At 44.2% G+C, this 1153433-nt stretch overlaps 5 protein-coding genes across 13 annotated transcripts in view; 2 read left to right on the forward strand and 3 right to left on the reverse strand.

Annotated features, from left to right (window-relative positions):
• Nucleotides 1-83490: 83490 nt before the first annotated feature.
• Nucleotides 83491-676064, reverse strand: RPH3AL (rabphilin 3A like (without C2 domains)). 8 transcript variants are annotated; one of them, XM_073574429.1, is made up of 11 exons: nucleotides 531557-531786; nucleotides 486690-486942; nucleotides 433083-433165; nucleotides 401938-402081; nucleotides 400494-400623; nucleotides 373801-373887; nucleotides 308309-308480; nucleotides 105801-105911; nucleotides 104103-104291; nucleotides 89228-89281; nucleotides 83491-84257 (listed from the first exon to the last, which is right to left on the reverse strand). In XM_073574429.1, exons 2-11 carry the CDS (start codon nucleotides 486702-486704, stop codon nucleotides 84223-84225), a joined length of 1020 nt encoding a protein of 339 aa, XP_073430530.1. In that variant the 5' UTR covers nucleotides 486705-486942; nucleotides 531557-531786; the 3' UTR covers nucleotides 83491-84222. The 8 variants fall into 8 exon arrangements, with proteins under 8 accessions (XP_073430530.1, XP_073430548.1, XP_073430565.1 ...); XM_073574447.1 differs by lacking the exons at nucleotides 486690-486942; nucleotides 531557-531786 and adding an exon at nucleotides 675983-676064; XM_073574464.1 differs by lacking the exons at nucleotides 486690-486942; nucleotides 531557-531786 and adding an exon at nucleotides 647972-648086.
• A 78188-nt stretch (nucleotides 676065-754252) lies between these two features.
• LIAT1 (ligand of ATE1) lies at nucleotides 754253-809309 on the forward strand. The gene is made up of 2 exons (XM_073574497.1): nucleotides 754253-754677; nucleotides 807050-809309. Exons 1-2 carry the CDS (start codon nucleotides 754512-754514, stop codon nucleotides 807499-807501), a joined length of 618 nt encoding a protein of 205 aa, XP_073430598.1. The 5' UTR covers nucleotides 754253-754511; the 3' UTR covers nucleotides 807502-809309.
• A 7590-nt stretch (nucleotides 809310-816899) lies between these two features.
• LOC141085935 (uncharacterized) lies at nucleotides 816900-818847 on the forward strand. Its single transcript, XM_073571597.1, has 2 exons — nucleotides 816900-817197; nucleotides 817305-818847. The coding sequence occupies exon 2, from the start codon at nucleotides 817612-817614 to the stop codon at nucleotides 818707-818709; it is 1098 nt and encodes a 365-aa protein (XP_073427698.1). The 5' UTR covers nucleotides 816900-817197; nucleotides 817305-817611; the 3' UTR covers nucleotides 818710-818847.
• A 31556-nt stretch (nucleotides 818848-850403) lies between these two features.
• RFLNB (refilin B) lies at nucleotides 850404-879943 on the reverse strand. The gene is made up of 3 exons (XM_073574511.1): nucleotides 879530-879943; nucleotides 865714-865820; nucleotides 850404-851437 (listed from the first exon to the last, which is right to left on the reverse strand). Exons 1-3 carry the CDS (start codon nucleotides 879713-879715, stop codon nucleotides 851107-851109), a joined length of 624 nt encoding a protein of 207 aa, XP_073430612.1. The 5' UTR covers nucleotides 879716-879943; the 3' UTR covers nucleotides 850404-851106.
• A 245758-nt stretch (nucleotides 879944-1125701) lies between these two features.
• Nucleotides 1125702-1153433, reverse strand: part of VPS53 (VPS53 subunit of GARP complex) — a 342581-nt gene continuing 314849 nt past the window's right edge. For both annotated transcript variants that reach the window (XM_073574532.1, XM_073574523.1), the window contains one exon: nucleotides 1125702-1129085. In XM_073574532.1, the coding sequence (XP_073430633.1) occupies nucleotides 1128918-1129085 (168 nt within the window). In that variant the 3' untranslated portion in view covers nucleotides 1125702-1128917. The remainder of the gene's footprint in view (nucleotides 1129086-1153433) is intronic.

A 1153433-nucleotide genomic window follows, 5' to 3' on the forward strand; every position in this document is an offset into this window, starting at 1 on the left:
CCAGGATTAGGCGAGGAGCAGGCTGGGGCCTACTGGATTTTGGCAGGTGAAGGCAGCAGGAGACTTGCCATCTCCACAGCAGGGGAACAGCTGGCAGTGCTGAACCCCACTAACACTTGAACGAATGTGTTTGGCTCTGTGGAGACGACACTTCTGAACACCAACTGACGCTGTTGGAGCCCAGGATTAGGCGAGGAGCAGGCTGGGGCCTACTGGATTTTGGCAGGTGAAGGCAGCAGGAGACTTGCCATCTCCACAGCAGGGGAACAGCTGGCAGTGCTGAACCCCACTAACACTTGAACGAATGTGTTTGGCTCTGTGGAGACGACACTTCTGAACACCAACTGACGCTGTTGGAGCCCAGGATTAGGCGAGGAGCAGGCTGGGGCCTACTGGATTTTGGCAGGTGAATGCAGCAGGAGACTTGCCATCTCCACAGCAGGGGAACAGCTGGCAGTGCTGAACCCCACTAACACTTGAACGAATGTGTTTGGCTCTGTGGAGACGACACTTCTGAACACCAACTGACGCTGTTGGTGCCCAGGATTACGCATGCCGCATGCAGAGGCCAATGGGCAGCGGTTTTTATGGAGGTTGTGGACTACTACTGATTCTAACCATGCTCCACTTAGGCCTCTGGCTCCACTGTCTCTACTATTTACCCTGGCCTCCAACCCCGCCAGCTACATCTCTGAAGTGGCGTCAGCACAATCTACACTTGTTCCTGTGTTACTGGTGCTCAGTCCCATCAGTTGATCCCCTGATGTTTGTCCGGCAAGTTCGCCAGCTCTGTCCTCATTCCCACTACTGGTTATGGGAATGTGGACAGAGCAGGAGACCTTGCCGGACACACATCAGGGGATAAACTGATGGGACTGAGCCACAGGAACACAGGAACAAGTGTAGATTGTGCTGACGCCACTTCAGAGATGTAGATGGCGGGGTTGGAGGTCAGGGGAAATAGTAGAGACAGTGGAGCCAGAGACCTAAGTTGGGCACGGTTAAAAATCAGTAGTGGTTTGAATGTTGATGGAGCTGGTGACTCTGCCGTCCACACAGCAGGGGATCAGCTGGCATTACTGAACCCCAGTAACACAGGAGCTAGTGTGTTTCTCTGTGCAGACGACACATCTGAGCGACAACTGGCTGTGTTGAAGCACAGGGATTATAGTTCAGGTGGTAGAAAAATTAACACACCAGCAGACCTGGATACAGTTGCCAACCACTAATTTAGTCTGTAAGAGGAATGGCAAAGTCTTTGGAGATCCAGGCCTTGTTCATTTTCAGAAAAGTCAGCCGGTCAACATTATCGGAAGATAGTCGCGTGCGACGGTCTGTTAGTACACCACCTGCGGCACTAAAGACACGTTCCGATAATACACTGGCAGCAGGGCAAGCCAGCACCTCCAATGCATACTGGCTAAGCTCTGGCCATGTATCCAGCTTAGAGACCCAAAACTTGAAGGGGGAAGAGCCATCTGGGAGTACAGCGACAGGGCAAGACATGTAGTCTGACACCATCTGACGGAAGCGTTGCCTCCTGCTGACTCGAGGCGTCGCTGATGGTGTAGACAATTGTGGTGGACACACAAAACTTTGCCACATTTGGGCCATAGTGGTCTTGCCTTGTGCTGCGGCACTGCCTCTGCTCCCTCTTTGTGCAGAGTTTCCTCCACTGCCTCGACGCACAGAGCTGCTTTGTAAAGCACTTGCAACAATGCTGTCGGGTGGAATGGAAAACATTATGGACTGCACCAGTGACTCTTCGTACTCCCGCATTTTACGCTCCCGGTTCAACGTTGGTATGAGCCTTTGTACGCTGTCCCGGTAGCGAGGATCTAGGAGGGTGTACACCCAATAATCAGCCGAGACGAGAATGTGGGCGATGCGGCGGTCGTTTCTCAGGCACTGCAGCATGAAATCAACCATGTGCTGCAGACTCCCAACTGCCAAAGAACCGCTGTCCCCTGTTTGAGGCGTGACCTCGACCTGCTCTGCATCACCCCACCCTCGCTGTACATACTGAGTAGAGGTTTGTGTACCTCCCTCCTCTGGAGAGATGTCTTCCTCCTCCATCGACTCCTCCTCATCCTCCTCACAAAGTGTCCCCTGCCTAGGCCTTTGTGAGGAAACACGTAGCGCAGACTGTCCAGAAGCAGATGGCATTTGGGACTCCTCATCCTCCACCTCTTCTGAAACCTCATCCCTTAGTGCTTGCAGTGTTTGTTGAAGCAGGCAGATAAGGGGGACAGTCATGCTGACTAGTGCATCATCTGCACTCGCCATCCGCGTGGATTCATCGAAGGCACGCAAAACGAGGCAGATGTCCTTCATAGAGGCCCACTCAATGGTGCTGAAGTGTGAACGGCGCACAGTGCGACTTGTTTGCGCCTGATGCAGCTGGTACTCCATGACTGCTGCCTGCTGCTCACACAACCGCTCCAACATATGTAACGTTGAATTCCACCGGGTGGGTAGGTCACATATGATGCGATGTTCTGGAAGGCCAAATCGTCGCTGCAGAGCAGCGAGGCGCGATCTTGCCGTGCTGGAACGTCGCAAGTGAGCGCACTCTATGCGGACCTTGTGCAACAGTGCATCAAGATCCGGATAGTCCCTCAGAAAGCTCTGCACGACCAAGTTAAGAACATGTGCCAGACATGGGATGTGTGTGAGGTTGCCTAGGCCAAGAGCTGCCACCAGATTTCGGCCATTGTCACACACTACCAAGCCCGGCTGGAGATTCGCTGGCCCAAACCACACATCGCTCTCCAGCTTGATAGCATTCCAGAGCTCCTGCGCTGTGTGGCTTCGATTCCCCAAAGAAATTAATTTGAGTACAGCCTGTTGACGTTTGGCCACGGCTGTGCTCATATCGGTCGTAACAGGCTCCTGCTCTGCTGTTTCTGAGGAACTTGAGTAGGAGGAGGAGTCTATGTGTACAGACTGGAGTCCTGCAATCCGTGGCGTTGGAAGAACACGTACAGCGCCACTCTCCAGATCCGTACCCGGCTCCACAACATTGACCCAGTGGGCAGTGAGGGAAAGGTATCGTCCCTGTCCATGGTTACTGGTCCACGCATCGGTGGTCAGGTGGACCTTGCTACTAACGGCGTTTAGTAGCGCATGTTTTATTTTGCCCTCAACATGTTTCTGCAGGGCAGGGACGGCTCGCCTGCTGAAATAAAAGCGGCTGGGCACGTTGTATTGGGGGACTGCCAATGCCATTAAGTCCCGGAAGGTGTCAGTGTCCACCAGCCTGAATGACAGCATTTCAACTGCCAGAAGTTTGGCAATGCCAGCATTCAGAGACTGTGCTCGGGGATGGTTTGCCGAGTAAGGGCGCCTTTTATCCCATGCCTGTGCTACCGATGGCTGTGATGGATGGGCACGTGCTGTTATGGGTGGAATCTGACAGGGTCTCCGGACAACAGTGGCAGAGGTTCTTCCTTGGCGATCCTGTGAGGAAGCCGAACCAGCAGTGTGTGAGCTGGAGGAAGAGGGCCCAACACGAACTGAAGAGGTGGTAGGTGGTGCTGTACGTTGGCCTACGTCTTGAGGGTGTCTCTGCAACTCCAACTCGTGCTTGGTGCGCACATGTTTCCACATATTTGTGGTATTGAGGTTGCTGACATTTCTCCCTCTTTTGACTCTCTGATGACACAGCTTGCATTTGACAAAGCAAATGTCATCTGCAACTGTGTCAAAAAAGGACCACGCACTGCAACTCTTGTGAGCGCCCGGTTTGCCTTTGGAAGGAGGAATGCTCCTAACGGGTGCCGAAGTGGAGGGTACAGGCAACCAAGTCTTCCCCCTCCCTCTGCCTCCTGTTTTGGCCGGTAGGGGAATCTCTTCCTCCGAGCTGCTCCCACCACCTTCCTGTTGCTCACGCCATGATGGGTCAAGGACCTCATCATCTTCCCTCCCCTCTTCAAACAGCTGCTTCTCCGGGGTTGTCTCGCCAGCACCGTACGCACCAGAAAGTGGCAACTGAGTCTCGTCATCATCTGATGCGTACTGAGGTGTGCTGACCATAGGCACTGGCCCACTCGCCTCTTCAGATTCAGAGGGACAAAGAAGTTGCGCATCACTGCATACTCCCTCTTCTTCACATTCAGGAATGCTGCTTGGCTGGCCCCCTCTTTCCAAGCCAACAGATTCCGAGAACAGAAGTAGAGATTGTGATGGCTCCTGTCCATGTCTCTCTGACTGCCTGGGCACTTTGGCAGGTGGTGAAGAGACAGATGGTTGCTCTTCGGTGCTCTGACCCTGAGAGGATGCGGAAGTAATTGAAGTCGATGCGTTAGCTGCCATCCATCCGACAACGGCTTCAATTTGTTCCTCCCGCAGCAGTGGGGTACGTTGAGGTCCTACAAAGCTGCGCATAAAGGACTGTTGCCTGCTAAAACTGGGGGATGCTGATCCACTGGTGCCCGCAGCAGGCCCAGAATCCCCACGTCCTCTACCTGTAGAATCCCCACGTCCTCTCCCTGCAGAATCCCCACGTCCTCTCCCTGCTGAAACTCCACGCCCACGCCCACGCCCCCGCGCCTTACTCCCTGCCTTCTTCATCTTGCAAGACTGCTTAAGATAGGCAAAAAAGGACAAAGGGGGGCCTTAGTGTGCTTATTCCTGAACAGCTGGTTACAGGTACAAGAAACACTAATTTTATGAAGTGTGTGTGTGTGGACTAGACTTTAATAGGAGCTGATGTGGCCTACACAAGTTCAAAATGTAGTGTTTGGTGAACTTTTTATGTGGTTTCTTTGTTTGAAACAAACTCAAAGTATGAGAACAAAGAATTGAAACTGATAGTATCACCAACTTTTTGGAGCTATTACAATGCAGGCAGGTAACCTACAATGCAAAAGATGAGGCTCCAAAAAAATTGGGTAATACTAATCTGGCTGCGCCGGCAGGGCACAAGCCAGAAAAAAAGGCTCCTCTATCTACTCCTATATAGTGTTTGCAACCAACCAATGTTGATGGATACGGATGGATGCACACTAATAGGAGAAGAAAAAATGAGCTGCACTCAGAGACAAATATGTGTGAGGCAGTGACGCACGTTGAGCGTCCTACAACCAGACGTAGCTGCAGGACACTCTACTCAGCGTGAGCTGCACTCACACACAGTCAGAGACCTCTCAGACAGCCGTCAACAGTGCAGCTAAGTGGGCACTGGCACTGACAGGCTGCAGAAAGGCTCCGCTGTGTACTCCTATATAGTGTTTGCAACCACCGTAGATGGAGACGGATGGATGCACACTAATAGAAGAAAAAATGAGCTGCACTCAAATAAAAATATGTGTGAGGCAGTGACGCACGCTGAGCGTCCTACAGCCAGACGTAGCTGCAGGACACACTACTCAGCGTGAGCTGCACTCACACACAGTCAGAGACCTCTCAGACAGCCGTGAACAGTGCAGCAAAGTGGACACTAGCACTGAAAGGCTGCAGAAAGGCTCCGCTGTCTACTACTAGTGTTTGCAACCAACGTATATGGATACGGATGGAAGCACACTAGATTGAAATTATTTAAAAAATGCAGCTCAAAAAATAAAAGATGTATGAGGCAGCAGTGATCACACTGGGTGGCCTACAGCCTGACGTGGCTGCAGGACCCACTCCACAGCGTGAGCTGCACTCACACAGCCCTTGCAGACAGCTGTGAAAACAGCGCTGCTAGGGAAAAGCAAGCTACAGTGGTGGTTTATGTAGCCTGGATAAAGCACAATATTGTTTTTAGAATCGCTATTTCTAACTGTCCCTCACAGTCTTCTACAGCAGCCTGTCCCTAACTGAATTCACAGCAGAGTGACCAGAAATGGCGGCTGCGGTGGCTTTTATAGTGCATCATGACATCATTTCGGCAGCCAATCACAGCCATGCCAATAGTTAACATGCCTACATGCCTAACAGGATGTGCCCACACTTCGGAGGATTCCCATTGGCTTAATCAAAGCAAGCAGGCTCATAGCATGATGGGAACTTCCTATTCCGATTCCGATCCCGGAATCCGATATGAAAAAAGTATCGGAATTAAGTATCGGAATTCCGATACCGCTAATATCGGCCGATACCCGATACTTGCGGTATCGGAATGCTCAACACTAATGATAACAAAACAGGGTATTTAGTTGATTCGTTTTTTGCAAAAAATGTATGCTAAGTCGTTCCACCAACTCCAAGGTATATCCCTCAGAGCAGTCCTATCCAATGTATTTAAAACCTGACCATGTGAACAGTACCTCCCAAAGAGGTTTCAAAAGCAAGAAACCAATGGAATAAAAATGAATGCATGGGACATGCACATACAGTGAACAAGTCGGTAAGACAGTGTTCACACCACCAAGAGACTGGAACACAGAGAAACACAGTACAACAAGCGTGAAAAAATACTCTGCTGTAAAAAAAATTCCAACAATGAACAGCAAGTGAAAGTAAAAAGATGATAACAAAACAGGGTATTTAGTTGATTCGTTTTTTTCAAAAAATGTACCCTATGCCGCTCCACCAACGCCAAGGTATACCCCTCAAAGCAGTCCTATCCAATGTATTTAAAACCTGACCATGTGAACAGTACCTCCCAAAGAGGTTGCAAAAGCAAGAAACCAGTGGAATAAAAACGAACGCATGGGCCATGCACATACAGTGAACAAGTCAGTAAGACAGTTTTCACACCACCAGCACAGTATTTTTTCACGTTTGTTGTACTGTTTTTCTGTGTTCCAGTCTCTTGGTGGTGTGAACACTGTCTTACCGACTTGTACACTGTATGTGCATGGCCCATGCGTTCGTTTTTATTCCATTGGAGTCTCAAAGGAACCTGAAAATTTTGCCCATATGGGACCCCGAAATTCCTAGTGAAAGCCCTGGTCTGTCTCATAAGCTGCAGACCGCAGCTTCCTGAGACTTCAGTGTGCTCACTCAGGCATCACGTTGACATTATTGTCTCATGCCACTCTGCGGACCTGAAGAGAAAATGGACACTGCAGTGCTGGGAATCAGGATGAGGTGAGTATAAACTTCATTATTTTTAATATGGAGAACTGGGGCCATCATAATATATGTGTACTAGATAGAGGCCTGATGCTATCGAGGGTGGTAAAGTCACGATGGGGGCAGGCTTTTCAGCATTGAGAATCTCTCCCCCATGTGCTCATCCACCGATCCTCTCTCTCTTTCCCCATGTGCTGACGTCTTCTGTCTGTGCTCTCTTCTTTGACCTGTTTACCCCATGTGCTATCCCCCTTGTCTGCTATCTCTCTCCTTCCTGTGCTGTGTTCTCCCCTCATGTGCTGCCCCATTTGAGCTGTCTCACCCCTGTGCTGTCTCTCTCACCCCTGTGTCTGACCGTGTACAGAACATACCACAGCTCCTGGGCAGTGGAGGAAGCAAAAGACAATACTGACATTACAGCAGGAGATCACAGAGGATACATTGTGTGAGGTAAAATATTGTTTAAAAACAGTCAGTGAAATATTTTACCTCACAAAATTAATTCTCTGTGATCCCCTGCTGTAATGTCAGTATTGTCTTTTGCTTCCTTCCCTGCCCAGAAGATGTGGTATGCTCCGTACACGGCCAGACACAGACAATTTTTAAAATGAACTTTTGTTCGCAGGAAAACACCTTACAATAGCTTGGTACCAGCAGGAGTTTCCATATTGAGACACCCATCACTTGGGTGTCCCAATATGGCGGTCGGTGAACTTCCTCCACTTGGAATTCTGGGATGCGGTGACATCTGGACAGAACAGGAAATGAAAACATTACATGGCAATTATATAAATAGATATATGGATATAACTGGGGCCATCATACTATATATCTATATATATGTATATATATATACATATATACACTCACTGGCCACTTTATTAGGTACACCTGTCCAACTGTGTGTTAAGACTTAATTTCTAATCAGCCAATCACATGGCGGCAACTCAGTGCATTTAGGCATGTAGACATGGTCAAGACAATCTCCTGCAGTTCAAACCGAGCATCAGTATGGGGAAGAAAGGTGATTTGAGTGCCTTTGAACGTGGCATGATTGTTGGTGCCAGAAGGGCTGGTCTGAGAATTTCAGAAACTGCTGATCTACTGGGATTTTCACGCACAACCATCTCTAGGGTTTACAGAGAATGGTCCGAAAAAGAAAAAAAATCCAGTGAGCGGCAGTTCTGTGGCCGGAAATGCCATGTTGATGCCAGAGGTCAGAGGAGAATGGGCAGACTGGTTCGAGCTGATAGAAAGGCAACAGTGACTCAAATTGCCACCCGTTACAACCAAGGTAGGCAGAAGAGCATCTCTGAACGCACAGTGCGTCGAACTTTGAGGCAGATGGGCTACAGCAGCAGAAGACCACACTGGGTACCACTCCTCTCAGCTAAGAACAGGAAACTGAGGCTACAATTTGCACAAGCTCATCGAAATTGGACAGTAGAAGATTGGAAAAACGTTGCCTGGTCTGATGAGTCTCGATTTCTGCTGCGACATTCGGATGGTAGGGTCAGAATTTGGCATAAACAACATGAAAGCATGGATCCATCCTGCCTTGTATCAACGGTTCAGGCTGGTGGTGGTGGTGTCATGGTGTGGGGAATTTTTTCTGGGCACTCTTTGGGCCCCTTGGTACCAATTGAGCATCGTTGCAACGCCACAGCCTACCTGAGTATTGTTGCTGACCATGTCCATCCCTTTATGACCACAATGTACCCAACATCTGATGGCTACTTTCAGCAGGATAATGCGCCATGTCATAAAGCTCGAACCATCTCAGATTGGTTTCTTGAACATGACAATGAGTTTACTGTACTCAAATGGCCTCCTCAGTCACCAGATCTCAATCCAATAGAGCATCTTTGGGATGTGGTGGAACGGGAGATTCGCATCAGGGATGTGCAGCCGACAAATCTGCGCCAACTGTGTGATGCCATCATGTCAATATGGTCCAAAATCTCTGAGGAATGCTTCCAGCACCTTGTTGAATCTCTGCCACGAAGAATTGAGGCAGTTCTGAAGGCAAAAGGGGGTCCAACCCGTTACTAGCATGGTGTACCTAATAAAGTGGCCAGTGAGTGTATATACACTCACTGGCCACTTTATTAGGTACACCATGCTAGTAACGGGTTGGACCCCCTTTTGCCTTCAGAACTGCCTCAATTCTTCGTGGCAGAGATTCAACAAGGTGCTGGAAGCATTCCTCAGAGATTTTGGACCATATTGACATGATGGCATCACACAGTTGGCGCAGATTTGTCGGCTGCACATCCCTGATGCGAATCTCCCGTTCCACCACATCCCAAAGATGCTCTATTGGATTGAGATCTGGTGACTGAGGAGGCCATTTGAGTACAGTGAACTCATTGTCATGTTCAAGAAACCAATCTGAGATGATTCGAGCTTTATGACATGGCGCATTATCCTGCTGAAAGTAGCCATCAGATGTTGGGTACATTGTGGTCATAAAGGGATGGACATGGTCAGCAACAATACTCAGGTAGGCTGTGGCGTTGCAACGATGCTCAATTGGTACCAAGGGGCCCAAAGAGTGCCAAGAAAAAATTCCCCACACCATGACACCACCACCACCAGCCTGAACCGTTGATACAAGGCAGGATGGATCCATGCTTTCATGTTGTTTACGCCAAATTCTGACCCTACCATCCGAATGTCGCAGCAGAAATCGAGACTCATCAGACCAGGCAACGTTTTTCCAATCTTCTACTGTCCAATTTCGATGAGCTTGTGCAAATTGTAGCCTCAGTTTCCTGTTCTTAGCTGAGAGGAGTGGTACCCAGTGTGGTCTTCTGCTGCTGTAGCCCATCTGCCTCAAAGTTCGACGCACTGTGCGTTCAGAGATGCTCTTCTGCCTACCTTGGTTGTAACGGGTGGCAATTTGAGTCACTGTTGCCTTTCTATCAGCTCGAACCAGTCTGCCCATTCTCCTCTGACCTCTGGCATCAACAAGGCATTTCCGGCCACAGAACTGCCGCTCACTGGATTTTTTTTCTTTTTCGGACCATTCTCTGTAAACCCTAGAGATGGTTGTGCGTGAAAATCCCAGTAGATCAGCAGTTTCTGAAATACTCAGACCAGCCCTTCTGGCACCAACAATCATGCCACGTTCAAAGGCACTCAAATCACCTTTCTTCCCCATACTGATGCTCGGTTTGAACTGCAGGAGATTGTCTTGACCATGTCTACATGCCTAAATGCACTGAGTTGCCGCCATGTGATAGGCTGATTAGAAATTAAGTCTTAACACACAGTTGGACAGGTGTACCTAATAAAGTGGCCAGTGAGTGTATATATATATGGGGAAAACTGGGGCCATCATACTATATATATGGGATGAAACACTAGTGTCCTCAAAATAGTTTTGGCACTTCAACCTTAATTATGCACACTCTGGGGTAACAGGAAAACAGGAAATCACCAATTAACCCCCAAATGAAGCGAACCAACCAAATATATAAAATACAGTTTTATTGGGTATCAAAAAAATTTTTTTTTTTCTTTAAAAATTACAGACTACATGACCATATACTCATAACATACCCCAAAGAGGAAAATTGCACAGAATCACAATCAGGGAAAAATAATCCTTCTAATAATAATGCATATATAAACACATGCCACAGTGTATGATAAAAATGCAATTCATATCACAAATAAACCTTATGTAACTTCCAGAATAAAGCACAAAACCCGGTATTCTATCTAACCGCTATAGCAGCATAACAAAGGAGGAAAGAATCAGCTCCAGCCATCTAAAAGAGCCAGTGAGACATGAGCCTAAATAGATCTGTAACACCCAAATGAAAATCAAAATAGCGGTGCAGCTAATATTTACCTTAAACCGGAATGTGGTAATGATTGCGGTCCAGTGCAACGACCCCCGCGCCCCGATGCGCCTTTCGCCCTCTTGCTTCTTCCGGCGGCGAAATACCGGGTTTTGTGCTTTATTCTGGAAGTTACATAAGGTTTATTTGTGATATAAATTGCATTTTTACCATACAGTGTGGCATGTGTTTATATATGCATTATTATTAGAAGCATTATTTTTCCCTGATTGTGATTCTGTGCAATTTTCCCCGTTGGGGTATGTTATGAGTATATGGTCATGTAGTCTGTAATTTTTAAAGAAAAACATTTTTTTGATACCCAATAAAACTGTATTTTATATATTTGGTTGGTTCGCTTCATTTGGGGGTTAATTGGTGATTTCCTGTTACCCCAGAGTGTGCATATATATATGGGACGAACTGTGGCCATCATACTAAATTTGTGGGAGAACTGGGGCTATCATACTATATATGGGCAACTGGTGCCATCGTACTATATTTATGGTAGGAACAGGGGCCATCGCACTTTATATACTCTATATATGGGGCTGTGGGGACCATCATACTATATATGTGGGGCAGTGGGATACCTTCATACTATATATAATATATATATGCTAGCTGAAAAGCCCGGCGCTGCCCAGGCATAGTAACTAACTGTGGTTAATTATAGCAAATTATACTTATCCTCCATCCCATAGTCCTGTGCCCATGTACCCATCACACATCCTCCATCCCATAGGCCCGTGCCCATATACCCATCATACATATCCTCCATCCCATAGTCGAGTGCCCATATACCCATCACACATCCTCCATCCCATAGTCCCATGCCCATATACCCATCATACATATTCTCCATCCCATAGTCCCATGCCCATATACCTGTCATACAAAACCTCCATCCCATAGTCCAGTGCCCATATACCCATCACACATCCTCCATCCCATAGTCCCATGCCCATATACCCATCATACATATCCGCCATCCCATAGTCCCGTGCCCATATACCCGTCATACATATCCTCCATCCCATAGTCCAGTGCCCATATACCCATCACACATCCTCCATCCCATAGTCCCATGCCCATATACCCGTTATACATATTCTCCATCCCATAGTCCCGTGCCCATATACCCGTCATACATATCCTCCATCCCATAGTCCAGTGCCCATATACCCATCACACATCCTCCATCCCATAGTCCTGTGCCCATATACCCATCATACATATCCACCATCCCATAGGCCCATGCCCATATACCCATCATACATATCCTCCATCCCACAGTCCAGTGCCCAAATACCCATCACACATCCTCCATCCCATAGTCAACCATTATGACATCATAATGAGCGGCGGGGCTTGATTACATCAGCGTCGCCATGGCAACCATTGTGACATCATAATGAGGGGCGGGGCTTGATACGCACACACTGTTTCTCCATTATGTAGATAGGGGCATTATGACATCATAATGAGGGGCGGGGCTTGACGCGCACACACTTTTTCCCCAGTATGTAGATAGGGGCAAAATTGTTTGGTGAATTGGAATGCACGGGGTTAAAATTTCACCTCACAATATAGCTTAGGACGCTCTCGGGGTCCAGACGTGTGACTGTGCCAAATTTTGTGGCTGTAGCTGCGACGGTGCGTATGCCTATCCCGGACATATACACACACATACATACATACATACATACATACATACATACACACTTTGAGCTTTATATATTTGATATAAATAAAAGAAACTGTGGGGGCCATCATATGGGGGCTGTGGGACCACCATATTCCATATAGGGGGCTGTAGGGACACAATACTATATATACTGTAGAGGAGATGCGGGATCATCATACTAAATATAGGAAGCTGTGAGGTACATAATATTGCAACTAGTCATTATAGTAAAAAGTGTACGGTGGTATCATTGGTCTTTGTATAGAGTGTAGTTTCATGAAGAGGTAATGGTGATATTATAATATTATGTATTCGCTGTGTAGTGGTGTCAGTAGTAGGCACTGTGTAGCCGTATTATTGTATGTATATTTGTAAGTAAGCTCCGTTATGGCACCATATTTATGCAGTAAGCTTGGTTCTGTTTCAAAGTAGTAATCTAGATTATGGTACCGTATGTATGCCGTAATCTCAGTTCTGCTCCAGTTTCTATGTAGCAGGCTTGGTTCCTGTGTGACAGGCACATAAATGAGCTGTCTTGCACCACAAGCCCATATGCTAGGAGGCGCCTGTCTGTATTTTGTTCATTTAGACACTGTTCACATGTTCAGGTTTTAAATACATTAGATAGGGACTGCTTCGTGAAGGGTTACCGTGACGTGGTGAAGCAGCTTGGTATATATTTTTTGCAAAAAACGTATCGACTAAATACCCTGTATGTTTTATACAGCACTTGCTGATTACTGTCATGTTTTTTACTGCAGAGTATTTTTTGCAAATTTGTCATTTTGTGCTTTCTTGTTGTGTTTCAGCCATTGGGTGGTGTGAACATTGTCTTACCGACTTGTTCACACTTGTGCATGTCACATATGTTTTTAATCTGTTTTTTCCGTGCTCAGCATGGTTTGGGAGACCCCACCCTTCTCCTGTGTGACATGCACATAAATGAGCTGTCTTGCACCACAAGCCCATATGCTAGGAGGTGCCTGTCTGTATCCTGTTCATTTAGACACTGTTCACATGTTCAGGTTTTAAATACATTAGATAGGGACTGCTTCGTGAAGGGTTACCGTGACGTGGTGAAGCAGCTCGGTATATATTTTTTGCAAAAAACGTATTGACTAAATACCCTGTATTTTTTATACAGCACTTGCTGATTACTGTCATGTTTTTTGCTGCAGAGTATTTTTTGCAAATTTGTCATTTTGTGCTTTCTTGTTGTGTTTCAGCCATTGGGTGGTGTGAACAATGTCTTACCGACTTGTTCACACTTGTGCATGTCACATATGTTTTTAATCTGTTTTTTCCGTGCTCAGCATGGTTTGGGAGACCCCACCCTTCTCCTGTGTGACATGCACATAAATGAGCTGTCTTGCACCACAAGCCCATATGCTAGGAGGCGCCTGTCTGTATCCTGTTCATTTAGACACTGTTCACATGTTCAGGTTTTAAATACATTAGATAGGGACTGCTTCGTGAAGGGTTACCATGACGTGGTGAAGCAGCTTGGTATATATCTTTTGCAAAAAACGTATCGACTAGAGTTGAGCGACTTTTGGTTTTTTAGGGTCACGTTTCGTTTCGTGAAACCCGACTTTTCCAAAAGTCGGGTCGAGCAAGATCGTCCGATTATAGGGAAAAGTCGGGGTCGTCCCGAAACACGAAACCCAATGTAAGTCAATGGGGAATAAAAGTCGGCAGTGAGAGGAGGACAGGAAACACACCTACAGTGCCCATTTGAATGCCAAAAGCATCAATTCTTCTTACTTAAGCTTGTCAACCTTAATTAACTTCAAAATACAAGTTACGCACTGAAAAATGGGGGTTATTTGGCTAAAGTTGTGGGGGGGGAGGGCTGGCTGCAGGTTTTCATGTGCCCTGGGCGAAAGAGCGCCCCTTTAACACATACCACAACTCATCATGCTCCGATACGGCAGATAAATAGCGGTATAGTACAATGAAAAATACCTCACTTTTTACATCTCATGACGAGGCCCATCTATTTCTCCATACAGAATCATTGGTCCCATATAATGTTTGAAACAGTATATGATGAGCTCCACATAATGCTACAGTATATGTTGGTCCCCATGGATGAAGCTCCACTGTCTTATGGGCCCAAATAATGCTCCAAACATAATGGGCCCCATTTCTAATGCTCTAGTGTATAATGGGCCCTGTAAATGCTGCTCCAGTGTCTGATGTCCACCTTTGGAATGTTCCAGTGTATGGTGGGCCCCATCTATCATTCTCCAGAGTATAGTGCTCCCCAAAAATTGCTGTCCCAACATTGAAAACAATCAAATAAGTCTCATCGCTAGGGAATCCCTGTACTTGTCTGGACAGGTGCTGTAGCTTGCTTAACAGCTCGCCAGCCGTTCTCACGCCCAGTATGGATTGCACGTGATTGCACAAAGGTTAGAAAGGGTACCGTATCCCTGGATAACATGTATGGATAGCGTACACATTCAAAATATATGTCTCAGGAGGCAGGCTCAGACGGTGTTAGGCCCAGTATGGATTGCACGTGATTGCACAAAGGTTAGAAATGGTACCGTATCCCTGGATAACATGTATGGATAGCGTACACATTCAATATATATGTCTATACAGCATGAGGCAGGCTCAGACGGTGTTAGGCCCAGTATGGATTGCACGTGATTGCACAAAGGTTAGAAAGGGTACCGTATCCCTGGATAACATGTATGGATAGCGTACACATTCAAAATATATGTCTCAGGAGGCAGACTCAGACGGTATTAGGCCCAGTATGGATTGCACGTGATTGCACAAAGGTTAGAAAGGGTACCGTATCCCTGGATAACATGTATGGATAGCGTACACATTCAAAATATATGTCTATACAGCATGAGGCAGGCTCAGACGGTGTTAGGCCCAGTATGGATTGCACGTGATTGCACAAAGGTTAGAAAGGGTACCGTATCCCTGGATAACATGTATGGATAGCGTACACATTCAAAATATATGTCTCAGGAGGCAGGCTCAGACGGTGTTAGGCCCAGTATGGATTGCACGTGATTGCACAAAGGTTAGAAAGGGTACCGTATCCCTGGATAACATGTATGGATAGCGTACACATTCAAAATATATGTCTATACAGCATAAGGCAGGCTCAGACGGTGTTAGGCCCAGTATGGATTGCACGTGATTGCACAAAGGTTAGAAAGGGTACCGTATCCCTGGATAACATGTATGGATAGCGTACACATTCAAAATATATGTCTCAGTAGGCAGGCTCAGATGGTGTTAGGCCCAGTATGGATTGCACGTGATTGCACAAAGGTTAGAAAGGGTACCGTATCCCTGGATAACATGTATGGATAGCGTACACATTCAAAATATATGTCTATACAGCATGAGGCAGGCTCAGACGGTGTTAGGCCCAGTATGGATTGCACGTGATTGCACAAAGGTTAGAAAGGGGACCGTATCCCTGGATAACATGTATGGATAGCGTACACATTCAAAATATATGTCTATACAGCATGAGGCAGGCTCAGACGGTGTTAGGCCCAGTATGGATTGCACGTGATTGCACAAAGGTTAGAAAGGGTACCGTATCCCTGGATAACATGTATGGATAGCGTACACATTCAAAATATATGTCTCAGGAGGCAGGCTCAGACGGTGTTAGGCCCAGTATGGATTGCACGTGATTGCACAAAGGTTAGAAAGGGTACCGTATCCCTGGATAACATGTATGGATAGCGTACACATTCAAAATATATGTCTCAGGAGGCAGGCTCAGACGGTGTCAGGCACAGTATGGATTTGACGGCCCAGATTACACAGCGGAGGAGCAGGGAGAGGTAAAGATTGCAAATGCTGGGGCCCTGCCCAAGCAAGGGGGGCCCACTCGTGGGCGTCGGTACTGGCACTGGGCCCCTCATAGTACAGCGGTATGTCTGACGGCGGGTGTGCACCACCACCGTCAGAGACACTTGATTGCACTATGAGGGACCCTGTGCCAGTGCCCGCGCCCAAGAGTCGGCCTACCCACCTGTCCAGGGCAACGGCACTCGCACGGTGTCGTGCGCTAGGTGGTGACCCCGGCCATGGGGGGGGAGGCAGCACAGTTAGGGAGTTTTAGAAAGTGGCATATGTTGATGTTGGACATTCAGCTGATGCAAAAGGCGAAATAGGTGAAGTACCAGGAAGAGGTGGACCAAAGCAAGCCATTTTTCTGTCACCCTATGTGTCATCAGGGGAAGGTGGGACAAAATCCTTGGAAACCCATGCGTGGTTCATTTTAATGAAGGTCAGATCATCCACATTTTGGGTTGACAGACGGGTCCTTTTTTCTGTCAGGATTGATCCAGCTGCACTGAAGACTCTTTCCGATAGCACACTTGCAGCTGGGCAAGCGAGCTCCTGTAAGGCATATTGGGCCAATTCAGGCCAGGTGTCCAGTTTAGCGGCCCAATAGTCAAAGGGGAATGACCTGTGTGGGAGAACATCGATATGGGAGGAAAAGTAGTTTGTTACCATAGTTGACAACTGCTGTCTCCTGTCACTTTCCATCGATGCAGTATTACCAGTTGTGTGAGCGGTATTTGAAAAATCAGTCCACAACATTGTCATGAAACCCCTGTCTCCAACAACACTTCTGCTGTGTGCACCACGAACACCTCTGCCAAGCTGCCCCCGGCCCGTATGGCTCGTGTGAGAACCATCACCGCTGCTGTGTGCTGGGAATGCCTCAAGCAACCGATTTACCAGAGTTGCTTGTTTATTAGCCAATATTAGGTCAAGGTTCTCCTGTGGCATGATGTTTTGTAATTTGCCTTTATAGCGTGGATCCAGGATGCTGGCCAACCAGTAGTCGTCATCGTTCATCATTTTGGCAATGCGGGGGTCCCTTTTTAGGATCCGCAAGGCATAATCTGACATGTGGGCCAATGTTCCCGGTGTCAATGATGCACTGCGAGTGCTGGGTGGAGGAGCACTTTCTGGCAAATCCACATCCCTCCAGTCACGTACAAACCCTGTACCAGACCTTGCCACGCCAACATTTTCACTTGCCCCACGAGATGCATCCTCCTCCCCTAAGTAATCATCCCCATCATCCTCCTCCTCCTCCTCTTCTTCCTCCACCTCGTCCAGGAGAGGTCCCTGAGCAGACAATGGCTGAATGTCATCAAGGATTCCCTCCTCCTCTTCCTCCTCATCAACATTGGCTGCAGACGCCTGCTCCTTAAGGTGCGTCAAAGTTTGCATGAGCAGACGCATAAGTGGGATGCTCATGCTTAGGATGGCGTCGTCTGCGCTTACCAGCCGTGTGCATTCCTCAAAACACTGAAGGACTTTACAAAGGTCTTTCAGCTTCGACCACTGCACACCTGTCAACTCCATGTCTGCTCTCAAAGTGCCTGGCCGTGTATCCTCCCACAAATGCATTATGGCCTGCCTCTGCTCGCACAGCCGCTCCACCATGTGCAGGGTGGAGTTCCACCTTGTTGCAATGTCGATAATGAGGCGGTGGTTGGGAAGGTGGAGCAATCGCTGCAGCTTCTGCATACGAACGGAGTGTACAGGCGACCGGCGGATGTGCGCGCACAGTCTTCGCACCTTCTGGAGCAGGGCTGTTAACTCCGGATAATTTTTGAGGAAGCACTGCACCACCAGGTTCAAGGTGTGAGCCAAGCAAGGTATGTGGCTGAGTTTTGAAAGGGCTATGGCTGCCACAAAATTACGGCCGTTATCACTAACTACCTTGCCTGCCTCAAGATGTACACTGCCCAGCCATGACTCAGTTTGTCGCTTCAAGTACTCGGCCAGCACCTCGGCGGTGTGTCTGTCGCCCAAACACATCATCTGCAACACAGCCTGCTGACGCTTTCCAGTAGCTGCTCGATAGGGGGACACATCGTGTGCAACAGTGGCAGCTGCAGATGGAGTGCTCGTACGACTGCGCTCTGTGGACGAGCTTTCGCTTCTGGAGGAGGAGGAGGAGGAGGGTCGAACGCCTACAGCCAACTGTTTCCTATACCGTGGGCTAGGCAGCACTGTCCCACCACCGCTGTCCCCTGTGGACCCTGCATCCACCACATTAACCCAGTGCGCAGTGATGGACACGTAACGGCCCTGGCCATGCCGACTGGACCATGCATCAGTTGTGAGGTGCACCTTTCCGCTCACTGACTGCTTGAGTGCATGGACAATGCGGTCTTTCACATGATGGTGGAGGGCTGGGATGGCTTTGCGAGAGAAGAAGTGGCGACTGGGTAGGTCATAGCGTGGTACTGCATAGGCCATGAGTTCGCGGAAAGCTGTGCTTTCCACCAACCGAAAGGGCATCATCTCAAACGAGATTAGTTTGGCAATGTGGGCGTTCAAACCCAGTGTACGCGGATGAGAGACTGAGTACTTTCTTGACCTACTCATAGTGTCTGGGAGGGTGAGCTGGACTTGAGAGCTGCATATGGTGGAAGTAGCGGTGGACAGGGCGGACTGAGAGAGGGTTGATGATGGTGATGGAGTTGGTGTTCTTTCTGATGGCCTAGAATCAGTCTTTCGTTGATATAACAGTGGGATTCCCTGACTGCTGTGGCCTTGCAACGACACCTCAACATTTGCTGCTGTGCTAACCGGTGGGCTTACAGTGGGGGAAACAATGTAGCGTTGCTGACTACCTTCGTTGTGATCAGTTGCACATGTGGCACTTGAGGTTTGGTGTTGTGTCCACGCTTGCAAGTGCATGCTGGTTAAATGTCTAAGCATGCAACTGGTATTCAAATTTTTCAGATTTTTCCCTCGGCTAAAGGTCTTTGCGCACTTCTTACAGATAACCTTGGCCTGATCATGAGGATTTTGTTCAAAAAAGTGCCACACTGCACTCTTCCTACTTTGGCAGACATTTTGCGGCCTAGCACGCTGTGATCTTTTGACCCTCTGGACAAGCTGTCCAGCAACTCTTTTGATGTTTGGAACCTGTCTTTGGAGTGTTTCGGGCCTGCCAGATAACAGCTGTTGCGATGTCGATGTCTGCTGTGGATGCTCCTCATCTGAGCTATTGGAAGCAGCACCCTCTTCCCCCAATGGATGCCAATCTGGGTCAACAACTGGGTCATCCATCACCTCCTCTTCTATGTCATGTGCACCTTCCTCTGTGTCACCGTGTATGGTGGTATAGTGTGCGGGAAGGGGCACCTGAGTCTCATCAGGGTCAGAATCTGGCTCTGTACACTGCGAGGACAATGTAGTGCTCTGAGTGAATGTACCAGCAGAATCATCCATCAGCGGCTGTGCATCAGTGCACTCCATGTCAGATTCATCTTGGCCTGGGTAATTCACCATTTCACTTGATAATCCAGGCATGGTATGTGAAAACAGCTCCATGGAGTAATCAGTAGTATGGCCTGCGTCATCCTTCAATCTTGGTTGGGGTGAAGGACACAAGGAAAGGTGTGGTTCATGAACATGAGCCTCCAATGACGACTCAGTGCTTTTACTTTTTACAACTGAAGAAGAGGAGGCGATAGAGCTGGAGGCTGAGTCAGCAATGTAAGACAAAACTTTTTCCTGATGCTCTGGCTTTAAAAGCGGTTTGCCAACTCCTAGAAAACTAAGCGTTCGAGGCCTTATGTAGCCAGACGATGATGCAGGGTCAGCACCTCCTGCATTCGGTCCTAATTTGCTCTTGCCACTACCATCAGATCCACCACCAACACCATCATTACCAGCTGCCAACCCCCGCCCAATTCCACGGCCTCTTCCACCAGCCTTCCTCATTTTTGGTAGAAATGTAGACAAAATCCAACAAACTATATAGTAATGTAAAACAAGGTACAAGGTGTCTATCGGACAGGGGATATTTAGAATTTCTGCACACACTTGTGGACAGTGGACACTTTTGGATTGTGTGAGGCCCACTGATATCTGAGCGCTATGTGACAGGCTCGATGGCACAGCTGTGACCAAAGTGACGAGAGGATAATGGAGATTTTGAATCTCTGCGCACACTTTTGGACACTGGACACTTGTGGATTGTGTGAGGCCCACTGATATCTGAGCGCTATGTGACAGGCTCGATGGCACAGCTGCCTGTGACAAAAGTGACGAGAGGATAATGGAGATTTTGAATCTCTGCGCACACTTTTGGACACTGGACACTTGTGGATTGTGTGAGGCCCACTGATATCTGAGCGCTATGTGACAGGCTCGATGGCACAGCTGCCTGTGACCAAAGTGACGAGAGGATAATGGAGATTTTGAATCTCTGCGCACACTTTTGGACACTGGACACTTGTGGGATTGTGTGAGGCCCACTGATATCTGAGCGCTATGTGACAGGCTCGATGGCACAGCTGTGACAAAAGTGACTAGAGGATAAGGGAGATTGGATTGCTTTTAAAAAAGCAGTTTGCAGAGCAGTGGGTAAACAGCAATGCCAGCGTGTCAGGAAGCCTTAAAAGGCAGCCCAACAACCAACACCACTGATACACCACTATATAGCCTCCCCTTGCACTGCACACACAGTGACTTGTGTGTTGTGCAGGCCAAATCGCTAGCAGCAGAAGCAGTTTTTTTTGTCTTCTTCCCTGCCTAACGCTCTCCCTACAGAATCAGCAGCAACCTCTCCCTATACTAAGATCGGCAGAAGTAAGATGGCGGTCGGCGTGCACGCCCTTTTATACCCCCTGTGACGTCCACCAAAGCAAGCCAATCACTTGCATGCCCTTCTGAAAGATGGTGGTGACCCGTGCCTAGGTCATCACGTTGCCCACAGTGTCCGTGGATCCTGATTGGCTGAAAAAGAGCGCAAAACAAACTTTTGAAACGCGACTTTGGCGCGTAAGTCGCCGACCTCGTGGCCGACCTCATCCTAGGGTCGGGTTTCGTTTCATGAAACCCGACTTTGCCAAAAGTCGGCGACTTTTGAATTTTTTCGACCCGTTTCGCTCAACTCTAGTATCGACTAAATACCCTGTATTTTTTATACAGCACTTGCTGATTACTGTCATGTTTTTTACTCCAGAGTATTTTTTGCAAATTTGTCATTTTGTGCTTTCTTGTTGTGTTTGGTTCCATGTAGTAGACTTATTAAAGGGAATATGTCACCCATTTTTAGTGATATCATGTAAAGATATCACCCAATTGTGCATCCCATAAGGATTCTATTAGGACTTTTGATTCCCCCCCGACCCCGCACCTTTGATGCATAAATACCTTTTTTATCTTGGTGGAGATGTATGGAAATCGCCGTGGTCCTGTCCGATGGACGGGGCTTATTCGCCTTCTTCCCCCCCTCGGCTTGCTGAACGTAATCTTCATCTGTGAATATCACAGATGCGCAATGAAAAGGCCTAGGGCGCTTGCGCAGTATGCTTTGCCCAACTGTGAGCAAAGCATATAATCGGTACTGCGCATGCACCAGTATTTTTCAGCACGGTCTATGCCCCGGAATTCTTCACATGCAGGACACACTTCCGGGGCATAGACTGCAATGAAAAATACCGGCGCATGTGCAGTACCGATTATATGCTTTGCCAACAGTTGGGCAAAGCATACCGCGCAAGCGCAGGAGGCCTTTTCAATGCGCAAGCGTGGAAAACTATGGCATCTGTGATATTCACAGATGAAGATTACGCTCAGCAAGCCGAGGGGGGGAGAAGGCGAATAAGCCCCGCCCATCGGACCGGACCACGGCGATATCCATACATCTCCACCAAGATAAAGGTATTTATGCATCAAAGGTGCGGGGTCGGGGGGAATCAAAAGTCCTAATAGAATCCTTATGGGATGCACAATTGGGTGATATCTTTACATGATATCACTAAAAATGGGTGATAGATTCCCTTTAAGTTCAGTTCTGCTCCCTTATCTCTGTAGTAAGCTAGGTTCTACTTCCTTATCTCTGCAGTAAGCTTGGTTCTACTCCCAAATCTCTGTAGTAAGCTTGGTCCTGCTCCTCTATTTCTGTAGTAAGCTTGGTCCTGCTCCCTTATCTCTGTAGTAAGCTCGGTTCTGCTCCCATATCTCTGTAGTAAGCTCGGTTCTGCTCCCATATCTCTGTAGTAAGCTAAGTTCAGCTCCCATATCTCTGTAGTAAGCTTTGTTCTGCTCCCTTATCTCTGTAGTAAGCTCGGCTCTGTTCCAGATCTCTGTAGTAAGCTTGGTTCTGCTCCCATATCTCTGTAGTAAGCTCGGTTCTGCTCCCATATCTCTGTAGTAAGCTCAATTCAGCTCCCATATCTCTGTAGTAAGCTTGGTTCTGCTCCCTTATCTCTGTAGTAAACTCGGCTCTGTTCCAGATCTCTGTAGTAAGCTTGGTTCTGCTCCCATATCTCTGTAGTAAACTTGGTTCTGCTCCAGATCTCTGTAGTAAGCTTGGTTCTGCACCCATATCTCTGTAGTAAGCTCGGTTCTGCTCCCATAGCTCTTTACTAAGCTCGGCTCTACTCCCATATCTCTGTAGTAAGCTCGGTTCTGCTCCCATATCTCTGTATTAAGCTCTGTTCTGCTCCCATATCTGTGTAGTAAGCTCGGTTCTGATCCATATCTCTGGAGTAAGCTCTATTCTGCTCCCATACCTCTGTAGTAAGCTCGGTTTTGCTCCCATATCTCTGGAGTAAGCTCTGTTCTGCTCCCATATTTCTGTAGTAAGCTCTGTTCTGCTTCCATATTTATGGAGTAATCTCCGTTCTGCTCCCATATCTCTGGAATAAGTTCTGTTCTGCTCCCATATTTCTGTAGTAAGCCCTGTTCTGCTCCCATATTTCTGTAGTAAGCTCTGTAGTAATCTCAGTAACACAAACAATTGACTATTTTGGCCTTTACACAGTGCTTGTTATTCATCTATTAAACAGTAAATAATTATTGAATCACTACACTTTTAGGGTTCTCTCACATTAGCGTATACATCAGAAAAATCTAATGCAAGACAAAAATCTCATTGCACTTTGACCAATGTTATTCAATGAATCAGTGCTGATGTGCAAGTTTTTCCTAAGCTGAAATCGGGGGGGAAAAAAAATCTCAGCATGCTGTGTATGGCAGGGAATATTTGACAGGACTTGCCATTGCAAGTCAATAGGTGTGAGAAAAAAAATGGATGACTAACGGACCATGTATATTATGCCATGCAATTATTATGCACACATCTCAAAGAAACAACAAAATTTCATCAGTCAAGCCCAGGAAACTACAGCTGGAACCCTCAGGATAAATGGATGGATAGATAGAACAGATAGGGCTTGACGCCAAGTGTGATTTTGAACAAAGTATTTTTTTTGTTGTGTGTGTGTTTTTTTTTCTTATTCACTTTGTTAGTAATGGGTGTGTCTGATAAACACCTCTCCATTCCTGACACCAGGGCTTGATGCCAGCTGTGTTTTAGAACAATTCACAGCTGACATCAATCCCAAGTCCTATTACCCCAATTGCCACCCACCAGGGCAATTGGCAAGAGCGAATGCGAAGTGCCAGAATTGGTGGATCATATATGATGCGCCACTTCTGGGGCGGCAGCAGGCTGGTATTTTTAGCCTGGGAAGGGTCCAATAACAACGGACCTTCCCAGCCTGATAATATCAGCTCAAAGCTGTCTGACTTACATTTGCAGGTTCATAAAATAGGGGTGACCCCATGTCATTTTAATCATTAGGTTAACCCCTTCCTGACATTAGACATAATAATTCATCCATGTGACCTGAGCCTATTTGACCAGGGACGGATTACTGTTTGGGCGCATGGCAGCGCTCAGAAGGGAAGGAGCACAAGATTCTACTGTTATGGTTTTCAGGTGCCTTGACCCACTGAGAGCCCATGAGGTGCCAAAACAGCAGAACCCCCCCATAAGTGACTCCATTTTATAAACTACACGTATCGATGAATTCATCTAGTGGTACAGTGATTGACACCATGGGTGTGTCACAAAATTTTATACCATTGGGCAGTGAGGACACATTAGCTACATTTTTACCACCAAAATTTTGTTTCAGCCAAAGATTTAACATTTTCACAAAAAGAAATGGTTAAAAATGGCAACAAAAATGGTCCCTCAATTTCTATTGAAAGTGACAATACCCCATATGTGGCTGTACAGTGCTACTTAGCCATTCGGAGAAACTCGGGAGGAGCAGAGCGCTATTTGCCTATTCAAGTGAATGGGTCTGTGCACATGTCAGTGTGTTTCCATGGACCGTGGCCCTCTTATACTATAAAAGCTATTTTATATAAAAAAATAATTATTTTTCCGTTGCTTTATTCTGAGTGCTATAACTTTTTAATTTTTCTGGTGATGGAGCTCTATGGGGGCTTGTTTTTTGCGGGATTAAATGCCGTTTTCAACACATTGTGGTGTCCCTGATGAAGAAGTTGTGTACTTCGAATCACATTGAATAAATATACAATTTAATGGCTACATGTTTTGGACCTTGAATCATTCAGTAGCGCAGATTAAATCCACAATCTACCCATTTTTTAATTCTCTACTGTGTGATTGGTGCCGATGCCACTGCCACTGCACAGCCATGCCAGCAACATATTTTCTTCCTGCCTGACCACTTTATTTTAAAGAGGTAGAGTAGAGCATACTGGTATTGCCAGGAATGCCATTACAGTCCCTAAACTGCCTCACATCTCTTTGCCCTGTCCTAATTCTTTATTGTAAGGGTTTTGCCGCTGCTGCATAGCAAGGCTCGGTACACATTTTCTAGCTGCCTGCCCACTGTATTTCATACTTACAAGACTGTACTGCTGCCGCTAGGGCTGGTCTTGTTGGCTTTACACTGCCACATGTCTCTTGCCTGTCAGATCCTAATTCTCTACTGTGAAGTTTTTGCTGCTGCCACTGCCCAGCTATACCTGCCACACATGTCCTGACTGCCTGCCAACTGTGTTTTGCGCTAGACTAATTTGCTGCTAGGGCTGTGATTACTGGCCCTACACTGCCAGACATTAGCTTGCCTGCCTTATCCCAATTCTCTACTGTGCAGATTCTGTTTCTGCTATTGCAAAGCCATGCCAGGCTCACACCTCCTGGCTGCCTGCCCACTGTGATTTATAGTGAGAGACTGTACATGTGATGCAAAACATACTCTCCTGAGGGTGCGAAAACATAAACCACTCATGAGATAGGGAAAATTATTGCAAAGGCTTTTTAAAAACCCTTTGTAATTGTAGGATCATATTGTGAACAGCAAACTTGATCAGACAAAAAGATGTTGTTTTTACTCTTAGCTGAGAATCCAATACTTTTTGAGTACTAATTCACTTTCAATACTGTACTCCTGTTTTGGCTTCCTAAATAATGGGATGATTTTGGACAGCTAATGAAAGCACTATTCTGGCTTCATGTAGGAAAAAATAAAGTTCTGGATACTACCCAGTGATTATTTTTGCACTTCCCATGTAAAAAAGTAATAGCTTTTTCTATTTGCACTGCCTGTGTGCAAACACCAGCAAGACAGGCTTCTGCCCTCAAACGGGGATAATTTTTGGACCAATTAAACAAATTAATTAGCTTAAAAATTCTGAAACTGTAATGTGCAGTGAAATCAACTGCTGGTTACCACATGACTTGTCCTAGCCAGATAGGTTAAGGTAATTTATAAAGCTGTATTTGCAATACAGAGCTCAAAACATATTGAATGCACACCTAGGAGACTTCAGAGTGCTATACCAGTATTTTCCGAATAATTAGAGACAGTTCGTGTCAGGCTGAGTAACTACTCATGGATAAGCCGTGAGACAGGGTAGTTGGGAGGTCAGAGTTCAGATACCAGGAGAGCTCGTAGTACAGAGGCGCAATATAAAGGTGTGGTCAGATAACAGTCTGGGGTCCAATGCCCGGAGGGTACAGCAATATAAGGGGAAAAGACAGTCAGAGGCCAAGTCCAAGGGTCAGGTACTTGATCTCAGAGACCGTTAAGAGAAAAAGGCATAACACACAGGGTCTACCAACAAGATCATGGAGTCAGAGACAGAGCACACACCTAACAAAGCAAAGCTATGGCTGACAATGTCTTCTCATAGCTAGCCAGATAAATAGCTAGCAAATAATCAAGACTGGGAGGCACCTGGAAATGCCCATATTCTAGGCCAGATTGAACAGCAGAGCTGTCACTAAAATGCTGACATCCCAGAATGTCCCAACATGAGATTAGACGACTGGGCTGTCACTCACAATGCTGTCAGCCCAGCACATTCCAGATCCTATAGGGCGGCTGAGCTGTCACTCATACCATCCCTATGCCACAGTAAATGATTAAACTGTAACTATTCAGTACTGTTATTCATGGCAAACAAATTTATAGCAAATTAAATTTTGGTGTAAATTTAGCATGGTCGGAGAATTTGAATTTCAAACTCCTGTTTTGCCAACACTGTAAATATTGAGTCAGTCTTTGCATAAACTTGATGCATAAAAGTTTAAAAACTTATTAAATGTTTATAGTTGTGCTTCAGTAACCATAGAAAAATCTGACTAAAAGATTTAAAAACATTGAAGCAGCTAACTTTGTGAAAAGCAAAATTCGAGACAGTTTCAATACTTTTGTCATGACTGTACTTATTTTTTCAAATGTCCTTTTAATTTGTTAGGATGATAGAAGGGTTAGAATCCAGCTGCAATTTTTATTTTTTTTTCAAGGAAATGTATAAATCCTATTTTTTATGGACCTGTTCAGTTTTGTACTGTGAGTAGAGATGAGCAAATATTTCAATGTTCGGTACGGATTATGATCGCCGAATTTGTAACATTTGCCGATTAATTTGTCAAATATTCGCCGAACATAACCAAACGCCATTCAGGTCAATGGGAGGCAAAAACAAATGCATGAACAACACCTTATAATGGCCCCGAATCCCACCAAAACACATCAAATGAGGGACAGACACCAGGAAAGTGGTCTCAATTCACCTACAGTACAAAATTTTGCATGGAACTGCAGCAATCAGCGAGGCTTGAGGTATCCGGGTCGGGGACAGCATTTACAGCTTTCAATTGAACTTCACAGTAAGACTAGGTGGGTGAGGGATCAGTGTAGGTCCCCTTTGCTGGGAGCCCTGATAACTCATGCAACACCTGCTTTCATGCTGAGGCACAAATATCAGTTTTGTAGACTACCATTGTCAGAAAAATTTAAGGATAGTAACAAGGATTAGTTGAGGCCAAGGAAGTGTAGGCCTTATGGTCTCAGAGGACTACTGCTACAGGCAACACGCATGAAGGAGACTCAGCCAGGAGTGTTCACATTTCCAAAAATTGTTGGCAGACATCACCAAAGTGGCATCAATTTCACCACAGTAGAAATAGTATAACAAGGTCCGATAGGTCTTCCACTAATACCAATCCAGCAGATGGACACCCAGTCTGGAGTGTTCACATTTAAACAAATGAGTGCCTTACACCACAGAAGTGGCATCAATTTCACAAGAGTAGAAATAGTATAATAGGGACCAGTAGGTCTTCCACAACACCCAATACAGCAGATGGACACCCAACCAAGAGTGTTCACATTTCCAAAAATTACTGTCAGACACCACCAAAGTGACATTAATTTCACCACAGTACAAATAATATAATAGGGACCGATAGGTCTTCCACTAAACCCAATCCAGCAGAAGGACACCCAACCAGGAATGTTCACATTTAAACAAATGAGGTCCTTACACCAGAGAAATTGCATCAATTTCACAAGAGAAGAAATAGTATAATAGGGACCGACAGGTCTTCCACTACACCAAATCTAACAGATGGACACCCAACCAGGAGTGTTCACATTTTAAAAAATGAGAGCTTGAAGCCACTGAAGTGGAATAAATGTCATGAGAATAGAATTAGTATGATTGGGACCAAAATGTCTTCCACTACAGCTAACACAGTAGATGTAGACCAACCATGACTGTTCACATTTCCACAAATTTGTGTTAACATCAGCAGCCATAGCAGGCACAGAAGCCACACTAAAGATATCACAGAGAGCAGTTAAGTGACATTAATGCATCACAATAAAAAATTCATTATCACCTAGTGTGTACAGTCTGCGATTGGGGTGAAAAAGTCCTTAGAGATCCACGACTTGTTCATCTTGATGAAAGTTAGGTGGTGTACCCTTTCAGGGGAAAGCCGGCTGCGCTTATCCATCAGGACAACACCAGCTGCGCTGAAGACACGTTCTGAGAGAACACTGGCTGCCAGGCATGATAAAACTTCCAAAGCCTGTGAGGATAGCTCAGGTCACTCATCCATTTTGGAAGAGCAAAGTGTGATATGGTCCAAACCCTCCCTGATGGTATTTATATTGAGTTCTAGATATTCCTGCACGATCCTCTCCATTCGTTCACCACGTGTAAGACTTGGACTCTGTTGTGCTGGTGCCCAAGTTGGTCTAAAAAAAGTGTCAAAGGACTCACAGAAATTGCTTCTTCCACTTCCACCAATGCAGCTGCTAATTTTTTGTCATTGACGAATTGACATGTCGGAGGTTGGATGTCTAGAGCTGCGAACTGTGTGCTTCACTGTTGTCTTGGGGAAAAGCTCTCTTGTTGTGTAAAAGCGTGTTTCGATACTCCAAAATTCACGGGTTTCTTTCTAGAGCAGGAAATATCTGGCAAAATTTGATTTTATAATGTGGATCTAACAGAGTGGCAATTATTCCTAATCATAACTATATGGGAATCATGTTGCAGATAGTGCAGAAAGAAGGCATTCATATATCGGGCTCTACCATGAGGTACAAGCCCATACTGTGTTTGTGGTTGGCAGGAGGGGACAGAGGAATTGAGCCTCGTTGTTACCCAGCCACCAACAACAGAGAGGGAAAGATTATCCTCTTCATCTGACAGTTGATCGCCCATCACCTCTTCCTCCTCCATTTGTTCCTCGGATCTTGCACCTTCGATAACAGTTTGTCTGCTATCACCAACCCCTGTCTATTACAGTAATCCGCCTGTGGGATGACAGTCTTGAACTTAGAGACAATGTTATCCCTTCTGCATCCTCATCTGCTTCTTCCTCCTCTTCTTCTGGGACCACCATCTCCTCCCGCAGGCTATTCAAAGTCTGCTCCAGGATATAGATGACCAGATTAGTGATGCTGATGATGGCGTCATCAGCACTAACCATCTTAGTAGCCATTTTGAAACGGTGATGAAGGGTGCAGAGGTCCTTAATCTGTGCCCACTCTGTAAATGTGATATGTGCCACGTATGTACTGCGTTGGCCCATGCTATACATGACATACTGCATCAGGGCTCATTGTTGCTGCCACAGTTGCTGCTGCCACAGTTGCTGCAACATATGTAGAGTGGAAGTACACCGTGTCTGCACATCACATATCAACCTGTTAACTGGCATGGACAAAGACCTCTGTATCAATGCAAGTTAATGACCAGAGGGGTGCGAACAGCAGAAATTAGCACACAGCTTAAGTGCTTTCTGGAGCAGCTCACCCATGCCAGGATAGTGGCGGAGAAAACCCTGTACCACCAGGTTGAAGATGTGAGCTATGCAAGGCACATTTGTGAGCTTGCCACACTGTAGGCCATCACCACGTTCGCACTGTTATCGGACATGGCCTTCCCTGGATGCATGTTCAGCGGAGACAGCCATTGGTCAAACTCAGTCTGGAGAGCTGTCTACAACTCTTCAGCAGTATGACTGCGATCTCCAAGGCATATTAATTTTTATACTGCCTGACTGCTGTGATCTCTGTCTGCACAGTACGGAGGTGGTGGGGATTCGTTCTGCACTGTTGGAACGCGTGTCTCATTAAGGCAGAGGTTGAGGGCGCAGGCGGAGGCCCTGGAGGAGGTAGAGTCAAAAGCAGTGCAGGAAGTGTTAAATGTAGAGGTTTGTCCTGCAAGCCTTGGGGATTCCCAGACTTGTGGAGTAGCACCTGTCCCCTTTGCCACCAGAGTCACCCAGTGCCCAGACAGCGAGATGTAATGCCCTTGGCCATGCTTACTCATCAAAGTGTATGTGGTGAAATGCACCCTTGCAGACATAGATTTTGTCAAGGAACAGAACAGGTAATGTTGTCTTTCAACATGCTTGTGTAGTGCAGGCACAGCTTTCTTAGAAAAGTATTGGGTAATTAGTACTGGGGGACTGTGACGGCCATCAAGTTTAGGAAACTTCTTCTGAAACATTCGTCTGTATCTACCAGGTTGAAAGGCAGCATTTCCGTTACCAACAGATTGGAGATGGTGTTCAACCTCTTAGCTTTGTCATGCATAGGAGGAAACAATCTTTTACATGACCACAACTGCAGAACCATGGTCTGGCTGCAGTGCTGAGAGAGGGTGGAGTACAGTGGACTGTGAGAGAGGTGCAGGCGGAGATGTTACGTTGGATTGAGAAACTTGTGACATGCTCGTTCTCTGAGATTGGTCAAAAACAGCAGGTATGTCTACTTCGGTTACAGCTGATGGTTGGCTCTCAGCCAATGTGAACCCGAGGTTCTGCAGGTTCTGCAGTCGAAGACCTGTGTCTCCATAGTTGGCATGGTAACCGAGGAGGAAGAAGCAGCAGATGAGATTGATGGGGTGGCTGATGGTTGTTGAGGTATGCTGGTCCACATTTTTGCACAGTGTAATTCCCACAGTAAAGCATGTTGATTACTACATGTATGAACCTTCACATGCACAATCAAATTACTGCACTTTTTACCTCGACTCAGTTTTTTATTTGCAAAGTTGGCAGATTACATGAGTTGGCTTATCCTTTGCAGTGTCAAAAAAGGCCCAAGCTAGGCAGCACTTGCCACCTCTGTGAGCTGCAGACCCACGGACGCTGCTGGTCAGAGACACAGTTGTGGCTGAAGCATTGCTTGCTGTGGCTGCATCACTGTGTCTGCGATGTACGGTGCAACGTAATCTCATCTTCCTCCTCAGATGACCTACTCATCTGTGTGCCTCTATGTTCATGCCAACAGGGATCTAACACCTGATCATCATCATCCTCTGTGTTATCACATTCCTCACCCTTGGATTCACCCTCCTCCTCTTCTTGCCCTGACAGTACAGTACAGTCTGCAGGATCCTCAGATATCTGAGTCTCATCAGGATCACCTCCCCCCAGGGGTTAATGTCTGAAGACATGGGTCAGGATGCTGTTCAGACCGTACTTCATCCTGCCCCAGATCCAAGCTAAAAAAAATGTGGGCATTGGTGCAGATTTCCTCTTCTTGACTCTGCGAAGCTTTTGAGTACATTTCTGATGAACATGGCATAGAATGTGTGAACAGCCCTTCAGACTCACCCAACGGTTGGATAAGTTGGGAGCGGGGGAAAGCAAGTGGAATTTGGGTGCCACCTCTGTGGATTGTACTGGGTGTGATGTTGAGGTGGAGTAAGAGGAGAGGCCACTTGAAGCTGCGCTTGCCATCCACTAGAGTACATGCTCTTTCTGGGCATCTTCGACAAGGCATACCACTGTGCGTGTGCCAAAAAAAAAGGTAGTGGTGTAACCTGTCCAGTAGCATAAGTTGTCAGTTGTCTTTGCATAGGACTTGACGTTGCTTCACCAGTGCTTTCACAAACATTATCATCTATGTTTACCTTGAACACCAAGCCTCATTCCCCTTCCGCCCCGGCCTTGCTTTTTCCCGGTCATGTTGCTCAGATAGTGTGGTAGGAGCACAGTATTAGCAACAAAAAATTAGATTTTAAACTCTGCACCACCTCTGCAAACAGCTGAATTTCAGCGACAGTAAATTCCAAGTTGAAATATGGCGTGCTGTATCATGTTAGTCACAGAAAAAAGAACTGTTTGAGTGTGGATGAGGCCTGTATGACAAAGAAGTTTTGCTGCAAACAATTTGAAAGTTAGGTCCCCTACTGTATGACTCTAGAAACAGAAGAATTTTTTGTGGCCTATGGATCAGGCCTCTATAATACACTAGATGCTACAAACTATTTTAAAGTCAGGTCCCCTACTGTATGACACTAGGAACAGACAAATGTTTTTGTGGCCTCTGGATAAGGCATCTACAATTTAATTTCAATCCCACTAAATGACAAAATGTGATATGACGGGTTGTCTAACTTTTTGCAATGGGAAAATTATCATTTTTTTAATGTGCCTTAGGTCTGCAGAGAGATTTATATCATCACAGCACAAAATAACAACATGGGATACAACAGGCTGTTTCACATTTAGCTATACAGGTGCGTGGAGCACAATATAAGCAGTGCACAACACACTTGTTGGACATGTGCCCTGCTGGCTTTGTTTGTGGACTTCAGTAATGGCCAAAAAAAGTGCTGGAAGGTAAATTTAACAGCCACACTGGACACTATCTAGCTACACTATCTGACTGATATACAACTGCCTAACTAACTAGCTAAAATCTTGCCGTTAACAGTGCCAGCGTCAGGAGCAACCTCTCTGTGCTGTTATAGTGTCAAAATGGCACTAAAACAAGATGTCCATTACTTATATCGAGAGGGACATGTGATCTCAGCAGCCAATGACACAAACCGTTGTGTTAGGATATTGTGGGTGTTTCCTGCTCCTTGATTGGCTTGTCACAATGTGCACACATGATGATAGGAAACAAAAATATGGCTGTTTACAAGAATGCTGTGCCCTTGAACTCTGCAAACCCCCTCCCCTCATGAAACACGTGCCAAACGCTCATGATACACCACCATAATCATTACTAAAGTGCTGAAAATACTTTTGTGGCAACGCAAATATTTTCCCACACTTTTACCAAATGTTAACAATTTTTTCCTGTTTTATAAAATTTTATAATGAACTCCTTAATTTATTATGTAATGTTTCCTAAACGCAATCATTATGTGGTTAAAAAGTAATGTTTGGCCACGCAGCAAGGTTCAGAAAGGATAGAGTATGTGGGGAGTGTAGTATGACCCAGCACCAGGCAGAGACACCGGTCCCAATGCACTTGATTGAGACAGCAACTGGAAAAACCGGTATGGGACACGGTACAAGGGGTGCCAGCCAGAAAATAGTGCAGCATGAATGTCCAAAGAGAAAGAAGGCAGCACTCTGAGCATCTGTACTTTATTCAAAAGCAGGTAAAAACATTGCGGCAAGGGAGAAGAGGCAGAGACGAGGAAGGTCTACAGCTGTTTCATGCTGCTAGTGCTTCCACAGGTCCAAGGTCCTTCTGTCACGTAGTGACTTGTCCTGGAAAAAAAAGGTTATTTGTGAGTCCAGATCTGCCACAGATCCAAACATGGATTGTGACAGTACTCCCCTCTCAATGAGGGGCCTCTGGACCCTCAAGACTGCACCTCACCGGAAAACCACCTACAGTGAGGACGCCCAGATCCACCAGAGTTCACTTCAGCAACTACCCGTCTCTCAGGTTTATGGCAAACGTGGGTAGATGGAAGTGGCAATGTATGCTCCGGAGGCACCACAAATCTCCAGAGCGCCGACCTGGGGAACGAGTTGTGTATGGGCATATTTGGGGGTAACTCCAGCTGGTAAGTCCCTTGGCCGAGGATGGCAGACACCCTATATGGCCTGATCCCCTGAGAACTCCAGACACCAGCAGCACACTTCCACTGGATGTTTTTGGTGGCCACCCATACATACTTGAACGTTTATTGCCACACATACGTTTGCTACAAGACGGTGAACTCTTTACAGAACTGACAATAGAGGCATCCCCCTGTGTCACCACACTCACACAATTCACAGAGGGAACTACCACCCTTCTCCGACAAGGCCTCGGCTTCTCGGGGTTGGCTAGCAGCGAGGGTTGAGACTTGCCCCTACTCCCCGGCAGCACCTCTGCTGCCCCCACTGGAGAAGAAGGGGACCATTGTAGAGAGATGGCAGAGACAGTAGTCCCCAAGCAGCAGCCTCACACGACTGATCCCAGCTGACTACTTCCCTAGACCGCCAATCTATGACCGGGTTGTGTTTCTCCAACCAAGGGAGGCCTAAAACGATAGGTGATGGCGTTCCCCCCAAGACGTAGCACCACAGGGACTCTACATGAGTTCCTATACGCAGATATATATTTTCTACGACTTGGGTCAACCTCCCCTGGCTCAGTGGGACAGAGTCAATGGCCTGGATGCTTAGAGGTTTGGCCAGCGTCCTACACTTCAGGCCATGAGTCTGGACAAAGTGAGCATCCACCAGACTGACTCCTGCTCCACTGTCCACAAACACCGGTATGCCCTCAGGTACCCCACCAACCACCACTTCTGCTGACATAGTACACTGAGAGGGCAAAATGGAGGAAATATACTACTCCGAACGGCATGGGTTCCTCGGTCCGCACTGGTGTGTCCTCCTCCCTAGCAAGGACTATATGGGGCACATATGGTGTATGTCTCCCTGAGGTGTCTATCCACCTGGATGGCAAGGGACATGGCGGCCTCCAGTGACCTGGGGGCGGCGTACTGCACCAGAGTATCCTGCAACTTTGGAGACAGGCCCTGCACAAAATGACTCCTAAGTGCAGGGTCATTCCACTGCATGTCTGTGGCCCACCTCCTAAACTCTGAGCAGTACTCCTCTGCAGGCCGGCCTCCCTGCTTGATCTTACGGAGTTGGGCTTCCGCCAGGGAGACACCAGGATCTCCATACACCAGCGCCAATGCCGCAAAAAACTCGTCCACTGATCGTAAGGATGGTGAATTGACTGGCAGGGAGAAGGCCCAGGATTGGGGATCACCCTTAAGAAGGGACATGATTCCCACCCGTTGTTCCTCACTCCCTGATGAACGAGGACGGAGCCTGAAGTATAACTTGCAGGCCTCCTGAAAAACCAAGAATTTATCTCTCCCTCCAGAAAACCTGTCAGGGAGGGATATCTTGGGTTCTGGCTGAGCCTGCACCTGAACCAAGGCCCTAAACCCCACCAACTGCTGCAGCAAAGGAACCACCTCACCACGCAGCAACCTAAGCTCATCAGTGAGGGGCTGAAGCAGTTGGACAGAGACCTGTATATGTGTCATGGCTCACCAGAAATAATAGGTAGGGTTGGTGATAATGTCACGTAGTGACTTGTCCTGTGTGACGCCACCAGCAGGTCGGTAACTAGAACGACAAGACAAACAAGGGAACATCGGGGACACCGTTACAACGGTGGGCCCTACAATAGAGAATGGGGACGTGGACACCTCCTACACTCTCCTGAGGCTGTGTCCCTGAACACTCCTAACGTTCCCTATACAGGCTCTTCACCTGTCGCCGACCAGGATACCTAGTCCCTCACTAGCCCTGCACCTATCCCTTACTAGGGAACTGGCTAGTGCGGACACTGGTCCCACCGCTGTACTAATATAACATTAGGGAAAATAACGAACAGGGAAAAACAAACAACTTAGCTTTCTCTGTTGCCAATGCTCCTGAGGCAACAGAGTACAGCACCCGGATACAGCTTCCAACTGAACAGCTGAAACATCAAAGCTCTGGATGAGCTGCAAAGCACTGCTCCCAACAGCTCCTCTCTCCTCCAAGGTTGGTTAGGAAATGACCAGTATCACCAACAGTGATCCAGAGCACCTGACACCCTTTATAGGAAGGAGGGGAGGGTTAACACCTGCTGGCTAATTTAATGTGTAGTAACCCCAGTGGCCACCGGAGGCAAAACCCATTATGCCAGAGGCCTGAAGGAAAAAAAAAGATTATATGTGAGCCCAGATCTGCCACAGATCCAAACATGGATTGTGACACCTTCTTTCTGTTAGGAATCTGGTTTCTCTCATGCCTATGCGGCAATCCAGATCCTCACATTTGTCTCCAGAGGCTAAGTCCTTCTTCCCAGCTTCTGAGCATGCTCATGTGACGAGCTCCCATTGGAGTTCAGGAGTCAGGAGCTCAGGTCCTGCTCCTGATTCCATTGGTTCTGCTCAAGGCTCTGGAGATTTCTGGCAGGTCCCGTACGCTATAAAAAGTGCGCATGGCCGTTCCGCCATGCGCTAGTATTTCATATTTGCTGCTATGTGTTTGCTGATGGATGCTTGGACTGGTAAATGACTCATTAAATACCCCCTTCCTTGGTTATTACGTATGTGTGAGTGATTGTGTTCAGCCAGTATTAGCGCCAGTGCGCCCAAGCTTCAGCCTTGCCAGCAGCTAAGCGTCCTTTATTGCGCTGCCAGCGTAGCAGTGCCTTTTCTGCGGCTCAGTTCTCGCCACGCTGCGGTAGCAGCTGTTCGGGCGTTCGCAGTTGCGACGTCCCGCATCCTATTTTTACGGTAGGTCTAGAGGGGATAGTCCTGGTGTTTAAGGCTATTTCTGTGACCTCTAATACCGTGTCCACATCGCTTTAGTCTGTGACCCTATACAGACTCAGCGTTATTTATGTTTTTGTTGGCAGCTCTGTGCATATAACAGAGTCTGCTTTAGTGCACTGGGTGCAGCTAAAACCCTGTGCACATTACCGCCTGAGTGCCCTGCATCTTTTAGCAGCGGTTACTCCATCTATCGCACGGTGGACCCCGAGTGGTGAGCGCACTTTAGTTTAATTTTATTTAGTGCGTTCCACCGCTCATAACACTTTCTCTTTAGGCATTCAGAAAGGAAAGAGCACAACTTGATTTTTGGAGCACAAATTTGGCTAAATACAGGGTGGGCCAATTATATGGATACACCTAAATAAAATGGGAATGGTTGATGACCCAGATCAGCATGCTGAATTTGCAAAATGGGCAAAACAAAAATTTGAACAGGACCCTCAGTTTACACAGAACATTATGTTCAGTGATGAGGCAAACTTTTTTGGTTGGGCCATTTATATGGATACACCTAAATAAAATGGGAATGGTGAGCTTTCTTACGTAGGGTGTCATGCATTGAAATCTGCTCATATGACCCGGGTACTGCGTTCAGCAGACATCAACACAATTTCTATCAGCTCCTCACGTGTTAACCTCTGTGGCGTGTCAAAGGCTTTAAACAAAGAGAAACTCGTAAATAACTCATGAAAGAATAAAGTTACGTTAAAATCAAGCACACCATTGTTTTTCTTGTGAAAGTCTCAATAAGTTTGATGTGTCACATGACCCTCTTCCCATTGAAAAAAATAAAGTTGGATCCAAAATGGCCAACTTCAAAATGGCCACTATGGTCACCACCCACCTTGAAAAGTTTTTGCCCTCCCATATACTAATGTGCCACAAACAGGAACTTGATATCACCAACCATTTTATTTAGGTGTATCCATATAAATGGCCCACCCTGTAGATTGCAAGTGCCATTTTACATTTGCAGTGTACCCCCATTTTGGAAACTAAATCCCTCAAGGAATTTAACTAGCTATGTAGTGAGCTTTTTAACCCACAGGTGCTTCATATAATTTTATAACATTGAACAGTGAAAATAAAAATTACATTTTTTATCACTAAAATGTTCCTTTGGCCTCAGTTTTTTCACCTTACAAAGAATAATAGTGGAAAATTTGCTATGCAATTTCAATCAAACGCAAAAATAACCCATATGTGGTTTTACACTACTAATTGAGCACATGGCAGGACTCGGAAGGGCATGTTTTGGAATGCAGATTTTGCTTGAATACTTTGTGGATGCCATTTGCAGAGCTCCTGAGGTGATCCGAAAACTAACCTCACTTGGCCCTATGTTGAAAACTACACTGCTCAAGGAACTCATATAGAAATGTAAAAAGTATTAAGAGCCCACACGTGTCCCACAGATATTATAACATTGGGCCATAAAAATAAAAAAAATATTTGAAAACTAAAATCGTATATTAGCTGCAAATTATTAATGTTCACATAGGAGAAAATGGACCTTAGGCTGGTTTCACATTCGCGCTTTTTAAGCGCACGCACGGCCGGGGGTAGCTCCGCCCCCGAGCCGGCTCTCTGCCCGGCGTGCCCGCCCCTTCCTTGTAGCGCCGCCTCCTAGCGCACAGCGGCGCCTGCGATCGGCGCACCCTATCTTTAGCATAGGGTGCGCAGATCATGTGCAGGCCGTGCGCTAGTTGCGCTTTGACCTGCGCTGCGCACTTTTGACGGTGCGCCGTGCGCGCCAAAATCCGAAAAGTTTGATTTTGGCGCGCACGGCGCACCGTCAAAAGTGCGCAGCGCAGGTCAAAGCGCAACTAGCGCACGGCCTGCGCACGATCTGCGCACCCTATGCTAAAGATAGGGTGCACCGATCGCAGGCGCCGCTGTGCGCTAGGAGGCGGCGCTACAAGGAAGGGGCGGGCACGCCGGGCAGAGAGCCGGCTCGGGGGCGGAGCTACCCCCGGCCGTGCGTGCGCTTAAAAAGCGCTAATGTGAAACCAGCCTTAGCAACTTATTTTGCAATTTTTCCTGAACTACCCAATAAGTCATCAGAAACTACTGACTGGAAGCAATGCTGAGAAATTAGATTGTTATGGAATAATTTGCAGGTCTCATTTGTAAAGGCCTAAAGCTTCCAGAACAGAAGAAAAAAAAACCATGACTTAATTTTGGAAAAAATACCCTTTGAAGAATTCATCAACAAGTGCAGTGGCCATTTTGGCCCCAAAGGTGTTTCCTATGTTACAACCATTTAAGCAACATCCGTGGGTGGGGTGTCCAGTAGTTTTCACCTTAATATGGAACAGTGCCTTCACCCGAATCTTGCTGGGAGCTGTAGTGGGATGCAGAAGTGTCTTCTGCCAGGGGTCAACATAGGAAACCCCTAACCATGCTCTGTACACACTCACAAGTAATGAGGTTGAAACACTTAACAGGTTTACAGAGCAATAAATGGTGTAAAATTCAAGAGCATAACAAGGTACATCAGATCAGACAATCTACCATACAGGTGCAAAATGTGTTTTTCAGTAGATCTGAAAGTTAATCATGATGTGGCCCAATTGACGCTCATGTTGACGAGCACACAGCAACAGCTTGTGCACTTTAATATTATTACAGAAACAAAATCCTTCAGCAACAGTTTTCATTAACTCTTCAACAGTGGAACCACAAGTCACAGCAATAGCTGCTGTGAGGTGCCTGCTGGACACATAGTGGATGGGAAATATGTATCACAGAGGTACATGTCCCTTGTCTACAAAGAGGGGTTAATCAGCCATGTAAAGTCCAGTTCAAATGGAGAGCAGCTGAAAAGTTATGGTAGGCTGCTCACTATATCTTCACCTCTGGGTGTGGTTCACAGAATAAAATTGAGTCTGTTTGACATGTTATGTGAATCAGGAGGTAAGAAGATGTTCTGTGTGACATCTACAGACAGAGCCCGTATGCTGAATGCTATCCAGCCTGTGTGTCCTGGACTGTCTCTAAAGTGACTTTGTTGGAAATGTTTAATTTGTTTTGCCTGCACTGAAAGGTAGTTTATTTTCCTTTGCTTGTGGTTTAGTTTATGAAACCTCAATAAACCAGCCTGGAAATTTAAATGGAAATGGTTCCTGTGTTACCTTACCACACCCCCAAGTGAGTAGCATTCCCACTCTATTCATTCCTTGTTAAAGCAGGTTCAGAGACACATAAGAATCAAGCTTGGGGGCTGCAGGGTCCAGATGCCAGAGACATAGGACTACAGGCTCGTTCCCTTAGATAAACCAGGTGGTGATGGACATCTGGTAACCTGTCTGGTCTGCAGATGTGGTTCAGTTGCAAGATTGTGGTTCTCCCCTTACACACTGAGGGGCCAAATCATTAGCATCTAATTTGTGGCTCTGTCCACTGCTCTCCACGATCAGACTCTCACATGTCTGACATGGAGGATTGCACACAAATTTCTCTGTCTGTTGCTAGCTCTATCCCTCTTCTCCAACTTGCTAAGTCAATCCCTTCCTCTGCTGCTACTCCTCCGCTATGATGCAGAAGGAATAATTGTCTGTTGGGAGTTGTAGTCCAGGGCAGTGCAGTAAGAGATTCATTATTGTGTGCTGCCCTGGATGTGTAATATGAGGAGCAGCAGCAGTAGTTTCTATACACACAGGTCTCACTGCAGTTGTTACACCTAGAAATAACCATGCAATGGATATTGCAGGATAAAATTTGCAAATATACCAGCTTAACCCCTTCATGACCAGAGCTTTTTTTGGTTTTGCATTTTCGTTTTTCACTCCCCTTGTTCCCAGAGCCATAGCTTACCATGTTGTGTACTAGAAAACAGGAAAAAAATTCCAGGTGCGGTAAAATTGCAAAAAAAAGTGCAATCCCACACTTGTTTTTTTTGTTTGACTTTTTTGCTAGGTTCACTAAATGATAAAACTCACGGCCGGAGCCCACATCAAAGAGAGGGATACTGCCATCGGACGTACTATACCGTCCGATGGCAGTAAGGGGTTAATACCCAATATATTGTGGGTTGACTTGAAGCTTTTACTGGTACTAGTTTAGGGTACATAACTTTTTTATTGCTTTTAAGGCTAGGTTCACATTCATCCTGTGCTCAAAACTGAGCAACCACATTAGGGTATCCATTTAAATTCCCAAAAAAAGAGATACAGACTGAATTGCTGATGGAACCATTTGCTATAGTGAGGAAGATGGAGTCAACTTGAACTCCATATGGCTTCTGTTCTGACAGCGTCTTTTTTTTAAATGTGATCATCCTAACTTTTGAGTGCTAAAAGATGCTTAAAGGGAATCTGTTACCCCATTTTTGGCCTATAAGCTGCGGTCACAGCCATCAGGAGCTTACCTACAGCATTCTGTAATTTTGTAGATAAGCCCCCGATGTAACCTGAAAGATAAGAAAAAAGAGTTAGATTATACTCACTCGGGGATCCGGTCCAGTTCGATGGGTGTCGTGGTCATCTTCTAGCGATGACTTCCTCCTCCTTACTTCTGCTGTGGCTCCTGCGCAGGTGTACTTTCTCTGCCCTGTTGAGGGCAGAGTAAAGTGCTGCAGTGCACAGGCGCCAGACCTCTCTGACCTTTCCCGGCACCAGCGCACTGCAGTACTTTACTCTGCCCTCAATAGGGCAAATAAAGTACGCCTGTGCAGGAGCCGCAGCAGAAGTAAGAAGGAGGACATTATCTCTAGAATATGGGAGGTGCCAGACCGGAACGCGACATCCACCGCACCTGACCCCGTCCCCCCAGTGAGTATAATCTAACTTGTTTTTCTTATCTTTCAGGTTACATCGGGGGTTTATGTACAGCATTACACATTGCTGTAGATAAGCCTCTGATGGCGGTGGCCGCAGCTTATAGGCCGAAAATGACAGATTCCCTTTAAAAAGACAGAAGATGTCAGAACAGAGACAAAACAGAGTTCCACTTGACTCCAACTGCCTCATTATAGTGAATGAGTCAGTTGGGGGGCTCATATGAATCACGTTCTTTTGGGGATTTTGACAAGAACCTCTAGTTAAGTGCTTATCAGAGAGCACAGCAGAAATGAGAACAAAATGTTACACTAAGTTTTGAGAGACAAACTGCACAAATAAACAGCAGTTCAAAAGAGCCATAAATTTGTATGTTTCTTTTACAATTTTATAAAATTTATTGAACTTTAATTTTGCGTTTTTACTTTGTCCAGCTACTGGATTTGATTTTTCACTTTGTTTGCTGATCTCAAACACTGCAATACTTCTGTACGGAGGGTAGAAACTGTAAAACAAGGTATATCAAAATAAGAAAAAAAAGCAAAGTTGTAAAAGAGAGATAGCTACCCTAAAAAGAAAGTAATAATTCTATAAGTGCCATAGTAGCTAAGTGAGGAAGTGGTGGTGAAATACCCTCATTTCTACACTTTTATATTTACATACTTGTGTGGGCAATCCTCTGCTCTGTAAGCATATTTCATGTCTTATCTTGCTAACTCACCTTATACAATTTTTACATTGTATCAATGTGTTTTGCTATGTTATGTCTTTTTAACATTTAACATGTGTTCAAAAAATTTTTTATATTTTATATGTGATTATTTGAATCCACACATTTGCTTTTAATGTTTTTTTGTCTATGTATTGCTTTTGGATTTATTATTTTTTGTCTTGGATCACTGACACAGCCTGTTAAACCTTGCTTTATGCCAAGTCCTAAGAAGCCACCATATTCAGAGGCCATGACTAGTCCTTGTGTTGCCATAAAATCTATGGTGACCAGCAATCATCTAGATACCACTTTTGCGATTAAAAGCAGAATCTAAAGGGTTAAATGACCGTTGAGAAATGCTAAAACCAATCTTGGCCACTGTAGCAGGGTGTCAGCTACTTTATATTGCACAACTGATACCCACTTCATTTTTTCCCCTTACGCGGTGCTGAATCATAGAATCGTAGAATCGTAGAGTTGGAAGGGACCTCCTGGGCCATCTGGTCCAACCCCCTGCTCAAAGCAGGATTCGCTAAATCATCCCAATCAGATGTCTGTCCAGCCTCTGTTTGAAGACTTCCATTGAAGGAGAACTCACCACTTCTCGTGGCAGCCTGTTCCACTCATTGATCACTCTAACTGTCAAAAAGTTTTTTCTAATATCTAATCTGTGTCTCTTCCCATTCAGTTTCATCCCATTGCTTCTAGTCTTTCCTTGTGCAAATGAGAATAAAGTTGATCCTTCTACAATGTGACAGCCCTTTAGATATTTGTAGACAGCTATTAAGTCTCCTCTCAGTCTTCTCTTTTGCAAACTAAACATTCCCAAATCCTGCAACCTTTCCTCATAAGACAGGGTTTGCAGACCGGTCACCATTCTGGTCGCTCTTTTCTGAATTTGCTCCAGTTTGTTGATGTCTTTTTTAAAATGTGGTGCCCAAAACTGGACACAATATTCCAGATGAGGTCTGACCAAAGAGGAGTAGAGGGAAATAATGACTTCACGTGATCTAGACTGTATGCTTCTGTTAATACATCCTAGAATTGCATTTGCCTTTTTTGCTGCTGCATCACACTGTTGACTCATATTCAGTCTGTGATCTATTAGTATACCCAAGTCTTTTTCACATGTGCTGTCACTTAGCCCTATTCCTCCCATTCTATATATGCTTTTTTCATTTTTATTGCCCAGATGTAGTACTTTGCATTTCTCCCTGTTAAAAACCATTCTGTTAGTTGCTGCCCACTTCTCCAGTTTATTTAAATCTTTTTGAATCCTCTCTCTCTCTTCTCTAGTATTAGCTATCCCTCCTAGCTTTGTGTCATCAGCAAATTTAATCAGTTTACCCTCAATTCCTTCATCTAAATCGTTGATAAAGATGTTGAACAATACAGGGCTCAGGACAGAGCCCTGTGGTACCCCACTTGAGACATTCTTCCAACTGGATGTGCAGCCATTTACGACCACTCTTTGGGTCCGATCACTAAGCCAGTTATGAATCCACCTAACAGTTGCCTTGTCCATTCCATACTTAGTCATTTTTTCAATAAGGATTGTATGAGAGACTTTGTCAAATGCTTTGCTGAAGTCAAGATATACTATATCTACAGCATTTCCTTGATCCACCCAATCAGTGATACCGTCATAGAAGGAAATTAAGTTAGTCTGACATGACTTATTAGTTAGAAACCCATGCTGACTCTGTTTAATCACTTCATTCTTATCCAGGTATTGACATACATGTTGTTTAATAATTTGTTCAAAGATCTTTCCTGGTATAGAAGTCAGACTCACCGGCCTATAGTTGCCTGGGTCCACCTTCTTCCCCTTTTTGAAGATAGGAACAACATTTGCTCTTCTCCAGTTTTCTGGCACTTCTCCTGTTCTCCAAGAATTTTCAAAGATTATGGAGAGGGGTTCAAAAATTTCTTCTGCTATCTCCTTCAGTACTCTGGGGTGTAATTCATCTGGACCTGGAGACTTGAATTCATTTAGGTTAGCTAAGTGTTTCCTCACTATCTTTCTGTTTATAGATATCCTGGATTCTTCTATTCCCTTAATAGGACAGTGAATAACAGTTGATGTTGCATTTCCTTTCTGAGAGAAAACAGATGCAAAATAGGAATTTAAAAGTTCAGCCTTCTCAACATCCTGTCTTACCATTTCATCATTTTCATCCTGTAAAAATCCTATAGCATCTTTGACTTTTCTTTTACTTTTGACATATCCCCAAAATCCTTTATTATTGCTTTTGACATCTCTTGCAAGCCTCAGTTCATTTTCAGCTTTAGTAATCTGATTTGTGCCCTGCAGGTTCTGCAGACAGCATTATATTCTTCTTTAGATATGCCTCCCTCTTTCCATTTTATAAACATTTTTTTCTTCCTTTTTAGCATGTGCTTAAGTTCTGTGTTCATCCATCCTGGTTTCCTTAAATGCTTCCTATTCTTCCTTCTTTTCGGAATTGTTAACAACTGTGCTTTGAGAATTTCATTTTTCAAGATTTCCCATCCTTCCTGGACATTTTTGTCTTTAAGGATATCCAGCCATTGGATCCCTCCAATTCTCTTTCTGAATCCCTTAAAATCTGCCTTTCTGAAATCTAACCTTGACGTCTGAGTCTTCACAGGTCTTCCACCTCTAGTTATCCAAAATTCTAAAATAGCATGGTCGCTACCTCCTAGGGTCCCAGCCACTTTTACCTCCTCAACCATTTCCTCCCTGTTTATAAGGATTAGATCCAAGGTAGCAGTTCCCCTTGTTTTCTCCCTTACCTTTTGGAAGATAAAGTTGTCAGCAAGAGAGGATAAGAATTTCCTTGACCTGTTAGTTTTGCCTGAGAGAGATTCCCAACAAATGTCTGGATAGTTGAAATCTCCCATGACAACTATGTCATATTTTTTGGAGAACTTGGCCATCTGATGCATAAAGAGTTCATCTATATCTTCGGCTTGCACAGGCGGCCTGTAGTAAATGCCTACAATGGTGTCATTTCCATTGTTCTGTCCTTGTATTCTTACCCAAACAGTTTCCACAGAACTCCCAGTCTCTGAAGCTTCAATCTCTGTGCAGATATACGCGTTTCGAACATACAATGCGACACCCCCTCCTCGTTTATCAAGTCTGTTTCTTGCAAATAAGTTGTATCCTTCTAGTCTTGTATTCCAATCATGTGTATTGTCCCACCAAGTTTCAGTGATTCCAATTACATCATATTTCTTTTCCTGTGTTAGTAGTTCCAATTCTCCTTGTTTGTTGCCCATGCTTTGTGCATTAGTATAGAAACATTTTAGTTTGTGATTGGTTTCTCTTTCTCCAATATTTTTATTAATTAGATTCTTTCGTCTTTGTTCTTCCTTTCCACTTCTAATAGCAGAGTTCTCAATAGCATTTGTCAGGTGTATGGCTTTTTCTGGTCTTTTGCTTCCCTTCCCTTTGAAGATTAAGACCCCATATGAACCGCCATATAAAAACGTATCACCAGATGTTATGGGGTTAAAGGCAATCTGTTGTCTGTTTTATGCTGCAAGTCTGGTTGCATTATTGCAGCCATGTATGGTTTACTCTGAAACGTTGCATTTAAGAAAAAACTCAGTTTAATAAATCTGGCCAGGGACTATGCATTTCAATTAACTAATTTGAGGACTGTTTCCAGTGTCTCCTCACCCCTTTCTGTCCCAGATCCACTAGACTGAATAGGCTGTCCCTGTGTGTGTATAGGGAGAAAGCTGCCAAAGGGATTGAGGCAGGGTGAAGCCCCCAGGGACCTACAGTGGGGCAAAAAAGTATTTAGTCAGTCAGCAATAGTGCAAGTTCCACCACTTAAAAAGATGAGAGGCATCTGTAATTTACATCATAGGTAGACCTCAACTATTGGAGACAAACTGAGAAAAAAAAATCCAGAAAATCACATTGTCTGTTTTTTTTTCATTTTATTTGCATATTATGGTGGAAAATAAGTATTTGGTCAGAAACAAGCAATCAAGATTTCTGGCTCTCACAGACCTGTAACTTCTTCTTTAAGAGTCTCCTCTTTCCTCCACTCATTACCTGTAGTAATGGCACCTGTTTAAACTTGTTATCAGTATAAAAAGACACCTGTGCACACCCTCAAACAGTCTGACTCCAAACTCCACTATGGTGAAGACCAAAGAGCTGTCAAAGGACACCAGAAACAAAATTGTAGCCCTGCACCAGGCTGGGAAGACTGAATCTGCAATAGCCAACCAGCTTGGAGTGAAGAAATCAACTGTGGGAGCAATAATTAGAAAATGGAAGACATACAAGACCACTGATAATCTCCCTCGATCTGATGCTCCACGCAAAATCCCACCCCGTGGGGTCAGAATGATCACAAGAACGGTGAGCAAAAATCCCAGAACCACGCGGGGGGACCTAGTGAATGAACTGCAGAGAGCTGGGACCAATGTAACAAGGCCTACCATAAGTAACACACTACGCCACCATGGACTCAGATCCTGCAGTGCCAGACGTGTCCCACTGCTTAAGCCTGTACATGTCCGGGCCCGTCTGAAGTTTGCTAGAGAGCATTTGGATGATCCAGAGGAGTTTTGGGAGAATGTCCTATGGTCTGATGAAACCAAACTGGAAATGTTTGGTAGAAACACAACTTGTCGTGTTTGGAGGAAAAAGAATACTGAGTTGCATCCATCAAACACCATACCTACTGTAAAGCATGGTGGTGGAAACATCATGCTTTGGGGCTGTTTCTCTGCAAAGGGGCCAGGACGACTGATCCGGGTACATGAAAGAATGAATGGGGCCATGTATCGTGAGATTTTGAGTGCAAACCTCCTTCCATCAGCAAGGGCATTGAATATGAAACGTGGCTGGGTCTTTCAACATGACAATGATCCAAAACACACTGCCAGGGCAACGAAGGAGTGGCTTCGTAAGAAGCATTTCAAGGTCCTGGAGTGGCCTAGCCTGTCTCCAGATCTCAACCCTATAGAAAACCTTTGGAGGGAGTTGAAAGTCTGTTTTGCCAAGCGAAAAGCCAAAAACATCACTGCTCTAGAGGAGATCTGCATGGAGGAATGGGCCAACATACCAACAACAGTGTGTGGCAACCTTGTGAAGACTTACAGAAAACGTTTGACCTCTGTCATTGCCAACAAAGGATATATCACAAAGTATTGAGATTAAATTTTGTTTCTGACCAAATACTTATTTTCCACTATAATATGCAAATAAAATGAAAAAAAAACAGACAATGTGATTTTCTGGATTTTTTTTTCTCAGTTTGTCTCCCATAGTTGAGGTCTACCTATGATGTAAATTACAGACGCCTCTCATCTTTTTAAGTGGTGGAACTTGCACTATTGCTGACTGACTAAATACTTTTTTGCCCCACTGTATCTAGCTCTTGGCAAGTGTGATACATAAAATCCAGCTGTATTTTCAAGACATGTTTTCCCAAAAATAACAGCATTTCCGAATAAAATATACATGGCTGAAATAAATCAGCAAGTGTCTGATTCATACTGCCTGTAATTTGGAAGCAAGAATAAGATGACAGGTTCCCTTTAACTAGGGAACTCCATATATTGAAACCACTGACAAACTATGTCCGAAAAGATACAGTACAATAGTTATTTGAGGATTTTTGGTTTATTTCCTAAAATTTTTTTTTTAAATAAAAGAATATAAGTCTAATACTAAAAAGAAAAATAATTTGGTTAAAGCTGCTAAAATATTTTCTATTAAAAAAAATGCTAAAGTCACTTTAAAACCTAAAACAAAAAAACAACTTGAAAAGCATTTTGACCAATTCATACAAAATAAAAAAAAACGTATTTATCATTTCCACCCAGAATAGCTCCAGTCGGAAGGGACTTAATCTACATAAATCAGCATTCCATTCACAAATGTCCTAGTATTTTCAATGGAGGTGTGACAGTAAAATTGTACTTATACACTTATGGTAATTAATGTGAATTCAGAAATCTTTATAACAGGAAAACTTGAATTTTTTCATACTCTTCAACAAATACCACTGATTTATTAAAATAATCCACCAGGAATCCAGTTTCTTTGATAAACCGCACCCCTGCAATAATAGCATTCAAAATCCCAACTGTAACTTTTGAATAACCTGTCAGGATCCTGACAGCACCGGCGTGCAGCCTCCACTGAGCAGGGCCTCACCCGCACTGCAGGGGGCCCGGGGTCAGGTACAGCCGGAAAGTAAAGATGCACAGGACCTGTGGACGCTGAAGTTAGCAAGCAGTCACAGGACCTACGGTCATGTGACTGCAAGGGGGCGGGGCTTAGCGTCCTGCTTTCAGAGATGGCTGGACACTATACAAAAACTCAGAGTCAGGCAAAACGGAGGTCATACACAGTACGGGCAAGCGAGGTACAGGAGGGATATACAGATGGGAGGTCAGACAAAGCCAAAGGTCATACACAGTACGGGCAAGCGCGGTACAGGAGGGATATTCAGGAGGGAGGTCAGACAAAGCCAAGGGTCATACACAGCACAGGCAAAGCAGGTACATTGTCAGAAAACCAGAGGCGTAAACCGTAACAGAGCAGGGTCAGAATACCAGGCAGACGGACAATGATTGGTGTGACGCACGGACAGAGCATAGTCGGGCACACTCAGATAGGCGTATAAGCGACAGGGGACGGCTATCCCCTGAAGCTATTAAAACTCTCCCCAGATCCACAGGGAGGCTCTCAGAGTTAACTCCTTCACCATCTACCCAAAACACACCATGACATAACCCTACCAAAACAGAGGTCTGGCAAAGTAACATTAACATTTATGGCACTTTACTTACTGAAAGCCCAACTTCTAAACCTTCCATTACTGCAAAATTTCCAGCTTATGTGATTATTGTTTTTCCATGGAGATATAAAACAAGTAATACGTTTATTCAAAAATAGAATGAAGCAGGAAGTGTGATCAAATAAAAAAAGAAGCCAATAAATCACTTGCCATTTTAGCTTTGATGCTTTGTTGGTCCTCATTGATCTTTGTTTACTTCCTTGCAGCAAATAACATCATGTACATCCGTATGACTAGTTTGGACAGTAATTGATTTCAGCAGTCTCATGTCATACATCCTAGCATCATCTCTAAAGGTACTGTCACACTTAGCGATGCACCAGCGATCCCGACCAGCAATATGACGCGGTCAGGATCGCTGGTGCATCGCTAAGTGGTCGCTAGTGAGCTGCCACACAGGCAGATCTCACCAGCGACATCGCAGCGGTCCGGGTCGCTACTTACCTGTCACACTAGGCGATTCTGACGTCTTCCCGCCTGGCTCCACGCTCATCGCTCTTCTCTCCACAGGAAGCCCAGCAGGAAGCTGACGACGAGAAACGGTCCTGGACGTTCTCGCACGATCAGCAATAACCAGCGGGGGGAGCGGGTCGTAGGTAAGTATCACACACAGCGATATAATATCGCTATAACGTCACAAATCATAGCGATATTGCTAGCGATATCGCTTAGTGTGACAGGCCCTTAAGGCAAGTGGTAACTTGAGGAGGAAGAATGCATGACACGTCATCATCACTATAGCAGAGTAAATGAAGACCAGCGTGAAACACCCATATGATCATTTTGAAGCATCAGACTATGTAACAATTTTGGAATTGCACTGATTAGAAGCTCTTCATATTAAACTGTGTAAATTTCTTTTAGCAGTGCAGGGGGTTAATCTGCTCAGTTGAGAGCTCCTGGAAGCTGTCCTGCGTTAAGGCACAGCTGTGCACTGTTAATCCCTCCCATTTCATATTTAATCTGGGCCCTACTTAGCACTCATTGTCAGAGCCAGCTTTTCACTGCGTGGCTGGAGGCTGTTGGTCTTGGTTATTATTGGAGAAGGTGTTTGGTGGATTTATCTGTGACTGTTGCTAGGTTGAGTGTTATGAATGAGTCACCGGAGGAGTAAAAAACAAAAATGCAAGCTAAGTCCAGAAAACCGTAGAGGTTGGTAGCTAGCGGATTGCAGACCCCTGATACTATTCACAACAACTAAAAGTAGCCGTGGAGCATTCCTACTGTGGTCCTAGATGCCTCTTCACAGCTGGAGAACTAAATTAGCCTAAAGAAAGAAAGGGGAAATCTAAACTGCCCCAGAGCAAACCCCAAAGCAATAGACAGCCCCCAACATGTATTGTCGGTGAAAACAGATGAAAACACAAACACAGACAGAAAGACAGGCAGAGCAAACAATGGGGCCCAACTAACTAGATAGGAAAGGACAGAAAAGAAGCTGGCTGCAATCCGCAAAAACCCTACCAAAAATGTCCCAACACGTCTGATAGGAAAAACGGCCCTGAAGTCACTAGACTTCAAAATCCCTATATCAGCACTCCGATATATTCTGAAGACAGAGCAAAAGAGATTTAACCGATCAGGGACAAAAATGGAAATTCAGCAGAGCCCCAGCCGGGGCAGGCAGAACACAAAACTAAGCAAATCAGACAAAATCTCATGGAACAATAACAGAGCAAAACTTAGCTTTAGAAGACAGGAACTGAACTGGAGGCCAGAGCTCAGAGCAGAGAAATCACCAGCAACCCTACAGGGCGTCGGCTGCCTTATATCCACTCAGAGATTCTGGATGTCCAATCGCAATCCACCTGTTCAGGTGACTGGTTTCTCCCATCCAAATCAGTTTCACCACCTCCTTTCACCAGCAGAGGGAGTTCATCGGACATCAAAAGTGAATGAGAAAATGAGCTCACAACAGTTGAGTGTGTGATAATTCCCTTTCTTCTCCTTTGATTTTTCCCCATCAGTTACACCCTGGTGCATTCCTATGTTGTATATTTGGTATTTTTCATTATCCCTGTTGGTATTACCTTGTTAGTCTGGTTAGAATATTACAGTATGCTATTACTCCCCTCTACCCTGGGTGGGGGAAGAGTACACACTGAGGGCAGATTCAGGAGCTAAGACAAGGTACACGGCCTTGGCGTCTTCACCATTGGAAGTGATCCGGGGAGCAGGGTGTTCTAGGGTGCCCCTAGCACTAAGGACAGGGAAGGAGCCCCTAGTCCCGGGACACCCGCATCAGAGTCTTGACATTAGCTTTGAACAACACTATTTTTTGATCCATGATGGATCATATAACTGCTCAGACAGGGCAACTGCAGCAGCTCAGCCTGGAGGTGGAAGATCTATGCACTGCCGTTTTGCAGCACCCTAACACATCAGATTTCACGATTATGACTCGCAAGTAATACTTATTGGAGCTCAAGATTGCTTTGCCTGACAGGTTGTTTGGGGGGGCATGACAAGTTTGTCATTTTCAGGGAGGCCTGTAAACTATATTTGTTACGTCCTTGTTCCTCAGGAACCGATGAGCAATGGGTGGGGATAATAATCTCTCTTCTTCAGGATATTCTCCAAGCATGGGCATTTTCTCTCCCACCTGACTTTCACTTGCTCCAGATGGTGGAAGAATTTTCTCTGGAGCTGTGTCATAAATATGACGACCCCAACCGCAGCACTCCCTGGCTGAGTCCACACTACATCAGCTTCAGCAGGAAGACTGGCTGACAGAAGTATTGCTTTGAGTTTTGGAAGTGGTCCACTGACACTAAGTGGAATGAGCCCGGTCTCCAAAGCCAGTTCTGTCAAGGGCTATCAAAAAAGCTGAAAGATGCCTTAGTCATGTATGAAACTCCAGTAACCCTTGAGACACCATGTCTCTGGTTAACCAGGTGGATCTCCATCTTCGCCAGAGACATAAAGAGACACCCCAATGTGCGAAAGGTCTGGGGCCAAGGGAAACCTGGTCTTAATTATCTGAGGAACCCATGCAGTTGAATTGCGCAACTCATTCTGGAAAACAGTCTGTTGTTGAGCGTAAAGGGGAGTATGTTTTTTCTGTAAAAGAAATGGCTATCTTATCAGTACCATATATACTCGTGTATAAGCCGACCCATGTATAAGCCGACCCCTTAATTTTGCCACAAAAAACTGGGAAAACTTATTGATTCGCATATAAGTTTGGTAAATTTCAAAAATAAAAATAGATACCAATAAAAGTAAAATTAATTGGTACATCAGTAGGTTAAATGTTTTTGAATAGTCATATTGAATCAGGAGCCCCATGTAATGCTCCATACAGTTCATGATGGCCCCATAGGATGCTCCATACAAAATACGCCACATATAATGCTGCACAAAAGTTAATAATGACCCCATAAGAAGCTACATAGAATAATATGCCCCATATGCTGCTCCATAAAGGTTATGGCCCCATAAGATGTTCCATAGAATAGGCCCCATAAGATGCTCCATAGATTATGCCCCATATGCTACCCCATAAGATGCTCCATACAAAATACGCCACATATAATGCTGCACAAAGGTTAATAATGACCACATAAGATGCTACATAGAATAATATGCCCCATATTCTGCCCCATAAAGGTTATGGCCCCATAAGATGCCCCATAGAATAGGCCCCATAAGATGCTCCATAGATTATGACCCATATGCTACCCCATAAGATGCTACATAGAATATCCCCCCATATGCTGCCCCCATAAGATGCTCCATAGAATATGCCCCATATGCTGCCCCATAAGATGATCCACAGAATGTGCCCCCATATGATGCTCCATAGAATATGCCCCCATAAGATGCTCCATTGACTATGCCCCCATATGATGCCCCCATATGATGCTCCATTGATTATGCCCCCATATGCTGCCCCATAAGATGCTCCATTGAATATGCCCCCATATGATGACCCATAAGATGTTCCATTGACTATGCCCCCATATGCTGCCCACATAAGATGCTCCATTGAATATGCCCCCATATGCTGCCCCCATAAGATGCTCCATTGAATATGCCCCCATATGCTGCCCCATAAGATGCTCCATTGAATATGCCCCCATATGCTGCCCCCATAAGATGCTCCATTGAATATGCCCCCATAAGATGCTCCATTGAATATGCCCCCATAAGATGCTCCATTGAATATGCCCCAATAAGATGCTCCATTGAATATGCCCCCATATGCTGCCCCCATAAGATGCTCCATTGAATATGCCCCCATATGCTGCCCCCATAAGATGTTCCATTGAATATGCCCCCATATGCTGCCCCCATAAGATGCTCCATTGAATATGCCCCCATATGCTGCCCCCATAAGATGCCCCAATATATTGCTGCTGCCGCTACTGCAGGTATTAAATAAAAAAAGACATACTCACTTCTTGTCCCTGGGGGCCAGGTGCCGGTATGCTGAGCAGGCAGACACAATGGCGTGCCATGGGGGACAGGTGTAGCCACTGGCTCAGGACCCAGCACCTGATATATTCACCTGTCCCTGTTCCAACACTGCTCGCCGCTGTCTGCCTGCCTGGTCCCTCTGTCAGTGATGTCAGGCAGCAGAGGGCACACACTGACTACGTCATCACGCCCTCTGCTGCCTGAACATCACTGACAGAGGGACCCGGCGGGCAGAGAGTGGCGAGCAGCGTTGCAACCGGGACAGGTGAATATAGCATATACATACCTCCCCCTGGCGCAGTCTCTGCAGCCCCATTCTCCCATGGTCTCCCTTCCTTCCTTCAGTGGTCACGTGGTACCGCCCATTAAAGTCATAAATATGGGCATATTCATGACTTTAATGAGCGGTACCATGTGACTGCTATAGGAAGGAAGGGAGACTGTGGGAGAAGCGGGGGGCTGCAGAGATGTGTCGGGGGGTCAGTATGATCTGACACCCCTGCTCCCCCTCCCCACCTACTCCCTGGCTATATGATTTGCGTATAAGCCGAGAGGGGGACTTTCAGCCCCAAAAAATGGGCTGAAAATCTCATCTTATACGCGAGTATATACCTTACATGAACTTCCCTATCTCACTATGAACAATCGCCATAAAACTAAGGAGTCTGGGTTGCGGGGAGGTTTGCAAGCCTGGTGTACATATCCCCTCAGCGGGTAGGACACAATTTTTTCTGCCTGCTGAAATACATTGGGGCAAAAATAAGGTGATTATTTCTGCCTTTCGGGACAGTGGGGCGAGATTTAACTTGTTCGTCTCTAGGTTTGTCGAGATCAAAGGGCCTCAAACCACAGGCACTATCCAGATCTATACCCATAATCGCCATTGGCTCCGCATCCTTGAAACAAGGGTATTTTACTCAAGCCATCTGAGGGTTACATCTATGGGTAGGGACTCAGAAGGTATTGACTGTTATGTGCTCAAGTGTCTGCTCTCTACTGTTGTTCGCGGACTTCCTTGGCTCACTCTAAACAACCCTGTGGTAGATTGGTAAAGTCAGGAGATGGTAAAATGGAGTGAGAATTGTCAAAGACACTGATTAGGTATCCACTCTTGAAAATTGGTTACCCAATCTGTGCCTAAATACCTGTCTGACTTCGGGGAGGTGTATTCTGAGAAGGAGTGCCAAGAACTTCCTCCCCATCATCCTTATGACTGTGCCGTTAATCTTGTCCCTGGGGCCAGGCTGCCAAAAAGCAGACTATATAATATCTATGCTCCAGAAAGGCAGGCCATGAAGGGCTAGATCGTGGAAAGTTTGGCAAAGAGTCATATCAGACCATCCTCCTCCCCAATTGTTGCGTGTTTTTTCTTTGTATAGAAGAAAGACAGGGGGTTACGCCCCTGCCTATATTTCCGCAAGCTCAATCAGATCACGGTTAAGGATCTGTAATCGCTCCCTCTCATCCCGGGCCTCTTTAATCAGATTGTAGGAGCAAAATGGTTTTCTAAACTGGATCTCAATGGGGGCGTATAATCTAATTTGTATTAATGAGAGGGGGAAGAGGGGAAAACAGCTTTCAATATGCTGAGGACACTATGAGAACCTTGTGAGGCCGTTTGGGTTGACTAATGTTCCCGCAGTCTTTCAGCACTTTATAAATGACATCTTTAGTCACCTGGTAGGTAATTTTGTTGTAATCTATCATGATGACATATTAATTTATTCACCTCACACTGAGTCACATCAGGTACATGTCAGGCAGGTCTTACAGGTCAAAGACCATAAATTATTTGTGAAACAAGAGAAATGTATGTTCTCGGTTGAGGAGATCCTTTTTTAGGATATATGTTATCGTCCACCGGTTTTTACATGGATCTGGCAAAAGTATGGGCAGTACTGGATTGGGATCATCCTGAGGATTTGAAGGAGTTACAAAGGTTTTTGGGTTTCACCAACTACTACCGTAAGTTCATCAAAAAACATTTCAGTAGTAGCCAAACCTCTGACAGATATGACTTGGAAAAGGACAGACTTTTCAAAGTGGTCCAGTCTGGCCAGGGAGGCCTTCAATACCTTCGAGGAGTGTTTTGCATCTGCCCGACATCACTCAGCCTTTTATTGGAGAAGTTGACGTGCTGAAGTGGGGGTTGGTGCTGTAATGTCGCAGGGTACATCTCCTGTTAGATGGCGTCCATGTGCATACTTTTCTAAAAAACTGTAATCTGCACAGATAAATTATGACATTGATAACAGGGATATCTTGGCAATCAAGTGGGCGTTTGAAGAGTGGTGTCATTTTCTGGAGTGGACAGTTCACCTGGTTATGGCAATCACTTATCATAAGAATCTCATATCTAGAGTCTGCAAAACGTTTAATGCCTCAACAGGAAAGATGGGCATCGTTCTTCACCAGGTTTAACATTTTTTGTTACATACAGGCCGGGGAACAAGAACATTAAGGCTGATTCTTTATCTCGTTGTTTTCCTGGGGGTGGAGATAATTGTGAACCGGTTCCTATATTACAAAAAGGTGTGGTAATAGAGTCTATATGTTCCAATCTTTAGAAAGAGGTTGCTGACGCTAAGGAGGGCGCCCTTGCTGCCTGTCCATTAGGTAAAATGTTTGTGCCTGTTTATCTCATTTGAAAGTCCTTAGGGAACATCATGATTCGGTCTTGGCCGGACATTCCGGTAATACTATAGATCTTCTTACTCTGCATTTTTGGTGGTAATGTGTACTTTAGGATGTCTGGGATTACGTAGATGCCTGCAGTGTCTGTGCGTGTTCTAAAACCTCTCACACTCATCTGTATTGGTCTCTCCAAACATTGGCGATTCCCAGTAAGTCTTGGACTCATTTGCTGATCGATTTTATTACAGACCTACCTGTGTTGGCAGATAATACTGTAATTTTGGTGTTCATGGACAGATTTAGTAAAATGTCACATTTTATTGCGCTACCTGCTTTACCTAATGCCAAGATGATGGCTCAAATTTTCATCAGAGAGATTGTAAAATTACATTGGTATACATCGATAATTTCTGATTGGAAGGTGCAGCTAATTTCCAAATCTTGGAGGGCGTTTTGCACTCATCTGAGGATCCATCTGTCGTTCTCTTCAGCATTTCACCTGCAGTCTAATGGGCAAACTTAATGGGTTAGCTAGAATCTAGAGACTTATCTTAAGTGTTTTCTGTCTGAGAATCAGGATGATTGGGTTATCTACTTGACTCTAACTGAATTCGCAGTAAATAATCATTGTCATGAGTCTACTGGTGAGTCTCCATTTTTCGGGGCATACGGGTTTCATCCTCAGTTCTGCTTATTTAATAGGAAACGTTCGTTCTTCTTGAATACCTGAAGAGGAATGGTTTTCATCATCAATTACATCTGTGTGGCAAAGGGTTCTTGATAATTTGAGGAAGATGGGGTTCAAATATAAGAGTGTGACTGATTGGAGACGTTTGGTGAGTCCGGACTTCTGTGTTGGTCACCGAGTGTGGTTGTCCTCAAGGAACACCAAGTTGAAGCTTCTATCTTGGAAACTGGGTCCTAGGTTCATCACTCCTTATTAGATTGTGGCCGTCGTCAATCCCGTAGCATTCCGCCTTAATTTGTTGCCCACTTTTAAGATCCATAATGTTTCATCGAGCTCTACTCAAGAAATATATACCATCACTGCTACCACCATCTGTAGTAAGAGTTATTTTTTAAGGTTTCAACACTTTAATTAATTATAATACTAATTATTGATCAATCAGATATATATATATATATATATATATATATATAAATAATTACTTCCATGGAGTTTGCAGAAGGTCAGTGAAGTTTAACCCCTTTCTGACATGAGACGTACTATCCTGTCCACGGTACCCGAGCTCTTATGACCGGGGATGGGATAGTACGTCTAAGCGGTCAGTGGTGCTCCCGGGGGGGTGCCGCTGATCGCGGCCGGGTGTCAGCTGACTTTAACCCCTGGTACACTGCAATCAAACAAGATTGCAGTGTACCTGGGGTTTAGGGAAGCATCGGCAGGGAGGAGGCTCTCTCCATGCTTCCATGAGACCCTCAGAGCAGCGCAATGTGCTGCGCTGCTCTGAGGGCCTCCTTCCTTGCAGGGAGGCGGCTTCCTCAGTGCCTCCAGAAAGCAGGCACGAGGAAGCCTACAGATCGCTGATCTGACACAGCGCTGTGTTTGTTAAGTGTCACATCAGCGATCTGACACATTACAATGATGTCCCCCCCCGGGACTATAAAATAAAGTAAAAAAAAGTGTAAAAATAATTAATAAAAAATCCCTAAATACATTTTTTTTTTAAATTCTCTAATAAATTCATTTTTTGGAAATAAAAAAACAAAAAACAATAAAAGTACACATATTTAGTATCGCCACGTCCGTAACGACCTGCCCTATAAAACTGTCCCACTAGTTAATCCCTTTAGTGAATCCCTTAAAAACTAAAAATAATAAACAAAAGCAAAAAACAATGCTTTATCATCATACCGCCGAAAAAAAAGTGCAATAACGCGCAATCAAAAAGACAGATATAAATAACCATGGTACCGCTGAAAGCGTCATCTTGTCCTGCAAAAAATGAGCTGTGACACAGCATCATTAGAGAAAAAATAAAAAAGTTATAGCTCGCAGAATAAAGAGATGCAAAAATAATTTTTTTTTATATTAAATTGTTTTCATTGCATAAAAGTGCCAAAACATAAAAAATGATAAAAATGAGGTATCGCTGTAATTGTACTGACCCGAAGTATAAAACCCCTTTATCAATTTTACCACACGTGGAACAGTGTAAACTCACCCCCAAAAGAAATTCCTGAAATTCTGGTTTTTGTTCATTCTGCGTCTCAAAAATCAGAATAAAAAGCGATAAAAAAAGTCATGTGCCCGAAAATGGTACCAATAAAAACATCAACTCGTCTTGCAAAAAATAAGACCTCACATGACTCAGTGGGTCAAAATATGGAAAAATTATAGCTCTCAAAATGTGGTGATGCAAAAACTATTTTTACAATAAAAAGCGTCTTTTAGCGTGTGACAGCTGCCAAACATAAAAACCTGCCATAGATAGTAATTCAAACCCCCTTTATCACCCCATTAGTTAGTGAAAAATAATAAAATTAAAAAAATGTTTTTATTTCCATTTTCCCATTAGGGTTAGGGCTAGGGCTAGGGTTAGGGCTGAGATCAAGGTTAGGGGTTTGTTGGGGTTAGGGTTGGAGTTAGAATTGGGGGGTTTCAACTGTTTAGGCACATCAGGTGCTCTCCAAATGCAATGGCGTTTGATCTGAATTCCAGCCAATTCTGCGTTGAAAAAGTCAAACGTTGCTCCTTCCCTTCCAAGCTCTGCCATGCGCCCAAACAGTGGTTTACCCCCACATATCGGGTATCAGCCTACTCAGGACAAATTGCACAACAACATTTGAGGTCCAATTTCTCCTGTTACCCTTGGGAAAATAAAAAATTGGGGGCAAAAATATCATTTTTGTGGAAAAAAATATGATCACCACAACAGTTTAGGCACATCAGAGGCTCTCCAAATGAGACATGACACCCGCAGACCATTCCATCAAAGTCTGCATTCCAAAACGTCACTACTTCCCTTCTGAGCCCTGATGTGTGCCCATACAGTAGTTTTCTCCCACATATGGGGTATCATCGTACTCAGGACAAATTGTACAATAACTTTTGAGGTCCTGTTACCCTTGGGGAAATAAAAATTGGGGGTGAAAAGATCATTTTTGTGGAAAAAATATGATTTTTTAATTTTACGGCTGTACGTTATAAACTTCTGTGAAGCCCTTGGGGGTTCAAAGTTCTCACCACACATCTAGATAAGTTCCTTGGGGGGTCTAGTTTCCAAATTGGGGTCACTTGTGGGGGGTTTCCACAGTTTAAGGCACATCAGGGGCTTTCCAAAGGCAATGACACCCGCAGACCATTCCATCAAAGTCTGCATTCCAAAACATCACTACTTCCCTTCCGAGCCCTGACATGTGCCCATACAGTAGTTTTCTCCCACATATGGGGTATCAGCGTACTCAGGACAAATTGTACAATAACTTTTGGGGTCCTGTTACCCTTAGGAAAATAAAAATTGGGGGTGAAAAGATAATTTTTGTGGAAAAAATATGATTTTAAGTATGTCTGTACGTTATAAACTTCTGTGAAGCCCTTGGGGGTTCAAAGTTCTCATCACATATCTAGATAAGTTCCTTGGGGGGGGTCTAGTTTCCAAAATGGGGTCACTTGTGGGGAGTTTCCACTGTTTAGGCACATCAGGGACTCTCCAAATGTGACGTGGCGTCCGATCTGAATTCCAGCCAATTTTGCTTTGAAAAAGTCAAACGACGCTCCTTCCCTTCTGAGCTCTGCCATGCGCCGAAACAGTGGTTCCCCCCACATATCAGGTATCAGCGTACTCAAGACAATTTGCACAATAACTTTTGCAGTCCAATTTCTCCTGATACTCTTGGTAAAATAAAAAAATTGGACCTGAATAATTTTTTTGTGAAAAAAAGTTAAATGTTCATTTTTTTAAACATTCAAAAAATTCCTGTGAAGCACATGAAGGGTTAATAAACTTCTTGAATGTGGTTTTGAGCACCTTGAGGGGTGCAGTTTTTAGAATCGTGTCACTTTTGGGTATTTTCTATCATATAGACCCCTCAAAGTGACTTCAAATGTGATGTGGTCCCTAAAAATAAAATTGTGTTGTAAAAATGAGAAATCACTGGTCAACTTTTAACCCTTATAATTTTCAAATAAAAAAAAATTTTGGTTCCCAAATTGTGCTGATGTAAAGTAAACATGTGGGAGATTGTTATGATTGAGTCACCGAGGAGGAAAAAACAAAACACAAGCTCAGCCCAGAAAATCAGAGAGGTTGGAAACTAGCGGATTGCAGACCCCTAATCCTATCACACAACTAGTAGTAGCTGTGGAGTGTTCCTACGGTGATCCTAGACACCTCGTCACAGCCGGAGATCTAAATAAGCCTAAAGATAGAAAAGGGAAAAACTGACTGCCCCAGAGCAGACCCCAAAGCAATAGGCAGCCCCCAACATATAATGACGGTGAAATAAGATGAAAACACTAACACAGATAGAAAGATAGGTTGAGCAAACAATGGGACCCAAGCTAACTAAAAAGGACAGGACAGAAAAGCTGCTGTCTGCAATCCGAGAAAACCCTGCTAAAAATATTACCATCACAACTGATAAGCAAAAAGGACCCTGAAGTCACTAGACTTCAAACCCTATATCAGCACTCAGAATATTCTGAAAGCAGAGCAAAAGAGAACACTGATCAAGGAATAAGAATCCAGCACACCCCCGGCCGGGGATGGCTGAACTCAAAAAACAAGGTAAACAAAACCAAAACTAATAAGTTCAATAGCAGAGCAGAAACTTATCTTTGGGAAGCAGGAATCAGACTGGTCTCCAAGAATCCAGCAGAGAAATCACCAGCCACTCAGAAGGGCGTCGGCTGCCTTATATCCAGTCTGAAGTTCCCGTTACCCAGTCACAATCCACCTGATCAGGTGTTTTGTTTCTTTCATCCAAATCAGCCTCACTACCTTCCTTCACCAGAAGAGGGAGATCCTCGGACACAAAAGGTGAATGAACAGATGAGCTCACAACAGGAGATGTTACTAATTAAGTTTTTTGTGTGTCATATCTCAGAGATTTAAGGGCATAAAAATTCAATGTTGGAAAATTGCGAAATTTTCAAAATTTTTGCCAAATTTGTTTTTTTACTTATATCAATGAAATTTTACCACTAATATGAAGTACAATGTGTCTCGAAAAAACAATGTCAGAATCACCTGGATCCATGGAAGCGTTCCAGAGTTATTACCTCATAAAGGGACAGTGGTCAGAATTGTAAAAATTGGCCCGGTCATGAATGTGCAAACCACCCTTGGGAGTAAAGGGGTTAAATGTCCAAACAGATGACCCACCTAACAAAGGAATATAACTGACCAGTGATTTGTTGTTAGTAAATGCTTTTGATGTTTAATAACTGAACAGTTACATGTTATTAGTAAATGCATTTGTTGTGGGTAACTAAGTGACTGACTGATTTAAGGAGGTTTCTCCCTGGCATCCCAATGAAGATGAAACTTTTTACTGAGACACATTGGATGCTTTAGGATATAAAAAGAGCACATAGGGACATACAGGGATACATACAGAGATGGAGATGTGACCCACAGAGACACAGAGTTTGATGGATTTCTACCTTAATAATGTAATGTATGTAATGTTTGTTTTTCTTTTTAAATTATTGTTTATCCTGTTTGTTATTTAATCTTATAATTTATTAAGTAAATCCAACTTAGTTTATTCAATTCTTGTGTGAGCATTTTCTTATTCATTACAATCCTTGGAACCCCTTACAATTAGTGTTGAGCATTCCGATACCGCAAATATTGGGTATCGGCCGCTATTCGCGGTATCGGAATTCCGATACCGAGAACCGATATTTTTACAATATCGAATACCGGAATCGGAAGTTCCCATAATGCTATGAGCCAGTTGTGTTAGCCATGTTAACTAATGGCATGGCTGTGATTGGCTGCTGAATTGATGTCATCATGATGCGCAGTCTGTGCGGGCCTGCCGGGGGTCTGTATGGGCCTGCCGGGGGTCTGTGCGGGCTGCCGGGGGTCTGTGCGGACCTGCCGGGGGTCTGTGCGGGCATGTTTTATGTATGTTGTATGTCTGTAGTATGTACTATGTATGTATGTTGTATGAATGTAGTATGTATGTAGTATGTATGTATGTTGTATCAATGTAATATATATGCAGTATGTATGTAGTATGTATGTATGTTGTATGAATGTAGTATGTAGTATGCATGTATGTTGTATGAATGTAGTATGTATGTAGTATGTATGCATGTTGTATGAATGTAGTATATATGTAGTATGCATGCATGTTGTATGAATGTAGTATATATGTAGTATGCATGTATGTATGTATGTTGTATGAATGTAGTATATATGTAGTATGTATGTAGTTTGTATGCATGTCTGTATGTTGTATGACTTTAGTATATATGTAGTATGTATGTATGTTGTATGAATGTAGTATATATGTAGTATGTATGTATGTTGTATGAATGTGGTATATATGAAGCATGCATGTAGTATGCAGTATGTATGTATGCTGTATGAATGTAGTATGTATGTAGTATGTATGTTGTATGAATGTAGTATATATGAAGTATGTATGTAGTATGTATGTTGTATGTATGTATGTTGTATGAATGTAGTATATATGTAGTATATATGTAGTATGTATGTTGTATGAATGTAGTATATATGTAGAATGTATGTAGTATGTATGTTTTTTTTTTTTTTTTTTTTACATTCAACACATTAGCCGGATGATGGAACTACTACTTAGCAGACAGCAGACAGCATTTATAGTGGAAGGATCCATGTTTTGAGCTTTAGCACTATGGCACTTTGCAACAAGTTAGTCCCCTGAAGATTTACTTGGATGAAACGCGTTGGGACGCTCTTCTAAGGGAAAGTGCAGGGCATGTGCAATATAGGGTGAGCTGTGGACTGCCCTTGTAAGGGCAGGAGTCTGGGGATCAGATGATGGTTAGTTTTTGAGGGATTTGACAGGGTATTGTCTTCCTATCACTACCTCCCTGTGTGTATACAGAGTGTCCCTGGAGACTCCTGGCCGTCTGCAAAAACCGGTGAGATTGTTCCTATTTTATATATCTCACCTTCTTGTATCTCGTGGCTATAAACCTTTTTTGGTTTAGCCAAACACAATATACATATATGCAATTGGTTATGGCATTGTGTGCTAACTGTTAAATGCTGTATCCTTTATACAAACTGTTGCCTGACATGATGCATTAGCAACATTTTATATCTTGATTGATGCGGTTGGGTGGTTCCCATCTTTTTCTAGGGATTACCCATCAAATGGCATCCTTTTAATCACTATTGGTGACATTATTTTGGAGCTTTTAAGTTATATATTAAAAGTTATTTTTTAACCTCACTTACTGCTGTATAGATAGAGAGACTACTACTGTCCCATCATTGGCTAATGTGTCAATCACTGTCATTGTAGCAGGCATAGCACGATGGGACTTGTAGTCACATTGGACGATGCCTGCACAGACACACAACCCCCGGCAGCCCGCACAGTCCCCCGGCAGCCCGCACAGACCCCCGGCAGGCCCGTGCAGACCCCCGGCAGGCCCGTGCAGACCCCCGGCAGGCCCGTGCAGACCCCCGGCAGGCCCGCACAGACCCCCGGCAGGCCCGCACAGACCCCCGGAAGCCCGTACAGACCCCCGGCAGGCCCGCACAGACCCCCGGAAGCCCGTACAGACCCCCGGCAGGCCCGCACAGACCCCCGGAAGCCCGTACAGACCCCCGGCAGGCCCGCACAAACCCCCGGCAGGCCCGCACAGACCCCCGGCAGGCCCACACAGACCCCCAAGAGGCCAGTACAGACCCCGCCCGCACACACAGACATGCACAATGTCCGCCCACGCAGCGCCCACACTCTCCCCCCCCTCCCGAACTGGATGTGCAAGTAAAGAAAGGGTTTTTTTTAATTCCGATATTTGTGCCCCATTGACTTGCATGGGTTTCCGGTATCGGAATCGGCGATACCCGATACTTTTTGGGTATCGGTCCGATCCAATCCGATCCGATACTTCACGATATCGGATGGTATCGCTCAACACTACTTACAATACACCATCTCCAGACATTGTGAAAGGAAATTTGGAATTTCAAATAGCTAAGATTGTTGATTCTTGCTTAGTTTGTCGGTCGCTTCAGTATCTGGTACACTGGAAGGGATACAGTCTTGAAGAGAGGATGTGGGTACCAGCATCTGACATCAATGCAGCCAGGCTGATCTGATCTTTTCACGTGGCACACCCTGATAAACTCAGTTCTGAGGTTCTGGAGGTCCTCCGTAGAAGGGGGGTACTGTCACGGGTTTACTGCCACACAGAGTAGCCAGGAGGCCACACCATCCGATTTCTCCTACTCCCGCACTGATTAGAAGCAATTCCCCTTTTCATTAAATGGTGTTTCTTTTAGCAGTACAGGGATTATCTGCTCAGAGAGCTCCTGGAAGTCTCAGCTGTGTACGGTTAGCCACTCCCATATAATCTGTGGCTAATTCATTGAGAGCAGTAGTGTCAGACCCTTGCTGGAATGGGTGTTATCAGGAAAATGGTCCTCAATAGCACAGGAATGTAATAAGTATATGGAGGGACAGTGCTTATCAAATCCCCAGGATGTGGCTGCCAAATTTGATCTCTCAAGGTATGATGCAAAAAAGCAGAAATCAGCAGCAGCCGTTGGATTAATCTTTGTCCAGGCACTTCAAAGTTTGCAGGAGATTGATAACTTGCGTTTAGAGCTGCAGACAGCTATAGATCAAAGGATTAGTTTGCAATCAGCCTTGAGAGACCAAATGAAACAGCATGATGATATGCAAAGGAATTTTGAAGCTTATGTGGTTAAAAATGTTAATTAGAATAGGCGCAGGAGGAGACAGCGGCCAGTGTCAGATATTTGATATTTGTACTGCACAGATTAGAACCATGATTGTACATGAGAAATGGTAAGATTTGCTAGAATGGGATGGTTCTGACAGCGAGACAGATGAGGTAGAAAGACCAAGAGAGAAGTCACACAACGTAGTGGAGATAGGATGGATGCAGGAAATGCAGCTATTGGAGCACAAGCCTCCATGACAGAGGAAATTCGGAATTTGACAGCAGCAGAGCTAGCAGAATTAGCTACCAGGTACAAGTAGCAAGCAGGAGAACATTTGTTAACATGGATTCTCAGATTATGGGATCTTGGGTCAGATGCTATATTTTTGAATAATCAAGAGGCATTAGGCATTGAGAATATTTGTATTGATCACATGGTACATCTAAAAATGAGACGTGCCAGGGACACTGCAGAGAATTTCTTTGTTGCATTTGGTGAGGGATTCTGTGGCACAAGTGTATGACTCTCCTATGGAATTAATACCACAAACATGACGGGAGTCTCTTGCAGATGGAGTTCAGAGATTGAGAGAAATTGCATGCATAGGTGGTATAACTCGTAATCCTTTGCCAGATCTGAATGATCACTTTGCTGTTGTTGAGGATTGGAAGGGACCAGATTCTGCAATATTGACAGTATTGATGAAGAATAAGTTCAAAGAAGGTGCCCTGGCTGCTTACAAAGTCGCATTATTCACTATGTTCCGTTCACTTATGGAAAATTCTACTACTGTCTACACAGCATGCAATATAATCTCCCAGCTATCTGCTCTAGAAAGTGTCAAAAAATAGTACAGTACAGAGAATAGATCAAGAAAGGAGAAAAGATGATACCCAAATTAGAAAGAACAGGAAGGAGTTGTTTTTTGACTTCATAGCTAGTGGAGTTCCATTCCAGGAGATAGATGGGATCTCTACTAGTGACCTGTTGGGGAGATGGCAAGATCTGAGGAGGAGAAGTAAATTGCAAATCACCAGGCCCAGGAGGTTGGCGACAAATGAGATAGGGGGTTGGAAAGATAGAGGTGGGACACCTGATGGAGGCATACACAGCCCCTACTGTAACTGCCCCATACACTCCTCCAATACCATGGCATACTACACCCCCTGCCATGATTCCCTCATGGACTAATAGCAATTGCAGATTTTAGATAAAAGTTGTGGAACATCCCCTGAAAATTGTATTTGAACTGTTTTGCCATTTTTGGATGCTTAATGATGTTTGTTTTCATTCTAGAGTTTTTAAGAAGATAAATATTCCTGTGAGCATACTATAACGTATGCGCTGGCTGAGATATATGATGAATTGGGTTTGGTCTTGGTGATGCATAAATGTGCATTTCTCACTTGAGGGTTTGTAATAGACCTTAGAATCATAGAATCATAGAGTTGGAAGGGACCTCCTGGGCCATCTGGTCCAACCCCCTGCTCAAAGCAGGATTCGCTAAATCATCCCAGTCAGATGTCTGTCCAGCCTCTGTTTGAAGACTTCCATTGAAGGAGAACTCACCACTTCTCATGGCAGCCTGTTCCACTCATTGATCACTCTAACTGTTACAAATGTTTTTTCTAATATCTAATCTGTGTCTCCACCCATTCAGTTTCATCCCATTGCTTCTAGTCTTTCCTTGTGCAAATGAGAATAAAGATGATCCTTCTACAATGTGACAGCCCTTTAGATATTTATAGACAGCTATTAAGTCTCCACTCAGTCTTCTCTTTTTGCACACTAAACATTCCCAAATCCTGTAACCTTTCCTCATAAGACAGGGTTTGAAGACCGGTCACCATTCTGGTCGCTCTTTTCTGAACTTGCTCCAGTTTGTTGATGTCTTTTTTAAAATGTGGTGCCCAAAACTGGACACAATATTCCAGATGAGGTCTGACCAAAGAGTAGAGGGCAATAATGACTTCACGTGATCTAAACGGTATGCTTCTGTTAATACATCCTAGATTTGCATTTGCCTTTTTTGCTGCTGCATCACACTGTTGACTCATATTCAGTCTGTGATCTATTAGTATACCCAAGTCTTTTTCACATGTGCTGTTGCTTAGCCCTATTCCTCCCATTCTGTATATGCTTTTTTCATTTTTATTGCCCAGATGCAGTACTTTGCATTTTTCCCTGTTAAAAACCATTCTGTTAGTTGCTGCCCACTGCTCCAGTTTATTTATATCTTTTTGAATCCTCTCTCTCTTCTCTAGTATTAGCTATCCCTCCTAGCTTTGTGTCATCAGCAAACTTAATCAGTTTACCCTCAATTCCTTCATCTAAATCATTGATAAAGATGTTGAACAATACAGGGCCCAGGACAGAGCCCTGTGGTACCCCACTTGAGACATTCTTCCATCTGGATGTGCAGCCATTTACGACCACTCTTTGGGTCCAATCACTAAGCCAGTTATGAATCCACCTAACAGTTGCCTTGTCCATACCATACTTAGTCATTTTTTCAATAAGAATTTTATGAGATACTTTGTCAAATGCTTTGCTGAAGTCAAGATATACAATATCTACAGCATTTCCTTGATCCACCCAATCAGTGATTCCGTCATAGAAGGAAATTAAGTTAGTCTGACATGACTTATTAGTTACAAACCCATGCTGACTCTGTTTAATCACTTCATTCTTATCCAGATACTGACATACATGTTGTTTTATAATTTGTTCAAAGATCTTTCCTGGTATAGAAGTCAGACTCACCGGCCTATAGTTGCCTGGGTCCACCTTCTTGCCCTTTTTGAAGATAGGAACAACATTATGGAGAGGGGTTCAAAAATTTCTTCTGCTATCTCCTTCAGTACTCTGGGGTGTAATTCATCTGGACCTGGAGACTTGAATTCATTTAGGTTAGCTAAGTGTTTCCTTACTATCTTTCTGTTTATAGATATCCTGGATTCTTCTATTCCCTTAATAGGACAGTGAATAACAGTTGATGTTACATTTCCTCTCTAAGAGAAAACAGATGCAAAATAGGAATTTAAAAGTTCGGCCTTCTCAACATCCTGTCTTACCATTTCATCATTTTCATCCTGTAAAAATCCTATAGCATCTTTGACTTTTCTTTTACTTTTGACATATCCCCAAAATCCTTTATTATTGCTTTTGACATCTCTTGCAAGCCTCAATTCATTGTCAGCTTTAGTAATCTTATTTTTGCCCTGCAGGTTCTGCAGACATCATTATATTCTTCTTTAGATATGCCTCCCTCTTTCCATTTTATAAACATTTCTTTCTTTCTTTTTAGCATGTGCTTAAGTTCTGTGTTCATCCATCCTGGTTTCCTTAAATGCTTCCTATTCTTCCCTCTTTTCAGAATTGTTAGCAATTGTGCTTTGAGAATTTCATTTTTCAAGATTTCCCATCCTTCCTGGACATTTTTGTCTTCAAGGATATCCAGCCATTGGATCCCTCCAATTCTCTTTCTGAATCCCTTAATATCTGCCTTTCTGAAATCTAACCTTGAATTCTGAGTCTTCACAGGTCTTCCTCCTCTAGTTATCCAAAATTCTAAAATAGCATGGTCGCTACCTCCTAGGGTCCCAGCCACTTTTACCTCCTCAACCATTTCCTCCCTGTTTATAAGGATTAGATCCAAGGTAGCAGTTCCCCTTGTTTTCTCCCCTACCTTTTGGAAGATAAAGTTGTCAGCAAGAGAGGATAAGAATTTCCTTGACCTGTTAGTTTTGCCTGAGAGAGATTCCCAACAAATGTCTGGATAGTTGAAATCTCCCATGACAACTATGTCATATTTTTTGGAGAACTTGGCCATTTGGTGCATAAAGAGTTCATCCATATCTTCAGCTTGCACAGGCGGCCTGTAGTAAATGCCTACAATGGTGTCCATTCCATTGTTCTGTCCTTGTATTCTTACCCAAACAGTTTCCACAGAACTCCCAGTCTCTGAAGCTTCAATCTCTGTGCAGATATACGCGTTTCTAACATACAATGCTTATCAAGTCTGTTTCTTGCAAATAAGTTGTATCCTTCTAGTCTTGTATTCCAATCATGTGTATCATCCCACCAAGTTTCAGTGATTCCAATGACATCATATTTTTTTTCCTGCGTTAGTAGTTCCAATTCTCCTTGTTTGTTGCCTATGCTTTGTGCATTAGTATAGAAACATTTTAGTTTGTGATTGTTTTCTCTTTCTCCAATATTTTTATTATTTAGATTCTTTTGTCTTTGTTCTTCCTTTCGACTTCTAATAGCAGAGTTCTCAATAGCATTTGTCAGGTGTATGGCTTTTTCTGGTCTTTTGCTTCCCTTCCCACGTTGTTCTAGTTTAAAGCTCTCCTTACAAGTGTAGCAAGGCAACTTCCAAATACTTGTTTTCCAGTCCTCGTAAGGTGCACCCCATCTCTAGCAAGTAGTCCATCGTATAGGTAATTCACTCCGTGATCCAGAAATCCAAATCGTTGCTGATGGCACCATCGACGTAGCCAGTTGTTCACCTGCAGAATATTATTCCACCTTCTTGTTCCATGGCCCTCCACTGGGAGGATGGAAGAGAAGACCACCTGCGCTCCCTGTTCTTTCACTTTCTTGCCTAAGTTTTCAAAGTCTCTGCAGATGGTTTCCAGGTCGTTTCTTGCGGTGTCATTTGTCCCCAGATGTAGTAGCAGGAATGGGTAGTCATCTGTAGGTCTGAAGAGTCCTGATATCCTGTCAGACACATCTTTAATTTTTGCACCTGGAAGACAGCACATTTCTCTTGACGTTATATCCGGTCTGCAGATAGCGGCCTCTGTTCCTCTCAACAGGGAATCCCCCATGACCACAACTCTCCGTTTCTTCTTCACAACATTTTTCTTTCTCCATCCAGGAGGACTCTGAAGGCATACAAGGTTGCTGTTTGTGGGCAAAGTCTTATCCTGATGTATTTCTTCATCGTTTTCCTGCGTGAGAGCCTGGTACTGGTTCCTGAGAAGTATGGGTGCTGACTGCCTCCTGATCCTCCTGCTTCTCTGGGTCACATGTCTCCATTCCTCTGTTTCTTCAGGTGCACTTCGAATTTCTTCTCTTTCTGTAACATGAAGAGATAATTCTGCTCTGTCTAAGAACTCTTCACCTTCCTTAATGATCTTCAACGTAGCTAACCTCTCTTCGAGATTTTGCAACTTTTCCTCCAACAGGGACACAAGCTTGCATTTGTGGCATGTGAAGTTTGGCTTTTCCACTGGTAAGTCTGTGAACATGTAGCAAGAAATGCAGCTCACCAAATGGCTCCTGGCCTCTTCCATCTTGAGATTTCTTAAAAACAATGAAAGATGAGCCAAAATTTGTGTGCCGACACTTCACTTATCCCAGAAGGCACTGGGAATATGCAAATGATCTCCTCAGGACTCTTCCCCTGGTTTTCCGATTTCCTCTTTTCAGCTGCAACGGCCAAAACCCAGTCATCGTTGAGCTCGCGGAAACTCTTCACTTATCCCAGAAGGCACTGGGAATATGCAAATGATCTCCTCAGGACTCTTCCCCTGGTTGGGTTCTGTTTTCCATAAAAAATGTTGAAACATGTAATTGTACTGTTTCTAATTAGTAGTAACATTATTTTGTGATCTCAATTAGCATGATTGTACTGGAAATTATGATCATTATTATGCAAATGTGATTGACATGAATTTGATGTGTCTGATATTTTGATATTATGACTTATTTCACTATATAAGTCCATACATATATGATATATTTTATTTAGTAGTTATAATCTAGAATAGAAATATTTATTTGCTACAATAGAAAATTTCAAAGGTCGTTCTGAGCACTGTTAATTTGGACCAACAAACCTACAGTAATTTTGTTTTATTCATTTTATTAAGGTGTGGAAAAGCAAGCCACCAGGACTGAGTTATCTTGAATTGTTGCTTTGGACTGAGTTAGTTAGCTCTGCCAAGACTTTGGAACATTTTCAAGTATGATTTTGAATTTTACTTTCCCACAGTGCTGGCTGAGTCTTGTGCATAGACTGAAGATGTCCAATTGAGCGCTGAGACTGAGCCCAGATGCTGCTGAACCGTCACCAGGATGAATCCTCATAACTGCCAGCTGATGACAAACGAGGGGACAACTAACCCTAGAAGCTTCTGCCTGAAACCAAATGACATATAAAGCGAGGCCCTGAACAGCTGCAGCAATAGAAGATAAAAGGACTCTTATGCTCAGCCATGGACACCTGCACTTGCCTCACCCATTGCTTTGGAGAGACGAGGGGTTAATGTCATAAAGGGCAGGGACAGGCTATGTTGTGAGGTGAAATTTTAACCCCGCGCGTTCCAATTCACCAAACAATTTTGCCCCAACTACATAATGGGGAAAAATTGTATTTATGTATTGGCATCTGCACTGTTGTACAGCCACAAAATTTTGCTCAGTCACACGTCTGGACCCTGAGAGAGTCATAGGCTATGTTGTGAGGCAAAATTTTATCCCCGCGCATTCCAATTCACTAAACAATTTTGCCCCTATCTACTTAATGGGGAAAAGGTGAAAGGAAAAGTGTTGGAGGCAAATTGACAGCTGCCAGATGTGAACAAGGGGACTTAAAGAAGGAGAGCGATGGCGCCAAAGAGCATATACCGCACAGTTGCTAAGGTGGGGCCCTGACATGGGATACTCACCACACATAGGGATATGAACACACACACAAATTGCACCACACACTACCACATGCTTCAACACATATACCACCCTCAGCACACATTTCACCACACATACACCAACCTCGCCACATAAAAGTCGAAACACAAAAGTCGCCACTCAAAACTCGCAACGCTGTCCCAGAGCTGTTTAAAAGATGAAAAATGAGCTGTGATTGGTTGCTATCAGCAACAGTTTTCTTTGAATACAGTTGTGGTAACTGAGGCCTATTATTCTTATCATTTCTATGGTGTTATCGTCCTTCTGTAAAGCTGGAAATAACACAATTTATTACCTTGCCAACACAGACCACCCTCTGACACAGACTGCAGGGTGATCCCAGTATCACACAGGATAGGATTAGATACACAGCTCAGCAGACAGTATCACACAGGAGAGGATTAGACACATGGCTCAGCAGTCAGTATCACACAGGATAGGGTTAGATACACAGCTGAGCAGACTGTATCACACAGGATAGGATTAGATACACAGCTCAGCAGTCAGTATCACACAGGATAGGAATAGATACACGGCTCAGCAGACAGTATCACACAGGATAGGATTAGATGCATGGATTTTATGTGCAATATAATCATTATAATTTGTTATAACTAACCACAGTTGGTTACTATGCCCAGGCAACGGCGGGCTCTTCAGCTAGTATATATATGATATATATATCATTACTTCCATGGAGATCACAGAAGGTCATTGAAGTTTAAATGTCCAAACAGATGACCCATCTAACAAAGGAATGTAACTGACCAGTGATTTGATGTTAGTAAATGCTTTTGTTGTTTAGTAACTGAACAGTTACACGTTATTAGTAAATGCATTTGTTGTTGGTAGCTAAGTAACTGACTGGTTTAAGGAGCTTTCTCCCTGGCATCCCAATGAAGCTCAATCTTTTTACTGAGATACATTGGATGCTTTAGGATATAAAAAGAGGACACAGGGACATACCGAGATACACACAGAGATTGGAGATGTGACCTACACAGACAGAGTTTGATGGATTTCTACCTTAATAATGTAATGTATGTAATGCTTCTTTTTTTAATTATTGTTTCTACTGTTTGTTATTTAATCTTAGAATTTATTAAGTAAATCCAATTTAATTTATTCAATTTTGGTGAGAGCATTTTCTTATTCATTACAATCCTTGGAACCCCTTACAATACACCATCTCCAGTCATTGTGAAAGGAAATTTGGAATTTCAAATAGCTAAGATTGTTGATTCTTGCCTAGTTTGTCGGTCGCTTCAGTATCTGGTACACTGGAAGGGATACAGTCTTGAAGAGAGGATGTGGGTACCAGCATCTGACATCAACGCAGCCAGACTGATCCGGTCTTTTCACGTGGCACACCCTGATAAACCCAGTTCTGAGGTTCTGGAGGTCCTCCGTAGAAGGGGGGTACTGTTACGGGTTTATCGTCACACAGAGTAGCCAGGAGGTGGCACCATCCGATTTCTCCTACTCCTGAACTTATTAGAAGCACTTCCCCTTCTTATTAAATGCTGTTTCTTTTAGCAGTACAGGGATTAATCTGCTCAGATGAGAGCTCCTGTAAGCTTTCCTGTGTTAAGTCTCAGCTGTATACAGTTAGCCACTCCCAAATAATCGGTGGCTAATTCATTGTCAGAGATAGCTTTTGCTGCATGGCTGGAGGTTGTTGGCGGTTGTTATTGGAGAAGGTGTTTGGTGGATCTATCTGTCACGGTTGCTAGGTTTTGAATGTGTGATAATTCTCTTTCTTCTGCTTTGGTTTTACCCCATCTTCCACTCTCTGGTACATGCATGTGTTGTATGTGTGAGTATATTTGTATGTTTCGTATTTTTCATTATTCATGTTGTTATTACCTTGTTAGTCTTGTTGGTGTATGACGGTACACTAATACTCCCCTCTTTCCTGGGTGGGTGAAGGGTACAGACTGAGGGTGGATTCAGGAGCTAAGGCAAGGTATGTGACCCCAGCATTTTCACCATCAGAAGTAATCCAGGAAACAGGGCGAGCTAGGGTGCCCCTAGCATTAGGGACAGGGAAAGAGCCCCTGGTCCCGGGATACCCGACATCAGCGTCGTGACAATTGCTTAATGTTTTGTTTACTGACACATATCAGTACAATCTGTTACTAGGTGTTACATCTTATTTAGGAATGAATTTAATTGCATTAAAAGGCCACTTGACCAGTGGTTTCGGGTAATTTAAATTGGATACTGCTCAGATGGCCTACCCAAGAATAGCATATTTTCTTGAAATGCAGAATAACCTTCTAAAACTATTTTCTGTGTGAGGTAAGCTGTAAGGTTCTCAGTCTTTTTGGACATGCTCTTGAAACTTAGGTTTTTCCATCGGCCATTTTGCTTTCTGTCCTGCTGCAGCTATCTTGCCCTCAGTTAGTATGGAGTTTCCAGCTTTTATGTTCCCGCCCTGATTCTCTCCCTCTTGCCTTTTAAGCAGTCTCAGCTGATCAATCTGTACTTCAGAATCAAGTCTGCTGTTAGCCTGTGACCTGGCTCCTGGAAGCCTTGGACTTGGTATTCCAGCCACCGCCTGCTGATGAACTTGGGAACACTTGTGGACACTGGAAATTTGCTGCCTGCTAAATCCACAGTTACAAGGGAAATAACAGAGAGAGACCCTGAACCTGTTGTGGAAGTTCTGCTGTGCTAAAAGTTTACTCTGGCCTGCTGTGTCTCCTGCCTTGTATCTGCAAACTGTGTGAACCCTTTTGATTACTTGTATGAAGTAATACAAGTCCTTTCTAATCGCACCTGTGCCTCCTGTCTTTTCCTCGCACTCAAGCACAAGACGCTATATGAACTGTACGCTATACATCACATTAGCAGTCTTTAAATTTTATCAGAATGTAGTTTGGAATACTATTTTAGCTTGTTGACCAATGGTCTTTAGAAGAGTGGGTGCTGATTGAGTCGCAGGATCCAGTCACGTGTTTCACACTGCAATGATTATGTCGTGCCAGGCCAGAAAATAAGAAAATCAAAAGAGGAATTAGGGGACTTTTAGGTAGCAGGCCAGTCTCCGGGCTCCAATCTAGGGACCCCAAATTGCTGTCATGACCAATGGGCCAGGTCTAACAAATTGATTCACACTAACTCTAGTCATCAGCTCGCTTGTGACATGTTCCCATGCACTGCTGCCTTTGTAAGTTCTCAGAGATAAGGAAGACAGGGTCCTAAGACAAGAACGGATAGGATGAACATCACCATCACTTAGGAATGAGCTGGAGCTGATGGTCACTAGGTGAAGTATGTCTTTGAAAAAAAAACCTGTGCAGTGTTAATGCACTAAGTAATTACCAGTCCCATATTAACCTATCCTATCAGCCATAGTCATTAAAACCATTTCCGAAGACCGATGAACTGCCTCTCTGGACCTCAGATAAAGATCCTTTCTGTTCTTATTTTAATTTTCTAAACATTACATTGTAATACATCATAAGTAGTGTTGAGCATTCCGATACTGCAAATATCGGGTATCGGCCGATATTCGCGATATCGGAATTCCGATACTGAGTTCCGATACTTTTTGCATATTGAAAGCCGGAATTGGAAGTTCCCATAATGCTATGAGCCAGTTTGATTTGATTCAGCCAATGAGTAATCTTAAGAAGTGTGGGCACATCCTGTTAGGCATGTAGGCATGTTAACTAATGGCATGGCTGTGATTGACTGCTGAAATGATGTCATGATGCACTATAAAAGCCGCCGTCACCGCCATTTTGGGTTCACTCTGCTGTGAATTCAGTAAGGGACAGGATTCTGCTGTTCAGACTCTGAGGGATGGTTAGAGATAACAATTTTCTATATAGTGCTTTACCCAGGCTACTTTATCAACCGCTGTAGCTTTCTTTTGCCTTGCAGCGCTGTTCACAGCTGTCTGCAAGGTCTTTGTGTGTGAGTGCAGCTCACGCTGTAGTGTGTTCTGCAGCTACCTCTGGTTGTAGTCTGCTCAGCGTGCGTCACTGCCTCATACATAGTCCTTTTTTGTTTTATTGCTGCTCATTTTTCCTGATTTCTCCTATTAGTGTGCTTCCATCCGTATCCATCTACATTGGTTGCAAACACTATATAGGAGTAGATAGCGGAGCCTTTCTGCAGCCTTTCAGTGCTAGTGCACAGTTCTCTGCACTGTTCACGGCTGTCTGTGAGGTCTCTGTGTGTGAGTGCAGCTCATGCTGTAGTGTGTTCTGCAGCCACCTCTGGTTGTAGTCCGCTCAGCGTGCGTCACTGCCTCATACATTGTCCTTTTTTGCTGTAGTGCTGCTTATTTTTCCTGAATTTCTCCTATTAGTGTGCTTCCATCCGTATCCAGCTAGATTGGTTGCAAACACTATGTAGGAGTAGATAGAGGAGCCTTTCTGCTGGCTTGTGCCCTGCAGCCCCAGCCAGATTAGTATTAGCCTATTTTTTGTAGCCTCATGTATTGCATTGTAGGTTACCTTCCTGCATTGTAATAGTATCACAAACTTTTTGTAGCTATCGCTTTTATATCTTTGGTCACATCCTTTTTTTTGTGAAAAAAAACCTGTAAAAAAAAAGTTCACCAAACACTCCACTTTACAGTTGTGTAGGCCACATTAGCTCATATTAAAGTGTAGTCCACACTTTATAAAATTAGTGTTTCTTATACCCGTTAGCAGCTGTTCAGGAATAAGCACACTAAGCCCTTAGTACTTTTCTGCCTGTCTTTATCAGTCTACCAAGATGAAGAAGGCAGGGAGTAAGGCACATGGTCGTGGGTGTGGAGTTTCAGCAGGGAGAAGACGTGGGGATTCTGTGCCTGCTGCGGGCACCAGTGACTCAGCATCTCCCAGTTTTCCCAGGGAACAGCCCTTTATGCGCAGCTTTGTAGGAGCTCGCCGTACCCCACTGCTGCGGGAGGAACAAATTGAAGCCGTAGTCGAATGGATGGCAGCTAACGCATCGACTTCAGTTACTTCCACATCCTCTCAGGTCCAGAGCACTGAAGAGCAACCATTTGTCTCTTCACCACCTGCCAAATTGCCCAGGCAGTCAGAGAGCCCTGGACAGGAGCTATCTCTACTTCTGTTCTCTGAATCTCTTGGCTTGGAAAGAGGGGGCCAGCCAAGCAGCATTCTAGAATGTGAAGAAGAGCGAGTATGCAGTGATGCGCAACAGCCTTGTCTCTCTGAATCTGAAGACGGGTGGGCCAGTGCCGATAGTCAGCACACCTCAGTACGCATCTGATGAGACTCAGGTGCCACTTTTTGGTGTGTACTGTGCTGGCGAGATTACCCAGGAGCAGCAGGTGTTTGAAGAGGGTAGTGTAGATGATGAGGTCCTTGACCCATCATGGCGTGAGGAACAGGAAGGTGGTGGGAGCAGCTCTGTGGAAGAGATTCCCCGAACGGCCAAAACAGGAGGGAGAGGGAGGGGGCAGACTTGGTTGCCTGTGGCCTCCAATTCGGCACCCATTAGGAGCATTTCTCTTTCTAAACGGGAGCTCCCAGGACTTGCAGTGCGTGGTCCTTTTTTGACACAGTTGCAGATGACATTTGCTTTGTCAAATTCAAGCTGTGTAATCAGAAAGTCAAAAGAGGGAAAAGTGTCAGCAACCTCAATATCACAAATATGTGGAAACATGTGCGGACCAAGCAAGTGGTGGAGTTACAAAGACACACTGAAGACGTAGGCCAACCTACAGCACTACCTACCACTGCTTCAGCTCGTGTTGTAGCCTCTTCTTCCAGCTCACACACAGCTGGTTCGGCTTCCTCACAGGATCGCCATGGAAGAACCTCTGCCACTGTTGTACAGAGACCCAGTGTAATTCCACCCACAGCACCACGTTCCCTGTCATCCTCACACTCCCAGGCCACTCTACAGCCATCGGTAGCACAGGCATGGAAGAAAAGGCGGCCATACTTGGCAAACCATCCCCGAGCACAGGCTCAGAATGCTGGCATTGCAAAACTACTGTCCCTTGAAATGCTCTCATTCAGGCTGGTGGAGACTGACACCTTCCGTAACTTCATGGCATTGGCAGTCCCACAATACAACGTGCCCAGCCACTTTTATTTCATCAGGCAAGCCGTCCCTGCTCTGCAAAAGCATGTGGAGGGAAAAATTAAACATGCGCTACTAAACGCTGTCAGTAGCAAGGTCCACCTGACCACCGATGTGTGGACCAGTAACCATGGACAGGGACGATACCTTTCCCTCACTGCCCATTGGGTAAATGTTGTGGAGCCGGGTACAGATCTTGAGAGTGGCGCTGTACGTGTTCTGCCAACTCCAAGGATTGCAGGAATAGACATAGACTCTTCCTCATACTTCAGTTCCTCTGAATCAGCACTACAGGAGCCGTCACGGTCTACCTCCACATGGACCCGTGAATGCTTACCTGTTACGACCGATATGAGCACAGCCGTGGCCAAACGTCAACAGGCCGTACTGAAATTAATTTCTTTGGGGAATCGAATCCACACAGTGCAGGAGCTCTGGAATGCCATCAAGCAGGAGAGTGATGTGTGGTTTGTGCCAGCGAATCTCCAGCCAGGCTTGGTAGTGTGTGACAATGGCGAAATCTGGTGGCAGCTCTGGGCCTAGGCAACCTCACTAACATCCCATGTCTGGCACATGTGCTCAACTTGGTCGTGCAGAGTTTTTTGAGGGACTATCCGGATCTTGATACACTGCTGCACAAGGTCCGCATAGAGTGCGCTCACTTGTGGCGTTCCAGCATGGCAAGATCGCGCATTGCAGCTCTGCAACGCCGATTCCGCCTTCCGGAACATCGCATCATATGTGACCTACCCACCAGGTAGAACTCAACGTTACAGATGTTGGAGTGGTTGTGTGAGCAGCAGGCAGCAGTAATGGAGTACCAGCTGCATCAGGCGCAAACAAGTCGCACTGCGTGCCGTTTACACTTCAGCACCACTGAGTGGGCCTCTATGAAGCACATATGCCACGTTTTGCGTGCCTTCGATGATTCCAAGCGGATGGCGAGTGCAGTTGATGCACTAGTCAGCATGACTGTCCCCCTTATCTGCCTGCTTGAAAAAACACTGCAAGCACTAAGGGAGGAGGTTGTGGAAGAGGTGGAGGATGAGGAGTCACAAATGCCATCTGCTTCTAGACAGTCTGCGCAAGGTGGTTCCTCACAAAGGCCTAGGCAGGGGACACTTTGAGAGGAGGAGTCAATGGAGGAGGAAGACATCTCTCCAGAGGAGGGAGGTACACAATGCTCTAGTAGTCAGTATGTAGAGCGAGGGTTGGGTGATGCAGAGCAGGAAGAGATAACGCCTCAAGTAGGGGACAGCGTTTCTTGGCCAGTTGGGAGTCTTCAGCACATGGCTGATTTCATGCTGCAGTGCCTGAGAAACGACCGCCGCATCGCCCACATTCTCAACACGGCTGATTATTGGGTGTCCACCCTCCTAGATCCTCGCTACCGGGACAACTTACAAAGCCTCATAACACCATTGAATCTGAAGCGTAAAATGCTGGAGTACCAAGACACACTGATGCATTCCATCATGTTCTCCATTCCACCCAAGAGCAGTGCTGCTAGTGCTTTACAAAGCAGCTCTGTGCATCGAGGCAGTGGAGGAAGCTCTGCACAAAGAGGGAGCAGAAGCAGTGCCTCAGCACAAGGCAAGACCAGTATGGCCCAAATGTGGCAAAGTTTTGTGTCCCCACCACAAATGTCTACACCATCACAGACGGCTCCAGTCAGCAGGAGGCAACGTTTCCGTCAGATGGTGACAGACTACATGTCTTGTCCTCTCAGTGTACTCCCAGACGGCTCTTCCCCCTTCAAGTTTTAGGTCTCTAAGCTGGATACATGGCCAGAGCTTAGCCAGTATGCATTGGAGGTGCTGGCTTGCCCTAGTGTATTATCGGAACGCGTCTTTAGTAGCGCAGGTGGTGTATTAACAGACCGTCGCATGCGACTATCCTCCGATAACGTTGACCGGCTTACTTTTCTGGAAAAGAACAAGGCCTGGATCTCGCCGGAATTTGCCAGTCCTCTTCCAGATTAAATAATTGGTTGGCAACAGTATCCAGGTCTCCTGTTGTGTTCATGTTTCTACCACCTGAACTGTAATCCCCGGGTTCCAACACTGTAAGTTGCTGCTCAGAAGTGCCGTCTGCCCAGAGAAACACACTAGCTCCTGTGTTAGTAGTGGGGTTCAGTAATGTCAGCTGCTCCCCTGCTGTGTGTCCGGCGATATCTCCTGCTCCGTCCACATTCACACATCAGATATTAAACTTGCTCCAATTAGGCCTCAGCCTACACCTTGATTGACCCTGGGCTCCAACACCGCCAGTTGCTGCTCTGAAGTGCCATCTGCACAGAGAAAAACACTAGTTCCTGTGTTAGTGGGGTTCAGTAACGCCAGCTGCTCCCCTGCTGTGTGTGCGGCAATATCTCCTGCTCCGTCCACATTCACACAACATCAGATATTAAACTTGCTCCAATTAGGCCTCTGTCTCCACTCTGTTTGTAGTATTTACCCTGGGATCCAGCACCGCCAGCTGGTTACCGGCAGTGTCTTTGGCACGGGTACTCCCTCCTGCCCAGCCTGGTTCCAGCACACCAGCTGTTTCCGGGTAGTGTCAACGTCACTTTGCCACCAAAACTTTGCCCTGTCGTGTTGCGGTCGGGTTAGCCGACTCTATGGTACCTGCAGTTTAGGTGTTTCCTATGTGGGCTGCGGGATCTGGCAATAAAGGCTGGTTCCATAGTGCCAATAGGACAAGCACCCCCTGTAGGACTGTGGGTTTCGATAACTGCGGCCGGCTCGCGGCCTTGCAACTTTGTTTTTCATGGGTATCTTCTGCTACCCATCCGGGTTCCAGTACCATCAGCTGGTTCTCGGCAGTGCCTTTGGCTTAGGTGCCTCCTTCTCGGTATCCTAGTTCCAGCAAAGTCTGCTGGTCCTTGGTAGTGCTTTCTAGCACAGGTACCTCCTGCTTAGTAACCGGGTTCCAGTACCATCAGCTGGTCCTCGGTAGTGCCATTGGCTCTTGTTCTTTCTGCTGCCCCTCTGGATTCCAGCACCGTCAGCTGGTCCTCGGTAGTTCCATTGGCTCTTGCAGCTTCTGCTACCCATCCAGGTTCCAGTACTGTCAGCTGGTTTTCGGCAGTGCCTTTGGCTTAGGTGCCTCCTTCTCGGTATCTGAATTCCAGCAATGTCTGCTGGTCCTTGGTAGTGCTTTCTAGCACAGGTACCTCCTGCTTAGTAACCGGGTTCCAGTACCATCAGCTGGTCCTCGGTAGTGCCATTGGCTCTTGTAGCTTCTGCTACCCATCCGGGTTCCAGCACAGTCAGCTGGTTCCCGGCAGTGTCTTTGGCATGGGTACTCCCTCCTGCCCAGCCTGGTTCCAGCATGCCGGCTGTTTCCGGGTAGTGTCAATGTCACTTTGCCACCAATATGTTGTCCTGTCGTGTTGCGGTCGGGTTAGCTGACTCTATGGTGCCTGCAGTTTAGGTGCTTCCTATGTGGGCTGTGGGATATGGCAATAAAGGCTGGTTCCATAGTGCCAATAGGACAAGCACCCCCTGTAGGACTGTGGGTTTCGGTAACTGCGGCCTGCTCGCGGCCTTGCAACTTTGTTTTTCATGGGTACCTTCTGCTACCCATCCAGGTTCCAGTACAATCAGCTGGTTCTTGGCAGTGCCTTTGGCTTAGGTGCCTCCTTTTCAGTATCCGAGTTCCAGCAACGTCTGCTGGTCCTTGGTAGTGCTTTCTAGCACAGGTACCTCCTGCTTAGTAACCAGGTTCCAGTACCATCAGCTGGTCCTCGGTAGTGCCATTGGCTCTTGTTCCTTCTGCTAGCCATCCGGGTTCCAGTACCGTCACCTGGGTCTCGGCAGTTCCTCAGCCTTCTTGTACCTTCATTTCCAAGTTCAAGCTTTTTGAAATGGTTTTTGGTAATCACTCTGGATCTCCCTGACGACGACCCTGAAGACGACGACCCAGAAGACCACCCCGAAGATGACCCTGAAGATGATGACCCTGAAGACCACTCCGAAGAAGACGACCCCAAAGACGACGACCCTGAAGACCACCTCAAAGAAGACCAAAATGATGACCCTGAAGAAGATGACCAAGAGGACAAGGAACATGAAGACAACCACCAAGATACAGAACAACAAGAGACCGAAGACCAAGAAGCAGAAGACCAAGAAGCAGAAGCGTAAAAAGCAGAACAAAAAGCAGAAGAACAAAAAGCAGAAGAACATTAAGCATAAGACTAAAAATCAGAGCAAAAGATATTATCTAAATTATAAGCAGAAGACGATTAAGCAGTGTATGGGGGTGAGTCCGTTCCTCCTCGTGGTGCCCCTGGAAAAGGCCTGCTGCTGCAGGCCAAACTGAACGCCGACAAATACTGTTGTAAATCTTTTGTGACAGGCAGAACGGAAGGTGTAATCTTCAAACTTTTATAGATAACAACTACAGGAATGCCTGTCACAAATAAGAATATGATGAAGAAGAAGAATAGGAAGAAGATGAAGAAGTAGAATATGAAGAAGAATAATAGTTGAATAAGAAGAATATGAAGAATGTAAAAAAAAGAATAATAGGAAGAAGGTGAAGAAGAAGAAGATGAATAAGGTGAAGAAGTTGATGAAAAAGATGCTGCTCCTGCTGAGGATCATGAAGGAGAAAGTGTGGGAGAAGTAAAAAAGAAGGTGAAGAGCATGGAAGTAGTGAAACATACATATCTGACAAAATATAAAAAAGGTTAATATAGTCAATATCTTTGTAACTCCGAACGTCTTAAAAAAAAATTAATTCCTGCTATTACATTTGATTGGGCTAAACCTCTATGCCTTTAATGTCTCCTCTACCTCCCCCAATACATTCTACATTATTCTTAGTTGTTTTCCTTCATGTAGAATTAACCTACAAGGAAAGAAAGGGTTTATTTTAATTCCGATATTTCTGTCCCATTGACTTGCATTGGCTTCCGGTATCGGAATCGGCGATACTAATATAGAAAAAAATACCAAAGTAGCTTGAAACTGTAAGGAAAAGCATTTTTCAAGTAGACCGCAAATATACTAGTATAGAGAAGATTTCTAGCAAAACTATCACAAGAAATAACTTAAAAAAAGACAGTATTTCTTGGACTCCCTGATAGTTAAAAGGATACTGTATATCAACATTTCAGACACTAAATAATACTAAGAAAGACTTATTAGCAGCATTTCATGAAGTCAGTTTGGTATTCTTTCCATACAACTGGAAAAAATAGCAAGTGAATATTTGTAATATAGATGTCTCACCAAGCAAAAATTATTTTTACAACATATGTATTAATTAAAATATACTTAGTATGTGGTAATTTCATACAATGTGTGTAAAATGCTGTATTTTGCATTGTGTCCATTTAATAAATCAACGACACTCACTGAAAGCCCTTTTTTCTCCATATTTAGTTCCATGAAGCTATAGTCATTTGGATTTGGGGTGTAAAGGAGAAACAGTTTTGATTGTACTGCCTGTATACTTTCTTTTATCATTTCTACAGTTTCATGGCAGGAAGAAAAGTTGTCCCAATGAACCTTATTCTGAGAAATCTGACCTAGTGGGATTTACAGATATGATTAGCTCTACAAAAATTAATGCAATGTGCTGTAATTGTAAAACTGAAAAACAATTGTGTGCTTCCATTTTTTTTCGTTCTGGTGATCTCTTATACTACAAACATCTAAGAAAATATTAAAGAGGCTAAATATCTGTGTGTCACAGCTTTTACAAGAAAGTTTTGGATATTCCATTTTTGCAGCCAAGCTAATTATTGTACATACAGTATATAAGTGGTTTTATTAATAATAGAATACACAGAAACATACAATTATCCACACAATTTACTTTTAGAAACAAAAGTGTAGCCTTCACAAAAGTCAATACATACAACATTCTAGAACATACAAATTCATCTACAATATTACCTGTATACAGTTAGATAAAAGCATCATATTGAAATACTTTAAACATATTGTCAAGGCTTGTCATGAAATTCTGCAGTTATCCTATGTGTTTGCAGACTTGTGAATCCTCACATCTCCACTATTGGCGCCAGATGGTTATATGACCACAATTATATGATATGCATACGCCCGGCCATATTCTGATTAGACATGAGCAGCCTCGCTCAACACAAGTGAATTTAACAAAGCTGTGCACGTCTAGTCAGAATGTGGCAGGAACTATGCATATAGCATACCTGCGGTAACATGACCGCCCAGACATACTGCCGACACCGGAGAAACTTAGTAGCGTTTTCTATGCGTGATGTGAGGATTTCCAAGTCTGCAGTCATACAGAATGAATGCAGACTTTCGTGAGAAACCTGGACAACCCCTGTAATGCAATTACTCATCCAATGTTCAATACAATTTACACAACACACACTATCTATAGACTAGAACCTGAAGATCAATTATCTGATGACTTATTGAAAATTGCAACTGGTGTTAAGGTACTAAAATCCTATTTGAGCATATCAATAATATCCTTCTTTTACTTCTTTGTTTTCAGCGGCGTAGATTCAGATTTCCCCGATGCTTTCCTTGATCAGGAAAAAGAATAAAAAGGAAGACATATCATTTATTATGGCAATATATGTTATATCTGAACTTTCTATTTGAACAGAAGAGCAGGATAATGAATAATACAGTTCTAATGGATATTTAGTTAACATAAGACATATAATGGACATACTATGTAAAACACTCTGGATACAACTTTTTAAGACTCTGTCCTGATACACGATCAGTTACACAGACGTGATCCGACAAACACCAAAGGCATATGTGCAATAAAGGCAACCCATGCAAGGGGCAAGGTTTCACTGCATTCTCATTTTATTAAGTGGTAAGAAGCCTCTTTTTCAAAAGCTGTAAACATTAAGAATAAGGTTTTAGGAAGTTAATGAAGTCAACTCTAAGGTCGTGAAAAAAACACTCATTGTTGGGCATACTAGCAGTGACGAGACATGACTAGTCCTCTACTCACTGCAGCATAACTCAGATTACAGGAAGAATCATCACATTGCCATCTTTAAAGGGAATCTGTGACCTCAATTTTACGTCCTGAGCTGCGGCCACCTCCTTTCGGGCTTATCTACAGCATTACAGAATGCTATAGATAAGCCCCTGATCCGACCTGAAAGAGAAGAAAAACAGGTTTCATTATACTCACGCGGGGGGCGGTCTGGTCCGATGGGTGTCGCGGGTCCGGGTCTGGCACCTCCCATCTTCATGTGACGCCGTCCTCCTGTTTGCTTCATCTCTCCGGGCCATAGCGCTTCTGCGCAGGCATACTTCTCTGCCCTGAAGGCAAAGCAAAGTACTGCAGTGCACAGGCGCCAGGCCTCTATGACCTTTCCCGGCGCCTGCGCACTGCAGTACTTTTAGGTTAGATCGGGGGCTTATCTACAGCATTCTGTAATGCTGTAGATAAGCCCCGAAAGGAGGTGGTCGCAGCTCAGAACATAAAATCAAGGTGACAGATTCCCTTTAAGAGTATATTTTCTCACTCCTAATGCTTCCAACTTAACTGGTGGCATGTTTGTCACTGTATATCATAGATAATAGTGATATGCCGCTTCCTTAGGCACCTAAATTGAGCTAACAGGTTCCATCCACTTAATGCATACTTCCCAAATGTCCTTAAGCAAGTTGAATTTTCATTTGCCCCAATCTGCCTGATTCTAGACAACTGTTTTTTTTAACATAGTGTAGTGTATAGCAAAAATATATTTACTACAGTGCCCTAGAAAGTGATGGCCTGGCTCTTAATTGCACAGTAGACCTTAACTTGAATTAAATGCCTCATTGTATTACACACTTCATTACTGTGATTTCCTTAACTCCATGACTTTTCTTTCTTGGTGTTGCCATTTCAATGCTTAGGAGTCTATATTTGACGCTTTGATGCTATTTATAGTCCTTACCAGAATTTTGAGAACCAGTCTATGTTTGCTTTATATTATACAAACATTTTACATTTAAAAACATTTTGTGTTTAATTTCTTCCATGTTTAATTACTGTAGATACCATCAGCATGAAAGCACAGAAACAGCCACACGTTTTTAATGATTACAACCATTAATCAGTCTGAAAAGTTCAGCTAATCATTGGGCGGTAAACACGGATAATTTGCACAGTTGCTCACAGCAGATTTATTTCTATGATCAATCGAGCTGAAGAAAAAAAAAAAAAACAATGACAGAAAAACAAATCCCATGGACTTGTAGGAAAAGAACAGACATGATGAGTGTAATTGTGGGGGTTGGCAGAAGACACGGCATGGAACTCATTTACAGCAGCCAATTTATTTTTCAGGCGTATGTTTTTACTTATATCTATTCATATAACTGTCTGGTTCTTCAAATTATAGCACTCAAAGATCCTTGAACAGCTTTAAGCCACTTGCAAAATATGACAGACACCCTGAGAACAAAGGTTTACAACTATGTCTATGCATATATCCAATTTTCAATCTCTCACTTGATGAAATTACTAGGGGAAAATTTAATATGCATTCTGAAATTAATCAATTTATTTTTGTTAGATCTCTTTCCTTCATCCTCACTTCTAGAGAAGTTAAAATCTCTGTAGAGACAGTTTCAATGACAACTTTTAAATACTGTACTGCTGCATAGTCATGAAATCCAAAAAAGCTTTCTTCCTTTCACTGATTTTTCCCTTTAAGTTCTTTTAAATCCTGTTATTATGTAATAGAAAACACTTTACATTTTTCTGAAGCAAGCGACAGCTAAACTTATTTTAATATTATAGATAAGAATGGAATGAATTTTATCTGCTTCTTCTCATTCATTCAGGATGAGACTATTTTCTTTTATATTAATATTTTTGATATCTACTTATCCACAAGATCCACTATTATCCATTTTTTCAGTAATAAAGATATTAATGGGGGATTGCAAAACAGTCATTGCATAGATACCGTAAGTTGATAATCATGTGTTCAGCTGCTGGTATTTTAGACAATTTGCTGGGTGATGCCTGTCCATAAATTTCCCCCAAATATGCGATCACATGGTGACCACGTAATTCAGATGTGACTTCTGTTCACCAATGCAGGTCTCCCTTCTGGCTCATAGAAATGGTTACTGACTGATGAAACCCCCCTCTAGGATATTCATGTGCCATAATAATGAATATAGAAAGCATAAAAAAAACTAAAAAGTGAAAAAAAAAAAGGAAAGATGCTACACAAACCACCACTATAGTTCACTATGAGTGGTATGTATTTTCTTAATTATTTAGGGGAGTAATATTGTGGTGCTGACTGTTGTCCATTGTTTCTTAAAAATTTTTTTTTATTTTTCTACGTTCTCGCGTTTAACGGGTTCGGGATTGCTCTGGCGTGGGTTGAAGCAAATACGTAAAAAAGTTAAATAAGCATATTGGAATATTTGTGATAGGTTGTAATCTGCCAATCACAAGGAGTAAGTACTTAGTTTTTAGGTGTTTTTTTTTCTTATTTTCTTCTACTGTCTGTCAGTGTTAGATTCATGGGAGTGAGCACTCCAGATAACATATAAGACAGGTGTTGTTGAGACCACCCCTTTTTTGACAAATATATATGGGATAATACCTCTAGAGCTGAGCAAATCTGCTGAGATTTGAATTCAGCAATTCACCCATATTCAGTTGGTAGTAAAGTTATTCTCTGCACGTTGAATGTTCCTTATTATGCTCTTGGGTCTCTCTTAGGATGTAAAAGAAAAATTCTTAAAAATTAATACTCAAGTCACCGCTCACATATCCTGCCATCCCAGAAGCCCACCATCAGGTGCTTCACACCTTTTCCTCTTCATCCGTCACGCAGTTTATCTGTGTCAGCTTCACTCCAAAGCCCGGCTTTCAGCATGTCTAGGCCTCAGACATCACTGCACTCCATGCAGGAAAGATATATATCTTTGTACCGTGTTAGCCAGTAGATAGAAAAATATTCAGAACTGAGAGTCCTCAGTGGTTGATACCTTTTAATGGCTAACTGAAAAGATGGTAACACATTGCAAGCTTTCGAGACTACTCAGGTCTCTTCATCAGGCTAGACTAATACAAAATCTGAAGAATCACATATATATACAGTTCTGCTTCGTGTCACTTGTCTTATCTATTGCATTTTTTCTGTGCTGTGTTGTGTATAAATATGTGATTCTTCAGATTTTGTATTAGTCAAAGTCTGATGAAGAGACCTGAGTAGTCTCGAAAGCTTGCAATGTCTTACCATCTTTTCAGTTAGCCATTAAAAGGTATCAAACACTGAGGACTCTCAATTTTGCACTCCATGCAGTCACTTGGACTAAGCATTTTGTAATGTCGTAACATCACAATGTGCACCTCTACACCACAGCTCACAGGGCCAACAGAGGCCTTATCATGCTGGAAGTTCTGGCCTGGAATATACGTAACAGGGAAAAGGGAAAAAAAAGAACTGTAGGAGGAAAAAGGGGAAGGGGCAGAACAGGTCAGAGGTAAGTATTATTATTGTTTTGTTTTTTTTCTCTCTTAAAACCATTTCCCTGGCATTCTATGGTTCAGCAAACTGGCAGCCACAGCTGATAGCTATTTTGTTGAATTCACACCTAGCAAAGAATACAAATGTTTGCAAAAATGTAATAATTCAATTTCACTGGAATAAATGCATTCATCGCTAGCCTGCACTCTAGCTCATGAGAATGTTATTCATTATAAGTGACCAAATGAAAAGCCTAGGGTACAGGTCGAGAGCATTTGTGCAGTCTACAGGTCACTAGAAGAACCTCAAGATATCATTCAACCAAAAGAGATCATATCATACTTAGGATATAATCAAAGTTATATCAACCAAGAACTTTCCTATTATAAACAAGTAGACCAATACATGAGAAAAGGGGCCATGTGAGCAACAGAACATTAGTGGTAAAGCACAGATGTGTCCTTCCAAACTTGTCTCTAAACCTAATATGAAAAAATACATATGCAATTTAATGAATGTCCCAATGAATGATATCCATCACCCTTAGTTTCTTATGTTAATAAAAAAATGTACAAACAATGTATTTAATGTATACTTTTTGATTAGATGGATAGAACAAATAACATTCCTCAGTCATATATTCCAATGTTAAGACATGGTATATGTGTTTTACTGTAGACTTTTTATCCTGAATGAGATAATGACAAATTGTATAACAACTTAATTCAAGAAAAGTTAAGGATGGACATATCTGTTGTAGATCAATAAACCTACAGAAATCACTTCGATATACAGTATCCAACACCAACAAACAAGACATAGGTTAAGTATTCAGAATAAAAGGCTTCAAGTTCTCAACTCCTCGAGATAAGGCAGTTAGTGTGTAGAAAGTGTAAAAGGCACAAACATATTAAATAGAGGAAGAGATGTTACATACATTGTTTATTAGATATTTTAATGTTAACATTAAAGAAAATTTTAGCAATTACTGGCTTGTAAAAGTATGTTAGTGCACCATCATAAGGCACAAATAAATGTACTACCTATTACATGACGAGCAGCATTTCTTCTTTTCAGATAAGTTGTCATCTTCTCTTCTGACAGAAATACATACGTATTAAATACTCTGGCATTTTTAAAATGTTACTAATGTTGGAAAAAACAAAATAAACTGCACAAATTACATACAAAATATCTTAATCTTGTTAAGCAAGGAAGAGCACTATACTGTTCTTTCCCTAGTAACATGATCTACATAGTAACATAGTAATTAAGGTTGAAGGAAGACTTTAAGTCCATCTAGTTCAACCCATATCCTGTCCTAACTTGCCCTAACATGTTGATCCAGAGGATGGCAAAAAAACCCATGTGGCAAACAGTAAGCTTCACAATGGGGGAAAAAATTCCTTCCCGACTCCACATACGGCAATCAGACTAGCTCCCTGGATCAACGCAATAATTTTGCTCACTGTAAGCTTTTGTGCCATATATTTAGTTTGTGTTGATACCAGTTGCATATTTCTACAAAAGACAGAAGGCAGAACTTCATAAGGCAAAATATTTGTAATGAAAGCGGTTTAAAGGGAACCTGTCACTGCGCAGGGGCCGGCAGCGCCATCTTGGAGGAAGATTTTTTTCTTTTCTTTAGCAAGATGGCGCCATCGGTGGCTACATAGTAGCAGCTATCTGATCACCAATAGCTGCCACTGTGCAGGCGCGGCCAGCGCCATTTTCACACACTTTTTTTTCTGATGAATTTATTTATAGGATAATATAAAAAGAATGAAAAGCACATTACATATGCAATCATGCTGCAGTGCTGATGCCTGCCTGCTACTGGTGATTTTTTTCAATATATAGAATACTAGCTGAAGAGCCCGGCGCTGCCCGGGCATAGTAACTAACTGTGGTTAGTTATAACAAATTATAATTATCCTCCATCCCATAGTCCCGTGCCCATATACCCATCACAAATCCTCCATCCCATAGGCCCGTGCCCATATACCCATCATACATATCCTCCATCCCATAGTCGAGTGCCCATATACTCATCACTAGAGTTGAGCGATACCGTCCGATAATTCAAAGTATCGGATCGGAATGGATCGGCCGATCTTAAAAAAAAGTATCGGTATCGCCGATTCCGATACCGGAAGTCCCATTCAAGTCTATGGGACTTCCGGTATCGGAATAAGAAAAATCCTGTTTTTCCCTTGTACAGCCTCTCTGGGGTCTGTACGGGCCTTTCGGGGGGCTGTGCCGGCCTGCCAGGGGGTCTGTGCAGGTTCCGGTGGTCTGTGCCGGCCTGCCGGGGGGCTGTGCCGGCCTGCCAGGGGGGCTGTGCAGGCTCCGGTGGGCTGTGCCAGCCTGCCGGGGGGCTGTGCCGGCCTGCTGGGGGGCTGTGCAGGCTCCGGGGGGCTGTGCCGGCCTGCCGGGGGGCTGTGCAGGCTTCGGGGGTCTGTGCAGGCATCGTCCGATGGGACTACAAGTCCCATCGGGCGATGCCTGCTACCATGACAGTGATTGACACATTAGCCAATGATGGGACAGTAGTAGTCCCATCATCCGTCTAATGTGTTGAATGTAAAAAAAAAAAAAAATTACATGCTACATACATACAACATGCATACTACATACATGCTACATTCATACTGCATATATACTACATGCAACATACATACTACATACATACTACATGCAACATACATACTACATATATACTACATGCATGCAACATGCATACTTCATATATACTACATGCTACATACATACTACATATATGCTACATACATACTACATATATACTACATGCATGCTACATACATACTACATATATGCTACATACATACTACATGCTACATACATACTACATATATACTACATGCATGCTACATACATACTACATGCTACATACATACTACATATATACTACATACATACCACATACATACTACATACATACTACATACATACTACATGCTACATACATACTACATATATACTACATGCATGCTACATACATACTACATGCTACATACATACTACATACATACTACATATATACTACATACATACTACATGCATGCTACATACATACCACATGCTACATACATACTACATATATACTACATGCATGCTACATACATACTACATGCTACATACATACTACATATATACTACATACATACTACATACATACTACATGCATGCTACATACATACTACATGCTACATACATACTACATGCTACATACATACTACATATATACTACATGCATGCTACATACATACTACATGCTACATACATACTACATATATACTACATACATACTACATACATACTACATGCATGCTACATACATACTACATGCTACATACATACTACATGCTACATACATACTACATATATACTACATGCATGCTACATACATACTACATGCTACATACATACTACATGCTACATACATACTACATATATACTACATACTACATATATACTACATACATACTACATACATACTACATGCATGCTACATACATACTACATGCTACATACATACTACATATATACTACATGCATGCTACATACATACTACATGCTACATACATACTACATATATACTACATGCATGCTACATACATACTACATGCTACATACATACTACATATATACTACATACATACTACATACATACTACATGCATGCTACATACATACTACATGCATGCTACATACATACTACATGCTACATACATACTACATATATACTACATGCATGCTACATACATACTACATGCTACATACATACTACATGCTACATACATACTACATATATGCTACATACATACTACATACATACTACATGCATGCTACATACATACTACATGCTACATACATACTACATATATACTACATGCATGCTACATACATACTACATGCTACATACATACTACATATATACTACATGCATGCTACATACATACTACATGCTACATACATACTACATATATACTACATACATACTACATACATACTACATGCATGCTACATACATACTACATGCTACATACATACTACATATATACTACATGCATGCTACATACATACTACATATATACTACATGCATGCTACATACATACTGCATGCTACATGCATGCTACATACATACTACATACATACTACATGCTACATACATACCACATATATACTACATACATACTACATACAATACATTCATACAATACATACATAGACATACAGTACATATAACATAGAGTAACATACTTACCAATACTTGTCACATTGTTCCCCGAAGCCATTGTCTTTTACGGAATAAATATTAACATAACAAACCACAAAAATACTCACCCACGATCCGAAGCAGTCCACGAGTGTGTCCCACGACGATCTTGGGTAGAGAACTGCAGCATCAGCTGTTGCTGCCGTTCTCTATGGGCTGCAGGAATCCAATGACGGAAGGTAGGTATCCTTCCGCACTGTATTCCTCCGCCACTTAAAAAAAAAAAGTCCCTAGTCTCACTTTATGCCATTGCTGTGTGGGAAATTCCCACGCAGCAATGGCATAAAGTGAGACTAGGGACTTTTTTTTTTTTTTTTAAGTGGCGGAGGAATACAGTGCGGAAGGATACCTACCTTCCGTCATTGGATTCCTGCAGCCCGTAGAGAACGGCAGCAACAGCTGATGCTGCAGTTCTCTACCCAAGATCGTCGTGGGACACACTCGTGGACTGCTTCGGATCGTGGGTGAGTATTTTTGTGGTTTGTTATGTTAATATTTATTCCGTAAAAGACAATGGCTTCGGGGAACAATGTGACAAGTATTGGTAAGTATGTTACTCTATGTTATATGTACTGTATGTCTATGTATGTATTGTATGAATGTATTGTATGTAGTATGTATGTAGTATATATGTGGTATGTATGTAGCATGTAGTATGTATGTAGTATGTATGTAGCATGCATGTAGCATGCAGTATGTATGTAGCATGCATGTAGTATATATGTAGTATGTATGTAGCATGTAGTATGTATGTAGCATGCATGTAGTATATATGTAGTATGTATGTAGCATGTAGTATGTATGTAGCATGCATGTAGTATGTATGTAGTATGTAGTATATATGTAGTATGTATGTAGCATGTAGTATGTATGTAGCATGCATGTAGTATATATGTAGTATGTATGTAGCATGTAGTATGTATGTAGCATGCATGTAGTATGTATGTAGTATGTATGTAGTATATATGTAGCATGTAGTATGTATGTAGCATGCATGTAGTATATATGTAGTATGTATGTAGCATGTAGTATGTATGTAGCATGCATGTAGTATGTATGTAGTATATATGTAGTATGTATGTAGCATGTAGTATGTATGTAGCATGCATGTAGTATATATGTAGTATGTATGTAGCATGTAGTATGTATGTAGCATGCATGTAGTATGTATGTAGTATGTATGTAGCATGTAGTATGTATGTAGCATGCATGTAGTATATATGTAGTATGTATGTAGTATGTATGTAGTATGTATGTAGTATATATGTGTTATGTATGTAGTATGTATGTAGTATATATGTGGTATGTATGTAGTATGTATGTAGTATGTATGTAGCATGTAGTATGTATGTAGCATGCATGTAGTATGTATGTAGTATTTTTTTTTTTTTTAACATTTAACACATTAGCCGGATGATGGGACTACTACTGTCCCATCATTGGCTAATGTGTCAATCACTGTCATGGTAGCAGGCATCACCAGATGGGACTTGTAGTCCCATCGGACGATGCTTGCACAGACCCCCGGACATCAGCACAGCCCCCCGGCAGGCCGGCACAGCCCCCCGGCAGGCCGGTACAGACCCCCACAGGGTGCACAGACCACCGGCAGGCCGGCACAGCCCCCCGGCAGGCCGGTACAGACCCCGGGCAGTCCACACAGCCCCCGGCAGGCCGGCACAGCACCCCGGCAGGCCGGCAGAGACCCCCGGAAGGCCCGAAATGACGGCGCATCATGATGCGCACACACCGCGCATCATGATGACGTCAGGCTGTCAATCAACTTTGAACTTCCGATTCCGATGCCGACTTCCGATATTGAAAAAATATCGGAAGTCGGTATCGGAATTCCGATACAGCAAGTATCGGCCGATACCCGATATTTGCGGTATCGGAATGCTCAACACTACTCATCACACATCCTCCATCCCATAGTCCCATGCCCATATACCCATCACACATCCTCCATCCCATAGTCCCATGCCCATATATCCATCATACATATTCGCCATCCCATAGTCAAGTGCCCATATACCCATCATACATATCCACCATCCCATAGTCCCGTGCCCATATACCCGTCATACATATCCTCCATACCATAGTCCAGTGCCCATATACCCATCACACATCCTCCATCCCATAGTCCCGTGCCCATATACCGGTCATACATATCGTCCATCCCATAGTCCCGTGCCCATATACCCATCATGCATATCCTCCATCCCATAGTCCAGTGCCCATATACCCATCACACATCCTCCATCCTATAGTCCCGTGCCCATAAACTCATCATACATATCCACCATCCCATATGCCTGTGCCTATATACCCGTCATATATATCCTCCATCCCATAGTCCAGTGCCCATATACCCATCACACATCCTCCATTCCATAGTCAACCATTATGACATCATAATGAGCGGCAGGGCTTGCAACCTATGATGACATCAGCGTCGCCATGGCAACCATTATGACATCATAAAGAGGGGCGGGGCTTGATACGCAAACACTGTATCCCCATTATGCAAATAGGGGCATTATGACAGCATAATGAGGGGCGGGGCTTGACACGCACACACTTTTTCCCCAGTATGTAGATAGGGGCAAAATTGTTTGGTAAATTGGAACACGCGGGGTTAAAATTTCACCTCACAACATAGCTTAGGACGCTCTCGGGGTCCAGACGTGTGACTGTGCCAAATTTTGTGGCTGTAGCTGTGATGGCACGGATGCCTATCCCGGACATACACACATACATACACACATACATACATACACACTTTGAGCATTATATATTAGATTCATTATGTAAAATAGGGGGCAGGTCACTGAGGGATCAGTGACCTGTCATCAATCTGCATTATGAATTCCTAAGCAGAGCACCACATGAAGACCCCCCCTTCACAGGCCACTCTGGAGAACGAGCATATCATTAACTGAAAACTGAAAATAAAGATTAAACAACAACCACAAGACGAATTTCATCAACCAAGGTATCATTTTAATCAGTATAACTGCAACAACCTGAAACTGTCTGTAGGTTACTGTGTACAATCCTGCTGACAGGTTCTCTTTAAGTAATATCCACTTGCCCCCCAAGTCAGCTCTCACCTAGCGTAGTTGTGTTTAGAACATAACATCTCATGAAGCTTTCAGAAATAATTTAGAAGTTGTTGCCTGGTGTCCACTCTCCCATTTGATGGTGTCTACAGTGTGTACAAGCTGACCTCTTCGTTGAGACAATCCTATACCTGTTTGTATGTATAAATAATGTTTATCTCCACTGGTTGCACAGATTTTTCCTTTAAAATCCATTTTATCTTCGGTTTTGTATGTTTTATTGTTGGTTGCTAAAAGGGGCGGAATACTCTGACAACATTGTTCCCAGCAGCCAGCTGGGAGTGAGAGGTGCATCCAGGGGTCTTCCCCAATGCTCTTCCCATTCCATTCCATTTCATCTGTGCTTCCATCCATTTCACAGATTTTCCAGCCCTCCCAATCCTCCTTTTAGGGTCTGCTGAAAAAATGCTTGAGAGTTTCCCCATTGACATCCATTATGCTCATTACTCGAAACAAGAGCCCAAGCATTACAATTTACTCAATTCATGTAACAAACACTTAAAAATTTTAGTGCTCGCACATCACTAGTGTCTTGCTCCGGATCATAAATCAGCCAATTGTCCCTTGACCTTGGAGCCAATAGCCTGCAGCATGGCCAGCACTATTCCTACTTTGCCTACCCTGCCTGCAGTGCTGTTTCTCATCTTGGCGAGGGGTCTCTGGAATGCTTGGTGACCGTGAACGATGTCCAAGCGAGAGGACTTCTGGTGTCAGGGACTTTGGTGACCTGGGCAAGGGACACACTTCTGCATGTGCTAGTGCCTCTAGTTCCTAGAAAGGGGGTCTTGGTTAAGGTGTGTACATGTAAATGCCAAGAACTCTCCTATGTCCTAGGCCGACATATGCACAGATTGTGTGTTCCATGTCCCACCAAGTGGGAGTGGTCAAGGACTTGTTGCATGTTATTGGTCGAGATTTTCCTTTGCTCTGGGACTTGGGGCAAGCTGCCAGAAGTCAACTATGATAACAAAGTCATATGATGTAAATGGTGAATTTCTAGAAAGGAGAATGAGGAAGCATCCCCTGAAGCCAATATACCGGACCTGGAAGAGTACTCTGGAAAATGTAAATGGAGATCCCAAGAAGGCAGGAACTGATAATTGGTCATCACAAAATAATGACTTATGTCATGGAAGCAAAGTGAAGCGACAGGTAAAAAAGTGCCTCCTCAAGGCCAAAGAGGAAAAATCCAGAGGGTATAATCGGGGGGGCTCAAGAGAAATAATTTAAGCCTGGGATTGTGAACTTGTGTTACAGCCGACAGGAGAAATCAAGTTACTTAGCCAGTTGCAGGGACCTTATAGTGTGGTGGAAAAGGTGGAAGAGGTCAACTATAAAGTACCCTGAACAGGAAAAAGAAAGTGTTTCCCATATATTATCGCAACCTACTAAGACTAACACCCTGGAAGAATAGGGATCCGCTGGAAATTCCTTGCTTTTTGGCCTGGTCAGAAGCCAACATTGTGGGGGTCAATGTGGTAGAAACTTTGCCAACTTACAAAATCAGCAATACTTAAAATTGGTACCGAAAATTAAGGTCAGGTTCTTGGACGTACTAGGTCACACTTTTGTCATCAAGCACAATCATCATTTTTGGGTCAATTTAAATCCCTGTAGGCTCTGTCTTTTGGCAGATAGTGCCAAGCCTCCATCTTTAGGCTATGTGCACACGTTGCGGATTTTGATGCAGATCCGCAGCATTTTTGGACAATCCACACAAAATTGCAGCGTTTTTTCTTTTCGCATGTCAATTCTTTTTGCAGATCTGAAGCAGCGGTTTTTAGTCTGGCACATTCTCTCTCTCATTCTTTCATTCTCTCTCTCTCTTCTCCAGAGGCACAAGGAAGAAAATTCACAGACCAAATCCATTCCCAGTACCACCTAACAAATCCGCACAGCAAAAACGCATTACAATCCGCATCAATTCCGCATGAAATCCGCAAGCGTTTTGCCCTGCGTTTTCTGCCAAGACATGCAGATTCTGTGAAGAAAATTCCACAGGCTAGTAAGCAACGTGTGCACATACACTAAAGGGCCCATCACACTAAGCAATATTGCTAGCAATATCGCTATAGCATCAATGGTTTTGTGACGTAGCAGCGATATTGGTAGCGATATCGCTATGTGTGATACTTACCTCCGACCACTCCACCCGCTGGTTATCGCTGATCGCGCGAGAACGGCCTGGGCCGTTTCTCGTCACCAGCTTCCTGCTGGGCTTCCTGCTGTGGAGACGTGTGACGTGTGGATGTGGGTGTGAGGACGCCTTCATCGCCTCGCCTGACAGGTAAGTAGCGACCGCCGACCGCTGCTATGTCGCTGGTGAGATCTGCCTGTTTGGCAGCTCACTAGCGACCACTTAGCGATGCACCAGCGATCCTGACTGGGTCATATTGTTGTCGGGATCACTGGTGCATCGCTAAGTGTGACAGTACCTTTAGAGTGGGAGGTTGTAACAAAGCTAGGTAGGCTAGGGTTAAATCCTAGCTCTACAGGTTTTGATTATTTGCATATGGCTAGCTCTGCATATAACCAGCTAGGTATTCACCTTAAGGCCCCGTCACACACAGCGATCTCGCTAGTGAGATCGCTGATTTTGTGACGCCACATCGATCTCGCCAGCAAGAACACGGTGTTTGACGGGGATCAGTGACCGGCCCCCCTGCCGGGTATTGCTGATCGTCCTCGATCGGCCTGGGCCATTTTTTGATCACTGGTCTCCCGCTGGCCAGTGCGCATCGCTGTGTGTGGCAGCGGAAGCCAACGATCAGCGAGGCTCCCAGCGCTCTAAGCAGGTGCTGGGAGCTGGTCTCTAAGGTAAATATTGGGTTACTAAGCGGTGCGCGTCACTTAGTTACCCAATGTGTACCTTAGAAACCTGTGTGCTGGCAGCTCCCGGCGCAAGCACGCAGGTTTCTAAGGTACACATCAGGTAACTAAGTGACGCGCACCACTTAGTAACCCGATATTTACCTTAGAGACCAGCGTCCTCGCTGGTGCTGATCGCTGGTGAAGCTGCCTGTTCCTGATCCTGACAAGGTCGTATCGTTGTTGGGATCGCTGGTGCATCTTTATGTGTGACGGGGCCTTTAGTCAGTCAGCTAGAGAAAAGCTGACCATGGTGGATTTGTGTTGAAGCTAAAGAGAGAGACAGAATCTCTCAGAGGAGTCTGCACAGGCATTTTGCATCAAACGGCAAGTATCACTGATTGCAATGAACGATAGATGTGTTGTTTGACCAGATTGGGAGTATCTCAGCAGTGCATGAGTAGTTTGTCTTTATGTTTTTGTTTGGTATTGTGCAACCAGTGAAAAATAAAAGTCACATTGTTCTGATACAAGAATCCAGTGCCTGTGTGAACACTACCTACTGCATACCTGAGAGCACACATATCTATCTATATCTATATCTATATATACAGCTATGTCAAAAATTAAGAGACCATTGCAAAGTTTTCAGTTTGTCTGATTTTTCTCTTCATAGGTATATTTTTGAGTAAAATGTCAATTGCTCTTTCATTCTATTATCTACTGACAACATGACTTCGAATTTCCAAGCACTAAATTTTGTATTTATTTTCAGAAAATGAGAAATGGTCAAAATAACAAGAAATGCAGTGCTTGCAGACCTCAAATAATACTAAGAAAACAAGTTCATAATAATTTAGAAACAACAATACTAATGTTTTAACTCCGTAAGCGTTCAGAAATCAATATTTTGTGGAATAACCATGATTTTTAATCACAGCTTTCATGCTTCTTGGCATGCTTTCCACTAGTCTTTCACACTGCTTTTGGGTGACCTTATGCCACTCCTGGTACAAAAATTAAAGCAGTTCTTTGTTTGATGGCTTGTGACTATCCATCTTCCTCTTGATTACATTCCAGAGGTTTTTCAATGGGGTTCAGGTCTGGAGATTGGGTTGGCCATGACAGGGATTTGATGTGGTGGTCCTTCATCCACACATTGATTGACCTAGCTGTGTGGCATGGCGCATTGTCCTGCTGGACAAAACAGTCCTCAGTGTTGGGGAACATTGCCTGAGCAAATTGAATCAACTCTTTTTCCAGGATAACCTTGTATGCGGCTTGATTCATACGTCCTTCCCAAAGATTAACCTGCAAAATTCTAGCCTTGCTGAAGCAACCCCAGATCATCACTGATCCTCCACCAAATTTCACAGTGGGTGCAAGACAGTCATCTATGGTCCAATCCTTATGGTCTTTGGCAAACTTCAGCCTGGCTCTCCTTTGTTTCTCAATGATGAAAGGCTTTTTGCTACCTTTACATGACTTGAGCCCTGTCTCTAGGAGCCTGTTATGAACTGTTCTTGCCGTGCACTTCACCCCAGCTGCCTTTTGCCATTCCTTTTGTAGGACACTTGATGTCATCCTGCAGTTGCTCAGTGACATTCGAATAAGATGACAGTCATCCTGGTCAGTGTAGAGTCATTCTCACCCCCTGCCGGTCTGTAGCTTTGTTGTCTCCAATGTCTGATGCTTGACCTTGTTGTACTGAACTGCAGCCTTAGAAATTTTAAACATGGAGGCAACATGACACTCACTGTATCCCTCTGCTGTTAAAGCCAGAATTGAACCCTTATTTCCTCACTCAAGACTTATCTTTTCAACTCCTTGGCATGGTTAAAACTTCCTTTTTAGCATGTGTTTAAAGTTCTGTGTTTATCCATGCTGATTTCCTTAAATGCTTCCTATTCTTTCCTCTTTTCGTAATTGTTATCAATTGTTCTTTGAGAATCTCATTTTTCAAAATTTCCCATCCTTCCTGGACATTTTTGTCCTTAACAATATCCAGCCATTGGATCCCTCTGATTCTCTTTCTGAGTCCCTTAAAATCTGCCTTTCTGAAATCTAACCTTGAAGTTTGAATCTTCACAGGTCTTCCGCTAGTTATCCAAAATTCTAAAATAGCATGGCCGCTACCTCCTAAGGTCCCAGCCACTCTTACCTCTTCAACATGTTTGTAAGGATTAGATCCAAGGTAGCAGATCCCCTTGTTTTCCCCCCTACCTTTTGGAAGATAAAGTTGTCAGCAAGAGAGGATAAGAATTTGCTTGACCTGTTAGTTTTGCCTGAGAGAGATTCCCAACAAATATCTGGATAGTTGAAATCTCCCATGCCCACTATGTCATATTTTTTTGAAGAACTTTGCCATTTGATGCATAACGAGTTCATCCATATATTCAGCTTGCACAGGCGGCCTGTAGTAAATGCCTACAATGGTGTCCTTTCCGCTGTTCTCTCCTTGTATTCTTACCCAAACAGTTTCCACAGAACTCCCAGTCTCTGAAGCTTCAATCTCTGTGCAGACATACGTGTCTCTAACATACAATGCGACACCTCCTCCTCGTTTTTCAAGTCTGTTTCTTGCAAATAATTTGTATTCTTCTAACTTTGTATTCCAATCATGTGTATCGTTCCACCAAGTTTCAGTGATTCCAATGACATCGTATTTCTTTTCCTGCGTTAGTTTTTCCAGTTCTCCTTGTTTGTTGCCAATGATTTGTGCATTTGTATAAAAACATTTTAGTTTGTGATTGATTTCTCTTTCTCCAATATTATTTAGATTTTTTTTGTCTTTGTTTTTCCTTTCCACTTCTAATAGCATAATAATAATAACTTCTAATAATCAATGGCATTCCTGAATTGTTGTGCACATGTTGCGGATATTTCCATCCTTATTTCCACAGCATGTCAATGCTTTTTGCAGTTCTGCAGCATTTCTACACCCATTGACTTCCATTGAGTCTGTCAAATCTGCAGCAAAACCGCAGGAGTAAAAAGGTTTGCAGATTTGCTGCGGATATGGTGCCAAAAACACTGCAGAAAAATAAATTATGTCACAAGGAGGAAGAGTGTGTGGGCGGAGAATATGTGTGTGTGTGCGCGGAGAATATGTGTTAGCAGAGAATATGTGCGTGTCTGTCTGTGGGTGCCTGTGTGTGCGGGTGTCTGCGTGTGTGTGTGGCTGTGTGCGGGTGTCTGCGTGTGTATGCAGTTGTCTGCGGCTATGTGCAATAACACTACTGCCTGTACTGTTGGTCATAGCGCTGCGGGATTATGCTGTCACATGTCAGCATGACCCCGCAGCTGTGACTGTCACCTGTGGTAACGCTACCACCGCTACTGTTGGTAACAGCGCTGTGGGATCATGCTGGCAGATGTCAGTGTGATTCCGCATCTGACTGTGACCCGCAGCAGTGACCTGCAGTAAAAAAAAGCAGGCATGGGCTGATGACACTACTGCTCCTATTGGGCTATGTCTGCTGTCACTGATAACAGTAACAGCAGGTGCCGCTGATGGGAGAGTAGTATCATCTGCCACCTGTGCTCACAGTAAAAAAAAAAAAAAAAAAGTAAAATTACATACATATTCACGTAAAAATAAAAACCATTTAATACTCACCTCACACCAAATCCCTGATGCCCTCATCTACTAGAAATAATGTAAAATAATAAACCAACATATACTCCCTGTCCACTGTAGTCCAGGTAATCCAGATTGTCCCACGGCGATCTCACATGTATATCAGTCATATCGGGAGATGTGACCACTCTAACCAGCCTCCGGTGATTATGGGAGGGATAACCTCCTGTCAGGGTATCACTGCACTGCCGTGAGAGTTCACCGGAGTAAATCAGCTGATCAGTTCTGGTGCTCTCATTCAAGGCATCGCTGCATGAGAAAGTTCTCACACAGCAAAAGTGCAATGAAAGCACCGGAGCTGATGAACTCCAGTGAACTCTCACAGCAGTGCAATGATACAATGAGGGATTACCTCCTGTCAGTGTATCGCCGGAGGCTGAGTACAGCGGTCACATCTCTCCATGTGACTATTCTACACGTGAGATCGTCGTGGAACACTCGGTAAATGGACTATGGTAGACAAGGCGTATTATATGTTGGTTTATTATTTTATTTTTGTTGCAGAAGTGGGCGTCGGGGATTAGGCATTCAGTAAGTATGGTAAATTTAGATTCAATAAAGGAGTCTGTGTGATTCTTTCAAATAAATGACTTTATTCAGGCTGTGTGTTTATTTACAATATAACTATAGGATTAGTAATGGATAGGTGTCTTATAGACGCCTCTCTATAACTAAGCCGTGGGTTTGATGTCACCTGACAATACAAAGGTGACATAAAACCCACAAATATGAACCCCCACTTGTAACTGCTACAGGGTAAGTGGGAAGAGCGTGACTATGTGCCAGAATTGGTGCATCGATAAGATGAGCCATTTCTGGGGTTGCTGAGAGCTGATGTTTTTAGCCTGATGGGGTGCCAATATCTATGGCCCCTTCCCAGGCTCTTAATATCAGCCTGCAGCTGTCTGCCTAGCCTTTGCTAGTTTGAATTTACAGGCGGGACCCCATGTAAATTTTTTTTCTGGGGCTCCCCAGCAAACTAGCCATTAAAGGCTAAGCAAATATCTGTGAGCTGATATTAATAGCCTGGGAACCTTTATGGCTATTGGCTCATTCCCAGAATATTAACCTCAGTCCTCAGCCCTGGGCTTTCCCTCTGCTGGTTATGAAAATTACAAAAGAAGCCCACGCAATTTTTAAAAAAAAATATTTTGAAAAATAAACAGATACTGCATTCCATGCAAATTTCGTGTGTGTGTCTACTTAGTAACTCTTTTTGTACCATTTTATTGATGAGGGTATTTGGTGGTTGACACCTGTTCATTACTAAACCTAGGGCTTGGTATTACACACATTATATTATTTATATATATATATATATATATATATATACACACATACACATACACACACACACTGTATATATACTATATTTATTTTTTCACTTATATTTGTTTTTTGTGTGTAAACATTATATTTGAACATGGTGTGTAATGATATTATGGTTATCAATGGGAAATGAAAAAGAAGAGGTTGAACCAGTGACATCACAATTTTTTTTTAAATATATCTTTATTTAGCTTACAAAAACGCATACAAATCCGCATGAAAATCCACATCAAAACCACATCAAAACCATGCAGAATTTCAATTGTGTTTTCTGCCAAAATGCCAAGAGAGGCATAAACCACACAGAAATTTCCGCAAGCAAATCCACAATGTGCGCACATAGTCTAATTTTCCTGAAAAAGGAGTCATTACAAACCCAAACTGTGTAAACACTTCAGTTAAGATACTTTATTCATTAAGATGACTGTATTTAGAGTAGCAATTGTCACCCCGATTTCCTCATCTTGATTAGGAATATGTATAATTTTTAGCACTTTTATACCTTGTCATTTTGTTGTAATCTATAGTCATTTAGGTCTAGATATTTGCCAGCCACATACCAAGTATGGTTCAGCTGCTCGGGATTAGCACGGTTACCAAATGTCATCATTCTCACATTATTAATTAGAACATTTAGAAGAGAAGAAAGCTATTATTAAAAGTAACAAGGGTATTGCTTATTGCTTTATAACAAATATGAATTTAGAGAACCTCACCTGGTCCACGCCTGCTGATATCGCTATCATAGCCTTCAATGAATTCTCCAGGACAACTCTCTGTAGCACTTACAGCACCTCGATCACTGGCAAGACTAGTCAGACTACCTGATAAACCACTGGAGAGCATTCCACCAAAATGTTTCTTTTGATTATCAATTGTAGGTAGAGTGGGCTCTGTACTTGAAACTAACAAGAGAAAAGACAGATAAATGTTTGTACATACAGTTCTCATTATAAATGAGTACACCCCTTTGAAAAATAAGATTGTAATCAATACCTGTCTGAACCTAAAACAATTTCCAAAATTTTGAAAAGGTTGAGTTTCTTACATTTTTTCAACTCAAAACAAGACTATAAAATAACTTTCATTACAAAATCTTCAGTTTTACTCAAATTAGTTTAAGCGAAAATCAATGCACCCACCCCACATGAAAAACTACTATATCTAGTGTTTTGTATGGCCCCCATGATTTTTATGAACAGCACCAAGTCCTCTAGGCATGGAATAAACAAGATGGCAACATATTACAACATTTTTCTCCATTCTTCAAGAATGACATCTTTAGATACTGGATGGAGATTGATGCTCAACTTGTCTCTTCAGAAATCCTCATACATGTTCGAATGGGCTCAGACCAGGAGACATACTTGGCCACTGAAATAATTTCACCCTGTTCTTAAAAAAATGCAACAGTGGCCTTAGATGTTTATTTTTTATCATTGTCATGTTGTAAAATCAAGTCCTATCAGTTTAAATAAACACAGCTGGACTACAATGACGGAGTAGAACCATCACAAAGAGGATTACACGGAAATGAAAAGCATTTGACTTAATATGAGAGTCTGAGCAAAGGGTCTGAATACTAATGACTATGTGATATATCAGTTTATCTTTTTTAATAAATTTGCAAAACTGTCTACATTTCTGTTTTTTTTCAGTCAAGATGTGGTGCAGAGTGTAAATTAATGAAAAAAATGAACTTTTTTGAATTTACCAAATGGCTGCAATGAAACAGAGTGAAAAATTTAAAGGGGTCTGAATACTTTCCGTACTCACTGAATGTTGTTTCTGGCTGAAGTAGGATACACATGCTATGGTCATGATATCCATTGTCTGGAGGAACATAGGCTGTGATTGCAGTCTATTATGGTGGGTGATACCAAAAGCTGTGAGCCATCAAAAAGTTGGTAGACATGGGGTATCACCTGGTCCGGAGGCAGTGGAACTACTGATCCCGAGTTGGGATCTTGTGGACTAAGGGCATTGTATTTTGGCCATCTGCCTGGATTTCTGCATGACCGTAGACAGAAGAAATAAAACCAACTGCATAATTTACCCGCCTACTTGATTATTACATCGCACAACTTCAGATCTTCACAATATGTACTCATTTATGCTGACCACTCTATATACACACAAAAAGTAGATTTTAATCCTTATTATAGACACAGTATATATGGATGTCCCTAATCAAAAGTTTTCAAGGGATTATCCAGAAATAGAAAAACAGGATTCCTTTTTCCCCCAAAATTACATCACACCTGTCCCATTCAGGTTTTGTGTGGTATTACTGACACCAATGGTCAGGTGTGGCACTACACACCACTATAATAACAATATCACTATAAGTCCCCATACAGCAAGAGCTACTGGAACATCTAGATATAGGTTTGTAACTTGCAATTATAACTTACCAGAATCAATTCTATTTTTTCTGTACTTCTCATTTTTGGAATCAAGTGAAGTTTTCTCATCCAAACTTGAAGAACTTAAATCAGAGTCACTTTCACTGTCACTTGTAGCCACTGAAAAACAAAACAGCATTTCATGGTTCCAGTTATACTACTCACAAGTCTAACTGTTCTGCAATAAACAATTATCAGAAAAATCATTCAGTAAATGTTCTTATGTTTTCCCCTGAGCAGCCAAATTCTCACTATAGTGATTGAGGAGATTGACAGTAAAAAAACTCTGTGTTCACAATATTGGTTACTATTTTTAAATGACCTTTCTTTAGCAACTGATACCTAGGCTCTTTCATGGAGATTCCTCAATATTCTAGTGATTCATCATTTATTGTGCAGGAAAAATACCCTTTAAAGGGGCTGCACACTACACGGACCACCCCTTCTTAAGTGCTATATTCCCTCTGTATTACTGCTAATGGTTGCATAGTCAATGAGATGTATATATCACAGAGATGGCTTGCCTCTGTGATGTAACCCGGAGAATTTTTTCTAGTGCATGAAAGCACTAAGAGGTTTGTTTGTTGCACCTGGAACCGGGTTGCGGGTAGCTATGAGAGATGGGCTACCCACATGCCTCACCTCTGGGTGTGGTTTCAGCCTATTTAATGGAGGCTGTTGTTTGTCAGATAGTCTATGTGTTGGGAGGGAGAAGACCTCCTGTGTTTGGCTCCAGACCGAGCCAGAGTACTGGACACTACCCAAGCCTGTGCGCCGACAGGCCTGGAGGAGCAGAGCCCTGCTATGGACATTTATATTTTCTTTGCCTAATCTAAAGGCTGTTTGTTTTCTGTTTTTGCTTCTGGGGGGTTATGAAGGAATAAACACACATGAACTTTTAAAGGAATGAGACTCCTGTTTTCCTCCCGTCGCACCCAAGTGAGTGAAACCCCTACACCCAGGAGGATAACTACGGAGGTCACAGGGGTCGCAGTTGTGACGTGGCTCGGAGTGCTTAGGGGACCGTCCAGGCAGAAGTGTATCTCGGGGGTACAGCCAAGGCCCGTGCCCTGGGCCCAGCCGGCTGGGGGCCACAGTCAGGCCACCTAATGCGGCGGTCCACAGTGTCTCCCCTGGTGGCTACATTCTACTGCTCTCTGAACTGGGAATCTGCAGATTTCTGTGCCAGTTGTCAAACTGACAGCCGGCACAAAGAAGATGCAGTGCGCCGCTCCCAATGATCAATTGTACTTTCATCTTACAGACACGAGTAAAATTGGAACTATTACCGCCGGCCAGGTCAGAGCGACACCAGCCGTGTGATCATGTCATGTGATCACATTGTGATGTTACTTACCGGCGCTGCAGAGATGCAGATGGGTGGTAAGTGCTCCAGTGGAGCTGAAGACACAGAAGATTAGGTGCATGGGGGTGGAGATTTAAAGTGTGTGTGGAGATTTTTGGGGGGGAGATTTGGAGTGGGGATGGAGGGATTTATTGTGTATGTGGAGATTTGGAGGGGGATGTGTTATGGACTGTCGGAACGCACCTAATTAAATAAACATAGAGACTAGGTGCGTTCACAGTCCGGGGTCCACCATGCAGAGGTGTTAACTGCTGCTAGGCAATAATGGACAGTGTATGGCAAAGGATAGCAGAACTCACGCAGGTTAAAGTCACCCAGTGTGTACTGAGGCAAACTCTGTTACTTCACAGAGAGTGCCCTGAATGGTGTAAGAACCATAACCTGTACAGCCTCACAGACTACTGCTAGGAGAGTGTTAGTGTGACGTCACAGGATGCTGCCCCAAGACATGAGGTCAGCGCCCCTCTAGACCCACTCATGCATGGAACCGCTACTGCGGTGCCAGGGGTATATCCTTAAGGTACGCTGTACCCTGTTAACTGTCACAGGGTGCAGCAGACAGTTGCTTACCGCACAGAGTATGTACAGTGCCGCACTGGCAGATGCCACTAACCAGCCTCAGCCTAGAGCTGGAAAGCACACTAATTGCGCACGGGGCCACTCTGATGGACGCTGTGGTAATGCGGTACTGACGTGCCGTGTGTTGAATGGCGCCCTCAGGCGCAAATATGTCTATGGAGCTTAGAGCACTGTGGCGCCAGTACTGTGCTGACTCAAAGAACCTAAACCCTACCAACATGCGTATCAAAGGGAGGGGAAATATAGTAAGTCATTCACCAGTCTCAGACATCCATCATCAAACACACCATTTCAGCAATCAGTCTCTATATAAGCACATGGCCGGGCGGCCATGTGAACCTTTTATAGCTGTAACCTTCCGGAACCTTCCTGGTGGCCCAATTGGAGCAGCAACAGGACCTGAGCACGTGACCTCCGACCTCCAATGAGAAGTTGTCCCACGGGCACGATCAGTAGGGGAAAAGCAGGACTTAGTCCCAGGAGCGTCTGTTTTCTGCTGTCTCACCCATGATACAAAAGTAGAGCCAGAAGGTGTAACTAGATGCCTAGCATTAGCCTGGGCAAGGCGCTGGGGCCGACATCTCTGCTGAGCAGCCTGCTCTCCAGCTGGAGAGGAATGGGAGACCGCAGAAGGCAAGGCTCGCATTCCCTCCTGTGCAGAGGCAGGAACCCGACACCTAACATTACCCCCCCAGGGCCCCCTTCCCCCTGAGCCTTGCTACGCTCAAAGGCCGCAGTGAATAGTGGAGCGCGAATGTTCTCCACCGGCTCCCAAATCCGATCCTCTGGGCCATGACCCCTCCAATCCACCAGATAATACTTTTTTCCACGTACCACCCTGCTGACCACAATGGCATTCACGTCAAACTCGTCCAAGGACATGCTTGATGTCCCGGCAGATGACTCGGAAAACCAGGACATGTGAACGGTCTTCAGTAGGGAAACGTGGAAGGTATCAGTGATACCCAGGCGTGAGGGAAGGGCCAGCCGGTAGACCACAGAGTTAACCTGTTCGAGGACCTTGAAAGGACCAATGTAGCGAGATGTGAACTTAGTGGACTCGACCCGCAGCCTGATGTTATGGGCGGAGAGCGATACTAAGTCACCAGGGGAGAATGTCGGAGCGGGGCGCCAGTGTGCATCGGCGGAGACACTCATTTTCTCCTTGGAGGCCCAGATGGCATCCTGAGTGCTGTCCTAAATGTCACGTGCCTCCACCGCCCAGTCTGACACCATAGAATCGGTGGAAGACATGGGCATGGGAACAGGGACATGTGGATGCTGGACGTAATTAACCCCTTTCTGCCATATGACGTACTATCACATCCATGTGCCCTGGGACTTAAGTCCCAGGGATGGGATAGTACATCATAGCGATTGGCGGCGCCCACGTAGTGAGCGCCACTGATCGCGGCCGGGCGTCAGCTGATTATCACAGCTGACACCCGGCACTATGTGTCAGGGGCAGTCACAGACCGCCCCCAACACGTTAACCCCTGGCACACTGCGTACCGGGGGTTTAGGGAAGCATCAGGAGTGAGGGGGCTCCCTCCGTGCTTCCCTGAGACCCACACAGTAGCGCAATGTGCAGCGCTGCTGCAGGGGTCTCCTTCCCTGCAGGTCCCCAAATCCAAAATGGCGGCGGGGACCTTCGGGGACCTGCAGGGAGCCGGCTTCCTCAGTGCCTGCAAAGCGCACGCACGAGGAAGCAGCACTGCCTGTGACAGTTCGCTGATCTGTCACAGCGATCTGTGATGTGACAGATCAGCGATCTGTCACATGACAGTTATGTCCCCCCTGGGACATTGTAATAGAGTTAAAAAAAAAGTGTAAAAATAATTTATAAAAAAAATAATTTATAAAAAAAAAAAAAATCGCTAAATAAAATTTAAAAAAAAAAGACAAATATTCCCTAATAAATTCATTTTTTGGAAATAAAAATTAAAACACTATAAAAGTACACATATTTGGTATCGTCGCGTCCATGACGACCCGCCCTATAAAACTGTCCCATTAGTTAACCCCCTTAGTGAACCCCTTAAAAAATAAAATTAAAAAACAAACCAAAAAATAAAGCTTTATCATCATACCGCCGAACAAACAGTGCAATAACGTGTGATCAAAAAGACAGATAAAGGGGGCGTGGCCTGCTTGCTAATGGCACCGGTCACTTAGCTGCTGAGCTCCAGCCACTTCGACTCCTAACCGGCTCACTGCGGCTCGCCAGCGGCACCAGTCTCTCTGCACACGGGGGGGGAGGTGCTGCGGAGGTATCCAGGATCGTGGCATGCCAAGGGGAAAATCCCAGAAGAAGCCGTCCCCGGCGAAAGTTACAGACTTCTTCTCCAGCACGGGGCGAGGGAAAATGGCGGCGGCATCCTCCTCCGCAGCTTCCTCACGCTCATCCAGGAGGGGATCCACAGCGGGCCCAGACTTGGACACAGACGCTGCAGATATACCGCTTACCAAAGGTACAATGCAGAAACTGCTCAGTGCCCTCCACTCATCACTGCAGCAGGATTGGAAAGATATGGTGGCTGAGCTGAGGGGAGATATCACTGCCATAGGCAGCCGCACAGCACATATTGAATCTAAAATGGGGGAGCTGACAAAGTCACACAATAGCCTCATTGATGCCTATGCAGCACTGGAGGACCAAGTGCAAAAGCTCCATACCAAGGTCTTGGATTTGGAGGACAGGTCCCGCCGAAATAATATAAGAATCAGAGGAATTCCAGAGGCCATACCAGACAAGGGGCTGCAGAGTTTTCTAGGCTCCTTGCTGCAGGAGCTGCTCCCAGACCTGACTGCAACTGATTTCCTGGTGGACAGAATACACAGAGTCCCTAAGCCTAAATCCCTCAGTGCTGATGTCCCTCGAGACACTTTAGCTCGCCTGCACTTTTACAAGACCAAAGAAGCCCTGCTGCAAGCCCTGAGAAAGAGACCCCCTCTGTCTGAGCAATTCCGGCACCTGTCCATTTTTCCAGATCTGTCTGCAGGAACCCTGGCAAAAAGGAGGGCATTTGCTCCTTATACCAAAATTCTCAGGGATGAAGCTATATCCTATAGATGGGGTTTCCCTGTAAAGATCCTGCTTTTCCGAGCAGGAAATACCCATGCCTGCCATTCCCCACAGCAGTTGGCAAAGCTCCTATCCTCATGGAACTTGGCAAACCTCCCGGCCAGATCCCCAAGAGCTACAGGATCATCCCAACAGGATAAAGTGAATGAAGATTGGTCCGTCGCGTGAGTTATGTGATATGTTTGAGTCGCGGCTGAGACTTAGTTGCTACTTTTAAGGTCCGCTGGTTCTGTGCAACCGGGACCCTGAACCCCCATGGCGGTAAATTTCCACCATACCGCAGGCCCCTTTTTTGGGCTTTTTTCTTTGTGGACTGATGCTCCCTACATCAGTAATGTTAGTGATGTCAATATTGTTAGTGTTATCTCTTTCCTGCCTAACCTTCCTTTTCCCCCTGCAGCTCTAGGCAAGAGACTTTTTTTTTTTCATGTACAATGGTACTGAACTGTATGTCTATAAATGTTAGGGGTCTGAACTCACCAGCCAAGAGATCCATGTTTTGGCAGGAAGTGGTTAAATCCAAATGTGATGTAATATGTGGTCAGGAGTCTCATCTCCTCCAAGGGGACTCGCACAGGTTAAATAATGCTAAATTTCCTTTCCTACTGCTGGCTTGTGGGAAAAAAAAAAGGCTGGAGTATTCATTTGTGTAAAAAATACTGTTGCGTTCACACTACATTCACAACATTTAGACCCTGACGGTAGATACGCCATTATTAATTGCTCCATAAATGGATCTAAGTATACTATCGCAACCGTTTACGCCCCCAACTCTGGTCAGATCAGCTTTTTGCGGAGGTTTCTTTCCAAGCTTTCATCCGTTAAAGAGGGTAAGCAAATAATCTGCGGGGATTTTAATATGGTAATGTCCAGCACTCTGGATTGCTCCAATACTGCTGTGGGGAGGAAGGAGATGAGCACAATAATTTCAGAAAGGCATCTCCATGATATATGGAGATGCCAACATGCAAATGAGAGGGACTACACATTCTTCTCGCCTCGGTTCACCTCTTACAGCAGATTGGACTACTTTCTGGTTGATAGCTCACTTATTATGGATTGCTCAGATTCAAAAATTGGACTTATAGCTTGGTCGGACCACGCCCCCATATACCTGACAGTTCAGGAGCAAAACCGCCCGCCTCTTTTTACCCGGTGGCGTATGAATGACTCCCTCCTAGCCTGTAGACAAATCTCTGAGGAGTTGCAGGCCGACCTCGCAGAGTTTTTTAACTTTAATGACAACAAGGAGGTGACAGAGGAAACGCTATGGTCTGCACACAAGGCCTATATTAGGGGGTCATTCATCAAAATTGCCACTAGGGAGAAGAGGAGGCGTCAGGCAACTTTCAAAGCTCTACTGTCCCACATAGTACTTTTGGAAGCCCACAATAAATCTGCCCCAAACTTGTCGACATCTGACAAACTCAGGAAACTAAGAACACAGCTCCGCCAAGTGTTGATGGCAGACTATGAGAAAAACTTAAGGTCCCTCAAACAGCGGTACTATATGATGGGTGACAGGGCGGGTGCCTTACTAGCCAGGAGGGTTAAAAAACGAGAAATGCAAAATAAAATTGAATACCTCGTGACGGGTTCTAATGCCACAATACGCAACCCAACGGAAATAGCCAACGCATTCGCTGACTTTTACCAGTCTCTCTACAACCTTAAAAATGACCCCACTGCCCCAAAGCCTACCCAAACGGCAATTAATTCCTTCTTAAACAATATTAATCTTCCTCGGTTATCTGCAGTACAGCTGGAGCAACTAAATTCCCCTTTTTCTCTGGAGGAGGTTCGCCAGGCGGTGACCACAGCCAAAAGAAATTCAGCTCCAGGCCCAGACGGCCTCACTAACTCCTATTATAGGCAATTCACTGAAACCCTGTCTCCTTTCCTCCTGAGACTTTTCTCCTCTTGGCGAGCCACAGCAGATATTTCACCAAATAATCTAGAGGCCATTATGGCTACCCTGCCAAAACCTGGAAAAACCCCTATTTCACCAGGAAACTTCAGGCCAATATCCCTCCTAAACTGCGACTTAAAATTGTATGCCAAAATAATCTCAGCTAGAATACATAAAGTTCTTCCATCACTGATTTCCCCGGATCAAGTGGGGTTTGTGGCGGGGAGGCAGGCGAAAGATGGGACGAGACGTATGCTGGATCTGATTGCGGTGGCTGAGGGGAGGAAAATCCCCAGTGTATTCCTGTCCCTGGACGCAGAGAAGGCGTTCGACAGGGTGCACTGGGGATATCTGAAATCTGTTCTGGCCAAGTTTGGTTTCAAAGGCCCCATACTTAATGCCATAATGGCGCTGTACTCTAACCCTAACGCCAAAGTTCTGGCATCCGGATTTATATCTCGGAGTTTTGAATTAACCAATGGGACACGCCAGGGGTGTCCGCTCTCCCCTATCATCTATGCCCTTGCTATAGAGCCTCTGGCGCAGACTATCCGTGAATGCCCTCGGATCTCGGGGATTCGAGTGGGGAGTATAAATCATGTGATCAGTCTATATGCAGATGATGTGATTTTATCTTGCACTAATGTAGAGGTGTCCCTACAACACGTAATGGAAATCCTGTCCTCCTTCGCTCAAGTCTCGTATTACAAGCTTAATATTACCAAGTCCTTAATTTTTCCGCTCTTCTTGCCAGCCTCTACCAGAGCCACTCTTTCTCATCTTTACCCTTTCAAATGGGAAGATGAGGGAATCCCCTACCTGGGTATTATACTGGCCCCGCTACACTCCGTGATCCGGAAAAATCTGCTGACCCTGCACACCTCACTGGATAAAGAACTTACTCGCCTTTCTCTTCTCCCGCTCTCTTGGGTGGCGAGAATGCAGACTTTTAAAATGATCTGTCTCCCAAAAATTATCTACTTACTTCGGTGCCTGCCCCTAACAATTCCGCAACGGTATCTCACCAAAATTCATTCGCTAATGAGTAAATTTATATGGGCTGGGAAAAAACCTAGAATAGCCCTGAGATGTATGCATGCCCCGTTCAGTGGTGGAGGAAAGGGTATTCCTAATATTCTAACATATCACAGAGCTGCTATCCTGGAACCGGCTCGAGATTGGTGGAAGAATGATTCAGACTTGAGATGGTTACAGATTGAGTACACCTGGGCACAGGCCCACTCCCCTAAACAATTCATAGACTCCCTGCTCCTAACCCCTTCGCCCCCCGGCGATCTTCTACCCACCACAGCAGCTCTAAAGAAAGCTTGGTCCTTATGGAGCAAGCCAGTGTCACAGGCTCTAGGTCCCAGCCTTCCCCTTAGATCGCTGGAAGCCTTCATTCCGAATTTGAATCTTGCCGCCTGGACACGTGGAGGTCCAATTACCCTAGCAGATCTCTATAGAGAAGGCGCCCTACTCCCGTACTCAGAAATGTGTGTTAAATTTAACCTCCCCCGACACAGTTTATTCCAGTTTTTTCAAATACGTCACTTCCTTCAGTCCGCTCCTCACCTACCGGTTCCCACAACAGCCGACCACGCCGCAATTAAAAAATTCTTTCAAAATAGCAAAATTAAAGGCCTTTCATACATCCATAACCTGCTAAACTCCCCGGAACCGGACAAACAATTGCCGTATATGCTCAAATGGGAAAAAGATCTAGCCTCTCAGCTTCCGTCGCAAGAATGGTTCGCGGCCTCAAAATGGATCCATAAATTCTCTTCATGTCTCAATCACATAGAGCAATTAAAAAAGGTTCATCTGCGGTGGTACAACTCCCCTACTAAACTGGCTTCTTTTTCCCCACATATGTCACCTTTGTGCTGGAGGGGCTGCAACCACAGGGGCACCTTGTGTCATATGTGGTGGTTTTGCCCTAAGTTATCTAACTTCTGGCAGGAGGTGTTCAATCTAATCCATGAGGTTACTAGTCTCCGTCTTTCCCCAAACCCAACCTTAGCGGTGCTACACATTGGCCTAGATGGGATCCCGGATCTTTTAAAAAACATCATTTCTCACATTCTCATAGCCGGCAGGTACTGTGTGACATACAAGTGGAGGTCGGTGTGCCCCCCTACAAAAACAGAACTAATTGAGAGGATCAACCTACACTGGCTATACGAAACCAACTTGACCCCCAATCTAGAGAAGAGAACGGTGAGACTTAAACAATGGCATCCATGGGCCACTTCCCTTTATGCAACGGCCCTCCCCCAGATACAGACACCTACACCATAAATAAATTGATTGTGCCTAAGAATGCCATGCATGTAGAGCTGCTTCCCTTCCCCCTCCCCCCCCCCTCTCCCCGCTCCTATGTTCAAGTTGTTGTTGGAAGGGGTATTTAATGTCCCAGATTGATATCCTAATAATTGCTCGAGGTTATTCCACCTCTTGCTACTCATTGCTCCTGTTCTTGATGTTTTTGTATGAGAAGTTTGTATTTTTTCTGAAAACTCAATAAAACCTTTATGATTAAAAAAAAAGACAGATAAAAATAACCATGGTACCACTGAAAATGTCATCTTGTCCCGCAAAAAACAAGCCACCATACAGCGTCATCAGCGAAAAAATTAAAAAGTTATAGCTCACAGAATAAAGAGATGTAAAAATTATTATTTTTTATATAAAATTGTTTTCATTGCATAAAAGCGCCAAAACATAAAAAAAGACATAAGTGAAGTATTGCTGTAACCGTACTGACCCGAAGAATAAAACCGCCTTATCAATTTTTAACGGTGTAAACGCACCCCCCAAAAGAAATTCTTGAAATGCTGGTTTTTCTTCATTCTGTGTCGGAAAAATTGGAATAAAAAGCGATCAAAAAAATGGCACGTGCCCAAAAATGGTACCAATAAAAACGGCAACTCGTCCCACAAAAAACAAGAAAAATTATAGCTCTCAAAATGTGGTGATGGCAAAAACTATTTTTACAATAAAAAGCGTCTTTTAGTATGTGACAGCTGCCCAATATAAAAACCAGCTATAAATAGTAAATCAAACCTCCCTTTATCACCCCATTAGTTAGGGAAAAATAATAAAATTAAAAAAATGTATTTATTTCCATTTTCCTATTAGGGTTAGGGCTAGGGTTAGGGTTAGGGCTGAGATTAGGGTTAGCGGTGTGTTGGGGTTAAGGTTGGAGTTAGAATTGGGGGGTTTCCACTGTTTGGGCACATCAGGTGCTCTCCAAATGCAACATGGCGTCTGATCTCAATTCCAGCCAATTCTGCGTTGAAAAAGTCAAATGGTGCTCCTTCCCTTCCAAGCTCTGCTATGCGCCCAAACAGTGTTTTACCCCCACATATGGGGTATCAGCCTACTCAGGACAAATTGCAAAACAACTTTTGGGGTCCAATTTCTCCTCTTACCCTTAGGAAAATAAAAAATTGGGGGCCAAAATATCATTTTTGTGGAAAAAAATATTTTTTTATTTTCACGCCCGGGCATTATAAACTTCTGTGAAGCACTTGGGGGTTCAAAGTGCTCACCACACATCTAGATAAGTTCCGTGAGGGGTCTAGTTTCCAAAATGGGGTCACTTGTGGGGAGTTTCAACAGTTTAGGCACATCAGAGGCTCTCCAAATGCGACATGACACCCGCAGACTATTCCATCAAAGTCTGCATTCCAAAACGTCACTACTTCCCTCCCGAGCCCCGACGTGTCCCCATACAGTAGTTTTCTCCCACATATGGGGTGTCAGCGTACTCAGGACAAATTGGGCATCAAATTTTTTTGTGTCCAATTTCTCCTGTTACGCTTGGGAAAATAAAAAAAATTGGGGACTAAAAGATCATGTTTGTGGAAAAAATATGATTTTTTTATTTTCACGCCCGGGCATTATAAACTTCTGTGAAGCACTGGGGGGTTCAAAATGCTCACCACACATCTAGATAAATTCCTTAGGGGGTCTAGTTTCCAAAATGGGGTCACTTGTGGGGGGATTCCACTTTTTAGGTACATCAGGGGCTCTCCAAAGACAACATGACACCCGCAGACCATTCCATCAAAGTCTGCATTCCAAAACATCACTACTTCCCTTCCGAGCCCTGACGTGTGCCCATACAGTAGTTTTCTCCCACATATGGTAAATCAGCGTACTCAGGACAAATTGGACAACAACTTTTGGGGTCCAATTTCTCCTGTTACCATTTGGAAAATAAAAAAAATGGAGACTAAAAGATCATGTTTGTGGAAAAAATATGATTTTTTTATTTTCACTCACAGGCGTTATAAACTTCTGTGAAGACCTTGGGGGTTCAAAGTGCTCACCAAACATCTAGATAAGTTCCTTGGGGGGTCTAGTTTCCAAAATGGTGTCATTTGTGGGGGCTTTCCACTGTTTAGGTACATCATGGGCTTTCCAAACGCGGCATGGCGTCAAATCCCAATTCCAGCAAAAAAGTCAAATGGAGCTGCTTCCGTTCCGAGCTCTGCCATGCGCCCAAATAGTCATTTACACCCACATATGGGGTATCAGTATACTCAGGACAAATTTCACAATAACTTTTAGTGCCCTGTTACCCTTAGGAAAACAAAAATTGGGGGTGAAAAGATTGTTTTTGTGGAAAAAATATGATTTTTTAATTGTACGGCTGTACGTTATAAACTTTTGTGAAGCCCTTGTGGGTTCAAAGTTCTCACCACATATCTAGATAAGTTCCTTGGGGGGTCTAATTTCCAAAATGGGGTTACTTGTGGGGGGTTTCCACTGTTTCGGTGCATCAGGGGCTCGCCAAACGTGACATGGCGTCCAATCTGAATTCCAGCCCATTTTACATTGAAAAGTCAAACGGCGCTCCTTCCCTTCTGAGCTCTGCCATGCACCGAAACAGTGGTTTCCCCCTACATATCAGGTATCAGTGTACTCAGGACAAATTGCACAATAACATTTGCAGTCTAATTTCTCCTGTTACCCTTGGTAAAATAAAACATTGTTCATTTTTTTTTAAACATTCAAAAAATTCCTGTGAAGCACCTAAAGGTTAATAAACTTCTTGAATATGGTTTTGAGCACCTTGAGGGGTGCAGTTTTTAGAATGGTGTCACTTTTGGGTATTTTCTATCATATAGACCCCTCAAAGTGACTTCAAATGTGATGTGGTCCCTAAAAATAAAATGGTGTTGCAAAAATGAGAAATCGCTGGTCAACTTTTATCCCTTATAACTTACTAACAAAAAAAAATTGGGGTTCCAAAATTGTGCTGATGTAAAGTAAACATATGTGAAATGTTATTTATTAAGTTTTTTGTGTGCCATATCTCTGTGATTTAAGGGCATAAAATTTAAAATTTGGAAAATTGCGAAATTTTTAAAATTTTCGCCAAATTTCCATTTTTTTCACAAATAAACGCAAGTTATTTGAATGAAATTTTACCACTAACACGAAGTACAATATGTCACGAGAAAACAATGTCAGAATCACTGGGATCCATGGAAGCGTTTCAGAGTTATTACATCATAAAAGGACAGTGGTCAAAATTGTAAAAATGGGCCCGGTCATGAACATGCAAACCACCCTTGGGGGTTAAGGGGGAATGGGGTCTGACTGGTGGAATTGGCCACAGCGTTGTTCAGCACAAACTCATCCTGCCTTGCTGAGACAAAGTGACGTAGGTATGTGATCAGGGTGTGGTTGGCCCTCTCTACCAACCCGTTCGTCTCGGGATGATAGGCCGAGGAGAGATTCAGCTCAATGCTGAGCAGACTACAGAGTTCTCACCAGTCTCAGACATCCATCATCAAACATACCATTTCAGCAATAAGGGTACCTCCCCTTGAGAAAGCTGTGGCGAAACGCGCGTCGGGGTCGGGCGAAGTGTCTCCCCTCCTTTGTAATCCCGTTATGGGTAAGTGACACTGGCTTTATGTGCACCGGGTTTTTGATCCCGGTATCTATTGATAAGCTTTTTGGAACCGCATTTTTGCTGCTATGGATTGGCACTTAATTTTATGGAGCACCTTTTGTGTCCTGTAGATGGATATATTCCTGTGATAATTAGATAGTGCACTTGGGTGATCTGTTTGCAATAACTTTATACTACCTAGTGGTTTCATTGCCTATTGTCAGCTTTATTGTGTATGGGGGTGACATTTCGCTCTCTGGAATGCTTTTTTTCCTATTTTCACCTCATATATGTACTTACAAATGTCTGATACTTTTTTTTTTAATGTAAGATAATAAAGGTTGTTTTTATCTTTTCCTTACCTTTGTTTGTGGTTGATGGTTACTCCACTTTTTCTTTAAAATTGCATGCTATTGGGAGTACTCCACTATAATTATATTAGTCCTTATGGCTGGTGGGGGAACTACTATTGTTTTTCTTAAACTGATTCCTGGCCACGTATGATAACTATGAAGGTTTTGAATTTTTTCTCAATATCATTTCAGCAATAAGTCTACATATTAGCGCATGGCTGGGCGGCCATGCAAACCTTTTAGTGTATAGCTGCAGCCTTCCGGGACCTTTCTGGAGGCCCAATTGGAGCAGCAACAGGACCTGAGCACATGACCTCCGACCTCCAATGAAAAATGGTCCCACAGGCACGCTCAGTAGGGGAAAAGCAGGACTTAGTCCCAGGAGCGTCTGTTTGCTGCTCATGCATGATACAATAGTAGAGCCAGAACGAGTTACCAGACGCCTAGCATTAGCCTGGGCAAGAAGCTGGGACCGACGTCTCTGCTGAGAAGCCTCCTCTCTGGCTGGAGAGGAATGCGAGACTGCAGAGGGCAAGGCTTGAGTTCTCACCTGTGCAGAGGTAGGAACCCGACACCTAACAGGATGGGGGTGTTTAATGTGTGGGGGAGATTTGGAGTCGGGATGGCGGATTTAATGTGTGTGGGGAGATTTGGAGTTGGGATGGGGAATTTTATGTGTGTGGAGAGATTTGGAATGGGGATGAGGAATTAATGTGTGGGGGGGATTTGGGGGATGGGGGTGTTTAATATGGGGGGGAGATTTGGAGTGGGGATGGGGGATTTAATGTGTATGGGGAGATTTGGAGTGGGTTGGGGGATTTAATGCGTGGGGTGAGATTTGAGGACAAAATGAGGAGCAAAGGGGGAAATGCAGAGCATGTATGAGGAAAAAGTACAGGGGAATGTGGGGCATGTATGAAGAAACAGTACAGGAAACAGTATGGGGGAATGGGTGCAGACAGTATGGGGAGCGAACGGGGGAATGTATGCGGACACAGAATGAGTAGCGATGTGAAAAATTATGTGGAAAGAGTATGGGGAGTAAGGGTGATAGGATGTGTGCAGACACAGTGAGGGATGTATGTGGACACAGTATGAGTAGCGATGCAGTATAGAAAGTGAGGGGGTAAATATATGAGGAGGCAGTATGGTTAACAGGGGGGATGTGAGAGGACAGTATAAGGAAAGAGGCGAATAGTGTGAGGAGACAGTATGGGGGGAGAAAAGTGAGTGGGCACAGAATAGAAACTGAGCAGTGGGGGCATAGCATGGGGAGACAGTGTAAGGGTACAGCCAGGAGGGAACAGTATACCAAGGAGGGGGAGTGTGATGACAGAGTACAGTATAGAGACTGGGCCCTATAGGAAGGACACAGTGTGAGAGGACAGTGTGTAGAGGAGGGCCAGTATGGAAAGGAGAGGTCAGAGTAAAGAGCATGTACCATAAGAGGGACAGTGTGGGGTCATTTTATGCAGACAATATAGTGAGGGGTATTTTTTTATTCAGGAGCATTATAATGACACTTCTATGTTTAAGGGCATCATGTGGAGATTTTCTGCAAAAGAGTGGTGAAGATGCAGGTCTGTAGACGAGCTGTGGATGAGAAAACTCATCACGGGGTCATTACAAGATAAAAAAAGAAGAATGACTCCAGAGACAGTGACATCTATAAGGTACCTGGATGTAAATGTTATATGTGATACTGACTAATTGGGGTTGTCCAGGTTTGTGCTGAGTCTGCAGTCATTCTATGTGACTGCAGACTTCTGAATTCTCACAGTGCTCACTGCACGCTGTCAGGAATCTCTGGTGTTGCTGATTTACATACAGTACATGCAGTCACGTGCTGAGTAGACATGTGTGACCTCAATCAATAAAAATGAACTGATCGAGGCCAGGCACATTTAGTCGGAATGTAGCCAGAAGTATACAAATCACATACTTGTGCTGACATGACTGTCCATAGGCAAGGGAGAATTCTATAAGTGTGCAGTGCAGTCGTGAGAATTCAGAAGCTGCAATGTCAGGATTCAGCTCTGCAGGTTCCAGTAGTCATCACATGGACACTTCACTCATATGCGATTTTCAAAGTTATGGTCCTGTGACGAGCTTCTCTTCCTGCTTCTTTCAGTTTTTCACTTATAATTGAGAGCATTAGGGAGAGCAGCTCGTCAGTACATGACTAAGTGTGCAAATTGCATGTGTGGTAGGGGGGCGCCAAACTGAATTCTTGCCTAAGGTGCTAGAAAACTTAGATACCTCTGCGCCCAGCTCTGGGCATTCATGTCCTCCCTCGCTCCAATTCCAAGCGCACTCCCGGTATTTGAAATGTGTGTATTGTTTCTTCCTGGTATGATGCGTGTCCGTGTCATTTCTGGTCCTGTGCATCGTGGGGTAGTATTGGGTGTACTCGACAACCTCAGAATGTGCAGTGTACATGCTCCGGAGCCGACCAGTACATCCAATACATCCCTACACTGCACAGGACTGGAAATGATGTGCTGCAGCGTCATACCAGGAAGAAATAGCACACAGATTTCATATGCCGAGAATGTGCTTGCAATTGGAGCAAGGGAGAACATGAACGCCCAGAGTGTCTTCTCTTCCGAAGAAATCACTCTAGTCAGCATTGGGACATTAAAGTTATAAAATCATTTTTTCTCAGCGTTTACAGGGCAGTATTAGATCAGACTATACAACATTGCAACAAAGCTATAGTGTGCAAAATGAATAGGAAAAATGTGAATTTGCGAGAAAATATTTTGGCATGGGGGGCCCCATTTGAAAGTTTGCACCGGGGCCCATAACTTTGTAGTTACGCCACTGCCTACACCCCTTCTAAAATAACAACTGAACTCACCTCTGGTATCAGTGCCATTTCAGCAGAGATGGTGTAAGGAGATAGACAAGTGAAAAGAAGCACAAAGTTAATACCTGAGGCTGGTTTCACACTAGCGTCTTATCACGCAGCGCATTGTGCGCTATCAGGTGCACGTGCAATGGTCCCCTATCTTTAAAATGGGGTGCGCAGGGTATGCGAATTTTAGAGTAAACAATGTCTAGACACTGGGTTAAACCACCCCCTACACAAGCAACATTGTTTGAGAGGAGTGAAGATAAAAGAAGGTGTCTGCACGGTCAGGGTACCGTTACACCTAGCGACTCACCAGCGATCCCGACCAGTGATATGACGCGGTCAGAATCGCTGGTGAATAGCTAGGTGGTCGCTAGTGAGCTGCCACTCAGGCAGATCTCACCAGCGACATCGCTGGGGACGAGGATCGCTACTTACCTGTCAGACGAAGCGATCCTGCGTCCTCCCGCCCGGCTCCATGTGTCGCTCGTCGTCACAGCAGGAAGCGCCGCAGGAAGTGACCGACGAGGAATGATCCAGCAGCTTCTCTTGCGAGCAGCGATAACCAGCGGGGGAGCCGGTCGGAGGTAAGTATCACATGCAGCGATATCGCTAGCAATATCGCTGCAACGTCACAAAATCGGTGACTTTACAGCGATATTGCTGGCGATATCGCAGTGTGTAACGGGGGCTTCAGACCGCTCAATCTACAGACTGGAAGAGATAACAGCCTTGAACAAATAAGAGGCACAACTTTGGATACAAGCTGTATCAGCCAAAATGTGAGTATTCTTCAACATAATGTCTGCCTGTCCTTTTAAATTTATTATGTAGTAATGTTTTTTTTTGTTTAAATTCCAGCATGTCTTCTGGATTGGAATATTCTCCATCCCAGCAAGAACTGGCCCAAGCAGATCGTGAGGTGAGGATTTTGCTGCCTTTGGGTAAGTATAGCTACATCTACAAATGTGTAATATTTTTTTTTTCTTTACAGACTTCGTCATCGGACCCGGCAAGTGAGGCGGAACAGCGGGAGCAGCCTACCCAAGTCCTGGCGAGGAGACGTAATGTAAGTATACAGTCTTTCAATGTCCCTTTTTTAAAAAAAAATATTTTTTCTCTTCCTCTCTTTCTATCCTTTTTTCATCTTCTCTCTTGCTTCTTTTATTTCTATTTTTCTATCTTTTTCATTCTCCAAAATTTCCAAGATTCTAATTTTTTTTTCTATGTTCCACAACGGGATGAAGACATTTACTATCCACCTGGTCCAGGCGCGTGTCCTGTTGTGGGACAGCCGTGACCAGTAGTACAAGAACACTGTGGTTACCCGGCAGCTCTGGAATGAGGTGGCCGCAGTGATGATGGATGGCTGGGACAGCGCCTCTCCAGCTTCCACAAAGGCATTTTGTAAGTATTTCCATGCTCTGATATGCCGCATTGACTCTAGTTCCTGATGATACTGGTGTGTTTCTTGCAAGATATGTTCTTGCAGAAAACACACCAGTGTCCTCAGGATCAACAGTGACTGCATTGTGTATTGTAATGCTGTATTGATCATGCTTTTACTCTTGCTGCTGATGATACTGGTGTGTTTCTTGCAAGATATATTTTTGCAGGAAACACACCAATGTCCTCAGGATCAACAGTGACTGCATTGTGTATTGTAATGCTGTATTGGTCATGCTTTTACTCTTGCTGCTGATGATGCTGGTGTGTTTCTTGCAAGATATATTCTTGTAGGAAACACACCAGTGTCCTCAGGGTCAACAGTGACTGCATTGTGTATTGTGATGCTGTATTGATCATGCTTTTACTCTTGCTGCTGATGATACTGGTGTGTTTTTTGCAAGATATATTCTTGCAGGAAACACACCAGTGTCCTCAGGATCAACAGTGACTGCACTGTGTTTTGTAATGCTGCATTGATCATGCTTTTACTCTTGCTGCTGATGATACTGGTGTGCTTTTTGCAAGATATATTCTTGCAGTAAAAACACGAGTGTCCTCAGGATCAACAATGACTGCATTGTGTATTGTAGTGCTGTATTGATCATGCTTTTACTCTTGCTGCTGATGATACTGGTATGTTTCTTGCAAGATATATTCTTGTAGGAAACACACCAGTGTCCTCAGGATCAACAGTGACTGCATTGTGTATTGAATTCTTTTGTGATGCCGCATTGAATGTTTGCCAAGTTCACTCAGGTGTGTGTGATGATACAGATGTTGGCATCAGTGCATTGTATAACGTTTTTTCTTTGTTTTTTCAACAGTGATCAAAGTCCGCCCACGTTGGCGCTCGATGAAGGACCGCTTCAACACTGATGTTTGTGCTGAGGGACAGGTTCACAGTGGTTCAGCGGCAAGGACCAGAACAAAGTACCGCTATCATCGCGAGTTGGTATTCCTAAGACCGGTCCTTGCCACCAGAGCGGAAGTATTACATTTTTTTTAAAACATTTTTAATAACCTGTGGTTTTCTATTCCACAGCTGATGCTTCTTGTAAATGCATAATAGTAATGTTTTTCTTTCCACAGCACCTGGAGCAGCACCCTGCAACCTGTCCCTGGAGCGGTCCTTCATCGATCGACCTCGGACCCATCCCAGCCATCCGACAACCAGGAAGCATCTTGCGGGTCAGCAACACGGACAGCTGGTGACCAGGAAGCTGGTCAATCAGGTGTTCTCCTGTCCCAGGTCTCTGCCACTGGTTATGCGGGCACTTCCCGCCAGTGGCAGAGGGCCTTGGACAGGCCTGTCTTGCCCGAGTTCATGCACTTGAGGAAGGCCTTTCATGCCAGCCTCAAGGCGCTGTCAGACATAGTGGAAAGTGGTTTTTCACTCATGGAACGTGGTTTTACCCACATGGAACACAGCTTCCACTCTGTCGACCAGTGCCTTGACTGGAGGCCGACCTCAACAGACCAGCACACCATTTTTTCAGTAAAATTGGGGCATGGCGGAACACCATAGTCCTGAGCAACAGCTGAGTGTGTTGCAGGCCTGCAACACTGCTTACTTGCAGGCTATGAAGCAGAATCAGTACATGCAGCATTCAGTGGTGTCATTTCCAACAGTGCCACCACTGACTCGCTGCACCTCACTACCGACTTCTGCTGCATACCACTGCACGGCCACCTGCATTCCTAGTCAAGCCAGACACCACTACACCACACCAATGCTGAGTGCTGCTGGACACTCCACGCCCGCCACCACCATGGGAAGCGTTGCTCCTGTCTGGAGCACCACCACCGGCACTTGAGCACCATCGTGGAGGACCGCCACCGCCAAACCTGCTTGGGCCACCGCCACCTATTCTCCTGTTCGGAGCACAGCCACCACTTTGCCGTCTAGGAGCACCACCACCATTCCTCATCATTCAAGGAGCACCGCCACCACTCCTCATCATAGGAGCACTGCCACCACTTCTTCTCCTAGGAGCACCGCCACCACTCCTCATCATAGGAGCACCGCCACCACTCCTCATCATAGGAGCACTGACACCACTTCTCCTCCCAGGAGCACCGACACCACTTCTCCTCCAAGGAGCACCGACATGACTTCTCCTTCTAGGAGCACTGCCACCACCGAGCATCAGAGGGGTGACCCACATTCCCTCTTTTACCCCTTAAGGCCACGGTCCAGCAGCTCAAGGCGGTCGAGCAAAGTAAGGCGGTCACACGGAGGAAGGTGGTCTAGGCCGGAGACTCCAGCCACAGAGAAGCAAAAAAAAAAGACTTTTTGTCCCTCCCCCTCTCCTCCTAATGTGTCTCAACCTGCCTCCAGTTCCATCCCTGAGCTCCCTTCCCCCAGTACTTTCGTTGCCCCTTCTCCTAGAACCCCTTCCTCAACTTCCAGCTGTTCCCCTTCTCTACACACCCCCAAAGTATCCCAATCTTCCCCCAAATGTCATTCACAATAAAAAAATTTGATATTTTTTTTGTTTAAAAATAAATGTGCAATTGTGCTTTCACAAAATACAGTTTCATTAATGTGTCTTTCACCGCCTACACACACTGCGCCATACACTTTGCGTTTTTGACACCACATGGCTCAATTACTGACACATGTTTCTTGTGTCAGTCTTGGAGATATGTGTAGTCAAAAACACAAATGTATGATTTGTATTTTCACCACCAGTCTCTTCAGTCTGCTAATCTAGCACAGACTGATTAGAGCAGGGTTCCCCTACTCCAGTCATCAAGGCCCACCAACAGATCATGTTTTCAGGATTTCCTTTGTATTGCTCATGTGAAGCAATTATCACCTGTGCAATACAAAGGAAATCCTGAAAACATGATCTGTTGGTGGGCCTTGAGGACTGGAGTTGGGGAACCCTGTAATAGAGGATGGTGTTGAATGCAAGGCATATCTATTGTTACCTTGCCAGGTATCCTAAAAAGTTAAGTGACTATGGTGTTTTTTTACCATCATCATTTAACTATTTGTGAGACAAGGCAAGGGGATTCTAGATATACCTTGTAATTAACCACATACTCTATTCAGTGTGATGACATGATGGGGAAAATACATGTCATATGTACAATACCCTAGCCTTGTATCATAACTATCACACTTGGGCAGGTGAATACCTGAGTTTAACCTGCAGCGTCGCTTCAGTCTGCATATATTTCAAGCAGACTGTAGCGATGCTGCAGTTTAACTCATATGTATTCTCCTGCCCATGTGTGATAACTTTCTGAAGTCAGGATGCGTTAGTTTGGGCGTCATCACTTCAGCATGACACCAGGCCTGGGTATTGTAGAAGTTGTATAAACTTTATTATGTCTCCAGTCTGCGTTCAAACTCAAGCCACAGTGATGATACTACAAATAATATTTATAGTCACAGGGTCATGTGTCATAAAGAGTGAAGGAAACTAGTGCATCCCCAAATCACTATTTGTAACATCAGGTCATGTGGCACAAATATTAGTTGTATTATCTCCACTGTCGCTGAAAAATGAACACAAACTGTAGAGATGATAAAGGTCATACAACTTGTGTGTGTGTAAGCATAGTCAACTGGACAGGAGTACTAGTAAATTCATGATGCACAAAACACAGCATCATGAATTCACTGGTACACCTGGCCAGTTGATTATTGTATTGGAGTGTAAAAAGACAGACAGAGTGCACTCGGTACAGGTATGAAAACAGGTTTTTATTATTAACATATACATAAGAAACATTTTCACACCATTTGATATTGCCATTCCACCCGTCCTACATCTGAGTTGAAGTAGGCCGCAAACTGGTCCCTCATTTGAACAACTTCAACAGATGACCTGAGAGGGTGCTGATTAAATTCATGCAATGGGTTAGGAGTTGCATCATCGAGTTCAAAGTTCGGGTGCTTTCTAGCCATCACAAAATTATGTAGAACCACACAGGCCTTTCACCACCTCATCCACTGTTTCCAGTTTAAGATTAATGGCTGTGCCGAGAATGCGCCATGTGGAGACCAGTATACCAAAGGCACCCTCTATAGTTCTTCTGGCCCTGGTCAGCCTGTAATTAAAATTTTTTTTAGTGTGGTCCAAGTCCCGACTGGAGTAGGGTTTGAGCAGGTTTCGGCACAACTGGATTGCCTCATCCCCAACCATTACAAATGGCTGTGGCGGACCTTCGGTGTTGGGGAGAGGCCGTCATATGGGGAAATTGAACTGGTTGCCATACAACCTCCGGCCCATGTCCGAGTTCTTAAAAGCCTGGGAGTCATTCCCACGGCCAAATGCCCAAATGTCCACTGCAACAAACATACAGTCTGCATCTGAAATGGCCATGAGTACTGTAGAAAAGTACTTTTTGTAGTTATAGTACTCATATCCAGTTCTTTTTGGTTTGATAATCCGGATGTGTTTCCCATCCACCGCTCCCAAACAGTTTGGGAATTTGCAGACTGTCCAGAATTTTTCTGCTATTTCCATCCACTTTTCGGCGGTGGGCAGGGGCATATATTCAGGACAGAAAAACGTTTCACAAAGCCCTGCAGGTGTCCGCAACTATTCCAGACAAGGTGGAGATTCCAATCCGGTACTGGAAGTGGAGGGAAGAGAGGGTCTCTCCAGTAGCCAGGAATCGGGGAAACCAAGAAAATACAAAAAATAATATTTATGTATATGGATTTAAAAAAAAAAAAGCATAAAAATAAATCTGCAGCCTTTTGTTTACTACATGGCAGAACAATAATTCTGCCAGCTTTGGAATAGTACATGTCACAACAAAGAAAATTATGCAGGCATTGGTTTTGCAATACTACGTACCGTAATGTGACCAGGATCTATTCCTCCAGAGGAATTGCACAACGTTGCTGTGTGTCCTGTCTTCGGATGCCTTCTTGGACACGAGCAAGTAAATCCCTGAATCTTTGTTGGGACATCTGGGTATAATCAGTAAATTTCTCCGGGTTTGCCTGGAGCTTGCTGTAGAGGGTGTGGTACGCTGCACAGCTCTCCCGGAGTTCAATAATCGGATGCATCCACAAACGCCGCCGCTGCCATCTTCACTGGTTCTCTCTCTCCCTTTGTTGCTGGCAAGCAACTGCATAAGTCTGAGCCATCCTGATGTCCAGATCCAAGTTGAAGTGAAAACTCTTCCAGCGCAGATCCATGTTTCACAAAGGCAAATGCAAGCAAATGTGAAGAATTCAGCTGTAAACAGGATCTATATAAAGAATTCCCATTACACACGCCCACTGCTGCCCCATTGATGGAATCTGTTGCAAGAATTTTTCAAGGATTTTCCTTCTGTGAAATGTGACACCTAGGACAGCCCATGCGCATAAAAAACGCAAACGCATGGAAAACGCATACAAATGCTACTTTTTTGTCGTAATGCGCACTATGATGTGATGAAAAATCGCAGTGTTTACAAGCGTTTGCATGCGGTTTTTTGCATGCGTTTCATGTGCGCTCGTAACGCTGCGCAAAACAGCGCAAGTGTAAAACTAGCCTAACAGAGTGTCTGCAAGTGAACACCGCCATCCGCTGGTCAAAGATGATAGTGAAAGGAAAAGCATAAAAAATTGCATTGTCAGGAACTCAAGAGTGAAGTGAATGTTCCCTCGGGGAAGAGACTGGAGGAGACAGTGTCAGGTGACAGCTGCGGTGCAGCTAATAATTACAAAAGGTCCTGGAGACCAAGAAGGGAAGGACTCAACACCTGAGTCTGCATCAGCGCAGTTAGCTTATAGCTGCCATTACAAGAAACCAGACCTTAGTGAAGACCCGAGAGAGACCAGACCCGAGTGGAAACCTGAGAGAGACCACAGCCGGAACAGCTGAGCCAAGTGAGCAGAGGCAGGGCTGACAGAAAGACAACAAGGCCACAGCAGAGAGACGTTCGTGTGAACCCTTGCTTCCAGTGTAAACATACGGTACAAAATGGAGACTGGGGCTGCTCTTCAGGAAATGAAGGTATCAAGTGTGCCAAGTGTGCAGAGTAACCCAACAATCTGACTTGCGGCCTAGCGGGTAGTACTGTCGAATATCATTTAGGGCCTTGTGAAGTTCAGCACTGCCTAGAGATGGTGATGGGCCCGTTATGTTAGTGATGCTCTTTTGACAAGGGTATTAACAGACCTCACCAATGATAACAGTTGTTTAATACCTTAGTGACTGAGCTAATATTCAGCTTAAAGGACACCTGTCAGCAGGATTGTGCTAAGTAACCTACAGACCGAGTCAGGTTGACGCCTTTATACTGATTAAAATGATACCTTGATTGATGAAATCCATCTTGTGTGGTTGTTTAATCTTTATTTGTAGTTTTCAGTTAATGATATGCTCGTGCTCTGGCACTGGGTTTTATGTGGTGCTCTACTTATATATGATGAAGTCACTCAAAAGTGATGCACTCGTAAATGAAAAGGTGGTGCTCTGAAGGAATTATGAAGTAGTAGTAAGAAGAGGAAGGAGAAAGAAGATGCTTATATATGCATCTGTATGGATTATGGCTTATGGATCTGGGGTGGCCAGTGGGCAGGATCTTTATGTGGTGCTCTGATTACATATTCATCTGTATGTCTTATGACAGGTCAATGATCCCGCACAGGAGCGGCCGGCGCTGTTTTGAGAAAGATTTTTTTTTTTCAGAATAAATGTGTATGACTAAATAAAACAATTTAATGCAAATTATAGATGCGATCATGCTGCAGTGCATGTGCCGGCGACTGCCTGCCGAATGTGATTTTTTTTATTTTTTTTCAATACATACTATATTTAGAATATAAAATAGGAGGCAGGTCACTGAGGGATCAGTGACCTGTTGTAAGTCACAGAGATGCATATGCAAGCAGAGCACCACATAAAGACCCCAGGTGGCCCCAAAGCACGAGAATCTCCTTAACTGAAAACTGAAAATAAAGATTAAACAACAACCACAAGCCGGATTTCATCATCCAAGCGATCATATTAATCAGTATAATGGCACTGACTTGACACTGTCTGTAGGTTACTGTGCAGAATCCTGTTGACAGATTCCCTTTATTGAATAAATTTACTGATAAACTTTCACTGGAACCTGTCTGTCTGTTACGTTGGAAATGGTGTTTGATCTGCAGGCAGAAAGTAAAAGACAAGGAAGAGCTGATCAGATTTACGTACTTTAAGGCTTAGTGCCGATGTTGCAGAAATGCTGCAGAAATATCCGCAGAATTTCCACAACTCCCTGCCGCGGGTAAAACGCATGTGGAATTCGCATGCATTTTCCCTCAAAACACAAGCGTTTTGCAAGTGTTTTTGGCTTGCAGAATACTTGCGCTTTTCCAAGCGATTTGAAGCATCGCTTGGAAAAGTGATTGACAGGTTGGTCACACATGTCAAGCATAGTGCTTGACAAGTGTGACCAACTTTTTACTAAGCAGCATCAATAGTAAAGCTAGAATGTTAAAAATAATAATAAAAGTAAACATAGGGATATATTCATCTTCTGTCGTTCCCAAGGCGTCGTCACGGCCCTCATTGTCGCTGACGGAAAGTTCCTTTCCCAGGGATGCCTTGCGACAATGACCTCTGATGACGTAGCGGCCTCGCGAGACCGCTGCGTCATCAGAGGTAATTCGCGCAACACATCCCTGGGACCGGAAGATTCTGGCAGCGTGGCTGAGAGGCGGGAGTGCTCCGGGGGCCAACAGAAGGTGAGTATATCCCTATTTTTTATTTTAATGCTATTTTTTACAGGGATAAGGTACCCAGGGCCTGGAGGAGAGTCTCCTCTCCTCCAGGCCCTGGGTACCATCCGCATATGAAGAGCTCACTTTACGCATGGTGGGCATAGCCACATGCGTAAATTGAGTGTTTCAATGCAATTCTATGGCGGCAGAATTGCTGCGATTCCGCAGAAATAATGAACATGCTGCGGATTTTACCGCTATGCAATTCCGCAGCGGTAAAATCCGCAGCAAAGACACAGCAACTGCGGAATCCCATAGGATTGCATGGGGATGCATTTTTTAAGCGTTTCCGAGGCCGCAAAAACGCAGCGGAAATTCTAAAAAAAGCAACGTGGGCACACAGCCTAAGTTTCAGCAAAACTTTGCACAGGAGTGTATTGGGCATTCCTATTCAGTGAGTGTCAGTCCTCTTCCTATGTCTGCGCATGCTGAAATAGCTGTCAGTCACTGAATAGGAGCACCCACCGGACTAATATACCGTATATAAAAACACCAAGGATTTACTTAAATAACATACAAGTTATACTGAATCTTTTAAAACAAGCCTATATATGCTTCTGCTCAGTTTCTCTTTCTCAATGGCACGCAACCCACAAATCGGGCTGATTGTACAACGTGACAGTATTCTTTAAGATAATTTATTTGAAAAAAAAAACTTAAAACATAAATCACTTGACATTATACTAGTGTATGCTCATTTTTACAACGCAACAGCACCTACTTAGATATTGCTATATAGAAACTTTTACATTTTAATGGCCCACGGCTATATTTTTAACAAAAATTTGTGCAATCAATCATCCATAGAATAGTTTGCACAGTCTGCATTTAGGGCTGAATGATTTAGGAATGGCTCCTGATTTAGTCACTGATTAGCAGAATGACCTTTTCTAAAAGTTTCAATTTTCTAAGCAATGTTAGAGTGGAGATTTATATACAGAGTGCAACTATTAAAATCATTTGCCACCTTGTGTACATAATTGTAGGCGTCGGCATGAAGATTTCTAAGTAGTAAAACTCAACCAATCGACCTGTGCTTGGCAGAGAGCTTTTGTAAATGAGTAAGATGTACAATACTCAACCTCACTTAATGCAGTGCGTGCACTGCAGTAACCATTATCACAGATGAGCCTATATCTTGAAATAATAATCCTTTATTCTGACACCCACTTGTTTTGGGTGCAGTTGACTACATCTCTTCCTTTTGATCATTCACTTATTCATTTATATATTGGAGAGACTGCTTTAACCTTTCAACTCTACACACAGGTTGACAGATGTGTTAAATCTATACACTATCTTGCCGTCTTCACTTCATTGATATAATTTGGACGTTTCTTGCACAGGTCAAGTTAAAGCAGCAGAATAAAATTAGAACATCCCTTTAGGGTCAAATAAAAATGGAAAATCTCTTAGTAATATCTTACCACTATTCTGAGATAGGGTTGACTAGAGTGACAAAATTAATAAAAGATTTTGAAGACAACTTGTCCTCTACTGTCAGGTGCAGTTTCAGGTTTCCAAATTAATAAAACAGTTACAGTGTGTATAGATAAAGGAATATCAGTCTGAAGAAAAATCTTGTTTATAAATAATTGGACATAAATATGTATCCAAACAATTTACAGATATTATTTTTCCAACAAGTATATCATATACCTGGAATGACCATAGCCCCCTGATCTATACAGCTATGTGCATACAGAGTACAGTAAGTGGTCAAAACTCAAAAAAGTTTCCGGAAAAATGTTGAAGTATTTTTTAAAAGTCTTTTTTTATTTTAAAGGGAACCTGTCATATAAAATAACGTTATTAACCTGCAGATATTGCAGATATAGGGCTAATCTGCAGGTTAACAGTATTAAGAGTCCCACTGCCAGGAGGAAATTAACTTTACTCCCCCCAACAGCGTTCGACTTCCAGTTACCACTCTCTATACGCTGAGCAGTGACTGAAGCCACCTCTGTGCCACACCTATGACTAAGCCGAACACTGCTGGGGGGAATAAAGTTAATTTCCTCCTGGCAGCGGGGGTCTCAGTGAGGGCGCTGCACGGTGTCAGAATGCTATACACATGCAAATTAACCCAGTATGTGCATGTTAATAGCATTATTGTAAAAGTCAGGTTCCCTTTAAGTATATTTTGCAGTCGTTTGATTTGTGGTTTCAAAAACTCTTCAATTTGTCTAAAAAGTTGTAGCTGCAACAACAGCATTTAGAAAATCTCTATAAGAAGATAAATTTGGCTTACGTTTGGCGAGATGTAACATAGTAACATAGTTTTGAAGGCTGAAGGAAGACCTTATGTCCATCTAGTTCAGCCTATTTTTAGTGCAGCTGTTCTGCATTGTTGATCCTGAGGAAGGCAAAAACCCACAGAGTAGAAGCCAATTTTCTCCATAGGGAAAAAAAATTCCTTCCCCTAAGCTGGGTCAACCATCTACCTATAATATTATGTTATTCGTAACCTTCTATACTGTTACTCACAAGAAAAGCATCCATTCCTTTCTTAAATTCATTCAGTGAGTTGGCCATCACCACTTCCTCAGGAAGAGAATTCCAGAGCCTCACTGCTCTTAGGCTAGTTTCACACTTGCTTTTTTTTGCAGCGCGTTTTTCCCGCAAAAAAACGCATTGAAAAAACGCATACAAAAGCATACAACTGCTGCGTTTTTTTCAAGCATTTTTATGAGCATGCATGAAAAAAACGCAGCGTTTTTAAGCGTTTGTATGCATTTTTAGTGCGTTTTTACCGCGTTTGCGTTTTTTTCCAACATTTTTAGGTGGCCCCTCACACTACCCAAACCATGACTTTACTAACCCTAACCCTGACCCTAACCCTAACCCTAACCCTGACCCTAACCCTAACCCTAACCCTGACCCTAACCCTTAACCAAATCATACTTAACCCTAACCCAAACCCTAAACCCTAACTAACCCTAACCCTAACCCTAACCCTGACCCTAACCCTAACCCTAACCCTGACCCTAACCCTAACCCTAACCCTGACCCTAACCCTTAACAAAACCATACTTAACCCTAACCCTGACCCTAACCCTAACCCTAACCCTGACCCTAACCCTTAACCAAACCATACTTAACCCTAATCCTGACCCTAACCCTAACCCTAACCCTAACCCTAACCCTGACCCTAACCCTTAACAAAACCATACTTAACCCTAATCCTGACCCTAACCCTGACCCTAACCCTTAACAAAACCATACTTAACCCTAACCCTGACCCTAACCCTAACCCTGACCCTAACCCTAACCCTGACCCTAACCCTAACCCTAACCCTGACCCTAACCCTTAACCAAACCATACTTAACCCTAATCCTGACCCTAACCCTGACCCTAATCCTTAACAAAACCATACTTAACCCTAACCCTAACCCTAACCCTGACCCTAACCCTAACCCTAACCCTGACCCTAACCCTAACCCTAACCCTGACCCTAACCCTTAACAAAACCATACTTAACCCTAATCCTGACCCTAACCCTTAACCAAACCATACTTAACCCTAACCCTGACCCAAAACCCAACCCTAACCCTGACCCTGACCCTAACCCTAACCCTAAACCCCCTTAACTAACCCTAACTCTAACCCAAACCCCTAAATTCCATGGTTAAAAAAAAAAAACGCATATGCAAAAAAAAGCATACATGAGCATGCCAGTGCGCACATATGCGCATCCATAGGCTATAATGGCCATTTTTAGCGCAAAACGTGCGCATATGTGCGCATGCGCTTTTTTGCAGGGCCAAAAAATGCAACATGCTGCGTCTGGAAAATCCAATCGCACACCCCAAAAAAACGCAGCGCATGAAAATCGCATACATGCGCTTACAAGCGCGCAGGTATGCGCACCCATGTTAAATATAGGGGAAAAAACGCATGCGCACATGTGCGTTTTTTTCCAGCGCTAAAAAACGCAAATGTGAAACCAGCCTTACCGTGAAGAACCCTCTTCTATGCTGGTGCAGAAATTGTCTTTCCTCCAAACGAAGAGAATGCCTCCTTGTTCTTGTCACAGTCCTTGGTACAAACAGTTCATTGGAGAGATCTCTGTATTGCCCTCTGATATACTTGTACATATATATTAAGTCTCCCCTAAGTCTTCTCTTTTCTAGAGTAAATAGACCTAATTTTGATAACCTTTCTGGGTATTGTAGTGAACCAACTCTATTTATCATTTTAGTAGCCCGCCTTTAAACCCTTTCAAGTTCAGTAATGTCTTTCTTGAGCACCGGCGTCCAAAATTGCACACAATACTCCAAGTGTGGTCTGCCGAGTGATTTGTATAGAGGGAGAATTATGTTTTCAGCTCGTGTCCCCAGACCTCTTCTAATGCATCCCATGACCCTATTTGCTTTGGTGGCAGCTGCCTGACACTGGGCACTCCAATTTAGCTTCTTATTGACTAAGATGCCTAAGTATTTTTCCATGTCTGATTTCCCCAGCAGTTTCCCATTTAGTAAGTAATTGTAGCATCTGTTTCTCCTTCCCATGTGCATAACCTTACACTTATCTGTGTTAAACCTCATTTGCCATTTTTCAGCCCAATTCTCCAATTTACTCAAATCTGTCTGTAGTTGCAAACTGTCCTCCTGTGTGTTAACTACCTTACATAGTTTTGTATCATCTGCAAATACTGATATTTTACTGTGTAAGCCATCCACTAGATCATTAATAAATATATTAAATAGTAGGGGGCCCAATACAGAACCCTGTGGTACCCCACTAGTAACCCTGGCCCAATCTGAGTATGCACCATTAATAACCACTCTTTGTTTTCTATCACTAAGCCAGCTACCTACCCATCTACACACATTTTCCCCTAGCCCAAGCTTTCTCATCTTACTTACCAATCTTTTATGTGGGACAGTGTCAAATGCTTTAGAGAAGTCGAGATAAATGACATCCAATGATTCTCCTTGGTCCATTTGAGAGCTTACATCCTCATAGAAGCTGATCAGGTTAGTTTGACATGAGCGATCCTTCATAAATCCATGTTGATATGGAGTTAAACATTTATTAACATTGAGATATTCCATAATGGTATCCCTTAGAAACCCTTCAAAAATTTTACCCACAACAGATGTTAAGCTTACCAGCCTATAGTTTCCAGGTTCCCTTAACACCCCTTTTTGAAAATTGGTACCACATTTGCTTGCCGCCAATCAAAAAGAACAGACCCTGTTTCTATAGAGTCTTTAAATATAAGGAATAGAGGCCTGTCTATCACATTACTTAACTCCCTTAATACCCGAGGATGAATGCCATCAGGGCCTGGTGATTTGTCAATTTTAATCTTACTAAGGCGGTTCTGCACTTCTTCCTGGGTTAAGCAGGTAATACTTAATGGGGAGTTTACATTATCACTCTGCATTTCCCCTGGTAAATCCTTTTCCTGTGTGAACACTGTTGAGAAAAAAGTATTTAAAACATTTGCTTTTCCCACATCGCTCTCTATGATTTCACCCTCATTGTTCTTTAAGGGGCCAATACCATCAATTTTAATCATTTTACTGTTTATATAATTAAAGAATAGTTTGGGGTTTGTTTTACTTTCCTTAGCAATGAGTCTCTCAGTTTCCACTTTTGCTAAATGTATTTGTTTTTTTACCCATTTTATTTTTTTCTCTATAACTTTTTAATGCTTCTTCATTGCCTTCTTGTTTTAGCTTCTTAAATGCCTTGTTCTTGTTATTTTTTGCCCTTTTTACATCCTTATTTAGCCACATTGCTGTTCTCCTGTTCCTAGCCCTTTTATTTCTGTACGGTATGGCTAGCTCGCAGTGGGTGTGTAAAACTGATTTAAATATTTCCCATTTATTTTCTGTGCTCCTATTTTTGAGGACATTGTCCCAATCAATTCGGCGAAGGTCCTCTCTAAGCTGATCAAACTTTGCTTTCCTGAAATTCAGCATTTTTGTAACCCCCTTCCAGGGCACCTTACTGAAGGACAAGTGGAATTGTATTATATTGTGGTCCCTGTTCCCTAGGTGCCCATCGACTCGTACTTCTGTTATTCTATCTGGCCTGTTGCTTAAAATTAAGTCCAGAAGGGCTGTCCCTCTAGTTGGGCCCTGCACAAGTTGTGACAGATAATTATCCTTGGTCACTGTACAGATGTTTTGTACTAGTTACTGCTGTGCATATACAGTCCTGCTTGTTGTTATTGGCACTCATGAAGTTTAACGTACATAATGGGGATTATCTCCTGAAAAAAATGAATCCAGTGAAACAGTTTTTTGTATAGAGAACTCATGTTAAATACAAAACAGCAAATGATAATTTAAAACAAAAAACAATAGGAGGGATAAAAAAAAAAACCTAAAGCTTGCTGTGACAGTGATATTGGCACCCTTTATATTAGGCCTCTTTCACACTTCAGTTTTTTGCATCAGTCATAATCCGCCAAAAGGACGGATGGCGGATCCGTTGTAGTACTGATGACAAAGGATGCCACCCGTCCGTTTTTTTGACGGATCCGACAAATGAAGAATTTTAAAGGAAAAGGAGAGAGAGAGAGAGAGAGAGAGAGAGATTTTTTTTGTCCGGCACCCAGAAAGAATTTCGGGTTAAAACAGTGTCTGGAGGATCCGCCAAAGAAAAAAACGTTGCAAGCTCCGTTTTGAAATCTTTGAGGATGGTGACGGACAGCAACTTTTAGCGGATCCGCAAAAAAAATGGATGCAACGGATGGCAATCCGTCACAATCCGCCAATAATGGAAGTCAATGGGGAAAAAAACGGATCCTCAAAAGAAAATTGCGGATCCGTTTTTTTCAAAACCTGGTGGATTGTGACTGATTGTAAAAAACTGAAGTGTGAAAGAGGCCTTAAATTAGTATGGAAACACATTTTGACTTGCCTGTGGTAAATCACAAATGAGAATCACCTGTGGTTAATTGTCGGTGCCCATGTTACATTAATTAGCCAATGAATGATGACTTCAGTGTTTTAAAAAGCCACATGGTAGGCCCTGTTCTTTTGTCACAATGGTAAAGACAAATGATCTGTCTGAGGACATGAGAACAGGTATTATTAGCACACAACAAAAAGACTTCCAAAGGGTATAAGGGTACCGTTACACCTAGCGATGCACCAGCGATCCCGACTAGCGATATGACGCAGTCAGGATCGCTGGTGCATCGCTAGGTGGTCGCTAGTGAGCTGCCACTCAGGCAGATCTCACTAGCGACATCGCTGGGGACGGGGATCGCTACTTACCTGTCAAACGAGGCGATCCTGCATCCTCCCGCCCGGCTCCACGCGTCGCTCGTCGTCACAGCAAGAAGCGCCGCAGGAAGTGACCGACGAGGAATGATCCAGCAGCTTCTCGCGCGATAATCAGCGGGGGAGCCGGTCGGAGGTAAGTATCACATGCAGCGATATCGCTAGCAATATCGCTGCAACGTCACAAAATCGGTAACTTTACAGCGATATTGCTAGCGATATCACAGTGTGTAACGGGGGCTTAAGGCTTGCTCCAAAGACCTTGGTTTTCCAGTTTCAACAGAGCGCAATGTTATTAAGAAGTTTACCAAGCATTGAACCATTAAGAACCTCCCTGGATGTGGGGGAAAGAAGAAAATTGAAAAGAGATGTCTTTGAAGGTTGGTGCGAATGGTGGAAAAAACACCACATCAAAAATCCAAAGACCTAAAGGCCAACCTGAAACAGTCTGGGGTCATGGTTTCAACAAATATTATACGCCGCACACTAAACCAAGCAGAGCTTTATGGACTATGGCCAAGGAAGAAACCATTAGAGTACCTTGACAAACCACAATCCTTCTGGGAAAATGTTCTGTGGACATGTAAAAGGAAAGAGATTTGTTGGATGCAGTGGAGAGCCGGAGGCCAAGAAGGGGTTAACCAAGGTTTACTGTACAGGAAGTTAAAAAGGGAATACTCCATGCAGGGAAACAAGATTAGCAAACTCAACTACGCATATTAAGCACAACCACCATGCACAATAGAAAGATATGCAAAATGGGGCAGCTTAGCGCTTGCAGTCCTTGCAGGGGAAAGGCTGTAAAATCTCCTGACGGTGTCGCAAATCGTGAACAAAGTCTCTGGCTCTATTATGGAGGAAGGAGAAGTACTGTCTTCCAACGATGCTGATGGATCCTGCCCTGGCTTGAGTATGCTTTTTGGCAAAGCAACAGTTTGTTTACAGATGGCACAAGATGGCACAATGAAGCCACTCTGGGGAGATCTTAAGAGCTCAGTTCATGCTAGACAGCCCAGAAATTTGCAGGAACTGGAGGCTTTTTGGCAAGAAAAGTGGGCAGCCTTACCATCTGAGAAAATAAAGAATCTCATCCACAACTACCACAAAAGACTTCAAGCGGTCATTGATGTTAGAGGAGACAATACATGGTATTAAGAAATTGGGTACGTGAACTTTTGATCAGGGTCATTTGAATGGTTTGGGTTGTCATTATGATTTAAAAAGAGAAATACAGTAGTTTGACAATAAATGGCTTCACCCAACCACTAACCATGACTGTAGAAAAAGTTTTGATGTTAAAAAAGGCCAAGATAGCTATGATATGAATAGATATCAAAAGTGGATGTTATATAGTAAAACAAAAATAAATCACGCTATATTTTTAGTGTATGTAATATATACTTTTAATATTATCAGATCCAAAGTTTAAATATAAAAAATTCTAAATGTAAGGTCTAAAAGTACTATCTAGAAAACAATCAGACAGAATTGCATAAAGGTAAGACATAGAATGAACCCGTCATGCTGAGTGAGGGAGAAGCTAGGTGCCCAAACACTAGGAAAGGGGGAGTGGAGATCCCTAGGCAGGTCCCTAAATAGGATCTGCACCTGTGGCCGAGCAGGAACCTAATCCCTGAGTGCCCCTAGTGACAGGCCCTGGATAGTGAGGGGACAGGGAGCGCACTAGTCAGCCTCCACCAAAACTAAAGACAAAGCAGGAAGACAAATGAGGGAATACACTTAGCTTGAGATGACACAAGAAAGCTCACGCCAGCAATCCTCCAAGAAGCTCCAAGAAGAAACTAGTCAACTACTAGAACTTCCAACAGACAAAGGTAAATAGAGCGATCACTGGCGCCTTGCTGAACCAACTAAAGGTATTTAAACCTGCAGCAAGGGTGTGTTAATCAGCAGGAGACGTTGGAGATCACTGCTAGGTCATACAGGGAGAAGGATATCACTCCACTGCAGAGTTGCAAGATCCACAATGTGTCTGCAGGGCCAGGTGCGGTGACCTTCTACAGCCGGATCCAGAATGACTATCACATCTGACACAGCCGTGACAGTAATAATAATAATAATCTTTATTTATATAGTGCCAACATATTCCGCAGCGCTTTACAGTTTAGCAGTTCATACACAAGTAACAAGTCATAACATTAAAAATAATACAATAATTAAAGCAAAATGAAACAACCCTGCTCGTGAGAGCTTACAATCTACAATGAGGTGGGGGAAGACCAAGTACAGGGGCTTATTTACAATGATGGTCCAGCCATCTTGAGGAACTGTGGGATAGATAAAGGCTGCATAAGCTAGTCACCAGCCTGTATTTGTGGTGCTACTGGGTGCGGTAGAGTTTGATGGAGTTTTATTCTCAGATAGTGAATGGGCTATACACAAACACACACACACAAAAGGACTTCGATTAGGGAACGTGATCTGCCATCCTAAGCAGATGTCTTTTTAGGAAGCGCCTAAAACTGTGCAAGTTGTGTATAATTTTATCTTATCCTCCTATATATTCAGACATAGCTTTGGGATAGCATTTATGCAGGGGGCATTTATGCACACTTTATCCAAGTACAGTTTATCAAAGTACTGGCAGTTATAACATGGCAGTTAGACAGGGCAGGAGACAGGTAAGACATTTATATACATCTACTCCCTGTACATTTGGAGTACAACAAATATATACCATATGCATTTGTGTAATTTTAATCCTGGCCGCTGCATTCACACACATCCACCGCCCTGGCATTAACTCTCTACACTCCATCCACATTGGCCCCTCGCTTCTTTCCTCTCCTATGTATAGCACTCATGCTCTTTTCACGTTGTTAAACTGCACAGATCCAGTCAGTCCCACCATTCAACATCAGAGACGCTCTCACAAATCACTTAACCATCTGCTCACTCTTTCTATCCTCCTTCTCCTAGTCGCAGGAGACATTGCTCCCAACCCTGGTCCCCCATGTTATAGAAAGTCAAACCTCCCGACTGCTACACTCAGAAACCCCTAGTCTTGGCAGAAGACTATTGTTCGGAATTTCGCCGCTGGGCTGTAGACACACAGTGGAATGACCCAGCACTGCGGAGCCAGTTTATTCATGGGGTATCAGGGAGGGTGAAACAAGCCCTCCTGATGTATGAGACTCCGGCATCATTGGAGTCTGCCATGAGTTTGGTGATACGTATTGATCGCCGTTTTCGTCAGGGGGCACAGGAGACGCTACCTCTGGGGGAAAACAGAGGTGCAGGTGTGGTTGAAGTAGATGAGTCCCCTGAACCTATGCAGATTGCTGGCGTGGCACAGGTTCAGCCTCGCGCTCCGGGAGTCCGGAAGTCCGGAGCATGTTTCTACTGTGGTAAAGGTGGTCATTATGTTAACGTTTGCCCGGTACTACCTAAGAGGGTCACACCGGCGGAAAACTGTTAAGCTCAGAGGGTATGGAGGAGACCCAACTGAGCGTATGCATATCCTCCATGATGGTATCTCAATGTATGCTCCCTGCCAAGGTTATTGTCGCCGGCAGAGAGCTACCTATATCAGTGTTCGTGGATAGCGGTTCCGCCACTAATCTCATAGATGAGGAGTTTGCACACACCGCCGGGTTTAAGATTGAAAAACTTCCTCACCCCATACAGGTGGTGACCATTAATGCTGTTCCCCTCCCTCAAGGGGAGATTACTGAGTTTGTGGCAGAGGTGAAACTCCACATTGGGGTCCTATATTCTGAGTCGGTTACATGTAGGGTCCTCCGTAATCTCCCAGCTCAAATGGTCCTGGGTTTTCCATGGCTGTCCAGGCACAACCCGGTAATTGATTGGAAAACTCAGGACATAGTCCAATGGAGTGGTTTCTGCCAAGACAATTGCTTGGCCACATGTGTGTCCGCCGTGACTCCCAGCCTGCCGGAGGCTTTGCAGGATTTCGCGGATGTTTTCTCTGAGAAGGGTTGCTCAGAACTGCCTCCACATAGAGCCTATGACTGTGCTATTAGGTTAAAACCCGGGGCCAAATTACCTAAGGCCAGGATGTTTAATATTTCTGGTCCTGAGAGACAAGCTCTGAAAGACTACATCGCGGAGAGTCTGAGTAAAGGTCACATCCGGCCTTCGTCCTCGCCTGTAGCCGCGGGGTTTTTCTTCATTAAGAAGAAAGATGGGGGGTTACGCCCGTGTCTGGATTTCCGAGAGTTAAACCAGATTACTATCCGTGATCCCTACCCAATGCCGTTGATCCCGGATTTGTTCAACCAGGTAGCGGGGGCAAAATGGTTTTCCAAGCTGGACCTCAGGGGGGCGTATAACCTCATAAGGGTCCGTCAGGGGGATGAGTGGAAGACGGCGTTTAACACTCCTGAGGGTCATTTTGAGAGTCTGGTTATGCCGTTTGGGTTGACCACCGCGCCTGCCGTTTTCCAACATTTTATTAATGATGTCTTTGCTCATGTCCTGGGGAGATTTGTGATTGTATACCTGGATGATATCCTCATTTATTCTAGCGATCGGGACACTCATTTGCAGCATGTTAGGCAGGTGTTACAGTTGCTCCGGGAGAACCAGCTCTATGCTAAGCTGTAAAAATGTTTATTTTTTGTCCAGGAGTTGCCCTTTTTGGGATATATTGTGTCCGCAGCTGGTTTTAAAATGGATACCGCTAAGGTGCAAGCGGTGTTGCAATGGGAGAGGCCGGAGAGTCTGAAAGCACTCCAGCGGTTCCTTGGGTTTGCGAATTATTATAGGAAATTTATAAAACACTTTTCGACTGTCGCCAAACCGCTCACGGACATGACAAAAAAGGGTGCCGATCTGGCGAACTGGCCTGAGGTGGCTATACGTGCATTTGAGCATCTGAAGAATAGTTTTGCTTCAGCCCCCATTCTGGTGCAACCAGACGTGTCTAAACCTTTTGTGGTAGAGGTTGATGCGTCGGAGGTGGGAGTGGGGGCAGTACTGTCTCAAGGCTCGTCCTTGAGCGAGATGCATCCATGCGCCTACTTCTCCAAGAAGTTGTCGCCGGCCGAACGGAATTATGATATCGGCAACAGGGAGTTGTTGGCCATCAAACTGGCTTTTGAGGAATGGCGACACTTCTTGGAGGGGGCGGCTCACCAGGTCACAGCTACCACCGACCATAAGAATCTGCTCTACCTGGAGTCGGCCAAGCGTCTGTCTCCTAGGCAGGCTCGCTGGGCATTGTTTTTTACTCGTTTCAATTTTCTTGTGACGTACTGTCCCGGGGCTAAAAACACCAAGGCGGATGCTTTGTCTAGGTGTTTTCCGGGGGGAGAACCTCGGGAAGAGCCGGTACCCATCCTCCAGAAAGGGGTAGTGGTCTCGGCTCTCACGACTGAGGTAGAGGCGGAGATTGCCGAGGCCCAAGAGGAGGTACCACCAGGACTTCCCACCAACAAATCATTTGTACCCCTGCATCTTCGGCCTAAGGTGTTGAAGGAACACCACGATTCGGTACTGGCTGGTCACCCAGGGGTGAAGGGCACCTTAGAGCTGGTATCGCGTCGTTTCTGGTGGCCCAAAATCCGGCAGGACGTGGTCTCGTACGTGGCAGCTTGCATCACGTGCGCTAGGGCTAAGTCACCCCGAACCCGTCCTGCTGGCACGCTACAGCCTCTGGGGGTACCCAATAGGCCATGGACAGAAATCTCCATGGATTTTATCACTGACTTGCCAGCCTCGGCAGGGAACACGGTCATCCTGGTGGTGGTTGACCGTTTTTCAAAGATGGCGCATTTTGTGGCGTTGTCCTCTTTGCCCAATGCTAAGACGTTGGCTCAGGTATTTGTGAAGGAGGTGGTCAGACTCCACGGAGTACCATCTGACATAGTATCTGATAGGGGTACGCAATTTGTGGCGAGGTTTTGGAAAGCTTTTTGCTCAAGGTTGGGGATCAAGTTGTCACATTCATCGACGTTTCATCCACAGTCTAATGGACAAACTGAGCGCATGAACCAAAATCTAGAACAGTATTTACGATGCTTTGTGTCCGACAACCAGGAGGAGTGGTCTACTTTCCTTCCTCTGGCCGAATTCGCATTAAATAATCACCGCCAAGAGTCATCAGGAGAGTCTCCATTCTTTTGTGTGTACGGTCAACATCCTCAGTTTTGTACCTTACGTCAGGGTGACTCCGGGGGTGTCCCGGAGGAGGATCAGCTAGGAGCCCAATTGTCATCAGTCTGGAGGCGGGTGAAACAGCGTTTGTTGAGCATGAGTGCCAGGTACAAACGGGTGGCTGACAGTAGACGCGTGCCAGGTCCAGACCTGTGTGTGGGTGAATGGGTGTGGTTAGCTATGAAGAACATAAAACTCAAAATCCCTTCTTTAAAACTGGGTCCAAGGTTTATTGGGCCTTTTAGGATTTCTGCCATTATTAACCCAGTGGCTTATCGGTTGGAACTTCCCGCAGTGTACAAGATACACAACGTGTTTCACAGGGCTTTATTGAAAAAGGTGGTAGGCTCTGTGGACACAACGCCGATGCCACCTCCAGTCATGGTGGATGGCGAGTTAGAGTTCGAGGTCGCCAAGGTAGTGGACTCTCGAGTAGTACGCCGTACTCTTCAGTATTTGGTGCACTGGCGGGGGTATGGTCCAGAGGAGAGGTCTTGGGTTCCAGCCTCAGACATACATGCGTTTCGGCTGGTCAGTTCTTTTCACCGTCGTCATCCGGACAAGCCGGGTCCTATGAGTCTTGAGGGCCCTGGGGTCCCTCGTAGAAGACGGGGTACTGTCATGTCGGACGCTGTTCACACCACAGCATCCGGCAGGCAGAGGTAGTTCCACCTCCAGCCACTATAGCCTCAGTGGCGCCGGCCTGATCTTCAGGCTCTCGGGGGTTAATCCTGCTGGAGACCAGGTTGGATGGTTAGTCACGCCCACGGTCTTTAAATAGTCATGCTGGCCTATGGGCGTCGCCGATTATAGCTTGTGTTTCATACCAAGTGGTTCCGGTCTGGAGTGGAGGTGTTCAAGAGAGAGAGATTCATATCTGGTGTCGTATGATCCGTCGTTATCCTTTCTCCTTCCCATATTTGTGTTTAGTTGTGCCCTGTTCACATTACTGTTTATTCCTGTGTGTGTGCGGCGCAGTGCAGTTTAAGTTCTCCCTGTCTGTCATTATTTGTGTGGGAGCTTTGGTGGTGACTTCTCACTGGGTGGAGGGTGGAGGGTTAAGTGCAGGGCTGAGCAGGAGATAAGGAAAGGTCGGAGGCTCAGGCATTTGCACCTTCAGCAAAAACCCTGGGTTGAGGGTCAGACAGGGTTTCCCCTAGTAAAGGGACACCACAGGGGCCCCGGGTATTTCAGCCTTAGTTGAACTAAGCCCCCGTGACATTGTCAGAGCCACAAGTAAATCTCATTTAAAACCTTACAGAACTTTTAAACCCTTAAAACCCTTTAAGCGCTAAAGTTTTTTTGATTAGCCATTTCTAATATTATGGTAATTTTTGATGAAGCTAAGAGACAATCTTTATGGCACCAATACACCTGAGCACCAGGGTCTGAGGGGGGCCAAAAACTGCTCCTCCATGTAAATTATAATTTTAAATGAACAAGGCTATTATTTACAGGGATACCCCAAAAGTATACTCCTGTAAATAAGTACTCAAAATATCAAATTACATAATATTATTAGTATATAAATCAAAATTTAAAACAAAAACAGACTTGATTTTTTTATCACATTTTAACAATGTTCAACTTTTTCATATACCCTACCCTTCATTCATCAATTCATTCATTTTTTTTGTTTCATGACTATCTGTCTGTCATTAATCAGCTTAATCACAAAATTATTTATCATTCATTCACTTTTCATAAACAATTGCTATTTTATTAATTCACATTTAGTGATTGCTTTATTTAATATATCCGTTTGTTTGTTTTGTCATCAGATGTTGCACCCCACATGTCTGGGCCTCAATTCATCCCATTAATGAATAGGTCAACCACTTGCCCGTGTAACATCACTAGGTGTGTGCCTGCTGAGCCGCACAACGAATCAGCTTTCCTTATGATACCCAATACCAAGATATCTGCCACCTTTATATATTTTTAATGGTTCATGTATAACCCCTGTTTTATAGAAGAACCCTCCTATTTCTCTGTTATGTCATTTTCTGAAGAAATGACAAGTGAAACACATATCAAAGTGTATGGTGGGGGATCAAGAATGCATCTATAAATATCTTAACCAAAAAAAAAAAATTAACTGGAGTATAAGTTGGCATGCATGCAAAATAGAAGCATATTCACACTGGCCATTAAACTGACAAAGCTCAAGGCAGAAACAAAATGAACATACACCCTGCTGTATGTAAATAAGTAAAAGCAATAGTACATATAAATAATGTAGGGTACTTAGTAAACACAGTTTTTGATAAAGTGTAAAATCCCACCAGCGTCAACTTATACTAATTACAATGATACCTGGGTTGATGAAATTCTTCTTGTGGTTGTTGTTTAATTTTTATTTGTAGTTTTGAGTTAATAATATTCTTGTGCTTCTCGGCGGCCTGTTGTGCTCTGCTTAGGTATTCATGTGTATGGCTTCTGACAGATCCCTAAGTGACCTGCCCTGTAGTTTATATATTTATTATACACTGCTCAAAAAAATAAAGGGAACACTTAAACAACAGAATATAACTCCAAGTAAATCAAACTTCTGTGAAATCAAACTGTCCACTTAGGAAGCAACACTGATTGACAATCAATTCCACATGCTGTTGTGCAAATGGAATAGACAAGAGATGAAAATTATTGGAAATTATCAAGACACCCTCAATAAAGGAGTGGTTTTGCAGGTGGGGACCACAGACCACATCTCAGTACCAATGCTTTCTGGCTGATGCTTTGATCACTTTTGAATGTTATGTTGGTTGTGATTTCACACTCGTGGTAGCATGAGACGGACTCTACAATCCACACAAGTGGCTCAGGTTGTGCAGTTCATCCAGGATGGCACATCAATGCGAGGTGTGGCAAGAAGGTTTGCTGTGTCTGTCAGCGTAGTGTCCAGAGGCTGGACGTGCTACCAGGAGACAGGCCAGTACACCAGGAAATGTGGAGGGGCCATAGGAAGACAACAACCCAACAGCAGGACCGCTATCTCAGCCTTTGTGCAAGGAGGAACAGGAGGAGCACTGCTGGAGCCCTGCAAAATGATCTCTAGCAGGCCACAAATGTGTATGTGTCTGCATAAACGGTTAGAAACCGTCTCCATGAGGATGATCTGAGTGCCCGACGTCCACAGATGGGGGTTGTGCTCACAGCCCAACATCGTGCGGCCCTCCAAAGAAATGCCACTCCTCACCATTACTGACCCACCACCAAACCGGTCATGCTGAAGGGTGTTGCAGGCAGCAGATCACTCTCCACGGCATTTCCAGACTCTGTCACATCTGTCACATGTGCTCAGTGTGAACCTGCTTTCATCTGTGAAGAGCACAGGGCACCAGTGGCAAATTTGCCAATCCTGGTGTTCTGTGGCAAATGCCAAGCATCCTGCACGGTGTTGGGCTGTGAGCACAACCCCCATCTGTGGACGTCGGGCACTCAAACCATCCTCATGGAGTTGGTTTCTAACCAATTGTGCAGACACATGTACATTTGTGGCCTGCTGGAGTTCATTTTGCAGGGCTCTGGCAGTGCTCCTCCTGTTCCTCCTTGCACAAAGGCTGAGGTAGCGGTCCTGCTGCTGGGTTGTTTCCCTCCTATGGCCCCCTTCACGTCTCCTGGTGTACTGGCCTGTCTCCTAGTAACGCCTCCAGCCTCTGGACACTACGCTGACAGATAAAGCAAACCTTCTTGCCACAGCTTGCATTGATGTGCCATCCTGGATGAGCTGCACTACCTGAGCCACTTGTGTGGGTTGTAGAGTCCGTCTCATGTTACCACAAGTGTAAAAGCACAATAAACATTAAAGGCTGAAGTCACACACAACGCATAAAAAATAAAAAAATAGGTCCGTTTTTCACGGGCCAGAATCGCACAAATGTTTCATGAACAGTGAACCGTATGTTATACGATTATCATGCGAGGATGCGATTTTCTCGCATCTAAGCATTCATGTGACATCTGTATGGCATCCGTATGACGAGATTTTATCGCCGGCTTGCAAAATGGACATATAATGGAGCCCAATGACAGGTTAAACACAAACGAAAGAATAGATATATACACATAGAATATATATATATATATATATATATATAAATAAATATATATATATATATATATATATATATATATATACACACATACACACATATACACACACACCTCATTAAGACACAAATATATATATTTATAGTTCATAGAGTTCTGCATACCATAATAGCCACTAAATCAATTGCCGGCTTCTGTAAAATCAATACAAACGCCGACATGAAATGACACATGGTTTAAATACAGTAAACCATTTCATTTCATTTAGTTATATGTCTTTGACTAATAATTAGATTAGTGTACTGTATGTGTGTAAAATTTTGGACATGTAGGTGTTAAATTAACAGGTAAATTTGTTGAAAAAAATTGAGTGGGCTCCCGCGGTAATTTCTCCGCCAGAGAGGGAAAGCTAGTGAGTGAGGGCAGATATTAAGAGAGAGAGAGACCATAGTTTTTGGCCACTACTGGTTAAAGAAATCTGCCCCCATCCACACCAGAAAAGGCACATCTAATAACGGGTTAATGTCACCTTGCTATTGAAATGTGACATTAAGCCAGGTTAATAATGGAGAGGTGTCAATAAGACACCTATCCATTATTAATCCTATAGTAGTAAAGGGTTAAAAAAGACAAACACACATTAATTAAAAATTCTTTTAGTAAAATAATCTAAAGTCACTGAGGCTGCGCGGAGTCCCCGGCTGACCAGAGGTGAACTCAGGAGCGTGGGAAAAAGTTCAGAAACTTTCCCACGCTTACTAGTTCATCTCCGGTCAACCGGGGCGCCTACGCAGAGATGAATTAATTCATTTCTGCAGTGGTTTACAGCGGGGCCGGTAGCATTAGCACTGATCCCTGTTGTAAACTAGTTAACCCCTTGTGATGGATTTCAGCGGGGACCTGACTGAATGGCAGAGAGATATGGATATTGTTGGTTTTTGATTTTTTTACAGGACAACAAGGGATTCTGTTGGATTAGCAGAATAATAAATTTGGTCAAAAACATTTTTGTGATTATTTCATTAAAATAATTTTTAATTAATGTGTGTGTCTTTTTAACCCTTTACTACTCTAGGATTAATAATGTAGAGGTGTCTTATTGACACCTCTCCATTATTAATCTGGCTTAATGTCACCTTTCAATAACAAGGTGACATTAACCCATTATTACTAACCCATGAGCCACTGCTAAAGGCAATGGGAAGAGAGAGGCTAAGTGCCAGAAAAGGCGCATCTGCCAGAATTTTTGGAATGTTTAAAAAATAAAGTCGGCATTGAGCGGATGACATTCATCCATTCAATGCCGACTTTTATTTCCCTTTGACTTGCATTGGGGTCGGGTTTCGGACTAAACTTTTTTGCCCTAGTCAGAGCAGTTTCATCAGACTCAAACTTAGTTTCATTCGGGTTTCACCAAACCCGATCCGACCAAAGTCGCTCAACTCTATTCCTGATCATGCAATGTGAATGACCAGGAAGTTTCTTAGCTCTGGTAACCCGGATGTCGTCATGACGACATTGGGTTACCATGGCAGTGATCGGGATCCCGCATCACACGGTGAGGTCTCCGATCCAAAGGCAGAGGGGCCGTCAGCCCTCTGCCTGCTCCCGGAATGCTGTGCTCAAAGCATTTCGCAGGTTAAAGTGCCAGGAGTGGTTACAGACCGCTCCTGACTCTTAGTGCCAGGTGTCAGCTGTGAGAATCAGCTGACATCCGGTCGCACACCCCCGTGTGCACGGCTGATCACAATGACGTACTATTCCGTCCATGGTCAAATTGGCCCAGGGAATATGGACAGAATAGTACGTCTAATGTCAGAAAAGGGGTTAAACTACATTGCAGTGCAAGTAAATTGGGATTTTATAACTACATATACATCTAAAACTGCATGATTTTTAATGCTTTTTTAATTACTTCAACCAGAAGAGTATAAAAGAGTATCAAAAAAGTATAGTGAAACTGTAGCGTACACAGGGGTTATACAGGTTTATGATGAAAGTCTGCAGTCACTTTATGTAACTTCAGACTTTTGAATCCTCACAACACACACATGGGTGCAATACCAGATAGTCATGTGTCTGCAAGTATATGATTTGCATACTTCCAGCCACATTCCAATTAGAAATGTGTGGCCTTGCTCAATTCAATTGTTTTGAGCACACATCACACTTCAGGTGAGAAGAGCAGGGACTGCTGTGCTGAAGGAAGCCGTGTGCCCAGCAGTAATCCAGAAAGAGAGAGCCATGCAGAGCAATGCCCACAGAGCAGAGCCAAGCATGGTGTTGAAGCCGCCACAGAGAGCAGAGAATAGTGCTCCAGCCAGGAGCACCAGCGCCAAGCAGATCAGCGTCGCCCGCCACCAACAGCGGGTACTAGGGAGTTTCAGAGGGAACGAGCAGCAGCAAGAGGTCAGTGTCAGCGCTCCCACTGTGGGGTATCTTGAGAGAGCATGCCTATGTCTTAGAGGCCATAGTGCCACTCAGGGCTAGTCCCAAATATTAACTCTCACTATCTCTATTTTCAAAATACAGACATTATTAACATTACTAACATCTTTAACACCCATCACAATTCACATCATTACATCACATAACATTACACTTGTTTCTTCAAGGAGCAATGTGGGGAGAATGTCTATCTCCTTACACATATATGATTTGCTCCTGATTAAAAAGTACCTCTTGTAAAACAAGAAAGTGCGATTGTTTATAAAAGGAAATTTCCACAGCAATATTAAATAATACAGAACGTCTCCAGTAGTGAAAGGGATCACATCAAACTAATTCTATTAAGACTTCAATTTGAGAGACATTCTCAAAACAAAATTCTTCATGAAATATTAACTTTGTGCTTGCAGTACATTGAGATTTAATTTACTTGTTTGAAATAAAGCAGCCATCAATTGACTGACTAAATAAAGGAGGATTACAGGTACCAATATGAAATAGAAATGAATTTTATACATTTTCAAGGTAAGGAAGAACACAAACTAGTGTAAACATGTATGCATATCCTTACTTTCCATTCTACCAGACAACTTTAGCTTAATTCAGTAAGGACCTGAATTAAAACAGCGAGTATTCCTCAAGCAGCGGCACCATTCCAGCAATGTCAGCACCATTGTTCCCAGCAGTGATGTGACATTGTTGTGTCAAGTGCCAGCTAGTCAATGAGTAGCCGCTTGTCAGCTACATCCTCTATTATTTCTATTTGAGTGGACATGCACTCTGATTGAATGATGAACTGTCGCGAACATGCGACTGCAGCCGACAAGTGACACAACAATATCATGTCGCTACTGGGAACAACAGCGGGCACTAGTATTGCTGAAATGGTGCCAATTCAGAAAGTGAGTGTACACTATAAACTGGCATTTTTCAGTAGTGTAAACACATCAATATTCCGGACTTACATATAACCCTTGCCGAAATGAAATAAAGAGATCCAGAAAAAATATTAAAATATCATATTTATTAAATACAATTAAAAATACAAACCACTAAAAACTGCCCAGTAGAAGGCACAGTGTACCCAAATAACAAATACAGGTAGTTTGAATTCAAAGCCACAAAAATCACAAATGACAAATTACATAAAGTCACATATAGCGGTAACAGGATCTGCCAGTCTAGGTCCCTATATCCATTTTATACCAAAAAATATTAGAAAATACAAGAAATTCAATAAATATTAGGCCACAAAGCAGATCATGAATCTCATATAGCTGAAAACATCATATGCCTATAGAGATGTAGCGGCAACATGACTGGCCAGTATAAGTCCCCTAATCCATCTTAATGAGTAAACCGCTCCAATGTGATTGAAAAGTTAGATATGAATAAACAAGGTGACAATACCTGAATAAGGTAGATACAATAAGCGATGGGCACCGCAGCCTCATCCACCTCAACGCGCGTTTCGCATTAAGCTTCTTCCGGGGGGGTGTCCCAATGATGGGCTGGCTGTGTTTAAATAACGCTGATAACAAATCATTTATGATTTGTTATCAGTGTTATTTAAACATAGCCAGCCTGTCATTGGGACACGCCCCCGGAAGAAGCTTAATGCGAAACGCGCATTGGGGTGGAGGAGGCTGCGGTGCCCATCGCTTATTGTATCTACCTTAGAATCATAGAATCGTAGAGTTGGAAGGGACTTCCTGGGCCATCTTGTCCAACCCCCTGCTCAAAGCAGGATTCACTAAATCATCCCAGTCAGATGTCTGTCCAGCCTCTGTTTGAAGACTTCCATTGAAGGAGAACTCACCACTTCTCATGGCAGCTTGTTCCACTCATTGATCACTCAAACTGTCAAAAAGTTTTTTCTAATATCTGATCTGTGTCTCCTCCCATTCAGTTTCATCCCATTGCTTCTAGTCTTTGCTTGTGCAAATGAGAATAAAGTTGATCCTTCTACAATGTGACAGCCCTTTAGATATTTGTAGACAGCTATTAAGTCTCCGCTGCGTCTTCTCTTTTGCAAACTAAACATTCCCAAATCCTGCAACCTTTCCTCATAAGACAGGGTTTGCAGACCGGTCACCATTCTGGTCGCTCTTTTCTGAACTTGCTCCAGTTTGTTGATGTCTTTTTTAAAATGTGGTGCCCAAAACTGGACACAATATTCCAGATGAGGTCTGACCAAAGAGGAGTAGAGGGAAATAATGACTTCACGTGATCTAGACTGTATGCTTCTGTTAATACATCCTAGAATTGCATTTGCCTTTTATGCTGCTGCATCACACTGTTGACTCATATTCAGTCTGTGATCTATTAGTATACCCAAGTCTTTTTCACATGTGCTGTTGCTTAGCCCTATTCCTCCTATTCTGTATATGCTTTTTTCATTTTTATTGCCCAGATGTAGTACTTTGCATTTCTCCCTGTTAAAAACCATTCTGTTAGTTGCTGCCCACTTCTCCAGTTTATTTATATCTTTTTGAATCCTCTCTCTCTCTTCTCTAGTATTAGCTATCCCTCCTAGCTTTGTGTCATCAGCAAATTTAAGCAGTTTACCCTTTAATCAGTTTACCTTATTCAGGTATTGTCACCTTGTTTATTCATATCTAACTTTTCAATCACATTGGAGCAGTTTACTCATTAGGATGGATTAGAGGACTTAGACTGGCCAGTCATGTTGCCCCTACATCTCTATAGGCATATCATGGTTTCAGCTATATGAGATTCATGATCTGCTTTGTGGCCTAGTATTTAAGATAGGATAAGATAATCATTTAATCGTCCCACCATGGGGAAATTCAGAGCATTACAGCAGCAAGGCAGGAACAAGTACAGATACAGATGCATAAAAGGCATTACACTGACAGTAGGTAGGTACATATACGAAAGAAAAAAAAAATTATTGAATTTCTTGTATTTTCTAATATCTTTTGGTATAAAATGGATATAGGGACCTAGACTGGCAGATCATGTTACCGCTATATGTGACTTTATGTAATTTGTCATTTGTGATTTTTGTGGCTTTGAATTCAAACTACCTGTATTTGTTATTTGGGTACACTGTGCCTTCTACTGGGCAGTTTTTAGTGGTTTGTATTTTTAATTGTATTTAATAAATATGATATTTTAATATTTTTTCTGGATCTCTTTATTTCCTTTCAGCAAGGGTTATATGTAAGTCCGGAATATTGTTATGTTTATATGTATCTTGAAAGTGCCAGAGCCTAATAATTATTAAAGGACAACATTGGTATATTTTTCAGTAGTGGCCAACTCTTAAAAAAGTTCATATAAACATATTATATAGAGTTCAGATGTTGCTCCAGGGATCTGTTGTAGCCATTCTTCCAACTTAAGGGTCACTGCTCCAAGTGCTCCTATCACCACTGGAATCACTGTTGCCTTCACCTTCCACATCTTCTCCAGTTCTCCCTTTGAGGCCCTGGTATTTTTCCAGCTTCTCATATTCCTTCTTTCTGATGTTGCTGTCACTTGGCACTGCCACATCTATTATCATTGCTGTCTTCTGCTCCTTGTCTACTATCACAATGTCTGGTTGGTTAGCCAACACCTGCTTACACTGTTACAAAGGTTTTGTCCCTCAGACAATTGTTAGTGTTCCTGATAGATTATTTCATGATGATTTCAGAAATGACTTCAGATTTTTCCTATCACGTAAGGTTTTTGAGAAATGATACAAAACATTATAATATTCTGTTGTAATTCTAAAAACTCATATATGAACTTTTTCTGAAACAGTATATTCTGAATTTTCCACTGAAATAACATAAATCGCTGACCTACACATACGCAAGCACTTATTGTGCGAATTCCACGCAGGTGCAATGAATAATTCGGCGGACCATGTACAGAGCATACCACATCTCCTGGGCAGGGAAGGAATCAAAAGACAATACTGACATACTTAGAGCATGACTGAATGGATCACAACCTTCAATGCCATTCACTGTTCCAATGATATGGACAGAGCAGAGAGATCATGTAACGGATTGCTACTTCTGCCTTATAAATGTAGCAGTATATTCAACAAAGAACAAGAAAACAAAAAATCTTCCTTCAGCCATAAGACCAGTGCCACATGATGAAAGTCTTCATGTTCCAAAGCCGCCCAAAGTATGGACAATGGAGGACGACGAAGATGAACTAACAATGTCAGTGGAAAATGAAACTGCTGCAGACCCAGACTTTGAGCCTTCTACATGTAATCCACATCTGTTCAGTCAAGCTGATCTGAGTGACTTGGCCATAGATTTGAAATTGTCAAGAAGGCAGGCAAAATTATTGGGATCAAGGCTACAAGAATGGAATCTCTTATTACCAGGAACAAGAGTTTGTTTTTTGCTGTCGTCAGGAAGACCTCAATCAATTTTTCAACCATGTCGACAGTTTAACCTTTTGCAACGAAATCTTGGAGGTGTTTGATGCTCTTGAATGCGAACATGACCCGAAGAAATGGCGACTGTTCATTGACTCGTCAGTTTTAAGTCTGGAGGCTGTTTTACTACACAACGGAAATATCTATCCTTCTATACCTATTGGACATGGCATACACATTACGCTTCTTCTTGGACAGCACTTGGATATACCAAGTATTGTTGTTTTATTTGTGAGTGGGACAGTCATGCACGAAAAATGCACTACTTCAGAAAGGACTGGCCACTCTATGAAAACCTGGTTGCTGGACAGAAGAATGTTTAACATAATCCTCTCATTGATCCAGCAAAGATATTTCTTCCTCCTTTGCATATTAAATTTGGGCTTATGAAGAATTTTGTCAAAGCAATGAACAAAGAATCGGAAGCCTTTTCTTACTTGTGACAAAAATTTCCAAGAATAAGTGATGCAAATATTAAAAAGGTATTTTTATTGGCCCACAGATCAGAGATATAATGAATGACAGTAGCTTTGATGGGCTTTTGCAAGGTGCTGAACAAGTGGCATGGAAAGCCTTTAACCCCTTCACGACCCATGACGCCTACGCAGGCGTCATGAAAAGTCGTGCCCAAATGACCTATGACGCCTAAGTAGGCGTCATGCTATAAATAGCCCCCCTGCGGGTCGGGTGACCGGGGTCACTGAAAGGTCACCCGACCCGCACACAAAGGACACTCTACAGTTAATCCCTGGGGGCGTGGCTTAGCCCCCACGTGCCTACGATCGCTCTGATTGGCTGTTAAAAGTGAAACAGCCAATCAGAGCGATTTGTAATATTTCACCAATGAAATTTGGTGAAATATTACAATCCAGCCATGGCCGATGCTGCAATAGCATCGGATATGGCTGGACACTGACCCCCGACCCCCCCACACACCGACTGGCGGGGCCGATCGGCCTCCGCCACCGATGGACGGCGGCGATTGTTCGCCGCCGTCATCATCTGCTCCCCCTCCCCTGTCTATCGCTCCCTCCCACCTTCCGATGCCCCCAGGACCTCCGATCGTGCTCCCGGTGTCCCGCCGTGGCTCCTGGCATCCGGAATATGGGCGCCGCCATCTTGCAAAATGGCGGGCGCATGCGCAGTGCGCCTGCCATTGTCCAAGATGGCGGCGCCCATGAATTTGCCAGTTGCCCATTCATTTTTCATTTTGATCATTGTGATACACTCTCACAGTGATCAAAATGAAAAAAAAAGTAAATACACCCCCCTTTTATCACCACCATAGCCAGGTGCAAATAATAAAATAAAAAAAATATTTTTTTTTCCATTTAGGGTTCGAACTAGGGTTAGGGTTGGAATTAGGGTTAGGGTTGGAATTAGGGTTAGGGTTGGAATAAGGGTTACAGATAGGGTTAGGGTTAGAAATAGGGTTAGGGCTAGAATTAGGGTTAGGGTTGGAATTAGGGTTAAAATTAGGGTTAGGGTTAAAATTAGGGTTAAAATTAGGGTTAGGGTTGGAATTAGGGTTAGGGCTAGAATTAGGGTTAGGGTTGGAATTAGGGTTAGGGCTGGAATTAGGGTTAGGGCTGGAATTAGGGTTAGGGCTGGAATTAGGGTTAGGGCTGGAATTAGGGTTAGGGATGGAATTAGGGTTAGGGATGGAATTAGGGTTAGGCTTGTAGTTAGGGTTAGAGTTGGGATTAGGGTTAGGGGTGTGTTGGCGTTAGGGCTGTGGTTAGGGTTATTATTAGGGTGGGATTAGGGTTAGGGGTGTGTTGGGGTTAGGGTTGGAGTTAGAATTGAGGGGTTTCCACTGTTTAGGCACATCACGGGGTCTCCGAGCGTGACATGGCGCCACGATTTATTCCAGCCAATTTTGCGTTCAAAATGTCAAACAGCACTCTCTCCATTCCGAGCCCCGACGTGTGCCCAAACAGTGGTTTACCCCCACATATGGGGTATCAGCGTACTCAGGAAAAATTGCACAACAGCTTTGGGAGTCTAATTTCTCCTGTTACCCTTGGGAAAATAAAAAATTGGGGGCTAAAAAAATGATTTTTGTGAAAAAAAATGATTTTTTTTTTTTCACGGCTATGAGTTATAAACTTCGGTGAAGCACTTGCGGGTTCAAAGTGCTCATCAAACATCTAGATAAGTTCCTTGGGGGGGTCTAGTTTCCAAAATGGGGTCACTTGTGGGGGGTTTCCACTGTTTAGGCACATCAGGGGCTCTGCAAACATAACATGACGCCCGCAGATCATTCAATCAAGTCGGTATTTCAAAACGTCACTACTTCCCTTCCGAGCCCCGATGTGTGCCCAAACAGTGGTCCCCCCTACATATGGGGTACCAGCGTACTCAGGACAAACTGTACAACAACTTTTGGGGTCGAATTTATCCTGTTAACCTTGTGAAAATAAAAAATTGCGGGCTAAAAAATCATTTTTTGAGGAAAAAAAGATTTTTTTATTTTCACGGTTCTGCGTTATAAACTTCTGTGAAGCACTTAGGGGTTCAAAATGCTCACCACATATCTAGATAAGTTTCTTGGGTGGTCTAGTTTCCAAAATGGGGTCAATTGTGGGGGGTTTCCACTGTTTAGGCACATCAGGGGCTCTGTAAACGTAACATGACGCCCGCAGACCATTCCATCAAGTCGGTATTTCAAAACGTCACTACTTCCCTTCCGAGCCCCGATGTGTGCCCAAACAGTGGTCCCCCCCCCACATATGGGGTACCAGCGTACTCAGGACAAACTGGACAACAACTTTTGGGGTCCAATTTCTCCTGTTACTATTGTGAAAATAAAAAATAGCGGGCTAAAAAAATCATTTTTTGAGGAAAAAAAATATTTTTATTTTCACAGCTCTGCGTTATACACTTCTGTAAAGCACCTGGGGGTTCAAAGTGCTCACTATGCATCTAGATAACTTCCTTAGGGGGTCTAGTTTCCAAAATGGGGTGATATGTGGGGGAGCTCCAAAGTGTAGGCAGACAGGGCCTCTCCAAACACGACATGGTGTCCGCTAACGATTGGAGCTAATTTTCCATTCAACAAGTCAAATGGCGCTCCTTCCCTTCTGAGCCCTGCCGTGCGCCCAAACAGTGGTTCCCTCCCACATATGGGGTGCCTCTGTACTCAGGACAAACTGAACAGCAAATTTAGGGGTCCAATTTATCCTGTTACCCTTGTGAAAATAAAAAATAGCGGGCTAAAAAATCATTTCTGAGGAAAAAAAATGATTTTTTATTTTCATGGCTCTGCGTTTATAAACTTCTGTGAAGCACTTGGGGGTTCAAAGTGCTCTCTACACATCTAGATAAGCTCCTTGGGGGGTCTAGTTTCCAAAATGGGGTCACTTGTGGGGGGTTTCTACTGTTTAGGCACATCAGGGGCTCTGCAAACGCAACATGATGCCCGCAGAACATCCCATCAGTCTGCATTCCAAAATTGCGCTCCTTCCCTTCTGAGCTCTCCCATGCGCCCAAACAGTGGTTTCCCCTGACATATGGGGTATCGGCGTACTCAGGACAAATTACACAACAACTTTTGTGGTCCAATTTCTCCTGTTAGCCTTGTGAAAATAAAAAATAGCGGGCTAAAAAATCATTTTTGAGGAAAAAAAATTATTTTTTTATTTTCACTTTTCTGCGTCATAAACTTCTGTGAAGCACTTGTGGGTTCAAAGTCCTCACCACACATCTAGAAAAGTTCCTTGGGTGGTCTAGTTTCCAAAATGGGGTCACTTGTGGGGGAGCTCTAATGTTTAGCCACACAGGGGCTCTCCAAACACGACATGGTGTCCACTAACGATTGGAGCTAATTTTCCATTCAAAAAGTCAAATGGTGCTCCTTCCCTTCGGGACCCTGCCGTGTGCCCAAACAGTGGTTTATGACCACATATGAGGTATCTGTGCACTCAGGAGAAATTGCCCAACAAATTTTAGGATCCATTTTATCCCACTGCCCATGTGAAAATGAAAAAACTGAGGCTAAAAGAAAATTTTTGTGAAAAAAAGTCCTTTTTTTTTTATGGATCAATTTGTGAAGCACCTGGCGGTTCAAAGTGCTCACTATGCATCTAAATAAGTTCCTTGGAGAGTCTAGTTTCCAAAATGAGGTCACTTGTGGGGGAGCTCCAATGTTTAGGCGCACAGGGACTCTCCAAACGCGACATGGCAACCGCTAAATATTCCAGCATATTTTCCATTCAAAAAGTCAAATGACGCTCCTTCCCTTCTGAGCCCTGCCGTGCGCCCAAACAGTGGTTTATGACCACATATGAGGTATCGGTGTACTCAGGAGAAATTGCCCAACAAATTTTAGGATCCATTTTATCCTGTTGCCCATGTGAAAATGAAAAAATTGATGCTAAAAGAAATTTTTTATTGGAAAAATTAAAATGTTCATTTTTTCCTTCCACATTGCTTTAGTAGCTGTGAAGCACCTGAAGGGTTAATAATCTTCTTGAATATAGTTTTGAGTAGCTTGAGGGGTGCAGTTTTTAGAATGGTGTCACTTTGGGGTATTTTCTGCCATATAGACCCCTCAAAGTGACTTCAAATGTGAGGTGGTCCCTAAAAAAAATGGTTTTGTAAATTTTGTTGTAAAAATGAGAAATTGCTGGTCAACTTTTAACCCTTATAACTTCCCAACAAAAAAAAATTTTGTTTCCAAAATTGTGCTGATGTAAAGTAGACATGTGGGAAATGTTATTTATTAACTATTTTGTGTCACATAACTCTCTGGTTTAACGGAATAAAAATTAAAAATGTGAAAATTGCGAAATTTTCAAAATTTTTGCCAAATTTCCGTTTTTTTCACAAATAAATGAAAACATTATTGACCTAAGTTTAACACTAACATGAAGCCAAATATATCACGAAAAAACAATCTCAGAATCGCTAGGATCCGTTGAAGCGTTCCTGAGTTATTACCTCATAAAGGGACACTGGTCAATATTGCCAAAAATGGCCAGGTCATTAAGGTCAAAATAGGCTGGGTCATGAAGGGGTTAAAGATGTGACCTTCAACTACCTTGGCAACAGCAGGGCACAGAACTTTGAACAACTCATGTACAACATGCTCACAGCATATCATTTGATGAAAGCAATGTCACTAAAAATGCATTTTCTACATTCTCACTTGGACTTTTTTCCAGCCAATCTTGGTGCCGTTAGTGATGAATACGGTGAAAGATTTCACCAAGACATTGCGCTGATGGGGAAAAGGTACCAGGGAAAGTGGAGTACATCAATGCTGGCTGACTATTGCTGGAATCTTATTCGACGCATCTGACACGGCTTATAAACGAAAGTCTTCTGCAAAACCCTTTCGAACAATTGCTTTTGCTACTGACATCGATGCACATGTATGTAGTGTCTCAGACATCATAATGTAGACTATAAACTGTTGTTTCTTAAAAAACTTACGTGATACAGACTTTTGGAGCACATATTTGTGTTCAGCATATCAAAATCTATAACATGCAATAAAATTTTCTCAGGGAACGAGAACGTCCCTGAAATTTGTTGCGCAGTGTTACCCATCTTGATCTTGAAGTCCCACAGGATTTTAGCCCTTTCATTTTCCACCACTTTTTCTGGAGTCTCCCACCTGGACTAGGGGGACTTAGCCCATATGATCATATATTAATGTCAAAGTGCACCAAAAAAGAAAAAAAAGGACTCATCCACTCTCAAACAATTCTTTCTTCTATGACTAACGTGATTCAGCACACCATATTTCACCTTGTCATTTAGTGCTCCTCCCACATCTGAGCAACATAACTGAGAAAAAGCGAGGTCTTTGTGGAAGGGGGATTAGACTTCATGTTCAAGGTGTACGTGGGGTAGGTGGTAATGTTTGTGAAAGCACTAGTGAATCAACGTCACGTCCTATAGAAAGACAACTGACAACTTCAGCATGTGCTGAAGTGGATGGCAAGCACAGTTTCAAGTGGCCTCTCCTCCTCCACTTCCACATCACACCCAGTACAGTCCACAGAGGTGGCACACCAATTACCCTTGCTACTCCCAACTTTACAACTCTCCAACTGTCCAATTGACTGTAGGGAACCACAGATGGGGAGAGTCTGAAGAGCTGTTCACACATTCTATGCCATGAGAATCAGAAGAGTACTCAAAAGCTTCTCAGTCAAGAGGAGGAAATCATGTACACCGATGCTCACATATTTTTTAGCTTAGATCTGAGGCAGGATGAAGTAGAGTCCAAGCAGCATCCTGACCCTCATCACCAGACGATAACCCCGAGGGGGGTGTGAGCCTGATGAGACTCAGATATGAGTCTTTACTGTGCTGTCAGTGCAGGAAGAGGAGGAAGGAGGAGGGTGACTCTAAGGGCGAGGAATGTCATAAAACAAAGGATGATGAGGTGGTAGATCCTAGTTGACAAACACAGAGGCACGCTGCTCAGTAGGTCATCTGAGGAGGTGGAAGAGGAGGAAGGAAGTTACATTGCACTATATGGCACAGACATGTAGTGATGTAGCCAGGACAAGCAATGTATCCTCAGCCACAACTGTAGCCAGCCGCGATCGCTGGGCTGAAGCTCACAGGGGCAGCAAGGATTGCAAAGCCTGGGCATTTTTTGACACTACAAACAATGAGCCAACTCATGAAATCTGCCAACTTCTCAAAGAAAAGTTCAGTAGAGGGAAAAAGTGCAATAATTTGACTACTACACTCATGAACCTTCACATGCACAATCAACATGCATTACTCTGGGAATCCCACTGCAGTAAAATGGTGACCAGCAGCCCTCAACAACCATCAGCGGCCCCATCAACTCCATCTGCTTTTTCTTCCTTCTCCTCTTTTACCGTGCAAAGTATTGTGACGTAGGTCTCTGACTGCAGAACCATGGGTTCTTTACCTGCTCCAGTCAGGCTGATTGAGAGCCCATCAGCTGTAACGGAAGTGGAGATGCCTGCTATTTTTGACTGATCTCAGAGAGCGGGCACACCACAACTTTATCAATCCACCATAACATTTCCGCCTGCACCTCCCTTACAGTCCAGCAGTTTGTCCGGTTCACCGTACTCTGCCCTCTCTCAGGACTGCAGCCAGCCCACGTTCCTACAGTTGTGGTCACGTAAAAGATTGTTTTCCTCTACACATTACAAAGCTAAGAGGTTGAACTCCACCATCTCCAATCTGTTGGCCACAGAAATGTTGCCTTTCTGCCTGGTAGACACAGTTCCCAAAAGCCTTCACAGTCCCCCAGTACCAGTTGCCCAGTTGCCATTACTTCTCTAAAAAATCTGTGCCTGCACTACACCATCATATCACAGACATCACCGGTTCCTTGCCTAAATCTACAGTTGTGCTCAAAAGTTGCAATCATCAACCCGGAAGCTGAGCATGGGACGTACTTGGACTTTATAACATGACAACGATCCAAAACACAAGGCCAAGTTGACCGGTTATTGGCTACAGCAGGACAAAGTGAAGGTTCTGGAGTGGTCATCTCAGTCTCCTGACCTCAATATCATTGAGCTACTCTGGGGAGATCTCAGGTGCACAGATCATGCTAGATAGCCCAGGAATTTACAGAAACTGGAGGCTTTTTGCCAAGAAGAGTGGGCAGCTTCACCATCTTAGAAAATAAAGAACCTCATCCACAACTACCACAAAAGACTTCAAGCTGTCATTGATGTTAGAGGGGGTAATACACTGTATTAAGAAATGGTGTATGTAAACTTTTGATCAGAGTAATTTGGATATTTTGAGTTGTCATTATGATTTAAAAAGAGAAAACACAGTAGTTTGACAATAAATGGCTTCACCCAACCACTAACCTTGAGTGGAGAAAAAGATTTGGAGTTATCATTGATATTCTTTGAAAAAATGGACAAGAAATCAAAAATTCTGCCGGGGTATGTAAACTTTTGAGTACAACTGTATGTCTACCAAGGTGCATTTTACCACAGACACTTGGACGAGTAAGCATGGCCAAGGGCATTACATCTTGCTGACTGGGCATTGGTTGACTCTGGTGGCAGGCGAGGAAGGTGATGCTCCACAAGTCTTGGAATCCCCAAGGCTTGCAGGACAAACCTCTATGTTTCACACTTCCTCCACTGTTTCTGCCTCCTCCTCTACCTCCTCTAGGGCCTCCACTTGTACCCTCAACCTCTGCCTTAATGAGACACGCGTTCCAACAGTGCAGAGCGACTCCACACCACCTCCGTACTTCACGGCCAGGGCTCACCGCAATTAAGCAGTGTTAAAATTGATGTGCCTTGGACATCGAAGTCATACAGCTGAAGAGTTGTGAACCGCTCTCCAGGCAGAGTTTGAGCAATGGCTGTCTCTGCTGAACCTGCATCCAGGAAAGGCCGTGTCTGATAGAGGTGCAAACCTGGTGACAGCCCTATGCCAAGGAAAGCTCACACAAATGCCTTGCATGATTCATGTCTTCAACATGGTGGTACAGCATTTTCTCTGCCACCATCCTGGCCTGAGTGAGCTGCTGCAGAAAGCACAGAAGCTGTATGCTTACTTCCACCAGTCGCACCCCTCAGGTCATCAACTTTTATCGATACAGAGGTCTTTGTCCATGCCAGTTTACAGGTTTATATGCGATGTGCCAACAAGGTTGAATTCCACTCTGCACATGATGCAACGACTGAGGCAGCAGCAACGAGCACTGATGCAGTATGTCATGTTGTATGGCCTGGGTCTACACAGTACGGACGTTGTGCATAGCACGTTTATAGAGTAGGTACAGATTAAGGGCCCCTGCAACCTTCAACACAGTTTCTAAATGGCTACTAAGTTGGATCATGCTGACCATGCCATCATCAGTATCACTATTCCTGTCATCAATATGTTGAAGCAGACTTTTAATAGCCTGCGGGAGGTGATGGAGGTCCAAGAGGAAAAGGAGGAGGCAGAGGAGGATGAGGAAGGGATACAATTGTCTCAAAGTTCCAGAATGTCGTCATACAGGCGGCTGCCAAGAAAGGGTGGATTACAGTGATCGAGGGGGTCTGGTGATAACAGCCAAACTGTTAGCAAAGATGCAAGATCCGAGGAACAAATGGAGGAGGAAGAGGTGATGGGTGAGCAACTGTCAGGAGATGAAGAGAATAATCATCCCCACTCTATTGATTGTGGTTGGCGAGGAGGACAGGGGAAACAAACATCAGTGTTAAACAGCCACCAACACAGCATGGCCTTGGACCTCATGGTAGAGCCTGACATATGAGTGCCTTCTTGCGTGAACAAGAAAAAGAGACATACTATACACTAGGGATCACAAAAATTTACAAATAGTATCAAAAGGTTCTTTATTCAGATTGTCATAGAAAAACCACAGACACCAACAAATAGTTAAAAACAATTAAAAGCCGGACAAAAAGCCCCCATAAGATGTTATAGTCCCCCTGAACCCAAACTGGTCAATCACATATAGATCCTGTACAGAGTAAATGGAAACCCCACATGTATTGGCATGGTAAAGGAACACAATGGAGAGAGCACTTATGAATAAACACATAAATAATGAAAAATAATGACAACAGTATTTCAGTCTTACGGTGGTCCCCCAAAGACCTAGGAAGGAGGAAACCTCCAAAAATAGACTTTACACAGGCAAATTAACAAATACCTAACAAGGCAAAGTACCAATTCTGACACCCTAATATGGCAATCAGCCACTAAGTGACTACCGTAGATCCTGAATGAAAAGCTACGCCTGGAGTGCCTTCTTGCTGCACTGTCTTCAAAATAATCCCCATATAGTTATGATTCAAAATAGTGCGAGCTACTGGGTTGCCACTCTGTTAGATCCACGTTTTAAGACAAAATTATGCCAGACGCTTCCCGACCTGAAAATGGACCAGCGAATGCTGGAGTATCGAAACACAACTTTTACAGAACCTTAAGAGAAGTTTTCCCAAGACAGAAGTGAAGCACAAAGTATGCATCGCAGCTCTAGACTTCCAGCCTCCGGCACGTCAATATGTCAACGCAAGAACATTAACAGGAGTAGCAGCAGCAGTAGTGTAAGTGGCAGAAGCAATTACTGTGAGTCCTTTGACGTATTTTTTAGACCAGCTCATGCACCAGCACAACAGAGTCCAAGTCTGACACGTGGTGAATGAATGGAGAGGATAGTGCAGGAGTATCTAGAACTGAATATCAATACCATCAGGAAGGGTTGAGAACCTTTCAAATTTTAGTCTTCAAAAATGGATGAGTGGCCTGAGTTCGCCTCTCACACATTGGAGGTTTTATCATACCCAGCAGCCAGTGTTCTCTCAGACCGTGTGTTGTGCCTGCCGGCGCTCACCTGGGGTCCTCCTCCAGCCGGCGCCCCTCCTCTCCGCTCTCGCGCCGTCCCCTCTCTGGCTTTGCAGGGGTTCGGCGCGTCGGAGGCCCGCGCATGCACGCTCGCTCTTCCTCGGCCTCTGTGCATCATGGGGGCACGTGACCCGGTGGCTCCGCCCCCATCATGGCGGCGCCCACCGGGTATTTCAGCCGGGCGTCGGGACAGGTAAGACGCCTGTTTGTCTTAGTCCGTGGCGCCGCTATCCTTGCGCAGCGTCACCCCTGGCCATCAGGTCCCCACGCACCCTCTGTGCTGCGCTCTCCTGTATCTCAGCCTTTGTCCCCGTCTGTAGCCTGCTCCCGTGTCTCCCTGTCTCTGCCTACCGTCCTCCTTGGTTCCTCTGCTTCCTTCTCCTGTGTTCCTGTGCCGGTCCCTGTACCTCTGCCCTATTGTTACCTCCCTCCTGTATTTTACGCTCCTTCCCCGGTCTCATTCCTTGTCTCATTTCCCAGGCCCAGCCTTTCCTAATCCCCTTTCCCTCATCTTCCTTTCAGCTTCTGGTCCCGGTTCCGTCCTGACCCTTCGGGCTTCCTCAGCCTGCCTCCTGCTTCGTTGGATCTACGCTACCCCTCGTATACCTTTCTCCACTCTGATCTGATCTGCTCTCCTGTATTTACCCCGGGTCGTCCCTTTGGTTCCGGCTGTCGTGGTTCCATCTCCCTTGGGCCTGCCCCTAACACTCCCTGTATAGAGGGTGGTCATCACCTGGTCCGCTCGCCCTCGGGGGCTCTGGAGCCACGACCCAGAGGGTCCACTCTCGGGTTTTCTACCTAGAAACCCTAACAGAACAAACAGGCCATGGACCCCGCCAGTGCCTCTGCGGTTCAAAAGGAGCTGCTCTTTTTACGGGAGAACCAAACCCGTATCATGGCGTTCATGAAGTCCATGGATTCCCGTCTCTCTGCGCTCCAGGCCTCCGACCCGGGGAACGCTTCCCAATTGGCTGGACTGCAACAAGAGCTGGCACAGCAGAGAGATTCCCAGGCCCATATTCTTAGTTACATGGCCTCTATAGACGACCGCTTATACTCCCTGCAGGCGGCCGCCGCGTCTCCCGTCTCAGCTTTGGCTCCTCACCCACCGCCCCGCCTAGCTCGGCCACCTCGTTACAACGGGGACCCCAAGCTGTGTCGGGGTTTCCTGAACCAGTGCCGTCTCCACTTCGAACTCCTGCCCCAGCAGTACCCCACTGAACGGGCCAAGGTGGCTTTTATTGTCTCTCACCTCGAGGGAGACGCTTTGGCATGGGTTAACCCTCTCTGGGAGCAGGATGACCCTGTGGTCTCCCAGTTAAGTACCTTTTTTGAGACGTTTCGTCGAGTATTCGACGAACCGGGCCGTCTGGCCTCTACCACAGAATCCTTATTCAACCTCCACCAAGGGTCCCAAACCGTGGGTCAATATGCCATCCGGTTTCGGACTCTATCCTCGGATTTGGGGTGGAACAACGAGGCATTGGTAGGGGCCTTCTGGCGAGGTCTCGCGGGTCGTATTAAGGACGAGCTGGCTGGTCGTGATACACCCACCGCCTTAGAGGAACTGATTTCTCTGGCCACACGTATCGATCTACGATTTCAGGAACGTGCTCGTGAGAGGAGGCTCCCGCGTTCTTCCCCAGCCGTCCGTGGACCCCCCTGCTCTCGGTCCGGGATATCCGCTTCAGCCTCTATGCCAGAACCCATGCAGGTAGACCGGCTTAAACTATCGGGACCACGCCGAGAGGAGAGGCGTACCAATGGTCTCTGTTTCTATTGTGGCAGCGACTCCCATCTGGTCCGTGCCTGCCCGGAGCGTCCGGAAAACTCCTCCGCCTAGGTCAGGTAAGAGAGGCCTCCCTAGGTGTATGTGATACCTCTCCACCCCTCACTCTGTCCGTTTTGTTGCACGTTGGTGGTAAACGTTTTTCTTTGGCGGCCTATGTAGATTCCGGCGCAGCAGGAAATTTTATTAGGCTCGAGGAGGTTCTTAAATTCTCGGTTCCGGTTAAGACCCTAGAAACTCCACGGATCCTTGCGTCCGTGGACGGTAAACCTCTTCAAGAGGCAGTTACCCTAATCACTCAGGAGGTAGAACTCCAGGTAGGGGCTTTGCACAAAGAGAAGATCGCCTTTTATGTCCTGGCGGGCATCTCGCACCCTATTCTTCTTGGTCTTCCCTGGTTACGGGCCCACGAGCCTACCTTAGACTGGCATAAGGGCCATATCCTGCGCTGGGGAGGGTCCTGTGGGGCGGGGTGTCTGCTGCCGGTGCGTCCCGTGGGTGGTCCTCATTCCCTTCCTCTGGTCTCCGGGTTGCCCATCGCTTACAGCTCTTTTTCGGACGTCTTTAGCAAGAAGGAGGCCGAGAACCTCCCGCTGCACCGACCCTACGATTGCCCCATCGACCTCGTCCCTGGAGCTATCCCTCCGAGGGGCAGGATTTATCCGCTCTCGCCGGCAGAGACGCAAGCCATGTCTGAGTACGTTCAGGAGAACTTGGCCAGGGGTTTCATACGAAAGTCTTCCTCTCCTGCGGGCGCAGGCTTCTTCTTTGTCAAGAAGAAGGACGGGTCGCTCCGCCCGTGCATCGACTACAGTGGTTTAAACAGCATCACGATAAAGAACAAGTACCCGTTGCCCCTCATCCCCGAACTCTTTGATCGCCTTAGAGGAGCCCAGATATTTACCAAACTTGATCTCCGAGGAGCCTATAACTTGGTCCGAATTCGCGCTGGGGATGAGTGGAAGACCGCGTTCAATACGCATGACGGTCACTACGAGTACCTTGTTATGCCTTTTGGCCTCTGCAATGCACCCGCAGTATTCCAGGAACTCGTTAACGATATTTTTCGAGACCTCCTCTATTCCTGTGTCGTGGTTTACCTTGACGACATCCTTGTCTTCTCCCCGGATCTCTCTACCCATCGGCGGGACGTTCGGCAAGTGCTGCTGCGTCTTAGGGAGAACCACCTCTTTGCCAAGTTGGAGAAATGCGTCTTTGAGCAACCGTCCCTGCCGTTTCTAGGATACATCATTTCGAGGTCTGGTCTGAGGATGGATCCTGAGAAAGTGTCCGCTGTCCTGAACTGGCCTCGTCCCCTTGGACTCAAAGCCATCCAACGCTTCCTCGGCTTTGCCAATTATTATAGGCAATTTATTCCGCACTTCTCCACCTTAACCAAGCCTATCTCTGCCCTCGTACGCAAAGGGGCAAAACCCCACCTCTGGCCTCCTGAGGCAGAGGATGCCTTTCAAGCTTTGAAGAAGAAATTCTCTACAGCGCCTGTTCTCCACCGTCCGGATGCCGATAGACCCTTTATTCTTGAGGTCGACGCATCATCTGTTGGAGCTGGAGCCGTTCTCCTGCAAAAAACCTCCACTGGTCGGACTGTTACATGTGGATTTTTCTCTAAAGCCTTTTCCCCGCCCGAGCGCAATTATTCCATTGGGGACAAGGAACTACTTGCGATAAAACTGGCTTTAGAGGAATGGCGTTACCTTCTCGAAGGAGCTGTCCACCCCTTCACAATATTTACCGACCACAAGAATCTGGCCTACGTCCAGTCTGCTCAAAGGCTCAACCCTCGGCAAGCCAGATGGTCCTTATTCTTTGGACGCTTCGATTTCGAGCTCCACTTTCGGCCGGGTAATAAAAATACCAAAGCAGATGCGCTATCGAGGTCATTCCGCCCTACGGATGAAGAGGGGGGTCCTGCTCACATCATCGATCCAGTGAAGATCGTCACTTTAGCTCCTCTAAGTTTGGTTAATCCACCACCAGGCAAGACCTTGGTAAGTAAGGATTCTGCGTTGGGGGCACTCCTCTAAAGTCGCCGGGCATGCTGGAGCCAAAAGGACTCTGTCCCTCATCTCCCGCCACTATTGGTGGCCATCGCTCCGCGAGGACGTCTTGGAGTTCACCGCTTCGTGTCCCTCCTGCACCCAAAATAAAGTTCCAAGACAGTTACCCTCTAGTCTCTTACATCCGTTGCCTATACCTTCGGTCCCTTGGAGCCATATCGCCATGGATTTTATCACAGATCTACCTCCATCCTCCGGCTGCACTGTCATTTTGGTGGTGGTGGACTGTTTTTCCAAGATGGCCCATTTTATCCCTCTGCCTGGTCTGCCTTCGGCACCCAAGTTGGCGAAGATCTTCTTGCAACATATTTTCCGACTTCATGGTTTTCCCCAGCACATCGTGTCTGACCGTGGTGTTCAATTCACCTCCCGTTTCTGGAGAGCCCTCTGCGGCTCAATGAAGGTAGCCCTGGATTTCTCTTCTGCCTACCACCCGCAATCCAACGGCCAAGTGGAGCGAATCAACCAAGTGTTAACCTCTTATCTTCGGCATTTTCCTAATGCACACCAGAGCAACTGGGTCTCGCTGCTTCCTTGGGCTGAATTCGCCCACAACAATCACCCCAACGAATCCTCTTCTAAGCCCCCCTTTTTTGTGGTTTTCGGACAGCACCCGGGCATTCCCCTTCCCGTTACCCCCGCCTCGGGAGTGCCGGCGGCAGACTCCTTGTCCTCAGAATTCTCTAAAATTTGGGAGGAGACAAAAGGGGCCCTTGAGAGAGCTAGCGATCGGATGAAGAGGTACGCCGACAAGAAATGCCTTGACGCTCCTCCTTATCAGGCGGGCGATAAGGTCTGGCTATCCTCGCGTTTCGTTCGCCTTAAGATCCCCTCTTATAAATTGGGTCCACGTTATATTGGGCCTTTTGAGATTTTGAGTCGCATCAACGACGTGGCCTATAAACTAAAGCTACCTGCCTCTCTGCAAATTCCCAATACCTTCCACGTCTCGCTCCTCAAACCCACAGTATTTAATCGCTTTCACCCAGCCTCCTCCCGCGCCCCTCAACCTAGCACCGCAGAAGACATCTTTGATGTCAAGGACATCTTGGCAAAAAAGACCGTCAGGGGTAGGACCTTTTTTCTTATTGATTGGAAAGGGTTCGGTTCTGAGGAGAGGTCATGGGAACCCCAAGAGAACATCAATGCCCCTCATATCATGAGAAAATTCTTGTCCCGCCTTAAGAGGAAGGGGAGTAAGAGAGGGGGTACTGTTGTGCCTGCCGGCGCTCACCTGGAGTCCTCCTCCAGCCGGCGCCCCTCCTCTCCGCTCTCGCGCCGTCCCCTCTCTGGCTTTGCAGGGGTTCGGCACGTCGGAGGCCCGCGCATGCGCGCTCGCTCTTCCTCGGCCTCTGTGCATCATGGGGGCACGTGACCCGGTGGCTCTGCCCCCATCATGGCGGCGCCCACCGGGTATTTCAGCCGGGCGTCGGGACAGGTAAGATGCCTGTTTGTCTTAGTCCGTGGCGCCGCTATCCTTGCGCAGCGTCACCCCTGGCCATCAGGTCCCCACGCACCCTCTGTGCTGCGCTCTCCTGTATCTCAGCCTTTGTCCCCGTCTGTAGCCTGCTCCCGTGTCTCCCTGTCTCTGCCTACAGTCCTCCTTGGTTCTTCTGCTTCCTTCTCCTGTGTTCCCGTGCCGGTCCCTGTACCTGTGCCCTATTGTTACCTCCCTCCTGTATTTTACGCTCCTTCCCCCGTCTCATTCCTTGTCTCATTTCCCAGGCCCAGCCTTTTCTAATCCCCTTTCCCTCATCTTCCTTTCAGCTTCTGGTCCCGGTTCCGTCCTGACCCTTCGGGCTTCCACAGCCTGCCTCCTGCTTCGTTGGATCTACGCTACCCCTCGTATACCTTTCTCCACTCTGATCTGATCTGCTCTCCTGTATTTACCCCGGGTCGTCCCTTTGGTTCCGGCTGTCGTGGTTCCATCTCCCTTGGGCCTGCCCCTAACACTCCCTGTATAGAGGGTGGTCATCACCTGGTCCGCTCGCCCTCGGGGGCTCTGGAGCCACGACCCAGAGGGTCCACTCTCGGGTTTTCTACCTAGAAACCCTAACACCGTGACTTCAGCGCTGTTGGTACTATCATGAAGGATAAGTGCAGCCGCTTCTCCCCTGAAAGTGTATACCGTCTAACTTTCATCAAGATGAATGCCACGATCAACACGGGTAAGTCCAGCGGATGGCACAACATATATCAACAATGAGATAGAATAGGGAGAGGAAGGCCCTAACAGTAGGGAATGAGGGATGGGGCACCTCCTGACTCAAACCTGTGCCTGTCCCTAAACTCCCCTAACTCCCTATGCGGGTCCTTCCCCCAACCATTGTCACATGCCTGCTTCCTGATGGTCACCTCAATATACCCTGGCTAGTGGACTGACCGGCAAGGTCGCTAGCTTCACCACTGTAGATGGTAACAACACCGGGGAAGTGACAAAGATGAAACAGACAAAGTAAAGGGAAATAATACTCAACAACTTGCTCTGCTGCCAAGCTCCATACCACAGAGGATAAGGCTCTAGAAATCCAAAAACCCTCCAGCAGCAGCAGCAGCTATACCACGGACACCAAGAATCTCCAAACTCCTAGGCAGATCTGCAAAGAAAACTCTATTACCGACAGTCAGCTGATAGGTCATTTGATTTTTTTAAAGGATGGTGGTAGTGGTCACCACCTACATCAGCTGACCAGCAACAAAGCAGCTGACAGCAAGGAAAATGACATTAACCCTTGCTGGCCCAAAAGTAAAAAGCTACATTTAAATGATAGAAGAAGCAGAGCTGTCACAAATCCAAAATGAATAGTGACAATGAACAAGTCATGAATATGCAAGGACTTTCGCCCCCAAATTGCAGACTGTACAGACTAGGCAATGTTGAAGTTTTTAGTGTTCTGCATTGATCTTGTGTAATTGCAGTCTCTGATATCTTCAGAGTGTCCTCTGTGTCTGCTGTTGCTGCAGATGTTAACACAAATTTGTGGAAATGTGAACAGTCATGGTTCATCACTATCTACTGGGTTGGCTGTAGTGGAAGACGTGTCAGTCCCTATTATACTATTTCTACTCTCGTGACATTTATGCCCTTTTGGTGGTGTCAGGCCTTCATTTTGTGAAATTTGAAGACTCCTCATTGAGTCTGCAATTGCTGGGTTGGCTGTAGTGGAAGACGTGTTGGTCCCTATTATATTATTTCTACTCTCGTGAAATTTATGCCACTTCGGTGGGGTCAGGCCCTTATTTTTTCAATTTGTAGACTTCTGGTTGGGTGTCCATCTGCTGTGGTGGAAGATGTGTCAGTCCCTATTATATTATTTCTACTGTGGTGAAATTGGTGCCACTTTGGTGGTGTCTGCCAATTTTTGGAAATGTGAGCACTCCTGGTTGAGTGTCCATCTGCTGAGTTGGCTGTTGTGGAAAAGATGTCGCTCCTCATTATACTACTTCTACTATAGTGAAATTGATGGTACTTTGCTGTTGTCTGCCACTAATTTTTACAAATGTGTACACCCCTGGTTAGGTGTACATCTGCTGGATTGGCTGTAGTGGAAGACATGTCGGTCCCTGTTATTAATATTTCTACTCTCGTGGAATTGATGCCACTTTGGTGGTGTCCACCACTAATTGAAATGTGAACACTCCTGGTTGGGTGTCCATCAGCTGGGTTGGCTGTAGTGGAAGATGTGTTGGTCTATATGATACTAGTTCTACTCTAGTGAAATTAATGCCAGCTTGGTAGTGTCTGCCACTTTTTGGAAATGTGTAGACTCATGGTTGGGTCTTCTTCGTGTGTTGTCGATAGCAGTAGGCCTCTGAGAATTCTGGTACAAACACTTTCATCAATCTGCTCCAAAGTATCTATTGATTTTGCTATGTCCCCACCCTTTCCCAACTTACTGGTGACTTATAGCATTTGCTTTGTTTTATATGCAATTTTCTTGGATGTAGATGTTGAATATACTAGTTGCGTACATTATATAATTTTTGCATATTTTAAATATATTGCCTTATTTTAGTGTGAACTTTCTGTGATAAAAAAGCTACATATACATACTGTATAATAATAATAATAATAATAATAATACTACATTTTATTTTTATAGCGCCGACATATTCCGCAGCACTTTACATTTCAGAGGGGATTTGTACAGACAATAGACATTACAGCATAACAATAATCACATACAGTAGATTATAACAAATACCAAGAGGAATGAGGGCCCTGCTCGCAAGCTTACAGTAGATCCCAAAGCCCCATGTTGCAACACATATTGCTGTCCCTATTAGTGGAAAACTATTGGTCTTCTTGACCTCATCAGTAAGAATATACTCCCTATATATAATCCCTACTCCTAGTAAGGAACTGTTCATCTCTTCTTCAATCCTCCCCATCCACCTCACCTCCGCCTCAAAACTGTTCCTTAACATACAATCCTCTGTCTCCAAACACAGACAGCCCCCTCATGCCCTCTCCTGCTCCCACCTGCTAACACTTTCTCTGCTCCTTCTCACTGCTGGTGATATCTCTCCAAATCCTGGTCCTCCTCACCACATTCCCACAGTCATTTCTACCTCCCATCCACGCTCTATCACAACCTTCCGTAACCTCTCCAACCTTATACCCATTCACCCAGCCCCCGCTTCCCCAGTCCCACTAACAGGAGCTCTGTGGAACGCTCGCTCTGTCTGCAACAAGCTTTCCTACATCCATGATCTTTTTGTCACTACCAAACTTTCCTTCCTCGCCATCACCGAAACCTGGCTCACCCCTTCTGACACAGCCTCTCCTGCTGCACTTTCGTATGACGGCTTCCACCTTTCTCACACCCCCCGCCCCAGCAGCAAACATGGCGGAGGAGTTGGTTTTCTCCTGTCAGATACCTGCTCCTTCACCCCAATCCCACTGCCACCCTCTGTTACCCTCCCTTCCTTTGAGGTGCACTCTGTGCGCATCTACTCCCCCTCCAACCTCCAACAGGCTGTCATCTACCGCCCCCCAGGGCCAGCCACCACCTTCTTTGACCACTTCACCACCTGGTTACTTCATTTCCTTTCCGCGGACTTCCCTACTATCATCATGGGCGACTTCAACATCCCCATTGACACTTCCCTCTCAGCTGCCACTAAACTTCTATCTCTCACTTCCTCCTTCGGCCTCACTCAATGGTCTTCTACATCCACCCATAAAGATGGCCACACACTGGACCTCATCTTCACCCACCTCTGCTCCCTATCTAACCTCTCTAACTCACCTCTTCCTCTCTCTGACCACAACCTGCTCACATTCTCTTCCCTCTTCACTCCATGTCTACAATCCCCACCCCACAATCTTTCACACCCTCGCAGGAATCTTAAACACCTTGACCTACACTCATTCTCTGAATCTCTCCTCCCTCTCACAGATATAAGTTCCTTACACAATGCAGATGACGCTGCTGCTCTATATAACACCACAATAGCTGTAGCTTTGGAATCCGCTGCCCCACTTACACATACCAAAACTCGCAAAATCAACAAACAGCCCTGGCACACCAGCCTGACCAAAGAGCTGAGGCGAGCTTCCAGGGCTGCTGAGCGCAGATGGAAAAGATCCCACTCCAACGAGCACTTCATCGCATTCAAACAGTCCCTCGCTACTTTCAAGACCACACTCGCCACAGCTAAACAAACCTACTTCTCATCTCTCATATCCTCCCTGTCTCACAACCCTAAACAGTTATTCAACACCTTCAATTCTCTCCTCCGCCCCCCAGCACCTCCTCCCTCCCCACTCATCTCAGCTGAAGACTTTGCCTCATTTTTCAAGCAGAAAATTGATAACATCAGGGACAGTTTTGGTCAACAACCCCCAGAGCCCTTCCTCCTGACTTCCCAGCCCTTCACCTTCAAAACCAACTTCTCCACCATTACAGAAGATCGACTCTCCACTCTACTCTCAAGATCACATCTCACCACCTGTGCACTCGACCCAATCCCATCCCACTTCATACCAAACCTCACCACAGTCTTCATCCCAACCCTAACCCATCTCTTCAACCTATCACTAACAACTGGTGTTTTCCCCTCAAGCTTTAAACATGCCTCCATCACACCTATCCTCAAAAAGCCCTCTCTTGACCCATCCTCTGTATCTAGCTATCGCCCTATATCACTTCTCCCCTACACCTCCAAGCTACTGGAACAACACGTCTACCTTGAACTGTCCTCCCATCTCTCTTCTTGCTCCCTCTTTGACCGCTTACAATCTAGCTTCCGGTCACACCACTCCACTGAAACTGCCCTTACTAAGGTCACCAATGACCTCTTAACCGCCAAGAGCAAGCGACACTACTCTGTCCTCCTCCTCCTGGACCTGTCGGCTGCCTTTGACACAGTGGACCATTCCCTATTATTACAGACCCTCTCATCCCTCGGCATCACAGACTTGGCCCTATCCTGGATCTCATCATACCTAACAGACCGGACATTCAGCGTCTCCCACTCACACACCACCTCCTCACCTCGCCCCCTATCTGTCGGAGTCCCACAAGGTTCAGTCCTTGGGCCCCTGCTGTTCTCTATTTACACCTTTGGCCTGGGACAGCTCATAGAATCTCATGGCTTTCAGTATCATCTTTACGCTGATGACACACAGATCTACATCTCTGGACCAGATATCACCTCCCTACTAAACAGAATCCCTCAATGTCTGTCCACTATTTCATCCTTCTTCTCCGCTAGATTTCTGAAACTCAACATGGACAAAACAGAATTCATCATCTTTCCCCCATCTCACGTGACCCCCCTACGAACCTATCAATTACAGTAAATGACTGCCCACTCTCCCCAGTCCCACAAGCTCGCTGCCTCGGAGTAATCCTTGACGCTGATCTCTCCTTCAAACCACATATCCAAGCCCTTTCCACTTCCTGCCGACTTCAGCTCAAAAATATTTCACGAATCCGTTCATTCCTCACCCCCAAGAATCTGCAAAAACCCTAGTCCATGCCCTCATCATCTCTCGCCTTGACTACTGCAACCTCATGCTCTGTGGCCTCCCCTCAAACACTCTCGCACCCCTCCAATCTATTCTAAACTCTGCTGCCCGACTAATCCACCTGTCCCCCCGCTATTCCCCAGCTTCTCCCCTCTGTCAATCCCTTCACTGGCTCCCAATTGCCCAGAGACTCCATTACAAAACCCTAACCATGACATACAAAGCCATCCACAACCTGTCTCCTCCATACATCTGTGACCTCATCTCCCGGTACTTTCCCGCACGCAACCTCCGATCCTCACAAGATCTCCTTCTCTACTCCCCTCTTATCTCCTCTTCCCACAATCGCATACAAGATTTCTCTCGCGCATCACCCCTACTCTGGAACTCTCTACCACAACATATCAGACTCTCACCTACCATCGAAACCTTCAAAAAGAGCCTGAAGACCCACCTCTTCCGACAAGCCTACAACCTGCAGTAACCACCGATCGACCAAACCGCTGCACGACCAGCTCTACCCTCGCCTACTGTATTATCACCCATCCCTTGAAGATTGTGAGCCCTCGCGGGCAGGGTCCTCTCTCCTCCTGTACCAGTTATGACTTGTATTGTTTAAGATTATTGTACTTGTTTTTATGTATACTCCTCCTTACATGTAAAGCGAAATGGAATAAATGGCGCTATAACAATAAATAATAATAATAATAACAAGCTTTATCATAATAGCTCAAAGAGCTGCATTTCAGGCTGTCACACACTTTTCCTCTCTTACTAGCTTATTTCTAGTGGCATCATCTTTTATTGCATTTTTGATTAATTTAAGTTGTCAAGCCTGAACATTGCCATTTTAACATCTACCTGGGAGCATCAGAAATCAAATTTCTAATCTGGTTTAACAAATCTGGCTGTGAAAAGAGCGTTATCTATTTGCTACTGTGAATGAAATTATGTTACAAATGGGAATAATATATCATTGCCAGAAACTTTAACATAGACACCTCAGAGAGATCGCTTGCTCAGTAAAGAGCTGTTCATTAGTTCCTGCACCTGTCTACTCTCAGCATCCATTCACTGACTGAAGATAATTGTACCTGTCATTCTTTTTATAGCATGCTGACTCATATATTTTTTTCTTTGCAACGTCATATCGTGCTAAGATCCACCGTACAAATTAGCATTATGTAAGCTATGGGTGGTTTATAAGCTATGCTTTAGTAGTATTTCAGTTATGCATTACAGAACATACTTTCACTTATGTGAAATAGAGTATGCTGTTCTGTATATGCTTGGATTAGAGGTTTGATACATACATTTTTGTTAAAAACTACTTTTATATGTAATAACCTTTCATTGAAATTTAGATTAGTTTAGTTAAATAAATGATAAGGTTGTAGAAAAGACATAGGTACATCAAGTTCACCTCCTTATGCCTGGCGGGGCTCAACTGATTTGTTTATTAGGATCAATCCTTCAGAAACACTTTCCGATATTTTGTAATTAAGTCCTAATGGCGCTCACGCTGACATCAGTGAGTTGAATTGAGTTCATTGTATGTAAGCTTGGAGGACCTTTCTGGTGGCACCACAAGCGTGTGAATTTCTCACGATTGCGGTGACATCAGTGAGGTGAAAGGAGTTCACAACGAAGCACTGAGCTGAGCAAGCATGCACAGCTCAGTGTCTTTGCTGAATGGCAGGATGTATAGTTGCATCATGCAACAATGCAGCCTGCCAAATAGATTTAGCAGAGCTAGACGCGTCATGGGACAAATGGATTATTATCTTCTATGCAGACAGGTGAGGAATATGGTTGTTTATTATTTTAATTCTGTTACTGGAGACATTGGCTTTAGTGGATTAAGCGTTGATGTGAGTATAGCTGGTTTGGTTTAATTTAGATTCATTAAAGGAGTCTGTCATGATTTCAAATACAGGACTTTACTTTGGGTGTGTGTTTTTTTATAAACTATAACTATGGGGCTAGTAATTGGGGAGTCTTATAGACGCCTCTCCATTACTAACCTCTGGGCTTGATGTCACCTGACAAAACAAAGGTGAGGTCAACTCCCCACAGATATCAACCTACTTGCCACTGCCCCAGGTCAAGTGGGAAGAGCGAGGCTAAGTGCCAGAATTGGCGCATCTTATGGATGCAACATTTCTGGGGCGGCTGAGATCTGATGTTTTTAGTCTAGTAGGGGACAATATCCATGGTCCCTTCCTAGGCTATTAATATCAGCCTACAGCTGTCTGCCTAGCCTTTTCTGGTAATTAATTATAGGGGGACCATACATCATTTTTTGAGGGTCCCCCATTTTAATAACCAGGAAAGGCTAAGTATACAGCTGTGAGCTGATATTAATAGCCCGGGAAGTTTCATGGGTATTACCCCCTTCCAAGTCTTCAAACATCTGCCCCCAGCTGACCAATCTCCCTCTGCTGGTTAACAAAATTTAGGGGGATACCACACCAATTTTTTTCAGAAAGGAAAGAAAAAAACATGTACAGTAAACTACACACACAAAGCACTGATTATATATCTCACTCACATATTTATATCTATCTTTTTGAACTTATCTATCTATCTGCATATGTAGCTAAACTCTCTCTCTGTGTGTGTATATATATATATATATATATATATATATATATATATAGTGACAGAGTCCCTGGTGAAATGATAGAGGGGAGATATGCATCACTGCGCATGATAGCATCTATGATGTAAAACCAGAGTAGTTTCCTCCAGCACACTATTTGTTGGGAGTATCAAATTAAAGTTATTTTATGGGCTGTTTTAGTAGACATCCATACAGTGGATGGGAGGATGCCCACATATCTCCACCTGCAGAGACATTACAGACCTTGGTGATTTCACAGTCATGTGATCGGTCATGTGGTTTAGGAGTCACATGGTCTGGACTTAACCCCTTTACCCCCAAGGGTGGTTTGCATGTTAATGACCAGGCCAATTTTTACAATTCTGACCACTGTCCCTTTATGAGGTAATAACTCTGGAACGCTTCAATGGATCTCGGTGATTCTGACAATGTTTTCTTGTGACATATTGTACTTCATGATAGTGGTAAAAAAAATTTCATATGTCTTGCATTTATTTGTGACAAAAAATGGAAATCTGGTGAAAATTTGCAATTTTCCAAATTTGAATTTTCATGCCCTTAAATCACAGAGATATATCACTCAAAATACTTAAAAAGTAACATTTCCCACATGTCTAGTTTGCATCATAACAATTTTGGAACAATTTTTTTTTTTAAAGAAGTTAAAAGGGTTAAAAGTTGACCAGCAATTTCTCATTTTTACAACAAAATTTACAAAACCATTTTTTTTAGGGACCACATCAAATTTGAAGTCACTTTGAGGGGTCGATATAGAAATACACAAAAGTGACACCATTCTAAGGACCTCAAGGTGCTCAAAACCACATTCAGGCTATGGGCCCACGTAGCATTTTAAAACGCACAGTGAAAACCGGACTCCTTCCCAGAAATCTCGCGTTTTTTTCCGCGCGATTTTACCGCGATTCTGTTCGCGATTTTGCCGCAATTTTCTCAATCACTTTCCAAGCGATTGAAGCATTGCTTGGAAAGTGATTGACAGGTTGGTCACACTCGTCAAACATAGTGTTTGACGAGTGTGAGCAGCTGTTTACTATTGAGGCTGCCTATGCGGCATCAATAGTAAAAGATAGAATGTTAAAAATGATAAAAAAATAAAAAATCGGGGTATATTTACCTTCCGACGTCCCGCGCTGCCATCCCGGGCCTCAGCGTTCCCAGCGATGCCTTGCGAGACCTGTGATGACGTTGGTCTCGCGTTACTATATCGATCTCGCGAGACCGCTAGAGTAACGCGAGACTACGTCGTCACAGGACCTTGCCGCAAGGCATTACTGGGAACGCTGTGGCCCGGAATGGCAGCGCGGGACGTCGGAAGGTAAATATACCCCGATTTTTTATTTTTTCTTCTTTTTTTTACAGGGGTATGGTACCCAGGGCCTGGAGGACAGTCTCCTCTCCTCCACACCGTGGGTACCAACTGCACATGAGACGCTTAACTACCCGCATGGTGGGCATAGCCACATGCGGGAAGTAAGCGATTCTCATGCATTCCTATGGGTGCGGAATCGTGGCAATTCTTTGCGATTCCGCACAAAAAAAGATCATGCTGTGATTTTTTCCGCGATGCGATTCCGCCGCGGAAAAAAGCACAGCATTAGCACAGCATGTGCGGAATGCCATAGGAATGCATGGGGGGTGTTCTGTACACAATTTTTAAACGTTTTCGCGCAGAAAATCATGGCAAAAACGCTTAAAAATCGCATCGTGGGCACACAGCCTCAAGAAGTTTATTAACCCTCAGGGGCTTAATAGGAATTTTTGGAATGTTTAAAAAAAATGAAAATTTAACTTTTTTCACAAAAAATTTACTTCAGATCCAATTTGTTTTATTTTAACAAGGCGATAGATATTAGACCCCAAAAATTGTTGTACAATTTTTCCTGAGTATGCTGACACCCCATGTATGCAGGTAAACCACTGTTTGGGCGCATGGCAGAGCTCGGATGGGAAGGAGCGCCATTTGACTTTTCAATGCAAAATTGGCTGGAATTGAGATTGGATGCCATGTCGCGTTTTGAGAGCTCCTGATGTGCCTAAACAGTGGAAACCCCCCCACAAGTGACACCATTTTGGAAATTAGACCCCCTAAGGAACCTATTTAGATGTGTGGTGAGAACTTTGAACCCCCAAGTGTTTCACAGAAGTTTATAATGTAGAGCCATAAAAATAAACAGTGGTAACCCCCCGATTCTATCTCCAACCCTAACCCCAACACACCCCTAACCCTAATCCCAACCCTAACCCTAACATACCCCTAACCATAATCCCAACCGTAACCTTAACTTTATCCCCAACCCTAACACTAACTTTAGCCTTAACCCAAAACCCTAGCCCTAACCGTAATGGGAAAATGGAAATACATTTTTTATTTTTATTATTTTTCCCTAACTAAGGGGGTGATAAAGGGGGGTTTGATTTACTGTTTATAGCGGCTGTTTATGTTTGACAGCTGTCACACACGAAAAAACGCTTTTTATTGCAAAAAATAGTTTTTGCATCACCACATTATGAGAGCTATAATTTTCCATATTTTGGCCCACAGAGTCATGTGAGGTCTTGTTTTTTTTGCCGGACAAGTTGACGTTTCCATTGGTACCATTTTCGGGCACGCTACATACAGTGGGGAAAAAAAGTATTTAGTCAGTCAGCAATAGTGCAAGTTCCACCACTTAAAAAGATGAGAGGCGTCTGTAATTTACATCATAGGTAGACCTCAACTATGGGAGACAAACTGAGAAAAAAAAATCCAGAAAATCACATTGTCTGTTTTGTTTTCATTTTATTTGCATATTATGGTGGAAAATAAGTATTTGGTCAGAAACAAGCAATCAAGATTTCTGGCTCTCACAGACCTGTAACTTCTTCTTTAAGAGTCTCCTCTTTCCTCCACTCATTACCTGTAGTAATGGCACCTGTTTAAACTTGTTATCAGTATAAAAAGACACCTGTGCACACCCTCAAACAGTCTGACTCCAAACTCCACTATGGTGAAGACCAAAGAGCTGTCAAAGGACACCAGAAACAAAATTGTAGCCCTGCACCAGGCTGGGAAGACTGAATCTGCAATAGCCAACCAGCTTGGAGTGAAGAAATCAACTGTGGGAGCAATAATTAGAAAATGGAAGACATACAAGACCACTGATAATCTCCCTCGATCTGGTGCTCCACGCAAAATCCCACCCCGTGGGGTCAGAATGATCACAAGAACGGTGAGCAAAAATCCCAGAACCACGCGGGGGGACCTAGTGAATGAACTGCAGAGAGCTGGGACCAATGTAACAAGGCCTACCATAAGTAACACACTACGCCACCATGGACTCAGATCCTGCAGTGCCAGACGTGTCCCACTGCTTAAGCCTGTACATGTCCGGGCCCGTCTGAAGTTTGCTAGAGAGCATTTGGATGATCCAGAGGAGTTTTGGGAGAATGTCCTATGGTCTGATGAAACCAAACTGGAACTGTTTGGTAGAAACACAACTTGTCGTGTTTGGAGGAAAAAGAATACTGAGTTGCATCCATCAAACACCATACCTACTATAAAGCATGGTGGTGGAAACATCATGCTTTGGGGCTGTTTCTCTGCAAAGGGGCCAGGACGACTGATCCGGGTACATGAAAGAATGAATGGGGCCATGTATCGTGAGATTTTGAGTGCAAACCTCCTTCCATCAGCAAGGGCATTGAAGATGAAACGTGGCTGGGTCTTTCAACATGACAATGATCCAAAGCACACCGCCAGGGCAACGAAGGAGTGGCTTCGTAAGAAGCATTTCAAGGTCCTGGAGTGGCCTAGCCAGTCTCCAGATCTCAACCCTATAGAAAACCTTTGGAGGGAGTTGAAAGTCCGTGTTGCCAAGCGAAAAGCCAAAAACATCACTGCTCTAGAGGAGATCTGCATGGAGGCATGGGCCAGCATACCAACAACAGTGTGTGGCAACCTTGTGAAGACTTACAGAAAACGTTTGACCTCTGTCATTGCCAACAAAGGATATATCACAAAGTATTGAGATGAAATTTTGTTTCTGACCAAATACTTATTTTCCACCATAATATGCAAATAAAATGAAAACAAAACAGACAATGTGATTTTCTGGATTTTTTTTTCTCAGTTTGTCTCCCATAGTTGAGGTCTACCTATGATGTAAATTACAGACGCCTCTCGTCTTTTTAAGTGGTGGAACTTGCACTATTGCTGACTGACTAAATACTTTTTTTCCCCACTGTATTTGATTGCTCTTTATTCCGATTTTTGGGAGGCAGAATGAACAAAAACCAGCAATTCATGAATTTGTTTTGGGGGGGGGGGCATTTATACCGTTCCGCGTGTGGTAAAATTGATAAAGCAGCTTTATTCTTCGGGTCAGTACGATGACCTCATTTATATAATTTTTTTATGCTTTGGAGCTTTTATACAATAAAAACTATTTTATATAAAAAATTATTTTTGCATCGCTTTATTCTGAGAGCTATAACTTTTTTATTTTTCCGGTGATGGAGCTATATGGTGGCTTGTTTTTTTGCGGGACAAGATAACGTTCTCAGCAGTACCACGATTATTTATATCAGTCTTTTTGATCGTGCGTTATTCCACTTTTTATTCAGCGGTATGATGCTAAAGCATTTTTTTTGCCTTATTTTTTTATTTTTTTTAATGGTGTTCACTAGAGTTGAGCGACTTTTGGTTTTTTAGGGTCGCGTTTCGTTTCGTGAAACCCGACGTTTCCAAAAGTCGGGTCGAGCAAGATCGTCCGATTATAGGGAAAAGTCGGGGTCGTCCCGAAACACGAAACCCAATGTAAGTCAATGTGGAATAAAAGTCGGCAGTGAGAGGAGGACAGGAAACACACCAACAGTGCCCATTTGAATGCCAAAAGCATCAATTCTTCTTACATAAGCTTGTCAACCTTAATTAACTTCATAATACAAAATACGCACTGAAAAATGGGGGTTATTTGGCTACAGACTGTGGGGGGGGAGGGCTGGCTCCAGGTTTTCATGTGCCCTGGGCGAAAGAGCGCCCCTTTAACACATACCACAACTCATCATGCTCCGATACGGCAGAGAAATAGCGGTATAGTACAATGAAAAATACCTCACTTTTTACATCTCATGACGAGGCCCATCTATTTCTCCATGCAGAATCATTGGTCCCATATAATGTTTGAAACAGTATATGATGAGCTCCACATAATGCTACAGTATATGTTGGTCCCCATGGATGAAGCTCTACTGTCTTATGGGCCCAAATAATGCTCCAAACATAATGGGCCCCATTTCTAATGCTCTAGTGTATAATGGGCCCTGTAAATGCTGCTCCAGTGTCTGATGTCCACCTTTGGAATGTTCCAGTGTATGGTGGGCCCCATCTATCATTCTCAGACGGTGTTAGGCCCAGTATGGATTGCACGTGATTGCACAAAGGTTAGAAAGGGTACCGTATCCCCAGATAACATGTATGGATAGCGTACACATTCAAAATATATGTCTCAGGAGGCAGGCTCAGACGGTGTTAGGCCCAGTATGGATTGCACGTGATTGCACAAAGGTTAGAAAGGGTACCGTATCCCCAGATAACATGTATGGATAGCGTACACATTCAAAATATATGTCTCAGGAGGCAGGCTCAGACGGTGTTAGGCCCAGTATGGATTGCACGTGATTGCACAAAGGTTAGAAAGGGTACCGTATCCCCAGATAACATGTATGGATAGCGTACACATTCAAAATATATGTCTCAGGAGGCAGGCTCAGACGGTGTTAGGCCCAGTATGGATTGCACGTGATTGCACAAAGGTTAGAAAGGGTACCGTATCCCCAGATAACATGTATGGATAGCATACACATTCAAAATATATGTCTCAGGAGGCAGGCTCAGACGGTGTTAGGCCCAGTATGGATTGCACGTGATTGCACAAAGTTTAGAAAGGGTACCGTAGCCCCGGATAACATGTATGGATAGCGTACACATTCAAAATATATGTCTATACATCAGGAGGCAGGCTCAGACGGTGTCAGGCACAGTATGGATTTGACTGCCCAGATTACACAGTGGTGGAGCAGGGAGAGGTAAAGATTGCAAATGCTGGGGCCCTGCCCAAGCAAGGGGGGCCCACTCGTGGGCGTCGGTACTGGCACTGGGCCCCTCATAGTACAGCGGTGTGTCTGACGGCGGGTGTGCACCACCACCGTCAGAGACACTTGATTGCACTATGAGGGACCCTGTGCCAGTGCCTGCGCCCAAGAGTCGGCCTACCCACCTGTCCAGGGCAACGGCACTCGCACGGTGTCGTGCGCTAGATGGTGACCCCGGCCATGGGGGGGGGAGGCAGCACAGTTAGGGAGTTTTAGAAAGTGGCATATGTTGATGTTGGACATTCAGCTGATGCAAAAGGCGAAATAGGTGAAGTACCAGGAAGAGGTGGACCAAAGCAAGCCATTTTTCTGTCACCCTATGTGTCATCGGGAAGGTGGGACAAAATCCTTGGAAACCCATGCGTGGTTCATTTTAATGAAGGTTAGATCATCCACATTTTGGGTTGACAGACGGGTCCTTTTTTCTGTCAGGATTGATCCAGCTGCACTGAAGACTCTTTCCGATAGCACACTTGCAGCTGGGCAAGCGAGCTCCTGTAAGGCATATTGGGCCAATTCAGGCCAGGTGTCCAGTTTAGCGGCCCAATAGTCAAAGGGGAATGACCTGTGTGGGAGAACATCGATATGGGAGGAAAAGTAGTTTGTAACCATAGTTGACAACTGCTGTCTCCTGTCACTTTCCATCGATGCAGTATTACCAGTTGTGTGAGCGGTATTTGAAAAATCAGTCCACAACATTGTCATGAAACCCCTGTCTCCAACGCCACTTCTGCTGTGTGCACCACGAACACCTCTGCCAAGCTGCCCCCGGCCCGTACGGCTCGTGTGAGAACCATCACCGCTGCTGTGTGCTGGGAATGCCTCAAGCAACCGATTTACCAGAGTTGCTTGTTTATTAGCCAATATTAGGTCAAGGTTCTCCTGTGGCATGATGTTTTGTAATTTGCCTTTATAGCGTGGATCCAGGATGCTGGCCAACCAGTAGTCGTCATCGTTCATCATTTTGGCAATGCGGGGGTCCCTTTTTAGGATCCGCAAGGCATAATCTGACATGTGGGCCAATGTTCCCGGTGTCAATGATGCACTGCGAGTGCTGGGTGGAGGAGCACTTTCTGGCAAATCCACATCCCTCCAGTCACGCACAAACCATGTACCAGACCTTGCCACGCCAACATTTTCACTTGCCCCACGAGATGCATCCTCCTCCCCTAAGTAATCATCCCCATCATCATCCTACTCCTCCTCTTCTTCCTCCACCTCGTCCAGGAGAGGTCCCTGAGCAGACAATGGCTGAATGTCATCAAGGATTCCCTCCTCCTCTTCCTCCTCATCAACATTGGCTGCAGACGCCTGCTCCTTAAGGTGCGTCAAAGTTTGCATGAGCAGACTCATAAGTGGGATGCTCATGCTTAGGATGGCGTCGTCTGCGCTTACCAGCCGTGTGCATTCCTCAAAACACTGAAGGACTTTACAAAGGTCTATCAGCTTCGACCACTGCACACCTGTCAACTCCATGTCTGCTCTCAAAGTGCCTGGCCGTGTATCCTCCCACAAATGCATTATGGCCTGCCTCTGCTCGCACAGCCGCTCCACCATGTGCAGGGTGGAGTTCCACCTTGTTGCAATGTCGATAATGAGGCGGTGGTTGGGAAGGTGGAGGAATCGCTGCAGCTTCTGCATACGAACGGAGTGTACAGGCGACCGGCGGATGTGCGCGCACAGTCTTCGCACCTTCTGGAGCAGGGCTGTTAACTCCGGATAATTTTTGAGGAAGCACTGCACCACCAGGTTCAAGGTGTGAGCCAAGCAAGGTATGTGGCTGAGTTTTGAAAGGGCTATGGCTGCCACAAAATTACGGCCGTTATCACTAACTACCTTGCCTGCCTCAAGATGTACACTGCCCAGCCATGACTCAGTTTGTCGCTTCAAGTACTCGTCCAGCACCTCGGCGGTGAGTCTGTCGCCCAAACACATCATCTGCAACACAGCCTGCTGACGCTTTCCACTAGCTGCTCGATAGGGGGACACATCGTGTGCAACAGTGGCAGCTGCAGATGGAGTGCTCGTACGACTGCGCTCTGTGGACGAGCTTTCGCTTCTGGAGGAGGAGGAGGAGGAGGGTCGAACGCCTACAGCCAACTGTTTCCTATACCGTGGGCTAGGCAGCACTGTCCCACCACCGCTGTCCCCTGTGGACCCTGCATCCACCACATTAACCCAGTGCGCAGTGATGGACACGTAACGGCCCTGGCCATGCCGACTGGACCATGCATCAGTTGTGAGGTGCACCTTTCCGCTCACTGACTGCTTGAGTGCATGGACAATGCGGTCTTTCACATGATGGTGGAGGGCTGGGATGGCTTTGCGAGAGAAGAAGTGGCGACTGGGTAGGTCATAGCGTGGTACTGCATAGGCCATGAGTTCGCGGAAAGCTGTGCTTTCCACCAACTGAAAGGGCATCATCTCAAACGAGATTAGTTTGGCAATGTGGGCGTTCAAACCCAGTGTACGCGGATGAGAGACTGAGTACTTTCTTGACCTACTCATAGTGTCTGGGAGGGTGAGCTGGACTTGAGAGCTGCATATGGTGGAAGTAGCGGTGGACAGGGCGGACTGAGAGAGGGTTGATGATGGTGATGGATTTGGGGTTCTTTCTGATGGCCTAGAATCAGTCTTTCGTTGATATAACAGTGTGATTCCCAGACTGCTGTGGTCTTGCAACGACACCTCAACATTTGCTGCTGTGCTAACCGGTGGGCTTACAGTGGGGGAAACAATGTAGCGTTGCTGACTACCTTCGTTGTGATCAGTTGCACATGTGGCACTTGAGGTTTGGTGTTGTGTCCACGCTTGCAAGTGCATGCTGGTTAAATGTCTAAGCATGCAACTGGTATTCAAATTTTTCAGATTTTTCCCTCGGCTAAAGGTCTTTGCGCACTTCTTACAGATAACCTTGGCCTGATCATGAGGATTTTGTTCAAAAAAGTGCCACACTGCACTCTTCCTACTTTGGCAGACATTTTGCGGCCTAGCACGCTGTGATCTTTTGACCCTCTGGACAAGCTGTCCAGCAACTCTTTTGATGTTTGGAACCTGTCTTTGGAGTGCTCCGGGCCTGCCAGATAACAGCTGTTGCGATGTCGATGTCTGCTGTGGATGCTCCTCATCTGAGCTATTGGAAGCAGCACCCTCTTCCCCCAATGGATGCCAATCTGGGTCAGCAACTGGGTCATCCATCACCTCCTCTTCTATGTCATGTGCACCTTCCTCTGTGTCACCGTGTATGGTGGTATAGTGTGCGGGAAGGGGCACCTGAGTCTCATCAGGGTCATAATCTGGCTCTGTACACTGCGAGGACAATGTAGTGCTCTGAGTGAATGTACCAGCAGAATCATCCATCAGCGGCTGTGCATCAGTGCACTCCATGTCAGATTCATCTTGGCCTGGGTAATTCACCATTTCACTTGATAATCCAGGCATGGTATGTGAAAACAGCTCCATGGAGTAATCAGTAGTATGGCCTGCGTCATCCTTCAATCTTGGTTGGGGTGAAGGACACAAGGAAAGGTGTGGTTCATGAACATGAGCCTCCAATGACGACTCAGTGCTTTTACTTTTTACAACTAAAGAAGAGGAGGCGATAGAGCTGGAGGCTGAGTCAGCAATGTAAGACAAAACGTTTTCCTGATGCTCTGGCTTTAAAAGCGGTTTGCCAACTCCTAGAAAACTATGCGTTCGAGGCCTTATGTAGCCAGACGATGACGCAGGGTCAGCACCTCCTGCATTCGGTCCTATTTTGCTCTTGCCACTACCATCAGATCCACCACCAACACCATCATTACCAGCTGCCAACCCCCGCCCAATTCCACGGCCTCTTCCACCAGCCTTCCTCATTTTTGGTAGAAATGTAGACAAAATCCAACAAACTATATAGTATGTAAAACAAGGTGTCTATAGGACAGGGGAGATTTTGATTTTCTGCAGACACTTGTGGACACTGGACACTTTTGGATTGTGTGAGGCCCACTGATATCTGAGCGCTATGTGACAGGCTCGATGGCACAGCTGTGACCAAAGTGACTAGAGGATAAGGGAGATTTTGAATCTCTGCACACACTTTTGGACACTGGATGGACACTTTTGGATTGTGTGAGGCCCACTGATATCTGAGCGCTATGTGACAGGCTCGATGGCACAGCTGTGACCAAAGTGACTAGAGGATAAGGGAGATTTTGAATCTCTGCACACACTTTTGGACACTGGACACTTTTGGATTGTGTGAGGCCCACTGATATCTGAGCGCTATGTGACAGGCTCGATGGCACAGCTGTGACCAAAGTGACTAGAGGATAAGGGAGATTTTGAATCTCTGCACACACTTTTGGACACTGGACACTTTTGGATTGTGTGAGGCCCACTGATATCTGAGCGCTATGTGACAGGCTCGATGGCACAGCTGTGACAAAAGTGACTAGAGGATAAGGGAGATTTTGAATCTCTGCACACACTTTTGGACACTGGATGGACACTTTTGGATTGTGTGAGGCCCACTGATATCTGAGCGCTATGTGACAGGCTCGATGGCACAGCCTGTGACCAAAGTGACTAGAGGATAAGGGAGATTTTGAATCTCTGCACACACTTTTGGACACTGGACACTTTTGGATTGTGTGAGGCCCACTGATATCTGAGCGCTATGTGACAGGCTCGATGGCACAGCTGTGACCAAAGTGACTAGAGGATAAGGGAGATTTTGAATCTCTGCACACACTTTTGGACACTGGACACTTTTGGATTGTGTGAGGCCCACTGATATCTGAGCGCTATGTGACAGGCTCGATGGCACAGCTGTGACAAAAGTGACTAGAGGATAAGGGAGATTTTGAATCTCTGCACACACTTTTGGACACTGGATGGACACTTTTGGATTGTGTGAGGCCCAATGAATATCTGAGCGTTATGTGACAGGCTCGATGGCACAGCTGTGACCAAAGTGACTAGAGGATAAGGGAGATTTTGAATCTCTGCACACACTTTTGGACACTCGACACTTTTGGATTGTGTGAGGCCCAATGAATATCTGAGTGCTATGTGACAGGCTCGATGGCACAGCTGTGACAAAAGTGACTAGAGGATAAGGGAGATTTTGAATCTCTGCACACACTTTTGGACACTGGATGGACACTTTTGGATTGAGTGAGGCCCACTGATATCTGAGCGCTATGTGACAGGCTCGATGGCACAGCTGTGACCAAAGTGACTAGAGGATAAGGGAGATTTTGAATCTCTGCACACACTTTTGGACACTGGACACTTTTGGATTGTGTGAGGCCCACTGATATCTGAGCGCTATGTGACAGGCTCGATGGCACAGCTGTGACCAAAGTGACTAGAGGATAAGGGAGATTTTGAATCTTTGCACACACTTTTGGACACTGGACACTTTTGGATTGTGTGAGGCCCACTGATATCTGAGCGCTATGTGACAGGCTCGATGGCACAGCTGTGACAAAAGTGACTAGCGGATAAGGGAGATTTTGAATCTCTGCACACACTTTTGGACACTGGATGGACACTTTTGGATTGTGTGAGGCCCACTGATATCTGAGCGCTATGTGACAGGCTCGATGTCACAGCCTGTGACCAAAGTGACTAGAGGATAAGGGAGATTTTGAATCTCTGCAAACACTTTTGGACACTGGACACTTTTGGATTGTGTGAGGCCCACTGATATCTGAGCGCTATGTGACAGGCTCGATGGCACAGCTGTGACAAAAGTGACTAGAGGATAAGGGAGATTTTGAATCTCTGCACACACTTTTGGACACTGGACACTTTTGGATTGTGTGAGGCCCACTGATATCTGAGCGCTATGTGACAGGCTCGATGGCACAGCTGTGACAAAAGTGACTAGAGGATAAGGGAGATTTTGAATCTCTGCACACACTTTTGGACACTGGATGGACACTTTTGGATTGTGTGAGGCCCACTGATATCTGAGCGCTATGTGACAGGCTCGATGGCACAGCTGTGACCAAAGTGACTAGAAGATAAGGGAGATTTTGAATCTCTGCACACACTTTTGGACACTGGACACTTTTGGATTGTGTGAGGCCCAATGAATATCTGAGCACTATGTGACAGGCTCGATGGCACAGCTGTGACAAAAGTGACTAGAGGATAAGGGAGATTTTGAATCTCTGCACACACTTTTGGACACTGGACACTTTTGGATTGTGTGAGGCCCACTGATATCTGAGTGCTATGTGACAGGCTCGATGGCACAGCTGTGACCAAAGTGACTAGAGGATAAGGGAGATTTTGAATCTCTGCACACACTTTTGGACACTGGACACTTTTGGATTGTGTGAGGCCCACTGATATCTGAGCGCTATGTGACAGGCTCGATGGCACAGCTGTGACAAAAGTGACTAGAGGATAAGGGAGATTTTGAATCTCTGCACACACTTTTGGACACTGGATGGACACTTTTGGATTGTGTGAGGCCCACTGATATCTGAGCGCTATGTGACAGGCTCGATGGCACAGCTGTGACCAAAGTGACTAGAGGATAAGGGAGATTTTGAATCTCTGCACACACTTTTGGACACTGGACACTTTTGGATTGTGTGAGGCCCACTGATATCTGAGCTCTATGTGACAGGCTCGATGGCACAGCTGTGACAAAAGTGACTAGAGGATAAGGGAGATTTTGAATCTCTGCACACACTTTTGGACACTGGATGGACACTTTTGGATTGTGTGAGGCCCACTGATATCTGAGCGCTATGTGACAGGCTCGATGGCACAGCCTGTGACCAAAGTGACTAGAGGATAAGGGAGATTTTGAATCTCTGCACACACTTTTGGACACTGGACACTTTTGGATTGTGTGAGGCCCACTGATATCTGAGCGCTATGTGACAGGCTCGATGGCACAGCTGTGACCAAAGTGACTAGAGGATAAGGGAGATTTTGAATCTCTGCACACACTTTTGGACACTGGACACTTTTGGATTGTGTGAGGCCCACTGATATCTGAGCGCTATGTGACAGGCTCGATGGCACAGCTGTGACCAAAGTGACTAGAGGATAAGGGAGATTTTGAATCTCTGCACACACTTTTGGACACTGGACACTTTTGGATTGTGTGAGGCCCACTGATATCTGAGCGCTATGTGACAGGCTCGATGGCACAGCTGTGACCAAAGTGACTAGAGGATAAGGGAGATTTTGAATCTTTGCACACACTTTTGGACACTGGACACTTTTGGATTGTGTGAGGCCCACTGATATCTGAGCGCTATGTGACAGGCTCGATGGCACAGCTGTGACAAAAGTGACTAGCGGATAAGGGAGATTTTGAATCTCTGCACACACTTTTGGACACTGGACACTTTTGGATTGTGTGAGGCCCACTGATATCTGAGCGCTATGTGACAGGCTCGATGTCACAGCCTGTGACCAAAGTGACTAGAGGATAAGGGAGACTTTGAATCTCTGCAAACACTTTTGGACACTGGACACTTTTGGATTGTGTGAGGCCCACTGATATCTGAGCGCTATGTGACAGGCTCGATGGCACAGCTGTGACAAAAGTGACTAGAGGATAAGGGAGATTTTGAATCTCTGCACACACTTTTGGACACTGGACACTTTTGGATTGTGTGAGGCCCACTGATATCTGAGCGCTATGTGACAGGCTCGATGGCACAGCTGTGACAAAAGTGACTAGAGGATAAGGGAGATTTTGAATCTCTGCACACACTTTTGGACACTGGATGGACACTTTTGGATTGTGTGAGGCCCACTGATATCTGAGCGCTATGTGACAGGCTCGATGGCACAGCTGTGACCAAAGTGACTAGAGGATAAGGGAGATTTTGAATCTCTGCCCACACTTTTGGACACTGGACACTTTTGGATTGTGTGAGGCCCACTGATATCTGAGCGCTATGTGACAGGCTCGATGGCACAGCTGTGACAAAAGTGACTAGAGGATAAGGGAGATTTTGAATCTCTGCACACACTTTTGGACACTGGATGGACACTTTTGGATTGTGTGAGGCCCACTGATATCTGAGCGCTATGTGACAGGCTCGATGGCACAGCTGTGACCAAAGTGACTAGAGGATAAGGGAGATTTTGAATCTCTGCACACACTTTTGGACACTGGACACTTTTGGATTGTGTGAGGCCCACTGATATCTGAGCGCTATGTGACAGGCTCGATGGCACAGCTGTGACAAAAGTGACTAGAGGATAAGGGAGATTTTGAATCTCTGCACACACTTTTGGACACTGGATGGACACTTTTGGATTGTGTGAGGCCCACTGATATCTGAGCGCTATGTGACAGGCTCGATGGCACAGCCTGTGACCAAAGTGACTAGAGGATAAGGGAGATTTTGAATCTCTGCACACACTTTTGGACACTGGATGGACACTTTTGGATTGTGTGAGGCCCACTGATATCTGAGCGCTATGTGACAGGCTCGATGGCACAGCCTGTGACCAAAGTGACTAGAGGATAAGGGAGATTTTGAATCTCTGCACACACTTTTGGACACTGGACACTTTTGGATTGTGTGAGGCCCACTGATATCTGAGCGCTATGTGACAGGCTCGATGGCACAGCTGTGACAAAAGTGACTAGAGGATAAGGGAGATTTTGAATCTCTGCACACACTTTTGGACACTGGACACTTTTGGATTGTGTGAGGCCCAATGAATATCTGAGCGCTATGTGACAGGCTCGATGGCACAGCTGTGACAAAAGTGACTAGAGGATAAGGGAGATTGGATTGCTTTTAAAAAAGCAGTTTGCGGAGCAGTGGGTAAACAGCAATGCAGGAATGTCAGGAAGCCTTAGAAGGCAGCCCAACAACCAACACCACTGATACACCACTATATAGCCTCCCCTTGCACTGCACACACAGTGACTGGTGTGTTGTGCAGGCCAAATTGCTAGCAGCAGAAGCAGTTTTTTTGTCTTCTCAGCAGGACAAAAAAAAAAATTAGGATTGCTTTTAAAAAAGCAGTTTGCGGAGCAGTGGGTAAACAGCAATGCAGGAATGTCAGGAAGCCTTAGAAGGCAGCCCAACAACCAACACCACTGATACACCACTATATAGCCTCCCCTTGCACTGCACACACAGTGAATGGTGTGTTGTGCAGGCCAAATCGCTAGCAGCAGAAGCAGTTTTTTTGTCTTCTTCCCTGCCTAACGCTCTCCCTACAGAATCAGCAGCAACCTCTCCCTATACTAAGATCGGCAGAAGATGGCGGTCGGCGTGCATGCCCTTTTATACCCCCTGTGACGCCCACCAAAGCAAGCCAATCACTTGCATGCCCTTCTGAAAGATGGTGGTGACCCGTGCCTATGTCATCACATTGCCCACAGTGTCCGTGGATCCTGATTGGCTGAAAAAGAGCGCAAAACAAACTTTTGAAACGCGACTTTGGCGCGTAAGTCGCCGACCTCGTGGCCGACCTCATCCTAGGGTTGGGTTTCGTTTCATGAAACCCGACTTAGCCAAAAGTCGGCGACTTTTGAATTTTTTCGACTCGTTTCGCTCAACTCTAGTGTTCACTAAAGGGATTAACTAGTGGGACAGTTTTATAGGTTGGGTCATTAAGGACGAGGCGATACTAAATGTGTGTACTTTCATTGTTTAGATTTTTTTAATTTAAATATTTATGTATTGATGGAATAAATATTGATTTTTGTATTATTTTTTAAAATATTTTTACAATTTTTTTTTTTTAATTCTTACTTTTACACCTTGTTCCACTATGGGACACTCATTTTGTGCAGGCTGATCACTTCTATAGCATGCAGATCTGCATGCTATAGAAGCTGCCAGCGCTGCAGCTTCTATGCACTAACCTGAAATATTCCCTGACATGCACTGCACATGACAGGAAGACTCTCTGCTCTGGAGACCGGGATGTCATCATGACAACATCGGGTCTCCATGGTGTTAATTTCTATGGATTCTGCCACACTAGGGTGTGGCCCGTCTTAATTGTCTGTGGCCGAATTGGATCTCTGGCAGAGATTATACGTGCACGGAGAAAAGAATACACAAGACAAGGTGTATCATGTCAAAATGATTCTTCTCTATCTTTAATCCAAGGTGTACAGTTTTTATAACAGAAATCGCGATGTCTCATTGTGTTACATCATGGGTGCATTTCCAAATTACAGTTTACCCCAAAGAGCAAATTAGTATTGATCTCGTGGGATCTCATATGTTCCCATATCGCTACATAATCATTATGTACATAATTATCGTCTTCTAGCCCGATCCATCCTAGTCCACCCAGTATTGCATGAAGCCTAGGTGGGTTATACAATGTAGAAACAATTCTCAGAAAATAAGAATTATCTTAAAGTTACATGATCCCAATATTCAGCAAAGCATCTATATAGTGGTACAGTTTTGATTCTTGTATATATTCATATGCCATATATTTTCCCCTTAACAATGGCAGCGATCGGGATCCCGCGTCATGACGTCTCTGCCGGCTCTGGCACACTGCAATCATGTTTGATTGCAGTGTTCCGGGGGTTAAAGTGCTGGGAGCGGTCTGTGAGAATCAGCTGACACCCGGCCGCGATCAGCTGCACTCCCCCCTGAGCGTGGCTGATCTCACATGATGTACTATCCCGTCCATGGGCAATAAGTCCCAGGGCACATGAACGGGATAGTACATCAAATGTCAAAGGGGTTAAATAGCTGAACTCCAGTAGTCTGAGCTGTTGAGTGCCTGGAGAGGAAGACTACAGGAAAGTATTTTGTGCACATAGTGCTTGTGCAAGGACATTGCTAACCCTGCATGGGCTGATCCCCACTAGTGTAAGGACTACACGAAGTGCAACCATTTTGCTTTGCTGTTTTGTCCAGAGGGCTGTGGTTATTTTTGTGCATAAATCTTGGCCTGCAGCCGAGTGATCCTATCTACCACAGGTGGTGATAAAAGTGCGGGCAGCATTTCCATTGAACACGTGGATGACCACAAGCCAGGAAGTGACGTCAGGCAAGATGGAGGACCTGCTAAAACATCTGCTACAAGCACAGCAGCAACAGCAATTACAGCACCAACAATTATAGCAGCAACAGCTGGCGCAACAAGCAACAAACAAGCTGCTTATACAGCAGATGCAGCGGCAGCACCAGGAGAAGAGTGACTTTCTTGCAGAAGCTGTTCATGGAAGGCCGGCAGCCCCTCCCGCAAGTCCAGGTGATGACCTGCACCATGATATGGAGGCATTATTGACTGTGTTTGAGCGGGTGGCAGAGCGTGAGAAGCTACCATCAGAGCAGTGGGCAGAGGTGTTGGCCCCCTATTTGAATGGTGAGTCCCAAAAGGCGTATTATGATTTGTCATTATAGGATCCACAGGAGTATGCCAAGTTAAAAACTGAAAATTTTGGCACATGAAAGAGTGAATGTGTTCATTGAGAGCTCAAAGGGTTCACCACTGGGCATAGTGTGGGACAAACCGCCTCGATCCCAAATGTTTTATCTGCTGCATCTTGTTCAAAAGTGGTTACAGTCAGAATCCACCACTCCAGCCCAGATAGTCGAGTGGGTTGTTATGGACAGATTCATTAACTCTAGAGTTGAGCGACTTTTGTTTTTTTATGGTCGAGTTTCGTTTCGTGAAACCCGACTTTTCCAAAAGTCGGGTCGAGCAAGATCGGCCGATTATAGGGAAAAGTCGGGAAACACGAAACCCAATGTAAGTCAATGGGGAATAAAAGTCAGCAGTGAGAGGAGGACAGGAAACACACCTACAGTGCTCATTTGAATGCCAAAAGCATCAATTCTTCTTACTTAAGCTGGTCAACCTTAATTAACTTCATAATACAAGTCACTGAAAAATGGGGGTTATTTGGCTAAAGTTGTGGGGGGGTAGGGCTGGCTCCAGGTTTTCATGTGCCCTGGGCGAAAGAGCGCCCCTTTAACACATAATACCACAACTCATCATGCTCCGATACGGCAGAGAAATAGCGGTATAGTACAATGAAAAATACTTCACTTTTTACATCTCATGACGAGGCCCTTCTATTTCTCCATACAGAATCATTGGTCCCATATAATGTTTGAAACAGTATATGATGAGCTCCACATAATGCTACAGTATATGTTGGTCCCCATGGATGAAGCTCCACTGTCTTATGGGCCCAAATAATGCTCCAAACATAATGGGCCCCATTTCTAATGCTCTAGTGTATAATGGGCCCTGTAAATGCTGCTCCAGTGTCTGATGTCCACCTTTGGAATGTTCCAGTGTATGGTGGGCCCCATCTATCATTCTCCAGAGTATAGTGCTCCCCAAAACTTGCTGTCCCAACATTGAAAACAATGAAATAAGTCTCCTCGCTAGGGAATCCCTGTACTAGTCTGGACTCCTCGTCGTCCCCATCTTCCATCTCACTGCACAGTATTTCAACCTTGCAAGTGCTGTGATCCTGAGCAAGCAGGGGGGGCCCACTCGTTGGCGACGGCACTGGCACAGGGCCCCTGATAGTACGGTGGTGTGTCTGATGGCGGGTGGGCCGAACCTGCACTTTCATCTGCAGCTTCCTCTTTGTCACCGTGTAAGATGGAACTGTATATGGGAAGGGTAACCTGAGTTTCATCAGGGTCAGATTCAGGCCGGGTAGCGTGCGAGGGGAATGTAGTGGTCTGGGTCAATGTACCAGCAGATTCATCGAGCAGTGGCTGGGCATCAGTGCACTTGTGTCGCCCCCAGGAGTACGGTCGCCACAGTGGCATTACCTTCCTCCTAGGGAGTGTGATGTCATGCTTGGGAGCAACGAAGGATCTCTCTAGCAGGTTAACTGATTGGGCGGCGTTATTCCCACGAGTCATGACCCTCCAAACAGCGTTCATGAAGGCAAAGTGTTTGTTTTACGTGGGCAGTATGGTTGCAAAGCTGAACCTTAAAGGAATGTCCAGAAGGGCACCACCAGGAGTGGAGCCTACGGCGTAATTTGACTCAACACGGGCAACCTCAACCATGCCAGCTACAGAACAGATGCACACATTGCAAGCTTAATTCCGTTAACGAACGAGACTCCGTCATGCCCCGCGGTCCGAGTCTGGCTTACTAGAGGGACACGTGAGGCACTGGCACATGAGATTGGCCAATAACTGGTGTGTCATGCCCTTACATGTCCGTGACTGCATGTGCGCTACACTGAAAAGGCCAGCGTTTGTCGCTTACAGGTGCAGATAACCCGCTGAACAACGTTAGTGATGGGGATCACTGATTACAATTATTACTCGCGAACGATGATTTCCCAGTAAGTGCAGGTCAACCGCAGTTCCGGAATTAGGCCTAACCGTCATTCCTGAAAAACTTACGTGTGCAAACCACAGGTGCTGTAGCTTGCTTAACAGCTCGCCAGCCGTTCTCATGCCCAGTATGGGTTACACGTGATTGCACAAAGGTGAGAAAGGGTACCGTATCCCCGGATAACATGTATGGATAGCGTACACATTCAAAATATATGTCTATACATAAGGAGGCAGGCTCAGACGGTGTTAGGCCCAGTATGGCTTGCAAGTGATTGCACAAAGGTGAGAAAGGGTACCGTATCCCCGGATAACATGTATGGATAGCGTACACATTCAAAAGATATGTCTATACATCAGGAGGCAGGCTCAGACGGTGTTAGGCCCAGTATGGCTTGCAAGTGATTGCACAAAGGTGAGAAAGGGTACCATATCCCCGGATAACATGTATGGATAGCGTACACATTCAAAAGATATGTCTATACATCAGGAAGCAGGCTCAGACGGTGTTAGGCCCAGTATGGCTTGCACGTGATTGCACAAAGGTGAGAAAGGGTACCGTATCCCCGGATAACATGTATGGATAGCGTACACATTCAAAATATATGTCTATACATCAGGAGGCAGGCTCAGACGGTGTTAGGCCCAGTATGGATTGCACGTGATTGCACAAAGGTGAGAAAGGGTACCGTATCCCCGGATAACATGTATGGATAGCGTACACATTCAAAATATATGTCTATACATCAGGAGGCAGGCTCAGACGGTGTTAGGCAAAGTATGGCTTGCAAGTGATTGCACAAAGGTGAGAAAGGGTACCGTATCCCCGGATAACATGTATGGATAGCGTACACATTCAAAATATATGTCTATACATCAGGAGGCAGGCTCAGACGGTGTTAGGCCCAGTATGGCTTGCACGTGATTGCACAAAGGTGAGAAAGGGTACCGTATCCCCGGATAACATGTATGGATAGCGTACACATTCAAAAGATATGTCTATACATCAGGAGGCAGGCTCAGACGGTGTAAGGCCCAGTATGGCTTGCAAGTGATTGCACAAAGGTGAGAAAGGGTACCGTATCCCCGGATAACATGTATGGATAGCGCACACATTCAAAAGATATGTCTATACATCAGGAGGCAGGCTCAGACGGTGTTAGGCCCAGTATGGCTTGCACGTGATTGCACAAAGGTGAGAAAGGGTACCGTATCCCCGGATAACATGTATGGATAGCGTACACATTCAAAAGATATGTCTATACATCAGGAGGCAGGCTCAGACGTTGTAAGGCCCAGTATGGCTTGCAAGTGATTGCACAAAGGTGAGAAAGGGTACCATATCCCCGGATAACATGTATGGATAGCGTACACATTCAAAAGATATGTCTATACATCAGGAGGCAGTCTCAGACGGTGTAAGGCCCAGTATGGCTTGCAAGTGATTGCACAAAGGTGAGATGGGTACCGTATCCCCGGATAACATGTATGGATAGCATAGTGTACACATTCAAAATATATGTCTATACATCAGGAGGCAGGCTCAGACGGTGTCAGGCACAGTATGGATTTGACGGCCCAGACTACACAGCGGAGGAGCAGGGAGAGGTAAAGATTGCACTGGGCCCCTCATAGTACGGCGGTGTGTCTGACGGCGGGTGTGCACCACCACCGTCAGAGACACTTGATTGCACTATGAGGGACCCTGTGCCAGTGCCCGCGCCCAAGAGTCGGCCTACCCCCCTGTCCAGGGCAACGGCACTCGCACGGTGTCGTGCGCTAGGTGGTGACCCCGGCCATGGGGGGGGAGGCAGCACAGTTAGGGAGTTTTAGAAAGTGGCATATGCTGATGTTGGACATTCAGCTGATGCAAAAGGCGAAATAGGTCAAGTCCCAGGAAGAGGTGGACCAAAGCAAGCCATTTTTCTGTCACCCTATGTGTCATCAGGGGAAGGTGGGACAAAATCCTTGGAAACCCATGCATGGTTCATTTTAATGAAGGTTAGATCATCCACATTTTGGGTTGACAGACGGGTCCTTTTTTCTGTCAGGATTGATCCAGCTGCACTGAAGACTCTTTCCGATAGCACACTTGCAGCTGGGCAAGCGAGCTCCTGTAAGGCATATTGTGCCAATTCAGGCCAGGTGTCCAGTTTAGCAGCCCAATAGTCAAAGGGGAATGACCTGTGTGGGAGAACATCGATATGGGAGGAAAAGTAGTTTGTAACCATAGTTGACAACTGCTGTCTCCTGTCACTTTCCATCGATGCTGTATTACCAGTAGAGTTGAGCGATACCGTCCGATACTTCAAAGTATCGTATCGGATGGTATCGGCCGATCTTTAAAAAAAGTATCGGTATCGCCGATTCCGATACCGGAAGTCCCATTCAAGTCTATGGGACTTCCGGTATCGGAATAAGAAAAACCCTTTCCTGCCCTTGTACAGCCTCTCTGGGGTCTGTACGGGCCTTTCGGGGGGCTGTGCCGGCCTGCCAGGGGGTCTGTGCAGGCTCCGGTGGTCTGTGCCGGCCTGCCGGGGGGCTGTGCAGGCTCCGGTGGGCTGTGCCGGCCTGCCGGGGGGCTGTGCCGGCCTGCCGGGGGGCTGTGCAGGCTCCGGGGGGCTGTGCCGGCCTGCCGGGGGGCTGTGCCGGCCTGCCGGGGGGCTGTGCAGGCTTCGGGGGTCTGTGCAGACATCGTCCGATGGGACTACAAGTCCCATCGGGCGATGCCTGCTACCATGACAGTGATTGACACATTAGCCAATGATGGGACAGTAGTAGTCCCATCATCCGGCTAATGTGTTGAATGTAAAAAAAAAAAAAAAAAAAAATTACATGCTACATACATACAACATGCATACTACATACATGCTACATTCATACTACATACTACATACATGCTACATTCATACTACATAAATACTACATGCAACATACATACTACATATATACTACATACATACTACATATATACTACATGCATGCTACATACATACTACATGCTACATACTACATACATACTACATGCATGCTACATACATACTACATGCTACATACATACTACATATATACTACATGCATGCTACATACATACTACATGCTACATACATACTACATATATACTACATGCATGCTACATACATACTACATGCTACATACATACCACATATATACTACATGCATGCTACATACATACTACATGCTACATACATACCACATACATACTACATGCATGCTACATGCTACATACATACTACATATATACTACATGCATGCTACATACATACTACATATATACTACATGCATGCTACATACATACTGCATGCTACATGCATGCTACATACATACTACATACATACTACATACATACCACATATATACTACATACATACAATACATTCATACAATACATACATAGACATACAGTACATATAACATAGAGTAACATACTTACCAATACTTGTCACATTGTTCCCCGAAGCCATTGTCGTCTACGGAATAAATATTAACATAACAAACCACAAAAATACTCACCCACGATCCGAAGCAGTCCACGAGTGTGTCCCACGACGATCTTGGGTAGAGAACGGCAGCATCAGATGATGCTGCCGTTCTCTACGGGCTGCAGGAATCCAATGACGGAAGGTAGGTATCCTTCCGCACTGTATTCCTCCGCCACTTAAAAAAAAAAAGTCCCTAGTCTCACTTTATGCCATTGCTGTGTGGGAATGCGGGGGTCCCTTTTTAGGATCCGCAAGGCATAATCTGACATGTGGGCCAATGTTCCCGGTGTCAATGATGCACTGCGAGTGCTGGTTGGAGGAGCACTTTCTGGCAAATCCACATCCCTCCAGTCACGCACAAACCCTGTACCAGACCTTGCCACGCCAACATTTTCACTTGCCCCACGAGATGCATCCTCCTCCCCTAAGTAATCATCCCCATCATCATCCTCCTCCTCCTCTTCTTCCTCCAACTCGTCCAGGAGAGGTCCCTGAGCAGACAATGGCTGAATGTCATCAAGGATTCCCTCCACCTCTTCCTCCTCATCAGCATTAGCTGCAGACGCCTGCTCCTTAAGGTGCGTCAAAGTTTGCATGAGCAGACGCATAAGTGGGATGCTCATGCTTAGGATGGCGTCGTCTGCGCTTACCAGCCGTGTGCATTCCTAAAAACACTGAAGGACTTTACAGAGGTCTTTCAGCTTCGACCACTGCACGCCTGTCAACTCCATGTCTGCTCTCAAAGTGCCTGGCTGTGTATCCTCCCACAAATGCATTATGGCCTGCCTCTGCTCGCACAGCCGCTCCACCATGTGCAGGGTGGATTTCCACCTTGTTGCAATGTCGATAATGAGGCGGTGGTTGGGAAGGTGGAGCAATCGCTGCAGCTTCTGCATACGAACGGAGTGTACAGGCGACCGGCGGATGTGCGCGCACAGTCTTCGCACCTTCTGGAGCAGGGCTGTTAACTCCGGATAATTTTTGAGGAAGCACTGCACCACCAGGTTCAAGGTGTGAGCCAAGCGAGTGGCTGAGTTTTGAAAGGGCTATGGCTGCCACAAAATTACGGCCGTTATCACTAACTACCTTGCCTGCCTCAAGATGTACACTGCCCAGCCATGACTCAGTTTGTCACTTCAAGTACTTGGCCAGCACCTCGGCGGTGTGTCTGTCGCCCAAACACATCATCTGCAACACAGCCTGCTGACGCTTTCCACTAGCTGCTCGATAGGGGGACACCTCGTGTGCAACAGTGGCAGCTGCAGATGGAGTGCTCGTACGACTGCGCTCTGTGGACGAGCTTTCGCTTCTGGAGGAGGAGGAGGAGGAGGGTGGAACGCCTACAGCCAACTGTTTCCTATACCGTGGGCTAGGCAGCACTGTCCCACCACCGCTGTCCCCTGTGGACCCTGCATCCACCACATTAACCCAGTGCGCAGTGATGGACACTTAACGGCCCTGGCCATGCCGACTGGACCATGCATCAGTTGTGAGGTGCACCTTTCCACTCACTGACTGCTTGAGTGCATGGACAATGCGGTCTTTCACATGATGGTGGAGGGCTGGGATGGCTTTGCGAGAGAAGAAGTGGCGACTGGGTAGGTCATAGCGTGGTACTGCATAGGCCATGAGTTCGCGGAAAGCTGCACTTTCCACCAACCGATAGGGCATCATCTCAAACGAGATTAGTTTGGCAATGTGGGCGTTCAAACCCAGTGTACGCGGATGAGAGACTGAGTACTTTCTTGACCTACTCATAGTGTCTGGGAGGGTGAGCTGGACTTGAGAGCTGCATATGGTAGAAGTAGCGGTGGACAGGGCGGACTGAGAGAGGGTTGATGATGGTGATGGCGTTGGTGTTCTTTCTGATGGCCTAGATTCAGTATTTCGTTGATATAACAGTGGGATTCCCTGACTGCTGTGGCCTTGCAACGACACCTCAACATTTGCTGCTGTGCTAACCGGTGGGCTTACAGTGGGGGAAACAATGTAGCGTTGCTGACTACCTTCTTTGTGATCAGTTGCACATGTGGCACTTGAGGTTTGGTGTTGTGTCCACGCTTGCAAGTGCATGCTGGTTAAATGTCTAAGCATGCAACTGGTATTCAAATTTTTCAGATTTTTCCCTCGGCTAAAGGTCTTTGCGCACTTCTTACAGATAACCTTGGCCTGATCATGAGGATTTTGTTCAAAAAAGTGCCACACTGCACTCTTCCTACTTTGGCAGACATTTTGCGGCCTAGCACGCTGTGATGTTTTGACCCTCTGGACAAGCTGTCCAGCAACTCTTTTGATTTTTGGAACCTGTCTTTGGAGTGCTCCGGGCCTGCTAGATAACAGATGTTGCGATGTTGATGTCTGCTGTGGATGCTCCTCATCTGAGCTATTGGAAGCAGTACCCTCTTCCCCCAATGGATGCCAATCTGGGTCAACAACTGGGTCATCCATCACCTCCTCTTCAATGTCATGTGCACCTTCCTCTGTGTCACCGTGTATGGTGATATAGCGTGCGGGAAGGGGCACCTGAGTCTCATCAGGGTCAGAATCTGGCTCTGTACACTGCGAGGACAATGTAGTGGCTCTGAGTGAATGTACCAGCAGAATCATCTATCAGCGGCTGTGCATCAGTGCACTCCATGTCAGATTCATCTTGGCCTGGGTAATTCACCATTTCACTTGATAATCCAGGCATGGTATGTGAAAACAGCTCCATGGAGTAATCAGTAGTATGGCCTGCGTCATCCTTCAATCTTGGTTGTGGTGAAGGACACAAGGAAAGGTGTGGTTCATGAACATGAGCCTCCAATGACGACTCAGTGCTTTTACTTTTTACAACTTCAGAAGAGGAGGCGATAGAGCTGGAGGCTGAGTCAGCAATGTAAGACAAAACTTTTTCCTGATGCTCTGGCGTTAAAAGCGGTTTGCCAACTCCTAGAAAACTAAGCCTTCGAAGCCTTATGGAGCCAGACGATGACGCAGGTTCAACACCTCCTGCATTCGGTCCTATTTTGCTTTTGCCACTACCATCAGATCCACCACCAACACCATCATTACCAGCTGCCAACCCCCGCCCAATTCCACGGCCTCTTCCACCAGCCTTCCTCATTTTTGGTAGAAATGTAGACAAAATTCAACAAACTATATAGTAATGTAAAACAAGGTACAAGGTGTCTATAGGACAGGGGAGATTTAGATTTTCTGCACACACTAGTGGACACTGGACACTTTTGGATTGTGTGAGGCCCACTGAATATCAGAGCGCTATGTCACAGGCTCGATGGCACAGGTGTGAAAAAAGTGACTACAGGATAAGGGAGATTTTGAATTTCTGTGAGATTTTGAATTTCTGCAGACACTTGTGGACACTGGACACTTGGATTGTGTGAGGCCCACTGAATATCACAGTGCTATGTCACAGGCTCGATGGCACAGGTGTGAAAAAAGTGACTACAGGATAAGGGAGATTTTGAATTTCTGCAGACACTTGTGGACACTGGACACTTTTGGATTGTGTGAGGCCCAGTGAATATCAGAGCGCTATGTCACAGGCTCGATGCAGCAGGTGTGAAAAAAGTGACTACAGGATAAGGGAGATTTTGAATTTCTGCAGACACTGGACACTTTTGGATTGTGTGAAGCCCAATGAATATCAGAGCGCTATGTCACAGGCTCGATGCAGCAGGTGTGAAAAAAGTGACTACAGGATAAGGGAGATTTTGAATTTCTGCAGACACTTGTGGACACTGGACACTTTTGGATTGTGTGAGGCCCACTGAATATCAGAGCGCTATGTCACAGGCTCGATGGCACAGGTGTGAAAAAAGTGAATTGTAGAATTGGGCAGAATAGGAATCTCCCTAGAGTGTAGGTCTGTAAGAACGGAACAAGTCCCCCACAGTGACACACAGATAGCTTCACTGTGGCAGTGATAACAGCCGTTACACGGTACTGTGTGAGGAGCGTACACCGCTGTATGGTGTGAATAAATGCACGCTCAGTACATTAGCAGGACAAAAAAAAAATTGGGATTGCTTTTAAAAAAGCAGTTTGCAGAGCAGTGGGGAAACAGCAATGCAGCTGTCAGGAAGCCTTAGAAGGCAGCCTAACAACCAACACCGCTGATCCACCACAATATAGCCTCCCCTTGCACTGCACACACAGTGACTGGTGTGTTGCACAGGCAAAATCGCTAGCAGCAGAAGCAGTTTTTTTTTCTTCTTCCCTGCCTAACGCTCTCCCTACAGAATCAGCAACCTCTCCCTATGCTAAGATCGGCAGAAGTAAGATGGCGGTCGGCGTGCACGCCCTTTTATAACCCCTGTGACGCCCACCAAAGCAAGCCAATCACTTGCATGCCCTTCTGAAAGATGGTGGCGACCCCTGCCTATGTCCTCACGTTGCCCACAGTGTCCGTGGATCCTGATTGGCTGAAAAAGAGCGCAAAACAAACTTTTGAAACGCGACTTTGGCACGTAAGTCGCCGACCTCGTGGCCGACCTCATCCTAGGGTCGGGTTTCGTTTCATGAAACCCGACTTTGCCAAAAGTCGGTGACTTTTGAAATTGTTCGACCCGTTTCGCTTAACTCTAACTCCCTTCCTAGGCTGATGCAGACCTGGGTTGCTCAGGAAGATCCCCGAAATGTGGATGAACTAGTGGGCCTAGTGGAACGGTTCCAGGTCATAGAGAAGTTCCTAAGGAAACCAGGGAGAGGTGCATCCCCATACTGGAGTACCCAGTGGGAGTCTGAGCCCCAAAAGACAGGTAGTAGAGCGAACACTGTGGGGAGTCCTAGATCTCAAGGGGTCACTGAGGGGTTGTCAAAGGCCACGGGGAGAGACTTACTTTGCTTGAGATGTCGCGGTCCAGGACATATAGCGGCCCATTGTCCCTTGTCCCCTGAAAAGATAGACTGCAGCCTAGGGAGGTGCTGCTTCTACTATACATATGACTCCTGCAGTGTGGGCTATCAGCTTGGAAAGGGGCCGCAGTCATATCCTGTGACCATAAATGGTGTACTCATGTCAGGACTGTTAGACTCAGGGAGCTTGGTGACCCTAATAAGAGCCACACTCCCAAACCAGTTGCTCCCAGGGAAACACGTATGTGTTCACTGTATTCACGGAGATGCCAAGGACTAGCCCATTGCCAAAGTGACTATAAAAACTAACTGTGGGGTTGAGTCACATTAGGTCAGGGTGATTAAGGACTTGCTACACCTTTCAAGAATAGGGTGGGACTTTAGCCTATTCTGGGACTTGTGGGGGAGGGCAGGGATTCCAAGTGTCCCAGTCAGAAGCCAGTCCAACCCTGAGGGAACTCCATCGCAGTTGGAAGTCGATGAATTCCCCTAGTGTGATCTGGTGACAAGTACGAGACGGTGACCAGTGAGGCTGAAATTCCTGAACTGGGTGTGTATAATGGAAATTTTGGGACTGCTCAAATGCGGAATCTTGCCCTAAAAAGAGGATTGGAAAATGTAACCGTGATAAATGGGGTTGCCTAAGAGCCGGGAGCTGACACCAGGTTTCCACATTTTGCATTAAATGGACAGCTGCTGTATTGGGTCATTAAGCTGAGAGAGGACATGGTAGAGCAGTTATTAATACTGGGTCCCTATAGGCATGGGGTGTTAGACCTGGACCATTCCCATATCTTGGGTGGACATCTGGGAATAGACAAAACACAAGAGCGGGTCCCTTAGGAGGATCTACTGGCCTGGGTGTCACAGGGAGATTGCTAACTACGGCCGGTTCTGCCCTACCAGTCAGCTTACAGCCCCTGTGTCTCCATTTCCAAAGTCCTCTAGTGCCATTGCTCATTATAGAGGTCCCATTTGACTGGATTGCCATGGACCTTGTAGGGCGATTGGTTAATTCCGCCAGAGGGCAAAAATACATTCTAGTGGCGATGGACTATGCAACACGATACCCAGAGGTGGGGAGTTCTGCGGGGACTTCTCGATGTTGCAAAGGAGACCTGGGAAGCAGAAGTTACACCCCAACAGAGCAATATCGAGCATGTGATCCAAATGCATGACCAGATTGTAAGGGTGATGCCAAATGTGAAGGAGAGCCTCCTTGAGGCAAAAGAAGCCCAGGCGATGCAACCAAGCACCGAGACTGAGACAGTTTAGCCCTGGAGACCGGGTGTTGGTATTGATTCCCAAGATGGAAAGTAAATTCCAGTCTGAGTGGCAAGGGCCTTATAAGGTGGTCGAGAAGTTGAGTGACATCAACTACAAGGTCCACCAACCAGGGAAAAGAAAGCTGTACCAAGTGTACCACATCAACCTGCTCAAACCGTGGCGAGACTGGGAATGGCTGCATGCCTTAGAGCCAGTCCTGAAGTCAGGGTCAAGGATGTTACAATGGCAAGAGACACTGTCACTGGCCCAGAAACAGCAGTGCAGTGAGCTGCTTCAGCGTAACTGGGACCTGTTTAAGGAGCTACCAGGTTGTGGAGCACAAAATCCTGACAACCACATGCGAATCAGAAGCCATATTGGATTCCTGAATCCCGCCGCAAGGTGATCTCCAAGAAAGGGAGAAGAATGTTGAGCCTGAGCGTCATTTAAATTTTCATGTCAAGCACAGGCCAGGGAAGCTGCATGGGAACGCAGATGCCCTGTTCAAACTCCTATTTAGCGAGTGAAGGTGCCAACCTCCCCCCGGCTTTTTGCAGAGGGGGGAATATGTGACAGAGTCATTGGTGAAGTGATGGAAGGGAGATTGGTGTCACTGTGCATGATGGGGTCATTGATGTAAAACCAGAGTAGTTTCCTCCAGCACACTACGTGTTGGAAGTATCAAATTAAAGATATGTTATGGGCTGGTTTTAGTGGACATCCATAGACCAGGTGGGAGGTCCACATTTATCCACCTGAAGAGTCCTTACAGGACCTTGGTGATGTCTCAGTCATGTGATCATTCACGTGGTTGATGAATTATATATAAGGTCTGGACTTAAATAGCTGAACTCCAAGAGTAGTCTGGGCTGTTGAGTGCCTGGAGAGGAAGACTCTAGGAGAGTGTTTGTGCACATAGTGCTTATGCAAGGACATTGCTAACCATTCACAGGCTGACCCCCATTACTGCAAGGTCTGCACAAAGTGGAACCATTTTGTTTTACTATTTTGCCCAGAGGGCCGTGGTTATTTTTGTACTTAAACCTTGGTTTATGCTGTACTAATAAACTAAGTGCATCCTTAATAGCACACTGTACCTGTGACTACCTCTGTGTGCAACTGAGTGAGCAGATCTACCATATTGTATGTGTGTGCATATATATTATATACTAGCTGAAGAGCCCAGCGCTGCCCGGGCATAGTAACTAACTGTGGTTAGTTATAGAAAATTATAATTATCCTCCATCCCATAATCCCGTGCCCATATACCCATCATACATATCCACGATCCCATAGGCCCGTGCCCATATACCCATCATACATATCCTCCATGCCATAGTCGAGTTCCCATATACCCATCGCACATCCTCCATCCCATAGTCCCATGCCCATATACCCATCACACATCCTCCATCCCATAGTCCCATGCCCATATACCCATCACACATCCTGCATCCCATATACATATCCACCATCCCATAGTCCCGTGCCCATATACCCGTCAAACATATGCTTCATCCCATAGTCCAGTGCCCATATACCCATCACACATCCTCCATCCCATAGTCCCGTGCCCACATACATATCCGCCATCCCATAGTCCCGTGCCCATATACCCGTCATACATATCCTCTATCCCATAGTCCAGTGCCCATATACCCATCACACATCCTCCATCCCATAGTCCCGTGCCCATATACATATCCGCCATCCCATAGTCCCGTGCCCATATACCCATCATACATATCCTCCATCCCATAGTCCCGTGACCATATACATATCCTCCATCCCATAGTCCCGTGCCCATATACCCATCATACATCCTCTATCCCATAGTCCCATGCCCATATACCCATCACACATCCTCCATCCCATAGTCCCATGCCCATATACCCATCATACATATACTCCATCCCATAGTCGAGTGCCCATATACCCATCACACATCCTCCATCCCATAGGCCAGTGCCCATATACCCATCACACATCCTCCATCCCATAGGCCAGTGCCCATATACCTATCATACATATCCTCCATCCCATAGTCAAGTGCCCATATACCCATCACACATCCTCTATCCCAGGGTTCCCCAACTCCAGTCCTCAAGGCCCACCAACAGGTCATGTTTTCAGGATTTCCCTTGTATTGTACAGGTGATGCAATTATCACCTGGGCAATACTAAGGAAATCCTGAAAACATGACCTGTTGGTGGGCCTTGAGGACTGACATTGGGGAACCCTGCTCTATCCCATAGTCCCATGCCCATATACCCATCACACATCCTCCATCCCATAGTCCCATGCCCATATACCCATCATACATATTCACCATTCCATAGTCGAGTGCCCATATACCCATCATACATATCCGTCATCCCATAGTCCTGTGCCCATATACCCGTCATACATATCCTCCATCCCATAGTCCAGTGCCCATATACCCATCACACATCCTCCATCCCATAGTCCCGTGCCCATATACCCGTCAAACATATCCACCATCCCATAGGCCTGTGCCCATATACCCGTCATACATATCCTCCATCCCATAGTCCAGTGCCCATATACCCATCACACATCCTCCATCCCATAGTCAACCATTATGACATCATAATGAGCGGCGGCAGGTCTTGCAACCTCTGATGACATCAGCATCGCCATGGCAACCATTGTGACATCATAGTGAGGGGTGGGGCTTGATACGCACACACTGCTTCCCCAGTATGCAAATAGGGGCATTGTGACATCATAATGAGGGGCGGGGCTTGACGCGCACACACTTTTTCCCCAGTATGTAGATAGGGGCAAAATTGTTTGGTGAATTGGAACGTGCGCAGTTAAAATTTCGCCTCACAACATAGCTTAGGACGCTCTCGGGGTCCAGACGTGTGACTGTGCCAAATTTTGTGGCTGTAGCTGCGACGGTGTGGATGCCTATCCCAGACATACACACATACACACACACACATACATACATACACACTTTGAGCTTTATATATTAGATATACATACACAGTGCTGTGCCAATTAGTTGGGATAAAGCATTTAAGTAAAATCGTAAGTTGGTTACCAGTGATTCAAACCAGTTTTAGCTGCTTTGAACAGGTGTGAGTGTACAACCTTGAGTAACAAATTGTGGTTTGACTGGTTTAGTCAGAAAATAACAGCTAGCTGCCCCCTCAGCTTCAGTTGAGAGCTTGTTTCTGTGAGGAGTGGTTTAGTGTACTTTTTCTCTCAGTGTGATTCGTGCCTGTAAAAATGGATGTTACTCCACGGAAGAGGTCTAGAATTATTACTCTTAATGAACATACAAGTCTGACTAAGAGAAATCGCTTACACCGTGGCTATTGGAAAATCTACCGTTTCAATAATAATTTGCAGACACAATGACATTGGGTCGTTTTCTCCAAAACGAAAAGGGAAATGTGGAAGAAAAAGGATAATAACACCAAGAACTGATAAAACACTTATCAGAAATAGTAAAATTAATGCAAGAAAAACAAGTAAAGACCTCCAAAGAGACTTGTTCGCTGCAGGTATTGATATTAGCAGTTCGACTGTATGGCACAGGCTTCTGGAAGTTGGTCGGAGGGCAACAAAGCCAGTAAAGAAACAACTTCTGAAATCTCCAATGAAGGCAAAACGACTCGCATGGGCAAAAAAATATAAATCTTGGACAACTAGTCAGTGGAAAAAGGTAATTTTCAGTGATGAAACCCATCTTTTTGTTCAAGGGTACAGAGCAAGTGTTGTTAGAAGAAGCAAAAATGAACTATTGCAAGCTGATCATATTCAACAAACTGTAAAACACCCTCAAAAACAGATGTTTTGGGGCTTTTTTACAGCTAATGGTACAGGGAGCTTATTTCCTGTCGATGGTATGATGAATTCATCCAAATACATAGTCGTTTTAAAATGTTTTATTGTGCCATTCATGCGTAAATTTGAAGGGACATTCCAACAAGATTTGGCTCCATGCCACAATTCCAAGTGTGTGAAGAAATCCCACAAAAACATCAGACTTAACTCCTATAGAAAATTTGTGGAGAATTGTGAAGAGACGTCTTGGCAAAACGGACTGTACAACCAAAGAACGCATGATAAACAGTGCCATACAAGTGTGGTTCCATGATGAAGAATTGAAGAATTTATGCAAAAACTTGGTAGAATCAATGACAAAATGAATTAAAAATCTCATAACTGCTAAAGGAGGACATATTTCTTACTAAAATTAGTATGTAACAGTGCATTATAACATTTTATAATTAAATAGTCCAAAAAATATATATATATATTTATATACTGTATATATTTATTTCTGTTAATGTTGATGATTATGGCTTACAGCCAGTGAAAACCCAAAAGTCATTATCTCAGTAAATTAGAATAATAAACAAAAAATACCTGCAAAGGCTTCCTAAGCGTTTAAAAATATACCTTAGTCTGTTTCAGTAGGCTCCACAATCATGGGGAAGAGTGCTAACTTGACAGAAAGCTGTATCCAAGCATATTAACCACAGCTTTGAAAGGATTGTTAACAAATGGACATTCAAAAATTTGGGGAGATTCACAAGGAGTGGACTGCTGTTGTAGTCATTACTTCAAGAGGCCTCACACAGAGACACATCCAGGACATGGGCTACAAGTGTCACATTCCTTGTGTCAAGCCAGTCATGACCAATATACAACGCCAGAATCATCTTACCTGGGCCAAGGAGAAAAATAACTGGACTGTTGTTCAGTGGTCAAAAATGTTGCTTTCAGATGAAATTTTGCATTTCATTTGGAAATCAAGGTCCTAGATTTTGGAGGAAGAGTGGAGAGGCACACAATCCAAGCTGCTTGAAGTCTAGTGTGAAGTTTCCAGAGTCAGTGATGGTTTGGGGAGCCATGTCATCTGCTGGTGTAGGTCCACTGTGTTTTATCAAGACCAAAGTCAGCGCAGCAGTCTACCAGGAAATTTTAGAGCCCTTCCTGCTTTCCTCTGCTGACAAGCTTTTTGGAGATGGAAGTTTCATTCTCCAGTAAGAATTGGCACCTGTCACATTAACAAAAGTACCAATACCTGGTTTAAAAACAACAGTATCACTGTGCTTGATTGGCCAGCAAACTCGCCTGAACTTAACCCCATAGAGAATCTATGGGGTATTATCAAGAGGAAGATGAGACACCAGACCCAACAATGCAGACGAGCTGAAGGCTGCTCTCAAAGCAACCTGGGCTTCTATAACACTTCAGCAGTGCCACAGGTTTATCGCCTCCATGCCACGCCGCAATGATGCAGTAATTAATGCAAAATGAGCCTTCGTCAGGGTGCCGAAACGCACGTCGGGTCGGGCGTATCCTGGGGATCCTGCACATACAGGCATAAGGTATTGACTGGATGCACTTTGGGCAAAGTCTGAAAATGTATTTTGTTTGCAGTGACATATACCAGTATTCATGATTACTTGCGATTGAGCATATATAATTGAACTAGTCTTCACTATTTGTTGTGATATATGTCTGATTACTTTGTGCTGCTGCATACCTCAGCCCTTTCATTAACTATTAATTGCATTTGCCCTTGTACTGCTGTGTGCCTTAGGGTACCGTTACACCTAGCGATGCACCAGCGATCCCGACTAGCGATATGATGCGGTCAGGATCGCTGGTGCATCGCTAGGTGGTCGCTAGTGAGCTGCCACACAGGCAGATCTCACCAGTGACATCGCTGGGGACGGGGATCGCTACTTACCTGTCAGACGCAGCAATCCTGCGTCCTCCCGCCCGGCTCCACGCGTCGCTCGTCGACGCCACAGGAAGCGCCGCAGGAAGTGGCCGACGAGAAATGGTCCAGGAGCTTCTCGCGCGATCAGCGATAACCAGCGGGGGAGCCAGTGTGAGGTAAGTATCACATGCAGAGATATCGCTAGCAATATCGCTGCAACGTCACAAAATCGATGACTTTACAGCGATATTGCTAGCGATATCGCAGTGTGTAACGGGGGCTTTAGCCCTTTCATGAATAGTTTTTCTGCATTTGCACCTTATATTTACATATGCATTGAACTTTGTATTGCTGTGTGCCTTAGTCTATTTACGAATTGTCTTTTGCATTTGCACTTTATAATTACATATGCACATATTTGAATATTAAGATTTCATCTATTTATTTATTTTGTGGCCTACTAATTTTTTCGGATGACACTATATTTTATGAATTTATCAAGCCACACTATATTTATGTGCAATATATTGGTGCAATTGATCCCCAGTGTTGCCTCTTCTTTTGGTATTTTGTTCCCACCCTTCCTTTAGTTATTTGTATTTTGAAATAAATATTTGTCTTAATGTGAATACTGGACGTTTTTCATTTTTTTTTCGTCGGGGATTATTTTAATTTCCGATTTGTCCTTTTTCCTTGCATTGTTGACTACATTTAACTATACCGTGTACATTTTTTTCTCGATATGCACTGTTGCCTTGGAATTTTGTTGGTGTGTGGTGTGGTGTACGTCAGGTTGGTGTGTGTGGTGTCGTATATACCACTCACGCACAACATCCTGACGTACACTACAACACACACACCAACCTGACACACTACGTCATGATGGTGTGTGTGGTGTAGTGTATGTCAGGTTGGTGTGTGGTGTAGTAAACGTCAGGTTGGTGTGTGGTGTATTATACACCACACACACACACACACACACACACACAACAACCAGACATACAATACAACACACACAACAACCTGACGTACACTATACCACACCACACATCAACCTGATGTAGTGTATGTCAGGTTGGTGTGGTGTAGTGTACGTCAGGTTGGTGTGTGTGGTTTAGTGTATGTCAGGTTGGTGTGTGTGTGTGTGGTGTTGTGTATGTCAGGCTGGTGTGGGCGAGTCCTGTAGGGGAATGTCAGGATGTGTTTAGTCCACGGACGTGAGATGAATTCTCAAGCATTCATTCAAACACAGTCCAAGTTTGTCAGGACATGTTTCACATTGGAAACAAGCTTCCCTTCGTATCCCCCTTTTATAGCATACCCGGCACCTTTTTCTTGCTCTCCCCTCACGGGGAAAATGTTGCCCTGGTACCATACAGGAAACTTGAGTTCCAGGGGTGCTGGGGTCCTCTCCTTCCTTGTCTCCAAACATCAGGACCTTTATCACCGCCTCCTGGAACTGAAGGAAGGTGTTGTTGGTCTGGCCTGCACATCGTGATAGCACGTATGCGTTATACAGTGCCATTTGTACAATGTGCACAGCTAGTTTTTTATACCACACCTTTGCCTTCCGCATGGCACTATAATGTTGGAGGACTTCATCAGAAAGATCAACTCCCCCATGTGTTTGTTGAACACCAGGGCACAGTCCAGTTTGTGGGCCTGTTCTGGGGTACCTCAAACGGTGGTGGCCGTGGTGCTGGGACAATGGATTGTGGTCTAGAAAAAGACGTCCCTCTTGTATTTGAACTTGACCACAACCATATTGCCGCTACATTGGGCTCAGCTCTCACCCTTTGGGAAAGTCTGCTCAATTAGCGACAAAGGGAGACCCCTCTGGTTTCTGCGCACAGTACAGCAATCTGTGGTAGCTCTGGCAGAGAGGGATTGAAAGAGTGGGATGCTTGTATAAAAGTTATCAACGTACAGATGGTAACCTTTATCAAGCAGTGGGTGGACCAAATCCCACACTATTTTCCCACTCACCCCCAGAGCAGGTGGACATTTTGGGGGCTGGATCCTGCTATCCTTCCCTTGGTAATTTTCGGTTTCTTCACAATCCCCATGTGAAGGACTAGTCCCCAATATTTCATCATTTCCACAGAGTCAATGGGAATTCAAGTAGAAAATGACTAATTTGGGTTTTGGGCAAAAAATTGCAGGGCGTAAAAGTTGGTTTGCTCCACCATAAGACCGACAATTGACTCCGAGAAATAGACTTTGAAAAAGTCCATTTCCCTGAAGTTGGCAGTCTTGAACTGGATTCTTGATTGGGGAACAAAATCAGGAATCCATGGAGCAAAATTTTCAGGGACGGGCATCACTAACACTAGGTTGGGGGTTACTCACACTTGGCAGTGGATCTTCTCACTTGGCCTCCGGCTCTTCATCCCTGGGCTCCGGACGATTTCTCGTCCTGTGACAGCTTGGTGGTGGCAAGTCTGTGTCGCTGGAGGAGGAAGAGTGGGAGGAATAGAGAAAAGTGGGGTCCTGTCCCTCAATATCAGTTTTGGAGGTAATAATGTCATATGCCTCCTCAGCTGAGTACACCCTTGATGACTCAGATGAGCGGAACATTGTGTGTGTGGTGTGCGTGTGTAAAAAAGCTTTATTATAGTGTGCGTATGCATGTGCGAGTGTTTGATGAAACTTTCTACTGCAGGAGGAGGCTTTCAGGCATGGGGGAGGCAGGAGCGGGGGGGTAGGAAGGGGGTGTCAGGGGCAGGGGGCAGCAGGAGGAGGCTTTCAGGCACAGGCAGGGCAGGAGAGAGCTGTCAGGCACAGGGGGGCAGGAGGAAGCTGAGGAGATGCAGCAGCAGCGAAGGTGATCTCTGGGGCAGGGGGGTGATCACCGAGACAGGGGGGTGATCACTGGGGCAGGGGGTGATCACCAGGGCAGGGGGTGCTCACCAGGGGCAGGAGGGGGCTGTCAGGAGTCGGCAGCAGCAGCAGAAGCAGAGAAGGTGATCACTGGGGCAGGGGGGTGATCACTGGGTCGGGGGTGATCACTGGGTCAGAAAGGGTGCTAACCAGGGCAGGGGGTGCTCACTGGGGGCAGGAGGGGGCTGTCAGTAGCCAGCATTAGCAGGGAAGGTGATCACTGGGGCAAGGAGGGTGATCACTGGGGCAGGGGGGGTGCTCACCGGGGGCAGGAGGGGGATGTCAGAGGATACAGCAGCAGCAACAGAAAAGGTGATCACTGGGGCAGTGGGTGATCACTGGGGCAAGGAGGGTGATCACTGGGGCGGGGGTACTCACTGGGGGCAGGAGGGGGCTGTCAGAAGCTGGCAGCAGCAGAAAAGGTGATCACTGCCAGGGGGTAATCATCGGGACGGGGGGGATCAGCGGGGCAGGGAGGAGGGAGCAGAGGTCGGGGGGTGGAATTGAACTGCGGGGGGGAGTGGAGGGCAGCAGAGGGGAGTACCAGATGGCAGTGGCGGCAGCAAGGGCGGTGATCGCGGTCAGTCAGTGGCAGCAGGGCAGCAGGCAGGGACCTCGCTCTTCAGCCTCCACGGACGGGATGAGGTGGATGAGCGAAGGCAGTCATACTTTACTCCGCCCCTCCACATCTGATTGGAGGGATAGTGTCACATGGACACTAACTCCAATCAGATCTGGGGGTGTGACAAAAAGGTCACCAGAAGCGATCAAAGCCCTGGGGGGCAAAGCCACACCCCCCTGGGGTCAACTACAGGTCCTCCAGTACCTGCAAGTCGGGTGACATTTCATTGACCCCGGTCACCCGACTCGCAGGAATGCGATCCCGCCATGAAGCATACGTTGCGCATCACAGGTCGAGAAGTCACAAGTTTTCATGATGCATACACTGCATCACAGGTAGGGAAGGGGTTAAATTACAAAGAGAATCGCTCTATGTAAAAGCTCATGTTAAAATCACATTGCAATCGAATTGCATTCGTATGTAGGTGTTTAAAATTGGATTGTACTCGCATGAAAATCACATGACATTTGCATGACACTCGTCCCATTGGATTAAAATAGGCCCGTTTTTTTCCACGGAGAGGAGTATAAACCCTAGAGGTCAACACTTGTTCTGTTTAAGTTATTAATAATTATGCAGTTGAAAAATTATTTTTAGATTCTTTTTTACCTTCCCAGGCAATCAGTCGTTGCCTCTGTTTTTTCTAAATATTTTTTCTAATTCACTATCAGGGGTTTTTGAGTAGGTTATACATGTTTACCAGTATCAGTTAATTTTCCTTTTTTATTTAACCACATACATTTTATCCTGTTTTGAATTTTATTTTTTTCGCAAAATGGCATGTTCAGACAAATTTATTATCTTGTTCCCATACAAAACAGTCAGTACATGGACAAAATGTTAGCCTATGTGCTAATTCACATGTGCTGGTTTTCTCACTGATTTTAGGTCTGTGTGAAAAAAATTGTAGCGTGATCTAGTTTGGTAAGATTTACGGACTAGACTACAGCATTAATTAACAGCCAGCTCCCATACCTTTCCACTGTGTTGACAGGCACATGGAGCTGCACACTGAGCCAGTCATTGTAATTTGCAAACGTAACTTGTTCAATAAGTAAAGCAGACCATATGAATAGAGCCCAAAATATGTCTTCACAAAACCAATTTAAAATGGACCTGTCACCAAATTTAACCCTTTAACCCTGATGTTTGACATGGCAATTCATGGTCAAATAACGACCTTAGAGTCGGCCAGCTATAGTGACCTGTACAAAAGTTAGCGACATTTAGGTGATAAAAATAACATTTTTCCCTCTGTCATGCTACTTTGCATTAATTCCTGAAAAGCAGTTGAATGGTTAATAAACTACCTGACAATAATTTTGAATAAGTTGAGGGGTGCTGGTTTTAAAATGGTCTCACTTTTTGGAGATTTTACGACATATAGGTTCCCCAAAGTAACATCAAAACTTAATAGGTCCCTAAAAAAAATAGGTTTTGTAAATTTTCTTGAAAAATTAAAAAATAGCTGCTACACTTTTAAACCTTCGAGCATTCTAACAACATAAAAGTATATTTTAAAAATGGTGCTGATGTAAAGCAGACATGAGGTAAATGTTACTTAATGACTATTTTATGTGGTATGCCTGTCTGGATTAAAGAGATAATCATTCAAAGTTTGAAAATTGCTAATTTGACAAATTTTTTGACAAATTTCTGATATTTTCAACGTTTATTTATAAAAAATATTGATATAAATTTACTGTTAACATAAACTACAATGTGTCATGAAAAAACAATCTCAAAATCAAATGAGATAATATAAGCATTCCAGAGTTATTACCACATAAAGTGACGCTGGTCAGATTTGAAAAATTTGGCCCGGTCAATAATGGGTTAAGCAGAAGCAAGTATGCTGACATCCACTTATATACCATATGAGTCCGCACACAGCCCACTACATACAGTATGAGCCCTCACATAGCCTCCTATATACAGTTTGAGCCCCCACATAGCCTCCAATATATAGCATAAGCCCCACATAGCCTCCCTATATTCAGCATGAGCCCCACATAGGTTCCCATATACAGCGTGAGCCCCCATAGCCTTATTATAAACAGTATGAGCCCCACATAGCCTCATAAATACAGTATGAGCCCCACATAGCCTCCCATATACAGCACGAGCCCCACATAGTTTCACTATAAACAGTAGGAGCCCCACATAGCCTCCCATATACATGAGCTCCACATAGCCTCCCATACACAAAATGAGCACCACATAGCATCCCTATATACAGCATGAGCCCCACATAGCCTCACTAAAATAGTATGAGCCCTGCATAACCTGCCATATAGCACATGAGCCCCACATAGCCTCTCATATACAGCATGAGCCCCACATAGCCTCCCAATATACAGTATAAGCCTCACATATAGAATATGAGTCCCACATAGCCTATTTATAAAAAATATAAGACAAACAGCCTCCCATATACAGCATGAGCCCCAAATAGCCTCACTATAAACAGTATGAGTCCCACATAGCCTCCCATGCATAGCATGAGCCCAATCTAAGCTTCGTTAAACAGAGTAAGCCCCACCTAGCCTCCTATGTACATACAAACATCCCATACACATGAAAAAAGAAAACCCACCACATTCTCACTTCGCTCTCATTCCTCAGGCACTCTGCTCCTGTCTCTGGGGCACTGACTTTCTGCAATCCACAGCTGACGTGATGATATAACATAATCGAGTCAGCTGTCTCACATGCTAATCAGTGGAAGAAGGGGCCAGCATGCCCCTCCTCCACCAATGTATTCACCACTGATGCCCATGATCATTCTGGATGAACTGCAGAGATCTACAGCTGAGGTGGGACAGTCTGTCCTTAGGACAACAATCAGTTGTACACTGCACAAATCTGGTCATTTCTCAAAGATATCCATAAAAAGTGTCATTTAAAGTTCGCAACAAGCCACCTGGGAGACACACCAAACATGTGAAAGAAGGTGCTCTGGTCAGATCGAACTTTTTGTCAACAATGCCAAACAATACGCTTGGAGTAAAGTCAACACAGCTCATCACCCTGAACACACCATCCCCACTGTCAAACTTGGTGATGGCAGCATCATGGTTTGGGCCTGCTTTTCTTCAGCAGGGTGAAGATGGTTAAAATTGATGGGAAGATGGTTGGAGCCAAATACAGGACCATTCTTTAAGAAAACCTGTTGGAGTCTGCAAAAAACCTGAGACTGGGACGGAGATTTGTCTTCCAACAAGATAATGATCCCAAACATAAAGCAAAATCTACAATGGAATGGTTCACAAATAAACATATCCAGGTGTTAGAATGGCCAAGTCAAAGTCCAGACCTGAATCCAATCGAGAATCTGTGGAAAGAGCTGAAAACTGCTGTTCACAAACGATCTCCATCAAACCTCACTGAGCTTGAGCTGTTTGCCAAGGAAGAATGGGCAAGAATTTCAGTCTCTCGATGTACAAAACTGATAGAGACATACCCCAAGCGACTTGCAGCTGTAATCGCAGCAAAAGGTGGCGCAACAAAGTATTAAGTTAAAGGGGATGAATAATATTGCACACCCCACTATTCAGTTTTTGAATTTCCACAAAAATTTAAAATAACCAATAAATTTTGTTCAACTTCACAATTGTGTTCCACTTGTTGTTGATTCGTCACCAAAAATTTACATTTGGTATCTTTATGTTTGAAGCATGATATGTGGGAAAAGGTTGAAAAGTTCCAGGGGGCCGAATACTTTTGTAAGGCACTGTACCACATCAAAATTGAATGCACATGGAAACAAAGAGACTGTAAAAGCCAAAATATGCAGCATTTTTAATGAAAACCAACTGCAAAAAGTTTTAGTTTTTTTTATATTTTCATAAATAAATGAATTTAACCCCTTAGTGACAAAGCCAATTTGAAGCTTAATGACCAGTCCAATTTTTACATTTCTGACCACTGTTACTTTATGTGGTTATAACTCTGGAACGCTTTAACGGATCCTGCTAATGTTGAGACTGTTTTTTCATGACATATTATACTTCATGTTAGTGGTAAATTTTCTTCGATATGACTTGCGTTTATTTATGAAAAAATGGAAATATGTCAAAAATGTTTAAAATTGTGCAATTTTCAAACTTAATTTTTATGCCCTTAAATCAGAGAGATAAGTCACACAAAATTAGTAATAAATAATATTTCACACATGTCTACCTTACATCAGCACAATTTTGGAAACAAAATTTTTTTTGTTAGGAACTTATAAGGGTTAAAAGTTGTCCAGCGATTTCTCATTTTTACAACAAAATTTTACAAAACCATTTTTTTTTCGGGACCACAACACATTTGAAGTCATTTTGAGAGGTCAATATGACAGAAAATACCCAAAAGTGACACCATTCTAAAAACTGCACCCCTCAAGGTGATCAAAACCACATTCGAGAAGTTTATTAACCCTTTATGTGCTTCACAGGACCTGAAGAAACGTGGAAGGAAAAAATGAACATTTAACTTTTCCTTTACAAACATTTTACTTCAGAACCAATTTTTTTATTTTCACAAGTGTAAAAAGAGAAAATGAACCACAAAATTTGTTGTGAAATTTCTCCTGAATACACCAATACCCCATATGTGGGGGCAAACCACTGTTTGGGTGCACAGCAGGGCTTGGAACGAAAGGAGCACCGTTTGACTTTTTCAATGAAGAATTGGCGGGAATTGAGATCAGATGCCATGTCACATTTGGAGAGCCTCTGATGTGCCTAAACATTGGAAACCCCCCAAAAAGTGACACCATTTTGGAAACTAAACCCTTTACGGAACTTATCTAGATGTGTGGTGAGCACTTTGAACCTCCAAGTGCTTCACAGATGTTTATAGCGTAGAGCCGTGAAAATAAAAAATAATTTTTTCCACAAAAATGATCTTTTCACCCCCAAAATTTTATTTTTACAAGGGTAACAGGAGAAATTAGACCCCAAAGTTGTAAAATTTGTCCTGAGTACAGCGATATCCCATATGTGGGGGTAAACCACTGTTTGGGTGCAGGCAGGGCTTGGAACGAAAGGAGCACCGTTTGACTTTTTCAATGCAGAATTGGCTGGAATTGAGATCGGATGCCATGTCGCGTTCGGAGAGCCTCTGATGTGCCTAAACAGTGGAAACCCCCCAAAAAGTGACACCATTTTGGAAACTAGACCCATTACGGAACTTGTATAGATGTTTGGTGAACATGTTGAACCCCCCAAGTGCTTCACAGAAGTTTATATCGCAGAGCCATGAAAATAAAAAAATATTTTTTTTGCCTCAAATATGACTTTTCTAGCCTGCTATTTTTTATTTTCATAAGGGTAACAGGAGAAATTGGATCCCAAAAGTTGTTGTGCAATTTGTCCTGAGTACTCTGGTACCCCATATGTGGGGGGAACCACTGTTTTGGCACACGTCGGCGCTCGAAAGGGAAGTAGTGACATTTTGGAATGCAGACATTGATGAAATGGTCTGCGGGCGTCATGTTGCATTTGCAGAGCCCTTGATGTGCCTAAACAGTAGAAACCCCCCACATATGACCCCATTTTGGAAACTAGACCCCTCATGGAGCTTATCTAGATGTGTGGTGAGCACTTTGAACCCCTAAGTGCTTCACAGAAGTTTATAACGCAGAGCCGTGAAAATAAAAAAATCCTTTTTTCCGCAAAAATTATTTTTTAGCCCCCAATTTTTTATTTTCCCAAGGCTAACAAGTAAAACTAGACCCCCAAAGTTGGTGTGAAATTTGTCTTGAGTACGCTGATGCCTCACATGTTGGGGTAAACCACTGTTTGGGCACACATCGTGGCTCGGAAGGGAGGGAGCACTGTTTGACTTTTTGAACGCAAAATTGGCTGGAATCAATGTGGCGCCATGTCACGTTTGGAGACCCCATGATGTGCCTAAATAGTGGAAACCCCTCAATTCTAACTCCATCCCTAACCCCAACACACCCCTAACCCTAGTCCCAACCCTAACCCTAATCCCAACACACCACTAACCCTAATCCTAACCACAACCTTAATCCCAACCGTAATCACAATCCTAACCCCAATACACCCCATCCCTAATTCCAACCCTAACTCCAACCCTAATGGAGAAATTAAAATAAATATATTTTCTTTATTATTTTTTTCCCTAACTATGGGGGTGATAAATGGGGGGTTTATTTACTATTTTTTTTATTTTGATCACTGTGATAGGGTCTATCACAATGACCAAAATGAACCAATAGGAAAAACCTTCCTATTGTTGCCGGGTGCCGGCTGGCAGATCTAGGCGGGCGAACTGCGCAAGTGCCCGCCATTTTCTTCCCGGATCTTGTTACATTTCCTATGCACTTTATTTCAGACTTTAGGTCTGTTCACTATATGCACTTTATATTGTCTATGGATTTTATGTGATCACTGAATTTACTTATGGCCCATGTGTTCATTATGTAATTATCTCCTCACACTAGGATATATTATGGTATTGTATTATGTCCATTTGTCTGGTTCTCCTTTTATCTATTTTGTGTAATTAAATAAAATTTATTTTAAGTCTTTATAAACTTGGACTTCTTTTTGGTTTATTCATATTTGTTTGAGAAGGTTGTTTTCAATGTAGTTAATATGGTACTTTGTTACATAAAACCCTTCTTCTTTTAAGCTTATCTATTTATTAACCCCTTCCCGACCTGTGAGGTTACGTAGGCATCATGAAAGTCGGTGCCAATCCGACCTGTGACGCTTATGTGGCGTCATGGGAAGATCGCGTTCCTGCGGGTCGGGTGACCGGGGTCACTGAAAGGTGACCTGACCCGCAGGTACAGGAGGACTTGTACTTCACCCCAGGGGTGGTGGCTTTGCACTCCCATGGCCACAATCGCTTTGATTGGCTGTTGAAAGTGAAACAGCCAATCAGAGCAATTGTAATATTTCACCAATGAAACTTGGTGAAATATTACAATCCAGCCATAGCCGATGCTGCAATACCATCGGCCATGGCTGGAGACCATGATCTGCCCCCGCCACCGACTGATGGGGCAATGTGCCCCCACCACCGACTGATGACTGCGATCTACCGCTGCCATCAGTATTTGCTCCTCTTCCCTCTTCTGCCCTACTCCATCCAATTCCACCCCCTCCCCCCAGGTACCTCCTAAGTCCCGTTTTCCCTCCTAGTGTCCCTCTGGCTTCCCTCATTGATGCCATCTTCCGAGCAGTGCACCCACCAAGATCTGCTGGCCGGCATCCGGCAGATTCATTCATTTTGATCACTGTGATAGACCCTATCACTGTGATTAAAATAAAAAAAATAGTAACTAAACCCCCCCTTTATCACCCTCATAGGTAGGGAGAAATAATGAAATAAAGAAAATATATTTATTTTTATTTTTCCGTTAGGGTTAGAATTAGGGTTAGGGTTGGAATTAGGGTTAGGGTTGGAAGTAGGGTTAGAATTAGGGTTAGGGTTGGAATTAGGGTTAGGTTTAAGGTTAGCTTTAAGGTTAGGTGTGTTTTGGGGTTAGGGTTGGGATTTGGGTTAGGCTTGTGGTTAGACTTATGGTTAGGGTTGGGATTAGGGTTAGGGGTGTGTTGAGGTTAGGGTTGTGGTAAGGGTTAGGGGTGTGTTGGGATTAGGGTTGGAGTTAGAATTAAGGGGTTTCCACTGGTTAGGTACATCAGGGGGTCTCCACACGCAACATGGCGTCACCATGGATTCCAGCCCATTTTGTGTTCAAAAAGTCAAACGGTGCTCCCTCCCCTCTGAGCCCCGACGTGTGCCCAAACAGTGGTTTACCCCCACATATGGGGTATCAACCTACTCAGGCAAAAATGCACAACTTTGGGAGTCTAATTTCTCCTGTTACACTTGGGAAAATAAAAAATTGGGGGCTAAAAAATTATTTTTGAGGGAAAAAAGATTTTTATTTTGACAGCTCTGCGTTATAAACTTCTGTGAAGCACTTAGAGGTTCAAAGTGCTCACCACACATCTATATAAGTTACTTGGGAGGTATATCGGTGTACTCAGGAGAAATTGCCTAACAAATTTTACGATCCATTTTATCCTGTTGCCCATGTGAAAATGAAAAAATTGACGCTAAAAGAAAATTTTTGTGAAAAAAAGTACTTTTTCATTTTTACGCATCAATTTGTGAAGCACCTGGGACTTCAAAATGCTCACTATGCATCTATATAAGTTCCTTGAGGGGGTCTAATTTCCAAAATGGGGTCACTTGTGGGGGAGCTCCAAAGTTTAGGCACACAGGGGCTCTCCAAATGCGACATGGTGTCCACTAACGATTGGAGCTAATTTTCCATTCAAAAAGTCAAATGGCGCTCCTTCCCTTCCGAGCCCTACCGTGCGCCCAAACAGTGGTTCCCCCCACATATGGGGTTTCAGCATACTCAGGACAAAATGGACAACTTTTGGGGTCCACTTTCTCCTTTTACCCTTGGGAAAATAAAAAAAAGTTGCTAAAAAATCATTTTTGTGACTAAAAAGTTAAATGTTCATTTTTTCCTTCCATGTTGCTTCTGCTGCTGTGAAACACCTGAAGGATTAATAAACTTCTTGAATGTGGTAATGATCAGCGTGTGGGGTGCAGTTTTTAGAATGGTGTCACTTTTGGGTATTTTCTTTCATATAGACCCCTCAAACTGACTTCAAATGTGAGGTGGTCCCTAAAAAAATGGTTTTGTAAATTTTTTTGTAAAAAATGAGAAATCGCTGATCAACTTTTAACTCTTATAACTTCCTAACAAAAAAAAATTGTTTACAAAATTGTGCTGATGTAAAGTATACATGTGAGAAATGTTATTAATTATTTTGTGTCACATAACTCTCTGGTTTTACAACATAAAAATTGAAATTTTGAAAAGTGCGAAATTTTCTAAATTTTCGCCAAATTTCCGATTTTTTTCACAAATAAACGAAAAAATTATTGACCTAAATTTACCACTAACATGAAGCCCAATATGTCACGAAAAAACAGTCTCAGAATCGCTAGGATCCATTGCAGTGTTCTTGAGTTATTTCCTCATAAAGGGACACTGGTCAGAATTGCAAAAAAATGGCCAGGTCATTAAGGTCAAAGAGGCTGGGTCATGAAGGGGTTAATCATTGCTATGTTAGCAGGAACAACATAATGGAGTCCACTGACTAAAAATTCACACAATGGCTATGCAACAATTATGGACTAAGGTTTCCATGGCACTCTAATTCACATCTACTAAGCACGTAGTAATCATTTGACCTTGATGAGAATGCTTCTCTCAAGCTTTTCAATTGCCATGAATAAGTCACTAACTGCATACATTGTATTTAGAAAAATTATTTTCTGCACAGATGAGAAAAGGCATTAGCAGCACAAAGGGATGAAAAATCATTTTCACCTGTTAAATTTTAGATTCTTCATTTTTTATTTCTCTTTAAACCCTGCTTTCCATTGTTATTTTTCAGATTGATTTCAAAATTTAAAAAATCAAAAATAAAAGGTAAATGTCTTGCTGTTTGTTTTTTTTAAACTTGTTAATATGTGAAAATTAGGAAAATTGAAATGAACAATCTCTAGGTTGCAGATTAAGACTGCACATGTGCAATATGAAATAGATCCATCTGCAGAGGATCAACTGAGTCGAATTTCCTGACTTTCATCAATTCATACGCTGCAACAACTGCCCCTGGAAAAATGCCTGCCGCTATTTCACACACTGCTGAAGACATAGAAAACGTGTCAATAGCAACAGGAGTGGCTCACTGGGCTTCCCCATAATGCTCTGCAGCTATCACATCACAAGATCTAGCTCAGCCAATCAAAGTGGACCATTAAAGCCACTATAACAGATGGGAAAGACTGCTGTTTTTGGCTTTACAAGCATAGGAATAGGAAGGCAGTGCGGACAGCTCATTTCCAAATAGAATAAAAAAGACCCAATCTGATTTTGGTGTACAACTGCGGTGCTGAATCAAATTGAAAATGGGAGTGATTGTCTCATTCTGTGAATAATAATCCAAAGATTCAAATAAAATATATTGAGGTGCTGGACCTATATAGTCACTCAGTCTGAAGGAAAGGTCATAAGGCCATTTTCCTCACATTCAAGAAAAATTGTCAAATTACTCTGATCAGGCTTTGATCAGAGGGGCATCAACCTTTTTTGAATGTTGAGAGAAAAAAAGTTTTCCACCTTTTCCATTCTGTAAATCACACAACACTCAGATGTCATCCAAGTGGGATCCAATTTTTGTCAAGGACCCATAGACTTGCATTACCAATTTTCATCCCACACTCGAATCAAAATTGGATATGTCTCTGATTTTTTCCATGGATCATTTCATCCAAGGAAAAAAATGGGACACGTGCACAGCCCCATCAAATATTATAGACATAAGTGCTACTCATGAAAACCACGGAAAACATTTGTTCAAGACAATTAATCATGTGTATAAGGCTAGACTGTGAATTGATGAGATATAGCCTGCAGTAATAGAACCTAAATTACAGCATTTGCTTATTATTCAAACACTGAAAGCAATGAGGCCTGTATTAAACCCCTCTACAAAACCAAAATCCTGAGACCTAGCCTCATGTACAGAGAGGATGCTTCCTGCATTGTGAGATGGGCAAGCCATCATTTTTAGTATTTTTTTTTAAACAACAAAAGAAAATATTCCATACGATCTCATTCACAATTCTGTGTTTTAACACAAACATGAAAAAATGATACCAGTATCAATCAGTGTTCATCAGTGTGTCCATTTTTACCATCAGTGTGTGTCCATTTTTACCATTAGTGTGTTATCAGTGTTTTTCATGGATGGATAAAGAAATAAATACACTACAAAGCTTCTTCTATATATTGGAATGTTAAACACGGATAGCACACTGATGCCATTCATGTCATGTACATGTTATTAATGGACCCATAGAATTGTATTCGCCCTTGCCAGCCTTGCTGCCAGAAAAAAACCAGACATGTTTCTGTGTGTTTTGCAGGGAAACAGGGTTCATAAAATAACACAGACATGTAAATAGTACCATGGATTATAATGGGTATGTGGTGTACCTGTGAAAAAAATGGATACAACACGTATGTGCAACACGGATGTCTAAATGAAGACTTACTCAGAAATGTAAACACAACTGTCTACCTCACCAAGTGTGCATGTTGTAAAAAAAATGTTTTTTTTGCAAACTAGTAGTCCAATATTAGACCCATACCTGCCAGCCAAATACCCATGATGGTTACTGCTGGCTACCATTCATTTTCCCCTGGCCAGATAGGTTGAGGCCTCTTAGACATTAATAAGGCTGTTTTTGTATTAAAGAGTTAAAAAATTGTTACATACACAAAAAAGATACCAGTATCATCAGTATTTTGAATCCAATTTTTATCAGTGTTGTCAAGGCACTGCTGCAGGATATCCGGGGGCTAGGGGTTCCTTCTCGATTCCTAAAGCTAGAGGCACCCTAGCAATCCATGCTGCCCAGATTACATCTGATGGTGAAGTTGCCTTGCTGAGCTCTTAAATCAATCCATATCCCCATCCAGGAATGTCAGAAGTTGTAGTGTACAAGAATACACAAACCAGACTAACAAGGGAAGACGTACAGGGATAAATAAAAGTACCGATCATACAAATATGCACTCGCAAATATCAGAGTGGAACACTGGAAAGTAAAGGAAAGAAAAAACAAATAGGAGAGGATGAGAATATGCACACAGAAAAGTCACCAAACAAATTCTGAACAATCCAAACGCCTCCTCAAACAACTAACCTCCAACTCCAAAACTAGGCAGTATGAAACTAACACTGGCAAATCCCTGATTGCCAGAGGCAAGTATATATAGCAGAGAGGAATGACTAACACTGAACAGCTGAGACCATGAAAGCGGGAAAGGTCCAGGAGCAGAAACCTAGCAGAAGCCTGCGCTGTTTAATATGATGGTGAAGTACTCCTAATCAGTGCATGAGAACATGAAATCAGACACCATGGTCTTCTGGTCCCTCTCTGTTGTGGTAAACCCATAACAAATCTTTAGTCAGTGTGTCAGATTTTACCATCAATTTTTCATCCATGATTTTTATGAATGAAAAAGACTCACCTATGCATTGCAATGTAAATCACAGACAGCACATGGACTGCACAATGACATTCATGGGCTGTCTGTGACTTTTACTGACCCATAGACTTCTATGGATCCTGCCTCTGTGACCCGCCACTCCCCCTCCTCCACCGACTCCTGCCTCTGTCATCCGCCGCTTCCCCTCCCCCGCCGGCTCCTGCCATTCCCCCTCCCCCACCAGCTTTCTGGGACAATGTCTCATGTATAAGCCGAGGGGGGCATTTTCAGCACAAAAAAGTGCTGAAAAACTCGGCTTATGCACGAGTATATACAGTACTTTATTTCGGTACTTTATTTTAAGGGTAATAAAAACAAAAGCAAAGAAACAACATTATATACTTGCAAGTTCTAAGTTAATTAGAACCCATCACCTTTAGTATCCTGTTTCTTTAACCCCTTCACCCCCAAGGGTGGTTTGCACGTTCATGACCGGGCCAATTTTTACAATTCTGACCACTGTACCTTTATGAGGTCATAACTCTGGAACGCTTCCATGGATCCCGGTGATTCTGACATTGTTTTCTCGTGACATATTGTACTTCATGTTAGTGGTAAAATTTCATTCAAATAACTTGCGTTTATTTGTGAGAAAAACTGAAATTTGGCGAAAATTTCGCAATTTTCTAACTTTGAATTTTTATGCCCTTAAATCACAGAGATACGGCACACAAAAAACTTGATAACTAACATTTCCCACATGTTTACTTTACATCAGCACAATTTTGTAACTAAAATTTTTTTTTGTTAGGAAGTTATAAGGGTTAAAAGTTGACCAGCGATTTCTCATTTTTACAACACCATTTTATTTTTAGGACCACATCACATTTGAAGCCACTTTGAGGGGTCTATATGATAGAAAATACCCAAAAGTGACACCATTCTAAAAACTGCACCCCTTAAGGTGCTCAAAACCACATTCAAGAAGTTTATTAACCCTTTAGGTGCGTCACAGGAATTTTTTTGAATATTTAAAAAAAAATGAACATCTAACTTTTTTTCACAAAAAAAATACTTCAGGTTCAATTTTTTTTATTTTACCAAGGGTAACAGGAGAAATTGGACTGCAAAAGTTATTGTGCAATTTGTCCTGAGTACGCTGATACCTGATATGTGCGGGGGAACGACTGTTTCGGCGCATGGCAGAGCTCAGAATGGAAGGAGCGCTGTTTGACTTTTTCAATGCAAAATTGGCTGGAATTCAGATCGGATGCCATGTCACGTTTGGAGAGTCCCTGATGTACCTAAACAGTGGAAACCCCCTACAAGTGACCTAATTTTGGAAACTAGACCCCCCAAGGAACTTATCTAGATATGTGGTGAGAACTTTGAACCCACAAGGGCTTTACAGAAGTTTATAACGTACAGCGGTACAATTAAAAAATCATATTTTTTCCACAAAAATGATCTTTTCACCCCAATTTTTATTTTCCCAAGGGTAACAGGACCCTAAAAGTTATTGTGCAATTTGTCCTGAGTACGCTGATACCCCACATGTGGGGGTAAACCACTATTTGGGCGCATGGCAGAGCTCGGAAGGGAAGCAGCGCCATTTGACGTTTTTGGCTGAAATTGAGATCGGACATCATGTCGCGATTGGAAAACCTCTGATGTACCAAAACAGTGGAAACCCCCCACAAATGACCCCATTTTGGAAACTAGACCCCCTAAGGAACTTATCTAGATGTGTGGTGAGAACTTTGAACCCCCAAGGGCTTCACAGAAGTTTATAACATACAGCCGTACAATTAAAAAATTATATTTTTTCCACAAAAATGATCTTTTCACCCTCAATTCTTATTTTTCCAAGGGTAACAGGACCCTAAAAGTTATTGTGCAATTTGTCCTGAGTATGCCGATACCCCACATGTGGGGGTAAACCACTATTTGGGCGCATGGCAGAGCTCGGAAGGGAAGCAGCGCCATTTGACGTTTTTGGCTGGAATTGAGATCGGACACCATGTCGCGATTGGAAAACCCCTGATGTACCAAAACAGTGGAAACCCCCCACAAATGACACCATTTTGTAAACTAGACCCCCAAGGGAACTTATCTAGATGTGTGGTGAGCACTTTGAACCCCCCAGTGCTTCACAGAAGTTTATAACGCCCCGGGCGTGAAAATAAAAAATTCATATTTTTTCCACAAACATGATCTTTTAGTCACCATTTTTTTATTTTCCCAAGGGTACCAGGAGAAATTGGACCCCAAAAGTTGTTGTCCAATTTGTTCTGAGTACGCTGACACCCCATATGTGGGAGAAATCTACTGTATGGGCACACGTCGGGGCTCGGAAGGGAAGTAGTGATGTTTTGGAATGCAGACTTTGATAGAATGGTCTGCAGGTGTCATGTTGCCTTTGGAGAGCCCCTAATGTACCTAAACAGTGGAAACCCCCCCACAAATAACCCCATTTTGAAAACTAGACCCCCTAAGGAACTTATCTAGATGTGAGGTGAGCACTTTGAACCCCCAAAGGCTTCACAGAAGTTTATAATGCCAGGGCATGAAAATAAAAAAATCGTATTTTTTCCACAAACATGATCAATTAGTCCCCAATTTTTTTATTTTCCCAAGGGTAACAGGAGAAATTGAACCCCAAAAGTTGTTGTCCAATTTGTCCTGAGTACGCTGACACCCCATATGTGGGAGAAATCTACTGTATGGGCACACGTCGGGGCTCGGAAGGGAAGCAGTGACGTTTTGGAATGCAAACTTTGATGGAATGGTCTGCGGGTGTCATGTGCGTTTGGAGAGCCCCTGATGTACCTAAACTATTGAAACTCCCCACAAGTGACCCATTTTGGACACTAGACCCCCCACGGAACTTATCTAGATGTGTGGTGAGCACTTTGATCCCCCAAGTGCTTCACAGAAGTTTATAACGCTCGGACGTGAAAATAAAAAAATCATTTTTTCCACAAAAATGATATTTTTGCCCCCAATTTTTTATTTTCCTAAGGGTAACAGGAGAAATTGGACCCCAAAAATTGTTTTTCAATTTGACTTGAGTAGGCTGAGTAGGCTGACCCTACATATGGGGGGTAAAACACTGTTTGGGCGCATGGCAGAGCTTGGAAGGGAAGGAGCACCATTTGACTTTTTCAACTCAGAATTGTCTGGAATTGAGATCAGACGCCATGTTGCATTTGTAGAGCCCCTGATGTGCCCAAACAGTGGAAATCCCCAATTCTAACTCCAACCCTAACCCCAACACACCCCTAACCCTAATCTCAGCCCTAACCCTAGCCCTAACCCTAGCCCTAACCCTAACCCTAACCCTAATGGAAAAATGGAAATAAATACATTTTTTTTATTTTATTAATTTTCCCTAACTAAGGGTGTGATAACGGGGGGTTTGATTTACTATTTATGGCGGTTTTTATATTTGGCAGCTGTCGCACGCTAAAAGACGCTTTTTATTGTAAAAATAGTTTTTGCATCACCACATATTGAGAACTATAATTTTTCCGTATTTTGACCCACCGAGTCATGTGAGGTCTTATTTTTTGTGGGACGAGTTGACGTTTTTATTGGTACCATTTTCGGGCACGTGACATTTTTTGATCGCTTTTTATTCCGATTTTTGGGACTCAGAATGAACAAAAGCCAGCGTTTCATGAATTTCTTTTGGGGGGGTGCATTTACACCGTTCCGCGTGCGGTAAAATTGATAAAGCACTTTTATTCTTCGGGTCAGTACGGTTACAGCGATACCTCATTTAGGTCTTTTTTTATGTTTTGTCGGTTTTATGCAATGAAAACTATTTTATATAAAAAATAATTATTTTTGCATTGCTTTATTCTGCGAGCTATAACTATTTTATTTTTTCGCTGATGATGCTGTGTGGCTGCTCGTTTTTTGCGGGACAAGATGACGTTTTCAACGGTACCATGGATATTTATATGCGTCTTTTTGATCGCGCGTTATTACACTTTTTGTTTGGCGGTATGATAATAAATCATTTTTTGCTTCGTTTTTTATTTTTATTTTTTAAGGGGTTCGCTAAAGGGGTTAACTAATGGGATAGTTTTATAGGGCAGGTCGTTACGGACGCGGCGATACCTAATATGTGTACTTTTAATGTTTTTTTTTTTTTATTTCCAAAAAAAGGATTTATTTGGGGAATATTTTTTTTTTCTAATTTATTTGCCGATTTTTTTAAATTTATTTTAACACTTTTTTTATTTTTTTTTTAACTTTATTAAATAGTCCCAGGTGGGACATCACTGTCCTGTGACAGATCGCTGATCTGTCACATCACAGATCACTGTGACAGATCAGCGATCTGTCACAGGCATTGAAGCAGACTTCCTCATGTCGCGCTTTGCAGGCACTGAGGAAGCCAGCTTCCTGCAGGCCCCGAAGGCCCCCGTCGCCATCTTGGATTCGGGGGCCTGCAGGAAAGGAGCCCCCCGCAGCAGCGCTGCACATTGCGCTGCCGTGGGGGGGCTCAGGGAAGCACGGAGGGAGCCCCCTCCCTGCCGATGCTTCCCTTTAACCCCCGGTACACCGCGATCGTGTTTGATCGCGGTGTGCAAGGGGTTAACATGTCGGGGGCGGTCCGTGACTGCCCCTGACACATTGTGCTGGGTGTCAGCTGTAATAATCAGCTGACACCCGGCCGCGATTAGCGGCGCTCACCAAGTGGGCGCCGCTGATCGCAGTAGACGTACTATCCCGTCCATGGGCATAGGGGCCCAGGTCCCATGGATGGGATAGTACGTCGGATGTCAGAAAGGGGTTAATTATTCTAGATGAAGACTTGTAGAACTTAAATTCACTTACATTAATGAAAGCACCTAATCAATTGTAATTAACACTGGCAATTAAATGTAAAATGTCAAACATTGGCTTGTCACAGTTGCACATTTAAGAAAAGAAAGATTGCTTATTAATGTTGATTAATGCCCATTAATGAAAATAAATTAAAAAAAAATGCTTTAACCTAGCAAAATCACATTTAAATTAACCCTACAAAAATGTGTTAGAGATATTCACTCACATTTGAAAAAATAGGTCATTAAGCAAGAGTAGCTTATATGTTGCATATGTTTAGTTACAAGCTCGGATTCATAATAAGTTAACTCCATGGACAATATATGTATGGGTCTTACAAATATTTGAGTCTTGCATTCTTTACATATTGTAATTTTACAGGATCCTAGGTATGTATACAACCAAAGGATAGGGGAGTAGCTCAAAAAAAACAAATAAGTATTAATAAAAAATTTTTACTTTATTAAATTAATGACATGGTAAAAAAAGAGGGATGTAAGACTCCAAGTAATAATAATTGCTGCCTGGTAAAAATCTATGTCAAAAATAGTGAATAATAGCAAGAAGTTCAATGTAAGGCTGGAGTCAGACACAACTTATAAAATATCGGTCAGATTTTGTCTGCAGATAATCGCACAAATGTTCTCCGTATGGTGATCCGTATGTAATCCGTTTTCAATGCGATGATGCCATTTCCTCGCATCTAAGTATCCGTGTGACATCCGTATGGCGTGATTTTGTCGCACACTTGCAAATGAGCAAATTATGGATCCATGGCCTAAAAATCATTAGAAATTAATCATGAACCCTATTTATTGGCTCAGTAACAAGTCTCCTCCTCCTAGCTTTACATTAGAGTGTTTGCTGGTGTTTTTCTATTGCTGCTTTGTGTTAAACGTCATCCAGGCTTACCTTCAACACTACTGAGCGAGTGCTTTTACACTGGGTTTTGCCCCAGTGTTTTGGGTAGCCATACCCAGAGATTGTGGATCCGAAGAGGCGGAGAAGAATGTGGGTCCATCCACTTTTGAGGCGACGGCTGACTAAATGGCATTTCCACCGTCTGTATGCTTCACTACGCAGCCATCCTGACAAGTTGTCACAATCCATATTTGGATCTGTGGCAAATCTTTGCTCACATATAACCTTTTTTTCCTTCAAGCCTCTGGCTTAATGTTAGTTTTTGCCCCCCGGTGGCCGCCGAGATTATTACAGCCTTAGTGGCTGCTAATGGGTTTTTGCCCCTGGTGGCCGCTGGGGTTATTACAACCTTGGTTGCTGCTAATGGGTTGCCCCCGGTGGCCGCTGGGGTTACTACCCTTCCTATAAAAGGGTGTCAGGTGCTCCGAATCACTGTTGGCGACTCAGAAATGAGTCTAAGAGCATATACCGCTCGAAACGCGTGCAGAACCTCCTGGGCACTTTCTGTGCGGCTATCCCATGTCAGGGTAAAAACCGCAATGATGACTATAGCAGCCATGCTTGTATTTTAATGAAATAAATAAATAAAATTCTGGATTTTACTCCTTGAGCAGACTTTCTTTTTTCAATGAAGTATTCCAAGACGTCCAAAAGGAGACGTGTCCTTGCTGCAGCATCAATGAGGGGTGAGCTGAACTAAATCCTTTTTTCTCCAATAAATAGTCTATAAATTATGGCATCTGTGTGGTCATTTGCAAAGGCTGGGATGCATTCATATGATATGTATAACCTTTTGCCAAAATGGCATCAACAAGTAGTCACATGTGCATCTCATGTCCCAGGAGACTAGTAATCCAACACTTGGACACTTCGAGGAGCTCTTTATAACAAGATTTCTCAATTGTGGCCTCTCAACCTGCATGTTACAAGAGGGACAGGAGAACATGCTGTTTAGTGACACACAAAACATAGAGCAGCCACGGCCACAAGAAGATGATGGTGGGGAACGGCAAATTTTGGCCAAGGCAGAAGATGATGATGAGACACAGTTGCCACTAAGTCTTGTTGTTGTTGAGTCACAAAGTCAGGAGGACCAGGGTGTGGAGGTGGAAGAAAAGGTGGTGGATGAAGAAGTCACCAACTCGACCTGGGAAGCTGGCATGCAGAGTGAGGCCAGTAGCGCTGAGGGGGAGAGATTAGCAGCACTGAAACAGACAGGAAGAGGCAGTGGTGTGACCAGAGGGAGAAGGCAGGCAAAGGTTCCCCAGAGCACTGACACTCCTGAATTTCTGCATCAAAGAGTTGGGTGTTCCACAGTCTAGGACTTTTGTAAAGAGAGTTCAGAGACAAACAACATTGCCATTTGCAACCTGTACAATGCCAAGATTATCAAGGGCCCGAACATTAAGAAACCTAATCATCAGCATGAGGCTGGTGCAGAGTCATCCCCCTGGCATGGCACATGGGCTCCTGACGCCAAGTATTACTGGCCCCACTTTGATGAGGGTTTCCTCCACCTTCTATAGCTGTTTCTGCACCCCTTCCTGCTCCTTCTCATTCTTCATCTCCAACGTGCTTTCTAAGGGTATGTTATTCACATCAGTTGGAAGCTGGATGCTCTGCAGAACTGCCTTAGCGAAGCACAACATCCTCTGCTGAAGCTTATTTGTCTAGGAGACAAACTGCACACCGCACCAGAGTTTCTTAAAAGAATAACAGACCAAACAGATCTGTGGTTTTTGCTGCTGAATCTCCTACAACACATGTGTGTATGTAATTGGCATAACCTGGTGGTGGCTGTGAAGCTTGGCCAGCTCACACATGTACCATGGTTGATACGTGTGATTATCTTTGTAGTCCAGTGGTTTCTGAAAACCCACCCAGATTTGCCAGGGCATCTGGTGAAGGTACGCTATGTCAGGACCCATTTCCGTAAGTCTGCTACAGCTGCTGCCACTCTGGCAGTACAGCAGCAGCACATGCAAGTGTTAGTTCTCCGTCTGGTATGTGACATCCCCATGCACTGGAGCTCCATACTGCACATGCTGGCAAGGCTTTGTGAGCAGCTGAGGCCAGTGGTTGAGTACCAGTTCCAACACACCCGTCGGTATTCTGGTCAGCCTCGGCATATAACAACTGAAGAGTGGGCATGAATGTCTGACATTTGTGCAGTTCTCCAAGCCTTTGAGGACTCCACAAAGATGGTGATTGGTGATGACACCAATGTCAGTGCAACAATCCAGCTTCTGTGCCTACTTAAACAGTTGCTGCTCACACTTAAATATGAAGCTTTGCATGCGGAACAAGTGGGGATGGAGGAAGACAAAACAGATATTCTTGCCAGCCCAGATCATCTCATCTGCTCAGCGCAGATTGGGAAACAATAAGTAGGTGGACGCTGAGGAGGAGGAACAGGAGCTGGTGGCTAACAGAGGCTAGTATCCACACAACCTTCATCTTCCGACATAGATGGGCTGAGGATGGGAATGAGGAGGAACAGAAGGAGGAGGAGAGGGAGCCATCATCATGGTGTAGACAGGGAAGTGATAATGTATGGAGCTTGGCACATATTGCTGACTTTATATTACGCGGAATTTCTCATGACCCTTGCACTACATTCATCTTGGCCAAAAAAAAAAAAGAGTACTGATTGTTAGCCCTGCTAGACTTATGCTACAAGGAGAACTTTGCATCTCTTTTTCTAAAGGTGGAGAGGTCTTCTAAAATGATGTTATATCAGAAGGCCATTGTGGGAAAACATGTTGAAAAAATTCCCATTAGACACCACTAGCAGCAGGGGGCAAGCTTCCTTCACAAGCAAGGAGAAGAGACCAGAGAGACACACAGCAGAGGGACATGGTCAGAGGTGTGGGCCAATTTCTTGACACCTGCCCAGCATCCAGTGCCTGATGACTGGGTATTTTTGACCATGGACGTTTTTAAGATGATGGTCAAGCAATACCTGGCCGACCAAACCAGCTTACTCCCCAATTACTCTGCGACTTTGAACTACTGGGTCTCAAAGCTGGACATCTTTTATGAAGTGTCCCTCTATGCATTGGAGGTGTTGTGCTGCCCTGCAACTAGCATCTCTCCTAAAAAGGTTTTAGTGCCATCGGGGGTAAGGGGGAATAACAGACAGACGCTTTCACCTGTCAGCCTAGAATGCTGCAGCAGCCGGCAAAGGCGCTCAATCACAGTGAAATCCTAGGTGCATTGCTCCCTGGGAAATACAAATATGCAAATAAAGTCCGTGGAGCCTCATTTAAGAGTCTCAAAAATGGGACTAGCCAGATCTTCCTCCAGGGAAGGACCCAGCCAAGGGGTGGCTCCTTTCGGAAACCACCATTACCACCATATTAAGTGGCCCTTTAAGTCAATATCCAGCTCTTTACGAGTTTACAGATATGACAAAGGAAATACCAAGGCCAGGTATCCATCCACAGACAGCTGTTTCGGGGTGTTGCCCCTCATCAGTGTGGAGTAGGATTCTGGCTAGGTAGGAGCAATGCCTAGTAGACCAACATCACAAAACAATCACTGACCTCAGGGAGGCCAGTCAAAGAAAACACTGCGGCAGCCGGCAAAGGCGCTCAATCACAGTGAAATCCTAGGTGCATTGCTCCCTTGGAAATACAAATATGCAAGCTCAGCTTTCCTACTGACTCCCATTAAACTTGTTACTCAAAATGAACAAGATAGTTGTTCTGTCATCACTAAATGAAGCAGAATTCATGCAGCTATACGGGCAGCTAAACCGCTATACCGGGGACCAATAAGGAGACTGTAGGTTGAGTCTGTGGTTTTATTGAACCTGATATATGGGAGCGGTGAAACTAAAAGCAAACACATATACACTCACTGGCCACTTTATTAGGTACACCATGCTAGTAACGGGTTGGACCCCCTTTTGCCTTCAGAACTGCCTCAATTCTTCGTGGCAGAGATTCAACAAGGTGCTGGAAGCATTCCTCAGAGATTTTGGACCATATTGACATGATGGCATCACACAGTTGGCGCAGATTTGTCGGCTGCACATCCCTGATGCGAATCTCCCGTTCCACCACATCCCAAAGATGCTCTATTGGATTGAGATCTGGTGACTGAGGAGGCCATTTGAGTACAGTGAACTCATTGTCATGTTCAAGAAACCAATCTGAGATGATTCGAGCTTTATGACATGGCGCATTATCCTGCTGAAAGTAGCCATCAGATGTTGGGTACATTGTGGTCATAAAGGGATGGACATGGTCAGCAACAATACTCAGGTAGGCTGTGGCGTTGCAACGATGCTCAATTGGTACCAAGGGGCCCAAAGAGTGCCAAGAAAAAATTCCCCACACCATGACACCACCACCACCAGCCTGAACCGTTGATACAAGGCAGGATGGATCCATGCTTTCATGTTGTTTACGCCAAATTCTGACCCTACCATCCGAATGTCGCAGCAGAAATCGAGACTCATCAGACCAGGCAACGTTTTTCCAATCTTCTACTGTCCAATTTCGATGAGCTTGTGCAAATTGTAGCCTCAGTTTCCTGTTCTTAGCTGAGAGGAGTGGTACCCGGTGTGGTCTTCTGCTGCTGTAGCCCATCTGCCTCAAAGTTCGACGCACTGTGCGTTCAGAGATGCTCTTCTGCCTACCTTGGTTGTAACGGGTGGCAATTTGAGTCACTGTTGCCTTTCTATCAGCTCGAACCAGTCTGCCCATTCTCCTCTGACCTCTGGCATCAACAAGGCATTTCCGGCCACAGAACTGCCGCTCACTGGATTTTTTTTCTTTTTCGGACCATTCTCTGTAAACCCTAGAGATGGTTGTGCGTGAAAATCCCAGTAGATCAGCAGTTTCTGAAATACTCAGACCAGCCCTTCTGGCACCAACAATCATGCCACATTCAAAGGCACTCAAATCACCTTTCTTCCCCATACTGATGCTCGGTTTGAACTGCAGGAGATTGTCTTGACCATGTCTACATGCCTAAATGCACTGAGTTGCCGCCATGTGATTGGCTGATTAGAAATTAAGTCTTAACACACAGTTGGACAGGTGTACCTAATAAAGTGGCCAGTGAGTGTATATATATATATATATATATAGTGGGGATGTGACTCACTCAGGTGCAGCGGGAGACAATCAGGAGACAGGTTCTTCCAAAGTTCATAAAGTTTATTTCTGTCATAAACCATAAAACAGCGTGTCACCAAAAATAGCCTCTAGTTTAGGCAAACAAAACATAACCGTTCGTGGTTGCAGACTCAGACCGCGAGTCTCAGCACATGCTGGGAGGTGTAGTCCTCCCCACATACAGCTCCCTGGTTCAGGAGCAGGCCACATTATAAGGCTGTAGCCACACCCACGAACTCAGCAGCTGACTGGTCACCTGACTGTGACCTCACCACAGGTCCTTCAAACAACAACAATAATAATATCTGGTACGTTTTACCTATGCCTTACATTATGGAGATAAGCCATTTATGAGACACATATCTCCCATCAATTACACGACCCTTAGCCCTGCCACATACCTCCCCCTCTGCCTAAAGCCGTAGGGCTTGGCACTTTCACCTACCAGGCAAGGGATTCTGGAGAGGGCATCGGCATTCCCATGTAGCTTCCCGGCCCTATGCTCTACATGGAAGCTGAAGTCTTGTAGGGCTAAGAACCAGCGGGTGACCCTAGCATTCTTGCCCTTTGTTTCCCTCATCCACCTGAGTGGGGCATGGTCGGATATTAACCTAAACTTCCGTCCCACCAGGTAGTACCGTAATGTGTCCACTGCCCATTTTATGGCCAAACACTCCTTCTCTACAACTGAGTAATTTCTCTCACAAAAAGTCAACTTCCTACTCAAGTAGAGAACAGGATGCTCCTCCCCACGTATCTCTTGGGAGAGGACTGCTCCTACCCCGACATCTGAGGCATCTGTCTGGAGGACAAATTCACGTTTAAAGTCTGGGGCCACCAAAACGGGTTGCTTACAAAGAGCTCCCTTCATTTCTTGGAAGGCTGACTCTGCTTATTCGGACCAGCTGACCATCACTGACTTCGTCCCCTTAAGCAGATGAGTTAGAGGTGCAGCCATTGTGGCGAAGTTTGGGATGAACCTCCTGTAATATCCCACAATCCCCAGGAAAGCTTTAACTTGCTTCTTTGACAGAGGTCTCGGCCATGTCTGAATTGCTTCCACTTTATTGATTTGGGATTTGATCTCGCCACGCCCCACTACATATCCAAGGTACTTGGCTTCTTCTCTCCCCAAGGCACACTTCTTCGGGTTTATTGTAAATCCCTCCTCTCTTAGAGCATCAAACACTGCTTGGACTTTCTCCAGGTGAGTCTCCCAGTCCGGGGTTAAAGATGATGATATCATCTAGATATGTGGCAGCATATAGCTTATGAGGCGCAAGGATTCTATCCATCGCCCTCTGGAAGGTTGCTGGAGCTCCCTGTAGGCCAAACGGCATCCGGACATACTGGAAGCACCCGTCTGGTGTGGAGAATGCCGTCTTCTCCTTGGCTTCCTGTGCCATGGGAATCTGCCAATATCCCTTTGTCAGATCCAAAGTGGTTATGTATCTGGCTGGTCCAAGTCTCTCGATGAGCTCATCAACGCGTGGCATGGGATAAGCGTCGAACTTGGAGACCTCATTCAGCTTTCGGTAATCGTTGCAGAACCTCCATTCACCATCAGGTTTTGGGACCAGGACAATCGGGCTCGACCAGCCGCTCTTGGATTCCTCAATGACCCCGAGCTTCAACATACGCTGCACCTCCTTGGAGATTACCTCTCGTCCGGCCTCAGGAATACGATAGGGTTTCACGTTCACCCGCACCTGTGGCTTGGTTAGAATTTCGTGCTCCACCACCTTCGTGCACCCCGGCAACTCTGAGAACAGGTCGCGGTTTTTCTGGAGTAACTCCCGGCACTGCTGTTTCTGGGCCTTCGACAGAGTCTCCGCTATGGTAACGGCTCCAACCTCCCCTTCTAAGTTGCCCAGCAAGCACGGAGTTACCGCTGGCTCTCTATCTTGCCATGGCTTGTTAAGGTTAACATGGTAAACCTGGTATGGCTTCCGTCTTCTGGGTTGGTGGATCTTGTAGTTTACGTCTCCCAGCTTCTCCACCACCTCATATGGCCCTTGCCACTTGGCCAAGAACTTACTTTCCACCGTCGGGATTAGCACGAGAACTCGGTCTCCCGGATTGAACTGCCTCACTCTGGCTGACCGGTTGTAGACCCTGGCCTGAGCCTCTTGTGCCTGGCGGAGATGTTCTTTAACAATGGGCATCACCTTCGCAACCCTCTGCTGCATCAGTGCCACATGCTCAATGACGCTTCTGTGGGGCGTGACTTCGGCTTCCCAGGTTTCCTTGGCTATATCTAGGAGACCTCGCGGATGCCGGCCGTACAGAAGCTCGAAGGGGGAGAACCCCGTGGAGGCCCTGGGGAACTTCACGGATAGAAAACAGTAAATACGGTAAGAGACAATCCCAGTCTCTACCATCTTCCTCTATGACTTTTCTCAGCATGCTCTTCAGTGTCTTGTTAAACCTCTCAACAAGGCCATCTGACTGCGGATGGTACACTGAAGTCCTTAACTGGGAAATTTGCAAGACTCTGCACAATTCTCTCATCACCTTGCTCATAAAAGGTGTCCCCTGGTCGGTCAAGATCTCCTTCGGCAAACCTGTCCGGGAAAACACATGGACCAGCTCGCGGGCTATACTCTTCGCGGAGGAGTTTCTCAGGGGAATGGCCTCAGGATAGCGTGTGGCATAGTCCAGGATGACTATTATATACTGATGGCCCCGAGCTGATTTAACTAAGGGACCGACCAAGTCCATGGCAATTCTCTCAAATGGCACCTCAATAATGGGCAGTGGCACAAGAGGGTTCCGAAAATGAGATGTGGGGGCAGTTAACTGACATGTCGGGCAGGACCTGCAATAGTTTACTATTTCCCGGTGACACCCAGGCCAATAGAACCTCTGTACAATCCGTTCCTGGGTTTTTTCCACCCCCAGGTGTCCCCCCAAGATGTGTGAATGGGCCATGTCCAACACTTTTGTCTATAGGGGGCTGGTACTATTAACTGCTCTGCCACCTCCTCCCTTATTTTCGTGACCCGGTACAACAATTCCCCACTCAACATAAAATGGGGAAACCTTGTGTCTGCTCCCGGCTCTTGTGCAACCCCATTAATGACGGTGACATTGTTAAAGGCTTCCCTTAGTGTGGGGTCCCTATGTTGGGCAGTCCCAAAATTCTCCCCGGCCACCCCTATCTCCGGGATGTCAGGTACAGGGGACCCTTCCTCTTCATCCCCAAGAAGGACACATAAAGGAAACTCGTCTGCGTCTGGTGGTGGCGATACCTCAGTGGGGTGGATTGGTTCCTTGCTCTGGCTAGCATACTCAGAACCCACCCCCCACAGATCCCAAAACAGACAGAAATCCCGGCCAATAATTATAGGATGCAACAGGTCTCGAACAATGCCAACTTCATGCGACTCGGTGCCATGCGCCGTTTCAATATTCACCCTAGCCATAGGGTAGTCCTTGGCATCGCCATGTATGCACCGAACACCAATCTTTTTACCCGGGAGTATGTTTAGAGGAAAACTGGCCCTCACAAGGGTCACCAAGCTCCCGGAGTCCAGAAGCGCCATTACTGCTCGACCGTTCACCTTCACGGGACACGCTTGTGGCCCCTTGTTAGGTAGCGAGTTCACACTGCAGGCTGGATATGCGTAGTATGAACTATGGCGTCCCATGCTGCAGTCCATCTGCTCAGTGGTCTGGGAGCACCGGGCCGCTATATGTCCTGGCTCATGACACTTCCAGCAAATAACACCCGAGGGGACCTTGGGCACCGCCTCCCCCGCCCCTTTTGACCTTGGACGCACCACCCCTTTTTGTGACTCCGCCCCCTGCTGGGACCCCCAATACGGAATGGGCTGCTTCCCCAAGGAACCTTCCATCCCCTGGTATCTCTCGACCAGCCCAACCAGTTCATCAGCATTTTGGGGATCACCCTGGGCAACCCAAGTCTGTAGAAGTCTCGGCAGAGAATGCACAAACCGATCCATCACAACTCGCTCTACCATCTGTGCCGGGGAAGCCGACTCTGGCTGCAGCCATTTCTGGACCAGGTGCAACAGGTCAAACATTTGGGAGCGCGGGGGTTTGTCCCGGTGATAGGCCCAACGATGCACTCTCTGTGCCCTGGTAGTCATTGTTACCCCCAAGCGGGCGAGAATTTCCGCTTTTAATTTGGGATACTCTCTGGCATCTTGTACCGTCAGGTCAAAGTACGCCTTCTGGGGCTCCCCCGTTAGGTATGGGGCCAGTACCTCCGCCCACCGCTCTGGCTGAAGTTTTTCCCTCTCAGCCACCCTTTCAAACACCGTCAGGAAGGCCTCAACATCATCCTCAGGGGTCATTTTCTGCAATGTGCGTCTTACCGCCTTCTCGACGTCGGTGGCATCAGCCCGACCTGGGGTTGGGGCGCTCGTCCTGCCCTCCTGGATGGCAGTTGCCAGAAGCTGCATCTGCTGCCGTTGTTCCTGCTGGCTCTGCTGGAACTGCTGCCGCTGCTCCTGCTGGCCTTGCTGGATCTGCTGTAACAACAGCTTGTTGGTTTCCTGCTGCAGTGCCTGGGACTGGACCAGGTGTTTCAGCAGGTCCTCCATGATTCCTGGCAGTGCTTGTTGCCCCGCTGCAAACTTCACCCAGGACATGCATCAACTGTCTCAAGTCTATGCTGGGACCGCTGCCCGCATTCTCCACCAATTGTGGGGATGTGACTCACTCAGGTGCAGCGGGAGACAATCAGGAGACAGGTTCTTCCAAAGTTCATAAGGTTTATTTCTGTCATAAACCATAAAACAGCGTGTCACCAAAAATAGCCTCTAGTTTAGGCAAACAAAACATAACCGTTCGTGGTTGCAGACTCAGACCGTGAGTCTCAGCACATGCTGGGAGGTGTAGTCCTCCCCACATACAGCTCCCTAGTTCAGGAGCAGGCCACATTATAAGGCTGTAGCCACACCCACGAACTCAGCAGCTGACTGGTCACCTGACTGTGACCTCACCACAGGTCCTTCAAACAACAACAATAATAATATCTGGTACGCTTTACCTATGCCTTACATTATGGAGATAAGCCATTTATGAGACACATATCTCCCATCAATTACACGACCCTTAGCCCTGCCACAATATATATATATATATATATATATATATATATATATACACAAATACACACACACACACACACACACTCAGTCAATACAGGTTACATCAGGAATTCATATATACATAATGCATTATAAATCAATATCTGCACCAATAGCTAACCAGGGGAAGGACCGATTAACCAGGCTAATATGGGACAGGAATTAGCTACAGGAAGCATAAATATGTACCAGCGATGCGATCACAAGGGGAAAAGAGAAATGAGATGCTTCCTGAATGCAGGCTGAAGGAAAATGGAGAACTGGAGGGAAAGTACCATAATCTTTTGCAAAATGCTACCAGAACGCACTGCAAAACTTACCGGAATGCACTGCAACGGAGGGAAAAATATCAAAGTGAAAGTAAAACACAATAAGACTGCAGGTTTGATGCTGGTCACTAGAAGGAGCCAAAAACACTGAAAACATTAACAAGCAGATAATCAAGGATTATAAATTAGATGTTGAAGACAGAACAGTCCCTATCTGGCATCAAACGGATGTCACTATCCTTTTTCTCTGAAGACAACAATAGGACCAGTTCAGTTACTGGTCTGAAGAATGTCTTAACTTCATTCCCTTTAGCTATCCTCAGTTTAATTTAGTGGACGTTGCCATCCTTACTCGGGAATGTTGCAGTCACTCGACCAAGTGGCCACTGGTTTCGGTGGACTTGACAGTCTTTCACAAGGATGAGGTCACCAATGCCCAGATTAGGCCTAGTAGATTGCCACTTTGTCCGTGGCTGCAGTTTAGACAAATATTGTTTGCACCACCTGTCCCAGAAAGTAGTTGCAAGACTTTGTACCTGTCTCCATTGGCGCTTGTATAGGTCATTAGCGTCAAATCCTCCTGGAGGGGCACTGGATAGTCCTGTTTTCTGGGTAAGGAGAGTAGCTAGAGTAATTGTATGAAGTGTAGACATCTGAGGGCAGATTTCAGCATCTGAGTCCTCTCTCACTAGTTCAAAGGTGTCTGGAAAACGTTCCTCAGTGTACAATAGTTTTGGTCCTGAGAGCCATGTTGTGCTTCCTGGTTGACTTGCGTCAACTGCTCTAGTTGCGTGATCTGCAGGATTTTGGTCCGTGGAATGTAATGCCACTATTTTGGATGAACTGATCTCCTAATTCATAGCACTCTGTTGACAAACATAGAATCGTCTAGTTTCATTGTGGATATATCCCAGGACTACTTTGCTGTCTGAGTAGAATTTGGCTTGCATCCAGTCGATATCCATCTCGGATGCGATGAACTTTGCTAATTCAACTGCTAAGACTGCAGCACAAAGCTCTAACCTCGGTATAGTGTGCTCTGGCTGTGGAACAAGTTTGTCCTTCCCCACAACAAATCTATTGTGGCTCTGACATTTGGAGTCCACAGTTTTGAGATAGGCAACAGCAGCAATTGCATTGACAGAAGCATCTGCAAATACATACAGTCTTTGGCTTTGCATTTCTGTAGACGGCGTAGGGATGTATGCTCTTGGCACATTCAGGTTGGAGAAGGCTGCTAAAGAGTTCTTCCATACTTCCCACTGGATTCTCTTATCAGGTGGCAGAGGTGCATCCCAGTCAGATGTTTCCTTAATTATGTCTCTTAGTAAGGCTTTGCCTTGTATAGTAACAGGAGCTGCAAAACCCAAGGGATGGTAAAGGCTGTTGATGGTAGACATGACACCTCTGCGTGTGAAAGGCTTTTCTTCTTGGCTAACCTGAAAGGTGAAAGTGTCTGACTGTAGATTCCAGAGAAGCCCGAGGCTGCATTGCATTGGTGTGGGGTCTGACCCCAGGTCCAAGTCTAAGAGACTGTTACACAAGTCTTGTGAAGGGAATGCTTTCATGATTTCTTGGCTGTTTGAGGCTATTTTGTGAAGCCTGAGGTTAGAGCAAGCATCTCTTGGGATCTCCTGAGAAGACTGATGGCAGTCTCATTTGAAGGCATGGCTTTCAGACAGTCATCAACATAAAAGTCTTTTTCTATGAATTGTCTGACGTCTGATCCGTATTCTGTTTCTCCTTCTTGAGCCGACCTTTTGAGTCCATAAATGGCAACTGCAGGTGAAGGACTATTGCCAAAGATGTGCACTCTCATGCAATACTCTGTGACCTCTTTAGTAGGATCATTGTCTCTGTACCAGAAGAATCTTAGGAAGTTCCGGTCTCTCTCTCTCACAAGGAAACAATGGAACATTTGTTGGATGTCAGCGATGAAGGCAATGGAATCCTTACAGAAGCACATAAGTACTCCCAGCAGTTTGCTATTGAGGTCTGGTCCTGTCAGTAGAACATCATTCAGGGAGATATCATCAAACTTAGCACTGGAGTCAAACACCACTTTAATCTGGCCCAGTTTCTTAGGGTGGTATACTCCAAACATGGGTAGGAACCAGCATTCTTTAGAGTCTTTGAGAGTGGGACCTAGTTCTGCATGACAATTCTCAAAAATCTTTTGACATGAAGGAGAAAAAGTGATCTTTCATCTCTGGTTTCCTTTGCAGATTATGTTTAAGAGAAGAGAAACGTTTTAATGCCTGATTTCTGTTGTTCGGTAGACATGGTCTGTGGGTTCTGAAGGGAAGAGGTGCAACCCAGCTGTTGGTCTCATCTTTTACAAGTCCCTTGTCCATTACCTCTAAGAACAACTTGTCCTCTACCGACATTGCCAATTGGTTGTCTTGCTTAGTTCTCTGGAAGACTGTGCACCACAACTGATCCTCATAGCTTTCTGACACCATACTGCTGTCATGAGTAAAGTGTATTAAATGATTGAGCAGTTGGATGCTGTGTCACCACATGGAACTCGTTGTTGCAAGGTTGAAACGGTGATGGGCGTCCTTTCTCCAATGTATTTGTTAGCATACTTGTCACAGAAGATGGGGCGTGCATATGTCCCAAGCATACGTTTCCTATTATGACCCATCCTTGGTCTAGCTTTTGGGCATAGGGAGCATTGTGGAGTCCATTGATATGACTTCACACTTTAGACACCTGTAGGATATCTCTTCCCAACAGTAGTGTAATCTGGGCCTGATGGTTGAGTTCCGGTATAAGGTGTGCTATGCGTTTTAAGTGAGCGTGATGGATTGCCACATATGGCGTAGGTTTTTCAGATCTATTGTCTGCAATCTGATTACATTCGATGATTGTAGGTAGTGGTAGGCAGAATTGTCCGTCTAAGGACTCAATTTGGTAGTCAGTAGCTTTCCTGCCTGCTGTTGTCACAGTACCTGCACATCCTTAATGAGTAGGGAGTGCTTGGCCCTTTGATGTTGAATAGGTCAAAGAATGTTGATCTAGCCAAGGATCGATTACTTTGAACATCTAAGATAGCATACAGTTTTTCAGATTTGTCTCTATGACCCTTTGGGTACACTCTGACGAGGCATATTTTTGAACAGGACCTACTGTCTATTGTCCCTTTACAATCTTCAGTACATTGTGAAGTGATCTCTGGCGTAGCTGCATCAGTGTTCCTTTCCTCCCCGCCATGCTCACTGTCAGCTGGTGTGCTGTGTGCACTCCATGGACTGGGCTGGGGTGTAGAGCAGTGTTATGATCTGTGGTACTACATTCTGTGCATGTTACACTGACCTTACAATCCTTGGTGAGAGGAGTTGTGGATGAGCAGCACTACTAGCAGATACCGTTCTCTTTCAGGAAGCTTCTGTGGTCTGACATAGATTTTTCCCCTGAAGGCTCTGCATTTCAGGAGAGGATGAGGCTTCTGATGAAGCGGGCAATGCTTGTCAGGGTCCTGCACCTTAGCCTCTGATTGGGAGCAGCCAGCAGACCTGTAATTGGAACTTGGAGAAGAAACATAAGTCTTATGCACCACCACAGACGTGCTGCGTGGATTTGCAGCTGGTGACGGTGTGGCATATGACATTACAAAGTCAAAGCTGGGATTGTTCCTAATTGTCGCTTGTTTGCGTACAAAGTCTACAAAGATGGAGAAGGGAGGGAATGAAACACTGTTTGTATTTGTATGTAGAACCATGTGTTAGCGACCTCTCTTGTAGATTGTAGGGCAACTTTTGGACTATATGGTTAACACCTTTGGCTGTGTCAAGGAATGCAAATCTTTGTAGGTCACCTTCACATTTGGCAACTAGAACTTTCTTTAGCAGGTTACTTAATTCTCTAAGGGTCCAGTTACATTTAGCGATGCACCAGCGATCCAGACAACGATATGACCCGGTCAGGATCGCTGGTGCATCGCTAAATGGTCGCAAGTGAGCTGCCAAACAGGCAGAGCTCACAGCGACTTAGCAGCGGTCGGCGGTCATCACTTACCTGTCAGACGCAGCGATGAAGACATCCTCCCGCCTGCGTCCACGTGTCGCTCGTCGGCACCAACAGGAAGCCACCGATGAGAAATGGCCCAGGACATTCTTGCGCGATCAGCGATAGCCAGCGGGGGAGCCGGTCGGAGGTGTCACATATAGAGATATCGCTAGCAATATCGCTGCTGTGTCACAAAATCGGTGACGCTTTAGCATTATTGCTAGCGATATCGCTATGTGTGAAGCCCCCTTAAGTTTCTGGAGACCTTTGTTAGATATTTTAGGAAAGTCATTGATTCTTTTGAACAAGGCTCTTTCTATTACCTCTGCTGAGCCGTAACACTCATCTAGCCTCTTCCAGATCTCTTTGCGGCCAATTTCAGGGTGGTTTATATTAATGTCTCTGATCCTTACTGCGTGTTTGACTGACTCTTCTCCCAGGTATTTGACTAAGAGGTCTATTTTTTCCCTGTGTTGCAGCCCCAAGTCTCTAGTGACATTTTGGAAGGAAGCTTTCCTGTTGTAAATTCGCTTTCTGGAATCCCTCTGGTTACTACAGAAGGTAGTGGAGCTGGTCAAATTGACAGAGGGGTTGCGAGTTCTCTTTCTGGGCTCCCTCTGGTGGTTACTGGAGGTAATGGAGCTGATCTGCTTAACAGAGTCTTGCCACCAGATAATGAGGACGACGACTGGAGATCTGGGGTTTCAGACTGGGATTTAAGAAAGCCGACTCCCTCTATCCCTGCTGGTGATTTTCTTCCTGCCTCCTGAGGTCTTAGTTTCCAGCTCAGCCCCTGCATGTTCAGCTAAGTGTTCACTTGCTATTCTGTTTACATTTGATCTGGTTTTGTCTATCTCAGCTTTGTGTGGGTCAGCCAGCTCCGGCTGGGGCTGTGCTGAATCACCATCCATATGTTACTGCTTGTGCCAGTTTGTTTTTGTCCCTTATTAGATTGGCATCTTTTTGCTCTGCTTTCAGAATATACCAGAGTGCTGATATAGTGGGCGAAGTCGTGCGACTTCAGTAATTTTTGCATCAGACGTGTTGGACTTTTTTGCAGGGTGTTTTGCATGATTGCAGACAGTGTCTTTCCTTTCCTGTCCTGTCTAGTCAGTGTGGACTCCATCATTTGCTCAGTCTATTTTCCTGCCTGCGTTTGTGTTTTCATCTTGTCTCACCGACAATATATGTTTGGGGGCTATCTGTTCCTTTGGGGTCTGCTCAGGGGCAGTTTAGATTTCCCCTTTCTTGCTTTAGGCTTAGTTAGCTCTCCGGCTGTGCCGAGGCGTCTTGGATCATCGCAGGCACGCTCCACGGCTACTGCTAGTTGTGTGGATAGGATAAGGGGTCTGCAATCTGCTTAGATACCAACCTCTCTGATTTTCTGTCGCTTAACTTGGGCTTGCTCTCCTCCTGGGTGACCCAATCATAACACTTTCCAAGCTCTGTAACCTTCAGCTTGGTCAGTGAATTTCATGAGTCCCTCGGCAACCAGTTCACGTCGTGTGAAGAACTTAGCAAATTCTGTTGTGAACCGGTTGTCAGCAGAGTATACTGGTGATGGGCCGCCCTGATAGTGATGTGAGGTGCGTTCATACCTGTTAGTATCCTCAGGGTGGTGCCAGCCGGTGTCATATTGCTTCGGTCTGACGTGCGGGGTGTCAGCAAGATGATTTATGCTGGTTACCTGGCGAGGGGCAAGCTGGTCATTAGCAGAATTGTTTTGCTCCACGATTTCCTGGAGCTGAGCCTCATTATGACTCTCACTCGCTTCACTGGATGTGCCGTGTTGGCTGCTAGGATGGTTAATGGTGATGATATCATCAGCATCCCTATTACTGTCATCTACATGCTGGAGCACACTTTAAATAGTGTGGATGAGCAGGTGGTGGTGGTGGTCCTGAGCGAAGAAAGGAGGATACCTTTAGTGTTAACAATATCTATAAGTTCAGGTCTGCCGTCTCACAGACATTTGCCATGGGAGGAACAAATGGAGAAGGATCATGAAAAGGACAAGGAAGAGGTGATGGACGCCCAACAGTTAGGAGATGAAGATGATAATGATTCCCTCTATGTTTTCCGTGGTTGTCAGGAGGGAATAGAGGAAGAAAGCTTGAGTGTAATATCACCACCAACATACTGTGAAGTTTCTACCTCATGAAAGAGACTGACCCATAAGCGCCTTCTTGCAGCACTATCTGCAACATGATTATTACTCATATAGTTATTATTCCAAATAATGCTGACTACTGGGTTGCAGTTGCCAGTGTGTTCTATCCACAATACAAAAGTAAAGTTTGCCAGTTGCTTCCCCCCTGCAAGGGGACGCGCCCATGCTGCAGTTTCAAAACATGCTGGAAGACAATCTTGACAGTGGTTTTCCTCAACACAGCAGTGAGGCACACAGTTTGCATCACAATGATAGCCTTCCAACCACAGAAATGTTCAGTTGTCAATGCAAAAACATTAGCAGTCTTGCAGCACTGTAGTCCTGTGTTACAACCCCACCAAGGACAGCATCTGCAAAGAGTTTGTATGTTCTACCCTTGTTTGCAAGGGTTTACTCCCAGTAATTATTTTTCTACCCACATTACAAAGACATACAGATAGTAAATTTAGATTGTGATTCCCAGTGATGACAGTGCCAGTATTGTCTGTAAATGTCTGTGAATGTTGAGTTATTGGCACTATATAAGTGATAAAACCCCCAATAAACTGAAAGTGATGCTCAGCCAGACTCAAGTGGCACACATATTAGTTTCATAGATTACTATTGGCAGAAAAAAATAAGGCTAGCAACATAGGTAGTTGACTCAAAGACAGTGAAGGACTGCCGGTATAGGAGGCCTACTGCTACAGGCAACACACATGAAGGAGACTTAACGAGGAATCTACACATTTGCAAAAATTTATTTGCACACACCAACAAAGTGACATCAATTTCACCACAGTAAAAATAGTATAAAAGGGACCGAAAGGTCTTCCACTACACCCAACCCAGCAGATGGACACCTAAGCAGGACTGTACACATTTCCACAAATTAGTATTAACATCTCCAGCAGCAGCAACAGCAGGCACAAAAGATATCAGAAACTGCAATTATGCAAAAACAATGCAGCGAACTAAAAACAACATCCAGTAACAGAAGTTGTCAGTTGTCTTTGGATAGGACATCACATTAGTGGTTCACTAGCGCTTTCAGAAATATTAACACCTACCTCACATACACCTCGAACACCAAGCCTAATTCCCCTTTCCCTCCACGACCTCACTTTCTCCCAGTCATGTTGCTCAGATATACAGTATTGTCCTAGGAGCACACTATTAGCAACTTTTTCACTCTGCACACAGCTGAGTTTCAGCGGCACAAAATTAGAAGGTGAAATATGGTGTGATTAATCTCTGTACTCACAGCAGAAAGAATTGTTTCAGTGTCTTTGAGCCTATATGACAAAGAAGATCTGCTCCAAAAAATTTCAAAGTGAGATGTCCCCTACTGTATGACATTAGTAACAGATTTTTTTTTTGTTTTGGATGAGGCTTGTATAATATTGACTGGAATGCTCCAAACAATTTCAAAGTGAGATATCCCCTACTGTATGACGTTAGCAAACATAAAAAATTTTTTGGGGGGGCTGTCGATGAGACCTGTATAACATTGACTAGATGCTCCAAACAATTTCTAAGTGACATGTCTCCTACTGTATTACATTAGTAACAGAAGATTTTTTGGGGAGCCTGTCGATGAGGCCCATATAACATTGGCTAGATGCTTAAAACAATTTCAAACTGAGATCTCCTCTTCTGTATTCGGTTAGTAACATAAAAATTTTTTTTTTTTAGTGTGGATGAAGCCAGTATAATCTAGAAGATTATCCGTAGAGTTGGAACGCCCTCTTTCGTACAGTTGCTGCTGGTAAGGTGCAGGCTTGCTGGAGAAATATGGCCGACATGTCGTTACATGAACTGATCAGGAAAAGGGCCATGACGATGGCGGGAAAGGGAACGTACAATAGGATCAATAACAGGGGCTATGGGAAGTACGAGATCCAAGATCCAACCTACAACAATTACTCATTTACCCAACACCAATTACTAGAGAGCGTTTGATGCACGTCAGAAGATAGGTGTAACAGATGTGCGTCTAAAGCTAGGTATAAAATATGCCCATGAGAAATTGGATGCCAAAGATGCACATAATCTAGAAGATAAGTTCAAAACAATTTCAAAATCAGATCTCGGCTGCTGTATCACATTTGTAAAAAAAAAAATAATTTTAATGTGCAACAGCTCTGCACACAGAACAATTTCAACGCCACTAAATGAAAAGGTTGGATATAGCAGGCTGTATCACATTTATAAACAGAAAAAAATAAATATTTTAATGTGCTTGAGGTCTGCAGACAGCTTCATATCACCACCACAAAATGACAACGTGGGATACGGCAAGCTGTATCACATTCAGCAACAGAAAAAAATATAATTTTTTTTTAATGCTAGCTATGTCTACAGACAGGTTCATATCCCCACCAACATATGACAATGTGGGATATGGCAGACTGTAACACATTCAGCAACAGAAAATATAATTTTTTTTTAATGCAAGTTAGGTCTGCAGACAGGTTCATATCACCGCTACAACATGACAACATGGGATTTGGCTGGCGGTATCATATTCAGCAACAGAAAAAAAATTATATTTTGCCTTAGGTCTGCAGACAGGTTCATATCACCACAGCACTAAATGACAAGGTGGGATACAGCAGGCTGTTTCACATTTAGCTAGTGAAAAAATATTTAGAATGCTATACTTGTGCATGGAGCACAACAGAAGCAGAGCGCAACACACTTGCACGACATGTGCCCTGCTGGCTTTGTCTGTGGACCTCAGTAATGGCCAAAAAAAAGGTGCTGGAAGGTAAGTTTAACAGACACACTGGACAATAGGTACAGGGGCGCAGCTATAATGAGGCGAGTTGAGCCAGCTGCTCAAGCGGCAGGCAGCAGGGGGCGGCATTGTGAGCTCCTCTACCCGCAGCACCTACAATTTAGCCTCTGCACGCTGGTGCTGCGGTCGTGCCAGAGGCTTGTAATTGATTAGGTCACAGGAGTGAAGGAGTCGGGGCCCACTGATCATGTGACCCCTGACTTCTCCCCTCCTGTGACCTCATCACAGGTCCTGTGCGCACAGGCCCTTGGTTTATACAGGACTCTGCTGTCTGTGCTGGTTCTCATTGTGCTGGATGAGGGAAGTTTGTGTGTGGGGTCAGGGGGGGTTTACAGGGTGTACGGAGCAGAGCCATGTGTGTACGAGGTGTACGGAGCAGAGCCGTGAGTGTGTGAGGTGTACGGAGCGGAGCCGCGTGTGTACGAGGTGTACAGAGCGGAGCCGCGTGTGTACGAGGTGTACGGAGCGGAGCCGCGTGTGTACGAGGTGTACGGAGCGGAGCCGCGTGTGTACGAGGTGTACGGAGCGGAGCCGCGTGTGTACGAGGTGTAAGGAGCGGAGCCGCGTGTGTACGAGGTGTAAGGAGCGGAGCCGCGTGTGTACGAGGTGTAAGGAGCAGAGCCGCGTGTGTACGAGGTGTAAGGAGCAGAGCCGCGTGTGTACGAGGTGTAAGGAGCAGAGCCGCGTGTGTACGAGGTGTAAGGAGCAGAGCCGCGTGTGTACGAGGTGTAAGGAGCAGAGCCGCGTGTGTACGAGGTGTAAGGAGCAGAGCCGCGTGTGTACGAGGTGTAAGGAGCAGAGCCGCGTGTGTACGAGGTGTAAGGAGCAGAGCCGCGCGTGTACGAGGTGTAAGGAGCTGAGACGCGTGTGTACGGGGTGTACGGAGCGGAGCCGTGTGTGTACGGTGTACAGAGTGGAGCCACGCGTGTACGGAGCAGAGCCGCACGTGTACGAGGTGTACGGAGCGAAGCCACACGTGTCCGAGGTGTACGGAGCGGAGCCGCATGTGTGCGAGGTGTAAGGAGCGGAGCCACACATGTGCGAGGTGTACGGAGCGGAGCAGAGCCGCACGTGTGCGAAATGTACAGAGTGGCGCTGCGCATGTGCGAGGTGTACAGAGCAGAGCCGCGCGTGTGTGAGGTGTACGGAACGGAGCCGCACGTGTATGAGGTGTACTGAGCAGAGCCGCATGTGTACAAGGTGTATGGCCGTGTGTGTACGGAGCGGGACAAATGTGTATGGAGCAGAGTCGCATGTGTGCGAGGTGTACGGAGTGGAACAGAGTGTGTGCAAGGTGTATGGAGCAAAGCTGCACGTGTACAAGGTTTACGGGGTGGAGCCATTTGTGTACAAGGTTTACAGAGCGTGGCCATGAGTGTACAAGGTGTATGGAGCAGAGCCACATGTGTACGAGGTTTATGGAGTGGAGCCATGTGTGTACGGAGTGGAGCTGTGTCTGTGCAAGGTGTACAGAGCGGAGCCGTGTGTACGAGGCATAAAAAGCGGAACCATGTGTGTATGATGTGTGCGGAGCCATACGTGTACAAGGTGTACGGTGGGGAGCATTCATACCTCCCAGCGGGACAGTCCCGATTTTGAGAGTGATTCTGCCCCACTGCCCCGGCTGGGAGCTTACTTTTTTCCGCGGACACAGGAGTACATGGCGGAGCCCCAAGCAGCACTTTAAAATTAGCACTTCCACCGGAAGTGACGTGCTAGAAGCTGACCGGAAATGAGGTAATTTCGGGAGGAGATTGTGACGGAAACATGCAGGCACTTCAGGGAATGCTTCAGATCCATCACCTTGTCCTCATCCAACAGTGCAGACAGCAGGATTGCCTTGGACTCGGGGATGCTGGCCATGTGAGCAGATCATGATATGTCCTGCATCGGGAGGCTCAGGTGGGCACTACAGTGGGAGACGGGCTGCTATAGTATCTTTATAGAATCTTTCCTTCTCTCTCTGTTTCTTTATCTCTCTAATCTTTCTTTTTTCTTTCTCTCTCTGTTCTCTCTCTGTGTTTCTTTCCTTCTTTCTTTCTCTGTTCTTTCTTTCTCTGCTTTTTTCTCTCTCTGTTCTTTCTTTTCCTCAGTACCAGTCAGTGTGCCCACAGTACCAGTAGAATAAGAGGGGTAGGAAACTAGGTGGCACTGGTCACATTGAGCCTCTCATACTTTTTACTGGTGTATAATCATATGCCCTGAGCACCCCCATAAAGTGGGCCAGCCCCAGACCACAGGGTACAAACAAATCACTATTAGTATCAGTCCAAGTAGACAATTATATACGTAAAGTTAATGATGTCCCTGTGCCAAGCAGTGCGGAAGATCAGAATACACTGAGGAGACCAGAGCAGCAGGATTTGGGGAGAAGAATTATATGGGGCCCATTATACAGTATGAAGTAATATATGGTGCCCATTATGCTGTATGAAGTAATATATGGGGCCCATTATACTGTATGAAGTAATATATGGTGCCCATTATACTGTATGAAGTAATATGGTGCCCATTATACTGTATGCAGTAATATATGGTGCCCATTATGCTGTATGAAGTAATATATGGTGCCCATTATACTGTATGAAGTAATATATGGGGCCCATTATTCTGTATGAAGTAATATATGGGGCCCATTATGCTGTATGAAATAATATTTGGGGCCCATTATACTGTATGAAGTAATATATAGTGCCAATTATACTGTATGAAGTAATATATGATGCTCATTATACTGTATGTAGTAATATATCGGGCACATAATACTGTATGGAGCATTATGTGGGGATAGGGGATGACTTTCTGTTTGTTGTGGATCTGACCACTGGGACCCCCATGATCCTAGGAAACGTAGCTTTGAAGAGCACCATGTAAATGGAGCTGTGGTCAATCATACGCACTGTGGTGCCATCCACATATGGCTCTTCAAATAACTCCTTAACCCCTTCACCCCCAAGGGTGGTTTGCACGTTCATGACCGGGCCAATTTTTACAATTCTGACCACTGTACCTTTATGAGGTCATAACTCTGGAACGCTTCCATGGATCCCGGTGATTCTGACATTGTTTTCTCGTGACATATTGTACTTCATGTTAGTGGTAAAATTTCATTCAAATAACTTGCGTTTATTTGTGAGAAAAACGGAAATTTGGCGAAAATTTTGAAAATTTCGCACTTTTCCAACTTTGAATTTTTATGCCCTTAAATCACAGAGATACGGCACACAAAAAACTTGATAACATTATATTTCCCACATGTTTACTTTACATCAGCACAATTTTGGAACCAAAATTTTTTTTTGTTAGGAAGTTATAAGGGTTAAAAGTTGACCAGCGATTTCTCATTTTTACAACACCATTTTATTTTTAGGACCACATCACATTTGAAGCCACTTTGAGGGGTCTATATGATAGAAAATACCCAAAAGTGACACCATTCTAAAAACTGCACCCCTTAAAGTGCTCAAAACCACATTCAAGAAGTTTATTAACCCTTTAGGTGCGTCACAGGAATTTTTTTGAATATTTAAAAAAAAAATGAACATCTAACTTTTTTTCATAAAAAAAATACTTCAGGTTCAATTTTTTTTATTTTACCAAGGGTAACAGGAGAAATTGGACTGCAAAAGTTATTGTGCAATTTGTCCTGAGTACGCAGATACCTGATATGTGGGGGGGAACCACTGTTTCGGTGCATGGCAGAGCTCAGAATGGAAGGAGCGCCGTTTGACTTTTTCAATGCAAAATTGGCTGGAATTCAGATTGGACGCCATGTCACGTTTGGAGAGTCCCTGATGTACCTAAACAGTGGAAACCCCCTACAAGTGACCCCATTTTGGAAACTAGACCCCCCAAGGAACTTATCTAGATATGTGGTGAGAATTTTGAACCCACAAGGGCTTTACAGAAGTTTATAACGTACAGCGGTACAATTAAAAAATCATATTTTTTCCACAAAAATGATCTTTTCACCCCAATTTTTATTTTCCCAAGGGTAACAGGACCCTAAAAGTTATTGTGCAATTTGTCCTGAGTACGCTGATACCCCACATGTGGGGGTAAACCACTATTTGGGCGCATGGCAGAGCTCGGAAGGGAAGCAGCGCCATTTGACGTTTTTGGCTGGAATTGAGATCGGACACCATATCGTGTTTGGAAAACCCCTGATGTACCAAAACAGTGGAAACCCCCCACAAATGACACCATTTTGGAAACTAGACCCCCTAAGGAACTTATCTAGATGTGTGGTGAGAACTTTGAACCCCCATGGGCTTCACAGAAGTTTATAACATAAAGCCATACAATTAAAAAATCATATTTTTTCCACAAAAATGATCTTTTCACCCTCAATTCTTATTTTTTCAAGGGTAACAGGACCCTGAAAGTTATTGTGCAATTTGTCCTGAGTACGCTGATACCCCACATGTAGGGGTAAACCACTGTTTGGGCGCATGGCAGAGCTCGGAAGGGAAGCAGCGCCATTTGACGTTTTTGGCTGGAATTGAGATCGGACACCATGTCGCGTTTGGAAAACTCCTGATGAACCAAAACAGTGGAAACCACCCACAAATGACACCATTTTGGAAACTAGACCCCCTAAGGAACTTATCTAGATGTGTGGTGAGCACTTTCACCCCCCCAGTGCTTCACAGAAGTTTATAATGCCCGGGCGTGAAAATAAAAAATTTGTATTTTTTCCACAAACATGATCTTTTAGTCACCATTTTTTTATTTTCCCAAGGGTACCAGGAGAAATTGGACCCCAAAAGTTGTTGTCCAATTTGTCCTGAGTATGCTGATACCCCATATGTGGGAGAAAACTACTGTATGGGCACACGTCGGGGCTCGGAAGGGAAGTAGTGACGTTTTGGAATGCAGACTTTGATGGAATGGTCTGCGGGTGTCATGTTGCCTTTGGAGAGCCCCTAATGTACCTAAACAGTGGAAATCCCCAACAAATGACACCATTTTGTAAACTAGACCCCCCAAGGAACTTATCTAGATGTGTGGTGAGCACTTTGAACCCCCCAGTGCTTCACAGAAGTTTATAACGCCCAGGCGTGAAAATAAAAAATTCGTATTTTTTCCACAAACATGATCTTTTAGTCACCATTTTTTTATTTTCCCAAGGGTACCAGGAGAAATTGGACCCCAAAAGTTGTTGTCCAATTTGTCCTGAGTATGCCGATACCCCATATGTGGGAGAAAACTACTGTATGGGCACACGTCGGGGCTCGGAAGGGAAGTAGTGACGTTTGGAATGCAGACTTTGATGGAATGGTCTGCGGGTGTCATGTTGCCTTTGGAGAGCCCCTAATGTACCTAAACAGTGGAAACCCCCAACAAATGACCCCATTTTTAAAACTAGACCCACTAAGGAACTTATCTAGATGTGAGGTGAGCACTTTGAACCCCCAAGGGCTTCACAGAAGTTTATAATGCCAGGGCATGAAAATAAAAAAAAATCGCATTTTTTCCAGAAACATGATCAATTAGTCCCCAATTTTTTCATTTTCCCAAGGGTAACAGGAGAAATTGGACCCCCAAAAGTTGTTGTCCAATTTGGCCTGAGTACGCTGACACCCAATATGTGGGAGAAAACTACTGTATGGACACACGTCGGGGCTCGGAAGGGAAGCAGTGACGTTTTGGAATGCAGACTTTGATGGAATGGTCTGCGGGTGTCATGTGCGTTTGGAGAGCCCCTGATGTACCTAAACTATTGAAACTCCCCACAAGTGACCCCATTTTGGACACTAGACCCCCCAAGGAACTTATCTAGATGTGTGGTGAGTAGAGTTGAGCGACTTTTGGTTTTTTAGGGTCGCGTTTCGTTTCGTGAAACCCGACTTTTCCAAAAGTCGGGTCGAGCAAGATCGTCCGATTATAGGGAAAAGTCTGGGTCGTCCCGAAACACGAAACCCAATGTAAGTCAATGGGGAATAAAAGTCGGCAGTGAGAGGAGGACAGGAAACACACCTACAGTGCCCATTTGAATGCCAAAAGCATCAATTCTTCTTACTTAAGCTTGTCAACCTTAATTGACTTCATAATACAAGTTATGCACTGAAAAATGGGGGTTATTTGGCTAAAGTTGTGGGGGGGGAGGGCTGGCTGCAGGTTTTCATGTGCCCTGGGCGAAAGAGCGCCCCTTTAACACATACCACAACTCATCATGCTCCGATACGGCAGATAAATAGCGGTATAGTACAATGAAAAATACCTCACTTTTTACATCTCATGATGAGGCCCATCTATTTCTCCATACAGAATCATTGGTCCCATATAATGTTTGAAACAGTATATGATGAGCTCCACATAATGCTACAGTATATGTTGGTCCCCATGGATGAAGCTCCACTGTCTTATGGGCCCAAATAATGCTCCAAACATAATGGGCCCCATTTCTAATGCTCTAGTGTATAATGGGCCCTGTAAATGCTGCTCCAGTGTCTGATGTCCACCTTTGGAATGTTCCAGTGTATGGTGGGCCCCATCTATCATTCTCCAGAGTATAGTGCTCCCCAAAAATTGCTGTCCCAACATTGAAAACAATCAAATAAGTCTCCTCGCTAGGGAATCCCTGTACTTGTCTGGACAGGTGCTGTAGCTTGCTTAACAGCTCGCCAGCCGTTCTCACGCCCAGTATGGATTGCACGTGATTGCACAAAGGTTAGAAAGGGTACCGTATCCCTGGATAACATGTATGGATAGCGTACACATTCAAAATATATGTCTCAGGAGGCAGGCTCAGACAGTGTTAGGCCCAGTATGGATTGCACGTGATTGCACAAAGGTTAGAAAGGGTACCGTATCCCTGGATAACATGTATGGATAGCGTACACATTCAAAATATATGTCTCAGGAGGCAGGCTCAGACGGTGTCAGGCCCAGTATGGATTGCACGTGATTGCACAAAGGTTAGAAAGGGTACCGTATCCCTGGATAACATGTATGGATAGCGTACACATTCAAAATATATGTCTCAGGAGGCAGGCTCAGACGGTGTCAGGCCCAGTATGGATTGCACGTGATTGCACAAAGGTTAGAAAGGGTACCGTATCCCTGGATAACATGTATGGATAGCGTACACATTCAAAATATATGTCTCAGGAGGTAGGCTCAGACGGTGTCAGGCACAGTATGGATTGCACGTGATTGCACAAAGGTTAGAAAGGGTACCGTATCCCCGGATAACATGTATGGATAGCGTACACATTCAAAATATATGTCTCAGGAGGCAGGCTCAGACGGTGTTAGGCCCAGTATGGATTGCACGTGATTGCACAAAGGTTAGAAAGGGTACCGTATCCCCGGATAACATGTATGGATAGCGTACACATTCAAAATATATGTCTCAGGAGGCAGGCTCAGACGGTGTTAGGCCCAGTATGGATTGCACGTGATTGCACAAAGGGTAGAAAGGGTACCGTATCCCCGGATAACATGTATGGATAGCGTACACATTCAAAATATATGTCTCAGGAGGCAGGCTCAGACGGTGTCAGGCACAGTATGGATTTGACGGCCCAGATTACACAGCGGAGGAGCAGGGAGAGGTAAAGATTGCAAATGCTGGGGCCCTGCCCAAGCAAGGGGGGCCCACTCGTGGGCGTCGGTACTGGCACTGGGCCCCTCATAGTACAGCGGTGTGTCTGACGGCGGGTGTGCACCACCGCCGTCAGAGACACTTGATTGCACAATGAGGGACCCTGTGCCAGTGCCCGCGCCCAAGAGTCAGCCTACCCACCTGTCCAGGGCAACGGCACTCGCACGGTGTCGTGCGGTAGGTGGTGACCCCGGCCATGGGGGGGGAGGCAGCACAGTTAGGGAGTTTTAGAAAGTGGCATATGTTGATGTTGGACATTCAGCTGATGCAAAAGGCGAAATAGGTGAAGTACCAGGAAGAGGTGGACCAAAGCAAGCCATTTTTCTGTCACCCTATGTGTCATCAGGGGAAGGTGGGACAAAATCCTTGGAAACCCATGCGTGGTTCATTTTAATGAAGGTTAGATCATCCACATTTTGGGTTGACAGACGGGTCCTTTTTTCTGTCAGGATTGATCCAGCTGCACTGAAGACTCTTTCCGATAGCACACTTGCAGCTGGACAAGCGAGCTCCTGTAAGGCATATTGGGCCAATTCAGGCCAGGTGTCCAGTTTAGCGGCCCAATAGTCAAAGGGGAATGACCTGTGTGGGAGAACATCGATATGGGAGGAAAAGTAGTTTGTAACCATAGTTGACAACTGCTGTCTCCTGTCACTTTCCATCGATGCAGTATTACCAGTTGTGTGAGCGGTATTTGAAAAATCAGTCCACAACATTGTCATGAAACCCCTGTCTCCAACGCCACTTCTGCTGTGTGCACCACGAACACCTCTGCCAAGCTGCCCCCGGCCCGTACGGCTCGTGTGAGAACCATCACCGCTGCTGTGTGCTGGGAATGCCTCAAGCAACCGATTTACCAGAGTTGCTTGTTTATTAGCCAATATTAGGTCAAGGTTCTCCTGTGGCATGATGTTTTGTAATTTGCCTTTATAGCGTGGATCCAGGATGCTGGCCAACCAGTAGTCGTCATCGTTCATCATTTTGGCAATGCGGGGGTCCCTTTTTAGGATCCGCAAGGCATAATCTGACATGTGGGCCAATGTTCCCGGTGTCAATGATGCACTGCGAGTGCTGGGTGGAGGAGCACTTTCTGGCAAATCCACATCCCTCCAGTCACACACAAACCCTGTACCAGACCTTGCCATGCCAACATTTTCACTTGCCCCACGAGATGCATCCTCCTCCCCTAAGTAATCATCCCCATCATCCTCCTCCTCCTCCTCTTCTTCCTCCACCTCGTCCAGGAGAGGTCCCTGAACAGACAATGGCTGAATGTCATCAAGGATTCCCTCCTCCTCTTCCTCCTCATCAACATTGGCTGCAGACGCCTGCTCCTTAAGGTGCGTCAAAGTTTGCATGAGCAGACGCATAAGTGGGATGCTCATGCTTAGGATGGCGTCGTCTGCGCTTACCAGCCGTGTGCATTCCTCAAAACACTGAAGGACTTTACAAAGGTCTTTCAGCTTCGACCACTGCACGCCTGTCAACTCCATGTCTGCTCTCAAAGTGCCTGGCCGTGTATCCTCCCACAAATGCATTATGGCCTGCCTCTGCTCGCACAGCCGCTCCACCATGTGCAGGGTGGAGTTCCACCTTGTTGCAATGTCGATAATGAGGCGGTGGTTGGGAAGGTGGAGCAATCGCTGCAGCTTCTGCATACGAACGGAGTGCACAGGCGACCGGCGGATGTGCACGCACAGTCTTCGCACCTTCTGGAGCAGGGCTGTTAACTCCGGATAATTTTTGAGGAAGCACTGCACCACCAGGTTCAAGGTGTGAGCCAAGCAAGGTATGTGGCTGAGTTTTGAAAGGGCTATGGCTGCCACAAAATTACGGCCGTTATCACTAACTACCTTGCCTGCCTCAAGATGTATACTGCCCAGCCATGACTCAGTTTGTCGCTTCAAGTACTCGGCCAGCACCTCGGCGGTATGTCTGTCGCCCAAACACATCATCTGCAACACAGCCTGCTGACGCTTTCCACTAGCTGCTCGATAGGGGGACACATCGTGTGCAACAGTGGCAGCTGCAGATGGAGTGCTCGTACGACTGCGCTCTGTGGACGAGCTTTCGCTTCTGGAGGAGGAGGTGGAGGGTCGAACGCCTACAGCCAACTGTTTCCTATACCGTGGGCTAGGCAGCACTGTCCCACCACCGCTGTCCCCTGTGGACCCTGCATCCACCACATTAACCCAGTGCGCAGTGATGGACACGTAACGGCCCTGGCCATGCCGACTGGACCATGCATCAGTTGTGAGGTGCACCTTTCCGCTCACTGACTGCTTGAGTGCATGGACAATGCGGTCTTTCACATGATGGTGGAGGGCTGGGATGGCTTTGCGAGAGAAGAAGTGGTGACTGGGTAGGTCATAGCGTGGTACTGCATAGGCCATGAGTTCGCGGAAAGCTGTGCTTTCCACCAACCGAAAGGGCATCATCTCAAACGAGATTAGTTTGGCAATGTGGGCGTTCAAACCCAGTGTATGCGGATGAGAGACTGAGTACTTTCTTGACCTACTCATAGTGTCTGGGAGGGTGAGCTGGACTTGAGAGCTGCATATGGTGGAAGTAGCGGTGGACAGGGCGGACTGAGAGAGGGTTGATGATGGTGATGGAGTTGGTGTTCTTTCTGATGGCCTAGAATCAGTCTTTCGTTGATATAACAGTGGGATTCCCTGACTGCTGCAACGACACCTCAACATTTGCTGCTGTGCTAACCGGTGGGCTTACAGTGGGGGAAACAATGTAGCGTTGCTGACTACCTTCGTTGTGATCAGTTGCACATGTGGCACTTGAGGTTTGGTGTTGTGTCCACGCTTGCAAGTGCATGCTGGTTAAATGTCTAAGCATGCAACTGGTATTCAAATTTTTCAGATTTTTCCCTCGGCTAAAGGTCTTTGCGCACTTCTTACAGATAACCTTGGCCTGATCATGAGGATTTTGTTCAAAAAAGTGCCACACTGCACTCTTCCTACTTTGGCAGACATTTTGCGGTCTAGCACGCTGTGATCTTTTGACCCTCTGGACAAGCTGTCCAGCAACTCTTTTGATGTTTGGAACCTGTCTTTGGAGTGCTCTGGGCCTGCCAGATAACAGCTGTTGCGATGTTGATGTCTGCTGTGGATGCTCCTCATCTGAGCTATTGGAAGCAGCACCCTCTTCCCCCAATGGATGCCAATCTGGGTCAACAACTGGGTCATCCATCACCTCCTCTTCTATGTCATGTGCACCTTTCTCTGTGTCACCGTGTATGGTGGTATAGTGTGCGGGAAGGGGCACCTGAGTCTCATCAGGGTCAAAATCTGGCTCTGTACACTGCGAGGACAATGTAGTGCTCTGAGTGAATGTACCAGCAGAATCATCCATCAGCGGCTGTGCATCAGTGCACTCCATGTCAGATTCATCTTGGCCTGGGTAATTCACCATTTGACTTGATAATCCAGGCGTGGTATGTGAAAACAGCTCCATGGAGTAATCAGTAGTATGGCCTGCGTCATCCTTCAATCTTGGTTGGGGTGAAGGACACAAGGAAAGGTGTGGTTCATGAACATGAGCCTCCAATGACGACTCAGTGCTTTTACTTTTTACAACTGAAGAAGAGGAGGCGATAGAGCTGGAGGCTGAGTCAGCAATGTAAGACAAAACTTTTTCCTGATGCTCTGCCTTTAAAAGCGGTTTGCCAACTCCTAGAAAACTAAGCGTTCGAGGCCTTATGTAGCCAGACGATGACGCAGGGTCAGCACCTCCTGCATTCGGTCCTATTTTGCTCTTGCCACTACCGTCAGATCCACCACCAACACCATCATTACCAGCTGCCAACCCCCCGCCCAATTCCACGGCCTCTTCCACCAGCCTTCCTCATTTTTGGTAGAAATGTAGACAAAATCCAACAAACTATATAGTAATGTAAAACAAGGTACAAGGTGTCTATAGGACAGGGGAGATTTAGAATTTCTGCACACACTTGTGGACAGTGGACACTTTTGGATTGTGTGAGGCCCACTGATATCTGATCGCTATGTGACACGCTCGATGGCACAGCTGCCTGTGACCAAAGTGACGAGAGGATAATGGAGATTTTGAATCTCTGCGCACACTTTTGGACACTGGACACTTGTGGATTGTGTGAGGCCCACTGATATCTGAGCGCTATGTGACACGCTCGATGGCACAGCTGCCTGTGACCAAAGTGACGAGAGGATAATGGAGATTTTGAATCTCTGCGCACACTTTTGGACACTGGACACTTGTGGATTGTGTGAGGCCCACTGATATCTGAGCGCTATGTGACACGCTCGATGGCACAGCTGCCTGTGACCAAAGTGACGAGAGGATAATGGAGATTTTGAATCTCTGCGCACACTTTTGGACACTGGACACTTGTGGATTGTGTGAGGCCCACTGATATCTGAGCGCTATGTGACACGCTCGATGGCACAGCTGCCTGTGACCAAAGTGACGAGAGGATAATGGAGATTTTGAATCTCTGCGCACACTTTTGGACACTGGACACTTGTGGATTGTGTGAGGCCCACTGATATCTGAGCGCTATGTGACACGCTCGGTGGCACAGCTGCCTGTGACCAAAGTGACGAGAGGATAATGGAGATTTTGAATCTCTGCGCACACTTTTGGACACTGGACACTTGTGTATTGTGTGAGGCCCACTGATATCTGAGCGCTATGTGACACGCTCGATGGCACAGCTGCCTGTGACCAAAGTGACGAGAGGATAATGGAGATTTTGAATCTCTGCGCACACTTTTGGACACTGGACACTTGTGGATTGTGTGAGGCCCACTGATATCTGAGCGCTATGTGACACGCTCGATGGCACAGCTGCCTGTGACCAAAGTGACGAGAGGATAATGGAGATTTTGAATCTCTGCGCACACTTTTGGACACTGGACACTTGTGGATTGTGTGAGGCCCACTGATATCTGAGCGCTATGTGACACGCTCGATGGCACAGCTGCCTGTGACCAAAGTGACGAGAGGATAATGGAGATTTTGAATCTCTGCGCACACTTTTGGACACTGGACACTTGTGGATTGTGTGAGGCCCACTGATATCTGAGCGCTATGTGACACGCTCGATGGCACAGCTGCCTGTGACCAAAGTGACGAGAGGATAATGGAGATTTTGAATCTCTGCGCACACTTTTGGACACTGGACACTTGTGGATTGTGTGAGGCCCACTGATATCTGAGCGCTATGTGACACGCTCGATGGCACAGCTGCCTGTGACCAAAGTGACGAGAGGATAATGGAGATTTTGAATCTCTGTGCACACTTTTGGACACTGGACACTTGTGGATTGTGTGAGGCCCACTGATATCTGAGCGCTATGTGACACGCTCGATGGCACAGCTGCCTGTGACCAAAGTGACGAGAGGATATTGGAGATTTTGAATCTCTGCGCACACTTTTGGACACTGGACACTTGTGGATTGTGTGAGGCCCACTGATACCTGAGCGCTATGTGACAGGCTCGATGGCACAGTTGTGACAAAAGTGACTAGAGGATAAGGGAGATTGGATTGCTTTTAAAAAAGCAGTTTGCGGAGCAGTGGGTAAACAGCAATGCCAGCGTGTCAGGAAGCCTTAAAAGGCAGGCCAACAACCAACACCACTGATACACCACAATATAGCCTCCCCTTGCACTGCACACACAGTGACTTGTGTGTTGTGCAGGCCAAATCGCTAGCAGCAGAAGCAGTTTTTTTGTCTTCTTCCCTGCCTAACGCTCTCCCTACAGAATCAGCAGCAACCTCTCCCTATACTAAGATCGGCAGAAGTAAGATGGCGGTCGGCGTGCACGCCCTTTTATACCCCCTGTGACGCCCACCAAAGCAAGCCAATCACTTGCATGCCCTTCTGAAAGATGGTGGTGACCCGTGCCTAGGTCATCACATTGCCCACAGTGTCCGTGGATCCTGATTGGCTGAAAAAGAGCGCAAAACAAACTTTTGAAACGCGACTTTGGCGCGTAAGTCGCCGACCTCGTGGCCGACCTCATCCTAGGGTCGGGTTTCGTTTCATGAAACCCGACTTTGCCAAAAGTCGGCGACTTTTGAATTTTTTCGACCCGTTTCGCTCAACTCTAGTGGTGAGCACTTTGAACCCCCAAGTGCTTCACAGAAGTTTATAACACTCGGACGTGAAAATAAAAAAATCATTTTTTTCCACAAAAATGATATTTTTGCCCCCAATTTTTTATTTTCCTAAGGTTAACAGGAGAAATTGGACCCCAAAAATTGTTTTGCAATTTGTCCTGAGTAGGCTGATACCCTACATGTGGGGGTAAAACACTGTTTGGGCGCATGGCAGTGCTTGGAAGGGAAGGAGCACCATTTGACTTTTTCAACTCAGAATTGGCTGGAATTGAGATCAGACGCCATGTTGCATTTGGAGAGCCCCTGATGTGCCCAAACAGTGGAAACCCCCCAATTATAACTCCAACCCTAACCCCAACACACCCCTAACCCTAATCTGAGCCCTAACCCTAGCCCTAACCCTAGCCCTAACCCTAACCCTAGCCCTAACCCTAACCCTAATGGGAAAATGGAGATAAATACTTTTTTTTTAATTTTATTATTTTTCCCTAACTAAGGGGGTGATATCGGGGGGTTTGATTTACTATTTATGGCGGTTTTTATGTTTGGCGGCTGTCGCACGCTAAAAGACGCTTTTTATTGTAAAAATAGTTTTTGCATCACCACATATTGAGAGCTATAATTTTTCCGTATTTTGACCCACCGAGTCATGTGAGGTCTTATTTTTTGCGGGACGAGTTGACGTTTTTATTGGTACCATTTTCGGGCACGTGACATTTTTTGATCGCTTTTTATTCCTATTTTTGGGACACAGAATGAACAAAAACCAGCGTTTCATTCATTTCTTTTGGGGGGGTGCGTTTACACCGTTCCGCGTGCGGTAAAATTGATAAAGCGGTTTTATTCTTCGGGTCAGTACGGTTACAGCGATACCTCATTTAGGTCGTTTTTTATGTTTTTGTCGGTTTTATGCAATGAAAACTATTTTATATAAAAAATAATTATTTTTGCATCGCTTTATTCTGCGAGCTATAACTTTTTTATTTTTTCGCTGATGATGCTGTGTGGTGGCTCGTTTTTTGCGGGACAAGATGACGTTTTCAGCAGTACCATGGATATTTATATGCGTCTTTTTGATCGCGCGTTATTACACTTTTTGTTTGGCGGTATGATAATAAATCATTATTTTTTGCTTCGTTTTTTATTTTTATTTTTTAAGGGGTTCGCTAAAGGGGTTAACTAATGGGACAGTTTTATAGGGCGGGTCTTTACGGACGTGGCGATACCTAATATGTGTACTTTTATTGTTTTTTTTTTTATTATTTCCAAAAAATGGATTTATTGGGGGAATATTTTTTTTTTTTTTCTAATTTATTTGGCGAATTTTTTTTAAATTATTTTAACACTTTTTTTTTTTACTTTATTAAATAGTCCCAGGTGGGACATCACTGTCCTGTGACAGATCGCTGATCTGTCACATCACAGATCACTGTGATAGATCAGCGATCTGACACAGGCACTGCAGAAGGCTTCCTCATGCCTGCGCTTTGCAGGCACTGAGGAAGCCAGCTTCCTCAGGCCCCCGTCGCCATCTTGGATTCGGGGGCCTGGAGGAAAGGAGCCCCCCGCAGCAGCGCTGCACATTGCGCTGCCGTGGGGGGCTCAGGGAAGCAAGGAGGGAGCCCCCTCCCTGCTGATGCTTCCCTTTAACCCCCGGTACACCGCAATCATGTTTGATCGCGGTGTGCAAGGGGTTAACGTGTCGGGGGCGGTCCGTGACCGCCCCTGTCACATTGTGCCGGGTGTCAGCTGTGATAATCACCTGACACCTGGCCGCGATCAGCGGCGCTCACCACGTGGGCGCCGCTGATCGCGCCGACGTACTATCCCATCCATGGGCATAGGGGCCCGGGTCCCATGGACGGGATAGTACGTCGGATGGCAGAAAGGGGTTAAAGAGAGTGATGAGGGGACGACAAAGTATAGCAAAAATTAACTGATCGGGGCTGATGAGTGCTATAGTTTGTGGGCTGGTGGGATTTGCGTGACAGGGCTACTTTTTTGTCCCAGTCTGGCCCTGCCTACCATTGCCATTAATGACCCTTGTTCTGGATACTTCTGTGTTGTTCTTGTAGGTGCGTGTGGTGGCGCTGACATCCTTGTGTTTGGACACCTTCTTTTTCTATTTATCTAAATCAAAATGTCCACTATTGTACTCAGTTTTACAGGATAGATATGAAAATTTACTTTGTGTGTGGGGGGGGCATCATTTTGCTGTTCGCCTCAGGCAGCAGAGAGGCTAGGTTCACCCCTGACTAGGTAGCTACACTATCTGACTGATATACAACCACCTAGCTAACTAGCTAAAATCTGGGATACAGCAGGCTTTTTCACATTAAGATAGTGAAAAAATATTATTTAGAATGCTGTACGCATGCATGGAGAATAACAGAAGCAATGCACAACACACTTGTAGGACATGTGCCTTGCTGGCTTTGTCTGTGGACCTCAGTAATGGCCAAAAAAAATGCTGGAAGGTAAATTTAACAGCCACACCGAACAGTAGCTAGCATATACAACCGCCTAGCTAACTAGCTAAAATCTTGCTGCTAACAGTGGCAGCATCAGGAGCAGCCTCTCTGCACTGTTACAGTGTCAAAATGGCACTAAAACAAGATGTCCGCTATTTATCTAAAGAGGGACATGTGATTTCAGCAGCCAATGATACAAGCCATTGTGTCAAGACATTGTGGATGTTTCCTGCACCTTGATTGGCTAGCCGCAATATGCACACAAAGTTAGGAGAAAAAGAAAATGACTGTTTACAAGAACGCCGCACCTTTGAGCTCTACAAACCCCCTCCCCTCATCAAACATGTGCCAAACGCTCATGATACACCACCATTATAATTGCTAAGTGTTGAAAATACTTTTGTGGCAACGCAAATACTTTCCCGCACTTTTACCAAATGTTACCGATTTTTCCGATTTTATAAAATTTTGCTTGTGTTTCCGATCACAAATTCGAATGTGCCATATTCGTGCCGAATTTATGTTTGGTGATCATTTTCCGAACAAATTCGTTCATCATTAGTGATGAATAATCAGAACCATCATCATCACTACAGGAGTACACCACTAGAGCCATCAGCAGTACATGAGTACAGATCCAGAGCCATCACTAAATCAATACGTCACCAGAACCACCATCAGAAGAGGAATATAGTGCTAGAACCACGAGCTTTTGGAATAAAAGAAAACATTTTTAGGAATAAGAAAAAACTAATTGTAAAAATGAAAATTGATTGCACATCTATTACATAACTTGTTTTTTTTCCTCTAAGTTTTCTTTTGAAGGCTAAGCTTCCATGATGAATATTCAGTGCATTTCTGACACTGCATATTGTTGTCTTGCAAAAATAAAAGTATTACACTTCCAGCAAAGTGTATGGGATTATAGAAATCTTACTCCCACTGTGCCGATGCATTTTTATAGTCCACAACGTATCAATATCCCTTGCGGTAAATATGCATTTTAATTTTGGATTTTCCCATAGCCTTGAATGAGATGAGGAAAATCTGAAGGTTAAAAAAACTCCTATGGGTTTTTAATGCAGTTACCACAGTGGAAACACACAAACACATGTGATCAACAAGACTTTATAAATAAAGCTTTTTAACAAAGCTACATAACAGAAATTATCCAAAGCAAAGAAGTTTATGTAAAACATGATATACCAAGAGGAGACTAAAAAACAGAATAAAAAAACGTAATAAAAACATGCCATATGTAAAAAAAAAAAAAAGCATTCAAAACAGCTATGAAAAAAACAACACGTGACGTAACCTAGTTTAATCGATGCAGAAGTGCTGTTGGAAATCTGTGACAAAAAAGTGAACCAAATACTCATCATAGGAATTATTATTATTATTTATTTATATAGCACCATTAATTCCATGGTGCTGTACATGAGAAGGGGGGGGTTACATACAAAGTTATAGATATCGTTAACAGTGAACACATTTACAATGACAGACTGGTACAGAGGGGAGAGGACCCTGTACTTGCGGACTTACATTCTATAGGATAGCGGGGAAGAGACAGAAGGTCGGGGGTGCAGCAGCTCTGGTGGTTTTGAGGCGGCTTCTCGGGCAGTGGTGAGGCGGCAGAATGGTCATTGCAGGCTGTAAGCTTTCCTGAAAAGATGGGTTTTCAGGTTCCGTTTGAAGGATCCGAGGGTGGTGGATAATAGGACGTGTTGGGGCATGGAATTCCAGAGGATAGTGGATATTAGGGAGAAATCTTGGAGGCGGTTGTATGAGGAACGAATAAGTGTGGAGGAGAGTAGGAGGTCTTGGGAGGATCGAAGATTACGTGAGAGAAGATATTGGGAGATTAGTTGTAGTTTAGGAATGTAAACTAAAGGAATGCAACATAAATAACAGCAGGTCTAATGGCCATTGTGACAGTTTTAGGCATTTTATAGATATTTTAATTCTTGTTTTCAATACCATCAAGACTACTCTAGCTACTGTTAATCTTTTAAAATGAATCAAGAAAAAAGTAAGCAGCAATGTTCTTTATTCCATATTTAATGTTAGCTATAGCCTCAGAATTGGCATATTCTCTTTAAGTGCAATCTTTCTTAGATAATTGACCATTATGCAAGACTGCATCCGTAACACTGCATTTCTAATTTAAAACTTAATAAATATATGGTTCTAAGAAAAGTTTTTGAATAGAGTCAAAAAAGTCATTCATGTTTTCTTCTGATTTGGTATGCTAATGTATTCAAAATTAAATCTAAAATCATAGGCATAAAGCTGTTACAACTGGGTGTAGCATAGAAACACCGAATATGCACATTTTAAAATAATTTCTTCCACCTCTATAACATTTACATGAAAAAAGAGCTAATTTAAATAACTATTGCATTAAAATATTCCACAAACAAGAATTGAAGAAATAACAATAAATAAGTTACTTGTTAAGTAATGACAGAAATGGGAAAGCCACAAGTTTGTTTGGTCTTTTTTTTTTTTTAAAGTTATTTAGTTTAAACCCTTAGTGACTGAATCAATTTTGACCTTAACAACCGGATTTTTGAAATATGACCAATGTCACTTTATGTGGTAATAACTCTGGAATGCTTCAACGGATTCTACGTATTCTGAGAATGTTTTCTCGTGATATATTGTACTTCATGATAGTGGTAACAGTTCTTCGATATGACTTGCATTTATTTGTAAATAAAAAAAAAACAAGTGAAATTTGGCAAAAAATTAAAAAAATTAGCAGTTTTCAAACATTTAATTTGTTTGCCCTTAAACCAGAGTTTTGTCACGCAAAATAGTTAATAAATAACATTTCCCATATCTCTGCTTTACATCAGCACAATTTTTGAAACATATTTTTTTTTGGGTGAGCAAGTTAGAAAGTTTAAAGTTGACCAGTGATTTCTAATTTTTCCAACAAAATTTACAAAATCATTTTTATTTAGGGACCACATCACATTTTCAGTGACTTTGGAGGGCCTACATGACAGAAAATACCCAAAAGTGACACCATTCTAAAAACTGCACCCCTCAAAGTCCCCAAAACCACATTCAATAAGTTTATCAACCCTTCAGGTGTTATACAGGAATTAATGCAAAGTGGATTGAAAAAAAATAAATGTAACATTTTCCTCTAAAATCTTCTTTTAGCCCCAAATTTCTCACTTTTGCAAAAGAACAAATCAAAAAGTGAACCCCACAATTTGTTACCCACTTTCTTATGAGCACAGCGATATTCAACATGTAGTCAAAAAGTCAAGTTTGGAGAAACGGCAAGGCTCGGATCGGAAGGAGCAATATTTGAATTTTGGAACAGAAATTTGGCTGAAAGATGGTGGGCACCATGTCCAACTTCAGGGCCCCTAAGATCTCTAAACAGCAGAATCCCCCCACAACTGACCCCAATTTGGAAACTATATCTCTAAAGGGTTTATCCAGGGGTATAGTGAGCACTTTTAACCTACAGGTACAACACAGGATTTGATAACATTAGGTTGTCATATTGAAAAAGTCACAAATTTCTCACTTTTGCAAGAGGTAAGACCAAAAAGTGGACCTTACAGTTTCTTGATCACTTTCTTACGAGTGTATTAATACCACACATGAATTCAAGAAGTTCTGTTTGGACAAACTGCAGTTGTCGGAAACGAAGGAACATTATTTGATTTTTGGAACACAAATTTGGTTCTTTTTGAAATAGATTGTAATGTTTGCAGAGCCTGTGTGGTTCAAGAGCAACAGAAATCCCCCATAAATGTATTTTTTTGTAAATTATACCCTCTAATGTATTTATCTAGGGAGATAGTGAATAGTTTGATACCATTTTTTATGCAGTTGATACAACACAAGTTTGAAAATTTGCAATTTGCAAATTTTTCACTGTCACTTTTACGAATCTTTTTTGCACGTTCTGACAAATCTCAAATTTTATTGCAGTAGTTTTTCAGTGTTCAGAAACACATCCAATATGGCATCAATGTGAATACTGGACACACTGCTGTACAGTCATGGCCAAAAGTTTTGAGAATGACACAAATATTATATTTTCACATGATCTGCTGCTCTCTGGTTTTTATGTGTGTTTGTCAGATGTTTTTGTCACATACAGAAATATAATTGCAATCATATTATGAGTAACAAAAGGTTATATTGACAGTTAGAATGAGTTAATGCAGCAAGTCAATATTTGCAGTGTTGACCCTTCTTCTTCAGGACCTCAGCTATTCTCCCTGGCATGCTCTCAATCAACTTCTGGATCAAATCCTGACTGATAGCAGTCCATTCTTGCAAAATCAATGCTTTTATTTTGTCTGAATTTGAAGGTTTTTGTTTGTCCACCCGTCTCTTGATGATTGACCACAAGTTCTCAATGGGATTAAGATCTGGGGAGTTTCCAGGCCATGGTCCCAAAATCTCTGTTTTGTTCCCTGAGCCATTTAGTTATCACCTTTGCTTTATGGCAAGGTGCTCCATCATGTTGAAAAAGGCATTGTTGATCGCCAAACTGCTCTTGGACGGTTGGGAGAAGTTGCTCTTGGAGGACATTCTGGTACCATTCTTTATTCATGGCTGTGTTTTTAGGCAAGACTGAGAGAGAGCCCATTCCCTTGGCTGAGAGGCAACCCCACACATGAATGGTTTCAGGATGCTTGACAGTTGGCATGAGACAAGACTGGTGGTAGCGCTCACCTGGTCTTCTACGAATAAGCCGTTTTCCAGATGTCCCAAACAATCGAAAAGGGGATTCATCAGAGAAAATGACTTTACCCCAGTCCTCAGCAGTCTACTCCCTGTACCTCTTGCAGAATATCAGTCTGTTCATGATGTTTTTCCTGGAGAGAAGTGGCTTCTTTGCTGCCCTCCTTGAGACCAGGCCTTGCTCCAAGAGTCTCCGCCTCACAGTGCGTGCAGATGCACTCACACCTGCCTGCTGCCATTCCTAAGCAAGCTCTGCACTGCTGGTAGCCCGATCCTGCAGCTGAAACACTTTTAAGAGACGGTCCTGGCACTTGCTGGTCTTACTTGGGCGCCCTGGAGCCTTTTTGGCAACAAGGGAACCTCTCTCCTTGAAGTTCTTGATGATGCAATAGATTGTTGACTGAGGTGCAATCTTTCTAGCTGCGATACTCTTCCCTGTTAGGCCATTTTTGTGCAGTGCAATGATGACTGCACGTGTTTCTTTAGAGATAACCATGGTTAGCAGAAGAGAAACAATGATGCCAAGCACCAGCCTCCTTTTAAAGTGACCAGTGGTGTCATTCTTACTTAATCATGACAGATTGATCTCCAGCCCTGTCCTCATCAACACCCACACCTGTGTTAATGGAGCAATCACTGAAACGATGTTAGCTGGTCCTTGTAAGGCAGGGCTGCAATGATGTTGAAATGTGTTTTGGGGGATAAAGTTAATTTTCTAGGCAAATATTGACTTTGCAAGTAATTGCTGTTAAGCTGATCACTCTTTAGAACATTCTGGAGTTTATGCAAATTGCCATTAGAAAAAATGAAGCAGTAGATTTGTAAAAATTAATATTTGTGTCATTCTCAAAACTTTTGGCCATGACTGTACCTATAAGAATGGATGGTACATCATTTGGTCTTTTGGATAAAATTGAGCTATCAAACAAGAAAATCCTTTCAGGAATTATTACTTACAGAAGGAGGCACACCCCTAAAACATATCTGCCGATTATAAAACTTGGTCTTGCTAACAAACGGTTGTCTTGCAATTGCGTATACTGTAGCTGTAAGAATAAACTGTGGTGGTAAATTATGTCAACTATGTGGCAAACCTGAGTTTGATCCAAAGTTGAAAGAATACCAGCAGGGCTAGAATGAATGACAGGTTTATCTTTCAGAGACTGGTCGGACAACGTTCGTTTAGCTCCATCAATCCTTAAAAGAGAGATGAATGTGCCAATAGACGTGGTACACCATAGCAGGCTCCCGCCCACCAAGGTAGCGTTCTAATATGCGCCAGATCTAGACTGCAACAAAAGAAAAAAAAACACCTTATATTATGCTCATCTAGAGGTGATACACTCTGATGGGCATTGCTGTCTTGGACCAATGTCTCCCTTCTTTCGATGCCATCCTCCTCCTGTGCTTCGGGTGGGTAACACGTCCTATGTCATCCACACAGTGTTCCCCGACATTGTGCTCCAACGAGGGTCTACTTCTGGACCCTGATCAGGGCAGAGCAAAGTACTGCAGTGCACATGTGCCAGAAAAGGTCAAAGAGCCCCGATGCATGCGCAATGCAGTACTTTACTCTGCCCTAAAAAATGTTAAATCAACAGAAAATTCCAAAAGTGCTTTGTTTTACAAGCACTATACAACAACACTTATTTATAAAGCTGGGAATAGCCCTTTAAGCAATAATACATCACTCAAATTCCCAAAAAGTTGACAAGCTGTGTTAGATGTAAATAAAAAGACCATGTCTACCATCATTTACCCATTGTCATAGATGTAATTGTAAAATAGGACCAATCTATAAAGCCATATCTTGAGAGTGGATATGTCACCCTCATATTGAGGATTGAAACATGGCTTTATCAATACTTGCAAAGGGAACAAGAGCTATCACTCTAAACACTCCCAATGACCCTCTGTTCAGTTATGACCCTCTGCTGTGAACAGGTAATTGAAGTGGGTTAATCAATTGACAGCAGAGACAAAGTCTATACCAATGGCTGGGAGCCTACACTTGGCGTCTGTGGAGATAGGGATTCTTATGTTCAAAAAAAAACTACGAGCAGAAGTTCAGCTATGAAAATTAATTTTCTTGTGACGGACGTTGGCACTATACACTCACTGGCCACTTTATTAGGTACACCTGTCCAACTGTGTGTTAAGACTTAATTTCTAATCAGCCAATCACATGGCGGCAACTCAGTGCATTTAGGCATGTAGACATGGTCAAGACAATCTCCTGCAGTTCAAACCGAGCATCAGTATGGGGAAGAAAGGTGATTTGAGTGCCTTTGAACGTGGCATGATTGTTGGTGCCAGAAGGGCTGGTCTGAGTATTTCAGAAACTGCTGATCTACTGGGATTTTCACGCACAACCATCTCTAGGGTTTACAGAGAATGGTCCGAAAAAGAAAAAAAATCCAGTGAGCGGCAGTTCTGTGGCCGGAAATGCCTTGTTGATGCCAGAGGTCAGAGGAGAATGGGCATACTGGTTCGAGCTGATAGAAAGGCAACAGTGACTCAAATTGCCACCCGTTACAACCAAGGTAGGCAGAAGAGCATCTCTGAACGCACAGTGCGTCGAACTTTGAGGCAGATGGGCTACAGCAGCAGAAGACCACACTGGGTACCACTCCTCTCAGCTAAGAACAGGAAACTGAGGCTACAATTTGCACAAGCTCATCGAAATTGGACAGTAGAAGATTGGAAAAACGTTGCCTGGTCTGATGAGTCTCGATTTCTGCTGCGACATTCGGATGGTAGGGTCAGAATTTGGCGTAAACAACATGAAAGCATGGATCCATCCAGCCTTGTATCAACGGTTCAGGCTGGTGGTGGTGGTGTCATGGTGTGGGGAATTTTTTCTTGGCACTCTTTGGGCCCCTTGGTACCAATTGAGCATCGTTGCAACGCCACAGCCTACCTGAGTATTGTTGCTGACCATGTCCATCCCTTTATGACCACAATGTACCCAACATCTGATGGCTACTTTCAGCAGGATAATGCGCCATGTCATAAAGCTCGAATCATCTCAGATTGGTTTCTTGAACATGACAATGAGTTCACTGTACTCAAATGGCCTCCTCAGTCACCAGATCTCAATCCAATAGAGCATCTTTGGGATGTGGTGGAACGGGAGATTCGCATCAGGGATGTGCAGCCGACAAATCTGCGCCAACTGTGTGATGCCATCATGTCAATATGGTCCAAAATCTCTGAGGAATGCTTCCAGCACCTTGTTGAATCTCTGCCACGAAGAATTGAGGCAGTTCTGAAGGCAAAAGGGGGTCCAACCCGTTACTAGCATGGTGTACCTAATAAAGTGGCCAGTGAGTGTAGTTAAGGGAAACATAATTTTGGCGTTGTCACGAAATGGGAAACATAACACATTTATTTATATCACTGTGTGGTCAACGCATTAGCTTCAAATTATTATCGACCAGATGGACAAAATTGAATATGCCATGTTTCCTATCTATAAAAAACTAAAATCATGATGGGAAATATGGCATTAATATTTTCCACCTGGGACCTCTAGGAAGTCAGATATCCTTAAGATTGAGGATCCCATAATTTTTGGGGACCTAGCAGCATCCCATTAACAAGCCCCAATCGGAGGTCACCAAAAGGAGGTATGTGGATGTGACTTATCTAATAAAAGCACATTTTAAAATATTGTCATTGTTCAATATTGGGAGATGCAAACTTCTGTAGGACTGCAACATTTCCCAATCGGAGCGCTCCCTTAGATCTGCACCATTTGTGACATCAGGACTTGTAATTTTCTTTTGTTATCCCCTTTATTCTATGTAATTGTATATCTTGTTTTGTCCCCTGTTGCAAAATCTTTTGAATCTATTTTATATACTTATAACTGGATTCAGTAGAGTAGTACAATGAAATGTAAACATATGGTCAAATATTCAGAAAAAATATAAATAAAAAAACGCTTTAGTTTAAAAACAACTTCACAATCCTAAAATAAAACAAATGTTAGACAAAATTAAAGCTATATCAAAAGTGTTAGTTATAAAATGTTTATAAAATAGCAAAAACAGGTATAAGATACAGTGAAGGAAATAATTATTTGATGCCTTGCGGATTTACTAAGGTTGCCCACTGACAAAGACATGAAGAGTCTATAATTTTAAGGGTAGGTTCATTTTAACATTGAGAGATAGAATATCAAAAATAAAATCCAGAAAATCACAATGTATAAATTATATAAATTTATTTGCATTCTGCAGTGAGAAATAAGTATTTGATCCCTCTGACAACCGAGACTTAATACTTGGTGGCAAAACCCTTGTTGGCAAGCAAAGCATTCAGACTTTTATGTAGTTGATGATGATGTTTGCACACGTCAGGATGAATTTTGGTCCAGTACTCTTTGCAGATCATCTCTGAATCATTAAGATTTTGAGAATGTTGCTTGGCAAGTCGGAGCATCAACCCCCACCATAAGTTTTTCATGGGATTAAGGTCTGGAGTCTAGAAAGGCCACTCCATGACCTTAATGTGCTTCTTTTTAAGCCACTCCTTTGTTGCCTTGGCTGTATGTTTTGGATCATTGTCTTGTAGGAAGTTCCAGCCACGACCCATTTTTAATGTCCTGGCAGAGGGAAGGAGGTTGTCGCTCAGCATTTTACGGTACATTACTCCATCCATTCTCCTACTGCTGCAGTGAAGTAGTACTGTGCCCTTAGCAGGCTACACCCCCAAAACATAATGTTTCTACATCCAAGTTTGACATTGTTCATTGGGTCATAGGCAGCATTTCTCTTCCCCCAAACACTGCGAGTTGAGTTAATGCCAAAGAGTTCATTTTTTGTCTCATCTGACCACCGCACCTTCTCCCAATCACTCACAGAATCATCCAGGTGTTCAATGGCAAACTTCAGACAGGCCTGCACATGTGCCTTCTTGAGCAGGGGGACCTTGCGGGCACTGCAGGATTTTAAACATTTATGGCGTAATGTGTTACCAATGAGTTTCTTGGTGACTGTGATTCCAGCTGCCTTGAGATTATTAACAAGTTCTCCCCATGTAGATTTAGGCTGATCTCTCACCTTCTTCATGATCAAGGATAGCCCATGAGGTGAAATTTTGCATGGTGCCCCAGATTGATGTCGATTGACCGTCATTTTGTATTTCTTCCATTTTCTTACAATTGTATTACACGAACAATTGTCTCCTTCTCACCCAGCGCCTTACGTATGGCTTTGTAGCCCATTCCAGCTTTGTGCAGGACTATGATCTTGTCCCTGACATCCTTAGAAAGCTCTTTGGTCTTGCCCATGTTGTAGAGGTTAGAGTCTGACTGATTAATTGAGTCTGTGGACTGGAGTCTTTTATAAAGGTGACCATGTAAGACAGCTGCCTTTAGTGCAGGTAACGAGTTGATTAGGAGTGTCTAACCGGTCTGTAGGGCTAAAAGACAGACAATCAGTGAGGGTGTTTGGTGTTGAACCCTGACTGATCGGATATTGACCAGGTTAGTTTTATGTTCGATATTTCAGAAATATCAAACCTTTGGTGATCTGACACTCAGCAGCCACACTGATCAGCTACGTGCTGCCCTAGTTGCATCCGGATGTACAGAGCTGGAGCAACACAACTCCGTTCACTATGTTGTTGTTCTGTGGTACTGCAGATGAGCTCGGCATCAGAGAATGGCCACTACACTGCATACAGATTTCTGTCATTTCTTCTCTATAAACTGTTTACATCTTGCTGCACCCGAAGCCGAAAACACCTCATCATTGGTGATCCAGGGAGTCAGCCCTCTAACGATATGATCTTGATGTCTGATACCGAAAGATTAGAAAATACCTTTAACACACATTACAAAATATTTATATGAGTTTTGTGTGTGTGAAGCAGCATACATACAGTATGCCATTGGTAACACTGTCATTTATTATAAGCCTAAACAAATACGACACCTAGTTAATAGCCAATACTTTGCAAATTTGACCTGTGTTATGAATTCCAGTGTCTAGATGAAAATGACATGTAATGTACACAAGCACTAAGCTAAATTACAGCTAAAAAATGCAAACCGGAATTGTGCCCGCAACAACCGTCTAGAAGCGAATGGATGAATCAATGAGTGGTGTTTGTCTTTCAGTAATTATTCTAGGCCTAGTTCCCTGCTGGCAGATGATCCAGGTTAAAATGAAAGACCTGTCACACCATGCACGACCACGGCTAACTTTCATTTAATTTCTGCCATAAAACAACAGCTGCAGTGTAGTTGTCAGTAGGAGAATAATTAAATCTCAGTTTACCAAACTCGATATATCAGACTGGAGGAGTATTTTAATTCTATTCTCCTTGGCTGCTTTTATATTCACATATATTTGCTGTAAAATAGTAGCTAAAATGTGTTTACGTTTCTTACTGCAATTTGAAATGGAATGGAATAGCTGTAATGGTTACCTGTGGACTTCTATCCACTTAGGCTATGTGCACACGCTGCGGAATTGCCGCAGAAATGTATGCGGGAATTCCGCAACTCTCTGCCTCGGGAAATACGCTAGAATAACGCATGTGTAATTCCCGTGTATTTCCAGCATTTTAACTAGCGTTTTGCAAGCGTAATTAGCTTGCAGAATGCTAGCGTTTTCCAAGCGATCTGTTGCATCGCTTGGAAAACTGATTGACAGGGTGGTCACACTCGTCATAGTGTTTGACTAGTGTGACCAACTTTTTACTATTGAGGCTGCCTATGCAGCATAAGTAGTTAAAATATATAAAGTTAAAAATAAAAAAAATAAAAAATGGTGTTATTCTCGTCTTCCGGCATCCTGGCGCAGCGTCCCCGATCCTCGTGATGCTCCCGGCAAGTCCCGTTCCCAGCGATGCCTTGTGACAATGACCTTTGATGATGTAGCGGTCTCGTGAGACCGCGCCTTCATCAAAGGTCATTGTCGCAAGGCATCACTGGGAACGGGAGTTGGCGGGAGCATCGCTGAGGCCTGTGAACGCTGCGGGGGATGCAGGAAGGTGAGAATAACACTATTTTTTATTTTAATTCTATTTTTTACAGGGATATGGTACCCAGAGCCTGGAGGAGAATCTCCTCTCCTCCAGACCCTGCGCTCCATCGGCACATTTTCCGCTTATTTTGCGCATGGTGGGCATAGCCACATGCCGAAAGTAAGCCGGACAATGCATTCATATGAGTGCAGAATTCCCGCGATTTCGCAGAAAGAATGAGCATGCTGTGTATTTTTCCGCGATCCGATTTTGCCGCGGAAATATACGCAACATTAGCACAGGATGTGCGGAATGCCATTGATTACAATGGCTTGCTTATTTTATGCGTTTTTGCAGCGTTTTCGCGGTGAAAAAACGCGACACAAGCACATAAAATCCATGGGAATTCGGGACATGTGCACACAGCCTTACAGATGCTGTATAGGTAGGGGATAGATGACCATTATTTCCTATTGTGAGCCAAGGAACCCTGGTCTCTTTCCACTCTATTCAGTTGTCATAAGACTTTTTTGTTACATTTCTACTCTTTTGCACCAAGTCTTAGGGCAACTGAGCAAAGACATAACTGACAAGGGTTCATTGGCTCACACAATAGAACATTTCAAATATGCTGGTATATGGAATCTGGGTTTTAGGAAGTTTCGCCCCCAGCAGTTCGCCCCCAGCATTTCGCCCCCAGCAGTTCGCCCCCAGCAGTTCGCCCCCAGCAGTTCGCCCCCAGGTACACTTCGCCCCTGAATATTTCGCCCCCAGCATTTTGCCCCCAGCTTGTTTCGCCCCCGCACATTTCGCCCCCGCACATTTCGCCCCCAGCAGTTCGCCCCCGGATGTTTTGCCCCCGGATGTTTTGCCCCCAGCAGTTCGCCCCCGGATGTTTCGCCCCCAGCAGTTCGCCCCCGGATGTTTCGCCCCCAGCAGTTCGCCCCCGGATGTTTCGCCCCCAGCAGTTCGCCCCCGGATGTTTCGCCCCCGGATGTTTCGCCCCCGGATGTTTCGCCCCCAGCTTGTTTCGCCCCCGCACATTTCGCCCCCGCACATTTCGCCCCCAGCAGTTCGCCCCCGGATGTTTTGCCCCCGGATGTTTTGCCCCCAGCAGTTCGCCCCCGGATGTTTCGCCCCCAGCAGTTCGCCCACGGATGTTTCGCCCCCAGCAGTTCGCCCCCAGCAGTTCACCCCCGGATGTTTCGCCCCCAGCAGTTCGCCCCCGGATGTTTCGCCCCCAGCAGTTCGCCTCCAGCAGTTCACCCCCGGATGTTTCGCCCCCAGCAGTTCGCCCCCGGATGTTTCGCCCCCAGCAGTTCGCCCCCGGATGTTTCGCCCCCAGCAGTTCGCCCCCGGATGTTTCGCCCCCAGCAGTTCGCCCCCGGATGTTTCGCCCCCAGCAGTTCGCCCCCAGCAGTTCGCCCTCGGATGTTTCACCCCCAGCAGTTCGCCCCCAGCAGTTCGCCCCCGGATGTTTCACCCCCAGCAGTTCACCGACGGATGTTTCGCCCCCAGCAGTTCACCCCCGGATGTTTCGCCCCCGGATGTTTCATCCCCAGCAGTTCGCCCCCAGATGTTTTGCCCCCAGCAGTTTGCCCCCGGATGTTTTGTCCCCAGCAGTTCGCCCACAGCAGTTCGCCCCCGGATGTTTCGCCCCCTGCTTTTTGCCCCCAGATGTTTCGGCCCCAAATTAGGCAGGGAATTTTGGCCTTGTGTTTTAGCCCTAAGACCGCTTTCACAGTAGCCACTTTCCCAAGTGCTAAGCACTGGAAAATCGCTAAGAAGATTGCCAATTTTGAATATACTACATGGTGGCCCGATTCTAATGTATCGGGTATTCTAGAAGGCACAGCCACGTGGTATGTTGCACAGGTTATGTAGTATATTGGACAGTCCACGTAGTACATTGTACAGGCCACGTAGTATATAGGACAGCCGACGTATTTTGGACAGCGCACGTAGTAAATTGCACAGTCCACGTAGTAAATTGCACAGCGCACATAGTAAATTACACAGCGCACATAGTATATTGGCCAGCCAACGTAGTATATTGCACTGGTCACGTAGTATATTGCACTGTCCACGTAGTCTAGGAATGTGGGCACTATATTCGTGTTTAAAAAAAATAATAAAGATATACTCACCTCAGCCACGGGCCCTGAAGTCCTTGCGCCTCTCTGCAGTGCTGGCGGTGGCTTCCAGTCTGAGCGTAGGACCTGCGATGATGTCGCGGTCACATGACCGTGACATCATCGCAGGTCCTGGACGGTGTGCATTGGATAGAGGCGCGGAGGACAGCGCGACGTTGGAGGGGGTGAGAATAACTTTTTTTTTTTATCATTATTATTTTTAACATTACATCTTTTCACTATTGATGCTGCATAGGCACCATCAATAGCGAAAAGTTGGTCACACAGGGTTAATAGCAGCGTTAACGGAGTGCGGTACACCGCGATCCGTTAACGCTGGCATTAACCCTGTGTGAGCGGTCAGCGGTGAGTACAGGGCAGTGAAGCAGCGGCCATTTTTATGGCAGACTGTGACCGTCACTGATTGGTCGTGGGCGTTTTGCCACGACCAATCAGCGACTTGGATTTACATGACAGACGCCGCGACCAATGAATATACGAATAAAACGTTACAGACAGAAAGACGAAAGTGACCCTTAGACAATTATATAGTAGATAAGTCAATGGCTAGAAAAGCGAGGTGTTGTTTCGGCCAGCTCTTTTTATTTTATTACAGGAGCTATTTTTGAGCACTTAGCGTTCATCAATAGCCTGTATCTTATGGGTCATTACCGAGAGCGCTCACAAAAGCGCTCTGAAAAATGCCAGTAAAGCACGTGCTTTGGAGTTCTAAAACAGTGGCAGCATAAGGGTGCTTTCACACTTCCGCTACATATGCACTACAGGCCGCCCGTTCGCTTCTGTAATGCCGCATTCCGCTAACCTGCAGCGGAACGAAAAGAAGAAAATGCTCTTCCTTTTGTTCTGACACTGATAGCGGAATGCGGCATTACGAAAGCGAACGAGCGTCTGCAGATCGCGGAATCCAGCCGTTCACTTCTATGGGCAATGCAAGCGGAATGCCAGCATTCAGCCAGCATTGCCCTGGGGTCAGCTGGATGTCAGATCCAGAGCGGATCGACCTCTGGCGGCCACAAACACAAGTGTGAAACCACTCTAAAATTACAGTGTGCAAGAGGCCTAAAATCTAAACAATTTTGAACTTTTACCTGACCAAGCACTGACCTGCTTTGTTGCAAGTTTTGTTGCAGATGTAACAAGTAGCAGGTCACATGTCCTGCAAATTACATTAGACTAGCTTTTATTCCATCTGTATATCAGAATATAGCAGTGTCTGAAATCTCCACAAAGAGAGAAGTGTACTGCCACAAAAAATCAGTCAGCTTCCACAGCAATTCACTTTCTACAACTATGAATTCAGTTCTGTCCAAACGTGGAAGGAGGAAGTTGGTCCATGAGAATCACATTTACTTATTTTCCAAACGAACCGCTGACAATGTTCATTCCATCTGGGTATGTGAAAAACGGTCGACTTGCAAGGGACGTGTTTGGACCAATGAAGAATTGGCGAAGTTGTGAAAGTAGTCAATCTTCACAATCACACAGCACAAGCTGCAAGACCTGAAGCAATCCGACTTGTTAATGAGGCTGTGACCAGGGCAAGGACAACACAGGAGACACCACAACAGATTCTCACAGACGTCGTTTCAGGAGCCCATTCTAATGTTGCAGCACTTCTCCCAAGGAAAGCATCACTGAAGAGGACAATACGATTAGCAAGGCAACTTGGCAATATCCCAAGGTTACCTCAAACCCTTGATCAACTTGTTATCCCCCTCGAGTTCCAGGAGATCAGTATTGATGGTGTCCAGCAGCAGTTCCTTCTGCATGACTCTGGTAAGCTACTTAACCATTTAACATTGTATTAAAACAATTCCATTATGCATAATTATTGCAAAGTTTATTTTGCACAAATGTGAAAAATGCTACACTATAAGGTGCTGATATAAAATACTATGTGATTTTTGCCTTCAAGGGAAACTTTGAGGGTAATATAATGTAGTGAGGCCTACTGATTCCAACTAGTGTTGGCCGATCACTGGAAAGATAGGATCAGATCGGGCTGATCATACCGAAAGATTGGAATTAATTCAGATCCAATCTCCAGAGCTAGATGTAGATATATATATATATATATATGCACACTGTACGCCCGAACAGTGTGTGTGTGTATATATATGTGGGTGGGTGATGGTGGTCTGGCACTTTTGGAACTTTGAAATGCAATAAAGGATTTGAATAGGACTTCAGAAGCGCGGAGGTCTTTCTTCATGGATGCATGTTAAGTACGGGCGGAAGCCAACCCCTGCTCTAGCAGCACACTGAGTCCTCAGCAACAATCTCAGTTGAGCCACTCTTCTTCCAGCTTTCTTGCATATATATAATGGCCCCAAGCTGCGCTGTTAAAAAATAAACAAACCCAGTTATTCAACTCTCTCTCCGGTGTCCAGCGCTGTCTCCGGCGGTGCAGGGAATTCCGAAATCCCAATGCTATGCATTCTGGGTTGTGCATCACCACCTCTGTACATGTGCCGGGCTGTGGTGCTTTCCCAGGACCGTCTAGTGAGCGGTCCTGGGATCACTCTCCACTGTAGTTATAGTACGGCAGGCACAGAGGCGGCGATGCGCTGCCTGGATTTCGGGATTCCCTGCACTGCTGGGCTAGGAGCCGGAGCCAGTACTGGACACTGGAGAAAGAGGTGAGTAATTGGGTTTGTTTATTTTTTAACAGCGCAGCCTGGAGCCATTTACTAAAGCTAAATATGCACACACGCTGTACACCTGTATAGTGTGTGTGTGTGTATATATATATATATATATATATATATATATATATATATATATATATATATATATATATATGCGCACACTGTTCGGGATTGTATGCCCGGACAGTGTTTTCAGATTACGGAGGATTCCGATTTCTAATTCAGATCATCATCATGATCTGGCTACAAATCGGATCGTAATTTAAAATAACGATCAGCCTGAAAATCGTAATAAATTACGATCTTCAGTGATCGGACCGGCCAACACTAATTCCAAATATGCAGCATTGCACTGGCCATACCTGTCCTGGATGCTGCCCCGGAGTTCAGCTTCGCCTGTCTGCGGCATGCACGGACTGAACTGCCATCGCCGGCTGATTCCTCGGCTCTCATAGTTCAGTCCTGCAGATCCGTGGACAGGTCGGGCTGAACTCCGGAGCTCAGGTGAGATACGCCATGATTTGCAGATGCGTTTTGCCTGCTGCTTCCAAACACTTTTTAAGCACTTTGCAAGCGCTTTGGCAAAACGCTTCTGCAAATAGGGGACGTGGCCAAGCTCTGCTATGGGCGTGGCCATGCCCTGCTATGGCCTAAACCGAGCGTATTTGGCGTGGTTTGCAGGCATTTTTCGGGAGGTTTCCCTCTTGCCCATTCCCATTCCTTCCGGGATCCGCCCCGGCCGGAATCTGCCCATAACCCGCACCATAGACATGAAAGGGCGGGTTTCAGGCAGGAAACACAGCACGGAATACGCCTGTAAATCCAGCTTGTCTGGATAAAGCCTGAGGCCTCGTGCCCACTGACGGAAGGGGATTGTGGAGCGGCATCTCCGCAGCGGCTGTAATTGCGGTAGCAATTGGAGATCCCACAGGAATCTATTTGTGCCTGCAATTGTGGCCACTATTGTGGTACCCTAATTCTGTATCAAAATCTTCACTTAACTCTATGGATTTAGGTGCAGGTTTTAGTGCAGGATTTCAGCCCCTTGTCTGAATGGCTGGAATTTTGTTTGTATAATGGCAGCATACATTGACATGCTGCACTGCATGTTTTTTTTTTTGTAAACGAAATTTTTAAATCAGCATGTGGATGGGATTTACACATTAATGCTGCATATGACCCCAGCCTAATGGACCATTCAGTTATGCCTTAGGCCAAAAGCACACTGGTGATTTTACTGGCATTTTTTGCGTCCTGCACAATCCTCTCAATGAGACAGCATAGGCAGCGCGGACGTCACGAACGTCCGCGCTGCCCACCCGACGGCTAGCGTGCCCATCCGCCTGAATGGAATGCCCCATTCAGGCGGGCGGACCGCCCAGTCGTTCATTCAGACGTCCAGCCGCATGCCGCGTCTGGATGCGGCTGTCAACTAGACGGCCCATTCAGCATAGTGGCGATCTAGTTGAAGGGTTTAAAGGTACCCTAAAAATGTGACCTATTTCAAGTTTGGAAGTAATTTTAATTTTAAACAAAAATATATAATTTTCCACTGGGACAATATATGTTGTAAAAAACTATTGGTTGGCCCCTTCACACTAGATTTTGCTTCAGTTTTTTTATTATGAAATCAGAAAATCTGGAGCAAAATGTGAGTATTTAATGTGAGATATGAACAGAGTCTTCTGATTAGGATTTTTTTTTGTGAATTTATCCCAAAACTCTGTCTGCTGCTTGTTACACTTTTCCTGTTATTTCCTCTACTAATACTTTCATTTTAAATTAGGAAATGGACACAGCCGTATGTTGATATTTGGAACAAGAGACAATCTCCATCTACTGGCACAAAGTAAAGAGTGGTTTGCTGATGGCATGTTTTTCACTACACCAGCCTTGTTTAAGCAACTTTACACAATCCATGTAGTCCACAGCGGCCTTGTTGTTCCTGTAGTGTACACCTTGCTGACAGACAAGAGCCGTTCTACATACCAGAGGTTGCTGCAAGAGCTGAAGAACTTGCAGCCTGGACTGCAGCCAGACAACCTGATGTTGGATTTTGAACTAGCTGCAATACAGGCATTTGAAAGTGAATTCCCCAACCTTGTGAAGACTGGTTGCTTTTTCCACCTTTCACAGTCGGTTTGGCGTAAAGTTCAAAATGAAGGACTCAAGATGCAATACCAAGGTGACCATGAATTTGCCCGTTGGATACGCATGATACCTGCCCTGGCCTTTCTACCACCACAGAATGTTGTGCAATCATTTGAAGAATTGGTGGAAGATCCTGACTTTCCACAAGAAGCAATACCTATTGCCAACTATTTTGAAGACAGCTATATTGGTCGAATGACTCGCAGAGGACGTCAAGCACCTTTGTTTCCAGTTCAATTCTGGAATGTGTATGAGCGAACATTGAATGATCAACAGCGAACAAATAATGATGTCGAAGGATGGCACCGTAGCTTTCGAGAAACATGTGGTACTCTTTTCCAAAATATATACCGGTTCATTAACTGTCTGAAACATCAGCAAGAGCTCCATAGTTTTGAAATTATTCAGATAATAGCAGGAAATCCCATCGCTGCAAGAAACAAAAAGTATGCTGCAATTTCAGCAAGGGTTAAACGTATCGTGCAAGATTTCGATAATAGAAGCTTGATGGATTATCTGAGAGGCATTGCCTACAGCTTTGATTTTTAGTTCATGGTCACATATTGTATGTTTTGAGAGCAGTGTTTTTAGCTGTAAAATAATTCAAGCATTATAACCTGCAATTTGTACTTTCTCTTTTTCTCTAATCCTTCCCCTCTATACCTTTTTATGTTTCTTGTTAAAACAGTTTTGATATATACAGTTAAAGCATAACTCTGCAAAAAACATGTTATGTTATAGTACCTGTGCCCATGATATTCATTTCCAAAGGAGACCTTCCAGCAGCTTCACTTCTGTGTGAAAAGTCTCATCCAAGTTAAAGCTCCATGTGCTGCAGGATTTCAGTGGTTGCTAAGGAGGTTGTTTCTCCTTAGTAGCAGTACTTGTGGATGGATTATAGAGGGCGTGGCTGCACAGGAGCATGCAGCTAACAATATATTCCCTATGATGTATAAAGGGCTGCTGGATTACAGCCATCTGCAAAGCCCCCCCTATGTGTTCCGTCCTGTAACGGCTTTACACAGGCAGGGGGGAGCCCTCCTCTTGTCCAGGACAGAGCACATGAGCGGAGGGTGAAGGGGAGCTTTGCAGAGGGCTGTGAACAAGCAGCCCTGAATGTATCATAAGGGCACGACCTCCTTAGTAACCAATGAAATCCTACTATTTTCCTGTCTGTTTGTAAAATTACTCATCTAGAAAACAAAGTTTGAGAATAAAAAAAACTAATTTGATCAGAATTGTATATCTTAGACTCATATGGTGTATTATTAGTGATAAGCAAACCTGCCAATGTTCAGTTCAGGCAGGTTTTTCCCGGATGCGAAAGATCCAGGAGCAAATTGCTAGAGGCAAAACATCCAGGGATGAACTGCTGGGGGCGAACTGACAGGGGGCGAAACATCCGGGGGTGAAACATCCGGGGGCGAACTGCTGGGGGCGAAACATCCGGGGGCGAACTGCTGGGGGCGAAACATCCGGGGGTGAACATCCGGGGGTGAACTGCTGGGGTCGAAACATCCAGGGGCGAAACATCCGGGGGCGAACTGCTGGGGGCGAAACATCCGGGGACGAACTGCTGGGGGCGAACTGCTGGGGGCAAAACATCCGGGGGCAAAACATCCGGGGGCGAAACATCCGGGGGCGAACTGCTGGGGGCGAAACATCCGGGGGCGAACTGCTGGGGGCGAACTGCTGGGGGCGAAACATCCGGGGGCGAAACATCTGGGGGCGAACTGCTGGGGGAGAAACATGCGGGGGCGAACTGCTGGGGGCGAAACAACCGAGGGCAAACTGCTGGGGGTGAAACATCCGGGGGCGAACTGCTGGGGGCAAACTGCTGGGGGCGAAACATCCGGGGGCGAACTGCTGGGGGCGAACTGCTGGGGGCGAAACATCTGGGGGCGAACTGCTGGGGGCGAAACATCCGGGGGCGAACTGCTGGGGGCGAAACATCCGGGGGCGAAACATCCGGGGGCGAAACATGCAGGGGCGAAACATCCAGGGGCGAAACATCCGGGGCGAACTGCTGGGGGCGAAATGTGCGGGGGCGAACTGCTGGGGGCGAAACATCCGGGGGCGAAACAGCCGGGGGCGAAACAGCCGGGGGCGAACTGCTGGGGGCGAAATGTGCGGGGGCGAAATGTGCGGGGGCGAAATGTGCGGGGGCGAACTGCTGGGGGCGAAATGAGCGGGGGCGAAATGTGCGGGGGCGAAACAACCTGGGGGCGAAATGCTGGGGGCGAAATGTTCGGGGGCGAAGTGTACCTGGGGGCGAACTGCTGGGGGCGAACTGCTGGGGGCAAACTGCTGGGGGCGAAACTTCCAACTCCCTGTTTACACAGACCATACAGCACTTATGGTTAGCAGTCTACAGCAGCCAATAAGCGAACATCATTATATATTTAACTTTACAAATCCTGTTGAATAACCTTTTATAAATAGGTACATAAGAATTGTAACATTGCTTGTACTAAAGCACATAAGAAATAAAGTTTAGTAAATGGTGACTAGCAAGCCATTATGCAGGAAATCCTGCTGAAATCATTACCTTTCTAACAGCTTTTACAGGTAAGCCTTGTAGTATTCTGGTTTGTAGCTGGACTGATCGGGTACAGTATAAAGAGGCAATCAGTAGTGTAAGGACATGTTTTAGATAATTGCATCTTTATATTAGAATATATGTGGCATAGTTAAAAAGGACCAGTCACCAGGTGAAAAGTGGACAGTTTTTTCCCTTATTTTATTCCTGCAGCTCTCACTAGTATTCTGTTTTGTTTATTTTTATAAATCCTCCACACAGCTCCAGAGAAATGAGTCCTTTTATTTAGCGCCAAATTTCATGGTCTGTCCAAGGGGTCAAGGCTCATTGGATTCTCTGAGAGCATATCTTTAAGCTGCTCTGCATTATTTCTCTGTGAGTTATACTCCTTAGTAATGACCATAAAAATTTGCACTAATTAAAACACTATGGAACTGTATGGTGGCTTTAAAGAAAAAGTAGCAGAATACACAGGGAATTTGAATAAATAAAATAAAAGGAACAAAATAAGCGAAAAAACTGGCCACTTTTCACCTGGTGACATGTCCTCTTGAAAAGGAACCTGTCACCTAGAAAAATGCTCACTTGCATGCCCCCTGAGGAAGCTATAATTTAGTGAAACATGCGTTGGGGTTTTGCACAAGAGTGCTAGCCTGTCTACAACTATGGGTAATGACTGCTACATTTGATGTATACATACATATATTTACTAACTCTCACTAGAGTGTTCACTGCTGCGGTTATATATTATGGCAGATATTGTTCCATTTCTTGCAATGCGGGCATCAATGTGGGTATGCAGCAGCAGTTGAACCTACACTAATTACTACATACTGATGCAGCCCATTTTCTTTAAATGCCGTACTTGAATGATATATTTACTCTGGATATAGTCACTTGAGGTACTTAAGAGATAGTTACAATATTTTGATTACTGTGCAGACATTGTTCTATGGGCTATTTATATAGATAGCACTCCCTGCACTATTTACTTTGGTTCTTGTGTCACTGGTTTCACCTTGTGTTATTTTTTTGCTCAAATTATTATATTATCTGTATGTGTATATTTTGTTTCCTGATTTTAACATTTTTTTCTAATAAAATGTAAACAGTTTTATTGGTATAGCATGACTCATTGGCCTTTTATATCTAAAAATTTGTCTGCAGATACCATGGTAATCTGTAAGTAAATTTTATTGAAATCATGTTAGACTAGTTTACGGGGAGCACGGGTTCAGGGAGAAAATGCTATTTTATTCTCCTTGCAGCTGCTTGCTCACATTCATCGGGGCAGTGCAGGGGACTATAACAACAAGCTACATGAGTGGTAAAGGCTCATATTTACACATCAGTGATTTTTCATCAGTATTTGTATGACACAGCAAGGAGTGGAACATACAGAAAATAGCTATAATTGAAAGGCTGACACCTGTTCTGTGTTTTGGAGACGCTGCAGGTTTTGGCATAGTAATACTGATGAAAAATCAGTGATGTTGAATGAGTCCTAATTGTTACAGCCTTCTGCACAGCCAGGATGACTGGAAGCGAGCGGCTGCAAGGAGAATAAAACTATTTTTTATCTGAAGTTGCTCCTTCTAGTTGTTTAGCCAATCATGATTAAAATTATACATGCCTGCTGATTACCATTATATCTGCAGGAGTATAGCGTTTTTGTAGGCAACAGGTTCCCTTTTAACACTTGCTATCTTTACTCCTTGAAACATTGTAGCCGTACAATGCTTTTTGTACATTAAAAAAATAAATTCAATTCAACTCACCAATACAATCTGCAGGCTTACTACTACTTAACCCCTTCGTGACCGGGCAAATTTTTTAAATTCTGACCAATGTCACTTTATGTGGTCATAACTCTGGAATGCTTCAATAAATCCCAGTGGTTTTTGTCGTGGCACATTATAATTTATGATGGTGGTAAATTTAGATTGATATATTTTGTATTTATAAAAAATATCAGAAATTTGACAAAAATGTAAAAAAAATTGCAATTTTCAAACCTTGAATGATTATCCCTTTAATCCAGATAGTCGTACCACAGAAAAACATTAATAAATAACATTTCCCTCATTCCTGCTTCTAGAGATGAGCGACTTTGCCTTTTTTAGGGTTGAGTCGAGTTTCATGAAACCTGACTTTCGCGAAAGTCGGGTTGAACGAAATCGGCCGACTATAGGGAAAAGTCGGAGGCCGACGGAAACACGAAACCCAATGCAAGTCAATGGGGAAGCAAAGTTGGCAGGGAGTGGAGGACAGGAAACACACCTACAGTGCCCATTTCAATGCCAAAAACATCAATTCTTTTTACTGAAGCTTGTCAACCTTAATTTACTTCATAATAATAGTTACGCATTGAAAACCGGGGGTTATTTGGCTAAAGTTGTGGGGGGGTAGGGCTGGCTACAGGTTTTCTTGTGCCCTGGGCCAAAGAGTGTCAGTGCGCCCCTTTAACACATACCACAACTCATGATGCTCCGATACACCACAGAAATATAGGTATAGTACAATGACACATACTTCACTGCTTACATGACATGACTGATCTATTTTAAATTGTACAACAGCTCAAAAACAGGACAGTATATTACTCCATACAGTGTTATGGCCACCTCATTGTGCGCCATACAGAATAATGAGCCCCATATATTTCTCCATACAAAATAACTGGTAACATAAAATGTTCCATACAGTATATGATGAGGTCCACATAATGCTACAGTATATGATGGTCCCCATGGACGATGCTCCAGTGTATGATGGGCCCTAATAATGCTCCATATGTAATGGGCCCCATTTCTAATGCTCCAGTGTATAATGAGCCCCGTAAATGCTGCTCCAGTGTCTGATGTCCCCTATTTGGAATGCTCCAGTATATGATGGGCCCCATTTTTAATTAACCCAGGCATGGTATGTGAAAAGAGCTCCATGGAGTAATCTGAAGCGTGTGCTGCCGCATCCTTCACTTTTGGTGTGGGTGAAGGACACAAGGAAAGTGGTTGCTCCTGAACAGAAGCCTGCACTGACAACTCAGCTCTTGCACTTTTATAAACTTCAGAAGAAGAGGTGATAGAGCTGGAGGCTGTTTCAGCAATGTAAGCCAAAAACAGTTCCTGATGCTCCGGCTTTAAAAGCAGTCTACCTACTCCCAGAAAAGGGAGCCTTACAGGCCTTCCAGAGCTACACCATGACACAGGCTCAACACCTCCTGCCTTAGCTGCTATTGTGTTTTTGGCACTACCAGCAGATGCACCTCCACCACCATCAGTACCAGGTGGCCCCCCACGCCCACATCCGCATCCTCTTCCACCATACTTCCTCATGTTTTGGAAAATGGACCCAAAATACCAGCAGATATATGGTACTGTATCAGAAGCGTACAGCTCTATACAGTCTAGGGATAACCGTAAATCTCCGTATATATTTCATGAGTCATACACAGACGCTCACAGGCTCAGTATAGATTACCCAATAAAATAAAAAGTTGAAAAAGGGTACAGTATCACCAGATACAAGGTATACTGTATATAGTATAGTGTAAACATTATGAATCTCCGTATATATTTCAGGAGGCAGACACAAATGCTCTCAGGCCCAGTATGGATTACACAAGAATATGAAAAGCTGTAAATGGGTAATGTAATACAAGGATGTAGCTTTATACAGTGTTGGGGTAATCTTAATGCTCCAAATATATTTCCAGAGTAACAGACAGACATTCACAGGCTCATTATGGATTACACCAGAATCTAAATAGCAAAAAAGGAAACTGTATCAGAAGCGTACAGCTGTATACAGTGTTGGCCAAATTTGAAATCTCAGTATATATTTGCGGAGTCACCCTCAGACGCTCACTCAGTCTGGGCTTGACCATAATAAAAAATGTTGTAAAAAAGGTACTGGATAACAAGATAGCAAGTATATATATTATAGGGTACAATTGAAATCTCCATATACATAGTCCCGTAGTCACTCTCAGACGCTTACTCAGTATGGATTTGACCGTAATACTAAATGTCAAACAAAGGTACTGTATAACAAGATACAAGCTGTATCGAGTATAGGGTAAAAATTGGCATCTCCGATTCACCGTATATATAGAAGGCGTAAACCACACACGCTCACTCACTATGGATGATACCGTAATGAAAAATTTTGAACAAAGGTACTGTATCAGTACATACCAGGTGTATCCAGTCTAGGGGTAATTGTAAATTTCTGTCTATACTTCCGGAGTCAGACACAGACACAAACAGGCTCACTATGTATTACTCCCGAATTTAAAAAGTAGAAAAAGGGAAAGGTATTCTAAGCGTACAACAGTATACAGTGTTGTGGTACTTTTAAATATTCGCATATATTTCAATCCCAGTAAGCCAGTATAGACTCTCCGCTACTGGAAACTACATGGATAAAAGTACAGACGGAAAGTCGAGTGTTAGCAGAAATTTGGGAATTACTCATCGCGGGAAAACCTACCAGTAGATGTTGCAGAGGTGATGCAAACCCTCAATTACAGTGTCTGTGGAGACAGCAAAAACGATTCTTTGTGAAGAAAAGATTGCTTTATCGCAGAAGCGTGGATCACATCACCGCTAATCGTCTCCATCAAATTGTGAACACAGGGAGAGATGTAGACATGGTCCTCACTGCCTATCATGATGTGTCTGGTCATTTTGGAGGGCAAAAGAAAGAAGCCAAAGGCAGTAGGCGATTCTATTGGATTGGTATGAGAGGAGACAGTGAAAAATGGTGGCAGGAATGTCACACGTCTGTGACTATCACAACTGTGAAAGGTGATCATAAAGCACCACTGCATCCACTTGTAAGTTGCCGTCCATTACAAATGGTAGCCATTGATCATCAGAAGGTAGAGTGTTGTGAGTTCATTCTCTGGTTCAGGAGGTGGTGCGGCTGGTTTGATCGGTGGAGATCTGCCACCTGAGAATGAGGATGACGATTGGATCTCAGGATTCTCAGATTGGATTTAAGACAGCCGACGCCCTATTCAGTTGCTGGTGATTCCTTCTGGCTTGTCAGCTCTTGGTTTTCAGCTCTGTTCCAGTCATCTAAAGCTAAGTTTTTCTGCTAATGTTCACACTTGATTTTGTTGGTCTATTCAGTTTTTTGTGTGGTCTGCTAGCCCCGGCTGGGGGCTGAGCTGAATTTCCACTCTTATTTATCAGTATTTTGCCAATTGGCATGTTTTGTCCCTTACTAGTTCTGTCTCTTTTTGCTCTGTCTCAGAATATTTCAGAGTGCTGATATAGTGGGAGAAGTCTAGTGACTTCAGGGTTAATTTTGGCTATCAGAAGTGTTGGGACATTATTTTTGTAGGGTTTTTTGCAGGTTGCAGATAGTGTCTTCCCTTTCCTTTCCTGTCTAGTTAGTTTGGGCCCCATCATTTGCTCAGCCTATTTTCCTGCCTGTTTGTGCCTTCATCTTGTTTCCCTGTCAATACATGTGTGGGGGGTCTAATCTGGGGCAGTTTGTTTTCCCTTTTCTTGCTTTAGGCTTATTTAGTCCTCCGGCCGTGATGAGGCATCTAGGTTCATCGTAGGCATGCTCCACTGCTACTGCAAGTTGTGTGGTAAGATCAGGGATCTGCAATCTGCATAGTTACCAATCACTCTGGTTTTCTGTGGCTTAGCTTGTTTTGCTTTTTTCTCCTCGGTGACCCATTCATAACAGAATCACCAGCCATACCGCAGATTCTAGGGTACTCAAAAGCAGTCAGAATTTTTTTTTTCTATATGTATATTTTTTCCTCTTTTTTTCTGGGGCCATAGGAGGATTTTTTTTTTTTATGGAGATTAAGCAATTGTCTGATCGTGTGGAGCAGCTCACTGCTGAAGTGCGGGGTATTTCTGCCTATCTCGCTCATTCACATGCTGCTGAACCAGGGATCCCTACTCCTGATGTGTTTTTTGGGGATCGGTCTAAATTTTTGAATTTTAAGAATAATTGTAAATTATTTCTTGCCCTGAAGCCTAATTCATCGGGAAGCTCTGCGCAGCAGGTTAAAATTGTCATCTCTTTGCTGCGCGGCGATCCCCAGGATTGGGCGTTTTCTTTGACACCTGAAGATCCTATTCTGACTAATGTGGATGTATTTTTTCAATCCTTGGGGTTGTTGTATGATGAACCTAATACTATTGATCAGGCTGAGAAAGCCCTATTGGCATTGAACCAGGTTCAGGATTCTGCAGAGTTGTACTGTCAAAAATTCCGAAAGTGGGCGGTCCTTACTACCTGGAATGATGGTGCCTTGGCAGCTCTCCTTCAGAAGAGTTTGTCAGAAACCGTAAAAGATACTATGGTGGGATTTCCTGTTACCTCTGGTCTTGACGATTCTATTAGCCATTCAAATTGATCGGCGTTTACGTGAACGCAAAACTACACGAGAGGAGTTGCCACCTTTTGGACAAATGTCTGAACCTATGCAATGTGATAGAGTTTTGTCTAGGGCGCAACGTCAGGAGTTTAGAAGGCGTAATAAGCTGTTTTTTCTGTGAAGACGTCTCTCATATTATTTCTGTCTGCCCAAAACGAGAGAAACGTTTTGCACACACATTTGCTGTGGGCAGTATACAACCTAAGTTTCTTTTGGCAATTACTCTGATCTGCTCCTTATCCACATTTTCCATGAAGGCTTTTGTGGATTCAGGAGAAGCGTTGAATCTGATGGATTTGGACTTTGCTAAACGTTGTGGTTTTTCCATGACGCCTCTGCGGACGCCTATTCCTTTGAGGGGTATTGATGCTACTCCTTTGGCGGAGAATAATCCTCAGTTTTGGACCAAGGTGATGATGCGGGTGGCCCCAGACCACCAAGAAAATTGTAAATTTTTGGTGCTGCATAATTTGCATGATACTATTGTTCTGGGCTTTCCTTGGTTGCAAACTCATAATCCAGTTTTGGATTGGAAATCTGGGTCTGTGGTGAGTTAGGGTTGTCAGTGTGTTCTTAGGAACGCCCCTGTTTTCTCCACCTCTCCTCAGTCTCATGATATTCCTGATTATCTAGCCTATTTTTCTGATGTATTTAGTGAGAGCAAGTCTGCGTCTTTGCCTCCTCATAGGAGTTATGACTGTGCAATTGAGTTGATGCCTGGGTGTAAATTTCCCAAGGGTCGGCTTTTCAACTTATCAGTACCCGAACATGATGCTATTCGATCCTATATTAAGGAGTCATTGGAGAAGGGTCATATTAGACCATCCTCGTCACCTTTAGGTGCTGTTTTTTTTGTGGCCAAGAAAGATGGTTCATTAAGACCGTGTATTGATTATTGTTCCCTTAACAAGAGGACAGTTAAATATCAGTACCCGTTACATCTAATGTCTGATTTATTCTCCAGAGTTAAGAGTGCCTGCTGGTTTACTAAGCTTGACCTCAGGGGGGGCGTATAATCTTATTCGCATCAATCACGGGGATGAATGGAAGACGGCGTTTAATACTCCGAAGGGACATTTTGAGTACCTGGTGATGCCTTTTGGGCTCACTAATGCCCCTTCTGTCTTCCAGTCTTTTATGAATGATATTTTCCGTGACTTTGTGGATAAGTTTTTGATCATCTATCTGGATGATATTTTGATCTTTTCTAGTGATTGGGATTCACATGTGGAACACGTCCGGACTGTGTTCCAGATTTTGAGGGAGAATTCCCTGTTTGTTAAGGGATCGAAATGCCTCTTTGGTGTACAGAGGATTTCATTTTTGGGATTTATCTTATCTCCATCGACTATTGAAATGACCCAGCCAAGGTACAGGCCATTTATGATTGGGTTCAGCCTACTTCTTTGAAGGCCCGCCAGAAGTTTTCGGGTTTTTCCTAATTTCTATCGTAAATTTATAGGTAATTTTTCTGGTATTGTCAAACCACTGACTGATCTGACCAAGAAGGGCGCTGATGTGCTGAATTGGTCTCCTGAGGCTATCTCAGCATTTCAGGAGCTTAAGAAGAGATTTACTTCCGCTCCAGTTTTACGGCAACCTGATGTCTCACTTCCATTTCAGGTGGAGGTAGATGCTTCTGAGATTGGTGCAGGAGCTGTTTTGTCCCAAAAAGACCGTGACTTCTAAGATCAATCCCTGTGCCTTCTTTTCTCGAAAGTTCTCCCCATCTGAATGCAATTATAACATGGGGAATCGGGAATTGTTGACCATGAAGTGTGCATTTGAGGAGTGGAGACATTGGTTGGAGGGAGCTAGACATCAAGTTGTGGTCCTCACCGATCACAAGAATTTGATTTATCTGGAGTCGGCCAAACGCTTGAATCCTAGACAGGCTAGATGGGCCTTGTTTTTCACGCGTTTTAATTTTGTGGTCTCTTTTCTTCCAGGCACTAAGAATGTTAAGGCAGACGCCCTTTCTAGGAGTTTCTTTGCCGATTCTCTTAGTGTGACCGAGCCTACTACCATCCTAGGTGAGGGGGTAGTTCTTTCTGCCATTTCGCCCGATTTGAGACGCGCCCTGGAGGAATTTCAGGAGGATAAACCTGAGCGTTGCCCTATGGGAAAATTGTATGTTCCTGACCAGTGGAGAAAGAGTGATGTCTGAAATTCATTGCTCCGCATTGGCTGGTCATCCAGGTATTTTTGGTACCAGAGATTTGGTGAGTCGGTCCTTTTGGTGGTCTGCCTTATTTCGTGACTTCAGGAATTTTGTACAGTCCTGTGGGACTTGTTCTCGGTCTAAACCCTGTTCTCGTTCTAGTGGGTTGCTGATGCCCTTGCCAGTACCCAAGAGGCCATGGACCCATATCTCAATGGATTTTATTTCTGATCTTCCTGTCTCTCAGAGAATGACTGTTATCTGGGTGATTTGTGATAGATTTTCGAAGATTGTCCATCTTGTACCACTCCCAAAGTTGCCATCTTCCGCTGAGTTGGTGCCCTTGTTTTTACAACAGGTGGTTCGGTTACATGGGATTCCTGAGAACTTTGTGTCCGACAGAGGAGTCCAGTTTGTTTCCAGATTCTGGAAAGCCTTTTGTTCCAATCTGGGAATTCAGTTATCCTTCTCCTCCGCGTTTCATCCCCAGACCAATGGGCAGACTGAGGGTACAAACCAGACCTTGGAGTCTTATTTGAGATGTTTTATATCTGCTGATCAGGATGATTGGGTCTCATTTTTGCCCTTGGCCGAATTCGCACTGAACAATAGAGCTAGTTCTGCCACTTTGATGTCACCCTTTTTCTGTAATTTTGGGTTTCATCCTCGATTCTCTTCAGGGCAAGTGGAATCTTCGTCCTGCCCAGGTGTGGACACTGTGGTTAAGAGAATGCAGCAGATATGGGACCAAGTGGTGGATAAGTTGTCACTTTCTCAGGAAAAGGCCCAGCGATTTTCCAACCGGCATAGGACCATTGGTCCCCGATTTAAAGTGGGTGATATGGTTTGGTTGTCGTCTAAGAATATTCCTATGAAGGTTGCATCTCCTAAATTTAAGCCAAGATTTATTGGTCCTTATAAGATTTTGGAAATTCTTAATCCTGTTTCGTTTCGATTGGCTCTTCCAGTTACGTTCAAGACCCATAACGTATTTCACAAATCTCTGTTGAAGAGGTTTGTTGAGCCAGTGGTTCCTATGGCAGCACCTCCTGACCCTGTGTTGGTCGAAGGCAATGTGGAATATGAGGTAGAGAAAATATTGGATTCTCGTTTGGTTAGACGGGGACTCCAGTATTTGGTCAAATGGAAGGGTTATGGTCAGGAGGATAATTCTGGGGTCTCTGCCTCTGATATTCATGCCAATAGATTGGTTTGTGCTTTTCACCGGGCCCATCCTGATAGGCCTGGTGGCGTGGATGAGGGTTCGGTGACCCCTCCTTAAGGGGGGGCACTGTTGTGAGTTCATTCTCTGGTTCACCAGTTGTGAGTTCCCCTTCCAGACTCCCTCTGGTGGTAACAGGAGGTGGTAAGGCTGATTTGATCGGTGGAGATCTGCCACCTGAGAATGAGGATGACGATTGGACCTCGGGATCCTCAGATTGGATTTAAGACAGTCGACGCCCTATTCAGTTGCTGGTGATTCCTTCTGGCTTGTCAGCTCTTGGTTTTCAGCTCTGTTCCAGTCATCTAAAGCTAAGTTTATCTGCTAATGTTCACACTTGATTTTGTTGGTCTATTCAGTTTTTTGTGTGGTCAGCCAGCCCCCGGCTGGGGACTGTGCAGAATTTCCACTCTTGTTTATCAGTATTTTGCCAATTGGCCTTTTGTCCCTTACTAGTTCTGTCTCTTTTTGCTCTGTCTCAGAATATTTCAGAGTGCTGATATAGTGGGAGAAGTCTAGTGACTTCAGGGTTAATTTTGCTATCAGAAGTGTTGGGACATTATTTTTGTAGGGTTTCTTGCAGGTTGCAGATAGTGTCTTTTCTTTCCTTTCCTGTGTAGTTAGTTTGGGCCCCATCATTTGCTCAGCCTATTTTCCTGCCTGTGTCTGTGCCTTCATCTTGCTTCACCGTCAATACATGTGTGGAGGCTATCTATTCCTTTGGGGTCTGCACTGGGGCAGTTAGTTTTCCCTGTTCTTGCTTTAGGCTTATTTAGTCCTCCGCCCGTGACGAGGCGTCTAGGAACATCGTAGGCACGCTCCACGGCTACTGCTAGTTGTGTGGTAAGATCAAGGATCTGCAATCTGCATAGTTACCAACCTCTCTGGTTTTCTGTGACTTAGCTTGTTTTGCTTTTTTCTCCTCGGTGACCCATTCATAACACTAGATCCTTAATGTGCGTCAAACTTTGCATGAGCAGATGAATAAGTGGGATGCTCATGCATATGATGGCATTGTCTGCGCTTACCAGCCGTATGCATTCCTCAAAACACTGAAGGACTTTACAGAGGTCTTTCAGCTTTGACCACTGCACACCCGACAACTCCATGTCTGCCCTCAAGCTGCCTGCCCGTGTATCCTCCCACAAATGCATTACAGCCTGCCTCTGTTCACACAGCCTCTCAACCATGTGCAGGGTGGAGTTCCACCTTGTTGCAACGTCTATGATTAGGCGGTGCTTGGGGAGGAGCAATCGCTGCAGCTTCTGCATACGAGTGGAGTGGACGTTTGAGTGACGGATGTGCGAGCACAGTCTTCGCACCTTATGGAGCAGTGATGTTAACTCTGGATAATTATTAAGGAAGCACTGCACCACCAGATTCAAAGTGTGAGCCAGGCAAGGTATGTGTGTGAGTTTTGCACGGGCTATGGCTGCCACAAAATTATGTCCGTTATCATTGACTACCTTGCCTGGCTTAAAATGTAGAGTACCCAGCCATGACTCAGTTTGTCGCTGCAAGTAGTCGGCCAGTACCTCCGCGGTGTGTCTGTTGTCGCCCAAAGATATCATCTTTATCACAGCCTGCTGACGCTTACCACTAGCTGTTCGATAGTGGGACACCTCGTGTGCAACACTGCCAGCTGCGGCTGGAGTGCTCGTGCGACTGTGCTCTGTGCACAAGCTTTTGCTTATGGAGGAGGAAGGTCGAAAGCCTACAGCCAACTGTTTCCTATACCGTGGGCTAGGCAGCACTGTTCCACTGTCCCCTGTGGAGCCTGCATCCACCACATTAACCCAGTGCACAGTGATGGACACATAACGGCCCTGGCCATGCCTACTGGACCATGCATCTGTTGTGAGGTGCACCTTTCCACTCACTGATTGCTTGAGTGCATGGACAATGCGGTATTTCACATGCAGGTGGAGGGCTGGGATGACTTTTTGAGAAAAGAAGTGCCGACTGGTTAGGTCATAGCGTGGGACAGCATAGGCCATGAGCTCGCGGAAAGCTTCACTTTCAACCAAATGGTAGGGCATCATCTCTAATGAGATTAGTTTGGCAATGTAGGCGTTCAGACACAGTGTACATGGATGAGAGGATGAGTACTTTCTTGTCCTACTCAGAGTATCTGGTAGGGTGAGCTGGACTGGAGAGCTGCATATGGGGGAAGTAGCGGTGGACCGGACGGAGTGAGAGGGGGTTGGTGATGGTATTGTTGGTGATGGCCTAGATTCAGTGTTGTGTTGCAAAACCATTGTGATTCCCTGAGTGCTTTGGCCTTGCGACGACACCTCAACATTTAGTGCTGGTGGTGTGCTTAATGGTGGCGGTGGTCTTACAGTGAGGGAAGCGATGGAGCGTTGCTGGCTACCTTCAGTCGGAGCAGGTGCACATGTGCTACCTGAGGTTTTGTAGTCCGTCCACGCTTGCAAGTGCATGTTGATTAAATGTCTAAGCATGCAACTGGTATTCAAATTTCTGAGTTGTTTACCTCAGCTAAAGGTCCTTCCGCACTTCTTACATGTAACCTTTGCCTCATCAGCAGGATTTTGGACAAAGAAGTGCCACACTGCACTCTTCCTACTATGGTATACATTTTCTGGCCTTGCACGCTGTGCTAAGTTGACCATCTGGCCAAGTTGTCCTGCAACTCTTAGTTTTTGGACAGCTACGTGCCTGCCAGATAACCGCTGCTGCGATGTCAATGCCTACTGCAGATCCTTCTCCTTATCTGAACTATTGCCAGCGTCACCCTCCTCCCCCAATGGATGCCAATCAGGGTAAAGAACTGGATCATCCATCACCTCCTCTTCAAAGTCATCTGCACCTTCCTCTTTACCTTCCTCTTTACCTTCCTCTGTATCACCGTGTAAGGTGGTATAGTATGCGGGAAGGGACACCTGAGTTTCGTCAGGGTCAGATTCTGGCTCAGTAGACTGCGAGATCAATGTAGTGCTCTGGGTCAATGTACCAGCAGAATCATCTAGCAGTGGCTGTGCTTCAGTGCACTCCTTGTCAGATTCATCTTGGACTGGGGAATTCAGGATTTGACTGGATAACCCAGGCATGGTATGTGAAAAGAGCTCCATAGAGTAATCTGAAGTGTGGGCTGCCGCATCCTTAACCTTTGGTGGGGGTGAAGGACACAAGGAAAGGTGTTTCTCCTGACCAGAATCCTGCACTGACCACTGACGACTCCGTGCTTGCAGGTTTCGAACTTTCAGAAGAGGAGGCAATAGAGCCGGTGGCTGTTTCGGCAATGTACGCCAAAACCTGTTCCTGATGCTCCGGCTTTAAAAGCGGTTTTCCTACTCCAAGAAAAGGGAACCTTACAGGCCTTCTTGGGCCAGACGATGATGCAGGCTCAACATCTCCTGCCTTAGCTGCTATTGTGCTTTTGCCAGAACCAGCCAATGCACCACCACCATCATTACCAGTTGCGCCCCCCTGAGCAGGTCCGCGGCCTCCTCCACTTCCTCTTGTTTGGGAAAATGTACCAAAAATACCAGCAGAGATATGGTACTGTATGAGGAGCGTCCAGCTGTGTAAGGTGTATTAAAATTTTGTATATATTTTGTTAGTCAATGACGCTCTCCCAGTATGTATTTGACCATATCCAACAAGCATATATACGGAACTGTATCAGAAGTGTGCAGTTGTATACACTTTTTGTGTAACTAACAATCTCCGTATATGTATTTACGGAGTGTCACACACACACTGACTCTGTATAGATGTGAATGTAATGCGAACGGCAGATCTACAATACTGTTGGAGAATCGGACAGCTCTATACGGGGTCTGTATGGAAAATTGTCAATCTCTGTCTATTTTTATACGGAGTGACACTCGCTGTCTCTGTATAGTTTTGACTGTAATCAAACAGCAGATATACGAAACTGTTTGAAAAGCGGACAGCTCTATAAGGTGTAGGTCTGGAAAAATGGAAAATCTCCTAGGCTTGTTATTCCAGAGTCACACACAGATAGCTTGTATTTGTCCGTGATACCAGCCAGTACACGATAGTCTGTGAGGAGCGTGCACATCTATACGGTGTGTGAAAAAATGAACGCTCCGTAACTCACCAGAACAAAATAATAAAAGTCGGAGTGCTTTAAAAAAAGCAGTTTGAATAGCAGTGTGCACACAGCAAAGCAGCTATCAGGTAGCCTTAAAAGGCAGCCTAATCACCACCAGCGCTGCTGCACACAACAAAAATCCTCCCCTTTCACTGCACACGAACTGTACAGTGAAAAGCGTTATAAGCAGAAGCAATTTTTTTTTCTTCTTCCCTGCCTAGTGCTCTCCCTTATTCAGAATCAGCAGCAGCACCTCTCCCTATTCTAAGATTGGCAGAAGTAAGATGGCGGTCGGCAGTCACGGCCTTTTATAGCCACTGTGACACCACACAAAGCCAGCCAATCACTTCAATGCCCTTCTCTAAGATAGTGATGGCCGCTGCCATGTCATCGCATTGCCCACAGTGTGCATCCTCCATCATTGGCTGAGAAAGGGCTCTGGAAGCATTATTTGAAACGCGACTTTGGCGCTCGTCGACCTCATGGCCGACCTCACGCTATGGTCGGGTTTCGATCGGCGAAACCCGACTTTAGCTAAAGTCGGCGATTTTTGAATTTGACAGAACCGTTTCGCTCAACTCTACCTGCTTCACATCAGCACCATTTTTAAAATGTTAATTTATTTTGTTAGCCTTTTAAGAGTGTGATAAAACACTCCGGGATCACCTTTGCTGGGGTCAAAGGCCACGTGAGTTTAGCATGAAACTCAGGGGCACAGCTGGGATTCGGACATAACTGACGCTGGGTCAGGTTTATTTCTGGTGAAAGCAAAACATACAGGAAATAAAACATAAAACAAATCCTTGCCTGTCCGGCACTAACTAAACATAGTAACATAGTTATTAAGGTTGAAGGGAGACTTTAAGTCCATCAGGGTCCATAGTAACTACCAACTGGAGGGCTTCTCTCAGCCAGCCAAACCAGCATTACCGTAAGCACAGCGTTCACTCACAAGTGTCGCTCACACAGACATGCTCTCTGTGTTCCCCAGGCTGAGCAACTAACACACCACATGGCATCCTTTTACATCCGCCTCCCATTACTCATTAGTCACCATGTGAGATACTGACCAGACTAGGCCACATAGGAAAGGTATCTGGGCGAGATATACCTGCCCTCATCCACTATTCCCCCATGATTCTCACAGGAGGTTTAAAAATGTAGCAATAATTTTTCATTTTTTCAAGGAAATTTACAAAATTTATTTTTTTGAGGGACCTATTCAAGTTTGATTTTAGGGGTGCTATACATTGGAAAACCCCAAACATGATACCATTTTAAAAACTGCACCCCCTGACATATTGAAAACTGCGGTCAGGTAGTTTATTAACCCTTCAGGTGATTTTCAGGAATTAATGCAAAGTGGTATAGCCGGAATGAAAAAGTGTTTGTTTACCACCTAAATGTCACTACCTTCTCAACTGGCCGCTGTAGCCGGGAGACTCTAAGGCCGCTATTTGGCCATGAACTGCTATGGCAAACATCAGGACCACACAATCATGATCTCGGTATGTCAATTAGATTAAAGTGCAAGCCCCCACAATCTATTAACCATTTATTTGATGTAGTCACTATTCACAGCAGCAACTAAGGGGTTAAACAGATATGGATGGTGCCAACACCTATCATTTGTGATACAGCAAGTAGTCAGATATAGTGGACAGCCGACAGCTGCTGGATTGTCACCTGTATGGGGATGATATTCCCTTATATCTCAGGTCAGTAAATATACGTATTGGCTGTCATGAAGGGGTTAAAGGGAATCAGTACGTTTGAACCCCCTAAAAAAATGAATATATGTGCAATGCATATAATCCAATGACTGATTAACTCATTGGTACCTTTGGATTGTCAATTGTTTGGGGGAACAGATCAAAGCTGACGATGCCATGAGAGCTGGAGCGGTGTTTGTAAAGACACTGAAGTCTGCTCTCTCTTCCACACACCAAGATTATAATCAAATGAAGAGCGGTACCAAGAAGGTTAAGTAGGTAGAGTTTCCTTAAGTGCTTTCTTCTGCCCCTGCACTTAACACCTCATTTGCACACTGTTAAAAACATGAATTTATCGAGTCAGGCATTGACAAAATAAAAAGGTACCAATGAGTTCATCTTTCACTGGGCTATAAGTGTATATAAATGGTTTAGGCATAGGGGATCAAACTTAGAGACAGAGTAATATTTAATATATAATGGTACACTTGTAGGAAAGTAAATTTTATAGTTAAAAATATTAATTACAACACATTATGAGTGCACAAATTTTTATAGAATTGTAGAGTATTACTGTAAGAATGAAACATTTTCCAGTAATATTATGACACCAGTGTGCTAAAGACATTTTTTTTTTATAACTGCACTCAGGGTTATAATAACAAACCACTGACCTCTTCCTTTTGCCCAAGTATATGTTCGATTTGCTACAATGGTCTTCAGATCTTGAATCTGAGGTTCAGCTTGCGCATGCCTCAGGTGAAGTTCATTCGTCCTTGAGACTTTTAACGGTAAAATATATTTTGGGATGGTTTTGAAAAACCAAGCTCCTGATCTCTTCCAAACCTGTAATATAGAAAACAAATTCTATTATGGTTAAAGGAAAACCTGTTAGTGGATAAAATAGCTATTTTTTTTTTTTTTTAATCAAAACCATTTTTATTGTGCCAATCACAATGTCCCAGCAATATATATTACATTCTTATATTACATAACACTGTAAATCCATCCATTTTTAAGACATTGTTATAATAATGCCTGTATTGTATCATGGTATAACCTTAAAATTTTATTGTAAACCAATTAACAACTCTTTCACTCCCCCCAATTATTATTATAGCCCCACTTATTCCATGGCGCTTTACATGTGAGGAGGGATTTACATAATACATACAAGTACAGTAATCTTAAACAATACAAGTCACAACTGGTACAGGAGGAGAGAGGACCCTGCCCGCGAGGGCTCACAATCTACAAGGGATGGGTGAGAATACAGTAGGCGAGGGTAGAGCTGGTCGTGCAGCGGTTTGGTGGATCGGTGGTTACTGCAGGTTGTAGGCTTGTCGGAAGAGGTAGGTCTTCAGGTTCTTTTTGAAAGTTTCCATGGTAGACAAGAGTCTGATATCTTGTGTTAGAGAGTTCCAGAGTAAAGGCCCTGTCACACTAAGCGAGATCGCTAGCGAGATTGCTGCTGAGTCACTAGTACTGTGACGTTATAGCCACCAGCCCCCCTGCCGGGTATCGGTGATCGTGCCCGAAATGTCTGGACATTTCTTTGGTCGCTCATGTCCCGCTGAGTCGCTTGTATCGTCACGTTTGACACCTAGCCTAACGTCCTCGTTAGCGACTCAGAAGCAAGACAAGGTGGGGATTAGCGTTCCCGACATCATTACAAAGGTTGCTATGACACGCTAGATCATTGCTCCGTTGTTGGGTAGATTGGACTGTCTGACATCTCAATAGCGACCACATAGCGATGCGGCAACGATCCCTGTCGTGTCGTTATAGCATCGCTAGGTGTGACGGGACCTTAAGGGTAATGCGCGGGAGAAATCTTGTATGCAATTGTGGGAAGAGAAGATAAGAGGGGAGTACAGAAGGAGATCTTGTGAGGATCGGAGGTTTCGTGCAGGTAAGTACCGGGAGACGAGGTCACAGATGTATGGAAGATACAGGTTGTGGATGACTTTGTATGTCATGGTTAGGGTTTTGAACTGGAGTCTTTGGGTAATGGGAAGCCAGTGCAGGGATTGACAGAGGGGTGAGGCCGGGGAATAGCGGGGGACAGATGGATTAGTCAGGCAGCAGAGTTTAGAATAGATTGGAGGGGTGCGAGAGTGTTAGAGGGGAGGCCACAGAGCAGGAGGTTGCAGTAGTCAAGGCAGGAGATGATGAGGGCATGGACTAGGGTTTTTTCAGAATCTTGGTTGAGGAATGAACGGATCCGTGAAATATTTTTGAGTTGAAGTTGGCAGGAAGTGGAAAGGGCTTGGATATGTGGTTTGAAAGAGTGATCTGTGTCAAGGATAACCCTGAGGCAGCGAGTTGGTGGGACTGGAGAGAGTGGGCAGCCGTTTACTTTAATGGATAGGTCCGTTGGGGCGTCACGTGAGATGGGGAAAGATGATTAATTTTGTTCATATTAAGTTTTAGGAATCTAGCGGAAAAGAAGGATGAAATAGCAGACAGACATTGAAAAACTCTTCCCCCAAAACACCCCCCCCTTGTCTGGTATGTCTTCTTTTCCTATGTGTTTGTTTCTGCAATGTTCACTAACACATTCATTCTTCAGATTACAGTGCCTTGCAAAAGTATTCGGCACCCTGAAACTTTTCAACCTTTTCCCATATATCATGCTTCAAACATAAAGATACCAAATGTAAATTTTTGGTGAAGAATCAACAAGTGGGACACAATTGTGAAGTTGAACGAAATTTATTGGTTACTAGCTGAAGAGCCCGGTGTTGCCTGGGCATACTAACCAACTGTGGTTAGTTATAACAAATTATAATGATTATATTGCACATAAAAACCGTGCATCCTATCCTGTGTAATACTGACTGCTGAGCTGCGTATCTAATCCTATTCTGTGAGATACTGTCTGCTGAGCCGTGTATCTAATACTATTCTGTGTGATACTGTGTGCTAAGCCGCGTATCTAATCCTATCCTGTGTGATACTATCTATTACTATCCTGTGTGATACTGACTGCTGAGCTGTGTATCTAATCCTATCCTGTGTGATACTGACTGCTGAGCTGTGTATCTAATCCTATCCTGTGTGATACTGCCTGCTGAGTCGTGTATCTAATCATATCCTGTGTGATACTGACTGCTGAGCCATGTGTATCTAATCCTCTCCTGTGTGATCCTGACTGCTAAGCTGTGTATCTAATCCTATCCTGTGTGATACTGACTGCTGAGCTGCATATTTAATCCTATCCTGTGTGATACTGACTGCTGAGCTGTGTATCTAATCCTCTCCTGTGTGATACTGACTGCTGAGCTGTGTATCTAATCCTCTCCTGTGTGATACTGACTGCTGAGCTGTGTATCTAATCCTATCCTGTGTGATACTGACTGCTGAGCCCTGTATCTAATCCTATCCTGTGTGATACTGGGCTCCCCCTGCAGTCTGTGTCAGAGGGTGGTCTGTGTTGGCACGGTAATAAATTGTGTTATTTCCAGCTTTACAGAAGGACGATAACACCATAGAAATGATAAGAATAATAGGCCTCAGTTACCACAACTGTCTACAAAGAAAACTGTTGCTGATAGCAACCAATCACAGCTCATTTTTCATCTTTTAAACAGCTCTGGGACAGCATGGTGAGTTTTGAGTTGCGACTTTTGTGTTTCGACTTTTATGTGGCGAGGTTGGTGTATGTGTGGTGAAATGTGTGCTGAGGGTGGTATATGTGTTGAAGCATGTGGTAGTGTGTGGCACATTTTGTGTTTGTGTTCATATCCCCGTGTATGTGAGTATCCCATGTCAGGGCCCCACATTAGCAACTGTACGGTATATACTCTTTAGCGCCATCGCTCTCATTCTTTAAGTCCCCCTTGTTCACATCTGGCAGCTGTCAATTTGCCTCCAACACTTTTCCTTTCACTTTTTCCCCATTATGTAGATAGGGGCAAAATTGTTTGGTGAATTGGAACGCGCGGGGTTAAAATTTCACCTCACAACATAGCCTATGACGCTCCCGGGGTCCAGATGTGTGACTGTGCAAAATTTTGTGGCTGTAGCTGCGACGGTGTGGATGCCAATCCCGGACATACATACATACATACACACCCACATTGAGCTTTATATATTAGATTTTAAATTTTTGTGGAAATTCAAAAACTGAAAAGTTTATCTTTTAACATTTTAATTTCTCTAATTAGGATTCCCCTCAGAAAGGCTTTCATTGTATCCCAGACTGTACTACTATAGGCCATGCCAGAGTTAATTTTTAAAAATTCCTTAATCGCCTCCTGTATTTGGCCCAGCAGTTTATTAATACTGAGACTGCTTGTATTCACAGCGCTTGCAGAGAAGGGGAGCCTATTGAAGAAGCCTCCACAGCATTATCTCCTGCCTCCTCAAAACTCCCCTCCCCCATCTCTGCACTTTGGGCCAGCAGCATCTCCATATCTGAGGAATGTCTTGTCTTGGTTTAAGAGCTTACTACCAAATGATTCTGGGCATCCACTTTCCTGCTTGTTCCGGTTGCAGACATGAATCTTGGTGTGCTTCAAAGTAAGCCATATGCTCAATATACATTGCACAATCTTTGTCTAGGGCAGAATATAGTACCATTTCCTTATTTCTAATATACAGGTGCTTCTCACAAAATTAGATTATCATCAAGAAGTTAATTAATTTCATTACAAAAAGTGAAACTCATACTATATAGTCATTACAAACAGAGTGATCTATTTCAAGTTTTTATTTTTGTTAATGTTGATGATTATGACAGTGGACCTACACCAGGAGATTACATGGCTCCCCAAACCATCACTGAAAGTGGAAACTTCCCATTTGACTTCAAGCAGCTTGGATTGTGTGCCTTCACTCTTCCTCTAGACCCAAAAGTCTTTATTTCAGTAAATTAGAATACTTTATAACACCAGCTTGAAAAATGATATTAAAATCTGAAATGTTGGCCTACTGAAATGCATGTTCAGTAAATGCACTCAATACTTGATGGGGGCTCCTTTAGCAATAATTACTGAATCAATGCGGCGTGGCATGGAGGCGATCAGCTTGTGGCACTGCTGAAGTGTTATGGAAGCCCAGGTTGCTTTGAGAGCAGCCTTCAGCTCGTCTGCATTGTTGGGTCTGGTGTCTCATCTTCCTCTTTACAATACAAGGTCAGGCGAGTTTGCTGGCCAATCAAGCACAGTGATACTGTTGTTTTTAAACCAGGTATTGGTACTTTTGGCAGTGTGGACAGGTGCAAAGTCCTGCTAGAGAATAAAATTTCCATCTCCCAAAAGCTTGTCGGCAGAGGGAAGCATGAAGTTCTCTAAAATGTACTGGTAGATGGCTGTGCTGACTTTGGCTTGATAAATGACAGTGGACCTACACCAGGAGATTACATGGCTCCCAAACCATCACTGAAAGTGGAAACTTCCCATTTGACCTCAAGCAGCTTGGATTGTGTGCCTTAACTCTTCCTCTAGACTCTGGGACCTTGATTTCCAAATGATATGCAAAATTTACTTTCATCTGAAAACAACACCTTGGACCACTGAGCAACAGTCCAGTTCATTTTCTCCTTGGCCCAGGTAAGACGCTTTTGGTGTTGTCTATTGGTCACGAGTTTGCTTGACACAAACAATGTGACACTTGTAGCCCATGTCCTGGATACGTCTGTGTGGTGGCTCTTGAAGCAATGACTCCAACAGCAGTCCAATCCTTGTGAATCTCCTCCAATTTTTGAATGGCCTTTCCTTAACAATCCTTACAAGGCTGCGGTTATCCCAGTTGCTTGTGTACTTTTTCTACCACATTTTTTCCTTCCACTTAACTTTCCATTAATGGGAATCTGTCACCTATTTTTTCACATATAAGATGCAGCCAACGCCATCAGGGGCTTATCTACAGCATTCTGTAATGCTGTAGATAAGCCCCCGATAAGAGAAGAAAAATGAGTTAGATTATACTCACTCAGGGGCGGTCTGGTCTGCGTCCAATGGGTGTCGCGGTCCGGCGCCTCCCATCTTCTAGTGATGTCCTCTTCTTTGCTTCCCGTTGCGGCTCCGGTGCACTGCTTTGCCCTGTTGAGAGCAGAGCAAAGTCCTGCAGTGCGCAGGTGCTGGACCTCTCTGACCTTTCTGGCACCTGCGCACTGCAGTACTCTGCTCTGTCCTCAACAGGCAGAGCAGTGCGCCTGTGCCGGAGCCACAATGGGCAGCAAGGAAGAGGACGTCATCGCTAGAAGATGGGAGGTGATGGAACGGACCGCAAGACCCACTGGACCCGGACCGGACCGTCCCTGGGTGAGTATAATCTAGATCGTTTTTCTTCTCTTTCAGGTTACAGAATGCTGTAGATAAGCCCCTGCAGGTATCTTATATGCCAAAAATGAGGTGACAGATTCCCTTTAACCCCTTTTCGACATTGGGCATAATAATACGCCGATGTTGGGCACCCTCCATATGATGTGGGCTCTGGCGGTGAGCACACATCTTTCCCGGCACATATCTGCCGTTTCCAGCCAGCGCATCGGGAATCTGCCTATCGTTGACCCCGTCACGTGATCGTGGGTCACTGATGGGTTGGCACGACAACCAGACCTCTATGGTTGTCACTGTCGGATTGCTTGAGCGCCATTAGTGATCAGCACTCATAGCAAGTCAGCAATTCTGCTACATACAGGAGATCTGATAATCACCTGTATATAGCAGAGCCGATTGGGCTATGGCAGCTTCTTGTCTCCCATTGAAACATGCCAAAAGAAAAAAAAAATGTTTTTAAAAATAAAAAAATTTTGAAAAAATATAAAAGTTCAATTCACCCCCCATTTGCTCCATTCAAAATAAAGCAATAAAAACAAAATCAAAACATACACATACAGTATTTGGTATCGCCGCATTCAAAATTACCTGATCTATCAATATAAAAAAAATTAACCCGATCGCTAAACGATGTAACAAGAAAAAAAGTCAAAACGCCAGAATTACATTTTTTTGGTTGCCGCAACATTGCATTAAAATGCAATAACTGGCAATAGTAAAATGGTATCAGCCTCAAAATGCTATAATTAAAAACGTCAGCTTAGCAGGCAAAAATTAAGTCCTCTCCCAACCTGAGTTCACAAAAAATGGAGACACTACGGGTATCAGAAAATGGCGCAATTGTATTTATTTTTTTAACAAACTTGGGAATTTTTTTCACCACTTAAATAAAAAAGAATGTGGAGAATCATAATGGCAGGTCACTTTTAGCATTTAGTGAACACAGTAAAAAAGCAAAACAAAAAACTATTGTGGAATTGCAATTTTTTGTTGCGATTTCACTGCACTTGGATTTTTTCCCATTTTCCAGTACACCATATGGTAAAACCAATGGTGTTTCTCAAAAGTATAACTTGTCCTGCAAAAAACAAGCCCTCATATGAACAAATTGACAGAAAATTTAAAAAGTTATGGCTCTAGGAAGAAGGAAAGCAAAAAAAAAGAAAACGCAAAAATGAAAATACCTCCTGTCATGAAGGGTTTAATATGCTTGGATACAGCACTCTGAACAGCCAGATTCTGTAGCAATGACCTTTTGTGGCTTACCCTCCTTGTGGCGTGTGTCAATAACTGTCTTCTGGACATCGTTCAAGTCAGCAGTCTTCCCCATGATTGTGGAGCCTACTGAAACAGACTAAGGGACTTTTTTAAATGCTTAGGAAGCCTCTGCAGGTGTTTTTTTGCTATTTATTCTAATTTACTGAGATAATGACTTTTGGGTTTTCATTGGCTGTAAGCCATAATCATCAACATTAACAGATATAAACACGTGAAATAGATCACTCAGTTTGTAATGACTCTGTATAATATATGAGTTTCACTTTTTTGTATTGAAGAATTGAAATAACTTATTGATGATGTTCTAATTTTGTGAGAAACCCCTGTATATATAACACCAAGAACAAGAATAATAGCGTCTCAAAATATCTGATAATTGCTAGTATACAGAATCCCATCACAGTACATGGAATAGAAAGAACATGAATGCAACAGTTATTTTAATTGTCAGATCATAAAGAATATTATGGATTGAAATGCATATTATAATACCAATGCAAATACTTTATGTCCACTGCAATCTTCAAAACATATGGAAGTATGACATTACATGAGTAATTACAAGCACTGGCAGACTTTGTCTAAAGTGTATAATTACGCTTTATATTCTTTGACACACAACAGTCTGTCGACTTTGAGAAACATAATAAGCACAGTTTATGCCAGCGTTTCCACACAGCTGGGAAAGATTAAATTAAATCTCCAATATTCCAAATTTCAGCCAGCAGAACGAGAGAGATGACATTTCCCATACAGCATGATATCAAACCTTCAACATGAAGCTGAGCTGTCTGAAAACAGCACAGTTATCATGGACTTGGATTCACAGGAATAGCAAACTATATTAAAAAGTCAATTTTCATTTTACAGTCTACAATTGAAATATGATGTATGCTTATAAACTTCTTCAATCATAAAATATTTTTAGAAGAATATTCTAAATATAAATGGAAATCTGGTCCAAGACTGCAGGATTTGGCTTTGTTAAATTTCACCTGCATTGAATAGGGAACCAATGATAAGCAAGTAACAAAGTTAAGAGGATAGCAACATGACAGTCGAGGCTAAAACACAGTACTAAAGTGTTAACCAGGAGCAAGGTCGGGATCCAAACTTCTAGGAAGCAAGTATGCCTATTCTGTAAACGGTTTTAGAAACAGTTTACAACAATATCATGTATGAGTTTTTACACAGTTCCAAAGAATACAAAACATTTTGGTAATCTATATCTAATCGCCAGTTGGGTCTTCTGGCTGCTGTCCCTGAATCCCATAAGTCACCGTGGCAGTGTCACTTGCGCAGGCACAGTTCATGGCCGCAGTAACAGCCGCATCATTACTACACATGCGAGGGAATAGCAGTGACGTGTAAGTAACTTGCGCAGGAAGAAGCCACGACGCCGAAACGCGCATAGGGGTGGGTGGCATCACCCAGTATCAGGTAACATCTCAGGTTTTTATTGCACTACTATTTATATTACTCCTCGCTCTGTACTTTATGTCCCTGGTTTGGTACACAGCCTCCTTGGACTTTTGCTGTATCTATTAATCTGTATAGACCACATTGTTAATTATTTATATACATTGCACTAACCATTTGCACTTTAGAGCGTTATATCTATTCTGTTATAAACCTCTGTTTGCCTGACTCTTACTGTGGCTCCACCCTTTTGGTTCTCTACGGTCACATGCCTATTTATATTCAATGACATTATTTTAATATTTTCTTTGTTCTCAATAAAATGTTATGTACTTTTACTATTTTGGTTTTTATTTGGTGCTTTATCTTTGTTTGATTTTTCAAATAGAAGTTTAGTCTAATATAAGCACTAGGAGTGACAAGATGACAAGTGCAGTGCAAGCCTGCCAAAGCATCTTCAGAGGAAATGTGCCATAACATCCATGGTTTTGGAAGATTGTCAAGTCAAAGCCCGCCCTAAAGCTCATGAATGTCACGCTGTAACAGTCTTGGCTAAGGAAAGGGGGGGCCTCAAACTGTCCCTGGATGTGAGAACCTAAGTATCCCCCCTAGGGGTACTCTTGAAGGTAGGGAGGCTCAAGTCTCTGCCCTTATTAGGCTCCTGTTAAACCCTTATCTGTTCCCTCCCCAAGCCCATGAAGCATGGGACAGAAAACGTAAGGTAAACAAGACACAAAGACAAAGCAGAGATAACAGAAAACCTCTATCATACAAAAGCATTAACTAACAATAGGGAAGAGAAAGGGAAAAGGAGGAATAAACTAAATGGGACCAGGAACCAGGCGAGAAACATACACATACTGCAGCAAACCACAGATCACTACTACAAAACGCCACTCCAACCACTTAGCTTTAGCACACAGCACAGGAAGACAAATCTTTTACTGGCAGGGACACGAAGGTCTGGCCAGTTTTAATAGGAAGAGGTAATGACCAGATCAGCAGCAGCTGAAATGGAGCTGCTTGCTTCTGACCAGCATAGAAAGCTAATCAGATACCTCTTCAGCACCAGAGGGAACTAAATCCATTTAATACGAGACACAAATCACACCATCTCTAAGGAAGAACTGTGATTCATTAATCGACGTGACCAACAAACTCCAAGTCTTCTAGGGGGGTCGTGACACCTTCATGACATTGAATTAGGCATTTCAGTTTGCAGTCTCCAATATTTATGATGGTTTGATGATGTTAAAGGTCAGTTCCTGGTGGATGACACGAATGATGACATCTGAGCAAAAAAACATGTTGCCACCAATTTAGCCAAGAGAATTTTGACATACTTACAGAAAATACATGAGGCTTACAATCTACAGGGTGGGCCATTTATATGGATACACCTAAATAAAATGGGAATGGTTGGTGACATCAACTTCCTATTTGTGGCACATTAGTATATAGGAGGGGGGAAATTTTTCAAGATGGGTGGTGACCATGGCGGCCATTTTGAAGTCGACCATTTTGGATCCAACTTTATTTTTTTTAATGGGAAGAGGGTCATATGACACATCAAACTTATTGAGAATTTCACAAGAAAAACAACGGTGTGCTTGGTTTTAACGTAACTTTATTCTTTCATGAGTTATTTACAAGTTTATGACCACTGATAAAATGTGTTCAAAGTGCTGCCCATTGTATTGGATTGTCAATGCAACCCTCTTCTCCCACTCTTGACACACTGATAGCAACACAGCAGAAGTACTGCTAGCACAGGCTTCCAGTATCCATTGTTTCAGATGCTGCACATCTCGTATCTTCACAGCATAGAAAATTGCCTTCAGATGACCCCAAAGATAAAAGTCTAAGGGGGTCAGATCGGGAGACTTCGGTGGCCATTCAACTGGCCCACGATGACCAATCCCCTTTCCAGGAAACTGTTCATGTAGGAATGCTCGGACCTGACACCTATAATTGATGGTATGGTGTGGTATATGGGGTACAAAGATAGTGGGGCCATTCTTCATCAATGTAGACCTCAATGCCACTGGATATCTGAAATTGCTACATGATGATGTGTTGCCCTCTTTATGCACTGAAGATGGCACATTCCCTTAGTATTTCCAGCAAGATGGTGCACCACCACACTATGGGTGTCATTTCCAAGCATTCCTACAAGGAATCTTACCCCCTAAGGGTACCGTTACACTTAGCGATGCACCAGCGATCCCGACAACGATATGGATCGCTGGTGCATCGCTAAGTGGTCGCTAGTGAGCTGCCACACAGGCAGATCTCACCAGCGACATAGCAGGGGTCGGGGGTCGCTACTTACCTGTCAGACGCGGCGATCATGGCGTCCTCCTGCCCGCGTCCACGCGTCGCTCATCGGCACCACAGGAAGCCCAGCAGGAAGCAGCCGACAAGAAATGGCCCAGGACGTTCTCGCGCGACCAGCGATAATCTTCGGGGGAGCCGGTCGGAGGTAAGTATCACATACAGCGATATCGCTAGCAATATCGCTGCTACGTCACAAAATCGGTGACTTTACAGCGATATTGCTAGCGATATCGCAGTGTGTAACGGGGTCTTTAGACTAGTATTTCTTCTGCAGTGTTGCTATCAGTGTGTCAAGAGTGAGTGAGGAGGCTTGAATTGTCAATCCAACACAATGGACAGCACTTTGAACACATTTTATAAGTGGTCATAAACTTGTGTATAACTCATAGGAAAAAAAGTGGTCAGACAATCCGCGCTGCGAATCACTATAAATGATTATTATTACAGTGGTCTTTATTACACACATTTCGAAGTTTCACAGAACTCCTTCCTCAGGAAAAAACATCAATGAACCTCAATCATGGTGAGAAAATAGCTTTGAAATCCCTGTCTACTAACAGAGAAATACTAATCAGGGTAGCAGACAAGGGTGGGGGCATTGTGTTACAAAATTGAGTTGATTATTGCAATGAGGCTTTTAATATTTTATCCGATACAAATTATTTTAAGAAAACGTCTTTTAATGTGCTCACTGATACTGAACATAAATATAATGAACTCACTACAGAGGTTATTAATCTGGGGATTTTTAATAAAAAAGAAAATAAATTTCTTCTGGTAAAAAATTCTTCAGTCCCATTTTTTTTTTATCATTTACCAAAACTGCATAAAAATCCCACTAATCCACCCGGTAGACCCATTATCTCAGGGATTAACTCCCTGACTAGCAATCTATCAGCTTACATTGATAGGATCATGTGCACACACGTTTGCAATCTTGACAGCTACCTGAGGGACTCTACGCATTTAATTCAACTATTGAAAACTGTAAACTGGGACAACAAATTCATTTTTTGTACATTGGATGTGTCAGCTTTATATTCAAATATCTCACACGATATAGGATTAATATGTTTTGAAAGTTATCTTACTAATGATACTCGATTATCTTCTAACCAGAAATTGTTTCTGTTGAAAGGACTGGAAATTGTTTTAGAAAATTATTTTTTCACTTTTGAAGGGGTAATCTACCACCAAACTATGGGCACAGCGATGGGCAGCAAAGTAGCACTTACTTATGCAAGTTTATTTATGGGGATTTTTGAAAGAATTTTTATTTGCATTAATAAAAGGTCCACTCAGATTATTTTTTATAAAAGATTCATTGACGACCTCTTTTTTATTTGGAACAACATTAATAATGATATTGACTCCTTTATTGCAGAGATAAATACTGCAGCAATAATTGGGGTCTGTCCTTCTCCCCCGTTTATAGCTCAAATAGTATTAATTTTTTTAGACATTATGATATTTTTAAAAGAAAATGTTATTTTAACCAAAACTTTTTTAAAGAGGTTGATAAAAATTGCTATATCCATTAAAAAAGTGGACATTATGCAAAATGGCTTGTTGTTCCAAATAATATTATTTGGAACAACATTAATAATGATATTGACTCCTTTATTGCAGAGATAAATACTGTAGCAATAATTGGGGTCTGTCCTTCTCCCCAGTTGATAGCTCAAATAGTATTAATTTTTTAGACATTACGATATTTTTAAAAGAAAATGTTATTTTAACCAAAACTTTTTTAAAGAGGTTGATAAAAATTGCTATATCCATTATAAAAGTGGACATTATGCAAAATGGCTTAAAAATATACCTGAGAATCAATTTCAGAGGAGAAGGAAAAATTGTAGCCTTGATAATGACTTCAAGGAACAGGCTAATATTTTGAAGGATAGGTTTTTGAATCAGGAATATCCTAAGGAACTTGTAAAAAGGGCATTTAATAATTCATTAGCCAAAAAACAGGATTCATTGCTTAACAATATAAAATCTAAAGAACCTTCAAATAATCATTTTTCAATGAATTTCATAGCACAGTACAGCTATCAACACAAGGAAATCAGAAAAGTTCTTGAAAAAACTGGCCCATTTTACTAAATGATCCGATTATTGGACAACATCTACCCAGAAATCCAGGTGTAACTTTCAGGAGAGTCCACACAATAAAAAATATTGTAGCTCCTAGCCGGTTAAAATCCTCTGACAGAGTAATGCATGTGAATAATGGTACTAATGGTGTCTTCAAATGTGGTTCTATGAATTGTCTGTGTTGTCATGCTATCAAACATTGAGCGGTTAATTTTGTATCCTCTGTAACAAATGAAACCTTTAATGTGGCTCCTTTTGAGCATATGCAATACCCCGCCACTAATTCATTGATAATTCTATTTTAATATGTTGTTTAATATCGTGAAAACCACTAAAAAAAGTGTTTTTTTCCTGAGGATGGAGTTCTGTGAAACTTTGAAACATGTCAAATAAAGACCACTATAATAATAATCATTTATAGGGATTCGCAACGCGGATTGTCTGACTAATTTTTTCCTATCCTGCATCTTCTATGTCGGTCCCTTATGGATGTGTGGTTTCTGCAGCAGCGAATCCTCCATGCTTATTACAAGCTCCATCTGGTGAGTGTATTATTTTTAAATTGATATACTTACACTGGATAATGCACTACTGCGCTATTTCTCTTCAATAGTATCCCTTGTATATAACTCATGAAAGAATAAAGTTACATTAAAACCAAGCACACCACTGTTTTTCTTGTGAAATTCTCAATAAGTTTGATGTGTTACATGACCCTCTTCCCATTGGAAAAGATAAAAGTTTGATCCAAAATGGTTGACTACAAAATGGCCACCACCCATCTTGAAAAGTTTCCCCCTTCCCATATACTAATGTGCCACAAACCGGAAGTTGATATCACCAACCATTCCAATTTTATTTATAAATATAAATGGCCCACCCTGTATAATTATTAAGGGTTATGTAACCAGGCCTGCCAACCAAAAATTTTGGGGCCCCGTGCTGGCAAAATTTTTGGGTCCCCTTGAGACTCCACCTAGGCTCCAATCCAGCTCCACCCCCAACCCTTGAGCCTTCCACAATCCCACTGCCCACTCATAGAAAAACTCCACATCTGCACCACCTCCAAACTAATCACTCATTGATAGTTCCAGTCTAAAGGCCCCTTTACAATTAGCGATGCACCAGCGATCCCGACAACGATACGACCCGGTCAGGATCGCTGGTGCATCGCTAAATGGTCGCTAGTGAGCTGCCACACAGGCAGATCTCACAGTGATGTAGCAGCGCAGCAGCGGTCGTTACTTACCTTTCAGATGCGGCGATCCTGACGTCCTCCCGCCCGCGTCCACGCGTCTCGGCACCAGCAGGAAGCCCAGCAGGAAGCGCCTGACGAGAAATGGAGCTGCACGATCTCGTGCGATCAGCGACAGACAGCGGGGGAGGCGGTCAGAGGTAAGTATCACACATAGCGATATCGCTGCTGTGTGACAAATTCGGTGACGCTTTAGCGATATCGCTAGCGATATCGCTGTGTGTAAAGGCCCCTTAACACCAGATCACATAGATAGCCAGCAGCTTTTGCTTTTGATAAAAGATTTTTGTAAGCCGCCACCACGACAAGGTAGACTCTTTTGCAAGGGTTGTACTCTAGTCTAAACATATTAAACATTTGTTAAAATTTCCTGTACTCTTTTTAGGTATATTTTAAGAGAATAGGTCACACACATTTTTTTTTAAATGAACGATACCACCATATACAAGTAACAAATTCTGCTATACCATGACCAAACCACACATTTCCACCACATAATGACTGAATAACACCACATACAAGGGACAAATACCACCACACCATGACTAGACCACATAATACTGTGACATAGTAACTGAATACTACAATACTGATCATTAATAAAAAAAAAACACAATACTAATTTTACCATAAGTGACATTATACACAGGAGCTTTGTATATAGTACACAGTGTATAGTGTCAGTGTACACTATACAGTCATCACCGGTGACTTTATACAGAGGAGCTGTGTATATAGTGTCAGTGCACATGGAATACAGTGATCACCAGTGACATTAAATACAAGAGCTCTGTACATAGCGTCACTGCTCAAATAATACAGTGATCAACGGTGACATTATCCACCGGAGCACTGTATATAGTATACAGTCTATAGTGTCAGTGTACAGGTAACACACTGACTCACCAGTGACGTCTCTAGTTGAGGTCCTTCAATTTCTTCATCCAGCAGAGTCCGCCATCACTTCTTCCAGCCAGGACTTGTCCCTGCTGAAAATAACAGTTATCTAGAGCACATTCCCCAATTTTTCACGCAAGATAAAGAAAAATGCGATTGTGTCAACCTGCACAGTAACAGGACCTCTCCTCCCCCACACTGAAAATAGTATCCTCAAAAATAATATCCTTTAACTAGCCCCTACAGTAATAATGTTCCACATTCTGGACCCCACATGTCCTCCCATTCTGCCTCATGTCGCTCCATACTGCCCCCATAGTCATCCATAGTAGTATAATGCACCCCATAGGCATCCATAATAGTATAATGCACCCCCATAGTAGTATAATGCACCCCCATAGTCACATATAATAGCATAATGCACTCCATAGTCATACATAAAGTATAATGCACCCCCATAGTTATATATACTAGTCTAATGCACTCCATAGCCTTATATAGCATTATAATGCACTCACATGGCAGTATTATGCACCCCCATAGCAATATAATTCACCCCCATAGTAGTATAATGCACCCCATAGTTGTTTATTGCACCCCCATAGTGTAGCTTTACACAAAGAAAGTTTCTCCTTACCTGGCCAAGGTCCAGTGGCCTCCTCTACTAGACTCATTTGGCATGGCGTCACACACCAGTGACGTGTGCCCTGATGCCAGCTCCCGGTCTGTGGTTGGCTGCCAGCTGTTAACTGTTGTCATTTGGGACAACATTCTCCTGCATAGCAATAGATTTTAACTGAATGTGTGTCTGAGGACGCACGTTCCGTTACTGATGCAGCCACATGAGGTTGTCATTCGTTTGTGCTCAGATTCTGCAAGGCATAGGAGCAAATCTATTTTTTTCTGTTACTACCATGCTACATTAAGCAGGCCACATTTTATCTTTTAATTATTTTGGGCTGGTATTAATTTATTATGCTTTGTTTATATAAGCGCTGTCTTATTCTGCAGCGCTTTACATGCATTATCATCACTGTCCCCAATGGGGTGCACAATCTATATTCCTTATCAGTAGGTCTTTGGAGTGTGGGAGGAAACCGGAAACCAGAGTAAGCCCATGCAAACACAGGGAGAACATACAAACTTCTTGCAGATGTTGTCCTTGGTGGGATTTGAACCCAGGACCCCGGCATTGCAAGGCTGCAGTGCTAACCACTGAACCACCATTCTGCCTTATTGTGGTATAGTGCTGGTATTGTGCTCCAGCCAGAATTCCACATTTCACAATATAAATGCTTTGTGCTAATAGCATGGTCCTTAAACCATGCTGCATTTATTGGACATGGCTTGTAGCTATATTTCTTGCTTAAAGTTTGATCAGTAACTGGTGGATGAATGACAGGTGTAGGGCTGGTGCTTTGAGAACTGTGCCAAATTCAGGCAATACAAATGAAGGAGACCCTACTTAGAGACTAAATATTTCCAAAAATTATGGGCAGATACCACAAAAAAGTAGCATCAATTTCTTTTTTTTTTAAATCACTTCTATAGCGCCAATAATTTCACATCACTTTACAGACATTTTCAGACATTAGTGGAACTGTCCCCAATGGGATTCACAAACTAAATTTCCCATCAGTATGTCTTTGGACTGTGGTTAAGAAAATGAGCACTGGGAGGAAACAATCACAAACACAGAGAAAACATACAAACTCTTTGCAGATGCCATCTTTGGTGGGGTGGGGAACTCAGAAATCCAGCGCTGCAAGGCTGCTAATGTTTTTGCGCTGATGACTCAACATTCATGGGGTTGGAAGCTGATCTCTGCAATGCATACTGTGTGGCTCACTGCTGTCTTGGAGAAAACCGCTGTCAAGATTGTCTTCAAGTATGTTTTGATACTGCAGCATGTATGCGTTCCTTTCCAGGGGGGGAAGCAACTGGCAAAATCTACTTTCGTATCGTGGATCAGACAGACTGGAAACCCTGTAGTCAGCACTATTTGGATACTAACAGTACAAGCAACAATCATGTTGCAGATAGTGCGCAAGAAGGCGCCCATGGGTTAGTCTCTTTAATGAGGTACAAGTCCACAGTGTGTTGGTGGAGGGATAACACTCAAGCTTGCTTCCTCCATCCCCTCCTGGCAACCACAGACAACAGAGGGGGAATCATTATCCTCTTCATCTCCAAACTGTTGCACGTCCATCGCTTCTTCCTTCCTGTCCTTCTTTATTTGTTCCTCCCATGGCAACCGCCTGTGAGACGACAGACCTGAACTTAGAGATAGTTACCCATTCCGCATCCTCCTCTATTTCCTCCTTTTTCTCCGGGACCACCACAACCTCCTCCCACAGACTATTCAGAGTGTGCTACAGTATGGAGATGACAGTAATAGTGATGCATATGATGGCATTGTCAGTGCTTATCATTTTAGTAGCCATTTCGAAAATGTACAGAAGGGTGCAGAGTTCCTTCATCTGTGTCCACTCCGCAAGTGTGAATTGCACCACATCGGTACTGAGTTGTGCCAGGCTATGCAAAATATCATGCTGCACCAGGTCTCGGCGCTGCTGCAACAGTCGATGCAACATATGCACAGTTGAATTCCACGGTGTAGTCACATCGCATATCAATCGGTTAACTGGTAGACTGAAAGATCTCTCTAACAACTTAAGTGGAATTGTGGAAATGAGCACACAATGACAGTGGTTTCTGCATCAGCGTATCCAGGCCAGAACAGTGGAGGAGAATTGCTGAACCATCAGGATGAGGATGCGAGCCATGCAAGGCACATGTGTGAGGTTGCCCTGGCATAGGGCAGCCACCAGATTTGCACCGTTATCACACATGGCCTTCTCAGGCTCCTGGTTGAGTGGAGACAGCCATTGCTCACACTCGGCATGCATAGCTGTCCACAACTCTTGATCTGTATGACTGCGATCTCCAAGGTATGTTAATTTAAACACTGAATGATTGCCGTGAGCCCTGGCTGCGCAGTTTGGAGAAAGGGGGATTATTTCTGCAGTGTTTTAACGTGTGTCTCATTAAGGCAGGGGTTGAGGGGGCAAGTGGAGTCCCTAGAGGAGGTGGTGGAGGAGAAACACTGGAGGAAGTGTTAGATACAAAGGTTTGTCCTGCAAGCCCTTGGGATTCCAAGACTTGGTGTCTAGTGACACCTTGTTGTCTAATGCTTTAGTTCTCCATCCCCTGGTGTGTACTAGTTTAGTTCTCCAATCCAAACTGTTCAGTAGTTTAGTTTAGTCAAAAGTTGTAACGTCCCTGTCCATGCTTCCTCGTCCTGGTGTCAGTGTTGAAATGCACCCTGGCAGACATAAAACTTTTTTAGGGAATGGATGATGTTGTCTGTGACATGCTGGTGTAGCACAGACACATTTTTCTTAGGGAAGTAATGGTAACTGGGCAACTGGTACTGGGGGACTCCGATGGCCATCAGCTTTTGGAAACTGTCTGTATCCACAAGGTGGAAAGGCTGCATTTCCGTGGCCAACAGATTGAGATGGTGATGTTCAAGCTATTAGCTGTGGCATGTGTAGGAGGAAAAAATATTTTATGTGATCACAACTGTGGGACTGAGTGCTGGCTGCTGTCTGAGAGTGGGTGGAGTAGCGCATATACGACAAACTGCTGGATTGTGAGTGAGGTGCAGGCGGAGATTTTATGGTGGATAGAGAAAGATGTGGTGTTCTCAGTGTCTGAGATCGGACAAAAAACAGCAGGCATGTCCACGTCCGTAACAGCTGATGTGCTCTCACTCACCCCGAATGTAGTGGCTAAACAGGTGGAGGTTCTCTGGCCGGAGACCTGTGTGAGAAAGAACACTTGCCATGTGACACAGAAGGAAGAAACAGAAGATGCGGTTGTTGGGGCAGACAGTGGTTGGCGAGACCCGCTAGGCTGTATTTTAGCACAGTAAGATTCCCAGACTCAGGCCGGTTTCACATTAGCTCTTTTTAAGCGCACGCACGGCCGGGGGTAGCTCCACCCCCGAGCCGGCTCTCTGCCCGGCATGCCCGCCCCTTGCTTGTAGCGCCGCCTACTAGCGGACAGCGGCGCCTGCGATCGGCGCACCCTATCTTTAGCATAGGGTGCGCAGATCGTGCGCAGGCCGTGCGCTAGTTGCGCTTTGACCTGCGCTGCGCACTTTTGACGGTGCGCCGTGCGCGCCAAAATCAAACTTTTCGGATTTTGGCGCGCACGGCGCACCGTCAAAAGTGCGCAGCGCAGGTCAAAGCGCAACTAGCGCACGGCCTGCGCACGATCTGCGCACCCTATGCTAAAGATAGGGTGCGCCGATCGCAGGCGCCGCTGTCCGCTAGTAGGCGGCGCTACAAGCAAGGGGCGGGCACACCGGGCAGAGAGCCGGCTCGGGGGCGGAGCTACCCCCGGCCGTGCGTGCGCTTAAAAAGCGCTAATGTGAAACCGGCCTAACATGTGCCGGTTCATACATATAGTTGTCAAATTATTTGAACTTTTGCCTCTGAGTATTTTTTTTTTATACAAACTTGTCCAAAACATAAGTTGGGACATCCTTTGCGGTCTCAAAAAAGGGACAGGCTAGACAACCCTTGCCACTGCTGTGAACTGCAGACCCAAGACCGATGCTGGCCAGTTAGAGTTGTGGCTGAGGATGCAGTGCTTGTTGTGGTTGCTTCACTCCCTGTCTGTGCGGGAAGCTGCAATGTAGCTTCCTCGTCTTTCTTCTCCTCCACCTCCTCTGCTGAGCTACTTAGCTGCTTGGCTCTGTGTTCACACAAAGTGGGATCTACAACCTCATCGTCATCCTCTCTGTTCTCCCACTCCTCGCCCTGAGAGTCAACCTCCTCCTCTTCCTGCCCTGACAGCACAATTGAGTATGCATGCGCTACAGGTATTTGAATGTCATCAGGATCACCTTCACCCCCTCGGGGTTAATGTCGGGTGATGAGGGTCTGGATTCTGCTCAGACCTTACTTCATACAGCCTCGGATACAACTGAAAAAAATTTGGGGCATCGATGCAGATGCTTTCCTCCTCTCAAGTCTGTAAATTTTTGGAGCAGACCTCTGTTGCCAATGGAATAGAATGTGTGAACAGCTCTGCAGACTCACCCGTCTGTGGTTCCCCACAGTCAGTTGGGCAAAAGAAGTATTGTGACGTGGGGGGAAAAAAGAGGGTAATTGGGGTGCCACCTCTGAGGACAGCATTGTGTGTGAAGTTAAGATGGAGGAAAATGAGGAGAGAGTGTGGCTGTACCACATAATTAGCACAGAAGATTTACATGCTGAAATATGGACTGGTGGCTGGATCACACAATTAGCACAAAGGATTTATATGTTGAAGTGGTGACTTTTGGCTGCACCACAAAATTAGCACTCCAGATTTATTTGCTGAAAGGTCGATTTGACACAGGATCTTATCTATCTGAACTAGCTGAGAATAAACTGACAAACTATCTGATTGCTTGCAGCAGCAGCAGCCTCACTATGCTGTTGCGCTCGCAAAATGACGCCGAAGGTACATTTCTGCTTTTACATGGAAAGGGACATGTGACTTCAGTAGCCAATGACACAAACCCTTGTGTCTGGACATTGTGGATGATTTTGGCGCCCTGATTGGCTGCCCAAATCTCCACACATACAGTTAATAAAAAAAAGGAATAAAAGTACACCACTCCTCCGACTTCTCCCCACCCCTCCCCAAACATGCCCCCCCCACTAATCATACATCACCACTATCCTAGCCAAAGTCCTAATAAAAGCATTAGTGGAAACTCGATCATTTGCTGAACTCTGTTAAAACGTTGCAGAATTTGAGGAAAATGCTGGGGAATTTGAACACGATTCCAAATGTGCAAGGTTTGTGCTGAATTTGAGATTGGCAATCATTTTTCAAAAAAGTTCTCTCATCTCTATTAATAAATAACATTTTCCATATGTATTTTATATGAGCACAATATTTAAACTTTTTTTTGTTAGAAAGTTAGAAGGGTTAAAATATTATCAGCAGTTTCTCATTTTTCCAACAAAATGTACAAAACCAAATTCAAAATTTTTCTGGTGGCCTCACCACATTTGTAGTGACTTTGGGGGCTCTATATGACAGAAAATACCCAAAAGTGACAACATTCTAAAAACTGCACCCCTCAAGGTGCTCAAAATCACATCTAAGGCTAATATCACACTTGCTTTTTTTTGCAGCGCGTTTTTAGCGCCAAAAAACGCATAGAAAAAACGCATACAAATGCATACAAACGCTGCGTTTTTTTCAAGCATTTTTATGCGCATGCAGGAAAAAAACGCAGCGTTTTTATGCGTTTGTATGCGTTTTTAGTGCGTTTGTGTTTTTTTACACATTTTTGGACAACACCCAAAAAAAAAAAACATTCAACAACACACAAGACCAATGGGACGTCAATGTCGGTGTGGTATGTTAATATATAGACCCTGTCTACAGTATTCTTCAGGTTTGCTTGATTCTTCTCGTGTCAACATGGATCTGCGCTGGAAGAGTTTTCACTTCAACTTGGATTTGGACATCGCGATGGCTCAGGCGTATGCAGTAGCTTGCCATGAACAAAGGAAGAGAGAGAGGCAGCGAAGACGGCAGCGGCGGCGTATGTGGATACATCAGATTGTTGAACTCCGGGAGAGCCGTGGGGCATACCACACCCTCTACAGTGAGCTACAGGCAAACCCGGAGAAATTTACAGATTATATCCGGATGTCCCAAGAAAGCTTCAGGGATTTGCTTGCTCGTGTCCAACAATCCATCCGGAGACAGGACACACAGCTCCGTCTTGCGATTCCTCCTGAGGAACGGCTACTGGTGACATTACGGTACGTAATATTTAAAAACCGAGGGGTTGCGGTCTGATGGGTTTTTTTAAATTTATTATTCAAAACCTTGGGTGATTAGTTTTCGTGAATGTACTAATATTTTATTTTATAGTTTTACAAAATAATATACAGAAATATTAATTTTACTTCTTTCTCTGTTCACAGATTCCTGGCGACTGGAGAAACCCTATCTTCACTACACTTCCAGTACTGTATTGGAATCTCTACCTTGTCTGGAATTGTTGCGGACACCTGCCGGGCTCTCTGGAATGTTCTTTGTCCAGAATTTATGCCCCTGCCCACTGCTGAAAAGTGGATGGAAATTGCTGACAAATTCTGGACAGTATGCAATTTCCCCAACTGTTTGGGAGCTGTTGATGGTAAACACATACGGCTCATCAAACCCAAAAGAGCAGGATCTGAGTACTATAATTGCAAAAAGTACTTTTCAATAGTACTCATGGCCATTGCGGATGCCGGATGTATGTTTGTAGCAGTGGACATTGGAGCATTTGGCCGTGGTAATGACTCACAGGCTTTTAAAAACTCAGACATGGGCCGGAGGTTGTATGGCAACCAATTTAATTTCCCTATGCCACGGCCTCTTCCTCACACCAGAGCTCCGCCACTGCCCTTTGTAATGGTTGGGGATGAGGCTTTTCAAATGTGCGCAAACTTACTGAAACCCTACTCCAGCCGGGACTTGGACCACACCAAAAAAATATTTAATTACAGGCTGACCAAGGCCAGAAGAACTGTCGAGTGTGCTTTTGGGATTCTTGTCTCAAGATGGCGAATTCTCGGCACAGCCATAAATCTTAAACTTCAAACGGTCGATGAAGTGGTGAAGGCATGTGTGGTTCTACATAATTTTGTGATGGCTAAAGAGCACCCGACCTTTGAACTGGACGATGATGCTCCTAACCCATTGCCTGAATTCACTCAGCATCCTCTCAGGTCATCCGTTGAAGTTGGCCAAATGAGGGACCAATTTGCGGCCTACTTTATTTCTGATGTAGGACAGGTGCACTGGCAAGATGAAATGTTGTAAGAATGTTTTCGTTTGTTTATGGTAATAAAAAACCTTATTTGATACCATTACTGAGTGCACTATATTTTTTACACTCCAATTAAATAAAAAACTTCCCATGTATACCTGTGAATTTTTTGATGTTCTCACACCTGGGCAGGTAAATACACATATAAGTTAAAATGCAGCATTGCTAGTCTGCGTGAAATATATTGGAACGTAAGCAATGCTGCATGTTAAATCTGATGTGTATTAACCAGGGCATGATTGATAACTATAACCATGCCATGATTGATAAATAGTTATGATTATGACTTTTGAGCGACGTTGGTAGGATCGGGTTTCATGAAACCAAATTTTTTATAAAGAAAATTGTACAACTAGTGTAAAACAAAGTATGAGATTCGTTCAAAACCCAACCCCAATGCAAGTCAATGGGGAATAAAAGTCAGCATTGAGTGGATGAATGTAATCAGCTCAATTCCAACTTTTATTTAACATTAACTAAGGGTACTGCCACACTTAGCGATGTACCAGCGATCCCGACCAGCGATAAGACGCTGTCAGGATCGCTGGTACATCGCTAAGTGGTCGCTAGTGAGCTGCCACACAGGCAGATCTCACCAGTGACATCGCTGGGGACGGGGGTCGCTACTTACCTGTCACACCAGGCGATCCTGCGTCCTCCCGCCCAGCTCCACGCATCGCTCGTCGTCACAGCAGGAAGCGCCGCAGGAAGCTGACGACGAGAAACGGTCCAGCCTGTTCTCGCGTGATCAGCGATAACCAGCGGGGGAGCGGGTTGTAGGTAAGTATCACACACAGCGATATCGCTAGCAATATCGCTATAACGTCACAAGTTATAGCGATATTGCTAGTGATATCGCTTAGTGTGACATGCCCTTAACATTGTGGTAGTGTTCAGAAAGAAACTTTTTTTTTTTTATACAAGTTTCACCAGTTTGTTTTTCAGGAAACCAGATCCTAGTCGGTAAAACTCGAGTTAGTATACTAGGCCTTGGTATTTCACATATGACTATACTAGGCCTTTGTATTAGTATAGTCATATGACTATACTAGGCCTTGGTATTTAACATATGACTATACTAGGCCTTTGTATAAATACAAAGGCCTAGTATAGTCATATGTGAAATAACAAGGCCTAGTATAATCATGTGTTAAATACAAAGGACTAGTATAGTCATATGACTATACTAGGCCTTGGTATTTCACATATGACTATACTAGGCCTTTGTATTTAACATATGTGTGTACGGCGCAGTGTGTGTGAGCGGCGCCAAAAACATTAATCAAACTTTGTTATGGTGAACCACAAATGTAAATTTATTTTTAACCACAAAGAAAAAAAAAAAAAAAACTTTATTTTTTTCTGCGTTTGGGGGCAGATGGTTGCAATTTGGGGGTGTGCAGGGAAGATGCAACACTTGCAGTTGAAGAAGGTCTTTGAGGGGAAGGGGCAACAAAACTTGTGGGGGAAGGTAGTCCAGTTAAGGGAATTAAACTAGGAACACTTGGAGGAGAGGAAATAGGTTCAGGTACATTTGTTCTAAGTGCATGTCGCCGTAAGCTTGTCTGCTTGGACCTACTTGGGCCCAATGCCCGCCTTGATTGATTTCGCCTTGAACTTGGGGCAAATATTGAGTGTAGGTCCCCCGTCTGCTGCTGTGGCGGCTGCTGCTGCGGTGGCTGCTGCTGCGGTGGCTGCTGCTCTGTGTTGGCAGTGCTCGTCCTTGCAGGAGGACTGGTGGCGGCAGTGATGGTCCAGGTTTGCGGAGTAGTGGTGGCAGGGCTACTACATGTTGTTGTAGTGGCAGGGCTGTTCCACGTTTGCCTAGTGGTGGCTGTGCTCCACGCATGCATGGGGGTGGTGGTGGTGCTCCAGACAGGAGCAGCGCTTGCCATGGTGGTGTTGGTGAAGTGACCAGCTGCACTCAGACTTGTGGTGGTGTAACGGTGGGTGTCCTGGCTTTGAATAGAGGTGTCCGTGCAGTGGTATGCAGCACAAGTCGGTAGTGAGGTGAAACGAGTCAATGGTGGCACAGGTGGAAATGACACCACTGACTGCTGCCCGTACCGATTATGCTGCATAGCCTGCAAGAAAGCATTGTTGCAGGCCTTCAGCACATTCAGCTGTTGCTCAGGACTAAGGTGTTCCGCCATGCCCTTTTCAATCTTACTAAAAAAATGGTGCGCTGGTCTGTTGAGGTCGGCCTCCAGACGGTCAAGGCGCTGTTCGACAGAATTGAAGCGGTGTTCAAAGTGGTTAAACCACGTTCCATGAGTGCAAAACCGCTTTCAACTCTGTCGGACAGTGACTTGAGGCTGGCATTAAAGGCCTCGCTCAAGTGCATAAACTCGGGCAAAACATTCTTGTCCAAGGCCCTCTGCCGCTGGCGGAAAGTGCCCGCATAACCAGTGGCAGAGACCTGGGACAGGGGAACACCTGATGGCCCAGCTTCCTGGTCACCAGCTGTCTCTGTGGCTGACCTGCAAGGTGCTTCCTGGCTGTCGGATGGCTGGGACGGGTCAGAGGACGTCCGAGGAAGGACCGCTCCAGGGCCAGGTTGCAGGGTGCTGCTCCAGGTGCTGTGGATGAAAGGAAAATCATTACTGCCATGCCTTTACAAGAAGCATCAGCTGTGGATTAGAAAAACACAGATTAATAAAAATAAAAACCCAAAATGTATAATACTTACGATCTGGTGGCAAGGACTGGTCTTAGGAACTGCAACGCGTGATAGTGACGGTATCTAGATCTTGTCCTTGATGCAGATCCACTGCGAACCTGGCCCTCAGCACGAACATCACTGTTGAAGCGGTCCTTGATCGAGCGCCAACGTGTTCAGACTTTGTCCACTGTTGGTAAAAAAACAACAACATGTCACTTGTGTTTTTGATGCACGACATATGCTATCACTAAACCCAACAGTGCCATCAAGGACAATAGTCACTGCGGCACAATACAGCAATACAATACTCAAAGCAGTCACTGTAGAGCCCGATGACACTGTTGGGTTTCCTGCTAGAATATATCTAGCAGGAAACCCAACAGTGACATCAAGGACCAAAGTCACTGCGGCACAATACAGAGCAGGGAAATACTTACTAAACGCCTTTTTGGAGGATGCAGTGGCACTGTCCCAGCCATCCATCAACGCTGCGGCCACCTCATTCCATAGCCGCCGGGTCACCACATTGTCCTTGTACAGCCGGTCACGGCTGTCCCACAACAGGGCACGCTCCTGGACCAGGCTGATGAGCTGCTCATTATCCAGGTAGACGTCTTCATCCCGTTGTGGAACCTAGACAAAACACATTCATTAGAATAATCAAATTTAAATTGAATAAAAAGTTACAAAAAAAAAAATACAGAAAAGATGAAAAATAGAAGATAAAAAATAAAGAACATTACAAATCATTTGATACATACATTCCGTATCACCACCGGGACTTGGCTTCGCTGCTCCTGCTCTTCGCCATCAGTAGTCCCGTCCGCAGAAGATGACGATGTCTTAAAAAAAACAAAAAAAAAACGTAAGAGATTTGGAGTAGCAGTAGATATACTTACCAGATGCCCGAAAATAATCACCTCACGGTCTGCTTGCGCCAATTCCTGCCGCGATGGGGAATATTCTGATTCCGAAGACATACTGCATGTAAAAATAATAAAAATCATTAGTACATACACAATTTAAAAGGACAGGCATACAATGTAATAATACTCACTTTCTTGACGCAGATAGAAGATGGGTTCGTTCGTGAATGTCTGCTCTCCAATCTGTCACTGTAGTTGTGGTACAGCATTGGCAGACACCTCCTTTATATAGACTTTTTTTTTAACTTTTGAATTTTATAACTTGTCTAAATAGTGGACACCAAAAAAAAAACCACAGCGCTAAAAAAACGCATACATGCGCATGCCAGTGCGCACGTATGCGCATCCATAGGCCATAATGGCCTTTTTTAGCGGAAAACGTGCGCATACGCTTTTTTGAAGTGGTTGGGCGGACCAAAAAATGCAACATGTAGCGTTCTGGAAAATAAAATCGCACACCACAAAAAAACGCAGCGCACGAAAAACGCATATTGCCCAACTTTTGGAATTTACCTAGATGTGTGGTGAGCACCTTCTACTCCCCAGGTGCTTCACAGAATTTTATAATGTTGAGTCGTGAAAATTTAAAAAAAAAAAAAAAAATCGAATTTTTCTCACAAAAATGTTTATTAGCCCCAAAATTCTCATTTCCACAAGGAGAGCAGGAGAAATGGACCATACAATTTGTTGTGAAATTTCTTCTGAGTGGACAGATACCCCATATGTGGTGTAAAAGGTACAGCCTATTATCAAACCTAAGTAGGGACTGCTGATAAGGAGCACAGGATTAACAAATCAGTTATCCAAATCACATATGATAGAAATAGCCAGGATAATAAAGTGCTATTGCATAAAAGGTGCTGATGTATAGGAAAGTGACATAGTGCTGACCAGTCAATTACAAACCCCTGATTGGACCTGCACATGCTCGAGTCACGTTTCACCTTGGCTTTGAATATATAGAACTACATAACAGCAAGTTTTCTAGCCCTCCAGTGATAATCAACTGCTGATAAATCAGTGATTTTATAAAAAACTACAGCAATCAGCTCAATAAGTAACATATTGCTAGAATCATGGTCCCAGTCTCTTCATCGTGCTTCTCTCAGATTAGGTGGCAAAAACCTGGTGACAGACTCCATTTAAAAATGTCTTATGCATTAATGCAAATGTTAATTTGAAATGTCACAAGCAATACACATTTGCACTGCATTATTTTCTTGTAAACAACCATAAAAAGTGCATTATGATTTTTCTTTGAAGCAAAACTAATTATAATCTATAAAGATTTTAAATAAATACATAAAATTGTAAATTTATGTATCTATAACAGTGAAATCCAATGACACATGTTATTCAACTATAAATGAGCTGATTTGACTTTTATTGAATTTCTAAATGGTAAGTTAGGATTTGCCAAATTCTCCCTCAAGGAAACAATACAGTACTTATGCATACAATTATATATACAGAAAAAAATGAGACATAATGTCTACATGTGATGAGACACAAGAAGACAATCCCAGTTATCCATAAAAATGGATTTAATTCTTGTATGTTATTCTTGAATTTGCCTTTTTTGATAATGAACAAAAAACATTTTTTTAGAATGCATCACACATTTTGTTTGTTTTTCTATGCCTATTTAGCCCTCATGTAAAACCTTGATTCTTTTTGATCTTTGCAAAGTTTATGGAAAGACTGTAAATTTTCTAAGGTAAAACATCTGAATAAAAAAAATCAACCAACAGAAATGCTCCAGAAAGGATCAGAGTGTCGGATTATGCTTTGAAGTTGAAAAATCAAAGCTTTGCATGGTTAACTCAATTGATTTAAGTACAGTAGAAAACATAGTATGCAACATAGGATAATGTGTATTTGTATAGTGGTATACTATCAGAGTAATTTGAACATGAATGATGCAATTCATTCAGCCTCAGTATTTAATCCATTTATTCTCAAAACATGCTAGTAATTAAAAATAATCAAATATCTTATGTTAAAAATGATAACAGATTAATAGGAACAGATTTCTCTTTCAAAGTTTTGACAATATGGACTGTTTATACTAAGCATAAAGTAAAGAATTTATCACCCACTGTATTGGACGGACCCAGTGGCGTAACTACAAAGTTATGGGCCCCGGTGCGAACTTTCAAATGGGGCCCCCATGTCAAAATACACGCGCAGCTCCACTCTGCACACCTCGTAAATGCGCGGCTCCACTCCGTACACATACGGCTCCTCTCCGTCCACCTCATACACATGCGGCTCTTCTCCGTCCACCTCATACACAGTGAGCGGCTGCAGCTCCACGATCGGGCCCCTAAGCACTCTGGGCCCCGTCACAGCTGCGACCGCGGTAGTCACACCCCTGGACGGACCATAAGACAAGCCTTGCCATAATACTTAGCCCAGGTTTAGACAATAAAAGTAGGAAATTAATATTTCACACAGCACAAAATAAAATTTTCCTGCCAGTCTAGTTTGTTTTGGAAGTGTTCTAGAGACAATTCACTTTAGAGTTTTGTAAAATTTAAGACCCTCAAAAAACTACTTGAAAAGTGAACTAGTCCTTAAAAAATAGGTTTTGTACATCTCCTTAAAAAATTGCCGCTAAACTTTTTAAGACAGCTTAAAATTAATTTAGAAAAATGTTGTAAATATATGGAAAATTTTATTACCGTATATACGCCGACCCGAGTATAAGCCGACCCCCTTAATTTTGCCACAAAAAACTGGGAAAACTTATTGACTCGAGTATAAGCCTAGGGTGGAAAATTCAGCAGCTACTGGTAAATTTCAAAAATAAAATAGATACCAATAAAAGTAAAATTAATTGAGTCATCAGTAGGTTAAATATTTTTGAATATCCATATTGAATCAGGAGCCCCATATAATGCTTCATACAGTTCATGATGGCCCCATAAGATGCTCCATACAAAATACACCCCATATAATGCTGCACAAAGGTTAATAATGGCCCCATAAGATGCTCCATAGAATAATATGCTCCATATGCAGCTCCATAAAGGTTATGACCCCATAAGATGTTCCATAGATTATGCCCATTTATGCTGCCCCATAAGATGCTCCATAGATTATGTCCCAATATGCTGCCCCATAAAATGCTCCATAGATTATGCCCCATAAGATGCTCCATAGATTATGCCCCACATTCTGCTCCATATATTATGCCCCATAAGATGCTCCATAGATTAAGGTATGACCCATATGCTGCTCTGAATGGTTATGGCCCCATATGCTGCTGCAAATAAAAAAAAATGACATACTCACCTCTCGTCGCTGGGGGCCAGGTGCCGGTGTCCTGAGCAGGCTGGGACACCTGCGTGCTATGGGGGACAGGTGCTGGTGTCACCGCTGGCTCAGGGCCCCAGCACCTGTGATATTCACCTGTCCCCGTTCCACCACCGTGCACCGCTGTCTTCCGGGTCCCTCTGTCAGTGACTGTTCAGGCAGAGGGCACAGCACACACTGACGTCATCACGCCCTCTGACCTGAACATCACAGACAGAGGACGCAGAGGTCAGAGCATCGCTCAGTGGTGGAACGGGGACAGGTTAATATCACATATACTTACCCCCTTCCTGGCGTGGTCTCTATGTGCATATTCATGACTTTAATGAGCAGTACCACATGACCACTGAAGGAAGGCGCCGGAGACTGTGGGAGAAGCAGGGGGCTGCAGGGATGTGCCAGAAGGGGATATGATCTGACACCCCCCACTCCCCCTCCCCCACCGACCCCCTGTCGTATATGACTCGAGTATAAGCCAAGATGGGGACTTTCAGCCTTAAAAAATGGGCTGAAAATCTTGGCTTATACTTGCGTATATACGGTAACTATTTCCTGTGGTTTAACTGTTTCACATTTTGAAAATTGCTAACTTTTCCAATGTTGGGGAAAATTTCATACATATACAGTATGTAACCTAAAAATCTACTACTACTAATATGAAGTACAATGTGTCATCGGACAATAATCAATCTCAGAATCATTGGGATCAGAAAATGTATTCAAATCTTATTATCACATACTACCCGCCAGATTTTGAGTTTTGTCTGGAAGGTCAAAAATGGTTGTGGCAGGAAGGGGTTATGTTTTCACTGAATACTTTCCATATGCCTTATTATGTTCCTATATCAGAGGCTTCGCTGCTATGAATGGGTCACCGAGGAGGATGGCAGGAACAGGCTAAGCCACCAGGAAACCAGAGAGGTTGGTAACTCAGCGGATTGCAGAGCCCTGATCCTAACAACACAACTAGCAGTAGCTGTGGAGCGAACTTCCGACGATGCCCTAGACACCTCGGCACAGCCAGAGAACTAACTAAGCCTAAAGCCAGAAAGGTGAAATCTAAACTGCCCCGGAGCAGATCCCCAAAGGAATAGACAGCCCCCAAACATATATTGTCGGTGAGACAAGATGAGACACAAACATAGGCAGAAAATAGATTGAGCAAATGATGGGGCCCAAACTGTCTAGATAGGACAGGACAGAAAAGATACTGCCTGCAATCATGCAAAAACCCTAAAAAATCCAACACATCTGATATACAAAAAACCTGAGGCCACACGACCTCACCCCCGCTAGATCAGCACTCTGGTGTGAACTGGAAGCAAAGCAAAAGATACTAATATAACAGGGGACAGAACAAACTGGCACAAGCTGTAACATATGGAGCGGGGCCCAGCACTGCCCCCAGCAGGGAGTACGCTGAACCCTCGCAACAAAGCAGAAAGCAAAAAAAGGCACAACCAGATTAGATGCAAAGGATTGGCAAAAGAATCACTTAACTGAACCATGTAGATCAGGCAGGAGACTGAAGCGCTCAAAATGCACAAGGAGGAAATCACCAGCAACCACCAAAGGAAGCCTGCTCACTTATATGCTCCCAGGCAGCAATCCCAGATACCCAATCATCATCGTCAGGTGGCAAACTTCCATCAGACTGGCCAGCTCCACTACTCCCAGTAACCACCAGAGGGAGCTCCAGCTCAGAAGTCTGAGCAAGGGAATTCACAACACATTGCATAGCACATAGTAAAACAAATTTCTATAAAGGGAAAAGGAAAAGGACAGCAACATATAAAGAAGAGAACTGAAGGAGACAACTGTAATAGGGACACAGCTCTGCTAGAAGTACACACTGCAGACGGAGTGACACTACCGTACAACATGGCCGAATTTTATGTGATAAAACATCATATAGCACTCGGCCCAGTGTTACTCTATGGGGCTGCTCAGATCTGCGATTATTTTCTCATGCCGAATCGGCATGCGAGAACAATGGCAACATGCTGCAACTGTCAGCGAGACTCGGCTCCCTCGCATCCATACAAGTCTATGGGTATGAGTGACAATGCACAGCACTCGGATATCACCCGAGTGCGGTGCAATATACACCGACACCAGCAGCAGAGGAGATGGAGAAATTAATTTCTCCGCCTCCTCGGCAGCTGTGCTCCGATTCTCTCTGTGTGAGAGGATCGGAGCACAGTTGCATGACACTCGGCTCCCACTCGCAGCAAAGCAGGAGCCGAGGGTCATTAGCATATCGATCCGATGCTCTCGCATTGGATGCTATATGCTGGTGTGACTCCAGCCTAAGCAGTAGTGTAATCAGGGGACAAGTTACCTGCCTTTATGAATGTCTGATTCACCAGACGTCTACTAGCAGTAAATTTCGGTACTGCCACCTCTGTTTACCTATTCTATCTGCCATTCCTGGGCAAAAACTTGTCTTAGGGCATTTATTTATTTATTGCACCTTTTTTATAAAGCCATCCTTCCCATCACCCACACCTTTTCCCGTGCTTCCACAAACTCATGGAAGCACTCTATGACCAAGCAGCTTGTTTCCTCTGTGTTTTCACCTGTCATTAGGCTTCATTGGGCAGGCGATTGCAGTATAATTGTTAATGTCAGCTTTGCCCTTGTGAGGTTGTCACCCTCTGACCTAGAACCACTTTGCTTGTTCCTACCTTTCTTCAGGAGAAGCTAGACTGAGGAATATTGTTTAAATGCGACTTGGGCAACTTGTTTGCCCGAGAAACCAATAGAAGAGGAAATAGGCTGAGAGTGGGACCTGTAGTCATGCACCCTGCACTTGTTGGCAGGTGCAGGTTGCTTGTCTGTGGGTATGTGCAGGAAAACAGCAGTTGGAGCCAAGAGGAGTTTAGTGCAGAAAGTAGGTGCATGGTTATTTGAATTACTAGCCAGACTTCAGCCCTTGTTCTGCCAGAGCGCTTTCAAGCCCTCTATACATCTTAAAAGAGTTGTCTGCCAGTAAAATAGCCTATTTTCAAGAATGAACTGATTAAAAATAATAAATTAAGGCATACTCGACTTCAAGCGCTCCACCATCCCCCCATGGATCCAGAGCTCTCTGCAAAAATTGGACACAGTTTTGCTCCTTTTTAAAGTCCATTAATCAGGGCCTCAGTCGTTTTCAGTCCTTATTCACATACACATCATTAGACACATGGTAAGGTAATAGAGACACCATGATGTGGTGGGACAGCTTTTACTTTTTTGCTCAAAATTATGTTAACCAAGTACCCTATATTATTTTCAAGCACCTGCAGGGTATTTGCCCTTTTTTTTTTTCTTAGGTTTTGTCTGTTTAGCATCCAGTGTAAACATGCGCCTACACACCAACTTATACTCTAGTCCATTGATTTTCAATTTTGTTTCAGTTTTTGCACTCTGTGCAAATAAAGGCGTGCACTCCCTTTTCTTTGAGCTGGACATTACGTTTATATAGCACCCCTCTGCTGGGTTTCCATTAGTCGAGGCCCTGGTCATTCGCGGCCCTTATTCGTGGGACGGCTTTTACTTTTTTTAATCAAAATTATGTTAACTAAGTACACTATATTACTTTCATGCACAATTGCTATTTATTTACTACAGGGTATTTGCCCATTTTGCTTTTATTTTAGGTTCTGTCCTTTTAAGAGACACCCAAGCAGGTCAGGTGATTAAAAGAGTGTGACAATCAGAGAAAAAGAAGATGCCTGGATGATTTCGTGAGAATGTTTCTTACTAAAAAATGCATGTAAATTTATGAAAAACACAAAGTACAGAATATATCATAATTTAAAAAAATATATTGATAGTTAGTTGTTCTATTAAAAGGAAAAACTGCTTAAATGTCAGGAATCTGGATTACCAGCAAGATATCTGGTAGAATTAATACATATTTAAAATGACTGTATATGGAACTGATTGCCTGAGGGTCATCACATTCACAGCAAATAGCAATAAAGCGGGGTATGCATATTATATACGCTACCTGCCTTGACATTATGATTTGACAATAACAGATGTGAAAAAAGGCCATCCATCACTGTGGTAAACACAGGGCGAAATTATTTAAAATACTGAAAAATTGTGTTTTTTTAATAATGTATTCATATTGTGTTATATGAGCAGGAGGCCATTGCATAGCAAATGTCAAACTAGCATCAAGGACAGTGGCTCTATTCATACGGAAGCCATGCCATGAAATCATTTTGGAAATAGCACAGTCTAAATGTTAGAAAATAAAAACAAAGATTGAAAATATTTAATGTAAGAATATGAGAGAAATTTTAAAAACATTTGAGATTTTAGTACACACAAATTTGTCAATTTTTAGAGCTGAAATCCACAAATAATTCTTCAAAGCTTAAAATCTGAGCAGTTTTTTTTATTATTTGTATTCTGGGAAGCGTAGTATTTAAAATTGTCTCTGTATCTAGTGTAGGCCCAGGGAAGCACATGGAAATCATGGGGCCCCATAGCAGAAGTTGAATTTGCCCCTTTCTCATAGCCGAAGTTCTATTTGACCCCCCAACTCCGCAACCAAAAAAACCTTAATATTTTATGGGGTCACAGAAGAGAATATCTCACAACTTTATAGACCTTACAAATATAATTTTCCTCCTATATAGTCCTACATACAGTATTATGGGGCACTACACAATCCTTCATACAGTATTATGGGCAACACATAATCCTCCACAAAGTGTTATGGGAACCACATGGTCCCCATACAGTATTATGGGCATCAAATAGTCCTCCATACAGTACTATGGGGACCACATAGTCCTCCACACATTATGTATAAAGGGCCCCATATAGTCCTCCATATAGTATAATGTCCCCCATAAAGTCCTCCATACAGTATAATGGGTCCCTTATAGTCCTACGTACAGAATAATGGGCCCCATATAGTACTCCATTCAGTACTAAGGCACCACATAGTCCTCCATTTAGGACTATGGGCATCACATAGCCTTCAATACAATATTATTATTATTATGGGCACCACATAATCTTCCATACTATACTTTGGCACCATATAGCCTTCCATACAATACTATTGGCACCACATAGTCCTCCATAGTATAATGGACCCCATATAGTGCTCCATACAGTATAATGGGCCCCACATAGTCCTCCATACATTATTATTAGTGATGAGCGAGCGTGCTCAGATATTATGCTATCCAAGCATGCTTGGGTGTTATCCGGATATCTCGGGCGTGCCCGAGTAGTATGTTTGACTCATCGCATCTGCATTATTCGTGGCTGCTAGACAGCAACACATGAGGGGATTGCCTGCTTCTCAGGGAACTTTAGGAGGGTGATAAAAGTGCAAAAGCATGAAAGGTTCTAGCAGCTTCAGAGATTTTACCTGACTGACACTAATAGGGATGCCACAGAGGCCAGGCTCAATTAAACACTCTTAAGCCATGTTCACATGATTCAGAATATTTGTACTTGGTCACAAATCCACAGTGAATCGACAACAGAATTTGCACATGTTTCTTGCAGACTTTGGGAATTAGCAGTGGATGTCACCATACTATATTACAATCAGTGTATAAGCTAAACTCCTCAGTGAAAATTTGAACAAGAATGGGCATGCTACAGATTTGAAAATGCTCTTTTTATGTGGATTTTTTCAGCTTTTGGAAACCTCATACCCCTGTATTATTTTGCTGTGCAGAATCAACATTGCGATTTTGAAGCACATCTAAAACATATAAACATAGCTTTAAAAGGGTTGTTCCTGACTAAATAATTGATGACTTATCTGTAAAGGTACTGTCACACTTAGCGATGCACCAGCGATCCCGACCAGCGATATGACGCGGTCAGGATCACTGGAACATCGCTAAGTGGTCGCTAGTGAGCTGCCACACAGGCAGATCTCACCAGCGACATCGCTGGGGAAGGGGTTCGCTACTTACCTGTCACACCAGGCGATCCTGACGATCTCCCGCCCGGCTCCACGCTCGTCGCTTGTCTCTCCACAGGAAGCGCCGCAGGAAGCTGACGACGAGAAACAGTCCAGGACGTTCTCGCGCGATCAGCGATAACCAGCGGGGAGCGGGTCATAGATAAGTATCAGGCACAGCGATGTCGCTAGCAATATCACTATAACGTCACAAGTTATAGCGATATTGCTAGCGATATCGCTTAGTGTGACAGGCCCTTAACACAGGTCACCATTATAAGATCTGTGTGGGTGGTGGGTGTCGAAAACCATCAATTAGCTGAAATCTGCTCAAGCAGCACTTTATCTCCCATCCACTTGTATGGAAGATAAACAGCAGTACTGAGCAACAGCCACAAACCTATGTACTTATTATAAGTGATGTACTGTGTCCTGCTCTGAACATCCCTTGTACTTGGCTGCTGGTGGAGCAGATTTCAGCTGATTAGTGTGGTTACTTTGTGTCAGATCCTCACTGAAGATAACTGATCATATATCCAATGATTGGTCATAAATATAAGTTCCCGACAACCACTTTAAGACTCTAAAAAGTGCTCAGTGTGCCATTCGGCCCCCTCAATCATCATGGTGCATATCTCCACTTATGATGATTCATAGAGCTTGCTTGCACAGAGGAGATTTGTGCCATAGTGATTGAGGGGTCAAAATGGTGAGCTACCTCATTTTCATAAAAAAAAAAAAAAAAAAAAAAAACACTTTCTGAAAAACTAAGCAACTGAGAACACGAAAGGTGACAAGGCTTCTTTACCATGATACTTGTAAAGCTGTGGAGTAGCCGCCATCCAGGCATGGTCACAAAAGTAAATTCAATAACATCAAAAAGTCACAATGTCTTAGAGCAGAACAAAAATTAATATTTACGTAAATATAGAGAACGCTTGTTCTGATTGTTGATCCAGTCTGACCAACACTCATGATCACAGAAAATTTTTCACCTTTCTCTAGATCAGTACTTCTATTATGAGGCGGTCGTCACTAAAGCTACGTTCCTCTTCTACTTGTAATCACAGTAGATGTTGGCTGTGAGATTAGTGAAGAGAACAGGTCTGTGTGTCATTACATATCTCACACAGAGAGAGTCAAGTCTGAACAATTCAGGGGGAGTATTATTTTTTTTTCCCGCATGATGCTTACTATACTACAGGGTGGGCCATTTATATGGATACACCTAAATAAAATGGGAATGGTTGGTGATATCAACTTCCTGTTTGTGGCACATTAGTATAGGGGAGGGGGGAAACTTTTCAAGATGGGTGGTGACCATTTTGAAGTCAGTCATTTTGGATACAACTTTACTTTTTTCAATGGGAAGAGGGTCATGTGACATCAAATTTATGTGTGCTTGGTTTTAACATAACTTTATTCTTTCATGAGTTATTTACAAGTTTATGACCACTTCTAAAGGTGCTGCCCTTTGTGTTGGAATGTCAATGCAACCCTCTTCTTCCACTCTTGACACACTGATAGCAACTCTGCAGAAGAGAAATGCTAGCACAGGCTTCAAGTATCCGTTGTTTCAGATGCTGCACATCTCGCATCTTCACAGCATAGACAATTGCCTTCAGATGACCCCAAAGATAATAGTCTAAGGGGGTCAGATCGGGAGACCTTGGTGACCAGTCAACTGACCCACGATGACCAATCCACTTTCCAGGAAACTGTTCATGTAGGAATGCTCGGACCTGACACCCATAAGTGATGTTATGGTGTGGTATATGGGGTACAAAGATAGTGGGGTCATTCTTCACCAATGGAAACCTCAATTCCACTGGATATCTGAAATTGCTACATGATGATGTGTTGCCCTCTTTATGGACTGAATATGGCACGTTCCCTGAGTATTTCCAGCAAGATGATGCACCCCCACATTATGGGTGTCAGGTCCGAGCATTCCTACAAGGAATCTGACCCCCGTTAGACTAGCAATTCTTCTACAGTGTTGCTATCAGTGTGTCAAGAGTGGGAGAAGAGGGTTGCACTGACAATCCAACACAATGGGCAGCACTTTGAACACATTTTATAAGTGGTCATAAACTTGTAAATAACTCATGAAAGACTAAAGTTACGTTAAAACCAAGAATACCATTGTTTTTCTTGTGAAATACTCAATAAGTTTGATGTGTCACATGACCCTCTTCCCACTGGAAAAAATAAAGTTGGATCCAAAATGGCCAGCTTCAAAATGGCCAACATGGTCACCACCCATCTTGAAAAGTTTCCCCCCTCCCATATACTAATGTGCCGCAAACAGGAAGTTTATATCACCAACCATTCCCATTTTATTTAGGTGTATCCATATAAATGGCCCACCCTGTATAATTGGTCAACTTCATGTGTGAATAAAGTGCATGCACCAAGAGAAGACTTTCTGTTATAACCCCTTTGGTCTCGGAGGAAAGTAGATTCTAAACTTTAAAAGCCAATATATCTGCAAAGTAAATTAAAAAGAAAAATATATATATTTTATTCAACTCTGCAGCCACTATTCCATGATGTGGATAGTTTCACATGTTAAACCGGGTGAAAAAAACCTTTTAAAGGCCACGTTCACGTGTTCAGTATTTGGTCAGTATTTTATATCAGCATTTGTAAGCCAAAATCAAGAGTGGAACAATCAGAAAAATATAATAGAAACACGTCACCACATCTGCATTTTTAACCCACACCTGGTTTTGGCTTACAAATACTGATACAAAATACTGACCAAATACTCATCGTGGCCTAAGGAATATAAGTGAGAAGCAGAATAGTAGCATGGTGCAAAAGAAGAACTTGGGAGACTTTTCGCTATACTTCTGAATCTGTCCATTTCTATTTAGTTAGCGCATGTATACTTATTGAATGTGTTTATGTATAGTATTTATACATGGGTATGTTTACTGTATACTTACATTTGTTGGCTGCTGTAATTTGCCAGTCATGACTGACTCTTATTTCCACTGTGGCCATGACAATTACTGGAAAACATTCCTTGAAACCCCAGAGACCCGGTCGCAAAATTAGGGGCTTCCAAAATACCCACTTTGGGAATCAATACTCTGGACATAGTGGTTGCACTTTTGTTTTGTACATAGTCTGAACTGACCTTTACTTTATTTATTCATAATGGTTTGGTCATTCCAATCTCGGTGTTGCAATCCAATCACTCACTTCAGAGCACTGTTTAGCTTTGCTTTCTCCTCATACTCTTTATGGTCATGAGAAGAACACACATCTATATAAATATCTGAGCAGTTCAGAAAAATTGAATACTTCCTAAAGAAAAAGATGCAGTAGAGAGCAAATGTGAAAAGTAAAAATGTATTTATTAGTTATGTTAAATTTAATTTATGAATTCATAAAAACAACCATGTAGCTATATATTTACGGAATTATATTTACTCTCATTGCTGGCGGAAAGTTTACAGGGGCAAAGAGAAAACTATTTAGCTAACAGCGTGATTTCCTGTTACTTCACGGTTGCTTTGTTAGGAAATTGCTCCAGGTAAATAAAACTCTTGTATAACAAAAATTCAGCTTTAGCCCGGAAAGTATACAGCCACATATAATAATTGGAAACTCGGTGAGGTTATTTGTTACACAGCAGGGAAGAGATTTTTAAAAGATCACCTTTAAAACTAAAGGCCCTTTTACATTTAGCGATGCACCAGCGATCCAACCAGCGATCCGACCCGGTCAGGATCGCTGGTGCATCGCTAAATGATCGCTAGTGAGCTTTCATACAGAAAGACCTCACAGCGATGCAGCAGCGACGCAGAGAGCGATACTTACCATTCACACACAGCGATCCTGCGTCCTCCCGCCCGCGTCCAGCGTCGCTCGTCGTCACAGCAGGAAGTCTCAGCAGGAAGCGCCCGACGAGAAATGGAGCCGGACATTCTCGCGCGATCAGCGATGGACAGCGGGGGAGCCGGTCGCTGGTAAGTATCACACATAGCGATATCGCTAGCAATATCGCTATAACGTCACAAAACCAGTGACGTTTTAGCGATATTGCTAGCGATATCTCTTAGTGTAAAACCCCCTTAAGAATGTAACCTATATGTTCTCTCTACATAGAGTAATTAACATGAACAAGTGCAGTAACTTGAAAGCACATTTATAGCCTTAAATATATTTTTGAATTACATATTGAAATTATTACTTTTACTAGATGCACTAACATGTAGTTAGTACAGTTGAAACAAGGCACATGTCCATCAAGTTCAACCTAGGAAAGGGAAATGATAATGGGAGTGGGAGTATAGATGCATCTATAATACGTGATCCAGTTTGTCCTCAAACACAGATTTTTCACGACTGTCAATTGACTGGTTAGACATTCAGAGGGAAAGTTTTTGTTCATGAGTATTTGTTAATTTCTTTAAAAAAAACACAGTAACTAAGCTCTTTTTGAAACTATCCACACTTCCGTTAATAACCAGCTATTGAGGTAGGCCAGGGATGCATAACATTTTTTGGTCCAAGGGCCCCGAAATGCCATTCTGAACCAATCCCTAGGGCTGGCAGCAAAAAAAATTAAAAGAGTACTTATATGAATACATCACCAGAACCACCATCAGTACATTAATACATAACTAGAACCAAGTTTTAACCCCTTTCTGACATCAGACGTACTATCCCGTCCATGGGACCCGGGCCCCTATGCCCATTGATGGGATAGTACGTCTAGCACGATCAGCGGCGCCCACTTGGTGAGCGCAGCTGATCGCGGCCGGGTGTCAGCTGATTATCACAGCTGACACCCGGCACAATGTGTCAGGGGCGGTCACGGACTGCCCCCAACACATTAACCACTTGTACACCGCGATCAAACACGATCGCGGTGTACCAGGGGTTAAAGGGAAGCATCGGCAGGGAGGGGGCTCCCTCCGTGCTTCCCTGAACCCCCCACAGCGGCGCAATGTGCAGCGCTGCTGCGGGGGGCTCTTTCCCTGCAGGTCCCCGGATCCAAGATGGTGATGGGGACCTGCAGGGAGCTGGCTTCCTCAGTGCCTGCAAAGCGCAGGCAAGGAGGAAACCTGCACACTGCCTGTGACAGATTGCTGATCTGTCACAGTGATCTGTGATGTGACAGATCAGCATCTGTCACGGACAGTGATGTCCCCCCTGGGACAACCTAATAAAGTTTAAAAAAAAAAAAAAGTGTAAAAATAATTTTTAAAAAATTGCTAAATAAATTAAAACAAAAAAACTTCCCTAATAAATTCATTTTTTTGAAAAAAAAAAAAAAAACAACAATAAAAGTACACATATTTGGTATCGCCGTGTCCGTAACGACCTGCCCCATAAAACTGTCCCATTAGTTACCCCTTTAGCGAACCCTCTTAAAAAATAAAAATAAAAAAACGAAGCAAAAAATAATGATTTATTATCATACTGCCAAACAAAAAGTGCAATAACGCGCAATCAAAAAGACGCATATAAATATCCATGGTACCGCTGAAAACGTCATCTTGTCCCACAAAAACCGAGCCACCACACAGCATCATCAGAGAAAAAGTAAAAAAGTTATAGCTCGCAGAATAAAGCGATGCAAAAATAATTATTTTATATAAAATAGTTTTTATTGCATAAAAGCGCCAAAACATTAAAAAATTACATAAATGAGGTATTGCTGTAACCGTACTGACCCGAAGAATAAAACCGCTTTATCAATTTTACCGCACGCGGAACGATGTAAACGCACCCCCCAAAAGAAATTCATGAAACGCTGGTTTTTGTTCATTCTGCGTCACAAAAATCGGAATAAAAAGCGATCAAAAAATGTCACGTGCCCGAACATGATACCAATAAAAACGTCAACTCGTCCTGCAAAAAATGAGACCTCACATGACTCGGTGGATCAAAATACGGAAAAATTATAGCTCTCAAAATGTGGTGATGCAAAAACTATTTTTACAATAAAAAGCGTCTTTTAGCGTGCGACAGCTGCCAAACATAAAAACCGCCATAAATAGTAAATCAAACCCCCCGTTACCATCCCCTTAGTTAGGGAAAAATAATAAAATTAAAAAAATGTATTTATTTCCTTTTTCCCATTAGGGTTAGGGCTAGGGCTAGGGTTAGAGCTGAGATTAGGGTTACAGGTGTGTTGGGGTTAGGGTTAGAATTGGGGGGTTTCCACTGTTTGGGCACATCAGGAGCTGTCCAAACGCAACATGGCATCTGATCTCAATTCCAGCCAATTCTGCGTTGAAAAAGTCAAATGGTGCTCCTTCCCTTCCAAGCTCTGCCATGTGCCCAAACAGTGTTTTACCCCCACATATGGGGTATCAGCCTACTCAGGACAAATTGCAAAACAACTTTTGGGGTCCTATTTCTCCTGTTGCCCTTAGGAAAATAAAAAATTGGGGACAAAAATATCATTTTTGTGGGAAAAAAAATATGATTTTTTTTTATTTTCACGCCCGGGCTTTATAAACTTCTGTGAAGCCCTTGGGGGTTCAAAGTGATCACCACACATCAAGATAGGTTCCTTAGGGGGTCTAGTTTCCAAAATGGTGTCATTTGTGGGGGGTTTCCACTGTTTAGGTATATCAGGCGCTCTCCAAAGGCAACATGACACCCGCAGACCATTCCATCAAAGTCTGCATTCCAAAACGTCACTACTTCCCTTCCGAGTCCCGACGTGTGCCCATACAGTAGTTTTCTCCCACATATGGGGTATCAGTGTACTCAGGACAAATTGGACAACAACTTGGGGCTTGCTGTGTTTCTCAAATGGACTTTGAGAGTAGGCAGTAGTGAGGAGTCGTGGCAATGCACTTAAGCAAGTGAGGTCCACACAAATCAACTGGAAGTTGAGACTAGCTATGAGGGCCTGTAGATACAGTATACACCTCAACCTGTGCTGTCCCCACAGGAGGAGAAAGATTCCCATAATGGTTTGCTGGAATAATGTAACATGTAACAGTAGTAATATACCAACATGTCTAACCACAAATTTCCTGCTTCTAGATTGTGTAGAAAAAGTATTCTTTGTGTTGGGCCTGATATCTCTTATGTACATACACTTCTCATCAGATTGTTCATTAAAGATCCAGGATCCCCATTATCCTGTAGCGTGGCTGGATGCGAAAGCGACCCTCCGCCGTGGATGCCTGCTTGTTACATATGCATGAGCAAAAGGTTCATCAGTTGAAATGATCTTTAGGCTTCATTAAATGTCATTCTCAACAGCAGATTGTAGCAAACAATGCAATTTTATACTCAATGAATGATCACGTTAACTAAATGAAAGTGTGGTCAACCTGTCTAAACAGACTATGAAACTCCATTCGGCTTCATGTAGCAAGGGCTGTCATCACTGGGACCATGGGACGAGATTCAGGACTCGCCCCAGCAGGACCAAGTGACAAGGTTCAGGACTCTGGCCACAAAGACCAGGGAAGGAGGTTCAAGATATCACAAAAGTGCTGGTAGAACACCACCTACCTAATACTGAACTATTTGTTCGGCAACTCCCTAAGGGAGATGGAGTCTTTTATACAGGATGACTCCCATCAATAGGCTGGGAGCCACCTTACAGGTGTACACATTACACAAAATGCCTCTCAGCAACAAGCTGAGGGCAATTACTATATGCACGCACTGCCCCTTTAAGAGCAGTGAAGCGTACACACTAGACGCGCTGCTGGGAGCTGTGGTGCGCACACCAGAAAGAAGCAGAAGCATGCCAGGAAACCACACCGTGGGGTCAGGGAGGTTAGTAAGACGGCGTCCCTGCTTAAAGGAAGAAGGGGACACCATGCAGAGGTGTCAGCCATTGCACTACAGTACTCCCCTTACTCCCTCTCTTCTTCAAGCTTCAAGACCATGAGGACTCTCTGCAGAGAAGTTGGGGGCAGACACCTCTTCACGGACTCTTACGACTTCTCTTCAAGACCACGACTTCTGTCCACTAGAAGAAAAGTGACACGTCTCACCATCTTCACGACTAGGATCACTCTCTCCATCAAATCATCCTCAGCATAGGACAAAGCAGGCATAGTACCAGGAACTAGACATTGGGAAGTCTCTCTCCATTTGTTGAGATCAGCTATCACTCTGGAGGATTCAAGGACCAACTGTAGTTCCTCTGTCTGGTTGGTGGATTGCAGAGACTTGGAAGATGCCACCGCCTTGATGTTCTCTTCACACCTACTAAAGAGTGAAGATACCAACACGGGGCCTGCCTCCAGCCTGGTCTCCAAAATGACATGTCCACAAGGCAGGGAAGTTCCTGGGGGCAGATCATTGGTACAATCGTCAAGACTGTGTGGGCATATTTTCAGCTCTGGATGACCTATGGGAATATCAGATAGCAAATGCATGGCAATTTTTCTCCATGTATAATGCTCCGATCTGGAGCTCATGTTGTTCAGACATGACTTGACTATTTCTGAGTACCTTCACTTGACATCAACCTCACTGTATTCTGGAGCTGTCGGAAGAGAATCTGACACCGACTCTTCACGGTTTACAACATAAACTCTCCCACCGAACTGAAGCCTCCACTTCACATGGGAACAGTCAAAGTCATCTATAGAGAGGGAATACTCCAGTGAAGGGCAACCTCTCCCACTGGCCCAAGGCTTTAGAGGTTTTTTAAACTTCACTGGACAAAGATCGTCAGGATGTTCCACACAACCACAGCAATACTGCAATCCCATCTCACGACTGAGTTCCGGAATCTGCTCAGCCTGCCAAACACGATCGACCTTCATGAATTTTGCAGGGGTAGTTGCCTCAACAGGCTAAGGAACAGGTGGTCTTTGAAAGAACAGGGCCACACGCAATTGTCTCTTCACATGCGTCACCAATCTGGTCTACTCATGGAAGTTGAGAAGGGAAGTTTTTATAGAAAATTCTGTGTTTAGCTCATCAAAGACTGTAAGGAAGGCCACCAGGAAGGCTTGCAGGTCCAAAGCAATAGGAGCCCCTTTCTCCCATAGGAGGTTGAGCCATGCCAGGGCATCTCCTGATAGGTAGGACATCAAAAATCCCACTTTAGCCTGATAAGAGCAAAACTGCTGATTGAAAACTTCATAGTGATGCATGCACTGCTCCATAAACCCACAGCACAGCTTCAGATCCCCATACTACCAAGGTGGATCAGATAGGATGAGTTCCACTCCAGAGGCATACGTTTCAGATTGCATAAGAAGTAGGTACAGCAACTTGGGCTGGCGCAACTGATGTCAGGGCTTCCAATTGGGCATCTAGTGTCTGCAGATGAAACAAAAAATTTTCCTGGCTCTCTTGTTGCCGACACAGGTCTGAACACAGAGAGGATTGGGGATCAGCGGGACCCATGGAAAAGCAAACTGTTAAGCCCAACGATGGTGCAAATAGATTTGTGGACTTATTGTGCCATACGAATGGGCCCAGGAAGGAGCACAGCTAAGTGACTACTTGGTGTTTACTGGAGCGCCTGATGGTGGAGACAGACTGGGCTACAGGTACCTGCCAGGTATTACTCCTGGGCAGACCCCATTATTGCAGCTACTGACCCTGGGGATCAGGTTCGCTGACAATGATTAGGGCTATGCTCAGAACACCGGTCTAGCATACTGGATTAGGGTCTGACTGCACATGGACCGGAGGACAATGTTCAGGCTCTGGCCACACTGGGTCCAAGGAACAACGTTCAGGCACTGGCCGCACTGTGACTAGGGGACAAGGTTCAGAACTTGCCGCACTGGGACGAGGAGACCTTACAAATGCACTGGTAGAAAACCAACTACCTAATAACTCAACTCATTGCTTGGCATCTCCCTATGAGAGTGGGAGCCATCTTGCAGGTGTACACATTATACTAAATGCCTCTCAGCAACAAGGTGAGGGCATTTAATGTATGCGCGAACTGCTTCTTTAAGAGGCCATTGCGCTATAGAGCATCTGAAACCAGGTCAAAATGAGCCAGTATATTCCTGCTTACTCCTAGAGTTATTTGTTTATTTATTTTGAATCCACCATACGGTTCCTGAGATATGAGCATTGTTATTTGGTGCTGCTGTTTATGGTGTTTATCAAGGGGACGCTGGTCAGAAAGTAATAATGCAGAGCAACCAAAAGACATGCCTCCAGAGTACCCTATGAGCAACTTACCCTAGGCAAAGATCATTAAAAAAAAAATCAGCAAATTAAAATGTGCATAATAAAATTAGACATGCTCAGGGGAGCATTGGGTTTAAAATAAGTGAAAACTGGCCATTTTTTATCTGGAGACAGGTCCTTTTTCATTGTTTGAACAATTGTTTTTCCTTCTGTGCTAATCAGGAGCAGTTAGTTTTAAGGTACCGTCACATTTAGCGATGCACCAGCGATCCCGACAACGATACGACCCGGTCAGGATCGCTGGTGCATCGCTAAATGGTCGCTAGTGAGCTGCCAAACAGGCAGATCTCACCAGCGACATAGCAGCGGTCGGCGGTCGTTACTTACCTGTTAGACGCGGCGATGAAGACATCCTCCCACCCGCGTCCACACGTCGCTCGTCGGCGCCAGCAGGAAGCGGCCGACGAGAAACGGCCCAGGACGTTCTCGCGCGATCAGCGATAGCCAGCGGGGGAGCCGGTCGGAGGTAAGTATCACACACAGCGATATCGCTGCTGCGTTACAAAATCGGTGACGCTTTAGCGATATCGCTATCGATCTCGCTTAGTGTGACGGGCCCTTAAACCATACAGTGCTGCCTTCAGCCTTTGAGAAAATAAATTCTCAGGAAATGCAAATACTTCCTCAAACAGAAATGTTCATAGAGCAGATAGGTCCTATCTGTTATGCAAAATAACAACACAGACTGAAAGTCACAGTGAGATCAGGAGCACAGTAAGATAAAAAGTCATTGCCAAAAATAAATCTTACCATTTGATGTCATTGTCAGAATTTTGATTCCCAGTAAGATAGGCAAATAGGAACATGATAGCATATTTAACCACTAGATTATGCAGGTACTTTGGGCATTGGAATGAGAGCGATTTGAAAAAAAAAACAAAAAAAAACAACATTTCTGCTTTACTGTGTTCAGAGTTATAGCTGAAGATGGCAACTGCAAAATAGTAACAGTAGCAGGTCTGGAGAGGCCCATCTGCCTCCAGCCCTTTTAATCTTGGTCATACTGTCAATGTATGTGCAGAATCAAGCTGTTTTCTCTCAGTCTGACACTGGCCAATGTCAGCATCAACGCATTTTAATTTATTTCCAGCATGGAAACAAAATCTCGTCTGCATGCTCTGGACGTACTGAAGCCTTTTGTCTGCCACTATCACCCGGATCTGGGCGACTCCCGATGTCAACAGGGATCATTTTTATGTATGCTCCAATCCTAGTGTCTCCAATATAATATATCCAGCAATCCTAAGTCTCATATATGATATTTAACCCCTTTACCCCTAAGGGTGGTTTGCACGTTAATGACCCGGCCAATTTTTACAATTCTGACCACTGTCCCTTTATGAGGTAATAACTCCGGAACGCTTCCAGGGATCCCAGCGATTCTGACATTGTTTTCTCGTAACATGTTGTACTTCATGTTAGTGGTAAAATTTCATTCATATAGCTTGCGTTTATTTGTGAGAAAAAACAGAAATTTGGCGAAAATTTTGAAAATTTTGCAATATTCTAACTTTGAATTTTTATGCCCTTAAATCGCAGCGATCACAGGAAAAACTTAATAAGTAACATTTTCCACATATTTACTTTACATCAACACAATTTTAGAACCAACATTTTTTTTCGTTAGGATGTTATAAGGGTTAAAAGTAGACCAGCGATTTCTTATTTTTACAACACCATTTTTTTTAGGGACCACATCACATTTGAAGTCACTTTGAGGGGTCTATATGATAGAAAATACCCAAAAGTGATAACATTCTAAAAACTGCACCCCTAATGGTACTCAAAACCACATTCAAGAAGTTCATTAACAATTCAAGTGCTTCACATTTAACTTTATTTCACAAAAAAATACTTCTGGTCCAATTTTTTTTTATTTTACCAAGGGTAACAGGAGAAATAGGACTGCAAAAGTTATTGTGCAATTTGTCATGAGTGCGCTGATACCTAATATGTGGGTGAAACCACTGTTTCGGCGCATGGCAGAGCACAAAAAGGAAGGAGCACAGTTTGACTTTTTCAATGCAAAGTTGTCTGGAATTGAGATTGGATGCCATGTCACGCTTGGAGAGCCCCTGATGTGCCTAAACAGTGGAAACCCCCCACAAATGACACCATTTTGGAAACTAGACCCCCCAAGGAACTTATCTAGATATGTGGTGAGAACTTTGAACCCCAATGGGCTTCACATAAGTTTATAATGTACAGCTGTAAAATTAAAAAAAAAATCATATTTTTTCCACAAAAATCATCTTTTCACCCCCAATTGTTATTTTCCCAAGGGAAACAGGACCCCAAAAGTTATTGTGCAATTTGTTCTGAGTACGCTGATACCCCATATGTGGTGGTAAACCACTGTTTGGGCGCATGGCAGAGCATGGAAGGGAAGGAGCACCGTTTGACGCAAAATTGGCTGGAATTGAGATCAGGCGCCACGTCGCATTTCGAGAGCCCCTGATGTGCCTGAACAGTGGAAACCCCCAACAAGTGACCCTATTTTGAAAACTAGAACCCCCAAGGAGCTTATCTAGATGTGTGGGGAGCTCTTTGAATCCCAAAGTGCTTCACAGAAGTTTATAACGCCTGGGCGCGAAAATAAAAAAAATCATATTTTTTCCACAAACATGATCTTTAGTCCCCAATAAAGGTAACAGGAGAAATTTGATCCCAAAAGTTGTTGTCCAATTTGTCCTGAGTATGCTGATACCACATATGTGGGAGAAAACTACTGTATGGGCACACGTCGGGGCTCCGAAGGGAAGTAGTGATGTTTTGGAATGCAGACTTTGTTGGAATGGTCTGCGGGTGTCATGTCACGTTTGGAGAGCCCCTGATGTGCCTTAACTGTGGAAACCCCCCACAAATGACACCATTTTGGAAACTAGACCCCCCAAGGAACTTATGTAGTTGTGTGGTGAGCACTTTGAACCCCCAAGTGCTTCACAGAAGTTTATAACGTAGAGCCATAAAAAAATCATTTTTTTTTCCACAAAAATGAGATTTTTGCCCCCAATTTTTTATTTTCCCAAGGGTAACAGGAGAAATTGGACCCCAAAAGTTGTTGTGCAATTTGTCCTGAGTATGCTGATACACCATATGTGGGGGTAAACAACTGTTTGGGTGCATGGCAGAGCTTGGAAGGGAAGGAGCACCATTTGACTTTTTCAACGCAGAATTGGCTGGAATTGAGATCAGGCACCATGTTGCATTTGGAGAGCTCCTGATGTGCCTAAACAGTGGAAACCCCCCACAAATGACACCATTTTGGAGATTAGACTGTTGTGAGCTCATCTGTTCATTCACTTTTTGTGTCCGAGGATCTCCCTCTTCTGGTAAAGGAAGGTAGTGAGGCTGATTTGGATGAAAGAAACCAAACACCTGACCAGGTGGATTGTGACTGGGTAACAGGAACTTCAGACTGGATATAAGGCAGCCGACGCCCTTCTGAGTGGCTGGTGATTTCTCTGCTGGATTCTTGGAGACCAGTCTGATTCCTGCTTCCTAAAGATAAGTTCAATAGCAGAGCAAAAACTTATTAGTTTTGGTTTTGTTTACCTTGTTTTTTGAGTTCAGCCATCCTCGGCCGGGGGTGTGCTGGATTCTTATTCCTTGATCAGTGTTCTCTTTTGCTCTGCTTTCAGAATATTCTGAGTGCTGATATAGGGTTTGAAGTCTAGTGACTTCAGGGTCCTTTTTGCTTATCAGTTGTGTTGGTAATATTTTTAGCAGGGTTTTCTTGGATTGCAGACAGCAGCTTTTCTGTCCTGTCCTTTTTAGTTAGCTTGGGCCCCATTGTTTGCTCAACCTATCTTTCTATCTGTGTTAGTGTTTTCATCTCGTTTCACCGTCATTATATGTTGGGGGCTGCCTATTGCTTTGGGGTCTCCTCTGGGGCAGTCAGTTTTTCCCTTTTCTCTCTTTAGGCTTATTTAGATCTCCGGCTGTGACTAGGTGTCTAGGATCACCGTAGGAACACTCCACAGCTACTGCTAGTTGTGTGATAGGATTAGGGGTCTGCAATCCGCTAGTTTCCAACCTCTCTGATTTTCTGGGCTGAACTTGTGTTTTGTTTTTTCCTCCTCGGTGACTCAATCATAACACTAGACCCCCCAAGGAACTTATCTAGATGTGTGGTGCGAACTTTGAACCCCCAATTCTAACTCCAACCCTAACCCCATTACACCCCTAACCCACCCTAATCTCAGCCCTAACCCTAATGGGAAAATGGAAATAAATACATTTTTTTAATTTTATTATTTTTCCCTAACTAAGGGGGTGATAAAGGATGGTATGATTTACTATTTATGGCAGGTTTTTCTGATTGGCAGCTGTCACATGCTAAAAAAAGACGCTTTTTATTGTAAAAATAGTTCTTGCATCACCACATTTTGAGAGCTATAATTATTCCGTATTTTGACCCACAGAGTTATGTGAGGTCTTATTTTTTGCGGGACAAGTTCACGTTTTTACAGGTATGTGACATTTTTTGATTGCTTTTTATTCTGATTTTTGGGATGCAGGATGAACAAAAACCAGTATTTCATGAATTTCTTTTGGGGGAGGCGTTTACACCGTTCCATGTGTGGTAAAATTGATAAAGCGGTTATATTCTTCGGGTCAATGCGATTACAGTGATAGCTCATTTATAATTTTTTCATGTTTTGGCACTTTTATGCAATAAAAAAATTTATATAAAGAATAATTATTTATGCATCACTTTATTCTGGGAGCAATAACTTTATTTTTTCGCTGATGACGCTGTATGGTGGCTTTTTTTTGCCGGACAAGATGACATTTTCAGCGGTACCATGGTTATTTATATTCGTCTTTTTGATCGCGCGTTATTGCACTTTATGTTCGGCGGTATGATGATAAAGCATTGTTTTTTGCTTTGTTTGTTTTTTTAAGGGGTTCACTAAAGGGGTTAACTAATGGGACAGTTTTATAAGGCGGGTCGTTACGGACGCGGCAATACTAAACATGTGTATTTTTATTGTTTTTTTATTTACAAAAAAAGAATTTATTGGGGAATTTTTTTTAACGCCTTCATGACCCAGCCTATGTTGACCTTAATGACCAGGCCATTTTTTGCAATTCTGACCAGTGTCCCTTTATGAGGTAATAACTCAGGAACGCTTCAATGCATTCTAGCGATTCTGAGATTGCTTTTTCGTGACATATTGGGCTTCATGTTAGTGGTAAATTTAGGTCGATAATTTTTGTGTTTGTGAAAAAAACGGAAATTTGGCGAAAATTTCGCAATTTTCAAATTATGAATTTTTATTCTGTTAAACCAGAGTTATGTGACACAAAATAGTTAATAAACAACATTTCCCACAAAAGTTATAAGGGTTAAAAGTTGACCAGCGATTTCTCATTTTTACAACACCATTTTTTTAGGGACCACCTGACATTTGAAGTCACTTTGAGGGGTATATATGTCAGATACCCAAATACCCAAAAGTGACACCATTCTTAAAACTGCACCCCTCAAGATACTCAAAACTACATTCAAGAAGATTATTAACCCTTCAGATACTTCACAGGAACTAAAGCAACGAGGAAGGAAAAATGGACATTTTAATTTTTCCAACAAAAATTTTATTTAGCCTCAGTTTTTTCATTTTCACATGGGCAACAGGATAAAATGGATCCTAAAATTTGTTGGGCAATTTCTTCTGAGTACACCGATACCTCATATGTGGTCATAAACCACTGTTTGGGCACATGGCAGGGCTCAGAAGGGAAGGCGCGCCATTTGACTTTTTGATTGGAAAATTAGCTCCAATCGTTAGCGGACACTATGTCGCGTTTGGAGAGCACCTGTGTGCCTAAACATTGGAGCTCCCCCATAAGTGACCCCATTTTGGAAACTAGACCCCCGACGGAATGTATCTAGATGTGTGGTGAGCACTTTGAACTCCCAAGTGCTTCACAGATGTTTATAACGCAGAGCAGTGAAAATAAAAAATTTTTTTTTTCCTCAAAAATGATTTTTAGCCTGCTATTTTTTATTTTCACAATGGTAACAGGAGAAATTGGACCCCTAAAGTTGTTGTTCAGTTTGTTTTGAGTACACTGGTACCCCATATGTGGAGGGGAACCACTGTTTGGGCACACGTCGGGGCTCGAAAAGGAAGTAGTGATGTTTTGAAATGCCGACTTGATGGAATGGTCTGCGGGCTTCATGTTACGCTTGCAGAACCCCTGATGTGCCTAAACAGTAGAAACTCCCCACAAGTGACCACATTTTGGAAACTAGACCACCCAAGGAACTAATCTAGATGTGTGGTGAGCACTTTGAACCCCCAAGTGCTTCACAAAAGTTTATAACGCAGAGCCGTGAAAATAAAAAATAATTTTTTTTTCCACAAAAATAATTTTTTTATCCCCCTATTTTTTTATTTTCCCAAGGGTAACAGGAGAAATTAGACCCCCAAAGTTGTTGTGCAATTTTTCCTGAGTATGCGAATACCCCATATGTGGGGGTAAACCACTGTATGGGCACACGTTGGGGCTCGGAATGGAGGGAGCACTGTTTGACTTTTTGAATGCAAAATTGGCTGGAATAAATGGTGGCGCCATGTCACGTTTGGAGACCCCGTGATGTGCCTAAACAGTGGAAACCCCTCAATTCTATCTCCAACCCTAACTCCAACACACCTCCAACCCTAATCCCAACTCTAACCCTAATCCGAACCCACCCCTAACCCTAATCTTAACCCTAGTTCCAACCCTAACCCTAATCCCAACCCTAACGCCAATTCCAACCCTAACCCTAATTCTAACCCTAACCCTATTTCTAACCCTAATTCTAACCCTAACCCTATTTCTAACCCTAACCCTATTTCTAACCCTAACCCTATTTCTAACCCTAATGGAAAAATAAAAATATTTTCTTAATTTTATTATTTGTCCCTACCTATGGGGGTGGTAGGGGGGGTGGTGATTTACTTTTTTTTATTTTGATCACTGTGAGAGTTTATCACAGTGATCAAAATTAATGAATGAATCTGCAGCTTTGCAGATTCCGGCGGGCGCGCTGCACCATTTTCCAAGATGACAGTGACCATGATCCGCGACGGCGGGACACCGGGATGGCCAGAGGGACTTCGGAGGCACCGTGCAGGGTGAAGGGGGGTGATCAGAAGGCAGGGGGGAGCAGAGGGAAGGCGGGGGGAGCAGATCATGAAAGCGGCAGCCCATCGGCGCCGTCAGTTGGTAGGGGGGGTCTGATCAGTGTCTCCAGCCATGGCAGATGCTATTGCAGCATCGGCCATGGCAGGATTATAATATTTCACGAAATTTCATTGGTGAAATATTACAATCGCTCTGATTGGCTCTTTCACTTTTAACAGCCAATCAGAGCGATCGAAGCCACGTGGGGGCTAAGCCACCCCCTCTGTGTTGAAGTACAAAGCCACCTTGTTCCTGCGGGTTGGATGACCTTTCAGTGACCCCGGTCAAACGACCCGCAGTGCGGCAATCAATTCATGACACCACATAGGCGTCATAGGTCGTATTGGCACAGCTTTTCATGACGCCTATGTGGTGTCAAAAGTCAGAAAGGGGTTAAGTAGAATGAGGTGTACTCTGCTTGGAATTCAACTGACACTGGAATGGAATGGCTGTCAGACATGTGGAGAGGCTGATTTTTATGAAACTGTGCAGTGGTCTATTAATTTTTGCCAGAGCTGTACGGCCTAACTAGGGATTTTCCTAATTCTTCAATAAAAATTTTTATTTTATGCAGCTTATTTCCATTCCAATTGCGGTCAATTTCTCTCCATAAAACAAATACGTCTTTTTTGTAACATCTTGCCCAGTTGGTAGGATTTGAAAAAGTTGTCACATGTGATATACTCACATACCCTGATTTTTTTTCAGTTTTCTCCAGGGTTTCTTCCTATATACACGTAAGCGTTTACAACGTATGAACTTTTGCTGTCACAAAGTGTCCATGTCTCACTGATAAAAACAGTGAAACCTCCACCCTTTTGAATAATGAGATTAAGGACACAGGAAAACAAATTTTGCAGGCAGAAATAATTAGTGACCTGTTGAACAGTACAAAATGTTATCGGGTCATATTGACCCAAACAGTGCAAGTGTAATAATCAGCGTGTAGCAAAAAGTAAACAAAAAAAACAACACTCATAGTAAGAACCCCTCAAATGATTTTTTTAATTAATCACAAGTTTCAGATCCGCAGGGTCTCAAATTTCATTTCGGGTCATATTGACCTGAACATAACAGCAGGGTTAAATAAATGTAAGCAGAGGCTAAATATGACAACATATGAATATGTCAAGGTCAAATGTACTATGAAATGAGTCTTACTCACAATCAGCAGCTACATTTTGTGCACCAAGTATCCCTTGGAAATAGTGATTTTTTTCTATGATATAAACAAATGAATGAGTTCAGGACTAGGTCATTTACTGCAATTCTTGATCACTTTTGTTTTTTCCACACATGCAATTTAATTGCTTTGAGCTGTGCCACCGGCACTGGAGTAGAGGAGCTGTATTAAGCTCCCAGCAGAACAAAGGTCAATTGTGTTCTGTGCCCTGTTGGATACAGTGCATGCAGGCGACGTCGGATGGTGCGATACAGTTATGTCATCACACCATAGAGCACCCACTTCTGTACAAGATAGAAGAGACAGAGCTACTCTGGATGGGAAGAATGGATTAGGGGAGTATAAGCTTTTTTTAATTTTACATTAGGTTGCCAATGAATGGAGGCATGTGGGGACATATGCAAGTTGGGCTGGCTGTAGGGACATATATATGCGGGGCTGGCTGTGGGAACATACGTAGGGCTGGCTGTACGGATGATAGTTCTAGTGACCTAATTATTTACTAATTATTGTTTTGGTACTGTATTTACTTACCATCGTATTCATGTACTGATGATGGTACTGGTGCTGTATTTGTTTACTGATTATAGCTTTGGTGCAGTATTCATGTACTTATGATGGTTTTGGTAATATATTCACATACAGATGGGGATTCTGGTGACCTATTTATTTACTGAAGATGGTTCTGGTGTCTTATTCCTGTAATATTGATGGCTCTAATGTTCTATTTATGTACTGATGATTATTTTGGTTTCGTGCTCATGTATTAATGATGGTTCTGGTGATGAATACAGTACCAGAGTCATCATCACTACATGAGTACATCATCATAACCACCATCAGAAAAGGAATATGATACAAGAAACACCATCAGTTTTATTGCAAACTTTATTTGTCTCTTGACATATGTAAAAGCCATCATAAGAATCCCTTTATCTATAATGGGGTATGTTTAGTTTACACTAATGTATTTACCAAATGCTGGACACCTTAATTGAAACCACTTGGCCACCATTATAGTCAAGTCATCTTAGTTTCCATGACCGTCCTTGAGTCTGACATTTAAATATCGGATTTCAGGGATGAATATCATTATTTGTCCCTAGTATTGTGTAAATGGTTCTGAAATAATGATTCTACACTGAACTTTGAGACTGTTGAGCCTCACCCCTAAACTACATAACTTTTTTTTTTACTTTTCATGGTATTTGGTGAAAAAAGTAACGTACATACTTGTGTATAAGCAGAGTTTTTCAGCACCTTTTCTTTGCTGAAAAAGACCCCCTCGGCTTATACACGAGTCACTGTCCCACTTACTTGTTCTCCGATGCAGTGCGGAGGTCCCCGGTGTCTCCGGATCATCTGCACGCTCCCCTGCATCCTCTATATGTTCCGGTGACTGCTGACAGGGCCGGCGGTCGGTGTTGGCATCGGAACAAGTGTCAGGGTCCTGAGCAAGCGGGGATACCAATGTGCTATGGGGGCCAGGTGCCTGTGCCGCCGCTTGCTCAGGCTCCTGGTACTTGCGATATTCACCTTTCCCCGTTCCACCACTGCGGCGTCTTCCGTGTCCTCTGGCTGTAATGTTCAGGTCAGAGGGCGCGATGACGTGATTAGTGTGCGCCCTCTGCCTGAACAGTCACTGCAGAGAGACGGCGACGCTGAGGATCACGAGATGGCGAAGCTGAGGAGCAGCAGTCAGCGATGATAGGTGAGTATGTCATATTTTTTTTATTGCAGCAGCAATATAGGGGATAGGATCAGCATAAACTGCATTTGAGAATTATATGGGCATCTTATGGGGGTCATCATCAACTTTATGCAGCATTATAGCAGGCATATTTTTGTATGGAGCATCTTATGGGGGCCATCATCAACTTTATGCAGCATTAGATGGGTATCTGTTTATTTTTGAAATTTACCAGTAGCTACTGCATTTCCCACCCTAGGCTTATACTCGAGTCAATAAGTTATCTTAGTTTTCTTGTGGTAAAATTAGGTGCCTCAGCTTATACTCGGGTCAGCTTATACTCAAGTATATACGGTAACAATTCTAGTGGAAGTGGTCATCAGAGCTTGTTACCTGGCACATTGGAGGGGAAGGGGGTGCATTAGGGTTCCTTTTACTTTAGTCTTTGACCTATTCCTTTATTTGGGAGATGAGGGTTCATCGAGTGTGGATTGGGCAGGCACCAATGGTTTCATCTGCCTAAGGCACCAAGATACCTTGTCCCGGGCCTGGTTGAATGGGCATGCTGCAAGCAGAGCCTGCTCACGATGTGCATGCCTAACCTCGTTAATCACGCATGTTGAGATTGCGGGGTGGCCCGAAGTCTAAACAACAAGCTGTACACTATCAAATAAAAAAATCCTCTGCCCTTGAGAACAGAAGGATTTTTATTAAGAGGTAAATTGCAAAACTGCTTGTTTTTACAAGCACTGTGCAATTTTACCCATTCATGAGCATCAGATAACTGCTCTAATAGAGGATCTACAAATACATATAAAAAAAACTTATATTATGGATTGTTAAGGAGGTATATTTAATCATTTTACAGATTGTCATTTTCATAGGGTCTAAAATCTGAAATAGGTGTAACAACTTAGAGCACAACCAAAATTAATTTAATTCCAAACATGCTAAGTTTATTACACATGAAATTAAGAAACTTTGTAATATATCTTAACATAGAAATCTGCTTTTTCCTCGATCAGGACTGATCACTCATTTTCACAATTCTCAATTCACAGGCAAAATCTGTGAAATGGAGATGACATTACCTAGTAACAAGATTCTATGTGGCTCTAGCTCCTCCCTTTCCCTCCATATCGGCTGCATAGAATACTATCAGTAAGAACTGCCATCTGTTACTGTATCTCAGTAACGTAACATTCTGTCTTCACTGAAGACATATTTTACCTAAGAATTTTGATAATGTTTGATAATGACTGATCATTTCTGGCAGAGAAAGAAGCAGATTTCTCCGTTAAGATATATTAGAAAGTTAATTTTAAAGTCATTTATTGATTCTCTGTAAGAGTAATAGAGCATATGCTGCACTAATATGTTACTTAATTTAATCAAGGATGTACTCATTTTGCAACCCTAGTTTAGAGAAAAGTTGTTTAATAACCTATGACTTTCATTTTTCATCACAGGTTGCTGCAGGATGTATTACCAAATCCTGACTGTGGGCACATGGTTAGGATCACTCTCCCTTGCCAGCTAGAGTGGACATCACGTGACACAATTTGCATAGTCACAGTCACAAGGAGAGACCTAATATATATGTACAAGTATATCAGAGGGCAATACAGAGATCTCTCCAATGAACTGTTTGTAGCAAGGACTGTGACATGAACAAGGGGGCATTCTCTTCGTTTGGAGGAAAGACAATTTCTGCACCAGCATAGAAGAGGGTTCTTCACGTTAAGAGCAGTGAGGCTCTGGAATTCTCTTCCTGAGGAAGTGGTGATGGCCAACTCACTGAATGAATTTAAGAAAGGAATGGATGCTTTTCTTGTGAGTAACAGTATAGAAGGTTATGAATAACATAATATTATAGGCAGATGGTTGACCCAGCTTAGGGGAAGGAATTTTTTTCCCTATGGAGAAAATTGGCTACTACTCTGTGGGTTTTTTGCCTTCCCTAGGATCAACAATGCAGAACAGCTGCACTAAAAATAGGCTGAACCAGATGGACATAAGGTCTTCCTTCAGCCTTCAAAACTATGTTACAAGCTGATTAGATTCTTTGCCTGCTTCTCTAAAGGTACTGTCACACTTAGCAATGTACCAGCGATCCCGACCAGCGATATGACGCGGTCAGGATCGCTGGTACATCGCTAAGTGGTCGCTAGTGAGCTGCCACACAGGCAGATCTCACCAGCGACATCGCAGGGGTCGGGGGTCGCTACTTACCTGTCAGACGAGGTGATGAAGACGTCCTCCCGCCCGCGTCCACGTGTCGCTCATCGTCACAGCAGGAAGCCCAGCAGGAAGCTGACGACAAGAAACGGCCCAGGACGTTCTCGCGCGATCAGCGATAACCAGCGGGGGAGCAGTCGGAGGTAAGTATCAGACATAGCGATATCGCTATAACGTTACAAAAACCAGTGACGTTATAGCGATATTGCTAGCGATATCGCTTAGTGTGACAGGCCCTTAAATGTTCTATTAAGACTAGCAAAATAAGAAGCTTGTTAGCATGTGAGAGAAACTATGCAAATCGCATTAGTGCAGTTACAGTATGTGAGGGGACCTGAACCTACAAAGAGAAAGCAATCTCCATTCATGGAATGACTGCAGAAATTTATGTTCAGCAGCAAAACCCCTTTCATTTGTTCACTTGACAGTATTGCAGACTTATCTACGACTAGATTATGGCCCGATGCTATCGCATCGGGAGGATGCGATAGCATCACACCTCTTGCCATGTTAACCCTCAACACACACACTCCTCAACACACACTGCTCTCACCTTTCACCATCTCCACGCACTCTTTCACTCCACATACGACCCCTTCTCTCACTCCGTCTCTCACACTCACGCTGTCATCGCCGCTGCTCCACGATCCCCGACATCTTCCGCCGGCGCCATCCTGGATCCAGACGTTGTCCACGCCGGCGACATGTTCTTGCGGCGACGCCATCTTGAGTATCGTGAAATCCCGCGATAGTCAAGATGGCGTCGCCGGAAGAACATGTCGCCGGCGTGGACGACGTCGAGATCCAAAATGGCGTCAACGAAATCTCGCGAGTTTTCGCCGACGCCATTTTGGATCCCGACGTCGTCCTCGCCGGCGACATGTTCTTGCGGCGACGCCATCTTGACTATCGCGGGATTTCGCCGATCCAAAATGGCGTCGCCGCAAGAACATGTCGGCGGGGACGACGTCGGGATCCAAAATGGCGTCGGCGAAATCTCGCGAGTTTTTGCCGACGCCATTTTGGATCCAGACGTCGTCCTCACCGGCGACATGTTCTTGCGGCGACGCCATCTTGACTATCGCGGGATTTCGCCGATCCAAAATGGCGTCGCCGCAAGAACATGTCGCAGGCATGGAGGACGTCTGGATCCAGGATGGCGCCGGCGGAAGATGATGTCGGGGATCGTGGATCAGCGGCGATGACGGCGTGAGTATGAGAGACGGAGTGAGAGAAAGGGTCGTATGTGGAGTGAAAGAGTGAGTGGACGTGAGTGGAGATGGTGAAAGGTGAGTGGAGTGTGTGTTGAGGGTTAACATAGAAAGAGGTGTGCGGTGACGTCACCGGTTACAACTGGACGGAAGTTGTTACAACCGGAAGTTGCTTAGGGCATTTATTATTATAGATACATTTAAAAATAAGTTTAAAATCTCATCTTTTATGTACAGAGGTAGTGTACCTATTTACAGTTGTGGCCAAATGTATTGACACCCCTGCAATTCTGTCAGATAATACTCAGTTTCTTCCTGAAAATGATTGGAAACACAAATTCTTTGGTATCATTATCTTCATTTAATTTGTCTTAAATGAAAAAAACACAAAAAGAATTGTCCTAAAGCCAAATTGGATATAATTCCACACAAAACATAAAAAAGAGGGTGGACAAAAGTATTGGCACTGTTCGAAAAATCATGTGATGCTTCTCTAATTTGTGCAATTAACAGCACCTGTAACTTACCTGTGGCACCTAACAGGTGTTGGCAATAACTAAATCACACTTGCAGCCAGTTGACATGGATTAAAGTTGACTCAACCTCTGTCCTGTGTCCTTGTGTGTACCACATTGAGCATGGAGAAAAGAAAGAAGACCAAAGAACTGTCTGAGGACTTGAGAAACCAAATTGTGAGGAAGCATGAGCAATCTCAAGGCTACAAGTCCATCTCCATAGACCTGAATATTACAGTGTCTACCGTGCGCAGTGTCATCAAGAAGCTTAAAGCCCATGGCACTGTGGCTAATCTCCCTAGATGTGGACGGAAAAGAAAAATTGACAAGAGATTTCAACGCAAGATTGTGCGAACGTTGGATAAAGAACCTCGACTAACATCCAAACAAGTTCAAGCTGCCCTGCACTCCGAGGGTACAACAGTGTCAACCCGTACTATCCATCAGCATCTGAATGAAAAGGGACTGTATGGTAGGAGACCCAGGAAGACCCCACTTCTTACCCCAAGACATAAAAAAGCCAGGCTGGAGTTTGCCAAAACTTACCTGAAAAAGCCTAAAACGTTTTGGAAGAATGTTCTCTGGTCAGATGAGACAAAAGTAGAGCTTTTTGGGCAAAGGCATCAACATAGAGTTTACAGGAGAAAAAAAGAGAAAGAAAAGAACACGGTCCCTACAGTCAAACATGACGGAGGTTCCCTGATGTTTTGGGGTTGCTTTGCTGCCTCTGGCACTGGACTGCTTGACCGTGTGCATGGCATTATGAAGTCTGAAGACTACCAACAAATTTTGCAGCATAATGTAGGGCCCAGTGTGAGAAAGCTGGGTCTCCCTCAGATGTCATGGATCTTCCAGCAGGACAATGACCCAAAACACACTTCAAAAAGCACTAGAAAATGGTTAGAGAGAAAGCACTGGAGACTTCTAAGGTGGCCAGCAATGAGTCCAGACCTGAATCCCATAGAACACCTGTGGAGAGATCTAAAAATGGCAGTTTGGAGAAGGCACCCTTCAAATATCAGGGACCTGGAGCAGTTTGCCAAAGAAGAATGGTCTAAAATTCCAGCAGAGCATTGTAAGAAACTCATTGATGGTTACCGGAAGTGGTTGGTTGCAGTTATTTTGGCTAAAGGTTGTGCAACCAAGTATTAGGCTGAGGGTGCCAATACTTTTGTCTGGCCCATTTTTGGAGTTTTGTGTGAAATGATCAATGTTTTGCTTTTTGCTTCTTGCTTCATTCTCGTTTGTGTTTTTTCATTTAAGACAAATTAAATGAAGATAATAAAACCAAAGAATTTGTGTTTGCAATCATTTTCAGGAAGAAACTGAGTATTATCTGACAGAATTGAAGGGGTGTCAATACTTTTGGCCACAACTGTATGCTGCTTACAGTATTCAGTCCTATTACTTGTTACTTTATAGCGTGGCCTTGTGTTACACACAGACAGATATAGTCCAGAAATCGGTCAGAAGGTAAGAATAACTACTGCTTTCTAATTTTAATTGCCTTTCATTTCTTACCCTGCTCTTTATCCATGCTTACATTTGCCCTCACCATTTTTGCACCACTAATCTTCACTCTCCTTCGCTATCCCCAAACCCCTGCACCCTTGAACCAAATAACTATCTCCCCCTCTCTATTACCCCCCACCTCGCTTCATCTGCAGACATACTCCTTAATCTCAGTCCTCTCCAACTAAAATACAATACAAAACGATCACTCTCCTTCACCCACCTGCTTTCCCTTTCTCTGCTTCTTTTCACTGCTGGTGACATATCCCCCAATCCTGGCCCCCCCTGCCTCATACATCCCACTAATCTTCAACTCTATCTTTCTCACACTAAGAGAAACTACCGCAATCCCTCACACTTAAAACCTGTGCCACTGACCCCCACCCTCCCGCACCCTTTCTCTGGAGCACTTTGGAATGCTCGCTGTCTGCAACAAGCTCCACGTGATCCACGACCTCTTTACCTCCCGCAATCTTTCCTTCCTGGCCCTCACTGAGACCAGGCTGACACCCCCTGATACGGCCTCCCCGGCCGCACTGAGTTATGGCGGCCTCCACTTTACCCACACTCCTTGCTCTGGCAACAGACATGGTGGAGGAGTGGGTTTCCTCCTTTGTAAAAATTGCTCCTTCAACCCTATCCAGCCCCCACCCTCCCTTATCCTCCCCTTCTTTCGAGGTTCACTCTGTCCGTATCTACTCTCCCTCTGATCTCCAAATGGCTGTTATATACCGACCACCGGGCTCAGCCACTGCCTTCATCGACCAATTCTCCACCTGGCTCCTCCACTTTCTCTCTGCTGACATCCCCACCATCATCATGGAGGACTTCAACATCTCCATTGACACCCACCAGCCAGAAGCCTCCAAACTCCTGTCACTTACCTCATCCTTTGGACTTACTCAGTGGTCCTCCACAGCAAACCCACACAGATGGACATACATTAGACCTCATCTTCACCCGCCTCTGTTCCCTACCCAATCTCACAACCTCTCCTTTCCCGCTATCTGACCACCATCTAGACACCTTCTCATCCTGGTCCTTCTCACCTGCCCCCCCCATGTCCGGCCACAAGCACATCCTCGCAGAAACCTCGCACACCTAGACATTCACAGACTCAGACTTTCTTCTACCTCTGTCCTCCATATCTTCTCTCCACAACACGGACAGTGCCACCGCTTTCTACAACGCCACCCTCACATCAGCCATAGACTCAGTCGCCCCTCTCATGCATGGCAAAGTGTGACAAATCAACAGGCAACCCTGGCACAACAACCTCACCAAAAAACTTCGACAAGCATCCAGGGTCGCGGAGCAGCGTTGGAAAAAACCCGCCTGCCAGACGTCTTCACTGCTTTCAAACAAGCTACACTCAGCCCTCACCTCTGCTAAACAGACCTATTTCACAAACCTTGTATCTTCATTATCCCACAACCCAAAACAACTGTTCCACACATTTAACTGTCTCCTCCGCCCACCACTGCCACCTCCAACTCCCCTCATCTCTGCTGAGAACTTTGCCACCTACTTCAAAATCAAGATTGACCAAACAAGGCAAACCTTTACTGTTCCACCACCCCAACCACTACACATACCAGACCTCTGCCCTTCCCTAATAACCTCCCTCTCCAACATCACTGAAGGAGAGCTTACTCATCTCCTTTCCAAATCACACCTCACCACCTGTGCACTTGACCCCATCCCTTCCCACCTGCTCCCCAACCTCACTAACATGATCATTCCAGCCCTAACCCATCTCTTCAACCTATCCCTATCTTCTGGTACCTTCCCCTCTGCCTTCAAGCATGCCATCATAACATCCATCCTCAAAAAATCAAACCTTGACCCAACTGCTATGCCCAGCTATCGCCCCATATCACTGCTCCCGTTTGCTTCCAAACTCCTTGAACAGCATTGTCCATGCTCAACTTTCCTCCCACCTCTCATCTAACTCCCTCCTTGACATCCTCCAATCTGGCTTCCACCCCACAACTCCACTGAAACTCCCCTGACCAAAATTACTAATGACTTACTCATGGCCAAAGCTAACAGACAGTTCTCCATCCTCCTCCTTCTCGACCTGTCCTCTGCCTTCGACACAGTCAACCACTGCCTACTGCTACAGATTTTTTCTTCCCTTGGCATCAAAGACCTTGCCCTGTCCTGGATTGCCTCATACCTTTCTGACCGCACAGTGTTTCCCACTCACACACTACTTCCTCATCCCGCCCTCTCTCTATTGAAGTCCCTCAAGGCTCTGTCCTGGGGCCCCTACTTTTTTCCATCTATACCCTTGGCCTAGGACAACTCATAGTCCCATGGCTTCCAGTACCACCTGTATGCGGACGTCAATCTAATCAACCTCTCTGGCCCAGAAGTCACCTCTATGCTGTCCAGAATCCTGGAGTGTCTATCAGCCATATCCTCCTTTTTCACCTCTCGCTTCCTAAAACTCAATGTAGACAAAACTGAACTCTTTATCTTTCCTCCATCTCGAGTATCTTCCCTACCCGATCTATTAGGGTAAACGGCATCACACTCTCCCGCACCTGAAATCCGCTGCCTCGGAGTAACTCTTGACTCTGCCCTGTCCTTCAAACCATACATTTAAACTCTTGCAACCTCCTGTCGCCTCCAACTCAAAAATATTTCCAGAATCCATCCCTTCCTCAGCCCTCAATCTACTAAAACTCTTGTACATGCCGTCACCATCTCCTGCCTTGATTAATGCAACACCCTCCTCTGTGGCCTCCCTGCTAACTCTCTTGCCCCACTCCAGTCTGTCCTCAATACTGCTGCCCAACTAATCCACCTCTCTCCTCGCTACTCCCCTGTCTCTCCCCTCTGCAAATCCCTCCACTGGCTCCCAATTCACCAACGAATCCAGTTCAAACTACTAACACTGACCTACAAAGCCATCCACAACCTATCCCCTCCCTATATCTCTGAACTAGTCTCCCAACATCTTCCCTCACATAATCTTTGATCCTCCCAAGACCTCCTACTCTCCTCCACACTTTTTGTTCCTCACACAACCGCCTCCAAGATTTCTCCCGAATATCCCCTATCCTCTGGAATTCCATGCCTCAACATGTCCGATTATCCACCACCCTTGGATCCTTCAAATGGAACCTGAAAACCCATCTTTTCAGGAAAGCTTACAGCCTGCAATAACCATTCTGCCGCCTCACCACCGCCCTAGCTGCCGCCTCAAAACCACCAGAGCTGCTGCACCCCCGACCTTCTGTCTCTTCCCCATTATCCCGTAGAATGTAAGTCCACAAGGACAGTGTCTTCTCCCTTCTGTACCAGTCTGTCATTGTAAATTTGTTTACTGTTAACAATATCTATAACTTTGTGTGTAACCCCCCTTCTCATGTACAGCACCATGGTTTTAATGGCACTATATAAATAAATAAATAATAATAATAAGGCTTCTTTTACACATGCCGGGTTTTTTGACCTGTTTTTACATATTGCTGTGATTTTTGCGGTCTACGCAAAAAAGCCTTCTCGGATCACCGTTATTCCCTGTTGTAACAAATTGTAGGGAAAAAAATGGCGATCCGCAAATACAATGTACTGCAAAAACAAGCTACCATTGCTTTTGGCGGTGCCATTGATTTAAATGGAGGCCGTGTCCATGAGCCGTGAAAAACATCGAGCAAGCTCAATATTTTTTCATGGCCGTACATACGGCCCTCACGGCCATACTGGACACGGCGCTCTTATGTATTTTTGCGGGTCGTTTTTGCGGCCCCAAATCACGGCAAGTGTAAAAGAAGCCTTTTTTAAAGATCTGAATAGCTTTTTTCTGTATTGCTATCGCCCCAGCTTGTGGCCAAGGGAAAAAGATAATCATATTTCTCCATTATTTAGAGACTAAACTCTATTTTCTAAGGTACCAAAATTCTATCCATGATGAATAAGAAATGTAAACAACATCTGGTATAACACTGAACAGTTTTGCTAAGCAGAAATCCAGTGATCCCACCACCACACTACACTTGTTTGTGCAGGAGCTGAAATCTGAAATACGGTACAGGTAAATGTGATTAGTGTGAAGCATCTGGACAGAATATTTTAGAGTTGGAAATTATGGCATTTTAACTACCAAATGATTTACAAGAAATACCATTCCCCTAAATGTACAAAATACAAATATAATCGTGTACCTCTCTCTGCTCACTGCATATTTTACAGAGCCAGGTGGGCCGCTTCAGGTTGCTGACTGTTTCAATTCCACATTTTGTGCAGACTTTCTAAAACAAAAACAGGGAAATTACAGATTAATAAACTAAACTAGGCTTTTAAATAATTTCTTGAGGCCGATATCAAAATAGAATGCAAAAAACTAACAGCTTTTTGATAGAGTCTCACAATTTCTAGATAGTCAACTGAAGTTCTTAGCCATTTACGGTGCAAAATAATGAATCTGATTGGTGTTATTAACCCCTTCAAGACGTGGCCAAATTCAGTTTTTACGTTTTTGTGTTTTCCTCCCCTTCTTCCCAGAGAAATAACGTTATTATTTTTCTGTCCATATAGACATATGAGGACTTGTTTTTTGCGGGGTGAGCAGAATTTTTGAGTGACTCCTTTGAAAAATTGCAAAAAAAATTCCAGTTGGGGAGAAATTGTGAAAAGAAATGCAATCCTGCATTTTTTGGGCATAGTTATTATATGTATGTTGTGTGGTAAAATGACTTTGCAATGTGATTCTCCTCATCAGTATGAGAAGAGTGAAACTAAACATGCCAATTATTTTAATGGTGAAAAAAATATGAGGTTAAAAAAACAAAAACAAAACAGTTTTGGGGCTGTTTTTGTCATTTGCCAAGACAGCTATCCATTTTATTTTTCAGTCAATGGACAATTTGTGTGTCCAACTTTAGTTTTTTGTGGGTCGAGACATTTTTATTCATATCAATTTGGCATAGATCTGATGTTTTGATCGCTTCTAACAGCATTTATTGTGGCATAAAAGCAACCATATAAATTTAATTTTGGTGTTGTTGAATTTTTCGATAGGGTTAATTATTTTTATATTTTGATAAATCGGACTTTTATGAAAACTGCAATACCACATATGTGTATTTATATTATTTTCTTATTATCTTTATTTTTAATGCAGGAAACGGGAGTGATTTGAACTTATGACTTCATATTTTTTAAAACTTTTTTTTATTTTTTATTTTTCACTGTACTTGTTGATCTCCTTTGGGGACTTGAACCTGCGAGCACCTGATCACTTGTACTATACCAATGTATTGCTGCATATAGTAAAAATCACGGTCACCTTTGAAGCACAGCCACAAGCACAAGGGAGGTCTGTAGAGACAAGCACAGATGTCTTCAATAGACCCCTACCTGTCATAACAACCCATCGGTAACTTGCGATCACACCAATATTGGCTCCCCGTGATCATACTCACAGGTGCTGATAGTTGTCATCGCAACCCAAGGTTATCTGATGACTCCAGGATACAGTGACTGAAATGAAATTTGTAAAAAAGTAAAAAGAAAAAAAACGCACACACAAATCACTAAAAACTAAGGCATTTGTGGTAAAACAAAAATAAACAAACTAAAGTACAATGATTGATATTGCCACATTCAGAACTACCCTTACCATAAAACTGTTGGTATTTATTCTGTACAGCGAACACCATAACTTTTTTTTTTTTTTTTTACAAAAAACATTAAAAATGTAGCTGGCACACAAAAAATTTACAGTATATACTCGAGTATAAGTCGAGATTTTCACCACACTTTTTGTGTTGAAAAAGCCCCCCTCAGCTTATACTCAAGTGAGGGTCCCAGAAGACGGAGGGGGTAGCAGAGGGTCACAGGAGGCAGGAGCCAGCTACTGCGGCTAACTCCTATGCCCGCTGCTAAAGAGAAATTAATATTTACTGCACTCGCAGTGAATATTCATTTTTCTTTAATAGCAGGCACAGTAGACGCAGCCGCTGGTTTCCAGCAGCTGCTGGACAATAACATGTGCCCGCTACTTAAGAGAATGAATATTCACTGCGAGCGCAGTAAATATTAATTTCTCTTTAGAAGCGCACACATAGCTGCCCAGCTGCTGCAGCTTCTGGCATCAGGACAAGACGCTGCGAGGGAGCGCAGGGATGGTAAGTAGGATGTTATATTTTTTTAAATGTTTTTCAGATGGGGTCTATGCATACCAGGATATGGATGAGGAGTAATGCACACCAGGATAGGGATGAGGAGGGCCATGCAGACCAGGATAGGCATGAGGAACCATGCAGACCATGATAGGGATGAGGGACCACGTAGACTAGGATAGGAATGAGGGGCCCATGCAAACCAGGATAGGGATGAGGAGCCATGTAGACCAGGATAGGGATGAGGAACCATGCAGACCAGGATAGGGATGAGGAGCCATGCATACCAGAATAAGTTTGAGGGGGGCATGTATATCAGGACAGGGAATAGGGGGCCATGCATATCATAAGGATAAGTGATGTGATAAGGGATAAGTGAATAGTCTCCACGAGCTCAAAGAACACTGGATTTTGGCCGTTGCAGATAAAAGGAGAACATCGGTAAACCAAGGGAGGAGTCCTGAGGAGATAATTTGCATATTCCCAGTGCATTCTAGGATAAGTGAAGAGTCTCCACGAGCTCAAAGAACACTGGATTTTGTCCGTTGCAGGTGTAAGGAGGACATTGGTAAACCACGCGCTGGTAGGCACGCAAATTTTGGCACGTTTTTCACTGCTTTCACATCTCTTTAAAAATAAGAACATGGAAGAGGCCAGGAGCCATTTGATGAGCTGCATTTCTTGCCACATGTTCACAGACTTACCAGTGGAAAAGCCAAACTTCCCATGCCAAAAATGCAAGCTTGTGTCCCTGTTGGAGGAAAAGTTGCAAAATCTTTAAGAGAGGTTAGCTACATTGCAGAACAAAGCAGAATTATCTCTTCATGTTTCAGAAAGAGAAGAAATTCAAAGTGCACCTGAATCAAGAGGAATGGAAGCATGTGACGCAGAGAAGCAGGAAGATCGGGAGGCCGTCAGCACCCATACTGTTCAGGAACCAGTACCAGGCTCTCACGCAGGAGAATGATGAAGAAATACACCAAGACTATGCTCCCAAAGAACAACCTTCTACGCCCTCAGAGGCCCCCTGGATGGAGAAAGAAAAATGTGGAGAAGAAGAAACGAACAGTTGTGGTCATGGGGGATTCCCTGTTGAGAGGAACAGAGGCAGCTATCTGCAGACCGGATATAACCTCAAGAGAAATGTGCTGTCCTCCAGGTGCAAAAATTAAAGATGTGTCTGACAGGATATCAGGACTCTTCAGACATACAGATGACTACCCATCCTTGCTAATGCATGTGGGGACAAATGACACCGCAACAAAGGACCTGGAAACCATCTGCAGTGACTTTGAAAGCTTAGATAAGAAAGTCAAAGAACTGGGAGCGCAGGTGGTCTTCTCTTCCATGCTCCCAGTGGATGGCCATGGAACAAGGAGGTGGAATAAGACTCTGCAGGTGAACAACTGGCTACATCGATGATGCAGTCAGTCAGGTTTTGGATTTCTGGATCACGTATTGAATTACCTATACGATGGACTATTTGCTAGAGATGGGATACACCTTACGAAGACTGGAAAACATGTATTTGGAAGTCGCCTTGCTACACTCATCAGGAGGGCTTTAAACTAGAATAGGAGAGGGAGGACTTGGAGCTTGCATTGTATCCAAATGAAAACCACTTTGGGCTGAGTTCTTTGATCCACAGGTGGGTGCACGAATTCGCTGGTGAGCACAGCAGATATCCACAAGAATAAAATTCTTTCGGCACACCGGTATAAATGAAACAACTTTATTAGGCTAATATGCCATATTAAAATGTAAAAAACACCTAAGTTTTTTACATTTTAATATAGCATATTAATACACTAATAAAGTTTTTTCATTTATGCCAGTGTGCCGAAAGAATTTTCTTCTTCTCGTTTAAACTAGAATAGTGTGGGAAGGGAAGTAAAAGGTCAGAAAAAGCCATATACTTAAATACTATTGAGGACTCTGCTATTAGAAGTGATAAAGAAGAACAAAGACAAAAAAAATCTAATAATGAAAATATTGGAGAAAGAGAAACCAATCACAAACTAAAATGTTTCTATACAAATGAACAAAGCATGGACAACAAACAAGAACTGGAACTACTAACGCAGGAAAAGAAATATGATGTCATTGGAATCACTGAAACTTGGTGGGACGATACACATGATTGGAATACAAGACTAGAAGGATACAACTTATTTCCAAGAAACAGACTTGATAAACGAGGAGGAGGTGTCGCATTCTATGTTCGAAAAGTGTATATCTACACAGATTTTAGCTTCAGAGACTGGGAGTTCAGTGAAAACTGTCTGGGTAAGAATACAAGGAGAGAACAATGGAAAGGACACCATTGTAGGCATTTACTACAGGCTGGCTGTGCAAACTGAAGATACAGATGAACTCTTTATGCATCAAATGGCCAAGTGCTCCAAAAATATGACATAGTGGTCATGGGAGATTTCAGCTATCCAGACATTTGTTGCAAATCTCTCTCAGACAAAATTAACAGGTCAAGCAAATTCTTATCCTCTCTTGCTAACAACTTTATCTTCCAAAAAGTAGAGCAGAAAACAAGGGGATCTGCTACTTTGGATCTAATCCTTATAAACAGGGAGGAAATGGTTGAGGAGGTAAAAGTGGCTGGGACCCTAGGAGGTAGAAACCATGCAATTTTAGAATTTTGGATAAGAAGAGGAAGACCTGTGAAGTCTCAGACTTCAAGGTTAGATTTCAGAAAGGCAGATTTTAAGGGACTCAGAAAGAGAATCGGAAGCATCTAATGGCTGGATATCCTTAAGGACAAAAATGTCCAGGAAGGATGGGAAATCTTGAAAATTGAGATTCTCAGAGGACAATCATTAACAATTCCAAAAAGAGGTTAGAATAGGAAGCATTTAAGGAAACCAGAATCATAGAATCATAGAATGGTAGAGTTGGAAGGGACCTCCTGGGTCATCTAGTCCAACCCCCCGGCTCAAAGCAAGATTCACTAAATCTTCCCAGAAAGATGTCTGTCCAACCGGTGTTTGAAGACTTCCATTGAAGGATAAATCACCTCCTCTCATGGCAGCCTGTTCCACTTGAGGTACTGTCACACTTAGCGATGTACCAGCGATCCCGACCAGCGATATGACGCGGTCAGGATCGCTGGTACATCGCCAAGTGGTCGCTAATGAGCTGCCACACAGGCAGATCTCACCAGCAACATAGCTGGGGACGGGGATCGCTACTTACCTGTCACACCAGGCGATCCTGCGTCCTCCCGCCTGGCTCCACGCGTCGCTCGTCCTCACAGCAGAGAGCGCCACAGGAAGCTGACGACGAGAAACAGTCCTGAACGTTCTCGCGCGATCAGCGATAACCAGCGGGGGAGCCGGTCGTAGGTAAGTATCACACACAGAGATATCACTAGCAATATCGCTATAACGTCACTAGTTATAGCGATATTGCTAGCGATATCTCTTTGTGTGACATACCCTTTACTGTCAAAAAGTTTTTTCTAATATCTAATCTGTGCCTCCTCCCATTCAGTTTCATCCCATTGCTTCTAGTCTTTCCTTGTGCAAATGAGAATAAAGATGATCCAAATGAGAATAAAGATGATCCTTCTACAATTTGACAGCCCTTGAGATATTTGTAGGAAGCTATTAAGTCTCCTCTCGGTCTTCTTTTTTGCAAGCTAAACATTCCCAAATCCTGTTACGTGTTGTGAATTCACTTTCTGGCCTACCTCTGGTTGCTGGTGAAGGTAGTGGAGATGGTTGTATTGACAGAGGGGTCACGAGTTATCTTTCCGGGCTCCCTCTGGTGGTTACAGGAGGTAATGGAGCTGATCTAATTAACAGAGGCCTGCCACCTGATAATGAGGAGGATGATTGGACATTGGGAGTTTCTGACTGGATTTAAGACACCCGACTCCCTCTATCCCTGCTGGTGATTTTTTCCTGCCTCCTGAGGTCTTAGTATCCAGCTCAGTCCCTGCATGCTCAAGCTAAGTGTTCTTTTGCTATTGTTCACATTTGGTTTTGTCTATTTCAGTTTTGTGTGGTCAGCCAGCCCCGGCTGGGGATGTGCCGCATAGGCAGCCTCAATAGTAAAAAGCTGCTCACACTTGTCAAACACTATGTTTGACGAGTGTGACCAACCTGTCAATAACTTTCCAAGCGATGCTTCAAATCGCTTGGAAAGTGCTTGAATATCGCACGCGAAAATCATGGCAAAATCGCGAACATAATCACGGTAAAATCGCGGTGAAATCGCACGGAAAAAACATGCAATTTCTGGGAAGGAGTCCGGTTTTTAGTGTCCGGAATAAAACGCTACGTGGGCACATAGCCTTATTCTGTCTGGGATGATTTAGTGAATCCGGCTTTGGACAGAGGGTTGGACCAGATGACCCAGGAGATCCCTTCCAACTCTACCATTCTATGATTCTATGATCAGGACAGGGATGAGGGGGCCATGCATACCAGACAGGGGATGAGAAGGCCATGCATACTAGACTGGGGATGAGGAGGCTGTGCATACCAGGATAGGGATGAGGGGGACAAGCATGCAAGGATGGGGATGAGGAACCATGCTTACCAGGAAAGGGATGAAATGGCCATGCATACAAGGATAGGGATAAGAAGGCCGTGCAACCAGGATGGGGATGAAGGGACAATGCATACCAAGCTTATACTCAAGTGAATACATTATCCCATTTTTTTGTCGGCTTATACTTGAATATATACGGTAATAAAAAGTGATCAAAAAGTCATATGTAAAAAAAGGTATAAGTGAAAACACCAAATTATCCCTCAAAAAATAAGCCGTAATAAGGCTCATTTGCAAAAAATAAAAAAAATATAAAAACTATAAACATCTGGTATTGCTGTAATCAGATTGACCACGAGAAAGAAACCTTCATGTCACTTAAACTGCATGAAAAACAGCATGAAATTTTAAAATTAAAACTATTCTTGTACTGCTGTCTATTTGTTCATTCTACCTCCCAAAAATCGGAATAAAGCTCGGTTCACATTAATCCTACTCTCCTGTTGACCATTTATGTCTGGATGTCCGTCTAAATACCAAAAAACACATTTTATACAAAACCCCAAATGGAACAATTTACTACAATAAAGCAGATATAGTCACTTTGGACTGTCTGATATTTGTTTCAATAATGTCCCATCATTTTAGGTGTCTTTTTAGCACACAAGTGTCGTACCACGCCAAACTGAGTCCAACGTGTCTACATATGCCTAATTATAGTGTGTGGTTTCGTCTGAGATTTTGTTTTAATTTTTCTTCGTGGGATTTACAGTGGGTACAGAAAGTATTCAGACCCCTTTAAATTTTTCACTCTGTGTTTCATTGCAGCCATTTGGTAAACTCAAAAAAGGTCATTTTTTTCTCATTAATGTACACTCCACCCGATCTTGACTGAAGAAAACCAGAAATGAAGAAATTTTTGCAAATTTATTAAAAAGAAAAACTGAAATATCACATGGTCATAAGTATTCAGACCCTTTGCTCAGTATTGAGTAGAAGCACCCTTTTGAGCTAGTACAGTCACGTGTCTTCTTGTGAATGATACAAGTTTTTCACACCTGGATTTGGAGATCCTCTGCCATTCTTCCTTGCAGATCCTCTTCAGTACCATCAGGTTGGATGGTGAACATTGGTGGACAGCTATTTTCAGGTCTCTCCAGACATGCTCAATTGGGTTTAGGTCATGGTTCGGGCTCGGCCAGTCAAAAATCATCACAGAGTTGATCTGATGCCACTCCTTTGTTATTTTAGCTGTGTGCTTAGGGTCATTGTCTACTTGGAAGGTAAACCTTCGGCCAAGTCTGAGGTCCAGAGCACTCTGGAAGAGGTTTTCCTCCAGGATATAATAATAAATAATAATTTTATTTCTATAGTGCCAACATATTCAGCAGCACTTTACATTTTAGAGGGGACTTGTACAGACAATAGACATTACAGCATAACAATAAACACATAGATCAAAACAGATACCAAGAGGAATGAAGGCCCTGCTTGCAAGCTTACAATCTATGAGGAAAAAAGGGAGACACAATAGGTGGATGGTAACAATTGCTTTAGTTGTTCAGACCAGCCATAATGTAAGCATCATGTAATGCTGCATGATATCTCTGCAGGATATCTCTGTACTTGGCCACATTCATGTTTCCTTCAATTACTACCAGTCATCCTGTCCCTGCAGCTGAAAAACCACCATGATTACTTACCGGTAGCCGGTTTTTCCGGAACCCATGACAGCACACCTGACAGCTCACCTGAGAGAGGGATCCGCCCCACCAGGACAGGAACCTACTGAAATATAAGGGGCGGCATCTCTCCCCCCGCTACAGTTGGTTACAGAGCATGAGAGGACTTCCCGGTTAGTTACATGTCAATCCAACATGTAAAAAAAGGGGGGGGGGGGAATATGCGGGTGCTGTCAAGGGTTCTGGAAAAAACGGCTACCGGTAAGAAACCAGGGTGGTTTTCCCTTCACCCATGACAGCACACCTGAGACATTTTTGGAGACTTCGAAACACCTTAGGGAGGGACCACCGCTTGCAGCACCCTTCTATCAAAGAGGAGGATAGGTTTAATCTATAGTGTCTAAAGAAGGTTGATGGTGAGGCCCAGGTAGCGGCCTTACAAATTTGATCAATTGATACCTCTGCCTTTTCGGCCCAGGAGGTCACCACGGCTCTGATGGAATGAGCCTTGATGCCGTCAGGAATCGGAGCACCACTAGTTGAGTAGACTACACTAATGGCTTCCCTAATCCATCTGGCAATAGTCCCCTTTGACACTCCGTAACCCTTTCTGGCACCCTGAATAGGGACTGGGACCTCCTCCACTGGCTAGTCACTGATATATATTCTAGCAGGGCCCTCCTAACATCCAATTTGTGGAATTTTTCCTCCCCTGGATTTTTTGGATTTTCGCAAAAGAAGGGAAGGACAATTTCCTGACTCCGATGGAAATCTGATACTACCTTAGATAGATACGCGGGGTCTGTTTTTAACACCACCCTATTCTGATATACTTGGGTATACGGTGGATTTACTGAGAGGGCCTGCAGGTCACTTACCCTAAGGGTCGATGTAAGGGCAACTAATATAATCGTCTTTAGGGTAAGATATTTTATAGGCAGTTGTTGAATAGGTTCAAATGGTTCTTTTGTAAGGGCCTCTAACATCAGGTTTAGATCCCACGGGGCTATTCTTGGTAATGGGATAGGTCTGGACCTATGGCAGGATTTAATGAACCTAGCTACCCATCTGTTTGCTGCCAAGTTGCAGTTATATAGCGCGCCCAGTGTGGACACCTGAACTTTAAGGCTGTGCACACGCTGCGGAATCCGCTGCGGATTAATCCGCACGGATTTTGCAAAAACCGCAGATAATCCGCAGGTCCAAAGACCTGCGGATTATCTGCGGTTTTGCCTGCGGTTTGGTCCTGCGGATTCACTATCTCCACAATGGTGGAGATAGGAACCCGCAGCGGTTTCCGCAGAAAGAATCGACATGCAATTCTTTCTGCGGATTCAAAACCGCAGCAAATCCGCGCGGTTTTTTCCGCAGCGTCGGCACAGCGTTTTTTTTTCCCATTCAAATGAATGGTACTGTACACCGCAGCTAAAACTGCTGCGTGTCCGCAGCGGCCAAAACCGCTGCGGAAACGCAGCGGAATCCGCAGCGTGTGCACACAGCCTAAGGGTATTTACTGCTAACCCCAGCTGCAATCCTGATTATAAAAATTTCAAGATGGCCCTAATTAGGGACTTTTGGTCTAACGGCTTCCCCAAAAACTGTAGGAACTTATTCCATGTTCTGCTGTAGATATTAGTCGTTACTGGCTTTCTACTTTTTAACAGGGTGGCCACTAACCCCGGAGAGAACCCTTTATCCATTAAAAGTGACCTTTCAAATTCCACGCCATCAGATGGAATCCTTTGACCTGTGCGTGGAATATTGGACCCTGAGTTAGCAGGTCTGGGATCTCCGGTAGGATCCACGGATCTGAGAGGGACATCATCCGCAACAGCGAGAACCAGGGTCTTTTTGGCCAGAACAGGGCTATTAGGATTACCCTGGCTTGATGTTTCCTGATTTTCCTCACCACTGTTGGGATCAGAGTCACTGGGGGGGAACGCACAGGTTAGCCGGGAATCCCACGGAATTTGCAATGAGTCCACCGCCCACGGCTTTTCTTTTGGGTTCAATGGACAGAATCTCTCCACTTGCCTGTTGTTTTTGTTGGTGAAGAGGTCTATCACCGGTTCCCCCCAAAGTTGAATTATCTTCTGAAAAACTGACCGATTTAGAGCCCATTCCCCTTGCTTTAGTATATTGCGGCTCAGGAAATCGGCTTCTATATTCTCTACCCCTTTTATATGCAATGCAGTTAGAGAGTGTAGATGTTGTTCTGCTCTGTGAAAAATGTTGCTGGCTGCCCTCATTTGGGAGTTTGATCTTGTACCCCCCTGGTGATTGATGTATGCCACTGTTACTCTGTTGTCCAACATGATATGGACATTGCGGCCGCTGAGGAGGGGAATAAAGTCTCTTAGGGCTTTGCCCACTGCTCACAGTTCTCTCAAGTTGGAAGATGCGCCCTGTTCTTGAGGCCCCAAGGACCCCTGGGTCGCATGACCCCTTAGGTGTGCTCCCCACCCTGAGGAGCTCGCATCTGTCAGAATTATGTTGGTCACTGGTTTGTCTCATAGTATCCCTGACGTCAAGTTTGTCCTGTCTAACCACCACCTTAGACAGTTCCTGACCTCTAAGGAAAGCTCCAGTCTTCCTTCTAAACGCCCTCTCAGCAATTTTTGTGCTGACAGAATTTCCCCCTGAAGCTGTCGGGTGTGGAATTGTGCCCACCGGACCGCTGGGATACAGGACATAAGGGTACCTAGCAAGGACATCGCGTTCCTCAAGGTCATGTGGGGCTGGTGTAGGGCAGCCAAGGTCAAATTCCTCACCTTTTCTATCTTGGCCTCTGGTAGCAGACAGGCCTGTTTTTCGGAATCCAGGATAAACCCTAGAAAAACCTGTTTCTTTAGGGGTTGTAATCTTGCTTTTTTGACGTTTACCATCCACCCCAGTTCTTGTAGGGTGTCGGTTACTCGTCCCATCTGTACCGCACAGTGGTCTTCTGAGCTGCCCACTTTTAGGAAATTGTCCAAATAGGGTATTATGACCATGTTGTGGATTCGGAGGAAGGCTGTCATCTCCGCTATGACTTTGGTAAACACTCTCGAGGCTATGGATATGCCGAATGGAAGGGCTCTGAATTGAAAATGCCTGAGATCGCCCTGGATGTAGAGAGCCACTCTTAAGTATTTTTGATAACCTGGGTGAATAGGGATGTGATAGTATGCATCCTTTAAATTGAATATGGCCATAAAACAATTGGGATGCAGCAGCTTTATGGCCATAGTTACGGATTCCATCTTGAAGGATTGATTTTTTATCCACTGATTGAGGCCTCTGAGGTTTATGATTGTCCTGAATGACTGGTCTGTTTTTTTTTTATCAGGAAGAGGGGTGAGTAGAACCCTGTTTTCTCCTGTCCGCTCGGGACCTCAGAAAGAACGTGCTTGTCTAGCAGACTCAAGATTTCCGATTCCAAGGCCAACTGTTCTTCTATCCCCTTCCTGATGGGGGTAATGACAAATGATGCTCTCGGCTGAAGTAAAAAAGGAATCTTGAGGCCTTCCCTTATGATGTTTAGGATCCAGTTATTGGAAGAGATGTTTTCCCAGGCCTGGGAAAAGAGCACCAATCTCCCCCCTACAGGATTACTGGCGTCATTGTGGGGATTTCTTGGAAGTTGAGGTGGCTCCACCGAACATAAATCCGGACTCCTTTTTCCTTTTATCTTCTCCTATCCCCCGGAGGATGGCCCCTGTTGAATTTTCCTCTCCGAAAGGGCTTCCTCCTCTGATCCGCTGGAAACCTGGGGAAGCCTCTTTTTCTATCACTCGCCTTCTCTAGGATGTCATCTAGGTTTTTCCCAAATAAAAACCGACCATCACATGGCAGAGAGCACAACTTAGCATTAGACTGCAGATCCCCTGGGCAGCCCTTAAGCCACAACGCCCGCCTCACGGCATTTGATAATACTGCCGCTCTAGCTGTCAACCACATGGAGTCAGCAGAAGTGTTGGCCAAAAAAGCTGCCGCCCCATGCAGAAGGTACATGTCTGCCAGTATCTTATCTCTTGAGACCTTTGAAGCAAGTCTCTCTTACAGCTGCTGTAGCCAAATCATTAAGGAACGCGCCTGCTGCTGCTTCCCATGTATGTCTTAAATAGGAATTCGCTTTTTTAATCTAGCGGGTCCCTAAGTACCCCTGAATCTTCCAAGGGCAAGGCCGATTTTTTGGATATCCTGGATACCGCTGCATCAATCTTTGGTACTTCTGTGTCCTTGTGTTCAAAGGGGTACCTCCTTTTGGAAGAGAGAAGGGCTCCTGATCTCTCAGGCTTCCTCCATTCTCTCTCAATGAGTGCCTGGACCTTCTCATTGACTGGAAAGGTCCGTTTCTTCCTTTCCTGTAGTCCCCCGAACATGACGTCCTCCAGGGACTTAGCTGCTTTCTCCTCCTGTAGGCCGATTGTTATTCTGATGGCCTTGAGGAGAGCATCCGTATCTTCTATTGGAATGCACGGTTTGCCACCCATGTCACTATCTGAGGAGGAGGAGGATAGGTTTTCGGCCTGAGATAAGGCTGAGGAAGAGATAAGGCCGAGGAAGAGTCTGAGAAAGAGCTAGGGGGAATCTTTCCTACTCTTTTTCCCTTTTTCTAACAATGCTTTAAGCGAGCCTTCCACCTCTGACTGGATGACCGATCTAAGGTTGGTTGCAAAGCTAGGCGCTTCCTCTGCCATGGTTCGCTGGATTAAGCTGGCGCAAAGGTCCTTCTGCCAATCTCGTGCCAGGGGCTTCTACAAATGGCACAATTTCTATTGTTCGGAGGCTGTGGAGGAGCACGTGACCTGTGCTCTCTGGTCATTGAGGAGTCCCCCGACCTGTGGCTGGAGCGACTGCTGCTTTTGTCACTTGATCGGCTGCCATGCTTGTGAGCCGAGGGTTGAGATGGAGGCAGAGACTGTGGAGACGGCGACCATTCCTGCTCTGACCCCATGGTTACCTGGCCGTGCTGACCGCCCTCCTTGTTTAAATAGCCCTGTTCCTGGCATCTTCCCCCTCCCCCTGCGACCGCCGGCCAAGCGCTGTCAGTTCCATGCGGCTGGCGTCACACCAGGTGTCATTTTACTGTCGCTCTGCTGACGTCAGCCTGCGCACTCCCAGGATGCTCTGCGCCTCTGACGTCAGCGGCCGGAAGACGCCCCCGGCCCTCCCACGTTAGGCGTTCTGAGGGAGATCATCCAGGGGCATGCGAGAGGGGAGGGAGGCGCGGTGGAGTGTCTCGGGAGTCTGGAGCTGCCTGCCGCGCCCGCACAAACCCAGAGCCCCAAGGAGACCCCGGGGACTGCGCTGCCAGACACCCAATGGCCGGCGCTACAGGTGAGGTAACCTGTTCTTCCCACGCCGGGACGGGCCTGGGTCCTTTTCATCCATGACAGGCATCGCCGCTTTCAGTCTGGGATTCCCTTCCAGGACAGAAACCAAACTGAAGCGGGGGAGAGGTGCCGCCCCTTATATTTCAGTAGGTTCCTGTCCTGGCAGGGCGGATCCCTCTCTATGGTGTGCTGTCATGGGTGAAGGGAAAACACACCCATAGCATGATGTTGCCACCACTATGTTTCACTGTTGGGATTGTATTGGGCGGGTGATGAGCAGTGCCTGGTTTTCTCCACACATACCACTTAGAATTATCACCAAAAAGTTCTATCTTCATCTCATCAGAGCAGAGAATCATATTCCTCATAGTCTGGGAGTCATTCATCTGTTTTTAAGCAAACTCTATGCGGACTTTCATATGTCTGGCACTGAAGAGAGGCTTCTGTCAGGCCACTCTGCCAAAAAGGTCCAACTGGTAGAGAGCTGCAGTGATAGATGACTTTCTGGAACTTTCTCCCATCTCCCTACTGTACCTGTGTAGCTCAGCCACAGTGATCTTGGGGTTCTTCTTTACCTCTCTCACCAAGGCTCTTCTCCTATGATTGCTCAGTTTGACTTTTGGTGGTCCCAACCTACTTCCATTTAAGGATTATGGAGGCCATGGTGCTCTTTGGAACCTTAAGTGCTGCAGAAATTCTTTCGTAACCTTGCCAGATGTGTGCCTTGCCACAATTCTGTCTGTGAGCTCCTTGGCCAGTTCCTCTGACCTCATGATTCTCATTTGGTCTGACATGCACTGTGAGCTCTTATATAGACAGACTTTACAAGTCAAGTCCTATCAGTTTAATTAAACACAAGTGGACTCTAATGAAGGAGTAGAACCATCTCAGCGAGGATCACAAGGAAATAGACAGCATGTGACAAATATGAGTGACTGAGCAAAGGGACTGAATACTTATGACCATGTGATATTTCAGTTTTTCTTTTTTAATAAATTTGCAAAAAATTCTCCATTACATTTCTAATGTGATCCAATCCTTATACTTAATGTGCTAAAAAATGTTATGTACCCCAAAATGTTACCAATAAAACCAAAACCTATCCTGCACAAAACCAGCCCCCACTCAGGTTCATCATCGGTCACTGGAAATATGGAATAAAGACTCTGAAAAACCGACATGGCTCCCCCACCCCTTTAAATAAAATCCAGTGAAATCTGAACTCCAATTCCAAATGTCCATCTTTTTCAGAACTCCACTATTCCTAAGCTGCAGTAAGTGGTCACATGTTTCACATTATAGTAGTGGGGAGAACACAAGTAACAATTTACAAGGTGCATGTCTTCAGAAGCACAAGTTGGGTACTAAACTGGCAGATTTGCAATTTTCCCCAAAAAAAAACATGGCAAATGGTGCAATTTCTGAAATTGGGTCACTTTGGTGGTTTTTCTGCTATTCTGGCACCTTAGAAGCTCTGTAAATGTTGGCAACAAACTATACTAGGAAAACCTGATATCCAAAAGCCAGGTAGCACGCCTTCATTCTCAGACCTGATGTGTAGCCAAACAGTAGTTTCTGATGACAAATAGGGCATCACCACATTCGGGAAAAAATGCGCAATAAATTATGGTGTCCAGTTAAACCTATTAAAACTTGTGAATCTGACAAATTCGCAGCAAATAAAAAAATTTAGAATGTTAGAGTTTTATAACATTGGGACATGGAAACATATGGCACCTCTAGATTCAAAATATTCACTGTAACCCTAAATGAATTCCATTAGCAGTGAAGTTTCCAATATGGGGTCACTTGTGGGAGTTTCTGCTGATCTGGTATCTCAGGGGCTCTGCAAACGCAACACAGTCTCTAAATTTGCATTACAAAAATCAAATAGCGCACTTTGCTTTCAGAATTTTGCCATGTGCCCAAACAGCAGTTTTTGACTACATGTAGGGTATCTTCATGTTCGGGAAAAATTGCATAACCAAACTATGGGGTCCCATTTTCTACTATTATCCATTGTGAAAATTACAAATTTGAGGCTAAAACAAATAAGCAGAAAAAACAATTTTCGTTTTTACATCCACATTTTCTAAAGTTTCGTGAAGCACCTATGGGTTCAACATATTCAACACACCCCTAGATTAATTCCTTGATGGGTATAGTTTCTAAAATGGGGTTACTTGTAGGGGTTTCTTCTGTTTTGGTACCTCTCGGGAAGGGCTCCACAAAAGAGACATGGTGTCAACAATCTATTCCAGCCAAATTTACACTCCAAATACCAAATGGCCCTTCTTCCCTTCAGAGCTCGACTGTGTGCCCAAACAGCCATTTTTTTTTTTTACCACATTTGTATATTGCTACATTCAGGAGAAATTGTGTAATGAGTTATGGGGTCCATTGTCTCCTTTCAATTGTTGTGAAGATTACAAACATGGGGCTAAAATAACATTTTATTGGAAAATTTAATTTTTCATTATCACACCCAAATATAATAATGCCCAAAGCACCCCTAGATAAATTCAATGATGGGTTGTTTCCAAAACGGAGTCACTTGTGGGGGTTTCTGCTGTTTTGTTACCGTTGGGGCTCTGCAAATAAGACAGTGTCCGTAATCTATTCCAGCCAAACTTGCGCTCCAATTAGCGCTTCTTCCGTTCCAAGCCCTGTAATGCGCCCAAACAGCAGACTTTGATCATATTTAAGATTTTACCATGTTCAGGTGAAATTGCGTAATACATTTTAAGGTCCATTTTCTCCTATTATTCCTTATAAAAATAAAAAAAAATTGCTGCTAAAAGCAATATTTTAGTGTAAAAAAAAAATGTAATTTTATTTTTTTTTTCAATCCACTTTGCCTTAATTCCTGGAAGCCCTTGAAGGGTTATCAAATTTCCTAACAGCAGTTCAGAATAATTTAAGGAGTGCAGTCTTTAAAATGGTATCATTTATGGGAGTTAATCGATATAGAGGCGCCTCAAAGTTCCAAAACTGAATAGGTCGGTAAAAAATTAGATTTTTAAATATTCTTGAAAAAAAATGAGACCCTGGAGAAATTCATATACACTTATTTCTCAGCGCTGCTAAAAAGTGGCACTGAGGAATAAGTACCCTTAACGGTCGTAGATGGTCGTTTTTGAGGAGGGAAAATAAATATGCTTTAAAAGGGAAAGTGCCATGATTTTTATTTTTGTTATCAATAATTATGGATTATATAACCAATTATTTTTTAATAGAAAAATGTTCCACTTTAATAGTTTTTTTATTTATTTTTTACTTCAGCCACTGGGGGCTGCCATATGCATTTGGGAGTGAGTAAGTGTCTGAGCACAACACTTACATACCTTAAATACAAAAGCCCCTGCGCATAAAGATCTGCGGTCCCATCTGACCACATCTCTTGTATTGAGGCTGCCTTAGCTGTGACCTGGGCATGCCCCTTGGGCTGTCCAGGTGACGGCTGGGGCAGGAGATCGTGGACAAGCTTGTGGAGCCCGCAGTATATGCTGCGGGCTCCACTTTTCCCGAGTCATCGCACACACAGCTCAGTGCATGCGATGATAGGAGCCTGTGGGGAGAGAAGGTGCTGGGGAGTGAAGGTCCAGGGTGAGTATCTGCGGCGGCGGGAAGAGGTGATCACAGCCTGTCATCAGTATTACAGTACAGATACGATCACCGCTCACTGCCAACGAGTTCAGAGTACAGCATGAAAATCATCACGCTGCTGTGCTCTGAACACACAGAATATAATGCCGCTCTGCGTTGGAGCGCAGGGAATGTGAGTACAAGCGTTTATTGTTTTTTCTATGTATTGAATTAATGGGGGCCATATACCAGGATAAGGGACATATACTAGAATGAGGAACATATATCAGGATGAGTGACATATACCAGGATGGGGGTCCATATACCAGAATGAGGGAACATATACCAGGATGAGGGAACATATACCAGGATGGGGGAACATATACCAGGATGGGGGAACATATACCAGGATGGGGGAACATATACCAGGATGGAGCCATTATACTGTGGGGCACTATATAGGGCCAGTATACTGTGGGGCACTATGTGGGACACATTATACTGTGGGGCACTGTATGGGGTACTATATGTGTCCATTATACTGTGGGACACATACTGTAGGGCACTATATTGGACCATTATACTGTAGAACACTATATGGGGCCATTTTACTATGGCATGCTATATGGAGTCATACTGTGGTGCACTCTATGGAGGCAATTATACTGTCGGGCACTAAATGGGGTCTATATTATACTGTGGAGCTCTATATGGGGCTAATATATTGTGGGGCACTACATGAGGCCATTATATTGTGGGGTTCATTATACTGTGGAGCACTATATAGGGCAATTATACTGTAGGGCACTCTATGGGGCCATTATACTATGGCGTGCAGTATGGGGCCATTATATTTTGTTGTTCACTATATAAGGCTATTATACTGTGGGGGACTATATGAGGCTAATATACTGTGGGGCACTATTTGGGGCCATTATATAGAAGGCAGCATGACTTGACGATTGATGATCAGTGTAGTTACTGAAATCACCTCTGTTCAGTGCTGCTGAGTATCACAGAGCGCAGTGGGACCAGGAATGGCTGCTGCTACAGCCCATGAAGCTTTGCTCTCTGAACGAGGCTCCTTAGCCTTTGGATTCGGGGATCATCGTGGGAATACCATGGACGACGTCAAACCTGTGTAGGAACTTTCTGTTTTCTAATAAATTGGTGAACGAGGGACAGTGTCTTGTCTTTATCTCTTTTTATGTCTTTCAGGTTTCCATTTGTGGACCATCGGACCTGCATGGGTTTTAAAGAAAATAAATTAATGCGCCAGGGAAAGTGTTGGGGCGTGTTTTTTCAAATGAAATTTATTTTTCTGTGTTTTTTTCCATTACTGGGTTAGTAATGGAGGTGTCTCATAAACCCTTCTCCATTATTAACCCCATGGCATGATGCCAGCTATGATTTTGACAAATCTCAGGCACTACCATTACACCCAGGAATGAATTGGCCCAAATCTACTGTCATACAGGGTCGGCAGCTGCCTAGGGCCCCCGCTGCCCCAGGGGCCCCCAGCCAGTGTCATGTAGCTAATAACGGCACACTATGCAGCTGCTATGGGGCCCGTGAGTAAGTGTTGGTGCAACAGGTGACAGGAGGCAGGAGCCGGCTGCTAAAGAGAAATGAGCATGAAGATGAGTGAATATTAATTTTATTTACTAAAGAGAATGAATATTTACTCCTCTCCACACCCATAAAATGAAATTAGAATGGTATATTACACAAAATAGGTACAGCTGTGGCCAAAAGTATTGACACCCCTGCAATTCTGTCAGATAATACTCAGTTTCTTCCTGAAAATGATTGCAAACACAAATTCTTTGGTATTATTATCTTCATTTAATTTGTCTTAAATGAAAAAACACAAAAGAGAATGAAGCAAAAAGCAAAACATTGATCATTTCACACAAAACTCTAAAAATGGGCCAGACAAAAGTATTGGCACCCTCAGCCTAATACTTGGTTGCACAACCTTTAGCCAAAATAACTGCGACCAACCGCTTCCGGTAACCATCAATGAGTTTCTTACAATGCTCTGCTGGAATTTTAGACCATTCTTCTTTGGCAAACTGCTCTAGGTCCCTGATATTTGAAGGGTGCCTTCTCCAAACTGCCATTTTTAGATCTCTCCACAAGTGTTCTATGGGACTCAGGTCTGGACTCATTGCTGGCCACCTTAGAAGTCTCCAGTGCTTTCTCTCAAACCATTTTCTAGTGCTTTTTGAAGTGTGTTTTGGGTCATTGTCCTGCTGGAAGACCCATGACCTCTGAGGGAGACCCAGCTTTCTCACCCTGTGCCCTACATTATGCTGCAAAATTTGTTGGTAGTCTTCAGACTTCATAATGCCATGCACACGGTCAAGCAGTCCAGTGCCAGAGGCAGCAAAGCAACCCCAAAACATCAGGGAACCTCCGCCATAATTGACTGTAGGGACCGTGTTCTTTTCTTTGAATGCCTCTTTTTTTCTCCTGTAAACTCAATGTTGATGCCTTTGCCCAAAAAGCTCTACTTTTGTCTCATCTGACCAGAGAACATTCTCCCAAAACATTTTAAGCTTTTTCAGGTAAGTTTTGGCAAACTCCAGCCTGGCTTTTTTATGTCTCGGGGTAAGAAGTGGGGTCTTCCTGGGTCTCCTACCATACAGTCCCTTTTCATTCAGACGCCGACGGATAGAACGGGTTGACACTGTTGTACCCTCGGACTGCAGGGCAGCGTGAACTTGTTTGGATGTTAGTCGAGGTTCTTTATCCAACATCCGCACAATCTTGCGTTGAAATCTCTTGTCAATTTTTCTTTTCCGTCCACATCTAGGGAGGTCAGCCACAGTGCCATGGGCTTTAAACTTCTTGATGACACTGCGCACGGTAGACACAGGAACATTCTGGTCTTTGGAGATGGACTTGTAGCCTTGAGATTGCTCATACATCCTCACAATTTGGTTTCTCAAGTCGTCAGACAGTTCTTTGGTCTTCTTTCTTTTCTCCATGCTCAATGTGGTACACACAAGGACACAAGACAGAGGTTGAGTCAACTTTAATCCATGTCAACTGGCTGCAAGTGTGATTTAGTTATTGCCAACACCTGTTAGGTGCCACAGGTAAGTTACAGGTGCTGTTAATTACACAAATTAGAGAAGCATCACATGATTTTTTGAAAAGTGCCAATACTTTTGTCCACCCTCTTTTTTATGTTTGGTGTCGAATTATATCCAATTTGGCTTTAGGACAATTCTTTTTGTGTTTTTTCATTTAAGACAAATTACCAATTTAATTTAATACCAAAGAATTTGTGTTTGCAATCATTTTCAGGAAGAAACTGAGTATTATCTGACAGAATTGCAGGGGTGTCAATACTTTTGGCCACAACTGTAATAAATAACATTTCCCACATGTCTACTTTACATCTGCATCATTTTAAAACATTTTTGTAAGGAAGTTAGAAGGGATAAAAGTTGATCTGCGATTTCTCATTGTTCAACCAAAATTTACAAACATTTTTTTAGGGACCACATCACATTGGAATTGACTTTGAGGGACCTGTATGACAAAAAATACCTAAAAGTGACACCATTCTAAAAAGTGCACTGCTCAAAATACTCAAAACCACATTCAAGAAGTTTATTAACCCTACATGATCTTCACAGGAACTAAAGCAATGTAGAAGGAAAAAATAAACATTTAACTTTTTTTTTTAACAAAAATTTTATTTTAGCCCCAAATTTATTATTTTCACAAGGGTAACATGAGAAAATGGACCCCAAAATTTGTTGTGCAATTTCTCCTGAGTACGCCAATACCCCATATGTGGGAAAATACTACTATTTGGGTGCACAGCAGGTCTCGGAAAGGAAATAGCACCGTATGACTTTTTGAACGCAAAAATGGATGAAATAAAGAGGACGCCATGTTGCATTTCAAGAGTCCTTGATGTGCCTAAACAGTGGAAACCCCCCCACAAGTAACCCCATATGGGAAACTAGACTCCTGAACAAATGTATCCAGATCTGCGGTAAGCACCTTGAACCCCCAAAGTGCTTCACAGAAGTTTATAATGTAGACCTGTTAAAATGAAAAAAATCTAATTTTACTCACAAAAATTTTGTTTCAGTCACAACTTATTTTATTCTCACAGGGGTAACAAAAGAAAATGAACCCCAAAATTTGTTGTGCAATTTCTCCTGAGTATGTCGATACCCAATATGTGTTAGAATACTTCTATTTGGGTGCACAGCAGGTCTTGGAAGGGAAGGAGCACTGTATGACTTTTTGAACACAAAAATTGCCAGAATCGAGAGCGGACGCCATGTCGCATTTGGAGAGCCCTTGATGTGCCTAAACAGTGGAAACCCCTCACAAGTGACTCCATTTTGGAAACTAGATCCCTCAAAGAATATATCTAGATTTGTGGTAAGCACCTTCAACCCCCAGGTGCTTCACAGAAGTTTATAACGTAGAGCTGTGAAAATAAAAAATAACATCTCCTTTTACCCACAAAAATGTACTTTTGTCCTATTTTTCTTATTTTAAAAGAGTAACAGGAGAAAATGAATGATAAAATTTGTTGATCAATTTGTCCTGAGTATGCAGATACTCCATAAGTGAATGAAAACTACTGTTTGGGCACACGGCAGTGCTCGGAAAGGAAGGAGTGATATTTTGAAACGCAGACTTTGATGGAATGGTCTGTGTGTGTCATGTCGCTTTTGGAGAGCCCCTTATGTGCCTAAACAGTGAAAAAAAAAATCATAAATTACCCCATTTTGAAAAGTACAATGCTCAAGGATTTTATCCAGAGGTATAGTGAACATTTTAAACCCACAGGTATTACACAGAATTTGTTAACATTAGGTCATCATATTGAAAATTTTCATTATTTTCACAAACATGTTGTTTTAGCCCCAAATTTATAATTTTCACAATAGATAATAAGTTGCGTAATTTGTGCCTAACATCATGATAACCCATATGTAGTCAAAAACTTCCGCTTGAGCACATGGCAGGGATAGAAAAGGAACGAGTGCTAACTGCCTGGGATAGATTGTGAATGCCATGTCGCATATGAAGCGCCCCTGACATGTGAAAACAGCAGAAATACCCCACAAGTGACCTCATTTTGGAAACTAGACCCCTCAAGGAATTCATCTAGGAGTGTAGTGAGTATTTGGAACCCTTAGGTCCCTTCAGAATTGTCTAACATTGAGATGTGGAAATATGACATTTTAGTGGTAAAAATATAATTTTTGTATTTGCTGAAAATTTGTCTGGTACACAAGGGTTAATAGGTGACACTAGACCTCACAATTTATTGCAAAATTTCTCCCGAACACGTTGTTGCCCCTTATATTGTCATAAATTACTGTTAGGCCACATGTCTGAAAAGAGAAGGAAGAAGCACTATTTGCCTTTTGTAGCACAGATTTTGCTATAATAGTTTGAGGGTGTCATTTGTGGATCCCCAAAGGTGCCAGAACAGTAGAAAAACCCCCAAAAGTGACCCTATTGCAGAAACTGCACCTTTCAATGAAACCTCTTATTGTTTGCATTGACTGTGCTGTAACATTCATTCCAGGCTTTTTTTCTGATGAATTGCAAATCTTCCAGTCTAGTACCCATACATTGTGCCCACATACAATGTACAGCCCTCATATACTGTAGTACTCCCATACATTTTGTCCAGCTTGTGCTTCTGCTGATACACATCCGTAAATTAAGTGCATTCTCTCCATTACAATAATGCGCCCGCTTACTGTGGTTTAGACATAGTGGGGATGAGAAGGAGTGGGCATTTGGAGCTGAGAGCACAAAATTCACTGGATTCAATTAGAGGGGGCGGATGCCATGTCGATTTTCCAGTCTTTGTTGTACCAGTAACGTGAGACCCCCCTGTAGTTTCAGTGACAGATGATAGACCTGAGTGGGGATTGGTTTTGTGCGGGATAAATTAGGGTTTTTATTGGTAACATTTTGGGGTACATAACATTTTTTGATCGCTTCCAATATAAGGCTGGAACACTTTCTTGTGTTCTAAGCTAAACACTTATGTCGGTGTTTCCATGTAAATGCGATCCAGACGAAACCACCTAAGGAACCACCCACCATAATGAGGCAGATGGAGACACTTTGTACTCTGTTTGGCCTCTGCTCCAGTGGTATACATCATTTTAGGAATAAAGAGATCTGTGGTCGCCCACACTTGTTCTCTAAAAAGATGCCTAAAATGATGAGACAATGCCAGTATACAGATCATTCCAAAGTGACTCCATTTGCCTCATAAGTGTATGGTTCAGTCGAGAGTTTTGTATGAATCGTGGTTTTAGGAAATTTATATGGAAACCCTGATGTAAGCGCTCAGCGGAGAGCGCAGGATAAATGTGAGCAGAATCTTATTCCAATTTTTGGGAGGTAGAATGAACAAATAGACAGCAGTACAAGAATAGTTCTTATTTTTATTTTTGAGCTGTTCACAGTGTTGTGTAAGTGATAAGACGGATTTATTCTTCGGTGCGTTTCCAGCGATTCCAATGATACAAGATTTATGTCAGCTTTTTTAGGTTTTGCAGCTATCACACAGTAAAAATCCTTTTTTTATAAAAAGTAGGTTTTTTGTTGCCATATTCTGAGAGCTGTAACTTTTTTTTACTTTTTGGCGAACAGAGCTGTATGAGGGCTTATTTTCTAGTACCATCTTGGGGTGCATAGTATTTTTTTTATCGCTTTTTATTCTGATTTTTCAAACACTGAGTGAACTAAAACCAGAAATTCAGTTATTGTTTTTACTTTTAATTTTTTTTTGCGCCATTCACCGTGCAGTAAAAGCGATAAGACCAATTTTTTCATTGGTTTGGTACGATTATAACGATACCAGATTTATATTTTTTTTTATGTTTTGCTATTTTTTACAGACTAAAAACAATATTTTAGCAAAATAAATGAGTTTTTGCATCGGCCTATTTTGAGAGCTGTAATTTTTTTTAAATTTTTTGCCAAATGGACCATATTAGGACTTGTTCTTTGTGGGACAGTTTGGCGTTTTCATTTGTACCATTTTTTTTTTTTTTACATATGACTTTTTGATCGCTTTTTATTCACTTTTTCACCAAGATGAAAAATTGTCATTTTTGGCATGTTTTTATTATTTTTTGACAGCATTCGCAATACACAATAAATAATGTGCCAGTTTTATAGGGTGTGGTTGTTCCAGACACAGCGATACCAATTAAGTGTACTTATTTTGTTTCATTTTGTTTTATCACAAACGCTGCATTTTGAGTTGTGAAATGGATTTTCTTGATTTGTTTGTGTTTTTTTGTCTGTTTTCGTTACTTTTTTTACAAATTTTATTTTACTTTTTTACTGTGGGACATGTATAATTTTTACTTTGATTACAGGTCTCATACACTGCTATACTCATGTACAGCAGTGTGTGAGATTGTCAGTGTCTCATTGACTGTGCTTCTGAGTCTCAGCTTATTGCTAGATCTCACAGGCCACCATACCCAGGGGGCATCAGATGACCTCAGGGTACCATGGTAACCATCGGGACCTGCAATTCTCATCGCGGGGGTCCGATGGTTACTAAGGGGGTCTTGTGACGCCCTTGTAACAACTTAAATACCGCTGTTGCGATTGACAGCGGTATTTAAGGGGTTAATAGGCCCCGGTTGGTTGCAAAATCTATCGGGGCCGATACAGCTGATACCAGCGGGAATCGCAGTATGGCGGACCTATACTCTTATTCCTCAGCGCCGTTAAAAAGTGGCACTGAGGAATAAGTACCTTTAACGACAGCCGTTAAAAGGCGTACCAGCGGTCATTAAGTGATTAACTTTGCAGGTCTGCTTTGGCACATCTGTTAAAATTGTCAAGTTGGCGACACAAACAAGCTGATAATGGTTGATAACCTGCCCTGGAAAAATATACAAAGTGTGATAATATTTTTAAATTATTATTATGACCAAAATGTTAAACCAAATTTTGCACTAATGGAAAAGGTACTGTGAGAGAAACAAAAACACATGCAATGGAAAAATGTCAAAATATGTGGGAGCCACTAGCAGCAGCATCACCAGTTCTGTTTGTCTTCCATAAAGTTTTGTTGCCGCCAGTGTCATTGGCCCAAGCTCAGACTGACATCTACTCCCTGTCCATCATGTCATCTATACCATAGTACTAGTGCTGTGGTGGCTATTGTTGCTGGCCCTAAACTGCCTGACACCTCCTTGCTTGTCCGGTCATATTTTTCCACTGTGCAGCTTCTGACATTGCAACTGCCAATGCACAACCACGCCAGTCACAAATCTCCTAGCTACCTACTGTGTTTTACAGTGCTATACTGTACTGCTGCTGCTACTACTGCTGCCACTGCCAATCTGCAGTCACAAAAGCCACATCTCCTGTCTACCCACCCATCATATTTTTATACTGTGTGGCATCTGAAAATGTAATTGCTGCCAAATGTCCACACATATTCCATGCTTTTCTAGTGAATTATATAATTAAACTGTGTATAGAATGAGTTATTTTTAATGGATTCAACATTCCAATTAATTATTTTACTAATTATTGATATGGTTTATGGTTTCATTCAGTCCAATATATATATATATATATATATATATATATATATATATATATATATATATATATATATATATATATATCCTTCTGCTAACCTCCCTGAAGGTAAGGTCAATGAAACTTGTTCAAATTGTTCAAGGAGGGCAAATAAATGTTTTTTATTACCTTAACACTTATATTCTAAACAAAGGACCTTTTACAGTCAAATATACTAATTAAACCTTTCCCAGGAGATGTTTATCCTAATTGGAGGCAGTTTTAGTCTCCAGTACACATACCTTGGGACATCAAAGCCTTTAGAGAAGTTTATACATAAAAAAGTGGACACAGAGATAGAAAGGGGAGATTGGGAGATGCGACTATAGAGATGAGGAGAGAGATGGCAATGAACACAGATTGATTGGACTTCTACCTGAATAATGTAATGTATGTTTTGATTCATATGTATATATTGTTTATACTGTTTATTATTTAATCTTATTTATTAAGTAAATCAATTTAAGTAAATGCAATTCTGATGATTTTCTTATTTCAATCCTTTGAATCCATTACAAAACATACTGTTCGGCTTCTGGGAAGCATACTTTTTGAGGGTACAAAAATATGAAACTTTGGACAGGCTTACTGACAAGACAATGCGGGGTTTGCATAAAAGAGCTCCAACGTGGTTCACTACAGTCCTTTAAGACTTCACAGTCTTATTCACATCTTTTCCAAGCAATTCTAGCCTCTTCAGCATTAAGATTAGTTGGAAACTTATTTGTTAAAAATAACATTTGAGGGGGAAAAATTAGGCAAAGGTGGTAAAGTTGAATTTCAAAAGATCGGCTCATCTCTGCCTTTTAAATTTCTAGTCCTTGGTCCAAGAGAGGTTATTCTGATAGAATACATTCTCTTTAACAAAGGGAGGTTTAAACGGGATTAGTGGGCACATATGAATTGGGAAGTTTGTGCAATAAGTTCTTCAATTTCATAAATATAGTCTATATTGCATATTGCCCATACACAGTGTGTTGTATTGAAGAATTCAGCTATGAAGATAGGTATCCTAAATTACCTTTTTACAGTCTTGGCAAAAGACAGAAGTGGTGCCCAGTAATCCAAGATGCTCCCCACACAGCAGGCATTGTGACATCCCATTGCCCATCACATTTTTCCTCATGTTTTCTAGTCTTTCCACAAGGCGTCTAGAAGTAAAATGACATATTTGACTTAATAACCTGAACTAATTTCCTGAAAGGTCTAATGGTTTGCAAACAAACAAATTTGCAATATGAACGCAACATCTTGAAAAAAAAACTTTATTAATCTTATTATAAATCTCATAAACAATGTAACTAATAAGTACCATTTATCAGTAACACATTTCTGATGATGAATAAAGAGGAAAAAAAAGGGAAAGACAGAACAAAGAACAAGTAGAAAAAGAAATTGTTAAAATAAATTGAGCATAACATTTGACCAGTATACTAAATTTCCAGTAAACTACCAATTTTTCTGTAAACAAGATTTAATGGGTTTTCCAGGCTCAGTCACCATGTGACTGCAGATTAACGAGCCTTTACAGTGTGCAAGGTACCAAACTGTCAGGATTCCTTTCTATCGCCAGCCCAAGAGGGTCGTTATATGAAAGCAAGTATGCCATTTACATAGTTGCAGTCACGTACAGACTAGATTTTCATCCAATTTTCTCAATGGTTTTACTGAAAAAAGTGGATAAAAATCTAATGGCATCTGACTAACTACAGTATGTTAATCACTTACTTTTAGTCACTTGACAACCTACCGGCATTGGAGATAGAGTGGATCCTGACAGTGACTGCTGAGGCAAGTGACTGACTGCAGTGATCACTTGAATAAAGTAGGAAATTTATCACTGCAGACCACCAAAACAGGCAATAAAGCATTGCATGGGATTTAGCAGGCTAGTATAACTTGTTTTAATAGAAATTTTAAATTATATATGAAATAGAGGAGGGCAAGGGTTATAAAAAATGTTCTTTCTCATGAGATCTCTGCAGTTCATATGAGGGAAATGAATGAAAACAATGAATGCTGTTAATCATTGAACTACTGATTATTATAGGATGATTTGTCTATAATAAATCATCATAGAATAATAAAACAAGTACTTTATAGGAGAGAAGGCAAGAATACAAAAATTTAGCATATAGCTCAATCTGTTAAAGAATAAGCTTGGAGGAAATGTCTGTATTAGGGAATGAAGTTCAGCTTTGTACCAGAAGATGGTAGTAAAGAAGCATTGCTGGAATAGTGAAATAGTATGTGTTAGGTGCAATATACTTTTTCTATTTTTTAACTTGGTTAGTGTTGAAAAGGAATAAAATAGAAGACAACACGTCAGACATTCCATCGACACTCATATTATTATATACATATTTAAAAAAGGTTTAGTACAATCAAACAATTTACTGTCAATGCCATAACCTGCTAATGTGTAATAGACAGCAATAATATGTCCTTAAAAAGTCAAGACATACCCAATTCTCTGTTGTTCCAGTGTATCGACTTTCTCAGCTCTCCTAATGACTTGAATGATTGACTCTATCTCATTTTGGTCGAGAGACTGATTCTTCCTCTTCTTGTCCGTTTGGTAGGTGTGCACTGACCAACCTGTGTGCAGCCTGAAAATTTACGTTAGAGCTTATTATGAGCATTATAATAATGATTTTGCCAAAATTTATACTAAGAAAAAAAAACTTTAATTTGACAGATGATATACAAATATATGGTGAACATAAGTCATGGTATCTAAAGAAAGTGACTAGGCCAAAAAAATAATATCTGTCATGACATTTATGCAGTCCTCTTTTGATCACTGATTGCACAAAAAATGCAGGGAAGGAATCGGCAATTGTATTCAAGCAAAACAAGAATTGCATTGTGGTGCTAGCACTGTACACAGTAAAAGGGAGTAAGCTGTCAGTTTTCTAACGGTGTGGAGAATTTGCATCTTGTAAGTACATCAGACACCTCATTCACATTGCTGACAGTTTGTTGCAGCTATTAAAGAAGTTATCCAATTTACAACATTTTTATGAAAAAAAATCTGCAAATGGTATAAAATGTCAAAATACACAGTACTCTTTCGTCATGTTTCAGTGCTGATGCCATGCACGTGCAGTTTTCCTGGTGTATGCTTACAAGTGGACAGTTTGTCATCCCTGCAGCCAATCAGTGAGCGCTCCAACTGTATTCTGGCTCTCACTGCTGAGTCAGTAACATAGAATTGTTGTGGCTGTGAGCTGGAAGAGGTACAGGTGCTTCTCACAAAATTAGAATATCAAAAAGTTAATTTATTTCAGTTCTTCAATACAAAATGTGCAACTCATATTATATAGTCATTACAAACAGAGTGATCTATTTCAAGTGTTTATTTCTGTTAATGTTGATGATTATGGCTTACAGCCAATGAAAACACAAAACTCATTGTCTTAGTAAATTAGAATACTTTACAACTAGGGTTGAGCGAAACGAGTCGGTCAAATTGATAAGTCGCAGTCTTTCGCTAAAATTGGGTTTCGCCGATCGAAACTCGACCATAGTGTGAAGTCGGCCATGAGGTCGCCGACCCACGCGCCAAAGTCGCGTTTTCCATGATGCTTCCAGCGCCTTTTCTCATCCAATCATCAAGGACGTACACTGTGGGCAACGCAATGACATCGGCAGCAGCCACCACCATCTTAGAGAAGGGCATTCGTGTGATTGGCTGGCTTTGTGTTGCGTCACAGTGGCTATAAAAGCCCTGACCACCATTTTACTTCTGCCGATCTTAGCATAGGGAGAGGTTGCTGCTGCTGATTCTCAATAGGGAGAGCATTAGGCAACAAAGAAAAAAAAACTGTGCTTCTTAGCTTCTGATAGCGATTTCAACTGTACAGTTAGTGTGCAGTGACAGGGGAGGATTTTTGAGTGTGCAGCAGCGCTGGTGGTTATTAGGCTGCCTTATAAGGCTACCTGATAGCTGCATTGCTGTGTGCACACTGCTGTGCACACTGCTTTTTTAAAAGCAAAAAAGCTATTATTCTGATTTTCTGCACAGCTACAGAGCGTTCATTTTTTCACACACCGTATAGAGGTGTACGCTCCTCACACACTACCGTGTACCGGCTGGTATCACGGACATATACATGCTATTTGGGTGTGACTCCGTAAAACAATTGACTGAGATTTTCATTTTTCCATACATATACCGTATAGAGCTGTCCGCTTCTGATACAGTACTGTATATCTGCAGGTTGGATTATGGTCAAATACATACTGGGAGAGCGTCTGTGACTAAGGAAATACATACGGAAATTTAAATTTTTACTTACACCTTATACAGCTGTACGCTCATCATACAGTACCATATATCTGCTAGTATTTTTGTCACATTTTCACATGAGGAAGTATGGTGGAAGAGGCCGCGAATGTGGGTAGGGGGGCATCTGGTACTGATGGTGGTGGTGATGCATCTGCTGGTTATGCCAAAAGCACAATAGCAGCTAAGGCTGGAGGTGTTGAGCCTGCGTCATCGTCTGGCACAAGAAGGCCTGTAAGATTCCCTTTTCTGGGAGTAGAAAGCCGCTTTTAAAGCCTTAGCATCAGGAACAGGTTTTGGCTTACATTGCCGAAACAGCCAGCACCTTTATTGCCTCTTCTGAACTTTCAAAACCTGCAAGCACTGAGTCGTCAGTGCAGGGTTCTGGTCAGGAAAAACACCTTTCCTTGTGTCCTTCACCCCCAACCAAAAGTGAAGGATGCAGCAGCCCACACTTCAGATTACTCCATGGAGCTCTTTTCACATACCATGCCTGGGTTATCCAGTCAAATCCTGAATTTCCCAGTCCAAGATGAATCTGACATGGAGTGCACTGATGCACAGCCACTGCTAGATGATTCTGCTGGTACATTGACCCACAGCACTACATTGCCCTCGCAGTCTACTGAGCCAGAATCTGACCCTGATGAAATTCAGCTGCCCCTTCCCGCATACTATACCACCTTACATGGTGACACAGAGGAAGATGCAGATGAAATTGAAGAGGAGGTGATGGATGACCCAGTTGTTGACCCGATTGGCATCCATTGGGGGAAGAGGGTGCCGCTGGCAAACGCTCAGATGAGGAGAAGGATCCGCAGCAGGCATCGACATCTCAGCAGCGGTTATCTGGCAGGCCCGTAGCTGTCCAAAAAAATTGAACAAAAACCAAAAGAGGTGCAGGACAGCTTGGCCACACTGTCAAATTAGCACAGTGTGCAAGCCCTGAAAATTTATATCATAGTAGGAAGAGTGCAGTGTGGCACTTCTTTGTCCAAAATCCTACTGATGAAGCAAAGGTTATCTGTAAGAAGTGAGGAAGGACCTTTAGCTGAGGTAAAAATCTCAGAAATTTGAATACCATTTGCATGCTTAGACATTTAACCACCATGCACTTGCAAGCGTGGACGGACTACAAAACCTCAGGTACCAAGTGTGCACCTGCTCCGACTGAAGGTAGCCAGCAATGCTCCATCGCTTCCCCCACTGTAAGACCACCGCCACTGGTAAGCGCACCACCAGCAATAAATGTTGAGGTGTTGTTGCAAGGCCAAAGCACTCAGGGAATCGCAATGGTTTTGCAGTGAAACACTGAATCTAGGCCATCACCACCAACACCATCACCATCACCAACCCCCTCTCAGTCCGTCCTGTCCACCGCTAGTTACCCCATATGTAGCTCTCAAGTCCAGCTCACCCTAGCAGACACTGAGTAGGACAAGAAAGTACTCATCCTCTCATCCGCGTACATTGGCTTTGAACGCCTACATTGCCAAACTGATCTCATTAGAGATGATGCCCTTCCATTTGGTTGAAAGCGAAGCTTCCCGAGAGCTCACGGCCTACGCTGTCCCATGCTATGACCTACCCAGTCGGCACTTCTTTTCTCGAAAAGCCATCCCTGCCCTTCACCTGCATGAGAAAGACCGCATTGTCCATGCACTCAAGCAATCAGTGAGTTGAAAGGTGCACCTCACAACAGATGCATGGTCCAGTAGGCATGGTCAGGGCCGTTACGTGTCCATCACTGCGCACTGGGTAAATGTGGTGGATGCAGGCTCCACAGGGGACAGCAGCAGTGGAACAGTGCTGCCTAGACCACGGTATAGGAAACAGTTGGGTGTAGGCGCTCGACCCTTCTCCTCCTCCTCCAGAAGCGAAAGCTCATCGACAGAGCGCAGTCGCACGAGCACTCCATCCGCAGCTGCCAGTGTTGCACACGAGGTGTCCCACTATCGAACAGCTAGTGGTAAGCAGCAGCAGGCTGTTTTAAAGATGATGTCTTTGGGCGACAACAGACACACCGCGGAGGTACTGGCCGACTACTTGCAGTCATGGCTGGGAAGTCTACATCTTGAGCCAGGCAAGGTAGTCAGTGATAACGGCTGGAGTTTTGTGGCAGCCATAGCCCTTGCAAAACACACACACATACCTTGCCTGGCTCACACTTTAAACCTGGCGGTGCAGTGCTTCCTCAATAATTATCCGGAGTTAACAGCCCTGCTCCAAAAGGTGCAAAGACTGTGCTCACACATCCATCGCTCGTCGGTACACTCCAGTCGTATGCAGAACCTGCAGCGATTGCTCCACCTCCCCAAGCACCGCCTAATCATAGACGTTGCAACAAGGTGGAACTCCACCCTGCACATGGTTGAGAGGCTGTGCGAACAGAGGCAGGCTGTAATGCATTTGTGGGAGGATACACGGGCAGACAGTTTGAGGGCAGACATGGAGTTGTCGGGTGTGCAGTGGTCAAAGCTGAAAGACCTCTGTAAAGTCCTTCAGTGTTTTGAGGAATGCACATGGCTGGTAAGCGCAGACGACGCCATCATGAGCATGAGCATCCTACTTATGCGTCTCCTCATGCAAAGTTTGATGCACATTAAGGATGAGGCGTCTGCAGCGGAGGAGGAACAGGAGGAGGAGGGAAGCCTTGATGACAGTCAGCCATTGTCTGGTCAGGGAAATGTCCTGGATGAGGTGGAGGAAGAAAAGAGGAGGAGGATGAGGGGGATGATTATTTTGGGGAGGAGGATGCTTCTCTGGGGGCAAGAGAAAATGTTGGCGTGGCAAAGTCAGCTACAGGGTTTGTGCGTGACAAGAGGGATGTGGATTTGCCAGAAATGTCTGGTTATGCCTTGCAGATCCTAAAAAGGGACCCCAGCATTGCCAAAATGATGAAGGATGACGACTACTGGTTGGCCAGCATCCTCGATCCACGCTATAAAGGCAAATTACTCAAATCATGCCACAGGAGAACCTAGAGATATTGGCTAACAAACAAGCAACTCTGGTGAACTGTTTGTTTGAGGCATTCCCAACACACAGCAGCGGTGCTATTTCTCCCACGAGGCAAAGTGGGCAAAATGGAAGAGGTGTTCGTGGTGCACACAGCCGAAGTGGCGTTGGAGACAGGGGTTTCATGGCCATGTTGTGGACTGATTTCTCAAGTACCGCTCACACAACTGGTATTACTGCATCGATTGCAAGTGACAGGAAACAGCAGTTGTCAACTATGGTTACAAACGAATTTCTCCATGGTGGGACGATTAAAGGATTATCTTATCTTATCCTCCCATATTGATGTTCTCCCTCACAGGTCATTCCCCTTTGACTATTGGGCCTGTAAACTGGACACCTGGCCTGAATTGGCACAATATGCCTTACAGGAGCTCGCTTGCCCTGCTGCTAGTGTGCTATCTGAAACAGTCTTCAGTGCTGCTAGATCAATCCTGACAGAAAAAAGGACCTGTCTGTCAACCCAAAATGTTGATAATCTAACCTTCATTAAAATGAACCATGCATGGGTTTCCAAGGATTTTGTCCCACCTTACCCTGATGACACATAGGTTGCCAGAAATTTGGCTCGCTTTTGTCCTTTTCCTCGGACTTGTCAAATTCCTCCATTTGCAGCTGCTGAATGTACAGCCTACACATCAACATATGCCATTTTTTAAAACCTCCCAAACTGGGCTGCCCCACCCCAAGGGCTGGGGTCACCACCTGGCGCACCCGAGCAAGTGCCGTTGCTCTGAACAGGTGGGTGGGCCCACTCTTGGCCGACAGCACTGGCACAGGGCCCCTCATAGTACAATACAGTGTCTCTGATGGTGAGGGGGTCAACTCACTGTCAGACACACCGGCGTACTATGAGGGGCCCTGTGCCAGTACCGTCACCCACGAGTGAGCCCCCCGCTTGCTCATGGCCACAGCACTTGCACATTGCAATACTTACCTCTCCCTGCTCACCGCTGTGTAGTCTAGGCAGTTAAATCCTTCACAGGGACGGCCACTACAAATTTGGTGAACTGATCGTTGATGGTTAAGATGTAGCTATGGCATGTTCTGCTGGCCTCTACCTTCAGATGATCAATGGCTACCATTTGTAATGGACGTCAACTCACAATCGGATGCAGTGGTGCTTTATGATCAGCTTTCACAGTTTTCCCAGTCACAGACGTGTGACATTCCTGCCACCATTTTTCAATGTCTCCTCTCATACCAATCCAATAGAATCGCCTATGGCCTGTGGCTTCTGTCTTTTGCACTCCAAAGTGACCAGACACATCATGATAGGCAGTGAGGACTATGTCTACATCTCTCCTGTGATCACAATTTGATGGAGACGAGTGTCGGTGATGGGATCCACGCTACTGCGATACATCAATCCTTTTTTCACAAATAACCGTTTTCGCTGTCTCCACAAACAAAGTAATTGAGGGTCAGCATCGCCTCTGCGAAATCCAGAGGGAGGTTCTCCCGTGATCAGTAATTCCCAACTTTATGCAAACACTCGACTTTCCGTCTGTACTTTTATTCATCTAGTTTCCAGTAGTGGAGATTCTGGACTGGCTTACTGAGACTGAAATATATACGAAGATTTAAAAGTACCCCAACAATGTATACTGGTGTATGCTTCGAATACATTTCCCTTTTTCTACAATTTATATTCTGGTGTAATCCATACTGAGCCTGTGAGTGTCTGTGTCTGACTCCGGAAATATAGACGGAAATTTACAATTACCCCTAGACTGTATACACCAGGTATCTGCTGATACAGTACCTTTGTTCTAAATGTTTTATTACGGTATAATCCATACTGAGGGAGCGTGTGTGGTTTCCTCCTATATATATGGAGATAAAAATTTTACCCTATACTATATACAGCTTCTGTCTTGTTATACAGTACCTTTGCTCGACATTTAGTATTACGGTCAAATACATACTAAGTGAGCGTCTGAGGGTGACTACGGGAATATCTATACGGAGATTTAAAATGCACCCTATAATATATATACTTGCTATCTTGTTATCCAGTACCTTTTTTTCAACATTTTGTATTATGGTCAAATCTAGACTGAGTGAGCATCTGAGGGTGACTCCGGAAATATATACCGAGATTTCAAATTTGCCCAACACTGTATACAGCTCTACGCTTCTGATACAGTACCCTTTTTTGCCATTTTGATTCTGGCGTAATCCATAATGAGACTGTGAACGTCTGTCTGTTACTCCGGAAATAGAGTTTGAGATTTAAGATTACACCGACACTGTATACCGCTGTATGCTTGTGATACATTACCCATTTACTGCTTTTTATATTCTTGTCTAATCCATACTGGGCCTGAGAGCGTTTGTGTCTGCCTCCTGAAATATATACGGAGATTCAGAATATTTAAACTATACTATGTATACCTTGTATCAGGTGATACTGTACCCTTTTTCAACTTTTTATATTATTGTGTAATCCAAACGGAGCCTGTGAGCGTCTGTGTATGACTCATGAAATAGATATGGAGATTTACAATTATCCCTAGACTGTATAGAGCTGTACGCTTCTGATACAGCACCATATATCTGCTGGTATTTTGGGTAATTTTCACAAAAATTAATAAGTATGGTGGAAGAGGCCGGAGACGTGGGCGTGGGGGGCCAGCTGGTACTGATGGTGGTGCATCTCCTGGTAGCGCCAAAAGCACAATAGCAGCTAAGGCAGGAGGTGTTGAGCATGCATCATGGTCTGGCTCCGGAAGGCCTGAAAGTCTCCCTTTTCTGGGAGTAGGTAAACTGCTTTTAAAGTCGGAGCATCAGGAACTAGTTTCGCCTTACAATACTAAAACAGCCTCCAGCTCTATCGCCTCCTCTTCTGAAGTTTCAAAAAATGCAAGCACTGAGTCGTCAGTGCAGGCTTCTTGTCAGGAGCAACCCCTTTCCTTGGGTCCTTCACCCACACCAAAAGTGAAGGATGCGGCAGCCCACACTTCAGATTACTCCATGGAGCTCTTTTCACATACTATGCCTGGGTCCATTCTAAATGGGGCACATTATATATGGAGCATTATTTGGGCCCATTATTCACTGGAGCATCATCCATGAGGCCCCTCATATACTGGAGCATTCCAAATGGGGGACATCAGACACTGGAGCAGCATTTACGGGGCCCATTATACAATGGAGCATTAGAAATGGGGCTCATTATATATGGAGCATTATTTGGGCCCATAAGACACTGGAGCATCATCCATGGGGTCCATCATATACTGGAGCAGGGCCGACTCCAGGTTTTTGAGGGCCCCGGGCGAAAGAGTCTCAGTGGGCCCCCCCTTTAACACATACCACGATTCATGCCGTGTGGCATCCGTGGTGCTGGCCAAAAAACGGATTTGTCTCTGTGTGGATCACATGGACACGCATGTGATCCACACAGACACACGCTCTGTGGCAAAACACGTTCATGTGAAGGAGGCTATTGATTAATAGCGTACGAATGAAGGAAAGATGAGAAAGAAAGGAAGAACAGAGAGAGAAAGAAAGAACAGAGAGTGAGAAAGAGGGGAAAGAAAGAACAGAGAAAGAGAGTAAGAACACTGAGAAAGAAAGGGAGAGAAAAAAAGAACAGAGAGAAATAAAGATTAGAGAGAAAGAAAGAGTGGACAGAAAAAAACAGAGAAAAAAAGAAAGAGGGGGAAGAAAGATAGAAAGAAAGAAAGAAAGAAAGAACAGAGAGGTAGAGAGAAAGAAAGAAAGAAAAAAACAGAGAAAGAAAGAAATAAAGAAAGAGGGGAAAGAAAGAAAGAACAGAGAGAAAGAAAAGAGAGGAAAGAAAGAACAGAGAGAGAGAAAGAAAAGAGAGGAAAGAAAGAACAGAGAGAGAGAAAGAACAGAGAGAAAGAAAGAAGGGAAAGAAAGAGAAAGAAAGAAAGATCAGAGGGAAAGAAAGAACAGAGAGAAAGAGAAAGAAAGAGGTGAAAGAAAGAAAGAACAAAGACAGATAAAGAGGGGAAACAAAGAACAGAGAGAGAGAGAGAAAGAAAGAGGGGAAAGAAAGAAAGACCAGAGAGAAAGAAAGAAAAATAACAGAGAGAAAGAAAGCATGGACAGAAAAAAAGAACAGAAAGAAAAAGAAAGAGGGGGAAAAAAAGAACAGAGAGGGAGAGAGAAAGAAAGAGTGGAAAGAAAGAACAAAGAGGGGAAAGAAAGAAAGATGGGAAAGAAAGATGGCAAAGAAAGATGTCAAAGAAAGAAAGAACAGAGAGAGAGAAAAAGAAAGAACATAGAGAGAGAAAGAGAGGAAAGAAAGAACAGAGAAAGAAAGAAAGAAAGAGAAAGAAAGAAAGAAAGAAAGAAAGAGGGGAAAGAAAGAGAACAGAGAGAGAAAGAAAGAACAGAGAGAGAAAGAACAGAGAGAAATAGAGGGGAAAGAAAGAGAACAGAGAGAGAAAGAAAAAAAAGAGAGAAAGAAACTTAGAGAAAGATTCTATAGAGATACCATAGCAGCCCGACTCCCATTGTAGTTCCCACCTGAGCCTCCCGATGCAGGACATATCATGATCCGCTCACATGGCCGACATCCCCAAGTCCAAGGCGATCCCGCTGTTCACGCTGTCGGAGGACACGATGATGGATCTGAAGCATTCCCTGAAGTACCTCCATGGTTCCGTCACAATCTCCTCCCAAAATTACCTCATTTCAGGTCAGTTTCCAGCACAACACTTCCAGTAGAAAGTCACGTGAGAGTTTTTAAGTGCTCCTCGGGGCTCCGCCGTGTACTCCTGTGTTCGTGGGAAAAGTAAACTCCCGGCTGGGACAGTCTCTCTCTCAAAATCGGGACTGTCCGGCTGGACCTGGGACGGTTGAGAAGTATGAATGCTCCCCACCATACACCTCGTACAGGCACGGCTCCGCTCAGTACACTTCCGGCTCTGCTCCCCACACCTTTTACACACGTGGCTCCGCTCCCCACACCTCGTACACATGCGGCTCCGCTCCGTACACACATGGCTCCACTCCGTATACACGCTGCTCCGCTCCCCACACCTCGTACACACGCGGCTCTGCTCCGTATACACAGCTCCACTCCATACACCTCGTACACACGCTGCTCCGCTCCCCACATCTCGTACACACGTGGCTCCGCTCCCCACACCTCATACACACGCGGCTCCGCTCTGTATACACGGCTCCACTCCGTACACTTAGTACACACGCTGCTCCGCTCCCCACACCTCATGCACATGTGACTCTGCTCCGTACACCTCGTAAACATGCTGCTCTGCTCCCCTCACCTCATCGTATACACACACAGCTCTGCTCCATACACACACAGCTCTGCTACATCCCCCCTGTAAACCCCTCCTGACCCCACACATAATAAACTTCACCTCATCCAGCAGCATGACAACCAGCACAGCCGAGTCCTGGCATACTCTGAGGGCCCTGATCATGTGACCCAACTCCTCCCCTCCTGTGACCTCATTGCAGGTTCTGTGCATGCAGAGAAGCCCAGCAGGAGCGTTGTCATTGCTGGGATTTATCAGGGCTGCGGTGGCCGGTGGGGTCTCTGGCAGGGTGAGGATGGGGTCGGTACATGGGGGGCGTGGCGGCAGCCGCGGGTATCGATTCCCAGACAGCGTGAGTGGGCCCCCTCGTCTCGCCAGGGCCCCAGCATTTGCCCAGGTGCGCCGGGTGCTGACCCCGGCCCTGTACTGGAGCATTCTAAATGGGGCAGATCAGACACTGGAGCAGCATCTATGGGGCCCATTATACACTGGAGCATTAGAAATGGGGCCCATTATATATGGAGCATTATTTGGGCCCATAACACAATGGAGCATCATCCATGGGGCCCATCATATACTGGGGCATTCTAAATGGGGCAGATTATATATGGAGCATTATTTGGGCCCATCATACACTGGAGCATCATCCATGAGGCCCATCATACACTGGTGCATTTCAAATGGGGGACATCAGACACTGGAGTAGCATCTATGGGGCCCATTATACACTGGAGCATTAGAAATGGTGCCCATTATATATGGAGCATTATTTGGGCCCATAACACACTCGAACATCATCCATGGAGACCATCATATACTGTAGCATTATGTGGAGCTCATCATATACTGTATGGAACATTATATGGGACCAATTATTCTGTATGGAGAAATATAAGGGGCTCATTATTCTGTATTGCACACCATGTGGTGGCCACAATACTGTATGGAGTAATATACTGTCCGGTTTTTGAGCTATTGTAGAATTTAAAATAGATATATCAGTCATGTCATGTAAGAAGTGAAGTATTTTTCATTGTACTATACACCTATATTTCTGTGCCATATCAGAGCATCATGAATTGTGGTATGTGTTAAAGGGGCGCACTGACACTCTTTGGCCCGGGGCACACAAAAACCTGGAGCCAGCCCTACACCCCCCCACAACTTTAGCCAAATAACCCCCAGTTTTCAATATGTAACTATGATTATAAAGTAAATTAAGGTTGACAAGCTTAAATAATAAGAATTGATGTTGTTGGCATTGAAATGGGCACTGTATGTGTGTTTACTGTCCTCCACTCCCTGCCGACTTTGCTTCCCCATTGACTTGCATTGGGTTTCGTGTTTCAGTCGGACCCCCAACTTTTCACTATAGTCGGCCGATTTCGTTCGACTCGACTTTTGAGAAAGTCAGGTTTCATGAAACCCGACTCGACCATAAAAAAAGGTAAAGTCGCTCATCTCTAGTTACAACACCAGCTTGAAAAATGACTTTAAAATCTGAAATGTTGGTCTACTGAAATGTATGTTTAGTATCTGCACTCAATACTTGGTCGGGGCTCTTTTTCCATCAATCACTGCATCAATACAGCGTGGCATGGAGGCGATCAGCCTGTGGCACTGCTGAGGTGTTATGGAAGCCCAGGTTGCTTTGATAGCAGGTTTCAGGTTGTTGGCATTGTTGGGTCTAGTGTCTCTTTTCTTCCTTTTGACAATACCCCATAGATTCTTTATGGGGTTAAGGTCAGGAGAGTTGGCTAGCCAATTGAGCACAGTGATACTGTTGTTTTTAAACCAGGTATTGTTACGTTTGGCAGCGTGGACAGCCGCTAAGTCCTGCTGGAGAATGAAATTTCCTTCTCCAAAAAGCTTGTCAGCAGAGGGAAGCATGAAGTGCTTACAAATTTCCTGGTAGACAGCTGTGTTGCCTTTGATCTTGTTAAAACACAGTGGACTTACACCAGCAGATGACATGGCTCCCCAAACCATCACTGGTTGTGGCTTTCCAACAGTTCTGACAGTCTGCTCTGGACAGTTGATGTTAAGATGTGTCTGCTTCTTGACATTGGTACATTGCTCCAGAGGGCTATTATGTGAAATGCTGCAAATTTGCAGTTTCTGATGAACGTCTCCTCTGCAGCAGAGGCCATCTTTGGTCTTCTTTTCCAAGGGCAGCAACAGTTGTATGTTTTTTTCTGATGAAGAAGTATATTGTACTTCGAAACACATCAAATAAAACCATATATTTAAATAATCTTATGAATTTGAAGTCTTCAATGATCAGCAGCGCAAACAAATCCACAAAATCCATTTTGATGTCTTAAAGAAATGATGAACTAACTTATCTCTTTATTTGGTAGAATAGTTCTTCACGTATTCTGGCTTAGAATAGCTGGGGAATAGAACTAATCACCTTATGGAACTGTGTACTAACTAACGTACATTATGGTAATCACTTTCTGAAAGCCAGTGATTCCACAAAAGAACTCTTGACTAGCCATGCATTTTCAATAAAGAACGCAATGATTAATAATGCTTCCCATGTCACTGTTTTAATCTCTGCATATGGTACCTGATATTCATTTGTGCTTATCCCATTATGGACCATTTTCGGTTGACACATTTGAAAAGTATAGACAGCACATGCACTTGATTTAAAGGACAGTATTAAATGTTCTCTATTAGAATTCCATTTTAAGACAAATGGCATTTACAATGAGTAAAAGACTGATGTGTTTCTGGTGTACAACGTGCCATTTCTGTTCAATTTAAGAGATTCCAGGAAACTACTTGATGAAGCTGCTTGAGAGAATGCAAAGAGGATATACAGGCATCCTCATAGTTAAAGGGGGGTGAGGGTACTTTAAGTAATCTAAAGTACAACACACATTCTTGTTTGTTTCATAGGTGTTTCTTTTATCCTTGTTTTCAAGAGTTCCTATATGGTTTTGCAGCCTTCATTTGGAATCTATAATGCATACATTCCAATTTTTTTGCAATTATTTTCTAAAATATGACTTTTATTCAACTATCTATTTTTATCAGTTTTCAATTCCAGTCACTGGTTTAATTCTTTGATATATGCCATTTGCTGATTTTAATACAGAAAGAAAATAAGGATCCAACAGAGAAAGAACAAATATCAGAAATGAAAACATGGTAAACGCTGATGGCAATACTGACAGAGAGACAACCTTTCACAGATGTGACTCGCATAATAAACTTGCTCCCTTCTCCTCAGTTTGGATATTTACCAACTTAATGAAATGACAAACATACATAAACAGTATGAAGGGAAGGCATTAGATGGGATCATATGAATGGATGCAAGTTTACTATATAATTTGCTTGGGTTAAGCTGATCCTACCTTACATTATTTTTCATATAGCAGAGTTGATTGAAAATTAACAATTATATAACTGGTGAAAGCAGGGGTAGGCATAGGCAGCCATGGGAAGGCAAAAAGTCTGTAATACTACAAGATGAACAGACGATCCATCATCACAAAATGTATCTTAATCACACAATAGAAAACAATCATGCTTATATAAAATGCTTACCAGCATGAGTATGAACGCCAAAGAAATACACACATCTAGATGTGCTCGATGGGAGAAAAGTCTGGAGATGGAGCAGGTCATGGTAGGAAGCTTAGGCAGCGCAGACAGCTCACAGTATCGCCAGCAATTTGGAGCCTGGCATTCTCATGTTGAAAAAAACAGCTCCTGGCACACTTTGACGAAATGGCCATGCCACTAGTTCCATGACCAAATCAATGTAACTTCAATCTGTTTGTGTACCTGGAATGAAGACTAAAAGGGTGCAGCTACAATCACTAAGTCATCTGAGAATTTTTGGAGGTGACAAGTCGGATTTATACTGAAAGTCAGCTGTATACAATGTGAAGAGGAAGGGCGACAGCACTGTACCCTGAGGGGCTCCAACACTGCACCCCCCATCCTTACAAACTGGGGCCTGTCCATCAGGTAGTCGCTTACCCAGTTCACCATCCCCTTATCTACCGCCATATCAGTCAACTTATTTCGTAATAAGAGCGGCTGTAAGGTATTGAAAGCACTAGAGAAGTCAAAGAACATGGCACGCACTGCAGTTCCATCATTGTCCAACAATGAATGTATTGTGTGTAGCAGAGGCACTACAGCATCATCCACCCCCAATCTCTGCTGGTACACAAACTGCATGGGGTCAGTGTAGGCCCTCACCCTCGGGCGCAAGTAGGTAAGTACTATTCTCTCCAATGACTTCGTAGCATGCGATGTTAAGGCCACTGGACAATAGTTATGTAGGGAAGTTGAAAAGGTGATCTTGGGAACCGGCACCAGGCAGGTAGTCTTCCACAGCAATGGCATATTCTGAGATTGGAGGCTCCTGTTAAACAGGAGCTGAAAGACATTACACGGTTGGTTTGCACACACTTTTAGGACATGTGGACTGAGGCCATCAGGTCCCGCTGCTTTGACAATGACTAGTTTATGAAACTGTTTCCTCACATCACTTGGGGAGACAGTGAAAGTAGACAATTCATCACCCAAAGTCAATGATGCCGATCGTTTCTCAGCTTTATCCCTCATTCCTGATGATGCAGCACATGTGTTGGTAAATCTGTTGAAAAACTCATTCATTTCATTAGCCATGGGCAAATCCACTTCCCCATGCTCTGGCCTAGCCTTAAACCCAGTTAACTACTTCATGCCCGAACACACCTCCCTGTAATTGTTGTGTGACAGTTTATTTTCTAATTTAATTCGGAACGCCTCATGGGCATTCTTAATTTTCACCTTTAAGTCAATTTGTATCAATTTCAGTTTCTTAGTATCCTTCATTTTAAATGACAGTTTTTTCTCATTTAGTAGGTATTTCAATTCTTTTGTAATCCAAGGCTTGTTATTTGCATAACATCAAATCTTTTTAACTGGTACTACAGTATCAGTACAAAAATTTATGTAATCAGTTACTCTCCCGACAATATCATTTACATAATCATGCTCTCCTCTGTTGCATATCACCTCCCAGTCTGTGAGGTCAAAGCAGTCTTGCAGAGCTTCCTCAGCTGCAGGAGACCACTTCCTGATTAGTTTTTTTGTCGCTGGTTGTTTGCTGACAACAGGTGGATAAGATGGAGACAATAGTATGAGGTTGTGGTCAGATTTCCCCAGGGGGGTAATGCAGACGATGAATAGGCGTCTTTAACATTTGCATAGAGGAGATCCAATATACTGCTGTCCCTTGTTGCACATTTAACATATTGATAGAACTTTGGAAGAGCCTTTGAGATCATGACTCTGTTAAAATCCCCAGAGATTAATGTTAACAAGTTTGGGTGCTTTGTCTGAAGGCAAGCCAACACCCCCAACAGCACTTCCCTAGCTGCCTCTTGGTTAGCAGATGGAAGTATATACATGATTATTGCAATGCAAATGGAGAATTCTCTAGGTCAGTGTTTCTCAACTCCAGTCCTCAAGACCCACCAACAGGTCATGTTTTCAGGATTTCCTTAGTATTGCACAGGTGATGGAATTAATGCTTGAGCAGGTGTTGAAATCACCTGTGCAATGCTTAGGATATCCTGAAAACTTGACCTGTTGATGGGTCTTGAGGACTGGAGTTGGGAAACACTGTTCTAGGTAGATAGTAAGGCCTAAGGCCAACTACTACGAGTTCAATGTTTTGACAGCAGTGACTTTCCTTAACAGTTATGTGCCGCTGATTACACCATCTGTTATTAATGCATAGTATAACCCCCCCCACCCTTCTTCTTACCGCATTTGGCTTTGTGTCTATCAGCCCGAACCATTTGAAACCCTGGATTTGAGACACTTGAATCAGGAATGTCCCCATGTAACCAGGTTTCTGTAAAGCACATAAGACTGCATTCCTTGAACTCCGTCTGGGTTTTACACAGAGCTAGAAGTTCATCCAAGCGAGCGCACATTGCCCATGATGATTGATGGTACTGATGGTTTAAACCTTCCTCTCCTGGACTTCAACTTCTTTCCTGCTCTGCAGCCTCTGAAAGGTCTTCACACTTTATGAGGAACCTGTGGTATGGCCACAGCTGGAGAAGGCTTCAACCTGCTCAGCTCAAGAAGTCAATTTCTTGAATACACAACACGTTTAGTGACGGGCTTAGGGACTGCCAGCTGATCAGTGACCCTGTCCTTTGCTCCAGTCCTCACCGTGACTGATTGTGTCCAGTGTCCACCTCTGTACACAGACGGCTGCTTCAGTAACCACCAAGGTAGAAGCTGTGTGTATTGCTGAACTATAGCTGACAGAGGCTATATTAGGTTCATGTCCAAGGGTGCTAATAACTGTGCATCACATGTATCCATTTAGGAGTTGCATGTACCTGTGGGTGATGCATGTAGTAGTGGCAGATTCGGGTGCCGATCCAGAGCTCCATGTCCAAGAGCACCTTCCCACAATGGTCCGTCATGCAGGAACAGTGCAATCCGCAGAGTGTAAAATATCCGCTGTGCGATCAACTGGGTGTAAAACATCCATCAATCCAAGGTTAAAGTTAGGGGTCCATCAAAGTCTCTAGGGTCCAAAATATCCACAGTGCGATCAACAGGGTGTAAAACATCCATCAATCCAAGGTTAAAGTTAGGGGTCCAACAAAGTTCCCAAGGTCCAAAAGTCCAACAGAAACAAACAAACCGAGTAGCTGCTGCTGCAATGGGCTGCCAGTAGCATGGCGCCAGTATTATCTCCTCTATCCCTCCATCTTGCAGAGAGCAGAAATATCAGGTGCAGAGGAATGCGGCAATGGAGGCAGAAATGTAGATCTATCCTCTTCAGCGATTAGTCCCGCTTTTGTCTTGCACGCAGTGATAGCTGGAGATATAAAGTACCAAATGGAAACAACACAAAGATACCTTTACAAGGTGTAAGATAGCGCTTACTGTTTGTGTTGGGGGACTCTCAGCTGCGATATTGAGGCACACAGGAACACATTCTTATTTAAATAGTCCAATGCAGTTTATTATGCCATCATAAACTGCTGAGGTACATGTTACACACCACATAGTCCATAGTAAATTACAGGATATGGCTTTAATTTGCAGTCCCTAGACATGCTAGACCTCGCTGTCCAGTGACCGTGGGCGACCGCACACCAAACAGTTCATTAACGTTCATAGAACATACCAAGCACCAACAGTCTGTGGAGATACCTTACAGGAGCTCCTGCTCCAGACGCTGACTCCTTGTCAGTTGTCTCTCTCCCAGGGAAGCTGCCTTGCTGGGATCCCCATCCTTGTGACCAGGGCACTCCTGACAGTCCAGACCCGCAGAAAGTCAGTAGCTCCCCCAACACAGGCCGTCATAGACTCTGTTCACACATGGCTACTCCGAGTGCTATTCAGGACGTCCGTCCCCTCCTGGGACTGTCCAACACACAGGCCTCACCGAGTGCCACTCAGGAATCTCATTCTACTCCCAGGATCTCCCAACACACCGACCTCACCAGGTCCAAAGCCCACCACATGCTCTTCAGGATGGCAGCACACCTTTTAACAACTAGGCCTTCCAGGACCTTCCACACAATCCAATCAGGTCCATCTGACCAGATCTCAGGCACATTATATGGTACATAACCACACCCACAGGTGAGGTATGGATCACATGATCATGACCTCACTGCAGGTCCTTTTTACACACAGCCACACACATACAGGCTTTATCTTGTGTTCAAGGAACAAAACCATTGGCACAACCCTGGAGGTCAGAGGTGGTGCCCAAGTAGGATCCCAATCCGTGAACTTAATATATATAAACTTGGCACACACCGCAAGATTCTGATGCAGAAAGGTGATTTAATAGATAACAGTACATACACAGACGTTTCGGTCTAGGACCTTCATCAATGTACTGTGAAATATAAATAACAAAAGAAAATAATAAAATTGGAAATAAAGTATATACAGTATATACAACAATATATGGGTATTTCACGTAAACAGTTGAAAGGAATGCTGAGACATCGGTCACATTATAGCACATGATGAATACTGGCATAAGAAATAGTCAATCATGAAGAGAAAAAAAGGGGCTGGAAAAACACATACCGATATATTGTACTGTGAGGTTCTCAGTGACTGGGCTTTGTGAGATAAACCTAAAGGAGAATATAGGTACTATAATAGCCAGGAAAACTTTGTGAGTGATAAGATAACTATGTCATCTTAGTTACATACCAATCCTATGAGGAGGTACAAGTGGCCGTCCCACTACTGAAAACAGAAAACAGCGCTGAGATGAAGAAAAGTGACGTGCAGTCACTAATCTGTCTGTGTAAAGCATCTAGGTCTTACCGTGGTTATATGTGGATTCGCGGCGGATACCGCGTCCATACTCCACATATAACCACGGTAAGACCTAGATGCTTTACACAGACAGATTAGTGACTGCACGTCACTTTTCTTCATCTCAGCGCTGTTTTCTGTTTTCAGTAGTGGGACGGCCACTTGTACCTCCTCATAGGATTGGTATGTAACTAAGATGACATAGTTATCTTATCACTCACAAAGTTTTCCTGGCTATTATAGTACCTATATTCTCCTTTAGGTTTATCTCACAAAGCCCAGTCACTGAGAACCTCACAGTACAATATATCGGTATGTGTTTTTCCAGCCCCTTTTTTTCTCTTCATGATTGACTATTTCTTATGCCAGTATTCATCATGTGCTATAATGTGACCGATGTCTCAGCATTCCTTTCAACTGTTTACGTGAAATACCCATATATTGTTGTATATACTGTATATACTTTATTTCCAATTTTATTATTTTCTTTTGTTATTTATATTTCACAGTACATTAATAAAGGTCCTACACCGAAACGTCTGTGTATGTATGTACTGTTATCTATTAAATCACCTTTCTGCATCAGAATCTTGCGGTGTGTGCCAAGTTTATATATATATATATATATATATATATATATATATATATATATATATATATATATATATATATATATTATCTTGTGTTCAGACACATGCCCTTGGGTGGGTTTGTAGGTGACTGGACCCACCCATCTCTCCAAGTCACCTGGAAGCCTCCCCAATGGAAAACAAAACCATCAGAAGTAGATCTGCTGATTAAAACAGGTTCCGGCTTCCATCACAGGGCATACATATTGGCCATTTACAACCCTGCCGCTCACCATTTCTCCATCACAATAAAGGAAACGCCTGCATGCATGTCCTGGGAAGCCCATACAGCGCCCTGTAATCCTAGAGATTGATTTTTATATGGTTTCAATCAGTTTAATATAATATATACTGTATCCTTATTTCCAGGGAGGTAAGCAAAAGGTCACTGAAACTTACTTAAGATAAAGGAATGTAAATTACTGGTCATTTGTTGATCCATCAACAAAGGACCATTGATATTCAACTACCCTAATTAGATTGGGTGTGTTAACTTTCCCCATGGATTGTCACCTGGTGAAATCTCATCTATTTGGCCTCAGGGGGTCATCTCACTGGCATCCAAGGATAGATCAAAGCTTTTTAACTAAGATACATTGGATGCTTTTTGGTATATAAAAAGGACTGATTATTGGAGAAGGGAGATGATACAGAGACAGACAAGAAGGCATTTTCAGACTTTGGAGACGTCCAAAAGAACATTATTCTAATTCTGGGTTAGTTGCGCATACCATCCAGAATTAATATACGAAGCTAAGTATTTTTAATTACTTTCATTTATTGATTTAATTACTGTTTAATTTTCACTTTTTTACTATTTGTAATCTTTTATTGTAACTGATCTTTTAGATTCTTGAGTAAATAATAATTGATCACACAGTTTGTGCAAATCATTTCTTTTATCCATAACAAATCTTATAAATCATAAACCCATTACACGCCCCCTAGCTGTCACAGGGGTCACTGCATCACATACCATCCCTCTGTTCAAACTTGTGGGGTTGAACACTTGTCACAAAACATGGGCCTCGAGACCGGGCACCCATGTCACCTTGCCCTACCAGTCAAGAGGGCCCTCTCAGTCATCTTTGAGCGTCAGCTCCTGAGACGTATCACTGTTACTGTATCCCTCTCTGTGATCAATGCATTAACGGACTTAGTCTTTCCATGTTTCAGAGTCAATCTGTTAGGCCTCCCCTGCCCCCAGCGGTCCGTACATAGGCCTTGAGCTTTGGCCCTTAAGTCACAGTACATTTTTAGTCTCCACATTTCTGCAGTATACTCCGCCACCCGAACGTTCTCTCAATGGCCAGCTCTCCCGGTTGGTACGGTCAGAAGTCTCCCTTACAGTCAAGTCAACTGTCTTGTCTTGAGTCTGACCCATTTAGTACATCACAGGAGCTACTGTCCAGGTCTCTCAGTCTCATACTGAGAGTAGAACTGCCACTTGCAGATTCTCAACGTTTTTGTCTTGCTGAAAGTCTTCGGCAACCTGCCATTTCATTCTTTGGAGGATCCCTTCGGATCCTTATGCCTTGGGTTGGAGCCGGCCGCCACCTGATGTTCTGCATCTGTTTATTAATCTGCAGTCGATCCATTCTTAACTGCTCTATTTCCTTCAGGTATGCTACCCGATATTCCAGGAGCATTCGGATGTTCCTAATGCTTTCCACGGAGCCAACAACAACGAAAGGAACCATGCCATCTTCACCAGCTACCTGGACTTCACCATCAGGTGGGATCCTCACTCCCGTCACACTGGATCTATTCACCATCTCTTGCATCACTCTCCCAAGTCTTCCAATTACTTTCCCCACCAGATGTCTGGGTACTGGAATTACATCCTCCAGAAAGCCCAGCCGATTTTTAGCTTCCCTTGCAAGCTCCAGATGTCGAGCAGCTTTCATATTACCCAACATGATCATCTGTTTCGTGCGGAGATGTTGTAGATGCATATCCTTCAGGACAGCCACCCGCTTCTCTGTGACTTCCCTATCCACCAGTATCACCAATTGGCTCGTCCCTGGTGCCCAGTTCAAACTTTTTGACACTTTTCACTCCCTCCTCAGGCCAAAAGCACAAGCCCCTATCATAGACATTTGTGCTGATGACCTCTCCTCCCACTTTACAGAAAAAAATAAATAATATCCATCAGGAAATCTGCTCCCAACCACCAAGTGCTGTGACTCCCATCCCTTCCTGCATCTCCCCTGGCTCACTTTCCACATTGGATCCCATCACAGAAGAAGAAGTCTCCAGACTCCTCTCTTCTCGTTCGACTACATGCACTACCGACCCCATTCCCTCACATCTCCAGTCTCTCTCTCCAGTCATCACAACCCACCTAACTACAATCTTTAATCTATCCCTCTCCTCGGGCATTTTCCCATCCTCCTTCAAACACGCCATCATTACTCCATTACTAAAGAAACCCGCTCTCGACCCATCCTGCACAAACAACTACAGACCAGTCTCCAATCTCCCCTTCATCTCTAAACTTTTGGAGCGCCTAGTTTACTCCCGCCTTACCCGTTACCTCTCCACTCACTCCCTTCTAGACCCTTCACAGTCCGGCTTCTGCCCCCTACATTCGACTGAAACTGCATTCAAAGTGACCAATGACAATCTGACAGCAAAACGTAACGGTGACCATTCTCTGCTCATTCTTCTTGACCTATCTGCAGCTTTCAATACTGTTGACCACCATCTCCTACTCTCTAGGCTCCAGTCACTAGGCATTAAGGACACTGCTCTCTACTAGTTCTCTTCCTATCTCTCTGACAGCTCCTTCAGTGTTTTGTTCTCTGGCTCCACGTCATCTCCTCTTCCAGTCAGGGTACCTCAGGGCTCAGTCCTTGGCCCCCTTCTTTTCTCTCTCTACACGGCCCCAATTGGACAGACCATCAGCAGATTTGGCTTTCAGTACCATCTTTATGCTGATGACACACAATTATATACATCTTCCCCCGACCTTACCCCTGCTGTACTATAGAACGCCAGTGATTGTCTGTCCGCAGTCTCCAACATCATGTCCGCTCTCTATCTGAAACTCAACCTCTCCAAGACTGAACTTCTTCTGCTCCCGCTGTCTACTAACCTCCCTAAATCTGACATTTCCCTCTCCGTGGGTGGTACCACAATAACACCCCGGCAGCAGGCACACTGTCTTGGTGTTATGTTTGACACCATTCTCTCCTTCACATCCCATATACAATCTCTTGTCCGCTCTTGCCGCTTACACCTAAAGAACATCTCTAGAATCCGCCCTTTTCTCACCATGGAAACAACAAAAACCCTGACTGTAGCATTGATCCACTCCCGCCTGGATTACTGCAACGCTCTATTAATTGGCCTCCCCGTCACTTGACTATCCCCTCTCCAGTCCATACTTAATGCAGCAGCCAGGGTCATCTATCTGGCTAATCGTTACTCGGACGCGTCCGCTCTTCGCCAGTCCTTACATTGGCTGCCCATTCATTATAGGATACAATTCAAAGTACTTGTTCTCACCCACAAAGCTCTCCACAGTGCAGCACTCCCCTAGATCTCCTCCCTCATTTCTGTCCATCGGCCTAACCGACTGCTGCGCTCTGCAAACGATTTTCGACTAACCTCTGCACTAATCCGTACCTCCCACTCCCGACTCCAAGACTTCTCCCGTGCTGCTCCTATCTTCTGGAATGCTCTACCCCAAGAAATCAGGACTATCCACAATTTGCATAGTTTCAGGTGCTCCCTCAAAACACATTTGTTCAGAGCGGCCTATCACGTTGACTAATCAAAGTCATTCTATGTGTATGTGTGCGTGTGTAGCCCATTCACTATCTCCATCCATCCCTCACTCCCTCAAGATGGCTGGGCCTTCATTGTAAATACATCACTGTAAATACACACCTGTACTTTGCATCTCCCCCACCTCATTGTAGATTGTAAGCTCTCATGAGCAGGGTTGTCTTATTTTGCTTTAATTATTGTATTGTTAATGTTGCTACTTATGAATTGTGTTTTGAAACTGTTAAATTGTAAAGCGCTGCGGAATATGTTGGCGCTATATAAATGAAGATTATTATTATTATTATATGCTTTTACTGCCTTTTTAAAGGCCTCATGCACACCCTCGCTGGCACAGACTTCTCGCATGACTTCGGGTACTTACATCACGCACATTAAAAGCGAAGCCTCACTCTCTTCATGGACAGATGACTCTCTGTTTACCTCGGACACTTCCCTCAAGACATCTGCCATGACTGGGTGACTGTCTTGTTCAGCTCTTAGCTCAAAATCTTCCTGAGTTTTACTCTCTTCAAGACCCCTTTGCCAAGATGGGCATTGGCAGCTCCGCCTTGTTATCACTCGGGCATGGCTGCTGTAAGTCTTTGACCACCAACTTCTCCTCCTGCAGAAGACCTCTTACTGCTTCTGTGAGCACTTCCACGTCCTCCCTTAGGGTCTTATTCACACTTTGCCATGTTGACAAGTGACCTCTGAGCTCAGAGACTTCCTTTACCAGCTCATCCACTCAGTGCTCAGCCGTTTGTCTCAAGGCCTTTTCTTGTACGATGTGCTGTTTAATTGTCTTTAGTTCGGCCTGTAACTCTGCCACCTTTTGTTTCTCACAAGACCACTTTTTAACAAGGTCCTGGAACTCCTGTGCTAACTTCTCTCCAAACTGGGCCTTGACTGCCGCAAACTCGGACTCCAGGTGGTGCACCCTCTCCAACTGCACGGAGTTGACGATTTCCATACTCGCCACCTTCAAACACTCCTTCGCCAGCCGTTGACAGATCTCTATGCGCTCTCTCTTCAAATTTCGCAAGTGCGCTTCTATCTGGTAAAAACTCTCAGCTTGCTCTTTCCACATGCACATTTCCTTGGTCAGTTTGTCAACTTGACCCTCTAGTTGTCGGGTGATAGCGGTCAAATTGGAAAGCTTCTCCTCTTTCTCTAGCTTCTCAGAGGGTGCAGTTTGTTCAGCCTCTTTCCGGTCTTTACCCCTCCGGCGACGGGAGGAAGACTTGCCACTTAGACCTGAGTCAGTCTTGCTGCACTCCTTTCCACTGTTGTCACCGTCTGAATGAGAATCACCACCACCAAATCGGTCCTCCTGTAAGCAGCTGTCCCCATTTCTAACGGTATTGGACCCCCCTCCCGGAGCTTATCCGTCTTCAATGGTCACACATTCTGGCATGACTACCAGCTTCATCCTGCCTTCACCTTGTGGAGCACTGTCATTACACTGTACCCGAGCTTCTGTCTGCACAACATTGTCCTCTGCCCTAGTGGTTGCTAATGGCAATAACACGTCACAGTCACCCCACCGGTGCTGTGTCACACCCCACAGTATGGTAAACGTTCAAGTTGCTCTCTGTTTGGGTGTCAGCTCCACTCTTTTTAATTACCACATCACTATCAGTCACCCTGTGGTGACATCATGTCCGTAAGTTGGGCAGACGTATCCTTTCCTCCGGTCACCCAGACGTCTGACCCGTCAGTGTTGGGATGTGTTACTGCCTTAATGTACGCAGCTCCATCAGGAGTGAGTCCTCCATCCTCCTGTTGTAGAGGAATTCCCTTCTCCCACATGTCTGAGAACAGCTTAGAGTCCTGGCCTATGATTACTGTACAAGATAAATTTGGGACTATAGCGACATACTGTCCTGTACTGTCCCAGACCGTCTCAAGGATCACCCTAGCCACTGGATAGTCCTTAGTGCTCCCATGAACGCAAGTGACCCCGACCTTCCTATTGGGTATTACAAATCCTTGGGGCACCACCCTCACTAGAGTCACCGAGCTCCCAGAATCGACCAGTCCGCACGTTTCCTTCTCGTTCATCTGCAGGGCACACCCACGTAGCCTCTTGCCGGGTGGGTAGTTTATATAGCAGACTGGACACACATAGTACACTTGCTCCTGGCAAACATCTGTCTATGCCACCCCTTTAACTTCAGGATGTTCTGTCCCAATTCCCCGGGACTCCACCCCTTTTTGGGCTGCTACTCCCTTTTGGGATACCGCCCTCTTTTGGGACTCCACCCCTTTTTGGACAACTACTCCCTTTTGGGATACTGCCCCCTTTTGGGACACCACCCCATTTAGGGACACCACCCCTCTCTGGGGTACACTCCGTGGACTCCCCCACAGCACTCAGGTCCGAGTTCATACATGTCTTTCTGGGGCTGGTACTGTCCCTTTAAGAGGTTGCACACTCTGAACCTCTGACGTCCTTTAGGGCACCTCACCAGCTCCTACTGGCACTGCCAAACCACCGGCACCTCCGGCTGCCGCTCACAAGCAGCTGCTGGTGTCACTGCAGCTCCGCTCCTGCTGCTGCAGAACCTCTTGCTGCAACTTGCAACTGCAGCTCCTGCTGCCACAAGTCCGTGCCCCCTTCCACTGTGTTGTCTTCACGGACCCGCTGATCCACAGCAACCTTCGTAACCCCACCGAGTTACAGCCAGACGCTTGTCACCTTCGTGACCCCACCGAGCCACCGCAAGCTGACTTGAGAAAAAAAATCTTTGTGACCCCGCTGAGCCACAGCAAACACCTCATACGTGCTTCCTGCACCATTGCCCGCATTCTCCACCATATTTAAGATAGCGCTTACTGTTTGTGTTGGGGGACACTCACTTGGCTGCGATATTGAGGCACACAGGAACACTTTCTTACTTAAACAGTCCAGTGCAGATTATTATGCCATCGTAAACTGCTGAGGAACATGTTACACACCACATAGTCCATAGTAACTTACAGGATATGGCTTTAATTTGCAGTCCCTAAACACGCTGGACCTCTGTTCAGTGACCGTGATCAACCGCACGCCAAACAGTTCATTAACGTTCATAGAACATACCGAGCACCTACAGTCTGTGGAGGTACCTTACAGGAGCTCCTGCTCCAGACACCGACTCCTTGTCAGTTCTCTCTCTCTCTGCCAGGGAAGCTGCCTTGCTGGGATCACCATCCTTGTGACCAGGGCACTCCTGACAGTCCAGACCCGCAGAAAGTCGGTAGCTCCCCATCACAGGCCATCATAGACTCTGCTCACACATGGCCACTCTGGGTGCTATTCAAGAAGTCCGTCCCCTCCTGGGACCATCCAACACACAGGCCTCACCAGGTGCCACTCAGGGATCTGATCCTACTCCCAGGATCTCCCAACACACCGACCTCACCAGGTCCAAATCCCCCCATGTGCGCTTCAGGAAGGCAGCACACCTTCCAACACCTAGGCATTCCAGGACCTTCCACATGAACCAATCAGGTCCATGCACAATCCCCCATGTGACCAGACCTCAGGCACATTATATGGTGCATAACCACTCCCACAGGTTAGGTATGAATCACATGGTCATGACCTCACTGCAGGTCTTTTTTACACACAGCCACACACATACAGGCTTTATCTTGTGTTCCGACACATGCCCTTGGGTGGGTTTGTAGGTGACTGGACCCACCCATCTCTCCAAGTCACCTGGAAGCCTCCCCAATGTAAAACAAAACCATCAGCAGTGGATATGCTGATTAAAACACGTTCCAGCTTCCATCACAGGGCACCCACCCCTGTGATACATATCGGCCATTTCCAACCCTGCCGCTCACCATTTCCCCATAACAATAAAGGAAATGCCTGCATGCATGTCCTGGGAAGCCCATACAGCACCCCCTAGCTGTCACAAGGGTCTCTGCATCACATAGGGAACTAAAAAGTTTTCCAATATGACCATGCTAGGCCACATGTTTCTCATGTTAATGTGAGCAATCGCCAACGCCTAAACGTACCATCATGGTCTGCAAGATTTCAGGACTTGTTTTCTATCGAGAACATCTGTCACGAATCATTAAGGGATTCGTGGAAGATCTGGGTCTGCTGAAATTTAAATTTTCTTTTTCTTTTCGGTCCAGCATGAGATAATGTTAGTCTCTTGCTGGCTGTTCTTTTTGGCTGGTCAGCTGATATTGGTTAGTAACTCCACGCCACATCCCTTTAATAGTCACATGACCCATCAGCTGATCATTGGTTATAGAGTTTTTGTTCTATGCAAACCAGCTTGGTGTGTGAAGCTTGCATGTGATGATGGTGTTGCTGCTGTTGTTCTGGTATCCTGGTTCCATTTTTTTCTGCTGCCTTGGAGCTTAGGGAGCTGAGTATTTCCCTTTTTGTCTATTCCGTGTTTGTCTCTTCCTCTGTGTATGATGCTAGCGTCCTTGCCTGCCAGTGCACTAGGCAGGGTACATTGAGGTGACAGTCAGTGACTAGGCATGTGAGGACAGTGGGGGGGGGGGAGGACCAGTTTAGTGTGTTAAGGAAGCTTAGGGACAGGCACAGGTTGGTGTCAGGAGACGTTCGATCCTTCGTTCCCCATCTTTAGGGCTTTTCTCTCTCTTTTCCGTCCCATCTTATTTATATGCTGTGTCGTCCGCTGGACTTATTCTTGTCCAAGCGTGACAACATCTGGGATGTCATTGGTCAGCAATTGTAAAAGGCAGCTACCAGCAGCAGAGCTTGATGATGTACATGCTCAAGTGCATTTAGCATAGCAAAACATTTCTCAGATAACTATTAAAAACTAGTGATGAGCGGGCGTGCTCGGATAAGGTGTTATCCGAGCACACTCATGTGCTAATAGAGTATCTTTGGAGTGCCGCAATACTTAAGATTGATTCGTTGTGGCTGCACGTCTCATGGCTGTTTGACAGCCACAACACATGCACGGATTTCCTGTTTGTTAGGCAATAGCCCCGCTCTGTGTAGCACAAGCGATCAGAAGATCGCAACTTCAAGTCTCCTAAATAAACTATTGGAACAAGTAATTTTAAAAATATGAAAAAATACAAAACTTAAAATAAACTCCCTTCAAAATAAAGCAAAAAAAAAAATCTAAAAATACACACATATGTTTATCTCTAAAACAGAAATGCCCAATCTATTGAAATATAAAAATAATTAATCTGATTGGTAAACAGCATAAAGAGAAAAAAAATTAAAAACACAAGAATTTGTTTTTTTTTGGTGGCCACAACATTGCAATGAAATGCAATAACAGGTAATCAAAACGTAATATCTACTCCAAAAAACTTCCAAAAGACTGAGACACTACAAGTCTCGGAAAAAGGAGCTTTTTTTTCTAAAAAACTTTGGGATTTTTTTTCACCACTTAAATATAAAAGAACTTATACATGTTTTGTATCTGCCAACTTATAATGGCCCAAAGAATCATATAGGCAGGTCAGTATTACTATTTATTAAACATGACAAAAAAAACATTTGTGGAATTGCAGTTTTTTTTTCCAATTTCACCACAGTCTGAATTTTTTCCCTATTTTCCAGTATACTATATGGTAAAAATCAATGGTTTCGTTCAAAAGTACAACTCTTCCCACAAAAACAAGCCCTCACAAGGAAATAATGACAGAAAAATAAAAAAAAGTTATGGCACTTTGAAGAAGGGGAGAAAAAAATGAAAATGAAACAACGGAAAATGGCCCAGGGTGAAGGGGTTAATGGTAAGCCCATAACACCAAAAAAAAAGATATGAGCCTGCATTCTGATGGTTCAGCAGTGTGGGAGATGGTGCTGGGAAAGATTTGAATCTCAGATTATTCTAATTCGCATGAAGCAAATTCAGGAAATTCAACTAAAACTCGATCCTGCGGATCGGTCCTATCATCTAGCCATGCAAAATTCCAATATTAAAGGGGGTTCTCCAAGAAATGTAATAAAAAAATATTAAAATGTGTATTATTTATTTTATTTATTTAAACATTTTTGTAGATACCTGTTATTTGGCAAAGAGGTATAATTTATCTAGTGCACTCTGTTAGGATTTTACACGTGCCAGGACACACAATAGGATGGACTGAGGTAAGAACGATATAGACGTATTAAAACTGACTGAGATTTATGTTCATTCTCAGTTACATAAAGAAAAGTGATTATCTTATCATTTACTCCTGCTCTCCTCAGTGTCCTGTAAGGTTGACTGACCAGAGGAATGTATGTTCACGCCTTGATGTCTTTCAAACTTCACCCAGCCCATCCTACTCCCACTGCCTGCCCTCTAAGATCTAGCATGCTGTTATGATTGTGTAGCTACTCGGGAAAATAGCTAAAAACTACAACTGACCCTGCCGATTCCTGTACAGACTGGAGATCCTGATCCACAGTCCAAAAGGCTATGTGCACACGTTGCGGATTTTGATGCGTATCTGCAGTGTTTTTGACGCGCAAAATTGCACCAAATCCGGAATGTAGAGCACATCCAATGTCAATTAATGGGAATCCAGAATTGCTGTGTACATGCTGCGAACAAAATCCGCGCGGCTACAGGTATATACTATATATAGGGGAGATGACATACAGGTATATACTATATACAGAGGAGATGAAATACAGGTATATACTATATACCGGGGGAGATGACATACAGGTATATACTATATACAGGGGAGATGACATACATGTATATACTATCTGCAGGAGAAGATGACACGTATATACTATATACAGGAGTAGATGACACACAGCTATATACTATATACAGGAGGAGAGGACATACAGCTATATACTATATACAGGAGGAGATGACATACAGGTATATACTATATACAGGGGAGATGACATACAGGTATATACTATATACAGGAGATGACGTACAAGTATATACTATATACAGGAGGAGATGACACGTATATACTATATACAGGAGTAGATGACACACGTATATACTATATACAGGAGGAGATGACATACAGGTATATACTATATACTGGGGAGATGACATACAGGTATATACTATATACAGGAGGAGATGACATACAGGTATATACATTTACAGGAGGAGATGACATACAGGTATATACTATATACAGGGGAGATGACATACAGGTATATACTATATACAGGAGGAGATGACATACAGGTATATACTATATACAGAAGGAGATGACACAGGTATATACTAGATACAGGAGGAGATGACTCACAGATATACACTATATACAGGAGGAGATGACATACATCTACAATTTATGTGCAATATAATCATTATAATTTGTTATAACTAACCACAGTTGGTTACCATGCCCGGGCAATGCCGGGCTCTTCAGCTAGTATAATATATATATATATATATATATATATATATATATATATATATATACACACACACACATACATACATACATACATACATGCACTCCCTGACAGAAGTTATGTCGCTTATCCATGTTATTTAAATAAAAGCTTATAAACGGACATTAAATTCATCCATTGGTTGTGTAAATTATTCTTTCGAAAGCTGAAACCCTCCGAAATGTGGTTTAGGTTAAGAAAATACATTGCCATCAATGCAGAAATCGGCGACCTGCAACCACATCACAGTCATGTCAATCGGCGCTTAAAATGACGCACCCCCTACCAGCGTGTGTTAAATGCTTCGATCAGAGATTGACAACAGCATTTAACAGGTTAACCACCATGGGCAGAGCGCAGCTCTGTTTTTGGCTGTTAGAGGCAGATGATGGCTTGTGAGCTCACATCAAAGTCAGGGACATGACATATGACGTTAACTGTACATAAAATGTCAGGAATGGGCTAAAATAAGCTCTGGCCAGATTCTTAGTGACATCTGCTTCTCGCCAACAGATCTTAATAGCTCATTTGCATGTAGGAAAAACGCCGATTTCTCTGGAATAAGACATTGTATCGCAGATATCATTCTGTGATCCTGTGACCTGCATGCCCATATTAATGGCTTAGGAGGGTTGATCCTATTGACAGATCCCCTTTAATAGTTTGTATACGTGCTTTTTAAGAACCATTTTAATAAAAAAGAAAACTTACAATAAATGAATATTTAGAATGATAGCATAAAAAATAGGAATATTTTGAATGATGTCATAGTAATGTTAACAATGGGATTAAATTGTAACTGGTAATGATCAAGAAAAAGAATTATGTAAGGTATCTTTATTCCTCTGCTTTTGATGAATACAACAGACAAATAAAATGACAATTCAAAGAGCTACTATTAAAAATACTTATATTTATGGCAATAGAATTTGAGAAAATAAGGACTTACTTGGCTCTGAGAGCTAATTGTCTATCATTGGGGCACACCCATTGATCGGTTCCATTTCCAAAAATGGTGTCTGTCATGATGATCTGTTACAAGACATAACACAATTTACCTTGAAACCTTCAGTAGACTGTACATACAACATTGTAAATTAAATTTGCATATCTTAACAACCGTCATTAATTAGGTTAGCATACCATGGGGACTTTTAATGTATACATGAATGTATGGCAGACAGCAGCATTCTCTCAGCAGGGAAGACGCAATGTCAATTAGCCAAGGAATTAAATTTCAAATCAATAGCCACAAAATCACAGAAATTGGGTTGTATAGAAAAAAAAAAAAAAAAACTTAAAAAAGTAGTTTATTCCATCCAATACATCCTTGCTACATTTCAATTTAGTGCAGGTTTTTATTTATTTGGATATACTGGTGATTTATTGGACAGAGTAAACTTTTTTTCTACTTTCTATACAACCTGATTGGACAGTGACTTTCTATATGTACGGTATATATTTGCCACAAGTGGTGGGGAGCTGTGTGACAACCACAAGAATTCCAAACCTTCTACCCCCAGTTCAAAAAGAATAAACCTTGACTATAAACAAAGCCATTGGTCACACATCATTCTGTTTCCAAGTATTCATATGAATAAACAAACATAACCAGGTCCCAAATTCTGCAACGTTTACATACAAAGACATTTTGATAACTCATCTCCTTGGCATCATTTATTTAAAATGAACTGTCCAATTGGGATCTCCAGGTAATGTTTACAAGGAATGAAAATGTAAATGCCAAAAAACAAACCTCTTTTGTAAAAGCAAAAAAATAGCTTAGACAAACAATACAAAATGTTCCATGTTACATATTTCACAGAAATATATAAATAAACTTTGTAAAATTTAATTATTGCAAGACCCTGGTGAATATTAACAGAGCTTTTTAACATGGGTAAGCTGACATGAGAATTTAAATGTCAAGTCTATTTGGAGACACAAGTGACTTCCATTTTATCTCCACTTCCTGGAAACATGTTTATGGAAGAGCTCTTTGTACTATTTAGCCATCTAAAATACTGTGAATAGGATTGTATGATTGGTTAATTAGCAGGTGCTGCTGTTGTCAGGGTGCTTAGGCTAAAGTATTACATTCTGCATGGTGTTTTCTGCAGCTTCTAGATATATTATACTGATAATAATGGATGTTATTATTACAAAACCCAATAACATTGAATCTGATTTACACTTACCGTAATTAGAAATTGGGCCCTAAAATGCTGAAATATTGGATCAACACCAGTGAGTGTCAATTCAGAAGATTTTGTACAGAAAGTGGCATCGCTGCTCTTTATTGCTTCTACTGCCTATTGTTGATCCATGTCTCCTCATCACTGCACCTAATGCGTGTAAGCCAGGGGTTGTGCATTGCTCCCAAACATTGCACTTTACAAATTATTGTGTCATACCAATATTTCATCCGAGAATTTGTGAGGGTTGACAAAAAGAGTTGAGGGTCTGTGTGCCACACTTTCTAAATTAGGAAACATATCAGCAGCAAATAAATATTGCCGTAATAATTAGCGATGAGAGAATGTGCTCGGATAAGGTGTTATATAAGCAAAGCATAATCTATACATATATAAGCGCCTTATCGTGTCTGTCTGTAACCGAAATCGCGGAGAGAGGGCCGCGACGCTGATTGGTCGTGGCTACACAGAAAGGGGGGGTGAGGGGACCATGCATACCAGGAAAGGGGGGTGAGGGGACCATGCATACCAGGATTGGGGGGTGAGAGGTCCATGCATACCAGGATAGGGCGTTGAAGGGACCATGCATACCAGGATTGGGGGGTATGGGGACCATGCATACCAGGAAAGGGGAGTGAGGGGACAATGCATACCAGGATTGGGGTGAGAGGACCATGCATACCAGCAAAGGGGGGTGAGGGGACCAAGCATACCAAGAAAGGGGGGTGAGGGGACCATGCATACCAGGATAGGGGGGTGAGGGGACCATGCATACCATGAAAGGGGGTGAGGGGACCATGCATACCAGGATTGGGGGGTGAGGGGACCATGCATATCAGGAAAGGGGGGTGAGGGTACCATACATACCAAGAAAGGGGGTGACGGTGAGCATACATACCAGGATTGGGGTGTGAGAGGACCATGCATACCAAGAAAGGGGGGTGAGGGGACTATGCATACCAGGATAGGGGGGTGAGGGGACCATGCATACCATGAAAGGGGGTGAGGGGACCATGCATACCAGGATTGGGGGGTGAGGGGACCATGCATATCAGGAAAGGGGGGTGAGGGTACCATACATACCAGGAAAGGGGGTGACGGTGAGCATACATACCAGGATTGGTATACAAGTGTGTTGTGCACTGCTTCTATTGTGCTCCAGGCAAGTGTATAGCATTGTAAATAATATTTCAGTAGGTGAATGTGAAAAAGCCTGCTGTATCCCACATTTTGGCTAGTTAGCTAGGTGGTTGTATATTAGTCAGACACTGTAGGTAGCTAGTGTCCAGTGTGACTGTTAAATTTACCTTCCAGCACTTTTTTTCTATTTTTGGCCATACTGAGGTGCACAAACAAAGCCAGCAGGGCACATGTTGTGTATGGATCACAATATAAGCAGTGCCTATGTATAGCATTCCAATTCACATGTAACTAGTGAAAAAATATTAAACAGCCTGCTGTATCCCACCTTGTAATTTAGTGCTGTGGTGATATAAAACTGTCTGCAGATCTAAGGCACATTAAAAAAAAGTTATAATTTTTTTCTGTTGCTAAATGTGAAACAGACTGTTGTATCCCACGTTGTAATTGTGTGGCAGTGATATGAACCTGCTTGCAGATCTAAGGCACATTAAAAAAATTATAATTTTTCAGTTGCAAAATGTTAGCCAACCTGCTGTATCACACTTCGTCATTTAGCTGGGTTGAAATTAAGCTGTAGAGGCCTGATCCAGAGGACTCAAAAAATTTTCTGTTATTAACGTCATACAGTAAGGGACCAGACTTTAAAATTTTTTTGTAGCATCTAGTGTGTTATAGAGGCCTGATCCACACTCAATTTTTTTTTCTGTGACTAACACAATCTAATTTTTGGTAGTTAATACTGTGTTCCTACCACAAAATCTGAGCAACATGACTGGGAAAAAGCAAGACCATGGTGGAAGGGGAATTAGTCTTGGTGTTCAAGGTGTATGTGGGGTAGGTGGTAATGTTGGTGAATGCACTAGCGAAGCAATGTCACGTCCTATGCAAAGGCAACTGACAACTTATGTTACTGGACAGACTACACCAATACCTTTCTTTGGCAAGCTCAGGTTGTTTACTAGCTCCAGTCACCCTGACTGAGAGCACTCCTTCAGCAGTAACGGAAGCAGACATGCCTGCTGTTTTTTACCAATCTCAGAGAATGATCACACCACAAGTTTCTCAATCCATGGTAACATCTCCACCTGCACCTCTCTCACGGTCCAGCAGTTTGTCCGGTTCACCGTATTCCGCCCTCTCACAGCACTGCAGCCAGCCCACAGTTCCGTAGCTGTGGTCAAGAAAAAGATAGTATCCTCCTACGCATGACAAAGGTAAGAGGTTTGACTCCAACATCTCCAATTTGTTGGCCATGGAAATGCTGCCTTTCCACCCTGGTGGATACAGACAATTCCCAAAAGATGATGGCCGTCGCAGGCCCCCAGTACCAATTACCCAGTCACCATTACTTATCTAAGTAAGCTGTGCCTGCGCTACACCAGCTTGTAGAAGACATCACCCATTCCTTTACAAAATCTCTGTCTGCCAGGGTGCATTTCACCACAAACACTTGGACGAGTAAGCATGGCCAAGGGCGTTACATCTTGCTGACTGGGCACTGGGTGACTCTGGTGGCTGTGAGGACAGGCACTGTTCCACAAGTCTTGGAATCCCCAAGGCTTGTAGGACAAACCTCTATATTTAACACTTCCTCCACTGCTTCTGCCTCCTCTATCTCCTCTAGGGCCTCCACCTGCGCCCTCAACCCTTGCCTTCATAAAACACGCGTTCCAACATTGCATTGAGAACCCCACCACCTCCGTACTGCACAGCAACGGCTCACCGCAATCAGGCAGTCTTAAAATTGATATGCCTTGGATATCACAGTCATACAGCTGAAGAGTTGTGCACAGCTCTCCAGGCTGAATTTGATCAATGGCTGTCTCCGCTGAACCTGCATCCAGGGAAGGCCGTGTCTGATGATGGTGCAAGCAAGATGGCGGCCCTACGGCGAGGCAAGATTAAACACGTGCCTTGCATGGTTCACGTCCTCAACCTGGTGGTACATAGTTATCTCAGCCACTATACTGTTCTGGGTGAGCTGCACCAGAAAGAACATAAGCTGTGTGCTCATTTCCACCATTCATACCCCTCTGCTCATCGACTTGCATTGATACAGATGTCTTTATCCATGCCAGTTAACAGGTTGATATGCAATGTGCCGACATGGTGGAATTCCACTCTGCACATGTTGCAGCGACTGTAGTAGCAGCAATGAGCTCCGACACAGTATGTAATGTCCTATAGCCTGGGCCAATGCAGTACGGATGTGGCACATATCACATTTACAGAGTGGGCACAGATTAAGGACCTCTGCACCCTTCTGCACAGTTTCAAAATGGCTACTAAGATGGTTAGTGTGGACGACGCCATCATCAGCATCACTATTCTGGTCATCTATATGCTGGGGCAGACTTTGAATAGCCTGCGGGAGGAAAAGGTGGTCCCAGAAAAAGAGGAGGAAGCAGAGGAGGCTGCGGAAGGGATAAGATTGTCTCTAAGTTCAAGACTGTCATCACACAGGCGGGTGCCAAGGGAGGGTGGATTACTGCGATCGAGGGTGACTGGTGATAAACTGTTGTTGAAGGTGCAAGATCCGAGGAACAAATGGATAATCCTCTCCTCTCTCTTGTTCATGGTTGGCGGGAGGAGACGGAGAAAACGAGCCTCATTGTTACCCAGCCACCAACACAGAATAGGCTCAGACCTCATGGTAGAGCTTGACATATGAGTTCTTTCTTGCTGCACTATCTGCAACATGATCCCCGTATAATTAGGATTAAAAATAATGCAGACTACTGGCTTGCCACTTTATTAGATCCACATTACAAAAACAAATTTTGCCAGATGATTCCTGCCCTAAAAAGGGACCCGCGAATGCTGGAATATCGAAACACGCTTTTATACAATCTTAAGAAAGCCTTTCCCCAAGACAGCAGTGAAGCACACAATTCACATTTAAGCGCTACATTTCCAACCTCTGGCCCATCAATTTGTCAATGCCACAACATTAGCAGCAGTAGCAGCAGTGGTGGAAGAAGCAATTTCTGTGAGTACTTTGACACTTTTTTTAGACTAACTCATGAACTAGCACAACAGAGTCCAGTCTTACACGTGGTGAACGAATGGAGAGGATGGTGCAGGAGTATCTAGAACTAAATATCAATACCATCAGGGAGGGTTTGGACCCTTTCACATTTTGGTTTTCCAAAATAGAGTAGTGGCCTGAGCTTGCCTCACATACCTTGGAGGTTTTATCGTGCCCGGCAGCCAGCGATCTCTCAGAACATGTCTTTAGCACTGCTGGTGGTGTCCTTATGGATAAGCGCATCCATCTGTCCCCTGAAAGTGTAGACCGCCTAACTTTCATTAAGGTGAATAAGTCATGGATCTCCAAGGGTTTTTGCACCCCAATCGCAGACTGTACAGACTAGGTGATAATGCATTTTTTAGTGTGATGCATTAATGTCATGAAACTGCATTCTGTGATATCTTTAGTATCACTTCTGTTGCTGCTGCTGTTGCTGATGTTAACACAAATTTGTAGAAATGTGAACACGCATGGTTGGTCTACATTTACTGGGTTTGCTGTAGTGGAAGATGTGTCGGTCCCAATTATACCATTTCTATTCTCATGACAGTTATTCAACTTCGGTGGTGTCAGGCCCTCATTTTTTAAAATATGAACACTCCTTGTAGGGTGTCCATCTCCTGGATTTGGTGTAGTGAAAGACCTGTCAGTCCCTATTATACTATTTCTACTGTGAGACTGATGCCACTTTGGTGGTGTCTGCCAATTTTGGAAATGTGAACAGTCCTGATTGGGTGTCCATCTGCTGGTTTGGGTCTATTGGAAGAACTGTCGGTCCCTATTATACTATTTCTACTGTGGTGAAATTGATTCCACTTCGGTGGTGTAAGGTCCTCATTCCTTTAAATGTGAACACTCCTTGTAGGGTGTCCATCTGCTGGATTGGATGTAATGAAAAACCTGTTGGTCCCTATTATACTATTTCTACTGTGATGAAATTGATGCCCCTTTTGTGGTGTCTGCCAATAATTTTTGGAAATGTGAACACTGCTCCTTCATGCATGTTGCCTGTAGCAGTAGGCTTCTGAGACTGTCAGGCCTCCACTACCTTGGACTCATCTACCCATGTTACTATCCTTAAATTTTTATGACAATTGTAGTCTACAAAACTGATGTTTGTGCCACCTGAGTGTGGCTCAGCATGAAAGCAGGTAGAGGTGTTGCATGTGGCATCAGGGCTCCCAGCAAAGGGGGCCTACACCGATTTCTCACCCACCTTGTCTTACTGTGACGTTCAATTGAAAGCTGTAAATGATGTCCCAGACCCCGATACCTCATGCCTGGCTGATTGCTGCATTTCCATGCTGCAATTTCTACTGTGGGTGAATTGAGGCCACCTTCCTGGTGTCTGTCCCTCATTTGATGTGTTTTGGCAGCATTTGGGGCTGTTCTAAGGTGTTATGCATGCGTTTGCTTTTGCCTCCCATTGAGCTGAATGGTGTTTGGTGAATAGTTGATGAATTATTTGGCGAATATTGCAAATTGGGCGAACATAATCAGAACCGAACATTGAAATATTTGCTCATCTCTATTCAAGATGCTTGCCACCTCTCCCCCACACACACACTCTTTTATCACACAAACTGTTCTCTATGCCCCCTCTCTACCACTACCTTTTGTACTGACACACCGTGTGTGTCACTGGGGATAAACCTAGGGGGTGCTATGAGGGTCGCAGACCTGCACGCAGAGAGTGGAGAGACCGAGGTGCGCAGTGTGCACAGGACCTGCGCACTGAGACACTCAGTACGCACAGGACCTGAACCTAGCTGATTACGTGATCACAGGGGGCGGAGCTGCCACACATGAGGACAGAGAACCAGCGAGGATACAGGATACTGGGCACAAAACAGTAACATAGTCAAAAAGTGAGCAGAGTGTCAGAAGCCAGATGGGAGCAAGGTAACCAGGTGCAAGACGAAAGAATAATCAGAGACAAGCCAAGGGGTCAGAATATCAGGAAGGACAGAGCGGTACTGAGCAGAAAACAGAGGCACTAGTCAGGACAAACCAGGCCATACACAGCAAAGCTCACACGCACAACGATTGCAGATGAGTAACATGGGTCAGGTACCTCTAACCGAGTAAACGGAAGTATGACAAACACTGGACCTAGGAACTACCAGCATTAAATAGCAACCCCAGAACCAAAGAGGCAAACTATCTTAACCCTGAGCTGACCAACAGGGGGCCACTGGACCCCCAGGCTTCCTAGGAAATTGGGCATGAAAAGACTGCACCAGACGATCGGCATGAACTGATCTGGCAGGAACCCAAGATTGGTCCTCCGGACCATACCATTTCCAGTGCACAAGATACTGGAGGGTACGATGGACCATCTGGGAATCCATGATGCACTCCACCTCATACTTCTCCTGGCCATCCACTAAAACGGGTGGTGAGTGACCCAACGGACCCTCCTCGACAGCACCCAAGGGTTTCAGCAGGGACCTATGGAACACACTGGAGATCTTAAAAGACGATGGGAGGCGGAAACGAAATGCCACTGGGTTAACCACTTCCGTGATCTCGTAAGGGCCAATAAACTTACGCCCTAGTTTCGCTGAAGGAACCTTAAGCTTAATGTTCCTAGTAGACAGCCAAACTTTATCCCCAACCTGGAGAGTAGGTCCCACGGCCCGTCACCTGTCCGCAAAAACCTTAAACATTTTTTGAGCCTCCCCAATATTCCTTTGGACCTCCCACCATAATAATTCTCCAACTGCTGTACAGCTACATCAGACCTAGGGCAACCGAAGTCCAAACGAGAAAACTCCCCAAAGTTTGGATTGAACCCGTAATTGCAGAAGAAAGGGAGGTGCCTGTGGAGTGGTTAACACTGTTATTGAATGCAAACTCTGCTAAGGGCAAGGCATCACACCAATCGTCCTGTCTGGCAGTGGAAAGACAGCGCAAAATTTCCTCTAATGACTGGTTGGTCCGTTCAGTCTGACCATTGGTCTCTGGATGATATGCAGATGAAAAGTACAACTCAACACTCAACCTCTTGCAAAACACCCTCTGTAGCGACAATGTAAAATATCATGTATGATTTCTCCAGAACATTCCATAATCTTCCATTCTCTACACTTTCTTAGAAGGATGCATAGCTGCCCAGATATAAGTGACCCCCCCTGTTCTTGTCCCTGTGTGACTGTCACACATTGCAGCTTTCTGTCTCCTCTGCCTGCATCTCTCAGGATACACTCCTTGTAATGTGAGACTCCAGTGTGTGATCCACTCACTCTTTCCTGTCCCCCCTCCTTCCTCAGGAATGTCTTAATTAGCAGAAAGAATTCATTTGTCTCTTTTCCACCATGTGAAGCTACTTTCATAGACAATAATGAGAATCTAATCACTTGGTCATAGAATGCCACCAGATTATAATAGAAATATGAAAATTACACATTGGGACACGCACTGATTGGGCTTCACTACAGTGGTTCTTGTTAATTCTAGCTCCAACAGAACCAGAGAAATGGATTTCTCCTGAACAGAGCAGAATAGACAGCTAGTGTTTGATATCATTACAAAGCTAACTTCACTACAAGATGAATGATGGTTCTGCCAATATTCTGCTAGGTTCTCAAGCCCAGATATGATGGTTATAAGTTTTCAGAACCCAAATCTGTACTTTGAGAAAGGGGAGGACTGTCACAAGCCAGCCCCTTTAGTGATGTCACAAAGCCAAAGGTATAAGGTATTTTCCCCTATCCCTCCCTCATTCTAGCCTGGGATGCCGTGGCAATAAGATCTCAAATGAATGGTGATGTTTGGCTCCTCCTCCCGTGCATGGTTCTGCCTGAAATGATTTAAGCAATATGTAAGTGTATCTCTGTTTTTTAAATCCCTTTTATTTGTAGTTGCGTTGTACATACTGTTATTGTCTCATATCGTAAAGCCTTTTTATCATCTGTAAACACTGCCCAACTTTTGGGAATAAACTATAACATTTATTAGTTCTGCCTCCTTGCTCTGTGAAAAATTCACGTGCCTATAAGCTAATTACAAAACTGATTTGGGTTGGTTTCGAACCCCTCTATTAATTTTAAATATTGATAAGAGAAATCGTAAGCTGGTGGCAGCGAAGTGTGTTCTGGCTAGGTGGATAGCACTGGCAGTGACTGAGCGGGTGTTATAAGCAGATTGTGTGGCTACAGCCAAAGCAATTATAATTTCCTCACTGCAGCGGCCTAATAGCCAGTGCACAACAAGTAGCCTGTCCGGTGACTAATAATCCTAGGTGTAGTTCCCTGACTGACCTGTGGATAAGGGGGCGCAGGAGAGCTGTAAGTTCCAAAGTGGAACTGGAAAGTGGGATATCCATAAATCCCGACAGCTTTTAACATATTGTGGCAGTGGTGGGATAACTAAAATAAACTCCCCCTGCGGTAAACTGTTAGGGCAATACGAGCCTGCTGTGTTTTTAATCACATGGCGCCAGCGGTGGGATAACTAAGATAAGCCCCCTGTGACTGTGATAGCCGTGTGCGGCCAAAGGTCACACCCCCTGATAGTGACATCCTCCAAAACATGGACACAAACTGTACTCCATGGTCAGACACAAAATTTAAGGGCACACCATGCAATCGAACCACATGCTGTACAAACAACCCAGACAAGGTCTCTGCAGAGGGCAACCCCACCAAGAGTACAAAGTGTGCTTGTTTCATAAACCTGTCCACCATGACCCATATGACAGTATTAACCTTGGAAAGCGGAAGATTGGTGATAAAATCCATAGGCAGACGTAAACTTTTTCACATCCGATGTAAGCGAGGACCATCAAAAAACCCTTGCAATGGCCCCACAAGTAGCCGAGATCCCAGGATGTCCACTAAGAGCTGAGTCGTGAAACTCCTGGAGAACCCAGAGTCAAAATTGGAACAAACAGTTTATCAACCGGTTTAAACAGGGGAGCTTGAGACTGAGCATCTCGAAACTCCCGTTCCAGCCCTAACAACACATCAGCCACCACCTCCCCAAGTTGAAAAACGGAGGATGGAGACTCAGGTGGAGAAACCGGAACCAGACTCCAGGACAGGGCATCGGCCTTAACATTCTTGGATCCCAGAAGAAAAGTGATCGAGAACTGGAACAGGGGAAAAAAATGCGACCACCTGGCCTGCCTCGGAGTCAAGCTTTTGGCAGACTCAATGCAAGCCAGGTTCTTGTGATCGGTCACCATGGTAATAGGATGAGCCACCCCCTCCAAAAAAATGCCTCCATTCCTCAAAAGCCAGAAGTTCCCGACTGCCCACATTATAATTCCTTTCTACCGGGGAGAACTTCTTAGAAAAGAAGACGCATGGTCTCAGATTGGTCAATGTGGCAGGTCCATGGGATAACATCACCCCCACCTCTGAGAGGTCAACCTTTACTACAAAGGGTTCAGACAGATCCAGTTGAACCAAAACTGGGGCAGTCATAACGCATTTTTTCAAGGACAAAAAAGCCGTTACCGCTGAGGCTGACCAGTTCTTAACATCAGCCCCCTTCTGCGTCAAATCAGTGAGGGGCTTTACCACCTGTGAGAACCCCTAATAAACCCCTGGTAATAATTAACAAATCCCAAGAATCATTGCAGACCTTTCAGATCCCGAGGCTGAACCCAGTCCACAATGGCCTGAACCTTCTTGGGATCCATGCGAAACCCCTCACTGGACACAATGAACCCCAAAAAAGACAGTTCCTGAACAAAGAACAAACATTTCTCTAATTTAAATCCAAGTATAGGAAAGGTCGCACTCGACAGGATAAAATATAGCTCCTTTATTGACACATATTTACATGTCAGGTCAGAGTGGTGTGGCAAGAGTGTTCACAAGCTGACAACGGCCGTTTCGCGCTGTTCAAGCGCTTCCACGGGTCAAAGAGCAGGAGGAAATGACGGACTCATATGCTACTCGCTTCATCTCGTCTACTCTCCTGCTGCAGCTGATGCATAAGTGATAAGTGAATTAAAACCATGTGCACAATACAATTCACAAAATACACCATGAAATACACATTTCATTAACCGCTGAACTGCGGGATAACAATTCCTCATATAGATGAACAAAATTACAATACCATTTCTTTGTATTCTTTTTTCTATATATGCTGGACTATAATTTATTATAATTTCATATCCTTCTTTTCTGTGGAACAATAAAGCAGATATTTATGCCCATAATTATTAATAACCATAACGTGTATACACTCACTGGCCACTTTATTAGTTACACCTGTCCAACTGTGTGTTAAGACTTAATTTCTAATCAGCCAATCACATGGCGGCAACTCAGTGCATTTAGGCATGTAGACATGGTCAAGACAATCTCCTGCAGTTCAAACCGAGCATCAGTATGGGGAAGAAAGGTGATTTGAGTGCCTTTGAACGTGGCATGATTGTTGGTGCCAGAAGGGCTGGTCTGAGAATTTCAGAAACTGCTGATCTACTGGGATTTTCACGCACAACCATCTCTAGGGTTTACAGAGAATGGTCCGAAAAAGAAAAAAAATCCAGTGAGCGGCAGTTCTGTGGCCGGAAATGCCATGTTGATGCCAGAGGTCAGAGGAGAATGGGCAGACTGGTTCGAGCTGATAGAAAGGCAACAGTGACTCAAATTGCCACCCGTTACAACCAAGGTAAGCAGAAGAGCATCTCTGAACGCACAGTGCGTCGAACTTTGAGGCAGATGGGCTACAGCAGCAGAAGACCACACTGGGTACCACTCCTCTCAGCTAAGAACAGGAAACTGAGGCTACAATTTGCACAAGCTCATCGAAATTGGACAGTAGAAGATTGGAAAAACGTTGCCTGGTCTGATGAGTCTCGATTTCTGCTGCGACATTCGGATGGTAGGGTCAGAATTTGGCGTAAACAACATGAAAGCATGGATCCATCCTGCCTTGTATCAACGGTTCAGGCTGGTGGTGGTGGTGTCATGGTGTGGGGAATTTTTTCTGGGCACTCTTTGGGCCCCTTGGTACCAATTGAGCATCGTTGCAACGCCACAGCCTACCTGAGTATTGTTGCTGACCATGTCCATCCCTTTATGACCACAATGTACCCAACATCTGATGGCTACTTTCAGCAGGATAATGCGCCATGTCATAAAGCTCGAATCATCTCAGATTGGTTTCTTGAACATGACAATGAGTTTACTGTACTCAAATGGCCTCCTCAGTCACCAGATCTCAATCCAATAGAGCATCTTTGGGATGTGGTGGAACGGGAGATTCGCATCAGGGATGTGCAGCCGACAAATCTGCGCCAACTGTGTGATGCCATCATGTCAATATGGTCCAAAATCTCTGAGGAATGCTTCCAGCACCTTGTTGAATCTCTGCCACGAAGAATTGAGGCAGTTCTGAAGGCAAAAGGGGGTCCAACCCCTTACTAGCATGGTGTACCTAATAAAGTGGCCAGTGAGTGTATATGGACAATATTCCGCCCAGTAATATTCTCATTAATGCAACTAATCTGCAAAATAAATGTCCCTCATATAGATAGGCAACAAAATTGTTATAATGCCATTTCTTTATGCCATTTTTTCTATATGTACTAGACTTTAATTTATAATAATTTCTTATCCTTCTTTGCTAAGGGACAATTAAGCAGAAACTTGTGCCCATTAATATCAACAATCATCACGCATATACCTGAGAAAGTTCTGTCCTATAATATTCTCATTGACGCAGCTAATCATACTAAAAAAGTCACCAAACTAGATGGCTACAAAATATCTAATATTTATAACAAACATATATAAAACTTTTGATTATCTAAATGAATATTTCAGCATGCTAATTAATTTATAAAGTCTACTGTCCGTCACGTACTAATCATTCAAGTGACATATATATGTGAGTCAATAAGAGTACATATGGTCCCCTCACTTATATGGAAATGTAATCAGATCTATATATTACTTCTGATACAAATTATTTACTCAGGGCCATCTATTTATGGATATTTATTATCAAAGAAAAATAGCCATATCGACTCTATCATTGAAGCCCACTGGACCCATTGCTCGTGTATCAAGGATCCATTTAGATTCCCTTTTTAATAATAATTTATTAAGATTGCCCCCTTGTGGGGGTAATACTACTTTTTCAATCCCCGCAAACAAAAGAACACGAGGATCCATTCCATGTACATTCCTGACGTGGTCAATCAAACGCAGAACACCCTTTCCTGTTGTAATCGATTTAAAGTGTTCACGAAATCGGACATATAGGGGCCTTATAGTTTTACCTATATAATAAAAACGGCATGTACAAAAGATTACATACACAACATGATCCGTCTTACATGTGATAAAATCCATCACAGTATGTTTAACTGCGCCCATCTGTAATGTGCGATCAATACAATGATATTTACAATATGAGCAATGCCCACACTTAAAGTTTCCCTTAGGGATACCTTGCTCCAACCAAATGTCAATAAAGGAGCTATATTTTATCCTGTCGAGTGCGACCTTTCCTATACTTGGATTCAATGATTTGATCGCTGCGAGGTCAAGCACCCAGGAGCATTGGATGACAGCCTGATGCCAGACGCATACCATCAGCTGATATATGGTAATAGTGGTGCCATCCGCAGTTTCTATTCATTTACTGTACTTTCTGTGTTGGATTTCTCTAATTTAGCCAATAGCTAATTCTCCTGGAGCCTCTGGAGAATCGCACGTAGATGACCAATATGAGCCTGCTTATCAGATGAATAAATCAGAATATCATCTAAATATATGACCACAAACCACCCAATAAAATCAGAGAACACATAATTGATGAAATTCTGAAGGACCGCAGGAGCGTTTGTCAACCCAAAGGGCATAACAAGGTTCTCAAACAACCCTTCGGATGTGCGAAATGAAGACTTCCACTCATCCCCCTCTCGTATCCGAATCAAATGATATGCCCCCACAAGTCCAGTTTCGAAAACAAACCAGCCCCAGATAATTGGTTACACAAATCAGGAATGAGTGGAAGCAGATACGTGTTGCTTATCGTGATCTTATTGAGTTCTCGAAAGTCGAGGCATTGATAGAGACCATCATCTTTTTTCTTAACGAAAAAGAAACCTGCCGCCACAGGAGAAACAGAAAGGTGAAAGTGCCCCTTAAGCAGGCTCTCAGATATATAATTTTTCATGGCGGCCCACTCGGGACCCAAAAGATTGTATAGTCGGGATTTAGGCAATTTGGCACCCGGGATCAGGTCAATGGCACAATCAAAAGGACGATGCGATGGTAAAATCTCAGCCTCACTTTCAGAGAACACGTCTTTGAAATCCTTCATTTACTCTGGATTACCCTCCAAACCGACAGATGAGACAGATGCAAATATAAGACATTTATTAACACAATTTGGACCGCAATTAACAATCTCACGATATTCCCAGTTGATGACAGGATTATGACATTGCAACCAAGGGAACCCCAACACCAAACCCGCAGGCAAATTGTCCAGAACAAAACAGGTGATGCGCTCCATGTGTACAGGGCCTTCCTTGAAGACGAACGCCTCTGACACAGAACTGATCACCTTCTTGGTGAGGGGTGTAGAGTCGATAGTCACAACTTTTATGGGAGTAGCCACCCTAGCTGTCCCTATCTTACACTGGGCCACCAACCTGGAGTCAATCAAATTCACAGCCACCAACCTGGAGTCAATCAAATTCACAGTGGACCCACAATCCACAAAACCGCAGCGGGGAAAAAACTGTTGTTCACACCAAGTTCAACTTTAAGCAATAATTTGGAAACCGGGGAAAAATGTAGCTGGGAATCTGGGCAACCTCCTTGACAGTTACCGAGACTTAGACATTTCCCGACACCTTGGAACACGTAGGGCAGGAATGACAGTCTCTTCTCCAATGTCCCGTGGACCCACAGTAGAAATAGAGCTTATTCTCTCTGCGATGTCTCCTCTTGCTCTCCTTCACAGACAGATCCTACTTCCATGGGCTCAACAGATGAAGTAGGTTCAGGTTTGGTAGCAAATAAGGAAGTCTCTTGTTGCACCACTCCTCTCTCACGAAGCCTGCGATCCATCTGAAAAGTCTGCATAATGGCCTCCTCCAGAGAATTGGGGGGTGGATGCAGAGCTAACGCATCCTTGAGGTGATCGGACAACCCTCTTTGGAACAACCCTCTGAGTCCCGAGTTGCTCCAAGTTACTTTTCGGAGCCCAACGTCTATACTCAGAACAGTACCACTCGGCTGAGAGCTTTCCCTGAGAGAGACTCATAATCGTGTCCTCAGCCAACCTCACGATTCAGTTCATTGTAAATCAGCCCCAAGGCATCGAAGAATCGATCAACAGACATTCTCTCAGGGACGGTGGGAAACAGGGAGAAAGCCCAGTACTGCGGACCCTCCCTCAGAAGAGAAATGACAATGCCCTCCCTTTGGCTCTCATCACTGAAGACCGGGAATGTAAAGAAAACAGTAGTTTGCATCCCACCTTAAATAACCAGAATTTACTTTTGTCCCCAGAAAAGGTGTCTGGAAGTTTGACAGAGGGTTCAGGAGAGGGTAAGGAAACATCAGACACGCCACCATCCTTACTGCCAGAAACAAGACGCACTCCGAACAGATTTAACGGTCTCGGCCAGTTCTCTCCACACCTGTTGGTAAGATGCCACCAAGGACCTTTGTTCCACAGACAAATTTTGCATCATCTGAGTCAGATTAATCACCTGCTCAAACAAACCATGCATCGGATCCATATACACACAAAGAAAAAAAAATGCTCCTCAAACAAATTAGAAAGTGGGTCAGTGATAATGTAATGACACACTGCGTGTGTCACTGGGGATAAACCTAGGGGGCGCTATAAGGGTTGCAAACCTGCAAGCAGAGAGTGGAGAGACCAAGGCGCGCAGTGTGCACAGGACCTGAGCACTGAGACACTCAGTACGCACAGGACCTGAACCTAGCTGGTCATGTGATCAGAGGAGATGGAGCTACCATGCGTGAGGACAGAAAGCCAACCAAGCTATGCAGGATACAGGGCACAAAACAGTAACATAGTCAAGAGATGAGCCAAGGGTAAGAAGCCTGATGGGAGCGAGGTAACCAGGGGCAAGACAAAATAATCAGAGACAAGCAAAGGGGTCAGAATATCAAGAATGACAGAATGGTACCGAGCAGAAAACAGAGGCAGTAGTCAGGGGACAAACCGGGTCATACACAGCAAAGCTCACATGCACAGAGGCACAACGATTGCAGATCAGTAACATGGGTCAGCTACCTCTAACAGAGAAAACGGAATATCATCGACACTGGACCCAGGAACTACAGCATTAAATAACCACCCCAGAACCAAAGGGAGGGAAACTATCTTAACCCTGACCTGACACCAGGACGAAGCCAGAACCACCCCGCCTTAAGTCATGAGTCATGACATCTTTTTGTGCCTTAAAACCAGAAACTTTACAAAAGCATCTATCATTTTATTCAAGAAAGCTTCTGGTGCTTGGTGGCAAACTTTCAGCTCATGAAACATGTTTGATAGTTTTATAAAGCACTGAATCATTATCCAGGAGGTAGCTTACCTTGTAGTTAAACTATAACAGAATATTCATTGAATATTCTGAACCAGGTAAAATTATCACAAATTGATAGAAAACAAGTGGCTCGGTGGTCAGCGCTATTGCTTTACAGCATAGGGGTCTTGGGTTCAAATCCCTACAAATACAACATCTTAATGGAGTTTTTAAGTTCTCCTTGTTTCTGCGTGAGTTTCCTCCTGGATACTTTAGTTTCCTCCCACTCTCCAAAGGAACACTGATCGAGAATTTAGGTGGTCAGCGCTATTGCTTTGCAGCACACGGGTCTTGGGTTCAAGGTGATCCTGGCTCATTGTGCAGCACTTTTTCTGTAACTACAGTAAGATGGCTGCCATAAAGGCTCTTGAGGGGAGATATGCATCATCAAGGTTGGTAGCTTTCATAATGTAAGCCTGGAAAATCAGGGTGGAGCACGTGCTGAGAGTTAATAGGGCGCGTCAGTGCGGGTTTACAAGCAATCAAAGAGATGGGTGGGACTGCCTCCTAACATATCTCCTCACCTATTGTGGCACAGCAGATATTAAGGAGTCCAGTTATCTCATTCAGTGTCTGTATGTGGAGGTGTGCAGACCTCCAGAGTGTTTGTCTTTGCTAAGAACTAAAGACCTGAATACTAACCCAAAATGTGAACCTGCAGTATTGTATAGACTATTTGCTTTATGTCCTCACTTTGTGCTAACCAGAGAAGTTTATGAAGTTTGAAAAAAACAGCCTGGACGTTTTACTGAAACAGTTTCCCATGCCGACCTCAAAATGTAACAGTGAGCCGAAATGCTACACTACCATAATTTGAGGTACAGAAATAGCTTTGGACACCCTGATTGTGCCAACGGGACCACTGACTAGAATGATGCAGGTGCAGTCACAGTATGATTTTGTCATGCATCATTTTCAGCTGTATACACCTAATGGAGGAGGGCAGAAAGACAGTCTATGGCCTCTTTCACACTTCCATTTATATAAACCTCAGAAACCAACCCAGGTAGCATATAATAACCAACGGAGCGTGTGGACTCTTGTATTGAGATAAAAGTGCAGCCCTAGATTAATTTTATATTTAATTGCCGAAAGATGCACTAGAAATATACAGGCATATACAGCTCTGGCAAAAATTAAGAGACCAATGCACAGTTTTATAAAAATCAGCTTTTCTACATGTCTGATAGCCATTCCATTCCAGTGTCAGCTGAATTCCAACCAGAGTACACTTCATTCTACTTAATGTGCTTCTGATTAGGTGATCACCTGACTCAAATCTTATTTAACAAAGGAAAGTATAAAAAAACCCTGCGTGGGGTTCACAATCCTCTTGCGAGGACAAACTGGATGGCAAAACAAGTGCTAGTAATATCCCAAAAGTAATAGGAATGAAAAAATAACTTTTAACCGTGCCAAAGGAGTTGAAAAGAAAAGTCTTGAGTGAGGAAAAGAAGGGGTCAATTCTGGCTTTACTAGCAGAGATACAAAAGATATACATCAGTCCTGTAGCAGAGATACAGTGAGCGTCATGTTGCCTCCATCCTTAAAATTTCTAAGATGGCAGTCCATTACAACAAGGTCAAGCAGCAGACATTGGGGACAACAAAGCTATAGACCAGCAGAGGGCAAAAATGACTCTCCACTGACCGTCATATTATTCAAATGTCACTCAGCAAAAGCAGGATGATATCAAGTGACCTACAAAAGGAATGGCAAATGGCACCTGGAGTGAAGTGCACGGCAAGAACAGATCGTAACAGGTTCCTAGAGGCAGGGCTCAAGTCATGTAAAGCTAGAAAAAAGCCTTTCATCAATGAGAAGCAAAGGAGAGCCAGGCTGAAGTTTGCTAAAGACCATAAGGATTGGGCCATAGAGGACTGGAGTAATGTAATCTTCTCTGATGAGTCTAATTTTCAGCTTTGCCCAACACCTGGTTGTCCAATGGTTGGTTGAAGACCTGGAGAGGTGTACAAGGCACAGTGTCTTGCACCCACTGTGAAATTTGGTGGAGGATCGGTGATGATCTGGGGACGCTTCAGCAAGGCTGGAATTAGGCAGGTTAATCTTTGCGAAGGATGTATGAATCAAGCTGCATACAAGGTTATCCTGGAAAAAATTGATTCCTTCTGCTCAGGCAATGTTCCCCAACTCTGAGGACTGTTTTTTCCAGCAGGACAATGCGCCATGCCACACAGCTAGGTCTATCAATGTGTGGATGAAGGACCACTACATCAAATCCCTGTCATGGCCAGCCCAATTTCCAGACCTGAACCCCTTTGAAAACCTCTGAAATGTAATCAAGAGGAAGATAGATATTCACAACCCATCAAACAAAGAACTGCTTAAATTTTTGTACCAGGAGTGGCATGAGGTCACCCAAAAGCAGTTTGAAAGACTGGTGGAAAGCATGCCAAGATGCATGAAAGCTGTGATTAAAAATCATGGTTATTCCACAAAATATTGATTTCTGAACGCTTACGGAGTTAAAACATTAGTATTGTTGTTTCTAAATGATTATGAACTTGTTATCTTAGCATTATTTGAGGTCTGCCAGCACTGCATTTTTTGTTCTTTTGACCATTTCTCATTTTCTGAACATGAATACAAAATTTAGTGCTTGGAAATTCGGAGACATGTTGTCAGTAGCTTATAGAATAAAAGAGCAATTTACATTTTACTCAAAAATATACCTATAAAGAGAAAAATCAAACTGAAAATTTTTCAGTGGTCTCTTAATTTTTGCCAAAGCTGTATTTACAGATCAGTATACAGGAGTCAAGAGTATAGTACAGAAGCCACGGAGACACCATCACGTGTTTCTCAACGCAAGCAATGACCAGCCAGGTCTTTGCCCGGGAAGGAACAACCATGGGAAGGGCAGTCTCCAATGAAGGAAACCACCTATGCCAAAACATTGTATCCATCCACAGACAGCTGTTTCGGGGTATTGCCCCTCATCAGTGTGGAGTAGGAAATGCCCCCATAAGGGATGGGGGCAGTGCTCTAGAATCACTGCGTTGAGAAACACGTGATGGTGTCTCCGCAGTGTCGGATGTTGATCTCCATGAGTTCATTCATCCTCCTTTTCATAGTCTTTTTACTAGGCATTGCTCCTACCAGCCAGTTTCCTACTCCACACTGATGAGGGGCAATACCCCGAAACAGCTGTCTGTGGATGGAAACCATGTTTTGGCATAGGTGGTTTCCTTCATTATAGACTGCCCTTCCCGTGGTTGTTCCTTCCTGGGCAAAGACCTGGCTGGTCATTGCTTGCGTTGAGAAACACGTGATGGTGTCTCCGCGGCTTCTGTTTTGCATGTTTTACATATTTCCCATAAGGGATGGGGGCAGTGCTCTAGAATCACTGCGTTGAGAAACACGTGATGGTGTCTCCGCAGTGTCGGATGTTGATCTCCATGAGTTCATTCATCCTCCTTTTCATAGTCTTTTTACTAGGCATTGCTCCTACCAGCCAGTTTCCTACTCCACACTGATGAGGGGCAATACCCTGAAACAGCTGTCTGTGGATGGATACCATGTTTTGGCATAGGTGGTTTCCTTCATTGGAGACTGCCCTTCCCGTGGTTGTTCCTTCCCGGGCAAAGACCTGGCTGGTCATTGCTTGCGTTGAGAAACACGTGATGGTGTCTCCGCGGCTTCTGTTTTGCATGTTTTACATATTTCCCATAAGGGATGGGGGCAGTGCTCTAGAATCACTGCGTTGAAAAACACGTGATTGTGTCTCCGCAGTGTCGGATGTTGATCTCCATGAGTTCATTCATCCTCCTTTTCATAGTCTTTTTACTAGGCATTGCTCCTACCAGCCAGTTTCCTACTCCACACTGATGAGGGGCAATACCCCGAAACAGCTGTCTGTGGATGGATACCATGTTTTGGCATAGGTGGTTTCCTTCATTGGAGACTGCCCTTCCCGTGGTTGTTCCTTCCCGGGCAAAGACCTGGCTGGTCATTGCTTGCGTTGAGAAACACGTGATGGTGTCTCCGCGGCTTCTGTTTTGCATGTTTTACATATTTCCCATAAGGGATGGGGGCAGTGCTCTAGAATCACTGCGTTGAGAAACACGTGATGGTGTCTCCGCAGTGTCAGATGTTGATCTCCATGAGTTCATTCATCCTCCTTTTCAAAGAGTATAGTACAAGGATACGGTATAGATAGGTTGCAATTACTGTGTTATGTAGCATGTGACCACTTGGAGGCGCTGATCTCTCCCACACTCTGTGCCCACTCCTGGGCTTGTACAGCCCCTTTCCTCCCATATCTGAGAGTACGGTTTTCTGTTCAGAACTGTGGAGGCTCATAACTTTCCGCCCGAAGCGCTCAATGGAACAGCAACGGTGCCACTGGATTCTGCTGGATTTTATCTGTGCAGGGAGACCAAATATGCCTACCATATGTAATTCCTGGTAGCTATGCTTCATAACCCCATAATACAGGGGTCTATTGGTGGCTGCCGGGCACGGGCATGTGGAGGAAGGAATGCCAGTTCAGATAATGTGCTCGGCTAGGCTCAGAGGTATTGCATTCTGTTATTATAGGTCATTTTCCAGATTCCGTACGTCATAGCCTTGCTGCGACCTGCACTAGACCTCACACCCTTGTACCAATTGCTAGTCACAGAGCTTCAAAGGGCTTGTTCCTGGAGTTTAATTAAAGGGAATCTGTCACCCCTTTTTTGAGATATCATTATATGATATCATTCAATTGTGTGTCACGTAAGGATTCTCTTAGTACTTTTGCTTCTCCCTGACCCCGCACCTTTCATGCATAAATACCTTTTTTATATCAGTTCAGATGTATGTAAACTGCCGCTGTCCAGTCCGATGGGCGGGGCTTATTCAACTGCTCCCCCCTCCCTGTCTTGCTCTACGCATTTCTTCTTATGTAGAGCAAGACAGGGAGGGGGGAGCAGTTGAATAAGCCCCGCCCATCAGACCGGACCACGGCAGTTTACATACATCTGAACCGATAGCAAAAAGGTATTTATGCATGAAAGGTGCAGGGTCAGGGGGAAGGAAAAGTACTAAGAGAATCCTTATGTGACACACAATTGAATGATATCATTATATGATATCTCAAAAAAGGGGTGACAGATTCCCTTTAAAGGAAAATAATGATCCTGTGGAATCCCAAGGGTGTGGGCACATTTCAGGAGTGGAGAAATATCTCCGTCGTCCCTCACACTGGCCCTAACACTAGGGGGTGCCCTAGCTTGCCCTGTTCCCCGGCATACTTCAGATGGTGAAGACGCCTGGGCCTCCACCCTTGCCTTATCTCCTAGATTAGCCCTTTGTCTGTCCCCTTCTTCACCAAAGGAAGAGGGGGCGCTACTGTGCACCACAGTACACCAACCCGACAGACTGGGTAACAAGACAAAGGTTAACTGAAAACTCCACACAAAAAATATAAACTCACATATAAAAGAGGTATTCACCTGGGTGTGTAGGGAAGGGGAAGAAAGCAAAACAAGGTAGTCAAAGGAATTTCCAAGCGTACAAACCAAGCAACAGTCGCTAATAAACTGTTCCAGCACTCCTTCACAAAACCAACTTCTCCCACTCCTTGTCTTGCAGCACAGCTGAATGCAGGAATTTCCAACATGACCGATTAACCCCTGTTCTGCTGAAAGAAATAAACCCATTTAATACACTGGAGAAGTGCTTCTTCTCAGCGGTGCAGTAGGAACCACCAGAAGCTGCGGTCTTCTGGCTCAGCTCTGTTGTGGCAACCCCTTGACATTAATTTTATTCCTCCCAGCAGCAACGGTGTTCAGTCACAGGAGTGGAGCAGTGGTTGTAACCATGCCCATGGCATTGACTGACCGCTCGCTCAGAGCCAGCTGTCAGTCAGTGCCGGGGGCACAGTTACAGCCGCCTCTCTATACATATACAGAGTGGTAACTGAAACGTGCCAGCGTGACCTCCAAACGCTGTCAGGAGGAGTAGTTTTGTTTCACGCAACAGGTTTCCTTGAAAACATTATGAATCTCAGAAAATGGCAACGCAAGCAATTTTTTTTTTTAAGAATTCCCTAATTATTTTTCACCACTTCTAAAAAATACAAAAAAAAAAAACTATACTTTCTTGGTATCAACATAATAATATTGACCTGGATAATCATATTGCCAGATCGTTTTTATCACATAATGAACGCTATAAACGAAAAACCAAAATCACAATGACGGAATTGTTTTTGTTCCACAATTTTTTAGCACTTGGAATTTTTTTCCCACTTTACAGTACATAACATGGTGTCATTGATAAGCACAGTTCGCCCTGCAAGAAGCCCTCATACACATTTATGGTGATTGAGAAAGTTAGAGTTCTTGGAAAAATTATAGAAAAGAATAAAAGCGCAAAAGAAAAAAAAGAAAATTGGCCATTTAGTAAGGAGTTACAGACTACAACCTATTACATAATTGTCTAGACATTCTACAAAAACAAGGAAAGGGGTGCTACCTAAAGGGCTGTCAACTACTGGACAACGCCAACTTAATTACTTAAGGGACCCAAGTAAAATAAAGACAGTAGATGATCGCCTCCTACAACCACTGCAGTTTAAGTGATGTGGTCGCCACTATTCCCAGCAGGTCAAGTGACATTCTTGGCTACAACTTTTAGTGTGGATGAGCCCTTAATTGATAAGTTACAGCTACTTCATGGCCTCTGATTAGCTGCATCATGCCCGTGACTGCGATGCTGAAAAACCCATTGATACCAGCACCATTTGCACCTAATGACAATGCCTAACTAATAAAAAACAGATACAACTATAACACAATCTAATAAAATATATCTCCAGACTACCTAACAGCATTCTCATTGACCCAATAGCAGTGATGTTTCACATAATGTTGGGGGAATATGAACAAACTAAAGCTCCCTTGTGATTTTGATTCTATTTTTATATGAATTGATATACAAAATAATTAATACAAAAGTACAAGCTTACAAAGTGACATCTATAAGAACTGTAAGCCTAGAAAAAGGCTACTTTATATTTTAATTAGCATTTATTCCAAGGACTGAATTCACAAATTGAACCTCAAGTTAAATATTACTCACCCAGTTTAATTCTAACGAGACACAAACTTCCGTAACTGACAGTACATTAAGGAAGTAGTATTGAATAAACCCCAGAGCTCACTGAATATGACCTACTGCTTGGATTTATGTTTGCCCATATTTAGATTAGAAGGAAGTGGAAAGCTTCATTGCTCTAAGAGTTGTAAAGGAATCCTGCACAAAAACCAGTCTTACCAGTAAAATTGAGAACTCTGCAGCTAACACGCTTGTGTACCCAAGTCAATAATTTTCAAAGCTAGTGTACCTTTTTTTAAAAAAAAAAAAACACAAAGCAATACAATCTTCTCATATGTCTAATTGTAGACACTACTCAGTTCACACGTTCAGTGGTTAATTCCATTTTTGTATTATTCAATACTGGATTAATTCATTTGAATGGAATCAGAAATGTACTCATATGTCTCTGGTTTGATCAAAATCCAGCAGCTAATTTGGTAAGCGCTATAGCTTGTCGATAAAGAAGGAACCCAAACAAATTTGCTCAATTCTAGTTGTGAGTGCTGTGGAACGATGACTAACTTCATAACTTCATCTTCTGCTTTCCATCTCCTTACTTTTAACTCGCCAGTTGTCGGGGGTGGGAAGAACCTGCACGCCGTATTTCCGGGGTGGTTCTATTGTTGCTAATAACTGAGCACACTTGTGAGTCTTCTGTATGATGTGCTGCCATATGATCTTATCCAACACATATCTTGTATGTGGGACACCAGCGTTGGCATGCTCAGTCCATTGTGGGAAAAACTGTTTATCAGGTAGTCGACCATTAGCACCTCCAACAGTGCAGAATTCAGGATCAATTGAGTGGGTGCCCTTTGTTTTGGGGGATTGTTCAGTTCACACTGTCAACACCTTCGACCAATTTCCTCCCCCACCTGCGTAGTTGAGGCCAATACACAATCCACTGTAACCATCGGAAGGTCCTTTGTGCCCCAAAGTGTGCTCATCTTTCATGAGCCTCCTTTTTTCAAACCCAATGCCATCACTTCTTGTGTCACCACCTGCCATTTGGTACCAAACTGTTGAGGCAGCTGTTTTCACCATCCTTCATACAAAGCTAATCCCATTGCCCTAGTATCTATAGGACATTGATTGACAAAGCTCCCCTCTCTTTCTTGCTGGGATGCTGATCTACGGTTATCCTCTTTCCCAACTCCATCAATTCAGAATCAGATTTCTGCAACTGTACCCATTCGTTTCTTGGACATCCCAGCATTACATGATTTTCACTGGAGTTCTAGTTACAACTGGCTTAGTTTTGATATTGTTAGTTTATATCCCTCCATACCTCAGAGAATTGTGATGGAGAGTAACCTTATATCGTGAAAAATATAGTACATATACTAAGTCCCTAAAAAAATGTGATCTCTGCTGTGAATTTTCTACTGTTTCACAAATACTTCACATTTGATCAAAACTTTTTTTTTCGGAGGTAAATACTCAGTTTCCCTAGTAGGCATGAGCAAACCCAAACTGGAAAGTTCAGGCTTTGTACCTGACAGTGTCCGTTACCAAACCATGAACACTGAATTTTTACTGTTTGTCCGATTTCCTGTTCCGGTTTGCCAGTTTAACCCCTTTCCTACATTAGACGTACTATTCCGTCCATGTGACCTGGGACCTAAGTCTCATGGATGGAATAGTACGTCATGTCCATTAATGCGACAGCGCGACTTAAGTTGCGGTGATCGCATTAAAATGCTGACTCCATCTTACCTCAGGATAGATGGCCTCAGCATCCCAGGCTGTCTCTGCCCTGGCCCACCCCTCTGTGCGCTGTGATTGGCTGTTCAATTCAGAACAGCCAATCACAGCGCATCTCATTGGCTGAAACAACGAGGTCCTAGGGCCAGTGCCTGGCAACACCAGGCACCAGCAAAAAGCCCCCGGATTGGCGTGATCGCCGATCTAATCGATTGCGCCAATCGCAGCGCACAGCGGCGGAATATCACCGCTGTGCCCTGCCAGTACCGGCCCTGATCGGTACTGTAATAGCTACGATCCTAGGCCGGAGTCTAGGACAGGCCCAGAAGGGCCTTCAGGAAGTGGTTGGCGCAATCGATTAGATCAGCGATCGCGCCAACCACAGGACACAGCTGCGGTCACGCTGTGACTGCTCTGTGCCCTGCTGGTGACCTGGCCATGACCTGCCTAGGAATCGTAGCTGTGATCTCCGATCCTAGGCTGTTGCCATGGTCACCAGGCAGAGCAGGGATTGGTGGATTGATGTAATCATTCGATCCCACCAATGACAGGTCACAGCAGCGATGTGACCGCTCTGTGACATGTCCTTGACCTGCCTCTGACCTGTCTGACATCTCTGCAGGGGTCCTCACTTTTAGCTGAGGATTCTTGCAGAGAGGTCAGATGCAGAAAGAGCTCCTGTGCTGGGTATTGTGGTGCCACAACTTGTAGCATCACAATCCCTGCAGAAGAAAGAAGAGAGAAGAAAGAACACCACAACTGTTAGGTGTTAACTGATCCCTGATCCCCTGCCCAATTTATATTCACCCCCAATCTATCTTCATCCCCCAATCTCCCCTCCACCCCCCTTTACTCCCCTCCACCCACCTTTTGCGCTGCCTCCGTGCGCAGCTGCTGAGCCTTGATCGGTGACGCAGTTCACCGATCAACACTCGTGCTTGCTTTTTTTCACTCAGCCCCCTTTGCGCCACCTCCTCCTACACATCCTGCAGCTGCAAAACTTTGATAAGTGATGCGCATCACTTACCAGAGCTTGGGCCTGCCGTTTTTCATTAATTTCACCCCTTTTTGTGCCACCTAACTACAATCCTAACTGTTGATCCCTGCCTAATCTCTCTTCATCCACCCCAATCCCCCCTTCACCCCCTTCCATACCCCCTTTTGCGCCACCTCAGTTCGCAGACGCCTAGCCTTGATTGGTGACGCAGTTCACCAATCAACACTCGTGCCCGCTTTTTTTCACTCAGCCCCTTTGCACCACCTACGCACACACATCCCGCAGCCGCAAAACTTTGATAAGTGACGCACATCACTTATCAGAGCTTGTGCCTGACGGTTTTCATTTTTTCACCCCTGTTTGTGCCACCTAACTACAACCCTAACTGGTGATCCCTGCCCGATCTCTATTCATCAACCCCAATCCCCCAGCCCCCTATTTTTACCCCCTTTGCACTGTTTCCGTGTGCACATTTAGCAGCCACCGAATTTTGATAAGTGATGCAATTCACTTATCAAAGCTCGTGCCGGCTGTTTTCCATTTTTCTTTTTCACCTCCCCCCTTTGCGCCACCCCTGTGCACACATCTAAACAGCCACTAAATTTTGATAAGTGACGCCGTCCACTTATGATATCTAGGGCCTGCTGTTTTAGACTTTTTTTTCACAGGTATTTTGCTCCCCATTTCCTTTTAGCTTTTTCTTACAGAATATTGTGCACCAATCACTAGCCCCCCCACACATACACAGTTATAAATAAAGTACACCCAAGCACCATACTTAAACAAAAAAATGTCCCGCCCATCACATTCCTCCCAACAGCACTATTCATTGGAGGAAGCATATATTTTACTTGCCTCCGACACTGATAGTGAGGGAGAGGATCCCACTTTTCTTTATTTTTCGGATTCTTCATCCCCTTCCTCTTCCCCCTCATCTTCCTCCTCGGGTCCTGCGGAACCACCATGCAGACGCTCCAGGACAGAAGATGAGCCAGCGCCCACCATGCCAGCAGCTGATTCAGCAGACCCTGTGTGGACCTCGCCCCCCGAAAATTACAAGCTACTGATTTCTTATTTTGTGGCAAAATCAGGAATCAAGTTTGACACCACCGGCCCCACAGAAATTGACTTTGTCAAAGTCTTTTTCTCTGAGGATTTTATTAACCTCATGGTGGAGCAAACTAATTTGTACGCTCGGCAATTTTTGGAACAACATCTGCGTTCATCATATTCTAACTAGTCTCCTGTGGATGCAGTTGAAATGATGCAGTTTTGGGGCCAGGTCCTCCACATGGGTATCCTGAAGAAGCCTGAAATTCGGCAATATTGGAGTGTTGATATTTTATACAACACTCCAGTGTTCCGAATGGTCATGGTCCGGACGCGTTTTCAGGCCATCCACAAATTCCTGCACTATAACGATAATGCACATTGTCCCGCACGAGATGACCCCAACTTTGACCATCTGTTCAAAGTTCGGCCGGTCATCGAACACTTCCACAAAAAGTTTGCTGAAGTGTATGTGCCCCAAAGAGACATCTGCATGGATAAGTCCTTGGTCCATTTTAAGGGCAGGCTCGGATTCCGTCAATACCAGCCCAGTAAGATGGCCAGGTACGGAATCAAACTCTATATCATTGTCAGCTTGCTAAAATCTCTAGGGAGATTCAAATTCTCCCCAGTCCTATATAGACATTTTATATACCATCCAATTTCAGCCTGTTATATTGAGGTGTAATCTACACTGGGCCTGAGAAAATAGTTCAGTGTCCTCAAGTCTGTAGGGAGATTCAAATTCTCCCCAGTCCTATATAGACATTTTATACACCATCCAATTTCAGCCTGTTATATTTAGGTGTAATCTACACTGGGCCTGAGATAATAGTTCAGTGTCCTCAAGTCTGTAGGGAGATTCAAATTCTCCCCAATACTAAATACACCTTGTACCTTGTTTTACAGTATCATATTGCTGATGGTATTTTGGGTACATTTTCCCAAAAATGAGGAAGTGTGTTGGAAGAGGCCGTGGAAGTGGGCGGGGGTTGCCCGCTGGTAATGATGGTGTTGGTGGTGGTGGTGGATCTGCTGGTAGTGGCAAAAGCACAATAGCACCTAATGCAGGAGGTCTTGAGCCTGCGTCATCGTCTGGCTCCAAAAGGCCTCGAAGGCTCCCTTTTCTGGGAGTATGTAAACCGCTTTTAAAGCCGGAGCTTCAGGAACAAGTTTTGGCTTACATTGCTGACAGCCTCGAGCTCTATTGCCTCCTCTTCTGAACTTTCAAAAAATAAAAGCACTGAGTCGTCATTGGAGGCTCCTGGTCAGGAACCACACCTTTCCTTGTGTCCTTCACCCCTACCAAAAGAAAAGGATGCGGCAGGCCACACTACAGATTACTCCATGGGGTTCTTTTCACATACCATGCCTGGGTTATCAAGTCAAATCGTGAATTACCCAGTCCAAGAAGAATCTGACATGGAGTGCACTGATGCACAGCCACTGCTAGATTTATCTGCTGGTACATTCACTCAGAGCACTACATTGTCCTCACAGTGGATGGAGCCAGAACCTGACCCTGATGAAACTCAGGTGCCCCTTCCCCATACTATACCACCTTACATGGTGACACAGAGGAAGGTGCACATGACATTGAAGAGGAGATGATGGATGACCCAGTTGTTGACACAGATTGGCATCCATTGGGGGAAGAGGTTGCACCTGCCAATAGCTCAGAAGAGGAGGAGCATCCGCAGCAGGCATCGACATCGCAACAGCTGTTATCTGGCAGGCCCAGAGCAGTCCAAAAACGGGTTACAATAACCAAAAGAGTTGCAGGACAGCTAGGCCAGATGGTCAAATTAGCACAGCATGCAAGGCCTCAAAATGTCTTCCATAGTAGGAAGAGTGCAGTGTGGCACTTTTTTTGAACAAAATCCTAATGATCAGGCAAAGGTTATCTGTAAGAAGTGCGCAAAGACCTTTAGCCGAGGGAAAAATCTGAGAAATTTGAATACCAGTTGCATGCTTAGACATTTAACCACCATGCACGTGTAAGCGTGGACAGACTACCAAACCTCACGTACCACATATGCCACTGCTCCCAATGAAGGTAGTCAGCAACGCTACATCGTTTCCCCCACTGTAAGTCCACCAGTTAGCACACCACCACCAGCAAATGTTGAGGTGTCGTCGCAAGGCCAAAGCAGTCAGGGAATCACAATGTTATTGCTACAAAAGACTGAATCTAGGCCATCAGAAAGAACACCAACTCCATCACCATTATCAACCCTCTCTCAGTCCGCCATGTCCACTGCTAGTTCCACCATATGTAGCTCTCAAGTCCAGCTCACCCTACCAGAGACTATGAGAAGGACAAGAAAGTACTCATCCTCTCATCCGTGTACACTGGGTTTGAACGCCTACATTGCCAAACTAATCTCGTTAGAGATGATGCCCTATCGGTTGGTTGAAAGCGAAGCTTTCCACGAACTCATGGACTACGCAGTACCACACTATGACCAACCCAGTCGCCACTTCTTTTCTCGCAAAGCCATTCCAGCCCTCCACCTTCATGTGAAAGACCGCATTGTCCATGCACTCAAGCAATCAGTGAGTGGAAAGGTGCACCTCACAACAGATGCATGGTCGAGTAGGCATAGCCAGGGCCGTTACGTGTCCATCACTGCGCACTGGGATAATGTGGTGGATGCAGGGTCCACAGGGGACAGCAGCGGTGGGACAGTGCTGCCTAGCCCACGTATAGGAAACAGTTGGGTGTAGGCGTTCGACCCTCCTCCTCCTCCAGAAGCGAAAGCTCATCCACAGAGCGCAGTCGTACGAGCACTCCATCCGCAGCTGCCAGTGTTGCACACTCGGTGGCCCACTATCGAACAGCTAGTAGTAAGCGTCAGCAGGCTGTGTTGAAGATGATGTGTTTGGGTGACAGACACACCGTGGAGGTACTGGCCGACTACTTGCAGCAACAAACTGAGTCATGGCTGGGCAGTCTACATCTTGAGGCAGGCAAGGTAGTTAGTGATAACTTCCCAAGCATCGCCTAATTATTGACGTTGCAACAAGGTGGAACTCCACCCTGCACATGGTTGAGTGGCTGTGCAAACAGAGGCAGGCTGTAATGCATTTGTGGGAGAAAACACGGCCAGGCACTTTGAGGGCAGACATGGAGTTGTCGGGTGTGCAGTGGTCGAAGCTGAAAGACCTCTGTAAAGTCCTTCAGTGTTTTGAGGAATGCACACGACTGGGCGAGGTGGAGGAAGAAGAGGAAGAGGAGGAGGAGGAAAGTGCTCCTCCACCCAGCACTCGCAGTGCATCATTGACACCTGGAACATTGGCCCACATGTCAGATTATGCCTTGCAGATCCTAAAAAGGGACCCCCGCATTGCCAAAATGATGAACGTTGAGACTACTGGTTGGCCAGCATCCTGGATCCACGCTATAAAGGCAAATTCCAAAACATCATGCCACAGGAGAACCTTGACCTAATATTGGCTAACAAACAAGCAACTCTGGTAAACCGTTTGTTTGAGGCATTCCCAGCACACAGCAGCGGTGATAGTTCTCCAACGAGCCGTAGGGGGCAACATGGAAGAGGTGTTCATGGTGCACACATCAGAAGTGGCGTTGGACACAGGGGTTTCATGACCATGTTGTGGACTGATTTTTCAAGTCCCGATCACACGACTGGTAATACTGCATCGATTGAAAGTGACAGGAGACAGCAGTTGTCAACCATGGTTACAAACTACTTCTCGTCCCATATCGATGTTCTCCCTCAGAGGTCATTCCCCTTTGACTATTGGGCTGCTAAACTGGACACCTGGCCTGAATTGGCACAATATGCCTTACAGGAGCTCGCTTGCCCTGCTGCTAGTGTGCTATCGGAAAGAGTCTTCAGTGCTGCTGACTCAATCCTGACAGAAAAAAGGACCAGTCTGTCAACCCAAAATGTTAATGATCTAACCTTCATTAAAATGAACTATGCATGGGTTTCAAAAGATTTTGTCCCACCTTCCCCGATGACACATAGGTTGCCAGAAAAATGGCTCGCTTTTATCCTCCTCTTCCTCTGACTTCTCCAATTCCTCCATTTGCAGCTACTGAATGTCCAACATCAACATATGCCATTTTTTACACCTCCCTAACTGGGCTGCCTCCCCCCCATGGCCGGGGTCACCACCTAGCGCACGCAACCGTGCGAGTGCCATTGCCCTGGACAGGTGGGTGGTCCGATTCTTGGGCGCCGGCACTGGTACAGGGTCCCTCATAGTGCAATCAAGTGTCTCTGACAGTGGGGGTGCACACCCACCGTCAGACACTCCAGCGTACTATGAGGGGCCCAGTGCCAGTACCGACGCCCACGAGTGGGCCCCCCTTACTTGGGCAGGGCCCCAGCATTTGCAATATTTAGCTCTCCCTGCTCCTCCGCTGTGTAGTCTGGGCAGTCAAATCCTTCCCTGGGACTGCCACTACAAAGTTGGTGAACTGATTGATGATGGTTAAGACATAGCTATGCCCTGTCCTGCTGGCCGGGCTCTAGCTTCAGATGATCAATGACTTCCATTTCTTATGGACGTCGACTCACAATGAGATGCAGTGGTGGTTTATCATCAGCTTTCACAGTTTTCCTACTCACAGACGTGTGACATTCCTGCCCACATTTTTAAATGTGCCCTCTCATGCCAATCCAATAGAATCGCCTACAGCCTGTGGCTTCTGTCTTTTGCACTCCAAAGTTAACTGACAGATTATGATAGGCAGTGAGGACCATGTCTACATCTCTCCCTGTGTTCAAAATTTGATGGAGATGAGTAACTGTGATGGGATCAACGGTACTGCGATACAGCAACCCTTTCTTCACAAAGAACTGTTTTCGCTGTCTCCACAAAGTAATTGAGGGTCAGCATTGCCTCTGAGAATTCTCCCGGGAGTTTTTCCCGTGATTAGTAATTCCTAAATTTCTGCAATCACTCGACTTTATGTCTGTACTTATATCCATCTCGTTTCCTCTTGTGGAGAGTCTGGATTGTCTTACTGAGACAGAAATATATATGAAGATTTAAAGATACCCTAACAGTGTATACTGGTGTACGCTTCAAAAACATTTCCTTTTTTCTACTTTTTAGATTGTTGGCTAATCCAAACTGAGGCTGTGAGTGTCTTTGTCGGACTCAGGAAATAAACACGGAGATTTTAAATGTTTAAACTATGCCATATATACCTGTTATCCGGTGATACTGTACCCTTTCTCAACTTTCTGCAATCTTGTCGAATCCATACTGTGCCTGAGACCGTCTGAGTCTGCCTCCTGATTACAGATGAGTGGTGTTTGAGTGTAACTGTTGGCCAAGTTCAAATTCTACCTGTTTTGGGCGGTGTTAGATCCGTTCGTCGAACTACAACACTTAGATTAAAATTTGGCTGTTCGAGTTTCCGTTCGAGAACATTTCGTTACACAAAAGCGTATCTTTTTTCACATTAATAATGGTGTTCAATGATAATAGACAGTTTTAGGGCATAGTAGCGGTGTCTGGTAGCCAGCAGTGTAGTACACCTGTGAAGGAGCTACACCGTGTGTGTTTCTAATAATTTTTTACCGCATATTGTCCTGAAAATCCTTTTGGGCCTAGCAACTGTGTATGTTACTCAGCAGAGGAGCCCACCCGTGAACCGAGCTATGCCGCCTGTTTATGAAAGAACCAGTTTTTGACTGCATTTACACCACTTAATACTTTGGGCCTAGTAACTGTATATGCTAATCAGCAGAGTTGGCTACCCGTGAACCAAGCTATGCCGCCTGTTTATGTAAGAACTGTGTGCTACTCAGCAGAGGAGCCCAGCTGTTAAGCAAGCTACAGCACCTGTGGTTTGGACACTTAATTTTTTCGCCAAATTCCGGAATTACGGTTGACCTGCACTTACTGGGAAATGCTTGTTCGCGGGGAATAATTGTAATCCCAGATCCCCATCACTAACGGGGTTCAGCGTGTTATCTGCACCTGTAAGCGATACACGATGGTCCTTTCATTGTAGCACGCGTGCAACCCCGGACATGTAAGGGCATGACAGACCTGTTATTGGCCGATCTCGTGTGCCAGAGCCTGGCGTGTCCCTCTAGTAAGCTGGACGCGGACCGCGGGGGCATGCCTGAGTCTCGTTCGTTAACGGAATTAAGCTTGCAATCTGTGCAGCTTTTTTGTGGATGGCATGGTTGAGGTTGCCCGTGTTGAGTCCAATTAAGCCGCAGGCTCAACTCCTGGTGGTGCCCTTCTGGACATTCCTTTAAGGTTCAGCTTTGCAACCATACTGCCCCCGGAAACCAAACACTTTTCCTGACAGTGACATTCTGGTCAGAGTACGCGATGACATCACGTCTGTACGCCGTCTGCCTAAACAGTCCAAGTGCAGAGAGATAGAAGATGGGGATGACGAGGAGTCCAGAGTACAGAGATTCTTTAGTGAGGAGACTTATTTCATTGTTTTAAAGGTTGGGAGCAATTTTTGGGGAGCACGATACTCTGGAGAATGATATCTGGGGCCCACCATACACTGGAGCATTCCAAAGGTGGACATCAGTCACTGGAGCAGCATTTATAGGGCCCATTATACACTGGAGCATTAGAAATGGGGCATTATTTGGGCCCATAAGACAGTGGAGCTTCATCCATGGGGACCAACATATAAAGTAGCATTATGTGGAGCTCATCATATACTGTATCGAACATTATATGGGACCAATGATTCTGTAAGAAGAAATATATGGGCCCCTTTACTCTGTATGGCGCACTATGCGGTGGCCATAATACTGTATGGAGGAATATACTGTCTGTTTTTGGAGCTATTGGAGAATTTAAAATGGATATCAGTTATGTGATGTAAGAATTGAAGTATTTTTCATTGTACTGTACCGCTATTTCTCTGCCGTATCAAAGGATCATGAATTATGTCATGTGTTAAAGAAGACCAGTGACACTCTTTGGCCCTGGGCCCACGAAAATCTGGAGCCAGCAATACCCCCCCCCCACAACTTTAGCCAAATAACCCCCAGTTTTCAATGCTTAACTATTATTATAAAGTAAATTAAGGTTGACAAGCTTAAGGAATAAGAATTGATGTTTTTGGCATTAAAATGGGCACTCTAGGTGTGTTTCCTGTCCTCCACTCACTGCCGACTTTTCTTCCCCATTGACTTACATTGGGTTTCGTGTTTCAGTCGGCCTTCGAATTTTCACGATAATTGGCCGATTTCGTTCGACCTGACTTTTGCGAAAGTCGGGTTTCGTGAAACCTGACTCGATCCGAAAAAAGGCAAAGTCGCTCATCTCTACTCACCACATATCTAGATAAGTTCCTTAGGGGGTTTAGTTTCCAAAATGGGGTCACTTGTGGGCGGTTTCTACTGTTTAACCACATCAGGGGCTCTGCAAACGGAATATGACGCCCGCAGACCATTCCATCAAAGTCTACATTCCAAAGCGTCACTTCTTCCCTTCTGAGCTCTGACGTGTGTCCAAACAGTAGTTTTCTCCCACATGTGGGTTACCAGCGTTCTCAGGACAAATTGGACAACAACTTTTGGGGTCCAATTTTTCCTGTTACCCTTGGGAAAATTAAAAATTGGGGACTAAAAGATCATTTTTGTGGGCACAAAATAGGATTTTTTAATTTCACACCCGGGCGTTATAAACTCCTATGAAGCCCTAGGGGGTTCAAAGTGCTCACCACACATCTAGATAAGTTCCTTAGGGGGTCCACTTTACAAAATGGGGTCACTTGTGGGGGGTTTCCACTGTTTGGGCACATCGGGGGCTCGTGAAACGCAACATGGCGTCTGATCTCAATTCCAGCCAATTTTAGGTTGAAAAAGTCAAAAGGTGCTGCTTCCCTTCCTAGCCCTGCTGTGCGCCCAAACAGTGGTCCCCCCACATATAGGGTATCAGCGTACTCAGGACAAATTGGACAACAACCTTTGGGGTCCAATTTCTCCTGTTACCTTCGGGAGAATAAAAAATTATGGACTAAACGATCATGTTTGTGGATAAAATATGATTTTTTTATTTTAACACCCAGGCGTTATAAACTCCTGTGAAGCCCTAGGGGGTTCAAAGTGCTCACCACACATCTAGATAAGTTCCTTAGAGGGTCTAGTTTCCAAAATTGGGTCACTTGTGGGGGGTTTCCACTGTTTAGGCACATCGGGGGCTCATCAAACGCAACATGGCATCCAATCTCAATTCCAGCCAATTTTAGGTTGAAAAAGTAAAACTGCGCTGCTTCCCTTCCAAGCCCTGCATATAGGGTATCTGCGTACTCAGGACAAATTGGACAACAACTTTTGTGGTCCAATTTCTCCTGTTACCCTTGGGAAATAAAAAAATTGTTGCAGATCATTTTTGTGACTAAGAAGTTAAATGTTAATTTTTTCCTTCCATGTTGCTTCTGCTCCTGTGAAGCGCATGAAGGGTTAATAATCTTGTTGAATGTAGTTTTGAGTAGCTTGAGGAGTGCAGTTTTTAGAATGGTGTCACTTTTGGGTATTTGCTGCCATATAGACCCCTCAAAGTGACTTCAAATGTGAGTTGGTCCCTAAAAAAAATGGTTTTGTAAATTCTGTTGTAAAAATGAGAAATCGCTGGTCAACTTTTAACCCTTATAACTTCCTAACAAAAATAGTTGTTTACAAAATTGTGCTGATGTAAAGTAGACATGTGCGAAATGTTATTTATTAACTATTTTGTGTCACATAACTCTCTGGTTTAAGGGCATAATTGCAAAACTTTCAAAATTTTCTCCATATTTCCAATTTTTTCATAAATAAATGCAAGTTATAGCAAAGAAATTTTACCACTAAAGTGAAGTAAAATATGTCATGAGAAAACAATCTCAGAATCGCCTAGATCTGTTGAAGCGTTCCAGAGTTATTACCTCATAAAGAGACAGTGGTCAGAATTGTAAAAATTGGCCAGGGAATTAATGTGCAAACCACCCTTGAGAGTAGAGAGGTTAATAAAGCTTTTCAAATGCTGCAGCGCAACTAATCAACATGCTTTTAAACTGTGGGCACTTCCGGAGCCATGACAAGTATTGGCATGGCTGTTATTGGCCGGCGCAGCGCTTGACCTAGCCTGTATAAAGGCAGCCACCATTATGCTCCCATTGGTGTAGGGAACGGATGCAGCTGGAGTGAGGGACAGATAGTGACTGCTCACTCTGTAAAAAAAACGCTGAGTGTACTTTCAACTCATATCTGTGTTAGTACTTAGAGATGAGCAAATAAGTTCAAAAAACGATCGCCAAGCGTAAATTCGGCACGAATATGGCACATTCGGATTCGTGATCAGAAACACGAGCACATTTTTATAAAATCAGAAAAAAAATCAGTAATATTCGTTAAAAAAGTGCGGGAAAATACATGCATTGCCACTAAAGTATTTTGAGCACTTTGGCTAGGATAGTGGTGGTGTATGATGAGCATGGGGCACGTGTTTGATGAGTAGAAAGGGTGTGGAGAGCCCAGAAGAGCGGCGTGCTTGTAAAAAAAAAATTTTTCTAGCTTTTTATGTGTGCACATTGCAGCCAGTCAATCAGGGAGCAGAAAACATCCACAATGTCCAGACACAATGGTCTGAGTCATTGGCCGCTGAAATCACATGGCCTTCTCCATATAAAGAGCGTATATTTGTTTTAGTACCATTTTGTCAATATAATAGCAGACTGCTCCTGAAGTTGGTACTGGGTGGTGATACAAACAACTACCTATAATAAATAATAATCTTTATTTTTTATATAGCGCTAACATATTCCGCAGCGCTTTACAGTTTGCACACATTTCCATCACTGTCCCCGATGGGGCTCACAATCTAAATTCCCTATCAGTATGTCTTTGGAGTGTGGGAGGAAACCGGAGTGCCCGGAGGAAACCCACGCAAACACGGGGAGAACATACAAACTCCTTGCAGATGTTGTCCTTGGTGTCCATACCTAGCTAAAATCTAAAGGTATTGTCACACTTAGCGATGCACCAGCGATATGACGCGGTCAGGATCGCTGGTACATCGCTAAGTGGTCGCTAGTGAGCTGCCGCACAGGCAGATCTCACCAGCGACATCGCTGGGGATGGGGGTCGCTACTTACCTGTCACACTAGGCGATCCTGCGTCCTCCCGCCCGGCTCCATGCTCGTCACTCGTCTCTCCACAGGAAGCGCCTGTTTGGCAGCTCACCAGCGATCACAAAGCGACTCACCAGCGATCCTGACAAGGTGATATCGTTGTCGGGATCGCTGGTGAGTCGCTCTGTGTGACGGTGCCCTTAGGAAGCAACACTGATTGACAATCAATTTCATATGCTGTTGTGCAAATGGAATAGACAATTGATGGAAATTATTGGCAACTATGAAGACACACTCAATAAAGGAGTGGTTCTGCAGGTGGGGACCACAGACCAGATCTCAGTACCAATGCTTTCTGGCTGATGCTTTGGTCACTTTTCAATGTTGGTTGTGCTTTCACACTCGTGGTAGCATGAGACGGACTCTACAACCCACACAAGTGGCTCAGGTAGTGCAGCTCATCCAGGATGGCACATCAATGCGAGCTGTGGAAAGAAGGTTTGCTGTGTCTGTCAGCGTAGTGTCCAGAGGCGCTACCAGGAGGCGTGGAGGGGGCCGTAGGAGGGCAATAACCCAACAGCAGGGCCACTACCTCAGCCTTTGTGCAAGGAGGAATAGGAGAAGCACTGCCAGAGCCCTGCAAAATGACCTCCAGCAGGCCATAAATGTGCATGTGTCTGCACAAATGGTTAGAAACAGACTCCATGAGATGGTCTGAGGGCCCGACGTCCATAGATGAGGGTTGTGCTCACAACCCAGCACCGTGCAGGACACTTTGCATTTGCCACAGAACACCACAATTGTCAAATTTGCCACTGGTGCCCTGTGCTCTTCACAGATGAAAGCAGGTTCACACTGAGCACATGTGACAGACGTGACAGAGTCTGGAGACACCATGGAGAGCAATCTGCTGCCTGCAACATCCTTTGGTGGATAGCCCGTCTCTAAAACCGGATTAATATATTAAAAAGAAGAGAGGCCTACTGGATCCATGAGCTCAATACCTTGGCACCTAAGGGGTTGAAAAAGGACTATGATGTACAATCATTTCTTCCATTATAGTTATACCTTTATACATTAACTAATATACGGTATTAATGTTGGTAAATGAGACAGTGTGATTAGCATTTTTATTATGCTTTGTGACAATATACTGTGTACTTTTAAATTAATCTTGCATACCGCATACTAATCTGCTTTCATCTTTATTTCAGAACCAACAATTGTGAATGTTCTTGAAATCACTGTCACCAGAGCACTGAACTTTCTCTGCCTTATTCCCTGGCACTTCCTGTATCTATGTCTCAGCGGTTACTATGGTAACCCAGTCACTACCCTGCACTTTCTCACAATTCATCCCATTCATCAGTATTCAAGCACATACAGACAGGCGTTCCCTGTTCACGCCCCCTTTCCATCATATTTTAGTGCCCGGAGCGCATAATGATGTAAGTGGAGCGCACGCCGGCTCACTTCCGGTTGCACACTTCCGGTCAGCGCATTTTCACCCAGCCTCCATATTTTCTCAGGGATATAAACCCCGACGCTTCCCATTGATGTAGCGCCACTGATTCACGGTGGACACTGCGTCCACCTGCCATATCTAAGCAACGGTAAGCCCTCATGGACACTCCTCTCACTTATATCATTATGACATGTCACTTTACTCAGCGGCTCACTATGTTCTCTCCTGCAGAGAGACGGCCCCCTGTGCCTCCTCACCCATCAGTATGTAATCTAGGTTTGCCATTCCACACTCTCACCACACAGTGCACTTTGAGTTTACAACAATGCCTTTTCCCCTTAGTATTTCTAGATTTATGCCCAGTTATACTTGAGCTCACAGTACAGCCTTACGGTATGTGTCTCTCTCTTACCCGGTAGATCTTGGTTTTCACCATTATTTCCTCTGATTGCACACACCATATACATATGTGCATTAATGAATTTGATGTCTCTGCATATGACTATGATTTATTCTGGTTTAGCAACCCAGTTATCCTGTATATACTTTCTTTGTATCCATGTTATTCTGTATTTATTTTATTTTTTACGTTTCCTGCCCACAGTACACTGATGAAGGTCATTGACCGAAACTTCTGTATGTACTGTACTATATTAAATAATCACCTTTCTGCATCAGAATCCACGAGCGTGTGCCAAGTTTTTGTATATAAGAAGTCACGGATTGGGATCCTACTTGCGCACCACAAAATATTACAGGGTTGTGCCAATGGTTCTCTCTTTTAGGGTTTTGATGTGGTTTCATAATTTTTGCCAGAGCTGTGTGTGTGTGTGTGTGTGTGTGTATATATATATATCTATATATATATATATATAGATATATACACACACACACACACACATATACATATATATATATATATATATATATATATATATATATATATATATATATATATATACATACACACACACACACATATACACATATATACATATATACACACACGCACATATACAGCTCTGGCAAAGATTAAGATACCACTCGGCTGCACAGTTTTATAAAAATCAGCTTCATGTAGACATGACTGACAGCCATTCCATTCCAGTGTCAGTTGAATTCCAAGCAGGACACCTCATTGTACCCAATGTGCTTCCGATTAGGTTATCACGTGAACCAAATCTTATTTAACGAAGTAAAGTATAAAAAACCCTGCTGAGGTGTTCATAATCCTCTTGCAATAGGACAAGCTGGATGGCAAAACAAGTACTAGTAATATCCCAAAAGTAATAGAAATGAAAAAATAACTTAACCATGCCAAAGGTGTTGAAAAGAAAAGTCTTGAATGAAGAAAAAGGCGGCTCAATTTTGGTTTTACTAGCAGAGGGATACAGTGAGCATCATGTTGCCTCCATCCTTAAAATTTCTAAGATGGCAGTCCATTACAACTCTCGAAAACAACTCTCCACTGACCGGGATGACCGTCATCTTATTCAAATGTCACTCAGCAACCACAGAATGACATCAAGTGGCATACAAAAGGAATGGCAAATGGCAGCTGGGGAGAAGTGCATGGCAAGAACAGTTCGTAATGTCACGCGGCGGCCGCCGCGGACTTCTCCTCTTACCTCCCTCCGGCCCCGGCTCACCCGCTCTCCGGGGTTCTCCTCGGTGCCGTGCCGGCCGCTGCAGGCCTCGGCGCGGTCTCTCCCGGTCTCCCGTCCACGGCCCACGGCCGCTTCGGTCCGGCCCCCTGGTGCGCGCTCCCGCTCCTCCTCCTCGGCGGGCGCGTTTCCTCGCTATGGCCGGGCGCGCGCCCTCCCCCACCTGAGGACGCGCGTCTCCTCCTCCAGCTGGAGGTCATGACCGGGAAGCCCTTCTCTCTCCCTATATCAGGCCGCCTCCTTCTGGAGGCGATGCCTGACTATCACTAGAACTTGCTAGTGACTCTGGCCGCCCTCCTAGTGCTCCCTAGCTTTCTCCCGTGCATATACCCAGTTCCTCTTGTGCTCTCTCTCCTTGGTTCTGTGGCTTCAGTCCTCGTCCGTTTCCCTCCTGTGTCTTCAAGCCGTGCCATCCCTCCTGTCTCGCCAAGCTGTGCCGTTCCTCCTATGTCTTCTAGCCGAGCCATCCCTCCTGTCCCGCCAAGACGTGCCGTCTCTCCTGTGTCTCCGAGCCGTGTCGTCTGTCCAGTGCCTGCTATTTGGATCTACCCATCTGTCCGCTTATACTTTCCCGGGTACCGGCTACCGTGGTGATAGTTACCCGTGGGCTTGCCCCATACACTCCCTGTATAGGGGGTGGTCCACCTGGTCAGCTCGCCCTCGGGAGGTTCGTTGCCACGGTCTAGTGGGTCCACCCCAGGAGTACCTTACAGGATAGTCAGGCCATGGATCCCGCTGGTACCTCGACCCCAACCCAAAAGGAACTTTTGTTCCTTCGTGAGAACCAGGCGAGGATCATGTCGTTCCTCAAATCGATGGAGTCCCGACTTTCCTCTTTGCAGACCTCCGATCCGGGAATTGCCTCCCAGATCTCCGGCCTGCAGCAGGAACTGGCCCAGCAGCGCGACACCCAGGCCCATATTTTGAACTACATTGCCTCTGTAGATAACCGCTTACTAGCCCTACAGACGGCAGCCGCAGTCCCGGCACCTGTGGCAGTCCCACACTCCTCTCCCCGGTTGGCCAAACCCCCACGATATAGCGGAGATCCCAAACTCTGTCGGGGGTTCATCAACCAGTGCCAGTTGCATTTCGAGTTGGCTCCTCTACAGTATCCCTCCGACCGGGCCAAAGTGGCTTTTATGATTTCCCACTTTGAGGGTGAGGCACTGGCCTGGGTGAATCCCTTGTGGGAACACGATGACCCGATAGTCTCCCAGCTCGCGGCCTTCTTGGAGACCTTTCGTAAGGTCTTCGATGAGCCCGGTCGCCTGGTCTCTGCTACCGAGTCTTTATTTTGCCTTCACCAGGGTACTCTCTCGGTAGGACAGTACGCCATCCAGTTCCGTACGTTATCCTCGGATCTGGGGTGGAACAACGAGGCCCTGGTTGGGACTTTTTGGCGAGGCTTATCGTCCCGAATCAAGGACGAGCTGGCAGGCCGGGGTACACCCACGTCTTTGGAGGACCTCATCTCGCTGGCAACACGAGTGGATCTACGTTTCCGGGAGCGTCCCCGCGAGATCGCCAGGGAGAGAAGGCCCAATCGTTTTTCTCCTCCGACACACAGCCCACCACGCTTGCGGTCCAGGAATTTGTGAACGACGTCTTCCGAGACCTTCTGTATTCCTGTGTGGTGGTGTACCTCGACGATATCCTGGTCTTCTCTCCTGATCTGTCCACCCATAGAAGAGATGTCCGCCGCGTACTGTTCCGTTTGAGGGAGAATCATCTGTACGCCAAGTTGGAGAAGTGTGCCTTTGAACAGTCCTCTCTTCCATTTCTGGGCTATATCATCTCCAACTCTGGTCTGCGCATGGATCCTGAGAAGGTTTCGGCCGTGCTTAACTGGCCACGTCCTCAAGGGGTGAAAGCCATTCAGCGCTTTCTCGGCTTCGCAAACTACTACCGGCAGTTCATCTCCCATTTCTCCTCTTTGACTGGCACTATCTCGTCTTTGATCCGTAAGGGAGCCAACCCACACGTCTGGACCCCTGAAGCAGAAGGAGCCTTTCTATCTCTGAAACGTGCCTTTGCCACGGCTCCCGTACTCCATCGCCCTGAGGTCAACAAACCATTCGTCCTTGAGGTGGATGCATCCGCAACTGGAGCCGGAGCTGTTTTGTCTCAGAAGTCCTCCTCCGGCAGGCTCGTTACGTGCGGTTTCTTTTCAAAATCATTCTCCACCCCAGAGCGGAATTATTCCATCGGAGACCGAGAACTGCTTGCCATCAAGTTAGCCCTAGAGGAGTGGAGATACTTGTTGGAGGGCGCCGCACATCCCTTCACAATCTACACAGACCATAAGAATCTAGCGTACCTGCGGTCTGCACAAAGACTCCACCCTCGGCAGGCCAGGTGGTCTCTGTTCTTCGGCCGATTCGATTTTGACCTGCATTTTCGTCCAGGCAACAAGAACCTCAAAGCCGACGCCTTGTCCAGGTCCTCTCTTTCCACGGATGTCGAGGAGGAACCTGCACATATCTTGGACCCATCCAGGTTCATCACCGTGGCACCACTTTCTCTCCTCGCTACCCCACCTGGCAAGACTTTTGTTTCTGAGAGGGACCGAAGACGAATCCTCCACTGGGGCCATGCTTCTAAGCTGGCGGGTCATCTCGGCCATAAAAAGACACTTCTTCTGGTGTCCCGCTATTACTGGTGGCCGACCCTTTCCCAAGATGTCCGTGATTTCGTCGCCTCCTGTCTCTCGTGTGCCAAGATCAAGGTGCCTCGGCAGCTGCCTTCTGGTCTTCTACATCCGCTTCCAGTACCCTCGTCACCTTGGCAACACATCGCCATGGACTTTATTACGGACCTACCCTCCTCTGCCAAGTGTACTGTCGTCTTAGTGGTAGTAGATAGATTCTCTAAAATGGCACACTTCATCCCTTTGCCTGGCTTGCCATCGGCTTCCGCCTTGGCGAAAATTTTCGTCCAGCACATCTTTTGTCTCCATGGACTGCCCAACATATTGTTTCGGACAGAGGAGTCCAATTCACCTCTCGCTTCTGGAGAGCTCTGTGCAAATCGATGGATGTCACTCTCGACTTCTCCTCATCTTATCATCCACAGTCCAACGGTCAGGCAGAACGGACGAATCAGAGTTTGGTGAACTACCTCCGGCACTTTTCTAATATCCACCAGAACGACTGGTCTGAATTACTCCCGTGGGCTGAGTTTTCCTATAATAACCACATCAGTGAATCTTCTGGCAAATCCCCGTTCTTTGTCGTCTACGGTCTACATCCTGGTGTACCTCTACCAGTTCCCCCCACCTCGGGTGTACCGGCGGCTGATCTTCTGTCCGGCGAATTCTCCAGGATCTGGCAGGAGACCAAGACCGCTCTCGAGTTGGTGCGTAACAGGGTGAAAGGATACGCAGACAAGAGGCGCCTGGATGTTCCACCATATCACCCAGGTGATAAAGTTTGGCTAGCCTCCAAGCTTATTCGCCTCAAAGTCCCGTCCCACAAACTGGGTCCCCGCTATATTGGACCTTTTGAGGTCTTGTCCCGTATTAATGATGTCTCCTATAAATTGCGTCTTCCCGCCTCTCTCCGCATCCCTAATGCTTTCCATGTGTCTTTGCTTAAGCCAGTTATTTTCAATCGTTTCCTTTCTGAAGCTCCTCATTCACCTGCGCCTGCCACCGCAGACGATGTATTTGAGGTGAGAGATATTTTGGCCATGAGAAAGCAAAAAGGGAAAACCTTTTTTTTGGTTGATTGGAAGGGCTTTGGTCCTGAGGAGAGATCCTGGGAGCCCCAGGAGAATATCCAAGCTCCTCGAATCCTGGCTAAATTTTTGTCCGGTCTGCGGGGGAGGGCGCGTAAGGGGGGGAGTACTGTCACGTGGCGGCTGCCGCGGACTTCTCCTCTTACCTCCCTCCGGCCCCGGCTCACCCGCTCTCCGGGGTTCTCCTCGCTGCCGTGCCGGCCGCTGCAGGCCCACGGCCGCCTCAGTCCAGCCCCCTGGTGCGCGCTCCCACTCCTCCTCCTCGGCGGGCGCGTTTCCTCGCTATGGCCGGGCGCGCGCCCTCCCCCACCTGAGGACGCGCGTCTCCTCCTCCAGCTGGAGGTCATGACCGGGAAGCCCTTCTCTCTCCCTATATCAGGCCGCCTCCTTCTGGAGGCGATGCCTGACTATCACTAGAACTTGCTAGTGACTCTGGCCGCCCTCCTAGTGCTCCCTAGCTTTCTCCCGTGCATTTACCCAGTTCCTCTTGTGCTCTCTCTCCTAGGTTCTGTGGCTTCAGTCCTCGTCCGTTTCCCTCCTGTGTCTTCAAGCCGTGCCATCCCTCCTGTCTCGCCAAGCTGTGCCGTTCCTCCTGTGTCTTCTAGCCGAGCCATCCCTCCTGTCCCGCCAAGACGTGCCGTCTCTCCTGTGTCACCGCTACCGTGGTGATAGTTACCCATGGGCTTGCCCCATACACTCCCTGTATAGGGGGTGGTCCACCTGGTCAGCTCGCCCTCGGGAGGTTCGTTGCCACGGTCTAGTGGGTCCACCCCAGGAGTACCTTACACATAACAGGTTCTTAGAGGCAGGGCTTAAGTCATGTCAAGGTAGAAAAAAGCCGTTCATCAATGAGAAGCAAAGGAGAGCCAAGCTGAAGTTTGCCAAAGACCATAAGGATTGGACCATAGAGGACTAGAGTAAGGTAATCTCCTCTGATGAGTCTAATTTTCAGCTTTGCCCAACACATGGTTGTCTAATGGGTAAGACGGCGACCTGGAGAGGCGTAAAAGACACAATATCTTGCACCCACTGTGACATTTGGTGAAGGATTGGTGATGACCTGGGGATGTTTCAGCAAGGCTGGAATTGGGCAGGCTTATCTTTGTGAAGGACGTATGAATCAAGCAGCATACAAGGTTATCCTGGAAAACCAGTTGATTCCTTGTTCTCAGGTAATATTCCCCAACTCTGAGGACTGGTTTATCCAGCAGGACAATGCGCCATGCCACATGGCTAGGTCAATCAATGTGTGGATAGGACCACCACATCAATCCCTGTCATGGCCAGCCCAATCTCCAGACCTGAACCCCATTGAAAACCTCTGGAATGTAATCAAGAGGAAGATGGATAGTCACAGCCATCAAACAAAACTGCTTAAATTTTTGTACCAGGAGTGGCACAAAGTCACCCAAAAGCAGTGTGAAAGACTGGTGGAAAGCATGCCAAGATGCATGAAATCTGTGATTAAAAATCTTGGTTATTCCACAAAATATTGATTTTTGAACTCTTCCTGTGTTAAAACATTAGTATTGTTGTTTCTAAATGATTATGAACTTGTTTTCTTAGCATTATTTGAGGTCTGCCTGTACTGCATTTTTTGTAGAGTGTCTATTTTTCATGATTTGGGGCTTGGTTAGGGCTTATTTTTTGTGCGACGATTTGAAGTTTTTAATCATACCATTTTGGTGTAGACACGATCTTTTGATCTCCCGTTATTACATTTTATTGCAATGTAGCGGTGACCAAAAAAACATAATTCTGGCGTTCCGAGTATTTTTGTCATTGTCATTTTGTATCATTGCCATTTACTGATTGGGTTAATTCTCTTTTTATATCGATAGATCTGGTGATTCTGAATGCGACGACACCAAATATGTGTATGCTTGATTTTTTTTATTGTTTTATTTTGAATGGGGCGAAAGGGGGGTGATTTGAACTTTTATATTTGTCAGCAATAAATTAAGAACCTACCTCAGAAACTTAATGGGGCTATGGAGAACAACATTGGAAGTCAACTCAAGACAGCCAGCACAAGTAACCATCAAATGCTGCATATACCAAGGTGATGCACTGTCCCCATTGCTGTTCTGCATAGGCTGAAACCCCCTCAGTCAGATAATTACAGAGTCTGGCTATGGAAACAAGTTCAAGAGTGGAAGCAACATCAGCCACCTCCTCTACATGGATGACATCAAGCTGTATGCGAAAAACGAACGAGACATTAATTCACTGATCCACCTGACAATGATCTACCGTAAATACATCAGGATGTCCTTCAGACTGGAGAAGTGATGCCAGTTGGTAATAAAGAGACAAAATAGTGGACTGATGGAGTGGAATTACAAGGAGGGCACATAACAGATGTACATGCTACAAGTACTTCGGCATCCCACAGGGATATCGCAACCATGATGAGGAGGCAAGAAAAGCAGCAACATCCAAATACCATCAAAGGTTAAGACAGATCCTGAAGAGCCAGCTCAATGGAAAGAATAAAATCCGCACCATCAATACATATGCCCTGCCAGTTATCAGATACCCTGCTGGCATAGTGTGCTGGCCAGAAGAAGAGATGGAAGCTGCAGATGTGAAGACACAAAAGCTCCTCACAATGCATGGAAGTCTCCACCCTAAGTGTAGCACCAAAAGATTGTATACCAAAAGAAAGGACGGTGGTCTAGACTTGATAAGCATCCAAGTCATCATCAAGGATGAAACAAGGAGTATCCAAGAATATATCAGAAAAATGGCACCAAAAGATGAGATACTGAGAGAATGTCTAAGGTAGCAACAACAGATCTGGAAGGAAGAACAGGAACATGAAGCGCCATGGCAAGACAAGCCGCTGCATGGGATGTACTATCAACAGATAGTGGAGGTGGCTGACATGGAAAAATCCTACCAATGGCTGGAGAAAGCTGGACTCCGAGACAGCACAGAGGCACTAATCATAGCGGCACAAGAGCAAGCACTAAGTACCAGATCAATAGAAGCAGGAATCTACCACACAAAACTCAAGGTGCAGACTATGCAAAGAAACCTCAGAGACCGTCCAACACATAGTGGCAGGGTGCAAAATGCAAGCAGGAACAGCGTATACCAAACGCCACAACCAAGTAGTGGGAATTGTATACAGGAACATGTGCACAGCATATAGGCTAAGTCCCTTCTAAGTCCTGGAGGGAGACCCCAGAAAAAGTGGTGGAGAATGAAAGGGCTAAAATCCTGTGGGACTGCAAGATCCAGACGGATAAGCAGGTGTTGGCTAATCAACCAGACATTGTGATAGTAGACAAGGACCAGAAGACAGCAATGATAATAGATGTGGCAGTGCCAAGTGACAGAAAAATCAGAAAGAAGTATGAGAAGCTGGAGAAATACCAGGGCCTCAAAGGAGAACTGGAGATGTGAATGGTGAAGGCAACAGTGATTCCAGTGGTGACAGGAGCACTTGGAGCAGTGACCCCTAAGTTAGAATGGTTACAACACATCCCAGGAGCAACATCTGAGCTCTCTGTCCATAAAAGCGCAATGCTGGGAACAACTAAGATCCTGCGCAGAACCCTCAAACTCCCAAGCCTCTGGTAGAGGACCCGAGAATGAGGAAGGACAACAAAGACCACCCCCTTTGCAGGGTGAGAATGAAGATTTAAAATATATGTATATATAATGTAATATATATTATGTAAGGAGGCTAATGGCCGCGTAATCAATGGGAGATATGTGTCACATTGATGGCTGCTCCTGTGATGTATCCCGGAGTATTTATCTTTAGTGCACGTAAGCACTAAGATGTCGTTTAGTGCACCTGGGTCCAAGTTGTGGGTAGCTATGAGAGATGGGCAGGTCTGGCTACCCACATATCTCATGTGTGTGTGGTTACAGCCTGCATAATGGACCCTGTTGCTAGGCACATGGTCTGTGTCTTGAAAGGGAGAAGCCCTCCTGTGTGGCTCCAGACCAAGCCTGCGTGCTGGACCTTGCCCAGCCTGTGTGCCCACAGGCCTGAGGGAGAAAAACCCAGCTAACGGAATTGTGTTTTTGCCTGCTCTGAAGTAGATATATATATATATATATATATAGTAAGGTAGCACTTATTGTTCGTGTTGGGGGACACTCACTTGGCAGCAGATTAATAGGGTCCGGCACGGGTTTTTCACATAAATAGTCCATACGGTTTATTTTTATACGGCTTAAACCATGGAAGCAGGAAGAAAAGTAACAGTCTTATATCAGACAGAAGAATGTTCATAATAGAGCTCCGCTCTCTCAGACCTGTGGTCACACAGGCTGTGATATGTCCAGCAACCCAGCTTGATAGCCTCAGCATAGTTATTTCCCCCTGTCCAGGGTTACCTCTTAGTTGCTTCTTATTCAGGATGTCTGTCCCCCCAGGGCACCGTCCAACACACACAGGCCTCACTGGGTCCAAAGTCTCACCACGTGCTAAAGGGATCCAATCCTCCTTCCTGGATCTCCCAGCACAGAACTTAGAGGACCTTGAAGTCTGCACCATTCAGGTACATACACTCTCTGCATGTGACCCACCCTGGTCACATTATATGGTCCATAACCACACCCACAGGTGAGGTATGGATCACATGGTCATGATCTCACTAAAGGTCCTATTCCACACAGCCACACACACACATAGGCTTTACTTTGGGAGTTCAGACACACGCCCCTGGGTGGGTTTGTAGGTGACTGATCACACCCATCTCACCAAGTCACCTGGAAGCTTCCCTATTGTAAAACAGAAACCATCAGCAGTACCCTCTGCTGATCAATACATGTTCCAGCTTCCATCACAGGGCCATCCACCCTGTGATACATATCGGTCATTTACAAACCTGCCATTCATCATTTCCCCATCACAATAATGGAAACGCCTGTATGCATGTCCTGGGAAGCCCATACAGCACCCCCTAGCTGTCACAGGGGTCACTGCCCCACAATATGATATATATATACTGTATATATACATACATACATACACACACACACACATATATAATAGATGGATAGATAGATTGTAGATATATGTACACATATATATATATATATATATATATATATATATACTGTATACATAGTACAGACCAAAAGTTTGGACACATCTCATTCAAAGAGTTTTCTTTATTTTCATGACTAAATTGTAGATACACTCTGAAGGCATCAAAACTATGAATTAACACATGTGGAATTACATAGTTAACAAAAAAGTATGAAACAGCTGAAAATGTGTCTTATATTCTAGGTTCTTCAAAGTAGCCACCTTTTGCTTTGATTACTGCTTTGCACACTCTTGGCATTCTCTTGATGAGCTTGGCATTCTCTTGATGAGCTTCAAGAGGTAGTCACCGGAACTACCGGTGACTACCTCTTGAAGCTCATCAAGAGAATGCCAAGAGTGTGCAAAGCAGTAATCAAAGCAAAAGGTGGCTACTTTGAAGAACATAGAATATAAGACATATTTTCAGTTGTTTCACACTTTTTTGTTAATTATATAATTCCACATGTGTTAATTCATAGTTCTGATGCCTTCAGAGTGAATCTACAATTTTCATAGTCATGAAAATAAAGAAAACTCTTTGAATGAGAAGGTGTGTCCAAACTTTTGGTCTGTATTGTCTGTACACATATATATATATATATATATATATATATATATATATATATATATATAGTATATCTATAATTTTTATTGTTTATTTATAGTTTCTTGCCTGATCGTCTGTGTTACATACAAGCGATGATCAGATCGCCTGCATGTAGCAGAAATGCTCACTTGTGATGAGTGCCGAACCACCTGGCGGTGCTCATAGCAATCCAGCTATGACAACCATAGAGGTCTACTGGAAACGTCTGGTTGTCATGTGAAACCATCGGTGACCCGAAATCAAGTGACAGGGTCACCAATGGACGGTATTCCCGGCACGCTTACCGGAATTGCGAGTTAAATGCCGCTGTCAGAGATTGACAGCGGCATTTAACAGGTTAACAGCGGCGATTGGATCGCGATTCCACCCGCGGCTGTTAGAGGCACATATCTGCTGTTCAACAGGTTATGTTTTCAGGAATTCCTTTGTATTGCACAGGTGATGCAATTATCACCTTAGCAATACTAAGAAATCCTGAAAACATGACCTGTTGGTCGGCCTTGAGGGCTGGAGTTGGGGAACACTGTTCTAAAGCATTTTGGTTAAAGTGAAGGTCTTGCATGATGACAACTTCATGCACTTTCAATTCATCAAAACAACCAGACAGAAGTAATCATACTTTAAAAAAAAATACAAAGCTTCTGGTCGACAACAGTATCTCATGTGAACATGTGACTAAATTAAGAAAAAAGCTCACATAAAATGGGGGAAAAGTATTTAATCAAACATGTTAATTATTGCAACTCCACTGGGTCATATATTTAAAAGAATACCCACTATGCAAGATCCAATACTGCCTAGTATGTACTATAGGACATTTGAAAAAAAAAAAAAACATCTCTGCAGTTTCTACACATTTTTCTCAAGCTCACAAATGAAACATTACAGAACTAAAATTTATGGTCAAAGAAAGTTTTTAATCCAGTAAGAGGTGATGATTTAAAAAGGAAAGTTTTCAACTGTAAATCTTTCAGGATTTTTAAATTTCATACTAGGATACCCGATGGCATGAATATCCTACAATATTCTTAATATTGTATTTTTATTGCATCCTCACTACAGGTGTTTTATTAACCCATATGCTGTTTATTTTTTGTCTATGCTGTACACAAGGGTGTATTTGATAATTTGGATCAATTTGAGATATGTTCACTAACATGTGACATGAAAGTGCAGAGTATTTAAGATCACTGGTTGCCCACATGCTATATAAGCCATGATTAAGGCTTAACCACTGAAATGCAATGGTTTTACCAGTCCTCTGGTGTGCAAGCCATGATGTTTTTTAATTAAATATATAAAGGCAAAGTTTTAATTACATTCATCAGTTTCCAGTGCTGGAGATTTGTTTTCCTACTGAATATACTCTGACCCACGCTCTGTGCATTGACTCTCATTCAGTTGCATGAATTATGGTGAGCAGCTGATTTTTTTTTGCAATAATCAGAATGATTGGCATTCTTCACTTGACTCCTGAGCGGCTAGCAATGTTAGGCGTCGGGTTTCGGCCTCTGCACAGGAGCAATCCCGAGCCTTGCCTGCTGCGGTCAGTCCCAGCCACAGAGCAGCCTGCTCAGCAAAGATGTCGTTCGCGACGCCTTGCTCAAGCTAGTGCTGTCCGGTTGGTTGCTGCTGCCATCCCTGGTTCAGCTATAGCAGCCTGCACTAGCCAGCGGCGAGCAGCTCCAGGGACTAAGTCCCTTTTTCGCTCCACTGAGCATGCCCGTGGCTCAACCTCCCATTGGAGATCAGGGGTTACATGCTCAGGTCCTGTGACTGTTCCATTGGACCATCAGGAAGGCCCCGGAAGGACTCTGCTATGAAAGGTTCGCATGGCCGCTCGGCCATGAGCTAGTATATACAGTAATTTGTAGTTGTGTGTGATGATGGATGCATGTTTCTGGTGACTCACTTATTATGACTCCCCTCCCCTGGATACGCATGTGATAGGGCTATTAGAGTCAGAGTCAGCGCCTAGCATTGACATTACCTTTGCGCCACAGTGCTTCCAGTCCTTAGCACCATGCTTAGCGCCGGATTGTGCCATCCAGCACAAGTTACTACTGTGCAGCGTCTACTGCAGCGCTTGTCCGAGCGGCGCCGTGCGCACTTCTGTGCTATTAGGGTGCGCTTTCCAGTCAAGTCTAGGCTGGTTAGTGGTGTCTGCCTGTGCGGCACTGTATGCACTTAGTGCGGTTTCTCTGTAGTTTGTCCTACCTGGCACCACAGCTGCGAGGCCGAGTGCTGGTGAGTCTAGAGGGACTTCGACCCTGTGTCTTGGGGCAGAATCCTGTGGCTGTACACCAGCGCTCACTTCGCCGAGCTCTGTGAGTTTAACAGGCTCCGGCATCTATATTACTTGGTAGTGCGACACTGTGAAGCAACAGAGTTCAACCCTGTACACACCGGATGACGTTAACCCACGTGTGTTCATTATTACACCGCCATATAGCATCCGCCATTACCGAGCAGCAGTTACCATCTCTGCACGGTGGACCCCGGGCTGCGAACGCACCTAAATACCATCTTTACTATTTGGTGTGTTTCACCAGCACTTAACAAGCAAGGCTGAAGCGCTTGAAGTTTGGGATCTAGTCTCACTCCAAATCTTCATTTGTATCACATGTTGGTCGTTCTTGGGTTACCCTGCCTAGTGCATCCGCATGCGTATTCTCAGCCTTTGAACAGTAGGATATCTTGTTTCGATATTTGTACATGCTTGCAACCCACCTTTGTTCTAGCTACCCGCAGCTTCACACTCTCCAGGTGGGAGAGTGGATTGTTATCAGTTCACACATGAACTTCTGACCCAACATGGCCCTCACTAGGTCTATGAAATCCAGTTTGAACCAGCTGTAGTTGTTGGGATTCTTTGCCGAGCTCTTCAAGGATTGAGCAGCATAGGCAATCACCCATTCTAGTGTTTCCTGAACCTGAGCCAACATCTCTCTTAAACTGTAGAGACTTCCATCCGTATATAGCACGAAGGGTTAGGCAAAGCCTGCATACACCAAAAAGGGAGCCTTAGTCAGTGCGAGCTTCAGGGCCTGGAAGACATCTTCCTGTCTTGGATCCCACTGGATTGTTCAACGCTTGCTGTCTTTTACTGTACACCTCAATAAGTCACACAATGGTGCCGCAGTCTTGACGAAGTGATACCCGAATAGGCCCAAGAATGCTCTTACCTCTCTAAATGTCATGGATGTCAGCCATTTCTTTACAGAAGCCACCTTCTCTGTTGTCTGATATACACCCTTGACTGTGTACCAGGTATTCAATCTGCTTCTGGAACAGGTGGCACTTTTGGGGTTATATCTTCAAGCCATGTTCCTGAAGTCACTCCAACACCAGTCCGAGTCTCATAAGGTGTTCCTCAAATGTACAGTGCCTTGAGAAAATATTAGGCCCCTGGAACTTTTCAACCTTTTCCCGCATATTCTGCAAACATAAAGATACCAAATGTAAATTTTTGGTGAAGAATCAACAAGTGGGACACAATTGTGAAGTTGAACAAAATGTATTGGTTATTTTACATTTTTGTGGAAATTCAAAAACTGAAAAGTGGGGTGTGCAATATTATTCGGCCCCTTTAACTTAATACTTTGTTGCGCCAACTTTTGCTGCAATTACAGCTGCAAGTCGTTTGGGGTATGTCTCGTTCAGTTTTGTACATCGAGAGACTAAAATTATTGCCCAATTTTTCCTTGGTAAACAGCTCGAGCTCAGTGAGATTTGATGGAGATCGTTTGTGAACAGCAGTTTTCAGCTCTTTCCACAGATTCTCGATTGGATTCAGGTCTGGACTGTGACTTGGCCATTCTAACACCTGGATACATTTATTTGTGAACCATTCCATTGTAGATTTTGCTTTATGTTTGGGATCATTGTCTTGTTGGAAGACAAATCTCCTTCCCAGTCTCAGGTCTTTTGCAGACTCCAACAGGTTTTAAGAATGGTCCTGTATTTGGCTCCATCCATCTTCCCATCAATTTTAACCATCTTTCCTGTCCCTGCTGAAGAAAAGCAGGCCCAAACCATGATGCTGCCACCCCCATGTTTGACAGTGGGGATAGTGTGTTCAGGGTGATGAGCTGTGTTGTCTTTACGCCAAGCATAAGTTTGATTTTGGCTTAATCTGACCAGAGCACCTTCTTCCACATGTTTGGTGTGTCTCCCAGGTGGCTTGTTGCAAACTTTAAATGACACTTTTTTATGGATATCTTTGAGAAATGGCTTTCTTGCCACATAAAGGCTAGATTTGTGCAGTGTACGACTGATTGTTGTCTTATGGACAGACTGTCCCACCTCAGCTGTAGATCTCTGCAGTTCATCCAGAGCGATCATGAGCCTTTTGGCTGCATCTCTGATCAGTCTTCTTGTTAGAGATGAAAGTTTAGAGGGACGGCCGGGACTTGGTAGATTTGCAGTGGTATGATACTCCCTCCATTTCAATATGATCGCTTGCACAATTGTTCCTTGGGATGTTTAAAGTTTTGGAAATCATTTTGTATCCAAATCCAGCTTTAAACGTCTCCACAACAGTATCATGGACCTGCCTGTTGTGTTCCTTGGTCTTCATAATGCTCTCTGTGCATCAAACAGAACTCTGAGACTATCACAGAGCAGGTGCATTTATACGGAGACTTGATTACACACAGGTGGATTATAATTATCATTACTCATTTAGGACATTGGATCATTCATAAATCCACAATGAACTTCTGGAGTGAGTTTGCTGCACTGAAAGGGGCTGAATAATATTGCACGCCCCACTTTTCAGTTTCTGAATTTCCACAAAAATTTAAAATAACCAATAAATTTCATTCAACTTCACAATTGTGTCCCACTTGTTATTGATTCTTCACCAGAAATTAACATCTAGCATCTTTATGTTTGAAGCATAATATGTGGGAAAAGGTTGAAAAGTTCCAGGGGGCCAAATACTTTCGCAAGACACTGTATCTACAGTATATCTCTATGTCTGTCTCTCTCTCATATATTATATATACTGTGTATATATATATTATATATATATATATATATATATATCTCCCCAACAATGTAGACCAGCTCACTCCTATGAACCACCTGGAACCTCAGCTGACCTGGTTAACTCTGTTGTGCCCGGATCTGGATGTAGGAGTCCATCCATACAAATGTGAACAACGACAAAGCAAAGTCCAGCAATAACGTGAGCAATCCAGGATGCTGTTAAAAAATTTTTTCTTTTTATTCATAAATCCATTAAAATGCAATGGTCCAAGCTGTTCAAAACAGCAATAACGCAGGAAAGTCGTGCAGATAGGACTACGCGTTTCAGCGGTAGAAACCGCCTTCTTCACGGTCCAGAATCTAATCTGCTTTCCAAACATGGAACCTTATATACATCCCACTCCCATCAGGGTAATTATAAACATATGTGAGAGACTTAAAAACATGTGCTATAAAAGCAGATCAAACATATAAACTATCCACATATTGATCAGTATACAACATGCATAAAGATTATAAAGGAAATAATTCAACATATTGGAGAAAAGTACATTAGGAATGTCCAATAACCTGACCATAAGATTTAAGGCCCTGTGCACACAGTGCAGACTCCGTGCAGTTCCGCAGCAGATTTGGCCCTGCAGAACCGCAGCAGAAAAGCAACAGAACAGCACGTGATGCACAGTACCATTTAAGGCTATGTAAAACAAAAAACGCTGTGCACATGCTGCAGATTTTTCTGCGCAGATCTGGTGCAGAATAAAAGAAGCAGCATATCGCTTCTCCTGTGCGGCTCTGCTGCAGCTCTCCACCTGCTCCATTATAGAAATCTGCAGGCGGAAACTGCAGGGGAAATCCGCACCAAATCTGCGACAAATCTGCAGGCAAAACGCAGATCATCTTGTCCAAAGATTTAGCAAAATCTACGCGGAAAACTCCACAGCAGAATCGGCACCGTGTGCACATAGCCCCAGTGGTACAAAAACATAGAATAATAATATTAACCAGCATTATATAATACAAATATATCAATAGTGCATAATGATATCCAGGCGGTTATTAAAGCCCTGTGGCATGCGAGTCCCCAACTCAAATATCCACCTACTTTCTCTTGCAAGCACTTTTTTATGAAAATCTCCACCCCTCAATGGTTTTTTTACATGCTCTATGCCCATAAAGGAGAAACCGGGTAAATCCCCATTATGTTTTTTTGAAAAATGTCGGGATACTACTGATGCACCAACCATAGGCAAATTACTAGCATCTGACAGGTGTTTGCGGATTCTAGTTTTAAGGGGGTTCATCGTGCAACCTACATATTGCATACGGCATATATTGCAATTAATTAGATACACTACATTCTCCGTATTACAGTTTATAAAAGAACAAACATTAAACTGTTTTTTATTGGAGATAGATGTAAATGTTTTAGATTTATTAGCAAAACCGCAGCACTTACAGATATTGGCACCGCATTTAAAAAATCCTGTTGTTTTTAACCAATTGCTAGGGGAAATTTTATCCGGATCTTTGAACATGCTGGGTGATAATAATGTAGCTAAAGTCGGGGCTCTTCTTGCCACAAAGGCAATATCATTATTTTCCACAATATTTTTCAAAATATCATTCTGAGATAACAAGGGAAGATATTTTTTGATGATTTTAACAATAGAATTAAACTGAGGACTATAATTGGTACTGAAAACCACCCTAGATTTTTTAGAGTCAAACTGTCTTTTTTTCTCAGTAGATTCCAACAGCTTAACCCTATCCATGCCTGCTACCATTTTCCTGGCTCTGTCCAAGGACCAATTAGGATACCCCCTTTTTTTTTTTTTAAATTATTACAGGTCATTTCAATTCCTTCCTCCAATTTGTCACTAGATGTAGTATTCCTTTTTAGTCTAATAAGCTCCCCCACAGGAATATTCTGAATGACATGTTTGGGGTGATTAGAGGAAGCCATTAAAATACTATTGCATGCAATGGATTTTTTATAGGGAGATATCAGAACCCCATCATTGTCCAGATCTGCGGTCAGTTTCAAATCCAAGAAGTTAATTGATACCTCATGACCACTACTAGTAAATTTTAGATTGAAATCATTCAAATCCAAATAAGAAAAGAAACTTTTTGCAGACGAGAGACTACCCCTCCAGACAAATATCAGATCATCAATAAATCTCCCCAGCCAAACAATATTATCCTTGTATGGGTTATCAATATTAAAGATATAATTTTCTTCCCACACAGACATAACCAGGTTAGCTAGGGAAGGTGAAAACTTGGCACCCATGCTCACACCCTGTGTCTGGAGGAAATATCTCTCATCAAACACAAAATAGTTGTGGCTTAAAAGAAATTGAATTGAGGAGACAATAAACCTCTGAATGGAATCCTCATAATTACTGTATCTGGACAAATAATATGTGATGCATCGTATCGCGACGTGATGGGGGATAGAAGGATATAACCCCACCACATCGCAAGATAACCACACATAATCAGATTGCCAATGAAATTTTTCCATAATCTGTATTATACTTTTGGAATCTTTAAGATGACTTGGTGTTAATGGCACTAAAGGTTGAAGATAAAAATCAACCCACTCCCCTAGTTTCTCACTAAATGATCCGATCCCAGACACGATAGGTCTGAGAGGGGGAGGAAAAACCTCTTTATGAACTTTAGGGAGTGAGTGGTATATTGGGACAATCGGTGTTTCACAAAAAATAAATTTTTTAATTCTGTCTGAAATAGCACCCATACTAATTCCCACCTGTAATAGATGTAATAATTCAGAGTTAAATGAATTAGTTGGATTAGATGGCAATTCAATATAGGTGCTACTGTTTTCTAAATCCAGCAAGTTCATTTTCTTATATAAACCAGCATTGAGAGCCACACTAGCGCCCCCCTTGTCTGCCTGGACAACAAGGAGATCGCCATTAGCCCTCAATTCATCAATTGCCCTATGTTCAGAAATACTCAGATTAAATTTAACCTCTTGAATGTTCTACTTGATTATAAAGAGACACAAGCTCACTTTCAATTGTTTCCTGAAAAAAATCAAGGAAAGGAGGTCTCGATTTTACTGGGTAGAACATGGGATTACGAGTCTGAAACCTGTCATTTAGATTAACCCTATCCTCCAACTCCGTCTCCCCCTCTAGTTGTCTTAAATTAGAGATAGCTACCTGTTCACTAAAATGAACACAATTATTACCAGATGGTATACTGACAGATGATAAATCATTATACACATGAGTATTGTCCTCATTATAATGAACTTTAAGGGTCAAATTAAGTGCAAATCTATTGATATCAACAATAGTGTCAAATAAACTGAATTTTTTAACTGGAGAAAAGCCTAGTCCTTTAGACAAGAGTCCAATCTGTGAGTCTGTCAAAATGTAACTGGAAAGATTGAATACAGGAATCTCCATTAACGGCGCTTGCGAAACGTCATATGAAAGCCTTTTGGACTTGTGTTTCCTTCCTCCCTTCTTGCATATTCGTTTTTTGGCAAGGCACCTTCTTGTTGAAAGTTCCTTTTTTGGTGTTTTTTGCCACCAGTCTGAATACTGGCTACTGAAGCAACTGAGGAGTCTGTTAATTCATCCGATGTTTCCCAAAAAGAGGTATCATAATTGGCCGTAGAATAAAAAGATACTTTAGGTTTCTTATACCAGGACTTATGTTTTCTCAGAATAGAGGGAGGATTACTAGCCCAATTATATATTTTGTCATTCTTGTAATCATCAAGATCTCTCTGAAATTTTCTTTTCTTTATAGCTATAATAGAATGCTCCCTTCTTTTTAAATTATTATACATGCGGTCCTGGAATTTAGTGATGGTATCTGAAGTCTCCAGATTTTTAACAGAATTTTTGATAAGCTCAATTTCGTTATTAATTTTAACAAGTTCCTTATCCTCCTCCTCTATAATCAGTTTAATCAGTTTAAGTGAACACTCACTCAGAATAATGTCCCAGTTTTTTTGAAAGTCCGCTCCATAAGCAGTGGTGCATTGTTTTTTCAGTCTGAGACCACGCGGTATCATTTTCCTCTCCAAATAACCGTTAAGAGAGTTGTGGTCCCACCAAAGCTTTTGCTCCTTACGTAAGGATTGCTCCAATTTATTCAATATGGAGTTAGTACTTTCAACAACAGGACAATTTTCATTCAAATCTTCCTGAAAAATGCTGGCAAGCTTATTGAGACGTACCGTATAGTCCTGTGTATCTCTCGTGGAATCCTTAGAAGGTAACATGTATTCAAATGACCAATAAAAATAAATCCTGCTGCAGTGAAAAGCTGTTCCTTATGGGGAGAAGCACGGTCAAAGCTCCCAATAGTCTATAAATCCAAACAATGTAGACCAGCTCACTCCTATGAACCACCTGGAACCTCAGCTGACCTGGTTAACTTCGTTGTGCCCGGATCTGGATGTAGGAGTCCATCCATACAAATGTGAACAACGACAAAGCAAAGTCCAGCAATAACGTGAGCAATCCAGGATGCTGTTAAAAAAATTTTTCTTTTTATTCATAAATCCATTAAAATGCAATGGTCCAAGCAGTTCAAAACAGCAATAACGCAGGAAAGTCGTGCAGAGAGGACTACGCGTTTCAGCGGTAGAACTCGCCTTCTTCACGGTCCAGAATCTAATCTGCTTTCCAAACATGGAACCTTATATACATCCCACTCCCATCAGGGTAATTATAAACATATGTGAGAGACTTAAAAACATGTGCTATAAAAGCAGATCAAACATATAAACTATCCACATATTGATCAGTATACAACATGCATAAAGATTATAAGGAAAGAATTCAACATATTGGAGAAAAGTACATTAGGAATGTCCAATAACCTGACCATAAGATTTAAGGCCCTGTGCACACAGTGCAGACTCCGTGCAGTTCCGCAGCAGATTTGGCCCTGCAGAACCGCAGCAGAAAAGCAACAGAACAGCACGTGATGCACAGTACCATTTAAGGCTATGTAAAACAAAAAAGGCTGTGCACATGCTGCAGATTTTTCTGCTCAGATCTGGTGCAGAATAAAAGAAGCAGCATATCGCTTCTCCTGTGCGGCTCTGCTGCAGCTCTCCACCTGCTCCATTATAGAAATCTGCAGGCGGAAACTGCAGGGGAAATCCGCACCAAATCTGCGACAAATCTGCAGGCAAAACGCAGATCATCTTGTCCAAAGATTTAGCAAAATCTGCGCGGAAAACTCCACAGCAGAATCGGCACCGTGTGCACATAGCCCCAGTGGTACAAAAACATAGAATAATAATATTAACCAGTATTATATAATACAAATATATCAATAGTGCATAATGATATCCAGGCGGTTATTAAAGCCCTGTGGCATGCGAGTCCCCAACTCAAATATCCACCTACTTTCTCTTGCAAGCACTTTTTTATGAAAATCTCCCCCTCTCAATGGTTTTTTTACATGCTCAATGCCCATAAAGGAGAAACCGCGTAAATCTCCATTATGTTTTTTTGAAAAATGTCGGGATACTACTGATGCACCAACCATAGGCAAATTACTAGCGTCTGATAGGTGTTTGCGGATTCTAGTTTTAAGGGGGTTCATCGTGCAACCTACATATTGCATACAGCATATATTGCAATTAATTAGATACACTACAGTCTCCGTATTACAGTTTATAAAAGAACAAACATTAAACTGTTTTTCATTGGAGATAGATGTAAATGTTTTAGATTTATTAGCAAAACCGCAGCACTTACAGATATTGGCACCGCATTTAAAAAATCCTGTTGTTTTTAACCAATTGCTAGGGGAAATTTTATCCGGATCTTTGAACATGCTGGGTGATAATAATGTAGCTAAAGTCGGGGCTCTTCTTGCCACAAAGGCAATATCATTATTTTCCACAATATTTTTCAAAATATCATTCTGAGATAACAAGGGAAGGTTCTGCAGGGCCAAATCTGCTGCGGTACTGCACGGAGTCTGCACTGTGTGCACAGGGCCTTAAATCTTATGGTCAGGTTATTGGACATTCCTAATGTACTTTTCTCCAATATGTTGAATTCTTTCCTTATAATCTTTATGCATGTTGTATACTGATCAATATGTGGATAGTTTATATGTTTGATCTGCTTTTATAGCACATGTTTTTAAGTCTCTCACATATGTTTATAATTACCCTGATGGGAGTGGGATATATATAAGGTTCCATGTTTGGAAAGCAGCTTAGATTCTGGACCGTGAAGAAGGCGGGTTCTACCGCTGAAACGCGTAGTCCTATCTGCACGACTTTCCTGCGTTATTGCTGTTTTGAACTGCTTGGACCATTGCATTTTAATGGATTTATGAATAAAAAGAAAAAAAATTTTAACAGCATCCTGGATTGCTCACGTTATTGCTGGACTTTGCTTTGTCGTTGTTACATATATATATATATATATATATATATATATATATATATATATATATATATATATATATATATATATATATATAGGCACTCACACCTGTTCAAAGCAGTTAAAACTGGTTTGAATCACTGGCTGGTAACCAACTCACGATTTAACTTAAAAAATGCTTTGTCCCAATTAATTTGCACAGCACTCTATATATAAGTATATATATATATATATATATATATATATATATATATATATATATACACACACACACACACAAACACTGCTCAAAAAAATAAAGGGAACACTAAAATACCACATCCTAGATATCACTGAATGAAATATTTAAGTTGCAAACCTTTATTCATTACATAGTGGAATGCATTGAGAACAGTAAAACATAAAAATGGTCACTGTAAATCAAAATTATATATATGTGGGAAAAGGTTGAAAAGTTCCAGGGGGCCGAATACTTTCGCAAGGCACTGTAGCAGAGTAGATGATGTCATTGAGGAACATTAAAGGTTGCTTTCAAAGTCCTAAGACATCTTTCCATCAGTCGCTGGAACGTTCCCAGAGTGTTGATTATCCCGAATCGGGTTAAACTCAAAAAGACCCATGGGAAGATGAAAAGCCATCTTCAGCCAGTCATGCTCAGCTATAGGAACCTGCTACTACTCATTATCCAGCTAGAGGGAAGAAAGTATTTGGCTTTAAGGCAGATAAAGACTCTTCTATCCTTGGCAGGGGTAAGAGCCTCGAACAGTGCAGGTGTTCAACCATCTGTAATCCATGCAAAATCTCAATGTTTTATCTTTCTTCTGGACTAGGACAATGGGTGCAGCCCAAGAACTCTGGCTCTCCCTTATCACCCAATTTCGTAGCATGTTTGACAACAAGTCTTTCACTTCTTGATACATTTGTGGTGGGATCTGATGATTTTTCTTGAATGAGGGCCATGCTTCCCATGGGGATTTCATGCTGGATGACCGTGGTATACAAAAAGTTATCATCATGCCAAGCACATACCCTCCAATATCAACTTGACAGTTCTTGTACCTGTACTACTTTGTCTTGGGGATAATTCAGCCAGACTCATCTTCATTTGTTCAAAGATGTCAGGCCAGCTTTTGCTTCGCTCCTTTCACTGGAGTCAGTTCAATGGCGTTAGATCGCGTTATATCAGTGCCAGCTGAAGCTTTCTTCAGGCATGGTAGTCACCTGATAACAGGTCCATTAGGCTGGTTTCACATTAGTGTTTTTTAGCGCAGCGCATCATGCGTGTCCATGCGCATGCGCCCCTTTATTTAACATGGCGGGCGCATGGTCTAGCGTTTGCACGCGCACGTATGCGTTTTCGTGTGCATGCGCTTTGTAGTGTGTGCCTAGGTGCGCCCGACGTAACCTGTTGCATTTTTGGGTCTGTCCAACGGCGTAAAAAAATGCATGTGCACGCTAATGCATGGAATGCGCAAAAATAACACATTGCAGTCTATGGGAGCACAGGCGTGCTCATGAACATGCGCACGCCTGCGTTTGAAATAGCATGCACTTTAAGAGTTAACATGGCTATAAACTGGTTAAAACGCATGCGCCTAAAAAAACAAACGCATGCAAAACGCACGATGCATTTTTTGCATGCGTTTCTATTGCGCACGAAGCGCAGCGCTAAAAAACGCTAATGTGAAACTAGCCTTAGACACCGGATTCTCATTAAATTCTGCCTACATGGTGGGACTCGTAGAAACTATGTTCTCAGAGTCTTCATTCTCACTTCTAGTGATATGAGGCCCTACAGCATGCTCCTCATCCATGGGGTGCAATAAACAGAGAAGATGGCCGCTAAACAATCCTGGGTTGGGCAACTCCTGGAGACGTGCCAGAAGGGGGTAGAGGTCCAGCATTCGGCTCCACATTCACTGTGTGTGCAGCAATGCCTGTACTGTTGTCCTCTGGGTAGGAGATACCCCTGCTTTGGACTTTCTTCATACCACAACACAGTATTTGGTGTTGTGCTATTGGCGGAGGTTCCTCTTATGTTGTTTACTTCCCCCTTGATTTCTCGCATTTCTTACTGCAATTCTTGAGCCTATTCCAACTCAAAGTTAGGCAGCTTGGAGGCAGTGAAATATTGCCTCCGGACCATACCTGTGATAGTTTGTGCTTCCTGTTCTCGAACCCTTGCTTTGGTTCTGACCTCCATGAAACTTATGTTTGGGTTAGAACATAGACGTTCCTTCAGGGCCTGTCTCAGATAGTTGAAGGCTTGAGGGACCTCTAACTGGTCTCAGCACTTCATCCAGCAGCCCCAGTCCCCAATACACTTTGTGAGCATTAGTGATGTGGGTTGTTACCTCCTGCAGAGCGTTCCCGTATTGGGCCTCTGTCTCGCTTTCCCTCTGATCCTGATGGAATAGGCAAATATGCAAATTACCCAAGTAAGTTGTATTGCCATGCCATGACTTCTAGAATCCTAATCACTTTGTGTACCATAACATGGTGGTCTTGGGCTTTTTGAAACGTAACCATTTGTTGGGCCTCTTTGTCTAAGGTAAGCAGGACCATCTCAGCCTGCAAGGCAGGTGTCATGCTCCTCAGTCGCTCCACCTAGTCCCAAAACAACAAATTACTTCCCATAAATTTTGGGAGATTGTTAGTTAAAGCCCCCAGGGGAATGCTGCCCATGACTGGACCGCGATTTCTGAGAAGGAATGTTGCATCCTGCTGACTACGCCAAATGTAAGCATGTCACTTGGATGCAACAACCCAGACATACAATGAGTATGCAGTGATAGTCAATCAACACTTTGTCTAACACAGAAACTATATCTAGTTATGATTACACAGGTGATTCTCACAAAATGAGAATCTCATCAAAAAGTTAATTTCAGTTCTTCAATACAAAAAAGTGAAACTCACGAGTCATTACAGAGTGATCTATTGCTAGTGTTTATTTATGTTAATGTTGACAATTGGGGCTTACAGCCAATTAAAACCCAAAAGTCATTATCTCAGTAAATTAGAATACTTAACACCAGCTTAAAAAAGGATTTTAAATTCTGAAATGTTGGCCTACATAAATGTATGTTCAGTAAATGCACTCAATACGTGGTCGAGGCTCCTTTTCCATCAATCACTGCATCAATGCAGCGTGACATGGAGGCGATCAGCCTGTGGCACTGCTGAGGTGTTATGGAAGCCCAGGTTGCTTTGATAGCAGCCTCCAGGTTGTCGGCATTGTTGAGTCTCATGTCTCACCTTCTTCTTGACAATACCCCATAGATTTTTGAGCTTTGAGAAAGAACAATTTAGTGTTTGAAATGCACAGCTGCTACACATGGTTGTGTGAACATTGTTCTGCCTTGACTTGCTTTTATTCAAGATTCAATAAATTTTGGACCTTTTTGGAAGCTGGAGCAATTCCTTTCATTCATATTGCACGTGAGACTACACGGGTCCCGTTCTTCCTCATACCACATGCCGCAACAGGTGAGCTGGTTCAGTTACCTGGCATGGAGGCGATCAGCCTGTGGCACTGCTGAGGTTTTATGAAAGGCCAGGTTGCTTTGATAGCAGCCTTCAGCTCATCTGGATTGTTGGGTCTCGTGTCTCTCATCTTCCTTTTGACAATATTGATTCTCTACGTGGTTAGGCTCAGGCGAGATTGCTGGCCAATCAAGCACAGTGATACTGTTGTTTTAAACCAGGTATTGCTACTTTTGGCAGTGTGGACAGGTGCCAAGTCCTGCTGGAGAATGAAATTTCCTTCTCCAAAAAGCTTGTCAGAGGGAAGCATGAAGTGCTCTAAAATTTACTGGTAGATGGCTGTGCTGACTTTGGTCTTGATAAAACACAGTGGACCTACACCAGCAGATGACATGGCTCCCAAACTATTACTGATTGTGGAAACCTCACACTAGACCTCAAGCAGCTTGAATTGTGTGCCTCTCCACTCTTCCTCCAGACTATGGGAACTTGATTTCCAAATGAAATGTAACATTTACTTTCCTTGTGGAGTGTGTCAATGACTGCCTTCTGGACATCTGTCAAGACAGCAGTCTTCCCCATGATTGTGGGGCCTACTGAAACAGACTAAGAGACCTTTTTAAATGCTTAGGAAGCCTTTGCAGGTTTTTTTGAAATTATTCTAATTTTCTGAGATAATGACTTTTGGGTTTTCATTGGCTGTAAGCTATAATCATCAACATATACAGAAATAAAGACTTGAAATAAGAACTCTGTTTATAATGACACTATATAACTTTTCTGAGAAGCACCTGCTAAAGTTTTATTCTCTTAATATATTGCAATCAAATTATATAGCACTATGTACTAGTTGTTCATTTCAATAGTTAAAAGGGGGGCATTTAAATATTGACTTTTTTGTTTTCATCTTATTTCTTTTGATGTACAATAACAAATTATATTGTGGAACTGTGTTAGCCAGAAAAAAAATCGATGTGAATATTATTATTATTATTTATTTATATAGCGCCATTAATTCCATGGTGCTGTACATGAGAAGGGGGGTTACATACAAAGTTATAGATATCGTTAACAGTAAACAAATTTACAATGACAGACTGGTACAGAGGGGAGAGGACACTGTCCTTGTGGACTTACATTCTATCGGGATACTTTTATGCCCAATGATGACAAAAGTATTCACAGAACATCTTTATCAGTTTGAATTCCCAAATTTATGTTCAATTCTTTAACACTAGGATTCAATTTAACACTTGGATTTATGACTCACTACATGGATACAATTCACATTTCCACCAGACAGACTCCAGGAAACTAAGAAGAACATTCCCATTGCCTCGCCATTTGTAACAAAAAGATTTCCTTATCTTTAGAAGGCATCACCCCTCCCACCTCATGAACAAATGTCCTGCTGTAATATCTCTTAGGCTGTGTTCACACGTAGCTCTTTTTTCGCGGTTTTACCAAATAAACCGTGTCAAAAACGCTTAAAAGAAGCTTACCATTCATTGAAACGAATTCCGCAATTTTTGTGCAGATGTATGCGTTTTTTACCGCGAAAAAAAAACGCAGCACGCTCATTAATTTGCGGAAAATTCCGCTTTTTTAGCTATTTTCTATGGGTCTGGAACCACACGGAAATAAACCGCAAAAAAACGTGAGTTTTTTGCGCAAAAACCGCGCGGAAAAAAACGAGCATTTTCTGGGAAGGATTCAGGATTTTATGCAGAAATTTTCTGCATACGTGTGCACGTAGCCTTAAATGTTGTGCTTTTTCTTATTAATTCGTTTGTAATTAGCCTGAAGAAGGAACCTCTGATCTCTGAAAGCTTGCAAACGTATATTATTTTTTGGTTAGTCAATAAAAGGTATCACTCCGAGAATACTTTTGTCATCATTTGGGCATAAAAAGTATTCACACTGATCTTATTTCTTTTGTAACTCTGGCAGCTACATTAACCCCATTTAATGCTGCTTCCTGGTTGCATAGCAGAAATGTCTGTGTCACTTATGACATAGCAAATGCTCCCTATCGTTACACAATAATCATATGACCGCTATGTATACAGCAGGAAGCGCTGTCAGGGTTTGTCATTACTATGTACACAGCGCTTGTTAGCACTATGTATACAATGATGAAGAAGTAACAAACCATCTCTGCATACTCTGAGGAGAATGTGCTACTATACAGTGACGTTTTAGATCATCACTAATGAGTAGGAGCATACCTCCCAGATGTTAACGGGAACCTGTCACCCCCCCAGGGCGTTTTTAAGTAAAAGAGCCACCTTCAGCAGCACTAAGGCTGCATTCTGTGAAGGTGGCTCTTCTGTTTCTGATCCCCAGGAACGCCGAAATATTATCTTTTATAAATACGTCCCCATACCTGTAATACGTCCCATAGGTATGGTGCGTCCCCCTGTAGGAGCTGCCTCCCCTCTGTAAATCATACCCGCCCTGTGCCGCCTCCTCCTGCCTTGCTGTCGCCGTTACATGGCACAGCGCAGGCACCCGCTGGCAACAGTTCTTGGGCATGCGCAGTCAGACATCAGGCTATCGCGCCTGCATTTTTCGCAGGTGCCAGATCGCGTCCCGCAGTGTGTTATGATGTATTCACACTGCGGTGCTGGGAATCTGGAGCCTGCAAAACGTGCAGGCGTGACAGCCTGATGTCAGTTCCCGGGCAGCGCGCACTGCGCATGCCCAAAAACTGTTGCCGGCAGGCGCCTGCGCTGTGCCATGTAACGGCGACAGCAAGGCAAGAGGAGGCAGAGCAGGGTGGGCATGATTGACAGCGGGTAGGCGGCTGCTACAGGGGGACGCACCATACCTATGTGACGTATTACAGCTATGGGGACATATTTATAAAAGTTAATATTTCGGCGTTCCTGGGCATCAGAAACAGAAGAGCCACCTTCACTGAATGCAGCCTTAGTGCTGCTGAAGATGGCTCTTTTACTTAAAAACGCCCTGGGGGGGGGTGACAGGTTCCCTTTAAAGTCAAGGGAGGTCCTGAAACTGTTAAAACTGCAATGAATAGGAAAGGTTTTGAAATTAACTGTTTTATTGCTTGAGATGTAAAAAGTACTGATGGTAAAAACTGACCAAACAGCAATGAAATCTTGATGACAAACACTGTTGACTTTGACTGGATGACTTGCATTTGTACATTTTCATAGATTTTTAATTATCATTACTTTTGTCAGATTCAAGTTATTTCTGTGATCATTATAGGATTTTCTGTCATTAAACGAGGGGTACCAACAATTTTTTTTTTTACTAATTAATATATATATATATATATATATATATATATATATACACATACACACACAGTGTATATATATATATATATATATATATATATATATACACACACACACACATACATACACACACAGTATATATATATATATATATATATATATATATATTGTAAGGTAGCGCTCACTGAGTGTATTGGGGACACTCACTTGGCAGCAGATTAACAAGGTCCGGCACGGGTTCTCTCATAAATCAGTCCATGTGGTTTATTATTAGACGACTAAAACCATAAACAGCAACAGTCTTATATCACAACCGAAGAATGTTCACGTAGAGCTCCGCTTTCTCAGCCTTGTGGTCACACAGGCTGTGCTTTGTCCCACAATCAGGCTCTATAGCCTCACAGTTATTTTCCCCTGTCTGGGGTTACCTCTTAGCTGCTTCTCACTCCGGACATCCTTTCCCTCCTGGGGACTGTCCCATACACACAGGCCAAAATACACAGGCCTCGCCCGGTCAGCAGCCTCCGCATGTGCGCTTCAGGAAGGCAGCACACCTTCTAGCACGTCGGCCTTCTGGGACCTTTCACACGGACCAATCAGATCCAGGCACTCACTCATGTGACCTACCCTGGTCACCTTATATGGTCTGTAGCCACGCCCACCGGATCACATGGCTATGACCTCATTGCAGGTCCTATATCAGACACCCATCCATACACACATATGCAGGCTTACTATGGGCATTTTAGACACACGCCCCTGGATGGGTTTGTAGGTGACTGGTCCCATCCATCTCACCAGTGATACACTGTAACAAAAACCTCAGCAGTACCTCTGCTGATTAACACATGTTCAAGCTTCCATCCCAGGGCCACAACCCTGGGATACATAACAGTCATTTACCATCCTATCTCCATTACCACAATGGATATGCCTGTGTGCATGACCCATACAGTGCCTCCTACCTGTCACAGCGGTCATTGCACCACAATATATATATATATATATATATATATATATATATATATATATATATATATATATATATATATAAACAACGACAAAGCAAAGTCCAGCAATAACGTGAGCAATCCGGGATGCTGTTAAAAATTTTTTTCTTTTTATTCATAAATCCATTAAAATGCAATGGTCCAAGCAGTTCAAAACAGCAATAACGCAGGAAAGTCGTGCAGATAGGACTACGCGTTTCAGCGGTAGAACCCGCCTTCTTCACGGTCCAGAATCTGGACTTTGCTTTGTCGTTGTTCACATTTTTCATGGATGGACTCCTACATCCAGATCTGGGCACAACGGAGTTAACCAGGTCAGCTGAGGTTCCAGGTGGTTCACAGGAGTGAGCTGGTCTACATTGTTGGATATATACACACACACACACACACATTATATATATATATATATATATATATATATATATTTGTGTTTTGGCAATAACTGACCTTATTCTAGCTAATGTGGGCACACAGCAGGGCTCAGAAGGAATAATTGGCTGTAATCGAGAGTGGATGCCATGTCGCATTTGGAGAGCCCCTGATGTGCTTGAACAGTTGAAACCCCCCACGAGTGATCCCATTTTGGATACCACACCTCTCAAGGATTTTATCCAGGGGTATTGTGAGCAGTTTGAACTCATAGGTACAACACAGAACTTGATAACATTATACTGAATGTCATTAGTGTTGAGAGCAAGTGCCCGCTACTCCAGTTTGCATCGGGTGCTTGGGCATGCACCGAATTAAGTGACATGCCCTGCCTCTCATGTTTCGCATCTGTTAACACACCAAGAAAAAAATGGGTGTATATACTGTATATTGTAAAAGCCAGATTAGCAATGCAAGAAAATGCTATCTGATTGTTTTATTGCACCAAACATTTATCATACTTCTGTTAAGTTAACCCCTTAATGACTGCCAATACACCTTAACCCCTTTACACCCAAGTGTGGTTCGCACGGTCATGACCGGGCCAATTTTTACAATTCTGACCACTGTCCCTTTATGTGGTAATAACTCTGAAACGCTTCCATGAATCCCACTGATTCTGACATTGTTTTCTCGTGACATATTGTGCTTCATGTTAATGGTAAAATTTCATTCAAATAACTTGCATTTATTTGTGAAAAAAACGGAAATTTGGCGAAAATTTCACAATTTTCCAACTTTGAATTTTTATGCCCTTAAATCACAGAGATATGGAACACAAAAAACTTAATAAGTAACATTTCACATATGTTTACTTTACATCAGCATAATTTTGGAACCAAATTTTTTTTTGTTAGGAAGTTAAAAGGGTTAAAAGTTGACCCGCGATTTCTCATTTTTGCAACACCATTTTATTTTTAGGGACCACATCACATTTGAAGTCACTTTGAGGGGTCTATATGATAGAAAATACCCAAAAGTGACACCATTCTAAAAACTGCACCCCTCAAGGTGCTCAAAACCACATTCAAGAAGTTTATTAACCCTTCAGGTGCTTCACAAGAATTTTTTGAAAGTTTAAAAAAAATGAACATTTAACTTTTTTTCACAAAAAAATTACTTCAGGTCCAATTTTATTTATTGTACCAAGGGTAACAGGAGAAATTGGACTGTAAAAGTTATTGTGCAATTTGTCCTGAGTATGCTGATACCTGATATGTGTGGGGGAACCACTGTTTCGGCGCATGGCAGAGCTCAGAAGGGAAGGAGCGCCGTTTGACATTTTCAATGCAAAATTGGCTGGAATTCAGATCGGACACCATGTCACGTTTGGAGCGCCCCTGATGTGCCTAAACAGTGGAAATCCCCCACAAGTGACCCCATTTTGGAAACTAGACCTTCCAAGGAACTTATCTAGATATGTGGTGAGAACTTTGAACCCACAAGGGCTTCACAGAAGTTTATAACGTACAGCCGTACAATTAAAAAAAATCAAATTTTTTCCACAAAAATGATGTTTTCACCCCCAATTTTTATTTTCCCAAGGGTAACAGGACCCTAAAAGTTATTGTGCAATTTGTCCTGAGTACACTGATACCCCACATGTGGGGGTAAATCACTATTTAAGCGCATGGCAGAGCTTGGAAGGGAAGGAGCACCGTTTGACTTTTTTAACGCAGAATTGACTGGAATTGAGATCAGACGCCATGTTGCATTTGGAGCGCACCTGGTGTGCCCAAACACTGGAAACCCCCAATTCTAACTCCAACCCTAACCCCAACACACCCCTAACCCTAATCTCAGCCCTAACCCTAATGAGAAAATGGAAATAAATACTTTTTTTAATTTTATTATTTTTCCCTAACTATGGGGGTGATAACGGGGGGTTTGATTTACTATTTATAGCGAGTTTTTATGTTTGGCAGCTGCAATACGCTAAAAGACACTTTTTATTGTAAAAATAGTTTTTGCATCACCACATTTTGAGAACTATAATTTTTCCATATTTTGACCCACCGAGTCATGTGAGGTCTTATTTTTTGTGGGACGAGTTAATATTTTTATTGGTACCATTTTCGGGCACATTACATTTTTTGATCGCTTTTTATTCCGATTTTTGGGACGCAGAATGAACAAAAAACAGCATTACATGAATTTCTTTTGGGGGGTCCGTTTACACCGTTCCGCGTACGGTAAAATTGATAAGGTGGTTTTATTCTTCGGGTCAGTATGGTTACAGCGATACCTCATTTATGTTTTTTTATGTTTTGGCACTTTTATGCAATGAAAACAATTTTATATAAAAAATTATTATTTTTGCATCGCCTTATTCTGCGAGCTATAACTTTTTTATTTTTTCGCTGATGATGCTGTGCGGTGGCTCGTTTTTTGTGGGACAAGATGACGTTTTCAGCGGTACCATGGTTATTTATATCCGTCTTTTTGATCACACGTTATTGCACTTTTTGTTCGGCGGTATGATAATAAAGCATTATTTTTTGCTTTGTTTTTTATTTTTATTTTTTAAGGGGTTCGCTAAACGGGTTAACTAATGAGACAGTTTTATAGGGTGGGTCGTTATGGACGCGGCGATAATAAATGTGTGTACATTTATTGTTTTGTTTTTTTTATTTCCAAAAAATGAATTTATTAGGGAATATTTTTTTTTTTAAATTTATTTAGCGATTTTTATAAATTATTTTTACACTTTTTTTTTTTTTTTTTTTTAACTTTATTACATTGTCCCAGGGGGGACATAACTGTCATGTGTCAGATCGCTGATCTTACACATCACAGATCACTGTGACAGATCAACGATCTCGCACAGGCACTGCACAAGGCTTCCTCATGCCTGCACTGTGCAGGCAGTGAGGAAGTCGGCTCCCTGCAGGCCCCCCGGAGGTCCCCGCTGCCATATTGGATCCGGGGACCTGCAGGGAAGGAGGCCCCCACAGCAGCGCTGCACATCGCGCTGCTGCGGGGGTCGCAGGGAGGCACGGAGAGCCCCCTCCCTGCTGTTGCTTCCCTAAACCCCCGGTACACTGCGATCGTGTTTGATAGCATTGTGCCAGGGGTTAACGTCCCGGGGGCGGTCCGTGACCGCCCCTGACACATAGTGCCGGGTGTCAGCTGTGATAATCAGCTGACACCCGCCCGTGAGCGCCGCTGATCGCTATGACGTATTATTCCATCATTGGGAATTAAGTCCCAGGGCACATGGACGGGATAGTACATCATATGTCAGAAAGGGGTTAAAACATCGATAAAACATTGCATAGCACTTAGACCATTGTTAATCTATGTGGCAGCTCCCATCACTGTTTTTTTCTCAGGTGTATTCAGAGTGTGAGTGAAATAGCAGCATGCTGCAATTGTACGCATATATCATCCGAGACGCAGTTCCGCAGACATGGTACAGTACCATGTTAGCCTATGGCAATTCAAATCCGCTGTGCTCACGCGGTGTTTTTTTCCGCGCGGTTTTGCTGCGGTTTACAAACCGCAGCATGTCAATTGTTTGTGCGGATTCCGCAGCGATTTCACACCTTTAACATAGTAGAGGTGTGAAACCGCAGGACAAAACTGCAGGCTAATCCACAGGAAAACCGCAGGTCACTTTCCCTGCGGTTTTACCTGCGGATCCGCACGGAAAAACCCGCAGGTGAATCTGCAGCGTGTGCACATAGCCTAAAAGACGCTTTTTAGTGCGAAAACTAGTTTTTGCATCACCATATTTTGAGAGCTATAATTTTTCCATATTTCGGCCGACAGAGTAATGTTATGGCTTGTTTTTTGTGGGACGAGCAGATGTTTTTAGTTGTATCATTTTCGGGCACATAACATTTTTGATTGCTTTCTATTCCTATTTTTGGGAGACAGAATGAACAAAAACCAGCAATTCAGGAACTGGTTTTTGTTTTTGTTTTTTTATATCGTTCAGTGTGTGTTTAAAATTGGTAAGGCAGCTAAATTCTTCAGGTCAGTATGATTACAGTGATACCCAATTTATACTTTATGTTTTGGCGCTTTTACACAATAAACTATTTTGTAGAAAAAAAAAATATTTTTGCATCGCTTTATTCTCAGAACTATAACCTTTTTTTGCTACTGATGGAGCTGTATAGCAGCTTGTTTTTTGCGGGACAAGATGAAATTTTTAGTGGTACCATTTTTATTTACATTTGTGTTTTTGATCGCATTTTATTACACTTTTTGTTCAGCTGTATGATGATAAAGCATTGTTTTTTGCCTTGTTTTTTATTTTTTACCAAGGTCACTGAAGAGGTTAACTAGTGGAATAGTGGAACATTTTTATAGAGCGGGTCATTATAGATGCAGCAATAACCAAATGTGTATTTTGTTAATTTTTTTATTTACATAAATAAATGTATTTATTGGAAAAATATTTGTTTCTTTTTTGTTCTTTTGGGATTTTTAAAAATATTTTTAAACTTTAATTTTTTTTACTTTTTTACATTGTCCCATCCTGAGACATCAATGTATAGTGTCAGATCGCTGATCTGATACTCTGCAATGCTTCTGTACTGCAGAGTATCACATCAGCATCTGACAGGCAGGGAAGGAAGCATGTCAGGGCCTACTCTCAGCAGGCGTTCACAAGCTACCTTCCTTGCAGGTCTCTCAAAGACCCCGCAGCCATCTTGCGGCTGGGGGTCTCCATGGAGACCATCAGGACAACTCAATCGCATTGCCTGCGCGATGCTCCTCTATGTCGCCATCACTACGGAAAGCGGCATCAGAGGAGTTAAACACCCGCAATTGGTGCTAGCACCGATTGTAGGTGTTGCTGCGGGGTGTTAGCTCTCACACAGAGCTGACACCTGCACTCGATCACCGTGGCACTCAGCGTGAGGCCGCGCAATCGGTGCACCATACTTATACTGCTGTTTGCGGGAACGCAGTTCCTGCAGAGCAGTATATGTGCGGCACATATCAGCAAGGGGTTAAAGGGGTCTTCCAGTTTCATTTTTTCTGTGCTCAACAGCTTGCGGTAGGGAAAAAAATAATAAAATGAAAGTTACTCATATTACTGTACCAGGTGAAAAAGTCACTGCTATTACTCCATCTACGTTTACGGGCTGCAGCGGTAACGTCACACGTGAACTCTTTAGCCAATCACAAGGCTCAGCAGCTTGTTCCATCTACATTGGCATGACTGCTGTCTTATGACATCACGGCTGCAACCTGAAGTCAAAGATAAGTGTAATAGCAAATGGGAATCCGAGGAGGATGAGTATCCCTGATTTAATTGTTTTCCCATAATGTAAACCTTAGGGGTACTTCACACTAAGCGAGATCGCTAACGAGATCGCTGATGCGTCACCGATTTTGTGATGCTTCAGTGATCTCGCTGTGTATGGCACGCATCAGCGCACGCTTGCGTTCCCATAGACTAATGTGATTTTTTTTTGCGCATTTCGTGTGCAAGCGTGCACATGCGTTTTTTTTTAGACAGGTCGGATGGACCAAAAATGTAACAGGTTGCGTCCGGTGTGCCTAGGCGCACACTACAAAAAACGCATGCGCACGAAAACGCATACGAACGCGTGCATACGCTAGACCATGCGCCCCATGTTAAAGATAGGGGTGCAGGATGCATGTGCATGGACGCGCATGAAGCACAGCGCTAAAAAACGCTAGTGTGAAACCAGCCTAAAACAGGAGAGTTACTTTGCTATCCCCACATGAGACTGGCACAGTAGCACACTTGTTTAATTGGGTCCAGTTCACTACACCTCTTGCTACCCAATCTCTATGAACACTGGCTTTGCTATTAAAACAGTCAACCCAGCTAGCAGAATGCTAAAGTTAACGTGTAAAAGTTAAAGTTTCAAGCAGTCTCTACTACTGATTTTGATAGTATCAAATGACCAAGAAGTTAAATGTTCAGTCTATTATTCCAAACACAGGAATAGTTAACAGCTTCCATGCTCTCACAAGGAGTAGTTAACCCTACATACTGGAAATGAGCTTGGTCAATTTGGCTGAACATGGTGGTCACTTCACCAATGAGCTTTGTTAACCATAATTTCTTTAGATTGTTGAATTTCTCGTCAACATGCCTTTTATAAAAGTAGACCAAGTTGCGGGAGCTGTTTCATACTTGTGTACCGTCAAAAGAGTACGTTTCCCAAAATCAGTACAGTATAGAGTGCAGCCAGATGTGTGGTTGGTGTGGTTGTGCACTGCCAGTGACAACTGCAGATGCCATATGTAGAGAATTATGGAGCAGAAACGGAAATGTCTTGCACTGTAGGGCTAACAGAAGCCCTGGCAGCAATGATGCTACAGTACAGATGACATGATGGACATAGAGTAGATGCTTGGCTGACTATGGGTCATTTGCACTAGTAGCATCATATCAGTGCAGAAATAGCAGTCAAAGTGACAGGGTGTGCTAACAACTGCCGCCTACTGGATTCTGAGTGATGACTAAATCCAGGAGGAATAAAGTTTGTTTCCTCCTGGTAACCACAGGTTCAGTATTGGGGCTGAGAAGCTTTAGAATATTATTAACCTTCAGAATAACTCTATATCTGCAGGTTAATAACATATTGAGACATGATAGGTTCCCTTTAAATGTATGGATTATGGAGATTTCTTTTGTCTTTAAAAAAATAAAATTATTGCTTGCCCATTTAACAATCCATAAAGCACAGTTTCTGTGGCACACAAGACTTTGTTACAGGATTTTAGCTAAGTAGCATAATTAGGACAGAGGGGTATTAAAATGCCCTCCTTCTTTGCAATGTTTGAAGAATAAAAAAAAAAACTTATGGTGCTGTTATTGCAGAATATCACATATCAATCAATTCACAATAACACTGAGGGACTACATAGATACAGCACTTCCCTATAAGACTCCATTTAAGTATTGCATCAATCTGATTAGGCCATTTTCTATATATATGTGGAATGAAAAGTTAATTGTAACCTTTTATCCCTACACTGTACAAGCATAAAATAGCTTGCTTGATGGAACCCACGGTTTATTTTGGTTGTCTAGTCCGGCCGATTTGCAAGCTAGACCATGTGTTGTGATATGATAGCTGCAAGGCATTATGGCGAATCCCACATCTGATGTGATTAGCCCACTCTGTGAGTCTTTAGCGCTGGGTATTGTTTTGTTTTTTTTTTTGCAATCCTCATATATTGAACAGCAAAGTGTTTAAATTTGGGAAGTCTTCCAAATTTGAGAAAATTTGACACAAAGTCCATCCTCCGCAGAATTAACTACCTCATGACAAGCCCAAATAGTGTTAGTAGAGCATTCTTTCGCTATTGTGACCTGCTGCAAACGTGATGCATAGTTAGACTATAGCTTCTGGCAGCATTCCTAATTAATCGTAGACCATTCCTCATGGGCAATGGCCTCCAGTTCACGAATATTCTTGAGTTTTCACATTGTAGAAACTACCTTTTATGGAAGCACCAGAAAAATTCCCAGTATAAACGTCAGAAGCCCCCACATATTCTTCTATGACCAAAAAGAAACTGTTAGGACAGTTTATTTACCTGTATACACTCGAGTATAAGCCGAGACACCTAATTTTGTCACAAAAAACTGGGTAAGATTATTGACTCGAGAATAAGCTGATTATGCATTGTCCCCTCATCCCTATCCTGGTATGCATGGCTCCCCCATCCTTATCATTGTACGCATGGCTCCTCATTCCTGACCTGATAATCCATGGCTCCTCTGTCCCTGTAAATGTACGCATGGCTTCTCATCCCTGACCTACTATGCATGACTTCCCCATCCCTGTTATTGTATGCATGGCTCCCACATCGCTGTACTGGTATGCATGACTCCCCCGTCCCTGTCATTGTATGCATGGCTCCTCATCCCTGACCCATTATGCATGACTCCCCCATCCCTGTTATTGTATGCATGACTCCCACATCGCTGTACTGGTATGCATGACTCCCCCCATCCCTGTTATTGTATGCATGGTTCCCACGTCGCTGTCCTGGTATGGCATGGCTCCTTATCCCCTATCCTTGTATGTTTGGCTCTTTATCCTCTATCCTTGTATGCATGATTCCTGTTAAAAAAAAAAATCCTACTCACCTCCCTACATGCCCTGGAAGCACCTCATTCTGGCGCCAGCAGCTCTTCCGGTCAACCAATCATGTGGCCCCGCTCATTAAGGTAATGAATATACACTCCACGCCTATGGGAGTGGAGAGGCGTGCATATTCATTACCTTAAAGAGCAGGGCTACATGATTGCTCTGCCTGAAGAGCTGCTGGCGTCAGAATGAATAAGATGCAGTGCCAGCGAGGGCACGCAGGTAGGTGAGTTTGATGTGTGCTGGAAGTCAGTGGCTGCAGCGGGCACTGTGCGCTATTACAGCAGCGGCACAGGCTTTAGCCACAGCCGCCGGCTCCTGTCTCTGTGACATGCTGCTCCGCCGCTCCCCCTCCGGCCCTTGTGTATAAGCCAAGGGGGGGGGTGTTTTCAGCACGAAAAATGTGATGAAAAACTCGGCTTATACAGAAGTATATACGATATGCTTTGTTTTATAGAGTCCCATTGACAACTCCACTATTCAGAAGCACTATGTAAAAAAAACTACATAATGACATTCAATCTATTGACAAAGGACCATATCATAGCCTCTTGATATATTTTTCATGAATACTGAAACAAAGTGTAGACTGCACCATTATTATATGTTTGTTTTTATCGATGTATTCTGTTTCTTTCAAAAGCTTTTTTTTTTCCATAGTTGCCAATATCTTACATTTCACGTTAAATACCTGCCACCAGAGCTACCATCAGCATGCATTTCTTTTGAAAATTAAGACCGGATTCACACATCTGTGTGTCACGGTCCGAGAATTAGACTGCGATATACAAACTGGCAGCAAGTTCCCTGACCCCAACTTGACAGCCTCAAGCCCATCCAGAAATAATGGACTTTGACACTCGGATGTGTGACTGTGGCTTTAGCCTTAGTTCGCACAATATTTGCAGACTTCAATGTGATGTCTCTTCTTTTCATAGACAGTGAACAAACCCATAAAGTTTCATTGATCTATACATACATCTGCTTTTAAAATAGATGTGTGTTTAATGTCAAAGCATGAGCTACTTTGATCCATTGTGTCATTCAGACTTGACCAATTTAATCTATGAAGATACGGTAATAATGGGTGAAAAATTTCTGCGTTTTGTCCATTGTTAATTGATCCACTCCTATGAGACAATGGATAGAAAAAATTGTACATGGTTCAGTTATGATGAGATAAAATGGATGCAACACAAAAGTAAAAACAATACAAAACAAAAGCAAAGATGACATGAGAAGTAAAAAAAAAATGGTTAATTTTGTTATACATATAAAAATGAAAAAGTATGTGGAGGTAGCCTCATCATGAACCATACAACTATTGAGCAGAGTTAATTCTGCCCTTTCACGGGGGCGGGAATAGAATATTTAAAAAAACAAAACAAACGTGCTTTGCCAAAAATGACAAAAAGAAAATGGGCTGATGCAAAACTTTGGCACTCTTGGAGATTTGTGTGTTCAAGTCTCAGACCTTAACCTCTTTCCTTTGAGGGTAAGTGCACACGCTGCGGATTCTGCTGCGGATTTTGCAAAATCCGCAGGTGAAAAAAACCTGCGGATTAGCCTGCGGTTTTGCCCTGCGGTTTGACATCTGATCATGGAACAGGTGTAAAACCGCTGCGGAATCCGCACAAAGAATTTACATTCTGCGGATTAGAAACGGCAGCATGTGCACAGCGTTTTTTGTTTTTCATAGATTTTAATGGTACTGTAAACTGCTGCGGATCCGCAGGGCCAAAACCGCTGCGGATCCGCAGCAGAATCCGCACCGTGTGCCCATACCCTGAGACGAAGCCTGTTTTCACCTTAATGACCAAGACAATTATTACAATTCCGAGCACTGTAAATTTATAAGGTAATAACTCTGGAACGCTTCAACGGATCGTGGTGATTCTGAGATTGAATTCTAGTGACATATTGTACTTTAGGATAGTGGTCTTTGCTATAACTTGCATTTATTTGTGGAAAAAAATGGAAAATTTGCGTCAATTTTTAAAATTTTGCAATTTTCTAAATTTTATTTTTATGCCCTTAAGGACTGATATGCGAGAAATATGGACGAGTGCAATCCGATAAAAAAATCAGATTGAACTCAGACCAATGTTATTCAATGGGTTACATCCCATCTGCGATTTTTTTTATCAGCTGAAATGAGGCTGAGAAAAAAAAAAAAAAAAAAAAAAGAATGCAGCCTGCTGCGAATCTCGGACGAGACTCGCCAATGCAAGTCAATGGATGTGAAAAAAAAAAATTGCACAGCACTCGCACCATGTGAGTGCTGTCCGATTTTTATGCACCGGTGTTCTTTGAAAAGCCAGCAATTCATGTGCGGTGTACATTAAAATCACACTGACAGGTTAGAAAAGAATAGGTACCGTATATACACATAGAATACACATTAAGGATGGCAGTCCATTACAACAAGGTCAAGCAGCAGACATTGGGGACAATAAAGCTACAGACTGGCAGAGGGCGAAAACGACTCTCCGCTGACCGGGATGACCGTTCTCTTATTCCAGCAACTGCAGGATGACATCAAGTGATGATCTGGAGATGCTTCAGCAAGGATGGAATTGGGCAGGTTAATCTTTGCGAAGGACGCATGAATCAAGCCGCATACAAGGTTATCCTGGAAAAAACAGTTAATTCCTTCTGCTCAGGCAATGTTCCCCAACTCTGAGGACTGGTTTTTCCAGCAGGACAATGCACCATGCCACACAGCTAGGTCAATCAATGTACAGAGGAAGGACCACCACATCAAATCCCCTTCATAGCCAGCCCAATCTCCAGACCTGAACCCCATTGAAAACCTCTGAAATGTAATCAAGAGGAAGATGGATAGTCACAAGCCATCAAACAAAGAAGAACTGCCTAAATTTTTTAACAGGAGTGGCATAAGGTCACCCAAAAGCAGTGTGAAAGACTGGTGGAAAGCATGCCAAGATGTGTGAAAGCTGTGATTAAAAATCATGGTTATTCCACAAAATATTGATTTCTGAACTCTTCCTGGTTAAAACATTAGTATCGTTGTTTCTAAATGATTATGAACTTGTTTTCTTAGCATTATTTGAGGTCTGAAAGCAATGGGTTTTTTGGGGGGTTTTTTTGTTTTTTTTAATTTTGACCATTTCTACTTTTCAGAAAAAAAAAAATATTGCTTGGAAATTCGGAGACATGTTGTCAGAAGAACAATTTACATTTTACTCAAAAATATACCTATAAAGAGAAAAATCAGACAAACTGAACATTTGGAAGTGGTGTCTTAATTTTTGCCAGAGCTGTATGTAATATCTACTATATAATCGTCTAATTCTGTCTGTCTGTTTGTAACGGAAATCCCGCATCTCTGATTGGTCACGGCCGGCCGTGACCAATCAGCGACAGGTGCAGTCCGGCCGCGAATCAAGAGAATGCCAAGTGTGTGCAAAGCAGTAATCAAAGCAAAAGGCGGCTACTTTGAAGAACCTAGAATATAAGACATACAGTATTTTCAGTTGTTTCACACTTTTTTGTTAATTATATAATTCCACATGTGTTAATTCATGTGTTAAATAGCGATACTCACCTGTCCTGCGTCCATGGCTGCTTGCTGCTGTCGGTCATCGGTCAGTGACTTCAGACAGCAGAGGGCGCGGTGACGTGGTTAGTGCGCGCCGCGCCCCCTGCAGTCTGAACGTCACTGACCGATGACGTGGCAGATAGCAGTGAGCAGCCATGGACGCAGGACAGGTGAGTATCTGACACCCAGCGACAGAGAGGTGAGTATGTCATTTTTTTTATTTTTACATGCAGCAGCAGCATGGGGTCAGCATATGGGGGAACAATCTATGGAGCTTCTTCTGGGGTCAGCATATGGGGGAACAATCTATGGAGCTTCTTCTGGGGTCAGCATATGGGGGAACAATCTATGGAGCTTCTTCTGGGGTCAGCATATGGGGGAACAATCTATGGAGCTTCTTCTGGGGGCAGCATATGGGGGAAAAATCTATGGAGCATTTCCCACCCTAGGCTTATACTCGAGTCAATAAGTTCTCCCAGTTTTTTGTGGCAAAATTAGGGGGGTCGGCTTATACTCGGGTCGACTTATACTCGAGTATATACGGTAACCAATAAATTTCGTTCAACTTCACAATTGTGTCCCACTTGTTCTTGATTCTTCACCAAAAATTTACATTTGGAATCTTTATGTTTGAAGCATGATATGTGGGAAAAGGTTGAAAAGTTCCAGGGGGCCAAATACTTTCGCAAGGCACTGTATCTACAGTATATATCTATATCTTTATGTATATATCTCTCGCTCTCTCTCTATATCTATAGAGATATATATATATATATATATATATATATATATATATATATATATATACACACACACAGTCATATGTAAAAGTTTGGGCACCCCTATTAATGTTAACCTTTTTTCTTTATAACAATTTTGGTTTTTGCAACAGCTATTTCAGTTTCATATATCTAATAACTGATGGACTCAGTTATATTTCTGGATTCAAATGAGGTTTATTGTACTAACAGAAAATGTGCAATCTGCATTTAAACAAAATTTGACCGGTGCAAAAGTATGGGCACCCTTATCATTTTCTTGATTTGAACACTCCTAACTACTTTTTACTGACTTCCTGAAGCACTAAATTGGTTTTGTAACCTCATTGAGCTTTGAACTTCATAGCCAGGTGTATCAAATCATGAGAAAAGGTATTTAAAGTGGCCACTTGCAAGTAGTTCTCCTATTTGATTCTCCTATGAAGAGTGGCATCATGGGCTCCTCAAAACAACTCTCAAATGATCTGAAAACAAAGATTATTCAACATAGCTTTTCAGGGGAAGGATACAAAAAGTTGTCTCAGAGATTTAACCAGTCAGTTTCCACTGTGAGGAACATAGTAAGGAAATGGAAGAACACAGGTACAGTTCTTGTTAAGACCAGAAGTGGCAGGCCAAGAAAAATATCAGAAAGGCAGAGAAGAAGAATGGTGAGAACAGTCAAGGACAATCCACAGACCACCTCCAAAGACCTGCAGCATCATCTTGCTTCAGATGGTGTCACTGTGCATCGGTCAACAATACAGCGCATGCATAACGCCTTTTTGTATGACCAAACAACTCAATCTTTGTTTCATCAGTCCACAGGACCTTCTTCCAAAATGTAACTGGCTTGTTCTAATGTGCTTTTGCATACCTCAGGCGACTCTGTTTGTGGCGTGCTTGCAGAAACGGCTTCTTTCGCATCACTCTCCCATACAGCTTCTCCTTGTGCAAAGTGCGCTGTATTGTTGACCGATGCACAGTGACACCATCTGCAGCAAGATGATGCTGCCAGTCTTTGGAGGTGGTCTGTGGATTGTCCTTGACTGTTCTCAGCATTCTTCTTCTCTGCCTTCCTGATATTTTTCTTGGCCTGCCACTTCTTGGCTTAACAAGAACTGTACCTGTGTTCTTCCATTTCCTTACTATGTTCCTCACAGTGGAAACTGACAGGTTAAATCTCTGAGACAACTTTTTGTATCCTTCCCCTGAAAAGCTATGTTGAATAATCTTTGTTTTCAGATCATTTGAGAGTTGTTTTGAGGAGCCCATGATGCCACTCTTCATAGGAGAATCAAATAGGAGAACTACTTGCAAGTGGCCACCTTAAATACCTTTTCTCATGATCTGATACACCTGGCTATGAAGTTCAAAGCTCAATGAGGTTACAAAACCAATTTAGTGCTTCAGGAAGTCAGTAAAAAGTAGTTAGGAGTGTTCAAATCAAGAAAATGATAAGGGTGCCCATACTTTTGCACCGGTCAAATTTTGTTTAAATGCAGATTGCACATTTTCTGTTAGTACAATAAACCTCATTTGAATCCAGAAATATAACTGAGTCCATCAGTTATTAGATATATGAAACTGAAATACCTGTTGCAAAAACCAAAATTGCTATTAAGAAAAAAGGCTAACATTAATAGGGGTGCCCAAACTTTTACATATGACTGTATATATATATATATATATATATATATATATATATATATATCTCTATAGATAGATAAACAGCGACAAAGCAAAGTCCAGCAATAATGTGAGCAATCCAGGATGCTGTTAAAATTTTTTTTCTTTTTATTCATAAATCCATTAAAATGCAATGGTCCAAGCAGTTCAAAACAGCAATAACGCAGGAAAGTCGTGCAGATAGGACCTACTTTCCTGCGTTATTGCTGTTTTGAACTGCTTGGACCATTGCATTTTAATGGATTTATGAATAAAAAGAAAATTTTTTTTAACAGCATCCTGGATTGCTCACGTTATTGCTGGACTTTGCTTTGTCGTTGTTCACATTTGTATGGATGGACTCCTACATCCAGATGCGGGCACAACGGAGTTAACCAGGTCAGCTGAGGTTCCAGGTGGTTCACAGGAGTGAGCTGGTCTACATTGTTGGATATATATATATATATATATATATATATATATAGCACTCACACCATATACATACACACACTGCTCAAAAAAATAAAGGGAACACTAAAATACCACATCCTAGATATCACTGAATTAAATATTTAAGTTGCAAACCTTTATTCATTACATAGTGGAATGCATTGAGAACAGTGATACATAAAAATGATCACTGTAAATCAAAATTAATATCTCATGGAGGTCTGGATTTAGAATGACACTCAAAATCAAAGTGGAAAATCAAATTACATACTGATCCAACTTGAGTGGAAATGCCCCAAAGCAAGGAAATGATGCTCAGTAATGTGTGTAGCCTCCACGTGCCTGTATGACCTCCCTACAATGCCTGGGCATGCTCCTGATGAGGCGGCGGATGGTCTCCTGAAGGGTTTCCTCCCAGACCAGGACAAAAGCATCCGCCAGCTCCTGGACAGTCTGTGGCGCAACGTGACATTGGTGGATGGAGCGAGACATGAGGTCCCAGATGTGCACAATAGGATTCAGGTCTGGGGAACGGGCGGGCCAGTCCATAGCTTCAATGCCTTCATCTTGCAGGAACTGCTGCCACACTCCAACCACATGAGGTCTGGTATTGTCCTGCATTGTGAGGAACCCAGGGCCAACTGCACCAGCATATGGTCTCAGAAGGGGTCTGAGGATCTCATCTCGGTACCAAATGGCAGTCAGGCTACCACTGGCGAGCACATGGAGGGCTGTGCGGCCCTCCAAAGAAATGCCACCCCACACCATTACTGACCTATTGACAAACTGGTCATGCTGAAGGATGTTGCAGGCAGTAGTTCGCTCTCCACAGTGTCTCCAGACTCTCACGTCTGTCTCGTGCTCAGTGTGAACCTGCTTTCATCTGTGAAGAGCACAGGGCGCCAGTGGTGAATTTGCCAATCCTGGTGTTCTGTGGCAAATGCCAAGCGTCTTGCATGGTGTTGGGCTGTGAGCACAACCCCCATCTGTGGACGTCGGGCACTCAGACCATCCTCATGGGGTCTGTTTCTAACCGTTTGTGCAGACACATGCACATTTATGGCCTGCTGGAGGTCATTTTGCAGGGCTCTGGCAGTGCTTCTCCTGTTCCTCCTTGCACAAAGGCTGAGGTAGTGGTCCTGCTGTTGGGTTATTGCCCTCCTACGGCCCCCTCCACACCTCCTGGTAGCGCCTCTGGACACTACACTGACAGACACAGCAAACCTTCTTTCCACAGCTCCCATTGATGTGCCATCCTGGATGAGCTGCACTACCTGAGCCACTTGGGTGGGTTGTAGAGTCCGTCTCATGCTACCACGAGTGTGAAAGCACAACCAACATTGAAAAGTGACCAAAGCATCAGCCAGAAAGCATTGGTACTGAGATCTGGTCTGTGGTCCCCACCTGTACAACCACTCCTTTATTGAGTGTGTCTTCATAATTACCAATAATTTCCATCTGTTGCCTATTCCATCTGCACAACAGCAGTGAAATTGATTGCCAATCAGTGTTGCTTCCTAAGTGGACAGTTTGATTTCACAGAAGTTTCATTTACTTGTAGTTTTATTCTGTTGTTTAAGTGTTCCCTTTAATTTATTGAGATATATATACTGTGTATATATATATATATATATATATATATATATATATATATATATATATATAGCATAGAGAGATAGACAGAAGAAAAGCGGGTATTACATCTGCCGGCATCGGTAAAATTACTGCAGGAGCAGGCAGAATACGAGAGATGGATTACATACAGCAAATACATATAGAGTTGGTAGATATATAGATTTCAGTGACAAATACAATTAGTATAGTGTGTGTGCAAAATACTGGACATGTATTAAATTAATAAATGATTTCACGGAAAAAAATGGTGTAGGGGTCCCCTATAATTAATAGCCAGCAAGCAGAATTATCCCCTCAAATGACCCAATTTTGGAAATGATAGCCCTTTGGGAATTTATCTACAGATGTAGTGACTATTTTGAATCTATGGGTGTTTTCCAGAAACAGGCAGCAGTGGATGTTGCTGAATGAAAATTGTAAACTGCTGTTGTAGTGATCAGTACGCTGTAGTTACCAGTACGTTGCAGTCACCAGTACATTGTGCCTAGCTCATGCTTCTAGAGACAAGCACCTGTAAATTAGACAGGTTCTCATCAGTAGAGAACTGCCAATCATGCGGGCGCTATATGTGGCATAGGCACACTGGGGCTCACAAGGGAGGGGGCATTTGGATTCGGGAGCAGAGAACTTGCTGAATTTCTTTTGGTAGGTTAGGAGCCATTTCGCTTTTCCAGAGCCTTTGTGCTGCCAGTAACGTGGAAGCCCCCTATATTTCCATTAACAGACGACAGACCTTAGTGAGGGCTTGCTTCTTTTGTGGACTGAGTGGAAGCTTTTATTGGGAACATTTTACATAATGTTTGGGATCACAGTTATCTGACCCTCTATGCTGACCACTTACTTTGGTGTTTCCATCTAAATCTCTGAGTGACATGATTCAGATGAAACCCCCTGATGGCTCCATTCATTAGTGAGGCAGCAGAGTTACTCTAGACTCGGGACGAGATCTCAATCTGAGCATGCACCGCCCCAGGTGGCCATTTTCACGGAGGCCACTGCATCGCAGCAATGGATATTTGGAGCCTCCGGGCTTTTACAAGATGCCGGTGGAGTCACCTGCACCACAGAGCACCACGGCAGAACCTGCCCCACCACAGCCTGGGGATGGGGGATGGGATTTACCGGAGGCCACCGCATCTGCCTGGGATGGGACTCATATCGCCGGACCACAGAACATCTCCTGTGATCCGGCTCCACCAGCGTTGCTGATCCCCCAGGTAAGCTGAATTCCGATTGTAAGATGGACCCCTATATGACAGCGGCATCAGAGGGGTTAAATGTCCACGATTAGTGCCAGCACCGATTGTGGGCATTGCTGTGGGGTGTCAGCGGTCACATACAGGGTGAGGCCGCGTGATCGTGGCGCTGTACTAGTACGGCGACTGACACGAGCGCACCTCCCACAGAATAGTACCAGTGCAGTGCATGTTGCGAAGGGGATAACTAGCCTGTTAGAGTTATGGCTTGTTTACTATAGTCGTTAGGAAAGGCCGGGTGATGCTAATTTCCCAGCTTTATAAAACCCCAACCCCTAATCTTGTGCCAAAGAAACAGCAGCCATGAGTTCTTTTGAGCAGCTGCCTAGCCCTCTGAATAAGAAATTGACCGAGGCCCACAAAGCAGGAGAAGGCTTTAAGAAGTTAGCAAAGTGTTTTCAAGTTGCCCTTTCCTCATTTGAAATGTAATTAAGAGATGGCAGTTAACAGGAACAGTGGAGGTGAAGTTAAGGTCTGTACATTTCAGTGAGAGCTGGTCGTATGATTGCTAGAGAGGCAAATCAGAACCCTCGCTTGACTGCAAAAGACCTTCAGAAAGATTTAGCAGATTCTAGAGTTGTGGTACATTATATTACAGTTCAGAGACACCTGCACAAATCTGGCCTTCATGGAAGAGTCATCAGAAGAAAACCTCTCCTGTATTCTCACCTTAAAATTAATCGTTAGTAGTATGCAAAACAACATCTAAACAAGCCTGATGCATTTTGGAAACAAGTCCTGTGGATCAATGAGGTTAAAATAGAACTCTTTGGCCACAATGATCAAAAGGTATGTGGGAAAAAAGGGCACAGAATTTCAGGAAAAGAACATCTTGCCAACCTGTAAGCATGGGGGTGGATCAATCATGCTTCGGGGTTGTGTTGCAACCTAAGGCACGGGAAATATTTCTCAGGTAAAAGGAAGAATGGAATAAAATGAAAATTCAGAAAAGAGGATGGCTTCTACAAATGGATAATGATCCTAAACACAAATCAAAATCCACAATAAACTACCTCAAAAGGAGCAAGCTGAAGATTTTACAATGGCCCTCACAGTCCCATGATCTGAACATCATTGAAAATCTGTGACTAGACCTCAAAATTAGAAATACATGCAAGATAACCCAGGAATCTCACAGAATTAGAAGAATTTTCTATGGAAAAATGGATGAAAATGCCTAAGGTTATGTGCACACGTTGCAGATTTTGATGTGGATCCGCAGCGTTTTTGGATGCGTGTAATTGCATCAAATCCACAGTGTAGTGCATAACCAATGGTAAATTAAGAATTGCTGTGCACATGCTGCGGAAAAATCTGCACAGATTTGCAGTGCTTTTTTTCTGCAGCAGGTCAATTCTTTTTACGGAACCGCAGCAGCGTTTTTTAGTCTGGCATTCATATTCTCTCTCAGGGAGAAAGTTCACATACCAAATCCATTCCCAGTACCACCGAACAAATCCGCACAGCAAAAATGCATTAAAATCTGCAAGAAATCCCCATCAATTCCGCATGAAAACTGCAAGCGTTTTGCCCTGTGTTTTCTGCCAAGAGATGCAGATTCTCTGCAGAAAATTCTGCAGGCTAATCTGCAACATGTGCATATACCCCAAAACAAGAATTGAAAGACTCTTGTGGCTGGCTACAGAAAGCATTTACAATCTGTGATACTTTCAGCACAGGAGTGCTACTAGGTACTAATGAAACAGGGTGCCCAAACTTTTGCTTGGTCTCATTTGCCTTTTCTTTAATTTTTAAAATGAAAAGATGAAAAACAAATTTATGCCTAAAATACAAAGAAAATGTTTCCTCTTTAACTTTAGGCCTTTTAGGGACCATTTCATGTTCAACTTCCTCAGCTGTTCACAGTAAGGCCGGAGTCACACTAGCGATTAAATCGGACGAATGCAATGCGATAAAAAAAAATCGCATTGCAGTCGTCCCTATGTTATTCTATGGGGCAGCTCCCATCATGCGTTTTTTTTTTATCGGATCCGATCCTCGGACCGAGACAATCGCAACATGCTGCGATTGTCACCGATTTTCGGATCGGACTCGCCAATGCAAGTCTATGGATGCGATAAAAAAATCGCATTGAAAACACACCACAAGTGTGACTAGCAATAAAATCGCAAGACTTCTCCAGGTCAACAGGAAAGAGCATCAGGCATTGGTATTGGATGTCAATTTGATGCAAAGATGCGAATAAAATCGGTTCATCGCCGGAAATTCGGATGACAGACTGATCCCTGGACAAGAATTCTTTGTGCGATTTCGTACCGTAAAAATCGGACCGATTTTTTAATGGTTGTGTGTGACTCCAGCCTAACAGTAATTTTGACCACGGGTACCCAAAGTTTTACATACCACTGTATACAATGTACAATAATGTACATTCTGGAGGTGTTCCCTAATGTGCATAGTATTTCCAACAGGTGTATGCAGTACTGGGAAATACAGAGCTCTAAAGATTAGTTTTTCAGACTCACTCAGCCGTACATTAATAGTTCTTGTGTGAGCCAGGTGTGAAGGGGTTTCTTCATCTACTTTTTTTTCCCATTGGCATGCTTAAAATATCTAAATTATAAAATCAGCAGTACTTCGCTTTTTCCCTTGCTGCAACGCTGGATCTCTGCCACTAATCTAGTGACGTTACAACTGCAGCACAAGTGACTGCCGCAATGAATCACTGGGCTTGAAGGCTATGCCGATGTAAGATGGCACATGTCACTGAGCTGATTGGCTGTAAGGCTGGGTTCACATTTAGCGGAACTCTCGCGGAAATTACCTCGAGAATTCCGGAATTCCATTCCGCAGGAAAATCGCATTTTAAATTCCCGCGGAAAAACTAGCATTTTGCAAGCGTAATTAGCTTGCAGAATTGCTAGCGATCTGGAGCATCGCTTGGAGAACTGATTGACAGGTTGGTCACACTCGTCATAGTGTTTGACGAGTGTGACCAACTTTTTACTATTGAGGCCGCCTATGTAAAAGTAAAAGATAGAATGTAAATAATAATAATAATATAATAAAAAAAAACATTGTTATTGTCACCTTCCGACGTCCCATGCAGCCTTCCCACCTCTCTCCATGCTCCCGGTCCCAGTAATCCTTTGCGACAATTACCGCGATGACGTCCGAGAACGGACGTCATCGCTCGCAAAGGCTTACTGGGACCGGGAGCGTGGAGAGAGGCGGGAAGGCTGCGCGGGACGTCGGAAGGTGAGAATAACAATATTTTTTATTTTAAATTCTATTTTTTACAGGGATATGGTACCCACAGCCCGGAGGACAGTCTCCTCTCCTCCGGACCATGGATACCATTCGCAAATGTTCTGCTTACTTTTCGCATGGTGTGCACAGCCACATTCGGAAAGTAAGCAGAACAATGCATTCCTATGGGTGCGGGATCGCCGCGATTCCGCGAAATTAATGAGCATGCTGCACTTTTTACCGCAAAGCAATTCCGCAGCGGTAAAAACCGCAGCATTAGCACAGCATTGAGGAATCCCATAGGAATGCATGGGATGCTTAGTTTTCGCGGCAAAATCGCGCAGTGGAAACGCGAAAAAAACGCCACGTGTGAACCCAGCCTTATAGTCATGTGCTCTGTAGTCGCGACTTCACAGCTGCAGATTGTAAAAAAAAAAAAAGACAAGGAGCAATGGCAGAGAGCCGGCCCTGGACCAAATGAGTGGAGCATAGTTGGGTTATAAAGACAGCAAAGCTCCCTTAACCATGTCCCCACAGTTCAAAACAACTGTTTTTTTTTTATGAAGCGTTCTTTTCAGTAGGTATCCACACCAAAATATACAATCTGGATTTTCTCTCTTTTTAGGGTAAGTTCCCATAATGAGTTTTTGAAACTGTATATTTTCACTTTCAAGGACTTATAGAAATCTCATGCCCACTGATTTTTTTTTTCTTTTTTACACTGCATAAACCAATTTGCTGTGCATTTTTGAAGTCTAAGGCCGGGGTCACACTGGCGAGGAATACGGCCGAGTGAGAGGCGCTAAAAGCACGCATTAGACACGGACAAATGATTCTCTATGGGGTCACTCGCACCAGGCGTATATTTCTCATCCGTATTCTACGCTCCGTGCCAATCGCAGCATGCTGCGATTGTCAGCGTACTACGCCCGTAGTACGCCAATGCAAGTCTATGGGTGCACAAAAAATACGTATTACACACGGACCAGACGTGTGACCTGCGAGCAATACGCAGGTCTTTTGGCTGGTGACAGGAAATGGGCCAATCCATCATCAGGAAGCCTAGACATGCAAATGAGCTCAAAAAGCGCTCCAGACATCCCGGAAGTACGCCTCCACGGAGTACAGCAGCAGCATGGCGTCCACTTACATAAATGTGGAGATGCTCATTGTCCTGGTGCAGGAGCATCCCGAAATCTGGACCAACGCGATGCCAATTATGCAAACCGGGAAAGAAAGGAGGCATCATGGAGGCGCATCTGTCGCCAGATGTACCATGACTTTGGTGACCGACCACGTGAGGAGCAGCATAAAATTCGTAAGTACAAGGCAAAACATGAGTAACCTTAGCGCACAACAAAAAAGGAATTTAGAATCAGCACCCCCCTTCCTGTGCATGTACTTTTTGCCTCATGAGGCCGTTAGATTTGGATGTGACACGTGGATTCACACAGCCATAATTTGGGTTTAGGCCACAAGCTCCTCATCCTCCTAGACAAAACAATTAAGTGTAGCTAAAGAGACCCTGTGTATCTGCCCAATTAGATATGCCACCATGGGTAGAGAGCACACCCCAGAAGGCCCCATGCCTAGACTACTGATAGCAAATGTGACCTATCAAATTTGTGAATTTGACAATATTTCCTGTCACATTGCAGTGGAAGATGTGATGAAACGCTGGCGAAGCATCGGGGACCAATACCGCCGGGAACGCCAGCAGCGGTCCAGGAGTGGGAATGCGGGATACGTCAAAAGGAAATATATTTATTACGACCGGCTCTCTTTCCTTGCCCCAATTCTGGATCTGAGACCGTAAGTAGATACCTCACACCATATTACACAAATACTTTACAGGGCCAAAAATATTGATGTATTTTTGCCTCTGTTCTATTTCATTACAGAACTCAATCCAACCTTACGTATCGAGGAACGGCCTCAGAGACAGAGCCCATAATTGATCCTGTAGGGGGATGAGGTGGCTGATCCATCTTCTCCCCCTACAAGAAGGATGGCAGAAGATGAGGCATCACAGGAGAACCCATTGGCTTCCCAACACACAACACCACCAGGACGGTCTGCTGCTGCCCCATCACCCATCCTGGAAGAGCCGGGCAACTTGAGCAGCAGCCCAACTGGCCATATCAGGGAATCCCCACAGGCTGCTGTTACATCCCGGCGAACACGAAGAAGGCGCCAGGTCACTGTTCAAGAGAGCAGGACCAATGTGGACACAGGGGTGCTAAATTATTTATCAAGAGTAACTACAGATGATGGGGAGGAGGCCTACTCACGTAGCCTCACCCTTTATCTCCGTGCCCTTACCCATGAGGTCAAGCTCCGTATTAGGGGATGTTTTCAGATCCTGCTTGATGCAAGCACCCCCCCCCCAATACCCCATATGAGCTTTTCGAATATCTGGAGAGGTGGCAGCTTTCCCCCAGAAATCTAATGCGCATGAGACCATCCACACAGATGCTTGCTCAAGCAGGGTCCGAACATCCTCTAATACGTGGGCCTACATCTCACCCCCTTCCTCCCCCTACCCAACCTTCCCAACACCAGCAACAGATTTCTGGCTCTAGCCAACCCCACCAATATGGCCACTTAGTCCCACCCAGTGTTGGAGGCTGGTCCCAACCTGGTTGGGGCCGACATGGCTATATTGGTGGGTATGAGCCACGGGCCTACCCGCCCCAACAAGATGCCCCTAAGCTGTATTATTATGGCCACTACCCCCAACAATCACAGGAGGAAGGTCACTACCAACAGCATGGGCAACAGTATGCACCCACACAGGGCGATGTTGCTCAAAGTAGTCAGCAGCAAGCACAGGCTGCTCCTCCGCCTTCTCCTTCCCCAACATTCCACAATTTATAAGTGACTTAGTAAACCCATACTGTATATGACTGTTGTTAATTGTTTTGATGGGAGGAGATGTCCAGTGTGTTTGAACTGGTGTTTAAAATCCCAAGGCAAAGTCCAAAAGAGGTTTTAGCCAGCAGCAACATGAGCTAAAACAGATACTAATAACATTTCTTATGACTGTTTTCAATTCATATGATTAAGACACCATGACAGGCAAGGCTACCTTATGTTTTTCTGATACATATTACATGTAAGTCAAAAATACAATATTTAACGGGGCTATACTGGCAAAGTCAAAGGATCAAAATAGAGTACTCACTTGAAAATGCATAGAAAAGGCGTGCTGACCATATTCTCTTAGTCCAATTTTGGCCAGCTAACTATATTCCAAAATCAAGGCAAACAGCCTCAAGACCATCACGCTCTCTCTATGTATTATCAAGTCAGTCTTCTATTTTGATCCTTTGACTTTCCCAGTATAGTGCGGTGAAATATTGTGTTTATTACAGACATGTAATATGTGTCAGAAACGCGAAAGGTAGCCTTGCCTGTCATGGTGGCTTATTAATCTGGTTTGAAAACATTCATAATAAATGTTAGTATTATCTTGTGTAGCTCATTTTGATGATGATAACTCCTCTTTTTTACTTTGTATTCCAAATGTGTACAGTTGCAATGTTGTTATTGCACTATGTATGTTGTAAGATATGTTAGTAATTTTGTTTTTCACAACAATGTTGAAATATGCCAAAAGCCCAATTTGGGCCATTGCCCAAGTTTTTCATAGGGCAAGAATATGTTTGCCTTACAAACTTAAAAAAAAAAAAACACAAAAAAGGCAAAAGTAAAAATTGGCCAACTACACTTTACATCTCTGTCTTAATTGTCCAAACCCATATCAAAATACGCGTAACAAATCAAAGCAACAGTCAGAGATTCACAAGGGGTAGAAATATATATATTTTGACACACATCAAAGCAACATTGCCAACATAGATCCAGCGTGCTCTTGCCAAGAAGGTTCCCCCTGAGGTGCCATAAAGTAATTAGTGAAATGATCATGCACATTGAGGCCAGAGATCGGTCTACGTTGATGGTTGATAGGTGGTCTCACCCTACACACATTGTCCGGCCTACGCACAACACCAGCAGAGGAGGAACAATCATGTAGCCTGGTGAAGTTATGAAGTACCACACAGGCTTTCACTACTTCATTAACATTTGGTTCACTCAGCTGAATGGCAGACTGGAGTAGCCGCCATTTGGCACAAAGAATGCCAAAGGAACACTCCACCAGTCGCCAAGCACGTGATAGGCACAAGTTACATATCCTGCGCCTGTGGTGAAGGTTGCGCCGGGGATATGGCCTCATGACATTGCGCGTTAACTGAAAGGCATCATCTTCCACAAGAACATAAGGGACAGATTCTTGAGTGGAGCCTGGTAGCTGTCGTGGTGGTGGTAGATCCAACTGGTTGGTGCGTACCCGCCGAGCCATAATGGAAGTATTGAAGACTCGAGAGTCTCCCGTCCTTCCATAGGTCCCAATATCAACAATTATAAACTTGTATTGAGGGTCGGCCAGAGCCAACAATACAACAGAAAAGTATTGTTTATAATTGAAGAATTGGGAGCCAGAGTTCGGCGGATTACGCCCCTGGATATGTTTGCCATCAAGGGCCCCAATACCATTTGGAAACTGGCATTCTTCCTCAAAGTCCCTTGATATCTTCAACCAGTCTTCCATCCTGACCTCGGGCATGACGACTTGATATAGTCTTGTCCATATTTCAATACATATTGACCTGACTATGCCAGAACACACACATCTTGCTTTGCACAATGAGTAAGTGATATTCAGTCCATATTCCACCCAACATTCGTGTCTGTAATTTGAAACATATGTGGACTAAGAGGAGGGCCTAAAACTTACTCCATGAAGGCAAAAATTCAAAGTTTGCCCAACACATCATGAACATAGAGAATGTGGTTGTGTAGTACATACCGTATTGTGAGTACAAGTCGCTCCTCTGCAGATATAGCTTTGCGCATCCTTGTATCCTGAAAGGTTATCCAAGGGCGCAGTGTCTACAAGAGTGTAGCAAATGTTGCAAGGCTCATGCGACAGTATTGGTAGAATTTGACAGGATGCTCCCACAGAGAATAATAGAGGCGGTGAAAATGACCTCTTGTGATTCATTGCCTCAAAAGTGGATGGACCCACATGCGTCTCCTCCTCCCTCAATCCACTATCACTGGGTATGGTTGGCCAAAGCACCATGACAAAAGCCAGTTGAAGAGAACCTGCTCAGTTGTGGTGAATGTCAGACTGTCTGCCATGCTGCACATACCACAGCAACACACCTAGTGAAGGCAAGGTGACAAATGGACAGAATGGAGGCTGCCACCTGTTCCTGAGCCAATAAATACAGTGCAGCCTAATGTTTTAAATAGTTAGTAGGCCTCAAAACCGTTAAATGTCCATTTTGCAAGGCTGCAAGAAAATCTCGCCACACGGATTGCATACGGATTATATACGGATGCTGACATGCGCAAAATACGCGATCGCACCTGGCTTACGGATGACCTACGGAGCACTATTTAGGGGTCATTCATCCGTATTGCGCATGTAAACTATGGACCGTATTTTGAGCTGGTTAGTGTGACTCCAGCCTTAAGAAAAAAGAAGTTTTTATACCGTATTAGCCAGGTGAAAACAAAATGCAGCATTATATTTTTTTAAGTCTGCAACATGGCAATTTCTGTTGAGGACATGCTAAGTTTCATGTGTATTTTTTTCCCTGCAGAATTGCATTATAGGCCGGGGTCACACTGGCGAGGAATACGGCCGAGTGAGAGGCGCTAAAAGCACGCATTAGACACAGACAAATGATTCTCTATGGGGTCCCTCGCACCAGCCGTATATTTCTCATCCGTATTCTACGCTCCGTGCCAATCGCAGCATGCTGCGATTGTCAGCGTACTACGGCCGTAGTACGCCAATGCAAGTCTATGGGTGCGCAAAAAATAGGGATTACACACGGACCACACATGTGACTTGCGAGAAATACGCACCAGGTGTCTTTTAGCAAAGTCGGCAATTCAGTGCGCTATACAATAAACTCACACTGACAGGTTTAATAAAGAAAAGAATGAATAGATATATACACATAGAATACATACATATATATATATATATATATATATATATATATGCATTCTATGAGTCTATATCTATTCTTTTGTTTCTGTTAGAAACCCTGTCATAGGGCTCCATTATATGTCCATTTTGCAAGCCTGCGAGAAAATCTCGCCATACGGATTCCATACGGATGCTTACATGCGCAAAATACGTGACCACACCTTGATTACGGATGACATACGGAGCACTGTTTAGGGGCCATTCATCCGTATTACGCATGTAAAATACTGACCGTATTTTCCGTCGGTTAGTGTGACCCCGGCCATATGCTGAAAATCCCCAGGTAAAAAAATGCATGTAAACGAAACATGATTGTATCAGTAAAGTTTTGTAAAAGCCAAATGGCAGGAAATATCAAAAGCAAAGCAGTTTCATACCAAATTAGAAAAAATGCATGTAAAAAAACTGCAAGTAATCTAATTTACGCAAGGCTATGTTCACACGTTGCTTTTTTTGCCCCTTTTGCTTTCTGTGGCCAAACCCTGCTCTCTTGGCAGTAAAAAAAAAAGGTACAAAAAGCAGGTTGTGCTGCATTTTTGTGCAGATTGTGTCATGTGTCTACAGTATATGGCTAAAAAAGTTCATTTCATTAATGTAAAAAAAAAAGCCGTGACAAAAACAGCAAAATCAGATGGTTGTATTTTTGAGCTTTCTCTTTGCTTTCTATACTCCAGCTTTTAATAGGCTTTGGCTATGTGCTCACGATCAGGAATAGCGGCGTTTTGGAAGCAGCAGATTATCGCAGCCTCCAAAATGCTGCGTTCTAATCACGCAGTTAAATCCCCGTGTTCTTAGTGAACCATGTGGATTTAACGCATCTATTGAATGGTTCTGGGGGGAACCTATGCAGCGGAGACCAGCGTTGCCGCTGCAGATAATTAACATGCTGCGGCTTGTAATCCTGCACCACTGGTGAGTTTACACAGTATAAATACCATCCACTGTGCTTCCAATGTAGAACGCTGCATTTTGGATGCAGTGCAAATGCACTGTGTCCAGAACGCCGCTATTCCTGAGCATGGGCACGCAGCCTGATAGGTGCAGAAATGCTGCAGAAAATCTACAACCTCAAAACCTCACCAATTGCTCATTGTGGGAACGTAGCTTTATACATTCTTGGTGTAAATTTGTTATAGCATTTTTTAATAAAGAATAATCTTTATATAGCGCTAACATATTCCGCAGCGCTTTAAAAGTTGGCACACATTATCACTGTCCCCAATTGGGCTCACAATCTAAATTCCCTATCAGTATGTCTTTAGAATGTGGGAGGAAACCCACGCAAACACAGGGAGAGCATACAAACTCCTTGCAGATGTTGTCCTTGGTGGGGATTCTAACCCAGGACTCCAGCGCTGCAAGGTTGCAGCGCTAACCACTGAGCCACCGTTTAATGCTGCCTTACTTCAAAAACTCTGCCGTTCTGCATTAAAAATTGCAAAGTTTTTTAAGCATTGCTTTCAGATTGCCCATTGAAGACTGTAGGGAAAAATTAATTATGAGTCATTATTGTACTTGCCTGATGTATTGCAGGTGTACAAATCAGCTTTTAAAATTTACAGCACAACTGATGTGAACTATTCTCTCGGCAAATTGTTACCAGTCTTAACAATATAAATGGACTTTTTTTTTCCTTTGCTTTAGGACGTGTCACTCTGCCAATAATCCATTCATTTCTGTCACCTGTATATCTATTCTCCTCACCTTAGAAGTTACACTACACTGAACTTGAACATGCAAAAAATAAAAGAAATAACCCTTACCTGGCTGGTATACTTTACAGCTTGCGTTTATTGACTGACTGCCCTTTCACTACAAGTCAGTGTGAAGGTAACCGAGCTGAAACATTTACCACCTGCTTGTGCATTTAGAGCTTGCTACTAGGTGGAAACCTTACAGTGGAAATCCACGCCTGAAAAGAGAAAATAGATCCTCCCAACAGTTGAGAATCTGGGAGCTGACAATCACGTGGTCCAATTGTTCCACCAACATCCTGTTACTACTTAAACAGTGTGTACTGGTTAAAGGGACAGCAGCTGCAGCCACACAAGATCTCCAGGAGAGGTTCCTGTTTGCTTAGTACAGAAAAGAAAGATCCTGCACCAGAGCTGAAACATTCCTCTCAAGTCTACAATACTGTGAATGAGCAGGGCTAAACAGATTTCTCCTAACACAGGGAAGACTTGAATAATAAATATATTTTAACATAAATCTGAAAAACAGATTTCTCTTTCCAAAATAAGCACACAATGGATTTGAGAATACTCGCTCAACACTTAAAAGGGTGTGAGTTACAATTTGGACTCGTTTTTAACAGGTGCTCCATCAATAAAGTTTCTGTTTCTATGACGAAGTAGAAAAACACCAAGGGTGTGTGCACACGTTGCAGATTCTTGTGCAGATCCGCAGCAGTTTTTGCTGCGTTGTACAGTTCTATTTTAATCAACGGAAATTCAAAACCGCTGTGCACATGCTGGGGAAAAATCCGAGCGGAAACGCAGCAGGGTTTTTTCCACAGCATGTCAATTCTTTTTGTGCATCTGCAGCATTTCTGCACCCATTGACTTCCATTGATTTGGTCAAATTCGCTGCAAAACCGCAGATGAAAAAAAGATCTGCGGTTTTTGTGCGGATTGGGGTGTCAAAAATGCTGTAGAGGGAAGTGATGTAGGAGGAAGAGGAAGTGTGTGGGCGGAGTGTAGTGTCCTAAAAAGAAGCAGTCGCCATATTGCCAGCATCATGGAGGGCTACCGTCGCATGGGGATGGATGTTGGCCGTCTGATAGGTCAGGTATGTATGTATGTCTGTATATGTGCATCTGTCCCCATGCGATGATAGTGCGACAATTGTGCTCACTCGCCGTATGGTACTACTGCTCCCATCCGGCTATAGGATGCGATAGTAGTCCCTGTGTCCAGCGACTGAGCACAATTGTGAGTGTAAAAAACACAAAACACATACACTAAACATACAATACATGTGACATACATGACAGACATGACATACAACATAGAGTATTTGCTCACCACATACACCACAGCTTATTCCCCGAAGCCATCAGTCCCCTAGAAAAAAATCCCAAAAAATAAACCAATAAATACTCCCTGTCCACAAGAAATCCCATAAACGAGTGTCCCACGGCGATCTCTTCTGTCCTCCGGCGATACACTACCAGGAGCGATGCTCCTGGCAGTGTATCGGAGTTTCCCGGCGTTCTGCAGCTCCATGCTCTCACTTTACGGCACTAGAGCTGCGTGAGAATTTTCCCACGCAGTAGTGCCGTAAAGCGAGAGTACCGGAGTCACTGAACTCCGGTAAACTCTCGTGCATGCACAGTAACATACTGCAGGAGCTTAGTCACATCTCCTGATGTGACTGTTCTCCATGGCAGATCGTCATGGGACAATTGATTTTGGACTACGTCGGACCAGTTAGTATATTATTGGTTTGTTATTTTTTGTTTTTTTCTAGGAGATCAAGGGCATCACTTTATGGATTACAAGCATAATAAAATTTGGTAAAAAACTGTGTCTTTATTTCATTAAAACCACTTTATCTCTCGGTGTTTTATTTTCCATTTTATTTTTTAGATTAATAAAGGATCGGCGTCTTATTGACGCCTCTCCATTATTAACCGGGCTTAATGTCACCTTACAATCAAAGGTGACATTAACCCCTTATTACCCCATATCCCACCGCTACACGGGAGTGGTAAGAGAGGGGCTAAGTGCCAGATTTGGCGCAACTTATAGATGTGCTATTTCTGAGGCGGCTGCGGGGTGATATTTGTAGCCAGGGGGGGCCAATATCCATGGCCCCTTCCTAGGCTATAAATATCAGCCCACAGCTGTTTGCGTAGCCTTTCTGGCTATAAAACATAGGGGGACCCCACATAATTTTTTGAAGGTTCCCCCTATTTTGTGAGCCAGAAAGGCTATGCAGACAGCTGCAGGCTGATATTCAGAGCCTGGGAAGATCCATGGGTATTCACCCCTTCCCAGGCTACAAATATAGGCCCCCAGCAGTCGGCTTTCCCACTCGGGTGCAGAAAATTGTGGGGGAGGCCACGCTTTTTTTTTTTAAATCCCTTTTGTTAAATAAAACCAAAAAAATGGTTAACATAAAAAATTAACCCTTAAACTAAATCTACATTTAAAAAACCGTTGTGTCACCCCATTGTGTACAAATAATAAAGTAAATCTTTTTGCAAAAAATGGTCACGTTTCAAATTAGGATTTTTGTTAGGTGTAGGCTTGGGATTAGGATTAGGGTTGGTATTTTGACGGAACTTTATCCGGAATGGCATTCGTTAACCAATGCAACCCAGTTGCAAATTGGCAACTATACGGTCATTTAACAATTTTGATTTTACTTTTTTTAAAAAGCGACTAAGATTGCTAATAGTGTGTTTACTTTTCTTTTTAGAGAAAGATGTGAAACAAAGATGGCGGTCGGTAAAGGACCACTTTAACAAATTTATTGCGAGCTGCCAGAAAAGTGGGTCCTCTCTGACAGCCCGAACCTTTCCATATTATGAGGAACTCCAGTTTCTCGTGACCAGCAGGACATTGTGGACGCAAGTTTTAAAAAAAAATGTATTAGATTTAGCCAGTATGTTACCACGTGGCGTATCACAATTGGCTGCGCATTGAACGCTGCGTACAGCCGCAGGGTTCAATCCACAGCGTCCAAATGTTACAGCATATTGGCGGGGATTTTATTAAATCCCATCTACACTATGCGTACTAAAAAACGGGTGACACACCCACGAATCCAGACATGCGACGCATCTTTTGACACCACAGCATGTCTATTTATCTTGTGTTGGCGCCCTGTCTCCGCAAGATAACTAGCACAGTGTATTGAAAGCATGTGGTAATTCCACATGTGTAGAATGAAAACATGCATTATTACCATGCAAAAAAAAAAGTGGGGAGCGCTTTGGGTGTAGCGGTCCTTTTGCTGCGTCCAAAGCGTTACTCATACAAAGTGTGGAAACATAACCTAATAATGATTATTTAATTTTTTTTGTTCCCCACAGCACTCAAGGGAACATTGTGCCTCCTGCTGAAGAGTCTGAAGATGGAGCAGGGTCCTCTGGAGCTGGTGACATCTGTTCACCATGTCATGCAGCAGCTTCTGATGGAGCCCCATCTTCAGCAGCTGCTGGAACATCTGCTTCTGCAGCTGTTGAAGCATCGGGATCCGCAGGAGCTGTTGGTTAAAAAAGAGCTGCCTTTCCGGTGTCAGGAGAGCCCAGCAAAAAAGAAAAAAACAAGAGGAGAAAACATTAAAAGCCACAAACGAAACTCTTGAGTTGATAAAAAAAAAAAAAATCAACAACGGAGGATGAGTTTGAATTTTTTGCAATGGCTGTTGCAAGTAAGACTCGCTCCTTGACAGCGGAGTGGCAGTCTATATTGTTGAGCATGGTGCAGATGTCATTCACCGCTTTACAGGACCCTGCTCAAATTGCTCCCTATGAGACGATCTTGATGGGACTTTTTGGACTCTTCAGTCCTAGACCACCCCACCAGCAGCAAGCACCGGAGTACCGAGACATGACACAATCCAGATCTTATTACCAATAGTCGGATTCTGGTAGCTCACAACGTCTGGGACCCTCTCAGTCTTCCACATTCCTTTCCGAGCCCGGACCTACATATACATATTCCCCAGAGTACCAATATCTTCTGTAATTTGTTAATTTTTGGGTGAAGACTTTAGGACATTACCACGACCAGTTGGACGTTGCCAACACCAGGCCCACTTCACCACAATGAAAACCATAAAGTTCTTGTTGACAGCCACATTTTTGGTTCTTTGTTTTAAAAAATATAATTATTTTGCCCTAATTTATGTTTGACTATTGCAAAAATGGCATTGTTTGTCATGTTTTCTTTATTGTTGAAATAATAAATTTATTTTCTGTTTTGAATATACATTAGCATAAGTAGGCTAGACAATCCCTGTATCTATGACTGTGCCATGGGTATATAAGCACAGGACTATGGGATGGAGGATAAAAGTGATGGTATATGGGCATGGGATTATATGATGTAGGGTAAGTGATGGTATATGGGCACGGGATTATAGGATGTAGGATATGTATGATGGTATATGGGCATGGGAATATGTAATGGAGGACATCTCTGATGGTAAAAGGGCACGGGACCATGGGAAGGAGAATATGTATGATGGGTATATAGGCACTGGACTGTGGGAAGGAGATTAATCGTGATAATTTGTTAGTTCAAACCCACGTCGTTAATAAAAAATATAACACACCTGAAATTAAATCAACTTTTTTTTATTCCATACAAATACATACAGATTAATTTTTTTTTCTTTTTTTAAACATTTTCATATTGCTCGAGGGGTCCTTATTTGTGACAGTCAATCTTCTTTCATCTTTCACTGCTGTTCAGGCTACCCAACACCAGCACAGGAGTATTGCCAGTGCACGGCACTTTCTGGGCTCATAAAATAGTCAGTAAAAGTTTCTCTCACCCTCACACCCGCGTTGGATGGCCTTCCCAGACACACGTGGGCACTGGATTACATTCTGGCTGCTGGTACTTCAAATCTACCTCTGAGCTGTACTCCCGAGCATAGTTATGGAGTACACAGCATGCCTTAATCACAGCGTCAATGGTGTCTGGATCCAACTGGGTGGCTGTGTGAAAGATCCCCCACTGACTAGTCATGATCCCTAAGGTGCATTCCACATATCTGCGTGCACGACTCAGCCAATAATTAAAAATCCTCTGCCTGGCATCCAGACCTCTTCGTGGGTATGGGCGCAGCAGGGTTGTCATTAAGGGAAAGGCCTAATCTGATACCATCACAAAGGGCACTGGATGAGTGGAACCCAGCAAAGGTCTTGGGGCTGGGAGCGTTCCGCAATCTTGAAGAATTTGCTGCCCAATCTGTGATGTTCGCAACACCCGAGAATCCCTAGTACTGCCATAGGCACCAACATCAAAGGCAACAAATTTGTAGTGTGCACCAGCCACCACCATCAGGACCACATAAAAATAATTTTTATAATTAAAGAAGCATGATCCTGATCGTGGTGGCTGCTGAACCCTTACATGTTTACCATCAACTGCACCTATACAGTTTGGGAAATTGGCCACAGACTGAAAGCATTCTGCAACCTGCAGCCAAGTCTCCTCGGTTTGGGGAAGGCATCACGATGGGCTGCAACTTCTGCCAGATCACGTTACAAGTGCACCTCACTATTTGAGAGATGGTGGATTTACCATCTCTAAATTGGAAGTGTAGGGATGTGTAGCTCTCTCCTGTGGCCAATAATCTGCAAAGAAAAAGAAAAGATTATTAGAAATGTCACACAAAAATGTAAGGGAACCTGTCCGCAGTTATGGCCGCTATAAGATGCGGCCACCGCCTTTAAGGTCTTCTCTGAAGCATTCTATTATTCTGTCGCTAACACCCTGGTCTGACACGAAAGGTCACAATTAGACGCAACTTTGTGGGGCGGTCACGTCACATGGGAGTTGCAGGTCCATGTACATCCACTGCCATGTTTTCGCAACGCCACCGCCTTCCTGCTTTCTTCAATGCTCTACTGCTCAGCCGTACTTATCTGGCCTGTTGAGGGCAGAACAAATTCCCTCAGTGAGCAAGCGCCAGGAAAGGTCTGAGAGGCCCAGCGCATGCACACCTCTGGACTTTGGTCTATCCTCATCAGAACACAAAAGTACGCCTGCGCAGTAGAGCGATGAAGCAAGCAGGAAAGTGGTATCGCATTAACCGTGGTGGTTAATTATAGAATGCTGTAGATAAGCCCTGAAAGGCAGTGGCCGCATCTGATAGCAGCAACAAATGCTGACAGGTTCCCTTTAGGCGTGTTTTACATATCAGGATATTTCCAGTAGCGAAAAACACCGTACCAAAGATATTCATGTCCATGTGTCTGTGTTTGTGCAACACATATATGGCAACCGTGTGCTGCCCATGTGCTGCATGATTCCCACACGGATGGCTGGCATGGAAAAAGTGCTACAGTAAGCGCAGTTACACGGTGGCAGGTGCTGAAGATGAATCCCATTCTTCCCTGATTGCGCTGAAAACCTGCAGAGCAGGGGAGAATGATGACAGCTTCTTCAGCACCTTCCGCCAGGGAACAGAGCTTCCTGTAGCGCTTCTTCACCAGTGCAATGCGTGTCACACAGAGGACATCAATGTGTGTTCTCCGTGTGCGTGACACTTTGTGGACCATGCAACTGTTAAAAATCAGACATGTCAGTGTGATTTACCCACAGACACAGAGCCCAAGAAAACACGCTGACATGTGCAAAGACCCATTAATTTGAGTGGGTGTACGTGTGTCAGTGTCTGAGGTACATGTGAACACTTTCATCACACGTACCGGACACACTGACGTGTGAAAGAGGCCTAATGACTAGGGATGAGCGAGTACTGAAGTATTCGGACTCGCTATACTCGTACCGAGTATACCCTAATACTCGGGTATTCGGTACGAATAGCGAGTCCAATGATAGTCAATGGAAAATGCGAGTAATTGTCTGCTGGACCCTTCAAAGAGGTCTGGGGGCTGAGGAAAACACTAAAAAAATGTGCAAATGTTAAAAAATGCATGCTGTAAACAAATGTATATAACATGGGGGCACCTGGTCAGGGGCTGCACGATTGTTTTTACCCCACTGCTTCACTAGAATGTACATACACTATTTTAAGTCCTTTGTTTTTTTTGCCAGAAGAGCGGGACTCGTACACCACTTATGCAGTGCCAGTGATATATCAGGAGAAGTACCGTAAGAGTGAGTGATGATGGAGGCAATCTACTGACACCTAAGTGTGTAAGTGTTGAAAGGAGAGCAATCTGCCCTAGGGGGTAGGGGCTGTGTTATGGTTAACGCAGGAAGAAGCCACCCATCATCATCATCATCATCATCATCATCATCATCATCATCTTCATCACAAGGGATTCACAATTATAAAGCTTGGACTACTGTCATTGTTGTGCTACTGCCCAATGTGTAGGCATAGATTTAGTGTCTTCCAAACATTAGCCCTAGGGGCTGTATCATGGTTGATGAAGGAAGCAAAGCAAGTTTGAAGGGCCTAACAATTATGATAAAGCCAGGACTACTAGCATAGAGGTGGCCGTGCCCAGTGTCCAGGCATAGCCATAGTGTCTCCAAAAATTAGCCCAAGGGGCTGTATCATGGTTGATGAAGGAAGCAAGGCAGGTCTGAAGGGCTAAACAATTATGATGAAGCTAGGAGTCGGGACTACTAGCATAGAGGTGGCTGTGCCCAGTGTCCAGGCATAGCAATAGTGTCTCCAAAAATTAGCCCAAGGGGCATGATAGCATGGTTGATGAAGGAAGAAGGGTCTCACTCTCATCACAAGTGCCTCCGATGGGAAATATTAATTAACGTAACATTGTTTTTAGCTTAATGACCATGAGGTACATGTGTCAGAAGCAGGTTTTGAAAACATGTGTAAGAAGAAGAAAAGGGGCTTGTATGGGAAGGGAATGGGATGGATGTGATCACCAATTTTTTTAAAAAAAACTTGTTGGGTGACTTTAGGTTGGGATACTGTCATCTGGAGGGCTTAAATACTGTTGCAAAATCCAGTCCTTGTTAAATTTTATCAGAGTCACCCTGTCTGCATTCTCTGTAGTCAACCGTGTGCGTGTATCTGTGATGATTGCCCCAGCGGCACTGAAAACACGCTCTGACATCACACTAGCTGCAGGGCAGGCCAGCACCTCCAAGGCATAGAAGGAGAGGTCGGGCCAACTATGCAGCTTGGATACCCAGTAATTAAACGGTACAGAAGCGTCAGGAAGGACGCAGGTATGGTCACTTAGATAGTCGTTGACCATCTTGTTCAACTTCTCCCTCCTTGACATTGCTACTGTTGCAGCTAGTCCTTGGTGATGAGCCGGTTTATTGAAGATGGCCCAGTTTGTGGACATTTTACCCCCACCTCTTTTGGACCTGCTTGGCGTATTTCTCCCCATTAATGCATGCTGTTGCACAGAGCTGGTATCTCTGCTAGCAGTGGTGTCTGAGGGTGCTGTTGCCATCAAATTATCGACAACGGCCTTCTTGAAGGATTCCATTGTGAAACCCCTTGGTGACTGCAACAGTAGCGAAGGAAATTTGTCCTTGTTCCGTGGGTCTAGAAAGATGGCCAACCAGTATAGGTTGCTATTGAAAATGTGGATTACGTGAGGGTCTTGGCACAGACAGTCAGATATGAAGTGTGCCAAGCTGCATAGAGGCAAATTTTCTGTGACCCCTGAAGGAGGAACAATACCCATCCTCTCCTCACACTGACTCTCCTCCTCCACCTCCTCCTCTTCAGCCCACCCATGCTGGACAGACATGAAGCTAGGGTTTGGATTCCCCTCTGTAGCATAACGTGTCCCCTCGGTAACACTGAAAAAGAAGTCCTCTCCCTCCTCATTTTCATCATCCTCTTCATCCTCAAATGTTACCTGATGCTATTGGCTGGGCCGGGTAGGATCACCCATTGTGAAATCTTGCTCCATACCAAGCTGCTGGGCACGCAAAAATTCCATTTTTTGATTCTGCAGCGATTTTTTTCAGCATACATAGCATAGGGATGGGTACGCTGATAATAGCTTGATCACCGCTCACAAGCTTGGTGCAGTACTCAAAGTTATCAAGCACCTCACAAATATCAGCGACCCACACCCACTCGACGGTTGTTATTTGTCTTGGCTGAGTCTCAGTGTGACGGGCATGTTTAAGCTGGTATTCAGAAAGTGCCCTCTGCTGCTCACTTATCCTTGCCAACATATGATATGTTCAGTTCCACCGTGTTGGCATGTCGCAAATTAGTCTGTGGTTTGGCAAATTAAATTGCTTTTGAAGCGCTGCAAGACCGGCAACTGCGCTTGAGGAGTGGCGGAAATGGGCGCAAATACGGCGCACCTTCTCAAGTAGGTACGGTAAGTCAGGGTATGTTTTTATAAATTTCTGCACCACCAGGTTCAGCACGTGAGCCATGCATGGCACGTGTACCAGCTTCCCGAGCTTTAAAGCCGCCACCAGGTTACGCCCATTGTCGAAGACAACCAGACCAGGTTGGAGTTGCAATGGGGAGAGCCACTGATCGGTCTGTTTTATTCCTTGCCAAAGCTCTGCTGCAGTGTGTGGTGTGTCACCTAAGCAGATCAGCTTCAGCAGAGCATTTTGCCGCTTTGCCAATGCGCTGCTGCACAGCTCCCAACTTGGGAGTGATGTGGAGGGTAATTCAGCATAGGATGACGAGGCGGAGGACGAGGAGGAAGAGGGGAGACTGGATGTATATTTTGAGGCGGAAATCCTGATTGAGGTTGGGCCCGCTATTCGTAGCATGGGTAGGATATGTGTTGATGGTCTAGTTTGAGACTTTGTCCCACCCTCCTCCAGGTTCAGCCAGTGTGCCGTGACAGAGATGTATCATCCCTGGCCACAAGTACTTGTCCACGTGTCTGTTGTAAGATGGACCTTCCTGGTTACGGCGTCAGTGAGAGCACGCTTTAGATTGTTTAAAACGTGCTGGTGTAACGCGGGGACAGCACAGCGGGAAAAATAGTGCCAGCTGGGAACCGAGTATCGTGGGGCAGCCACAGCCAAAAGATCACTGAAAGTCTGTGTCCCCACAAGCCTAAACAGCAACATCTCCACGGCTAGCAACTTGGAAATGTGCACGTTCAGTATTTGTGTTTGTGGGTGCATGGCTTGGTATTTATGCCTCCTTTCATACATCTGGGGCACAGACAATTGGACGCTTTCCTGGGACAAACAAGTCGATGTGTCTGTGCAACCGCAGCTTGTGAGCAAGAGGTATGATGATCACATGTTTCCTGCCCAGCATATTGGTGAGGCCGTATCACAGGCGACATGGCAGTGGTTTGACCCGCAGTCGCAGACACTGATTTGGTACCCTGTTGTTCAGCCCACCGACTAGGGTGCTTGGCTGCCATGTGTTTCCGCATACTGGTGGTGCTTTGGTTGCCTTTGCCCTGGCCTCTGCTCAGCTTCCTATGGCAGATGCTACAGATGACAACATTTGGTTCAGAAGGACTATCGGAAAAAAATTTCCAGACAGCGGCTGAACGCACCCTTGCCTTGACTTGGGGCACAGAGTGATTGCTCTTGGCAACAGTTGACACACTTCGCACTCTTGGTGCCTTTGTTGGTACTACGTATCCACCTTCATCCTATGTGCTGCTGTGCGTGCCAACGGCCCAGGTTGGATCGGTGGTCTCATCATCGACTACCTCTTCGTCCATGTCATCCTCTTTCCGTGTGTGTCATCACCATCAGCCTCCACCTCTTCACCCATCAGCCATCTTCAACAGATGATACCCCCTCACATTCCTCTTCAATGTCACGCGGTGAGAGGCCAGAGGCAACTAAAGAAAACGGACCAAACAGATCCTTGGCGTGACCAAGGTTGGGGTCAAATGTTTCCTTTGAAGAGGAGGATGAATGAACTCATGGAGATCAACATCCGACACTGCGGAGACACCATCACGTGTTTCTCAACGCAGTGATTCTAGAGCACCGCCCCCATCCCTTATGGGAAATATGTAAAACATGCAAAACAGAAGCCGCGGAGACACCATCACGTGTTTCTCAACGCAAGCAATGACCAGCCAGGTCTTTGCCCGGGAAGGAACAACCACGGGAAGGGCAGTCTCCAATGAAGGAAACCACCTATGCCAAAATATGGTATCCACCCACATACAGCTGTTTCGGGGTATTGCCCCTCATCAGTGTGGAGTAGGAAACTGGCTGGTAGGAGCAATGCCTAGTAAAAAGACTATGAAGAGGAGGATGAATGAACTCATGGAGATCAACATCCGACACTGTGGAGACACCATCACGTGTTTCTCAACGCAGTGATTCTAGAGCACTGCCCCCATCCCTTATGGGAAATATGTAAAACATGCAAAACAGAAGCCGCGGAGACACCATCACGTGTTTCTCAACGCAAACAATGACCAGCCAGGTCTTTGCCCGGGAAGGAACAACCACGGGAAGGGCAGTCTCCAATGAAGGAAACCACCTATGCCAAAACATGGTATCCATCCACATACAGCTGTTTCAGGGTATTGCCCCTCATCAGTGTGGAGTAGGAAACTGGCTGGTAGGAGCAATGCCTAGTAAAAAGACATTCCTCTTCAATGTCACGCGGTGAGAGGCCAGAGGCAACTAAAGAAAATGGACCAAACAGATCCTTGGCGTGACCAAGGTTGGGGTCAAATGTTTCCTTTGAGACTCCTGACCGGGTGATGAACTAGGAACAGGTTGAGAATAGGATGACCCAGCGTTATCTGTATGGACAGTAGACTGTTTTGTCATGGACAATTGGGTGCTGCTAGAACATTTCGTGGAGGCCTTGTCAGCCATCCAAGACAGTATCTGCTCTTGTTCTTCTGGCTTCCAGGCCAGTTTATGTTCCTGACCAGGAAATTTCGCCAGGAAACTAGGTGCATCAACCTTCTTCAATCTCCCAGACTTTGTGCATTGTTGGGCACTAATGACCCGACGTCCACATCCCTGTCCCTTCACAACAGCCTTTTTAGAAACTTTGGATTTTTCTGCCATAGCAGATGTTCAGATGCAGATATTGGGGAACAAGAAGCAGTTAGTGCTTTGTGGAAGGTAGCACTACAGCCTAGTACTGCTTTGTGTTTTACAAACAGCACCGCAGCAGCAGAAAAAAAATTGCCCTGAGGTCTAAGGTGAGATTACGCACCCCAGGAACCACACAAGACAGCGGTGCTGCCACTAAAAAATTGCCCTGAGGTTTAAGGCAAGAATACGAAGCCCAGACACCACACAAGACAGTGGTGCTGCCTGCGTGTTAGTTGTGCAGTACCGTACGTGCGTACTATTTGCTGTTATTATGTGAACGCAGCACAAAAAAACTGCCCTGAGGTTTAAAGCAAGAATACGGCACCCCAGACCACCACACAAGACAGCAGTGCTGGCTGCGCGTCAGTTGTGCAGTACCGTGCGTGCTATTCGCTGTGAAAACAGCACGGCAGCAGTACAGAAAAACTGCCCTGAGGTTTAAGGCAACAATACGCAGCCCAGACACCACACAAGACAGTGGTGCTGCCTGAGTATTAGTTGTGCAGTACCGTGCGTGCGTACTATTTGCTGTTATTATGTGAACGCAGCACAAAAAACTGCCCTGAGGTTTAAGGCAAGAATACGCACCCCAGACACCACACAAGGCAACGGTGCTGGCTGCGTGTCAGTTGAGCAGTACCGTGCGTGCTATTCGCTGTGAATGCAGCACGGCAGCAGCACAAAAAAATCTGCCCTGCAGGGGTAAATGTGACGTAAAAAAAAGCTGGGAAAATGGTCAGTACTCGGTCCCTGACCTTATACTTTCGGCTCTGAAAAGAGCTTTTGGGTTTCACAGAGGATTTCTGGCTGATTTGAACCAAAAAACACAACTCTCCCTAGAAGCTGCTCATACTCTCCCTACACTAGCTGTGTTCTGCATGCAATGTGCAGAAAATGGCGGCGGCAGGCAGGGCTTAGTGCCAGGCTATGATTGATAACTCATAGGAAGCTGGGCGGCCAGCCAATCATAGTAATGCCGCCCACAACCAAGAAGGGTGCAGCATTACTGTGATTGGCAACTGCTGGGTGGGAGAACCGAATAGCGAGGCGAGCAGTGAAATATTCGCTTTGGTTTGAGTACTGCATTACTCGCCGAGTACTGAATACCCACGAATATGCTCGCTCATCATTAATAATGACATACAAGCAAAAAATTAGTTACTTACCACAAGGTGATGAGCAGCCTTTCCTCAGCAGTGATGGCCTTCCTCATAACTGTATTCGCCAATGTCAGATGGGGTGACAAAATTTCCAACAGTCTGTCGAATGCTGGGATGGACAGCCGGCAGAACTTGATGAATTTGTCTGGAAATCTGAAATAAGAAAATGAAAAGCATGGTTAGTTAATGGTTATATTTTTTCGTACACGTTTTAAGTAAGATAACATCTTTACATATTTTGTAACTTACCTCCTCAAATCGTTTTAAAGCACATAAAAGTGCCCCTTTTTCGGGCGCTCAGCTATAAGTGGGTGCACCCACATTCTTCGTGCTAGCTTTCTCCTTCGTTGCTGCTGCACCTAAAATAAAAATATTTTTTTATTGCACAATGCATTTAAAAAAAAATGTTTTGATTAGTATTTAGCTTACCTGCTCTCTGTGCTGATTGAGGTTTTGCAGCAGAAAACGCAGCAACATTATTCTATATGGCCTATGGAGCCGGAAGCGCTGCGCACTCTGGTTTTCAGTTCGCTGGACGCTCTGCTGCTGGTTGAGTCTGCTACTCATCCTTGCTTTTGTATAGCAAAATGGAGAAGGGAAGAAGGGGATGGACAAGGAAATGACAGTGTTTTTCTTTTCCTCAGTCAAGTTTGTCGAACTTTATATATCTTCATTGCGGTCAAAAACGCAGACAGAACCACACTGAAAAACAGCATGAAATTCGCACCAAAAACGCACAAAACTGCACCAAAACCGCACCTGCGTCTTCTGCCAAGAGCTGCGGTTTTTGTGTGGAAAAATCCGCTGGAGAATCTGCAACGTGTGAACACACCCTAAATAATGACATGGACAAAGTCCAGCTCTGGGTTCCCACTGTGCATTTCTGTTGTGTTTTTAACCCCTTTACCCTCCAAGCCTGTTTTCACCTTCCTGACAAGACCAAATTTTACAATTCTGACCAGTGTCACTTTAAGTGGTACAGTCATATGTAAAAGTTTGGGCACCCCTATTAATGTTAACCTTTTTTCTTTATAACAATTTTGGTTTTTGCAACAGCTATTTCAGTTTCATATATCTAATAACTGATGGACTCAGTTATATTTCTGGATTCAAATGAGGTTTATTGTACTAACAGAAAATGTGCAATCTGCATTTAAACAAAATTTGACCGGTGCAAAAGTATGGGCACCCTTATCATTTTCTTGATTTGAACACTCCTAACTACTTTTTACTGACTTCCTGAAGCACTAAATTGGTTTTGTAACCTCATTGAGCTTTGAACTTCATAGCCAGGTGTATCAAATCATGAGAAAAGGTATTTCAAGTGGCCACTTGCAAGTAGTTCTCCTATTTGATTCTCCTATGAAGAGTGGCATCATGGGCTCCTCAAAACAACTCTCAAATGATCTGAAAACAAAGATTATTCAACATAGCTTTTCAGGGGAAGGATACAAAAAGTTGTTTCAGAGATTTAACCTGTCAGTTTCCACTGTGAGGAACATAGTAAGGAAATGGAAGAACATAGGTACAGTTCTTGTTAAGCCCAGAAGTGGCAGGCCAAGAAAAATATCAGAAAGACAGAGAAGAAGAATGGTGGAAACAGTCAAGGACAATCCACAGACCACCTCCAAAGACCTGCAGCATCATCTTGCTGCAGATGGTGTCACTGTGCATTGGTCAACAATACAGCGCACTTTGCACAAGGAGAAGCTGTATGGGAGAGTGATGCGAAAGAAGCCGTTTCTGCAAGCACGCCACAAACAGAGTCGCCTGAGGTATGCAAAAGCACATTTGGACAAGCCAGTTACATTTTGGAAGAAGGTCCTGTGGACTGATGAAACAAAGATTGAGTTGTTTGGTCATACAAAAAGGCGTTATGCATGCGCTGTATTGTTGACCGATGCACAGTGACACCATCTGCAGCAAGATGATGCTGTGGATTGTCCTTGACTGTTCTCACCATTCTTCTTCTCTGCCTTTCTGATATTTTTCTTGGCCTGCCACTTCTGGGCTTAACAAGAACTGTACCTGTGTTCTTCCATTTCCTTACTATGTTCCTCACAGTGGAAACTGACAGGTTAAATCTCTGAGACAACTTTTTGTATCCTTCCCCTGAAAAGCTATGTTGAATAATCTTTGTTTTCAGATCATTTGAGAGTTGTTTTGAGGAGCCCATGATGCCACTCTTCATAGGAGAATCAAATAGGAGAACTACTTGCAAGTGGCCACTTGAAATACCTTTTCTCATGATTTGATACACCTGGCTATGAAGTTCAAAGCTCAATGAGGTTACAAAACCAATTTAGTGCTTCAGGAAGTCAGTAAAAAATAGTTGAGAGTGTTCAAATCAAGAAAATGATAAGGGTGCCCATACTTTTGCACCGGTCAAATTTTGTTTAAATGCAGATTGCACATTTTCTGTTAGTACAATAAACCTCATTTGAATCCAGAAATATAACTGAGTCCATCAGTTATTAGATATATGAAACTGAAATAGCTGTTGCAAAAACCAAAATTGTTATAAAGAAAAAAGGTTAACATTAATAGGGGTGCCCAAACTTTTACATATGACTGTAATACCTCTGGAAGGGGTCAACGGATCCCAGCGATTCTGGGAATGTTTTTATCATGGCATATTGTACTTCATGACAGTGGTAAAATGTATGACTTACAATTCGATATGACTGGTGTCTATTTGAGAAAAAAAACATCTGAAATTTTGCGAAAATGTTTACACTTTCAAAATTTAAATTTTTATGCCCTTAAACCAAAGAGTTATGTCACACAAAATAGTTAATGAATATCGCTTCCCACAATTTTTTAAACAATTTTGTTGGAAAAATGAGAAATCGGTGGTCAACTTTTAGCCTTTCTAGCTTCCTTACAAAAATAAAATTAACAAAACCATTTTTTTAGGGACCACATTAAATTTGAAGTGACTTTGAGAGGCATATATGACAGAAAATACCCAAAAGTTACACCATTCTAAAACCTGCATGCCTCGAACTGCTCAAAACCACATTCAAGAAGTTTATTAAACCTTCAGGTGCTTCACAGGAATTAATGGAATGTGGAAGGAAAGAAGGAACATTTAACTTTTTTTTATAAAAAGTTTACTTTCAACCCAAATGTTTTTATTTTCTTATGGGTAACAGGATAAAATGGAAAGCAAAATGTGTTGTGAATTTCTCCTGAGCACACCAATACCCCATATGTGGGGGAAAACTACTGTTTGGACATACGGCAGGGCTTGGAAGGGAAGGAGCACCGTTTGACTTTTTGAAAGCAAAATTGTCTGGAATCGAGAGAGGACGCCATGTCGCATTTGGAGAGCTCCCGATGTGCCTAAACAGTGGAAATCCCCCACAAGTGACCCGATTTTGAAGACTAGACCCCTGAAGGAACTTATCTAGATGTATGGTGAGCACCTTGTACCCCCATGTGCTTCACAAAAATTTATAACGTTAAATAGTGAAAAAAAATCTAATTTTTGCCACAAAAATGTTATTTTAGCCCCAATTTTTTATTTTCACTAGTGTAACAGGAGAAAATGGAACTCAGAAGTTGTTTTGCAATTTCTCATGAGTACGCAGATACCCCATATGTGGGGGGAAACTACTGTTTGAGAACACGACAGGGTTCAGAATGGAAGGAGTGATGTTTTGGACCACAGACTTCGATGGAATAGTCTGCAGGTGTTATGTCGTATTTGTAGAGCCCCTGATGTGCCTAAACAATGGAAAGACCCCACAAGTGACACCATTTTTGGAAACTAGACCCCTCAAGGAATGTATCTAGATGTGTGGTGAGCACACTGAACCCACAGGTGTTTCACAGAATTTTACAACATTGATCTGTGAAAAATGGAAATAAATATCTTCTTTTTCCCACAAAAATGTTTTTAGACCCAAATTTTATCATTTTCACAAGGCTAGCAGGAGAAAAGGGATCCTCAAATTTTTTGAGCAATTTCTTCTGAGTACACCAAAAACTACTTTTTAAGGCACAGTGCAAAGCTCAGAATGGAAGTTCAGATTTTGCTAGAATGGTTTGAAGGTGCCATGTCACATTAGCAGAGCCCCAGAGGTGCCAGGAAAGAATAAAAGCCACATAAGTTACCTCATTTTGCAAACTACACCCTCCCCAATGAATTCAATTAGGAGTGCAGTGATCTATTGACACCACATGTGAATCACAGAATTTTATACCATTGGGCGATGAAGATAGAATAATATCCAACCTACACGAAGATTTCATCCATTATAAGTTTATGCTTAGAACATACAACACTGCCCTTCACCTCTCCAAACAAACCTATTTCAACACCCTTATCACCTCACTGTCCAATAACCCGAAACGTCTCTTTGACACTTTTCATTCTCTACTCAACCCAAGAGTACAGGCCCCAACCACGGAGCTCTGAGCTGACGATCTGGCCAATTACTTCAAAGAAAAAATTGACCAGATTCGACAGGAAATTATCTCCCAATCACCTCATACCATGCACTGTCCTCCCTCCCCCACTGCATCTAACTCACTCTCTGATTTTGAAACAGTCACAGAAGATGAAGTAAGCAGGCTCCTTGCATCTTCTCGCCCAACCACTTGCACCAGTGACCCATTTCTGTCACATCTCCTCCAGTCCCTTTCCCCTGCTGTCACCTAACTAAAATATTTAACCTCTCTCTCTCTTATGGTATCTTTCCCTCCTCATTTAAGCATGCCATCATACATCTACTACTTAAAAAACCATCCCTGAACCAAAACTGTGCCGCTAACTATAGACCTGTCTCTAATATTCCCTTCATCTCAAAACTCCTGGAACGCCTGGTCCAAGCCCGTCTTATCCGCTATAACTTTGATAACTCTGTTCTCGACCCTCTCCAATCCAGTTTCCGCTCTTCACACTCTACTGAAACTGCCCTCACTAAAGTCTCTAATGATCTACTAACAGCTAAATCAAATGGTCATTACTCCATGCTAATTCTCTTGGATCTCTCTGCAGCATTCGACACTGTGGATCATCAGCTCCTCCTCACTATGCTCCGTTCCATCGGCCTCAAGGACACCGTTCTCTCCTGGTTCTCCTCCTACCTCTCTGACCACTCCTTTACTGTATCTTTTGCCGGTTCCTCCTCCTCTCACCTTCCCCTTACTGTTGGGGTTCCTCAAGGATCGGTTCTAGGCCCCCTCCTCTTCTCCTTGTACACTGCCCCTATTGGTCAAACAATCAGTAGATTTGGTTTCCAGTACCATCTCTATGCTGATGACACCCAATTATACGCTTCGTCTCCTGACATCACGCCAGCCTTTCTAGAAAACACCGGTGATTGTCTAAACGCTGTGTCTAACATCATGTCCTCACTATATCTGAAACTGAACCTGTTAAAGACTGAACTCCTTGTGTTTCCTCCCTCTACTAATGTACCTATACCTGACATTGCCATTTCTGTGCGTGGTTCCACTATTACTCCTCAGCAACATGCCCGCTGTCTTGGGGTCATACTTGACTCTGAGCTTTCATTTGCGCCCCACATTCGATCACTGGCTCGCTCTTGTCATCTGCACCTTAAAAACATTTCTAGAATTCAACCTTTTCTTACATTTGACTCTGCAAAAACTCTTACAGTTTCTCTTATTCATTCTCGTCTTGACTATTGTAACTCTCTTCTAATCGGTCTCCCTCTTACCAAACTCTCCCCTCTCCAATTTGTCTTGAATGCTGCAGCCAGGATCAAATTCCTCACCAATCGTTACACCGATGCCTCTACCTTGTTCCAGTCATTACACTGGCTACCCATCCACTCCAGAATTCAGTATAAACTTATTACCCTCACCCACAAAGCCCTCCATGGCTCAGCACCACCCTACATCTCCTTCCTTGTTTCAGTATACCACCCTACCTGCGCCCTCCGTTCTGCTGATGACCTGAGGTTAGCATCCTCAGTAATCAAAACCTCCCACTCCCGTCTCCAAGACTTTACACGTGCTGCGCCAATTCTTTGGAATGCACTTCCCAGGTCAATACGATTAGTCCCCAATCCCCACAATTTTAAGGGTGCCCTGAAAAGGCATTTATTCAGACTGGCCTATCGCCTCAACACATTAACCTAATCTATCCCTGTGTGGCACAGCCAAAAGTTTTACCATAACCAGGTTCCCCGCATCATGTTCCCACATGCTTTATGCATCCATTAGCCCTCTGTGTCTGTACTGTTACACACCATAAACCAGAAAAGAGGCATGTAAATAGGAGGGATCACCAATAAAAAATAATAATGAGATACGAGATTATAAACCTTTTATTGATCATCCAAAACAAACAACATGCAGTGCAAATATAAAAACAATTAAAACCGCACAATTGCGTTCATTTTACATACCCAAAAGGGGTAATAGCCTCTGCACAAACCCTTCATAATTCTATATATTACAAATATGCTTACAATACAACTAGTGTAAAAATACAGTCCATCAACAAAAAATGAAAAGACCATACACTCCACCTACCACCTAATACAATAATGAATGCAAAATAACTGATAAGTCTAACAAAATGTTAGAACAAGCAAACCGTTCAAAGGTGCATAAGTCCTAGATATCAAAATGCCCCTAGCATATAAAAAGTGCTCAATCCCAAATATAAGCATAGGGGTTGATAAAAGTAATATGCTACTACTGCAATATGGACAGGCATTTTACAAACTACACCTCTCAATGAATTCATCTAAGGCCGGGATCACACACAATGAGATACGGCCGAGTCTCGCAGGTTAAAGCCAAGCTCTGGCACTCCGGAGCGGAGTGTGCAGCCGCACAGCAATACATGGAGCTGCACGCTCCGCTCTGGAGTGCTGGCGCAAAGAGCTTGGCTTTAACCTGCGAGACTCGGCCGTATGTCACTGTAGTGTGACTCCGGCCTAAGGGTGCAGTGATCATATTGACACCACAGATGTGTCACAGAATTTTATACCATTGGGCAATGAAGAAAAAATAATTACCGTACATTTTTATCATGAAAATGTTGTTTCAGCCCAGGATTTTATATTTTCACACTGGAAAATGGGTAAAAATGGCACCAAAATTTTATCCCAGAATTTCTGGTGAATGTGCAAATACCCCATATGTGGCTGTACAGTACTGCTTAGCCATACAGAGAGACTCTGGAAGGACGGAGCGCCATTCGGCTCCTGGAGTGTAGATTTTCTCAGAATAGTTTGCAAATTATATACATAGAGCACCCTAAGTGCTAGAAGAGCAGAATACCCCTCTAAAGTGACCACATTTTGGAAATTTTTCCCCTTTGGGAATTTATCTACAGGTGTAGTGATGATTTTTACTCCATGGGTGTTTTCCAGAAGCAAGCAGCAGTGGATGTTGCGGAGTGAAAATTCCAAACTGGCATTATAGTGACCAGTACATTCTAGTGCCAGCTCTTGCTTCTGAAAACAGGCATCTTTAAATTAAGCAGGCACTCATCGCTATAAGAATGCCAAACATTTGGACTCTAAATGCTAAATGTGGTTTAGGCATACTGGGACACAGACGGGAGGGGGCATTTGGATTTGGGAAAGCAGAGTTTGCTGAATTTCTTTTGGGGGCAAGGAGTCTTTTCACTTTTCAAGCGCCTTTGTAGTATCAGTACCGTGGGAGCCCCTTATATTTACAATAACAGATGATGGACCCGAGTGGGGACTTGTTTTTTTTTAAGTGGATTAATTTGAATCTTTTGTTGGGAACATTTTGCATAACATTTTGTATCATATTTATCCTGCTTTCTATGCTGAGCACTAACATTGTGGTTTCCATTTAAGGGTACTGTCACACTTAGCGATGTACCAGCGATCCCGACCAGCGATATGATGCGGTCAGGATCGCTGGTGCATCGCTAAGTGGTCGCTAGTGAGCTGCCACACCGGCAGATCTCACCAGCGATATTGCTGGGGACAGGGGTCGCTACTTACCTGTCAGACCAGGCGATCCTGCGTCCTCCCGCCCGGCTCCACGCGTCGCTCGTCGTCACAGCAGGAAGCGCCGCAGGAAGCTGATGACAAGAAACAGTCCAGGACGTTCTTGCGCGATCAGCGATAACCAGCGGGGGAGCCGGTCGTAGGTAAGTATCAGACACAGCGATATCGCTAGCAATATCGCTATAACGTCACTAGTTATAGCGATATTGCTAGCGATATCTCTTAGTGTGACAGGCCCTTAAGTCTCCAAGTCACGTGATTCAGATGAAACCCCTTGAGGGATCCATTCACTATAATGAGACAGCAAGAGTTACTCTGGACTCCATCTGGCCTCTGTTCAGCGGTATCCTTCTTTTCAGAAGTGCAGAAAATTGTGGCGGACCACGCTTTTATGCACACCTAAAAAGACGGACACCGCTGGATCACAGCCCACACAACGTCCACAGTGACTTCATCTGCCTCATTATAGGGAATCTTATAATAATAATAATAATAATAATTTTTATTTATATAGCGCCAACATATTCCGCAGCACTTTACAATTAAGCGGGGACATGTACAGACAATAAATTCAATACAAGTTAAGACAATTCAAACAATGACATTAGGAGTGAGGTCCCTGCTCGCAAGCTTACAATCTACAAGGAAATGGGGGGACACAGTAGGTGAGAAATGCTTGTTAATTCAGGTCTGGCAATTATAATAGGGATTTTCATATAAAGCTGCATGATCCGGTCATCAGCCCGTGTGTTTAAGTGCAATAGACAAGTATCAAGTGCAGTTATCATGTGCATGAAGGGTGTGGAGACAGATGAATAGTAGGGTGCAGATTCAGAATAATATTTGGAAGGAGGGAACAGGGCAAAGTTAGCTTGCTGAGTAGTTGATGTGATAGGCTTCTTTGAAGAGATGGGTTTTCAAAGCGCGCTTGAATAGGTCAGGGCTAGGTATCAGTCTGATCGTCTGGGGAAGTGCATTCCAGAGAGCTGGAGCAGCACGAGAGAAGTCCTGGAGACGGAGGTGCGAGGTTCGGATTACGGGGGATGTTAGTCTTAGGTCATTTGTAGAACGGAGGGCACGTGTAGGGCGATAGACAGAGATGAGAGAGGAGATATAAGGCGGTGCAGAACAGTGGAGAGCTTTGTGGGTGAGAGAGATGAGTTTATACTGGACCCTGTAGCGAATAGGTAGCCAGTGTAATGACTGGCATAAGATGGAGGCATCGGTGAAGCGGCTGGACAGAAATATGACCCTGGCTGCCGCATTCAAGATGGATTGGAGAGGAGAAAGTTTGGTAAGAGGGAGACCGATCAGAAGAGAGTTGCAGTAGTCCAGACGAGAATGAATAAGAGCGACAGTAAGAGTCTTAGCAGTTTCAAAGGTGAGAAAAGGTCGGATTCTGGAGATGTTTTTAAGATGCAGGTGACAAGAGCGACTGAGTGATCGGATGTACGGAGTAAAGGAAAGTTCAGTGTCGAATATGACCCCAAGACAGCGGGCATGCTGCTTGGGAGTTATGGTTGAACCCTCCAGGGTTATTTCGATGTTAGGTAGAGTGAGGTTAGTAGAGGGGAGAAACACAAGAAGTTCAGTTTTAGAGAGATTTAGTTTCAGATAGAGGGAGGACATGATGCTAGAGACAGCAGACAGACAATCCTTGGTATTTTGAATTAGGGTAGGGGTGATGTCAGGGGAAGAAGTGTATAATTGGGTGTCATCAGCATAGAGATGATACTGGAACCCAAATCTGCTGATTGTTTGTCCAATAGGGGCAGTGTATAAAGAGAAGAGGAGGGGGCCTAGGACTGAGCCCTGCGGGACCCCGATAGTAAGGGGACGAGAAGAGGAAGAGGAGCCGGAAAAAGATACAGTGAAGGAGCGGTCAGAGAGGTAGGAGGAGAACCAGGAGAGGGCTGTGTCCTTGAGGCCTATAGAGCGGAGCATAGTGAGGAGGAGCTGGTGATCCACAGTGTCTTCCGCTAGAGATTCTGCCTGAATCACGTATTTCAGAGATTTATATGGAAACCAAACCCTGGTGTAAGCTCTCAGCGTAGAGTTGGGTGTTGGGTGTACCACATTGAGCATGTAGAAAAGAAAGAAGACCAAAGAACTGTCTTGAGGACTTGAGAAACCAAATTGTGAGGAAGCATGAGCAATATCAAGGCTACAAGTCCATCTCCAAAGACCTGAATGTTCCTGTGTCTACCGTGCGCAGTGTCATCAAGAAGTTTAAAGCCCATGGCACTGTGGCTAACCTCTCTAGATGTGGCCGGAAAAGAAAAATTGACAAGAGATTTCAATGCTAGATTGTGCGGATGTTGGATAAAGAACCTCCACTAACATCCAAACAAGTTCAAGCTGCCCTGCAGTCCAAGGGTACAACAGTATCAACCCGTACTATCCGTCGGCATCTGAATGAAAAGGGACTGTATGGTAGGAGACCCAGGAAGACTCCACTTCTTACCCCGAGACATAAAAAAGCCAGGCTGGAGTTTGCCAAAACTTACCTGAAAAAGCCTAAAACATTTTGGAAGAATGTTCTCTGGTCAGATGAGACAAAAGTAGAGTTTTTAGGGCAAAAGCATCAACATAGAGTTTACAGGAGGAAAAAGAGGCATTCAAAGAAAAGTACACGGTCCCTACAGTCAAACATGGTGGAGGTTCCCTGATGTTTTGGGGTTGCTTTGCTGCCTCTGGCACTGGACTGCTTGACCATGTGCTTGGCATTATGAAGTCTGAAGACTACCAACAAATTTTGCAGCATAATATAGGGCCCAGTGTGAGAAAGCTGGGTCTAACTCAGAGGTCAGGGGTCTTCCAGCAGGACAATAACCCAAAACACACTTCAAAAAGTACTAGAAAATGGTTTGAGAGAAAGCACTGGAGACTTCTCAGGTGGCCAGCAATGATTCCAGACCTGAATCCCATAGAACACCTGTGGAGAGATCTAAAAATGGCAGTTTGGAGAAGGCACCCTTCAAATATCAGGGACCTGGAGTAGTTTGCCAAAGAAGAATGGTCTAAAATTCCAGCAGAGCATTGTAAGAAACTCATTGATGGTTACCGGAAGCAGTTGGTCGCAGTTATTTTGGCTAAAGCTTGTGCAACCAAGTATTAGGCTGAGGGTGCCAATACTTTTGTCCGGCCCATTTTTGAAGTTTTGTGTGAAATGATCAATGTTTTGCTTTTTGCTTCATTCCCTTTTGTGTTTTTTCATTTAAGACAAATTAAATGAAGATAATAATACCAAAGAATTTGTGTTTGCAATCATTTTCAGGAAGAAACTGAATATTATCTGACAGAATTGCAGGGGTGTCAATACTTTTGGCCATGACTGTATCTAAGAAGTTAACAGGTCCGCGGCATCTGCCAGGTGCCATTCCCAGGGTTGTTGGGAGTCTTGCTGCTATAGTCCTGCAGCACGGGGATCCTGTATACAAGTTCAAGCTAAGTCCAGTCAAGTTCCTGTAACTTCCAGACACACTCACCATGTGCCAAACACCAGCCTCCATTACATAGCCCATAACGCCTCCTACAAGTGAGGTAAACATCACATGGGCTGATCACGTGACCATGACATCATCGCAGGTCCTGTCTTTAGGGAAAAACACGGCCAAACATTAACCTGCTGGGAGAAATTTATCTCCCATCCAGTAAAACACCCTTTACTGTACCACATACCTCCCTCCTATGCTCAACCCTAAGGGGGTGGACACATGACATACAGTAAACTCTGGACAGGGCATCTGCATTCCCCTGTAGTCTGCCTGCCCGATATTCTACTGAAAATTTAAAATTTTGCAGGGACAGGAACCACCTGGTGACTCGGGCATTCCTCTCCTTATCTTGACTCATCCACGTAAGAGGGGAATGATCTGTCACCAACCAAAATGTTCTCCCCAGCAAATAGTAGCGCAATGACTCCAGTGCCCACTTGATGGCCAGGCACTCTCTCTCCACAATACTGTACTTGGTTTCAGCTGGGGTAATCTTTCGGCTTAGGAAACTAACGGGATGCTCTTCCCCGTTAACCTCCTGAGACAGCACGGCCCCGAGCCCTATCTCAGAGGCATCTGTCTGCACAACGAACTCTTTTTTGAAATTTGGAGTGATCAGGACTGGTGTACCACACAGTACCCCTTTTAACTTTATAAAGGCCTGCTCTAACTGATCATTCCAGTGGACCATCACACATTTGCTCCCTTTTAAGTAGTCTGTTAAAGGCGCGGACAGGGTTGCAAAGTTGGGAAAGAACCGCCTGTAATATCCCACCAAACCTAAAAAGGTTTTTACCTGTTTTGTTGTGAGTGGACGGGGCCAGTTCTGAATTGCCTCCACTTTGTTTACTTGAGGCTTGAGAACTCCTCTCCCAATGACGTAACCCAAGTACCGAGCTTCCTCCAACCCTATGGAACACTTCTTTGGGTTGGCAGTTAGCCCTGCTTGTCGCAGAGAGTCTATCACTGCCTGTACTTTTGCTAAGTGACTTTCCCAGTCAGTGCTGTACACAATAATATCGTCTAGATAGGCTGAGGCATAGCAGCGATGGGGAAGGAGAACAATATCCATTAATCTCTGGAATGTTGCTGGTGCGCCATGCAACCCAAAGGGTAACACCTTATACTGGAACAGCCCCTCGGGTGTTACAAAAGCAGTTTTTTCCTTCGCCGCCTCTGTTAGGGGTACCTTTCAATAACCTTTTGTGAGGTCCAGAGTTGTAAAATACCGTGCCTGCCCAAAACGCGCTATCAACTCGTCAACCCGAGGCATATGGTACGCATCAAACTTTGAAATGTCATTAAGTTTTCTAAAATCATTACAGAATCTTAGAGACACATCAGGCTTGGGTATTAGGGCTGGCCCACTCACTTTGGGACTCTTCTATGACCCCTAACTGCAGCATAGTTTTTACCTCTTCCGAGATGGCTTATCGCTGGGCCTCAGGCACCCGATATGGCTTTAGTCGGACTTTGGCCTGTGGCTCCGTGACAATGTCATGTTGGATTAGGGAGGTGCGTCCGGGGAGCTCCGAAAAAGCATCTGTATTTCGGCTAATGAACTCCCAGACCTCCTGAACCTGTCTAGGAGACAAAGTATCTGCAATTTTGACTATGGGTTGGGCTTCTCCTGCCTCGCCTTGAGGTGATGGAGCCTTCTCCATCTGAAACGCAGGCAGCGGACTATCCCCACCAAGGTTTTCTCTATCTTTCCATGGCTTAAGCAAATTAACATGGTAAACCTGTTCTGGCTTTCTCCATCCTGGCTGGTGTACCTTGTAGTCTACTGGCCTCACCTTTTCCATGATCTCGTAGGGTCCCTGCCACCTTGCAAGAAATTTGCTATCTACGGTAGGCACAAGTACCAACACCCGATCCCCAGGGCTAAAGGTTCTTACCCGAGCCCCCAGGTTATAGACCCGACTCTGTGACTGTTGTGGTGCCTCCATATGTTCCCGGACTAAGGGTAGGACTGTCTCCATTCTTTCTTGCATTTTTGCAACATGTTCTGCTGTCCATATAGACTTATTTTGTAAAGTGTGTATTGTTCTTGTAATGTTCTTGATCTTTGTTCTGCTGCTGTAATACTGTAATTTCCTCCGGGATCAATAAAGTTTATCTAATCTAATCTAATCTAATCTAATCTATCACACTTTTGTGGGGGGTAGGTTGGTGCTCCCAGGCCTCTTTGGCTATATCAAGTAAGCCCCGTGGATGTCTGCCGTACAATAGTTCAAAGGGTGAGAACCCCGTAGATGCCTGAGGCACCTCCCGCACTGCAAAAAACAAATATGGCAATAAGAGATCCCAGTCCTTCCCATCTTTGGAAACTGCCTTTTTTAACATGTTCTTCAGAGTCTTATTGAATCTTTCTACCAGACCATCTGTTTGGGGATGATAGACCGATGTGCGCAACTGTTTAACGTTTAGCAAACGGCAGAGTTCCTTCATAATTTTTTACATAAAGGGGGTTCCCTGGTCTGTTAAAATTTCTTGAGGAATTCCCACCCACGAAAACATACCCATGAGTTCCTTTGCTATAAGCTTAGCTGATGTGTGGCACAGAGGAATGGCCTCAGGATATCGGGTAGAATAATCTAGAACTAACAAGATGTGTTGGTGTCCCCTTGCCAACTTATTGAGAGGCCCGACCAGATCCATTGCCACTCTCTCGAAGGGTACCTCTATGATTGGTAAAGGCACCAAGGGACTCCGAAAGTGAGGCTGGGGACTGGTTACCTGGCACACTGGACAGGAATTACAGTACCATTTAACTTCTTCATGGACCCCTAGCCAGTAGAACTGCTGCAGAATTTGTTCTAGGGTTTTCTTTTGGCCCAAATGCCCCCCAAGTACATGCGCAGGAGCTAAATCCATTACCAGCCTACGATATGCCTGAGGTACCAGTAACTGTTCTACCATTTCCCCACATATTTTCTCCACTCGGTACAACAAATCTTGGTTCAGTTCAAAGTGTGGCAACACTGTAGCTGCCCCAGGTTGTTGGGGTTCCCCATTGACAAACAGTACATTTTCTCTGGCCCGGGCCAAAGAAGGGCCTCGGAGTTGCGCCGTACCAAAATTGTCACCTGCTACATTCAAGTCTAAGAACTCGAGTCCCAGTGGCAAGTCTTCCACCTCTCCAGCCAATACTTCTATGGGAGAATTCTTCCCCTCCTCCACCAAAGGGAAGGTTACCCCTACCGCCAGCACTTCTTCCTCCGGGCCACCAGGTTCATGCCCTACTTCTGGAGAATGTAACCTGGTTGCCTCTGGTGCCGGCAGTTGCTCAGTGGGTTTGACAACAGATGGCCACAGCACGGAAAATAAAGGAAAGTCTCTTCCAATTATCACTTCATAATGCAGATTAGTCACAACCCCCATCTCATGGCACTGCCTTCCCGCTGGCATGTTTATCACCACTAGTGTGGTGGGATAGTCTTATAAGTCCCCATGTATACACAACACCCCTATTTTCCGACCCGCATACTCGCTGGTTTGTATCCAGTTGGCTCGTACCAGGGTTACAAGACTCCCTGAGTCCAATAGGGCTTCAGCCGGGGTGCCTTCCACTTCAACCCAACACAAATGTTCCATATTGGGACCTTTCGGAGTGCCCATTGCACAAATCGGTTCGACATAGTGAGAATGGCGGTACTCAAAGTTTGTGTCCATGGGCTCAGCCATATGGGGGGAATCAGCTCTCATATGACCTGGTTCCTATCACCACCAGCAGATTATGGGGCTCCTTACTTCCCCAGATAAGTTCTGAGCGGCCTTCCTGGGCTCCGCTCGCCGAACCAGGGGTGGAAACTTAGGGAACCTTCCTGTTACCTTTCGGGGAGTCCCTCCCTGTAGCTCTTTGGTAGTCCCATACCTTTCTCTGAGGTCTATCATCTGCATGGCATTAGTAGGGGATGCCTGTCTGACCCATGTCTGGAGGGAGGAGGGCAAAGCCCTCCAAAACTTATCAGTCACTATGCGGTCCAGCATGGCCATGGGGGACAACACCTCAGGCTGCAACCACTTTCGCAACAGGTGCATCAGGTCATAATACTGGGACCAAGCCGGCTTGGAGGGGGTAAACTCCCACTGGTGTACCCGCTGGGCCTGAACTAACATATTTACCCCAAGACGTGCCAGTATCTCACCCTTGATGACCGTGTAGTCCGCCCTTTGCTCCGTATGTAGGCCCCGATACGCTTTCAAAGGTCCTGGGGCCAGAAACGGAGCGATGATTTCTGCCCACTGGTCCCGGGGTAGCTTCTCTCTCTCAGCAACTCCTTTGAACATCTCCAGGTACGCCTCCACATCGTCCGACTTCTCCATTTTGGGAACCGCTGTACGAACCGCTTTCTGGACATCATGGATTTCCCGGTTAGTTCCTTTTGTCTGCGCTGTCATGATATGCTGTATCAACAGCTGATTGGTTTTTTGCTGCTGCTGCATAGCCTGCTGTCGCATGGCCTACTGCTGCTGCTGCTGCATGGCCTCCTGCTGTTGCTGCATAGCATAAAAGAATTTACTTGTATCCGTACACAGTATGTCCATTTCAGTTACAACCACATCATAAGGTTCCATACGGAATACAGCCTTCGCTTTCCCTGTGTCTTCCCTCTTTCCTCCCAGAGTGTCCCCGGGATGTACCGACCTGTCCAGTACTGCAGCATCTCTCTTGTACAGCTTATCTAACTTTAGGAGTTCTCCTGTCTGTTTCGCCCCAGACATAAGGGCATCTGTCCATGTAGTTAGCTGCCACATCCTGGTGCTGCCCTGCATCATTTTCCTGCTGCAACCTTCGGCCTCTAAAAGGCCCTGGACAAACTGGACTATACTTCTTGGGTAACGTTGCGTTGCCAGCCGCCCTTACCGGGATCCAAAACCCTACTAAATCAGATGAGGAAAACCTCCTAACTTATCTGCAGCTGGCCCCTCCTATGTTAACTATTTACACCAAAGTACTAACTACTAACTGCACTTTCCCTGCACAGTAATATTCTTTTGACAGCAATTCAATATAAAACAATATTTATACAGTAAAACACGAATCACCAATTTAGCGGGATGAGTATGGGGAATAATACCGTCTTTGTAGCCCTTTACAACTATATGAAAAAAATGAATTCATATCCTCTTTGTAGCAGCTCGCTAATACTTGTGGAGGCTATGCAGGCAACAGTTACAGTCACTGCTCATATACAGTGAGTTCGGCTGTAATCACTCTCCAGGACATTGACGATATCTACAGTGTGTGTGTGCGCGCCGAGCATGCTGTAAATCAATGGGTGATTTCAACATCCCCCATTGCTCTTCCCCTCTCCCCATCTGCTAGTCGCCTTTTATCTCTAACCTCCTGTTTCGGCCTTTTTGCAGCTTACTAACTCTCCAACACATGAAGACGGAAACTCCCTCGACTTGGTCTTCTCCTGGCTTTGCTCAGTGGATGATTTTACAAACTCCCCTCTCCCGCTCTCTGACCACAACCTTCTTTCATTCTCTGTCAAGAACTGCCAGGGAACCCAGCGAGCGGAGACATTATGCATGTGAAGATGGTCTTGGATGATTTTTTCCAGGGAGCCCTCACTAACCTTATAGAAGGAAAAAAGACACGCATATAGCTATGTAGCTTGCTATAGAAAGGTTCTGATTTTCAGAAGCAGGAACGAGTTGAATGCTCTCAGGCTCTATTTACAATGTGCCATGGAAAGCAGGAGGACTTTTTCAACAGACTGATCACACAGGATGAAAGCTGGGTCCATCACTATGATCCTGAGAATAAAGTCCAGTTGATACAATGGAAGCATCATGACTCAGTGACTCCAAAGAAGGCACATGCCCAACCCTCGGCAGGCAAGGTCATGCTCACAGTATTTTGGGACCAGCATGGAGTAGTATTGATGGATTTCCTAGCAAAGAGTACCATGATCACTGGGGCATACTATTCTTCACTGCTGTGGAAATTGCAGGAGGCCATCAAAACCAAGACACTCGGCATGCTTACCAAAGGTGTCCACCTTCTGCAAGGCAATGCACCAGTTCACAACATGTTGCCCAAATGGATGCATGCTCCTGTGGCTTTGAAATTCTACCGCATCCCCCTTATTCACCTGATCTCACACCATCGGACTTTCATTCCAACAATGACATTATTTTTGAAGGGCAAGCATTTTCCAGATGATGAGACTCTGATTTCTGAAGTCAGTCTCTTGGAGCAACCTGTCGACTTCTACAAGCAAGGTGTTTACAGTTGCTTAAAGAGACGGGAGAAGTGCATGTCCATAGGTGGCACCTACGTACAGAAGGACTAATAACTGTGCCAAGTTTGTGACTGCAGGAAGCTGCAACCTAACATCCTCATCTTCCTCCTCCTCTGCTGAGCTACTCAGCTGCATGACTCTGGGTTTACACCAAGTGAGATCTACTACTGCATCGTCATCCTCTCTGTTCTCCCACTCCTTGCCCTGAGAATCACCCGTCTCTTCTTCCTGCCCTGACAGCACAGTACAGTCTGCAAGTGCCTTAAGTATCTGAGTCTCATCAGAATCACCTCCACCCCCTAGGGTTAAAGTCAGTTGACGAGGATTTTGATTCAGCTTGGACCCTACTTCATCCATCCCTGAATCAAACAGAAAAAAAATATGGGCATCAGTGCAAATAATTTCCTCCTCTTGACTCTGTGAATCTTTGGACTACACTTCCGATGGTCATGGCATAGAATGTGTGAACAGATCTGAGACTCAGCAATCTGTAGTTCCCTACAGTGAGTTGAGCAGTTGGAGAGATGTGCCATGGGGAAGAACAAGGCTAATTGGGGTGCCACCTCTGAGGACTGTACTGTGTGTGATGTTAAGGTGGAGGAAGTGAAGAGGCCACTTGATGCAGCACTTGCCATCTACTGGAGCACAATTTCTTTATGGCCCTCATCCACAAAGCATACCGCTGTGCGGCTGCCAAAGAGAGGGAGTGGAGTAGACCCTCCAGTAACAAAAGTTGTAAAATTGCAGCAAATTGCTCACTGCAGCAAAACATCCCTACTTCTCATCTTTCATATCATACCTGTCTCACAACTCTAAACAGCTATTCAGTACTTTAAATTCTCTTTTATGTCCACCAGCTCCCCCTCCCTCTCCTCTCAGCTGAAGACTTTGCCTCACCACCTGTGACCTTGACCCAATAACGTCCCACTTCATTCCAAACCTTACCACATTCTTCATCCCAAGCCTAACCCATCTCTTCAACCTGTCACTAACAACTGGTGTCTTCAGCTCCTGATTCAAACATACCTCAGTCACACCATCCTCAAAAAGCCCTCCCTTGAACCATCCTTTGTGTCTAGCTATATCCCTATCTCACTTCTCCCCTATGCGTCCAAACTACTGGAACAACACCTCCATTTTGAACTGTCCTCCCACTTCTCTTGCTCCCTCTTTGACCGCTTACAATATGGCTTCCGACTACACCATTCCACTGAAACTGCCCTGACTAAAGTCAACGACCTACTAACCGCCAAATGAAAGCAACGCTAGTTTATCCTTCTTCTCCTGGACCTGGCATCTGCCTTTGACACAGTGAACCATTCCCGCTTACTAATGGACCTTTGATGGATCTCCTCATATCTAACAGATATGACATTCAGTGTCTTACACTCACACATCACCTCATCTTGTCTCCTGTCGGTGTCCCCCAAGGTTCAGTTGCAAGCCCGAGTATTATGCTTATGTTGCGTGTGCCCCCTCCCTCTTAAAGGGGCCGTGTACATTGCCCTAAGGTGTTCCCAGCCAATAGCTGGGTTACACTTTCTATTTAAGGTTCCTAATGTTAGTTTGCCTTGCATGCTTGGTAGTTGTCAGGTTCCCCAGGTCCACCCATCTGCATGTCTACAATTCTACCCATCTGCTCATACCTATCTCTGCACATCTGTCCATCAGCCAGTCCAGATCACACCAGCCAGGCCCATCTGTCTAATGCCCGGTCCAGCCCGCACCTGTCAGTGCTTTTCTCTTCCTCAGCCGGTCCCATTTGCACCTGTAGTTGCAGTGTTCCTACAGTGCCTGTCTGCATTTTTCATCCCTCCTTTGGGCTTTACCAGCCTACCCGCTCAAGTGAGTCAATTGCCACCCTCTGTAGGTCAGCCCTGAAGTAGCACCTGGTACCATATCCTTGTCCCTCCTTGGGTCTCGGTTTTTGCCTGCTGACACTAATCCGAGGTTGGATTTGCTAGGCCACCTAGTTATGCCCCTCCAAGCTTTGAGAGGGCTATGACACAGTGGTTCCACAACCTTGACAGTTACATTCTGCATCTGCTGGATTGACTGTAGTGGAAGAGAGGTCAGTTCCCATTATACTAATTCTACTCTGGTGAAATTGATGCCACTTTCGTGGTGTCTGCCGCTAATTATTTTAAATTTTGCAGACTCCCTATTGGGTTTCCATCTGCTGGGTTGGGTGTAGTGGAAGAGGTGTCAGTCCCCATTATACTAGTTATACTCAATTGACATTAATTCAACTCTGGTGATGTCTGCCAGTAATATTTGAAATGTGTAGACTCCTGATTGGGTGTCCATCTGCTGGGTGTCATGTCTGTCACTGTCATGTCTGCCATGTCTGTCATGCCGCAAGATGCCTGGAGCAGTGTGCACGAGCGCCTTACCTCATGGCTGCATGCTGTTGCTGGGTAATCATCCGTCTCTGCTCTGATTCTGCACTCCGCTGTATTCCTGTAAACCCCTGATCATGTGACCTTCTCTATGGTTCTACCCAGGTTGTTCTAGCAATGCTCTCTGTGATCCTGGAGGATCTGAACTCAAAGTCCCTCCCTGGTCCTGACCCGGAAGTACTGGTGCTATGGTGCTATATCAGACTGCCCCTCCCTATGGTGAGGGCCTGATTATTGTGTTGCTTCCCTGCATGGCTGTTTGGTCTGCTCGGTCGCTCCCTGTATTCTGTGCCCCTGCACTCTGCCCTGTCGTGCGTCTCTGCACACGCTCTGTGCTTGTACTCTGCCTCTTGTCTCGTGCCATGTCTTGTGTTGTCTCTCATGCCATGTTTGTCCTTGCCTTGCTTTGCCTTGTAGTACTTTCGCTGTTCTCTGCCTTAGCCTATTTTTGCCATGTTGTGTCCTTGCTCTGCCTTGCCTGTTTCGCCATGTCTGGTCTTTGCTATTCTGAGCCTTGTAGTACTTCTGTTTCTTGTCTCAGCCTGGTTTTCCGTACTCTGCTCTATGGTGCTCTCTTGCACATTTCCATGTCTAGTCTCAAGGTTCTCCCTTGACCCAGCTCTGGGCTTCTGCCTATGCTCCGCTGCTAGCCCTTTTCTCGCTCTGACCCTGCTCTGTGCTTCTGCCTAGGTTCCGCTCCTTGCTTTGTCCTCTCCTTTCCCTGTCTGGTTTTCCCTTCCCCTCATCTTGTTGTTTCAGTACAAACCTGTTACTCATGTCACACAGGACAGTGCCACGTGTCGCCTTGTTGTTTCAGTACCGACCTGTTGGTCGTGTCACACAGGACAGGCATATGTGACAGATTGCCCCTTGCCCGCCTCCTGTGCCTTAGTCGTGCTGCGTGCTTGTGTCTCAGCCGTGTGCACTGGCCAGTGAGGCGTGTCTCCTGCCTCGAACCCTGGCGTGGCTCCTAGCACGCACCCTGCCTTGAAACCTAGTGTGGCTCCTAGAACGCACCCTGCCTTTGAACCCTGACCCTGGCGTGCCCCTCTGCACGCGCAGGACCCTGTCTTCTTTGTTGAACTCTGACCCTGGTGTGCCCCTCTGCACGTGCAGGACCCGGTCTTGTATGTTGAACCTGACCCTGGCATGCCCCTTGGCACGTGCAGGACTCTGCCATGTACCTTGTGCCTTGGCGTGTCTCTACACATGCACTCTGTCTTGCTTGTTGAACTCTGAACCCTGGCTTGTCCCCTACACACGCATCTTGCCTTGCATCTTGCTTTGAACTCTGGCGTGTCCCCTACACACGCACCTTGCCTTGCATCTTGCTTTGAACCCTGGCGTGTCCCCTACACACGCACCTTGCCTTGCACCTTGCTTTGAACCCTGGCGTGTCCCCTACACACGCACCCTGCCTGGAATCCTGCCTTAGACCTCGGCATGTTCCCTAACACGCACCATATCTGGAGATCTGTTGTGCCTCCTTGCCTGAACCCTGGTTTGCCTGCCGGATGCCCGGAACCTGCCGATCGCTGCCAGAGGTCGTAAGCCTGATGACTGCGGCCTGATGTCCACAGCCTGATGCCCTGATCATGTCCATCGTTGCCAGCTGTCCGGAGTCTGATGTCATTGTGCCTTTACCTGTACCCAGGTGTGCCACCTGGTACATATCATGCTATGGACCTTGGCGTGCCCACGCACCCACTTTGCCGTGTTTGCTTGTTCTCACCTTTTTGCACTGAATGTATCCTGAAGTGGTCTTAATGAAGATACCTTGAACTTACGTCTTGTCTTGTTTTGCTTCCTGCTTCCTTGGTTGTCAGACACTCACATAGTGTCCCCCTGAGCTGGCCGTCTGGTCCCAGCAGTCGTGGTAGCTCACCCCCTTGGTCTTGCCCCTGACACTCCCTGTATAGGGGGTGGTTTCTCACAAGGTCAGCTCGCCCTCGGTGGGTGGGTGCCACGACCCAGAGGGTCCACTCAAAATATCGGCTCAGCAGAAGCTGAGTCTGTCACACTGGGTTGGCTGTGGAAGATGTGTCCCTCCCTATTATGCTATTTCTACTGTGGTGAAACTGATGCCACTTTATTGGTGTCTGCTACTACATTTTGGAAATGTGTACAATCCTGGTTGGGTATCCAACTGCTGGGTTGGCTGTAGTAAAAGATGGGTCAGTCCCTATTATACTATTTCTACTGTGGTGAAATTGATGCCACTTTGGCGGTGTCTGCCACTACTTGTTTGAAGTGTGAACACTCCTGATTGGGTCTGCATCTGCTGGGTTGGCTGTAGTGTAAGAGGTGTCGGTCCCTATTATACTTTTTATACTGAGGTGAAATTGATGCCACTTTGTTGGCGTCTGCCAATAATTTTTGTAAATGCATAGGCTACTGGTTTAGTCTGCCTGTAGCAGTAGGTCTCAGAGTCCAGTAGGCCGCCAATCCCTTTGAGTCAACTACCCGTGTTACTTTCCTTAGATTTTTCTGACAATAGTAGTCTACGAAACTGATATTTGTGCCACCTGAGTGTGGCTGAGCAAGAAAGCTAGTTGAGCTGTTGCATGTGGTATCAGGGCTCCCAGCACAGCAGGCCTACATCGATCCCTCACCCAACTCATCTTAATTTGCTGTTCAATTCATAGCTGTAAATGCTGGCCCAGACCCTGATACCTCATGGATGGTTGATTGCTGCCACACCATTCTAAAATTTGTACTGTGAGTGAATTGAGGCCACTTTCCTGGTGTCTTCCCCTCATTTAATGTGTTTTGGCAGCTTTTTAAAGTGTTGAGTATGCATTAGTTTTCACCTCCCCTTGACTTCAATGTCATTTGGCTATGTTCGTTGAATATTCAACAAATAAATTTTGCAAATATTGCAAATTCGGTGATCATAATCCAAACCAAACATTGAAATATTCGCTCATCTCTAGTGTTCGCTAATTGTTCCAGCAAATTTTGCATTCAAAAAGTCAAATGACACTCCTTCCCTTACGAGCTCTGCCGTGTGCCCAAACAGTAGTTTTCTCCCCACATATGGAGTATCAACATGCTCGGTAGAAATTTCACAACATATTTTGGGGTCTACTTTTTCCTGTTACCATTGCGGAAATAAAAAAAAATTGTAGCTAATGTAAAATTTAGGTGAAAAAAGTTAAGTTCATTTTTTTCCACATTGCAAAAATTCCTGTGAAGCACATGAAGGATTAATAAACTTCTTGAATGTTGTTTTCAGCACCTTGAAGGGTGAAGTTCTTAGAATGGTGTCCCTTTTGGGTATTTTCTGTCATATGGACCCCTCAAAGTGACTTCAAATGTGATGTGGTCCCTAAAAAAAATAAATTGGTTTTCTATATTTTGTTGGAAAAATTAGAGATTTCTGGTCAAATTTTAACCCTTATAACTTCCTAACTAAAAGAAATTGCTTAAATTGTGTTGATGTAAGGTAGACATGTGGCAAATGTTTTATATCAACTATTTTGTGTGACATCTCTCTGGTTTAAAGGCATAAGAATTCAAAGTTTGAACATTTCAAAATGTTCCAAATTTTTTCCCAAATTTCCATTTTCATTCACAAATAAATGCAAGTCATATCGAAGAAATGTTACCACTATCATAAAGCATGATATGTCACAAAAAAACAGTCTCAGAATCAGAGGCATCTGTTGAAGCCTTCCAGAGTTATTACCTCATAAAGTCCCAGTAGTTAGAATTGAAAAAATTGGCCTGGTCATTATTGTGCAAACCACCTTGGGAGGTAAAGGGGTTATGGATGACACACAGATGCCAGTCATTTTGTTTTTTTCACGGACTCGCAGATTTGCATTGGCTCTTTTCGTCCATGATATTAGAGAAATAAAAAGGACATGTCTCCATGAGCTTTGCCCAGACACACAGTCCGTGAAGAAACTAAGACATGTAAATAGCACCTAAGATTAAAATGGGTACCGTATGTGTTCTATCAGTGGAAGAAAAACAGAACAAGATGTCTGATTAAGCTCTCAGGTGCATAACTGTGACAGCTGAGCACCTGTCCATCAGCTACAAGGCCACAGGTGCACCTATCTAAAACAGTCTTGAAATATGCAGCCATGAACATAAATGTATCAGCCATTCTATAAATAAGGTTTATACAAGTGAAGCAAGTTGGAAAATTACATGGCTTGATTCACACACTTTGTTCAGCACTGCTGTGGTGTTTTAACTGGTGCTAAAATAATTAATTTTTCAATTAACCAGTTGTCTCACAAAATGCAGGTCCTGTGGTGAAAGATCGCTGTGTCCTGCTGTTAAATCGCAGGTTTCTGGTGTTGCATTGACTGTAAAAGGTTGGAATAATTTGAATTTTTTGCTTGCTGTGGTTACTTTACCCTGTGGTTTAAAATGATATCTGATTCACCTGCATTATGGTGCAATGTAACTGAAGCACACAGTAATCACTGGTTGTGTGACCAGTGTCAACAAACCAAAATCACAGTCTACCCCTAACCTTAAATCAGTTGTCCTCTACTAGGACAATCCCTTTTCAATAACTAAGTTCCCTCTGTCACCTCACCGCCGCCCGCGTCCCATCCGTCTCACCGGGCCACCGCTCCCCGGCGCGTTCCCGTCGGTGCTTCTGCTCCTCTGGCGCCGCTTGCGGCCTCCCGGGAGCGCGCTCCCCGTGGGTCCCAACGGGCGCGTGCACTGCCTCTCTGAACCGTCGCCTCTCTTGCTGGTAGGAGGTCCCTGACCCGGAAGCCCTCCCCACTCTCCTACATCAGGCCGTCGCTCCATAGTGACGTTGCCTGATCGTCATTGGTACTACTCCCTGTGACTCTGGCCCCACGCTTGCTGGCGTCCTCGTCCTCTTCTGATTCCTCTGTGTGGCGCCTGCCTACCTTCTCCCGGCGCTGTTACCTTCTATCTCCTGTGTTTGCAGTGTTCCGTCCTACCTTGGTCCAGTCTGCTGTGTTCCTGCCGTCCTACCCTGGTCCAGTCTGCTGTGTTCCTGCCGTCCTACCTTGGTCCGGTCTCCTGTGTTCCTGCTGTCCTACCCTAGTAAAGGTCTGCTGTGTTCCTGCCGTCCTTCCTTGGTCCAGTCTCCTGTGTTCCTACCGTGCTACCCCGGTCCAGTATCCAGTCACCTGGCCGTTCTACCCTGTGTCTTCGTCTGTCCAGGTACCAGCTGCCGCGGTAATAGTCTTCCCTGGGCCTGTCCCTAACACTCCCTGTAAAGGGGGTGGTCCACCTGGTCCACTCGCCCAGGGGAGGTTCGTTGCCGTGGTCCAGTGGGTTCACCCTCGGGCACCCTAACAGTACGATCAGGCCATGAATCCCGTTGGTACCTCAGCAACCACCCAGAAGGAGCTGGCGACCCTCCGAGACAATCAGGCCCGGATCATGACCTTCCTAAAATCCATGGAGTCCCGGTTATCAGCCCTACAGCCCTCGGATCCCGGAAGTGCGTCGCAGCTGGCCAGTCTCCAGCAGGAGCTCGCCCAGCAACGCGATACCCAGGGTCATATTTTAAACTATATGGCTTCGGTGGATAACCGACTCCTTGCGCTCCAGTCTGCTGCGGCTGTCCCTGCTCCGGCCCCGTCTCCACATCCAGCCCCCCGGTTAGCTAAGCCTCCGCGGTATGGCGGTGACCCCCGATTATGCAGGGGGTTCCTCAATCAGTGCCAATTGCACTTCGAATTGCTGCCTTTGGCCTGGGTAAACTCTCTCTGGGAGCGGGATGACCCGGTGGTCTCCCAGCTCTCCAAGTTCCTCGAGACGTTTCGCAAGGTCTTTGACGAACCTGGATGCCTGGCCTCAACTACGGAGACCCTTTTTAATCTTCGCCAGGGTACTCTTTCTGTAGGGCAATATGCTATCCAGTTTCGCACCTTGTCCTCGGAGCTCGGCTGGAACAATGAGGCATTGGTGGTAGCATTCTGGCGCGGCCTATCCCCTCGCATTAAGGATGAGCTAGCGGGTCGCGACACTCCCACGACCCTGGAGGATCTCATTTCCTTGGCGACGCGCATTGACTTGCGCTTCCAGGAGCGCTCCCGCGAGTCCGCCAGGGAGAGAAGATTCCCCGGCGTTTCCCTAGCAACCCGCAGTCCTTCCGTTCCGCGGTTTGGCTCTACCTCCGCTGCCTTGGCTTCGGAACCCATGCAGGTAGATCGTCTCAAACCGGCAGAGCAACGTCGCCAGGAGAGGTTCGACAAAGGTCTCTGTCTCTACTGCGGCAGCTCTTCCCATCTTCTGCGTTCATGTCCCGTGAGGCCAGGAAACGGCTCCGCCTAGGACAGGTAAGAGAGGCCCTCCTAGGTGTTAGAGATACCTCTCCACCCTTGACTCTATCTGTCCTACTCCATCTGGGTGCCTCCCGCATGTCCGCTCTGGCTTACATTGATTCGGGAGCTGCCGGGAACTTCATCCAGCTCGAGGCGGTCGAAAAGTTGTGGATACCTGTCAGATCCTTGGCGTCTCCTCAGCAGTTAGCTTCTGTCGACGGTGCTCCAATGCGGGAGGTCGTAACATTGGTCACCGAAGAACTGGAGTTACAAGTCGGAGCTCTACATCGGGAGAAGATAACCTTCCTGGTATTGCCCTCGCTCTCTCACACGTTACTCTTAGGCCTCCCATGGTTAAGGACCCATGAACCCGTTCTTGATTGGCGATCGGGAGACATCCTTCGGTGGGGTCAGTCGTGCCACTCTTCGTGCCTTCTTCCAGTTCTGCCCATCAAGTCTCCTAGAACTCCAGTGGCCCCCGTGGGCTTGCCTTCTGCCTATTGGTCCTTCGCTGACGTTTTCAACAAGAAGGGTGCCGAATGCCTGCCACCCCATCGTCCCTATGACTGCTCCATCAACCTCGTTCCGGGCTCTTCTCCACCCCGGGGCCGAATTTATCCGTTGAATCCTCTGGAGACTCAAGCCATGTCCGAGTACGTCCAGGAGGCCCTGGATAAAGGCTTTATTCGGAAGTCTACTTCACCCGCAGGTTCGGGCTTCTTTTTTGTGAAGAAGAAGGATGGGACTCTTCGCCCATGCATCGACTACAGGGGCCTGAATGACATCACTATCAAGAACAAGTACCCGCTTCCTCTCATTCCTGAGCTGTTTGATCGGTTGCGGGGGGCACGAATCTTCACCAAACTAGACCTGCGTGGGGCCTACAATCTTATCCGCATTCACCCTGGTGACGAATGGAAGACCGCGTTCAACACCAGGGACGGTCACTATGAATATTTGGTCATGCCCTTCGGCCTCTGCAATGCTCCCGCAGTGTTCCAAGAATTCGTGAATGACATTTTCCGAGACCTCCTTTACTCTTGTGTGGTGGTATATCTGGACGATATTCTTGTCTTTTCCTCGGATCTGGCGGCCCATAGGAGGAGTGTTCGTCTGGTCCTCTCTCGCCTACGGGAGAATCACCTTTATGCAAAACTGGAGAAATGCTCCTTTGAACAGACCTCTTTTCCGTTCCTGGGGTACATTGTTTCAGATTCCGGCCTGAGCATGGATCCACAGAAGGTGTCAGCCGTACTCAACTGGCCACAACCGCATGGAGTCAAGGCAATCCAACAATTCCTGGGTTTTGCCAACTACTACCGGCAATTCATCCCCCATTTTTCTTCCTTGACCGCTCCCATCACCTCTCTGATTCGTAAGGGGGCCAACCCGCACGTCTGGTCGTCCGAGGCCGAGGAGTCCTTCTTAGCCCTAAAGCGAGCCTTTGCTTCTGCTCCAGTCCTTCACCGCCCAGAGACTAACAAACCGTTCATTTTGGAGGTGGACGCCTCTGCCATCAGCGTCGGAGCCGTACTCTCTCAGAGATTCCCCTCCGGGCATCTAGTCACCTGTGGCTTCTTCTCGAAAACGTTTTCTGCTCCCGATCGTAACTACTCTATTGGTGACAGGGAGCTTCTGGCCATTAAGATGGCATTGCAGGAATGGCGTTACCTTTTGGAGGGAGCAGTGCATCCTTTTCAAGTCTACACGGACCATAAAAATCTGGCTTACATCCGATCGGCACAGAGAATTAACCCACGACAGGCAAGATGGTCCTTGTTTTTCGCCCGTTTCGATTTCGAACTGCACTTCTGCCCGGGTAGGAAGAACGTTAAGGCTGATGCATTGTCCAGATCCTTTCTTGCCGTCGACACTGAGGAGGCCCCTGCGCACATCCTGGATCCCTCCAAGATCATCACGGTGGCTCCTCTCACTCTGTCTACCCTGCCACCGGGTAAGACCTTCGTTCCGGTAACCAACAGGAGACGAGTCTTGCATTGGGTCCACTCTTCTAAGATTGCAGGCCATGTGGGGTTGAAAAAGACTCTTTTTCTGGTCTCGCGCTACTATTGGTGGCCTACTCTTCTCCAGGATGTTCGTAACTTTTTAGCCTCGTGTCCATCCTGTGCCAAAAACAAGGTCCCCAGGCAATTACCTTCTGGTCTTCTGCACCCGCTACCAGTCCCTTCGGCTCCCTGGCAGCACATTGCCATGGATTTTGTCACTGACCTGCCTCGTTCCTCTGGATATACGGTCATCTTAGTCGTCGTGGACAGGTTCTCCAAGATGGCTCATTTCGTTCCTCTGTCTGGATTACCCTCGGCTCTCCAAATGGAAGATTTTTGTCCACCATATTTTTCGTCTCCACGGGCTTCCTCAACGTATTGTCTCTGATAGAGGAGTCCAGTTCACCTCCCGATTTTGGAGGGCGATCTGCAAGTTTATGGACGTCACACTGGATTTCTCCTCTGCATATCACCCTCAAACTAACGGTCAAGCAGAGCGTACCAACCAAATTTTGGTCAATTACCTCCGTCACTTTTCCAACGCTCACCAGAACGACTGGTCAGACTTGCTCCCTTGGGCCGAATTTGCATACAACAACCATGCTAACGAATCTTCAGCCAAATCTCCCTTCTTTATTGTCTATGGTCTACATCCAGGCGTAGCGCTACCGGTTCCTCCTGTCTCGGGTGTGCCGGCCGCTGATCTTCTGTCTGGGGAGTTCTCCAGGATCTGGCAGGAGACCAAAACCGCCCTCGAACAAGCTCAGGTTAAGATGAAGAGACACGCAGACAAGAGGCGCTTGGACCCACCTCTCTACCATCCTGGCGATAGAGTGTGGTTATCCTCCAGGTTCATCCGCATTAGGCTTCCTTCACACAAATTGGGTCCTCGGTTTATTGGACCCTTCGAGGTCCTGTCCCGCATCAACGATGTCTCTTACAAGTTAAAGCTCCCTGCCTCGCTTCGCATCCCCAATTCGTTTCATGTTTCTCTTCTGAAACCTGTGGTCCTCAACCAGTTCCATGCCTCTACCACCCGCACTCCACAGCCTGTTTCCGCCGATGATGTCTTTGAGGTTAAAGACATTCTCGCCATGAAGAGGCTTAGGGGAAAAACTGTTTTCTTGGTCGATTGGAAGGGTTTCGGTCCTGAAGAGAGATCTTGGGAACCTCGGGAGAACATTCAGGCTCCCCGGATTTTGGCAAGATTTCTTTCCAACCTTGGGAGGGGGGCGTGTAAGGGGGGGTTACTGTCACCTCACCGCCGCCCGCGTCCCATCCGTCTCACCGGGTCACCGCTCCCCGGCGCGTTCCCGTCGGTGCTTCTGCTCCTCTGGCGCCGCTTGCGGCCTCCCGGGAGCACGCTCCCCGTGGGTCCCGACGGGCGTGCGCACTGCCTCTCTGAACCGTCGCCTCTCTTGCTGGCAGGAGGTCCCTGACCCGGAAGCCCTCCCCACTCTCCTACATCAGGCCGTCGCTCCCTAGTGACGTTGCCTGATCGTCATTGGTACTACTCCCCGTGACTCTGGCCCCACGCTTGCTGGCGTCCTCTTCTGATTCCTCTGTGTGGCGCCTGCCTACCTTCTCCCGGCGCTGTTACCTTCTATCTCCTGTGTTTGCAGTGTTCCGTCCTACCTTGGTCCAGTCTGCTGTGTTCCTGCCATCCTACCCTGGTCCAGTCTGCTGTGTTCCTGCCGTCCTACCTTGGTCCAGTCTCCTGTGTTCCTGCCGTCCTACCCTGGTAAAGGTCTGCTGTGTTCCTGCCGTCCTACCTTGGTCCAGTCTCCTGTGTTCCTACCGTCCTACCCTGGTCCAGTCTCCTTTGTTCCTACCGTCCTACCCTGGTCCAGTCTCCTGTGTTCCTGCCGTGCTACCCCGGTCCAGTATCCGGTCACCTGGCCGTTCTACCCTGTGTCTTCGGCTGTCCAGGTACCAGCTGCCGCGGTAATAGTCTTCCCTGGGCCTGTCCCTAACACTCCCTGTATAGGGGGTGGTCCACCTGGTCCACTCGCCCAGGGGACGTTCGTTGCCGTGGTCCAGTGGGTTCACCCTCGGGCACCCTAACACCCTCCTAGAGTGGTGCTGACATTTGCGGTGGGTTTAGATGAGTGGTTCCAAAACTCCAGTCCTCGCGGACCCCAACAAGTCATGTTTTCAGGATTTCCATAGTCTTACACATGTGAGAATTCCTGACTCAACTGACCAACAGGTGTTCCGTGACTTACTACAGTTGTTACAGGAGAATGCAACGAAGACTGGTAAGATCAGATTTCCCTATAAAAATAAAGACCCTTTTACATTTAGCGATGCACCAGCGATCCGACCAGCGATTCGACCCGGTCAGGATCGCTGGTGCCTCGCTAAATGATCGCTAGTGAGCTGTCACACAGGCAGACCTCACTGCGATGCAGCAGCGATGCAGCGCACGATACTCACATTTCACACACAGCGATCCTGGCGACCTCCCGCCTGCCTCCACACGTCGCTCGTCGTCACAGCAGGAAGCCCCAGCAGGAAGCTGACGACGAGAAATGGAGCCAGACATTCTCGCGCGATCAGCGATGGACAGCGCGGGAGCCGGTCGGAGGTAAGTATCACATATAGCGATATCGCTATAACGTCACAAAAACGGTGACATGCTAGCGATATCGCTATGTGTAAAACCCCCTTAACTCTACTACAGCTCCACCGTTTACTCTTGTGCCGGCCATTCGTGAGTTTGTCAAAAAAGACATTCTATTGTTACATCCTCATCCTTTGCTGCCTGATAATCTCAGTGTCCAGGAAAAACGGGCAATCATTGGTCTCAAATCTAACAATGCCTTTTTAATTAAAGAGGCGGATAAAGGGGGAAATGTGATTCTGTTGCCACATGCCCTTTATCTGGAGGAAGTCCATCGTCAATTGGGCAATATCAGATTTTACAGAAAGTTATCATCTGATCCTACTGGGGTCCTCTCTGGTAAATTTAGAAATCTTCTGGAGAAGGCTAAGGACCTGGACATTATCACTCATCAGCAGTTTCAGTTTTTGGGGGTTGAGCATCCGGTTATGGCCACGTTTTACATGCTACCAAAGGTCCATAAAAACCTGGACAAGCCCCCTGGATGCCCCATTGTGGCGAGCATTGGCAGCTTGTGTGAGAAGGCCTGTATATGCGTTGACCATTTTTTACAACCTTTGGTCAGAGATCTACCTTCGTTCATACAGGATTCTTCTCACGTTATTAGAATGTGTCGAGATGTGATTTTGCCATCGGGGCTTTATTGGTGACTTGTGACGTTGAAGCCCTGTACTCCAACATTAGTCATGATGATGACGGAATTTCTGCCGTCTTGCATTTTTTGGACCAGTTGGGGCATTTGGATAGAATGCATGATTCTCTGATGGTGGATCCTTTGGATTTTGTGCTGAAGCACAATTATTTTTTGTTTGATAGATCCTATTACCTTCAGACTTCAGGAGCGTCATGGGGGCGAGGTGTGCCCCAGCCCTTGCTAATCTATTTTTAGGTTGGTGGGAGGCCACTATTGTATACCCTCTTGAAGTGTACAAGGACAAGGTGCGATACTGGTCACGTTTTATCGACAATGTCTTTTTCGTCTGGTTGGGTACAGAAGAAGAGTGTCGGATGAGTTGCTAAATGATAACATGCTGAACATCCTTTTGACATTCTATGTCTTCTCTAGTGACATTTTTGGATCTACAGGTCTCCATTGATAATGGTGTTGTATCTACAAAATTGTTTCGTAAGCCTACTGCTACCAACAGTCTATTGGACTTTAGAAGCTTTCATCCATTGCATACGAGAAATGGGGTACCTGTTGGTCAGTTTTTAAGGACTAGGCAAAATAGTACACACAATGAAGACTTTCGCTCTGAAGCATTGAAGTTGACGGATCACTTCAGACAAGGAACGATCCTCGTAGAAGCATCTCAGCAGCATATCAGCGGGCTAGGTCCCATACGCAGGACTCTTTTGGAAGCAAGGAACAAGGTACGGGACCATTGGCCACGGTTCATGACTAATTATAACACCCATTGGATGCAAGTGAGGGCCATCTTGCAAAGGCATTGGGGCATTTTAACCACAGATTTGAATACATCCGGAATCATTAGTGAACGACCACTGCTCACGGCAAGGAGAGCTCCCAATTTGAGGGATCTCCTTACCAGGAGCCATTATTCTAGACAGACTACTAGGCTCAATTGTGGCTTTGTTCTTAGATGGTTATTTGCTTGTGGGAGTTGCAATATTTGACCCCACATGAGTCTTACTAGGGACTTTTTCACCAACTCGGCTGACGGCAAAAGGTGCAAACTAAAGTCGTATATTAATTGTAAAACCACCTGTGTGATTTATGTCTTAATTTGCCCTTGTCAATGTTTATATGTTGGCCAGACGTCCTAGGAGCTGCGACGTCGGGTGCAAAAACATATCTCCACTATTAACCTGGCGTCAAATGACCTTTTGAAGGGTAAAACCTTAACCCCAGTAGCGGCCCAATTTTTGGCCCATCATTCTGGCAGGACTGACGGAATAAGGGTTATTGAGTTGGAGAAGGGGTTTGTTTCCAATAGGGGGGTGTTGTCCTAGGAAACGCTTGCTTCAATCTGAATCTAGATGGATTTTCAATCTTGGCTCTGTTTCTCCCACAGGCTTAAATGAGGAGTTACTCTTCACTGGATTTTTGGGCTAACTTGGGTTGGACTCCTCAGGGTTCCGTTTTTCGGCTCTCAAGTCATCCGGATACCCTATTTTGCTACATTTGGAGGGGCTCTTTTCCTCAGGAGCTTCAGTTGGCTGTACGTTCGACTCTGGAATTCTCCTTGGAATTCTCCTCTCTCTGTGTCGGATCCCTGGATAAACTGACCTATTTAATTATTCGTTATTTATATTTGGCTCTTTGTGTTTTACAGAAGTATTGGTCTGTTGGGTTATGTAATTCATTGTCTTTGGTGCTGTTTGGTTGGCTCATGGGGCAGGGCATTTTTATAATGTTTCATGACTCATGGGGTATACTTACATCAGGGTCATGTTTTTCTTGGGGGGTTGTTCTAGTTCTCCCATTACCTATGGGGATTAACTATGTTTACAGGGGCCAGGCATGGCATTTTTTTTTACAGGTGGCTATATTTAAATCTTGCTAGCTGGGATGCCATATTTCAGGCTCATCCCGTTTTCTACTTACTAGCTAGATTTTTTACCCATCTTTATATTATGGGGCAATTGTGCTCTCCATGCCTTTTCTGTTTTTTGAATGGAATACTGATATTCTTCATATTTAGGTATTTTGTTGAGTATTAGGTTATGTGTGTCATTGTATTATAACAAATAAATTATTCATGCTATTGTTATGCCCAGTTTTAGTATATTCCTATAATCTGCTTCTGGCATATTATTTTGTAACTGTTTGTTGTGTCAAGTTTACATGCATCATGCCTGTTGATCTTCCCCCGGGGGTGGTATGTGTGTTGTTGTGCATCCTGTGTGGTGGTCCATGGTGGGTTACATGTGCATCTGTTTTGATTGTGGGTGATCCGGTTTGGTATGCCGGCTGGAATGCTTGGCACTCACGTTGGATGGAGTGTGTTCACTGTTTATGGCGCTCCCTCCCCGGACTGCTTGTACTTTCTGGGGGTCTGCACCTGCGTTCCACCTCAGGCAGGCACACTCGCTACCCTGCGTTCCACTTGACGCAGGTGCGATCTCTTTGGCTCTGACTTTCGGGGCCACCTGCGTTCTACTTCGCGCAGGCGCATTGACTACCCTGCGTTCCACTTGGCGCAGGCGCGATCTTTCTATCCTGTGCTGACTACATTAGTCATGTGCAGGTGACTTCTTTTTTGCCTCACGCAGGCTCACTGGGTTATCGCGTTCTATTTGACGCAGAAGCCCCCCTCTTTTCCTGCCCTGATACCAACGATCATGCGCAGTTCATCTTAGGGTGGTCTCTTTCCAGGCAGCCTGTGGTGAGCCCACCCGTTGGTTGTTTAATAATTAACTTAGGTATATTTAAGGTTGCTGGGCCACTATGAGCTTCACTTCCCCTGACGAAGCCCCTCCTGTAGGGGCAATATGGGTGGGGCCATGTCTGTTGTCCACTCTGGACTTTCATTTATGGGATCATTCTTGCATCTGATTACCTCTAAGTAATATATTCATGTTGAGTGCCACCATTAGGGCCCTCATGGGAGGTTTTCCTAACTACATGGGCCCCTCTCTAGGCTTGTTGTGATTACAAGTCATTTTGCTGGTGATCTGGGTCATTTTCCCTTATTATTGCTTTTCCTACTAAGGGGTTTTTTTTCATTCACCAGATACTTTTGGTGGTTGATTGAGGATTTAGGATACCATGCAGATGGATTCACATCCATTTTACCCCATGAGCCACTAGGAGAGGGTTATTATGATTATGGTTATTGGATGCAAGTTTGTCTATTACTCTCATGTATGGGAAATATTCATGGGTCAATGCAAACCAATATTTCTTATATTTAGAGACTCTATAGCGACGGGGTCTGTTCCACAGGACTGGCGCATAGCAAATGTGATACCAATATTCAAAAAGGGCTCTAAAAGTGAACCTGGAAATTATAGGCCAGTAAGCCTAACTTCTATTGTTGGTAAAATATTTGAAGGGTTTCTAAGGGATGTTATTCTGGATTATCTTAATGAGAATAACTGTTTAACGCCATATCAGCATGGGTTTATGAGGAATCTCTCCTGTCAAACCAATTTAATCAGTTTTTATGAAGTAAGCTATAGACTGGACCAATGTGAGTCATTGGATGTGGTATATCTTGATTTTTCCAAAGCGTTTGATACCATGCCACACAAGAGGTTGGTACACAAAATGAGAATGCTGGGTCTGGGGGAAAATGTGTGTAAATGGGTAAGTAACTGGCTTAGTGATAGAAAGCAGAGGGTGGTTATAAATGGTATAGTCTCTAACTGGGTCGCTGTGACCAGTGGGGTACCGCAGGGGTCGATGTTGGGACCTATTCTCTTCAACATATTTATTAAGGATCTGGTAGAAGGTTTGCACAGTAAAATATCGATATTTGCAGATGATACAAAACTATGTAAAGCACTCAATACAAGAGAAGATAGTATTCTGCTACAGATGGATCTGGATAAGTTGGGAACTTGGGCCGAAAGGTGGCAGATGCAGTTTAACAATGGTAAATGTAAGGTTATACACATGGGAAGAAGGAATCAATATCACCATTACACACTGAACGGTAAACCACTGGGTAAATCTGACACTGAGAAGGACTTGGGAATCCTAGTTAATGATAAATTTACCTGGAGCAGCCAGTGCATTAAAAGAGGTCTGGATACACATGATGAGAGCATTATACTGCCTCTGTACAAATCTCTGGTTAGACCGCACATGGTGGACTGTGTACAGTTTTGGGCACCGGTGCTCAGGAAGGATATAATGGAACTAGAGCGGGTACAAAGGAGGGCAACAACATTAATAAAGGGGATGGGGGAACTACAATACCCAGAGAGTTTAGCAAAATTAGGATTATTTAGTCTAGAAAAAAGACGACTGAGGGGTGATCTAATAACCATGTATAAATATATAAGGGGACAATACAAATATCTCTCCGAGGATCTGTTTATACCAAGGAAGGTGACGGTCACAAGGGGGCATTCTCTGCGACTGGAGGAGAAAAGGTTTTTCCACCAACATAGAAGAGGATTCTTTACTGTTAGGGCCATGAGAATCTGGGATTCCCTGCCTGAGGAGGTGGTGATGGCAAACTCAGTCGAAGGGTTCAAGAGAGGCCTGGATGTCTTCCTGGAGCGTAAAGATATTGTATCTTACAGTTATTGTTAGGTTCTTTAGAAGGACGTAGATCTGGGGATTTATTCTGACAGAATTTTATAGGCTGAACTGGATGGACTAATGTCTTTTTTCGGCCTTACTAACTATGTTACTATGTTGTGAGTGGACACAGCTAACTGGTTTTTAGTTGTTTTAATTTATTTTGTGTGCCAATAAATCTTGTGTTTATTAATTGTACATTGTTATGGTGTGCATAATTCCAGTAGTGCTTTTCTTATGAGTTTATGCATCTATATTTGCTACTGTGGTTGCACTCTGGCATTATATTATAGATATATATTGCAGTGCGCTGGGTATTGCCTTATCATGTAGAGTTTCTGATGCCTTGATACTTCAATCACCTGTGAAATACTAAGAAAATCCTGAAAACATGACCTGTTGGAGGCCGTGAGGACTGGAGTTTGGGAAACACTGGTTTAGATGCTATTATTTTGTGAGGGTATTGCATGAACAGTAGTACTCTAACTGTTTACCGGTACTGTACTACAAACATACATCTTATACGAACAGATATGGAATAGACAGCCAAAAAAAATGACAAATATGAAATCCTTTATTTAATGACTTATTGGCAAATAAACAGGTTAAAATCATGAGGCTTGAAGAGTGGATGATGCACCAAACCAAGCAGGAGAACACAGTACAACAGAAGTGCAAAATGAATATATATAGAAATGTACAATATTAAACCACAAAAATGCAACAAAAAATACAATGAGCAATTCATTGACCATCAACCATCAATGTACAAAAAGTTAAATGAAATGGTAATCGCGCAGTTACAAGGCCATAAATGATGTACAGTATATATCAAATAGTAACAAACACCACAATGACCACCAAAACAAGAAACCTATATATGGCTAAAGAGAAATTCCTAAGTTAGCAAAGTGGTAAGAATTTCAAGAAACAATAAACGTATGACTCTTGTTGGAGTGACACTGGATCCCGATGAGCATTCATCAGAAGATGGTGCCTGACCAGCATAGGACAATTCTTATACCTCCCAGGTCAGTTATTGGAAAAAAAAAACAGGTATTATTAACTCCTTAGTGACAGAGCCAATTTGCCACTTTATGAGGTTATACATAGCTCTGGAACACTTCAACGGATTCCACTGATTCTGAGATTGTACTTCATGTTAGTGGTAATATTTATTCGATATAACTTGCATTTATTTATGAAAAAAATGGAAATTTGGCGAAAATTTTGAAATTTTCAAACTTTTAATTTTTGTATCCTCAAATCAGGGAGTGGTGTTATACAAATTAGTTAATAAATAACATTTCTCACAAGTCATCTTTACATCAGCACAATTTTGGAAACTTCATTTTTTTGTTAGGACGATATAAGGGTTAAAAGTTGACCAGCGATTTCTCATTTTTCCAACAAAATTTGCAAACCATTTTTTTTTAAGGGACCACCTCACATTTGAAGTGAGTTTGGGGGTTAACATGGCAGAAAATACCCAAAAGTAACACCATTCTAAAAACTGCACCCCTCAAGGTGCACAAAACCACATTCAATAAGTTTATTAAACCTTCAGGTGCTTCACGAGAACTAAAGCAATGTGGAAGGAAAAAATGAACATTTTACTTTTTCACAAAAAGTTTACTTTGGAACTAATTTTTTTTTATTTTTTACAAGGGTATCAGGAGATAATGGACCACAAAATTTGTTGTGCAATTTCTTCTGAGTATGCCGATACCCCATATGTGGGGGAAAGGCACTATTTGGGTGCATGGTAGGGCTCAGAATGGAGGGAACACTGTTTGACTTTTTGAACGCAAAATTGGCTGGAAACAATGGTGGTGCCATTTTGCGTTTGGAGTCCCACTAATGTACCTAAACAGTGGAACCCCCCAATTCTAACTCCAATCCTAACCATAACACACCCCTAACCCCAACCCTAACCATAACCCTAACCAAAACCCTAACCCCAACACATCCCTAACCCTAATCCTTAACCACAAACCTAACGCTAACACACCCCTAACCCTAATCCCAATCCTAGTCATAATCCCAAAACATAACCACAATCCTAACTTTAGCCCAACCCTAACCATAACTTTAGCCCAACCCTAACTTTAGCCCAACCCTATTGGAAAAATGGAACTAAATAATTTTTTTATTTTATTATTTTTAGCTAGCTAGGGGGTGATAAAGGGGGGTTTGATTTACTATTTTTTTTATTTTGATCACTGTGATATGGTCTATCACAGTGATCAAAATGAACCAATAGGAAAAATTTCCTATTGTTGCTGGGTGCTGGCCGGCAGATCTCGGTGGGCGCACTGCGCATGCGCCTGCCATTCTCTTCCCAGAAGAAGACACAGTCAGGCTGGGGAACATCACAGAGAAATTCAGGAGGGTCCAAGGACACCGAAGGTACCAGGTAGGAATCGGGGGACCCCATTTCTCTTTCCACGGATGTGCGATCACATCAGAGGAGAGAGAGAAATTAAATAGGATATCAGACCTTTTTTTGCTGTCGCCGTTATTCCGTTAAAAACGGCGATCAAAATACTGGGGTCGGTAAAAACTGACCCGAATCATGTTCTCTGAGGTTCAACACTGGGGGCTCTAGACACTTATTTCTCAGCGTCATTAAAAAGTGGTGCTGAGGCATAAGTACCATTAACTGCTGCCGTTAAAAGGCGTATCAGCAGTCGTTAAGGTGGTAATGAGAGACCAACCTGAATTTGGCACATGATGCAATATGAGCAGAGCAAAAAAAAAAAAAAAAAAAAAATCACTGAGGTCATCAGCCACAGCACAATGTGGATCCACATCAGCCAACACCCACATGTGCACAGTTGGACAAGCAGCATGTAGTACAGTCATGGCCGAAAGTGTTTTCATCCTTGAAATTATTCCAGAGAATGAAGTATTTCTCCCAGAAAATTATTATTACACATGTAAAACAGAGAAAAAAAAAGGCAAATTGGACATAATTTAACACAAAACCTGAAAAATGGGCCAGAGAAAATTGTTAGACACAAAGCAGGAATAGATTAATCCACACAAGTTAAATGTCAATGTAGCAAAATGAATGTACTAAAAGTTAACCTTTATTAGGTACTAGCTGAAGAGCCCAGCGCTGCCCGGGCATAGTAACTAACTATAATGATTACATCTATTATATATATATATATATATATATATATATATATATATATATATATATATATATATATATATATCTCTCTCTCTGAGTGTATAGCCCCGCCCACTCCACATAGCCACATTCACTATAATATCCAACATCATCCCGTCAGCCAGAGATACCGGACTACTACCCCTAATATCTCACATCGTCCAATCAGCCAGAGCCACCGGACTACCAATATCCCACATCATCCCGTCAAAGCCACCAGACTACTACCCCTAATATCCCACATCATCCCGTCAGCCAGAGCCACCGGACTACTCCCCCTAATATCCCACATCATCCTGTCAGCCAGAGCCACTGAGCTACTACCCTTGATATCCCACATCATCCCATCAGCCAGAGTTACCGGACTACTACCCCTAATATCCCACATCATCCTGTCAGCCTGAGGTCAGAACCAGAGCGCTGAGTGAAATGGCCTTAACTTCCATACTGGGGATCCATTTAAGAGAGCCTGGGGTCAGAACCAAAGCACTGGATGGATTTTCCCTGACTTCCATACCAATGATCCCTTTAAGAGACCCTGGGGTCAGAACCACAGCGCTGAGTGGAACGGTCCTAATTCCATACGGGGGATCCCTTTAAGAGAGGCCTGGGGTCAAAACCAAAGTATGGATTTGCCCTACCTTCCATGCCATGATCCCTTTAAGAGAGGCCTGGGGTCAGAATCAGAGTGCTGAGGGATTTCCCCTAACTTCCATACCAATGATCCCTTTAAGAGAGGTCTGGGGTCAGTATCAGAGCGCTGAGGGATTTGCCTTAACTTCCATACCGGAGATCCCTTTAAGAGGAAAGATGTGCCTATAGGATTGAGGATATGTGATGTGTATATGGGCACGGGAGGGGGGGGGGGATTTATTTCTGTCATGTGCTCTCTGCTCCTTTCTGGGGGCAGACAATGGCTGGGAGCATATGTTCCCAGGGATGCTAGATTTCTCCTACCATGTCAGTGTCTGCTGATGTGTTGTCTAATTGGGAAAACTGTTGCTCATAGCAACCAATCACAGCTCATCTTCTTTTAAACAGCGCTGGTGAAATGAAAGATGCTTAGTGAATGGTTGCAAAGAAAACTGTTGCTCATAGCAACCAATCACAGCTCAGCTTCTTTTAAACAGCGCTGGTGAAATGAAAGATGCTTTGTGATTGGTTGGTGACACACACACACTCAAATATATTATATATATATATATATATATATATATATATATATATATATATATATATATATATATATATATACACACACAGTGGGGCAAAAAAGTATTTAGTCAGTCAGCAATAGTGCAAGTTCCACCACTTAAAAAGATGAGAGGCGTCTGTAATTTACATCATAGGTAGACCTCAACTATGGGAGACAAACTGAGAAAAAAAATCCAGAAAATCACATTGTCTGTTTTTTTTTCATTTTATTTGCATATTATGGTGGAAAATAAGTATTTGGTCAGAAACAAGCAATCAAGATTTCATGCTCTCACAGACCTGTAACTTCTTCTTTAAGAGTCTCCTCTTTCCTCCACTCATTACCTGTAGTAATGGCACCTGTTTAAACTTGTTATCAGTATAAAAAGACACCTGTGCACACCCTCAAACAGTCTGACTCCAAACTCCACTATGGTGAAGACCAAAGAGCTGTCAAAGGACACCAGAAACAAAATTGTAGCCCTGCACCAGGCTGGGAAGACTGAATCTGCAATAGCCAACCAGCTTGGAGTGAAGAAATCAACTGTGGGAGCAATAATTAGAAAATGGAAGACATACAAGACCACTGATAATCTCCCTCGATCTGGTGCTCCACGCAAAATCCCACCCCGTGGGGTCAGAATGATCACAAGAACGGTGAGCAAAAATCCCAGAACCACGCGGGGGGACCTAGTGAATGAACTGCAGAGAGCTGGGACCAATGTAACAAGGCCTACCATAAGTAACACACTACGCCACCATGGACTCAGATCCTGCAGTGCCAGACGTGTCCCACTGCTTAAGCCTGTACATGTCCGGGCCCGTCTGAAGTTTGCTAGAGAGCATTTGGATGATCCAGAGGAGATTTGGGAGAATGTCCTATGGTCTGATGAAACCAAACTGGAACTGTTTGGTAGAAACACAACTTGTCGTGTTTGGAGGAAAAAGAATACTGAGTTGCATCCATCAAACACCATACCTACTGTAAAGCATGGTGGTGGAAACATCATGCTTTGGGCCTGTTTCTCTGCAAAGGGGCCAGGACGACTGATCCGGGTACATGAAAGAATGAATGGGGCCATGTATCGTGAGATTTTGAGTGCAAACCTCCTTCCATCAGCAAGGGCATTGAAGATGAAACGTGGCTGGGTCTTTCAACATGACAATGATCCAAAGCACACCACCAGGGCAACGAAGGAGTGGCTTCGTAAGAAGCATTTCAAGGTCCTGGAGTGGCCTAGCCAGTCTCCAGATCTCAACCCTATAGAAAACCTTTGGAGGGAGTTGAAAGTCCGTGTTGCCAAGCGAAAAGCCAAAAACATCACTGCTCTAGAGGAGATCTGCATGGAGGAATGGGCCAACATACCAACAACAGTGTGTGGCAACCTTGTGAAGACTTACAGAAAACGTTTGACCTCTGTCATTGCCAACAAAGGATATATCACAAAGTATTGAGATGAAATTTTGTTTCTGACCAAATACTTATTTTCCACCATAATATGCAAATAAAATGAAAAAAAAAAAAACAGACAATGTGATTTTCTGGATTTTTTTTCTCAGTTTGTCTCCCATAGTTGAGGTCTACCTATGATTTAAATTACAGACGCCTCTCATCTTTTTAAGTGGTGGAACTTGCACTATTGCTGACTGACTAAATACTTTTTTGCCCCACTGTATGTATGTATGTATGTATGTATGTATGTATGTATGTATGTATATATATATATATATATATATATATATATATATATATAGAGAGAGAGAGAGAGAGAGAGAGAGAGAGAGAGAGAGAGAGAGAGATAGATAGTGTTCAAAAATATGACCAACGATTACCATGCAAAAAAACATGAAAAAAAAGGGGAAACCACAGTAAATGAAGGGTGCCCTAATGCAAACAAACAAACAAAAAAGGGGGTAGTAATTGGTGCTAATAGGGTCTCATATTAATCAACCTAACCTGATAGACTGGCTGACTATAGTTGCCCACAGGATTTGTTATCTATATACCCAAATAAGCCTCAGACACTTATAGATGGGTTTTATATAATGTCCTCTTCTTATAAGAGCCACTTCTTTATACTATTTGAATGAGATCAAATTTGTAATACATATCACCACTTATCAGATCCGATGGTATAAAGTGCTCTAAGTGCTATTGCAACCATGTAGTCATATATGGTGGAGGGGTGGGTCCAAATATATCATATACGTGACCCTATATCACATCAATACCCATGAATCCACTATATAAACTATCAATCGAAATCCACTGGGCCAAAAAGCCCTAAAAGTGGATATACAGTATGCAGCATCATAAATAAAGCATTGCAACCAATATACACCAAAATACAGCCAAATGGGTTATAGGATCATACTCCCTCATATCAGACATGAGTATCCCTTACAATCATCGGGATTATAAGGTGTCATTAGTGACTTTTCATATTATAGACATATACCATAGATACTGGCATGTTGTGAACAGTATCCAATAAAAAAAACAGCCAACAAGGCTTGATCTCACCCAATCTGTCAGAGGAGACATCTATTCAGTACTTTCTGTCTTGGGATGAGATGATGTCAAAGCCTCAGTCATAGGGAGCCCAGGGAGACGTTAATTATGACTGAGGCTTTCACATCATCTCACCCCAAGACAGAGAAAGTACTGAATAGATGTCTCCCCTGACAGATTGGGTGAGATCAAGCCTTGTCTTCCCGTTTACCTGCCTGTACTAATCAAGTCTACCATTCCCTGAGCATTCCAGCTTCCTTTGTGGGATAGCTGTCGTGTATCCGAGGTCTGTTATGCCGTAGCTCCTGGCGTCCAACTGGAGCCAAGTCTAACCACACCTTCAGGGGCTCTAGCAAAGAGTCAGGTATTCCCCTAGTGATGCCCCTCCAGGCTCTCCTCACTTTATGGCACAGTAGTTCCACCACTATTCATGTTACAGGTTGCTCAAGCCATGGAACCCACTGGCTCTCCACCCTCTCCAGTCTCTGACCTTTACCAGGAGGTCTCCTGCCAAAGGGACTAGCATCACAAAATTATGTCCTATCTGCGGACTGTGACTACCCTCTTGGATACCATGATTCCTGTGGCTGCATCCATCCCTGTTCAAGCTGCGGCAACCTCAGCCATGACTCCCCAGTCTACCAGCTATATTCCTGGTTCTGGAACCCATCTGTCTGCCCTACCACATTATGACAGTGATCCTACTCTGTGCCAATCCTGGCTTCCCCAAACATATCCATGGGGATCAGGTGACCTGTGGGTCTAAAACCTGGCTTCCCCAAATGTATCCAGGGGTTCAGTGATGGTCAATGGAACAGATCTGTATTCTTTCAGCCGGGGCCATGATCCACTAAGTGGGCATCCTGTAGAGTGTCAAATCTGTGTCCCTCTTGATGGAGCCATGATGTCATGGCTACTGTCCTGTAGAGTGTTCCTAGCTGTGATTTTTGTAAAGAGTCTCTTGATCTTTTGTTAAAGAGGCATATCGTCCTTATATAGTTGTCCTTCAAGCCATCATTTAGAGGTCAAATGGAAGGTATGGTGAAAAACTCGCATTGTTTGAGTAATCAATCTGCATAGCTCGTCCTTCTCTGTTTTGTAGGTCAACAAACTAGCTTGACTTATACAATGGGGAATCAACATATTGGTAAACATCTATTGTTCAATTACCCTATGTCTCTATCCCTCAAATATAGCAGACAATGAGTTTTCAGCAAACAACAACAACTATAGAATCATATACAAGCTAGTACAAGCAATAACGAAAACATGTAGAAAAGAAATACCATAAATAAGAAATAATGTATACTCCATGAATACAATAAATATAGCAAATCAACCAAAGCAAATGCATTCAGGGAAAAATGTATAATATAATAGCTTTATTAGTATAAATTAAAAACATGATTACACAACAAGAGGTGAAAAGCAAAATATAAAACAATGCATTGTGAGGTAGCGCTGTCATTTAAGTAGGGGATCACTCGCTTGGCAGCCACAAAATCAGATCCGGCACAGGTTTTTCATTAACTAGTATAGTCCCTGCGGTTTATTAAACATCATAAACCATGAACAGCAATATATAAATGGCATAGCGTCCATGACAGCGCTTCACTCTTTTAGCAATGTCCAATATGCAGGCTTTTCAGCCTCACTGTTATATCTCACCCTGTCAGGGTTCTCTCATGGCTGCTTCTCCTTACTGCAGACATTCATTCCCTCCAGGGAACTCTCAGGCACTTGCAGCCATTCCTCACAGCGTCCATACGTGCTGTCAGGCAGGAAGCCCCATCTCAGTGGGACCTTCCACACTGAACCAACCGGGTCCAAGCATTCACCACATGTGACCTACCCTGGCCACATTATATGGTCCATAGCCACGCCCACCGGGTCACATGACTCTGACCTCATCACAGGTCCTTCAACCACTCACTCTTTAAAACAGTGTTCTATAAACACACCCCCTGGGTGGGTTTGTAGGTAACCAGGTCCGCCAATCTCTCTAGTTACCTGGAGATTTCTCCCTTACACATTGAAACAACACCTCAGCAATATCATTGCTGAACAACACATAAGTCTCCATCCCAAAGCCACCCACTTTGGGATACATAATGGCCATTCCATATTCTGCCATTCATCCTCTCTCTTGGGACATCCACACAGCGCCCCCTAGTGGACACAGTGGTTACTACACCACAGCATGTATGATGGAGTGAATTGGTATACAATAGAAAATCAATATGCAAATATGTAACTTGTAAAGAGGTGGAACACATAAAGCAAAAAATACATTTACTGGGGTTGCTGCACACTAATAAATCCTAAATATATAATAAAGTGCATCAAATAATAAGGAAATCATTTATGTTATCGCAATCTACGGTATATTCTATCACAATGGTTCTTGTTGCTGCGCCATTTGTCCTTCTTCTGTATGGATTTGAACATTGCTGTTTCCCCTTTCAAAGATGGCTGAAAGAATGTTGTGCACCGCTCTGTTCTGGCATTGGTTGTTGGGATAGTGTGTCGCAGACTGTGACAACCGTCACACTCTGACATACATCTGAGCTTCCGATGCGGGGGCTGAGAGGGCGCTTGTGTGATTAGCGGCGCCACATAATATAGCGTCTTTTGATTGCTAGTACTATCAGCTGGGTTTTCCCTATATAGGGGGAAATAAGTATTTGATCCCTTGATTTGGTAAACTTGCCCACTGACAAAGACCAAGACAGTCTATAATTTTAAGGGTAAGTTAATTTTAACATTTGAGAGATAGAATATCAAAAAATAAAATCTAGAAAATCACATTGTATAAATTGTATGAATTTATTTGCAATTTGCAGTGAGAAATAAGTATTTGATGCCCTACCAACCATTAAGAGTTCTGGCTCCTGTAGACCAGTTAGACGCTCCAAATCAACTCATTACCTGCATTAAAGACAGCTGTGCTATATAGTCACCTTTATAAAAGACTCTTGTCCACAGACTCGGTCACACTCTAACCTCTACAACATAGGCAAAACCAAAGCGCTTTCTAAGGACGTCAGGGACAAAATCATAGATCTGCACAAAGCTGGAATGGGCTGCAAAACCATAAGTAAGATGCTGGGTGAGAAGGGGACAACTGTTGGTGCAATAGCAAGAAAATGGAAAAAATAAAAAATGACTGTCAATTGACATCGATAATAAGGAAGGTGAGCGATCAGCCTAAAACTACACGGGGGCAACTTGTTAATGATCTCAAGGTAGCTGGGACCTCAGTCACAAAGAAAAGGTACTGTGGACAGATGAGTTAATGCCAAAAACCTCAATTTTTGTCTCAACTCGCCGTGTTTGGAGGAAGAGAAATGCTGCCTATGACCCAAAGAACACCATCCCCACTGTCAAGCATGGAAGTGGAAAAATTATGTTTTGGGGGTGTTTTTTGCTAAGGGCACAGGACTACTTCACCGCATCAATTGGAGAACGGATGGAGCCATGTACCATAAAATCCTGAGTGACAACCTCCTTCCCAGGACATTAAAAATGGGTCGTGGCTGGGTCTTTCAGCAAGACAATGACCCAAAACATACAGCCAGGGCAACAAAGGAGTGGCTCAAAAAGAAGCACATTAAGGTCACAGAGTAGCCTAGCCAGTCTCCAGACCTTAATCCCATAGAAAACTTATGGAGGGAGTTGAAGCTCCGAGTTGCCAAGTGACAGCTTCCAAATCTTAATAATTTAGAGATGATCTTGCAAAGAGGAGTGGACCAAAATTCCTCCTGACGTGCGCAAACCTCATCATCAAATACAGAAAGCATTTGTGCTTGCCAACAAGGGTTTTGCCACCACGTATTAAGTCTCGTTTGTCAGAGGCATCAAATTCTTATTTCTCACTGCAAAATGCAAATAAATTTATATAATTTATAGAATGTGATTTTCTGGATTTTATTTTTGATATTCTATCTCTCAATGTTAAAATGAACCTAACCTTAAAATTATAGACTGTTCACGTCTTTGTCAGTGGGCAAACTTACAAAATCAGCAAGGGATCAAATACTTATTTCCCCAACTGTATGATGTACCCTCACATCCTGCTGACCTCACTCCCTGACGAAGAGAAAGTGAAACACGCGTTGGAATGGTGTGAGGTGGTCGTAGTGTGTCATTTTGGTTGGTATTTATACTTTCACAATGGATTTCTTGTGTTGATTTATGCTGTTGGGGAGTTCACCACAATCATTCACACATACATGGGCTGCTGGATATTCAGACCAATATTTATCTTTTTTTCTGGTGGACATTACTAATAACTAGGGATGGGCGAATCTACTCGTTAGGACTCGTTACTCTGCGAGTAGTAGGGGACTCGCAGGAGTCAGTACTCTGCGAGTTTCCAAGCGATTACTCGCACAGTAATGAGTCCAATGCAAATACTAGCGTTTTCCAAGCGATCTGTAGCATCGCTTGGAGAACTGATTGACAGGTTGGTCACACTCGTCAAACACAGTGTTTGACAAGTGTGACCAACTTTTTACTACTGAGGCCGCCTATGCAGCATCAGTAGTAAAAGATAAAATGTAAAAAAAATAAAAAATATTGTTATTCTTACCCTCCGACGTCCCGCGCAGCCTTCCCGCCTCTCCACGCATCCGTTCCCAGTAGTCCTTTGCGAAAATGCCCGCGATGACGTCCGTTCTCGAGGGATAGCGATGTCTCGCGGTAATTCGCGATGACGTAGCGCGAATGACCACGAGACTTCGCGATCCCGCGAGAACGGACGCCATCGCGGGCATTTTCGCAAAGGACTACTGGGAACGGATGCGTGGAGAGGCGGGAAGGCTGCGCGGGACGTCGGAGGGTGAGAATAACAATATTTTTTATTTTTAAACTCTATTTTTTACAGGGATATGGTACCCAAAGCCCGGAGGACAGTCTCCTCTCCTCCGGACCGTGGGCACCGTCCGCAATTGTTCTGCTTACTTTCCGCATGGTGTGCACAGCCACATGCGGGAAGTAAGCGGAACAAAAAAAATGGCAGCACAGGAATCGCTGCAATACTCGCATCCCCATTCATTAACATTGGACTCACTAGACTCGCAACGAGTAGCGAGTTTCCGAGTCGGACTCGTTAGAGTCTAGCGAGTCCGAGTATTTCAGGATTCGCCCATCCCTACTAATAACATAATGATGGTAACATTGGTACTTGCATCATCAAAATGATTGCACTATGCACTTTCCTTATTATTTGATGCACTTAATTATATATTTAGCATTTATTAGTGTGCAAGAGCCCTTGTAAATGTATTTTTTGTTTCATCTCTCTACAACCTACAGTTTTGCATATTGATTTTCTATTGTATACCAATTCATCTGACATGTCCTGCCCCATCACACAAGAATTGTTTTATAATTCGTTTTTTATCCTTTGTTGTGTAATCATTTTTTAATTTATACTAATTTAGTTATTGTAATAATTATAAGAAATAACTCAGGAGACTTTTAGTGTGGAACAGGACAACTACAGGACACAGTTTATAAGTGGTAAAATCTTATATTATCACACGGGGATTCAAACAGGTGCAGAGACAAGCTCAAGTCCACAACACTTGGTGTAAATATTAAATGCAGCTTAACAGTCTGTAGGAAACTTCAGGGAGAAATGCAATCAAGCAGAAAGTCTATGATGCACAGTTGTACTTGAGGATACATGACACGAGTAAGACCTTTTTTAGTCCATACACAGATATTCTAATAAGCTAGTTCAAATAATATCTTTAACTCATCCAGGGATGCCTGGTTAGGAATCTCAGGTATTTGCAGAGCAGCAACAGCTTACGTGTCTAAGGCTGGTTTCACACTAGCGTTTTATCGCGCAGCGCATCGTGCGCAATGGTCCCCTATATTTAACATGGCGAGCACAGGGTCTAGCGCTTGCATGCATTCATCAGCGTTTTCGTGCGCTGCCCATTTTCCAGGTGTGGGCCCAGGCGTGCAAGACGCTACATTTTGCGTTTTTTGTTCCGTCCAACCTTGTTAAAAAAATTGCATGCACACGTGTGCACACGGAATGTGCAAAAAAAATAACATTACAGTCTATGGGGTCGCATGCGTGCGCATGGACGTTCGCACATCAGCGCTTTTTGTGCGCACATGATTTTAGAGTAAACAAGTTTAAACCACCCCCTACACAAGCAACATTTTTTAGGAGGAGTGTACATAAAAGAAGGTGTCTGCAGTGCCAGACCACTGCTCTACAGACAGCCTGGAAGAGACCAGACAGCCTTAAAAATTGCAGAGCCCTTTGGATCCAAGCTGCAGCAGCCAAAATATGAGTATTCTTAAACCTAATGTATGCCTGTCCTTTCAAATTTATTATGTACTAATGTTTATTTTTTAAATTGCAGCATGTCTTCTGGATCGGAATACAACTCGTCCCAGCAAGAACTGGCCCAAGCAGAGTGTGAGGTGAGTAATCTTGCTGCCTTCGGGTAAGTATAGCTGCCTCTAGAAATGTCTAATAATTTTTGTTCTTTACAGACATCATCATCGGACCCGGCAAGTGAGGCTGAACAGCAGGAGCAGCCTAGCCAAGTCCCGGCGAGGAGACGGAATGTAAGTATATAGTCTTTGAATGTCCTTTTTTCTAAATTTATTTTTTCTCTTCCTTTTTTTCTGTCCTGTTTTTCTTCCTCTATCTTGCTTCTTTTATTTCTATTTTTCTATCTTTTTCCTTCAAAAACATTTCCAAGATTGTAATGTATTTTTTTTCTAGGTTCCACAACGGGACGAAGACGTCTATCTGGACAACCAGCACCTGATCTGCCTGGTCCAGGAGCGTGTCCAGTTGTGGGACAGCCGTGACCAGCAGTACAAGGACACTGTGGTGACCTGGCAGCTCTGGAATGAGGTGGCCGCAGCGCTGATGGATGGCCAGGACAGCGCCTCTCCAACTTCCAAAAAGGCATTTAGTAAGTATTTCAATGCTCTGTGATGCCGCATTGACTCTTGTTCCTGATGATACTATTGTGTTTTCTGCTAGATATATTCTAGCAGGAAACACAACAGTGTCATCAGGATCAACAGTGACTGCATTGTGTATTGTACTGCTGTATTGTTCCTGCTTTGACTCTTGCTCCTGATGATACTGTTGCACAGACTGAATAGAGGATGGTGTTGAGTGCAAGGCATATCTATTGTTACCTTGCCAGGTATCATAAAAAGTTAATTGAGGATGGTGTGTTTTTACCATCATCATTTAACTATTTGTGAGACAAGGCAAGGGGATTCTAGATATACCTTGTAATTAACCACATCTTCTATTCAGTGTGTGTTGAAAAAATTGAGGAGATGATGAGGAAAATACACATCATATGTACAATACCAAGGCCTTGTATCATAACTATCACACCTGGGCAGGTGAATACACATGAGTTTTAACCTGCAGCGTCGCTTCAGTCTGCATATATTTCAAGCAGACCATAGCGATGCTGCAGTTTAACTCATGTGTATTCTTCTGCCCATGTGTGATAACATTCTGAAGTCAGGATGCATTAGTTTGAGTGTCCTCACTTCAGCATGACACCAGGCCTGGGGATTGTAGAAGTTGTTTAACCTTTATTATCTCTACAGTCTGCATTCATACTCAAGCCACAGTGGTGATCCTACATATAATATTTATACTCACATGGTCAGGTGTCATAAAGAGTGACGGGTGCTAGTGCATCCCCAAATCACTATTTGCAACATCAGGCCAGATGACACAAATATTAGTTGTATTATCTCCACCGTCGCTGCAAATTGAACACAAACTGTAGAGATGATAAAGGTCATATAACGTGTGTGTGTGTGTGTGTGTGTGTGTGTGTGTGTGTATAGTCACCTGGTCAGGAGTACTAGTACATTCATGATGCACAAAACACAGCATCATGAATTCACTGGTACACCTGGCCAGATGATTATTCTATTGGAGTGTAAAAACAGAGTGCACTCGGTACAGGTATCAAAACAGGTTTTTTTATTAACATACACACAAGAAAACATTTTTACAACTTTTGATCTTGCCATTCCACCCGTCCTACATCTGAGATGAAGTAGGCCGCATATTGGTCCCTCATTTGGCCAACTTCAACGGATGACCTGAGAGGGTGCTGAGTGAATTCAGGCAATGGGTTAGGAGCTGCATCATCGAGTTCAAAGTTCGGGTGCTCTTTAGCCATCACAAAATTATGTAGAACCACACAGGCCTTCACCACCTCATCCACCGTTTCCAGTTTCAGATTAATGGCTGTTCTGAGAATGCGCCATCTGGAGACAAGTATACCAAAGGCACACTCTACAGTTCTTCTGGCCCTGCTCAGCCTGTAATTAAAAATTTTTTTGGTGTGGTCCAAGTCCCGGCTGGAGTAGGGTCTGAGCAGGTTTTGGCACATCTGAAATGCTTCATCCCCAACCATTACAAAGGGCTGTGGTGGACCTTCGGTGTTGGGAAGAGGCCGTGGCATGGGGAAATTGAAATGGTTGCCATACAACCTCCGGCCCATGTCCGAGTTCTTAAAAGCCTGGGAGTCATTCCCACGGCCAAATGCCCCAATGTCCACTGTAACCAACATATAGTCTGCATCCACAATGGCCATGAGTACTGTAGAAAAGTACTTTTTATAGTTATAGTACTCAGATCCAGTTCTTTTTGCTTTGATAATCCAGATGTGTTTCCCATCAACCGCTCCCAAACAGTTGGGTAAATTGCAGACTGTCCAGAATTTTTCTGCTATTTCCATCCACTTTTCGGCGGTGGGCAGGGGCATAAATTCAGGACAGAGAATGCTCCACAAAGCCCGGCAGATGTCCGCAACAATTCCCGACAAGGTGGATATTCCAATCCGGTACTGGAAGTGGAGTGAAGAGAGGCTCTATCCAGTAGCCAGGAATCTGGGAAACCGAGAAAGAACAGAAATTAATATTTATGTATATCGATTTTTAAAACACAAAAAAAAAAAATAAAAAAAAAATACATGGCATAAAAATAAATTCTGCAGCTTTTTGTTTACTACATTGCAGAACAATAATTCTGCCAGCTTTGGAATAGTAGATGTCACAACAAAGAAAATTATGCAGGCACTGGTTTTGCAATATTACGTACCGTAATGTGACCAGGAGCTGTTCCTAGCTTTGTTGGGACATCCGGGTATAATCAATAAATTTCTCCGGGTTTGCCTGGAGCGCACTGTAGAGGGTGTGGTACACTCCACGGCTCTCCCGGAGTTCAATAATCGGATGTATCCACAAACGCCGCTGCCATCTTCGCTGTCTCTCTCTCGCTTTGTTGATGGCAAGCAACTGCATAAGCCTGAGCCATCCTGATGTCCAGAGACAAGTTGAAGTGAAAACTCTTCCAGCGCAGATCCATGTTTCACAAAGGAAAATGCAAGCAAATGTGAAGAATTCAGCTGTACACAGGATCTATATAAAGAGTTCCCATAACACACGCCCACTGCTGTCCCATTGGTGGAGTCTGTTGCAAGAATTTTTCAAGGATTTTCCTCCTATGAAATGTGACATAGACAACCCATGTGCATAAAAACGCAAACGCATGGAAAAGCGCTTGAAAATGCATATAAACACTGCGTTTTTTGTCGTAATGCGCACGATGATACAAGCTTTTCCTAGCATTTTTTGCATGCGTTTCATGTGCGCTCGAAACGCTGCACAAAACAGCGCAAGTGTGAAACTAGCCTAACAAATACAGATGGAAGCAAACACAAGCAGCCAGATGCAGGAGGAATACTGGAAACCGATGTATGCAGCAGAAAATGAGAGCAAAGCAGCAGGATCTCCACAACAGGTTCACAGGAGTAGGTACAAAGCTAGGGAGCCACCAGGGTCAGGAGCTAGACACAGGGCAGAATGCTCTAGCACAGACTAAAGGCTGGGGTGGAGTTATAAAGCAGGAAGACACAGGGCACATGAGACAAAAAGAGGGCAGTAATGCACAAAAGATAATCACAAAATGTTTAGAGTCCTGACATTATTCCCTCCTTAAGTATACACAACTCAGTCCATCAAAATCCACAACACTGGCACTTCAAATTAACAGTTTATCACACATAATTGGACTTATATTAAATTTGCCAAAAAAGACATCCAGTAAATACAATGATTAAAAACAACTTTTTTATTAGATCCAATTACTAAAATCCACAACAATAATTTACCTTAACAAGATATACAAAAATTCCCAGAAGGGGGAAATACTGTAGCTGCCAACCTTATATATATATATTAAATATGCCAGTGCTCTATATAAACAAAATCCTGTCTCGCTGCAAATAGGCGAGGTCCTGCTAATGCAACAAAAACTACCAATACCACCTAAAAAACCCACTATTGATAACTTTACTAACTCCATAATGTAAATAGTCTAATGCTTTTTAATAAATAAGTAGGGACAGATCACATATGAAGGGTTCTTTGCATGAGATAAATACCATTGTAGGGAAGGTGACCTGACGGACGGACGGACTAGTCAGAGTGAAGAAGGAAAGGTGTAGGTAGGTGTCAGTTATTACAGTGGGGAAACAGCTAGGAAATTGTAGTGGACGTGCAGTACCTTGGGTTGACCATTAGATGGCAGGGAGGAGCGTGAGCAAAGGACTTGACAACAGCTTAGGGCTGTAGAAACCGTTGGTCATGGGGGCGGGGTTACAGTGACAGGGGACCGGGAGAGCTATAAATACTGAGGGAGGGTTCCAGAAGGTTCCAGTTCCAAGGGGGAGCTCCAGTGACAGGAGGACTGCAACAGTCTGTGCGCTGTGAGGAAAACCTAAACCAGGGGGACTGAGGAGAGAGAACGTCAGGGGGGTGGTCCTGACAGGAAGAACCGCAGAAGGGACGAGGCACTGGGTGTGAGACACCGTATTTGACACGACGACTGATCAGTGGAAGCGCAGTTGGTTTACGGGCCTAAAGCGGCCACAGTGACGGACCTGTCAGGAGCGTCGACGAGTGAGTAGGGGACGGTGTGTGCATACACGTCCCCAGTGTAACGTATGGTGTGTGAGAAGCGGCCCTGGAAACGGAGGGCCGTGAGTTGAAGGAAGTACAGTGTGCTTTTGAGGCCGTCAGGCGGACGGCGAGTGAAAATAAACTTGGACCTGTTGCACCCAGAACCTGCCTCCATCTTGTCTCTGTTACATCTCTGCGCGGCATAAAGAGGGACCACCCCACCCCCAGCCCGGTCCCACCGACTCTACATATGGCGTAGTCGGCAGGATCGCCGCCGCTATTACCCCATCTTCTGCGGCAGGCCTGCCTCAAGTAATGGGAAGAGATTTGGACTATTTTGCGTGGAGTGAAAACACCTGTGGATTACAACTGGCTTACCTGTGGATTACAAATTGGGAGCGCTGTGGTGACTCAGTGGTGCTGACAGAAGATCCGGGGCGGTACCAGGTGCTGCGCAAGATGGCGGCATTGCTACAGCGCAGGGGAGAGGTCCGGGTGTTTGCAGTCGTGTTGAATGGACTGGGGCCCCCTCCAACGTACCCCCGTGGACAGCAGTATGTGCCCGGAGGCCGACGCTCCCATGTACTGGACCCTGGCAGATGGGTGGAAAGGCCTGCCAACGCCCCACCCAGCAGGAGGAGTGGCACAGAAGAAAAGCTTGGCTGCGGCTGCTTGGCGCCATTTGATTGCTGCCCACCGGTCGGTATGAGACGCTGCGGGTGTCTGGGCATCGGCCGCCTGGAGTGGCAATGGCGGCGAGAGAAAGGACTGCGCCAGAACACGTCCTCCTCGGGTCCCTGGACAAGAAGCGGAGCTGGTGCGGAGCCCGCGCGGAGCCAGAAGGAGTGGCCGCCATTTATACCGCCGGAGAACTTCCCCATGGAGCTCCTGAGCCTGGAGGCTAGGCCCGCTGAACACCGAGTTGGAGAGCGGAGACTGCGGGAGGAGCCGCGTGGTGACGTGATGGAGACCGCGGCGCCGGGGAAGGTGAGAATTCCCCCGGCTCTGCCGGCGGCTTCACAAGCGACCCCTATCCTTCTGCCACAGCAAGCAGTCTCCAGCGTACCGGAAGGTCTGGCGGCAGAAGGCCCTATGGTATATGCGGAGTTGAGCGAGGCCCCTGCCCCCGTCCCTGAGCCATCCCGCCCTGCTTTTGAGGCCGTCAGGCGGACGGCGAGTGAAAATAAACTTGGACCTGTTGCACCCAGAACCTGCCTCCATCTTGTCTCTGTTACATCTCTGCGCGGCATAAAGAGGGACCACCCCCCCAGCCCGGTCCCACTGACTCTACACTATTACCATACAGGAAACTCTTCTATTACAGACATCAATGAAAGAGCACACAAAAGATCAAAAAATGTATATTTTACCTATATTGAAGGCACCAGGTGGCCCAGGATGGTAGAATCCCCCCACCCCAACGCACATTTCGCTGTCGCTTCTTCCGGGGGCTTATTATTTAAGGCACCTCCACCTGTTTCAGAGGTGCCTGAGCAACATGTTTAAACATGTTTGCATGCTTGCTAGTTCTCAGGTCCCCAGTGCTCATATCTCAGTATACCTGCTGTGCAAGTCTGTATATCAGCCGTATCTGCCAGCACATGCCGTGCCAGTCATTATACCAGCCGTACTTGCCTGTACTTGCCGTGTCAGTCTGTATACCAGTGAAGTCTACCCGTTACTGGCAGTTCCAGCTTCCTGGCTCTTTGGGGGTCAGCTGCCATTTGTCTGAGGTCTGTTCTGGATTAGCTTCTGGCGTCCAGAAAAACTGGAAAATGAATGGAAACAAACTGCTGCAGAGTTCTGAAGTTAGCCAGCAATGAGTCTGGATCTAAAATCCCATTGGATAGATCTTAAAATTGCTGTTTAGAGAAGGCACTCTTCAAATATGAGAGACCTGGAACAATTTGCCAAAGAACAGTGGTCCAAAATTCCAGTTGAGAGGTGTTGATGGTTATAGGAAGCAATTGATTGCAGTTATTTATGTGAAAGGTTGTGCAACCAAATGTTAAGTTGAGGGTGCCAACAATTTTGTCCAACCATTTTTGGGGTTTTGTTTGAAATTATGTCCAATTTGCCTTTTTTTCTCAGTTTTTTATGTTGTTCTAATGTACACAAAAGATATACCGGTAAACGTGTAATTGCTGTCATTTTCTGGGAGAAATGCTTCATTTTCTGGAACAATTTCAAGGGTGCAAACACTTTCAGCCAAGACTGTATAATTCCAAATTGAAAAAAAAAAAAAAAGGTAGGACCAGAAGTGATCTGCAAGTCAGAGCAATGCATATTAATAAACTGGAGTACAGTGAAACAATAATATAAAACAAAAATAAATGCATGGAAGTGGAATATATGGCCATGGTTGAAAGCTGATGTAAAAATAATGTGCAATAAAGTATGGTAGGTACAGTGTAAAAATAGGAGAAAAAAGCGTATATCAAATATTTAGGAATGAATAAAGGATAAATATGATTGGAGAAATGTGATGACATACTCTAATTGCATGTCCCTAAAACCCACTCTATCCCACAAAAGAGAACGTAGGATGATGTCAAAGACAAAATTGTGTGATCTTTATGTTTTTAAGTTTGTAAGGCCACATCTGGAATATGGTATCCAGTTTTCAGCCCCACATATTAACCAGGATATTTGGAAGTTAAGTCAATTCAAAGGCGGGCAGCTAGATCATTACATGGGATCATCTCTTATGATGAGAGGTTGGAAAAGTTGGACTTGTTTAACTTAGAAAATGATGTCTCAAAAGAGGTCTCAATTACAGGTGCTTCTCACAAAATTAGAATGTCATCAAAGAGTTAATTTATTTCAGTTCTTCAATACAAAAAGAGAAACTCATATCATATAGTCATTACAAACAGAATGATCTATTTCAAGTTATTATTTCTGTTAATGTTGTTGATTATGGCTTACAGCTAATGAAAACCCAAAAGTCATCTCAGTAAATTAGAATAATTAACAAAAATCACCTGCAAAGGCTTCCTAAGCATTTAAAAAGGTCCCTTAGTCTGTTTCAGTAGGCTCCACAAACATGGAGAAGACAGCTGACTTGACAGATGTCCAGAAGGCAGTCATTGACACACTCCACAAGGAGGGTAAGCCACAAAAGGTCATTGCTAAAGAAGCTGGTTGCTCAAAGCTCTGTATCCAAATATATTAATGGAAAGTTGAGTGGAAGTAAAGTGTGGTAGAAAAAGGTGCACAAACAATGAGGATAGCTGCAGCATTGAAAGGATTGTTAAGAAAAGGCCATTCAAAAATTTGGGGGCAGATTCACAAGGAGTGGACTGCTGCTGGAGTCAATGCTTCAAAAGCCACCACACACAGATGTATCCAGGACATAAGTTACAAGTGTCGCATTCCTTGTGTCAAGCCACTCATGAGTCATGACCAATATACAATGCCAGAACTGTCTTACCTGGGTCAAGGAGAAAAAGAACTGGACTGTTGCTCAGTAGTCCTAGGTGTTGTAAACTAGCTTGGACCATGAAAAATTTTCGCACATTTCTCGTCAGGGGTGCAGGCAATTTCAGAAAATGCAAGCTGGTCAAATGTAAATGTATTTTATGAGCTGATGAACACAGACAGGTATTTATATATGTAGCTTGGTAATACAATAAATTGTTTTGATAAGTAGAGGCCAAAAAATGTTGTGACGACTCCTGGAGTGGACCCTCTGGGTCGTGGCACCAACCATCCCAGGGCGAGCTGACCTAGTGAGGACCACCCCCTATACAGTGAGTGTCAGGGGCAAGCCCAAGGGGGAAAGGTACCATGACTGCTGGCACAAGGTGGCCTGCTCACAGGAGACACGAGTGGGAGTGTATAGCAACAGGGAATGTGTAAAGCGTGGACACGCAGGATACAGTGTTATGATTGAGTCACCGTAGGAGGCAAAAACAAAATGCTAGCTAAGTCCAGAAAACCAGAGAAGTTGGCAGCTATCGGATTGCAGACCCCTGAACCTATCAACACAACTAGCAGTAGCCGTGGGGGGTTCCTACGATGCCCTAGACCCCTCGATCACAGCCGGAGAATTAAATAGGCCTAAAGAAAGAAAGGGGAAATCTAAACTGCCCCAGAGCAGACCCCAAAGCAATAGGCAGCCCCCAACATATAATGACGGTGAAGCAAGATGAAAATACTAACACAGACAGAAAGATAGACTGAGCAAAGACGGGGCCCAAGTTAACTAGATAGAAAAGGACAGGAAGGCTGCTGTCTGCAATCCGTGAAAAACCCTATGAAAATAAGAGCCAACAGACTGACAGTGAAAAAGGCCCTGAAGACGCTAGGCTTCAAAAAAGCTATGTCAGTACTCAGGAATATTCTGAAGACAGAGCTACAGGCAAAAGGAGATTCAACTCACCCCAGCAGGGAATGGCAGAATACAGAAAAGCAAGGAAAAACAAAAAACAAAAATGCTAACAGGCAAAACAGAAAACTTAGCTTTAGAGGAGAAGGAATCAGACTGGTGTCCTAGAAGTCCACAGAGAAATCACCCGCAGGGCAGAAGGGCGTTGGCAGCCTTATATCCAGTCCGTGACTCCACTCAGCCAGTCATCCTCATTAGACTCAGGTGCCTGATAATCAGGCTCATTACCTTCCTTTACCAGAATAGGGAGTTCACCAGACCTCAGTGACGAAGGGGAAAATGAACTCACAACAATACAGGATGGTACAGGGAGAGTGTATGGCAGCATGGAGAGTATGTGTCAATACAAGGCGTGTACACGGGAGTGCGCTAGATACAGGATAGGGCAAGGCGGATACACAAGGGCATGTATGGCATGCACAGACAGACAAGCATGCCAAGGAGAGAGCAAAGCAGGGCGCGTGCAAAGAAGCACGCCTGAGTACAGAGTTAGACAGAACACGCGCAGAGAAGCACGCTAGAGTGCAAGGCTAGGCAGAAGGTGTGCCAGGAGGCACAACAGAGCATAGAGCAGAGCGTGTACCAAGAGGCATAACAGAACACAGTGCAGAAGAAGAGCACTAGGCTGAGTATAGAAACGGAGCACGAGGCAGAATACAGGAATAGAGCATGTGCCAGGATGCACAACAGAGCACAAGGCAGAGTACAGGGACAGAGCATGTGCCAGGAGGCACAACAGAGCACAAGGCAGAGGACCCAAATACACACAGCCAGACAAGGACAAAGCAGACCAAGCCAGGAAACACAACTATAATCAGGCACATCCCATAGGAAGAGGCAGTCTGATATAGGGCATGAGTGCTAGGACTTCTGGGTCAGGTCCTCCAGGACCATAGAGAGGAACAAACTGGAGACAGAGCTGAGAAGAGCGTGTGTGTGCACCAAGAACACTGTGCATACCAAAGGACTAGGTATGAGAGGTGCACATGCGCACCAGATGGGACCCCCGGAGCGGCCGCGGCACTGGAAGTGGTGATGTCGGGCACGAGATCCCGCCCCCAGGTGAGAGCGGCATGACAAATGTTTTCTGGTTGAGGTGCCACCTGCAGGTCATTGTGTCTTTCTGCAGGTTTATTAAAATTAATAATTAAACTGCATTTAGTGATAAAATCGTGAATGTGTGGTTTGTTTGGCTGTTTTGTTGCTGAAGTGAGCAAGTTTACCTTTGAAATGGTGTATCATGTCTGTGTGGGGTGAAGTAATCAGCGAAAAAGCAGTGCATGTTTACAAATGTGTTGGTAATGTGCTTTGGGGTACTGTGGTGCCACCTGCAGGTCATTTTTCCTTACTGCAGGTTTATGAAAATTAATGTTTAAACTGTATTTTGTGATCAAATCGTGAATGTGTGATTTGTTTGGCTATTTTCTTGTTGAAGGGGGCAAGTTTACCATTCAAATGGTGTATCATTTGTGTGTGGGTGCAATATGAATGGGGATACAAAGGAATCACCAAAAAACAGTGTTTAGAAATATTAGAATAGATTATGCATTTCATTTTGAAATCAAGGTCCCAGAGTCTGGAGGAAGGAGTGGAGAGGCACACAAACCAAGCCACTTGAGGTCTAGTGTGAAGTTTCCACAATCAGTGATAGCTTGGGGAGCCATGTCATCTGCTGATGTAGGTTCATTGTATTTTATCAAGACCAAAGTCAGCACAGCTGTCTATCAGGAAATTTTAGAACACTTCATGCTTCCCTCTGCCGACAATTTTTTTGGAGATGGAAATTTGATTCTCCAGCAGGACTTGGCACCTGTCCACACTGCCAAAAGTACGAATACCTGGTTTGAAAACAAACACTATCACTGTGTTTGATTGGCCAGCAAACTTGCCTGACCTTAACCCAAAGAGAATCTATGGGATATTGTCAACAGGAAGATGAGAGACACCAGATCCAACAATGCAGACATGCTGAAGGCTGCTATCAAAGCAACCTGGGCTTCCATAACACCTCAGCGGTGCCACAGGCTGATCACCCCCATACCAGGCGGCATTGATGTAGTAATTGATGCAAAAGGAGCACTGACCAAGTATTAAGTGCATTTACTGAAGATTTCAGTAAGCCAACATTTTGGATTTTAAAATCAAGCTGGTGTTAAAAAGTATTCTAATTTACTGAGATAATGACTTTTAGATTTTCATTGGCTGTAAGCCATAATAATCAACATTAACAGAAATATACACTTGAAATAGATCACTCTGTTTGTAATGACTCTTTATAATATACGAGTTTCACATTTTGTAATGAAAAACTTAAATAAAGTAACTTTTTGATGATATTCTAATTTTGTGAGAAGCACATGTATTTTCGTTTTTGCGTTTTCGTTTTTTGCTCCCCTTCTTCCCAGAGCCATAACTTTTTTATTTTTCAGTCAAACTAGCCATGTGAGGGCTTGTTTTTGCGGGACAAGTTGTACTTTCGAACAACACCATTGGTTTTAACATATGGTACTGGAAAACGGGAAAAAAATTCCAAGTGAGGTGAAATTGCAAAAAAGTGCAATTCCACACTTGTTTTCTGCTTTGTTTTTTTTCCCCCCATGTTCACTAAATGCTAAAACTGACCTGCCGTTATGATTCTCCAGGTCATTACGAGTACATAGACACCAAACATGTCTAAGTTCTATTTTATTTACCGTAAGTGGTCAAAACAAATCCAAAATTTGGTAAAAAGAAAATGGCAACATTTTCCAAGACCTGTAGCATCTCCATTTTTTGTGATTTGGGGCTGGGTGAGGGCTTATTTTTTGCACACTAGGCTGATGTATTTATTGATACCATTTTGATGTATATACAATCTTTTGATCACCCATTACTACATTTTATTGCAATGTAGCCGCGACCAAATAAATGTAATTCTGGCGTTTTTGAAATTTTTTTCTCGTTACGCCGTTTACAGATTGGGTTAATTCTTTTTTATATTAATGGATTGGGCAATTCTGAATGCGGCGATACCAAATATCTTTATGCTTGATTTTTTTATTGTTTTATTTTGAATGGGGCAAAAGGGGGGTGATTTGAACCTTTATATATTTTTTTATATTTAAAACTTTTTTTTACTTTGTGCATGCTTCAATTGTCTCCATGGGAGACTAGAAGCTGCATTTGTCTGATCAGCTCTGCTACATACAGTACAAGCGATGATCAGATCACCTGCATGTAGCAGAAATGCTCACTTGCTATGAGCACCAACCACCGGGCGGTTCTCATAGCATTCCGGCTATGACAACCATAGAGGTCTGCTGGAGACCTCTGGTTGTCATGTCAACCCATTGGTGACCCGCAATCATGTGACAGGGTCACCGATGGGCAGGATATCTGCGCAAGTTAAATGCCACTGTCAGAGATTGACATTCCACCGGCGGCTGTTAAGGGCACATGTCAGCTGTTCTCAGAAACTGTGATTTTTCAGACTGCAGCCCATCCTGACATGTAACTTGGACAGACTGCTGCTTGAATTATTGTATTTTTTTTTCAATCCTTGGATAACCCCCTTTTATCAATTCACTTACCCAGACCACCAAGGATGGTACCTATAATAATCAACAATACTTTTTTTTTCCTTTTACTTAACTGAGGAATAAAGCTCCTCATCTGACAAAAATGCAGCAGAATCAAGTGTGTGTTATAGCTTCTGCATTGGCCACAATCTGTTTGTGAACCAATCTTGGCTGTTTAACCTAGAAACTGCTGTCAAAGGCAAAAGCTACATGTTGATAATTAGCGCGGGGGTGGCATCTTTAATTTCATTGGTACCCTGCAATTGCAATTGTGTGGTTCCAGTGGTTGCCAATGATTGTCAATTGACCTCATTCACTTGTATTGCACTGCAATGTAGCAGTTAGACCTAGCAAACTTTGGATGATCAATAGGTGTCAAGGCCAAAGTCACCATGTAGCCACTGCCTAGGCCTCTGTTTAAATTAAATAGCTCAAATGACGTTCAATACAGTCCTGGGAGACCCTTAAATGCTATGTACCCATTTTCCAGGCAATTAGAAAAATTTCAGATTGGCTAATACATTCATCACAAATTAAATTGTTTTTGAAAATTTAGTGAGGCTAGATAATTAAAATTTCAAAGATTCGCCCAACCCTAGTTATAATGCCACACAAAATGCATGTTCAAAAACCATATTATTAAATAGCAGAATTTTGCTACTGTACTTTTGTCTTCTGCACACTACTAGCATATGTACATGTACAGTACTTCTACTATTCATCTCAACCTGCAATATGCTATAAATAACATGGCTATAATAGTATACACAGCACATTTGAATGAGATTTACCGTAAGCCTTAAAGGAAAACTAACGTGTGCCAAACAAACCAACAAAATACACAGTTAACTTGGCAGCTACAAGTTCTAATATTAATGAACAAATATGACTTAAACTAAACAGACTAACAATTGCATACTAAAAAAAATACACCTTTATAAAAATACTAAGTAGTACTCAACATTTGTAGAAATATTAGTTTATTATGAGAGATGAGAGAGCATTAAAATGCTCAGTTGCTCATTGCTCGAACTGAGCAATTCCTATTGTTCGAATACTCGTTTTGAGTAACGAGTAATATGGGAGTCAATGGAAAATCTGTGCATTTTTTTCTGGCAGACCCCAAAAAGAGGTCTGGGGGGGCAGTGAATATGTTGAAATGGATGGGAAAAGTGCTGAATGGAAGGAGAACAGCATGGGAAAGACCCTTGAAAGCATATCTGAATCCCAGATCGCTACTGAGAACAAAAGGTGTCAACATAAAACATTTGAAATCAATGAGAAATTGCATTTTTCAGGAAAAAAATATTAAATTTTTTTTCCTGTATAATGACTTGTATAGAAGGCAATATTAAAAGAATTAAAAAAATATATATAATTTAAGTAAATCAGTAAATCAAAATTGATATTTTTTTATTAAAAACTAGGACATTTTCATTTATGAGGGAAGCAACAACTGACAAAAATTAGGGAATCAGATTCACCCTGTATTAGACATACACATTCTGTTCAAATTGTCATGTATTTGTACTCCTAGACTCATAAAGGCGATGCAGCAAGTGAAAATCCTGCCAAACATCATTTACAAGCAGTATTGCCTTATTCAAATATTGTGAACAAAGTGTAGTTGTGATACTCCAACACTCATAAATGTTTTGCACAAAACCAAAGCCATGAAAAAATTATAAGTAGGGTTATCCATAGACCCTAGAAGGCAACAACTGGTGGACATCATTCAATTTTAGAACATTAAAAACACTTCTCCAAGGCATAGAAGGACAGCTCATGCCAGGTGTTAAGCTTTGAAATCCAATAGCTGAAAGTCACAGAGGAATCAGTGAGTATGCTGGTTTGGTCGGCCAGGTATTGCTTCACCATCTTTGAAAACTTTTCGATCCTTGTCAAAAGTACCTGGTCATAAGGGCATGGACACTGGAAGGCTGTAATGAAATTAGCCCAGGCCTTTGACAGTGTACCTGGTATGTCTCTTCCTCACCTCTCCTCTTTGGTTGGGCCAGAAAACTTGCCCTCTGCTGCTAGCATTGTCTTATGGAAATTTTCTCAACATATTTTCCACAATGGCACTCTGGTATAGCACAATTTTAGAAAACCTCTCCACCTCAGGAAGAGATGCAAAGTTCCCCTTGTAGCGTGGGTCTAGCAGGGTGAACAATCAGTACTCCTTTTTGGCCAAGATGAATGTAACATGAGAGTCATGGGAAAGGCAGCAGTACATAAAGACTGCCATATGTGCCAAGGTCTCTACAGCCAACACTTCTGTCTCCACCATGATGACTACTCATCATTCCCTCCTCCTCTTCCATTGCTTCCTCCTCATTCTCCTTCGCAACCCATCCATATAGGAGAGACGAGGCGAAGCTTGTATGTGTACTAGCCTCTTTTGCACTCAGTCAGCTCCTGTTCCTCCTCCTTTTCTTCAGCCTCAACCTCCTCATTGTTATCCAATTTGCGCTGAGCAGATGAGATGAGGCTGGGCAGTATCTCCCTGTCTCATGTTTTTCTCAGTCTCCACCTGGTCCGTATGTGTCTTCACCGCTCACTATCTTTCTGAAGTCCTGAAAGCATTGGAAAACCACACAAATGCCAGACATCCATACCCACTCGTGCCCTGTGCTGGGTGCTTCACAATCCTTTGTCCAAAACACTGGTGCAGATGTATTCCGCCCTGCACCTGTCCTTGTACACTCTGACTTGCCATCATTAGGCAATTCCAAGTCCTTGTCTCAGGACAGCATTCATTTGTCCATAAACCAGGGTTTAGAATGAAACAGAAAGTTTGCAGTCAATCACCTACAGGCCAAAATGCTAAACGGACACATTTCCAGACTGTGTGCCGTGATAATGTTGCCATTTCGGCTTGTTGACATTCAGGATTTCCAACGATTCATGGCGGCAGCTGTCCCTCGGTACTCAATCCTCAACTGCCAATTTTCTCCCAGTGTGGTGTCCCCACCTTGTACCAGCACGTGTTCAGGAACATCACCCATGCCCAATGTGGTTACTGGAACGACCAACACAAGATTGCTCGCCCTACTTCGATCAGAGTTTCCTCCACCTCCTACACAAGTTCCTGCACTCCCTCCTGCTCCACCTCCTCCATGATCGATTTGCTATATTAATGAACACCATTCACAAAATCTGGAAGCTATGTAAAGGGGTTGCTATATATGTATGATATAGGGAGATTAGATGCTAGATAAGATAGCAATAGTTAGCTGATTTTAGCCAGGATAGAAACAGTTAAGTAGTTGTACCAATGGGATGATTGGTGGGAGGAGTTGCCCAGAGGGGACAGGTTCATTCTAGAAAAGTTAATCAGAGTGTGGAGAGAGTTGATTCAGAGCAGACCTAGAGTGGAGCAGCAGTAATAGCTTGGAGCAAGCGGGACGAGACAGTCAGTGTGCTGATCTGGAGAAAAGGAAAGTTGGAAGCTGAACGTCTGGGGAGCACTCTCGTGGAGAGGCTAGGAAGTGAACCTAGGGGCAGCATCTGGGGACACCGTCTGGAATTGACTGGGACCTACGGTCCAGTTGGGACTGCAAGCGGCAGTCTAGTACCTTGCCAGGATGGGCAATATAGACGAGGAGCGTCCAGTGACTGCCAACGGGAGGATTTTGCGGGCCTTGGGTTCAGAGAAGGTGCAGGATGGGAAGTGTCAGGAACAGATCAGGAATTGTGCAGAAGATGGAATAATAAAGCTTTATGGTAATGGATGGACTCTGTGCTGCAAGAATTTGCTCCTAATAAAAACTCTCTCTCAAAGAACGAAGCGTCGGAGGACGTTTGTGTGAGTTCATATCCCACAGGGACAGTGTATCCTGTTCAGGCTTCGGTCCCGTAGATGGGTAAAGAATCAAACACATGCCATTACAACACCAGCAAACACTCTACAATTGTAGTTTTAGGGCACCCGGGTGCTGAAGAGTTAAAGCCCCTTATCAAAGCTGGCACCCGGGCCCTTGTTACAAAGTGGCGCTGTGAGCAGGGTAGCGGACTGCTGCTTGAAGAAAACAGAAGAAACTAACAGACAAGATGGCGGCTGTGAGTATTAACAAGACAAAGAATGGCGCAGAGGCTGGCGAAAGCTCCGCCCATCATGGGCATCATGAGAAGAGTATGGCACGAAAATCCAGCTGGCAAGGAGGGTGCCTTGTGCCCAGGCCCCATCCCTTAGTGATCAGAGACTGCCTGCGGTGGGCGCAGTGAAAGAAAAAGAAGATGCAGCTTATGGAGCGGATCCCTGAAGGGGAGGAGACGGAGGAACGGCTGGAGCCAGCCCCGCCTCGGCCCGGGGGGGCAGGAAGAAGCGACACACATGGCTGGCTGGATGGCACCATTGCGGGAGTAGCCAGCAGTGGACAGCATGGCACACTCCTGTTCTCGGGCCTGCAGATGTATCGGCCGCATTGAATGGAAGTGGAGGAGAGAGCAGGAACGGACTCATCATGGATGGCTGTGGGGAGTATGCGACTTTGGAGAAGCCTTTTAACTGGATCGCTATCCCTGGGAGAATGACGGACACTTCTGGCAGCTGCCAAGAACCGGGCCGCAGGATTGGGAAGAGGAGAAGGTAGAGACCGATCCAGAGGAGGAGTCCAACCCCTGGGTAGGCAGGGAAGCGGGGTCTGAAGATTCCTTGCTGCTGGAGCTGGCGTTTGAAGATCTGGAGGACACCCCGATGCCTTCCACGGGACTGGAGGGAGATCTGACACCCAGCCCTGAGCATCCAGAAGCAGTGGTGAGTGATGCTGGGCCCCAGACCTCCGACCCTCCTGCCACTGTCCCTGAGCAGCCTGAAAGCGGTGTAGAGCGGCGCTCCCATGACCCCCAGGAGATACCCACACATGCTGTAACCCTGGAGCTGCAGCGCGCATCTGCAGATGTGCAGTCCCATGCCTTCTTAGCCCCCTCTCAACCACCACAGGGAAAAGGCCAATACCCAACTCCCGGGCAGGTGGCCTGGGTTGCAGAGGTGGTCAAGGCAAAGAAGCAACGGGAGCGGGAAATCTGGAGGGAGCTGTGGCAGCCAGGAGGAGCCATAGCGGGCAAAGAAACAGATGGCGTCCTCATCCACATCAACCAGGCTGCAGCGTACGGTTTTATCCTGGAGTCGCGGACCTTTGACAAGGTCTTTGTCAGTGCCAGCTCAGTCAGATACCAGCGGCCACTGCAGGAGGGAAACCGGGTGGCATTCTACAAAGAAAAGGGACCCCGGGGCTTCTACACTGTAGCTGTGGATCTGCTGCCCCCAGGGGAGGATGAAGAACTGCAGGCTTATGTAGAATGGGATCGGGTATGGGAGACCCTGCACCTGAGACCCACTGAACCGATGAGGTCTGCAGCTTCCTGTCCGGACACCTCTGAAGGATGGGTGCCACCTGGATCCTCTGATACACGGGCTCGGAGCCCTGTGGATGCTGAATGGGACCAGGAGGAATCCAGTATCCGCCCTAGATAAATAGACAGAGACTGAAGCTGCCTGTTACACAAATGTTAGAGTTGTGCCTGTTGTACCAAAAAAAAAAAAAAAAAAGTCAAGCCGTTGGGCCTGTTCTGTGTCCCTGAGGGCAGGAGCCCTGGAAGTTGTCCAGATAACGTCTGGATCAGTGATTAACCAAGGACTATTTGTGTTTTGCAGGCAGGAGCCCGGAAGTGAAGGCCGCAGTTGCAAAATATTTGGCCGCGGTTGCAAAATATTTGGCAGCCGACTGGCTGCAGTTGACCGAGAAAATGTAGTTTTCCCTCCCCAGTTTTTTCAGTTTTTGAATTTCCGTTTTTATTGCTCTTCTTCCCAGAGCCATAACTTTTTCATTTTTTGATCAGTATGGCCTTGGGAGGGCTTGTTTTTGTGGTACAAGTTGTTCTTTTGAACGACACCATTGGTTTTAACATGTGTACTGGAAAATAGTAAAAAAAAAAACAATTCCAAGTGTAGTGAAATTGAAAAAAAGTGCAATTCCACAGTTTTTTGTTTTTTACCATGTTCACTAAATGCTAAAACTGACCAGACAGTATGATTTGCCAGGTCATTCCGAGTTCATAGCTACCAAACATGTATAGGTTCTTTATTATTTAAGTGGTGAAAAAAAAATCCAAAATTTGTTTAAAAAAAAGTGCCATTTTCTGAGACATGCAGCGTCTCCATGTTTTGTGATCTGGGGCTTGATGAGGGCTTATTTTTGACATGCCAAGCTTACATTTTTATTAATACCATTTTGGTGTAGATACAATCTTTTGATCACCCGTTATTGCATTTTATTGCAATGTAGCAGCAGCAAAAAAAACCCCCGTAATTCTGGCATTTTGAATTTTTTTCTTCTTACACCGTTTAGCAATTGGTTTAATTCTTTTTTTTTATATTGGTAGATTGGGCGACTCAGAACATGTCAATACCAAATATGTGTATATTTGTTTTTTTATTGATTTATTTTGATTGTTGCGAAAGGGGGGTGATTTGAACTTAGTTTAATTTTTTAAAAACTTTTTTTTACTTTTTGCATGCTTCAGTAGTCTCTATGGAAGACTAGAAGCTGCAGTACTTTGACCGCCTCTGCTACACACAGGCGGTGATCAGATCACGTGTGTAGCGAAATGCTCACTTGCTATGAGCGCCAACCATGGGGCGGTGCTCATAGCAATCTTAAATAGGACAGGAGAGGGTTCCAGTCCTGGGAGGAGCACAGGAGGAGAAGAGACAGTGAATGAGAACGAACAGCAGTGGGGAGCTCGACCAGGGGACTGAGGAGAAAAGAAGTCAGGGGGGTGGCCCCGACACGAAGAACAGACGAGGCCCCGGTGGTACCAAATTGACGACCTCGGACTGCTGAAGCGCTGGCAGTAGATAGGCCTAGGGCAGCCCCAGTGAAAGATCCGCGAGGAACGTCACTGCGACAGAAGGACCGCTGGGGGCGGGGAGGCCTAACGTAGAGATGAGGCCATCTGACAGACAAAACAGACGGAGATGGTTCTCTCGACCTGTTGGGCAAGGTAACATGGGTGCCCGGTCTCGAGATCCCGGGTTATTGTGTGTTCAACCCCACAAGCTTGAACAGAGGGGGAGGCATGTGGTGTAGTGACCACTGTGTCTGCTAGGGGGCACTGTGGGGGTGTCCCAGGACAGATGGATAGCCATGTCCAGAGTGGTAACAGGAGCAGGGTGCTAAAGGATCGTTATGTATCCCAAGGGGGGTGGCCTTGGGATGAAGGCTTGATTATGTGCTGATCAGCAGAGCTGATCTTTCATGCCAATGTATTAGGGAGAAGCCTTCAGGTGATTGATGAGACGGGTGGGATCAATCACCTACTAACCCACCTAGGGGTGGGTGTTTAGAATGCCATAGTAAAGTATGTGTGTGAATGATTGAAGGATCTGTGATGAGGTCATAGCCATGTGATCTGGTGGGCGTGGCTACGGACCATGTAAGGTGGCCAGGGTAGGTCACATGTGTGAATGCTTGGACCCGGTTGGTTCGTATGGAAGGTCTCGTCTGGGTTGATGTGAGACCGAATGATGTAGAAGTGTGCCTTCCTGACAACACATGGAGAGGCTGTGGATAATGGCTGCATGTGTCTGAGAGTTCCCAGGAGGGGGAATGAATGTCAGGACTGAGAAGCAGCTGTGAGAAGATAACCCAAAGAGGGGATGTAACTGTGAGGCTAGAGAGCCTGTGTATCGGACATAGCAAAGCCTGTGTGAGCACGGGGTTAACAGAAGAGAGCTCTGTCATGGACGCTATGCTGTTTGGATATGAACTTTATGTTGCTGTTGATGGTTTATGATGAATAATAAACCGCATGGACTGAGTTTATGCTTGAGAAACCTGTGCCGGACCCGATTTATCGGCTGCCTAGTGAGTATCCCCTACCCTAATGACAAGCGCTACCTTACAATGTGTATAAGCAAGGCTCCTGAATTATTGTTATAGAAAAATGAATTCCTTCAACATTTCGTTTTTATGCCACAGCATTTTAGGGTGTGTGACTTCCTTAGCCACATGTAGACCACACACTCAATGTATAGATCCTCGGCCACACTCCCTAAATAAATACCTATCATGGCACAGTACCAAAATATACCCTGGTGCTAGGGGCTCCTTCACTATCCCTAAAGCTGGAGGCACCCTTGCTATCCCTGCTCCCCATATTACTTCTGATGGTGAAGACAGGACCACAAGCCTTGCTGAGCTCCTAAATCAGCCCTTCTCTCCCCTCCCCCACTCAGGGAAGTGAGAAGTTGTAATGTATAAGAATACACAGACTAGACTAACAAGGGAAGACGTACAGGGATAAATGAAAACACCAATCATACAAATATGCACTCACAAACAGAGTGGAACAATGGGAAGTAAAAGAAGAAAAAAACAAATAGGAGAGGATGAGGATATGCACACAAATAAAAAAGCAACAGTTGTCTGAATAACACTACAAATATCTCCTCCCACAACCAACACCTCCAACTCCAGAACCAGACAGTATGAAACTAACACTGGCAATACCTGATTGCCAGAGGCAAGTATATATAGCAGAGGGGAGTGGCCAACACTGAATAGCTAAGTCGAATAAAGCAGGACAACTCCAGGGGCTTTCAGCTGAACAGATTAACCCCTGCACTTCTAGCAGAAACCTGGTGAAGTACTTCTAATTAGTGCAGGAGTACATGAAATCAGACACCAAGGTCTTCGCTGATCGCTGTCATGGTAAACCCATGACAATACTCGTAAATGCAGCTTTGCTAAATTAATATGGATCCTTAAATACAACCTTACTAAGTTAATATGGACCCTTAAACACAGCCATGCTAAATTGATATGAAACCAAGAATACCACCCATAAATACAGACTCTCAATAAATATAAGATCCATTAATAAATGTGGCCCTAGAACAGACCCCTAAAAATACAGATCCCAGACTAGACTTGCTCTTATTCATATTTTAGAACAGATCCCACTGTATACAGAACTCAGGACAGATCCTTCTTCATACAATGCCCAGATCACACTGTAAAAAGATCAGATCAAACCCCCTTTATACAGTCCCAGATCATACCAGAAGTAAATGTGGACACCAAAGCAGACTGGCCTGTTTAAAAACTCAGACCAGCTCACCCATTATACAGAACCTCAACCAGTTATTTATGCAGACCCCTAGCCAGACACCCCATTCACATCTGTGACAAGAGCATCTCTATAACTCAGGCCAGATTCTTCTTTAATGTCCTTCCAAAAAGGTGCAGCCAAGCCCCTGTTAAGTAAAATAAATAAATGAAATAAGCCAGAACATACGTTGATATAAGTGCAATGTAGGTGCACATTCACACTGTAGACAATTTAACAGGCAAAAACAAAAATGAAAACAAAATGAACCAATACCCTATAGTAAGTAAATAGCAATAGTACATGTAAATAACATAGGATACTTAGCGGACACTAGTTTGATCCAAAAAGCATAAAAGCCACCCCACCGCAACAAGGTGTATCCAATCAGGAAGGACCCTAACTCTTGTAGTTCAGCTCACTATATGTCAACAAACCAGAAAACAGATTGGGGCAGTGTAGGATCCAGACTACCATTGTTCACATACGTTCCAGCTCATTTCTTAGGTTTTGCTTTAGTTTTCTGCACTTTGTACAAACAGGGACATGGCTCCCTCTTTTTGAGCTCAGCATTTTGTGTATATATAGCTTTCCACATGCAGGTATCTGAACAGTCGAGTTTTACTCCTGTTTTGGTAGAGTGACCAAGTATTGTTTAGACAAGATAGTTGTTCAGGCATTGTAATTGACAGTGAAGTTTTGAACAATCTGTTCTATAATTCCTGTATCATCCTTTGTGATGTATACTTCTTTTCTTTAAAAGTGAACAGAAAAGTCCTAAACTGAAACTAAATGATAATAAAAATCATCACCTAACTACCTGTAGAATAAGGCTATGATTACATCGTGTTTTAGCACAGAGGCTATGTGCTGATTCAGACAGCTGACACCCGGCACTGCTCCTGGCACTTTAATTCCCCTAAATGCTGCATCACTAGCAATCACGGCATTTAGCACGCATGCAGAGGGAGGGTGACCTCTCTGCACTCCGATCAGCAAACCCAGCAAGATCATCACAGGGGCTCGATTGTTGCCATGGTGACCCCATATCATCATGACGACATCTGGGACACTAGGCACTAACAAGTTAGGCCGGGGTCACACTAACCGACGCAAAAAAACGGTCCGTAGTTTACATGCGTAATACGGATGATTGACGCCTAAATAGTGCTCCGTATGTCATCCGTAAGCAAGGTGTTGTTGCGTATTTTACGCATGTCTGCATCCGTATGGCGAGATTTTCTCGCAGCCTTGCAAAATGGACATTTAACGGTTTTGAGGCCTGCTAGCTATTTAAATCATTAGCCTGCACCCTATTTATTGCCTCAGGAACAGGTGGCTGCCTCCATTCTGTCCATTTGTGACCTTGTCTTCACTAGGTGTGTTGCTGTTGTATGTGCAACATGGCAAACAGTCTGAGTTTCAACACAACTGAGCAGGTTCTCTTCAACTGGCTTTTGTCACGCTGCTTTGGCCAACCATACCCAGTGATAGTGGATCCGCGGAGGAGGAGACGCATGTGGGTCCATCCACTTTTGAGGCAACGACTCACAAGAGGTCATTTTCACCGCCTCTATTCTTCTATGCGGGAGCATCCTGTAAAATTCTACCAGTACTGTCGCATGAGCCTTGCAACATTTGATCTACTCTTGGAGACAGTGCGCCCTGGGATAACCTTTCAGGACACAAGGATGCGCAAAGCTATATCTGCAGAGGAGCGACTTCTACTCACAATACGGTATGTACTACACAACCACATTCTCTATGTTCGTAATGTGTTGGCCAAAGTATGTATTTTTGGCTTATTGGACTAAGTTTAATGCCCTCATCTTAGTCCACATATGTTTCAACTTACAGACCAGAATGTTATGTGTAATATGTACTGAATCTCACATAGTAATTGTGCAACCAAATACACTCACTGGCCACTTTATTAGGTACACCATGCTAGTAACGGGTTGGACCCCCTTTTGCCTTCAGAACTGCCTCAATTCTTCGTGGCAGAGATTCAACAAGGTGCTGGAAGCATTCCTCAGAGATTTTGGACCATATTGACATGATGGCATCACACAGTTGGCGCAGATTTGTCGGCTGCACATCCCTGATGCGAATCTCCCGTTCCACCACATCCCAAAGATGCTCTATTGGATTGAGATCTGGTGACTGAGGAGGCCATTTGAGTACAGTGAACTCATTGTCATGTTCAAGAAACCAATCTGAGATGATTCGAGCTTTATGACATGGCGCATTATCCTGCTGAAAGTAGCCATCAGATGCCTGTTCTTAGCTGAGAGGAGTGGTACCCGGTGTGGTCTTCTGCTGCTGTAGCCCATCTGCCTCAAAGTTCGACGCACTGTGCGTTCAGAGATGCTCTTCTGCCTACCTTGGTTGTAACGGGTGGCAATTTGAGTCACTGTTGCCTTTCTATCAGCTCGAACCAGTATGCCCATTCTCCTCTGACCTCTGGCATCAACAAGGCATTTCCGGCCACAGAACTGCCGATCACTGGATTTTTTTTCTTTTTCGGACCATTCTCTGTAAACCCTAGAGATGGTTGTGCGTGAAAATCCCAGTAGATCAGCAGTTTCTGAAATACTCAGACCAGCCCTTCTGGCACCAACAATCTTGCCACGTTCAAAGGCACTCAAATCACCTTTCTTCCCCATACTGATGCTCGGTTTGAACTGCAGGAGATTGTCTTGACCATGTCTACATGCCTAAATGCACTGAGTTGCCGCCATGTGATTGGCTGATTAGAAATTAAGTCTTAACACACAGTTGGACAGGTGTACCTAATAAAGTGGCCAGTGAGTGTATGTGTGTGTTAGTCGCTCTGAATTCCTAACAAATTAGGTATGTATGTACCTGCTTTTTTTGGAATTTGTGCATTCTAAAATCTTCCTTTTCTGTTGCTCTTCAGCTTCCTGTCCACTGGCCTGTCTTATGCCGCCCTCCACCATGAGTTTCTCATTGGAAGATCTACCATTTCTGGCATAGTCAGGTCAACATGTATTGAAATCTGGACAAGACTACATCGAGTCGTCATGCCCGAGCCCAGGATGGAAGACTGGTGAGGATATCAAGGGACTTTGAGGAGGAATGCCAGTTTCCAAATTGTATTGGGGCCCTTGATGGCAAACATATCCGGGTGCGTAAGCCGCCAAACTCTGGCTCCCAATTCTTCAATTATAAACAATACTTTCTGTTGTATTGTTGGCTCTGGCCGACCCTCAATACAAGTTTATAATTGTTGATATTGGGGCCTATGGAAGGACGGGAGACTCTCGAGTCTTCAATACTTCCATTATGGCTCGGCGGGTACGCACCAACCAGTTGGATCTACCACCACCACGCCAGCTACCAGGCTCCACTCAAGAATCTGTCCCTTATGTCCTTGTGGCAGATGAGGCGTTTCAGTTAACACGCAATGTCATGAGGCCATATCCCCAGCACAACCTTGACCACAGGCGCAGAATTTTTAACTTGCGCCTATCACGTGCTAGGCGACTGGTGGAGTGTTCCTTTGGCATTCTTTGTGCCAAATGGCGGGTACTCCAGTCTGCCATTCAGCTGAGTGAGCAAAATGTTAATGAAGTAGTTAAAGCCTGTGTGGTTCTTCATAACTTCACCAGGATACATGATTGTTCCTCTTCTGCTGGTGTTGTGCGTAGGCCGGACAATGTGCGTAGGGCGAGACCACCTATCAACCCTCAATGTAGACCGCTCTCTGGGCTCAAAGTGCGTGATATTTTCACTAATTTATGTCACCTGAGGGGAAAACTTCTTGGCAAGAGCATGCTGTATCTATGTTATAATTTTTGGTTTCATGTGTGTCTAAATATATATATTTCTCCCCCTTCTGATTCTATGACTGTTTTATTGCATTGGTAAGCGTATGTTAGTATGCTGACAAGGTTTTTGAGAATTGAGACAGAGACGTATACTGTAGTAGACAAATTTTTACTTTTGCCTTTTTTGTTGTTGTTTTTTTTAAAGGCAAACATATTATTGCCATATGATAACTGGGGCAATGGGCCAAATTGGCCTTTTTTGCAGATGTGAACATTTTAGACAAATACAATTTTCACACATATCCAAACAAAACAGAATGTAAGAACAAAATTGCTACATTAGACATTTTGAATCCAAAGGAAAAAAGAGGTGGTCTCCATCAACAAAATTATATAAAAAAGATAAAACACACATTTATTAGGAAGGTTTTCAAATCATATTAATAAGCCACCTTGACTGGCAAGGCTACCTTACACGTTTCTGACACATATTACATGTCTCTAAAAAAAGACAATATTTCACCAAGCTATACTGGGAAAGTCAAAGGATCAAATTAGACTACTCACTTGATAATACATAGAGAGAGCATGATGTTCTTGAGGCTGTTCGCCTTGATTTGGGAATATATTTAGCTGCCAAAAAGTGACTAATTGAATAAGGTTAGCACGCCTTTTCTAGGCATTATCAAGTGAGCAGTCTATTTTGATCCTTTGACTTTCCCAGTATAGCTTGGTGAAATATTGTCTTTTTTACAGACATGTAATATGTGTACTTGCCAGAGTAATAATGATGAGGGGCATCTTGTTGGCTCAGGTAAGCCCGTGTCTCATACCCACCAATATAGCCATGTCGTCCCCAACCAGGTTGGGACCAGCCTCCAACACTGGGTGGGAAAAAGTGGCCATATTGGTGGGGTTGGCTTGAGGCAGACATATGTTGCTGCTGTTGTAAAGGTTGGGTAGGGGGAGGAAGGGGTGAGGTGTAGGCCCACGTATTTGAGGATCCTCAGAGCCTGCATCTGTGTGGGTGGTCTCATGCGCATTAGATTTCGGGGGGAAAGCTGCCACCTCTCCAGATATTCAAACAGCTCATATGGGGTATTGAGGGGTGTGCTTGCATCAAGCAGGATCTGAAAACATCCTCGAATACGGAGCCTCACCGGAAAGGGCACGTAGATAAAGGGCCAGGCTACGTGAGTATGCCTCATCCCCATCATCTGTATTCACGCTAGCCAGATAGTTGAGGACCGTTGTGTCCACATTGGGCAGGGATCTGGCGACTTCTTCGTCCTCGCCGGGATGTTACAGCAGGCTGTGGGGAGCCCCAGATCTGGGCAGTTGGGCTGCTGCTCATGTTGCCCTGCTCCTCCAGTTTGGCTGATGGTGCAGCAGCAGACGGTCCTGGTGGTTGGGTTTGTGGCGCAGGCAATGGGTTCTCCTAAGGGGATTCTTCACCCATGCTTCTTGTAGGGGGAGAAGATGGGCCATCCACCTCATCCCCTACAGGATCAATGATGGGCTCTGTATCTGAGCCCGTTACTCTATCCGTAAGGTTGGACTGAGTTCTGTTATGAAATAGAACAGAGCCAAAAATACATTAATATTTTTGGCCCTGTAAAGTATCAGTGTAATGTGTTGTGAGGTATCTACTTACGGTCTCAGATCCAGAATAGGGGCGAGGAAGGAGAGGCGGTCAGAATAGATGTATTTTCGTTTGACGTAGCCCGCATCACCACTCCTGGACTGCTGCGGACGTTCCCGCCTGTACTGATCGCGGATGCTGCGCCAGCATTTCATCACATCTTCCAGTGCAATGTGACAGGAAATATTGTCAATTTAACCTATTTGATCGGTCAAATTTGCTACCAGTAGTCTAGGCATGTGGCCTTCTGGGGTGTGCTTTCTACCCAGGGTGGCATATCTAATTGGGGCATCCAGGCCAGATACACAGGGTCAGAATTGTTCGAGTATCAAGTAACTACACTTAATAAACTTGGTTGGCTAAGAGGATGAGGAGCTTGTGGCCTGGGCCAAATTATGGCAGTGTCAAACCATGGGTCACATCAAAATCTACCCGCCTCATGAGGAAAAAAGTACAAGCACGGGGGGGGGGGGGCTGATTCTGGATGCATTTTTTGATGTGAGGTAATTTTAATCATTTTTTGGCTTGCACTTACTCAGTTTCTGCTGCTCCTCACGTGGCCGATCACCAAAATCATGGAACATTTGGCGACATATGCGCCTCCATGACTCCTCCTTTCTTGCCCAGTTCGCATAATGGGCATCATGCTGGTCCCAGAGTTCTGGCCGCTCCTGCACCAGTACAATGAGCATCTCCACATTTAGGAAATATGGCACCATGACGCTGCTGTACTCCGTGGAGGCGTACTTCCTGGATGTCTGGAGTGCTTTTTAAGCTCATTTGCATGTCTAGGCTTCCTGATGATGGATTGGCCCATTTCCTGTCACCAGCCAAAAGACCTGCGTATTTCTTGCAAGTCACACGTGTGGTCCGTGTGTAATCCGTATTTTTTGCGCACCCATAGACTTGCATTGGCGTATTACGGGCGTAGTACGCTGACAATCGCAGCATGCTGCGATTGGCACGGACCGTAGAATACGGACGAGAAATATACGGCTGTTGGGAGCAAACCCATAGAGAATCATTGGTCCGTGTGTAATGTGTGCTTTTAACGCCTCTCACTCGTCCGTATTACTCTCTAGTGTGACTCCGGCCTTAGTTAGATTATCGCAGTGCATGATCTAACGAACTTGTGTCTGCAGGGCTGACAGTTCTAATGCATTGCAATGCATTAGAACTGTGATCATGCTGCAGAAAAAATGTAAGTCCCAGGGACTTAAAAATTTTTTAAAAAAGATTACAAAAATTGCAAATATATTTTTTAAATATAATCACAAAAAAAACAAAATAAAAAAATTCATTGTATCCATAAATTATTTTTATGACAAAAAGATACACATTTAATATCTCAGCCTCCAAAACGACCCGAACTATCAAACTGTCCCACCAGCTAACACCATAAAAAAAAAGTAAAAAATAATGCTTTTTCATCATATCGCTGAACAAAAGTGGAATAAAACGCGATCAAAAAGATGAATGTAAATAAATATGGTATCGCTCAAAACATCATCTTGTCCCACAAAAAAAGCTGCCAAACAGCTAAAAATAAAAAAATGTTAGCTCTCAGAATAAAGCGATTCAAAAATAGTTATTTTTTCAATAAAGCACAAAAAAACTATATGAATGTGGTATCACTGTAATCATACTGACCCAAAGAATTAAGTTGCCTTGTCAATTGTACCATACGTGGAACGGCATAAAATGCCCCCAAAAAATACAATTCCTGAATTGTTGGTGTTTGTTCATTCTCCTCCCAAAAATTGCAATAAAAAGTGATCAAAATATGTTATGTACCTGAAAAAGTTATCAATAAAAACGTGAACTCATCACACAACAAGCCGTCACACTACTCTGTTGGCAGAAATATGGGAAAATTATAGCTCTCAAAATATGACAATGCAGTTTTTGCAAAAAAAGCATCTTTTAGTGTGTGACAGCAGCCAAACATGAAATAAAATATAAATCTGGTATCGCTGTAATCACACCAACCCAAAGATGAAAGTCGTCTAATTGCTTATATTTCACGAGAAACGTTGTAAAAATAAATAAAAACAATTCTTCACCTGCTGTTGGTTTGTACATTCTGCTTCCCAAAAATTGCAATAAAGTTCACCGCATATGTATCCTGCACTCTGCGCTGAAAGCTTATACTGGGGTATCCTTGTATGATTCAGACGGAACCCCTGGAGCATGATTCCCTATAATGAGGCAGATGGAGGCACTGTGGACACTGTCTGGCCTATGATCCGGTGGTGTCCATCTTTTTAGGCGTGCATGAAAGTGCCATCGGCCACAGTTTTGTGCACCTCTGAAAAGAAGGACAACACTTAACAGAGGCCAGACAGAGTCCAGAGTAACTCTGCTGCCTCATTATAGTGATGGTCACACGAAGATTTAGGATGAAACCCCAAAGTAAGTGTTCAGGGTAGAGCGCTAGATAAATGTGTTCCCAAACGTTATCTAAAATGTTTCTAACAAAGGCTTCAAATCAGTCTATAATAAAAACAAGTCCCCTCTCAGGTCTGTCACCTGTCAAAGGAAATATAGGGAGCTTCCACATTACTTCTAGTACAAAAGCCCCTTGCCCCCAAAGATGAAATCCAGCAAATTCTGTGCTCTCAAGCCCAAATGCCCCTCTCCTTTCTAAGTTCCACAGTGTGCCTAAACCACTTTTAGCGTTCACATGTTTGGCACTTCTGTAGCGATGAGAGCCTACCTAATTTACAGGTGCATGTCTCCAGAAGCATGAGCTTGGCACAATGCACTGGTCACTACAACATACTTGGTCACTACGACAGTTTGCAATTTTCACTCAGCAACATCTACTCATGTTTGCTTCTAGAATACACCCATGGAGTCAAAATTATCACTACACCAGTAGATAAATTCCTACATGGGTATAATTTCCAAAATAGGGTCACTTGAAGGGGGATCCTGCTCTTCTAGCACTTAAGGACTCTGTATATGGAGTCTGAAAACTATTGTAGGGAAATCTGCACTTCTTCCCGAGTCTTGCAGTATGGCTAAGCAGTACTGTACAGCCACATATGAGATATTTCTACAATCAGCAGAAATTGTAGGACGCATTTTAGTGCCATTTTTACCCATTTCCCAGTGTGACAATGTAAAATTTGAGGCTAAAATAACATTTTGGTGGTAAAAATGTAATTATTTTTTTTTCACAGCCCAATGGCATAAAATTCTGTGACCCGCCTTTGGTGTCAATATAATCACTGCACCCCTAAATGAATTCATTGAGCGCTTTACTTTGCAAAATGGGGTCTTTTATGGGGGAAGATTCTGCTGTTCTGGCTCTTTAGAGGCTCTGCCAATGTGACATGGCACCCTCAAACCAGTCCAGCAAAATCTGAACTCCAATGTGACGCTTATTCCCTTCTGAGCTGTGCACTGTGCCTCAAAAGTAGTTTTCAGCCACATATGAGGTAGCGGCATACTTAGGAGAGATTGCGCAACAAATTTTCAGGTCCATTTTCTCCTGATATTCTTGTGAAAATTAGAAAAAATTGTAGCTAAAACAACTTTTTTGGGTGAATTTTTTGTCATTTTCAAAGATCAACTTTGTAAAATTTTGTGGGTTCAAGGTACTCAACACACATCTAGATACATTCCTTGAGGGGGTTGAGATTCCAAAATGGTGTCCTTTGTGGTTGGTTTGAACTGTTTAGCGACATATGCAAACCATGCCATCAAAATCTGCATTCCAAAACGTCACTCCTTGCTTTCTGAACCCTGCCGTGCGTCCAGAAGGTTTTTTTTACCACATATATGGTATCAGCATGCTCAGGAGAAATTGCACAACAAATTTTACAGTCAGTTTTCTCCGGTTACCCTGTGAAAATAAAAAATCTGGGGACTAAAATAAATTTTTCGTGGGAAAAATATTTTTTTTTAATTTTCATGGCTCTATGTTATAAACTTCTGTGACTCACCTGAGGATTCAAGGTGCTCAGCACACATTTATATAAGTTCTCTGAGTGGTCCAGTTTCCAAAATGCTGTCACTTTTGGGGTTGTTTGCACTTTTTAGACACATCAGGGGCTCTCCAAACGCGACATGGCGTCAACTACCGTAATTATTCCAGCAAATTTTGCATGCAAAAAGTCAAATGGCACTCCTTCCCTTCCAAGCCCTGTTGTGCACCAAACAGTGGTTTTCCCCCCCACAAACAAGCAACGCAAGTCACATTGAAGAAATTTTACCAATATTATGAAGTACTATATGTCATGAAAAAACATTCTCAGAATCAATGGGATACGTTGAAGCGTTCCAGAGCTGTAACCTCATAAAGCTGGTCAGAATTGTAAAATTTGGCCTGGTCATGATGGTGAAAACAGGCTTGGGGGCAGAAGTGGTTAAATAGGAAGATATGGCCAAACAGTTTTTGTCTGACAGGAACACAATAACTCTGTTTGCATCACTACATTCAATGGCCTGTCAGCACAAACATCTGAATCCCGTTTTTCCAAAGCTTCAGAAGTCCTGATGGAGCCACTGATGTGAGACTAAAATCAAATGTGAACCAGGCCTTATGGATCGTCACGTACACACTTCCCAGCTTCTGATGTTTGGTGCGCCTGCAAAGATCAATTTATATACTTTCACTCACTACAGCACTTAACCTCTGTAATAGGTTGTAAAGGGAGCATAAATCACACCTAGACACAGGCTACACACCCTGGCTACACAACAAGCTGCCACCACTTATCAAACATATAGGGGTAATGAGTCCCTGAAATATATTCTACTGCCAGACAAATAGGTCAGACACTCTCTGAAAGGCTACGAATTGTGTACAGCACACAAAGACCAAACTTAAAGATTTAACATTTAATATAAAAAGTACAGTGCTTACATGATAGAATAAAAAAAGAAAAATAAAAAACACACAAATATGCAAAAACAGTTCTAAAATAATAAAAAGAGAAATAACGGAAAATACCTAATTGTTCTTCTGTTTCGTTGGAGGGAGAACAGGAATAATGCATCACAACCAGCATTGGCATAACCCCACATGTGAACTCTTTTACATTCTGTAGCTCAGCTTTTATACACCTGGTCCTGGTTTCCAAGACGACCTGGATTGGACTATTCTAAAAATTTGCTATTTGTGATGGACGGCGGGCTAATTTAGGGGCCAGGGCCTTGCATTTCAAATATCCTGTGTCTTTAGCTACTTCCTACATACAGTACATAGTGTGAGGCAGCAACTGGTGTTATTTGCGAGGGTCGCTATGTGTCCCCCAGGATGAGCTCAGAAGCGTATTAGATCCACTGGGGTGCCTTGTGGTCACAGCAGGACACCTGTGAGTCGGAAGGCAGAATAAAAGAAAGCATGAACCTGGTCACGTTATGTGGCCATGGCCAAGGAATTGTTCAGGAAAACCCAATATGGGACTGCAGGTAGGTAGTGGGGCTGGTCTGTTTCCTCCAGGCGGGATCTTGCAAGTGGGCCATGGCCACAGATTGCAGTTTAGAGGAAAAAGAAAACCCTGTAGGAAGTGTTTAGGGTGTGTCAGTGTGGAGTTGGCAGCAAGAAGTGCAGTTGGCACTGCAAAAGCTCAGCCTTTGTGAGGGAACAAAGACCAACAGAACGAACTCCTGGCACCCGGCAGCGGGAGACAGTCGCCCTCGGCAACAGGACACATTTACGGACTGTCTTGTTTCCCGGCTGGGATCCGGAGGATACCGCTGTGTTTTGTTTGTCATTTTGAACATTAAAACTACGTTTTACTTTGAACTTTCCTGTGTCACTGCTTCTTCACCGCACAGTGTGGACACCTCTGCACTACAATAGGAAATATTTATCTTCGTTATAGTTACCATCTGTTTCTCTTCAATACTGACCAGGGTGGGATGTCGGAATTAACACCACTTTACTCATAGCAAGAAGATCCCTTTGTTCTGAGTTCTTGAAAAACTGGTAAAATCAGATTAACCATTTGGTGTACGAGCAGTTTGCAGACTCAGCCCAATGCAAATACATTTTCCTTACATGAATAAACCCACATTCTGAATAATTAGAAAAACAAACTTGTGTACATGTGAGCAGGTAAGGAACAGCTGTGAAAGACAATAGTGCCTGATAAATATGCATTAATTAGCCTATTTTACATTTTTGTTTACAAAAAAGCATACAGCCCCTTTTTCAAAGAAAAATAGTAAAATTATAAAACAACTAACCAGTTAATGCTGTGGCAGACATCAGTTAGGTTCTTACTGGGAGTAATATAAGTGTGTAACAAAAAGGGCTTTAAAATGTTTAATGACTAAAATGCCAATCCATACAATAAGGCATGCACAACATAAAGAAGGATTTTTCCAGTGTCTCCAGGAGATAAAATAATTGCTTTATTGAGAATATAAAATCTTCATACCATCAGGTAAAAAATGACAAAGAGGCATATGGAGGGGAGCAATTTCCTACGCGTTTCACCCTAAGAGGGCTTAATCATGGAATGCCATGATACAATAAGGCATGCCCATGAAATTTATCACAAGGGATATTACTGCCATGTAACAAACGTCACCAATGCATGGCGCTACTCTTGCACATTTTGTTGCCATTCAAACTACGGTAAGTAGAATAACTCAACTAATCTGCATTGAAAGCTATTCAAATATCAGAAAACTAAATTATGAGTTTTCTTGTTTGTATAGATTAATTGTATATGAAATATTTCAAAACATTTTAGTTTACACATTTTCATATTCATATAAACTTGAACAATTCTTTCAAATTGTGTAGTTTGTTCTCTTGCCACCATTTCAATGTGGTCAACAACTGGTAAAATGTGTGAGTCATGCACTTTGGTGAGTGGCAAGAGGCTTTCACTTACTAATTTATCAACATTTCCCAATTATTCTGGATAAGCTGAAAATTACACACAATAAAAAAACAGACATGAGGATTTTATGTTTCCTGACATTCAGTAAATGTCAGTCGTTAATCAGTCTAAATGCCCCTCCGTATATGGATACTCCAAACAGGTGGATTTTAAGTAATACTTTACCTTGATTTATAGTGACATATGCCATTAGAAAATATGTCACAACCTTTTAAAGTCTATGAAAAATATTTGAGTATTTATGAATCAACTTTCAGTGACACTGCAGTAAGTTAAAAAAAAATGGTCCAGCATCAGTAATGACTAGAGTTGAGCGATACCGTCCGATACTTCAAAATATCGGATCGGAATGGATCGGCCGATCTTTAAAAAAAGTATTGGTATCGCCGATGCCGATACCGGAAGTCCCATTCAAGTCTGAGACTTCCGGTATCGGAATTGGAAAAACCCTTTCCTGCCCTTGTACAGCCTTTCGGGGGTCTGTACGGGCCTTCCGGGGGTCTCTGCCGGCCTGCCGGTGGGCTGTGCGGACTGCCCGGGGTCTGTGCACCCTGTGGGGGTCTGTACCGGCCTGCCGGGGGGCTGTGCCGGCCTGCCGGGGGGCTGTGCTGATGTCCGGGGGTCTGTGCAGGCATCGTCCGATGGGACTACAAGTCCCATCGGGCGATGCCTGCTACCATGACAGTGATTGACACATTAGCCAATGATGGGACAGTAGTAGTCCCATCATCCGGCTAATGTGTTAAATGTAAAAAAAAAAAAAAAAAAACCCACTACATACATACTACATACATACCACATATATACTACATGCTACATACATACCACATACATGCTACATACATACCACATATATACTACATGCTACATACATACCACATACGTGCTACATACATGCTACATACATGCTACCTACATACCACATACATACTACATGCATACCACATGCTACATACATACCACATATATACTACATGCATGCTACATACATACTACATGCATGCTACATACATACTACATGCTACATACATACCACATATATACTACATACATAGACATACAGTACATATAACAGAGTAACATACTTACCAATACTTGTCACATTGTTCCCCGAAGCCATTGTCGTCTACGGAATAAATATTAACATTACAAACCACAAAAATACTCACCCATGATCCGAAGCAGTCCACGAGTGTGCCCCACGATGATCTTGGGTAGAGAACTGCAGCATCAGCTGATGCTGCCGCTCTCTACGGGCTGCAGGAATCCAATGACGGAAGGTAGGTATCCTTCCGCACTGTATTCCTCCGCCACTTAAAAAAAAAAAAGTCCCTATTCTCACTTTATGGTAAAAGCTGTGTGGGAATGTATGTATGTAGTATATTTTTTTTTTTAAAAACATTTAACACATTAGCCGGATGATGGGACTACTACTGTCCCATCATTGGCTAATGTGTCAATCACTGTCATGGTAGCAGGCATCGCCCGATGGGACTTGTAGTCCCATCGGACGATGCCTGCACAGACCCCCGGACATCAGCACAGCCCCCCGGCAGGCCGGCACAGCCCCCCGGCAGGCCGGTACAGACCCCCACAGGGTGCACAGCCCCCCGGCAGGCCGGCACAGCCCCCCGGCAGGCCGGTACAGACCCCGGGCAGTCCACACAGCCCCCCGGCAGGCTGGCACAGCCCCCCGGCAGGCCGGCAGAGACCCCCGGCAGGCCCGAAATGACGGCGCATCATGATGCGCACACACGGCGCATCATGATGACGTCATTTCGGCTGTCAATCAACTTTGAACTTCCGATTCCGATGCCCATGCCCGATATTGAAAAAATATCGGATGTCGGTATCGGAATTCCGATACTTGCGGTATCGGAATGCTCAACACTAGTAATGACTAGAGTTGAGCGAAACGGGTCGAAAAAATTCAAAAGTCGCCGACTTTTGGCAAAGTCGGGTTTCATGAAACGAAACCCGACCCTAGGATGAGGTCGGCCACGAGGTCGGCGACTTACGCGCCAAAGTCGCGTTTCAAAAGTTTGTTTTGCGCTCTTTCAGCCAATCAGGATCCACGGACACTGTGGGCAACGTGATGACCTAGGCACGGGTCACCACCATCTTTCAGAAGGGCATGCAAGTGATTGGCTTGCTTTGGTGGGCATCACAGGGGGTATAAAAGGGCGTGCACGCCGACCGCCATCTTACTTCTGCCGATCTTAGTATAGGGAGAGGTTGCTGCTGATTCTGTAGGGAGAGAGTTAGGCAGGGAAGAAGACAAAAAAACTGCTTCTGCTGCTAGCGATTTGGCCTGCACAACACACAAGTCACTGTGTGTGCAGTGCAAGGGGAGGCTATATTGTGGTGTATCAGTGGTGTTGGTTGTTGGGCTGCCTTTTAAGGCTTCCTGACACGCTGGCATTGCTGTTTACCCACTGCTCCGCAAACTGCTTTTTTAAAAGCAATCCAATCTCCCTTATCCTCTAGTCACTTTTGTCACAGCTGTGCCATCGAGCCTGTCACATAGCGCTCAGATATCAGTGGGCCTCACACAATCCACAAGTGTCCAGTGTCCAAAAGTGTGGGCAGAGATTCAAAATCTCCATTATCCTCTCGTCACTTTGGTCACAGGCAGCTGTGCCATCGAGCGTGTCACATAGCGCTCAGATATCAGTGGGCCTCACACAATCCACAAGTGTTCAGTGTCCAAAAGTGTGCGCAGAGATTCAAAATCTCCATTATCCTCTCGTCACTTTGGTCACAGGCAGCTGTGCCATCGAGCGTGTCACATAGCGATCAGATATCAGTGGGCCTCACACAATCCAAAAGTGTCCACTGTCCACAAGTGTGTGCAGAAATTCTAAATCTCCCCTGTCCTATAGACACCTTGTTTTACATTACTATATAGTTTGTTGGATTTTGTCTACATTTCTACCAAAAATGAGGAAGGCTGGTGGAAGAGGCCGTGGAATTGGGCGGGGGTTGGCAGCTGGTAATGATGGTGTTGGTGGTGGATCTGATGGTAGTGGCAAGAGCAAAATAGGACCGAATGCAGGAGGTGCTGACCCTGCGTCATCGTCTGGCTACATAAGGCCTCGAACGCTTAGTTTTCTAGGAGTTGGCAAACCGCTTTTAAAGGCAGAGCATCAGGAAAAAGTTTTGTCTTACATTGCTGACTCAGCCTCCAGCTCTATCGCCTCCTCTTCTTCAGTTGTAAAAAGAAAAAGCACTGAGTCGTCATTGGAGGCTCATGTTCATGAACCACACCTTTCCTTGTGTCCTTCACCCCAACCAAGATTGAAGGATGACGCAGGCCATACTACTGATTACTCCATGGAGCTGTTTTCACATACCATGCCATGGAGTGCACTGATGCACAGCCGCTGATGGATGATTCTGCTGGTACATTCACTCAGAGCACTACATTGTCCTCGCAGTGTACAGAGCCAGATTTTGGCCCTGATGAGACTCAGGTGCCCCTTCCCGCACACTATACCACCATACACGGTGACACAGAGAAAGGTGCACATGACATAGAAGAGGAGGTGATGGATGACCCAGTTGTTGACCCAGATTGGCATCCATTGGGGGAAGAGGGTGCTGCTTCCAATAGCTCAGATGAGGAGCATCCACAGCAGACATCGACATCGCAACAGCTGTTATCTGGCAGGCCCGGAGCACTCCAAAGACAGGTTCCAAACATCAAAAGAGTTGCTGGACAGCTTGTCCAGAGGGTCAAAAGATCACAGCGTGCTAGGTCGCAAAATGTCTGCCAAAGTAGGAAGAGTGCAGTGTGGCACTTTTTTGAACAAAATCCTCATGATCAGGCCAAGGTTATCTGTAAGAAGTGCGCAAAGACCTTTAGCCGAGGGAAAAATCTGAAAAATTTGAATACCAGTTGCATGCTTAGACATTTAACCAGCATGCACTTGCAAGCGTGGACACAACACCAAACCTCAAGTGCCACATGTGCAACTGATCACAATGAAGGTAGTCAGCAACGCTACATTGTTTCCCCCACTGTAAGCCCACCGGTTAGCACAGCAGCAAATGTTGAGGTGTCGTTGCAAGACCACAGCAGTCAGGGAATCCCACTGTTATATCAACGAAAGACTGATTCTAGGCCATCAGAAAGAACACCAACTCCATCACCATCATCAACCCTCTCTAAGTCCACCCTGTCCACCGCTACTTCCACCATATGCAGCTCTCAAGTCCAGCTCACCCTCCCAGACACTATGAGTAGGTCAAGAAAGTACTCAGTCTCTCATCCGCGTACACTGGGTTTGAACGCCCACATTGCCAAACTAATCTCGTTTGAGATGATGCCCTTTCGGTTGGTGGAAAACACAGCTTTCCGCGAACTCATGGCCTATGCAGTACCACGCTATGACCTACCCAGTCGCCACTTCTCTCGCAAAGCCATCCCAGCCCTCCACCATCATGTGAAAGACCGCATTGTCCATGCACTCAAGCAGTCAGTGAGCGGAAAGGTGCATCTCACAACTGATGCATGGTCCAGTCGGCATGGCCAGGGCCGTTACGTGTCCATCACTGCGCACTGGGTTAATGTGGTGGATGCAGGGTCCACAGGGGACAGCGGTGGTGGGACAGTGCTGCCTAGCCCACGGTATAGGAAACAGTTGGCTGTAGGCGTTCGACCCTCCTCCTCCTCCTCCTCCAGAAGCGAAAGCTCGTCCACAGAGCGCAGTCGTACGAGCACTCCATCTGCAGCTGCCACTGTTGCACATGATGTGTCCCCCTATCGAGCAGCTAGTGGAAAGCGTCAGCAGGCTGTGTTGCAGATGATGTGTTTGGGCGACAGACACACCGCCGAGGTGCTGGCCGAGTACTTGAAGCGACAAACTGAGTCATGGCTGGGCAGTGTACATCTTGAGGCAGGCAAGGTAGTTAGTGATAACGGCCGTAATTTTGTGGCAGCCATAGCCCTTTCAAAACTCAGCCACATACCTTGCTTGGCTCACACCTTGAACCTGGTGGTGCAGTGCTTCCTCAAAAATTATCCGGAGTTAACAGCCCTGCTCCAGAAGGTGCGAAGACTGTGCGCGCACATCCGCCGGTCACCTGTACACTCCGTTCGTATGCAGAAGCTGCAGCGATTGCTCCACCTTCCCAACCACCGCCTCATTATCGACATTGCTACAAGGTGGAACTCCACCCTGCACATGGTGGAGCGGCTGTGTGAGCAGAGGCAGGCCATAATGCATTTGTGGGAGGATACACGGCCAGGCACTTTGAGAGCAGACATGGAGTTGACAGGCGTGCAGTGGTCGAAGCTGAAAGACCTTTGTAAAGTCCTTCAGTGTTTTGAGGAATGCACACGGCTGGTAAGCGCAGACGACGCCATCCTAAGCATGAGCATCCCACTTATGCGTCTGCTCATGCAAACGTTGACGCACCTTAAGGAGCAGGCGTCTGCAGCCAATGTTGATGAGGAGGAAGAGGAGGAGGGAATCCTTGATGACATTCAGCCATTGTCTGCTCAGGGACCTCTCCTGGACGAGGTGGAGGAAGAAGAGGAGGAGGAGGAGGAGGAGGATGATGGGGATGATTACTTAGGGGAGGAGGATGCATCTCATGGGGCAAGTGAAAATGTTGGCGTGGCAAGGTCTGGTACAGGGTTTGTGCGTGACTGGAGGGATGTGGATTTGCCAGAAAGTGCTCCTCCACCCAGCACTCGCAGTGCATCATTGACACCGGGAACATTGGCCCACATGTCAGATTATGCCTTGCGGATCCTAAAAAGGGACCCCCGCATTGCCAAAATGATGAACGATGACGACTACTGGTTGGCCAGCATCCTGGATCCACGCTATAAAGGCAAATTACAAAACATCATGCCACAGGAGAACCTTGACCTAATATTGGCTAATAAACAAGCAACTCTGGTAAATCGGTTGCTTGAGGCATTCCCAGCACACAGCAGCGGTGATGGTTCTCACACGAGCCGTACGGGCCGGGGTCAGCTTGGCAGAGGTGTTCGTGGTGCACACAGCAGAAGTGGCGTTGGAGACAGGGGTTTCATGACAATGTTGTGGACTGATTTTTCAAATACCGCTCACACAACTGGTAATACTGCATCGATGGAAAGTGACAGGAGACAGCAGTTGTCAACTATGGTTACAAACTACTTTTCCTCCCATATCGATGTTCTCCCACACAGGTCATTCCCCTTTGACTATTGGGCCGCTAAACTGGACACCTGGCCTGAATTGGCCCAATATGCCTTACAGGAGCTCGCTTGCCCAGCTGCAAGTGTGCTATCGGAAAGAGTCTTCAGTGCAGCTGGATCAATCCTGACAGAAAAAAAGGACCCGTCTGTCAACCCAAAATGTGGATGATCTAACCTTCATTAAAATGAACCACGCATGGGTTTCCAAGGATTTTGTCCCACCTTCCCCTGATGACACATAGGGTGACAGAAAAATGGCTTGCTTTGGTCCACCTCTTCCTGGTACTTCACCTATTTCGCCTTTTGCATCAGCTGAATGTCCAACATCAACATATGCCACTTTCTAAAACTCCCTAACTGTGCTGCCTCCCCCTCCATGGCCGGGGTCACCACCTACCGCACGACACCGTGCGAGTGCCGTTGCCTTGGACAGGTGGGTAGGCCGACTCTTGGGCGCGGGCACTGGCACAGGGTCCCTCATAGTGCAATCAAGTGTCTCTGACGGCGGTGGTGCACACCCGCCGTCAGACACACCGCTGTACTATGAGGGGCCCAGTGCCAGTACCGACGCCCACGAGTGGGCCCCCCTTGCTTGGGCAGGGCCTCAGCATTTGCAATCTTTACCTCTCCCTGCTCCTCCGCTGTGTAATCTGGGCCGTCAAATCCATACTGTGCCTGACACCATCTGAGCCTGCCTCCTGAGACATATATTTTGAATGTGTACGCTATCCATACATGTTATCCGGGGATACGGTACCCTTTCTAACCTTTGTGCAATCACGTGCAATCCATACTGGGCCTAACACCATCTGAGCCTGCCTCCTGAGACATATATTTTGAATGTGTACGCTATCCATACATGTTATCCGGGGATACGGTACCCTTTCTAACCTTTGTGCAATCACGTGCAATCCATACTGTGCCTAACACCGTCTGAGCCTGCCTCCTGAGACATATATTTTGAATGTGTACGCTATCCATACATGTTATCCAGGGATACGGTACCCTTTCTAACCTTTGTGCAATCACGTGCAATCCATACTGGGCGTGAGAACGGCTGGCGAGCTGTTAAGCAAGCTACAGCACCTGTCCAGACAAGTACAGGGATTCCCTAGCGAGGAGACTTGATTGTTTTCAATGTTGGGACAGCAATTTTTGGGGAGCACTATACTCTGGAGAATGATAGATGGGGCCCACCATACACTGGAACATTCCAAAGGTGGACATCAGACACTGGAGCAGCATTTACAGGGCCCATTATACACTAGAGCATTAGAAATGGGGCCCATTATGTTTGGAGCATTATTTGGGCCCATAAGACAGTGGAGCTTCATCCATGGGGACCAACATATACTGTAGCATTATGTGGAGCTCATCATATACTGTTTCAAACATTATATGGGACCAATGATTCTGTATGGAGAAATAGATGGGCCTCGTCATGAGATGTAAAAAGTGAGGTATTTTTCATTGTACTATACCGCTATTTCTCTGCCGTATCGGAGCATGATGAGTTGTGGTATGTGTTAAAGGGGCGCTCTTTCGCCCAGGGCACATGAAAACCCGCAGCCAGCCCTCCCCCCCCACAAATTTAGCCAAATAACCCCCATTTTTCAGTGCGTAACTTGTATTATGAAGTTAATTAAGGTTGACAAGCTTAAGTAAGAAGAATTGATGCTTTTGGCATTCAAATGGGCACTGTAGGTGTGTTTCCTGTCCTCCTCTCACTGCCGACTTTTATTCCCCATTGACTTACATTGGGTTTCGGGACGACCCCGACTTTTCCCTATAATCGGACGATCTTGCTCGACCCGACTTTTGGAAAAGTCGGGTTTCACGAAACGAAACGCGACCCTAAAAAAACAAAAAAGTCGCTCAACTCTAGTAATGACGTAAAAAAATTTCAGTCTTTATTGTGAAGTGAAAAAAAGACAGATAAAAGGTGCTTTCGTCGAGGTAAAAAGGCAAATGGATCCAATAAGTGTAGATCAAACGAAAGTACTGTATTATGTAAAAAATGCTTTCAATTAACAAACACTATGCGTTATGGCTGCATCCAGCCTTCCTCAAGAGTGTAATGGAATTGCTGGAATCCGCTATAGTGCAATTGGAGTTGTGCTTATAGTACAACTTTGCCAGGTGTGAAAATTTCATACTATTGATTTTATAGCTTTAATATGCTTCGAAAGCGCTTCTCTCTCTCTCCCTTTTCCACCAAGGAAAATCCACCATTGGTTCAGTTTTTATAGTGAACATCTATTAAAATTCATGCAGACACAGAAATTACCATTGTACATTTTGAACAGTAGAACTTGTTCTTAAAAGGAGTCTGTCGGCACCGAAGGACTGTTCAAACCAAGTGTATGCCCACTGTGCATCATGGCAGGGCCAATTATTTAAATACATCTTCCCATCTGCTTGGCTTCTATCTATCAAGCCAGAGCTGTTAATTAACCCCTTAACCCCCAAGGGTGGTTTGCACGTTCATGACCGGGCCAATTTTTACAATTCTGACCACTGTCCCTTTATGAGGTAATAACTCTGGAACGCTTCCATGGATCCTGGTGATTCTGACATTGTTTTCTCGTGACATATTGTACGTCATGTTAGCGGTAAAATTTCATTCATATAACTTGCGTTTATTTGTGAAAAAATGGAAATTTGGCAAATATTTTGAAAATTTCGCAATTTTCCAACTTTTAATTTTTATGCCCTTAAGTCACAGACATACGGCACACAAAAAACTTAATAAGTAACATTTCCCACATGTTTACTTTACATCTGCACAATTTTGGAACCCAAATTTTTTTTTCTTAGGAAGTTATAAGGGTTAAAATTGACCAGCGATTTCTCATTTTTGCAACACCATTTTATTTTTACGGACCACATCACATTTGAAGTCATTTTGAGGGGTCTATATGATGGAAAATACCCAGAAAATACCAAAAAGTGACACCATTCTAAAAACTGCACCCCTTAAGGTGCTCAAAACCACTTTCAAGAAGTTTATTAACCCTTCAGGTGCTTCACAGGAATTTTTTGAATATTTAAAAAAAAAAAAAATGAACATTTAACTTTTTTTCACAAAAAAAAAAAAAATACTTCAGGTTCAATTTTTTTTATTTTACCAAGGGTAACAGGAGATGTTGGACTGCAAAAGTTATTGTGCAGTTTGTCCTGATATGTGAGGGGAACCACTGTTTCGGCGCATGGCAGAGCTCAGAAGGGAAGGAGCACCGTTTGACTTTTTTAATGCAAAATTGGCTAGAATTCAGATCGGACGCCATGTCACATTTGGAGAGCCCCTGATGTACCTAAACAGTGGAAACCCCCCACAAGTGACCCAATTTTGGAAACTAGACCCCCCAAGGAACTTATCTAGATATGTGGTGAGAACTTTGAACCAACAAGGGCTTCACAGAAGTTTATAACGTACAGCGGTACAATTAAAAAAATCATATTTTTCCACAAAAATTATCTTTTCACCTCCAATTTTTATTTTCCCAAGGGTAATAGGACCCTAAAAGTTATTTTGCAATTTGTCCTGTGTACGCTGATACTCTATATGTTGGTGTAAACGATTATTTGGGTGCATGGCAGAGCTCAGAAGGGAAGCAGCGCCATTTGACTTTTTTGGCTGGAATTGAGATCGGACACCATGTCGCAATTGGAAAACCCCTGATGTACCAAAACAGTGGAAACCCCCCACAAATGACACCATTTTGGAAACTAGACCCCCTAAGGAACTTATCTAGATGTGTGGTGAGCACTTTGAACCCCCAAGGGCTTTACAGACGTTTATAATGCCCGGGCATGAAAATAAAAAAAATCGTATTTTTTTCCACAGCCATGATCATTTAGTCCCCAATTTTTTTATTTTCCCAAGGGTAACAGGAGAAATTGGACCCCATAAGTTGTTGTCCAATTTGTCCTGAGTACGCTGATACCTCATATGTGGGAGAAAACAACTGTATGGGCACACGTCGGGGCTCGGAAGGGAAGTAGTGACGTTTTGGAACGCAAACTTTGATGGAATGTTCTGCGGGTGTCATGTGCGTTTGGAGAGCCTCTGATGTACCTAACTATTGAAACTCCCCACAAGTGGCCCCATTTTGGAAACTAGACCCCCCACGGAACTTATCTAGATGTGTGGTGAGCACTTTGAACCCCCAAGTGCTTCACAGAAGTTTATAACGCCCGGGCGTGAAAATAAAAAAAATCACTTTTTTCCACAAAAATGATTTTTGCCCCCAATTTTTTATTTTCCTAAGGGTAACAGGAGAAATTGGACCCCAAAAGTTGTTTTGCAATTTGTCCTGAGTACGCTGATACCCTCTATGTGGGGGTAAAACACTGTTTGGGCGCATGGCAGAGCTTGGAAAGGAAGGAGCACCATTTGACTTTTTCAACGCATAATTGGCTGGAATTGAGATCAGACGCCATGTTGCGTTTGGAGAGCCCCTGATGTGCCCAAACAGTGGAAAACCTCAATTCTAACCCCAACACAGCCCTAGCCCTAATGGGAAAATGGAAATAATTAAATTTTTTTTATTTTATTATTTTTCCCAACTAAGGGGGTGATAACGGGGGGTTTGATTTACTATTTATGGCGGTTTTTATATTTGGCAGCTGTCACGCTAAAAGACTTTTTTTGTAAAAATAGTTTTTGCATCGCCACATATTGAGAGCTATAATTTTTCCATATTTTGACTCACTGAGTCATGTGAGGTCTTATTTTTTGCGGGACGAGTTGACGCTTTTATTTGTATCATGTTAGGGCACGTGACATCTTTTGATCGCTTTTTATTCCTATTTTTGGGACGCAAAATGAACAAAAACCAGCGTTTCATGAATTTCTTTTGGGGAGTGTGTTTACACCATTCCGTGCACGGTAAAATTGATAAAGCCCTTTTATTCTTCAGGTCAGTATGGTTACAGCGATACCTCATTTAGGTCTTTTTTTATGTTTTGGCGCTTTTATGCAATGAAAACAATTTTATATAAAAAATTATTTTTGCATCGCTTTATTCTGCGAGCTATAACTTTTTTATTTTTTTGCTGATGATGCTGTGTGGCAGCTCGTTTTTTTGCGGGACAAGATGACGTTTTCAGCAGTACCATGGATATTTATATGCGTCTTTTTGATCGTGCGTTGTTGCACTTTTTGTTTGGCAGTATGATAATAAATCATTTTTTGCTTGTTTTTTATTTTTATTTTTTAAGGGGTTTGCTAAAGGGGTTAACTAATGGGACAGTTTTATAGTGCGGGTCGTTATGGATGCAGTGATACCAAATATGTGCACTTTTATTGTTTTTTTTTTTTTTCATTTCCAAAAAATGAATTTATTAGGAAATATATTTTTTTTTTTGGAATTTATTTAGTGATTTTTTTAAAATTACACTTTTTTTTAACTTTATTAAGTTGTCCCAGGGGGGACATCACTGTCCTATGACAGATCACTGATCTGTCACATCACAGATCACTGTGACAGATCAGCGATCTGTCACAGGCATAGACGCAGACTTTCTCATGCCTGCGCTTTGCAGGCACTGAGGAAGTCAGCTCCCTGCAGGCCCCCGAAGGACCCCGTCGCCATCTTGGATCCGGGGACCTGTAGGGAAAGAGACCCCCGCAGCAGCGCTGCACATTGCGCTGCGGTGGGGGGCTCGGGGAAGCACGGAGGGAGCCCCCTCCCTGCCGATGCTTCCCTTTAACCCCCGGTACACCGCAATCGTGTTTGATCACGGTGTGCAAGGGGTTAACGTGTCGGGGCAGTCCGTGACCGCCCCTGACACATTGTCCCGGGTGTCAGCTGTGATAATCAGCTGACACCCGGCCGCGATCAGCGGCGCTCACCACGTGAGCGCCGCTGATCTCACTAAATGTACTATTCCGTCCTTGGGACTTAGGTCCCAGCTCATATGGACGGAATAGTATGTCCAATGTAGTAAAGGGGTTAAAAAAGTGCAACTATAATAATGAATTGGGTGCAAACAAAAGGCTAAAAAAGACTCAAGACACACAAAACCAGACAAAAAACAGGCACAAAAGCAATGATGAATCGGGGCCTTGGAATGTAGAAAAAAATCTGAGTACTGTATAGGTGTTGAGGAAATATAGTAATGGAGAAAGAAGTGTTTGTTGGAGAAGGTCTTGGTACTGGAAGACAGAATGCTTGAGAAGATTTGGGTAATGGAAGTAGCCTGAATACTGAGCAAGGATCTGGATGTTAACAAAAGGATTTAACTTATGGAGAAAGATAAAGAATAATATTAACAGAGAGACATCGGAGTAGTTTCATCAAGGTTGACATTTCGTATTCTAGTTTATTAAGAGGCGCGAAGTCCTAAATTAATTTGGAACATCTTTCAGCAGAGGTGTAGTAGTGCCAAAAATGTACTCTAGTCTTATCTGTCTTATTTTACACCACTTTGTGGCATAAGGAATGATGACTTTTTAGGGCGGCAGTTGGCCATGCCTGTTATGAATGGGTCACCGAGGAGGATGGCAGGAACAGGCTAAGCCACCAGGGAACCAGAGAGTTTGATAACTCAGTGGATTGCAGACCCCTGATCCTAACAACACATCTAGCAGCAGCGTACCTATGAAGCCCTAGATGCCTCGGCACAGCCGGAGAACTAACTAAGCCTAAAGCCAAAAAGGTGAAATCTAAACTGCCCCGGAGCAGATCTCCAAAGGAATAGACAGCCCCCAAACATATTTTGTCGGTGAGACAAGATGAGACACAAACATAGGCAGAAAATAGACTGAACAAATGATGGGGCCCAAACTGTCTAGATAGGACAGGACAGAAAAGATACTGTCTGCAATCACGCAAAAACCCTAAAAAATCCAACACATCTGATATACAAAATACTTGAGGCCACACGACCTCACCCCCGCTAGATCAGCACTCTGGTGTGAACTGCAAACAAAGCAAAAGATACTAATATAACAAGTACTGAACAAACTGGCACAAGCTGTAGCATATGGAGCAGGGCCCAGTGCTGCCACCAGCAGGGAGTACGCTGAACCCTCGCAACAAAGCAGAAAGCAAAAAAAAAAAAAAAGGCACAACCAGATTAGATGCAAAGGATTAGCAAAAGAATCACTTAACTGAACCATGCAGATCAGGCAGAAGACTGAAGAGCTCAAAATGCTCAAGGAGGAAATCACCAGCAAACACAAAGGGAAACCTGCTCACTTATATGCTCCCAGCCAGCAATCCCAGATTCCCAATCATCGCCATCAGGTGGCAAACCTCCATCAGACCGGCCAGCTCCACTACCAGTAACCACCAGAGGAAGCTCCAGTTCAGAAGTCCGAGCAAGGGAATTCACAACACTTGCCCTCTTGCTAAGTTCCTCCCATTTTTCAAAAAGTTGTCAGAACTGATATAAAAATGTAAAATGTCTAAAAGGTTTTGTGCAAAAATTTGCAACATTTTAAATTGTTTTATGTCAGATTTCTGCCGTTACCTTTATGATAGGTTTGGGTAAAATAATGTATATCAACATTGCTTAGATACAAAGCAGATTGGCGATCCCTGATGGCAAATATTGATATTTCAATGAATAGTTCCAAATTTCAATTCCTTTGAGGCATCCATCACAACATAGAGGCAGCCAGTCCACAAAGCTGGCAGAGAAGAGCAATGTACAGCTGACATCGGAAATGTAAGAAAGACTGATCTGAATTAGTACGGCTGGTTTGGGCGCTATTCACCTGAGTTTATCCTTCCCATCCATGTTGTTTGTATCAGGAAAAGGGGAATGATTTTTGTTTAAATAGGGGTTAAAGAGATGTCCCCTTTTACATAAAAAACTCTTTGCAAGTTCAGATAACATGTAAAAAAAAAAAAAAAAAAAAAAAAAAAAGTAAACTTTACTCCCCCAAGTCCAATTCTGTATCTCCACTATTGATGAGCGAACGTTCTCGTATCCTTCAGCATGACCGGTTTGGCAGTGAGTCAGTAATGGTGTGGGGTGGCATCTCTTTGAAGGGTTGCACAGCCCTCCATGTGTTCACCAAAGGTAGCCTGACTGCCATCAGGTACCGAGATGAGATCCTCAGACCCCTTGTGAGACCATATGCTGATGCGGTTGGCCCTGGGTTCCTCCTAATGCAGGACATGGACAGACCTCATGTGGCTCGACTGTGTCAGCAGTTCTTGCAAGATGAAGGCACTTAAAGGGAAGGTGCCACAATTTTATATAATTTGCAAAAAAATAGTAAGTAACAAAACATGTTGTTTCAGCAAATGTTGTACTAACCAGGATTTATGGTTTGTTTGTAATCATGTTTTAATGTAGCCACTGGGCGCTGCCATCTTGATTTGCAGATCTGTGGAGGACTCATACAGTCTGCAAATATGGCCGTCCCTGGACATAGGAGACTGCGGTCGGTTCCCGACCCCACATTGCAGCCTCATTAGCAGTGAACTGGGCACGCCCCTGTGGGCTGCACATTCAATGCTGTAGGTGTGGCTGGGCGCCATTTTACTGTAGCCCAGTGCTATCTGCTGAGCTCCACTTACCCTCTATCACAGGACCACTTGTGGCATAACAGGTTCTGTGTTGTGAGGAGAGGCTGTAGATATGGAGAAGGTGGTCAGCAGAGGAGAGAAGCGCTCACTGGAGCCGGAGGATGGAGAATGGTGAGTGCGGGTGACTTTCCTCTATGCTCCTCTGTCCTGCTTACTCCAGGCTCGGCCCTGTGCTTCCTGCTCCAGCGTCCTCCTGCTCTGTCTCCGCCTCCTCACACACAGCCCCAGTGATCTCCGGTAATCTGACACCTTCATTTTTATGACAGCTTTTATGGCTGTCTGAGGAGGACAGTGACATATACAGCCCATAGTCTAGTGTATAATTGGGGGGGGGGGGGGCTGGAAGTTTCACCAGTGTGGGCATATCTGTAATCCTCTCCTGTGTGATGCTGACTGCTGAGCCGTGTATCTAATCCTATCCTGTGTGATACTGACTGCTGAGCCGTGTATCTAATCCTATCCTGTGTGATGCTGCCTGCTGAGCCGTGTATCTAATCCTATCCTATGTGATGCTGTCTGCTGAGCCGTGTTTCTAATCCTCTCTTGTGTGATACTGTCTGCTGAGCCGTGCATCTAATCCTATCCTGTATGATACTGCCTGCTGAGCCATGTGTCTAATCCTCTCCTGTGTGATACTGACTGCTGAGCCGTGTATCTAATCCTATCCTGTGTGATACTGTCTGCTGAGCCGTGCATCTAATCCTATCCTGTATGATACTGCCTGCTGAGCCATGTGTCTAATCCTCTCCTGTGTGATACTGACTGCTGAGCCGTGTATCTAATCCTATCCTGTGTGATACTGTCTGCTGAGCCGTGCATCTAATCCTATCCTGTGTGATACTGACTGCTGAGCCGTGTATCTAATCCTATCCTGTGTGATGCTGACTGCTGAGCCGTGTATCTAATCCTATCCTGTGTGATACTGCTCTCCTGAAATACTCTGTGCTGCTGTCACCCTGCTGGTTTTATGTGTGATCTACATGGTGGTATGAACTATATGGCGGCATTATGTGTGAAGTATATGGCGGTATTATGTGAGAACACTATGGCAGTATTATCTGCTAAAAGGGGACCCATTCTAGGGCGATTCTGGCTGAGCACCTGCACACGGGTCAGGGGTAATAGGTGCAGTCAGGGGAGGGCTGGTGAAGCAGCTGAAGAGAGGGGTCTCATTTTTATCGTTACTGTATGGCTACATTTCCCCCATCCTGCTTCCAAGCATCACCCTGGACTGCGCCTGTCGCCTCGCTTTCACACATCGCCAGGACAGAATCTGAGGAGGGGAATGGGGTCTTTGCATGCAAAGTCTGGATCAGAACAGGCCATCAATCAGCAGAAATGTTTCCTGGATTTCTGTGCTGCTGTCACTCTGCTCCTCCCCCATATATCTCCCTCTGTGCCCCCCATGGACCAGCACACTGCTCTCCTGAAATACTCTGTGCTGCTGTCACCCTGCTCCCAGAATCCTTGCTGCCTGCCATCCTCGGTGACCAAAGACCCCATTCCTCTCCTCAGATCCTGTCCTGGCGATGTGTGAAACCAAGGCGACAGGGGCCTGATGTATGGTGGAAGGAGCAGGGCGACAGCAGCACAGAGTATTTCAGGAGAGCAGTGTGCTGGTCTATGGGGGCACCCTGTTCGGTGCCAGGGATTGTACATGGTCCATCCATGTGTATAAAACACAGCGCTCTGTCTGTTCCACAGAAATCCAGGAAACATTTCTGCTGATTGATGGCCTGTTCTGACCCAGACTTTACATGCAAAGACAGTCAGTAACTTTGCAGGCCCCATCAAAATGGCTGCTCACTGTGTTCCTAGATGTCATAGGTTTGTGCCAGATTTCAGTATCTGCTCCCCCTAGTGTTAACAAGTGGAAATGCCAAACTTTTTAAAATTATTTTTCATATTTTGCAAAATTAAAAACAAATGATAATATTTTTTAAGAAAATGTAAACATTAATTCTTTACATTTTTTCAATTGCTGAAAAAACATTTTTTGGATGGCACCTTCTCTTTAAGCTATGGACTGGCCCTCCCGATCCCCAGACCTGAATCCGATTGAGCACATCTGGGACATCATGTCTCGCTCCATCCACCAATGTCACGTTGCACCACAGACTGTCTAGGAGTTGGCAAAATGCTTTAGTCCAGGTCTAGGAGGAGATCCCTCAGGAGACCATCCGCTGCCTCATCAGGAGCATGCCCAGGCGTTACAGTAGGGAGGTCATACAGGCACTTGGAGGCCACACACAATACTGAGCATCTTTTCCTTGTCATGAGGCATTTCCACTGAAGTTGGATCAGCCTGTAATTTGATTTTCCACTTTGATTTGGAGTATCATTCCAAATCCAGACCTCCATGGGATATTCATTTTGATTTACATTGATAATTGTTATGTTTTATTGTTCTGAACACATTCCACTATGCAATGAATAAAAATTTTAAACTGGAATATTTCATTCGGAGATATCTAGGATGTGGTATTTTAGTGTTCCCTTTATTTTTTTGAGCAGTGTATGTTTGAATCCTTATGGCTGCATGTCTCGCGGTTGTTAGCCGCAACACGTGCAGAGATTGCCTAACAAATAGCCACGAGACATGCAGCCGCGGGGACTCGAACATATTTCTTCAGCATGCTGAAGACACTCGGTTAGTGCCGGAGCATGCTCGGATAACACCTTAGCTGAGAATGTTCGCTCATCAGTAGTGTTGAGCTTTCCGATACCGCAAGTATCGGGTATCGGCCGATATTTGCCGTATCGGAATTCCGATACCGAGTACCGGTACTTTTTTCGTATCGGATACCAGAATCGGAAGTCCAAAATGCAATGAGCCACTTTTGTGGCTCTGATTGGCTGCCGAAATGACGTCATCATGATGCGCTGTCTGTGCGCATCATGATGCGCCGTCAGTTCGGGCCTTCAGGGGGGCTGTGCTGACTGTCCGGGGGTCTGTACCGGCCTGCCGGTGGTCTGTGCAGGCCTGCCGGGGGGCTGTGCAGGCATCGTCCGATGGGACTACAAGTCCCATCGGGCGATGCCTGCTACCATGACAGTGATTGACACATTAGCCAATGACGGGACAGTAGTAGTCCCATCATCCGGCTAATGTGTTGAATGTAAAAAAAAAAAAAAAAAGTCCCTAGTCTCAATTTATGCCATTGCTGCGTGGGAATTTCCCACGCAGCAATGGCATAAAGTGAGACTAGGGACTTTTCTTTTTTTTTTTTAAAGTGGTGGAGGAATACAGTGCGGAAGGATACCTACCTTCCGTCATTGTATTCCTGGAGCTGGTAGAGAACGGTAGCATCAGCTGATGCTGCTGTTCTCCACGCAAGATGGACGTGGGACCCTCGTGGACTTCTGCGGATCGGGGTAAGTATATTGGTGTTTTTTTATTTTGATATTTATCCCTCAGGTGACAATGGCTTTGGGGATCAAAGTGACAAGTGACGGTAAGTATGTACTGTATGTCTATATGAATGTAGCATGCATGTAGCATGCATGCAGTATGTAGCATGTTACATGTAGTATGTTACATGTAGTATGCATGTAGTATATATGTATTATGTATGTAGCATGTATGTAGCATGCATGTAGTATGTATGTTACATGTAGTATATATGTAGTATGCATGTTGTATGTATGTAGCATGTAAATTTTTTTTTTTTTACATTCAACACATTAGCCGGATGATGGGACTACTACTGTCCCATCATTGGCTAATGTGTCAATCACTGTCATGGTAGCAGGCATCGCCCTATGGGACTTGTAGTCCCATCAGACGATGCCTGCACAGACCCCCGGAGCCTGCACAGACCACCGGCAGGCCGGCACAGACCCCCGGAGCCTGCACAGACCACCGGCAGGCCTGCACAGACCACCGGCAGGCCTGCACAGACCACCGGCACAGACCCCCCGGCAGGCCGGCACAGACCCCCCGGCAGGCCGGCACAGACCCCCCGGCAGGCCGGCACAGACCCCCCGGCAGGCCGGCACAGACCCCCCGGCAGGCCGGCACAGACCCCCCGGCAGGCCGGCACAGACCCCAGAGAGGCTGTACAAGGCAAAAATAGGGTTTTTCTTATTCCGATACCGGAAGTCCCATAGACTTGAATGGGACTTCCGGTATCGGAATCGGCGATACCCGATTTTTTTTTAGATCGGCCGATACCATCCAATACGATACTTTTAAGTATCGGACGGTATCGCTCAACACTACTCATCAGTAATCTTCACCACTGCCACGGTCTCTGTTTGGCTGCCATGGTGACCTTCAGCCAACAATACTGCAGCCAATGACTGAATTCAATAGTGCAGATGTGACAGTTACCGCTGCAGCCAAACAGAGACTGGGGCACTGGTGGAGAAACAGGACTAGACCCAGAAAGGATCGGAAATGCTCAGTTTTGTTTTTTCATCTGAGCCTGTGGAAACAATTTTTTGAAAGGGGATACCCTTTTTAATTTGACAACATATTTTTGTGATAGTAAATGCTTTACATGCTCATTTCTGAAAATGGCAGCTATGGAAGGAGCAGGTTTTCTTAATGTTCCCAGTAGAATACAAGTAATATTGGTGCCTGCACCTTTCCTTTATAGCGTCCGTGTGAAACCAGTGTAGTCTCTCATGCAGTCACCATACAAATCATTATTTTTCTCAGGTCAAAAACAAATGAAAACCATTTTCATCTGCAAAAGTGAATTTGTATAAAGGCTCATTCACGCGTCAGTATTTGGTCAGTATTTTGCATCAGTGTTTGTATGCCAAAGCCAGGAATGGAACTTACCGAGAAAAAAATATAATTGAAAGACTGACTCCTGTTCCTTATTTTGGAGACATTCCTGGTTTTGGCATACAAATACTGATGAAATACTGATCAAAAATACTGATGTGTGAAAGAGTCCTGAGTGTGCCCCATTCCGAGCATGGCTCGCCACAGTGCACCTACTCCCTGAACACATTTGCTGGAATTGTATAATGAGGGAACAAAAATGTCACTTTTATAAATTTAATGCAAACAAGATTGTAACTTAGAAGATTGCCAAGCAAAACAAGAATTCAATAAGAGGAAAAAAAAAAAGCAAAGAACCTGCATGTTTTGTAAATGTAAATCAGGAGCCGAGCATCTAGAAACATGACAGACACAGAAACTTACCTCAGCAGCTGGACGTGTGTGTCTTGCTCCAGCTCCCGGCACTGTGAGGACAGCCTGCTGTCAGCCTTTCTGCTAGCAGCGAAGTGAGCAGCTGGCGGAAACAGGGGACCTGGCCAGTCAGTCACACAGGAGCCGCTGCACGTCACAAGGACAGGCTGAGTCACAGGTGGAGACGGCTACACGTGTGTGTTATCTGGGCATAAGTCTCCTAATGACAGAGTGCTGCTGCCCTGGTGTCTGTGTACTCAGGGCTGTGACGTCACAGCTGTATACTGCAGCTGTTTGCTGCTATGCTACCCTGGGGTTTCCTTCTCCTACTTATAACCTGGTGTGATACAAACAGAGGACAGTTCATACTAGGGCAGCACGGTGGCTCAGTGGGAGTCCTGGGTTCGAATCCCACCAAGGACAACATCTGCAAGGAGTTTGTATGTTCTCCCCGTGTTTGCGTGGGTTTCCTCCGGGTACTCCGGTTTCCTCCCACTCTCCTAAGACATACTGATAGGGAATTTAGATTGTGAGCCCCATCAGGGAGAGTGATGAAAATATGTGCAAACTGTAAAGCGCTGCGGAATATGTTAGCGCTATATAAAAGTAAAGATTATTATACTGAGCAATACCTCAGTCAGAGGGGGAATATAGGAAATGGATGATTCTGGCAATCCACGAAGTTGAGGCAAACTGCACCCCACGTACTAAAATAAGTCAAAATTCTGCCACAAGAGCAAAAATTAGCAGCACACTTGCTCTGCACTAAATTCATTTTTCCCACTTTTTTTTTTTTTAAATGAGTTTAGTGTTTTGTCCCTCTTTTTGCCATTTTTCTCTTTCATCTTTTTAATCCCTTTACCCCCAAGGGTAGTTTGCAAGGTAATGACTGTGCCAGTTTTTACAATTCTGCCCACTGTCAAGTTATGTGTAGGGATGAGCGAGTATACTCGTTAGGATTCAGTACTCGGCGAGTAATGCGGTAATCGAATCCTAGCAAGTAAATTTCACTACTCGCTGCGCAATATTTGGAACTCCTGTCTGGCATGGGTCAGCCAATCACAGTAAAGCCACTGCCTTCTTTGTTGTGGCATTACTGTGATTGGTTGGTCAGGGGTCTGTGCAGGCCCTGCCGGGCTGATCGGGGGTCTGTGCATCCTCTGCCGGGCTGATCGGGGGTTTGTGCGGGCCTCGAGGAGAGCCCGCGTACACACAGACCCCCGCACACATTCTCCGCCCGCACACAGTCTCCGCCCAATACTCGCATTTCCCATAGACATACAGTGGACTCGTTAGTATTAGGAGCTACTCGTAACGAGTACAGCGATTCCAAGTATTTTACTACTCGCTCATCCCTAGTTATGATGTAATAACTCTGGAATGCTTCCATGGATCCCGGTTATTTTCAGGCTGTTTTCTCGTGACCCATTTTACTTTATGATAGGGGTAAAATTTCTTTGATCTGACGTGTTTATTTGTGAAAAAACGGAAATTTGTTGAAAATTTCACAATTTTCCAACTTTGAATTTTCATGCCTTTAAATCCTAGAGATATGGCACACAATACTTAATAAGTAACATTTCCCACGTTTACTTTTCATCAGCATAATTTTGGAACCAAATTTTTTTTTGTCAGGAAGTTATAAGGGTTAAAACAGCGATTTCTCATTTTTACAGCACTTTTTTTTTTTTTTTTACGGGCACATCACATTTGAAGTGACTTTGAGGGGTCTATATGATAGAAGATACCCAAAAGTGACACCATTCTAAAAACTGCACCCCTCAAGGTGTTCAAAACCACATTCAAGAAGTTAATTAACCCTTCAGTTGCTTCACAGAAATTTTTGGAACGTTTTAAAAAAAGTGAATATTTAACATTTTTTCACAAAAAATTTACTTCAGATACAATTTTATTTATTTTACCAGGGGTAACAGGAGAAATTGGACTCCAAAAGTTGTTCTGCAATATGCCCTGAGTACTCTGATACCCCATATGTGAGGTTAAACCACTGTTTGGGCGCATGGGCAGGGCTCGGAAGGAACTTTTTCAACGCAAAATTGGCTGGAATTGAGATTGGACACCATTTCGAGTTTGGCGAGCCCCTGATGTGCCTAAACAGTAGAAACCCCCCACAAGTGACACCATTTTGGGAACTAGACTCTCAAACTTATCTATGTGTATGGTGACTGAGCACTTTGAACCCCCAAGTGCTTCACAGAAGTTTATAACATAGAGCCGTAAAAATAAAAAAAATCATTTTTTTTCCACAAAAATGATCATTTCGCCCCCCAATTTTTGAGGCATAGTGCAAAGCTCACAAGGGAAGAGGCACCATATTGGAGTTCAGATTTTGCTGGAATGGTTTGAGGGTGCCATGTCACATTGGCAGAGCCCCTGAGGTGCCAGAACAACAGAAACCCTCCATATGTGGACTCATTTTACAAACTACACTCCAATTAATTCATCTAAGGGTGCAGTGATCATATTAAGACCACGTGTGCCTCACAGAATTTTATACCACTGAGCTGTGGAAGAATAAATTACATTTGGCACGTGAGGTGCCTGAATAGCAGAACCCCCCATAAGTGACCCCCATTTTACGAACTACACCTCTGAATGAATTCATCTAGGGGTGCAGTCATCATATTGACACCATGGATGTGTCACAGAATTTTATACCATTGGGTAGTGAAGACAAAATAACTACGTTTTTACCACCAAAATTTTGTTTTAGCCAAAGATTTTACATTTTCACACAAGTGTGTAAAAAAGGAAACCAAAATTTGTCCCACAAATACCCCATATGTGCCTGTACAGTACTACTTATCCATATGGAGAGACTCGGAAGGAAAGGAACTCTATTTGCCTATTCAAGTAAATGGGTTTGTGCACATGTCAGTGTATTTCCACGAACCGTATGTCCGAGGGCAAAACACACTGATGTCCATTTTTTTATGACCGCATGGGCCACAAAACATCGAGCACACATGCATAACACACAGATGTCAACCATGTGACACGCACTAGTGCCGGGGAAGAAGCGTTACAGTAAGCGCTGTTTCCCGGAGCCGGGTGTTGAACACAGCTCTCATCATTCTCCCCTGCTCTGCCAGCGATCGGTGCATGCAGGGGAGAATGATGAGAGTTACATTTAAGTAATAAAAGAGACAGCAGGCAGTGGCTGGTGGACACAACGCCCCGGCTGGGGACTGCAACAGAACTGTGTGTAAAGTGTGAAGACTGCACTCTGCTATGTCCTCAGTTTATTTGTTGCATCAATTGCCCTGCACTTCAACCACCATGATCTCTAACACCATAATCTGCCCTGGGGAATAGCGCTGCTTGTGGAGAGCTGAACCAACTCTGCTGCATCAACAATTACCCCAGCAGACTGAATCTGCAGCGTCGGCTAACACCTTGCTTGCCGAGTACCATAGGTGGCATCATGAATCGCTTATAAACCTTATTCCCCTTTAATCCCCATTTTTCTTTGGACGCCCAGGGCTACGGACGGGTCACTGCTGCCGTGACATCCCTTTTAAGAACTGACCTGCCCAGTACAGAGTATTCCCCCACGGCCCTGGCGGGCGCTCCTCGTGTGTTGAATTTGAATATGGTAAAGCCTTAGAATAACACTGATCAGAACAGTACGTGAAATTGGCAGAGGACCCTGCAGCGCTAGAGGAGTGGCAGGTAGACATAAGTGGATCAGGGAAAGTACAAATCCGCTTGTTCATTATGGGGTGTCTTCAGAACCCAGAGCATGTTAAATGTAAAAAAAAAAAAAAAAAAAAAAAAAAATATCGTATACTCACTTTACCATTTACCTCTCTTGCCCCTCTGCTCCTCACCGCCACTGGTCCAAACCTCTATGCATTTTATGATCAGTCATCACAGTATCCTCCAAGGTCTCATGAAAGTTGGAAATCCTGGCTCAGTGAGAGAGGCTAAAGGATTTCTGGGCAAGTGGTGGGGGATCAGAAGATGCTGCGAGGACTAGAGAATTTTAAGTTTTATAATTATTTATTGACTTTCTGCTTTATTTTTACAAATTTTGTGATTTAACTTATCTTACAGAACACCATTTACCAATATTTTTATTTATATTTATAGTTTTACAATTTAACAGTTGTGAGAAATAAGAGGAGTCAAGTTAGAACCAGCAATTCTGTCATTTGTGCTTTTAAAGTGCAGCAGAAAAAAGATTTTTAATGGCTGTCATAAAATGACAAATGGTAGGTCATTAAGGGGTTAAGGTATTTTTCCCATCAAAATAGTTTTGAAAGGTCTTGACAGTTTCTATGACTCCCATTCATTTCTTTTTGATTATGTGTGGTGCCCCCAGGAGTATGGTCGCCACAGTGGCATTACCTTCCTCCTAGGGAGTGTGATGTCATGCTTGGAAGCAATGAAGGGTCTCTCTGTCAGTTAATCACAACACAGTTCTCATTCCAGGCCAGCAGAGGGAGCTCTGAACCAAAACTGGGGGAAGAGCTACTCTCTGGGGGCCAGGAATGGGAAATTGCGTCCTACCGGTCTGCAATCTGCCAGAGGATGGGGAGGAAGATTCCCTCCTGGACATGCTGGCCCAGGCCAAGGCCAATGGGTCCATTGAGGACATGGAGATAAGTGGTTCGCTCACCGTGTCCCAGCGGTTGCAGTTGATGGCCCCAACCACGGAGCTCCGAGCTGACGATCTGGCCAATTACTTCAAAGAAAAAATTGACCAGATCCGACAGGAAATTATCTCCAAATCCCCTCATACCATGCACTGTCCTCCCTCCCCCACTGCATCTAACTCACTCTCTGATTTTGAACCAGTCGCAGAAGAAGTAAGCAGGCTCCTTGCATCTTCTCGCCCAACTACTTGCACCAGTGACCCATTTCCGTCACATCTCCTCCAGTCCCTTTCCCCTGCTGTCACCCCTCACCTAACTAAAATATTTAACCTCTCTCTCTCTTCTGGTATTTTTCCCTCCTCATTTAAGCATGCCATCATACATCCACTACTTAAAAAACCATCCCTCGACCAAAACTGTGCCGCTAACTATAGACCTGTCTCTAATCTTCCCTTCATCTCTAAACTCCTGGAACGCCTGGTCCACTCCCGTCTTATCCGCTATCTCTCAGAAAACTCTGTTCTCGACCCTCTCCAATCCGGTTTCCGCTCTTTACACTCCACTGAAACTGCCCTCACTAAAGTCTCTAATGATCTACTAACAGCTAAATCAAATGGTCATTACTCCATGCTAATTCTCTTGGATCTCTCTGCAGCATTCGACACTGTGGATCATCAGCTCCTCCTCACTATGCTCCGCTCCATTGGCCTCAAGGACACCGTTCTCTCCTGGTTCTCCTCCTATCTCTCCGACCGCTCCTTTACTGTTTCTTTTGCCGGTTCCTCCTCCTCTCACCTTCCCCTTACTGTTGGGGTTCCTCAAGGATCGGTTCTAGGCCCCCTCCTCTTCTCCTTGTACACTGCCCCTATTGGTCAAACAATCAGTAGATTTGGTTTCCAGTACCATCTCTATGCTGATGACACCCAATTATACGCTTCTTCTCCTGACATCACGCCAGCCTTTCTAGAAAACACTGGCGATTGTCTAAACGCTGTGTCTAATATCATGTTCTCGCTATATCTGAAACTGAACCTGTCAAAGACTGAACTCCTTGTGTTTCCTCCCGCTACTAATGTACCTACACCCGACATTGCCATTTCCGTGTGTGGTTCCACTATTACTCCCCAGCAACATGCCCGCTGTCTTGGGGTCATACTTGATTCCGAGCTTTCCTTTGCCCCCCCACATTCGATCACTGGCTCGCTCTTGTCATCTGCACCTCAAAAACATTTCTAGAATTCGACCTTTTCTTACTTTTGACTCTGCAAAAACTCTTTACAAAGACTTTACACGTGCTGCGCCAATTCTTTGGAATGCACTTCCCAGGTCAATACGATTAGTCCCCAATCCCCACAATTTTAAGCGTGTCCTGAAAACGCATTTATTCAGACTGGCCTATCGCCTCAACACATTAACCTAATCTATCCCTGTGTGGCAGAGCCAAAAGTTTTACCATAACCAGGTTCCCAGCATCATGTTCCCACATGCTTTATGCATCCATTAGCCCTCTGTGTCTGTACTGTTACACACTTAACACTATGGCTGGTCCATACAATCAGGGCAACTGTTACCACCCACCTTTCGTGTCTACCTCTTTCCTCATAGACTGTAAGCTTGCGAGCAGGGCCCTCACTCCTCTTGGTATTTGTTATAATCTACTGTATGTGATTATTGTTATGCTGTAATGTCTATTGTCTGTACAAATCCCCTCTGAAATGTATAGTGCTGCGGAATGTCGGCGCTATAAAAATAAAACTTATTATTATTATTATTATTATTATTAAATTAGGAGTTTGTGTGAGGACGGAAACATGTGTGGACGTGAGGAGAGGAGCCGGAAGATTGAGCAGAGTTGAGAGCTCACTTCTAGCTAGAGCGCATGATCTGAAGCCCGGTCTCCAAGGTTGTATGGATACTGATGTTCCTGCAGCAGAAACCGGAGGAATAGGAAGCTGTAAATGCTCTGTTCCCATATTAGACTCGGAGGCACAACAGCAACGGGTGAGCCAGAAGAAGGCTACAGCTGTCTGCCATACGAGGAAGTTCTAAATGAGAACAAGCAAGTGGAACTTTAGTGTAACATACTACTGCAAGTACCTAAGATAAGCGCTAGAAAGGAGACTACACAACCCATCTGATAGAGAGATTCTTAAGTTGCTTCCAGGCCGGCCAGCCTCTGTTCCATCTGTAATCTGGAATTCTGGACTGCATTTACCAAGCAAAGTAAAGGTAAAAGAAACTGCACCCTATTGTGTCCTTTCCTTCTTCCTGCAAACTCTCCAGCACTGCTACATCTCTGTGCCAGACACTACACCTGTTAGGAGTGGCGGAAGTCACTAAATAAAAAATAAATAAAGTGCCTTCGCCACCCGGGGTCCACCGTGCGGTGGATGGAAAAACCGCTGCTAGAGAGGAAGAGCACTAAGGCGGTAATGTGCGCAAGGGTTAAACGACACCCAGTGCACAAAAGCAAGCTCTGTTATACTCAGAGCTGCAGGCTAATAAACTTAAATTAGCCGCTGAGTCTGTTCAGAGTCACAGACTCACAGCGATACAGTCACGGTATTCGCAGTCACAGGAGTAGCCTTAAACAGCAGGACTACTCCGTCTAGACTTACCGTCAACCACTGCAAAGCGTCGCAACCGCGGACACAGAGTAAAGCTGCAACCACTGAGCCGCTGGCAAGGCGCAGCAATAACGCTGGCGCAATACAGACGCTAAGCTGCTGAGCAAAATGGAGCATATGCACGCTGGCGCTAGTGCTGCTACTGGCTGTACCCAAACACTCACACCATCGTATTATCAGAGGGAAGGGGTTTCTTAATAAGTCAGTCACCAGTCCAAGCATCCATCATCTTACATACAGCAGCAAGTATGAAATACTAGCACATGGTGGAGCAGCCATGCGCGCTTTTTATACCAAACGGGACCTTCCGGAAATCTCCAAGGCTCCAGGAGGAGTCAATAGGATTAGACACAGGACCTGAGCATGTGACTCCCAAACTCCAATGGGAGCTCGTCCCATGAGCATGCTCAGTGGAGGGAACAGAGGACTTAGCCTCTGGAGAGAGTTGCCGCAAGGCACTCTCCTCTGCAATCTCCTCTACTGCAGATGAAACGCAGGAGACTGCAGCATGTAAGGGTCTAGATCTCACCATAGGAAAGGGAGAAATCAGACTTCTAACATTACCCCCCCTCCTAGGGCCCCCTCCTCTCTGAGCCTTCCGAACCATCAACCTGGGCTCAAACTCACCCAAAGGTGAGCTTGATGTCCTGGTAGGTGTTACAGTAAACCGGGACACCTGGAAGGCGTCAGTGGAAGCAAGGTCACCAGGTTTCAATAGAGACACCTGGGAGATGGCAGGAGCTGGCGAAGCAACTGAGCGCCGCCGTGAATCAGCGACCGTCACCACTCTCCGCTTAGGAAGGTTAACCTGGGCACATGAAGTGCAAGCCTGGATACATTTTTTAATATCCCGAGCTCTATGAGGCCACCAATACGCTCCGGCCAAGAGCTTCGAAATTTGCATATAACCTCGATTGTTGAGGCGCATGGGAGGCATGCGCCCATGCAATAACTTGAGCCCTAAGATGAGGAGGGACAAAAGTCAGCGACCGGTTCAGTCTCTGACCATTGCGGGTAGCTGGCTTCCGGAGAAACCGCACATGGTGACAACCGCAAATAGATTCCTCATCAGAGTCTGTGTTGAGATCGGTATGAGACACCTCCATGGGCTCAGGAGGTATAACCATGGCTCAAACAGCTCAGGAGGTACAAAAATTTAGGAGCCGAGACAGCTCTTCACTTGGAGTGAGCCCGCTCCATACCGCGCTCCGAAAAACGGAGGTCGATACGTGAGGAGACGGAGATTAGCTCCTCCAAACTGGTGGGGATCTCTCTAGTGGAGAGAGCATCCTTCACATGCTCTGTGAGACCTCGCCAAAAAACGGGGATAAGCACTCTGTCGGACCATTCCAACTCGGACGCAAGTGTCCGAAAACGGACGGCATACTGGCTAACCGAGAGCGACCCCTGAGTAAGGGCGAGCAGCTGCAGAAACGTATCGTGTGTGACCCGAGGACTGAGAAATACTTGCTTGATGTCTGTTAGCAAGTTGGCCGCAGTCCGAATCTCGAGGTCACCACGTTCCCATAGAGGCGTAGCCCATTCCAGAGCCTTGCCCGACAGTAGGGAGATAATGAAGGCCACCTTAGCCCGCTCTGTTGGGAATTGCACAGCCAGCAGCTCCAGGTGTATAGAGCACTGGCTGATGAAACCCCTGCAGGAGGCGCCATCCCCAGAGAATTTTTCGGGCAACGGGAGGCGGGTAACTGTCGTCTCAAGGGAGGACATGGACATACGCCCTATGGCATCTGTGAGTGCCTGAACAGCAGCATCTGTGGCCTGCGCAGCTGCGAGAGACCTCTCAAGGGTGGCCAAGCGAGCCTCAAGCTGTCGCACACACTGCACCAGTTGCTGCTGATCTGCCATCTCTAGCCAGACCCTGGCGCTGGTATTATGTTAGGAGTGGCGGAAGACACTAAATAAAAAATAAAGTGCCTTCGCCACCCAGGGTACACTGTGCGGTGGATGGAAAAACCGCTGCTAGAGAGGAAGAGCACTAAGGCGGTAATGTGCACAAGGGTTAAACGACACCCAGTGCACAAAAGCAAGCTCGGTTATACTCACAGAGCTGCATGCTAATAAACTTAAATTAGCTGCTGAGTCTGTTCAGAGTCACAGACTCACAGCAATACAGTCGCGGTATTCGCGGTCACAGGAGTAGCCTTAAACAGCAGGACTACTCCGTCTAGACCTACCGTCAACCACTGCACAGCGTCGCAACCGCGGATGCAGAGCAAAGCTGCAACTGCAGCGCGGCAACCACTGAGCCGCTGCAATAACGGCGCAATACAGACGCTAAGCTGCTGAGCAAGATGGAGCATATGCGCGCTGGCGCTAGCGCTGCTACTGGCTGTACCCAAACACACCATCATATTATCAGAGGGAAGGGGTTTCTTAATAAGTCAGTCACCAGTCCAAGCATCCATCATCTTACATACAGCAGCAAGTATGAAATACTAGCACATGGCGGAGCAGCCATGCGCGCTTTTTATACCAAACGGGACCTTCCGGAAATCTCCAAGTCTCCAGGAGGAGCCAATAGGATTAGACACAGGACCTGAGCATGTGACTCCCAAACTCCAATGGGAGCTCGTCCCATGAGCATGCTCAGTGGAGGGAACAGAGGACTTAGCCTCTGGAGAGAGTTGCCGCAAGGCACTCTCCTCTACTGCAGATGAAACGCAGGAGACTGCAGCATGTAAGGGTCTAGATCTCACCATAGGGAAGGGAGAAATCAGACTCCTAACATTACCCTCTTCCTCAACACCTATTCTCTTCATCTACTCTGCCCTGGGACTGCAGCCCTACCTGTGGAGGGCTACAACATCATTGCTGCACCACAACATCTGTCCCAGAGGATCTGTTTGCAGCGTCGGCTTAATCCCTTTATTGTCGAGTACCACAGGTGGCGTCACGCATCATCCACTCAAATTTTAACCAGCCACGCTTTAACCCCTTTTTACATGGACGCCCAGGGCCACAGCCCGGGTCACTGCTACTGTGACACTTCCCTCAGAGATACCGGCCTGGTACCGAGTACCCCACTGCCCTGGCGGGCGATTCATTTTGGCGTTACGAAGAGGATTTATGGAGCCCGGTGTCCCCGGTCCTGTATGCCAGAGACTATCTGCGCAGTTGCCGCCATTACCGCGTTGCTTGGCGCGCGCAGGAAACCAAAGGGGCGGTCCGTCGTGGGCAAAGCCAGCCGAAGAGCGCAAAAAAGTGAAGCGCTGCGCGGGAAGAGACCAGCGCACAGGAAGTGAGAAGCAGAGGCCTGCAGCCCCGGTGTCCTCCACGATCATCCAACCGATAAGCCAGCGCAATCCAGGGCCTGGCCAACGTTAACTGGGGGGAGGATGTCTGAGGCAAGAGCAGATGCAGCGGTGGACACCACCACACCCCCTACAGCGCCGCAAGATGCAGGGGCAAGCGCAGCTGCGGCTCTAATGGCGTCACAGAATCAAGCAGCCAGCGCCACTGCCAGAGCGCAGCAGGAACAAGCGTCCACTGCAACAGTCCCCATAATGCCGCTGTCTATGCCCTATATACCGGGAGCGGCCTGGCTACCGCAGTATTCAGGGGAGTCACATACCCTGAGTGAATTTAAAGAGAGACTGTGCAGTTTGTTTGAGGTGTATCCTCTGTCTGAAGACCAAAAAGTGAACATCCTTATTGGGCAGCTAACATGTGCAGCACAGAGGGAAGTAAAAGCCTGGCAGGAAACTGATAAAGAGACTGTTAAAAAAAATTCTGGCCAAGCTTAGAAGCACCTTTGACACCCGCACTGCAGCTGAAATAAAAATGAGATTCTTTGGGTGAAAGCAGAGTGCAGGATAGTATACGGGACTATGCTCTTAACCTACAGGAGACACTGCGAGCCATAAAGCAGATTGACCCAGACAGTGTGAAAGATGGAGACAGACTGTTAAAGGAGCAATTTATTGAGGGACTCCTATCCAGTACCCACAGAGCACAGCTGCGCATCATAGCCCTACAAAACCCTGACCTAGACTTTGCAGACTTCAAAGACAGGGCTATTCGGGTGCTGCATGAACCAAATGTCAGCCGTCCAGCGCCCCCTAGGCGCCCAGCGATCACATACCACCAAGAAGCAGCAGCTTTCCCTCTCAGTCCTGTGGGGGCTGATGCACAGACTCTGGATAATGATCCATCTACAGAACTGCGCCTTCAGGTCCAAGAGCTGACCAAAAATATGGCTCCTCTTGCCAAAACTGTGCAGTCCCTGCAGGTGTCGTCAAAGGAGAAGACCCAGCTGGCCTCCAGTCAAGAGGATGTCCCGTGGCTACGGAAGAAGAGGATCCCGCCACACCGATGGAGAGACAACAATCACTATGACCAGAACGGACGTCCCATCTGTCGTCACTGCCACAAGGCAGGCCACATTGCAAGGTTCTGTTATTTAAATGAGCAACCCCTGGGGCAGAGGGCCAACCCCCAGGAGTAGGACAACAAGGCCCAAAGAACTGGCAAGCCAAGTATGTTGGAGGGCGACCGGTCCTCCCTGTGGTGATTGATGGCATCCCCATGAATGCATTGCTGGACACTAGCTCTCAGGTGACAACTATGCCATATATCCTTTACAAGCGGTATTGGGCTGACTCTGAACTTACTCGTGGCCCAAGTGATGAACTGACAGTTGCCAGCAATGGTCAGTCCTTGCCGCAAGTAGGATGTAAAGAGATTACTATTAAATTGGGGCAAGTAGAGTTAAAATCTCAATGTCTGATAGTTGTGGACATTGATCGACGAGAATGTAACCCAATGATGACCTTAGGCACTAATGTGATTGAAAATTGTCTTTCCGGGGTTATTGTTTTGTTGCAACAGGTAGCTGAGACTTCTGGTTCCAGTGAACAACGAGTCCTGCAGAAGGAGATCAAGGCCCTGATGCAAAGACAGCAGGTAGAACTGTCTGGCGGAGAAATTGGCAGCATCAGAGTGAGTGATTCTTTCCCCATTGCGATACCTCCCAGATGTGAAATGTTAATTTGGTGTCGGGCAGCCATCGGCCTCAGAGCAAAAGATTACCAAGCATTGGTAGAGCCAGTGTACTCTGATAGCCGGCCGACTGTCTTGACAACCAGAGGGGTAGTTGATGTTCGCAAAGGGAGAGTACCTGTACGCCTCTTGAATTGTGGGGAGGAGGAGGCCACAATACCTCGGTATGCCACAGTTGCCAAGCTGCTTACTGTCAGTAACAACGCAATACAGGCAGCAGAGCCCTTGGTCTCGTCCGACCAGGCATGGCTCTGTAAAGCAGCTGGAGGAGTGGTGTCAGCAGCTGCAGGTGGGAACTGACTCCACCCCTTCATACCAAAAGAGTGGGGTTTACTGAGTGACTCAGGAGTATGAGCGGGTATTCAGTAAACACCCCCTAGACTTTGGGAAGGCAAAAGGGGTTCAACACCATATCCCCACTGGAGATCATCCACCTATTAAAGAAAGGTATCGGCCTATACCCCCAACACAATATCAATGTGCCAAAAGTATGTTGCGGGAAATAAAGAAGGCTGTGGTGATCAGAGACTGTTGTAGCCCCTGGGCAGCCCCAATAGTCTTTGTGAAAAAGAAAGATGGTACCATGAGAATGTGTGTTGATTACCGAAAAATTAACAGCATTACACATAAGGATGCCTACCCATTACCCAGAATTGAAGAGTCATTAGCTGCACTTAAAACTGCTAACTATTTTTCCACCTTAGATCTCACTAGTGGGTATTGGCAGGTTCCCGTGGCAGAGGCAGACAAGGAGAAAACAGCGTTTACTACACCAATGGGTCTCTGCGAGTTCAACTACATGCCGTTCGGGCTCTGCACCGCCCCTGGGACATTTCAACGGCTAATGGAGTGCAGTCTTGGACACAAGAACTTCGAGACAGTCGGGTTGTACCTTGATGATGTCATTGATTTCTCCAAGACTTATGAAGACCATCTGAAGCACCTGGCTGAGGTGTTTGAAGCCATCCAAATGCCACCTCCTGAAGCCCAAGGTACAGTACCTCGGTCATGTAGTGAGTGCAGAAGGTGTGGCACCGGATCCTGACAAAGTCACCGTCATCCAGGACTGGCAGAAGCCCAGCAACCTCCATGAGGTACATCAATTCCTCGGGTTGGTAGGCTACTACCGAAGGTTTATCAAAGGCTTCACTGAGATAGCCACACCTATGCAAAATCTTCTGGTGGGCCAGTCCAAGAAAGCCAAGAAGAAAAGTCCTACATTTGAATGGAATGAGGAACTGGAGAGGTCCTTCACTCGACTGAAGATGGCTGTCAAAGGAGATGAAATTCTGGCCTACCCAGATTATGACCAACCATTTGTTTTGTATACTGATGCCAGCAACCTGGGAGCAGTACTGTCACAGGTACAGAATGGCAAAGAAAGTGATCTCCTATGCCAGCAGGAAGCTTCGTCCCACTGAAAGGAACCCTGACAACTACAGTTCCTTCAAACTGGAGTTCCTCGCCATAGTCTGGGCTGTGACTGAACGATTCAAGCATTACCTAGCTTCAGCCAAGTTTACCATCTTCACGGACAACAACTCGTTGACTCACTTGGAAGCTGCCAAACTAGGTGCACTGTAGCAGCGATGGATGGCCCGGCTGTCTAACTACGAATTCACCATCAAGTACCGAGCAGGGCACAAGAATGCCAATGCTGATGCGCTGTCCAGAATGCCTAATCTGCCAGATGCAGGAGAAGACCCTGAGGCACTCGAGGAAATAGAGTTTCCTGTAGTGTTGAGCATTCTGATACTGCAAATATCGGGTATCGGCCGATATTCGCTGTATCGGAATTCCGATACCGAGTACCGATATTTTTACAGTATCGGATACTGGAATCGGAAGTTCCTATAATGCAATGAGCCACTGTTGTGGCTGTGATTGGCTGCTGAAATGATGTCATCATGATGAGCGGTCTGTGCGCATCATGATGCGCAGTCTGTGCGGGCCTGCCGGGGGGGTCTGTGCGGGCCTGCCGGGGGTCTTTGTGTCTGTGTGCAGACATCGTCCGATGGGACTACAAGTCCCATCGGGCTATGCTTGCTACAATGACAGTGATTGACACAGCCAATGGTGGGACAGTATTAGTCCCATCATCTGGCTAATGTGATGAATGTAAAAAAAAAAAAAAAAAAAAAAAAAAAATGTATGTTATACACACACACACTTCATATATACTACATTCATGCAACATACATACAGTACATACTAAGTACATACTATATTCATACAGCATACATACTACATTCATACAGCATTCATACAACATACATACTACATTCATACAACATACATAGTACATACTACATACATACAAAATACATACTACATACAATACATTCATACAATACATACTCACCATCACTTGTCACTTTGTTCCCCGAAGCCAGTGTCATCTATAAAAAATATGAGAAAAACCAAACAAGCAATATACTCCCTGTTCCGCAGAAATCCACGAGTGTCCCACGACGATCTCCTGCACTGCATCACTGAGAGGTTACTATAGTTCACTGGTCTCACTTTATGGCAACTTTCTCACACAGCAATGCCAAAAGTGAGACTAGGGACTATTTTTTTTTACAGTGGCGGAGGAATACAGTGTGGAAGGATACCTACCTCCCGTCATTGTATTACTGGGGCCCCTAGAGAGCGGTCGCATAAGCTGATGCTGCTGTTCTCCAACGGAGATCATCGTGGGACACTTGTGGATTTCTGTGGATCAGGGAGTATATCGCTTGTTTGTTATTTTCATATTTTTTATAGATGACACTGGCTTCGGGGATCAAAGTGACAAGTGATGGTGAGTATGTACTCTATGTTATATGTACTGTATGTATGTTGTATGTCTGCAGTATTTATGTAGTATGTCTGTAGCATGTATGTTGTATGAATGTAGTATGTTGTATGAATGTTGTGTATATGCAGTATGTATGCATGCTGTATGAATGTAGTATATATGTTGTATGTAGTTTGTATGTATGTATGTATGTAGTATGTATGTATGTTGTATATATATGTTTTTTTTTTTTTTTTTACATTCAACACATTAGCCGGATGATGGGACTACTACTGTCCCATCATTGGCTAATGTGTCAATCACTGTCACTGTAGCAGGCATAGCCCGATGGGACTTGTAGTCCCATCGGACGATGCCTGCACACACACACACACAACCCCCGGCAGGCCCACACAGACCCCCGGCAGGCCCATACAGACCCCCGGCAGGCCCGTACCGACCCCCGGCAGGCCCGCACAGACCCCGCCCGCACACACAGACACGCACAGTGTCCACCCACGCACCGCCCACACTCTTCCCCCCTCCCGAACAGGATGTGCAAGTAAAGAAAGGGTTTTTTTAATTCCGATATTTCTGTCCCATTGACTTGAATGGGACTTCTGGTATCGGAATCGGCGATACCCGATACTTTTTGGGCATCAGCCGATCCAATCCGATCCGATATTTCTCAATATCGGATGGTATCGCTCAACACTAGTTACCTGCCTTCCACCGGCCAATTGCGGCCCAACGTGCCCAAGGAGTGAGAACCAGATGGTCAATCATGAAAGAGGCCACCCTAAATCCATTGCCTCATCATGACTGGGCTGAAACGCAGGATAGCGATCCCGCAATCCGCCTGGTAAAGGAGCTACTGTCACAAGCTGACTCACGCCCGGATCCAGATGCTCCTGAAGAAACCCAGCTGTTGTGGAAGGAAAGAGGCCATCTGTTCCTCTATGAGGGAAAGCTGTGTTGGAGGAGTATCAATGCCCGCACTCATGAGTTGGTCTGGCAGGTGGTAGTCCCAAAGAGAGCAGCATCAATGGTCCTGGAAGCATACCACAATGGAGCTGGACACTTCGGATGGAAGAAGTTGGAGGCCTTGCTCCGGGAGAGATTCTACTGGGCTGGAATGAGGAAGGCCATTGAAAATTGGTGCCGGGAGTGTGGACAATGTAACCTGCGCAGGAAGGACCGTAACAGCCAGCGAGCTCCTTTGCAGCCAATAATAACCAAACAACCACTCGAGTTGGTCGCCCTGGACCATATGAAGCTGGTCCCAAGTCGTTCAGGCTACTCTTATGCTCTTACCATCATTGACCACTACTCGAGATTCCTGGTAGTCGTGCCTGTCAAGGATCAAACAGCCAGGACAGCAGCCAGAGCATTCCAACAGCACTTTTGTCGACCACACGAATATCCCGAGCGAGTGCTTACAGATCAAGGTCCAGCCTTTGAGGCGGAAGTGTTCCAGGAATTCTGTAACTTGTACGGTTGCAAGAAGATCAGGACAACACCGTGCCATCCACAGACCAATGGCATGTGTGAAAAGATGAATCAGGTGGTTATCGATCTACTGAAGACCTTGCCTTTGGAAGAGAGGAATCTGTGGCCAGAGAAGTTGCCAGATCTGGTAGACCTCTACAATCACATTCCTGTGAATTCCACCAACTGCACTCCAGCCTACCTAATGAGAGTGAGGCCTGGCAAGTTGCCTATTGATTTGGATATGGGAGTCCTTACACCTGAAGTAACATCACCAGATGCTGACTGGGATACAGAGCGGCAGCAGCAATATCGAAGAGTACAAGAGTGTATAGAAAAAAAGTCTAGCTCAGGCAAGACAAAAACAAGAAAAGAACTACAATCAACATGCACCTGCAGTTCCCTTGTCACCAGGAGAACAGGTCCTAAAGAGGAAAAGAAGGATGCATAAATTGGATTACCAATGGGAAGCCGAACCCTACACCGTCTTACCATCAAACTTCGACAACGCCAAAGTGTGCCTTATCAGTAAGGATGGAGGAGAAGCATCATCAGCAGTATCGAGGGATCATCTGAAACTGTGCCCTGACTAGCTAAAGGAAAGGATGGGAGAACAAAACAACCTTAAACCCCAAGAAGAAGAAAAGGTTAGCACTGTACTCAGAGAATTTACTGCAAACTGGACAAGAATGGATCAAGCCATCGTAGCTCCTGTCCTAATCTTTCCCCAGCCTACTGCAACTGAAGTAGCAGAGACTCAAGACAACTCTGAAAATCAGGAAGTTCAGGCAGCAGATGCTACACCAGCAGTGGAGTCAGAGAATCTTCGCCCTGCCAGTGGTGAATCTGTCATGCCCACAGTGAGTCTAAGAGTTCGCAGACGGCTACTACCCAGTTTACCAATGCCAGTGCTACATAGGTCTGTCCGTAGTACCCAAGGTATACTACCCCTAAGGTTTTGTATCTAAATAAGTTATACAAATGGTAAAATGTAAATTTGCAACTGTTTAACTTTATGTGCCTACAAAGACTCTGTAAGAACTTTTGAAGATATTATTTTGTTTTGATGGACAATTTGGCCACAGGACTATGTGTGGTCAAAACTTAACTTGTACATAGTTACCATGCTCAGGAAATGGACCATGGACATTGACGCATGGACTAATCATCAGGACTATTTTTGAGCTTTGGTTTTTGTATTTTTCACTTTTCGGAAATCTTGTTACATTTACAATTGTTCATCTGTTTATAGGTTTGCATGTTTTTCTTCAGTCCGGGAGTACTGAATTGCACTAGGGGGGAATGTGGTGCCCCCAGGAGTATGGTCGCCACAGTGGCATTACCTTCCTCCTAGGGAGTGTGATGTCATGCTTGGAAGCAATGAAGGGTCTCTCTGTCAGTTAATCACAACACACAGCACAGTTCTCATTCCAGGCCAGCAGAGGGAGCTCTGAACCAAAACTGGGGGAAGAGCTACTCTCTGGGGGCCAGGAATGGGAAATTAGGAGTTCGTGTGAGGACGGCAACGTGTGTGGACATGAGGAGAGGAGCTGGAAGATTGAGCAGAGTTGAGAGCTCACTTCTAGCTAGAGCGCATGATCTGGAGCCCAGTCTCCAAGGTTGTATGGATACTGATGTTCCTGCAGCAGAAACCGGAGGAATAGAAAGCTGTAAATGCTCTGTTCCCATATAAGACTCGGAGGCACAACAGCAACGGGTGAGCCAGAAGAAGGCTACAGCTGTCTGCCACACGAGGGAGTTCTAAATGAGAACAAGCAAGTGGAACTTCAGTGTAACATAGTACTGCAAGTACCTCAGATAAGCGCTAGAAAGGAGACTACACAACTCATCTGATAGAGAAATTCCTAAGTTGCTTCCAGGCCGGCCAGCCTCTGTTCCATCTGTTATTTGGAATTCTGGACTGCATTTACCAAGCAAAGTAAAGGTAAAAGAAACTGCACCCTATTGTGTCCTTGCCTTCTTCCTGCAAACTCTCCAGCACTGCTACATCTCTGTGCCAGACACTACACCCTCTTCCTCAACACCTATTCTCTTCATCTACTCTGCCCTGGGACTGAAGCCTTACCTGTGGAGGGCTACAACATCATTGCTGCACCACACCATCTGTCCCAGAGGATCTGTTTGCAGCGTTGGCTTAACCCCTTTATTGCCGAGCACCACAGGTGCTCGGCACGTATCATCCACTCATAAGACTTAAACCAGCCACTCTTTAACCCCTTTTTACATGGACGCCCAGGGCCACGGACCTGGTCACCGCTACTGTGACACTTCCCTCTGAGATACCGGCCCGGTACCGAGTACCCCACTGCCCTGGCGGGCAATCCATACGCACAGCCTACTATCAATGGATAATAAGACTAAATCTAGTCCAGGAACAGAGTTAGGCCGGGGTCACACTTGCGACAAACTCGCACGAATTTCGCATCTCAATACCCGGCACTACCACCAGTACTCGAGACCGGAGTGTGCGGCTGTATATATTTCTATGCAGCTGGGCGCTCTGGGCTGAGTGCCGCAGTGTTGGGTATTGAGACACGGGACTCGTGCGAGTTTCTCGCAAGTGTGACCCCAGTTCTAGTGGGAGTCCCAGGCCCCAACTAATCAATAAATGATGACAGATACTAGCCATATTGCATCATTTACATAGTAAGATCAAATTAAGTCACAGATTTTTCTCAGCCGCAAACTGTTTTTGATCAGTGTGCTAGATCATATGTAACCCACACCAGTGGCAGGATTATGCTTGACTACATGGCAGCAGATTTACTATTTCTCTAATGATCTCCTGCTGATAAAACTGATTTTATCAAAACTACAGTAAGCAGCACAGTAAGTGATACATCACATGAATCGGGGTCTCTGCCTCTACATTATGCTGCTCTAAGGTTAGGTAGCAAAAAATTCCCTTTTAAGATTACATTGTAGTGTTATAAAAAGACACATGTCAATGAATACTTTTACTCAAAACATCTAAAGACAATTAACACATAGAAGACCAACAAGTGCAACATGATAACGAAGCAAATTGTCATTCCCATAGGGGCCGATTCATCAACGTTTTGATGCCAGGAAATTGAGGTAAAAGCTTTGAAAAGTTTCAATATTTTGCACAAAAGTTCTGCAACTTTGGTGTTTTTTTAAGCTAGTTTGAATCCGCTCAACCAAAATGGGTGGAGTTGGTGAGGGACTGTCATTACCACACCCTCCCATGCATGAAATTCATTAAAAGTGAATGCATTTTGTATGCTAGAAATGCTATTCCAGTCGTTAACTAGAGTAGCATTTCTGGCGCTGCTTATGGAGGTGTACACCACTTATAAGATGCTCTGAATTCATGAAATGGCACGTGCCTCTTCATGAATTCCTTGTACTCTACCAGGACTGGCTTAATGCAAGTGTGCGCTGTAACGATCTGGATGAGTCGGCCCCATAGCATATAAGTGTAAAATACATGTGATATCGGAAATCGGCAATGGTGTAACTATAGCTTCTGAGAAACTATTAGGCTAAGTGCAGACATGCTATTTTGCCCTGCGGATTTTTCCGGCAGAATTGAAGAAATCCGCAGGTCAAATGACCTGCATTTATCCTGCGGATTTCTTCCTTTTTTCTTGCGGTTTTCGTGCGGTTTTTCCCCCTGCGGATTTGGAGAATCAAGCAGGTGGAAAACCGCACAAAAGAAGTGACATGCTGCATATTTTGAACCACAAGAAAACAGCGCGGAAAAATCCGCAGCGTCTGCACAGCAGGTTTTTTTTCTATTGACTAACATGCTACTGTACGTCACAATGCGGATATGCAGCGTTTCTGCATGGTAAAATCCGCTGGATATCTGCATCGTGTGCACATGGCCTTAGCCTATGTGCCCACGTTGCAGAATTGAGGCAGATTTTTCCTCAGCAAATCTTCACCCCCTTGCCCTGAAAAACGTTTGCGGATTTGGATGCGTTTTTCATGCGTTTATGAACATAAAGTTGGGTTAAAAAAAAGCTCCTATGAGGTCATTTCCTAGTCCAAACCCTCTTGGATTGTGTTCATTTTTGTAAGCTAAATAAAGATGTTATTTAACCCCTTCACCCCCAAGGGTGGTTTGCACGTTCATGACCGGGCCAATTTTTACAATTCTGACCACTGTACCTTTATGAGGTCATAACTCTGGAACGCTTCCATGGATCCTGGTGATTCTGACATTGTTTTCTCGTGACATATTGTACTTCATGTTAGTGGTAAAATTTCATTCAAATAACGCGTTTATTTGTGAGAAAAATGGAAATTTGGCGAAAATTTCGCAATTTTCCAACTTTGAATTTTTATGCCCTTAAATCACAGAGATACTGCACACAAAAAAGCTTGATAACTAACATTTCCCACATGTTTACTTTACATCAGCACAATTTTGGAACCAAAATTTTTTTTTGTTAGGAAGTTATAAGGGTTAAAAGTTGACCAGCGATTTCTCATTTTTACAACACCATTTTATTTTTAGGACCACATCACATTTGAAGCCACTTTGAGGGGTCTATATGATAGATAATACCCAAAAGTGACACCATTCTAAAAACTGCACCCCTTAAGGTGCTCAAAACCACATTCAAGAAGTTTATTAATCCTTTAGGTGCGTCACGGGAATTTTTTTGAATATTTAAAAAAAAAAAAAAAATGAACATCTAACTTTTTTCACAAAAAAAAAAATACTTCAGGTTCAATATTTTTTATTTTACCAAGGGTAACAGGAGAAATTGGACTGTAAAAGTTATTGTGCAATTTGTCCTGAGTACGCCGATACCTGATATGTGGGGGGGGGGGGGGAAACGACTGTTTCGGTGCATGGCAGAGCTCAGAATGGACAGAGCGCCGTTTGACTTTTTCAATGCAAAATTGGCTGGAATTCAGATCGGACGCCATGTCACGTTTGGAGAGTCCCTGATGTACCTAAACAGTGGAAACCCCCTACAAGTGACCCCATTTTGGAAACTAGACCCCCAATGAACTTATCTAGATATGTGGTGAGAATTTTGAACCCACAAGGGCTTTACAGAAGTTTATAACATACAGCCGTACAATTAAAAAATCATATTTTTTTCCACAAAAATTATCTTTTCACCCTAAATTCTTATTTTTCCAAGGGTAACAGGACCCTAAAAGTTATTGGGCAATTTGTCCTGAGTACGCCGATACCCCACATGTGGGGGTAAACCACTATTTGGGCGCATGGCAGAGCTCGGAAGGGAAGCAACGCCATTTGACGTTTTTGGCTGGAATTGAGATCGGACACCATGTCGCGATTGGAAGACCCCTGATGTACCTAAACAGTGGAAACCCCCCACAAATGACACCATTTTGTAAACTAGACCCCCAAGGAACTTATCTAGGTGTGAGGTGAGCACTTTGAACCCACAAAGGCTTCACAGAAGTTTATAATACCAGGGCATGAAAATGACAAAAATCGTATTTTCCAGAAACATGATCAATTAGTCCCCAATTTTTTTTATTTTCCCAAGGGCAACAGGAGAAATTGAACCCCAAAAGTTGTTGTCCAATTTGTCCTGAGTACGCTGACACCCCATATGTGGGAGAAAACTACTGTATGGACACACGTCAGGGCTCGGAAGGGAAGTAGTGACGTTTTGGAATGTAGACTTTGATGGAATGGTCTGCGGGTGTCATGTTGCCTTTGGAGAGCCCCTAATGTACCTAAACAGTGGAAACCCCCACAAATGACCCCATTTTGGAAACGAGACCACCTAAGGAACTTATCTAGATGTGTGGTGAGCACTTTGAACCCCCAAGGGCTTCACAGAAGTTTATAACGCTCGGACGTGAAAATAAAAATAATCATTTTTTTCCACAAAAATGATATTTTTGCCCCCAATTTTTTATCTTCCTAAGGGTAACAGGAGAAATTGGACCCCAAAAATTGTTTTGCAATTTGACCTGAGTAGGCTGATACCCTACATGTGGGGGTAAAACACTGTTTGGGCGCATGGCAGAGCTTGGAAGGGAAGGAGCACCATTTGACTTTTTCAACTCAGAATTGGCTGGAATTGAGATCAGACGCCATGTTGCATTTGGAGAGCCCCTGATGTGCCCAAACAGTGGAAACCCCCAATTCTAACTCCAATCCGAACCCCAACACACCCCTAACCCTAGCCCTAACGGAAAAAATGGAAATAAATACTTTTTTTATTTTATTATTTTTCCCTAACTAAGGGGGGTGATAACGGGGGGTTTGATTTACCATTTATGGCGGTTTTTATGTTTGGCAGCTGTCGCACGCTAAAAAACGCTTATTGTAAAAATAGTTTTTGCATCACCACATATTGAGAGCTATAATTTTTCCGTATTTTGACCCACCGAGTCATGTGAGGCCTTATTTTTTGCGGGACGAGTTTACGCTTTTATTGGTACCATTTTCGGGCACGTGACATTTTTTGATCGCTTTTTATTCCGATTTTTGGGACGCAGAATGAACATAAACCAACGTTTCATGAATTTCTTTTTGGGGGGTGCGTTTACACCGTTCCGCGTGCGGTAAAATTGATAAAGCGGTTTTATTCTTCGGGTCAGTACGGTTACAGCAATACCTCATTTAGGTCGTTTTTTTATGTTTTGTCGGTTTTATGCAATGAAAACTATTTTATATAAAAAATAATTATTTTTGCATCGCTTTATTCTGCGAGCTATAACTTTTTTATTTTTTCGCTGATGATGCTGTGTGGTGGCTCGTTTTTTGTGGGACAAGATGACGTTTCAGCGGTACCATGGATATTTATATGCGTCTTTTTGATCGCGCGTTATTACACTTTTTGTTTGGCGGTATGATAATAAATCATTATTTTTTGCTTTGTTTTTTATTTTTATTTTTTAAGGGGTTCGCTAAAGGGATTAACTAATGGGACAGTTTTATAGGGTGGGTCGTTACGGACACGGCAATACCTAATATGTGTACTATTGTTTTTTTGTTTTTTTTATTTCCAAAAATGGATTTATTTGGGGGAATATTTTTTTTTTTTTCTAATTTATTTGGCGATTTTTTTTAAAATTTATTTTTACACTGTTTTTATTTTTTTTAACTTTATTAAATAGTCACAGGTGGGACATCACTGTCCTGTGACAGATCGCTGATCTGTCACATCACAGATCACTGTGACAGATCAGCGATCTGTCATAGGCAGTGCAGAAGGCTTCCTCATGCCTGCGCTTTGCAGGCACTGAGGAAGCCAGCTTCCTGCAGGCCCCCGAAGGCCCCCGTCGCCATCTTGGATTCGGGGGCCTGCAGGAAAGGAGCCCCCCGCAGCAGCGCTGCACATTGCGCTGCCGTGGGGGGCTCAGGGAAGCACGGAGGGAGCCCCCTCCCTGCCGATGCTTCCCTTTAACCCCCGGTACACCGCGATCATGTTTGATCGCGGTGTGCAAGGGGTTAACGTGTCGGGGGCGGTCCGTGACCGCCCCTGACACATTGTGCCGGGTGTCAGCTGTGATAATCAGCTGACACCCGGCCGCGATCAGCGGCGCTCACCCCGTCCATGGGCATAGGGGCCCAGGTCCCATGGATGGGATAGTACGTCTGATGTCAGGAAGGGGTTAACAACAAAAAAATGATGCGATATCATTTCTGTCCAACCTCCCCTTTTACATTTGTCCAACCCACACTCCATTACACACACAGATAGATAGACAGATAGATAGCAAGGCTGATGTTTATTAATGAACAATATGTTTAATTTAATATAAAAAAAGGGAAAGAAAATGGGGTGGGCTCCCGTGCAATTTTCTGAGCCAGAGGGGGAAAGACGATGCCCGGCGACCAATATTTGTAGCCTGGCAAGGAGTTAATACCCATGGATCTTCCCAGGCTATGAATATCAGCCCGCAGCTGTCTGCATAGCCTTTACTGGCTATATATATTTATAGCCAGAAAGGCTACACAGACAGCTGCGGGCTAATATTCATAGCCTAGGAAGGGTCCATGGATATTGCCTCCCCAGCTACAAATACCAGCCCGCAACTTCCCCAGAAATGGCGCATCTGTATGATGCACCAATTCTGGAACTTAGCCACTCTCTGCCCACTGCCATATAGCGGAGGCATATGGGGTAATAAGGGGTTAATATCACCTTGCTATTGTAAGATGACATTAAGCCTGGTTAATAATGGAGAGGCGCCTATCCATTATTAATCTAAGTAATAAAGGGTTAAAAACAAACACATAAGAATAAAAGTATTTTAATGAAATAAAACAAGACACATTTTTTCATAATTTTTATTACACGCCTATTCATTCGAAGCCCTCGATCACCTGCAAAAAATAATAAAAAAAAACCAAAACAACAATATACTCCATGTCCGATGTAATCCCATTAATAACAATTGTCCCACAGCGATCTCAACTATAGAGCTGTCACATCAGTAGATGTGACCGCTCTATAGGTCTCAGATGACACACTGACTGGAGATAACCCTCTAGCAGTGTGTCATTGGAGATAAGCCTCTCGCTTTACGGCACTACAGCATGAGAAAATTCTCACGCTGTAGTGCCACAAAGTGACAGGTGAACTCCGGTGACCTGTCGGCGGCAGAGTGATACATTGCGGAGGATTATCTCCATCATTGTATCACTGGAACCCCTGGAGAGCGGTCGCATCAGCTGACGTGACAGCTCTCCACGTGAGATCATCGTGGGACAATCGTAGGACAAGGAGTATACTGTTTGTTTATTATTTTAATTTTTTTTAGGTGATTGATGGCTTCGGGGTTTAGCAGTATATGGTAAGTATGAACTATATGTGTGTATGTGATTTTTTTTTTTTACATTCAACACAGTAGCCGGATGATGGGACACACGCACAGCCCCACAGACCTCTCCCACACAGACCTGGCAGACCCCTGGACAGCCCCACAGACCCCCTAGTCAGCACGATGACCCCCCACACAGCCTCGCCAGACCCCCGCAAGACCTTGTACAGCCCCACAATACCCCGCACAGTCTCGGCAGACCCCTGGACAGCTCGCAGACCCCCGGACAGCCCGATGACCCCCGCTCAGACCCGGCAGACCCCTGCAAGACCCCATACAGTCCCGCAAGACCCACAGACTACCCGATGACGCCTGCAGACCCCCGGACAGCCCCAAAGACCCCCGCACAGCCCTGCCAGACCCCCAGACAACTCAATGACCCCCGCACAGCTCCAGCAAGACCCCTCACAGCCTGATGCGGATTTCTAGCATTCCAATGCCAGTCTATGGCAGTGGAATCGCTGCGTTTCCTCAAAATTAATGAACATGCTGTGTATTTTACCGCAATGCGATTCCGCTGCGGAAAAATACGCAGCATGGGCACAGTGGTTGCGGAAAGTAATTAAAATGAATGGGATGCGTTTTATTAGCATTTTTAAGCGTTTCTGCAGCGGCAAAGACGCTGCGGAATCACTTAAAAACTGCAACGTGGGCACACAGCCTTAAAGGTAAATAGTCCAGTATAGAGTCTTCCATGATAACACTATATTATGTATCAGCCATATTATCTTTTGAATGTGGATCTACCTGGGGTCTGAACTAATAGTATCCCACACTTGAGCTTTCTTCTGCACAGCAGCTAGTCTCACACATCCTGTCAGCTTATTTCCACCTGTATAGAAGTATTATGCGGCATGAGTCACGTTGTGATTGAGGAAGAAGTAATGGGCCTCTTCTGATTCTCATCTATCCAGAGGATTAATCAGGGCTCTACTTGGACAGCATATGGATCAAAGACTGTCCTTCAGACTCTCCTGACTTTAATAGGTCTGCAAAAACTATTCTTAGTTTCAGTTTTTAGCAATGCTCATTAAAGGGTTATTTCTATTGAAATTATTGATTATTAAGCTCCTTAGATTTTATTATAAAAGTTTGTTTTTATCATGCAGTATTTTTATCAGGCAAATCCAGAAAAAAAAAAAAAAAAAAAACAGGGCAATTTGAAGGTGACCATATATTTTTCTTTTCAAAGCCGATGTGGGCTATTCAAATGAACAGGTGATATTGTAATACATGGATGAGTGAACACCAACAGAACAAGAGCTGCCATTTGTTAGCAGCAATCCAGAGCAGGGGAATCATTTCTTTGAAATAAAAAAATGCCTTAGTAAGAAATACAAAAAAGGGGTTGTTATTATTGTGTGATAATAACCCCATTAAGCTCTTTCATAGGTATATTTGCAAAGTGCATATAAAAATAAGCAACTTTTCAATTTAATTGCTGTTAAAATTCCTTGCCGTTCATAAGAATAATGACATTTTTTATTTCATTGTTAACAGTTCATTGACTAGGCTACCAACCACTTTTAGTTTTAGTGCAGTTTTAGGCTATGTGCACACGCTGCGGTTTTGGCCGCAGCAGTTCTGCAGCCAGTGTACAGTAGCATGTTATCCTATGTGATTTACATTCTGCTGTGCACATGCTGCAGATTTTTAACTGAGGAAAAGCTGCGGTTTTGAATCCGCAAAAAGAATTGACATGTCAATTGTTTCTGCATATTCTGCTGCGGTTTGCCACTTATTCCATTGTCCAGGTGGCAAACCGCAGACCAATCCGCAGGTAAAACCGCAGGTCATTATACCTGTGGTTTTACCTGCGGTTCCGCAGATAAGATTCCGCAGACCAATCCGCAGTGTGTGCACATAGCCTTAGGCTGTGTGCACACGTTGCGGATTCTGCTGCGTTTCCGCAGCGGTTTTGGCCCTGCAGAAACGCAGCAGTTCCGCTGACATGGTACAGTACAATGAAACCCTATGGGTTTTCAAAAACGCTGTGCTCACGGTGCGGCTGTTTCCGCGCGGTTTACAAACCGCAGCATGTCAATTGTTTGGGCGGTTTCCGCAGCGGTTTCACACCTTTAACATAGTAGAGGTGTGAAACCGCAGGGCAAAACCGCAGGTCACTTTACCTGTGGTTTTACCTGCGGTTCCGTGCGGAAAAACCCGCAGGTGATTCTGCACCGTGTGCACATAAACCATAATAGTTTCATGGAAAAACACCCCATTAATATAATTCAATAAAAGCATATAAATATATCATTACATAAATGGGTATTACTGTAGACATCATTGGACAATCGCAAATATAAATAATATATAAGAAAAAAAAACACACGGAAAAAGGTCCCATACAACAATTTTCCAAATTACCAAAATGATTTTATTAGAGTATAACAGGAATGTAGGAAAAAGGTGGTAAAAAAGTCAGTTCTGACCATAATTAGCACATGAGTGAAAAAACCAAGGGTACACCATAGGTAATGGACATAGGGATATAAATCATAATATCAAACCCTAATACAAATATAGTTATTCATTATCCCAAAATAATGTATAGCAGCCAGTCCAGGTATGCATGTAAGAAGACTATTGTAGCCCTCACAAATGGTGGAACCTGCCACCAGTGAGGATAAATAACATAGTCACACCAGATAAGTTCATTGCTTAATATTACCTCTTAGACTGGTCAAAAGTACAGGTCCGCATAGGAGTACCCAACCCGACATACATTTCGGCTAAGTAGCCTTCATCTAGGGGTGAAGGAAAGTAGGAAACAGGAAGTAATTAAGATATATGGCCACCAATGAAATTGTAAAAATTATGCACATGATCAGGACCAGACCAGATCATGTGACGTGTTGAATAGTGTCCCTCCTACAATATGGCGTCCATCACCATGGAGAATACAAACAACAACCCCACACAATTATGTTAAAATATCAGCAATAAAAAAGAAAAAAAGAAAAAAAGAGAAGGGGGGAAAGAAATAAAGATAATAATATATATGTGTCTCTATGCTCCCTCATTGAATTATGGCACACTGCCTACCGCCATCTCACATAACATTGCCAACATAATCAACCCAGATCAATTAACTATGGTGACCCACATATAACTAAAACCCTAACGTGCTGTGTGTACAAAAATGTATCACATTAACTGTATGTCAGGAGTGTAGCGGCGAATAACCCGTGACGTCACCGTCATATGATAATTTTATCCGGCGCCGCCGCATAATGTGGATCACCAGATGCCCCTATCAGGATGTCATAAGTGGTGCGCCGGGAGTGTAAGAGCGCGTCATGTCTCCCCTCTCTGACGCGCGCGTCACCACGGCAACCCAGACACGGGGCGGCGTCGGCGTCACGTGACCGGTGACATCACAATCATGTGATCGGTCACCAGGCAACAATAGACGCCGAGAGCCGCCACGGGTAAGGGGAGCGGCGGCGCACGCGCGTACCGGGAGGACATGAGCCACTCTAAGTGTTTACTGACAATGGAGAGAGGCGATGGGCAAGTGAAGAGCCAAATATTAGAGGGGCACATATATATAAAAATATCACAAAGGGAACCATAATCAATGGAAATTAACACAATAACCATCCAGGGTGAGACAAAGTTGCTAAAATGCAACACACCAATATTACAGCCAATAAAACACATAAAGAAAAAACATGCAAAATACATTAGCAAGACCTAAAGATGATAATGGTATGCTCTATAATAAACACTAATAACAATTACCAGAAAAGACAGCAAATTTATAAGCAGACCTAACAGAGGAATACATATTTGACAATAAAATATGTAATAGTCATCCTATCTTATAATAATACAGCACATAGTACACATAATTCGTGGGACCTCCACAGTGATAAGGGATATGTTGAAAAAAATATGATCCATATCCCATCTTCTTCCTCTTGAAAGGGCAGATTGTTCCCAGCTGAATTTTCATACATCCAAGGTCATGCTGACGGAGGAACCAAAACCATCAGTGGACAACACACTAAAATAAAATAATAAAACGTTAAAAACAACCTCATAGGCAAAGAATGATCAGAAGATGTTTATAAGCCGTGGAAAAATCCTTAGAAAAATGGAGCAAAGCAAATGGCTTCATTCAATCCTTTTGGTTGTACAGTGTCTAGGGACCAAATCCAAAGGGTTTCACGTTGTGAAAGTCTCTTAGGCTGGTTTCACATTTGCGCTTTTGTGCGCAGCGCATCGTGCGCACCCGTGCGCATGCGCACTGCGCACCTATGTTTAACATGACGTGCGCATGTTTTTGCGCACACTTGCGTTTTCGTGCGCATGCGTTTTTTTGTCTTTTGCGCCAGGTGCGCCAGACGCAACATGTTGGATTTTTTGGTGCGCCCTGTCTCGGCAAAAAAACGCATGCGCACGCTTGCGCACGGAATGCGCAAAAACAACACATTGATGTCTATGGTAACGCATGCGTGCGCATGGTCTTGCGCACGGTTGCGTTTTTTTACGCATGCGTTTTTGAGTGAAACAAGTCTAGAATGTTCTCTAGACAATGGAAAAAACGTCACACTTAAAAACGCATGCGCATAAAAAACGCCAACGCATGCAAAAAACGCATGTAAAACGCAAACAACGCTGCGTTTTTTTTACACATCAGCGTGCGCATGACGTTAAAAAAACGCGCGTTTGTTTTGCGTTTTTCTTTGCGTTTTTTATGCGCCCGATGCGCTGCGCAAAAAAACGCTAATGTGAAACTAGCCTAAGTCAGATTACCACCACGAATACCAGGTTTTATAATGTCGATACCTCTTACTCGAAGTAATGAACTATCACATTTATGTTTTAATTTAAAGTGCCTTGGCAATGTCCTGAGTGTGGTCAGTTCTTCATGGTCAACTGCTGCCTGTATCCCCAGCACATGTTCGCGAACCCAATAGTCTTCTTACATGCATACCTGGACTGGCTGCTATACATTATTTTGGGATAATGAATAACTATATTTGTATTAGGGTTTGATATTATGATTTATATCCCTATGTCCATTACCTATGGTATACCCTTGGTTTTTTCACTCATGTGCTAATTATGGTCAGAATTGACTTTTTTACCACCTTTTTCCTACATTCCTGTTATACTCTAATAAAATCATTTTGGTAATTTGGAAAATTGTTGTATGGGACCTTTTTTCTTGTGTTTTTTTCTTATATATTACCGTGTGCACATAGCCTAAGTGCAGATTTATTGCAGTTTTTGTGCGGATTTCACCTGCAGATTTCTATAATGGAGCAGGTGGAAAACTGCAGCAAAACCGCACAAAAGAAGCGACATGCTGCTTGTTTTATTCCACACCAAATCTGCGCTGAAAAATCTGCAGCATGTGCACAGCGTTTTTGTTTTACATAGCCTTAAATGGTACTGTACATCACGTGCAGTTCTGCTGCAGTTCTGCAGGGCCAAATCTGCTGCAGAACTGCACAGAATCTGCACCATGTGCACAGGGCCTTAGAACTTCCAGTTCCTTGCAGTGTTTTATTTTTTCCTGGCATATTTTGTAAACATTTTGTTGTTATTTATTCTGGGATACTATTGCAAGCTGTTGTACATTTACCATTGTTATTGGAAGCATTTTTTCCATCTGCTCAATGTTTGCTTGTTTTTTCAATTTTTTTGTGTATTGTTATCCTTTTTAGAATATTTTAAAATATCATTCAATAAAATTTCTATTTTATATGTACTATTTGGAGGATTTTTCTTATGTAGGTTTCACCTGTCAAGTTAGCTGTCTTCCCCATGATTGTGGAGCCTACTGAAACAGACTAAGGGACCTTTTAAAACGCTTTGGAAGCCTTTGTAGGTGTTTTTATTCATTATTCTAAATTACTGAGACAATGACTTTTGGCTTTTCATTGGCTGTAAGCCATAATCATCAACATTAAAGGGGATCTGTCACCCCATTTTTTGCCTATCAGCTGCGGCCACTACCATCAGGGGCTACAGCATTCTGTAATGCTGTAGATAAGCCCCCGATGTAACCTGAAAGAGAAGAAAAAAGAGATAGGCCGGGGTCACACTGGCGAGGAATACGGACAAGTGAGAGGCGTTAAAAACCCGCATTACACACGGACAAATGATTCTCTATGGGTTTGCTCCCAACAGCCGTATATTTATCGGGCGTATTCTACGGTCCGTGCCAATCGCAGCATGCTGCGATTGTCAGCGTACTACGCCCGTAATACGCCAATGCAAGTCTATGGGTGCGCAAAAAATACGGATTACACATGAACCACACATGTGACTTGCGAGAAATACGCACCCGGTGTCTTTTAGAAAAGCCGGCAATTCAGTGAGCTATACAGTAAACTCACACTGACAGGTTTAATAAAGAAAGAAAGAATAGATATATACACATAGAATACATATATATACAGTGGGGAAAAAAAGTATTTAGTCAGTCAGCAATAGTGCAAGTTCCACCACTTAAAAAGATGAGAGGCATCTGTAATTTACATCATAGGTAGACCTCAACTATGGGAGACAAACTGAGAAAAAAAAATCCAGAAAATCACATTGTCTGTTTTTTTTTTCATTTTATTTGCATATTATGGTGGAAAATAAGTATTTGGTCAGAAACAAAATTTCATCTCAATACTTTGTGATATATCCTTTGTTGGCAATGACAGAGGTCAAACGTTTTCTGTAAGTCTTCACAAGGTTGCCACACACTGTTGTTGGTATGTTGGCCCATTCCTCCATGCAGATCTCCTCTAGAGCAGTGATGTTTTTGGCTTTTCGCTTGGCAACACGGACTTTCAACTCCCTCCAAAGGTTTTCTATAGGGTTGAGATCTGGAGACTGGCTAGGCCACTCCAGGACCTTGAAATGCTTCTTACGAAGCCACTCCTTCGTTGCCCTGGCGGTGTGCTTTGGATCATTGTCATGTTGAAAGACCCAGCCACGTTTCATCTTCAATGCCCTTGCTGATGGAAGGAGGTTTGCACTCAAAATCTCACAATACATGGCCCCATTCATTCTTTCATGTACCCGGATCAGTCGTCCTGGCCCCTTTGCAGAGAAACAGCCCCAAAGCATGATGTTTCCACCACCATGCTTTACAGTAGGTATGGTGTTTGATGGATGCAACTCAGTATTCTTTTTCCTCCAAACACGACAAGTTGTGTTTCTACCAAACAGTTCCAGTTTGGTTTCATCAGACCATAGGACATTCTCCCAAAACTCCTCTGGATCATCCAAATGCTCTCTAGCAAACTTCAGATGGGCCCGGACATGTACAGGCTTAAGCAGTGGGACACGTCTGGCACTGCAGGATCTGAGTCCATGGTGGCGTAGTGTGTTACTTATGGTAGGCCTTGTTACATTGGTCCCAGCTCTCTGCAGTTCATTCACTAGGTCCCCCCGCGTGGTTCTGGGATTTTTGCTCACCGTTCTTGTGATCATTCTGACCCCACGGGGTGGGATTTTGCGTGGAGCACCAGATCGAGGGAGATTATCAGTGGTCTTGTATGTCTTCCATTTTCTAATTATTGCTCCCACAGTTGATTTCTTCACTCCAAGCTGGTTGGCTATTGCAGATTCAGTCTTCCCAGCCTGGTGCAGGGCTACAATTTTGTTTCTGGTGTCCTTTGACAGCTCTTTGGTCTTCACCATAGTGGAGTTTGGAGTCAGACTGTTTGAGGGTGTGCACAGGTGTCTTTTTATACTGATAACAAGTTTAAACAGGTGCCATTACTACAGGTAATGAGTGGAGGAAAGAGGAGACTCTTAAAGAAGAAGTTACAGGTCTGTGAGAGCCAGAAATCTTGATTGCTTGTTTCTGACCAAATACTTATTTTCCACCATAATATGCAAATAAAATGAAAAAAAACCAGACAATGTGATTTTCCAGATTTTTTTTTCTCAGTTTGTCTCCCATAGTTGAGGTCTACCTATGATGTAAATTACAGACGCCTCTCATCTTTTTAAGTGGTGGAACTTGCACTATTGCTGACTGACTAAATACTTTTTTTCCCCACTGTATATACATACATGTCATTGTGACAAGCATATATATATATATATATATATATTTATATTTCACAGAGTTCTTCATAGCAGAATAGCCGCTAATTAAATTGCCGGCTTCTATCAAATCATTCCCCAACCCGGCATAAAATGACACATGGTTTACATTCAGTAAAGCATTTAATTTCATGTTTTTTTTATATGTCCCTGACTAATAATTAGATGAGGGTTTGTGTGCAAAATTTGGGAGTTGTAGTTGTTACTTTAATGGGTTAATTCGTTGTTAAAAAATACGTGGGCTTCCCATTGCCCTATAGTGGTGGCTCGTGGGTTAATCTATCAAAGGGTTAATGTCACCATTCGATTGTAACACAACTGAGCAGGTTCTCTTCAACTGGCTTTGGTCACCCATACCAGTGATAGTGGATACGCGGAGGAGGAGACGCATGTGGGTCCATGAGGTCATTTCCACCGCCTCTATTCTTCTCTGCGGGAGCATCCTGTTAAATTTTACCAATACTGTCGCATGAGCATTGCCACATTTGATCGACTCTTGGAGACAGTGCGCCCTGGGATAACCTTTCAGGACACAAGGATGCGCAAAGCTATATCTGCAGAGGAGCGACTTCTACTCACAATACGGTATGTACTACAAAACCACATTCTCTATGTTCATAATGTGTGGGCCAAAGTATGTATTTTTTGCTTATTGGACTAAGTTTAATGTCCTCATCTTAGTCCACATATGTTTAAACTTAAAGACCAGAATGTTAGGTCTAATATGTACTGAATATCACTTAGTCATTGTGCAACCAAATATGTGTGTTAGTCTATCTCAATTCCTACCAAGTTTGGTCGGCATGTAACTGATTTTTTTGGACTTTCTGCATTCTAAAATTATCCATTTCTGTTGTTCTTCAGCTTCCTGTCCGCTGGCCTGTCTTATGCCGCCCTCCACCATGAGTTTCTCATTGGAAGATCTACCATTTCTGGCATAGTCAGGTCAACATGTATAGAAATCTGGACAAGACTCCATCAAGTCGTCATGCCTGAGCCCAGGATGGAAGACTGGTTGAGGATATCAAGGGACTTTGAGGAGGAATGCCAGTTTCCTAATTGTATTGGGGCACTTGATGGCAAACATATCCGGGTGCGTAAGCCGACGAACTCTGGCTCCCAATTCTTCAATTATAAACAATACTTTTCTGTTGTATTGTTGGCTCTGGCAGACCCTCAATACAAGTTTATAATTGTGACATTGGGGCCTATGGAAGGACGGAAGACTCTAGAGTCTTCAATACTTCCATAATGGCTCGGCAGCTACGCACTAACCAATTGGATCTACCACCACCACGCCAGCTACCAGGTTCCACTGAAGAATCAGTCCCTTATGTCCTTGTGGCAGATGAGGCGTTTCAGTTAACACGCAATGTCATGAGGCCATATCCCCGGCGCAACCTTGACCACAGGCGCAGAATTTTTAACTTGCGCCTATCACATGCTAGGCGACTGGTGGAGTGTTCCTTTGGCATTCTTTGTGCCAAATGGCGGGTACTCCAGTCTGCCATTCAGCTGAGTGAAAAAAATGTTAATGAAGTTGTAAAAGCCTGTGTGGTTCTTCATAACTTCACCAGGATACATGATTGTTCCTCCTCGGCTGGTGTTGTGCGTAGGCCGGACAATGTGCGTAGGGTGAGACCACATATCAACCCTCAACGTAGACCGCTCTCTGGGCTCAAAGTGCGTGATATTTTCACTAATTACTTTATCTCACCTGAGGGGGAAACTTCTTGGCAAGAGCATGCTGTGTCTATGTTATAATTTTTGGTTTTATGTGTGTCTAAATATATACACTCACTGGCCACTTTATTAGGTACACCTGTCCAACTGTGTGTTAAGACTTAATTTCTAATCAGCCAATCACATGGCGGCAACTCAGTGCATTTAGGCATGTAGACATGGTCAAGACAATCTCCTGCAGTTCAAACCGAGCATCAGTATGGGGAAGAAAGGTGATTTGAGTGCCTTTGAACGTGGCATGATTGTTGGTGCCAGAAGGGCTGGTCTGAGAATTTCAGAAACTGCTGATCTACTGGGATTTTCACGCACAACCATCTCTAGGGTTTACAGAGAATGGTCCGAAAAAGAAAAAAAATCCAGTGAGCGGCAGTTCTGTGGCCGGAAATGCCATGTTGATGCCAGAGGTCAGAGGAGAATGGGCAGACTGGTTCGAGCTGATAGAAAGGCAACAGTGACTCAAATTGCCACCCGTTACAACCAAGGTAGGCAGAAGAGCATCTCTGAACGCACAGTGCGTCGAATTTTGAGGCAGATGGGCTACAGCAGCAGAAGACCACACTGGGTACCACTCCTCTCAGCTAAGAACAGGAAACTGAGGCTACAATTTGCACAAGCTCATCGAAATTGGACAGTAGAAGATTGGAAAAACGTTGCCTGGTCTGATGAGTCTCGATTTCTGCTGCGACATTCGGATGGTAGGGTCAGAATTTGGCGTAAACAACATGAAAGCATGGATCCATCCTGCCTTGTATCAACGGTTCAGGCTGGTGGTGGTGGTGTCATGGTGTGGGGAATTTTTTCTGGGCACTCTTTGGGCCCCTTGGTACCAATTGAGCATCGTTGCAACGCCACAGCCTACCTGAGTATTGTTGCTGACCATGTCCATCCCTTTATGACCACAATGTACCCAACATCTGATGGCTACTTTCAGCAGGATAATGCGCCATGTCATAAAGCTCGAATCATCTCAGATTGGTTTCTTGAACATGACAATGAGTTTACTGTACTCAAATGGCCTCCTCAGTCTCCAGATCTCAATCCAATAGAGCATCTTTGGGATGTGGTGGAACGGGAGATTCGCATCAGGGATGTGCAGCCGACAAATCTGCGCCAACTGTGTGATGCCATCATGTCAATATGGTCCAAAATCTCTGAGGAATGCTTCCAGCACCTTGTTGAATCTCTGCCACGAAGAATTGAGGCAGTTCTGAAGGCAAAAGGGGGTCCAACCCCTTACTAGCATGGTGTACCTAATAAAGTGGCCAGTGAGTGTATATTTATACCCCTTCTGATTCTATTACTGTTTCATTGCATTGCTAAGCGTATGTTAGTATACTGACACTGTTTTTGATAAATCACACAGATACGTAAACTGTAGTAGACAAATTTTTACTTTTGCCTTTTTTTGTTTGTTTTTTTAAAGGCAAACATATTATTGCCATATGAAAACTGTGGCAATGGGCCAAATTGCCCTTTTTGCATAAGAAAACTTTTTTGAAAAGTAACATTTTCAAGCAGAACACAAAATAACATTATGCAATAACAACATTGCTACATTAGAAATTTTCAATCAAAAGGAAAAAAGAGGTGGTCTCCAGCACCAAAATTATTGATAAAAGATAACACACATTTCTTCTGAATGTTTTCCAATCATATTAATAATCCACCATGACAGGCACGGCTACCTTACGCCTTTCAGACAGATATTACATGTCTGTACAAAATAGGATATTTCACCGCACTATACTGTAAAGTCAAAGGATGAAAATACACTACTCACTTGCTAATGCCTAGAAAAGGCGTGCTGGCCTTAGTGAAGTAGTAATTTTTTTGTCAGCTATCTATAGTCACAAATCAAGTCGACCAGCCTTAAGAACATCATGCTCTCTCTATGTCTTAACAAGTGAGTAGTGTATTTTCATCCTTTCACTTGACCAGTATAGCATGGTTAAATATTCTCTTTTGTACAGACATGTAATATCTGTCTGAAAGGCGTAAGGTAGCCTTGCCTGTCATGGTGGATTATTAATATGATTGGAAAACATTCTGAAAAAATGTGAGTTTTTACAAAGTTTGGTGATGGAGACCACCTGTTTTTTCCTTTGGATTGGTATTTGTATCACCAGTGAAACCGCACTGGACATCAGACTGATTGTGGGCACAGAATTATAAATTCTCATACGTTGGGGAAGGAGAAGGTGGAAGAGCAGCCTGTGGTTGCTGCTGGCTACTCTGCCCAACATCGCCCTGTGTGGGGCCATACTGTTGCCCATGATGTGGGTAGTGTCCTGCCTCCTGTGATTGTTGGTGGTACTGGCCAGAGTAATAATGAGGAGGGGCATCTTGTTGGCTGTGGTAGGCACGTGTCTCATACCCACCAAGATAGCCATATCGTCCCCAACCAGGTTGGGACCAGCCTCCAACGCTGGGTGGGAACAAGTGGCCATATTGGTGTGGTTGGCTAGAGGCAGACATTTGTGGCTGCTGTATTGAAGGTTGGGTAGTGGGAGGAAGGGGGTGAGGTGTAGGCCCACGTATTTGAGGATCCTCAGATCCTGCTTGAGCATGCATTTGTGGGGGGTGCCTAAGGTGCATGAGATTTCTTGGGGAAAGCTGCCACCTCTCAATATATTCAAATAATTTGTAGGGGGTATTGGGGTATGTGCACGCATCAAGCAGGATCTGAAAGCATCCTCAAATACGGAGCCTGACCTCACGGGAAAGGGCACGGAGATAAAGGGCCAGGCTGCGTGAGTATGCCTCCTCCCCATCATCACTATTTACTCTGGATAAATAATTTAGGACCCCAGTGTCCACAATAGTGCGGGTATCAGTGGCAGGTATTTGCCGCCTTCGGCTTCTTCCTTGCCGGGATGTGGCAGCAGGCTGTGGGGAGCCCCGGATGTGGCCAGTTGGGCTGCTGCTGATGTTGCCCTGCTCCTCTGCTCTAGCTGATGCTGCAGCAGCACCAGATGGTCCTGGTGGTGGGCTTTGGGGCGCAGGCAATGGCACTTCCTGACTAGAATCTTCAGCCATGCTCCTAGTAGGTGGAGAAGATGGGCCAGCCACCTCTTCCCCTGCAGACACAGGATCGATGATGGGGTCGGTTTCGGAGCCAGTTCCTCTGTCCGTAAGGTTGGACTGAGTTCTGTTATGAAATAGAACAGAGCCAAAAATAACTAAATATTTTTGGCCCTGCAAAGTATCTGTGTAATGTGGTGTGAGGTATCTACTTATGGTCTGTGATCCAGAATTGGGGCGAGGAAGGAGAGGCGGTCAAAGTATATGTACTTTCTCTTGACGTAGCCCGCATCCCCACTCCTGGACCGCTGCTGATGTTCCCGGCGGTATTGGTCCCGGATGCTTCGCCAGCGTCTCATCACATCTTCCACTGCAATGTGACAGGAAATATTGTCAAATTCACATATTTGATAGGTCACATTTGCTACCAGTAGTCTAGGCATGGGGCCCTCTGGGGTGTGCTTTCTACCCAGGGTGGTATATCTAATTGGGGCATACAGGCCAGATACACAGGGTCACATTAGTTGATGTATCAAGTAACTACACTTAATAACTTGTTTGGCTAGGAGGATGAGGAGCTTGTGGCCTTGCCCAAATGATGGCAGTGTCAAACCACGTGTCACATCAAAATCTAACGGCCTCATGAGGAAAAAAGTACAAGCACAGGAAGGGGGGTGCTGATTCTATATTCATTTTTTGTTGTGCGGTAATATTACTAATTTTTTGGCTTGTACTTACTCAGTTTCTGCTGCTCATCACGTGGCCGATCACCAAAGTCATGGAACATCTGCTTACATATGCGCCTCCATGATGCCTCCTTTCTTGCCCGGTTGGCATAATGGGCATCACGTTGGTCCCATAGTTCGGGACGCTCTTACATCAGGACAATTAGCATTTCCACATTCAGATAAAATGTCGCCATGACGCTGCTGTACTCCGTGGAGGCTGACTTCCTGGATGTCTGGAGCGCTGTTTTGAGGTGATTTGCATGTATCAGCTTCCTGATGATGGATTGGGCCATTTCCTGGCAGCAGCCAAAAGACCTGTGTATTTCTCGCAGGTCACACGTGTGGTCCGTGTGTAACCTGTATTTTTTGCGCACCCATAGACTTGCATTGGCGTACTACGGCCGTAGTACGCTGACAATCGCAGCATGCTGCAATTGGCACGGACCGTAGAATACGGATGAGAAATATACTGCTGGTGCGAGGTACCCCATAGAGAATAATTTGTCCGTGTGTAATGCGTGCTTTTAACGCCTCTCACTTGTCCGTATTCCTCTCTAGTGTGACCCCGGCCTTAGTAGGAGAAACTATTTTTACTCACTTTTGAGTGCGTGTTTACTTGTGGTTTTTGTGTCATTCTTTTGAATGGGTGAAAAATGCAAAAACGCTGAAATAAATGACATACTCCAGGTCTGAAAAAAAATGCTTTGATGGGTCAAAAAACAAACAGCATGTGCACTAGATTACGGAAATCTCATTCAATTTGCTGGTACTGAAAACTACTTTGTTTTTTCTGCAGCAAAAACGCACGTAAAAAATGCTGCAAACGCACTGTGTAAACAAGCTTTTAGGTTATGTTCACACATTGCGTTTTTTCTGCATTTTTTTACTGCAGGCAAAACTTGCTCTCTTTGCAGTAAAGAGGCTGCTTACAAAAAACAGGTTTTGCTGCATGTTTGCTGCTTTTTTCATGTACATTTGTGTCTTTTGATAAAGTTTAGTACCCTCAAAAAACATGATGCAACTTCCTAAATTTTCTGCACCAGAAACGCAGGAAAATCTGATACCTGACTTTTTTGCACTTACTCTTTGCTTTCTATGATTGAAAAAATGCTGCAAAACGCTGAAAATGACATGTTGCAGTTTTCCAATTCAGGCAGGAAAAAAAAAAACAATGTGTGTACATGAGATTTCTGACATCTCATAGCTTTTGCTGGTACTGTAAAATGAAGCTTAAAATTTGCATTAAAAAGCAGCAAAACACAGCATGTGAACATAACCTTAGTGTCATATCACGCTGCCTCAAGGAGCTCGAATGCAGAAATGTGAACGAAGTAAGGTTTGTTTATTTTGTTGCAAAAACAGAGCTCTGCAAAAATGCCTAGTGTGAACTGGACCTGAATGTAATAATGTCAATGCAGCTTTTGCATTTTAATTTTAAAACCCTGTCATCGAAAGGCAAGTTAGCCCAGTTTGGGGCTATGGACGATGGATTTATAAATACATAATTTTATTTCAGATTGATAAATTCAGGCTATTAGTTTAATTGTCAGTGAGAATCACTTGTGCACAAAAATGGAAACCGCTGACTGAGTTATTGACTATTTAAAGTAAATGCTGTTACAGTTTTGATATACGGTAGTTATTTGAACAGCTGCACCAGGAATACAAAGGTTAAAATAGCACACTGCCTGCAGCGGAAACCTTCCTGTAACTTCACCTGCCTGGAGATAACACAGTGCAGTCTCTGTATTACGCCATCCAACCAGCCATGATTCATCTGTTTCATAGAAGCAAATACAGTAGGCGGTGGTGGGATGCTTGCATGTGTAGTTTTATATTATTTTGTCCATTAAGTATTTGCAACTGTGATTAGTTATCTTTTTATGTTTCTAATCCATGATTCACAAAAAAATGTAACAAAGCATAAGGTAAAATCCATGCATACTAGTTCTATCTGTTCTAAATCAAGGCAGGGTACACATCATAGAAAGATTGGTGCACCCCTCAGTGTTTCCTTTACTCGTGGTGTGATTTTTCAAATGTAACGGAGACACTTACACACACACACCCATTATAATCTATGGGACTGCGCACATGTCCGTGTTTTCACACAGACCGTGTAACCTACTCATAGACATGTCCATTTTTTTTCCGGCAGCATGGATGTCAATACGTCTTCCACACGGATGACATAAGGATTGACATCCATGTGCTGTCAATGTGACACATATTGGAATAGAAATTATAGATGTTTAGGTGTTAAAGATGTGCAAAGCTAGATATATGTATGGGGTAGATAGCTAGATTGTGACTTATAGGTGACGTTCTTTCTGGTGGACTTTTGCAGTCTTTTCCATCTGGCCCAGACCAACATGACAATTTCTCCAACCATCTGCTCATCTGCAGAGATTACAACAACACATCTGACTTCTAACATTTCCTGCAATTTTCTTTATTTTACCAAGGGTAACAGGAGAAATTGGACTGCAAAAGTTATTGTGCAATTTGTCCTGAGTACGCTGATACCTGATATGTGGGGGGGAACCACTGTTTCGGCGCATGGCAGACCTCAGTAGGGAAGGAGCGCCGTTTGACTTTTTCAATGCAAAATTGGCTGGAATTCAGATCGGACGCCATGACGCGTTTGGAGAGCCCCTGATGTACCTAAACAGTGGAAACCCCCCCAAGTGACCCCATTTTGGAAACTAGACCCCCCCAAGGAACTTATCTAGATATGTGGTGAGAACTTTGAACCCACAAGGGCTTCACAGAAGTTTATAACGTACAGCGGTACAATTAAAAAATCATATTTTTTCCACAAAAAAGATCTTTTCACCCCCAATTTTTATTTTTCCAAGGGTAACAGGACCCTAAAAGTTATTGTGCAATTTGTCCTGAGTACGCTGATACCCCATATGTGGGTGTAAATGACTATTTGGGCGCATAGCAGAGCTCGGAAGGGAAGCAGCGCCATTTGACGTTTTTGGCTAGAATTGAGATCGGACACCATGTCGCGATTGGAAAACCCCTGATGTACCAAAACAGTGGAAACCCCCCACAAATGACACCATTTTGGAATCTAGACCCCCCAAGGAACTTATCTAGATGTGTGGTGAGAACTTTGAACCCCCAATGGCTTCACAGAAGTTTATAACATACAGCCGTACAATTAGAAAATCATATTTTTTCCACAAAAATGATCTTTTCATCCTCAATTCTTATCTTTTCAAAAGTAATAGGACGCTAAAAGATATTGTGCAATTAATCCTGAGTGCGCTGATACCCCACATGTGGGGGTAAACCACTATTTGGGCGCATGGCAGAGCTCGGAAGGGAAGCAGAACCATTTGACGTTTTTGGCTGGAATTGAGATCGGACACCATGTCACGTTTGGAAAGCCCCTAATGTACCAAAACAGTAGAAACCCCCCACAAATGACACCATTTTGGGAACTAGACCCCCCAAGGAACTTATCTAGATGTGTGGTGAGCACTTTGAACCCCCCAGTGCTTCACAGAAGTTTATAACACGCCCGGGCGTGAAAATAAAAAATCGTATTTTTTCCACAAACATCATCTTTAGTCCCCATTTTTTTTATTTTCCCAAGGGTAACAGGAGAAATTGGACCCCAAAAGTTGTTGTCCAATTTGTCCTGAGTACGCTGATACCTCATATGTGGGAGAAAACTACTGTATGGGCACACGTCGGGGCTCGGAAGGGAAGTAGTGACGTTTTGGAATGCAGACTTTGATGGCATGGTCTGCGGGTGTCATGTTGCTTTTGGAGAGCACCTGATGTACCTAAACAGAGGGAACCCCCCATAAGTGACCCCATTTTAGAAACTAGACCCCCCAAGGAACTTATCTAGATGTGTGGTGAGCACTTTGAAACCCCCAGTGCGTCACAGAAGTTTATAACGACCGGGCGTGAAAATAAAAATATCGTATTTTTTCAACAAACATCATCTTTTAGTCCCCATTTTTTTTTATTTTCCCAAGGGTAACAGGAGAAATTGGACCCCAAAAGTTGTTGTCCAATTTGTCCTGAGTACGCTGATACCTCATATGTGGGAGAAAACTACTGTATGGGCACACGTCGGGGCTCGGAAGGGAAGTAGTGACGTTTTGGAATGCAGACTTTGATGGATTGGTCTGCGGGTGTCATGTGCGTTTGCAGAGCCCCTGATGTACCTAAACTATTGAAACTCCCCACAAGTGACCCCATTTTGGAAACTAGACCCCCCATGGAACTTATCTAGATGTATGGTGAGCACTTTGAACCCCCAAGTGCTTCACAGAAGTTTATAACGCCTGGGCGTGAAAATAAAAAAATCATTTTTTTCCGTAAAAATGATATTTTTGCCCCCAATTTTTTATTTTCCTAAGGGTAACAGGAGAAATTGGACCCCAAAAGTTGTTTTGTAATTTGTCCTGAGTAGGCTGATACCCCATATGTGGGGGTAAAACACTGTTTGGGCGCATGGCAGAGCTTGGAAGGGAAGGAGCACCATTTGACTTTTTCAACGCAGAATTGGCTGGAATTGAGATCAGACGCCATGTTGCCTTTGTAGAGCACCTGATGTGCCCAAACAGTGGAAACCCCCCAATTATAACTCCAACCCTAACCCCAACACACCCCTAACCCTAATCTGAGCCCTAGCCCTAACCCTAGCCCTAACCCTAACCCTAACCCTAGCCCTAACCCTAGCCCTAACCCTAACCCTAATGGGAAAATGGAAATAAATACATTTTCTTTTAGTTTTATTATTTTTCCCTAACTAAGGGGGTGATAACGGGGGGTTGGATTTACTATTTATGGCGGTTTTTATGTTTGGCGGCTGTCAGACGCTAAAAGACGCTTTTTATTGTAAAAATAGTTTTTGCATCACCACATATTGTGAGCTATAATTTTATGGTCTTATTTTTTGCGGGACGAGTTGACGTTTTCATTGGTACCATTTTCGGGCACGTGACATTTTTTGATCGCTTTTTATTCCGATTTTTGGGACGCAGAATGAACAAAAACCAGCGTTTCATGAATTTCTTTTGGGGGGTGCGTTTACACCGTTCTGCGTGCGGTAAAATTGATAAAGCGGCTTTATTCTTTGGGTCGGTACGATTACAGCAATACCTCATTTAGGTCGTTTTTTTATGTTTTGTCGGTTTTTTGCAATGAAAACAATTTTATATAAAAAATTATTTTTGTATCGCTTTATTCTGCGAGCTATAACTTTTTTATTTTTTTGTGGATGACGCTGTATGGCAGCTCGTTTTTTGCGGGACAAGATGATGTTTTCAGCGGTACCAAGGATATTTATATGCGTCTTTTTGATCGCGCGTTATTGCACTTTTTGTTCGGTGGTATGATAATAAATCATTATTTTGTGCTTCGTTTTTTATTTTTATTTTTTAAGGGGTTCGTTAAAGGGGTTAACTAATGGGACAGTTTTATAGGGCGGGTCGCTACGGACGCGGCGATACCAAATATGTGTACTTTTATTGTTTGTTTGTTTTTTATTTTAAAAAAATGGATTTATTGGGGAATATTTTTTTTTTTACTAATTTATTTAGCGATTTTTAAAAAAAATTATTTTTAACACTTTTTTTTTTTTTTACTTTATTACCTTGTCCCATGTGTGACATAACTGTCCTGTGACAGATCGCTGATCTGTCACATCACAGATAACTGTGACAGATCAGCAATCTGTCACAGGCAGTTCTGCAGACTTCCTCATGCCTGCGCTTTGCAGGCAGTGAGGAAGTCAGCTCCCTACAGGCCCCCGAAGGCCCCCGTCGCCATCTTGGATCCGGGGGCCTGTAGGGAAAGAGACCCCCGCAGCAGCGCTGCACATTGCGCTGCTGTGGGGGGCTCAGGGAAGCAAGGAGGGAGCCCCCTCCCTGCTGATGCTTCCCTTTAACCCCCGGTACACCGCGATCGTGTTTGATCGCAGTGTACAAGGGGTTAACGTGTCGGGGGCGGTCCGTGACCGCCCCTGACACATTGTGCCCGGTGTCAGCTGTGATAGTCAGCTGACACCCGGCCGCGATTAGCGGCACTCACCACGTGGGCGCCGCTGATCGCTGGGACGTAATATTCCATCCATGGTAATTAGGTCCAGGGTCACATGGATGGAATATTACGTCCATTGTAGGTAAGGGGTTAAATGGCACCACTTCAGCAGTGAAATAAAAAAAATGCTGGAGTGGTGCTCCAGGGAATCTGTCACCCTCCGGAACATGCTGACCTATTAATATGGGCATACAGGTAATAGAAATGTTACACTGGTTCTACCTGTCTGCCTCATATTAATGGTCTTGTTGCTGAGAAATGTTATATTCTGTCTTTATGATAATGATTTCCTCCAGGCTCCGGGGCATGCGGTGCTTGTAAGAAATCCCTGCCCCTGTTTCTGGGGGGATATGGAGCACCTATCGGTTACAGAGGTGCCCGAGCAGCGCAGGAAAAGCAGCGGTTGTTCCAGGAGTGAGACTACCGATGGCAAAGTTGAACGGGGGCGACAGTCTTCAGATGTTATGTGCTGGATCCCTTTCTCCGAAACCGGTACTCCACTGAAACACAGCTTTGAGTGGTAAGTGTTGTATAATCACCTAGTGGCTGAAAACTCCCCATCTGTGCTCTGTTTCCAGGTTAAAAAATCAACAAAAACTAAGCACAAGCAGTGTGCTTTGTGCGCAGTACCCCTACCTGACAGATATGCTAAAAAGCTCTGTCAATCCTGCATATGTCAGACCCTGGAAGAGGAAGCTCCCTCCCGTACATCAGATTTAAGGGCTGTCATCAGGGAGGAAATTGTGACGACTCCTGGAGTGGACCCTCTGGGTCGTCGCACCAACCCTCCTAGGGCGAGCTGACCTAGTGAGGACCACCCGCTATACAGGGAGTGTCAGGGGCAAGCCCCAGGGGGTAAAGTACCATGACTGCTGGCACCAGGTGGCCGGCTCACCAGAGACACGAGTGAGTGTGTCTGCAGGAATGTGCAAAGCGTGGACACAGGGACACGCAGGGTACAAGTCGGTACTGGTCGAGTGTACGGAGGCACAGAGAGTACCGGACAATACAAGGCGTGTACACGGGAGTGCGCTAGATACAGGATAGTGCAAGGCGAGTACACGAGAGCACGTATGGCGTGCACAGACAAGCACGCCCGGGCGCGAGCAAAGCAGGGCGCATGCTAAGGAGCACGCCTGAGTACAGAGTTAGACAGAGTGCATGCAGAGAAGCATGCCAGAGTGTAAGGCTAAGCAGAAGGTGCGCCAGGAGGCACAACTCAGCATAGAGCAGAGCGTGTGTCGAGGGGCACGACAGAACACAGTGCCGGAACAGAGCTTGTGCCAGGAGGCACAACAGAGCACCAGGCAGAGTTCAAGAACAGAGCATGTGTAAGGAGGCGCAACAGAGCACAAGACAGCATACAGGGACTGAGCATGTGCCAGGAGGCACGACAGAGCACAAGGCAGAGTACAGGGACAGAGCATGTGCCAGGAGGCACAACAGAGAATAAGGCAGAGTACAGGGACAGAGCATGTGCCAGGAGGCACAACAGAGCACAAGGTAGAGGACCCGAATACAGCACACAGCCAGGCAAGGACAAAGCAGACCAAGCCAGGAAGCACAATAATAATCAGGCACCTCCCATAGGAAGAGGTAGCCTGATATAGCACATGAGCACTAGCACTTCCGGGTCAGGTCCTCCAATACCATAGAGAAGACATGACCGGAGGCAGAGCAGAGAAGAGCGCGCGTGCGCACAAAGAACCTTGTGCAGACATGGAACTAAGTATGAGAAGTGCGCGTGCGAACCCGACAGGACCCTCGGAGTGGCCGCGACACCGGAAGAGGTGATGTAGGGCCCAAGGTCCCGTCCCCAGGTGAGAGCGACGTGACAGGTGGCGTGACAGAAATTAAGAGCTCTCTTAAGGGGAGAGGTCATGAAAGAGCTAGCATTGAGAAATTGAGCTCAGGATCTAGCCCGCCAGTGGGGGGGCAGCAATTTGAGACCTCATCATCATCATCATCTTCGGACGAGTATGGTAGATCGTGTTTCCCTGAGGAAAATATGGACATCAGTGCGAGCCACCATGGGGCTCACGGATAATAAACAGCCCAAATCGGCTCAGGACCTCATGTTTGCGGGTTTGTGTCAGAGAAGTCGTAAACCATTTCCAGTGAATGACACAGTCAAAAACCTCATAAAGCGTGAGTGGGATAAGCAGGATACCCATTCGACGATGATGTACTGGCAGGGTGGATGAGAATTCCTAAAGCGGATGCGGCTGTGGACTCCACATCAAAAAGATCTGCACTGCCCCTAGAGGATGGGGGTCTTCTTAAGGATCCGTCTGACAGGAAGGCAGATATGCTCCTAAAGCGGATGTGGGAGTCGTCGGCTGGAGCCTTTAAGCCAGCAATTGCAAGTACCTGACCCCAGGTCCATGATGGTCTGCCTGGACCAACTGGAGGAGCAGTTATGTTCCAAGGTTCCTAGAAATAAGTTACTAGACTCCCTCTCACAAATCCGCGGAGGGGCAGCTTACCTAGCAGATGCTTCAGTGGATTCTCTATGGCTGGCCGCTAGGTCTGCTGGCCTGTCGAACGCTGCCTGCCAAGCACTTTGGTTGAAAAACTGGAAGGGGGATGCTCATGCTAGAGCAAAATTATGTGCCATTCCATGCCGGGGTGAATACCTGTTTGGCCCCGTGCTTAATGACATCCTCACAAAGGCAGGTGATAGGAAGAAGGGGTTCCCTAAATTATTTAACCTGCTTTCAGGAACACCTTCAGGAAGCGGACGTGCTTCCGGAAGAGGAATGCAGAGCGAGATTTGGAACTGATGGAGCCAAAGAGGAGAGGTGCTTACTTCGGTGGATGTAGACGCAACTATCACTAGCCCTGTCCTCCCAGTGGGAGGTAGATTAAGTTATTTTTATGATCAATGGGATAAGATAATATCCAGCACCTGGATCCTGGGCATTATATCATCCGGGCTAAAATTGGAGTTTTGGAGAATCCCTCCAGACTCCTTCCTGTTAACAACTTTAAAGAGTTCCCCAGACCAGCAGCAGGCCCTGGAAATAGAAATTCTGCAGTTAAGAGAAAAGAAGGTCCTGGTAAAAGTCGCTAAGGGCCAGGAAGGGATTTTATTCTTCTTTGTTTCTAGTTTCCAAACCTGATGGTTATTTTAGAACCATTATAAATTTGCGGAAACTGAATAAATTCATGCAGTATCATACCTTTAAAATGGAGTCTATCATGTCTGCAACTAAACTTCTATTTCCCCGGTGTTTCACGACAGTTCTGAATCTAAAAGATTCCTACAACCATCTACCTATTTACCGAGATCACTAACAATATTTCAGAGCGGCGGTACGGCTGGGCAACCAGGTTAGACATTTTCATTTCGCTGCTATGCCGTTTGGTCGGTCTATGGCACCATGGATATTTACCCAAGTAATTGCGGAAGTGATGGCCCATCTGAGAGAGCAGGATACCCTGGTTATACCATACCTAGATGATTTCCTAATAGTAGGAGGGTCAGCCATCCAGTGCAGTACCCACTTAAATCGTATAATATCATCCCTGCAGGATCTCTGGTGGCTAGTCAACTTGAACACGCCAAGGCTAGTCCCCTCAACTCGTCAGAGATTCCTCAGCATCCTCCCAGATTCAGAAGCTCAACATTGGGTACGCAGGCCATGCAGATGCATGCGGATGTGTCCGCATGCGTTGTTTTGATGCTTCAGCGACCGCAACAAAATGCAACATGTTGCATTCGACGAAGTTCACCGCAGTGTCAAAACGATGCATACGGACGCATCCGCATACATCCACATGGCCTGCGTATCCAATGTTAAAGATAGGTATGCAGGCTTCATGCAGACGTAGGAGGAGCTGAACGGAGGAGGTGCGGCAGTAGGTGGAGCTTCATGGAGGAACTACGCAGCCCTCCGCTGCTCTGACATCCGCAAATCTGAACCTAGCCTTAGTATACATTGGAGGAGTTACATTGCAGTGTCAGCAGATAGCGCTGTTGTATCTGTTGATATTTTATAATATGTAGTGTATCTTAGCTGGGGTTTTTTAAACTGTAACTCTCTAGTATAGCAGCCATCTTAGGCTAAATCTCGTTTTCCTCTCTGTTGATGATTTGTAGAGTTCCTATATGTCTCAGGTAAACTCTGATTTCTCCCACAAACATCTGATTGCTGTTAATTCTTCTGAAGTAGAACAAATCTGCAACAACGGATAACACCGGTTTTTCCAGTACTGGATATATCAGGACATGTAATGTAGGCCTAATGATGTCTTCATTGTTTTCTATCCTAAAAGCAATTGTACTATTGATGTATTAGTAGAACATGTCGTAATTTCTGCTATTAAATTAATATGGAATTTGTGCCAATGTGTTGCATCTATGTATTCAGTTTTTGGGGCATATTGTGACAAAGTATGAACTCAGCAGTGCTGTATTATGGATCTGTAACAGAGAAATATGTAATACCAATATAGCTAAAGTGCATGATTCTCCAAAAATATGTAACTCCATTTTGTTTTGTGCCTCTGTTCTTTCATGGCAGACAGTGTCTGTGCATGTCTGGTTAGGTCTTCAGTTGCAGTAGGGCTTCTGCCTTCGGGCACCTTAAGTACTAACTAGGCCTCGCAATGTCATGAGACCTCAGATGTTCAGGCAAAAAATTAAGGCCATATGTATGTGTGGTGCCCTACGTCTTTACCGCCACAAAGGGTTAAATATGTACTGTTTTGTATGTGTTTTGTGAGCAATGGGAGTTATGCTTTCTCTGCTAGAGACCACAACACACACACACAATTCACCTCCTTTCCTTACTTGTCTGAAGCTTAGAGCTTTGCAGACACACCCTAACTGGGAGGGGGAGGAGCAGAGCTGTTGTTTTTCAGTGTGAAGGAGAAGAAGAACTCTCATGGGAGCCTTGACACATGTGCTCGATCCAGGAGTGAAAGCTAAGAAGCATCAAGGTGTCAGCCCCTATACCATACATGCTTCCAGAGCAGGGTGGTAAGCTGAGAGACTATGTGGGATTATACAACCAACAGCATCATGTTTTCTCCCCGGAAAGACTGCATCGAATTAGGATCAGTGATGGATAGTGCAAGAGGGAACTTGAACTGCTCACCCACAGGATTCAAGCTGCAAGTTGCCAAAGGAGAAATACACAGTGAGTAGAGGCTATATTGGAAGTTTTAGACTCTGGGAAGCCTTGGTCCCAGAAGGGATTAAAGTAGCAGGAAGCATACACTGAGTCACAGCAGCAGAGAGAAAGGATAACTCCCATTCTGCAGCACAGACTGTAACCTGGTGAGAGTTGTAATATCTCCTCTGAACTGCACCTGAACTACAGTAAACGATAAAGTGACTTTCCTTGTCTCCTGCCTTATTACTCCGTGCCTTCTACTTTTATCACAATCTCTGGGGGTCTGCCCTGTTTGGAGAGGGTTTAACATCTGCACTGCCATCACCATCTACTCCCCCAGGGATGATCTGCAGTGCCGGCTATACTACAGTCGAACACTCCAACTGGCGTCACAAATCACTACTTAAACTTTATCCCCATCCAATTCTACCCCTTTTACATGACCGCCTGGGGCCACGAACTGGGTCACCGCCACTGTGACATCTCCCATTGAAGTTAACGGGCCCGGTACAGAGTATATCCCACAGCCTCGGGGGTGCGTCATATGATGTTTCTAAAACCAGAAAACAACATTTTTTGTAGAGCTGTATTTTCACCATGGCCAAAGCTGAGCAAAGTATAATGACTCGTTAATGAGCACTCAAATGATGTACTGTATCTGAGGAAAATTGCAATTTTTATGTTTCACCATCCACTGTGCATTAGTATCTGCAATGTATTTGTGAAGTCAAAATGATCATTACTCCACTTGATAAATTCATTAAAGAGTGTACTTTCCTGGGCTGAGGTTTACTCTTAGAGATTTCAGTACCTCTGCAGTTGTGTACTAATGCCATATAAATCATCAAATTGGGTTTCAAGTACATATAGTGCTGATTCACTCATGAGCTTGCTTATATGAGCAAAGGATTACAGATGCCTGCAGGGTATGTGAGTCCAGGACACAGAGTATAATAAATAGGGAGCTGTCTTTACACAGAAAAACAAGGTAGACAAAACATATTGGGCAAGAAAATGGCATGTCTATTGCAATATTTGCTAAGTATTAATTTATGCAAAACACTTATGGGGCAAAATATCCACTACACCCCTAGATGAATTTTACAATTTCTTGGAAATTCCATTGAACTGGTACCTCAGGGGCTCTGCAAATGTGATTGCCCTGAGATCCATTCATGGAAAACCTGCCCTATAAAATACAATTTATCATACCACATATGGGATGTAGTTGCACTAAGATGAGAATGTGCAATAAATTATGTCACATCTCCTTCATTCTTTGGGAAAATTCCAAATAAAAATAACCGTTGGAAAGAGTTGTTTTTTTGACAAGCCCTTATCTAGTGTATTTTATAAAATGGCTGTGGGTTAACTTGCTCAATGAACCCCTATATTGAATGGCTAGAGGAGTGTTTCCTTCCAAAATGGAATGTGTTCTAGCACCTTAAGGTTTCTGTAAATCAAAAATGATGCTTGGAAAATATCCTAATAAAAAGCATACCCTAAAATTTAGAAGAGCTCCTTCATTTCTTCTGTCTGAGTCAGATTGCACACTACGGCCATATATGGGATTAAAAAAAATGAAAAATTGCTGCTTAACCAATGAGCCTTCTAAGGCTGTGTTCACACGTAGCGTTTTTTTTGCGGCAATTTTAAACGCGCGATTTAGCTGTGAAAATGCCAAAAAAAGCATCCCATGCAATCTTATGGCATTCCGCACATGCTGTGCTAATGCTTCGGATTTTTTCGCGGTGGAATTGCATTGCGGAAAAATACGCAGCATGCTCATTCTTTGTGCGGAATTGCGGGAATTTCGCACACATAGGAATGCATTGTTCTGCTTACTTTTCGCATGTGGCTGTGCCCACCATGCGAAAAGTAAGCAGAACATTTGCGGATGGTACCCACGGGCTGGAGGAGAGATTCTGTAAAATCTATCCCTGTAAAAAATAGAATTAAAATAAAAAAATTGTGTTATTCTCACCTTCCGATGTCCCTCGCAGCGTCACCATGCCTCAGGGATGCTCTCTTCAGGTATCGTTCCCAGTGATGCATTGCGGCAATGACCTTTGAAGACATCGCGGTCTTTTGAGACCATGACATCATCAAAGGTCATTGCCGCAATGCATCACTGGGAACGGGACCTGCCGGGAGCATCGCGAGGAATGGGAACGCTGCGCAGGACGCTGGAAGGTGAGAAAACCACCATTTTTTATTTTTTTTTATTTTTAACATTAGATCTTTTTACTACTGATGATGCATAGGCAGCCTCAATAGTAAAAAGTTGGTCACACCAGTCAAACACTATGTTTGACGAGTGTGACCAACCTGTCAATCAGTTTTCCAAGCGATGCTACAGATCGCTTGGAAAACGCTAGCATTCTGCAAGCTAATTACGCTTGCAAATCGCTAGTTTTTCCACAGCAAATAGGCGTGAATTAAAATGCGGTTTACTCGCATATTTCCCACGGAATGGAATTCCGGAATTCCCACGGAAATCTCTGCGGCAATTCCGCAACGTGTGCACATAGCCTAAGTCCTAAAAGATAAAAAACACAGTTGCACTCTGTAACGCTATTGCATGCAAATATAAAATATATGAAATTGGAATTGCAGTACTGCTCTAGAAAATAGGAAATAAGGAAGCTACTTAGTGCATAAATTGGCCAATTCATGTATGCAAGCGATTTAAAAAATATATATTTTTACAACTTTTTTTGAACTTTTTACTTAGTGCCGCTATGGAACTTTCACTTTCTGCAGTCTGATCGCAGATATACCACACAAGGAATAAAGTAAAAACTAAATAAAACCAATTCTTCACCTGCTGTTGATTTGTTTATCCTGCCTCCCAAGGATCGCAGTAAGGTTTGGCTCACAATTATCCCGCGCTCTGCGCTGAGCGCTTCCCCCGAGGTTTCCATGTAAATCTCTGATAAGTGTGAATCAGATAGAACCCCCGGCGGAAGGTTCCCTGTAATGAGGACGATGGAGACAATGTGGACACTGTCTGGCCTGTGATCCTACGGTGTCTGCCTTTTTAGGTGTGCATAAAGTGCCATCGGCCACAGTTTTGTGCACTTCTGAAAAGAAGGACAACGCTGAACAGAGGCAAAATGGAGTCTGAGTAACTCTGCTGCCGCATTATAGTGAATGACTCCTTCAGGGGTTTCATCTGAATCACGTCACTCAGATATTTAGACGGAAACCCCAAAGTAAGTGCTCAGTGTAGAGCACTGGATAAATGTGATCCCAAGCATTAAAATGTTCCCAATAAAAGCTTCAAATCAATCTCCAAAAAAGCAAGTCCCTAGTCACGTCCATCACCTGTCAATGGAAATATACGGGGCTTCCATGTTACTGGTAGTACAAATGTTCTGGAAAAGCAAAGTGGCACCCCAAAAGAAATCCTGCAAATTTTGCACTCCCAAATCCAAATGCACCTCTCCTTTCTGACCCTCACAGTGTATCTAAACCACAATTCGATGAGAGCCTACGGTACCTAATTTACTTGTGCGCGTCTCCAAAAGCATGAGCTGGCCACAATATACTGGTCACTACAACGTACTGGTCATTAAAACAGCAGTTTGCATTTTTCACTCACAATATCCAATACTGCTTGTCTCTGGAAAACATCCATGGAGTCAAAATCATCACTACTCCTGTAGATAAATTCCCAATGGGTTATAATTTCCAAAATAGTCACTTGAAGAGAAATTCTGCTCTTCTAGCACTTAAGGGCTCTGTATATGGAGTCCACAAACTATTCTAGGAAAACCTGAAAATGTAAAATCTAGGGCTAAAACTAAATTTTGATGGTAAAAATATAATTTATTTTTTTCTCCTTCCCATTCGAACCCTGCCATGCGCCCAAACACTGGTTTTCCTCCACATGTGGGATATCTGAATGCTCAGGAGAAATCACACATCAGATTTTTGGGTCCATTTTTCCTGTTACCCTTGTAAAAATTATAAAAATTGTTAAATTTAAAAGTTAAATTTTTGTGAAAAAAAGCTAAATGTTCATTTTTTCCTTCCACATTCCAAAAATTCCTGTGAAACACCTGAAGGGTTAAGAAACTTCTTGCATGTGGTTTTGAGCACTTTGAGGCATGCAGATTTTAGAATGGTGTCATTTTGGGGTATTTTCTGTCATATAGACCCCTCAAAGTCACTTCAAATATAATGTGATCTCTAAAAAAATGGTTTTCTAAATTTTGTTGAAAAAATGAGAAGTTTCTGGTCAAATTTTAACCCTTCTAACTTCCTAACAAAAAAAATTTATGTTTTAGAAATTGTGCTGATGTGAAGTAGACTTGTAAAAAATGTGAACTATTTTGTTTGACAACACTCTGATTTAAGGGCATAAAAATTAAAAGTTTCAAAATTGCAAAATTGTCAAAATGTTTGCCAAATTTTATTTTTTTTTTTTTTATAAATAAATGCAAGTCATATCAAACGAATTTTACCACTATCATGAAGTACAATATGCAATGAAAACACAATCTCTGAATCCATGGGATTCGTTGAAGCTTTCAAGAGTTATTACCCGATAAATTGACAGTTGTCAGAATTGTAAAATGTGGCCTGGTAATGAAGGCGCAAACAGCCTTTGGGGTTGAAGGGGTTAAGGCCCAAACTGTCTGTTTAGACAAAGCTTAAAATTATGTAGGCAATGCAAGGTCACTAAACAAAAACTTGAAACCTTGACTAATAGAAGCCAACCAAACTGATTTTTTGTTCTACTGACAACTAAGAAAAGGTAATTTTGCATTTGTATAATAAACAGATTGTGCTTCATGCATTTCATTATCTATTTTAGCCAATTAAACGTAATAAATGATTTTTTAATTTTGTCAAATGTCAATAAACAGTGTGTGTGAGATGCATATAAAGTACTTGTAAAGAAGTCGACAGTTACAATATGCCTTAAAGAGATATTCTCAAGTTTGGATGTTATCCACTATCCCACAGCCAGGGGATAACTTCCCATTCACTAGCAGTCAGTCATTGGGACCCTCGCCGATCCTGAAAACCTGGGCTCTGAAGATCCTCATGTGAATGGAGCACTCCATTCATTTTTAATGAGACCACCAGAGAAAGTTGAGCAGCACCACTGGAGATGGTCTTTGGATAGGTCATCAATATGAGATCAATGAGGGTCCAACACTCGGGACCTACATCACCTGTCAGCTGAAAACAGCTTCAGAGAACGGATATAAACATATAGGACAGAGCAACATAGCACTGCATATACAGTTGTGGCCAAAAGTATTGACACCCCTGCAATTCTGTCAGATAATACTCAGTTTCTTCCTGAAAATGATTGCAAACACAAATTCTTTGGTATTATTATCTTCATTTAATTTGTCTTAAATGAAAAAACACAAAAAAAATTGTCCTAAAGCCAAATTGGATATAAAGTAATTCCACACCAAACATAAAAAAGAGGGTGGACAAAAGTATTGGCACTGTTCGAAAAATCATGTGATGCTTCTCTAATTTGTGTAATTAACAGCACCTGTAACTTACCTGTGGCACCTAACAGGTGTTGGCAATAACTAAATCACACTTGCAGCCAGTTGACATGGATTAAAGTTGACTCAACCTCTGTCCTGTGTTCTTGTGTGTACCACATTGAGCATGGAGAAAATAAAGAAGACCAAAGAACTGTCTGAGGACTTGAGAAACCAAATTGTGAGGAAGCATGAGCAATCTCAAGGCTACAAGTCCATCTCCGAAGACCAGAATGTTCCTGTGTCTACCATGCGAAGTGTCAACAAGAAGTTTTAAGCCCATGGCACTGTGGCTAACCTCCCTAGATGTGGACAGAAAAGAAAAATTGACAAGAGATTTCAATGCAAGATTGTGCGGATGTTGGATAAAGAACCTCGACTAACATCCAAACAAGGTAAAAAGACGCGCTGCATGTCCGGAAACGTAGGGCCGCTGGATACGTGTTCACACGCATAGTGGAGTTGGGATTTCATAAAATCCCCTCCACTATGCTGTAACATTTGGACGCTGCGGATTGAACGCTGCGGCTGTACGCAGCGTTCAACCAGCAGCTAATCCAGATGTAATTTGGCAAGTGGAAACATACCCTTAGGTTTGTGAGTTCAGGTGGTAGGCGTGTTAAAGGAGATGTGTTATTAAAGCACACTTAAAAACATGGGGGGCAAGATATCAGTCAGATCGTCTGAGGTAGTGCATTTAAGTAGACTGGCGCAGCCCGGGAGAAGTCTTGGAGATGGATTATGGAGGATGTTAGTCTTAGGACTCATACTCACTTGCAAGAGACTCGCACGATTCTCGTGCGAGTCTCTCGCATGAAAAGTTGGCACTGCCGCCGGCACTCGGACCTGAGCGTGCGGCTACATGTATTTCTATGCAGCCGCACGCTCTGGTCCGAGTGCCGGTGGTACTGCCAGGTTTTCATGCGAGAGACTCGCACGAGAATCGTGCGAGTCTCTCGCAAGTGAATTGAGCCCTTAGGTCAGTTTCAGAACGGAGGGAATGTGTAGGACAATAGCCAGAGATGAAGGAGGAGCTATAGGGTGGTGCAGAACTGTGGAGGGCTCTGTGGGTGAGATATATGAGTTTATATTGTTTTCTGTAGCAAATGGGCAACCAGTGTTATTACTGGCATATGATAGAGGCATCGATGAAGCGGCTGGACAGAAATACATTCCTGGCTGCATATTCAGGATGGATTGGAGAGAAGAGAGTTTAGTTAGAGGACGACCGATCAAGAGAGTTGCAGTAGTCCAGACAAAAGTGAATAAGAGCGACAGTAAGAGTTTTAGCAGTTTCAAAGGTGAGAAAAGGTTTTCGATAGTAAGGGGACAAGGAGAGGAGTTAGGCTGGTTTCATTTTAGCATATCTGTGCAGAGTATATGATCTGCATAGATCAGCATGCATCACGCATACATATATTTAAGGCTAGTTTCACACTAGCGTATGGCAGAGCTGCGGAGGGATGTGGACTCTGTGAAGCTCCGCCCACTGCCGCGCCTCCTCCGTTCAACTCCACCTACGTTGGCATGCGGCCTGCATACCCTATCTTTAGCATTGGGTAAGCAGGCCATGCCGATATATGCGGATGCCTCCGCATGCGTCGCTTTGACGTTGCGGCGACCTGCGCCAAACGCAACGTGTTGGATTTTGTTGCGGTCGCCGCACCGTCAAAACAATGCATGCGGAGGCCTCCGCATACATCGTCATGGCCTGCGTGCCCAATGCTAAAGATAGGGTATGCAGGCCGCATGCTGACATAGGTGGAGCTGAACGAAGGAGGTGCAGCAGTGGGTGGAGCTTCACAGAGTAAGGCCGCATCCCTCCGCAGCTCTGCCATATGCTAGTGTGAAACTAGCCTAACATTGTGTATGCATGGACATGTGTTTGCATCAGTTTGCATGCGGATGCATACGCATGCGTTGTTTTGCGGTGTGTCCGGCGTACGCAACATGTTGCATTTTTTGAGGCATCAATTATACGCAGTCATGCGCATGCGAATGAGTTTGTCAAAACAATGCATTACTGTCTATGGGAACGCACTGGTACGCAAGGACATGCGTATGCATGCGTTCGATATGCATGCATACTTCAGAATTAGCAGGTCCAGGAAGTGTTAAATTAAACATTGTTTTTATTTTTGTTAATAAAATATTTTTTTCACAGTCCCTGTCTCCCTGTGTTTTCTGTTGTGAATTCACTTACTTCTGAGTCGGGGCTCCCTCTGGTGGTTACTGTGGGTAGTGGAGCTGGCCGGATTGACAAAGGTCTGCCACTTGATGATGATTGGAGATCTGGGGTTACTGATTGGGAGTATTTAAGTGAGCAGGCTTCCCTCAATTGTTGCTGGTGATTAGTTCTTCCTGTGCAACTTGAGGTCTGCTGTCTCCTGCCTGATCCTGCATTTTTCATCTAAGATGTTCATTTGCTAATCCTTTGCTTCTGATCTGGTTTTGCCGCTTTCTGCTTTGCTGTGCAGGTTCAGCGTGCTCCCTGCTGGGGCTGTGCTGGACCCCGCTCCATATGTTACAGCTTGTGTCAGTTTGTTCAGTCCCCTGTTATATTAGTCTCTTTTGTTTTGCTGCAAGTGTACACCAGAATGCTGATATAGTGGGGGAGAGGTCGTGAGACCTCAGTGTTTTTTGTACTTCAGACGTGTTGGATTTTTTAGAGTTTTTGTGTGATTGCAGACAGTGTCTTTCCTTTCCTATCCTATCTAGACAGTTTGGGCCCATCATTTGCTCAGTCTATTTTCTGCCTGTGTTTGTCCCTCATCTGGTCCCACCGACAATATAAGTTTGGGGGCTGTCTATTCCTTTGGGGTTCTATTCCAGGGCAGTTTAGATTTTACCTTTCTTGCTTTAGGCCTAGTTAGTTCTCCAGCTGTGTTGAGGCATCTAGGGCATCGTAGGTACACTCCACGGCTACTGTTAGTTGTGTTGTTAGGATTAGGAGTCTACAATTCGCTAAGGGACCAACCTTTCTGGTTTCCTGGTGGCCTAGCCTAATCCTGCCATCCTCCTTGGTGACCTGTTCATAACAGTTTTCTTTATATCTTTTTTTAAACGTGTGTATTGTTGAGTGAAGTATTAACAGGTGTTACAGTCAAAGTTACAGTGAAGGTGATAGTATTAAAGTCAGCAAACATTACAGGTACATTTTACTTATTATCGGCTTAAGCCATTTCGCCTTCCCATGCCACACATCCAATATCCGAAACAAAGTAGGCAGCAAATTTATCCCTCATTTGGGCAAGTTCCACTGTAGTCCCAGAGGGTGATCTTGTTAATCCTGCAATGTGGTAGTAACAGGTTCCTCAAGTTCTAAGTGGTGTTGCTCTTTCACCAGGATGTAATTAAGCAGAACAACACACGCTTTCACATCCTCATCAATTGTCTCAATTTTTAGACTTATGGCTGTTCCCAAAATGCTCCATTTAGATACCTACAATCCAAAGGCACACTCCACAGTTCTTCGGGCCCTTGTCAGTCTATAGTTGTAAATCCTTTTGGTGTGATTCAAGTCCTGACTTGAGTATGGTTTTATGAGGTTGGCACATATTTGAAAAGCCTCATCCCCCAACCACAATAAATGGCATTGGTGGTCCTTCAGTGTTCAGAGGTCGTGGCTGTGGAAAAGTGAAATTATTCCCATACAAAGGTTGGCCCATGTCAGAGTCATTTCCTCGTCTAAATGAGCCAATGTCCACGGCAACAAATTGACAGTCAGCATCTGCAATCGCCATGAGAACAATCGAAAAGTATTTTTTGTAATAGAAATACTCGGATCCACTTCCAGCAGGTTTCATAATCCGAATGTGTTTGCCGTCCAGAGCCCCCAAATAGTTTGGAGAAGTACAAATGTCCTGGAATTTTGCAGCATTTTCCAGCCAGAGTTCAGTTGTGGGTTGGGGGAGAAATTCTTCATGCAGAACATTACATAAAGCATGGAAAGTATCTCCAACTATCCCAGAAAGTGTGGACACTCCAATCCGGAATTGAAAATGTAGAGATGATATGGTCTCTCCGGTAACCAGGAATCTGCTGAACAGAAAATGGGGAAAAAAAATCAGTACACGGCTTTTAGAACAATCATATTAATGACAGGTGTTTCTGTGTCAAAATTGCGTACCTCAGGGTTACCAACAGCAGGAATTACTCGACGTAGCTGTGTGTCTTGCCTTGTGATGGATCCTCAGACACGGTGCACCAAGTCATGGAAGCTCTTTTCCGACATTCTCATGTACTCGAAAAACTTCTCAGGGTTTTCAAGCAGCTCTGTGTACAACGAGTGGTAGGCTCCACGGCTCTCTCGGACTTCTAAGATGGGGTGTTGCCAATAGCGATGACGACATCTTCTCCATCTTTCTCTTCTTCGTTCTTTTTCACAAGCCACAGCAAAGGCAACAGACAATTTCAATTACAAATCAAGATTAAGGCTGCGTTCACACGTTGCGTTTTTTTCATGTTTTCGCGGCGGTTTTTAACGTGCAATTTTGCCACGAAAAGGCAAAATCAAAAACACTTGTCAAACACTATGTTTGACGAGTGTGACCAACCTGTCAATCAGTTCTCCAAGCGATGCTACAGATCGCTTGGAAAACGCTAGCATTCTGCAAGCTAATTACGCTTGCAAATCGCTAGTTTTTCCACGGGAAAATAGCGGAATTTAAAATGCGGTTTTCCAGCGGAATGGAACTCCGGAATTCCCTCAGTAACTTCCGCGGGAGTTCCGCAATGTGTGCACATAGCCTAAGAATGAAGCTCTTCACACTGAGATCCATCTTGCAGCTTGATACAGCAGCAAAAGATGAGGATTTCATGAGTGCAGTGTGTCTATATACACTGCGTGCAGAATTATTAGGCAAGTTGTATTTGAGAGGATTCTTTTTATTATTGAACAACAACTATGTTCTCAATCAACCCAAAAGACTCATAAATATCAAGGCTTAATATTTTTGGAAGTTGGAGTGAGGTTTTTTTAGATTTGGCTATCTTAGGAGGATATCTGTTTTTTCAGATAACTATTACTGTGCAGAATTATGAGGCAACTTAATAAAAGCCAAATATATACCCATCTCACTTGTTTATTTTCACCAGGTAAACCATTATAACAACACAAAATTTAGAAATAAACATTTCTGACATTCAAAAAAAAAATAAAAAATCAGTGACCAATATAGCCACCTTTCTTTACGATGACAATCAAAAGCCTTCCATCCATAGATTCTGTCAGTTGCTTGATCTGTTTACGATCAACATTGCGTGCCGCAGCCACCGCAGCCTCCCAGACACTGTTCCGAGAGGTGTACTGTTTTCCCTCCTTGTAGAGCTCACATTTTATGAGGGACCACAGGTTCTCCATGGGGGTTCAGAACAGGTGAACAAGGGGGCCATGTCATTATTTTTTCTTCTTTTAGACCTTTACTGGCCAGCCACGCTGTGGAGTATTTGAATGCATGTGATGGACCATTGTCCTACATGAAAATCATGTTTTTCTTGAACGATACCGACTTCTTCTTGTACCACTGCTTGAAGAAGGTGTCTTCCAGAAACTGGCAGTAGGTCTGGGAGTTCAGCTTCACTCCATCCTCAACTCGAAAAGGTTCCACAAGTTCATCTTTGATGATACCAGCCCATACCACTAGCCCACCTCCACCTTGACGGTGTCTGAGTCGGATGGGAGCTCTCTGCCCTTTACTGATCCAGCCTCAGTTGGTGAAGGGAGGTAATAAGATATGATAAGATCCACCTTAGGATTAATTCCGGGAAGACCAAGGAATTGGTGGTGGACATTCGCAAGGGAAAAAATCCACCAGTAGTGGTGAACATTCAGGGAAATGACATTGAGATAGTCGACACCTATAAGTACCTAGGGGTGATCCTCAATAATAAGCTTGACTGGGCCCATCACTTGGATGCAGTGTACAGGATGGGCCACAGTAGGCTTTATCTGCTCAGAAGGCTGAGAGCCTTCGGATTTAGGGGGACACTCCTTGCATCCTTCTTCAACTCTGTTGTGGCATCAGTCATCTTCTTTGGTGTGGCGTGCTGGGGTAGTGGCATATCAACCAGGGACATGAATAGGCTGGACAAACTGATTAGAAGGGCCAGCTCTGTCCTGGGATGCCCCCTTGATCCAGTTCAGGAAGTAGGCAACAGGAGGATACTGGCCAAGGTGAGCTACATGGTGCAGAATGATTCCCATCCCATGCATGAGACCGTGAGAAAGATGTGCAGTACTGTCAGTGACCGGCTACTTCATCCTAAATGTGAGAGGGAGCGCTATCGAAAGTCCTTCCTTCCTGCTGCAGTTAGGCTGTATAACCAGCACTGTCCAAAACGGAGAATCACCCAAACAGTGAACTGATAGATCCAAAGTTGTGATAGTCCGGTTATATCTTTTTTTTTTGTATATGTACCTACCTACTGTCAATGTAATGCCTTTATGCATCTGTATCTGTACTTGTTCCTGCCTTGCTGCTGTAATGCTCTGAATTTCCCCATGGTGGGACGATTAAAGGATTATCTTATCTTATCTTATCTCGGGCACATCCATCTGGCCCATCAAGAGTCACTCTCATTTCCTCAGTCCAAAAAACCTTAGAAAAATCAGTCTTAAGATATTTCTTGGCCCAGTCTAGACGTTTTATCTTATGTTTCTTGTTCAAAGCTGGTCATTTTTCAGCCTTCCTTACCTTGGCCATGTCCCTGAGTATGGCACACCTTGAGCTTTTTGATACTCCAGTAGCGTTGCAGCTCTGAAATATGGCAAAACTGGTGGCAAATGGCATCTTGGCAGCTTCACGCTTGATTTTCTTCAATTCATGGGCAGTTATTTTGCGCCTTTTTTTATCAACACGCTTCTTGCGACCCTGATGGCTATTTGTCATGAAACGCTTGACTGTTCGGTGATCACGCTTCTAAAGTTTGGCAATTTCAAGACTGCTGCATCCCTCTGCAAGACATCTCACAATTTTTGACTTTTCAGAGTCCGTCAAATCTCTCTTCTGACCCATTTTGCCTAATAAAGGAAAGGAAGTTGCCTAATAATTAAGCACACCTTATATAGGGTGTTGATGTCATTAGACCACACCCCTCCTCATTACAGAGATAAAAAATCACCTGATTTACATAATTGGTAGTTGGCTTCCAAGCCTATACAGCTTGCAGTAGGACAACATATATAAAAAGGATGATGTGATCAAAATACTCATTTGCCTAATAATTCGGCACACTGTGTATAGAAAACCCATGAGACACGCCCATTGGGTGTCTAGTGTCAAGGAAATTCTACTGGAAAAGCATTGGAAATATCAGATGCATGCGCATAAACAATGCAAACGCATTCAAAAACGCATACAAACGCATGTGGTTTTTCGGCGACATGCGTAAGATGATGCGGATAAAAAACGCTGCGTAAACATGTGTTAGTATGCATTTTTGTGCATGCAGATGATACACTGCGCACAGAAACGCTAATGTGAACCTAGTCTAAGGCTGTGTGCACACATTGCGGATTTAGATGTGGATCCGCATCGTTTTTGGCCGCACAGATTCGCACCAAATCCGCAGTGTAGTGCACAGCCAATGTTAGTGAATGGGAAATTCGGGTTTGTTGTGCACATGCTGTGGAAAAATCTGCGCAGATTTGCAGCATTTTTTTCCGCAGCATGTAATTTCTTTTTGCAGATCTGCAGCGTTTCTGCAGCAATTGACTTGCATTGAGTCAGACACATCCACAGCAAAACTACAGTTGTAAAAAAGATCTGCAAATATGCTGTGGATGTGGGTGCGAGAAACACTGGAGGGAAGTGTGTGGGCGGAGTGTGGGCAGAGACTGTGTGCGTGTCTGTCTGCGGGGGTCTGCGTTTGTGTGCGCGGGGGGTCTGTGTGTGTCTCTGTGTGTGTGCGGGTCTGTGTGCAGCCATTATCTAATGGGAATACTGCTCCCATCCGGCTATGAATGCTCACAGTTATAGCATTGCTGATGATGGGAAAGTAGTCCCATCAGACAATCCTTGTGTTCAATAGTATAAAAAACAAAACATACAGTACATACATATACATTACAGACAGTAAATACAACACATAACATAGAGTACATGCTCACCAATCACCTAGTCCCTGAAGCCCTCGATCTCCTGTAATAAAAATAAGAATAATAAACCAATCTATGCATTACCTTTCCACCATAGTCCAGTTAATAATGAGTGTCTCACGATGATCTCCTGTGTAGAACCCCTACTCGTCTCCAGCTCTACACCTTCAGCCTGGGACAGCTCATAGAATCCCACGGTTTGCAGTATCACCTCTATGCAAATGACACGCATATCTACCTTTCTGGACCTGACCTCACCTCCTTACTGACCAAAATCCCACAATGTCTGTCTGCTATCTCAGCCTTCTTTTCTGCTCGCTTTCTCAAACTGAACATGGACAAAACAGAATTCATCATCTTTCCCCCATCTCACTGTACCCCTCCACCAGACCTATCCATCAATGTCCATGTCTGCTTGCTTTCCCCAGTCCCGCAAGCTCGGTGCCTTGGGGTGATCATCGACTCTGCCCTCTCTTTCAAACCACATATCCAAGCTCTTGCCTCATCCTGCCACCTCAAACTCAAAAATATTTCCCGGATCCGCGCATTCCTCAACCATGAAACCACAAAAACACTAGTACACGCCCTTATCTCCCGCTTCGACTACTGCAACCTCCTACTCTCTAGCCTCCCCTCTAGCACTCTGGCACCACTCCAGTCCATCCTACACTCTGCCTTCCTGTCTCCCTGCTATTCCCCAGCCTCTCCCCTATGCCAGGCCCTTCACTGGTTTCCTATTGCCCAGAGGCTCCAGTTCAAAACCTTAACCATGACATACAAAGCTATCCACAACCTGTCTCCTCCATACATCTGTGACATGGTCTCCCAGTACCTACCCACATGCAACCTTCGATCCTCTCAAGATCTCCTTCTCTACTCCCCCCTTTTCTCTTCTTCCCACAACCGCATACAAGACTTCTCCCGTGCTTCCTCCATACTCTGGAACTCTCTGCCGCAACACATCAGACTCTCACCAACAACGTAAACCTTCAAGAAGAACCTGAAGACCCACCTGTTCCAACAAGCCTACAGCCTGCAATAATCCTTAGTCTACTGAACCACCGCATAACCAGCTCTACCCTCTCCTAGTATAGACTGTGACCCCTCGTGGGCAGGGTCCTCTCTCCTTCTGTACTTGTCCCTTGTTTTACACATGTTTATTGTACTTGTCTATAGTTCCCCTTTTCATATGTAAAGCGCCATGAAATAAATGGCTCTATATAAATGTATTATAATAATAGATATATCTAAGGATACATACCATATTTTCCAGTGAATAAGACGACTTTTTAACCCCTGAAAATCTGCTTAAAAGTCGGGGGTCATCTTATACGCCGGGTGTCGTCTTATACGCCTAGTGTATAGGGGGGAGTGGTCCCGATGAACAAGGGAGGGTGTAAGTGGTGTTATCATCCCCCTTTTACCTCATTTGTGGCAGCGGTGCGGAGGCTCCTCCTTCAGCAGTGTGGCGGCGACTCCTCTTTGTCCAGATTGGGGGTGCTGTGCTGGGGGCGGCTGCAGAGGCTCTCTGTCCAGCGTCGGGGCTCCTCTGGCATTTCCCCGGAGCCCACGCATGCTCAGATTCAGATCTCATCCCAAGATCTCGGGAGACGAGAGAATTTGAGCCTACATGGGCTCCGGAGGCCATTTTCAGGGAGGCCACCGCATCGCAGCAATGGAGCTGCCTGGGCCTCAGGGCTTTGGGGAAATGCCGGAGGAGCCCTGATGCTGGACAGAGAGCCTCCTCAGCTGCCCCCAGCACAGCGTCCCCACGCTGGACAAAGAGGAGCCGCCGCCGATCCCCAGCTCAGAGACCCGCAGACAGCACTGCTGCCACCAATGAGGTAAAAGGGGGATGATAACTCCACGTACACCCTCCCTTTGTTATCGGGACCACTCCCCAGCACCTGGGGATAAGATGACACATGGCATATAAGAAGACCCCCGACTTTTAAGAAAATTTTCTATTTTAGCTGGAAAATTTGGGGGGTCGTCTTATACGCCCGGTCGTCTTATACGCCGGAAAATACGGTATATCCATGGATATTTATATCTATGGATAGATCTATCTATAGATCTATCTATCTATAGATCTATCTATCTGTGTGTAAACATTATTCTTCAATGGAGTTTGCAAAATGAGGTTGGACAAAGAAATGACATCACAACTTTTTTTTTGTTAAATAATAATAGATCTTTATTTAGCTTACAAAACGTATACAAATCCGCGTGAAAAAAATGCATCAAAAACACATGAAACCTGTGTTTTTTGCCAAGAGATGCAGATTCTGTGCAGAAATTTCAGCAGGCAAATCTGCATAAGGCTATGTGCAGACGTTGCAGATTTTGATGCAGATCCGCAGTGTACTGCACAGCCAATGTTAGTCAATCGTAAATTAAGAATTGCTGTGTACATGCTGCAAAAAAATACGCACAGATTTGCAGCAGTTTTTTTCTGCAGCATGTCAATTCTTTTTGCGGATCCGCAGCAGCGTTTTCCAGTCTGGCACATATTCTCTCTCTCTCTCTCGAAGCACAAGGAAGAAAGTTCACAGGTACCTAACAAATCCGCACAGCAAAAACGCGTTAAAATCTGCATCAATTCAACATGAAACCCCCAAGCGTTTTGCTCTGCGTTTTCTGCCAAGAGATTTGGATTCTCTGCAGAAAATTCTGCAGGCTAATCTTCAACGTGTCCACATACCCTAAGAGTAAGCAAAAGATACAGTGAAGGAGCTGTCAGACAGGTAGGAGGAGAACCAGGAGAAAGAGTGTCCTTGAGCCCGACAGAGCATAGTGAGGAAGAGCTGGTGATCCACAGTGTTGAGTGCAGCAGAGAGATCAAGAGGAGTCAGTAGGGCACAGTGGCCTTTGGATTTTACTGTTATTAGATCTTAGAGACTTTAATAAGAGAAGAGTTGGAAGGCGGAAACCAGATTGTAGAGGGTCATAAAGAGAGTAATCTGAGAGATATTGGATTAGATGGGAATGAACCAAGGGTTCAAGGAGTTTAGAGATGAAGGGAAGATTATAGACAGGTCTGCAGTTAGCAGTGCAGTTCTGGACCAGGGAATTTTTAAGTAAAGGGGTTATGATAGTGTGTTTAGATGAAGAGGGAAAGATACTGGAAGAAAGAGAGAGGTTATATTTTTTAGAAGAAAGAGGAAAATGTTCCAGCTCCTTAACCCCTTTACTCCCAAGGGTGGTTCATGAATGGGCCAATTTTTACAATTCTGACCACTGTCCCTTTATGAGGTAATAACTCTGGAACGCTTCCATGGATCCCGGTAATTCTGACATTGTTTTCTCATGACATAGTGTACTTCATGTTTGTGGTAACATTTAATTCATATAACTTGTGTTTATTTGTGAAAAAAGTGAAAATTTTGCAAAAATTTTGAAAATTTTGCAATTTTCCAACTTTGAATTTTTATGCCCTTAAATCACAAATATATGGAACACAAAAAACTTAATAAGTAACATTTCCCACATGTTTACTTTACATCAGCACAATTTTGGAACCAAATTTTTTTTTGTTAGGAAGTTATAAGGGTTAAAAGTTGACCAGCGATTTCTCATTTTTACAACACCATTTTTTTAGGGACCACATCACATTTGAAGTCATTTTGGGGGTCTATATGATAGAAAATATCCAAAAGTGACAACATTCTAAAGACTGCACCCCTCAAGGTGCTCAAAACCACATTCAAGAAGTTTATTAACCCTTCAGGTGCTTCACAAGAATTTTTTGAATGTTTAAAAAAATGAACATTTAACTTTTTTTCACAAAAAAATTACTTAAGGTCCAATTTTTTTTATTTTACTAAGGGTAACATGAGAAATTGGACTGCAAAAGTTATTGTGCAATTTGTCCTGAGTACGCTGATACCTGATATGTGGGTAGAACCACTGTTTCGGCACATAGCAGAGCTCAGAAGGGAAGGAGCGTCATTTGACTTTTTCACTGCAAAATTGGCTGGAATTCAGATTGGATGCCACGTCACGTTTGGAAAGCTCCTGATGCGCCTAAACAGTGGAAACCCCCCACAAGTAACCCCATTTTGGAAACTAGACCCCCCCAAGGAACTTATATAGATATGTGGTGAGAACTTTGAACCCCCAAGGACTTCACAGAAGTTTATAACGTACAGCCACACAATTAAAAAATCATATTTTTTCCAAAAAATGATCTTTTCACCCAAATTTTTATTTTCCCAAGCGTAACAGGACCCCAAAGATTATTGTGCAATTTGTCCTGAGTACGATGATACCCCATATGTGGGGGTTAACGACTATTTGGGTTCATGGCAGAGCTCGGAAGGGAAGCAGTGTCATTTGACTTTTTTGGCTGGAATTGAGATTGGATGCCATGTCACGTTTGGAAAGCCCCTGATGTGCCTAAACAGTGTAAACCCCCCCCACAAATGACACCATTTTGGAAACTAGACCCCCCAAGGAACTTATCTAGATGTGTGGTGAGAACTTTGAACCCCTAAGGGCTTCACAGAAGTTTATAACGTACAGCCGTAAAATTAAAAAATCATATTTTTTCCACAAAAATGATCTTTTCACCCCCAATTTTTAATTTCTCAAGGGTAACAGGACCCCAAAAGTTATTGTTCAATTTCTCGTGAGTATGCTGGTACCCCACATGTGGGGGTAAACGATTATTTGGGCTCATGGCAGAGCTCGGAAGGGAAGCAGCACCATTTGACTTTCTTGGCTGGAAATGAGATCGGATGCCAAGCGGCGTTTGGAAAGCCCCTGATATGCCTAAACACTGGAAACCCCCTACAAATGACACCATTTTGGAAACTAGACTTGAACCCCCAAGTGCTTCACAGATGTTAATAATGCCCGGGCGTGAAAATAAAAAAATCATATTTTTTCCACAAATATGATCTTTTAGTCCCCAATTTTTTTATTTTCCCAAGGGTAACACGAGAAATCAGACCCCAAAAGTTGTTGTCCAATTTGTCCTGAGTACGCTGATATCCCATATGTGGGAGAAAACTACTGTATGGGCACATGTCGGGGCTCGGAAGGGAAGTAGTGACGTTTTGGAATGCAGACTTTGATGGAATGTTCTGCAGGTGTCATGTTGCCTTTGGAGAGCTCCTGATGTGCCTAAACTGTGGAAACCCCCCACAAGTAACCCCATTTTGGAAAATAGACCCCCCATGGAACTTATCTAGATGTGTGGTGAGCAATTTGAACCCCCAAGTGCTTCACAGAAGTTTATAACGTAGAGCCATAAAAATAAAAAAATCTTTTTTCCACAAAAATGATATTTTTGCCCCCAATTTTTTATTTTTGCAAGGGTAACAGGCGAAATTGGACCCCAAAAGTTGTTGTGCAATTTGTCTTGAGTAAACTGATACCCCACATGTAGGGGTAAACCACTGTTTGGGCGCATGGCAGAGCTTGGAAGGGAAGGAGCACCGTTTGAATTTTTCAACGCAGAGTTGACTGGAATTGAGATCAGACGGCATGTTGTGTTTGGAAAGCCCCTGATGTGCCTAAAGAGTGGAAACCCCCCAATTCTAGCTCCAACCCTAACCCCAACACACCCCTAGCCCTAATCTCAGCCCTAACCCTATCCCTAACCCTAATGGGAAAATGGAAATAAATACATTTTTTTAAAATTTTATTATTTTTCACTAACTAAGGGGGTGATAAAGGGGGCTTGATTTACTATTTTTAGCGGGTTTTTATGTTTGGCAGCTGTCATACGCTAAAAGATGCTTTTTATTGTAAAAATAGTTTTTGCATCTCCACATTTTGAGAGCTATAATTTTTCCATATTTTGACCCACCGAGTCATGTGAGGTCTTATTTTTTGCGGGACGAGTTGAAGTTTTTATTGGTACCATTTTCGGGTACCTGACTTTTTTTATCTCTTTTTATTCCGATTTTTGGGACGCAGAAACCAGCATTTCATTAATTTCTTTTGGGGGGGTGCGTTTACACCATTCTACATGTGGTAAAATTGATACAGCGGTTTTATTCTTCGGGTCAGTACGATTACAGTGATACCTCATTTATGTCTTTTTTTATGTTTTGGCGCTTTTATGCAATAAAAACAATTTTGTAAAAAAAATAATTATTTTTTCATTGCTTTATTCTGCGAGCTATAACTTTTTTAGTTTTTTGCTGAAAATGCTGTATGGCAGCTCGTTTTTTGCAGGACAAGATGACATTTTCAGCGGTACCATGTTTATTTATGTACTTCTTTTTGATCACGTGTTATTGCACATTTTGTTCGGCAGTATGATGATAAGCATTGTTGTTTTTTGGGGTTAGCTAAAGGGGATAACTAGTGGGACAGTTTTATAGGGCGGGTCGTTACGGACGTGGCAATACTAAATATGTGTATTTTTATTGTTTTTGTTATGTTCAAAAAAAAGAATTTAATAGGGATTTTTTTTATTATTATTTATTTAGGATTTTTTTAAAATTATTTTTATACTTGTTTTTTTTTTTCATTTTATTATATTGTCCCAGTGTGGGACAGTATAATAAAGTGTCAGATCGCTGATCTGTCAGTTTGCACACCAGGAGATTTTCTCCGTGCCTGCTCTCAGCAGGCACTGAGGAAGCTGCCTCCCTGCAGGCCCCAGAAGGCCCCCACAGCCATATTGGATCCAGGGGCCTGCAGTGAGGAGACCCTCGGATCAGCGCAGCCCCCTCCCTGCGCGATTCTTCCCTAATCCCCCTTACACTGCGATCATGATTGATCGCAGTGTGCCAGGGGTTAATGTGCGTGACCGCCCCTGACACATAATGCCGGGTGTCAGCTGTGATAATCAGCTGACTCCCAGCCGCAATCAGCGGAGCTTCCCCCGGAGGCACAGCTGATCGCACTGACATACTATCCCGTCCCCGGTCATACGGGCCCGGGTACCGTGGACCGGATAGTACGTCAGATGTTAGAAAGGGGTTAAAATCAGAAAAAAATTTATTGTATACATTGTGCTGTTGAGCAATGTTTAGCTGTGATAAAGATCTATACACAGATCGAAATGCGTTGCTGGACATACTGTCCCCATGGCACATGTCCATGTTACCTGAGGATTTCTTTGCCTTTTTTCATGTTTTAACTTGATGAATAAAAATGTTGTGACTTTAAGGAGCTGAAACATTTTCCTATTTCTTCTATTGACTCTACGTTCATCAGGACGAAGTTCCATGCACCTGTGGCTGTTGGTGAGCTGGCTTAGGGTTTGTAGCCTTTATTTTCTTTTCATGGTTACATTTTTTTAAGTTAGGTGAGTGGTGAGAACTGGTTAGAGAGACTGCTAGAGATGTGATGGAATCGGGTCAATGTTATAGGTTGTAGGCTGAGGGTAAGCGAGGAGCCGGGTAACTTCTTCTGTAACAGGCCCAAAGTTGGCAAATTAGCTTGAAGTGCGTCAGGGAAGGGGGTCCATGTGCAGGTACGTGTGCTGACTGGGGGGTGGTCCCTTTTGCGCCACAAACAGACTGATGACAGAAACCGATGTGCATTCAACGGGTCCTCTTTATTAGCCGTCCTCCCAATGACCACAGCAACACAGCAGCACAACAGCTTCAACACACAGGCCCGGGTACCTTTCCCCTTCTTCTCTGTCCTTTACAGTGATGTCCCTCGCGGCTCTTTCACTGTGGCTGCCTAAGGCCCACCACCACAGCGTTTCACCTGTCCGATTCCATCCGTCTGGTACCCCAAGGCTTCCTCTGTCCTGTGACTCTCCTGTCAGGGCCTCCCCTCTGACTGATTCTCCTTCCAGTCCCTCCCAGAGTTCTTCCTCTCTGTCTCTTCCTCCTTCGGTCTCCTGCTTTGCTGAACTCCTCCTCCTGGACTGGCTTCGTTCTGGAACTCTCTCTGCCTATTTATTCCCCTCCCTGGGAATTCCCCTCTAGAGCTCCTGTAACTCCTCACACCATGCCTATGCGGTTTCCTAGCCTTAAGCTGTTGTTACACCCTTTTCTCACTGCTCTCTCCCTCCATCTTGTGGCCAAACTTCAGTACTGCACCATCCCCCGAGGTGAGCGTAGTCGATACCCCCTTCCGCTGTGAGATCCGTCAAAGTGCAGCTCTAAATTTGCAGCATGCATGTCAATTCTTTCAGTGTTTTTGCTGCTGCAGATTTAACTCATATTATTGATTGGGAAATAATCTGCATAAAAGACACATGTAAAAAAATCACATAAAAAATGCGGCAAAAACGTGCCTATTTTACACAGCGTTTTTCCTGCCAAGAGATGCAGAAAAGTTGCAGACATTTCGAAGATGTCTTTTTTATCCTTTTTTATCCTTTTTTAAAACAATTTCTACTTTTCCTTACAGGTCCCTTTTAATTCTTTCAAACGTCTCTAAATATCTAGAGCATCCTTAATGCTAATTCATGTAATTATTATGGATTTTTCAGTTAGGCTGTGTGACCACGATGCGATTTTTAAGCGTTTTTGCCGCGATTTTCGGTGCGAAAACTCTGCGAAAACGTTTAAAAATCGTGTACAGAACGCCCCCCATGCATTCCTATGGCATTCCGCACATGCTGTGCTAATGCTGCACTTTTTTCCGCGGCGGAATCGCATCGCGGAAAAAATCGCAGCATGATCATTCTTTTGCGCGGAATCGCAAAGAATTGCTGCGATTCCGCACCCATAGGAATGCATGAGAATCGCTTACTTCCCGCATGTGGCTATGCCCACCATGCGGGAAGTTAAGCGTCTCATGTGCGGTTGGTACCCATGGTGTGGAGGAGAGGAGACTGTCCTCCAGGCCCTGGGTACCATACCCCTGTAAAAAAAAAGAATAAAAAATAAAAAATCGGGGTATATTTACCTTCCAACGTCCCACGCTGCATTCCCGGGCCGCAGCGTTCCCAGTAAGGCCTTGCGGCAAGGTCCTGTGATGACGTAGTGTCGCGTGACTCTAGCGGTCTCGCGAGATCGCTATAGTAACGCGAGACCAACGTCATCACAGGTCTCGCAAGGCATCGCTGGGAACGCTGAGGCCCGGGAATGCAGTGCGGGACGTCGTAAGGTAAATATACCCCGATTTTTTATTTTTTTATCATTTTTAACATTCTATCTTTTACTATTGATGCCGCATAGGCAGCCTCAATAGTAAAAAGCTGGTCACACTTGTCAAACACTATGTTTGACGAGTGTGACCAACCTGTCAATCACTTTCCAAGCGATGCTTCAAATCGCTTGGAAAGTGCTTGAGAAAATCGCGGCAAAATCGAGAATAGAATAGCGGTGAAATCGCGCGGAAAAAACGCGCGATTTCTGGGAAGGAGTCCAGTTTTCACTGTGCATTTTAAAACGCTACGTGGGCACATAGCCTTAATCATTATTTCATCTGACACTGTTCATGAAAAGATAACACTCGAAAAAGACCCATCCATATGAGAGGTCAAAACTTGGCCATTTCTTTCTATGTTAATACTGTGAAAATAATGATGGACTGTTAAACGAGGATGCTTTGGCTACATTTGACTTTGTAGAATGATTCTTTGCGAGAAAGGGGCACCCCATATTCAGACGTGCATCTGTACATTTTAGAAGCCCATACTGTTCCACACACATTTTATCCTAAACTACTTATAAGACATTTTTCTTTCTAGTTATCTAATGTTTTAAGTGATGTTTCGTTATGTAACCTACATCTCCCATCAATCTCTCATGACTCGTCGTGATTACTTCTTTTCCCTTTTCAATAATTAGATCATTTTAGATGCAGTCCTAACCTTTTGTTGCGATGGAAATGATTAAAACTAAATGCATTCTCTCTCAGCGATACACTAGAAGAGGACCTTTTCACAATATTTCTTCTCTGAAACTGAATACATAATTAAACAGGGACAGAGGGGCCAATTAAAACACTTTTGCTTTTGCTTTTTATTCTCCACTGCATTGCAGAGATATAGGCTATCAGCTATAGCTTGGACTTCCTCTTCATGTTAAGTTTGTCTGAAGGCAGAGACAGTGACGCCAGTGCTGAGTGGGCGCCGGTGTCACATGTCACAACACCGCATCACAGCCTCACAGCCCTGGGGAGAGCGAGTGCCAACACTGGGGGAATGGAGCCGGCACGTGAGGTGTGTATAGGCTTTATTAATTTATCGGGGCAGAGTATTTGGTTTATGACAGGGATGTCCAAGTAGTGGACAACCCCTTTAAAGACCAGGCCAAATTTTTTAAACATGACCAGTGTCACTTTATGTGGTAGTAACTCTGGAACGTTTCATCGGATGCCACTGATTCTCAGATTGTTTTTTTTCATTTACCATGTTAGTGGTAAAGTTTCGTTTATATGATTTGCATATATTTATGAAGATATCAAACATTTTACAAAAAAATTTAATTTTTTTGTTCTTAAATCATATAGTTATACCACACAAAATTATTAATAAATAACATTTACCACATATCTACTTTACATCAGCACAATTTTTGAAACATACATTTTTTTAATAGGAAGTTAAAAGGGTTAAAAGTTGACCAGCAATTTCTCAATTTTTCAACAAAATTTACAAAACCATTTTTTAGGGATCACATTTGGAGTGATTTTGAGGGGCCTATATGACAGAAAATACCCAAAAGTGACACCTAAACACTACAACATTCAAAGTCCTCAAAACCATATTCAAGAAGTTTATTAACCCTTCAGATTCTTCACAGGAATTAATGGAATGTGGAAGGATAAAATTAGCATTTTAATTTTTTCCACAAAAATGTCGCTTTAGACCCATTTTTTTTACTTTCACATGGTAACAGAAAAAAATGACTCCAAATTTGTTGTGTAATTTCTCCTGATTACGCTGATACCCCATATGTGGAGGAAAACTACTGTTTGGGCACACAGCAGGGCTCGGAAGGGAAGCAGCACCATTTGACTTTTTGAATGCAAAAATGGCTGGAATTGAGAGTGGATGCCATGTCATGTTTGGAGAGCCCCTGATGTGCCTAAACAGTTAAACCCCACACAAGTGACCCCATTATGGAAACTGCACCCCTAAAAGATTTTAACCAGGGGTATAGTGAGAATTTTTTCGTTGTCATATTGAATATGTCATCATTAGTGTTGAGTGCAATTGTTTGCTACTTGAATTTGCAGAACCAGGCAGTATGAAACTAACACTGGCAATCCCTGATTGCCAGAGGCAAGAATATATAGCAGTGAAAAGCTGAGACCATCAAAGCAGGAAAATCTCCAGGAGCTTGCAAGGGGAATGACCAGACCGCAGGTACCTGCATGCCAGGTCTGGAACTGAAAAGGCTGCATTCCCTGTTCCCTGAGCGAGCCAGACCTTCCTTTATTGCCTGGGCGAAGTGATAGTGAGACGGACCTTCCTGCTGTCCCAGGAAGGCGGGGAGAGACAGATAAAAAGGGGCGCGCAGCAGCAAGTGGATAAAAGCAGAAAGTGTGCGCTGTAGAACAGAGTGGTGAGAGGCGCGCTCTGCTCCCCCCTGCCCCCATCATAGAGTGCCAGTGCTGCGAAGGGCCACATAGAGAGGGCCCCCGTCACCTGCAGAGCTGTGTACACAGAGCAGAGCCGTGCACACAGAGGAGAGCCAAGCTGGCCGTGCCGCAGCACAGAGAAGGGCCAGGCATGCTGTAGGAGCAAGAGAGAGGAGTGCTCCATCGCTCAGGTCAGTGTCCGCCATCGCCCGCTGCCAACAGCGGGGACCAGAGAGGGAGAGATGTGGAGTGTGTGCCCGGTGACCACCATAAAGCAAGGTGCCAGATACTTCAGGCCCGTGAGTACCGCGCATGTGCCACCTGAAAGAGACCGGGTGCGTGACCGTTATCTACACCCTGACGTTACCAGCTAATAATTGCCCTGAGACTTGTGACCTGACTTCATTAGTGATTATAGTTGCAGAACCACGTTGGGCTCCTACAGGACTGTGACCCATACGCTTTTCAGACACTGCAGTTTATGGACTAGGGGCAGAGGAAGGTACTGGAGACCGACCACTGTCGCCAGAAGACGGGGTATTGTTGTTTACCGGACCCCATTGTCGGCGCTATTTACTTCATGGACTGAGGAACCAGTGACTTTCATCAGAACTGCCGTGATCTGTACCGTTGTTCTACTCACCATATCCTTTTGCCATTTATACTGTAATCCCTTGTTTAACCCTTTACTTCCCTGCATGGAGTATTCCCCTGTAAAATAAAACTGCTAACCCTTGCTCTGCCTCCAGCCCATCACTGCATCCCGCTTTACCTGCAATTTCTACAAGCTCCCAACTGACCAAATTAACCCCTGCATTACTAGCAGAAACCTGCACTGTTTAATATGATGGTGAAGTGCTTGCAATTGGTGCAGGAGTATATGAAATCAGACACTATGGTCTTCTGGCCCTTCTTTGTCTTGGTAAACTCGAGACAGCTATGAGACACAACCGTACATTTCAAGCATTTGCTTATGTTCAGTTTGGACTATCTCTACTTTAAAAGGTCCTGTTAGCCCTAGGGATTCACCGTTCGGCACCCCAGTATTCCCGAGAAATGTTGCGGTTTACCGTTTGGGTTCCTCTGTATGGAAGGGATTAAGGCACTCTCCACAGTGCCTCATTCAGGCTATAGGCCATGGACCTTGCAAGAAGGTCCACAGGAAATTTGGTACAACCTCATGCAATATGTACTTCATGTGCCTCCAGCCCACTGCTACTTGAACTGGGCCTTGTCTCTCATGAACACTTTCACTATCACTCACTAACTCAAACTAGGAAGTGGTTCCTTTTTTATCCCACCAGCTCCCCCCAAATTGCGGGCTGGTGCAAAGTATTAACTGTATCTTGCCCTACTGTACCTACTGTATCAATCTATCTCTATCCTAAGCACTAAACTATATCCTATACTTTCCCTATACTTGCACTGAGTATACCAGAGTTACCTTAGGCATTACCTTTGCAGTACCCACACAGCATCATCAGCACCTCTCACATTATACAGATACATTACACTCTATACATTTTACATTCCAAATGTCACCATAAACCTCAGTAAAAACTTATGACAGTATTCACACTATACAATTGTTGTATTCCAGGGCAGAAACATGAAAGTCTCTGTCATACCCTTACATTCTTACTGAAAATCGGCTATTTTCCCCACTCTTATTCCAATACAACCACAGGACATTGAGGGGTGCAAAGCTGTGTTGTAAAATGATGCCACTTATGGCGTTCCCATGCCATTTTCACCCAGCTATGACAAAGTGCGTAGAACTGAGGCAGGGCCTGTCAACGCCCACTCGTCAAATTCCTTCTCTGACTGGAGTAAGATTTGTGGTGAGGTGCACGCCACTTGTCATTCGCTCCTGATTCAATAATAGGCGTGTGCACCTCTTAATGACTCAGGAGCATCTGATTCCCAACATGCTGCCAATCAAATCGTTCTTATTAATTAGAGCCATAATCTTTACTAAAGTGTCAAATACCCTTCTGTAACTTTATACAGAAATCACCATTAGTAAGTCCTGCTCTTGCAGCTAAAACACAGGAAAAAACAATAACCACCACATTTCTAACACAACAAATATACATTACACACTGGCTGCTCGAAACACATAGAAACCAAATAGCAGTGATAGGTTTCATTGTCTTCTCATGTGACGTCACAGTGGCTTTTATGACTAAAGGTACTGTCACGCTTAGCGATGCACCAGTGATCCTGACCAGCGATATGACAAGGTCAGGATCGCTGGTGCATCGCTAAGTGGTCGCTACTGAGCTGCCACACAGGCGTCGGGGGTCGCTACTTACCTGTCACACTAGGCGATCCGGCGTCCTCCCACCCGGCTCGTCGCTCGTCTCTCCACAGGAAGCGCCGCAGGGAGCTGACGACGAGAAATGGTCCAGGACGTTCTCGCGCGATCAGCGATAAGCAGCGGGGGGAGCGGGTCATAGGTAAGTATCGGACAGAGCGATATCGCTAGCAATATCGCTATAATAACATAGTAACATAGTAACATAGTTATTAAGGTTGAAGGGATACTTTAAGTCCATCTAGTTCAACCCATATCCTATCCTAACTTGCCCTAACATGTTGATCCAGAGGAAGGCAAAAAAAAACCCATGTGGCAAACAGTAAGCTTCACATTGGGGAAAAAAATTCCTTCCCGACTCCACATACGGCAATCAGACTAGCTCCCTGGATCAACGCAATATTAAGGAAACTAGTGTATATACCCTGTAATATTATACCTTTCAAGAAATGCATCCAGTCCCTTCTTAAATTTTAGTAGGGAATCACTCATTACAACATCATATGGCAGAGAGTTCCATAGTCTCACTGCTCTTACAGTAAAGAATCCGCGTCTGTGAGTATGCTTAAACCTTCTTTCCTCCAGTCGTAGAGGATGCCCCCTTGTCCCCGTCACAGGTCTAAGAGTAAAAAGATCATTAGAAAGGTCTTGGTATTGTCTCCGCATATATTTATACATTGTAATAAGATCACCCCTAAGCCTTCGATTTTCCAGACTAAATAACCCCAAGTGTAATAACCTGTCTTGGTATTGCAGATCCCCTAGTTCCCTAATAACCTTGGTCGCTCTTCTCTGCACCCGCTCCAGTTCAGCTATGTCTTTCTTATACACCGGAGACCAGAACTGTACGCAGTATTCTAAGTGTGGTCGCACTAGTGACTTATATAGAGGTAAAATTATGTTCTCCTCATGAGCATCTATGCCTCTTTTAATGCATCCCATTATTTTATTTGCTTTTGCAGCAGCTGCCTGACACTGGCCGCTAAATGTGAGTTTGTCGTCCACCCATACACCCAGGTCTTTTTCAGTGACTGTTTTGCCCAGTGTTTTACAATTAAGTTAAGTTAATGTCACAAGTTATAGCGATATTGCTAGAGATATCGCTTAGTGTGACAGGCCCTTAAAGGTTCATTTACACTTCTTGAAGGCAAAGGTTTAGGCTGACTGTGCTTCATATGCTCATAGAACAATAAATGATAAATATATGTATGCATAGTTCTTGGCAATTCATGACGTGTTTACATATAGTGATGCTTTGCCGACGATGACAAAAATCATCTAACTCAATGAATGAGCATTGAGTGATTGGCAGTCTGTTTACATTAGTCGATTATCAGGAAACAATTTTCTGGAAAATTTTATTATGATATTCGGTTATTGTAAATGCTCCACAAAGCTGGCTATTCACATGAGAACTTTCTGCTGTACTTGTGTTTACCTAACAGTTATCTTTTCCAACTCCCCCATACACATGAGCATTCAGTTTGGCCATGTGTTTTCATGAAAACAAAAGGATCGGCTTTTGAAATTCCAACAGCCCCATGCTTCTCTTCCACGACAATCTGTCAGAAAACAGTTGAGAGGCCTACATGCACAGCAGATTGTCGGCCTGTCAGTTTGGCCAACTTTCTTCTAATGTGTACTGGGGTTGTGGTGCAGAAACCTCTGTTAAAGTTAGGGGGCGCTGCATATGCGACTCAGAATATGCATGTGGGCATTTCCTTGATGATGAAACAGTGACCGGCATGGTTGTAAATGTCCAGTATGTCTCGCAGAGGTTCTCTGCGCTATAAGCCAAAATAGCGTTGTTATGCTGGGACTTGTAGTCCACAAGCTGTTTATCTATAAGGGCGGCTTATAGGGCTAGTCAGAGAGCTGGGCGGGATCGGCTAGCCACACATACACTGCCCACATATGGGGGTGGTTTGGGATATATAATGTGACTGAGGTCTGATCACATGGGTTGTGTGTTTGATCCTGAGTGGTCAGAGTGCAAGGTCCCGGAAGGCCTGTGTGTGTTGGAAGTGTCTGGGACTGAACTTCCTGGTAGAGTCTTTGACGCCTCTGTGTAGCGAAGCTACTGCCCGGCTGTGGCTCTGCAACTGTAGACAGCCTAGTGAGCAAGGCACTGTCTGGAACAGTGATCCCAGTGCGACCGCTTCCCTGATAACCCATGAGGGATAAACTGTGAGTAACGCTGACCGGGGTCAGTAAGAGACTTTGTATGCTTTACATGGTAACGCTGCATGCGTGCTGGACATGGCACAGCCTGTGTGCCCACAGGCCTGAGAGAGCGAAGCTCTACTATGGACATTAAGAACTCGTCTGTCTGATGTAAGACTGTTTGCCTTGTGTTCCTGTGACACTGGTTTATGAAGGAAATAAACCACACAGACTGTTACTTTAAGCAAAAGTGTTCCTGTGTGCTTCAATATCGCAGCCAAGCGAGTTAATCCCCATCCACTCATTTGGTGGATCTCTACAATTGGTGGAGAATGCTAAGGGCATTTTTGTAGCCTTGTTGCTAGGGGCAATGGATGAGGTCTAAAAACTCGGTTGCTGCGGGCAATGGTTCAGGAGGCACGTGTGAGGTGTTTGCTGTAACTTGGCGGGGTCACAAAGGGGACAAGCATCTGGCTGTAACTCGGCGGGGTTATGAAGCTTGCTGTGGATCGGCGGGTCCACAAAGACAGCGCAGCGGAAGCATGCAGAGACTTGGGGTAACAGGAGCTGCAGTTACACTTGCAGCAAGAGGTTTTGCAGCAGCAGGAGCTGCAGTGACACCAGCAGCCGTTTGTGGATGGCAGTCGGAGGTGCCGGCGAGTTTGTGGCCACAGCAGGAGCTGTGGCAGTGCCAGCAGGAGTTGGTGGGGTGTCGTAAAAGGACATCAGAGGTCCAGTGCGGACAATCTCTTAAAGGGCCAGTACAAGTCTGAGAGACATACCTGTTCTGTGTGACCTGGACCTGAGAGTACCATGCGGAGTCCACGGGTTGTACCCCAGGGAGGGGGTGGTGTCCCTAAAGGGGACAGTAATTCGGACAGCAATGGGTGTCAAAAAAGGGGTGGAGTCCCAAAAAGGGGCGGTATTCCAAAAGGGAGTAGTTGCCCAAAAAGGGGTGGAGTCCCAAAAGGGGGTGTGGCATCCCTGAGGCTTCAGTCGCCACAGAGGTACTGCACCTTCTCCTAAGGTGTAGTGCCCCACCATCCAGGTAGGCTGGGAACTCCTTTCCGCATTCCAACACCTGCACCCCACACACAGGATAGTTCAGCAGGGACCCATCCATGCTTTATGCTGGAAAGGTCACAGGGTGCCTTTTGTGGTCCCTGGCTTCATAACACGAGAGGTGCTGGGGAGGCGGGTGGAGTTAGATATAAAAGAGAGGGAAGGTGTAGGATTTCAAGTCAGTCTGACAGAAGGTCAGTCTGGGGTGAGTCCCAGAGAGAGAGCAGGCTGACAGCAGGTCAGCCTGAGAGGAGCTCAAGGCGGAGGAAGGCAGTCAGTCAGGAGAGGCTGAGGACTGGTCTTAGTGGAACGAGCTCCTCAGGGAAGGAAGAGAAGGAGAAAGAGACGTAGACGGAAGACTACAGATTCCATAAGAGAGATAGAACAGATTGGAACGAAGGAGAATAGAAGGACGGTGGGAAGCAGGTTGAGAAAGAGAGAGAACCCTTCCAGTCCAGAGAGCGCAAAGGCCGGGGCCCGGTCCCCGAGGTTCATTGGATCTTTATGTCCGGCACCAGACACCGGAGGAGTAGTGAGCCGCTAACGCCTTGCTCCCATCATAGACTTGGGACACAACAGCAACTGAATAGAGAGCCGGGACGCAGTGAGGAGTCCCCAAAGCAGGCTACAGCTGTCTGTCATACAAGTAAAGACTAGGAACACCTAGAGAGAGGCATTCCAGGGTAACTAAGTACTGTAGTGCTTCGCACCTAAAGGCGCATTGGAGGAGTCGTTCAGTAAGGTACATGTTGGCGGACTGTGGAAGGGAGAATGCTATCCTGCCTGGAGGTTGGCTGGAGCCCTGACCTGGAGAACACGGTACGGAGGCAGGCAGTTGTGTGAACTGCAAACAGTGAGTAAAGCTTTGGAACCGCATACTCTGGTGTCCTCCAGTTATTCCAGCACCGCTACACCTGGGTACCAGCCTCCATACATTCTGCGCCTCTCCTCATCCATTGCACCTACACTGCCCTGGGACTACAGCTCCACCTGTGGTGAGCTATAAAATCTCTGCTGCACCACACCATCAGTCCCAGCGGATCTGTATGCAGCGTTGGCTTACCATCTTACTTGCCAAACACCACGGGTGGTGTCACGAACTATTCATATAAACTTTAACACCATTAACATCACCGCCATTGATATTGGGCACCCAGGGCCACGGACCAGGTCACCACTGCTGTGACACATTCCCGCCTTGACACAGGCCCGGTACCGAGTACCCCGCTGCCCTGGGCGTGCGAGAGCGACCCAGGGGTGGTGTCTCAAAAGGGAGTAGTGGCCCAAAAAGGGGTGGAGTCACAAAAGGGGGCAGAATCCCAAACTAGAGTGGTAACCCAAAAGGGTTCAGAGCTTCCCGAAGTTAAAAGGGTGGCGCAGACAGACTGCTGCAAGGGGCAAGTGTACTATATATGTCCAGTCTGCTATATGAATTACCAATGCGGTCAGAAGCTTCGGGGGTGTGCCCTGCTGATGAATGGGGAGGATGTTCTTGGAATGGTTGATTCTGGGGGCTCGGTGACCCTAGTGAGAACTGTGCCAGAGAAATTTATAATGTCCAAAAGGAAGATTGCGGTCACCTGCATCCATGGGTGCACTAAGGACTATGTAGTAGCCATGGTGATACTCGAGACAGACCGGGACATTAAAAACCATGATGTCGCTATAGTCCCGAACTTATCCTGTCCGGAGATAGTAGGCCGGGACTCTAGACTGTTTTCAGACTTGTGGGAGGGGGGAACTCCTCTACAGCAGGAGGATGGAGGCCTCTCTACTGATGGGGTGGCGTACCTTAAGGCAATAACACATCCCACAATGGACGGATCAGACGTTGGGGCGACCGGAGGAAGGGATGCGTCAGCCCAATTTACTGACCTGACGTCGCCTGAAGAGTACCACAGTGTGACTGATCATGATGTGGTAAATAAATAGAGCGGAGCTGACACCCAGATAGAGAGCATCTTGGGGGTTCACCGTACTGTGTGGTGTGACTGTGACGTGTTATTGCCAATAGCAACCACTAGGACTGAGCCTAATGCTGTGCAGAATGGAACTCGGACACAAGGGAATGACAGTGCTTCACAAGGTGGAGACGGGGAAGCTCCAGGAGTGGAGGCCGACACTGTTAGCAATGGGGACCGCTGGTTCCAGGATGACTGATTGGGTGGTGGTGACTCCCATTCAGACAGTGACGACAGTGGAAAAGAGTTCAGTAATACTGACTCAAGTTTAAATAGCAGGTCTTCCTCCCATCGCCGGAGGCCGAAAAGGGGCTGAACAAACTTCACCCTCAGACAAAATAGAAGAGCTGCCGGAGAAGCTGGCCAATTCGACCGATGTCACACGACAACTAGAGGAGTTAATCGTCAAGCTGAAACAAGAAGCACAGTGTGGATGAACTGGAGAAGGAAGTCTTTGCGCTCAGAGGTCACCTGTCAACATGGAAAAGTGTGAATAAGGCCTTAAGAGAAGACATGGAAGTGCTCAGAGAAGCAGTAAGATGTCTTCCACAAGAGGAGGCGTTGCTGGTTGAAGACTTACAGCAGCTGTGTCCGAGCGATAACAAGGCAGAGTTACAAATACCTATCTTAGAGAGGGGGCCTGAAGAGTATAAAACTAAGGAAGACTGTGCGCTGAGAATGGAACAAGATAATCGCCCGGTTGTGGTAGAGGTCTTGATGGAAAATTACGTGGCCAAGTGAGAGCCTTCCATCCATGAAGAGAGTTAACCCTCGACCTTCAAATGCGTGATAGAGGTACTTGAAGACTTGCAAGAAGCCTGTACCAGTGAGGGTGTGCATGAGGCTTTTAAAAAGGCGGTCAAAGCATGTAGGGTGCACTGAGCACCTGAGGCTCAGCAGTTAGTCGTACTGTCAACCAGGGAAGACATAGAGAAGCGGGTGGCTGTCCTGACGGATATGCATCTGCAATGTCTCCGCGCAAAACAGATGATCATGTTGAGTAATGTGAAAGCCGCTCGACATCTGGAGCTTGCGAGGGAAGCTAAAAATCGTCTGGGCTTGGTGGAAGACGTAAATCTGGTACCCAAACATCTGTTGGGGAGAGTCATTGGAAGGTTTGGAAAAGTGATGCAAGACCTTGTGAATAGATCCGGTATAGCGAGGTTGAGGATACCACCTGATGATGAAGTCCAGGCATCTGGTGAAGATGGCATGGTTCTATTCATTGTTGTTGGCTCTGTGGAAAGCTTTAGGAACTTCCGAATGCTCCTGGATTATCGGGTAACGTACCTGAGGGAGATAAAGCAGCTAAAGCTGGACCGAATGCAGATTGATAAACAGATTCAGAACATAAGGTGGAGGCCACATTCATCCCAAGGTGTAAGGACCAGAAGGTACCCTCCAAATAATGAAATGGCAGGTAGCCGAATACTTTCATCCAGACAAGACCATCGAGAATCTGCAAGTGGCAGTTCTACTCTCAGTATGAGACTGAGAGACCTGTACTAGATGGGTCAGACTCAGACCAGACAGTTGGCTCGACTGTAAGTGGGACTTATGACCGCACCAACTGGGGGGAGCCGGACATGGAGAGAAAAGTCGGGTGATGGGGCGGACTGGAAAAGTGTGGAGACCAAAAAGGGTATGGTGACACAGACAGACTTTGACTGGAGGGCCAAAGCCCAAGGCCAATGTACTGACCGCTGGGGGCGGGGGAGGCCTAACACAAATATGATGCCGAATGACGCCCAAAACAGACTGAGACGGTCCTCTCAACTTGTAGGGCAAGGTGACAGTGTGTACCCGGTCTCGAGGCACATAGTGTGTGACAAATGTTCAACCCCACAAGTTTGAACAGGGGGGAGGGTATGTGGTGCAGTAACTTCTGTTAAAGTTAAGGGGCGCTGCATATGCGACTCAGAATATGCATGTGGGCATTTCCTAGATGATGAAACAGTGACGGACATGATTGTAAATGTCCGGTATATGTCGCAGAGGTTCTCTGCACTATAAGCCAAAATAGCGTTGTTATGCTGGGACTTGTAGTCCACAAGTTGTTTATCTATGAGGGCGGCTTATAGGGCTAGTCAGAGAGCTGGGTGGGATCGGCTAGCCACACATACACTGCCCACATATGGTGGTGGTTTGGGATATATAATGTGACTGAGGTCTGATCACATGGGTTGTGTGTTTGATCCTGAGTGGTCAGAGTGCAAGGTCCCGGAAGGCCTGTCTGTGCTGGAAGTGTCTGGGACTGAACTTCCTGGAAGAGCATGTGGAAAGGCCCGAACCTGGTAGAGTCTGTGATGCCTCTGTGTAGGGAAGCTACTGCCCAGCTGTGGCTCTGCAACTGTAGACAGCCTAGTGAGCAAGGCACTGTCTGGAACAGTGATCCCAGTGCGACCGCCTCCCTGATAACCCATGAGGGCTAAACTGTGAGTAACGCTGACCGAGGTCAGTACGAGACTTTGTATGCTTTACATGGTAACACTGCATGAGTGCTGGACATGGCACAGCCTGTGTGCCCACAGGCCTGAGAGAGCGAAGCTCTACTATGGACATTAAGATCTCTGTCTGATGTAAGACTGTTTGCCTTGTGTTCCTGTGTGCCTCAATATCACAGCCAAGCGAGATAAATCCCAATCCACTCATTTGGTGGATCTCTACAGGGTCTTAAGACTCACTTGTGATTTTACAGTGACTTACCCTTCATTAATCCATTGTTATGTTACAGCAGAATCTTTGACAAAAATGCAACTTTGATGTCACGATAACTTAACTGCAGGGCACATGGCTGCTATGGGGCCCATGAGTTGGGTAGTTCTGTGCAAGCGCTGGCACTCGCTAACACACGTTAAGCTATATCGGCATCTTGTCTGCTGATAGAGCTGAATGTAACGATGGAAAAGGGAGCTGAGTGCTGACGCTATTTAGAGGGCTATGTGGGGAATATAATAATATTTGGAGGACTATGTGGGGGCCCATTATAATATTTGGACAGCTATGTGGGAGTCTTTATACTTTATTGAGGGTTATTGTGGGGCTATTATACTGTATACAAGCAATTATACAGTGTTAAGGTTTGTGTGGAATCCATCATGCTGTGTAGAGGGCTGTGTGTGGGTCATTATACTGTTTGTAGTGCTAGTGGGGGCCATTATACAGGGTGGTGAGGTGTGGAGCCATTAGACTGTATGTAGGCTCATTATACAGCGTGTTGGGCTGTGTGGGGGTCACAGTTGGGAGATCATACTTTGTTGGAGTCACCATACTTTGCCGGGGGAGTTGAGGAGGGGTTTAGTAGGGTCATCATACTGTGCATGTGTAGGGTACTGTGGAGAAATTCATTGTGGGGGTATGATACAGAGTTTGTTTGGCACTTTTGTTGGCATCATACTTTATGGGTGCAATGAAAGGGGAATCTAAGGGCTTCAGTAGGAGGAAGATTACATTTTAAAGGGAACCTATCACCTCATTTTTGAGCTATGAGCTGCAGCCACTGCCTTTCACGGCTTATCTACAGCATTCTAGAATGCTGTAGATAAGCCCCAGATCTAATCTGAAAGATAAGAAAAAAAGTTATATTATATTCACTGGGGCTGTCCGGTCCGATGGGTGTGGCAGGTCTGGGTCCGGCGCCACCCATCTTCTTGCGATGTCGTCATCTTCCTTGCTTCGTGTCGTGGCTCCTGCGCAGGCATACTGATATGCCCTGTTGAGGGTAGAGCCAAGTACTGCAGTGCGCAGGCCCTGGACCTCTCTGACCTTTCCTTGCGCCTGCGCACTGCAGTACTTTTGTTGTGAGATATGCTCTTCTGTGACCATGTCGGATATGAATTTTTTAATTTTGTTGGGGGAGGGCACAATTAGAACTTCTGCAATGGAACCTCTTCATTTCTATGCACGCCCCTGCTTACCTTGTAAAAACTTTTTGTGGTGTCACTAGAGCTTCTCTAACAGAAACCTACCTTTGAAATCAGAACAGTTAACCCATTATCAGCATATGTTGAACTGATGTGTTATGTTGGCTCTCTGTCTTTGATGTGGGCTCAGGAGCTGAGCCTGCATCTTCTGCTGGCAGATGATGGCGATGTCATTTAGCCATCATCATCCTCTAACAGCTGTGAGTGGAGCTCCGCTAATGGCTGTTAACCTGTTAAATGCCACGGCCATCCCGTGACTGTGTCTTTTACATTTTTTTACCTTGCTACACAGGGGATGGACTGTCCTGTCCGCTCATTAGCACACCCAATGGATTTTCATGATAACCAGCTAGACAGTGATTTTTGTTATACACTGCAATACTGTGATATTGCGTATGCCACTTCATGAACCAAGAGCGATGAGAGGTGTGTACCTTAGTGTCTTCCTCACCACAAATCTTATTTCAGCCACTCTTGGAGTTAGATTTCTGCCATGGTAAAGGTCGACACTTCTCATGAAGTTGATGAGCAATGGTAGCCGAGCCAATTCTTTGCCCCAGCTCTGCCCACTTTATTGAATTTAGGCAAAAATTGTTGTGGCAAGTCAACTGACTCAGCTGCTTCCCGATGTAGATGCAAGAACACTTTTATAGTAAAGTCTCTGGGTGGTTTATTGATTCATAAACCATCAAGCCAAAATAGTGCAAGGAGGTCAACGAAATCGCGGGTACCTGTGTGCCGAATCCGGAACTAAAAGAGCCGCATCCTCTTTTCCCTGGGGGAAGCCTGAGTGAGCCGGACCAACCTCTGATCCCAGGAGGGCAGGGAGAACCTGAAGAAGGCGCGCAGCGTCGGAAGCATAAGAGAGAACGCGCGAAGCAGAGGAGTCTGGCTCAGGCAGAGTGCAGTGGGCAGCTCAGAGCAGTGAGCGGCGTGCTCTGCTTCCCCCAACAGAGGGTATCGGCATAGCAATGGGCTATATAGAAGGAGCTCCACTCTCCTGCAGAGAGAGATGTCCAGAGCAGAGCCGTGCCAGCAAAGCAGAGCCATGCAGAGCAGAGCCATGCCAGCGGAGCAGAGCCGCGCAGAGCAGAGCTGTGCCGACAGAGCAGAGCCGAGCCGGGTGTTGTAGCAGCCAAAGAGGAGTGCTCTGTCCCGGGAGTACCAGCAGCACGCAGACTGACGTCCACCATCAACCGCCGTCAACAGCGGGGACCAGGGAGAGCGGGAAGTACAGTGTGTCTAGTGACAACCAGAGAACCAGGTGCCGTACACTATGTGATTGTGAATACCGCACACGCGCTGCCCAAAAGGGACCACATAAGAGACTGACACTTGCACTCTGACATTGCCAGCTGTTAGTTCCCTGACCCTTGTGACCTGACTTCACCAGTTAAGATAGTTAAGGAGCCATGTTGGGCTCGTACAGGACTGTGGCCCGTGCCTTAGTTAACTACATTCAGTATATGGACTAGGGGCAGTGGAAGGTACCGGAGACCCACCACTGCCGCCGGAAGATGAACCAACGACTACAGTACCATCCTGGAGAAGGCGCAGCTTCCGCCATTGCCAGCGCTATTGAGTTTGCAGCAGGAGCTGCAGTGTTAGGACTTCCTGATACGCTTGCTACCGAACTGTCGTTATTTGAACCGTTGTACTTAATTTTGCCATTTATACTGCTTGACCCTTTACCTCCCTGCGTGGAGTATTCCCCTGTAAATAAACCTGTTAACCCATGCTCTGCCTCCCGTCCATCACTGCATCTCGCATTCCTGCGATTTCCACAACAGTAACACAAAAACAGCCTTTCTGGCACAAATGAAAATAAAAAGTTCATATAAAGTCCTTCCCAGTATGGCTCCGGCCTTCTTGTACAAACACAAATGGCAGCTCTCACCAGAGCTGCAGCCTGTAGGTTTCCTACATCCAAAAAGGCCAGGCAGAAAAAAAACAGTGGCTGGACATGTAACTCCCTCCAACCACACCCTTGAGGTGGAGCTATGGTGAGTAGGCGTCCCACCCCTCTCTTACACCTACTCACAATGAAACCCAGACCCTAGTAACAACTAGTTTAGTCTCAGCACATATCATGCTGGAGGGAATCGTATGGGTTTCACATCACACAGTAAAACAACCTTTGCAACACATATCTCCCCTCACATTCGGCGCCAGAGACCATGTCACAGTGTGAAAATGCCAAGGTTGCAAAATGATAGCACAGCTTCAAGTGAAGCCACAATTTTGTGATTTTTTTTTTAAAGTTTGTGGAGTAAAAGTTTTGATGAATTGGGCCCATAGTGTACAAGCGGACTGCTATAGGACTAGAATGAAATAGTGTTTTTCTCTTAGAACCATTTGTCTCTAATTAGGATACAAATGAAATAAGATGCTAAATAATAAAATGCACGTTGAGTGGTAAGAGGTTTCGATGTAGTACAGCTGTTGTCTTCTATGTGTCGCTTTTATAAACTACTGTTTTGATTTTTTTTTTTTCAGTTTTACAATGGAAAATTCATTCTTAGACTGTGATGACTATTCTGGCTGCATGCTTCAAATATGACATTAGATGAGAGGTTGTCATGGCAACTGATTCATGACTGAAGAGTAGAGTTGCTTTTAATTGCTATGACGCCATTTATGTTTCCGGAGACAAAAATTGATAATAAAAGCATTTAGCACACATCCACATTGACATTGCTTTATTCTTCCATAGGTACAATGTAAGTCAAGATTATAACTGATGAAAATGATATTTTAATTTGAAGTATACCACTAATCGTCTTTATCCCTTAAATTAAGATCTAGTAAAATATACAGCATTCTGTATCTGAGAGTCTGAGGTGCTGTATGGTCAAGACCACCAAATGGAGAGCCACAAGAGCTTTGCTGCATAGATCTCCTTCTTAACCCCATAATGACTACAGAATTTCAGTACACAAAAAATAGATCCTCCAGGTGAAATTTATCAAGACTGGTATTTTATGCTCGAGTTTTACGCAAGTCTCTTGGAGTAAGATGCTCCTAATTCATTAAGAGGTGCACACCGCCTAAGGAGTGCGGCACATCTGTCTGTGTAAATGAGAAATGTAATCCAGTCTTGACCTTGAGGACATTTCTCCTCTAATTTACAACACGTTATGGTATAAATTATAGTGCAATTGTTTGTTTTTTCTGAAACGTTCCCTAGCTTGTGAAAAAAACACTAAAATTCTGAACTTTTATGAGCAAGTACATGTTTCTCAAAAACTATAGCTGAAATCTTATGGCTCGATTCATCAAGACCGGATTTACATGGGGAGTGTGGAGCACGAGGCTCCTTATACATTAAAAGACACATGCCTCTTAATGAATCAGGCGAGGCGCAAAGTGGTATATGCTTCACCACAAATCTTACTCCAGTCCCTGATGAAGTAAGATTTGTGGCATGACCAAAACCGCTCTTGGTCATAAATTGACGCCCCCATCCTGACCCAGCTCTGCCCACTTTTTTAATGGTGTGAAGGTGTGATATCAGTGGCCCAAAGTAATTTAACTCCTGAAAAACACAAGCTACTTATTCAAATCTATGAAGCCTACAACCTGCAGTAACCACCGATCCTCTAAACCACTGCACGACCAGCTCTATCCTCTCCTACTGTATCCTCACCCATCCCTTGTAGATTGTGAGCCCTCACAGGCAGTGTCCTCTCTCCTTCTGTACCCAATGAGCAGAGGGGGCCTGCAATGGGCCCCCCTTGCTCACCGGACCCCAGGGGCAGGAGGATCCGGTGGAGTTAATCTCCCGCATGGCAAAAGTTAAAAGGAACCTGTCAGCAGGATTGTGCACAGTAACCTACAGACAGTGTCAGGTCGGCACCGTTATATTGATTAAAATGATACCTTGACTGATGAAATCCGTCTTGTTGTTCTTTTTTTTATCTCTACTCAACCCAAGACAACAGGCCCCAACCACGGAGCTCCGAGCTGACGATCTGGCCAATTACTTCAAAGAAAAAATTGACCAGATTCGACAGGAAATTATCTCCCAATCACCTCATACCATGCACTGTCCTCCCTCCCCCACTGCATCTAGCTCACTGTCTGATTTTGAACCAGTCACAGAAGAAGAAGTAAGCAGGCTCCTTGCATCTTCTCGCCCAACCACTTGCATCAGTGACCCATTTCCGTCACATCTCCTCCAGTCCCTTTCCCGTGCTGTCACCCCTCACCTAACTAAAATATTTAACCTCTCTCTCTCTTCTGGTATCTTTCCCTACTCATTTAAGCATGCCATCATACATCCACTACTTAAAAAAACCATCCCTCGACCAAAACTGTGCCGCTAACTATAGACCTGTCTCTAATCTTCCCTTCATCTCTAAACTCCTGGAATGCCTGGTCCACTCCCGTCTTATCCGCTATCTCTCTGATAGCTCTCTTCTCGACCCTCTCCAATCCGGTTTCCACTCTCTACACTCTACTGAAACTGCCTTCACTAAAGTCTCTAATGATCTACTAACAGCTAAATCAAATGGTCATTACTCCATGCTAATTCTCTTGGATCTCTCTGCAGCATTCGACACTGTGAATCATCAGCTCCTCCTCACTATCCTCCGTTCCATTGGCCTCAAGGACACCGTTCTCTCCTGGTTCTCCTCCTATCTCTCTGACCTCTCCTTTACTGTATCTTTTGCCGGTTCCTCCTCCTCTGACCTTCCCCTTACTGTTGGGGTTCCTCAAGGATCGGTTCTAAGCCCCCTCCTCTTCTCCTTGTACACTGCCACTGTTGGTCAATCAGTAGATTTGGTTTCCAGTACCATCTCTATGCTGATGACACCCAATTATACGCTTCTTCTCCTGACATCAGGCCAGCCTTTCTAGAAAACACCGGTGATTGTCTAAACGCTGTGTCTAACATCATGTCCTCACTATATCTGAAACTGAACCTGTCAAAGACTGAACTCCTTGTGTTTCCTCCCTCTACTAATGTACCTATACCCGACATTGCCATTTCTGTGTGTGGTTCCACTATTACTCCCCAGCAACATGCCCGCTGTCTTGGGGTCATACTTGATTCCGAGCTTTCCTTTGCCCCCCACATTCGATCACTGGCTCGCTCTTGTCTTCTGCACCTCAAAAACATTTCTAGAATTTGATCTTTTCTTACTTTTGACTCTGCAAAAACTCTTACTGTTTCTCTTATTCATACTCGTCTCGACTATTGTAACTCTCTTCTAATCGGTCTCCCTCTTACCAAACTCTCCCCTCTCCAATCTGTCTTGAATGCTGCAGCCAGGATCATATTCCTCACCAATCGTTACACCGATGCCTCCACCTTGTGCCAGTCATTACACTGGCTACCCATCCACTCCAGAATTCAGTATAAACTTATTACCCTCACCCACAAAGCCCTCCATGGCTCAGCACCACCCTACATCTCCTCCCTTGTTTCAGTATACCACCCTACCCGCGCCCTCCGTTCTGCTGATGAACTGAGGTTAGCATCCTCAATAATCAGAACCTCCCACTCCCGTCTCCAAGACTTTACACGTGCTGCGCCAATTCTTTGGAATGCACTTCCCAGGTCAATACGATTAGTCCCCAATCCCCACAATTTTAAGCGTGCCCTGAAAACGCATTTATTCAGACTGGCCTATCGCCTCAACACATTAACCTAATCTATCCCTGTGTGGCACAGCCAAAAGTTTTACCATAACCAGGTTCCCCGCATCATGTTCCCACATGCTTTATGAATCCATTAGCCCTCTGTGTCTGTACTGTTACACACTTAACATTATGGCTGGTCCATACAATCAGGGCAACTGTTACCACCCACCTTTCGTGTCTACCTCTTTTCTCATAGACTGTAACCTTGCGAGCAGGGCCCTCATTCCTCTTGGTATTTGTTATAATCTATGTGATTATTGTTATGCTGTAATGTCTATTGTCTGTACAAATCCCCGCTGAAATGTAAAGTGCTGCGGAATATGTCGGCGCTATAGAAATAACATTTATTATTTTATCTTTATTTTCTGTTTTCAGTTAATGATATGCTCTTGCTCTAGGGCACCTGTGGGGGGGTTAATGTGGTGCTTTGACGATGTATTCATGTGTATGGCTTCTGATAGTTCACTGATCCCTCAGTGACCTGTGTTAGGGGCTGACGGAACGCACCAAATAATAAAGCCGGTATAAGGTGGATTCGCAGCCCGGGGTCCAACGTGCAGAGATGGAAAACTGCTGCTCAGTAATGGCGGAGACCATATGGTGTTGTACTAACTAGACACCGGCGGGTTAACCGTGTAGCAGAGTGTATCTTTTGAGAATCCACCTTTACACAGAACTTCACTGAGCAAGTTATCTTGAGTAAACAGCATTTACTTCTTATAGGTAAACATGAGATAAGAATTCAGAAGCACACAGCCTGTGCTGCTGGTATAATACAGTTAAAAGCGAAAGTAACAACAAGAGAGCTTCCCTCCCCACAATACAGCAAACATTTAACTTCACACTATCGTCATCTGCTGTCAGGCTAGTGTAAAGTCGTCCTTTACATAAACAATAAGTCCATTTCTGTTGCATATGCCAACAAACCGCTGACCCGGTGTGTACAAAAGCGGGCTCTGTTACCTCACAGTGCAGCACTACTGGTAAACATAAATGCCGAAGCCTGTTCAAGCTCACAGAGATCGGCAATGAGGAGCGCTCCGCGAATGGTCACAGAACTCAGCCCCAAGGACATGGGGTCAGAGTCCCTCTAGACCTACAAAGTGCACGGCGCCGCAACTGCGAGGCCAGCAGTAGATACGCTACCGACAAAGCGCGCAAGTGTGCTCAGCATCGCTCTGGCGGACCCCAGGAATCGACCTGGGTTGGGCTAAGATAGCACACAACTTGCATACGGTGCTGCACAGGCAGTTGCTGTTACTAGGTGCAGTACGAAAGTGCCTTGTACGGGTAGGCACAATCAGACGCTAGTGGGTGCGGATACTAGGAGCACGGTGGCGTAAGCATTGCCACCCATTGGCGCTGACTCCAACTCTAATTCCCTAGCACAACTAGAGGGAGGGAGTTTATAATGAGTCAGTCACCAGTCTCATGCATCCATCATCATACACACAACTACTAATAAAAGTCTATACTAGCGCACGGCCGTGCGATCCTTTTATAGGCGCAGCCTTCCGGAACCTTCCAGATGGTCCAATCCAAGCTGCAACAGGATCTGAGCGTGTGACCCCCAGCCTCCAATGAGAGGACGAACCGCGGGCATGCTCAGTAGCCCGAAGGAAGGACTTAGTCCCAGGAGCTGCTTGCTGCTGACCAGTGCAGGCTGCTATAGCTGACCCTGAGAAGGCAGCAGCAACTGAACCGACAGCCCTGGCCTGATCAAGACACCGGGAAGGACGTCTATGCTGAGCAGCCTCTTCTGGGACTGAATGGGAGACCGCAGAAGGCAAGGCTCGAGATTCCTCCTGTGCAGAAGCAGGAACCCGACGCTTAACAACCTGTCTCTTAGTTTACATAATAAATATTATATATATCTTGGAAATTAAAAAAAAAAAACTCTTTCGTAGGCTGCAGCATGATCGCTTGTGTAATGAATTATATACACATTTGTTTGAAGTAATCCTGAAGTTCTTAAAAAAAAAATCCATTTGAAAATTGCGCCAGCCGCACCTGCGCATTAGCAGCTATCGGTAATACCATAGGTGCTACTGTGCAGGTGGCGCCATCTTGCTAGAGAACAAAAAAAATTCCTCCTCCAAGATGGCGCCACAGGTGCCTGTGCAGTAGAAGCTATCGGCAACTGCCATTATGTGGTATTATTGGACAGAACAATATCACAAAGGGGCATAAACTGCAAAGACAAGTGTCAAACTACAACAAGTAAACAAGTACCGTTGCTACTGCTTGATGAACTAGAAAATATACATATTACCTGTGGGAATCACAAGTGACATGAGGATACTGGCTGCATGCCGCCTCTCCCAAACCCCGAAGTGCATTTTGCTGCTGCTTCTTCACATGCCCCTAACAAGAAGCACCAGCAAAATATTTAAGTGTGTATTATGAGGTTCTGCAGCAGCTGAGGTGTATGATGAGGTTCTTCAGCAGCTGAGGTGTGTATTATGAGATTCTGCAGTAGCTGAGGTGTGTATTATGAGTTTCTGCTGTAGCTGTGTGTATTATGATGTTCTGCAGTAGTTGAGGTGTATTATGAGGTTTTGCAGGAGCTGAGATGTGTATTATGAGATTCTGCAGTAGCTGTAGTGTGTATTATGAGGTTCTGCAGAACTGAATTTGAGAATCTGCAGCAGCTGAAGTGTATTATGAGGTTCTGCAGCAGCTGAGGTGTCTAATATGAGTATTTGTAGCAGCTGGGATTTCTAATATTAAGATAAGTCAGCTGCTGCAGATTCTCATGAGGTTCTGCAGTAGTTGAGGTGTATGATGAGGTTCTTCAGCAGCTGAGGTGTGTATTATGAGGTTCTGCATTAGCTGATGTGTATTATGAGGTTGTAGGAGAAGAGGCCTCCGCCGAGTACCTGGGCCGGAAACAAGGGGACAGTCTTCTAGGTTCCTGTGGGATCTGTTTCCAGGGAGCAGAGTTAGGGGATGGACCGCTAAGACTGACAGGGCAGTTGGGAGTGAAGTCCTGATAAAAGGGGCAGAGAGGGCCAGACGGAGTGAGTCAGCAGAACGGGAGATATGGAGGAGGAGACTTGGTGAGGGCCAGAGAGCGAGAGCCACGAGCAGCAACCAGAGAGGAGGACAGCGACAGGAGGGAGACCCTCGGTGGACCACAGGGAGATGGCGCCGAGCCTACCGGAAAAAGGAGACTGCTGCCTCACTCCAGCTCATGGCTGTGGCCTACTCGCAGCCATCTGCAGCCGACGCCGCCTCACTCCAGCCCTCCTCGCTGCTGCCCGCAGCCGCTGCCGCTTCACTCCCGACTGCGGCGGTGACTTATCCTTTGCCGCCCGCAGCTGCCACCACCTCACTCCAGTCCGTGGTGGGGGCTGGGTCTGCGCCTGCCGCGGATTCTCCAGTGCAGCCGCAGGCTGCGCCTGTGGCCTATCAACCGCCACTTATCAACACCGCTGCCAGCCCCTGTCAGGGGGTTGCGACCTCCACTCTCACACGCCCAGGCGGTAATCCGCTGCCTCTGCTGGGGGACTTCCGGCCAAAGAACTCTCCACGGGCCTGTTGTGCCCCTGCTTTTCCTGGGCGTCGGAACGCCCGAAGACTATGCCAGATCCTCAGCGGCTGGGCCCAGTGGCTGCGACGCCGACACACCGTTGAACAGGATGCCGAGAGATGTCAGGATGGATAAGTGACGCATAGTAACTAAGGACCCGTAGTCGGCCATTCTGCAGCCCTATAGTAACCGGTCTTTGCCGGAGTAGTTGTGTTCTCTAAATTCTTTGCTTTATGTGTATTTGCTCCCTGTGAGGACATCTACTGTTATTCTGTTTGGTTACTTAAAATAGCCCTAACAGCATTCATCTATAAAAGTTACTATTTAAAGTTTCATCTGTCTCGCGTCTCGTCACTGCATCCTGCGTACCTGCTATTACCACATTTGGCGTAGTCGGCAGGATGCAGTCTCCGAGCGCGGACAGTGGCTCCCCAGGCCAGAGTGGGGCCATAGACACAACAACCAACCAGGGCCCCCGGTCCAGCATTTCTTTGGGGGTTATGCTAAACAACCTGCCCAGGTTCTCCGGCTCCAACACCATGCTGTGGAGCTGGTCAGAGTGAATGCGAGGCCTCTTCCGAATGCATCCGATGACCCGTGACCTGGAAGCCGAGGTAGCACTCATGGCATTAGAAGGGGAGGCCCGGGATTCAGTAATGTTGAGGCCCCCGGGACATCGCAACACCTTTGCTAGGGTGTTGCGGATACTGGAAGAGATCCATGGGGATCCGATAGATGTGGGAGAGTTGAGGACCCGGTTGTTCAGTCGAATGCAGGGAGAGGGGGAGACTATCACCCAGTATATGAATATCCTCCAAGAGTTATACATGTCCATCGAGCGAAAGGACGGCGTAGGGGTAGGACCCATTGACATTACCCTACGCTACCTGTTAGTGACTGGACTCCGAGATTCGTTGATAAAGCAGGCATTATGGGAGCAGGTCTGAGTGAACCCACATTTAAGCTTTCTTTGAGGTGGGAAGTCAGGCGCATGCACGAGAGCAGGAGCAGGGAATGACGGTCCCCGTGGGGAAGGTCCGGAGTGTGGAGGCCGCTGTGACTGCTGTTGGAGAGCCCCAATGGATAGAAGAGATGAAACAAGAGCTGAAGAACATTAGGGGCGAGTTGGCCGAATTGAAGAGAGGAACCGAGGTCACGTCTGGGCGGCCTAGTTTCAATCCCGGGCCCTGGGGGCCTCGCAATGCCCGGAGTGGACGGCCCTCACAGCCCCAGTGCTATGAGTGCGGGGAGCTGGGCCACTTCGTACAAGAGTGTCCGCAGCATGGGAGACGCCCATCCCGGCCACCATTAAACTAGACGGCTCCGGGCTGGGGGGATGCCACTTGGAGCTAGAAGCCACAACATGGGGTGGTGGAAGTCCCGGTCGCAAGGTGTCCAGTGGTATGGGCAGAAGTCAAGGGCCGTGCCGTACGGTGCCTAGTGGACACGGGGTCACAAGTAACGACCATGCCTACAACTTATTTTCGGCAGCAATTCCCTGAGGCAGTGAGACCCCAGTGGGGACCCATGATAAAACTGGTAGCCGCCAATTACCTTGTCCCTGTCGCCGGGGTGGTTTGGGTGCAGATGACGCTGTGTGGCATGGGGAAACCAATGACAAACATCCAGTTATTCTAGGCATGAACATCCTGCAGGAGTTCGGCAATTTACTCCTCAATGACCCCACGCAAGAAACTCTGAACCAGTGGGGTTCCCGCATGCCCCAAGGGCCGGTCTTCCAGCAGTTGGTGTGGGAGGTGCTAGTTCTCCAGGACTGCCAGGAGGGCGAGGCACTGGGCAAAGTCATTGCGCCAGCGACTCCCCCGCTCATACTGCCCCCCGGGCAGACAGTGGTGGCCCTGCCCATCCGGGCCCCGGTGCCTTTGGAGGGAGTGGAGATGCAGGTGGAACGATGCTACTTGGAAAGCCTGCCTCCTAGCATACTGGTGGCCCGCTCCCTGGCCACTGTGCGGAGAGGGACCATCCTGGTGCGCTGCATCAACCTAGAAGACCAAGACATCGTCTTAAGGCTCAGGGTCGAGATGGTCAAGCTGGTGAGGCTGTTGGAAGAGGTGCTGCCAGCCCCTACGGTCCAATTGAAGGTGCAATCCGATGACCCTTGGGCAGTGACTATTCGAGCTCTGCAGACTGTCGAGTCCTCGACTCAGGAAAAGGGCCGAAACATCTTGGAAAGAATGCGGGCTGAACGCTCAGGCCTGGCTCCCGCCCAACTTCTCCAAGTAGAAACACTACTAGGACAGTATCACGGGGTATTCGCTAGTCATGAGGATGATTTTGGATGCACCACAGCAATCACGCATGGAATTCCCACAGCAAGAACGGCCCCCATACAGGAACAATACAGACAAATACCTCCACAACTATACCAGGAGGTAAAAACTCTACTGGCCCAAACGCTGTGGAATGGGGTCATACGAGAGAGCCAGAGCCCCTGGGCGGCTCCCATTGTGTTGGTCCACAGAAAGGATGGCACCCGGCAGTTCCACGTGGATTATAGAAAGCTGAATGCCTGTACCATGAAAGACTCGTACCCATTGCCTCGCATAGAGGAATCCCTGTCTGCCTTGGGGAAGGCGAAGTACTTTTCAACTTTAGATCTGGCCAGCGGGTATTGGCAGGTGCCGCTGTCGGAAGAAGACAGGGCTAAGACGACATTCATCCTGCCTATGGGGCTGTTCGAGTTCAATCGAATGCCGTTCGGGCTGGCCAATGCCCTGGGGACCTTTCAGCGGCTGATGGAGCGGTGTCTGGGGGATCTCAACTTCGAGGCCACGTTGATATATCTGGACGACATAATCATCTATGCCGCCACATTTGAGGACCACCTGCAGCGGTTGGGGCAGGTGCTCGGCCGGCTGCAGAAGTATGGGTTGAAGGTGAAGCCCCAGAAATGCCACCTGTTTCGCACACAGATTGAATAACTGGGGCATGTCATCTCTGCTGAGGGTGTTAGACCGTCCCTGGAAAAGGTTGCTGTCATCCAGGGATGGCCTACCCCTGAAACGATAAAAGACGTGTGGGCCTTCCTGGGGGCTGGCCGGATACTACCGTCGTTTCATAAAAAATTTTGCAAGCCGGGCCCGAGCCCTACAGGACCTGCTAAAGGGGGCTCTAGCCAAGGCGAATGGACGGAAAATCCAGTGGCAACAACCGCATGAAGAAGCCTTCCAAGACCTTAAGGCTGCGCTCTCAGGTGCCCCGATGTTAACTTATGCGGATTTCTCGCAACCGTTCATACTACACACCGACAGGAGCCTCCACGGGCTAGGGGCTATGTTGTCACAAGTTCAGGACGGCCAGGAGAGAGTGATCGCTTATGGTAGCCGATCACTTCATGACTCCAACTGAAACCCTGACAATTACAGCTCCTTTAAGCTTGAGCTCCTTGCGGTAGTGTGGGCCATGACGGACCGGTTCGCAGAGTACCTGGCGGGCTGTGAAGTGGTGGTATGGACCGACAACAACCCGCTGGCCCACTTGGAAAATGCCAAATTGGGGGCTCTTGAGCAGCGATGGGTGGCCAGGATGGCCAAGTTCAACTACAAGATCATCTATAAAAGAGGAGCAGAAAATGTGCACACGGATGCCCTCTCCAGGATCCAGCACACAACGCCAGGGAAAAGTCGAGACGGCGAATTGGAGGGAGAAGAGACACCGTACACCCTCACCACCGCCATGCTCACGGCTGCCATGCAAGATGAACCCCCAAGGAGTATGCTGGAGAAATCACGTGACAGATGGATCCAACAGCTGCAAGAAGATGAAGAAATTGGGCTCCCACGCCGATGGGTGACAACCGGCAGAGTACCCACCAACGCTCAGAGACAGACTTCGTCTCAGGATATGTTGCTGATGCCAATGGGAGAAACTAGTCATCAAGAAAGGACTGTTGTATCGTAAGGTGGTATCATGGGTGACGTCTGCAACAACTTGGTAGGCAGTCGTGCCCATAGCCCAATTCAGTGTACTGGCACGGGAAGCCCATGAAAAGGGGTCTCACTTCGGAGTCCAGAAGACCTTGCAATGGTTGCAGCAGATAGTTTACCATCCGCGCTTGCACGCTGCTGTGGAAGAAACTTGCCAAGCCTGCCGCCTATGCGAGCTAGCTAAACCACCCGCACAATGGGCCCCGATGCAGACGATAGTGACATCAGCACACCTCAAGCTCTTGACAGTGGACTATGTGACCATTGGCCCTGAGTACCAGGGGTATGAACATTGTCTCGTCATGGTGGATCACTTCACCAAATTTGCCGTGGTAACCCCTACCTGAGATCAAACTGCAGAGTCAGCCGCCTATGCAATCTGCAAGAACTTTATCCAAGTGTACGGCTGCCCTCAACGGATACATTCAGATCAGGAAGCATGTTTCCTGGGAAAAGTCATGGAGGAGCTACATTGACTCTATGGTATCAATAAATCTCGGACCACACCATACCACCCACAGGGAAACGGGGCCTGCAAACGATTTAATCGGACACTAATTCAAATGTTGCGTACCCTGGAGAGTGACCGGAAGGCCCGCTGGCCTGAGTATGTCCCTGATCTAGTGTGGGTCTATAACAACCGGATGCACCGAGTTACCGGCTACACCCCCTACTCACTGCTATTCGGGCGAGAAGGCAAAGGGATCACGGAGGTAGAACTAAACCCGGAGGAACCCCAACCCTGGTCCGGGGTGTCATCATGGGTCCGAAACCACCGACACCAGTTACAGACCCTTCACCGCATCGTCCAGACAAAACTCCAGGACTCTACCTCCCCCCACCGACTTCCAGACTGGGGATCGAGGACTCGTACTAGACCAGCACCACCAGAACAAGCTAGAACCACGGTGGGAAGAAAGTCCTTGCCGAGTATTGCGCCGAATAAGCCACGATAGGCCTGTGTATGAGATACGACCTGAAAAGGACGGGACACTTCCCACTCGTACTGTGCACCGTAATATGTTGCGGCCCTGTAAATCCAACTATCCCGTGCGACCCGAACCCACTCCTCAGGCCACCGAACCACTGCCCACGGTCTGGGACCTAGATGACAAAGAAGATATCCCAGCGGTACAAGCGGGCCATCCAAGGAACAATATCTCAGCAAGTCACGCCAGCCCACCAGGATCGGCCAGTCCACCACCGGCCACCACCCCAGAAAGCTCCACCACAGTCAAACCAAGACACTCCGAGCGGTCAACAGCTGGCAAACCCCCCGAATGCTACGAACAAGATCAGTTCGTATGGCAACAAGAACTTTTATCTCAAAAGGCCAACCCGAGCCCACCAAGACCCTCGCCCGAGGACTGGTGAGCATACAGGATGGGGGAGTGTAGGAGGAGAGGCCTCTGCCAAGTACCCGGGCCGGAACCAAGGGGACCATCTTCTAGGTTCCTGGGGGATTTGTTTCCAGGGAGCAGAGTTAGGGGATGGACCGCTAAGACTGACAGGGCAGATGGGGGTGGAGTCCAGATAAAAGGGGCAGAGAGGTCCAGACTGAGTGAGTCAGCAGAACGGGAGAGAAGGAGGAATCATAGAATCGTAGAGTTGGAAGGGACCTCCTGGGCCATCTGGTCCAACCCCCTGCTCAAAGCAGGATTCGCTAAATCATCCCAGTCAGATGTCTGTCCAGCCTCTGTTTGAAGACTTCCATTGAAGGAGAACTCACCACTTCTCGTGGCAGCCTGTTCCACTCATTGATCACTCTAACTGTCAAAAAGTTTTTTCTAATATCTAATCTGTGTCTTTTCCCATTCAGTTTCATCCCATTGCTTCTAGTCTTTCCTTGTGCAAATGAGAATAAAGTTGATCCTTCTACAATGTGACAGCCCTTTAGATATTTGTAGACAGCTATTAAGTCTCCTCTCAGTCTTCTCTTTTGCAAACTAAACATTCCCAAATCCTGCAACCTTTCCTCATAAGACAGGGTTTGCAGACCGGTCACCATTCTGGTCGCTCTTTTCTGAACTTGCTCCAGTTTGTTGATGTCTTTTTTAAAATGTGGTGCCCAAAACTGGACACAATATTCCAGATGAGGTCTGACCAAAGAGGAGTAGAGGGAAATAATGACTTCACGTGATCTAGACTGTATGCTTCTGTTAATACATCCTAGAATTGCATTTGCCTTTTTTGCTGCTGCATCACACTGTTGACTCATATTCAGTCTGTGATCTATTAGTATACCCAAGTCTTTTTCACATGTGCTGTCACTTAGCCCTATTCCTCCCATTCTATATATGCTTTTTTCATTTTTATTGCCCAGATGTAGTACTTTGCATTTCTCCCTGTTAAAAACCATTCTGTTAGTTGCTGCCCACTTCTCCAGTTTATTTAAATCTTTTTGAATCCTCTCTCTCTCTTCTCTAGTATTAGCTATCCCTCCTAGCTTTGTGTCATCAGCAAATTTAATCAGTTTGCCCTCAATTCCTTCATCTAAATCGTTGATAAAGATGTTGAACAATACAGGGCCCAGGACAGAGCCCTGTGGTACCCCACTTGAGACATTCTTCCAACTGGATGTGCAGCCATTTACGACCACTCTTTGGGTCCGATCACTAAGCCAGTTATGAATCCACCTAACAGTTGCCTTGTCCATTCCATACTTAGTCATTTTTTCAATAAGGATTGTATGAGAGACTTTGTCAAATGCTTTGCTGAAGTCAAGATATACTATATCTACAGCATTTCCTTGATCCACCCAATCAGTGATACCATCATAGAAGGAAATTAAGTTAGTCTGACATGACTTATTAGTTAGAAACCCATGCTGACTCTGTTTAATCACTTCATTCTTATCCAGGTATTGACATACATGTTGTTTAATAATTTGTTCAAAGATCTTTCCTGGTATAGAAGTCAGACTCACCGGCTTATAGTTGCCTGGGTCCACCTTCTTCCCCTTTTTGAAGATAGGAACAACATTTGCTCTTCTCCAGTCTTCTGGCACTTCTCCTGTTCTCCAAGAATTTTCAAAGATTATGGAGAGGGGTTCAAAAATTTCTTCTGCTATCTCCTTCAGTACTCTGGGGTGTAATTCATCTGGACCTGGAGACTTGAATTCATTTAGGTTAGCTAAGTGTTTCCTCACTATCTTTCTGTTTATAGATATCCTGGATTCTTCTATTCCCTTAATAGGACAGTGAATAACAGTTGATGTTGCATTTCCTTTCTGAGAGAAAACAGATGCAAAATAGGAATTTAAAAGTTCAGCCTTCTCAACATCCTGTCTTACCATTTCATCATTTTCATCCTGTAAAAATCCTATAGCATCTTTGACTTTTCTTTTACTTTTGACATATCCCCAAAATCCTTTATTATTGCTTTTGACATCTCTTGCAAGCCTCAGTTCATTTTCAGCTTTAGCTAATCTGATTTGTGCCCTGCAGGTTCTGCAGGCAGCATTATATTCTTCTTTAGATATGCCTCCCTCTTTCCATTTTATAAACATTTTTTTCTTCCTTTTTAGCATGTGCTTAAGTTCTGTGTTCATCCATCCTGGTTTCCTTAAATGCTTCCTATTCTTCCCTCTTTTCGGAATTGTTAACAACTGTGCTTTGAGAATTTCATTTTTCAAGATTTCCCATCCTTCCTGGACATTTTTGTCTTTAAGGATATCCAGCCATTGGATCCCTCCAATTCTCTTTCTGAATCCCTTAAAATCTGCCTTTCTGAAATCTAACCTTGACGTCTGAGTCTTCACAGGTCTTCCACCTCTAGTAATCCAAAATTCTAAAATAGCATGGTCGCTACCTCCTAGGGTCCCAGCCACTTTTACCTCCTCAACCATTTCCTCCCTGTTTATAAGGATTAGATCCAAGGTAGCAGTTCCCCTTGTTTTCTCCCTTACCTTTTGGAAGATAAAGTTGTCAGCAAGAGAGGATAAGAATTTCCTTGACCTGTTAGTTTTGCCTGAGAGAGATTCCCAACAAATGTCTGGATAGTTGAAATCTCCCATGACAACTATGTCATATTTTTTGGAGAACTTGGCCATCTGATGCATAAAGAGTTCATCTATATCTTCGGCTTGCACAGGCGGCCTGTAGTAAATGCCTACAATGGTGTCCTTTCCATTGTTCTGTCCTTGTATTCTTACCCAAACAGTTTCCACAGAACTCCCAGTCTCTGAAGCTTCAATCTCTGTGCAGATATACGCGTTTCGAACATACAATGCGACACCCCCTCCTCGTTTATCAAGTCTGTTTCTTGCAAATAAGTTGTATCCTTCTAGTCTTGTATTCCAATCATGTGTATTGTCCCACCAAGTTTCAGTGATTCCAATTACATCATATTTCTGTTCCTGTGTTAGTAGTTCCAATTCTCCTTGTTTGTTGCCCATGCTTTGTGCATTAGTATAGAAACATTTTAGTTTGTGATTGGTTTCTCTTTCTCCAATATTTTTATTAATTAGATTCTTTCGTCTTTGTTCTTCCTTTCCACTTCTAGTAGCAGAGTTCTCAATAGCATTTGTCAGGTGTATGGCTTTTTCTGGTCTTTTGCTTCCCTTCCCATGTTGTTCTACTTTAAAGCTCTCCTTACAAGTGTAGCAAGGCGACTTCCAAATACATGCTTTCCAGTCTTCTTAAGGTGCACCCCATCTCTAGCAAGTAGTCCATCGTATAAGTAGTTCACTCCGTGATCCAGAAATCCAAATCGTTGCTGACGGCACCATCGACGTAGCCAGTTGTTCACCTGCAGAATCTTATTCCACCTCCTTGTTCCATGGCCATCCACTGGGAGGATGGAAGAGAAGACCACCTGCGCTCCCAGTTCTTTCACTTTCTTGCCTAAGTCTTCAAAGTCTCTGCAGATGGTTTCCAGGTCGTTTCTTGCGGTGTCATTTGTCCCCACATGTAGTAGCAGGAATGGGTAGTCATCTGTAGGTCTGAAGAGTCCTGATATCCTGTCAGACACATCTTTAATTTTTGCACCTGGAAGACAGCACATTTCTCTTGTAGTTATATCCGGTCTGCAGATAGCGGCCTCTGTTCCTCTCAGCAGGGAATCCCCCATGACCACCACTCTCCGTTTCTTCTTCACAACATTTTTCTTTCTCCATCCAGGAGGACTCTGAGGGCATACAAGGTTGCTGTTTGTTGGCAAAGTCTTATCCTGATGTATTTCTTCATCGTTTTCCTGCGTGAGAGCCTGGTACTGGTTCCTGAGCAGTATGGGTGCTGACTGCCTCCTGATCCTCCTGCTTCTCTGGGTCACATGTCTCCATTCCTCTGTTTCTTCAGGTGCACTTCGAATTTCTTCTCTTTCTGTAACATGAAGAGATAATTGTGCTCTGTCCAAGAACTCTTCACCTTCCTTAATGATCTTCAACGTAGCTAACCTCTCTTCGAGATTTTGCAACTTTTCCTCCAACAGGGACACAAGCTTGCATTTGTGGCATGTGAAGTTTGGCTTTTCCACTGGTAAATCTGTGAACATGTAGCAAGAAATGCAGCTCACCAAATGGCTCCTGGCCTCTTCCATCTTGAGATTTCTTAAAAACGATGAAAGAGGAGACTTGGTGAGGGTCAGAGAGCGAGAGCCATGAGCTGCAACCAGAGAGGAGGACAGCGACAGGAGGGAGACCCTCGGTGGACCGCAGGGAGATGGCGCCGAGCCTACCAGAAAAAGGAGACTGCTGCCTCACTCCAGCTCGCGGCTGCGGCCTTCTCGCCACTTATCACCGCCGCTGCCAGCCCCTGTCAGGGAGTTGCGACCTCCACTCTCACACTCCCAGGCAGTATTCCGCTGCCTCCCCTGGGGGACTTCCCACCAAAGAACTCACCGCGGGCCTGTTGTGACCCTGCTTTTCCTGGGCGTCAGAACGCCTGAAGACTACGCCAGATCCTCAGTGGCTGGGCCCAGTGGCTGCCACACCGACACACCGTTGAACAGGATACCGAGGGACGTCAGAACGGATAAGTGACGCATAGTAACTAAGGACCTGTAGTCGGCCATTCCGCAGCCCTATAGTGACCGGTCTTTGCCGGAGTAGTTGTGTTCTCTAAATTCTTGTTTTATGTGTATTTTCTCCCTGTGAAGACAACTACTTTTATTCTGTTTGGTTACTTAAAATAGCCGTAACGGCATTCATCTATAAAAGTTACTATTTAAAGTTTCATCTGTCTCGCGACTTGTCACTGCATCCTGCGTACCTGCTATTACCACAAGGTTCTGCAGTGGCGGTGTGTATTAAGAGGTTCTGCAGCAGCTGAGGTGTGTATTATGCGGTTCTGCAGTAGCTGAGGTGTGTATTATGAGGTTCTGCAGTAGCTGAGGTGTGTATTATGAGGTTCTGCAGTAGTTGAGGTGTCTCATATAAGATTCTGCAACAGCTGAGGTATTTGATATGAGGTTCTGCAGCAGCTGTGGTATCTAATATGAAGTACTGTGCAGCTGAGGTTTCTGAATTTAGGTTCTGCAGCTTAAAAAAATTGTCTTCTTTGTGTCCTAAGAAACTGGGTCAAAATGAATAGGGAGGGGGCACCAAACATTAGTTTTGCACAGTGCACCATTCAGGCTAAGACCGGCCTTGCTGCCAGCCGCACCCTTAGTGGGCTGCCACCACACCCTGCCCTGTGGTTATCACTGGGTATGTGTAGGCAGTCAGAGCCCTGCCCTGTGGTTATCACTGGGTATGTGTAGGCAGTCAGAGCCCTGCCTTGTTACCTAGGAGACGCGTCCTACTACTCCACGTGTTCCAGTTACTGCAGGGAACTGAGGAGCGATCACACTGCATGGAGAGTACCAGCAGCAGCCACTGAGCCCGGGGGCTGCACAACATGGAGGAAGCACCGAGTCACTCTCAGCACATCACAGCAAAGCAGAGGTCCTCCAGGCTGTCAGCTGAGAGGAGCAAGAACCCAAAGAAGAAGGACAAACTCCACACTAAACCTAGCAAGAAGAGAGGCCGTGTCTCCAGCACTCCATCCACTGCTGACGAGGGGGGTGAGGTGCTGTTACTTATCAGCAGCCTGCTGCTTCTCTCATTATCCTGGGATTATACTATAGCATTATATAGTGACCAGCCTGATGCGTCTCTGTCATTATCCTTGGATTATACTATAGGATTATATAGGTGCCAGCCTGCTGCTTCTCTGTCATTATCCTGGGATTATACTGTAGGATTATATAGGGACCAGCCTGCTGCTTCTGTCATTATCCTGGGATTATACTATAGAATTATATAGGGGCCAGCCAGCTGCTTCTCTGTCATTATCCTGGGATTATACTATAGGATTATATAGTGACCAGCCTGATGCGTCCCTGTCATTATCCTTGGATTATACTATAAGATTATATAGGAGCCACCCTGATGCGTCTCTGTCATTATCCTTGGATTATACTATAGGATTATATAGGCGCCAGCCTGCTGCTTCTGTCATTATCCTGGGATTATACTATAGAATTATATAGGGGCCAGCCAGCTGCTTCTCTGTCATTATCCTGGGATTATACTATAGAATTATATAGGGGCCAGCCTGCTGCTTCTCTGTCATTATCCTGGGATTATACTATAGGATTATATAGTGACCAGCCTGATGCGTCTCTGTCATTATCCTTGGATTATACTATAGGATTATATAGGCGCCAGCCTGCTGCTTCTCTGTCATTATCCTGGGATTATACTGTAGGATTATATAGGGACCAGCCTGCTGCTTCTGTCATTATCCTGGGATTATACTATAGAATTATATAGGGGCCAGCCAGCTGCTTCTCTGTCATTATCCTGGGATTATACTATAGGATTATATAGTGACCAGCCTGATGCGTCTCTGTCATTATCCTTGGATTATACTATAGGATTATATAGGAGCCACCCTGATGCGTCTCTGTCATTATCCTTGGATTATACTATAGGATTATATAGGCGCCAGCCTGCTGCTTCTCTGTCATTATCCTGGGATTATACTGTAGGATTATATAGGGACCAGCCTGCTGCTTCTCTGTCATTATCCTGGGATTTTACAATAGGATTATATAGGGACCAGCCTGATGCGTCTCTGTCATTATCCTGGGATTATACTATAGGATTATATAGGGACCAGCCTGCTGCTTCTCTGTCATTATCCTGGGATTATACTATAGGATTATATAGTGACCAGCCTGATGCGTCTCTGTCATTATCCTTGGATTATACTATAGGATTATATAGGCGCCAGCCTGCTGCTTTTCTGTCCTTATCCTGGGATTATACTGTAGGATTATATAGGGACCAGCCTGCTGCTTCTGTCATTATCCTGGGATTTTACAATAGGATTATATAGGGACCAGCCTGATGCGTCTCTGTCATTATCCTGGGATTATACTATAGGATTATATAGGCACCAGCCTGCTGCTTCTCTGTCATTATCCTGGGATTATACTATAGGATTATATAGTGACCAGCCTGATGCGTCTCTGTCATTATCCTTGGATTATACTATAGGATTATATAGGCGCCAGCCTGCTGCTTCTCTGTCATTATCCTGGGATTATACTGTAGGATTATATAGGGACCAGCCTGCTGCTTCTCTCACTATCCTGGGATTATACTATAGGATTATTTAGGGGCCAGCCTGCTGCTTCTCTGTCATTATCCTAGGATTTTACTATAGGATTATATAGGGACCAGCCTGATGCGTCTCTGTCATTATCCTGGGATTATACTATAGGATTATATAGGGGCCAGCCTGCTGCTTCTCTGTCATTATCCTGGGATTATACTACAGGATTATATAGGGACCAGCCTGCTGCTTCTCTCATTATCCTGGGATTATACTATAGGACTATATAGGGGCCACCCTGCTGCTTCTCTGTCATTATCCTGGGATTATACTATAGGATTATATAGGGACCAGCCTGCTGCTTCTGTCATTATCCTGGGGCTATATTATAGGATTATATAGGGACCAGCCTGATGCGTCTCTGTCATTATCCTGGGATTATACCATAGGATTATATAGGGACCAGCCTGATGCGTCTCTGTCATTATCCTGGGATTATACTATAGGATTTTATAGGGGCCAGCCTGCTGCTTCTCTGTCATTATCCTGGGATTATACTATAGGATTATATAGGAGCCACCCTGCTGCTTCTCTGTCATTATCCTGGGATTATACTATAGGATTATATAGGGACCAGCCTGCTGCTTCTCTTTCATTATCCTGGTATTATATTATGGGATTATAAAGGGACCAGTCTGCTGCTTCTCTCATTATCCTGGGATTATACTATAAGGGTACGTGCACACGCTGCGGATTGCAGTGCGGATTTGGCAGTGCAGATTTTGTAAAATCCGCAGGTAAATCTGCAGGTCAAAAGACCTGCGGTTTTACCTGCGGATTGCTCTGCGGTTTTGCCCTGCGGTTTTTCATCTCCTCAGTGGAGGAGATGGCAAACCGCAGCAGAATCCGCAGAAAGAAATGACATGTCAATTCTTTCTGTGGTTTCAGAACCGCAGAAAAACCTCGCGGAAAAATCCGCACCGTCTGCACTGCGGCTTTTAATTCCCATAGGGAATAATGGTACTGTACACCGCAGCAAAAACTCCTGCGGATCCGCAGTGGGCAAATCCGCTGCGGAACCGGAGCAGAATCCGCAGCGTGTGCACACACCCTTAGATTATATAGGGACCGGCCCTGCTGCTTCGCTCATTACCTTGGGATTATACTGTAGGATTTTGTAAGGTAATTTTTGGAATGTGGGGATAAAAAATGAACATTTAACTTTTTTTCACAAAATGTAACTTTTGACCCTATTTTTTTTTTACTTTCACTAGGGTTACAGGAAAATATGGATACCAAATTTGTTGTACAATGTCTCCTGTGTACGCTGATACCCCATATGTGGAAGAAAACCACTGTTTGGGCACACAGCAGGGCTCGGAAGGGAAGGAGCGCTATTTGACTTTTTGAATGCAAAATTGGCTGGAACATTTAGCGGACGCCATGTCGCGTTTGAAGAGCCCCTGATGTGCCTAAACAGTGAAAATCCCCCACAAGTGACACCATTTTGGAAACTAGACCTCTCAGGGAACTGATCTAGATGTGTGGTGAGCACATTGAACCCTCAGGTGCTTCACAGAAGATTATAACATTGAGCCATGAAAATAAAAAAAATCACATTTTCCCCATAAAAATGATTTTTAGCCTCAAATTTTGCATTTTCATAAGGATAACAGGAGATATTGCACCATATAATTTGTTGTGCAATGTCTTCTGAGTACGCCAAAACCCCGTATGTAGGAGAAAATTACTGTTTGGGCGCACTGCAGGGCTTGGAAGGGAAAGAGCGCCATTTGACTCTTTGAATGTTAAATTTGCTGGAATCATTAGGAGAAGCCATGTCCCATTTGGAGAGCCCTTGATTTTCCTAAACAATGGAACTCCCCTATAAATGACGCCATTTTGGAGACTAGACCCCTCAAGGAATGTATTTAGATGTGTGGTGAGCACCTTAAACCCCCATGTGCTTCACAGAAGTTTATAAAGTTGAGCCATGAAAATAAAAAAATCTCATTTTCTCCACAAAAATGTTATTTTAGCCCCAAATATTGCATTTTCATAAGGGTAACAGGATTAATTGCACCATACAAATTGTTATGCAATTTCTCTTGACTATGCCAATACCCCATATGTAGGGGAACACTACTTTTGAGGCACAGTTCAAAGCTCAGAAGCGAAGAGGCGCCATATTGGAGTTCAGATTTTGCTGAAATGGTTTGAGGGTGCCATGTCAAATTTGCAGAGTCCCTGAGGTGCCAGAACAACAGAAACCCCTTATACAAGAACTCATTTTACAAACTACACTTCCGAATTAATTTATCTAAGGGTGTAGTGATCATATTAACACCCCATGTGCCTCACACAATTTTATACCATTGAGCAGCAAAGAAAGAATAAATTACATTTTTATTACTAAAATGTTGTTTTAGCACCAAGTTTTTAATTTTTCTAAAGGCTAATAGGATTTTTTTTTTCAACAAACTGATGTGCAATATTTTCCTCAGTGCGCCAATACCCTACATGTAATCGGGAAATATTTATCAGGCACAGTGCAAAGTTGAGAAGGGAAGGAGCGCCTTACTATAGTGCAGATTTTACTGTTATGGTTTGTGGGTGCAATGACCCATTGGGAGAACCCCTGAGTTGCCAGAACCGCAGAACCTACCCTTTAGTGACCCCATTTTATAAACTACTCCTCTCAATGAATTCATCTAGGGGTGCAGTGATTGTATTGACACCACAGGTGTGTCACAGAATTTTATACTATTGGGCAGTGAAGAAAAAGTAACTACGGTACATTATTACCACCAAAATTTTGTTTTAGCCCCAGATTTTACATTTCCATACAAGAAGTGGGTAAAAATGGCACTATAATTTGTCCCACAATTTCTACTCAATGTGGCAATACCCACATGTGGCTGTACAGTACTGCTTAGGCCTCTTTCACACATCTATTTGGCTCCACAGTCAAAATCCGCCGTTTTGCAAAAAAAAACGGATCCGCCATTTTTCTTGGCAGATCCGTTTTTTTCCCATTGACTTGAATTATCGGCGGATCTTGATGGATGGTCATCCGTTGGATCCGTTTTTTTATGGATCCGCAAAAATTTTTTCTGTTGGCTGGTAAATTCTCTCTCTCTCGCTCTCTCACACGTTGCTTTCAAAACGGTTGTGTATGTGCGGAGAGACTCGGGAGGGACGGAGCACTATTTGTTTCCTGGGGCGCAGATTTTCCTGTAACAGTTTGCGGACTTCATATCCAGAGCCTCTAATTGCTAGAAGTGTAGAATCATCCCCCTCAAGTGACCCCATTTTGGAAATTATAACCCTTTGGGAATTTATCTACAGATGTAGTGACGATTTTGACTCCATGGGTGTTTTCCAGAAACAAGCAGCAATGAATGTTGCCAAGTGAAAATTGCAAACTACCGTTGTAGTGACCAGTACATTGTAGTGACCAGTTCGTTATGTCCAGCTCATGCTTCTGGAGACATGCACCCGTAAGTTAGGCGGGCTCTCATCGCTTCAGCGATGCCAAACAGGTGGACGCTATATGAGGCTTAGGTAAACTGTGGGGCTCAGAAGGCAGGGGGCTTTTGGATTTGGGAGCGCAGAATTTGCTGAATTTCTTTTGAGGGGCGAGGAGCCATTTTGCTTTTCCAGAGCCTTTGTACTACCAGTAACGTGGGCTCTTGTTTTGTGGATTGAGTTGAACATTTTACATAACGTTTGGGATCACATTTATCCGGCTCTCTACGCTGAGCACTTACTCGGGTTTCAATCTAAATCTCCGACTGACGTGATTCAGATGAAACCCCCTAGGGATCCATTCACTATAATGAGGTAGCAGAGTTACGCTGGACTCTGGCCTCTGTTCAGGGTTGTCCTTCTTTTCAGAAGTGCAGGAAAACTGGGACCACAGCGCTTTCGGGTTTCAGCTGTCAGAATCAGCTGGCACTGGTCAGCAATTGTGTGCGCATAACCTGTGTGTGCACAAAATTGCCGGGCATATCCATACAGTCCAGGTCAATAAGGCCCAGTTCACATGCACGTATGGATACGTCTCAGGTGGGAAAGTGGTTAGAAAAATATGATGTAACATGTTAGGCAGTTGATGAGAGACTTTTCCAATCTCAGAAGTTTATTTTTTTCATGCTGTTTCAAAAATCAGTCGAACAGGTTAGTTGGGTGGCAATATACCATTGGTGCAACCTGGGCAGCCACATGTGTCCAAAAGGTAAGGGGGTCCGCTTCTACCTCCAAGGCAGATGAAATTGAACATTATGATGAGCTATTGGACTGAAAAGGGCCTATAAACTGTCCCTACCTAGGAGCCCATTTCTATTGGTGTTTGCTCTAGACGTCAGTAATGTTCGTTTGGTGGGGCTCTAAAGTCGCTGTCAGTCAAACGATCATTTTCCCGACAGTTATCTCACCCAACTATTCCATACAGAGAAGCATTCACTCTGCCTAGCGCTCCTGTGTTCTCTATGAGAGAGGTGCTGTCAGATAAGGAGTCCAAAATCTGACATGCTGGATCCCAATCTCCCTTGACATCACCTGTCAGGGAAGAATCGGGGGTTTCCTGTACACCATAAGACTATGGGGCCTTAACCCTGGATGGCCGTGTCACCTTCTTTGTCTACTCCTTCATAGCAGCATCTCAACAGAACAGATGCTCTATGTTTGGTTCTGCACCTATTCTCCATTATTATGGAGAATCTGACAGGTCCATGTATTGCATGGTTGACTTATTTATTTAGGCTGTGTGCCCACGTAAGCGTTCTGCACTTTTTGTGCATATTGATGCGTTTTTTTCTGTGAAAAAACGCATCGCGGTAAAAAACGCAGCATGCTCATTAATTTTGCAGAAAAGTCCACGTTTTTAGCTATTTTCTATGAGACTGGGGACACGCGGAAAAAAATGCATAAAAAACGCGCAAAAAACGAGCGGGAAAAAAAACGTGCGTTTTATGGGAAGGAGTCCAGTTTTCATGCAGAAATTTTCTGCATATGTGGGCACATAGCCTTAATTGAGATTTGTATAATACCTAATTTCCCTAGTTGGTGAGGAAAGTGATAGCACATTTATGTAGACAAGACAATCGTCAAACGAACGCTTATTCCCAATTATTAGCCTATGTTCTATTGTCGGTGAGCAGAACACTTATTTCTCTAGTGAACGCGAAAATTATGGGTTTTTTTTGTTTCTGCAATATCCCAAAAATGCTGTAACAAGCAATCAAAACGTCACATCTATCCCAAAATATTATCAATAAAAATGCCTCTCTCTGCAAAAACTAAGCTGCTAAGCTGTCGTACAGCTCTATCAACCGAACAATGAAAACGTTACGGCTCTCAGAAAATGGTGACACAACCCAAAAAAATTGGGCAAATTGAATTTTTTTTACCGCTAAAATAATAATAAAAAAAAAAAACTGGACATGTTTGGTATCACCGTAAACATACTCATGAGCATTGTCATATTGCGAAGTCATTTTACCACAAAATGTACACCTTAAAAACAATTCCCTAAAAACAATATCAGTATTGCGTTTTTATCACAGTTTCTCCTCACTTGAAATTTTTTTTCCTGTTTTCCAGAACACTTTGTGGTAAATTGAAAGGTGTCCATCAAAACTACATCTCGTACCGCAAAAAACAAGCCCTCATATGTCTGTGTAGACAGAAAAATAAGAGTTATGGCTCTGGGAAGAAGTAAAGGAAAATGGAAATTGGTCATGTCATGAAAGGGTTATTGGGATGGGAGGGGAGAAGCAGAGTGCTGGCGCTCTGATTACACATTGGGTCATAGCTAAAAAAAAAAAAACCTTCATTAACTAATCATTTTGAAAATGTTCTGATTTTGTTTTCAGCCCTGAGCTGCTTTTCTCAAAGCACTGTGGTTTTGACATTCACAGCGTTGGTCATGGTTTCCAATAGTGGCAGTGTGATAGGGGGCCGGGCTTGGGGGGGTGGACCGCTGCTTACCAGACAAGACGGAGACAGATTCCACTTGTAAAAGTTCCGGATTTTATTCGTCGTCCTCCTGACGACCTCTACCACGCACCGCAGCTTCTTTACAGCACTCTATCTCCAGGCCCGGGTACCTGCACCTTTGCTCCAGTCGGAGTAACGTCCCTCGCGGATCTTGCACTGGGGCTGTCCTAGACCAATCTACCGCCAGCGCTTCACCAGCCCGAGGTCGTCGCCCAAACGGTACCCCCGGGGCCTCGTCTATCCTGCGAACCGTCGGGTCAGGGCCACCCCCTGATTGTCCCTTCTCGGTCAGTCCCCTGTTCGAGCTCTTCCCCTGTCTCCGGTCTTCTGTCCTGAGTCTTCCTTTCCTGAGCTCCTCCCGGGACTAGCCTCTCTGGAACCCCAATCAGTTCTATTTATCCCCTCTCTCACTGGGGAATTCCCCTCCTGGGTCCCTATCTCCCCGCCCCCCATGACTAAGCGTTTCTTGGGCCGTAAGCTGATGTTCAGTCCTCAACTACTCTCCCTTGCCATCTTGTGGTCATTTCTCGGTACTGCACCCTCCTATCTCCCTTTCCCAGCTGTCACCCTTCTATCCTGTCAATCTCCGTCACTAGTGCACAAACCGTCCCCTCCTACTACCAGTCACGTCTGTCCGTCAAGTCACCTTCCCCACAGCAGCGTGGGGTAGACAGTCGGGTGAGACGCTGTAATAATGCCTGTAATTAGCCATTAGCACAGTGTCAGTGAACTGAATGGACAAGCACAGTTTGTGGTGTCGCCCACCAGTGCCTGCCCACTCACTTCTATGGTCTGGAGCCAGAAGAATAGATCAGGGTAGCAGAGAAGGCTATTCATTTATATGTAATACAGGATATAAAATATTTAATCTGAAGACTCACAAAAGATCTGTAAAGTAGTTCACAGAGCATTGAACGTAATGAGCGGCTGATCACATGAATGGCTAGGTCCGTTCCTGGTACAGCTTTTTGTAGAGCAGATTAGTCTACGTGATAAAAACCCTTTGATACCTTTTAAAGCCAGTAATAGGTATTGTTAGATACACAAAATTATCTAATGTTTATGGGCAACATAAATCTAACCTGAAACTTTAAGATCTCTTTTTGTTTGTTCTAGAAATATGAGAACATTAGGAGATCACGCTTCTATTTCTCTGGTCATATGAAAGAGAAGCCATTAGAGATAGTTGGTTATTAAATTACAACTATAGAAATTGTGTACTGTATTTGTAAAGCTAATATTTATAAAGATTATGAGGCAATGAGAGACTTTCCAAATGTAACATAAGTAATCTCTTAATAGCTGATGGTGGTACAGTTTGGCACTTTACCTAGTTTATTAGGCTTTGTTACATGTCTCTTCAAAGAGGAAGAGGACTTGAACCCTAGTGTCACCTATAGTTCAAATTCTCTTCCTCTCTGAAGAGACTATTTTTTTATTTAACTTCCCAGAGGAGCATTGCATGGCTTATAAGTCTCCTTACACTGGCTTGGTTCTCTATACCAGGAGAGATGTTGCCCCTTAGGCTCTGTCAGAGGCCGCTCATCCAGACAAATGAGACCACTTACTTTGCACTGAGGAGGCATTAGCTCTGCTGTCTGTTAGTTCTGATCTCAGTGCAGGGCTGTGTGTGGTTATGAGACCAAAGTGTCAGTCATTACACGTCCCACACTGGTAATGCCCACTTTTATTTAAAGTAATCTCTGGAGGCAGATTCTCAGGGAGATTTTTGTCCAGCTGATAGATCTCAGCAGATCATTTACATATAAGAAAAATGTGAATTTAAACATTAGATCTCCGATATCAAGGTTTTATTTTATTCAGCTTTCTATGACATGTGTGCCCACATATAGGCAGCTTAGGATGGTTGATCCTACTGACAGATTCTCTTTAACCATGAATATCCCAAATGATAATGAAAATCTACTTTACTTAAAAAAAATAAATAATACATTTACCTGAGTAAGATTATATAGTAGCTTATGTATTCTGTCTCAGATATTCTTGTGTACATAGCCGGGACATTGCAACTTGAACACAAATTTCATGGATTAAGAAGTATTCCACTGAAGACGGGCTGATATTTACTTTGCCAATGAGTATCAAACGGATAAATCAATGGCTTGTTGGGACAATCTCTTAGCAGTGACAAGCTTAGGTAGATGGATCGCTTTTAGCTATCGCATAGTCTCCTGTACAAGATCATTAATTCCTTTACAATTGCTATTCACAATGGTCAGGTACAAAGAGGTGCAGCTCATAATTTGGCAACTCTTTCCTTGCATACAATAAACAAGCTAGAACAGTCCGACTAGGAGGTTTATGTATTAATTTAACAGTAATTCTCATATCTGACACAGAATCAGTAAATGGTGTAAATTGAAGTTTCTTGTTTTGATACTAAAGCTACTTTAACTCATAACTAGGATTGTCACAAAGTGTTCAGCATTATGACAGCTTGTTGTTTTGTGGGCTTTAAAATGAAACAGATTGTGAAGGATTAGTAAAATATAGCTGTATTCTTTCAAAAATAGGTTATGTGCAGTATAGCTGCTATGCGCTATTGAAATAAATATGGCTGAGCTAAAGTACCAAACACAACCTGTGGACAGAAGTGGTTCTGTCTTTATAATCCCGAATGACTGCTTTAACGACTTAATGGAAATCTGTGACCAGGTATTTGCCCTATAATCTGAAAGCAGCGCTCACAAGTGTGGCATCCTGTTGTAACTTCTGGGGGTTCTGGGTTCAGAAGGTCACAACGATTAATTGCTCGTAGGTCCTCCTTGGAGCCCGTGTGACTTTTACCTTGAATTTGAGTGGATTTGCTGTCATCCATGCTGAAGGGGTTAAGGTCCGTTTCACTTCCGGCTGTGAAGTTTTAGCTTTAGAACTCAGCTGCGGCACCACGCAACCACCCCCTTCAACTATATAAGCCCACTCCTAGCTTCATCCCTTGCCTGTTATAGATCTTTTGTATTGACCACTTTGAAGGAACCAATCTCTGGATAAGCTGAGGTGTTTGTTCCTGTTGCAGCAGTGAAGTTTCCCGTTGGAGAATCTGAGGAGTGCTTTTTATTGTGTCTTTTCCCACCTGTTTGTCTTATATTCCTCATGTTGTCCTATTGTAGTAGGGGGACTACTGTCTCACTGGCCTACGCATTAATCAGGGTGAGTTCAGGGCCAGTGATGGCTTAGGCACGTGATCGCAAACAGGGGAATAGGACCCGTCTAGAGACGTTAAGTGCAGAGATCTGACTTGTGTATATGTTAGAAGGTGACCACTCTTCCCTTTCCCTATCACCAGGGCTTTCCTAGTACATCTTCCTTGGTGTTCCCTTCGTGTTGCCAGGAAGCTGGGAGTCCTATTTCTTCCAACATGACATTATAACTTGCCATTTTTGTAAGGGTCTGTCTGAAAGGTTAAAAGATGGACTGGTGTTGTATGAAACTTCTGAGTCATTAGAGGCCCACTATGGCTCTTGCCATATGATTTTATAGCCTCTTCAGAGATAGACATGTGATGACTCCGCCTCCAGTCGTACTTCCTAATGCTAAATATTTTCCTGTTTGCTCTGATGAACTGATGCAGTAATGGCGGTCCTCTCCATAGTATGGTTCTCTTGCGGTTCCCCACAAGATATGGGGTGTTCCTTTTGTTGTTGAAAGATGTCATTTTATTGAGGTCTCTCCTTCTGTAACTAAGCACAAGAAACTGTCAGAAAACTTCTGACCCCAGGTTAAGTGGAAGATTACATCCTGGGCGTATATACAGCTCTGGCAAAAATTAAGAGATCACTGCACAGTTTTATAAAAAGTCTGACAGCCATTCCATTCCAGTGTCAGTTGAATTCCAACCAGAGGACACCTCATTCTACTAGTGTGGTTCTGATTAGGTGATCACCTGAACCAAATCTTATTTAACGAAGGAAAGTATCCCAAAAAAAAACCTGCTGTGGTGTTCACAATCCTCTTGCAATAGGACAAGCTGGATGGCAAAACAAGTGTTCGTAATATCCCAAAAGTAATAGGAATAAAAAAATAACTTTTAAGCATGCCAAAGGAGTTGAAAAGAAAAGTCTTGAGTAGAGTTGAGCGATACCGTCCGATACTTCAAAGTATCGGATCGGAATGGATCGGCCGATCTTAAAAAAAAGTATCGGTATCGCCGATTCCGATACCGGAAGTCCCATTCAAGTCTATGGGACTTCCGGTATCGGAATAAGAAAAACCCTGTTTTTCCCTTGTACAGCCTCTCTGGGGTCTGTACGGGCCTTTCGGGGGGCTGTGCCGGCCTGCCAGGGGGTCTGTGCAGGCTTCGGTGGTCTGTGCCGGCCTGCCGGGGGGCTGTGCCGGCCTGCCGGGGGGGCTGTGCAGGCTCCGGTGGGCTGTGCCGGCCTGCCGGGGGGCTGTGCCGGCCTGCCGGGGGGGCTGTGCAGGCTCCGGTGGGCTGTGCCGGCCTGCCGGGGGGCTGTGCAGGCTCCGGTGGGCTGTGCCGGCCTGCCGGGGGGCTGTGCCGGCCTGCCGGTGGTCTGTGCAGGCTCCGGTGGGCTGTGCCGGCCTGCCAGGGGGCTGTGCCGGCCTGCCGGGGGGCTGTGCAGGCTTCGGGGGTCTGTGCAGGCATCGTCCGATGGGACTACAAGTCCCATCGGGCGATGCCTGCTACCATGACAGTGATTGACACATTAGCCAATGATGGGACAGTAGTAGTCCCATCATCCGGCTAATGTGTTGAATGTAAAAAAAAAAAAAAAATTACATGCTACATACATGCTACATTCATACTACATACATGCTACATTCATACTACATATATACTACATGCAACATACATACTACATATATACTACATGCATGCAACATGCATACTACATATATACTACATGCATGCAACATGCATACTACATATATACTACATGCTACATACATACTACATATATGCTACATATATACTACATGCATGCTACATACATACTGCATGCTACATACATACTACATATATACTACATGCATGCTACATACACATACTACATATATACTACATACATACTACATGCATGCTACATGCTACATACATACCACATACATACTACATACATACTACATGCTACATACATACTACATATATACTACATGCATGCTACATACATACTACATGCTACATATATACTACATGCTACATACATACTACATGCATGCTACATACATACTACATACATACTACATGCATGCTACATACATACTACATGCTACATACATACTACATATATACTACATGCATGCTACATACATACTACATGCTACATATATACTACATGCTACATACATACTACATGCATGCTACATACATACTACATACATACTACATGCATGCTACATACATACTACATGCTACATACATACCACATACATACTACATATATACTACATGCATGCTACATACATACTGCATGCTACATGCATGCTACATACATACTACATACATACTACATGCTACATACATACCACATATATACTACATACATACTACATACAATACATTCATACAATACATACATAGACATACAGTACATATAACATAGAGTAACATACTTACCAATACTTGTCACATTGTTCCCCGAAGCCATTGTCTTTTAAAGGAATAAATATTAACATAACAAACCACAAAAATACTCACCCACGATCCGAAGCAGTCCACGAGTGTGTCCCACGACGATCTTGGGTAGAGAACTGCAGCATCAGCTGATGCCGCCGTTCTCTACGGGCTGCAGGAATCCAATGACGGAAGGTAGGTATCCTTCCGCACTGTATTCCTCCGCCACTTAAAAAAAAAAAAGTCCCTAGTCTCACTTTATGCCATTGCTGTGTGGGAATTTCCCACGCAGCAATGGCATAAAGTGAGACTAGGGACTTTTTTTTTTTAAGTGGCGGAGGAATATAGTGCGGAAGGATACCTACCTTCCGTCATTGGATTCCTGCAGCCCGTAGAGAACGGCGGCATCAGCTGATGCTGCAGTTCTCTACCCAAGATCGTCGTGGGACACACTCGTGGACTGCTTCGGATCGTGGGTGAGTATTTTTGTGGTTTGTTATGTTAATATTTATTCCTTTAAAAGACAATGGCTTCGGGGAACAATGTGACAAGTATTGGTAAGTATGTTACTCTATGTTATATGTACTGTATGTCTATGTATGTATTGTATGAATGTATTGTATGTAGTATGTATGTAGTATATATGTGGTATGTATGTAGCATGTAGTATGTATGTAGTATGTATGTAGCATGCATGTAGCATGCAGTATGTATGTAGCATGCATGTAGTATATATGTAGTATGTATGTGGTATGTATGTAGCATGTAGTATGTATGTAGCATGCATGTAGTATATATGTAGTATGTAGCATGCATGTAGTATGTATGTAGTATGTATGTAGTATGTATGTGGTATGTATGTAGCATGTAGTATGTATGTAGCATGCATGTAGTATATGTGTTATGTTTGTAGCATGCATGTAGTATGTATGTAGTATGCATGTAGTATGTATGTAGTATATATGTGGTATGTATGTAGTATGTATGTAGCATGCAGTATGTATGTAGCATGCATGTAGTATATATGTAGTATGTATGTAGTATGTATGTAGCATGCATGTAGTATGTATGTAGCATGCATGTAGTATGTATGTAGTATGTATGTAGTATATATGTAGTATGTATGTAGCATGTAGTATGTATGTAGTATGTATGTAGCATGTAGTATATATGTAGTATGTATGTAGTATGTATGTAGCATGTATGTAGTATGTATGTAGCATGTAGTATGTATGTAGCATGCATGTAGTATATATGTTATGCATGTAGCATGCATGTAGTATGTATGTAGTATATATGTGGTATGTATGTAGTATGTATGTAGCATGCAGTATGTATGTAGCATGCATGTAGTATATATGTAGTATGTATGTAGTATGTATGTAGCATGCATGTAGTATGTATGTAGCATGCATGTAGTATGTATGTAGCATGCATGTAGTATGTATGTAGTATATATGTGGTATGTATGTAGTATGTATGTAGCATGCAGTATGTATGTAGCATGCATGTAGTATATATGTAGTATGTATGTAGCATGTAGTATGTATGTAGCATGCATGTAGTATGTATGTAGTATGTATGTAGTATTTTTTTTTTTTTTAACATTTAACACATTAGCCGGATGATGGGACTACTACTGTCCCATTATTGGCTAATGTGTCAATCACTGTCATGGTAGCAGGCATCGCCAGATGGGACTTATAGTCCCATCGGACGATGCTTGCACAGACCCCCGGACATCAGCACAGCCCCCCGGCAGGCCGGCACAGCCCCCCGGCAGGCCGGTACAGACCCCCACAGGGTGCACAGACCACCGGCAGGCCGGGACAGCCCCCCGGCAGGCCGGTACAGACCCCGGGCAGTCCACACAGCCCCCCGGCAGGCCGGCACAGCCCCCCGGCAGGCCGGTACAGACCCCGGGCAGTCCACACAGCCCCCCGGCAGGCCGGCAGAGACCCCCGGAAGGCCCGAAATGACGGCGCATCATGATGACGTCAGGCTGTCAATCAGCTTTGACCTTCCGATTCCGATGCCGACTTCCGATATTGAAAAAATATCGGAAGTCTGTATCGGAATTCCGATACAGCAAGTATCGGCCGATACCCGATACTTGCAGTATCGGAATGCTCAACACTAGTCTTGAGTGAGGAAAAGAATGGCTCAATTCTGGTTTTACTAACAGAGGGATACATTGAGCGTCATGTTGCCTCCATCCTTAAAATTTCTAAGATGGTAGTCCATTACAACAAAAGGTCAAGCAGCAGACTTTGGGGACAACAAAGCTACAGACTGAAACCTGCAAAAGACAAAGTGAGCAAAAACCCTGCTGTAACTAAATACAGTAAGTAAAAGCAAAAGTGCATCTAAATAATACAGAGTTTTTAGTAATACTGTTTTTGATTAAAAGTAGCATGAAAGCTATCCCACCACGACACGGTAACTCTGTTCGGGATAGTCCTACACTGTCTAATATTAAAAACCTTGCCTTGTGTCAGAGTTGACCTCAATGTGTGAACAAGGGCAGACAAAAGGACTGGGTCCCAAACAGTAGACACCAGTCTGGGGAAGCCTTATATACAATTTCCAGCTCAGGAGAGGGAGGCCACACCCCAGCTTGCACAGAATGCAAAAATACAAAGAAAAACACAAAAATTGAGCTTGGTTTGAGTTGATACACATGCAGCATATAAATGCATGTTGACACTGGCCATAAAACCTGCAAAAGACAAAGTGAGCAAAAACCCTGCTGTAACTAAATAAGTAAAAGCAAAAGTTCATCTAAATAATACATAGTTTTTAGTAATAGTGTTTTGATCAAAATATGGCTCATAAGAATATACCGTAATCAAAAGATCTGAACAATATGACCAAAAAGTGACCTAATATAAAGGGTGATAGACATGATCCTTATAGGTACCAATATGAAATTGCTCAGACTTCAGATAAGGCAACAATAACTGGAGATGTATTAAGCCCCAATTAAAAGATTTTGAAAACAGCTTGGCTCATAGGCATTGAACCCAGAACAAAAATTTAGCCAGAGGTAGGCGACTAATGAAGGAATATTACCAGGGTGCAGTCATGTGTCACCAGTAAGAGACGCAGAGCCGAGAGTGGGAGCCCGCAACCATAGCCCCACGCGTATCGCCACAGCACGTGCGGCTTCGTCAGGGAAAAGTTTTTGGCCATATTATTCAGATCTTTTGATTATATTCTTATGAGCCATATTTATAGTGGTAGGGGCTTTTCTATCAAATGTTTGTAGGGTGCTATAGTGTCACAATTACCATGTTTTTGTATTCTGTTATTATGCATATGTCATGAGTGGTATAGCCATGTATTTTTACTTGTGTTTTAGATGTATTTGGTCCTTGTGTGTTAAAAAAATAAAATTTATTTATATGTAATTGGTATCCTGGGTTAGTGTGCGCATATTGCAGTAGTGCATTTTTCTTCCTATATACATGTGTGTTTACTACTGTTGCTGCACCTCCCTATGGTTATTTACTAATCACACATGTTGGTGCACCTGGTTCCTTCCTTATCTCGGACATATGAATCAAGCTGCATACAAGGTTATCTTGGACAAACAGTTGATTCCTTCTGCTCAGGCAATGTTCCCCAGCTCTGAGGACTGTTTTTTTCCAGCAGGACAATGCACCATGCCACACAGCTAGGTCAATCAATGTGTGGATGAAGGACCACCACATCAAATCCCTTTCATGACCAGCCCAATCTCCAGAACTGAACTCCATTGAAAACCTCTGGAATGTAATCAAGAGGAAGATGGCTAGTCACAAGCCATCAAACAAAGAAGAACTTCTTAAATTTTTGTACCAGGAGTGGCATAAGGTCACCCAAAAGTAGTGTGAAAGATTGGTGGAAAGCATGCCAAGATGCATGAAAGCTGTGACTAAAAATCATTGTTATTCCACAAAATATTGATTTCTGAACTCGTCCTGAGTTAAAACATTAGTATTGTTGTTTCTAAATGATTATGAACTTGTTTTCTTAGCATTATTTGAGGTCTGCAAGCACTGCATTTTTTTGTTATTTTGACCATTTCTCATTTTCTGAAAATAAATACAAAATTTATTGCTTGGAAATTCGAAGACATGTTGTCAGTAGTTTATAGAATAAAAGAGCAATTTACATTTTACTCAAAAATATACCTATAAAGAGAAAAATCAGACAAACTGAAAATTTTGCAGTAGTCGCTTGATTTTTGCCAGAGCTGTATATATCCTCCACGTGTACATCTCAGTTTATCTTGCCTGCAGAGGTGGATTTTGGTACAAAAACTGAGATCATGTCAGGAGCCAGTGTGGTGGATAATTGGTTCGCCCAGACCCATTGTCTCTCTTATAGTGTGCTGGCGATGTCCATCCCCATATTTGCGATTGACTCTGCACCTGTCAGTCAGGGAAGTTTTACTCAAGATGTGCATAATATGAACCTTAACTTAGGGGCACTCCACGAGGAGCTCCTTTCTTGCTATGTCTTGGAAGGTCTCCCTACGCCATTCGTACTGGGCCTTCCCTGGTTGGTGATGCATAATCCTGCAGTTGACTGGCAGTCCAAAGAAACAGGTGGAGTGATTTCTGCAAGAATAATTACCTGAGTACTGTTATCTCTACTGTCTCCACTAAAACTGTACCCTCTTTTCTGTCTGATTTTATGGATGTATTCTCGGGAAAAGGGGTGCCAAGAACTGTCTCCCCATCATGCATATGATTGCCTCTTTAACTTGATCCCTAGAAACTATCCAAGACCAAGCTATATTATCTTTCAGGCCTCGAAAGGCAGGCAGTGAAAGATTACATCTCTGAGAGTCATGCTAAGGGACACATTAGACCCTCCTCTTGGTAGTGGGGTTCTTCATTGTTAAGAACAAAAATGAGGGTACTGCTGCTCCCTTACCGGTGTTAATGATTTTACCACCAATCAGAGGTAGTGGTTGCCACGCTGTCATGCACATGACAGGGTGGCAAACACTGGATGTTCGGCTCCCCCATTCACTTGAATGAGCTCCAGGATCAGGGACTGTTCTGGTACCCAAACTAAACTTTTTTTTTAACTGTTCGGCAAACCCACCGAACCTAAGCATCCAGGGGTTCACCAATTTCTATTTAGAATCATTATGCAATTTTATAAGTCATCCTCTTTTCAACTTCAGCTTTTTTAGAGATGGCGTTATGTTTGCATCAAGAATTTGTTAAAATTTAATTTAATCCATTGTTCCCTCTACCCGTAAAATGTTCCTCGTGCCATTGGCTGCAACACAACCCCAAAGCATGATTGATCTACCCCCATGCTTAATGGTCAGCGAGATGTTCTTTTCCTGAAATTTTGTGCCCTTTTTTTTTCTCCATGTATACCTTTGATCATTGTGAACAAAGAGTTCTGTTTTAAACTCATTGGTCCACATGACTTGTTTCTAAAATGCATCAGGTTTGTTTAGATGTTCTTTTGCATACTTCTGACACTGAATTTTATGGTAAGAATGAAGGAGAGGTTTTCTTCGGATGACTCTTCCATGAAGGGCTTACAGTTGGTACGGAAAGTATTCAGACCCATTTAAAGTTTTCACTCTTTGTTTCATTGCAGCCATTTGGTAGATTCAAAAAAGTTAATTTTTTTCTCATTAATGTACACTCTGCACTCCATCGTGTCTGAAAAAAACAGAAATGTAGAAATTTTTTAAATTTATTAAAAAAGAAAAACTGAAATATCACATGGTCAGAAGTATTCAGACCCTTTGCTCAGACACTCATAATTAAGTCACATGCTGTCCATTTCCTTGTGATCCTCCTTGAGATTGTTCTACTCCTTCATTGGAGTCCAGCTGTGTTTAATTAAACTGATAGGACTTGATTTGTAAAGGCACAAACCTGTCTATATAAGACCTTACAGCTCACAGTGCATGTCAGACCAAATGAGAATCATGAGGTCAAAGGAACTGACCATATTGTAACGAATGGAAGCGGAGGCAGAGATGGTGAAGTTCACATTCGTTTTTATTTTTTAAGTGGAACCTCGGGACCACGGTCCGGGGGGCTCCGAAGGGGGCGTGACTAGTGAGCCCTGGGTACCCGTAGTAAAGCCCCTCAGGCAGGGCCAGAATGGAATACCCGGAGGACACAGGTGCTACCTCCAGTTAGACCCCGAACACATGGCAGCTGTCCCAGCGGGACCAAAAGGGATAAAAGTTACAGCAGAGTCCGTAATGAGACAGGTCCTGGATCTGGGTAGTTGGAAAGGAGTCGGTTCCAGTGACCTTCACATAGTCCTTGGACTCGGAAGGCTGTTGGCGGAACGGGATGGCTTAGGCCCAGATGGTTGCAGATATAACCAGGTAACACAGGATACTGATATGCTGTGGAGACGGAGAGCATTACACAATGCACAGAGACTGCAGATGCAGCGCAGACAGGTTAGCATAAGAACCGGATGTAGCAATGATAGATACTCATTGCTCCGGCGCTCTCCCTATGGAGGAGAGGCCAGAAATAGCAGCCAGTGCGCTGCCAATGGTTAATTGCATTTTTTGAATAATGCACGCCGCCCCTTTAAGAAGGCAAGAGAGCAGGCGGGTGTGCCCTAATAGCCTTAGCTACAGATCTCCTCACAGGATGCCAGGAGGAGGAGGCAGGAGGGAGGCCAGAACGCTGAGCAGCAGCATGCGAGGCTCAAGGTGAGTGCCCAGAACGGAGAGCAGCGGAAGGCCTGGATGCAGCGCCAGGACGGGGGCCAGGTGTAACAGTGGCAGACCTGGGCGCAGCGCCAGGACAGGGGCCGGGTGTAACACATATTATTTCATCTTATTACTGTATATTATTTCTTCTTCGCCTTGCTCATTCTTACACTTTGGTTACATCATGAACTGATCCTTTAATTTATTTATCTTTTTCTATTTTTTATTCTTGATTTTTTTAATATAATTGTATTTGTCACACTCATCCATTTCTTCTCACATTTTCCAATTCATCTTATTTGCACATATCAGCCTTTTCTGGCAATCACATTCCCTCTTGTCTCACTGCTATCCATTTTTTTTCTCACATCAAATTCAGCTTCCCTCTCACTTTTTATTCCATCATTATCTGATTTAATGCAATCCTGACCACTTATCAAAATCCAGCGAATGCGCTGTTTGCCTGGGTCCGTCTAGTGGACATGGGTTTGCCCCATACACTAGTGATGTTGCAAGCCAGTGGGCATGGCCGACTAGAGGGCACAGCCTCGTTACATAAAAGTGTATAGAAGTGAGGCCACATCCACTGGCCGGGAGTATATATAACTCAAACATACCCTCCAGTCCTGAGTCAGAAATCCACACATCACACAGTGTGTGCGCAGGGGATATTCATACATCTGCAGTCACAAAGAGTGACTACAGCCTTATAAATTTGGACAGGACAACCTCTTTAACGGCCGGCTAATGTCACTGCAATATAAAACCCGATACCTTCAGAAGTGTTGTTGTGCCCATGCTTCTACGATTTGCAAATGTTTATGTGCCATGAGGTGGACTTAGATAATATTTGGCCGGTTGTGTAAATTATTTTGACTATTTGGGGCACACACTAAGATAGTTGGTCTGACTTTAAAGGAACCTGCCAGCAGGATTGTGCACAGTAACCTACAGACAGTGTCAGGTTGGCGCCATTATACTGATTTAAATGATACCTTGGTTGATGAAATCCGTCTTGTGGTTCTTGTTTAATCTTTACTTTCAGTTTTGAGTTAATGAGATTGTTGTGCTGTGGGGCGGCCTGTGGGGGGGTCTTCATGTGGTGCTCTGCTTAGGTATTCATCTGTATGGCTTCGGTATTCATCTGTATGGCTTCTGACAGGTCACTGATCCCCACTGACCTGCCCCCTAGTTTACATAATGAATTTTATATCTATAGCTTGGAAAAAACAAAACCTTTCTGCAGGCAGGTGGTGGCGCCTGCCTCCAGCATAATCGCATATGTGCTATGCATATAGTTAATTTGTGTGATGTAATCCTGATATTCTTAAAAAAATAAATCTGTTTGAAAATGGCGCCACCGTGCCTGTGCAGTAACAGCTATCGGCAATATGTAAAAGTGCTGGCTTTGGACAGTAGCTGAACTAAATATCAAGAGTCATAAATATTTCTGAATAAGCGAGACACCCAGCTGTTGCCAGGGAATATTACAAAATGCTTTAAAGCATTTTACAGATTTCATGTTAAAATAATCTAAGATAAAAATACATTGTAAATGAGAGCTGACTTCTGACAGCAGTCCATGTTTTAGTATCTACATACAGCTTTAATTCTAGGAACTGTGTACTTTACCCCAGGCGCTGTACTGGGCGTTTGTTTTATGTTCCTTTTAAAGTAAAGCACAATAAGCACATTCTGATTTTGCAACATTGTATAATAAATTACCTGAAAGTATAACTAAATGTGAGCAGCATATCATAAATATTAAAAGGTTAAATTGAGATCCAATTAATTATCAGAAGAATTGGTAAATGCTTGGAAGAAAGCTACATACACTTCTCTTCATATAAATTCAGGAGGATAAGGAGTAAACAGGTTATAGGGATTTATATTTTTCTTTATTTTTATTAATATATGTATAAATGACACAATAAAAAGTGGATAAAGTGCATAAAGGACAGACAGATAGAAATACAGGGTCAGGTAAAGGTATTGCACAAGGCCATAAAGGGCACTACACAGCGTCGGACTGGAGCACCTTGGGCCCACCAGAGAAAATCATTCTTGGGGCCCACTATGTAGCTACATAGAAAGAAATACAAGACCACCAATTGTGCGGTAAAACGCGCTAATATCAGGGTATAATATAAGGCAGTACAGGTCTTAGTTATGTAGCAGGAGTTGGGGTAGCCTCCCTCATAGAATATAATGCAGCCATCTCTTAGAATATAATGTAGCCCCCTCATAGGGTATAATGCACCCCCTCTTAGGGTATAATGCTGCCCCCTCATAGGGTATAATGCACCCCCTCTTAGGGTATAATGCTTCCCCCACTCATAGAGTATAATGCACCCCCACATAGGGTATAGCGCACCCCCTCATAGGGTATAACGCTGCCCCCTCATAGGGAATAATGTACCTCCTCATAGAATATAATGCTGCCCCCTCATAGGGTATAACACTAGATAGATAGATAGATAGATAGATAGATAGATAGATAGATAGATAGATAGAAGATAGATAATGGATAAATAGATAGATAGATATAGAGATAGATATATAGAAATAGATAGCTATAAATAGATACAGATAGATAGATATAGATAGAGATAGATAGATAGATAGATAGATAGATAGGGGATAAATAGATAGATCGATGGATAGATGGATAGATAGAGATGAAGATAATAGATAGAGATATATATAGCTATAGATAGCTATAGAGATAGATGGATAGATAGATAAAGGATAAATAGATCTATGGATAGATGATAGATAGATGGATAGATAGATATAAAGATAATATACATATAGATAGATATAGATAGCTATAGATAGGTATAGAGATAGATAGACTATCTATATCTATCTCTATATCTATCTATCTATCTCTGCATCTATCTATCTCTATATCTATCTCTCTATCTATCTAAATCTATCTCTATATCTCTCGCTCTATCTCTATATCTATCTCTATATGTAAGATAGAGACAGATATAGAAATAGATAGAGATAGATAGATATACAGATAGAAATAGATAGATATAGAGAGAGATATAGAGAGAGATATAGATAGCTAGAGATAGAAATAGATAGAGATAGATAGATATAGAGATAGATAGATATAGAGATAGATATAGCTATAGAGATAGATAGATATAGAGATAGATATAGAGATAGATATAGAGATAGACAGATAGATAGAGAGATATAGAGATTAATAGATATAGGGATAGAGATAGATAGATAGATATAGATAGATATACAGATAGAGATAGATAGATATATAGAGAGATATAGATAGAGATAGATAGATATAGAGATAGATAGAGATAGATAGAGATAGATAGAGAGATTGCTATAGGGATAGATATAGAGATAGATAGATATAGAGATAGACAGACAGACAGATAGATAGATATAGAGAGATATAGATAGATAGATAGATAGAGATAGATAGATATAGAGATAGATAGATATACAGATAGAGATAGATAGATATAGAGAGAGATATAGATATAGAGATAGATAGATATAGAGATAGACAGATATAGATAGATAGAGATAGATAGATATAGAGATAGATAGATATACAGATAGAGATAGATAGATATAGAGAGAGATATAGATAGATAGAGATAGATATAGAGATAGATAGATATAGAGATAGACAGATATAGAGATAGATAGATATAGAGATAGATACATATAGAGATAGATAGATAGATAGATAGATATAGAGATAGGTAGATATAGAGATAGATAGATAGATAGAGATAGATAGATATAGAGAGATATAGATAGATATAGAGAGAGATATAGATAGATATAAGATAGATATAGAGATAGATAGATATAGAGATAGATAGATAGAGAGAGAGATAGAGAGATAGAGAGATTGATATAGGGATAGATAGATATAGAGATAGATAGATAGATAGAGATAGATAACTAGAGAGATAGATATAGAGATAGATAGATAAATAGAGATAGATATAGATAGATATACAGATAGAAATAGATAGATAGATAGATATAGAGAGATATAGCTAGATATAGATAGAGATAGAGATAGATAGATATAGAGATAGATATACAGATAGAAATAGATAGATAGATATAGAGAGAGATATAGCTAGATAGAGATAGAGATAGATAGATATAGAGATAGATAGAGAGATAGATAGATATAGATATAGAGATACTGTAGATATAGAGATAGATAGAGAGATACAGTAGATATAGAGATAGATAGACAGATATAGAGATAGAGAGATAGATAGATAGATAGATATAGAGATAGATATACAGATAGAAATAGATAGATAGATATAGAGAGAGATATAGAGATAGATAGACAGATATAGAGATAGATAGATGGATAAGATAGATAGATGAATATAGAGATAGATGGATATAGAGATAGATAGATAAAAAAAAAATCACAATACTCACCTCTCCTCCTAACTCCCATGCTGATGCCAGCTTCAGATTCAGGAGCTGTCCCATCTGCCAGACACACAGCGGGTGCACGATGGTGACGTCATCGCGCACCGGCTGTGAGTCAGGAGCAGAGAGGACTGATGGGAGAGAGACGCTCTCTCTTCCACTGCAATTGAGGGCAGGGCCGGCTGCCTAGGCTGGGGGGCGGGGCCCCGGGGAGTGGAGACCGAGAGTGAAATGATATTCATTTCTCTTTAGCAGCGCTGGCACGGGCCCCCATAGCAGCTGTGTGGCACTGGCTGGGAGCCCCTGGAGCAGTGGGGGCCCAAGGCAACTGCTGGCCCTGTATGCCAGCAGGTGCCAGGGGCCAGGGCCCACCAGATGCCAGGGCCCACCGGAGAATCCTCCGGCTCCCCGGTGGGCCAGTCCGACGCTGGCACTACATGATGCGTGATATAAGCAGCTAATACTCACGTCATGTATGCCCCTACATAGACCATAGGTTCTGATGATACAGTGGGGAAAAAAGTATTTAGTCAGCCACCAATTGTGCAAGTTCTCCCACTTAAAAAGATGAGAGGCCTGTAATTGACATCATATGTAGACCACAACTATGAGAGTTAAAATGAGAAAACAAATCTAGAAAATCACCTTGTCTGATTTGGCAAGATTTATTTTTCAAATTATGGTGTAAATAAAGTACAGTGCCTTGCAAAAGTGTTCGGCCCCCTGGAACGTTTCATCCTTTCCCCACATATCATGCTTCAAACATAAACGTACCAAATGTAAATTTTGGGTCAAGAATCAACAAGTGGGACACAATTGAGAAGTTGAATGAAATTAATTGGTTATTTAAAATTTTTATTTTCAGTGCAGCAAACTCACTCCAGAAGATCATTGTGGATCTCTTAATAACCCAATGTTGAATGAAAAACGAAGAAATATGCAGCACTCACCAATATAGCTGAAAAACTGTGCGTCTTTATTTCACATGAATTCCATCAATGGATATGTGGACATGCAGGACGTTAGAGGAATGCTAGGGGAGGGAGGTGCCGGACAACGGCCGTTTCACAATTACTCGCTTCTACGGGTCCAGGTGAGGGGATAAGCTTAAGGTCATTTCCTTTATAGGACCACAGACCTTACTAATTAACATACATAACGAGTTGTGAGGCAAACATTTACAAAAATATATTTAGCAAAATAATTATACAATATACAGAGTGCAAGATACTAGTAAAGAATAAATCCATATCGATTTACAAGATAATCTATATTTTTACAATATCATAGGAAGATTATAATCTAAATAACTTTATATACAATTTTTCATAAAAATTTTTATAAAAATACTGATAGATCGATCCAGTCATTTAGTCCCAGAGGACCTTGTGCGTTCGCCTTCAGGATCCATTTCGCTTCTTGTTGCAATAAAGCTTTGTCATGATTGCCTCCTTGAGGTGGAAAATTGACCTTTTCAATCCCTGCAAAACTCAAAATTTCTGGGTTAGCGTTATCAACATCTTGAATATGCTTGATTAATCGCAGTGAGCCCTTTCCTGAGGTAATAGATCTATAGTGTTCACCAAAACGTATCGTAAGTGGTCTTATCGTTTTTACAATATAAAAATAACCGCATGGACAGAAAATAATAAAAACCCCGAATTTAGTTTGACAAGGAATATAGTTTTGTACCTTATGTTCAATAGATCCAAAATGTATAGAATTCCCTGTCAGGTGAAGATAATAATAAATTTTATTTCTATAGCGCCGACATATTCCGCAGCACTTTACATTTCAGAGGGGATTTGTACAGACAATAGACATTACAGCATAACAATAATCACATAGATTATAACAAATACCAAGAGGAATGAGGGGCCTGCTCGTAAGCTTACAGTCTATGAGGAAAGAGGTAGACACGAAAGGTGGGTGGTAACAGTTGCCCTGATTGTATGGACCAGCCATAATGTTAAGTGTGTAACAGTACAGACACAGAGGGCTAATGGATGCATAAAGCATGTGGGAACATGATGCGGGGAACCTAGTTATGTAACTTTTGGCTGTGCCACCCAGGGATAGATTAGGTCAGTGTGTTGAGGCAATAGGCCAGTCTGAATAAATGCGTTTTCAGGGCACGCTTAAAATTGTGGAGATTGGGGCCTAATCGTATTGACCTGGGAAGTGCATTCCAAAGAATTGGCGCGGCACGTGTAAAGTCTTGGAGACGGGAGTGGGAGGTTCTGACTATTGAGGATGCTAACCTCAGGTCATCAGCAGAGCGAAGGGCACGGGTTGGGTGGTATACTGAAACAAGGGAGGAGATGTAGGGTGGTGCTGAGCCATGAAGAGCTTTGTGGGTGAGGGTAATAAGTTTATACTGAATTCTGGAGTGGATGGGTAGCCAGTGTAATGACTGGCACAAGGTAGAGGCATCGGTGTAACGATTGGTGAGGAATATGATCCTGGCTGCAGCATTCAAGACAGATTGGAGAGGGGAGAGTTTGGTAAGAGGGAGACCAATTAGAAGAGAGTTACAATAGTCGAGAAGAGAATGAATAAGAGAAACAGTAAGAGTTTTTGCAGAGTCAAAAGTAAGAAAAGGTCGAATTCTAGAGATGTTTTTGAGGTGCAGATGACAAGAGCGAGCCAGTGATCGAATGTGGCGGGGCGAAAGAAAGCTCGGAGTCAAGTATGACCCCAAGACAGCGGGCCTGTTGCTGGGGAGTAATAGTGGAACCACACACAGAAATGGCAATGTCGGGTATAGGTACATTAGTAGAGGGAGGAAACACCAGGAGTTCAGTCTTTGACAGGTTCAGTTTCAGATATAGTGAGGACATGATGTTGGACACAGCGTGAAGATGACAGTATTAGCAGGGACCACATTTATCATTTCCTTTTATTGATAAATCTCGTAGCCAATTTTTTTTAGGGGGACAAAGTCTATGATGTACTAATAAGTCGCCTATATTATGTACCCTCTTATATGCAAATAGGGGAACTAGTTTACCATCTGTGTGTAAAGTTTTTTCTGCATCAATGAGATGCCAATGTTTTCTCACTGCTGCATGTATTGCTCTATCCACTGGGCTATGTTTGAAACAAAAATTAAATTTTTTTTGTAGGTTTGACTACACTATTTAATTTTTTAGTCCTTTCCTTTAATAAATCCATTTGAGAAAATTTTTTTACCCTTTCATGTGCTTCATTTAATAAAGTCATAGGGTATCCCCTGTCCAAAAAACGTTGTTTCAGTGCAGAAATTTGTTCATTAAAAATGGTTTCATCGTTATTCAGCTTTCTTACTCTTAGCATTTGACTATATGGAAGTCCCTTTTTAGTATGAAATGGATGAGCACTCTTATAATGTAAGTAATTATTTGTTGCGGTTTCTTTTCTAAACACTTCTCTTTTTAAAGAGCCATTTTTTATTTTAAATTTGACATCAAGAAAATCTATAGTGTTTCCACCAAATGAAAACGTGAAGCGCATGTTGTCACTGTTCACATTATTCAGGTATTTTACAAAATCTGCAAATTCTTCCTGAGAACCTCACCAGATAATAAAAATATCGTCCACGAAACGAAAATATGCTTGTAAATGTTTTAAGTGTGGATTTAGAGCTGTTTTTATATAAAATTCTTCAAATCGTGCTAGAAATACATTTGCAGAAATTTAAAAGGCATTATGTGTTAAAACATAATCGAGTGACTCGATAATAAAGTAAATAAAATCCTGTGATTTATTTGTGTTATGTAAAATCTCCTTTATTGCTGCTATGCCTTTATCATGGGGGATGCGGGTATATAAACTCTCAACATCAATAGATGCAAAGGAGAAATGTGGTTGCCAATAAAAATCTTTCAATTTTTTCAATAAATCTTCCTGGTCTTTTATAAAGGATGGCACAGCTTTTAGTAAAGGTTTTAATAACCAGTCCAAGTATTGCGAAAGTGGTTTAGTCAAAGAGTTTTTCCCTGAAATTATAGGGCGACCCGGAGGCTCTTTTAAAGACTTGTGCACTTTTGGCACAGTATACCAATAAGGAATTTCTGGGTATTCTGGAAAGAGTTTTTCTGCTCTCTTTTTTGATATCCCCAATTGAACATACTTTCTTAAAAGAGATCTTAATTTGTCCTTATATTTATGCAAAGGGTTGTCATTTAGCATACAGTAGGTATTACTATCATTCAAGTGATTTATGGCTTCTTGTATATAGTATGTCTTATCCAAAAGAACCAAATTCCCTCCTTTATCAGATCTCCTGAATACAGTATCATTCCATCCCTTCATTTCTTCCAAAGCTTTCATCTATGATGCTTTCAAATTTTTTTTCTGACATAGGATAGAGTAAAGGGTCTGTCACACTAAGCGACATCGCTAGCAATATCGCTATAATGTCACTGGTTTTGTGACGTAGCAGCGATAATGCTAGTAATATCGCTATGTCTGATACTTACCTCCGACCGGCTCCCCCGCTGATTATCGCTGATCGCGCGAGAACGTCCTGGGCCATTTCTCGTCGTCAGCTTCCTGCTAGGCTTCCTGTGGCGCTGACGAGCGACGCGTGGACGCGGGCGGGAGGACGTCAGGATCGCCTCGTCTGACAGGTAAGTAGCGACCCCTGCTATGTCGCTGGTGAGATCTGCCTGTGTGGCAGCTCACTAGCAACTACTTAGCGATGCACCAGCGATCCTGAACGCGTCATATCGCTGGTCGGGATCACTGGTGCATCGCTAAGTGTGCAGTACCTTAAGGCTTTTACATCCTTGATGACCATGTCATGGAAAAGATCAATACTGTTCCCAGGAGATATGGGAGGCATGAAATTTGATTTTATTCCTCCTTTAAAAGGTATTGGTATTTCTTTGTTGGAATTAGCTGATTCCAAGGAGAAATCTGGTTCAGTTATACTTATTAACATTTCAACATCACTTAAAAATTGTCTGGGACAGATATCTGAATTTAACATAAAGCCTAAAGGACCAATAGTTGGAGGGTTCTCACCTTCATGTATAGGAACAGAAACTGCAGCTGAAACACTAGAAAAAGATTTTTTAAGATGTAACTTTCTTATACTTTTAAACAATTCAATCCTAAAATCGACATAATCAAATTTTTCGGGAATACAAAAATTTAAGCCTTTAGATAGAACTTCAGTATGTTCACTGGATAATTGGCGCTTTGAAAGATTTATTATACGTAGATTGTCCGTTGGAGGTGTTATTTCCTCCATGATATTTGCTTGCGTTTCTTTCCTTGATTTTGTATTTTTCCGACCTCGTCTTATCTTTTTCCCAAAGGGGGCGTATTATTAGAGGTAGAAGGAAAAGTAAGCATGCACGAGCCCTCTCGATCTTCTGCAACACTTGAGTCTGAAACCAAAAAAGAGGCATGTAAATAATAGGGATCACCAATAAGGTATATAGAGATGCAAAATTGATAAATATTTTATTGAAACATTCACAAAAAACAACACGCAATATAAATAAAAACAATTAAAACCGCACAATGCGTTCGTTTGACATACCCAAAAGAGGGTAAAACCTCTAGCACATAACCCTCATAATACATATAGATAGCATATATACTAACAATATGACAATAATGGTAATATGCTCACTATCAAATAATAGTAAAACCCAAATTGGCACCTAGCCCCTATATGGTTATAAATGCAAGGATAGCTAATGAATCCAACAAGAAGATAGAATATGCATGTATACACTATAATAGTAAATAGATCCAGGAAAAAATGCCCCTAGAAAATAAGGAGTGCACATACCGCAGTGTATGCACAAAGTATGGAGATTAGGTATGCTGCTGCTATGAAGTAAGCAAGCAGAAGATCTAAGGGCCCAATGAAAAAATGGCCCCCTGCATACAACCTGTTGGAGTCACAATAAAGCCGGCAAGCGGGAACTAGGTCCAATAAACAGTGTGGGTAAAGGAAAGAGGGATAAGGCAGAGGCACAAAAGCCCGACGCGTTACGCCAGAACAACTGGCTTCATCAGGAGCAGACTGCTCTGTTTAATCTCGATTTGTTGTAATACGAGCTTTTTATCCAGTTTTTTGCGAGAGGGGGACTTTCAGCCCAAAAAAATGGGCTGAAAATCTCGGCTTATATTCGAGTATATACAGTAATTATTTTGCTAAATATATTTTTGTAAATGTTTGTCTCACAACTTATGTATGTTAATTAGTAAGGTCTGTGGTCCTATAAAGGAAATGGCCTTCAGCTAATCCCCTCACCTGGACCCATAGAAGCGAGTAATCGCGAAACGGCCGTTCTCCAGCACCTCCCTCCCCTAGCATTCCTCTAACGTCCTGCATGTCCACATATCCATTGATGGAATTCATGTGAAATCAAGAAGCACAGTTGTTCAGCTATATTGGTGAGTGCTGCATATTTCTTCTTTTTTCATTTCACATTGAAATATTTGCTTTTTCATGCAAGCACCTCTGTTTTTTAACTGAAATATATACCGCAATACTTCAGATAAATAGCTTTGTCTGTTAATGTGGTGATTTGTGTGCCCTAGTTTGCCGTTCATCTGTTTGCTCTTTGCTGGGATCATAACCCAATGTTGTCCTAAATGACTAATGATGATAAATATAATCCACCTGTGTGTAATCAAGTCTCCATATAAATGCACCTGCTGTGATAGTCTCAGGGTTCTGTTTTGATGCACAGAGAGCATCATGAAGACCAAGGAACACAACAGGCAGGTCCGTGATACTGTTGTGGAGAAGTTTAAATCTGGATTTGGATACAAAATGATTTCCAAAACTTTAAACATCCCAAGGAGCACTGTGCAAGCGATCATATTGAAATGGAAGGAGTATCATGCCACTGCAAATCTACGAAGACCCGGCTGTCCCTCTAAACTTTCATCTCAAACAAGGAGAATACTGATCAGAGATGCAGCCAAGAGGCTCATGATCACTCTGGATGAACTGCAGAGATCTACACCTGAGGTGGGACAGTCTGTCCATAGGACAACAATCAGTCGTACACTGCACCAAACTGGCCTTTATGGAAGAGTGGCAAGAAGAAAGCCATTTCTCAAAGATATCCATAAAAAGTGTTGTTTAAAGTTTGCAACAAGCCACCTGAGAGACACACCAAACAAGTGGAAGAAGGTGCTCTTGTCAGATGAAACAAAAATCAAACTTTTTGGCAACAATGAAAAAGATATGGCGTAAAGGCAACACAGCTCATCACCCTGAACACACCATCCCCACTGTCAAACGTGGTGGCAGCATCATGGTTTGGACCTGTTTTTCTACAGCAGGGACAGGGAAGATGGATGGAGCCAAATACAGGACCATTCTTGAAGAAAACCTGTTGGAGTCTGCAAAAGATCTGAGACTCAGATGGAGATTTGTCTTCCAACAATACAATGATCCCAAACATAAAGCAAAATCTACAATGGAATGGTTCATAAATAAATTTATCCAGATGTTAGAATAGCCAAGTCGAAGTCCAGACCTGAATCCTATCGAGAATCTGTGGAAAGACAACTGCTGTTCACAAACGATCTCCATCAAACCTCACTGAGCTTGAGCTGTTGGCCAAGGAAGAATGGGCAAGAATTTTAGTTTTTGCGGCAGACTGTGAAAATTACGGCAATACGACCTGCAAAAAAACGGGCTGCAAAAAAACACGGCAAGTGTAAAAGAAGCTTTAATGAATAAGTTACAGGTCTGTGAGAGCCAGAAATCTTGCATAATTTTAGGTGATCAAATACTTATTTTCCACCATAATTTGCAAAATAAATCTTGCCAAGTCAGACAAGGTGATTTTCTGGATTTATTTTCTCATTTTGACTCTCATAGTTGAGGTCTACCTATGAAGTCAGTTACAGGCCTCTCTCATTTTTTTAAGTGGAATAACTTGCACAATTGTTGGCTGACTAAATACTTTTTTCCCCCCACTGTACATCTGGCCAAGTGGCATAACATTCAAAACAAGTACAGGGGCATAGCTTACTAAAGGAGAGACAATAGCTGACCATGAGCCAGATGGCAGGACCCAAACGCGCGTTTCTCATTTTTAAGACATCGCTTTCTCAAGGGGAAGTGGTATTGGTGGCTACAAGGACCTTTTTGTATGTATTGAATCTTATGCCACTTGGCCAGATGTACCATCAGAACCTATGGTCTATATAGGGGAATACATAGAGTGTATTAGCTGCTTATATCATGCATGATGTACTGCTCTTTATGGGCTTATGCAATACCTTTACCTGACCCTGTGTGTCTGTCTTTTATGCACTGTATCCACTTTCCATTGTGTCATTTTACATATATTTCTAAAAATAAAAAATTATAAATCTCTTGAACCTGTTTTCTCTGTATCTTCCTGAATTTATATTTATTATATCTCCAGAATCCATCCTTTCCTCAACCCTCAATCTACTAAAATGCTTGTGCATGCCCTCATCATCTCGCGCCTCAACTACTGCAACATCCTTTTCTGTGGTCTCCCTGCTAACACCCTTGCACCTGTATCCAGTCCATCCTTAACTCTGCCGCCCGACTAATTCATCTCTCTCCTCGCTACTCCTCCGCAAATCTCTTCACTGGCTCCCATTACCTCAGCGTATCCAGTTCAAATTACTAATACTGACCTACAAGGCCATCTATAACCTGTCTCCCCCATATGTCTCTGAAATAATCTCCCGATACCTTCCCTAACGTAATCTCCGGTCCTCCCAAGACCTCCTTCTTTCCTCCACACTTATTTGCTCCTCACCCAACCGCCTCCAAGACTTCTCCAGAATATCCCCTATTCTCTGGAATTCTTTGCCCCAATAAGTCTGACTATCAACCACATTTGGATCCTTCAGACGGAGCCTGAAAACCCACCACTTCAAGAAAGCCTACAGCCTGCAATGACCCCGCTACCTCCTTGTCTCTCACCACTACTGGTGATATCACCTCAACCAACACCGGAACTGCTGCAACCCACCAACCTACTGTCTCCTTCCCCACCATCCTGTAGAATGTAAGAATGAAAGGGCAGGGTCCTTTCTCCCCTCTGTATCAGTCTGTCATTGTTAGTTTGTTTACTGTAAGTGATATCTGTAATTTGTATGTAACCCCTTCTCATGTACAGCACCATGGAATCAATGGTGCTATATAAATAAATAAATAATAATAATAATAATAATAATATTGGAGTTGGTTGTCCCTTGGTGGGAATAGTTGCACTATCCTGTGCAACTTTTTTGCATCTAGAAAGTGGGGCCCGTACTGCAAGCCCACAGGCTGTAGAGGAGAGGGCCTTATGATCAGGATGTATGCCAGGCCCTAATAGGGGTTAAGCAGAAGTAAACAAAAATTGAGTTTTAGGGGGGAGTTAGGATCTGAAATGGTGGAATAAGGGAAGGTAGGAGGGGTTTTGGTTCAAATTATTGTGGGAGTTAGTAAAAGAGGGTGTGAATGGGGCCATTTTATTGGTTAAGGGGACTAGGTATATAAGGCGGGATTGGAAGGGGCAGGGACAGTCTGTTAGTACATCTGAGTCAGGGACACAATACCGTGATGGAGGCTCTATTCCAGGACTTTACGAAGCTGACAGCGACAAAGAACACAGCGTTGCTGCAGGAACAGTTGCCGCTGTTGAGTGGCAGCAGCAATAGGTTAGCTGTGGACTCAATGCCCCCAAAACGCCTTAGGAGGTCGCGTCCTCCTGAGAGCACGAGCCCTGAACTGCTGTCCAGGGCACAGAGGAAGGTGGGGAGCCCATCCAGGGACCATCCGAGTCAGGATGCGAGCAGCCAGGAAATGCAGGAGGCTTTGAATCTGAGATGGAAATCTGCTACGATTGCGAGTATTCATAGGAGCTGGCAGGTGGCGTCATCTTCTGGTGTGGAGGCACTGGCATCATACATCATACAAGGTCAAGGGGCGCCAGGAGGAGGAAGTGACTGGAGTATCCGGGAAGCAAGGACCTTAGCGGGCATTCCAGTGCTCTGCCTCCTTGGAAGAACTGAGCATGGGGACTGGCCCTGGGAATGGAGGAAAGACTGATAGGGCTCCTGCTGCACCATACAGGGCCAACAAAAGAACAAGAAGCAGACGAGCTGTAGGTCCAAGGGGCGACGGAACAGAAGGGGAGGATGAAGGCATTTGAAGGATTGCTGGCTGCCGGCGTGCAGCTGAAGTGTCTTCTACTACCGCAGGGACTATGAATATTTGCAACACTGACGCAACAAGGGCTGAGGGGTCCTTGGTTGCAGGGGCATCGCCAGTGGAGTCTGAGAAGTGGGGCCGGGCGTCTACAGGAGAAGAATCCGAGGAGGACCAGTGGGGGAGATACGCAGCGGCCGTTCCGAGGGGGACTCGAAGTCGGTCCAGTAAGCATTGTGGTAACTGTAATGCAGTAAGTGGCTGTGATGTGGGTGATGTGTGGAATTTTTTGTCTGAGGGGTCGGCAGGTAGCGAGGTGTCACAGTTGTGTGAATTAATGGTCGTGGCTAAGTCTTCCCCAGCTGCGGTTTGGCAACGGGGTGGTGCTCAAACAGCTGCAGTGGTTTCAGCCAAGGGGGGCCAAGTGATACTCAGGGGAGCCCCCCTGAATCGGAGAGTGCGGGTAGTATTGACCCAGTGAGACTGGATGATAAGGCTCATGGGGTAGGTATATGTGTGTTTTGATGGGCCCTTGGGTGCGCATTTAAAACTGGAGGTAAAAGAGAAGATATGGAGGGATGAGTATGTGGAGATTTTTTCGCTTTTGCTGTTGGAGAAGTTTAATTTGGACAGGGTGAAGTTGACTGAGAGTAAAAAAGAAGAAAAGGAAAGGCGTAGGTATCGGTTGATTTCCCGAACTTTTGTCAACTGGCTGCAGGCGTTCTCTATATTGGCTAGTATATTGGGGAAAAGGCCCCAGAAAAGTGTTCCTCTCTTTCTTGCTATCTGGATAGCATTGGGGAGGCATGTCATACGTATGGTGGGACTGGTTGGTAGCGGTGCGACTAACAGTTTATGCAAATAAAGGCGGTTCATCTGAGTTTGCGGTGGGATAACAAGGACATAAGTTTGTGGATGCGTTTAATGTCTTCACCAAGAGCATTGTTGTCTACCTTTCTTGGGGCCACTGGGGTACCCGCTAGTTCAGGGGCACCACCAGGAGCAAAGAAGGGTTTGTATTGGTGCTTTAATGAGAAGGAATGTACTTTTATGTCCTGTAGGTTTAAGCATGAATGTTCTGGATGTGGGGGACACCACAGATTTACAAAGTGTTTTAACTGAGGAAAAGGAAAGCTTGGGGAAGCTGAGGGTAAGAGGGACGACTCCAGTGAGGGTAAAGTGGATGAAGCAGTATTTAGATAATTACCCTGATAGGGAGGCAGCATATTTGTTGAAGGAGGGTTTACGTTTTGGATTCAAGATCCCTTCAGTTGTGAAGGAAGTTTCAGTTTTGGTTCGGAATTTGAGGTCTGCTATGGAGCAACCGTAGTTATTTGGTCAAAAATAAAAAAATAAAATTGGGTAAAGAACTGGAGTTGGGCAGGATGGCCGGTCCGTTTCGGGAATTACCATTAGCGTGTTTAAAGATTTCTCCGTTGGGTTTGGTTCCAAAGAAGGAACCAAATAAGTGTCAGTTGATACACCATTTATCGTACCCAGAGGGGGAATTGGTCAGTGATGGCATTGATCCAGAGTTGGTCTCGGTGTCTTACATGTCATTCGATAAGTTGGTGGAGTGGGTAAGGCCGTGTGGTCATGGTGCACTGTTGACCAAGATGGACATATAGGTGGCTTTCCCGACAGTTCACCTGTTGGGCTGTTTTTAGGAAGGACATTGTTACGTTGATTGTTGCTTGCCCATGGGTTGTTCTATCTCATTGGTGTATTTTGAGAAGTTTAGTTCATTTTTGGAATGGGTGGTTCGCACGGAGGCAGGCGCAGATTCTGTTATTCACTCTCTTGATAATTTTTTGTGTATTGGACCAGCTGAGTCTCCAGCGTGCACAATATTATTGCAAACGATGGAACAAGTAGCGGAATGGTTTGGGATTCCTTTGAGAAGACTGTTGGTCCAACCACCACTCTGTGTTTTCTGGTCATTGAGATAGATATGGTGTTGATAGAATGTCGTTTGCCCGTTGAGAAGCTGGAGAATTTGAAAATGGCCATACACGAGAGCCTGCAAGATTAACTTGCACCAGTTGCAATCTTTACTAGGTAAATTGAATTTTGCTTGAAGGATTTTACCCATGGGTAGAATATTTACCAGGAGGTTGGCTGTATCAACGGGTGCGACTCGCCCATGGCATTTTTATTCAGGTTAACGCAGGGTAGAAAGTGGATTTGCACACGTGAGAGCAGTTTTTGGGCAGTTATAATGGATGATCGGTGTGGATGGACGAGGTGGCTGACAATGTTGACTTGGAGTTGGTTACTAGGATGCAGCAGGATCATTTGGATTTGGAGCCTATTTTCAAGGCAAATGGTTGGCCAGGAAGTGGCCAGATTAGTGGAGAGTGAATGGGCTGACAAAAAATTCAGTGGACTTAGAGCTATTCCCCATTATGGTAGCCGTGGAAGTGTGGGGGGAGGCTTTGCAAAACAAGAAAGTGAGTTTTTTATGTGATAACATGAGCTTGGTGCAGAGTATTTATTGCTTGTCAGCTCATTCTCCTCTTGTGGTGCATTTGATGCGTCATATGGTACTTCGATGCTTGCATTTAAATGTATGGTTGAGGGCAAAGCATGTCCCAGGAGTCAAAAATTCCATTGCTGATGCAATTTCTCACTTTCAGTGGCGTCAGGGTCGGAGCAGCACGGAACACAATGGCCGGCGAGCTTATGGAATCTGGTATCGGATCAGCAATGAGGTTGATTGTGGCATCGGTGCCTCCTGGGACGAGCATCAATATCATTTGGTGTGGGACTATTGGTATAGGTTGGAGTCGAGTGCAGGGCGTTGTCAGTCAGATGAAGATAGAGTGGATCTGTTGTTATACATGATTGGCAGGTCATGTGATTAAGGGGTGTCGGTGTTGAATGGTCGAATGGCAACATTGGCATTTTTGTTAAAATTGTCTGGAGTAGAAGACGTTACCAAGGATTTTGTGCTACGACAAGCATTAAAGGGGTACTGGAAAGGCAGGGCGGCTCGGGATTGGAGGCATCCGATCTCATTTCATATGTTGGGTAGACTGTTAGCAGCGTTGGAGAATGTATGATGGTCTAAATATGAGACATTGTTGTATCAGACAGCTTTTAGTTTAGCTTTCTTTGTTGTGTTTCGAATAAGCAAATTAGTGAGTAAGAATTGTAGTCATCAAGGGCAATTCCATGATGTGGTATGTGAATTCGGGGTTATCTGTTGTATACTTCGGAGGTCGAAGACAGATATGTATAGCAAGGGTTGTATGGTAGAACTGTGGGTGGTGGAAGGATTAATGGAGTGCCCAGTTTATAGAATGTCTTAATTTTAGTTGATAAGGGGAGGTGCCGGGGGTTCTTTGTTGATTCATCAAGATGGTTCGGCTTTGTCTAAATTCCAGTTTATAGCCATATTCAGGAAGTGCTTAGGTTCGATTGGCATGGATGATTCTAAATTTGGGTCCTATTCATTTCGCATAGGGACAGCAATGGAAGCGGCCAGGTGGGGCCTTAGTGCAGCATCGGTATGCAAGATTGGGAGCTGGGAGTCATTACATTTTGTGTCATATGTCCGTTCAGGAATGCTGGATATTTAACAGTGGAAAAGGGGGTTTGCCTGTTGGGTTGCAAGGTCTAATTTTGGTTGTTTTCTTTTGCAGATGGTTCGCTGTTGGTGTGGCTGTTAGGACACTTGTACGTGGTGTGGAGAGCTTTACGGGCTGACGTCAGACCATCCGGCCGGCAGCTTGGGTTAAGACAGGATGAGGCGACGGTCAGGTGGATTGGGATCAGAGGAATGCTATGGTCCACATTGATTCAATAATCTTATTTTCATGTTGGTTTGCATAAACCCCCAGATGTTTATTGATTCACACGGGGGGTAATGATTTAGTGGTTCGCACTTCCAGGGATTTGGTTCGGGACATTAAGTTTGACTGCTCCTGGCTGCTCACTTGGGGATGGTCATTGTTTGGTCTGATATTGTGATATTGTGGCTCGTTTGAAAATATTGTCATTCAGTGGAATGCATAAATAAGGCCTGGATTAAGATGAATCGGGAGGAGTCAAGGTTTTTGGCTAGGAATGGGGCGGTGGTAATGCGGCATCATGATCTGGAAGTGCCGTCAAGGGAGCATTTACATCAGAATGGGGTACATTTGATCCCTATTGCTATAGATATCGGGTACTGGGTTTCAGAGAGGGTTTATTGAAGGCTGTTAAGGTGTGTAGGGACATTCATGCATAGTGTGTCATGCATGTCTGTCGTGTCGGGAGCTGGTCTGTGGAGAGCCAGGTGATGGTAGCAGAGGGGGAGAGTAGGGGGCTTCTTTTGGTGGGGCAGTTACCCCTCTCCTCTTTTGCTTCATTTGGTGGTCAGAGTATAATTTAAATTTAAGGGGTCCTTACTGGGCTGAAGTCTCAGCGGGACAATTTATTTAGTGGCACCATTCAGTAGGGTCCTCAAACCGGTGTGGTGCGGTTGAGGGCATAAGCAGGAGGGTCCTCGAACCAGTGTGATGCAGTTGAGGGCATAAGCAGGAGGGTCCTTGAACCGGTGTGGTGCGGTTGAGGGCCTAAGGTGCGGCTGATAGATCAACAAAAAGCTGGTGCACGGCTTCCATAGATCCTGTTCCTTATCTGTCAATGTTACATTGATATGTTCACTTTTGTATGTAAATATGCTAATAAACAGGGCTGATATGGCATATTTATCCAAAAAGGCTTGGAATGTGTCTGTGGTTATTGTAGGTGTAGGGGTTACATAAGATGGAGGTTGAAAGGGGGGCTGAGTCAAACATTCCTGCAACTTGGTATTTTGTTTGAAACATTTCTCTTCACAGCCTTATAGTGAACCTGTCAGCTGAACTTTGCTAAGTAAACTACAGACGTTGTCAGGTTGGTGCTGCTATACTGTTTAAAATGATACCTGGAGTGAAGAAATCAGTCTTGCGGTTCTGCGTAATCAGTTAGAAGTTTTCAGTTAATGAAATGCACGTGCTTCGGGCTGGGACTATAGGCAGAGTCTTATCTTACTGCTCTAAGCCAGAAAAAAAAAGGAAAGACGTGTCCACGGGCCGCCCCAAAGCACAAACATGTTCCTCATCATAGAGACAGAGAGAGAGAGAGACTGTGCTTCGGGGCGACCTGTAGGTATTTCCTGTTGGGAGTTTTGTGCCAGCTGGCTCTCTGGTTTCATAGTCCAGACGACCAGTCTGATTGAGGTTGTCTTTACTGCGGTATGCTGCAGATAGGTGATTATGTCTCTGCATGTAGTGGAGGCTTATCACGGAGCTTGCACTCATAGACACCCAGTGCTAAAAAAATTTCCACCCCATGTGACTGCAGATATGTGAATTCTCAGTGTGCGCTGTCAGGATGCTCTGATGCCTGTTTAAAGTGCTGCAGAACTTCTCTGCCATCACGCTCCAGCATTTTAGAGGAAGACTATGTGGGTCCTGGCTGGGTGTTGATGTTGGTGTTGTTTGGGCCTTGTTTCTGTGCAAGCCACCTTTAGCCGATATGGTATTGGCTGGCCAGGACCACGTCTTCCACAGATCAATGAAGGAGACTTCCTTGCAAACATTGGAACGTTACTAAACTTAATAAGGGTTATGTACAAGGAATAACGAGTACACAGCCTTTTCACAAACATAGTTTCTTTCCACTATAGTCTACTCCAGGGTCGGTATAGCACACTGTTTCGCCCTACTTCGTCAGAGCTTAGCTTGTCACCACAGTACAGTTCAGCGAGTTTCTCTACACCCTCTCAGCAGCTTCACATCCTACCACCTCCTATCACTTTAAGGTGCAAGGCTTTTCTGTCTTGCTTATCAGTTCCTATCTCCTTCTGGCTCTGGATCACCCTTTGACAGACTGCACACTTATTGCCCTCCAATTGCTCACTCACTATATTCAGGAAGTAATCTGCCTTTCCTGGCACTAGCCAGTCCCACTGTGGGCTATTCCCTAATACTAATAACTGTATTATGACTAGTGTTGAGCATTCCGATACCGCAAGTATCGGGTATCGGCCGATACTTGCTGTATCGGAATTCCGATACCGACTTCCGATATTTTTTTCAATATCGGAATTCGGCATCGGAATCGGAAGTTCAGTTGATTGACGGCCTGACGTCATCATGATGCGCGGTGTGTGCGCATCATGATGCGCCGTCATTTCGGGCCTTCCGGGGGTCTCTGCCGGCCTGCCGGGGGGCTGTGCCGGCCTGCCGGGGGGCTGTGTGGACTGCCCGGGGTCTGTACCGGCCTGCCGGGGGGCTGTGCCGGCCTGCCGGTGGTCTGTGCACCCTGTGGGGGTCTGTACCGGCCTGCCGGGGGGCTGTGCCGGCCTGCCGGGGGGCTGTGCTGATGTCCGGGGGTCTGTGCAAGCATCGTCCGATGGGACTACAAGTCCCATCGGGCGATGCCTGCTACCATGACAGTGATTGACACATTAGCCAATGATGGGACAGTAGTAGTCCCATCATCCGGCTAATGTGTTAAATGTTAAAAAAAAAAAAAAAAAAATACTACATACATACTACATGCATGCTACATACATACTACATGCTACATACATACTACATATATACTACATACATACTACATACATGCTACATACATACTACATATATACTACATACATACTGCATGCTACATACATACTACATACATACTACATACATACTACATGCATGCTACATACATACTGCATGCTACATACATACCACATACATACTACATATATACTACATGCATGCTACATACATACTACATGCTACATACATACCACATATATACTACATACATACTACATATATACTGCATGCTACATACATACTACATATATACTACATGCATGCTACATACATACTACATGCTACATACATACTACATATATACTACATGCATGCTACATACATACTACATATATACTACATGCATGCTACATACATACTACATGCTACATGCATGCTACATACATACTACATACATACTACATGCTACATACATACCACATATATACTACATACATACAATACATTCATACAATACATACATAGACATACAGTACATATAACATAGAGTAACATACTTACCAATACTTGTCACATTGTTCCCCGAAGCCATTGTCGTCTACGGAATAAATATTAACATAACAAACCACAAAAATACTCACCCACGATCCGAAGCAGTCCACGAGTGTGTCCCACGACGATCTTGGGTAGAGAACTGCAGCATCAGATGATGCTGCCGTTCTCTACGGGCTGCAGGAATCCAATGACGGAAGGTAGGTATCCTTCCGCACTGTATTCCTCCGCCACTTAAAAAAAAAAGTCCCTAGTCTCACTTTATGCCATTGCTGTGTGGGAAATTCCCACACAGCAATGGCATAAAGTGAGACTAGGGACTTTTTTTTTTAAGTGGCGGAGGAATACAGTGCGGAAGGATACCTACCTTCCGTCATTGGATTCCTGCAGCCCGTAGAGAACGGCAGCATCATCTGATGCTGCAGTTCTCTACCCAAGATCGTCGTGGGACACACTCGTGGACTGCTTCGGATCGTGGGTGAGTATTTTTGTGGTTTGTTATGTTAATATTTATTCCGTAGACGACAATGGCTTCGGGGAACAATGTGACAAGTATTGGTAAGTATGTTACTCTATGTTATATGTACTGTATGTCTATGTATGTATTGTATGAATGTATTGTATGTATGTAGTATATATGTGGTATGTATGTAGCATGTAGTATGTATGTAGTATGTATGTAGCATGCATATAGCATGTAGTATGTATGTAGCATGCATGTAGTATATATGTAGTATGTATGTAGCATGCATGTAGTATATATGTAGTATGTATGTAGCATGTAGTATGTATGTAGCATGTAGTATGTAGTATGTATGTAGTATGTATGTGGTATGTATGTGGTATGTAGTATGTATGTAGCATGCATGTAGTATATATGTAGTATGTATGTAGCATGCAGTATATATGTAGTATGTATGTAGTATATATGTGGTATGTATGTAGCATGTAGTATGTATGTAGCATGCATGTAGTATATATGTAGTATGTATGTGGTATGTATGTAGCATGTAGTATGTATGTAGCATGCATGTAGTATATATGTAGTATGTATGTAGTATGTATGTGGTATGTATGTAGCATGCAGTATGTATGTAGCATGCATGTAGTATATATGTAGTATGTATGTAGCATGTATGTAGTATGTAGTATGAATGTAGCATGTATGTAGTATGCATGTTGTATGTATGTAGCATGTAATTTTTTTTTTTTTTTTTTTTTTTTTTTTTTTTACATTTAACACATTAGCCGGATGATGGGACTACTACTGTCCCATCATTGGCTAATGTGTCAATCACTGTCATGGTAGCAGGCATCGCCCGATGGGACTTGTAGTCCCATCGGACGATGCCTGCACAGACCCCCGGAGCCTGCACAGCCCCCCGGCAGGCCGGCACAGCCCCCCGGAGCCGGCACAGCCCCCCGGCAGGCCGGCACAGCCCCCCGGCAGGCCGGCACAGCCCCCCGGAGCCTGCACAGACCACCGGCAGGCCGGCACAGCCCCCCGGCAGGCCGGCACAGCCCCCCGGAGCCTGCACAGACCACCGGCAGGCCGGCACAGACCACCGGAGCCTGCACAGACCCCCTGGCAGGCCGGCACAGCCCCCCGAAAGGCCCGTACAGACCCCAGAGAGGCTGTACAAGGGCAGGAAAGGGTTTTTCTTATTCCGATACCGGAAGTCCCATAGACTTGAATGGGACTTCCGGTATCGGAATCGGCGATACCGATACTTTTTTTAAAGATCGGCCGATACCATCCGATACGATACTTTGAAGTATCGGACGGTATCGCTCAACTCTAATTATGACTCTTCCTGTCTCTGCCAGTACCTGTGACTCGGCAGACAACAGCTTCATACTAAGGGTACCGTTACATTTAGCGATGCACCAGCGATCCTGACAACGATATGGATCGCTGGTGCATCGCTAAGTGGTTGCTAGTGAGCTGCCACACAGGCAGATCTCGCCAGCAACATAGCAGTGGTCGGGGGTCGCTACTTACCTGTCAGACGCGGCGATCCTGACGTCCTCCCACCCGCGTCCACGCGTCACTCGTCGGCGCCACAGGAAGCCCAGCAGGAAGCGCCCGACGAGAAATGGTCCAGGACGTTCTCGCGCGATCAGCGATGGACAGCGGGGAAGCCGGTCGGAGGTAAGTATCACATATAGCGATATCGTTAGCAATATCGCTGCTATGTCACAAAACCAGTGACATTACAGCGATATTGCTAGCGATATTGCTATGTGTAATGGGCCCTTAACAATGTAAAACATCTTCCAATTATAGTACACTTATCCTGTACTATCACATCCTGTACTGTACGTTGCTTCCATTTACATTACTCTATACATTACATAAGCAAACATCCTACACTTCACAAGACACAATATGTGCACATGACGCAGGACATTATTCAGATTTCACCGCTGACGTTACTTAGGCTGCGCAGACTCCCCGCCTGACCCGCGGTGAACTGACAGCGTGGAAAAATGTTCAGAAACTTTCCCACGCTAATCAGTTCATCTCCGGTCAGGCGGGGGAGGCTGTGCAGGCAGCTTTTCATTCATGCTTCTGTGGTTTACATACAGCTGGGCCGGTCGCATTAGCACCACTCCCGGTTGTAAACTATTTAACCCCTTCAGATGGATTGCAGAGTGGGACTTGACTGTACGGCGGACAGGTATGGGATATTGTTGCTTTTTGTATTTTGGATTTTTTACTGGAGAACAATGGCTTTGCTTGGATTGGGAGTGAAATAAAGATGTAAACAATGTGTGTTTATTTCATTAAAAGTCTTTATTCTTAAAGTGTGTGTGTTTTTTTAACCCTTTCAGACTAGTGGATTATTAATGGATAGGTGTCTTATTGACACCTCTCCATTATTAACCAGGCTTTATGTCACCTTACAATAGCAAGGTGACATTAACCCCTTATTACCCCATATGCCACCTGCTACAGGGCAATGGGAAGAAAGAGAGTAAGTGCCAGAAATTGGCGCATCTTACAGATGCGTCTTTTCTGGGGTGGCTGGGGGAAAAAAATGTTAGCCACCCAAAAATAATCGTCCCTCTCTAGGCTATTAATTTCTGTCCTCAGTCACTGGCTTGCTCTCTCTGGTGGAGAAAATTGCGCTGGAGCCCACACAAGTTTTTTCCGTGAATTAATCCTTTAATTTAACACCTACAGCTCCAAAATTTTACACACACACTACTAACATTATAAGTGAGGGACATATATAAATCTAACAGCTATGCAATGGTTTACTGTATGTAAACCATGTCTTATATCCTGTCAGGTTCTGTAATGATTTTACAAATGCCAACAATTGAATTATCGGCTATTCTGCTATCTACAGTACCTCTGTATGAAATATATATATATATATGTGTGTGTCTCACTGATATATATGACTGTATATAGGTTTTCAGGAATATTTGAGGCCATGGACCTATTATATGTCCATTTATTTGTCACACGGATTCTTAGATGTGAGAAAATCGCATCCTTGCATAACAAATGGATGACATACGGATCACTGTTGAAGGAACATTTCTGCTATTCCCGTCCGTAGAAAAAGGACCGTATATTTATACATTAAGTGTGACTCCAGCCTAAGCGGCAGAACTTGCACAATTAGTCACTGACTAAATACTTTTTTTCCCCACTGTATATAAAACTAGTACTAAGAAATTGTCGGGATGTTTCTTTATAAGACCAGCAGGTGGCACTTGCATCATTTCTTTCATTATAAGTGATTTTTCTTCTTGGTGAATTTACTCTTGTAGTTTGCACTTCATTAATAATGCCAGCATTTCAAGCAGAATTTCTCACTTGAGCATTTTTCAAAATTACTTAATACCGTACTTCATAAAAAGGTTGAGATGGTTCAATGCTTACTGAGTATATCCATTTTTTGTTTGTTTCTCTTCTCTTTTTTTTTTTACTTTGGAATTAAATGTTCTACAAAACTAATTCTCTATCTAAAGTTCTACACAGGCAAAAAAAATAAAGAAAATTCAAATGTATAAATATCGCAAGTCAAGAAATTCCACATTGGGTGAAATTGTGAAAATAACAAAACCCAGAAATGAAATTTTTGCCGTTGTTTTTTCTGTTATGATTTTCATTTCTCATTGTGCTGTAACAAATGCGCATGATTCTCAGATCACTACAATTCCAGTGATACCAAACTTGTATATTTTTTTCTTATATTTACAGTATATATTTTGGTAATTAAAAAATGCTAGAACTTTTCTACTTTTTATTTTTCCATTGATGGAGCAGTGTAAGGGCTTGTTTTTATTAGCACCATTTTGGGGTATGACTGATGTTTGCATTGTCTCCTCCTCCATAGCTAATCTGCTACTTTTAGATACTGTTCACATTACAAAAATAGCACTTCATAGCAAATCATACATTTCCCAAACTGACTGATGTCATAGGTCTCCTTTTAACAGTGCCACATTAAAAACCATTGAGTTTTCATGGAAACAATATATCTGCACCACATTCTTTGTGTTTGACACTTTGTTTTGCAGGAAAGTGCTCAACAAATAGGTGGAATAGACTTTACCTGGACAGTCTAAAAATGGTGCAAATGTATTAAGCATGAGCTACTCTGATAAATGTGGTGTTTAGTCTAAGTTTACACTGTCTAAAAATTAGAAAGGGAGTCTACTAGCCCTAATATAAAGATCACGCTAACTACATAGCCTTGCAATGGATTTAACTTGTCTTCTGTGCTGACTGACAGCACTGGCTGTCACGTGCTGCCCATGTTCAGGAGTGAGGGCACACATCACTCTCTGTGTTTGCAGGCATGAATCTGCCTTTTAATCAATATGCAAATGAATCTGAAGTGCATTAGACATACAGAAGCACCAGGGGCGGACCTACCGCACGTGCAGCCCGTTCATTGAACGGGGGCCCACGGGGAGATGGGGCCCCTCCAGCACCGCATGGCTAATTCATAGCTCCAACCGTCCTGCATTGCACTGAGCTACCACGCTACGCCCCCCATCCACCTGACGCCATGCTCGCTGTCCCAGATATGTGGCTCGGCTGTGTGTGTTCTGTGCGCAGAGGACCTGTGAGAGGGGAGGAGTCAGGGGTCACATGATCAGGGGCCTCCTGTGTATGTGGCTCGGCTGTGTGTGTTCTGTGCGCACAGGACCTGTGAGAGGGGTGGAGTCACGGGGTCACATGATCAGGGGCTGTGTCTGCCTCTGTGTCTGTCTGCACTTTGCGGGACTCTGCTGTGCTGGAAGCACTCCCCAAGTGTTTGTCACTTTATCTTCTGCCTAGCGCTGCCCTCTCCTGCTTTTAGAGGAAAGATGTTTTATATATACATATAAATGTGTGTGTGTGTGTGTGTATATATATATATATGTATATGTATGTGTATATCTTCTATATATACAAAAATGAGTGTGTGTGTGTGTGTGTGTGTATCAGCCACGCCCACTCCACATAGCAACCAATCACTAAGCATCTTTTATTTCACAAGAGCTGTTTAAAAGAAGCTGACCTGTGATTGGTTGCTATGAGCAACAGTTTTCCTTGTAGACAGTTGTGGTAACTGAGGCCTATTATTCTTATCATTTCTATGGTGTTATCATCCTTCTGTAAGGCTGGAAATAACACAATTTATTACCGTTCCGACACAGACTACCCTCTGACACAGACTGCAGTGGGAGCCCAGTATCACACAGGATAGGATTGGATACACAGCTCAGCAGACGGTATCACATAGGATTGGATACACAGCTCAGGAGTCAGTAATACAAGATAGGATTAGATACATGGCTCAGCAGACAGTAACACACAGGATAGGATTAGATACACGGCTCAGCAGACAGTATCACATAGGATAGGATTAGATACACAGCTCAGCAGACTGTATCACACAGGATAAGAGTAGATACACGGCTCAGCAGTCAGTAATACAGAATAGGATATGATACTCGGCTCAGGAGACTGTATCATGCAGGATAGCATTAGATACATGGCTCAGCAGACAGTAACACACAGGATAGGATTAAATATACAGCTCAGCAAACAGTATCACACAGGATAGGATTAGATACACAAGTCAGCACAGACAGTAACACACTGGATAGGATTAGATACACAGCTCAGCAGACTGTATCACACATAATAGGAATAGATACACAGCTCAGGAGACAGTATCCCACAGGATAGCATTAGATACACAGCTCAGCAACAGGATGTGCCAAAGGAGAGAACATTTTCATTCCAAGAATTTCACTCATTCCATCTGATTTGCCTTTTGATTTTAAATGCCTCCAGTTTCCATTTCGACTTGCATTTGCAATGTCCATTAACAAGGCTCAGGGCAGTCCTTGAAAGTAGTAGGGATCGATTTGCAATCTCCATGGTTTTCTCATGGTCAACTTTACATGGCCTGTTCAAGAGTTGGAATTGCCAAAAATTTGTTCATATTTGCACCGAAAGGAAAAACCAAAAATGTTATTTATCAAAAGGCTCTTGAATGAGTTGAAAATAAAATACTATCAATACTTTGGTAATCGTTTAGTTAATTTGTGTTGCAAATCTGTAGTGTTGAATACATGATGTGAAATGTTTTTATGTGCAATATAATCATTATCAATTGTTATAACTAACCACAGTCAGTTACTATGCCTGGGCAACGCCGAGCTCTTCAGCTAGTATGTGTATATATATATATATATATATATATATATACACACACACTATATATATACAGTACAGACCAAAAGTTTGGACACACCTCATTCAAAGAGTTTTCTTTATTTTTATGCCTATGAAAATTGTAGATTCACTCTGAAGGCATCAAAACTATGAATTAACACATGTGGAATTATATAATTAACAAAAAAGTGTGAAACAACTGAAAATACTGTATGTCTTATATTCTAGGATCTTCAAAGTAGCCACCTTTTGCTTTGATTACTGCTTTGCACACTCTTGGCATTCTCTTGATGAGCTTCAAGAGGTTGTCATTGGAAATAGTTTTCACTTTACAGGTGTGCCCTGTCAGGTTTAATAAGTGGGATTTCTTGCCTTATAAACGGGGTTGGGACCATCAGTTGTGTTGTGCAGAAGTCTGGTGGATACACATACACAGCTAATAGTCCTACTGAATAGACTGTTAGAATTTGTATTATGGCAAGAAAAAAGCAGCTAAGTAAAGAAAAACGAGTGGCCATCATTACTTTAAGAAATGAAGGTCAGTCAGTCTGAAAAATTGGGAAAACTTTGAAAGTGTCCCCTAGTGCAGTGGCAAAAACCATCAAGCGCTACAAAGAAACTGGCTCACATGAGGACCACCCCAGGAAAGGAAGACCAAGAGTCACCTCTGCTGAGGAGGATAAGTTAATCCGAGGCACCAGCCTCAGAAATCGCAGGTTAACAGCAGCTCAGATTTGAGACCAGGTCAATGCCACACAGAGTTCTAGTAGCAGACACATCTCTACAACAACTGTTAAGAGAAGACTTTGTGCAGCAGGCCTTCATGGTAAAATAGCTGCTAGGAAACCACTGCTAAGGACAGGCAACAAGCAGAAGAGACTTGTTTGGGCTAAAGAACACAAGGAATGGACATTAGACCAGTGGAAATCTGTGCTTTGGTCTCATGAGTCCAAATTTGAGATCTTTGGTTCCAACCACCGTGTCTTTGTGCGACACAGAAAAGGTAAACGGATGGACTCTACATGCCTGGTTTCCACCGTGAAGCATGGAGCAGGAGGTGTGATGGTGAGGGGGTGCTTTGCTGGTGACACTGTTGGGGATTTATTCAAAATTGAAGGCATACTGGACCAGCATGGCTACCACAGCATCTTGCAGCGGCATGCTATTCCATCCGGTTTGCATTTAGTTGGACCATCATTTATTTTTCAGGACAATGACCCCAAACACACCTCCAGGCTCTGTAAGGGCTATTTGACCAAGAAGAAGAGTGATGGGGTGCTATGCCAGATGACCTGGCCTCCACAGTCACCAGACCTGAACCCATTCGAGATGGTTTGGGGTGAGCTGGACCGCAGTGTGAAGGCAAAAGGGCCAACAAGTGCTAAGCATCTCTGGGAACTCCTTCAAGACTGTTGGAAGACCATTTCCATTGACTGCCTCTTGAAGCTCATCAAGAGAATGCCAAGAGTGTGCAAAGCAGTAATCAAAGCAAAAGGTGGCTACTTTGAAAAACCAAGAATTTAAGACATATTTTCAGTTGTTTCACATTTTTTTGTTAATTATATAATTCCACATGTGTTAATTCATAGTTTTGATGGTCTGTACTGTGTATACATATATATATATATATATATATATATAGTGTGTGTGCTTATACATAGCAGGGTGTCCACATATACACTCACTGGCCACTTTATTAGGTACACCATGCTAGTAAGGGGTTGGACCCCCTTTTGCCTTCAGAACTGCCTCAATTCTTCGTGGCAGAGATTCAACAAGGTGCTGGAAGCATTCCTCAGAGATTTTGGACCATATTGACATGATGGCATCACACAGTTGGCGCAGATTTGTCGGCTGCACATCCCTGATGCGAATCTCCCGTTCCACCACATCCCAAAGATGCTCTATTGGATTGAGATCTGGTGACTGAGGAGGCCATTTGAGTACAGTAAACTCATTGTCATGTTCAAGAAACCAATCTGAGATGATTCGAGCTTTATGACATGGCGCATTATCCTGCTGAAAGTAGCCATCAGATGTTGGGTACATTGTGGTCATAAAGGGATGGACATGGTCAGCAACAATACTCAGGTAGGCTGTGGCGTTGCAACGATGCTCAATTGGTACCAAGGGGCCCAAAGAGTGCCCAGAAAAAATTCCCCACACCATGACACCACCACCACCAGCCTGAACCGTTGATACAAGGCAGGATGGATCCATGCTTTCATGTTGTTTACGCCAAATTCTGACCCTACCATCCGAATGTCGCAGCAGAAATCGAGACTCATCAGACCAGGCAACGTTTTTCCAATCTTCTACTGTCCAATTTCGATGAGCTTGTGCAAATTGTAGCCTCAGTTTCCTGTTCTTAGCTGAGAGGAGTGGTACCCAGTGTGGTCTTCTGCTGCTGTAGCCCATCTGCCTCAAAGTTCGACGCACTGTGCGTTCAGAGATGCTCTTCTGCCTACCTTGGTTGTAACGGGTGGCAATTTGAGTCACTGTTGCCTTTCTATCAGCTCGAACCGGTCTGCCCATTCTCCTCTGACCTCTGGCATCAACATGGCATTTCCGGCCACAGAACTGCCGCTCACTGGATTTTTTTTCTTTTTCGGACCATTCTCTGTAAACCCTAGAGATGGTTGTGCGTGAAAATCCCAGTAGATCAGCAGTTTCTGAAATTCTCAGACCAGCCCTTCTGGCACCAACAATCATGCCACGTTCAAAGGCACTCAAATCACCTTTCTTCCCCATACTGATGCTCGGTTTGAACTGCAGGAGATTGTCTTGACCATGTCTACATGCCTAAATGCACTGAGTTGCCGCCATGTGATTGGCTGATTAGAAATTAAGTCTTAACACACAGTTGGACAGGTGTACCTAATAAAGTGGCCAGTGAGTGTATATGCACCCTGCTCTGGGACTCAGAGAGAATCTGATATGACATCACAGGAAGCCAGTGGATTTTCAGCTAGAGATCATGCGACCAGGAGAGAACCTCGGGTTACAGAAGAATTTGGGAAAGCAAGTTATTTAGTGAAGAACTTATTGGTTAGTTCACCTGAAAGGGACTTGTAAAGTAGTGGCCAACCCCTCTAATGTGCAATATATTGTATTCTACAGCAGATTACACTCTGTGTGTAAATTGTGTTTAAAGCGAACCTGTCAGCAGGATTGTGCACAGTAACCTACAGACAGTGTCAGGTTGGCGCCATTATACTGATTAAAATTAAACCTCGGTTGATGAAATCTGGCTTGTGGTTGTTGTTTAATCTTTATTTGCAGTTTTCAGTTAATGAGATTCTCGTGCTTTGGGGCGGCCTGTGGGGGATCTTCATGTGGTGCTCTGATTAGCTATTCATACTGATGGCTTCTGACAAGTCAGTAATCCCTCAGTGACCTGCCCCTTATTTTACATGCTGTATATGTTAAGGTTTGAAAAAATTTTTACATTCATCATGCAGGCTCCTGCACTGTAGGATGATCACATCCATAATATCCATATTTTTATTTTATTTAGTGATATAAATGGCTTGAGAAAAAAATGTCTTCCTCAAAATGGCGCCATCCTCATCTGTGCAGTAGTTTAATTCGGAACGTGATAGATGCTACTGCGCAGGCGCAGCCAACGCTATCTTGGTGGAGTCAAATTTTCTTTTTCCTCTAGCAAAATGTCAGTGGCCCCTGTGCAGTTACATCTCTCTCGTTTCAAATTATGCTACTGCCCAGGTATGGCAGGCGCCATTTTTAGGAAGAATTTTTTTCTCAAGCAGTTTATATCACTAAATAAAATAAAACTATGGATATTATAGATGCGATCATGCTTTAGCGCCTGCATGATGAATGTAATTTTTTTCCCCAAACTAGAACATATACAGTATGTAAAATTGGGGGCAGGTCACTGAGGAATCTGTGACCTGTCAGCAGTCTGCATTATGAATACCTAATCAGAGCACCACATGAAGACCGCCCTAAAAGCTGCATCGGAGCACAAGCATATCATTAACTGAAAACTACAAGTAAAGATTAAACCACCACAAGATGAATTTCATCACCCCAGGTATCATTTTATTCAGTATAACAGCGCCAACCTGACACTGTCTGTAGGTTACTGAACACAATACTGCTGACAGGTTCACTTTAACTATTTTATTAATGTTACATTTGATATCCGACTTTTACTTTTCCAGAAAATGCTAAGAATCTGCCAGTCATTCCTGCATCATCAGAGCTGCAAACTACTACAAAAAGCAACTCAAAGGACAAATCAGATGAATCAAAAACCAAGGAAGAGAGTGAATCTGCATGTTTATCTCCAGTGGCGCAGGAAGGCCGAGTAAGTGAGAGCTTGAGATGGGAAGGAGTTCTCGAAGATCCTGTAGCAGAAAAAGAGAGGATCCATCAATATAAAATTAACAGGCGGAAACGATATTTGTTAGCTGCCCAGACGTCCTCCTCTGCACTTTCAGCAGATCTTGAACAGCCAGGCCATGTAAATCGAAAGCAAGTTCCCTGCATAAAGTCGAAGAGTAGAAATGAATGCATTTCAAAGAATGATACAGAATGCACAAATACCCTAAAGCCGAGCTCTCACATGACACAGCTGCCATTGCTTAAAAACATTTTGAAAAATGGTATTTAAATGCATGAAAAGCTATCTTGAGATAAGGATAAGTAACACAGAATTAAAGAGGGAACCTGGATATATAAAACTGAAAAATATATACAGTAACTAGAATATTAAAGAGGAGAAACAAAAACTGCATGTAAACGGAAGCAACTCAGACTTGCCATAATATAAATAGTTTAAAGGGCATCTGAGATATAACCATACTCTGTTTCACCTTTGGAATTACTGTGTGACTATGGTTGCCTAGTATATATCTACTGGCATTTATACAGTGTTTTATCAAATCAACAGTGTTGAAAATGTTTTTTAATAAACTGTAAAACAATATTCTCTTATGAGGAAGTTTAGAGCAAAAAGAACATAAACAACACAAACTAAAGCAACAATGTAACGAGTCCTGGATATAGCATTTAATTAAATACTATAGTTGCTATATCTTGACAGTGTCTTTAAAGTGGTTGTCTAGTCCAACCACTCTGTGTGGCTGCAGATTAGTGAACCTCCACAGTGCACCCACTTTGCGCTGCGAGGATTCACTTGTTTCTGAGCCAGGAACGTCTGTGATGTATGCATTATGAAAAAAATGCATTATACATACTCCCAGCCAGAACCCTACTAATGGGCGTTGCCTTGCTCCAAACATTTGTATAGAGCAAGGCCATGCCCACTAGTTGGCCATGCCCTTTGGATGACCGCATACTATACGGGGCGCGGCCTCACTCGATACAAGTGTATTTAATGAGGTCGCACTCACTAGTCGGGCTCTGGATGGATGTATGTATAACTCATACATACCCTCTACTTCCAGCTCAGAAACTGGCAAATTTCTGCAGTGCACACTGTGCCCCAGGGGAATTCATAAGTCTGTAATCACACAGAGTGTCTGCAGACTTATCATGTTGGACCGGGCAACCCATTTAACTTTTATGTTTTAAAATATTCTGCAATTATGTACAGTGATACATAAAAGCTGTAGAAGCCAAATGCTCCAATATTTTAATGGAAACCTACTGCAAAAATGTTTCTTTCCTATAACATACAGTTATTAAAGGAGTGTTTTATGGCTAACCATTGGGACCCCACTGATCTTGACAATTGGTGGACCACTGCTGCTGTGCTCACCGCTACCAGCTTGTCAGGAAACTGCAACACACTTCCATTAAGGTGAATGAATTCCTTGAACAGCAACTGATAGAGTGCTCCGGTGCTGTAAAATAAGCTTTGAATATACCACCGTGCTACACCTGCAATGGGGTCTTTATTCTCAGATTTGGCAGGGATCCTAGAGAACATTACATATCCTAGTAATATACTAGCAGTATGATGGGAAATCCACTTTAAAGTCAGTAAACCCCATGAATCCTTCATATTTCCACCAATCCTGTAAACACTGTGCGCCGGTTCAGACACAGAAGTCGCATGTTCTTTGAGCTGTTTCCAGATATCCATATAACTGTATGCAGTCAGGAGCTCAATGGTTGCCCCAGACTTTAATGGGATAATTATTGCATATGAGAGCAGACTGTAGAGGTAAACTCCTCTTTAAACAAAGATTATGAACTTGTTTGACATGAGAAAGATAACATTTCATCGTACATCATTTCATCTAATTTTATCCAGTTCTAAATTTTATGATACAACTTGAGTAAGTAAATGCAGGTAAAGAAAAGACATTACATATTTTATTGCACATGACTAAAAAATAAATCCTGTAAATAATGACTATATAACTTCACTTTTCACAAGACTTTTATAGAAGATTTTGCAACCCATAATATGAAAGTAAGGTAAATAATATAACTTTCATTACAAAATCTTCAGTTTGCGACAAATTAGTTAATGCAAAATGTATACACCCTACGTCAAAAACTACTACATCTAGTATTTTGTTTGACCTCCATAACTTTTAAAAGGAATCTGTCACCACATTTGACCTGTCTGAGCTACTAATATAGGCATATAGGTTATAGAATGCTGAGGAGAATGATGCCTGTGTGCCTCATATCAGATTTGTTGTTGTTGAGAAATCATCTTTTATAAGTTCATATAAATGACTTCTTCCAGGCTCTGGGGAGGATGCTTCCTAGAAGATAACTCTGCCTCCAGAGCATATTTTACATGATGGAGGAGTTACCAGTGAGAGACAAGTAACTAAAGCCCCCGTTACACATAGCGATATCGCTAGCAATATCGCTGTAACGTCACCGATTTTGTGACGTAGAAGCGATATTGCTAGTGATATCACTATGTCTGATACCTCCGACCGGCTCCCCTGCTGCTCATCGCTGGTCGCGCGAGAACGTCCTGGATCATTTCTCGTCGGGCGCTTCCTGTGGTTCCGTCGAGCGACGTGTGGACGTGGGCGGGAGGACGTCTTCATCGCCTCATCTGACAGGTAAGTAACGACCCCCGACCCCTGCTATGTCGCTGGCGAGATCTGCCTCTGTGGCAGCTCACTAGCGACCACTTAGCGATGCGCCAGCGATCCATATCGTCGGGATCGCTGGTGCATCGCTAAGTGTAACGGTACCCTAACACAGAACAGGAGAAATTAAACTTGTCTTCTTGCAAATATATTTTTTGCTTCTCTCTGCTGTGTTGCAACAATATTGCAACACTGTCTGCCTGAGAGATGGAAGCTGAAGGTGAGAGGAACCTGCAGATGTCTCAAAGTCACACACTGCTCTGCAGTGAGATCAGGAGAGTAGAGAGTGGCCATTACACATCACACTGGTAACTCCTCGTTTATATTTAAAATAAACTCTGGAGGCAGAGTTATATTACAGGCAGCATCCTCCCCATAGCCAAGAAGAGTTTATTTATATAAAGTGATAAAACATGATTTCTCAGCAACACGGCATCTGATATGAGGCATACAGTTAGGACTTTTTCCAGCATTCTATAACCTGTATGCCCATATTAATAGCTTAAATAGGTCAAATGTGGTGACATATTCCCTCTACGGCCAGCACCAAGTATTCTAGACATGGAATGAACAAGTTGGTGACACTTTGTTCTTGAAGAGTGAAAACAGATGTTGCAATCTCATTTATTTATTTATTGCTCAATTTTCACAACACTTTACAGACATCATCATAACTGTCATCATCAGAGCTCACAATCTAAATTCCCTATCAGTATGTCTGTGGAGTGTGGACGGAAACCAGAATGCCTGGAGGAAATCCACAAAAACACAGATGATATCCTTTGTGGGATTTGAGCCCAGAGCCCCAAGACTGTAAGGCCACAGTTCTAACCACTGAGCCACTATGCTGCCCTAAATTTAGAAGCTGGATGCTGGTTTGAAAGTGATGCTCAACTTGCCTATTCAGAATTTCACATAGATGTTTTGGTTGGTTCAGATCAGGAGACATGCTTGACTACTGAATCACTTTCACCCTGTTCAGGAATGCAACAGCTGTGTGTTTTGGATGATGGTAATGTTCGAAAAGTGATCACCTACCAAAGGCATGGATGATACCATCAATGAAATGTAGATCCACAACACCAGCATTTCTCATGTAGCCCAACATAAGGGCACTGCCACCACCATGTTTCACTGTAGGCACCATGCATTTTTTTAAATGAATGGTGCTTACAGTGAAACATGGTGGAGGCAATGTCCTTATGTGGAGCTTCTGGTGTTGGGGAGCTACATTTCATTTATGGTATAATTAATTCACAGATGTACTGCTCTATATTGAAAGTGAAGATACTACCATCCTTCCATATTCTTGGTAGACGTGCACTTTTCCAACTTTATAAGAGGCCAAAACACACATCTTTTGCATTTCTGAGCAACAGGATTAAAGTGATTCGATGGCCAAGAATGTCTCCTGATCTGAACCCAAATGAACACCTATGGGGAATTCTGAAAAGACAAGTTGAGCATTCCTCTTCATCCAGCATCCAGGCTCTAAAAGAGGTCATTCTTGAAGAATAGCTGTTGCAGTATGTCACCAATTTGTTCGTTCCATGCCTAGAAGACTTGGTGCTGCCTTTAAAAATCATGGATGTTGTACAAAATACTAGATGTAGTAGTTTTTGATGTTGGGTGTATTCATTTTTATATCAACTAATTTGAGTAAAACTAAAAACTTTGTAATGAAATAATTATGGTATATTATTGTTACTTTCATGTTATAGGTTAAAAAATGTTCTATGAAACTGTCTTGTCAAAATGTTCCAAATTGTTCTTATGTTCAGTGAGATATTGATTAAAATCTTATGTTTCAAAGCGGGTGTACTCATTTAGGCTGAGCACTATACATATTGTTTGTATGTGTGAAACTAGTTTATTAATGTTTTCTGTGTTTTGGAATAAAAGTTGAAATTGATTTCTGCCAGAACCCTCAAGGCTACTTGTTTTACATCCTGCCATCAATACTTGTGTCCAAAATAGTTTCCTAAGAATTTGAACATTACCAATACAAGGTTTGCTAGATTAGAAGAATGATAAATTGCTCAAATTGTGCTTGTAATTTTTTTTCCAAACAGTGTTTTATTTAGATAAGATGCCAAATGTATTTATAGATTAGTTTACGTAGAGTCCAAATACATAGTACATGATATACTGTGATCTTCCTGAAGATCCCAATTGTTTTTCTCCTGCTTGTTCCTGCATAAACCTTGACAGGCATGCTGCTAAAACAGTTAGACAACGTCTACAGTATCTCACTGTTCATTTGTCCTCAGGGACTTCTTGAGTAAATACTGTATCAGACCTGAACGTGCTCATTGGGGAAAAAAGGGGAAAAAAGTCGCCAAACAAATGCAAAAATCTGTTTAAAATATAATTCTGGATTTCTCATCAGGTTGCCTACTACTGAGACACAAATGGCATTATTCTTTGTTAGACATTTTTACACATGTACACAGGAAATAAAATGTGGGCCTACACTTCCAGATATCACTGATGGAATGTCTATTTGTCCAGCTCACAACAGTGCTGAAGATGGAATTCCTTCACTAACTGCCATCTTGTCAGCATCTTACTGGTGTTTGGGGAGGTTTGATTTGGAGATCTCTGCACTAACGAGATGTATAATGCACAGTAGAAGAGACATCATGGGGCCTGTAAGTGGACATTTTCAACTTCACAACATCATGAGCTGAGGATATAATATGCTCTTGGCTGGCATCAGTGTGTTTACGGTACATACCTACAAATCAGGGTGGGACTGGGGTGTCCGGGGCCCACCAGGGGAATGGACTCTAGGGTCCCAACCTACAGCTATATGCAAATATCTGTCAGTCGTTATCCCCATTATAGTGGAGCATCGGCTGTAAAACACAGGCGGCTCCTGCATATCTACTGTGCGCCCCCATAACTGGGATGTATAATTACGGTAGTTTACTTTAATGGGGTTCTTTGGTTAAAACAAGTTATCACCGATCCATGGGCTCCACAGGATAGTTGACCGCTTAGGTCCGACCATTAGAAACTGCACCGATCAGAAGAATGAGGAAGTTTTATAGTTGATAGGACACTTATTCCCATTTTAAAATGGAGAGGCAGGTGAGATATCTGACGGCACCTCCATTCATTCTCTTTGGTGCTTCTATAATTGCAGCCACTGAGGGAATGAATGGATTAGTGGTCAAGTCGGACATGCCACTCCAGTCTAAAGGGGATAAAAGTTCTACATTTTGCTGAATGGGTCCAAGTAGTCAGACCCCCACCAATCAATGCATTATCAATTATACTGTGGATAGGTGATCACTTTTTTCCACAGAAAACCCCCTGTAAGGCTAGTTTCACACTAGCGTTTTTGAGCGCAGCGACGGCCTGTGCACGGCCCCGCCCCCTGCCGCGCCTCCGCCGGTAGCTCCGCCTACCGGCACATGACGCTGCATGCGCCCTGTGTCCCCTATCTTTATCACTGGGGCGCAGGCCGTGCGCAGTATGCGTTTGGCAGCGCATGCGCCTTTTTGACGGTGCGCCGGTGCAACCAAACTGCAGCAGGTTGCGTTTGGCGCAGGTCGGCGCACCGTCAAAAGGACGCATGCGCCGCCAAACGCATACTGCGCATGGCCTGCGCCCCCAGTGATAAAGATAGGGGACGCAGGGCGCATGCAGCGTCATGCGCAGGTAGGCGGAGCTACTGGTGGAGGCGCGGCAGGGGGCAGGGCTTAGCGGCGGCCGTGCGCAGGCCGTCGCTGCGCTCAAAAACGCTAGTGTGAAACTTAGCTAATGCATCACTGCCATTGTGTACAAAGTATTTAATCTCTAATGGAAATAAAGAATCTCCTAATTCATATCAGAGAGAACAAATGACTGCCATACACAACACAATCCCCTATACCAAGACCAATACTACCACATACAGGAAAGAAATACCACCACACCATGACCAGACCACATAGTCCTGGTCCCCTTTATTTAATAATCTCGCACAGCCTGGCCCCCTATATTTTATAGTATGCCCCAGCCTGGCCCCCTTTATTTTATAATATGCCCCAGCCTGGCCCCCTATGTCCCTTGTCCAGCCTGGACACCAGATATCAATCCCGCTTACCCAGCTATACATACTGGCTCTCATATGTCCCTTGTTCTGCCCCACCATATATCTCTCCTGGACCCCCATGTATCCTTCCTGGTCCCTTGTCCTGGCTCTCCCATATATCCATCCTGGCCCCCCCATATATATGCTTCCTGGTCCTTTGTATTGCCCACCCCCCAATATAGCCATCCTGGCCCCACATATACGCAACCTGCCCCCCATATATATCCTTCCTGGACCCTCCCCATATATCCATCCTGCCCCCCTATATATATGTATCCTGGTCCCTTGTCCTGTCCCCCTCCCCCATAAATCCATCTTGGCCCCATATATATGCATTCTGGCAGTACCATTTACAGCTCTTGCAAAAATTAAGAGACCACTGCAAAATTTTCACTTTGTCTTATTTTTCTCTTTATACTGTAGGTATATTTTTGAGTAAAATGTAAATTGTGCTTTTCTTCTATAAACTACTGACAAGATGTCTCCGAATTTCCAAGCACTAAATTTTGTATTTATTTTCAAAGAATGAGAAATGGTCAAAATAACAAAAAAGTGCAGTGCTTGCAGACCTCAAATAATGCTAAGAAAACAAGTTCATAATCATTTAGTAACAACAATACTAATGTTTTTACTCAGGAAGAGTTCAGAAATCAATATTTTGTGGAATAACCATGATTTTCACAGCTTTCATGCGCATTGGCATGCTTTCCACCATTCTTTGGCTGGTTTCACACTAGCGTTTGATTGCGCAGCGCATCGTGCACTATCAGGCGCACGCGCAATGTTCCCCTATCTTTAACATGGTGAAAGCAGGGTCTTGCGAATGTACGCACTCATCAGCGTTTAGCGTGCGCATTTTACAGGTGTGCACTCAGACACGCGGAACGCTACATGTTGCATTTTTTGTTCCGCCTACACACTTAAAAAAAATCACGCGCGCACGTGTGCGCTCGATGTGCGCCCAAAAATAGCATTACAGTCTATATGATCGCTGACGAGTGCTTGGCACTGCGCACGTCAGCGCCTTGTGTGCGCACACGCTTTGAGTAAACAATGTCTAGACACTTGTCTAAAACTCCCCCTAAACAAGCAATATTGTTTGGGAGGAGTGTAGATAAAAGAAGGTGTCTTCAGGGTCAGACAATTACTCTACAGACAGCCTTGCAGAGAGCAGACAAAAGCCCAGAAGAGCCTTCCAAGTGTGGATTCAAGCTTCAGGAGCCAAAATGTGAGTATTCTTCAACATAATGTCTGTTTGTCCTGTACAATGTTATAATGTACTAATGTTTATTTTGTTTTCATTTCAGCATGTCTTCTTCTGGATCGGTCTATTCGCCATCTCGGCAAGAACTGGCCCAAGCTGATCGTGAGGTGACAATCTTGCTGCCTTTGGGTAAGTATAGTTGCCTCTAGAAATGTGTTTTAATTTTTGATTTCTTTACAGACATCGGACATGGGCAGTGAAGATGGAGTGCGGGAGCGGTCTGAGCGGGAGCGTTCTGAGCGGGAGCAGTCTGAGCGGGAGGTTTCTGAGCGGGAGCAGCGTAGTCAAGTCGTGGCGAGGAGACGCAATGTGAGTATATAATGTGCCTTTTTTTTCTGTCTTTATTTTCATCTTTTATCTTGCTTCTTCTGTTTCTTTTTCTATCTTTTTCATTGTCCAAAATTCCAAACATTCTAAAATATTTCTTTTTTTCTAGGTTCCACAACGGGATGATGAAGAAGTCTACATAGACAACGAGCACCTGATCCGCCTCGTTGAGGAGCGTATCCCGTTGTGGGACAGCCGTGACCAGCAGTGCAAAGACACAGTGGTGACCCGGCATCTCTGGAATTAGGTGGCCGCAGCGATGATGGATGGCTGGGACAGTGCCTCTGCAGCTTCCAAAAGGGCGTTCAGTAAGCATAAAGATGCTCTGTGATACTGCATTGATTTTTTGTCCTGATGGTGCTGGTGTTTTTTTGGCAAGATATATTCTTGCATTAAAAACACCAATGCCATGTGGCACACTGTGATTGATTTTGGTCTTTGTTAAATATTAATTGGTTGGTAATTTCTTATTACATTCAGTTCTGTACATTGCATTAGCTGAAACACCATATGGGTTATTCATGGAAGATTAGCTCATGGTAAAGGTCAACTCCATATATATAGACCACGTGCTCTAACGGACAGATATTTAAGGTGGGGCTTACTCTAGGGGTCACTTGCTCACTCTTGCTCCCTCCCCATCATGAGACACAGACATGAGGAAGTGATATCTGCACGGACATAGCATTGAATGGACAGCTGGTATGTAACTTGACTACTACGTAAGAAGCCTAAGAGAGACAGACGCCATTTGCCATGTGGGATCCCAGAGAAAGAAGAATACATGTTGCTTTGCTATGAACAAATGAACAATCTCTTCACCTATTTTTATGTTTTTCTGTATGGAAGAATCCAAATAAACCACTACATTTTTTATAAGAACATCTGCATTGTCATATCGCATCTGGTAATGAGTCCTAAGTATTTTATAAGAATACTCATTTTTTTACAGTCTTCAACTGCTGCATTGATTTATGGTCCTGATGGTGCTGGTGTTTTTTTGGCAAGATATATTCTTGCATTAAAAACAATGCCATGTTGCACACTGTGATTGATTTTGGTCTTCAACTGCTGCATTGATTTATGGTCCTGATGGTGCTGGTGTTTTTTTTGGCAAGATATATTCTTGCATTAAATACACCAATGCCATGTGGCACACTGTGATTGATTTTGGTCTTCAACTGCTGCATTGATTTATGGTCCTGATGGTGCTGGTGTTTTTTTTGGCAAGATATATTCTTGCATTAAAAACACCAATGCCACATGTGGCACACTGTGATTGATTGATTTTGGTCTTCAACTGCTGCATTGATTTATGGTCCTCATGGTGCTGGTGCTTTTATGGCAAGATATATTGTAGTGAAAAGTTCAATCTGTTGTGTGTGCTGATATTTAAGTTGCCTTAAGTGCATTTTATAATTTTATTTTGTTTTTGTTTTTTTTCCCAACAGTAAACAAAATACGCACACGTTGGCGCTCGATGAAGGACCGCTTCAACACTGATGTTAGTGCTGAGGGACAGGTTTGGAGTGGTTCAGCGGCAAGGCGCAGAAGAAAGTACCGCTACTATCGAGAGTTGGCTTTCCTGAGACCGGTCCTTGCCAGCAGAGCGTAAGTTTTTTTTTTGTTTTGTTTTGTTATTACTATGTGCTTTTCAATTCAACAGGTGATGCTTCTTGTAAATACATGATACTAATGTTTTCCCTTTCTTTCCACAGCACTTGGAGCAGCACCCTGCAACCTGTCCCGGGAGCGGTTCTTCATCGATCGACCTCGGACCCGTCCCAGCCATCCGACAGCCAGGAAGCATCTTGCAGGTCAGCAACACAGACAGCTGGTGACCAGGAAGCTGGTCCATCAGGTGTTCCCCTGTCCCAGGTCTCTGTCACTGGTTATGCGGGCAGTACCCGCCAGCGGCAGAGGACCTCGGACAGGCCTGTAATGCCCGAGTTCATGCACTTGAGCGAGGCCTTTCAGGCCAGCCTCAAGGCGCTGTCCGCCTGAACGGAAAGCGGTTTTTCCCTGATGGAACGTGGTTTTAACCACATGGAACACCGCTTCCACTCTGTCGACCAGCGCCTTGACTGTCCGGAGGCCGACCTCAACAGACCAGCGCACCATTTTTTCAGCAAAGTTGAACAGGTCATGGCGGAACACCTTAGTCCTGAGCAACAGCTGAGTGTGTTACAGGCCTGCAACACTGCTTACTTGCAGGCTATGCAGCAGAATCGGTATGTTCAGCAGTCAGTGGTGTCATTTCCAACAGTTCCACCGCTGACTCGCTTTACCACACTACCGACTTCTGCTGCATACCACTGCACGGCCACCTGCATTCCCAGCGAAGCCGGACACCACTACACCACCCCAAGTCTGAGTGCTGCTGGACACTCCTCCGCCACCACCACTATGTCAAGCGCTGCTCCTGTATGGAGCACCACCACCACCAAAGCACCACCAGCTTGGAGCCAAACCACCACAGAACCTGCTTGGGCCACTGACACCACCAGTCAACACCAAAGGAGCACCACCAGCACTCCTCAGGAACAGAGCACCGCCAGCACTCCTCAGCAAAAGAGCACCGCCAGCACTCCTCAGCAACAGAGCACCGCCAGCACTCCTAAGCAACAGAGCACCACCAGCACTGATCAGCAAAAGAGCACCGCCAGCACTCATCAGCAAAAGAGCACCGGCAGGACTCCTCATCTAAGGAGCACTGGCAGCACTCCGCATCAAAGGAGCACCACCACCACTCCTCATCAAAGGAGTACCACCACCACTCCTCATCGAAAGATAACCGCCACCAATTCTCCTTCTCGGAGTCCCCAAAGAACTTTGGCTGAGATCTCAGACAGGCAGCCTCCTGCTCGGAGCACCGACCCAACTTTCTCCCCTTCTAGGAGCACCGCCACTGCCACTTGCAGCAGCACCGCCACCGCCACCACAGAGCAGCAAAGTTGGGATCCGCATTCCCTTTTTTACAGGGCAACGCCACAGACCACCATCACCAGGCGGTCAACAAAAATAAGGTGTTCACAGGCTGCCAGTCGGTCCGGGCAGGATATTCCTGTGCCAAAGAAAAAGAAAAAAAAAAACTTTGTTCGTCCATCCACCCTCTCCTCCTAATATCTCTCAACATGCCTCCTTGTCCATTCCAGAGCTCCCTTCCCCCAGTACTTTCGTCGCCCCTTCTCCTAGAACCCCTTCCTCAACCTCCAGTCGTTCCTCGTCTCTCCACACACCCAAAGTATCCCAAACTTCCCCCAAACGTCATTCTTTATAAAATATTTTTATTTTTGTTACAAAATAAATGTGCACTTGTGCTTTCACAAAATCTGGATTGGATACTGTGTCTATCGCCAACTACACACACTGCGCCGTACACACACTGCTCCGTACACCTAGCGTTTTTGCCACCAGATATCTCCATTACTGACATGTTTCTTGTGTCAGTCTTTGAGATATGTGTTGTCAACGCAACAAATCTAGATGACTTGTCTTTTCCACAGCAATGTCTACATTCTTGTAATATTGCACGGTTCCCCAACTCCAGTCCTCATGGGCCACCAACAGATCATGTATGGAATCCTCTTTTTATTTCATTACAACATGATCTGTTGGTGGACCTTGAGGACTGAAATTGGGGAACCTTGCTGTATCCAGTGTGTGCAATATTACACGAATGTAGAGAGTTACCTACTCAGGAGTATTAGTGAATTCATGATGCACAAAACACAGCATCATAAATTCACTGATACACCTGGCTACTTGCTAATGGTATTGGGAGTGCAAAAACTGAGAATGCACTCAGTACAGGTATCACAACAGTTTTTTTTATTAACATACCAACAACATGCAATAAAAATTTTTTACAACATTTGCTCTTGCCATTCCACCCATCCTACATCTGAGTTGAAGTAGGCCGCAAATTGGTCCCTCATTTTGTCAACTTCAATGGATGACCTGAGAGGGTGCTGTGTAAATTCTGGCAAAGGATTAGGAGCAACATCATCAAGATCAAAGTTCAGGTGCTCTCGAGAAATTACAAAATTATGTAGAACAACACAGGCCTTGACCACCTCATCCACTGTTTCCAGTTTAAGATTAATAGCTGTGCCAAGAATGCGCCATCTCGATACAAGTATACCAAAAGCACACTCTACTGTTCTCCTGGCCCTGGTCAGCCTGTAATTAAAAATTCTTTTTGTAGGTCCAAGTCCCGGCTGGAGTAGGGTTTGAGGAGGTTTTGGCACATCTGTAATGCTTCCTCACCAACCACTACAAATGGCTGTGGCGGACCTTCGGTGTTGGGAAGAGGACGTGGCATAGGGAAATCGAAGTTGTTGCCATACAACCTCCTGCCCATGTCCGATGTCTTAAAAGCCTGGGAGTCATTCCCACGGCCAAATGCACCAATGTCCACTGCAATAAACTTACAGTCTGCATCCGCAATGGCCATCAGTACAGTAGAAAAGTAGTTTTTGTAGTTATAGAACTCAGAGCCAGTTCTTTTGGGCTTGATAATCCGGATGTGTTTCTCATCCACCGCTCTTAAACAGTTTGGGAAATTGCATACAGTCCAGAACCTTTCGGCGATTTCCAACCACTTTGCTGCAGTGGGCATGGGCATGAATTCGGGACAAAGAACGTTCCAGAGAGCCCGGCAGGTGTCCGCTACAATTCCAGACAACGTGGAGATTCCAATCCGATACTGGAAGTGCAGTGACGAGAGGGTCTCTCCAGTAGCCAGGAATCTGTAACACAAAGAAAACAGTAATTAATATTTGCGTATACGTAATTTTTTTTACACACGTTTAATTAAAAAAACAAAACAAAAAAAAATTCTGCAGCCTTAGGTTTATGAAAACTACGTACCTTAATGTGACCAGGAGCCGTTCCTCAGGAGTAATCGCACGCCGGAGCTGCGAGTCCTGTCTCCGGATGACTTCTTTTACCTGACCAAGCAAATAGTGAAAGGTTTCTTTGGTCATCCGGGTATAATATGTAAATTTCTCCGAGTTTGCCTGGCGCTCGCTGTAGAGGGTGTGGTACGCTCCACGGCTCTCCCAGAGTTCAATAATGGGATGTATCCACATACGCCGCTGCTGCCGTCTTCGCTGCCTCTCTCTCCCTCTGTTCATGGCAAGCAACTGCATAAGCCTGAGCCATCCTCATGTCCAGATCCAAGTCAAAGTAAAAGCTCTTCCAGCGCAGATCCATGTTTCTCAAGTCAAATGCAAGCAAATATGAAGAATTCAGCTGTAAAAAGGGGCTATATAAAGAATTTCCATAAGACACGCCCACTAATTTCCCATTGCTGGAGTGTGTTGCAAGAATTTTCCAAGGATTTTTTCTCTAGTTTATTGTGCATAAAAAATGCAAACGCATGAAAAACGCTTACAAACGCATAAAAACGCTGCGATTTTTGGTTGTTATACGCACAATAATGCTACAAAAAACGCAGCGTTTACAAGCATTTGTATGCGCTTTTCATATGCGTTTCATGTGCGCTCCTAAGGCAGCGCAAAAAAACGCTAGTGTGAAACTAGCCTTTCACACTGCTTTTGGGTGACCATATGCCACTCCTTGTACAAAAATTTAAGCAGTTCTTCTTTGCTTGATGGCTTGTGACTATCCATCTTCCTCTTGATTACATTCCAGAGGTTTTCAATGGGGTTCTGGTCTGGAGATTGGGCTGGCCATGACAGGGATTTGATGTGGTGGTCCTTCATCCACACATTGATTGACCTAGCTGTGTGCCATGGCGCACTGTCCTGCTGGAAAAAACAATCCTCAGATATGGGGAACATTGCCTGAGCAGAAGGAATCAACTGTTTTTCCAGGATAACCTTGTATGCGGCTTGATTCATACGTCCTTCGCAAAGATTAACCTGCCCAATTGCAGCCTTGCTGAAGCATCCCCAGATCATCACCGATCCTCCACCAAATTTCACAGTGGGTGCAAGACACTGTGGCTTGTGCAACTCTCCAGGTCTCCATCTAACTATTTGGAGACCAGGTGTTGGGCAAAGCTGAAAATTAGACTCATCAGAGAAGATTACCTTACTCCAGTCCTCTATGGTCCAATCATTATGGTCTTCGGCAAACTTCAGCCTGGCTATCCTTTGCTTCTCTCTTGCCATTTCTTTTGTAGATAACATGATGTCATCCTGCGGTTGCTGAGTGACATTCAAATAAGATGGTGGTCATCCAGGTCAGTGGAGAGTCATTTTTGCCCTCTGCGAGTTTGTAGCTTTGTTGTCCCCAATGTCTGCTGCTTGACCTTGTTGTAATGGACTACTGTCTTGGAAATTTTAAAGATGGAGACAACATGATACTCACTGTATACCTCTGCTAGTAAAGCCAGAATTGAGTCCTTCTTTTCCTCACTCAAGACTTTTCTTTTCAACTCCTTTGGCATGGGTAAAAGTTATTTTTTCACTCCTATTACTTTTGGAAAATTACCAGCACTTGTTTTGCCATCCAGCTTGTCCTATTGCTAGAGAATTGTGATTACCACAGGAGAGTTTTTTTGTACTTTCCTTTGTTAAATAAGATTTGGTTCAGGTAGTCACCTAATCAGAAGCACATTAAGTAGAATGGAACGGAATGGCTTTCAGACATGTAGAGAAGCTGATTTTTGATAAGCTGTGCAGTGGTCTCTTAATTTTTGCCAGAGCTGTATATGCATCCTGGTTCACCATATATCCATCCTGGTCCCTTGTCCTGTCCCTCACTCATATATCCATCTTAGCCCCCATATATGCATCCTTCCCCCTCCCCCATATATCCAGCCTGGCCGTCTCATATATGCATCCTGGATCGCCATATATATGCATCCTGGCCCTCCCATATATATGCATCCTGGTCCCTTGTCCTGCCCCTCCCATAAATCTATCCTGGCCCCCTATATATATGCATCCTGGCCCCCCCATATATCCATCTTGGCACCCCATATATCCATCCTGGTCCTTTGTCCTGCCACCCCAATATATCCATCCTGGCCCCCCACATGTATCCATCCGGCTCCTTGTCCTGCCAACCATATCTCCATCCTGGCCCCCCACGTATATCCATCCTGGCTCCCCATGTGTATCCAGCAGGGGCTCTTGTTCTGCCCCTGGACCCCCATATATGTATCCTTCTTGGCCCCCCGTATGTGCATCCTGTCTCCCCGTATATGTATCCATCCTACCCCCGTATGTGTATCAATCCTGGTCCCTTGTCCTGCCCCTGGCCCCCCCTTATGTGCATCCATCCTGGCCCCACCATAAGTTCATCCATCCTGGCCTTCCCCCATATGTGTATCCATCCTGTCCCCCTGTATGTGTATCCATCCTACCCCCGTATGTGTATCCATCCTACCCCCATATTTGTATAAATCCTGTCCCCTTGTCCTGCCCCTGGCCTCCCATATGTGTATCCATCCTGGCCCTTTGTCCTGCCCTTGGCCCCCCCATATGTGTATTTATCCTGGCCCCCCCGTATGTGCATCCATCCTGGGCCCCCGTATGTGCATCAATTCTGTTCTCTTCTATTAAAGGGATCATTGGTATGGAAGTCAGGGCAAATCCATCCAGGGTTTTGGTTTTGACCATAAGCCTCTCTTAAAGGGATCCCCGGTATGGAAGTTAGGACCGTTCCACTCAGCGCTGTGGTTCTGACCCCAGGGTTTCTTAAAGGGATCATTGGCATGGAATTTAGGCCAATTCCACTAAGCACTCTGGTTCTGACCCCAGGCCTCCTTAAAGGGATCTCCGGTATGGAAGTTAGGGCAAATCCCTCATCACTCTGATTCTGACCCCAAGCTTCTATTAACCCCTTTCTGCCATATGACGTACTATCCCATCCATGTGCCCCGGGACTTAATTACCAGGGACGGGATAGTACGTCACAGCGATCAGCGGTGCCCACGTGGTGAGCGCCGCTGATCGAGGCCGGGTGTCAGCTGATTATCACAGCTGACACCCGACACGTTAACCCCTTGCACACCGCGATCAAACACGATCGCGGTGTACCAGGGGTTAACAGGAAGCATCGTCAGGGGGCTCCCTCTGTGCTTCCCTGAGCCCCCCACAGTAGCGCAATGTGCAGCTCCATCCCTGCAGGTCCCTGAATCCAAGATGGCGACGGGGACGTTCGGGGGCCTGCAGGGAGCTGGCTTCCTCAGGGCCTGCAAAGCGCAGGCATGAGGAAAGCCTGTGCAGTGCCTGTGACAGATCGCTGATCTGTCACAGTGATCTGTGATGTGACAGATCAGCGTTCTGTCACATGACAGCTATGTCCCCCCTGGCACAATGTAATAAAGTTAAAAAAAAAAGTGTAAAAATAATTTTTAAAAAATCGCTAAATAAATTAAAAAAAAAAAAAAATGCCCTAATAAATTGATTTTTTGGAAATAAAAAAAAAAACAATAAAAGTACACATATTTGGTATCGCCGCGTACGTAACGACCCGCCCTATAAAACTGTCCCACTAGTTAACCCCTTTAGCAAACCCCTTAAAAAATAAAAATAAAAAACTAAGCAAAAAATAATGATTTATTATCATACCACCAAACAAAAAGTGCAATAACACGTGATCAAAAAGACGCATATAAATATCCATGGTACCGCTGAAAACGTCATCTTGTTCCGCAAAAACGAGTTGCCATACAGCATCATCAGCACAAAAATAAAAAAGTTATAGCTCGCAGAATAAAGCGATGGAAAAATAATTATTTTTTATATCAAATTGTTTTCATTGCATAAAAGCGCCAAAACATAAAAAAACCTAAATGAGGTATTGCTGTAACCGTACTGACCCGAAGAATAAAACCGCTTTATCAATTTTACCGCAGGTGGAACGGTGTAAACGCACCCCCCAAAAGAAATTCATAAAACGCTGGTTTTTGTTCATTCTGCGTCCCAAAAATCGGAATAAAAAGTGATCAAAAGATGTCACGTGCCCGAAAATGATACCTATAAAAACGTCAACTCGTCCTGCAAAAAAAGACCTCACATGACTCGGTGGGTCAAAATATGGAAAAATTATAGCTCTCAATATGTGGTGATGCAAAAACTATTTTTACAATAAAAAGCGTATTTTAGCGTATGACAGCTGCCAAAAATAAAAACCCGCTATAAATAGTAAATCAAACCCCCCCGTTATCACCCCCTTAGTTAGGGAAAAATAATAAAATAAAAATAAAATGTATTTATTTCTATTTTCACATTAGGGCAAGGGTTAGGGCTTGGGCTAGGGTTAGGGCTAAGGTTAGGGCTAGGGTTAGGGCTGAGATTAGGGTTAGGGGTGTGTTGGGGTTAGGGTTGGAGTTATAATTGGGGGGTTTCCACTGTTTGGGCACACCAGGTGCTCTTGAAATGCAAGATGGCATCTGATCTCAATTCCAGCCAATTCTGCGTTGAAAAAGTCAAACGGCGCTCCTTCCCTTCCAAGCTCTGCCATGCGCCCAAACAGTGTTTTACCCCCACATATGGGGTATCAGCCTACTCAGGACAAATTTCAAAACAACTTTTGGGGTTCAATTTCTCCTGTTACCCTTAGGAAAATTAAAAATTGGGGGCAAAAATATAATTTTTGTGGAAAAAAATGATTTTTTTATTTTCACACCCGGGCGTTATAAACTTCTGTGAAGCACTTGGGGGTTCAAAGAGCTCACCATATATCTAGATAAGTTCTGTGAGGGGTCTAGTTTCCAAAATGGGGTCACTTGTGGGGAGTTTCAATAGTTTAGGTACATCAGGGGCTCTCCAAACGCACATGACACCCACAGACCATTCCTTCAAAGTCTGCATTCCAAAACGTCACTACTTCCCTTCCAAGCCCGGACGTGTGCCCATACAGTAGTTTTCTCCCACATATGAGGTATCAGCGTACTCAGGACAAATTGGACAACAACTTTTGGGGTCCAATTTCTCCAGTTACCCTTGGAAAAATAAAAAAAATTGGGGACTAAATGATCAGGTTTGTGGAAAAAATACGATTTTTTTATTTTCACGCCCGGGCGTTATAAACTTCAGTGAAGCCCTTGGGGGTTCAAAGTGCTCACCACACATCTAGATAAGTTCCATAGGGGGTCTAGTTTCCAAAATGGTGTCATTTGTGGGGGAGTTTCCACTGTTTAGTTACATTAGGGGCTCTCCAAATGCAACATGACACCCACAGAGCATTCCATCAAAGTCTGCATTCCAAAACGTAACTACTTCCCTTTCGAGCCCCGACGTGTGCCCATACAGTAGTTTTCTCCCACATATGGGGTATCAGCGTACTTAGGACAAATTGTACAACAACTTTTGGGGTCCAATTTCTCCTGTTACCCTTGGGAAAAAAAAATGGGGACTAAAAGATCATGTTTGTTGAAAAAATACGATTTTTTTATTTTCACGCCTGGTCGCTATAAACTTCTGTGAAGCACTGGGGGGTTCAAAGTGCTCACCACACATCTAGATAAGTTCCTTAGGGGGTCTAGTTTCCAAAATTGGGTCACTTGTGGGGGGTTTCCACTGTTTAGGTACATCAGGGGCTCTCAAAAAGCAACATGACACCCGCAGACCATTCCATCAAAGTCTGCATTCCAAAACGTCACTACTTCCCTTCCGAGCCCTGACGTGTGCCCATACAGTAGTTTTTTTCTTTATTTCAAACGTAGATTAAAAATCTAAACCTAAAGCTTTATCATAGCCGAAACGCATCTTGCCGTGCGCTTTACAGCAGTAATTTTTCCTATCTCTGCCTATATTTATAATATGCTGCTATGGATAAATATTTTTAATCTACGTTTGAAATAAAGAAAAAGATTTTTTATGTAGTTCAAACTTGGCTCGCTGGATTCATCTCCTTTTCGCTTTCATTGTTGGCAAGAGCTCCTGTCATTTATCCGTTGCTGAGAGCCTATACAGTATAGCAGCTTATCTTTTGAACCAACTGGGTAAGCTGACATTTTTTCTTTTTTATTCATACAGTAGTTTTCTACCACATATGGGGTATCAGCGTACTCAGGACAAATTGGACAACAACTTTTGGGGTCCAATTTCTCCTGGTACCCTTGAGAAAATAAAAAATTGGTGACTAAAAGATCATGTTTGTGGAAAAAATACGATTTTTTTATTTTCACGCCCGGGCGTTATAAACTTCTGTGAAGCACGGGGGGGTTCAAAGTGCTCACCACACATCTAGATAAGTTCCTTGGGGGGTCTAGTTTCCAAAATGGTGTCATTTGTTGGGGGTTTTCACTGTTTTGGTACATCAGGGGCTTTCCAAACGTGACATGGTGTCCGATCTCAATTCCAGCCAAAAACGTCAAATGGTGCCGCTTCCCTTCCGAGCTCTGCCATGCGCCTAAATAGTCGTTTACACCCACATATGGGGTATCAGCGTACTCAGCACAAATTGCACAATAACTTTTAGGGTCCTGTTACCCTTGGAAAAATAAAAATTGGGGGTGAAAAGATCATTTTTGTGGAAAAAATATGATTTTTTAATTGTACGGCTGTACGTTATAAACTTCTGTGAAGCCCTCGTACACGCGCGGCTCCTCTCCGTACACCTCATACAAGCGCGGCTCCTCTCCGTACACCTCATACACGAACGGCTCCTCTCCGTACACCTCGTACACGCGTGGCTCCGCTCTGTACACCTCATACACACGCGGCTACGCTCCGTACACCTTGTACACGCGGCTCCGTTCCGAACACCTCATACACACGCGGCTCCTCTCCGTACACCTCGTACACATCCGGCTCCGCTCCATACACCTCGTACACGCGGCTCCGTTCCGTACACCTCATACACACACGGCTCCTCTCCATACACCCCATACACACATGGCTCCGCACACCTCGTACACACGCGGCTCCTCTCCGTACACCTCGTACACACGCGGCTCCGCTCCATACACCCCGTACACATCTCCGTTATGTACACCTCGTTCACACGGCTCTGATCCGTACACCTCGTACACACATGGCTCCTCTCCGTACACCTCGTACACACACGGCTCCTCTCCATACACCTCGTACACACACGGCTCCTCTCCACACACCTCGTACACACACAGCTCTGCTACATCTCTCCTGTAAACCCCTCCTGACCCCACACATACTTCCCTCATCCAGAACCATGACAACCAGCACAGCCAAGTCCTGCAGACACCTAGAGGCAGGGCTGTGCGCACGGATCTGTGATGAGGTCACAGGAGGGGCTGAGTCAGGGGGTCACATGATCAGGGGTCTGGACAAAGGCTCCTGATCATGTGACCCCTGACTCCTCCCCTCCTGTGACCTCATCAATGTCCTGTGTACAGAGAAGAGAGCAGGCAAGTGACTAGTGATGGGCAGTCCGGCTCTTTTTCGTGATCTGGCTCTCATGGCTCCGCTCAGCAAAAAGGCTCTTTTTGGATCCAAAATGGATCCCTATTGCATTCTTGTGCAGGTGCTCTCACTGGGATGCCGGCTCCCATCATTCACAGGGAGCCAGCTTTTTGTGTCAGATCGTTTGCGAACTACACATCACTACAAGCGACACTGTGAGTGGCTGCGGGGGGGAGGTCTCATACTAGGGCGTGAATGGAGTGCGTGGGGGGGCGAGGATGGAGTGCTTGGGGGGGAGGTCTCATGCTAGGGCGAGAATGGAGTGCCAGTGGACGCATCAGCTGGCAAGCGGCCAGCGGGGAGATGATTGGGCGCTGCCGCCCGTGGCTCACATGACAGCGGCCCAGCGGGAAAATGCCCGGTTGGGCATATTACCAATCCGGGCCAGGTGGGGCCCAGGGCAAAAGTTTAAAATTGGGCCCCAAATGCTAACATTATTGCACATCACACAGAAGCATTTCGGTTGTATTTATATGCGCTGAGTTCAGGCCGCTAAATGAGTGTGATCAACAATATTGAAATCGTTCAACACTTGTTTCCCGACCTCTTTACACCAACTGAGACAGAATGATAATAATAATAATCTTTATTTATATAGCGCCAACATATTCCGCAGCGCTTTACAGTTGAACACATTCAAACACAACAGTCATAAGTAACAACGTTAACAATACAATAATTAAAGCGAAATAAAACGACCCTGCTCGTGAGAGCTTACAATCTACAATGAGGTGGGGGAGATACAAAGCACAGGTTTGTATTTACAATGATGTATTTACAATGATGGTCCAGCCATCTTCAGGGGGTGGGGGTTAGATGGAGATAGTGAGTGGGCTACACACACACAAACATAAAATGACTTTGATTACTGAATGTGATAGGCCGCACTGAACAAATGTGTTTTGAGCGAGCGCCTAAAACTATGCAAATTGTGGATGGTCCTAATATCTTGGGGTAGAGCATTCCAGAGGATTGGCGCAGCACGGGAGAAGTCTTGGAGTCGGGAGTGGGAGGTACGGATTAGGGCAGAGGTTAGTCGAAAGTCATTTGCAGAGCGCAGTGGTCGGTTAGGCCGATAGACAGAAATGAGGGAGGAGATGTAAGGGGGTGCCGCACTGTGGAGAGCTTCGTGGGTGAGAACAAGTAGTTTGAATTGTATCCTGTAATGAATGGGCAGCCAGTGTAATGACTGGCGAAGAGCGGACGCGTCCGAGTAACGATTAGCCAGATGGACAACCCTGGCTGCTGCATTAAGGATGGACTGGTTAGGGGAGAGTCGAGTGAGGGGGAGGCCAATTAATAGAACGTTACAGTAGTCCAGGCGGGAGTGGATCAGGGTGACAGTGAGGGTTTTTGTTGTTTCCATGGTGAGAAAAGGGCGGATTCTAGAGATGTTCTTTAGGTGTAAGTGGCACGAGCGGGCAAGAGATTGCATATGGGAGGTGAAGGAGAGATTGGAGTCAAACATAACACCCTGACAGCGCGCCTGCTGTCGGGGTGTTATTATGGTGCCACCCACGGAGAGGGAAATGTCAGATTTAGGGAGGCTAGTAGATGGCGGGAGCAGAAGAAGTTCAGTTTTGGAGAGGTTGAGTTTCAGATAGAGAGCAGACATGATGTTGGAGACTGCAGACAGACAGTCAGTGGCGTTCTGTAGTACAGTGGAGGTAAGGTCAGGGGATGATGTGTATAGTTGTGTGTCATCAGCATAAAGATGGTACTGAAAGCCAAATCTGCTGATGGTCAGTCCAATTGGGGCCATGTAGAGAAGAGAAGGGGGCCAAGGACTGAACCCTGAGGTACCCCGACAGTGAGAGGAAGATGAAGTGGAGCCAGAAAACAGAACACTGAAGGAGCGGTCAGAAAGATAGGAGGAGAACCAGGAAAGAGCAGTGTCCTTAATGCCTAGTGACTGGAGCCTAGAGAATAGGAGAGGGTGGTCAACAGTGTCGAAAGCTGCAGAAAGGTCGAGAAGAATGAGCAGAGAGTGGTCACCATTACGTTTTGCTGTCAGAAGGTCATTGGTCACTTTGATGAGTGCAGTTTCTGTCGAATGTAGGGGGGTGGAAACCGGACTGTGAAGGGTATAGAAGGGAGTGAGTGGAGAGGTAACGGGTAAGGCGGGAGTATATCAGGCGCTCCAAGAGTTTAGAGATGAAGGGGAGATTGGAGACTGGTCTGTAGTTGTTTGTGCAAGATGGGTCGAGGGTGGGATTCTTTAGTAATGGAGTAATGATAGAGTGTTTGAAGGAGGAGGGGAAAATGCCAGAGGAGAGGGAGAGATTAAAGATTGTAGTTAGGTGAGTTGTGACGACTGGAGAGAGAGACTGGAGGAGATGTGAGGGAGTGGGGTCAGTTGTGCATGTAGTCGGACGAGAAGAGGAGAGGAGCCTGGAGACTTCTTCTTCTGTGATGGGATCGAATGTGGAGAGTGAGCCAGGGGAAATGCAGGGAGGGATGGGAGTCACTGAACTTGGTGATTGGGAGCGGATTTCCTGACGGATATTGTCTATTTTCTCTATAAAGTGGGAGGCCAGGTCATCAGTGCAAATGTCTGTGATAGGGGCTTGTGCTTTTGGCCTGAGGAGGGAGTGAAAGATGTCAAAAAGTTTCTTGGTGTTGTTGGATAGTGAGGAGATCAGGGTGGTGAAGTAGGTCTGTTTGGCGAGGTGAAGGGCAGAGTTAAATGTCCTTAACATAAATTTGAAGTGTATGAAGTCTTCTGGTGTGCGTGTTTTCCTCCATAAGCGTTCAGCACACCTAGAGCATCGCTGGAGAAATCGGGTTTGCGATGTGAGCCAGGGCTGTTTCACTCTGTGTTTGGAGGTTCTGAGGGTGAGGGGAGCTACTTGGTCAAGGGTGCTTCTAAGATTGTCATTGAAGTGATGTACAGCCAGATCAGGACAGGAAAAAGAAGAGATTGGGGACAATGATGAGTGTAGGGAGTCTGAAAGTGTATGAGGGTTAATGGCTTGTAGATTTCTGACTGAATGGTAGGTAGGAGGGTGCTGGGGTGAGCGAGGATTTGTGAGTGTAAAGGAGAGAATGTTGTGGTCAGAGAGGGGAAGCGGTGAGTTATCTAGGTAGGAGATTGAGCAGAGCCGGGCGAAAACCAGGTCCAGGGTGTTACCGTCTTTGTGTGTTTCAGAGGTTGAGAGCTGTGAGAGGCCTAGAGAAGTGGTTAGTGATAGAAGCTGGGATGCAGATGTGGAAGTGGGGCTGGGGATGTTGAAGTCTCCCAGGATAGGGGTTGGTAGTTCTGAGGACATGAAGTGCGGCAGCCAGGCAGAGAAATGGTCCAGAAAGTGGGTGGGTGAGCCTGGGGGCCGGTATATGACCGCTACTCTGAGGGAGAGGGGACGATAGAGCCTGATGGTGTGGACTTCAAAAGAAGAGAATGAGAGTGATGCAACTGGGGGGATGACCTGGAAAGTGCATTGTGGGGACAGGAGTTTGCCAACTCCACCACCAGGTCTGTTTGTCGATCTCGGGGAATGGGAGAATTGTAAGCCACCATGGGAAATGGCAGCAGGAGAGACAGTGTCAGAATCCTGAATCCAGGTTTCCGTGAGGGCCAACAGATTCAGAGAGTTTTTCAGAAAGTAATTGTGTAGGAAAGGAAGCTTGTTGCATACAGACCGTGGATTCCAAAGGGCACAATTAAAAGAAGGAGATGAAGGAGTGCAATTAATATTAGTAAGATTATTAAGGTTTCGATGTGAGGTAGGGTAGGGGTTGAGGTTGGGGGATGGTGGACCGGGGTTGGGGGAGATGTCCCCTGAAATCAGTAGGAGCAGGAAGATAAAGAGCAAGTAGTTTTTGGAATTGTATGAAGATTTTTTGTGCAGTGTGTTTGGGCAAGATGGGCTGAGGTTTTTTAAGAAGGTGAGAAGTGCATGGGAGCTGTACATGGGAGCAGGAAAGAGAAAGGAGCTGATGTATATGAGTCGTGATGGAGGGGGGATTGGTCGGTGAAAGTGGATTGCAAGAGAACATAGGAGGATAGGAATAAACCACATGGATAAAAGGGACAGCAGAGTGTGGGTTACCTGACTCCTGCCCTGACTAACTGCCATGTAATAACTGCTGTATCACGAAGCTTATCTTCGTGACGCTTTGCTTCTGTGATGCGTGCACCCCCACATGCGTGCACCCCTAAGGATGGTTCTAAATTTATAGTCCAGACTGCTGAGTCAGAAGAGATGAATTGTGGGAACTGGTTGAAGATAATTTGGCAGCTGGGGTCAGCACACCACGGTTTTTTGGTTTTTTTTGGATGATCAAAGACATTCAGCCTGGCAACATCTATTTTAATACCTCCACCAGATAAGATTTACACTGATCCCAGTCATGGTTATGCAACAATCATGGGATGATGGGAATGATGGGAAAGAACGATCACTAATAGATCAATCTGTCCCCATACAGTATCATGTTATCAGCAGCACATCTGCAGTGCTGCTGAGAACAATGATTTTTGTTCCCGCATAAACAATCCAATCACTCGATGAATATGCAGCATTTTGCTTGTTTAGTATAATACACACCATAGTCCTCCACAAAGTATTATGTGCACCACAGTCCTCCATATTCTAAAATACACACCCCATAGTCCTTCATATAATATAATGTGCCCCATAGTCCTCCATATAGTATAATACACTCCTCAGTCCTCCATATAGTATAATACACTTCTCATAGTCCTCTATATATTAAAATACACTGCTCAGTCCTCCATATAGTATAATACACTCCTTATAGTCCTCCGTATAGTATAATACACTCCTCGTAGTCCTCCATATATTAAAATACACTGCTCAGTACTCTATATAGTATAATACACTCCTCATATTCCTCCATATATTAACCCCTTTCTGACATCTGACATACTATCCCGTCCACTGTACCCGGGCCCCTATGAACGGGGACGGGATCGTATGTCATCGCGATCAGCGGCGCTCCCGACGGGTGGGGCGCCGCTGATCGCGGCCGGGTGTCAGCTGATAATCACAGCTGACACCCGGCACTATGTGTCAGGGGCGTTCACGGACCGCCCCCGGCACGTTAACCCATGGTACACTGCGATCAAACATGATTGCAGTGTACCGGGGGATAAGAGAAGCATTGGCAGGGAGGGGGTTCCCTGCGTGCTTCCCTGAGACCACCGGAGCAGCACGATGTGCTGCGCTGCTCTGACGGTCTCCTTCCTAGCAGGACCCCGGATCCTCGATGGCCACAGGGCCTTTGCGGGCCTGCAGAGAGCATGCAGTGAGGAAGCAGGCAGTGAGGAAGCTGATCTGACACAGCACTGTGTGAAGTATCAGATCAGCAATCCCCCCCCCCCCCCCCGGGACAAAGTAATGAGGTAAAAAAAAGTGTAAAAATAATTTATAAAAAAATCACTAAATAAATAAAAAAAATTATAATCCCTAATAAATTCATTTTTTGGAAATAAAAAAAACAATAAAAGTACACATATTTAGTATCGCCGCGTCCGTAATGACTCGCCCTATAAAACTGTCCCACTAGTTAACCCCTTTAGTGAGCCCCTTAAAAAGTAAATAACAAAACAAAAAACAATGCTTTATCATCATACTGACGAACAAAAAGTGCAATAACGTGCAATCAAAAAGACGTATATAAATAACCATGGTACGTTGAAAACGTCATCTTGTCCCGCAAAAAATGAGCTGCCACACAGTGTCATCAGAGAAAAAATAAAAAAGTTATAGCTCGCAGAATAAAGTGATGCAAAAATAAATATTTGTTATATAAAATTATTTTTATTGCATAAAAGCGCCAAAACATAAAAAAGACATAAATGAGGTATTGCTGTAATCTTACTGACCCGAAGAAAATAACTGCTTTATCAATTTTATCACACGCGGAACGGTGTATACGCACCCCCCAAAAGAAATTCATGAATTGCTGATTCTGCGTCCCAAAAATTGGAATAAAAGGCGATCAAAAAATGTCAGGTGCCCCAAAATGGTACCAATTAAAACGTCAACTCGTCCCGCAAAAAATAAGACCTCACAAGACTCAGTGGGTCAAAATATGGAGAAATTATAGCGCTCAAAATGTGATGCTGCCGAACATAAAAACCCGCCATAAATAGTAAATCAAACCCCACTTTATTATCCCCTTAGTTAGGGAAAAATAATAAAATTAAAAAAATGTATTTATTTCCATTTTCCCATTAGGGTTAGAGTTAGGGCTAGGGTTAGGGCTATAGTTAGGGCTAGGATTAGGGGTGTGTTGGGGTTAGGGTTGAAGTTAGAATTGGGGGGTTTCCACTGTTTAGGCAGATCAGGTGCTCTCCAAACGCAACATGGCGTCTGATCTCAATTCCAGCCAATTCTGCGTTGAAAAAGTCAAACGGCGCTCCTTCCCTTCCAAGCTCTGCCATGCGTCCAAACAGTGGTTTACCCCCACATATGGTGTATCAGCCTACTCAGGACAAATTGCACAACAACTTTTGTGGTTCAATTTCTCCTGTTACCCTTGGGAAAATAAAAAATTGGGGGCAAAAATATCATTTTTGTGGAAAAAATATGATTTGTTTATTTTTATGGCTTTACGTTATAAACTTCTGTGAAGCACTTGGGGGTTCAAAGTGCTCACCACACATCTAGATAAGTTGCTTGGGGGGTCTAGTTTCCGAAATGATGTCACTTGTGCGGGGTTTCAACAGTTTAGGCACATCAGAGGCTCTCCAAACGACACCCGCAGACCATTCCATCAAAGTCTGCATTCCAAAACGTCACTACTTCCATTCCAAACCCCGATGTGTGCCCATACAGTAGTTTTCTCCCACATATGGGGTATCAGCGTACTCAGGACAAATTGGACAACAAGTTTTGGGGTCCAATTTCTCCTGTTACCCTTGGGAAAATAATATAATTGTGGACTAAAAGATCATGTTTGTGGAAAAAATATGTTTTTTTTATTTTCACGACCGGGTGTTATAAACGTCTGTGAAGCACTTGGGAGTTCAAAGTGCTCACCACACATCTAGATAAGTTCCATGGGGTGTCTAGTTTCCAAAATGGGGTCACTTGTTGGGGGTTTCCACAGTTTAGGCACATCAGGGGCTCTCCAAAGGCAACATGACACCCGCAGACCATTCTATCAAAGTCTGCATTCCAAAACGTCACTACTTCCCTTCTGAGCCCCGACGTGTGCCCATACAGTAGTTTTATCCCACATATGGGATATCAGTGGACTCAGGAAAAATTGTACAACAACTTTTGGGGTCCAATTTCTCTTTTTACCCTTGGGAAAATAAAAAAAATTAGAGACTAAAAGATAATGTTTGTGGACAAAATATGATTTTTTTATTTTCACCTCCGAGCGTTATAAACTTCTGTGAAGCCCTTGGGGTTCAAAATGCTCACCACACATCTAGATAAGTTCCTTGGGGGGTCTAGTTTCCAAAATGGTGTCATTTGTGTGGGGTTTCCACTGTTTAGGACCATCAGGGGTTTCCAAACGCGGCATGACGTCCGATCTCAATTCCAGCCAAAAAAGTCAAATGGCGCTGCTTCCCTTCGGAGCTCTGCCATGTGCCCAAATAGTGGTTTACTCCCACATGTGGGGTATCAGCATACTCAGGACAAATTGTACAATAACTTTTGGGGTTCTGTTACCCTTGGGAAAATAAAAATTGGGGGTGAAAAGATCATTTTTTGTAAAAATATAATTTTTTAATTTTACAGCTGTACATTATAAACTTCTGTGAAGCCGCTGGGGGTTCAAAGTTCTCACCACACATCTAGATAAGTTCCTTGGGGGGTCTAGTTTACAAAATGGTGTCATTTGTGGGGGTTTCCACTGTTTTGGCACATCAGGGGCTTTCCAAACACCGCATGACGTCTGATCTCAATTCCAGCCAAAAAAGTCAAATGGCGCTGCTTCCCTTCGGAGCTCTGCCATGCGCCCAAATAGTGGTTTACCCCCACATGTGGGGTATGAGCATACTCAGGACAAATTGCACAATAACTTTTGGGGTCCAATTTCTCCTGTCACCCTTGGGAAAATAAAAAATTGGGGGCAAAAATATTTTTGTGGAAAATAAATATTATTTGTTTATTTTTATGGCTCTACGTTATAAACTTCTGTGAAGCCCTTGGGGGTTCAAAGTTCTCACCACACATCTAAACAAATTCCTTGGGGGGGTCTAGTTTCCACAATGGTGTCATTTGTGGGGGTTTTCCACTGTTTTGGCACATCAGGGGCTCTCCAAACGTGATATGGCGTCCGATCTGAATTCCAGCCAATTTTGCAGTGAAAAAGTCAAACGTCGCTCCTTCCTTTCTGAGCTATGCCATGCGCCGAAACAGTGGTCCCCCCAAATATCAGGTATCAGCTTACTCAGGACAAATTGCACAATAACTTTTGCAGTCCAATTTCTCCTGTTACCCTTGGTAAAATAAAAAAATGGACCTGAAGTAATTTTTTTTGTGAAAAAAGTTAAATGTTCATTTTTTTTTAAAAACATTCAAAAAATTCCTGTGAAGCACCTGAAGGGTTAATAAACTTCTTGAATCTGGATTTGAGCACCCTGAGGGGTGCAGTTTTTAGAATGGTGCCACTTTTGGGAATTTTCTATCATATAGACCCCTCAAAGTGACTTCAAATGTGATGTAGTCCATAAAAATATAATGGTGTTGTAAAAATGAGAAATTGCTGGTGAACTTTTAACCCTTATAACTTCCTAACAAAAAATTTTTGTTTCCCAAATTGTGCTGATGTAAAGTAAACATGTGGGAAATGTTACTTATTAAGTTTTTTGTGTGCTATCTCTGTTATTTAAGGGCATAAAAATTCAAAGTTGGATAATTGTGAAATTTTCAAACTTTTTGCCAAATTTCTGTTTTGTTCACAAATAAACGCAAGTTATATCAATGAAATTTTACGACTAACATGAAGTACAATATGTCACCACAAAACATTGTCAGAATATCCGGGATCCATGGAAGTGTTCCAGAGTTATTACCTAATAAAGGAACTGTAGTCAGAATTGTAAAAATTGGCCCGTTCATTAATGTGCAAGGGGGTTAAAATACACTTCCATATAGTATAATACACTACTCAGTCCTCCATATAGTAAATTACACTACTCCTTGTCCTCCATATATTAAAATACATTGCTCAGTCTGTTAGGCATCGGATTTCTGTTGCTGCACAGCGAGAATCCCGAGCCTTGCTTCCAGCGGTCTCCTATTCCTCTCCAGCCGCAGAGGAGGTTGCTCAACAAACTCGTCGGTCCAGGCGCTCTGCCCAGACCAGCTCTGTGGGTTTGCTTGCTGCTGCCACCTCTGGCATATCTATGGTAATACATGCTGCTCAGCAGCAAGATTCTCCAGGGACTAAGTCCCCATGTCAGGCCACTGAGCATGCCTGTGGAGTGATCTTCCATTGGAGAAGCCAGGAAGGTCCCGGACGCTCGCGGCTATAAAAGGTTCGCATGGCCGCTTGGCCATGCGCTAGGATAAGACTGTATTTACAGACTATGTGGAGTGAGTGATGTATGCACGTATGAAAGTCTCCGGTGAATGACTCATTAAGAAACCCCTACCCTTGGTACGCATGTGTTGTGCAGCCTAGCCTGCTAGCGCCCAGGCTTAGGTGTAGGTAGGACAGAGGTTGAGTCAGGCATCAGCCCTCACCAGGGACTTGGCACGCCTCAGTGCACATGCTCCACTTCATAGCCAGCGTCTATAGTGGCGCTAGCGGCAGCGACGCCGCTCGGTCAGTGGGCCTAGAAGGACTCTAACCCAGTGTCCTTGGGGTAGAGTTCGGTGGCCATACACTGTGCGCTCTTTTGGCCAGGCTCTGTGATCTAAACAGGCTCCGGCATCTATATTCAGCGGTTGTGCATTAACAGAGTTCGCACATGTTCACATTGCGTGACGTAACCCACGTGTGACTGTTTTTATGCCGCTCTATTCTTCCGCCATTACCTAGCAGCAGTGTACCACCTCTGCACGGTGGACCCCGGGCTGTGAACGCACCTACTATTATTTTAGAATTTGGTGCATTCCGCCAGCCTTAACACAGTCCTCCATATAGTATAATACACTCCTCTGTCCTCCATATAGTATAATACACTCCTCATAGTCCTCCATATATTAACATACACTGTTCATTCCTCCATATAGTATAATACAATCCTCAGTCCTCCATATAGTATAAAACACTCCTCAGTCCTCCATATAGTATAATACACTCATCAGTCCTCCATATAGTATAATACACTGCTCAGTCCTCCATATAGTATAATACACTCCTCATAGTCCTCAATATAGTATAATACAATCCTCATAGTCCTCCATATAGTATAATGCACCACCATAGTCATCAATGTAGTGCAAATCACTTCCCATAGTATAATGCACCCCATAGTTATTCATATAGTATAATGTATTCCCCATAGTCCTCGACACAGTATATTACAGCCCATATAGTATAATGCTACCACCCCACAGAGTATAATGCAGTCACCCCACAGAATATAATGTAGCCCCCTGAGTATATTTCAGCCCGCCATACAATATAATATAACCTCCATAGAATATAATGCAACCCCCTTATATAGTATAATTCAGCCACTCCATAGAATATATGGTAGCCCCCTCATAGAGTATAATGCAGCCCCCCTTAGACTATAATGCAGCCCCTCCATAAAATACAATGTAGCTCTCCTCATATAGTATAATGCAGCCCCCCATAGAATATAATGCAGCCCCCTTGGGAATGGCCCCACAGTCCAGTAATCATTGATTTATTAAACAAACAAACACAATCCTCACTTCTCCTCATGCCCAACGCTGCTCCCAGCTTGGCTCCGGTCTCAGCAGCTGCACAGCCAGGCACACAGCAGGTACGTGATGAAGTGACGTCATCACACACCCGCAGTGTCAGAGGCAGAGGTGAATGATAGGAGAGGGAGCATCATCTGATGCTCTCTCCTCCATCATTGCTTTGAACTCACTCCTGGTGCCCGCGCACACCACAGAGCGTCCTGTGCAGGATCCTGATGAGTGACATCAGGCATCATTCATTTTTTTATATCACTTTTTTTTTCATTTCTTTTTTACGTTTATTACATTGGAGGATTGTTTGCCGTGCAGTGTGTGACTAGTGTGGAAATGCAGTAAAAAAAACTCACAAGTGACCAGTCATGTTCATGTAGTGTTGTATATAGGGAAGAAACACTTCTCCTGGGCAGCAACACAGCTACTGTACTGTTTCCTGACAGGCGCTGCTGTGCAACGTCAGGAATCATCAGCGGTCAGGTGTCACATAGGAAGGTCCTGCCGCTGAACAGCAGCTGCCAGCCCAGGATACAGTATAAATGATAATACAGAAGCTGGCTGTAGGAGTGAGGATGGATGGCCATAGCAGAAGATCAGGAGAAGATGCAGAGTGCAGGTCAGGTCAGTATAACAATCTGACGGCTTCTGCGATGACATTACTATAAATAACACAAGGCAGTGCAGCACTGGGGAAGGGCTCGCATTGCAGAACAAATAAGATGCACTTACATCTGTCTCTTCTGCAAAGCGAAGCACTGCCTTGTGCTATTTGGATTGTGTGCTCAATTATAGAACCAGCAGGGGGCCCCTACTGTGTCTGGGGGCCCCAGGCAGCTACCTGGTCTGCCTCCCCATAGCACCGGCCCGGTGTATTCAGGCTGTCTAGCAGCCACAGATCATGCAGATATGGTGACAGATACTAAATCTCCGAGCACATCCAAATACTTGGAGATCACCTGAGCATGCTCGGGAAATCTTGAGTAACGAGTATACTCGCTCATCACTAGTCAGCATGTGTCCTTGGACCATTGAGTAGACAGAGACTTCTGCCTCTAATACAGTTAACCTTACAGGTGTAAATAACTTTGGAAGATTAGGCACCAATACTATGAGCTGATATTTGTATTTAACAAAGCACAGTTAACGCCTCACACTTCAATAATCAGGACCTCTTCAGGCTGGGGCATACGCATAATGTTCATATATTGCACAAGAACAAAAGAAATGGAGCACTCACCCGGTCCTTTATGTTCAATTTCTTTAATCGATCTTAAACTGGTGTCCACACATTCAATAATGTGCAATGTGCAGTGTGCAGGTGGCATGGGAGTAAGCAGGTGAACAGGCCTGACGGAATACCGCCGTTTGGCGTTGTTCATGCACTTCTACAGGTCCATTAGCCAGGGTGTTACAACACTTCCTTTTAACAAGGATTGGAGAGTGGTCAAACATATAGCAGTGAAAATAAAACGTGAAACAATTACATACATACAGTAGTTGCGGGTAATATATTGGTTTATAACCATACCGATATATCCAGTTTATCATTTAAACCGAGTGGACCATGAGCATCCGTATCCAAAATCCATTTACCTTCTCTTCTTAATAGTAATCTATTAAGATCACCACCCTGTCTGGGTTATTCAATATGTTCAATTCCTGCGAACCTTAAGGCTATGTGCACACGTCTGGAATTCCCACGGATTTTATGCATTTTTGCCGAAAACGCATAAAATAAGCAACCCATTGAATTCAATGGCATTCCGCACATGCTGTGTTAATGCTGCCTATTTTTCCACAGCAAAATTGCATTGCGGAAAAATACGCAGCATGCTCATTCTTTGTGCGGAATCGCGGGAATTCTGCACACATAGGAATGCATTGTTCCTCTTACTTTCCGCATGTGGCTATGCCCACCATGCGCAAAGTAAGCGGAAAATGTGCGGATGGTACCCAGGGTCTGGAGGAGAGGAGATTCTACTCCAGGCCCTGGGTATCATATCCCTGTTAAAAAAAGGCCTCACAGGCCTCAGCGATGCTCCAGCAAACTCACGTTCCCAGCGATGCCTTGCAACAATGACCGTTGATGACGTAGCGGTCTCGCGAGACCGCTACGGTATCGTGAGACTGCTACGTCATCAAAGGTCATTGTCGCAAGTCATCGCTGGGAACTGGACTTGCCGGGAGCATCGCGAGGATCGGGAACGCTGCGTGGGACGCCAGAAGGTGAGAAAAACACGATTTTTTATTTTTTTTTATTTTTTACTTTATATCTTTTTACTACTGATGCTGCATAGGCAGCCTCAATAGTAAAAAGTTGATCACACTCGTCGAACACTGTTTGACAAGTGTGACCAACCTGTCAATCAGTTTTCCAAGCGATGCTAGAGATCGCTTGGAAAATGCTAGCATTCTGCAAGCTAATTACGCTTTCAAAACGCTATTTTAAACGCGGGAAATTTGCGGGAATTACGCATGAGAAATTCTAGCGTATTTCCCATGGCAGGGAGTTGCGGAATCCCCGCGGTAATTTCCGCGGGAATCCCGGACATGTGCACATAGCCTAAAGGTATGTGCACACATTGCGGATTGCTGTGCCATCTTTTGGCAGAATTCGCAGGTCAAAATCCCTGCATTTTTTATGTGGATATCCTGCTGATTTATTGCAGATTTTATGTGGATTTGGCATGCGTTTTTACACCTGCGGATTCCTATAATAGAATGGGTGTAAAAACGCCGCGGAATCTGCACAAAGAATTGACATGCTGCAGGGAAAAAAGCACTGTGTTTCCACGCAGAGTTTTCCGCAGCATGTGCACAGCGTTTTTTTTCCCCATAGCATAACATTGTACTGTAAATCACTGGCGGATCTGCAGCGGATCCGCAGGGGCAAACCCGCTGCGGATACGCAGCAAATCCGCAACGTGTGCACATACCCTAAAACGTTTGGATCTGCATTATGTGCCTCTCATACATGTTTTATTAATCTTAACAATCCTTTACCTGTTATTACTGAATGGAAATGTGCTCTAAATATTATGTGCATAGACCTGATTGTTTTCCTGATGTAATAAAAGTGACAAAGACAGAAAATTACATGAATAACTTGTTTCGTACGACATGTAGTTCATGCCTGAACAGAATTTAGATTTTTTTTCCCCACTATGTGTAAGCGGCAGAAAGAACAATCCCCACAACGAAAATTTCCTTTTGGATTTTTTTCATTCAACCACGTTATTATTAGTTTCAACAAATCTTTTATGAACCAGAATATCATTTAAATTGAGGCTGCTTTTTTTGTAGCTAAATAGTGGTTTATTTTTTGCTACTGCTGTTAACTCTTTGTAACTGCCAGTTTCTTTTAATTGCAGATTTTATCAAGTTCATATTGGGATTATGGTTGAATGAATAGTTGAATTTCTTATTATCTGCTGATTTCCCTGGCATTTTTTATTTTTGGTCTGTATTAACAAATCCTCTTGATTTTTTTCTTTCTCTTTTTCCCTAGCTTCAATAAGTACCGTGTATCTTTGGATAACCTCTTTTTAGTAGATTTTCTGTCAAATCATCTGCTTGCTTTGAAAAGCCTGCTTCACTATTATTAATATTCCTTAGCCTTGGAAGTGGCTATACGGCAGATTTCTTTTGGTGTGTTCAGGGTGAGCTCTATTGTAGTGAAGTAACAGGCAGTTTTTTTTTAAAGGTTTTAGTTATTATTTTAACATTCTCTATGCTGATGTTAACATCTAAAAAATCTAGATGTGAACTTCATATTTATTTTGTTTTCATTATTGAGATATTCCACAAATTTATTAAAGTCATTCTCAATTTTATTATTATTATTTATTTATATAGCACCATTAATTCCATGATGCTGTACATGAGAAGGGGGGTTACATACAAAGTTATAGATATCTTATGTTCCTGCCCATACTAAAAATACGTCGTCCACATACAGCCGGTAGAGGTATTTTAAGTATGGGTTTTTGGAACTATAGATAAACTCCCTTTCAAATCTCCCAAAAACAAATTCACAAAAGTGCATGCGACAGGCATCCCCATCTCTGTTCCGGTAACTTGTGTGCACCAGCTGTTGCCAAAAGAAAAAAGCATTGTGTGTTGAAATGAAATCCAAACTCCCTATAATAAATTCAATTTGATCTTCAGTCTCTGCAATTCTTCTGAATACGTTTTTTCAGCATTTAGTCCCATAGCTTGTGGGATACGGGTGTATAAATTTTCTACATCAATTGATGCCAACTTAAAGTCTTCTTGCCAATCTCTAGCAAGGTTTTCAAAAAGTCTCCAGTGTCCTTTATACTGTATATGATAGCATAATTTTTAATACAGGTTTTAGGCGCCAATTTATAATGATCCTATCCCCGGAACTATGGTGCGACCTGGGGGATGTTGTAGACTTTTATGGACTTTTGGGATATTGTACCAGTGCATTTTAAGAGGAAAATCAGGAAAAAGTTTTTCAGCTTTTTTTTTTAGGAACACGTCCTTTTTCAACTTGTGTACCTAAAAAAGATCTCAACTGCTCTTTAAATTTATTTGTGGGATCACCACTTAATTTCTTATAGGTATTACTGTCTGATAACTGTTTCTTTTTATATTGTTCTATTGCTATCTATTGGTATCAGTACCACATTATTGCCTTTTTTGGCTTTTCGTATAAACAATATCATCCCATTTTTTTTATTTCTGCCAAAGCATGCTGTTCCTCAATTGTCAAATTATCAACAGAGTTTGTATGTAATATTGCTTGAATGTCTGTCACCACGCTGTCATAAAATAAGTCTATCATGTTCCCTGGGCTTGGGGGGGGACAAATGAGGACTTAATTCCTCCAACATATGATGTTGATGGATCCAAATTCACCGTGTTCTCCATCATTGATGCGTCTGAATTGAGACAATAGATCTATATCTTCAGGTGTTACTGTGTCTTCGATTGGGGAAGCAAAAAAAAACCTAACAAATGAATTTTTTTATTATCTTTAGAGTCTGTGACTTCTTGTGATGTATTCTTATTGGCAAACGTTTTGTGTAGATGGATCTTACGCAAATTTTTAAATAAATCAATTTTAAATTCTGTCATATATTGAACATTTCAGGAAGACAATAATTTAAACCCTTACTCGAAAGCTCAGATGATTATTATTCAATTGGTGATTAGATAGATTCATCACTTCATTTTTAGTCATATTAGTGGTCATTCTCTCCAAGCTAGGCTAGTTTCACACTAGCGTATTTTACATGCAGCACACGGCGCCGTTAAGCCCCGCCCCCTGCCCGCCCCGTCCAGTCATCTCCTCCTACTATCGCACACGGCCGCATGCGATCTGCGCACCCTATCTTTAGCATAGGGTGCAGAGACCGTGCGCTGGTCGTGCGCTAGTAGGATTTTTGCGTGCGCCGCGCACTTTTGAAGGTGCACCGAGCGCGCCAAAATGCAACATGCTGCGTTCGGTGCACCTTCAAAAGTGAGCAGCGCATGCACAAATCCTACTAGCGCATGGCCAGCGCACGGCCAGCGCACGGTCTGCGCACCCTATGCTAAAGATAGGGTGCGCAGATCGCATGCGGCCGTGTGCGATAGTAGGAGATGACCGGACGGGGAGGGCAGGGGGCGGGGCTTAGCGGCGCTGTGCGCTGCATGTAAAAAACACTAGTGTGAAACTAGCTTTACATGTTTCCTCTTTTTTCTGCTGATGCCGCTGCCATGACTCTCCCCCTCTTCTTGTTCTTTTCCTAAAGGGAATTTTTCTTTTTTTCATTTATATTCACGTGCATTTGTTGATCTTTGTCCTCATAACTACTAGAGTTGTCTAATTTATTAAAAAATGTCTTTTTCTGTGCAATTGTTAATCTCCCAGTTCAATTTTGGCTTTTGACACTTCTTCATTGACTATGCACAACTCTTTTTCATTTCTTGCTACCACTAGCTGGAGTAGTTTTTGTGAGCACTCCAGGTTTGCTTTCTCCCATTCAATTTGGAAACATGGACCATATTTAAATTGAGAGTTTTCCTTAGGCTATGTGCACACGGTGCGTATTCTGCTTTAGAATTTTCCACACAGAATTCATTAAATCTGCAGGTCAAATGACCTGCATTTTTCCTGCGGATTTAGTGCATTTTTTGTGCGGTTTTACTGCATGTTTTGTGCGGTTTTCCCCTGCGGTTTTCCACCTGCGGATTTCTAGAATGGAGCAAGTGGAAAACTGCTGCAAAACCGCACAAAAGAAGTGACATGCTGCTTTTTTCATTCCGCACCAAATCTGCACGGAAAAAAACGCAGCATGTGCACTGCGGATTTTGTTTTACATAGACTTTAATGCTACTGTACATCACATGCAGTTCTGCTGCGAATCCGAAGGGCCAAATATGCTGCGTATCTGCAGCAGAATCCGCACCGTGTGCACATAGCACATGTTGCGATTCCACATAGGATATCTCAGTGAATTAACAATCCAGAACAGTTTAATTTATTTTTCTGATATTGAAGATATTTTTTGCTCACAGCAAGTGAGCATAGCAAGTGAGCATTTCTGCTACAGGCAATCTGATCATCGCCTGTGTGTAGCAGAGAGGATCAAAGTACTGCAGCTTCTAGTCTCCCATAGAGACTATTGAAGAATGCAAAAAATAATGAAATAATTAAAAAATATTTAAAAAATTTAAAAATATAAAAAAGCTCAAATTACCCCCTTTGCCTGATTCAAGATAAAACAATAAAAAAATCAAATATATAAATATTTGGTATCGCCGGGTTTAGAATTGTCTGATATATCAATATAAAAAAAGAATTAACCTGATCACTAAACGAAAAATTCAAATCTCCCCATTTAGTTTTTTTGGTTGCCGCTACAATAAAATGCAATAACGGGAGATAAAAACATTGTATCTACACCAACATTGTATCAATAAAAATATCAGCTCGGCGTGCAAAAAATAAGCCCTTTCCCAGCTCCTGATCAAGAGAAATGGAGATGCTATGGGTCTCAGAAAATGGCGCCATTTTTTTTAAACATATTTTGGATTTTACTTTCCACCACTTAAATAAAAACAGAACCTAGACATGTTTGGTGTGAACTCATAATGACCTGGAGAATCATAATGGCAGGTTAGTTTTAGCATTTATTGAACAAAAATGGAACTGCACATTTTTTTTTTTGCAATTTCACCACACCTGGAATTTTTTTTTCCCGTTTTCTAGTACATGATATGTTAAAACCAATGGTGTTGTTCAAAAGTACATCTTGTCGTGTAAATAACAAGCCCTCACATGGCCATATTAACAGAAAAATAAAAAAAGTTATAGCTCTGGGAAGACGGGGAGCAAAAAGCGAAAACGCAAAAACGGAAAATGGCCCCCGGGGTTAAGGGGTTAATACTGTGGTTCTGTGAGACAACTTTGGTTTTCTATTTTCAACTTGAAAAGCCTGATATTATCTAACTTTTTCCACAGGTTTTATTACCTTTGCTAAGTTTATTAGTGGTAAAGGTGCCATGAAAGTAGCAGATCTAAGCAGGTTTTTACATGTCCTTACATTCCTTTTTCATTTAACTCCAAAAACATAGACCTTCATCGCCAGTTTATCATCTATCCACAGTATGCTACTCACTTTTCATTTCTGTGTACAGAAATATAGTCACTAGAGATGAGCGACTTTGCCTTTTTTAGGGTCGAGTCGGGTTTCATGAAACGAGACTTTCTCAAAAGTCAAGTCGAACGAAATCGGCCGACTATCGGGAAAAGTCGAAGGTCCGACTGAAACACGAAACCCAATGCAAGTCAATGGGGAAGCAAAGTCGGCAGGGAGTGGAGGACAGGAAACACACCTACATGCCGGACCGCTTTTTTAAAGTGTGCAAAATCTCTCTCTCTCACTCTCTCTCCCTGGACACTGCGCATGTCATCTCGTTGACCACAGTGTACATCCTTGCTCAGTGGCTGAAAAAAGTCACGTGCAAGCATTCTGGGAAATCCGACTTTGGCGCTCGTTTTGCCGACCGCATGGCCGACTTCACGCTGTGGTCGGGTTTCGGTCGGCGAAACCCGACTTTGCCATAAGTCAGCGACTTATGAATCTGGCCGACCTGTTTCTTTCAACTCTAATAGTCACCCATTCTATAATAGCTATTGTTATTGATGCAAAGCAGAATATGAAAATCTACATGACGCACTCTTTCAGCCTTCTCCAAAGCATCCTTCTTGATGGGGATTAATCATGGCTTGGCCCCAAATTAAGTAACACTACACTGTGAACACTTATTAGGCAGTTTGTATTTTTTATTATTAATTTTGTTAATAAACTACAGTGCTGTTGGTTAATCCAAAACGTTAATAGACCCGAAACCTGAATATTTAATATGGTAAAAGTGAGATTTTGTCTTTCTTAGGAGAACATTTATGTTATTATGTTATAATTGGGCAATTATTGGTGTGCAGAATTATTTTGCAGCTAAATGAAAATCGTAAATTTTCCCATCTCAATTGTTTATTTGAATCTGTTCCAGGAAGAATGATCAAACAACTCTAAAATATCCATGACCAATATTTCTCCCTTTATTTTCTACGAAAGCCTGTTTTTACCTTCCTAACTAGGTCAAATGTTCTAATCTTGTCCAGTGTCACTTTATGAGGTAATAACTCTGGAACACTTCAACATATGCCAGGGATTCTGAGATTATTTTTTTTCGTTACACATAGTACTTTATAACAGTGGTAAAATTAGATTGATACTTTTTTGCTTTTGTTTGTTGAAATATTGAAAATTGTGCAATTTTCAAACTTTTAATTTTTATGCCCTTAAACCAGATTTATAGCACAAAATAAATAATAACATTTACCACATGTCTACATTACATTAGCAACATTTTTTAAACTTTTTTTCTTAGGAAGTTAGAAGGGTTAAAAGTTTTTTCGGCAATTTCTCATTTTTCCAACAAAATTTACAAAACCATTTTTCTTAGGCACTATATCACGCTTAAAGTGATATCTAAAAGTGACATCATTTTAAAAGCTGCACCCCTAAAAAGTGCTCAAAACCGCATTGAAGAAGTGTATTAACCCTTTAGGTGCTTCACAAGAATTAACCCCTTTCTAACATCTGACGTACTATCCCATCCACGGTACCCAGGCTCGTAAGACCGGGGGCGGGATAGTACGTCAGCGTGATCAGCAGCGCTCACGGGGGGGAGCACCGCTGATCGCGGCCGGGTGTCAGCTGATTATCACAGCTGACACCCGGCACTATGTGTCAGGGGCGTTCACGGACCGCCCCGGCACGTTAACCCATGGCACACTGCGATCAAACATGATTGCAGTGTACCTGGGGCACAGGGAAGAATCGCGCAGGGAGGGGGCTCCCTGCGTACTTCCCCAAGACCCTCGGAGCAGCGCGATGTGCTTGCGCTGCTCCGAAGGTCTCCTCCCTTAAGACCCCCGGATCCAATATGGCTGCGGGGGCCTTCGGAGTCCTGTAGGGAGGCGGCTTCCTCAGTGCCTGCTGAAAGCAGGTGCTGAGAAAGCCTGCTCCAGTGCCTGTCAGATCGCTGATCTGACAGTGCACTGCAAAGTGTCAGATCAGTGATCTGACACTTTATTATATTGTCCCACACTGGGACCATATAATAAGGTAAAAAAAAAAGTGTGAAAATAATTTTTAAAAAATCCCTAAATAAATAATAATAAAACAAATATTCCCTAATAAATTCTTTTTTGTAAATAATAAAAAAACAATAAAAGTACACATATTTAGTATCGCCGCATCCGTAGCGACCTGCCCTATAAAACTGTCCCACTAGTCAGCGCCTTTACTGAACCCCTTAAAAAAATAAAAAACAAAGTAAAAAACAAATGCTTTATCATCATACCGCCGAACAAAAAGTGCAATAACGAGCAATCAAAAAGACGGATATAAATAAACATGGTACCGCTGAAAACGTCATCTTGTCCCGCAAAAAACGAGCTGCCAGTCAGCATCATCAGCAAAAAAATCAAAAAGTTATAACTCGCAGAATAAAGCGATGCAAAGATAGTTATTTTTTATATAAAATTGTTTTTATTGTATAAAAGTGCCAAAACATAAAAAATGAGGTATCGCTGTAATTGTACTGACCTGAAGAATAAAACCGCTTTATCAATTTTACCACACACGGAATGGTGTCTACGCACCCCCCAAAAGAAATTCATGAAATGCTGGTTTTTGCTCATTCTGCATCCCAAAAATCAGAATAAAAAGCGATCAAAAATGTCACGTGCCCGAAAATAGTACCAATGAAAACGTCAACTCCTCCCGCAAAAAATAAGACCTCACATGACTCTGTAGGTCAAAATACAGAAAAATTATAGCTCTAAAATGTGGTGATGCAAAAACTATTTTTACAATAGGATGCGTCTTTTAGCATGTGACATCTGCCAAACATAAAAACCCGCTATAAATAGTAAATGAAACCCCCCTTTATCACCCCCTTAGATACGGAAAAATAATGAAATTAGTGCGGTACCTTCCTCTATTTACCCATTTAACCCTTTCTTGGCAGAAAAAGCATAGCTTCTGTCTAGGCACCAGCAGCTCTTTCTTTCTATTGGCAGCGCCAGTGTATATCTGTATATTTGAAATTAAAAGAATGTACTTATTTCCATTTTCCCATTAGGTGTGTGGTTATAGGCACCTTTCTCCTGCCGCTTGCCATTAGGACCCGTTGAAGCGCAGGAGCGTGAAACGGCCGTTGTCCGCACTCTCTGCATTGCTCCCGAGCCCATGCATTTTTATCCATGAAATAAAGACTTCTACTTTTGGTAACGGTGCGTGCCATCCTTTTTTCTTTCATTGTGCTAATAAATAAAAAACAATGTGATTCTTTAATGAATTCAGTGCAACTTTAGATTTTGTTTTTAAGAATCGTAAATTCATGCTCCCATCAATACTGTTAAACTATAATTAAAGTCAGCTGTTGTCTAGGAATTGGAACTTTCCTTGAATTTTACAAAAAAATCCTACTCCTTGGAATATAAATGTTTCCAATTCATTCTGGACAAATTCAACAAAATGACAGCCAGCTACAGCCAATATTTTGCTGAATTGTAGAAGGTCAGGCAAAATGGCTAAAAACACAAAATACTCACCTGAAAGCCCATATGTCCCGTCAGCCCGCTGTCTGGTTCTCCACACATCTTCAGCCCAGGCCATGTTTTCTGGCTTGTCTAGGCCTCTAACAACAATGTGCACCTTTGCCATTGGCAAGTGTCACTCAAGTGACAAAGTGCCGGCACGCCACATAGTGACGTCAGAGGCCTAGTCGAGCTGGAAGTCACAGTGTAGATTAAAGAAGACAATAAGGATACGCTAGACCACAAAAGGGGAGAATTGGTGCAGATGGCTAGATCCCGGGCTGTGGGGATAGTTCTTAAATCCATACGTTTATTATGCTCTGGCGTCTGGAGACAATAATAATAGTAATAACTTGGCAGGAGATCAAAATTTCACTTTAAAATCTGTGCAACACATTGTGCCCTTGTGCTTCGATTCTTTGCCCATTCCATATTTGTACACCTAGCATTATTACTGTTTTGCAATAACATTGATGTAAGTGAAACATATATGAATAAATATAATTTCATGTTTGACCAGTTAAGTGCTTTATTTAAGCAAAGGATAGAGATGTGAAATTAAACATGATATCCAATAAACCAAATAGCAGTTCTCACAGTAATAAATGTCCATACAAGTTTCCCCTAGGGGTAATCCATATACCGTGTGTATTTATACTAAAAAGTTCAGATTTTATTACATATATGAACCATGTAGCTTGTCATATAATTATATCATCTTCTATGTTGATAATGTGATGTTTTTCATAGGCCAATACCTGGATGTCCATTATTCGTATTATTGTCCATTTGAAAAAAGTAAAATGTGGCATTGAGCAGACCAAATTATTTTACCTTATTTACTTTTATTGTAGTGTCCAGTACATTTCTGTGGTGCAGATGGAGTGACGTATATTGCTTGTGTCTTGCTCAATTCCTTTACTTTTCAGACTAAGGTATTTAAGTTCCTAGTCCTATAAATGTCCCAAGGCTTTAGACGATGCTTTGAAATAATTCTATAAAAAGTATCGCCAGTTATTCTGCAGAATAAAGTTACCCAAGTAAGGTTTCAGATTTCGTACTAGGTATGTACTTTCGGAGTGAAAGACTTTCAAATATACTTTTATCATCTTAAAAAGTACTTCTGTAGGTTCTGCCAATTTGAAGTTGTTGAAACGTTCATTGTAGATCTCTAAGACAGAGAGGTGGGCACTGGGCACGCAAATGGTCAGTATTCATCCAGAAAGCATTCATTGCCCACGTGTTCAGCTGACTCGAGTTCTACGCTGGAGAGAAAACGCCTCATACACTTCTTGCAGTTGTAATCCAGAGTAGTAGTATACACAGTTTTTGTGTGCTTTGGATACACAATTGTGGTGCTCATGAATCTCTGAGGCTTGTTCTTTGGTTCAAAGTGAACTTCAGCTCTGTAGTTGCGCCATGTACAGTTAGGAATGCAGATCACAGTCTGACTACATGAAGAGATTCCCAGTCCTACCGGCATGTATATATTGTCAATGAAATGCCTATCAGAGTCATATTTAACGGAGGACGTATACCTGAAAAGAGAGAAAGCTGAACGTTAGTACTATACGACTAAATACAGACAGATTCATAGAAAGCAGGGGGCGTAATTAACACATATGCTGGATCAGCTGTAATATTTATATATTTTACTTCATATTTGACCATTCTCTATTAATCACATCGTGAAACAGTAGCTAGCTTTAGAGACAAACATACACCTTATTGACCTAACTGAAACCTATATAATTATAATGTTTCATTTGTCCTCTGGTGTTGGTTCTGGGCAGTTGAATACTTGCTGTTGAGTTCCCCCATATAGTACAACAGATCACTGGAGTTCTGATCAGTGTAACACAGACCTGGGCAAAGTGCGGCCCGCGGGACCGAGACAGCTGTGGGGCTGGAAATCAGATATCCATTTGGCCGCTTGCTGTTTCCATGTGCGCCGCGGCTCTGTGCGGCGCTGCTGACTCCTTTGGTGGAGGAGGGGCCTCCGGCCACTTCCTCCACCAATCAGCATGTGAAACAGCTGACGCGATGAAATTACATCATCGCATCAGCTGTTTACTCTGGAGAGTCTGCGCGCCAGAGGCAGAGAGAGAAGCACAGCACCAGGGAACGGGACGAGGTGAGTATGTTGTGTTTTTTTTTCCTTATGTGTATGGGCTATTTAGGTGGGCATGGAGAGGCTATGGGGGTGACAACATGGTGCTGCACACATGAGGTGACAACATGGTGCTGCACACATGGGGTGACAACATGGTGCTGCACACATGGGGTGATAACATAGTGCTGCACGCATGGTGTGACAACATGGTGCTGCATATGGGGGGGTGACATGGTGTAAGACATGGGGGGTGACATGGTGCTGCACATGGGGGGTGACATGGTGCTGCACATGGGGGTGACATAGTGCATGACTTGGAGGGTGACATGGTGCTGCCCATGGAGGGTGACAGTGCCGCCCATGGGGGGTGACATGGTGCTGCACATGGGGGGTGACATGGTGCTGCATATGGGGGTGACATGCTGCAGATGGTGTTGCATATGGTGATGGTGCAGGACATGGGGGGTGACATGGTGCAGGACTTGGGGGTAACATAGTGCAGGACATCGGGGTGACATGGTGCTGCACATGGGGGGTGACATGGTGCTGCACATGAGGGGGTGACATGGTGCTGCACATGGGGGGTGACATGGTGCTTCACATGGGGGGTGACATGGTGCTGCATATGGGGGCGACATGCTGGACATGGGGAGGCTATGGGGCAACATGCAGTGTATATAGTGAGGCTGTGTGGGACTCATGCAGTGCATATAGAGAGGCTGTGTGGGGCTCATGCAGTATATAGGGAGGCTATGTGGGGCTCAAGCCGCATTTGGGGGAGGCTGTGTGAGGCTCATGCAGTGTATATAGGGAGGCTGTGTGGGGCTTATGCAGTATATAGGGAGGCTGTGTGGGGCTCATGCCTATATGGGGAGGCTGTGTGGGGCTCATGCCGCATATGGAGGAGGCTGTGTGGGGTTCATGCCGTATATAAGGGGCTGTTGGGAGGCTCATACGATAAGATATACAGAAGGGGCTGTGCTTGGGTTCAAATGATATATAGGGGATGTCAGCATACTTAATTATGCGCAATATACAATTTTGATACAATTAATATTAATAAAATTATCAATAATATAATAATTATAAAATATTGATATTAATATTGAGCAGAATTAATTTTGGCCTATTGGTTCGGCCCTCCACAACAGTCACAGACAGTCTTTTGTGTAGCCCCTCGGGAAAATTAATTGCCCACCCCTGGTGTAACACCATCTAATCAGTTTATCATCGAGGTACTCTTCCAATAGGGAGGGATTGTCCAAAGCATCCAATATTCCACATCTATATTAAAGAGGCACTCCAAACTAAATTTTTCAGCTAACTCTTTTTAAATATGCATGTGATGTAGTGTAGGTTCTCTAATACTTACTGATTGCCATCTTCCTCTGTGTCTGCATCGCTCATATCTCTTTCTGAGTCACGTGACTTTAATGAAACCAGCCAAATTACACATGGGTTTATGTGTGGACCAGGAGCCACTTTCGCAATGCACAGTGGCATGTAAAAGTTTGGGCACCCTAGTCAAAATTACTGTTATTGTGAACAGTTAAGCAAGTTAAAGATTAAATGATCTTTAAATGGCCTAAAGTTAAAGATGACACATTTCCTTTGTATTTTTGGCAGAGAATAAATATATATTTTCATCTTCCACATTATAAAAATTACAAAACAGAAAACGAGCTGATGCAAAACCTTTGGTACCCTGCATGGTTAGTACCTAGCAGCACCCCCTTTTGAAAATATCACAGCTTGTAAACACTTTTTGTTGCCAGCCAGGAGTCTTTCAATTTTTGTTTGAGGGATTTTCATCAATTCTTCCTTAGAAAATTCTTCCCATTCTGTGAGATTCCTGGTTCGTCTTGCATGCACTGCTAATTTGAGATCTAGCCATGGATTTTCAATGGTGATAAAATCAGTGGACTGTGAGGGCCATTGTAATACCTTCCGCTTGCCCCTTTTGAGGTAGCCTATTGTGGACTTTAACGTGTGTTTAGGATCATTATCCATTTGTAGAAGCCATCCTCTTTTCAACTTCAGCTTTCTAACAGACAGTGCTATATCTTCATGAAGAATTTGTTGAAATTTAATTGAATCCATTCGTCCCTCTACCCGTTAAATGTTTTCCCTATATCATTCGCTGCAACACAACCCCAAAGCATGATTGATCCACCCCATGCTTAATGGTTTCCAAGATGTTCTTTTCCTAAAATTATGCGCCTTGTTTTCTCCACATATACTGTACCTTTGATCCTTGTGGCCAAAGAGTTTTATTTTAAGCTCATCAGTCCATAGTACTTGATTCCAAAATGCATCAGGCTTGTTTAGATGTTATTTTGCATACTTCTTAAGCTGAATTTTAGGGTGACGACTAAGGAGAGGTTTTCTTATGATGACTCTTCCATGAAAGCCATATTTATGCAGGTGTCTCCGAACAGTAGAACAATGTACACAACTCCAGAGTCCACTAAATCTTTCTGACGGCCTTTTGTAGTCAATCAGGTGTTCTGATTTGGCTTCCTAGCAATCCTACAAGCAGCTCTCACAGAAATTTTGCTTGGTCTTCCAGACCTCATCTTGACCTCCACTGTTCCTGTTAAATGCCATTTCTTAATTACATTTCAAACTAAGAAAAGAGCAACTTGAAAACGCTTTGCTATCTTATAGTCTTCATCTGTTTTGTGAGCGTCCACCATTTTCATCTTCAGAGTGGTAGGCAGCTGCTCAGAAGAATCCATGGCTGCTGTTTTTAAGGAACAAAGTTAGAGGAGACTAGGTTTTTACAAAGCAGGGAAATTTGTGTCACGTGGCCTTTCCTAACGGTGATAGTGAAAAAGCAATAACCCTAACAGGCTAATTAAGTTGGTCAAAGTTATCTGAGGACACAGATCTCCAAGGGTATCAAAATGTTTGCATGGGCCCATTTCTATTTTTGTAATTTTTAAAATGTAAAAAATGACAATATTGCCTAAAACACAAAGGAAATGTGTCATCTTTAACTTTAGGCCTATGGAGCTTCGTCCTGGGGCTCAAAAGGCTTACATTGGTGAAATAGTATTGCCCAACTTGACAATATTTGTGCAAGCTGGCAAAGGACAGAAGCACGCACATGACCCCGAAGAGAACAATACTGGGAACTACTATATCACATACATATTTAGAAAGGATTAGCTGATAACATTTGTGCTGGGAGAGATTCTTTAAGTTATCAGCATTATCTGTAAACATTGATAGCTTCCATAGGTTTGGTCCTTGACATTAGCACTCATAGTCCAAAGTTACACAATGTTTTATGACCCATTAGATATAATATGTAACAAAATATGTATTTCTTAGCTGTCTGGCAACTGGAATGATATAGTAATTTTAGTACTGTTTTGTTAACAGTACTAAAATTACTATATCGTTCCAGTTGCCAGACAGCTAAGAAATACATATTTTGTTACATATTATATCTAATGGGTCATAAAACATTGTGTAACTTTGGACTATGAGTGCTAATGTCAAGGACCAAACCTATGGGAGCTATCAATGTTTACAGATAATGCTGATAACATTTGTGCTGGGAGAGATTCTTTAAGTTATCAGCTAATCCTTTCTAAAAAAAAAAAAAAAAGCAGGCCATACTTGTGAAGTTTCTTGCAATTAAATTAACAAGTAACAGAAAACTAAGAGTAAAGGTACTGTCACACTAAGAGATATCGCTAGCAATATCGCTATAACTTGTGACGTTATAGCGATATTGCTAGCGATATCGCTGTGTTTGATACTTACCTACGACCGGCTCCCCCGCTGGTTATCGCTGATCGCGCGAGAACGTTCAGGACTGTTTCTCGTCGTCAGCTTCCTGTGGCGCTTCCGGCTGTGACGACGAGCGACGCGTGGAGCCGGGCGGGAGGACTCAGGATCGCCTGGTGTGACAGGTAAGTAGCGGCCCCCGTCCCCAGCGATGTCGCTGGTGAGATCTGCCTGTGTGGCAGCTCCCTAGCGACCACTTAGCGATGTACCAGCGATCCTGACAGCGTCATATCGCTGGTCGGGATCGCTGGTACATCGCTAAGTGTGACAGTACCCTAAAGCACTCGGTAGGCAAAAGGTATGTGCAGTTGTTCTAGCTACATATAGAAATTCTCCAGTCTATACTAATATGTATGTATGAAATAGACATGTGTCGAGTTCAGACCTGGCAAAGTGCGGCCTGAGTGCAATATCCACCCCTTTGTTCCTATCTGACCAGCGGCCACCCCCTTGTCCAGCATATCGTGTACACTGATACCTACATCAGATACTGGTGAATTCTACAGTAGAGGCGAGAGGTATTGGCTTCCTCTTCCCCCATTCAACCTATTTGTCTGCGACTAATTCTAGTGAAGATGATGCTACTAAATTATAACCGCTGTGCGGTGCCTGAGTCTACAAGGTGCACAGACCAATGCAGTGAGTGCATCAGGGGAATATGGCTAGGTGAGTAGTTCTTTTTTTTTTAATTATTAGTAAATAGTTAGGGGAAACTGTGGGAGCCTCATACGATGTATAGGCAGCTTTGTGTACATTATACTATGGGTGGGACTGTGTATTCCCTTATACTGTATTTGGTGGGGGGCCTGTGGGGCCCATTATACTGCTTGTGAGTGGACTGTGAGATCCATTAGTCTGCAGAGGCATCATACTCCTTTGAAATAGATTGTGTGTGAGGGCCATGATACTGTGTGCGTGGAGGGGGACTGTGGGGTCCATTAAAGTGTGTGTGTGTGTGTGTGTGTGTGTGTGTGAGAGTCAGGGCTATGATATGGTGTGTGGTGGCTATCATACTGTGTGGGAAATTTTGCTCACGATACAAGAGCTGAATAATGGGAGCAGTATGATTTATTGCGTTTAATAAACACGCATTAAATTATATGGTTTTATTAGTTGCTAAAGGTAAGAATACATGGTAAAATAAGCAGTCCATCATAATGGGTCGCCCTCGCTCGCCCAGGGCAGCGGGTTACTCGGTACTGGGCCGGTGTCAGGAGGGGAAAGCTTCACGGCAGCTGTGAGCCGGTCCGTGGCCCTGGGTGCCCAATATCAATGGCGGTGACATTAATGGTGTTAAAGTTTATATGAATAGTTTGTGACACCACCCGTGGTGTTTGGCAAGGGAGATGGTAAGCCAATGCTGCATACAGATCTGCTGGGATTGATGGTGTGGTGCAGCAGAGATGGTATAGCTCCCCACAGGTGGAGCTGTAGTCCCAGGGCAGTGTAGGTGCAATGGATAAGGAGAGGCACAGAATGGTATGGATGCTGGTACCCAGGTGTAGTGGTGCGGGAATAACTGGAGGACACCAGAGTATGCGGTTCCAAAGCTTTACTCACTGTTTACAGTTCACACAACTGCCTGCCTCTGTACTGTGTTCTCCAGGTCAGGGCTCCAGCCAACCTCCAGGCAGGATAGGATTCTCCCTTCCATACTCCGCCAACATGTACCTTACTACACGACTCCTCCAATGCGCCTTTAGGTGCGAAGCACTCCAGCACTTAGTTACCCTAGAATGCCTCTCTCTAGGTGTTCCTAGTCTTTACTTGTATGACAGACACCTGTAGCCTGCTTCGGGGACTCCACTCTGCGTACCGGCTCTCTATTCAGTTGCTGTTGTGTCCCAAGTCTATGATGGGAGCAAGGCGTTAGTGGCTCACTACTCCTCCGGTGTCTGTTGCCGGACATAAAGATCCAATCAACCTCGGGGACCGGGCCCCGGCCTTTGCGCTCTCTGGACTGGAAGGGTTCTCTATCTTTCTTCAACCAGCTTCCCACCATCCTTCTATTCTCCTTCGTTCCGATCTCTTCTATCTCTCTTATGGAAGGTTAGGTTATCAATCTTATCAGTCTCTTTCTTTGTCTCTCTCGTGCCAGCAGCCCAGATCACTGGGACCTGCTGCAGCACGTCCCTCAGACATCCATCTTCTCTCTTCTCTCTCCTCTAACCAACTAACCTCTAACTCTCACTCTTCTCACCCTTTTGTATCATCTCACTCCACCCGCCTCCCAGCACATCTCGTGTTCCGAAGCAGGGTTCCACGAGGGGTGCTCTGCTAACCCCCAGCCTGAAGCTGTTAGGTGGCCCCACTGAACTATCCTGTGTGTGGAATGCAGGTATGGAGTGTGGTCAGGAGTTCCCACCCTACCTGGATGGTGGGGCACTACACCTTAGGAGAAGGTGCAGTACCTCTGTGGTGACCGAAGCCTCAGGGGCGCCACAATAACATATATTAGCAACACACTTTGATTCTGCTCAATATTAAATGGGTGTCCTCAAGTTTAAAAGTTAACCTTTGGATAGGGGATAACATTCCGATCGATGGAGTTCATGCACACTACTGCTTGTCATGCCCGCCATGTCTGTTATGCCTGTCATGCTCGCCATGTCTGTTATGCCACATGACCCCTGGAGCAGTGTGCATGCACACTGAACTATCATGCCCACCATGTCTGGTATGCCGCATGACTCCTAGGGCAGTGTGCACGTGCACTGAATTCTCATGCCCGTTATGTCTCATGCTGCAAGATCAATTGAAGCAGTGTGCACACGCACCTCGTGACTGTTGTGCTGCAAGATGCCTGGAGCAGTGTGCATGCGCGCCTCATCTCATGGCTGCCTGCTATTGCCAGTGCGCATGTGTATTTTACCTCATGGCTATACGCCGTTGCTGTGTGACCAGCCGTCTCTGCTCTGCATGCAGCAATCCTCTCTGTGTTCCTGGAGCCCCTGATCATGTGACCTTTCCTATGTTCCAGCACTGTCTGATCCAGCTATTCTCTCTGTGATCCTGGAGCCCCTGATCATGTGACCTTTCCTATGTTCCAGCACTGTCTGACCCAGCTAACCTCTCAGTGTTTCTGGAGCCCCTGATCATGTGACCTTCTCTATGGTCCAGCCCAGTCTGACCTAGCAATGCTCTCTATGATCCTGGAGGACTGAATCGGAAGTCCTTCCCTGGTCCTGACCTGGAAGTGTAGGTGCTAATGCCCTATATCAGACCGCCGCTTCCTATGGTCGGGGCCTGAGTATCGTGTTGCTTCCCTGCATGGCTGCTTGGTCTGCTCAGTCGCTCCCTGTATTCTGTGCCCCTGCACTCTGCCCTGTAGTGCATCTCTGCACACGCTCTATGCTTGTACTCTGCCTCTTGTCCTGTGCCTTGTCTTGTGTTTGTCCTTTGTGCCATGTTTTGTCCTTGTTATGCTTTGCCTTGTAGTCCTTCCTGTGTTCTCTGCCTTGCCTGCTTTTCCATGTCTTGCCTTTGCTATGCTTTGCCTTGTGGTCCTTCCTATGTTCTCTGTCTTTGCTTGTTCTTCCTTGCTCTGACCTATGGTGCTCTGTGGTGCCTCCCGGCACATGCACCATTCCTCCTCTCTTACCTTTGGTGCTCTGTGGTGCCTCCAGGCACATGCATCATTCCTCCTCTCTTACCTATGGTGCTCTGTTGTGCCTCCTGGCACACGCACCATTCTTCCTCTCTTACCTATGGTGCTCTGTGGTGCCTCCTGGCACATGCACCATTCCTCCTTTCTTGCCTATGGTGCTCTGTTGTGCCTCCTGGCACATGCACCATTCCTCCTCTCTTACCTATGGTGCTCTGTTGTGCCTCCTGGCACATGCACCATTACTGCTCTCTGACCTTTTGTGCTCTCTTGCACATTTCGGGGCTAGTCGCAAGGTTCCCCCTTGACCCGGCTCTGGGCTTCGACCTACGCTCCGCTGCTAGCTCTGTTCTCGCTCTGACCTGACTCTGTGTTTCTGCCTACGTTCTGCTCCTTGCCCTGTACCTTGTCTTACTTTGTTTCTCGCCTTGCTTTGCCTTGTTTCTTCGTGTGCCCTTTGCATGCGCCGGGCCTTCCTAGCCTCCTGTTTGTGCCTCAGCTGTACCCGCCCTAGCCGTGCCTGCCTGCTTGTGCCTCAGCCGTGGTCATCGGCCAGTGACAGCTGTGGCGCCTGTTATGCCTCATTTGGGTTAGCTGGAGTCTTGCCCGTCTGTCTGTGCCGCAGCCCGACCAGCTAGCCAGTGCCCCAGCCATGCTCTCGGTGCTTCCTTGCACCCACGCTGTCTCTGTACTGTACTTTGCGTGCTCCTCTAATAGCACGCGCAGGCCCTAGCCTGCTCCTTGGCATACCTCCCCGTGCTTCTGTAAAAGTACGCGCAGGTCTTGCCATGTACCCTGTTGTGCCCTCTTGCACACAGGCCCTAGCCTATACCCTGTCATGCCCTCTTGCACGCACAGGCCCTAGCTTGTACCCTGTCGTGCCTCTTGCACGCACAGGCCCTAGCCTGTACCCTGGCGTGCCTCCTAGCACGCGCAGGCCCTTGCCTTAGCCTGAACCCTGGCGTGTCTCTTAGAACGCACCCTGACTTGACCCTGGCGTGTCCCTCAGCACGCGCAGGACCTTGCCTTGAACCTGACCCTAGCGCGTCCCTCGGCATGCGCAGGACCTTGCCTTGAACCTGACCCTGGCGTGCCCCTCTGCACGCGCAGGACTCTGCCTTGAACCCTGTCCCAGGCGTGTCCCTCGGCACGCGCAGGACCTTGCCTTGGACCCTGGCGTGTCCCTACACATGCACCTTGTCTTGTATCTTGGACCTTGAACCCTGGAGTGACCCCAACACGTGCACCATGTCTTGTTCTTTGCACGTTGAACATGGCGTGTCCCCTACACACACACCTTGCCATGCACCTTGCCCTGGACACTGGTGTGCCCCTAGCATGCACCCTGCCTGGAATCTTGTCTTGGACCTCGGCATGTTCCCTAGCACGCACCATGTCTGGAGATCAGTCGTGCCTCCTTGCCTGTACCCTGGTTTGCCTGCTGGATTCCCGGAACCTGCCATCACTGTCAGAGATCGTAAGCATGAAGACTACGGCCTGATGTCCGGAGCTGGTGTCCGCAGCCTGATGCCCTGATCCTTGCCAGCTGTCCGGAGTCCGATGCCATCGTGTCCTTGCCGGTAACCGGGCTTACCTTCTGGCACGTACCATGCCATGGACCTTGGCATGCCTCGCACGCACCTTGCTGTGTTTGCCTGTTATCACGTTTTGCACTTAATGTTATCCTGAATTTGCCTTAATGAAGATATCTTGAATTCACGTATTGTCTTGTCTTGTTTCCTGCACGTCCTTTGTCGTCAGACACTCGTACCTAGTGTCTACTTGAGCCGGCCGTCTGGTTCCAGCAGTCGTGGTGGCTCACCCCCTTGGTCTTGCCCTTGACACTCCCTGTATAGGGGGTGGTTCCTCACAAGGTCAGCTCGCCGTAGGTGGGTGGGTGCCACGACCCAGAGGGTCCACTCTAAAGAAAAAGTCGACTTAGCTGAAGCTGGTTCGTCACACTGTTCCATTCATTCTTAATGGAAGTGTCAAAGATTACCAAGTGCAGAGCTTGGCTGATCTTTGGCACCCTTATTAGAATGAATGGAGTGGTAGTGTGCATGAATGACCTCTGCTCCATTCAGCCAGGCCGGCTCTTCAAAGCCCTGGTTCTCAGGATCGGTGGGCTCCATGGCGGTTAGACTCCCAATGATAGGAAACTTATAGGAGATAATTTTCAAACTTGAGAATAACCCTAAAATTAATTAAAAAAAGTCACCATTCATTTTACCACATGGTGTACAGGAAAACAAAAATTTCCAAGTGCTATGACATTTTGATTGCATTTTTGGTGAAGATGTGATGACGGAAAATTGGTGAATCTGGTGTCTACATTTTTTTTCCTCTTCATAATTCTTACTTTACACATTAATTCATTTGATATTTTTATAGATCTGACTTGCTGAGATGCTTGAAAACAAATATTTATTTTTTCAATAGGGGTTGGAAGTGATTCAAATTTTTATATTTTTTTAACCCTTAAAACTATGATCATCTTATCACTTGTTTCCCAAATGCTACAATACCACAATATTACAGAATAAAGCTAATATCATGGTCTGTTAAGAAGCCATGTCTTTGTAGAAGGGGGAGTCCCCACTGTGTGGCCGGGACCAAGGGGACTGTCACCAAGGTTCCTAGGGAAACGGTTTCCGGGGGACATAATTAGAGAATGGCCCGGAGAGAGTTCTAGAAGGAGTGGGGGCGGAGCCAATAAGAAAGGAGCTGAGGACGCCAGCAGGGGCCACTTGACAGAGCGGGAGAGAGCTAGAAGGAGTGAGCGATGACTAGAGGGACTGGAGAGAGACTCATCATGGACAGGAAGGAGACTGCACCAAGCCAACTAGCAGAGGGACCCCGACTGCACAACCGTGCTTCCTGCGGCTGTCACTGCCCGACTCCAGCCCGCGGCGGCAGCCTGCCCGCTGCCACCCCAGCCCGACTCCAGCCCGTGGCTGCGGCCTGCCTGCTGCCACTAGTGGCCGCCAAAGCCCCACTCCAGCCTGCGGTTGCAGCCTGCCTACTACCACCCGCAGCTGCCGCTGCCCAATTCCAGCCCATGGTGGCGGCCTGCCCGTCGCCACCTGCGGCCGCCACCGCCCGTCTCCAGCCTGCGGTTGTCCCTTGCTCGCTGCCACCCGTGGCAGCCGCTGTCCGGCCCCAGCCCATAGCAACGCCAGTAGCCTGCATCAGATCCTCATCGGCTGGGCCCAGCGGCTAAGACGCTGAAGAGACACCGACCACCACTCTGCCGGAAGTCAGAGGAGGATAAGTGACACGTTGTAATTGATAACCTGTAGTTTCTGGACCCGTAGTCGGCCATACCATAGTTACCGGTTTCGACTGGGTAGTCATGACGATCGTGTTACCTGTGTATTATTGTTCTGATCCCTGTGAGGATAACTGTTTTTAGCTTGTCGGTTACTCAAGATAGCCCTTATAGGTACAGTTATATATATAAAAGTTACATTCTAAGTTCACGCCGACTCCCGTCTCGTCACTGCATCCCACGTACCTGCGATACCTACATCTGGACTTCATATTACTGACAAGGCAGCAGGTATTCGGCAGCCATTGCATTCCATAAGTACCCTGTAACTGTGTCACAGGCTAACTAGTGGGTGCATGGCAGGTCCTCATGTGGTACATGCAGCTGTCAAAACCAGACAGTGGCATTTAAGGGTTAAACAGCAGCAATAAGAGCTTACAGTCACAGTCAATGCTGTTACAGGCAGATGCCGATTGTGTAGCACAGTTGGCATCTGCCAGGGGACTCAGCTCCTGAACCTGTCCCACAAAGTGGCACCTCATATGTCAGTAAGAGGTTAAGTTATATACAGTGTTCAATAGACAAAAGATAAATCAATTACTATTTTTAATTTTGACATGAACTTTGACCACTATTGAGCCCCAAGTGTTACCATGTTCTGGCTGTTGATACCATAGTCGAAAAAAATAGTGAAACCCTGTACTTAATAATAATAGAAAGACAGGGAGAGCACAGTAATTAGTTATTTGAGTAAGTCACAGATTAGAGAATACATGCGAGTACACACAATTCCCTTAATACTTCGGTTTGATATTCATGAGGATAAGTTGTGCCAGATATATGCTCTGAACATCTAGTGCTTATTTTACCATCCGGTTTTCTAATCATGAGGAAGGCAGTTTTTTATGTCTGAAGTGTTAAATGTCCCTTAGCCTTTGCTGACAACTTTTCTCTGGTGGAAAAGACACTATTATTTTAACATTTAGACTCTACACGTTCCCATCTATTAGCTCTGCATTTAAAGAACAGTTTTGCAATACTCAGATTTGATTGAAAAGTGATTTGTGCCAAGGCTAAAAATAATCTTTTTATTTGCAACCAACACTTCATCATGGGGAAAATAAGAACAGATGATTGATAGTAAGAGACACCACAGGTCCGAGTGGGCTATAAAAGGGCTATGATCAATCCAAGGAGGAAGAGTTGCAAAATTATTGCCATACATCCAGATGACCGCCAAGAACAATTGAAGCTGCTTGTAGCAGCGGAAGAAAGGTTTACTAGAAACAAGATACCAGTAAAGCCTTATTTCACATCCGATGCGGCCACTGTTTCTTGTTCTTGGACTGTAATGTCTTAGTGAAAAGTAAATTTATAGCGTAGAGCCGATTTCACACTTCCGACATTCACAGCCCGAGTTCGAACCATGATGTCCGGCCCAGCCGCAGATCTTCTTACACAATCTTATATATGCCTAGTGCTTTTTGAGTTTGGGTCAGAAGATCAGTGGCTGATCTACACATGCGTATATGGACCAGAAATATATTAAAAGAGTGTCCTTTTGGCTAACATGGGACCAGTGTCTTTTTCTATGGTATTAAAACACATATTTAGCTACTCTTTCTAGTACAAGGGCATCATGCATAAAACGTATAGAATATGGTATACCTGGCAGACCATGGCAAATCATCAAAGGTTATCAATCATCTACTCATATAAAAACAAGCGCACACGCTACCTATATGGTAAAGGTTTAGAAATTCATTTCTGCTCCGAGTTTTCTCCTGGTACAAAGAATTGCTTAACAGAAGAGGAACAACATACACAAATGTCAGAAAATGTCATGTCAATGAAGAAAATACTGTACCAGATACCAATTAAAAAATGCTCATTTTCATGTGCGAGGAAGTGTGCTTTATGGTTAAATATTAGCCACGTCACTTGTTTGTCTAACTCCTACATCTGCATCTAAAATATTTATTCACCTGAGATATTCATTCTGCAAATACCACAGTACAATCCTTAACCCACTTCCATGTTTTTATAGGGCACAAGGGTGTATGTGTGCACGTCCCCGGCGAGAGTAGAAATGTTAGGTCTACACTCTACAGAGTATAGGGGAACTAATTAGCTGCCAAACACTACTAACTCTGTAATATATTTACGCAGACTTGTCACATTAATCATATTAACTCATATTCCTACTTCCATAATATTCACAGTAGTGTTTTCTAAGGTCATCACTTTTTTTAATACATTGAAGCAGGTTGGAAGCCATGCTTCCTCTCTACTGTTCTCACAGGTAGTACAAGTATAAAAACAATGCAACATAGGTTAAATCATTTTTAACCCCATTAGTAACCAGTTATAACTATTGGCCCAAATTAAAAGATAAAGCAAACCTGTCAGCAGTTGCGGCCACCGCCTTTCAGGGCTTATCTACAGCATTAGTACATAAGCCCCCGATCCGACCTGAAAGATAAGAAAAATAAGTTTTATTATACTCACCTGGGGGGGCGGTCCAGTGCGATGGGTGTTGCAGGTCCGGGTCCAGTGCCTCCCATCTCCTTGTGATGCCGCCCCCCTGCTTGCTTCATCGCTCCCCGGCATAGCGCTCCTGCGAAGGCGTACTTATCTGCCCTGTTGAGGGCAGAGTAAAGTACTGCAATGCGCAGGGGCTGGGCCTCTCTGACCCTTCCCAGCGCCTGCGCACTGCAGTACCTTGGTCTGCGCTCAACAGGGTAGATAAGCCCTGAAAGGCATTGGCCGCATCTTATAGCGGCCAAAACTGTTGACAGGTTCTCTTTAGCTTGTCTTGCAAGTTTTGAGGTATTGTTTAGGAAAGTACCTTGAGATGCTTGCTATTTCTCATACATCTGAGAGCGTCACTCACCTAAATACTATAATTTACAAAGATTTGTAAAGTGTGCAAAATCCTTACTGGTTACATTCAGCTTTAAGCTATGACTAACACTTTCATGAATCTTTATGTTGGAGTAACTCGCTATAAATTACAACTTCCACATGCTACCTTATCTCCTTGGGTGGCAATGGATCCAACTCCACACCTTCTCCAAATGATAGAGGACATAAACGTGGGGTGTAGCTGCTTGACAAGCTTAGCGATGGTGACGTACTCTATAAAAAATAAGTACATAGTATTATACCAGGCATCATAAAACAAGACCTGTAAAAAAAAATACAATAAATGTAAAACAAGAAATCATAAGTTATTTATTTTTTTTGCCATTTAAGTCACTGGATGTTTAAGTGAACCCGAGAGCTGTTAAGTGCTTGCCGATCCACGAGTATCAGGTACTTGTTACACGATTTCAGACAGGTATGTTTGATTATGAAACTTTGCGACATTTCAGAGAAAAACAAACTTTAAAAGCTGCCATGCACCACACATTAGAGTAGTTGCATAGGGGGTTCCCCTGTGGTTTCTCCCTGCCCGCTACCCTAGAGTGACAGGTCTCTCCATGTGTGTCACTTCAGAGCAATGGACAGGGAGAAGCCTGTCCAAATAGTCTCCCATGTAGCTCAGTCACCGGCAGTTTTTCATGTATGTTTTCCTCTGAAATATTGCAGTGTTTCAGAGTCAAACATGCCTGGCTGAGATCATACAGCCAACGTCTGATACATGCACCTCAATCTGGCAGCATGTATCAGCTGTCAGGTTCTCTTTAAAGGGAATCTGTCACCCTTTTTTTGCTCTATTGGCTGCCGGCATAGACATCGGGGGCTTATCTACAGCATTCGGTAATGCTGTAGATAATCCCCTGATGTAACCTGAAAGAGAAGAAAAACACGTTATATTATACTCACCGAGGTGGGCGGTCCGATGGGTGTTGCGGTCCGGTCCGGCGCCTCCCTTCTTCATGCGATGACGTCCTCTTGTCCTGTCCTGTAATGACTCTGGCACAGACGCACTGCTCTGCCCTGTTGAGGGCAGAGCTGAATTGTGCAGTACGCAGGCACCAGACCTCTTCCGACGCCTGCGCACTGCAGGACTCTGCCCTGCCCTCAACAGGGCAGAGCAGTGCGCTTGCGCTGGAGCCATTACAAGACGGGAGAAGAGGACGTCATCGCATGAAGAAGGGAGGCGCCGGACCGGACCGCCACACCCATCGGACCGGACCGCCCACCTCGGTGAGTATAATATAACGTGTTTTTCTTCTCTTTCGGGCTACATCGGGGGCTTATCTACAGCATTACAGAATGCTGTAGATAAGCCCCTGATGTCTATGCCAGCAGCTGAAAAGCCAAAAAAAGGGTGACAGATTCCCTTTAACAAATCATAGAAGGAATATAATAAATATAACACAGATATATAGTAAATATCTACAGTATATCATAATGTAATAATACTGAATTAAAAGTACATTAGTGGGAAACTTTCAGGTCATAGGTCTCACTTAAAGAAGCACTCCCATGAAAGTTTTTTTCCTTTTTTTTCCTCTTAATATATTGCAGTCATCATATATAGTAACATAGTTTTGAAGGCTGAAGGAAGACCTTATGTTCATCTAGTTAAGCCTATTTTTAGTGCAGCTGTTCTGCATTGTTGATCCTGGGGAAGGCAAAAAACCCACAGAGTAGAAGCCAATTTTCTCCATAGGGAAAAAAAATTCCTTCCCCTAAGCTGGGTCAACCATCTACCTATAATATTATGTTATTCGTAACCTTCTATACTGTTACTCACAAGAAAAGCATCCATTCCTTTCTTAAATTCATTCAGTGAGTTGGCCATCACCACTTTCTCAGGAAGAGAATTCCAGAGCCTCACTGCTCTTACTGTGAAGAACCCTCTTCTATGCTGGTGCAGAAATTGTCTTTCCTCCAAACGAAGAGAATGCCCCCTTGTTCTTGTCACAGTCCTTGGTACAAACAGTTCATTGCAGAGATCTCTGTATTGCCCTCTGATATACTTGTACATATATATTAGGTCTCCCCTAAGTCTTCTCTTTTCTAGAGTAAATAGACCTAATTTTGATAACCTTTCTGGGTATTGTAGTGAACCAACTCCACTTATCATTTTAGTAGCCCGCCTTTGAACCCTTTCAAGTTCAGTAATGTCTTTCTTGAGCACCGGTGTCCAAAATTGCACACAATACTCCAAGTGTGGTCTGACGAGTGATTTGTACAGAGGGAGAATTATGTTTTCATCTCGTGTCCCCAGACTCCTTCTAATGCATCCCATGACCCTATTTGCTTTGGTGGCAGCTGCCTGACACTGGGCACTCCAATTTAGCTTCTTATTGACTAAGATGCCTAAAGGTACTGTCACACTTAGCGATACACCAGCGATCCCGACCAGCGATATGATGCGGTCAGGATCACTGGTGCATCGCTAAGTGGTCGCTAGTGAGCTGCCACACAGGCAGATCTCACCAGCGACATTGCAGGGGTCGGGGGTCTCTACTTACCTGTCAGACGAGGTGATCCAGACGTCCTCCCGCCCGCGCCCATGCGTCGCTCGTCTCCACAGCAGGAAGCCCAGCAGGAAGCTGATGACGAGAAACGGCCCAGGACGTTCTCGCGCGATCAGCGATAACCAGCGGGGGAGCGGTCGAGGGTAAGTATCAGACATAGCGATATCGCTGGCAATATCGCTATAACATCACAAAAGCCAGTGACGTTATAGCGATATTGCTAGCGATATCACTTAGTGTGACAGGCCCTTAAGTCTTTTTCCATGTCTGATTTCCCCAGCAGTTTCCCATTTAGTAAGTAATTGTAGCATCTGTTTCTCCTTCCCATGTGCATAACCTTACACTTATCTGTGTTAAACCTCATTTGCCATTTTTCAGCCCAATTCTCCAATTTACTCAAATCTGTCTGTAGTCGCAAACTGTCCTCCTTTGTGTTAACTACCTTACATAGTTTTGTATCATCTGCAAATACTGATATTTTACTGTGTAAGCCATCCACTAGATCATTAATAAATATATTACCGTAAATAGTAGGGGGCCCAATACAGAACCCTGTGGTACCCCACTAGTAACCCTGGCCCAATCTGAGTATGCACCATTAATAACCACTCCTTGCTTTCTATCACTAAGCCAGCTACCTACCCACCTACACACATTTTCCCCTAGCCCAAGCTAGGGGACATATATATGTACTTACAATTGCTCATTTTGCCTTTCTACCCAGCATTTTTTTCTCTCTTCTCTGCTCTATGTAGAAACAGGAAATCTCTTGTCCCTGCATTTATCATCCCGCCCTTCAACTTGTGACCCAGCTGCTCCTCCCACCTGTCATAGACTTTTGCAGTGACTCATGACTTGTCAGAGAAAATTGACCTTCTATTTCTGCATAGAGCTTGGAAGGATTCCACTAGTTAGTTTTAAATTATGTAATGTCATAGAAAAAATGAGCAATTGTAAGTGCACAGCACCATGTAATATACTGACTGCAATGTATTAAGAGGATAAAAAATTGATGGCAGTACTTCTTTAACATGAATTATGTGATGTCTTTAAACCAGCAGGCATTAACTATCATTTCTATATCATATACAGTATAATGCCAGGAGCTGAGGGTGCAGAGTAGAGTGCAGACACAGGGAGAAACCAGGTAGCCGGGCACTGCAAGGCAAAAAGGGAACAGAATATGGCTAAGAGAGGACAAGGGACCTGAGAAAGGCAGCGCTTAGGACAAACCCTAAAGTAGGCACGTAGAAGGCACTATAAATAATCAGGCACTTCCTCTAACAGGAAGCGGCCTGATATACCCGGTAGCCGCTGGCCAGATTGGGCAGTGCTTCCGGGAACCGAAACAAGCCAACAGTATTAATCTGTCAGGGGAGCACACACCCGCGACCTAAGCAGGTGGCCACACATGCGTGAAGACTGAGATCCCCAGCGCAGCTGAGGACCTGGAAGTGCCAACAAGACGCGACGGGGGATGCGGCGAGGGACCCAGCCGGCAGGTGAAGAGACGCGGCAAGGGGCCCGGCCGGCAGGTGAAGAGAGGTGAGTAACAGCCACTATACGTTATAGAGACTTTCTTCATCACCAGTCTCAATCTAAATTCCCTATCAGTATGTCTTTGGAGTCTGGGAGCCCGAAGGTAACATATGCAAACATGGAGGGAACATGCAAACTGTATGCAGAGTTCTTTTCTGAATGTTTAGCCCAGTAGAATTGACATTTGGGATCAGGAGTGATCCGGATTATGCACTGTGGTTGTGCATAAACCCACGATATATATCCTTTCCCATCCCTCGGTTGAACTTGATGGACATTTGTCTTTTTGCAATCATATTTACTATGTAACTATGTTACACATGTTATTGGGTGATTTGAGCTTAAGGCTGCGAAGCTAAGTAGTGTCATGGAAACTTTTATGGATTAAAATGTTTTTTAAGCGCCCATAAATAGGTCACAACAGGCTCCAAAGAGCAAAAATACCAAACCATATGTATTCTTAACATCCTGTGTATTACAATATGTCATATACAGATGTATATTAAAGGGTTTGTTCAACACATTCAAAGATTTGCCTACCACAAGGATGTTTTTAAAACCATAAACTCAAACTTACCATGAATCCAACACAAGCCATTCCGATAGTCTGGATTAATGGCAAAGTAATCCTGTTCTTCAAACGCCTGAGTGCTGAGGCCTCTCATTGGCTGCAGCAGCCAAGTGACTGCAACAGGCATCACCTTTGTCAATTTTAAAAGTATCCCTGGAATTTGCAATTTTTTTTTGACATGTCAAACAACCCCTTTAATTATATTTTGCAATTTTTATTCGTCTATTTGTGTTTTTGGTCAAAAAATCATTGTGATACCTTATTAATGTGAAGAATAGCTATGTTCAACAATACCTTAAAATTTAGCAAAATAAAAGTAATAACACAATTTATACACTTAAACTAGGATTGTTCTGACTCTCTTTGTACAGGATCCCAACCACCTTTCACTCTCCCTTTGAATCTCCTACCCTAGTTGTCTCATTTAGCAAACTCCCTTTTAGCCCATCAGCTCCATACCCATTGCTTAAAGGGGTTATCCATGACTTATGGCTTTGTTTCCTATTAAGTTATGAATTTGCAGGCAACTACCTGCTTGTTCTTCACTGTGATGATCTGTCCAGTTCAGAACAGTCACTTATCACTCCTGCCAGCAATTCTCCTTCTTCCAGTAACATCAACAGCCTACCTGCAGGAACCAGCTCTCAATCAACATGATGTTGGCAGTGACTACAGTGGAAGAGCTGCTCTGTTGATGTGAGGTCAAAAGAAGCAGGAGAGTCACCGACTAAGGAAGGAGAGATCTCCGCAAGACAGTTCTTGCGAGTTCTTAGCCCAATAGGAAAAAAAAACCTAAATCTCAGATAACTCCTTTAACTGACCTACAGTAGAATTGATCCTTCATAGTAGGTAGGAATGTTGCCTAACACAAAAATTTCATGCAATCATATCATTATTTACTAAAAGCTTTGGCTATGTGCAAATTATGTCTGTTAAATACAGGCGAATTTGATGAGTTTTTCAAGTAGAAGATTCTACACTCTTGTGTAGTTTTTTTTTTTTTTTGGTCGTTTCCTGACCATTTGTCCAACGGTTTTGGACGTTGGTGTCTTTTGGGAGAGTTTTCCCATGATTTTCGTGAAGTCTGTTCTACTGTCATTTTTTGGCTGTTCTTTTCAATCCATTGAATTATGATGAAACCGCTAGCAGTTTTAAACCCTAGCGTTTTGTTCTTTTTTCCAGCACTGGAGAGGTGCCACTGGTCTCTGACATACTGCAAGTCTTATACTTCACCACTGCCATATTCACCTTTAATTGGCGCCACTCCGGTCCCGTGCTTCCATCTTATTCTGACTGACCAAAATTCAGAGACAACAGTTACAAGTGCTCAATGAGAGCCAGAGCGAAGCTCTCTTAGACTTACTTTGAAAAGTGACCTCTGACAAACACTGGAGAGAACCGGCAAATCACAACCTGCTGGAGACCAACCAGTGCTGACAGAAGGAGCAGGTGGCTGGTAAGCATAAAACTAGGGACAGTGACCTTATATTAGAAGCACCATTCAAGCGCTGCAATAAAATGAAAACGCTGGAGTAGTGCTTTAAGCAAAAACAATAGCAAAAGGCACCAAAATATTTCCGGGCGTCTTTTGAGCTTTCCCTTTGACTTGTATTGTAAAGCACAAAGCATCTTCCGAAGAGAAAACGGCAGTGGACACCTAAATGGGTGAAAAGACATTCAAAAGCCTAAACATATGCACAGCAAGTCACTTCTATACAGAATTCTTTGTGCATATATCATTGTTTTGAATGTTTTTTTTTTCAGGTGATTTCCGTGGTAGAATCTTCCTGAACAATACAGCGTTAGCACAAAGCCATTTGCTAGAAATAATACATGGGTTGTACAGGATGAGAAAAACAAGTTTGCTTTTTTCCCCAAAAATGGCAACAGAATTGTAGCTCATCCACTTTAAGCTGTGTGCAGATGGAGGTTTTTGAAGAGTTAAAAAATGACGAGTTTTTCAAGCAGAAGCCGCTTCAAGGGATGCTTCTTTTTTGCGGAAGGCTTTAGAGGAGTTTTTTTTTATTTCCTAAAGTGTCTTTAAGTGTTTTGGAAGAGTTTTTGTTTCCTGAAGTGTTTTTTTTTGCATCCTTTTGATTTGATCGTGCTATTTTGGAGAAAGAGGCATCCAGATCCTCATCCAAGAAGTAACATATTTTCTTTTTACACCAGGCGTTATTCAAAACCAGAAGTGGCTAAAAATGCTCAAAAAACTCTGCATATGAACAGCTATGAGAGTGGACACAGAAATAAATATGGCATTGACCGGTGTGTCATGGTTTCTGGGAGAAAGCAGACATATTTTTCTAATCCAGCAAACGCACTTGAGTCATTGTCTAAGGTGACAAAATAGCTTCATAATAATAGTGGCGCTATAATGAATATTTCCTAAATCCGATCGACAAAATTTTAGTTTTCTTACCCTAATAGTAATTAGCATTATTATTATCAATATTCATTTCTAAGCTCATAAAAACGGATAATATTTTTCTTCAGAAGAAAACCTGGCAGAGTTTTCACCTCTATAGATTGTACAAAGCTTCTAAACAGCAAATATTGGCAGTAATCTAAGTAATTCATAATGGACACAATTGAAGGATATCCCTTCTGTTTCAGTAATGAGCATTAACTAGCGTAAGATTGGGTGAAGATATCCTTTAAACATTTTCATATGTTTCCTAGAACATAACACCCACTAGTGGGAAGGTATCATAGAAAGGGAAGCTTACCGTACTTTTATTCCGAAGATTTCTGTCAAACTGGGAACTTGTAGCATAAATGCACATTTTTTAAAGGAGTATTAAAAACAGAACTACAGAATGAGCCGAGGGCGAAGAGAACTCAACACATGCCTGATCAGGCTTACAATGTTATCTGTACAAATTGTATTTGCAGAAAGTTAATGAATAGCTAATTAAACATTGTATTAAAAGGTATTCCCTATTGACATGTTCCATGCTCATGGGTGTGAAGTTTGGAGGGCGGAAACTTCTCTTTATTGAAGTCTTTCAAGTTAGCAAATGGAATATGCTTGAACCACAGTAAAGAAAGATCTTGACAAATTCTACATTTTTAAATATTATTTCAGGGATGCTCCTCTCAGCTGTTGCTCCTTGAAATTCCCTGTACAGATTATTTTAAAACACTCTGTATCTGTTCAGAGGGTTCTTTAGGGTAAACCCATATCTGATAGCAACATTATTTTGGTTAAGAATTTTCCCACCTTATTTTTTTATGATACATCAATAGAATGTGCTAAAGCATGTCTAATCATACCCACCACTAGGGACTCATACATTGCTTTAAAAAAAAGGCACGATGCTTTTCTTTTTGAATATTTTTCCTTAAAATCCATCATAAAACTGAAAAATTCTATTGTGAATAAAGCCTATTTGTATATTGCTGCTATAAATCAACAAATGCTCCCATACACATTAGATAGATGTGAGGTGAAGATCATTAGGCTGACGGCTATCTCGCCCGAATCCCCCATGTATAGGAATGCTCATATTGACTCCTCTGCCAGCAGATTGCCCATAGGGAGAAAACAAAAATCACCCGGACTATCATCTGTTGGGGGAGAGTCAGGAGGCCCTCGTACACATTAGACTGTACTTCAATCCTGCTGATATTAGCAGGTTCATCCGACTTTCGTCTACTGTATTGGGGGAACATTTAAGAATGTTCCTTCTAGTCATTGATAGCAATCTTAGATTTTGAACGCTGTAGGAATTACATGAAAAAACTTCCTTAAAGGGGTCGTCCAAACTTGAAATGTTTTTGAAAATCATCCAATAAAGGTATGGATACCTTTCATCTTTTTTGGGGCATAAAATTATTTACATGGAAATAATTCAGAATGCAATAACATAATAAACTAAAATAAAGTATACATCCCTTACTGATCTCTTGCTGCTCTTCTTCAGTACTGCCTTGGACCACACTGATTTCCTTTTTGCTTGTTCATTTGAGTTGGCCAGTGGTCACAAGTCTATCTAAATTGAGCACAAATTAGAGAGAATGTGTGTCTCTGTACATACTCTTCCAGTCTTAAGGCCAATCACTGTCCGCAATGATCACATACCTAACCCTTCCTAACAGAAAGTACAGAGACCAGTGGGGGACTCTGGCAGCCATGGAAAACTAGTGACAGAGGATCAGTAAAGTTAGTATACCTTATTGTATTAGGTTAGATCATTCAGGATGGTTTCCAAAAAAAATTACATGGATAGATATACAGCCTTTAAAGTGTCTCCAAAGGCACTGGTCAGGATTATTACTATTACAAAAAATGCCATCCCTTCAATACAAGACTGAGACTGTCTAAGCACGTGAATCTATTGAACAGTACTAAGTTACTGCCATTGTATTATAAAGGCTCTTTCTACCAAATATTCCCCATAAAACATACCCCGCTTTCAGAGAAGTAGCTGTGAACTTCAGATTCATCAGAAATAACCTTCATGGTCACCCTAAATTCGTCCAGAACCCTGACAGCTCCAGAGACTTGTGCAGAGCACTGCCTGGCACACCAGAAACACACTCTGAGCTTTATACTTCCAAGCTGGATAGAGATTAGATAAGCGCTGACCCCGGAAGTTAGACCTAGGACTACACCTGCAAGTTATGCAAAGGGAAGCAGAGCTACACCTCAGATAACTGAACTAACGTCACTATTCACCAATTTATTGACTAGTACAAATAGCCCAGAAGTGCAGAGAGCTAGCATTATGATGATGTACAGTTGAATAGATAAGCGTGTGCACAGCTTTAGTAGGTGCCAGAGAAGGTTCCCACACCATTAACATACAGTATATTAAAAGACTCGGCACTCAACTTAAGTGATCAGAAAATTTAATGTTGTCCACACTAGTAGTAAGCAAAATGTTTTGGTCTTACATCAGACCTTCATCAGTTACAGAATAAAGTAAGGTTATTAGGTCAGGTGGATCAATAATCTTGGTTGAAGATCGCTAGATCATTAAACATTCCATGTCATGAAAAAGTAGGGCAAGGGTTGTCAGACCTGTGCACATATAGGGTTAAGTGCGCCATGTCTCAGTGGCATTTGCGGATGCAGTGTCCACTGTTGGTCCAGCAGGATGCCTGCGCATGCGTCGTTTTGACGCTGCGCCGACCACAACAAAATGCAACATGTTGCATTCGGTGCAGCTTGGCACAGCGTCAAAACGACACATACCCTAAAAGTATTGCTATACTTGTTGATGAAATTCTGCTGACAGAACCCATGTAAACAATTAAAATGTCTGTATCTTTCATTGATTTTTAGCTTATCACTGCTGTTAAGATCTCAGCCTGATATCAGTGAATGTGATCAGTCTTGTTTACATCAGGAGGCTGAAAACCCACCCTAAACGATGATCTCTGACAGTTAATGGTTTACTAATATTTTATCCCATCTAGACATTCCCATGTCAGCTAAATACATCATCAGCACAGAAGGCTGGAAATGATCAATGAGCGCAGCTCCATTCAAAGTGTAGCTGTCGCTGCCAGGTATTACACCATAGCTCTGGTTCTTTTGAATAAAAGTTGTGCTGTAGTAGCTGGCAATTGTCGACAGCGACGGCTACACTTTGAATGGACATGTGCTCAGCAGCTTCATTCGAAGTGTTTACATCCTGCCAGTTGATCCATGGGAGCAAGGTGTCAGACACCCATCGACCTGATATTCATGAAAAGTTAAAGGGGTTGTCTGATCAGAATAGACTGATGATCTAGCCGCAGGATACCTCATCATTATCAGATAGGTTGGGGTCCAACACCCAGCACGCACACTGATTACCTGTTACAACGTAAGGGCTGCTCATCAATATATTATGACCCAACAACCCCTTTAAAAGGTTGACACAGCTGTATTAAATTAAAATATTTTGAAAAATACCTTTTAGTTCACTCCATGTGAAATTAGGAAAATGATCATACCAATCACAACTTACTACAATATACAGCAAGTAAACAGCCATGACTCCTGAGGAATGCCCGGAATGTAGACTTATGCACATGATCTCATAACTCAATACAACCTGCAAACTTTAGGAGCTATGATACAGCAGCTATAGGCTTTAGAGTGGACCTTACCGTATCTTTGCATTTCCCCAATTTTATACAGAAAACTCTATCCATTTAAATTTGGCAAAAATTAATGATAAATTCGATCAGTTGCATTAATATGTGGCTTGTGTTCCACATAAGAGTATGATGCATCAATGGCAGAATGTCATCAGATCATCAGTATGGACCCGGAGGGACAACCTCAGGGAAACCATCTGTCAGAGCATTGTATCAGAGGTAGGCTCGATTGCTACCCCAGCAGACCATACATGATGCTGGTCTAAACCTGAAGCCCTCATAAGTAGAGTTTGGGAAAGCAATTGTGGCTGAGCATTATTTTTATTTCTCTCCATATAATATTGGTTTCTAACCCCCTAGCGACCAGGAAAATACCAGGTACATTTTGTATGGAAACAATTTTTTTCTAATCTTATATTTACATAATCATATACGGTAAATGTTATTTGTCAGGCATGTTAAACATGGTATATTAGGCAGAGACACACTGAACCCCTGAGGAACTGGCGATACACATGATAAGAAAAGCAAGTTATATTATACTCAACGGGTGGGCGGTCCAGTCCGGGTCCGATGGGTGTCACCGTCTGGGTCAGGAGCCTCTCTGACCTTTCCTGGTGCTTGCGCACTGCGACGCCCATCAGACCGGACCCCTGGGTGAGCATAATATAACTCGTTTTTCTTATCTTTCAGGTTACATCGGGGGCTTATCTACAGCATTAGCATTACAGAATGCTGTAGATAAGCCCCTGATGGCTGTGGCCGCATCTCATATGCCAAAAATGAGATGACAGATTCCCTTTAAGTACTTACTTTTTCAACAGTGTTGCATATTGGTAATTGAAATCATGGATGGCTTTACGTTTTCAATATAATGGAGTTATCCACAGACATCTTACAGCAAAAATGACAGATTCCCTTTAAGAGGTGGTTTCTCAGAGATATTGGGAAAGTGGTTAATCAGGCATAGTCTAAACCATATAACCTGTCGAGGGGAAGTAAACATTGCAGAGGAAGGGTACAGCACTCAGAACTAAGCTCTTTCTCTCTGATGGGACTTGCATGTGTTAGTCGATCACTTTGTCTGCTCTCAAATTAAATATCTTATCTGTGTTGAGACAACGTTTTTTTCGTCCTTTCCATCCATTTTGAGTCTAAGCATTGTGACCCTTTTCTTGATCATGAAAAAAGTCAGCATTTCTTGGACATGTTTTAGCAATTAATATACTATCAATGGCTTGTACTTAGAACTCAAAGTAGCATGGTATTCAGCAGAGCGCTGCAATCCTTTAATTTTAGTGGTCAGTGGGTATGAGTTTTTATAGATCCAAACTAGCCACGACTATAGATATGTTTCATATGTTGTTCAATCTGACAACTGCCATTACAAATCAATCCTATCCTCCAAAAATGTATCTGAAAATATTGAGATATTAGGAGGTTTTCGCCCTTAGCCTGGATCATGATACCTTTAGCCCTTGCTTCCCCAGGACATCATGGGGAAGTTATGATTATACACTTATTTTCCCAGAAATGACACAATCTACCCACCTAAATCTATGCTATGACAATAGAATGGCGGACACTCAGGAAAGACTCCTATAAAAATACCCCTTCATGTAGACAAAACACGACAGTGCGTGGACAACAGACATTTCTCCAAGACATATCCATTCTTATACACTGACTGCTCTGTCATTTACTAGTTGCGTCATTCCAGCTACAGGAGGGTACAAGCTATTTGCAAATGCAGGATCTGCTTCATAACAGTTTTACAAGACATGTTAATAAAACAAGAGTAACTATAGGATAAGCACTATCCTTAAGTAATTGCTTGGACTGAGTTACAGGAAACTGACAATTAAATTGTTATTTTTCTATCATTAAGTCTACAACGATGCACAAAAGCGGTTATCAAAATATGATCGTAAATATGGCTTCTCTCTGGCTATACACATGTCCTCTCTTGTCTGTACATATAGGAGATTAGGATACATGAAAACTGAAAATAACGTAGACTACAATGTGAAAGAAAACCCAAACAAGGAGAGCCAGATGTGATGTGTATGTAACACACTGACAAATTATTACATTGTTAAGATTCAGCAGATGAGACAGATGGATTACACAAGGAACCATTGCAGAGCGCAGCAGTGCTACAGTGTGTGCCGCAATAACGAGCAGCTACGCTCCATCCTGTCTACAGCTCGGAGTTACGGGGGGTAGAAGGACATTTAGGGTCAGCTGGTGTAGGACAGAAACTCTTCCTCTTGGTCTAAGGCTAAAAGATAACTGTATAACATAATGGACATCCACTGCAATACAGAGAATACACATAATGTAAAATCTGGTAACTCATCATATTTCTCAATGTATGGTATATAAACCCTAATATAATAAACACCTTTGTGTACATGTATCATATAAATTACACATGTGCACACAACTTCCGCCAGGAGTTTGTATGTTCTCCCCATGTTTGCGAGGGTTTCCTCCAGGTTCTCCCTGTGTTTGCGAGGGTTTCCTCCAGGTTCTCCCCGTGTTTGCGAGGGTTTCCTCCAGGTTCTCCCCATGTTTGCGAGGGTTTCCTCCAGGTTCTCCCTGTGTTTCCTATAACACACCCCAAAGACATACTGATAGGGAATCTGGGTTGTGCGCCCCAATGGGGACAATGATGATGATGTCCACAAAGCGCTGCGGAATATGTTGGCGCTATATCAGCAAGCAAAATGAAATAAAACATGCAAAGAATACATTTAAAGGTAGTAAATTAACAATAAACGTGCACAACTGTATGTATAATAAATCTAGATAGGTTAGATATATGCAAAGAGTATGTGGCCTATATAGCAAAGACCGTACACATGCTATAAACATATATCATACAATATTATCCATATTTAAGATGAAATATTTTATATTCAGTGCTGTAAGCACATTACCATATACAATGTGCATATCCTACATAACATACATATTCTGTATAATATAGACACATGCCATTTAATATATACAGTATATTATTTACTTATATTAGGCCCAACACGTAGATGCAACATACTTTCAATCAATCATATGATTGTGGATGATGTCAATTCAGTATCAAAGGGATGTGTTGCTGATACCAGCAGCCTGTGTGTGATAACTCATGTAAAGTGATGCAGTCAGAACCCTGACCATTGACCCTATAATGTCAGCTGTCTACTCACCACCTGCACTGTATGGCTGGAGGTATCTTGATCAGATGACTTGTCGGTTGACACTGAGTTCAGGAGCCAGTTGCTGGGACAGGGACTTGGAGGAAGTCCTGAGTCTGGACTGTCCAGGACCCTCTCACTCTTCTTCTTCATTTCCAGCAGATCTGGGACATCCTGCAGGTTTAGCCTCCCAACCATAGCTGTTAACTGCTGGGCTGGGACTGCAGGCTGGATGTGCTGATGAGAACTAAAAAGGGTCCAAATGTTCAATGAACAATTCCCCTCAGCAGTAATGAATCAGTGACAGAATATGTCTGGCTTGTGCTGTGTAGGAGCAGCTCTAGACACCAGTCACCTACTGAGGAGCTGCCAGGGCTGGAGTTATGTGAGAAGAAACTTGTGTGGCAGCAGTAGCAGCACAGTATGGGATGGGATGGGCTGCCTTCGCTGCCTCCCCCTCCTCTACAGCTGGATCCCAGGGTTTATTATTAAGCCTTAGTTAATTGTTAATGTGCAGGCATGAGAGTTCTCACGCCTCAGGCCACTGACACTATATATCCCCATATTTCTACTGGATTTACTTTAGGTCTGTGCAGAAAATCAGCTGCTGCCTTGTTCCAAGGGTTATGGGACTTTCTCAAATATATTTCCCTACCGCAGTGAAAAGGTAGATGATGGATAGGATAGACAGATTCAATAGAACTGGATGGATGGATGGATTAGAGACATGAGGTGGATGAATAGATTAAATAGAGAGACATAGGGTAGATAGATGAATGTTGTACAGATAGATGACACACCTGAGACGGATAGATTGTTGATTGGATAAGAGAGATATGAGGAGGATAAAGTTGTGGCTAAAATTGAGACTGACACAAATTTTGGTCTTCACAAAGTTTGCGACTTCAGTGTTTTTAGATCATTTAGCCAATATGTTTCTATAAAGAAAAAAGGAGTTAGAGCAGCACAAGGAAATAAGCAAAATATTGAGAATGGACACTTCGTGTTCGAAACGCGTAGCCACGTATGACGTGTACATTATGTCTGTCATCATCTATTTTTAATTGGGTCAAATAAAAATTGGATTTTTTTACAAAAAAGCTGGAGCAACACCCATTTTTCCTTGAGTGTGTTAATATCAGGGCCAGACTGGCCATTTGGCAATTCTGGCAAATGCCAGAAGGGCCTGTCTGGTCGTGGGCTGCCTTGTCTGCTACGTTGTTAACAGAATCGGTGTTCTCAAGACACCCATAATGTTAAGAGTTGTGATGGAGCACAAAGTCACTGACTCCAGCAGGCCACGGGTGTCATTAGGAATATTGGTCTTGTAGTAAGTCTTGCTTTCTTCAATCCAGGACAATATATCCCATCTGGTGCTGGGGGACGGGGACTACATGGGCCTGTGTGATTTCAAATGCCAGTGCTGAATTTCAACCCCAGTTCATAACTGGTTAATATACTCATCAATTGCAGTATTCTCGAGTAGCCCGAGCCGCTTTGCTTCTCTTCTGAGTCACGTGACTCTGATTTCAACTCTTTGGATCACACTGGGGTCTAAGTGTGATCGGGAAATGTCTTTTACAATAAAAACCTATTGATCTTTATTCATAAACCTATTGATCTTCATTCATAGCTACTGGGAGGGCAGAGGGGGCCATCAACCCGGGCCCCGTCACATAGATGGGCCCACGGAGAGTCATTGCCACTTCTTGATGAGGCAGAACACCATACAGAAGGAGAGCAGGAAAATGCCTGCTCCCCTGGCTGATGGAAATTCTGCATGGAGCTAGCACAGTGTAGTCTCCCTCCTGCACTGACTGTACAGTGCAGGCTTACTGACCTGAGGAGCCTCTGTGGGCCAGGTTGCAGTTTTGTGCAGCTCAGATTGACTCAGACGCGCTGGGTCCTAGTGCCCCCTGCATTTCACTCTGACACTTCCTAGCCCTGCCTCACTGCCTGTAAACATGGTAAGTGGCATGTCATGGTCACTGGGGAGTAAATGTGAGAGGATGGGGTATCGTTGGTGAAGGGGGACAGGGCACTGGGGGTGAATGTGAAAGGATGGGAGTATTGTGGGGGCTGAAGTGGAGGACGGGGACAGGCCACTGGGGATGAATGTGAGATGACAGAGGTATTGTGGGGGCTGGGGTGAAGGAGAGGGACAGGGCGTTGGGGGATGAATGTGAGAGGATAGGGTATTGTGGGGCTGAAGTGGGGAAGTGCTGACAGGGCACTGGGGGTGAATGTGAGATGATGGAGGTATTGTGGGGGCTGAAGTGGAGGAGGGGGACAGGGCACTGAGGGTGAATGTGAGAGGATGGTGGTATTGTGGGGGCTGAAGTGGAGGGGCTTGGGGCACTGGGGGCTGAATGTGAGAGGATGGGGTATTCGGGGGCAGGGCACTGGGGGGTGAATGTGAGAGGATTGGGGTATTGTGAGGGCTGAGGTGAGTGAGGGGCAACAGGGCACTGGGGAGGGCTGATTATTATACTGTTTTGTTAGGAGAGTATATGCATTCTATTACATGTAATAGTTGCTGTCTGGGGGGGCTGAAGATGGGGAGGTCGGGAGTGTAACAAGCCCCCATATAGTAACCATGAGCTGCATCACACTTAAAGGGAATCTGTCAAAATCTGAGAAATCTTATATTCTCTCTTTATGATAATGATTTCTTCCAGGCTCTGGGGGGGCGGTGCTATAAGAAATCCCTGCCCTCTGTCTTCATTGTAATACTAACCCCCTCCCATGTATGTCTGTTACGGCCCCGGAATCCTGCGCACTCATTCCTCATCCTCCCTTCTGTGGGCGCTGTATTCAGGAATGGTCTGCGCTGGTGACTTCCACTCCTCTGATGTGCGTGCCGATAAGGTGCTCAACCCACTTCCTCCCTGCATAGTCATAGGATGTGGGGAGAGCACCTTATTGGCACGCACAACGGAGATCACAATGACTCATCTGCGTAGAAGAGCAGTGAATGCAGTGCCCATAGAAGGGAGGAAGCACAGGTTTCCAGCGCAATAACTGACACACATGGGAGGGAGGTAATATTGCAAAGAGGACAGGAGGCAGTGATATATTACAGCACCGCACACCCTGAAGCCTGGAAGAAATCATTAGCATAAGGAAAGAATATAAGATTTCTCAGCAACAAGACCATTAATGTGAGGCATACAGGTAGGACTAGTGTAACATTTCTATCACCTGTATACCCATATTAATAGGTCATATACGTCCAGGTGGGACTTGCACTTAAAGCACCACTCAAGCGGTGAGAGAAAAAAAACCTGCTGGAGTGGTACTTTAATAATAAGCAATTTTTTTATTATAAAGTTAATTATGGCTTGGAATAAATGTCTGCAGTCACTTTATATGACTGCAGACTGCCAAATCATGGCAGTGAGCGCCTGCTGCATGAGCCCCCAATATCACGGGCGTTATCAGGCGGTCATGGATCCCATGTTTGCTATGTGTATGTGTAAGGGGTAGGAACTAACTAGGCATGTCTCCTCCGTGAAGGGTCCGGAACCGTCGGGGCTGTCACCTATTTTGCGGGGAAGAAAGCTTGAGACTCCAGACTGTACTCTGTGTTTGAGAAAAGGGGACGTGGCTAAGCGGATAGAGCTGCAACGCGCAAGTGACCAGACAGTTTGGGCAGGAATTTCGGGCACACGGGACGCCTGAGAGGTAAAATCAGCTGAGAGGCGCCTTGGTAGAATAGAGCAGAGCCTGGGACAGCAGAGCGCTTTGACAGGAGACCGTCGACTGAGTACCACTCAGACACTGCTGTCCCAGTTGACATTACTGCACTCGCTGAGACTGCTGACTGTCACGTGCCCTGTCCTGAGTGACACGGCCAGCAGGCCGGTAACTAATACAATAAGACAAGGGAATAGGGAAAACCTGGGTAACAATAACAATGGTGGCCCTGCGATAGGGAGACGGGGAAGTGGAGACCTCCTGCACTCCCCTGAGTCAGTGTCTCTACACTCCTAACGTTCCCCAGGCCAGTTCTACACCGGGCGCCGATCTGGATACCTAATATCCCTAGCTCGCCCTGCACCTAAACCCTCACTAGGGAATTGGTCGGTGCGGAAACTAATCCCACCACTGCACTAAACACACATAAGGAAAAAAGACAAAACAGGGGAACACCACTTAGCTTTGCTCTGTTGTTTACGCTCCCAGCAACAGAGCCCACAACCTGCGTGCATCTTTTACTCCACCGAGTCCAACATCTGAGTGCACTGTCCAGCAACGGGGTTCAGCACCTGAGTGCAGCTTCAGGAAAGAGTCCAGAAACTGAGTGCAGCTCTACACCATAGCTGCCACTCCACCAAGCTTTCCACGAACTCCTTGCTGACACCATAACTGCCACTCCAGGACTCTGACTGTTGTCCTGGACTCTTCTCAGCACCATAGTGCAGCCTTGGAGCAAACAGAGTCCACACCTGCATGCAGCTTTCCAGGAACAGAGTCCAACAAATGAGTCCAGCTTTTCTGTCAAAGAGTCCAACATTTTGAGTCCAGCCTTCCGCAACCGAGTCCAACATCCTGAGTGCAGCTCTACACCATAGCTGCCACTCCACCAAGCAATGCCAGCCCTCCTTGCAGACACCATAGCTAACACTCCACCAATCCATGCCAGCCCTCCTTGCAGACACCATAGCTGCTACGCCGGCACTCTAACTGGGCTGCCAGTGACTCTCCTTCAGCTCCATTCTTTACCCAGGCTTGCTTGCAAATGAGAAACTTATCACCAACAGTGATTGACACACCTGACACTCTTTTATAGAGCAATCACACCTGTTGCTTAATAACGTGCACAATCTAAGGTAACCAGACTGCAATGACCCTAATGGCCACCGGGGGGAAAACTACAATTGAAATCACCACAGTGCAATGACCCTAATGGCCACCGGGGGCAAAACCACCTTTGGCAAATAGCCAAAGGAAAAAAAAAGGTTACTTTGTGCATTTAATCTGTCAGATCCAACCTGGATCATGACACTGACACAGCCGACAATGCTGCCACAGCCACCCCCGCTGACAGTACTGACCGTGAGAAACAAGGTCTGTGAACGGGACTTAGGCATGTGTCGATTCGGCGCAGCAAACCGGGCTGCCCATTGTAAACTGTGTTTGGGCTGTGCTGCAAATCTCTTGGGACACTCACTGCTAAGGATAAGGAAGTATTCCTCTTCATCACCTCATCTGCTGGACCCAAGACCGACATCAGGATCCCGATAATTTGCTGCCATTATCAGGACCACGGGAGGACACCACTAACGTCAAAAGATACTACATCTTATACCTTTGGATTGTGACAGACCCCAACTGCAATGCATCTAGGCAGCACCAGTCGCAGACAGAAGTTCGACCGTGACTGGCGCCTGAGTGATAAGTTATATTTTATTGTATTGTCGGCTTTACTTGTCTCTGTTCCTTAAGTTATCCCCATTAGCCTTTTGCTATATTAGAGAATATTATCCCTCTGTTTCCTCCCTGCTTGGAGTTTCTACTGTATAATGAACTTCTTTCACTCTTGGTCCGTGTACAGTCCATTACTGCATCATACGTGCCTGCAGTCTCCTCTACAGTGTCCATTTTAGGACATGATCATATATCAAAATCAAACATCAGAAATACTCTGTCTGATAACTGATTCTTATACCTGATACAAGATCATATATCAAAATCAAACATCAGAAATACTCTGTCTGATACCTGATTCTGATACCTGACTCTGATACCTGATTCTGATACCTGATATCTGACCCTGATACCTGACTCAGATACCTGATTCTGAAACCTGATTGTGATACCTGATACCTGACCCTGATACCTGTCTCTGATATCTGATACCTGACCCTGATACCTGACTCTGATACCTGATTCTGATACCTGACCCTGATACCTGACTCTGATACCTGATATCTGATACCTGATATCTGATACCTGATACCTGATACCTGACTCTGATACCTGATATCTGATACCTGACTCTGATACCTTACCCTGATACCTGACTCTGATACCTGATTCTGATAACTGAACCTGACCCTGATACATGACTCTGATACCTAACCCTGATGCCTGACTCTGATACCTGATATCTGATACCTGATACTTGATACATGATACCTGACTCATTCAAACATCAGAAACAAACTGTTTTTGTCTGAGACTTGATACTTGACTTAATTGAAACATCAAAAATCAAAAAGTTTTCATCTGATACCTGACACTTGACTACTATCAAAAATCAAGCATCAAAATGCTTTTCAGATACAGTACTTGAGTGGTCGATTTCATAAGGGAAGACAAAGGACCTTTTCACTACCAACTGAGGTGATGGCTGAGTGGTTAAGTTTCTGGTTTATGGAATAGAAGATGTGCGTTTGAGCCATGTGAAAGTTTTTTTTTTTTTAATGCCACATTCTTCAGTCTTCAAAGAGATGTTTCACTTTGAGTAGAGAAAGTCACATATCATATGTCAATATGAAAATCAAAATGATCTTTCAAATCATTGAGAGTGTACATAGATTTCATAGGCAAAGAAAATGAAAGAACGGTACCACTTGGCCTTGTAGTGCAGTGGTAAGGCTACTGTCTTGAGAGTGGGGTGTTTCATGATTTCAAATCACATGTTGGAATTTTTTTTTCAAATTATGCAGGTTAACATACAAACTCCAATCATGCTACACTTTTAATATCTGACATTCTTATTATCTTCCTCTCTTGTAATAAAATAATCTATAGTCTAAGGGTGAACCATCTGCATTCCACTTTTAATATCTGACATTCTTATTATCCTCCTGATTGCTAATTAAATAATCTATAGCCTAAGGGTGAAGCATCTGCATCAAACATAGTTTTGGTTTAAAATAATAAGAAAAATTATAAAAAAAAAAAAAATTAAGTTCCGCTGCAGGGATTTGAACTCACAACATTGGCCCAGTATTAATCTATGGGGCAGCTCCCATCAGCGTTTATTTTATCAGGCGTATTCAGCGTGCGTGTAAAATCACAGCAGTCTGCGATTGGCACCGAGATTCGGATGAGACTTGCCAATGCAAGTCTATGGGTGCGAGAAAAAAATCACACAGCACTCGCACCGTGCAAGTCCTGTCCGATTTCTATGCACCAGTGTCCTTTGAAAAAACAGCAATTCATGTGCTGCATACAGTAAAATCACACTGACGGGTTAGAATAGAAAAGATAGAATAGATATATAAAGTTGTCAGTGACACACACATATATGATAGATAGTTAGATAGATAGATAGAAAAAAATCAGGCAGCACTCCAGTTGAAGGAAAAATGTGGACTTTGATCCAGCTCCAAGTGGTGCAACGTTTTGACTTTACAGCACGGTCTTTGCCTGATTTGTTTCCATTTATATTTTTGCATTGGACAACCGCATTACTCAGGAGTCAGGAACTATTGCACCCAAAATCTGCTCAAGTTTGTGCTGCTATCTGTTTTTTCTATTCAGATAGCTAGATAAATAGATAGACAGGAAGAAAGAAAGAAAGAAAGAAAGAAAGAAAGAAAGAAAGAAAGAAAGAAAGAAAGAAAGAAAGAAGAAAAGCCAGTAATTCAGCAGTCACGGTAGTGTGACATCACAGCAGGAGCCGCCGAGATACACTGTGTGCAGAATTATTAGGCAAGTTGTATTTGAGAGGATTCTTTTTATTATTGAACAACAACTATGTTCTCAATCAACCCAAAAGACTCATAAATATCAAAGCTTAATATTTTTGGAAGTTGGAGTGGGGTTTTTTAGATTTGGCTATCTTAGGAGGATATCTGTTTGTGCAGGTAACTATTAGGCTATGTGCACACGTTGCAGAATTGCTGCGGAAATTTCCGTGGGAATTCCTCAATTCCATTCTGTGGGAAATATGCGAGCAAATCGCATTTTAATTTCCGCCTATTTCCTGCCGAAAAACTAGCGATTTGCAAGCGTAATTAGCTTGGAAAACTGATTGACAGGTTGGTCACACTCGTCAAACATAGTGTTTGACGATTGTGACCAAATTTTTACTATTGAGGCTGCCTATGCGGCATAAGTAGTAAAAAGATCTAATGTTAAAAATAATAAAAAAAATAAAAAATTGTGTTTTTCTCACCTTCCGGCGTCCCGCGCAGCGTTCCCAATCATCGCGATGCTGCCGGCAGGTCCCGTTCCCAGTGATGCATTGTGACAATGACCTTTGATGACGTCGTGGTCTCGCGAGATCGCTATGGTATCGCGAGACCGCTACGGTATCGCGAGACCGCAACGTCATCAAAGGTCATTATCGCAATGCATCACTGGGAACGGCACTTGCCGGCAGCATCGCGGTGGCCTGGTGACGCTGAGAGGGACATCGGAAGGTGAGAATATGACAATTTTTTATTTTAATTCTATTTTTTACAGGGATATGGTACCCAGAGCCCATAGGACAGTCTCCTATCCTCCGGACCATGGGTACCATCCGCAAATGTTCTGCTTAATTTTCGCATAGTGGGTACAGCCACATGCGGAAAGTAAGCAGAACAATGCATTCCTATGTGGGCGGAATCACCGCAATTCCACAAAATTAATGAGCATGCTGCATATTTTTCCGTGATGTGATTCCGCCGCGGGAAAATCCGCAGCATTAGCACAGCATTGCGGAATCCCATAGGATTGCATGGGATGCTGTTTTTTGCGTTTTCGAGGCAAAATCGCTCATTAAAAAGCACCGCGAAACCGCAAAAAAACCCCTACGTGTGAACAGAGCCTTACTGTGCAGATTTATTAGGCAACTTAATAAAAACCAAATATATACCCATCTCACTTGTTTATTTTCACCAGATAAACCAATATAACACAAAATTTAGAAATAAACATTTCTGACATTCAAAAAAAAAAAAATCAATGACCAACATCGCCACCTTTCTTTACGATGACACTCACCTTCCTTCCATCCATAGATTCTGTCAGTTGCTTGATCTGTTTACGATCAACGTTGCGTGCCGCAGCCACCACAGTCTCCCTGACACTGTTCGGAGAGGTGTACTGTTTTCCATCCTTGTAGATCTCACATTTTATGAGGGACAACAGGTTCTCTATGGCAGTGGTCCCCAACCTTTTTTGCACCAGGGACCGCCTTGAACCAAGACCATTCTTCCATGGCCCGGCAGGGCGGGGATGGAGGTGTGACAGGGGCGGGGCTTTGGTCATAAGGGGGCGGGGCTATGGACGCGGTTGTAGTTTAGCAGTGCATATTTATCATTTAATTATAACATTTTTAATGTGACTCAACTCACCATAGGTTTTGAATGAGTGGGAGCACCTGGCTTGTTTCTGTTTCAGTGGGAGCACTGGGCTACTTCTACTGATGACCGTCACTGCTAATGATGATTGGAACCTACAAGGAAATGGAGCATTGAGCACTTAAGAACAATTGTACTGGAGTACTGTACATGCTGATTATTTTCTAATCATCAGAAAATGTATGTGTGGTCCCCCCCGTCCAGCTCTGTGTGGCTCCCCCTGTTGTATGCATGGCTCCCCTGTCCCATCCTGTATACATGGCTCTGCTCCCACTCTCCCATCCTGTATACATGGCTCCGCTCCCATCCTCCCATCCTGTATGCATGGCTCTGCTCCCACTCTTCTATCCTGTATACATGGCTCCCCGTCCCATCCTGTATGCATGGCTCCGCTCCCACTCTCCCTCCCTTGTATACATGGCTCTGCTCCCACTCTCCCGGCCTCCCTTGTATATATGGCTCCGCTCCCACTCTCCCTCCCTTGTATATATGGCTCTGCTCCCACTCTCCCGGCCTCCCTAGTATATATGGCTCCGCTCCCAGTCTCCCTCCCTTGTATATATGGCTCTGCTCCCACTCTCCCTCCCTTGTATATATGGCTCTGCTCCCACTCTCCCTCCCTTGTATATATGGCTCCGCTCCCACTCTCCCTCCCTTGTATATATGGCTCCGCTCCCACTCTCCCTCCCTTGTATATATGGCTCCGCTCCCACTCTCCCTCCCTTGTATATATGGCTCCGCTCCCACTCTCCCTCCCTTGTATATATGGCTCCGCTCCCACTCTCCCTCCCTTGTATATATGGCTCCGCACCCACTCTCCCTCCCTTGTATATATGGCTCCGCTCCCACTCTCCCTCCCTTGTATATATGGCTCTGCTTCCACTCTCCCGGCCTCCCTTGTATATATGGCTCCGCTCCCACTCTCCCTCCCTTGTATATATGGCTCCGCTCCCAGTCTCCCTCCCTTGTATATATGGCTCTGCTCCCACTCTCCCTCCCTTGTATATATGGCTCTGCTCCCACTCTCCCTCCCTTGTATATATGGCTCCGCTCCCACTCTCCCTCCCTTGTATATATGGCTCTGCTCCCACTCTCCCTCCCTTGTATATATGGCTCCGCTCCCATTCTCCCTCCCCTGTGTATATGGCTCCGCTCCCATTCTCCCTCCCCTGTGTATATGGCTCCGCTCCCACTCTCTCTCCCTTATATTTATGGCTCCCCCATCCTCCCCCATCCTCCCCATCATACTTACCCTCACGTCGCTGAACTTCCTTCCCGTCGCTGCACGTCCCTGCATCTCGCGGCGCTTCAGCTTCTTCCTGTGCGGAGCGGTCACGTGCTACCGCTCATTAAGGACCATGAATATGGATGCCACGCCTATAGGAGAGGCGTCCATATTCATGACCTTAAATGAGCGGTAGCACGTGACCGCTCAGCGCTGGATGAAGCCGCCGCGGGATGCAGGGTGAGTATCAGCTGCTGCACCGCCCCCCGGCTCCCCTTGTGTCCGCGGACCGGCAAGGGCACTGCAACGGCCCGGTGCTGGGCCGCGGACCGGTGGTTGGGGACCCCTGCTCTATGGGGTTCGGATCAGGTGAACAAGGGGGCCATGTCATTATTTTTTCTTCTTTTAGACCTTTACTGGCCAGCCACGCTGTGGAGTATTTGGATGCATGTGATGGAGCATTGTCCTGCATGAAAATCATGTTTTTCTTGAACGATACCGATCTCTTCCTGTAGAACTGCTTGAAGAAGGTGTCTTCCAGAAACTGGCAGTAGGTCTGGGAGTTGAGCTTCACTCCATCCTCCACCCCAAAAGGTCCCACAAGTTCATCTTTGATGATACCAGCCCATACCAGTACCCCACCTCCACCTTGCTGGTGTCTGAGTCAGAGTGGAGCTCTCTGCCCTTTACTGATCCAGCCTCGGGCCCATCCATCTGGCCCATCAAGAGTCACTCTCATTTCATCAGTCCATAAAACCTTAAGTCTTAAGATTGGCCCAGTCTTGACGTTTTATCTTATGTTTCTTGTTCAGAGGTGGTCGTTTTTCAGCCTTCCTTACCTTGGCCATGTCCCTGAGTATGGCACACCTTGTGCTTTTTGATACTCCAGTAATGTTGCAGCTCTGAAATATGGCAAAACTGGTGGCAAATGGCATCTTGGCAGCTTCACACTTGATTTTCCTCAATTCATGGGCAGTTATTTTGTGCCTTTTTTATCAACACGCTTCTTGCGACCCTGTTGGATATTTTCCATGAAACGCCTTCATTGTTCGGTGATCACGCTTCAAAAGTTTGGCAATTTCAAGACTGCTGCATCCCTCTGCAAGACATCTCACAATTTTTGACTTTTCAGAGTCCGTCAAATCTCTCTTCTGACCCATTTTGCCAAAGGAAAGGAAGTTGACTGATAATTAAGCACACCTTAAATAGAGTGTTGATGTCATTAGACCACACCCCTCCTCATTACAGAGATGCAAATCAGCTGATTTACATAATTGGCAGTTGGCTTTCAAGCCTATACAGCTTTGGGGCTGCTGTGTGCATGGTATACTGGGACTTATATGGGACTTAACTCCCCTTTTGATAGCACTATGGCACTTTATTGATTTGGAGTGATTTATATTGTTTACATTCCGTTAAATTACCAATGGTGATCTCTGTTTAATGTATTATATTTAACTGATAGATTCATCCTTATTATTTTTTTACGGTGTGCACTGAAAGGGTTATCTAGTGGGACCGTTTTATAGCGCGGATTGTTACGAACGTGGCGATACCAAATATGTGTACTTTTATTAACTTTTTATTATTTACATAAGTAAATGTATTTAATGGAAACTTTTTTCTTTATTTAGGGATTTTTAAAAAATATTTTTACACTTTGTAATTGTTTTTTTAACTTTTTTATATTGTCCCAGTATTGGACATCACTATGTAATGTCAGATCACTGACAGGCTATAAAAAACAGCCCTCAGTCATCAGCTTTCCTTCTGCTGGTTACAAAAATTGCATAGGAGCTCACGCCACTTTTGTTCGAAAAATAATCTTTTATTAATTAAATACTTGTACAGTAAGCTGCACACACACTGTACTAATAGTGTATGTCACATACATCCATATATCTGCCTATTCTATGTGTATTTACTGTATGTAATCCATCTCTTCTATCCTGGCGGCTCCTGCTGTGATGTCACACTATCGTGACTGCTGAATTACCGGCTTTTCTTCTATCTATCTATCTATCTATCTATCTATCTATCTATCTATCTATCTATCTATATATCTAATATATATATACATATATGTGTGTGTCACTGACAACTATATATATCTATTCTATCTTTTCTATTCTAACCCGTCAGTGTGATTTTACTGCATGCGGCACATGAATTGCTGTTTTTTCAAGAGACACTGGTGCATAGAAATCGGACAGGACTTGCATGGTGCGAGTGCTGTGTGATTTTTTTCTCGCACCCATAGACTTGCATTGGCGAGTCTCATCCGAATCTCAGTGCCCATCGCAGACTGCTGTGATTTTACACGCACGCTGAATACGCCTGATAAAATAAACGCTGATGGGAGCTGCCCCATAGATTAACACTGGGCCGATGTTTTCTCGCATAGCACTCGGCCGTATTCTACAGTATTGTGTGACGCTGGCCTTACAGAGAGAAACGATGCTCCGCAGATCTGTGAGATGGCAATGAACAGACGCACGTCCCCTGCAGAACCAGGCAGTGTAGGACACACCCATAGCTCTGTTTTTTGCTGCTACAGGAGGACCATGCCTTGTACACAGTGGATTAGTGACACCACCTAGTGCTCATGAGTTGTAGCCAGTTCTTGGGTGGATGCAAACAAAAAAAATTCTATGAAGTAATTTGATCATTAGACACAGCATGTCTGAAACTCTTTACTAACACGTCAGGAGGATAATAAGAATGTCAAACATTAAAAGTGAAGCACGATTGGATTTTGTGTGGTAATCTGCTATTTAAAAAAAAAAAAAATCAGATGTTGGACTTGAACCAACGCTTTCTATTCCATAAACCAGTTGCTTAAAGTGTTTTTTGTCTTCCCTTATGAGATGACTAGTGTTGAGCTTTCCGATACCGCAAGTATCGGGTATCGGTCGATATTAGCTGTATCGGAATTCCGATACTGACTTCCGATACTTTTTTCGTATCGGATACCGGAATCGGAAGTTCCCATAAAGCTATCAGCCTACTCGATTTGATTCAGCCAATGGGAATCCTCAGAAGTGTGGGAACATCCTGTTAGGCATGTTAACTATTGGCATGGCTGTGATTGGCTGCTGAAATGACGTCATCATGATGCACGGTCTGTGCGCATCATGATGCGCGGTCTGTGCCGACTGCGGGGGGTCTGTGCCGACTGCCGGTGGTCTGTACGGGCCTCTCGGGGGGCCTGTGCCGGCTGCCGGTGGTCTGTGCGGGCCTGCCGGGTGCCTGTGCCGGCTGCCGGGGTCTGTATGGGCCTGCCGGGGGGCTTGTGCCGGCTGCCGGTGGTCTGTGCGGGCCTGCCGGGGGTCTTGTGTGTGTGCAGGCATCGTCCGATGGGACTACAAGTCCCATCGGGCGATGCCTGCTACACTGACAGAGATTGACACATTAGCCAATGATGGGACAGTAGTAGTCCCATCATCCGGCTAATGTGTTGAATGTAAGAAAAAAAAAAAACATACTACATACATACTCATACATACTATATACATACTATATACATACTACATACATACTACATACATACTACATTCATACAACATACATATATACTACATACATGCTACATATATACATCATTCATACAACATACATATATACTACATACTACATACATGCTACATATATACTACATTCATGCAACATACATATATACTACATACTACATATATACTACATACAACATACATACATACTACATTCATGCTTCATATATACTACATTCATACAACATACATATATACTACATACTACATACATGCTACATATATACTACATTCATACAACATACATACATACTACATACTAAATACATGCTTCATATGTACTACATTCATACAACATACATACTGCATACAACATACATACATAGTACATACATACTACATACATGCTACATATATACTACATTCATACAACATACATATATACTACATACTACATATATACTACATACAACATACATACATACTACATACATGCTTCATATATACTACATTCATACAACATTCATATATACTTCATACATGCTACATATATGCTACATTCATACAACATACATACATACTACATACTACATACATGCTTCATATATACTACATTCATACAACATACATACATACATACTACATATATACCACATACATACTACATATATACATACTACATACATGCTACATATATACTACATATATACATACTACATACATACTACATACATGCTACATACATACTACATATATACATACTACATACATACTACATATATACATACTACATACATACTACATACATGCTACATACATACTACATTCATACAACATACATATATACTACATACATGCTACATATATGCTACATTCATACAACATACATACATACTACATACTACATACATGCTTCATATATACTACATTCATACAACATACATACATACATACTACATATATACCACATACATACTACATATATACATACTACATACATGCTACATAAATACTACATATATACATACTACATACTACATACATGCTACATACATACTACATATATACATACTACATACATGCTACATACATACTACATACATACTACATATATACATACTACATACATACTACATACATACATACAACATACATACTACATATATACATATTACATACATGCTACGTATATACTACATTCATACAGCATACATATATACTTCATACATGCTACATACATACTACATACATACAACATGCTACAGACATACAACATACATATATACTACATACTGCATACATACAACATACATAAATTCATACAATACATACATAGACATACAGTACATATAACAGAGTACATACTCACCAATACTTGTCACATTGTTCCCCGAAGCCAGTGTCATCTAAGGAAAAATACGAAAATAACAAACAAGCCATATACTCCCTGATCTGCAGAAATCCACGAGTGTCCCACGCCGATCTCCTGTGGAGAGCAGCAGCATCAGCTGATGCGACCGCTCTCTAGGGGCTCAAGGAATCCAGTGTCGGGAGGTAGGTATCCTTCCGCACTGTATTCCTCCGCCACTGTAAAAAAATAGTCCCTAGTCTCACTTTTGGCATTGCTGTGTGAGAAAGTTCCCACGCAGCTTTTGCCATAAAGTGAGACCAGGGACTTTTTTTACAGTGGCGGAGGAATACAGTGCGGAAGGATACCTACCTTCTGACACTGGATTCCTGAGCCCCAAAGAGAGCGGTCGCATCAGCTGATGCTGCTGCTCTCCACGGGAGATCGGCGTGGGACACTCACGCGTGGATTTCTGCGGATCAGGGAGTATTTGGTGGTTTGTTATTTTCATATTTTTCCTTAGATGACACTGGCTTCGGGGATCAAAGTGACAAGTGATGGTGAGTATGTACTTTGTGTTATATGTACTGTATGTCTATGTATGTATTGTATGAATGTATAGTATGCAGTATGTATGTTGTATGTCTGTAGCATGTTGTATGTATGTATTATATACAGTGGGGCAAAAAAGTATTTAGTCAGTCAGCAATAGTGCAAGATCCACCACTTAAAAAGATGAGAGGCGTCTGTAATTTACATCATAGGTAGACCTCAACTATGGGAGACAAACTGAGAAAAAAAAATCCAGAAAATCACATTGTCTGTTTTTTTTTCCTTTTATTTGCATATTATGGTGGAAAATAAGTATTTCTTCAGAAACAAGCAATCAAGATTTCTGGCTCTCACAGACCTGTAACTTCTTCTTTAAGAGTCTCCTCTTTCCTCCACTCATTACCTGTAGTAATGGCACCTGTTTAAACTTGTTATCAGTATAAAAAGACACCTGTGCACACCCTCAAACAGTCTGACTCCAAACTCCACTATGGTGAAGACCAAAGAGCTGTCAAAGGACACCAGAAATAAAATTGTAGCCCTGCACCAGGCTGGGAAGACTGAATCTGCAATAGCCAACCAGCTTGGAGTGAAGAAATAAACTGTGGGAGCAATAATTAGAAAATGGAAGACATACAAGACCACTGATAATCTCCCTCGATCTGGTGCTCCACGCAAAATCCCACCCCGTGGGGTCAGAATGATCACAAGAACGGTGAGCAAAAATCCCAGAACCACACGGGGGGACCTAGTGAATGAACTGCAGAGAGCTGGGACCAATGTAACAAGGCCTACCATAAGTAACACACTACGCCACCATGGACTCAGATCCTGCAGTGCCAGACGTGTCCCACTGCTTAAGCCTGTACATGTCCGGGCCCGTCTGAAGTTTGCTAGAGAGCATTTGGATGATCCAGAGGAGTTTTGGGAGAATGTCCTATGGTCTGATGAAACCAAACTGGAACTGTTTGGTAGAAACACAACTTGTCGTGTTTGGAGGAAAAAGAATACTGAGTTGCATCCATCAAACACCATACCTACTGTAAAGCATGGTGGTGGAAACATCATGCTTTGGGGCTGTTTCTCTGCAAAGGGGCCAGGACGACTGATCCGGGTACATGAAAGAATGAATGGGGCCATGTATCGTAAGATTTTGAGTGCAAACCTCCTTCCATCAGCAAGGGCATTGAAGATGAAACGTGGCTGGGTCTTTCAACATGACAATGATCCAAAGCACACCGCCAGGGCAACGAAGGAGTGGCTTTGTAAGAAGCATTTCAAGGTCCTGGAGTGGCCTAGCCAGTCTCCAGATCTCAACCCTATAGAAAACCTTTGGAGGGAGTTGAAAGTCCGTGTTGCCAAGCGAAAAGCCAAAAACATCACTGCTCTAGAGGAGATCTGCATGGAGGAATGGGCAAACATACCAACAACAGTGTGTGGCAACCTTGTGAAGACTTACAGAAAACGTTGGACCTCTGTCATTGCCAACAAAGGATATATCACAAAGTATTGAGATGAAATTTTGTTTCTGACCAAATACTTATTTTCCACCATAATATGCAAATAAAATGAAAAAAAAACAGGCAATGTGATTTTCTGGATTTTTTTTTCTCAGTTTGTCTCCCATAGTTGAGGTCTACCTATGATGTAAATTACAGACGCCTCTCATCTTTTTAAGTGGTGGAACTTGCACTATTGCTGACTGACTAAATACTTTTTTGCCCCACTGTATGTATGTTGCATGAATGTAGAATATATGTAGTATGTATGTAGTATGTATGTATGTTGTATGTAGTATGTATGTTGTATGAATGTAGTATATATGAAGCATGTATGTAGTATGTATGTATGTGGTATGAATGTAGTATATATGAAGCATGTATGTAGTATGTAGTATGTATGTTGTATGTAGTATATGTGTAGTATGTAGTATATATGTATGTTGTATGAATGTAGTATATATGTAGCATGTATGTAGTATGTAGTATATATGTAGCATGTATGTATGTATGTTGTATGAATGTTGTATATATGTAGTATATATGTAGCATGTATGTAGTATGTAGTATATATGTATGTTGTATGAATGTAGTACATATGAAGCATCTATGTAGTATGTAGTATGTATGTTGTATGTAGTATATGTGTAGTATGTAGTATATATGTATGTTGTATGAATGTAGTATATATGTAGCATGTATGTAGTATGCAGTATATATGTATGTTGTATATATGTAGCATGTATGTATGTTGTATGAATGTTGTATATATGTAGTATGTATGTAGCATGTATGTAGTATGTATATATGTAGTATGTATGTAGTATGTATGTTGTATGTATGTGGTATATATGTATGTTGTATGAATATAGTATGTATGTAGTATGTATGTAGTATGTATATATGTAGTATGTATGTAGCATGTATGTAGTATGTATATATGTAGTATGTATGTAGTATGTATATATGTAGTATGTATGTAGTATGCATGTAGTATGTATATATGTAGCATGTATGTAGCATGTATGTAGTATGTATGTAGTATGTTTTTTTGTTTTTTTTTACATTCAACACATTAGCCGGATGATGGGACTACTACTGTCCCATCATTGGCTAATGCGTCAATCACTGTCAGTGTAGCAGGCATCACCCGATGGGACTTGTAGTCCCATCGGACGATGCCTGGACACACACAAGACCCCCGGCAGACCCGTACAGACCACCGACAGCCGGCACAGGCCCCCCAAGAGGCCCATACAGACAGCCGGCACAGGCCCCCAGCAGGCCGGCACAGGCCCCCGAGAGGCCCATACAGACCACAGGCAGCCGGCACAGGCCCCCGGCAGGCTGGCACAGGCCCCCCGAGAGGCCCATACAGACCACCGACAGCCGCACAGGCCCCCGACAGGCCGGCACAGGCCCCTGAGAGGCCCATACAGACCACCGGCAGCCGGCACAGGCCCCCGGCAGGCCGGCATAGGCCCCCGAGAGGCCCATACAGACCACCGACAGCCGCACAGGCCCCCGACAGGCCGGCACAGGCCCCCGAGAGGCCCGTACAGACCACCGAGAGGCCCGTACAGACCACCGAGAGGCCCGTACAGACCCCACCCGCACACACAGACACGCACAGTGTCCGCCCACGCACCGCCCACACTCTTCTCCCCTCCCGAACAGGCTGTACAAGGCAAGAGAGGGGTTTTTTCAATTCCGATATTTCTGTCCCATTGACTTGAATGGGACTTCCGGTATCGGAATCGGCGATACCCGATCGGCCGATCCATTCCAATACGATATTTTTCAGTATCGGGTGGTATCGCTCAACACTAAAGATGACCCATTTAAGCACTGCATCTAAAAAAACATTTTGATGTTTGATGAAGTCAAGTATCATCAGGTATCAGACAAAAATATTTTGATGTTTGATGTTTGAATGAAGTCAAGTAGGAGGTATCGGACAAAAACATTTTGATTTTGATATATCCACCGCCATTACAGTGGTACCGCGTTCAGCCCTGCACACTTGCAGCCTACTTCTATAAGCCCCATATTAGCCTTAGGCTGCCGGTCTCACCTGCAAGCTACTATTATATGCCCCAAACGGGCCTTTTGCTACTGGTCTCAATACAGACATTTTCTACAGGTAAATTTTTACACCGGTCTCAGTACAGACATCTTCCACAGGCAAATTGCTTCAGCAATCCAGCGGGAACCTCTCCTCATTTCCTTATGGAATATTTTGCATCTAATTGAATTACCAGCACAGCACACCTTAAGGGTTGCTGGAAGCCTGCTATATGCCTACACCATATTTGGAAGCAGGAACTTACAAAAAAATTATTTTGCTCGTGGACATAAGTTTGTTCATACTATACAGACAGCAGTTGGACTGACGAAGGCCAAGTGTAGGCCGAAACGTCTTTTTGTAGGACTGCACATAAATAAAAACTTCACTTAAAAAGGACAATTCAGTTGAGTGCCAAGTTACTTTATTGTCGGCAAAGACTGATACATTGCACTTGGCTCTACTCCATATGGGTCTTTATATGTAGTACTATTTCCCTCATGGAATCTAACATGAGTGTTTTTTCTAGCCTGTGGTTCTAACACCTGTATATCTGAACAGCTATCCTAGTGGTAACTAACTATCATGACCTCATTCCTGAACCCATATGCACTCCATCTGCATGTATCTTTGTGATCTCAGTGACTCATTGTTCCATTTTGTCACTGTTCATATATATTTCTAGTGTGTATGGCTCTTGTGATTATTTGTCATCTTGCTGACTTTTGCCTTGCAGGGTTCAGAGGTTCAGATCAGATATAATATATGGTTTTTTGTATCCATGGTAGGGCATTTTATACTGTTAACCACTATTTGGTATGCTGTTTTTATGATCATTTGGCTGACACTTGCACAATCTTTTTTGGAGTATTGCTATAGGTTGCAGGCTGTATTATGAGCCTAGGGTTGTTATAGCTATGTCACATGGATGACTTTTAAATGTTTTTAAATGTGTGTGTTGGTGCATTCATGTCCAATAAAATTTGCTTCTAAACGCTATCTCCTGGTTTGTGGTGATCCCCCTTTTATGGCCTATCTTTTTCTTTGTTTTTGTTATAGTCTTCATATATAGGCCTGGGTTGGATCCTGCTTTCTGTATTTAACCGTGGTGCCCCCGCTTTTGGTTTTCAAAGGCAAAGACTGACACTTTACTCTCAATCCCCTCCAAAAGGTCATTAATAAAGAGGTTAAAAAGAATTGGTCCTAGCACAGATCTCTGTGGTCCCCACTGCTGACTTTATCCCATTTAAAGAACATACCGTTTATGACAGACAGCTCTTTGTTTCCTGTCATTTAGCCAATTCCTTACCCATCTGCATATAGTTTCCCACAGTCCTTGCTTCTGTAGCTTCAGCATAAGGCTGTTATGTGGAACTGTGGAACAGTATCAAATGCTTTGTAAAGTCCAGATAAATCACATCAGCTGCATTGCCAACATCCAGATTTGCACTTACCTCCTCATAGAAACCCAACAAGTTAGGCATGACAAGAATATGAGTTACAGTGGTCTATCAATTATTGAGCTCAATTCCCTCAGTATCCGTGGATGAATTTTTGTGTTAAACTAGTTATATCAGGTAGAGAATTTTGATTTTTGCCTTGCTGAATGATCCCTGTAACAGACAGTTCATTGGTGAACACAAATGAAAAGTGCCTGTTTAATATCTCTGCCTTTTCTTTGTCCTCTGTGATTATCTTGTTACGGTTATCTATCAAGGGGCCAATACCAACTATTTTTTTCTTTTGGGCATTGATGTATTTATAAAAAAAGTGGGATTTATTTTAATGTCGTTGGTGATTTGTTTCTCTGTTGATAACTTTGCTAGCCTGATTTCCTTTTTGCATTTCTTATTTAGATCTTTATACTCCTGCACTACTATTTCTGTATTCTCGGCTTTCAAGATCTTGAATGCCCCTTGTTTTTGTCTTATTAAACTTTGTACTGTCTTATTTATCCATAATGGTTTCTTTTTATTCCTTGATATTTTATCACCATAGCGTATAAGTTTTCTGCAGGATTCTAGTAGTATTTGCTTAAATATTCCCCATTTATGTTGTGTATTCCCAGTTACCATGACGTGGTCCCAGGGCACACGATTAAGCTCTTTCTTTAATTTGTTGAAATAAGGTTTCTTAAACTTCCAGGTTTTGGCATTTCCCCTTTTGAATGTTTGATTGAAAATTACATTGAAACTTACCATGTTATGGTCGCTGCATCCCAAATGATATCTGACCTGTAGATCTGAAATTGTATCTGGTCAATTTGACAGAACCAGATCCAGCAGATTACCTACCTTGGTTGGGTTCATCTACTGTACTAGCTGAGAGAGGTACTGTAATTGTCCTGAACTGTGGATAAGAAATTGTAGCTTTTAGCACAACCAGAAGATTCTTTGTCCCATTGAATGTCTGGAAAGTTAAAATCGCGATTATAAGAACCCTGTTACTGTTTACTGCTTTTTTAACTTGTTGCAGCATTTCATCCTCTACCTGTTCAGCTATATTAGGAGGCTTGTAGCAAACTCCAATTAGCAGCTTTCCATTATTGCCATCCCTATGTACATTTTCCCCAAGTAACTCTACATTGCTGTAACTCCAATGTCTTCATTGAACACAGATTTTAATGTGGATAATACGATTGTGCCCACCCCTCCACCTTTTTTTTTTATCTTTCCTGTCCTTTCTCTACGTTTGTTACCCAGTCATGGCTATTGTCAAGCCATGTTTCTGTAATGCCCACCACATGGCATTTTTGTACCATCATGAGTCTCTACTGTAGTTCATTCATTTTGTTTGTGAGACTTCTTGCATTTGCCAGCAGACAGTGTAGTTTTGATAAAATCACTATCAGTAGGAGATTATTACTAGAGGACAAGTAAACCTGCTGCCAGCTAGTCAAGCATATCATGAGCTCTATTATCCCCTTAATGACTGCCAGTGCATCTTTTTACTGACCTGTGATATAAGAGACTAGCATCCCCATACAGGTGACAATCCTGCAGTTGTCAGCTGTTCACTATAGCTGACAACTTGGCTGTAACAGCCACGGTCAGTGGTGTCACCGTCCATATCTTTTTAACCCCTTAGATGCTGCTGTCAATAGTGACTACATCATATAAATGGTTAACAGAGTGTGGGGGCTTCCTATTTATCCCCATTGGCACCCTCAGATCATGATTGTGTGGCCCAGATGTTTGCCGTGGCATTTCACAGCCAAATAGTGGTCTTAGAGTCTCCTGGCTATATATAGCGGCTTGTTGAGAAGTTAGCTTTCATTCTTGTCATGCCACTTTGCTTTCATTCGTGAAAATCACTCGAAGGGTTAATAAACTATCTGACAGCAGTTTTCAATTTGACAGGGGTGCTGTTTTTAAAATGGTATCACTTTTGGGGGTTTTCAAATATATAGGACCCCCAATGTTCTGCCTTCTTCCACGTATGACGCTGTGTGGATTCCAGCATACGGCTTAACCTTTCATCCACTCCCAGAAGCAAGACTGTATGGGTGCTTAAGTCTATATTTATTGGGATGATATGGATAACAATGGGAGATGATAACAGATAGTATAGTAAAACACAGTAGTAGATGATTGTTGAACACAATGTGGATGATTCGGGTAAAAACTATAAGAGACAGATAATGCAGCATGTCAGTACTGGTAGATAAAATACAATACACAAATACTGGCAGGTAATCACAGCAATACAAGGTACTATCACAACATTAGCATTGATACAGGATGCTGTTATATCAGCAGCATGCATTATATAGAAGCTGAGCAGTATAACATACACAGCAGTAAAAGAGAAAGATGTCTAAAACAACTAATGGCTGCAAGCTTTGCACTGACTGTACAGAGGATGCATGTCCAGAGGATGCATATAACTAACATGCATTGCAAACATCATGGGGGGCTGCATTATGGCTGCTAACACAAAGGCATAGCATAGTTTAGATAAGTGCATTAAACCTTACCAGAATCCACTTGTTATACTCAGTGGTTTTGCAGGGAGCTGAGCAGATGTGAGCTACTCAGAAGATGGATGAAAATGGTTACATGTTGTTGACCAGGGCAGGAAGAAGGGGTGGTTCTGAACAGCTAACCATTTGGGGGAACAGAAGATTCCAAACACATGAATAAAAAGAAGAAAGGCAACTATGACACCTAATGGCCATAGCTGGAACAGCACTTGAAATATCTTGCTGCACAGAATGGGCAGAAAACCCAAAGTGACTTCAAACCTGGATATGTCCCTAAAAAAATAAATTTGGTAAACTTGAAAAAATGAAAAATTGCTGCTACATTTTTAAACTTCCTGAAATGCTAACTAAATAAATTAACATTTTACAAATGGCGTTGATTTTGATTTAAAGCAGATATGCGGGAAATGTTATTTATTAATGTTTTTCTATGGTATGACTATCTGAATTAAAGTGATAATCATTCAAAGTTTGAAAATTGCTAATTTTTAACATTTTTGTGAAATTTCTGATATTTTTTAGAAATAAGCACAAAACATATCGACCTAAATTTACCATTATCATAAATTATATTGTGCCACAAAAATAATCTCCATCACTGGAGAATGTCATCCGCTCAATGCCGACTTTTATTTCCCATTGACTTGCATTGGAGTCGGGTTTCGGACGAAACTCCGACTTTTTTTGCCCTAGTCGGACCAGTTTCATCTGAAACAAATTTTTTTTTCTTGAAACCCGATCCGACCAAAGTCGCTCAACTCTAATAACGCTTTCTTCACACAGGGAGTTGAGATATACAAGATGCACAGAAGTATTGCGCGGGCAAATATGTGGAAGTTTAGTATAATGCGGCGACAGCCTGACTTCAGCTATCAACAACGGTGAAAAAAACAGAGTTGCTAATGGTGGGATAAAAAAACGTAGGGTTCAACTTATCAGACTCTATCAAACGGAGGAGATTGGAAAATCCCATGATGATGTTGCAGATGGCGCGTCACGTTGAGGAAGGGGTCCTGGATGTACTGGAGGCACTGTCTCTTAGCAGAGATGAAGAGTCTGGGAACTTTTGGTGGGCCGCTGTATGTCCGGGTACCAGTGGCTCTTGTTCCAGCAAATGTGGCGAAGGGATCCGATATCAAGGCCTCAACCACAGCTGTAGAGTTGAAGTGTCTGAAGGGGGCTATGTGCTCTACGCTGTCAGCAGTCAAGCATTGTGCAGTACGGTCAGCGTTTCCTGCCTGCGGTCGCGTAGGGTCGGTGTCCGGCAGTGGTAAGCGTTCAGTGGTGCTGTAGCTGGATGCAGGGTAGTACGCACTCAAGTATAGTCTGAAGTCTGTTGGATTACCCACAGGGAGGGAGCTAACATTCACCTGCCGCACCTCCTATCTTCCCGCCAAAAGCCTCAGGTTCCCGCATACAGCCCTTCTTGTAACAGACCCGCCCTTGGCAGCAGGGGTCACAGGTCTGTCCCAGTCAGGTTCTCTCTTCACCTGCAACACTAGTGGCAGCCCCAATGGTTCCGGCCCAGAGATACCGTTATCTTTATTGTTCTGGTCCTTCCTCCCACATTCACCCACTCATTTTGCTCGTCATTCCACGGGGAGAATTTGCTGGAAGCATTAGAAAAGATTTGCCTTTTCCGAATTCGCTTCTGCCATACGAATTTGTCTTGTTCATAACATTCGGGGGGTTTGCCAGCTGTCGACCGTTCAGAGCATCGTAAGCTGGGAGGAGTGTTGTGAGCTCATTTTCGGGTTTGCTTCTGGTGAGGGTTATGGAGCTGGCTGTGCTGACAGAGGATAGTGAGTTCTCTATCTGGACTCCCTCTGTTGGTGAAGGGAGGTAATGAAGCTGATCTAAATGGCAGAGACCGGCCACCTGAGGAAGAGGACTGCGATTGAAGTTTCTGATTGGATTTAAGGCAGCCGACTCCCTAGTTTCTTGCTGGTGATTTTTCCTGACTCTGGCTCCTGGTTTCCAGTTTGGTTCCTGCCTTCCTAAAGCTAAGTTTTCTCTGCTATTGTTCATATGAGTTTTTGTCTGGTTTACTTAGTTTTTGTGTTCAGCCAGCCCTGGCTGGGACTGGGCTGAATCCCCATTTTGTCTCTGATCAGTTGATCTCCTTTGCTCTGTCTTCAGAATATACCTGAGCGCTGATATAGTGATTTGAAGTCTAGCGACTTCAGGGCCTTTTTCTATCAGACGTGTTGGACTTTCTTTTTGGCAGGGTTTGCGTGATTGTAGACAGCAGCTTTTCTTTCCTGTCCTTTCTAGTTAGCGAGGGCCCCATCGTTTGCTCAGCCTATCTTTCTACCTGTGTCTGTGTTTTCATCTTGTTTCACCGACAATACATGTTGGGGGCTGTCTATTGCTTTGGGGTCTGCTCTGGGGCAGTTTAGATGTTCCCTTTCTTTCTTTAGGCTTGTTTAGTTCTCCAGCCGTGACGAGGTGTCTAGGACCACCGTAGGCACGCTCCACGGCTACTGCAATTTGTTGTGGATAGGATCAGGGGTCTGCAATCCGCTAGTTACCAACCTCTCCGGTTTTCTGGGCTTAGCTTGCTTTTTGTTTTTTCCTCCTTGGTGACTTATTCATAACAGAGGAGCAGTGGAGCACTCTGGAGAGGTGGAATCCAGCTGTATGGTGGGGGATCCGGTGATGTACTCTACTGTAGGGTCATCTCTTGGTGTGAGGACGTCCTCTTTTTCTTCCTCTTCTTTTTCCAGGACTGCTGGAGTTGGCTCCGGGGTTTCGGGAACTTCCTCTGGTCATGATGGGTCCTCAGACAAGCAAGGCTGTAGCATATTTCGGTGCATAATCTGAGTAATACGACTCCCTTTCTTCTCAGACTGGATTTCGTAGACAGGTCCTTCAGAACTGAATCGTCGCTTTACCCGATAAGGTTCCTTCTCCCCACGGTGTTCTAGCTTGTTCTGAGGATGTTTCTCTCTCACCAGTACTCGATCTCCTACTTGAAGCTCAGCCACCCAGGAAGTGAGCATAACTGAGTGTTCTAGCTCCCGTAGCTTTGTCTGCACTAGCTGATGCAGAGTCTGTAAATGGTGCCAGTGATCTCGGACCTAAGAAGAGACCCCTGCCCCTGGACGTTTCTCTTTAGGATCCAACTCCAGCTCGGTGATACCTTTTCCTTCATGAACAAACAGCAGTGAGTAGGAGATATAGCCAGTAACTCGATGTACACGATTATTGTACACCCAAACCAATTCGGAGACATATTGTTGCAAACAGGTTTTTCAGTCTTCCTCCAGGGTTCGTAGCAGTTCAGTCAGGGTATGATTGAATCTCTCCCAGGCTCCATTCCCCTGCAGGTGGTACAGCGTGGTCCGAGACTTGTCTATGCCATATAGGCGATGCAACTCCTCCATTACCTTCCCCAAGAAGCAGGCACCTTGATCCGAATGAATCCGCTTTGGACAGCCATAGATTTGAATAAAATTCTTGCAAATGGCGTAAGCGGCAGAGTCTGCGGTTTGATGACGAATGGGAGTCACTATGGCAAACTTTGTGAAGTGGTTAGTCATCACTAGGCAATGCTCATATCCCTGGTGAGCTGGTCCGAGGGTGATAATCTATCATCAGGAGCTACAGGATGGCGAATGTCACTATAGTTTGTACGGGAGCTTTTTGCTCAGGCGGCTTCACCAGTTCACATTGCATTTTCTACAGGCATCCTCAGCCTCTGTCCACAGTCAAGGGTGGTAGATGAATCGTTGTAACCACCGGAAACTTTTCTCCGGGCCAAAATGCACTCCTCCTTCTTGTGCTTCACAGGCAATTTCAGGAAGTAGGGTTTCAGGTGCTACTACTTGCAATGTGGCAGCCAGCTACGCCTGGAGCTGTATCTTCCGATATAATAACCGATTCTTCATCTGCAAGCACTCCCACTGGCGAAGGATCCGTAGAGTTTTGGGAGAGAGAGCGCCCCTCTGGGCCGTGCTGGGAAGTCTTCCTTGAGTTACACACTGTCGCAGTAGGGCGAGCTCCGTATCTTCCTGTTGTAATCGAACACAGTCATCCCTAGACCGCCCCAAAATGCCTCCATCGTCTTTGCTCACAGCTGTTCCTGCGTTGCCACCACCATCCTGGCGGGCTCCATGAAACGCGGAATTTCTTCATTCTCCAGCTCCTCATCTTTACTCAATCCGGGGGCAGCATGGCGGATCCTGGAAACAGCGATGGCATGGCTGTCCTCCGCTTCTCTCTTGTAAGCGACTCTATACCTGAACTTCGCCATTCTGGCCACCCATTGCTGTTCTGGAGCCCCTAATTTGGCATTTTCTAGATGTGCCAATGGGTTGTTGTCCATGCGTACTAAGACTTCGGAACAAATATTCCGCGAACCTCTCCGTCATAGCCCACACCAACGTGAGCAGCTCTAACTTAGGAACTGTAGTTGTCAGGATTACATTTGGAATTATGAAGGGACCGATTAGCGTACGCGATCATCCTCTCTCTTCTGCCCTGCACCTGAGACAACACAGCTCCCAGTCCATGCAGACTCCCGTCAGTGTGGAGAATAAACAGCTGAGTGATATCCGCATAGGCCAAGACAGGGGATCGGTTAATGCCTTCTTGAGTTCTTGAAAAGCCTTCTCTTATGGTTCTTGCCAGTGGATCTTCCAACTCTTTGCACTGGACGGTGCTCTTTTCAATAAGTCCAGCAATGGCCGGGCTCACCGAGCAAAATTCTTCACAAATCAACGGCAGTATCCTGTCAGGCCCAAGAATGCATGAACATCCTTCACCGTTTCTGGAGTAGGCCAATTCTGTATGACTGCAATCTTTTTCCGAGATGGCCTAATGCCTTTTGCTGAGACTACATGCCCCAGGTACTCGATCAGGGTACGAAATAAATGGCACTTCTGTGGCTTCACTTTTAATCTGTGTTTCTGGAGAAGACTGAGTACCTGCTCTAGGCGCCATAGATGTTCTTCGAATGAAGCCGCATAAATAATGATGTCATCCAGGGAGATCAAAGTGGCTTCAAAGTTCAGGTCACCCAGGCACTTCTCCATCAGCCATTGAAACGTCCCGGGGGCATTGATCAAGCCAAAGGGCATCCAATTGAACTAAAATAACCCCATGGGTAGTATGAAAGCTGTCTTTGCCTGATCCTGATCTAACATGGGCACCTGCCATTATTCGCTGGCCAGGTCCAACGTGGAGAAATACTTTGCTCTTCCTAAAGCAGACAGGGACTCTTTAATGTGGGGAAGCGGATACGAATCCCTTACGGTACAGGCATTAAGCTTCCGATAATCGATGCAGAAATGCAGAGTGCCGTCCTTCTTCCTCACTAGTACAATTGGAGCTGCCAATGGGCTTTGACTTTCTCGGATGACACCCTTTTGCAAGATCTGTCCCAACATAGTCTTCACCTCCTTATACAGCTGTGGGGGAATCTGCCGGTAACGATCTCTAATGGATGCAGAGTCTCCTGTTGGAATTTCGTGAGTGATGGCCATGGTACAACTGAAATCATCCTTGTGATGGGCAAACACCTCTCTATATCGTCCCAAGAGGGTTTTCACTTGCTGCACCTGAGACTGAGTGAGCTCAGAGAGCTCAGCATGCATATGCTCCAGGATTATCTGCCCCTCTAGAGTATGTTCCAGCTCTGAAGCCGTGGTTGAATTCACTGACACTGTCTAGGGGTCCCCCCGACAAACTTCCAGTTGCAGCCTCTGGTAGGGCAGAATGTGTTCAGGCAATCCTATAACCTTGGCCACTTCACTTCGGGGCCACACGGTGATATCTTGATCTTCTAAGTTTACACACCGAATGGGCACAGTCCCGTCTCTTATTGTAGCCAGAGAGCTGACTACCAAGAATTCCAAGGGTAACTGCTCCAAGAAAGAAGGCTTGACTTGTATCTCCACCAAAGGAATACGATCCCAGACGGGCAGAGAGACTATTTTTTGTGCGGGTGGTAACGCAAGCTTTGCCAACGAGGGTGCAATCACTTTCCCCAGCATTTGTCCCTCTCGGCACGACTCCTGGGCTTAGGCCACTCGCAGCAGCTGTTGGAAGATTCTCCTCTGAGGGGTGTGGGAGCTCCATTGCTTCAGGGTTTCTTGTAAGGGCTCATTGAAAAGGAGACTTCAGAATTCTATTAGCACATCCCTAACGTGACTGCGTGTTCACTGCTCGCCTCCCCTTGAGTGAACACCACACCCTTCCGTCCTAGGTCTTTGCCACAGACAGAAACCTGCATCCAAGCTACACCTGTGACTGGGATTGGCAACTGATTGGCAGCCAACAATTTTATCACGGGTCCCCATTCGGGTCTCATAGCTTCAGGGAAGTGCTGCTGGAAATAGGCCTCAGGCTTAGTAGTCACTTGGGAGCCTGTATCCACCAAACATCGCACAGCACGCCCCTCGAATTCTGCCCAGATCAACCGGCACGTAGACACTAAATTTGTGGGACTTCCACTACTCCCCCCGTATCTGTTCCGGCTCCAAACAGCATCCACCCGGCTCGGAGCCCTTTAGTTTAACGGACGACGGAGTTGGCTCCTCCATCGCCATGGATATACTCGTGCCAGGTGTACTGTTTCCCCACATTCATAACAGATGAGAGGGCGCAGTTGTCAGTACATTCCAGGATCACGGCGGGGCTCCGCCCCAGAGCGATTTGCAGCACCTTCAGTCTTTTTCTTATCTTCCGCCAACTCTCCTTTTATGTCCTTCAATTCTTTCCTCATCTCTTCAACCCATTAGGGCTTGGCTACCACACTCACAGATGCTTCAGTGCATTGGGCCTTCACGACTGGGATTGTCACCCCCTGCTCCTGCTCCCGCGTCCGCGCCTCACTCCCTATTTCAGAAAACGTCAGGCGAGGATTCACCCGCATGCGCTCTCGCAGGGCCTGCTTCATCAGGGTATCACGCAGTCCAGTCACTAACAGGTCTCGCAACATTACGTCTATGGGGCCCACTCCCACACGTCCTTCCTATCAATGAAGGGGCCTCTGCATATGGCTGAACAGGCGAGTCCTAAGTTCCCCTACATCAGTCGGGTCTCCAGGAGTCTCCTCTAAGATCTGCAGAACCTTGCCAAAGGTATCTTGCTCCATAGGGGTCTGTAACATTACTGAGTCCCGAGCTTTCCCATCTAAGGCCATAATGGCCACCTCAGCCTCAGGGGTCATCGTGTGCATTCTCATCATGCCCCGTATCTGCTCGGTCCAGCTCCACAGCATGGTGTTACTACCGGTGTACTTTGGCAGATTATTCAGCATGGCCCCCAATGATATGCTAGACCTTGGGCTGACCCCAAGTCCTTGCTCTGCTGCCTTCGTGCTGTTGGACTGCATCCTGCCCACTACGCCAATTGTAGGTTACTATAAGGTGCATAGGATGCAGTGACGAGCAGCATGCAGAGCAAGTGTTAACGGGTGTTTTTATATATCAAGAGAAAAAGATAACAATGCTTTCTCCACGCAGGGAGTTGAGATATACAAGATGCACAGAAGTATTGCGCGGGCAAATATGTGGAAGTTCAGTATAATGCGGCGACAGCCTGACTTCAGCTGTCAACAACGGTAAAAAAAACAGAGTTGCTAACGGCGGGATAAAAAAAAAGGAAGGGTTCAACCTATCAGACTGTTGTCTGGAGGGAGGTGGTTGGAAAATCCCACGATGGCGCTGCTGATGGCGCGTCACATTGAGGAAGCGGTCCTGGATGTACTGGAGGCACTGTCTCTTAGCGGCGGAGAAGAGTCCGTGAACTTTCAGTGGGCTGCTGTATGTCCGGGTACCAGTGGCTGTTGTTCCAGCGAATGTGGCGGAGGGATCCGGTATCAAGGCGGCAGCCGCAGCTGTAGAGTTGAAGTCTCTGACGGGGGCTAGGCGCCCTACGCTGTTAGCAGTCAAACATTGCGCAGAACGGTCAGCATTTCCTGCCTGCAGTCGTGTAGGGTCGGTGTCAAGCAGTGGGAAGCTGGATGCAGGGTAGTACACACTCAAGCGTAGTCTGAAGGAGGGAGCTAACATTCACCTGCCGCACCTCCTGTCTTCCCACCAAAATCCCCGGGTTCCTGCGTACAGCCCTTCTTATAACAGACCTGCCCTTGGCAGCAGGGGTCACAGGTCTGTCCCGGTCAGGTCCTCTGTCTCCCTGCAACACTAGTGGCAGTCCCAATGGTTCCGGCCCAGAGACACCGATATCTTTATTGTTCCGTTCCTTCCTCCAACATGTACACTGCGCATAGGCAGAAAGCTATCAATCAGTTGTGTGGATGAGGTTGTACAGTAGTCAGCATTCAGAGAACTGATAGATCTGCTGTAGATAAAGCAGTGATTTTATTAAAATTCCAGCAAGCAGCAAAGTGAGTGACACATCGCTGGAATCAGAGTATTTGCCCCTACAGCATGCTGCTCTCAGACACGGTAGCAAAATCCTGTTGGCAAATTCCTTTTCAGTCTGCTCTATATGCCAAAGCATTGCATGGAAATATGTGAAATCTGTAATTGGGTCCGTAGATATCACATGCAGATGTTATTGCAGTGGAAATTTTCTGAAATATTTCGACATGCTCTAATAATCCATATTACAGAATCAGAATTTCTGCTTATTTTTCTGTTTTCATTTTTTTTACAGTTTTGTTTTCATTAGAAAAAGATCAAGGAGGTTGGAGTTGCTGTATTGGCAATGAACTGAGTTGCTCTGTAAAGGTACCAAAGTCTCAGCTTCATAATAATACTTCTTGGTTTTTAGCAAGACTTTGATTTATTTGTAACACTTCTTAAATTGTGCAATCACAATGTCTCTTTCCTAGTTTGCCTGTGGTGCTTACATAGTTTGTTTTCTCAACACCCTTCACAATATCTAATGGTAAAACAATAAATACCAGAACTCACATTTGCATTTGTGTTCATTTCTATGCAAACCACATGTTCTGAGCATACTTCATAAAAACTACGCATGCTAATACCCTCTTAAGGAGTGACAAAATAGTATAAAGGCTATAAACATTCTATATTGCTGCAAATGATCATTCGATATACAACTATCTCCCACCCCACACACAGGGAATGTTTGGCTTGGCCGAATGCACCTGCGTTCTCTGTGACAGAGCTGCTGCCAGAATCCTGGAGTCCTGAATTTGAATTATTATCAGTGGCGTAACTAGAGTCCGATGGGCCCCACTAAAAAATTTGGACCTGCCCTCCAACCTGCAGGTTGGTCAAAATCCAAACAACAACAAATTGGGCCTTAGATTGATGGCACTTCCCACCTATTAACCAATTCACAAGAGAAATCAAGGAAGTTTATAGCCATAAAAGTATCAAAGCTTTATTAAATCCAATACAAAAATACATAGACAAATAGACAAATTTAAAAAGAGAGAAATACCCAATATAACGCCACACATGGCATATACAATATGATGCTGAATGAAAAATCATGCACTTAAAAAGTTGCTGAAAAACTGTCATACACAATAGGTCAAAAATGTTGAAAAAGCATCTAGAAATATATACATGCATCATACCCATATGTAAATTAGTATCAGGGGTACATGCTGGGGGAAGAGCAGATTAATCTGCAGGCCATAACGCTCAGCTATAAATAGATAATGCACAGGTTTGCAAAATCAATCACAAATTTAACTGGCTATAAAACCTACCAAAGTAGCAAGGGTGAAAAAATGAGGTTGACCAAGCTGCAGATAATATGCAAGTTAGTAAGGGAAGAGAGTGCCATACATAGCTATTTCAATACTCAGTAAGAGGAAATGATGCCATAGAATTCCAGCATCGTGCTACTCCCATGCTTAATGTAAACCCAACCAGACCCAAGAAAAGATGAAGCATATGACCTGAGTGGTGTTGTAGATCCCCGATGCGCATTTCACGTGAGCTTCGTCCTTGGGGGTAAGTGAATCACTTACCCCCCCAGGACGAAGCTCACACAAAACTCACCTTGTTTTGGTATTACAACTTGTAATACCATGCTGCCCTCTTCTGCCTTAGTTTGGCATTACAACTTGTTTTTCTGATTGGAAAATAACTGGCAGTTGGAGGTGGTGTGAGAGACTAAAAACGTGTTGTTACATGCGGTCTTGGTAGTGAGAGGAGGCAGGAAATTGAGACTCCTCGTCTAGGACAAGCGGATAATAAAAAAGCACCTTTTTCTTGGAGTGCCCCGCGTTTACAGCAACAAAGTGCCGAGACAAGCGAAGCAGCTGCAGATTATCCGGATACTCCGATCCGATTAAGGTCAGCTAATCCTCCCCCTTCACGCAGCACAGTGAGTTATATGAAAAGTACTGCCATCCTCCCAAGGCCAGGACCGAGAAAAGGCTTTGACTAACACAATGTTTAAGGAAAATTGTATCTGTTATCCATGACTGTTTTATGGAAAAACATAAGAATTGTTTGAAGCCTTCAGTAAAATTCATCTTTCAAGTTTGCACAGGACCTCCGGTGTATGCTTCTTTCCTCCACGGCCTCATACCTTGCAGGCATCAACATAACCCTCAGTCTCATATATCCGTAAACTTCCCCTTTTATAATTGCCACCTAACTTAGGGATTGTTAGAGCCAACGGAGTCACTGTGACTGAACCACCCTCCGAGATGCTAGGCCTGCATCCCACAAGTCGGTGCGACAATTAAAATGGCGTCACGAACAGCATCTACCTTCTGTGCCTGCATGTAGTCTAACTGTTTACTAAGACTGTGTGACAGAGCTCACTACCCTAAAAGTGACACTCAAAATGGCAGACGAAAGTGAAAATGAGCATCTTTGCAACAGCACTTTTGATAATGCCTCCACTGCATTTATGCCTCTCACCATGCCATATTATTTGGGAGCTCCCTGGATGCCACATTATAATGGGGAAAGCAACACATTACGAGACTTTAGAGAAAAAAATGACTGCATTGTTTCGCCTGCACCCCATGACCAATGACCAAAAAGTGGAAACCCTGAGTGGCCAACTCCAAGGTGCAGCTTTAAGAGAAATCAAGTCATGGCCCAAAGTTCAGAAAAGGACTGTAGAACAAATCCTGGGGCGGTTAGAAAGCATATTTGAGGTCCACTCCGCAGCAGAGTTAAAAATGCATTTTTTGGAAAAAAAACAAGACGTTAATGAGTCACTAAAAGACTATGCTTTATTCTTGCTAGAAGCTTGGAGGTCTATAATACATGTGGAGCCCCAGGAGGCCTGGGTTACGGATGAAGTCTTGAAAGAGCAGTTTATTGAAGGGGCTGCCACGGAAACCCTACGCAGTCAGCTAAAAATGTTAGTACTCCAGCATGCAGATAGCTCCTTCCAGGAATTCAAAGAACTTGCTATTCAGATTTTAGGGAGAGAATTTCTCCCAGTGGCTAAAAAACTTGAACTATCTACCTTTGCCAGTGATACAACAGTTCAATCGTTGCATAATTTTCCAAGAAGTAATGTCCTGCTGTCTCAAACCACCCAAATGCAGGATCCAAATACTAATGCTATGATAGAATTACAGAAACAGATGGTGGAGTTAGCTAGTGGACTAGCTGAGGTCTGCAAGAAGATAGACAAGTTAGAGAGCCCACGACTAGAATCTATGCCCAGAACCCAAATGGAATTCAATGCTGACCGCACTAGCCAGGTATATCAAACCCCATCCGGGAAAAGATCCACCAATCGTTTTGACAAGCAGGGTAGGCCAATCTGCAGATATTGTCATTGAGCTGGACATTTCGAACATCAATGTTGGCGTTTAAAAGAGCAACCCCCGAGGCAGATGGACGACCCTTGGGAGGACAGACAGTAGGTCCCAAAAATGTTACTTGGTTCTCCAGATATGTTGGACCTCGTACGGAAGTGACCATTCGCATTAATGGAGTTCCATTTACTGCACTGTTAGACACTGGTTCCCAGGTAACCACCATAACCAAAGACACCTTTGAAAGACATTGGGACCCTAACCTACTTATGCAACCTGCAGATCAGTGGTTAAATATCATAGCCACTAATGGACAGTCTCTACCTATAACAGGGTATTGGGAACCCACCATTTGTGCAGGAGAAACCCAACTTCCACAACAGGGAGTTCTGGTTGTACTGTAAATGTCCCAGAAAAGCCAGACACCTCTGTAATTCTAGGCATGAACGTCCTGCGCAACTGTTATGGCGAAAAGTTAGAGGTTCTTCGTAAATCAGTATCCACTGCTTCACAAGAACAGCAAAGAGCTTTGCAGAGAACTATCAAAGTGTTGTCAGTGCAGCAGCAGTTCAATAATCTTAAAGGTGAGATCTGCCATGCCCGCATATGTGATGTACGTCCTGTCATTTTGCAACCCAACACTGAAACTATGCTGTGGTGTCGTGCTCGACCAGGGATCCAAGGACAAGACTATCATGCCCTAGTAGAATCCCTACCCATGGCAGAGTATCCTATGCTTATGACCGCAAGGAGTCTTGTTACGGTATCTGCAGGAAAAGTACCTATTCGTCTGTTAAACCTAGGTGACACTGCAGTGGAACTGAGAAGGTACTATCCTGTAGCTAAATTACCCATTATTTCCTACCAGCATGTAGTGAGTCCAACTCAAAACAAAGCCCAACAGGCGACTCAAGTAGTAGAGGGGGACAGAGTTGCTCCAGAAGCCCCGTGGTTGTCTGACATACATGTAGGAGAGGTAACCACCCCATCTAAACAAATCGAAGAAGTACTGAAGCTTGCTCAAGACTTCCATCAAGCTTTTAGCAAACATCCTATGGATTATTGTAAAGCGCGGGAGATAAAGCATACCATCCCCACTGATTCTCATCCTCCCATTAAAGAGCGGTACTGACCCATTCCACCGGCCATGTATCAGTCTGTCAAAAAAATGACGCAAGAAATGAAAGATGCTGGAGTAATTTGCAAAAGTCACAGTCCCTGGGCTGCACCTTTAGTTTTGGTAAAGAAAAAAAGACGGCAGTATCCGATTCTGCGTGGACTACCGCAAGATAAACAGCATTACTCATAAAGACGCATATCTATTACCACGCATCGAAGAGTCACTAACAGCTCTGGGGTCTGCTGCATATTTCTACACCTTAGATTTAACCCCTTAATCCCATGTGATGTACTATCCCGTCCATGTGCCCTGGGACTTAATTCCCAGGGACGGGATAGTACGTCACAGCGTTCAGCGGCACCCACGTGGTGAGCGCCGCTGATCGCGGCCGGGTGTCAGCTAATTATGACAGCTGACACCCGACACAATGTGTCAGGGGTGGTCACAGACCGCACCCGACAAACACGATCGCGGTGTACCGGGGGTTAAAGGGAAGCATCGGCAGGGAGGGGGCTCCCTCCGTGCTTCCCTGAGCGCCCCACCGCAGCGCAATGTGCAGCGCTGCTGCGGGGGGCTCTTTCCCTACAGGTCCCCGGATCCAAGATGGCAACGGGGACCTTCGGGGGCCTGTAGGGAGCTGACTTCCTCAGTGCCTGCAAAGCACAGGCATGAGGAAGTCTGCGTCTATGCCTGTGACAGATCGCTGATCTGTCACAGTGATCTGTGATGTGACAGATCAGCGATCTGTCACAGGACAGTGATGTCCCCCCTGGGACAACCTAATAAAGTTTAAAAAAAAAAAAAGTGTAAAAATAATTTTAAAAAAATCGCTAATTAAATTAGAAAAAAAAAAATATTCCCCAATAAATTAATTTTTTGGAAATAAAAAAGAAAAAAACAGTAGAAGTACACATATTTGGTATCGCCGCGTCCGTAACGACCTGCCCTATAAAACGCTCCCATTAGTTAACCCCTTTAGCGAACCCCTTAAAAAATAAAAATAAAAAACGAAGCAAAAAATAATGATTTATTATCATAACGCGCGATCAAAAAGACGCATATAAATATCCATGGTACCGCTGAAAACGTCATCTTGTCCCGCAAAAAACAAGCCACCATAAAGCATCATCAGCGAAAAAATAAAAAGGTTATAGCTCGCAGAATAAAGCGATGCAAAAAGAATTATTTTTTATACAATATAGTTTTCATTGCATAAAACCGCCAAAACATAAAAAAGACGTCAATGAGGTATCGCTGTAACCGTACTGACACAGAGAATAAAACTGCCTTATCAATTTTACTGCACGCGGAACGGTGTAAACGCACCCCCCAAAAGAAATTCATGAAATGCTGGTTTTTGTTCATTCTGCGTCACAAAAATTGGAATAAAAAGCGATCAAAAAATGTCACATGCCTGAAAATGGTACCAATAAAAACGTCAACTTGTCCCGCAAAAAATAAGACCTCACATGACTCGGTGGGGCAAAATATGGAAAAATTATAGCTCTCAATATGTGGTGATGCAAAAACTATTTTTACAACAAAAAGCTGCCAAAAATAAAAACCGCCATAAATAGTAAATCAAACCCCCCATTATCACCCCCTTAGTTAGGGAAAAATAATAAAATTAAAAGGAAATGTATTTATTTCCATGTTCCCATTAGGGCTAGGGTTACGGCTAGGGCTAGGGTTAGGGCTGAGATTAGGGTTAGGGGTGTGTTGGGGTTAGGGTTGGAGTTAGATTTGGGGGTTTCCACTGTTTGGGCACATCATGTGCTCTCCAAATGCAACATGGCGTCTGATCTCAATTCCAGCGAATTCTGCGTTGAAAAAGTCAAACGGCGCTCCATCCCTTCCAAGCTCTGCCATGCGCCCAAACAGTGTTTTACCCCCACATATAGGGTATCAGCCTACTCAGAACAGATTGAAAAACAACTTTTGGAGTCCAATTTCTCCTGTTACCCTTAGGAAAATAAAAAGTTGGGGGCAAAAATATCATTTTTTGTGGAAAAAAAATATTTTTTTATTTTCGCGCTCGGGCGTTATAAACTTCTGTGAATCACTTGGGGGTTCAGAGTGCTCACCACACATCTAGATAAGTTCCGTGGGGGGTCTAGTTTCCAAAATGGGGTCACTTGTGGGGAGTTTCAATAGTTTAGGTACATCAGGGGCTCTCCAAATGCACATGACACCCGCAGACCATTCCATCAAAGTCTGCATTCCAAAACGTCACTACTTGCCTTCCGAGTCCCGACGTGTGCCCATACAGTAGTTTTCTCCCACATATGAGGTATCAGCGTACTCAGGACAAATTGTACAACAACTTTTGGGGTCCAATTTCTCCTGGTACCCTTGGGAAAATAAAAAAATTGGTGACTAAAAATCATGTTGGTGGAAAAAATACGATTTTTTTATTTTCACGCCCAGGCATTATAAACTTCTGTGAAGCACTGGGGAGTTCAAAGTTCTCACCACACATCTAGATAAGTTCCTTGGGGGGTCTAGTTTCCAAAATGGTGTCATTTGTGGGGGGTTTCCACTGTTTTGGTACATCAGGGGTTTTCCAATCGCGACATGGTGTACGATCTCAATTCCAGCCAAAAACGTCAAATGGCACTGCTTCCTTTCTGAGCTCTGCCATGCGCCCAAATAGTGGTTTATCCCCACATGTGGGGTATCACCGTACTCAGGACAGATTGCACTAACTTTTAGGGTCCTGTTACCCTTGGGAAAATAAAAATTGGGGTGAAAAGATCATTTTTGTGGAAAAAATATGATTTTTTAATTGTACCGCTGTACGTTATAAACTTCTGTGAAGCCCTTGTGGGTTCAAAGTTCTCACCACATATCTAGATAAGTTCCTTGGGGGGTATAGTTTCCAAAATGGGGGGTTTCCACTGTTTAGGTACATCAGGGGCTCTCCAAACGCGACATGGCGTCCGATCTGAATTCCAGCAAATTTTGCATTGAAAAAGTCAAACGGCGCTCCTTCCCTTCTGAGCTCTGCCATGCGCCGAAACAGTGGTTCCCCCCCACATGTCAGGTATCAGCATACTCAGGACAAATTGCACAATAACTTTTGCAGTCCAATTTCTCCTGTTACCCTTGGTAAAATAAAAAAAATTGAACCTGAAATATTTTTTTTGTGAAAAAAAGTTAAATGTTCATTTTTTTGTAAATATTCAAAAAATTCCTGTGACGGACCTAAAGGGTTAAGAAACTTCTTGAATGTGGTTTTGAGCACCTTAAGGGGTGCAGTTTTTAGAATGGTGTCAATTTTGGGTATTTTCTATCATATAGACCCCGCAAAGTGGCTTCAAATGTGATGTGGTCCGTAAAAATAAAATGGTGTTGCAAAAATGAGAAATCGCTGGTCAATTTTTAACCCTTATAACTTCCTAACAAAAAAAAAATTTGGTTCCAAAATTGTGCTGATGTAAAGTAAACATGTGGGAAATGTTACTTATCAAGTTTTTTGTGTGCTGTATCTCTGTAATTTAAGGGCATAAAAATTCAAAGTTGGAAAATTGAGAAATTTTCAAAATTTTTGCCAAATTTCCATTTTTTTCACAAATAAACGCAAGTTATTTGAATGAAATTTTACCACTAACATGAAGTACAATATGTCATGAGAAAACAATGTCAGAATCACCGGGATACATGGAAGCATTTCAGAGTTATTATCTCATAAAGGTACAGTGGTCAGAATTGTAAAAATTGGCCCGGTCATGAACGTGCAAACCACCCTTGGGGGTGAAGGGGTTAACTTCCCGTCTAATCAAAAAATTCCCTAGTGTCCCTAGAACCCATTTTCAGGGGAGGATCAACCTTTCTTAAAATTTGAAAGACATAATAAATTTCATCATCTTTAGATGGCAATTTCCAGGTATTTTTGTTGAGGAGAGCCTTAAGATAAAATACTTAATTAACCTCAAGACATAAGAGATTGAGAGGAACTACCCAAAAAGTGTATTATCTCACCTTACATGAGCTTTTTCAGATCAAAGTGTGATACTAAAGATGGCTGCCATTTCCTGTTTTTCACCACACACCATGTGCTCACGGATCTGGAATTTCCTGTTTTCACACACCATGTGCTCCATGGACCCGCCACGACGACACCCTCTCTGATGAACTCATGGACCAACCCAGCCTGATGACCTCATGGACTAGCTCACTGCCAAACTCATTAACCAATGGAATACATCTGAACACTCCCATTTTAGAGTTAACCGAGCCCCCTCACAGGGGATATATGAACCTATGTTTGAATCAATAAAGCTCTCTCTTGGAGAGAGCACATAGATTGATCAAAGAGGTTACATCCGACTGTGTGGTGTGATTCTTTTAGTGCGCACTGATCAATACCCTTTGGGCCAGGAGCAGGCAACTAGCAAACATTTCTTATTGTTCAACCTGACATTTTTATTCTTGCCATAGAGTTCCATGGTTTTCACTTTCATGTCATTGCATGCAACCTCAGTAACCACTCCACAATACTTTCTGCCATCATACATTACTTCAACCCAGTCATCAACTTTGTATTCAATATCAGGGTACTTGCAGTTATTAGCATTGTAATAGACCATGTTTTAGTGGTTCTAAAGCCAATAAATTTGCCTGCAAAATACCCTATGGCATGAAATTTGGAAATTCCTTCAACAGGCTTTGCATTGCTTACCAACTGATTTAAATCCAGAGCCAAATTTCTGTAATCAATCTCAGTGTTGCTTATGTGTAGGACCTCTACATTCTTCAGCTAGTTTGCAGCTTTGAAATTGAAATGAAAGGCAGGTAACTTACATTGAATAGCTGATGGTAACTTACTTACAATAAGTTTACTTCATACAAAAACTGTGAAACTTTTAGCAGCAACATGAAACTTAGTGAATAGTTAATACATTATGTAATATAAGAACTCTATAATCACATGAAAAAGTCCTTAATAATACTAAACCCCTGATTCAATGGGGTATATCCCCTCAAAACACAATATTAATCACAAAAGTTAGCCCCTATAGAGAAGGCAACACTTAAGGGATACTTATTAAAAAAGTATTTTATTGAAAATCATTAAAAATGCCCGTGCTATCAAATAAAGTGTTCAAGTGCTTATTATGCAAATTTAACAGTAAACATTGCTACTAATCCTGACACAAATGGTGTGCTTGAATAAGGGATAAATCAGTTCCTAAAAAGTGCATAGCAGGGTAAATAGCGATATGAATACTTATGTGACATAGTAATAAAAGGCCAAAGACATTACCTATGAATTGCACGTGGAAATCCTGGTGTCCCTGCTGCCCCGACGCGCGTTTCGCAATCCTTCTTCGGGAGGCGCCTGAAGCACTTGAGCACTTTGTTTGATAGTACGGGCATTTGTTTACATAACCCTATTGTATTGCTATTGTATTATTATTACTATCTCTTTGTAATATAACTCAATCCTACAAAAACTTTTTATCTGTTTGGTAACTTACGTTACTGAGAAAATGTCTACAATGGATAAGTGCAAAATCTCTGGTAAACAATAATCTTACAGAACCAAAGATATTATAGTATTTAGGTTTCCTAACAGTACTTCTTTTACATTTACTGAACTTAGGTTATGCATGTTGCTAGTTAATAGTAATCCACTTACCAATATAGCCTGTTACTGTATGATTCCAGTAAGAACAGTAGGTGTTCACATGCAACCCTCTGGCATCTTATATATGGAATTTGAAAGAAAGTGTTGTCACCTTATGCCATGTGTTATGAAGTACCAACTTTCAAAAAATTAACTATTTCCAAAATATTTGAAAATTTTAAAAATATTCCTTCTCAGCATGGAATCGCCCTTTTCAATTTCAGCTTTTTTTTCAGATGGTGCTATGTTTGCATCAAGAATTTGTTGAAATTACATTGAATCCATTCTTCTCTCTAACCGTGAAATGTTCCTCATGCCATTGGCTGAAACACATCCCCAAAGTATGATTGATCCACTCCCATGCATAATGGTTGGTGAGATGTTCTTTTTTCTGAAATTCTGTGCCCTTTTTTCCCCACACGTACAGTACCTGATCATTGGGGCTAAAGAGTTCTATTTTGACGGCATTGGTCAACACGACTTGTTTCCAAAATTCATCAGGCTTGTTTAGATGTTCTTTAAAATGAAGCTGAATTTTATGGTGATGCTGTAGGAGAGGTTTTCTTTTGTCCATATTTGTGCAGGTGTCTCTGAACAGTAGAACAATGTACCACAAATCCAGAATCTGCTTAATCTTTCTGAGGGTCTTTTATTGTCAAGTGGGGGCTCTGATTTGCATCTCTAGCAATCCTACGAGCAGCTCTCACTGAAATTTTGCTTGGTCTTTCAGACCTTATCTTGACCTCCACTGTTCCTGTTAACTGCTATTTTCTTAATTACATTTCGAATTGAGTAAAGTTCAACTTGTTATCTTCTTATAGCCTTCTCCTGCTTTGTGGGCCTCAACTATTTTCAATTTTAGAGTGCTAATGATGATAGTGAACAAGTCATAACCCTAAGAGGCTAATTAAGGTCTGAAACCTTGGTCAAAGTTATCTGAGCACACAAACCTCCAAGGGTGCCCAAAATTTTGCATAGGCATATATATATATATATATATATATATATATATAGCTCTGCTCTGGCAAAAATTAAGTAACCACTGCAAAATTTTCAGTTTGTCTGATTATTCTCTTTATAGGTATATTTTTCAGTAAAATGTAAATTGCTGTTTTATTCTATAAACTACTGACATGTCTTCAAATTTCCGAGCACTAAATTTTGTATTTATTTTCAGAAAATGAGAAATGGTCAAAAGAACAAAAATGCAGTGCTTGCAGACCTCAAATAATGCTAAGAAAACAAATTCATAAAAATTTAGAAACAACAATACTAATGTTTTTGTGGCACCCCACAGTCCGGTTGTCACAGTGACATTGCCTCCCTCTAATGGGTAAAGTCATGCCTGGAGGCAGGAGGGTGGCCCCATGCCAGGTAACATAGATTTAATGACAATTCCTGCTGCAGGTCAGAAAGGGGAGCTGCCTTATAAATACTGGCCAGCAGAGGGGGTTAGTGAGTCAGCAAGCAGTCAGCTGTGAGAGAAAACAGGGGCGTTGTCATGGAAATGAGAGCAGCTGAGCAGATGACAAGACAGTTAAGCCTGAGGTGAAGGATCTTTCTGGAAAATCCAGTCAGTTGACGACGGAGAGCTGATCTGTGAAGAGGGAAAAGACAGGAGGGAGCCAAGAGGCTCTGGGGAAGCTGAAATTGAGTATAACTGACCCCAGAGCAAAGCGCTGATATAGAAGAAGGACGCCAGAGTCCTAGGTTGAACAGGAGCTGTATGCCCCGATCGCCAAATCTGGAAGTACAGGGGACTGCAAGTTCCTTAGCGACATTGAACACCTGAAGGCACGGCAGCAGATCAAGAGCCCAGGTCTGATGGTGAAAAGGACAGTACCTGTGATATAGGCTAACGCTGTCAGCCATACAGGTTAGAAACCATCACACAAGAGAGAGGGTCACAGCTTAGATACAAACAGCAGGGACCCAAAAACAAAGCGCAGAAGGAAGGTCCCAAACCCCACCTGGCTGAGTGGATCCCCTGAATGCCTCCAGGCAAGCCGGACTCAATCCATAACCTGTATGTGGTACTCCGGATTGCAACCACTTGCCAGTAAAAGGTAAAGAAACTGCACCTCTCTGTGTCCTCTTATTTCTCTGCACCCCAACGTTCACCGCCATCTGAACTATTAATCAAATATATTTGCCCTGGGGCCCCCGCTCTACCCGTGGGGAGCTGAACAGGGGCGTACATAGAAATATGGGGCCCCATAGAAAAAGTCTGAATCCCCCCAAAAAAAAAAAAAAAATTTAAAAAAATCAACAGGTGCTCTTAACTCCAGGCATGCATGTTATAGGTCAAACAATTCATTTTATAGCTAGTCTGATTTTTTTTATCATTTGAGTAAAAGAAAAAAGTAAAACATGTACATCCAATTTGATATATTCCTTGTAAAAGTCAAAATGCCCTCTCTTGACCCATCCTCTGTATCTAGCTATCGCCCTATATCACTTCTCCCATACGCCTCCAAGCTACTGGAACAACACGTCTACCTTGAACTGTCCTCCCATCTCTCTTCTTGCTCCCTCTTCGACCGCTTACAATCTGGCTTCCGGTCACACCACTCCACTGAAACTGCCCTTACTAAGGTCACCAATGACCTCTTAACTGCCAAGAGCAAGCGACACTACTCTGTCCTCCTCCTCCTGGACCTGTCGGCTGCCTTTGACACAGTGGACCATTCCCTATTATTACAGACCCTCTCATCCCTCGGCATCACAGACTTGGCCCTCTCCTGGATCTCATCATACCTAACAGACCGGACATTCAGCGTCTCCCACTCACACACCACCTCCTCACCTCGCCCCCTATCTGTCGGAGTCCCACAAGGTTCAGTCCTTGGGCCCCTGCTGTTCTCTATTTACACCTTTGGCCTGGGACAGCTCATAGAATCTCATGGCTTTCAGTATCATCTTTATGCTGATGACACACAGATCTACATCTCTGGACCAGATATCACCTCCCTACTAACCAGAATCCCTCAATGTCTGTCCACTATTTCATCCTTCTTCTCCACTAGATATCTGAAACTCAACATGGACAAAACAGAATTCATCATCTTTCCCCCATCTCACGTGACCCCCCCTACGAACCTATCAATTACAGTAAATGACTGCCCACTCTCCCCAGTCCCACAAGCTCGCTGCCTCGGAGTAATCCTTGACGCTGATCTCTCCTTCAAACCACATATCCAAACCCTTTCCACTTCCTGCCGACTTCAACTCAAAAATATTTCACGCATCCGTTCATTCCTCACCCAAGAATCTGCAAAAACCCTAGTCCATGCCCTCATCATCTCTCGCCTTGACTACTGCAACCTCATGCTCTGTGGCCTCCCCTCAAACACTCTCGCACCCCTCCAATCTATTCTAAACTCTGCTGCCCGACTAATCCACCTGTCCCCCCGCTATTCCCCAGCTTCTCCCCTCTGTCAATCCCTTCACTGGCTCCCAATTGCCCAGAGACTCCATTACAAAACCCTAACCATGACATACAAAGCCATCCACAACTTGTCTCCTCCATACATCTGTGACCTCGTCTCCCGGTACTTTCCTGCACGCAACCTCCGATCCTCACAAGATCTCCTTCTCTACTCCCCTCTTATCTCCTCTTCCCACAATCGCATACAAGATTTCTCTCGCGCATCACCCCTACTCTGGAACTCTCTACCACAACATATCAGACTCTCACCTACCATCGAAACCTTCAAAAAGAGCCTGAAGACCCACCTCTTCCGACAAGCCTATAACCTGCAGTAACCACCGATCGACCAAACCGCTGCACGACCAGCTCTACCCTCGCCTACTGTATTATCACCCATCCCTTGAAGATTGTGAGCCCTCGCGGGCAGGGTCCTCTCTCCTCCTGTACCAGTTATGACTTGTATTGTTTAAGATTATTGTACTTGTTTTTATGTATACCCCTCCTCACATGTAAAGCGCCATGGAATAAATGGCGCTATAACAATAAATAATAATAATAATAATAATAAAATGGAAGATTAAGCAGGACAACCTCGTTAAGCTGTCTACAATAAGACCAGCTATTATGGCATCTGTCGGCACAAAATGACTGCTCATACCAAATATGTCCTCAGTGCACCCTTGGCAGAGCTAGATAGAAAGTAGACAGAAGGTGCCCTAGACTGGCCTCACCAAGGGTGCACTGAGCACCTGTAATTTCAGTCATTTTGTGCTCAGACTCCCTTTAAGTTTCCCCCCCCAGAATCAGATTGAATGACAATAGGTTACTATGATGAGTGATACATAAAGGAATTTTAAATGGCAAGAACTACACATTGTGTATTCCCATCACCTCCCAGGGTTGTTCTAAACAGACAAAAGGCATGATCATCATATCTAGGATGCAAGTATACGTTTTGTCAGCGAGAAGGGGTTAAAGCATTCTTGGCCACACATTAATCCTCTATATGCCTTGGTTTCTTGCAAACATCTGTAATCCTGCCCCAGAGTCATAGTGCAGCACAGTCTTATCTCTTCTCCGGCAGCATCGCTCGTCCTCCATCCATTTAGTGTTTAATCGCCATTGCGTTCTGCTGATTACAGCTCTTCGCTCATTACGCAGGAAAATCAGTTCATTTTCACATTTTTTTTTCCCTTCCTGATGTTTATTTTTTCACATTTGGTCCCATTTCTTATACAGCTGCACGTACTGTAGCATTTAATGCTTAATTGCCTTCTTTATCTATGTTAGCATGTAATCTGGAACAGGATGCATCAGGATTGCTATGCATCACAACGCACCGTACCAAAACACTAGTGTGAACGCAGCCCCACTCGTACAGCCCCTAACCATATTATACCATATTATAATCATTACCACACTGTAACATAGGGCGCAAGCTCTTCTAGTGAGGCAGATTTTGGATGTGTTAGTATCATTGCGGCCAATGGGTGCGTTAGTGCCGCCATGTAATGGATTCTGTTGAACGCAGGGCCATTACCGCAATGTGAACTTGGCCTAATACTATGAGAAGATGATATACCAAACAATGTGCTGAGTCTTTCCTCCTACACATACCATATACTGTATGTATATGCCATGGATGAGGGGACAGTGATGTATATCTTTATTTGGGACTAAAGGTAACGCACAGGTCATTGTAGATGATGATGATGACAAACAATGTGCTGAGTCCCTCCTACTACACATATTCACATGCCATATATGCCATGGAGGAACTGGCAGGATATATTTGGGACTGAAGGGTTAACTCACGTGCATTTATTTACAGCCCACAACTCCACATCTCCTCCTCTCCTGACTGCTCCTTCCCCCAGATGAGTCACAGTCAGGCTTCACTAAGCTGAAGCTGCCAGGCGCCAGAAAAAAAGAAAAACTCGGCTGTTCTCCCTGCAGAGCTGGCTCATTTCGTTCACAGCAGGGAGCCGGCTCTTTGAATAGGATCGTTCACGACCGACAAATCACTACTGAAGAAGCAATGTTATGTCACAATTCACAGGGAGGAAGCCAAAGTCCTTCACACACCTCCTGACAGACGGCTGGGTCTCCTCCCTCCTCACAAGGAGCAACATCTTAACTCCTTGTGAGCTCATGTTCTGCAGGGGGAACACACAGTGCTCTGCTACATCCTGACCAAGCACAGCCCACCACTGACAGACAGCCTACACGTGCAGACAGGACCCTTCATTATAACACATCACCTTGTACATGTAGCCCATCAGCACCAGAGACCCTTCTGCTTCCTGTGCTGCTACCTCTCTGGCTGCTAGGAGGCGTGGCGTTCTTATGCAAATCCATCAAGAGACTTCAGCCAACTGCTGACCAGGAAACAAGGAAAGCTTCAAGGGGCCCAGCCAGGGGGTATACAGCGGCCGGCTGCTGGCGCTTACATTTAATTAAAGGAGATAGTACTGTGTCAGCACAGCACATCTGCCAAACCGCAGCGGCCGTCGCGGGCCCCCTCACCCATCTGGGCCCCCTCACCTCTCCGGGCCCCATAGCAGCTGCATGGTCTGCTACTATTGACGGTACGCCACTGGAGCTGAACCATCTTGGCTGCGTCACCATCACCCCCAGGAGACCAAAAACCGCAGTGTCGGCCATTAATTGCCGAACACCAGGGGTGGCGTCACACTTAAACATCACACAACTTTCCTCAATTTAATTACTGGATGCCCAGGGCCAAGGACCGGGTCCTTGCCACCATGACATCCCGCATTGAAGTTAACGGGCCCGGTACCGAGTAACCTAAAGCCCTGCGGGGCGCTCCATTTTAACTCAGGAAGAGTTCAGAAATCAATATTTTGTGGAATAACCATGATTTTTAATCACAGCTTTCATATGTCTTGGCATGCTTTCCACCAGTCTTTCACACTGCTTTTGGGTGACCTTATGCCACTCCTGGTACAAAAATGTAAGCAGTTCTTTGTTTGATGGTTTGTGACTATCCATCTTCCTCTTAATTACATTTCAGAGATTTTCAATGGGGTTCTGGTCTGGAGATTGGGCTGGCCATGACAGGGTTTTGATGTGGTGGTCCTTCATCCACACATTGATTGACCTAGCTGTGTGGCATGGCACATTGTCCTGCTGGAAAAAACAGTCCTCAGAGTTGGGAAACATTGCCTGAGCAGAAGGAATCAACTGTTTTTCCAGGATAACCTTGAATGCGGCTTGATTCATGTGTCCTTCGCAAAGATTAACTTGCCAAATTCCAGCCTTCCGGAAGCATCCCCAGATCATCACCGATCCTCCACCAAATTTCACAGTGGACACAAGACACTGTGGCTTGTACGCCTCTCCAGGTCTCCGGCTAACCATTTGACAACCAGGTGTTGGGCAAAGCTGAAAATTAGACTCATCAGAGGAGATTACCTTACTCCAGTCCTCTATAGTCCAATCATTATGGTCTTTGGCAAACTTCAGCCTGGCTCTCCTTTGCTTCTCATTGATGAAAGACTTTTTCTAGCTTTACATGACTTGAGCCCTGCCTCTAGGAGCCTGTTATGAACTGTTCTTGCCGAGCACTTCACCCCAGGTGCCATTAGCCATTCCTTTTGTAGGTCACTTGATGTCATATTGCGGTTGCGAGTGACATTTGAATAAGATGACGGTCTTCCCGGCCAGTGGAGAATCTTTTTCGCCCTCTGCCGTCTGTAGCTTTGTTGTCCTCAATGTCTGCTGCTTGACCTTGTTGTAATGGACTGCCATCTTAGAGATTTTAAGGATGGAGGCAAAATGACGCTCACTGTATCCCTCTGCTAGTAAAGCCAGAATTGAGTCCTTCTTTTTCTCACTCAAGACTTTTCTTTGCAACTCCTTTGGCATGGTTAAAAGTTATTTTTTCATTTCTATTACTTTTGGGATATTACTAGCACTTGTTTTGCCATCCAGCTTGTCCTATTGCAAGAGGATTGTGAATTCAACAGCAGGGTTTTTTATACTTTCCTTCATTTTTTCTTGTTATTAACACCTCTCCATTACTAAGTTGTGGGCTTGATGTCACCTTACAATAGAAAGGTGACATTAACCCCACTTGCCACCACTACAGGGCAAGTGGGAAGAGCCAGGCAAAGCTCCAAAATTGGCACATCTAATAGATGCGCCTTTTCTGGGCAGCTGCAGGCTGCTGTTTTAAGGCAGGAGGGGACCCATATCCATGGCCCCTTACCAGCCTGAGAATAGCAGCCTGCACCTGTGAGTTTTTACCGGGTTGGTTAAAAACATAGGGGAACCCACGTTGGGTTTTTCATTCATTCATTCTCCCCTGCTCGAGCCGATTGCTGGCAGAGCAGGGGAGAATGAGAGCCAAGTTCAGCACCTCCCGCAGGTGAACAGCGCTTTACAGTAGCGCTTCTTCCCCGGCGGCCGTCAGTGCAAACGGAGGACATCAATGTGTGTTCTCTGTGTGCACATGTGCGGGACGTTTTGTCATCCGTGGTGATGGCAAAAAACGGACATGTCAGGGTGTTTTGCCACGGACACACGGTCCGTGGAAACATACTGATATGTGCACAGACCTATTCATTTGAATGGGTCTACGTGAGTACGTGTTTCCGGTACATGTTAAAACTCTCACCACACGTACCGGAGACATGGACGTGTGAAAGGGGCCTACATTGAGGTTTTGGAGCAGAAACTGAGAATAACCTCCCCAAATTCTCTTCATAATCGCAAAACTCAAAACTCTAAGTTTTGAGAATTTTTAAGGTTTAACGTAACCATGAAACCCATTTTGGATTGCTACACGTGTACAAGATCAGAACTACTGTCAGCACATAAAATCAGCACCATAACGTTCATCAGTATATGAGTGTGGCGCCAGAACCACCATCAGCACATGACTAGAGTACCAGAACCTTTTTGAGCACATGAATGCAGCATCAGAACCACCGTCAGTACATGACTATTGCATCAGAACTACTGTCAGCACATAAATACAGTGTCTGAACCCCTGAATCACCATCAGTACAAGACTTCAGTATAAGAACCATTGTCAGTACATGAATGTAGCATCACAACCACCTTCAGTACATGAATACAGCACCATAATCGTCATCAGTGCATGAATGCAGCATCAGAACCACCATAAGTACATGAATTCAGTGTCAGAACCAATGTCATTACATGAATGCAGCATCAGAACCACAGTCAGTATTTGAATGTTCTGCCAGAATCACCATTAGTACATAATGTAGCGTCAGAACAACTGCCAGTATATTAATTCAGTGTCAGAATCATCATTCATACATAAATGCAATGTCAGAATCACCGTCAGTACTTGTATACAGCCCCAAGTTTAGTATAGTGATCAATTGTAATGTCAGATTAGCCCTTATATAATTGTATTGTTTGAACCTACAATTCCCAGTATGTCCATAACAATAGTATGGAGATTCTGGGAGTTGACAGCCCCTTTCCATAATGTTCCCACTCACGCACTGACTCTCTCCATAATGTCCACCCCAAACTGTACCTTTCCATAATATCTCCTCCACACTGCCTCTCTTTAACAATCTTTAATAGCCCAATTTGCCCCATAATGTATAGCTCTGCTCTGCCTTCTTGCACGTATGACGCTGTGTGGATTCCAGCATACAGCTTAACCTTTCATCCACTCCCAGAAACAAGACTGTATGGGTGCTTAAGTCTATTATTTATTGGGATGATATGGACAACAATGGGAGATGATAACAGATGGTATAGTAGAACACAGTAGGAGATGAGATCAGGAGTTGTTGTACAAAGCTGTTGATGATATCAGAGATTGTTGAACACAATGTAGATAATTCAGAGATTGTTGAACACAATGTGGATGATTCAGGTAAAAACTAAGAAACAGATAAAGCAATATGTCAGTACTAGTAGACAATATACAATACATCAGTACTGGCAGGTAATCACAGCAATACAGGGTATTATCAAAACAGTAGCAATGATACAGGATGCTGTTATATCAGTAGTATGCTTTATATAGAAGCTGAGCAATATAACATACACAGCAGTAAAAGAGAAAGATGTCTCTAACAAATAATGGCTGCCAGCTTTGCACTCACTGAATGGAGGATGCATAACTATCATGCAGTGTACTAGCATTACAGGAGCTGAACATGCATTGCAAACATCATGAGGAATGCATTATGGCCAGCTAACAGAGATGCATAACATATATTCATAAATGCATTAAACCTTACCGGAATCCGCTTGTTATAAGCAATGGTTTTGCAGAGAGCTGAGCTGAGCACATGTGAGATACTCAGAAGACCGGCAGGAATGGTTATGTCATGATCCCAGTGCAGGTTTTTTGAGCTGCACACCGGGGGTTAATGTCTGGAGCTCTGTGCAGGTTTTGACCTGCACACTTGGGGTTAATGATTGTGGCCTCTTTCTGGTTCTGGGAGAGCTTCATAAACCCCTGGGTAGCTTCAATCCCTGCCAGTTATACTTTTGCCTTTGGCCTTGTGTGCTGACCCCCGTGTGCCTGTTTATTGCTATTGCTTGTTTATATGGTTCTGACCCGATTCTGTTTCCCGTTGTGAGTTTGCCTGTTGATTTTGTACTGCGTTATTATCTGTGTATGACTCATTGCCTGTGACCTGACTACTCTCTGCTCGCCCCTCTTGTACCTTGCAGCTATCTGTGTATGACTCATTGCCTGTGACTTGACTACTCTCTGCTCGCCCCTCTGGTACCTTGCAGCTATCTCTGTGTGTGACTCATTGGCTACGTCCTGACTATTCTCACTGTCTATGCCCCTGGGTAACTTTGTCTCGCAGTTACTCTGCTAGGAATTGTCTTGCAGCTCCTAGCTCTGTGGAGTTTAGGCCACGCCTCTAGCAGTCACGTGCTTCAGGTCCTGCGGCTCTGAAGTACGCATCTATTCGGTTGCTGCCCGCTCCACAGGTAGCTTTGAGCACAGTTCGCTTTACTCAGGACACGCGCACTGGCTCAGTGAGCAAGATCAGTGCGGTGTCTCTGACATTATAACTGGCCTACAATTTTTTTTTTCTCTCCTCACTGCTGCAGCATGGACCTAATGTGTGCTTTATCTGAGCAGGTGAAAAGCTTGACTCAGTCACTGCAGAAGCTTAGTTTGGAACACCAAGCTCTGGCCCAGTCCCAACGGCGGGTTGAGGACTCAGTTCAGGGGGTACTTTCCGCAGGCTTCCAGCAGGTGGGGAATAGAGATGTCATTTTAGTCCCACCTGAATCCCCGGTTAAATTGCCAGATATATTTTCTGATAACAAGGATGATTTCAGGGCATTTAAGGAGGGCTGTAAGCTTTTTTTTTCTTTGAGACCCCGCTCCTCTGGGGATGAGAAACAGAGGGTGGGGGTGGTGATGTCCCTGCTTAGGGGGACCCCACAAGCCTGGGCATTCTCACTTTCCTCTTCTGCCCCTGAGAGAATGTCTGTGGATGCATATTTTGAAGCCTTAGGGCTTATTTATGATGAGCCTGATAGAGTGCGGTTGGCTGAGGACAAAGTGATGAGTGTCTGTCAGGGGGAGCACTCGGCCGAATGGTTCTGTACTGAATTCAGACGTTGGGCAGCCGAGATTTCCTGGAGTGACACCGCCCTGCGGGGGCTGTTCCACAGAGGCCTGTGTGAACGTCTGAAGGATGCTTTGGCACTTCATCCTCCGCCTGACTGACTGGAGGATGCCATGGTCCAAGCGGTTCGCATGGATCGCAGGCTGCGGGCTAGAGGCATTATGCAATGGGAAACGCCCTTATTTTTCAGTGGAGATGAGACCCAGACTCTTCCTATGGCTATGGAGGTGAGTGCTGTCACCTGTGAGGGAAAGAAAAGAAGACGCCGTCAGGAAAAGCAGTTGTGCTTCTATTGTGGGAAATCTGGACATTGGAAGAAGGACTGCCCCTCCTGTCCGTCATCCTCCAAGATGGCGGGAAACGACTAGGTCTGGGTAGTAATCTAGGAGGCTACCCAGACCTTCAGGTACAATTTTCCTCATGTGCAAAAATGGTGCTGCAGGTGGAACTGGAACTTGGTTATGGTCCTGTTCAGACTACTGCTTTTATTGACTGCGGTTCGGCTGTGAACCTGATTGATACCAAGGTTATGACTCTTAATAAGATAGGGACAGTCAGGCTTCACGATCCTGTTAAACTTGTGGCAATTGACTCGTCTCCTCTTACCCAAGATGGTATCTGTTGCAGGTCTGAACTTTTTTCTCTAAAAGTGGGTTCCACTCATGTGGAGAAACTAAGTTGTCTGGTGGTAGATAACTTGCCTGCAGGACTGGTACTGGGGATGCCTTGGCTTCAACGCCATAATCCTACCATTGGTTGGGTTACAGGGGAAATCACTCAATGGGGATGCAATAATAAATGTGGTAACCGGGGACATCTTGTTAACGCTGTTAAATCTGTGTCTGTGTCGTCTGTCGATCTGGAAGGTATTCCGGAGTACCTGAAAGATTTCGAAGAAGTTTTTTTCTGAAAGTGAGGCTGAGGTGCTGCCATCACATAGACCCTATGATTGTGCCATTGATTTAGTACCTGGAGCCAAGTTACCTATGGCTCGATTGTTCAATTTGTCTGGGCCTGAGCGCCAAGCCATGAAGGAGTACATAGCTGAGAGTCTCCGCAAAGGGCATATCAGGCCTTCTGTGTCACCTGTGGCAGCAGGGTTCTTCTTTGTGAAGAAAAAAGATGGTGGTTTGCGGCCGTGCCTCGAATTTCGGGAACTGAACAAGATAACGGTTAGGAACTCTTACCCGCTTCCCCTCATCCCAGACTTATGTAACCAGTTAGCTGGGGCCCAATGGTTCTCCAAGTTAGATCTGCGGGGGGCCTACAATCTGATAAGGGTTCGGGAAGGGGACGAGTGGAAAACGGCATTCCTCACATCAGAAGGACTCTTTGAGAACCTGGTAATGCCATTTGGGTTAACTAATGCACCTGCTATTTTCCAAAATTTCATCAATGTTGTGTTTTCTGATCTGATAGGCCGTTTTGTTATTATTTATTTGGATGATATTTTGGTGTATTCCCCGGACAGTCAATCTCACTTGCAACATCTAAAGACAGTTCTCCAGAGACTCAGGGAGAACCAATTGTTCGCCAAATTGGAAAAGTGTTCGTTTTTTGTACAGGAGCTGTCTTTTTTGGGGTTGATTGTGTCCTGTGAGGGGTTTTGTATGGATCCTAAGAAGGTGCTGGCGATCGCTGACTGGGTTCAGCCTCGAGATCTTAAGGGGCTCCAGCGCTTCTTAGGATTTGCGAACTATTACCGGAGATTCATTAAAGGTTTCTCACAAGTGGTTAAACCACTCACGGATCTTACCCAGAAGGGAGCTGATGTAAAAAATTGGTCTGTCCTTGCTAAGGAATCCTTCTCAGCGACTAAGAAATGTTTTATGTCTGCCCCGGTGTTGGTGCAACCTGACCCGTCCAAACCATTCATTGTGGAGGTGGATGCTTCTGAAGTGGGGGTGGGGGCTGTGCTATCCCAGGGTCCGGCCACCCTTACCAATCTCAAACCCTGTGCCTTCTTCTCCAAGAAGTTCTCTTCAGCTGAGAAAAACTATTATGTAGGCAATAGAGAACTTCTTGCGGTCAAGCTGGCGTTTGAGGAATGGAGGCACTTTTTGGAAGGGGCGGCTCACCCTATCACAGTTGTCACGGATCACAAAAATTTGGCATACCTTGAATCTGCTAAGAGGCTTACTCCTAGACAGGCCCGTTGGTCACTTTTTTTTTTTCACGATTTCAGTTCTCAATTACTTTTCGACCGGGGTCCAAAAATGTTAAAGCGGATGCCCTGTCCAGAAGTTTTGATCCAGTGTCTCCCCCTGAGCCGCCGTCCTCCATTCTTCCCCCAGGGGTGGTAGTGGCGGGGGTCTCAACTGAGTTGGAACAAGAAATCCTAAGGGCTCAGGCCCTAGCTCCGGCAACCAGGCCAAGTGATAAACTGTTTGTTCCAGATTCATTGCGGCCTAGACTTCTGCAGGAGTTTCATGATTCTAGGCTGAGTGCTCATCCAGATATCACGGCCACTAGAGAGGCAGTAGCCAGGGGTTTTTGGTGGCCTTCATTAAGGTCCGATGTCAAGGAATTTGTTTCTGCTTGTGGCATGTGTGCCCGTTCCAAAAGCTCGCATAACCGACCGGCTGGGGAACTCATACCTTTACCGGTTCCTGATAGGTCATGGACTCATCTTTCCATGGATTTTATTACCGGCCTTCCACCTTCCAGGGGCAATACCGTTATCTGGGTGGTGGTGGATAGGTTTTCTAAACAGGCCCATTTCATTCCCTTGGCAGCATTACCTTCAGCAGAAACATTGTCAAGGTTGTTTGTGCAGCATGTGGTCCGATTGCATGGGGTACCCCTGAATGTTGTGTCTGACAGAGGTGTGCAGTTTGTGGCCAAATTTTGGAGGGCGTTCTGTATGAAATTGGGCATCTCACTCTCCTTCTCGTCGGCATATTACCCGGAGAGCAATGGTCAGACAGAAAGCACCAATCAATCCCTGGAACAAATTCTCAGGTGTCTGACCTCCGCCAGACAGGAGGATCGGTGTGATGCATTACCGTTGGCTGAATTCGCTTTTAACAACCGGGTGAGTCAGTCCACCAACATGTCCCCATTCCTGATTAACTATGGCTTTAATCCGCATTTTGGGGAGTTTTTTTGGGTGGATTCTGGTTGTCCAGGAGCAGAGGGGTCCGTTCAACGGTTAAAAAACCTCTGGGCTGAAGTCCGGCGTAATATCTCTCGGGGCCAGGGGAGATACAAATATTTTGCGGACAAAAAGAGAGCCTCGGGAGACATGTTTCAGGTGGGAGAGAAGGTTTGGCTCTCCACGCGTAACATCAACTTAAAGGTACCATCAGTTAAGTTGTTCCTCCAGTGCTGGTGGAGGGTCAATTGGAGTATGAGGTCGGACATATTGTGGACTCTCGGCGGGTGCGCCACTCTTTGCAGTACCTGGTCCATTGGAAGGGATATGGACCAGAAGAGCGCTCATGGGTCCCTGCTCGCTCGGTACATGCAGATCGCCTGGTTCAGGCGTTCCATGCCAAGTACCCGGGGAAGCCTGGGGGTCCAGAGGCCCCCCGTTGAGAGGGGGGTACTGTCATGATCCCAGTGCAGGTTTTTTGAGCTGCACACCGGGGGTTAATGTCTGGAGCTTTGTGCAGGTTTTGACCTGCACACTTGGGGTTAATGATTGTGGCCTCTTTCTAGTTCTGGGAGAGCTTCATAAACCCCTGGGTAGCTTCAATCCCAGCCAGTTATACTTTTGCCTTTGACCTTGTGTGCTGACCCCCGTGTGACTGTTTATTGCTATTGCTTGTTTATATGGTTCTGACCCGATTCTGTTTCCCGTTGTGAGTTTGCCTGTTGATTTTGTACTGCGTTATTATCTGTGTATGACTCATTGCCTGTGACCTGACTACTCTCTGCTCGCCCCTCTTGTACCTTGCAGCTATCTGTGTATGACTCATTGCCTGTGACGTGACTACTCTCTGCTCGCCCCTCTGGTACCTTGCAGCTATCTCTGTGTGTGACTCATTGGCTACGTCCTGACTATTCTCACTGTCTATGCCCCTGGGTAACTTTGTCTCGCAGTTACTCTGCTAGGAATTGTCTTGCAGCTCCTAGCTCTGTGGAGTTTAGACCACGCCTCTAGCAGTCACGTGTTTCAGGTCCTGCAGCTCTGAAGTACACATCTATTCGGTTGCTGCCCGCTCCACAGGTAGCTTTGAGCACAGTTCGCTTTACTCAGGACACGCGCACTGGCTCAGTGAGCAAGTTCAGTGCGGTGTCTCTGACAGGTTACATGTTGTTGACCAGGGCAGGAAGAAGGGGCGATTCTGAACAGTTAACCATTTGGGATAACAGAAGATTCCAAATGCATGAATAAAAAGAGAAGGGCAACTTATGACACCTACTGGCGATAGCTGGAACAGCATTTAAAAATATCTTGCTGCTCAGAATGGGCAGAACAAGCTCCATAATGGCCCCCATAGTGTCCCCCATTTCACCATAATGTTCCACATTGCCCCATAATGGCCCCCATAGTGTTCCCCATTGCTCCATAAGGCCCCCTGGAAAGTAACTTCCAAACAAAAAATAAACACACTTCATCTTCTGCTCCTCCTAGAACTCTTATGATTCCGTGTAACCTCTGCAGCCCGGCACCAGCAGCAGTGTGACTTCAACTCGCGGATGCATGTCACAGTCGGGGCTGATGAGCATTGTCCCAGGGTCACAGTGTTCAAATGTATTCACACCTGAAATACACAAATACATTTGAAGTTAGGTAGGAGGGTATGGCGTCTCCCATCCAACTCCACGGGCCGCACAACATACTTCGATTGGTCGCATGCTGTATGTTGTGCAGGTCTGCATTAGAGGCTGCTGCTACAGATCAGCTTTTCATTCTGGCGTGTCCATATGCAGAAGACCTCACTTCATATGTCACCATAGAACATTTTTACAGGGCTTGTATTCTTGAGACTCTAATGTCGGCGGACACCTTGACCGAGGGTCAATTCCATGTCCCCGGACACAACAGAAAAATGGGGATCCTGGCTGGGTGTGTATGCTATTACCTTTAGCATCCCCAATTGCAGATCTCATGCTGCCATTTGACATGGCATGCCAGGACCTGATGAAGCAGCGATAAATGAGAGAGACCAAAGCACAAAAATATACTTTTGTTTGCTAAACTAACTGGTGAAGGGTGTATACATAACAAGCATGACATTTAAAGAATACCTTTTCTGCACAATTCAGAGGCAGGAACTTCATGATTATATGTAGCAGTACATTTCTTCTATTACATGTTGCACTAAACAAGCATTCATTGTTGTGGGGCCTCCATATTCCCTTGTGAGGACTGCACGGGTTGAGGTGTGTTGCTACAATCCCTCCCAACTATTCTCAACTTCCCAGTTGTATGGGCCACACACCTCTTGATGTATCAGTGCATCTTCGAACCTGTTTAAATTTTTTGCAATCCTCTTAGGAAAACAAGTGTCCCAGACTGGCCAGTCTTCTGTTTGACCTTCAGGTCTGGCTAACCTTTAACGTCTTATCTAGTATGGATAACACTTGCTGCACACCCCCACCTACCTAAGATAAAGAATTATTTTGCCACTTAATACTTGTTCACTTCAGAACTTGCTATCTGAGTATGGTCTCCTCTCTTTTCTAATCACCTTTAATCCATGCTGATCTTCGATCCATAGGTCCTTCTCTATTCTGTACTTTCCAATAACTGGCTAACAAGCAGGAACTGAGATACTTTGCCCACGTAACTCCTTCCAACCTTGGCTGGCCCCAATAGTTAACCCTGTCTACTGGCTAACTACGGTAAGTGCTTCAGTTCACAAATTAGATAAAACAACATAGAAAACTTGGCAATGTATTATTTTACTATATGATGTTCAGGAAGAGAGTCAACAACTTCTCCACCCCATTACAAGACAACCACATTAATTTAGGATATTCTGTAAATGCACAATGCCATGACCACACCTACTGACTACCACTTGGAATGGCATCTACTTTCTGGTCTCCAACTGGTCCAGTATTCTGTCATGCTGGTTAAAGATTGTGTATGGGAGTTTCATATTCATGACCTAGCCATATAATACAGTAGTTCCTAAATAGGAGACTGGTGGGGTCTGACATCCATTATGCCCTTTGTTCAACTAAAATTTGCTCAAACAGCAGCAGCCGGAACTAAGTGATATAAAGGGCAGAAGAAAGCATTCCCATACATTGCTTATTGGATGCTGCCAAGTACTACACTTTCTCCCATTAGTCACTTTGCTCAGCTACCATGCAGCCTTAATTTTCGTACAATCTGGAGATACGTATGAATAGGTCATCAATAATAATAATAATAATAATAATAATTTTTATTTATATAGCGCCAACATATTCCGCAGCACTTTACAATTAAGCGGGGACATGTACAGACAATAAATTCAATACAAGTTAAGACAATTCAGACAATGACATTAGGAGTGAGGTCCCTGCTCGCAAGCTTACAATCTACAAGGAAATGGGGGGACACAGTAGGTGAGAAATGCTTGTTAATTCAGGTCTGGCAATTATAATAGGGATTTTCATATAAAGCTGCATGATCCGGTCATCAGCCCATGTGTTTAAGCGCAATAGACAAGTATCAAGTGCAGTTATCATGTGCATGAAGGGTGTGGAGACAGATGAATAGTAGGGTGCAGATTCAGAATAATATTTGGAAGGAGGGAACAGGGCAAAGTTAGCTTGCTGAGTAGTTGATGTGATAGGCTTCTTTGAAGAGATGGGTTTTCAAAGCGCGCTTGAATAGGTCAGGGCTAGGTATCAGTCTGATCGTCTGGGGAAGTGCATTCCAGAGAGCTGGAGCAGCACGAGAGAAGTCTTGGAGACGGAGGTGCGAGGTTCGGATTACGGGGGATGTTAGTCTTAAGTCATTTGTAGAACGGAGGGCACGTGTAGGGCGATAGACAGAGATGAGAGAGGAGATATAAGGCGGTGCAGAACAGTGGAGAGCTTTGTGGGTGAGAGAGATGAGTTTATACTGGACCCTGTAGCGAATAGGTAGCCAGTGTAATGACTGGCACAAGATGGAGGCATCGGTGAAGCGGCTGGACAGAAATATGACCCTGGCTGCCGCATTCAAGATGGATTGGAGAGGAGAAAGTTTGGTAAGAGGGAGACCGATCAGAAGAGAGTTGCAGTAGTCCAGACGAGAATGAATAAGAGCGACAGTAAGAGTCTTAGCAGTTTCAAAGGTGAGAAAAGGTCGGATTCTGGAGATGTTTTTAAGATGCAGGTGACAAGAGCGACTGAGTGATCGGATGTACGGAGTAAAGGAAAGTTCAGTGTCGAATATGACCCCAAGACAGCGGGCATGCTGCTTGGGAGTTATGGTTGAACCCTCCAGGGTTATTTCGATGTTAGGTAGAGTGAGGTTAGTAGAGGGGAGAAACACAAGAAGTTCAGTTTTAGAGAGATTTAGTTTCAGATAGAGGGAGGACATGATGCTAGAGACAGCAGACAGACAATCCTTGGTATTTTGAATTAGGGTAGGGGTGATGTCAGGGGAAGAAGTGTATAATTGGGTGTCATCAGCATAGAGATGATACTGGAACCCAAATCTGCTGATTGTTTGTCCAATAGGGGCAGTGTATAAAGAGAAGAGGAGGGGGCCTAGGACTGAGCCCTGCGGGACCCCGATAGTAAGGGGACGAGAAGAGGAAGAGGAGCCGGAAAAAGATACAGTGAAGGAGCGGTCAGAGAGGTAGGAGGAGAACCAGGAGAGGGCTGTGTCCTTGAGGCCTATAGAGCGGAGCATAGTGAGGAGGAGCTGGTGATCCACAGTGTCAAATGCGGCAGAGAGATCCAGGAGAATCAGCAGGGAGCAATGACCTTTCGATTTAGCTGTTATTAAATCATTAGAGACTTTAGTGAGGGCAGTTTCAGTAGAGTGTAAAGAGCGGAAACCAGATTGTAAGGGGTCGAGAAGAGAGTTATCCGAGAGATAGCGGATTAGACGGGAGTGGACCAGGCGTTCCAGGAGTTTAGAGATGAAGGGAAGGTTAGAGACAGGTCTGTAGTTAGCAGTGCATTTCTGGTCCAGGGATGGCTTTTTAAGTAAAGGGGTTATGATGGCATGTTTAAATGAGGAGGGAAATATACCTGAAGAAAGAGAGAGGTTAAATATTTTAGTCAGGTGAGTGGTGACCACTGGTGAGAGAGACTGCAGGAGCTGTGAAGGAATAGGGTCACTGTTGCAGGTTGTAGGCCGAGCAGAAGCGAGGAGCTTGGAAACTTCTTCTTCTGAAACAGGCTCAAAGATGTCTAGTGAGCTTGAGGTGCGGCAGGGAAGGGGATCCAGGCACTGAGGAGATAGGGCTGAGATATCCTGATGGATGTGGTTGATTTTTTCTAGGAAATAAGTGGCCAGATCCTCACCGCTGAGGTTGGTGATGGGGGCCTGTACTTTAGGTTTCAGGAGGGAGTTTAAGGTTTCAAAAAGTCGTCTTGGGTTGTTGGATAGTGAGGTGATGAGGGTGGTGAAGTAGGATTGTTTGGCCAGATGAAGGGCAGAGTTATAGGTTTTGAGCATGAACTCATGAGCATAACTCATTTCAGCTTGAAGTCACTGTTAATCTTGTCCATGGTTATTAAGATTAAGTAGTTGGAGCATCTTTGCTAGCTGCAAGATCCAGAGCATTGACCAATCTCCTCAGTTTGACATTTGTTTGTTGCTATTAGACAGGAATATGGCTATAAGGTGAACCTACAAAGGCAAAGTTGTGAGGTTGTGAAACAGGATCTGTGGAGGCACTAAATTCAGGTCAGATGCAAAGTTATTAATGGTTGCATACAAGGCATTTATTAGTGGGTAGCTTAAATAGAGAGATGATAAGTCATAATTTGTCTAGTTAGGGTGTGTACAAACGTTGCGGAGTTGGCTGCGGATCTGCAGCGGATTTGGCCCTGCGGATCCACAGCAGTTTTCCATGCGGTTTACAGTACCATGTAAACCTATGGAAAGCCAAATCCGCTGTGCACATGCTGCAGAAAATTCTGCAAAGATTTGCTGCGGTTTATTTTCAGCAGCATGTCAATTGTTTTTGCTGATCCGCAGCATCGGTTTCCATTCTGGGACATACAAAATCTCTCTTTATTTCTCTCTCTCTCCTCTCTCTCTCTCCTCTCTCTCTCTCTCTCTCTCCACAAGGGACAAAGTTTTGAGCAAAACCGCACTAGAATTGGCATTAAATCCACTGGAAAAACACAAGGAATCCTCAGGAAAAAAGCATGCATTTTACCCTGCGTTTTCTGCCAAGAGATGCGGAGTCTCTGCAGAAAAATCTGCAGGCTAATCCGCAGCGTGTGCACATATCCTTAGTTTTAAAGACTCAGAGACTGGTATGTGTAACCTGGCAGGTTTTTCTGGACATTGAGTAACCCTTTTTAAAAAGATACTGTACATTATACTGTGCTAAGTCCTCAGGGTGTATCATGTTAATAGTACAATACAGCTATGACACATCTCATACTTATGATGGCCTTATGTCTTTTTCCTGGCAAATTATGTTACGGGAGATAAGGATCGGGTAGATTGAATTTAAAGCTGATCCAATAGCTTTCCCTGAATATGCAGCCACAACCAGATAACTCTATCAAGGACTGGCGGAAATTATAGAGCAAATTTATGCCAGACACAGGTGAGGTATATTTGCTTTTCTGCCACATGGCCAATCAAAGATGCTACAAATTTTTACTGCAGTGCTCCTTAGGATGGACTTAGAAACATCAGTCTTAAGTACAGTAAATATTTCCCATATACATATATCTAAACTAAAATCAATGTACAGTTATCACCCCTAGGTAATAAAACCCACCCAGAAACAAACATCTGACATCTGTTTTTCATATAGAGGAGAACATACAATTTTAGAGCTGTTGCTGTAATCGCTATATGCCTGTTTAAACACAGCAGAAAGACATGATTGACTTTTAATAGGGTCTGTCATTTTGCTGAGGCGTCCAATGTGGTGTTGGAGAAAAATAACACTGATGCAAATGTTAACATAGCCTAATTCTTTCCCACTGTTCTGCTCTAAACTGACTGTAGTGTCTCCCTCCCTATACTTAGAATGACTAGTTGACGAACATATCAGTCATAAGCACGTCACTTTGTGCTCCACAACAAATATGTACGTCATGCTGATCGCACAATACCAATGTGATCATCTGCAGGAGCATGACTGACATAGACATCTTGGCTCCTGCTGTAACTGCTAGGATCAGTGTTCTCACTGATCATAAAAATATAAAAATGTGAGAGTACTCAGCGGTTGATACCTTTTAATGGCTAACTGAAAATATGGTAACAAATAGCAAGCTTTCCATGTTAGCCAGGTCTCTACATTAGGATCAGTATATCTTTACAGATTTTCTGCTATGCCGAGCCTCATGTGGAGACCTGAGTAGCCTGCAAAGCTTTCCTTTGTTAGCATCTTGTCAGTTAGTCATTAAAAGGTATCAACCACTGAAGACTCTCACATTTTTATATTTTTCTATCAACTGGCTAGCACGGTACAAAGATAATAGTCACTTAGGGCCCCATCACACATAGCGACGCACCAGCGATCCCGACAACGATATGACCTTGTCAGGATCGCTGGTGTGTCGCTACATTATTGCTCAGCACCAGTGTCACGCGGGTAACAAGCGAGGCACGTCGCTTAGTCACCCACTGTGTACCTTAGCTACCAGCGCGCTGGTGCAGGGAGCTGGTAACCAAGGTACACATCGGGTTTCTAAGCTGCGCGTGGCACTTGGTAACTAAGGTACAGCGATCAAAAAAATGTCCTGGCCATTCCAGGATGATCAGCGATACCCGGCAGGGGGGGCGGTCGCTGGTAAGTGTCACACACAGTGATCTCACTGGTGAGATCGCTGTTGCGTCACAAAACTTGTGACTCAGCAGCAATCTCGCTAGCGAGATCGCTGTGTGTGACGGGAGCTTTAGGCATCTGATTAATTTGACAGAGATAGAGTGCCAATCACAGAGTGCCGATGGCTGGCTTTGACAAATGGAGACCTAACAATGGCTACTGTTAATAAAACACCAACAGGCTAGACAATGCAGTGCACTACTTAAGTAGTCTAGCGTATTATCTATGCAACCATAAGATTGTAATTGATCAGAAAATACACATGGCAGAAAGAAGATAGAGAGGACTCTGCTGATCAAAAGCGCTTATACTCTACAGGAGAGGGAAAATTAGGACCCCACTCACAATAAGAACTTTTACTCTACAGAAGAGAGAGACTTACCCATTGACTCTAGAGATGGAAATCTGTGAGGGTCAAGGTACTGACCACCACTGTACAAAGTAGGATTTTTCCATAAAATGTCATAGCTGCAGGGCATTATGGGGAGGTCTTTGCAACAGTGCAAAATTACATTAGCCTCCTCTCTGATGCTTTAAAGTGTTGCAAATGGAGAAGGGTATGTTTTTATGGAAAACAGGTATAAAGTTTACCTCCAGTCACTGGTGTCAGCTGATGAGACCACTGCTCCCATCAGCTGCCACCTGCTGCCGCTAATAACCATGAGAGCAGGATCGGCAGATGGGAGTTTTCATCATCCTGTGCCTGCGTTGTAAATAAATAATTTTTAAAAAACTGTCATGGGTTTCAATATATTTTTGATAACCAGCCAGACAAAACTCACAGCTGAGGGCTGCACAGGGCTGCCACTAAGAATTTCGGGGCCCCATACTGGCAACATTTTCAGGGCCCCCTTTAGACTCCGCCCAGGCTCCACCCCAGCCCCGCCTTCACTCCTCAAACTGTCCACAGTCCCATCGCTATCTTGGAAAAACTCCACTTCTCACCAATCACACATTAACAGTTCCCATCACCAGATCACACATATAGCCGCCAGCTTTTGCTTTGGACAAAAGATTTTTTAAGCCGCCATCACAACACTGTAGACTCTTTTGGCTGAGCCCGACTCTACCGTAGCGTATTAAATATTTGTTAAAATATGTAATACAATTTAGGCACAGTATATTTTTATTTATTTTTCAATTTTTAAAATGACCAATAATATCACATACAGGGACAAATACCATCGCACCATGTCCAGACCACATATTACCACCACATAGCGACCTATAATACCACATACAAGGAACAAATACCGCCACACCATGACCAGACCACATATTACTACCATAATGACCGAATAATATAACATACAAGGAACAAATACCACCGCACCATGACCAGACCACATATTACCACCACAAAGTGACCAAATAAAAGCACATACAAGGGACAAATACCACAACACCATGTCCAGACCACATATTACCACCACATAGTGACTGAATACTACAATGCTGATCAGTAATAAAAAGCACAATAACATCACCATAAGTGCCATTATACACAGGAGATCTGTACTTAGTATGCAGTGTCTGTGTACAGGTAATACAGTGATCAATGACATTATACACAGGAGCTCTGTATATATTGTACAGGTAATACAGTGATCACTGACATTATACACAGGACCTCTGTATATAGTATACAGTATATAGTGACAGTGTATAGGTAACACACTAACTCACCAGTGATGTATCTAGGTGAAGTCCTTCATCTTTGCTTTTCATCTTTCATCCAGCACAGACCACCATCACGTCTTCCAGCCAGGACTCGTCTCTGCAGGAAATAACACAGTTATCTAGAGCTCCACTTGCAAAACACATTACTTATTTTTTTCCCAATTTCTACATTACATCACATGAAGAAAAAATGGCCACATAGTGTCACTCTACACAGTAACAGGATCATCCCCCCATTTAAAACAGTACACTCAAAAGATAAAATAAAGACATCACTGCAGTAATAATATCTGTTAATTAGCCCCTATGGTAATAATATTCCCCATCCTGGCTCCTGTGTGTCTCATTCCTTTCTTCAGCCATATGTTCTCCCATCCCGCACTAAAGAGTATCCATTGTGCCCCATATGATCTCCCCATCTGTCTCCATCCTGCCACATGATCCTGCACCCTTCCTGTGTCTTACTGCCACATTCTGCCCCCTCCTGTGTCTTACTGCCACATTCTGCCCTGTGTCCATTCTGCCCCCTCCTGTGTCTCACTGTCACATTCTGCCCCCATCATGTCCAGCATTCTGTCCCCATCATGTCCAGCATTCTGCCCACATCATGTCCAGAATTCTGCCCCCATCATGTCCAGCATTCTGCCCCCATCATGTCCAGCATTCTGACCCCATCAAGTCCAGCAATCTGCCCCCATCATGTCCAGCAATCTGCCCCCATCATGTCCAGCAATCTGCCCCCATCATGTCAAGCATTCTGCCCTGTTATGAAGGAGTCACAGAGGAGGAAAAACAAAAACAAGCTAAGCCACAGAAAACCAGACAGGTTGGTAACTAAGCGGATTGCAGACCCCTGATACTATCCACACAACTAGCAGTAGCCGTGGAGCGTACCTACGATGATCCTAGACAACAAGTCACAGCCGGAGAAATAAATAAGCCTAAAGCAAGAAAATGGGAAATCTAAACTGCCCCAGAGCAGACCCCAAAGCAATAGACAGCCCCCAAACATGTATTGATGAAAACACAAACACATATAGAAAAATAGACTGAGCAAATGATGGGGCCCACACTAACTAGAAAGGACAGGAAAGGAATATGCCGTCTGCAATCACGCACAAAACCCTGCCAAAAAAATGTCCAACACTTTCTGATAACAAAAACCCTGAAGTCGCTAGACTTCAATTCCCTATATCAGCACTCTGGTATATTCTGAAGACAGAACAAAAAGAGACCAATCTGATCAGGGACAAAAAGCAAACTGGCATAAACAGAGACAAAAGAATGGAAGTTCAGCACAGCTCCAGCAGGGGCTGGCTGACCACAAAAACTGAGTAAACCAGACCAAATCTCATGTGAAAAAATAGCAGAACACACTTAGCTTGAGAGGGCAGGAACAGAACTGGAAACCAGAACCTCAGGGCAGAAAAAAATCACCAGCACAAAATTAGGGAGTCGGCTGTCTTAAGATAAGATAATCCTTTAATCGTCCCACCATGGGGAAATTCAGAAGGCATTTAAATCCAGTCTTAAAAGTCTTAAATCCAATCAGAGACTCCTGATGTCCACTCACAGTCCTCCTCCTCAGGTGGCAGGTCTCTGCCATTTAGATCAGCTTCATTACCTACTGTCACCACTAGAGGGAGCCCGGCTGAAGAACTCACGACTCCTTTGTCAATGCAGCCAGCTCCAGCACCCTCACCAGAAGCCAAAGGTAAACCAGAAAATGAGTTCACAACAGTACCCCCCCTTGAGGAGGGGTCACCGAACCCTCATCCACGCCACCAGGCCGATCAGGATGGGCCCGGTGAAAAGCACAAACCAATCTATCGGTATGAATGTCAGAGGCAGAAACGCAAGAATTGTCCTCCTGGCCATAACCCTTCCACTTGACCAAATAATGGAGTCTCCGTCTAACCAGGCGAGAATCCAGTATTTTCTCAACCTCATATTCCACATTACATTCAACCAACACAGGGTCAGGAGGTGCCGCCATAGGAACCACTGGCTCAACAAATCTCCTCAACAGAGACTTATGAAACACGTTATGGATCTTAAACGTAACTGGAAGAGCCAATCGAAAAGAAACCGGGTTAAGAACCTCCAAAATCCTATAAGGTCCAATAAATGTTGGCTTGAACTTTGGAGGCGCAACCTTCATAGAGATATTTTTTGACGACAACCAAACCATATCACCCACTTTAAACCGGAGACCAATGGTCCTATTCCGGTTGGAAAACCGCTGGGCCTTTTCTTGAGAGAGGGACAACTTATCCACCACTTGGTCCCAAATGTGCTGCATTCTCTCTACCACAGTGTCAACACCTGGGCAGGCAGAAGATTCCACTTGTCCTGAAGAAAATCGAGGATGAAACCCAAAGTTACAGAAAAAGGGTGACATCAATGTGGCAGAACTAGCTCTATTATTTAGGGCGAATTCGGCCAAGGGCAAAAATGAGACCCAATCATCCTGATCAGCAGATATAAAACATCTCAAATAGGACTCCAAAGTCTGGTTTGTTCTCTCAGTCTGCCCTTTGGTCTGTGGGTGAAACGCAGAGGAGAAGGATAACTGAATTCCCAGCTTGGAACATAAAGCTTTCCAAAATCTGGAGACAAACTGGACTCCTCTGTCCGACACAATGTTCTCAGGAATCCCATGCAACCGAACCACCTGTTGTAAAAACAAGGGCACCAACTCTGAGGAAGATGGCAGCTTTGGGAGTGGTACAAGATGGACCATTTTAGAAAATCTATCACAAATCACTCAGATAACAGTCATTCTCTGAGAGACAGGAAGATCAGAAATAAAATCCATTGAGATATGGGTCCATGGCTTCTTGGGCACCGGCAAGGGCATCAACAACCCACTAGATCGAGAACAGGGTTTAGACCGGGAACAAGTCCTACAAGATTGCACAAAATTCCTGACATCACGAGATAAGGCAGGCCACCAAAAAGACCGACTCACCAAATCTCTGGTACCAAAAATACCTGGATGACCAGCCAACGCGGAGCAATGAACATCAGACATCACTCTCTTCCTCCACTGGTGAGGAACATACAATTTTCCCACAGGACAACGCTCAGGTTTGTCCTCCTGAAATTCTTCCAGGGCACGTCTCAAATCGGGCGAGATGGCAGAAAGAACTACCCCCTCACCTAGGATGGTAGTAGGTTTGGTCACAATAGGAGAATCAGCAAAGAAACTCCTAGAAAGGGTGTCTGCCTTAACATTCTTAGTGCCCGGAAGAAAGGAGACCACAAAATCAAAATGCGTGAAAAACAAGGCCCACCTAGCCTGTCTAGGATTCAAGCGTTTGGCCGACTCCAGGTAAATCAAATTCTTGTGGTCAGTGAGGACCACAACTTGATGTCTAGCTCCCTCCAACCAATGTCTCCACTCCTCGAATGCCCACTTCATGGCCAACAATTCCCGATTCCCCACATCATAGTTGCATTCAGATGGGGAGAACTTTCGGGAAAAGAAGGCACAGGGATTCATTTTAGAAGTCACCGGATCTTTTTGGGACAAAACAGTTCCTGCCCCAAACTCCGAAGCATCTACCTCTACCTGAAATGGAAGTAAGACATCAGGTTGCCATAAAACCGGAGCAGAAGTGAACCTCCGCTTCAGCTCCTGAAATGCCAAAACAGCCTCTGGAGACCAATTCAGCACATCAGCGCCCTTCTTGGTCAGATCAGTCAGTGGTTTGGCAAAACCAGAAAAATTAGCTATAAATTTACGATAAAAATTAGCAAAACCCAAAAACTTCTGGAGAGCCTTCAAAGAAATGGGCTGAACTCAATCATAAATGGCCTGTACCTTGGCCGGGTCCATTTCAATAGTTGACGGAGACAAAATAAATCCCAAAAATGAAATCCTCTGTACACCAAAAAGGCATTTCGATCCCTTAACATACAGGGAATTCTCCCTCAAAATCCGGAACACAGTCCGAACATGTTCCTCATGAGAATCCCAATCACTGGAAAATATCAGAATATCATCCAATTAGATGATCAAAAACTTATCCACAAAGTCCTGGAAAATATCATTCATGAAGGATTGGAAGACAGAAGGGGCATTAGTGAGCCCAAAAGGCATCACCAGGTACTCAAAATGTCCCTCCGGAGTATTAAACGCCGTCTTCCATTCATCCCCATGCTTGATGCGAATAAGATTATACGCCCCCCTGAGGTCAAGCTTAGTAAACCAGCAGGCACCTTTATCTCTGGAGAATAAAGCAGAAATCAGGGGTAACGGATACTGATATTTAACCGTAATCTTGTTAAGGGAATGATAGTCAATACAAGGCCTTAATGAACCATCTTTCTTAAGCCCCCGTTACACATAGCGCTATCGCTAGCAATATCGCTGTAAAGTCACCAATTTTGTGACGTAGCAGCGATATTGCTAGCGATATCGCTACATGTGATACTTACCTGCGACCGGCTCCCCCGCTGGTTATCGCTGGTCGCGCGAGAAGGTCCTGGATTATTTCTCGTCGGGCACTTCCTGCTGGGCTTCCTGTGGCGCCGACGAGCGACGCGTGGATGCGGGCGGGAGGACGTCAGGATCGCCGCGTCTGACAGGTAAGTAGCGACCCCCGACACCTGTGATGTCGCTGGTGAGATCTGCCTGTGTGGCAGCTCACTAGCGACCACTTAGCGATGCACCAGCGATCCATATCATTGTCGGGATCGCTGGTGCATCGCTATGTGTAACGGTACCCTTAGTCATGAAAAAAAAAACAGCACCTAAGGGTGAAGAGGATGGTCCAATATGACCCTTCGCCAACGACTCCTAAATATAAGATAACATAGCCTCATGTTCAGGTACAGATAAGTTGAAAAGCCGACCCTTGGGAAATTTACACCCAGGCCTCAACTCAATTGCACAGTCATAACTCTTATGAGGAGGCAGGGACACAGACTTACTCTCACTAAATACATCATAAAAATCAGCCAAATAGTCAGGAACATCATGAGACTGGGGAGAGGTGGAGAAAACAGGAGTGTCACCAAGAGCACACCGACAGCCCCCACTCACCACAGACACAGATTTCCAATCCAAAACTGGATTATGGATTTGCAACCAGGGAAAACCCAGAACAATAATATCATGCAAATTATGCAGTACCAAAAATATACAATTTTCTTGGTGGTCTGGGGCAACCCGCATTATCATCTGGGTCCAAAACTGAAGTTTATTCTCCGCCAAAGGAGTAGCATCAATACCCCTCAAAGGAATAGGCGTCCGCAGAGGTATCATGGGAAAACCACAACGTTTAGCAAAATCCAAATCCATCAGATTCAAAGCCGCTCCTGAATCCACAAAAGCCTTGGTGGAAAATGTGGATAAGGAGCAGATCAGAGTAATTGCCAAAAGAAACTTAGGTTGTACGCCACCCACAGCAAATGTGTGTGCAAAACGTTTCTCTCGTTTAGGGCAGACAGAAATAATATGAGAGGCATCTCCACAGAAAAAACACAGCTTATTACGCCTTCTATACTCTTGACGTTGCACCCTAGACAAAACTCTATCACATTGCATAGGTTCAGACATTTGTTGAAGAGGTGGCAACACCTCTCGTGTAGTTATACGTTCACGTAAACGCCGATCAACTTGAATGGCTAATGACATAAAATCGTCAAGACCAGAGGGAACAGGAATTCCCACCATAATATCTTTTACGGTTTCTGATAAATCCTTGCGAAAGAGAGCTGCCAAGGCACCATCATTCCATGTAGTAAGGACCGCCCACTTTCGGAATTTTTGACAGTATAACTGCAGAATCCGGACCCTGGTTCAATGCCAATAGGGCTTTCTCAGCTTGGTCAATAGCATTAGGTTCATCATATAACAACCCCAAGGCTTGAAAAAATGCCTCCACATTAGTCAGAATAGGATTTTCAGGTGTCAAAGAAAACGCCCAATCCTGGGGATCACCGCGCAGCAAGGAGATGACAATTTTAACCTGCTGCGCAGAGCTCCCCGATGAGTTAGGCTTCAAGGCAAGAAATAATTTACAATTATTCATAAAATTAAAAAAATTAGACCGATCCCCAGAAAACACACCAGGAGTAGGGATTTTTGGTTCAACAGCATGTGATTGAACGAGATAGGCGGAAATTCCCCGCACTTCAGCAGCAAGCTGCTCCACACGACGAGACAATTGCTTAATCTCCATTAAGGAAAAAAAAATCCTCCTATGCTCGCAGAGAAAAAGAGCAAAAAATACATATAAAAAAAAAATTCTGACACTTTTTTTTTTTTTCCTGCTTTTGAGTACCCTAGAATCTGCGGTATGGCTGGTGATTCTGTTATGAATGAGTCACCGAGGAGGAAAAGCATAAACAAGCTAAGCCACACAAAACCAGAGAGGTTGGTAACTAAGCGGATTACAGACCCCTAATCCTATCCACACAACTAGCAGTAGCCGTGGAGCGTACCTACGATAATCCTAGACGCCACGTTACAGCCAGAGAACTAAATAAGCCTAAAGCAAGAAAAGGGGAAATCTAAACTGCCCCAGAGCAGACCCCAAAGCAATAGACAGCCCCCAAACATGTACTGATGGTGAGACAAGATGAAAACACAAACACAGATAGAAAAATAGGCTGAGCAAACGATGGGGCCCACAATAACTAGAAAGGATAGGAAAGGAAAGACGCTGTCTGCAATCACGCACAAAACCCTGCCAAATAAATGTCCAACACTTTCTGATAACAAAAACCCTGAAGTCGCTAGACTTCAATTCCCTATATCAGCACTCTGGTATATTCTGAAGACAGAGCAAAAACAGACCAATCTGATCAGGGACAAAAAGCAAACTGGCATAAACAGAGACATAAGAATGGAAATTCAGCACAGCCCCAGCAGGGGCTGGCTGACCACAAAATCTGAGTAAACCAGACCAAATCTCATGTGAAAAAATAGCAGAGCACACTTAGCTTGAGAAGGCAGGAACAGAACTGGAAACCAGAACCTCAGGGCAGGAAAAAATCACCAGCACAAAATTAGGGAGTCGGCTGTCTTAAATCCAGTCAGAGACTCCTGATGTCCACTCACAGTCCTCCTCCTCAGGGGGCAGGTCTCTGCCATTTAGATCAGCTTAATTACCTACTGTCACCACTAGAGGGAGCCTGGATGAAGAACTCATGACTCCTTTGTCAATACAGCCAGCTCCAGCACCCTCACCAGAAGCCAGAGGTAAACCAGAAAATGAGTTCACAACACTGCCCCCATCATGTCCAGCATTCTGCCCCATCATGTCCAGCAATCTGCCCCATCCTGTCCAGCAACCTGCCCCCATCATGTCCAGCATTATGCCCCCATCATGTCCAGCATTCTGCCCCCATCATGCCCAGCATTCTGCCCCCATCATGTCCAGCATTCTGCCATCATGCCCAGCATTCTGCCCCGGGCCCCCTGGATCGCTGCTTTCAATTAAAAAAAAAAGTTCTTCCTTACCTGGCCGCGCTTCAGCGGCGACGCTTGCGCTCCCTCCACGCTGCTGAAGCGCGCACTCGCCGGTGACTGAACGCGACATCAGACACCGGCGACAGGCGCACTGCGGCTGACGTCAGCTGCCAGCCTCCGATTGGCTGGCAGCTGTTAACTATTGACATGCGGGCCGACGGACCCGCATGTCAACAGCGTTCAGCTGCCACAGCGCAGCGCCACTAAGGGCCCGGTAACTGTTTAGCATGCCGGTAGGGGCCCGGTGAGCAGATGAGACAGGGCCCGATGCGGGCCCCCTCTGCCCACCGAGCCCCATACGCCAGTCAGGGCAGTAATGCCCTGATGGTGGCCCTGGGGCTGCAACCCTCAGCTGTCAGCTTCAGCAAGGCTGGTTATCAAGAACAGAGAGGTCCGCATGCCGTATTTTTTTAATTATTTAAGTAAATAATTTAAAAAATGGCATGGGTTCCCCCCATTTTTGGCAACCAGCCAATCTAAAGCAGATAGCTGGGGGCTGGTATTTTCAGGCTGTTAAGGGGCCATGGATATTGCCCCCCAGCCTAAAAATAGCAGAATGCAGCCACCCTGAAAAGGCGCATCGATTAGATGTGCCAATTCTGGAACTTTGACCGGCTCTTTCCACTTACCCTGTAGCGGGGGCATGTGGGGTTATATTTGTGGGGTTCATGTCACCTTTGTATCATCAGGTGACTTCAAGCACATGGATTACTAATGGAGAGGTGTCTATAAGACACCCATCCATTACTAATCCTATAGTTATATGGTAAAAACACAGTCAGAATAAAGTGTTTTACTTGAAATAAAACAAAAAACTTTTACTTTTTTATTTCAAAAGAGCAAACAGTTATAAACACCTAATGCCCATTCCATTGAATCCCTTGTCTCCTGTAATAAAACAAAAATGAAAAACAACAATATCCCTCACCTATTTGTGGTTCTGTCTCGCACCGTAATCCATGTCTGGGGATAAACAGTTTTCAACCTGGAGGGTGCCAAGGTGCGACTGTCCAGGCTGGGAACCACTGGTGAATGAACTGCTGTGAGCGCAGCGTCTGTCACCAGGGGTGACATCATCGAGGTTACTGCCAGTCACTGAGGCTGCGTTCCCAGCCGAGCTAAATTGCAGAGATCTCGGTAATCAAAGAGCAGACATAAAGTATTTTTATACAATCATTAATTAACTTTATTAATGCTTAGGCTACCATAAAATCAGGAAGCACAATGGACATACAGTAATTAAAAATACATTAGAAAAAGGAGCATGGATGTGTCATGATTATAATAGATAATACTCATTGATATATCCAAATTATATTCAGGTATGACAAAAATGTACAATATATAGATAACATGATTACATTAATTTAATGCATCTGCAATAATTAAAGTGTAACTGTCGCTTTAACCCCTTTCTGCCATATGACGTACTATTCCGTCCATGTGCCCTGGGACTTAATACCCATGGACGAAATAATACGTCATACACGATCAGCCTCGCTCACTATGTGCCAGGAGTGGTCACGGACCGCTCCCAGCACTTTAACCCCAGGCACACTGCGATCAAACATGATCGCAGCTTTCTGTTGGCATAAGGAGGCATCTCGCTGGGAGGGGGCTCCCTGCATGCTTCCCTGAGACCCTCAGAACAACGTGATGTGATGGGAACGCGTTGCTCCGAGGACCTCCTCCCTACAGGCCCCCGGATCCAAGATGGCCGCGGGGTCCTTCCAGGTCCTGCAGGGAGGTGGCTTGTCAGTGCCTGCTGAGAGCAGGCACCAGCAAGCCTCCTGCACTGCCTGTCAGATCGTTGATCTGACAGTGCTCTGCAAAGTGTCAGATCAGCAATCTGACACTATATCGTGATGTCCCACCCTGGGACAAAGTAAAGAAGTAAAATAAAAAATAACTTGTGTAAAAATGTTTTTAAAAATTACCTAAATAAAGAAAAAAATATTGTTCAAAAAAATACATTTCTTTATGTAAATAAAAAAACAATAAAAGTACACATATTTAGTATCGACTAGAGATGAGCGACTTTGCCTTTTTTCGGGTCAAGTCGGGTTTCATGAAACCCGACTTTCTCAAAAGTCGGGTCGAACGAAATCGGCCGATTATCGTGAAAAGTCGAAGGCCGACTGAAGCACGAAACCCAATACAAGTCAATGGGGAAGAAAAGTCGGCAGTAAGTGGAGGACAGGAAACACACCTACAGTGCCCATTTTAATGCCAAAAACATCAATTCTTATTACTTAAGCTTGTCAACCTTAATTTACTTTATAATAGTAGTTAGGCATTGAAAACTGGGGGTTATTTGGCTAAAGTTGTGGGGGGGTAGAGCTGGCTCCAGATTTTCGTGGCCCTGGGACAAAGAGTGTCACTGGGCTCTTTGAACACATGCCACAATTCATGATCCTCTGATATGGCAGAGAAATAGCGATATAGTACAATGAAAAATACTTCACTTCTTACATCTCATGACTGATATCCATTTTAAATTCTCCAATAGCTACAAAAACGGACAGTATATTACTCCATACAGTATTATGGCCACCGCATATGCGCTATACAGAGTAATGAGGCCCATATATTTCTCCATACTGAATCATTGGTCCCATATAATGTTTGAAACAGTATATGATGAGCTCCACATAATGCTACAGTATATGATGGGCCCCATGGATGAAGCTCCACTGTCTTATGGGCCCAAATAATGCTCCATATATAATGGGCCCCATTTCAAATGCTCCAGTGCATAATGGGCCCTGTAAATGCTGCTCCAGTGTCTGATGTCTACCTTTGGAATGCTCCAGTGTATGGTGGGCCTCATATATCATTCTCGAGAGTATAGTGCTCCCCAAAAATAGCTGTCCCAACATTGAAAACAATTAAATAAGTCTCCTTGCTAGGGAATCCCTGTACTAGTCTGGACTCCTCGTCGTCCCTATTTTCCATCTCATTGCACTTGGACTGTTTAGACAGAGGGTGTACAGACGTGATGTCATTGCGCTCTCTGACCAGAATGTCACTGTCAGGAAACGCGGAAGACGTCACGGCGGTGGAGCAGGGAGAGGTAAGTATTTCAACTTTGCAAGTGCTGTGATCCTGAGCAAGCAGGGGGGGCCCACTCGTTGGCGACGGCACTGGCACAGGGCCCCTCATAGTACAGCGGTGTGTCTGCTGGCGGGTGGGCCCCCCCGGGCCCCCCCACCGGCAGAGACACTTTTGCGTACTATGAGGGGCCCTGTGCCAGTGCCGTCGCCCATGAGTATGCCCCCCCACCTGCTCAAGGAACCTGCACTTTCATCTGCACCTTCCTCTTTGTCACCGTGTAAGGTGGTATAGTATGCAGGAAGGGGAGCATGAGTTTCATCAGGGTCAGATTCTGGCTGTGTAGAGTGCAAGGGGAATGTAGTGGTCTGGGTCAATGTACCAGCAGAATCATCTAGCAGTGGCTGGGCATCAGTGCACTTGTGGAGCCTCCAGGAGTACGGTCGCCACAGTGGCATTACCTTCCTCCTAGGGAGTGTGATGTCATGCTTGGGAGCAACGAAGGATCTCTCTAGAAGTTAAACCAACACACAACACAGTTCCCACTCCAGGCCAGTAGGGAGACCTCTGAACCTGACTGCTGAGGAGCTGCTCTCTGTGGTCGGGAGGAGGTAATTTAGGGCAGTCTGTGAAGGGAAGGGGAAGTGTGTGTACGTGAGAAGGGGAGCTGGAGGATGAGCAGAGTTAAGGCTCACTCCTAGCTGGAGCGCATTGATCGGGATTCCAGTCTCCGAGTTTGTAGGGACACTGATGGTCCTGCAGCAGAAACCGGAGGAAGTAGCAGCTGTAAATGCTCTGTTTCCAACTAAGGCTCGGAGGCCCAAGCAACGACGTGTGTGAGCCAGAAGGAAAAGGCTATGGCTGCCTGCCATACGAGAAAGTTCCAAAAGAGGGTCAACAGGGGGAACTTTAGTGAACTCAGTACTGCGAGTACCTCAGATAAGCTCTAGAACAGAGGCCACACTACCTATCTGCAGAGAGAGAATTCCTAATTTGCTTCCTGGCTGACCAACTCCTTCTCCATCTGTACTCTGGGTCCTGGACGGCAATTACCAAGTACAGGTAAAGGAACTGCACGACTGTGTCTGTCATCTTTCTCCTGCACCTGGCGCACAGCTCTGCTACACCCTGCACTGCACACCATCTACCAACTCTTTCATCTGCTCTGCGACTACGGCCCTACCTGTGCAGGGCTTCTACATCTTAGCTGCACCACAACATCTGTCCCAAAGAAGCGACACTACAGCGCGGGTCAATCTGATCAGAAACCACAGGTGGCGTCACGTATCATTCACCTATAAACGTTATTCACCCCATTGCATGGACGCCCAGGGCCACGGAACGGGTCATCACCACCAACGTGACACATCCCTCTGAGACACCAGCCCGGTACCAATTAACCCCACTGCCCTGGCTGGCCACCCACACTCCATGTCAGATTCATCTTGGACTGGGGAATTCATGATTTGACTTGATAACCCAGGCATGGTATGATAGAAAGAGCTACATGGACTAATGTGGTGTGGCCTGCTGCATCATTCACTTTCGGTGGGGGTGAAGAACACAAGGAAAGGTGTTCTTCCTGACCAGGAGCCAGCACTTGACGACTCAGTGCTTGCATTTTTTTGAAACTTCAGAAGAGGAGGGCATATTTGCTGGAGTCTGTTTCGGCAATGTAAGCCAAAACAGTTCCTGATGCTCCGGCTTTAAAAAGCGGTTAACCTACTCCCAGAAAAGGTAGCCTTCCAGGCATTCCGGAGCCAGACCATGAAGCAGGCTCAACACCTCCTGCCTTAGGCTAGTTTCACACTTGCTTTTTTTTGCAGCGCGTTTTTCCCGCAAAAAAACGCATTGAAAAAACGCATACATAAGCATACAACTGCTGCGTTTTTTTCAAGCATTTTTATGAGCATGCATGAAAAAAACGCAGCGTTTTTATGCGTTTGTATGCGTTTTTAGCGCGTTTTTACCGTGTTAGCGTTTTTTTCCAACATTTTTAGGTGGCCCCTCACACTACCCAAACCATGACTTTACTAACCCTAACCCTGACCCTAACCCTAACCCTGACCCTAACCCTAACCCTAACCCTGACCCTAACCCTTAACCAAATCATACTTAACCCTAACCCAAACCCTAAACCCTAACTAACCCTAACCCTAACCCTGACCCTAACCCTAACCCTAACCATGACCCTAACCCTAACCCTAACCCTGACCCTAACCCTTATCAAAACCATACTTAACCCTAACCCTGACCCTAACCCTAACCCTAACCCTAACCCTGACCCTGACCCTAACCCTTAACCAAACCATACTTAACCCTAATCCTGACCCTAACCCTGACCCTAACCCTAACCCTAACCCTAACCCTGACCCTAACCCTTAACAAAACCATACTAACCCTAATCCTGACCCTAACCCTGACCCTAATCCTTAACAAAACCATACTTAACCCTAATCCTGACCCTAACCCTGACCCTAACCCTAACCCTAACCCTGACCCTAACCCTAACCCTAACCCTAACCCTGACCCTAACCCTTAACAAAACCATACTTAACCCTAATCCTGACCCTAACCATGACCCTAATCCTTAACAAAACCATACTTAACCCTAATCCTGACCCTAACCCTGACCCTAACCCTGACCCTAACCCTAACCCTAACCCTAACCCTGACCCTAACCCTTAACAAAACCATACTTAACCCTAATCCTGACCCTAACCCTGACCCTAATCCTTAACAAAACCATACTTAACCCTAATCCTGACCCTAACCCTGACCCTAACCCTAACCCCAACCCTGACCCTAACCCTAACCCTGACCCTAACCCTTAACAAAACCATACTTAACCCTAATCCTGACCCTAACCATGACCCTAATCCTTAACAAAACCATACTTAACCCTAACCCTGACCCAAACCCCAACCCTAACCCTGACCCTGACCATAACCCTAACCCTAAACCCCCTTAACTAACCCTAACTCTAACCCAAACCCCTAAATTCCATGGTTTAAAAAAAAAACCGCATATGCAAAAAAACGCATACATGAGCATGCCAGTGCGCACATATGCGCATCCATATGCTATAATGGCCATTTTTAGCGCAAAACGTGCGCATATGTGCGCATGCGCTTTTTTGCAGGGCCAAAAAATGCAACATGCTGCGTCTGGAAAATCCCAACGCACACCCCAAAAAAACGCAGCGCATGAAAATCGCATACATGCGCTTACCAGCGCGCAGGTATGCGCACCCATGTTAAATATAGGGGAAAAAACGCATGCGCAGGTGTGCGTTTTTTTCCAGCGCTAAAAAACGCAAATGTGAAACCAGCCTTAGCTGCTATTGTGCTTTTGCCACTACCAGCAGATGCACCGCCACCATCAGCACCAGCTGGCCCCCCCATGCCCACGTTTGCAGCCTATTCCACCAAACTACAAAATGTTGCAGAAAATTAACCCAAAATAACATCAGATATATGGTACTGTATCAGAAGCGTACAGCTCTATACAGTCAAAGGATGATTGTCAATCTCCCTATATATACCATCAGTCACACAGAGACGCTCACAGGCTCAGTATGGATTAGACAAGAATATAAAAAGTAGAAAAAGTGTACAGTATCATCAGATAGCAGATATATATAGTTTAGTTTAAACATTCTAAATCTCCGTAGATATTTCAGGAGGCAGACACCGACGCCCTCAGGCTCAGTATGGATTACAACACAATATAAAAAGCCATAAAACGGTAATGGATCTGAAGAGTACAGCTGTACACAGCGTAGGGGTCATTGTTATCAATCTCAGTATTTATTTCCACAGTCAGCAGTCAGAAAACAACTCTCACTTGGTCAGTTTGGATTAGACCAGAATATAAAAAGCAGTAAATGGGTAATGTATCACAAGCGTAGAGCTGTATACACTAGTGTTGGGGTAATTTTTAAATGTACATCTAAATTGCAGGAGTAACCCACAGACTGTCACACGCTCAGGATGGATCACACCATAATATAGCAAGAAGATCCGCAAGAAATAATCACACATGTGGGACAATGTTCCAGGTGGCAATGACACACTTAGAGTGGTGGGTGGAGGAGGACTTCCTGGCAGAAAGGGTACAGTATCACCAGATACCAGGTATATATAGCATAGTTTAAACATTAAAAATGTACGTCTATATATTCAGGAGTAGTGTTGAGCCACCCCCCTAGTGTTCCAGTTCTTTTTGGTTCGTCGAACACGAGGCAAGTTCGTCGAATGTTTGTCGAACGTTCGACGAACAACGTCGAACACCATTGAAAACAAGGGCAGGCAAACACAAACACATAGAAACAATTACAAAACACCTTAAAATGTGTCCCAAAGCAGACAAAATGCTCAGAATACAAAAATAACATATGGAAAACGGCAACTACATATAGAAAAGAGGTGGAGGAGTAAAAGGAGGAGGAGGAGACACAGATATAGGCATGTCATGCCCTTATGAAGTCAAGAAAGGCTGGAATAAAAATGTAAAATACCAAAAAACAGTAAGAATCTGAAATCAAAGACGATCATATACCGTCTGACTTCCCACCATAAATTAGGCCAACTGCTGATTGGGCGGCGTTATTCCCACGAACCACCGAACAGCGTCCATGAAGGCAAAGTGTTTGGTTTCTGGGGGCAGTATGGTTGCAAAGCTGAACCTTAAAGAAATGTCCAGATGGGCACCACCAGGAGTGGAGCCTGCAGCTTAATTCGACTCCACCCGGGAAACCTCAACCATGCCAGCTACAGAAAAGATTGACAGATTGCAAGCTTTGCTGATTCTGTGGGTGGTGGTGGATGTCCGTTTTTAGTTGTGCTAGCAATTTCTCAGCTTTATTCCGTTAACAAACGAGACTCCGGCATGCCCCCGCGGTACGCATCAAGCTTACTAGAGGGACACGCGAGGCTCTGGCACGCGAGATCGATCAATAACAGGTCTGTCATGCCCTTACATGTCCGGGGCTGCATGCGCGCTACACTGAAAGGTCCAGCGTCTGTCGTTTACAGGTGCAGATAACCTGCTGAACCCCGTTAGTAATGGGGATCTGGGATAACAATTCTTCCCCGCGAACGAGGATTTCCCAGTAAGTGCAGATCAACCGGAATTTCGGAATTAGGCCTAACCGGCATGCCAGAAAAAATGAAAAAATTAAGTGTCCAAACCACAGGTGCTGTAGCTTGCTTAATAGCTGGGCTCCTATGCTGAGTAGCAGGCAGTTCTTACATAAACAGGCAGCATAGCTTGGTTCACTGGTGGGCTCCTCTGCTGAGTAGCAGACAGTGCACAAGGCCCAAAAGGATTTTCTAGACAAGATGCGGTAAAAAATAATTTGAAACACACACGGTGTAGCTCCTTGACATTTGTACTACACAGCTTGCTACCACACACCGCTAGTATGCCATGAAACAGTCTATTAACATTGAAAACCATTATTAATGTGAAAATGAAGTTACGCTTTTGGTGAACGAACCGTTCTCGAACGGAACCTCGAACAGCCGAATTTTAGGCAAAGTGTTCGAGTTCGATGAATGGCTCGAACACCGCCCAAAACAGCTGGAATTTTAACTTGGCGAACAGGTCGACTCAAACACCACTCATCCTCTAATCAGGTGGCAGAGTCAGACGTTCTCAGGCCCAGTATAGATTCGACAAGATTGTAGAAAGTTAAGAAAGGGTACAGTATCACTGGATAACAGGTATATATGTAGCATAGTGTACACCTGAAAAACCTATGTCTATATATCAGGAGGCAGACTCAGATGGTCTCAGGCCCAGTATGGATTTGACATGATTGTAGAAAGTTGAGAAAGGGTACAGTATCACTGGATAGCAGGTATATATAGCATAGTTTAAACATTAAAAATCTGTGTGTATATTTCCGGAGTCCAACAAAGACACAGCCTCAGTATGGATTAGACAAGAATCTAAAAAGTAGAAAAAGGGTTATGTATTCGAAGTGTACACCAGTATACACTGTTGGGGTATTTTTCAATCTTCATATATATTTCAGTCTCAGTAAGACAGTCCAGACTCTCCGCAAGAGGAAACGAGATGGATACAAGTACAGACAGAAAGTCGACTGATTGCAGAAATTTTGGAATTACTAATCACGGTAAATACTCCTGGGAGAATTCTCAGAGACGATGCTGACCCACAATTACTATGTTTGTGGAGACAGCGAAAACAGTTCTTGTGAAGAAAGGTTTGCTGTATCGCAGTACCGTAGAACCCATCACCGTTCCTCATCTCCATCAAATTGTGATCACAGGGACAGATGTAGACATTGTCCTCACTGCCTATCATGATCTGTCAGGTAACTTTGGAGTGCAAAAAAAAAAACCACAGGCCGTAGGCGATTCTATTGGATTGGCATGACAGGACACATTTAAAAATGTGGGCAGGAATGTCACACATTTGTGAGTCAGAAAACCATGAAAGCTGATGATAAACCACCACTGCATCTCATTGTGAGTCGATGTCCATAACAAATGGAAGCCATTGATCATCTGAAGATCCCAGCAGGACAGGGCATAGCTACGTCTTAACCATCAGCTATCATTTCACCAAATTTTTATTGGCAGTCCCAGTGAAGTATTTAACAGGCCAGAATACATAGTGGTGGAGCAGGGAGAGGTAAGTATTGCAAGTGCTAGTGCCCAGAGCAAGCAGGGGGGGCCACTCATGGGCAGCGGTACTGGCACAGGGCCCCTCATAGTATGCCGGTGTGTCTGACGGCGGGTGTGCACCCCCATCATCAGAAACAATTGATTCTACTATGAGGGACCTTGTGCCAGTGCCGTTGCCAAAGAGTGTGCCCACCCACCTGTCCAGTGCAACGGCACTCGCACGGGTGCGTGCGCCAGGTGGTGACCCCGGCCCTGTGGGGGGAGGCAGCTCAGTTAGGGAGGTGGAAAAAATGGCATATGTTGATGTTGGACATTCAGTAGCTGCAAATGGAGTAATTGGAGAAGTCAGCGGAAGAGGAGGACAAAAGCAAGTCATTTTTCTGGCAACCTACGTGTCAGCAGGGGAGGGTGGGACAAAATCCTTTGAAACCCATGCATGGTTCATTTTAATGAAGGTTAGATCATCAACATTTTGGGTCGACAGACGGGTCCTTTTTTCTGTCAGGATTGATCCAGCAGCACTGAAGACTTGTTCAGATAACACACTAGCAGCAGGGCAAGCGAGCTCCTGTAAGGCATATTGTGCCAATTCAGGCCATGTGTCAAGTTTACTGGCCCTATAATCAAAGGGGAATGACCGGTGAGGGAGAAGTAGTTTGTTACCATAGTTGACAACTGCTGTCTCCTGTCACTATAGATCGATGCAGTATTACCAGTCGTGTGAGCGGTACTTGAAAAATCAGTCAACAACATGGTCATGAAACCCCTGTGACCAACGCCACTTCGGCTCTGTGCACCACGAACACCTCTTCCATGTTGCCCCCTACGGCTCGTTGGAAAAATATCACTGCCGCTGTGTGCTGGGAATGCTTCAAACAAATGGTTTACCAGAGTTGCTTGTTTGTTAGCCAATATTAGATCTAGGTTCTCCTATGGCATGATGTTTTGGAATTTGCCTTTATAGCGTGGATCCAGGATGCTGGCCAACCAGTAGTCGTCATCGTTCATCATTTTGGCAATGCAGGGGTCCTTTTGTAGGATCTGCAAGGCATAATCAGACATGTGGGCCAATGTTCCAGGTGTCAATGATGCATTGCGAGTGTTAGGTGGAGGAGCACTTTCTGGCAAATCCACATCCCTCCAGTCACGCACAAACCCTGTACCTGACCTTGCCACGCCAACATTTTTTCTTGCCCCCTGAGACGCATCCTCCTCCCCAAAATAATCATCCCCATCATCCTCCTCCTCCTCTTCCTCCTCCACCTCTTCCATGAGACTTCCCTGAGCAGACAATGGCTGACTGTCATCAAGGCTTCCCTCCACCTCTTCCTCCTCGGCTGCAGATGCCTGCTCCTTAATGTGCGTCAAAGTTTGCATGAGCAGACGCATAAGTGGGATGCTCATGCTTATGATGGCGTCGTCTGCGCTTACCAGCCATGTGCATTCCTCAAAACACTGAAGGACTTTACAGAGGTCTTTCAGCTTCGACCACTGCACACCAGACAACTCCATGTCTGCCTGCAAACTGCCTGCCCATGTATCCTCCCACAAATGAATTACAGCCTGCCTCTGTTCGCACAGCCTCTGAACCATGTGCAGGGTGGAGTTCCACCTTGTTGCAACGTTGATAATTAGGCGGGGCTTGGGAAGGTGGAGCAATCGCTGCAGCTTCTGTATACGACTGGAGTGTACGGGCGACCGGCGGATGTGCGAGCACAGTCTTCGCACCTTATCGAGCAGGGGTGTTAACTCCGGATAATTATTGAGGAAGCACTGCACCATCAGGTTCAAGGGGTGAGCCAGGCTAGGTATGTGTCTGAGTTTTGAAAGGGCTATGGCTGCCACAAAATTCTGGCCGTTATCTCTAACTACCTTGCCTGCCTCAAGATGTAGACTGCCCAGCCATGACTCAGTTTGTTGCTGCAAGTAGTCGGCCAGTACCTCCGCGGTGTGTCTGTTGTCACCCAAACACATCATCTTCAACACAGCCGGCTGACGCTTACCACTAGCTGTTCGATAGTGGGACACCTCGTGTGCAACACTGGCAGCTGCAGATGGAGTGCTCGTGCGACTGCACTCTGTGGACGAGCTTTCGCTTCTGGAGGAGGAGGAGGGTCGAACGCCTACAGCCAACTGTTTCCTATACCGTGGGCTAGACAGCACTGTCCCACCGCCGCTGTCCCCTGTGGACCCTGCATCCACCACATTAACCCAGTGCGCAGTGATGGACATGTAACGGCCCTGGCCATGCCTACTGGACCATGCATCTGTTGTGAGGTGCACCTTTGCACTCACTGATTGCTTGAGTGCATGGACAATGCGGTCTTTCACATGCATGTGGAGGGCTGGGATGGCTTTTCACAAAAAGTAGTGCCGACTGGGTAGGTCATAGCATGGTACTGCGTAGGCCATGAGCTCGTAGAAAGCTTTGCTTTCATCCAACCGGTAGGGCATCATCTCTAACGAGATTAGTTTAGCAATATGGGCGTTCAAAGCCAGTGTACGCGGATGAGAGGATGAGTACTTTCTTGTCCTACTCAGAGTCTCTGATAGGGTGAGCTAGACTTGAGAGCTGCATATGGTGGAACTAGCAGTGGACATGGCGGACTGAGAGAGGGTTGGTGATGGTGATGGTGCTGGTGGTGTTGCTGATGGCCTAGATTCAGTCTTTCGTAGCAATAACATTGTGATTCCATGACTGCTTTGCCCTTGCGACGACACCTTGACATTTGCTGCTGGTGGTGTGCTAACCAGTGGGCTTACAGTGGGTGAAGCGATGTAGTGTTGCTGACTACCTTCATTCGGAGCAGGTGCACATGTGTTACGTGAGGTTTGGTAGTCCGTCCACGCTTGCAAGTGCATGGTGGTTAAATGTCTAAGCATGCAACTGGTATTCAAATTTCTCAGATTTTTCCTTTGGCTAAAGGTCTTTGCGCACTTCTTACAGATAACTTTTGCCTGATCATTAGGATTTTGTTCAAAAAAGTGCCACACTGCACTCTTCCTACTATGGAAGACATTTTGAGACCTTGCACGCTGTGCTAATTTGACCGTCTGGCCAAGCTGTCCTGCAACTCTTTTGGTTTTTGAAACACATTTTTGGACTGGTACGTTCCTGCCAGATAACAGCTGTTGCGATGTCGTTGCCTGCTGCGGATCCTCCTCCTCCTCTTCTGAGCTATTGGCAGCGGCACCCTCTTCCCCCAATGGTTGACAATCTGGTTCAACAACTGGGTCATCCATCACCTCCTCTTCAATTTCATGTGCACCTTCCTCTGTGTCACCGTGTAAGGTGGTGTAGTATGCGGGAAGGGGCACCTGAGTTTCATCAGGATCTGATTCTGCCTCAGTACACTGCGAGGACAATGTAGTGCTCTGAGTGAATGTACCAGCAGAAAAATCTAGCAGTGGCTGTGCATCAGTGCACTCCATGTCAGATTCATCTTGGACTGGGGAATTCACGATTTGACTTGCTAACCCAGGCATGGTATGTGAAAAGAGCTCCATGGAGTAATCGGTAGTGTGGCCTGCCTCATCCTTCACTTTTGGTGGGGGTGAAGGACACAAGGAAAGGTGTTGTTCCTGACCAGGAGCCTCCACTGACGACTCAGTGCTTTTAAATTTTGAAACTTCAGAAGAGGAGGCGAAAGAGCTGGAGGCTGTGTCAGCAATGTAAGCCAAAACTTGTTCCTGAAGCTCCGGCTTTAAAAGTGGTTTACCTACTCCCAGAAAAAAGAGCCTTTGAGGCCTTGTGGAGCCAGACGATGAAGCAGGATCAACACCTCCTGCCTTAGGTGCTATTGTGCTTTTGCCACTACCAACAGATGCAACAAGACCACCACCACCATCGGGACCAGCTGGCAACCCCTGCCCACTTCCATGGCGTCTTCCACCATACTTCCTCATTTTTGTGAAAATGTACCCAAAATACTACCATCTATATGGTACTGTAAAACAAGGTAGAAGGTGTATCTACTATTGGTGAGAATTTGAATCTCACTAGAAATTTGAGGACGCAGAACTATTGTCTCAGGCACAGGAACGATTACACCTCAATGTAACAGGCTGAAATTGGATGGTGTATGACAAGGTGGAGGGTGTCTATAGGATTGGTGAGAATTTGAATCTCACTAGAGATTTGAGCACGCTGAACTATTGTCTCAGGACCAGGAGAGATTACGCCTCAATGTAACAGGCTGAAATTGGATGGCGTATGACAAGGTGGAGGGTGTCTATAGGATTGGTGAGAATTTGGATCTCACTAGAGATTTGAGGACGCTGACAATGATGCTCTCAGTCCAAGTATGGACGCAGGCAGCCTAATAAGCAGGACTGCTGCACAGTGCACACACAAAAGGGTGGAAAAATGAACGCTTGGTAACTGTGCAGAAAAGAGGAAGAAAAGTATTTTTGCTTTTAAAAAAGCAGTTTGCACAGCAGTGTGCAAACAGCAATGCAGCTATCAGGGAGCCTTATAAGGCAGACCTAATAACCAACAGAGCTGATGCTCAAAAATAGAGCCTCCCCTGTCACTGCACAGAAAGTATTGTGTTGTAAGTGGAAATTGCTAACAGCAGAAGCAGTTTTTTTGTTCTTCTTCCCTGCCTAACGCGCTCCCTACAGAATCAGCAGCAGCAGCTCTCCCTATGCTAAGATCGGCATAAGTAAGATGGCGGTCAGAGTTCACGCCCTTTTATAGCCCCTGTGACGCCACACAAAGCCAGCCAATCACTTGCATGCCTTTCTCAAAGATGGTGGTGACCGATGCCTATGTCATCGCGTTGCCCACAGTGTGCATCCTCCATCATTGGCTGAAAAAGGGTGCTGGAAGCATCTTTTGAAACGTGACTTTGGTGCTCTGGTCGCCGACCTCGTGGCTGACCTCACGCTATGGTCGGGTTTCGTTTCATGAAACCCGACTTCAGCGAAAGTCACCGACTTTTGAATATGACCGACCCGTTTCACTCTGGTCGCCGACCTCGTGGCCGACCTCACGCTATGGTCTGGTTTCGTTTCATGAAACCCGACTTCAGCGAAAGTCGCCGACTTTTGAATATGACCGACCCGTTTCGCTCAACTCTAGTATCGACGCGTCCGTAACGACCCGCCCTATAAAAATGTCCCACTAGTTAACCTCTTTAGTAAACCCCTTAAAAAAAGGCAAAAAAACAACACTTTATCATCGTACCACTGAACAAAAAGTGGAATAACACGCAATAAAAAGGATATAAATAACCATGGTACCGCTGAAAACGTCATCTTGTCCCACAAAAAACGATCCGCCATACAGTGTCATCAGCAAAAAAATGAAAAAGTTATAGCTCACAGAATAAAGCAATGCAATTATTTTTTATATAAAGTTGTATTATTGAATAAAAGCGTCAAAACATAATAAAATTATATAAATGACATATCGTAGTAATTGTACTAATCCAAAGAATAAAACACGGGGAACAGTATAAACGCCCCCCCAAAAGAAATTCATGAATTGCTTTTTTTGTTCAGTTTGCCTCCCAAAAATCGTAATAAAAAGCAATCAAAAAACATCATGTGCCTGAAAATGGTACCAATAAACATCAACTCATCCTGCAAAAAATAAGACCTCACATTACTCTGTGGGCCAAAATATTGGAAAATTATAGCTCTTAAAATGTGGTGATGCAAAAACTATTTTTTGCAATAAAAAGTGTCTTTTAGCGTGTGACAGCTGCCAAACATAAAAACCCGCTATAAATAGTATATCATACCCCCTTTATCACCGTATAAGGGAAAAATAATAAAATATAAAAAAGTATATATTTCCATTTTCCCATTAGGGTTAGGGTTAGGGTTGGGGCTAAAGTTAGGGTTGGGGCTAAAATTAGTGTTGGGGCTAAAGTTAGGGTTAGGATTGGGGCTAAAGTTAGGGTTAGGGTTTGGGCTAGAGTTAGGGTTGGGGCTAAAGATAGCGTTATGGTTGAGGCTAAAGTTAGGGTTAGGGTTGGAGCTAAAGTTAGGGTTAGAGTTGGAATTAGGGTTAGGGGTGTGTTAGGGTTAGGTTTGTGGTTAGGGTTATGGTTAGGGTTGGGTTTAGGGTTAGGGGTATGTTGGGGTTAGGGCTGGAGTTAGAATTGGGGGGGTTTCCACTGTTTAGGCACATCAGGGGCTTTCCATGGCGTCTGATCTCAATTCCAGCCAATTCTGCATTGAAAAAGTCAAATGGTGCTCCTTCCCTTCTGAGCTCTGCCATGCGCCAAAACAGTGGTTTACCCCCACATATGGTGTATCAATATTCTCAGCACAAATTGCATAATAACTCTTGGGTCAGGGGTGTAACTATCACGGTTGCAGCAGTCGCCACTGCGACCGGGCCCGGGGGGGAGTCCCAGGCCCGCCAGGTCAGACCTGACAGACCATGATATCTCCCAACCATCCCGATTCTCACGGGACAGTCCTGTTTTTGACCCCCCCCCGCATCCTGCCCAGGAGTCTATTCTTTCTGCACTGCACTGAACCGCCACATCCCCCATGCACCCCATCCTCGCCCTTCCAGATAGACCCACCACAGCCCCCCACAGCCTGCAATGATGTCCTAGGCTGTTCTTTTCTGTGCGCACAGGACCTGTGATGAGGTCACAAGAGGGGAAAAGTCAGGGGTCACATGATCAGGGGCCTCTTTGTCTGCAGGACTCTGCTGTGCTGGTTGTCATGGTGCTGGATGAGGTTAAGTTTCTGTGTGGGGTCAGGAGGGGTTTACAGGGTGGATGTAGCAGAGCTTTGTGTGCACGAGGTATAGGGAGAGGAGATGTGTGTGTATGAGGTGTAGGGAGCGGAGCCGCATGTATACGAGGTGTACGAAGCGGAGCCGCATGTGTACGAGGTGTATGGAGCAGAGTTGTGTGTGTACAAGGTGTACGGACCAGAGCTGTGTGTGTACAGAGCGGAGCCACATTGGTGCTAGGTGTACGGAGAGGTGCCGCGCGTGTACGAGGTGTACGGAGCGGAGTCACGCGTGTACGAGGTTCTCACTCCACATTTAGATAAGTTCCTTGGGGGGTCTAGTTTCCAAAATGGGGTCATTTGGGGGGATTCCACTGTTTAGGCACATCAGGGGCTCTCCAAAAGCGACGTGATGCCCGCAGACCATTCCATCAAAGTCTGCAATTGAAAATGTCACTACTTCCCTTCTGAGCCCCCAAGTGTGCCCATACAGTAGTTTTCTCCTACATATAGGGTATCAGCGTACTCAGGACAAATTGGACAACTTTTGGGGTCCAATTTCTCCTGTTACCCTTGGGAAAATAAAAAAATCAGGGACTAAAATATCATGTTTGTGGAAAAAAATATGTTTTTTTTATTTTCACGCTCAGGCGTTATAAGCTTTAGTGAAATACCTGGGGGTTCAAAGTTCTCACCACACATCCAGCCAATTTTGCGTTGAAAAAGTCAAATGGCGCTCCTTCACTTCCGAGCTCTGCCATGCCCCCCAACAGTGGTTTACCCCCATATATGAGGTATCTGCTTACTAAGGACAAATTGCACAATATCTTTTGGGGTCTTGTTATTCTTGGGAAAATAAAAATTGGAGGGAAAAGATCAATTTTTTTTTGAAAAATATGATTTTTTAATTTTACGGCTGTACGTTATAAACTTCTGTGAAGTCTTGGGGGTTCAAAGTTCTCACCACACATCTAGATAAGTTCCTTGGGGGGTCTAGTTTCCAAAATGGGGTCACCTGTGGGTGACTCCACTGTTTAGGCACATCAGGAGCTCTCCAAACGCGACATGGTGTCCGATCTCCATTCCAGCCAATTTTGCGCTGAAAAAGTCATGCAGCGCTCCTTCCCTTCCGAGCTCTTCCATGCACCCAAACAGTGGTTTGCCCCCACATATGGCATATTAGCATACTCAGGACAAATTGCACAATAACATTTTGGGTCCAATTTCTCCAGTTACCCTTGGGAAAATAAAAAAAAGTTAAATGTTCATCTTTTTTAACCATTCAAAAAATTCCTGTGAAGCACCTGAAGGATTCTTGAATGTGGTTTTGAGCACCTTGAGGGGTACAGTTTTTAGAATGGTGTCACTTTTGGGTATTTTCTATCATATAGACTCCTCAAAGTGAGTTCCCTAAAAAAAAAAATGGTGTTGTAAAAATGAGAAATTACTGGTCAACTTTTAACCCTTATAACTTCCTAACAAAAAAATTTTGGTTCCCAAATTGTGCTGATGTAAAGTAAACATGTGGAAAATGTTACTTAATAAATATTTTGTGCGACATATCTCTGTGATTTAAGGGCATGAAAATTCAAAGTTGGAGAATTGCGAAATTTTCAAACTTTTCGCCAAATTTCCATTTTTTCACAAATAAATAAACGCAAGTTATATCAACTAAATTTTACCACTATCATGTACAATATGTCACGAGAAAACAATGACAGAATCACCAGGATCCATGGAAGCGTTCCAGAATTATTACCTCATAAAGGGACAGTGGTCGGAATTGTAAAAATTGGCCCGGTCATTAACGTGCAAACCTCCCTTGGGTGTTAAAGGGTTCATTTTTATTTTATAACTTAGTAGTACACATGAAAAAGAGAAACTTTGTATGATATCTTACCAGAGAAATTAGCTTTTTCCACCAGGGCTGATCTTTCATTTTCAAAATTCTCAATCCGTAAGTAAAATCTGTATTCAGTGAAAACAGACTTTGACATTATTGAGGAGATGGCAGTTGGTGCTGATAAGATTCTATGTAGAGGGGAGATGACGAGGGGCAGAGCTAGGGACAGAGCTTCGCCGTCCCATCTACAAAGAATCTTATTTTAACGTCTGTTCTCTCCTATCAGTGATGCAATAATCGGTCATCAATTAATACAAATTTTTACCCAGAAAATGATCAGTTCTAGAGGAGAAAGAAGCAGATTTCTCTGATAATATATTACAAAGTTGCTTATTTTCCTGCCTGCTATTGATTTATTAAATAAAAATTAAAACGATGGTAACTCTTTATATATGATAAACATGAGTGTTCAATATTTGCAGCAGAAATTTTTTTATTAGTGTCATCGTGATAAAATTAACAATTTATAAAAAAAAATTCATTATGCGATGCACAAGTTTTGCACAAACCCATGTCATAAATTACCACACCTATTGATTTTTATACTATGGTAATTCAGTATGGCAGCTGAATCCCCCTCTCAACACTCCCTAATGATGCAGAAGCGAAACGCACTTTGGAGTGGCTAGCAAGACTTTCTTATAGCTATCAGTGGTTCTAGTAATATCATTACATGGACTTGTGCAATATTTGTCATTATCATATTGTAATATAATATTAAGAATAATGTTAACATGGCCATTAGGCCCCCTTCACATGTACGTGTCTCCGGTACGTGTGTCATCCCTTTTCATACGTACCGGAGACACGTATCCACATGTGCCCATTATAAAAGAAAACTATATCAGGGAACTGACAGAATATATATGTACAAGTATAAGCAACTTTATATAAGAAATAATCAGGATAAGTGCTTGTGTCAAACGGATTACAGCCAAAGGACAAACCAGCAACTCAAATACAAATGAACACCAAAAAAACAATATAAAGTCAGTAAGACAAGTAGTGTTAAAAATATAATTTTTTATTGATCAAGTATTAAAAAATGGGGGTACACACAAATGAAGAGAAACAGGTCCAACAATTAGATAAGTTAATGAAAATTACATGCCACGAATAAAATAAGGGGAGGAAACATGTTGCACGGTAATATAGATGAATATAGTATGGAGTACAAACTTCTAATCTGAATAAATACTGTGAGTATAATGTATGGCTATTATTGGTAGTACAAGTGATAGTATAAGTATATACTAAATACAGATAAGTATATAGATATAACAGAACACTATGGCTGTAGCTGGTAGTGCAAGTGATAATATAGGTACAGTATATAATAAATACAGGTAAGTATATAGATATAACAGAACACTATGGCTGTAGCTGGTAGTGCAAGTGATAATATAGGTACAGTATATAATAAATACAGGTAAGTATATAGATATAACAGAACACTATGGCTGTAGCTGGTAGTGCAAGTGATAATATAGGTACAGTATATAATAAATACAGGTAAGTATATAGATATAACAGAACACTATGGCTGTAGCTGGTAGAGCAAGTGATAGTATAGGTACAGTATATAATAAATACAGGTAAGTATATAGATATAACAGAACACTATGGCTGTAGCTGGTAGTGCAAGTGATAATATAGGTACAGTATATAATAAATACAGGTAAGTATATAGATATAACAGAACACTATGGCTGTAGCTGGTAGCGCAAGTGATAGTATAAGTACAGTATATAATAAATACAGGTGAGTATATTGATATAACAGAACACTATGGCTGTAGCTGGTAGTGCAAGTGATAGTATAAGTACAGTATATAATAAATACAGGTGAGTATATAGATATAACAGAACACTATGGCTGTAGCTGGTAGTGCAAGTGATAATATAGGTACAGTATATAATAAACACAGGTAAGTATATAGATATAACAGAACACTATGGCTGTAGCTGGTAGTGCAAGTGATAATATAGGTACAGTATATAATAAATACAGGTAAGTATATAGATATAACAGAACACTATGGCTGTAGCTGGTAGCGCAAGTGATAGTATAAGTACAGTATATAATAAATACAGGTGAGTATATTGATATAACAGAACACTATGGCTGTAGCTGGTAGTGCTATTGATAGAATAAGTACAGGATATACTAAATACAGGTAAGTATATAGATATAACAGAACACTATGGCTGTAGCTGGTAGTGCAAGTGATAATATAGGTACAGTATATAATAAATACAGGTGAGTATATACATATAACAGAACATTAAGGCTGTAGCTGGTAGAGCAAGTGATAGTATAGGTACAGTATATAATAAATACAGGTGAGTATATAGATATAACAGAACACTATGGCTGTAGCTGGTAGTGCAAGTGATAGTATAGGTACAGTATATAATAAATACAGGTAAGTATATAGATATAACAGAACACTATGGCTGTAGCTGGTAGTGCAAGTGATAATATAGGTACAGTATATAATAAATACAGGTAAGTATATAGATATAACAGAACACTATGGCTGTAGCTGGTAGTGCAAGTGATAATATAGGTACAGTATATAATAAATACAGGTAAGTATATAGATATAACAGAACACTATGGCTGTAGCTGGTAGAGCAAGTGATAGTATAGGTACAGTATATAATAAATACAGGTAAGTATATAGATATAACAGAACACTATGGCTGTAGCTGGTAGTGCAAGTGATAATATAGGTACAGTATATAATAAACACAGGTAAGTATATAGATATAACAGAACACTATGGCTGTAGTTGGTAGTGCAAGTGATAATATAGGTACAGTATATAATAAATACAGGTAAGTATATAGATATAACAGAACACTATGGCTGTAGCTGGTAGCGCAAGTGATAGTATAAGTACAGTATATAATAAATACAGGTGAGTATATTGATATAACAGAACACTATGGCTGTAGCTGGTAGTGCAAGTGATAGTATAAGTACAGTATATAATAAATACAGGTGAGTATATAGATATAACAGAACACTATGGCTGTAGCTGGTAGTGCAAGTGATAATATAGGTACAGTATATAATAAACACAGGTAAGTATATAGATATAACAGAACACTATGGCTGTAGCTGGTAGTGCAAGTGATAATATAGGTACAGTATATAATAAATACAGGTAAGTATATAGATATAACAGAACACTATGGCTGTAGCTGGTAGCGCAAGTGATAGTATAAGTACAGTATATAATAAATACAGGTGAGTATATTGATATAACAGAACACTATGGCTGTAGCTGGTAGTGCTATTGATAGAATAAGTACAGGATATACTAAATACAGGTAAGTATATAGATATAACAGAACACTATGGCTGTAGCTGGTAGTGCAAGTGATAATATAGGTACAGTATATAATAAATACAGGTGAGTATATACATATAACAGAACATTAAGGCTGTAGCTGGTAGAGCAAGTGATAGTATAGGTACAGTATATAATAAATACAGGTGAGTATATAGATATAACAGAACACTATGGCTGTAGCTGGTAGTGCAAGTGATAGTATAGGTACAGTATATAATAAATACAGGTGAATATATTGATATAACAGAACACTATGGCTGTAGCTGGTAGCGCAAGTGATAGTATAAGTACAGTATATAATAAATACAGGTGAGTATATTAATATAACAGAACACTATGGCTGTAGCTGGTAGTGCAAGTGATAGTATAGGTACAGTATATAATAAACACAGGTGAGTATATACATATAACAGAACATTAAGGCTGTAGCTGGTAGTGCAAGTGATAGTATAAGTACAGTATATAATAAATACAGGTGAGTATATTGATATAACAGAACACTATGGCTGTAGCTGGTAGCGCAAGTGATAGTATAAGTACAGTATATAATAAATACAGGTGAGTATATAGATATAACAGAACACTATGGCTGTAGCTGGTAGTGCAAGTGATAGTATAAGTACAGTATATAATAAATACAGGTGAGTATATTGATATAACAGTACACTATGGCTGTAGCTGGTAGCGCAAGTGATAGTATAAGTACAGTATATAATAAATACAGGTGAGTATATTGATATAACAGAACACTATGGCTGTAGCTGGTAGTGCAAGTGATAGTATAGGTACAGTATATAATAAACACAGGTGAGTATATACATATAACAGAACATTAAGGCTGTAGCTGGTAGTGCAAGTGATAGTATAAGTACAGTATATAATAAATACAGGTGAGTATATTGATATAACAGAACACTATGGCTGTAGCTGGTAGTGCAAGTGATAGTATAGGTACAGTATATAATAAACACAGGTGAGTATATACATATAACAGAACATTAAGGCTGTAGCTGGTAGTGCAAGTGATAGTATAAGTACAGTATATAATAAATACAGGTGAGTATATTGATATAACAGAACACTATGGCTGTAGCTGGTAGCGCAAGTGATAGTATAAGTACAGTATATAATAAATACAGGTGAGTATATTGATATAACAGAACACTATGGCTGTAGCTGGTAGTGCAAGTGATAGTATAGGTACAGTATATAATAAACACAGGTGAGTATATACATATAACAGAACATTAAGGCTGTAGCTGGTAGTGCAAGTGATAGTATAAGTACAGTATATAATAAATACAGGTGAGTATATTGATATAACAGTACACTATGGCTGTAGCTGGTAGCGCAAGTGATAGTATAAGTACAGTATATAATAAACACAGGTGAGTATATACATATAACAGAACATTAAGGCTGTAGCTGGTAGTGCAAGTGATAGTATAAGTACAGTATATAATAAACACAGGTGAGTATATACATATAACAGAACACTATGGCTGTAGCTGGTAGTGCAAGTGATAGTATAGGTACAGTATATAATAAATACAGGTGAGTATATTGATATAAAAGAACACTATGGCTGTAGCTGGTAGTGCAAGTGATAGTATAGGTACAGTATATAATAAACACAGGTGAGTATATACATATAACAGAACATTAAGGCTGTAGCTGGTAGTGCAAGTGATAGTATAAGTACAGTATATAATAAATACAGGTGAGTATATTGATATAACAGTACACTATGGCTGTAGCTGGTAGCGCAAGTGATAGTATAAGTACAGTATATAATAAACACAGGTGAGTATATACATATAACAGAACATTAAGGCTGTAGCTGGTAGTGCAAGTGATAGTATAGGTACAGTATATAATAAACACAGGTGAGTATATACATATAACAGAACATTAAGGCTGTAGCTGGTAGTGCAAGTGATAGTATAGGTACAGTATATAATAAATACAGGTGAGTATATTGATATAAAAGAACACTATGGCTGTAGCTGGTAGTGCAAGTGATAGTATAAGTACAGTATATAATAAACACAGGTGAGTATATACATATAACAGAACATTAAGGCTGTAGCTGGTAGTGCAAGTGATAGTATAGGTACAGTATATAATAAATACAGGTGAGTATATTGATATAAAAGAACACTATGGCTGTAGCTGGTAGTGCAAGTGATAGTATAAGTACAGTATATAATAAATACAGGTGAGTATATTGATATAACAGAACACTATGGCTGTAGCTGGTAGTGCAAGTGATAGTATAGGTACAGTATATAATAAACACAGGTGAGTATATACATATAACAGAACATTAAGGCTGTAGCTGGTAGTGCAAGTGATAGTATAAGTACAGTATATAATAAATACAGGTGAGTATATTGATATAACAGAACACTATGGCTGTAGCTGGTAGCGCAAGTGATAGTATAAGTACAGTATATAATAAATACAGGTGAGTATATAGATATAACAGAACACTATGACTGTAGCTGGTAGCGCAAGTGATAGTATAAGTACAGTATATAATAAATACAGGTGAGTATATTGATATAACAGAACACTATGGCTGTAGCTGGTAGCGCAAGTGATAGTATAGGTACAGTATATAATAAACACAGGTGAGTATATACATATAACAGAACATTAAGGCTGTAGCTGGTAGTGCAAGTGATAGTATAGGTACACAGGATATAATAAATGCAGGTGAGTATATTGATATAACAGAACACTATGGCTGTAGCTGGTAGTGGAAGTGATAGTATAAGTACAGTATATAATAAATACAGGTGAGTATATTGATATAACAGAACACTATGGCTGTAGCTGGTAGCGCAAGTGATAGTATAAGTACAGTATATAATAAATACAGGTGAGTATATTGATATAACAGAACACTATGGCTGTAGCTGGTAGTGCAAGTGATAGTATAGGTACAGTATATAATAAATACAGGTGAGTATATACATATAACAGAACATTAAGGCTGTAGCTAGTAGTGCAAGTGATAGTATAGGTACAGTATATAATAAATACAGGTGAGTATATACATATAACAGAACATTAAGGCTGTAGCTGGTAGCGCAAGTGATAGTATAAGTACAGTATATAATAAATACAGGTGAGTATATTGATATAACAGAACACTATGGCTGTAGCTGGTAGTGCAAGTGATAGTATAGGTACAGTATATAATAAATACAGGTGAGTATATACATATAACAGAACATTAAGGCTGTAGCTAGTAGTGCAAGTGATAGTATAGGTACAGTATATAATAAATACAGGTGAGTATATAGATATAACAGAACACTATGGCTGTAGCTGGTAGTGCTATTGATAGTATAGGTACAGTATATAGTAAAGGCAGGTGAGTATATTGATATAACAGAACACTATAGCTGTAGCTGGTAGTGCTATTGATAGTATAGGTACAGTATATAGTAAAGGCAGGTGAGTATATTGATATAGCAGAACATTATGGCTGTAGCTGGTAGTGCTATTGATAATATAGGTACAGTATATAGTAAAGGCAGGTGAGTATATTGATATAACAGAACACTATGGCTGTAGCTGGTAGTGCTATTGATAATATAGGTACAGTATATAGTAAAGGCAGGTGAGTATATTGATATAACAGAACACTATGGCTGTAGCTGGTAGTGCTATTGATAGTATAGGTACAGTATATAGTAAAGGCAGGTGAGTATATTGATATAACAGAACACTATAGCTGTAGCTGGTAGTGCTATTGATAGTATAGGTACAGTATATAGTAAAGGCAGGTGAGTATATTGATATAGCAGAACATTATGGCTGTAGCTGGTAGTGCTATTGATAATATAGGTACAGTATATAGTAAAGGCAGGTGAGTATATTGATATAGCAGAACACTATGGCTGTAGCTGGTAGTGCTATTGATAGTATAGGTACAGTATATAGTAAAGGCAGGTGAGTATATTGATATAACAGAACACTATAGCTGTAGCTGGTAGTGCTATTGATAGTATAGGTACAGTATATAGTAAAGGCAGGTGAGTATATTGATATAACAGAACACTATAGCTGTAGCTGGTAGTGCTATTGATAGTATAGGTACAGTATATAGTAAAGGCAGGTGAGTATATTGATATAGCAGAACATTATGGCTGTAGCTGGTAGTTCTATTGATAATATAGGTACAGTATATAGTAAAGGCAGGTGAGTATATTGATATACCAGAACACTATGGCTGTAGCTGGTAGTGCAAGTGATAGTATAATTATATAATAAATACAGGTGAGTATATAGATATAACAGCACAATCGCAGATATCCAGCAGGAACAGCACTATTGAGAGTGGGTTAATAATACGTATGTGGCAGCAGGACCTCCTGTGTGAAGTGCCTACAGTGTGGGGAAGGTGACTTGATGGACAGACTTGACTGGAAGTAGGAGGGAACGGTTGGTGCACTATGGACTGTGTCATCCGGACAGGGTAAGCAGTGTTCCACCCCCCAATCCGGGCCCCTACCACAACATCAATATGTGACTGACGTCACCGTTCTTCAGAATTGCCAGGTCTCACACAGCGCAGAGTGACCTGGAAGTGCAAAGTCTTTGGAACAACAAGGCTGCCCAGGCTTTGTATGGTGGATTTGCGGGACTTCATTGGATTCGCTTGGACTATGTCAGACCTATGTGGGAACAGTTTTTTTTTTACTAAAACAGTGAATGAGGTAAAGTGTCTTTGATTTATTTCTCTGTGTTTTGTCTTTATGTTCTTCTCAGGTTTCTATTCACTAGACTACAATGGATTCGGTGAACTACATTGGTCCTGCATGGGATTTTTTTTTTAATGAAGTGATGAAGCAGGGACAGTGTTGGAGAGTGTTTATTTAAATAAAGTATTTTTGTATGTGTTTCCTGTTTATTATTTGGTTAGTAATGGTGTCAAAGATCATAGTTGGGGAGTTGTGCTGAACCACCCTGCTGTTACCTTTTTGTCATGAACAACCCTCTGCTGCCCTCTATTGACAAAAGAAAATTACACAATTGACTGACAATTAACAGAGGAAGTAGCAGGCTGTTTCCACTACTAGGCCAGTAATTAGGAAACTGTGAGCCTATGGTATATACACCTTCAATTCCAACGCATGGAATATATGTATATGCCCCGGTTCAGTCACTGCCAGCTCCACAATAATTAAAGAAACTACTCGCTACCACCACTAATCTTTTATACATGCCGATTGGATGTCTGTACAGGTAGAGTATGGCTTTCAGGAGTGTGGTTTACAGAACAAAAGGAAAGAACTATTATGTTTTATACTTAATCCAGAAGGATAGGCATTGTTAATAAAAAAAATATACAAAAGATTTTAGAATCATAGAATCTTAGAGTTGGAAGGGACCTCCTGGGCCATCTGGTCCAACCCCCTGCTCAAAGCAGGATTCACTAAATCATCCCAGACAGATGTCTGTCCAGCCTCTGTTTGAAGACTTCAATTGAAGGAGAGCTCACCACTTCTCGTGGCAGCCTGTTCCACTCATTCATCATCCTAACTGTCAAAAAGTTTTTTCTAATATCTAATCTGTGTCTCCTCCTATTCAGTTTCATCCCATTTCTTCTAGTCTTTCCTTGTGCAAATGAGAATAAAGATGATCCTTCTACAATGTGACAGCCCTTGAGATATTTGTAGACAGCTATTAAGTCTCCTCTCGGTCTTCTCTTTTGCAAGCTAAACATTCCCAAATCCTTCAACCGTTCCTCATAGGACATGGTTTGCAGACCGGTCACCATTCTGGTCGCTCTTCTCAGAAACTTGCTCCAGTTTGTTGATGTATTTTTTAAAATGTGGTGCCCAAAACTGGACACAGTATTCCAGATGAGATCTGACTAAAGAGGAGTAGAGGGCAATAATGACTTCACGTGATCTAGACTGTATGCTCCTGTTAATACATCCTAGAATTGTATTTGCCTTTTTTGCTGCTGCATCACACTGTTGACTCATGTTCAGTCTGTGATTTATTAGTGTACCCGACTTTCACATGTGCTGCTGCTTAGCCCTATTCCACCCATTCTGTATATGCTTTTTTCATTATTATTGCCCAGATGTAGTACTTTGCATTTTTCCCTGTTAAAAACCATTCTATTAGTTGCTGCCCACTGCTCTAGTTTATTCATATCTTTTTGAATCCTCTCTCTCTCTTCTCTAGTATTAGCTATCCCTCCTAGCTTTGTGTCATCAGCAAATTTAATCAGTTTACCTTCATCTAAATCATTGATAAAGATGCTGAACAATACAGGGCCCAGGACAGAGCCCTGTGGTATCCCACTTGAGACATTCTTCCAACTGGATGTGCAGCCATTTACAACCTCTCTTTGGGTCCAATCACTAAGCCAGTTATGAAACCACCTAACAGTTGCCTTGTCCATTCCATACTTAGTCATTTTTTAATAAGGATTGTGTGAGATAATTTGTCAAATGCTTTGCTGAAGTCAAGAAACACTATCTACAACAAATCCCTGATCTACCCAGTTAGTGATTGTGTCATAGAAGGAAATTAAGTTATTCTGACATGACTTATTAGTTACAAACCCATGCTGATTCTGTTTAATCACTTCATTCTTATCTAGGTACTTACATACATGTTGTTTAATAATTTGTTCAAAGATCTTTCCTGATATAGAAGTCAGACTCACCGGCCTATAGTACCCTAGGTCCACCTTCTTGCCCTTTTTGAAGATAGGAACAACATTTGCTCTTTTCCAGTTTTCTGGGACTTCTCCTGTTCTCCAAGACTTTTCAAAGATTATGGAGAGTGCTTCAAAAATTTCTTCTGCTATCACCTTCAGTACTCTGGGGTGTAATTCATCAGGACCTGGAGACTTGAATTCATTTAGGTTAGCTAAGTGTTTCCTCACTATCTTTTTAAAAGTTCGGCCTTCTCAACATCCTGTCTTACCATTTCATCATTTTCATCCTGTAAAAATCCTATAGCATCTTTGATCTAAGATGGATTTCATCCACCAAGGTATCATTTTATTCAGTATAACGGCGCCAACCTGACAGTTTCTGTAGGTTACTGTGCACAATCCTACCAATAGATTCCCTTTAAGGGAGGTGAGAGGCAACCAAGTGTCATGTCAGACCATTCAAAACCGTTTACATGAGCGTGGTCTGCATGCTAGATGACCTGCAGACTTGTTAACAGTATGAGACATCGTTGTCAAGCTGTTATTGATGCTCAAGGCCACATGAAAAGTTATTGAGACATTGACATATTTTGTGGGTATATCCACCACTGTTGTCTTTTGTTTCAATAAATTGTTTTCTATAATACGTCTTCTGTAATTTTTTCTGAAATCCAAATATCCGTAACTTTTTGTGAGCAGTATTTATAAACCTTCTTTCTCAACCCCCAATGGGGGTGGTCTTTTTTGTCCTTTCTCATTCTCAGGTCCTCTACCAGAGGCCTTGGAGTTTGAGGGCTCTGCGCAGGACCTTAGTTGTTCCCAGCATTGCGCTTTACTAGACAGAGTTCAGATGTTGCTGCTGGGATTTGTTGTAGCCATTTTCCCAACACTGATCCAAGTGCTCCTATCACCACTGGAATCACTGTTGCCTTCACCTTCCACATCTTCTCCAGTTCTCCTTTGAAGCCCTGGTATTTTTTCAGCTTCTCATATTCCTTGTTTCTGATGTTGCTGCCACTTGGCACTGCCACATCTATTATCATTGCTGTCTTCTGATCCTTGTCCACTATCACAATGTCTGGTTGGTTAGCCAACACCTGCTTATCCATCTGGATCTTGAAGTCCCACAGGATTTTAGCCCTTTTATTCTCCACCACTTTCTCTGGAGTCTCCCACCTGGACTTAGGGGGACTTAGCCCATATGCTGTGCCAATATTCCTGTATACAATTCCTGCTACTTGGTTGTAGTGTTCAGTATACGCTGTTCCTGCTTGCATTTTGCATCCTGCCACTATGTGTTGGACCGTTTCTGAGGTTTCTTTGCATAGTCTGCACCTTGGGTCTTGTCTTGAGTGGTAGATTCCTGCTTCTATGGATCTGGTACTTGCTCTTGTGCCGCTATGATTAGTGCCTCTGTACTGTCTCAGAGTCCAGCTTTCTCCAGCCATTGGTAGGATTTCTCCATGTCAGCCACCTCTATTATCTGTCAATAGTGCATCCCATGCAGCGGCTTGTCTTGCCATGCACTTCATGGTCCTGTTCTTCCTTTCAGACCTGTTGTTGCTGCCTTAGACTTTCTCTCAGCATCTCATCTTTTGGTGCCATTCGTCTGATCTAATCCTGGATACTCTTTGTTTCATCCATGATGGTGTCTTGGATACTTATCAATCCTCAACCACCCTCCCTTCTGGTGAGCTGTATATATATATATTTATATGGCTACTAGAATCTGACAATGTAAAAACAAAACCAAAAATTCTTTGTCCTACTTGCCCAAAATGACAGGTCCTTAAAGAGTAAACATTCCAATCATTGAAAGTTGATATATTCTCATGTCCAACACATTTTTAATTTATTTAATTTATAATAATGTGCATGATTCTGTTGACCAGTGCATGTATTCAGTATTTATTCTCTGCATATACCTATTGTTTTATTATACCAAATCCTAACAACTATAATGTAGCATCATACATCTTTGTTTTTATTAGTGTTTTATTCTTTCTTTTTACAAATCTTATTAAAAATCTAATAGAAACTAATGAAGCTGTGCATGCCATTACAATTCTTTTCAGATGCCACCCTGTAGGCATTAGCATTTTCTAAATAAATAATTGAAGCAACATGTTATTTCTTCAGATCCTCGTTCCACCCTCATTCTTCCCTCTGTCTTCTGATTTATTTACTCCATTCTGAATATGCTCTACAACCTTTACCAGTCACATTGTATTAAATGGTAATTTGTGACTTTCTAAAGATAACATTTACCTTTTGTTGCATTCAACAAAGCAGCTCACCTTAGTCTTAGGTAATATGTCCATTCAGCAATTTTAGGATGACCAGGACCTTGTATCCTTTGTTACAACTAAATCCTCAGCCAAAACAAACTCATCTGAACTGTAACAAACATACACAAAAGGCGTCGTGATCTGTCCAGCACCAGTGAACTGAAAATCCTGAAAAAGAAAAAAGAAATTCTTCTTCAACCAAAATTAAAAGCAGACTGTGGCCCCGGGCATCTGCGGTCTGCAGTTATGTTCTGACAGTAACTGCTGATACTTCCTAAAGGAATTTACATTCTTTCAAGAAACACTGACAGGCTGTTAGACGGCACATCCTGAAGACTGAAAACTTGAAGCTGCTTATACATGGGGATTATGTCAATTCAAGATTTCTGAATCTTTGATCCCACACAATGTCAGAGGTGCCATTGTAGCCCGTGGTGCACTAAGAAAATTGTCAGGAAATTTAGTCCCTGCAGAACCCAGATAGCTATCATATGGTTTCCTTATGGTTCTCGCTCATCAGAGGCAACATGTGACAGAAGTTAAATAACAAACCACTGGATCAATCTCTGCCTTGATCTTTAAACTGTACTTCTGTGTCTTCTGTTTGGTGCAAACGACTTTTCATGTATCGCCAATAACTGCCCCCAACAGTGACAAAAATAAAATTCAACAGATCAGATTGATCATTTTATCAATATCTTCCTTTAGTCGGTGTATGACATGGTCTATTGAGTAATAATAATGGAGGAAGTTTTGGTGTGCACTTAGCGTGATGGGGAGGTGCTAGTTGAACTGTGTGTTATCCCAAGTTATAGAAAGAGAAGAAAACCGCCCTCATATGAAGACTTTATGAAGTTTATAGTGCTGAAGTTTTATTTGTGCGCATTGCAAAACACCGTAGTGTTGGATATGTGGAAATACAATATGCGACTGGTTAGAATCAAAGAGTTTTCAACCCGTCCCAGGTCTTTATGAAGTTTATAATGTTTGATTTGTGCATATAGCATAGCGACCTTTTGATAAAGTCTTCGTGTGACTGCTGATGATTTTCTTCCCTAGCTATTCAGTAATAATAATAGGCATCTTCTTGGGGTCAAGTAATGTGCCTGAAAAGCAAGGTGTAATGCAGTGGTCACATTCTCTACCTCCAAAGTAGACCATAATTTACTTCAATGATGCACATTCACCTATTTTACCCTTATTCAGTAAATCCTTTGTCACCTGCCATACAACTTCTAGCTTATTATGGGAGGTAAAGTATTGCCATGCCTTATTCTGAAACATCTATTTAGAAGCAATGTGTAATTTAACACATAAGACTAAATAAATAGCAATATCTACGGTACTGACCTCTCCACATTCCAGACGTGAGTTATCAGGTGCCAGCCCCATTGGATTGCTATAACATCCAGCCTGCTCCATTAATGTCAGGCCCAGTGACCGATTTGCCTTGCTCCTCCTGACCCCTGGCTCAATTCCTCATAGCATATTCACTTTATTTCATGATTTGTTGCACCTTTGTTCACCTGTGTACCTGCCACCACCAATTAAATAATACTTCAGGGTTCCACAAGTAGGAATCGAATAGCTAAAAGTAAAAAATGAGAATTCTGAGACTTCACCACTCTGTTAAAGAGTTTGTACCAAGAAAAAGAGGACCTTTGACCAGGTCAAAAGTGGCCAGTTTTTGCTCTTATTTTATTCCTGCTTCTCTGAGTAGTCCATATTTTCTTTTTATTTTTCTTTTTTTTTTAAATCCGCTTTTTGGATCCAGAGATATGAATCTTTTTATTTAGTGCCATGCAACCCCCCAACCCCCAAAGAGCTTCAGGCCCCAGGTGCTAGTCTAGTTGACCTCATTATAATTCGTCCTTGGCTGTGAGGTATAACAAATTTCTTTGATGCCTGACCATGGGTTTGAAACCCCTGATGTAGAGAGGCCATGAATTACAGTTTAAAATGGAAAACATGCACACTGCCACAATGCTGTCATTCCCGGGCTGTGATGGGTATTTCCATTTAGTGGAGTAGATGAATGATTATCCATTAGACAAGCTATTAGGCTAATCTTTAGTAACTGAGAGTGGAGGGTTTCATTCTAAAACATCTGACTTGATACTAAGAGAAATTATCCATTGATTTCTGTTTTAGCTTTAAGAGGAACCGTGAGCGATTCTGAGACGCTGTTTTGTTAAATTCACATATTCCTTATGAAATAACAATTATGGAGAATTTTTACTTATTACTCTGCATTGTGCTGTTCCTTTGTTATTCCTTATGGAAGTTTAAGAATGTATCAGTAGCTGGGCATTACTGTTCCCTTCCCTTTGTGGTAGAGAAAGTCTGATATGTCAGTTCTGATTGGACATAGTCTCACAGTCCAGGGACACTCACTCACCCCCCAACTAGTAACACCCAACTGTTCCAACATGATTGGTAGGAAGAAGAGAGGAACAGCACAAGTTAAGCTCTGAGAAATGATGATTTGTTATGTTGTTATGTTATGTTATGAAGGCTACAATGTACTAAACAGTCATGTTAGATGATAGGAGAGTTTCATTTTATCTTTTGTCATAAACAAAAATTTTGATCTTATAAGCGGTGGTCAGAACTGTGATATAGTAGTCATTCAGATAAAGACATGGATGACCCAAAGCCATCAGACCAAGAGCTGCTTCTTGTTAGGCTCTATGACGTTAACATGGCCTGAAGTGCTGTAATAATGTGACTATATTTATACATACTGATTGCATCCATTTCTAATCATATATTGAAATTTAGAATTATGAAACAATTTTTTTTGTTACTTGCAGAAAATTTCATGAAACCCGATTCCTTTTGTGATTCTAGAACGGAAGTAAATGCATATTTATTTTATGATTGCGGAATGGTTTGACTTTCCCTAAAATTACTGGTTTCAAAATAGATGTTGCTTTAAACTGATGTAAATCAAGACCATTATTTTAGTCTCTTGAGGTGGAATAATGGGTAGAGAGCCGTATCAAGTCTACTAGAGGTAACAAGGAGGGCAGTTGCCTTGTGCTTACGTACACGGTTAGGCCCACCCAGAGCGACTGCCACTCTTATGCCATATTCACATTTACTCGAACTTGACAGCCTCAGAAACATAAATATATACACTGACTTGTGAAAATATTCACCCCCTTGGCATTTTTTATGTTTTACTACCTCACAACCTTTTTTGAGGTTTTTCATTAGTTCATGTCAAGAACATTCCTACAACAAAGCATCGTGCCACCCATGCCCTTTGTGAGACCAGATAGGAGATGTCAGCTGCGGAGGAAGGGGAACAGGATTAGGTGTATATAGGTTTGAGGTTTTTTTCTTATCTGGGATACCGCTGTGGCATTACATTCGTTATTGTACTGTGGAGCCATCATAATAGGGAGGCTATGGAGGCATTATACAGTATATGGGGAGCTGTGGGGGACATTATGCTGTGCATAGGGAGCCATGAGGGACATTGCATACATTTAGAGCTGTGGATACTGTATATAGGGTGTTTTAGGTGACAATCATACTGTGTGTATGGGTCTATGGGGGCATTATACTGTAAATCTAGGGAGATAGGGGCATCATACTGTATATTGTGGGCTGTGGGGGCAATTGTAGAGTATATAGGGGGGCTATAGGAACATTATACTGTGTGTTGGGAGCTGTGGAGAACATAATACTGTATATAGAGGAGCTGTGGGGCTGTCATTTTATATATAAGGAACTGGAGGGCCATTATATTAAATATAAAGGAGCTTTTGGGGTATCATAATGTATATGGGGAGAAGTGGAGGCCATCATACTATATATTGGAAGCTGTAAAGCCATAATACTATATAAAGGGGGCTGTGGGTGACATCATATCCTGTGTATAAGGAGCTATTGGGGCATTATATTGTGTATATAGGGTTCTGGGACATCAACTGTATAAGGTGCTTATGGAGGCTTTATACTGAGAATAGGTAGCTATGGGACATCATTCCATATATAGGGGCTGTGGTTAAAGGGGTACATGTGCCATCATACTGTGTATAGAGGGCTATGTGGCAGAATACTGTTCATATATACTGTAGGGCTGTGGAGACAGCATTCAGAGTATAAGGGGGCTATGGTCCATCATACTGTGTACTAGCTATTGAACTCAGGTGGCGAGCATTTTTATTGGTACATTTTTAATTTTATTAAAGTATTAGCCGAAAACAAAAAAAAATGTTATTGTGCAAAAACTATGCAATATCATCATACATGAATTTCTGGTAACTGAGATGCAGTATAAAATTAAATGTTGTACCGTATATACTCGAGTATAAGTCGAGTTTTTCAGCCCCCTTTTGGGGCTGAAAAAGACCCCCCTCGCTTATATTCGGGTCACGGTGCCAACTTACCAGGTCCCCGTCATCTCTGCGGTCCCAGTCGTCTCCGCGGTCCCCGGTGTTCGTCTGCGGTCCCTTGCAGCGTCCTGGCGGCGGGTGATGATAGGGCCGCGGCGGCGTTCAAAATCTCTGCGCACCGCTCTCTCCCGTCCTCCGGCAGTGACGTGCAGGGGGCGCGATGACGTGGAAAGCACGCGCCCTCTGCCTGAGTCACTGAAGAGCCGGCGATGCTCAGGAGCAGCTGTCATCAACATAGGTGAGTATATAGTGTTTTTTTTTTTTTTTTTTTAAATTCCAGCAGGGGCAGCGGCAGCGGCAGCGGCAGCAACATGATAGGATTACCAGTAATCCTATCACTTTGGGGGCAGCATTACGGTATTTGGGCCACCATTCACTGTGCAGCATTTATGGGGGCATATGTTGTGCAGCATTATTTGGGCCACCATTCACTGTGCAGCATTTTGGGGGTATACTGTATGTTGTGCAGCATTATTTGGGCCAGCATTCACTGTGCAGCATTTTGGGGGCATACTGTATGTTGTGCAGCATTATTTGGGCCAGCATTCACTGTGCAGCATTTTGGGGGCATACTGTATGTTGTGCAGCATTAACCCCTTTCTGACATCCGACGTACTATCCCGTCCATGGGACCTGGGCCCCTATGCCCATGGACGGGATAGTGGTGAGCGCCGCTGATCGCGGCCGGGTGTCAGCTGATTATCACAGCTGACACCCGGCACAATGTGTCAGGGGCGGTAACGGACCGCCCCGACACGTTAACCCCTTGCACACCGCGATCAAACACGATCGCGGTGTACCGGGGGTTAAAGGGAAGCATCGGCAGGGAGGGGGCTCCCTCCGTGCTTCCCTGAGCTCCCCACGGCAGCACAATGTGCAGCGCTGCTGTGGGGGGCTCCTTTCCTGCAGGCCCCCGAATCCAAGATGGCGACGGGGGCCTTCGGGGGCCTGCAGGAAGCTGGCTTCCTCAGTGCCTGCAAAGCGCAGGCATGAGGAAGTCTGCTTCAATGCCTGTGACAGATCGCTGATCTGTCACAGTGATCTGTGATGTGACAGATCAGCGATCTGTCACAGGACAGTGATGTCCCACCTGGGACTATTTAATAAAGTTAAAAAAAAATAAAAAAAGTGTTAAAATAAATTTAAAAAAATCGCCAAATAAATTAGAAAAAAAAAAAATATTCCCCAAATAAATCCTTTTTTTGGAAATAAAAAAAAAAACAATAAAAGTACACATGTTAGGTATCACCGCGTCCGTAACGACCTGCCCTATAAAACTATCCCATTAGTTAACCCCTTTAGCGAACCCCTTAAAAAATAAAAATAAAAAACGAAGCAAAAAATAATGATTTATTATCATACCGCCAAACAAAAAGTGTAATAACGCGCGATCAAAAAGACTCATATAAATATCCATGGTACCGCTGAAAATGTCATCTTGTCCCGCAAAAAACGAGCCACCACACAGCATCATCAGCGAAAAAATATAAAAGTTATAGCTCACAGAATAAAGCGATGCAAAAATAATTATTTTTTATATAAAATAGTTTTCATTGCATAAAACTGACAAAACATAAAAAAACGACCTAAATGAGGTATCGCTGTAACCGTACTGACCCGAAGAATAAAAGTGCTTTATCAATTTTACCACACGCGGAACAGTGTAAACGCACCCCCCCAAAAGAAATTCATGAAACGCTGGCTTTTGTTCATTCTGTGTTCCAAAAATCGGAATAAAAAGCGATCAAAAAATGTCACGTGCCCAAAAATGGTACTAATAAAAACATCAACTCATCTCGCAAAAAATAAGACCTCACATGACTCGGTGGGTCAAAATACGGAAAAATTATAGCTCTCAATATGTGGTGATGCAAAAACTATTTTTACAAAAAAAAGCGTCTTTTAGCGTGCGACAGCTACCAAATATAAAAACCGCCATAAATAGTAAATCAAACCCCCCGTTATCACCCCCTTAGTTAGGGAAAAATAATAAAATAAAAAAAATGTATTTATTTCCATTTTTCCATTAGGGTTAGGGTTAGGGCTAGGGTTAGGGTTAGGGTAGGGTTAAGGCTAGGGTTAGGTTAGGGCTAGGGTTAGGGTTAGGGCTGAGATTAGGGTTAGGGGTGTGTTGGGGTTAGGGTTGGAGTTAGAATTGGGGGTTTCCACTGTTTGGGCACATCAGGGGCTCTCCAAATGCAACATGGCGTCTGATCTCAATTCCAGCCAATTCTGAATTGAAAAAGTCAAATGGTGCTCCTTCCCTTCCAAGCTCTGCCATGCGCCCAAACAGTGTTTTACCCCCCACATGTAGGATATCAGCCTACTCAGGTCAAATTGAAAAACAATTTTTGGGGTCCAATTTCTCCTGTTACCCTTAGGAAAATAAAAAATTGGGGGCAAAAATATCATTTTTGTGGAAAAAAATGATTTTTTTATTTTCACGTCCGAGCGTTATAAACTTCTGTGAAGCACTTGGGGGTTCAAAGTGCTCACCACACATCTAGATAAGTTCCGTGGGGGGTCTAGTGTCCAAAATGGGTCACTTGTGGGGAGTTTCAATAGTTTAGGTACATCAGGGGCTCTCCAAACGCACATGACACCCGCAGACCATTCCATCAAAGTCTGCATTCCAAAACATCACTGCTTCCCTTCCGAGCCCCGACGTGTGTCCATACAGTAGTTTTCTCCCACATATGGGGTGTCAGCGTACTCATGACAAATTGGACAACAACTTTTGGGGTCCAATTTCTCCTGTTACCCTTGGGAAAATGAAAAAATTGGGGACTAATTGATCATGTTTGTGGAAAAAATACAATTTTTTTATTTTCATGCCCGGGCATTATAAACTTCTGTGAAGCCCTTGGGGGTTCAAAGTGCTCACCACACATCTAGAGAAGTTCCTTAGGGGGTCTCGTTTCCAAAATGGGGTCATTTGTGGGGGGTTTCCACTGTTTAGGTACATTAGGGGCTCTCCAAAAGCAACATGACACCCGCAGACCATTCCATCAAAGTCTGCATTCCAAAACGTCACTACTTCCCTTCCGAGCCCTGACGTGTGTCCATACAGTAGTTTTCTCCCACATATGGGGTGTCAGCATACTCAGGACAAATTGGACAACAACTTTTGGGGTTCAATTTCTCCTGTTACCCTTGGGAAAATAAAAAAATTGGGGACTAATTGATCATGTTTGTGGAAAAAATACGATTTTTTTATTTTCATGCCCGGGCATTATAAACTTCTGTGAAGCCTTTGGGGGTTCAAAGTGCTCACCTCATATCTAGATAAGTTCCTTAGGGGGTCTAGTTTTCAAAATGGGGTCATTTGTGGGGGGTTTCCACTGTTTAGGTACATTAGGGGCTCTCCAAAGGCAACATGACACCCGCAGACCATTCCATCAAAGTCTGCATTCCAAAACGTCACTACTTCCCTTCCGAGCCCCGACGTGTGCCCATACAGTAGTTTTCTCCCACATATGGGGTGTCAACGTACTCAGGACAAATTGGGCAACAACTTTTGTGGTCCAATTTCTCCTGGTACCCTTGGGAAAATAAAAAAATGGTGACTAAAAGATCATGTTTGTGGAAAAAATACAAATTTTTTATTTTCACGCCCAGGCGTTATAAACTTCTGTGAAGTCCTTGGGGGTTCAAAGTTCTCACCACACATCTAGATAAGTTCCTTAGGGGGTCTAGTTTACAAAATAGGGTCATTTGTGGGGGGTTTCCACTGTTTTGGTACATCAGAGGTTTTCCAATCGCGACATGATGTCCGATCTCAATTTCAGCCAAAAATGTCAAATGGCGCTGCTTCCCTTCCGAGCTCTGCCATGCGCCCAAATAGTGGTTTACCCCCACATGTGGGGTATCAGCGTACTCAGGACAAATTGCACAATAACTTTTAGGGTCCTGTTACCCTTGGGAAAATAAAAATTGGGGTGAAAAGATCATTTTTGTGGAAAAAATATGATTTTTTAATTGTACCGCTGTACATTATAAACTTCTGTAAAGCCCTTGTGGGTTCAAAGTTCTCACCACATATCTAGATAAGTTCCTTGGGGGGTCTAGTTTCCAAAATGGGGTCACTTGTAGGGGGTTTCCACTGTTTAGGTACATCAGGGACTCTCCAAACGTGACATGGCGTCCGATCTGAATTCCAGCCAATTTTGCATTGAAAAAGTCAAACGGCGCTCCTTCCATTCTGAGCTCTGCCATGCGCCGAAACAGTCGTTCTCCCCCACATATCAGGTATCAGCGTACTCAGGACAAATTGAACAATAACTTTTGCAGTCCAATTTCTCCTGTTACCCTTGGTAAAATAAAAAAAATTGAACCTGAAGTATTTTTTTTGTGAAAAAAAGTTAGATGTTCATTTTTTTTTAAATATTCAAAAAAATTCCTGTGACGCACCTAAAGGGTTAATAAACTTCTTGAATGTGGTTTTGAGCACCTTAAGGGGTGCAGTTTTTAGAATGGTGTCACTTTTGGGTATTTTCTATCATATAGACCCCTCAAAGTGGCTTCAAATATGATATGGTCCTAAAAATAAAATGGTGTTGTAAAAATGAGAAATCGCTGGTCAACTTTTAACCCTTATAACTTCCTAACAAAAAAAAATTTTGGTTCCAAAATTGTGCTGATGTAAAGTAAACATGTGGGAAATGTTAGTTATCAAGTTTTTTGTGTGCCGTATCTCTGTGATTTAAGGGCATAAAAATTCAAAGTTGGAAAATTGCAAAATTTTCAAAATTTTCGCCAAATTTCCGTTTTTCTCACAAATAAACGCAAGTTATTTGAATGAAATTTTACCAATAACATGAAGTACAATATGTCACGAGAAAATATTGTCAGAATCACCGGGATCCATGGAAGCGTTCCAGAGTTATGACCTCATAAAGGTACAGTGGTCAGAATTGTAAAAATTGGCCCGGTCATGAACGTGCAAACCACCCTTGGGGGTGAAGGGGTTAAATTTACCAGTATCTTCGGCAATTCCCACCCTAGACTTATACTCGAGTCAATAAGTTTTCCAAGGTTTTTGAGGCAAATTTAGGGGGGTCGACTTATACTCGGATCGACTTATACTCGAGTATATACGGTAATTCACAGTGGAGGACCCATAAGATCAATTTACTTAAACGAGAAGAAGGAATCCTTGAAATGTTAGATAGAAAGGTACAGCTAATTAGGGCAATACAAAAAACAAACACTACAAAAGTACACCAGAAAATTTGTTTTGCAAAAGCAGTGTGTTGTTCAAGAGACACATGTAGGACATCTTCTACTATTTATTTATTTTCAATTCAAAGCCAGAAGTGGATTAAAAATTAATAGGAAGTATAAAGGAATGACATGATTTTCCTCCCTATTAGATCCAATTATAACTTTTACATACAAAAATCTGAATGAAAAACTGTAGTGTTATCTTCCCCAATTAATCTTTTTCCTCAAATCTGTCAAGCACATTGCAGATCTAGATTAATCATGGTGCATGTCTTTCATAAATTTGGTGCACATCACTTGGTCACTTGTTTGTTGACATCTAGCAAAAATAAATTAAATACACAGTTACAAAATCATAAAATGTATATGGTCCCTTTACATCCAGATTTTCTTGGCTAATCTAATACTATTCTTTTTCAAATTATAAATCTTATAATTGTGTACTGGAAAACTTTCCTCTTCTGTAAAGCCATGATTCTTATATTTGCTCCCATATATGGTACATATTAATATCATAGCTGTCATTTGTTTATTTTTTTAATTTCCTAAAGCTACATTTTAGTTTGTAACTCATCATACGTTGCTCTATAAATTATATAAAAGAGCAATCATTCATACACCAGTGATGTTCATTTATATAATAGCTTGGCTGTCTGCAGACTTATGGTTGCATCATTGATTCTGAAAAATGTAATTTTCTAAAACTCAGATGTGTTAAATTCGGTAGTGTATGCCAACCGGTCTTGTAATGTTGTAATACATAAATGAACAGAAATAGATATATAGCTAGAACAGGAAAACAAAATCATAAGATTAAGCCTAGGCCTGGTTCATACAGGGCAATTTTCTATGCAGTTTTTGATCTGTACTTATTAGGCTACTTTCAGACTTGCGTTACCAGTCGCAGTGCACGGCCGCTGCTAAGCTCCGCCTCCGGCCACGCCCCCTCCGGTCAGCTCCTCCTAGGTGCGCATGACGCTGCATGCGACCTGCGTCCCCTAAGATAACTATAATGATGATGGTCCAAACAATATTCCCACCCCGAATGTTGGAGGGGACTGCCTCCAATCCCAACACCTTCAATCCATTCAAGCGACTATAATGATGATGGTCCAAAGAATGGGTCGCCACTGAGGTGAAAGTTCTGCCCTTGGTCCTGCCCTTCTTGGCCTTGGCTATTTAGAGAAATGCTGCTGCACTCTATGCCGAAGTTCCTGTGTAGTTTGCCCAACATGCACCTTGGGACAGGTGCACACTAGAGCACAAACCAAATTCTTTGATGAACAGTTGAAATAATCTGTAGATTTGATAAGTGTAGAAATAATTGTGAGAGAAACACCCTTCTGTGCTGGAGTAAAAAGACAAACTGTACAGATGCCACATGGATAAGTACCCACTAACCTTCTGTACAATTTTTTGGTTGGTCTCTTAAAGTAACTACAAGTAAGGTTATCCCTAAGGTTCCTGGCCCTTCTAGCCACAAGACTCTGGGTAGAAGAAAGAAATAGTGCCAATTTGGGTTCACTCAAAAGAATCCCCCAATTATTTGTGAGAATATTACGTATGCCTTGCCACTGTCACTGATTATTAAAAGTTGTGATGACACTAATGGGTCTAGTTTCATCTTTATGCTGTTTATGAAACAGATTCTTACGGTCACTTTCTCTGGGAAAACGAAAAGCACCAGATATCATCTTTTGTGGATAACCTATCTGGAGGAAACGATCCGTGAGATCCCTTGCTTGCGTTTTGAACTCTTCAATGATACTGCAGTTTCTTCTGAGCTGCAAAAATTTGCCTTTTGGTATCCCCTTTTTAAGATGACCAGGGTGAAAACTTGAAAAATGCAGAATGGTATTAGTCACTGTTGGTTTCTGAAACAAAGTTGTCGTAATACTAGTCTCCTGAATCCGTAGTGACAGGTCCAGGAATTCAGCCGATGTTGTCGATACATTTGATGTTAAAATGATATTCCAGGGGTTGTTGTTGAGTACCCCAATGATGGCATAACATTCCTCAATTGATCCTGTCCAGACCAGCAGAACATCATCAATAAATTTGGGAGTTATGATCTCTTTAGTCTTTACACATACCCTTTTCTTGATTATGGGCAACAAAACTCTCATTGCTTTTGTTCTATTCACATATTGATGCTCTCTTGTGCTACATGTGTTTATGAGGTTCTGCAGGAGGCCTTTTTGGCTCTCAGCCATGGGGCAATGCTAACATTCTGACTGATGCAATATTTTGCTTGGTGACTTATTGTCTAAATTATATTTGAACTTTCTATTGATGTTATATACATTGTGACTGTCTGGGCCTTGAATTACAATTGAATTTAACTCTGTTTAACATTACTATGCCAGGATATTTCATATGTACTACGTGACAGGGCCCATCACCCTCATTTGGTGGGTATGTGTTCAGTCACATGTGCGACTTTTAAGTGTTTATAATTGTTGTTGGTAGTCTGCATTAATAAAATTCTTTTGAATATTTCATTCTGGTGATCCCTTTCTGTGTAGCATGACCTTTCTCTTCGCTCTTGACATAATCTAATTACATGCTTTAGGCGATCCCAAATCTATATATAGTGGTGCCCTCTATTCTTTCTTTGTCTTACGTGTTTCAGGCATTACTGCGCTTGGTCATAGAATATATGAATAGAATAGAATACTATTTTTTTCCTAAAGATGGAGTATGTATGATATATGAAAACTTGCTGTAGCTACACTTTATGGACTGCAGAATCACAAGCAAAGAACAGCTGTCCCCGACTATGTCTTGGCTTCATAACTATCATATTTACAACAGTGAGTGCTCTACATGAGGTTCTTCAGCTGCTTAAAACTGTTGGATCAATTACTGACTCACCACTTCTTCCAGGTCATTCTGTCCACCACCAATGTTGAATATGTTAAAGGTCACAAAACATATGGCTCAGTTTAGCTCGAATTTTCTCAAAATGAATGATTGTAGATAATGGGCGATTGATTCAAACTATAATATGGACTATCACTTTGCGCGCAGTCACATGATATTCTGATAGGTGCATACCCTGTTAAAACCTAACTTTTTATAGGGAACGAAATATGTGACTGATTGAGAATTAGGCTACTTTCACATAAATGTTGCAATCCTTGGACCCGTAATTTCTGAAGAATTTGAATTCAACTGGGTCTGTGTACAGCTTGGGATGCAGGATCTCGGTGCCATTGAATCTAGCTAACAGTGTCTCATCTGCAAACGGACAGCCGCAGTGATGATTTAAGCCTGCAATCCTTGCTGTGCAGAAGTACTTGCAGTCACCAGTTGCACAGGAAACAGCAACGCTATACCTGTTTTATTCTCAGGGATCATAGGAGCTCTTCTATCTGCTCCCTATTGACTTGCAAGTGATATGTAAGTGATAGTGATCACTTTATGGCATGGGAATAACCGCTACACTTACTTCTAAAGCAGATGCTGTTCCAGTGGAGTTGGCACTAGCTCTCCCAAGGCTTGCAAGACATTGATATGTCCCTCAATCCCAGTGGACAATCAGCTCTGGCTTCACTCTTCCCTCAGTTGATCAAATAAGAAATCCAAAGGAAATGAGAGGAAAGCTGCAGCTATCACTACCTCTGAAAGTCAGTTATGTCCAAAGGAGGGGAAAATGAAGCGACTGCTTATTGACCGCAGTTACCATGTGACAACAATGTCACACAAGCCCCGTAAGAACCAGTGTCAACACCGCTGGAACATCACCAACACGGAAGGTGAATATAAGTGTTATTATTTCACAAGGGGGGAACACAGCAATTGAGAAGGGGTTTTCCGAGTAGTGGATAACCCATTTAAATATGATTAGCTTTACAGACCAGAGTACAATTGTAGAAGGTTTTTTTTTTATCAATGAGGAGCTCTCTTCCCAAAGATCTGAGGGCTAAAATTGATCTTTTTTCAAGTTCCCTTAATCACAAACTTGGTAAACTAAATGTGATATATTTAACCCCTTCACTCCGAAGCCTGTTTTCACCTTCCTAACCAGGCCAAATTTTTCAGTTCTGAACAGTGGCAATTTATGTGGTTACTAGCTGAAGAGCCCGGCGTTGCCTGGGCATAGTAACCAACTGTGGTTAGTTATAACAAATTATAATGATTATATTGCACATAAAAACATTTCACATCATATTTTCAACACTACAGATTTGCAACACAAATTAACTAAACGATTACCCAAGTATTGATAGTATTTTATTTTAAACTCATTCAAGATCCTTTTGCTAAGCAACATGTTTGTTCTTTCCTTTCGGTGCAAAGATGAACAGATTTTTGGCAGTTCCAACTCTTGAACAGATCATTTAAAGTTGACCATGAGAACAGCATGGAGCTTGCAAATCAATCCCTACTACTTAAATCGATCCCTACTACTTTCAAGGACTGTCCCTTGTTAATGGACATTGCAAATCGCAGTTGAACTGGAAACTGGAAACGTTTAAAATAAAAAAACAAATCAGATGGAATATGAGTGGAATTCTTGGAATGAAAATGTCCTCTCCTTTGGCACATCCTGTTTTTGAGCTGTGTATCTAACCCTATCCTGTGTGATAATGTCTGCTGAGCTGTGTACCTAATCCTCTCCTGCGTGATACTTTCTGCTGAGCTGTGTATCTAATCCTATCATGTGTTACTGACTGCTCAGCCGTGTATCTAATTCTATCCTGTGTGATACTGACTGCAGAGCCGTGTATCTAATCCTATCCTGTGTAATACCGTCTGCTGAGCTGTGTATCTAACCCTATCCTGTGTGATACTGACTGCTGAGCCGTGTACCTAATCCTATCATGTGTGTAACTGACTGCTCAGCCGTGTATCTAATCCTATCCTGTGTGATACTGACTGTTGAGCCGTGTATCTAATCCTATCCTGTGTGACACTGACTGCTGAGCCGTGTATCTAATCCTATTCTGTGTGATACTCACTGCTGAGCCGTGTATCTAATACTATTCTGTGTGATACTGTGTGCTGAGCTGTGTATCTAATCCTATCCTGTGTGATACTGTCTGCTGAGCCGTGTATCTATTCCTATCCTGTTTGATACTGACTGCTGAGTTGTGTATCTATTCCTATTCTGTGTGATACTGACTGCTGAGCTGTGTATCTAATCCTATCCTGTGTGATACTGACTGCTGAGCTGTGTATCTAATCCTATCCTGTGTGATACTGACTGCTGAGCTGTGTATCTAATCCTATCCTGTGTGATACTGGGCTCCCCCCTGCAGTCTGTGTCAGAGGGTGGTCTGTGTTGGCACAGTAATAAATTGTGCTATTTCCAGCTTTACAGAAGGACGATAACACCATAGAAATGATAAGAATAATAGGCCTCAGTTACCACAACTGTCTTCAAAGAAAACTGTTGCTGATAGCAACCAATCACAGCTAATTTTTCATCTTTTAAACAGCTCTGGGACAGCGTGGCGAGTTTTGAGAGGCGACTTTTGTGTTTAGACTTTTATGTGGCGAGGTTGGTGTATGTGTGGTGAAATGTGTGCTGATGGTGGTATATGTGTTGAAGCACGTGGTAGTGTGTGGCGCATTTTGTGTGTGTTCATATCCCTGTGTGTGGTGAGTATCCCATGTCAGGGCCCCACCTTAGCAACTGTACGGTATATACTCTTTGGCGCCATTGCTCTCAATCTTTAAGTCCCCCTTGTTCACATCTGGCAGCTGTCAATTTGCCTCCAACACTTTTCCTTTCACTTTATCCCCATTATGTAGATAGGGGCAAAATTGTTTTGTGAATTGGAATGTGCGGGTTAAAATTTTGCCTCACAACATAGCCTATGACGCTCTCGGGGTCCAGACGTGTGACTGTGCAAAATTTTGTGGCTGTAGCTATGACGGTGCAGATGCCAATCCCGGACATACACACATACATACACTTTTTCCCCATTATATACCTAGGGGCAAAATTGTTTGGTGAATTGGAAAGCGCGGGGTTAAAATTTCGCCTCACAACATAGCCTATGATGCTCTCGGGGTCCAGACGTTTGACTGTGCCAAATTTTGTGGCTGTAGCTGCAATGGTGCAGATGCCAATCCCGGACATACACACATGCATACATTACAAACATACACGCACACACGCACATTCAGCTTTATATATTAGATAACTCTAGAGAGCTTCAACGGATCCCAATTGATTCTGAGAATGTTTTCTTATGACATATTGTACTTCATTATAGTGGTAAAATTTGTCCTATATAACTTGCATTTATTTGTGAAAATATTGGAAATTTGGCTAAAAAATTAGAAAATATTGTAATTTTCAAACTTTTATTGTTTATTCCCTTAAATCAGAGTTATGTCACACAAAATAGTTGATAAATAACATTTCCCACATACCTACTATACATCAGCATAATTTTTAATACATTATTTTTTTTGTTAGAACGTTATAAGGGTTACAAGTTGACCAGCGATTTCTCATTTTTCCAACAAAATTTACAAAACCATTTTTTAGGAACCACATCACATTTGAAGTGACTTTGAGGGCTTTATATGACAGAAAATACCCCAAAGTAGCACCTTTCTAAAAAGCTACAAATCTCAAGGTGTTCAAATCCATATTCAAAAAGTGTATTAACCCATCAGATGCTTCAGAGGAGTTAATGGACTGTGGAAAAACACTTAAATTTTTTTCACAAAAATTTTAATTTAGACCCAATTTGTAACAGGAAAAAATGGACCCCAAAATTTGTTGTATAATTTCTCCTCAGTAGGCTGATATCCCAAAAGTGGGGGAAAACTATGATTTGGGCACACGGCAGAGCTCAGAAGGCAAGGAGTGCCATTTCACTTTTTTAATGTAAAATTTGCTGGAATAATTATCGGAAGCCATGTTCGTGACGAGATCTAAATCTGAGCATGCGCCACCCCCGGCGACCATTTTCCCAGAAGCCACCGCATCACAGCAATGGATGTGCAGGGCCTACGGGCCGTCACAAGATGCCGGCGCAGCTCTCGCCGAACCTGCCGCACCAGTCTGGGATGGGAGTCATATCACCGACCGCCGAACACCCCCTGTAACCATGCTCCAGCAGCGCTGCTATTTCCACCAGCAAGCTGAATTCGGACTGCAAGACAGGCCCCCATTTGACACATTAATTTTTTTCCCTATTTTCCTTCTGAAAATTTGGGGTGCGTCTTATGGTCCGATGCATCTTATAGTCAGAAAAATACAGTATTTTTTTATGCTGTTCCGCGTGTAGTAAAATTCATAAGTCAGCTTTATTCTTCGGGTCAGTATGATTACAGCGATACCTCATTTATATCTTTTTTATGTTTTGGCGCTTTTACACAATAAAAACAATTTTATGGAAAAAATAATTATTTTTGCATCACTTTATTCTGAGAACTATAACTTTTTTATTTTTCCGCTGTGCCGATAGAAGCACAGAGGGAGCTCACTCACTCTGCAATGCCCACGCGATGTCACTGTCACTATTGAGAGTGGCATTACAGGAGCTAAAAGCACGTAATCGGTGCTAGCACCGATCGTGAATGTTGCTGCAGGGTGTCAGCTCTCACATTGAGCTTACACCCGCACATGATCTCAGCAGTGCTCAGTGGGAGCCCGCTTGATCACGACACCATATATATTGGGAGGTTTGCAGGAACGCGGCTCCTGCATGTCAGGAAGGGTTTAATTATTGTAATCTATGATAATTTTGCACAAGATGTTGCATATGTTATGACTGCTAAAGCACATTCACACGCAGCATCGGACTGGCCCACCGGAGAACCGGAGGATTCTCCGGTGGGCCCTGGCATCTGGTGGGCCCTGGCATCTGCTGGCATACAGGGCCATCTGTTGCCTAGGGCCCCCACTGCTCCAGGGGCCCCCAGCCAGTGGTCTGCCGCTAATAGCGGCACACCACACAGCTGCTATGGGGGCCCTGTGCCAGTGGAGCAGCAGCGGGTGTCAGGAGGCAGGAGCCCCTGTCCCTGCTACTAAGGAGAAATAAATTTTCATTGCTTCCCACGCCCACATGGGCGTGGCAAGCAGTGAATATCATTTCACTCTCGGTCTGCACTCCCCAGGGCCGCCCTCAATTGCAATGGAAGAGAGAGCGTCTCTCTCCCATGAGTCCCCTCTGCTCCTGACTCACAGGCGGTGCGCGATGACGTCGCTTCATCGCGCACCCGCTGTGTGTCTGGCAGACGGGACAGCTCCTGAGTCTGAAGCAGGCATCAGCGTGGGAGCAAGGAGGAGAGGTGAGTATTGTGATTTGTTTTTTTAAATCTCTATATCTATCTATCTATCTCTATAGCTATCTATCTATTTCTATATCTATCTATCTCTATATCTATCTATCTCTATATCGATCTCTATCTATCTATCTCTATATCTATCTCTAAATATACCTCTCTCTCTGTATCTATCCATCTATCGCTATATCTATCTATATCTATCTATCTCTATCTCTATATTTATCTCTATATCTATCTATATCTATTTATATCTCTCTATCTCTATATCTCTCTCTATCTGTCTCTATCTTACATATAGAGATACAGTTGTTGTAGTATAGGTACAGTATATACTAAATACAGGTGAGTATATTGATATAACAGAACACTATGGCTGCAGCTGGTAGTGCAAGTGATAGTATACAGTTGTGGCCAAAAGTATTGACACCCCTGCAATTCTGTCAGATAATACTCAGTTTCTTCCTGAAAATGATTGCAAACACAAGTTCTTTGGTATTATTATCTTCATTTAATTTGTCTTAAATGAAAAAACACAAAAAGAATTGTCCTAAAGCCAAATTGGATATAATTCCACACCAAACATAAAAAAGAGGGTGGACAAAAGTATTGGAACTGTTCGAAAAATCATGTGATGCTTCTCTAATTTGTGTAATTAACAGAACCTGTAACTTACCTGTGGCACCTAACAGGTGTTGGCAATAACTAAATCACACTTGCAGCCAGTTGACATGGATTAAAGTTGACTCAACCTCTGTCCTGTGTCCTTGTGTGTACCACATTGAGCATGGAGAAAAGAAAGAAGACCAAAGAACTGTCTGAGGACTTGAGAAACCAAATTGTGAGGAAGCATGAGCAATCTGAAGGCTACAAGTCCATCTCCAAAGACCTGAATGTTCCTGTCTCTACCGTGCACAGTGTCATCAAGAAGTTTAAAGCCCATGACACTGTGGCTAACCTCCCTAGATGTGGACGGAAAAGAAAAATTGACAAGAGATTTCAACGCAAGATTGTGTGGATGTTGGATAAAGAACCTCGACTAACATCCAAACAAGTTCAAGCTGCCCTGCAGTCCGAGGGTACAACAGTGTCAACCCGTACTATCCATCGGCGTCTGAATGAGAAGGGACTGTATGGTAGGAGACGCAGGAAGACCCTACTTCTTACCCCGAGACATAAAAGAGCCAGGCTGGAGTTTGCCAAAACTTACCTGATAAAGCCTAAAACATTTTGGAAGAATGTTCTCTGGTCAGATGAGACAAAAGTAGAGCTTTTTGGGCAAAGGCATCAACATAGAGTTTACAGGAGAAAAAAGAGTCATTCAAAGAAAAGAACACGGTCCCTACAGTCAAACATGGCGGAGGTTCCCTGATGTTTTGGGGTTGCTTTGCTGCCTCTGGCACTGGACTGCTTGACCGTGTGCATGGCTTATGAAGTCTGAAGACTACCAACAAATTTTGCAGCATAATGTAGGGCCCAGTGTGAGAAAGCTGGGTCTCCCTCAGAGGTCATGGGTCTTCCAGCAGGACAATAACCCAAAACACACTTCAAAAAGCACTAGAAAATGGTTTGAGAGAAAGCACTGGAGACTTCTAAGGTGGCCAGCAATGAGGCCAGACCTGAATCCCATAGAACACCTGTGGAGAGATCTAAAAATGGAAGTTTGGAGAAGGCACCCATCAAATATCAGGGACCTAGAGCAATGGTCTAAAATTCCAGCAGAGCATTGTAAGAAACTCATTGATGGTTACCAGAAGCGGTTGGTCGCAGTTATTTTAGCTAAAGGTTGTGCAACCAAGTATTAGGCTGAGGGTGCCAATACTTTTGTCTGGCCCATTTTTGGAGTTTTGTGTGAAATGATCAATGTTTTGCTTTTTGCTTCATTCTCTTTTGTGTTTTTTCATTTAAGACAAATTAAATGAAGATAATAATACCAAAGAATTTGTGTTTGCAATCATTTTCAGGAAGAAACTGAGTATTATCTGACAGAATTGCAGGGGTGTCAATACTTTTGGCCACAACTGTAGATATAGAGATAAATAGATATATAGATAGATCGAGAGATATAGAGATAGATAGAGAGATATAGATAGAGAGATATAGAGATAGATATAGAGAATAGATACAGAGATAGATAGATATAGATAGATATATAGATAGATAGATAGATACAGAGAATAGATAGAAAGATAGATATAGATAGTCTATCTCTATATCTATCTCTACATCTATCTCTATCGCTATACCTATCTATATCTATCTCTATCTATTATCTTTATATCTATCTATCCATCTATCTATCCATCTGTCCATAGATCTATTTATTCCATATCTATCTATCTATATATCTATCTCTAGATCTATCTATCAATCTATAGCTATCTCTATATCTATTGATCTATATCTATATCTATCTATCTGTCTCTATATCTATCTACTGTATATCTATTTCTATATCATTCTCTATATCTATCTATATCTCTCTCTATCTATCTGTATATCTATCTATATCTCTCTATCTCTATATCTATCTATATCTATTTCTATATCTATCTATCTCTATATCTATCTATCTCTATATCTATCTCTTTATCTATCTATCTATTTCCATATCTATCTCTATATCTATCTATCTCTATATCTCTCTATATCTATCTATCTATATCTATTTCTATATCTATCTCTATATATATATCACTCTCTCTTTCTATTGATCTATCTCTATATCTATCCATCTATCTATATATCTATCCATCTATCTCTATATCTATCTCTATATCTATTTCTATCTGTATATCTATCTATTTCTATCTGTATATCTATCTATATCTATCTGCATATCTATATATCTATCTATCTATCTATCTCTATATCCATCTCTATATGTCTCTATCTTACATATATAGATAGATATAGAGATAGATAGATAGATAGAGAGATAGAGAGATAGATAGAGAGATAGATAGATAGAGAGATAGATAGAAAGATAGATCGAGAGATTTAGAGATAGATCGAGAGATATAGAGATATATAGATGCAGAGAATAGATACAGAGATAGATAGATAGATATAGAGATAAATAGATACAGAGAATAGATACTGAGCTAGAGATAGATATAAATATAGATATAGAGATAGACTATCTATCTTTCTATCTATCTCTATACCTATCTATAGCTAGCTATATCTATCTATTATCTTTACATCTGTCTATCCATCTGTCAATAGATCTATCTATTTATCTATTATATCTATAAAGGATTATCTTATTTATCCCATATCTATCTATCGATCTATATCTATCTATCTCTATATCTATCTATCATCTATCTATCTATATATCTATCTTTCTATCTGTCTATAGCTATCTATATATCTATCTCTATATCTATCTATTTATCTATCTATCTATCCATAGATCTATTTATCCCATATCTATCTATATAGTGTTATACAGTTGTGGCCAAAAGTATTGACACCCCTGCAATTCTGTCAAATAATAATACTCAGTTTCTTCCTGAAAATGATTGCAAACACAAATTCTTTGGTATTATTATCTTCATTTAATTTGTCTTAAATGAAAAAACACAAAAGAGAATGAAGTAAAAAGCAAAACATTGATCATTTCACACAAAACTCCAAAAATGGGCCAGACAAAAGTATTGGCACCCTCAGCCTAATACTTGGTTGCACAACCTTTAGCCAATATAACTGCGACCAACCGCTTCCGGTAACCATCAATGAGTTTCTTACAATGCTCTGCTGGAATTTTAGACCATTCTTCTTTGGCAAACTGCTCCAGGTCCCTGATATTTGAAGGGTGCCTTCTCCAAACTGCCATTTTTAGATTTCTCCACAGGTGTTCTATGGAATTCAGGTCTGGACTCATTGCTGGCCACCTTAGAAGTCTCCAGTGCTTTCTCTCAAACCATTTTCTAGTGCTTTTTGAAGTGTGTTTTGGGTCATTGTCTTGCTGGAAGACCCATGACCTCTGAGGGAGACCCAGCTTTCTCACACTGGGCCCTACATTATGCTGCAAAATTTGTTGGTAGTCTTCAGACTTCATAAGCCATGCACACGGTCAAGCAGTCCAGTGCCAGAGGCAGCAAAGCAACCCCAAAACATCAGGGAACCTCCGCCATGTTTGACTGTAGGGACCGTGTTCTTTTCTTTGAATGACTCTTTTTTTCTCCTGTAAACTCTATGTTGATGCCTTTGCCCAAAAAGCTCTACTTTTGTCTCATCTGACCAGAGAACATTCTTCCAAAACGTTTTAGGCTTTTTCAGGTAAGTTTTGGCAAACTCCAGCCTTGCTTTTTTATGTCTCGGGGTAAGAAGTGGGGTCTTCCTAGGTCTCCTACCATACAGTCCCTTTTCATTCAGACGTCGACGGATAGAACGGGTTGACACTGTTGTACCCTCCGACTGCAGGGCAGCTTGAACTTGTTTGGATGTTAGTCCAGGTTCTTTATCCAACATCCGCACAATCTTGCGTTGAAATCTCTTGTCAATTTTTCTTTTCCGTCCACATCTAGGGAGGTTAGCCACAGTGCCATGGGCTTTAAACTTCTTGATGACACTGCGCACGGTAGACACAGGAACATTCAGGTCTTTGGAGATGGACTTGTAGCCTTGAGATTGCTCATGCTTCCTCACAATTTGGTTTCTCAAGTCCTCAAACAGTTCTTTGGTCTTCTTTCTTTTCTCCATGCTCAATGTGGTACACACAAGGACACAGGACAGAGGTTGAGTCAACTTTAATCCATGTCAACTGGCTGCAAGTGTGATTTAGTTATTGCCAACACCTGTTAGGTGCCACAGGTAAGTTACAGGTGCTGTTAATTACACAAATTAGAGAAGCATCACATGATTTTTCGAACAGTGCCAATACTTTTGTCCACCCTCTTTTTAATGTTTGGTGTGGAATTATATCCAATTTGGCTTTAGGACAATTCTTTTTGTGTTTTTTCATTTAAGATAAATTAAATGAAGATAATAATACTAAAGAATTTATGTTTGCAATCATTTTCAGTAAGAAACTGAGTATTATCTGACAGAATTGCAGGGGTGTCAATACTTTTGGCCACAACTGTACCCTATGAGGGGGCAGCATTATACCCTATGAGGGGGTGCATTATACCCTATGAGGGTGTGCATTATACCTTATGAGGGGGTGAATTATACCCTATGAAAGGACAGCATTATACCCTATGAGGGGCGGAAGCATTATACCCTATGATGGGGCAGCGTTTTACCCTATGAGGGGGTGCATTATACCCTATGAGGGGGTGCATTATAACCTATGGGGGGCAGCATTATACCCTATGAGAGGGCAGCATTTTACCCTACGAGGGGGCAGCGTTATACCCTATGAGGGGGTGCATTATCACCTATGAGGGGGGCAGTATTATACCCTATGAGGGGGGCAACATTATACCCTATGAGGGGGGCAGCATTATATTCTATGAGATGGCTGCATTATATTCTATGAGGAGGCTGCATTATACTATAGGAGGGGGCTGCTTTATATTCTATGAGGGAGGCAACTCCTGCTACATAATGAAGACATGTACTACCTTATATTATACCCGGATATTAGCGTGTTATACCGCACAATTGGTTGTCTTTTATTTATTTCTATGTAGCTACATAGTGGGCCCCAAGAATGATTTTCTCTGGTGGGCCTAAGGTGCTCCAGTCCGACGCTGTTCACACGGGTAATGAACAAACCTGGGAGACAAATACCTAAACCTGACATAACCCTGGCCAAACTTGGAAAAGCCCTTCTTTGACCTTGGTGCGTCCTGCCTGAATGTGGAGATTGGCACCCAAAGATAAAGCAATGGCACCTCCACTCGACGGTGGCTCACTTTCAAAGTCTTTAACAGCTCTTAGTGTCGCTAGAGTAGCAATTCCCTAAAGAATAAAGGAATCACCTAAAAACGACTGCAGCCAACTTAAACTACAGCAAAGTAAATGAATCCAACAAAGACTATCACCAGCAGGAGACACCAGCAGGGTAAGGTATATAAAGCTGCACCCCAAAGGTGATAGGGTAGACAAACAGAGTAAATGAAAAACACCTGTTACCCAAAACCAACAGGAAAAAAATATAATAGAAGTAAAACAGTCAAATAAATCATGTATCTGCTGTGGCTCAGCAGAAAGAGACACTCATCATAGAACACAGGATCAAGTCTTTGAATCCAGGGGCATGGCAATGTGGTGGCACGTGGCAAATGAAGCTCCATTAGATGCTGTATGTTGGAGATATTAATACCTCTGTAGTATGACATGGATTGGAACATGGAATGTTCTTTTATTTAATTAAAATACATAAGAAATTTGAGCCGTATGAAAGTGGACTAAGGTTCAATGGACATCAATTTCTCACTCAGGCTCCATTAGGCAGAAAAAGACAGGACCTCACGAGAAAGATCAGGATGATGCCAGGGCTTGACCATTTGTAGTGGAAGTCCACACTATAATTAAATATATTTTTAAATTTTCCTTTTCCTTGTCTCCTAAACTCATTATAACCATTACAAAATGATTCAAATATGTGGTTATACTGTTATGATTGAGTCACCGTAGGAGGCAAAAACAGAAATGCTAGCTAAGTCCAGAAAACCAGAGAAGTTGGCAGCTATCGGATTGCAGACCCCTGAACCTATCAACAAAACTAGCAGCAGCCGTGGGGGGCTCCTACGATGCCCTAGACCCCTCGATCACAGCCGGAGAAATAGCTAGGCCTAAAGAAAGAAAGGGGAAAGCTAAACTGCCCCAGAGCAGACCCCAAAGCAATAGGCAGCCCCCAACATATAATGACGGTGAAGCAAGATGAAAACACTAACACAGGCAGAAAGATAGACTGAGCAAAGACGGGGCCCAATCTAGCTAGATAGAAAAGGACAGGAAGGCTGCTGTCTGCAATCCGTGAAAAACCCTATGAAAATAAGAGCCAACAGACTGACAGTGAAAAAGGCCCTGAAGACGCTAGGCTTCAAAAAAGCTATGTCAGTACTCAGGAATATTCTGAAGACAGAGCAACAGGCAAAAGGAGATTCAGCTCACCCCAGCAGGGAATGGCAGAATCCAGAAAAGCAAGGAAAACAAAAACAAAACACTAATGCAAACAGGCAAAGCAGAAAAACTTAGCTTAGAGGAGCAGGAATCAGACTGGTGTCCTAGAAGTCCACAGAGAAATCACCCACAGGGCAGAAGGGCGTCGGCAGCCTTATATCCAATCCGTGACTTCACTCAGCCAGTCATCCTCATCAGGTTCAGGTGCCTGATAATCAGGCTCATTACCTTCCTTCACCAAAATAGGGAGTTCACCAGACCTCAGTGACGAAGGGGAAAATGAACTCACAACAGTACCTCCCCCTTGAGGAGGGGTCACCAAACCCTCAACCACGCCACCAGGGCGATCAGGGTGAACCCAATGAAAGGCACGCACCAATCTTTTGGCATGAATATCAGAGGCAGAGACCCAGGAATTATCCTCCTGACCATAACCCTTCCACTTAACCAAATACTGGAGTCTCTGTCTAGCCAGACGGGAATCCAGTATTTTCTCTACCTCATATTTCATGTTACCTTCAACCAATACAGGGTCCGGAGGTGCCACCCCAGGAACAACTGGTTCAACAAACCTCTTCAACAAGGACTTATGGAACACATTATGGATTTTAAATGTGACAGGAAGAGCCAAACGGAAAGAGACCGGATTAATAATCTCCAAAATCTTGTAAGGTCCAATAAATTTAGGCTTAAACTTAGGAGAAGCCACCTTCATAGCAATATTTTTTGATGATAACCACACCATATCACCAATCGGGACCAATGGTCCTATGTCGATTGGAAAACCGCTGGGCCTTTTCCTGGGAGAGAGATAACTTATCCACCACTTGGTCCCAGATCTGGTGCATTCTCTCCACCACAGTGTCAACACCTGGGCAGGCAGAAGGCTCCACCTTCCCTGAAGAAAATCGAGGATGAAACCCAAAGTTACAAAAAAAAGGTGACATCAAAGTGGCAGAACTAGCTCTATTATTTAAAGCAAATTCGGCGAAGGGAAAAAATGAAACCCAATCATCCTGATCAGCGGAAATAAAACATCTCAAATACGACTCCAAGGTCTGGTTTGTTCTCTCTGTCTGCCCATTGGTCTGAGGGTGAAAAGCAGAGGAGAAGGACAACTGAATTCCCAGCTTGGAACAGAAAGTCCTCCAAAATCTAGACACAAACTGAACTCCTCTGTCAGATACAATGTTCTCAGGAATCCCGTGTAAGCGAACCACCTATTGCAAAAACAGGGGCACCAACTCAGAGGAAGATGGCAACTTAGGGAGTGGTACAAGATGAACCATCTTAGAGAACCTATCACAAATCACCCAAATAACAGTCATTCTTTGAGAGACCGGCATATCAGAGATGAAATCCATTGAAATATGGGTCCATGGCCTCCTGGGGACAGGCAAAGGCATCAACAACCCACTAGAACGAGAACAAGATTTAGACCGGGAGCAAGTCCCACAGGACTGCACAAAATTCCTGACATCATGAGACAAGGTGGGCCACCAAAAAGAGCGACTCACCAGATCTCTAGTACCAAAAATACCTGGATGACCAGCCAATGCAGAGCAATGAACTTCAGACATCACTCTCTTCTTCCACTGGTCAGGAACATACAACTTTCCACTGGGACAATGCTCAGGTTTGTCCTCCTGGAACTCTTGCAGAGCAAGTCTCAAATCGGGCAAGATGGCAGAAAGAACTACCCCTTCGCCTAAGATGGTAGCAGGCTTGGTCACCACAGGAGAATCAGCAAAGAAACTCCTAGAGAGGGCGTCTGCTTGACATTCTTAGTTCCAGGAAGAAAAGAGACCACAAAATCAAAACGTGTAAAAAACAAGGCCCACCTAGCTTGTCTAGGGTTCAAGCGTTTAGCCGACTCTAGATAAATCAAATTCTTGTGGTCAGTGAGGACCACAACTTGATGTTTAGCTCCCTCCAACCAATGTCTCCACTCCTCAAATGCCCATTTCATGGCCAACAGTTCCCGATTCCCCACATCATAGTTACGTTCAGATGGAGAGAACTTTCGGGAAAAGAAAGCACAGGGATTCATTTTAGCTGTTACAGGATCCTTTTGGGACAAAACAGCTCCTGCACCAATCTCAGAAGCATCCACCTCTACCTGGAACGGGAGTGAGACATCAGGTTGCCGCAAAACCAAGGCGGAGGTAAATCTTCGCTTCAGCTCCTGAAAGGAAGCAACAGCCTCCGGAGACCAATTCAACACATCAGCACCCTTCTTAGTCAGATCAGTCAATGGCTTCGCAATACTAGAAAATTTTGCTATAAATTTCCGATAAAAATTTGCAAAATCCAAAAACTTCTGGAGGACCTTCAAAGAAGTGGGCTGAACCCAATCATAAATGGCCTGTACCTTGGCCGGGTCCATTTCAATAGTTGACGGAGACAAAATAAATCCCAAAAATGAAATCCTCTGTACTCCAAAAAGGCATTTCGATCCTTTGACATACAGGGAATTCTCCCTCAAGATCCGGAACACAGTCCGAATATGTTCCACATGAAAATCCCAATCCTTGGAGAAGATCAAAATATCATCCAGATAGATAATCAAAAATTTATCGACAAAGTCTCGGAAAATATTGTTCATGAAGCACTGGAAGACAGAAGGGGCATTAGTGAGCCCAAAAGGCATCACCAGGTACTCAAAATGTCCCTCCGGAGTATTAAACGCCGTCTTCCATTCATCCCCCTGCTTAATGCGGATAAGATTATACGCCCCCCTGAGGTCAAGCTTGGTAAACCAGCAAGCACCTCTAACTCTAGAGAATAGATTCGGTAACGGATACTGATATTTAATAGTAATTTTATTGAGGGCACGATAATCAATACAAGGCCTTAAAGAACCATCCTTTTTGGCCACAAAAAAAAAACCCGGCACCTAAGGGTGAAGAGGATGGTCTAATATGACCCTTCTCCAACGCCTCCTTAATATAGGACCGCATAGCCTCGTGCTCGGGTACAGATAAATTGAAGAGCCGACCCTTGGGAAATTTACACCCCGGGCTTAGTTCAATTGCACAGTCATAACTCCTATGAGGAGGCAAGGATGCAGACTCATTCTCACTAAATACATCATAAAAGTCCGCCAAATAGTCAGGAACATCATGTGACTGAGGAGAGGTGGAAAAAACCAGAGCCTCACTAAAGGTATACCGACAACCCCAACTCACCACAGACACAGATTTCCAATCCAAAACTGGATTATGAATTTGCAACCAGGGAAACCCCAGAACAACGGCATCATGCAGACCATGCAACACCAAAAATCTGCAATTTTCTTGATGGTCTGGGGCGACCCGCATGACCACCTGGGTCCAAAACTGAGGTTTATTTTTAGCCAAAGGAGTAGCATCAATCCCCCTCAAAGGGATAGGCGTCTACAGAGGTGTCATCGGAAATCCACAACGTTTAGCAAAATCCAAGTCCATTAGGTTTAGCGCTGCTCCCGAATCCACAAAAGCCTTGGCGGAAAATGTGGACAGGGAGCAGATCAGAGTAATTGCCAGATGAAACTTAGGTTGAACACCACCAACAGAAAACGTGTGTGCAAAGCGTTTCTCTCGTTTAGGACAAACAGAAATAATATGCGAGGCATCTCCACAGAAAAAACACAGCTTATTACGCCTTCTGAACTCCTGACGTCCCGATCTGCCTTCACATCTGGCGAACATCCCTTCGATGTGAAGGCACATCGGGAGAGAACACCAAGATGTCATCTAGGAATACTACCACACACAAGTAGAGAAGATCCCGGAAGATGTCATTCACCAATTCTTGAAAGATGGCAGGGTAATTACAGAGACCAAAGGGCATTACCCTATACTCATAATGGCCATCTTGGGTATTAAAGGCCGTCTTCCATTCATCTCCTTGACGTATTTGGATCAGGTTTTATGCCCCGCGAAGGTCGAGCTTCATGAAAACTGGAACATTTAAAATGATTGAACCACTCAGCGATGAGTGGCAGATGGTATTTATTCTTGATAGTAATTTAGTTGAGGCCCCTTTAGTCGATACAATGTCACAGAGAACTGTCCTTTTTCTTCACAAAGAAGAAACCTGATCCAGCCAGGGAGGAAGACTTCTAGATAAATGCCCTGGGTAGGTTCTCTTCAATATACTCGGGCATGGCACAGGTCTCAGCCTGCAACAGGTGATAGATTCGGCCTCGTGGCATGGAAGCACCTGGAAGATCAATAGGGCAGTCATAAGGCTTACGGGGTGGTAAAATCTCAGCCTACTGTATGTCCAGTATGCTGCAGGCGAGCCAGGTAAATTAGGAGGTAAAGCTGGAGGTTGAGCAGGACAAATGGGATACAAACATCTCTTATGACGCTCCTGACCCCAATGGAGTACTTCTCCAGATCTCCCATCCAAGACAGACCCAAAAGCACATAAAGAGGAATATTCTCAGTGTGTAGCAATCCTACTCAAAGTTGTACAGGACATGGTCATGAAGAGGATGGTTTTGGAAATGGGGTTTCCACAGAAGAAACTATCAATGGAACAGGTAGACATTGGATCGGAATCTGAAATTGATCCACAATGGCTTTTTGGATTAGGTTACCTGCTGAGCCAGGGTCGAGGTAGGCCGACTCGATAAAACGAGTGCTGCCACAGGACACTAACACTGACAGAGTCAGTGATGGAGAGGAATGATTTTCGCCCAGGGTGACCTCAGACTCCAACAAATTATTAATACAATGAAAAATTTACAGCAGAACTTTTCCGGTAGATGTCAGTGGAAATCTTACTCTTTTGCTATTTTCTGCAAAATTACTTTAGTGCGTTTTTCATATCTTACTTTGCAAATTTGAAATAAACTTGTAAAAGTTATTTATTTGAGTTCCTCCATACGATTTGCACAAGGGCCTAAAAGGCACGAGTTATGTGAAAGTGTATATTTTAGACGTCACGCATTCTAGGGTTAGAACACATAATAACTTAAATTTTAAACAACGAATGACTCTGAGAGAACTATGATCTATGAAGGATATAGTTATCAAGAGAGCGGACAAGGGAGGAAACATTGTGTTATGGCCCACTGATAAATATGAGAAGGAAGCCTTTAGGCAACTTGGTGATAGATCCTGCTAAAAAATGCTTGAAAAAAACAACAGTCGCTTTTATTAATGAACTTCTTACCATTCTCAAAATGGCTGTTGACAATAATACTGTTACCATATCTGTCTATAATGGATTAAAATGGATTGGTGAATGATAGTCCAGTGACCCTGACCCTATACCTTCTACCGAAGGTGCATAAGGACATCATAGAACCACCAGAACGCCCGATAGCGTAGGACAATAATAGTCTATGCGAGCCTGTGTGTAGGTTCCTGGACTATTATCTAAAACCCCTTGTGCAAAACTTCCCCTCATATATTAGAGACTCGACCAAACTGGTGATTAAATTACAGGACATCACATTTCACCATGATTTTCTAAAGGCTACTGCCTATGTCGAGTCTTTATATACTTGTATCTCTCATGATGATGTTGTTGAGGAGAGCCTTAAGATAAAATGCTTAATTAACCTCAAGTGTATTATTTCACCTTACATGAGCTTTTTCAGATCAATGTGTGGCACTAAAGATGGCTGCCATTTCCTGCTTGCCTCATGCCATGTGCTTATGGAACTGGAATTTCCAGTTTGGCCAAACCACCATGTTCTCCATGGATCCACCCACGACGACGCCCACTGTGATGACCTCATGGATCAACCCAGACTGATGACCTCATGGATCCACCCGGACTAGCTCACTGCCCAACCCACTAACCAATGGAATACATCCGAACACTCCCATTTTAGAGTTAACCGAGCCCCCTTACAAGAGACATATAAACCTATGTTGAATCAATAAACGCTCTCTTCTCTTGCTCTCTCTTGGAGCTGTGCCATTCATTGATCAAGAGAGGTTACATCAAATGGTGTGGTGTGATTTGTTTTAGTGCACACTGATCAATACCCATTGGGCCAGGAGCAGGCAACTATTGAACATCATTTATTGTTCAACCTAACATTTTGATCAAAGCAGCCGAACTCTACCTTCGCATGACCGACCTTGATCATCACCTGGTGTACCTTCTGTTAGCCTTATTGCGCTTTATACCTACATGTAAGCACTTCTTATTTAAAGACTAGCTGAAGAGCCTGGCTTTCCCCAGGCATAGTAACTAACTGTGGTTCGTTATAACAACTTATAATGATTATATTGCACATAAAAACATTTGATCCCCAGAGAAATTGCACTAATTGCAATAAAAAAGAAAAATACTGAGGTAAAATATTGATCAAACACTGAGATAAAATACTGACCATATACTGAGGTAAAATACTCAAACATTGAGGTAAAATACTGACTAAATACCTAGGTAAAATACTGAGGTAAAAAAATGACCAAAAATTTTGAGGTAAAATACTCATCAAACACTGAGATAAAATACTGACCAAATACTGAGGTAAAATACTAAAATACTGAGATAAAATACTGACCAAATACCGAGGTAAAATACTAAAACACAGCGCTAAAATACTGATTAAACACTGAGGTAAAATACTAACCAAACACTGAGGTAAAATACTGACCAAATACTGAGGTAAAATAATAACCAGATATTGAGGTAAAATACAGATTAAACACTGAAATAAAAATACTGACCAAATACTGAGGTAAAGTACTGACCAAACACTGAGGTAAACCACTGACCAAATACTGAGCTTAAATACTGACCAAACACTGAGGTAAAATACTGACCAAACACTGAGGTAAAATGCTGACCAAACACTGAGGTAAAATAATGACCAAATATTGAGGTAAAATACTGATCACACGCTGAGATAAAATACTGACCAAATACTGAGGTAAAATACTAAAACACTGAGGTAAAATACTGACCAAATACTGAAGTAAAATACTAAAACACTGAGGTAAAATACTGACCAAACACTGATGTTTACCACTGACCAAATACTGAGGTAAAATACTGACCAAATATGGAGATAAAATACTGACCAAATAGTGAGGTAAATTACTGACCAAATACTGATGTAAAATACTAATCAAATGCTGAGATAAAATAGTAATCAAACACTGAGGTAAAATACTAAAACACTGAGGTAAAATACTGAAAAAATACTGAGGTAAAATACTGATTAAATGCTGAGTTAAAATGCTGACCAAATACTGAAGTAAAATACTGATCAAACACAGATAAAATATTGGTGTCATGGTTTACTGAGATGTCAGGTTAGGCGGTGTAAGAGTTAACATGGAAAGCCTCTCTGTGGATCTGGGGAGGGTTCTTATAGCCTCATTGTGGAGCCGTTCCCTGTCGTTTATACTCTTAGCTGAGTGTGCCTGACCCTGTTCTGTCTGTGCTTCATGCCAATCGTTGTTTGTCTGCTTGGTGCTTGATCCGGTCCTGTCACGGTTAACGTCTCTTGTCTGCTGATTCGGAACCTTTTCTCCCGCTCTGTGTATGACTAATGGCTACGTTCTGACTCCCCCTTTGAACATCCCTCCAGTACCTCACTGCCCGTCCTGTGAATGACCTTTGTCTACGTTTTGACCTTCCTTTGAGTATCCCTCCGGTACCTCGCCGCCCGCCCCATGTATGACCTTATTGCTTGCCTGTCCTTTCTACTGTTCATTCCTCTGAGCCGCTTCATTACAGGTATTGCTGTCGGCTCTGCAGGAGCTCGGTTGTAGACCCACCCCGCTCTCTGACGCGCGGTCACATGATCACAGGTCCTGCGGATACCGGGCGCTTCACTATCACTCCGCCCTCCCCGCAGGTCCTGGAGCTGGTCAATTCATATCCGCGCTATACTCCGGACCCTCACCGCTGTGGGTAAGAGTCCCTCATATACGTATGATTTGTGCCCTCGTCACCGGGGTGGCGATGCTAGTAGTCTGTCCCTGACAATTGGCCAAATACTGAGGTAAAATACTGACCAATCAGTGAGGTAAACCACTGACCAAATACTGAGGTAAAATCCTGACCAAATACGGAAGTAAAATACTCATTAAACACTTAGATAAATTACTGACCAAATACTGAGGTAAAATACTAAAGCACTGAGGTAAAACACTGATTAAATACTGAGGTAAAATAATGACCAAACACTGGGGTAAAATCCTGACCAAATACTGAGGTAAAATACTGATCAAACACTGAGATAAAATGCTGATTAAATACTGAGGTAAATACTGACCAAATACTAAGGTAAAATACAGAACAAACAATGTGGTAAACCACAGACCAAACACTGAGATAAAATACTGACTAAAATATTGAGGTAAAATACTGATTAAATACTGACCAAACACTGGAGTAAAATCCTGACCAAACACTGAGGTAAACCACTGATTAAATACTAAGGCAAAATACTGACCAAATACTCTTTAACCCTTCTGCCAGTTTTAGTCAGGGGGACATACCCAGCCTGCTGCCCAGGTAGGGGAGGACATCAGTGCTGAGCTGCCTGCACCTACACACACAGACCACATCTGCCTGCTATAATCCCCTCTTGCAGTGAGGAATACAGGCCATTTTTACCTTGTGCTCTGGGTGACTAAATGCTACAGCACTATTTCCCAGGAAGACTTGTGTAATGCTAGCAATAGGGGAGACTCTCGGCATGCGCAGTGCCCCTCTTGCACATAGTGAGGCTGAAGTGGGCAGGGCTGGCACTACACCTGCAGCACCACAGTCAGTGGACAGCTCCGCTCTGCAGCACCACCACCCAGTTAACTGGCGCCCTGCTCATGCCATAGCCCCTCTCCAGGCATCATTCTCCTCTCAACCAATGTCATCAGGTGCTTGATTGCAGATCATGGACTGCAGGGATCCATCCACACACAGCATCAATCACAGAAAGGCTGCAAGGAGCATTCTGCGCTAACAACGTGGGCTGTGTGGATGGGGCTTTGCGTGTGGCATGAGGGTGGCTATATGGAGTGGGCTTGTGTTGATATATACACACACACATACATACACTCAACTTTATATATATAGATAGGATATATCTGCATACAAGAGTTACAGCTATGGGGGCGTCTTGTGCGCCCTCATATGCGGGCCTCTTTCTGGGGCATTGGGTACACATGTGGGTCCACTCTATAGATGGCCTTTTTATCATCTGGTAAGGGGATGGACATGATTTAAATGCCTTCCTCAATAAGTTTAATTATAACCGATTGAATATCTATTTAGCTTATACGTCGAGCTCATAGGAAATCGATTTCCTAGATCTTAAATTAAAAAAGGATGATGGATCTATTTCTACTGACATCTGCTGTAAATTCTCTCCTGAGTGCTAGATCTTCTCATCCCCCACAGGTAATTAAATTAATTCCCACAGGACAATTTCTTAGAGCTCGACGTATTTGTTCTACCAATGAATCATTCTCCAGCCAAGCCAATGAACTTAAAAAGAGATTTACGGCATACATTACAGTAATGATGTCATTCAACAGGGATACGACAGGGCAAACCTTTACCCCAAGAGACCATCTCCTTAAAACGTACCCACACAAAAAGGATCAGCAGGTTAGACTAATTACCCCTCATTATGCTCAGAGTGCTGGGCACTGTGGTTCTGCTTACTATAATGGCACATGGTCGGTATCTTTGAGCAATATCTGTTTAACAATTCCTGTTGCTCCACAAGAGTTTGTTGGTTACTGCCTAGTGCAGGTAGCTTATACCTAGCAGCTAGAGTTGAGCGAAACGGGTCGGTCAAATTAAAAAATAGCCGACTTTAGCTAAAGTCGGGTTTCGCCGATCGAAACCCGACCATAGCGTGAGGTCGGCCATGAGGACCCCGATCCGAGCGCCAAAGTCGCATTTCAAATAATGCTTCCAGCGCCTTTTCTCAGCCAATGATGGAGGACACACTGTGGGCAACGCGATGACATGGGCAGCGGCCACCACCATCTTAGAGAAGGGCATTGAAGTGATTGGCTGGCTTTATGTGACGTCACAGTGGGTATAAAAGGCTGTGACCGCAGACCACCATCTTTCTTCTGCCGATCTTACAATAGTGAGAGGTGCTGCTTCTGCTGATTCTGAATAGGGAGAGCATTAGGCAGGGAAGAAGAAAAAAAAAACTTCTGCTGATAGCGCTTTTCACTGTACAGGTAGTGTGCAGTGAAAGGGGAGGATTTTTGTTGTGTGCAGCAGCGCTGGTGGTGATTAGGCTGCCTTTTAAGGCTACCTGCATTGCTGTGTGCCACTGCTGTTCAAACTGATTTTTTCAAAGCACTCCAACTTTTGTTATTTCATCCTGGTGAGTTACTGAGCATTCATTTTTTCACACCGTATAGCAGTGTACGCTCCTCACACACTACCGTGTACCACCTAGTATCACGGACAAATAGATGCTATCTGTGTATGACTCTGGAAAAAAAAGCCGGGGAGTTTTTCCATTTTTCCAGACCTACACCTTAGAGTGCTGTCCGCTTTTCAAACAGTTTCATATATCTGTTGTTTGATCACGGTCAAAACTAAACAGAGACAGCATGTGTCAGTCCCTATACAAATAGACAGAGATTGACAATTTTCCATACAGACACCGTATAGCAGTGTACGCTCCTCACACACTACCGTGTACCGCCTTGTATCACGGACAAATAGAAGCTATCTGTGTGTGACTCTGGAAATAAAAGCCGAGGAGTTTTTCCATTTTTCCAGACCTACACCTTAGAGTGCTGTCCACTTTTCAAACCGTTTCATATATCTGCTGTTTGATCACGGTCAAAACTAGACAGAGACAGTGTGTGTCAGTCCCTATACAAATAGATGGAGATTGACAATTTTCCATACAGACACCATATAGCAGTGTACGCTCCTCACACACTACCGTGTACTGCCTTGTATCAAGGACAAATAAAAGCTGTGTGTGACTCTGGAAAAAAAGAGGAGTTTTTCCGTTTTTCCAGATCTACACATTAGAGTGCTGTCAGCTTTTCAAACAGTTTTGTATATCTGCTGTTTGATCACGGTCAAAATTAGACAGAGATAGCGTGTGTCAGTCCGTATACAAATAGACAGAGATTGACAATTTTCCATACAGACACCGTATAGCGGTGTACGCTCCTCACACACTACCGTGTACCGCCTTGTATCACGGACAAATAGAAGCTGTGTGTGACTATGGAAAAAAAAGCTGAGGAGTTTTTACGTTTTTCCAGACCTACACCTTAGAGTGCTGTCCGCTTTTCAAACGTTTCGTATATCTGCTGTTTGATCACGGTCAAAACTAGACAGAGATAGCATATGTCAGTCTCTATACAAATAGACGGAGATTGACAATTTTCCATACAGACACTTTATAGCGGTGTACGCTCCTCACACACTACCGTGTACCGCCTTGTATCACGGACAAATAGAAGCTATCTGTGTGTGACTCTGGAAAAAAAAGCTGAGGAGTTTTTCCAGACCTACACCTTAGAGTGCTGTCCGCTATTCAAACAGTTTCGTATATCTGCTGTTTGATCACGGTCAAAACTAGACAGAGACAGCATGTGCCAGTCCCTATACAAATAGACGGAGATTGACAATTTTCCATACACACACCATATAGAGCTGTCCGATTCTCAAACAGTATTGTATATCTGCCGTTCACATTACAGTCACATCTATACAGAGTCAGTGTGTCTGTGTGACACTCCATAAATACATATATGGAGATTGTTAGTTACACAAAAAACATATACAGCTGTACACTTCTGATACAGTTCCATATATCTGCTTGTTGGATTACGGTCAAATACATACTGTGAGAGCGTCTGTGACTAACAAAATATATACGTAGATTTAATTTTTTTAATACACTTTACACAGCTGGACGCACCTCACACAGTACCTCTCTGCTGGTATTTTTAGTACATTTTCCCAAACATGAGGAAGTATGGTGGAAGAGGCCACGGACGTGGGCAGGGGGGCACAGCTGGTATTGATGGTAGTGGTGCATCGGCTGGTTCTGGCAGAAGCACAATAGCAGCTAAGGCAGGAGGTTTTGAGCCTGCGTCATCGTCTGGCCCAAGAAGGCCTGTAAGGTTGCCTTTTCTTGGAGTAGGAAAACCGCTTTTAAAGCCGGAGCATCAGGAACAGGTTTTGGCGTACATTGCTGAAACAGCCACCAGCTCTATTGCCTCCTCTTCTGAACATTCAAAACCTGCAAGCACGGAGTCGTCAGTTTAGGGTTCTGGTCAGGAAAAACATCTTTCCTTGTGTCCTTCACCCCCACCATAAGTTAAGGATGCGGCAGCCCACACTTCAGATTACTCTATGGAGCTCTTTTCACATATCATGCCAGGGTTATCCAGTCAAAATCCAGAATTCCCCAGTCCAAGAGGAATCTGACATGGAGTGCACTGAAGCACAGCCACTGCTAGAGGATTCTGCTGGTACATCGACCCAGAGCACTACATTGCCCTCGCAGTCTATTGAGCCAGAATCTGACCCTGGTGAAACTCAGGTGCCCCTTCCCGCATACTATACCTCCTTACATGGTGACACAGAGGAAGGTAAAGAGGAAGGTGCAGTTGACTTTGAAGAGGAGGTGATGGATGACCCAGTTCTTGACCCGGATTGGCATCCATTGGAGGAGGAGGGTGGCGCAGGCAAAAGTTCAGATAAGGAGAAAGATCCGCAGCAGGCATTGACATCGCAGCAGCGGTTATCTGCCAGGCCCGTAGCTGTCCAAAATGTGGAGCAAAAACTAAAAGAGTTGCAGGACAGCTTGGCCAGACGGTCAACTTAGCACATCGTGCAAGGCCAGAAAATGTATACCATAGTAGGAAGAGTGCAGTGTGGCACTTCTTTGTCCAAAATCCTACTGATGAGGCAAAGGTTACCTGTAAAAAGTGCGGAAGGACCTTTATCCGAGGTAAACAACTCAGAAATTTGAATACCAGTTGCATGCTTAGACATTTAATCAACATGCACTTGCAAGCGTGGACGGACTACAAAACCTCAGGTAGCACATGTGGACCTGCTCCGACTGAAGGTAGCCAGCAACGCTCCATCGCTTCCCCCACTGCAAGACCACTGCCACAGTTATTAAGCACACCACCAGCACTAAATGTGGAGGTGTCGTCGCAAGGCCAAAGCACTCAGGGAATCACAATGGTTTTGCAACACAACACTGAATCTAGGCCATCACCAACAATACCATCACCAACCCCCTCTCACTCCATCCGGTCCACCGCTACTTCCCCCATATGCAGCTCTCCAGTCCAGCTCACCCTACCAGACACTCTGAGTAAGACAAGAAAGTACTCATCCTCTCTGCCGCGTACACTTTGCTTGAACGCCTATATTGCCAAACTAATCTCATTAGAGATGATGCCCTACCGTTTGGTTGAAAGCGAAGCTTTCCGCGACCTCATGGCCTACGCTGTCCCATGCTATGACCTACCCAGTCGGCACTTCTTTTCTCGAAAAGCCATCCCTGCCCTCCACCGGCATGTGAAATACCGCATTGTCCATGCACTAAAACCGTCAGTGAGTGGAAAGGTGCACCTCACAACAGATGCATGGACCAGTAGGCATGGCCAGGGCCGTTACGTGTCCATCACAACGCACTGAGTTAATGTGGTGGATGCAGGCTCCACTGGGGACAGCGGTGGTGGAACAGTGCTGCCTAGCCCACGGTATAGGAAACAATTGGCTGTAGGCTTTCGATCCTCCTCCTCTATCAGCGAAAGCTCATCCACAGAGCGCAGTCGCACGAGCACTCCATCCGCAGCTGGCAGTGTGGCACACGAGGTGTCCCACTATCGAACAGCCAGTGGTAAGCATTAGCAGGCTGTGTTAAAGATGATGTTTTTGGGCGACAACAGACACACCGCGGAGGTACTGGCCGACTACTTGCAGCCACAAACTGAGTCATGGCTGGGAAGTCTACATCTTGAGGCAGGCAAGGTAGTCAGTGATAACGGCCGTAATTTTGTGGCAGCCATAGCTCGTGCAAAACTCACACACATACCTTGCCTGGCTCACACTTTGAACCTGGTGGTGCAGTGCTTCCTTAATAATTATCCGGAGTTAACATCCCTGCTCCATAAGGTGCAAAGACTGTGCTCGCACATCCGTCACTCAAACGTCCACTCCACTCGAATGCAGAAGCTGCAGCGATTGCTCCACCTCCCCAAGCACCGCCTAATCATAGACATTGCAACAAGGTGGAACTCCACCTTGCACATGGTTGAGAGGCTGTGCGAACAGGGGCAGGCTGTAATGCATTTGTGGGAGGATACACAGGCAGGCAGTTTGAGGGAAGACATGGAATTGTCGGGTGTGTAGTGGTCAAAGCTGAAAGACCTCTGTAAATTCCTTCAGTATTTTGAGGAATGCACACGGCTGGTAAGCGCAGACGATGCCATCATAAGCATCCCACTTATGCATCTGCTCATGCAAAGTTTGACGGACATTAAGGATCAGGCGTCTGCAGCGGAGGAGGAGGAGGGAAGCCTTGATGACAGTCAGCCATTGTCTGGTCAGGGAACTGTCCTGGATGAGGTGGTGGAGGAAGAAGAGGAAGAGGAGGAGGATGAGCGGGATGATTATTTTGGGCAGGAGGATGCTTCTCAGGGGGCAAGAGAAAATGTTGGCGGTCCAAGGTCAGGTACAGTGTTTGTACGTGACTGTAGGGATGTGGATTTGCCAGAAAGTGCTCCTCCACCCACCACTGGCAGTGCATCATTGACACCTGGAACATTGGCCCACATGTGCGATTATGCCTTGTGGATCCTAAAAAGGGACCCCCGCATTGCCAAAATGATGAGAGATGATGACTACTGGCTGGCCAGTATCCTCGATCCACGCTACAGAGGCAAATTACACAACATCATGCCACAGGAGAACCTAGAGATAATATTGGCTAACAAACAAGCAACTCTGGTAAACCGTTTGTTTGAGGCTTTCCCAGCACACAGCAGCGGTGCTGGTAATCCCACGAGCCGTAGTGGGCACAATGGAAGAGGTGTTCTTCGTGCACAGAGCCGAAGTGGCGTTGGAGACAGGGGTTTAATGACCATGTTGTGGAATGATTTCTCAAGTACCACTCACACGACTGCTAATACTGCATCGATTAAAAGTGTCAGGAGACAACAGTTGTCAACTATGGTTACAAACTACTTCTCCCATATCGATGTTCTCCCTCACAGGTCATTCCCCTTTGACTATTGGGCCTCTAAACTGGATGCCTGGCCTGAATAGGCACAATATGCCTTACAGGAGCTCGCTTGCCCTGCTGCTAGTGTGTTATCTGAAAGAGTCTTCAGTGCTGCTGGATCAATGCTGACAGAAAAAAGGACCCGTCTGTCGACCCAAAATGTTGATGATCTAACATTCATTAAAATGAACCATGCATGGGTTTCAAAGGATTTTGTCCCACCTTCCCCTGATGACACATAGGTTGCCAGAAAACTGCCTCGCTTTTGTCTTCCTCTTCTTCGGACTTGCCCAATTCCGTCCTTTGCAGCAGCTGAATGTCCAGCCAACACATCAACATATGAGCAACAAAAGAAGAAAAAGGAGTACTAAATCCACCAAAAAAGATAAAAAATAAATGGTTTTTATTAATCTCACATAAAAGAGATACAAAATTACATAGAGACAATTTCATTACATGATAGAGTAATCAATACAAGATCCAAGGTGCAGCAAAGAAGTGCAGAAGTACCTAGCAATCCATATAGGAATTATACAGGTAATTATGTAATTTATCATAAAGTGACAGTGCTTTAAATCATTCCTCCAAGGCAATCCACAAGGTTCAGTCCTAGGGCCCCTGCTGTTCTCTATTTACACCTTTGGCCTGGGACAGCTCATAGAATCTCATGGCTTTCAGTATCATCTTTATGCTGATGACACACAGATCTACATCTCTGGACCAGATATCACCTCCCTACTAACCAGAATCCCTCAATGTCTGTCCACTATTTCATCCTTCTTCTCCACTAGATATCTGAAACTCAACATGGACAAAACAGAATTCATCATCTTTCCCCCATCTCACGTGACCCCCCCTACGAACCTATCAATTACAGTAAATGACTGCCCACTCTCCCCAGTCCCACAAGCTCGCTGCCTCGGAGTAATCCTTGATGCTGATCTCTCCTTCAAACCACATATCCAAACCCTTTCCACTTCCTGCCGACTTCAACTCAAAAATATTTCACGCATCCGTTCATTCCTCACCCAAGAATCTGCAAAAACCCTAGTCCATGCCCTCATCATCTCTCGCCTTGACTACTGCAACCTCATGCTCTGCGGCCTCCCCTCAAACACTCTCGCACCCCTCCAATCTATTCTAAACTCTGCTGCCCGACTAATCCACCTGTCCCCCCGCTATTCCCCAGCTTCTCCCCTCTGTCAATCCCTTCACTGGCTCCCAATTGCCCAGAGACTCCATTACAAAACCCTAACCATGACATACAAAGCCATCCACAACTTGTCTCCTCCTTACATCTGTGACCTCGTCTCCCGGTACTTTCCTGCACGCAACCTCCGATCCTCACAAGATCTCCTTCTCTACTCCCCTCTTATCTCCTCTTCCCACAATCGCATACAAGATTTCTCTCGCGCATCACCCCTACTCTGGAACTCTCTACCACAACATATCAGACTCTCACCTACCATCGAAACCTTCAAAAAGAGCCTGAAGACCCACCTCTTCCGACAAGCCTATAACCTGCAGTAACCACCGATCGACCAAACCGCTGCACGACCAGCTCTACCCTCGCCTACTGTATTATCACCCATCCCTTGAAGATTGTGAGCCCTCGCGGGCAGGGTCCTCTCTCCTCCTGTACCAGTTATGACTTGTATTGTTTAAGATTATTGTACTTGTTTTTATGTATACCCCCCTCACATGTAAAGCGCCATGGAATAAATGGCGCTATAACAATAAATAATAATAATAATAATAATAATAATCCTCTGGCGGGAATTAAGATTAACTTTCCTTCTACTATTTTTGATTTGTCTGAAATCATCCGCCACCAACCTCGTGAAAATCTCAATTTGAGGACAAATAGACAAAGCGAGGAACGTGGTAGACCTAGAAGAAATTGGAGGCAAGGAAGTACCTGAAAAACTGGCAGTAGATTTCCTTTCAAGCTCCTCCAGTGTTTCAAGGGCCTCCTTTTCTGTTATTGCCCTTTCCAAATTATCCGAAGTTCTGCAATGGAGTTTTTTAAAACCAGTTTTCGAGAAAATAATTGTAGGTCCTTTAATGCTGTAAAATAATTAAAATTATTACACGGAGAGAAGGATAAACCAAGTTCCAAAACCGCAATCTGAGTTTGAGTAAGCTTGTGTTCAGGAAGGTTCATTACCTGCAGTGTATTAGTTTTAACCTTTTTGTCATTCTTATCATGAGGCGGAGAAGAGGGAGTCTTCCGTTTTGGATTTTTTCTAGTACCACCAGAGCGAGATTATTTGAGGAAGTCCCTTCTATCTCAGAGTGATCTGCCCTGTTCAGAATTTTGGGGTCTATCATCAATAGAGGAAACTGAAGATGAGAAGGAGACAGATCTTGTTCTTGATCTGGATCTATAGGTAGAGTGATTTTTATTCCACCTATACATCCGATCATTTTAAAAATCCGTCACATCTCTTTGATACTTTTTTGACTTATGTACAATCTCCTCCCATTTCTGTGATTCATCATCCAGAACATTTTTATATTTCTGAACTTCTTCAGGAGTGAGTTGTTTATTCATCTCATCCTGGATATTTTTAAGTTCTTCATCAAGTTCATTCATTTTAGTTTGATTAGATTTTATCAATAGTTCCATGAACTTTTTAGAGCAGGATGATGCAGCTTCCTCCCATGCTCTAATAAAATCCTCCTCACTCACTGGAAACGAAGGGAATACCTGGATTCTTAAACCCCTCGGTATCAGGCCACAAGTGATATATTTTTCTAGGAACGCCTTATTCCACCACAGGCGAGCCCTTTTGAGCAGCAATTCTTTATATTTCTCAAAAAGTTCTTCCCCATTCCCGGATTTAAAATCATTAGCAGCACCCAAATCCTCATCAAAAACTCTATCCAATTGTGTGCGCCACGCCTTTTCGCGTTCGCGAAAATCCATCTGTCCAGAGGTAGAAACTGTAAAAATACAGATAACAATAGCAGACAAAATCTTTGGAACAGAACACATGTTATGAGATTAATAAAAACCATTTACTTTTTATCTTTTTTGGTGGATTTAGTACTCCTTTTTCTTCTTTTGTTGCTCAGCATTATGGGGAGTTTCCATGGCTAATGCATGCGGTGGTTTGGGTACTATGACCTAAGGCCATTCTATAACATGCGTTCTGTTCCAAAGATTTTGTCTGCTAACACATCAACATATGCCATTTTTTAAACCTCCCTAAGTGGGCTGCCCACCCCCCAATGGCTGGGGTCAACACCTGGCGCACCCGGGCAAGTGCCGTTGTTCTGAACAGGTGGATGGGCCCACAAATGGCCAACAGAGCCCCTCATAGTACAATACAGTGTCTCTGACGGTGGGGGGCCCACTCACCATCAGACACACCAGCGTACTATGAGGGGCCCTGTGCCAGTACCGTCAACCACGTGTGCCCCCCCTGCTTGGTCATGGCCACAGCACATGCAAGTTGCAATACCTACCTCTCCCTGCTCCACCGCTGTGTAGTCTGATCAGTTAAATCCTTCACAGGGACGGCCACTAGAAATTTGGTGTATTGATCGATGATGGTTAAGATGTAGCTATGCCCTGTCCTGCTGGCCTCTGCCTTCATATGATCAATGGCTACCATTTGTAATGGACGTCAACTTACAAGCGGATGCAGTGGTGCTTTATGATCACCTTTCACAGTTGTGATAGTCACAGACGTGTGACATTCCTGCCACCATTTTTCAATGTCTCCTCTCATGCCAATCCAATAGAAACGCCTACGGTCTGTGGCTTCTGTCTTTTGCACTCCAAAATGACCAGACACATCATGATAGGCAGTGAGGACCATGTCTACATCTCTCCCTGTGATCACAATTTGATGGAGACGAGTAACGGTGATGTGATCCACGCTACTGCGATAAAGCACATGTGAAAAAGACTTGGATATACTAATAGATCACAGACTGAATATGAGTCAACAGTGTGATGCAGCAGCAAAAAAGGCAAATGCAATTCTAGGATGTATTAACAGAAGCATACAGTCAAGATCACGTGAAGTCATTATTTCCCTCTACTCCTCTTTGGTCAGACCTCATCTGGAATATTGTGTCCAGTTTTGGGCACCACATTTTAAAAAAGACATCAACAAACTGGAGCAAGTTCAGAAAAGAGCGACCAGAATGGTGACCGGTCTGCAAACCCTGTCTTATGAGGAAAGGTTGCAGGATTTGGGAATGTTTAGTTTGCAAAAGAGAAGACTGAGAGGAGACTTAATAGCTGTCTACAAATATCTAAAGGGCTGTCACATTGTAGAAGGATCAACTTTATTCTCATTTGCACAAGGAAAGACTAGAAGCAATGGGATGAAACTGAATGGGAGGAGACACAGATTAGATATTAGAAAAAACTTTTTGACAGTTAGAGTGATCAATGAGTGGAACAGGCTGCCACGAGAAGTGGTGAGTTCTCCTTCAATGGAAGTCTTCAAACAGAGGCTGGACAGACATCTGACTGGGATGATTTAGCGAATCCTGCTTTGAGCAGGGGGTTGGACCAGATGGCCCAGGAGGTCCCTTCCAACTCTACGATTCTATGACTCTATGATTCTATGAAAGCAATCCTTTCTTCAGCAAAGAACCGTTTTCACTGTCTCCACAGACACAGTAATTGAGGGTCTGCATCGCCTCTGCAGCATCTACCGGGAGGTTTTCCCGCGATGAGTAATTCCCAAATTTCTGCTAACACTCGACTTTCCATCTGTACTTGTATCCATTTAGTTTCCAGTAGCGGAGAGTCTGGACTGGCTTACTGAGATTGAAATATATACGAAGATTTAAAAGTACCACAACACTGTATACTGTTGTACGCTTCGACTACCTTTCCCTTTTTCTACTTGTTAAATTCTGGTGTAATACATACTGAGCCCGTGAGTGTCTGTGTCTGACTCCGGAAGTATAGACGGAAATTTACAATTACCCCTAGACTGGATACACCTGGTATGTGCTGATACAGTAGCTTTGTTCAAAATTTTGTATTACGGTATCATCCATAGTGAGTGAGCGTGTGTGGTTTACGCCTTCTATTTATACGGTGAATCAGAGATAACAATTTTTACCCAATACTCGATACAGCTTGTATCTTGCTATACAGTACCTTTGTTAGACATTTAGTATTACGGTCAAATCCATACTGAGTAAGCGTCTGAGAGTGACTACGGGACTATGTATACGGAGATTTCAATTGTACCCTATAATATATATACTTGCTATCTTGCTATTCAGTACCTTTTTTGCAACATTTTTTATTACGGTCAAACCCAGACTGAGTGAGCGTCTGAGGGTCACTCCGGAAATATATACAGAGATTTCAAATTTGGCCAACACTGTATACAGCTGTACGCTTGTGTTACTTTACCCATTTTCATATTCTTGTGTAATCCATACTGGGCCTGAGAGCATCTATGTCTGCCTCCTGAAATGTATACAGAGATTCAGAATGTTTACACTATACTATATATACCTTGTCTCTGGTGATACTGTACCCTTTTTCACCTTTTTATTTTATTGGGTAATCCATACTGAGCCTGTGAGCATCTATGTATGACTCATGAAATATATACGGAGATTTACTGTTATCCCTAGACTGTATAGAGCTGTACGCTTCTGATACAGTACCATATATCTGCTGGTATTTTGTGTCAATTTTCTAAAACATGAGGAAGTATGGTGGAAGAGGACGTGGACGTGGGCGTGGGGGGCCACCTGGTACTGATGGTGGTGGTGATGCATCTGCTGGTAGTGCCAAAAACACAATAGCAGCTAAGGCAGGAAGTGTTGAGTCTGTGTCATGGTGTAGCTCTGGAAGGCCTGTAAGGCTCCGTTTTCTGGGAGTAGGTAGACTGCTTTTAAAGCCGGAGCATCAGGAACTGTTTTTGGCTTACATTGCTGAAACAGCCTCCAGCTCTATCGCCTCCTCTTCTGAAGTTTAAAAAAATGCAAGCACTGAGTCGTAAGTGCAGGCTTCTGGTCAGGAGCAACCACTTTCCTTGTGTCCTTCACCCACACCAAAAGTGAAGGATGCGACAGCACACACTTCAGATTACTCCATGGAGCTCTTTTCACATACCATGCCTGGTTTAATTAAAAATGGGGCCCATCATACACTGGAGCATTCAAAATGGGGGACATCATACACTGGAGCATCATCCATGAGGCCCATCATATACTGGAGCATTCTAAATGGGGCAGATCAGACACTGGAGCAGCATCTATGGGGCACATAATACACTGGAGCATTAGAAATGGGGCCCATTATATATGGAGCATTATTAGGGCCCATAAGACACTGGAGCATCATCCATGAGGCCCATCATACACTGGAGCATCATCCATGAGGCCCATCATATACTGGAGCATTCTAAATGGGGCAGATCAGACACTGGTGCAGCATCTATGGGGCACATGATACACAGGAGCATTAGAAATGGGGCCCATTATATATGGAGCATTATTAGGGCCCAGAAGACAATGGAGCTTCATCCATGAGGCCCATCATATACTGGAGCATTCCAAATGGGGACATCAGACACTGGAGCAGCATTTATGGGGCCCATTAGACACTGGAGCCTTAGAAATGGAGCCCATTATATATGGAGCATTATTAGGGCCCATCATACACTGGAGCATCATCCATGAGGCCCATCATATACTGAAGCATTCCAGATGGGGGACATCAGACACTGGAGCAGCATTTATGGGGCCCATTATACACTGGAGCATTAGAAATGGAGCCCATTATATGTGGAGCATTATTTTGGCCCATAACACACTGTAGCATCGTCCGTGGGGACCATCATATACTGTAGCATTATGTGGAGCTCATCATATACTGTATGGAACATTATATGTGGCCAATTATTCTGTATGGAGAAATATATGGGGCTCATTATTCTGTATGGCGCACAATGTGGTGGCCATAATACTGTATGGAGTAATATACTGTCCTTTTTTTGAGCTATTGTACAATTTAAAATAGATCAGTTATGTCATGTAAGGAGTGAAGTATTTGTCATTGTACTATACCTATATTTCTGTGCCGTATCGGAGCATCATGAGTTGTGGTATGTGTTAAAGGGGCGCACTGACACTCTTTGGCCCAGGGCACACGAAAACCTGGAGCCAGCCCTACCCCCCCCACAACTTTAGCCAAATAACACCCTGTTTTCAATGCGTAACTATTATTATGAAGTAAATTAAGGTTGACAAGCTTCAGTAATAAGAATTTATGTTTTTGGCATTGAAATGGGCACTGTAGGTGTGTTTACTGTCCTCCACTCCCTGCTGACTTTGCTTCCCCATTGACTTGCATTGGGTTTCGTGTTTCAGTCGGCCTCCGACTTTTCCCTATCGTTGGCCGATTTTGTTCGACCTGACTTTTGAGAAAGTCGGGTTTCATGAAACTTGACTCGACCCTAAAAAAGGCAAAGTCGCTCATCTCTACTAGCAGCATTACTGTCTTTTTTTCTCTTTTTACTCACTCCATTGCCTTGTAATTATTCCAACTTGGTTGTGCACTTATCTATTAGATTTATTGGATGTAATAATTTATAACATGTCTGTACATGCCAGTTATATTTTGTCTGAACCTATTCTGCCCTAACTATTTTTAAGGGTTTTTAAGGGCTTGTTTGTGCTGTTTTTCTCCCAGTGTGTGACTTTTGTAATAAAGATTACTGTTTTTAAGCATAAAACCATTTCCATTTATATTTGATATAATTAAAGTAGCGGTTTTAGCCTGAATTTGACCTCTCCAGCAGACCCTAGACTCAGGCGTTCCCAGGTCTCTCCGGGCAGGAGCTGATTACATTCCCAGGACTGCCACAATAGAAGTACCTTCCTTCAGACCAGTGGACCTCCTGATAGTGCTTGATCATCTTCACCTGGTCTATCTGCATGGACTCAGGAGAATGTTCTGGAGCTGAGGCTTGCTGCAAGACCGGTCTTTGAAAGGTTGGAGAGAGGTGTACAGCTATTTTCTATTTCTCATTATTCCAGGGGAGTTCAGATGACAGTGTGAAAACATACAGTGTACTGGTCCACTGTGAGGCTTCCCTGGCGCAGTCGGAGGAGAGAGGACACTGCTAAACTGCTAAAGAAGTTCAGCCACGCTCATCCAAAACCTTACTGAAGTCCTCTGGAAAGGACTATAGCTTTGATACTAGAGGATTCCCTTTCTCCCATAGTGGATTGAGCCACGTTAAAGCCTCACCAGTGAGATGCGACATAATGAAGGTCTGCTTGGCCGATCTGAAAACAACTGATGAGCCAGGAGTTTGAAATGTAGCATGCACTGATTTATGAACCCCTGGCATAAAGCAGAGTCACCACCAAAGCGTGGAGGAGTCGACAGACGGAGTCCGGAACTGGGTATGTAGGCGGCAGACTATTCGGGCACATCCGATGGTGTTGCAACTTGGGTAGATGCGGATGTGGCCAGAATTGTCAGTGTGTCAAGTCGGATGTTTACTGTCCACAGGTAGAACAGGATCTTGGCGGGAGACCTCCTGGTACAAGTCAGAGATGGAAGAAGCCTGAGAGCCAGCAGATTCCATGGCCTGTGCAAACTGTAACAAACTATGTGGTGGAACCACTGTCCTGTGATTCGAGGAGAGCCTGAAGGGGCATGACTAGGCATCTTATCAAGTCCAACCGCGGATAGTTGGCAACTGATGATTTCATGATCCGAGGAGAAACGAAGGAGGCCGAACCAGGTGCTACACCAGAATCAACCTCGGGTGAAAGGCAGCTAACACTCAAGGGACATGAGGCAGGAATTGCTTAGAATGGTAATCAAGTAGGTGGGCACAGCTGATTGACAGGAAGGTGGGAAGGGCTGACAGACAGGCAGGTATAAAGGAATATGAGCACTGGGACCTGAGAACTAGCAAGTGTGTTAGACACAGTATACAGTCATGGCCAAAAGTTTTGAGAATGACACAAATATTAATTTTTACAAAGTCTACTGCTTCATTTTTTCTAATGGCAATTTGCATATACTCCAGAATGTTATAAAGAGTGATCAGCTTAACAGCAATTACTTGCAAAGTCAATATTTGCCTAGAAAATGAACTTTTTCCCCCAAAACACATTTCAACATAATTGCAGCCCTGCCTTAAAAGGACCAGCTAACATTGTTTCAGTGATTGCTCCATTAACACAGGTGTGGGTGTTGATGAGAACAGGGCTGGAGATCAATCTGTCATGATTAAGTAAGAATGACACCACTGGACACTTTAAAAGGAGGCTGGTGCTTGGCATCATTGTTTCTCTTCTGTTAACCATGGTTATCTCTAAAGAAACACGTGCAGTCATCATTGCACTGCACAAAAATGGCCTAACAGGGAAGAGTATCGCAGCTAGAAAGATTGCACCTCAGTCAACAATCTATCGCATCATCAAGAACTTCAAGGAGAGAGGTTCCCTTGTTGCCAAAAAGGCTCCAGGGCGCCCAAGAAAGACCAGCAAGCGCCAGGACCGTCTCTTAAAAGTGTTTCAGTTGCGGGATCGGGCTACCAGTAGTGCAGAGCTTGCTCAGGAATGGCAGCAGGCAGGTGTGAGTGCATCTGCACGCACTGTGAGGCGGAGACTCTTGGAGCAAGGCCTGGTCTCAAGGAGGGCAGCAAAGAAGCCACTTCTCTCCAGGAAAAACATCATGGACAGACTGATATTCTGCAAGAGGTACAGGGAGTGGACTGCTGAGGACTGGGGTAAAGTCATTTTCTCTGATGAATCCCCTTTTCGATTGTTTGGGACATCTGGAAAACGGCTTATTCGGAGAAGACCAGGTGAACGCTACCACCAGTCTTGTCTCATGCCAACTGTCAAGCATCCTGAAACCATTCATGTGTGGGGTTGCTTCTCAGCCAAGGGAATGGGCTCTCTCTCAGTCTTGCCTAAAAACACAGCCATGAATAAAGAATGGTACCAGAATGTCCTCCAAGAGCAACTTCTCCCAACCGTCCAAGAGCAGTTTGGCGATCAGCAATGCCTTTTTCAACATGATGGAGCACCTTGCCATAAAGCAAAGGTGATAACTAAATGGCTCAGGGAACAAAACATAGAGATTTTGGGACCATGGCCTGGAAACTCCCCGGATCTTAATCCCATTGAGAACTTGTGGTCAATCATCAAGAGACGGGTGGACAAACAAAAACCTTCAAATTCAGACAAAATAAAAGCATTGATTTTGCAAGAATGGACTGCTATGTCAGGATTTGATCCAGAAGTTGATTGAGAGCATGCCAGGGAGAATTGCTGAGGTCCTGAAGAAGAAGGGTCAACACTGCAAATATTGACTTGCTGCATTAACTCATTCTAACTGTCAATATAACCTTTTGCTACTCATAATATGATTGCAATTATATTTCTGTATGTGATAAAAACATCTGACAAACACACATAAAAACCAGAGGCCAGCAGATCATGTGAAAATATAATATTTGTGTCATTCTCAAAACTTTTGGCCATGACTGTAGAGCATTGCACAAGCATCTCCCACCAGCTACTTTAGGATGGCACGCACTGTCCCTTTAAGAGGGTGGGACCGCTTGCGTGCCGTAAGCATAGTGCCTGGGGATCTGCGTGCCATGTGCAGACCCTGGGCAGCAGCAAGAGTATGAGGGATAAATGCAGGACCGCAGAGATGAGTCTGTCAGCGTTTCTGCTGTGGGAGAGAGGCAAAGTGCAGATACGCCAGCACCACAGCAGCAGCAGGAGAAGGAAGGAGTAGTGCGGGACCGTGGCGATGAGAGAGTCGGGGTTACAGTTTTATTGTAACAATAAAGTGAATGAGATTTCTGAAACCTCACACATATGCAGCTTATGTTTGGGAAAAGTTGCAAAATTCAGGTGCAACTCGTGTTAAAATGTTGACATTTTTGATATTTGCACATCAATTTCTCCCAGCTTTGACAAAATGGGTGGAGCTGTGGTGGGACAGGGGCGCAGGACATCGCAGCTCATTTTATTCATAATGACCTGTTGTGTTACATATGCCAGAAATCTCATTCCAAAACCTGACTGGAGTAAGATTTCTGGCATAGCGCACGGAGTCGCACGCCACTTGTTCTATGCTCCAGATTCAGTTAGAAGCATTCACCTGCTTATGCACTGGGAGCGTCTGACTCCAGCACATCCCTCATCAAGACCAACATAAACAACGTCGATGAATCGGACCCTTAATGTTTGCATATAACCTTAAAGTGAGTTTTCTAGATAAATCTTTTATAAAGGACTTGCATAATAATATATTTTGTCTGAATGGCAGCTGCTCTGTACAACTATTGTGAAGAGAGTAGAGTAACATTTTTTAAACTTTGATGAATCAGTTTGATGTAATTTTACTGATTTCACAGCCGACTTACTATTCCTGTAGTCCTCCAACAATTAGCTTAACAGATGATCATTGATGTGATTTACAAGCACAGAAATCTGTTTTACTACTATCTCATGAATGTTGGGAATGAAGGAAACTGCTGGTTAACTATTCATTTGTTATAGGAGAAAGCTTCAACCATTGTGAACTCCTTATTATTAGCTTCACAATGCCCACTCATCACAGCAAACAATAGTTCATTGATATTAATTTTAATTGAAACTCTTGAATTCAAATTTAGAAACCAATAGTTGTTATCTGAGAACCGTGGAAAATCTTCTCCAAATGGTGAACTTTGGCGTAGAGCTTTAAATGCCCTCTGCCTTAGGGAATACAGTTCCTTTTGGATTTGGATAATTACCAGGAAGTTAAAGTAAATTCACATAGTTCAAGTTCACTTGCAGCAGTGAAACACATGGATACTTTTTCTTTTTAAATGTAAAGACTGAATCATTTTTTATTTTTAAGTGACTTTTCTATTTTGTCTTGTGGCATTCATCATTACTTTTTCTTCAAAATAGTGCATGTCAATTAATTAATTTTGTGCAACTCAAATATATTTTTTGTTTTCTTGCACCTTTATTGTTTTCCAAAATTAAAAAAATAGAATTTGTTCCCCAGTAGAGTAATATAATGCAATTGAGACTTTTTTTTTGCAACCTTTGCAATGAAGCAGCCTTAAAACAATTAAAGTAATACCAAGCTTCCATGATAATGTACAAATATCAAAAATTGGTATATAAAATATAATTTGTTACTGTATAGACCACTTTTTAAGAAAAACTATTCTGGAATACAGTTTTTGAAGTCAATTTTCAGTGGCCCCACAAACACTTTCTAAAGAAAAACTGCAAAAATGATGCATAAACTTTTTTTAAGTGATAGTTTCTATTAAAATCCTCTTGAAAAACCCTATCATGTACTTAATGGTAATGCATTTGTTGAGGTCTTAGGTTTCCATAACTCTTTCTAGTTGGCATTCTCAAAAAACAGACATCTTGAGTAGGCCCGGGTTTGGCAGATTCGGCTGGACTTTTTAAACTCCTGTTCGGGACCCAAACTTGACCCCAGACCACATATAAGTCAATGAGGACCCGAACTTCAATGCTGTAAAATGGTAAGAGTAAGGGCTAGAGGCTGCAAAAGGAATCAAAATGTGGGTAAGCGCAGGACAATTGCCCTGCAAGCAAACATGGATAGGGAAATGACTTAAATGGTTTCTTTCAGCATAGTTATCATGGTAAAATAGGAGGTAAATGAATAACATTAAATGTTAACAGGGCCCCCACAGAGACCGAGGCTTGCTAACGCCAGTACAGATAAAAATGTCAGGACCCGTTGAAGCACAGAGGAGCGCAAAATGGCAGTCGTCCTTACTGTGATGCATTCTCAACCTGCTCCTATGTTTTAACTTCATGAATAAAGGAATATTGACAGCATTTTCCTTTCCACAATATTTGTTTGTTTTTCCCGGCACCCTAGATCCTTACTGCTTGAAAGACTGTCCCAAGCTTTTCTATCACAGAATACCCCCACAGAAGCAGCTTACAAATTTCACCCACTGACCATGGGACAGAGTATTCGTACATTAGCAGCTTACAAATTTCACCCACAGACCATGTGGCAGATTACTCGTACAGTAGCAGATTATAAATTTCACCCACAGACCATGGGGCACAGAACTTGTTCATCAGCAGCTTAAAAATTTCACCCACAGACCATAGGGCAGAGTACCCCCACAGAAGCAGCCTACAGATTTCACCCACAGACCATGGGGCAGACTACCCCCTATGAAGCAGCTGAGAAATTTCGCCCACAGACCATTGGGCACAGTAATCCCCACAGAAGCTGATTAAAAAAAATCACTCCTAAAGCAAATTTTCACATTTCCCCCACAGCTCCAAAATTTCAGCTCCTGTAGTATACATTACAACGGCCGCCGATGAAAAGCTGTTAGTGTGATTTTGGATTGAGCTGGCGGTCAGCCTCGAGGTTTACTACCGGCAGTCGTATTAAAAATGTCACCCACAGAGAATGGTGCAGAGTATACCCACAGAATCTTATTAAAAATGTCACCCACAGAGCATGTTTTCACAGTTCAACCAGAAAGGAAAACTTTTACCTTCATTAGCGTACATTAAAGCAGACACAGATAAAAAGCTCATATTTTGTTTCTGGGTCAAAGTGGAGGTCTGCTGCAAGTCCCAGCCACTTTGCCTTGAGACTCCTCCTCAATGCTGTTGCCTAAGGATCCCGAGGATCCAAACTATTTACCTTGAAAAAATTAGTGTGAAAAGCAGGCAGCCATGCTTGAATACTCCAGCTAGGGATAATGGAATAGTACTCTGTTTCTATTTTCTTGTTTGTTGGACCTGGGGTTATGATTAGGAGGAGACGCTGTGGAACACAAAGCCTTGTCTGGAAGGTGGATCCAGGATAGCCAGGTAGCGAGAACAGAAAATTTGAGCGGAAGTTCCCTTACGTCGAGGTTCCAAGGAAACTGAATTATCGTTAGGGCTGAAACACTCTGCAGTGATCTGTAATGTAAGAACTGTGTCTGTGTCCATTATCACCGTGAAAGTGCCATTGCCTATGAAATTACATCAAGGAAAACATGTTCCATCTACTCCCTGTATCTGAATGTGTTGATAAGTAAAAAGGACTTTCCATGTCCAAGTCGATATGGCTGTCTCATTCTGAAGACCAAAAGAATTGACGCACCACTAGGACTATCAGAATTGAGTATGAAAATCTACCTCACCGAAACACTGAACTCCACACATACCCAGGGACCCACAGGTCCACCTATTTCTGTAGCGGATCGTGGTGCTGATTGTAATACACTCACCCATGGTTACCACCTTGGGATCCGTTACATTTGGCATAGTAAGTAGGATGAAGAAATTAGGGTTAAGAATGCACATGGTGCAATTTAAGAAGAACCTAAAATGGTACAGCATGTAAATTTCAAATTGATAGATGATGATGTAGATATAACAATACCTGAAATTTTAGAAACTACGATGGCAGCCAACAGCATAGATCCCAAGATAGATGGAGGTGACCTATGGTCTGATGTGAAGAAGTCCGGTCCATCATGGGAGTGTACAGCACCCGAGGGTACGAAAAGGTGCTCCGCCTGTTGGAATTTCGACCTAAAAGAGGGGATGTGCTGAAGCCGGGGTTCTCCCCAGAATGGGAGTCATGTTCCGATAAAGAACAAAATGAAGTACGGGCCATTGAGTAGGAGACGACTAGTGAAAGAAGCGTGGCCGAAGGCAGAGTCGCCAGGAGTGGCGAGTGATGCGGTGATTGAGTCAGAAGGACAGGTAGGCTGAAGAGAAAAAGAAGTCACAAAAACTGACACCAGAAACAGTCTGCAGTAAGGCGAGTGGAGTGCAGCAGTTAGAGCACGTGAGAGTGAAATTGACAATTTTATGCTGTAAAGAGTAGATTTATTTTTTTGCCATACTACTTGTATAGACAAAGCAGTATAGTGAGATTATTTGTTTGAACCAAAAACCTCAAGAAAAATGAAAAAAGATCAAGAAAAACACAAAAAACCAAGATAGCACAAAAATGACCCCTAAAAATTCACTTTTAATTAGATAATTAAAAACTTTGGACAATCCCAGCTCATAGGGTACAGGACAATAAATCACCAAAAAAATTATATGGATTTTACTCAGGACAACTACACTCGCCCTAATGGGCCCTAGTGAGTCCCTTCCTGCCTGCGGAGGTTGGCACCCTAGTTGTTGACGATGTGGCACCCCCGCTCAACGTCGGTGACCCTGTAACACCCTAAAAATCACTAGTCAACAACGAGGATACACAGAAAAACCACAAACATACAAAGACACCCCAAAAAAACCCTAGTGGAGAGACTAGACAACGTCTCTTAAAAGTGCACACTTGCTGTAAACTTATCTAGTAGTATCAGAGTGAGCACTCGGCCCACAGTAATGAGGTAGACTTATCTCGTAGTCAAAAATTCTCAATATTGCAGCTTAAATAACTTATCTCGTAACAAAAAGAGCTTATGCTGCATGCAATGACAGACCATGTAAAAAAGCCCCCCCCAAAAAAAGAGAAAAATGTCTACACAAAAAGAAAGATATGGAGGAGAATCAATATTCCCATAGACAGTAGTATATATCGCACAGTTGATGCACTCAAAATAAATCACCAAAAAATAATCCACCAGGTGGCATAATTGTCAATGGCATAAAGACGCTGATCAGTCATCCATAGTGGACATAATAGTCCAGACATAGGCAAAAAAGGCAGCATAGACACCCCCTATAATCCAGGATGCCATAATGCCCAAATATAGCCAAAATGTATATTGCCATACATCGGTCTGTCAGCATATAAAAAATCAATACTTATAAGTAGAGTTGAGCGAAACGGGTCGAAAAATTTCAAAAGTCGCCGACTTTTGGCAAAGTCGGGTTTCATGAAACGAAACCCGACCCTAGGATGAGGTCGGCCACGAGGTCGGCGACTTAAGCGCCAAAGTCGCGTTTCAAAAGTTTGTTTTGCGCTCTTTTTCAGCCAATCAGGATCCACGGACACTGTGGGCAACGTGATGACATAGGCAGGGGTCACCACCATCTTTCAGAAGGGCATGCAAGTGATTGGCTTGCTTTGGTGGGCGTCACAGGGGGTATAAAAGGGCGTGCACACCGACCGCCATGTTACTCATGCTGATCTCAGAATAGGGAGAGCTGCTGCTGCTGCTGATTTTGTAGGGAGAGCGTTAGGCAGGGAAGAAGACACCAAAAACTGCTTCTGCTGCTAGCGATTTTGCCTGTACAACACACCAGTCACTGTGTGTGCAGTGCAAGTGGAGGCTATATTTTGCTAGATCAGCGGTGTTGGTTGTTATGCTGCCTTCTAAGGCTTCCTGACGGCTGCATTGCTGTTTACCCACTGCTCTGCAAACTGCTTTTTTAAAAGCAAACCCAATTTTTTTTTTTTGTCCTGTGAGGTACTGAGCGTGCATTTTTTCACACCATACAGCGGTGCACACTCCTCACACAGTACCGTGTAACGGCTGTTATCACAGCCACAGTGAAGCTATCTGTGTGTCACTCTGTAAGAATAAGTCGAGGACATGTTCCGTTCTTACAGACCTGCACCTTCTAGTTTTGTCTAGCTTTCAAACAGTTAAATATATTTGCTGTTTGATCACATTCAAAACTATAGAGAGACAGCGTGTGTCAGTCCGTATACTTAAAAAACACGGAGCTTGACAATTTTATGTACACCGGACAGCCGTGTACGTGCACGCTCCTCTCTCAGTACCGTGTAACGGCTGTTATCACGACCACAGTGAAGCTATCTGTGTGTCGCTCTGTAAGGATAACTCGAGGACTTGTTCCGTTCTTACAGACCTACACTCTAGGGAGATTCCTATTCTGCCCAATTTTATATACACCTTGTAGTTTGTCATACACTAGCCAATTTCTGCCTGTGACATAGCGCTGTGATATTCACTGGGCCTCACACAATCAAAAAGTGTCCAGTGTCCACAAGTGTGTGCAGAAATTCAAAATCTCCGTTATCCTCTAGTGACATTTTTCACACTTGCGACATCGAGCCTGTGACATAGCGCTGTGATATTCAGTGGGCCTCACACAATCCAAAAGTGTCCAGTGTCCACAAGTGTGTGCAGAAATTCAAAATCTCCGTTATCCTGTAGTGACATTTTTCACACCTGCGACATCGAGCCTGTGTACCTTGTTTTACATTACTATATAGTTTGTTGGATTTTGTCTACATTTCTACCAAAAATGAGGAAGGCTGGTGGAAGAGGCCGTGGAATTGGGCGGGGGTTGGCAGCTGGTAATGATGGTGTTGGTGGTGGATCTGATGGTAGTGGCAAAAGGAAAATAGGACCGAATGCAGGAGGTGTTGAGCCTGCCTCATCATCTGGCTCCACATGGCCTCAAAGGCTTAGTTTTCTAGGAGTTGGCAAACCGCTTTTAAAGCCAGAGCTTCAGGAAAAAGTTTTGTCTTACATTGCTGACTCAGCCTCCAGCTCTATCGCCTCCTCTTCTGAAGTTGTAAAAAATAAAAGCACTGAGTCGTCATTGGAGGCTCATGTTCATGAACCACACCTTTCCTTGTGTCCTTCACCCCAACCAAGATTGAAGGATGACGCAGGCCATACTACTGATAACTCCATGGAGCTGTTTTCACATACCATGCCTGGATTATCAAGTGAAATGGTGAATTACCCAGGCCAAGATGAATCTGACATGGAGTGCACTGATACACAGCCACTGATAGATGATTCTGCTGGTACATTCACTCAGAGCACTACATTGTCCTCGCAGTGTACAGAGCCAGATTTTGACCCTGATGAGACTCAGGTGCCCCTTCCCGCACACTATACCACCATACACGGTGACACAGAGGAAGGTGCACATGACATTGAAGAGGAGGTGATGGATGACCCAGTTGTTGACCCAGATTGGCATCCATTGGGGGAAGAGGGTGCTGTTTCCAATAGCTCAGATGAGGAGGAAGAGCATCCACAGCAGACATCGACATCGCAACAGCTGTTATCTGGCAGGCCCGGAGCACTCCAAAGACAGGTTCCAAAAATCAAAAGAGTTGCTGGGCAGCTTGTCCAGAGGGTCAAAATATCACAGCGTGCTAGGCCGCAAAATGTCTGCCAAAGTAGGAAGAGTGCAGTGTGGCACTTTTTTGAACAAAATCCTCATGAACAGGCCAAGGTTATCTGTAAGAAGTGCGCAAAGACCTTTAGCCGAGGGAAAAATCTGAAAAATTTGAATACCAGTTGCATGCTTAGACATTTAACCAGCATGCACTTGCAAGCGTGGACACTACACCAAACCTCAAGTACCACATGTGCAACTGATCACAAAGAAGGTAGTCAGCAATGCTACATTGTTTCCCCCACTGTAAGCCCACCGGGTAGTACAGCAGCAAATGTTGAGGTGTCGTTGCAAGGCCACATCAGTCAGGGAATCCCACTGTTATATCAACGAAAGACTGAATCTAGGCCATCAGAAAGAACACCAACTCCATCACCATCATCAACCCTCTCTCAGTCCACCCTGTCCACCACTACTTCCACCATATGCAGCTCTCAAGTCCAGCTCACCCTCCCAGACACTATGAGTAGGTCAAGAAAGTACTCAGTCTCTCATCCACATTGCCAAACTAATCTCGTTAGAGATGATGCCCTATCGGTTGGTGGAAAGTGCCGCTTTCTGCGAACTCATGGCCTATGCAGTACCACGCTATGACCTACCCAGTCGCCACTTCTTCTCTCGCAAAGCCATCCCACCCCTCCACCATCATGTGAAAGACCGCATTGTCCATGCACTCAAGCAGTCAGTGAGTGGAAAGGTGCACCTCACAACTGATGCATGGTCCAGTCGGCATGGCCAGGGCCGTTACGTGTCCATCACTGCGCACTGGGTTAATGTGGTGGATGCAGGGTCCACAGGGGACAGCGGTGGTGGGACAGTGCTGCCTAGCCCACGGTATAGGAAACAGTTGGCTGTAGGCGTTCGTCCCTCCTCCTCCAGAAGCGAAAGCTCGTCCACAGAGCGCAGTCGTACGAGCACTCCATCTGCAGCTGCCACTGTTGCACACGAGGTGTCCCCCTATTGAGCAGCTAGTGGAAAGCGTCAGCAGGCTGTGTTGCAGATGATGTGTTTGGGTGACAGACACACCGCCGAGGTGCTGGCCGAGTACTTTCAGCGACAAACTGAGTCATGGCTGGGCAGTGTACATCTTGAGGCAGGCAAGGTAGTTAGTGATAACGGCCGTAATTTTGTGGCAGCCATAGCCCTTTCAAAACTCAGCCACATACCTTGCTTGGCTCACACCTTGAACCTGGTGGTGCAGTGCTTCCTCAATAATTATCCGCCGGTCGCCTGTACACTCCATTCGTATGCAGAAGCTGCAGCAATTGCTCCACCTTCCCAACCACCGCCTCATTATCGACATTGCAACAAGGTGGAACTCCACCCTGCACATGGTTGAGCGGCTGTGCGAGCAGAGGCAGGCCATAATGCATTTGTGGGAGGATACATGGCCAGGCACTTTGAGAGCAGACATGGAGTTGACAGGTGTGCAGTGGTCGAAGCTGAAAGACCTCTGTAAAATCCTTCAGTGTTTTGAGGAATGCACACGGCTGGTAAGCGCAGACGACGCCATCCTAAGCATGAGCATCCCACTTATGCGTCTGCTCATGCAAACTTTGACACACCTTAAGGAGCAGGCGTCTGCAGCCAATGTTCACGAGGAGGAAGAGGTGGAGGGAATCCTTGATGACATTCAGCCATTGTCTGCTCAGGGACCTCTCCTGGACGAGGTGGAGGAAGAAGAGGAGGAGGAGGATGATGATGGGGATGATTACTTAGGGGAGGAGGATGCATCTCGTGGGGCAAGTGAAAATGTTGACGTGGCAAGGTCTGGTACAGGGTTTGTGCGTGACTGGAGGGATGTGGATTTGCCAGAAAGTGCTCCTCCACCCAGCACTCGCAGTGCATCATTGACACCGGGAACATTGGCCCACATGTCAGATTATGCCTTGCAGATCCTAAAAAGGGACCCACGCATTGCCAAAATGATGAACGATGACGACTACTGGTTGGCCAGCATCCTGGATCCACGCTATAAAGGCAAATTACAAAACATCATGCCACAGGAGAACCTTGACCTAATATTGGCTAATAAACAAGCAACTCTGGTTAACCGGTTGGTTGAGGCATTCCCAGCACACAGCAGCGGTGATGGTTCTCACACGAGCCGTACGGGCCGGGGGCAGCCTGGCAGAGGTGTTCGTGGTGCACACAGCAGAAGTGGCGTTGGAGACAGGGGTTTCATGACAATGTTGTGGACTGATTTTTCACGGACCGCTCACACAACTGGTAATACTGCATTGATGGAAAGTGACAGGAGACAGCAGTTGTCAACTATGGTTAACAACTACTTTTCCTCCCATATCGATGTTCTCCCGCACAGGTCATTACCCTTTGACTATTGGGCTGCTAAACTGGACACCTGGCCTGAATTGGCACAATATGCCTTACAGGAGCTCGCTTGCCCAGCTGCAAGTGTGCTATCGGAAAGAGTCTTCAGTGCAGCTGGATCAATCCTGACAGAAAAAAGGACCCATCTGTCAACCCAAAATGTGGATGATCTAACCTTCATTAAAATGAACCATGCATGGGTTTCCAAGGATTTTGTCCCACCTTCCCTTGATGACACATAGGTTGCCAGAAAAATGTCTTGCTTTGGTCCTCCTCCTATTCCGCGAACTTGACCTATTTCGCCTTTTGCAGCAGCTGAATGACCTACATCTACATATGCCACTTTGCAAACCTCCCTAAGTGGGTGCCCCCTCCCTTGGCCGGGGTCACCACCTAGCGCACAAAACCGTGCGAGTGCCGTTGCCCTGGACAGGTGGGTAGGCCGACTCTTGGGCGCGGGCACTGGCATAGGGTCCCTCATAGTGCAATCAAGTGTCTCTGACAGTGGTGGTGCACACCCGCCATCAGACACACCGCCGTACTATAAGGGGCCCAGTGCCAGTACTGACGCCCACGAGTGTGCCCCCCTTGCTTGGGCAGGGCCCCAGCATTTGCAGTGTTTACCTCTCCCTGCTCCTCCGCTGTGTAGTCTGGGCTGTCAAATCCTTCACTGGGACTGCCACTACAAATTGATTGAACTGAAAGATGATGGTTAAAATGTAGCTATGCCCTGTCCTGCTGGCCGGGCTCTAGCTCCAGATGATCAGTGGCTTCCATTTCTTATGGACGTCGACTCACAATTACATGCAGTGGTGGTTTATCATCAGCTTTCACAGTTTTCCTTCTCACAAACGTGTGACATTCCGGCGCACATTTGAAAATGTGCCCTCTCATGCCAATCAAATAGAATAATCTACGGCCTGTGGCTTCTGTCTTTTGCACTCCAAAGCTACGTGACAGATCATGATAGCCAGTGAGCACCATGTTTACATCGCTCCCTGTGATAAAAATTGGATTGAGATGAGTAACAGTGATGGAATCAACGGAAGTGCGATACCGCAAGACTTTATTCACAAAAAAATGTTTTCACTGTCTCAACACACAAATTAATTGAGGGTCAGCATCGCCTATGAGAATTGTGACGGAAGTTTTTCCCGTGAATAATAATTCCTAGATTTCTGCAATCAATAGCCTTTATGTCACTAATTGTATGCATCTAATTTCATATTGCGGAGAGGATGGACTGTATTACTGAGACAGAAATATATATGAAGATTTAAAAATAACACCAAAAGTATATAGTTGTGTACGCGTCAAATGCATTTCCTTTTTTCCACTTTTTAGATTGCTGTGTAATCCATACTGAGAACACAGAGATTTTACATGTTTATACTATGCTATATATACCTGCTATCCAGTGATAAAGTACCCTTTCTCAACTTTGTACAATCTGGTCAAATCCATACTGGGCCTGAGAACATCTGAGTCTGCCTCCTGATCTATAGACATATATTTTTAATGTGTAAACTAGGCTACATACAGTCATATGTAAAAGTTTGGGCACCCCTATTAATGTTAACCTTTTTTCTTTATAACAATTTTGGTTTTTGCAACAGGTATTTCAGTTTCATATATCTAATAACTGATGGACTCAGTTATATTTCTGGATTCAAATGAGGTTTATTGTACTAACAGAAAATGTGCAATCTGCATTTAAACAAAATTTGACCGGTGCAAAAGTATGGGCACCCTTATCATTTTCTTGATTTGAACACTCCTAACTACTTTTTACTGACTTCCTGAAGCACTAAATTGGTTTTGTAACCTCATTGAGCTTTGAACTTCATAGCCAGGTGTATCAAATCATGAGAAAAGGTATTTAAGGTGGCCACTTGCAAGTAGTTCTCCTATTTGATTCTCCTATGAAGAGTGGCATCATGGGCTCCTCAAAACAACTCTCAAATGATCTGAAAACAAAGATTATTCAACATAGCTTTTCAGGGGAAGGATACAAAAAGTTGTCTCAGAGATTTAACCAGTCAGTTTCCACTGTGAGGAACATAGTAAGGAAATGGAAGAACACAGGTACAGTTCTTGTTAAGCCCAGAAGTGGCAGGCCAAGAAAAATATCAGAAAGGCAGAGAAGACGAATGGTGAGAACAGTCAAGGACAATCCACAGACCACCTCCAAAGACCGGCAGCATCATCTTACTGCAGATGGTGTCACTGTGCATCGGTCAACAATACAGCGCACTTTGCACAAGGAGAAGCTGTATGGGAGAGTGATGCAAAAGAAGCCTTTTCTGCAAGCACGCCACAAACAGAGTCGCCTGAGGTCTGCAAAAGCACATTTGGACAAGCCAGTTACATTTTGGAAGAAGGTCCTGTGAACTGATGAAACAAAGATTGAGTTGTTTGGTCATACAAAAAGGCGTTATGCATGCGCTGTATTGTTGACCGATACACAGTGACACCATCTGCAGCAAGATTCAGCTGCAGGTCTTTGGAGGTGGTCTGTGGATTGTCCTTGACTGTTCTCACCATTCTTCTTCTCTGCCTTTCTGATATTTTTCTTGGCCTGCCACTTCTGGGCTTAACAAGAACTGTACCTGTGTTCTTCCATTTCCTTACTATGTTCCTCACAGTGGAAACTGACTGGTTAAATCTCTGAGACAACTTTTTGTATCCTTCCCCTGAAAAGCTATGTTGAATAATCTTTGTTTTCAGATCATTTGAGAGTTGTTTTGAGGAGCCAATGATGCCACTCTTCATAGGAGAATCAAATAGGAGAACTACTTGCAAGTGGCCACCTTAAATACCTTTTCTCATGATTTGATACACCTGGCTATGAAGTTCAAAGCTCAATGAGGTTACAAAACCAATTTAGTGCTTCAGGAAGTCAGTAAAAAGTAGTTAGGAGTGTTCAAATCAAGAAAATGATAAGGGTGCCCATACTTTTGCACCGGTCAAATTTTGTTTAAATGCAGATTGCACATTTTCTGTTAGTACAATAAACCTCATTTGAATCCAGAAATATAACTGAGTCCATCAGTTATTAGATATATGAAACTGAAATACCTGTTGCAAAAACCAAAATTGTTATAAAGAAAAAAGGTTAACATTAATAGGGGTGCCCAAACTTTTACATATGACTGTATATACGTGTTATCCGGTGAAACTGTACCCTTTATCAACTTTCTACAATGTTGTTGAATCCATACTGGGCCTGAAAACGGCTGCCGAGCTGTTAAGCAAGCTACAGCACCTGTGGTTTGGACACATAATTTTTTCAGGAATGACGGTTAGGCCTAACTCCGGAATTGCGGTTGACCTGAACTTACTGGGAAATCATCGTTCGCGGGGAATAATCTGAATCCCAGATCCCCATCACTAATGGAGTTCAGCAGGTTATCTGCACCTGTAAGCGACAAAAGCTGGTCCTTTCAGTGTAGCGTGCATGCAGCCCCGGACATGTACTGGAATGCTAGACCTGTTATTGCTCGATCTCACGTGCCACAGCCTCGCGTATCCCTCTAGTAAGCTTGACGCGTACCGCGGGGCCATGCCGGAGTCTCGGTCGTTAACGGAATAAAGCTGAGAAATCGCTAGCACAACTACAAACGGACATACCACACCACACACAGAATCGACAAAGCTTGCAATCTGTCCATCTTTTCTGTAGCTTGTATGGTAGTGGTTTCCCGGGTGCAGTCCAATTAAGCCACAGGCTCCACTCCTGGTGGTGCCCTTTTGGACATTCCTTTAAGGTTCAGCTTTCCAATCATACTGCCCCCGGAAACCAAAAACTTTGCCTTGAGGGACACTGTTTGGAGGTTCGTGGGAATAACGCCGCCCGATCAGCAGTTGGCATATGGGTCACCCTCCCAGGGCTGTGGGGTACTCAGTACCGGGCCGGTGTCAGTGGGATGTGTCACAGCAGCGGTAACCCGGACGGTGGCCCTGGGCGCCCATGTAAATGGCGTGGTATAATGGTAAAGAGTTTAGTATGTATGTCAGTGTCCAGCTGCAGCAATGAGACTCATGGGTCTTTCCCACCTGGTGATCAAGTTCCTGCATGGACTGGATTAGGAGTAAATCCTTCAATAGGAGAACAAGGAAAAAATCCTTGTTCTCCTATTGAATGGTAAAGAGTTTATATAGAAAGTTTGACGCCACCTGTGGTGTTCGGCAACATAGATGTTAGGCCGACGCTGCATGCAGATCCTCTTGGACTGATGGTGTTGTGCAGCAAAGATGGTGAAGCTCCCCACAGGTGGAGCTGGAGTCCCAGGGAAGTGTAGATGTAGTGATGGGGGAAAGGCACAGGCAGTGTAGGTGCTGGTACCCAGATGTAGCGGTGCTGGAATAACTGTAGGACACCAGAGCGTGCAGTTCCAAAGCTTTACTCACAGTCTGCAGGTTACACAGATGCCTGCCTCCGTGCTGTGTCCTCCGGGTCAGGACCTCTGCCAACCTCCGGGACCAGAATGGAAAGCTCCCTCCCAACACTCCGCCAACATGTACCTTCCTGAACGTCTCCTTTCTAGCGCTTGTGGGGGAAGCACTTACAGGACCGTGGTTCACTGAAACGCCTCCTGTCTAACAGATGTTCCTCAGACTTTACTTGTATGGCAGACAGCTGTAGCCTTTTCCTTCTGCCTCGCACACGTCGATGCTGGGGCCTCCGAGCCTTAGTTGGGTACAGAGCATTTATAGCTGCTACTTCCCCCGGTTTTTGCTGCAGGAACGTCAGTGTCCCTACAAACTCGGAGACCGGAATCTGGACCATGCGCTCCAGCTAGGAGTGAGCCTTAACTCTGCTCATCCTCCAGCTCCCCTTCTCACGTCCACACACTTCCCCTTCCCTGCACAGAGTGCCCTAACTTACCTCCTCCCGACCACAGAGAGCAGCTCCTCAGCAGTCAGTTTCAGAGGTCTCCCTGCTGGCCTGGAGTGGGAAATGTGTTGTGTGTTGGTTTCACTGCTAGAGAGATCCTTCATTGCTCCCAAGCTTGACAACACACTCCCTAGGAGGAAGGCAATGCAACAGTGGCGACCATACTCTTGGGGACGCCACAAGTGCACTGAGGCCCAGCCACTGCTGGATGATGCTGCTGGTACATGGACCCAGACCACTACATTCCCCTCGCACTCTACACAGCCAGAATCTGACCCAGAGGAAACTCAGGTTCCCCTTCCCGCATACTATACCACCTTACACAGTGACAAAGAGGAAGGTGCAGATGAAAGTGCAGGTTCCTTGAGCAGGTGGGGGGGCATACTCATGGGCGATGGCACTGGCACAGGGCACCGCATAGTACGCAAAAGTGTCTCTGTCGGTGGGAGGGCCTAAACAGCCAAGTGCAGTGAGATGGAAGATGGGGACGACAAGGAGTTCAGAGTAGTGCAGGGATTCCCTAGCAAGGAGACTTATGTAATTGTTTTCAATGTTGGGACAGCAATTTTTGGGGAGCACTATACTCTGGTGAATGATATATGGGGCCCACCATACACTGGAGCATTCCAAAGGTGGACATCAGACACTGGAGCAGCATTTACAGGGCCCATTATACACTAGAGCAGTAGAAATGGGGCCCATTATATATGGAGCATTACTTGGGCCCATAAGACAGTGGAGCTTCATCCATTGGGACCAACATATACTGTAGCATTATGTGGAGCTCATCATATATTGATCATGATCATTGATCATGACGAAGACTATTTTTTAGTTGAAACGCATTGATCCTCCTTACTGGTGTGCTTGGTGTTTGCTATAAGAAATTTTTAAAGAACCAACATATTTTTAAGTTGTCCAATAAAGCTTTGTAAATTGCAGCCGCCTCCATCTCCAGCTGGATCACTTTTTTCTCTTCCTCATCATATACGGTTTGAAACATTATATGGGAATAATGATTCCGTATGGAGAAATATATGGGCCTCATTACTCTGTATAGCGCACTAAGCGCTGGCCATAATACTGTATGGAGTTATATACTGTCCGTTTTTGGAGGTATTGGAGAATTTAAAATGGATATCAGTCATGAGATGTAAGAAGTGAAGTATTTTTCATTGTACTATACTGCTATTTCTCTGCCGTATCGGAGCATCATGAGTTGTGGTATGTGTTAAAGGGCCTGGGCCCACGAAAACCTGGAGCCAGCCCTCCCCCCCACAACTGTAGCCAAATAACCCCCATTTTTCAGTGCGTAACTAGTATTATGAAGTTAATTAAGGTTGACAAGCTTCAGTAACAAGAATTTATGCTTTTGGCATTCAAATGGGCACTGTTGGTGTGTTTCCTGTCCTCCTCTCACTGCCGACTTTAATTCTCCATTGACTTACATTGGGTTTCGTGTTTCAGGACGACCCCGACTTTTCCCTATAGTCGGCCTATTTTGCTCGACGAGACTTTTGGAAAAGTCGGGTTTCATGAAACGAAACTCAACCCTAAAAAACCAAAAGTCGCTCAACACTACTTATAAGCCATTAGAAGATATGAGGCCCAGCCCGACACGTTTCCCCCTCCAGAATGCTGAGGGTTCATCGGGGCAGAGAAGAAGGGGTCTCGTCACCCCAGCCGAAAAGTATTGCACTGTCTTCTCGGCTGGGGTGACGAGAGCCCTTCTTCTCTGCCCCTGATGAACCCTCAGCATTCTGGAGGGGGAAACGCATCAGACTGGTCCTCATATCTTCTATTGGATGATCAGTATTGATTTTTTATATGCTGACAGACCGATGTATGGCAATATACACTTTGGCTATATGTGGGCATTATGGCATCCTGGATTATAGGGGGTGTCTATGCTGCCTTTTTTGCCTATGTTTGGACTATTATGTCCACTATGGATGACTAATCAGCGTCTTTATGCCATTGACAATTGTTCGACCTAGTGGATTATTTTTTGGTGATTTATTTTGAGTGCATCAACTGTGCGATATATACTATTGTCTATGGGAATATTGATTCTCCTCCATATCTTTCTTTTTGTGTAGACGTTTTTCTCTTTTTTGGGGGGGGGCTTTTTTACATGGTCTGTCATTGCATGCAGCATAAGCTCTTTTTGTTACGAGATAAGTTATTTAAGCTGCAATATTGAGAATTTTTGACTACGAGATAAGTCTACCTCATTACTGTGGGCCGAGTGCTCACTCTGATACTACGAGATAAGTTTACAACAAGCATGCACTTTTAAGAGACGTTATCTAGTCTCTCCACTAGGGTTTTTTTTTTCGGGTGTCTATGTATGTTTGTGGTTTTTCTGTGTATCCTCGTTGTTGACTAGGGATTTTTAGGGTGTAACAGGGTCACCGACGTTGAGTGGGGCGCCACATCGTCAACAACTAGGGTGCCAACCTCCGCAGGCAGGAAGGGACTCACCAGGGCCCATTAGGGCGAGTGTAGTTGTCCTGAGTAAAATCCATATAATTTTTTTTGGTGGTTTTTTGGTGATTTATTGTCCTGTACCCTATGAGCTGGGATTGTTCAAAGTTTTTAATTATCTAATTAAAAGTGAATTTTTAGGGGTCATTTTTGTGCTATCTTGGTTTTTTGAGATTATTTGTTTGGCCTACAAAATACAAACAGACTGCTGCAGAGTAGAATTATTTATGCACACTACTTGTACAGACACGGCTGCAGAGTACACAGTGGTTTTTGACACAGTGCTCCCACAAATATGGGTTGCAGAGTACACACAGTACCATTTGGCTATAACAGTCATGGTTGCAGAGTACAGATTTTGGCAAAGTACTCACACAGATATGGGTTGCACAGTACAAGCACAGTGGCTATTGGCACAGTACTATAATAGAAATGGTTGCAAAGTACACACAGCAGATTTTGGCACAGTACTATCACAGACATGATTGTGGAGTACACACAATGGCTTTTGGCACAGTTATCACACAGATATGGGTTGTAGAGCACACACAGCGGATTTTGGCAAAGTACTATCACAGACATGATTGCAGAGAACACACAGTGACTTTTGGCTAAGCACTCCCACAGATATGGGTTGCAGAGTACACACAGCAGCTTTTGACACTATACTATCACAGACATGGTAACAGATTACACACAGCAGCTTTTGGCACAGTACTCCCATAGATATGGGTTGAAGAGTACACACAGCAGCTTTTGTCACAGTACTATCACAGACATGGGTTGCTGAATACACACAGCGAGTTTTTGATAAGTGCTCATACAGATATAGGTTGTTGTGATGGTTCCCAAGGGTGAACCCACTGGACTGCGGTAAGCGAACCTCCCCAGGGCGAGCGGGCCAGGTGGACCACCCCCTATACAGGGAGCGTTAGGGACAGGCCCAGGGGAAACTACTCACCGTGGCAGCCGGTACCCGAGGAGGACAGAGTAGACACAGCAGGAGATGAGAGAGGCAGGTGGATGGACGCGCAGGACCGGAACCACGGCAGACGGAGGGGACGGAGACAAAGGCTAGCAGGACTGGAACACAGAGGTGTGGGCTGGAAGGTTCAGGCAGGTACGGCAGGAACGATGAGACACGGACTGGATGCAGACACAGGCTAGCAGGACTGGAACACAGGGTCACAGACTGGAAGTGGACACGGGATGGCAGGCACTGGGAGAGACACAAAGGAGCAGGTTAAACAGGACGACCGAGATAGGGAGCGAAGTAACGCAGCAGGGAGAACTGGGAAGGCAGGCAGACAAGGGGCCAGGGTCACTAGCTACACACGAGTGACGATCAGGCAATGCCAGGGAGGAAGAGGTGGCCTGATAAGGGCAGGTGCAGAGGTGCTTCCGGGTCAGGACCTATAGTGAGTCAGGAGAGAGGCCGGTCTCACAGAGAGAGGCTTGCGCGTGCTCGGTGGGGCCGGCCGCGCGCCAGACAGGAAGCAGAGGCAGGAGCGGGTGCAGGAGAGGGAGAGCGGATGGGAACGCGCCAGGCCCGGTGAGTAAGACGGGGCGTGGGTAGCGATGGTGTGTGCGGCCGCGGGGCAGGCAGCAGCGTGACAGTTGTAGAGTACACACATTGGCTTTTCGCACAGTACTACCACAGGCATGGGTGGCAGATTACACACAGTGGCTTTTGGCACAGTACTCCCACAGAGATGGGTTGCAGAGTACACACAGTGGCTTTTGGCACAGTATTGTTATAGACATGGCTGCAAATTACACACAGCGACTTTTGCCACACTTCCCCCACAGACATGGCTGCAAATTACACACAGCGGCTTTTGGCACACTTCCCCCACAGATATGGGCTGCAGAATACACACAGCGACTTTTGGCTAAGCACTCCCACAGATATGGGTTGCAGAGTACATACAGAAGCTTTTGACACACTACTATCAGAGTCATGGTTGCAGATTACACACAGGGGCTTTTGACACAGTACTCCCATAGATATGGGTTGTTGAGTACACACAGCTGCTTTTGACACAGTACTCCCACAGATATGGTTTGCAGAGTACACACAACTGCTTTTGGCACAATAATCCCATAGATATGAGTTGAAGAGTACACACAGCAGCTTTTGGCACAGTACTATCACAGACATTGGTTGCCGAGTACACACAGCAAGTTTTGACTATACATATGGGTTGTAGAGTGCACACAGTAGTTTTTGGCACAATATTATCACAGACATGGTTGCAGATCACACAGCGGCTTTTGGCACAGTACTCCCACAGATATGTGTTGCAGAGTGCACACAGTGGCTTTTGACACAGTACTATTATAGACATGGTTGAAGATTACACACAAATTACACACAGCGGCTTTTGGCACACTTCTCCCACAGATATGGGTTGCAGAGTACACACAGCGGCTTTGGGCACAATACTATCACAGACGTGGATTCCCGAGCACACATAGTGACTTTTTGCACAGCACTCCCAAAAATATAAGTTATAGATTACACACAGCAGCTTTTGCACAGTACTAGTACAGACATGGTTGCAAAATGCACAGAAGGTATAAAAAGATTTTACAATATGAGACAATTAAAGTATGTACAAGGCAATTGCAGAAAACAGGGATTAAAGGAAAGAAACACTCACATGTTGCTTAGATCATCTCCGGCAGACCAGGCTGGTGGGAGGAGCCATAAATCGAAATGCATTACAGAGTGGCTCTGCGTTATAAATGGGTAACCGAGTAGAAAAAACAACACAAGCTAAGTCTCAGAAAACCAGAGATGTTGGTAACTATGCAGATTGCAGATCCCTGATCCTAACCACACAACTAGCAGCAGTCGTGGAGCGTACCTACGATGAATCTAGACGCCTCGTCACAACCGGAGGACTACATAAGCCTAAAGCAAGAAAAGGGGAAACTGCCCCAGAGCAGACCCCAAAGGAAAGACAGCCCCCACACATATATTGACGGTGAAACAAGATGAAAACACAAACACAGGCAGGATTATAGGCTGAGCAAACGATGGGGCCAAACTAACTAGAAAGGACAGGAAAGGAAAGACACTGTCTGCAATCTGCCAAAAACCCTACAAAAATAATGTCCAACACTTCTGATAGCAAAATTAACCCAGAAGTCACTAGACTTCTCCCTCTATATCAGCACTCTGAAATATTCTGAGACAGAGCAAAAAGAGGCCAATCTAATAAGGGGCAAAAAAGGCAAATTGGCAAATACAGATAAATAAGAGTGGAAATTCAGCACAGCCCCAGCTGGGGCTGGATGACCACACAAAAGACTGAATAGACCAACAAAAGCAAGTGTGAACATTAGCAAAAAACTTAGCTTGAGAAGACTGGAACAGCGCTGAAGTCCAAGACCTGAGAAGCAGACTGAATCACCAGCACCAGGATAGGACGTCGGTTGTCTTATATCCAGTCTGATACTCCAGAGATCCAATCATTATCCTCATCATCAGGTGGCAGATCACTACCAATTAAACCAACCTCACTACCTCCTGTCACCACCAGAGGGAGAACGGAAGGAGAACTCTCAACTGGTGGAGCAGAAAATGAGTTCACAACAGCTCTGTATCTGTTACCCCAGGGAGAGTGAGCTCCAGACTGAGTGACAGTAACTTATACTTCTGGGTCATGACATCACTAAAGGGGCTGAGCTACCGGTGTCCTCCCCTTTTCTCTGAGTTGCAATTATAGTTTTGAAAACTTCTTGGATACATAACCGGGCTGGAGAACCTAGCAGAATAATGCCAGAACCATCACTCATCTTGTCTTGGAATTAGTTTCCTATCGACTCTAAACACGGACTGTCTATTCAACTCGGTTCAGGAGAAATCCATTTCTCGGATTCTGCTGGCGCTGGAACCTGGAAAACCACAGGCTAAGAGGCTCCTTCGAAGCAGGTCCCAGATATGTAACTTTCATATTCCTAACATAAACTGGCATTGCATTATGAATTCAATTCTAAATCTATGCTATGGGAAATCCAAAGCACATGCTGAAGACAAAGAACATTACTTAGGGAGGGGTGTAAGAGAAAGTAATTACTGAGAGAGCTGGAAGAGCCGGGCACAAAATTGCAGACAATTCTTCTTGAAATTGAGGTTGAAGTTTATTCGGAGATACACGGCAGAACAGAACGGACAATCAGAGAAGTTGAAATATGCGGGCAAAAACAGGAATTCAGACGGGCAGAGATTTGCTAGAAGGTCTAGCGGTGATAAGGCTCTGTGCCCTGGCCATGGTGAGGCACAGTTGCATGATGGCGATGGAATGGCCACAAGCAACAGTAACGGGCTTCTTATACATTATGAGAACAAAGAAAGTTGCATCTTGCCGCAGAGGGCATTAACATTATAATTCTAAGGCGTTCACATGATAATTCTAGAGAAACGTGGCTTAGAACAGAGAATATAATGACATAATACAAAGTTATTAATTAACGTTTCTCCAAGCAACACTACATCACATAAGTCATTGGTATCTATGGCTACTGTCCTAAAATCTTATCACTGCTTTCAGACTTGATCCATAAATTCATGCATTTGACATTTTAATGATTCTTCTCTCTCTACCAACAATATCACATAAACACACATTGACCATATATTTGGTGACCCTATTCCCCTATTGATCCAATCTTCCTCTATGCACATCTACTGAGGTTGGTAGGAGAAATGATCTCATTTTCCATCCTCCATTTAGTACATTTTATTAGCTCTTTTGTAAAAGTTGAATCTTCTCTAACTTTCGACAAGATGGCTGCCTGACTCATCATGGCCGCTCAGTATATTATAGCTGACCATTCTCTTACAAGGGGTGATATCCCACACTCGAGTATTGGACTACAGGCAGGCAAGTGAGAGATTTCCCCTGGAGCAGGGGGGGTCACAACTGCAGCGTGGGTGTATGTGTGCAAGCCATGGATCATTCTGGAAAAGTGTAGTGAATGGAAGATTCTGGAAAGCTGGGTTAATAAGGGAAACCATAGATCATATTCACATTATCGTGACAGTATTGTACTATCACAGAGATGGTTGCAGAGTACACACTTTGGTTTTTGGCAAAGTAGTCCCACAGATATGGGTTGCAGAATACACACAATGGCTTTTATTATTTATTATTATAGCGCCATTTATTCCATGGTGCTTTACGTGTAAGGAGGGGTATACATAATAAAAAACAAGTAAAATAATCTTAAGCAATCCAAGTCACAACTGGTACAGAAGGAGACAAAACCCTGCCCATGAGGGCTCACAAAATACAAGGGGTGGGTGAGGATACCACAGGCTTTAGGCACATTACTATCACAGACATGGTTTCAGAGTACACACACAGCAAGTTTTGTCTAAGTTCTCCCACAGATCTGGGTTGTAGAGCACACACAGTGGCTTTTGGCACAGTACTCCCACAGATATGGGTTGCAGATTACACACAGCAGCTTTTGGCACAGTACTATCATAGACATGGGTTGCTGAGTACACACAGCGACTTTTGGCACAGACTCCCACAGATATGGGTTACAGAACGTTTGCCACAGTACTAGTACAGACATGGTTGCAGAATGCACACAGTGACTTTTGGCACAGCACTTGCACAGATATTGGTTGCAGAGTACATACAATGACTTTTGGTACATTAATATCACAGATGTTTGCAGAGTACATACAGTGGGTTTTGGCACTGTACTATCACAGACATGACTGCAGAGTACACACAGCAGCTTTTGGCTAAATACTGTGACAGATATGGGTTGCAGAGTACACACAACGGCATTGGCACACTACTATCACAGTCTGAGTAGATTCCAACATGAGAAAATAGATTTGGCACTGCTGCGCCACCTTACCTTAGCATCCTGTGTTGTGAATTCGCTTTCTGGCCTACCTCTGGTTACTAGTGAAGGTAGTGGAGCTGGTCAAATTAACAGAGGGGTTGCGAGTTCTCTTTCTGGGCTCCCTCTGGTGGTTACTGAAGGTAATGGAGCTGATCTGATAAACAGAGGCTTGCCACCTGATAATGAGGACGACGATTGGAGATCTGGGGTTTCAGACTGGGATTTAAGACAGCTGACTCCTTCTATCCCTGCTGGTGATTTTCTTCCTGCTTCCTGAGGTCTTAGTTTCCAGTTCAGTCCCTGCATGTTCAGCTAAGTGTTCATTTGCTATTCTGTTTCCATTTGATCTGGTTTTGGCCATTTCAGTTTTGTGTGGGTCAGCCAGCTCCGGCTTGTGCCAGTTTGTTTTTGTCCCTTATTAGATTGGCCTCTTTTTGCTCTGCTTTCAGAATATACCAGAGTGCTGATATAGTGGGCAAAGTCGTGCGACTTCAGTATTTTTTGCATCAGACATGTTGGACTTTTTTGCAAGGTTTTTTGCGTGATTGCAGACAGTGTCTTTCCTTTCCTGTCCTGTCTAGTCAGTGTGGGCCCCATCACTTTGCTCAGTCTATTTTCCTACCTGCGTTTGTGTTTTCATCTTGTCTCACCGACAATATATGTTTGGGGGCTATCTATTCCTTTGGGGTCTGCTCCGGGGCAGTTTAGATTTCCCCTTTCTTGCTTTAGGCTTAGTTAGCTCTCCGGCTGTGCCAAAGCGTCTAGGATCATCGTAGGCATGCTCCACAACTACTGATAGTTGTGTGGATAGGATCAGGGTCTGCAATCCGCTTAGTTACCATCCTCTTTGGTTTTCTGTGGCTTAGCTTGGGCTTGCTCTCCTCCTCAGTGACCCAATCATAACAATCATGCCATGAGGTACAACTCACACAACCCGAAGGAGCGGGTGCTCAATTCTTATGAAACAGACAAAAATCCAGTGTGGCAAAAAGAAAGAAAAGGATGGCACTCACCATTCCAATTTAGAGAATTTTATCAAAGGATAAAATGCATAGGCTCGGGAGTAATGCGCAAGGTACGGACAACGGCCGTTTCGCTCTCCTGCGTGTTCTGAATTCACTCTCTGGCTTCCCTTTGGTGATTACTGAAGGTAGTGTAGCTGGTCCTTTAGGTGCTGGGTTTTTTTTGTGGCCAAGAAAGATGGTTCATTAAGGCCATGTATTGACTATCGATCCCTTAACAAAATCACTGTTAAATATCAGTACCCGTTGCCGCTGATTTCTGATTTATTTTCCAGAGTTAAAAGTGCCTGTTGGTTTACCAAGCTTGACCTCAGGGGGGCGTATAATCTTATTCGCATCAAGCACGGGGATGAAGATGGCGTTTAATACTCCGGAGGGACATTTTGAGTACCTGGTGATGCCTTTTCGGCTCACTAATGCCCCTTCTGTCTCCCAGTCTTTTATGAACGATATTTTCAGTGACTTTGTGGATAAGTTTTTGAACATTTATCTGGATGATATTTTGATCTTTTCCAGTGATTGGATTTCTCATGTGGAACATGTCCGGACTGTGTTCTGGATTTTGAGGGAAAATTCTCTGTATGTTAAGGGATCGAAGTGCCTCTTTGGTGTACAGAGGATTTCATTTTTGGGATTCATTTTGTCCCCGTCTGCTATTGAAATGGACCCGGCCAAGATACAGGCCATTTATGATTGGGTTCAGCCCACTTCTTTGAAGGCTCACGAGAAGTTTTTGGGTTTTGCTAATTTCCACCGTAAATTTATAAGTAATTTTTCTGGTATTGTTAAACCACTGACTGATTTGACCAAAAAGGGCACTGATGTGGTGAATTGGTCTCCAGAGGCAGTTTTGGCATTTTAGGAGCTTAAGCGGCGATTCACTTCTGCTCCGGTTCTACGGCAACCTGATGTCTCACTCCCATTTCAGGTGGAGGTAGATGCTTCTGAGATTGGTGCAGGAGCCGTTTTGTCCCAAAGAGATCTGGTGACTTCTAAGATGAATCCCTGTGCCTTCTTTTCTTGAAAATTCTCCCCATCTGAACGTAACTATGACGTGGGGAATCAGGAATTGTTGGACATGAAATGGGCATTTGAGGAGTGGAGACATTGGTTGGAGGGAGCTAGACATCAAGTTGTGGTCCTCACCGACCACAAGAATTTGATTTATCTTGTCTCAGCCAAACGCTTTAATCCTAGACAGGCTAGGTGGGCCTTGTTTTTCACGCGTTTTAATTTTGTGGTCTCTTTTCTTCCTGGCACTAAGGCTGGTTTCACATTTGCGTTTTTTAGCGCTGGAAAAAAACGCATACCTGCGCATGCGTTTTTTCCCCTATATTTAACATGGGTGCGCATACCTGCGCGCTGGTAAGCGCATGTATGCGATTTTCATGCGCTGCGTTTTTTTGGGGTGTGCGTTGGTATTTTCCAGACGCAGCATGTTGCATTTTTTGGCCCTGCAAAAAAGCGCATGCGCACATATGCGCACGTTTTGCGCTAAAAATGGCCATTATAGCCTATGGATGCGCATATGTGCGCACTGGCATGCTCATGTATGCGTTTTTTTGCATATGCGTTTTTTTTTTTTAACCATGGAATTTAGGGGTTTGGGTTAGAGTTAGGGTTAGTTAAGGGGGTTTAGGGTTAGGGTTATGGTCAGGGTCAGGGTTAGGGTTGGGGTTTGGGTCAGGGTTAGGGTTAAGTATGGTTTGGTTAAGGGTTAGGGTCAGGGTTAGGGTCAGGATTAGGGTTAAGTATGGTTTTGTTAAGGGTTAGGGTCAGGGTTAGGGTTAGGGTTAGGGTTAGGGTCAGGGTTAGGGTTAGGGTTGGGGTCAGGGTTAGGGTTAGGGTCAGGGTTAGGGTTAAGTATGGTTTTGTTAAGGGTTAGGGTCAGGGTTAGGGTCAGGATTAGGGTTAAGTATGGTTTTGTTAAGGGTTAGGGTCAGGGTTAGGGTTAGGGTTAGGGTCAGGGTTAGGGTTAGGGTTAGGGTCAGGGTTAGGGTTAGGGTCAGGGTTAGGGTTAAGTATGGTTTTGTTAAGGATTAGGGTCAGGGTTAGGGTCAGGATTAGGGTTAAGTATGGTTTTGTTAAGGGTTAGGGTCAGGGTTAGGGTTAGGGTTAGGGTTAGGGTCAGGGTTAGGGTCAGGATTAGGGTTAAGTATGGTTTTGTTAAGGGTTAGGGTCAGGGTTAGGGTTAGGGTTAGGGTTAGGGTCAGGGTTAGGGTTAGGGTTAGGGTCAGGGTTAGGGTTAGGGTCAGGGTTAGGGTTAAGTATGGTTTTGTTAAGGATTAGGGTCAGGGTTAGGGTCAGGATTAGGGTTAAGTATGGTTTTGTTAAGGGTTAGAGTCAGGGTTAGGGTTAGGGTTAGGGTCAGGGTTAGGGTCAGGATTAGGGTTAAGTATGGTTTGGTTAAGGGTTAGGGTCAGGGTTAGGGTTAGGGTTAGGGTTAGGGTCAGGGTTAGGGTTAAGTATGGTTTTGTTAAGGGTTAGGGTCAGGGTTAGGGTTAGGGTTAGGGTCAGGGTCAGGGTTAGGGTTAGGGTTAGGGTCAGGGTTAGGGTTAGGGTTAGGGTCAGGGTTAGGGTTAGGGTTAGGGTTAGTTAGGGTTTAGGGTTTGGGTTAGGGTTAAGTATGATTTGGTTAAGGGTTAGGGTCAGGGTTAGGGTTAGGGTCAGGGTTAGGGTTAGGGTTAGGGTCAGGGTTAGGGTTAGTAAAGTCATGGTTTGGGTAGTGTGAGGGGCCACCTAAAAATGTTGGAAAAAAACGCAAACGCGGTAAAAACGCACTAAAAACGCATACAAACGCATAAAAACGCTGCGTTTTTTTCATGCATGCTCATAAAAATGCTTGAAAAAAACGCAGCAGTTGTATGCTTATGTATGCGTTTTTTCAATGCGTTTTTTTGCGGGAAAAACGCGCTGCAAAAAAAAGCAAGTGTGAAACTAGCCTAAGAATGTTAAGGTGGATGCCCTTTCATTGAGTTTCTTTGCGGATTCTCTTGATGTGACCGAGCCTACTACCATTCTAAATGAGGGTGTAGTTCTTTCCGCCATCTCACCCGATTTGATACTTGCCCTGGAGGAATTTTAGGAGGACAAACCTGAATGTTGCCCTATGGGAAAATTGTATGTCCCTGACCAGTGGAGGAAAAGAGTAATGAAATTCATTGCTCCGCGTTGGCTGATCATCCAGGTATTTGTGGTACCAGAGATTTGGTGAGTTGGTCTTTTTGGTGGCCTGCCTTATCTTGTGATGTCAGGAATTTTGTGCAGTCCTGTGGGACTTGTTCTCAGTCCAAGCCCTGTTCTCATTCTAGTGGGTTGTTGATGCCCCTGCCAGTGCCCAGGAGGCCATGGACTCATATCTCAATGTATTTTATTTCTGATCTTCCTGTCTCTCAGAGGATGACTGTTATCTGGGTGATCTGTGATAAATTTTCTAAGATGGTCCATCTTGTACCACTCCCAAAGTTGCTATCTTCATCTGAGTTGGTGCCCTTGTTTTTACAACAGGTAGTTCAGTTGCACGGGATTCCTGAGAACATTGTGTCGGACAGAGGAGTCCAGTTTTTTTCCAGATTTTGGAGAGCTTTTTGTTCCAAACTGGGAATTCAGTTATCTTTCTCATCTGCATTTCATCCTCAGACCAATGGGCAGACTGAGAGAACAAACCAGACTTTGGAATCCTATTTGAGATGTTTCATATCTGCTGATCAAGATGACTGGGTCTAATTTTTGCCCTTGGCCGAATTTGCGCTAAACAATAGGGCTAGTTCTGCCACTTTGATGTCGCCCTTTTTCTGTAACTTTGGATTTCATCCTCGATTTTCTTCAGGGCAGGTGGAGTCTTTGGCCTGCCCAAGTGTGGATTCTGTGGTAGAGAGAATGCAGCAGATTTGGGACCAAGTGGTGGATAAGTTATCCCACTCCCAGGAAAAAGCCCAACGGTTTTCCAACTGGCATAGGACCATTGGTCCCCGGTTTAAAGTGGGTGATATGGTTTGGTTGTCTTCAAAGAATATTCCTATGAAGGTTGCGTCTCCAAAATTCAAGCTAAGATTCATTGGACCTTTTAAGATTTGGAAATTCTTAATCCCGTTTATTTCCGTTTGGCTCTTCCAGTTACGTTTAAGATTCATAACGTGTTCCATAAATCCTTGTTGAAGAGGTTTGTTGAGCCAGTAGTTCTGATGGCGGTGCCTCCTGACCCTGTATTGGTTAAAGGTAGTTTGGAGTAAGAGGTAGAGAAAATATTGGATTCTCGTTTGGCTAGATGGAGACTCCAGTACTTGGTCAAATGGAAGGGATATGGCCAGGAGGATAATTCTTGGGTCTCTGCTTCTGACATTCATGCCGAAAGATTGGTTTGTGCTTTTCACCGGGTCCATCCTGACCAGCCTGGTGGCGTGGATGAGGGTTCAGTGACCCCTCCTCAAGGGGGGTACTGTTGTGAATTCTCTCTCTGGCTTACCTTTGGTGATTACTGAAGGCAGTGGAGCTGGTCAGATTTACAGAGGGGTTGCGAGTTCTCTTTCTGGGCTCCCTCTGGTGGTTACTGGAGGTAGTGGAGCTGATCTGATTGACAGAGGCTTGCCACCAGATAATGAGGAAGACGATTGGAGATCTGGCGTTTCAGATTGGGATTTAAGACAGCCGACTCCCTCTATCCCTGCTGGTGATTTTCTTCCTGTGCCTCCTGAGGTCTGATGTCTCCTGCTCTGTCCCTGCATGTTCAGCTAAGTGGTTCATTTGCTACTCTGTTTGCATGTGATCTGGTTTTGTCTATCTCTGCTTTGTGCGGGTCAGCCAGCTCCGGCTGGGGCTGTGCTGAATCACCGCCCATATGTTACTGCTTGTGCCAGTTTGTTTTGTCCCCTGTTATATTGGTCTCTTTTTGCTTTGCTTTCAGAATATACCAGAGTGCTGATATAGTGGGGGCGAAGTCGCACGACTTCAGTGTTTTTGTGCATCTGACGTGTTGGACTTTTGCAGGGGTTTTTTGTGTCATTGCAGACAGTGTCTTTCCTTTCCTGTCCTGTCTAGTCCGTGTGGGCCCCATCGTTTGCTCAGTCTATTTTTCTGCCCGCGTTTGTGTTTTCATCTTGTCTCACCGACAATATATGTTTGGGGGCTATCTATTCCTTTGGGGTCTGCTCCGGGGCAGTTTAGATTTCCCCTTTCTTGCTTTAGGCTTAGTTAGCGCTCCGACTGTGCCGAGGCATCTAGGATCATCGTAGGTACGCTCCACGGCTACTGCTAGTTGTGTGGACAGGATCAGGGGTCTGCAATTCGCTTAGTTACCAACCTCTCAGGTTTTCTGTGGCTTAGACTGGGCCTGCTATCCTCCTCGGTGACCTATTCATAACACCTGCGCTTCAATGGGTCCTAATGACGAATGGCTGGAGGACGATGCTTAAAACTCCACACACAGGTGTAGGAACGCCTCTGACATCTGACATGCAAAACACTCCCACTCACTAGAGTGAATAAATTGTGCAATTAAAAACAGCAAGAAACAAATACAAAAAATTACCAATGAGTACAAGTATATACATTATCAAAGAAATACAGACATGTCAGTTTTTTCATTTAGACCCAAAATTTCAGGTGCCTTCGATCACAGTATCCATCTACCTTCTCATAGTAATAGAAGCCTGCAGTGATTTCTTCCATGACCAGGGAGATTAACTCTCTCTAATCCTGCAAATCGCAAAGACTGCGTTACCTCTGTGGACTTCTCTTACATGGCTAATAAGGCGGGGAACTCCCTTCCCTGATGAAATAGAATGAAAATGTTCTCTGAACCTAATATGAGTTGCAGATATGGGTTGCAGAGTACACACAGTGGCTTTTGTCACTGTACTAGTACAGACATGGTTGCAGAGTGCACACTGCGACTTTTGGCACAATACTTTCACAGATATGGGTTGCAGAGTATATACAGCAACTTTTGGTACAGTAGTACTATCACAGAAATGGTTGCAGAGTATGCACAGCGGCTTTTAGCACGCAAGTCCCAAAGATTTGGGTTGCAGAGTATACACAGCAGCCTTTAACACAGTACTATTACAGACATGGTTGCAGAGTACACACAGTGGCTTTTGGAACAGTACTATCACAGAAATGGTTGCAGAATACACACAGCTGCTTTTGGCACATTACCCCCATAGATATGGATTGTAGAGTCCACAGTACCAACACAGACATGGCTGTAGAATACACACAGTGGCTTTTGGCACAGTACTCTCACATACATGACTGTAAAGTACTCTGCAACCATGTGTTAGGCGTCGGGATTTTCCCACTGTGCGGGATAGATCCCAAGCTTTGTCTTTGTGCTGTGGTCTCCCATTTGGGTCCAGCCGCTCCAAGTGCTGCTCAGCACAGATGTCGGTCCCAGCATCTTGCCCAAGCTCGCGGTATACACTTGGTTACTGCTGAATCTCCAGCCAAGTCTATGGTAGCCAATGATGTACAGGTGCAGCCTTGCGCTCCGGCGTCTAAGTCCAGAGATCACTTACTGAGCATGTCCGTGATGTGGCGTCTTCCTATTGGTAGTCGGATGTTAGCTGCTCTGGTGATATGGCAGCTCCGGATTGGCCCCCGGCGATGCCTCGACCGACTGGTCGTGTGTTTAGACTGGAGCTTAGCGTGTAAAAGGCTCTCAGCGGTGCACACAGGCATGCTAATGCCATTCATGTTTTGTGTGTATGTGTGGATACTCTACCACTCTGCCACTCTGTCTCCAAGTTTGTGTGTGTCTTTCTATGCTCAAAGACTGTACACGTTGGGAGGCAGGATGCACACTCATGTGGTTTCGTTCCCATGGCTCAACGCCAGAGTCTCTAGTTTGCTACATGCTTAGGGTACCAGTCCTGTGGAACAAACCCTGCCGCTATAGCATCCCTAAATATAATAAAATAATGGTTTGTCTATTACATTACTCAGTTCTCTTAGTACTCCTTGGTGTATGCCATCCGGACCCGGAGATTTATCTATTTTAATCTTATTTAGCCGGTTTCGCACCTCTTCTTGGGTTAGATTGGTGACCCTTAATATAGGGTTTTCTTTTTCTCTCAGCATTTCACCAAGCATTGTTTTTCCACCATGAATACCGTGGAGAAGAAGGTGTTTAATATATTAGCTTTTTCCTCGTCATCTACAACCATTCTTTTCCCACAATTTTTTAAGGGGCCTACACTTTCACTTTTGATTCTTTTACTATTGATATAGTTGAAGAACAGTTTGGGATTAGTTTTATTCTCCTTAGCAATGCGCCGTATGGCATCCATATGGCAAGATTTTCTCAACGGCTTGCAAAATGGACATATAATGGATCCATGGCCTCAAATATTCATGAAAACATATATACAGTATATCCAGAGGCTGGAGGCGCTACCAGGAGACAGGCCAGTACACCAGGAGACGTGGAGGGGGCCGTAGGAGGGCAACAACTCAGCAGCAGGACTGCTACCTCAGCCTTTGTGCAAGGAGGAACAGGAGGAGCACTGCCAGAGCCCTGCAAAATGACGTCCAGCAGGACACAAATGTGCATGTGTCTGCACAAACGGTTAGAAACTGACTCCATGAGGATGGTCTGAGTGCCCGACGTCTGCAGATGGGGGTTGTGCTCACAGCCCAACACAGTGCGGCCCTCCAAAGAAATGCCACCCCACACCATTACTGACCCACTGCCAAACAGGTCATGCTGAAGGATGTTGCAGGCAGCAGATCACTCTCCATGGCATCTCCAGACTCTGTCACATCTGTCACATGTGCTCAGTGTGAACCCGCTGTCATCTGTGAAGAGCACATGGCACCAGTGGCGAATTTCCAATCCTGGTGTTCTGTGGCAAATGCCAATCGTCCTGCACAGTGTTGGGCTGTGAGCATAACCCCCATCTATGGACGTCGGGCCCTCAGACCATCCTCATGGAGTCGGTTACTAACCATTTGTGCAAACACATGCACATTTGTGGAAGGTCTCTCATATGAGGAGAGGATAGAAAAGTTGGGCTTGTTTAGCTTAGAAAAAAGGCGCCTCAGAGGGGATCTCATTTAGGGTGCTTTCACTTTAGCATTTCAGGCCGCAGCGTCGGACTGCGCACGGCCACCGCTAAGCCCCGCCCCCATGCAGCTCCTTCTCCGGTAGCTCCGCCTATGGGCGCATGACGCTGCATGCGACCTGCGTCCCCTATCTTTAGCACTGGGGACGTAGGCCGTGAACAGGTATGCGTTTGGCGGCACATGCGTCCTTTTGACGGTGCGCCGAGTGCACCAAATTGCAACAGGTTGCGTTTGGCGCTGGTCGGCGCACAGTCAAAAGGACGCATGTGCCGCCAAACGCATACCAGCGTACGGCCTGCGTCCCCAGTGCTAAAGATAGGGGACGCAGGTCGCATGCAAGCGTCATGCGCCCATAAGCGGAGCTACCGGAGGATGCGGGGCAGGGGGGGGCTTAGCGGCGGCCGTGCGCAGGCCAAGGCTGCGGCCTGAAATGCTAATGTGAAACCACCCTTACATGTATAAATATATGTGTGGCTAGTACAAATCAGCAGCCTCCGCGGTCTCCTGACAAAGCACCATGTAAGCCCCCCAACGGGACTCTAGTACCTCCCACAAATTTCTCACTTTTCTCTGAGCTTCCAACATAAGTAAGGTTCATCAAACTGGTTAGGCCAGGGCTGCTACAAGATTTCTCTCTTTATCACACACTGCCAGGCCGGGCTTGAGGTTCACCGGCCCCAACCAATCTGTCTGCTGGTTGATCTCTGTCCACAGCTACTGCCTGGTATGGGATTCATCCCCCAAATAGAGGAGTTTAAGAACAGCCTGCTGTCATTTACCGCTGGCTGTGCCGAAGTTGGTGGTGTACGTCTTACTGTGATCGAATGAGGAAGTGGTGGAGGAAGCGGAGCAGGAGGAGGAGACAACCTGGACAGAAAATCATCCAGGAATACTAGGTGATGGCAGGACATGAGCTAAAATACCAAAAATAAAACAAGAAGAAAAAGACCAAACAAAAAATGGCGTGCACATATAAGACAGTATTACAAAATCTTTATTGCAGAAACCCAGGACAAACAACAAACACTAAAAACATCTAAAACCGGGAGACGGCATGATGATCCAAACATACCCCTGAAAATTATATCTCTGGCATGGGACAATATTTATACAAGGCTCCACAAACTTTAAATATTAATGATACCACAAAAATTCATAGACATCCTCTTTCAAGAAGTACTGGTAACTGAACATACTGCACAATCCTATGTGGCTAACAATATATAATCACTTAAAAATGAGCCTAATAAAGAGTTGTATAGGGATTGCATGATATGGATATAAAAAAAAAGACAAAAACATGTATATGTGCATGCTGGTGTTGCAAGTAAAGAGCACAAAAGCACAAGCTGAAACACACTAATAGTTCTAAAAATAAAGCTTCATGAAGAGGAATGTGAATATAATGATAGCTACCAAAGTAGCTCAGAGCAAAGGAGCCATCATAAAGCCCAATTGGGCAGTCAAACCACATGCACCAGGAGTATGTAGGAGAACCCCACGCGAATCGCTGTGCAAGACAGCTTCGTCAGAAGTCTGTACCAGGTCCTGTAAACAACCATTAAATAGAGACAAATTAATGAGCCTAAGTGTTTACCGGTCTGCTGAAAGTCTCCCATTAGTGAGGATCGGGATGTGTAGTATCCAACATGCTAGGGAACAGCATGTGTACCGATCTAAGTTCGTGCAGGTGCGTTGTTACAATGACCTTCCACTGAGCAATAATGACCTAGTTGCACATGCGCAGTGAAGTGAAAATCGCCCTCTAAGATATAGAATTAAGTATAATTGATCAATATGTAAATATATCACATGTCCCTTAATGAATATTGGAAAGCAAGCTAAAAAAGCATAATGCTAGATGTAATTGTCGATGTGCGCAGGCGTATTGCTACATCCCTCCTCATTTCAGTACGGATGGCTATGTAACACAGGCTCAGTGAAGAGATAATAATGATGACCAACTTGCCGAAAACAGCATACATATCGATGTAGACTTGCGCATGCGTATTATTATGTAACAAAGTGCAGGTGTTGGGTATGTCACCATACCATAGGTTACTCGGAACCGGGCCCGCTGACTTCAATGGGGGATGTCACGGTGGCAGTGACCCGGTCCGTGGCCCTGGGCATCCAGTAATAAAATTGAGAAAAGTTGTGTGATGTTGAAGTGTGATGCCACCCGTGGTGTTCGGCAATGAGTGGCTGATGCTGCGGTTTTGGTCCTCTGGGGCTGATGGTGACACAGCAAAGAATAGTTCAGCTCCCCACGTGTACAGCGGGGGCCCCAGGGCAAAGATATTTGATAAATGGTTCAGATGGCGGTGAATGTTGGCGTGCAGAGAAATAAGAGGACACAGAAAGGTGCAGGTTTCTTTACCTCTTACTTGCAAGTCGTTGCAATCCGGGGTACCACATACAGGTGATGGATTGAGTCCAGCTCGCCTGGAGGCATTCAGGGGATCCACCCTGCCAGGTGGGGTTTGGGACCTTCCTTCTGCGCTTTGTTTTCGGGTCCCTGCTGTTTGTAATTAAGCTGCGACCCTCTCTTGCATGATGGTTTCTAACCTGTATGGCTGACAGCATGAGCCTATATCACGGTACTGTCCTTTTCACCATCAGACCCGGGCTCTTGATCTGCTGCCGTGCCTTCAGGTGTTCAATGTCGCCGAGGAACTTGCAGTCCCCTGTACTCCAGATTTGGCTGTCAGGGCGTACAGCTCCAGTTCAGCCTAGGACTCTGGCATCCTCTTTTTATCTCAGCGCTTCGCTCTGGAGTCAGCTATATGCAATTTTAGCTTCCCCAGAGCCTCTAGTCTCAGCTCCTGTCCTTTCCCTCTTCACAAATCAGCTCCCCGTCGCAAACTCACTAACTGTCGTGTCCTGAGCTCAGCTGCTCTCGTTTCCATGACAACTCCCTGTTTACTATCTCAGCTGACTCCGTGCTGACTCACTAACCCCATCTGCTGGCCAGAATTTATAAGGCAGCTCCCCTTTCTGACCTGCAGCAGGAATTGTCATTAAATCTATGTTACCTGGCATGGGGCCCCCCTCCTGCCTCCAGGTATGACTTTACCCCTTAGAGGGAGGCAAAGTCACTGCGACAACCAGACTCTGGGGTGTCACATTCCCCCCCAGTGGAGTTCAGTACTCCCGGACTGAGGAAACATAACAAGAATTGTTAACAACAACAATTAATGAAAATCTACAAAGTCTTAAAAAATGTAAAAATTATCAAAACCAGAAAAGAAAAAGAAACAATAGCACAGTTACTGCAGCGACCAGTCCTTACGCTGCTATCCAGGAATTGTCTTTGTCCTTATACCTGGAGTTTGGTTGGTGGGAACCGCCTTAGCCCACTTTGTGTGTCGTCCTTGGGCATGGCTACAGGGCACTCTGTATATGGGCTTATTTTCAAGGCCAAATTGGAGTAACTATTTACAAATAAAAGTTCTGACCACACATAGTCCTGTGGCCCAATTGTCCTTTAACTGATTATTACGAATACTTTAAAAGTTCATGCAGTAAATCTCTGAAGGCTCTCATGCTTAACGGTTCCAACTATACATTCTTATTAATTTATTTACATTATGTATTCTCTATAACGGACAGGGATCTGACCTCTGGTACTACAAGTGGATCTATGCAGTATAGGTATTTCCGATGACCTGACCTGTTCTCTAATGTCTACTGCTGGTGCACTAGTCACTACGCTATAAGTGGACTTGTGTAATATTGGTATTCTGAACTGCCTTCTCTTGACTCTTAGACTCACCATGAGATTGACAGATTCGCTGCTAGCAGGGGACAGATTTCCGCATTCCACTGCAGATGTGGCATCTGTTACTGGAGCCATTTCATTAAGAGTCTCTGCTTCATCTGGTGCAGTAGGCTGGTGAAAGGTTAGGACTGGTACTATGATAGCCTGATTCACTTGTGTGCACGTCCGAGGAAATTCTCCAAGGATAGTATGGATCTTCTCTTCCACCTCTACTGTGGGCCTTGGAGTGTCTTGGACTTCCTCTTTGTCTTTCAATTGATCAGGGCACACCTTTAGATGATCTCTTGAGACTGTCTCTGAGGTTTCTCCTCCATCCATGCTAATGTGGCACTGTTAGCATTTCACTAGGCAAGGCGGGCTTTCAGGAGTGGACCCTCTGGACCATGGCACCGAGGGGCCCCGGGCAAGCAACCTGGTGGGACCGACCCCTATACAGAGACCGTTAGGAGCAGGCCCAGGGGTTCGAATGCCACGGCAGCCGGTACCAAGAGGGGCAGCTCGGAATGGACTGGAGCGAGACAGAGGACCTGGTACCACAAGCACAGGGAAGGCGTAGGCCTCGGATGGAGACTGGAGTAGGACAGCAGGAGACAAAGACACTGGCAGGCAAGACCGGAGTAGGACTGCAGGAATCAGGCACAGGTAGACAGGACCAGAGTAGGAACACACAGGACCGGAGTAGGACTGCAGGGACAAGACACGAGCAGGCAGGACGGAGCAGGAACACACAGGACTGGAGTAGGACTGCAATAGAAGCACAGGAAGGTATGAGAACCGGCGCAGTGCACAGGGCAATGATCAGTCGCCTCCATTATGGGAGTGTGGCCTGAAATACCCGAGGACCAGCTCCCATTGGTCCGGCGGTGCTACCGGGTCAGGGCACCGCCGGAGCATAAGAAGAGACAGGGAGAGCCGGCCACGGCCTATGGCGCATGCGCAAGGCATGTAGTGATGTCACAGGCTGCGGGCCGGTCTGAGGAGGATGCTGTCGCCGATGGAGGGAGGAGAGAGGCTGCGGCGCTGGATGGTGAGTATGAGGGTGCGCGACGTGGGCCGTGACAGTTCCCTCCCCCTTAAGCCACCCCCTGCTGCGATTGGCAAAAAATCTCCTGAGAATGCGGGAAGCATTGATATCCTCCCGGGGTTCCCAGGACCTCTCCTCAGGACCAAAACCCTTCCAGTCAATAAGAAAAAAGGTCCTCCCTCTGACTCTTTTCATGGCGAGAATATCTCTTACCTCGAAGGTGTTGTCGGAGCCCACCGGCCGAGGAGCGGGACAGGGTGAGGGATGGAACTGATTTAGTACCGCGGGTTTCAGGAGAGAGACGTGGAAGGTGTTCGGGATTCGAAGCGAAGCAGGCAACCTCAACTTGTAGGCGACTTCATTGACACGTACCAGGATCTCAAAGGGGCTGATGAACCAGGGGCCTAGCTTGTAAGAGGGTAATTTTAGCTGGATTTACTTGGATGAGAGCCAGACTTTATCCCTGATGTGAAACGGCAGAGGATCTAACCTCCTCTTGTCTGCGTGATTCTTCATCCGCTCACTGGCCTTCTTGAGAGCCATGTTGGTCTCGGACCAGATCTCAGAAAATTCTTGGGACAAGGAGTTGGCTGCAGGTACCTCGGAGGCCGGAGCTACAGCGAGAGGGATACCGGGATGTCTGCCAAACACCACGAAGAACGGCGACTTGGTCGAGGATTCGCCGGTATGATTGTTTTAGGCGAACTCCGCCCAGGGAAGCAGGTAAACCCAGTCGCTCTGGTGGGCGTTGGAGAAATGAGGAAGATATCCAGTCAACATTTGGTTAGTTCGCTCTACTTGCCCGTTGGTCTGCGGATGGTAGGCGGATCAGAAATCCAGGGATATATCCAGGAGTCTGCAAAGTGCTCTCCAAAACTTGGAAGTAAACTGGACTCCTCGGTCAGATACAATGCGTTGAGGTAGGCTGTGAAGCCTAAAAATTTGATGGATGAAGATCTTAGTTAATCCGGGCACAGAGGGGAGGCCGCTCAGAGGGATAAAATGTGCCATTTTGGAAAAGCAGTCCACCACCACTAGAATCACCGTACAATCAGATGAGCAGGGCAAATCGGTGACAAAGTCCATGGCAATGTTTTCCCAAGGTAACGTAGAAACTGGCAAAGGGAGCAGCAGGCCAGACGGAGGCCAACTTGGTATCTTATTCCTAGCGCATGAGGGACAGGAGGCAACGAAGTCTGCCACATCTTGGCGGAGAGTTGGCCACCAATAGTGCCGAGATATGAGGGCAAGAGTCTTCTGAATTCCGGCATGGCCTGCCAATTTGGAGGAATTCCCCCAAAGCAGAACTCTTCTTTTGGCATTCTCAGGCACGAGAGTCTTGCCTGGGGGTGGAGAAAGCAAATTCAGCGGTGCCACAGTGATAATCTTCGTGGGTTCGATGATGTGAGATGGTTCCTCCCCAACCTCGGACGGTTGGAAGACTCTGGATAGGGCATCGGCATTGGTGTTTCTGTCCCCCAGGGCGAAAATGGAGCTCAAAATCAAAGTGAGCGAAAAACAGGGACCACCTGGCCTGCCTAGGATTAAGTCTCTGGGTGGACTGCAGGTAGGCCAGGTTCTTGTGGTCCGAGTAAATAACAAACGGGTGGACAGCTCCCTCCAGAAGGTGACGCCACTCCTCCAATGCCAATTTGATGGCCAAGAGTTCACGGTCGCCAATCGAGTAGTTGCACTCAGATGGGGAGAAGGCTTTGGAGAAGAATCCACAAGGGCGTAGGCGACCAGAGGTGGTTTTCTGAGATAGTACAGCCCTGGCACCTGTCGAGGATGCGTCCACTTCCAGCACGAAGGGTTTGCTGTTCTCAGGACGGGACAACACAGGAGCCGTTGAAAATACCTGTTTTAGTGACTGGAAGGCCTCTTCAGCCTCTGGAGTCCAGGAATTGGAACTCGTTCACTTATGGGTAAGGGCGGAGATCGGCTTGGTAAGTGACGAAAAGTGCGGAATAAATTGCCTGCAATAATTGGCGAATCCGAGAAAGCATTGGATAGCTCTTATGCCGACAGGGCGGGGCCATTTGAGAATGGTGGATAGTTTCTTGGGATCCATCTGCAGTCTGGCGTCGGAGATGATGTAGCCCAGAAATGGTAGCGAGGTTTGCTCGAACAGGCATTTCTCCATTTTGGCGTACAAACGATTCTCCTCCTATGAGACAGAAGGCCTGGGGAGAAGACAAGGATGTCATCCAAGTACACTACCACACAGGAGTACAAAAGGTCCTGAAAGATCTCACTGACGAACTCCAGAAACACAGCGGGAGCATTGCACAGACCAAAGGGCATAACCAGGTACTCATAGTGACCGTCACGGGTGTTAAAAGCGGTCTTCCATTCATCGCCTGCACGGATGCGGATAAGATTGTAGGCTCCTCTGAGATCCAACTTGGAGAAAATTCGCGCCCCTCTGAGACGATCAAACAACTCCGGGATGAGTGGAAGGAGGTCCCTGTTCTTGATAGTGATGTTGTTCAAGCCCCTATAGTGAATGCACGGGCGCAGCGAACCGTCCTTCTTTTTGACGAAGAAGAAACCGGCTCCTGCGGGGGAGGAGGACTTCCGTATAAATCCTTTGGCGAGGTTCTCCTGGACGTACTCGGACATGGCTGAGGTTTCTGCAGGAGACAGTGGGTAAATCCTACCCCTTGGAGGGGTGAAACCGGGGATTAACTCGATTGGACAGTTGAAAGACCGGTGTGGAGGAAGGATCTCCGCCTCCTTCTTGTCAAAGACGTCTGCGTAGGACCAATAGGCCGAGGGATGTCCCGAGAGCTCCAAAGGTGGGCGTGCAGGAGCAGCAGGACGAATAGGGTTCAGACACTGGCCTTGACACGAGTGTCCCCAGCGCAATACCTCCCCGGACGACCAGTCGAGGACTGGCTGATGGGTCCGTAGCCACGGAAGACCAAGCAGAATTGTGTGAGACAAATCAGGCAGCACGTAGAAAGCCACTCTTTCACGGTGGAGAGCGCCGACTTGCAAATCAACCTCCTCAGTGACCATGGTGATGGGTTCCTGTAGCGGTTTGCAGTCAACTGAAGCAATTAATTGAGGATTCTTAAGAGTAACCACAGGAATTCGGTACTTGTCCACCTCTTCACGCTGGATGAAGTTACCTGCCGAGCCCGAATCCACATAGGCCACCTTGGACCCACGCCTCTCCCCTGAAAGCAAAAGAACAGACATCGTGAGGGATTGAGAGGAATCAGTAACACCTAGGAAGGCCTCTCTTACCTGGCCTAGGTGGAAGAGTTTCCCGCTCTCTCAGGACAAGAACGGATGAAATGCGATGCTCCTCCACAATAGAGACATAGACCTTGCGCCCGTCTCTCTCTCTGACGTGACTCAGCCAACCCGACACGGTCAACCTGCATGGGCTCGGGAGGAGGAGTGTGGGCGGACCCAGCTGGTCGTGGACTAAAGGACAGATTCACAGATGGGATTGGTCTGGTGGGTCCTCCTGTCCCTAGCTGACTCCCGCGCATGCTGCTGAAACCGGAGGTCTATGCGAGTGGCCAGGGAGATGAGGTCCTCGAGAGTGGTGGGAGTATCCCGACCTGCCAACTCATCCTTTATCCTGCCCGATAACCCACGCCAAAATGCTCCTACCAGTGCCGCATTATTCCAACCCAATTCCGAAGACAGTGTGTGGAACCGGATAGCATACTGTCCAACACTGAGGGCGCCCTGATGGAAGTTGAAAAGAGACTCAGTAAGAGAGGATACCCGTCCTAGTTCATCAAACACCCTACGAAAAGTATCCAAAAAGACCGGAATATTTGAAATCATGGGATCATCCCTCTCCCAGAGAGGGTTTAGCCAAGACCGGGTCTCCCCCTCCAGATGGGACATGATAAAGGCCACTTTGGCCCTATCGGAGGGATACTTGTGAGGTAGAAGCTCGAAGTGAAGGCTACATTGGTTTAAGAACCCTCTGCAATGTTTGGGGTCGCCATTGAACCAGGGTGGTTTGGCAAGGCGAGGAGAGGGAAAAGAAGTGGGACAGGAGGGAGCGGCAGATGCCGCGGCGGCGGACTGGAGAGCCACCAAGCGATTATCTACAGAGGCCATATAAGTCAAGATATGGGACTGGGCGTCACGCTGCTGGCCCAGCTCCTGTTGGAGACTGGCCAGTTGAGCAGCATTTCCCGGATCGGCGGCCTGAAGAGCTGACAAGCGCGACACCATGGATTTCATTATGGACATGATACGCCCCTGGTTCTCCCGCAAAAAGAGCAACTCCTTTTGAGCGGGAGCAGAAGCACCAGTGGAATCCATGGCCTGATCATACTGTTAGCGTTTCGCTAGGCAAGGCGGGCTTCCAGCAGTGGACCCTCTGGACCGTGGCTTCGAGGGGCCCCGGGCGAGCAACCTGGTGGGACCGACCCCTATACAGGGACCGTTAGGAGCAGGCCCAGGGGTTCGAATGCTCCGGCAGCCGGTACCAAGAGGGGCGGCTCGGAATGAACTGGAGCGAGACAGATGACTTGGTACCACGAGCACAGGGAAGGCGTAAGCCTCGGATGGAGACTGGAGTAGGACAGCAGGAGACAGAGACTGGCAGGCAGGACCGGAGTAGGACTGCAGTAATCAGGAACGGGTAGACAGGACCGGAGTAGCAGCACACAGGACCGGAGTGGGACTGCAGGGGCAAGATACGGGCAGGGAGGACAGAGCAGGAACACACAGGACCGGAGTAGGACTGCAATAGAAGCACAGGAAGGTATGAGAACCGGCGCAGTGCACAGGGCAGGGGCACGGGGGCCTAGCGTGCGGATAGCACAACATCGATCAGTCGCCTCCATTATGGGAGGGTGGCCTGAAATACCCGAGGACTGGCCCCCATTTGGTCAGGCGGTGCTACCGGGTCAAGGCACCACCGGAGCATAAGAGGAGACAGGGAGAGTCGGCCACGGCCTATGGCGCATGCGCAAGGCCTGTAGTGACGTCACAGGCCGCGCGCCGGTCTGAGGAGGACACCGCCGCCGATGGAGGGAGGAGAGGGGCTGCGGCGCTGGATGGTGAGTATGAGGGTGCGCGACGGGGGCCGTGACCGGGGCCGTGACAGGCATACCTTGGTGTTATTAAAATCTGAAGGTATAACGGTTCATGGCTCTGCCTCCCACTGGTCATCTAGTTTGTGAACTCTTCTCTTTCTTTTGAGTACTTGTTCTCCTGGTGTCAAGGGAACTGCAGGGGCGTGTTGATTGTAATTCCTTTCCTGCCTCTGTCTTGCCTGGGACAAACTTTTCTCTACACATTCTTGCACTTTGCGGTATTGTTGCTGCCGCTCTGTATCCCTGTCTGCATCTGGTGATGTCGTCTCAGATGTTAAGACTCCCATGTCTAAATCAATGGGTAACTTGCCAGGTCTTGCCCTCATCAGGTAGGCCGGAGTGCAATTGGTAGCGTTTACAGGTATATGATTATATAGATCTACCAGATCTGGCAACTTCTCTGGCCACTGGTTTCTACTGCAGAGGATATTACTTTGCAGCAGACCGCTCCAGAGACTAAGTCCCTCTGTGCTCCTACTGGGCATGCTCACGAAGCGATCTCCCATTGGAGATCGGGAGTCATTTGCCCAGGTCCTGCTCCAGATCTCATTGGTCCAACTCGGAGATCTGGAAGGTCCCGCACGACTATAAAAAGCGCGCATGACCGTTCGGCCATGCGCTAGTATAGATTATACTTGCTATGTGTGAATGGTGACGGATGTATGATTCTGGTGACTGACTCATTATAAAACCCCTTCCCTCTGATATTACGTATGTGGATAGGGAATTAGTTCAGGAGTCAGCGCCAATCAGTGGCAAGCCTTAGGCCACTGTGCACACCGTATCTCAAAGCTAGCGTCCGACATTGCGCTTGCTTTCTAGCTTTGTCGTCGAGCGGCAGTGTCCTACGCCACGCTGCAGTTGCAGCCCTTCTTGGCGCTCGCAGTAGCGACGCCGCACACACACACGGTAGGTCTAGAGTGACGCAGCTCCTCTGTCTTAGGTCCTGCTCCTGTGACCAGATACCGTGTGTGCATTTACCTGAAGCCTGTGACACTAACATGCTCAGCGTTTTTTGTATGTTTATGTTGCGGTGCCTCTGTGTGTGAGCAGAGCCCGCTCTGCGCACTTCGGGTGAAGTTGAACCCGTGCGCATTATACCGCCATATTGCTCCTCTGTCATTGCCTAGCAGGGGTGCAACACCTACTGCACGGTGGACCCCGAGCGGCGAACGCACTTTATTATTTATTTTTATTTAGTGCGTTCCGCCGTTCCTAACAGGCTGGACCTTGGTTGGTGAGCACTTGTTCAGGGTATCCATGCGGTCGACAAAAGTGTTGCTGAAATGCCTTGGCTGCTGTCTTCACTGTTTGGTCTTTAACAGGCACGACTACCAAGAACCTTGAGTAATGGTCAACGATGGTCAGATCGTAGGTGTAGCCATTCCTACTCGGAGTTAACTTCATGTGATCCAAGCCTACCAGTTCAAGCACCTGTTTTGTGATGATCGGCTGTAATGGGCTCGCTGGTTGTTACGGTCTTTCCTGCGCAGGTTGCATGGGCCACATTCTCGGCACCACTTTTCAATGGCTCTCCTCATGCCAACCCAGTAGAATCTTTCATGAAGTAGGACCTCCAAATTCTTCCACTTGAAGTGTCCTGCTCCATTGTGGTACGCCTCCAAGACCATTGGCGAATCCCGCATCGGGACTACTACCTGCCAGACCAGTTCGTGTGTGTGCGAGTTGATGTTCCTCTGACACAGTTTTGTCAGGAGCACCGCACTGAGCTTGCTCATTGAGCCAGTGCGCGTGTCCTGAGTAAAGTGAACTGTGTTCAAAGATACCTGTGGAGCGGGCAGCAGCCGAATAGGTGCGTACTTCAGAACAGCAGGACCTGAAGCACATGACTGCTGGGGGCGTGGCCTAAACTCCAGAGAGCTAGGAGCTGCAAGAGAACTCCTAGCAGGGTAACTGTGAGACAAAGTTACCAAGGGGCATAGACAGGGAGGATAGTCAGGACGTAGCCAATGAGTCATACACAGAGATAGCTGCAAGGTACAAGAGGGGCGAGCAGAGAGTTTTCAGATAACAGGCAACGAGTCATACACAGAGAGGGTAGCGCAGTACAGAATCAACAGGCAAACTCACAACGGGGAACAGAACCGGGTCAGAACCATATAAACAAGCTATAACAACGAACAGGCACACAGAGGTCACCACACTCGGCCAAAGGCAAAAGTATAACTGGCAGGGATTGGAGCTTCCCAGGGGTTTAAGAAGCTCTCCCAGAACCAAAAAGAGGCCACAATCATTAACCCGAGGTGTGCAGGTCAAAACCTGCACTGAGCTCCAGACATTAACCCCTGACGTGAAGCTCAAAAACCTGCACTGGGATCATGACAAGTTTACCCTCTTAGATGAACAGCTTGCCTCTCTCCTTCCATAACTGCTGTGCTTCCTGTGGGTCATCTTGACCAGGGTGTGAATCAGCTTGTACCAGCCACTCCTTTACTAGCCGAACAGCTGGGTCACTATCTTGTGTCTCTGCCCACTCATGATGGGGTAATGGGTTCAACGTTACCTCTTGCAGGATAAAGCGCTTATTCCTCACGCCTTGGGAGTGCTGGGCTGCAACTGGACGGTGGAAGGCTGGTAACTCGATTTCTTCGAGTTCTTCTGGATCTTCTCCCCCGTCTGGTGAATTGGGCATCCTGGACAGGGCATCCGCATTAGCATTCTTATGTCCTGCTCGGTACTTGATGGTAAACTCGTAGTTGGACAGCCGGGCCATCCATCACTGCTCAAGTTCCCCAAGCTTTGCCGTTTCAAAGCGGGTTAGCAGATTATTGTCCGTGTAGATGGTGAACTTTGCTGAAGCCAACTAGTTCTTGAAGCGCTCTGTTACCGCCCAGACTATGGCAGGGAACTCCAGTTTAAAGGAACTGTAGTTGTCGGGGTTCCTCTCAGTGGGACGAAGCGTCCTGCTGGCGTAGGCAATCACTCTCTCTCTGCCTTTCTGCACTTATGACAGCACTGGTCCCAATCCCACATTGCTGGCGTTAGTGTAAAGTACAAATGGCTGGTCATAGTCAGGGTAGGCCAGGACCTCATCTCCCGTGAGGGCCAATTTCAACCTGATGAAGGACTCTTCTATCCTTTTGTTCCACTCGAAAGGAAGACTCTTGTTCTTGGCTTTCTTGGATTGGCCCACTAGAAGATCTTGCAGGGGTGCAGCTATTTTGGTGAAGTCCTTGATAAATCTTCGGTAGTAGCCTACTAACCCAAGAAACTGTCTTACTTCATGAATAGTGCTGGGTATTTGCCACTCCCGGATAACAGTGACTTTGTCAGGGTCGGGTGCCACACCTTCCGCGCTCACCATATGGCCTAGGTATTGCACCTTGGGTTTCAAAAGGTGACATTTGGACAGCTTTACTTTCAAGCCAAAGTTGGACAGGGCTTCGAATACTTCAGCTAGGTGCTTCAAATGGTCTTCGTAGGTTTTGGAGAAGATGATGATGTCATCCAGGTACAGCAGAACGGTTTCAAAGTTTTTATGTCCAAGGCAGCATTCCATTAACTGCAAAAATGTTCTTGGTGCATTGCTGAGCCCAAACGGCATGTAGTTAAACTCGCAGAGGCCCATTGGTGTTGTAAATGCTGTCTTCTCTTTGTCTGCCTCTGCCACAGAAACCTGCCAATACCCACTGGTGAGATCTAAGGTAGAGAAATAGTTAGCGGTTCTCAGTGCAGCTAGTGATTCCTCAATTCTAGGTAATGGGTAAGCGTCCTTATGTGTAATGCTGTTAATCTGCCTGTAGTCTACACACATTCTTATACTACCATCTTTCTTTTTAACGAGGACTAATGGAGCTGCCCAGGGGCTACAACTATCTCTGATTACCCCAGCCTCCTTCATCTCTCGTAACATACCCTTGGCACATTGATAGTGTGCTGGGGGTACAGGCCGGTACCTCTCTTTAATGGGTGGATGATCTCCGGTGGGGATATGGTGTTGGACCCCTTTTGCCTGCCCAAAGTCTAGAGCAGTGGTCCCCAACCTTTTTTGCACCAGGGACCGGTTTCAAGCAAGACCATTCTTCCATGGCCCGGCAGGGCGGGGATGGAGGTGTGGCAGGGGCGGGGCTTTGGTCATAAGGGGGCGGGGCTATGGACACGGTTGTAGTGTAGCAGTGCATACTTATAATTAAATAACATTTATAATGTGACTCAACTCACCATAGGTTTTGAATAAGTGCTCCATCACCCCCTTCTCCCCATCATTGCCTTCACCCCATCACTCCCTTCTCCCCATCATTGCCTTCACCCCATCACTGCTGTCTCCCCATCATTGCCTTCACCCCATCACTCCCCTCTCCCCATCATTGCCTTCACCCCATCACTGCCTTCACCCCATCACTGCTGTCTCCCCATCATTGCCTTCACCCCATCACTCCCCTCTCCCCATCATTGCCTTCACCCCATCACTCCCTTCTCCCCATCATTGCCTTCACCCCATCACTGCCATCTCTCCATCATTGCCTTCACCCCATCACTCCCCTCTCCCCATCATTGCCTTCACCCCATCACTCCCCTCTCCCCATCACTGCCATCTCTTCATCATTGCCTTCACCCCATCACTCCCCTCTCCCCATCATTGCCTTCACCCCATCACTCCCCTCTCCCCATCATTGCCTTCACCCCATCACTGCCATCTCTCCATCATTGCCTTCACCCCATCACTCCCCTCTCCCCATCATTGCCTTCACCCCATCACTCCCCTCTCCCCATCATTGCCTTCACCCCATCACTCCCCTCTCACCATCATTGCCTTCACCCCATCACTCTCTTCTCCCCATCATTGCCTTCACCCCATCACTCCCTTCTCCCCATCATTGCCTTCAGCCCATCACTCCCCTCTCCCCATCATTGCCTTCACCCCATCACTGCTGTCTCTCCATCACTCCCCTCATGGCCTTCTCCTCATGTCCCCATCTCCTCCAGGGCCAGGCTACACAAACACAGACCAACACACACACATACATGTACACACACAGACAGACATACATACACACACACATTATACACACACACACACGTACACACACACACATTATACATACACACACCACCTCTCTCCTCTCACCTGCCCGCCGCCCGCACTTCCTCGCTCTGACACAGCAGCGGCGCGCTCCTCTCTGTGTCAGTCAGACAGGAAGCGCGGGCGGCGGGCAGGAAGCTGGACGGGTCCTTGCAGCTCCGCTCCTGCTATTCCCTCTTGCAGGCAGCGGAGCTGCTTGGATCGCTCCCTGGCCGCCGCTAAGAACTGCTGCGCGCCGCCCCATCCCCCGCTATGCCACTGACCGCCCCTGGCTCCCCTTGTGTCCGCGGACCGGCAAGGGCACTGCAGCGGCCCGATGCTGGGCCGCGGACCGGCGGTTGGGGACCCCTGGTCTAGAGGATGTTTGCTGAAGACCCGTTCAAATTCTCGAGCCACCCGGTAAGCCCCATGCTTTTGGTGTGAAGGGGTGGAGTCAGTGCCTATGTATATCTGCTGACACCAATCCTCCTGCTGCCCTTCAGAGCCATTCTCTTCCACCTTGTCAGACGGAAGCAAGGGTTCTAGTGCCTCTATTGCATTGTTACTGACAGTGAACAGCTTAGCAAGGGTAGCACACCGGGGTAAATGGACCTCCCTCTCCCCACAATTTAAGATGCGTATTGGTACTCTTCCCTTGCGAACATCAACTACCCCTCTGGCTGTCAGGATAGTGGGCCTACTATCAGAGTACATGGGTTCTACCAGGGCTTGGTAATCTTGACCCCTGAGGCCTGTTGCTGCCCAACACCAAATTAACATTTCACTTCTGGGAGGTACTGCAATGGGGAAAGGATCACTTACTCTGACACTGCCGACTTCTCCACCAGACAGCTTTACCTGTTGTCTCTGCATCAGGGCTCTGATCTCCTTTTGCAGGACCCTCTGCCGACTGGAGCTGGTGGTCTCGGCTACCTGTTGTAACAAAACAGTAATTTCTCAAAGACAATTTTCAATTACATTAGTGCCTAAAGTGATCATAGCATGGCATACTCGTTTGTCAATATCAACTATAATCAAACCTTGCGATTGCAATTCTACTCGGCCAATCTTGATGGTTACCACTTTATATCCCATCTGAGGCAAGGGCTGACCATTGCTGGCAAAGATGGCAAGGTCTTTATCTGAGCTGTGAGTAATGTCTGAATCAGCCCAGTACTGCTTAAAAAGAACATATGGCATCGTTGTCACCTGGGAGCCGGTGTCCAGTAAAGCAAGCGTTCATCGGAAAGCCGTCAATCACGACGGGCAGGACCGGCCGTCCTCCTACGTACTTGTCTTGCCAATTTAGTGGGCCTAGTCATCTTACTCCTGAGGGTTGGCCCTTTGCCCCAGGGGTTGCTTGTTTAAATTACACAATCTTGCTAGGTGTCGCGCCATGTTGCAGCGGCGACAGATGGACTGTCCGTCCTCGTCGTAACGATTGCTATCTCTTCCTCTGGTCGGTGGGATTCTCCTCTGCTGTCGCCACGGAACATCATCTGGACTGGAGGCCAGCTGGATCTTTTTCTTTGGAGCTGCTTGTAGGGACTGCACAGTTCTTGTGAGTGCAGCCACAATTTTTGTTTGTTCCTTGATTTGGAGACGTAAGTCTGCAGCAGAATCGTCATCTTGGGACGGTGTGTCAGTCTCAATAGGGGTCTTTGGAAAGGATGCTGCCTCCTGCTGGTATGTAATTGCTGAATGCCTAGAGGGCTCTGTGCCGCTAGGATTTGGTTCACGCAGCACCCGGATGGCTCCATCCTTAAAGTGTGCAAAGTCCAATTCAGGATTTTGTAGGGTCATTATGCGCAGCTGTGTCCTTTGATTGTTAGACTGGAGTCCCTCTATAAACTGCTCCGTTAGTAATTTATCTTCATCTTGCACGATCTCAGGGTCAACCTGCATTACGGCCCATAGCCCCTCCTGAAGGTTAAGGGCATAGTCCCGTATACTATCCTGCACCCTTTGTTTGCACCCAAAGAATCTCATTTTTATCTCTGCTGCAGTGCGGGTGTCAAAAGTGTCCTTCAGTCTGGCCAAGATTTGTTTGACAGTTCCTTTATCAGTGTCCGGCCAGGACTTTACTTCCCTCTGGGCCGCACCAGTTAACTGGCCAATGAGGATACTGACTTTTTGACTCTCAGACAGGGGGTACACTTTGAACAAACTACATAGTCTTTCCTTAAAATCGCTCAGGGTGTGTGACTCCCCTGAGTACTGTGGTAACCAGGCCGCTCCTGGTATACATGGCATTGATATCGGCATTATGGAGGCTGCGGCTGCGACCGCCACTGAATCTCTACCCGAGTTGGGCATTTTCTTCCTCCCTCAGTGAACCTCAGCCAAGCTCCATTTACCTTTACTGTTGTCAACAGCTGCTCTCTGACGGGCAGGATGAAGCTCCTCTTAGTCTCCAAATCGGATCTTCCTGCTATTCACTTGCTCACAATAGAGCGCAGCTCCAGCTTCACTTTGCCCACTCACGTCAGAGAGCGGGCAGGGCTTTGCATCGTGCTTTATTTCTGGCTCCGCCCACAATGGCCCCCTCTCTGCTCGCACGCACTGTGTGACGCAGTTATGGTGGTTATTTGAAAGCTCATCAAAGTCTCTAGCACACAGTTTAATAAAGTTTATGGCACACAGTACCCAGCATTGCCAGGCTCCTTGTACCCAGCTTTGATAGGCTCGATAAATCCTGTTCGTCGTGACGCCAGTTGGAGTGCCCAGAAGGGTCTTAGGTTACTCGGAACCGGGCTCGTTGACTTCAATGGGGGATGTCACGGTGGCAGTGACCCGGTCCGTGGCCCTGGGCGTCCAGTAATAAAATTGAGGAAAGTTGTGTGATGTTGAAGTGTGACGCCAACGGTGGTGTTCGGCAATGAGTGGCCGACGCTGCGGTTTTGGTCTTCTGGGGCTGATGGTGACACAGCAAAGAATGGTTCAGCTCCCCACAGATAGAGCGGGGGCCCCAGGGCAAAGATATTTGATTAATGGTTTAGATGGCGGTGAATGTTGGGGTGTAGAGAAATAAGAGGACACAGAAAGGTGCAGGTTTCTTTACCTTTTACTTGCAAGTCGTTGGAATCCGGGGTACCACATACAGGTGATGGATTGAGTCCGGCTCACCTGGAGGGATTCAGGGGATCCACCCTGCCAGGTGGGTTTGGGACCTTGCTTCTGCGCTTTGTTTTCGGGTCCCTGCTGTTTGTAACTAAGCTGCGACCCTCTCTTGCGTGATGGTTTCTATCCTGTATGGATGACAGAGTGAGCCTAAATCACGGATACGGTCCTTTTCACCGTCAGACCCAGGTTCTTGATCTGCTGCCGTGGATTCAGGTGTTCAATGTCGCCAAGAAACATGCAGTCCCCTGTACTCCAGATTCGGCTGTCAGGGTGTACAGATCCTGTTCAGCCTAGGACTCTGGCGTCCTCTTTTTATCTCAGCACTTCGCTCTGGGGTCAGCGATACGCAATTTTAGCTTCCCCAGAGCCTCTAGTCTCAGCTCCTGTCCTTTCCCTCTTCACAGATCAGCTCCCCGTCGCCAACTCACTAACTGTCGTGTCCTGAGCTCAGCTGCTCTCGTTTCCAAGACAACTCCCTGTTTACTCTCTCAGCTGACTCCTTGCTGACTCACTAACCCCATCTGCTGGCCAGAATTTATAAAGCAGCTCCCCATTCTGACCTGCAGCAGGAATTGTCATTAAATCTGTTACCTGACATGGGGCCCCCCTCCTGCCTCCAGGCATGGCTTTACCCCTTAGAGGGAGGCAAAGTCACTGTGACAACCGAACTCTGGGGTGTCACACATGCGCAATAAAGATAATGAGCTCAATGCAGGAAAAATAGATATTCATCAAAGCAGAAGGCTCTGAGTGAACATTCTGCTAAATAGCCATCACATGTTTCACCCATGAACTTGCATGAGATAACTAGTCATATAGGAATAAGCACAATCAGACCAATGTTATGGAGCCCAATGTCAGGTTGCAAAAACTCATTGCCAATTTTTTTTTTCTTCTTTGGTCTTTTTCTTCTCCTTGTTTTGTAGTAATGCATTCCAACAAGGTGTAACACCCTACTATTAGTACTCATTTGTGAAGGTGCATCCTATTTTTTCTTCTTATATGAGCTAGAATGCCTTCCACCTCTGGCCCATTCTCCACTACATTTACCCAGTAGGCAGCAAGGGAGATGTAACATCCCCGGCCGTGCTTATTGGTCCACATATCGGTGGTTATGTGGACCTTGCCGCTGATGGCATTATACAGTGCACACCTTAATTTGTCCACAACATATGTGTGCAAGGAAGGGATGGTACACCTGGAAAAGTAACGGTGGCTGGGAAGACCGTATTGCGGGACAGACAACACCATCAATTTTTTAAACGACCCATCTCCACCAGCCGAAATGGCAGCATTTCAAAGGCCCATAATTTGGAGATGCTGTCATTATGGACTATGGTTCTTTGGTGGCTAAGGGGGTATCTCCTCTTTCTCTCAAGGGTTCAGGGGATGGAAAGCTGAACACTTCCATGGGACGGTGTTGAGATGCTCTGTAACACTGTTGGGTATGGTGGGAGTGCTGTCACATCCTCTCTTTGTGGGGAAGCACATTTCCCTGGTGATCGTGAATGGGAGGAAGAGGCCGAGATTGCAGCAGAAGAGGGAGGAGGAGGCTCAGATCTGTCTTGCTTTTTAAGGTGTGTACTCCACTGCACCTCCTGCTTGGAACTCAGATGACTCAGCAACAGGCGCCTCACTTCCTCAGCATCTGCATGCACCATCATCAGCACTTCCAATCCCCATCCCTTACACAATTTGTAATTGCTAGGTCTCTTGAAACCAAGTTCATTTAAAATAAAAGAAAAAATTCTGCAGAAAACAAAGTGGTTTTTGGGAGTTTACTCCACCGTAATGTAACAGAAAGATCGCAAATGTGCATGGATGACAATCAAATTCAAATCCAGAAAAATGTTTCAATGCTTTATTTAAGTTTCAGAGATCACAGAAATGTTCCCAGACCACATAACACTGTTTGCCTGAGAAATGGAAGCCTGCAAAATTTTTAAAAGCTTTTTCTCAGTTTTAGAGATCACAGAAATGTATTACATACAGTGCTGTGCAAATTAATTGAGACAAAGCATTTTTTTAAGTAAAATTGTAAGGTGGTTACCAGTCAGTGATTCAAACCAGTTTTAACTGCTTTGAACAGGTGTGAGTGCCTGTTCAAAGCAGTTAAAACTGGTTTGAATCATTGACTGGTAACCAACTTACGATTTTACTTAAAAAAAATGCTTTGTCCCAATTAATTTGTACAGCACTGTAATAGTGTATGGGTGAGAAATATAGCCCAGGAAAATGTTTCAATGATTTTTGGGTGTGTTAGTTAACACAAAAAAGGACCTCAAAGCACATAATACTTGATGAATCAAAATATATTACATTTTTTCAGCTCCCACAAAAAAGCTGCAGCTATATATTTGCCAATGTACTGTGCGTGCCTAATCCCTGTCTACAGACTGGATTCTGTCACTCTCCATGCTCCTGCACCCCTCCATCCCTAGGCTAATTGCAAATTTTATGTGATACAAACAACAAAGAAAACGATTAGCCCTTAGAAGGGCTGTTAGTATAATGACTCAGCTTCAGCACCAGTATCATCACTAAAGGCCTCTGAGAGTGCCTCCAGTTTCTTTGCATTATCTTCCACCTGGTCCCCTGCTAAAAGCGCAGGTTGGCACTTACGGACCATGGTCATCTGGCTTTCACCTCACCCCTTTGCAAATCAGCCAAGCGGTCTGAGACCCAAATAATGCAGCATTCACTTCTGCTTTTTGATGAACCCACTGGCTAGGATTCTGTGGGCCATCCCCCTGGCCCTGCCCCATAAATGTAAGACATTGAGAGCACTGATGCCCAACCATGTGTTCAGTTGGAAGATGACTACTTGGAAGGGTTAGCACATGGTCATTAGATCACCACAGCACAACTCTAATGATGAAGAAACAGGTGCCAACTGCTGCATTTTTCTGTTGTGTGCAGACCAGCAAGGAGGGCAGGGGTGAGGAGTGGGTGCAAGATGACGCGGGGGATGACAAAGTACTAGACCCTACATGGAGTGAAAGCTATCCGTGTGACGCGCACAGTTTGGAGGAAGAGGAGGTGGCCACGCTGCAACAGCTGCACATCAAAAAAGGGAACAGAGTGCAAATGCACAGTGACTGGCCACCAGACAAGCCAGTCACCTAAGCACTAACAGACCAGTATTTGCTACTTACCTGCCTGTTGTGCGCGACGCCATTCACAAACAGCTCCTGTCGGCCATTCAGCTACGTCTGCTAACGTCAGGTCCACAAAGAGGTGTATTCTTTTCCACTTCACTCTGTTAATGGGGCGGGATAGTTAGGTAGTGGCAATCTGGCTGTCAATCAGAATGACATTGGAAGTTCTGCACAATTAACTAATGTGCCTGTTAGTGCTTAGGAACATTTTTTGTTTTTCAGAAAGTCTCGAATATACCCTTTAATATATTGCAATCATTATATTATATAGCACTGTGTACTTACAATCCCTCATTTTTCCTTTCTATCCAGCTAATTCTTCTCTTTCCCATTAAGTCTATGACATCACGTGATTAAAAACTGACTAGATGAATCCTTCTAAGTCCATATGCATTTGTATCTCACGATGAACCTACAACTCTCGGTGTGTCCTTAGAACAGTAAGGAAATGCTTGGAGTTGTAATCAGTCTTTATCAGACTGTGGACCATACCAGAACCACAGTACTGATGAGATGTAAACATTTACATCTAGGTACCTTATGGGTGCCCTCTTCTGTGATTTAGTCTTTTCATATCCTTCTTGTCCAGACGCCATGAGGACTTTTCACATCCACATCTCACCTCTGTAGACTTCACTCTTCTCCGGTCTTCTTTAGCAAATCACCACACAGTGCCCTTTAAAAATAACAGTGTTATTAAAATGCCCTCTGCATAGCAAATATCTGTCCATATGTCCATATCATGACTTAAATAAGCTTCCTATACAATATTGCCTCCATAATGTTCACCTTAATGAGCTACATCAGCCACACTGTCTGCCATTATCAGCTATAACCACCACACCTTCCACAATTATGAACCACTTCATAAACAATGGGGGGATCTGCAGACACTGTCATAGGGGTAATGTACCCAATACTGTACTAATGTAAGGCACCCTGGACCCCTTCAAGGTATAGATGGCTCCCAATCCTGGTATAGATGGCCCACATGTCACGACACAGCTGTCAGGTGACTGGAGACGAGGGGCTCCTTCCCTGTCCCTGACACTAGGGGGAGCCCTAGCTGACCCTATTCAGCGGGATACTTCTGAAGGTGAAAATGCCGGGGCCGCCACCCTTGCCTTATCTCCTGAGATAGCCCTCTGTCTGTTCTCTTCCCCCACCCAGGAAAGAGGGGCGCTACCGTGCACCGCAGTACACCAATCCGACAAACAAGGCAACACAAATGAGGGTTAACAGAAAACACCAGGCATACAAAATATTCAGTCACATATAACGGAGGAATGCACCTGGGAGGGGAGGAAGGGGAATAAACCAAAGGAGGAGGAGGAAAGGAAATTACCACACTTACAAACCACGCACCAGTCACAGATAACTCCTTCAGAACTCCTCATATAAACTCCTCTCCTCCTAAGCCATTCTGCAAATGCTAACTCTGACATGGATTAGAATCAGGAGCCAGATTATAAAGGGAACATGAGTGGCTAACTGAGCTCAACTGAGAGCTCAGGGTTTTCCAACATGGCCAAAAGGAATAAACACCATTAAAATGAAGAAGTGCGTCTTCTTAGTGTGAGAGTAGGAGCAATCAGACACTGTGGTCTTCTGGCTCCTCTCTGTTGCAGAACTCCTGTTAGGAATCTGTGTCCTGCCATACTTATGCAGAGATCCATATCCTCACATTTGTCTCCAGAGGCTAAGTCCTTTCAGCCAGCTTCTGAGCATGCTTCTGGAATGAGCTCCCATTGGAGTTCAGGAGTCAGGTGCTCAGGTCCTGCTCCTGATTCCATTGGTTCAGCTCAGGGCTCTGGAGATTTCCGGAAGGTCCCGCTCCCGCTGTTCCGCCATGCGCTAGTATTTCTCATACTTGCTGCTGTGTGTTTGGTATGGATGCTTGGACTGGTGGATGACTTATTATGAAACCCCTTCCCTCTGATATTACGATTGTGTGAGTGATTAGGCAGCCGCCAGTAGCAGCGCTAGCGCCAGCGCGCTCCAGCTATACCTTTTCAGCAGCTAAGTGTCTTGCATTGCGCCAGCGTCCTTGCAGCACCTTGCTTGCAGCTCTGTTCACGCCGCGCTGCGGTTGCAGCCTTCCGGGTGTTCGCAGTTGCGACACCTCGTACCTTATTTTTTACGGTAGGTCTAGAGGGGATAGTCCTGGTGTTTAAGACTATTTCTGTGACCTTTAATATCGTGTCCACATCGCTGAAGTCTCTGACTCTATACAGACTTAGCGGTATTTATGTTTTTGTTGGCAGCTCTGTGCATATAACAGAGTCTGCTTTAGTGCACTGAGTGCAGCTAAAACCCTGTGCACATTACCGCCTGAGAGCCCTGCCTCTTTTAGCAGCGGTTACCCCATCTACCGCACGGTGGACCCCGAGAGGTGAACATGCTTTATTTTAATTTTATTTAGTGCGTTCCAACGCTCATAACATAATACTAGCGCCAGGGTCTGGCTAGAGATGGCAGATCAGCAGCAGCTGTTACAGCTTGTGCGTCAGCTCGAGGCTCGTCTTGCTACTCTTGAGAGGTCTCTCACAGCTGCGCAGGCTACAGATGCTGCCGTCCAGGCACTCACAGATGCAGTAGGACGTATGTCCATGTCCGCCCTTGCATCGACAGTTACTCGCCTCCCGTTGCCCGATAAATATGCTGGGGATGGCGCCTCCTGTAGGGGTTTTATCAGCCAGTGCTCGATACACCTGGAGCTGCTGGCTGCGCAATTCCCTACGGAGCTGGCCAAGGTGGCTTTTGTTTTCTCCCTACTGTCGGGCAAGGCGCTAGAATGGGCTACACCTCTGTGGGAGCGTGGTGACCCCGAGATTCGGTCCGCGGCTAACTTGCTAACTGCCATCAGGCAAGTTTTTCTCGGCCCTCGGGTCACACATGATACGTCCCTGCAGTTACTCGCCCTTACTCAGGGGTCACTCTCGGTTAGCCAGTATGCCGTCCGTTTTCGGACACTGGCATCCGAGTTGGAATGGTCCGACAAGGCCCTAATCCCTGTTTTTGGCGAGGTCTAGCGGAGCATGTGAAGGACGCTCTCTCTACTAGAGAGATTCCCACTAGCTTGGAAGAGCTAATCTCAGTCTCCTCACGTATCGATCTCCGTTTTTCGGAGCGCGGTATGGAGCGAGCTCACTCCAAGCGCAAATCCGTTTCGGCTCCAAATTTTTTGTACCCCTTGAGCTAGACGAGCCGGAGGATCTACCTCCTGAGCCCATGGAGGTGTCTCGCACCAACTTTAATACAGACTCTGTCCAGGAATCCATCTGCGGTTGTCACCATGTCTGTGCGGTTTCTCCGGAAGCCGGCTCCCCGCAAAGGTCGGAGTCTGAACCGGCTATCGAGACCTTTGTCCCTCCTCATCTCAGGGCTCAGGTGCTCGCCTGGGCGCATGCACCTAATACGCACCACCATCGGGGCTATATGCAGGTCTCAAAACTGTTGGCTGATGCGTATTGGTGGCCCCATAGAGCTCGGGACATAAAAAAATTTATTCAGGCTTGCACCTTATGTGCTCAGCCTAACCCTCCTAGACAGAGGGTGGCAACATCTGCCGACATGCGGCGGCGTGCCTCTGTCACTCCCGCTCCTACTATCTCTCAAGTGTCCCTCTTGAAACCTGGTGACCTCGGTTCCTCTGATGCCTTCCAGGTGTCTCGGGTTACTGTAACCCCTACCTGGACACCAAGCTCACCCTCGGACGAGTTTGAGCCCTATGCCACAGTAGGGCACAGGGTATTCGCCCGGAGGGCTCGGGGAGGAGGGGGCCTTAGGAGGGGGGGTAATGTTAGGAATCTGTGTCCTGCCATACTTATGCAGAGATCCAGATCCTCACATTTGTCTCCGGAGGCTAAGTCCTTTCAGCCAGCTTCTGAGAATGCTTCTGGAATGAGCTCCCATTGGAGTTCAGGAGTCAGGTGCTCAGGTCCTGCTCCTGATTCCATTGGTTCAGCTCAGGGCTCTGGAGATTTCCGGAAGGTCCCACTGACTATAAAAAGTGCGCATGGCTGTTCCGCCATGCGCTAGTATTTCTCATACTTGCTGCTGCGTGTTTGGTATGGATGCTTGGACTGGTGGATGACTATTATGAAACCCCTTCCCTCTGATATTACGATTGTGTGAGTGATTGGGCAGCCGCCAGTAGCAGCGCTAGCGCCAGCGCGCTCCAGCTATACCTTTTCAGCAGCTAAGCGTCTTGCATTGCGCCAGCGTCCTTGCAGCGCCTTGCTTGCAGCTCTGTTCACGCCGCGCTGCGGTTGCAGCCTTCCGGGTGTTCGCAGTTGCGACACCTCGTATCTTATTTTTTACGGTAGGTCTAGAGGGGATAGTCCTGGTGTTTAAGGCTATTTCTGTGACCTTTAACATCATGTCCACATCGCTGAAGTCTCTGACTCTATACAGACTCAGCGGTATTTATGTTTTTGTTGGCAGCTCTGTGCATATAACATAGTCTGCTTTAGTGCACTGAGTGCAACTAAAACCCTGTGCACATTACCGCCTGAGTGCCCTGCCTCTTTTAGCAGCGGTTACCCCATCTACCGCACGGTGGACCCCGAGCGGTGAACGCGCTTTATTTTAATTTTATTTAGTGCATTCCACCGCTCATAACTCCCGTGACACCACCATTCTGGTATGTGGCATCCTGATATAGATAACCCCCATTCTGTTATACAGTATATTCTCCATCCTGGTATATATAGCCCCCTCATACTGGTATATATGCCCCCCATCTTGGTATAGATGGCCCACCATTCTGAGATATGACCCACCATCCTGGTATAAATGGCCCACCATTCTGGTATATATGGCCCCTCCATCCTTGTATATATGGCCCCCCATCTTTGTTTATATGGCCCCCATCCTGGTATATATGGCCCCCCATCCAGGTATATATGCCACCCCATCCTTGTATATATTGCCCACATCACACCACACACATAAAAAATATATATTCTACTCACCTTCATTCCGTTCCTTTGCAGCATGATGTCCTGTTCTGATGCAGTACGTGATGTCACTGTGATGTTCCCCACACTTCGACATCAGCTGCAGGAATATTCACTCTCTTCAATAGTGAACACATGTAATCACCCAGGTGCTGCAGGAGGCGAGCGGCTGCAGCTAACATTTCTCCGCTATTAAGGTAAATGAATATTCACTGCTCTCAACTCCCATAGCCCCTCCCATCTCTTGGAGCCACCTTCAGTGCAGAGAGGTGGGCAGGATGATGAATGTGGGGAGAAGTGAATATTAATTTAATGCCTCTTGTGACCCTGCTCCGCTGCCGCTTCCCAGCCACAGCAGGACTATTTTATAGTCTGCAAAATATGGCATTTTTTTGCCAAATCAGTTTTCATACTTTGTACTGATGGGGGGGGGCAATACCCAGAAAAATCATGTCTGCAAATTGAGATTTTGATTTGGCTTTTATCCTAAGTCATACTGCAAGGATCGTAAAAGGGTCGATATTGACTTTTAGGTTTGCCACTTCCTATAGGGGGCACTAGGGTTCAAGTTCTCTTCCACTCTGAAAAGACAATTTGCATATGCGACGTTTAAAAAAAATTGATGAATCAGCCGAAAGTATCTGGAAAACTGAAACTTCGCCCACATTGACTAAACATAAAAAATACATGGGAGCTCATGAAATAAACAAGATGCAAATGAAAAACTCCAAGTACTATACAGGCAGACTATATAGAAAAGATGTTTGATATTAACCCTAAACTCCTACAGATCACAAGGGATGTTAGATATGAAATGCTGAATACCACATACTATGAGGTTTGTATTATTATCACCATCTCCTGTGGTGTTACACATGGGGTCCTCTTTCCCATACGATGCCTTGTCTATGAGCCAATCTACCTGGGTGACTCTACACATGGCATTTTGTTGCAAACAGTTATTTTTTGAGAGAGGAGAGAGAGATTATATTGGTACTGCATTGTCTCTTGCACTTTTCTTCTTTACTGAATACTACTTGACATCACTTTAGGGGTAATGTCCATTTATACTTATCTCAGCTATCCACCACATTTTCATGGCTCTAATGGTTATCGTGCAGGTCATATGGGTTGTATCCCCATGCCAATTCATGGACTAGGAAACAGCTTTTGCCGCAATATACACAATTTTATATATTTTTATTAGTCTAGTCTAGGTTTCTGTTTTTGTTACTTATTATAGATTTACATCGTTTATTTTTAGGAAGTGCAACCAATCTTTTGGTATGTGTCTGTCCTTTTTTTTTTTCATTTTCTCACTGTCACAAGAGTACATGCCGGCAGCGAACACAGACTCAGTGACGTCACCGCTAATCACTGAGCCTGTGCGTGCAGTTTCCCATTCATTTCACAGTAGTTTACAGCCCGAGCGGTCGCATTAGCACGGCTCTGGTTGTAAACTGAATATCCTCAGATATGGATTGCGCCGTGGGAATGACTGTACGCCGGACAGGTATGGTATATTGTTTGATTATTTTTTTAGTTTTTTTACAGGAGATCGAGGGATTCGAGATGGGATTAGAAGTGTAATAAAGATGGAAAAATGTGTGGTGTATTATTCATTAAAATACTTTATTCTTACTGTGTGTGTGTGTGTTTATTTAACCCTTTTCTTACTATAGGATTAGTAATGGATCAGTATCTTATTGACACCTCTCCATTACTAAGCCGAGCTTAATGTCACCTTACAATAGAAAGGTGACATTAACCCCTTATTACCCCACTTGCCACCCCTACAGGGCAAGTGGGAAGAACCCGACAAAGCTCCAGAATAGGCGCATCTAATAGATACGCCTTTTCTGGGCAGCTGTGGGCTGTTGTTTTTAGGCTCAGGGGCCCATATTCATGGCCCCTTAGCAGCCTGAGAAGAGCAGCCCGTACCTGTTAGCTTTTCCAGGTTGGTTCATAATATAAGGGGGACCCCACGTCGTTTTTTTTCATTCATCGTTGCCTGCTCGCTCTGTTGCTGACAGAGCAGGAAGAATGACAGCCGTGTTCAGCACCACATGCGGGGGAACAGCGCTTACTCTAGCGCTACTTCCCCTGCCGCCATCCGTGTGGTACTGATGCGGCACACGTGTGCCACACATAGCACACGGACACACAGACATCTCTGGTACCGGTTTTTCTAGTACCGGAAATATCTGGACGTGTGAAACTGGCCAAATTCACAGATAGAACTTGTACCTGTTAGAGTCTAGTCTATGGTGCTGTTCATATGTCCATGTATTTTTGTGGTCACAGAGTGGTCGGCATAAAATTATGGAGATATGTCTGATTATGATCTGGATAGAATTCGCCAATGCAAGTTTATGGGTCTGTGAAAAAAAATCAGACAGCACTGGGATGACATCCAAGTGCTTTCCGTTTTTCTCAGACTGATCGTTAGGAGAATATTGAGTAACCTCCCTTTGTTATATGAGGCAACTTTAAACTCTGATGGCAAAAAAACAAACATTGACCAAACTCTAATTTTATCAAAAACATTGATAAAATGACAACTTTTTTTTTTGCATATGAGAAAAATCACAAACATCTGATTGAAGCATTGAACTGCAGCCCACAGAAGCAGGAAATGGTTTTGACAGCTCTTATAATTTTAGTAATTATACTAAGGGATTTAAATAGTGCTCACAAGTCGTCCACCATACTAAGCACAATAAATAGAATGAATGTGTTTATGTATAAGTGAGTCCGGAATAGTAACACACAGCAAGTGAATCTGGATCTTGGGAGAAAGAAGCTATTCATCCAAACCTCATAAATTCAGGAAGGTGGAAAATGTGTGAGGAGGAACTCCCAAATTCACCAACAAGTCAAACCAACAGACACAGGACTAAATGTCAAGTGCTGATTTGTGTTTAGTCATGAGAAACAAAGAGCTGAGAAAATAAGGAATTGGACCCTCACAGAAAGAAGTAATAAAAAAATTATAATCAGAACTTGACTTTTCTGTTTCATTTTCCAGTATTTTGTGCTTATTAATCACAAAACTAGACCCTCAGGTTAAGCAAACAGTGTGCATTTAGGGTTGGTATGCTAGCTAATAAAAAGGAGAAAAAAAGTTAATGTATTTTGAATACATTTAGAAAATTGGCTCTTCGTGATGTTTTTGGAATGTCAGTTTCATTTATATCAACAAGCCATGAAAAAAAGAATAATAATTATAAGTATGGTATTAAGGCCGTCTGTCTCAACAACCTGCTTGAAAGGTCAAGTCTTTCATATGCTAACTAATGCTTAACCCAGGAAAATCTTGCTGAACAAATTAGGTTATGTTCACTCAGCACAATTGTATCCAGTACCTACACTGCTCAGAAAATAAAGGAAACACTCATATAACACATCATAGATCTGAATGAATGAAATATTCTCATTGAATATTTTGTTCTGTACAAAATTGAATTTGCTGACAACAAAATCACACAAAAATCATTAATGGAAATCAAATTTATTAACCAATGGAGGCCTGGATTTGGAGTCACACACAAAATTAAAAAGGAATGTAATGTCCTTAAAACAAGTCAAAATGAGCCTCAGTATTGTGTGTGGCCTCCACGTGCCTCTATGACCTCCCTACTGTACAACGCCTGGACATGCTCCTGATGAGGCGGCGGATGGTCTCCTGAGGGATCTCCTCCCAGACCTGGACTAAAGCATCCGACAACTCCTGGACAGTCTGTGGTGCAACGTGACGTTGGTGGATGGAGCGAGACATGATGTCCCAGATGTGCTCAATGGGATTCAGGTCTGGGGAACGGGTGGGCCAGTCCATAGCTTCAATGCCTTCATCTTGCAGGAACTGCTGATACACTCCAGCCACATGAGGTCTGGCATTGTCCTGCATTAGGAGGAACCCAGGGCCAACCGCACCATCATATGGCCTCACAATGGTTCTGAGGATCTCATCTCAGTACCTAATGGCAGTCAGGCTACCTATGGCGAGCACATTGTGGCAGGGCCGGATTTAAGAGGTTGGTGGCCCGGGGCCCATTTTGGAAGGAGGCCCATTTTTCAAGGTGTTGCAATATGTAATGCAAAAACACAAAATGAAACAAACGCAAGTTTATTTACAAAAATCATTTACGTAGAGTAATTCAGGTAAAATCATTCATTTTTTACAATCCAGGCACTTTCATTGATTTTTGTCCTGCAAAATCACTAATGATGTCTCTGAAGTCCAATTCATGCAGTATATCTGACTCGATGCTCATGATAGCCAAATTTACAAGTCGTTCCTGCTTCATGGATATCGTTAATCGGTTTTCATCTAATTTGAGTTTTGAGAAGGAATGCTCACCAATGCAGTTTGTTACCATAAAAATTAGATATATCCTTAGAGCTATCTCAATATTTGGGAAAGTGTCCTGCACGCCCTTTTCCATGATAAGCTTGTACGTGAAAAGTTCAGTGCTGATATCTTTTGGCTCCTTATCTGTGAATAAATTGGCAAATGTTACAAACTGACACAGTTTATCGATAAATGTAATGTCCAAGCCATCTGAATAAGACCTGACGAGTTGCTCTGCTGTGGCCTTAGGCTCCTCTGAAGACAGTTCTTTCAGATGGCTAAAAAAGCTAAATTTGCTTGATATATCTTTATATACTTGAAGATGTTGGTCAAGAGAAGCAATAAACTGATCAATGATAGGCAAGAAAGTTTCTGTTCTGTATTTTTCAGAAGGGCTGAGTTGTACTTCTTCCGTATGGCGATAATCCAATGGATTGAGACACACGTTTCGGCGCCTGTGTCGAGTTATCGTCTGAACATACTCAGATGAACCAGACAGCTCTTCGCCTTGCTTCTCATAAATTTTGAAGGAGTCACGCTTTGATGCAATATAGTTTTTTAAGCTGGTCAGTGACGTTAGAGCAGTGTTTAGATCGAATTTTGTGTGTTGTAGATTTTTACTAGTAGCATCTGTTCTTTGCAGGATATCATTCCAGAAGGTGGTGTTAAAACCAATTTCAAGCTGATTCATTTGTCTTAACAGTCCTTATGCTTCACACCGTACACTGCTTTTTTCTTCAAAGTCATCAGCAATCTGTTTAAGTACATCTTTAATATGCTGAGAGTCATGCTTTAGGGCCTTAGTAGCGTTAGCTCTGCAGGACCAACGCGTTGTTGTGACACGTTTGAGAGTCAATGCTGTTGCTGAGTCAATATTTTTCAAAGCCTCAGTTAGGAACTGATGCCGATGCATTGAAACTGTGAAGAAGAGGAACAGCTTTTCAAGGAAGTCAAAAAAATGTACATCACTCGATCAGCTTTCTACAGCATTTTTAGCAACCAGATTTAAAGAGTGTGCCATACAAGGAATCCAGGATGCATGATTGTTCTCACTTTGGCTTGCGGGCCGTTGTATTTGCCACTCATTGCAGATGCATTGTCATAACTTTGACTGCGGCAATTTCCCAGGTCCAGGTCATGTCTCTTCAAAAATTCCAACAAGACATTGAACATGTCTTGAGCGCCATGGCTTTTGTTTGCCATGAATGTTACAAAGCGTTCCACAGGGCCATCTTTCTCCATATACCTCAGTACAAGGGTTGGTTGGTCAACGTGAGCTGTATCGGATGTGGAGTCCAAAGAGATGGAGTAGTATTTTGATTTGTTAGCTCGAGAAATAATTTCTCTGAGGACTTGTTCTTCCATTACATTGATAATTTCTTCCATAATTGTAGATGACAGGTAGTTTGTATGACCCTTGCTGCGATTGGCTTGAGTTTTGATATGCTGTACAAGAAAGTTGTTGTACTGGGCGATGAGTTCAAGAATGCCCAGAAAGTTTCCATTTCTAGGTGATCCAACCAATTCGTTATCTCCTCTAAATGCTAAGCCACGCTCGGCAATAAACTGAATAACATTTACTACTTGTTTCAATACTGACCTCCAATAATGCTCCTGAGCCTTGACCTGTTGTGTTAGCTCCTTATCAATTCGCCCAATCGCTTTTAACCTCATATTGAAAGCAATTGTAGAGTTCAGATGTTCCGCTGACTGCGCATGACTTTTTATATGTTCTTGTGAATGTTTCCAATCACAGAATCCATTAGACGAAAGCTGAGAATACTCAGATGCTGTAATAAAGCAAATCAATCTGCATGTGAAGCAGTAAATGCATCCTTTAGAGGGAGAGAAGCATAACCAATTCCTCATTATGACTTCTCCATTATGATTTTGACAATGGAAAAGCCCAAGTGTGCATATTCTTGGAATATTGTGGTCTTTTCTAGGTTACTGAACCGAGTGTGCAATGAACAAACTTTCACCACAGTGCTGGATTGTTGATACACCCCTTTTCAGCCAGTAATCTTGCATCTGTTCCGAAATAATGGATGGCCAAAGTCCAATGTCATCGCTCCCTGGTGGGCCCTCAACTTCACCTTCTTCATGAGATGTGCCACTATCAGTCTCCTTTTCATTGTGTTCTTCAGTTGTACACGTTACTGCTTTAGCATTTTCTTTGCCAGGATCAACAACCATTTCCACTGAAGCATGTCAGGTTGATCAGGTCATTGCTCCTTTCTGACACTTGCCTTGAATGAACAGTGAAGAACTCGTCCAATTTTCTTGTCTTCACTATCTCTTCTGTTCATTTTATTGTTGCTTCTTTTGCCTTACGTCTTTTAGAAGCCCCAGACTCCCAAATTCTTGTGCGATGTCTATGCCTATCTCCTTCACGATTGTCCATGATGGTAATCTAAAAGTAACAAAATGACCTTGTCAACCCTTGAAGTCCTGAAAGGGAATTAAAGATTAAAATATGTACATTTACATATATATACAGTTGTGGCCAAAAGTATTGACACCCCTGCAATTTTGTCAGATAATAATACTCAGTTTCTTCCTGAAAATGATTGCAAACACAAATTCTTTGGTATTATCTTCATTTAATTTGTCTTAAATGAAAAAACACAAAAGAGAATGAATCAAAAAGCAAAACATTGATCATTTCACACAAAACTCCAAAAATGGGCCAGACAAAAGTATTGGCACCCTCAGCCTAATACTTGGTTGCACAACCTTTAGCCAAAATAACTGCGACCAACTGCTTCCGGTAACCATCAATGAGTTTCTTACAATGCTCTGCTGGAATTTTAGACCATTCTTCTTTGGCAAACTGCTCCAGGTCCCTGATACTTGAAGGGTGCCTTCTCCAAACTGCCATTTTTAGATCTCTCCACAGGTGTTCTATGGGATTCAGGTCTGGACTCATTGCTGGCCACCTTAGAAGGCTCCAGTGCTTTCTCTCAAACCATTTTCTAGTGCTTTTTGAAGTGTGTTTTGGGTCATTGTCCTGCTGGAAGACCCATGACCTCTGAGGGAGACCCAGCTTTCTCACACTGGGCCCTACATTATGCTGCAAAATTGGTTGGTAGTCTTCAGACTTCATAATGCCATGCACACGGTCAAGCAGTCCAGTGCCAGAGGCAGCAAAGCAACCCCAAAACATCAGGGAACCTCCGCCATGTTTAACTGTAGGGACTGTGTTATTTTCTTTGAATGCCTCTTTTTTTCTCCTGTAAACTCTATGTTGTTGCCTTTGCCCAAAAAGCTCTACTTTTGTCTCATCTGACCAGAGAACATTCTTCCAAAATGTTTTTGGCTTTTTCAGGTGAGTTTTGGCAAACTCCAGCCTGGCTTTTTTGTGTCTCGGGGTAAGAAGTGGGGTCTTCCTGGGTCTCCTACCATACAGTCCCTTTTCATTCAGACGCCGACGGATAGTACGGGTTGACACTGTTGTACCCTCCGACTCCAGGGCAGCTTGAACTTGTTTGGATGTTAGTCGAGGTTCTTTATCCAACATCTGCACTCTTGCGTTGAAATCTCTTGTCAATTTTTCTTTTCCGTCCACATCTAGGGAGGTTAGCCACAGTGCCATAGGCTTTAAACTTCTTGATGACACTGCGCACGGTAGACACAAGAACATTCAGGTCTTTGGAGATGGATTTGTAGCCTTGAGATTGCTCATGCTTCCTCACAATATGGTTTCTCAAGTCCTCAGACAGTTCTTTGGTCTTCTTTCTTTTCTCCATGCTCAATGTGGTACACACAAGGACACAGGACAGAGGTTGAGTCAACTTTAATCCATGTCAACTGGCTGCAAGTGTGATTTAGTTATTGCCAACACCTGTTAGGTGCCACAGGTAAGTTACAGGTGCTGTTAATTACACAAATTAGAGAAGCATCACATGATTTTTCGAACAGTGCCAATACTTTTGTCCACCCTCTTTTTTATGTTTGGTGTGAAATTATATCCAATTTGGCTTTAGGACAATTCTTTTTGTGTTTTTTCATTTAAGACATGGGGGGACATGTGACAGCTTTATCACCACTGTGGATGTGATGTGCAGACTTGTGCCAAATCTGTCACCACTGTGTATGTGATGTTGGAACATGTGAAGTTCTATGACCACTGTGTGTGTGATGTGAAGACATGAAGCTCTATCACCACTGTGAATGTAATGTGGGGACATGTATCGCTCTATCACCACTGTGGATGTGATATGCGGACATGTCACAGATCTGTCACCATTGTGGATGTGATGTGGAGACATGTGAAATTCTGTCACCACTGCGGATGTGATGGGAGGACATGTGAGGCTCTATCACCACTGTGAATGTGATGTGCGGACATGTCACGAATCTGTCACCACTGTGGATGTAATGTGGGGACATGTAATGCTCTAACACCACTGTGGATGTGATGTGGAGATGTGAAGCTCTGTCACCACTGTGGATGTGATGTGGGGGACATGTGATGCTCTATCACCACTATGGATAGGATGTGGGGACATGTGATGCTCTATCACCACTGTAGAAGTAATGTGGGGACATGTGATGCTCTATAACCACTGTGGATGTGATGTGGTAACATGTGACGGCTCTATCACCACTGAGGATGTGATGTGTAGACATATGATGCTCTATCACCACTGTGGATGTGATGTGCGGACATGTGACAGATCTGTCACCACTGTGGATGTGATGTGGGGGACATGTGAAGCTCTGTCACCACTGTGGATGTGATGTTGAGACATATGATGCTCTGACACCACTGTGGATGTGGGGGAAATTCAATGCTCTATTACCACTGTAGATGTGATGTGGGGACATGCGACGGCTCTATCATCACTGTGGATGCAACCTGGGGACAAGTGATGCTCTATTACCACTGTGGATGTGATGTGCAGACATGTGACGGCTCTATCACAACTCTGGATGTGATGTGGAGATGTGAAGCTCTATCATCACTGTGGATGTGATGTGGAGACGTGAAGCTCTATCACCACTGTGGATGAGATGTGGGGTACATGCGATGCCCTATCAGCATTGAATGTGATGTGGGAACATATGACGACTCTATCATCACTGTGGATATAATATAGGGACATGTGATGGCTCTATCACCACTCTGGATGTAATGTGAGGACATGTGACATTTTATCACCACTGTGTATGTGATGTGGAGATGTGAAGCTCTATCACTAGGGATGAGCGAGTACTGAAGTATTCGGATTCACTATACTCGTACCGAGTATACTGTAATACTCGGGTATTCGGTACGATTAGCGAGTCCAATGATAGTAAATGGAAAATGCGAGTAATTGTCTGCTGGACCCTACAAAGTGGTCTGGGGGCTGAGTAAAAGGCTAAAAAATGTATGCTGTAAACAAATGTATATCACATGGGGGAACCTGGTCAGGGGCTGCACGATTGTTTTTACACCACTGCTTCGCTAGAATGTACAAACACTATTTGAAGTCCTGTGGTTTTTTGCCAGCAGAGCGGGACTCATACCCACTTACGCAGTGCCAGTGATATATCAGAGGTGCCGTAAGAGCGAGTGATGATGGAGGCGATCTTCTGACAGCTAAATGTGTAATTGGTGTAAGGAGAGCGATCTGCTCTAGGGGCTGTGTGATGGTTAACGCAGGAAGAAGCCACCTATCATCATCATCACAAGGGATTCACAATAATAAAGCTTGGACTACTGTCCTTGTTGTGCCACTGCCCAATGTGTAGGCATAGACATAGTGTCTTCAAAACATTAGCTCTAGGGGCTGTATCATGGTTGATGAAGAAAGCAAGGCAGGTCTGAAGGGCCAAACAATGATGAAGCAGCTAGGACTACTAGCATATTAGCATAGTAGTTGCAGTGCCTAGTGTCCAGGCATAGCCATAGTGTCTCCAAAAATTAGCCCAAGGGGCTGTATCATAGTTGATGAAGGAAGCAAGACAGGTCTGAAGGGCCAAACAATGATGAAGCAGCTAGGACTACTAGCAGAGAGGTTGCAGTGCCCAGTGTCCAGGCATAGCTATAGTGTCTCCAAAAATTAGCCCAAGGGGCTGTATCATAGTTGATGAAGGAAGCAAGACAGGTCTGAAGTGCCAAACAATGATGAAGCAGCTAGGACTACTAGCATAGAGGTTGCAGTGCCCAGTGTTCAGGCATAGCCAAAGTGTCTCCAAATATTTGCCCAAGGGGCTGTATCATAGTTGATGAAGGAAGCAAGACAGGTCTGAAGGGCCAAACAATTATGATGAAGCTAGGACTACTAGCATAAGGTTGCAGTGCCCAGTGTCCAGGCATAGCCATAGTGTCTCCAAAAATTAGCCCAAGGGGCATGATACCATGGTTGATGAAGGAAGAAGGGTCTCACTCTCCTCACAAGTGCCTCCGATGAGAAATATTAATTAACATAACATTGTTTTTAGCTTATTGACCATGAGGTACATGTGGCAGAAGCAGGATTTGAAAACATGTGTAAGAAGAAGAAAAGGGGCTTGTATGGGAAGGGATGGACGTGATCACCAATTAAAAAAAAAAATAATGTTTTGGGTGACATTAGGTTGGGATACGGTCATCTGGAGGGCTTAAATACTGTTGCAAAATCCTGTCCTTGTTAAATTTTATCAGATTCAGTCTGTCTGCATTCTCTGTAGTCAACCGTGTGCGTGTATCTGTGATGATTGCCCCAGCAGCTCTGAAAACACGCTCTGACATCACACTAGCAGCAGGGCAGGCCAGCACCTCCAAGGCATAGAAGGAGAGGTCTGGCCAACTATGCAGCTTGGATACCCAGTAATTGAATGGTACAGAAGCGTCAGGAAAGACGCAGGTATGGTTACTTAGATAGTCGTTGACCATCTTGTTCATCTTCTCCATCCTTGACATTGCTACTGTTCCAGCTAGTCCTTGGTGATGACCTGGTTTATTGAAGATGGCCCAGTTTGTAGACATTTTACCAACACCTCTTTTGGACCTGCTTGGCGTGTCTCTCCCCATTAATACATGTCTTTGCACAGAGCTGGTACCTCTGCTAGCAGCGGTGTCTGAGGGTGCTGTTGCCATCAAATGATCGACAACGGCCTTCTTGAAGGATTCCATTGTGAAACCCCTTGGTGACTGCAACAGTATCGAAGGAAATTTGTCCTTGTACCGTGGGTCTAGAAAGGTGGCCAACCAGTTTAGGTTGCTATTGAAAATGTGGATAACGTGAGGGTCTTGGTACAGACAGTCAGATATGACATGTGCCAAGCTGCAAAGAGGCAAATCTTCTGTGACCCCAGAAGGAGGAACAATACCCATCTTCTCCTCCACCTCCTCCTCTCCAGCCCACCCATGCTGGACAGACATGAAAGCTGGGGTTGGGATTCCCCCCTCTGTAGCATGAGGTGTCCCCTTGGTACCACTGAAAAAGAAGTCCTCTCCCTCCACGTTTTCATCATCATCGTCATCCCCCAATCTTACCTGATGATATTGGCTGGGCTGGGTAGGATCACCAATTGTGAAATCTTGCTCCATACCCAGCTGCTGGGCACGCAAAGATTCCATTTTTTGATTCTGCAGCAATTTTTTCAGCAGACATAGCATAGGGATGGTTACGCTGATGATAGCCTAATCACCGCTCACAAGCTTGGTACAGTACTCAAAGTTATCAAGCACCTCACAAATATCAGCGATCCACACCCACTCGACAGTTGTTGTGTCTTGGCTGAGTCTCAGTGTGACAGGCATGTTTAAGCTGGTATTCAGCAAGTGTCCTCTCCTGCTCACTTACCCTTGCCAACAAATGATATGTTGAGCCACCGTGTTGGCAGGATGCAAATGAGTCTGTGGTTTGGCAAATTAAATTGCTTTTGAAGCACTGCAAGACCTTTGCCGATGCGCTGCTGCACAGCTCCCAACTTGGGAGTGATGTGAAGGGTAATTCAGCATAGGATGATGAGGCGGAGGAGGAGGAAGAGGGGAGACTGGACATACATTATGAGGTGGAAACCCTGTTTGAGGTTGGGCCCACTATTCGTGGCGTGGGTAGGATATGTGATGATGGTCCAGTTTAAGACTTTGCCCCACCCTCCACCAGGTTGAGCCAGTGTGCCGTGACAGAGATGTATCATCCCTGGCCACAAGTACTTGTCCACATGTCTGTTGTAAGATGGACCTTCCCGGTTACGGCATTGGTGAGAGCACGCTTTAGATTGTTTAAGACGTGCTGGTGTAACGTGGGACGGCACACCATTAAAAATAGTGCCGGCTGGGAACCGAGTATCGTGGGGCAGCCACAGCCAAAAGATCACGGAAAGACTGTGTCCCCACAAGCCTAAATGGCAACGTCTCCATGACTAGCAACTTGGCAATGTGCGTGTTCAGTAATTGTGCTTGTGGGTGCGTGGCTTGGTATTTACGCCTCCTTTCATACATCTGGGGCACAGACAACTGGATGCTTTCCTGGGACAAACAAGTGGATGAGCTTGTTGTGGCCTGTGTCTGTGCAACCTCAGCTTGTGAGCAAGAGGTATGATGATCACCTGCTTCCTGCCTAGCAGATTGGAAAGGACGTATCACAGGCGACATGGCAGTGGTTTGATCCGCAGTCTCAGACACTGATTTGGTACCCTGTTGTTCAGCCCACCGACTAGGGTGCTTGGCTGCCATGTGTTTCCGCATACTGGTGGTGCTTTGTTTGCCTTTGCCCTGGCCTCTGTTCAGCTTCCTATGGCAGATGCTACAGATGACAACATTTGGTTCAGAAGGACTATCGGAAAAAAATTTCCAGACATCGGCTGAACGCACCCTTGCCTTGACTTGGGGCACAGAGGGATTGCTCTTGGCAACAGTTGATGCACTTTTCACTCTGCTCAAACCAGTAGCACTTGGTGCCTTTGTTGGTGCTACGTATCCACCTACTTCCTCTGTGCTGGCTATGCGTGCCAACGGTCCAGATCGGATCGGTGCTCTCATCATCGACCACCTCGTCATCCATCTCATCCTCCTTCCGTGTTGATATTGGAGACTGGCCAGATGGCAAATGTGTGTCATCACCATCAGCCTCCACCTCTTTACCCGGTATATCACGTGGATGAAAATGGCTTTCTTCTGGCCGTGGGGTTTCAAATATTTGGCTATCATCAACAGACGATACCCCCTCACGTTCCTCTTCAATGTCGCGCGGTGAAAGGCCATAGGCAACGAAAGGAAATGGATCAAACAGATCTTCGAAGTGACCAAGGTTGGGATCAAATGTTTCCTGTGACTCCTGACCAGGTGATGAACTAGGAACAGGTTGAGAATAGGATGACCCAGCGTTCTCTGTATGGACAGTAGACTGTTTTGTCATGGACGATTGGGTGCTGCTAGAACATTTCGTTGACGCCCTATCAGCCATCCAAGACAGTATCTGCTCTTGTTCTTCTGGCTTCCAGACCCGGTGATGTTCCAGACCGGGAAATTTCACCAAGAACCTAGATGCATCAACCTTCTTTGGTCTCCCAGACTCTGTGCCTTGTTGGGTACCAATGACAACCCCACGTCCACGTCCCTGTCCCTTCACAACAGCCTTTTTAGGAATTTTGGATTTTTTTTGCCATAGTTGCATATGTTCAGATGCAGATATTGGGGAACAAGGAGCAGTCCGTAATGACCCGACCTATAAAACTGTCCCATTTGTTAACCCCTTTATTGATGCCCATAAAAAAGGGAAAAAAAATACTTTATCATCATACCGCTAAACAAAAAGTGGAATAACACGCGAAGGAGGACATAAATAAACATGGTACTGCTGAAAACGCAATCTTGTCCCACAAAAAACGAGCCGCCATACATCTACATCACTGGAAAAATAAGTTATAGCTCTCAGAATAGAGCGATGCAAAAATAATTTTTTTTATGTAAAATAGTTTTTATTGTATAAAAGTGACAAAACATAAAAAAAATGATATAAATGAGGTATCTCTGTCATCGTACTGACCCGAAGAATAAAACTGTTTAATCAATTTTACCACACGCGGAACGGCATAAACGCCCCCCCCCCCCAAAAAAAAAAAAAAGAAATTCATGAATTGCTGGTTTTTGATCATTCTGTCATTCTGCCTTACAGAAATCGGAATAAAAAGTGATCAAAAAATATCATGTACCCGAAAATGGTATGAATAAAAAACTCGGCTCGTCCCGCAAAAAACAAGGCCTCTCATGACTCTGTGGTCCAAAATATGGAAAAATTATAGCTCTCAAAATGTGGTGATGCAAAAACTATTTTTTTTTTTAAATAAAAAGCGTCTTTTAGTGTGTGACAGCTGCCAAACATAAAAACCCGCTATAAATAGTAAATCAACCCCCCCTTTATCACCCCCTTTAGTTAGGGAAAAAAATAAAATAAATGTATTTATTTCCATTTTCCCATTAGGGTTAAGGCTAAAGTTAGGGTTAGGGTTGGGGCTAAAGTTAAGGTTAGAGTTGGGGCTAAAGTTATGGTTAGGGCTAAAGTTAGGATTACGATTACGTATAGCATTAGGGTTCGGGTTGGGATTAGGGTTAGGGGTGTGCTAGGGTTAGGTTTGTGGATAGGGTTATGGTTAGGGTTGGGATTAGGGTTAGGGGTGTGTTGGTGTTAGGGTTGGAGTTAGAATTTGGGGGTTTCCACTATTTAGGCACATCTGGGGCTCTCCAAACGCGACATGGTGTCTGAACTCAATTCCAGACAATTCTGCATTGAAAAAGTCAAACTGTGCTCCTTCCCTTCCGAGCTCATAACATAACAGTAAAATTTGGCGCTCCTTCCCTTCTGAGTTCTGCCATGTGCCCAAACAGTGGTTTACCCCCACCTATGGGGTATCAGCATACTCAGGACAAATTGCAAAACATTTGGGGTTCAATTTCTCCTGTTACCCTTGGGAAAATAAAAAATTGGGGGTGCAAAAATCATTTTTGTGAAAAAAATATGACTTTTTAGTTTTACGGTTCTACGTTATAAACTTCTGTGAAGCACTTGGGAGTTCAAAGTGCTCACAACACATCTAGATAAGTTCCTTAGGGGGTGTACTTTCCAAAATGGTGTCACTTGTGGGGGGTTTCCACTGTTTAGGCACATCAGGGGCTCTCCAAACAAGACATGGCGTTTGATCTCAATTCCAGCCAATTTTGCATTGAAAAGTCATCAAACGGCGCTCCTTCCCTTTCGAGCTCTGCCGTGCGCCCAAACAGTGGTTTACATGCATATATGGGGTATCAGTGTACTTAGGACAAATTGTACTACAGTTTTTGGGGTCCAATTTCTCCTGTTAACCTTGGTAAAATAAAACAAATTGGATCTGAAGTAAATTTTTTGTGAAAAAAAGTTAAATGTTCTTTTTCTTTAAACATTCCAAAAATTTCTGTGAAGCACCTGAAGGGTTAATGAACTTCTTGAATGTGCTGTTGAGCACCTTTAGTGGTGCAGTTTTTAGAATGGTGTCACTTTTGGTTATTTGCTATCATATAGTCCCCTCAAAGTGACTTCAAATGTGATGTAGCCCCTAAAAAAAATGATGTAAAAATGAAAAATCTCTGGTCAACTTTTAACCCTTATAACTAGAGTTGAGCGACTTTTGGTTTTTTAGGGTCGCGTTTCGTTTCGTGAAACCCGACTTTTCCAAAAGTCGGGTCGAGCAAGATCGTCCGATTATAGGGAAAAGTCGGGGTCGTCCCGAAACACGAAACCCAATGTAAGTCAATGGGGAATAAAAGTCGGCAGTGAGAGGAGGACAGGAAACACACCTACAGTGCCCATTTGAATGCCAAAAGCATCAATTCTTCTTACTTAAGCTTGTCAACCTTAATTAACTTCATAATACAAGTTACGCACTGAAAAATGGGGGTTATTTGGCTAAATTTGTGGGGGGGGAGGGCTGGCTGCAGGTTTTCATGTGCCCTGGGCGAAAGAGCGCCCCTTTAACACATACCACAACTCATCATGCTCCGATACGGCAGAGAAATAGCGGTATAGTACAATGAAAAATACCTCACTTTTTACATCTCATGACGAGGCCCATCTATTTCTCCATACAAAATCATTGGTCCCATATAATGTTTGAAACAGTATATGATGAGCTCCACATAATGCTACAGTATATGTTGGTCCCCATGGATGAAGCTCCACTGTCTTATGGGCCCAAATAATGCTCCAAACATAATGGGCCCCATTTCTAATGCTCTAGTGTATAATGGGCCCTGTAAATGCTGCTCCAGTGTCTGATGTCCACCTTTGGAATGTTCCAGTGTATGGTGGGCCCCATCTATCATTCTCCAGAGTATAGTGCTCCCCAAAAATTGCTGTCCCAACATAGAAAACAATCAAATAAGTCTCCTCGCTAGGGAATCCCTGTACTTGTCTGGACAGGTGCTGTAGCTTGCTTAACAGCTCGCCAGCCATTCTCACGCCCAGTATGGATTGCACGTGATTGCACAAAGGTTAGAAAGGGTACCGTATCCCTGGATAACATGTATGGATAGCGTACACATTCAAAATATATGTCTATACAGCATGAGGCAGGCTCAGACGGTGTTAGGCCCAGTATGGATTGCACGTCATTGCACAAAGGTTAGAAGGGGTACCGTATCCCCGGATAACATGTATGGATAGCGTACACATTCAAAATATATGTCTATACAGCATGAGGCAGGCTCAGACGGTGTTAGGCCCAGTATGGATTGCACGTCATTGCACAAAGGTTAGAAAGGGTACCGTATCCCCGGATAACATGTATGGATAGCGTACACATTCAAAATATATGTCTATACAGCATGAGGCAGGCTCAGACGGTGTTAGGCCCAGTATGGATTGCACGTCATTGCACAAAGGTTAGAAAGGGTACCGTATCCCTGGATAACATGTATGGATAGCGTACACATTCAAAATATATATCTCAGGAGGCAGGCTCAGACGGTGTCAGGCACAGTATGGATTTGACGGCCCAGATTACACAGCGGAGGAGCAGGGAGAGGTAAAGATTGCAAATGCTGGGGCCCTGGCCAAGCAAGGGGGGCCCACTCGTGGGCGTCGGTACTGGCACTGGGCCCCTCATAGTACAGCGGTGTGTCTGACGGTGGGTGTGCACCACCACCGTCAGAGACACTTGATTGCACTATGAGGGACCCTGTGCCAGTGCCCGCGCCCAAGAGTCGGCCTACCCACCTGTCCAGGGCAACGGCACTCGCACGGTGTCGTGCGCTAGGTGGTGACCCCGGCCATGGGGGGGGAGGCAGCACAGTTAGGGAGTTTTAGAAAGTGGCATATGTTGATGTTGGACATTCAACTGATGCAAAAGGCGAAATAGGTGAAGTACCAGGAAGAGGTGGACCAAAGCAAGCCATTTTTCTGTCACCCTATGTGTCATCAGGGGAAGGTGGGACAAAATCCTTGGAAACCCATGCGTGGTTCATTTTAATGAAGGTTAGATCATCCACATTTTGGGTTGACAGACGGGTCCTTTTTTCTGTCAGGATTGATCCAGCTGCACTGAAGACTCTTTCCGATAGCACACTTGCAGCTGGGCAAGCGAGCTCCTGTAAGGCATATTGTGCCAATTCAGGCCAGGTGTCCAGTTTAGCGGCCCAATAGTCAAAGGGGAATGACCTGTGTGGGAGAACATCGATATGGGAGGAAAAGTAGTTTGTAACCATAGTTGACAACTGCTGTCTCCTGTCACTTTCCATCGATGCAGTATTACCAGTTGTGTGAGCGGTATTTGAAAAATCAGTCCACAACATTGTCATGAAACCCCTGTCTCCAACGCCACTTCTGCTGTGTGCACCACGAACACCTCTGCCAAGCTGCCCCCGGCCCGTACGGCTCGTGTGAGAACCATCACCGCTGCTGTGTGCTGGGAATGCCTCAAGCAACCGATTTACCAGAGTTGCTTGTTTATTAGCCAATATTAGGTCAAGGTTCTCCTGTGGCATGATGTTTTGTAATTTGCCTTTATAGCGTGGATCCAGGATGCTGGCCAACCAGTAGTCGTCATCGTTCATCATTTTGGCAATGCGGGGGTCCCTTTTTAGGATCCGCAAGGCATAATCTGACATGTGGGCCAATGTTCCCGGTGTCAATGATGCACTGCGAGTGCTGGGTGGAGGAGCACTTTCTGGCAAATCCACATCCCTCCAGTCACGCACAAACCCTGTACCAGACCTTGCCATGCCAACATTTTCACTTGCCCCACGAGATGCATCCTCCTCCCCTAAGTAATCATCCCCATCATCCTCCTCCTCCTCTTCTTCCTCCACCTCGTCCAGGAGAGGTCCCTGAGCAGACAATGGCTGAATGTCATCAAGGATTCCCTCCTCCTCTTCCTCCTCATCAACATTGGCTGCAGATGCCTGCTCCTTAAGGTGCGTCAAAGTTTGCATGAGCAGACGCATAAGTGGGATGCTCATGCTTAGGATGGCGTCGTCTGCGCTTACCAGCCGTGTGCATTCCTCAAAACACTGAAGGACTTTACAAAGGTCTTTCAGCTTCGGCCACTGCACGCCTGTCAACTCCATGTCTGCTCTCAAAGTGCCTGGCCGTGTATCCTCCCACAAATGCATTATGGCCTGCCTCTGCTCGCACAGCCGCTCCACCATGTGCAGGGTGGAGTTCCACCTTGTTGCAATGTCGATAATGAGGCGGTGGTTGGGAAGGTGGAGCAATCGCTGCAGCTTCTGCATACGAACGGAGTGTACAGGCGACCGGCGGATGTGCGCGCACAGTCTTCGCACCTTCTGGAGCAGGGCTGTTAACTCCGGATAATTTTTGAGGAAGCACTGCACCACCAGGTTCAAGGTGTGAGCCAAGCAAGGTATGTGGCTGAGTTTTGAAAGGGCTATGGCTGCCACAAAATTACGGCCGTTATCACTAACTACCTTGCCTGCCTCAAGATGTACACTGCCCAGCCATGACTCAGTTTGTCGCTTCAAGTACTCGGCCAGCACCTCGGCGATGTGTCTGTCGCCCAAACACATCATCTGCAACACAGCCTGCTGACGCTTTCCACTAGCTGCTCGATAGGGGGACACATCATGTGCAACAGTGGCAGCTGCAGATGGAGTGCTCGTACGACTGCGCTCTGTGGACGAGCTGTCGCTTCTGGAGGAGGAGGAGGAGGAGGGTCGAACGCCTACAGCCAACTGTTTCCTATACCGTGGGCTAGGCAGCACTGTCCCACCACCGCTGTCCCCTGTGGACCCTGCATCCACCACATTAACCCAGTGCGCAGTGATGGACACGTAACGGCCCTGGCCATGCCGACTGTACCATGCATCAGTTGTGAGGTGCACCTTTCCGCTCACTGACTGCTTGAGTGCATGGACAATGCGGTCTTTCACATGATGGTGGAGGGATGGGATGGCTTTGCGAGAGAAGAAGTGGCGACTGGGTAGGTCATAGCGTGGTACTGCATAGGCCATGAGTTCGCGGAAAGCTGTGCTTTCCACCAACCGAAAGGGCATCATCTCAAACGAGATTAGTTTGGCAATGTGGGCGTTCAAACCCAGTGTACGCGGATGAGAGACTGAGTACTTTCTTGACCTACTCATAGTGTCTGGGAGGGTGAGCTGGACTTGAGAGCTGCATATGGTGGAAGTAGCGGTGGACAGGGCGGACTGAGAGAGGGTTGATGATGGTGATGGAGTTGTTGTTCTTTCTGATGGCCTAGAATCAGTCTTTCGTTGATATAACAGTGGGATTCCCTGACTGCTGTGGCCTTGCAACGACACCTCAACATTTGCTGCTGTGCTAACCGGTGGGCTTACAGTGGGGGAAACAATGTAGCGTTGCTGACAACCTTCGTTGTGATCAGTTGCACATGTGGCACTTGAGGTTTGGTGTTGTGTCCACGCTTGCAAGTGCATGCTGGTTAAATGTCTAAGCATGCAACTGGTATTCAAATTTTTCAGATTTTTCCCTTGGCTAAAGGTCTTTGCGCACTTCTTACAGATAACCTTGGCCTGATCATGAGGATTTTGTTCAAAAAACTGCCACACTGCACTCTTCCTACTTTGGCAGACATTTTGCGGCCTAGCACGCTGTGATCTTTTGACCCTCTGGACAAGCTGTCCAGCAACTCTTTTGATGTTTGGAACCTGTCTTTGGAGTGCTCCGGGCCTGCCAGATAACAGCTGTTGCGATGTCGATGTCTGCTGTGGATGCTCCTCATCTGAGCTATTGGAAGCAGCACCCTCTTCCCCCAATGGATGCCAATCTGGGTCAACAACTGGGTCATCCATCACCTCCTCTTCTATGTCATGTGCACCTTTCTCTGTGTCACCGTGTATGGTGGTATAGTGTGCGGGAAGGGGCACCTGAGTCTCATCAGGGTCAAAATCTGGCTCTGTACACTGCGAGGACAATGTAGTGCTCTGAGTGAATGTACCAGCAGAATCATCCATCAGCGGCTGTGCATCAGTGCACTCCATGTCAGATTCATCTTGGCCTGGGTAATTCACCATTTGACTTGATAATCCAGGCATGGTATGTGAAAACAGCTCCATGGAGTAATCAGTAGTATGGCCTGCGTCATCCTTCAATCTTGGTTGGGGTGAAGGGCACAAGGAAAGGTGTGGTTCATGAACATGAGCCTCCAATGACGACTCAGTGCTTTTACTTTTTACAACTGAAGAAGAGGAGGCGATAGAGCTGGAGGCTGTCAGCAATGTAAGACAAAACTTTTTCCTGATGCTCTGCCTTTAAAAGCGGTTTGCCAACTCCTAGAAAACTAAGCGTTCGAGTCCTTATGTAGCCAGACGATGACGCAGGGTCAGCACCTCCTGCATTCGGTCCTATTTTGCTCTTGCCACTACCATCAGATCCACCACCAACACCATCATTACCAGCTGCCAACCCCCGCCCAATTCCACGGCCTCTTCCACCAGCCTTCCTCATTTTTGGTAGAAATGTAGACAAAATCCAACAAACTATATAGTAATGTAAAACAAGGTACAAGGTGTCTATAGGACAGGGGAGTTTTAGAATTTCTGCACACACTTGTGGACAGTGGACACTTGTGGATTGTGTGCGGCCCACTGATATCTGAGCGCTATGTGACACGCTCGATGGCACAGCTGCCTGTGACCAAAGTGACGAGAGGATAATGGAGATTTTGAATCTCTGCGTACACTTGTGGACAGTGGACACTTGTGGATTGTGTGCGGCCCACTGCTATCTGAGCGCTATGTGACACGCTCGATGGCACAGCTGCCTGTGACCAAAGTGACGAGAGGATAATGGAGATTTTGAATCTCTGCGTACACTTTTGGACACTGGACACTTGTGGATTGTGTGCGGCCCACTGATATCTGAGCGCTATGTGACACGCTCGATGGCACAGCTGCCTGTGACCAAAGTGACGAGAGGATAATGGAGATTTTGAATCTCTGCGTACACTTGTGGACAGTGGACACTTGTGGATTGTGTGCGGCCCACTGATATCTGAGCGCTATGTGACACGCTCGATGGCACAGCTGCCTGTGACCAAAGTGACGAGAGGATAATGGAGATTTTGAATCTCTGCGTACACTTGTGGACAGTGGACACTTGTGGATTGTGTGCGGCCCACTGATATCTGAGCGCTATGTGACACGCTCGATGGCACAGCTGCCTGTGACCAAAGTGACGAGAGGATAATGGAGATTTTGAATCTCTGCGTACACTTTTGGACACTGGACACTTGTGGATTGTGTGCGGCCCACTGATATCTGAGCACTATGTGACACGCTCGATGGCACAGCTGCCTGTGACCAAAGTGACGAGAGGATAATGGAGATTTTGAATCTCTGCGTACACTTTTTGACACTGGACACTTGTGGATTGTGTGCGGCCCACTGATATCTGAGCGCTATGTGAGACGCTCGATGGCACAGCTGCCTGTGACCAAAGTGACGAGAGGATAATGGAGATTTTGAATCTCTGCGTACACTTGTGGACAGTGGACACTTGTGGATTGTGTGCGGCCCACTGATATCTGAGCGCTATGTGACACGCTCGATGGCACAGCTGCCTGTGACCAAAGTGACGAGAGGATAATGGAGATTTTGAATCTCTGCGTACACTTTTGGACACTGGACACTTGTGGATTGTGTGCGGCCCACTGATATCTGAGCGCTATGTGACACGCTCGATGGCACAGCTGCCTGTGACCAAAGTGACGAGAGGATAATGGAGATTTTGAATCTCTGCGTACACTTGTGGACAGTGGACACTTGTGGATTGTGTGCGGCCCACTGATATCTGAGCGCTATGTGACACGCTCGATGGCACAGCTGCCTGTGACCAAAGTGACGAGAGGATAAGGGAGATTGGATTGCTTTTAAAAAAGCAGTTTGCGGAGCAGTGGGTAAACAGCAATGCCAGCGTGTCAGGAAGCCTTAAAAGGCAGCCCAACAACCAACACCACTGATACACCATAATATAGCCTCCCCTTGCACTGCACACACAGTGACTTGTGTGTTGTGCAGGCCAAATCGCTAGCAGCAGAAGCAGTTTTTTTGTCTTCTTCCCTGCCTAACGCTCTCCCTACAGAATCAGCAGCAACCTCTCCCTATACTAAGATCGGCAGAAGTAAGATGGCGGTCGGCGTGCACGCCCTTTTATACCCCCTGTGACGCCCACCAAAGCAAGCCAATCACTTGCATGCCCTTCTGAAAGATGGTGGTGACCCGTGCCTATGTCATCACGTTGCCCACAGTGTCCGTGGATCCTGATTGGCTGAAAAAGAGCGCAAAACAAACTTTTGAAACGCGACTTTGGCGCGTAAGTCGCCGACCTCGTGGCCGACCTCATCCTAGGGTCGGGTTTCGTTTCATGAAACCCGACTTTCCCAAAAGTTGGCGACTTTTGAATTTTTTCGACCCGTTTCGCTCAACTCTACTTATAACTTCCTAACAAAAAATAATTTTTGGTTCTGAAATTGTGCTGTTGTAAAGTATACATGTGGGAAATGTTACTTATGTATTTTGTGTGACATATCACTGTGATTTAAGGGCATGAAAATTCAGAGTTGGAAAATTGTGAAATTTTAAAAGTTTTCACGAAAATTCCAGTTTTTTTCACAAATAAACGCAAGTCATATCAAAGAAATTTTACCATTATCATTAAGTACAATATGTCACGAGTAGACACTGTCAGAATCTCCAGGATCCATGGAAGCGTTCCAGAGCTATTACCTCATAAAGGGACAGTGGTCAGAATTGTAAAAATTGGTCCGGTCAGTAACATGCAAACCACCCTTGGGGGTAAAGGGGTTAAAGACGTGAAGCTCTATCACCACAGTGGATGTGATGTGGAGACATGTCACTCTCTATCCCCACTGTGGATGCGATGTGGCAGATTGTGGTGCTTTCTGCAGATACAGGACACTGCTCTGTTATTTCCAATACTGGAGTGATGATTGAGGTCAGCGCAGAGGCAGAATACTGACAGCCCATGAGCATGCAGAGTGCGGGGCTGGACACTGAGGATCGGCAGTGCCAGTTCTTGCTGTGAGGTTAGATAATAAAGCACAGGGAGCTTTCAAGTATGGAAGAGCTGCAGGTAAACAAAGTGGGTGCAGGGAATTAAGTGAAACTCAGGAGGAACGAAAAGCAGATACAAAATTTATAGATGTGTTGTACATCACAAAACAGCACAGATTAGCTTAAAAAATGTATTTGCGCTTAAGGGTCAGACAACCTCTTTAAGGATGGCGTTGTATATCAGAAGAACCTACATTATATACTATATTCCTGTATCTGTGTGAAGTGTGGTGTACTGCCTGTTTTTTTTTTCTCCGACAGCAAACAAATTCATTAAGTATGTCCTCAAAATTAGATCATCAATAGACATGCTCTGAGTCCCACAGACCTCATTCTTGGTTCCATGATTTTCACGGATATATGAGTGTATCTATGAAATGCTATGAGTCAGTGTGCCTCCCAATTAAAAAAATCTGGCAGCACATGGACATTTCATAGGAATGTGACAATGCAGCCTAAAGGAGGCTATTTTACATATAAAAGAATTACCGTATTTTCCGGCATATGAGACAACTTTTTTGTTGGCATATGCAGCAGAAATGGACTTATTACAAGGGAGGACTTTACACTAGCCTGACAGCAGATGGCGATAGTGTGAACTTAAATGTTTGCTGTATTGTGGGGAGGGAAGCTCTCTTGTTATTGTTAGTTTTTACTTTCGCTTTTGACTGTAATATGCCAACAGCACGGCTGTGTGCGTCTGAATTCTTATCTCATGTTTACCCATAAGAAGTAAATGCTGTTTACTCAAGATAACTTGCTCAGTGAAGTTCTCCTGTATACCGGTGGATTCTCAAAAGATACACTCTGCTACAGGTTATGGGCCCAGAAAAGGAGATAGTCCCAGACACCCAGGAGATAGCCTCAGACACTGGAGAAGCAGATAATCTCTGTTAACAGAAGGAGATAAAACCCAGTGAACGGAGGCTGAAAAGAAAAAAAATCCAGATACAGAGGGACAAAGGAATTTATGACCCAGGAACTGGATGACCGCACACTGGAGATAATTACAGAGAATCACCACACACAGGATGTACAGGACCTCTCAAGAAGAAAGAAGAATATCTTCATAAAACAAGTAAGATTATATAAAAATGATGTGCAGCACTGAGCTGAAACTCACAGTAGCTAAGCTCAACAGTGAAAATTATCAGTTATGGAAATTCAGTAGAGATGTTATCTAAAGATGATTTATGGGAAGTAATCATTACAGATAGACCTGATGAAGATAATCAGACATGGGATAGAAATAAAAGAAGCTAGAGCCACCATTAGCTTATTAGTGGATGATGCTCAATTAATACACATAAGAAATGAAGAGACAGCGAAGGAATATGGGATGCATTAGGAAAATTGCATGAAAGACCCAGTTTAAATTACAAGTTATTTCTATTAAGAAAGTGTTACAGTATGAGATTGAGTGCAAATGACGATATGCAGAAGCACATATTCTCAATGATGAAAGTAATATCACAGCTAAGGTCTATTGGTGAAGACATTAAAGAAAGTCATGTAGCAGCAATATTATTGTGCAGTTTACCATATTCGTATACAGCCTTGATAAATGCCCTAGAGACAAAACCAGAAAATGACATCACATTAGATTTTGTGAAAACCAGACTAACAGATGAATATCAGAGAAGAAAAGAACAGACAAATGATTCTTCTACTGAAAAGGACAGTGGAAATGCTCTTAAAGCTACAGAATTTAAAAAACCCTATAATAAAGAGACAAGAGAATGTTTCAGATGTAAGAAAAAAGGTCATTTAAAGAAAGACTGCACCATATGGAAAGCAGAACAAAATGACAACATAAAGAGCATACACAGAAAGTGAAAAAACACAATTTCAGATTCATGTGAGAATAATTGGAATGGCACATTTAAAGTAACAGACAAGAAATCATCACTTGGTTGGTTTATTGATTCAGGAGCAACCAGTCATATGACAACTGACAAGAATTTCTTCACTGATCTTGAATTAGATAAGAAAGAAGCCATTTATCTTGCAGATGGAAGCAAAATAACTGCAGAAGGTATAGGACAAGGTATGCTAAACTGATCAAACAAGTTCAGACAAGATTCAAAGATACTTGTACAGGATGTGTTGTATGTTCCAAAATAGGAAGGCAGATTGTTATCTGTGAAGCATTTAACAGCCAAAGGACTCACTGTAAAATTCAAAGACAATGAGTGTGCAATTCTAGCAGGAAACAAGGTGATAACCAATGTCAAGGCAGATGAACAATTATATCATCTTGACACACCAAAGGAACAGATGAAGGTATGTACACATGATCACAAGAACTGTATTCACGTGTGGCATAGACGTCTAGGACACAGACACCCTGACAGTATAAGGGAACTACAAAGAAAGAATTGACAAAAGATCTAAAGATATCAGATTGCTCAATTACCGTAAGATGTGAATGTTGTATAAAATCTAAAGCCACAAGAATATCTATTCCAAAAGAAAGTGAGATTAAAAACAACATACCACTTGATTTGGTGCATACTGACATATGTGGACCCATGAAAGTGACTACATCAGGAGGAAATACATACATGGTGACTTTCATAGATGACTACTCAAGATACACAGTCACATACTTAATTAAGAACAAAAGTGAAGTTTTTGATAAACTTGTAGACTATGTAACAAGGTCGAGTAACAAATTTCAAAGGAAGCCAATTGTCATCAGAAGTGATAATGGAGGTGAATTTACAGGTCACAAAATAGAAAACTACTCAAGACAGAATGGTAGAGAACACCAGAAAACTGTTCTGTACACACCTGAACAAAATGGAGTAGCAGAAAGGAAAAACAGAACTCTGACAGAAATGATGAGATGTATGCTGACAGATTCCAAACTACAAGAGAAATATTGGTGTGAGGCAGCAATGACAGCTACATATCTACAGAACAGACTTTTTTCCAGAAAACTGAAGAAAACTCCATATGAACTGTGGCAAGGTATGAAACCAAGTGACAAGCATTTAAAAGTTTTTGGATGTAAAGTTTTTATATTCATTCCAACAGAAAAACATTCCAAACTTCAAAACAGATCCATGGAGGGAATATTTGTTGGATATAGTGAAAATTGCAAGGGATACAGAATCCTAGATCCCAAAACAGACAGTCACGGTGAGTAACAGTGTGACATTCATTGAGGATCTAAATGAAGACACTATGATTTCAATTGACACAAAAAATGAGAAAAACAGCAGTGACATAGCGGAAGAAGTATTTGATGAGAAAGTAGTTGAAATTGATGAAGAATAGAATACTGAAAATGAAGAAATACAGCTACAAACAGACACAGAACCAAGACGTTCAATGAGAGAAAACAAAGGTAAACCACCGAAACGTCTCTCATACAAGACAAGCACAAGTAAAATTCACGAACCTACCTCTTGGGAAGACATATCCAAACTCCCTAAAGAAGAAGTTAATAAATGGATAGAAGCAACAGAAACAGAGATGAAATCCATGCATGACTCAAATACATGGACACTGACAGATTTACCAGAAGGAAGAAAAGCCATAGGATGTAAATGGATTTTTAAAGTAAAATACCAAACAGATGGCACACCTGAAAGATACCGAGTAAGACTCGTAGCTAAAAGTTATTCTCAAAAATATGGAGAAGACTATGAGACATTTGCTCCAGTTGTCAAACATACTACAATAAGAACTTTACTTACAGTTGCAGCAATGAAACAGATGGAACTGATACATCTGAATGTAAAGGCAGCATTTTTGAATGGAGATTTAACAGAAGACATTTACATGGAACAACCTCCAGGATTCAAAGATGAAAGAGACCCAAACAAAGGTTGCAAACTACAGAAAAGCATATATGGTTTAAAGCAAGCAGCTAAAGTGTGGAATGACAAAATTATGGTAGTGCTTACAAATGAAAAATTTCAAAGAAGCAAAGCTGATCCATGCTTGTACACAAAAAGGCTGATGAATAGATGGATTTATGTACTCATATATGTAGACGACATTTTGATTTGTTCTGAACAAGAAAGGGATAAAGAAAACATTCTAAAAATCCTGAAGCAACATTTCAAAATCAAAGACTTGGGAAATGTGAAGCATCATTTCTTGAAGGATTATTCTAATGAAGAAATGACAGCAGACATCTTCACGAAGGCATTGAATGCTGATGAACACCAGAGACTAATACAAAAGTTGGGTTTGACTGAATAAGTCCTTACTGTTGAGAAAGGGTGTTGGCAAATGCAACAGAAATGGACTTCTTATAAGTAAAGGGAGGACTTTACACTAGCCTGACAGCAGATGGCGATAATGTGAACTTAAATGTTTGCTGTATTGTGGGGAGGGAAGCTCTCTTGTTATTGTTAGTTTTTACTTTCGCTTTTGACTGTATTATGCCAGCAGCACGGCTGTGTGCTTCTGAATTCTTATCTCATGTTTACTCTTAATAAGTAAATGCGGTTTACCCAAGATAACTTGCTCAGTGAAGTTCTCCTGTATACCGGTGGATTCTCAAAAGATACACTCTGCTACATTTTTAACCCCTGAAAATCTTCTTAAAAGTTGGGGGTCGTCTTATACGCCCAGTCTTATACGCCGGAAAACAGTACTCCAAACCTACAGTATAAATAAAAAATATTTGCATCCAGTGATTGCGGACATCTTGTCTGATTAAGGTCGTTTTCTGTTGTTTCTTGTAGTGCCATATGGTCAGACCTTCATGTCGACATCTCCCAGCCACATTGATCGCCACAGCTCTAAGAATAACAAGGTCACATATATTGTATACATACATGTCTACCCCACACTAAGACCCTCAAAACATAAAAGTGTTTCTCACTAAATTAGATCAAAAAGTTAATTTATTTCAGTTCAATACAAAAAAAGTGAATCTTATATCATATAGAGTCATTACAGAGTAATCTATTTCAATTGTTTATTTCTGTTAATGTTGATAATTATGGCTTACAGCCAATGAAAACCCAAAAGTAATTATCTCAGTAAATTAGAATAATTAACAAAAAACACCTGCAAAGGCTTCCTAAAAGGTTTAAAAAGATCCCTTAGTCTGTTTCAGTAGGCTCCACAATCATGGGGAAGACTGCTGACTTGACAGATGTCCAGAAGCAAGTCATTGACACACTCGACAAGGAGGGTAAGCCACAAAAGGTCATTGCTAAAAAAGCAGTCTGTTTACAGAGTGCTCTATTCCAGCATATTAATGGAAAGTTGAACGGAAGGAAAAAATGTGGTAGAAAAAGGTGCACAAACAACCGGGATAACCGCGGCCTTGAAAGGATTGATAAGAAAAGGCAATTCAAAAATTTGTGGGAGATTCACAAGGAGTGGACTGCTGCTGGAGTCATTGCTTCAAGAGCCACCACCCACAGACATATCCAGGACATGGGCTACAAGTGTTGCATTCCTTGTATCAAGCCACTCATGACCAATAGACAACACCAAAAGAGAGTCTTATCTCGGGCCAAGGAGAAAAAGAACTGGACTGTCGCTCAGTGGCTCAAGGTGTTGTTTTCAGATTTATTTTACTCATTCATATAGCGCCATCAATTCCACAGCGCTTTACAGACATTATTGGCACTGTCCCCGATGGGGATAACAATCTAAATTCCCTATCAGATGAAAGTAAATTTTGCATTTCATTTTGAAATCAAGGTCCCAGAGTCTGGAGGAAGAGTGGAGAGGCACACAATCCAAACTGCTTGAGTTCTAGCGTGAAGTTTCCACAATCAGTGATGGTTTGGGGAGCCATGTCATCTGCTGGTGTAGGTCCACTATATTATATCAAGACCAAAGTCAGCGCAGCCGTCTACCAGAAAATTTTAGAGCACTTCATGCTTCCCTCTGCTGACAAATTTTTTGCAGATGGAAATTTCATTCTCCAGCAGGACTTACACCTGTCCACACTACCAAAAGTACCAATACCTGGTTTAAAAACAACGGTATCACTATGCTTGATTGGCCAACAAACTCCGCTGACCTTAACCCCATACAGAATCTATGGGATATTGTCAAGAGGAAGATGAGACTCCAGACCTAACAACAGATGAGCTGAAGGCTGTTATCAAAGCAACCTGGGCTTCTATAACACCTCAGCAGTTCCACAGGCTGATCGCCTCCATGCCACGCTGCATTGATGCGGTAATTGATGCAAAAGGAGCGCCGACCAAGTATTGAGTACATTTACTGAACATATATTTCAGTAGGACATTTCAGATTTTAAAATAATTTTTCAAGCTGGTGTTACTGAGATAATGATTTTTGGGTTTTCATTGGCTGTAAGCCAAAATTATCAATATTAACATACCGTATATACTCGTGTATAAGCCGAGATTTTCAGCCGATTTTTTGGGCTGAAAGTCCCCCTCTCGGCTTATGCACGAGTCATATACCTGGGGGTTGGCGGGGGAGGGGGGGTTGCAGAGATCATGCGCATATTCATGAGTTTAATGAGCGGTACCACATGACCACTGAAGGCAGGGAGACCGTGGAGAAGTGGCTGCAGAGACCGTGCCAGGAGGGGGTAAGTATAGCGATATTCACCTGTCCCGGGTCCATCCATTGCTGCACACCGCTGTCTCCTGTGTCCTCTGTCTGTGACGTTTAGGCAGCAGGGGGCACAGTGATGTGGTTAGTGTGCGATGTGCCCTCTGCTGGCTGAAGTCACTGGCACAAGAAGCAGGCAGACTGCAGTGAGCAGCAATGGACCCTGGACAGGTGAATATCTCAGGTGCCGGGTACTGAGCAGGAGAGGTGAGTATAGCATTTTTTTTTTGCAGCAGCAGCATATGGGGGCATAATATATGAAGCATCTTATGAGGGCAGCATATGGGGGCATATTCTATGGGGCAGCATACAGTATGTGGGCATAAAATTTGGAGCAGCATATGGGGGCATATTCTATGGAGCCGCATATGGGGGGCACAGTCTATGGGGCAGCATATGGGAGCATATTCTTTGGAGCAGCATATGGGGGCATATTCTATGGGGCAGCATATGGGGGCATAGTCTATGGAGCAGCATATGGGGGCATAGTTTTATGGAGCATTTTATGGGGGCATAATCTACGGAGCATTTTATGGGGGCATAATCTATGGAGCATCTTATTGGGGCATAATCTATGGAGCATCTTATGGGGGAATAACCTATGGAGCATTTTATGGGGCATAATCTATGGAGCATCTTATGGGGGAACAATCTATGGAGCACCTTATGGGGTCATAATCTATGGAGCATCTTATGGGGCCATAACCTTTATGGAGCATTATATGGGGCAAATTATTCTATGGAGCATCTTATGGGGGCATTATATGGGGTGTATTTTGTATGGAGCATCTTATGGGGCCCATCATGAACTATATGGAGCATTATATGGGGTTCCTAATTCATTATGGATATTCAAAAACATTTAACCTACTGATGTCTCAATTAATTTTACTTTTATTGGTAACTATTTTTATTTTTGAAATTTACCAGTAGCTGCTGCATTTTCCACCTTAGGCTTATGCGCGAGTCAATAAGTTTTCCCAGTTTTTTGTGGCAAAATTAGGGGGGGTTGGCTAATACACGAGTATATACGGTAAATAAACACTTGAAATAGATCACTCTGTTTGCAATGATATATTGACGAGATTATAACATAGTGAGCACTTGTATATGTACTCCTCCATTAGTATACTATTAGCCACAGACCTTTCAAAATATAAACTGTTAAGGCAGCACTGTGCCCCTCATTTACCATAATTTCTGCAGTGAATATGAGTCACTGTGACTCTCCCCCAATTCATTTGACGTCTATGTGCACACGTTGCATTTTTGCTGCACTGTGCCCCATTCTGGTCCCCTTCATGGGGTAAGGTATACTATCCTGGCCCCCTTCTTGGGGTAGTGTGCCCCATCCTGGTCCCCTTCCTGGGATGTTAGCAATCCAGCGATAATGTGCCCAATCCTGGTCAGCTTCCTGAGGCACTGTGCCCCATCCTAGGGTGAACTGCTCCTTCCTTGTCCCCTTTCCTAAGGTAATGTGCCCCATCCTGGTCCCCTTCCTAGGATAATGTGTGCAAACCAGCGATAATGTGCCCAATCCTGGTCCACTTCCAGGGATATTGTGCCCCTTCCTTGGTTAATGTGCCCCACCCTTGTCCCCTTCATGATGTAATGTGTCCCATTATGTTCCCCCTCTTGGGTAGTGTGTCCAATCCTGGTCACCTTCTACAACACATTTAAAAAAAAAAAAAAAAAAAAAAAAAAAAAAAGATTACGCTCGCCTTTCTTCATTCCCAAGAGTCCTCTTCTGCAGCCGGTACAGGAGCTGGTAGCTGTCGTCGACTACTGTGCCACGACACATGTCACTGCAATGCACCCCTTGTCACGGACACGTTGACGTTAGCTGCCAGCCTCCGACTGGCCGGTGGCATGTATTGTAGCAGTGAGCAGGTGGGTCCCCTATGCCAAAATACATTTCAGCTGAATGTGTGCCCTTGGACATACATCCAGCTGAAATAATTGCTGGTATCAGCGGGCCCTATTCCACCCCCAGGACCCGATGCAGTTGCACAGTTAATGTGTCTTCCCCTGGTTCAAGGCATAGACTGTACAAGCAATCACAAACAAATGCTCAAAGGATTATTGTTAAAATTGCAAAGTGCTTGTAAAAATACGCAACTTTGCAATTTACTTGTTCTTAAAAATTCTCCCTGTTCTGAAGAATTTTTAATTTGATTGTTTACTGCTCATTGCCTAGGTTACCGGCCACCACTGCAGTCTATCCTGATGCAGGAAATCTGGAGGTTATGGAGCGGACCACTCCTGAGCTGCAATATGAGAATACTCCCTAATTGGTTTATGAAAGTCACTGCTTTTCAGGATTCTATTAAAAAAAACACTTTTTTTTAATATGCACAATAGGTACTAACCAATATGTTCTGAAGATCAATGAGGGTCCATGTTCTAAAACCACCACTGATTGCACAAAAAGTCACCCTGAAATGTGCCTTTCATCACCAGTGCTCACCCTACTGGCTAAATAGAAAGTCTATGAGACTGTACACAGAGTGGAGTAGGATCTCAGATATTTTATTTAGCCTGTAAACTACTTTATGTGTGAGCTTAGGAAAGAGCTGAGTGATTCTTCTGACAGGCTGCACATTTCAGAGGCGCTATTTGAGTGAGGGCTTCAGGAACTGAACTTCCACCAATCTGCAGGACGTTAGGTAATACCTATCCTTTAAAAAATAAAATTGGATAAATTGTTGTGTAAATGAAGTGACTAGATCTACTTTGAAATTTCAAGATCCTAAAATATGGTTGTTGAATCATTTGCCATAATTTTATGATTGATAAGTTATTTCAGTGAGCTTGCTATCATCTTCTGGAAGGCCTTGGTGTTCACTTGCATGCCTGTCATTTTACTATCATGTCAAGCAAGTATTTTTCAAGTATCCAGCAGGGCTTGAGTCGTATTTTATTGAATAGTATTAAGATATATATTGAAATATATGTGAAAAGAGCAGAAAAAAATAATTTGTCGAAAAATGCTTGAAAGGATGTGTTTATTATTGGTGCATTTATGCGATCATGTTGTAAAACCATCTTACAGTACATAAAATTCAGTAATGACTACATGGAAAACATCATGAGGTGTCATTAAATATCAGCGATTGCCAATTTAAAATTCTCTATAATATTTTTAAGACATTCACACTCAGGTAATTTTTTTTTTTTTTTTTTTTTTTTAGACTAGCACAAGCAAGGTTCCATTTTACTGCAGTTTTCAGGTAATTGTAGCTAACATTTTTTTTTTGTCTGCCACATATTAAGGTACACGTAGAATAACAGTAAATCAATCTGAAGTTCAATTCATAAGACCGTGTCCTTACTAATCAAAAGTCATTTAGTGATTTTCTTTAGGTTGAGTATCTACTAAGAAACAAGTCCTAGAATCATGAGATATCAGTATGGAAGTTCGTGCAGACATGTTTCGTCTGCTTAATATTAAATCGCAAGTCAGTAACTATAAAATTAGCAAATAAAGGATTCAGTGTCTCACAAAAGATTATGGATAGTCCTAACAAACACCGCATGCATTACTTTATTTTGTAATGATGTTTTCACCAAACTTTCACTAAACTCAGTTAAGGAATCATTTCAAAAGCTCATTTTCCCACAACCTTCATAACCATATATTAAATGGTCCCACAAAAATAATTTCATCTATCCGCAGGAACTGTAAGGGTGCTTTCACATTGAGATCAGGCACCTGTTCGGTGGTTCTGTGAGGGTTTTCATTCGCGAACCCCCCGCAAAAGTGGATTCCGACGTATATGCCGATGGGGCACTAGACTATAATGGGGCCCCTAGAGCAAACGTGTGCTCTGATGTGTATCATTTTCAGGTATATACGCCTACTGGAGGCGGACACCCAGACGCGATCTATTACGTCTGAGTGTCCACCTCCAATATTTATACACGACCCAAAATGATGCACATCAGAGCACACGCTCTGCGGACACCATGTCTAAGGCTCTGTCAGTGCATATGTCCAAATCTTATTTTGTGGTTGTTTCAGACGCAAGTCCCGACAGGACCACCGAACAGGTGCCTGAACGCAATGTGAAAGTACCCTAATAAATGTATGAACATGGGAACCTTCACAAAACACATTAGGTACCCCAAGACCTACACCATAGGCGCTTGTGTGAATTAAGTCGTAAATTCTGTATAACTCTCATAATTCCTGTGGATAGGTGGTAAAATGTTTTTCATGGGATATTATATAACCTTAAAGAGGCATCTTAAAATTCCAAAATATCCTAATAAAAAATATCTCAAGGCCTCAACCCAGTCAGACAGGAAGTATTGCAAAACTAATGCTTTCTAAAAAATGTCTCAAAACTGCTACTAATCATCCAAACTTCTGAAATTTTTAATCTTTTCAATTCCCGTCAAAAAAGAAATATACAGCAAAGGCACAGATTTACAAATTTGCCACACTAAGACACTACACTATACCATACAGAAAACCGTGGCAAATACATTACAGACTCTTAAAATCAGTTTGGACTAAGGAGTCAATTCTAGAAGGACTTTATGCCTGAATTCTGGCTAAATAAATAATACATTGGTAAGTTACTATTACACTTTAGGATTCCTTGACATTTGTGCTGAGTACTGTCTAGCAAAATTGCACATAGTTTAATGCAAGTGACCTGTATATGCAACATGTAACCCCACCCCTCCCGTTCAGGACCAATTGCAGTGTGTAGGGGCCCCACTTTATTACAGATCATGCCTGCTTTGCCTGCACAAAACGCTTGAAAGGATTTGAATATCATGATTCCATCTCCACCTCTGGCATTTACAGATTTAAGTTAGTAGCCTGGATAACTGGATAGAAGTCAGACTAGGGGAGCATATAGGGATAACACATAGGCTGTGTGCACACACTGCGGATTGTGGTGCGGATTCATCCGCGCGGATTTTGTAAAATCCGCAGGTCAAAAGACCTGCGGTTTTACCTGCGGATTGCTCTGCGGTTTTGCCCTACGGTTTTTCATCTCCTCAATGGAGGAGATGGTAAACCGCAGCAGAATCCGCAGAAAGAATTGACATGTCAATTCTTTCTGCGGATTGAAAACCGCAGATAATCTGCACGGAAAATTCCGCACCGTCTGCACTGCGGTTTTTTGATTCCCATAGGGAATCATGGTACTGTACACCGCAGCAAAAACTTCTGCGGGTCCGCAGCGGCCAAATCCGCTGCGGAACCGCAGCAAAATCCGCAGCGTGTGCACACAGCCTAAGGGTATGATGAACCCCAGTTCTATAACAGTACAGCTGTAGTGGACTGAAAACTTTTGTTGTCTACCAGCCCGTATATACAGTATTCTAGGAATGGTAACAAGTATTTTCAGTCAATGAACTGAACATGTTACTTCTAGGACAAGACTAAGCGCACTGCTAAACATCGAACATGTTTTTACCGGAATAATCTGCAAAGTGCACTGGATAATGAAAACACGATAATGTATTTTATCTGATCCAACCATGGTTGGGAATTATGCAAGGAGTGCAAAAGGGAGACATAACACACTTATCTGAATACCACATCTACTTTCCATTTGGAGTCTGCTCCTCAGTAAGCCCGGAGGTATTTTATTGATACTCAGAAAAAAAAAAACCTAAGACATTTTCCAGCAATCCATCTGAGTCTTTATAATAAAGTTACATTGTATACGCAGAGTATTTTTACATCTTGTATTTAATGGTGGTTGTGGAAACCTATTTAGTAATATCGGAATATAGGAAATTGAGTAGTATCACTTTAACAGTCACAGTTTATAAGATCCTGTTCTGTCCGTTGTGTGTTTTAGTGGTTAACACAGCAGGAATAGAAGTGCCTCTTGTAATAGACTGGACTCCATGCTATATTCCTGTGCACAAGCTCCAAGCAAAACCAAATAGAAAAATCAGGGGGAATAATTCTCATAACCACATACTCCCTAACAGTGTTTTAACATGCTTGAGGAACTGGCTCATCTCGATATGTTCTGTCTAGACAGAAAAACTCCTAGCATTCAGCCAGCCCCAGTGTTTGACTCGCTGGCTCAAACCTTGTGCAGCTGACACTTAACATTATTAATTAAAGGGGATGTGACGGTATAATAGGGTGGCTGTTCGAGTGTTAGACCGGAGCTGCTTGTTAACCCAGCTAGCATGCCACTGTTAAGTCCACAGGATCCTCTAGCTGCTTTACAGTCGTTTCTTGATGAGTTTTTCCAGTTTTCTTATTCTTGAGGACTCTTGCTCTGGGGTCGGAGTTTGCAAAGTCGCAGAGTTGTTTTCGGCCCCAGAAGGAGGATTTGGAAGTCTTTGTCGAAACAGGTCAAGCATGCTGCTCTGCTCACTCCGCTTAAGCCCCTGAAGAAATAAAGGAAGCATGAACTTGAGGCAGAAAAAAAAAATAGGGGCATATACATCATTTACAAATAGAGAATCCATTCCTCTTCCTCATGTAATAATTTTCTTCATATTGGAGTGCCAACTTTACCTTAACAAATACACATACTTTATGTCATAATTCAAAATAACAAGTAGTGAATGTGTTAAATGTAGCAAAGAAAGCTAAATCTGTCAATGCATTTTATGTGTCTTCAAGGCAAATAAGACAATTTTGCAAGTTACAGGGCATGTCAAAGGGTTAATTAAAGCATTTCTTCTCCCTTGCCAACCCAGATATATCAGTACACACCTAACTCCCCCCTTCCATAAATAGTAATGTAAGGTATACACTGCAGTACTACCCAAAAATTCATAATACCGCTAAAGTACAAACATACAGCACTGTTAATCGATACACACGTGGATATACTGCTTACACACAAGTATATCAATTACAAACACATATATACAGTGGGGCAAAAAAGTATTTAGTCAGTCAGCAATAGTGCAAGTTCCACCACTTAAAAAGATGAGAGGCGTCTGTAATTTACATCATAGGTAGACCTCAACTATGGGAGACAAACTGAGAAAAAAAAAATCCAGAAAATCACATTGTCTGTTTTTTTTTTCATTTTATTTGCATATTATGGTGGAAAATAAGTATTTGGTCAGAAACAAGCAATCAAGATTTCTGGCTCTCACAGACCTGTAACTTCTTCTTTAAGAGTCTCCTCTTTCCTCCACTCATTACCTGTAGTAATGGCACCTGTTTAAACTTGTTATCAGTATAAAAAGACACCTGTGCACACCCTCAAACAGTCTGACTCCAAACTCCACTATGGTGAAGACCAAAGAGCTGTCAAAGAACACCAGAAACAAAATTGTAGCCCTGCACCAGGCTGGGAAGACTGAATCTGCAATAGCCAACCAGCTTGGAGTGAAGAAATCAACTGTGGGAGCAATAATTAGAAAATGGAAGACATACAAGACCACTGATAATCTCCCTCGATCTGGTGCTCCACGCAAAAGCCCACCCGGTGGGGTCAGAATGATCACAAGAACGGTGAGCAAAAATCCCAGAACCACGCGGGGGGACCTAGTGAATGAACTGCAGAGAGCTGGGACCAATGTAACAAGGCCTACCATAAGTAACACACTACGCCACCATGGACTCAGATCCTGCAGTGCCAGACGTGTCCCACTGCTTAAGCCTGTACATGTCCGGGCCCGTCTGAAGTTTGCTAGAGAGCATTTGGATGATCCAGAGGAGTTTTGGGAGAATGTCCTATGGTCTGATGAAACCAAACTGGAACTGTTTGGTAGAAACACAACTTGTCGTGTTTGGAGGAAAAAGAATACTGAGTTGCATCCATCAAACACCATACCTACTGTAAAGCATGGTGGCGGAAACATCATGCTTTGGGGCTGTTTCTCTGCAAAGGGGCCAGGACGACTGATCCGGGTACATGAAAGAATGAATGGGGCCATGTATCGTGAGATTTTGAGTGCAAACCTCCTTCCATCAGCAAGAGCATTGAAGATGAAACGTGGCTGGGTCTTTCAACATGACAATGATCCAAAGCACACCGCCAGGGCAACGAAGGAGTGGCTTTGTAAGAAGCATTTCAAGGTCCTGGAGTGGCCTAGCCAGTCTCCAGATCTCAACCCTATAGAAAACCTTTGGAGGGAGTTGAAAGTCCGTGTTGCCAAGCGAAAAGCCAAAAACATCACTGCTCTAGAGGAGATCTGCATGGAGGAATGGGCCAACATACCAACAACAGTGTGTGGCAACCTTGTGAAGACTTACAGAAAACGTTTGACCTCTGTCATTGCCAACAAAGGATATATCACAAAGTATTGAGATGAAATTTTGTTTCTGACCAAATACTTATTTTCCACCATAATATGCAAATAAAATGAAAAAAAAAAAAACAGACAATGTGATTTTCTGGATTTTTTTTTCTCAGTTTGTCTCCCATAGTTGAGGTCTACCTATGATGTAAATTACAGACGCCTCTCATCTTTTTAAGTGGTGGAACTTGCACTATTGCTAACTGACTAAATACTTTTTTGCCCCACTGTACATGACCAACACATACAATATATTCATACATAAGTTATACCATATATAAACATAAAGATATACACATTACACATGCTTAACTCTCCAGTGGAATATGCACATGCTAGCAGTGGAAAGAAAGCCTGGTAGGCAGAGGACACAGCAACTCTATTGACTCTCATGCCCTCCCACTTCTGCTCATCCCGACAAAGTTGCCACCTGGAGTGCACGCTGGTATCTAGGGTAAACAGCGGGTATCCAAGAGCCGCGCAGCTCTTAGTTACCCGATGTTTACGTTGGAAACCAGCGTGCACGCTGGTATCTAGGGTAAACAGCGGGTATCCAAGAGCCGTGCGGCTCTTGGATACCCGCTGTTTACATTGGAAACCAGCTTGCTCGCTGGTCCTGATCACTGGAGGGGCTGTCTATGTGACAGCTCACCAGCGATCAGCCTAACGATGTCCCAGCGATCCCATCCATGTCGGATCATTTGTGGGATCGCTGGGACATCGTTATGTGTAACGGGGCCTTAAGTAACAACAGCCTGTACGAATCTGTGGTTGCTGTAACTTAAAGGGGTTCCCCGAGAAATTTGCCAAAAGAAATAATAGACATTTAAATATTCATCATTTTTCTAAACACCTTAATTCAGCAAATAGGTTTATGCTTTATCTACTGCACTCTGTCAGGAGTCCAAGATGGCAGTTACCATAAATCACAACCCTTCCTAGATTTCAGGCATCTGAACTTGCATCCTGCTTTTTCAGTCCGGCTCCACTCCTCCATGTCCTGTCAGGTTGACTGCACAGAGGAATATACGACAAATGCTGCTCTCACGTCACCTGTGTCTGGTGCTTCACATAGTCCATCCTGAAGTTTTGGATGGGTTGTGATTTATGCTAGCTGCCATCTTGGAATCCTGACAAAGTGCAGTAGATAAACCAAAGTGCAGTAGATAAACCATACCTTTTTGCTAAATGAAGGGATTTAGAAACATTTTTTATATTTAAATGTTAATTTATTTTATTTTAGTAAATTTGTTGGAGAACCCCTTTAAAGGAATACAGGCAAGCGAGGAAGCAGTAAGGCGGGATCTCCAGACATTCTTATCTCATGCCACCTTCCACATCCCGACCTAACTCCCTTTGGACAAAGTACTCTAGACTGCCGCAGTTAAAGGACCTTTGGAGACATCATTGTCACATGGCCGTCATATCACAAAAGGTCCATAAGCACTCATAACCTCAGAACAGAAATGCTAGGGGCCATTAAGAGAGCGGGCGCCCTGAGAAATTGCCCAGTTTGACCCCATTCCCTCTAACGCTGGCCCTGCACACAAGCCCATCTCTTCTTCAGTTTCTCTAGACTCTCTCAGTTAAAGGACCTTTGGTAACATTATGGTCACATGATCATGATGTCACCAAAGGTCCTTAAGCAGTCTTAATCTTGGAATAGAATAACTGGAGGCCCCTATGAGTGTGGGCCATGGGTAATTGACTGGCCCCCTCCAATGCCAGCCCTGACTGCAACAAGAGATTATCTTTGGAGCAGGGCTTATATTTCAAGCATACTTCAAAAATCCTGTAAAATTATGCTAGGGCTTATTTTCAGGGTAACACATTATCTTGTTTGCCTAAGAAGCTCTTTGTGACAACCTTTCCATGTAAGGACGGCAGCTGCAGAGAAGAACAAAGTGATATACCGTAAATGAACGTGGTACTGAAACACCAATTGGCAACTGAATATATTTTCAGCTCTCAATACATATACATCACCACTAAATTTATATTACAAGTAATAAAACTGGCTGTGCTAGCTGCTTAATATATACGATCAGTGTTACTATGACACTAAAGAGAATGGAGATTCAAACAAATGTCCTTGCTTGGATTTGGCAGTAACAAAATCAAACCAGTTTTTAATTTACTAAATATATAGAAGGGTTGAAATATTTTTGTAATTACACTAGGAACATTCCCTTGCATGAAATATTCTAAAAGCAAAGAATAGACATATGACATGTATGCACAAAAGTATTAGAGCAGTGAAATTTATCTTTATTAAGTCAGACTGTAATCCACTTACATGTATAGAAAACTATAGGTCTGTACTTTGGCTGGCCTCTACGTGCTTAATGAATTCTACATTTAACTTTGAAGAAAGTGCTGACCAGCAGAACAAAGTAATCTAACAATGACTAAAAAAAAACAAGAGTTATCAGGAAGCAGATGTTCTAGAAACACAGTCTTCTTCTATGAAAACCGTAGGCCCATCAGGCACATATGAAAACAGTATTTAGAAACTTCATAATCAAATGCAGTCTTAGGAAGTTATTCTGTCTGTTCTTGCAATAAAGGCTAATCTGAGCAGTGTCTCAAGAGGAAAATTGGCATAAAAGCTTTGAAAAGTCGCCAAATGTTTTTTGTAACTTGGATTTGCGACATATTTTTGCGACGTTTACCATTTTCACGCCAGTTACTCCCAGCTCCCCCGAAATGGGTGGAGCTGGGACAGGAAGGGTGGGTGTGAGTCGCCACAGCTCATCTAATTCTTGATTGGAGTGAGAATTCTTGTATGGCGCACGCCACTTGTCAGATGCTGCTGATTAATGAAGAGACCTGCACCTCATCATTAATCATGAGCCTCTGACTTGCTTCACTCCCTCTCATCAAGACCAATGAGAAAATCGCCAGTCTTGATAAATCGGAGTCTTCATGTCTAATATAAGACCATTTCCTGGGGAAGAGTCTTGAGGAGATCATTTGCATATTCCCAGTGCCTTCTGGGATAAGTGAAGAGTCTCCGCGAGCTCAACGATCACTGGGTTTTGGCCGTTGCAGCTGAAAAGAGGAAATCGGAAAACCAGGGGAAGAGTCTTGAGGAGATCATTTGCATATTCCCAGTGCCTTCTGGGATAAGTGAAGAGTCTCCGCGAGCTCAACGATCACTGGGTTTTGGCCGTTGCAGCTGAAAAGAGGAAATCGGAAAAACCGCGCGCCTATCGGCACGCGAAATTTGGCTCATCTTTCATCGTTTTTAAGAAATCTCAAGATGGAAGAGGCCAGGAGCCATTTGGTGAGCTGCATTTCTTGCTACATGTTCACAGATTTACCAGTGGAAAAGCCAAACTTCACATGCCACAAATGCAAGCTTGTGTCCCTGTTGGAGGAAAAGTTGCAAAATCTCGAAGAGAGGTTAGCTACGTTGAAGATCATTAAGGAAGGTGAAGAGTTCTTGGACAGAGCAGAATTATCTCTTCATGTTACAGAAAGAAGAAATTCGAAGTGCACCTGAAGAAACAGAGGAATGGAGACATGTGACCCAGAGAAGCAGGAGGATCAGGAGGCAGTCAGCACCCATACTGCTCAGAAACCAGTACCAGGCTCTCACGCAGGAAAACGATGAAGAAATACATCAGGATAAGACTCTGCCAACAAACAGCAACCTTGTACGCCTTCAGAGTCCTCCTGGATGGAGAAAGAAAAATGTTGTGAAGAAGAAACGGAGAGTGGTGGTCATGGGGGATTCCCTGCTGAGAGGAACAGAGGCCGCTATCTGCAGACCGGATATAACTACAAGAGAAATGTGCTGTCTTCCAGGTGCAAAAATTAAAGATGTGTCTGACAGGATATCAGGACTCTTCAGACCTACAGATGACTACCCATTCCTGCTACTACATGTGGGGACAAATGACACCGCAAGAAACGACCTGGAAACCATCTGCAGAGACTTTGAAGACTTAGGCAAGAAAGTGAAAGAACTGGGAGCGCAGGTGGTCTTCTCTTCCATCCTCCCAGTGGATGGCCATGGAACAAGGAGGTGGAATAAGATTCTGCAGGTGAACAACTGGCTACGTCGATGGTGCCGTCAGCAACGATTTGGATTTCTGGATCACGGAGTGAACTACTTATACGATGGACTACTTGCTAGAGATGGGGTGCACCTTACGAAGACTGGAAAGCATGTATTTGGAAGTCGCCTTGCTACACTTGTAAGGAGAGCTTTAAACTAGAACAACATGGGAAGGGAAGCAAAAGACCAGAAAAAGCCATACACCTGACAAATGCTATTGAGAACTCTGCTATTAGAAGTGGAAAGGAAGAACAAAGACGAAAGAATCTAATTAATAAAAATATTGGAGAAAGAGAAACCAATCACAAACTAAAATGTTTCTATACTAATGCACAAAGCATGGGCAACAAACAAGGAGAATTGGAACTACTAACACAGGAAAAGAAATATGATGTCATTGGAATCACTGAAACTTGGTGGGACAATACACATGATTGGAATACAAGACTAGAAGGATACAACTTATTTGCAAGAAACAGACTTGATAAACGAGGAGGGGGTGTCGCATTGTATGTTCGAAACGCGTATATCTGCACAGAGATTGAAGCTTCAGAGACTGGGAGTTCTGTGGAAACTGTTTGGGTAAGAATACAAGGACAGAACAATGGAAAGGACACCATTGTAGGCATTTACTATAGGCCGCCTGTGCAAGCCGAAGATATAGATGAACTCTTTATGCATCAGATGGCCAAGTTCTCCAAAAAATATGACATGGTTGTCATGGGAGATTTCAACTATCCAGACATTTGTTGGGAATCTCTCTCAGGCAAAACTAACAGGTCAAGGAAATTCTTATCCTCTCTTGCTGACAACTTTATCTTCCAAAAGGTAAGGGAGAAAACAAGGGGAACTGCTACCTTGGATCTAATCCTTATAAACAGGGAGGAAATGGTTGAGGAGGTAAAAGTGGCTGGGACCCTAGGAGGTAGCGACCATGCTATTTTAGAATTTTGGATAACTAGAAGTGGAAGACCTGTGAAGACTCAGACGTCAAGGTTAGATTTCAGAAAGGCAGATTTTAAGGGATTCAGAAAGAGAATTGGAGGGATCCAATGGCTGGATATCCTTAAAGACAAAAATGTCCAGGAAGGATGGGAAATCTTGAAAAATGAAATTCTCAATGCACAGTTGTTAACAATTCCGAAAAGAGGGAAGAATAGGAAGCATTTAAGGAAACCAGGATGGATGAACACAGAACTTAAGCACATGCTAAAAAGGAAGAAAAAAATGTTTATAAAATGGAAAGAGGGAGGCATATCTAAAGAAGAATATAATGCTGTCTGCAGAACCTGCAGGGCACAAATCAGATTATCTAAAGCTGAAAATGAACTGAGGCTTGCAAGAGATGTCAAAAGCAATAATAAAGGATTTTGGGGATATGTCAAAAGTAAAAGAAAAGTCAAAGATGCTATAGGATTTTTACAGGATGAAAATGATGAAATGGTAAGACAGGATGTTGAGAAGGCTGAACTTTTAAATTCCTATTTTGCATCTGTTTTCTCTCAGAAAGGAAATGCAACATCAACTGTTATTCACTGTCCTATTAAGGGAATAGAAGAATCCAGGATATCTATAAACAGAAAGATAGTGAGGAAACACATAGCTAACCTAAATGAATTCAAGTCTCCAGGTCCAGATGAATTACACCCCAGAGTACTGAAGGAGATAGCAGAAGAAATTTTTGAACCCCTCTCCATAATCTTTGAAAATTCTTGGAGAACAGGAGAAGTGCCAGAAGACTGGAGAAGAGCAAATGTTGTTCCTATCTTCAAAAAGGGGAAGAAGGTGGACCCAGGCAACTATAGGCCGGTGAGTCTGACTTCTATACCAGGAAAGATCTTTGAACAAATTATTAAACAACATGTATGTCAATACCTGGATAAGAATGAAGTGATTAAACAGAGTCAGCATGGGTTTGTAACTGATAAGTCATGTCAGACTAACTTAATTTCCTTCTATGACGGTATCACTGATTGGGTGGATCAAGGAAATGCTGTAGATATAGTATATCTTGACTTCAGCAAAGCATTTGACAAAGTCTCTCATACAATCCTTATTGAAAAAATGACTAAGTATGGAATGGACAAGGCAACTGTTAGGTGGATTCATAACTGGCTTAGTGATTGGACCCAAAGAGTGGTCGTAAATGGCTGCACATCCAGTTGGAAGAATGTCTCAAGTGGGGTACCACAGGGCTCTGTCCTGGGCCCTGTATTGTTCAACATCTTTATCAACTTTTTAGATGAAGGAATTGAGGGTAAACTGATTAAATTTGCTGATGACACAAAGCTAGGAGGGATAGCTAATACTAGAGAGGAGAGAGAGAGATGATTCAAAAAGATTTAAATAAACTGGAGAAGTGGGCAGCAACTAACAGAATGGTTTTTAACAGGGAGAAATGCAAAGTACTACATCTGGGCAATAAAAATGAAAAAAGCATATATAGAATGGGAGGAATAGGGCTAAGTGACAGCACATGTGAAAAAGACTTGGGTATACTAATAGATCACAGACTGAATATGAGTCAACAGTGTGATGCAGCAGCAAAAAAGGCAAATGCAATTCTAGGATGTATTAACAGAAGCATACAGTCTAGATCACGTGAAGTCATTATTTCCCTCTACTCCTCTTTGGTCAGACCTCATCTGGAATATTGTGTCCAGTTTTGGGCACCAGATTTTAAAAAAGACATCAACAAACTGGAGCAAGTTCAGAAAAGAGCGACCAGAATGGTGACCGGTCTGCAAACCCTGTCTTATGAGGAAAGGTTGCAGGATTTGGGAATGTTTAGTTTGCAAAAGAGAAGACTGAGAGGAGACTTAATAGCTGTCTACAAATATCTAAAGGGCTGTCACATTGTAGAAGGATCAACTTTATTCTCATTTGCACAAGGAAAGACTAGAAGCAATGGGATGAAACTGAATGGGAAGAGACACAGATTAGATATTAGAAAAAACTTTTTGACAGTTAGAGTGATCAATGAGTGGAACAGGCTGCCACGAGAAGTGGTGAGTTCTCCTTCAATGGAAGTCTTCAAACAGAGGCTGGACAGACATCTGACTGGGATGATTTAGCGAATCCTGCTTTGAGCAGGGGGTTGGACCAGATGGCCCAGGAGGTCCCTTCCAACTCTACGATTCTATGATTCTATGATTTCCTGGGCTATGGTTTCAAGTACAGAGACATACTTGGCAACAGTGATGTGCAGCATAAATGAATGCCGACCAGAAACATGCTTGCTGGTTGGAGGTTGCTCAATAGCTTGTTTATATAGATCACCTTTCGAATGTTATAGACTGCTCAGCACGCAACGGCTGCCAGCAAGCCAACGCAGATCCTGCTACATAGGACAATGCAGGCCAAGAATGAGATCTTTTGTGCAAATCAAAAGATCATTTCACCCAATGACGGAATATTTTGCTTGTTTAATGGGTGCCTGTTTAAACTGCACGAATATTGTGAAAGGAGCATCTATAGGAACACTTGTTTCACAATAATCGTTCAGTGTAAATGGAGCTTTACTTTTGGTAGGACATGCTGTCACCTTTCTTTCTGGCAAAAAAGCCCATTGACTTTGGGTCAGGAAACCCGGACCAGTCCAGGCATAAACCTCTAAATTCAGATGTGTTAAACTGGTCTTAAAACTCCCTCTCGGACCCATGTGTCTCATGGTAACAGACTTCAATCCCTTTTGTTTACCTACTGAATATATTTAGTAAATGTACATATACACTCACTGGCCACTTTATTAGGTACACCATGCTAGTAAGGGGTTGGACCCCCTTTTGCCTTCAGAACTGCCTCAATTCTTCATGGCAGAGATTCAACAAGGTGCTGGAAGCATTCCTCAGAGATTTTGGACCATATTGACATGATGGCATCACACAGTTGGCGCAGATTTGTCGGCTGCACATCCCTGATGCGAATCTCCCGTTCCACCACATCCCAAAGATGCTCTATTGGATTGAGATCTGGTGACTGAGGAGGCCATTTGAGTACAGTAAACTCATTGTCATGTTCAAGAAACCAATCTGAGATGATTCGAGCTTTATGACATGGCGCATTATCCTGCTGAAAGTAGCCATCAGATGTTGGGTACATTGTGGTCATAAAGGGATGGACATGGTCAGCAACAATACTCAGGTAGGCTGTGGCGTTGCAACGATGCTCAATTGGTACCAAGGGGCCCAAAGAGTGCCCAGAAAAAATTCCCCACACCATGACACCACCACCACCAGCCTGAACCGTTGATACAAGGCAGGATGGATCCATGCTTTCATGTTGTTTACGCCAAATTCTGACCCTACCATCCGAATGTCGCAGCAGAAATCGAGACTCATCAGACCAGGCAACGTTTTTCCAATCTTCTACTGTCCAATTTCGATGAGCTTGTGCAAATTGTAGCCTCAGTTTCCTGTTCTTAGCTGAGAGGAGTGGTACCCAGTGTGGTCTTCTGCTGCTGTAGCCCATCTGCCTCAAAGTTCGACGCACTGTGCGTTCAGAGATGCTCTTCTGCCTACCTTGGTTGTAACGGGTGGCAATTTGAGTCACTGTTGCCTTTCTATCAGCTCGAACCAGTCTGCCCATTCTCCTCTGACCTCTGGCATCAACATGGCATTTCCGGCCACAGAACTGCCGCTCACTGGATTTTTTTCTTTTTCGGACCATTCTCTGTAAACCCTAGAGATGGTTGTGCGTGAAAATCCCAGTAGATCAGCAGTTTCTGAAATTCTCAGACCAGCCCTTCTGGCACCAACAATCATGCCACGTTCAAAGGCACTCAAATCACCTTTCTTCCCCATACTGATGCTCGGTTTGAACTGCAGGAGATTGTCTTGACCATGTCTACATGCCTAAATGCACTGAGTTGCCGCCATGTGATTGGCTGATTAGAAATTAAGTCTTAACACACAGTTGGACAGGTGTACCTAATAAAGTGGCCAGTGAGTGTAGTCCTGCATGCAGGTGGTTATTTTTTTTTTTTACATCAGTCCATACCAAGATGGTAAAATTCCACTGAAATAATTTACAATTGTAGGAACCACATTCACCAGTGTGAGGTCAAACTATTAAAAGAAATTAAATACCCATAATTTGAAAGACCAGCTCAGGAATAAATCTAAAACAAGTCTATTTTTCCAGACATGTTTTATAGATTGATATTTCCAAAAGAAATTCAGTCTTTAAACAATATTCCAAATGAAATGTAAGATTCCTGCAGCAATGATTCACTTGCTAGTCTTCCACAGTCCAGCAGGACAATAGCAGGCATATACTGATGTAATGAGTATCCAATGGATGTATGCAGGCTCTCTTGCTTGGTGGTTTACTAGTATTCTAGTGCTACACAATGTTGATGCTGCCATTTTGACTGAGGAGTGATGTAAATATGACTCTTCTCTGGATTACAAACACCACCATTCACTGTGATTGGGTAGTCCAGTCGTCTACTTGGATTACATTCTGCGACTTGCCCCAATATCCTATTTGGCTGGCTTCTGCGAGGGGTGTTGATAGTTTCTCTCCTTGTTTCCTCTGAGATCTGTACATTTATTTTGTTCTCTACAAATACTCCCTCTTTGCTGGGTGATGGCCGTATCACTGGAGGCCTCCTTTTTAGCAAATTTTTGGGTGTCGTGTTCTGTCTACAAACAGAGATCGACCACACATCCTTTTTGACAGTCTCTCTCCCCTTATCCTTCTGTTTTGTCCATACAATATTTTCTTTTTTTGGTTTTAATCTAACTCCACATCATCATACTTTTAAATTTGTGCATTTGCTTTGATACTGGAAAATATGTTTAGAGCAGGGGTGTACAACCTGTGGCCCATGATGCCATTATGTGTGACCCCCCATCAATATGGACCAAAAAATGCTTGACTGCAGCCACACACAGAACAATAGTGCAAGCAGCTGAGACTGGGACTGGCAAGTACTAATGGTGCCCTGTGTAGACATCTCTGGATGCCTGACATCAAGAGAATGGGGTATCTCATTCCATATGGTGCTCCAGAAAGTCGTATGTGAATTAGACTGGTGGCCTTCCGTGTATGTGGCTCGCTCCACTGTAGTTTATGCAAGTTCTAAAACATTAGGCAGTATGTAAAAAAAACTCATGAGCTATTGTAGACGCCATATTCATGCAAGACCTCTTCCTCTTTAAGCCCTATTCACACAGTTTTTTATGAGGATTTATAACTGCAAATCCAAAAAAAAAATGATTCAAATTCTCTTTGAATACGCTTCATATTATTCTTACTGGCAAATGTTCAAAATAACATGAAAAAAACAAAACTGTGAACTAAAGGATCCCATTCAAATCAGTTGACAACATATTGTAAAATTGTAGATTGTAAGCTCTCACGAGCAGGGTCGTCTTATTTTGCTTTAAATATTGTATTAACATTTATTGTATTATTTGTATTGTATTAATTATTGTAGTATTATTAATTATTGTATTGTTAACGTTCTTACGACTGTTGTGTTTGAAACTGCTAAACTGTAAAGCGCTGTGGAATAGGTTTGCGCTATATAAATAAAGATTATTATTAAGAGTATTTGATACGGTTTATGTGGATTTAGGAGCAGAATCTATTTCAAAGTCATATACCACATATACTCATGTATAAGCAGAGTTTTTCAGCACATTTTTTTGTGCTGAAACCCCCCATGGCTTATACATGAGTCATTGTCCAGAAAGCCAACGGGGCAGGGGAAGCGGTGGAGCAGCGGCAAGAGCCGGTGGCTATGGCTAAAGTCTGTGCCGCTGTTAAATAGTGTGCACAGTGACAGCTGCAGCCGCCGGCTTCCAAAAGACATCATACTCACCCTCCTCTGCTGCATCTCCGTTGGTGTCGGCAGCTCTTCCTGTGCTGAGCAATCACGTGGCACCGCTCATTAAGGTAATGAATATGCACGTGTCTCCACTCCCATTGGTGTGGAGCGTATATTCATTACCTTAATGAGTGGGGCCACGTGATCGCTCAGCAGGAAGAGCTGGCACCTGCAAGATGCAATGATGCCACGCTGGAGGAGCATGAGTAGGATGTTTTTTTTTTTTTTGTAATAGGAAGCAAGCATACCAGGATAGGAGGTGGGGAGCCATGTATACAACGATGGGACCGGGGGATCCATGCATAGAACGACGGGATGGGGGAAGCCCATGCATACAACGATGGGACGGGGGGGAAGCCACAGATACCAGGACAGCGACGGGGGGAGCCACGCATAGCAGGACAGCGACGGGGGAAGCCACGCATACCAGGACAGCGACGGGGGAAGCCACGCATACCAGGACAGGGATGAGGGGACAATGCATACCCGGCTAATACTCAAGTCAATAAGCTTACCCAGTTTTCCGTGGCAAAATTAGGTGCCTCAGCTTATACTCAGGTCAGCTTATATACACGGTTATCTAAAACTCTGAACGCACCATGATGTTACAGTAACACAATGAGTATTTGGTGATTTTTTGATGTTGCAGATTTTCTGTAGTATTTCTGCACCTATTAGAATAAATTAGATTATTTGCATTTTCTCATTGCAGTTTTGAGTGCATTTTTTAATATGTGCTTTTAATCGCATTTTTGACATTGTGGTTATTTACCCAGTCATGTCCTGATTACATGCGTTTTTTACCTGCAGATTTTCCTCATTTAATGCAATTCTTTGGGGAAAATCTGCATATAAAACGGATCATGACAAATATTATGACAATGTGGCCCTTTGGCCCCAAAAAAGAAAAGTTGTACACCCCTGCTTTAGAGGTATATTTATTAAATATAGAATGGGACATTAAAAAAAATGTCACATTTCTAGCCTTCTATCCCTATCCTGGTATGCATGGCCCCCTCACTCCCCTTTCTTGGTATGCATGGTCCCCTCACCCCCCTTTCCTGGTATGCATGGTCCTCTCACCCCCCTATCCTGGTATACATGGTACCCCTCATCCCCCAATCCTGGTATGCATGGCCCCCTCACCCCCTATCCTGGTATGCATGGTACCCTTCATCCCCCAGTCCTGGTATGCATGGTCCTCTAACCCCCCAATCCTGGTATGCATGGTCCCACCTCATCCCTATCGTAGGATGTATGGTACCCCCTTACCCCCCAATCCTGGTAAGCATAGTCCTCAATGCTCAGTCACTCGATGAGAAGATTTATTTCTTATCCTGTCACACACTTCTCCGACAACTTTGGTATGTGTGTTTACAATACAGCTCCTGTCAGTTGAAACCCAGCTCTTGGAAGCGGTGTTTCTTCAGATTACAGTCCGGTCCTTATATTTTGTGGAAGCTAAAGCGAAAGGCACATCGGGGTCCCGGCACAACGCATAGGCTTAATAATACACATGGGTAAGAGGACCTTTGTACCATCTTATTGTGATGTCACTACTTGTTCCATTATGATTGATATTTGTGTATATCCAGCGTTTTTGCCACTCCTGATTGCACTATCATGCTGTGACAGTTACAATTAGACATGGCAGGAGTCGAATGCACTTGAATTTGAGGCAGTCCTTTACCTATTCAAGGTTAAATACTATTTTTTATAGACTCCCTCTGTGCATTGTGACCTTAAACATACACATACTCTATGTCCACCAGCTGGTTACACATTAACCGTATATACTCAAATATAAGCCGAGATTTTCAGCCCATTTTTTTGGGCTGAAAGTCCCCCTCTCGGCTTATATTCGAGTCATATACACTGGGGGGTCGGAGGGGGAGGGGGGGCGGGGGTGTCAGGTCATACTTACCCGTCCTGACGCTGTCTCTTGAGCCCCCAGCTTCTCCGCGCGCTCTCTTCCTGCCTTCAGCAGTCACGTGGTACCGCTCATTAAAACTCATGAATATGCGCATATTCATGTGTTTTAATGAGCGGTATCACTTGACCGCTGAACGCAGGAAGAGAGCGTGCGGAGAAGCTGGGGGCTCAAGAGACAGCGTCAGGACGGGTAAGTATAGCGATACTCACCTGTCCTGCTTCCATGGCTGCTTGCTGCTGTCTGTCATCGGTCAGTGACTTCAGACAGCAGAGGGCGCGGTGACGTGATTAGTGCGCGCCGCGCCCCCTGCAGTCTGAACGTCACTGACCGATGACGTGGCAGACAGCGGTGAGCAGCCATGGACGCAGGACAGGTGAGTATCTGACACCCAGCGACAGAGGTGAGTATGTCATTTTTTTTTATTTTTACATGCAGCAGCGGCAGCACATGGGGAATAATCTAAGGAGCTTCTTATGGGGTCAGCATATGGGGGAATAATCTAAGAAGCTTCTTATGGGGTCAGCATATGGGGGAATAATCTAAGGAGCTTTTTATGGGGTCAGCCTATGGGGGAATAATCTAAGGAGCTTCTTATGGGGTCAGCATATGGGGGAATAATCAAAGGAGCTTCTTATGGGGTCAGCATATGGGGGAATAATCTATGGAGCTTCTTCTGGGGACACCATATGGGGGAATAATCTATGGAGCATTTCCCACCCTAGGCTTATACTCGAGTCAATAAGCTTTCCTAGTTTTTTGTGGCAAAATTAGGGGGTCGGCTTATACTCGGGTCGGCTTATACTCGAGTATATACGGTACATCCTCCCTCTTTTGGTATTTATAAGGGGCTGGCACTATTAATATATAAAATTTCTTAGTCAATTTGGTCTAAAAAGCTCCCTTTGTCTTTTGATATTATACCTTGTCTATACTGTTGCCCCATGGTTGGATAGTTTCCCACCTGTTATTATAAATGTCATTTTCTATATGGATAGATTTATACTTTAACTTGTCTTTTCTATGTGACTTTAATAAAATTTGTATTTTATGGTAATCAAGACTTGTGATCGACATCGATATATTCTGTATCCGTGAATTTAAGCTCCCAATGTTCTTTATTCATTATTTACATACAGATATACAGCAACTCAATTGCCAGAACTGAAGTCAGGAAAGAATCTTCTACCCCCTGCGGCAGAACTCTCTGGGGTGTTTCTTCGCCTTCCTCTGGATCTTTGGAACCAGTGCCTCTCAATAGGTCCACAAAAAACACAGTTAGCTCTGTAGTCTCCATGAGGACTGTCCTGGGAGTCACTGTGATCATACACATATACATACACACGTATTTATACAGTGGTTTGTGTTTTTCGGCTAGATTTCGCATTACATAATGGCAAGGATCACTACTGCCCTACATATTCTACAAGTAGAATTAAGAACTATAGGGGGCGCCATACACAGAACAAAGATCGCATATAACTCCATCCATAATTATGTCGCAATGTCAACTCATTCAAAATTACAGTACAAGTATTACGGCGATCAATCTCTTTGATGGGAGCACTAACAGCATACATGTCTTACACAACATGCTACCTGAAAGAAGAATGAAGACTGAGACACAGCAGACACATGGGGTCTTGTAAACCTTTATGAAACAGACTAAAGAAGGTTTGCAACAAGTGGCCCCAGCCCGAAACGAGTGAAATACTTTACCTTATGCATTTTATGACAAGCTGGAATAAGTTGTGCTTAATTTATTAATATGTAGAGACCTCTTAATAAATGTGAGACAACTGGAAATGTCCAGTCTTATAATGAAAAAAATCTCATATTAAAACGGTATATAAATAAAAGATGAAAATGTCCACATATTGAGATGAAAAGAAAATAAGGGAATACTATATTATCCCTGGGCCCTCAATATCTGTTTTACCTGGTTGCAGAGGTTGGCACCCTAGAAAACAATGCAAGAAATGGCACCCCACTGCGGGATGCAGTGACGCAAGGGAGGCAGAGCAAGGGTTAACAGTATAACAGTTTAATTGAAACAATAGAGGAACTCCTCGCAGGGAGATAAATAGTAGTTGAAAAGAGAAATTGCAAAGTAACAACAGACCAGTTATCAAACTTGTGTCCTTAGGTTCCTCAGCCTCTTATGATCCTTTGGGGGTTGTAGTACTGGCAACGGCCAGGGTAGTGTCCACAGATGGGGGTCCCACAAACGACGGTCCAACTTCTGGCGACAACGGGCGGTCTCCGGTTTTACCCGTTGAGCCCCTAGTCCATAAGCCTGTACACTTAAAGTGAAGAGAGCTACTGAAATTCCGGGATCAAGCGTGGGCTGGTGTGTCCTGTCCGGCAGAGGGGACCGCAACCTACTGTCCTGTACCTGGCCCACACTTCTTTGCACACGCGAGGTCTTACCGGTAAGCTCTGGGTGCTCTCTACGCTCGCTGTCCCAATGGAGTGACCAGGAGGTGTTGGCTGTGGGGTGCGGAGCACGCTGCTCAACCTCCTGCACTCTCTGACGGCGGGAAATTTACTGCTGCTTCCCACGCTTTTGGCTCTGTTTCCAGTTCAAACACGCCTCATCATTCCGGGTCATGGGGCCTGTCTGGTCCCCTATTCCTTCCACCGGGCAACATGGGACGCAGCCTCGACAGTTCCGGACCCGGTTCAATACAGGTACCCGCAGCCCGGTCCTCCTCCTTACAGACTAACCCTATTATCACCTGTTAATCCATATAGACCATCTCTTGAACGTGTATTATACCACAAAAGACACACAAAACAAAAAACAATGATATGATGTATATAATAAGCTACCATGGTCTATAAAAAAATGTGGGTAGATATAAGCATCAATGCAATAACATCACAGAAAATATAAATATGCCAGGTATGAAAAGATACATGATGATATCATTTGGGAGAAGTAAAGTAGCAATTTACAAAAAATATAATTACTTTTGTCTGGTTGTTGTGATGCCATTTTTCTGGTGATTTTAGCAAACTGGAAGCAAATGGTTAACAGCTACAAGGATGAAAATTGTGTTTGACAATGTTTTATCCCTTTGTGTGTTAGTTTTTAACATATGCTGGGCCAAATGTTTTGCATATTTTGTCATGGGTAGTCGAATTTAGCCTAATTTTTTTTTTTGTGCGAGTGTTTTTTGGTTAAAACATGGCAAAGAAAAAGCCTAATTTATCACCAGATATCAGGAAGCTTATTAATCTGAGAGTAAAGTCAGGTAAAAGCCAAAAAGAGGTAGCTATGGAATTCAACTGCTCTAAGAGTCAAGTGTCAAATGTAATAAAAAAAGAAGGTTATGGAACAGCTGACAGACCTTGAAGAGGACGACCATGGAAAACTTTCTCCAAAATTGATCACATTATTAAGAAAAAGTCAGTATCTGATGTCCATAAAAGTGCTGTACAGATTTTGCACAAAATAAACGAAGAATATGGGGCCAAAGTAAGTCGCCAAACTGTAGAGCAACAGCTAAGAGCAGTAGGTTTGAATGCACGAGATACAGTCAAGAAGCCTTTCATAACTGGAAGGTCCGAGTTGAGTTTGCCAAAGAACACAGCCAATGGAAAGTGACAGATTAGTCTAAAGTGTTGTGGTCAGATGAATCCAAGTTCAATCTGTCTGGTAGTGTTGGCAAGCTCTCTCTCTCTCTCTCTCTCTATATATATATATATATATATATATATATATATATATATATATATATATATATATATATATAGTAGCATTTCATCAGATCGAGGTTCTCTTGCCTTTGCCTTGTCCATGAAGAGCCAGCTCAATGGGAAGAATAAAATCCGCACCATCAACACATATGCCCTGTCAGTTATCAGATACCCTGCTGGCATAGTGTGCTGGCCAAAAGAAGAGATGGAAGCTGCAGATGTGAAGACACGACAGCTCCTCACAATGCATGGAGGTCTCAACCCTAAGTCTACCACCCAAAGATTGTATACCAACAGAAAGGAGGGTGGTCGAGGCTTGATAAGCATCCAAGCCACCATTATGGATGAAACAAGGAATATTCCAGGATTACATCAGAAGAATGGCACCAAAAGATGAGATGCTGAGAGAAAGCCTAAGGCAGCAACAACGACAGATTTGGAAGGAAGAACAGGAAAATGAAGCGCCATGGCCAGACAAGCCGCTACATGGGATGGACCATAGACAGATAATGGAGATGGCTGACATGGAGAAATCCTACCAATGGCTGGAGAAAGCTCGATTCTGAAACAGCACAGAGGCACTAATCATAGCAGCACAAGAGCAAGAACTATTATTATTAATTATTATTTATTTATATAGCACCATTGATTCCATGGTGCTGTACATGAGAAGGGGTTACATACAAATTACAGATATCACTTACAGTAAACAAACTAATAATGACAGACTGATACAGAGGGGAGAGGACCCTGCCCTTTCGGCCTTACATGCTACAGGATGGTGGGGAAGGAGACAGTAGGTTGGTGGGTTGCAGCAGTTCCTGTGTTGGTTGAAGTGATATCACCGGTAGTGGTGAAAGAGAAGGAGGTAGCGGGGTCATTGCAGGCTGTAGGCTTTCTTGAAGAGGTGGGTTTTCAGGTTCCGTCTGAAGGAACGAAATGTGGTTGATAGTCAGACTTGTTGGGGCAAAGAATTCCAAAGAATAGGGGCTATTCGGGAGAAGTCTTGGAGGCGGTTGGGTGAGGAGCGAATAAGTGTGGAGGAGAGAAGGAGGTCTTGGGAGGACCGGAGATTACGTGAGGGAAGGTATCGGGAGATTAGTTCAGAGACATATGGGGGAGACAGGTTATAGATGGCCTTGTAGGTCAGTATTAGTAATTTGAAATGGATACGCTGAGGGAATGGGAGCCAGTGAAGAGATTTGCAGAGGGGAGAAGCGAAGGAGTAGCAAGGAGAGAGATGAATTAGTCAGGCGGCAGAGTTAAGGATGGACTGGAGAGGTGCGAGGGTGTTAGCAGGTAGACCACAGAAAAGGATGTTGCAGTAGTCGAGGCGGGAGATGATGAGGGCATGCACAAGCATTTTAGTAGATTGAGGGATGAGGAAAGGATGGATTCTGGAAATATTTTTGAGCTGGAGGCGACAGGAGGTACTAAGCACTAAGAACCAGATCCATAGAAGCAGGAATATACTACACAAGTCCCAAGGTGTAGACTATGCAAAGAAACCTCAGAAACTGTCCAAGACAGTGTCATGACGCAAAATGCAAGCAGGAACAGCGTATACTGAACGCCACAACCAAGTAGCGAGAATTGTATACAGGCACATCTGCACAGAATATGGGCTAAGTCCTCCTAAGCCAAGGTGAGAGACCCCAGAAAAAGTGGTGGAGAATGAAAGGGCTAAAATCCTGTGGGACTCCAAGATCCAGACGGATCAGCAGGTGTTGGCTAACCAATCAGACATTGTCATAGTAGACAAGGATCAGAAGACAGCAATGATAATAGATGTGGCAGTACCAAGTGACAGCAACATCAGAAAGAAAGAATGTGAGAAGCTGGAGAAATACCAGGGCCTCAAACAAGAACTGGAGAAGATGTGGAAGGTGAAGGCAACAGTGATTCCAGTGGTGATAGGAGCACTTGGAGCAGTGACTCCTAAGTTAGAAGAATGGCTACAACAGATCCCAGGAGCAACATCTGAGCTCTCTATTCAGAAATGTGCAATACTAGGAACAACTAAGATCCTGCACAGAACCCTCAAACTCCCAGGTAGAGGACCCGAGAATGAGAAAGGACAACAAAGACCACCACCAGTGGGGGTGAAAAGGAAGTTTTTGTTTGTTTTTTTATGGTTTGAGGCTGCTTTTCTGCATCTGCTTTTGGCTCTCTACATAGAATTGATGAAAATATGAATGCTACCATGTACAAGGATATACTGGAGAATGTAATGCTGCCACATGGTAAAACCAAAGTGGGCAGGGGCTGGAAATTCCAGCAAGACAATGATCCTCAGCACACATGTAATTTAGTCAAAAACTAGTTAGCAAAGAAAAATGTTCGCCTGTTGTACTGGCCAAGCCAATCACCTGATTTAAACCTTATAGAGCACGTTTGGGAGGAGGTAAGGTGACGAGTTGGGGTCCATACCTATAGCAATAAAAGGTAAATTGTTTGTAGATTTGCAAACAGAATGGAGCAAGATCCCGCAGGATGTCTTGAATACCCTAGTGGCTTCAATGCCCCATTGGTGTTGTACAGTAATTAAACCAAGAGGTTAAGCTACAAAATACTAAGTTATTGCATCGTAAATAATTACTCTCTATGTTGTGATCAATAAATACTATATGCAAAACTTTTGTCAGTCAGATTTCTTTAATTAAATGACCATACCATAGTCCAGTCAAAATACGGTTTGACCCGGAACAAATTCCAAGAAAGCTTTTTATGATTTTTTTATTACTATTATATGTGGGGAACAACATATTAAAAGTTTTCCAAAAATTGATCACCACAAGGGTCCTAACTATGACGTCATAAGACGATGACAGCCATCGCACTAAAAATAACGAATATTTCCCTATTTCAAAGCTGTAGCTTTAGGTTACAGATGAGTTTGCATTTTGTATACTATATATTTTCATATAACAATTTTTATACAAAGTTTTATACTAACTACATGGACAGGCGCGGTCATGATGTCATCAACGACGTCATCATAAGTTGAGGATCGAAGAAAAGCACTTCTGAGCATCCGCGCTGCTTTAGTGATAAGTATTCTTCAGAAATCCATATAAATCTTTCAAGTTCTTTATTATATGTACTACAGAAACTACGCGTTTCGAGGTGACAAACCGCACCTCTTCTTCAGGTTACAGTACAGAGTTGTACCCTAACCTGAAGAAGAGGTGCGGTTTGTCACCTCGAAACGCGTAGTTTCTGTAGTACATATAATAAAGAACTTGAAAGAGTTATATGGATTTCTGAAGAATACTTATCACTAAAGCAGCGCGGATGCTCAGAAGTGCTTTTCTTCGATCCTCAACTTATGATACCTAGTGGACGCTGTCCACCTGCACGAGCTCTGCAGCAGCTATATGACTGCAACAAACGTTGAGAGTGGTTGTGTCTGAACACAACCCATAAAGGGTGAGTACTCCAGAGTACTTTTATATTTTAATTGATTTATACCAGGTGAAGCCCTATGTCTGCGCCCCTGCCCTTGTTTTCTCTATCAACGACGTCATGACATATATGTACATTTCTAGAAATTATAGAATTAATACACAGTGCATTTTAAGACCTACTTCATCACTGAATAAGCGTGTCAGGTCAATAGTCACTATTTTCATCATCAGACACTGCTTCCTCACTCATATTGTCACAATGCCCTTCTTGACATGGTCCGCATACCTGTGAACAGGTAAGTCTGTGTCTTTTGCAAGTGCACCGAAGTGTACTACAACCACGAGAACAATTGCAGTGAATTATTTTCAGAAGTGTTTCTGGCGCGGGTGAAGTATCCATCATCACTGGAACTAGACTGTTGTTCTGCAATTCCCATCCCCATTCAGTAGTGTCCATGGCCTCACCATTGTAAATCCAAAGCATCACTTGGCGGTAACTCCGAAGGGCATGATACTTCGTTGCAGAGGTCGGTGGCAGTCATTCAGGTGTAACAAAGATTTTGGCTGAACCAACTTTTTTGCAGAGAGCAGAATACCTCATTGCAGACAGATTGTCTCCAGGTTTGCCCCCGAACAATGCCACCATCGCTTTACACCCAGCATCTTCAATCTCAGCTCTGTTTTTGTTAGGTGTGGAAAAGATTTTAGCACAGCTATTTAAGACCGAGTCTCCCTTCAAAACCTTATGTAGACAGAGTTTTCTTCCGTTTCCAAAAAATGCGGAAGTGGTATCGAAAACCCGTGAATGCATGAAGGAACAGAAGACTGCTGCAGACATGGTTTCCCAGGAACTTCTTCATAACCTTAATGTCATATACTGTTGCAGGACTCCCTTTATCAGAGTAGAAATAAAGCTTGTTGCCATCGCTGGTTGACGCGTGATGAAGTAACACCACCAAAAGATCTGTATCTTCGCCAATGAGACTAGTACTTTTGTTGGATGACATTGACACTGCTGCCTTAATCTCCACATCTGCATCCCCTCTGATTGTATTACGTGGCAACCTCTGCATCCATGCTCTGTGAAACGAGATTGATAAGAGACTGTTTGTTCTCCACATTCGAAAGGAAGTCCTCCTTTTTCCCGACAAATTTCGTTCCTTCAGCAATGTTCACTTTTGTTATTTGTTCGTTTTTTGCGCCGTCGCTGATGGGTAATGTCCTTAGTGTTTGGTCCTCCAATGTAACCAATATGATAGACACTGAAAGGCGAGTCGCATTTAACATTTTACAGCTTTGGCGGCCATATTCTTTGACATCACATTTGGACCCTTTGTGGTAACCCTATCTTGGTAAACTTTTAGTATGTTTTTCCCTACATGTAATACTACCAAAAAAAAACAATAAAATGCTTTCTTGGAATTTGTTCTGGGTAAAGGATTTTTTTTTCGTATTTTGACTGGACTACCAATATTATGAAAAATTTGAAAACTTCATACACTTTCAATTCAACACCAGGAAAATGGCATCCTAACAACCAGAAAGAAGTAATCACACTTTAAAAAAAAATGCTAAGCTTTTCTTCGCCACTGTATATCCTAATAAATCAAGGACAGGCAGGAGACTTGAGCATCACAATGCAGAGAAGAAATAGTTCCAAAGCGACTAATTTATTAGAAAAAAAGAGCCTAGTCCAGAGTCATAACCAGGGCTGTGGAGTCGGAGCCCATTTTGGTGGAGTAGGAGTCGGTATAAAATGGACCGACTCCTAAAATATACAATAAATTGGGTACAGTAGTTCAGTGCAGTTTGTGGGGAAGATTTTTTTTCATAAGAATTTGGGAAAGTTATGAAATATCCTATAAATGTCTGTCCTATTCCTGATCTAAGGTCTAAAGGTACTGTCACACTTAGCGATGCACCAGCGATCCCGACCAGCGATATGACGCGGTCAGGATCGCCGGTGCATCGCTAAGTGGTCGCTAGAGAGCTGCCACACAGGCAGATCTCACCAGCGACATCGTTGGGGTCGGGGGTCGCTACTTACCTGTCACACTAGGCGATCCTGACGTCCTCCCGCCCGCGTCCACGCTCGTCTCTCCACAGGAAGCCCAGCAGGAAGCGGACAACGAGAAAGAGTCCAGGACGTTCTCGCGTGATCAGCAATGACCAGCGGGGGAGCGGTCGGAGGTATCAGACATAGCGATATCGCTAGCAATATCGCTATAACGTCACAAAAACCAGTGACGTTATAGCGATATTGCTAGCGATATCGCTTAGTGTGACTGGCCCTTTAGACTTTTAGTTGAGATGAATCTGTGCTGCAGTTTATGTTCATAAGTAGCGAAACTTCTCCTCTACAGATAAGGGGAAAAATAAACACACAGGGAAAGAAAGCCTACATCCATCTCATCTCAGAATTTCTGGAGTGAACAGGAAAGCGGGATTAAAGAAGGTAAGTACTTCTTAAAGCATATCTAAACTTTCAATAAACTGTGCATAAATCAATAGTCCAGTATATGTTGACTATGTATGTTTG

This window comes from Dendrobates tinctorius, unplaced genomic scaffold (genome assembly GCF_039654945.1).
Source record: "Dendrobates tinctorius isolate UK_male_01 unplaced genomic scaffold, ASM3965494v1 ptg000007l, whole genome shotgun sequence".
Lineage (NCBI taxonomy): Eukaryota > Metazoa > Chordata > Amphibia > Anura > Dendrobatidae > Dendrobates > Dendrobates tinctorius.

Bases quoted from the DNA above. Each gene is read 5' to 3' on its own strand.
- RPH3AL (XM_073574420.1), bottom strand. From the start codon at position 492,769: ATGTTACCTTCTAAGGATTCCACGAGAGATACACAGGACTATACG. The intron at 373,888-400,493 runs GTAATTTAGGAT...TTTTTGTTTTAG, and splicing joins TTTGCCAAGACTGTAAAAAG to AAAGTCTGCACAAAATGTGG. The intron at 105,912-308,308 runs GTCAGTGGTTTG...TTTGTTTTTCAG, and splicing joins TACTTGGGCAAAAGGAAGAG to TGGCTACAAGTGACAGTGAA.
- LIAT1 (XM_073574497.1), top strand. From the start codon at position 754,512: ATGGAGGAAGCACCGAGTCACTCTCAGCACATCACAGCAAAGCAGAGG. The intron at 754,678-807,049 runs GTGAGGTGCTGT...TTACTTTTCCAG, and splicing joins ATCCACTGCTGACGAGGGGG to AAAATGCTAAGAATCTGCCA.
- LOC141085935 (XM_073571597.1), top strand. From the start codon at position 817,612: ATGGAACGTGGTTTTAACCACATGGAACACCGCTTCCACTCTGTCGAC.
- RFLNB (XM_073574511.1), bottom strand. From the start codon at position 879,715: ATGGTTGGGAGGCTAAACCTGCAGGATGTCCCAGATCTGCTGGAAATG. The intron at 865,821-879,529 runs GTGAGTAGACAG...TATTTTTTATAG, and splicing joins CCAGCCATACAGTGCAGGTG to AGTACGTCACCATCGCTAAG. The intron at 851,438-865,713 runs GTAGCATGTGGA...CTCTCTTTTCAG, and splicing joins TTGCCACCCAAGGAGATAAG to GTATACGTCCTCCGTTAAAT.